Source organism: Balaenoptera acutorostrata, chromosome 4 (genome assembly GCF_949987535.1).
Source record: "Balaenoptera acutorostrata chromosome 4, mBalAcu1.1, whole genome shotgun sequence".
Lineage (NCBI taxonomy): Eukaryota > Metazoa > Chordata > Mammalia > Artiodactyla > Balaenopteridae > Balaenoptera > Balaenoptera acutorostrata.
Window position 1 is genome coordinate 1,649,587 of NC_080067.1, and position 1,153,433 is coordinate 2,803,019.

The window sequence follows — 1,153,433 nt, forward strand, 5'->3', positions numbered from 1 at the left end:
AAAGCCGTTTGTCAGTGTGCTTGGAGACGTGCAACCTTGTGTTCGAATTAGAGAAGCAGGTAACAATAGGATTTCTAGGGAACAAGACACCATCCTGTGTACCAACAGGACCTGTTTCTCTTCTCTCCAGTCCAGAATAGAAATAAATATGGCAGCACTCTGCTTCTGTTTAACTCCAGTAAACTCTAAGTGCTGCCCATATAACCCCAAACATTGTTATAGTGTCAACTAAAGTCCAAAAGGCGAGTTTTGAATGGGTCAACCCACCATAAAAAAAAATCTTCATTGTTTTTATTATTTTTATTTGGGTTTCCCCAGAAACAAATTATTTTTGTGTGGGTCCTCGGAGATAAGGACTCCAGTATAGAAAGTTTATTTAGGACACAAAGAAAACACCTACAGGGGAGTAGGAAGCGATGGGGGAAGGGAAGACAGCCAACAAGAGAGTTACAGAGCAAGTCACCAGAGGGGGCAACCAGAGTTCGCCACTGTGGAGACTCTGGGCAACAGTATAGCATTCATACCAAAGAATGCTCCCACCTTAGGCGTTATGGGCTGAATTATGTCCCCAAAAAGAGATTCTGAAGTCCTAATCCCCAAGACCTCTGACTGTGATCTCACCTGGGAATAGGGTCATTGCACATGGAATTAGTTAAGTAGAGATGTGGTCCTACTAGAACAGGGTGGGCTGTTAATCCAATGTAGCGGGTGTCATTACAAGAAGATGACATGAAGATACAGGGAAGAAAGCCCTGTGAAGGTGGAGACAGAGGTGGGAATGATACAGCTGCAAGCCAAGGATTACTGGCAACCAAGGATTCTGCGTAGAGTCTCAGAGGGAGCATGGCCCAGCCAACACCTTGATCTTGAACTTCTAGCCTCCAAAATTGTGAAAGAATACATTTCTGCTGTTTTAAGGCCCGCAGCATATTGCATTTTGTTGTGGAAGTCCTAGGAAACTGAGACACTACATAAGGATCTGGGGTATTTATACACTACCATCAGTCAGTGGTCGAGGGCTGCTCAACCAGTGGCTAAGGGGACTTATACCCGCAGTTCTTCTTGACTTTCAGGCACAGCCAGAGAAGCCTTTCTAGGCTCCAGAAGAGTCCCCAGGCGTAGAGATACAAATACGGCAGTTGGGAGCACACTGACGTAGTCTACGGGCTGGGTTGCACTTCCCCGTTGCCTACAAGATCAAGTTCAGCTCTCTAGACTAGGAGCAGAAGAAGAGCAATTTGAGGACTGAGAGGGAAAACAAAAACAGATTCTGCCAACAACACAAATGAGCTTGGAAGTGGATTTTTTCCCCCCAAGCCTCCAGATAGATGCCAGCTAGCCAACACCTTGACTTTGGCTTCTTGAGGACCTTTAAAGCCACTAAGTGTTGGTGCGGTGTGTCATGCAGCACAGATCACTGAAACAAGACCTGTGCCCTTTGTTCACAGCTGGAACGCTTCCCCAGATTAGGCATGCTGCATGCAATATCTCTAGCTTCACCACAACCTTGAAAAGTCAGTCCGGTAGAATTATCTCCATTTCACAGATAAGGAAGCTGAGTTTCACAGAGGTTGAGCAACTCATATAGATTTACCACCAGTGTCCTTATTATTTCTACTCTTGCCTTTTAATGATAAAACAACACTTGAACCTCTGATTTTATAAGGTCATTTCCCAACGTGTGCCGTGTAAAGAAACTGGCACAGACATTGACAAGGGCTGGGCTTCTTGCTGCCTCTAGGAAACCAAGTGTCACTGTTGTAAGGCTTCCACAGGCATATGCCCAGAGGCATGCTGACTGCTCCAGGAAAGCAGTGGGGAGCAGAGGCCCCATAGGGCAGTAAGGGTCCACCTACCACTCACCATATGTCAAGTGGGGACAGGTCAGCATTTGTCTAAGAGGTAAGCCTTCTCAAGGTTGTCACCTGGGAGCATATGGCCATTGGGATGGAAGAAAATGCCCCACTAACATGCCAGGTGTTCAATACCATTTGCCAAAAATATATATTATTTATGACAGCTTTTAATTTCTAGAGGAAGGTGGAGAGGCATATTTTTCCCTAAGCAATTTTGTGAAATGACTCAGTTATACTCAGTAAGCTGCAACTACTATACACAGGTAAGATGTATAGCCGGACAGTAGTGGGATTGTTCCTTGCTCTTAACAATATGGCCCCAGGCTATAATCTATAAGCAATTAACTATCATCCCAACAACCAAACTGTGAAATAGGCAGAAGGTCACAACAAACACTTCACAAAAGCAGGAATCCAAGTGGCCAACAGACATATGAAAAGACATTTAATTTCATTAAGCCATCAGAGAAATGCAAACTAAAACTCCAAAGAGACACCATTAACAATCCACCAAAATGGGTAAAATGAGAAAGGCATTTTACATGGACATTGTAAATCAGTTGTTGACAAATCAGTCTCGGTTGTTGACAAGGATGGGGCCTGACTGGAAATTTCAAATATTCCTCCTGATGAAAGGAGTATCAGTTGGTCCTTTAGGATAATCTCGAGCAGCATTTACCAAATTTGAATGTACCTTTTCTATATGACCTAATATAATTTCACCGTCTGGTAGACCCAGCAGAAATGTGTGCATATGTTCACCAAAAGACATGTAAAAGAGTGTTCGTATCTACATGGGTCATAATGTGGTGCTTGAAAATTAACATTTTGTATACCAGACCCCGTCACGAGTCCCAGGTTCCTGTCCCTCTGACACTTTCTCTGGAGTGTAGTCTACCCAGAGCTCCCGATGTGCGTCAGGCTGACAGGGATTAGAACACTGGTTCTACCATTTTATTAGCTATGTGGCTTTGGACCAGTCACTTAAGCATCAGTTTTTCTGTCTTTAAAATGGAGGCCATAACAATGCTTATTTCAAAAGATTATAATAAGAGCTCATTATGTTAACACAGACACAGCAGAACCATGCCCAGCACATAGTAAATGCTCCATCAATGTGATGCCCGTCAAGCCTGTCTCTCCACACTGATACATTTGTATGCACTGGTATAGTTTAAGTATACTCTTGTAAATTCAGCCAGGGGTGAACTTCATATGAGCACTTCAGTCAATGGACAGGTAAGCATCCAATGATATTGCTAAAAGTCAAATCTGTTAATTGATAAACATTGACATTAGTAGGTGTAAGGAATAACTTTATAAGGACATATGCATTTCTGAGTATGTATCTTTCTAAATTTTTAAAATTCAACTTGGAATGTTGATGATGTGCTTATTTAAACACATGCTATTTTGAACTCAATATAGTACATAAAATGTTTATATTCATTGTGTGCATATACGAACGTGTTTAATCAAACTTTTCATTTATTTTCAGCTTTGCTAATTTAATCAATGGTTGAAAAGTTTGAAGGAGTGTAAAAGATGTCTGATAACCTTGAGGTCTTAGTAGAGAGATCATATACATCACAGAAATCATATAAAAGAAAATGGGTACACAGCATTGAAGAAATAAAAGAAAGATTGGAAGGAAGAATAAAGGAGAAATACACGTGGATAAACCCAATAGAAATACTAAATATAGGTGGTCAACAAGCTATAATAATATGGAAAAGTATAACATGATTGTCTGTTTCAACTATGAACGAACATGTCTTACTGCCTCTGAAGAAACGTGTTTTTAGTATTTATTGTCTAGGTCTTGAGCCTTCTCAGTGACCATCAACAATGACAGGGAGAGAGTTTTGAAAGAATCCATTTACCTTCCAAGATATTGTTAACATTTTGCTCTCTCAGGAATCCCAGGATCGGAAGAAAACAGTCCCTGGATGACAGCTGGGCAGCGACCTCAGGAACAAGTCCTGGATGGAGCAAGAGGACACAGGTCTCAGCACAGACTTCCCCAGAGCAAATGGAGGTGACAAGTGGCTGCAGGACTGGGCTGCATGGAGGAGAGTTTTACATCAAGGGCAGAGATGGGGGGAAGCACAGAATTAATGACAGCAAAAGATTAAGCAACAAGAAAAATGAAGAAATTATTAAAAGTCCAGGGGAAAATACCTGGGGGTAGAAGAAAGGAAATGCAATCATATTACACAGTTCAGCTCGGCTGGGAGTACTATTTACACAGGTATAATAGTGGACACACGTTATTGATTTAACAGAATATTATGATCTGAATGTCCTGTATTAGGAGGGTTGAGGAGGGAGACAGTTTGAGAAGAACAAAGAGAGAACATGTCTGTGTCTTAGTCGGGGGTCAGGAAAAGCAGGTAAGAAAATAAAATTCTCTCTTAGTAGAAAATCGAAAGGTAGCATTATAATTATATTAGATATGGAGATAAATATCCAAAGAAAATCTAAGAGTTGATAGTGGCTAGATTCAGAGGTGAGAATGGGAGGATTTGACGGTCTCTCTTTTGGATTATTAGACTTGCAATATTATTTGATTTCAAAACTATTTTAAAAACTAAATTAAAAAGGGGTTAATCTTTGGACTCATTGAGTCTGTAGTCTGAAAAGAACAACACGGCTGGTAGTGTTTATAATACAGTATAGCAATGTGTAAATTAAATGTGCTAATATTGTAAAAATAACCATTCAGCTTCACTGGATGGCTTATGGGATACTTATAAATGCATAGTCACCATGCTGGCTCCCAAATGGTCAAAGCCTACCGGAATTAAGATACAAGAAGAAGGGTGCAACATGTTTTTATTTAAGAACAAGTGATATATTCAAAATGTAAGACTATAATGGCACTTAGTAATGTGATTTGACAGGATTGTTGGATTATGTTTGCTTTCCCAGAGTAGTCCCTGAGTTCTTGGCCATTCTTAACAATTTTGGCTTTCCTTGACTATCCTATGAGATGGGCAAGCCCCCTGGCTCTGTCTCTCCTAAACACCCTGAGAATAGATAGAACCTCCTTCTCTAGCTCACTCACAACCCACTGGCACAATTGCTAAAGCTTTCCTGGCTGGTCCTTGAGGGATGGAAGGCTGCTGACAGGAGCCCATCACACCTCCTTCTGCTTCGCCACTGCATCTGGGTAGCATGAGACAGAGCATGAGGAGAAAGCCATGAAAACTTGCTTTTGCTTTTCTCATTCCTTGTGTTCACATAGCAGAAGAAAAGGAAACTACCTTCCGTTGAAACCAGCTGATTAAGCTGATAATGAGACTGAAAGGGCAGTGTACAAAATCCACAGGTCACAGTCAGCATGGGATGAAAGAATTCTTGCCAGAATGCTCTTTATTGCTGCAAGACCCAAGTGGCAAGACATTTAATGAATGAAAATTGTGGAGAAGTTAAAGACATTAGTTATATGAAAAAAATCAGAAAAAAAAATGGCAGAGTAAGAGAAAAAAATATACAAAGAGGAAAGTAAAATCATCATGACCCTGTACTGTGGGTCAACCCAAAAATGTCTACTCTACTTCCCCAACCCCAGCTCCAGAGCGCAATCTCATGGGGCAAACCAATTGCAGAAATCCCAACTCCTATGTCAAAGTTTATTTTCCAGATAAATCCATTAAATTTTTTTTCTTTTCTCTTTTTAATTTCAGTTTTACTGAGGTATAATTACAGAGGCAAGAGACCATTGTTTTGGGGTGCATGAGGAGAGGGGATTCAGAGTGCTGCCTAAACGAGCTCCAGAGACGGGTGTGAGCTGTGGCTATCAGCGCGGACACCAGAGACAGACATGAAACGCTAAGGCTGCTGCTGCCGCCACCAAAAAGCCTGTGTGCGAGCACAGGTCACTCTCCACACCTCCCCTCCAGGGAGGCTGTGCAGCCCGCCACTGCCAGGGTCCCGTGATCCAGTGACAACTTCCCCAGGAGAACACACGGTGTGCCTCAGGCTGATGCAATGTCATGCTGGCCTCTGTCGCCGCAGGCTCGCCCCGCATCCGTACCCCTCCCTCCCCCTGGCCTGAGTGAGCCAGAGCCCCCGAATCAGCTGCTCCTTTAACCCTGTCCTGTCGGGGCAAAGAACAGACACCCTCAGGCGACCTACACGCAGAGGCGGGGCCAATCCGAAGCTGAAACCCAGGAGCTGTGCGAGCAAAGAATAGAAAGGGAAATCTCTCCCAGCAGCCTTAGGAGCAGTGGATTAAATCTCCACAATCAACTTGATGTACCCTGCATCTGTGCAATACCTGAATACACAACGAATCATCCCAAATTGAGGCAGTGGACTTTGGGAGCAACTGTAGACTTGGGGTTTGCTTTCTGCATCTGATTTGTTTCTGCTTTATCGTACTTTAGTATTTAGAGTTTATTATCATTGGTAGATTTGTTTTTTGATTTGGTTGCTCTCTTCCTTTTTTTTTTAATATATAGATATATATATATTTTTTCCTTTCTCTTCTTTTATGAGTGTGTATGTGTATGCTTCTTTGTGTGAGGTTGTCTATATAGCTTTGCTTTTACCATTTGTCCTAGGGTTCTGTCTGTCCTTTTTTTTTTTTTAGTATACTTTTTGGTGCTTGTTATCATTGGTGGATTACTTTTTTGGTTTGGTGGCTCTCTTCTTTCTTCCCTTCTTTTTTTTATTACTTTTTAATTTTTTTATTTTTAATAATTAAAAAATTTTTTTACTTTTATTATTTTATTTTACTTTTTTTCTTTCTTTCTTTCTTTTTTTCTCCCTTTTCTTCTGAGTCGTGTGGCTGACAGGGTCTTGGTGCTCCGGCTGGGTGTCAGGCCTGTGCCTCTGAGGTGGGAGAGCCGAGTTCAGGACATTGGACCACCAGAGAACTCCCGGCTCCACGTAATATCAAACGGTGAAAGCTCTCCCAGAGACCTCCATCTCAATGCTAAGACCCAGCTCCGCTCAACGACCAGCAAGCTACAGTGCTGGACACCCCATGCCAAACAACTAGCAAGACAGGAACACAACCCCACCCATTAGCACAGAGGCTGCCTAAAATCATAATAAGTTCACAGACACCCCAAAACACACCAACCGACACGGTCCTGCCCACCAGAAAGACAAGATCCAGCCTCATCCACCAGAACACAGGCACCAGTCTCCTCCAGCAGGAAGCCTACACAACCCACTGAACTAAGCTTAGCCACTGGGGGCAGACACCAAAAACAACGGGAACTACGAACCTGCAGCCAGCGAAAAGGAGATCCCAAACACAGTAAGATAAGCAAAATGACAAGACAGAGAAACACACAACAGATGAAGAAGCAAGGTAAAAACCCACCAGACCAAACAAATGAAGAGGAAATAGGCAGTCTACCTGAAAAAGTATTCAGAGTAATGATAGTAAAGATGATCCAAAATCTTGGAAATAGAATGGAGAAAATACAAGAAATGTTTAACAAGGACCTAGAAGAACTAAAGCGTAAACAAACAATGATGAACAACACAATAAATGAAATTAAAAATTCTCTAGAAGTAATCAATAGCAGAATAACTGAGGCAGAAGAACGGATAAGTGACCTGGAAGATAAAATAGTGGAAATAAGTAACGCAGAGTAGAATAAAGAAAAAAGAATGAAAAGAATTGAGGACAGTCTCAGAGACAGCTGGGACAACATTAAATGCACCAACATTCGAAGTATAGGGGTCCCAGAAGAGGAGGAGAAAAAGAAAGGAACTGAGAAAATACTTTAAGAGATTATAGTTGAAAAATTCCCTAATACAGGAAAGGAAACAGTCAATCAAGTCCTGAAAGCTCAGAGAGTCCCATACAGGATAAATCCAAGGAGAAACACACCAAGACACATATTAATCAAACTATCAAAAATTAGACACAAAGAAAAAATATTAAAAGTAGCAAGGGAAAAACAACAAATAACATACATGGGAATCCCCTTAAGGTTAACAGTTGATCTTTCAGCAGAAACTCTGCACGCCTGAAGGGAGTAGCAGGACATATTTAAAGTGATGAAAGGGAAAAACCTACAACCAAGATTACTCTACCCAGCAAGGATCTCATTCAGACTTGACGGAGAAATTAAAACCTTTACAGACAAGGAAAAGCTAAGAGAATTCAGCACCACCAAACCAGCTTTACAACAAATGCTAAAGGAACTTCTCTAGGCAGGAAACACAAGAGAAGGAAAAGACCTACAATAACAAACCCAAAACAATTAAGAAAATGGTAATAGGAACACACATATAGATAACTACCTTAAATGTAAATGGATTAAATGCTCCAACTAAAAGACACAGACTGGCTGAATGGATATAAAAACAAGACCCATACATATGCTGTCTACAAGAGACCCACTTCAGACCTAGGGACACATACAGACTGAAAGTGTGGGGATGAAAAAAGATATTCCATGCAAATGGAAATCAAAAGAAAGCTGGAGTAGCAATACTCATATCAGATAAAACAGACTTTAAAATAAAGACTGTTACAAGAGACAAGGAAGGACGCTACATAATGATAAAGGGATCAATTCAAGAAGAAAATATAACAATTATAAATATATATGCATGCAACATAGGAGCACTTCAATACATAAGGCAAATGCTAACAGCTATAAAAGAAGAAATCAACAGAAACACAATCATAGTAGGGGACTTTAACACCCCACTTTCACCAATGGACAGATCATCCAAAATGAAAATAAATAAGGAAACACAAGCTTTAAATGATACATTAAACAAGATGGACTTGATTGGTATTTATAGGACATTCCATCCAAAAACAACAGAAAACACTCTCTTCTCACATGCTCATGTAACATTCTCCAGGATAGATCATACCTTGGGTCAGTAATCAAGCCTTGGTAAATTTAAGAAAATTGAAATCATATCAAGTATCTTTTTCAACCACAATGCTATCAGACTAGATATCAATTACAGGAAAAAATCCGTAAAAAACACAAACCCATGGAGGCTAAACAATACACTACTAAATAACCAATAGATCACTGAAGAAATCAAAGAGGAAATCAAGAAATACCTAGAAACAAATGACAATGAAAACACGACGACCCAAAACCTACGGGATACAGCAAAAGCAGTTCTAAGAGGGAAGTTTATAGCAATACAATCCTACCTCAAGAAACAAGAAACATCTCAAATAAACAAGCTAACCTTACACCTAAAGCAATTACAGAAAGAAGAACAAAAAGAACCCCAAAGTTAGCAGAAGGAAAGAAATCATAAAGATCAGATCAGAAATAAATGAAAAGGAAATGAAGGAAACAATAGCAAAGATCAATAAAACTAAAAGCTGGTTCTTTGAGAAGATAAACAAAATTGATAAACCATTAGCCAGATTCAAGAAGAAAAAAAGGAAGAAGACTCAAATGAATAGAATTAGAAATGAAAAAGGAGAAGTAACAACTGACCCTGCAGAAATACAAAAGACCATGAGAGATTGCTACAAGCAACAATATGCCAATAAAATGGACAACCTGGAAGAAACAGACAAATTCTTAGAAAAGCACAACATTCCAAGACTGAACCAGGAAGAAATAGAAAATATAAACATATCAATCACAAGCACTGAAATTGAGACTGTGATTAAAAATCTTCCAACGGGGCTTCCCTGGTGGTGCAGTGGTTGAGAATCTGCCTGCCAATGCAGGGGACACAGGTTCGAGCCCTGGTCTGGGTAGATCCCACATACTGCGGAGCAACGAAGCCCGTGCACCACAACTACCAAGCCTGCGTGTCTGGAGCCCGTGCTCCGCAGCAAGAGAGGCCGCGATAGTGAGAGGCCCGCGCATCATGATGAAGAGTGGCCCCCGCTTGCCGCAACTAGAGAAAGCCCTTGCACAGAAATGAAGACCCAACACAACCAAAAATAAATAAATTAATTAATTAATTTTAAAAAAAATCTTCCAACAAACAAAAGCCCAGGATTGAATGGCTTCGCAGGTGAATTCTTTTCAACATTTAGAGAAGAGCTAACACCTATCCTTCCCAAACTCTTCCAAAATATAGCAGAGGTAGGAACACTCCCAAACTCATTCTACGAGGCCACCATCACCCTGATACCAAAACCAGACAAAGATGTCACAAAGAAAGAAAACTACAGGCTAATATCTCTGATGAACACAGACGCAAAAATCCTCAACAAAATAGTAGCAAACAGAATAAAACAGAACATTAAAAGGATCATACACCATGATCAAGTGGGGTTTACTCCAGGAATGCAAAGATTCTTCAGTATATGCAAATCAATCAATGTGATAAAGCTTATTAACAAATTGAAGGAGAAAAACCATATGATCATCTCAATACATGCAGAAAAAGCTTTCAACAAAATTCAACACCCATTTATGATAAAAACCCTCCAGAGAGCAGGCATAGAAGGAACTTACCTCAACATAATAAAGGCCATATATGACAAACCCACAGGCAACATCATTCTCAATGGTGAAAAACTGAAACCATTTCCACTAAGATCAGGAACAAGACAAGGTTGCCCACTCTCACCACTATTATTCAACATAGTTGTGGAAGTTTTAGCCACAGCAATCAGAGAAGAAAAAGAAATAAAAGGCATTCAAATCAGAAAAGAAGAGGTAAAGCTGTCACTGTTTGCAGATGACATGATACTATACATAGAGAATCCTAAAGATGCCACCAGAAAACTACTAGAGCTAATCAATAAATTTGGTAAAGTAGCAGGATACAAAATTAATGCACAGAAATCTCCTGCATTCCTATACAGTAATGATGAAAAATCTGAAAGAGAAATTAAGGAAACACTCCCATTTACCATTGTAACATCAAGAATAAAACACCTAGGAATAAACCTACCTAAGGAGACAAAACACCTGTATACAGAAAACTATAAGACACTGATGAGAGAAATTAAAGATGACACAAGCAGATATACCATGTTCTTGGATTGGAAGAATCAATGTTGTGAAAATGACTATACTACCCAAAGCAATCTACAGATTCAATGCAATCCCTATCAAACTACCACTGGCATTTTTCACAGAACTAGAACAAAAAATTTCACAATTTGTATGGAAACACAAAAGACCCCGAATAGCCAAAGCAATCTTGAGAAAGAAAAACGGAGCTGGAGGAATCAGGCTCCCTGACTTCAGACTATACTACAAAGCTACAGTAATCAAGACAGTATGATACTGGCACAAAAAGAGAAATATAAATCAATGGAACAGGATAGAAAGCCCAGAGATAAACCCATGCACATATGGTCACCTTAGTGTTGATAAAGGAGGCAAGACTATACAATGAAGAAAAGACACCCTCTTCAATAAGTGGTGCTGGGAAAACTGGACAGCTACATGTAAAAGAATGAAATTAGAAAACTCCCTAACAGCATACACCAAAATAAACTCAAAATGGATTAAAGACCTAAATGTAAGGCCAGACACTATAAAACTCTTAGAGGAAAACATAGGCAGAACACTCTATGACATAAATCACAGCAAGATCCTTTTTGACTCACCTCCTAGAGAAATGGAAATAAAAACAAAAATAAACAAATGAGACCTAATGAAACTTAAAAGCTTTTGCACAGCAAAGCAAACCATAAACAAGACAAAAAGACAACCCTCAGAATGGGAGAAAATATTTGCAAACAAAGCAACTGACAGAGGTTTAATCTTCAAAATTTACAAGCAGCTCATGCAGCTCAATATCAAAAAAACAAACAACCCAATCCAAAAACGGGCAGAAGACCTAAATAGACATTTCTCCGAAGAAGACATACAGATCGCCAACAAACACATTAAAGGATGCTCAACATCACTAATCATTTGAGAAATGCAAATCAAAACTACATTGAGGTATCACCTCACACCAGTCAGAATGGCCATCATCAAAAAATCTACAAACAATAAATGCTGGAGAGGGTGTGGAGAAAAGGGAACCCTCTTGCACTGTTGGTGGGAATGTAAATTGATACAGCCACTATGGAGAACAGTATGGACGTTCCTTAAAAAACTAAAAATAGAACTACCATATAACCCAGCAATCCCACTACTGGGCATATACCCTGAGAAAACCATAATTCAAAAAGAGTCATGTACCGCAATGTTCATTGCAGCTCTATTTACAATAGCCAGGACATGGAAGCAACCTAAGTGTCCATAGACAGATGAATGGATAAAGAAGGTGTGGCACATATATACAATGGAATATTACTCAGCCATAAAAAGAAATGAAATGGAGGTATTTGTAGTGAGGTGGATGGTCCTAGAGTCTGTCATACAGAGTGAAGTAAGTCAGAAAGAGAAAAACAAATATCATATGCTAACACATATATATGGAATCTAAAAAAAAAAAAATGTTCTGAAGAACCTAGGGGCAGGACAGGAATAAAGACGCAGATGTAGAGAATGGACTTGAGGACACGCGGAGGGGGAAGGGTAAGCTGGGACAAAGTGAGAGAGTGGCATGGACATATATACACCACCAAATGTGAAATAGATAGCTAGTGGGAAGCAGCCACAAAGCACAGGGATATCAGCTCGGTGCTTTGTGACCACCTAGAGGGGTGGGATAGGGAGGGTGGGAGGGAGACGCAAGAGGGAGGAGGTATGGGAATATATGTATATGTATAGCTGACTCACTTTGTTATAAAGCAGAAACTAACATACCATTGTAGAGCAATTATACTCCAATAAAGATGTTAAAAAAAGTATATATATATATGAATTATTTTGCTGTACCCCAGTAATTAACACAACATTGTATGTCAACTATACTTCAATTTAAAAATAATAAATAAAATGTACATTGTGGTGATTTGATTTAAATATATATTGCAGAAGGATTTGTCCCATCTAGTTAACACATCCATCACCTCACATACTTATCTTTTTTGTGTGTGAGAATATTTAAGTTCTACTCTCTCATTAAATTTCAATATTACAATAGAGTGTTATCAACTATAGTCACCATGTTTTACATTAGATTTTCAGACCTTATTCATCTTACATCTGAAAGTTTGTAGTCTTACAACTTCTCCCTATTTCATTCACCTCCTGCCAGCCCGTGGCAACCATTTTATTTCTCTGTTTACGAGTTTGCCTTTTTTTCTCCAGACTCCACATATAAGTGATACCATGCAGTATTTGTCTTTCTCCATAGGCTTGTTTCACATAGCACAGTGCCCCCTAGGTCCATCCATACTGCTGCAAATGGCAGGATTTCCTTCTTTCTCATGACTGAATAATATTCCATGGTTTGTACACACCACATCTTCCTTATCCATTCATCCACTGATGGACACTTAAGTAGTTTCCATATCTTTGGCTATTGCCAAGTAGATATTTATTTATCTTAGACAAAAGATTTGCTTTAGGGCAGTTCAGTCTGTGCTGTACTCAGCAATTTTGCTCAGTAATCATGGGAAAACTGTACTCTGCTGGCTGCCATCTTGTGACCGTGAGGGATCAGAAAGCTAACCTAGGGAAGCAAAGTGTAGGGAATGGCAAAGAAAGAAAGTAGAAGCCTCAATAAACCACACCTGAGACCAGCCTCACCTCTGGGTGTTTTGGTAATGTGAGCCAATAAATCCCTTCTATTGCTAAAGCCATTTTGCTCCCATGTTTTTTACTTGTAACCAAAAGCTTCTAACTGACACAGTACCTGAAGGGATTAATGCATGAAGAAGCCAAAGGGTGATGGAGTTTTGGGAACTGGGACAGAGGATTGAATGCATCTGAAAATCATCTCATTCAAACAGAGTCCAGAAGACAACTGAGGAAAAAATTCAGTGCTGGAAATGAGAAGTTATTTGCTTAATTAGAGCTTGGGGACAGCATTTGTAAGGGGACCATTTCACCCCAATGAGACTGCAAAGAAGAAAATGATTCCCTGTTCTCCAAATGGCAAAAGCTGAAATCCCTTGTCTAAGGTTTATTGTTCTCTGTGATAGCTCCATAATATTCTGCTAACTTGCTTACACATTTTTGAAAGGTGTGTTTTGTTCTAGGCGCCTTAGAGGCAATGAATAAGGACAACCAGGAGATGAAGGGATGGCAGCTTAATGAAAGAAACAAGACGTTTGTTTTCATACACATTCTGGGTTTGGCAGAATCTGATATTTGCAATAGTCGTTTTAAATGTTAACGTTTGATGAGACTTCTAAAAATTCATCCACAAGCTCATTGTAACTATAGTTTGTGAGAAAACTTCTTAGGTCACAAGCCTACAAATCTACAGCTTTCTGTGGCCAAGTTGCAGTCACATGAAGAAATGAAGGCAAAGAGAAATAAAATTCAGAAACAGAGAGAGAGTAGGTATAAGAGAGTGAGCCGTAAGCATCAAGTACATGTTTTCTGTACTTGGGGTCCCTAATAGCCCTGATTACTTTGTTTCTTGTCATGTCTATTAGTTTCCCCAAAATATACTGAATTTAAAAAAATCCTACTGTTTTATCGTCTTTGAGCTGAGTTTTTGTCACTTGCTGTCAAATGAATTCTGTTAATTCTTCACTCAAATATGATTGAGATATTTATTATAATTCTATCATTTCCTAAGGTCATTCTCTTATCTTTCCCAGGCATGTGGTATGTAGAATGTCACTAAATCAGGACCTGCTGTATAGTACAGGGAACTCTAGTCAATACTTTGTAATAACCTATATGGGAAAAGAATCTGAAAAAGAATGGATAGATGTACATGTAGAACTAAATCACTTTGCTGTACACCTGAAACTAGCATAACATTGTAAATCAACTATACTCCAATATAAAATTAAAAAAATTTTTAAAGAATAAAAAATATATTTAAAAAGGAAAAAAAGAAATAAATAAATGTTAACGTTTGAACTTCAAGATTAAATAATACAACCCAAATCAGCTGCTAGATCCCGCCAAGCAAAACTCCCCACTCCAGCCATCCCTCTGCCATATAGAAGTTGGAACAATCCATGGATTGGGCCTTTGCACTTTTCCCTCTCTCAGCCACAGCTGTCCCTCACTTAGCATCTTTAAGACCACATTTGTTTGCACAGATTAGATTATTCTAGGGTAAGAGGACTGTTGGTGTACTGAAATTATACCTACGCAGGTTGCTTTTAATTTGCCATTCAATACTAAATTATCTAGTTCCTCTTACTTGGATTTCTCAATCGATGACCACATAAAGAATATAGCTCTTAAATTCACACCAACCCATGTGTTCAGAACTCACTGAATAGTGTTTATGAAAAAGAGCGAGCAGATTCTAGAGAATACACCTGACGGAGAATTGTGGCACGTGGAAGGTAAGACACTGAAGGAATGGCGGCATTTCTTCAGACAGAGATGCACCTTTTTTTCTCATTTTAGATCTCAGAAGTTGAGCTTCTCCTTACAGTTGGCCAGGCTACGGTGATGACGAAGTTCTGACTGCCTGCCTGAGCTCATCGTGGGCCCTTCTGCAAGTTATGTGAATTGATGGTCCATCATGCATTCAGTTTAAATGCCATTTAAGACGTCTTCCTAGTTGTGTTAGTTTGCTAGGACTGCCATAACAAAATACCACAGACTGGGTGGCTTAAACAACAAAAATTTATTTCTCACAATTCTGGAGGCTAGAAGCCCAAGATCAAGGTGCCAGCAGGGTTGAGTTTCTCCCGAGACTTGTCTCCCTGAATGCAGATCGCACCGCCTTCTCTACGTCCTCACATGGTCTTTCTCTGCGCACCTGCATCCCTGCTGTCTCTCTTCTGTGTGTCCTGATCTCCTCTTCTTATAAGGACACCAGTCAGATGGGATTAGGGCTCAACCTAACAGCTTCATTTTACCTTAACCACATCTTTAAAGGTCTTATCTCCAAATAGAGTTACATACTGAAGTACTTCAACGTGCGAGTTTTGGGGGCACACAATTCCGCCTGTCACACTGGTTGTTGCCTGAAAACTTTCAGTGGACATCTTCTGGTGAGATTATGAGAGTGCCAACATCAAAGCTTGCGGCATGGGTATCTTAGGGAAAAGAAAAATCCAAGAAGACAACAGCAAAGCACTCTTTAAGAAATGTTGCTTTACAATGCTTTGATGACACAGAGGGTAATAATTTGTGGGAAAATGTTAAGACGTTAAAACTTTGTGCTGTGCTTCGTCAGCTTTTCTTTCTGAAGGACAGATAACGAGATGTCTTTCAATCAGTGGCATCCGTGCAGATGACTGACCTGTTCCTCCCAGCATCAAACCTCCCCTCAGCACTCTGGAATGCCTGAGGTGAGCTGTGGGGACCACAGACCCCACACTTCCCCAGCCCTGGGCATCCTGGTTGGCTCCGCCAGTGGGAGCCTCACAGGGAGATGGGAAGGTGGGAGGAGAGGAGAAAGGGCTGATTTTCTGTTTCCAGCTCCTGACAGCATTATTTGCATAACAGAGGACAGTAGGGGCCTCAGCCTCCAGGGTTTTTGTTTTGTTTTGTTTTTTTAATCGGAGTAGAGCTGATTTACAATGTTGTGTGAGTTTCAGGTGTACAGCAAAGTGAATCCGTTATACATCTACATCTATCCACTCTTTTTTAGATTCTTTTCCCATATAGGTCATTACAGAGTATTGAGTAGAGTTCCCTGTGCTATACAGTAGGTCCTTATTAGTTGTCTATTTTATATATAGTAGCGTGTATATGTCAATCCCAATCTCCTAATTTATCCCTCCCCCTGCCACTTTCCCCCCTGGTAACCATAAGTTTGTTCTCTACATCTGTGAGTCTATTTATTTTTTATAAATAGGTTCATTTGCACCATTTTTTTAGATCCCACATATAAGTGATATATGATATGTCTTTTTCTGTCTTACTTACTTCACTCAGTATGACAACCTCTAGGTCCATCCATGTTGCTGCAGATGGCATTATTTCATTCTTTTTTATGGCTGAGTAATATTCCATTGTGTATATGTACCACAACTTCTTTATCCATTCATCTGTCGATAGACATTTAGGTTGCTTCCATGTCTTAGCTATTGTAAATAGCACTGCAATAAACATTGGGGTGCATGCATCTTTTCGAATTATGGTTTTCTCCAGATATATGCCCAGGAGTGGGAATGCAGAATCATATGGTAGCTCTATGTTTAGTTTTTTGAGAAACCTCCAAACTGTTTTCCACAGTGCCTGAACCAATTTACATTCCCACCAACAGTGCAGGAGGGTTTCCTTTTCTCCACAACCTCTCCAGCATTTGTTTGTAGAATTTTTGATGATGGTCATTCTGACCAGTGCAAGGCGATACCTCATTGTAGTTTTGATTTGCATTTCTCTAGTAATTAGTGATGTTGAGCATCTTTTCATGTGCTTAGCCTCCAGATTCTTTTGGCAGTTCCAGAACCAGCCATAGAGAGGACACCCTGAGAGGTGTCCAGCCACGCCACCTCGGCCACATTTCAACCCCCTCAGAAGCTCAAGCACCACATAGCACCAAGCCACATAGCACCAAGCTCCTAGGTTTGGTGAACCTACCTCTTTTTATGCCCTGCTGTGGTAGCCGCTTACTGCAGTTCCTATATCTAGGTAACTTCAGCATCTGGTTTGGGCACTTTAACCTTCCAAGACCTTCATAATCAGTTCCTGTACTACCTCCTCTGTTGGAAATACCTGGTATAGTTCACTTTCCCCTATATGGACCCTGACTAAAATAATGTCTTAGATTAGATGAAATAAAGCACCATGAAAATATTTAAGCACATCTAAATATTGTTTATCTTTACTTACAGGGTTTCTGTAAACCAATTTATGTGGATACTTTGCCTCAATTATCCACTTCTTCAGTATAGAGCTTTAGTGTTTATTTTGCATACACTCTTTTTAGCCTTTACAGTTTCACAATAACAGGTTAATTGGCTTTATATTATCTTGTAGCTTCTAACACCCTCATGCGCTCAAAGCTTTATCTATAATAGGTAACCATATACAAAGGAATATATACACAGGTTTACCAAGGGTAAACTGTACCTTTATTTTGAAATGTTCTAGTAAAGATGAGTCTTGATAATAGTGGGAGATATAATTTTGTTTATGACAAAATATCTTCACACATATAAATTGTCTTCAATAAATTCATATGTTACTGGGGATAAGAGAACTTCCTAGATTTAATGTTTCTCCCTCAGAAAGTTCTCTTTTGTGAAAAGATTTTTTTATTGAATTATAGTTGACATACAATACTGTGTTAATTTCAGGTGTACTACATAATTATTTGATGTTTGCATACATTGTGAAATGATCAGCACAATCTCTAGTAACCATCTGTTCCCACACAAAGTTATTATAGTAGTATTGACCATATTCCTATGCTGTAGATTACATTCAATAACTTATTATATAACTGGAAGTTTGTACCTCTTAATTCCCTTCATCTATTTCACCCTCTCCCTCAAACCTCTTCCTTCTGGCAACCACTCATTTGCTCTCTGTATCTGTGAGTTTATTTTCATTTTGTCTTGTTTCACTTTGTTTTTTAGACTCCACATGTAGGTGAGATCGTGCAGTATTTGTCTTTCTCTGTCTGACTTATTTCACTTAGCATAATGCCCTTAAATTCCATCCAGGTTGTCGCAAATGGCAAGATTTCATTTTTTATGGCTGAGTAATATTCCATTGGGGTGTGTGTGTGTGTGTGTGTGTGTGTGTGTGTGTGTGTGTGTGTGCGTGCTTAGCTAACTCCCAGTTGATCCCAGAGGCATGAGCTATAAATGACTATTGTTCACCACGCGAGGTCACAGTTGCTATGCAGCAACAGCTAACTCACACCAGATAGGTTCTAGACCATCATTTGGCCGGTTGATTGGACCTGGAAATTCAGTCTATGGTTTGGAGGAACACTCAGGAACTTCAACCTGCTTAAGTACCAAGATCAGCGCTCTCACTGAGTTCAAGGGTTAGATGGTATAATTTGAAGAAAAATGGTCTGGGATCCAGAAACTCTGAATTCAAGTTCTGATTTTACAATATACTGGCTCTCTGCTGTACGTTGGATAGGTCCTTAACTTCTCCAACTTCAGCCTCCACATTTCTAAAACAGGGATAATAACATTTGCTTCAGGCATTTTATAATAATCAAGTAGCATCACACACGTAAGACGTATATCTAAAGCCAAACATATGTGTTGTGGGTCACACTGTACTCCCCAGAAAGATACATTGTAGTTCTAACCCCAGGTACTTTGAATGTGACCTCATTTGGAAATAGGGTTGTTCAGACGCAATCAAGTTACGATTAGGTAGGCTCTAACCCAATGACTGGTGTCCCTATAAGTAGAGGGAGGTTTGGAGACATGCCCAGGGAAGAAGGCCATGTGACTGTGGAGGTGGAAATTGGAGTCAGTGATGCAACTAAAAGCCAGTGATACTGAGGATTGCCACTAAGAATGGCTGGCAGGAACCAGAAGCCAGGAAGAGGCAGGGAAAGGTCCTTCCCTAGAGCCTTCAGGGGGTGCGTGGCCCTGCTGACAACTTGATTTTAGACTCTCAGCTTCCAGAACTGTGAGCAAATAACTTTCCGTTGTTTGAAGCTGCTCTGTTGTACTTTGTTATGGCAGCCCCAGGGAACTAATGCAATATGGATGTTAAGTATTGTGCTAAATTATGAATTTCGCAAGAAGGAGTCAACTTACTTATGAGTATATGTGAGCCACCTTGGGGGACTTCAGAAATATTGAGGAGTAGGATGCTTTTTCCACAGCTGAAGTAACTAAGCTTGTATAATTTGAGTGTTAGTATTAATTTGAACTCAGTTGTACCCACAGAAGAGTAAAGTTCAGGGGCTTTCTCATTATTTAGTGGAGCAATGATATGGAAAATATTTAATAGTCACTAACATTTATCAAATTCCAACTACTGCTCTCAGTGTTTTTATATATTAACTCATTTAAACTTCCCAGTGACACTGTGAGGTACTGGATCACTGAGGGTCTAATCAGGTGTGACCAGGAAAACACGACCTTGAATATTTAAAACAGAACTGATGATAGGCCAACAAGCGATGCTGAAACACCTTAGAGTCACAGCATCAGGAAGCGGCTATCACACTGGGCTGGAAGGACAGAGGGAGAGGGCAGTGCTGCAGGAGGCCAGGGGCAGGGGTCACCGGGTCAAGGTCATGCTGGAATCGGAGCAGGCCTCTCCCAAGAGACCTGGAGCTGTGGAGGACATGCAGGAAGCGTGACTGAGGAGGGGCAGGGGGGAGAGACATGTCCTGGTTGTTTCCTCCCTCCTGCCCTCTCCCTTCACACCCCCCGCTGGCTGAGCTGATGAGGGGAGGCCCCTTTGTGACCCAGAGCAGAGCAGGGAATCAGCAATCCCAGGAGCAAGAAGGCAGGCACCCGTTCTACCTCCCGTTCAAGATAAAAGCGGAGGCCTAGAAGATAAAGTCACAGGGTAGGGTCACTCAGCCAGCGCTGAGATTTGAACCCAGGCAGTCTGGCTCACCCCCGGGCTCTTGACCGCTGCTCGTAATAGTGCTGCACTGGATTTAGGAGGAAGGTGGGGACGGGGAGCCTGGCGTGAACATTATTATGATTGTCCACGGGTCAGGAATTAAGGGCCTGGATTCGATTGGTATCTGTGAAATTGAAGAAAATAGGTTTCTTTGAGAAATACGACCAAGGCAAGAATTATTTGTTTAAGAGAAAGGAAATAGCTTTCGGTCATTAAAAAATATTTGAAAACAGAGAGAGACAATTTATTTAACTGCAACAGTATTCAAGCCAGCAAATAAGTGAGGCAGCATGATGAGATTAAAAAAAATTTCCATTATCATTATAACAAATTGCCCCTCCACGAAATAATTTGAGATGTCTCTGAAAGTCTGCATTTTCCTTTTGTGAAACTTCCGAAGTTGCTTCTCTTTTATGGTTTCCTTTTTTCATCTGCCTCAAGGCACATGCTAGTTATGCTATTCTCAATAAAAAACAGTATTCTAAGATATTGTTTTGCTTTGCAACTTGGAACCATGACCCTAAGATGACGTAATAAAATTAGAAGTGCTGTTTTATGCACAATTTACTTACTAGTCTAGGGGGTATAAAATAAAATAACAAATAATTAATTGAACTAGGAAAAACTGTTGCATTTTTCTTTCTTTTTTAAATGATTTGTTAGCTAAATTTAATTAAGAAAATCAACAAGTCTGCTAGAAACTGGTAATTACTTGAATTATGGGTGATACAAATCTTTTCTAAAAATGTAAGTTGCAAAAAGGAAAAACCAGCTAAAGGAAACATAAATGTTCTTTCTAATGGATGTGGCATATGGGAGAGAGGCTTCATATACAGATTAACTAAAGCAGATATTGCATGCAGTTTAATGAAAACAAATGCCAATCTGTATTGATTTAGATAACCCCGAATTCCTTTTGCTTCAGTAACTGCATTTTCCCATCGCTCCAAATTATCCAGATGATTGTTCTAACTGTCTACTCTGCCTGTGGAGATAAACATAGGGAGTGATGGTTTCCATTTCATTCAGGTGAGCTAAAGCAAACTATCCAGTAAATGCCACTTGAGCTATCCTTCAACATTAGAGATTATTTAATGACTACCTTCTCTGTGTCAGTAATGGAATATGAAAAGGATACTTGTGGGTCTTTGGTTTCAGGCAACAGAAATGTGTTAGGTACAGGTGTCTGAATGGTTTGAATTATTGAACATTAAAAAAATTCCTGTCAAAGACAAATATCATTATGATATTGCTTATGTGCAGAATCTTAAAAATATGATACAAATGAACTTATTTACAAAACAGAAATAGACTCACAGACTTAGAGAATGAACTTATGGTCACTGGGGGGAAGGGTTAGGAAGAGGGATAGTTAAGGAGTCTGGGATTAACATACACACACTACTATATATAAAATAGATAACCAACAAGGACCTACTGTACAGCACAGGGAACTCTGCTCAATATTCTGTAATAACCTAAATGGGAAAAGAATCTGAAAAAGAATAGATACATGTATATGTATAACTGAATCACTAAGCTGGACACCTGAAACTAACAAATTGTTACTCAACTATGCCCCAATATAAAATTAAAATTAAAAAAAAAAATCCACTAGATTCTTACCGACTCAGCTTCAGGAAATATCACTCATATTTCTAGTGTATATATAGTCATATATAGTCACTAACCTTAAATAACTCACTATGACATGGGAGAGAAAGGCTATCCCCAAAAAAAAATCCTGTCAGTGGGAGTGGGAGTGATCAATAAAGTGATCCTGAAGGAAAGAAAGTGTGTGTTCATTTGGTTCCACCTTATTTCAGTTCCTGTTATGTATATTTGGATGAAAATTCTGGTTAAGGAGATATGTCTCTGACATAAAACTGTAGAATTCACCTAAGATTCAGACTACAAAAGCAAATGGACTTTACTGGGACCAGCGGTTCCAAACCTGGAATACCCGCAGAGGCCCATGAACAGAATAATGGGCGCCACCGAATTATGTTCAACATTTTGAAAAAGCTGGAGTAAATCTAAAAACAAAAAGAAATTAAAAATTGAAATATCCAATTGACATTTATATATATATGCCTAATAGATATTGGGAAATCCAGATTTACATGCAGTCTTCTGGTGGAGAAAAAATTTTAAACATGGGATTCATGAGAAAGAAGTGAGAAAACATGTCTTTAATGTTTAAAGGGGTCAGAATTTTGTCCAATCCCTTGTTCATCTCAGGTGAGACAACCAAGGTCAGAGCTGTAGTGCATCTTAACTAATGTCACAGAGCTCTATAGTGTCCTCACTTGTATTAGGTATGAAATCTAGAGATTAAAGTGAACAAAGACCAGAACTCAGACATTAAGAGCTTTCTGAGGGGGTGTGTGGCCAAGATGGCAGAGTAGGAAGACCCTGAGCTCACCTCCTCCATGGGCACACCACAATTATAACTATTTACAGAGCAACTGTCTCTGAGAATGACCTGAAGACTAATAGAAAAGATCTTCTACAACTAAACACATAAAAAAGAAACCAAGATGAGATGGGTAGAAGGGGTAGAGATACAATATAGTCAAGAACAACACCCCTGAGTAGGCAACCCACAAACAAGAAAATAATCACAATTGCAGAAATTCTCCCCAAGCAGTGAAGGGATACCCAACCCGGGGGGTCATGCACCAGGAAGATGAGCCCCCAGAACATTTGGCTTTGAAGGCCAGTGGGGCTTGCATACAGGAAAGATGGAGGGCTGTGGGAAACAGAGACTCTAGTCTTTAGGGTACATGCAAAATCTCATATGCTTTGAGTCCCAGAACAGAGGCAGAAATTTGAAAGGTGCCTGGGTTAGACCCACTTGCTGATCCTGGAGAGTCTCCCAGAGAGGCAGTAGGCAACTGGGACTCCCCTTGGATAGACGTGGGTGGCAGCCACTTTGGGGAGCGCATTCTACCACAAGGACACTGGCGCCAGTGAGCACCATTCTGGAGTCCTCCCTCTAGCCTAGTAGCTCTGGGGCTTACCCTCCCACCAGCAGGCCAACCCCCGTCCTGAGACTCCCCAGGCTATGCAGCCAGCTGCACAAGAACCTGGCCCTACGGACCAGTGGGCCAACAGCTACCACACGAGGCAGGGCCTGGCAGCCAACCAGGCTGGGAGCCAGATCTAACTACCGCTGTGCCCGCCGTGCTCCGCTCACCACAACAGAAGGGCCCATGCAGTCTACATAGGAGGCACCCCTAGAGCATATGGCTCTGGTGACCAGAGGGGTGTGTGCTGCTGGGCCCCATAGGATACCTCCTACACAAGACTACGTCTCCAAGATTGGGAAATGTAACCAAACCGCCTAATACACAGACGTAAACACAGAAAATTAGGCAAAAGGAGAAGACAGAGGAGTATATTCCAAATGAAGAAACAAGCCCAAACCTCAGAAAAAGAACTAAACAAAGCAATGATAAAATACTGACCCAACGGAGTTCAAGGTAATACTCATAAAGGTGCTCAATGAACTCAGGAGAAGAACAGAAGAACACAGTGAGAATTTTAACAGAGTTAGAAAATGTAAAGAAGAACACAACAGAGCTGAAGAATACAAAAATACAAAAACTGAAATAAAAAATACACTAGAAGGAATCAATAGTAGATTCAATGACACAGAGGAATGGATCAGCGAGCTGGAAGACAGAGCAGTGGAAATCCCTCAAGGTGAACAGAAAAAAGAATTTTAAAAAATAAGGACAGTTTAAGAGACCTCCAGGACAATATCAAGCATACTAACAGTTGCACTTTAGGGGTCCTAGAAGGAGAAGAGAGAAAGAAGGGGCAGGGAACATACCTGAAGACATAATAGCTGAAAACTTCCCTAACCTGGGAAAGAAAACAGACATCCAGGTCCAGGAAGCACAGAGAGTCCTAAACAAGATGAACTGGAAGAGGTCCCTGCCAAGACACACTGTAATTAAAATGGCAAACATTAAAGAGAAAGAGAAAATATTAAAAGCAGCAAGGGTAAAGCAACTAGTTACATGTAAGTGAATTCCCACAAGATTGTCAACTGACTTTTTAGCAGAAACTCTGCAGGCCAGAAGGGAGTCACATGATACAGTCCAAGTGATGAAAGGAAAAAAATTCTACAACCAAGAATATTCTACCTGGCAAGACTGTCATTCAGATTTGAAGGAGAGATAAAGAGTTTTACAGACAAGCAAAAGCTAAGAGCTCAGCACCACTCAACTGGCTTCACAAGAGTGCTAAAGGAACTTCTATAAGCAGAAAAAGATCACAACTAGAAATATGAAAATTACTAAAGGAAAAATCTCATAGTTAAGGCAAACATACAGTAAAGGTAGTAGATGAACTACTTATAAAGCTAGTAGGAAGGTTAAAAGACAAAAGTAGTAAAATCATCTACAGTAAGTAGTTAAGGGATACACAAAACAATGTAAAATATAACATCAAACCATTTAATGTGTGTGTGTGGGTTAAAAAAGCAGGGTTGTTAGAAGGCTTTTGAGCTTATGATATCATCAGCTTAAAATAATCATATTTATACTTATATTTATATTTATCACTCACACTCCTGGGTTTGGTTGTCTATTGACTCATCAAGGCTAAACTCAACTGATCCAGCTCTCCACTGTTCCACATGTCTTTTATCCTTTCCCTGAGACCAGCAACCTCTCCTGGATGTGCTTTCATGGTGATGACCGAGATTCAAGAGAGAAGGTAAGTCCCAATGTACAAGCCCAAGTCAAGCCTCTTCTGCTTGCCTTGGCTACTAATATCCCATTGGCCAAAGCAAGTTCCACGGCTGACCTTAGTGTCACGGGGCCACGCAGGTCATGCTGCTCACACTGGGAGGGAACTGCAAAATGATATGACAAAGGGCATGGATAGAGGGAAGGGTGAAGAACTGCAGCCCTATTACTCTGCTGCCTTCGGGTGACTATGGTGAGTGGTTTCTTTCCCTCAGCTAGCAACCAGGACCACAGAGTTTATTGCCTAAAGTTTATTCCCTTTCCTGTTCACCCAGTAAGTGATCTTCCTGCAGTCCCTAAATAAATTTTGAAACTTCTTGTAATTCTGTGGCTGGCTTTCACATAAGGCTTGAGCTTATTCAAAATGAAAGGGTCATTATTTTAGAACTCTGGATGTACTTGCAGAATGGAGAAACATAAATTTTTTTACAGCAGCAGATGGAACGATTTACACTGAATCTTTTTTCTCTATCCTCAGTTCTAATATTCTTCTTCATATTTCAGCAGAAGGTTTAATTTTTCATTTTGACACTGTGATTCAACTTCCTCTTCAATAGCTTATATCTATAGAAAGCATATTTTATAAACCTCAGTAATGGATTCTTTTGTTCTTTAAAAAAAATCAGACATTAACAGTATTTCAACAAGGGCATTCATATGGTGAGATTTTCTCAGCAAACACTTTTTTCTAGATTTCTCTCCTTTTCATGTAGATTCATGATTATATTCATAAGTTCTGAAATATCGTTGGTCCCTCAATAAATGTTTGTTGAATAAATACATGAATGAGTTAACGTATACCTGAGCATCCATCAATTCTCAACCAATAATGCCCAAAGAGGAAAGCTGATGTTTTGTAAACAAAATTATTTCCAACCCAACTGCAGCAACGAGAAGGAATGGATGGTCCAAGATCTTTACCTCTTTTGTACAAAAATTTCACATCATCATGTGAAGATGAATCCCAGGAAACAACAATCTTGGCTAAGAGCAAATGTGGTTCATCAGAGCATTTTGATAACAGTGAAAACTTCCACCAATAAGGGAATTGTTAAGTAAATATGGAATATGTAATACGGTGTAAACTTTAAAGTGACCAGTGTGAAGACATTGTAGGAAATTTTTTTTAAAAAAAGCAAGATACAAAACTGTAAGATCAATATATTTACATTTAGGCAAAGATTTATATAAAAACTATACATGAATGCACAAAAAATGATAGTAGCTGTGTTTTAGGATGCTTGCAAAAATGGAGTCATTTTTCCCTCTGATTTCTAAACTTTCTCTGATTTTCTTTTACTTTTTATAATTTGCAAAAAAAAGAGTGCAAACTCATCCTCTAACTTACCCCCTTAGTTAATAATCTGTAAAACTTCAATTTTATAAAAATGCATTGAATTAATTTAGACATGACGTTATGCTACTAATATTTTGCCCACCTGACAGACTTGGGAAGTAGCATCCAGGGAGAATAATGTTCGTTGAGATGTCAGGTCCACAATCCTTTATCTGCAATTCTGAGATCCAATAAACTATCAAAACTAAAAGCTTTTTGTCCGGCATTTGAAGGCAAAACCTGACCTGAACTGAACAGACACGAGGCTACTTTTACCACTTAGTGTGAATATTCCTCCATTTCACTGCAGAAAGATGAGTGTTTGATTGCAGGGTGCTGTCCCGTCTCTGATGTGTGCTGTGATACGTGGTATATACACTGTATTACCTTCCAAAATCCAAAAGTGCTGATTGCAAGGGTTTTCTAGAAAGGGTTATGGGCTTGCACTATTTCTTCTTCAGTGTCAATGGCACGGTAATAACAATAATTCTCCTCTTCATAATATGATTGTAGTCTCTAGAGCTACTGTTTCACATCTACTACGTGTCAGATAACATTCTAGTTTCATGATGACTCCTATTTCATTTAATCTTCACAACAACACTATGAGGAAGTGTTTACTCTCTCAGCTTTATAGCTGAAGGAAATGATGTACTGAGAGCTGTAACTGACCACCACAGTCACACACTGGTCCGCAGTGGTGCTGGCAGTCAGGAGATCTCTCTGGACGACTGCAGCAATAAAGATGACCTTACTTCTCAATTAATTGTGTTTCTATGATTCACTGTACTTCTGTCCCTTGCTTAGGGAAGCTCCATTCCTGTATCTCTTCTCTGCCCCTTAGCCCTGATTTAGGGCAGGCAAATGATTCACCTCATCAACTGGCCACTCTGTAAAGCTCTTAATGTTGAATATTCTGGTCCTTTCAGTTTTGTTGGGAAAGAGAGGTGTCATTTACAAAGTAGTTTCTGCATGTCAGGTACATTGATTTCCATGCAGCATCTTCTTTCATCTTCCCACCAGGGATAGAGGTAGATATTATTATTTTTGTTTTTAGGTGAAGATACTGAAGCTGACCATGAAAATCTCAAGAGTTGTTCTGAAAGAAACTACTGTCTATTGAATGACAATATAATATAATGTTTATCAAAGTGCGATTCGCTGTTGAAAGGCATCAGAATCATGGAGAACCCTGGCTCCTTGCCAGGCCAACGGAATCAAAATACCTAAAGGTGGAGCCCTGGAATCTGCACCTAAGATGCTCCCCCAGAGAACTCTGACACCGGAAAGTTTGAGCTTGGCCTGGCAGAATGTGCATGGTCTTTGAAACCAACCTGCCCAACATGCAAATCCAGGCTCCATCACATACTAGCTGTGTGATCTTGGCTGAGTTTCTTCCACTCTCCAAGCCTCCGTTTTCTTATGTATAGGGTGGGGCTACTCACCTTCCCTGCCTTGTCAGCTGTGGAGGGTAAATGAGGTACTGCATGTGATGGTTCAGCTTGTAATAAGACAGACATTCAACAAACTGTGTTGGAAAATGAATAGAGTGAATAGATAAAAGAGTGAATCAATAAACTAAAACCTATTTGACTTTTCTGGCTGTACTGGCTATGTTAATTTGCCTGGGTCTTTCTTTTTCTAATCTCCCCCAAAGTCTGCCTGTTGACTTAACTTGGAGGAGACAGGTTTGGAGACTAAATCTCTCTCTTGTACACTTAATGCTGCTTTGTTTGCGCTTGGATCTTAGCTCACGCAAAACCATCATCAAGTGAGATCAAAGAGGATGTTTGCAGGCACTGATGGTCCATGCTGGCATTTCTGAGCCTTGTTCAAAGTGATGGAAACACTCTTACGAAAATCCCGAAGCTAGACCAGCCCCGGTTTCAGCTGTTAATAATGTTATTTGGAGTCTAGAAAGGACCTTTGAGCACAGGCGGCCTTTTTATGATGCAAGCCCCTGGCCCGGAGGCAGTCCCCGTGTTTTATCACATTGTTGATCATAAAATGACAAATTCTGGTCCCAAGAAGTCTGTTTCTATGACTGGCTTTGGCCATTTTTAAAGTTCCCTTTGATTATTTTTAGAAGTAGATAATTGATCCTGAAATACCTTACGTTTGGTCCATGTAGTAGAGTTATACTGCATCCCGTTAATCATCTTGGTCATATAAACTGAGCCGGTTCTTTAATTTCATTTTTCAGATGGGAGAATTTAGTCAGTGTCTCAAGGCCACACCCCGTTTGAGTCTGCAGACCTCATATTCTCATTCCTGAACCAGTTGTGCATACGTGTACAGGTTAACTTTCTAATCTCGAAAGCATTCGTGTTTTCTTTGTTTTGTTTTGTTTTAGGAAAATTGATGACTTTATATAAGATACTTTTGCTCATTTTTTAGGGGGCAGATTTTATCAGTATTCCATGTCATTCCTCTTAGCACTGAACTGGCAAGTGCCTTCACTTGTGTGTTCAGTAGCTGGGGCTAAAGGTCCCCATGGATAGACTTAATTCCATACACAATCTGAGAAGAATGGTTCTCAGCAATTCAGGTTGAAATCGTTAGGAGAAGCTAGTATTTCAGATTCTCTGCCCATGCCTCTGTCTGTAGATCACAATTCTGAGACCCCATTTCTCAGTCTTCTTTTTATCACAGTTGACCCGTGAACAACATGGAGGTTAGGGGTGCGGACCCCCCCCCCCCACAGTCAAAAATCCACGTATAACTTCACAGTCAGCCCTTCTCTATCCAGGGTTCTGCATCCTCGGAGTCAACTAACCGTGGACCATGTGGTACCGCAGTACGTATTTACTGAAAAACATCTGCGTGTAAGTGGACCCACACAGGTCAAACCCGTGCTGTTCAAGGGTCCACTGCATACCGATGTATTATACATAACAAGCATCAGAATTTAATATGGAGAACACTTAAAGAAGCTGAAGGTAGAAACATTTCAATCAGTTTTATTCAGAAGACTGCGTAATATTTTTTTTAAAAAAGCACAAGCCCTTAGCGTTGAGGATGCCTGGGTTTGTGCCTCAGACCCCGCTTCCTATATCGACTGCATAACCTTGAGCAGCTTCTGTTTACCCTTGTTAGAAATGACAGGCCCAAACTGGAGTCACTTATGCTAAGCTCCACGTCACCAAACTGAGACTTAAGTTTTATTACAGTCTCAGCTCTCCAAGAAATGGCATCTTAAACCAGTCAATCAGGAATCGCCCGATCAGCATCAATTGTGCAATTTGCCTGATAGACCCCTGAGAGCCCCTAGAGGAAAGTAACCTTGCAGTAACCAAGTCACTTTTTTGCCTGGTATAATTTCCTTGTTCCAGCTCCCTTCTACCTATCGAGGTCTTCCATTTTGAACAACTCCTTGGAGCTCCTTTCTACCTGCTAGATTAAACGCTGTCTGATTTGAATCAATGTTTGCTCAGATAAACTTTTAGAATTTTTAATATGCCTTAGTTTATCTTTTAACACCCTCTATGGAATAAAGCCTTGCTGGGAGCAACAACAAAACAATGTAGAGTTGGTGTGTATTGTTCCATGGTGCGCACAACATGCGTTTATTTCATTTCTGAGTCCCTTTCCTTCCTTAGACTGGAGCCTGATGTTCTGAACCTACAACAAACTATTGTATTTTATGCTGGCTGAGAGCCTGGGCTATGGTCTTAGATGACCCAAGTTTACATCTATCGCTGCCATTTACTGTGTGATTTTGGATGAGTTACTTCACTTTTCTGTGCTTCGATTCCCTGACCTGTGAAATAGAGATAATAACGGTAAGTACTTCACAGGGTGCTGGGAGAAGTCAATGAATCAGTGTGTGTAATGCACACAGCACAGTGCAGAGCAAGTGTATCAGGAAGTGTTCACTCTCACCATCCTCATCATTACTCTTTAGATTGACCCTTTCACACTTTTGGAAGTTGTGTCTAACTCCACAGACCACTACCGTGGTATTTAATAAAGTATCACTTCAGTCCTTTGCTTCAAGTTTCCCCTCCAAAAGGTTCTATGTTATAGTGGCAGATTACCCACTAAAAGGATCTACTTGATTATTTATAAATTCCAAAACAGCTTAGAACATTTTTTTACAAATCTGTCCCTTCCATCTAAATTTCTAACCCCCAGAGTACAGACAGTATTTAAACCACACAAACCAGAGATATTTCAATCATTGATACAACTGCTTAGCAGTGTCAGGGAGAAAATATGAAAACTTTTTGTTTGGCCAAGGCCTTCAGGATGGAAGGTGGTCTGCAGCTTTCTGAGTGTTCCTACCATAATCTCAGGGCTGATAAAATCCCTTTTCTCTGCAGGGATTCTGCTTTGAGTGAGTATTTAAAAGAAGCCAGGTTTTCTAGGGCTCCTGTCTTTCCAGGCTCAGCCTGAGCCTTGCCCCTTATTAACACCAAGTTCATTTTTGGTAAGCAGGAAAAGGGATGCAAAGTTTATGGTTTTTCAAAATGCTAAAGCAGCATCCAGGCCTGAAGTGGTTTCTCCCACGGGATACAATCTTGGTTCTTCCCATTGCTTGGTATTTAGGGTGATGTGCATTTGAAAGGAGAGGCAGTGACCCCAACAGACTTGTAGGAGGACACATCATGTTGACAGCAGGGCCCCAGCAACTCTTGCTGCCCAGGGTCCAGCCCTGCCCCATGTTCCCTCTTTTTTTTTTTTTTTTTTTTTACTTTTTATTGGAGTAAGACAATATTGTGTTAGTTTCAGGTGTACAGCAATGTGACTCAGCTATACATACACATATATCCATTCTTTTTCAGATTCTTTTCCCATATAGGTCATTACAGACTACTGAGTAGAGTTCCCTGTGCTATACAGTAGGTCCCTATTCGTTATCTATTTTATACATAATAGTGTGTATATGTTAATCCCAAACTCCTGATTTATCACTTCCCCCCCACGTTTCCTCTTTGGTAAATATAAGTTTGCTTTTGAGATCTGTGAGTCTGTTTCTATTTTGTAAATACGTTCATTTGTATCACTTTTTATTAGATTCTGTCTTAAATTCTGTGAATGCCCCCAGCATCTTTCCAATCTATTCTTCCTTTTTTCTCAAGTTAAGCAATATTTATTTCTGTTAATGGCAAAGAATGTAATCTTAACAAATATATTTATGGAGCACTTATTATAAAGTCTCACCCTAGGCCATGTGCTTTTATCTCCTAATCTTCACGACATAGCACTATTATTATCAGCCTGTATTTAACAGAGGGGAAAACTGAGGCAGAGAGAGGTCACATGACTTTCCTCAAGTCACACAGCTGGTTGGTAGAAAAACTGTGGTTTGAACCTAGGCAGGCTAGCTTGAATGTGCCTGTGATGACCCCCGTGGCCCCTGGAGGGCTTTCTCCTGGCAAAAGCAGCACTAGCATTTGTTATGCCTGTAGAGACCGGAGACATTAAAGCAAAAGAGACGTGAGTGGTGTGCTTCTTACTAAGCAAGACTGAAAAGATGCTATTTCCACTGATTCAATAACAAGAACAAACATAATAAAAGGACAAGTGCTTCTTTAAAAAGTGAAAACGTCTATGTCCATGGACAGGATTCAGGCAGAACGCCGCAGGCTTCGTGCTAACAGAATCATCATCGGGAACGTGTCTGAAGCGACAGAAGGCTCAGGTTTCCGAGGACGAGAGTGAGAAGAGGAAGTGGGTACCTATGTAAGCTGCCTCTTCCCTGCCACCCCCGCTCCGCTCCCTCCTAACTCCAGATGCCCCCTCCGGCCTCCTCACACCTCTCCTCTCTGTTGGTTTCTTCATTGCTTTTGAGGTTCTGACTCATCTCCAATTTTTATATGTCTGAGCCTGTCTCTCCCCAATGAACCCAGACAGCCAGGTCACCTCTAAGGAAGACTGTCCCCTCGGAGGGACTTGGACTGGAAGCACCCAAGGCAGGGCTCCTAAGCAGAGAATGTGACAAATGTCTTGGGGGTCTTTTTTTTCATTGAAGTACAGTTGATTTACAATGTTGTGTTAATTTCTGCTGTACAGCAAAGTGATTCAGTTATACATGTATGTACATTCTTTTTTTAAAATATTCTTTACCATTATGGTTTACCATAGGATACCAAATATAGTTCCCTGTGCTATACAGTAGGACCTTGTTGTTTATCCATTCTGTATATAATAGTTTGCATCTGCTAATCCCAAACTTCTGCTCCATCCCTCCCCCACCCCCCCCCCTTGGCAACCACGAGTCTGTTCTCTCTGTCTGTGAGTCTGTTTCTGTTTTGTAGATAAGTTCATTTGTGTCATATTTTAGATTCCACATACAAGTGATATCATATGATATTTGTCCTTCTCTGTCTGACTTACTTCTCTCAGTATGACAATCCCTAGCTCCATCCAAAATGAACAAAAAATGAACAAAATGGCATTATTTCATTCTTTTTTATGGCTGAGTAATATTCCATTGTATATATGTGCCACATTTCTTTATTCATTCATCTGTCAATGGACATTTAGGTTGTTTCTATGTCTTGGCTACTGTGAATAGTGTTGCTATAACATAGGGGTGCATGTTATCTTTTTGAATTAGAGTTTTGTCTGGGTATATGCCCAGGAGTGGAATTGCTGGATCATATGGCAACTCTATTTTTACTTTTCTGAGGAACCTCCACACTGCCTCCCATAGCAGCTGCACCAACTTACGTTCCCACCACCAGTGTGACAAATGTTAATCATGGCCCCAACAGCCATCCGTTGTGAGCATCCTGTGTGCCCAGCCCAGGACACAGCTCTTTTCTATGCCCTCTCATTCCATCCACACCCCACCCTGACAGGTAGGTATTATTCTTCTAATTTTACAAATGCAGAAACTAAGGCTGAGAGATGCAAGCAACTGGTCCAAAGGTGTGTCAGCCAGGACTCGTTAGATTCCAGGCCACAGGAACCAATTCTGGCAAACAAGCAGAAAGGGGCATCTGTTGACAAGAAGTTGGCAGCCCCCTGCATTCATAGAGAACCGGGAAACAAGACCAGAACAGGGCAACTCCAAGCTCAGGAATCAAACAGTTGTCCAGTGTTTATACTAGGATAAATGGTGCTGCCATATTTATCCAGCCTTACTCAAGACTCAAATCCTAGGAGAGTCATGGCTTAGCCAGGAAAGGGCAGCACACTTAGATTTACATTCCCACCAAGGAGACCACAAAGAGGGAAGATGTTTCCCCCAAGGGAATCACGTGCTGTTAGGAAGGAGGGCGGGCAAAAAATGCAATTCATGCCCTGGAGGTACCAAAGCGACAGACACAGAATTCAAACCCAGGTCCTTCTGACGCACAGCTGGAGCACCTTTCTTAGGGTCTGTAAAGAGGGTGGGAGGTAGGTTAGGGTTGCTGCTGGGGCTCACTGTCTTCAACTAAACTGACAAGGAACAGAGCCCAGGGCCAGAGACAGAGTAGGAACTTAATACATTTTTGTTGTGCAAACAAACCAAAGAGATGCAGAAGCAAGCCAGGAAGGGACTGCCCTGGTGGTCCAGGGGTTAGGACTCCACACTTGCACTGCAGGGGGCCCGCGTTCCATCCCTGGTCTGGGAAATAAGACCCTGCAAGCTTTGCAGCCAAATGGAAGGAAGGAAGGAAGGGAGGGAGGGAGGAAGAGAGAGAGAAAGAAAGAGAGACAGAAAGAAAGAAGAAAGAAAGGAGAGAAAGAGAAAAGAGAAAGAAAGAAAGAAAGAAAGAAAGAAAGAAGAAACAAAGAAAAAGAAAGGAAGAAAGAAAGAATGAAAGAAAAAGAAAGAAAGAAAGAAAAAAAAGAAAGAAAGAAGGAAAGAAAAATTAAAAAAAAAAAAAAGGAAGCACTCTGACTCCCCTCCTACCTCCCCCCACCCCTGGGGGAAGAGGCACCTGTCTGCCACTCTCAAAGCTCATCTGTCTGAACCATACATGGCTTGAGGGTCTGAGTGGAATTAACAGCCTGAGCTCTCCTTTTCTTTATGAAACCCAGACACGGTGAGCATGGCCCCATCACCCTGCAGTGAGCAGCCCAGCAGGTCTGTGTGAGCCCAGGCAACACACACAAGGAGTCCTCCCTTGCAGGGGGAAAGAAAGTAAACCACAGCACCCACACACTGCTCCCTGCTTCCAAAGGCAACCTGTGCAATTCTTAGAAGAAAGGGCTATGAGCTTGGCACCTGATGTTCTTCCTAATTCAGAATCTTAGAGACTACTGAAAGAAGCAGATATAAAGGGATGTGCTCTTTTAGTGAAAGAGAGAAAAAAGAAGCATCATGTAATTGGGGGTCAGAAGGAGAATGTCATTCTCAAGATACCAGATTTCTCTGTTGGAGCCTCCTTGGCTCTGAGATCTAGGAGGGGACTTTTTATCTTTAAGGCACTACTCGGACTTAACATAAAAAATAAACTCTGGAGGACCTGTACCTTTACAGTTGACCCCACTGATCCTGTGACCAATGGCACTCACAGGGTCAGACATCATTGGAGTTGGAGCAATTTGATGTTCATTTGGGTTCAAAATGAGATCTCAGCCATGAGATTGAAAGCTAGAGAAACCACTAACTTCATTTCTGTCATTTGCAAGGTCAGGCTCTCACAGTAATAGCTCAAAATACTTCACTGTTGAAAGAATAAGGAGGCTGCTACCATGAGCAAAGATGAGGGTGACCCTAGAAATCATCAGCCCTGGTCAGAGAAGCTGAATGTTCCCCTAGGTGAGCATGGAATTTAAAAAAGGAGTAACCATCATCTTGTTTAAAAAAAAAAAAACAACTCAAAGCTAAATTCATATGAGATATTTTATTTTTATGACCATGATTCAGAGCTTAAAATACTTGTTTTGTATCCTTAGCACAGGGCTTTGGAGAAACAACCTAGACTTTTTTCTTTCTTGTGAATTAAAAATCAATAACCTTGAACTCAAGTTTCCTTCAACCTCAGAGACATCACAAATTCTACAGTTCTTTTTTTAATAATGAGAATTGTAGGTAGGGAGGATCTATAATTTGGATAATTCAAGGATCACTACTACTTTTTTCAGTAACGCTTTAAACTAAGATCACAACACAAAGGATATGTTTGAGGTACCAACTATTATAGACATCATGATTAAGCTCCATTAAGAAGGTTCACATGGGAAAAACTGGAGAATTTCTCAGTGTCCTAATCATTCATGATATGCTCAAATTCTTACCTCTCCTTACTATGTGGTAGAAATAGATAATGTTACAATTCAAAGTAATTCAAAGTACAAACTTTGGCAGAAATGTTCTCTCTCATGAGCTTACTATCAACAGTTTCATTCAAAGTTCGGAAGGACAGGAATGTCCACGAGTAGTTTTCAATGAAAAGGAATCTTGAGCTGAGTTCTTAGTTGACTGCTTTCTATTTTATAACTAACTGTGAGAACTTTGGACATAATAACTTCTTGCTAAATTCTCACTGAAATAGGAAAAATAAAGTGGGTTTTGAAAATAAAAAAAAAAATACAACCCTGAGCCTTACTTAAGGACTATCTTAAATAATCTAACAATGACTCATTTAATCATTGAGCTTGCTAAGATTTATATGTATATATATGTATATATATATATACACACACACACACACAAGATATACCTACACAAGATATATGTAGATATATATATGCCTATAGATACATACACACACAAAAGACTGAGTCATCCAGATACCCTTGATTGGAATGATGGTTACATTAGTGTATTTATTTGTCAAAATGTGTTGAACTAGACACTTCTAAATGAGTGCACTGTATGGTATGTAAATTATATGTTAATAAAATTATTTTTTAAAACAAGATTTATTCAACAGACACTTGGTAAGCACATGCTATAAGCCAGGCTCTCTCCTACCAGGCATGGGGGATACAGTTATAAACAGTAACAAACATGACAGACAGTCTCTGCCTTCATGGATCTACACTCAGGAGGGAAGACAGACAATGGGCATATTACCAACCAATTAATGCTACCTTTCATGTCTTGAACAGAGCACTAAGGAAAACAAAACAGTATAACGTGATAAAGCCTATACTTTTAATGTATGTTTAATTAGCATATAAACTTTTATGAACTAAATCTTGGTTTTATTTGTCATGTTTCTTTCTACTGTCATTTCCCTTTCTTGCCATTTTAGCCATCTGTTTTGCTTTTCTGGGCTGAATAAACATCAACAATGAGTGTATTCCTTCTGAGACGGACTGTTTGAGTCTAAATTAATCTCAAAGTACTTTAGTACTTTTTATGTCAGAATTTACATTTTAGTAAACTAAGACAAGAGTTTTAGCATAAATAATTCAATGGTGCAGAAGCTGGATTGCAAGCTTTGCTTTTACAAATAATACAACACAACAAAATAAATCCATTTTTGTTAGGCTAACCAAGAAGATATAAATGTATATTTTTCATAGTTTTAATATATTTTGGATATAGTGCTTAAAGCACTTCATACAAAGTCACAAAGTCATGAAACTGAAAAAGCAAAACAGCGGCAGAGAAATGAATTATAATCCTAACCAAAGGACTGGATTTAGCTTTGGACACATCAAATGGGAAGGGTGTCTCTGAATCATGACAGACTCTATTTCTTTCCTATTAGTGGCAGTATCAGTTTCCGATTGACAGTTCTTATAAAAATTATTCTTGTACTGACACAAACTCTTTAAATTCCTTAATGCACTTTACTTATTAAAAGTAACTCTTGATATTTCTCACTAATGGCAACAAGGAGATTCTGGGAAAGGAAAATTCAGTTATAATCCACAAACCTAAATTTAGCCTGAGATTCAATCACTACCAACTCTTTGGCCAGAGCTGTTAAAAAAGTGAGAGAATATGTATTCAATTTCCTTTCCTTTGATTTTTCACTGTCAGGAAAATACCTGAGTTCACTGAAATGGCCTGGAGGCAGACAGAAGAAAACAGGAGAAGCAAAATCTCTACATAACCCACTGGCTCAACAACCAATCCCCAGATTAGGGTTGATTATATCGTCACAGCCTCCAGGATTTTACAAAAAACAAAAAACAAACAAACAAACAAAAAACACTAGAACTCTGGGAAAAGTGAACAAGGTTGCTGTGCCAGTAGAAAGAAAATGCAACTCAATATTCCTAAAATCCCTGTCTCTACAGGAAAACAGTTAGTCTCATTCCCATAGCACCAGATCACTGGGGGGGGGAAAGACAGAGAGAGAGAGGGAGAAAGAGAGGGGGGATCAAAGCTAAGGCTGAAAAGGCCTAGAGAAACAACATTCAAAATGTAATAGAAAAGGCTACTTTCTGCAAGAAAATGGCTCCCAATGACATCAGCAGCCTCAGCTTCTTCGACAGAAAGTGATATTCTCCATATTCTCCATTTATATCTCCATGATATAAATAGGGATGAAGACATGGTCTTCCCTCCACTGGAGGAACTGAATTTGGACTGCGTCTTAGGTGACATTACGGAATCACTAATGATGACTCATGAATCATGATGATTTTGAGAGTTTGTCCTTATCTCTGAGAGTGGTGTGCTGAAGCAGTTGGGGCACAGTGTCATGATGTCTGACACATACAATTATATGGTTCAGTGGAAATAAAGTACATATACACAAAGCACATATATATAAAATGTGACAACGTGGCAACAAACGTGGAATAAAAGCGGTAGGTTTGTGGACTGCATTCCTTGCTCGATTCCTTCAACTCCTTTATACCTTTGAAAATTCTCATACTAGGGACTTCCCTTATGGTCCAGCAGTTAAGACTCCACGCGCCCAGTGCAGGGGGACCAGGTTCGATCCCTGGTCAGGGAACTAGAATCCACATGCTGCAACTAAAAGCCAGCATGCCACATCTAAGAGTTCACATGCTGCAACTAAAGATCCCACATGCTGCAACTAAGACCTGGGGCAGCCAAATAAATAAATAAATATTAAAAAAAAAAAGAAAGAAAATTCTCATACTAAAAACTTGGGAAAACTGCAATAGGCAAATGATAGCGTGTGGGGAAGGAATTTGGGATTGACGTGTACTCACTGCTATATTTAAAATAGATAACTAACAAGGACCTACTGTATAGCACGGGGAACTCTGTTCAGTATTATGTAATAATCAAAATGGGAAAAGAATTTGAAAAAGAATAGATACATGTATATGTATAACTGAAACACTTTGCTGTACACCTGAAACTAACACACCACTGTTAATGAACTATATGCCAATATAAAATAAAAAGTTAAAAAAAAAACAAAAAAGAAAAATGATAGTGTGGTCTCCAACAGCGTGAGAAGTACAAATGTACAATTAATGGTAAAACAAAGTAGAGGAAATAAGTGCCAACATATAACGTTGAGTTTTTTCTTGTTTGTTTTAACGTTGTCAGGGCTAAAGAGAGTGAGTACCTCTGAGTTGGGGAAAACAGAAGACTTCACAAAGGAAGTGCTACACAGACCCTTAACAATAAAAAGACTTTCACAGGCAGAGGAGGGTGACACGCGCCCTCCTCCAAAGGGCAGGGAGACGTTCTGGCGTACGAGGGGAAGGGCGAGCGTGAACAGAGTCTGGTGGGGGTGGTGTGCAGACACCGTGAGGATGAGGAGCAGAGGTGGGGGCGGGTGAGGCCAGGCTGCAGAGGCCCTGAATACCCTCGTCACAGCTTTGGGCTTTCACTGCTGGGTAAAAGGAGGATCCCCTGAGGTCGGTTTGTTTGTTTGGCTCATTTCTTTGTTTTTAGCAGAAGAGCGAGACAATTACTTCTATGTTTCCCCCCAACATTTTATTCCATTTATATGCTTTTTTAAATAAAAATCAAATAATAGAGATGCTCCAAAGACAGTTACCTCCTCCTACGAGTGTGCGCTCTGGGGGGCTCTAGGGATGACAGCCACATTCATTCGTTCTATGATCACCACTTGCCCATGAGGTGGTACTGTCATCACCGTTCCCATTTCAGGGAAAAGGAAACTGAAGCACAGAGGCGAAGCAGCCTTTTCAAAATCACAGAGCAAGCAAGCGGCCGAGTGGGGATGCTGGGCTCGGAACACTCTACCCTACAGCCTCTCTTGGTAAGAGAAAAGTGGCATACACAGCAGGAATCCAGTTCCTGAAAAGCCACCTTGAGAAACTCTTATCCAAGAAATGCTATTGAGGCTGAAAACAATTATATACATATAATTTTAATATTTTACTATTAGCAGTATATAAATAATTATATACTTATTTATAATTATATAAAGTATATTATAGAAGTATATAAATATAAATATAATTATAAATATATATATGTATAGAGAGAGAGTGATAAAGACAATGCTATACATTTATTGCCATGGAAGCAAAATAAGACTACAATTTTCATCGCTAAGAGTGGACAAAGAGAGCTGAGTCAAAAAAATAAAAAGCAGAATTTGAATCCAATGAGCTGTGAAAACATAAATAAAATAAGGTAAGACCATCCCCTCGGGCACTCAGCCAGCATTAGCAACTCCAGGTCCATCCAGGCAGTGGAAAACGCTCACCCACCCCCATCCCACCTCCCCTCTGTGACAGAGGCAAGCATGCAAGTCTCTGTAGGTACGAATTTATACCTGCAAACATTCCCTTTGGCCCCAAGAGGACATGGCGATGATGGATCAGAGACAAACTGTCCCCACTCTCATGGAGCACAATTCTGTCACTGTCTCCAGGTGGTGGTAGGCTAGACACCCCCAAAGCAAGTCCCAGATTCTTCTGCAGAATGATTGATTTTTTGCACTATTAATATTTGTGTTTCCAAAGCCAAGAAGGCAGAGGAATGCAGCAGGTTGGAAAGCAGAGACTGTCAACACACTTCATGCCTTGGCTTTTAGTTTCAAAAGTTTAAGTCAGCTGCAGTGGCTTTCCAAGTGCAACAAGAGAGGAGAAGAAAAGTCACAGAGAGTGAGGTGGGCACAGGGCAGGGTCTCCTGACCATTGGGGACTGGTGTTCTGCTTCCTGAAAGGCAAAGCCTCAGTCATACTGAAACCGAGCAGGACCCTTTGGAGCTCCTGGGCAGGGAAGTCTTTCTGTGTCCCCCGTTTCTTGTTTGTAGGGAATAGACTTCAGCCTCCATGACCTTCCCTGAGTTCCAAAGGGCAGGTTCAAATAGTTGCTAATCAGGGAAGGGAGGGGATGCAGAGACAAGGGAGGAGCAGCCAAGAAACAACAGTGCAGCCTTGGGGCAGGGTCCTGGTTCCCCCTCAAGGGGTACACATAACAATATCTTTGGGCTCTTCTGCAGAACTAAAACCCCCACCAAATGGAAGATGTCAGCATCTTCATTCCAGATTAAAGGAACCACAGAAACTCATCAGATTACCTGAGACCAGATTAAAGGAGTGCAGGCCCTGCACACACCCAAATCCTTATCAGCAACCCCATCCTTGAGCCATTGCTATAAAACTCACCAAATCTCCCCCGGTTGGGACACACAGTTTTTGAAGGCAGGAGCCCACTGTGTCCCCTTTTGCCTGGCAAAGCAGTAAAGCTATTCTTTTCTACTTCACCCAAAACTCTGTCTCCGAGATTAGATTTGGCACCGGTGCACAGAGGCCGAGTTTTCAGCATCAGCATGTCTCAGTGGTGTTCCTAGGAAGGCCATATCCGATGCTCTGACGTTCACATTGTCAATCATTCCTGCAACACCGGTGGAGTGGTGGCAGAGCCCCTGGACCTTAGGGGACCATGAACAAAGGGACAAAGCACAGGGGAGGACGAAGCCACCACAGTGGCTCGGCAGCACCTATGACCTTGGAGCCTTAGCATGACCCTGGGTGGGGAGGTCACAAGGAGGACAGAGGCTGAACTCCCTGCCAGCCTGGAAGGTGGGTGCTCACCATCTAAACAGTGTTGACTGAAAGGAAGGAGAGAAATGCCTGCTTGAATTTGTGGCCTAAGAGTCATGTTGTTACACCTGTAATCTTTCTGACAACAAACGTTTCCAAAGCCTCATAAAGGTTGATGACAAAAGGGGTACCAGACACCTTTAATATCTTCTTTTTTCCTACCCAATACATGTGGCAAAAAATGGGGTGGAGAGAGAAAGAGAAGGGGTGGGGAGAGAAAGAGAAAGAGAAAAAAAAAACATGGAAAAGCAAACACTACAGAGCACAGCACTACCACCTCATAGCTGTTGCCTGTAGACTGTGATTTGAAGAAGAAAAAAAGACTACAAACTCTTCTTTGATCGTTGCCTAAAATTGCATTATCAACAAACACACCATGATCGTAAGCATGGTCCCCTCTCTGTGTGCTTCTGTTAATGTGTTAATTCTACTGAGGACAGTCAGGAATAATAACATTCTCTCTTCTCTATGACAAGAGGGTTGAATCTCAATGAAATAAAAGTTTTGGCATTTAGGGTTCCTGAACTAAATGAACATAGAAGAGAACAAGGAATAGAGCAGGACAATTTTAAAAACAAAGAAAAACTGACTCTCTTGTGATCTTGCTTAAAGACTTTACCAAGGTTGAAGTGCCTTTCCCTCCCTTGACCCCTGACAACTTCCAGTTCAGACAGAGCAACTGAAAGGGTGGAGAGAGGCAGTTGGACTGGCTCCAGACATAAGACATATAATAAGATCAAGACGGTTTTGAAGTCTTTTTTTAATCTTAAAAAACACCTTTACTGGGATATAATTTATATACCATACAATTCACCTATTTATAGTGTAGAATTCAATGTGTTTTAAGTTGCGCAACCAACACTACAATCAATTTTAGAACATTTGCATTTACCCTTCCCCATCCAAAAAAAACTTACGCCCATTCATAGTCGCTCTCTTTCCTCTTCCCACCCCCAGCCCTGCACAACTGCTAATTTACTTTCTGTCTCTATAGATTTGCCTACTGTGGACATTTTGTATAAATGGAATCACATAGTATGTGGCCTTTTGTGACTGGCTTCTTTCAAACATTTCACAATGTGTTCGAGGTTCATCCATGTTGTAGCATGTCCCAATACTTCATTTCTTTTCAATGCCAAATGATGTTCCATTATATGGATAGACCACATTTGTTTATCCATTCATCAGTTGATGCATATTCACATTGCTTCCACTTTTTAGTTATTATAAATGATGCTTTTGTGAACATGTGTGGACATGCTTCATTGTTCTTGCGTACATGCCTAGTAGTAGAACTTCTGGGAGACTGTGTGTTCAGCCTTTTGAGGAACTGCCTCAAAGACTGTTTTCCAAAGCGGCTGCACCATTTCACATTCCCACCAGCAATGTAGGAGAGTTCTAGTTTCTCCAGATCCCTGCCAACACATGTTTCAGCTGTGGTTTTGACTATAGCCATCCTAGTGACTATAAAGTGGTACTCAGTGTGGTTTTGACTTATATTTCCCTAATGATGTATATCTTCCTTGGAAAAAACGGCTATTCAAATCCTTTGCTCATTTCTTAGATGCATACAGACATGTAAGCCCTCAAGCTTTCTCGGGGAACACTACAACTTTTACGAGCTCAGTGATGTCTGAGCTCACACTGAGATTCTTCGATTTTAGTCAAGTGGTTCTGGGTAGGTTTGATTATGGATAAGTTAGAGAAGTGGGTAGGATCCAGAAAAAGGGTGACAGCAGAGTCATTTATTTGAAGGGGAACAACAGTATCTTTACTGTTGAGCGTGAGTCGGGGAAATACTTCAGTGCCTTGTAAAGCTAGCTCTGTGTAGTTCCTTCAGCTAGGAAACGCTATTAAAACGCCGGAGCAGTGACACACCTAGCAGGCCCACATGAAAACACAAAGCAGGTAAAATGACCGTTGACAGTAGTCTAAGCAAGCACCAGCTCCTGTTTGCTCAGGACTTGTCCTCATTCCCACAGGGTTGGGCTTTAGGCGTGTGTGGCACAGCCCCTGTCTGGCCTCAGGGACTCTGTCTCCGCCACGCCTGTATCCAATATGCCCAGCGGCTCCTAAGTCCCTGAGGCAAACATGAAAGCACGTGACCTATCTCTCACGATCCCAATACCTGTGGCCCGCCCCCAGCTGTTTATTTGCCCTGTACCGCATTTTCACCCCAGTTCTCTGCTGAGGAAGTCTGGGTCTCGGGCTCACCTGGAACCCGTACTGAATTTTGACAGAAGCCACACTTGGTTTAGACCAGGCTGCTGACTGATCAACGCATGGACCTTCAGTGCCTTGTAAAGCTGTCTCTGTGTAGTTCCTTCACCTAGGAAATTCTATTAAAACGATTTAAATTCTATTAAAACCACCTGGATGTGGGTGTGCAAGTAAGCACTGCCCAACACGGCTGCTCCTGTACCGTGCCCTTCCCAACCCGGGAACTGATTTAGATGACAGGGTCCTGGGCCTCAAGCCGGATGCCATAATCAGATGAAACTAGGGGTCTTGAGAGAAGGATGAGTCTGTGGGAGGGATGTGTATACTTGTAGCCAGATGGCAGACTATAGTAGCAAACAGTATTGTCTAAAAAAGCTGCATCAGGAACAACTTTTGGACAGCAGGAAATAAAAATTTTAAAGGAAAACCTTAAAAACATTAAAAATTTAAAAGCTGCATCAACATTTTGGATTCCAAATGTTCTTTCATTACCTTGCCATCGAGAAGTAAAATTTATTCCCCTCCCCTTGAAACTCAGGAAGCCTTTGTAATTGCCTCAATGAATAGAATGCTGTGGAAATGCCACTGCATTGTCAACCTCGAAGGGTAGATTTACGAAGACGGTACAGCTTCCACCTGGTTATCTTGGGCTGCTCACCCTTGAAGCCAGCCACTGTGTGGAGTGACTGTCCAGACTATGAGAAAAGGGAGTGTATAGATGTCCCAGCCAACAGTTCCAGCGGGTAAGGTCTCGGCCAACGGCCAGTAGCAACCACCAAGCATGTGAGGGATGGAACCTTCAGATGATTCTAGCCCCCAGCTGTCAACCACTCCCAGTTCTTGAGTCTTCTCTCTGAAGTCCCAGACATTATGGAGCAGAGGCAAATCAGTCCTGCTGTTTCCTGTCTGAATTCTTGACCTACAGAATCCATGAGCATAATAAATGGTTGTTCTGAGCCACTAAGTTTGGGGTAATTTGTTACACGTTTATAGATAACCACAACACCCATAAAGAATGTGGGTACCCACGGTGTAACCCTCCTTATAATTTCAACAACTTTTTGCAAATGAGACTCAAAATGAACACCAAGAGCAACCTTGAGGGTGAAAGCTGCGTTGAATGATCATCCAGGTGGCATGAGCGTATTTCCGAGAGATGGTTGCACACTTGATTCTAACCAGAAGAACAAGCTCTTTCTTCCCCTTTCCAAACATGGGAAGGGCAACTCCAGGACCCCTTTCCACTGCCCGGCCGGAGTAGCAATTTTCCACAGATACATGTATGGACTGGAAACTATGCTCTCCGAAACTCACCCCAAACTTCTCCTCATACCCACAATCCTATGTATCAAGAGACGTCTGCCAGCACTGCCAATGTGCCAAATTATAAACGGCACCGCCATCCCATTGAAGACCTTCACTTGCTTGCCTTGCATCCATTCTCCCCCTTGATATCGTTACTCCACATTCTCTTTAGGAAATGACCTCGAGGTAGATTGAATGATTGACCACAACTGTCTGCCCCTCCCTATATCCATGCCCTTTGTTATGTGACTTTGCTGTTCCTCCTGCTACCCTGCTACCGGCAAGAAATGTTTCCCAGCCTCGTGGGTCGACAGCTGGGCTGTGTGGTTTGCTCTGGCCAATGCGTGTGAGTGAAGGTGGCAGAGTGATGGTCTGAGCTTGGGTTCTAAGAAGCAGCAGTTTCCACCTACCTTGCATCCCTACCATCACTACGAGTTTACCACAAGTGGTGAACCTCACAAGAGAAGACTGTGTAGCTCATCTACCCTGTCCATGGTAGGCCAAGAAGAACGTTTGTTTTCACTACCTAGATTCCCAGAAAACCTCTGCTTTCTTTCTGACACCTGGTTATGCTGCCTTTCCTTTAATTCAATCAAGCACTCTATCCTTTCCATAAATTCCTTTCTTGCTCAAGGTAACCTGTACCAGTATCCATTGTTGGCAACTGAAGTAGTTACTTGTACAGTGAAAGACACATGACTGGGGATGTTTGGAATAAATCTGTCTATTGAAAGAAATCTACATCTAATCCTCCCTAAGCAAAATACTCTGATTCAGAAGGAGGCAGCTCCGGGGGAAAAAAGAAAAAAGGTACTGGATTTGAAAAATTCAGCCTTTATAAAGTGTCCTGGGGGATGGGGATGGGGTTGTAGAATGTAAAAGGAACAGACTTTGACCTTAACCAGAAGATCCGTTTGTGCTTATTGCTTATGCATAAGCCTCTATGTTCACAGAATGGGATTTGTACCATGGCTGGTCAATTAAGAGAAAGAAATACTCCATAAATCAGTCACAGGCTTTAGCTCTCTGCTGGCCAACCAAAGTAACTGAATCCTTAATAAGTACACACAGCATACAGCATACACACACACACACACACACACACATACACACACATGCACGCACAGCAAGACTTCCTAGCAAATGCAGCCAGAGACCAAATTAACCAGAAATACTTGAGTTATTTTACACAGTGTGACCCAGGCTCAACACTGTGATTATTTCTGGGGCTGTTATATGTTATGTTATTTTTTTTTAATTTAATTTTATTTTTTTTATACAGCACGTTCTTATTAGTTATCTATTTTATACATATTAGTGTATACATGTCAATCCTAATCTCCCAATTCATCCCACCACTACCACCCGCCCCCTCCTCGCTTTCCCCCTTTGGTGTCCATACATTTGTTCTTTACATCTGTGTTTCTATTTCTGCTTTGCAAACCGGTTCATCTGTACCATTTTTCTAGATTCCACATATATGCTTTAATATATGATATTTGTTTCTTTCTTTCTGACTTGCTTCACTCTGTATGACAGTCTCTAGGGTCCATCCACGTCGCTACAAATGACCCAATGTTGTTGCTTTTTATGGCTGAGTAATATTCCATTGTATATATGTACAACATCTTCTTTATCCATTCGTCTGTCAATGGGCATTTAGGTTGCTTCCATGACCTGGCTATTGTAAATAGTGTAGCAATGAACATTGGGGTACATGTGTCCTTTTGAATTATGGTTTTCTCAGGGTATATGCCCAGTAGTGGGATTGCTGGGTCATATGGTAGTTCTATTTTTAGTTTTTTAAGGAACCTCCATACTGTTCTCCATAGTGGTTGTATCAATTTACATTCCCACCAACAGTGCAAGAGGGTTCCCTTTTCTCCACACCCACTCCAGAATTTGTTGTTTGTACATTTTCTGATGATGCCCATTCTAAGAAGTGTGAGGTGATACCTCACTGTAGTTTTGATTTGCATTTCTCTAATAATTAATGATGTTGAGCATCTTTTCATGTGCCTCTTGGACATTCTGTATGCCGTCTTTGGAGAAATGTCTATTTAGGTCTTCTGCTCATTTTTGGATTGGGTTGTTTGTTTTCTTAATATTGAGCTGCATGAACTGTTTACATATTTTGCAGATTAATCCTTTGTCTGTTAATTTGTTTGCAAATATTTTCGCCCATTCTGAGGGTTGTCTTTTTGTTTTGTTTATGGTTTCCTTTGCCGTGCCAAAGCTTTTAAGTTTCATTAGATCTCATTTCTTTATTTTTGTTTTTATTTCCATTTCTCTAGGAGGTGGGTCAAAAAGGATCTTGCTGTGATTTATGTCATAGAGTGTTCTGCCTATGTTTTCCTTTAAGTGTTTTATAGTGTCCAGTCTTACATTTAGGTCTTTAATCCATTTGGAGTTTATTTTTGTGTATGGTGTCAGGGACTGTTCTAATTTCATTCTTTTACATGTAGCTGTCCAGTTGTCCCAGCACCACTTATTGAAGAGGCTGTCTTTTCTCCACTGTATATTCTTGCCTCCTTTATCAAAGATAAGGTGACCATATGTGCGTGGGTTTATCTCTGGGCTTTCTATCCTATTCCATTGATCTATACTTCTGTTTTTGTGGCAGTACCATAGTGTCTTGATTACTGTAGCTTTGTAGTACAGTCTGAAGTCAGGGAGCTTGATTCCTCCAGCTCCGTTTTTCTTTCTCAAGATTGCTTTGGCTATTCGGGGTCTTTTGTGTTTCCATACAAATTATGAAATTTTTTGTTCTAGTTCTGTGAAAAATGCCTTTAATTTTTGTTAATTTGATTACTATGTGTCTCGGAGTGTTTCTCCTTGGGTTTATCCTTCCTGCGACTCTCTGCGCTTCATGGACTTGGGTGGCTATTTCTTTTCCCATGTTAGGGAAGTTTTTGACTATAATCTCTTCAAATATTTTCTCAGGTCCTTTATCTGTCTCTTCTCCTTCTGGGACCCCTATAATGCGAATGTTGGTGCATTTAATGTTGTCCCAGAGGTCTCTTAGAAATGTCTTCATTTCTTTTCATTCTTTTTTCTTTATTCTGTTCCACAGCAGTGAATTCCACCATTCTGTCTTCCAGGTCACTTATCCGTTCTTCCGCCTCAGTGATTCTGCTATTGATTCCTTCTAGTGTATTTTTCATCTCAGTTATTGTATTGTTCATCTCTGTTTGTTCTTTAATTCTTCTAGGTCTTTGTTAAACATTTCTTGCATTTTCTCAATCTTTGCCTCCATTCTTTTTCCGAGGTCCTGGATCATCTTCACTATCATTATTCTGAATTCTCTTTCAGGAAATTTGCCTATTTCCACTTCATTTAATTGTTTTTCTGGGGTTTTATCTTTTTCCTTCATCTGGTACATAGTCCTCTGCCTTTCATTTTGTCTATCTTTCTATGAATGTGGTTTTCGTTCCACAGGCTACAGGATTGTAGTTCTTCTTGCTTCTGCTGTCTGCCCTCTGGTGGATGAGGCTATCTAAGAGGCTTGTGTAAGCTTCCTGATGGGAGGGACTGGTCGTGGGTAGAGCTGGGTGTTGCTCTGGTGGGCAGAGCTCAGTAAAACTTTAATACGCTTGTCTGCTGATGGGTGAGGCTGAGTTCCCTCCCTGTTGGTTGTTGGTCTGAGGTGACCCAGCACTGGAGGCTACAGGCTCTTTGGTGGGGCTCATTGCAGACTCTGGGAGGGCTCACACCAAGGAGTACTTCCCAGAACTTCTGTTGCCAGTGTCCGTGTCCCCGCAGTGAGCCACAGCCACCCCCTGCCTCTGCAGGAGACCCTCCAACACTAACAGGTAGGTCGGTTCAGTCTCCTATGGGGTCACTGCTGCTTCCCCTGGGTCCTGATGCGCACACTACTTTGTGTGTGCCCTCCAAGAGTGGAGTCTCTGTTTCCCCCAGTCCTGTCAAAGTCCTGCAACCAAATCCCACTAGCCTTTAAAGTCTGATTCTCTGGGAATTCCTCCTCCCATTGCCGGACCCCCAGGTTGGGAAGCCTGACCTAGGGCTCAGAACCTTCACTCCAGTGTGTGGACTTCTGTGGTATGACTGTTCTCCGGTTTGTGAGTCACCCACCCAGTGGTTATGGGATTTGATTTTATTGTGATTGCATCCCTCCTACTGTCTCATTGTGGCTTCCCCTTTGTCTTTGGATGTGGGGTATCTTTTTTGGTGAGTTCCAGTGTCTTCCTGTGGATGATTGTTCAGCAGTTAGTTGTGATTCCGGTGCTCTCGCAAGACGGAGTGAGTGCACGTCCTTCTACTTTGCCATCTTGAACCAATCCCTCTGTTATGTTTTTATACAAGTTTCAACAAGACTTGCTAAGTCTCCCAAGTGTAATCAATCACATGTCATTCTTTTCAGGTTTCTCTCAGCTGTTACCCTTGGCTTTGGGGTAACTGTGTGGAATTTCACGGCCCAAGCCAACATGGTGGCCTGTGTGGCGTTTCCATTTCTCAAGCCTGGCAGGTGATGGAAAATGGGATTCGGTGAGTACACTTGGTTATTCATCTTGCAGGAACAGCATCCGTCATCTGTTGCTTTTTCTTCCGTTGCCACTGAGATCTTTCCTCTTATTTATAAGACATGAGATTTTACTGAATCTTAATGTTAATACAATGCACTGAAGTCTGACCTTATGTTCTCATTTTTCATTTCATGAAAAATAGAGCAAAATAAGCAGAAAATGGATTCTTAGTAGGTTCACCTCAAAATACCTCCAGTTCTGGGTTTCAGGATCCTGAAATGCATTAAATATCCAAAGCTAACAGGGGAAAAAGAATCCCAAACGTAAGCCCATAATAAGAGACATATTTTAAGACTGTTTTATAAGACTTTGTCCTTAAACCCTTCCCTTCCCCACCAGAAAATATACCATGAAAGGAAGGACAAGGCCTCTCTATAATGGTAATGCGAAAAATGGAAATTTCAGACGTACTTTTGTCTATATAGGGATCCAGAATCTAGGTGAACTAGAAAAAACTCAGACTTGGAGGAAAACAAAGAGTGTGAATTATTTCCCTAAGTGGTAGAACTCCGTCATAAGTGAGGGGGCATTCCTGGACGAAAGGAGCATCAAAAGCAAGTACAAAATATGGGGGGGGGGGCAAGGATTGGGAAGTGTATGCACATGTTCATCCACTGATATGTCTAGTTACCCCATGATGGAGTCTCAGTTATTAGGAGTCTATAATGCAAGGTTACCACTGTGTAGTCCATTTTTAAATGTACCTCTTAAACATACCTACCTACCTACCTCTTAAACATGCCAACTTTGAGACTTACAGAGCTGAGCAAGGTCCAACCACAGTTTTCAGAGAGATTGCATGATAAGGTGAAAACCAGGACAGCACTCACCCACGTACAACGCAAGACAGGTAAAGGGCTGTGTGGTGTCAAAGGAAGAAGGGAGGCCAGGTGATGAGGGGGGACAGGGACAGCTTCAGGTGTGGCTGGATTCTGAGCTGTGGATGGAAACCTGGTAGCTAAGTGGGGCCCCTGGGGTTCATTCAGCTCATGTGATATTTTTTAAAATATTTTCTGTGAATTTGTTGTCACCATCGAAACTCTGGAATATTGCTTAGCTGGAATTCTGGCTTCTCTTGAAAATTCTGGGCTCCCGTTCCAGCCTGGCAATAATCACCGAGAGCAGAATAGGGGTTTAAAGCAGACACAGGCTCCCCAGGTTGCTGCAGTCCCCACCACTCCCTGTCGCACCCAACACCAGGTTTGCTTCATTCCTTCCTCTTGTCTCTCCTGTTCCCATATGCCTAGGCGTCTGCCTTAAAGGACAGATAGGAAGCAACACACAGAACTGGAGAGGGAAGATCAGAGCAAAGGTCCAGAGGCAGAAAAGTTCAGGTTAGGCTCAGAGAACTGTGAGCAATCTTCTTGGGAGATAAATTTAAAAACAGACAAATAATGCCTGGGATAAGTGATGGAGGATGCCATGGATGCCCTCTTATGCCAGCTTGAAGCAAATTGGCTTAATCTGGTCAAAATGTGAAGTCAATTAAGAATGCCCAATCGGGGGATTGCCACCATGTTAGGGAACTTCCAGAACGATGAATCACAGGTGAGCAGAACAGAGCTAGGGTTCTATTATAGAATTTCAGGTAATTAAGTGATGGAAGGAATGGACAGAATGGCACAGACTTAGCGAGCACTGAGGAGATGGTATGAATCGGGATTGCTGACATGGTGAGATGGGAAGGATTGAAGTGGACAGGGAGAAAGAAAAGTCCATCGAAACACCTCTGTGACTGGAGTCCCAAGCTCAATGTCTTCAGGGACAAGCATGTAACAGAAATATATAAATGTCAGGTAGAAAACATCATGCGTCGGTGGAGACTTTGATGAACTGGGGAATGCATATTCAAAATCAATTTATAAAATCAAACAAAAAGCAGTGTGCCCATAAAACAAGTCAATGCAACAGAATCAACCAGCTGCCCACCACAAGTCTTGAAACCGGTTAACAGAAATGAAAAGGCAAGCTTAACCACAATGAGACAGCACCTCATGCCTGTCAGAATGGCTGTCATCAAAAAGAACACAAATAACGAATGTTGGCAAGGAAGTGGAGAAAAGGGAACCCTTGTGCACTGTTGGTGGGAATGTAAATTGGTGCAGCCACTGTGGAGAACAGTATGGAGGTTCCTCAAAAAACTAAAAATTGAACTACCATATGATCCAGCAATCCCACTCCTCGGTACATATCTGAAGAAATCTGAGGTGGATGGAGAAATAGGAAGTGAACTGAGATAATACAGTATCATGAAAAATACAGAAGAAAAATGTTCAAGAAAGGGGAAATGATCTTCAATATGAAATGGCCTGTATGTAATACTGTCCCCTTCTCAAAGACTCATTCAATTAAAATACCGTTCTCCCAAAAGTGATCATTTCTGCACAGCTTTCTACAGTGTCAAGTAAAAAGAATTCCATCTGTTCTTAGATCTTTTTTTTTCCCCTTCTGCTCCAGGGCAAGGTCCCACACCTACAACAGAGTTAGTATGCAAAATGATGTTTTCAACCACCAACTTGCCCCTGACTGAGCAGATGCAGGTGAGGCAGCATCTTCTACGTGATCTCAAAATCCTATCCCATCTGCTGCTTTCTTTGGCGGCATTTGGAACTGTCCAGAGGATCCAGGTCTCATGGGCATCACTTACCTCCCCAAAGCAGCTGGGAGGTGAGTAGCGAGAGCGCAAAGATGCCACGACAAGCAGAAAAACTTCCCTGGGTGAAGAGGTGAAGGGAAGTCAGGATATATGACACAGTTTCCCGAACCTCCCTCTCAAAGCTGTAAATCTGAAACTGAATCCACCTCATGGTTCCAACATCATCACTGAAGCCAAGATTGCTCCTAAATTACCCAACTTGTATTGCAGATGACAATGTGCAGAGTTAGTGATTTTGCTTTAAAAATAAATAAGTAATTGTTCTCCTTCCTTGAAAAGATGAAATAGTGAATAGGCAGGGTACACTACTTTTTAATTTGGGGAACATCTGTCAGCCAGAACCTTGCCAGGGAAATTGCAATGTCAGGCTGAGAAATGCTTTAACTCTCCATGGCAGAAGAGGTGTGTGACAGCGAAGCTTGATCTAGCTGGCCCGAGAGCCCTGCAGGAGGCCCTGAATCACAGAACAGCAGGAGCTTTGAGATGCCCTTGATTTCAGAGCTCCCTACAACTTTTGAGGTGCTCCATCACCCCTCCCACACTGGGTGACCTTGCTGGCTGAACGAGTTCCCCACATCACCCCCTAGAGACAGGGATTAAGAATGCTGTTATGAAAGAGAAAGACAAATACCATATGATAACACTTACACGTGGAATTTAAAATATGACACAAATGAACCTATCTATGAAACAGAAACAGAATCACAGACATAGAGAACAGACTGGTGGTTGTCAAGGGGGAGAGGGTTGGGGGAGGGCTGGAGTGGGAGGCTGGGGTCAGCAGATGTAAGCTTTTATATAGAGAATGGATGAACAACCAGGTCCTACTGTAGAGCACAGAGAACTATATTCAATATACGGAAAAGAATATGAAAAAGAATGTATATATATGTGTAACTGAATCACCTTGCTGTACAGCAGTAATTAACACAACATTGTAAATCAACTATACTTCAATTAAAAAAAAAAGACACACACAGAAAAGAACACTGTTATTTTACGTTTTCCACCAGTGGCAGTAAAGTTCCAAAGTAAATATGGAGGATGGCAGCCAATATCACATACCTGAGACAGTCTACTCCTAGAAAAGGGAGGGTCTTGTGATTTAGAGTGAGTGCTTTTGCTCAAGGGCAAAAAATGTCTCAGACTAGAAAAGCTCCAACTTGATGCCCCAAGTTGAAAAGAAAGTCAGATGGGCAAGGTCCACTGTGCAATGTGGTACTTCTAAAGTAGATGGAGAAGCAATTGCTTCCACTCCAATGAGACAGCCATGGAAATAGCAGCCTGGCCTCCTGGCCCCTCAAACACATCAGCAATTGAATCATGCCAGCCATGCTCCCTACCCCTGTGCCAGCAGGGTCTTATCTTACCTTCCTGACATGGTGCAAGTCCTATCTTCCTTACAAGGCTTTCTTATGTTTCTGGCCTACAGGCATGACTTTCCTCTGAATCTCTACAGTATTTTTAAACTGCAGGATTCATCTTAGTTCTGCATCCTACATGCACCGTCTTAGATGCTGCAGGTGAACATCTGTTCTCTGCACCCAGATCATAAACCCCTGAGGACACCAGCTCTCTTGGGATGACTTCACATCACCTACAGCTTTAGCTCCAGGCCACACCACCAAGTCCTCCTAATTGCCACCACCCAAGGCTGGAGGTTATGCAGAGACATTTGGCAAGACACAAGCAATAAAAAACAAAAGGCTCAAAGAATTTTCTTTTACTATTTAAAAGAAATGCGCGTTTACCTCCATTAACACTTTGCCAATTAAATTCATGCTGCTAATATCCGCGAAGAAAGAAACTCCACTTGAGGAAAAGATAGTTTCTGAGTCTTTCACAAAGTCCAAGAAAGAATCTCTTAACGTAGAACCACTTCCTTTTTTCATCATCAAAATGACCATAATTTCCACCAGATGATGTTTATCAGATCAGATCACCTGTCATTCTAAGCAGGCTGGAAATGTGCCTTCTTTCTTTCCTTCTTCCCTTCCTTCCTTCTCTTTCTTTCCTTTTATTTTTAATAGTGAAAATTTTCATATTTAGGATGAGCTGGCTGGACTCAGCTTAGATGACCCCAATTTTGTTGGCAACATCCAAAGCATCATAGTCAGGAACCAGTGGACCATATGCCTTCTTCTCTCCATCAGGCCTGATCAGGGCATTGACCTTGTCTGGGTCAATGTCACAGAGATTTTTCACAGCCTGTTTAATCTGGTGTTTGTTGGTGTTGACATCCACAACGAACACAAGTGTGTTGCTGTCTTCTCTCTTCTTCATGGCTGATTGGGTGGTGAGGGGGAACTTAATGATGGCATAGTGGTCAAGCTTGTTTCTCCTAGGGGCGCTCTTTCGAGGATATTTGGGCTGCCTCCTGCAATGTTTTGGGCCGTCAGAAGGTAGGTGACATCTGGATTTTTTTTGTGTGGCTGTGGATGCCTTTCAACACTGCTTTCTTGGCCTTCAAAGCCTTTGCTTTGGCTGCAGTTTTGCGAGGGGCGGGGTTTCCTTCTTCGCCTTCAGCACCATCTTCGTGAAAAGGGTGTCTTTCTTTCCTTTTCATAACAGTGCCAGGTGCTGTTCTAGATTCTGAGATTATTGTGGTGAACAGGACAAAAACTCTGCCCTCATGGAGCTGACATTCCAATAGGAGAAATAGACAATACCTGTATGAATAAGTAATGATAATCAGGTTGCGATCTGTGCTATGGAGAAAGATTAATTACGGAAAGGAACTAGAAAAAATGGAAGAATAAAGAGACAGAGTGATCAGATGACATTTGAATGGAAACTTGAAAACAGTGAGGGAGCCAGCAGTGTTCAAGTAAAGAGCACCCAGACAGACGGAACAGCAAGTGCAAAGGCCCTGGGGCATATCTCATTTGGTGTATATAAGGAATAATCCGGAGCAGCAGAATGAGCAAGGAGTACGGGAGATCCTTCACCAGGAACCAAATCAGTGGTGCCTTGATCTTGGACTTCAGCCCCCAGAACTGTGAGAATAAATGTCTGTTGTTTAAGCCACACAGTCTATGACATTTGTTATAAAGGCCTAACACAGGTGTTAAGGAAATACCAAAGGTGCACAAAGGATGGTGTGACAATAGAGAAGTGGAGAAAAACCTTCCAAAGAAGATGACCTTTAGCAGGTGCTTTTAGTCACTTCTATCTCTTAAACAAATTTCTATCATTTAATGGAAGTTCTGGCTGAGATTACTTAGTGCAAGTTCATTGTTCTTCAAAACCATGATATTCTTATGTATACATTTTTATTTTATACAGGCTTTGCATGAATGCCCAGAATTCACACCACATCTGGCTTCATTAAGATATTTTTGCATCTATTTTTATTCAATAAATGTAATAGCATTTTTTGAACTTCAATTAATTCAGTGATCATTGAATCTACCTCTTTTATAAAGTAACTGTTATGAGTATGTTCCTTGGGAGGAAAACTCTCCGAGAATAGACATTCTTATGAAATATATTTTGTCCTGTGCTCATTTTGTTCATTCTTCTGCCTAAAGCCCATTAGCCATGTAAGTCCTAAGAAGGAAAAAGGGGTCAAAGTCCTTCTATTAAAATATTTTCTGTGCTAGAAACCCAATAGCCTTTTTAGCAAGTAAGAGAAATCAAACAAAGAGAAATAAATGTCTTCTCCAAAGTAAAGAAGCAGGAGGTGAGTTTCTCAAGTGGGCTAAATTAAGGCTTCTGGAGCTGAAGTTTACATCACAGTTTTACGGATTTTGTTGATGGAAATGTGTTTGTTGTTTAGCTTCATTTTGCTACCTTGTTTCACAGTAAGAAAAGTCACACTGCTTGCAATACTGAGAAACTTATTAGAATCCTGTGGTGTTTGCTGGCTTCCATTTTCACACAGTAGAGCCAATGTGAGGAGAAGGATGGAGCTGCAAACAGGAAATGTGAAACCCCTGCAAGAATTCACAGCTGGAGATGGCAGCGCCAGGCTGCCAGGAAGCACCTTCCCACCTTGGCATCCTCCTCCTCCTCCTCAAAAAAAGGTAATTTCAGGGTTGGTCTTGCCTGGAAAACCGCATCTAGAGTTGAGGTTTTAGCGGAGGATTGGAACTGCACAATAGAGTTAAGAAACTGCTGTGGAAAATGCCAACAGATTTTTAGATTCATTTTAATGATTTCAGCTTACTTCAAAGGGCCTTTGAATCATCAGATGGTTTCAAAATGCCAAGTAGGACCGCTGGACAATGGGGTTGAAGTGAGAAAAAGCCATGCTAAGTCAATAAATGTGTTTGTCTTTATTCAGTTCTTTGTGAGGCATCTTTGTCAATATTCCTAACAGGCACACTAGGAAAACCTAGTACAAAAATCACAGAGGTGCAAAAATCACACCAAAAATCAATTAGAGACATAAGCTTTGGGAAATATAAATTGGAGCAGATGAAAAAATTAGATTAAAATTCCCAGAAGTACTAGAGAAAACTACAGATCCACGCCAAAGAGAGAAGCCAGTGGATAACCAATAAATTAAACAGATAATTAAAGGAAAAAAGTCCTAAAATAACATCTCATTTTCTATTGAAGAAAAAAAAAGCTCTTTAGCATGCGGATCTGTCCACATGGCTTAAAACTACAACACTGGCTGGAGAAAATGTCACAAGTGAACATTCTGAGTTTCCTAATGACACTCATCTGTTCCACTGGGTTACAGAGTCTCCAAGGAGAGAGCCATATGCTTATGAATGACAAATCTATACTATTTGGTAGAGGAAAACTGCCTTTTCTCCCATTTCCTTTGATCGGCTATTTTGACCTAAGAATATAAGATTGGTGTAGTTTTCCAAGTGTCAACCTGATTCAGAAGAAAACTCTGACTCAACCAATATCTGTCTTAAATAATTCTTGCTAATATAGGCCCTAAGGTCTCCCTGGTAAATGTGCTCATTAACAAAACTCTGACAAAACTTCTAAGTTCTTCTATATTATTTTAAATAAGTAGCAGGAACAGTTGAAAAATACTCTCTTTGCCAGAAAATTAGATCATTATATAAATTCCTAAAGTTCTCTTTGACCTTTGACCCAAACCAGGCTCTTGCCAATTCCTGCTAGTTTGCCTGGGTTTTTGATCCCTTGTCTCCAGCACATACACATTAGACACAGATATTTTGTGGTGTTTGTGTTTCACAGGTGGAATCATATTATATATACTTTTCTGAATGTTGTTTTTGTTCACTGATCATGGGATATGGAACTTTCCATGCTCATACAAACAGACCTGCCTCAATCTTTTTGATCAATGCATAGTATTTCTTGTGAATTTTATATGTATTTTGCCATTTTCCATTGGCAGACACAAGTTTTTTATAGTTATCTGCTCTTATAAAAACTCAATGAGCACCTTTTCACATGCCTCCTTGGGCACCCCTCAGTATGTTTCTTCCAGAGTACAAACAGAGAAGAGAAATGTCTTATTCTTTTTTTAAAATTAATTTTTGTTGGAGTATGGTTGCTTTACAATGTTGTGTTAGCCTCCACTGCACAACAAAATGAATCAGCCATACACATACAGATATCCCCTCCCTTTTGGACTTCCCTATAGGTTACCACAGTGCATTAGGTAGAGTTCCCTGTGCTATACACTATGTTCCCATCAGTTGTCTATTTTATACATAGTATCAATAATGTATATGTGTTAATCCCAGTCTCCCAATTCCTCCCACCCCACCCCTTTCCCCTTTGGTATCCATATGTTTTGTTCTCTATGCCTGTGCTTTTTAACCACTATGCTAAAATAGCAAAGAGTGAAGAACAGCATGTAGGCACCTGTTGGAACAAAAGAAATAAAATTACAACTTTCCCAAAGAGAATCAGAAAGCTATAGCAGATTGATTTGGTGCAGATTCTTAAAAGTCAGAGATTCCTGAGTTCAAAGCTCAGTCCGAGTTCCACATTGAAAACAGTCTGCATCCATCTATGGAAATGGCAAAATACATCATAAAATACTTAAAGAATGCTATGTAACTGATTAAAAAAATGAGGCAGATCTAGATATACTAACATGGGAGAGTGTAACTTCGTGTAACTTTTAAAAGTTTACTTAACTTTTCCAAGCCTTAGTTTCAATGTGGAAATAATATTTTTAAATGTATCTACAGCATAGAGCTGCTGTACAGATTAAATGATAGAATAGTTACAAAGTACTTAGTGCACCTGACACAGCGTAAGTGCTCAATAAATATTAGCTTGCATTATAATTCTTAATGTGTCCCAAGATGGTGGAGATATTTCAACAGCTCAAGGCCACTTATTAATGTCAATCATTTATGAAGCTTCTATTATACGAACAAGGTTTCATGCTACCCGATTAGAAGAAAACACAGGTGAATGAAACAATCTTTGTCCTTGAGGGTCTTGGGAATATATTGGAGAATATAAATCATGTCCACACTAACCTTAAGTTAAAAAGGAATGTAGTAAAAAGTAGCATAAGAGAATGTCATAATAAACTGCTACTATTTTATCTGCCCAGCACTACACCCTCCTTTAAGAAATAGCATCCCCCTTCTTTGGAAGAACTGTTCCTCCTCCAATCCCAACACTGATGTGAGGAGAGCCAATTATAGATATCAACTGGCCACAATTGATAGGTCAGGAAATATACATGTGACTTAGTCATGTGACCCAAGCCAAGCCAATGAGAGAATTTTTCACGCTAAGAATGAAGGGAAAGGGGTGGATCTTCTCTAATGGCAAAGGCATGAGATGGGAGGCTTGGATGCTCTTTGCAGGAGCACAGTGACAAGAGCAGAAGCAAAAACAAAGAAAGACATGATGGGATTTGAGTCCTGGTTCTGGAGGTCCAGCCTCAACCCTGCCTTTTGGTGATGGCATGGGATATCATTAGTTCTATGACAGCAGGGATTCTATATGTTTTTAGGTACTAATGTATCCCTAGCATCTAGAACAGTGCCTGGCACAAAGTAGGCATTCACTACATATTACCTGAATGGATGAATAAGATCCTGTAATAGATGCCTCTTTTTTCTAAGCAAGTTAAAATGTTATTCTTTCCTTGCAACCAAATCCAGAATTATTCTTGGTAAAGTGGAATTTTTTACAATCCTACCTCAGAAGGAAAGAGAAAGGGAGGCAAGGAGTAAGGATATATACCTCAGAATGCTATCCTGGGCCACCAGGACTGTGACTCCAGATACAGCTCCAGACCAGATCCTGTCAGCGTCCTGTCCACCACAAACCCAGAGATATTTCGAGTTTGGGTTATTAAAACCTCTCATGTAGAATTTAGTCTGGTTTAATAAACCACAGGTCTGTCTACTTGGTTTCCAAGACCACAGATTTTAGAAACTGGAAATCAAAAGACAGTCTGTCCATAAACAAAATGAAATAATGTCATTTGCATCAACATGGATGGACCTAGAGATTGTCATACTGAGTGAAGTAAGTCAGAGAAAGACAGATATCATATAATATAGCTTATATGTGGAATCTTAAAAAAAAAAAAAAAGGTACAAATGGACTTATTTACAAAACAGAAATAGAGTGAAAGATGTAGAAAATAAATTTATGGTTACCAAGGGGGTATGGTGTGGGGGAGGGATAAATTGGGAGATTGGGATTAATATATATGCACTATTATATGTAAAATAGATAACTAATAAGGACCTACTGTATAGCACAGGGAACTCTACTCAATACTCTGTAATGACCCATATGGGAAAAGAATCTAAAAAAGGGTGGATATATGTAAAAACAAAAACAAAAAAAAAAACCACTCTGTCATTTGCCTACTTCCATCCCTCCTATTTGTATATGTCTTCTTATTTATCCTTCAATGGATCAACATATAAATAACTGGCCAGGCAGTTAGAGACTGGCAGAAATCTAAGAGGCTGGCACTGAGCTCACTGTCAATAGGAAATTCACATGAATGAGCTCGGATCGGCAGTGGTTTGATGTAATGTCCAGGGATTGAATAACTTGCAAACCCCCCAGCAGATATGAAACACACAGCTTACTGAGAATCACATCATTATTGAAAAAATGCACAATATAAGTCAATGTGCATGACAGGTTGAGACATCAGTATACTAAAACAAAATAAAGATTGCCTCTCTGGACAGTTTATCCAACTGGCCTGAGAAGGTTCCTTGAATGGCATTATATATGTTTCATTCTTTTAACACTACTGACTACCTAACATAGGCTGAGAACTATAATAGGAGTTGTTGGGCAGAGAAGAAAAATCAAGTACAGATCTCAGTCTGCAAACTAATCCTCTAGCAGATGGCTAAGACATATTCACCAATTGTCACATACTTTTGACCAAATGTAAAATTCAGAGGCAAGCCAAATGTGAAAATGAGAGACGAATGAAAACATTTGGATATTGAAATCTATTAAGGAATGACACAAATGGGAAATCCTTGAATGTGCGCTGTAAAAGTGGACCTGGCATTGATGACTTTATTTCTCCAAGTGTGTATGCTCTGACCCAGTTTCTATTATTTGCTAAATAGTTCAACATGATGGCCGTCTGACTCAGACGGCTACGGCACAGCATCTGTGGTAGCTATTACTGGGAGGACTCCTGCAAAAGACAACAAGTAGAATCATTTCACCCACGAGAACAGTAAAGCAGAGCGATGCCACACTGGCTGATAAGAGGTCACTGAATACTGAAGTGGATCAGGTCTTAGAGACCATCTTCTAGACCAGGGTTCCACAGAGTGAGGTCCTGGCAGCAGCGGCAGCAGGATCACCTGGGAACCTGTTAGAAGTGTACGTTCTTGGCCCCATCCCAGACCCACTGAATTAGAAACTTTGAGGTGGGGGTCCATCAATCTGTGTTTTAACAAGCCCTCCAGGGGATTTTGGTGCCCGCTCAAGTTTGAGAACCACTGCTTTACATAGTTTCTTACTTTGGAGATGACCACAGTGATCCCCAGAGGTAAAACAAGTGGGCCAAAAAGAACGACAAGCACCAGGTGGAAATCTTACACAGCACAAAGTAAGGTTGCTACTGGAATACCAGAGAACCACCACCTCAAGCCTCAGTATTTTTATTAGTCAGGCTTTTCACAGGAATTACTTGACCCTGTCAAATTGGATAACTTGTGTGTGTGTGTGTGTGTGTGTGTGTGTGTGTGTATTTATACAGATATGGGCTGAAGTGTAAGGAAACCTCAAGAGGTAGTGTAATAACTTAGAGCTGGTAAGATCAGAAAAGCAGGTACCACTCATAGGCCTAAAGGGGAAAAGGGACAAAGGGAAGAAGCCATGTAGACAAGGAAGCCTTGAAAAGTGCAGTGACAACACTGTAAATCAACTACACTTCAATAAAAAAAAAATTAAAGCTGAAAGCAAAAACAAAAAATAACAACAACAAAAACATTGTACTGGAGATTTTAGCCAGTGCAATCAGGCAAGGAAAAGAAATAAAAGGTATCCAGATTGGAAAGGAAAAAATAAAAGAAAGAAAGAAAATAAGTGCAGTGATTTTACTCATGGGACACAGCCAGCCTGAGGCCGTCTCACAGGGAGGAATCCAAGTGTCAAAATTCTCTGACCTCACTCTCCACACTCCCTCTGATTGTATCAGGGCTTCCTTCTGGGTCAACCCAATTGGAAGCCAGAAGGCAAAGGAACTCGTGGGTATAATCCACACAAGCCGCCTCCCCAGGCAGAGAGTGGGGTGAGGGAAAAGATGGAGGTGAACTTGAGAGGGCATATGGGAGCTGTTTGACACAATAGTCAAGAATGGCCAGAGATTTCTGGAAATCACAGCAAAAACTAGAAATTCTTCTTCTTCTGTACCCCAATTGCTTTCTTCTCAAGAAGGTATCAAACACCCAAACCACTCAGCCATCCAGAAAATAGTTATATTTCATTGCTAGTTTTCCCTAATGATTGTTCTTAACTCTTTATCAGTAAAGAAGATAAGAACAGCCTTATCTTCTTATTTAGCTGGGAGTGTGGTCATCACACCTGGCAGATATGTTTCCCGTACAGTTAGGTAGACAATGTGACTAGGTTCTAGCCAATGGTACACAAGTATGAGTGATGTCCATAACTACAGGGATTGTTCTTAAAGCACCTCCTTCCAGCTGACTGTGAATTCAGGCAAAGTGGCCAGCATTCTGAGCTGTCTTGGATCATAGCTGATTTTGACAAGGATTGTATCACACTGCAGGGGCAACAAGCTGGAAGGAGCCTGCATTTTTTAAAACTTTATTTATTTATTTTTGGCTGTGTTGGGTCTTCGTTGCTGCACACGGGTTTTCTCTAGTTGCAGTGAGCGGGGGCTACTCTTCGTTGTGGCGCGCGGGCTCCTCATTGCGGTGGCTTCTCTTGTTGTGGAGCATGGGCTCTAGGTGCACAGGCTTCAGTAGTTGTGGTGCACCGGCTTAGTTGCTCCATGGCATGTGGGATCCTCGCAGACCAGGAATCAAACCCTTGTCCTCTGCATGGGCAGGCAGATTCTTAACCACTGTACCACCATGGAAGTCCCGGAGGCTGCATTTCTGACACCAGGGAACACGAGACCAACCCTGGGTTGACTCTCTCTCCACTTTGTAAGTGGGTGGAGAAATAAATTCTTATATTCTTAAGCCATTTATTTAGTGGTTCCTATTGCTTGAATCTAATTATGACTAACATAATCTTTAAGTTCTAACATGGAAAAATCAGCAAAGGCATGCATTAAGGGTTAAATTATGCCACCACCACCCACCTAAATTCATATACAGAAGCCCTAACCCCTAGTAAACTGAAAATAGAGCTACAATATGATCCAGCAATCCCACTCCTGGGCATATATCCAGAGAAAAGCATAATTCGAAAAGACACATGCACCCCTATGTTCATTGCAGCACTATTTACAATAGCCAGGACATGGAAGCAACCTAAATGCCCATTGACAGATGAATGGATAAAGAAAATGTGGAATACTATTAGCACAGTAGTATTCCACATCTTCTTTATCTACTACTAGTAATGCTACTTTTAGTAGCATTACTAGTAGCAATGGAATACTACTCAGCCATAAAAAAGAATGAAATAATGCCATTTGCAGCAACATGGATGGACCTAGAGATTATCATACTAAGTGTAGTAAGTCAGACAGAGAAAGACAAATATCATATAATATCACTTACATGTGGAATCTAAAAGAATGATACAAATGAACTCAATTACAAAATAGAAACAGACTCACAGACTTTGAAAACAAACTTATGGTTACCAAAGGAGAAAGGTCGGGGGGAGGGATAAATTAGGAGTTTGGTGTTAACATATACACACTACTCTATATAAAGTAGATAATCAACAAGGACCTACTGTATAGCACAGGGAACTCTACTCAATACTCTGTAATAACCTAAATGGGAAAAGAATCTGAAAAAGAATGGATATATGTATATGTATGGCTGAATCCCTTTCCTGTACACCTGTAACTAACACAACACTGTAAATCAACTATACTCCAATATAAAAAAAATTAAATTAAAAATTAAAATAAACAATTTTTTAAAAAAAATAATAAAAAGAAGCCCTAACCCCTAGTACCTCAGAATATCACTATTTGGAATAGAGCCTTTAAAGATGTGATTAAGCGAAAATGAGGCTGTTAGGGTAGGCCCTAACCCACACCACCTAGTGTCTTTACAAGCAGAGGAGACTAGCATACACAGACACCAGGGATAAGTGCACACAGTGTGGGACCCTGTGAGCTCACAGGAGGAAGTCAGCCATCTGCGAGCCAAGGAGAGAGGCCTCAGGAGAAAGCAAACCTTGACCTTGGACTTCAATCCTCCAGAACCGTGAGAAAATAAATCTCTGTTGTTTAAGCCACCCAGTCTGCAGTGTTTTGTTATGGCAGCCCTAGCCAACTAAGACAGCATGTTATTAGGTTAAAGAAAAAAACAGCAAAATCCAGAATGATATTATTATTTACGGGTAATATGCTGAAGTATAAAAATGTATAGACAAAGATCTGGAAATATACACCAAAATTTAAAAAAAGATGACCATTGTTAAAACTGGGAAGTTAGTGGGGTACTGGGGATGGAGGTAATGGGGAATTTCACCTCATCTATAGGGAAAATGTATTCAAGATTCAATGTGAAATTAATATTTTTAAAAATCTATTTACTTCTTCTCTGGTATCGGCAGGACTTTGATTCTGCTGAGTTCTTATATTTGAAATCCAAGGCCTCTGCCCATGGTGGTGGCATGCAGTACAAAGAGACTCTCCCAGAGCTGAGTAACGTGTTTGGTTCTGGTCATGTTTTCTAGAAGTGAACCATGGTAGCCCAGGCTACCATGTACTTGGGGTACATGATCTGCAAAGCTGTGGGAGAGCCATTAGGGACTGATGCCCATAGGGCTGTGGAGTCCTGTTTATATAGATTACATGCTGAGTTGTCTGGGATCAAACCAGGAAATATAGGGAAGTGGTACCATAATGGAAAAGAATATAAAAAAGAACATACATGTGTGTGTGGCTGAATCACTTTGCTGTACAGCAGAAATTAGCACAACATTGTAAATCAACTATACTTCAATTTTTAAAAAAAGAAATATAGAGAAGTGGCAAAGGGTTCAATGATCAGGAACGTGTTGTAATGTGGCTTACATTAGAGAGGGAAAAAGGGGGACTGCCCTGGCGGTCCAGTGGTTAGGACCTGGCACTTTCACTGCCAGGGCCCCGGGTTCAATCCCTGGTTGGGGAACTAAGATCCCACAAGCTGCACAGAGCAGCCAAAAAAGTAAATGGGAGAGAGAGGGAAAGAAGGTCCTTCAGCTGGAAATTAGAGTAATGATTTTGATATTAGGTCTTGGATTGCCCCAGAAGGGACTAATTTTAAAACTGCACATGGAATTATTTCGGTCAAGACAGGGATGTAGAGAACAAGGCTTCTTGGGATGGGTACTTCCCACATCCACGTTTCCACAGAAGAGAAGAGAAGTGGTCCCTGAAGGGAGAGATACCCAGGATGTGGCATACGGAGATGTACCCTGAGACTTGGTGTCTATTACAGGAATAGCACAGATTTATAATTAGAGCAGCCAATGAATCACAAAGGACGTGGTAACATGGCAACCCTTAGAACAATGGGATGAGGAAATAGGTCACAGCTCTACCTGGCAGCGGGAAAATGTTATTTCTGAATCCAGCACCTGGGCCTGGTTAAGAGACGGTTACCCTGGAAAGAAAGGATTAGAGGTTGCAGGTTTACATGGTTTAGTGTGAGGAGTTTTAATGATAGAGGATATAGCTTATTCCTGTGATAGTTGTGTATTAAGGCAGAAAAGTAACACGAAAGAAAAATGAAGCAAGAAAAACAGACGGGGAAAAAAATCACAAATTGGATCCTTTTCATAAGATAAAAATTTCAAAGAACACTTGTAAAAGGTGGGTAGATGTTACAAGGGTGAAATGTTGACCAGAAGGAGAATCTGGAATAGGGCATAAGCCTAGCTAAAACAAATGAGTTAAATGACTAAATTTGAAAGAAATTGTTGTTAAAGTGAGTCAGACCTGGTGGTAGAAGAGAGACAAAACAGGGGAAGAAAAAGAACATCGTTTTAACCATAAAACAATAACCCAATGAAGTTAAAGTGCTCCAGGTAGATTCCATTTCTAGCTGCCATTACGATAGGATCCTCACCTTATGGAAACGGCATTATAGTATATATATAAATATATATATATATTAAACAGAGTTTTTAGGGGCTGGACCACACAGGTAGCTTCCCTTTGGAGGAAGGTCTGGGAGGAGTTTATGCTACAAGGCAAAGAATGATGTTAAAACGGGGAGAGAGCCTGACCTGAGTGCAAAAATGTCCCCTTGCAGCGGGGCTGAGAAGATCTCCCAGTTTCTGCATACATCTTTCTTCTGCTGACTCTGGCTGTGAGATAGGCTGGGACCTGGGACCTGGGACCCTTTGCTGCAGTGCTTGCACCTGGACAAAGTCTCCTCCAGCAACAAAATACAAAGAAACTATAAGGGACTAAAAATAGCTGCGTGCATGCACAGTTGGGGCAAAATTATGGACAAGATACAAAAAGACCAAAAACCCAACTGCCACTTCTGAAGAGCTGGGAGCAAAGCCAGGGAGTCGGGAGCAAAAGCAGGGTACTGTGCATGCCCCCTGCACTCAGCACCACCTAAGGGTGGGCAGACCATCTAAGGCACCCCTCCGGCCTGAGCCCTGGCCACACCGCTACCCTCAGCTCATAGAAGGAACCAGCTCGCCCCTCCTCCAGCAAGCGAGCAAGGGAAACTGTTACTTGTTCTCGCTCCCCTCTGCTGCAGCAGGAGCCCTCACAGGGGCCTTGCTTGAATTTCTTGTCTGGCCTCTTATCAATTTCTATTGACTGGGGAAGGCCAAGAACCCTGACCAGTAGAAGTTGGTGTCACAGTCAAGCCATGCGTCCTATGGTGATATACTCACACCGTATACGAGTTCTGCTCCAGGCTCAGTGCTTAGAGGGAAATCCTCGAAATGAAGAGCAAGGTCTGGAAAAGTCAGGTGCTCTTCAGTCGGTACCTGTAGCCTGGCTGGGATTACTCATTTCTATCACCCAAGAGGTCTAGGGTGCCCAGAGTGGGGAGTGGATGGGAAAGTCAACAACCCTGCCCTCGCTTGTCCAGAGGGTGACTCCACCCATGACTGCTCCTGGGAATGAGGGATCAAGAGTGTCCATCACAGCCCAACAAATATCCTGTTCAAGTCTCTTCCATCTTAGCCAAGCAAAATAGATCACTGCTGGCCTGGCAAGTACATCTGGTTGTACATTCCCAAAAGGACAATGCCCAAATGCTGCAGGCACTCCAAGGGACCCTATTAGGGATATAGCAACCAGGGCTGCAGAGATCACATCCAAGAGGGGCATTCATGCCGTTGCCTGGGCTGGAGCTGTTTCCGGTAGCTTAAGTGGGCAAACGCACAGCTTTCCAACAAACCATCACTCCATTGTCTCCACTTTGATCTTTCACTCTTCCCTGCTGCACCTTGCCTACTCACCAAAAGCCTCCACCCCTCACACCAGCATCTGACCCTGCCCATGTTAGATGACCCCTCTGAGAAAGCTGTGGAAGAAATACTAGAGCCTTACAAACATCACTAGTTCCAGAAAGGGTGTCAGCTGGAAGATCTAGAGAGGAAAGCTGCCTTCTGCTTCCAGAATATGCTAAAGTGGTCTACTCCTTCAAGTCCCGTAACAAAGCAATCTTAAGAAAATTTCAACCCAGCTCCCACCTCACAGAATAGAAGGCCAGAACAGGAGAAGAGGTATTCATTCCACTCCAGATCCTGTAACTGGACCCAGTCCCTTGCACCATGCCACGAAGTACAGGCAGAGCAGAAACCCAGGATCATGTGAGCTTTCCATCCCAAACTCTCGCCTCCACCTGCTGCTTCTTGCTCCTGGCGAATTTCTACGGCTCTCTATACCCATCTCAGGCTTTCCTTGTTGGTTGGTGTGAAATAGGTTTGGACATTCTCTTCCAACTTTGACATTACACCACTCTCACAGACATGCTACACTGCACAGTTGCACAGACTGTGCACTGCCCAATGCCATAATGCCATTCATATTCACATGGTGCTCTTTTAATTGATACAGATTCTCTGGCTTCACGCACTCATGACTACCAATAAGAGGCACTCCTACATTTTGCCTTGGTCCCATGAGAACTGTACGAACTGGGCTAGCCCCTACAAGGAGAAGGGGACCTAGTTCACAGACCTAGTTCACACAGGTAGGGATCTGAGCCAGTGAGAAAAAAACAACCTATGGCTTGCAGGTTACAGCCAGTCTGGCTAGTTTTGAGATGTAGCTTGAGACCTAACTTCAGAACCAAAGATTTGAAAGCTGTGTTTGGATGGTTACTTCTCAAATATGGCCACATATTAACATTTTATTAACTCAGAAGCAGTGCCAGTTTTTAATTTTGATTTTTTTTTTTTTGCTTCAGATCTTTTATCTTTTCAGGATTAAAATTTATGAATTCTGTTGAATTACACCTTGTGACTCTACCTAGATTTTTTTCTCTCTCTCTCCTTTCCTCCAAAACATTGCTCTTCTTAAGTAGGTGAGTAGCCATTAAGTCCATGTGTTTATGCTTTTTTTTTTTTTTTTTAGTTTTATTGATCTTTGCTATTGTTTTCTTTGTCTCTATTTCATTTATTTCTGCTCTGATCTTTATGATTTCTTTCCTTCTGCTAACTTTGGGTTTTGTTTGTTCTTCTTTCTCTAGTTTCTTTAGGTGTAAGGTTAGATTGTTTACTTGAGATTTTTCTTGTTTCTTGAGACAGGCTTGTATAGCGATAAACTTCCCTCTTAGAACTGCTTTTGCTGCATCCCATAGGTTTTGGGTCGTCGTGTTTTCATTGTCATTTGTCTCTAGGTATTTTTTGATTGCCTCTCTGATTTCTTCAGAGATCTCTTGGTTATTTAGTAACGTATTGTTTAGCCTCCATGTGTTTGTGTTTTTTACGTTTTTTTCCCTGTAATTCATTTCTAATCTCATAGCGTTGTGGTCAGAAAAGATGCTTGATATGATTTCAGTTTTCTTAAATTTACTGAGGCTTGATTTGTGACCCAAGATGTGATCTATCCTGGAGAATGTTCCGTGCGCACTTGAGAAGAACGTGTAATCTGCTGTTTTTGGATGGAATGTCCTATATATATCAATTAACTCTAACTGGTCTATTGTGTCATTTAAAGCTTCTGTTTCCTTATTCATTTTCATTTTGGATGATCTGTCCTTTGGTGTAAGTGAGGTGTTAAAGCCCCCCACTATTATTGTGTTACTGTCGATTTCCTCTTTTATAGCTGTTAGCAGTTGCCTTATGTATTGAGGTGCTCCTAGGTTGGGTGCATATATATTTATAATCGTTATATCTTCTTCTTGGATTGATCCCTTGATCATTATGTAGTGTCCTTCCTTGTCTCTTGCAACATTCTTTATTTTCAAGTCTAATTTATCTGATACGAGTATAGCTACTCCAGCTTTCTTTTGATTTCCATTTGCATGGAATATCTTTTTCCATCCCCTCACTTTCAGTCTGTATGTGTCCCTAGGTCTAAAGTGGGTCTCTTGTAGACAGCATATATATGGGTCTTGTTTTTGTATCCATTCAGCCAGTCTATGTCTTTTGGTTGGGGCATTTAATCCATTCACGTTTAAGGTAATTATCGATATGTATGTTCCTGTGACCATTTTCTTAATTGTTTTGGGTTTGTTTTTGTAGGTCCTTTTCTTCTCTTGTGTTTCCCACTTAGAGAAGTTCCTTTAGCATTTGTTGTAGAGCTGGTTTGGTGGTGCTGAATTCTCGTAGCTTTTGCTTGTCTGTAAAGCTTTTGATTTCTCCATCAAATCTAAATGAGATCCTTGCCGGGTAGAGTAATCTCGGTTGTAGGTTCTTCCCTTTCATCACTTGAAGTATATCATGCCACTCCCTTCTGGCTTGTAGAGTTTCTGCTGAGAAATCAGCTGTTAACCTTATGGGAGTTCCCTTGTATGTTATTTGTCGTTTTTCCCTTGCTGCTTTCAATAATTTTTCTTTGTCTTTAATTTTTGCCACTTTGATTACTATGTGTCTCGGTGTGTTTCTCCTTGGGTTGATCCTGTATGGGACTCTCTGCGCTTCCTGGACTTGGGTGGCTATTTCCTTTCCCATGTTAGGGAAGTTTTCGACTATAATCTCTTCAGATATTTTCTCTGGTCCTTTCTCTCTCTCTTCTCCTTCTGGGACCCCTATAATGCGAATGTTGTTGCGTTTAATGTTGTCCCAGAGGTCTCTTAGGCTGTCTTCATTTCTTTTCATTCTTTTTTCTTTATTCTGTTCCGCAGCAGTGAATTCCACCATTCTGTCTTCCAGGTCACTTATCCGTTCTTCTGCCTCAGTTATTCTGCTATTGATTCCTTCTAGTGTAGTTTTCATTTCAGTTATTGTATTGGTCATCTCTGTTTGTTTGTTCTTTAATTCTTCTAGGTCTTTGTTAATCATTTCTTGCATCTTCTCAATCTTTGCCTCCATTCTTATTCCGAGGTCCTGGATCATCTTCACTATCATTATTCTGAATTCTTTTTCTGGAAGGTTGCCTATCTCCACTTCATTTAGTTGTTTTTCTGGGGTTTTTTCTTGTTCCTTCATCTGGTACATAGCCCTCTGCCTTTTCATCTTGTCTATCTTTCTGTAACTGTGGTTTTTGGTCCACAGGCTGCAGGATTGTAGTTTTTCTTGCTTCTGCTGTCTGCCCTCTGGTGGTTGAGGCTATCTAAGAGGCTTGATGGGAGGCTCTGGTGGTGGGTAGAGCTGACTCGTGTTTATGCTTTTAATTCACATGTGAATCATGTGAACAATATATAGGTTTGGGGGATGATTTTAATTTTATATACAGGTATCCCTCACTTTCTGAAACTTCCCGTTAAGCCACTTCTTTTACAAAAGACCTACGTCAGTACAATAATGGCTTTTTTTTCATAAAACCAAAAATTCTCTTCAGATTTCTTTCACGTACTGAAAACAGGTACTATATGCCATTTCAGCCTATGGCTTACAAAAGGTTTCATAGGAATGCTCTACTTTTGGATAGCGGGAGGAACCTGGAATTGACATCAAGAATAAACGAAAAGAGCGAGGTACAGAATGACACCTTACAAATTGACATTATAAGGTATCATTCTATACCTCGCTCTTTTCATTCAAAACCAAGTTTTTGAAATTTATAAGATTCATATCCTTCACCAACTTTTTTTCCCTCTTAATTCTTTACACAGTCTGGATGTATATAGATATACATACTATATATATATTTTCAGGTATATATCCTCTTCTCTTGGTCTAGTGTTTGTTTCTAAATTGCATATGGTATCCTTTGTTATACATGTTTTTAAAGTTTTAATCTAGTCAAATGGATCAATATTTTCCTTCTAATTTTTTCATCTTAAGTCTGGTGAAAATATTATTCCCAACCCTGCACTCATAACCACATTCTCCTTTTTACCCCACAAGTTTTACTTTTCGTATTTAGGAAACTTTGCCTTCATACAATTTATAGTATGTTCTGTTTTTTGCCAGGGGTGTGCAATGGCTTCTCTCTCACTAAAAAGTTCCCATTTATGCATGGATGTGTTTCTGGCTTCTGTGCTGTTTCTTTGATCTATTTCAGTGACACTTGACCAATATCACATTGTTTTAATTGCAAAATCTCTTTAAAAACCTTGATATTTGGTACATCAAAATGCCTCTCATTTTTTTCTTTAAAATTATGTAGGTTATTCTTGGCCTTTTATCCATCCATATGAATGACAAGAATTACTTTTCAAGTTCCATACACAAATATACACACACATACAATCTATTATAATTTTTACTGGAATTACTTTGAACTAACAGATAAACATTGACTCTTCCCCTCTATGAATATGTTGTTTTCCCATATATTTAGGACTTGTTTATGCCCTTGAATAAATTTTATAATTTTCTCCATGAAGATCTTGCCCCGTGTTGCTAAAAATATTCCTAGTTTTCTTGCTATTATGATTAGGGTCATTTTAAAATTTCACTATATTTCTAATTGATTATTCTTGGAATATTGGAAACTGTTGATTTTAAAATATTGATTTGAATCCAGAAAATTTGCTGAACCTTCTTAATAGCTTTAATACATTGTCAATACATCCTGCTAGATTTTCTAACTAAACAATTTTACCATCTGCACATCTGGCAATTTTCTCTCTTCCTTTCTAAACCTTACACTTCCAATTTCTTTTTCTTACTCTATTGCATTGTGTAGGACCACCAGGACACTAATTAATAATAGTAATGATAGAGACATCTTTATTCTATTCCTAATTTAATGGAAATTAACCTAAATTTTCTGCATTAATTATGATGTTTTCATATGTTTGAATTCTTGATAATGTTTTTTCAAGTAAAGGAAGTACTTTCTAGCTGCTAAGAATTTTTAATCATGAATATTTGTGAATTTTAGCAGCATCTTTGAAGATGATCTTTTTTTTTTCCTCCTCCTTCAGTGTATTATTGATGTGTGTAACATTAATGGAATTTCTACAGTTAAGCTATCTTCCATTTTTGGGATAAACTGTATTTGGTCAGGATGTCTTATATACTGCTAGATTTAATTTATTGATATCTTATTTAGAATTTTTTCATCTCTGAGTAAATCAGTGTACCTTCTTTTGTACACAGTCTGTCCAATTTTGGTATCAAGTTTATATGAGCTTAAAATTAGTTGGAAAGTTTTCCCTCTGGAACAATTTATATAAAAGGGGATTATTCTTGAAAGTCTCATGAAATAAAAACATCTATGATTGGTACCATTAGGCAAAAGTGGAAGAAGGAGAGGATTTAGAGTCCAATTCAGTCTCTTTAACGGTTATTTGATTAACCTTTATTTCCTTTTGAGTCGATCTTGGCAATCTGTTTTTCTAAAAATTTACCTATTGCCTCGAAGTTATCAGAAATTTTGGCACAAAATGATTCAATATTACATATTTTCAAAATACAACTATGAGGACTTCCCTGGTGGTCCAGTGGTAAAGAATCCACCTTCCAATGTAGGGGACAAGGGTTCGATCCCCGGTCGGGGAACTAAGATCCCACATGCCGTGGAGCAACTAAGCCTGCGCACCTCAACTACTGAGCTCGCGCACCTCAACTAGAAAGCCTGCGTGCCACAACTCGCGAGAAGCCCAAGTGCTGCAACCATGAGCCCGCGCACCACAACAAAAGATCCTGCATGCCTCAACGAAGATCCTGGGTGCTGCAACTAAGACCCAACACAGCTAAAAATAAAATAAAATAAATAAATATTTTTTAAAAATTAAAAGAAATAAAATACAACTATCTTCTCTGTAGCTATGCTCCCTTTTTATTTCTGAAGTTATTTATTTACACTTTATCTCTTTCTATCAATTGCATGAATATTTCAAATATTCTGCTTTGAGTTTTTGTTAATCATCTCTATCATTTCTTTACCTATTTCCCACAAGTTTTGATATGTAATACTTTATTTGTAATTTATTCTAAACAGTTCAAATTTTCCATTGTAATTTTCTAAACACATAATTATTTACAAGTACAGTTTAGTGCTCAAAAACATGAATTTCTATTGTCTTTTTACTATTCATTTCTAATCTTATTACTTTGTGTTCAGAGAGCATGGTGTATATGATACAGATTCCTAGAGTGTCATAGAGACTTCCATTGTAGCCAATTTTTATAAATGTACCCTGTGTATTTAAAAAGCATATATGTGCTGGGGATAGAAATCATATCTCTACTAGTAGTTTGTTAAATCTGTTACTAAAAACCTTAAATATCCATCATAATTTTTTGCATCCGTGACTCATAAGTTTTAGAAATGGATGTGTTACAAACTTCCCCTGGGTAATAGATTTTAAACTTTCTCCTTGTAATTCTGTCAGTTGTTGCTTTATATATTTGGAGTTTATGTTGTTTAATGAATACAAATTCATAATGGCTTCTTCAGCCAATTTTGATCATTAGGTTATACCTCTATCATTATTAGCAATTTTTGTGTTAAATTCTAAGTTATATAGTATAAAAAATTGTTAAACTGTTTTTAAGTAGTATTTGCCTACTATATAATTTTCCATCCATTTATTTTCAAACTTCATGAATTAAGATATTACCTTAAGTATTTATGATAAAACTGGTCACATACACAAAAGTATAGAGCCTGAGATAACTAACCCCATTATGTCCATCACCCAGATTCTACTATTAATTAGCAAGATTTGCCACACTTGCTTCATCTATTCCTTTTTCTTTTTTGCTAGAGTATTGTATAACAAATCCCACAACTCAGGTCGTTTTACCCTTGCTTACTTCCAAGGCATCTCCAAAAATACAAACATTTTTTTACATATTTACCAGGCAGTTTGCACTTCTAATAAAACTAACACGAATTCCTTGGTATTATCTGATTCCAGTTTATATTCAATTTTCCCAATTAAACTTAAGATGACTTTTTATAATTGATTTGTTCAAATGAGGCTCTTAACAAGGTTCACAGAGTACATTTTGTTGTGCCTCTTTAATCTAGAGTAAACTTCCTTGTTTTTTCCATGCCTATCTTTCCCCAAGGCCTAAGGTCAGTTTTCCCATAGAGCGCCCCTCTATATTGTTTAACTAGTTTCTCTATCCCTATGTTTCCAATAAACTGAAGATGATTTTTAAGGCAACACTGCACTCAGGTTGAACACTTTGGGGCAACATTTCTTCCTACATGAACATGACTTCATTAATTCATATAAGTATACTTCCATGTACCACTTTACCTCTAGAGCATATATCTGCTCATCCCACTATAAATGATTTTGCTTCTGTCCTACCATCTTATTTCCTTTTAATTCTTTTACTAGTTAAGAGTTTATATATTCTATTTCTATCTTTTCAGGGACAACCCTTAATTTTTCAATATGCTTCTCTACGTAAGCTTTAAATTAATCAATGTCTCTATTCTCTTTCCAAACAAGAGAAGTAGAAAGCTGTAACCATCCACATTGCAGCCTAGAAGTTGAGTCTACTTTTTTCCAAATGTTTCTCCCAAATTAATGCTATTATTTGTATAGTAACACTTATTTCGTATTACCAACCTGTTTACCGTCGTGTTCACCCTTGCTTTTTGCATCATAAACCTTCTTCAGGGTTTAATTTCCTTCTTAGGAAAATACTCCCATTATTAGTTTTTGTCATTTTGTTTGCCTTATTGTGTTTTGATTCAGGAATGGTCTGTAAATTGTAACCATCTCAATCTTTATAGTTTTTTTTTATAATGTCTTTATTGGAGTAAAATTGCTCTACAATGGTGTGTTAGTTTCTGCTGTATAACAAAGCGAATCAGCCATACATATACATATATCCCCATATCTCCTTCCTCTTGCATCTCCCTCCCACCCTCCCTATCCCACCCCTCTAGGGGGTCACAAAGCACCGAGCTGATCTCCCTGTGCTATGCGGCTGCTTCCCGCTAGCAATCTATTTTACATTTGGTAGTGTATATATGTCCATGTCACTCTCTCATTTCGTCCCAGCTTACCCATCCCCCTCTCCATGTCCTCAAGTCCATTCTCTATGTCTGCATCTTTATTCCTGTCCTGCCCCTTGGTTCTTCAGAACCTTTTTTTTTTTTTGATTCCATATATATGTGTTAGCATATGGTATTTGTTTTTCTCTTTCTGACTTACTTCACCCTGTATGACAGACTCTAGGTCCATCCACCTCACTAAAAATAACTCAATTTCGTTTCTTTTAATGGCTGAGTAATATTCCATTGTATATATGTGCCACATCTACTTTATCCATTCATCTGTCAATGGACACTTAGGTTGCTTCCCTGTCCTGGCTATTGTAAATAGAGCTGCAATGAACATTGTGGTACATGACTCTTTTTGAATTATGGTTTTTTCAGGGTATATGCCCAGTAGTGGGATTGCTGGGTCATATGGTAGTTCTATTTTTAGTTTTTTAAGGAACTTCCATACTGTTCTCCATAGTGGCTGTATCAATTTACATTCCCACCAACAGTGCAAGAGGGTTCCCTTTTCTCCACACCCTCTCCAGCATTTAATGCTTCTAGATTTTTTGATGATGGCCATTCTGAATGACCGGTGTGAGGTGATACCTCATTGTAGCTTGGATTTGCATTTCTCTAACAATTAGTGATGTTGAGCATCCTTTCATGTGTTTGTTGGCAATCTGTATATCTTCTTTGGAGAAATGTCTACTTAAGTCTTCTGCTCATTTTTGGATTGAGTTCTTTGGGTTTTTGATATTGAGCTGCACGAGCTGCTTGTAAATTTTGGAGATTAATCCTTTGTCACTTGCTTCATTTGCAAATATTTTCTCCCATTCTGAGGGTTGTCTTTTTGTTTTGTTTATGGTTTCCTTTGCTGTGCAAAAGCTTTGAAGTTTCATTAGGTCCCATTTGTTTATTTTTGTTTTTATTTCCATTTCTCTAGGAGGTGGGTCAAAAAGGATCCTGCTGTGATTTATGTCATAGAGTGTTCTGCCTATGTTTTCCTCTAAAAGTTTTATAGTGTCTGGCCTTACATTTAGGTCTTTAATCCATTTTGAGTTTATTTTTGTGCATGGTGTTAGGGAGTGTTCTAATTTCATTCTTTTACATGTAGCTGTCCAGTTTTCCCAGTACCACTTATTGAAGGGGCTGTCTTTTCTCCATTGTATATTCTTGCCTCTTTTGTCAAAAATAAGGTGACCATATGTGTGTGGGTTTATCTCTGGACTTCCTATCCTGTTCCACTGAGCTGTATTTCTGTTTTTGTGCCAGTACCATATTGTCTTGATTACTGTAGCTTTGTAGTATGGTCTGAAGTCCAGGAGCCTGATTCCTCCAGCTCCGTTTTTCTTTCTCAAGATTGCTCTGGCTATTTGGGGTCTTTTGTGCTTCCATACACATTATTCTTTATAGTTTGAATGATAGTTTAGCTTAGTGTAGAGTTCTAGACACACATTATTCTCCTTTATACCTCAGAAGTTATTTTATGGTCTTACAGGTACATTTCTGATGATGAGTGGTTTGTTTTCAGGCTGATTATTGAGATTTCATAGGCAATCTGGCTTAATGAAAGTTTTGTTCAATCTTTCTGTCTTTGACGTTTTCCTTTTTCATTATGATATATCTGGGTGTGAAATTTTTGTTTGTTTTTCCTATTCAAGAATTGTTATGCTACTTTATTTTTTAAATTTTTATTTATATTATAGTTGATTTACAGTGTTGTGTTAGTTTCAGGTGTACAGCAAAGTGATTCAGTTATACATATACATATATCCACTCTTTTTCAGATTCTTTTTCCATATAGGTTATTACAGAATATTAAGCAGAGTTCCCTGTGCTATACAGTAGGTCCTTGTTGATCATCTATTTTACATAGATTAGTGTGTATATGTTAATCCCAAACTCCTAATTTATCCCTCCCCTCACTTTTCCCCTTTGTTAACCATAAGTTTGTTTTCTATATCTGTGAGTCTGTTTCTGTTTTGCAAATAAGTTCACTTGTATCATTTTTATTTTTTAGATTCTTTAATCTCAAGACTAATTGGATCTTTCTCAGGTCTGAAAAGTTCTCTCCATTAAGACTTCAAGTCTGGCCTCTCTAATACCTTTCTGTTCTGTCCCGTGTGATTCTCCTGCTGAAGAGTCTCATTTTACTTCACTATCTCTATGCTCTCCTTCGTGTTTTCATTCCCTTCTCTCTCTGTGTTGTCTTCTGAGTGATTTCCAAGATACATCTTCTAATCCTATTTCAGTTCTATATACTCTTCTACTATACATGAAACTATAAACTATAGTTTATAGTATAGTATAGTAAACTATAGTAAACTATACATGAAAGCTATTTCAAGGTGTATATTTAGCATTTCTAAAATGTTCTCTTTGTTCTTTCCCAAATTTTCTTTTTTGTTTTTTCATAATAATCATTCTATCTTTGGAATGTCTCCTTTATTGTTCTATAATTTACAGTTATTGAGGTGTGAGTTTTGCAATCTGTCTGATTTTCTGATTCTCGTAACTTTTAACTTTCAAACATGGAAGTAGAAGTTGATATCCAAGGGGTTCTCACATAAGCTGGGCTGAGGAGTTTCCTTGTGTGTCAGCTTCATGTTTGTCTCTACCATTGTCTAAGGGTCTCCCCAATGTCTGATTAAGTAAATCATTCAGCTAGGAGTTCTCATGCCACACAGAAAAAGCAAATAGGGAGCCCTCATCCATCAGTGGTGAAGGTTTCATGTCCCGTGTCCCAGGCATTGGTCGGCATCCTAATTACTTCCTCAAGCTGGTAGTTGTAGACCCCACTGGTCCCCATTTCACAGATGGAGCAGTCTTGAGCAACTCCCATCTCAAACGCCCAATTCTAGTCCTTCACTTTGCTATGGGCCTTATCAAACTTCAGTGAGCTCTTGGTATTTTTTAAAGCATCCTTTCATCATTATTTACATCAAAACAAAAAAAAATACCATATTTAGTGACTGAGAATATAGGAAAAGGGAAAATTAAAGAATACAAGTAATATTGATGGGGAAAGCACAAGTTTTGACTTCATACTTTTCAAGGGTGAGCTGTATTCTTAGGAGTGTTTGTAGAAAACAGGGAGCTGCTGCCTCATGAAAGGCAAGGAGGGTAGGTAGACTGAGGAGCCAGGAGACCAATCTTTGGTTTGAGACTCCTTGGACCATGAGTTTTTACAAACTTGTTGGCTTCTCAGCGTTTCAGCTTTCTACCTGCCATGTCAGAAGGGTTCCCCCACAGCAAAAACAAAACAGTAGAACAAAAAAACAGACATCCAGCTTCAGAGTCTACCATGAAGAAAGGTAAATTCCTGCAGGAAAATGTGTAACATTAACACTACAATCTTTTTAAGTAATACGTCTTAGTACAACAAGAGAAGGTTTTCGGAAAATAAGACCATAAATAAAGCCATAAAAAAATGGGATGGCTTTAGGCCCAGTCAGTCTGACCCTCGACTTCTGCTCCTAAAGTGTCACTTACCCAACTGAAACCAGCCTGAGAGGAAAACATCATTTTCTAGGCTTTGGGGGCTGGAGCATTCTGTAAATTAAGACCTTTCCAAGAGATATTACAATAGCTCCATTTTTAAGCTGTGGTCTTTCTTGACCTGGTCATAGAGTAAAATATGGTCTAAGCCAGTTCTTGTTAGTCAGCCTCAAAAGATCACCTTCCCTTATACCTTCCTCTTGATATAAGACCACTCCCTCATGGGACAGGAGTAGATTTGAGATTTCAGAAGATACTTATTATTTGCAAGAAACAGCAGGTAAAATGTAAGCCTGTTTTATCTGAGCAAAAAAACACTAATCAGCTTCTAGACACCAGAGAACTGTCCACAGCCCAGGAATGTGTGAAGGCCAAAATATAATAAATGGTGTGTCTTCTGTTGGGAAGCAACTAAGACTCACCTATACCTATGAGATAATCTATATTAAGAACTGAATTTGGGATCACCTTCCTTCCCATAATTCAGCAAATGTACTAGTTAGCAAGGCAAAGCCTTCTAAGGTGAAACATTTCATGTTTCTCACCACTCTGCCTCACTTCCAGGATATTAACAGGACATTTGAAGATGATTTTAAAGATAATAAGATACAATCTCTTTGGAAGAAAAGCAGGTTAGGGCTTCCAGCAAATACATGCTATAGTTACTCACTGAAACCTGCATCTTAAAAGTATTTTCCTTCCTAAGGTGTGCTGATCTTAAAAAGACTTTTCAGGAAAAGCTTCCTATTTTGGAAAGGATCTAGCACTGAGGCTAGCTCTCATTTCTAATGGAAAAAAGGGATCCACCCTCTATATGCACAAAGGGGAAAGTCATTCGTCTGTCAACTGAAGTATAAATTTGGCAGGGATGAATATAAATGCTGTGAAATTAACAACTTGGGTAGTCTTTAAATATTTTGACAATTACCCCTGTTGCCAGCTGGATTTTCACCTCCAGATGTTGTTACTTGACACTACCATCTACCTTAAGTAATTTTTTATTTTTCTGTGGCCAGGACAATTTTCGAGATGTTTCCTCCTCCTTAAAAGTTAGCAAGGGGGAGAGACCGTCAAGATGGCAGAGGAGTGAGACGTGAAGATCACCTTCCTCCCCACAAATACATCAGAAATACATCTACATGTGGAACAACTCCTACAGAACACCTACTGAACACTGGCAGAAGAACTCAGACCTCGCAAAAGGCAAGAAACTCCCCACGTACCTGGCTAGGGCAAAAGAAAAAAGAAAAAACAGAGACAAAGGAATAGGGATGGGGCCTGCCCCTCTGGGAGGGAGCTGTGAAGGAGGAAAGGTTTCCACACACTAGGAAGCCCCTTCACTGGTGGAGACTGAGGGTGGCGGAGGGGGGAAGCTTCGGAGCCACGTAGGAGAGCGCAGCAACAGGGGTGTGGAGGGCAAAGCGGAGAGATTCCTGCACAGAGGACCAGTGCCGAGCAGCACTCACCAGCCTGAGAGGCTTGTCTGCTCACCGCCAGGGTGTGCGGGGGCTGGGAGCTGAGGCTCGGGCTTCGGAGGTTGGATCCCAGGGAGAGGACTGGGGTTGGCTGCGTGAACACAGCCTGAAGGGGGCTAGTGCACCACGGTTAGCCGGGAGAGAGTCCGGGAAAATGTCTGGACCTGCCTAAGAGGCAAGAGACCATTGTTTCAGGGTGTGCAAGGAGAGGGGATTCCGAGCACCGCCTAAATGAGCTCCAGAGACGGGCGTGAGCCACAGCTATCAGCTCGGACCCCAGAGACGGGCATGAGACGCTAAGGGTGATGCTGCAGCCACCAAGAAGCCTGTGTGCAAGCACAGGTCACTATCCACACCTTCCCTCCCAGGAGCCTGTGCAGCCCGCCACTGCCAGGGTCCAGCGATCCAGGGACAACTTCCCCGGGAGAACACACGGTGTGCCTCAGGCTGATGCAACGTCACGCCGGCCTCTGCGGCCACAGGCTCGCCCCTCATCCGTATCCCTCCCTCCCCCCGGCCTGAGGGAGCCAGAGCCCCCTAATCAGCTGTTACTTTAAACCCGTCCTGTCTGGGTGGGGAACAGACGCCCTCAGGCGACCTACACGCAGAGGCAGGGCCAAATCCAAAGCTGAACACCAGGAGCTGTGCAAACAAAGAAGAGAAAGGGAAATCTCTCCCAGCAGCCTCAGGAGCAGCGGATTAAATCTCCACAATCAACTTGATGTACACTGCATCTCTGGAACACCGGAATAGGCAACAAATCATCCCAAAATTGAGGCGATGGACTTTGAGAGCAACTGTAGACTTGGGGTTTGCTTTCTACATCTAATTTGATTTTGGTTTTATGTTTATCTTAGTTTAGTCTTTAGAATTTATTATCAGTGGTAGATTTGTTTATTGATTTGGTTGTTCTCTTCCTTTTATATATATATTTTTCTATTTTTGTGAGTGTGTATGTGTATGCTTCTTTGTGTGATTTGGTCTGTATAGCTTCGATTTTACCATTTGTGCTTGGGTTTTGTCTGACCGTGATTTTTTGTTTGTTTTTATTTGTTTTGTTTTTTTTGTTTGTTTTTTAGTATAGTTTGTAGCACTGGTTATCATTGGGATTTGTTTTTTGGTTTGGTTGCTCTCTTCTTTCCTTCTTTTTTTCTTTTTTTAATTACTTTTTAATTTTTTAATTTTTAATAATTTTTTTATTTTTTATTTTAATAATTTTATTTTTTTTCTTCCTTCCCTCCTTCCCTCCTTCCTTCCTTCTCTCCCTCTCTCCCTCCTTCCCTCCTTCCCTCCCTCTCCCTCTCTCTCTCTCTCTCTCTCTCTTTCATTCTTTCTCCCTTTTCTTCTGAGCCGTGTGGCTGACAGGGTCTTGGTGCTCCGGCCTGGCGTCAGGCCTGTGACTCTGAGGTGGGAGAGCCGAGTTCAGGACATTGGACCACCAGAGAACTCCCGGCTCCACATAATATCAAATGGTGAAAGCTCTCCCAGAGATCTCCATCTCAATGCTAAGACTGAGCTCCACTCAACGACCAGCAAGCTACAGTGCTGGACACCCTATGCCAAACAACTAGCAAGACAGGAACACAACCCCACCCATTAGCAAAGAGGCTGCCTAAAATCATAATAAGTTCACAGACACCCCAAAACACAACACCGGATGTGGTCCTGCCCACCAGAAAGACAAGATCCAGGCTCATCCAACAGAAAACAGGCACCAGTCCTTTCCATCAGGAAGCCTACACAACCCACTGAACTGAGCTTAGCCACTGGGGGCAGACACCAAAAACAACGGGAACTACGAACCTGCAGCCTGCGAAAAGGGGATCCCAAACACAGTAAGATAAGCAAAATGACAAGACAGAGAAACACACAACAGATGAAGGAGCAAGGTAAAAACCCACCAGACCAAACAAATGAAGAGGAAATAGGCAGTCTACCTGAAAAAGAATTCAGAGTAATGATGGTAAAGATGATCCAAAATCTTGGAAATAGAATGGAGAAAATACAAGAAACGTTTAACCAGTACCTAGAAGAACTAAAGAACAAACAAACAATGATGAACAACACAATAAATGAAATTAAAAATTCTCTAGGGGCTTCCCTGGTGGCACAGTGGTTGAGAATCTGCCTGCCAATGCAGGGGACACAGGTTCAGGCCCTGGTCTGGGAAGATCCCACATGCTGTGGAGCGACTAGGACCGTGAGCCACAATTGCTGAGCCTGCGCGTCTGGAGCCTGTGCTCCGCAACAAGAGAGGCCGCGATAGTGAGAGGCCCATGCACCGCGATGAAGAGTGGCCCCCACTTGCTGCAACTAGAGAAAGCCCTCGCACAGAAACAAAGACCCAACACAGCCATAAGTTAAAAATTAATTAATTAATTAATTAATTAATTTTTAAAAAAAAATTATCCACAAGGAATCAATAGCAGAATAACTGAAGCAGAAGAACGGATAAGTGACCTGGAAGATACAATAGTGGAAATAACTACTGCAGAGCAGAATAAAGAAAAAAGAATGAAAAGAATTGAGGACAGTCTCAGAGACAGCTGGGACAACATTAAACGCACCAACATTCGAATTATAGGGGTCCCAAAAGAAGAAGAGAAAAAGAAAGGGACTAAGAAAATATCTGAAGAGATTACAGTTAAAAATTTCTCTAATTGGAAAAGGAAATAGTCAATCAAGTCCAGGGAGCACATAGAGTGCCACACAGGATAAATCCAAGGAGGAACACACCAAGACACATATTAATCAAGCTATCAAAAATTAAATACAAAGAAAAAAATATTAAAAGCAGCAAGGCAAAAACAACAAATAACATACATGGGAATCCCCTTAAGGTTAACAGCTGATCTTTCAGCAGAAACTCTGCAGCCAGAAGGGAGTGGCAGGACATATTTAAAATGATGAAAGGGAAAAACCTACAACCAAGATTACTCTACCCAGCAAGGATCACATTCAGATTCGATGGAGAAATTAAAACCTTTACAGAGAAGCAAAAGCTAAGAGAATTCAGCACCACCAAACCGCCTTTACAACAAATGCTAAAGGAAGTTCTCTGGGCAGGAAACACAAGACAAGGAAAAGAGCTACAATAACAAACCCAAAACAATTAAGAAAATGGCAATAGGAACATACATACTGATGACTACCTTAAATGTAAATGGATTAAATGCTCCAACCAAAAGAGATAGACTGGCTAAACGGATACAAAAACAAGACCTATATATATGCAGTCTACAAGAGACCCATTTCAGACCTAGGGACACATACAGACTGAAAGTGAGGGGATGGAAAAAGATATTCCATGCAAATGGAAATCAAAAGAAGCTGGAGTAGCAATTCTCATATCAGACAAAATAGACTTTAAAATAAAGACTATTACAAGAGACAAAGAAGGACACTACATAATGATCAAGGGATCAATCCAAGAAGAAGATATAAAAATTGTAAATATTTATGCACCCGACATAGGAGCACCTCAATACATAAGGCAAATGCTAACAGCCATAAAAGGGGAAATCGACAGTAACACAATCATAGTAGGGGACTTTAACACCCCACTTTCACCAATGGACAGATCATCCAAAATGAAAATAAATAAGGAAACACAAGCTTTAAACAATACATTAAACAAGATGGACTTCATTGACATTTATAGGACATTCCATCCAAAAACAACAGAATACACTTTCTTCTCAAGTGCTCATGGAACATTCTCCAGGATAGATCATATACTGAGTCACTAATCAAGCCTTGGTAAATTTAAGAAAATTGAAATCACATCAAGTATCTTTTCCGACCACAACATTATGAGACTAGATATCAATTACAGGAAAATATCTGAAAAAATACAAACACATGGAGGCTAAACAATACACTACTAAATAACCAATAGATCACTGAAGAAATCAAAGAGGAAATCAAATAATACCTAGAAACAAATGACAATGAATACACGATGCCCCAAAACCTATGGGATGCAGCAAAAGCAGTTCTAAGAGGGAAGTTTATAGCAATACAATCCTACCTCAAGAAACGAGAACTATCTCAAATAAACAACTTAACCTTACACCTAAAGCAATTAGAGAAAGAAGAACAAAAAAAACCCCAAAGTTAGCAGAAGGAAAGAAATCATAAAGATCAGATCAAAAATAAATGAAAAAAAAGAAAAAAAGAGAAAAATAAATAAATGAAAAGCAAATGAAGGAAACAATAGCAAAGATCAATAAAACTAAAAGCTGGTTATTTGAGAAGATAAACAAAATTGATAAACCATTAGCCAGACTCTTCAAGAAAAAAAAGGGAGAAGACCCAAGTCAACAGAATTAGAAATGAACAAGAAGTAACACTGACACTGCAGAAATACAGAGGATCATGAGAGATTACTACAAGCAACTATATGCCAATAAAATGGACAACCTGGAAGAAATGGACAAATGCTTAGAAAAGCACAACCTTCTGAGACTGAACCAGGAAGAAATAGAAAATATAAACAGACCAACCACAAGCACTGAAATTGAGACTGTGATTAAAAATCTTCCAACAAAAAAATGTCCAGGACCAGATGGCTTCACAGGTGATTTCTATCAAACATTTAGAGAAGAGCTAACACTTGTCCTTCTCAAACTCTTCCAATATATAGCAGAGGGAGGAACACTCCCAAACTCATTCTACGAGGCCACCATCACCCTGATACCAAAACCAGACAAAGATGTCACAAAGAAAGAAAACTACAGGCCAATATCACTGATGAACATAGATGCAAAAATCCTCAACAAAATACTAGCAAACAGAATCCAACAGCACATTAAAAGGATCATACACCATGATCAAGAAGGGTTTATCCCAGGAATGCAAGGATTCCTCAATATACACAAATCAATGTGATACACCATATTAACAAATTGAAGGAGAAAAACCATATGATCATCTCAAAAGATGCAGAAAAAGCTTTTGACAAAATTCAACACCCATTTATGATAAAAACCCTCCAGAAAGTAGGCATAGAGGGAACTTTCCTCAACATAATAAAGGTCATATATGACAAACCCACAGGCAACATCATTCTCAATGGTGAAAAACTGAAACTGTTTTCTCTAAGATTGGGAACAAGACATGGTTGTCCATTCTCACCACTATTATTCACCACAGTTGTAGAAGTTTTAGCTACAGCAATCAGAGAAGAAAAAGAAATAAAAGGAATCCAAATCAGAAAAGAAGAAGTAAAGCTGTCACTGCTTGCAGATGACATGATACTATACATAGAGAATCCTAAAGCTGCTACCAGAAAACTAGTAGAGCTAATCCATGAATTTCATAAAGTAGCAGGATACAAAATTAATGCACAGAAATCTCTTGCATTCTTATACACTAAAGATGAAAAATCTGAAAGAGAAATTAAGGAATAAAATTCCATTTACCATTGCAACAAAAAGAATAAAATACCTAGGAATAAACCTTCCTAAGGAGACAAAAGACCTATATGCAGAAAACTATAAGACACTGATGAAAGAAATTAAAGATGATACAAACAGATGGAGAGATATACCATGTTCTTGGATTGGAAGAATCAACATTATGAAAATGACTATACTACCTAAAGCAATCTACAGATTCAGTGCAATCCCTATCAAACTACCAATGACATTTTTCACAGAACCAGAACAAAAAATTTCACAATTTGTATGGAAACACAAAAGACCCCGAATAGCCAAGCAGTCTTGAGAATGGAAAACAGAGCTGGAGGAATTAGGCTCCCGGACTTCAGACTATACTACAAAGCTACAGTAATCAAGACAGCATGGTACTGGCACAAAAACAGAAATAAAGATCAATGGAACAGGATAGAAAGCTCAGAGATAAACCCATGCACATATGGTCACCATATTTTCGATAAAGGAGGCAGGAATATACAATGGAGAAAAGACAGCCTCTTCAATAAGTGGTGCTAGGAAAACTGGACAGCTACATGTACAAGAATGAAATTAGAAGACTCCCTAACACCATACACAAAAATAGACTCAAAATGGATTAAAGACCTAAATGTAAGGCCAGACACTATCAAACTCTTAGAGAAAAACATAGGCAAAACACTCTATAACATAAATCACAGCAAGATCCTTTCTAACCTATCTCCTAGAGAAATGGAAATAAAAACAAAAATAAACAAATGGGACCTAATGAAACTACAAAGCTTTTTGCACAGCAAAGGAAACCATAAACAAGATGAAAGACAACCTTCAGAATGGGAGAAAATATTTGCAAATGAAGCAAGTGACAAAGGATTAATCTCCAAAATTTACAAGCAACTCATGCAGCTCAATATCAAAAAACCAAACAACCCAATCCAAAAATGGGCAGAAGACCAAAACAGACATTTCTCCAAAGAAGATATACAGATTGTTAACAAACACATGAAAGGATGCTCAACATCACTAATCATTAGAGAAATGCAAATCAAAACTACAATGAGGTATCACCTCACACCGGTTAGTCAGAATGGCCATCATCAAAAAATCTACAAACAATAAATGCTGGAGAGGGTGTGGAGAAAAGGGAACCCTCTTGCACTGTTGGGGGGAATGTAAATTGATACAGCCACTATGGAGAACAGTATGGAGGTTCCTTAAAAAACTACAAATAGAACTACCATACGACCCAGCAATCCCACTACCGGGCATATACCCTCAGAAAACCATAATTCAAAAAGAGTCATGTACCAAAATGTTCATTGCAGCTCTATTTACAATAGCCAGGACATGGAAGCAACCTAAGTGTCCATCGATAGATGAATGGATAAAGAAGATGTGGCACATTTATACAATGGAATATTACTCAGCCATAAAAAAAACGAAATTGAGTTACTTGTAGTGAGGTGGATGGACATAGAGTCTGTCATACAGATTGAAGTAAGTCAGAAAGAGAAAGACAAATACCATATGTTAACACATATATATGGAATCTAAAAAAAAATGGTTCTGAAAAACCTAGGGGCAGCACAAGAATAAAGATGCAGACGTAGAGAATGGACTCGAGGACATGGGGAGGGGCAAGGGTAACCTGGGATGAAGTGAGAGAGTGGTATGGACATATATACACTACCAAATGTAAAACAGGTAGCTAGTGGGAAGCAGCCGCATAGCACAGGGAGGTTAGCTCAGAGCTTTGTGACCACCTAGAGGGGTGGGATAGGGAGGGTGAGAGGGAGATGCAGAGGGAGGGGATATGGGGATATATGTATACGTAGAGCTGATTCACTTTGCTATAAAGCAGAAACACACCATTGTAAAGCAATTATACTCCAATAAAGATGTTTAAAAAAAATGTTAGCAGGGGGGAAAAAAATGAATACAGCCAGGCCCCAAGAAGACTGCTGGCCCAAGCAGAAGTCTGACCTTCGAGAACACTGTTGCTTTATTTTCTTCCTTGTCTAATAAAAGAAGGCGTAGCCTGTCAATCGAAGATGCCATTCTGAGTTCCAAAGAGACAGAGGGAGGGTGCCTCTCCTAGAACTCACATTTTAGTGGGAGAAAGATGGACAACTAGCAGGCAAACAAATCATATTTGACAGTAAAAAGTGTTATGAAGAAAAGAACACAGAGCAATGAGACGTGGTTATTAAGGGATGGAGGTGGATGGTTACTTTGGATATTTTCGATCAAGAAAATCCTGTTTTATTTTTTTATTGAAATGTAGCTGATTTACAATGTTGTGCTCATTACTGCTGTACAGCAAAGTGACTCAGTTATACATATACATATTCTTTTTTTATATTCTTTTCCAATATGGTTCATCACAGGATATTGACTACAGTTCCCTGTGCTATGCAGTAGGACCTTGCTGTTCATCTGTTCTCTATATAAAAGCCTCCGTCTGCTAACCCCAACCTCCCACTCCATCCCTCCCAGGCCCCTCGACCTTGGCAACCACCAGTCTGTTCTCCATGTCTGTGAGTCTGTTTCTGTTTTGTAGATAGGTTCGTGTCATATTTTAGATTCCACATATAAGTGATATCATATGGTATTTGTCTTTCTCTGACTTACCTCACTTAGTATGATCATCTCTAGTTGCATCCATGTTGCTGCTAGATCAAGAAAATCCTCTTATGGAAGGTGACATTTGAGATGAAAACTGAAAGATAAGTAGTAGCCAAACTACTTTGAACACTTTAGAATGTTTTTTATATATTTCTTAATGGGCTTATATATTTTATAACACTAAGAAGTTAAATATCACCCATATCCCATGACTTACACACAATGACATAATGAAGTTCAAGTTCTCCATTTTTCTGCTTCCATCTTTCCGGTCTCTCTGTTCTTGTGGCTAATTCCCGCTGCTGCACCAGAGAGAACCACTAGTAACAATCTGATTGATGATTTCATTACTGACCCTATATCAATATTCTTATATTCTTAATTCAAGTATGTGGATAATTTGCAAAGCCTCTGGAGTTCTCTCATTGCTCTTTTGCCCAGACATCATTTTACCTTGCCTGTGGAAAAACCAGTATGAGTCCCATTGGCTGTAAAACCCCTCAGTTCCCCTTTAACTGTGTGAGTGAACTGCAGACAGCGCATTGCGACTCTCAGAACTACAGTAGAGGTGACAAATGATTGACCATGAGATACATGCCCAGCAGCCAACTAAAGATTTTACATACGTTGTTTTTTTTTTAACTGAAGTATAGATGATTCACAATGTTGTGTTAATTTCTGCTGTACAGAAAAGTGATTCAGTTATACATACATATACTGTTTTTTATATTCTGTTCCGTGATGGTTTATCACAGGATACTGAATGTAGTTCCCTGTGCTATACAGCAGGACCTTGCTGTTTATCCATCCTGTATATAACAGCTTCCATCTGCTAACCCCACCCTCCCAACCACTATCTTATCTCATCTTCACAATAACCCCACTCTAACTTGTTCATGTAAATGTCCCCATTTTAGAAGTGAGGCCTAGAGATTAAATATTTTCCCCAACACCACACAGGAAGTGGCGAGCAAAGGTTTATGTGCAGATCTGGCTGACTCCATCCCCTCCTCCAGATCAGCGGGTGGCAAATTACAGCCCAAACAAGCTCTCCACTTGTTTTTATATAGCCTACAAATTAAGAATGGATTTTATGTTTTTAAATAGTAGAAGAAGAAGAAAAAGAATAGTCTTTTAGGACACATAAAAATCACATACTTTTCAAATTTCAGCGCCAATAAAGTTTTATTGGACCACAGACACACTCATTCATCATGTATTTTCTGGCTGTTTTCATACTACAACAGCAGATTGAGTAGCTGCAGTGGAGGCCAAATGGCCCACAAAAGCTTAAATATTTACTATTGTCCTTTAAGATAAAGTTTCCCAACCCCTCTCTGGGTAATCAAGCAACACGCAGACATTAAATGAGTAACAGGCTGTATCATTCTATGTCTGATCAGCAAAACGGAGCTACTGCCATACTGTGATAATAGAGGGTTTGATACATGAATCAAGGCTTACGAGAATGAGAAAGGAGCTGGATGAGGGAAGGTCTGGAGGGTACAGCCAGAGGAATTAAGAAAACAGCCACTATGGGCTTCAGCTTGAAGTACTGGAGGTGGTGGAGAGAATGGAGTTCACGGGGGTCTCTGAGGTACCACTACATCTGGATGCATGACCTCAGGCCGGAAGCAGGTGGAAAGGTCTGCAAAGCTGCCACATCCTTCAAGACAGTCAGAATCTCCTGAGAACCAAGGGTGAGAGCTTCTCCCTTATTCTTCTTTCCAAATCTCTGCAAGTTCCTCTCAGTGGTAAACTCTAATCCAGAACTCTAAAGGAAGAAGGATTTTGGGAAACGTAGACTCCAGACATAGACTGGTGTGGTGACTGCGTAGAGTTGAAAACACAACCCAGCTCGTGAACCAAGCAGTGCTTGACAATACCAGAGGTGATATTTCTCCAGTGGTGGCCAGTACCTGCACAGAGCCTGCCATCTTGCTTATGCTGATGGAGATGCAGATGGAGTTGGGGGCCCTGGGATGCCTATGAGAGGTCAGGGTGCAACCCGCAGAACCCATGTCCACTAGGTTTGCCTGCCTGGCCTTTCGCCATACCCCGTAACAATACCTACACTGCTTCTACTTTGGGATTGACATCCAGGCTTGAAACCCAAACCAGTCAGCTGGGGATCCAGTATTTTATCATCTTCATCATCATCATCTTCATTGCTGTTAAGTCACTTTCAACTGAAAAGTGCCTACTTCCCGCTTCGGATTGTGCTGGATACTTTATATACTTCATCTCCTTTAGTCCACACAATAACCCTTTCAGGCAGGGAGATTTAACCTCTTTTTACAGATGAGGAAACTAAAGTTTGAAATAGTGAAGGAACTTGCTCAACTTCACAGTGTAAATGGCTGAGCCAGGACATAGATCTCTGTTCTGTGTGATTCCCAACCCCAGCACAGTGACCACGGTGCTGTCTACCAAAGCCAAGTTCCTCTCAGACCCCTGCTTCTGGTACTCTTCCTTTCCTTCTGGGAGAAACTTTGTTTGCTGGTAACCTAATTACCGTCCTTGCATTCTCTCTCCCTCACATGAGACCCTTGGAAAGTTCCAAATTTAACTAGATTTCACTAAACTTTCTTGATCATAATATTAACTGCTAATTTCATCCTAGACGGGGGTAGGATATATTGTCCTGGTTCTTTTCTGCAACCCTGCAGAGCATAATATCACTCAATCCATCTGCCCCACTAGAAGTTCTCAACGTACAGCTTGGTCCAAGGTGTTCCTAACTATGACAATAAAAAACGTTCTTAACAAGTAGCTTCCTCTCCTAACACAGCATAGGGTAAGTGTTCAAGTGTGGGCTCTGGCATGAGATTACCTGTTTTAATCTAGGCTCTACCTCTTACCACCTATGCAGGACCTGACCTCTGAGTCTCAGTTTTCTCACCTACAAACTAGAGATAGTAACCATATCTACTTCATAGCATGGTTGTGAGGATTAAATAAATTAAGACACACAAATAACTTGCTGCAATGCAGTACTTACTATAAGCACACACAGTTGGCTACGGTTATTATGATTATTTTCATAAATCAAAGACATCAGAAAATCCTTGCTTTACAAAATGATACATGGTGCATTTTCTACCCAAGCAAGTCAACTTGAATGACTGTTTCTGGCATGATGAACCAGTTTCTCAGTATTATGAGGATAAAAATAATTAATAGCGGTTAGCCAGTATGGTGCCTTGTGATTTTGAAACAGCTTTCTCATTAATCATCAGCGTGCAGAACCATTTTTTGTTCATGGACTAACTCTTCAGTTAATGGGTTCTGAACAGGGGCTGTGTGAGAGCAGCCAGAAGGTATGTGAATTTGCGAAGAAGCAGAGAAGGGCTTGGAAAGCTGGTGTTCAACTGCCAGAGACGGCAGGACCCCATGCAGCTGATGTGCATGCTAACTGCCTCGCCAGAAACTAGACTCTCCAGGGCAGACACAGCGTTAGTGACGCTATCCCTTTCCACCTCGTCTCTCTTCATCTTATTTCCGTCACCAGATCTCTCCGTCACCAAAAAACAAAAACACTCCACCCTGTATCCAAAATGAGCAAGAAATCTGGAAAGAGTGGGTCTTTTATGAAGTCTCCACGGCTGGAAAGCCATTGTCAAAATGACCCTTGGGATCCAGGCACATTAAATGGCTTTAAGCAAGACAGTGACATGGTCAGATTTGAACTATAGAAACATCCATCTGCAAGCACGGAAAAAGGGGATTGAAGAAAGACTAGCCTGAAAGCAGAGCATCTGTTACAATAATCCAGGGTGCTGTTATGTTCAGGGGGGCTGAACACAGTGTTCTAAAATGGAGATAAATGGATAGATTTGAGAGACAGGAATTAGAACTAAAGACTGATTGGATAAGGGGCTACGGGAAAAGGAGGATTCAAAGTTCACCCCCCCAAGTCCCTGTCATGGTCTATTGGATCCTCTGGGCCTAGAGATAATTAGTAATTCAAATGATCATTTGATTAAATGGGCTCACACACCCAATTTATTAACACAATAGGTCAATATATTAACATTGAGACTATATTCCACCAGACACTGAAATCAGTGAATCACTGACAGGGGGATTTAGGAAAACAATCACCTAGTATCTATATGTGCTATGCCAGATAACAACAAGGATATAGAGATCAATAAGACATGTAACACAACATTTGCAAAGCAAAATTGATAAGTATTACAATAAGGTTAAAAAAATGATTATCAAAAGATAAGGGAACAGGAGATTAATTCCAACCTACCAGTATAAATAGTGACTTCAGAAAAAGTTGTGACCTTGAATGGTCCTTGAAGAATGAGCAGAATTTCAACAGGCACACATGTAAAAGAGACATTCCAGGTTGATGAAGTGGTTTTGCAAAACCTCACAGGTATGTGGATGTACTTGCCATATACCAGGAAGGCTGAGTATTTATTACATTTCTTCTCGCCTTTAACATTAGATTCATGATCAACAAAACAAGAGCTGGAAGTTAACACATTAAATGTACAGATCAAGTCTGAAATGCAACTCACTTTGAGTGGATGAAGTAAAAAAAGAAAGATGTATCATGATATCAAGGAAAGCCAAGTATGACAGAGGAAGCATATTGTGCAGGGGAGTGAAAGTAAGAGATATGTCTGGGAGCAAGAGTTTATACTCGATTTTGGGGACAATGGTGGGACATTCAAAAGTTTTTGAGAAAAAAATGATGCTATCAGCTCTGCGTTTTAAGATGAGATCCTTCAGTGCAAAAAGTCAAGAAAAAGAAATAAAAGGCATAAGGATCAGAAAGGAAGAGGTAAAATTGTCTGTTTGCAGATGACATGAATTTTTATACAGCAATTGCTAAAGAATCAATAAAATTACTAGTAAAACTAATACCTGAATTGATCAATGCCACGACATACAAGGTTAACATTCAAATTATATATGCTAGCATCGAAAACGGGAAAATGAAATTTAAAAAAAATTTTTTCTGCAATACCATCAAAAAACATAATATACTTAGGAATAAAGTTAACCAAAGACATGTAAGACCTCTATGCTGAAACTATGCAACATTGTAAACAGTGAGCTACATGACATGTTGATGGAATGGAAAAGTCAGTTGCCTCTGCCTTACAAGTAATCTATGCATCCAATACAGCCCAAATCACAAGGCAGCAGCTTTTCTGTTGAAATTGACAAGTTGATTCTAAAATTTAGGTAGAACTGCAAATGACCTAGAATATCTAAAAACAATTTGAAAAGGAAAAACACTTATACTTACACTACCTGCCTTCCAGATTTATTCTGAAATTACAGTTTTCAAACTGTGTGGAACTGGCATCAAGATAGACAAATAGATTAATAAAACAGAATTGAGAGCCTAGACGAACCTCACAAGTATACAGTCATTTAATTTTTGACAAGTGCACCTAATCAATCTAATGAAGGTAGGAAAATTTTTCCACAGCTAGATATCCATATGGAAAAAATAAACCTTAATCTCTACCTCACCCTATACTAAAAATTGACTCAGAATTGATCATAAGCTTAAATGTAAAAGCTAAAACCATGAAAATTCTAGATTACATGGGAGAATATTTGCCTGGGGTAGATTAAGTTTTCTTAAGTAGGACACAGAAAACCAATAATGATCAACACCCCTTGGTATTTACCCAAAGAAATTAAAAACTTATGTCCACACAAAAACCTGCACACAGTTGTTTAGAGCAGCTTTATTCAAAATTGCCAAAACTTGGAAGCAACCAAAATGCCCCTCCATAGGTGAATCGCCTTCTCATTCAGTGAGTGGATAAATAAATAAACAGTAGTACATCCATACAGTACTACCTGGAGCAAAAACAGAAATGAAGTATCAGGCCACAAAAAGACACACAGGAAACTTAAATGCATATTAAGTGCATATTACTAAGTGAAAGAAGTCAGTCTGTAAAAGCTACATACTGTATGATTCCAACTATATGACACTGTGGAAAAAGCAAAACTATGGAGAGGGTAGAAAGATGAGTGGTTGTCATGTCTGGGAGGAGGGAGGGATGAAAAGGCAGAACTCGGGGGCCTTTTAGGGCAGTGGAACTCTTCTGCATGATACTATAATGGTGAATACATGTTACTGTACATTTATCAAAACCAACCAAGGTACACTAAAAGTAAAGCCTAATGTAAACTATGGGCTTTGAGTGATAACGACATGTCCGTGTAGGTTCAGCGATTACAGCAGATGTACCAGCTGCTGATGGTCGCTGAGGCTCTGCCTGTGTGGGGAAAGGGACAGGCACAAACTCTCCCTACTTTCCCCTCAGTTCGGCTATGAACCTAAAACTTCTCTAAAAAAATGTAGCATGTAGCATAGCCCCTGCAAAATAAAAGCTCAGTAAATACATGGTTTATTTCGTAAGATCATTAACAAGACAGTCTTCGGTCAACTCCATGCAGTGTGCCCTTTTGTAAGCTTTTCATTAGAGATACCAAATATATTCTAGACTGCAAGGGGGCGTGGGTGGGTTCCCATATAAAGCATCATTCTACTAATTTAAAGGCTGAGAACTATGCCAGTCAATATAATTTGGGAACTTGGGGATAAATTCACAGTGGGCAGGGTGTGGAGCGGGTCTTGAGGTGATACCCAGCTAGACCCGTCCTAGAGCAAGATCCGCTCTGGCTCCTCAAAGAACCTGGTTACCAATGAATGCCAGTTCCTTCTTTATCTTCAGGGACTCAGCCCTGCGGCCTTCCCAGGATTTACAGACCTGGGACTATCTCAGTAGTTATTTCTTTGCCCAACCCCCTAATAAAATAATGTATATGTAAATATACACATAAGGTTTATTTTCAAGGCCAAGAGAGTAGGTCTGGTATGATTTCAAACTGCCCATTAATAAGTTAATTTCTATTTCTCCATCTTCTTCTGAATGCCTAGAAATCCCTTTACCTGACTGTGGGGGGGACGTGGGACTTTAACCCATTGAGTCAAAAGATGTAAGATGCAAATACCTGTGTGAGGTCACTTTTTAGACAGAATATGTTTACAGGGGGGAAGAATCCAAGAAATTGATCAACCAAAAGATTAGTTCTCAGATAATTTCCTGTTCTTGGGAAGAAACAAAAAGTGAGCAGGAAGATATCATAGTGGGTTCATTGGCACTTGACCTTCAGTGAAATTATATTGCATATCATGTTCAGAAATGATGCTGGTTATGTCTGGTTGTACCAGGAGTTGGGCGTCTGTATGCTTGACAACCTCCCCAAGGGATTCTGATGTTCACCAAAGTTACACAGTTACCACTGTGTAAGGGAGTGCTTTACCCTCCTAATAATTACCTCCAAGGAAACCTGGTTGTTTGGGTGAAATCTGGAAAACCATGTCTTAACAGTTGATACAAAAACTTCTTTCAAGAAGAGAAGTGTCTTTATTTGCAACGTGCCACTTGGAGAAGTAGGTGACACCTAAAGCTATGAATGTTTAAAAACAGAAAGAAACTGGTTTTGCTCCTGCCTGGAGGGGACAGAGGGGAGAGGGAGGGAGGGGGGAGGAGGAGGAGGAAAGCCAGCAGGTAACATTCTACTGGAAGCTGTGTTGCTGAGACACATATCCCAATTCCGAATCCCCACGACCATTCCCGCTCCCCAAGCCTCACTTAAGTCTACTGGGCACAGAAGTTGCTTCGTGGAAAGAAGCTTTTGTGGAAATCAAGACAAGCACAGAGATCCGTGCCTGGGTCCACATGTAGAAAACAGGGAGGTACCTGTGGGATAGCACGCTGTCCACAGAGAGAGGGTCAGAGACGTTCAAAGTCAGGATTTTTACAGAGTGAAAGACCTGGAGATCTGCAGGAACCTTGTAGACTGCCGTAGGATAAGCTATTTAAGAGCTGGACCAATCTCTCCTAGATCTGAAGGAGGAGGAACACTCTAGTTGATATCTAACAGCTACACATGTGAGCATCCTTGTCAATAGAAGCTAAGGAGCACTTTGAGAGATGCCTCAGCTTGAAGGATATGTGTTGAAGCTGGGTTTCGCCTGTGTACATTATTGATTTGGGGCCATAGGAAGGACAAACTACAAAAACATCCGTAATAACCATGCTGATTACTCCTCTGCGCAAAAATCCACTGCTTGTCTTTTTTACAAATGACATGAAGGAGATAAAGGCAGCAGCAAGGCATCAATTTATAGAATGAAATTCTAAAAAAAAAAAAAATGCTACAGTGGCGAAGATTGGCCGAATAACAAAGAAACGGGGAGGGGAAAAAGCGCTTACTATTCCTTTAAGTTGAGCCCTCAGTCCCCCGTTTGGACAGCCTTTAGGGAGAACTATTCTAAACTGATATGATGGGATTTTCCTGGTGGCGCAGTGGATAAGACTCCGAGCTCCCGATGAGGGGGGGCCCCGCGTTCGATCCCTCATTGGAGAACTAGATCCCACATGCATGCCGCAACTAAGGAGACCTCGAGCTGCAACTAAGGAGCCCACCTGCTGCAATGAAGACCCAGTGCAACCAAATAAATAAATAAATATTAAATAGATAGATAAAATAAACTGACATGTTTTGTGACAGGCTGGGTCCACCAATCCTGATACAGGGCAAAGCCCCACTCCAGGTTCCTACCATGGGATATGACGTCAGAGAATTCAGCTACTGCAGCTTTCCACAAAGGAAAACACGCAACAGTTTTTGCAAAAGTTATAGATATTAAAATCAGTTGAATAATGGTTAGAAAATCCACTGATCAATCCACTGTAATCAACCTGTTTCAAGCTCTCCCAATGTTTAATTATGTAAAAAACTTTGCTGTAGATCAATATTCCTTCTGATACTATCCTAGATTTGGGAAAGAGCCAGGGTAAGTCAGTACTGAAAATGGACTAAAAAAAATTAGTTATAAGTATGTGAAAAGATCTCTGCAAAAATTTCACCACCTACTTACAAGCCTATGTGAAAATCACTGTGTCCTTAAAATGTCCTATAATCCTCCGGTAGCACTTGCCATAAATTCTCCTCCCAGAAAATCTCTAGAAACAACAAAAGAACAAAAGACCTTATCACTGGCCTTTAGAAAAGATAAAATTGCAGCCTTGTTTTTTTACCACACAATCATAGGTCTTTGTTCAAGGTCAGGCATTTCTTTCTGCAATTGATATGTCTGCTGTAATTGCAATTGGTACCACAAAAGCAGGTGCCCCCAGAGCTCTGAGGTTTGTCTGCCAGGAAAAGAGGAAAAGGTGCTGAAGCTGCTGGGTTGTGTGACAGTCTCTGATTTCAAAATTGTCTTCAGTTTCTCAAAAGGAAGGACATAGGTAGAAAAAGAAAAGAATACTCTCCCAAACTATTAATGCCATCTGATTCATCATACCTTTGCCAACAGAAGTGGTTTCTATGTATGTTTACACGTGCACTCAAATGGTGTATCTGGCTCTGACATTATGAAAAATAAAGGGAACAGTCTGGTACCAGACTGACAGTCAGTGAACTACATGGGTGTTAGACCAGAAATGACGCCCTCACCAGCTTCTATACCAAAATCCTCTATCTACACTTTAACTAGCTTGAATAAATCATCACGCCAAAGAAACTGATTTACATGAAAATAGGGTATTAGGCCATTTAACACCATGTATCTTGTGCCATTTGGTAATACCATGTATCTTGTGCATCTTTGTTGCAGTTTTCTGAGCAGAGGATTTATTAATATTCTACCACCATCTTTTAATGTTCCAATTCTACTCCCTGCAATCACCTTGACCCTATTCATCAACTTGGAGTACAATTAGGACATCTTGGGTTCCTTCAAATAATCAGTCAAACCCTCACCTGCTTTATCAGGAAGTATACATTCCTTTCTTAGGTCCCCCATCACCATCCAGAATTGTCTTAGTACCCAAAGGGGACTGGTCCTTCTTACAATGCCATGAATAAAATAACAAAAAAGAAAGAAAGGAAAGAAAAGAAATTCTAATCAATCCACTAACCCTGGCACCAATGGTGGCTTCACATCCTCACCAACACTTGCTATTGTTCCATCTTTTTAAATTATAGCCATCTGAGTAGATGTGAAGCAGCATCTTATTTTTGTTTTCATTTCCATTTCTTTAATGATAAATGATGCTGAGCTCCTTTCCATGTGCTTAATGGCCACTTCTAGATCTTCTTTAGATAAATATCAATTTAAATCATTTGCCCAGATCTTAACTGGATTTTTTGTCCTTTTACTGTTGAGTTGCAACAGTTATTTATATATTTTGAATGTTAGTCCCTCATAGATACATAATTTGCAGGTATTTTCTCCCATTCTGTGGATTATCTTTCCACTTTCTTGATATTGTCCTTTGAAGCATAGAAGTTTTTAATTATGGTGAAGTCAAACTTACAGATTTTTTGTTCTTTAGCTGCATGTGTTTTTGATATCCTATCTAAGAAACCATTGCCTAATCCAAGGATGCAAAGAGTTTTACCTATGTTTTCTTCCACAATTTTTATAGTTTTACCTTTTACATTTAGGTCTTTGGTCCATTTTGAGCTAATTTTTGTGTATGATGTTTGCTAAGTGTCCAACTTCACTATTTTGCATGTCGATATTCAGTTATCATCATTTATTGCAAAGACTATTCTTTCCCCCACTGAACTGTCTTGGCACCACTGTCAAAAATCAAACGGTCATAAAATGTAAGGGTTTGCTTATGCACTCATAATTCTAGTCAATTGATCTATATGTCTATCTTTATGCCAATACCACACAATCTTGATATTGTAGCTTTGCAGTCAGTTTTGAAAGTGGGAAGTGTGGGTCCTCCAACTTTATTGTTGTTCAAGAGTGTTTTGTCTAATCTGGGTCCCATGCATTTCCAGACGAATTTTATGGCCAGCTTACCCATTTCTGGAAAAAAAAAAAAAAAAAAAAAGCAGCTATGATTTTAAAAGGGATTGCAATGGATCCATATTGAATCCATAGACCAATTTGGGGATTATTCCATTTTAACCATATTAAATCTTTCAAACCATGAAATCGGGATGTATATTATTTCCAATTATTTAGGTATTTTTATTTATTTATTTGCTTGTTTGTTTATTTATTTATGGCTGTGTTGGGTCTTCGTTGCTGTGTGCAGGCTTTCTCTAGTTGCGGCAAGCGGGGGCTACTCTTTGATGCGGTGCGTGGGCTTCTCATTGCTGTGGTTTCTCTTCTTTTGGAGCACAGGCTCTAGGCACATGGGCTTTGGTAGTTGTGGCTTGCGGGCTGTAGAGCACAGGCTCAGTAGTTGTGGCGCATGGCCTTAGCTGCTCCGCGGCATGTGGGATCTTCCCAGACCAGGGATCGAACCAGTGTCCCCTGCATTGGCAGGTGGATTCTTCTTTTTTTGTTTTACAGAGATTTTATTTATTTATTTTTTATTTTTGGCTGCATTGGGTCTGTGCTGCTGTGCATGGGTTTTCTATAGTTGCGGCGAGCAGGGGCTACTCTTCATTGCACTGCATGGACTTCTCGTTGTAGTGGCTTCTCTTGTTGCGGAGCACGGGCTCTAGGTACACGGGCTTCAGTAGTTGTGGCACGTGAGCTTCAGTAGTTGTGGCTCACGGGCTCTAGAGCGCAGGCTCAGTAGTTGTGGTGCACGGGCTTAGTTGCTCCATGGCATGTGGGATCTTCACAGACTAGGGCTCAAACCCATGTCCTCTGCATTGGCAGGCGGATTCTTAACCACTGCACCACCAGGGAAGTTCCTATTTAGGTAGTTTTAAATTTCTTTCAAAGATGTGTTGTTGTTTTTGGTGTACAAGTCTTACAGTTATTTTATTAAATTTATTCCTAACTGGGTTTTTTTACATAAAGAATTATTTTTGTAATTATTGTTTGGGGTTGTTCGTTGCTATTGTATAGAAATATAACTGATTTTTGTATATTGATCATGTATTCTGCAACTTTGCTGCACTGTTTATTAGCTATAACAGTTTTTTTGTCTGTGAATTCCTAAGGATTTTCTATATGCAAAATCATGTCATCTGTGAATAGAGATAGTTTTAGTTCTTCTTCTCTGATATGGTTTTATTTCTTTTTCTTGCCCAATTGCCCTGGCCAGAACCTCCAGTACAATATTGAATAAAAGTGGTGAGAGTAGACATCCTTGCCTTCTTCCTAATCTTAGCAGAAAAGCTTTCAATCTTTCACGTTTAAGTATGATGTTAGCAGTGCGTTTTTCATAGGTGCGCTTTATCAGTTGAGGATATATCCTTCTACTAGTTGGTTGAATGTTTTTATCATAACATGGTGTTGGATTTTGTTAAATATTAGTACTTTTTCTGTATCAATTGAGAAGCTCATATTATTTTTATCTTTATTAATTGGTGTGTTACATTGATTGATTTTTTATATCTTGAAACAAGCTTGAATTCCCGGAATAACCCACTTTGTCATGATGAATGTTTCTTTTTATATCTTGTTGGATTTGGTTTTCTGGTACTTTGTTGAGGATTTTTGCTTCTAAATTTGAAATTTATATTCTTTCTATATTCATAATATAGTTATTTTTTCCTTGTGATGTCTTGGTCTGGTTTTGGTATAAAAGTAATAGTGACCTTATAGAGATGAGTTGGAAAATGTTCCCTCCCCTTCTATTTTTTGGAAGAGTCTGTGAAAGACAGGTGTTAATTCTTCTTTAAACATTTGGTAGAATTCTCTAGCAAATTCACCATCTAATCCTGACCTTTTCTTTGTGTGTAGTTTTTTGATTACTAATTCAATTTCTTTACTCATTATAGGCCCAAACAGCTTTTCTGCATATAGTTTTTCTGTCTTCTTAAATCAGTTTTGATAGATGTGACTGTCCAGGAATTTGTCCATTTTATCTAGATTATCTAATTTTTTGGCATACAATTGTTCATAGTATTTACTTTTAGGCCTTTTCATTTCTGGGATGTTGCCTCTTTTACTCCTGACTTTACTAATTTGAATCTTCTCTCTTTTTTTTGACTAGCTAAAGTTTTGACAATTGTGTTGATCTTTTCAAAGGATCAACTTTTGGTTTTCTCCATTGTATTTCTATTACCTATTTCATTTATTTTTTCTCTCATCTGTATTATTTCCTTTCTACTGCTTACTTTGGGTTTAGTTTGCTCTTCTTTTTCTAGTTTCCTAAGGTAAAAGATCAGATTACTGATTTGAGATCTTTCTTCTTTATTTAATATAAACATTTATAGCTATAAATTTCTCTCTAAGCACCATTGCTAAGCTTTATCCCAAAACTTTTGGTATTTTGTGTTTTCATTTGCACTCATCTTATTTTCTAATTTCCTTTTGATTTCTTCTTTGATCCATTGGTTGTTTAGGAGTGTTTGACTTCCACATATTTGTGAATTTCCCAAATTTCCTTCTGTCACTGAGTTCTAATTTTATTCCATTGTGTTCAAAGAACATACACTGCATGACTTCAACCTCTTTAGATTTACTGAGTCATTATTTTTTATGATCCAACATATGGTCTATCCTAGAGAATGTCCCATGTGCACTTGAGAAGGATGTGTATACTGCTATTGTTGAGTGCAGTGGTCTATTCATTTCTATTAGGACTAGTTGGTTTATTGTACTGTTCAAGCCTTCTATTTCCTTGTTAATCTTACGTCTAGTTGTTCTATCCATTATTGAAAATGGGATCTTGAATTTTCCAACTATTACTTTTAAATTGTCTATTTCTTCCTACAATTCTGTCAGTTTTTGTTTCATGTATTTTGGGGCTTTGTTATTATGTGAATACATGCTTATAATTGTTATCTTCTCTTGACGGACAGATCTTGTATCTTCTAAAATACGCTTCGTTTTCTCTAGTAACAATTTTTGTCTTAAAGTCTATTTTTTTCTAATAATAGCATGACTACCCTAGCTCTATTTTGCATATTGTTTGCATGATATACCTTTATCTATCCTTCTACTTTCAACCTATTTGTGTCTTTGAATATGAAGCGTGTCTCCTGTAGACAGAATATAACGGATCATTTTTTATCCATTCTGTCACACTCTGCCTTTTGATTGGAGTGTTGAATCCATTTATATTTAATGTAATTATTAATAAGGTAGAATTCATATCTGCTGTTTTGTTATTAGTTTTCTATATGTATTATGTCTGTTTTGTTCCTCTATTCCTCTCTTACTGTCTCATTTAGTGTTAAATAGATATTTTCTAGTGTACCATTTTAATACCCTTGTTGTTTCTTTTACAATATATTTTTAAAATATTTATTTATTTATTTGGTTGCGCTGGTCTTAGTTGCGGCACGTGGGCTCCTTAGTTGTGGCATGCAAACTCTCAGTTGTAGCATACATGTGGGATCTAGTTCCCTGACCAGGAATTGAACCCGGGCCCCCTGCATTGGGAGCGCAGAGCCTTAACCACTGTGTCACCAGGGAAATCCCTACAATATATTTTTAAAGTTATTTTCTTAGTGGTTGCTCTGGGGATTACAATTATTGTTTTAAATAATAACAACCTAGTTCAGATCTCTCCTCACTACTAGTTTATTTTAAAAATATTCTACTTTTTCATCAAATTAAAGCATGCACAAAGTTATATACCCCAAATATTAATGACCAACAAAGCAGTAGTCTACTGCCCCACTCGACAGAGTGAACTACTTTCAACAGTTTATGTTTTGAGTTCTTCTAAAGATTGTCTCCACATTTTAAATAATACATTGATACCACTAAATCTTCATTGATCAAATCTAGATATCATTTCCTTACTGCAATGATAGATGAGGAGTTATTTTACTATTTGACCCCAAACCTCAAAAATGTTGATGCTTATATCATTATTTTTTGTTTTTTTACTGGGTTACCTTTATAAGTTTAGCTCATTAATATAGTTCTTTTTCCACCAACTAGAGATAGAATCTCTTTACTCCCTACATTTGTAAGATATGGATCTTAGCAACCCTATCTTCCTTCCACATTTTCTCCCTCTTTCTTTTTCTCAACTACAATTAGGAATATTTTGACTTTTCCACTGTCAAGGTTGACAATATTTACATTCTGTCCTGAAAATTTATATTTTTGCACTTAGTCTATAGGTTAACTCTCAGTGTTGAAAACCAACAGACAATATTTCCATTACTATTACTCAATTGTTCATAGCATAGCTAGGTAGCAAACTATGGTAAAATTTTCTTTCCTGAGATTGCAACATAATTTATCTCTGTGCCACTTCAAGAGCAAAGCTCCTATTGACAAGGTCAAGCAAGTTTTCTGTCCTTCCTTCTCCCTCCCTCATGCCCTAATTGCTCAAACCCTGATACATTTCACTTTGCTGCTTATGTGACCACAACTTCCTTGTGTTGTTGAAAAGTCGATTTTGCCTTTCATCAAGATTCTGATGGACTTACTTGAACCATAAACCTCATAATAAGTTTTTAGTCAATATTTATTGAAATTAAATTATTTGAATAACCAGCCTATCCCCACAAATAAATGAAATGTTAAAATATTGCTATTTTCCAGGGATTTTATATGTGACTACTGGCAAAAGAAGAGAAAAATTATTCACTTTGTCCCTTTAGGATGAATTCTAACCCAGCTTTAGCCATACCAAGTTTTCTCAAAATTTTTGTGAGCAATATTGGTATCATACCACCCAGCTTGGCTTCCAGAAATCACAATGACTTTGTGTACTCAATATTAACTAGCCAAAAGGGAAATAAATATTTTATTTTTCCATAATTGAACGAAAGTTTTTTTATCTGTCAGGTTCTAAATAAAAAGCATCTGGCTTCATTTAAAGAATTAACCTAAGGTATTTTGTTCCCAAAGAGTGTGTACATAACGAAGAATTACAATAATCAAATTTAAGGAAAGAAAGAAGGACCCATGAGCAAAATGTTGACAGTGATAAAAAGTAATACCACTGAGAGAAATAAGCAGCCTTAAATCATCAAGAGAATGAATGATTTCTAGCCTCCTAAGCCAAGCTTTATAAAGCCACCCACACAGCCTTTCCCATTCAAATAGGTACCTCTGTCAGCCTCATGGAACATGGATTCTAATTTGGATCCTAATTTGGATCCTCAGACCTCTATGAAGACCTTCAGCAAATTGATTAAATCCTTATATTTTTTTAAAGAGTTTTAAGTTTGTAAAATTTCTGGGTAGAGGGCTTACAGATTTAATTAGATTTGTATAGGGTTCCAAGACCCCCCCAAAAGTTGAGATCACAGTCACAGATTAAATAGTCTACTTGGACTTTGTGTGTTGACAGCCCAACCCATAAGCACATATACCCAAGACTGCTTCTTTAGAAAAGCTACTAATTCTGTCAGAGCCACACATAACTTACCTGTCTTCTTCCCGACTTCTTAATTAGTCAGGCTGCACACTGAACACCTCTCTTTCATTTTTCTTATTTCATGCCTATGAGAAATCATACATGGCTTAAAGAAAATTACAAATGAAGCCTACACCTCCTCAACAGTATTTTATAACCATCAGAGCCATTGGATAATAGCAAAACATCTGCCAAAAATTTCACTGAAAATTATTTTAAAAACATGGTAAGCCTCGGGTTCACTCTATGGGGGCCTGGAGAACAGAAAGTAGTAAGTGTCCTAGATTCCTTAGACACACACATTCGAGACTGATGACAGGAAACTTCATGGACGGGCAGGGGCTGGCTCTCCGGGGAAGGTTCTGGGAACTAGTCGCTGGGGCAGAACGAGACATCCCCTCCGAGGGGCAGAAGCTTGCTGCCCCTTGAGCCCCTACCATTAAGAAAAAGTCACAACGTTTCGTGGCCCTCTTGGGATTTCAGAGGCGCACCCACCACATTTTCGTGCACTTACCGAACCCATTTCCTGTTGACTCCAATGGCTGCCAACTTAAGTGAGGCTAAGGGCAAGTGGAGGTTCTCCAGCTGGTCCAGGCCATGTTGCAGGCAGCCCTAAACCTTGACTCTTATGACCTAGCAGATGCAATGGGACTTGATGGGCCTGTGACAGATTATTACTCTGTGGGGAATTCTGTAACATTCGAGTGGCAACCTCTAGGGCTGGGGGACAAACATGCCCTTTTCAAGCTATTGTCCTTTTGAAAAACATCTCTTGGTTTGCTCTTGGGCCCAGTGAAGATTCAGTACCTCACCATGGGACACCCATTGGTCACGTAACTTCTCCCTGTAACATTACACATTAAGTGTTGTCTCATCAGTGGCATCGCCATAAACTCAGGCATATTCAACAAACCGCAATCAAATGATTGATATACACTGATATACTGACAGAAATCAAATATAGACACATTTATCTTTATACATATTGAGAGAGAGAGAGAGAGAGAGAGGACCAACTGAGACAGATCTTACAGGCACTGACCTGACTGCGGGAGCAGTTTGCACTTGCTGAGGACTCACTCGGGCCTCCTCCTGCCACTTCTTCCTCAACCCTCGCTGACAGCCTCTGGGGAGTTTGCTCTGAGGAGGGAAAGATGTAAGCTTGACTTACAGACGGTTCTTCACCACAGTGATGCTGGAAGCTAGAAGCGGACTGTGGAGAAACTCATCACCCTCCTGGTGGGTGGCCATGAAAGGTGGTGGAGGGAGGTTCTCCCCATCGGTAGCAGACTGAACAGGATAGTTTTCTTTCTCTCAGTAAGTTGTGGTAACAAACAACCGCTAAACATGAGTGCTTACAATAAAGATTGTTTCTCACTCTCTGGAATGTTGGCTCTGGGTGAACAGAGCATGTAGCTTTGCTCTGCATGTTTCCTCAGTCTTATATCCAAAATGAAAGCAAAGCCCCAATCTATGGCTTTGCATTCTTGTGTCAGAGGAAAAGAGACCATGTCAAAGCTCACAACGGCATCCTGATGGCTTATCTGAACATCCTAGGTGTTGTGTCTGGTCACATTCCATTGGTCAAAATATGTCATATGGCAAAGCTTAACCTATCTCTACAGGAGTAACTTAGTCACTGACAATGAGTAGGCTATATAATACTTTAATAGGAAGAGGGTGTGAATAGCTAGGGAAAATAGTATAATTTACCACAAGCAGTACATATCATTGTTCACTTTTACTGGAAAGACTGTTTAAGACATGGTTCAAGACCAACTGATGGGGGAATCTAATAAAAAAAATGACACAAATGAACTTTTTTACAAAACAGAAACAGACTCACAGATCTCAAAATCAAACTTAGGTTTACCAAAGCGGAAATGTGGGGGGAAGTGATAAACTGGGAGATTGTGATTGATGTACACACACTACTATATATAAAACAGATAACCAACAAGGACCTACTGTATAGCACAAGCAACTCTAGTCAATATTGTATATCTGCTATATGGAAAAGAATCTGAAAAAGAATGGATATATGTATATGTATAACTGATTCACTTCGCTATACAGCAGAAACTCACACACGCTGTAAATCAACTATACTCCAATAAAAATTATTTTAAAAAAAAGACCAACTGATGGGGAGTTGCTGACAGTTTAGCTGCATCATGGATAGAGACATGGTACAAGAAGGCTTGAAGAGGAAGTATGTGTGGAGACTTCTCAAAGTGGACCCAGGGTAGGAAGATATTTATGTCCCATGTGACTCCTCAGCAGAGAGTCCCACCACGGAGGAAACTCTTAATAATCAGATCTAGATATATGTCATACCTCTAGTGTATGTCAATCAGCCTCTATCTTCAGCCAGTGAACTCATGAACTAAGCGACTCTGACAACAGGGACAGAGAGATAACCCCATGAAGACCAACTGGTCACTTTCTCTGATGAGTGCTCCAACTGCCAGCAGCAGCAGGAACCAACCCTAAGCTCAGGGATATAAAACCATTGCCTTGGATGGGGGCAAAGCAACCAGCTAGCTAGCTTGCAACAGGCTGACTGCATTAGGCCCCTTCTATCAGGGTGAGGACTTCGATTTTTCCTCACTGGAATAATCGCTCTTTCTGGATCTGTATTTGCAGCAGCACACGGTGACAAGGCATCCTTACAAACTGTTCCCCCAGTCATCCTGGAGCCTGATTCTACAGCCTTCCCCCACTGATTCTGTGGGCTGCACAGTTTCCTTCCCATAAATCCTTTTCAGCTCACAGGCAGTTTCTGCTACTTGAAACGAATGATCGAGACTGAAAAAACAAAGTCCTCGGGATTTCTGCTCAGTCACATTCCTTATGAAACAAAGCCCTAAATTCCCAACTTCTCAAAATCCTGCAGTTCCGAAAACATGGATGAGACTGGAGGGCGTTATGCTAAGACAGAGAAAGACAAATACTGTGTGACCTCACTTATATGTGGAATCTAAAAAAATCAGACTCATAGCAACAGAGAACACACTGGTGGTTGTCAGGGGCTGGTGGTGGGGAGCAGGGAAAATAGGTGAAGGTGGTCAAAGGGTACAAACTTCGAGTTATAAGATGAATGAGTTTTGGGGATGTAATGTACAGCCTGGGGGCTACAGTTAGCAATACTACATTGTATATTTGAAATCTGCTAAGAGAGTAGATTCTACAAGTTCTCACCACAAAAAACACTTTGTAACTACGTGAAGTGATAGATATTTTAACTAACCTTTCTGTGATAATCATTTTGCAATATATACAGATGGCAAATCATTACATTGTACACCTTAAATTTACACAATGTTATACGTCAATCATATCTCAATAAAGCTGGAAAAAAATTCCCAACTTCTCCATAAATAAAGCAAGAAGTTTCCTCCTTTTTAGAATTATAGGCTTGGCACCCAAGCTATAATCAAATCAATCCAAGAGGAATTTCTTGGAGATTCAAGTTTAGGCTGTCTAGGCAAAACATGGCTAAGTTGAGTAATTCACCACTGAATTTGTTCAGTACAAGCAGCAAGGCTCTCATTCACTACATCAGCTACTTCTTTTTCATAAAACCATTGTATATTTCTTGGATATTCTGTCATCTTTTCCACATACTTCATTTTTTTCTGCATAAAATAACTCAAATTAGGCAGTTCTATTTAAAATCTAGTAGTAATTGCTAGCATGTCTGTAAGTTTTCATCAGGCATCTTTACTAAAAAGATGCATCCAGCAGCTTCTCAGTGACCAAAATTAGGTACAATTCAGGCAACTCCAAAGCAACCTCTTAGCACTTATCTGGGTCTCTTGAATGTTTTTTTTTTTTTAAGTCTTCATGTTACACACTCCTGCCTGCATCAAACTTCTACTAGCCTTGGTGTAATACCTTAGTCAAGACAGGCTGAACTCTGAAATCTTAGTGACTGACTTAATGCAGCAAAGGCTCCTTTCATGTCTATTTCATTCATCTAATGTTTACATAAGGCAGCTCTATTCCATGCAGTGACATAGGAACCCAGTATGCTCACAGTGGCGGTTCCATGATCTCAACCTATAACCTCCATAGCCCTTTGGCCTGAACAATTCACGTGTCCTCAGCCTAACCGCTAGCAAGCCTGGGGATGCAGAAGGAACACCAACTGCAGGTAGAAAAGAACCAGTTATTATTCATTTGTTCTAGCGTTCAAAAGCATTGTTTTCTTTACTAGCTGGTACATGTCTGACACTCTGTATGCACCAGGCCTCTGAACTTGAGCTAGCCATAGGCCTTTCCTCAAGGAGATTACAATTCAGGAAAATGCAGATGGTAAGAAAAGAATCAAACAATTAAGAGCATCATATAATAAGCACAGGACAGGGGTTACTGTTAAAGCACAGGGAAGGGGAAATCAGGGTAAGATTTTTGGAAGAGGTGATTTTTGAGCTGAGTTTTTAAGGATCTAGTTCAAACCAAGCAGATGATGGGAGGGAAAAGGACGTTCTAGGCAAAGAGATTAGAATGTCAGGACACCTGGAAAAACAGTAACAGCATGGCGATTTCAGAGAAGGTGGATCAGAGGATAGAAGAGGCAAAGTCACAAAAGTTGAATTGAAAGTACTTTCCCAAAGGATATTCATCAGAATCGAGTCCCCTGATTTGCTCCATGGCAAAAGGATTCGATGGTTAAATGTGTAATATGTTGGGGAAAGTTAGCAGATTACATTCACATTTTAGCATACTGAAAGTTCTAAGAAACTCCATGGTATTGAGTTTGACTAGACTCTGAATAGATTTACCAAACTTAATATGAAATCCTATTAACAGCTCATAGGTAAGCTAGGGAATAGAGACGGAAAAAATCTGGAACTAAATGCTAGATAAATAGATAAGTTATAGATAAGTTATAGATAAATGCTAAAGAACTTGAGTTTTATCCTGAATGTTGTAAGGAAAATGAAGGATTCTAAATAGAATAAAAATTTGAAAATGCTACTATGGCATGGTAATTCAGGCATGAAGTATTAGGGCCTGAACAGATTTTTTTAGAATTATGTCACTGAATCTACTAGGACTGTTTGTTCAAAGTCAGGGTTTGTAATTTCTTCATCTCTGAAATACACACGTTCCAAGCCCAAGGTTCTGCACATAGCAGAGGCTCCATAAAATGAAGAATGATTCAATGAATTAAGTGGCTTTTGAAATGGTTCCCAATGATCTCTGCCCTCTTGGTCTTTATGCCTTTTGTATAATCCCCTCCCCTTAAGCACAGGCTGGACCTAATGACTTACTCCTAACAAATGGAATACAGTGTAGACTGCCATTCTGTGGTTAGGCTACAGAAGACCGTGACTTCCACATTACTTTTCTTACTCTCTTGCTGGAATTCACTCTTGCCTTCTTGCTTGCTTGCTACCATTCTGTAAGATGTTCTATGGATAGAGCCACATGGCAAGGAACTGCAAGAGACCAACAGCCAACAACTCATGAGGAACTAAAGCCTCAGTTTAATGGACCACAGGAATTAAGTCCTACCAACAACCATGTGAGTGAGCTTGGAAGTAGATTCTCCCCAGTCCAGCCTTGTGTGACTGTAGCCTTGGAAGATACTCAGAGCCAGGGGACTCAGCAAAATGTGATTCCTGACCTAGAGAAACTAGGAGATTATAAATGTGTACTTTTTGAGCTGCTAAGTTTTGGGGTAAATTGTTATGCAGCAATAGCTAGCATAGTAAATGAACAGATAAATCAATCAATAAATATATTTTTCTCCATTTTATGTCCTTGATATTTATCAAGTCTCCTTCCTTCCTCTTTGGTACTTGAATGACACAACAGCTGTGTGTTTGATGGTGCAATGCACCCCATCATTTTCACCTTTTCCTGTATTCTTGCCTTTTCCCATGTGACGTAGTCATTTTTCACATTAAAGAAGTAAAATACATTTTCCTATCTCTTGACATTGGGTTTAGCTACGTAGTACCTTGGCTAACAGAATCAGGCAGAGTGTCAGTTACAAGCCTAGGTTTAGGAGGCCTTCAGTGTTTTCACTCACATTGTCTTGCAATTACACCACTGCTATGAGAAGAATTCGATCAAACTAGTCTGCTCACCCCCAGAAGAGGATGAGAGACGTCGGGCTTAACACATGGTCAAGCCCAGTCTTGATCAGCCGACCCCCAGACTATCCACCGAATCATGAGCCAAATAGATGCTTAGTCATGTGTGCCTCTGAGACCTTGTGATTTTGTTGTTGTTGTTGTTACATACTATGCCGATAGCTGACTGACACAGCTGTGTTCAGGAAAGAGGGATGGGAAGCTTCCTTCTGAAGAACAGTCTGGTTAAGTAGACCCCAAGTCTAAACATTAGCTCAAGTAAAGAAAAAAGTACACAGGTAAATTTTTTCAGGCAATATGAAATAATTTGATCAATTTTCCTAAACTCTGAAATTTTTAGATGCTGTTATTAGTGGCTTGCTAACACCCTCAACAAGTTACGGCAGAGAAAGTGGATTCCAGTTTATCACTTACCTTAATAAGTTATAGAAATATATGAAGCTATTTAAAATAAAATCCTCTTCTTCTCTCATACAAAATTACTTTTCCTAGGGTTTCTATTGGTCTGGTTAGTATAACATCAACAGGGAAAAAAAAAACTTTGCTTAGTTCTCCCTTTCCCATTACCATGGTTCATAAGTTTGATGTTTTTGAGGAACTCATTGGCTCTTTGGGACCATAATTAGCTGGAGGCCATCAGAGTGCAGAGTGACTCTCATTCTGTTAGCTAAGGGTTTTTTTTTTTTTCCATTAAATTTGTGATCACGGGGAGGAGAAAGGAGTCAGTTGACGGGAAATGTAGTCCATGAATGTTCTACATGTAATTTAAAAAAATTCAGCCTTTGGTGGACTGAATTATGTCAGAGCAAAAGACTCCTATTTGATCTTGATTGCCTTTAAGTCATTTGAAAGAAATTACCATGGTTTGCCTGTTACTATTTTTCTTCCCAATTTTTATCCCATTATGTTTGTTTTTTTTAACAGACCTGATAAAGGAGTATTTTTTATTCCTCAGCTCAAATTACCGAATCCTCTTCCTAAGACAGCTGAATCATTCTATAATATTTATACAGTAAACCAGAATTTTTCCGGGTGTTTGTACCCTGGCCAAATACATTATACATTTTTCAGATTTCTGTAGCACTGATAGAATGTTTTGAAATTCACAATATTGGGAAAAGTGTTTACCACGCAAATCATATGGCAAATTGAACCCGTTTTAACAAGGATGTTGGAATACTACTCCTTTGAAATACCAGTCTAGGCTTTAATTGCTGTAATTATCCCTCAGCAGGAGGACGGTACAGATTTCCCAGCTGCACCAGCTGCATGGCTGCTGGGACGAAGAGCAGGGACAAACAGGGGCTCATGGGGTTTCTGGAATAAACAACAGTGCAGCTCCAAGAAGGAGATGATCCAAAACCAGTCCAAATTTGAACAGAGACATAGCAAAATCAAACTAGATTTATCACTGAGGATAGGTAGGAATGGAATATGCCATTTGGGAGGGCAGAATAGAGCTCTTGTCAATGCCGGTTGCCAGGATGCGACTTCACAAGAGTTCCATTAAAGGAGGACACAGAAAAGCAAGAGTGTGAGCCAGACTCCAAGTGTGACAGAATAATATTGTGAAGAATTAGCTCCTGTATCTTGTATTCTTCATTCCCTTTAGGAGTGATCTTACCACCTCTTTCTTATTCCCCCAGGAATAAAAAGTTCTCAAACTAGACAAGATAACAATACACCCAATGCTTTATCTTTAAATATTTAAAAACCAGTGCAAGTGCCAGACTAAAATGAATGTCATAGATGTGTTATCAGACAAAATGGGTCCGTGCCCCCAACTATTTGAGCTGAGGACTATAACAAGAGAGGAGAAAGTTTAGATGTTGGTCCATCTTTCCCCAAGTCCTAGAGGTGGTAGAAGGGAAAGGCGGTGAAGCCTACTAGATGGATTTGAGGGATACCAGACCGAGAGACCTGTGCCTCACCTGTCCTTTCTGAAACATGGCGACTGAGCTGCCTTGCTGATGTCCTTCATAAAACCATTGCATGGGATCAACACAGCAGGGATGGCTGGGAGGGGTGTCTGTGGGCAACGTGGGTGCTAGGTGACAACCTTGACTTTTTCATGGGTGCCCACACAGGAGAACATCTGGAATTTCCTTATGTCCTTGAAAATAGGAAATTAGAGCTAAGCAGGGGCTAGCAGACAACTCCCTCGTCCACCCCTTCCAAAAAAAAACCACAATATTCTAGGGTTTGGAATAAGAAAGAATCCAGGTGAGCTGTGCTGACCTGATGGCTAGAGGCCATGGAAGACTAGACACTTAAGTCCCTTACAGGATGACTGTTATTTCTTGGTGAGCACTTCATGGAAGAGGGTCAAGCCTGAGGACCAGACTGGCTCAGTTCTTAGTGGAGCAAGACACCAGCAGAAGAATAAGAGAGATGTAGACTGAGGGAGAGAGATCTATTTCTACCAATGGCTCAGTGGCCTTAAACCTCATGGAGATACCGGCAAAGGCCAGCTCATTAAGGTCTAGTTAATGAGTTATAAATTTACTTATAAGCAGTAAAAAGCGTTTGAAGGTATAACAATTTTTCCTTCTACAAATGATAGAAATCCAACTAATACTGACATAAACAGAAGTTTCTTATCCTCAAGATACAGAAGTCTAGAGGAAGACAATTCTGGACTGCAGTAACTCAAAGATGTCACCAAGCACCCAGTGTCCTTCTATCTTCCTGCTACTTTGTCCGTGGTATGTGGCTTTTATTCCCATGAATGCAAAATAGTTGCAATACCTCCAGGCATCAAGCCTGCATCAATTCCAAGAAGGAAGGAGTGGAAGGACAAAAAGACAAAAGAGTTTTCTCCTGGTAAGATGTTTCATTTTGTTTTATTTTTACAAACTGTCATTAATGGTGTATTTCCTTATATTTTTCTATTAAAAAACTGGAGAAATGTTCTAATTACTCTATTTTCCTTCTTCTTATTTTTGACAGCTTTACTGAGGTATAACTTATAGACCATTAAATTCACCCTTTTTGGCATACAATTCAATGAGGTTTGGAAAATTTACAGAATTGTGCAACTGTCATTACAATCCAATTTTAGAGCATTTCCGTCACCCCAAAAAGACTCCTCATGCCCATCTGCAATCACTCTCAAGTCCCACCTCCAGCCCCAGGCAACCACTATCCATCTGTATAGATTTTCATTTTCTGGACATTTCATATAAATAAAACCATATAATATGTGGTATTTTGTGTCTGGATTCTTTCTCTTGACAAAATATTTTGAGGTTCATTTATGTTGTAGCATGTATCACTAACCCATTCCTTTTCGATTGGTGAATAGCACTCCATTCTTTACAAATATCACATTTTATTTATCCATTCACCATGTGGTAGACTTTTGGATTATTCAGTATCAGGTTATTGTGAATAATGGTGCTATAAACATTCATGAACAAGTCTGTATATAGACATATTTTCATTTCTTTTATGTAGATTCCTAGGAGTGGAATAGTTGAGCATATGATAAATTTATGATACACTGATTTTTAAAATTGCCTTAATATAGGTTAAAGAATAAAAGTGTTCTAAAAAACTATTGCTGCAGTAATTTATTAATGAATACAGAATATAAAAAGAGCTAAATTGTGACATCAAAAACATAAAAGAGGGGGTAAGAGTAGAGGTATTGTATGCAATCAAAGTTAAGTTTACCAGCATAAAACATACAGTTATATCTATAAGATGTTTTATATAGGCTTCATGATAACTACAAAGCAAAAACCTAGAGTAAATACACAAAACATAAAGAGAAGGGACTCAAAGCGTACTGCTATGGAAAATCATCAATTCACAGAGGAAGACAGAAAGAGAAAAAAAGGAAATATGGGAACCACAAGAGACCCAGAAAACAATTAATAAGATGCCATTAGTAATTCCTTACCTATCAATAATTACATTAAATATAAATTAAATCCTCTAATCAAAAGGCAAAGAATGGATTTTTTTAAAAAGACCTAGCTATATCCTGCCTACAAGAGACTCATTTCAGCTCCATGGAAGCACATAGGCTCAAAATGAAGAGATGGAAAAAAGATATTCCATGCAAGTGGAAACCAAAAGAGAGCAGAAGTAGCTATACTTATTATCAGACAAAACAGACTTTAACTCAAAAACTGTAACAAGAAATAAAGTGGGCCATTATATGATGATAAATTCGTCAAGAAGATATAACAATCATAAATGTGTATGTACCCAACATACGAGCACCCAAATATTTTAAACAATTATTAAAAGATATGCAGGAGAAAACAGGTAATTCAATAATGAACAATTATATACCAACAAATTGGATAACCTAGAAGAAATGGATAAATGCCTAGAAACATCTAACCTACCAAGACTGAATCATGAATAAATAGAAAATCTGAAAAAAAACAATGATTAAGGAGATTGAATTAGTAATCAAAAGTCTCCCAAAAAAGAAAAGCCCAGGACCAAATAGCTTCACTGGTGAATTCTACCAAACATGGAAAGAAGAATGAATGTCTATCCTTCTTAAACTCTTCCCAAAAATACTGAAGAGGAAGGAACACTTCCAAACTTACGTTACAAGATCAGCATTAATTACCCAGGTGAGAACTTAGCTCCACAACTTGCGCCACAACTACTGAGCCTGCGCTCTAAAGCCTGCGAGCCACAACACAGCCAAAAGTAAATAAATAAATAAATAAATTTATTTAAAAAAAAAAAAAAAAAAGAAGATGAAAGGGTAGACCAGGGTAGCTCTCAGGCCTCTGCGAGTTCTAAAACTTGGTGGTTACTCCAGGTATGAAGCAGCAGGGGCCCGTTGTGGGTGGCGGACAGGGATACAAACCCAGAAAGATGGGCACAGAAAGTATTCTGAAGGAAGAACAACGTGTGCAAAGATGTGGAGGTTGGAGAAAGCATGGGACTGAGGCTAGAGCAGTGCGGCGGAAGACGAGGGCAACGGCGGAGAAGGGCAGAAGCACCGCGGCGCCATGGGGACAAGTTTGGGCCTTATTCCAGGAACAATGGAGAATTAGGGAGGATTTCATAAGCAAGCAGAACTATTAGAATCAAATATACACTTAAGCAAAATGGCAGTTTTGTCTGATGTCGGAAGGATGAGCCCCAGATGAGACCCACCTACTATGGGGATCCAGAAAGGAAAATGAAAGAGGTCTAAATCAGAATGATAACTATAGGGAGAGAGAGAGCTGGACAGGTTTCAGGACACTTAGAAGACAGAATTACCAGGATTTGCTAAGTGATTTAATAGTAAGAGAGAGGAAAGTCATTTTAATAGTCGTTGTGTTAGTTTGGTAGGACTACGATAACAAAATACTACCAGCTGGGTGGCCTGAACAATAGAAACATGTTTTCTCATAGTTCTGGAGGCTAGAAGTTCAAGATCAAGGTGTGAGCAGGTTTGGTTTCTTCTCTCTGTGGCTTGCAGCTGGCTGCATTCTCGCTGTGTCCTCACATGGCCTCTCCTCTGCGCCCACCATTCCTAGTGTTCCTGTGTGCCCTAATCTCCTCTTTTTATAAGGACACCAGGCAGACTGGATTAGGACACACCCTAACTACCACATTTTACCTTAATTACTTCTTTAAAGGTCCTATCTCCAAATACAGTCACAGTCTGAGGTTCTAGATCAGGCCTTCAATATGTTAATTTGGGGGACATGCAATTCAGCCCATCATAGTAGTAATAATAATAGTAATAGCTAATACATAGAGGGGCTGCTAATTCACTGTCTCACTTTCCACTAGGATGGACTATCTCCATTTCTTTTTCCACCTCCCCTCTGCACCCCTAGGCCTCCTGCCCTTTCACTCATACACTGGGGCTCTGAATCCACCACCATCCTACTGGACACAAAATCACATGTCATGGCTCCCCTTCCTAGTTCTCCAGTCATTCATTACACCTGTGGTTCCCATTGCCCTCATGCGACCTCACCTTCCTTGATCAATGGAAACAAAGAAAACCTTCATCCTACCACCCTTCTAGCAGACATGGCATGCCCTGCCCTCAGCTCAGGCCCATAGCCTCCTAGTGAAATCAAAACACCAGGGAAGTAATGCCCATCCCTAGGTGGGTTCTGCAGGTAGCAGACTCTGACTCTGGAGTTTAGTGTGCAGGATGCTTGTTAAGGAGTTCCCTTGGGATGAACACCATGGAGAGAGGGAAAGAATTGGGAATGGGAAGAGGAAGGAGTCATTTACGATGCCAGTGACAGCCTCAGCCAACCTATGGGGAGCCCTGGAGCTAAGTTACAATTGTCCCAAGTTGAGCTTAAATGGTCAGTCCTGTATATGCCCAGGCATTGGCTGTGGGCCACCACGGGAGGGCGTGAACTTGGCAAAGTGGCTCTCTGTAGCTGAGGCAAGTACTGAATGGGCTGGCAGTGGAAGGGTGCCCACGGACACACACCCAGAAGCTGGGCAGCAAGTCTTTCCCTGATGGGGGCTCTGGGTCACACCTCGTGATGACCCCAGCAGGTAGCCTCAGCTGATGACTGAGCAGGGATGGAGAATAAATAATCCAGCTTCCTCACCTCGCGAGATTGGGGCTGGCAAGGAGATAACCCCACAACAGGTTCTGCCCCGTCTCCCGTGACCTCCCAAACTCAGCACCTGCCCAACACCACACCGTTTACTTGATCTCTTCCCTTCCCTGCCCAACTTCCCCCAGGCCCCACCTGTGCTTCTGAAATAAGCCACATGCATTCACATCCTCATCTCAGGCCTGCTCCTGGGAGAACCAACCGAAAATATCCCCCAAAGCCTCTTTACTCATTTTCTCTACGTGATAAAAATAAGACTTTTTTTTAAGGAACGACCTATATCTCCAGGCCTCTCTTTTACCGCAATTTCCACTATTTTTCCCCACCAAGAAGTTATCTGAAGTAGTCGTGCGTGACCTCGACCAGGCTGATGCCTCAAGGTGCAGACTGCTCACAGAACGTGCTGACTCCTGCACCACAATGCTTGCTGTTCATCAGAAGGACTCGCCCGGTTAGCAGGAAAACATCCTTAGCTCTTCTCTCCGACTTCACCAAAAGCAGGCTGGTGAAGCACAGTCCTGTGTCATAAGCGCAGCAGACAATAAAATCAATCTTCCCTGAATGGCTGTGTCTGGCACCTGCTGACAGCAACTCTTGGGCTGCTCGAGCGCCCACAGCTGTCCTCAGCAGCGTCCAGGGAGGTGGTCCCCATACACCTCGGAGACACCTGCTGTTGGCCTATTTGCATGTGCAGATGTGACTGGAGAATAACTCCTCATGGTAAGGGGTGACAGATGGGCTAGAGACCTCCAGAGGGCTTGGTTCTACACCAGGAGTGGTGGTTCCAGGTGGGGGAGGACAACACAAACACATTTAACCAAGAACAGCTAGCATTTCTTTACCTAGGAAAACTGTCCTAGTTGAACAGATGTATGTAGTATGGGGAATGTTTAGTTTGGGTCTTCCGTACTTCCATTTAACCTGTGGTTCTTGACCATTTGGATGCATTTGAGTTGTTAAAAAAGAACAGAGAGACTTATGGTCACCTAAGGGGAAACATGGGGAGAAGTGATAAATTAAGAGTCTGGGATTAACATACACACACTACTATACATAAAACAGATAACCAAGAAGGACCTACTGTAGAGCACAGGGAACTTAGTCAATATTCTATAATAACCTATATGGGAAAAGAATCTGAAAAAGAATGGATAGATGTATATGTATAACTGATTCACTTTGCTGTACACGTGAAACACACACAACATTGTAAATCAACTATACTCCAATATAAAATAAAAATTAAATTAAAAAAAGAGAGAGAGAAAGAACAGAGAAGGAAAAGGGAAAATCCCTAGCTTTTAGACTCAAAAGCCATAGTCTACCTATTATAGGAAGGCTTCAAAGAACGTAAGTTATTGTCCCGAGACAATGACTTGGGTGTAGGCTGTTTACTTAGGAGGTGATTCCAGGAAGCATAGCGGGAAGTGAAACCAAAAATGAAGGAAAGCCAGTAAAGTGTGTCGATGAGCTGGTTACCACTGTGGGCAACCGGGGCTAAGACTTACGGGGGATCCTCTGAGAAACAGTGTGAAGCACCCCTCAGAACCTTCCCGCTGAGAGACAAGGAGGCTGCTGGCCAACGGCTGCCCACTAGGATGTTGATACTGTGTAATTCTGGTCTGCACCTGCACGGCCAAGCAAGCTCCCATGATACCAGACAAAGCCCTCAAGCAGAGAAACAACAAGAGACAAGCATCGGCACTTTAGGTGGGAACCCGCAGAGTGTGGGAAGGATCGATAGCTGCAGCTCAGGTGGGTGAGGGGATGAGAGAATACAGGGCAGGGTGCCAACAGTGCCTGCTGTAATATGCTCAAGGGGTGAAGAGAAGGCAACAAAGACAGAGGCAGAAGGGAAGTCGGGCCATGAGACACTATGTGACTTTCTGAGAACGGGCTCTGCCCTTTCTGCTCATTGCCCGCCACTGGTCACGTCCAGCATGGGGAAGAATGTTGGAAACCCCCATATACGTTTTGAGATCTAAAGGCAGAAAGGACCCGTGTTCAAATTTCTAGCAGGGCACTTGAAAGCAAGTGGAGGACTTCCCTGGCGGCCCAGTGGTTAGGACTCTGCACTTTCACTGAGGGGGGCTGGGTTTGATCTCTGTTTGGGGAACTAAGATCCCACAAGCTGCGCAGCACAGAAAAAAAAAAAAAAAAAAAAAAGCAAGCAGGATCCGTGAGTTCCCCCACAGCTCGCTAGCTTGGACCACTAACACAAATATAAAGATGATGTCAGGGAGGGTGATCTCAGGAAACATAAAAATATAAGAAGGCTAGAGGAATGGATAAGAAGAGGCTCAAGGTCATGATGAGAAAGAAGCAGAGTTCGAGAACTGACAAAGTCAGTGGGAGTGTGAACATTTCAGCAGAACGCAGGGTGGAAGGACAGTGATGGTGGAGAAGAGTGCAGCTGAGACCAGGGCAGCAGATGCAGCAAAACACAAGTTACCAAGAAAGTTCCAGGTTCCCCCTTGAGAGCCACAACACATGTCAATCCCTGACATCCTAGATGCTTCTTCAGGGAGGGAAAACGTCCATAAGTTTGTTCTCTAAGTCTGTTGAGTCTGTCTCTGTTTTGTAAATAAGTTCATTTGTATCACTTTTTTTTTAGATTCCACATATTACTGAATCACTTTGCTGTACGCCTGAAACTAACACAACATAATTAATCAACTATGCTTCAATATAAAATAAAATTTTTTTAAATATATGGAAAAAATGTTCAAATTGACTGAGGTTAAATCTAAAATTTCTACGTGATTTAGATTGGATTTCCTCAAAATGAGAGCCTGGGACAAGGATTTGAGTGTAGGTGTCTGGAAGGTGATTCCAGAGAGCAGGAGGGGGAACTGGAAGAGGGAAACAGGGACGGAGGCAAAGCCAGGATACGGGGTGTTATAGAGGGATCCACCTAGCGGTAGGAACTCAGTTCCGTTGGAACATTGGAGAGTCGTAGAGAATCACCCACCTGAAGGATGGAAGGCTGAGACCTTTACCCACTGGCTCCTGTTTCCCAGTGGTCAAGGGATGCTCTCTGTATTAGTCAGGGTCCCCCAGAAAAGCAGAACCAATAGGATGTGTGTGTGTGTGTGTGTGTGTGTGTGTGTGTGGTGTGTGTGTGTGCGTGTGTGTGTACAGATTAATTATACGGAACTGGCTCCCATGATTACAGAAGCTGACAAGTCCCGAGGTCTGCAGGGAGAGTCTGGAAGCTGGAGAACCAGGAAAGCTGATGGGGCTGGTCCAGCTCAAAGGAGGGCAGGCTCAAGGCCCAGGAAGAGCCATGTTTCAGTTCCAGTCTAATGGCAGGAAAAAGACAATGTACCAGTTCATAGGCCATCAGGCAGGAAGAGTTCTCTCTTCCTCAGGAAGAGTCAGCCTTTTAGTTCTATTCAGACCTTCAACTGATTGGATAGGGCCCACCTACTTTATCCAGGAAAATCTACTTTGCTTAGTCTACCAACTTAAACATAAATCTCACCCAAAAACTCCCTCACAACCAGCCCCCCGAATAATGCAGAATATCTGGGCACCCTGTGGCCCGGTCACGTTGACACATAAAATCAACCATCCCACTGAGGTGTTCATTCTTCTGGTCTTCCAAGTGAGTGTCTGCCAACATTCATGAGTTTAGAGGAACCCCTGGGCAAAAAAGCAAAGACGCAGCCCATAGACCTCAGCCAGAGGCTGACACAGAATGTGCACAGAGCCAAGGCTTAAACTGGAAGTGAGGCAAAGAGGTGCGATTTGGGGCATAAGAGCATCTTATACATTAGGTTTTTCAGAATGTGTTAAGACTGTTATTTTTACGCCATTGACAGAATAGGGATTTGAAAAAGAGATTCAGCTGAGGTATAGAAACATGCAGAAAGCCACATTTCCTGCACACCTGGTTTCTGTGGTGCAGGCTATTCCTACCCACTCATCACATCTAAAAAATCCTAACAAGCTAAATTTAGTTAATTGAATCTTGGCAATCAATGGGTGTTGCCCAATCACCTCATATCTCATGTGCCTTTAATTTATTTTTCCACATTAATTCATCCATTGAGCATCACTGAGTATATAAGTCGTTATGCCAGTTGGGAGCACAAAAGGTGGAAAAGGTGAATTTTCTGCTAGTAGCTTCCCAATTACTTGCCTTCAGGGACAGAGGTTGATGTTGTGAATGCTGGCCTATGTGTGGGCTTACGACTCTAGACGTTATTTGGATTCTGTCTCTAGATGGAGATTGGGAAGAAAAACAGATAGGTACCCCAAAGTTGGAAGTCACAGAAGCTCACAATTGAGTCATTTCCACTCAAAGGCAAACTGTCTGACCTCAAACTGTGACAGGCTGGGACCTGGGCCCCTTTGCTGCAGGGCTTGCACCTGGACAAACATCTCCTCCAGCTACAGAATACAAAGAAACCACGAGGGACTAAAAATAGCTGCGTGCATGCACAGTTGGGGCAAATTATGGACAAGATACAAAAAGACCAAAAACCCAACTGCCACTTCTGAAGAGCCTGGAGCAAAAGCAGGGCATTGCGCATGCCCCCTGCACTCAGCACCACCTAAGGGCTGGGCAGACCACCTAAGCCACACCTCTGGCCCGACCCCCAGACACACCCCTACCCTCACCCCCATGTAAGGAACAAGCTCACCGCCCCCACCCCCATCCCGGGTAAGCGAGCAAGGGAACCTGTTGCTTGTTCTTACTCCCTCTGGCAGCCACAGGGGCCCCAATAAAGCCTTGCCTGGATTTCTTTTCTGGCCTCTGATCAATTTCTATTGATTAAGGAGGCCAAGAACCCTGGTCCGTATCAGATTGCCTAAGCATCCCTACATCTAAATTTATAAAGATCAAAATATTTCTTTTCAATCCATAGCACTGACATTCTGTTTCTTTTTACTGTTTGGCAATAAAGGAGTCAAACTAAAAATCTGATTTCCTTTTATTCTCCCCATTCACAAATAAATCAAAGTGAATGTCTCCAAAATGTTCTTCCTGCATGTCCTTCCTACTTTTTCCTTCTTATTCATTAACTTTCTTTTTTTCTCTAGTTTTTGCTCCTCTTGTTCTTTCCCAAAAGCCTAGAGTATAGGAGTGAAAAGTTGTTTGTGGAATGAGAGAGCAGGAAACATGGTCAATTTAAAAAAAAAAAAAAAAATTTCAGGGATTTCTCTTCCCCTTTCAAACCCTAAACCCCAAACAAGAGTGAACTCCAACAGCACCCCCATTTCACTCACTTGATCTAAGGAAATTCACAGTATGGTCCACATGTCAGCAGTGGGCTACAGGGGTTCTCCTCAGAGGCCACCCAATGATCAAAGCTGAAAGTTCTGCGGTTCTTACAGGTGAGTGATGCCCCAAAGTGTAGTCCACAGACCTCATTATTTTTTCGAGCAACATGTTAATAAAAGAAGTAATAATGGCCAGCATTTGTTGAGTGTTTATTGTTGAATACGTGCCAGATACTCTAGTAACTACTTCACATTAATTAGCTCATTCTTTTTAAAATTTTCATTCGCATTTCTTCCTGTTGATTATTATTTGAGGGGATGGGACATGGAATTTTTACTGAATAGTTATGAACGCATTGTCTATTTTTTAATTAATTTTTTATTGGAGTATAGTTGATTTACAATGTTGTGTAAGTTTCAGGTGTACAGCAAAGTGATTCAGTTATACATATACATTTAATTATATGTATGTTATATATATTTAATATATATAATATGTATATTATATATTTTATATATATATTCTTTTTCAGATTATTTTCCCATAGAAGTTACTACAAAATACTGAGCATAGTTCCCTGTGCTATACAGTAGTTAACTCATTCTTCACACCCAACCTAGGGAATAGGTACTTTGTTCTCCCTACTGACAGGTGGGGAAGCAGGGGCACACAGAGGTACAGTATACTGCCCAAGGTCACCTACTCGGTAACCAATGGAACTAGTCTGAACCCAGGCCTTCTGGCTAGAACTCTGTGCCACCTGCCTCTTTGTGAGCTGTGGAGCAGGGTTGAACTTGGGCATTTACAAACAAAAATTAGCACTTGACTGAAGTTTACTACGGACTCTCATTCACTGTTCTCATAGGCTGCTGTCTACCACGTGACAGCACAAACCTCCTACTGAACAGAGCACAGGCAGTACCTGAGTTTCCTAAATTAGCTAAACCCAGTGCTCACTTCTCAGCGTCATGGTCTTGACCCATCAGTAGTATTTGACCAAGGCTTCCTCTTCAGTACGCATTCTCTTCTTGGCTCCCAGAATACCAGGCTCTCTGAAAAGAGTATTGTCAGCCATTGCTTCGTGGTCTCCTTGGCTGGTTCCCCCTTTTATAGGCCTAATAATTCTAGAAGGTACCAGGGTGCAGCATTTCTCCCTCCTTTCTTACCTATAACCACACACCCTCTTGGTGAGACAAGCCATTCTCACAACTTTAAATACCATCCATTTCCATGCCAATAACTCCCAAATGTAGAACTCTAGCCCAGCCTTCTCTCTCCTGAACTCCAAACTCTTATACCAACTGTCTACTTTAATGTCTTCACTTATATACCTAACAGACACCTGAACCTTCTTTTTATTGAGGTGTAGTTGATTTAAAATATTGTGTTACAGCAAGATCTTTTTTGATCCACCTCCTAGAGTAATGAAAATAAAAACAAAAATAAACAAATGGGACCTAATGAAACTTAAAAGCTTTCGCACAGCAAAGGAAACCATAAACAAGATGAAAAGACAACCCTCAGAATGGGAGAAAATATTTGCAAACGAATCAACGGACAAAGGATTAATCTCCAAAATATATAAACAGCTCATGCAGCTCAATATTAAAGAAACAAACAACCCAATCCAAAACTGGGCAGAAGACCTAAATAGACATTTCTCCAACCAAGACATACAGATGGCCAAGAAGCACATGAAAAGCTGCTCAACATCACTAATTGTTAGAGAAATGCAAATCAAAACTACAATGAGGTATCACCTCACACCAGTTAGAATGGGCATCATCAGAAAATCTACAAACAACAAATGCTGGAGAGGGTGTGGAGAAAAGGGAACCCTCTTGCACTGTTGGTGGGAATGTAAATTGATACAGCCACTATGGAGAACAGTATGGAGGTTCCTTAAAAAACTAAAAATTGAATTACCATGTGATCCAGCAATCCCACTACTGGGCATATACCCAGAGAAAACCATAATTCAAAAAGATACATGCACCCCAATGTTCACTGCAGCACTATTTACAATAGCCAGGTCATGGAAGCAACCTAAATGCCCATCAACAGATGAATGGATAAAGAAGTTGTGGTACATATATACAATGGAATATTACTCAGCCATAAAAAGGAATGAAATTGAGTCATTTGTTGAGACGTGGATGGATCTAGAGACTCATACAGAGTGAAGTAAGTCAGAAAGAGAAAAACAAATATCGTATATTAACGCATGTATGTGGAACCTAGAAAAATGGTACAGATGAACCAGTTTGCAGGGCAGAAGTTGAGACACAGATGTAGAGAACAAACGTATGGACACCAAGCGGGGGAAAGCCGCGGGGAGGTGGAGATGGTGGCGTGCTGAATTGGGCGATTGGGATTGACATGTATACACTGATGTGTATAAAACCGATGACTAATAAGAACCTGCTGTATAAAAAAATAAATAAAATTAAATTTAAAAATTAAAAAAAAGTTGTGTTAGTTTCAGGTGTACAGCAAAGTGATTCAGTTACACTTTTTTTTTTTCAGATTATTTTCCCTTATAGGTTATCACAAAATATTGAATAGAGTTCCCTGTGCTATACAGTAGGTCCTTGCTGGTTATCTATTTTATACAATATAGAGTAGTGTGTTTATATTAATCCCAAACTCCTAATTTATCCCTCCCCTGCTTTCCCCTTTGGTAACCATAAGTTTGTTTTCTATGTCTGTGAGTCTGTTTCTGTTTTGTAAATAAGTTTATTTGTGTCATATTTTAGATTCCACATATAAGTGATATCATATGGTATTTGTCTTTGTCTGACTTACTTCACTTAGTATGATAATCTCTAGGTCCACCCATGTTGCTGCAAATGGCATTATTTCATTCTTTTTTATGGCTGAGTAATATTCCATTGTCTATATATACCACATCTTCTTTATCCATTCATCTGTTGATGGACATTTAGGTTGTTTCCATGTCTTGGCTATTGTGAATAGTGCTGCTGTGAACATTGGGGTGCATGTATCTTTTCAAATTATGGTTTTCTCCAGTTATATGCCCAGGAATGGGATTGCTGGATCATAATGGTAGCTCTATTTTTAGTTTTTTAAGGAACCTCCATACTATTCTCTATGGGAGACACCTGAAACTTAATATGAACCAAACAGAACTCCTGATCTTTCCCCAAAACTCTGATCCTCACGTCTTCAGATGATGAGAACTTCATCCTTCTACTTGTTCAGGCCAAAACCCTTGGCATCACGCTGACTCTTCCCATGCTTTCACCTGCTACATAAAGTCCATTAGGAAATCCTTTAGGCTCTACTTCAAAACACACTCACTGTGTGACCGCTCCTTAACATTTCCACTGCTGACACCCTAGCACGAGCCACCATCAGCCCTTGCCAGCATCACTGCAACAGACTCCTAACTGGATCCTTGCTTGCATTCCTGCCTTCCTACAATCTGTTCTCAAGATAGCAGCCTGATTGTAAGTCACATCACAACACCTGCTCAAAACCCTTCGACAGCTTCCCAGCTCGCTCACCCCATCCTTCTGACACCATGTGTCCCCTCTGCTCACTCTGCTCTGACCACACTGGCTGCCTTGCTTTCCCTCCACCGGGCACTCTCCTGCCTTCGAGCTTTGCACTGGCTGATCCCCCTCCGGAGATGGCTCTTCTGTTAGAAATCTTCTTGGCTAACTCACCTGCTTGAAGTCTATTCCTAAATGTCTCCTTGCCAGTGAGGCTGGCTCTTATCTCCCTATATTCAAAATTGTAACTGATCCCCTACACCTAATACTCCCAATCCTCTTTATTTGGATTTCCAGTTTTCTTCTTACATAGCAACTGTCACCTACTGACTATGTAATAGAATTTACTTATTTATTGTTTATTATCTGAATCTCCCACTAAAATGTAAGCACCAAATGGGCAGGAAATTCTTTTTTATTCATAGGTATATTTCAAGATCTTTTTCTAGAAAAACTGAAGTATTTTTTCCTTCCTTAATTAATCCTCCAATGTTCAGAAAGTCCTCTTTCTCAAAATATGTGGGTTACCTTGGTCATGGTTTTCATTTATTACACTTCTTGCTTTTTATTTATCAATTGCAGTTAGTTTAGCTATATCATTATGATTTAATTCATTTTTATTTGATTAACCTTACATGCCTCACAAAAAAATATATTCAGCAACAGCATATTTTGACCCACAGTCTCCCAATAAAGACACTTTAAGAGCTTTGTATTGAGGCACAAATATGAACTGGCCAAACTTTGTGGCTAAAGCAGGTATGCACAAAATCCTCACAATTTTGCTTTTGTAGTGGGAGATATTTTATTAGTGATACACTGCCTATGAATTTGGGTTACTTAAATAATATATTACCAGGGTAAATGTGGTAAAATTACTGTTATATTTCAGTTACAGGATACTAGTATGTAATAAAAAAATTATATGTATGTAGGTTTAAATTCCTCTCCTAAATTAAACATATTACTGTAATAGCAAGTAAATCACTACTTTTAACTTTTGTTTCTCTCCAGTTCTTTATTAGAAAGTCTTTTTCAAAAGAAGAGTGAGTCTACGGAATGGGCCCCTACGGTTTTTCCCCAGTCTACATTAGACACAGTCAAAAATGGGTAAGATTAACTGATCTCGGGGTGACTGAATGTCTTCGGAGGGTGTGTGACCAGGTGATTAAGAACTCAGTCTCCATAATCAGACACACTCAGGCATGAATTCCCAGACCACCACCTGCTAGTTATGTGAACTGAGGCAAATGATGTAACATCTCAGCGTCTCCATTTCCTCATGTGGAAAACGAGGATAGTATCAGTACTTACCTCACAGAGCTACTGAAACGGTTAGTTGAGATGATAGAAGATAAGCACTTAGCACAGCACCTGGCACACAGTTTGTGCTCAACAAGTATTAGTTATTATTAAATTATTAGTATTATTACTAACAGGATATTCGCAACGGAACCAAAGCATTGACGATGAATCGTACGACCAGAAGAGCTGGGACTCTGTACAGCTACAGAATCCAAGTTATGCCCACAGGGGAAAACAGACACCAAATATTAGTTTCTTGGGTTTTAAATGGGAAGATTAAAAAAAGCACAAGTTCATTTCAACATTTTTTCCCCAAGGTCAAAATTAATTTTGCTTTGAGCTTTGAAAATCCCTCCTTTAATTGTCTAAACATCTGTAATTGAGAGAGGAATGAAACATATATGTAAGTTTATTTCCTCTAAAGACAAAAAAACATTGAGGGCACCAAAATCATTTGCTTGTACATAATATAAAGATCTAAATGGGGAAAATAAATCTTCAAAGACATTACATGCATTCATTTCACCAGCCGTGATGGCCTTAGAACACATATTAATTTCCTAAACTGACAGAAAGAAAAACTAGATCTCATCTATTTTGCCTTTATTTTTTTTTCTTACTTTTGAATAGGCTACAAGAATCAATGAACACTATAAAGATAATATAGACAGGTATTTCAAATTGAATATTTTTTATTTCATCAGTAAATAACTTAAAACCAATCTTGTGCTAACACCTCCCGTTTATTCTATTATAACCAAATGATGCCTGTAAGAACAACTTTCAGGTGAGGAGGCATTAGCACATGTCACAGGTAAAGGAAAGCCACTTTGACATTCTTCCCATCAAGAGGTGGAGCCTATGTCCTCTCCTTTTGAAAATGGATGGGGTCTAGGACAGTCTTCTCACAGGGATTACAGTAGAAACAGTGCTCCCTTGTCTGAGCCCAGGTTGTAAGACGCTGGCAGCCTCCACCTCCTTTCTCTTGGAACACTTTTGCAAAACCTGCTGGCTTGCAAACTCAGATGCTCCCCGGATGAAATCTGAAACCGGACCCATACACGGAGGGCAAGGAGGGACCAAAGAAAGAGGCAGACCCTCCAGACTGGTAGGTGGCAGGTTTAATAAGCAGGGGAACTTACAAGGCTTGTCTTAGGTGGCCACAAGGTGAATAGATCTCCTCACCGACCTGCCAAATCTTAAAAGTTTACACAGAGCCCTTAACTGTTTCAATCACGTATTCAGTCCAGATGGTCCCAACACCACCTTACTCTCTCAAGGCTGTGTCCTTGAAACACCTCCCACTGTGGGAACGGTGTGTGGAGTGTATATTCCAAGGACAGGAGGTGGGTGAGGAGCCTCCAATTGCCCAGGGTCAGCTGGAGGGTAAACCAGTGGTCATGGCCTCTTGATTACCTCCCCCAACAGAAGCCAGGATCCATATAAGAGGTCCAGCACCCCTGAGACCACCATGCAGTGAGGAAGCTCAAGACAGGCTCACGGATAGTCCAGCAGGGCAGAGAGACACACAAAAACCCACCTGCCTACAGCTACTCCAGCCACCCCAGCCCAGGCACCAGATATGTGCAAAGAAGCCTTCAGATGACTCCATCCTCAGCCAGCACTTGACTGCAGCCGAATGAGACACTACACAAGAACCACCATCTGAGCCCTTCAACCTTCAGATCCTGAGAACCTCAACAGCATGGCCTTCCACTTATTGATAGGTGGGCTTAACTGCAAACCGAGAAACAGGCTTTCTTTGTACTCCTGCTTTATGTGTTATTATAGAGATGAACTTAAAATGGAGGTTCCAATTCTACAAGCTTTATTTCAGATTCTCAATCCAATGTGTTCTAGTTAGAAATTGATTCTATTACCTTCTTTAAAAATAATAATTGCCAGGGGACCTTCAAGATGGCAGAGGAGTAACACGTGGAGATCACCTTCTTCCCCACAAATACATAAAAAATACATCTACACGTGGAACAACTCCTACAGAACACCTACTGAACGCTGGCAGAAGACCTCAGACTTCCCCAAAGGCAAGAAAATCCCCACATACCTGTGTAAGATGAAAAAAAAAGAAAAAACAGAGACAAAAGAATAGGGAAGGGACCTGCCCCTCTGGGAGGGAGCTGTAAAGGAGGAAAAGTTTCCACACACTAGGAGCCCCTTCACTGGTGGAGACGGGGGGCGGGGGGGTGGGTAGGCGGGGGGGGAAGCTTCGGAGCCACGGAGGAGAGTGCAGCAGGGGTGCAGAGGGCAAAGCAGAGAGATTCCCGCACAGAGGATCAGTGCCAACCAGCACTCACCAGCCTGAGAGGCTTGTCTGCTCACCCGCCGGGGCAGCTGGGGCCTGGGAGCTGAGGCTTGGGCTTCGGAGGTCAGATCCCAGGGATAGGACTGGGGTTGGCTGCGTGAACACAGCCTGAAGGGGGCTAGTGCGCCACGGCTAGCCGGGAGGGAGTCCAGGTAAAAGTCTGGACCTGACGAAGAGGCAAGAGACCACTGTTTCAGGGTGTGCAAGGAGAGGGGATTCCTTCCCTCTCTGCCCACAGAAGGTAGAGCACCGCCTAAACGAGCTCCAGAGATGGGCACGAGCCGCGGCTATCACCTCGGACCCCAGAGACGGGCATGAAACGGCTGCTGCCGCCACCAAGAAGCCTGTGTGCAAGCTCAGGTCACTATCCACACCTGCCCTCCCAGAAGCCTGTGCAGCCCGCCACTGCCAGGGTCCCGTGATCCAGGGACAACTTCCCCGGGAGAACGCACGGCGCACCTCAGGCTGGTGCAACGTCACGCCAGCCTCGGCCGCCGCAGGCTCGCCCCGCATTCCGAACCCCCCCCTCCCCCTGGCCTGAGTGAGCCAGAGCCCCCTAATCAGCCGCTCTTTTAACCCCATCCTGTCTGGGCAGTAACAGATGCCCGAGGGCAACCTACGCACAGAGGCGGGGACAAAACCAAAGCTGAACCCCAGGAGCTGTGCAAACAAAGAAGAGAAAGGGAAATTTCTCTGTGCAGCCTCAGGAGCAGAGGATTAAATCCCCACAGTAAACTTGACATACCCTGCATCTGTGGAATACCGAAATAGACAATGAATCATCCCAAAACTGAGGCCGTGGACTTTGGGAGCAACTGTCAAATTGGGGTCTGCTGTCTGTGAGTGATTTGTTTCTGATTTTTATGTTTTTCTTAGTATAGTTTTTAGCGCTTGTTATCACTGGTGGATTTGTTTATTGGTTTCGGTGCTCTATTCTTTTTTTTATCATTATTATTTTTATTTTTTCACTTTAATAATTTAAACAAATTTTTTTTTCCTTCATTTTTTTCTCCCTTTTTTTCCCAGCCATGTGGCTGACAGGGTCTTGGGGCTCCAGCCTGGTGGCAGGCATGAGCCTCTGAGGTGGGAGAGCCGGGTTCAGGACACTGGACCACCAGAGACCTCCCAACCCCACATAGTATCAACCAACGAGAGCTCTCCCAGAGATCTCTGTCTCAATGCTGAGACACAGCTCCAACCAAAAGCCAGCAAGCTCCAGTGCTGGACGTCTCATGCCAATCAACTAGCAAGAAAGGAACACAACCCCACCCATTAGCAAAGAGGCTGCCTAAAATCATACTAAGTTCACAGACACCCCAAAACACACCAACCGACACAGTCCTGCCCACCAGAAAGACAAGATCCAGCCCCACCCACCAAAACAAAGGCACCAGTCCCCTCCACCAGGAAGCCTACACAAGCCGCTGAACCAACCTCACCCACTGGGAGCAGACACCAAAAACAACATGAACTACGCAATTTCAGCCAGCGAAAAGGAGACCCCAAACACAATAAGTTAAACAAAATGAGAAGACGGAGAAATATGCAGCACATGAAGGAACGAGGTAAAAACCAACCAGAGCAAATAAATGAAGAGGAAATAGGCTGTCTACCTAAAAAAGAATTCAGAGTAATGATCGTAAAGATGATCCAAAATCTTGGAAACAGAATGGAGAAAATACAAGAAATGTTTAACAAGGACCTACAAGAACTAAAGAGCAAACAAACAATGATGAACAACACAATAAATGACATTAAAAATTCTCTACAAGGAATCAATAGCAGAATAACTGTGCAGAAGAATGGATAAGTGACCTGGAAGATAAAATAGTGGAAATAACTACCACAGAGCAGAATAAAGAAAAAAGAATGAAAAGAATTGAGGACAGTCTCAGAGACCTCTGGGACAGCATTAAATGCACCAACATTCGAATTATAGGGGTCCCAGAAGAAGAGGAGAAAAAGAAACGGTCTGAGAAAATATTTGAAGAGACTATAGTTGAAAACTTCCAAAACATGGGGAAGGAAATAGTCAATCACGTACAGGAAGCACAGAAAGTCCCATACAGGATAAATCCAAGCAGAAACACGCCAAGACACATATTAATCAAACTATGAAAAATTAAATACAAAGAAAAAATATTAAAAGCAGCAAAGGAAAAGCAACAAATAAAATACAAGGGAATCCCCAAAAGGTTAACAGCTCATCTGTCAGCAGAAACTCCGCAAGCCAGAAAGGAGTGGCAGGACATACTTAAAGTGATGAAAGGGAAAAAGCTACAACCAAGATTACTCTACCCAGCAAAGATCTCATTCAGATTCGAGGGAGAAATTAAAACCTTTACAGAAAAGCAAAGTTAAGAAAATTCAGCACCACAAAACCAGCTTTACAACAAATGCTAGTGGAACTTCTCTAGGCAGGAAACACAAGAGAAGAAGACCTGCAAAAACAAACACAAAACAATTAAGAAAATGGTAACAGGAACATACATATGGATAATTACCTTAAATGTAAATGGACTAAATGCTCCAACCAAAAGACACACTGGCTGAATGGATATAAAAACAAGACCCATACATATGCTGTCTACAAGAGACCCACTTCAGACCTAGGGACACATACAGACTGAAAGTGAGGGGATGGAAAAAGATATTTCATGCAAATTGAAATCAAAAGAAAGCTGGAGTAGCAATTCTCATGTCAGGCAAAATAGACTTTAAAATAAAGACTATTACAAGAGACAAAGAAAGACACTACATAATGATAAAGGGATCAATCCAAGAAGAAGATATAAAAATTGTAAATATTTATGCACCCAACATAGGAGCACCTCAATACATAAGACAAAGGCTAACAGCCATAAAAGGGGAAATCAACAGTAACGCAACCATAGTAGGGGTCTTTAACACCCCACTTTCACCAATGGACAGATCATCCAAAATGAAAATAAATAAGGAAACACAAGCTTTAAATGATACATTAAACAAGATGGACTTAATTGATATTAATAGGACATTCCATCCAAAAACAACAGAATACACTTTCTTCTCAAGTGCTTACCCAACATTCTCCAAGGTAGACCATATCTTGGGTCACAAGTCAAGCCCTGGTAAATTGAAGAAAATTGAAATTGTATCAAGTATCTTTTCTGACCACAATGCTATGAGACTAGATATCAATTACAGGGAAAAAACTGTAAAAAATACAAACACATGGAGGCTACACAATACATTACTTAATAACGAAGTGATTACTGAAGAAATCAAAGGGGAAATCAAAAAATACCTAGAAACAAATGACAATGGAGACACGACGACCCAAAACCTATGGGACATAGCAAAAGCAGTGCTAAGAGGGAATTTTATAGCAATACAATCCTATCGCAAGAAACTTAAGAAAAATCTCAAATAAACAACCTAATCTTACACCTAAAGCAATTACAGAAAGAAGAACAACAACAACAAAAAAAAACAGTTAGTCAAAGGAAAGAAATCATAAAGATCAGAGCAGAAATAAATGAAAAAGAAATGAAGAAAACAACTGCAAAGATCAATAAAACTAAAAGCTGGTTCTTTGAGAAGATAAACAAAATTGATAAACCATTAGCCAGACTCATCAAGAGAAAAAGGGAGAAGACTGAAATCAACAGAATCAGAAATGAAAAAGGAGAAGTAACAACTGACACTGCAGAAATACAAAGGATCATGAGAGATTACTACAAGCAACTATATGCCAATAAAATGGACAACCTGGAAGAAATGGACAAATTCTTAGGAAAGCACAACCTTCCAAGACTGAACCAGGAAGAAATAGAAAATATAAACAGACCAATCACAAGCACTGAAATTGAGATGGTGATTAAATATCTTCCAACAAACAAAAGCCCAGGACCAGATGGCTTCACAGGCAAATTCTATCAAACATTTAGAGAAGAGCTAACACCTATCCTCAAACTCTTCCAAAATATAGCAGAGGGAGGAACTTTCCCAAACTCATCCTATGAGACCACCATCACCCTGATACCAAAACCAGACAAAGATGTCACAAAAAAAGAAAACTACAGGCCAGTATCACTGATGAACATAGATGCCAAATTCCTCTAAAAAATACTAGCAAACAGAATCCAACAGCACATTAAAAGAACCATACACCATGATCAAGTGGGGTTTATCCCAGGAATGCAAGGATTCTCCAATATACGCAAATCAATCAATATGATACATGATATTAACAAATTGAAGGAGAAAAACCATATGATCATCTCAGTAGATGCAGAAAAAGCTTTCAACAAAATTCAACACCCATTTATGATGAACACTCTCCAAAAGTGGGAATAGAGGGAACCTACCTCAACATAAAAAAGGCCATAAAGGACAAACCCACAGCCAACATCGGTCTCAATGGTGAAAAACTGAAACCATTTCCTCTAAGATCAGGAACAAGACAAGGTTGCCCACTCTCACCACTATTATTCAACATAGTTTTGGAAGCTTTAGCCACAGCAATCAGAGAAGAAAAAGAAATAAAAGGAACCCAAATTGGAAGAGAAGAAGTAAAACTGTCACTGTTTGCAGATGACATGATACTATACATAGAGAATCCTAAAGATGTTACCAGAAAACTAGTAGAGCTAATCCATGAATTTGGTAAAGTAGCAGGATACAAAATTAATGCACAGAAATCTCTTGCATTCCTATACACTAAAGATGAAAAATCTGAAAGAGAAATTAAGGGAAAAAATCCCATTTACCATTGCAACAAAAAGAATAAAATACCTAGGAATACACCTACCTAAGGAGACAAAAGACCTGTATGCAGAAAACTATAAGACACTGATGAAAGAAATTAAAGATGATACAAACAGATGGAGAGATATACCATGTTCTTAGATTGGAAGAATCAACATTGTGAAAATGACTCTACTACCTAAAGCAATCTACAGATTCAATGCAACCCCTATCAAACTACCACTGGCATTTTTCACAGAACTAGAACAAAAAATTTCACAATTTGTATGGAGACACAAAAGACCCCAAATAGCCAAAGCAATCTTGAGAAGAAAAACGGAGCTGGAGGAATCAGGCTCCTTGACTTCAGACTATACTACAAAGCTACAGTAATCAAGACAGTATGGTACTGGCACAAAAACAGAAACATAGATCAATGGAACAGGATAGGAAGCCCAGAGATAAACCCACGCACATATGGTCGCCTTGTCTTTGATAAAGGAGGCAAGAATACACAATGGAGAAAAGACAGCCTCTTCAATAAGTGGTGCTGGGAAAACTGGACAGCTACATGTAAAAGAATGAAATTAGAACACTCCTTAACACCATACACAAAAATAAACTCAAAATGGATTAAAGACCTAAATGTAAGGCCAGACACTATCAAACTCTTAGAGGAAAACATAGGCAGAACACTCTATGACATACAGCACAGCAAGATCCTTTTTGACCCACCTCCTAAAGCAATGGAAATAAAATCAAAAATAAACAAATGGGACCTAATGAAACTTAAAAGCTTTTGCACAGCAAAGGAAACCATAAACAAGACAAAAAGACAACCCTCAGAACGGAAGAAAATATTTGCAAATGAAGCAACTGACAGAGGATTAATCTCCAAAATATACAAGCAGCTCATGCACCTCAATATCAAAAAAACAAACAACCCAATCCAAAAATGGGCAGAAGACCTAAATAGACATTTCTCCAAAGAAGATATACAGATTGCCAACAAACACATGAAAGAACGCTCAACATCACTAATCATTAGAGAAATGCAAATCAAAACTACAATGAGGTATCACCTCACACTGGTCAGTCAGAATGGCCATCATCAAAAAATCTACAAACAATAAATGCTGGAGAGGGTGTGGAGAAAAGGGAACCCTCTTGCACTGTTGGTGGGAATGTAAATTGATACAGCCACTATGGAGAACAGTATGGAGGTTCCTTAAAAAACTAAAAATAGAACTACCATATGACCCAGCTATCCCACTACTGGGCATATACCCTGAGAAAACCATAATTCAAAAAGAGTCATGTACCACAATGTTCACTGCAGCTCTATTTACAATAGCCAGGACATGGAACCAACCTAAATGTCCATCGTCAGATGAATGGATAAAGTAGAGGTGGTACATATATACAGTGGAATATTACCCAGCCATAAAAAGAAATGAAATTGAGTTATTTGTAGTGAGGTGGATGGACCTAGAGACTGCCATACAGAGTGAAGTAAGTCAGAAAGAGAAAAACAAATACCAAATACCATCTGCTAACACATAAAAATGGAATCTAAAAAAAAAGGTTCTGATGAACAGGGGCAGGACAGGAATAAAGACGCAGATGTAGAGAATGGATTTGAGGACACGGGGAGGCGGGAAAGGTAAGCTGGGACGAAGTGAGAGAGTAGCATGGACATATATACACTACCAAATGTCAAATAGATAGCTAGTAAAATACATAGCTAGTGGGAAGCAGCTGCATAGCACAGAGAGATAAGCTCGGTGCTTTGTGACCACCTTGAGCGGTGGGATAGGGAGGGTGGGAGGGAGACACAAGAGGGAGGGTAATTGGGATATATGTATACGTACAGCTGATTCAGTTTGTTATACAGCAGAAGTTAACACAGCATTGTAAAATATTTATACTCCAATAAAGACGTTAAAAATAATATTTGCAATGATCTATTCTTTTCACTACCCCCTAATTTTCTTTGTGAAGAAATAGCTAAATCTCCCTAGAGCAATTATATCTACCTAATTGTTCTTTAAAATATTTTAAAGTGTGCTTTAATGTTATTATTAATGAGCAATGGATCACATCAAGCATTTTCTGAATGAATGACTTTCATCTCTGTATTTTCATATGCAAAATTCTGGAGGATGAAAATGAATATTGTCTAGAAGGCTGAGCGGATAATATACAGGAATGAGGGTTGTACATCAGTAAAATGCTGATTCTTATTTAAAAAATGAAGTTTTCCAGGTTAAACACAGTTTCCTAGCTCAGTTCAGGTATTACTCATGAAGAAGGTACTCATTTTCATAGCTTTAATTTAACTTGTTCAACACTGAAGTATGGAAGGACAATAGCCCCTACAATCTATTTGTATTTTTTGCGTGGAGTGTTTTGAATTCACTGTCCATTTTCTTCATTCACTACATAAAGTAGGAACTTAACCTTTTCTCAAGCAGTAGCTCATTCAATCATCCATTCAACAAACTGGGTACTACTTTGTCAGGCAGCACGTTAGGTCCTAGTGACACCAACACTTGGTCACTACCTGGAGTTCATATTCTAGCAAAGAAGCAGGGATTACACCAATAGTAGCAGGGATTACACCAATAGTAAGTGTATTAAGAGCTATAAAAGGAGAAATACAAGGTGCTATGCAAGCACATAGGAGAGGCATCTAACCAAGGGTAGAAGGCCTGAGACGGCTACCGGGGCATCCTACAATTTGATCCCAAGAAACAGCACCATCATGCCCCAGTTTTTGTACAATTTAAGGTATAAATCAATGAAGTGGGAGAGGAGACAAAATCTCATATTTTACTGATAGAGCCTTAATTATAGGATATAAGTTAGCATAAAAGCCAGAAGGACCTGAATTAAAGACACAGCCAGGCCAGGTGGTATTGGAACAGGTTAAGCAAGAAGGACAGAGCTGAGCTAGACATGCCCAGTTATTATTTCCAATTTTACCAATCAAGCAAATAAGTCATAACAAAACAAACGATAACAACAACAAAAACAGCAGAGCAAAGGGTCAGAAGTGTCACACCAGACCACTTGGAAGAAACCAACATGAGTGTGTAACAAGTACGAGCCTTATATTCACAAGAGAAAGCCATTACCTCTTTCTCTAACAGGTTTCTTCCTGACCTTCTGTTCTCTTTAACAACAAAAGAAAAATCACTACAACTCCTGATGGTTTCCACTAACAGCATAAATCTATCACACAAACAGTTCTACATTTAATAAATACCTTTGATGTATAAAATGATCTTTTTGCTGATTTATCATATTGGACATTTTCCATTATCACCATATGTTTCCCAAGTGCAAGGCTGAGTGTCTAAGCCATTCCACTTAAAATGCAACAGATTTATGTCATAAATTGATAAGCTGCCAGCAAAAATTACGCTAATTTTTCTCTGTTCTACCTTCTGAAGAATATAAGAATATTTCCTTTTCTAAAAACTCAGGGAAAGAAAGATTAATGAAAATTAAGTATGAATATTCCCAGATATTTCACATTTTTATTTTCTGCCCTTACTCCAAACTCAAAATTTCATTTTATCCATCTTCTAGATAAGTAAACTTTTAGTGCCAAAAATATGCCAGAAACTAAGCTGGTACTTGGTAGAGTGTATAATGAAATCATGTATGTGAAAGTATGTTATAAACTACAAAGATTCAAAAGGGTTACCATCTTGTAAAAGTGATAGAATCCCTTTCATAAATTCATGAGTGCATTCATATTTCAAAGAAATAAAACGGAAAATGCGGATGATTTTAATATTATTGTTCATGTCCAGAAACTTCCTGGATGTCAGCAGTAATTATTTTTTTTAATAAATGGGTAATGGTGGTGGGCTAAGTGAAGTGGAGGTCCAAATTTCCTTATACTCCGAGTAATACTGCCTCTTCCCAGCCTCTACCCTCCATCAGCTTCAGTGAAGATGCACAGCTGAGCTTGTGTCCTTGGCAACACCTCTATCCTACTCTCGGCACCATCACCCCAACACTCACAGCCTTGCCACCACTATCTGCCTTGGAGACCATGAGCACCAATTCCATATGCCTCCAAATCAGGAAGGCCCATAGCCCTTTGTATCCCTTATCCCCATACAGCTCTGCACAATCCTTAATCTAAGCTGTCTACCCCTCCCCCAATCCTTTTGTGGAACTCCTGAGGCAGCATCGGCAAAATCCCCTTCTCCAGATGTGTGCTGCTGGGGGGAGAGCACAGTGCTGTGCACACTCAGGTCGCAGGTGGGCCACCTGAGCTCCAGTCCCAGCTCCGCAACTTACAACCCCTGATCCTCAGCAAGACACCCTACCCGTCTATGCTCTAATTTCTCCATCTGTAAAATAAGGCTAAAGAGAGATTTTGTTTTGAGGATTATAAAGCATCATGGGAAGAGTTCCTGGCACATAGTAAGTGCTTTGTAAGTTCCAACCCCTCCCCCATCTTTCCTGCTCCCAGTGAGCCCTGGCTCTCCCTGAGACCCTGCTTTCCTTAAAGCTCTACCAAAGGTATCTTCCTCTCCATCCCCCTCATGCTAATGTGACCAAAGGTTGAATGAAGGTGCTTCTTGCTCCATGTTACCCCTTCTGAACCATCAACCTTCCCGCCTCTGAACTACCCTCTCCAACTCCGAGGTCCATGCATCAAACCACACTACCATCACCAGACACCAGATCACCTTGCTCACTCCTCTGAGGACTTCAACTCCTGCATCATTACTACTGTAGCTCTGCTGTTATCATACTTTTTGGTGATTTCAATGTCTTTGGGGATTACCCTTTCAACTCCCTTGCTTTTTACTTTCCTGCTCACTTCACCTTCAGTTTCTCCTTAGCTTTAACTCAACAACTTACTGCCTTGGTTATACCATACACAGACCTTGCTACTCCCAATAAATCCATCCCCTTCCCATGGTCTCATCCTCTGACCATTGTCTCCTATCCCTCAGCTCACTCCCTTTGTTAGACAGTTAGTCAGACATGAGTGGGTCCCGCCCCATCCTGGACGGGGTCATCTTTCCCTCCCCGACCTGGACACCGGTGACTGGAACATGTCCAGAGATCCTACCTTTTGTGGTTAAGGACCGCTAAGTTTTCATCCCTATCAGGACCAAGCAAGATAAAACCGCCAGCACAGGTTGGCACAGACATATGGAGACCTAAGAGGTGACCCCAAATAACCTGGGGTTCATTATGCCCTATTTATAATAAATTAGCATCAGGGTTTTGCCTCCCCACCCCCGTGGGTTTCACTTGGGTACTTATGGGTAAGCACCTGCATACTAGGAGAAAAGTGATATAACCTAAAGTTGTCAATCAACTTGTCAGTCAAATGACGCAGGACACGAGGAGAGACCACCACTCTAAAAAACCCAACCCGACCCCATAGAGAGGCTGCTTCTGGTTCCCAGACAGCCCACTCTCCTCCCTTCTCAAGAGTGTACTTTTACACTGCTTAATAAAACTCCTGCTGCTGGAAACTGCTCTATGTCTCTCGATTGAATTCTTTCCCTTGAGGGGACAAGAACCGAGGAATTGCCATTCCACCGGTGACACCTTCACTGCTCCTGATACCAACAGATTTGCCTTCCAAGTTCTCTCAGTGCATTGATCCTACGACCCATCCATTCACTAGCCTCACATCCAGATTTCCCTGTGTAGTATTAGCCTAAAGACCACAGTCTGTTATTCCATACAGAATACAGTTATTCTGTCTTTTCCTTCCATACAACTTCAACTCCTTTGTGCCTTCACCCTTCATTTTACTCGCCTGACAAAACCCAACCCTGGTGAAATCCAACTCTGCCCATTTTGTACTTTCCTCCACACAGCTGAATACAGCTGGAGAAGACTTCAAAATCAGGCTGACATACCTCACTTTACATTCATAACCACTAACCTAAAGAAAGCGCAAGTGGACCCAATAACCATATTCTCTTTCCCAACTCCTTTAACTCTCCTCCTCTATTCAATAACTATTTTATACCTTTCCTTACCTCAAACTTCCAACACCTCCTCTGTAATACTTATTCTCTGCTGGGAATGACCCTTCCTATCCCATAGGAAAACGGAAGTAATCAGAAGACAACATTTCCACCATCGATACCCTGGACTTTCCAGTTTCCCCTTCAGATCCACCCTCCAGCCTTCCCTCCTTTTCTGGGCCCAGGAGTCAGACCTCTCTGGACTGCACCAGCTTTACTGCCCTTGAGCACTGGTTGATTCAGCCAATGAGAGAACCAGAGAATGGAGGTCAAGAAGAGGGGTGCTGGGCTTTATCCCCTGGGCTCCCTCCCTTTTGGTCTATAGATTGACAGTGACTGCATTTCTTTTGTAAGGTCCCAGCCCCCATCACATGGCTCTCCTAAAGTTACACACAGCGGGAGCTCCACTGGGTTCCAACAGCAGCCCTGCCCCTGGACTCTTCAAGCCTAGGGTGGTGACAGCTCCCGGCCATGACTCACATGACGTGCTTCACCCACCAGCTCCTGTTAGTTTCCCCAAAGTGTCCACTCCTCTGTAAGCAATGACTTTATTAACCTCTCCTCAGTTACCCCACCCAAGCATGCTGCCAGGTCCTCCTAATATACCCTCACCCTCCTCCACTTGTGCCCTTACTCTGTGCCAGCACTCCCACCCCCACCCTGTAACCATGATGCACCATCTGGCTCTTTTCTAAGGCAAATCTCGTCACTTGTCCCCAGATTCCCTCACCTATGAAAGAATATCCCTCTAACGATTAATCACTTTCTCCTCTGTGTTATTTTTCTCTCTCTACTGGATCACATCTATTAGCTTGCAAACATGCTAGAAGAGCTCCAATCAAAAATCTTCCATTTCTTCACATCATCCTCCAGCAGCTGCCCCATTTCTCTGTTCCACTTTAAAGCAAAAGCCCTCCAAACTGTGGTCTACTCTGTCTCCCATGCTTTTCTAACATTTCCTAAAATCCTCTGCAGGTAACACTCCAATTAAAGTGGCTTCTCTAACACTTAACCAAAAAAGCCATTACCGAGGTTACCAGTGACCTCCCCATAGGTAGTCCAGTGGTCACTTCTCAGTCATCTCCTACATGACTCATCAGTAGCATCACACACGTGATGACTCCATTCTTCTTGGACCACTTTCTTCCCTTGTCTCCAGGGCAACACTTTCTCCTGGTTATTTGCTACCTCACTGACTACTCTTCTCCAATAGACTTTGCTGGCTGCCACCTGTCTAATGTTGGAATGCCTTAAGACTTAGTTCTCAGGGGACCTCCCTGGTGGTAGGGTGGTTAAGATTCCTCACTTCCACAGCAGGGGGCCCAGGTTGAATTCCTGGTTAGGGAACTAAGATCCCACACGCTGTGTGGTGAAAGAAAGAAAGAAAGAGAGAGAGAGAGAGAGAGAGAGAGAGAAAGAGAGAGAGGGAGGGAGGGAGGGAGGGAAGGAGGGAGGGGGAAAAAAAAGATTTAGTTCTCAGACCTCTACCTTTGTCTACTTCAGTGACTTCCTGCCACCTCACGTCTTTTTTATTTTTCTCTAGCCCAACCTCTCCTGCAAACTACAGGGTGCCTAATATACCTGTCTAGTCAACCAATTTGGAGGTACACTAGGCTCCTCAAATTTAGCTCATCCAAAATGAAATCACTAAGCCCTCCCCACCCACCTTTCAAGCTCTTCCTCCTAGACTCCCCATCTCGGCGAATGCGACCCCACCCCCATCTGCTCAGGCATCGGAGCCGCCTTTGACTCCTCTCCTTTGGCACATCCTACATCTTATTCATCAGCAAATCCCACGAACTCCACCGTCAGAATGTATCCAAACTCTTGCCCTTTCTCCCCATCTCCACATTTCTCCCCTCATCTAAGCCAACAGCATCTCTTGTCTGAAGACTGCTTTATACCCTCCCAACTGTTCCCCCGCTCCATTGACACTTCCCCTGGCATCCAATATAATAGACCAATTTCCCTGTTCCCCTTACTCAGCTGTATTTTCTCACAAGGTAGTTATCAACATCTAACATAGTCTACATTCACACATTTATTTTCTATCACCTCTTAAACTCTAGGAGAGTAAGGAGCTCTGTTTTCATTTATTGTTGTATTCCATTGCCTGAAAAAATATGTAGTACCCAAGAGTCACTCAATATATATTTGTCTAATGAATAGTTGAATAAGTATTGAAATAAGCCACAAATGATTTCATGACCTAAATTCATCATGTGACTAGAATGGGAGACCCATGTGACAAGGATACCATAGCGCATGGGGCCATTGTTAATACTCATGTACTCCATGGGCAGACTTAAACCTTTCTTTGTAAAGTATCAACCAGTAAAGTCTTATCTCATTTCTTCATAGCTTAGTACTTAATACATTATTCCACAGTGAGCTTGGAAAACTAGTTCTTAAAGAAACTATACAATGTTTCTTAAGGAAAGAAAAAGAAAATCTGTTCCAGCTAGGATGAAGAGTGAGAACAGAGGCTAAAGTAGAAGGTGCAGGCCTGTTGGGAAAACAGGGCCATGTTGGAAAAAATGAAAGATAAACTTGGGTACAGGGAGACTGACTGTGAAATGATATTCATCAAGCGTTTATTAAATGTCTATTCCTTGCAAGATACTGGGCTGGATGCCAGGACTGAGGCACATATAAGCATGAATAAGGCAGGTTTCTGTCTCCAGGTGTTTATAATCAAATATAGCAAATAAAACATATGCTTGAACAACTCTGATACAGGTAGAATATGAGGTGTCAGAAAGGAAGAGACGGTGAGAAGAAAGAGGCTCCTGGGTGGTAGAGTGACTGATGGAAATAAAGCAGCAGGTGGAACCAAACACTATTCTAAAACTTTAAGCCTAAAGTTCCAGAAGAATTGTAATTACACAAACAGAAGTGAGGAAAATCCGTTTGTCAAAGTTACAGGATTAGTTTGAAATGGCAGTGGGCCATTGGATAAGCCATCGGATAAGCCATCATCCAGGGGGTCCCAAACCTGGCTGTTCTTGGGACAGGATTGCCTAAGAAACTTCCAAAAAATACCAACTTCTAAGTCCTAGCCCATAACCACTGAAACAGAATCTCTAGAAGTGGAGCATATTAGTATGTGTGTATTTTGTGTCTATGTATGTGGATGTTTATGTGATAGGTGTGTGTGTGTGCACATGTGGATTTCTTAGGTCCTGATACAGATAGTCTGTAGACCGTTATTTAGAACCACTGCTACTGACAGCTAAAAATACAGGAGTGAAAAGAAGATGTGGAGGCACTGGAGAAGTTATATAAGTCTTTCACCAATGATGACCTAATTCATATACTGAGGACTGGCAGCTCTGAGAACGGGAGAAAATCTGGATTCACCGCTTCACAAGAGCAGAATTAGACTGACATTCAGGGGACAAAAGGAAGACACAATTAAGAATTCTGAAAACAGACTAAAAATACTTCTCAGGAGAAATTATGAACTGTACCAATTCAATAAGCAAGAAAGTATTTCTTATGCATAATAAAATATGGAGTCAATTCCCAGGTATATCCATGCCCACATGCATATTTTCCACTTTTTTGTGTTTTGAAACTCAGCGATGTAGTGTAGCAATTATTCATTTCCCTCTCCAAATATTTTTGAAAAAGAGAATTGCTATCTTCAAATAATGAATACTGAACTGAATGGTGCAGAACACATGCAATGCCCAAAAAGACAGGTCTTGCTAATTAACTCAGTACTCATTAAAGATGAACAGCTCATGAAGCTAAAACATAATTGTGCTCTGGTTTAAAATGTATAATTAATATGGAAGAGAATGTATTATTAAAATAAAATAATATGTTCATGCAATGTTTAGTCTGTGGCCTACTTGGGAAAGTATAGTCTTAACTTTTACCATGATCAACCTCATTTTTTTATTCAAGCATTTAACCAATATTTCATGGCAATTATTATATAATAACAATTTATATATTCTTCTGAGCACATTACAAACTTTAATTTATTTAATGCTCTAAGCAAACACTGAGGTATAGACTGTCTACCTGAGAGAGGAGTCTGAGGCATTGTGAGCCTAAGAGGCTTGCCCAAGGAGTACAACTAGAAAAGATTCAAACCCAGACCACCAATCTCCAGAATCCATGTTAAGACAAAGCAGTTGCCATAACAATATGAATTTTATTACTTTTGAAGAAATTTAATTTTTATCTGAAAATAGATACCAGAAGTTAGTTTGTAGTATTTCACCACTCTAGCTAATGAACATATTAAACAGATTTGGAAGATGAGCTGACTGAAATCGACAGATTGATCCACATATCTGATTTTCGAGTGGCTCTTATCTTGGGATGGGTTTCCCCAGAAGCAGATGCTGGGAGCAGGCTGTGAGAGGGAGCAGCCTGTCTGGGGAGTGATCTCAGGAAGCGCTGGAAGGGAAGTGCGCCCATGCGGCAGGAAAGGGGAAGAAGGTAACCCAGTGCGTTTCTGCGCAGGTGACCTCCATGGGTAACGCTGACTCAGTGCCACTGGGATTCTGGGGAGCACTGTGGAACACGCGCCTCCAAGGCACCAGGGAGCTACCAGACATCAGAGCTCTTCTGAAAATATATTTGCATAGTCAAGTACAAAGTATCCCAGACATTATATAACATTAGTAAAATTTTATCAAGGTTGTAGTAAAGATAGATAGTGGTAAAGTGAATCCCCATAAAATTTTTCAGTGCACAGTTTTACATAGAGGAAAAACTGTGAGTAACATTTACAGTAAACTCCCTATGTATGAACCGTCGAGTTGCGAACTTTCAAAGATGCAACGTGCGTTCACCTGTCCAGTCACGTAAGTTAGTTCACATGTCTGGTGTACGTTGTCAAGTGCATGCATCCTCTAAAAGTGGTTGTGCTTTAGTGTACTTTACTGTACAGTACTGTATACAGTAGTACAGTATCTTTATTTCAAGCCCAGGATGTCTGGAAGCAAGCGTAAAAGCAGCTGACATAGCTGGTACTGCTAAGAAGCACCAAGGAATAATGATTAGGTTATTCATAGTACCTAGCCTAACTTTGTTGGACTTATGAACAAATTGGACTTATGAACACACTCTCACGACAGAACTCATTCGCATGTAGGGGACTTATTATAAAACCCAGTTCTCTTGAGCTATGTGATCTAGGATAAGTGGCTTAACCTTTTTCAACCTATGCTATTACGTGGAAAATAGAAATAATAATACTTGCCTCACAAAGGTGTCAACAGATGCGTATTCTTTTTCTTTGAATTACTTATTTCTTTGAAAAATTCACCCTCCTTTATTCCATGTGTCCATGAAGGAGCTGTCTACCATGATGACTGGTCACTCTCTAACAAGGACCAGCAGGTGACCCAAGCAGGGCCAGCCAGAGTTTTTACTGAAGTTAAAATAATAATGACTCTGAAAGAGGAAATTCCTCATCCACTGCTTTGCTGAAATGACAGGATGAAGTTACAGACACGAGTGGCCTTCTTAGCAGATACACGGAGAGACCTTGCCTGCAAAGAAATCAAGCAACACCCCCAAAGAGGAGTATCAGCCTTTCTGAAGCATTCAGTGTTGTGTTTTCTAAGTGGTACAAATGGGGATACAGGTGCTAACGGGACCATGATCCTTCTCTTTCTTCTTTCTCTTCTTAGTCTTGCACCCATACAGCTGAAGCAGTCAACAAAGTCGGGCTCCCTTGGAATTGGCCACACCAGGGTCTGGAAGTGAGTTGGAAGTAGATACACTCTCTCTGGCAATGCCTTTCTTATTCCATTTTCTCTACTATTGACCATCATGGCTTTTGTCCTATAGATTTGGTGTTAGGTCCCACAGCACTACTGGGATCTCCGGAAACAAAGTTAGTAAAGGGCAGATCCTGGATCCAGACTCACAACTTCTTAACCTAAGAGTCCTATTATTCCCATTATGCCCCAAGAATAGCAAAAATAATACAGAGAAAATAGTATGCAAACTTGAGAGTCTTCTTATAATTAAATGAGTTTAGGACAGTCCCAGGGACTGTACTACTTTGTATATCTAACACAGTATTTCTAAGGAATTTAATAATAAATGCAATGTCTCAGTTGGAAACAGCAGCAATAATCTTTCAATAATTCATTGAGAAAAAACTAGGTGGGAAGAAAATAAATTTGGTGTTAATACATTTAATAATGGCTCAAAATGGTAAAATTATGAAAGAAGCATGAAAAATAGATACGCTGTTGTTCAAATGACTAATTTTTTGAGAGTGAAAGTCTTTATATGAGAATAAAGAGATTTTTGTTTGTTTTAGGATGGAATTTTTATTTTTTCCAAATAACTTCTAATGCAATTAGAAGTAAAATATGATAAAAACATATATGTACCCCACATGTAATATTTTATACAGCCCCAGTGAGTACCACAGAAATAGGTGTTGATATGAATAATTCATAAGAAGTAAATTAAATATTACTTCAGTAACACTTATCTACAATTATTTTCAACTTCATTAAGGTGCCAAAACTCCTCAAAATGAACACAGAATGACAGTACAGCAGTGGCTGTATGACCAATCATAAAGGGATCGAAGAGAAAATAAGGAATCTGTGTCTTGGTCTAAGAAACACAGAACGATTTTAGGGAGACGTATGGCTTTGTTAACATGCTTCAAGGCCGCCTCAGCTACATTCGAGCAACTGTCACTTAAATGGGGGGTGATCACTGGGATCACGGTCCAGCCCACCTACTAAGTAGCACACAGTGAGAATTCAGCCACAGGAAACATCTGCCTGTCAAGTCAGAAACAAAGCCCGAGAAAGTTGGAGAATTTAGGTGCCATTAGCATCACCCATGCCGCATGAAGAAGACTGGACAATTACTAACTGAGATGTTGTATCACTGTTCAAATTTTATCCCGTCAAACTCAGGATATGTAGCAACCAAGACCAGAGCTTTAATCTCCCTTTAAAAATAAAAATAAATAAGTAGCCCTGAAGCTATTTAATGCATGGAGTCCCTCTCATAACAAGCAGCCAACAACCCATCCCAGCAAAGATAAAGCAGGAAGAGCTGAGCACAAACAGCAGCATAGATTGTGCATCCTAAAAGGTCATGCCCTAAGTGACACTGCGATGAAGGTATACCTAGGTTTTATACCTATGGGCACATGGCATGAGCTGGATTGAGGGCAAAGAGCAAACCAGAGTTTCCTTATCACCTGCCTTAGGTGGGTCTTTAGGATCATAAATTGGCGATGCACTCCAAATTGAATGCCTGACTTGGTACAGCATCATTCATTCCATGATTAATTAATTTCTGACAGCATGTTTATAAATGCTTGTCACTCCTACCTAATTCTCCCTTAATCTGTAAGTTAGAAGATGTGAGGGAATGATTTCCTATATCATGGCATTACTCAGAGATTGCCAAGATGTCACCATACCATTGGTGCAAGTGTAGTCACAGTAATAATAATAAAATTCATTTTATTGGGACTTTCTACCACCTGCATAACTCAGTATCCCACAGCCCTGCAGAATTTCCTCTCAAGAGTGTCTGTGGTTTCCAGGAGGCATCTCACAGAAGGTTACCACTCATCTTCTTATGGAGCCCTTTATTAATGGAAACTGTCCATAAAGCCATCACACAGTGTTACTGTACCACATTATCCATGTTCTGAGTGGTCCTTCTATTAATACTCCCAGTGGTGAAAAGCCATATAGCCCTGAGCCAACTGGCAGAGAAGGGGTCAGTCTATAGGCTGAGGTGGTTGGTTCCAATTCCTAAGGTGAAATTGGGGTGCCGCTACAAAACAGGAGCAAAGAGGACTATGTTTGGAACCCAGGTGATTCCCTGGGGTGGCCTTAGTATTCCCTTGACTAATGCTACTTCTCCTTAGAAGACTTCAGCAAGCAAATACAAATAGAACCACCAAGGGCTCAACTCCCTTGGATGGCCCGCTAGGAAAGAAGAGAGGCTAGCCAAGGTACCGGCAGAAGATGAGGAGAACAGGAATGGAGTATGGAGGATGGGAGCTATGATTATCAAAGTAGACGTCATGGCCAGATCCAGAAGATGTGGCGGCTATGTGTATATTAAGTACTTTCCCTGCTACCTTATATGAAAGTCATGGTTACTATTTTAGATTTTAGGTGGAAGGGCAGCTGAATTGACATTATCCTGTGAGAATATGTATCTGATAGGACTTTCTTTCCCCCTGCATAGGAAACACATATTTTTTTTTACTCAAAGAATAGTGGTAGATGTTAGGGGAAGAGCTAGAGAGTTTTTCTTTCCCTCTTGAATCTGCTCTTTACTCTTCTCCACCTTCTCCTGTGCTGGATAAAGGGCAACTGTCATTAAAGCATTAATGGTATCTCTTGCCCTCTGGCTTCTCATTAAGTTTGACCAAGAGGAGTCAGTGACAGAAAATCAGAATGGAAGGGGAAGAGTAAGGTCAGGGTGTTTAATCTTCCAGCACTTACTCTGCTGGGTTGCTGTCACTTAGCTGCATGTTTTCCATCAAAATCAAAGCTCCTGGAGGCAGCCCCTTCCCACAGCGTAGCTTCCACTCCAGGTCCAGCAACTGCTTCCACTCCTCACCCCTTCAAGTGTAAGGTTCAGCATCTTAACTACTGCTGGTCCTAGGATGCTGTACCATCTTTCACTGGTTTCTATTTACCTTGTCCACTTCTTTGTAAACATTCCCTTTATCTGCTCTTTACCCATTTGAGGAAGGTACTTTTTTATTGTCAGGACTGAAACTGGTACAAACCCCGGTAACAAAAAAGAGCAAAACCCCTGAACAAGCAGACATGAAATATTCTCCAGGGGATACCATATGCTGAGCCATGAAACAAGTCTCAATAAACTTCAAAGGATTGAAATTATATTAGGGTGTTCCCGCTCCATAACAGAACTAACTTAAAGGTCCATGATGGAAAGAAATCTCGGAAAACCCGTAACAGTTGAAAATTAAACAAAACGCTTCCAAGTAATCCATGAGTCAAAGGAAAGTTTTAAGAATACCTTAAGCTGAATGAAAACAAAACACAACATATCAAAATTTGTGGGAGTTAATGTAGTGCTTTGAGGGGGAATTTATACCTTAAAGTACTTATCAAAGAAAAATATCTCAATTAGTAACCTAATAGTCCACCTTAAACTAGAAATAGAAGAACAAACTAACCTAATGCAAGTAAAGAAAGGCAATAGTAATGATCTTAGTGGAAATCAATGAACTAGAAAACAAAACAACAGAGAAAATCAATGAAACTAAAAATGTGTTCTTTGAAAAGATCAAAAAGATTGGCAAACCCTTCTCAAAGCTAACCATAGAGGATCTTAGTAGACGTATAAGTTAAAAATTGAATTAATAATTAAAACTATTCCCACAAAAAAAGCCCAGGGCCAGAAGTCTTTACTTGTGAATTCTATCAAATATGTAATGAAGAAATAATACCAATATTTCATAAACTCTTTCAGGAACTAAAGGAGGAGGAAACACTTCCAGCTCATCCTATGAAACCAACACCAGAGAAGATCTGGTGAGGGAATGTAAATTGGTACAACTGCTATGGAGAACAGTATGGAGGTTCCTTAAAAAACTAAAGATAGAACTATCATATCATCCAGCAATCCTACTCCTGGGCATATATCTGGAGAAAAACGTACTTCAAAAAGATATGCACCCCAATGTTTATAAGAGCATTATTTACAAAAGCTAAGACATGGAAGCAATCTAAATGTCCACTGATAGATGAATGGATAAAGAAGATGTGGTATATATATACAATGGAATACTACCTGGCCATAAAAAAGAATGAAATAATGTCATTTGTGGCAACATGGATGGACCTAGAGATTATCATACTGAGTGAAGTAAGTCAGACAGAGAAAGACAAATATCATATGATATCACTCATATATGGAATCTAATTAAAAATGATTTAAATGAACTTAGAAAACAGAAACAGACTCACAGATTTTGAAAACAATCTTATGGTTACCATAGGGGAAAGGTGAGGGGGAGGGATAAATTAGGAGGTTGGGATTAACATACACACACTACTGTATATAAAATAGATAACCAACAAGGTCTTACTGTATAGCACAGGGAACTCTGCTCAATATTCTGTAATGACCTATATGGGAAAAGGATCTGAAAAAGAATGAATATATATATATGTATAACTGAATCACCTTGCTGGACACCTGAAACTCACACAACATTGTAAATCAACTGTACTCCAATAAAATTTTTTTAAATATGCTAAGTAAAAGAAACCAGATGTGAAAATTACATATTGTATATGATTCCATTTTTATGAAATGTTCAGAAAATACCAATTTATAGGGACAGGAAGCAGATTAGTGGTTGCCTGGAGCTGGGAGTGGTCCCAAAGATTGACTGCGAATGAACCCAGCAGAGTGTTTTCCAGTGATGGAAATGTCCCAAAGCTGTACTATAAGGATGATGTATTTACCAAAAATCACTGTACTGTACACTTATAATGGGTAATTTTTATTGTATGTCAATATGTCCCATGAAAAATGGGGGTAAATTCATGTGACAAGGTTTCAGTCTCTTTCTTATAGGTGGGTTGTGGAGATTCAGAATTTGCTTACACTCCAACTACAAAATTAATTTAAATGGTCAGGAGCATACCTTCAACATAATGGAGAAACAATTGGCAATTGCAATTAGGCAGCATGCTGATAAGACTTTGTTCAATATGCTGATATTGGCATGTAAACTAGGTTGCCTACACTTACCATAATGTCCTTGGATGAACCAGGTATAACTGACAGTCTATTCTAAGCACTGCCTAGTTTTCTTCTTACCAGTAGAACAAGACAACCTAGAATAGCTTCCTTCCTTCCTGAAGTTGGCCTACTGAAAAGGTCACATTAGTTGGTATCTCCCTAATATGTCTTACACAGTAACTTGCTGAAAATTACCCAGTTTTCTAAGTAATTTTCAGGCTTGTACGGAAGACTAAGATAAATGTGCATTTCCTTTCCTTTGAAACCCCAAGCAATTTGTCATGCACTTCTGCTTCAGAGTTATAAGAACATATTCTTTTTGATGTACTCAGAGGTGCCCTTTCTTCATCAAATATACTACAGGTTACCTTGAAATGCATGCTCCTCTGTCCCTCCTCCCTGCTCCTACGGAACAAGGCGAGACCCGCCAGGACTATTCTTTCTCCTTGAAATCTTCAATCCACTTTTTAAAGCAATCCCCAAAGAATTCTATTTCCTGTTCTAGTTTCCTTTTCAGGATCCGTGTATCAAGAGCTTAATAATGATGTGTGCCCATTCTGTAAGTTTGCCCCACGTCGCACATCCCACACAGTTAGAGGTAGGTCTGTGGGTTCTGCAACATGCATGGTTCTGCAGGTTAACTCTGAGGAGTTATGAGGCCCAGCTCTGGCTCTGACAGTCATCATGATCTGATGGGGAAAACAAAATGCACATATAGAAAACCATAGAGAATCAAGTTTTTCAGCTGAGTGTCAGCAGTGGGAAGATGGTCAGTGTCTTAAATGATTTCTTGAAAAGGATAACCAAAGACAAAGTTTTGAGTGGAAGTAATTTATTTGGGCAGCAACCCAGGAAGCATACCAGGTCAATAGGGAAGTGTGAGAAAAGGAAAGCACCATAAAAGCTTACCATCATGGGCAACTGACTTGTTCCTTCCTGGCTGGTAACTCTGGGAGACATCACAAGCACCACCTCACACTGGTCAGAATGGCCATCATCACAAAGTCTACAGACAATAAATGCTGGAGAGGGTGTGGAGAACAGGAACCCTCCTACACTGTTGGTGAGAATGTAAGTTGGTGCAGTCACTATGGAAAATAGTATGGAGGGTCCTTAAACCAAAAATAGAGCTACCATATCATCCAGCAATCCCACTCCTGGGCATATATCCAGAGAAAACCATAATTTGAAAAGATACCTGCACCCCAATGTTTATTGCAGCACTGTATACAATAGCCAGGACATGGAAATAACCTAAATGTCCATCGATGGATGAATGGATAAAGAATATGTGGTATATATATACACGTACACACAATGGAATATTACTCAGCCATAAAATGAATGAAATAATGCCATTTACAACAACATGGATGGACCTAGAGATTGTAATACTGAGTGAAGTAAGTCAGACACAGAAAGACAAATATCATATGATATCACTCATATATGGAATCTAAAATAAATGATACAAATAAACTTATTTACAAAACAGAAAGATTTACAGACTTAGAAAACAAACTTATGGTTACCAAAGAGGAAAGGTGTCGGGGAGGGATAAATTAGGAATTTGGGATTAGCATACACACACTACTATATATAAGATAGATAACCAAGAAGGACCTATGGTATAGCACAAGGAACTCTACTCAATGCTCTGTAATAACCAGAATCTGAAAAAGAGTGGATATATGTATATGTATAACTGAAATCACTTTTAGCTGTACACCTGAAACTAACACAACCCTGTAAATCAACTATACCCCAATATAAAATAAAAATTAAATTAAAAAAAAAAAGAACCAACAAAACCAAAAACAAAATACACAGGCAAACTTGCCTCACTCACGCCCATCTGTCTTTGGCCGAGGAAGGCAGAAGGTGTTAATTCCACTGTATCTCCAGCCTTCCTTGCATGGGGGCAAGAGGAAGTCCTCGGTAGAGGGTCGAAGGTGCTGGTGGTAGGACATCATCTGCAGGAACTGGGAAGGTGAATGCCAGGGGGTTACAGGCAGAGCAACCCTGCAGCAACCAGCAGAGACTTTGTGGGGAATGGCTTTTCAAACCTTCTTAAAGAAGATACTGTGACTTGGTAGGGAAGAATAGAGTTCCCAAGAACATGCAAAGAAAAGGGCATGAGTGTGAACACGCCGAGAAGAGGGAAATGGGAGATGGTGACAGCATGGGTCCCAGGAAGTGGCCTGTTCCATGGAGCTGTTATTTAAGGGGGAAGGCATCACTTTTATCCTAGGATCTTTGTGTCTGCAGGTATTAATCATCTCATTGTACACAGATCTAATTAAACTCTCACTGGAAAATGAACAGCTCTTGGCTCAGAAAGCAGCAGACAACGTGAGAAGTTAGAGGGAAATCCTAAATGAAACTCATGTGCTAGAAAGTAAAAACTTGAGCAAGGCTAACATTTAAAATTTTTCATTATACAGCAAAGGAATGAGCAACATTGGCCCTTAAGTCAAGTCAGACATCTACAAAGTACAAGGCACATAAAGCTTAATCCAAGGGTATATTTGCAGGGTGTCTCAGACAGTGACCTTCAAAGAATCACCTATGACGTTTCTTTAAAAACACATATGCCTAAGCCAAATACCTGGATGTTTAGATTTAGAATCTCCTAAGTGTAGATCCTAAGTACTTGTATTTTAAGATCCATAGGTCATCCTAATACGCACCTTGGGTCATGAGCTGCTGATGGAGAACAGTCCTGTGTCTATGTAGTTGGACTGTGGAGAAAGGCTGGGGAAAAAGGAAGAAGACGGGAGTGCAAATAGAAATGACCTCTGGCCAGTAAATAAAACACTATAGAGGGAGAAAGAAAAGGGTGTGGCAAAACTAAGAGAAAAGAAGTCCCCCACCCCACTCCCATGGTGCAACAAGGGAGCTTCACACGTGACCTGCCGGCTCTCCATAGCAGGCATGGCTTCCCACAAGCCTAAGTCAACAGTCAAGTTAGAAATGCCCCACAGACATTTCCCCCATAGGAAGTGGGCCCAACTACAGCCTGAGTGTTAACCACTCAGGCCACAGAGTTAAGGAAGACTTAGTGGGAGCACATCCCATTTTTTCCTAAGTAAAGCAAACATGACCAGAAAGCAGCAACTCGGGAGCACACAGGATAGAGGATTAATCAGCTTTGTGTACCAGCCACTGATTGAATGTTGGGTATTGAGACCTTTGTTGATTAACAGCTATCATTTATTTCATCCACTAATGTGCAAGCTGGGCACAGCCCAGCAAGGACAACATGTCTCTGCTCAACATGGAATCATCTGAGACAGAGAATCTACTTCCCAGTTGCTTCACTCACAAGTGGCAAGTTGGTCTTGGCCGTCAGCTGGGAGTTCAGCCAGAGCTACTCGCCTGGGGACTCAGTTCCTCTCCCTGTAGGCGTCTCCTGGGGGCTGCGTGAGCTTCATTAGAGCATGACAGCTGGGTTTCAAGGGTGAGTTTTCTAAGAGATTGGGAGCTGTAGTTGACAATCTTTAAGGCATGGGCCTGGAAGCTGCTCACTTCCACCATGTTCTATTGGTCAAGCAATTGGACTCTGGGCGATCAAATTAACTACTCCCAATTTGGAGGTAGTTCTCTAAAAGGGGGTGGTAGAATGTGACCTACCAAGGAAGAGGACAGGAGTGTCCTTTTTCTATCTTCCAAGGAATAGGAAGAATAATAGGAATGGGGTAGTAGCAAGAGAATCTTGAAGGTGATTCTGGCAGAGGACAATCACATATTAAGTGATTGACAGCTGGGTGTAGGGTGAGAGAGAAGAAAGGACAGGCAGTCCAGCATAATTTTTTATGGGTAAGTTAGTCCCCCACTAGATGTGTGTCCAAGAGATGTGATTCCCAGGTACTGTACCACAGGGAGGGCTGAAAATTGGGGGAAGACAAAGATGATTGCTTGCCCATAAATTACCTCATATCCAAAAAGAGGGCCCAGACAGAGGAACTATAGGAAGAACAGAAGGAAGGGAGGGAGGAAGGGAGGGAGGGAGGGAGGGAAGAAGGGAGGGAGGGAGGGAGGGAAGAAGGGAGGAAGGGAGGGAGGGAAGGAGGGAGAAAGGAAGGAAGGAAGGAAGGGGAAAGAGAGAGAAAGAGAGAAAGAGAGAAAGAAAGAAAGAAAGGAAGGTAGGAAGGAAGGAAGGAAGGAAGGAAAGAAAGAAAGAAAGAGGGAAGGAGGGAGGAAGAAAGAAGGGAGGGAGGGAGAGAGGGAAGAGAGAGACAGAGATAAATTTAAAATAAATTAAAAGTTCTAGGGAGTTCCCTGGCAGTCCAGCAGTTAGGATTCAGCATTTTCACTGCCATGTCCTGGGTTCAATCCCTGATCAGGGAACTAAGATCTCACAAGCCATACAGTGCAACCAAAAAAAAAAAAAAAAAATTCTAAATTAAGGTAAGATTAAGACAAATTCAGTCATAAAGTTTAAGAATAACCAGAAACATTTAACAAATTTAAAACTTCATGACTCCTAAGTCAAATTCAAAAAGAATCTACAGCACACTGTTCTGTAATTCACAGAATAATGTGTCAGTGGCCAATGTATCATTAAATTCTTGACTAATTACTCTGTATTCACAGTTCCCACTGTGATACAAAAGCACCATTTATTTCACTTATTTCACATGAAATATAACTGACCTCAGTGAATTCCCATCACTCACGCCTTTTTTGGGGAGGAACTACATTTTTATTGATTCTGATTTTGTAGCGCTTTGAAGATGATAAATTGTTTGTAGAGCTAAAACATTTCCTACAGGCCTTATTATTTTTGTAATAACCAAATTACTCCCTATTTCACAGGCTTATTTGTATTCCTGCCTTTTCCCCTTTTTTCTGATTTATGAGCACAGACTGTACATATTTTCCCCTCCAAATACCATAACTCTGCACAATCAAGCTGAAAGGACTACGTTATCATCACTACCATCAGTCATACTCTCAGAAACAAAACAAACTAAAATTGTTCCTGTTACAGATGCCATACAAGGAAGGGTAGCAAAGTACAGCAGTGTAAGGCATGGAGATACAGACACTGAAGTCCTGTATGAGTCTGCCACCTACTAGAGGGGCCTTGAGATGTTACCTATCCCCTTGGAGCTTTATTCTCTTTATTGGACATTGGGGATTAATAATTCCTGTCTTACCGAGTCCACCATCTTGTCATTAAAAAATCACATAATTTTTATGAAGCATGTTATTAAAGTTGTAACATTCCACAGGAAATTGTTGACATACATTTTAGAGTCTAACGTGAAAAGAAAGGTGGTGTCTCTGGAGTTGGCTTTGTTGCTGAAACTCATACAGTGGGGTTAATGCTTGAGATTAAGAGTTGGACTCTGGAATCAGATAATCTGGGTTCAGATTTGAGCCCCTCCACTCACTAACATGGTATCTTATGGTAAATTTATTAATAAATGTTTTCAGTGTTTTGATAAATGTTTGATAAAAAGAGTCTCTGAGACTCTGTGTCTTACCTGTGAAATTGAAACAATAATACCATATGATTGTGATGACTGAATCATAAAATATATGCAGTATTTTTCTATTTTCCCAAAGGTAAGAATAATGACAAGGGCAAATGGGTAATGTCAAGAGAATCTTGAAGATGCCTAGCACATAATAATTCTTCAATGATTGGTAGCAAATATTAGTGCTGATAATTCATGTTATAACAAAAAAAATCTGTTCTTCTCCCTTCATTTCAGCCATGATCAAGTAAGACTTATTACTGGGATGCAAGGATACTTCAACATATGTAAATCAATCAATGTGATACATCACATTAAAAAAATGAGGGTAGGAGTCCGGAGAACCAGTCAAGCAGCCACTGGTCCTCTCGATCTAGCGCCACCTCCCTGAGGGGCCCCTGGTGATGAAAATGCCAGGAAAGATTTAAAGACATTACCAGCCTTTCCAACCAAAACTCTGCAGGAGCATCCCTCCCTTGCCTACTGTGAGGACAGGGTAATTGAGCACTATTTGAAAATCAAAGGTCTGACTCGGGGTCAACCTGTGGTTCAGTATATGAAAATAGTAGAAGCTCTACCGACCTATGGAGTCCATTATTATGCAGTAAAGGATAAACAAGGACTTCCTTGGTGGCTTGGAATCAGCTATAAAGGAATTGGCCAGTATGATTTGCAAGATAAGGTGAAACCTCAGAAAGAGGCAAAACAGATCCGCAAAACGTGCACAAGCCTCTTAGATAGCCTCATCCACCAGAGGGCAGACAGCAGAAGCAAGAAGAACTACAATCCTGCAGCCTGTGGAACAAAAACCACATTCACAGAAAGATAGACAAGATGAAAAGGCAGAGGACTATGTACCAGATGAAGGAACAAGAAAAAACCCCAGAAAAACAACTAAATGAAGTGGAGATAGGCAACCTTCCAGAAAAAGAATTCAGAATAATGATAGTGAAGATGATCCAGGACCTCGGAAAAAGAATGGAGGCAAAGATCGAGAAGATGCAAGAAATGTTTAACAAAGACCTAGAAGAATTAAAAAACAAACAAACAAACAGAGATGAACAATACAATAACTGAAATGAAAACTACACTAGAAGGAATCAAGAGCAGAATAACTGAGGCAGAAAAACGGATAAGTGACCTGGAAGACAGAATGGTGGAATTCACTGCTGCAGAAGAGAATAAAGAAAAAAGAATGGGGGGCTTCCCTGGTGGCGCAGTGGTTGAGAGTCTGCCTGCCAGTGCAGGGGACGCGGGTTCGAGCCCTGGTCTGGGAGGATCCCACATGCCACGAAGCAACTGAGCCCGTGAGTCACAACTGCTGAGCCTGCGCGTCTGGAGCCTGTGCTCCGCAACAGGAGAGGCCACGATAGTGAGAGGCCCGCGCACCGCGATGAAGAGTGGCCCCCGCTGGCCACGGCTGGAGAGAGCCCTCGCACAGAAACGAAGACCCAACACAGCCAAAAAATAAATTAATTAATTAATTAATTTTTTTAAAAAAAAGGCTCCACAAGGTTTTTAAAAAAAAAAAGAAAAATAAAAAAGAATGAAAAGAAATGAAGACAGCCTAAGAGACCTCTGGGGCAACATTAAACGCAACAACATTCACATTATAGGGGTCCCAGGAGGAGAAGAGAGACAGAAAGGACCAGAGAAAATATTTGAAGTGATTATAGTCAAAAACTTCCCTAACATGGGAAAGGAAATAGCCACCCAAGTCCAGGAAGCACAGCAAGTCCCATACAGGATAAACCCAAGGAGAAACACGCCGAGACACATAGTAATCAAAGTGGCAAAAATTAAAGACAAAGAAAAATTATTGAAAGTACAAGGGAAAAACGACAAATAACATACAAGAGAACTCCCATAAGGTTAACAGCTGATTTCTCAGCAGAAACTCTACAAGCCAGAAGGGAGTGGCATGATATACTTACAGTGATGAAAGGGAAGAACCTACAACCGAGATTACTCTACCCAGCAAGGATCTCATTCAGATTCAATGGAGAAATCAAAAGCTTTAGAGACAAGCAAAAGCTAAGAGAATTCAGCACCACCAAACCAGCTCTACAACAAATGCTAAAGGAACTTCTCTAAGTGGGAAACACAAGAGAAGAAAAGGACCTACAAAAACAAACCCAAAACAATTAAGAAAATGGTCAAAGGAACATACATATCGATAATTACCTTAAACGTGAATGGATTAAATGCTCCAACCAAAAGACACAGGCTTGCTGAATGGATACAAAAACAAGACCCATATATATGCTGTCTGCAAGAGACCCACTTCAGACCTAGGGACACATACAGATTGAAAGTGAGGGGATGGAAAAAGATATTCCATGCAAATGGAAATCAAAAGAAAGCTGGAGTAGCAATACTCATATCAGATAAAATAGATTTTAAAATGAAGAATGTTATAAGAGACAAGGAAGGACACTACATAATGATCAAGGGATCAATCCAAAAAGAAGATAAAACAATTATAAATACATATGCACCCAACATAGGAGCACCTCAATACATAAGGCAACTGCTAACAGCTATAAAAGAGGAAATTGACAGTAACACAATAATAGTGGGGGACTTTAACACCTCACTTAGACCAATGGACAGATACACAATGGAATATTACTCAGCCATAAAAAGGAACGAAACTGGGTCATTTGTTGAGACGTGGATGGATCTAGAGACTGTCATACAGAGTGAAGTTAAGTCAGAAAGAGAAAAACAAATATCGCATATTAACGCGTGTATATGTAACCTAGAAAAATGGTACAGATGAACCGGTTTGCAGGGCAGAAGTTGAGACACGGATGTAGAGAACAAATGTATGGACACCAAGGGAGGAAAGCTGCGAGGGTGTGGGGATGGTGGTGTGCTGAACTGGGCGATTTGGATTGACATGTATACAGTGATGTGTATAAAATTGATGACTAATAAGAACCTGCTGTATAAAAAAATAAAATTAAATTTAAAAAAAAAACAACATAGCCACTAGCTGGCTTGTGGGTACTAACAGTATATTCATCAAGTGTAACTTTTTTGAAATGAAAAAAGAATAAATCAAAAAAAAATAAAAAATAAAATTAAAAAATGAAGGGTAAAAATCATATGATCATCTCAATGGATGCAGAAAAAAATCTGACAAAATTCAATGTTCTTATATGTTAAAAAACTATCAACAAATTGGGTACAGAAGGAATATACTTCAACATAATAAAGACCATGTATGAGAAGCCCACAACTAACACTGTCCTCAACGGTGAAAAGCTGAAAGCTTTTCCTCTAAGGTCAAGAAAAAGATGCACACTCTCACTACTTTAATTCAACATAGTATTGGAAGTCCTAGGGAGCACAATTAAGCAAGAAAAAGAAATAAAACACATCTAACCTGGAAAGAAAGAAGTTAAATTGTCTCTGTTTGCAGATGACACGATATTAAATATAGAAAACTCTAAAGGCTCCACAAAAAACTGTCAGAACTACACAATGAATTCAGTAAAATGGCAGGACACAAAACCAATATGTAAAAATCAGTTGCATTTATATAAACCAATAACAAACTATCAAAAAGAGAAATTAAGAAAATAATCCAATTTACAATAGCATCAAAAAAAAAAGTACTTAAGAATAAATTTAACCAAGGAGGTAAAAAGATCTATACACTGAAAACTATAAAACACTGATGAAAGAAATTAAAGAAGACAAAAATGAATGGAAAGATATCAATGTTCATGGATAGAAAGAATTAATGTTGTTAAAACATCCATACTACTCAAAGCAATCTACACAGTCAGTGCAATCCCTACCAAAATTCCATGGCATTTTTCAAATAAAGAGAAAAAAAAAATCTTAAAATTCATATGGAACCACAAAACACCCTGAATAGCCAAAGTAATCTTGAAAAAGAAGAACAAACCTGGAAGCATCATACTTCCTGATTACAAAGCTATACAGGCATACCTTGTTTTTTTGTGCTTTGCTTTATTGTGTTTCACAGATTGATTGTGTTTTTCACAAACTGAAAGTTTGGTGGCAACCCTGCCCTGAGCACATCTATTCGAGCGATTTTTCCAACAATATTTGCTCCCTTCATGTCTCTGTCACATTTTGGTAATCCTTGCAATGTATCAAACTTTTTCATTGATAGTATATTTGTTATGGTGATCCGTGATCAGTGACCTTTGACTTGACTACTGTAATTGTTTTGCCGTGTCATGAACTGCACCCACGTAAGATGGCAAACTTAATGGATAAACGTTATATGTGTTCTGACTACTCTACCCACCAGCCATTCCCTCATCTCTCTCTGTCTCCTCAGGCATCCCTAGTCCCTGGGACACAACAATATTGAAATTAGGCCAGTTAATAACCCTACAATGGCTTCTAAGTGTTCAAATGAAAGGAAGAGTCGCCCATCTCTCACTTTAAATCAAAAGCTAGAAATAATTAAGTTTAGTGAGGAGACAGGCTGAAAGATAGGTCTCTTGTGCCAAACAGTTAGCCAAACTGTAAATGCAAAGTAAAAGTGCTCCAAGGAAATTTAAAGTGCTACTCCAGTGAACATGAATAAGAAAGTGAAATAGCCTTATTGCTGAGTTGCAGTACATTTTAGTGGTCTGGATAGAAGATCAAACCAGCCACAACACTCCCTTAAACCAAAGCCTAATCCAGAGCAAGGACCTAACTCTCTTCAATTCTTTGAAGACAACGAAAGGTGTGGAAACTGTAGAAGAAAAGTTTGAACGTAGCAGAGGTTGGTTCATGAGGTTTAGGGAAAGAAGCCATCTCTATAATATAAAAGTGCAAGGTGAAGCAGCAAGTGCTGATGTAGAATCTGCGGCAAGTTATCCAGAAGATCTAGCCAAGATGATTCATGAAGGTGGCTACACTAAAGAACAGATTGTTAATGTAGATACCATAGCCTTCTACTGGAAGCAGATGTCATCTAGGACTTTCATAGCTAGAGAGGAGAAGTCAATGCCTGGCTTCAAAGTATCAAAGGACAGGCTGACTCTCTTGTTAGGGGCTCATGCAGCTGGTGACTTTAAGTTGAAGCCAATGCTCACTTACCATCTGCAAGTCCAAGGGCCCTTAAGAGTGATGCTAAATCCACTCTGTGTTCTATAGATGGAACAACAAAGCCTGGACGACAGCACATCTGTTTACAACATGGTTTACTAAATATTTTAAGCCCACTGCTGAGGCTACTGCTCAGAAAAAAAGATTCCTTTCCAAACTTGACTGCTCACTGACAGTGCTGGTCTTGTAAGAGCTCTGAGGGAGATGTACAGTGAAATTCATGTGGTTTTCATGCCTGCTAACACAGCATCCATTCTGCAGCCCATGGATCAAGGAGTAATTTTGACTTTCAAGTCTTATTTAAGAAATACATTTCATAAGGCTATAGCTGCCATAGACAGTGATTCCTCTGATAGATCTGGACTAAGTCAATTGAAAACCTTCTGGAAAGATTCACTACTCTAGATGCTGTTAAGAACATTCATGATTCACAGGAAGAGGTCAGAATATCAACATTAACAGGAGTTTTGAAGAAGCTGATTCCAACCCTCATGGATGACTTTGAGGGGTTCAAAACTTCAGTGAAGGAAGTAATTGTAGATGTGGTGAAAATAGCAATCAAATCAGAATTAGAAGTGGGGCCCGAAGATGTGCCTGAATTGCGGCAATCTCATGATAAAATGTTAACAGATGAAGATTTACTTCTTACGGACGAGCAAAGGAAGTGGTTTCATGAGATGGAATCTACTCCTGGCGAAGATGCTGTGAAGATTGTTGAAATGACAACAAAGGATTTAGAATACTACATAAACTTAGTTGATAAAGCAGGGGCAAGGTTTGAGAAGATTGACTCCAATTTTGAAATAAATTCTACTGTGGATAAAATGCTATCAAACATCATTGCGGGCTGCAGAGACAATCGTTCTTGAAAGGAAGAGTCAATCAATGCAGCAAACTTCACTGCTGTCTTATTTTAAGAACTTGCCATGCCCACCCCCAACCTTCAGCAACCACGACCCTGGTCAGTCAGCAGCCATAACACGGAGGCGAGACCCTCCACCAGTAAAGAGGTTAGGACTCACGGGTGATGGTTAGCATTTTTTAGCAATAAAGAATTTTTAATTAGGGTATATACATTTTTTAGACATAGTGCTACTGCACACTTAATAGACCACAGCATAGTGTAAACACAGCTTTAATATGCACTAGAAAACCAAAAAACTCCTGTGAATTGCAATATTGTGATACTTGCTTTATTGTGGTGGTCTGGATCAGAACCCATAATACCTCCAAAGTATGACTTTAGTAATCAAAACAGTATGGAATTGGCACAAAAACAGACATAGATCAATGCAACAGAGTCAAGAGCCCAGAAATAAACCCATGTGTATGCGATCAATTAATTTTTTATAGAGGAGCCAAGAATACACAATGGGAAAAGAATAGTCTCTTCAATAAATGATGTTGGAGAAAACCGATTTCCAATGCAAAACAATAAAACTGGACCTCTATCTTACACTATGCACAATAATCAACTCAAAATGCATTAAAGACTTGAACATAAGACCTGAAACCTTAAAACTCCTAGAAGAAAACATAGGGAAAAAAACTCCTTGACATTGGACTTGGCAATATTTTTTTTATTTGACACTAAAAGTGAAAGAATAAAAACAAAACTAAACCAGTAGGACTACATTAAACTTAAAAGCTTCTGCAAAGCAAACAGCAGCAAAATGAAAAGGTAATCTGTGGAAAGGGAGAAAATATTTGCAAACCACATATCCAATAAGGAGTTAGTATCTGAAATATTCAAGGAACTAGTATAATGCAATAGCAAAAAACCAAATAATTCAATTAAAAAATGGGCAAAAAACCTGAACATTTTTCCAAAGAAGACATACAAATGGCCAACAGGTACATAAAAAGATGCTCAACATCCTTACCATCAGGGAAATGCAAATCAAAACCACAGTGAGACTCACCTCACACCTGTCAGAATGGCTCTCATCAAAATGACAAGAAATAACAAGTGCCTGTGAGATGTGGAGAAAAGGGAACCCTTGGGCACTGTTGGTGGGAATGTAAATTGGTGCAGCCACTATGGAAAACTGCATGGAGGATCCTCAAAAAATTAAAACTAGAACTACCGTATGATCCAGTAATCCCACTTCTGAGTTTATATCCAAAGGAAATAAAATCAGTATCTTAAAAAAAATCTGCACTCCCCTCTTCATTGTGGCATTACTCACAATAACCAAGGTAGGGAAACAACCTAAGCGTCTGTTGATGGACGAATGAATAAAGAAAATGTGGTGTGGGTGTGTGTGTGTGGGTGTGTGTGTGTGTGTGTTTGTGGATGGATAGATAGATGATAGATAGATAGGTAAATAGACAGATAGATGATTGTATACTATTTAGATAATATGGTATAATAGCATAATAAAGGATAGTAAATGTGATATATCTGCAGTGATAATCTATAACGGAAAATATATATATATATGCGGAATATTATTCAGCCTTTAAAATGAAGGGAAACCTGCCATTTGTGATACGGATGAACTTGGAACGTATTATGGTACGTGGAATAAACCTGACAGAGAAAAGCAAATACTACATGATGTCACTTATATTGTTACTGAACGCAAGTCCGTGTGCCCCACGCACAGTGAGACCAAACAATACCAAAACGCCCGCGTTTGGAGCAGAGAAAGGTTTATTACAGGGCCATGCAAGGAGACGGCTGGCTCATGCCTTAAAAACCCCTGAACTCCCTGAAAGCTTTCAGCAAAGCCCTTTTACAGGAAAGGTGAGGGAGGGGCATGGTTAGCTGTTGCAAACTTCTGGGCGTCAGATCTTTTGTTCTTGAGGTCAGGTCACGGTCAGGTCACAACGCTCCTGTAAATCTCCACCAAAACAATGATTATCCTCTGCTCTGACAGAAAGGGCACTTTCACCCTCCGAGGCCCAGGCCCTGGCTAAGAGGAGGGGGTCCCAGTCTGGCCAGTTACCCTGCCCGGGAGCGTCTGTCCAGCAGCCAGTCTGGGTCCTCCCGCCAGTGCCCAGGCCGGGCTAAAGAGGCAGATCTCAGCTGGCGGCGCCCTCAGGGCCAGGTCCCCAGGGCCCGCCCGGCCGTCGTCACTGAGGGAGCCAGGCGCCCAGGACCCCGCCGGCCCTCAGGCGTTTCCTTTAAACTGGAGAGAATCATTTGTATCGGATCAACAGGAGTACCTGCTGAGCCAACACCCATCAGGTGAATTCCCAGCTCACGACAACTGCCCTCCTTTGAGGACAGCCCCATCACAGAGGTGGACCTGAGGTAACGACGTGCAGTGTCCTGGCAACTTAACCCTGACCTCCGGCCACCTCCTTGGGGGAGACAACTGACCTAAGCTGGACCCAGTTTTGAAACTTGAACGGAGAGACTGAAGCTGGTGGAAGCTGGTACCTGAATGGCAGTGTCCGTACACGCCAGGTGCTGAGGCCTCCGTGGACCGAGGGAGCCGCGGAGACCGCCGCCATCAGGTCACGGAGCGGGAGAGGTTCGCGCTGCTTCCAGGCCTGGGTCCGGCCAGCATGCAGCCGCGGCGAGGGCTCTGGGGCTCCGGGGAACACAGCCCCCAGCCTGTCCCCGGGCCCTCAGCTCACGAGAGGGCCCGGGAAACCCGAGGCGAAGCCTGGACACGCCTCTCCCCACGTTCTCTGCCGCGAGGCACCCTGGGAGCCTGACTGTGGGCGGAGCGGGGCCCCTAACCGCGCTCAGGGTCTCGCGATAACGGGTTTGCTCCCGCCCAGCCCGTAAAACAATATGTGGAATCTAAAAAAAAAAAAAAAGTTGAACTCATAGGAACAGGAAACAGAATGGTGATTGCCACAGGCTGGGGATTGGGAGAAAGAGGGAGAGATTGGTAGAATGGAACAAACTTTCAGTTACAAGATGAATAAGGCCTGAGGATCTAATATAAAACATGGTGACCGTAGCCGATCATACTGAATTCTCATTTAAATTTGCTCAGAACAGAACTTGTGTTCTCCCCAAAGAAATAAAGGAAATAGGTGAGGCGACGGATGTGTTAATTAATTAACTCAATGACGGGACTCCTTTCACAATGTATGCATGTATCAAATCGCCATTTTGAACACTTTAAATAGCTTACCATTTTTCTGTCAATTATACCTCAATAAACCTGAAAAAAAAGGAAGATGAAAAGAGGCACTTCAAGCAGGGGATATAACGACGGTCAGCTGCACTACTCATCAGGGTGAGTCATCTCACCACAATGGCATCCCAAAACATAACCATTATAATGGCTACAGTGAGAAAGCTAAACAATACCAAACGTTGGCAAGAATATGGGACAATCAGGATTCTCATCCTCCGCTGGTGAGAGATAAATGGGTAGAACCACTTTGGGAAACCTGAAGTACTCACTGTCTCCAAACCTGTGAGTACTGTATCACCGGGGACCATTACTCCCAAAAGATACCTGTATATATAGTCACCAAAAGATAGGTACAAAAATGTTCATAGCAGCACAATTTAAAGTGGGCAAAAACTGCAAAGTACACAAACGCCGGTAAACAGTAAAATGGATACAGAAAACGTGGCATATTCCCCAAACTGGTTACTATAGAGCAAGGAGACTGAACTAACTGCCACTGCATACGACAGCACGAATGAATTTCACAACTTAATGTTGAGGGAAATTGCAGAAACAAAAGGAAGTACACAGTATGGTTCCATTCCTATAAAGTTCAAAACTAGGCTCAAGTAGTCTACGGTGTTATAAATCAGTTAACTTGAAAGTGGATGGTGGCGAGAGCTGCCATGACACGGGCTTGGGGAGTGCTCCAGGGTTCAGTTTCTCGATAGTGAGTGGGTTCATATTCAGAAAAATCATCAAGCTGTACACATGACTTGTGCACTTTTCTAAAAGTACGTTCCATTTCAATTACATTTGAAATGACAAATGAGGACATTTTAAGAGCTGGCTTTTTCAGGAAAGGTGATGAAATGAAGCTCTATCACAGAGGCGCCCATCTCTAATACCAACAAATTTAACAACAGGCAATAGAACCCAGACTCCTCCAAAAAATTCACCAGCAGAAATCCAAAAAAAAAAAGGGGGGGGGGGTGGTGTCACAATTTAATGTCACAAAATTCTAAAGGGGAAATAGCTGTGAGCTGAATTTGGAGAATAATCTGAATATGCATCCTCAAGAGGTGGTGTGGTTTTTTAATAAAATTATCAGGAGACCAGAACTTGTTTTTCCTATATATGGTTCTTCCCATCTCCCAACCTGCAAACCCACAAAAAAGTGGTGGAGACACAATTCCAAGCTCCAAAAATCTATTTCAGGAAAAATAAGTAAGTAGATGTGTGGTTAAAAAAATAAAGTCAAAGACTCACTGACTTCAAAAACAAACTTATGGTTACCAAAGGGGAAAGGTGGGGGGAGGGATAAATTAGGAGTTTGGGATTAACAGATGCACACTACTATATATAAAATAAATAATCAACAGGGACCTACTGGGAAAAGAATCTGGAAAAGAATGGATATATGTATATGTATGACTGAATCCCTTTGCTGTACACCTGAAACCAAAACATTGTAAATCAACTATACTCTAATATAAAATAAAAATTAAATTAAAAAATAAGGTCAAGAAGAATTCATTAGTACTATATCTGAGTAAAGAGAAACTCTGGTCAGGGTTGCACACACTAAATAGGAGGTTGACAAATCATCAGAATCTTATCAACAGACTAGAAACAGAAAAAAAGTAAAAGTAAGAGGAAAGAAGAAATGAAGAAATGGAAAGAATGAAAAAGGGGGAGAGAGAGAGAGTGGAAGGAAGGGAAGGAGGGAGGAGGGAAGAGAAGGAGAAGGGGAGAAAGGGAAGGAGGAAAGGAGGGAGGGAGGAAAGAAAGGTATGGAGTTCCAAGTCCAGAACCTCTAGCTGATGCACAGCGCCTTTACCTGATATCCAGATGTGACACCTCTTGATCCAGAGACCCAGGTACTAAAAGGACAAATTTCTGCCCCTCCACACACCCAACATACAGCAGTTGAACAAGAGCGAGACAATCATAACAAACATTTCATTCAGAAATAAACCCTCTTTTCTTTTAGAAAGGGGAAGAATGGGAGCACATGGCATTCTCCAGTCCATTGCAATCCGGAAATCCAACTGGGAAGGTGTGAGGGGTCAAGACCCTAGGGTGGGGAACATTCCTTCATCTGCTTCTGATTCCATAACCTCTGGGTTGCTCACCTGTCCACCATTCTCCATGGAGCTTGGCTCAACCCTCTAGAAGGGCCATCCTTTTCAATTAAACTTCTTTATTATATCTGAAGAGGGCTTTGAAACAACATTTGAGGCCAAAGGATCAAGAGATTGGGGCAGTGAGCCAAATGGGTTATTAAACCTCTACCAAGTAGACATAAACACAGTTTAGTCAAATATCTTTGAGTGGATCCATTTGGCCAGAGTAAAAGTTTGTGCAGAGTAATGGTAGCAAAAGAAGGGTGTATGGAATCCTTCAGTATGTCTCCCAACATCTACAGAATAAAGTCCTCTGAGCCTAATAGCCAAGACCCTTCATAGTCCAGCACCAACCTGACTCTCCAGTCTTATTTCCCTTAATTTATTTTCACAGATTCTATAGATGAGTCAAAATAAATAACCTGGTAAATTATTCAGAATCAATATGTTATTAAGAATGTCATCTCCAAGTTATGTGTGTATATTTCTTATTGAGACCTTAGTAAAAATGCTAAATAATAAAGTGTGTTTAGAACATTTCTGTATTCTGAGCATTTCTGCATGTAAATGACATGAGGGTCTGAAGAAAGGATGTGGAGGGTTTTCTACTCCAGATTAAGCAGGTAAAGTTCCATGGTCAGAGTATTTGGGAAGGATGCACTGTTTCTTTAGCAATCGTTCTCAAAAGAAGGTGATTTGCACCCTTGGAGATGTTTATTAATTCCTTGAGACATTTTTTGTTATCATAAATCAGGGGTTTGGGCCAAAACATGGAAACAGTCTAAATGTCCATCGACAGAGGAGTGGATACAGAAGATGTGGTACATTGTATACAATGGAATATTACTCAGCCATAAAAAAAGAATGAAATAATGCCATTTGCAGCAACATGGATAGACCTAGAGATTATCATGCTAAGTGAAGTAAGTCAGACAGAGAAAGACAAATACCGTATGTTGTCACTTATATGTGGAATCTAAAATATGACACAAATGAACTTATCTACAAAACAGAAACAGACTCACAGGCATAGAGAACAGACTTGTGGTTGCCAAGGGGGAGGGGGGTGGGAGAGGGGTGGAGTGGGAGTTTGGGGTTGGTAGATGCAAACCATTACACTTAGAATGGATAAACAACAAGGTCCTACTGTATAGCACAGGGAACTATATCCAATCTCCTGGGATAAACCATAATGGAAAAGAATATTTTTTTAAAAAAGAACATCTCTGTGTGTAAAACTGAGCCACTTTGCTATACAGCATAGATTGGCACAACATTGTAAATCAACTAAACTTCAATTAAAAAAACAAATCAGCGGCTTGGTGGGGGAGTAGGGAACAGGGGCTACTCATCTAACAGGTAGAGGCCAGAGATGCTGCTTAAACCCACCGCATTCCAGTAAAGAATTGTCTGGCCCCAAATGTCAATAGTGCCACTGGTGATAAATCTTGCACTACAGTTTGACCTACAAGCCCAAGAACTGGTCCAAAAGAAATATGGAGGGACTTCCCTGGTGGTACAGTGGTTAAGAATCTGCCTGCCAATGCAGGGGACACGGGTTCGAGCCCTGGTCCGGGAAGATCCCACATGCCACGGAGCAACTAATTCCGTGCGCCACAACTACTCAGCTTGCGCTCTACAGCCCGCGAGCCACAACTACTGGGCCCGCGTGCCACAACTACTGAAGCCCGTGCACCTAGAGCCCGTGCTCCGCAACAAGAGAAGCCACCGCAATGAGAAGCCCACGCACCACAAAGAAGAGTAGCCCCTGCTCGCCGCAACTAGAGAAAGCCCGCGCGCAGCAATGAAGACCCAACGCAGCCAAAATAAATAAATAAATAAATTTAAAGAAAGAAAAGAAAGATGGAGAGAGTTAGGAGAAAACCCAGCTCTCATCACCAGAGTGGAGGGGGTGTGCTATTGGCAGAGAGCCCAAAATATACCAAGGCAGGGCTGCACGTGCCTCTGTTCTTCGGCCCGCACACTCTACCCGCACTCCTCCCCATGTGTCCCCATCGGCTCTCCGGATCCTGAAGGGAGTGGGGCATAGCAGCCAGATGGCCTTGCCTCTCACCCTCTGCTTGGCCACTCGCTCTGCACTCACGGACTCAACACAAATCAGCCGAATTACCTTTGCTATTTTCAGCAGCTTGAGGGCAGATAATCCTTGATGGAGCAGGGCATTCTTACTACAAAAAGAAAAAAAAATGAAAAAAAATAAAGAAGGAAAGAAAACACTTGAAAAATCTCCAAACTTGAAGTCCTTGGCGGTGGGTGTTTCCATTTCCTGTCAGGGAGCCTGGACTTGGCCCGCAGGTGAAATGCAACTGAGTATGCCATCAAAATAACTAGGTCAGTTTTCAGCTTCTTCTTGCAAGGCTTTCTCCTCCTTCTCTCCCCTCCCTGCTGGGCCCTCAGCTGGTCTGGGCCAGCCACCTTCATTTCCAGTAATTGGCTTTCTCAGCCTACCTCTCACAGTCCAAAGGCCCCTGGGATTGAACAAATTGCCCACCCACTTTGAAACAAAGAATACAGTCCTGCTCCTTTGATTTGGGCATCTGGAATTGGTGACACCTACAGTGTACAAGCACTGGACCACCTGGCGGAGAATGAAATTTTACCTGATGCCTGCTGGCATTCTGGGCTTCGTCCACTGGCTCCATCAGAATGTGTCATTGGACCCCGGGAAGTGCTAAGTTTCATGCTGTACCCAGGGACATGGTTTTAGGCCTATGTCAGTGGAAAAGACATGATTTATCCCCAGGTTTGGAAAAAAAATCAAACAATAAAACCAAAAGTATACCCAAAGTATCAGGTTTAAGGAATCCAAAAGCCCTGGGGAAAAAACAGATGTCAGGAAAGATTCTTTTCAATAAAATCATCTCAGAACATGGCAGCTTTTAGATAAGAACATGGTATGAATAAAGACATCTACTATAGAAATTCTCATAGTTCTTCAACTGCTTGTTTACACTTATCTTTCTTCCTTTAAACACCAATCTGTCCAAGAGATGGAGCTTATTGCATTCATCTTACATACTCACAATGCAGCAAAATGCCTCACACCTATTAGGTGCTTAATATATTAATTGATTCCTCAACCTTTTCTTGCACACTTTTTCTCAAGATGACCCTCAAACATTCACCGAAAGACACCCGTCTCCCATTCCCTGACCCCATGACCTTAGCTACTACTTACATCCAGTGCATGTTACTAGTTAGCTCTTCCCCACCTGGATACTATCTGTTCTTTACCAGCTGACTACCACTCAGACAATCAGTTGGCTAGTTTTACAAACTATGTGGGATTTGTGTCCTAATGAATGAAAAAAAAAAAAACGCATTACTTTTTGAAGCCAGTATCTATGCTTATTGCCTTACTTATTGGTTGACATTGCAAGTTGCTGAATTCAACTCTTTCTACCATCGTGTTCTACATATTACAGATGCTTATAAATACTTGTTAGACAAATCCTGGCTTCCCCCACCCCCCATCATCACAGAAGGGAGTAGTTAATTAAGTGTATATTCATGTTCTATTTACACATCAAACTAGCACATGATGATTCCCATGCAACTTCTTCCTGAGGAGAAAAATAAGGAAAAATGGGGATAAATCATATTTTAAAAAATCATAACTGCACCATCCACAACAACCTCCAAAAACATGGATGTTTCTGGACTATAGTAAAATAAATATTTGCTCCTAATTGAAGGGCTTAGGTATAAATTTCTTACATTAAGAAAAAAAGAAAAAAATCCTAACTTGACATGCAGTCTGTCAGGGATGTGTTCTTGGGTAAATAAGGTTTCAGAGTTTTTTTTAGAAAAGAAAGATTGGCAAAGACTTAAGGAGGTTATTTCAAACGCCTAGAAGCCGAAAGGATGGCATCGAATCAAGACAGCAAGGTACCCCAGGGGCTGAACCATTAAGGAAAGTGATGGAACCTGCACAGAGCTGAGTAGGGAGAGAGAACAAAGGCAGAGTCAGAGACAAGGAAGCCAGGGCACCATGAGTGACATCTACCCAGTGGGAACATTGGTGAGTGGTCCCCACAGTCATTCCACAAACACGGGGACATTGTCACCAGCTTCTGCTCTCCGCTCTTCTATTAATTAGGACATGCACCACCCTTTGTTTGCTCCAAAAACATCTGGCACAAAGTCAAGCTATAATAGAGTAGACTATGATCATGACTTAGACAACAAACCTTTTGGTGTAAACCTAAAGTTCTCAGAGTGTAAGCAATTAGAAAATTGCTACTAGTAACCCACAGTGAAAGCTTTCAGACCTAAGTTTTAAAAGATATGTGATTGTAGTGAGAAAAATTATAGAAATGATAACAACATCATTTTCTTCACTTTATCTAATGGACATTTTTTAATGACTATATGGTGCTAAGTAATAAAAAAGGGAAATGGAACCAGTGATCAACCAAATTATTGATTTGTATCTTACACAATCAATGTCCAAATGATTACTGTCTTCAATTTTGCCCTTTGTAGCAGGTATCTCTGGAGGAAACTATGTGCCAGCCATGTCTGGATGCTTTATGAGAGTATTTGATCTTCCTGGGAGAAATATTACCTTCTCTACTTTACAGCTGAAGAAAGGAAGATTCCGAGAAATTAAGAAGATTCTCAAAATATGTGGCAGCACCAGGATTTGAACCCTGATTCTTCTAATTCCAATCTCCCATGTCTAATACTAAGTCACTAGGTCCCAGACTTTGAAATTCCACAGACCAATAAATTTTCAAAAACATTTTGAAGGTCAACATAAGATTGACAACTCTTTATTTTTCTAGGTAAGGACATTAAACACACACACACACAAACACACACACACACACACACACACACACACATACACGCACACCTGTCACCATCATTTCATAAAAGAACATTTTAACACCAAAAGGGTGAATAAACTCAGCTTTATAAATAACACGTTATATTTCCTTACTATTATTACATTGCTTCAAGTGGGTAAATTTTAATCAGATGGTGAAAACTTCAGCTCAGCTCTGAACTTCCAAGGACCGGCACTTGGGAACTACTGAAGAAAATCAGGGAACCTCTTCAGGCAACAAAGTCCATCTGCCTGGAATTGGATTGGATGCTAAAACCTATTGGGGCCCACTTTGTTGACTTCCAGCCACCTACATGGATCCAGGTATTCAGGAGAATGTGGGAAAATGTAAATGTATGGAGGAGAACATATAGATAACTTCAACATGTATAGGGTACTTAGAGCCACTTTCAAGAGCAGATAATGCTATTTGTTTGCCACTGTTCTCTACAAACTGTTACTCTTCTGAAAAATATTTCTGTATTGTAAGTAAACATTCCTGAAGCTAGGGATGAATTAAGAAGCTCCTATGCCTTGCTTGGATTTAGGTATATACATTAAACTATGTAAATTTTGCACAAATTTTGCACTAATTGAAAAGGCACATAATTTAGTAGACAACCCATATGGACGGATCTGAGTTCTCTGCCTGGTTCTTTCACTCACTCACCATGACTTCCAGCAAACCACTAAATGTTTCTTGGCCTCACTTTCTCACCAGGAAAAGGAGGGACTAAGAACATTGTTCCCCAAGCTTTCTTTCAGCTCCATGAAACTCCACTTGCCAACATCTGAGATAAGGGCTTGTTTATGAAGGGCTATTTTATTCCTATTGCTTTTACTTTTCACTTTCCAATTATTATCATTTTCCAAGTACCATACAAAAGTTGGAAAAATAGACACAAAGTATGAAGAAGAAAAAACAAATAATAATCCTACCACTCAGAAACAACAATGCTAACAATATGGTTAATATTTTCCAAGTAAATTTTTACAAATTTATAAACTTTTGCATATAAAATTTTGTATCCGTTTTCTCTTGATATTATATAAAGAACTTTCCCAATTTAATCAAACAGTTGATTATAAGCAAACATTTAAAATCACTCAAACATTATTTTCCCAATGTAATCAAACATTTAGTGTTCTATACACTAATAATGAACTATCAGAAAAGAAAGTAAAAATACAATCCTGTTTAAAATTGCATCAAAAAGAATAAAATAGCTAAGAATAAACTTAACCAAGAAGGTGAAAGATTTATCTGTGAAAACTATTGATATAAAACATTGATGAAGGAAATTGAAGATGATACCAAAAAATGGAAAGATATCTCATGTTGGGCTTCCCTGGTGGTGCAGTGGTTGAAAATCTGCCTGCCAGTGCAGGGGACACAGGTTCGAGCCCTGGTCTGGGAGGATCCCACATGCCGCAGAGCAACTAGGCCCGTGAGCCACAACTACTGAGCCTGCGCGTCTGGAGCCTGTGCTCCGCAACAAGAGAGGCCACGATAATGAGAGGCCCGCGCACCGCGATGAAGAGTAGCCCCCACTTGCCGCAAATAGAGAAAGCCCTCGCACAGAAACGAAGACCCAACACAGCCAAAAATTAATTAATTAATTAATTAAATAAAAATAAAGGAATTCCTTTAAAAAAAGAAAAAAGAAAAAAGATATCTCATGCTCTTGGATTGGAAGAATTAATATTTTTTAAATGGTCATAAGTACCCAAAGCAATCTACAGATTTAATGCAATCCCTATCAAAACACACATGATATTTTTCACAGAACTAGAACAAATAATCCTAAAATCCATGTGGAACCACAAAGACCCCAAATTGCCACAGCAATCTTGAGGGAAAAAAAAAGAACAAGCTGGAGGTATCACCAGACTTCAGACTCTACTACAAAGCTACAGTAACGGAAATAGCATGGTATCCACACACACACACACATACACACACAAAGACATAGATCAATGGAACAGAATACAGAGGGCAGAAATAAGCCCATGTACTATGGTCAAGTAATGTATGACAAAGGAGGCAAGAATATACAATGTAGAAAAGACAGTCTCTTCAATAAGTGGTGCTGGGAAAACTGGGCAGCTACATGTAAAAGAATGATATTAGAACATTTCCTCACACCATATATGAAAATAAACTCAAAAGGGATTAAAGTCCTAAATGAAAGACCTGAAACCATAAAACTTCTAGAAGAGAAACACTCTTTGACAGAAGTCACAGCAATTTTTTTTGGCTCTGTCGCCTAAGGCAAGAGAAATAAAAGCAAAAATAAACAAATGTGACCTATTTAACCTTAGAAGCTTTTTTACAGCAAAGGAAACCATCATCAAAACAAAAAGACAACCTATGGAATGGTAGAAAATATTTGCAAATGATGCAATCGACCAAGGGTTAATATCCAAAATATACAAACAGCTTATACAACTCAACATCAAAAAAAAAAAATCAAAAAGAAATGGGCAGAAGACCTGAATAGACATTTTTTCAAAGAAGATATACAGATGGCTAACAGGTACGTGAAAAGATGCTCATCTCCTCTACTTATTAGATAATTGCAAATCAAAACAATGAGTGAGATATCACCTCACACCTGTAGAATGGCTTATCACCTCACACCTGTAGAACGGCTGTCATGAAAAAGTCTACAAAAAGCAAATGTTGGAGAGGGTGTGGAGAAATGGAACCCTTGTACACTGTTGGTGGGAATGTAAATTGGTGCGGCCACTATGGAGAACAGTATGGAAGTTCCTCAAAAAACTAAAAATAGAGTTGCCATATGACCCAGCAATTCCACTCCTGGGTATACATCAGGAAAAAATGAAAACACTAATTCAAAAAGAGACATGCACCCCAATGTTCATAGCAGCACTATATAATAGCCAAGATATGGAAGCAATCTAAATGCCCATCGACAGATGAATGGATAAAGAAGATGTAATATATATACAATGGAATATTACTCAGCAACATGGATGGACCTAGAGAATATTATGCTTAGTGAACTAAGTAAGAGAAAGACAGATACTGTATGATATCACTTATAGAGGAATCTAAAAAATAATACAAATAAATGTATATGCAAAACAGAAACTGACTTACAGATATAGACTACAAACTAGTGGTTACCAAACTAGAGGGGCAAAATAGGGGTCTGGGACCATATGAACTACTATGTATAAAATAGATAAGTAATAAGGATACATTTTATAGCCCAGGAAATTACAGCCATTATCTTGTAATAACTTTTAATGGAGTACAACCTGTGAAAATATTGACTCACTATGCTGTACACCTGAAAGTAACATAATAGTGTAAATCGACTATACTTCAATTTAAAAAAACAATTTTTACCTGTGTAATCAAACATTTGTTGAAACATACCTTTTATAATACATTATCTTTTTATTGATTTTAAAGTAATATGTTTATTATAGAATACTTGGAAACTATCAGAAAAACATAAAGAAGAAAATGTTATATTTCCTAAGGGTTAATTCCTGTTAACACTTGGATGTAAATATTCCAGATGTATATTATAAAGTTTTACCATACTAACTATCTCGCATGATGTAATGGCTGTGCAGTCTTTGATCATAGGAATCTACCAAATGTATTTATGAAATCCTTTACTGTTGTTCCATGTTTAGGTTTCTAATCCAGTCTAATATTTTAAAATGTTACTACTGCTCTTTCACTAATAATGCTAGTTGTATTAATGTACATTTTAACGTTTCAGGTTTAAAGGTACTAGTTTGCTATAATAATTATAACGAATATAACTGAGCTATCTGTGCCAGGAGTTGTCCCAAGTATTTTACACGTATTATTTCTTTTAATCCTCATGACAATGTTATGTGGGAGATACTATTTTATCCCCATTTTACAGATGAGTGAACCAAAGCTTGGTGAGCTCAGTGACTTGCCTCAAGTTTGTTAAGTAAGACTGGTAAGTGACAGAGCCAGGAACGAAATCTATTAGACATCAGAATCCAGGCTCTGAACCTGGAGACTGCCATTTCCTCAGTATGCCAGACAGTGAATAATATCTATTAACTTGTTTATATAAAGTCTCAGTCTTCTGAAACTCTGAGAAGTAGGTCTTACTATCCTCATTTAGCAGGTTAGAAAACCTAAGCTTAATGGAGTTAAGTAACGATGCTAAGAAACTGAAACCAGCAAGTGATAGAAAAGGATGGAGTCCCATGCTAATAATTCATGTTTTTTTTTAACCATTTCACAAAGATTTTAATACACTTTATTTATTAGTTCAACTGATACATTTGGTTTATTTTGTTGATATGTTTTTCGCTTAATTTTTTAAGCTTTGTTGTTTCCTTTTTTCTTTTTATAGTTTCTTTTTATATTTTAAATTTTTTATGTTTTCCTTTTTATATTTTCTTTACTTTCCTATGCTCTAGTGTATCAAAGGCATGTGTCCTATTTTTAATTTTGTTAATTGTTACCTTAAACTTTTTTCCAAAATCATCCTTGGATTTACATTCAAAAAGACTATCTTTTTGGAATTCCCTGGTGGTCCAGTGTTTAGGATTCCACACTCTCACTGCCAACGGACCGGGTTCAATCCCTGGTCAGGGAACTAAGATCCCACAAGCTGCACAGAGCAGCCAAAAAAAAAAAAAAAAGAATGCCTTTTTGAAGTAAGTCAGAAAGAGAAAGACAAAGAGCATAAGCTATCATTTATACGTGGAATCTAAAATATGACACAGACGAACTTATCTACGTAACAGAAACAGACACACAGACATAGAGAACAGACTTGTGGTTGCCAAGGGGGAGGGGAGTGGGAGAGGTATGGATGGGGAGTTTGGGATTAGCAGAGGCAATTATATAGAGAATGGATAAACAGCAAGGTCCTACTGTACAGCACAGGGAACTATATTCAATCTCCTGTGATAAACCATAATGGAAAAGAATATGAAAAAGAATATGTATAACTGAGTCACTTCGCTGTACAGTGGAAATTAACACATTGTATTTCAACGATACTTCAATCAAAATATATAAAACAAAACAAAACAAAACAAACAAACAAAAAAGAAGATGTTTTTAATTTCCTCTTGCACAGGACATGGGGTTCTCTTTACCCCCACCTGCTCCTTCAGCACTGCTTCTCAATCATTACTGTAATCTCTCTTAGAGTTTAGTAATAAACTCTAAGCTATATTGTTATTACACTATCATTTATTAATCTGTGATTAAATGTATTACTTATTCATAATAGATATATAAAATAGTAAGTTTGTTACACTAAGGTCTTGTTTTTGCCCTACACATTTTTCAAAAAGCTAACTTAACACAAGTATTCCGTCACGAGGAAGATTTGCGGTCGTTTGTTGGATGGGTCTTGTTAAGTGAGTTGCAGCTACACTGCAGTCCTCCTTCACACAGAATCCTCATCCCTGAGCTCCAAGCTCTATCTTCCAAGCAGTCACACTGCAGCTCCAGTCATGGGGCCATCTAACGTTTATCCCCTGGTGGATTTCTTTCCTCGCTGGCTAGATGCTTATAAGATTGTTTTCCCTTGTCATTTAGTTCAGTATTTTTATCTGGAAAATTTGAATATGGCTCTCTTTTCAATTATTTCTCCAGGATCATAATGGAATCTTTCAATATTCATAAACTAGCCTTTTAATCTCATTTATTACATTTATGTTTATTTTTTTCTTCCAATATTCCTCTCATGAACACAAATAGCCATTTGCTGAGTCTTTATTCTGTCTTTCTTACATTATGTTCTTTCTCATCATTTTAAGCAAATTTATCTTTTATTTCTACATTCTGGGAGAGTGTGTCTTCATTGATTTGATTTTCTGTAATGCTAAATCATCACTTTTTTGCCTTCAATGTACTTTAATTCTACTATTTAACATTTAATGTACTCGCAATCCTTTTTAACATTATCCATCTCTATTTTCATTCAACCCCTTGTCTTTTCATCAGAGCATTTATAAATTTTGGCTGCTATTCCATAGGAGCTATGCCTCCTTTCATCTTATTGAGAGTATCTGTTCCTTTATAGTTTATTCTACATCTACAGTAGGTCATTTTTAGAGATGTGGTTTTCTTCAAAGTCTTCGAGTCTGTTCTCTTCCCTTAATCTCTGTCATTTTTCCATTAGCTCCATGTCGGTTGTGGGTTTGATTTTTGCTCTCTCTTCATCCTTGGTGAGGAAATATTGCTCCCCCATGACCACTGAAGTAGCCATCAAATTCCAGTCCAAGTGCAAGTACCACTTACAGACTGCACTGCCAAGACCTTTCACCTTCCTGCTGTCTTGAGCACTTTCTTTCTGGAGACCACATCTCCCAGGATGCCCTTGGCCACTACCAAATACCCTGAACCTCTCTGCCATTAGTTTCTAAGAGTGGCTGCCTCTGACCTTTCAAATAAAGTTGATGAGGGAAGGGGGAGGGGCTCTGAAATTTTAGCTGCCTCAGTTATGTGCAGGTGGTTCTGGGCCTTCACCCTGAGTGTTTACTTCAGTAGCTCTGAGATGAGACATGAGAATTTGCATGTCTAACAAGTTTCCAAGTAATGCTGATGCTACAGGCCAGAGGACCCTACGCTGAGATCCACAGCAGTAGAGGGATGTATGTCCTTTTCCCTGATTAGTAAGATGCCTATGAGTCAAAGCAGACAGTAGTGAGGGGAGTGGGCCCTTTTTTTCCACTTGGGTTCTACACCGTGAAGCCAAACTTGAACAGATTTTCTCTGGTTGGAAGAGATTAAAACTTCCAGCATCCATTTTTCTGTTGGTTTTGGTTTCTGGGAGAGGTCATTATAGATATTTTAGTGAGAAAAGATGTTTTAAGGGCCACTAGACAGATACATTTTTAAAGCAGAAGTTGGTAAATGTCATTTTTTAAAACGACATACTATTCCTTCAGAAGGATCGTGCATAACAGCTTCATCATTCTCTGAATGTTTAACTCTCAGGCCATTATCAATTTTTCAGTATTAGTAGGTAAAGCTACATTGAACACCTTTTTAAATGAAGTCATTTATGCATTTTAGATTATTTCCTTTGATAAATTATGAAAAGAATAATTAACCCCTTTCGTGGCTCCAAATACAAATTGCCAAATTCTTTCCTCAAAAGTGCGTTGTAGCAATAAATACTGGGTATTCTCACAGGGGGAAAACCCACTATTTTGTTAATCTAATATACAAAAAGGAGGAGTATCTCATTATTGTTTTAGTTTGCTTTTCTTAGTTTAATTTTATTTTATTTTTGGCAAGGAATGTATCTACCCACACCCTCCATATGCAAAACTTTCCTGGGACCAGGCACACACTAAAACCAGCCTAACAAAAGGGGTCTTTGGTAATGAAATTTTCATAGGGAAAAAAAGGCCAGAACCTCCTTCATCATAATAATGTGCAGAAGAGACATTGGCCGTAAGCTAATTCTGGCATGTGAGAGGCCTTTCTTCTACTCCATCATAAGGGTGGGTCATGTTGAAGACCTGATCTTTCCTATTCTCCTCCAATCCAGCCCCAGTACCCAAAGCCCTGTGACACTCCCAGCAGCAGAAGTGAATCTAGAATAATCACCAAAACTTTCATGAGAGGCTAGACACAAGAAAAAGTAGGTTCTTGAACAGGAGATATAGAAGGAGGAAGGAGGGGAAGGAAGCAAGAGATTTTAAATGACCAAAGGCTGGGAGAAAAGGGAAAGAGCCTAGAGAGGACCAGAAGTGGCAGGTCCTTATTTCACTTTGAAAAGGTGAACAGTAAGATGCCCTAAGAGTAGGACACTCAGACCCCACTTCCACCCTTTGGAGGAGCCAGGGAGTGGCACAAATAGGTTACAGACTCTCTTTCTGAATTCTTTCCCAAAACACACCAGTTCCCACACTGGACACTGTAGAGCAGTGGTTCTCAACCCTGGCTGCAATCAGAATCATCTAGGGAGTTTAAGAAAAAAAAAAAGAAAAAAAAAACCCTGATTCCCAGGACCATAATTGGGTACCAATATTGTTCCTCAGGTTATTTTTATGTGAAGCCATGGTTTAGAACAGGATGGGAAGTTTTGGAAAGACCATTCAAAGACAAAGTCAAGAACTGTTTGATGACTCTTCTGTAGGTCAGGAAGTTCCTGACCAGAGAATGAGAGGCCCATTTGGGAATAGACTGTATATCACTGCCTTCCACAATAAAGACTGCAGTGCTGGCTCAGGAAGTTAGTTTGAACATTTCTCCATAATTCAACCCTTAGTCATTTGGATGGTGGGTTCATATCTATAAATCTGGGTGGTCTCTTCTCACTCTCTGAGTCCACCAGCTCAGACCTGATTGCTGGTCATTTGTGAAATGCCATGGTGCAAGGCTTCTGGATGAGTTCTGAGTACAGTATTATTGTCTCTCTTATTCTACCACATGCTGAAGTATATGCTTAATGGTGTGAAAACAGAGCAGCTGAAATGTAAATGCTAACTTACAGAAACAAATTTTTTTAAATTTTCATCCTCTCAACACTTATACTTGAATGTCTACAATATTAGTAAAGCCTATGATGATGGATTTGAGATTAGATACTGTACTAACAAAGCTCTTTTGCTATTTTACATTTTAAATCATTGAGGTTGCAGAATGCTAAAAAGACTCTCTAAAGGACCCTTAAAATTTCCTAAAACAATCAAAGGATACACATGTAGGACATATTAATAACTTCTTGAAATCAAGAAGAAAAAAGAGACAACCCAAAAGGAAAATAAAATGCAAATGATTTGAACAGGTACATCACAGAAGGTACGTCATATGTTGTCCAAATAACATATGAATAGATACTCAACTTCACTAGTCAGTAAGGGAAATGCAAATTCAAGACACAGTGAGATACCTATGCATGCCAACAAGAAAAATTGAAATTAAATATACAAATAAATGCCAAAATGTTGGCAACTGGCCTCTCATACACTGCTGGTGAGGGTGTAAGTTGATACAACCACTTGGGAAACGGTTGGAAAGCTGAACATACGTACCCTCCAGGACCTGGCAATAGGCACACTTGTGGCCCAGCAACATGTAATCCCTATAACCCAACAATTTCACTCCTAAGAGTTTCTCCAACAGAAAATTTGTCCAGACATGAACAAGAATGTTCATAGCAGCACTTTTCATAATAACAAAAATCTGAAAATGACTCAAATAGCTATCGAGTAGGATGAATAAATATATTATGTATATTCACACAGTGGAAGACTATCAACAACGATAAAGTACTACTTACGAACTATACATAACAACATCGGGAAACCTTAAAAACAGAAAAAAGAGTGAGAGAAGTCAGATACAAAATCATACATACTGTATGATTTCAATTATATGAAGTTCAAAAACAGGCAAAATTAGTCTACAACGTGAGCAGTCAGGATAGTGCTTCTTCTTGAGTAAGAGTTTGGGCAATGTCCAATTTCTTGACATGAGGTGGTTGGATTAATGGACTAATTTTGTAATAAATAAGCTGTTTACTAATGATTAATATACTTTGTTATACACATATTACTCTGTAATAAAAAGTTTTTTAAGTAAACTGAAGTTTAGGACAATTGTATTCCGTAATTGTGAATTATAAAAAGCTAATTTATTTATAGTCAAGAGGGCAGGAAGAGGAGGTGATAACTCTTGGTAAATTAAACACTGTCTCACAGATCCTGAAGTTGAAGTTCTTATTATTTTATTTAACAAAGATTTATTAATATTAAACATCGATGCATTTAAACAACCCTGTAAAGTAGGTGCTAGTGTGGTCCTTACTTTGTTGAGAAACCAAGGACTGGATAAGTAAAATAATTTGCCCAACACAGTGAGTGGTAGAGCTGAGTTTTCAATCCAGGTGGTCTGGTTTGGGATGCTGAGTGGGGGACATTCTTTTTAAAAATTATTTTCCATTATAGGTTATTAAGGGGCACTGAATTTAATTCCCTGTGCTATACAGTAAGTACTTGTTACTTATCCATTTTATGTATAGCAGTTTTACAGTAGTGTGTATCTGTTAATGCCATAATCCTAATTTATTCCTCTCCCCTCCCTTTCCCTTTTGGTAACCATAAGTTTGTTTGCTATGTCTGTGAGTCTGTTTCTGATTTGTATATGGATTCCTTTGTATTATTTTTTAGATTTCACATATAAGTGATATCATATAATATTTGTCTTTGACTTACATCATTTAGTATGATATTCTCTAGGTCCATCCATGTTGCTGCAAATGACACTATTTCATTCTTTTCATGGCTGAGTAATATTCCAGTGTATACATATACAACACATCTTAAACTACTCATCTGTCAATGGACACTTAGGTTGCTTCCATGTCTTAGCTATTGTAAATAATGCCACTATGATCACTGGGGTGCATGTATCTTTTCAAATTATCATTTTCTCTGGATATATGCCCAGGAGTGGAATTGCAGGATCATGTGGTAGCTCTATTTTTAGTTTTTTAAGGAAACTTCATACTGTTTTCTTTTTTTTTTTTTAACATCTTTATTGGAGTATAATTGGTTTACAATGGTGGGTTAGTTTCTGCTTTATAACAAAGTGAATCAGCTATACATATACATAGATCCCCATATCTCTTCCCTCTTGCATCTCCCTCCCTCCCACCCTCCCTATCCCACCCCTCTAGGTGGTCACAAAGCACCGAGCTGATCTCCCTGTGCTATGTGGCTGCTTCCCACTAGCTATCTATTTTACATTTGTTAGTGTATATATGTCCATGCCACTCTCTCACTTCGTCCCAGCTTACCCTTCCCCCTCCCCGTGTCCTCAAGTCCATTCTCTAGTAGGTCTGCATTTTTATTCCTGTCCTGCCCCTAGGTTCTTCATGACCTTTTTTTTTTTTTAGATGCCATATATATATGTTAGCATATGGTATTTGTTTTTCTCTTTCTGACTTACTTCACTCTGTATGACAGACTCTAGGTCCATCCACCTCACTACAAATAACTCAATTTCAGTCTTTTTTCAGGCTGAGTAATATTCCATCATATATATGGACCACATCTTCTTTATCCATTCATCTGTCGATGGACACCTAGGTTGTTTCCATGTCCTGGCTATTGTAACTAGTGCTGCAATGAACATTGTGGTACATGACTCTTTTTGAATTATGGTTTTCTCAGGGTATATGCCCAGTAGTGGGATTGCTGGGAAGTATGGTAGTTCTATTTTTAGTTTTTTAAGGAACCTCCATACTGTTCTCCATAGTGGCTGTATCAATTTACATTCCCACCAACAGGGCAAGAGGGTTCCCTTTTCTCCACACCATCTCCAGCATTTATTGTTTGTAGATTTTGTTTGTTTGTTTGTTTCTAGATTTTTTGATGATGGCCATTCTGACCGGTGTGGGGTGATATCTCATTGTAGTTTTGATTTGCATTTCTCTAATGATTAATGATGTTGAGCATTCTTTCATGTGTTTATTGGCAATCTGTATATCTTCTTTGGAGCAATGTCTATTTAGGTCTTCTGCCCATTTTTGGATTGGGTTGTTTGTTTTTTTGATATTGAGCTGCATGAGCTGCTTGTAAATTTTGGAGATTAAGCCTTTGTCAGCTGCTTCATTTGCAAATATTTTCTCCCATTCTGAGCGTTGTCTTTATGTCTTGTTTATGGTTTCCTTTGCTGTGCAAAAGCTTTGAAGTTTCATTAGGTCCCATTTGTTTATTTTTGTTTTTATTTCCATTGCTCTAGGAGGTGGGTCAAAAAGGATCTTGCTGTGATTTATGTCATAGAGTGTTCTGCCTATGTTTTCCTTTAAGAGTTTTATAGTTCCATACTGTTTTCCATAGTGGCTGCACCAACTTACATTCCAAGTAGGGGATATCTTAATCACTTCATGAATGGTTCTCAAATCCTTTGATTAGAACCTCTTTCTACTCTTAAAAATTATTGAAGGCTTTAAAGAGTTTTGTTTATGTGGGCTATGTCTACCAATATTTACAGTATTAAATTTAAAACAAAAATTTTTCATCTAAGAGCACACAACCACACATTCTACTAGTCCTCAAATCAGTGTCATCACATATCATGTAGCCTCCAGAAAACTCCACTGTGTACATGTGAGAGAATTAGAGTGAAAAAGTCAAATAATGTCCTGGTATTATCAAGAAAATAGTTCTGATCTCACGTTCCCTTGGAGATGGTCCACACTTTGAGAACCACTGTCCTACACTGGGCTTGCCTCTGTGTTAAGAGAAAGATTCCACCTGCTGTTTATCATACCAACAATTCAGATATCATATTGTAAATTTAAGCCCAGATTTCTAGGAATTCAAGACAGAATCACAATACCTGAATTTGTATTCTAATACCATCACTTGATAGCGAGGTAGCCTTGGGAAAATTATTTCATCTCTCTGATCCTCTGTACCTCCAAGGGTATGCATTTAATTCTAACAACAGTTACAGGAGCCAGAATTGAATGGCATACAAATTAAGAGAAAATGCCCACCATGGTTTCCAACAACAATAGGAGTTCCATCAATATATGTGGAATTTCTAAGTGCCATTTTACTCCCATGTGGAATGAACAAAGGAAAGTAAAACTGTAAGAAAGAGCCTTAATCTACTTTCCTTAGCAGCTCCACACTGTTAAATGATTCAAATCTATCTGACCGCAATTCTTTCAACTTTTATGCCTGGTCTTATGTTCCCTAGAAGATAAGAGCTCTGAAGAACTTTTTTTTTGGTTCTTCCACCTTTGCTGAAATTCATCCAGCACTTTTACTAGCAAACTTATGCTGCCATCACAAATTTGAGGACCCCACGTGTCTCCAGTTATCCCAAGGACTATAATGGAATTTTCTAAGCAAGTCTGCTTCACTTTATTTTTTAATACATAATGACATGTTCTTAGCATCATTAGAAAGATGTATGGATAAGGCAAGGAGGTAATGTATGATATCATGAAAGCAGATAAACAATGAAAAATCTTGGGAATCATGTCTTTAAATCAGGGGTTGGCAAAATTTCTCCGTAACGGACCAGATGGTAAGTTTTTAGGCTTTGCAGGCCATATCATCTTTGTTGCAACTACTCAACTCTGCCATAGTATAAAAGTAGCAGTGGACAGTATATAAATAAATGAACACAGCTGTGTTCTAAAAAAACTTCATTTACAAAAACCTGTGGTGGGTAAGTTCTCATTTGCTGACCCCTGATTTAAATGACGACGCCAAAAGTGAAATTTTTCTTAAAGTGCTGATCTATCTTCCAACTCTTTCAGGCTTGTTTTAAAATGGCCTGCTATATGGAAAAAGAATCTAAAAAAAAAAAGAGTGGATATATGTATATGTATAACTGATTCACTTTGCTGTACACCTGAAACTAACACAGCATTGTAAATCAACTATACTCCAGAAAAAAAATAATAAAATAAAATAAAGTAGATAACTGAAAAATAAAATAAAATAAAATTTAAAAATTAAAAAATAAAATAGAGTGGCCTGGATGAACCTAAACAAATCTTGTAGTGTTTCATTCTGAAATCGGTGTTCTTTTAGGAAAATGCCAAGACATTAAAATTATATTCTTATTAAAATCCCTCAGATGTAGGTTTGTTTTCTCTACCTGAAGATACTGTATGGTTATCGTCTTTGAGCATCTGAATTTCTTTTCTGGGTGTTTACAGTTATTCTAATTTCCTTGTTCTAAATCCCATATTAATAATGTTTGCAGAATACAAATGAACTATAATATATATCAAACGCGAAGCTCCTCAGAAAATGAAAAATGCTATATTAATGTGTTTATGTTTTTCCTTGAGATAAGTAGCCTGTAAAGTAGCTTTTGTGTTTTTATTGTTAGCATAAACACAAATAAATATTTTTGAAATTAAAAAAATAAAAAATAAAATTAAATGGCTTGGAAAAATATCCAGGCAATTGAATTCAAACCAACTTAGGACTCAGATGTTGGAGAGCCTCTCTTCCAGCCCCGAACTAATCGAGGACTTGTTTCTCTCTGACCTAAACTCACTACGACTCCACAAGGATGAGGCACAATATTTCCATTTATCTTCTAGTTTTATCACAGCTGTGCCGTTCCTGCCAGCAAAACTCTGAGGCTGTCAGCATTTTCATCATAATGCTAGCATCTCAGGAAGTTATAAACCTGCCTAAGAGAGTCTGAGCTAAAACTTGGCATGAGAGCTTCTGGACCACGAATTTTCTCAAGGATGAGCAAGCTGGCTCAACAAAAAGTAAGTTCATACTGACAGTAGACCAAAAAATTACTTCTGTAAACTTCAGAACAAGTTGTGGTTGTGAAGATTCTCAGACAATTCAATCTAACAAGCATTTATTGGGTTTCTACCATAGGTAGCCTCTGTTATTTTATCTGCCCCACTTTATTTCCCTCAGGGAATGCCTCTCCCCTTATTGATGTGAGCCTCTGATGGAGCTGTCAATCAAGGGGCTTGCCTTGCCTTCCCCCGAAGCAGTTCACATGACCCATGTGAGCCAATTAGATTACTCCGTCTCTCTAGGCATAGAATGGATCCAAGGACCCTTTGGGACTGTTCCCTTTTTCAAGGTTGATACAGTTTCTGGGATCAAGAGACTCTCTCTTCTTCTTTGCTCTTTACAAGTGGCCACATGGACCTGGACCTTCTGTGTGGGATGAATTTGATGGACCATGGGACATCTGGTTGGTGATATCCAGTAGGCAGCTGGATCCAGATGCTGTCATGGGTTTGGGAGCAATCAGTGTGCTTCAAACATTTTGAAGAAAATTCTGGGATCCTACAGTTCTCTGGAACACCATTTAAGAGGAGTAAGAACACAACGAGAAAGGAAAAAAGTAAAAACAACTACTCAACAAATATACTGTGCTCTTACTACATGCTGCATTCTGGGCTAGGTGATAGGGATATAAATATGAGTGAGAATGATGTACAGTACTGGTAAAGAGATACAAATTCAATGCACTTATTAGCTGGGGACTCCTAGTCCCTTAAGATTTAGGTAATATGACATTCAGTCCCTATACCGTGACCCACAGAATCTAAAGTTCTCCTGAAAGTTTCCATGGAGTCCCAGGGGCTAACCTGGGACTGACCTAGTCACCACTCTTTCCAGGTTCCTGCTTCTGCATAATGTTTCCATTGAGCAACAGCCTAGACTAGGAACACATTTATGAACCCCAAAAACACATATTACCCATTCATTTGGCATGTGTTTGTAGTCTATTAATTTACTTTGCACTTTTGAATATCATATTTCTTCAACTACACAATGGACTTATTGTAAACAGAGATTATATCACGAGACCTCAGGAGCTCAGTAGTGATGCCAATGTCTTTGTCAGTTAACACTTATTCTACTCATCCTACCTGTACTTCCCTTGAGAGGCCTCACCTTCTTTTCTTTGTGCAAGTAATAGGGCAGTGCCCCCAATCACTAGCGACCCAAGTCAACTCAGGAAAGCAGCCATAGGATTCTTCTCTTGCGGCAGCACCAATCAAAAAGAGAGCCAAAATTATATCCATTCAGAAACATTAGGGTATTAGTTAGGTTAGGCTAAACAGCTGCGACCAATACATCCAAAAATGTTAAGTGGTACAAATAAAACTGAAGTTTACTTTTCAGTCACAAAACAGTTCAAGGAAGGTGTTCTTGATTGGCTATGACTCTCTTCTCAGAGTGATTTGGGGACCCAGGCTCCTTCTACTTCATGGCTCTAGAATACCTATAGCCTCATCATCATTGACATCAATCTGTCGGAAAGAAAGACGAGTGAGGAGGAGGCTGACACACTTTCTTAAAAGCCCAGGTGCAGAGGTAGCATACGTCACGTGCATTTAGTTCCACAGACACTTCACCACAAGAGCAGCTGGGAACGTAGTCCATCCAATATGTCTGGCCAAAATCCAATTGCTATATAAACAGACAACAGATGTTGGTGGACGGCACGTGGACCCAACCATCCTGGGTTTACCTGCTTTGGTTAAGATCATCCCAGCAGATAAAATAACAGGCAAGAGGTTCTGTGCACTCTCTTTCATCCCTTTTTATTCATTACTGAGCCCTTTCTCTTACAGTCTCGGTTTCCCACTCTATAACCTCCTCCCAAACACCCCCTAATTCCACCCTCTCTCTTTGATTACAGTAAGGTAAGAATTCAATAATCTCTCCATTTAAACAGAATAGAGAGCCCAAAACAAAATCCACACATCTACGGTCAATTAATCTTTGACAAAAGAAGCAAGAACATACAATGGAGAAAAGAGAGTCTCTTAAGAAAATGGTGCTGGGGAAGTTGGACAGCCACATGCAAATCAATGAAGTTAGAACACTCCCTCCTACCATACACAAAAAAAAACTCAAAATGGCTTAAAGACCTAAATATAAGACAAGACACCATAAAACTCCTAGAAGAGAACACAGGCAAAAGAATCTCTGACATAGATCGTACCAATGTTTTCTTAGGTCAGTCTCCCAAGGCAAAAGAAATAAAAGCAAAAATAAACAAGTAGGACCTAACTTATAAACTTATAAACTTATAAACTTTGGCACAGCAAAGGAAACCATAAACAAAACAAAAAGACAACCTACGGACTGAGAGAAAATATTTGCAAATGATGCGACTGACAAGGGCTTAATTTCCAAAATATACAGACACCTCATACAATTCAATAACCAAAAAAAAAACAAATCAAAAAATGGGCAGAAGACCTAAATAGACATTTCCCCAAAGAAGACATATAGATGGCCAATAGGCACATGAAAAGATGCTCGACATCACTAATTATTAGAGAAATGCAAATCAAAACTACAATACGCTACCACCTTACACCAGTCAGAATGGCCTTCATTAAAAAGTCCACAAATAATAAATGCTGGAGAGGGTGTGGAGAAAAGAGAACCCTCTTGCAGTGTTGATGGGAATGTAAATTGGTGCAGCCGCTGTGGAAAACAGTATGGAGGTTCCTCAGAAAACTGAAAATAGAACTACCGTATGATCCAGCAACACCACAGCTGGGCATATATCCAGACAAAACTCTAATTCGAAAAGATACATGCACCCCTATGTTCGTAGCAGGAATATTCACAATAGCTAAGACATGGAAACAACCTAAATGTCCATCAACAGATGAACAGATAAAGAAGCTGTGGTATATATATATATACATATATATATATATATATATATATATATACACACAATGGAATATTACTCAGCCATCAAAATGAATGAAATAATGCCATTTGCAGCAACATGCATGGACCTAGAGATTATCATACTAAGTGAAGTAAGTCAGAAAGAGAAAGACAAATACCATATGATATCACTTATATGTGGAATCTAAAATACAACACAAATGAACCTATCTATGAAACAGAAACAGACTCACAGATACAGAGAACAGACTTGTGGTTGCCAAGGGCAGGGGGGAGTCGGGGAGGGAAGGAGTGGGAGTTTGGGATTAGTAGATGTAAACTATTATATGTAGAATGGATAAACAACAAGGTCCTACTGTATAGCACACGGAACTATATTCAGTATCCTGTAATAAACCACAGTGGAAAAGAATATGAAAAAGAATACATATATGTACAACTGAATCAGTTTGCTATACAGCAGAAATTAATACAACACTGTAAATCAATTATATATATTTTTTTATAAATTTATTTATTTAATTTTGGCTGTGTTGGGTCTTCATTGCTGCACGTGGGCTTTCTCTAGTTGTGGCGCGCAGGGGCTACTCTTCATTGCGCTGTGCGGGCTTCTCATTGCGGTGGCTTCTCTTGTTGTGGAGCACAGGCTCTAGGCACGTGGGCTCAGTAGTTGTGGCTCTCGTGCTCTAGAGCGCAGGCTCAGTAGTTGTGGAGCACAGGCTTAGTTGCCCCATGGCATGTGGGATCTTCCTGGACCAGGGCACGAACGCATGTCCCCTGCATTGGCAGGCGGATTCTTAACCACTGTGCCACCAGGGAAGTCCCAACTATATATTTTTTAAAATAACATTTTCTAAAATTTCATAAAGTGAATTCCAAAAGATAGTCGGTCCAAAGAAAATCTCTTCATTGTGATCATGGCTTTATTTCTAAGCATTTTACAGACCAAGTCATGAATGTCCAATTTATTCATTATTTCTACAAACAAAATACAACATGCATAATATTCCCAACCCTGCAAGACCACACCTAAAAACTCTTACAAGACAACGTTTCCAAATATATTATTTATCCTGACACTTTCTCCCTTTTCAATACAGCAAACTTCTCTTATGATCAGAATTTTCAATGTCGTATACACGTCTACATCCTCAGCCTCTAACATTGCAGATGTCACTTTATTAAGTGAATTGTCTTCCATGATCCTAGTTCACCTAACCTGACAAAAAAGTAGTGCACACGTTTGTCAACAAATATTTCCTAAGAGCCTACTATGTGCTTAGCAATGTAAAAGATGCCAGAGATTTGAGGATGACAAGACTATACTTGTGGATCACCAGGGATTTACTGTCTAGTATGGGAAACAAGTTATACACAGGTATTTATAGCCTGCTGTTCTAGTAGAGCTCTGAACAAGTCTTCATAAAGCAAGAACAAAGGAAGCACTGAACTCAGCTCGAAGACGTCAGGGAAGTATCACTCAGCAGACTTAACGGCTCCCCATTGTGTACGCGGTGCTCTGATGGGCAGCGTGAAGGCTAGGAGAGAAATAAAGTGTTCTATCCTCGTCCTTGGTGAATACATCATCTCCATTCATAGAGCTATAATGTGCTCTGCCTGGCTGCATACGTGAATGTTGCAACTCAGTTGAAAAAGAATATTAATGATGCCCAAGACGAGGTACGCTTCCTGGGGGAGGTTAAGTCTGCAGCTGGACCTTGAAGATTTGTTTTGACTTGGACAGGAGTTGCGTGTGAAACAACTGGCTTTCCAGACAAAGGAAAGAAATAGCGTGAGATAGAACGGGGGGAAAGACAGCCAGGATGTGTCTCAAACAGTCAGTAACTTAATCTTTCTGGAGTGGAAGGAATTAGTAGAGAATATGGAAGAAAGTGTGAGAGGAGCTAGCTGGACGCAAACCTTGCGAGCGGAACAGATGAGATAACATTGAATGAGTATAAATCTTTTAATGAAATATTCCATGCCTCAGGGAGACTTCTGTAATTCCAAACTGGGATAACCTTTGACGCAAAACGTTGATATTAAGGGAACATGTCACTTCCTCAGATGGCAGAGCACAGAAATTCCTGTTTTTCAGTATTTGGGAGACGCAAATAGTTCAACACTGTTCTTCTTTCCCTAGTAAAGGCAGATTACTTGTATATGTTAATGGCATTTTAAACAATTTTGGGAAATATTTTTACCTTTTCTCTAGAAATATTAAAGAAAATCAGAATCCTAGAAAAGGCATCTTGGAAATGGCATTTATTAGTGATTCTCTTGTACACTTAAAATTACCAGTCCAAAGCTTAAAATCTTCAAATGGCCTTCTTTCAGTTAGTTGGCACTCCAAGATTGTTATTTTATATTTCACTGAATGCTGGTTTATTTTTCCTTTTTATATTGTAATGTTGAAATTTATTGTTCAGATATTCCCTGAGGAATTATGTTTAAAGACACATTTTTAAATGAAATGAATTACATAAAACCTGATGTAATAGTATGGGGGAAAAAAGATTTAATGCATATAAATGAATGGACTGTTGGAGCCTTATGAGGAGAGAGACAATTTGATAGAAGCAGAGACTCCCGTGCCTGTAATGGCCTGATCCCTAAACACTTGTGACTTTTTAACCTGTGCTCATTCTTCACTTTGAAGAGTTAGGAAGCATGGGTCCTGCCATGTGGTCTGTATTGAATGGTATCATTTTGATACTCTGGGTTCCTGAAGTCGATACGTAAATGAAAATCAGTTAGACACATGCAAAGAAGGGTGCAAGTAAAATCTCCCCAAGTTTATGATTTTGTTTTCTAAACTCTTTAATAAGGTTTTCATGTGGAAATCCATCACGGTCCTCCTGGAACCACTTATGTCATATTTTCCGCTTCCTGCTCTCATATGAACAAGCTTGCTAACTCTTTTTTAAAAGAAATTTGATGGGGTTTTATTTTGTTTCAAAAGCTGTTTTTATTTTTTAACATCTTTATTGGAGTATAATTGCTTTACAATGTTGTGTTAGTTTCTGCTTTATAACAAAGTGAATTAGCTGTACGTATACATATATCCCCATATCCCCTCCCTCTTGCGTCTCCCTCCCACCCTCCCTATCCCACCCCTCTAGGTGGTCACAAAGCACCGAGCTGATCTCCCTGCTATGCGGCTGCTTCCCACTAGCTATCTATTTGACATTTGGTAGTGTATATATGTCCATGCCACTCTCTCACTTTGTCCCAGCTTACCCTTCCCCTTCCCTGTGTCCTCAAGTCCGTTCTCTACATCTGCATCTTTATTCCTGTCCTGCCCCTAGGTTCTTCAGAACCATTTTTTTTTAGATGCCATATTTATGTGTTAGCATATGGTATTTTTCTCTTTCTGACTTCCTTCACTCTGCATGACAGGCTCTAGGTCCATCCACCTCACTACAAATAACTCAATTTCGTTTCTTTTTATGGCTGAGTAATATTCCATTGTATATATGTGCCACATCTTCTTTATCCATTCATCTGTCGATGGACATTTAGGTTGCTTCCATGTCCTGGCTATTGTAAATAGTGCTGCAATGAACATTGTGGTACATGACCCTTTTTGAATTATGGTTTTCTCAGGGTATATGCCCAGTAGTGGGATTACTGGGAAGTACGGTAGTTCTATTTTTAGTTCTTAGGGAACCTCCATACTGTTCTCCATCGTGGCTGTATCAATTTACACTCCCACCAACAGTGCAAGAGGGTATCTGTTCTCCACACACTCTCCAGCATTTATTGTTTCTAGATTTTTTGATGATGGCCATTCTGACCAGTCTGAGGTGATATCTCATTATAGTTTTGATTTGCATTTCTCTAATGATTAGTGATGTTGATCATCCTTTCATGTGCTTGTTGGCAATCTGTATATCTTCTTTGGAGAAATGTCTATTTAGGTCTTCCGCCCATTTTTGGATTGGGTTGTTTGTTTTTCTGATATTGAGCTGCATGAGCTGCTTGTATATTTTGGAGATTAATCCTTTGTCAGTTGCTTCATTTGCAAATATTTCCTCCCATTCTGAGGGTTGTCTTTTGGTCTTGTTTAAGGTTTCCTTTGCTGTGCAAAAGCTTTGAAGTTTCATTAGGTCCCATTTGTTTATTTTTGTTTTTATTTCCATTTCTCTAGGAGGTGGGTCAAAAAGGATCTTGCTGTGATTTATGTCATAGAGTGTTCTGCTTATGTTTTCCTCTAAGAGTTTGATAGTGTCTGGCCTTACATTCAGGCCTTTAATCCATTTTGAGTTTATTTTTGTGTATGGTGTTAGGGAGTGTTCTAATTTCATTCTTTTACATGTAGCTGTCCAGTTTTCCCAGCACCACTTACTGAAGAGGCTGTCTTTTATGGTAGAGGGAGGGATAGAGTGAGAGTTTGGGATTGACATGTACACCTGCTATATTTAAAATAGATAACCAACAAGGACGTACTGTATAGCACGGGGAACTCTGCTCAATATTGTGATAACCTAAATGTGAAATGAATTTGAAAAAGAATAGATTTATATATATGTATAACTGAATCAACTTTGCTGTACACCTGCAACTAACACAGCATTGTAAATCAAGTATACGCCAATATAAAATAAAAATTAAATTTTCAAAAGAAAAAGAAAAGTAAAGAAAAGAAATGGCACTATGGCCATTTGAGATGAACACCATGCCAGGGGCTGCTCAGGGTCTGGAAGCAACAGATCTTTCCTGAGGAGGGTTATCTGTCTCTGGATACAAATACAGCCTCCAAAAGGCAAACCTTACATTGCTTCACCCTCTCCACCTAGATGATAAGCATAATTTAGCACACCTCAGCAGAAATAAGCCAACAGGAGATGGCATTCAGCAAGAAGGTGTGGGAGAGGGCTCCTGGTTCTACCCAGTCGGGGCACCAGACTTTTGAGGTAATAATCACTGGGCAATGCGTCCATATGCCTCTATCTGGAAAGAGTCTTTAACATGGACTTCTAAGTAAAGTTTTAGTGTTAGCAATTTGTCAGGACTGATTTTCTCTTTGATTCTCTAGGCCTAAAATGTGCACCTCTGTGTTGATTTATGTCATAAATGAATAGCAAGAATTTTATTGCAGCATTGGTACAAGCCAGACTCTGCTCATTGAAGCCAAGGAATCTGATGGGCAAAGTTCCCAAACTTATCTCGGCACAGCTGACCAGCCAAACGGTATGCAACTCTGTGGTAATCTGAACATTTTCATTTTGGAAAGTTTATTATTCACAACAGTGTTTATCTAGCTTTTAATCTCTTGAACCTCAGATATCTTTTTTTAAGTAAGGAATATTTAGCAGTCCTGTTAAAAAATGGGAATGGTAGTCACTTTAGATCAAAAAAATATTAATTTTCATTAGTCATGCTTTTCTGAAGGAAAAATATATAAATGCTGAAATGTCTTCAAATATCTGGAGACCACTTCTGCTTGAGTTTATCAAATTTTATGCTGAGTATTTTGAGTTTGGCTAGTGATGAGAAAGATAAAGCCAATATGACAGTATGGTACTGGCACAAAAACAGAAACATAGATCAATGGAACAGGATCGAAAGCCCAGAGATAAACCCACGCACATATGGTCACCTTAACTTTGATAAAGGAGGCAAGCATATACAGTGGAGAAAAGACAGCTTCTTCAATAAGTGGTGCTGGGAAAACTGGACAGGTATATGTAAAAGTATGAAATTAGAACACTCCCTAACACCATACACAAAAATAAACTCAAAATGGATTAAAGACCTAAATGTAAGGCCAGACACTATCAAACTCTTAGAGGAAAACATAGGCAGAACACTCTATGACATAAATCACAGCAAGATCCTTTTTGACCCACCTCCTAGAGAAATGGAAATAAAAACAAAAATAAACAAATGGGACCTAATGAAACTTCAAAGCTTTTGCACAGCAAAGGAAACCTTAAACAAGACCAAAAGACAACCCTCAGAATGGGAGGAAATATTTGCAAATGAAGCAACTGACAAAGGATTAATCTCCAAAATATACAAGCAGCTCATGCAGCTCAATATCAAAAAAACAAACAACCCAATCCAAAAATGGGCAGAAGACCTAAATAGACATTTCTCCAAAGAAGATATACAGATTGCCAACAAACACATGAAAGAATGCTCAACATCATTAATCATTAGAGAAATGCAAATCAAAACTACAATGAGATATCACCCCACACCGGTCAGAATGGCCATCATCAAAAAATCTAGAAACAATAAATGCTGGAGAGGGTGTGGAGAAAAGGGAACCCTCTTGCACTGTTGGTGGGAATGTAAATTGATACAGCCACTATGGAGAACAGTATGGAGGTTCCTTAAAAAACTAAAAATAGAACTACCATACTTCCCAGCAATCCCACTACTGGGCATATACCCTGAGAAAACCATAGGTCAAAAAGAGTCATGTACCACAATGTTCACTGCAGCTCTATTTACAATAGCCAGGTCATGGAAGCAACCTAAGTGTCCATCGACAGATGAATGGATAAAGAAGATGTGGCACATATATACAATGGAATATTACTCAGCCATAAAAAGAAACGAAATGGAGGTATTTGTAATGAGGTGGATGGAGTTAGAGTCTGTCATACAGAGTGAAGTAAGTCAGAAAGAGAAAAACAAATACAGTATGCTAACACATATATATGGAATCTAAGGGAAAAAAAAAAAGGTCATGAAGAACCTAGTGACAAGACAGGAATAAAGACACAGATCTACTAGAGAATGGACTTGAGGATATGGGGAGGGAGAAGGGTAAGATGTGATAAAGTGAGAGAGTGGCATGGACATATATAAACTACCAAACGTAAAATAGATAACTAGTGGGAGGCAACCGCATAGCACAGGGAGATCAGCTCTGTGCTTTGTGACCACCTAGAGGGGTGGGATAGGGAGGGTAGGAGGGAGGGAGATGCAAGAGGGAAGAGATATGAAAACATATGTATATGTATAACTGATTCAATTTGTTATAAAGCAGAAACTAACACACCATTGTAAAGCAATTATACTCCAATAAAGATGTTTAAAAAAAAAGAAAAAAGATAAAGCCAATAAAATCTGGGTGCTGTCACCCAATAAAGGAAAACACTTCCTCCATACTTTTCAAATAAGAGAGGGCCTTGGTTATAGCTTTCACTTTCTGTGGTGAGAAAATAATCTGCTAAATAAGAGAAGAAATTTCAGGAAAGAAATTACTACATGAAATGTGTTTAGAGAGGTCCCTGGTGGTCAGTGGTTAGAATTCGGTGCTTTCACTGCCATGTCCCGGGTTCAATCCCTGGTTGGTGAACTAAGATCCTGCCAGCCATCCTGCAGGCCAAAAAAAAAAAAAAAACGTTTAAAGAAATGTGTTTAAACTGTCTTTGAGTCAGTGTTAAAGACATTTTGGTGTCACGTATGGGCCAATGAACACAACATTAAACACTGAGTGAACAAGAGCTAAACGATGCATTTCCATGTCTTACGTATGCCTTTCAGTTGTGTGGAAGCAAAGATGACTTTGTGAAAAGTAATTCATTAAAGCCACACCATTTAAAGTGATACATAAGATATAGCCTGTTTCCAATAAACTTTTCATAGACCTTGGCCATCCAACAACAGTGCCCCAAGACTAGCTCGGTCTTCCTCTGATCTGTCCTGTGTGCCCATCTTTCACAATACCCCAGGACACACAGAAGTCCTAGAAAAAGAGAGTGGAAGCCTAGATTTTGACCTCCTCAGCTGGATTAGCAGTTGATGACATTCCAAGAGCTTTGTACTATGAAAGCCACTAAATAAAGTGAGTCCTCAAAGATGTACCTGTCTTTGGGATCAGGTAACAACACTGAAAACATCCTTGCAGGGCTTCCCTAGTGGCGCAGTGGTTAGGAATCCGCCTGCCAATGCAGGGGACACGGGTTCAAGCCCTGGTCTGGGAAGATCCCACATGCCGTGGAGCAACTAAGCACATGCACCACAACTACTGAGCCTGTGCTCTAGAGCCTGTGAGCCACAACTATTGAGCCCACGAGCCACAACTACTGAAGCCCGCACACCTAGAGCCCACGCTCTGCAGCAAGAGAAGCCACCGCAATGAGAAGCCCACGCACCGCAACGAAGAGTAGCCCCCCCGCTCACCGCAACTAGAGAAAAGCCTGCGTGCAGCAATGAAGACCCAACGCAGCCAAACAAAACAAAACATCCTTGCATGCTGGAATCTTGCTTGCTGTTCTCGTCTCTGCTCTGCTAATCATTATTATCCATGCTTGTCATTATTTCCTAGACTCTAAATGATCAATTCGACATCATGTGTATTGATGGGTTTATGAAACCCAAAATCAGTTAGCTTTTGCTGCATAACAAAATATCCCAAAATTTAGTATTTTAAAATAACTCTTGGGAGTTCCTTGGTGGCCTAGTGGTTAGAATTCCAGGCTTTCACTGCCACGGACCAGGTTCAGTCCCTGGTCAGGGAACTGAGATCCCACAAACCGTGTGGTACAGCCAATATATATATTACCCTTTATTATGACTCATGAGTCTACAGTCACCTAGGTGATTCTGCTGGCCTAGGCCAAGCTTGACTGGTCTTGGCTAACACATGTCTGAGACGTTGCTTGGGAAACTGGGATGGCTCTGCTCTGGCCCACACAGCATCTATCCTCCATCTGGCTGTCCAGGCCTGCTCCCACTATGGCTGGCAGTGTCCCAAGAGAAAGAGGGGAGGCACACAAGGTCTCCTGAGGCCAGGCTCTTAACTCACACACAGTTACTTTGCTTCATTCTATTTGCCAAGGAAAGTCACAAGCACAGCCCAGGTTCAAGGTTTGGCAAAATGGATTTTGCCTATTTATGGAAGAAGCTGCCAAGTCTTCCCATTGCAAAGGGAGAGGTCGGGAGTGCTGGCTATATTTGCAGTCTGCCTCAGAAACCAGTAACCCTTCTAAGCAAAAAATGTTTCTCTGTGGGGAGTTTAATTTGGGAGGAGGGGAAGAATTCTTTCCAACACTAAAAGGTTGGTACAAATCTAAACGTATTCACCAGGTAAAGCAGCACGCAGTTGACCCAAATCACCAGTTTTCCCCTCTGAGTTCTGCTGCTAGACCCTCGCACTCCATGAAACCATCTTTCAGTTCACACCCAGGAAGGAGAGTGTGCAGGACAGTGTTTATTGAAAAGTAATTTAGGCAGCCTCTGGCCTGGAAGGCATCCACTGAACTGCAAAGTTCAGGAACTACAAAAATAAAATGCTTGATGGACAAATGAATGCTTGGCTCCTTCGCACAGAGGGAACTGGAGAGCAGAGGAGCTGGCAGAGAAGGTCAGAAGAAGAACAGACTCACCAGAATCCTCGCCAACTTTCCGCCAACTCCCAGGGAGACCAAAGGAGGAGGAAAGGGAAGACCCCTCGCAGAGGGAAGCAGCAGAGCCGTGAAAGCCAAAGCGGAGAAGATGAGAAAACAAAGAGGCAACAGGAATCTGGAGGACCAAAAATAAAATGCCTCGAGTTTTAACAAGGTTCAAAAATACTAGTCTTTCTGGAAAATGAATCACTAGCAGGCGTGCCAGTTTCCCTGACGGCATGTCTGTGATGTTTGGAAAGACAGCAACAAACATAATCAGCTCCTTGATATTTAAAGGGTTTACTCCCAAGCTGTGGGTTATTCAGTTCCCTTGTTTTCCCTCTTTCTCATTTCCTTCAGCCTAGGCTACTTTGTCAGGTAAATGCAGATGTACAAAAACACTAATGGAAGAAGATAACAGGGAATAGTAAAAATTATTGGCTACTATAGAAGAGAAACTTTATAAATGTTAGCATCCTAACAACCCAGGGAGGAAGGTATCATTATAACCCTTAGACAATTATTTTTTAACATCCTTATTGGAGTATAATTGCTTTACAATGGTGTGTTAGTTTCTGCTGTATAACAAAGTGAATCAGTTATACATATACATATGTTCCCATATCTCCTCCCTCTTGCGTCTCCCTCCCTCCCACCCTCCCTATCCCACCCCTCTAGGTGGTCACAAAGCACCGAGCTGATATCCCTGTGCTTTGCGGCTGCTTCCCACTAGCTATCTATTTCACATTTGGTGGTGTATATATGTCCATGCCACTCTCTCACTTCGTCCCAGCTAACCCTTCCCCCTCCCTGTGTCCTCAAGTCCATTCTCTACACCATTAGACAAATTTAAAACTGTGGGATTAGAACAGTAAACATGACTTCAGTGTGCCAGGTTCCCATCCACCTCAGCCTGACTCCAAAGCCCAGGCCCTTAACATGGTCCTTACAACCCTGAGCCCAAGTAAAGGCCTTAGTTTGTGTCAGGCAGCCAGGACCAGCGTGGTCGGCCGAGCTGCCAAGATGAAACCGCGTCCTGGGTTAATGACAGATTTCGGTTTGACTCAGTTCTGCCACCTTCTGGTCCAGGGCTCTCCCTCTCATCACACTCCTAAGGGGAAAAGTTCAATCAGTGAGTTTATTCGTTTATTCCAGAACTTGGTATGAAGCAGCTGCTATGTTCCAGATGTTGCGTGGAGAGTTCCTGGCCCTGGCGGAACTTACCGCCCAGCAGTTGCAGGATAAATGCTCAGTTAGGAGGAAGCCTCAAGCATAGGGCAGAGCAAAGTTTGGGGAGTCGACGACGTGCGGTACTCCTCCTTTCTCCTCCTCTCTCGTTCTGTTCTTCCCTCCCTAGTCACCATTCGCAGGGCTTTAGAGCAGCAGTACTTCACCTGCATTCTTCAATGACTCATAAAGGACAGACTGAGCTCCCATTCCCCATGTGCAGGGCTTTTTTCTATAATTAAAGGATTGGAAAAAAACACTGAAAACAACAGCTCTGAAGCTTTAGAAGTTCTGAGTACATTGACTATCATCATGGCAGCCTCTTAATCCCTCCAGAATGGTAAAACTGCCAGCAATTTTCTCCATAGGGTGCTTGCTGAAATATCCTTTTTTCTTTCTTTTTTTTTTTGTTTTTTAAGAACAAGTATTTAACAAAGGTGAAAACAGAAATGAAGAAGTTAGAAAATGAAAAGTCAAGAGAAGCAGAAAAACACCAAAAGAGGAAACCATTAACAAAACTAAACAAAAATAAAAAGAAGAAGAACCAAATACACAAAATTAGCAATCACATGGGAGATATAATCATCAGAAGAAAGGTAATTTAAGCAAATCCTAAGAGACTGCTTTGTACAACTCAATGCAAAATCTAGATAAATTAACATCCATCAATAGGTGAATGAACAAATAAAATTACATATATTGCTTTATTTTATATACATATTGCTTTCTTCATATATGGAGATGATCATATTATTAATTACATTAATGGACAGAAACATTTCCTTTTGCAGTAGTTTGGTGTCTTTTTTTCTTTAGCGTGACACTAAAATGTCTTAGAGGAAGTGAGGTTATGGTGATATCTCCAAAGAGCAAGGGCTGGGGTGCAGATAGTTCTACGGGAAAAGAAAGCAGAATTGAGGGAATGGGAAATGCAAGACAGGAGAGTGAGAAAAGACAGTAAGATGGTGTGCTGGTTCCCTCTGTGGGCAGCCAGAGCTCATGTCTGCTGAGAAGCCTGTGCGGAAATGTGTGGCCCACATGTCAGCCTTGTCTCACCAGAGGACAAACAGCCCAGGACCTTTGTACACTGACTCCCATCAGCCGTGGGGCACTAATTCCCCCCCCACGCACACACACTCCTGGACCATGTCTGTATGTGGCTGATCAGCCTTCTGTGGCTTCAAAGTAGAGAGACACAGCTTCCTCCCCTTGAGAAGGGATGCTGGTAACTCTGGAAATTCCTCCTGCAGCTGCATTTAAATCAGGTGAGCTAGCAGATGTGGCACAGTGCATCATAAGTATCTGCTGGAAGTAATGGTACTGGTTTTTGTTTGTTTGTTTGTTTTTAAATAAATTTTTTTCTTTAAAGTATTTGTTTATGTATTTATTTATGGCTGTGTTGGGTCTTCGTTTCCGTGCGAGGGCTTTCTCTAGTTGCGGCAAGTGGGGGCCACTCTTCATCGCGGTGCGCAAGCCTCTCACTATTGAGGCCTCTCTTGTTGTGGAGCACAGGCTCCAGACGCGCAGGCTCAGTAGTTGTGGCTCACGGGCCCAGCTGCTCCGCAGCACGTGGGATCTTCCCAGACCAGGGCTCGAACCCATGTCCCCTGCATTGGCAGGCAGATTCTCAACCACTGCGCCACCAGGGAAGCCCACAGTACTGGTTTTGAAACAGAAATACTTATAGATACTATTTGGTACCTTGTAATTTACAAAGGGCTCTTCACATACACAATTTCATTTAGGTCTCACAGTAGCCATCCTATGAAATTGATGCTATTACTACCACATTCTCCTCATGAAGTTCTGAGGATCAGAGACGTTGGCACCGGTAAGAATATCCCCTCTTACTGACAGTTCTAGAGAGTAGCCTGCTTCCAGTTAGTATTGACTTAATCCAAACGTCTTCACTTGAATAATCAATACACCCCACACCTTCTGACTTGGAAAGGCTAAATAAGACTTTTATTTTCAAATCAGTTCAAAACCACAAACACCTGGCCTAATAATACTCCAGAGAACACCTGTCAACAACTTACATTTTTCTAATCCTCCAATACGTAAATCAGAACTACAGAGTCCAAGAAATAACACGTTCCAGTTTATCTTAAAATAGTCCCAATATAACTCACATGGCAATTCCAGCAATACGAACGTTCATCCTTGTTGCCAAAAATCCTCCATAGAAATCTGTTGCTGAAAACATTATGTGGCCACTTTCCCATCTGCAGAGATGTTCGTTTTTCTCTGTTCCATGCCAGACTACTTAATCCAGTCATCATAATAAATTGCTGTTTTCTCTGCCCTCTTTATACAATCATTAGTGTATGTAACTGAAAGAATCTTGAGATCTTAACAATAGGGGAAACTCTACCAGGAACGTTAATAGAATCACTCCCACATTTCACTCCTCTGATCTTTGCTTTTTCAAAAAGTAGGCAGATAATTATATTTTTTATGAGATGTCACTGTGCATTAAAAAAATATTTCAAATGATAGTTATTTTTATCTGTAGTCAAGTCTTACTCAGCAAATTTTATATTTTGGTGATGCAAACAAGCATAATTTCATCTGCTTTGCCTACTGGCAGGTAGACACATGTACTCATAGTGTCACAAAATGACACTATGACACACATAGTCATTGCAATAGGGCAGATGAATTAATATACGGAATGTGAGTTTATTTCAAAAACCAGTAAAATTACAATAAAATTGCTGAAAAAAATAGAAAATAGATACAGTCTATAGGTCTGCCTACTTGTCATAAAACTAAAAAATAAAACTATTCCTGGTTCTTCTTAATAATAAAATTTATTTATTACTCTTCCCAATCATTCTTGTTAAATGGTATGATGGTGTAATATTCCCACCAAAAGAGAAACATATCCATGCCACAATTTTCAGTTTTTAGCTTATAATTATTACTTCTTATTGCTCCTGTTTGATGTATTTTGTAAACCACATCAAGGCCAGAGAGCCTCCTACCAATTTCTTCTCAGTGTTTACAGCAGTGTTTACTATGTCTCTCTCTTCATCCTTTGATATGGGAAAGGTTCTGTCTACAAAACCAGGAGGATTAAAAGGCTGCTTATTAAGAAACTGTTAATAACAAAGTTCTGAGTCAAGCAACACCGCAAGTGTGACAGATTTGTATATGCCTCTAATATATTTGCTCAACTGCAGAGAAATGTTCCACCCAAGCAACCAAGAAAATAACTCATTAAAATTTTCAAAAGATGAAATGGTTTTTATTTTAGACCAGCCTAATGAGAAACAGTTGTTTTCCCACAATATGCATAAAAACTTCAAGTGTCACTTGAACAAGGCAGATTTGGATCTTCTGGTCTACCTCAAATCCTTCTGGGATAAGAAGCTTCCAGTAGTGTTGCTAAGAATCAATTATCCTTTGCAACAGAAGTGTGAAACAAAAGTTACTTCTTAATCATTGCAAAAACAAAGATCTGAAATTGCCCTCCAGAAATTATAGCAGTGGGTTTAGCATATTGTACTCCTCACGTTGTCATAAGACATTCTTCTTGAAACCACCAATTCCAGTGGGAGAATATACTTTGTACAATCATATTTCTAATGTTTTCCAAGAAATAAAACTTCCTGGAAAGAGAAAAGGAAGCTCCATTAATAGAGTCAAAACTATCCCTAGCCAGTATATTTTTGAAACACTATGTTTCTATAATAGATCACCCCTATCTCTATTTGCATTCATTTTTGCAGATGTAACGACTACCTACTCTGTGCCAGGTACTCTGTGATGCACGAGGAATAAGGAAATGAAGAACACATAGTATCTGAACTGGGGGTGGGGGTGAGGTGGGATCGCTCTCCAGCAGTGAAAGATGTAAACAGATGAAGACCTTAGCGGAAAAAACAAAACAAAACAAAACAAGATTTAATGAAGTTATACAGACTAGATGCTATGAGAGACCAAAGAAGACAATAATTCAGTCTCTGCCCAAGGGATTCAGGTTCACATGGGGAGTGATTTTTGTTCTCATTCTTAAATAAAGGTATTCACCGGGACCAGGGTGATGAGGAGAAGGTAAGGTGTCACTTACGACATATATACATATAAAAACTCATATACTAAACCGAACTCAAGTGGTTAAAAAAAAAAAAAACCCAGAGAAATGTATCATTTCACATAGATAATATATCCAGAGGTGTACAGCCTTCAGATACATCTAGATCCAGGCACCCAACAGATATTATTGCAAACTAGCCTCTCCTCACCTCTAAGCTCCACTTTCCTCTCTGCAGACACAATGCTTAGGCAAGCTTCCCCTTCATAGTGCAAGATGACTGGCTGCAGCTCTAGACTTACATCTTAGCTTCTAATAACCTCAGTAGAAAGAAATGTTTCTTCCTTCCTGATAGTTCTGCAAAAGCCTTGAAATTGGGATTCATTGTGTCCAATCGAAACACCCAGTCCTGTGATACTAGAGTCAAGAGGATGTGACACTCTGATTGGTCAGACCTAGATCACAAGTTCACTCCTGGAGCCAAAAGTAGAGGGATCTGCACTCAAACCAAATGGGCAGGGAGTGGAGAAGGTGTGGACCCTTGACACAAGTAAAGATTCACCGTAGAATAACCAGAACAAAACCGAGCAGGTGGGTCTAGGGCATACCCAAAACACATGACCACTCCAAGGGTGTTTGGGATCTACAGTGGTTCCACACGGCTAGGGTGAAGCATGTAGGTCCAGGAAGGCAAGAGATCTGGTTGCAAAGATGGCGGCAGCAAATGGTGAAGAAGGTTTTATGCTGCACTACGTAGGTGAGGAGATAGAAGACCAGAACTTCTCAGACTATTCATTAATGTCCTGATGACACAAAAGAATCAAATATTCTCCCTAGGATTTAAGGCTGGAGATTAAAGCAACTTCCTGCTTGGGCCAAAATTTTTCGAAATTTGTTTTAACTTCAAAATTCTTGCTCTACAGCACTATTCACAATAGCCAAGACATGGAAACAACCTAAATGTCCATAGACAGATGAATGGATAAAGAAGACATGGTACAAATATACAGTGGAATACTACTCAGCCATAAAAAAAGAATGAAATAATGCTATTTGCAGCAACATGGATGCAACTAGAGATTATCGTACTAAGTGAAGTAAGCCAGACACAGAAAGACAAATACCGTATGATATCACTTATACGTGGAATCTAAACTATGACACAAATGAACCTATCGATGAAACAGAAAAAGACTCACTGACATAGGGAACAGACTTGTAGTTGCCAAGGGGGAGGGGGTTGGGGGAGGGATGGAGTGGGAGTTTGGGGTTAGCAGATGTAAGCGCGTATATAGAGAATGGATAAACACCAAGGTCCTACTGTACAGCACAGAGAACTATATTCAGTATCCTGTGATAAACCATAATGGAAAAGAATATTTAAAAAAGAATGTTTATATATGTATATATGTATAACTGAGTCACTTTCCTGTACAGCAGAAATTAACACAACATTGTAATTCAACTCTACTTCATTTTTAAAAAATCATGCTATAGTCTATAAGATACCCTTGTTTGCTTTAACATTTTTTAATGTTCTATTTCCATTGAGAAATTAATGCTCCAGGAATTGTCAGCTTTAGGGGAAGGGGCTGCTTTCCTCCTATTCATCCTGGAGCTTTGCACACCAACAGAACAAGTATTTATTGAGCCTCTATTGAGTGCCCGGCACTCTTTGGATTGGCACACCCTCATGGACACCGGTGAGAAGTTCTGTGGAAGCAGCGGGCAACTGTTTGAAGGATTAAAGATGGTGTTACAGATTGGATTCTCTGGAAGCACGTACTGAGACAGAGTTTGCGGGTGTTTATGAAGATGTTTGTGAAGGACCAATACCTGGAAGGGAGAGGAGAGAGAGGAAGCAAGAATGGACGTTGGGAGAAGTTAAGCTAAGACGCAGGCCCATCAGAGCCTTGGCCAGCCCAGTGCGAAGCTCCAGGGCAAGCCCTTCAGAGCTATCCTGGTTCTAGCCGAAACTGCCAGGCCATTACGTGTCCACTTCACTCAGCAGTGGGTGAAGGCCTCGGGGAAGGGTGTGACCTGGCGAGTGGAGAGAGCTGGGGGAGGTGCACCTCTCTGCAGCCGGGCAGGCCCTGGGGAGATGGGAACTGAGGCTGCCGCCCCCTCCCCGCTGTGGGGAGCGAGCTCTTCCTGAAAGCGGATCTGGGTAGCGCAGCTCCACGTCTGCAACGGGAGGACAGAGAGGTGAGCGGATCTGCTCTAGAAGGACGACTCCGGGAACCACCGGAGGGAGGGGCTGTTGCCGCCGCGGAGGTGGGGCTGATAAGGGCTGCTCTTCTCGCTTTCTTTCTCTTTGGGCTTTCTTTTTAGCCCTGGACATGCGGAGAGAGGAGCAGGCTGGTGGAACGGAGACGAGACGTGCTTCAGTGTTTCGCTCCCGCGCACCCACACGTCTCTCATTAAGTGGCATTTGCGTCATTTTCTGTGGTTCCTCAGGCACCATCACATACAGCACCTCACTTGTTTGCTCCTCACAGCAAACCTGCATAACTAGGTTGTAACAGAAATAAGTCCGACTGCACTGGCCCTAAGGGTGGGCTGGTGTGTCCTCAGAGCAAACCCCCCTCTTCCCGCCTTCACCAAGCACCATCTCTCCCAGTTGACCATCGCTCCTCTCTTGCCTTTCTCTTTTGTTTTCTTTTAATTGAAGTCTAGTTGATTTACAATGTGTGTTAGTTTCAGGTGTACAGCAAAGTGATTCAGTTATACATATATATGTATATTGTTTTTCATATTCTTTTCTATTATGGTTTATCACAGGATATTGAATATAGTTCCCTGTGCTTTACAGTAGGACCTTGTTGTGTATCCATTCTCTACATACTAGTTTGCATCTGCTAATCCCAAACTCCCACTCCAGCCCTCCCCCAACCCCGTCCCCCTTGGCAACCACCAGTCTGTTCTCTATGCCTCTGAGTCTGTTTTTGTTTTGTAGATAAGTTCTTTTGTGTCGTATTTTAGACTCCACACCGAAGTGGTATTGTATGGTATTTGTCTTTCTCTGTCTGACTTAGTGTGATAACCTCTAGTTCCCGTGTTGCTACAAATTCTTGCCTTTCTCTTATGTCTCCTCCTTGAAACTTCCAATTCCTTGAGCATCACACAAGTTTGAAGCAGGGAAGTACCCCAGCCCATTTTTCCTGACTTAAGTCCTCTTCCTTTTGTGTCTTCCCCCTAGTCTATTTCTAATACTAGCCAGGAAGATTCAATGACCCTATAGGAATTGCTTGGACTGCCTAAGTCTCTTCTAATGTGGAACCACTGTGAACCTCTTACCACCAGGCAAGCGCATCCCCAGAGGGCCAACCTTGGCTTGTGAGGTTGCTGTCGCTGATGCAGCGCCCCCTGGTGGGTCTGAAAGGCTTGGTCCAGGAGACACCACTAGGGGTTCCATATAGGTTAATATTCCCTGACCAAGCACTAAAGAGATCTACTCTAGACCCTCTGGGAAGCCGCGTTAGGCAGGAAATGCATCTGCTCTCTGCTGTACTAGGAGCTCCTTCTCCCACAAGAACCTTTGCCTAATCCAACAAGGGGGTGGAGCGACATAACCGCACCAAAGAGTGAGTCTGACAGAGCTATTTAGCACACAGAACAGAGATTTGTGCCTATCATTGGGTAGTATGCTTGAGTATTGTATTAGTCAGGATTCTCCAGAGAAACAGAACCAACAAAATATTAGAGAGAGAAAAAGATTTATTTTCAGAAATTGGCTCATGTGATTGCAGAAGCTGGCAAGTTCTAACTCTACAGGATAAACTGGCAGGCTGGAGACCCAGGGAAGAATGGCAGTTTGAGTTCAAAGACCATCTGCTGACAGAATTTCCTCTTCCTCGGGGAAGGTCAGTCTTTTTCTTAAGGCTTTCAACTGATTGGATGGCCTTCAACTCACTCACAGTGTGGAAGATAATCTGCCTTATTCAAAGTCTGCTGATTTACATATTAATTTTATCTTAAAAAATACCTTACAGAAACATCTACAATAATATTTGACCAAAAATCTGGGTACAGTGGCCTAGCTAAGTTGACACACAAGATTAACTATCACTACTATTAAGATATAAAAGATACTATATCCAGAGAAAAACATGGTTCAAAAGGATACATGCACCCCAATGTTCATAGCAGCATTATTTACAATAGCCAAGACATGGAAGCCACCTAAATGTCCATCAACAGAGGAATGGATAAAGAAGGTGTGGTACATATATATACAATGGAATATTACTCAACCAGAGAAAGGGACGAATAATGCCATTTGCAACATCATGGATGGACCTAGAGATTGTCATACTAAGACGAGTAAGTCAGACAGAGAAAGACAAATATCATATGATATCACTTATATGTGGAATCTAAAAAAAATGATACAAATAAACTTATTTACAAAACAGAAACAGACTCACAGACTTAGAGAATGAACTTACAGTTACCAAAGGGGAAAAGTAGTGGGGAAGGATAAATTAGGAGTTTGGGATTGACATGTACACACTATTATATATAAAAGAGATAACTAATAAGGATCTACTGTATAGCACAGGGAACCCTGCTCAATATTCTGTAATGACCTAAATGGGAAAAGAATTTGAAAAAGAATAGATACATGTATATGTATAACTGAATCACTTTGCTGTACACCTGAAACTAACACAAAATTGTTAACCAACTGTACTCCAATATAAAGTAAAAAAAAATTTTAATTATCACTACTATTAAGATATAAAAGATACTATATCAAAATAGTCACAATCATACTGTGTATATTAATTTTCATATGATAGAAAGTTAATATAAACGTTATCATGTTGTTTCCATACAAGGGTTGGTTTGGTTTTGGTTTTGGTTTTGGTTTTAGCCTTTCAATATCAGTTAGAGTTCTTGAATGCAAGCAACAGAAACTAACTCTGGTTGTCTAGATCAAAAGATAATTTAGTGGAAGGACATGAAGATCTGACAGAATCAACAAAAACTTGGAAGACCAGGCCTGGAAAATGGAAAGGAAGCAAGGTAGCTGCAGAAGTTACGACAACCGGGAGACCACCGCCCCTGTAAGACAGTGCCACTGCCCACCCCTAGATGTCGCTGCTCCTGCATGAATATTGAATTGGTGAATTCAAGTGAATTGAATTATTGGTGCCATTATCTTTGTGCCATTCAACAGAGATTTAAAGTCATGGGGAAACATTAGATTGCCCGAGCCTTGGTCACATGCTCACCCTTCAGCCTCCACCCCAGGTAGAGAGAATGGTGGACCTTTCTGGCTTCCACCATGTGAGATAACCCCCTGCATTCAACAAGATCTACAGCTTGTGGATTCCCACAAAGTGAGAAGACTGTTCAGTGTTGTAGCAAAAGGATATAAAATAACTATGCAGCCAGAAGCACCAGGGCTACTTAAACGGTCTATTCTCAATTTGTGTGCATCCTCTTTTCTGCTCTGAAAAACTTCCAAGGAAATTATGGAGATTCCAAAGGGATTCCAAGTGGATGGCTGTGGGCCAGTCTGCCTGGCTCTCACGTCTGTCCCTTTATCCCTGCCCCAACTATGGACCGTGGTGAGGCCAGAAAATCCTCTCAAGGGTACGGGCAGGCTAGGGCCAAGAATACTTACATACAGAGCAGGTAACTTCCATGGCTTTGTAAGTGGATACCCCTGGCTTTCTCATTGGATAAATGCCACCACCAGAGTAACTTATAAAAATAGAAACCCTCTTTCCCTACTAACTTTGTTACACAGAGTGAAATTTCACCCTCCACCCCAGTGGGAATTACACAACCCTGAAACAGAAGAATGAAACAGAAGTCCTTGCTGTTAGCTTGGGGCAGACTCCTTAATCTTTTTAAGCACTTTTAAAAAACCTAGATGGATTTGTCCAAACTTGAATCCAGACTGGACTTGGACACCTGGAGTTCATACGGTGCACTGGCTTATTTGTTCCAAACATACTTCGTGTGGACCCCCAGCAAAGCAAACATAAAAGTGAGCTTGCTCCAGTGAAAGCAAGAGTGGGAGCCTGGGGCCCTACTTACTGGGTTTTCCACTTATCCATGTGCAGGGGAGGAAAAAGTGTTCCTACAGGTCCCTGGCTGGGTCTGAAAATTAAACTGACAAAGACAGATTAACAGAAGCAAAGCATGCACATTTATTTAATATGACGTTTACTTGACGTGGGAACCTTCATAAGGAAATGAAGGCCTGAAGAAACGACTAAACCAGATCGTTTTTCTGTTGTATCTGATGAAGAGTCAAGCATCGTGGAGAAATATGAGTGAGGAAAGTGCAGTAAACTGGGGAAGCTTTGCAAGTCCTGCCTGTTAGCTTCTTCTCAGCATCCCTTTGTCTTCAGAGATAAGGATGCTTCTTTCCTCCAGGTGTAGGGAGGGCACTTCTCACGTGAGGGTTTTCTGACCTGTTTCAAGGTCATAAAAAAGATGTGGGGGAGGGAGAAGGGCAGCGTGGCCTTTCTACTTCTGCCCTTTTCTCAAAATTATTCAGTAAAATATTCAATATGCCAATATTCAATATATCAATATTCAATATGCCAATATCAATATATCAAATATTCAATATGCCAATATTCAATATATCAATATTTCAATATTGAAATATTCAATATTCAATATTCAAAATATTCAATATTCATGGTGGCATATTCTCAGGTAGCATTTCCTGAGCCTCATCACAGTTTGGTGGCCACTGAGGACACCCACTCAAGGGACCACAGTTTGAAAATAAAGATCAAGTTCAACACAACTATATATAAAATAGATAACTAATAAGAACCTACTGTATAGCACAGGGAGCTCTACTCAATACTCTGTAATGACCTATATGGGAATAGAATCTAAAAAAGAGTGCCTATATGTGTATGTATAACTGATTCACTTTGCTGTACACCTGAAACTAACACAACATTGTAAATCAACTCTACTCCAATAAAAATTAATTTTATTATTATTTTTTAATCTTTATTGAATTCGTTACAATTTTGCTTCTGTTTTATGTTTTGGTTTTTTGGCCACAAGGCATGTGGGATCTTAGCTCCCCGACCAGGGATAGAACCTGCACCCCCTGAATTGGAAGGTGAAGTCTTAACCACTGGACCACCAGGGAAGTACCCAAAATTAATTTTAAAATAAATAAATAAAAGTGAAAAAAAAAAAAGATCAAGTTCAGTCTTCATTCTGAATGATGACCTGCCTGACCCAAGCCCACACATTCAGTTTATGGTACATCTAAGACCTAAACTAAAATGGTTTTTAAAATAAATACGTATTTTATGTACGGATCTATTATGACAGATATACATTTATTTGCTTATTTTTTGCATTTAATGGTGTGTTTAAGAGATAAGAAAATGGAGAAAAGACAGAAAGATGCAAATCCTCACTGTCTTTGACCTGTTCTTTATAGCTGTGACTGTCCTCCTTGCAGAAACCTGCAGAAATCTCAGGAAAAAAACACAGAAGGTATTTTCAAAGAAATTTAAACTGTAATTGTTAGAGATTAATTCTGAAGAAAGTTAGGAGCAATTAAAAGAGACTAGTAAAATCATATGACAACCTCTCTGAAAATTATCCTGTTCCCCACATCTTTTTCATTTTGTTGTATCCACTCTTAGAGGTAACCTAGTTAACTGATCCAAGTTTTACCACTGAAGAAAAGGTCCCAGGTCACTGAGGAGTAGAGGGTCTTAAAGTTTAGAATCCATTAGAATCATGGTGAAATGCAGATTTCTGGGTCATGCTACCCTGGGAGTCTGATCAATGGGTTTAGACACAGCCCCAGAATCTGCATTCTTTTTTTTTTTTTTTTCCTATTTATTTATTTATGGCTGTGTTGGGTCTTCGTTTCTGTGTGAGGGCTTTCTCTAGTTGTGGCAAGTGGGTGCCACTCTTCATCGCGGTGCGTGGGCCTCTCATTATCACAGCCTCTCTTGTTGCGGAGCACAGGCTCCAGACGCGCAGGCTCAGTAATTGTGGCTCACGGGCCTAGTTGCTCCGCGGCATATGGAATCTTCCCAGACCAGGGCTCGAACCCGTGTCCCCTGCATTGGCAGGCAGATTCTCAACCACTGCGCCACCAGGGAAGCCCCAGAATCTGCATTCTTAACAAGCAGGTTTGGTAAACAAGACCGTTCCCCACAGTCTTCGAATGCCCTAATCATGAATGTTATCTGAAGGCACATTATCTCGAGAGGTGGAAATAAGACTCTTTCCTTGTCTTGGTAGCCACCTCTACAAACAAAAGCAGAAGGATCCGTCTTACTGGATTATTTACTTTTAAATTCTTTTTTAACTACCAGTATTGAACGTCTCCCAGTATGCCAGACTTAGTGCTAGAGTACTTCACATTTATGGTCTCATAAAAGTCTGTGTCAGTGAGTCTGACTCCTTGAGGCCTTTGTAGAGCTGAGAGTATTTTCACTGGTTTGAGGCATGATGCCATCATAAAGGGTAACACGTCAGCTTTCTAACAGTTTATACAAATTTCTTCGAATCACTGCCATCTTGGGGAATACAGAATGAAACAAGGGATAGATGTGCTTTATTAAAGGGAAGAATGACAGAGCATATAAAAATATCAGGAGCATAACTCCTCTAAGAAAACCAAAGGAAGTACTGAAGGGAAGCTAAAAACAAACTTGGCCGAGTGTACAAGACTCTGTAGCCTTGGGAGGCCTGACTGGCTGGTTTGCTCATTGATAAGCTAATGGGGTCCCCAGCTTGACCTGACTCCTTACAATCAGTGATCACTCTCTCCCTACACACACGGAACCCTCCATTTCCATTCTCGTATCTCACACAGGATTTCATTTACTTCAGGTCAGGGGAGAAAGAAAATTGAATGTGTTCTTAATGCAGTCATTTTAATCATACAAATACACTTGATCTTACCCAAAAGGCCAAGAAGCGATTACCCACTCCTGGGTATATATCCACAGAAAACTCTACTCCAAAAAGATACATGCACCCCAATGTTCATTGCAGCAGTATTCACAATAGCCAAGACTTAGAAGCAACCTAAATGTCCATCGACAGATGAATGGATAAAGAAGATGTGGTACATATATATATACAATGGAATATTACTCAGCCATAAAAAAGAATGAAATAATGCTATTTGTAGCAACATGGATGCACCTAGAGATGATCATACTAAGTGAAGTAAGTCAGACAGAGGAAGACAAATATCATATAATATCACTTATATGTGGAATCTAAACAAATGATACAAATGAACTTATTTACAAAATAAGTTGCATGATAATGTTGTTCCTTTAGTTTGTGAAAATACAACAGAAAATATTTCCTTTGTATCAGCAATATTTTGGGTGGCAATTCAATTTTTAAACAGGCAAACATGTTTTCGAGATTCAAGAAGAAAAAAATTTTAATGGATTATTGTTAACATTTATACAGCAGAAATTATATCATTTCCAGTTCTCAAACAGTTTTCTTTTTAAATTCAAACCAAGGTACACGCATAGGTGTCCAGTCCTCTTTGCCAATAGATTGCTCTAATTCCACCAGACCTTATACCCGGTCATGATGCAGGTAAGGCCAGCTGTTTTGAATTTTGAATATGATTATATTATATTCAGAAAAGTCAATATGGAATTAAACCATTTCTGAGAAAAGCTCTATCTAGATGTGGTATATTTTAACTTCATCATTTTAACCAGTTGGTTTAGCTAGCAAAATGTAAAATGATTTATCTAGGTTACAAATTAGCTACATTGTTGAGTAATTTGAGGTTTGAAAGAATCTTATGCCTATTAAATTACAGAGGAAGTTGGGCAGAGTGTGATAATTACTAAGTAACAATTCTATTTCCTCTGTCATTTAACTGGTTATAGGAAAAAACACTGTAATTGCTTTTTGTGTAAACTTTTTGCAAAAAAGTTTCATTCCCAAATCACACACTTAGCTCTCAGCTAGAGTTTAATTGGCAGCAAATGCAGGGATATTGTTTGCTGGAAATTAACTCTCATTTAGATGTTTCTCTGAATACTCCATGACTTTGGGGACCAAAGGAAGGAACTTCCACATAGCCCTTCAGACTCATTAAAACTCAAGGGAACCATTTAAGAGGTGCCAACTTCTTGTATAGCCAAGTGAAACAGAATTTTACTGTCTTTGGTGCCATGGAGTCCCATAGAATAGTCATCAAGATGTTGAAATATTTAGGAAGTGTAAACAGTATGAGAGAAGGAAAGAAAGAGAGGAAGGAAGGAAGGAAGGAAGGAAGGAAGGAAGGAAGGGAGGGAGGGAGGGAGGAAGAAAGGAGGGAGGGAGGAAAGAAAGAAGGAAGGTAGAAAAAAGAAAAGAAAATCTGGACTATTCTGAGGAATCTACTAGCTTGTGTTCCAGTGTCCATCATCACAGACTTGCATTTAAGCTACAGATGACGTGAGATGAAATACTGTAATTAGTGTGTCCCTCTTCCTCACTTGGAAGCCACGAATTCTTTCAGTATTCCACTTGATTCAAACTGTCCTAAGCCAATTTTCCATTCAACAATTGTTCAACACTTTGTTGGTAGATACCAATAGCTTCCACTTATTAAAGATAGGTGAGGACCTATCTTGCTTCCTCTCCCCTAGCCTCTTTGCCAGGGGATAAGTTACAAAGAAAGTTAAGTCTCGGGCTAAACTCTGCCACTCACACATTTATTTAGAAGCAGCAGGAGCAAACCAAGCCATCAACCTGTGATAGTCATGTGCTGTTACCCAGATATTTCCAACTATCTGCCCTCTTGGTACCGGTAACACTGTATTCGCCAATACGAGACCCTCCAGAGGGAGGTCCCTCTTCCTTCTTCCAAGACAGTCAACGAGGTTCCAGCCGGCGGCTGCCCTGCCAGTCAGGGTCTGAGTGATGACAGCGCAGGGCACACCCTCAACAGCATAGAGTGAGGAAGAAGTAAACCTTTGTCAAGCTATGGGGGTTCTAGCTGTTGTTTGTTACTGCAGCACAACCTAGCTATCCTGACTGAGGCACAGTGGTCATTGTAAGCTCAGTGAAATCCCCCCCCCCGCTTTTTTTGGTCCTTTTTTCATTTCAACAAGTATTTTGAATGCAAGTTTCAATCTGAAGTAAATACAATAATATTTAGAGTAGGATCAACTAATCTTCTAAACCTATAGAGGATGGAATCCTCCATATTCAATCCTCCATCTCCAAGGAAGTGGGGATGAGCTAAATGTATCTAGGAAACTATTCTGGAGTTAAGGGGTGAGGCTCACCAGATTTCCACCCGTTCATGCAACAACAAGGTGCCTATACCATCATTTTTACCAACCACATATATTTAAAATTGTTTTTCATTAATAAAAACGTATCTCTAACATCACTTAATGGGCTCAATAGTGAGCCTGTTGTGCAGACTCAAATAGCTATTGCTTATTCTGGAGTTTGGATTTCCAACTAGGGTACCTTCAAATATCAATTAGCCTCAAATATCAATTTAACCTTAGGGTATAAAGTAATCTACATGTACATATATATCACAAACTATAGAAATACTATATTTAAAGGTAATTACAGACAATAATAACATCAGTAAAATAACTCAAGTCCTCACTCACCTCACCTATTTACAAAAATAAATAGCCTCTCTCTTCTCCAGGGACGTATCTCCCATCAAGATGCTCAAAACTCTGTAGAATGCTTATTCACAACTAAAGGGTTAATTCAGATGTTCCACCACCTTTTGGGAGGTGCTGGAACTCCAGATGTGTCATCTGGATGCTGGACAAACCCGCCGTAAGCAGCAAGTTGCTTTAGAAACAGCTACAGATCTGTCACACCAGGTTTCCAGTGTCACGCCTTTCATTTACTCAGCCTATTTTTCAAAGTCCCCACAAATATTTTAAAACAAATAGTTATCGTTTAAAAGAGACTGTTTTCAAAAGTACGGGCATGACACAGGGAAATCTCAGGAGTGGCCCAATACTCCAGAGCATGTGGAGGACCAGAGAAGGACTCTGTAGGAGGTGCTTGGTGAGAGCTGTGACCTTTGCTTGAAGGATCCAACCCACAGGAAGGGAACTGGGGAGGTGCGTGCAAGCTTTACTCTTCAGTATCCTGCTGCTTTGTCCCATTGGCAAACCCAGTTGGAAACAAGAGGGCAAGGGAATCATGATGTAAGCCCAGAGGAGAGAAGGGTAACCAGCTCCTCTGGAGAGGCAAGTGGAAAATACGCAGCAGCTCCTTCATAAGGCAGGAGGCTGGGCCAGAACTAACCACTTCATCGATCCAGAACCACCTTTGCCTCTGGTCTATGTTCCTACCTTCATGATTAATTTATTTTAGGCACTTCCCTGACTTTCCCTGTGTCAGGTCCTCAGGTGGGACACACACATTCTCCCCAAAAGGTTCCAAACTCTGATTCTCAAGAAGGAATCGGAAGTATAGAATAAAATGTGTGTTTCATCGGAAAACTGTACCTGGTTACACAGAGCACATCCTTTCGGGTGTCACATTCTAACACATTGTTGCTTTGTCTGTTTTGTAATTTTGCACGTTAGTAGACTAGACATGCAAACTCTGTCTCCCTGTAGAGTTTCTATCAACTTCCTCCCCTCCTGTAGAAAAACAGATTCACCTCCATTCGCAATTCAATTCCTTTACTCCATATCAGTTTTTTTACTTTTTCTTTGAATTAGGTTATAAGATATTCCTGGTTCTCTCCTATATGAATAAAATAAAACTGTAATGTAAGTTCATTTTTATATCTGTAGTAGAGTCAGGATTTTACCTTTGTCTGAAAATTATCTTTTAACAAGAGTCTCATCCTTTCCTTATCAGAAAGTACTTGGGATCCTTAGACAAATTTGCCCTAGCAAACCGTAATTTAGCATATCAATGATTTATCCCAAAAGATTCTTTAAAAATGAATGCATTGTTATATACAAGGTTTATAGAAAACAAGCAAGTCTATGGCATGCTAAGGAAATGAAGACTCTGGCTAACTTGTGAAATGTTGAAATGTTAATCCCTTAATAGTATTTTATAATCCTATCCTTTTGATTCATTTTGTTTATGTGACCATGACTCAGAACCACAATGAGGGGCTAAATTTGATAACATTGGCGTTCGGTTTCACAGTGTGATTACTGCATTATTTTTCACCTCTTCTCAAATATCTGTTGGAGACAGCAGGAAGCTGGCTTTACTGTGTGTGAAAGCCACTGGATGGGCATTAGATGAAAAGCTCTGAACTCTTCTAAAAGAATTCTAAGTCCATGGGTGGGGGGCTGGGGGGAGTACACAAGTGCCCTATTTTCAGTGAGCAACCAGAGAAAACAAACGAGCAAAACAATCCAAGATTCCAGAAATAATTGTTTTTAAATGACCTCCTAGTTGCAGGTTTGAAGAAGTATTTCCAGTTTCATAAGTTACCATTTCAAAATTGTGCCTTTCTTTATTAAAATGCTAGCACGAGCTAAATCTAGCTCCCACCCACTTTTCCTGGCCTAACTCTCACTACATCCTAACAAAACCCTTCCACAGCGTCAGACTTGACTACTCCTTGGGGCTGAACATTCTGGGCCTTCTCCAGAGACTCACTATTGCTCCCATCAGGCCCCTCCTGAACTGCCAACTTACTTCTGAATCCTCCTTACACTTTTTCGCCTGTATAAGTAAATTGTTCCCCCAAGATTAACTCAAATATTACCTCTTCCATGAAGTTTTTCCTGACCGTTCCAGCTGGAAGTGACAACATCTGTACCTCTTTGACACTTGTAGCTTGTCTGTGTCATCCATTTGGTGATGCAAGATGGGCTGACTCAAGTATTACAGGCAGGCTGGATCTGCTGTGGGAATAGATAAAACCAGCAATCACATCTCTTCACTCTGTAGATTCTAAAACAATTAAGAAACAGACAGGGGAGTTGGGAAGGTGTCAAAATGTCAGCTTTATGGCTGGCAAAGTAGAATTAGAAGGCATGGTTGGGACCTGACGATGAAACCAGCCTTCCTATTACCTCGCCCCCTGAGTTGGATCAATTTGGCCATCCATTACTGGGGCAAGAAGCCCCACCAGTGGGAATGTAAATTGGTACAATCACTATGGAGAACAGTATGGACGTTCCTTAAAAATCTAAAAATAGAACTATCATATGATCCAGCAATCCCACTCCTGGGCATATATCCAGAGAATACCATACTTCAAAAAGATATCTGCACCCATATGTTCATCGCAGCACTATTTAAAGCACCTAAGACATGGAAGAAACCTAAATGTCCATCGACAGATGAATGGATGAAGAAGATGTGGCACATATATACAACGGAATATTACACAGCCATAAAAAAGAACAAAATAATACCATTTGCAGCAACATGGATGGACCTAGAAACTATCATACTAAGTGAAATAAGTCAGACAGAGAAAGACAAATCATATGATATCACTTATATGTGGAATGTAAAAAAAATGATACAAATGAACTTATTTACAAAACAGAAACAGACTCACAGACTTTGAAAACAAACTTATGGTTACCAGGGGGGAAATGTTGGGAGGAGGGATAAATTAGGAGTTTGGGATTGACATATACACACTACTATCAATATTTATAAAATTGATAACCAACAAGGACCTACTGTATAGCACAGGGAACTGTACTCAATATTCTGTAACATCCTACATGGGAAAAGAATTTGAAAAAGAATAGATACATGTATACGTATAACTGAATCACTTTGCTGTACACCTGAAACTAACACAACATTGTAAATCAACTATACTCCAATAAAAAATAAAAATTAAATTAAAAGTTAAAAAGAAAGGAAGAAGCCCCAACAGGGCTTTTATCCCCACCAATCAGCAGTGGAAATGGAGAGAACACATGCATCTCTTCAACAGGCTGAGCTAACATGCCCAGAAACTGTTCTGCCCCCAAGGGGAGTAAGAAAGGGGGTTAAGTATGGGACCAAAGCTACTCGGTAAGGGGTGGATATCTTTCATGTATGAGCTTGTAAGAACAGGCCATGAATGAGTGATCGTGCCTGCAGGCAAAAAGCATAATTATGTCATTTATGTCTGGGAGTAACCGGTTTATCATCACCCTGTCCCTCCCCCGAAAAAAACCATCACAGCCTGGTGATAGATAAAGCCGAGTCCATTGTTCTCCATGGCAAGAGACAGAACTCCCCCCGCAGAGCTTTGACAATGTCGGGGTGCAGGCTGGTCACAGAAAGCAATGTCAGAATTCTTGAGAACTAGAAGTTTGATTTAAGGAGGATCTTTCAAAGTGGGGACTTTTTCTTTTTTAAATTTTGTTGACATATAGTTGGTTTACAATGTTGGGTTGAATTTCTGCTGTACAGCAAAATGACTCAGTTATACATATATTCAGTGTGGGGACTTGATTGGGGTCAAGTAAGGATGGTACTACAACAGTCCAGGATTGATGGAAACAGCAAGGGGAGGATTTTGAGGTGAGGGATTCAAAGAATCTCAGGGTGCAAACTATGCTTTGATGCGTTCCACAGAAGAGTTCATGAGACTTTGGGGGATGTTCCTGTATGGACCAATCAAGCCATTTGCCTAGAAAGAGGTTCCTACTAAAATAAAGTTTTGTTAATTAAGACAGGGGAATAGGACAACCCGCAGTCAAGCGAGAGGGGTGCATCGGGATCCCTGCATTACCAGAACCCCTGATGCACAGCCTGGTCCGGCCCTCCTGGTGCTCATTTCTCTGCTCAGGGCCAGGACCAGGGCTGGGGCCTGGGGATCGAGGACTGCAGACTGGGAACCAAGGACTGAAGACCCAGCAACTTTTTTTTTTCCAACGTGAGCACATAGAGAATTTTTTCCTGTCATCTTGGGTCAATATCACACTCTTTGTGCGTGCATGAAGAAAGTTTCCCTTTTCTTTCCCCACTGCTATCGCAATGAAGGGACATCCACGAAAGAGACTAATAAAAAATTCAGTAATATTTAAAATTAAATAAATAAATAAATAAAGACAGTGGAATCACAAAATCATGTTAATACAGACATTAAGTAGTGGTTTTGGGTCTCAGTGTCCGCACTGAGTATGGGGGTAGATGATTTTTTTTTTAAATTCTTACTAGGACATAATTGATTACAATGTTGTGTTAGTTTCATGTGTACAGCAAAGTGATTCAGTTATACATATACATATATCCACTCTTTTTTAGATTCTTTTCCCATATAGGCCATTACAGAGTAGAGTTCCCTGTGCTCTATAGCAGGTCCTTATTAGTTATCTATTCCCTGTATATAGTAGTGTGTATGTGTCAATCTTGGGTAGATGATTTTGGTTCTCACTTTATTCTGAGAAGAAAGCTGAGCGTTTCTGGAGCAGGACTTTAGATACTCAAACCTCAACACTTTCTCCTTGAAGTTTAATGCAGGAAAGCTACCATATGCGAAAGGCACTCAAATCTGACTCCAGGAAATGTGACCTTGACACGCCTCAGCTAAACTTTCTCAAAGTCTCTCAGATCCCACTTCTCCCTAAAGACGTCTTGGTAGCTGTATCAGCCAAGGCTCTACAGAGAAGCAAACAATAGGAGAAAAAGAGAGACAGAGATTAAGAGAGAGACAGATTGAGAGAGAGAGAGAATTATTTTAAGGAATTGGCTCACAGGACCATGGGGGCTGGCAAGTCCAAAGCTCATAGGCAAGCTAGCAGTCTGGAAACTCAGGAAGTTTTGAACTTGATGCTGTAGTCTTCAGGCAGAATTTCTTCTTCAAGAAACCTCTTTTTTTTTGGCTCTTAAGGCCTTCAACTGATTGGATAAAGCCTGCCCAGAGTCTTTGGGACCCTGACTCTGCCCACCAGTGAGCCAGCACTAGCCCCAGGGACCCTAGGGTTCTGCAGCCAGCTGCTTCCTGACCAAGCCCCACTAAACAGCAGCCAGCAGCATCTGTACAAGGCAGGGCCTGGCAACCAACCAGACTACAGGTCAACCAAACCTACCAGACCACCCACATAGTTAGCCTACCACAACAGAAGGACCCTCGCAGCCCACATAGGGGGCACACTAGAGCATGTAGCTCAGGGGATGAGAGGGGAGCGCAGGGCTGGTATACATAGGATGCCTCCTACGGGGGGCCACTTCTCCAAGGTCAGGAAACATAACTAACCTACTACAGACATAAAAATACAAACAACAACTTAGACAAAATGAGGCAGCAGAAGAATATGCTCCAGACGAAGGAACAAAATAAAACCCCAGAAGAAGAACTAAGTGAAGGGGAGATGGGTAATCTACCCAAAAAAGAGTTCAGAGTAATGACCATAAAGATGATCGAGGAAATAGGGAGGAGAATGGAGGCACAGAGTGACAAGTTAGAGGTTTTTCACAAAGAGTTAGAAAATATAAAGAACAACCAAACAGAGATGAAGAATACAATAATTGCAATGAAAAATACACTAGAAGGAATCAATAGTAGACTAAATGATAGAGAAGAACAAATCAGTGAGCTGGAATACAGAGTGGTGGAAATCACTGCCACTAAAGAGAAAAGAGAAAAAAGAATGAAAAGAAATAAAGACAGTTTAAGAGACCCCTGGGACAACATCGAGTGCACTAATATTCACATTATAGGGGTCCCAGAAGGAGAAGAGAGAGAAAAAAGGCCTGAGAAAATATTAGAAGTGATAATAGCTGAAGCCTCCCTAACATGGGAAAGGAAACAGTCACCAAGTCCAAGAAGTGCAGAGAGTCCCATACGGGATTGACTCAAAGAGGATCACACCAAACGGATTAAAGTCCTGAAGGTAAGACTTGGAGACATAAAACTCCTAGAAGATAACATCGGCAGAACACTCTTGCACATAAATCATAGCAAGATTTTTCTGGTTCTGTTTCCTAAGGCAAAAGAAATAAATGGGACCTAATGAAACTTAAAAGCTTTTGCACAGCAAAGGAAACCATCAACAAAACAAAAAGACAACCTACTGACTGGGAGAAAATATTTACAAATGATATAACTGATAAGGGGTTAACATCCAAAATATATAAACACCTCATACAAGTCAATATCAAACAAACAAACAACACAATTAAACCTGGGCAGAAAACCCAAATAGACATTTTCCCAAGAAGATATACAGATGGCCAACAGGCACATGAAGAGATGATCAAGATTGCTAATCATTAGGGAAATGCAAATCAAAACCACAGTGAGATATCACCTCACACTTGTCAGAATGGCTGTCATCAAAAATTCTACAAATAACAAATGTTGGTGAGAATATGGAGAAAAGGGAACCCTTGTGCACTTGGTGGGAATGGGTATTGGTACAGCACTATAGAAAACAGTATGGAGGTTCCTTATAAAACTAAAAATTGAATTGTTATATGATCCAGCAATTCTACTCCTGGGTATATAGCAGAAGAAAACAACAACACTAATTTGAAAATATATACGCACCTCAATGTTCATAACAGCATTATTTACAATAGCCAGATACGGAAGCAACCGAAATGTCCACCAACAGATGAATGGATAAAGAAGATGTGAAGAAGATATATATAAGAAGATACACACACACACACACACACACACACACACTCACACAAATGGAATATTACTCAGCCATAAAAAAGAAAGAAAGAAAATTTGCCATTTGCAAGAACATGGATGAAACTGGAGGGTATTATGCTTAGTGAAATAAGTCAGACAGAGAAAGACAAATACTGTACGTTATCACTTTATATGTGGAATCTAAAAAAATAAAACAAATGAATGAATATAACAAAACAGAAGCAGATTCACAGATGTAGAGAACAAACTAGTGTTTATCAGTGGAGAGAGGGAAGAGGGGCAAGATAGGGATGTGGGATTAAGAGGTACAAACTACTATGTATAAAACAAATAAGCAACAAGGATATATTGTACAACACAGGAAACATAGCCATTATTTTGTAATAACTTTAAATGGAATATAATCTATAAAAATATTGAATCACTATGTTGTACACCTGAAACTAACATAATATAAATCAACTGTACTCTGATCAAAAATAATAAAATAAGTATAAACGTAACATATTCACACATAGTGGTTACTCTATTAGACAACACAGATCTAAAGAGTGCAGAAATAAAGGTATGTCCCGATCTTCTGATTTTTCAAGAGGAACCAAAAAAATTCATGCTCCTTTGTGAAATACCTTGGCTTTTGCATGTTGGATCAAATTTTCTTTTTTTAAAACAACCTTATTGAGGTATAATTGATAAAAAAATTGCACATATAAACATTATACAATTTGATGAATTTGCACATATGCACACACCAGTGAAACCATCAGCACAACCAAGGGAATAGATTCATCACCTCCAAACATTTCCTCATGTCTCTTCGTTTTTTGTTTTGTGGTATTAACACTTCACACGAGATCTACCCTCTTAACACATTTTTAAATGCATAATACGGTATTGGTGACTAGAGGTGGCTCACATTATCTTTTAAGCTGTATATAGGTCAAAGATATTGAGAGTCTGTATCCTGCCGGCAGACCAAACAGTGCTGTCTGCTTTAGATTTAAACAATCCTTCTTAGCCTCAGATCACGCTCGATATTCACCAGCTGTCTCTGTGAGGCACAACCCCTAGATACCAAAGAGACCCTGGGGATCCAGATGTCTTGTAGGCTCAAGACACAAGCTCCCAATCTCCTTGTCACTGTTCTCTCCTGAAGTGCTTTCACAGTGTCTGATTACAAGATGTGAAGCCGAATCCAGCCTCTGTACCCCGACACAGAATTAAATCTCAGAGAGTTTTGGATGAAGCATAAAAGAATAGCTTCATTGCTTTGCCAGGCAAGGGGCGGGCCACATCAGGCTAATGCCCTCAAAACTGGGGGGGGAGGTGTTGTGAGGGGTTTTAAAGTCAAGGGGGTGGGGTTGCTGATAAGGAGCAGGGTGCGTGCAGGGCCTGCATTCCTTCAATCCAGAGATCATCTTGCTCAGGTGATGATGGGTGAACTGTGACCTTCTCTGGAATGAAGAATGCTTCATCAAGTAGTTAACATCTTCCATTTGTTGGGGGTTTAGTTCTGCAGAAGAGCTCAAAGATATTGTTATGTGTATCCCTTGAGGGGGAACCAGGACCTGCCCCAAGGCTGCACTATTGTTTCTTGGCTGTTCCTCCCTTGTACCTGCATCCCCTCCCTTCCCTGATTAGCAACTGTTTGAACCTGCCCTTTGGAACTCAGGGAAGGTCATGGAGGCTGAACTAAGCCTATTTCCTGTAATCAAGAAACAGGGGGTACAGAAAGGCTTTTGTGCCCAGGAGCCCTACAGGGTCCTGCTTGGTTCCAAATGTACCACATATCAAGATTTTAAACTCCATAAGACAGAAACCAAATCTTATAGTCTTTTGAAGCTCTCATTGGTGCCTGCAATAGTGATTCCATTTTCAAAGATTCTTGATATTTGTTGTTATTATTATTGTATCTGAGAAGGAAATCTTATTTTATCATGGGCACATTCCAGTTAGAGTAAAATTAATGTACAGAATTGCAGGTTTACAACAGATAAATTAGTAGGTAATTTTATGTCTACCTAGAGAATTATTTAAATGGCAACTTTCTCTACCATATTTAAGATACGATTCTGGTAAAAAAAAGTAATACTTTATGCTATTATTTGTGGACATATCAATTGTACCAAGCAGTGATGCTAAGTTGATATTCTCAAAATGATTATCAATAAGACAGAAACATATCTGACAATCAAGCCTTCTTTCAGAATGAAAAAATAAATAATAAATTTTTTTTCAAATGTTAGGTAAGAAACTTATTTAATACAACACCACTGTTTTCACATGTATGGTGTCATTTGGTCAACAAGATAATTCTACAGACAAAGGAATCCCAACATACAATCCAAATCAAGTTAATAATTTATTAGAAAGTGTTTGCCCATTTCAAAAATGGGCAAAGAACTTGAATAGATATTTCTCCAAAGAAGAAAGACTAATGGCCAAAAAGCACATGAAAAGGTACTCAACATCATTAGCCATTAGGGAAATAAAATTAAAATCACAATGAGATACTACTTCACATCTATTAGGAAAATAACAAGTGTTAGCAAGGATATAGGGAAATAGAGCCCCTATGTATTGCTGGTGGGGATGTAAAACAGTACAGCCACTATGGAGACAATTTGGCAGTTTCTCAAAAAGTTAAACATGGAATTACCATATAATCCACCAATGCAACTTCTAGTTATATACCCAAAAGAATTAAAAGCAGAAATCCAAACAGATGTGTATGACAGTGTTCATCACAGCATGCTCACAATAGCCAAAAGGTGGAAACAATTCAAGCGTCCGTCAACAGATGAATGAATAAACCAAAGGTGGCATATACACACAAGAGAATATTATTTATCCTTAAAAAGGAATGAAATTCTTATACAGGCTACAACATGGTTGAAGCTTAAAAACATTATGCTAAGTGAAATAAACCAGACACAAAAGAATAAATATTGCGTAATTCCAGTTATATGCATATCTTAGTCAGTTTGGGCAGCTTTAACAAAATACCATAGACTGGGTGATTTAAACAACAGAAACGTATTTCTCATAGTTCTGGAGGTTGGGAAGAAAAAGATCAGGTCAGGTTCTGGTGAGAACCCTCTTCCTGATTTGCAGACTGCTGTCTTCTTGCTGTGTCTTCATGTGCTGGAAAGAGAACGTCTCTCTCACACCTCTTCCCATAGGGGCACTAATTCCTCTACTGAAGCCTCCACCCTCATGACCTAATCACCTCCCAAAGGCCCCATGTCCAAATGACATCACACTGGGGTTTAGGGCTTCAACATATGAATCTGCAGGGACACAAACATTCAGTCCGTAGTAGTGTGGTACCTAGAACAGTCAAATCAGTCAAGAGAGAAAGTAGAAAGAAGTTATCAGGGGCTAGGGCGAGAGGGGAGTGGGGAGTTATTTCTTAATGGACACAGAGTTCTGTTGGGGATAATAAAAACTTTCTAGAAATGGAAAGTGGTATTGGATGTAAAACATTTTAAATGTATTTACTGTCACTGAATTTAAAAAGTAGGAGTGGTTAAAATGGTAAATTTTGTGTTATGTATATTTTACCACAATTAAAATGAAAACTAATTGCTCTTTGAATTCTCTAGATCACTGCTTCCCATCCACTCCCAATTTATGCTAATCAGAACACATAAAATTAAACAGATGTTCTGAGTTCTGAAATAGCATACAAAGTTGTCAATCACAGTCATTACATTATGTTGTCACAGGCATTAGAGTGTGTAAGAACATAGGATTTAAATAACAAGGCAAGTCATGTAAAACTGTGTTATTCCTTTCACTGGTAAAAGGCACCCAAAATTTCATAAGTCTAAGGATAGAAAAGAACATTACTTAATCATTTAAAGAAAGTCTACAAATTTGACCCCAGGGGAACCCATAGAAATTTGAAGGTTGCTTTAAAGCTCAGCACAAACCTCTAATATATGGCTGAGATCATGCAACATTTCAAAAATACAATAGCATCTTAGAGAAACCATGTCCATCTTGAAATCCAATAGAAAAACAGGTAAATCTTAATTAGGCCCCACAATTTTGCTGCAATGAGAGCAGATTAAGTTGGTCTTTCACAGACCCCTTCCAAAAAGTTTTAGCTAAAGAAGTGCTGAAACAAAGCAGGATCCTGCAGGGCCTTCCCAGGTACAAAAGCATTTCCATGTCCACCATTTCTTGTTTGTAGAGCTTCCCTGAGTTCCAAAGGGCAGATTCAAGCAGTTACTAATTATGAGAGGGAGGGAATGCAGAAACAAAGGAAAGGCAGTCAAGAAACAATAGCGCAGCCATGGGGCAAGATCCTGGTTCCTCCTCAAGGAATATACATAACAATAACTTCGAGTTTTTCTGCAGGAACTAATGCCCCCACCCAGGTGAAGGATGGTAACTTCAGGCTGATCACAAGATCCCTGTTACCTCACTGCCAACCCATTGGAAGAACGTCATGAACCCTGCAGCCCTCACCCCAGATTTTGCCTATAAAAAACGTTTCCCTGAAAACCATCAAGGAGTTTGGGTCTTTTGAGCATGAGCCACCCATTCTCCTTGAGTGGCTGTTCAATAAACCTTTCTGTGCTCCAAACTCCGACCTTTGGGTTTGTTTGGCCTCACTGTACGTCGGGCACATTGAACTGGAGTTCAACAACAGTGCCAGAAGAAGCGCATTCTGTGACAGGTTCAATACTCAAGGTGGTGCCCCTGTATGGACTCCAAGAGCAGCCGTGTTCAATACAGTTGTGTCCAGCTCTACCTGAGTCACGTGTGGTCTAACAACCCATAGTACGAAGGCCAAGGTCACAATTTCTTTGGGTTTAATTCAGCAACTTAAATTGTGATGGGAATGACCGCTGTTGGACTGGCCTGATCAAAGCAAAACTGGTCTAGGTGAATAATGCTTACCCTCCAAGCTCCCTCACAGTTCCACCATATTTTAATTCTATTATTGTTGTTGAATCCAATTTCCTTTGACCGACACACAGTGAGGCCAAATAAACCAAAACATCAGAGTTTGGAGCAGAGAAAAGTTTATTGCAAGGGCCAGGGAAGGAGTACAGGCAGGTGGCTCAGGCTCAAAAGACCCGAACTCCCCGACAGGTTTCAGGGAAGGGTTTTTAAAGGCCAGGTGAGGGAGGGGAGTTGCAGGGTGTGTGACCAGCTCATGCACAGTTCTCTGATTGGTTAATGGTGAGGTAATAGGGTGGTATCACAGGGGTCAGCATCATCAACCTCAGCCTCCAGTAGGGCTATGTGCTCATGGTCATCAAGTAGGTAGTATCTTCTGTTTGGTGGGGGTTTTAGTATCTGCAAAACAACTCAGGAAATGTGCATCAGACACTGTTATCCATGTCTTTCAAGGAGGAACTAAAGAGTGTGTGACTGCTATATGGCTGATCTACAGTTTAAATGGCCACCAGTGCTCCTGGCCCGAGTGCTATTTTTTGTTACTACATGTTCACATCCCTTCAATCATTGATTCTTTTTTTTAAAAATATCTATTCATTTATTTACTTATTTAGCTGTACCGGGTCTCAGTTGCGGCATGCAGGATCTTCATTACCACTTACGGGATCTTCATTGTGGCATGCGGGATCTTTAGTTGCAGCATGTAGGATCTCGTTCCCTGAGCAGGGATCGAACACAGGCCCCTGCGCTGGGAGCACGGAGTCTTAACCACTGGACCACCAGGAAAGTCCCTCAATCATTAATTCTTGAGCCAGGTTTTTGTGACTCAGGGGAGGCCTGGGAGACCACAGATTTTCTACGAACAAGAGGCAGGCAGAGGACATGGCAGGGGGGAGGGTCTGTCCCCAAAAGGCCCCATAGGGTCCTGCTCAGTTATATTACTGCAAAAATTGCTGAAATATCCAGCTCTTCCCATCTAAAGAATATTAATTTGGGGACTACAAGTACCCACAGTCTTGAGTTGATGATGACCGCCTACTTCACTGTTTAATAAGGCATTAGCAACAGTCAGTTAAGCTTTAGTGATAGTATTAAAATGCAAACCAGAATAATTCATATACTTTTCCATGACTTGGAAACAGAGCTTTTGTTCTACAGAACAAAATCTATTAAAACAGCCTTTGCACATCAATCGAAACAGAATAATTTGCATGAAACTGATAATAATTAACTCACAGTTGCATAGGGCTTTAAAATTTACAAAGTGTTTTAACATACATTCCCTCATTAATCCTCATTACTGTGTTGTTTTGTGGGCTGTAAGCTGAATATTCAAATTTCCCATTACACAATCTGAAACAAGAACAATGCAAACAGCAGTGGCCCTAAGAGTTAGCCGAGGAGTAACTTAAATTTACAAAAGAAACCTCACAATTTTTTTTTTCTGGATTAAACTAGCAACAATTTCCCTGGGACTAGAATTATAATGTTTAAATGATTCTTGAGCTTAAACTACACGTTTGAACTGTCCGACAACATTACATTATATGAGCCAGTGAAGTTCAAACACAGAGATAGAAAGGAATAAGTAGATATAAGACAAGTCAACCCCTTAATCACCACTAAAAGACAAACAAGTGAGAAAGGTTAAAAATCTGCTCTTCGAAATAAGTGTGAGTTAACCTTAAACAGTTTTAGAAGGATTTTAGTTTTTAAAATTAGTTTGTTCTCCTTATGTTTATGTTTTGAGGACTTTTTGGTTTCAAACATATAACGACCATAAGCAAAATATTTTAAAAGAACATTTAAAAATATGACATATTCAAAACTGAGATAAACCACTCCAAGGAGCAAATAGAAACTTTCCATAATGTGCAGGACACCTGAGTGCCTATGGTTCTCTACATACACACGCAGGCGGAGGATTCTGGGAATCTGGGTCCTGACGGAGAACAGGTTGGTGTGGGATCACTGCACTCTGGAAAGGAGGGGGAATAGATGCTGTCGCCCATCACCTGTGGCTGCTACTTATATGAGCCTCATGCCTAGAGAGGCAGATGAACACTCACGTCACCTGGCAACAAGATGCTGAGCCAAGCCAGCCCCATCATCACTGAGGGACAAGAGCTGGGAACCACCAATAGGAGACATGGTTCTGGATCAGAGCCCCAAGGTGGTCAGGTGGATGCAACTTCAAAACAACTAAACAGGGAGAAGGAAGTCAGAAAAAAAGATAACCACCTTTAACACGAGATAAGCCTGCAAAATACCAAAATATATAAATAAAACTATGGCTAAGAGAGATAACGCATAAATCAGAACGTGAATTGGTGCCAATCAAATTGTTTGGTACGCTCAAAGAGATAAATAAAGGAATACTCATAGAAATAAACAAGAAATCCAAAACAGTTAACAATAAAATAAGAATAGTTGATGCCAAATACAAATTAGTGGAATTAAATCTATGAGCATTGAAATTAAAACTCAATAAATAGACAAGATAAAGGTCTGTTTGGACCCAAAGAGAAAAAGGAATTAGTACCTTGGAAAGCAATCTAAAGAATGCACTCAGAATGCAGCACAGAGAGACAAAAAGATTTTAAAGATATCTACATCTATATGGATAGGGAGAGAGAAAAAGAGAAAGAAACAGAGAGAAGCTCAAGAAACATCTCATGTTAGCGCCGTAAGAATAGAATAAAGGAGATGGATGGCAGGGAAGTAATATTTTCAAAAAGATAACTGCTCAAATTTTCCAGAATTGACAAGAATAGAAACAATAATATGCCAATGAATTTTAAAAAGTTAGATAAAATGGATGATTTTCTAGAGCTGCATAAAAATCTCAAATTTGACTTAAGAAAAAAATGGAATTCTTGAATAAACAGCCATTAATGAAAGTGAATTAATCTTTTAAAATCTTTACCAAAATAGGACCCCAATTCCCCACAATTTTACAGGTACATTTACCTCATGTTCAAGGAATAAATTCCCTTATATGAAATGATAAGTTAATGTAAAAACTATTATTAAGCTTTAGTAATTAAAACGGTGCGGTGTTCATGCAGGAATGGAAAAATGTATGAAACAGACACATCAATATATTGAAAAAGAGATGTCCCTATAAATCAATAGAGAAAGGGCAGGCTAATTAATAAATGTTCTGGGACGATAACCATGGAAACAAATAGCTAACCATATGGCAAAAAATGCAACCCTTACCTTATGTCATACACAAAAATACATTTCAGGTGCATTAAACATCAAAAAAGGGAAATGATTTTAACATTAAAACTTTCAGAAGGATATTTTTATAATTTCAGATAGAGTATAAACCCCTGGGGATAAAATTAATTTTAAAATTCCAAGTTAAAACTTAAAGTGTCTATGTCTCAAGCAGCATCCTTTTAAAAAGTTAAAATTTGAGACATAGACTGGGAGAAGATAACATCGAACCAATAAAAGCTCAATATCCAGAGTATCAAAGGAAGTCCTCCAAATCAATAAGAAAGAGACAAACCACCCAGTGGCAAAGAATATAAACAGATAATTTACAAAGAACCACATATTTGAAAGGATGCTCAGGCTCATGGATAGTGAAGGTAATACAAAGCAAAACATCGAGACCATCTCACACCCATCAAACTAGCAGAAAGTGACAAGTCTAGAAATACCAGGTGTTGGAGATCAAGAGGAAAACCAGGAATTCTCAAACACACAGCTGGTAGAGGGGAAAATAGTGCAGTGACTTGAAAAGTAATTTGGCAACATCTAGTAGTACTGAAGATGTGATCACCCTTATCAAGCATCCCTACATAGAGGCAATGAAAATTTGGTACATATGCACAAGAAGAGATAGAAGGATAGGTGTGTGTGTGTGTGTGTGTGTGTGTGTGTGTGTGTGTGTACACGTGTGTACATAGCCATTCATTGCATTACAACTTGTAATAGAAAAAAAATTTAAGACAGAAACAATCTAAATATCCATAATTGAAAAATGGACAAATAAGGCATTGTTTAGTAATAATATGGAACACTGTAGAACAGTCTAAGTGGATAAACAAGAGCTAAGAGTATTGTAATGTATAAATCTGGAAAATAAAGTTGAGAGAAAGAAATCTAGTTGTAGAATTACACATACAGTTCAACCTCATATATTTAAAAACAAACAAAATAGTAGTATTTGTAAGGAGACATATTTGTTCTGGGGATTTTGCTTGTTTGTTTGTTTGTTTGTTTTTGGCCACAGTGCGCAGTATGTGGGATCTTAGTTCCCTGATCAGGGATGGAACCTGTGCCCCCTGAAGTGGAAGTGCAGAGTCCTAACCACCAGACCACCAGGGAATTCCCAGGAGACATATATTTTTAATGAAAGTTGCACAAAAGCTAATGATGAATGCAAGAGTAGAGTGTATCTCTGGGGAGGGGAAGGGAGTGACAGGATTAAGGAGGGGTGCAACATGTATTAAAGAAAAAGAACTAAAGTAAATGTGGAAGATATTTACTAGAACTGAGTTGTTGATGCAAACCTCTTTGTTACGTAATTGTAAATATATTTGAATATTTTCTAATAAAAATATTTTTTCAATAATTTTTACCAGAAAACGCCAAAGGAAAGCTAATTGACTAAAAGTCAGTTGGTTTGAAGAAAGCAGAACTCTTAAATTCACAAATAGTAGCAATAAAAATGGCTAAGACTTTCGGGCCAAGTGTCATTTTTAAAATAAAAATAAATAAAATTTTGTAATAAATTAATAGAGTCTGTCTTTGGTGAAAAATGTCTATGGATGACTCTCTGAGCATCAACTAGAAAATGCTGTGGCAAGGCACAAAATGAGGTACTATTTTCTTAGAAATGTACTCAGTAAATTCGTGCAGCCAGCTATAAACACTGACAAGTATCATTACATAATTTCAAGGTTTTATTTTATATCTCTCTTATAGAAATCACTCTTTGTCCTTGAAAACGTGTTCCAACATCTGTGGAGCTCCAGAAAGAACACCTAAGTGGCCGCTCAAAGCCTGAGCCTGGGATCTGCTGGGTGCCGGTCCTTGCCTTACCTGGTCCCGTACAGGTACTGGGGCTCTTCAAACCCTGCCCAGCCCTGAGTCAATTGTAACCAAGTTTCCAGTGCATGACTTGTCTAAGAATCATCACCGCACGGACTCTAAGTTTCATCTTACGGCCCTAAACAATCCGGCTTTCCGGTCCAGCCCATGCTGTGTCCCTAAAGTTCAGCTGTTCCCTACACTGACCACATATGGAAACCCCACCAGCGCCATGAGCAAGAACATGACATGCGTGCTGCATCGCTGGCTGTTTTCTAGCTTTACCCTCCTAACCACGGAGGGTCCCAGCCTTGCTCCAGCTGGGACATTTCTGAGTCTTCACCCAACACTGACAGTTCACGGGGAGGCTCCTTTAGGACTGGTTACTCCCCCCTGCATTCTGGTCCTTACTTTTTTGCCTTTGCCTGGTCCTCTGTTTCAGACACTTCCAATTGTCTTCAGTAAACGTTCCCTCCACGCTTTGGACACGTTCTTCCCATGCTCTAGCCTCTCACCAAGCAGCCCAGACTGTGGTGAGTTTGTAGGGTGCAGAGCAGAGGTGAACACCGAGGACCTCCCCGTCCACTAAAAATTAGGCCCGTGACCCAAGCCTCTGACCTGTGACCAGGCTTCCATTCAGGTTTACTAATTTGCTCTCCAATTTCCCTTTCTGGAGTAAAAGCCCTGCCTTGCAAAATGAATAATAATAACAATAGTTACTTATACCTGCCAAGGTTGAGTCAGGAAAACAGAAGCTACTCCATGTATCCAGGAAGAAGTATTTTAATACAAGGATTTAGAGGTTTCCGTACCGGTTGGAAGAGCCCGGGGAGAGAGGGTTGGGAAGTCCCCACCAGCCGTCTTGGCCTGAAGCACTGATGTGCTTGATTCTTGGGGGCTCCCTGGGAAGCTCTGGGAAACTCTCTGTCCATGTGTCCCGCTGCAACTGCCTCTAAAGAATAGGGCCTCCTTCTCTTAGCTTCCAAATCTCACCCAAGTGTTTCTCTTGCAAGCACCCTCACCCAGATCTAGACAGAGAAGGTGAGGGAAGGAAGTGCAGCCCAGCCTCTCCTCTGGCAGGCAGAGACCTCAAGGCGGGGAGTACAGATGTTTCTTTGACAGCACACTAACCATTTACTGAAAGCTTGGAATGTACCAGGCACCTCGCTAAATTATGTCATTTAATCCTCACAATAATTCTATGACATATGCAATTTTTCCATGAGCAGGAGGAGAAACAAAATTCAGAACAGTGAAGGAATACCTTCAAGGTTACATAGCTAAAAAAAGGCTCAATTAAGATTTGAACCTAGGTCACCTGACTGCAAAATCCCATCACTTAACCACCATGCTATGTGGTCCCTGAACTCTATCCTTTTGATTAGAACCCTTCAATGAACTAATCCTTGCTAGAACCCTCCACCCCTGCTTGAAGACAGATCCTGCACCTCCAGCCTCAGACTGGGGTCTTATTTCAAGTTGGATAACCTTCCAGAAACAAGGTAGTTCCTCCCAATTGATCCAGTTTTCCTGCTGCCTGAAGTTTTCTAGAACTAAGGCTCTCGAGGACCAAGACATGCAAACTAAGACATGCATTGGCCACTTCCCTTTGACTGCTGAGATTCTCTCAAGGGCAACTTTATTTCCACACTAGTTCACTTAGACCTAGGCTGTCTCCTTCTCCCACTTCTTACCCTTTCCTACCGACCCAGCATCCTTCAAGCTCAAACCATACATGTGAAAATAGCAAGGCAATTCTGCGCTATTCTTGTCTCTAACTGGACCTCCTGAACTCTCCACTACGTGTACTGAGAACACCCTTCCCAATTCGAGTTAATTGGACAACAGGTCTACCATGACACAAAATTTTCAGTAGCCATTATGGCCTACAGAATAACATAGACCCTCCCAAAGCATGTAAGCCGTTCCCAAAAGGCTCAAACCTACCTCTCTAGTCTCACAGCCCATTATTTCCCTAAATATACCTTTTATCTTGTCAAAACTCCTCTGACTACCATTTCTCTAAAGGACCCTGCGTGAACCTTTATTCCAGGTGTTCTTCCCACTTAGAATGCCCCACTTACTTCCCAGCCATTCCGGGCAAGTTACAGCCTATTTGTCCAGGTACATCACAAATGGTACCTAACAAAAGTTATACTTCTCAATAACAAGCACCACACAGCGTTTGTATCCCAGTATTTGGGTGAGCATGTCATCTCTTCCATCAAATAAAAATCACTGAGGGCAAGGATTATTTATCTTGATGAGGTCCCTCACCCACATGTTCATAGACACCTACAGTGGCCTAAGAACACAATGGATAGTCAATAAAAAACTTTCACATTCAATTTACGAGTTGAAAGAAGGTCAAGGAAAATGTTAACCTATTAAATTAGAATGTTTCCTGCTTTCCCAGATTGGAAAAGACATATTCTATATTCTATGCAATATATTCTATGCAATTATCTCTAGGTCTACAAAATAGAGACTTTAGATTATATAAGTATAAGGAATTTAATAAGAGACCACCAAAGGGAAAATTTCCAGGGAGGGGGGGGAGATCTAGTTTCCAATTACCAATGGATTTTAACTATCATCCCATCCCTAGGTTGGAGATCCATGTGGAGTCAGTACAGATGACAACTTCTGGCTGTTTATCTAATTATGTTCCACTTGCCTCCGTTATTTTCAGTCCATTAAAACACGTATTCAAACCCCTGGGGTTTCCCCTACCTCCCTTCCGAAAAGTATTTCCTTCAATACGTTAAGTGCGTAACAGAAGCTTTTGCTGAATCCTTGCCAAAACACACTCAATGATGGAGACTGGAGCAAATACATCTCCTGAGTCAAGCACAGGGATATCCAATATCCAGAGAGAATAACAGCCTAATAATATAGGGGGTGTCAAAGATTGAAGGCACTGGGAAGTCTGGAGGTACTGATACTAAAGGTTGTGTGGCAAGGATTTTTTGTTTTTCCACTGACGGGAAAAAATCAGGTTGTAAGCATAAATCTTCCTCCACCCTGACGGAGGTAGACACCAATGGGACCAGGCTTATAAAATTCAAAACCTGAAGAGGCATGGGTAAAAACAGGGCTGAGATAGTAAAGCTGAATATTAAGGTTTCCACTACATCAAAGGCAAGTATCTGTAAGCCAGGAGGTAAAGGCAGAAGCTACAGAACCTAAGCTAGCAGTTGTCAGGCGTAATCCACAGGTCTGAAAGCCAAACTTGGAAGACAGAGGTGATGAGTCTTGGTTATCAGCAATCAGGAGCAAGTCAAGCATTGGAAACACAAAAAGCTCAAAGCAGAGGTAAGGAGGACAACAGGATTTAAATGACCAAGGTAGATACAAATATAGGATTCTGAATGTCACATTGCTGAAGACATGGGCACCAAGAATAAGAATGCAAGAGTCCGATCTGTGAAACAAACGTGACTGATTTCTGAAACCGATACTCTCTGACTTCCTTTATGAATTTTACTAATTGTGAATCGTTCTGAGTTCACAGGTAAATGAAGAAAATAATTAAACTAGCTGGAGCCCAGGACCCTTGCAGATACAGGTGAATTCTCCTGACAGCTGGAACAGGAGTAGGTGAGCTGGGTTTGGCAGATTGCATATTCCAAAGATGGTCATGACAGCATCTCCCAACGAACTTGCTCTTCTGTAGTGTGAGCTTGCCATTTCTCCACCAAGAAGTCAAGTCTCAATACCCTACCTGAGTGGCTTCCTTGACCTATAAAATAAATGTGGCAGGAGTGACACTCTGGAACTTTTGAGAGAGGATCATAAGAAACCTTGCAGCTTCCACCAGGACCTCTTGGAAAGTCGCAAGTCGCTCTTGGACTGCTCCCTCTGAGACCCGCTCTCTGCTAGGAGAGCTCTAAGCCACATGGAAAGGCCATGCGTAGCATTCGGGGGCGGGGGGATGGGGGCGGCCGTGGCAGACTCTCAAGCAGTCAGCATCGGCGGCCAGCCAGGGGACGTCCCAACGCAACGGAAGCTTCAGGTCAGTGCAGCCTTAGCCTCTATCTAACTGCAGCTGCATGAGAGACCTCAAGCTGAGTCCAGTCAAGCCACAAATCTGTGAGAGAGAATAACTTGTAGCTTTAAGACATACGTTGCAATGGAGCAATAGATAATCAGTCGTTGGAGTTTCAGGGATGATTTTGAAAATGACTCCATCTCTAGCTGGTGATATTGGGGCCATGTCATTTACAATGATCACCTCTAGCAGACTCTGAAGCTCACTCCGTCTCCCCCATCCCACCTCTTTTGATGTTCTAACGAAAAGTTTGGTGGAGGAAGAATTTGAAAGTTAAAATGAGATTTGGGGTTATCTGGGGAGTTTGATTTGCACTGTCTCCATAATGCCTATTGCTGCACATACTGGAGTATTTGGCTAGAGCCTGGAACAATTGAAAACGTGAAACAGCCTATATTAAAAGGCCAGGACGGAGAGCGAGCGCTGGAGATAACAGTGATTTCTGAACAACTTAGAGAATCCACACTCTGGTGATCATTAGCATTCGCACAGGGGAGTTTTCCAGAGAGATATATCTGGTGTTTCTCAAAAAATTAATACCAGTGACTGTGCTGCTGGTTACTTTGTTGCATTTCCTCCTGAAATATTACAGGCGATAAGCTATTTCACTTACCTCCAGACCTTCAATCGTTCAGTCCCTGTTAATGCAGGGACATAATGCAGAACAGAAAGTGATTCTCAGTTTAGAGTCAAATTTTCAATTATCCGAGGCTTATGGAGTCAAAGGTCAGTCCTTGGGGCTCTGTTTAAATACTGGCTTCACTGACATTTGGGCACATCTGGAAATTCAATCTGTCCAATTATAATTGTCAAACATCACAACTAAGTTCTTTGAAATCTAAATATTCAGTCACCTCCTGTGAAGGTTTGGGCTAGATGGAAGGAGGACACAGGAAACTTTTATAGATTGTCCTTGTGTATGCATTGCTTTACATATGTTATCTAATTTAATCCCTAAAGCAACTCTATGAGGTGTTGTTATCTTCACTTTATAGAAAAAGAAACTGAGGCTCAGAGAGGTCAGCTTAGGTTTGCTTCCTTCCCCTACTTTGCTCCTTAACATTAGAAATAATAGTACAAATTCTAGAATCAAACAGGTTGGAATTAATGCTCTGTTTTCATCAGATATGTTTCCATTAGAACTGGGTTTTTTTAATGTAGAGCTCATCTCTGTTTTTATATATGGCAGTTTCTCTATGATTTAGCTTTCCGGAAAGTTATGTTTTTCTTAAATGACCTAGCATCAACTTTATTTAACTCACGACTTCACCGATCTGGTAAACAGCTAGCCTTACAGGTAAACAGGTGACCATTTAACTCAGATAGTAGCAGCGTCACGCACTAAAACAGAATGGGGAGTGGAAAGAATAGAAAGGGTCATTTTAAAAAGTACAGAGACCATATGATCTGGAATTTTTTTTGACAACTTTTCTCCTTGTTCTTGTAACGGAGCAGGACCCTAGGAGGCCTTCCCAGAATAGACCCCGACCCATGTCCTCCGCTTGCCTTTTGTCTGTAGAAAAACTTTAGTCAAAGAATAAATTTAATCAGAGAAGTGAGCAAATGCAGACAGAAAGGAAAAACAGTCAAGCAAGACAAGATAATAATACTTTAGCCATTAAACAGAGTCGAGGACCTTTAGTTCTTCCTCCAGGACTATAGAGAATATTCTGAGCCGTGTCCTTTGAGCTGTTTTGCAGAGACTGAAAACCCCACCAGGTGGAGGAAGTTAACTGTCTGCTGCCCACAGGCATGTAGACCGCAGACCGGTTGGAACCAGAAGGTTGACGATGCCGACTCCCCATTACCTCACCACCAGCCAATCAGGAGAATGTCCTCTGGCTGACCACGCCCTGCTCCTTGAGCACCGTAAGACTCCTCACTACCCCCTCCAGGGCGGGGCACACCGTCTTGAGGGCATGAGCCCGATGGCAAAGCAATCAAGCTCTTTCTACTTCACCCAAAACTCTGTCTCCGAGATTTAATCTGGCACCGGTGTACAGAGGCCGAATTTCGGCAACACCCTCAAAACTACAATTCTACCAGCCAGTGTATCCTCAGTTTTGTTTGGAAAACATGGTCACTCTCCATACAGAGAGGAAAAGTAGCCCTAGAATAACAGTGCTGACTATTAGGGGTTTTTTGGTGGCCTTTTGCCAAAGATAGGCCTTTAATGTGGACTTATAACTCCCTGCCAATTTTGCTTCATATTTTACATGCAACACAAGATGGAAATAAAAATGGTCTGCAATTCAGCTTGTAATTTCTACCTACTAAAAAAACTTTGTGGTGGTGACTTATCCATTTACAAAGGGACCTTAACTCTAGGCCGATGGTTCTAATTCTCTTTCAGTAATGTGTTTTTTGCCTCGTTCCCAACTGACAGCTGGAATTAAGCGAAGAATTGAGTTTCATTCTACAGTATGACAATCTTATGGGAACACTAAGAGGTAAATAAAAAATTAGTCTACAAGCTCTAATATACTGAAATTATAAAAGCATTTGCAGGCATCACGAAGATGCAACAATAGAATGCAGAGGATGGTAAATCATAGAGCACACAAACTATGCTGAAGATTAAGTAATGACAAAGCACAAATTAACTTCAGCAATAATTCTGGAGGAACACTTTTTACTGGGGGTAATATCAATCTTAGCATAAGCAAGCAGGAAGGGAAGAAGCAAGCAGAAAGATCCAAAGAGAGTCCCTCGCAAATAGATATAATTTCTAAAATGTAAGATAAAAGAACACAGCATTAGATCTAACCTTTTTTTAATCTAAATGAAAGTAGGAAGAAATTAAAACTCTCTGTCACTAATAACTAATCAGCCAGAATTGTTCGTCAACCCAGAGACAAATAAAAATCCAAGTGAAGACAACAGATTGTTTGATATCGATAATCAAATAAATATGAATGAAAGAAAAAGTAAGATGTTTGAAAAATTGGGAAAAGCCATTTAGGAAATAAGATCCATTGAAGAAAACTTATCAGAGACATGTCTAGATACATAGTAGACTGAGCTGATATGGACCACTTTCCCATTGCAGGATAAAACTGAGCAGGACCCTGTGGGGCCCTCGGCAGTACAAAAGCCTTTCCATGTCCCCCATTTCTTGCTTGTAGGAAAAAGTTCAGCCTCCTAGACCTTCCCTGTGTTACAAAGAGCAGATTCAAACTGTTACTAATTAAAGGAGTAAGGAAATGCAGAAAGAAAGGAAAGGCAGTCAAGAAACAGTAATGCACTGATGGGCAGGGTCCTGATTCCTCCTCAGGGGATACACATAACAATCTGATACACATCTCTGAGTCCTTCTCCAGGAACCAACGCCCCCGCCAGGTGGAGGATGGTAACTTCAGGCTGAGCACAAGCACGTGGATCTCAAACTGGTTGGAAGGCTGATAACTGAGGTTCCTGAAACACCACCCTGTTACCTCCCCACCAACCAATCAGAGAAAGGTCACACACTTTGCAGCCCTCCCCCTGAAATTTTGCCTATGAAAACTGTTCCAAAAATACCACTGGGGAATTCAGAGGTTTTGAGCATTAGTTGCCTCAGACTCCTTGTCTGGTACCTTACAATAAATGTTGCACTTTCCTTCACTACAACGTGGTGTCAGTAGATTAGCTTTACTGCACGAGCGTGCGTACCCAAGCTTGGTTTGGTAAAAAAAACTATAAAAGTTCAGGGCATGGGTAAAAAACTGTTAGCTTGATCTGACACTCCAGCAGCCCAGAGTGGTACTGAAACAGGAGGAGCACAAGCCTCTTAGATAGTCTCATCCACCAGAGGGCAGACAGCAGAAGCAAGAAGAACTACAATCCTGCAGCCTGTGGAACAAAAACCACATTCACAGAAAGATAGACAAGATGAAAAGGCAGAGGACTATGTACCAGATGAAGGAACAAGATAAAACCCCAGAAAAACAACTAAATGAAATGGAAATAGGCAATCTTCCAGAAAGAGAATTCAGAATAATGATAGTGAAGATGATCCAGGACCTCGGAAAAAGAATGGAGGCAAAGATCGAGAAGATGCAAGAAATGTTTAACAAAGACCTAGAAGAATTGAAGAACAAACAAACAGAGATGAACAATACAATAACTGAAATGAAAACCACACTAGAAGGAATCAATAGCAGGATAACTGAGGCAGAAAAACGGATAAGTGACCTGGAAGACAGAATGGTGGAATTCACTGCTGTGGAACAGAATAAAGAAAAAAGAACGAAAAGAAATGAAGACAGCCTAAGAGACCTCTGGGACAACATTAAACGCAACAATATTCGCGTTATAGGGGCCCCAGAAGGAGAAGAGAGAGAGAAAGGACCGAGAAAATATTTGAAGAGATTATAGTCGAAAACTTCCCTAACATGGGAAAGGAAATAGCCACCAAAGCCCAGGAAGTACAGAGAGTCCCATACAGGATAAACCCAAGGAGAAACATGCCGAGACACATAGTAATCAAAGTGGCAAAAATTAAAGACAAAGAAAAATTATTGAAAGCAGCAAGGGAAAAACAACAAATAACACACAAGGGAACTCCCATAAGGTTAACAGCTGATTTCTCAGCAGAAACTCTGCAAGCCAGAAGGGAGTGGCATGATATACATAAAGTGATGAAAGGGAAGAACCTACAGTCAAGATTACTCTACCCAGCAAGGATCTCATTCAGATTTGATGGAGAAATCAAAAGCTCTACAGACAAGAAAAAGCTAAGAGAATTCAGCACCACCAAACCAGCTTTACAACGAATGCTAAAGGAACTTCTCTAAGTGGGAAACACAAGAGAAGAAAAGGACCTATAAAAACAAACCCAACGGCTTCCCTGGTGGCGCAGTGGTTGAGAATCTGCCTGCTAATGCAGGGGACACGGGTTCGAGCCCTGGTCTGGGAAGATCCCACATGCCATGGAGCAACTAGGCCCGTGAGCCACAACTACTGAGCCTGCGTGTCTGGAGCCTGTGCTCCGCAACAAGAGAGGCTGCGATAGTGAGAGAGGCACACGCACCACGATGAAGAGTGGCCCCTGCTTGCCGCAACTAGAGAAAGCCCTCACACAGAAATGAAGACCCAACACAGTCAAAAATAAATAAATAAATAAATAAATAAATAAATAAATTTAAAACAAAAAAACCCCCAAAACAATTAAGAAAATGGTCATAGGAACATACATATCAATAATTACCTTAAACGTGAATGGATTAAATGCTCCAACCAAAAGACACAGGCTTGCTGAATGGATACAAAAACAAGACCCATATATATTGCTGTCTACAAGAGACCCACTTCAGACCTAGGGACACATACAGACTGAAAGTGAGGGGATGGAAAAAGATATTCCATGCAAATGGAAATCAAAAGAAAGCTGGAGTAGCAATATTCATATCAGATAAAATAGACTTTAAAATAAAGAATGTTACAAGAGACAAGGAAGGACACTATATAATGATCAAGGGATCAATCCAAGAAGAAGATATAACAATTATAAACATATATGCACCCAACATAGAAGCACCTCAATACATAAGGCAACTGCTAACAGCTCTAAAAGAGGAAATCAACAGGAACACAATAATAGTGGGGGACTTTAACATCTCACTTACACCAATGGACAGATCATCCAAAATGAAAATAAATAAGGAAACAGAAGCTTTAAATGACACAATAGACCAGATAGATTTAATTGATATTTATAGGACATTCCATCCAAAAACAGCAGATTACACTTTCTTCTCAAGTGCGCATGGAACATTCTCCAGGATAGATCACATCTTGGGTCACAAATCAAGCCTCAGTAAATTTAAGAAAATTGAAATCATATCAAGCATCTTTTCTGACCACAATGCTATGAGATTAGAAGTCAATAACAGGGGAAAAAATGTAAAAAACACAAACACATGGAGGCTAAACAATACATTACTAAACAACCAAGAGATCACTGAAGAAATCAAAAAATACCTACAGACAAATGACAATGAAAACACGACAATCCAAAACCTATGGGATGCAGCAAAAGCAGTTCTAAGAGGGAAGTTTATAGCTATACAAGCCTACCTCGAGACACAAGAAAAATCTCAAATAAACAATCTAACATTACAACTAAAGGAACTAGAGAAAGAAGAACAAACAAAACCCAAAGTTAGCATAAGGGAAGAAATCATAAAGATCAGAGCAGAAATAAATGAAATAGAAACAAAGAAAACAATAGCAAAGATCAATAAAACTAAAAGCTGGTTCTTTGAGAAGATTAACAAAATTGATAAACTATTAGCCAGACTCATCAAGAAAAAGAGGGAGAGGACTCAAATCAATAAAATTAGAAATGAAAAAGGAGAAGTTACAACAGACACCGCAGAAATACAAAGCATCCTAAGAGACTACTATAAGTAACTCTATGCCAATAAAATGGACAACCTGGAAGAAATGGACAAATTCTTAGAAATGTATAACCTTCCAAGACTGAACCAGGAAGAAATAGAAAATATGAACAGACCAATCACAAGTAATGAAATTGAAACTGTGATTAAAAATCTTCCAACAAACAAAAGTCCAGGACCAGATGGCTTCACAGGTGAATTCTATCAAACATTTAGAGAAGAGCTAACACCCGTCCTTCTCAAAGTCTTCCAAAAAATTGCAGAGGTAGGAAAACACCCAAACTCATTCTATGAGGCCACCATCATCACCCATATACCAAAACCAAACAAAGATACTACAAAAAAAGAAAATTACAGACCAATATCACTGATGAATATAGATGCAAAAATCCTCAACAAAATACTAGCAAACAGAATCCAACAACACATTAAAAGGATCATACACCATGATCAAGTGGGATTTAACCCAGGGATGCAAGGATTCTTCAATATACGCAAATCAATCAATGTGATACACCATATTAACAAATTGAAGAATAAAAACCATATGATCATCTCAATAGATGCAGACAAAGCTTTTGACAAAAGTCAACACCCATTTATGATAAAAACTCTCCAGAAAGTGGGCATAGAGGGAAACTTCCTCAACATAATAAAGGCCATATATGACAAACCCACAGCAAACATCATTCTCAACAGTGAAAAACTGAAAGGTTTTCCTCTAAGATCAGGAACAAGACAAGGATGTCCACTCTCACCACTATTATTCAACATAGTTTTGGAAGTCCTAGCCACGGCAATCAGAGAAGAAAAAGAAATAAAAGGAATGCAAATTGGAAAAGAAGAAGTAAAACTGTCACTGTTTGCGGATGACATGATACTATACATAGAGAATCCTAAATGTGCCACCAGAATACTACTAGAGCTAATCAATGAATTTGGTAAAGTTGCAGGATACAAAATTAATGCACAGAAATCTCTTGCATTCCTATACCCTAATGGTGAAAAATCTGAAAGAGATATTAAGGAAACACTCCCATTTACCACTGCAACAAAAAGAATAAAATACCTAGAAATAAACCTACCTAGGGAGACAAAAGACCTGTATGCAGAAAACTATAAGACACTGATGAAAGAAATTAAAGATGATACCAACAGATGGAGAGATATACCATGTTCTTGGATTGGAAGAATCAATATTGTGTAAATGACTATACTACCCAAAGCAATCTACAGATTCAATGCAATCCCTATCGAATTACCAATGGCATTTTTTATGGAACTAGAACAAAATATCTTAAAATTTGTATGGAGACACAAAAGACCCAAATAGCCAAAGCAGTCTGGAGGGGGAAAAAAACAGAGCTGGAGGAATCAGAGTCCCTGACTTCAGACTATACTACAAAGCTACAGTAATCAAGACAATATGGTACTGGCACAAAAACAGAAATATAGATCAATGGAACAGGATAGAAAACCCAGAGATAAACCCACACACCTATGGTCAACTAATCTATGACAAAGGAGGCAAGAATATACAATGGAGAAAAGACAGTCTCTTCAATAAGTGTTGCTGGGAAAACTGGACAGCTACATGTAAAAGAATGAAATTAGAACACTCCCTAACACCATACACAAAAATAAACTCAAAATGGATTAGAGACATAAATGTAAGACCGGGCACTATAAAACTCCTAGAGGAAAATATAGGAAGAACACTCTTTGACATAAATCACAGCAAGATATTTTTTGATCCATCTCCTAGAGTAATGGAAATAACAAAAATAAATAAATGGGACCTAATGAAGCTTCAAAGCTTTTACACAGCAAAGGAAACCATAAACAAGACGAAAAGACAACCCTCAGAATGGGAGAAAATATTTGCAAACGAATCAATGGACAAAGGATTAATCTCCAAAATATATAAACAGCTCATTCAGCTCAATATTAAAAAAACAAACAACCCAATCCAAAAATGGGCAGAAGACCTAAATAGACATTTCTCCAAAGAAGACATACAAATGGCCAAGAGGCACATGAAAAGCTGCTCAACATCATTAATTGTTAGAGAAATGCAAATCAAAACTACAATGACATATCACCTCACACCAGTTAGAATGGGTATCATCAGAAAATCTACAAACAACAAATGCTGGAGAGGGTGTGGAGAAAAGGGAACTCTCTTGCACTGTTGGTGGGAACGTAAATTCATACAGCCACTATGGAGAACAGTACAGAGGTTCCTTAAAAAACTAAAAATAGAACTACCATATGACCCAGCAATCCCACTACTGGGCATATACCCAGAGAAAACCATAATTCAAAAAGACACATGCGGGCTTCCCTGGTGGCGCAGTGGTTGAGAGTCTGCCTGCCAATGCAGGGCACGCGGGTTCGAGCCCTGGTCTGGGAAGATCCCACATGCCGCGGAGCGGCTGGGCCCATGAGCCGCAACTGCTGGGCCTGCGCGTCTGGAGCCCGTGCTCCGCAACAAGAGAGGCCGCGATGGTGGGGGGCCCGCGCACCGCGATGAGGAGTGGCCCCTGCTTGCCGCAGCTAGAGAAAGCCCTCGCACAGAGGCGAGGACCCGACACAGCCATAAATAAATAAAAATAAATAAATAAAAATTAAAAAAAAAAAAAAAAAAAAAGACACATGCACCCCAATGTTCATTTCAACACTATTTACAATAGCCAGGTCATGGAAGCAACCTAAATGGCCATCGACAGACGAATGGATAAAGAAGTAGTGGTACATATATACAATGGAATATTACTCAGCCATAAAAAGGAACAACATTGGGTCATTTGTAGAGACGTGGATGCATCTAGAGACTGTCATACAGAGTGAAGTAAGTCAGAAAGAGAAAAACAAATATCATATATTAAGGCATATATGTGGAACCTAGAAAATGGTACAGATGAACCGGTTTGCAGAGCAGAAATAGAGGCACAGATGTAGAGAACAAACGTATGGACATCAAGGGGGGAAAGTGGCAGTGGGTGGTGGTGGTGGTGTGATGAATTGGGAGATGGGGATCGACATGTATACACTGATGTGTATAAAATGGATGACTAATAAGAACCTGCTGTATGAAAAAATAAATTAAATTAAATTAAAAAATAAATAAATAAAATAAACACACTCTCTTCCCTCTTGACTCAAATGCCACCTTAGGTGGTCTTCTGCGACCACCGTATCTAAAACTGCAGCCCTGCATTTCTGATATTTCCTATTTTCTCTTTAGCAATTATTACCTAACACATTATCCTTTTATTCCTTATTTAATTCACCTAGAATGTAAGCTCCAGGAAGGCAAGAATTTTTGTCTTTTTTGTTCACTGCTATAGTCTCAGTGCTTACAACAGTTCCTGGCACAAAGGAGATGGTCAGATACTAAAAAAATACTTATTAAATAAAAGAATAAACCTAACTCCATTTAAATCTAAACCCATTCAGCTGCCTGAGAATGTAACAGGGAACATTATAAATAACTCAAAATAGAAAATAATGCAAATGCAACTCTCACAGAATCATAAATGTTAAGGGCTAGAAAGAATCTCAACATCTTCATTTCACAGACAAAAAAAAAAGAAACAGGAGGGAAGGACGCAGGGCACAACCCTTTAAGAATGACATAGCCGTGTGGATACGACATAAGCTGGTTAGAAGCAGTTAGGTCCAAGATTCTGGAAGATTGGACTTCCAGTGGACCTTGAGCCCAATCACACGTTCATTGTAATACATCAGCATTCAATGACACACCCACAGGAGCCATGACAGTTCCAAGGCCGACCATAAATGGCCAAAAAGTGGGTGGTGGCCCAGTTCCTGGAAATCTCTGCTCCTTCTCCAGAATAGTTGGAATAATCCTCCCACTCATTAGCCTATGGAATTTCCCAGCCCATAAAAACTAACCACCTCACATTTCAGGGCCTCTCGCCTTCTGAGATGGCCCACACTCTGTCTGTGGAGTGTTTCCCTCTAAATAAACCCACTTCTTACCTATCGCTTTGTCTCTCACCAAATTCTTTCTGTGATGAGACATCAAGAACCTGGGCTTCATTAAGTCCTGAGACCAAGTGTGTGATCTCAATTAGAAGACAGTGGGTTCAAGTCCCAATCTGAGTTGTGCAGCTTCAGTATTGGACTCAAATGTAGGCTGTAGGAGATGACTGGCCTGAATGGAGTTCAGGATGGGGGAGAGTGACGCTAGAGGTGGGATGCATCCAGGGAATTCCCTGGCGGTCCAGTGGTTAGGACTTGGCACTTTCATGCTTTCACTGCTGCGGCCCGGGTTTGATCCCTGGTCAGGTAACTAAGACCCTGCAAGCTGCGTGGCACAGCCAAAATAAGTAAATTAAATAAATAAATAAACAAACAAATAAATAAGAAATAGGACACATCCAGAAAACCAGAAACAAGTCCCCGGCATCCAGTCCAGAAAATAGAAACTAGAGAGACTCTGTCCCCATGGGATGCAAAGTGTCAAGGAAACTTGCCTTCTGGATGGGAAGAAAAAGAAAATCTCCTGAAAAAAATGTGACAACTCAGGCTTGCTCTACATGCAGGGGTAGAGTCAGGAGATAGTCATATGTGAGAGATAGTGACAAATGGTTGTCTTAGCTACAGGTCTGGGGATAGCTTGTTATAGAGCAAAAGGTAATCAGTATCTGGAGTTATAAGAATGATTTTATACTTCCTTCATGGGGCAGGAATTTCGAGCAAAGAAATTAACACTGGTCTGAAACTGATAAAACACCTGAAGCATTGACAGAAGCAAAATTACTTTGAAGAGGTGTTTCCAACTCACATCAACTCACACACTGGCAGCTCAATATAAACTAAAGATAAGCTCACAGTAAAAAAAAATTATATATAAAATAGACAACTAATGAGAACATACTGTATAGCAAAGGGAACTCTACTTAATGTACTGCGGTGACTTAAATGGGAAGGAAATCCAAAAAAGAGGGGATATCTGCATACGTATAGCTGATTCATTTTGCTGTATGGTAGAAACTAACAAAACATTATAAAGCAACTACACTCCAATAAAAATTAATTTAAAAAATTACAGTGGTGGGGGTGAAATAGGTGAAGGGGACTGAGGTACAAATCTCCAGCTATATAATAAGTAATGGGGATGTAACGTACAGCATAAGGGATATAGTTAATAAGACGGTAATATCTTTGTATGGTGACAGATGGTTACTAGACTTATCGTGGTGATCATTTCATAATGTATGCAAATGTCAAATCACTGTGTATCATGCCTGAAACGAATATTGTACGACAACTATATTTCAACTAAAAAAACTGCAAATCACATAAGGAAATGAACAACCATAAAAGAGAGCAAATAAGAAAAAAATATATTAGAAAACTTTACACATTGGGAACTCTACTCACTACTCTGTAATGACCTATATGGGAAAAGAATTTTAAAAAGAGTGGATATATGTATAACTGATTCACTTTGCTGTATAGCAGAAACTAACACAACATTGTAAATCAACTATACTCCAATCAAAATTTTAAAAAGAAAAGAAAATTTTACAACCTAAAGATAGGAGCTTATAAACTGTGTGTTTCAAATTATTAAGAAAACTTAAAATAAAAGCAATAATGTTATCTTAGCTATTTCTTAACTTCTGAACTATGTCTTCAGACATTCCTCTTGTAATGTTGCTAGTAAACTCTGTTTTTGTTTATCTGAATATTGGGGTGGGAAGAGGGTATTAACTACAAAGGGCATGAGGGAACTTTTTGGGGTGACGGAAATATTCTATAACTTGACTGTTGTGGGATTACAAAACTGTGTTTTGTCAAAATTTGTTAAAGTGTGCATTTTACTGTAAAAGGATGAATCTTATTCTATGTTGATTATACCTCAGTGCCTGACACTTAAAAAATAATTCAGTCTCCTCTCTTTCAGGGTATCCACAGATGGAAAACAGAACAAAATAGACATTTTCATTCAGAGAAAAAGAATTTTTGCAAAGATTCACCAAGAAATAAACTCACCCAAACAAGCAAAGACATGGAAAAGAAGTGGATTCAAGTCCCATGAAGGGTTTAGTTATTTAAGTTGGTGAAGGTCTGCCTGAGCACCAAGCCCCCAAAGCAGGTGTGGGTCAGGCAGCCTCACAGGGAAGCTTCTTCCCTGTGAGATTCAGGATCTGCTCCCAGCCACAGCCATCTTTGAAAAATGTATAACAGAAACATTTACACTCATTTATAGCCCTGGAAAAATAATAATTAAATCCTTAGTAAACAGATTAATAATAATTAAATCCTTAGTAAACAGGTTTTTCACTGCCAAGTGACTCAGTACATATGAAATCATTCAAATCCAGACTTTGACAGTAATAAGTAATGTAACCTTGAGCCAGACACCTCGCTTCTCCCTCTGTTCCATTCCTGCGTTTATATCCTAAAAGTTTATAACACTTTGGACTTAGGCAAGGAGCCACGAAAACTTCAAAGTTAAAGTACTCAATTGGAGAAAAATTAGAGACCTATAAATTCTAATTGCCATCGTAGATTACACTGTACCATTTCAGAGAGGAGTAAAATCCTGCCTTCCTCAAAATCTCCATTTGGGGGGGGTTTGCTGTAGAAACTAATTTCTCAGAGATACAGACAGAAGGAAAATGTTAATACTGTTATGAACTTTAAGAAGAATTAGAAAGTGACCGTTTAATACATCATGCTCCATTCTTTCAAATTTCTATTTTAACTCCTTGTAAGAGGTTATTGATATACGAGCCTGCCCCAAACAACTTAAATGAAACTTGGAATCTATTAGAAAAATACCAGCAGCTCACATGGAAACCCAGGGCAAGAAGAAGAGCCAGCCCTCAGAAGGTGCTGAAAAAGGGAACATCACGACCAAGGTTACCCTTGACTCTCGGGGCTGTATTAGAGCTTATTCTGACACCCACTGATAACCTGCAATTTAAGTCTGGCACTAATGTAACCGAGCAGGACCCTGCGGGGCTCCTGGGCATGGAAGCCTTTTTGTGTCCCCGGTTTCTTGCTTGTAGGGAATAGGCTTCATCCTGCATGACCTTCACTGAGTTCCAAAGGGCAGGTTCAAACAGTTGCTTATCAAGGAAGAGAGGGGATGCAGAGACAAGGGAGGAACAGCCAAGATACAATAGTGCAGCCTTGGGGCAGGAGGGTGCTGGTTCCCCTCAAGGGACGTACAGTTTTGAGAGCATTAGCCCGTGGTGTCCCCCTTTGCCTGGCTAAACAATAAAGCTATTCTTTTCTGCTTCACCCAAAACTCTGTCTCTGAGATTCAACTTGGCACTGGTGCCCAGAGGCCAAGTTTTCAGCATCACTAACTATCTGGAATAAGCACAGACCCCACAAGTTAAGGCCTTGGTCCTCCACAAGACTACCTTCAGGTGTGCTAATTTGCTAGACTGATTCACAGAACTCAGGAAGCACTATACTTATGATTACAGTCTTACTGTGGAGGATACAAATCAAGATGAGTCAAAGGAAGAGACACAAAGGCCAAGGTCTGGGAGGGTCCTGAACACAGAGCGTCCATGCCCTCTTCCCATGGAATCAGGACACGCTACTCCTCTGGTACATAAGCTGTGCATCTACCAGGAAGCACCACTGAGCCCCTGTGTCCCGAGTGTTTGCTGGGTCTCACTATGTCGCGGTATTGATGAGATAATCAGTCATGTGCCTGAACTCCAGCTCCAGCCCTTGTCCTCTTCCTAGAGGTCAGACAGGCTCCAAGTCTCAACTGTCCAATCACATAGGTGGTCTTTCTGGTGGCCAGCTCCCACCCTGAAGCTATTTAGAGGCTGACCTTAATGCATCTCATTAGCATAAATTCAGCTGTGATCCAAGGGTCTCATGAATAATAAAGATAATTTCTATCACTTGGGAAATTCCAAGAGTTTTAGAAGCTCTGTGCGAGGAACCTAGAACAAAGATCAGACGAATTCTTCATTATACATCAAAGCTCATCTCCGATTCTCTCTGTGCAGTCTTTTCCTATATTCTTTCTCTGCACACAGGCATTCCTGACTTCCAGATGCTGGTGGATCATGGCTACCCCAGCTGCAGAGCTCCAACAAACTAACTAACATCCCTGGGTTACCATTTTAAACCTCTGGGAGAGAAAACCCAAGTGCCCCAACTTGAGTCAAGAGTCCATTGGTCTAACAAGCTGTGATCAGAGGGGCAAAGTCGTAGGATGCTTCAAGATGGGCTGACAATTCCCAGAGACTGATGCTGAAAACTCAGCCTCTGTGCACTGGTACCAAATAGAATTTCAGAGACAGAGTTTTGGGTGAAGTGGAAAAGAATAGCTTTATTGCTTTGCCAGGCAAAGGGGGCCACAGGAGGATCATGCCCTCAAAACTGTGTGTCCCAACCCAGGAGGATTTGGTGAGGAGTTTTATAGCAATGGGTCAAGGGTGGGGTTGCTGATAAGGATCAGGGTGTGTGCAGGGCCTGCAGCTCCTTTCATCTGGCCTCAGGTGGTCTCCTGATGAGCTTCTCTGGTTCTCGAGGTTATCAAACTGTGACCTCTCTGGAATGAAGAATGCTTCATCAAGTAATTAACATCTTCCCTTTGTTGGGGTTTCAGTTCTGCAGAAGAGCTCAAAGATATTGTTACGTGTATCCCTTGAGGGGGAACCAGGGCCCTGCCCCAAGGCTGCACTATTGTGTCTTGGCCTCTCCTCCCTTGTCTCTGCATCCCCTCCCTTCCCTGAGTAGCAACTGTTTGAACCTGCCCTTTGGAACGCAGGGAAGGTCTTAGAGGCTGAAGCCTATTTTCTACAAACGAGAAACGGGAGACACAGAAAGGCTTCCATGCCCAGGAGCCCCACAGCGTCCCGCTCGGTTTCAAGACCAGAACATAGATTATGAAAGGCAGTGTATCTAAATACAAGTTCTACAATTAGGAAGAGCGTAAGGCTCTGCTCAAGGAGAATGAGATGTAACCGAGCTCCAGGACAGTGGTCTTCCCTCCTACACTGTCTGTGTAAAATAGGTACAGAAATAGTTCAGTCCGGCTTTATACAGATAGGATGTCGTCATTGAGATTAATATTCATGGGAGGCAAACCCAGGTTGGACGTGTTCTTTTTTGTGTACAAATGGTTCTATTTGGTTTTAGAAAACCATTGTAAATGGAGAGAGCAGTTTGTAGGAAATGGGAGAAAGAGAAATTCCATTTGGGAATCAAAATGTGGAGAGCTAACAGAAGACTTAGATAAAGGGTAACCAAGTAGTACATATTTGAGCTAAAAGACAAAAAGATAAAGGTCTCTTTACCTGCATGTGAAGGAAGCTAATTAAAGCTAGATTAAGAAAAATGAGAATGTATCATAATGATGTGAAATAAAATTCATATCTTATGGCAAGACAAGAAATATTTAAACATAAAAAATGCTTCTCTGCCCTTTGGCTTCCCCTCTCTCTCCCTGCACCGTGCATTGTGTATCTGCATTATGCGTGAACCAAACCTCCCCCACTGCAGAAATACCTGACCAACCATAAAAGCAACATTCTCCCAGCATCAACAAGACAACTCCTGAAAAGATAGCATTCCTTCTTGATCCTGTAAGGAGTCACATAACCCACCAGGATGACGCTTAGATCTGGATCATATAAGCTGTCAATAATACATCATTTGATGTATAGCCCTCTGTCTCAAAAAACTTATATAATTGTGCCTTGACTTCTAACGGGCAGAAGAGTACTCAGAGATTTCTGAGATGTTCTTCCTGGGTTATAACCCTCAAGTTTGGCTCGAATAAAATTTTCCATTTCTTTCTTAGATTGACTGATTAATTTTTTGTGGACAGGGATGAAGAGATAACTCAGGAAATCCAAGTGCAGAAATGCAATCTGGCCTCCGGAAGCGACTCAGACCAAGGCCTCGTAGCTCCCACGGCTGCTCTCTGCAGGGCCTGGCCTTCTCTCTCTCTCACGAGCATTCCCATTTTCCTGTTTCTCCAGCCACAGGGCTGTGCATAATGGCCACTTCACCTGAGTTTACTCTCCCTCCGTCTGAAAGGCCGGGCTAGAGGAAGCTAGAATCCTTTAGGTCCCAGTCTTTAGCTCCAGGAGACATTGCCTGGTTGACCCACTCTGTTGCAATCAGCAATGGCCCAGCAGGCAGGGATTCTATAGTGCAAACATGGTGCCAACGTTACTAGAAAACTGGGTTCGCCTCTTGGTGGGTGTCGAGCCAATAGACACACCCAAACCAAAGATCAGGAGAAGGAAGGATTTATTACTTGCAGCAAGTAAGGAGAATACTGGGGATCTCTCCCAGAGCAGTGTCTCCCCAGACAGCAAAACTGGGGAAGTTTTAAGCTATGGGAACATGCATCTTCATGAAGGGGCTTGAGCAGAGGAGAATCTAGCATAGAGTTTAGTTGATTGAAGTCAGGAGGGTCAACATCATCACTCCATCCTTCAACTGGGTGGGGGCCTTAGTTCCTGCAGGACTCAAAGATAAAGAGAGAGAGAGAGAGAGATATATATATATATATATATATATATATATATATATATATACTTTTTTTAACAAGAATGTTCACTTTTATATATATATGTATATATACATTTATTTATTTAGGCTGCACCAGGTCTTAGTTGCGGCACGAGGGATCTCTTTTTAGATGCAGCATAAAGACTTCTTAGTTGCGGCATGTGGACTCTTAGTTGCAGCATGCAGCTTTCTTAGTTGCAGCATGCGAACTCTTAGTTGTGGCATGCATGTGGGATCTAGTTCCCTGACCAGGGATCTATCCCAGGCCCCCTGCATTGGGAGCATGGGTTCTTACCCACTGGACCACCAGGGAAGTCCCAAGACTCAAAGATAATATTATTATGGATATCCCTTGAGGAGGAAGTAGGACTCTGCTTTTATGCCCTATTGTCTGACTGCCTTTCCTCTGTTCCTGCATCCTTTTGTTCCCTTAGGATTATTAATTACTGAGACCTGTTCAAGGGCAAGCATCACACAATGGCTTAGGCCAAAATGGCTTCTCTTATGTCAAGAAAGCCACGTCTGGTTCTCTTTCTCTGGGGACCCCCTTCCCTATCTGCTTACACCAGGACCTTGTGAGTTGAGAAGATGCCCCAGGAAGTGACTCTGATACTACTCCATTTATTTAGTTTAGAGAAAACAATAGCTGCCCTGGATAAATACCTAAACACATCTCTCCAGTCTGCATGGTAGTTTCTGAATTTAACATTTTAATAAATTATGTAAAGAGTGAATGCTCAAAAAAAAACACAAAAAACCCAAAACCTCACATTTGCAGATAAACACAGATCTCTGGAGTATAAGTAAGTCTAGGTGATAGGGATAAAATGCCAACAGATGGACTTCAATGAGTGTAAGTGAAACTGAACAGGATCTTGTGGGGCCCTCCTGGGTACAAAATTTTTCCTTGTCCCCCTTTTCCTGTTTCCAAGGAAAAGGCTTCAACCTCCTAGACATTCCCTGAGTTCCAAAAGGCAGATTCAAGCAGTTACTCATCAGGGAAGTGAGGGAATGCAGAAGGAAACAATAGTGCAGCCATGGGGCAGGGTCCTGGTTCCTCATCAAGGAATGTACATAACAATGTCTTTGAGCTCTTCTACAGGAACTAAGGCCCCCACCCAGGTGAAGGATGGTAACTTCAGGCTGAGCACGAGATTCCTGCTACCTCACTGCGAACGCATCAGAAGAACATCATGAACCCTGTAGCCCTCACCCCAAATTTTGTCTATAAAAATTTTCCCCAAAAACCCATCAGGAAGTTTGGGTCTTCTGAGCGTGAGCCACCTGTTCTCCTTGCTTGGCCCTTCAATAAACCTTTCTCTGCTCCAAACTCTGACATTTCAGTTTGCTTGCCCTCAGTGTGCATCAGGCACAGGGACTTGTGTTCAACAACATAAGGGGAAGGTAATAAACTCAGACAAAGTAAATCCAAAGTATCTAAATCCATTGATTCTAAGAAATCAAAGGAACATAATCTTGGATGCACTGAACAGAGTTTCCACTAGATAAAGACCCGAGATGTCCCTATGACCTAAAAAATTATGGGAACTATTATTTATTGAATAATTTCTAAGTCTCAAGTATTATTTACTCATTTAATAATGCAACAGAAATAGAGAGAGAGAGGAGGAGGGGGAAATGTGAGAGGGAAGGAGGGGAGGAAGAGAAGCAATGGAAAGAGAAGGAAGGTAGGAAAGGAAGAAGGAAAAACACACTTGATCCATCACGAGTACCTCAGGAGGCAAACTGTTATCAACATCAGGGAGCATTAAAACAGCTTAATGAAAAAACAGGGGGTAATAAATTTTTTTTAATACTGCATAAAAGGGACTTCCCTAGTGGTCCAGTAGTGAAAACTCCGCGCTCCCAATGCAGGGGGCCTGGGTTCGATCCCTGGTCAGGGAACTAGATCCTGCATGCTGCAACTAAGAGTCCGCATGCCGCAATGAAGATCCTGCACGTGGCAGCAAAGATCCCCTGTGCCACAACTAAGACCAGGCAGAAAGAAAGAAAGAAAGAAAGAGAGAAAGAAAGAAAGAATTTTTAAAAAAATACTACTTGGGGCTTCCTTGGTGGCGCAGTGGTTGAGAATCTGCCTGCTAATGCAGGGGACACGGGTTCGAGCCCTGGTCTGGGAAGATCCCACATGCCGCAGAGCAACTAGACCCGTGAGCCACAACTACTGAGCCTGCGCGTCTGGAGCCTGTGCTCCGCAACAACAGAGGCCGCAATAGTGAGAGGCCTGCGCACCGCGATGAGGAGTGGCCCCCGCTTGCCACAACTAGAGAAAGCCCTTGCACAGAAACGAAGACCCAACACAGCCAAAAAATTAAAAAATAAAAAAAAATTAAAAAAAATACTACTTTAAAGGCTGAAGATGAAACAATAACCCATTTGGAACCAGAGTATGATACCAAAAAAAGGTAAACAAGTTTCTCTACCCACCTACATTTGTACCCAAAAAATGCTGCCCTGTTTACTGGCTAGGGCCGAAAATTTTCAACAAGAAAATTTTGGTCTCAGGTAAAATGAAAATCTTCAAACCCCAAAACAAAGAAGAAATTGTTGAAGAAAAAAATTGATACATAATATTACAGAAAAATTAAAAGTGACTTGTAGGCAAATAATACCAAAAATAAGGTTAAACTGGAAATCGTACTTGTAAAATATATGACAATTACTAATTTTTTTTTTTTTTTTTTGGCCACACTGTGCAGCATGTGGGATCTAAGTTCCCCAACCAGGGATCAAACACCATGCCCCCTGCATTGGAAGCATGGAGTCTTAACCACTGGACCACAAGGGAAGTCCCAACAGCTACTATTCTTAGTACCTCATACAATAAGAAGAGTAAAAGCCTCAACAGGAAAAGGGCACAACCAAAATGCCTCTGGACAGAGAATGGATAAAGAAGATGTGGTACATATATATGAAACATAGCAGGACCCTATGGTTCTTCCCCTCTATGTCCTCAGCCTTTCTTTTGTCTGTGGAAAAACTTTAGCCAAGGAATAACTTTAATCAAAGAAGTGAGAAAATGCAGAAACAAAGGAAAACAGTCAAAGGAGACCAAATAATAATAGTTTAGTCGTTAAGCAAAGTCAAGGACCTTTAGTTCCTCCTCAAGGGCTAGAGATTATATTCTGAGCCCTATCCTGTGAGCTGTCTTGTAGATACTAAAACCCCCATCAGGTAGAAGAAGTTAACTACATGATGACCAGACTGTAGCCATGACACAAACCACAATTCTGAGAGTTGGCCTCAAAGAAATGGGAACAAACTGACCCTGGAACTGAAGACTCACTGTATTTAAAACAATCAGGATGACACTGATCAGACCACCGCATGACTAATTTCAAGTTGACCGTCAGAGCTGCCTGCGCTGTTTCTGCACGTAGCCCGCTCCCTCTGTCTATAAAAGCTCTTGCCCCCCGATTGTCAGTGGGGGGAGTCGGCCTTTGGACAGGAGTCTGCCCTCCTCCCCAGTTGCTGGCCTCCAGAATGAAGCAAACTTTCCTTTCCACCAACCTTGGCTCTTCATTGGCTTTTGAGTGGTGAGCTGCTGGACCTCACTTTTGGTAACATATACAGTGGAATACTACTCAGCCATCAAAAAGAATGAAATAATGCCATTTGCAGCAACATGGATGGACCTAGAGATTGCCATATCAAGTGAAGTAAGTCAGACAGAGAAAGAAAAATACCATATGATAGCACTTATATGTGGAATCTAAAATATGATACAAATGAACTTATTTACAAAACAGAAAGAGACTCACAGGCATAGAAAACAAACTTATGGTTACAAAGGGGAAAAGTTGGGGGAGGGATAAATTAGGAGGTTGAGATTTTATATATAGTAGATACAAACTACTATATATAAAACAGATAAACAACAAAGTCCTACTGTTTAGCATGGGGAACTATATTCAATATCTTATAATAAACCATAATGAAAAAAAGAAAAAGGGCAAACGAGAGGAGAAGTGCATTGTACAAATAAACTTATGAAAAAATGTCAGTCTTTACTAGTAGCCCTGCTATTTGTCTATCCAATTGCAGTTTTTCTCTTTCTCTCTTTTTAATGACAATATCCAGGGTTGTGTATGTTATTGTGAAGTGTGCTTTCTTAAATACTGCAAATGAGTGTTTAGAATGTTACACATTTTCTATAACATAGTCAATTGTATCAAAAATTCAAACATCTGACTACCTTTGACCCAACACTTGCACTTCTAGGATGTATTCTAAGACAAAAACTAGACCTCAAAGATTAAATGGCAATATGTTTATACAAAAGTATCTATAAAAACTGAAAATGACTAAATTTCCAATGATAGCAACTGCTTAAAGAATGTTGATCCATCCACAGGTTAAAATTCTTTGCAACCACTAAAATGTATGCTAGAACAGAAAAGTAATGTTCTGAATAATTAAGTGAAAAAGGCAAATTATGAGGTTGTCTATACTTATCTATACAATATTAGATAAAGAAACATTACATATATAACATATATTATCTATAAATTATAGATATATAGATAATTTTTAAATATTCATCAGATATACACCAAAATATTAACAGTGGCTCTTTCTGGGTAGTAGGGTTACAGGAGATTTTTACTTTGTATATGTATGTTGTTCTCTATTTTTCACAGTTTCCATAATAAAGTTGCATTATTTTTATAGTCAGAAAACAATCATTTTTCACTCAAAGCGAAAATTCTTCAGAGAGGGAGGCACCAGTTCTGTCCATCTCATCTGTGTGAAGGATGGATTCAAACAGTTTTCAATCCTGTCTGAGGAGGTCACAAAAGTGGCAGCACATCTTGGATGGCTGCAGGTAAACTCTGTCTTCTCCACAAATTTGCAGAGCCTTTAAATATTCCTTCACAAAGCAAAACACAACAGTACATTTCTAATAAGAGTAATTTGCTTTTGATGATGACTTCCTACCAAAATAATCAAGACGTTATTCAGAATCTTCAAAAGCAGTAATACAGACAATAACAACAGCATAAAACATACAATAAAAAGCATAAAACACAAAATCAAAACAAGGTCATCTCATTAAGAACAGGGGATTCCTCTTACAAATGTCTAGGCTCTGGTGGTCCAGTGGTTAAGACTCCACGCTTCCACTGCAGGGGGCAGGGGTTGATCCCTGGTCGGGGATCTAAGATCCCATAAGCCACGTGGCATGGCCAAGAAAAAAAAAATGTCTAGGCTCTCATTGGAAGGAACTTTCTTTAATAATAGTTTTGATTTGGGAATGCTGACACCAAAATGACCTTATTTTCCTCCCTTCGTGGTGTCTTCATGGTCATGTTTGGGCCCCTCTGACAGTGCTTAAGGTCTGTCTGCTAAGAAGAGTGTGATTGGTGGGCGAGGAAATGTCCTATCTGCACTGTTCAAAAGCAAAACAAAATAGACTATATGCTTATAACGTTTTAATGTATTTTTTTATTTTCTATAAATATAGCATAAATTGAGTTTAAGCAAGGCTGGCCCCTCACTCTCTACTTCTCTCTCCTTCCCAAATATTTCTCTCACTTCATGCCAAAATGGCCAAAGTACACCACTATCAAGTCATCCCGAGTCCTGAAAGCATTTGCCTTACTAAGGATCTTTCATTATTTACAAGCAAATACTCCCTAAACCAAATTCAGCTCAGTCCTTGATTCGGTGCGGTCACCTGAGGGTAAGAAAGTGACCAGAAAGAATGAACCAAGTAGGGGACTGTGTACAAGGACATACATGCAGGAAGGAATATGGGAAGCAAAAGGCAAAGTGAAAGGATCATAAATGCAAGCACTACTAGTTATCCGTACATAGATGACAGATACAATCATTAAATCCCAGGGGAAAAAAATGATGTACTTTTTAAACCAAGGCAGTGTCCACTTTCTTCCATCCTTTAAGGAATAGAAAGCAAACCTCTCAGTCCCGAAATGAGCTACTTCCTCTTCTCACCACAAGATGGCGCTCTCTTCGGGATCCCTAAGCTCAGTTTCCAAACTCAGAGCTGAAACAGTGGGGACCTTGCATTAGAAATCCCATCTATAAACCATGCTCTTCCAGTTCAATTCAGCTTTAAATAGAACTTGCAGCTAATGAAACATTAGGCTTCTGTCCATTGAGAATCCTTCATTACTGATGCTGCACGTATCTGGGCAAAGTCACCTCTGAATTTCAGCATCCATTTGCAGCAACATGGATGCACCTGGAGATGATCATACCAAGTGATGTAAGTCACAGAAAGACAAATACCATATGATATCACTTACATGTGGAATCTAAAATACGACACAAAGGAACCTATCTATGAAACAGAACCAGAATCATGGACATAGAGAACAGACTGGTGGTTGTCAAGGCGGAGGGAGTTGGGGGAGGGATGGAGTGGGAGTTTGGGGTTAGCAGATGCAAACTAGTATATATAGAATGGATACACAACAAGGTCCTACAGAGAACTATATTCAACATCCTGTGATAAACCATAATGGAAAAGAATATTTTTAAACAAGAATGTATATATAGGTGTAAATGAATCACTTTGCTGTATGCAGAAATTAACACAACATTGTAAATCAACTCTACTTGAATTTTAAGAGCTATTGATAAATTTCAGCATCAACAGCCATCACTTTCTTTCCTCAAGCCAAGCTGTCTGCTGTCGGTATCCCTTTCCCCCTTTCTTCTTGTTTCTTGGATCTTGTTGTTTTCTTTTTATGTTACGACAAGAAAAGTGAGATGTCATGCTGTAGCAGATATGGAACTAGGGCACCAGAGCCATTCTTCAAGAAAGAGCTGGATGCCAGCTGTGGAGAATGCACTCCCCCGGTCAGGTGCAGCTGGCAGCCTCTCCACAGTCTTGGCTACAGAGAGCACCTCACTCAAGTCCATGCCTTCCCACAGCCCTGCATCAGGTGACTGCGGGGGGCGGGAAGGGGTGGGATATGGAGACCGAGCCATTTCAACCCAGTGTAAGACAACAGGCAAGGCTTGTTCTACAGCCTCGCTGGCCTCCACTGCCTGGCAGCTCTTTCCTCTGGTTAACTCTGTTTCCTACCCCTTGCCTTAAACATGTACTGATCCCGATTAAGTGTCTTGTTGCGTAAACGACATCTCTGTGTCTACTTCCAGAGAACGCAACCGGCAGCAATGCAAAAATAAATTGCTCAGATCATCTGACAATGGTTGGCCATTAAATCATTTGGAATACTTAGCTTTTGCTTCTGTACCCATCTGTACTTCAGATGCTTTCACTGAATTGCCATGTACTCACTTATTCAATAAATATCTGAATGGCTTCCACGAGCTGGGCACTGTGCTTAGCAGAGGATACGTGAAAAAATGTCTGGGGGCTTCCCTGGTGGCGCAGTGGTTGAGAATCTGCCTGCCAATGCAGGGGACACGGGTTCGAGCCCTGGTCTGGGAAGATCCCACATGCCGCGGAGCGACTAGGCCCGTGAGCCACAACTACTGAGCCTGCGCGTCTGGAGCCTGTGCTCCGCAAAAAGAGAGGCCACGATAGTGAGAGGCCCGCGCACTGCGATGAAGAGTGGCCCCCACTTGCCGCAACTAGAGAAAGCCCTCGCACAGAAATGAAGACCCAACACAGCCAAAAATTAATTAAATAATTAATGAAAAAAATTTTTAAATGTCTGGAATGTAGACCCAGTACTGGAGGTGAAACAGCCCTCTTGGCAACCATGAAAATGAAAGCGACAGTCAAAGGCGGGCAGAAGAGAGAGCCAGAAATAGCCTCGATGGAGCAGCAACTACTGCCTGGGATTGCCTATCACTGGCCTTCTCGCTGTGTGAGAAAAGTAACCTCTACTTGGGTTTTCTAATATCCCCTCAGTTGGCACTTACCGGTGCCTGATGGAAATACCACGTCTCGGCCATTGTTAATGTATTGATTGACTAAACCAGCAAATGAATGGTCGTTTTTTTTTTCTCTCTATTTTCTTATTGAAGTATAGTTGATTTACAATGTTGTGCTGATTTCTGCTGTACAGCAAAGTGACTCAGTCATACACATATATACAGTCTTTTTTTATATTCTTTTCCTTTATGGTTTATCACAGGATAATGAATACATACAGTTCCCTGTGCTATACAGTAGGACCTTGTTTATCCATTCTATATATAATAGTTTGCATCTGCTAATCCTAAACTCCCAATCCATCCCTTTTTCTCCCCCCTCCCACTCGGCAACCACAAGTCTGTTCTCTATGTCTGTGAGTCTGTTTCTGTTTCATAGATAGGTTCATTTGTGCCGTATTTTAGATTTCACATATAAGTGACATCATGTGGTATTTGTCTTTCTCTTTCTGACTTACTTCACTTAGTATGAGCATCTCTTGTTACATCCATGTGGCTGCAAATGGCATTATTTCATTTTTTTACGGCTGAGTAATATTCCATTGTATATATGTACCACATCTTCTTTATCTGAATGGTAGTTCTTCCTATTATTCTACTCCACATTCCCCGGCCAGACCCAGAGAGCTAGCCAGCAGTAAGGAGTAAAGCCGTAAGAGGAGCCTGCCCCTGCCTGCCCACCCCTTGACTCAAATCTGCTCACCTTATTCTTCCCTTTTTCATTTCAAAAGCATACTCATGTCATTCCTTTCTTGGAATTACAACATGAAAATGAACAACAAGCAAAGCATTTCTCCAGTAAGATCATTTTTGACACTTTTTCATTCTATATCTTATATCCAAAGGAGAGGAAAACTTGACACATAGGATGTGGGGCTGTATAAACATATAGCATATTTTTTAAATGCTTCGGTTTCAGAGGATCTGAGACAATGGCATGTCTATCATTATCCCTCCACCGTCAGTAAGCTTCAAATTACTATCTGTTCTCAAAGGTAGAGAAAAATTTTAAGTATTTTTAATGAAATTTCAGAAGTTGCCTATTCAGTAATTTGCTATTTCATGGAGTCATATACACAGAATGTGTCTTGAGAGTCTGTTTAACTGAAGGGAGGTTTTCAATCAACCTATTTGATTGGGATATAAGAAGACCAACAAGAAAAGCCTGACCACCAAGCAAATGGAATGTCTTAGAGGTCCACAAACACGTTCCACCAAAATCACAAACCACTGATGGTAGGACACTCAATTCAGCTTATTTCCTATCAATTTCGTTCTTCCCCAAAATATATCCTCTTAGTTCATATATGTGTGTGTGTGTGTGTGTGTGTGTGTATTTGACAGATAGTCATTGAACATCAATTATGTACAAGCATCGTGCCAGGCACTAGAAAGAAATACAGTAAGTCCCCTACATGAGAACCTTCAAGTTGCGAACTTTCAAAGATGCGAACATGGGTTCGCATGTCCAACCATGTAAGTTAGTTCACTGTCTGGCGTACATTGTCATGTGCATGCATACCCTACAAGTGGTTGTGCTTTTGTGTACTTTACTGTACAGCACTGTATAGAGTTCAGTAGTACAGTATCTTATTTCAAGCCCAGAATGTCCAGAAGCAAGCGCAAAAGCAGTGGTGATGTAGCTGGTATGGTACTACCCAGACATCACTAGATCGTTTTTTCAAGAGCATAGAGAGAATTGAATCCAGCAAGGACCCAGAACCTGTGCCATCAGCGTCAGGCGTGGGTGAGATCGCAGCTTGCCCTCCGTCTCCTATTGCTGACGATCCTTCAGCTCTCCCATCTCCCACCTCCTCTCCCTCCTCCAGTCAGTAACTCTTCCTGCCTGTTCACTCGATGCCAGCCCCTGGATGCCAGCTGCTGTACTGCACTACTGTACTTTTCAAGGTACTGTACTGTAAGATTAAAAATGTTTTCTTTATTTTTTGTGTTTGTTTTTTATGTATTATTTGTGTGAAAAGTATTATAAACCTATTACTGTACAGTACTATTAATATATAGCTGATTGTGTTATTTGGGTACCTAGGCTAACTTTGTTGGACTTACGAACAAATTGGACTTACAAACGCGCTCTTGGAACAGAACTCGTTCATATGTAGGGGACTTGCTCTAAGGCATGGTCTGGAGCTCGAAAAAAGGATTCACAGACAGACAGACATAGACACATAATAAAGCATATTAATAAACTATCAAGTGTCTAAAAGAGGTAAACATGGCTGCGTGGGGAAATCACAGAAGAAGGAAACCCAACCTAGCATGGAAGAACAGCTCAAGAAATATTTCTCAGAGAAAATGGCCTCTGAATCATCTCACACAATGAGCAGAAGTTGTCTCTAACTACTGTAAAGATATTCAAATCCAACTGAAACCACTAGGTGGCGTCTCAGAGGGCTCTGAGGAGCTCCAGTTCTTTATGTCTTAGCACAGAACTCGGTGAGAGGCAAAGTGATAGATAAGAAGTGATTTATTAGAATAGGACGCTTGTGAGGCTTACAAGCATGTGGGCAAGAGGGTGCTGCCCCGAGAACTTAGTGGGCTACACTTTTATAATCAAAGGAAAAGTGGGGAGGGGGAGGAGACCATCTGCTTCCTCATTCTTTTTTTTTTTTTTTAATTTATCTATTATTTATTTTTGGCTGCGTTGGGTCTTTGTTGCTGTGCGCGGGCTCTCTCTAGTTGCGGCGAGCGGGGGCTACTCTTTGTCGTGGTGTGCGGGCTTCTCATTGCGGTGGCTTCTCTTGTTGCGGAGCACGGGCTCTAGGCGCGCAGGCTTCAGTAGTTGTGGCACGTGGGCTTCAGTAGTTGTGGCTCGCGGGCTCTAGAGCGCAGGCTCAGTAGTTGTGGTGCACAGGTTTAGTTGCTCTGAGGCATGTGGGATCTTCCCGGACCAGGGCTCGAACCCGTGTCCCTTGCATTGGCAGGCGGATTCTTAACCACTGAGCCACCAAGGAAGTCCCTGCTTCCTCATTCTTGAGTAGATGTCACGCTTCCATCATGAGCTCCTCCTCCACATCAGGTGGAAGTTTTTTTGTCCCTACACAATCAACCTGGGACTGTCATGGCACAATGGAAATGAGCAAAATGCAGTAACACATGCTAAAAATGGTAAATCATCTCAGGTTTCAGTATAAAGTCACCTTTTCCTTATATTTGTGTTTTTAGTGTGTGCAGAGGAGCATGTCCTAGGAATCATTAAATTACTGAGCTCACTGTGCAAGATGTGGGTCTCATGACACCATTTTATTGTTTGGGGGCATGTCTTGTGCTTCTGTTGCATGGTTTTGCTGCTAAGCAAGCCTGCTTGGTTTTGTGGTTAAGCAAACCTGCTTTCTTGAGAGATCATTAACTTACAGGGTCCCCCATACTTTTTCCTTTACTTACGATCCCCTAGTAGGATTAACTATTTAATCACCTACTTTGTCCCTTTACTCTGTTCCTATCACAACTTCTTCTCTGCACACCCACTTTTACCAGCCCAGGCCATCATTCATGTACCTGGATCATGGCAATAGCCTCCCAACAGTCTCCCTGCTGCAAACGCCTGCTCTGATAGCAACCAGAGTGAGCCTCTTAAAAGGTAAATCAAAAGATGTCACCCGGGACTTCCCTGGTGGCGCAGTGTTTAAGAATTCGCCTGCCAATGCAGGGGACACGGGTTCAATCTCTGGTCCAGGAAGATCGCACTTGCCACAAAGCAACTAAGCCCGTGCGCCACAACTACTGAGCCTGCGCTCTAGAGCCCGTGAGCCACAACTACTGAGCCCTCGCACCACAACTACTGAAGCCCATGCACCTAGAGCCCGTGCTGTGCAACAAGAGAAGTCACCGCAACAAGAAGCCTGCGCACCGCAACGAAGAGTAGCCCCCGCTCACCGCAACTAGAGAAAGCCCATGTGCAGCAACGAAGACCCAACACAGACAATAATTAATTAATTAATTAATTAATTTTTAAAAATGGATAAATACAAAGAGATGTCACCCCTCTCATGGCTGTCCTACATTTTTAAAATAAGAGTCTTCATTACGTCTGTAAGAACCCATATGATCTGGTATCTGGGTCCTGCTGGATTTCATTTCTTCTTCTACTCTTCCCCTGGCTGACTGCTCTGCGTCTAGACTCGCACCCTTGACATTCCTCAAACACAACAAGAAATCTACCGCAAGGCCTTTGTACTTGCTGTTCTCTCTGCCTAGAAGTGCTCTATCGGCTACTCACTTCATTAGGGTCTCTGCTCAAATGTCACCTCTTCCGAGAGGCTCTCCACAACAATACCATTGAAAATAGTACTGATTTGGCTTCGTTTTCTTCCCCTAGCACTTGTCACTATCTGACATTACATGTATTTATCCATTTTCTAGCTCCCACCCTAGAACCTAAGTCCTATGAGAGTGAAATTTTATTTAAGTCACTGCCGTGTCTCCAGCACCTGCAGCAATTCCTACAAATAACAGGCACTCAATAGACATCTGTTCCATAAATAAATCCATCCCATGTCCCCTTGACCCAGAAGAAAGAAGAAATAAAAGCTTAGTGTGTGCAGAAGTTGTTTACATGGCAGGTCCTGGCTCTTCACTCCCCTTCTTATCAAGCTAAACAGGCTGTTCTAGTAACATCATAAAACCAAACAAAGAAAAGATCAGTTTCAAAGGGAGTACAAAGGGTGGGCAGGATTCCTTGTCTGAAAAGCTTTGGAACTAGTATTGTTGAGAATCAGAGCCATGATACTAAAAGCCTTTTTAAATCCTTCAAGTTCTAAGTGACCGTGAGGCCCAAGTCCACTTGGAGACACACGTTCAGCCACGTCGGCGTGATGCCACACTCTAAAGAAAGGATTTTTCCAGTAGACAGATGTTCCTGGAGAAACTGCTCTACATCCTCGTAGGGAGAAGACCTGGCAACTCTTAAAATTACAACCCAGAGACACATCCTGTATTTAGGGGTTGGGGGCGGGGATGGATTACATTTTATTTTTACATTTTTTAATTAGTTTCCTGCATTCAAACGTTAGAATCCATACTTTCTATGATCTGTTGAAAGTGAGAAAGATCTAGCAATACCTAATAGTCGGTGTGAGGCTAGTGACAGCTGCTCCCTCCAGATCGGGAAGCACTCAGACTGCCGCCCCGCTTCACATGACCCATGTATGAACTCAGGTGGGTTCTCTCATTTAGTTGACCTGTCTGGGCCACGTCGGCATTTAAGTTCTGATTCCTGGCCTTAAACCTGATGGGTTACTTTCCCCAGAGTCAGGAAGACCATAAAAGGAACAGAAACACTGATAATGCCATGAAGAACCACCAGCTTTTTAAATGAAGTGTCACTGTAGAAATGTAGAGCTGGAAGGGGCCTCAGGAATCAAACAGTGGCTTCCTTATTATAGGTGAGGGGCAGGTGGTCACACTTTGAACAGATCAAAGATTGCATCTCCCAATAACCAATATGGGTCTTATATGCCATCTACGGAGTGGCCATCAGAACACGTGTTCACAGATTAACAAACACTGCCATTGGTCAATGTCATGGCCATTCAGTGGCCCCCATCCCTAATTTCTGAAAACATTTTTTTAATCTAAATATTAAGAAAAGGGGACTTCCCTGGTGGTGCAGTGATTAAGAATCCGCCTGTCAATGCAGGGGACACGGGTTCGAGCCCTGGTCCGGGAAGATGCCACATGCCACGGAGCAACTAAGCCCGTGTGCCACAACTACTGACGCCCGCACGCCTAGAGCCTGTGCTCCACAACAAGAGAAGCCACTGCAATGAGAAGCCCATGCACCACAACAAAGAGTAGCCCCCGCTCACTGCAAGCAGAGAAAAGCCCGCACGCAGCAACAGAGACCCAATGCAACCAATAAATAAATAAATAAATAAATTTTTAAAATAAATAAATAAATAAATAAATAAATAAATAAATATTAAGAAAAGGCAGTCTTTCTAACCATTTAAGAGCAATTGAGAAAAATCTATTAAATAATATTCTCATGAGGCCAGGACAAGATTCGGAGAACTGAGTTGGCCTAAATCAAAGGTGAGGAAATTCTTTTGGTAAAAGACCAGAGAGTAAATATTTTAAGCTTTGCGAGTCATCGGGTCTCTACGGCAGCAACTCACCTCTGCTATTGTCTCAGGAAAGCAGTCCTAGGGGATATGTAAATAAATAGGCATTACTCTGTGCCAGTAATACAGGCATTACTATGGACACTGAAAGTCGAATTTCATATCATTTTCATGTGTCATGAAATAATAACTTTCTTTGATTTTTCTTTTTTTTTGGAACCACTTAAAATTGTAAAATGCATTCTTAGCACACAGGCCATAAAAATGACAGGCAGACACAACATCGTAAATCAACTCTGCGCCAATAAAATTTTTTTTAATTTTAATGTTTAATTAATTAATTAATTAATTAAAATGATAGGTACGATCTGGCCCTTGGGCCATGGTTTGCAGATCTCTGGCCTTGATGGTGAGGGGGGATAAAAAAAGCAGCCAACCTGCTTGTCCTGGTATCCCAAGGTTGCTTTCAGTTTGAATACAAGATCTCTGTCCCTAACTAGACCAGCCTGACTTTTTTGTTTTTAATTTCTCTTTTATTTTATATTGCAGTATAGTTGATTTACAATGTTGTGTGAGTTTCAGGTGTACAGCAAAGTGATTCAGTTATACATATACATATATCCATTTTTTTTTAGATTCTTTCCCCATATAGGTTATTACAGAATATTGAGTAGAGTTCCCTGTGTTATACAGTAGGTCCCTGTTGATTATCTATTTTATATATAGTAGTGTGTATATGTTAATCCCAAACTCCTAATTTATCCCTCCCTCCCCCCGCCTTTCCCTTTTGGTAACCATAAGCTTGTTTTCGAAGTCTGTGAGTCTGTTTCTGTTTTGTAAATAAGTTCATTTGCATCATTCTTTTAGATTCCACATATAAATGATATTAGATGGTATTTGTCTTTCTTTGTCTGACTTACTTCACTTAGTATGATAATTTCTAGGTCCATCCATGTTGCTGCAAGTGTTATTACTTCATTCTTTTTGACAGCTGAGTACTATTCCACTGTATATATGTACCACATCTTCTTTATCCCTTCCTCTGTCGATGGACATTTAGGTTGCTTCCATGTCTTGGCTATTGTAAATAGTGCTGCTATGAACATAGGGGTGCATGTATCTTTTTGAATTAGTTTTGCCTGGATATATGCCCAGGAGTGGGATTGTTGGATCATACGGTAGTTCTGTTTTTAGTTTTTTAAGGAACTTCCATACTGTTCTCCATAGTAGCTGCACCAATTTACATTCCCACCAACAGTGTAGTAGGAGGGTTCCCTTTTCTCCACATTTATTATTTGTAGACTTTTTGATGATGGCCATTCTGACCAGTGTGAGGTGCTACCTCATTGTAGTTTTGATTTGCATTTCTCTAATAAGTTGCAATGTTGAACATCTTATCATGTGCTTTTTCCAGCCCAATGTTTTTCTTTAATTTTTTTTTTTTTTTTTTTTGCCACACTGCACGGCTTGTGGGATCTTAGTTCCCTGATCAGGGATTGAGCCCAGGCCCCAGCAGTGAACAGAGTCCTGACCACTGGACCACCAGGGAATTCCCCAGCCTGACTTTTTAATGGTAGTATTTGAATTGTCCTACAGTTTATCTAGTTTATCTAGTTTACTCATATTCTCTTGTTTGATCTTTACCATGTTCTATGAGTTACACAGGGCAGGTATATACATATATATATGGCATTTCAAATTTGTTCATTTTCATACAGATAATATCACAATAACAGATGAAAAATTCACCCAAAAAATCACAAACTCAGGAAAAAATATTTAATGTTTTTCTTTATATTGCTCCACTCTTTTTTCACATGTAAAATTTTACTGAATTGGCACCATAATGTTGATAAAATGGTAAATTCCAGTTTTTCACATGTAAAATTTTACTGAATTGGCACCATAATGTTGATAAAATGGTAAATTCCAGTTTTTCACATAATGAGTCTACGCATTATACTGCATTACTAAATAGGCCTCGTGGTGAAGGTTTACGATTCTTTTGTACTTTATCATTATTTACTTAATCTTTTCTCATTTGTTGGACATTTAGGAAGTTTCCAATGATTTACTGTGGTAAATCATGCTGTAATGAATGTCTTTCTCCACTTTACTTTTATAAGAGTATTTTCTTATGATATCCCCAGAAGTGAGATTACCAGATAAAAGGATAGTAACACTCTTTAATTATTCATAAGCTTTGGAAATTTCTTTCAAAAAACTTTTACCAAAGCAGAATTTTTATTAGCATAGGGTTAAAACAATGGGCCATGGAGAAGCCCAGTTCTGTCACTGACTCCTGTGTGACCTTGGGAAAGTCTCTTATACTTTAAGCTTCAATTTCCCCATCTGTCAAAAGAGGGAAATCATCTATGCTCTCAGTGAGGATTAAAAGAGATAATCTATGTAAAGGTGACTCATAATAAGTAACTTCCCCATACTAGTGAAGATGGTGTAATGATGGTGACAGGTGATGATAATGGTGATAATGAAGGTGATGATGATGGTGATGGTCATGATGATGATGATGAAGATAATTCTGATGATAATGGTGATGATGATGGTGATGGTGATGATGATGATGATGTTGATGGTGATGATAATGGTGATAATGAAGGTGATGATGATGATGGTGATGGTGATGTTGGTGGTGGTGCTGATGATGGTGATGATGATGGTGATGGTGATGATAATGGTGATAATGAAGGTGATGATGATGGTGATGGTGATGATGATGATAATTCTGATGATAACGGTGATGATGATGGTGATGGTGATGATGATGATAATTCTGATGATAATGGTGATGGTGATGATAATGGTGATAATGAATGTGATGATGATGATGGTGATGGTGATGTTGGTGGTGGTGCTGATGATGGTGATGATGATGATGGTGATGATGATGATAATTCTGATGATAATGGTGATGGTGATGATAATGGTGATGATGATGATGGTGATGGTGATGCTGGTGGTGGTGATGATGATGGTGATGGTGATAATGAAGGTGATGATGATGGTGATGGTGATGATGATGATAATTCTGATAATAATGGTGATGATGATGGTGATGGTGATGATGATGATAATTCTGATGATAATGGTGATGGTGATGATAATGGTGATAATGAAGGTGATGATGATGATGGTGATGGTGATGTTGGTGGTGGTGTTGATGATGGTGATGATGATGATGGTGATGGTGATGGTGATGATGATGATAATTCTGATGATAATGGTGATGATGATGGTGATGGTGATGATAATGGTGATAATGATGATGGTGATGGTGATGTTGGTGGTGGTGTTGATGATGGTGATGGTGATAATGAAGGTGATGATGATGGTGATGGTGATGATGATGATAATTCTGATGATAACGGTGATGATGATGGTGATGGTGATGATGATAATTCTGATGATAATGGTGATGGTGATGATAATGGTGATAATGAAGGGGATAATGATGATGGTGATGGTGATAATGAAGGTGCTGATGATGCTGATGAGCTTCAGTTTATTTATGAAGAACTGAAGTTCAGCCTTAAGTGTCTCACCCAATGCCACACAATTGAGGAACAGCACTTCAGACTCTAGCTCCTGCCTTTTGCTGTTTCTTTTGGACGGCACCCAAGGATCTCCCGCGATTTGGAATATATAAGTAGTTTTGAATTCTTGTTCTCTCTCAGGGGCATTTCATTTGCAGACTGACTTCTAAGTCCCAGATATCAGCCAATCTGTTCCTTCCGGAACTGAGGACCCTACTGGTCCATCTCTAATCTGCTACACAAATCCAGAGGTGAGGCTTTTTTTCCTTTTTATTTTTTAAATTAAACAAGTAACAAATGAGCATTATGTGGCATAACATTTGTGCCTTTACATCAGCCTAGTCACCAAACTTGCTGCAACAGTCCCTTCCCTTCTGACAGTATTTATTTGCTATTTAAAGTAGATGTCAACAAGTCCTAACTGTGAGTTCATTTATATTCCTAACGCTTTATCGACACTCTGATATTTCAAGGTTAATGACATTTGTGCTCCTGAAACTGAGAATTAATATCCAAGAAGAGTTCATATAGGAAAAAAATTTATTACTTCCCCCTCTTTATTTCTTCTTTTACAAAAATATCCCTAAGAAACTTCAAAATTGTAGAGTTAATAACAACATGAGAACGGTGATAAAAACTGTAATCTCTGTCTATATAATATTCTGAACGAGATGCAAAGATGGAGTCTAGGAACTTCCTTGGCCGCTTCTGTCAGTGCTTAATCACTCCTCCCAAGATGTGTTCTGTAAGTTTACTCATTGACGCAGTTGTGTTTCTCACTGTTGGTTGCACGTGGTAACAACTTTGATTTAAAGTATTTGAGGGGGACTTCCCTGGTGGCGCAGTGGTTAAGAATCCGCCTGCCAGTGCAGGGGACACGGGTTTGAGCCCTGGTCCAGGAAGATCCCACATGCTGCGCGGCAACTAAGCCCGTGCACCACAACTACTGAGCCACTGCTCTAGAGCCTGCGAGTCACAACTACTGAAGCCCACGTGCCTAGAGCCTTTGCTCTGCAACAAGAGAAGCCACCGCAATGGGAAGCCCACACACTGCAACAAAGAGTAGCCCCCACTCACTGCAACTAGAGAAAGCCCACACGCAGCAACAAAGACCCAACACAACCAAAAATAAATAAATAAATAAATAATAAAATATTTGAGGGATTTCCCTCGTGGCACAGTGGTTAAGGCTCCGTGCTCCCAATCCAGAGGGCCTGGGTTCAATCCCTGGTCAGGGAACTAGATCCCACATGTATGCCGCAACTAAGAGTTCACATGCCACAACTAAGGAGCCCATGTGCTGCAACTAAGGAGCCTTCAAGCCGCAACTAAGGAGCCCTTGAGCCACAACTAAGGAGCGTGCCTGCCGCAACTAAGACCCAGCGCCACCAAATAAAAAAATAAATAAATATTTTTTTAAAAAGTAAAGTATTTGAGGCAAATCTGGTTCTAGGAATTAATGGCACTTGTAGTTATAGGTTGGGGGAAATTGGGAGTTTAGAACAGATGTCAGCAAACGTTTTCTGTAAATAATCAGATGGGAAAGATTTTAGGTTTTATAGGTCTCTGTCATAACTAGTCAACTCTGCTGTGATAGCACACAAGCAGCTATAGACAGTGTGTAAATGAATAGGTGTGGTTATGTTCTAACAAAACTTTATTTACCAAAGCAGGTAGCAGGCCTGCAGGCCATAATGCTCTGAGTTCTGGTCTAGACGTTGAGAGAACTTGCACTTCTAGATATCAGTGACACTAGCAGTATCTTGGCACTTTGTGGCACTTTTTCACACTTGAATCGCACATACTAGTCTAGGTTTTGGTGTTTTCTGGCACTTTGTGGAGCCGGCACTTGCTGAAGGCCTCTTGGGACTTGGTGGAACTTACGATTCTAGATCTTGATAGCACTTGAGGTTTCATGCTTGGTGATTCTTGTGGCTGTGAGTATTGCTGACATTTACATTTCTAGAAGGTGGTTATTTAATGGCATCAATGGTCATTTGCCAATCCTAAACTCATAGCCCTGAGAGTAAACTCTCAGAGAATGTTCAGTGAATACATGACTCCTTCCTGGGTCTCCAAGGTGTGCTAAAAATTATATCTCTATTATCATGCTAAGTGAAGTAAGTCAGACAGAGAAAGACAAATACCATATGATATCATTTACATGTGGAATCTAAAAAAATAATACAAATGAACTTATTTACAAAACAGAATAGACTCACAGACATAGAAAACAAACTTGTGGTTACCAAAGGGGAAGGGAGGGGGGGAGGCATAAATTAGGAGTTTGGGGTTAAGATACACACACTACTATATATAGAATAGATAATCAACAAAGGACAGGGAACTCTACTCAGTATTCTGTAATAACCTATATTGGAAAAGAATCTGAAAAAAAATGGATGCATGTATATGTATAACTGAATCACTTTGCCGTACACCTGAAACTAACACAACATTGTAAATCAACTATACTCCAATATAAAATAAAAATTAAATTAAAAAAAAGTTAAGAACCATAATAGCAAAATAAAATAAAATAAAAATTATGTCCCTAATATTTACAAATTTCTACACTCCATGCTTTTTATTCAATAAAAACTGGCTATTAAATTTGGAAAAAGTGACAGGCTTTGGCCAACAGGTGGTTCTGGTTTTCATTCATTCATATTTGCAGTCATTGTGTCAGCAAATATTAATTTAGAATCTACCAGGTATAGGGCACAGAACCTCCTCTAACTAATCATTTCGAATGTTGCATTGAGGTATCTGGGTTCATCAGCTTTATAAATACCTTTTACTGAAGCTTAGTATATCTCCCAAAGTACTATGGAGAAATTTCTGCATTCCCTAAGAAATGGGAATACTATTAGGATACACATCCTACTGGTCTCATTCTTAAATTTAAAAAATATATAACTGTTTCCCTCTTCAGCACAACTCTGAGAATGTGCTCCTCTGGGTTAGAAAACTCCAGTTTTACAAATAAAACATCATGAGAACTAAGTCAGGTCTACCTGTTGACTTAAGAAACTGATTAGAGGGGTGGGGATGGTGGTGTGCTGAATTGGGCGATTGGGATTGACGTGTATACAGTGATGTGTATAAAATTGATGACTGATTAAAAAAAATTAAATATAAAGAAACCATATTAAAAGCAGCAAGGGAAAAAAAAAAGAAACTGATTAGAAATGAAACATTACTTTGAAGCTACAAAAATATCATTTATGTTCCATGACTTTGTTTGTTTTTTAAAATAAAATAACGGAAGCCAAGGTGGCCACGTTTCTATACACGAAGGAACTTGCAAGCTGGTCTGAAAAGCCATATTAACTACCAATGCTTTGGCACCATCGTGTGGCCGTTTAGATTTATCCACTAAAAACTAAAGTAAGTGCTGCCATAACCAATATGGCAACTCCACGCAGATCATAACCGATATCTGGAAATAGAGGAGAAACTCTTCAAAACAGTGTTTCCGGGTTTCCCTGGTGGCGCAGTGGTTGGGGGTCTGCCTGCCAATGCAGGGGACACGGGTTCGAGCCCTGGTCTGGGAAGATCCCACATGCCGCAGAGCAACTAGGCCCGTGAGCCACAATTGCTGAGCCTGCGCGTCTGGAGCCTGTGCTCCGCAACGGGAGAGGTCGCGATAGTGAGAGGCCCGTGCACCGTGATGAAGAGTGGTCACCACTTGCCGCAACTAGAGAAAGCCCTCGCACAGAAACGAAGACCCAACACAGCCATAACTAAATAAATAAATAAATTTAAAAAATTAAACTTTAAAAAAAACAAAACAAAAAAACAAAAAAAACAGTGTTTCAGTTCAACCTGTTCTCTGGTTCTCTGACGGGACAAAAGATTATTATAATCAAATTATTATCTGACGTATAATGGTAGCTTGCCTATTTTGAATCCAATTGTTGTCAAGCCTTGTGGAATTTACTGGCTAGATATCCCCTGCATCTTCTCTCTCCTGTCTTTTCCCACTGCCACCACCCGAGTCCAGGCCCTTTCATCTGTCCTCAGCAGATCTGTCTCCTAGGCTCCTAAAGCAATTTCCCGCTCGAGTCCCTTCCTCCATTCTCCACTCTGCTGCCACGGTGACTTCTGTGAAAACAAGACCGATCCTGTCACTCCTAAACTCTACCTAAAACTCTTCCATAATGTCCCACTTCTCCCAAGAAAAATGTCCCAATTCTAACTCAGCCTTGCAGGCCACCCAGCTCTGTCCAACAGAGGAGCCCCCAGCCACTTGAAAGGTGGCTTGTGGAGATGCAATGTGCTGTGAGTGTAAAACACACCCCAGAATTTGAAGACTTCAAAGATTAAAAAGTATGTAAATTATCTCATTAATAATTTTAGAGTAAAATGATAATACTTTGGATATAATGGGTTAAATGCAGGCTTTTTAATTTTTTTATTATTTTATACTATTTTTTTAAATTAATTAATTTATTTATTTTTGGCTGTGTTGGGTCTTCGTTGCTGCGTCCAGGCTTTCTCTAGTTGCGGCGAGCGGGGGCTACTCTTCGTTGCGGTGCGTGGACTTCTCATTGCAGTGGCTTCTCTTGTTGCAGAGCACGGGCTCTACGTGCGCGGGCTTCAGTAGTTGTGGCGCACCAGCTCAATACTTGTGGCTCGCGGGCTCTAGAGCACAGGCTCAGTAGTTGTGGCGCACGGGCTTAGTTGCTCTGCGGCATGTGGGATCTTCCTGGACCAGGGATCAAACCCGTGTCCCCTGCATTGGCAGGTGGATTCCTAACCACTGCACCACCAGGGAAGTCCCTATTTTATACAATTTTTAAAGGTTACTTTCCCTTTACAGTTATGACAAAATACTGGCTATGTTCCCCGTGTTGTATAATACATCCTTGAGCTTATCTTACACCCAACAGTTTGTACCTCCCCCGCTTCCACTGGTAACCACTAGTTTATTCTCTATATCTGTAAGTCTTCTTATGTTATACTACAGTATATTATTAAACTTACTTTCACCTGTTTCTTTTTACTTTTATAACGTGGACCTAGAACCTGGGGATATAGTGAAGCAAGCAAGAAAAGTGCCTTTCCCTGTGGCGTTTCTCCCAATCTCATAGGAGAAGTGGGAGGTAGACAACACAGAATATGAGACAGAACAGGTAAGGGGGTGACACGTGCTGAGGAGGAGGGGGGAATAGGAAAAGCCAGGACAGGTGGGTGAATTGGAGATAAGCAATTCTAGGCAAGGCCTCAAGCAATTCTAGGCAAGGCCTCATTGAGTACGTGATTTCCGAGTCCTAAAGAAAGAGAGGGGAGCCACCCAGAAAAGCCATTTGAGGCAGAGGAAATAGCAAGGGCAAAGGCTGTAAGGCGGGAGCAGCTCTCACTTATTTAAGAATTCTCCAGAGGTCAGAGTGGCTTAGACTCAGTGAGCAAGAAGAGACAGGGGAAGTGAAGGTCAGGGAAATAACAAGACATCACTGAGCGTCTTACAGGAGGTAGGAAGGACTTCAGCTGAGGAAGACAGGAAATTACCAGAGACCTTAAATAACAGACCAGCCCCAATGCTTTCCCTGACTCAAACCTATGCATCCAATCACTGCACACCTTCCCTTCGTTGTCTAAAAGCTCTTTCAGAAGTGACTGATTCCTGACATGTCGCCCCCAAGACCAGCTCCTCACCCAGGAGTCCTCATCTTACTTAATTACACCTACGTATTACACTTATGTAGCACCTAAATAAAAGGAATTTACAGTAAAAGTCTTCTGGTGTTAGCCCCAATATGTAAAAAGATTGGAAGGCATCACTCCCTTCTTACAAAAAGAAAAAGCTGAACAAACTGAAAATCAGCAACTTTTCTTGGACCTGTCAGAGAACTGAGGTGGCAGGACAAATAGCACCCTGAGATCTGGAGAGACAGGTGCATCCAGAGGGTCACAGCCAAGGTCGGCAGAAGCCACTGGAGTCATAAATTGGCAGCCACAGGTTCCACATGGCGGCTACAATTAGATTGAGAATTTGACTCCTAGGCACCTGGCAGGTGTCAATGGCTTTTCTGAGCAAGAAATGGAAACCAAAAGTAAAACATTTACCCAAGCCATGAAACCTAAAAACAGGTTTTGATTATGCACATAAAAATGAAGAACTTCTGTACAATGAAAGGGAAGAAAAGTTTAAAAATAACTAGGAAACTGGAGGGAGTTACTTGCACCATAGGTAACAAAAGGTCAATGTCCATAATATATAAACAGCACCTACAAATCATTTTTTAAGTATGAGCAAGTTCTTGAAACATTGTTTCCAATACAGAAAAACTGGACTACATTCACCATAGGCAGGGTATAGCCATTCCATAAGGTTCTATGCAACTGATAAAAAAGGACTGTTGTAACTCTTCTTCTGTCTTAGAAAAAGCTCCATGATTTGTATTTTAATGACAAAAGCATGATAAATATTGAAAGTCTCATCTCAAGACAAAGTATGTAATTTATCTCTTCAAGACTTCTTTATGCCCAGAGAAAAACAAATTCAAAAAGACACATGCACCCCAATGTTCATAGCAGCTCTATTTACAATAGCCAAGACATGGAAGCAACCGAAATGTCCACCAACAGAGGAATGGATAAAGAAGATGTGGTACATATATACAATGGAATAGTACTCAGCCATAAAAAAGAATGAAATCGGGTCACTTGTAGAGATGTGGATGGACCTAGACAGTGTCATACAGAGTGAAGTAAGTCAGAAAGAGAAAAACAAATATCGTATATTAACACATATATGTGGAATCTATAAAAATGGTATAGATGATTTTATTTGCAAAGCAGAAATAGAGACACAGACGTAGAGAACAAATGTATGGATACCAAGGGGGAAAGGGGGGGGTAGTGGGAGGAATTGGGAGATTGGGATTGACATATATACACTATTGATACTATATATAAAATAGATAACTAATGAGAACATACTGTATAGCACAGGGAACTGTACTCAATGCACTGTGGTGACCTAAATGGGAAGGAAATCCAAAAGAGAGGGGATGTATGTATATGTATAGCTGATTCCCTTTGCTGTACAGTAGAAACTAACACAACATTGTAAAGCAACTATACTCCAATAAAAATTAATTAAAAAAAAAAAACTTTAAAAGAGAGAGGAAAAAAAAAGATTTCCTTATGGCTCCACAATGGAGTTTTACAGTTTTCTTCCAAGAGATCCTTTACATTTTTCATTAGGTTTATTTCTGGATATTTTCTGTTTCATGATGCCAATATGAATGGAATATATTCTTCCATTTCCTATATAAATTTCTATACAGCTCATATAAAACTTGTTCATGTTTTTACATAAGAAATCTGCTGATTTTCAGATATTAATTTATAATTGGTCTCAGTGAATTATCTTATTGTTTCTAGTAGTTTAGTAACTGTGCTTACCCATTCTATTCCTTATGTTTCCTCCTCTATACCCCAAGAGGCACTGTTAAACATGACTGCAGTTCAGGGGAATTTTACTGCTAAACAGCTGGGAAAAGAGAATAGGGAACCATAAAATTACTCATATTTGAAAACAAAACAGTTTTGCAAAATCACGTAAGTCAGTATGTGGTCCCTGAACGACGGTTCCTAAGTCTTTCTCAGTCTGGGCAGTGGTGATCACACACTCTTTAGGCAAGCAGCTCTTTCTCCAAATGAAACCTTGAGCAGGAAAAAGCCCAGTACCTAAAACTGAGCTTGTGTGATTGACACTGCGGGGGGAGGGGGAGGGCAGAGGCGGGGAGGGGCTGCAGCATCCTGGGTAAGAGAGGAAGCCTCCTCTGAACTCTGGCGACTTCCCAGAATAATACACTAAGCACTGAGAGCCCCTACTACTCTCACTTCCCCTTCATCCCTGCCGACTGCGCTCAAAATTCTTTCCTTCACTTGTCCCCTTCTCTCAAATTTATATGCCTCTTCTGCCATAAAAAATTACTCTTTTTCAGTGCATGTGGGCCCCAAGATAACTTCTGGACACAAATATAGGGCATTTTCTTACAGTGCCAATGAAATGTTCCATGATCGCCTGGAACATTCTGGGATTTGACTTGACTTCAAGGAACCAGAAAACAAAAAACTGTGTATGATGACTCTTTACTTTAAAACTCATTTAACCGATTCTTTAGAATTCCCGCCTGTTGACCTTAAAAACATAGCAGGTGAGTGATTAAAATTCCAGTGTTTCTGCTGATTTTCTGTCCTTATGACGGTTATCAATTTAACAAAGTTCTGCATGCCCACAGCTGCTTGAGAGAACGTCTCCACAAATCAGGAAAATCAAATCAAAACAAAACTGGAAACGAAGCAAAAAACTTTTAAAACATTCTAGACCCAGGATAGGGCTTTAAACAGCAGGGCTTTCACCCAACACTGTGCCTGATGCAAATCATACTTCACGTTCCATTTACCTGATGGGCAAACTGAAAGGTCTGCTGTCTGGCAAGTACTCACAAGCACCCACTGGGGGATTTGGTTCTTGCAGTCCCCTGTTCCACAGAGCTGGCAGCTGTGCTTTGAAGCTCCTCTCGCCATCCTGGAACGCATCTGTGTGTGCTTGCATAAAATTCCACCTGGTGCTATAAGCGTGATTTTAATTACAAGACTGAATTTGGCGAGTAGCTGAGAGAATGCATCAAAAGTTCTCCACATGATGAAACTGCACCTCCTGGCATTTTACTTTTTGATGAACCAATGAGGCTAAACTACATTGTTTTTGAGCAAAAGCCTTTCCACTGAAATCATGTCTTATGGTAGGAGGAGCTATCGGGAGCTGAGCCATTACACTGACCAGAAGGGTCTCCCCAAAGAAAACGCTGTTGTCTGCTAGAGGCTCTATAGAAAGTACAGTGTGGCACAGGGATTAAATGAATAGCTTTGATAACTACTCCGCATAGGTGATATAAAGAGAATAAATACACAGTTGAGGAAAATCACAGGTGTCCAGATTCATAGTATTTAATTAGCTTAGCCAAGACTGAATTCACTATTTCCACTTCCCTTTCTTACAAGTTTACTGTGCTCCCATCTCCAGGCTTAGGTTGAATGCTTAGTTTTCTGTCTCAGTTAAAGTCTAGACGGATAAGCTTCAGGAGGCGGTACCTCTCCTAATAGCCAAATGGTGCATGTAAGTTCTATTGGTGTCCATTTCTTTCTGTCCACAGAGCTTTCCCATTGATTCTGAACCTACTGCACATTGGTTTTATGCATCAAGTATTGCTGATGAAAAGTCTGATATCATTCTGATTTTCTTTCCTCTGTAGGTAATTTGGTTTTTATCCTTCAGGATTTTCTTTTTATCTTGAGTGTTTCAAAGTTTCACTCCAAGGTGTTAATTTTTGTGACAGGTGTAAAGTTTGTGTCTAGGTTCATTCTTTTTTTTAATTTTAAAAGAAAACGATTTTAATTGAATAAATTTGACATGTAACATTGTATAAATTTAAGGTATACAGTGTATTACTTTGATACATTTAAATATTGTAATATGACTGTTGTAGTGATGTTTATCAGTATTATATAGTAATAGTACAATATTATTGTCTACTTTCATTATATTGTATATTAGACCTTTATGGCTTATTTACTACTCGTTCCAAGTTCATACCCTTAAACACCATCAGTCTTATCCCCCCAGCCCTCATCTCCTGATAACCACCATCTTACACTCTGTTTTTTTACTAGTTTGACTTTTTTAGACTCCACATATAAGTGATATTGTACAATAGGTTCATTTTTTGCTTCTGGCCTTCCAATTGCTCTAGCACCATTTGTTGAAAAGATTATCCTTTCTCTATTGAATTGCCTTTGATCCTTTGTCAAAAACCTGTGAGGGTCTATTTCTGAGCTCCTTAATCTGTGTCACTGATCTAAATCAACCTACGTATCTGTCACCAATACCATGCTATCAGCATGTCCTGCAAGAAAGGTTTCCCAATATGCACTCCCAATAACACTGTTTTACCTTTTCTCCATATCCTCATCAATAATGAATGTTATGTCTTTAAAATTGTTTTCCAATCTACCAGACTCTTCTCCCCATTCCAAATCTTTACTTTTTCAAAATGCCTAATATATTGTGTCATTTGTTTTATTTTTTTAATTTATTTTATTTTTTAATTTTATTTATTTTTGGCTGTGTTGGGTCTTAGCTGCAGCACGTGGGATCTTCACTGAGGCATGCAGGATATTTCATTGCAGCATGCAGGATCTTCGTTGCGGCACGCGCGCTTCTCTCTAGTTGTGGTGTGCAGGTTTTCTCTCTCTAGTTGTGGTGCACAGGCTCCAGGGCATGTGGGCTCTGTAATTTGCAGCACATGAGTTCTCTAGTTGAGGCCCATGAGCTCAGTAGTTGTGGCACATGGGCTTAGTTGTCCCACGGCATGTGGGATCTTAGTTCCCTGACCAGGGATTGAACACACGTCCCCTGCATTGGAAGGCAGATTCTTTACCACTGGACCACCACGGAAGTCCCTGTCATTTGTTTTAATGATTTGTCAATAGTGTTTACATATTACAGATATTGACCTTTTGTTACCAATATTGGAAATAGTTCCCTTCAATTTCCTAGTTATCTTTTAACTTTGTTTCCCTTTTATTACATGAAAGTTCTTCATTTCTATGTAGTCAAACCTGTCTTTTAAGTTTCATGGCTTATGTGAATGTTTTACTTCTGGGTTTCATTTCTTACTTAGAAAAGCATTTGACACCTGCCAGGTCCCTAGGAGTCAAATTCTCAGTCTAATTGTGGCAACCATGTGCAACCTGTGGTTCACATATTTTCATTTGAAATTTTTGCTTTCTCATATCATCATTCTAAACTTCTTAATGTTATCTAATATCCAACTGAGCTAATATATCAAACACCACCTCAAAAAAATTTGCGTCTTACATGAAATATAAATAAAGTGGATAAAAATAAATGTACATTTCACTCAGGTATATACCCAGAAGGATTGAACCCAGGTCTTCAAATAGAAACTTGTATACAAATGTTCATACAGCCCTATTCACAAGAGCCAAAAGGAGGAAACAAGTCAAATGTTCATCAAATGATGAATGTGTACTAGAGATGATCATACTAAGTGAAGTAAGCCAGACAGAGAAAGACAAATATCATATGATATCACATAGATGTGGAATCTAAAAAAATGATACAAATGAACTTATTTACAAAACAGAAAGAGACTAACAAACATAGAAAAAAACTTATGGCTACCAAAGGGGAAAGGTGGGAGGTGGGGAGGGATAAATTAGGAATTGGGGATTAACATACACACACCACTATATATAAAATAGGTAATCAACTGTATAGCACAGGGAACTCTACTCAATATTCTGTAATAACCTAAATGGGAAAAGAAGCTAGAAAAGAATGGATATATGTATATGTATAACTGAACCACTTAGCTGTACACCTGAAACTTACAGAACATTGTAAATCAACTATACTCCAATATAAAATAAAAAACTAAATTTAAAAAAATGACAAACTGTGGCATACCATACATCGGAATAGTACTAGGAGTGAAATAGTGATACATAATGAACCTGGAAAATATTATACTATGTAAAAAGAAGCCAAACACAAAAGTTCTCATATCGTGCGACTCCATTTATATGAAATATCGAGAATAAGTAAATCCATAGAGACAGAAGCAAATTCGTGGTTGCCAGGGACAGTGGGGAGGGGGTGATAGAAATCAACTGTGTAATGAATATGGGGTTTCCTTATGGGATGATGAAAATCTTTTGGAACTAGATAGAAGCAATGGCTGTACAACATTTGTGAATATACTAAATGAGTTGTACACTTTAAATGGTTAAGTTTACATTATGTAAATTTTACCTCAGTGTTTCTTATAAAGTACAAATATATCAATAAACGTTTCTGTCTAAGGTGGGGATTTTCATCTCTACCCACTGCAAATGATTGTTATAATGCTGAGATAACACACTGTAAGTTAAAACATCGTATAACTACATCAAGACCAAGTATATCACAATCACGATTATTTTCCTTTCTGGGACAGATTTTGCCTCCCTTTCAAAGCCTCTCAGCTGTGGCTCATCACTTGTAAATCTGTTAAGATGACAAATTACTTGGTTTTGACACTGCTCTGCTTGAATTTTAATATTAGGAAGGTCAAGGTTGAAATTGTAGCCCATCTCTACCCCTGCTCCAGTGAGAAGCAGGCATCTGATTTTCCTACTGACTGGATTACAAACTGTAGGGGCCACAGATGCACAGGAAGGGAGAGCTGTGAGCCCTTCCCAAAGGGCAGAGTTCACTTCAGAGTTCCCACTGGAGAGTGTTGCTGTTTTATTTTCTTATTCAAAAATTAAACACTTTCTGGACTTTCCTCATGGCACAGTGGTTAAGAATCCACCTGCCAACGCAGGGGAGACGGGTTCGAGCCCTGGTCCGGGAAGATCCCACATGCCACGGAGCAACTAAGCCCGTGCACCACAACTACTGACCCTACGTGCCACAACTCCTGAAGCCCGCATGCCTAGAGCCCGTGCTCTGCAACAAGAGAAGCCACAGCAATGAGAAGCCCACACACCGCAACGAAGAGTAGCCCCCGCTCGCCACAACTAGAGAAAGCCCGCGTGCAGCTACAAAGACCCAACACAGCCAAAATAAATAAATAAAATAAACAAATTTATTTAAAAAGTTAAACATTTTCTGAGCACCTATTACATGCCAGTCACTGTTTTAGGTACTTGGAATACAGTCACCAACAAACCAGTCAAAGGTACCAGCCCTTGTGGAGCTTGTCTTCTGTAGAGGGAGAGAGAAAAATAAATGATAAACTTAACCAGGAAGGAAGTCTTTTACAGTGTGTCAGAAGGTGATGAAGTGCTATGGGGAAAAGGAAAGGAAACGAGCATTAGGAGTGTAAGAGGGTGACATTTCTAACAGGTGATCAGGCTAAGCCTCTCTGGGAGAGTGACTTGTGAACAAAGATGTCAAGGAAGAGTAGACCTGTAGGCATCTAACACTCATCGTGGAAGAGTGCTTCCAGCAGAGCCCAAGTAAATGTCCTCAGACAAGAGCACATTAAAACCTCAGCTAGGACCCTTCCCTGAGTTCCAAAGGGCAGGTTCAAACAGTTGCTGATCAGGGAAGGGAGGGGATGCAGAGACAAGGGTAGAACAGCCAAGAAACAACAGTGCAGCCTTGGGGCAGGGTCCTGATTCCCCCTCAAGGGGTACACATAACAATATCTTTGAGCTGTTTTGCAGATACTGAAATCCCCACCAAATGGAAGATGTTCCAGAGAGAAGGTTCAATAACCTCAAGAACCACAGATCACAAGACCACCTGACACCAGAAAATCTCTGGATTGAAGGAATCAATTGAAGGAATGTGGGCCCTGCACACACCCTGATCCTTTTCAGCAACCCCACCCCTTGACTGTAAAACTCCTCACAAACTGCCCCTTCCCCAGGTAGGGACACACAGTTTTGAGGGCTTTAGCCCACTGTGACCCCCTTTGCCGGGCAAAGCAATAAAGCTCTTCTTTTCTACTTCATCACCCCCCCTCAAAAAAAACCCTCAGCTAGGAGACCAGTGTGGTGGGAAAGGAGTGAGTGATGGGAGAGAAGACGTAAGTGAGATCAGAGAGGTAAAGGGGACACAGATCACATCAGGTCCCTGTGGGCAGTGGTGAAGACCTTGGTTCTTACACATGAGTGTGACAGGGGCCGTGGCGAGGCTCTGAGCAGGGGTCCTGACTGTGCCCAGCCTGATTTCTCACTGTCTCAGGTGGGTTTCCCTCAGTGACCCTGGCTCAGCATGTCACCTGAATCAGATGCTTCTGGTGCACATTGCAGAAACTTCTTAACCCCACGTCTTCCTTTAGCCATTGCTGCAGTTACTAGTTCTATGCAGGCTTTGACCTCCTTTGTCCCTGGGAGACTGGGTTGTACCTTGCCTTTAGCTGCACTGAGAACCTCTTGCTTTGTGCCCAGGGATTCCTTTGAGGCGAACCCAAGATGTCTTCCAAATCACCCGGAATTCATGCATTCTCGATCCAGATTACAGGGAAGCTAACGTCAGTGAGACCACCCTTGACCATGGGGGACAGATGTTGATTAGTAGATGCTCCCCCCTTGCATTCTCCACCCCCTGCCCAAGAAAACAATTCCTGGATGCATTTCCTAAGGCTCCTCATGAAGTCTCACTGGATCCAACATAAGATGTCTCTAGCACTGGTCAAGCTCAACAATGCATCCTTGTACTGCCTTCCCTCCTTTCCTGCTTCATTCCTGCGTCCTGCACCCTTACTCCCTGGGATCATAATTTTTAATAAACTGACTCTGCACCAACTGATATCTCAAGATCCACTTTAGGAGAAATCCAGCCTAAGACACCTCCTTCCACTTTCAAATCCTACTCCTCCAGCGTGGAGCCCCCTAGAACGTGGAGCCTGCCTGGAATCTCACAACTTGTCACACTCACCTGGTCTTGGCTGACAGCCAGTTCTACCCTGGCTGCCCCTCAGGCCCTTTTAGCCCCCGGTCACCTTCCCCTCCCTCTTCATCTCCTCTGCTCCCCAGAGCTAGAGGCAGAAAACGAACCTGGAAATAGGTGGCCAACAGATTGTGAAAGTCCTTGGATGCCATGCCAGAAGTTATAGGCAGAAGAGATCCACTGGGTGTTTTTAATCAGGGGAACAATGTGATCATATTTGAGAAAAACAACAAAGGGCAGAGTATAGACGGTAGATGAGAAGAAAAAAGTCTAGAGCCATGGCGATTAGGAACAAAGAAAGTGGAGGAATACCCACTCTGATTATGGCCATTTTCTCCCCGAAACTGGTCGTATGCCAACAATGCTGGGCATAGCAGTGGAGCCAGGGCCCACGGGGAATGGTGGATGTGCTTCCTTGAGGTGCTCAGGGCTGGGTTGATCTGAGTGGGGTTGGTATGGTAGGTGCAGTGGGAACATAAACAGATGGGGGCCCTGGTGATGTGAGGGTTGTGGTGGAAGGGATGCATCATGGGACTCATACTGGATGGGAAGGTAAAGAAGTCAAGAGGCGGGACCCACAGTCTGAAAGAATCAAGACAGTCAAAAAGGGACTTCCCTGGTGGCGCAGTGGTTAAGAATCCACGTGCCAATGCAGGGGACATGTGTTCGAGCCCTGGTGCAGGAAGATCCCACATGCCACGGAGCAACTAAGTCCGTGCGCCACAACTACTGAGCCTGCATATCTAGAGCCTGTGCTCCGCAACAAGAGAGGCCGCGATAGTGAGAGGCCCGCGCACCGCGATGAAGAGTGAACCCCGCTTGCCGCAACTAGAGAAAGCCCTCGCACAGAAACGAAGACCCAACACAGCCAAAAATATATAAATAAATAAATATTTTTTTTAAAAAAAAGAGCAGGATTAAAAAAAAAAAAAAACAGATTAGGAACACATGCACCCCAATGTTCATAGCAGCACTATTCACAATAGCCAAGACATGGAAACAACCTAAAAGTCCATTGACAGATGAATGGATAAAGAAGACATGGTACATATATACAATGGAATACTACTCAGCCATAAAAAAGAATGAAATAATGCCATTGCAGCAACATGGATGGACTGAGAGATGATCATACTAAGTGAAATAAGTCAGACTGAGAAAGACAAATATCATATGATATCACTCATATGTGGAATCTAATGTTTTAAAAAATGAAACAAATGAAATTATTTCCAAAACAGAAACAGACTTACAGATATTGAAAACAAACTTATGGTTATCAAAAGGGAAAGTGAGAGGGATAAATCAGGACCTTGGGATGAACATACACACACTACTGTATATAAGATAGATAACCAACAATGACCCACTGTATAGCACAGGGAACTCTACTCAGTATTCTGTGATAACCTATATGAGAAAAGAAACTGAAAAAGAATGAATATATGTATATGTATAACTGATTCACTTTGCTGTACACCTGAAACTAACACAACATTGTAAATCAACTATACTCCAATAAAATTAAAATTTAGAAATTAAAAAAAACAGATTAGGAAGAGAAAAGAGATTTTTATTCATGCACATACACAAGAGTTCACAGAAAAACATGACTCAAAAACGTGTCTTACCTTTATAATTTGGGAACTACAAATTATCTTAATAGGGGAAGTGGAGGGGAAGAAAGGACACTTATGGAAAAACAAATGCCTTTTAGGAAAGATAAATGGGCCCTCAGGAGAACAGATGACAGGTACAGTTTTGTGACAATGTTTGGTTAGACATGGTTCCAACTTCTCATGTCTGTGATAAGAGTCAATCTTCCCTGGTTGAGCATTCCTGGGCAGTTTCATCACAACTGAGTTCTTCTAGGAGGATCTGCTCTTAGGCAGATAAAAGAGTTCAGAAAAAAAAGCATATCCTCAAATGACTTCAGTTCAAAATAATTTTTATGCATCAATGGCATATTGTGGACCCCTTCACTGTGTTCCAATAAAACTTTATTCATAAAACAGAGTTTGGGCCATAATTTGCTACCTTTATTTTAGAGATACATACTGGAAGATTTAAAAATGAAGTATAGTATGGATGAGATCTGTTTCAAAATAATCAAGTAAAAGTAGGGGAAGTGAAGGGGCATTTAGGTAAAACAAGATTGTCCATAAATGGATAACTGCTAATGAATACATGGGGGGTTATTATACCTCTCTCTATTTTTTTTTAAATTTTTTTTAAATTAATTAATTACTTTATTTATTTATGGCTGTGTTGGATCTTCGTTTCTGTGCGAGGGCTTTCTCCAGTTGCGGCAAGTGGGGGCCACTCTTCATCGCGGTGCACAGGCCTCTCACTGTCGCGGCCTCTCCTGTTGCGGAGCACAGGCTCCAGACGCGCAGGCTCAGTGATTGTGGCTCACGGGCCCAGGTGCTCTGTGGCATGTGGGATCTTCCCAGACTAGGGCCCGAACCCGTGTCCCCTGCATTGGCAGGCAGATTCTCAACCACTGCACCACCAGGGAAGCCCTCTATTTTTAAAAATTAAAAATTTTTCCATCATAAAAAGTAAAGAAGTGAAAACAAAAAGGAAACAAAATAAAACACAATAATACTTAAGATTTTGAATTAATTGCTATTATTGAACACATTGTATTCCAGGCACCATGCTAACCACTTTACATTTATTAACTCATTTAATCTTCCCAGCAACCCTAAGAAGTAGGTAACTATTATTATCCCCATTTTACAGATGAGAACCATGAGGCACAAGTAGGTTAAATGCATTGCTATGATCACAGAGCCCATAAAAGCTCAGAACCAGTATCCAAACCCCCATAGGCTGGCTCCAGAGCCCATTCTCCCACAGTACTACACAAGTTACTTATTAGACACGTGGTGCTTTACAGATCTGGGAACTCTCTGTTCTCTGCTACAAAGACTCTTTCCTAGTTAATATGCTGCTCCAGTGATAGCTTTCTGGGGGAGTCACCTCCTGGGTCTTTGCATTCTACATTATTATTCATTCCTCTTTCTCACCCACAATATAAAAACTAAGCTTAGTTATTAAAATAATCTAAATCCTTCTGTATTTAAATGCATTTTTTTTATCAACCTTCTCCCTCTTGCTTTAGTCCAAAATACAATAACAAGAAATCTTTTTGAGGAGAAAAAAAAAGACCCAATGGCTTATATAAGACACGAGCATTTGAATCCCGTTAATTTCAAGTATACGATTTTAACCAGGCAGGCATAGATTCAGGTCAGGAGCCAGTATTTTTAACCATCACTGTGTACAAAGGATTTTACATTAGCAGTATTAGCATAATCTTTAAACAGACATCAAAAAACAAAACCACCAGCAACAAGGAACCTTGAGAGGTCATCTGATCCCCCACTGCTGCTGCTAGGAAGGGGTGGGCCTGAGCCAGCCTAGAGCAGCAGCTTTCTCATCTTTCATCTCTTCAGAAGGAATGTCATAAGCTCCTTTGTTAATGTTTCTATGCTTCACACTGCTTATTTTAGGGAAAAATCCTAAAGCCTGGATATGGTGCTTTTTACCTTGACAAAGCTTTTCTCCTATGTAATAATAGGTCACATGGATGATGCTATAATAATAATAAATCTGTATAGATACAGAAATATGAAAATAATAATAAAATCCAAACCAATTGAATTTTCTGAACTTAGCAACGAAGGTCCTAGAGAATCCATACATATGGAAAAGCCCACACTCAGCTCTTAACAAAATAGCTGCTCTCTGTACAGAGGATACACTTAGTATTCTCTGTACAGTATTGATAACCTCATTTGAGGCTCAAAACCATTGCTGCGTGGATAACATTATTGACTCTGAAACCGAGCAGTACCCTGTGGGGTCCACCCGAGGACAAAAGCCCCTCTGTATCCCCATTTCTTGTTTGTAGAAAAAGGCTTCATTCTCCTAGGCCTTCCCTGAGTTCCAAAGAGAAGGCACATGCCCTTACTAATTAGCGAAGAGAGGGAATGCAGATACAAAGGAAAAGCAGTTGAACAAGAAAAGTAATGACAAGAGTACAGTGATAAAACAGTCCTAGTTCCTCCTCAAGGAATACACATAACAACCTGATGTACAGGTTGTTGAGTTGTTCTGCAGAAACTAAGACCCCCCCTGCCAGCCAGGTGGAGGATGGTAACTATAGGCTGAGCACAAGCACTAGACCCCAGGCTGGTTGGAATCAGAGGCTGGTGACTGAGATTCCTGAAACGCCACCCTATTTATTACCTCACCTCCAACCAATGAGAAGAAAGCCATGCACCCTGCAGCCTCCCCCGCAAATGTTGCCTTTGAAAACTCTTCCCTGAAGACCATCGGGGAGCTTGGGTCTTTTGAGCACAGGAGTCACCCGTTCTCCTTGCTGGGTGCCCTGCAATAAATGTTGTACTTTCCTTCACCACAACCTGGTGTCAGTCAGTTGGCTTTGCTGCAAGGTGGGCAAGTGGACCCAGGTTTGGTCCAGTAACAACTCCATTTACAGATGAGAAAGAGGAGGCGCAGTGATAGTGATTTAAACCTAGGTCTACTGAGTCTAAAGCTCCCACTCTTCCTCCAACATCACTCTGGAAAGCAAGGAAATCTCAGGTGGCTTATTCACCACCAGCCCATCTTTAACAGAGCTTGGCTAGGGTGGAATTAAGCAGTGAAAGTGAAACCAAGTCCTCCTAAAACCGAGTGCCCCTGCTGAGTTTATGATTAACCTCTCTTTGCAAAACTTTATTCCCTTTCTTGTCCCACCCTGGTCGCCTCAAGATTGAGGGAGATCAAAGAAAAGAGAGGATTGAAACTGAGGCCCCTGCAGGGCCCTCCCAGACACAGAAGCCTTCCCATACCCCCCATTTCTCATTTGTAGGAAAAAGGCTTCCGTCTCCTGGGCCTTCCCTGAGTTCCAAAGAGCAGACTCAAGCAGTTAATAATCAGGACATGGGGGCTTCCCTGGTGGCACAGTGGTTGAGAATCTGCCTGCCAATGCAGGGGACATGGGTTCGAGCCCTGGTCTGGGAAGATCCCACATACCGCAGAGCAACTAGGCCCGTGAGCCACAACTACTGAGCCTGCGTGTCTGGAGCCTGTGCTCCGCAACAAGAGAGGCCGCAATAGTGAGAGGTCTGCGCACCGCGATGAAGAGTGGCCCCCACTTGCCGCAACTAGAGAAAGCCCTCGCACAGAAACGAAGACCCAACACAGCCAAAAATAAATAAATAAATAAATTTTTAAAAAATCAGGACAGTAGAGTCACAGGACTCCTAGTTCCTCCTGAAGGGACATAGATAACAATCTGGTGCATATCTGTGAGTTGTTCTGCAGAACTATGACCCCCCTCAGCCGCCCAAGGGGAGGATGGTGACTACAGGCTGACCACAAGCACACAGACCCCAGACTGGTTGGAACCAGAAGGTTGAGATTCCAGAAATTTCACCTGTTACCTCACCACCAACCGATCAGAAGAAGGTTCACGAGCTGATCGTGCAACCTAGGACCCTCTCCCCTCACGCTGTCTTTAAAAACCCTTGCCTGAAAGCCATCAGGGAGTTCGGGGTCTTTGGGGCATTAGCTGCCCGGTCTCCCTGCGTGGCGCCTGCAAGTAAACCATTACTTTACTGCAAACACCCGCTGTCAGAGTTTGGCTTTCTGCACCAGGGCATAAGGGCCCTTGCTTGGTAACAAAAGGATAAAGGAAATCCTCATGTGCTGTTTGCTAAAGTCAGGCCAGATCAAAATGGCAATACATGTGTTGGTTACTTTGAGCTTATAAAATGTTATTAGCCAGTGGTGAGGGGGTGTGGCAATGGGCTGACATATATTCTTCTGCTCTGCTTTCATTTTTCTTAAATGAGCATATATCACATACCATCTGATGGTATATGAAAAATACACCATCAGTGTTTTCTTTTTTTTTCTTTTTTTTTTTTTTTTTTATGGCTGTGTTGGGTCTTCGTTTCTGTGCGAGGGCTTTCTCTAGTTGCGGCGAGCGGGGGTCACTCTTCATCGCGGTGCGCAGGCCTCTCACTATCGCGGCCTCTCTTGTTGCAGAGCACAGGCTCCAGACGCGCAGGCTCAGTAGTTGCGGCTCACGGGCCTAGTTGCTCCGCGGCATGTGGGATCCTCCCAGACCAGGGCTCAACCCCATGTCCCCTGCATTGGCAGGCAGATTCTCAACCACTGCGCCACCGGGGAAGCCCACCATCAGTGTTTTTAACCAATAAATTAATAGGTCCTTCCCTCAAGATACTATGATGAATTTTTTTAATTATAAAGATACACTAATATTAAACTTGGAAAGAGTAGAATATATATACTTAGGGAAGGATCATTTTGATTTTCAAGTTGGGGTTTGGTTATCTGTCTTTATATATTCTAATTTAATGTGTCAGTACCTGCAAAAACAAAGCAGGTCCCATCTTTCCAAAGAAACAAAAGGAGATGTTCAGGAAACTGCATTATTCCTCCTCCCAATTCAGAAAAAGGTCCAAAGGAGCTGGCTCTGCCCCTGCCTATAAGATTTCCCTGGGTAGAGCCTCAGTCCTTGCTCTTTGGGCAGGTGGTATATTCATGAGGGTAAAAGTCTGTTCTTTAGAGTCAGAAGACACTCTTGAGTCCCCGCTGTGCCCTTGTTTGACTGTGTGACTTCGGACCAGCTTTTTTTTTTTTTTTAATATGGCTATTAGCCTTATAGCAGATTCTTTTTTCTTTTTTTTTTTATTTATTTATTTATTTTTATGGCTGTGTTGGGTCTTCGTTTCTGTGCGAGGGCTTTCTCTAGTTGTGGCAAGCGGGGGCCACTCTTCATCGCGGTGTGCGGGCCTCTCACTATCGCGGCCTCTCTCGTTGCGGAGCACAGGCTCCAGACGCGCAGGCTCAGTAATTGTGGCTCACGGGCCCAAATGCTCCGCGGCATGTGGGATCTTCCCAGACCAGGGCTCGAACCCGTGTCCCCTGCATTGGCAGGCAGATTCTCAACCACTGCGCCACCAGGGAAGCCCCGGACCAGCTTTTTAACTTCACTAAATTTCAAATTCCTTATCCATAAAATGGGGACAAGGATGTTACCTAAATTACATAGTTGTAACCGAGCAGGATCCAATGGGGCCTTCCCAGGACAGACCCCTCCCCCATATCCTCTGCTTCAGCCCCTCTCTGAAGTACCTGGATAACAGTATGTGATGCACACTTCCTGAGTTGTTTCACAGATGTCAAAATCCCCCACCAAATGGAACATGTTACCTACTTGATGACCTTGAGCCCACAGCCCCCAGGCCTACTGGAGCCTAAGGACTGATAATGTTAACCCCTGTGATCCTGCCGTGTGACCTCACCATCAGCCAATCAGAGAATTGTGCACGAGCTGATCACATACCCTGCAACCTGCACCCCCCTCACCTGGTCTTTAAAAATACTTTGCTGAAACCCATCGGGGAGTTCAGGTGTTTTGAGCACTAGCTGCCCGTTCTCCTTGCTTGGTGCCCTACAATAAACACTGCACTTTCCTTCACCACAACCCGGTGTCAGTAGATTGGCTTTACTGTGCACGGGCTAGTGGACCCAAGTTTGGTTCAGTAACATCGTGAGGATTAAATGCAAAAACGTTAAGAAAAGTAGTTGAAATACTGCCTGACATACTACATAAGGATTAGCTATTGCTATGATAATTATTGTTATTATTCCAGGACGGAAATCCAGCTTTCTAACTTTACGCTGCAAAATTTCTAGACACCTCACAGGCACAGAAAGGCTAGCTGCCTAAACACTTCAGAGAATGAGCTTCCTTGAAGACTTAAAGCAGGAGTCGCGAAACTACAGCCCATTGGCCAAATCTGTCTCCCACCTCCAGAGCCCCCTCCAGGTGGAATCCTGCATGCTTGTCACTTGTCTAAGTATTGCTCATGGCTGCCTTGCACCACTAGCTGCACGACTGAGAAGCAGCAACTGTGGCCCGTAAAGCCAAAAATATTAACTCTCCAGCCCTTTACAGAAAAAGAAACTGGCTGAACCCTGAGCTAAAGGCATTTTTGTTCAAAACAACATAAGTAGGCTTTTATAATTCAAGGTACACTGCTTTTAAGCAATTCTAAAGAAACTACCAAGATAACCATGACCCTTCCTCCTTGGTTTCAAAGACCAAAGCTGAGCCTCTAGTAACTAGACAGAGAAAAGCACTGCAACCCTCACTCATCACAGCCGTGAGGGCCATCCCCTGAACTTCCTCGAGACGGTAATGACAACCCTCTCGGTTTTCTAAGACCATGAACGAACTGGTCTTCCTCACCGTCTTCCTGAAACAGAGATTTTTTCCGTCACTGTTAGGACTAACATTCTTCTTTTTGTGTTGGGGGCTGTGTGCACACGTGTGCATACCACATGCTTTGCTGGATTCTGGGAATACGATTTTTGTTCCAGATCAGTAAGATTTCTTTTCTCATAAAGTGTACATTCTAACAGAGGAATAAAAAGCCCGGAAAAAAGTATTTTTAAAATGACATCATTGGGTCTTCCCTGGTGGTCCAGTGGTTAAGACTCTGCACTCCCAATGCAGGGGGTCTGGGGTTCGATCCCTGGTCGGGGAGCTAAGACCCCACATACCGCAACTAGAGAAGCCCACGCACCACAACGAAGAACCTGAGCGCCACAGTGAAGACCCAGCACAGCCAAAATAAATAAATAAATAAATAATTTTTAAAAGGACATCATTTCTGATAGTGATAGATGTAAAGAAACAAAACAGGGCTCTGGGATGGAGAGAGATTAGGAAGGAGAGAGGGGGCTCCTTTAGATTGGAGGCTCCCCCAAGAAGAGGCAGTTGTGCTGAGACCTGAATAACAGGAGCAAGCCAATTTGCACATAAATGAAAAAGGACAAGAGAAGAGCAAAGACAGAGGCAGAAAGGAGCTTGGTGTATCTGAGGAAGAAAAAGAGCACAGTATGGTTTGAATGCAAGCAGTATGAGGTGGGATTGGAGGGGGGTCAGGGCCAAATCACATGCCGTGGTAAGGAGTTTGCCTTTCATCTGCTGTGAAACGGGCAGCCATTGGAAGCTTTCCAGCAGAGAAGGGGCATGATCTCATTTACATCATAAAAAGATCAACTTGACAGCTATGACTAAAACTGTTGCAGGAAGGGGGACCCCTTCCAGGGCTCAAGAGCGGGCTCTTGTCTAACCCTCAGAAATGAATTATCCGAGGAGACACACGTGCTGACAAAGCAAGAGACTTTATTGGGAAGCAGCACCTGGGCAGAGAGCAGCAGGGAAAAGGAACCAAGGAGAACTGCTCTGCCACGTGGCTCGCAGTCTCGGGTTTTATGGTGATGGGTTAGTTTCCAGGTTGCCTCTGGCCAGTCATCTTGCTTGGCCCATATTTGGTATCACTCAGGGTCCTCCCGTGTGGTGCACGCATCTCTCAGCCAAGATGGATTCCAACGTGAGGGTTTCTGGGAGGTTGGCCGGACACATTATGGGCTGACATCTCCTCCCTCCTGCTTTCAGCCCCTCCTGAATTCTCCCAGTTAGTTTTCAGTGGCAGCGCCACGTTCCTTATCGGGACTTCCTGTTGTGAGACAACTCATGCAAGTGGTCATCATCATGCCCGGCCCAGGCGGGTGGTTTCAGTCAGCGGTTCCCTAACAAAATGAATGGTGCTCGGGAGGCAATGGAAAGTGGGCGCAGGAAGAGCAAAAAGTTGGCTCTTGTGGGAACTCGGGGAGATCGACAGCAGCAGTGGAGGTGAAGGGCAGCACTGTGCAGGGGATATTTTGGGGATACAATCAGGTGGAGTTTTGGAAGAAGGAGATGGGGGAAAGTGGGCAGGGCAGGAATCAAGTTGCCTCCCACCAGCCTTGTGGTCGGTGGAGCAATTTTCTGAGATTCGCTCATTTGTTCATCCAACAAATGTTTATTGGGGACACACTTTGTGCAGGTACTGTTCTAGGTGCCAGGAACTATAGCAGAGAAATAAGCCGCAGAAATCTCTACTCCGGGGACTTTCTGGTGGTCCAGTGGTTAGGACTCAGTGCTTTCAAAGCCGGGGCCTGGGTTCAACACCTGGTTGGGGAACTAAGGTCCCACATGCCATGCCACATGGCCAAAAAAAAAAAAAAAAAAATCCCTACTCTGGTGGAATTTATATTCTAGCAGGGGATAGAAAATACAGAGGATTATGAGAGAAGCAAAGAATTTGGGAAGGAAGACAAGGGGAATCATTTACCAAATCCTCTGATTCTGTCTCCTAAATATCCCTTGCAGTAATTCAAGTTGAAAACAGGTGGCAGCTGCATTAAAGTCATATTCAGGGTGTTAATCAAACAGGAGGCTGTTAGACTGAGATGGCCCCCAGGTCCTGGCAGCCTAAGTCAGCAAACCAACATCTAAGCCCGAAATGCCTCAAGCTTATTAAATTGAAACTAAGGACAACCAATCACAAATGGCCAACTAGGCTTTAAGCTATAGCCAATCAATATGTCCTTGCTTTGTTTTGCTTCCTTTTCTCTACAAGTCGGTCCCTGAGCTCCTGCTGGTGAAGCCACCTAAACGCTCACGGTTTGGCCCATTCGAATCAAAAAGCGCTCAAATAAACTCTTAAAATGTTTACTATGCCTCACTTTATCTTTCAACAAGGAGTTCACTTGAAAGACACTGGTGAGGGGAAATCTTCCCAACGGTCAGAGCTGCAAGCAATGCATCTGGTCGTCCACTTTGTACAGGAGAAACTGCCCAAGAAGTGAGAATACATCAGTATTTCTGGACAGTGGCCAAAGGCCTGGCCTTTAGTCAGGGGTCTGGGAAGAAAACAACTGGAAGACCAGAGATGAGACGGTCTGGAGTAGAGGCACGCAGACGAACACCAGACACTCCATGGAGAGTACAGATTTTCGTATCACACATTCACACCCACCAGAAAACACTCACATGGCAGAGGCACTGAACGACCAAGCAGACAAAACGACTCTGTCAGCTGACACTATCAGCCTTTGTCATTGGCCACCCAGAACTTACACAGAAGGCTTGTGAAGGAAGTCACAGTGGCAGAGATGAAGGCCACATATGGGCCCGACACTGCGGACCCCTACTTACCAAGATGGATCTAGCTACCGCTGCCTCTGCTTACTGAATGCAATCCAGGTACTGCTGCCTCTGCACGTCCAACCACGCTCCAAAAGGAGGACCTGTGGTTCATCCTCCAATTTCAGGTGCGGGTTTGCCCTTGCTGCCATCGAGCCTCAGCCGGTACCACTGTCTGCAGGTCCACAGGCACGGATTCCCTTCAACACAACTTCTGAGTGTTGGCTCAAAAATACAGGCGCTTCCCGGGAGAAATCTGAACCTGGCCCCCACAAACGGAGGACAAGGAGGGACCAAAGAAAGAGGCAGGTAGGTGGCAGGTGTCATAAGCAAGGGAACTTACACAGGGGGCTTGTCTTGGGCGCCAGAAGACGAGGAGACCTCTCCACCCACCAAATCTTAACGTTTATACAGAGAACTTCACTGGGTTCAGTCATGTGTTCAGTCCAGATGGTCTCAACACCACACTGCTCTCTCAACGCTGCGTCCTTGCAAACAGCTCGCACGGCGGGAATGGCGGGCAGAAGGTACATTTCAAGGACAGGCGAGGGGTTGTGGAGCCTCCAATTGCCCGGGGCCAGCTCCAGGGTCAACCAGCGGTCGCGTCCTCTCGATGACCTCCCCGGACACTCCAGCCCTCCCGGTCCCTCGGCTCCTACAGTCTCTCACACCACCCCCAGCCCCTCCGCAGTGGCTCTGAGAGGTCCGCAAGAGGTTTCACTAGCATCGAGATGGCTTGTTTGGCAACTGTCTGGTTACACTGTAGCAACATAGGCACAGGCAGGAGAAAACACAGATCAACATAATGACTCCGAAAACAAGTAACAACTTTTCCCACCAAGAGCCCCATGATCCAAACCACTGATTCTCTAAATGTCCCAGGCTGGGGACACTGGATCACTCAGGGTGCTCGCTTGAGTCCCCATGTGCTTTAGTAAAGAAGACGTGTTAACAGACCACCAGGTGTGAACACACGGCATTCTGTCTGGATAACACGCAGGGCCCTCCTTGCGAGGCAGTGGTAATGTCCGAGGCCGTTTTATTTTGCAGGACGGCGTTTCTCACTAGAGACAGTTCAGGGTCCGGTAGGGGCAGGCTTTGCCAGCTATCATTTAAGGCTTGCTGGGTGAATGTGGTGAGGGCTTGTGCGTGAGCTAGAATAACCTCCAGGCCAATGGAGGAACGAAGATGGCGGCCACATGATGGTACTAGTGGAAAAGAGAACGGGCCCGCCCGGCCTCCAGGAGAGGGAGGTGGGCAGCTTTAGGACCTTGACCCAGTTGTGCCGGCCATACATGTTGGCCGGAAAGGCAGCAGTGTCGGGAGTGAGGGATGGACCGGGGGTGCGCTATGTCAAAGCAGGACCACCCCCACCCCGCTCCCCTCTCTCAATAGCGCACGCTCCAATCCGGGCACAGCTGGCAGCAGGGCAATGGGGTCCCGGTGGAGACCCCCTCCCGCAGGGGCAGGGAGCAACTCTCCTCTCCTGGTGGGACGTCCCACTGCAAATTCCAGCACACGACGCCCGTCCCGGGCTTGAGGGGGCCGGGTGTTCTCAGCAGCACAGCACGGTGATCCGTGGTGTCAGGGCACTGCTACCCCCCGACACTTCCGTACTTTATGGTGTTGAGGGTCTCGGCAGGGGGCCCCGGTCTGGCACATGCGCCCACGGTCCCTACTGGTTGATCACTCAAATGTATAAAGTCTGGGACAGTGGCTTAGTCCAGCCAGCCAAGGTGGTTTGACCTGTTAGTAACTTAATCTGCTGCTCGCAGGTTACAGGGGAGATGAACCCTCTATTCAACGTCACGTTCCTCCGCCTAGTCTTGCACAGCATGGCCCTTGAAATGGGATCTCCGATCACTGTTTGACGAGGGTATCAGTACCAGGCACTCAGCTCCTCTAATCACCTAAGGGTGGCAGCCTGGTTCGTGCAGCCACAGGGGAGAGCTTGGGTTAGGCCAGATGCAGTGTCCACAGGAACCAAGGCATACTTAGAACCCTCACTCGGAGGGAAGGGGCCAATACGATCAATTTGCCAACCCCTCGCTGGCAGGGAACTCCAGGGGGTGGCCCCAGACTCCTCTGGTAGCTGCCCTGGGCACCGTTTAGAACACACAGGACACGCTGTTGCTGCATGAACCAACTCACTGTATTTCAAGGGCAGTCCAGGGTCTGGGCAGTACGCCATCCCACCCTGGTGCTACAGCGGCTGCCCTTCCTATGCACCCCGTCCACTGATGAATCTACTGAAGGGTCAGTTACCAGGGCTGGCACCCGAGCTAGGGCATCAGCCTCCTGATTGCCAGGGGGTGTCAGCGCCTCCTGAGCCAGGACGCGGAAGCCAGTGAGGACGGCCTCAGCCTCTTGCAGGTGAGCCCAAACGTCTCTCCACACGTCCCGCCCCAGCGAGGGTTTATTCATGAACAACCACCTCCCGACTCCCCGCTGTTCAAACCACAGGGTTAATCCCTTTAGATCAGCCCAACTGTCATGGCCAAGGGTTAACGGCCCGGGGCTCATGAGTGGTCACCAGCCAAATGCTGAGTTCAAACCCCTGGCTGCTGCAATTCATTCCTGCTACAAGATGAACAGATTCTTGTTGAACTTATGCAAATAACTATATTGCCATGAAAATAAGAATGCTCATTCTAAGACTTTCTGAATTCTGGAGGGGTCAGGGAGGGAGGAAAAGATGAACGTTTCCTCTTTGTTCACAATGGTATATGTTAGCAAATTGCTGATAGCTTAAGAGAAAAGAAAATGGTTTTTCTTAAACCTGGAAAAACAAAACATAAAAGGATCAACAATGTTTCCAGTTTAAAAAATCATAAAAATTATAGTCATCCTCATCAGTTTTTCCTTTAGAGTTCTGCAAATTCTTATTCAGTTTGGTAGCATGATCTTAGTTATCAGAAAGCTATACTCTTCCACAAATCTTGAAGATGAAGCACTCTTACAGGAACACTTTTGCAAAAGCATCAGAGCATGACAAAAGTCTGTAAATGACAGAAGACTTTAAAATGGCCAAGGTTAAAGATCTGATGAGAGCTCATTATAATGCAGCTGGCGAGGAAATTTGGTTATTGCTGTGATATGCATCCTCCCGATGACCTCCTCCGACACTGAGCGGGGGACCTACTTCACAGCAAAGACGGGCCGTGGGCATAGGCCAGTGACCCGGGGTCCCTGGGCTGTATGACATATCATACCATGCAGAAGCAGCCGGCCTCCTAGCAGGATGAACGGCCTTGCAGAGGCACCCCTGCATGACCAGCTGAGAGGCAACCTCCTGAATGGGTGCGGTGTCATCCTCGGGATGCAGCATATGCTTAAATCAAAGACTTCTGTACGGGGCCAAGTCCCCCGTAAGAACAGCACACGGGTCCAGAAACAAAGCGGGGTGGGGAACAGGAGTGGCCCCACTTACCATCACTCCCAGTGATGCAATCACAGTGAGGAAGTTCACGCTTTCCATCCTTGCCACTCCGAGCTCTGCAGCGTTAAAAGCTCTGGTCTCCAGAGGGTATGCAGACTCTTGCCAGGGGCCACAGCAAGTGTCTCGTTACAGCCAGGACACTTTGGCCTCCCTGTGCCCAGGGACCAGAAAGTCAGCATGCTGGCTGTGGAATTTGTCCCTGACCAGCCAGGGAAGGCAGCATGTGTACGGAATCCCAGTGGTCTGCTTGGGTGCCTCCTAGTATCCGCTGGCTTCCTGATCCCAGTGCCTAGGACACAGCTCCAGCTGCTGTCTGAAAAGTGTGGTATGATTGCCAAGGGCTCAGCCTTTCAGGACTAAAGCTTTTGAGCCACACCACCAGGGAAGCCGCCGAAGCCTGCCAAGATAATCACTGAGGGTGAGGGGAATTTGGAAAGAACAGTGGCTTAGGGAGAGGATGGGCACCAACCAGTATGCACCTGAAACCAATGCAGGATCAGGGGCTACTGCTTGTCCCACTAACTTCCCTCTTCTAAATTCTCCCTCAGAAAGAGAGGCCCACAGAACTCACGGAGGACCTGCCCCCTAAACTTGCTTGCAGAAGTAGATCACTGTGGTACAAGGGGTGTAGCATACTGGCCACGAAAAACGCACAGCTCAGGTCTCCAGCTGTGCCCTGGTAGCACTGCCGCCGACCACAGTGGGGGCACTAATGCAGGTCCACTCCTGAGGGTCCTGGAACTCCTTCAACATGAGATTCTCGGTCGATTTGGCCCGTCGGCCTGGCCAAAACTCTCTTAGAATGGGACTTCCATCTGAAACCTTTCTACCCCACCCCCTTTCATCCCTGCCCCCCCTCCTGATGGGTGTCAGACGCTCATCACGGTCGGAGGGGCTCCCTGCCTTCTCTTGCTCCCTCTCCCCTCATCCTTCACAGGCCTTTCCCCCAGAAGACTTCCTGCACAGGAAATCCTCTCCTGGTGTCTGCTTTTCAGGGGATCTGAATTAAAATTAAAGCTCACTGTTATTACTTTTATTACCCTAAGTTGTCTACTTTTTTCCTTAAACATAAAGACCCAGGGGGAGAGGAGGGTCTTTGGGTCCAAAAATAGTCATATCCCGGGCTTCCCTGGTGGCGCAGTGGTTGAGAATCTGCCTGCCAATGCAGGGGACACGGTTTCGAGCCCTGGTCTGGGAAGATCCCACATGCCGCGGAGCAACAGGGCCCGTGAGCCACAATTACTGAGCCTGCGCGTCTGGAGCCTGTGCTCCGCAACAAGGGAGGCCGCGATAGTGAGAGGCCTGCGCACTGCGATGAAGAGTGGCCCCCGCTTGCCACAACTAGAGAAAGCCCTCGCACAGAAACGAAGACCCAACACAGCCATAAATAAATAAAAATAAATAAATTTCTGATTGCTGACAACACCTTTGTTTAAAAAAAAAAAAATAGTCATATCCTCTTGGCACTAAACCACAGAAATGTCAAATTTCTACCAGTTCAATATTCTCAGTAATGTGTGTATATATAGATGTACACACATCTATCTATATACACCACATACACATATATACACAGTTGAGCCTAGAACAACGTGGGTATGGGGGGTGCTGACCCCCCTTCCCTAGTGTGCAGTCAAAAATTTGTGTATAACTTGACAGTTGGCCCTCCGTATCGCTGGTTCTGCATCTGTGGATTCCACCAACCTGTGGATCGTGTAGTACTGTAGTATTTACTATTGAAAAACATCTTTGCATAAGTGTACCCGTAATCCACGTATCAGTTCAAACCCATGTTGTTCAAGGGTCAACTGTATATCCTTTATACAACTGTATCCTTGTATATTTGTGATTTTCAAAGGAAGGATTCTTCATTTCAGAAGCTATCAGTTTTAGAAAAAATTTTAAATCCTTGTCTTCCGTGCAAAAGGCAATACATATCCATCTAAAAAATAACAGTGAGATTAAGTAAAATGTTATAAAATAAGCTGAGAAGGGATTAGGGAAAGATTAAAAGCCAAAAGTATATCTATTAAAGAATTTTTAAAAATCAGTAATAAAAGAGGAAAGAATTACTGATACACTCAATAATATGGATAAATCTCAAAAAAGTTGAGAGAAAGAAGCCAGGAACCAAGGAGTATTCTGTATGACTCCACTTATATAGAACTCTAGAAAAGGCAAATCTTATCTATAGTGACAGAAAGTTCTTCTGGAGCTCGGGAGATTGACTGCAAAGGGGCACAAGGAAATTTCTGCAGAGATGGAAATGCTCTATATTCTGACTGAGGTAGTAGTTCCTCGAGTGTGTGTAACACATTTATTAAAACTCATTTAACCATACACTTGAAATAGGTGCAATTTACTGCATGTAAATTATGCCTTAGTAAAACTGACTAAAAAAACAAACGCGATTTTCAACTTTAAAATAACCTTGGGTCAAAATATCCTGCTTCATCTTTTCTTACCTGGATTTTGCTCTCCCCTTCTGATTGGATTCCCTTATAGGAATCCAGCTTCCCTCCAATCTGTTCTTTGCTCTGCAGCCGGAGTCATGTTTCTAAAAGGAAATGTGATTATGTTACTCCCAACGACTCCCATTCTTCTTCACATGTATCAGTCAGGGTTCAATCAGAGAAAGAGAACCGCTAAGAGAGATACAGATGTAGATACTTATTACAGGGATCTGACCTACACAGTTCCAAGAACCGGCTAAACAGTCTCTGTAGGGCTGTTAGGTCCACCTATTCTCTTCCGCTGCTGGAGACTCAAGTCCGCCGGGCAGGCGACTGGGAAGGGAAGATGGATGTAAAGTTCCAACAACCAGCTGGAACGCACAGCCACAAGAATGAACCTCACCCTGTCAGTTCTTGCCTCCTCTGACCTTGGCGTCATGGGGTGGAAGCTGGGCCATTCGTGAAGCTAAACGCATCTGGCCCAGGAGTCAGGGAAACTGAGGGAGGATCCAGGGGCGGGTGGAGCAGTTATAGGCTCAGCCACTGCCTCACCTCAAGAAGTCAGCCAGGGGGCTTCCCTGGTGGCGCAGTGGTTGAGAATCTGCCTGCCAATGCAGGGGACATGGGTTCGAGTCCTGGTCTAGGAAGATCCCACATGCCGCGGAGCAACTGGGCCCGTGAGCCACAACTACTGAGCCTGCACGTCTGGAGCCTGTGCTCCGCGACAAGGGAGGCCGCGATAGTGAGAGGCCGTGATAGTGAGAGGCCCGTGCACCGCGATGAAGAGTGGACCCCGCTCGCCGCAACTAGAGAAAGCGCTCACACAGAAATGAAGACCCAACACAGCCAAAAAAATAAATAAATTTATTTAAAAAAAAAAGAAGTCAGCCAGCAAAGCCGCAACACACATGAGCTATAAAATGGCTGCTGCTTCACGTCACCCTGCATACCTCCTACAAGACTCTCTCGTGGCCAGCCCTAACCAAAAAACATACGGTAGACCGAATTCTGGGAAATGCGGTTCAGCCTAGCCAACCTGACACGTTACAAAACCAGCGGTAACACACCAAACCTTAGATGGCTTCCATTACTCTCACTGCCTTAACAGAACTTATAAGGTTCTTTGTGACCTGATTTCCACCAGGTCTTCTGGCTTTATCTCCTACTCCCATCTCAGGCTATAAGGACTGAAATATTTACATTTGGTCCTGAGGTTTTCTCTAAATTTCCTAGCCGTTCCACACTATGCCTCCTGGCTGGAATACTCTTCCTTCCCCTGTAACCTGGCTGAGACCTTTTCACCCTTAGGAAGCCTTTCCTGACATATCACTTTATTGCTGGTGGCCAGTACAAAACCAGGTCCACAGCGGGCACCCAATAAATTTCAAATGAACAAACCATATGCCAATGAGAATTAAGACTGATTACCACTGAATGAACATGACTGGAGACTTAGGCATATAGGGGATAAAGTGCTGCAGCAAAGGTAATACGAGCCGCCCATTAACACATGCAGAAGGCTGTTCCCTTCTCACTTTTGTCCCCCCTCCCCAGGAAACAGGGGGAAATGTCTAGAGACGTTTTTAGCTGTCACCACTGGGGAAGGAGATGCTACCAGAATCTAGGGGGTGGAGACTAGGACGCTGTAAAGCATCCCACGATGCATAGGACAGCTCCCCTCTCCCCAACGAAGAATTGCCTTGCGCAAAACGTCAGCAGTGCCAAAGCTGAGAAACCCTGACAAAGATAAAGCGTATCTGGATATTGATATATAAAAATATGCATTTACATAGATATATTATTTCACAATTAACGCAGTTTATAACAGGTAAAAAAATCAATATTTAATGACAAATGATTTGTCCTACATGCCAGCAATACAAAGTGTTGCATTTGTACCACCAAAACCAAAGGAATTGGTGAGTCCAATACATCTTTTCTCAGGTTTCCATTCCTGCGCCTTGAGTGGAACATAATTGAGATCAAATTCTGGTTCTGTACAGTCCAGGTTTAAAGTAGGTGGCAGTTTTCGATGATAACAAGCCAGGGAGGTGAAAGCTGCCTCAGCGGCCCCGGCGGCCCCCAGCAGGTGTCCCGTGGCCCCCTTGGTGGAGGAGACGGCAAGGGCGTGGGCGTGCTCTTTGAAAAGATGTTTGATGGCTTTGTTTTCAGCAGCGTCTCCCAACGGTGTGGAAGTAGCATGTGCGTTGATATAGGATATCTCTTCAGGCTGTACACCTGCATCTTTTATAGCAGCAGCCATACATCTAATAAAATGAGAAAAGCAACTGAACTTATCGGAACGACATCTAATTTTAGCACGGTATTCATTGTCTGTATGGCTTACGAAAAAGAAATATCCAAGTACACTGGATGAAAAGAACCCTTTATGCTCTAATGACAGAACAGCATCCTGGATTGCCGTGTGAGTTGGAATGCTGTCTGCATGGGAATAACAAGGCACCCCCAGTACCCTGGACTGATTCATCACCATGACACAAACATACAAGCCTATGGATTTTGCAATCTCCAATAAAATGTATTTCCACTTTATTTGAATTGTCCTTTCTTCCTTGCGGAAAAAGCCACGTAGACTCAGGCCTAGAATAATTTCTCTTCTAGGAATTTCTTATCAGTGGGGTGTGTTGTAGAGTTAAACGTGGAGAAAAAAAATTATAACTATGCTTTAATGTTTTCTTTCACATTTAAGTGTAAAACTTGGAATATGTCCCAATAATCTAAAAAATGTCTGTACTATTACTTTAAGGCTCACACACCCTTTCAAAAATTGTCTTATTCAGGCTATGAGAATTCTAAATAAATGAAGAAATACAAAGCCAAACCCCTAGAGAAACAAATCCAAAAATAAAACACTTCTCTGGGAAAACCTCTGAAAATCTCATGGATGTTAACACCCTTTTTTTCAGTTGTTGATCTCTGGGCTGCATACATTTCCTTAAGAGGCAGCTCAGAGTATAATCTGAAGCGTGCTGGAAGGTTTCACCTAAACATAACTATTTCCTCATCTAGCTGACTACCAGGCTTGACATTTCCAGCACCAGCAACTACTCACTAAAACTCAGAAGTATAATTCAGGGGTCGGTGAACTATGACCCTGGCCAGATGCTGTTTTTGTAAACATAGTTGGCCCCTGAACAAACTGGGGGTTAGGGGTGCTGACCCGTCACACAGTGGAAAATGCCCCTATAACTTTACCGTTGGCCATCCATACCCCCAATTCCACATCTGCAGATTCAACCGACCACGGATGTACTTAGCGAAAAAGATCCACGTGTAAGTGGAACCGTGTAGTTCAAACCCGTGTTGTTCAAGGGTCAACTGTAGTTTCATCGGAACACACCCATTCATTTTCGTACTGTCCATGGCTACTCTCAGTTACAAAGCAGAGTCTGAGTAGCTGTGATAGAGACCCTCGTAGCTGGGATAATATTTTTGGCCCACAAAGCCAAAAATATTATTTGTTCCTTGACAGAAAAGGCCTGCCAACCCCTGGCTAATTGAACTGGTTAAGACATAATATGATCTAAGCAGGCTAACCTATGAACAAACATACTGACACATAATGTTAGTGTCAGAGGGGTTTTTGGTTTTGCGGGTTTTTCAACTTAACTCACTACCTCTTCCACGATAAAGGCAACTTGCTTTTCCAAGTGCGGTCCTCAGACCAGCAGCGCCAGCACCACCTAGGAGCTGGTTAGAAACTCAGCATCTCGAGCACCACCCTAGGCCTACGGAGTCAGAATCTGCATTTTCGTAAGATCCCTGGGTGATGAGAAGTCGCAGCAGAACCCTACTGAAACGGAACAGAGACCAGGTACGCGTAGGACAAAGCGCTAACTGTACTGTCCAGGTCTGATGGAGGGCTGCAGAAGGGAGCCTCCTGCCCCTGACGGCTGTGAAGCACAACTGAAGGGAAGAAAATGTGGCAAGGTCACACACGGCCTTCTTCACAACATTACTGGCCTTCGCTAAAAATCCAGATTTTGTAAGTATACTCACATGTTTTCGAGTATTTCAAACGTGGTAAAGCAAAGAATTCAAAAACACTAGTTAGTCTAAAATGGGAACACAACAGAGATACAGTACACCAAGGCCAGATACTACAGTTTCCCCTAAGTTGAGACTCCAATAAAGAGTCTTATCTGAAGAAATGTGAACAAACAACCAGTCTTTACCTTAAGGCACCTTCTCCTCCAGGATCAGGGGCGGTTATGTGACTGGCATCACCTGAGAGTCCGTAGCCCAAAATCTCTGCATAGATCCGAGCCCCTCTTTGAACAGCATGCTCGTGTTCTTCCAGCACCAGCACGGCCGCACCTTCTCCCATCACAAAACCATCTCTCTTGGGATGGAATGGCCGACATGCCAACTTCGGATCAGAGTTTGTGCTCAGAGCCCGGGCTCTGGAAAACGCAGCAAGCGACAAAGGGCTGATGCAAGAGTCGGCACCTCCAGTCACCATCACATCAGCATCTCCGTGGGCTATGAACCTCAGAGAGTCTCCCACAGCATGAGCTCCCGTGGTACAGGCTGTGGACACTGCATGATTAGGGCCCTTGAGTTTATAGCGAATGCTGACCTGGCCTGCAGCCATACTGACCAGAATCTTAGGGACAAAGAATGGGCTGACTTTACTGTAACCTTTCGTCTGAAACATCAAAGCGGTTTCAGAAATCACTTCAAGGGGAACCATTCCCATGCCAATTGCAACACCAGTAGCTGCTTGGTCAGCTTCTGACTGAGGATGCCAGCTGGAATCTTTCAAGGCTAACTCAGCAGCCCCAATGGCCATAACGGTGGGAGAAGACATGGACTTGATATCTGATTTGGGCACAAAGTTTTGTGCGTTGAATTGACCTTCATCACAACCTCTTGGCACATAAGCAGCAACACTGCAAGGGACACTCTTATACTCTTCACCGACCAGTGAAACGATTCCACTCTCTCCCTGGATAAGACGATCCCACACCAGCTGAGTGCCAACACCCAGAGGAGTCACTAAGCCAATGCCTGTAACGACAACCCGCCTACGCAATCTGGGTGTCGGCACAGTTCCGAAAAACCTCCTTTCACTTATCAATCGCTGGCACAACCTTGTGTGTATTCGATGAGGGCTTGTAACTTTTAGGAAACTTTGCCAGCCGTTTGACAGCATGGTTGAGACTCAGAGGATCAGAGACGTGCCCGCAGCAGGCCACGACACGCCCAGCAGGTATTGACTGCTGTTGAAAGACCTTAAAGGCCTAAGAAACAACATCCAAGGTGGTTTTTCTCAGGTGCTTGGTATGAGCTGTTAAGGAGCGCAGGGAAAATAATGTTACATCACTTTTACTTATCAAACCACCTGTCTGGACTCAACCCTTTTTAGACTCTCAGTACCCTCCGACATTCCAAGATAAAGAGCTGAAAAGACGACTCATTCGATTCACAACAGAATTCACAATGAAAAATATACAGGCACTCCTGGCCAGATATAGGCTGCGGAAAGCATCCTTTTTCAGGATTACCGAGGCCTTATTACAAAAGACAGTTCACGTGTCGGCGGCACAAAACACACTTCAGGGCCTATTCTTTGGGGTGGCGGTGAGAGAACTTTTTCGATCAGGATTTCGGGGACCGCGAAGGTCAAGGGCGGGGGTGGGGGTGGGGAGAGGGAAGGGGGTGTGGCCAACTCCCCGCACCGCCCCAGACACCCGAGGAAAGCGTGGCGAGAGGAAAAGACACCTGACCCGGGTCCTCCACAGCCCTCTCCCCACGCAGCGCCGACCCGACTCGGAGCTGCAGGGCGGAAGGAGAAGAGGAGCGAGCAGCCACTACCTGCACCCGGCCTCCGGCGGCCAGCGCAGCCGCAGTCCCAAGCGCGACGCGGGCGTGCGCACGCGCACAGCACGTCCGCACACGTCCGCGCACACGCACGTCCGCATAGCGCGCGCGCGCACGCGCAGACCGCGCACGCACACGCCCAGCGTGCGCGCCCTCTGGGCCGGGCGCCCTTCCACCGCGTCACCTTGGCGGAGGTCAGACGGTGAGGGGAGGGTCTGGGCGCCACCTCACCGACTCCAGCATAACTTGGGAACGAGCACGTAACGAGGGGAGATAGCATTTTTGCGTATCAAAAAGGGATCTCTTTTTTTTTTCTTTTGCTAATAATCCCAAATATTCCCCTGTTGTGGGAAGAGGGACTCCGTCATATTCGCCCAGAATGCTAGGGAAGAATTAAAGAAGTTACCGTATCCTTACAGTGATCTCTGTATCGCCCAGAGCTGTTTATAATCGCAAAGTAGGACCCAGCGAAATGCCCAACATCAGGAAATCAGTTGTCTATTTTGTGGTACATCTAAATAATGTGCAGCCATTTAAAATAATTTTATAAGTGAATATTTATTAATGTGGAAAGATGTTAATTTCTTAGAAGATCCAAGTTGTAACTTGTATTTTTCCTTTTTTTTTTAAAGGGTTTTCTTGGGGGCGGGGTCTGGTCTGCAAGCAAGTATAATGATTGCGGTGTTTTTCCCTTATTTTATTTTTTAATTTTTAAAATTTTTTGGCCACTCCTTGTGGCGTGCAGGATCTTAGTTCCCCGACAAGGGATGGAACCCAGGCCCCATGCAGTGGAAGCCTGGAGTCCTAAACACTGGATCGCCAGGGGATTCCCTTTCCCCCTTATTTTTGCTTAGCTTTATTTATCATCTTCTCTATAGTATACAAACAATGCTTTTGTAATAATAAAGTTACTTTTACTTTTTAAAACTTATTTTCAGCTCTTGGGCGGTGCTCAAAATATCACAGCCAGTGTCTAAGAATGGAGACAAGAATAGAATAGAGAAGAATGTAGACATTTATTTCTAACTGTTCGAAAAATTCAATAACTTCTATTTGCTCAGAGCTCACTGTGAATCTATCAAGGGGAAAATAACATGAAAATATAAAAAAGCGGGGCTTCCCTGGTGGCGCAGTGGTTGAGAATCTGCCTGCTAATGCAGGGCACACGGGTTCGAGCCCTGGTCTGGGAAGATTCCCACATGCCGCGGAGCAACTAGGCCCGTGAGCCACAGCTGCTGAGCCTGCGCGTCTGGAGCCTGTGCTCCGCAACAAGAGAGGCCGCGATAGTGAGAGGCCCGCGCACCGCGATGAAGAGAGGCCCCCGCTTGCCGCAACTAGAGAAAGCCCTTGCACAGAAACGAAGACCCAACACAGCCATAAATAAATAAATTAATTAATTAAAAAAAAAAAAAAAAAAAAGCAAGAAATCAGCAAGGTAGTATTTGTTTAGATGACCATCTGTTACTCACATGCTGACCCAGGTGCGTTTTGTGTCCTTCTTTCTTCTGTAGATAAAGGATTGACCATAGAACCTGCATCTGAACCTCTCAGCATATTTGTTTCTTTCTGGACAGTGTGCCTCTTGATGGCTTCCAAGTAGAGTGCTTTGCCTTCTTTCCCAGCTCTAGAGAAGAATTTGGGAGAAGCTTAGCTTTTCCTGGTTAGTACTGGATTTAAATGTGTCTGGAAACAGACTTTTTCTAAAGTAGTTCCCTAGTATGACCTTGAGTCATCCTTGATCCAAGGCCTATTCCGTCACTTCTTAGGATGACCTTCTTTCAATGACGATAGAGTTACTTTAAGAGGAATTAAAACAAATGTGGTTATAAAATACAACTAAGAGTTAAGGAGTGAGAAGTACCCAAACTTGCTCTCTTCTCTCTTCATGGCTATATAATGTTTTAAAATCATAGTGTGAAAAGTCCTAAAATATTTTTTGAAGCCAAACTCATATGAAACACAGTTTTAACATGCTGTTCTTTTTTCTTTTGTAACATCACAAAATTACCTTGGATAAGAAGTGACAAGTCAATTAAAATATTGTAGAGGGAATTCTCTGGCGGACCAGTGGTTAGGACTCCCTGCTTCCACTGGTTGGGGAACTAAGATCCTGCAAGCTGTGCAGTGCAGCCAAAAAAAAGAAAAAAAAAATTGTAGGAAAGTAAAGCCACCGAAAGTCTTTTCATTTTTATTTCTACCTCTGATCTTTCCTTTGGTCTGGAAAGGGGTGAGAGATTTTATGATATTCTAATAGCTATACTGTATGATTTAGTACCATATTCCTTGTTAAAATACCATGGTGTTTTAGCTAAAGTACCAAAATCTTCAAAAAGGCTCCACTTACCATAGCCTCTTGTTCAGACATACGTTTACTTAAATTTTTTGTAATGTGATTCAAAACTATCTTTCCAGATATAGTTCCCATTCTCTATTAAAATAGATTTCCACCCAAGATGGCTGTTCTCTTGCTCTCTGTACATCCCCTGCCTGACCAGTGCCTGCTTCACCTACACCCTACTCACTTGCCCCCAGCCCCAGCTGGTGACTGTTCTAATCTTTAGATCAGAACCTCTGTAACGTGAGAGTTTATCAAAGGAGCAGTGAGGGGCGTGCCTCACTGCTGGTAACCGATGAGCCAACCTGACATCAATTCCCCTATAACTGGTAACCTCCCCCTCCCCCTGGAGCAAAGACTGCCACCATGTCCTGCCCACCGTCTGCTGCAGACGGTGGGGTGTCACTCCACGACCTTGCTTCAGACATGTAAGATCCCCCATCCATTAAACCACTGATGTCTCTGTCACTGACTCTGGGATCTTTCTTTTGTCTTGAAGCTGGGTAAGCCCAGGGCTTGCAGGCCTGCAGGGTGCAGCCCAGCACCCAGCAAAACTGATCTTATCATCTCTAGATTGACTTCAGCTTTTCTTTTTTCATCTCTGTATCTTTGCTTGTACTTTCTTTTCTTCAACATTCATTTTCTTCCTAAGCTGTGCTAGAAGCTGGCATATGAAAATGAATAGGGTATGGTTCTTGCTTTCAGGAAGTTCATAGTCTAAGGAAACAGACATGGAGACAAATATGTGCAAACCACTGAAACAGGTGCTGTAATAGAGGAATATGACAGAATTATAATAATACAAAGGAGACAACTGGGTCAATACTACCTTCCAAAGTCAGGAAAGCCTTCAAAAAAGTTGACCTTTGAACTGCATCTTGAAAATGAGTACATGTTTGTCTAGTAAATTTGGTGGGAAAGGTCATCCTGACAGGCAGAGTAGAACAAAGGCCTGGAGACCTGATATCTTCCACAAACTGCTAGTAGTAGTTCAATGTGGCTAATGCTGGATGTGAGGTGTGGGACAAAGCAACAGTGAAAGCTTGAGGGTGAAGCAGGGGCTGATCTGAAAAAGTCTTGGATGTTGTGCAGAAGACTTTGGATTTGATCCTGTAGGTCAGCAATGATATGCAGGCAGCCCTGGTCTAACTTGGACTGCAACATTCTTTTATTGAATCTAAATTCCTCTAGGAAGGAAATGGTAAACTCTCTCATTCCCTTCACTGGACTCTCTGCTACTTCTTTTGTCTTGAACAAAGCCACTTAGTACATTCAAGTTTCTTGCCCGACTCCTGACATCATTTGATGGTAGAGTGTGTGTTGCTGAAATCTGGCCTCTACACCGGTGCCAGATTAAATCTCGGAGACAGAGTTTTGGGTGAAGTAGAAAGAAATGGCTTAATTGCTTTGCCAGGCAAAGGAGAACACAGCGGGCTCAGGCCCTCAAGACGGTGTGCCCCGCCCTGGAGGGGGTAGTGAGGAGTCTTACGGTGTTCAAGGAGCAGGGCGTGGTCAGCCAGAGGACATTCTCCTGATTGGCTGGTGGTGAGGTAATGGGGAGTCGGCATCGTCAACCTTCTGGTTCCAACCGGTCTGCGGTCTACATGCCTGTGGGCAGCAGACAGTTAACTTCCTCCACCTGGTGGGGTTTTCAGTACCTGCAAAACAGCTCAAAGGACACGGCTCAGAATATTCTCTATAGTCCTGGAGGAAGAACTAAAGGTCCTCGACTCTGTTTAATGGCTAAAGTGTTATTATTTTGTCTTGCTTGATTGCCTTCCTTTCTTTCTGCATTTTCTCACTTCTCTGATTATTCTTCAACTAAAGTTTTTCTACAGACAAAAGGCAGGTGTAGGACGTGGGTGGAGGTCTATTCTGGGAAGGCCTCCTAGGGTCCTGCTCAGTTACATGTGGGCAAGGGGTAGCCATAGAAAACGTTTCAGCAGAAGAATAACATGATCAGATGGGTGGTTTAGAAAGATCATCGTTGCAGCATGTGCAGGGGGATTGGGGAATGCGGGAGTGGACATGGGGAAGAGAGTTAAGACTGGTGAGGCTCTGCCGGGGGGATGAATTGGGGGCTTGGGATTGACATGTGTACACTACTGTGTATAAAATAGATAATAATAAGAACCTACCGTATAGCACAGGGGACTCAATGCTCTGTGGTGACCTAAACGGGAAGGAAATCCAAAAAAGAGGGGATATATGTATACATATGGCTGATTCACTTTGCTGTACAGCAGACACTAACACAACATTGTAAAGCAACTATGCTCCAATAAATATTAAAAAAAAAAAAAAAAAAAAAGACTGGTGAAGCCCTGAGCTAAGGCAGTGGCACGGAGGAGAGAGTGCTAGGATGCTGTCCTTAATTAAGTGTGTGTTGGGGGCATTTCCTCCCACAGCTGGGAAGTCCTCCCCTTCCTCATCTCATTGACCTCCCAACTTAAGGGTTCTCTTCAAATTCTTCTTCCACGAAACTGCAACCACAGTGGAACTTTCCTTCTTCTAAACTAATAGTTCTCCAAATTTACCGTGCATCAAAATCACCTGCAGGGCTTACCGCACACATTGCTGGGCCTCATCTTCAATGGTGGGGCTTGAGAATATCCTGCAATTCCCTGGGGTGCTGATCCTGCGGGTCTCACCGATGCTCCAACTCGGTGACTCTTACGAAGGCGGGGCCTGTGCTCATCCCCTCCCCTGCTGCACAGTGTGTGGCGCACGGCCCTTGGCTTCATAACTATTTGGTGAATGAATGAATTACGGAATGAATTCATAAATACACACCCTTATGCATATACCACTTTGTGCATTTCTTACCAAATGATTTGTTCACAGTAACTCTGTTTCATCAACTCAAGGGCTATCTGTATGTAAGGTATTATTATTCATTTTGTCCTTCCTACTAGGTTAAAAGTTTCTTATGTCATCCATCTCAGACTGCTTTGCATACAGCATGTGCTCAATAAATAGTAGTTGCTTAATTACTTAATACCGTCACACAGTAGTGCTACCACATCAATTCCTGGGAGGCTTCCACCCCTCTCCTTGCCAATAGCCTTTATTGAGGTCAACATTTTCTTTTTTTTAAAAATATATTTATTTATTTATTTTTGGCTGTGTTGGGTCTTTGTTGCTGAGCGTGGGCTTTCTCTAGTTGCGGCGAGCGGGGGCTACTCTTCGTTGAGGTGCACGGGCTTCTCATTGCGGTGGCTTCTCTTGTTGCGGAGCACGGGCTCTAGGCGTGCGGGCGTCAGTAGTTGTGGCACGTGGGCTCAGTAGTTGTGGCTCGCAGGCTCTAGAGCACAGGCTCAGTTATCGTGGCACACGGGCTTAATTGCTCCGCGGCATGTGGGATCTTCCCGGACCAGGGCTTGAACCCACGTCCCCTGCATTGGCAGGCGGATTCTTAACCACTGCACCACCAGGGAAGTCCCAACATTTTCTTTTTTATGACAAAACCTATCCTGGGGAAATTTCAGTGAGTTATATCTTTATTCTAGTTCATTTAAGAATAGTGCCACTATATGTCAACTCAAGATGATGTTCTTAACAAAGCTGGAATCCTAAATAGAAATTCATTATTTCGAAGCAAAAAAAAAAAAAAAAAAAAATCAAGTGAATGAACAGGAAGTTCAAAGCTGATTTAATACTAGAACATCCTTTTATGTGTTTGAAGCAATGGTGGGTATAAAGAGATTGACTAGCTTAAAACCTTTAACTTTTCTAAAGGATATTGAAGAATCAGAATATTTTCAACTTGAGTGGAAGAAGCAGACAGGGAAAAGAATGAGTCAAGTCCCTTGTTATAATAAATTCCCTTAATAGCTTCATAGATGATGGTATCCAAGAGAGAGAGTAGTTACTCAAAGTAACTCAAAGTAAAGAGTAAGTGGTGGGGCTTCCCTGGTGGTGTAGTGCTTAAGAATCCACCTGCCGATGCAGGGGACACGGGTTTGAGCCCTTGTCAGGGAAGATCCCAGATGCCGCGGAGCAACTAAGCCCGTGCGCCACAGCTACTGAGCCTGCGCTCTAGAGCCCGCGAGCCACAACTACTGAGCCCGTGCGCCACAGCTACTGAGCCTGCGCTCTAGAGCCCGCAAGCCACGACTACTGAGCCCGTGCGCCACAACTACTGAAGCCCGCGCACCTAGAGCCCGTGCTCTGCAACAAGAGAAGCCACCGCAATGAGAAGCCCGTGCACCGCAACAAAGAGTAGCCCCCACTCGCTGCAACTAAAAAGAAAGCCCGCGCGCAGCAATGAAGACCCAACGCAGCCAAAATAAATAAATTTTTTTAAAAAAAGTAATTGGGAAGGATTTAAATTTCAGGTGAATTAAAATAAACAGTAATTTAGTGAATTACCCTTGAAACGAGGATTTCTATGATTTTATGGACTGTACGTTATTGTAACAGCATTAATTTTACGGCCTTGGTTTTCACACTGTGGTTGCATGTCCCTCACAAAAGTACCTTAAAGCCATTATCTCCTCAAGGGTAAAGCTAAGCTGATAACATTCTATTCCTCCCCCACCACACAAGCACTCCTGCTTCAGTTCTAGAGTGCCTCCACTTTGGTGTTTTGTATATACTGGGTTTCCTCCTAAGGGTTTATTTGAAAAAAAAAGAAAAAAAAGTGTTCTGTAGCCTTTAAAAAAGTCATAAATACTAGATAGTATATGATAACCTTATACAATTATTACAAGAATAAATGAGTGTGCTGATGGAAAGAAGAAACTCAAGGGGAATACTGTTTGTGATAGAGACAGCTAGTTACAACCCAGGCCTCCCACCTCCCATCCCACAATTCCTAGAGTTGTGGGTGGTGCCTGTCCAGCTAAGGACTACATTTCCCAGCCTCCCCCACTTTTCATCTAGATGGGGCTTCATTTTCACTAATGATACAGTAGAGAAAACGCTGTCATTTCTGGGCCCATGTGGTTAAGAAGCAGGTATGTCGTCTTTTTGCCCAACCACTAACTAAATGCAGAAGTCTCTGTGGCCATATAGCAGTAGTTAGCAAACCACACACTAAATCCAGAAGGCTGCTTGTTTTTGTAAATAGTTTCAGTGGACATACCCATACACATTCATTTTAAAGTACAGTTGACCCTTGAACAACACGGGTTTGAACTGCATGGGTCCACTTATATGCGGATTCTTTTTCAACAGTAAATGCTACAGTGCTACACGGTCCACTGTGAGTTGCAACCTCAGATTCAGAACCACAGATACAGTGGAACCTCAGATATACAGCGGAAGTTATACACAGAATTTGAATGCCCGGAGGGTTGGTACCCACATTGTTCAAGGGCAAACTGTATTGCCTATGGAACTACAACTGCAAAGGCAGAGTTAAATAGTTGAACCAGAGACCCTATGGCCACAAACCCTTAAACATTTAACATTTGGCCCTTTATAGAAAATGTTTGTTGACCTCCTCTGAAAGGAGCCTGGGGCCCTCAATCATTATCTGGAGGAAAGCTGCTCACTGACAAATGATACCTCTTGTATGAACAAGAAAGAAATTTCTCATGTTAAGTCACTGAAAATTTCAGTTACAGCAGCTAGCAACACACTATCAGTTAAACACACTATTCTTGGAAGCTGGTCCAAAAACCTACATATTTATTAAAAACTTCTCACATATATCTGGCAAGTGAATGGTAACTGAAGTGAGTGGTTATTGCTCAGGGTCTTGCTCAGAGATATTGGAGGAAAATTTCAAATTTAAAAAGCGAACTGAAGATAAAGCATCAAGAACATTCAAAGAAGCTACTTAGGCAAACAACTTTTAAAAATATATAGTGTCAAGAAAAACATTTGTTGAGGTTTGGAAAAGAAAGAAGGCATTGGTAAAGTACACTTTCAAGGTCATGGAGAGGTAGATGATGGATTAAAGAGGTTAGGATTCTTCTTTTAAGAGTAATAAAGGACACTGACCACAGGATCTACCTGCAAAACAAAGTCACAAATTAATACGTACACTTACTATATGGGAGGCATAATTTTGTTGTCTTTCCTTTCCCCTCCATTCCATTCTACTTTGTCGTTATTGGATATGTGTTTTACTTTGGTCAGTAGAGTCCACAACCCACTATGTTGCAATCTGCAGTTTTGAAAAAAACTTCTTTACAGAGGCATCATATTCTCTGAGCTGGGACTTATGCAAGAGAGTTTCAATCATTTATCTAATTCCAAAAAAAATCCATATAGGAGGAACCCAGCAGAGTTTATGTGTTTGGTTTTGAACGTGGTTTTCTGCTTCTCTCTGGGGTCTTTCATCCACATTTACTTAGGAAGGCCTGACCATCTGCGAGGAGGACGCTGTAGAACAGTTTCATCTGGGGGCAAAGGGGTGGTTGGAATATAGGGGGTTTCCCCACCATCTGGATGGATCTACTGAGGCCGGCCCCGGGGCGCCGAGGAACTTGGGTTCCTGCGATGCACCAGCCAGCACCCCCTACCCCTGCGCGAAACCCCCGCCCCTCCACCCCACCCCGCGGCCCCGACCACCAGACACACCTGGGCAAAGCCCCTCGGTCCGGACGACCAAGACCTACACCCCCGCCTGGTCGAAGCCCCCAGGCCCTGACAACCAGGCCCCTGTCGGCCCAAGCCCCCAACGGCCCCAAACAGCTCCCAGCTCCTCCCAGACGAACCCCACCGGTCCCGAATACTAGTCCCCGCCCCCTGGAGACCAGCCCCCGCCCTCCCCCCCCCCACGCCGAGTCCCCAGCCCAGGATACCAGACGCCGCCCCCACCGGGAAAGCCCCCCGTCCCCTGGAGACCACCCCCCCCCCCAACGAGCCCTGCCCCCCCCCCCTCCCCGCCCTGGAGACTAGCCCCCACCCCTGGAGACCAGCCCGCTCCCTCTCGGCCGGGCCCCGCCCCTGGAGACCAGCCCCTTCCCTCTCGGCCGGGCCCCGCCCCTGGAGACCAGCCCCCCGCCCCCCCCCCCCCCCCGGCCGGCCGCAGAGCGCGGCGAGCTGAGGCGCCTGCTCAGAGCGCACGCGGTGCGGGGAGGCACGGCCGCGCGCTCGAGCATGGCGGCGGCGGCGCTGGGCAGTTCCTGTGGGTCCGCGTCCCCGGCGGTGGTCGAGCTCTGTCAGAACACCCCGGAGACCTTCCTGGAGGCCTCCAAGCTGCTGCTCACCTACGCGGACAACATCCTCAGGTGCGGGGCCGCGGGCGGGACGCGTGCCAGCGGGCGGGGCTCGGCGCCCGCTCGGCGGGGTTTGGGGGCGCCCGGCCGGCCCCTGGGGCGCGGAGGCCGGGAGGGCCCCGGGCCTGGTTTCCGCTCGGGGGGGAGGGGGGTGTGAGCTGGGGCCTCCCGCCAGGGGCCTGGAGACCCGTCCGGCCCAGCCCCGCCGGAGCGGAGGGAGTCTCTGCACCTGTGACCTGACACCTGCTGTCGCGGAGCCCGGGGCGAGCCGGGTCCCGGGACGCGCGGGGCGGAGGAGGGGAAGGCGCGCCCCGGGCTCTGGCCTCGGCCCGGCGGTTGAACCGTCTTACGTGTCAGGACAGGAGCGGCGACAGCGTTTCATCCCCACTGCGTGCGTTTCACCCACCCGGTGCCTTCAGTTGCCATAGGGCTTCTCAGAAGTTAGCCACGGGCAAGATGTTTTCTTCCCAGCATGTTGTGAATAGCCTAATACTAGAGCCTAACACTACCGTGGTGTTCGTGAGGATAACCTTGGCTAAGAGTAGTTTGTTTCCTTTTCCTCTGAGCACACTTCTAGACCTCTAAGGAGCCTTACAGATTTGGGGAATTGGGAAGTAAGTTTGGGTATTCATTTTGAAGCATTACGTCCCTCCACTCTTAGATCAAATGAGGTGGTGTCCTGAGGGACGGGATGTGGGGGGGAGGGAAAAGGAGCCCCACGTGCCGCCGCCTTAGTGCTGTTAGCTCGTTCATCAGGGCGCCGTGATTATACAGGCTCTGGCCCCGCCCCCCAGCCCCTGGTGCGCTTGCTTTTCTAAGGGGTGGATGTATTGGCCTGAAGTCTAAAAGGAGATCCTTCTCAGTGTCAAGGTTATAGATTTCACGTGACCCAGTTTTGGAGACATTAGTTACAAGTGCAGTGTCTTAACCCATGGCAGTTTTAATATGGCTCATATAGGCAACATTCATGATTTAAAAAGTGAGTTGAAGGAAGAACATATTGAGCCCTTGTTGTGTGCCAGATGCAGCGAGAGATGCAGCGCACAGCTGCACAGTTGAGGCCTATATGGGGGCCTCCTTCCTCCTCTGTGACACTCTCTCAACTCACCTTCTCAGCCCTGGGAGGTCTGACAGCTCTTTACAGCGCAAGGATGCCAGGGGATTCTGCACAGTGAACTCCGAGGCAGAGTTCTCCAGAGCCCGTCAGCTAGCACTTCCCGTCTGGAAAGCCACCAAACTATTTAAACGCCATTCTTCAGAAAAGGGAGTTGCCCTTGTAATGAGGATTCACTTCTGCTTTCAATCCAGGGAAACGACAAATGCTGAGATCAAGGTGTTTTGAGGAAGAAAATCTTTTGCATCATAATCATCATTATGAATGTTTACCAGACTCATAGAAGAAACTTGGCATGCTGTCAGTGTATGTTGTAGTCTCTACTATGGCTTATGTTTCTTATCCTAAAAAGTTTTTTTTATCCAAAAAGGGACTTAGGAGTCTGGAACTCATGTAAGTGGAGATGGTATGAAAAACTACCCTTTTTAGTTCATCTTAATTAATAGTATTAGTTCCTGCCCTCATTCTTACAGTTCAAACTCGTTTGGTCTTCAGAGGGGGGAAAAAAACCCCACCTTTTCTTCCTCTTCCAAGTCCAGTGATTTGCTTGCCTCTTAACAGAAAAGCCCCAGACCTCTTCTTGATCCCTTAGCTACACTGCATTACAGACAGGCTAATCTAACTTATTTGAGAATAGAGGAAACCATGGTTTCTTTTGCTGTTTTAGGAACTCCTTTAACATGAGAGATAAGGGATGTTGTCTTGATATCCTTTGCTCCTACCTCAGGGTCTGACATAGTATTTTATAGGGTGAGTGCTGAAATGAGAATTTCATTTGCAGTTTTTTTATTGTTGTTGTTAACAGCGATATTTGTCACTGTACAGTGGTGAAAATAATACTTTGGGTTAAGTTTGAAATTTCTGCTTCAGATGATGTTTATCTTATTCCGCAACTAAGGCTCGTAAAACTAATGAAATTATAGAATGAAGTATATACTAATTTGCATGTACAATATACCATGGGTTTGAACCGTTTTTTCAGTTCACTGACTTCTAGATAAAAATCAGCTGTCCTCAGTATCTACCTTTCAAAAATCTGCAGTAGTTTTCCTGGCATTCCATGTGGGTTCCCTAGAAAACTTGCTTCATTCATTCTTTAAAAAACAATATTTGATTTCCCACTAATTTCCTTTGCAAACTGCACACAGTTACTGGTTATGAACTGCACTGGGTGTGATTGGGAAGGGCCAAGAATGGAAAGTGGTTTCTTCCTTCAAAGAAAATAAGAAAGACATAGGTATGGAAAATAGCCACAGCATAAAATCTAGAGAACAATTAATTCCAAGACGATGTTTAAGCACTTACATGTTTATGTGAGGAGATAGCTGTATGACCTAGTGTGGAACAGTTCTGAGAACAAAGGTTTGGTAAGAGCACATATATTTGACATGATAGGCAACAGAAAGTGATTGTAGTTTCTAGACTCAAAAGAGAAGCATAATGAGAGATTCACGTGGAATAATGATGCGAGAAGACACAAGGCGTGGGTTTCATTTCTGAAGCTACTGCAGGGCATAAGCATAACTGTGGATGGAACAGAGAGAAGAACTGTAGTCAGGGACTGGCAGTCCTTGATGACTGAGTGCCAAGGGTAGAGCTGGTAACGGGAGGAGACAAAATACTGCACCTCAAATAACGTGAGATTTCTCATCTGGGTTACTCCTTGCACCTGGAGAAACCGAGCAAGGTTGTCAACTGAGGATGGGTGAGTTTGTTGGCAACTTGTATGGTGGAGAGTATTTGTAATCGAACCAGCGGGTCTAAGTCCCAGTCAGCCATTTCCTAAGAATGTATGTAAACTGTCTGGGTTTCAGTTTCCTCTTTTCTAAAAGGAACGAACAATACCTACATTATAAGATTGTTGCAAAAGATAGAAAGAAATAAAGAACATGGCACATGTGTTGTTTGTTAGTCTCATTCAGTTTTTCATGTTAAGCTAGGTTACGTGCACATGTTTCCCTTGTTGTCAGCTGCAGAGAACGGTGGAATTAGAGCCAGAGATGCTTCCCAGGTGTTCTAAAGGCAGAGAGAGGTTTTTGAAAATTTTACATGTAAGTCACAATAACAAATTTTCAGAAGGGCTAGAAATAGTTTTTCAGATGACCTACAGACCAACTTTTGTGATCAGTAATAAAAATGCAACATTATAGGATGCACTCATGTACTAAATTTCCACTTGTGAGAACCCTTTCTGGGATTATGCATCCTAAAGAGGAAGAGAGCTAGTGAATGCTCAGATATATTTAATTCCCAGCATTTCTGAAATAGAAACATTTAAGCTTTCCTTTTCTGAGAAAAGGAATGCTGTGACTCAGTGGGAGGCTTATTATTAACATGTTGTAAAATCTTAGAAATATGGTAGATTATGACTTTTGAGGTGCAAAGCGGGACTTTTTCCTACTATTCAGTTGTAAATACACAGGCTGATTTTCTATAAATGAAACACTTGGTCTACCTGTGGGTAAGACAGCTAGGAAGACACCAAAATGTGTTCAAAGTGTTGGTTGAGTGAGGTTTAGGAAGTTTTTCTGCCCTTTCAAACCTCATTCATTCAACGTCATCATCCAGCCAACAACCAGAAAAAGAAATCTCAAGCTAAGGTGCAAGATAATTGCTAACACGCAAGATAAATAATAAATAAAGTCGTAGAAATAGTTAATGGTCACCAGGGATAGGGGGGAAAAAAATCAAAGGGTTGTAGCAAACAATATTTGAGAAAAGTCTGCAGAGAAAATTACATTAGTGGAAGAAGAAGATCAAAACTAAAGGTCCGTAGGGGTACTTCAGAGGCCGCAGGATCCTGAGAGTAGCAGTGGGCTCGAGGAGAGTGGCCGCACCAGGCTCATGCTGTGAAGCGAGAGGGCCAGGAGTGTCTGTGTGGCAGGAAATGGGAGCTGACGGCCCTGAGGGCCGCTGGCCCTGGGGCCAAGTTCTGTAAGCCTTTGAGGGCTTCGGGGGCTGACTTTCACATCAGTCTGTGCTCCAGACTATGGCTGGTCTGCTCAACACATTCATTCATTCATTCATTTATTTATGGCTGCGTTGGGTCTTTGTTGCTGCGCGTGGGCTTTCTCTAGCTGCGGCGAGCGGGGGCTTCTCTTGTTGCGGAGCAGGGGCTCTAGGTGTGCGGGCTTCAGTGGTTGTGGCTCGCGGGCTCTGGAGCGCAGGCTCAGTAGTTGTGGCGCACGGGCTTAGTTGCTCTGCGGCATGTGGGATCTTCCCGGACCAGGGCTCGAACCCGTGTCCCTGCATTGGCAGGCGGATTCTTAGCCACTGCGCCACCAGGGAAGTGCTCAGCACATTTAAAAAGAGGAAGCTAGGATTTGGGTACCTGGATGTTATTGCCATTTTTCAAATTTTTATTTGCAATATACGTTGAGTGAGAAAAACACATAAATGATACGTGAGGTCCATAGATGTTGTACAAAGATAGAACATTGTTCGTTAGAAACTAGAGAGGAAAATCTAAGCTATACAAAGCCTGTAGCAGAGAAGCTGCTTCGACACTTTGAAACATGTCTCAAAATAATAAGCTATATCGGAACAGCTCATGTAAGTTTTATCAGAATTTTTCAGTGTGAAAAAGGGAAGAAAAATTAGAAAATTAAGCCCAGTGAAAGACTTTGATTATGTAGAAATCTGGAAACTCTTGGGAAAAATAGACTAAGATAGCTCAAGCAGTTCTGCACCAAGTGGGATATACCATCCTGGTGATACTGATGTGTTTATGACCCTGTGGAATGTGTTGAGTGTCGTGAAAAGATGCCTCCTCTACCTGTAACTAGCTTTGGTAGAGGTAGGATTATTCACTGTTTAATGTTTAAGTGGTAAGAAAGAGCGGCACGCTTATGATGTAGTGTGGCACAGAAGCCAGGGATGTAAACATTTCACTGTGCCCAGGGCAGCCCTCACAACAAAGGCCAAAGGTCAGTATTGCCAAGGTTTAGAAACCCTGATCTGATACACACAATAAAAGAGTAAGGCATCTGTTTCTCTTTGTGTTTCTCAGTTATCTGTGATTTTCAAATGACCTGCACTAAAGAACAGTATTTTTAATTTCCAACCCTTTGTGGACCTATAACTTTTGTAAGATGCAATGAAAATTTCATGGCAGTGTCAAATTGCTGTAATAATTACTGAATACTTTCAATTTCTGTACTCCTCATGGATGAAAAGCAAAGAGTTTACAGATCAGCACCAATCTGGACATTTTAAGTAACACTATTTTGGAGCTTTTGTCTCTGAATATTCTGTAATAAACTTGTCTAATTTTTGAAATTAAAGAAAAGAGGTTTAAAAAAGTTTTGTGTAGTATTTATGACAGTTTGGCAACAGGAACTGCTTGATGGAAAACAAATGTGAAATTTGTTGAAACTTCCACAGTTAACAATCCCTGTTTTGGTTTTTATATCACGATATCTAGAGAACATGTGTAAGTTTAGAAGGCCTTTTGAGTATAATACCTCGATTGTCTTTAACCTTTTATTTTCTTTCTGATTTTTCTTTTTTTACAGCCTTTCTGATTTATCAACGTTATTACAAATCTCAAATCAAAGATTTTTCATGTGCTGGTCTCATCTCATGTGTACTATTCAAAATCTTAATCATGGTAAAAGAAATTCATATCTTCATTGTATTTTATTACCGTAGTTGCTGTGACAAAAATATATCTTGAGCTGAAACAGAAATTATAGTAAAAACAACCATTGGTCTAGGGAAGAAAGAAAAATCAAGTGACCGTAAAGGTATACCTAGGTTCATGTTTGTCAGAAGTAAAGTCTTTGAGGAGCTGTGATTCATTTGTATATAGCTTCTTAGTTTCTTTTATTCATTCGTTTCACAAATATTTATTAACCACCATCTACACGTCCATCAGGCGCTATTGTCGATGACTGAGATCCATCAGAAGAAAACAGGCAAAACCTTCTACCCCTGTCTGGAGTTTGCATGGAATTTTTTCTTAGCAACCTAAAAACTCATAAAGGTCTCTAGTTTTAACAGCACAGAAATAGAATGTCACATGGGTTTCCCTTAGGGCAGCATTGATATTATCAGCTGTGAAGTAAAACAATAATGTTGCAGTAAGTGTGTACGAGGTAAGAATCACAAAATCAGTCTCTTTCCAAACTGTGCATCCTCTTCCTTTAAAGCTGGGATCTCTACTACCTCGTAGGCGTATAGCCAGTATAAAATGTGAAAAAGAATGCAAAAACATGGTGAAAAATGTAAATTGTTATATATAATCAGACTTTTTTTTTTTTTAATCAGAAACCCTAATGATGAAAAATATAGATCTATCCGGATTGGAAACACAACTTTTTCTACTCGACTCTTGCCTGTCAGAGGAGCTGTTGAATGTTTATTTGAAATGGGCTTTGAAGAGGTCAGTGTGTTCACGGTTTCTTCTCCGCAGTTCGTGTACAGAGCATTCAGTATAGTGTTGATAGATAATTTCTAAATAAGAATATTTTTATTGATTGATTCATTTTGGAAAACTATGGAACCAGTTATTTCTTCACTTACTCTACATTGAAAAGTCACAGTCAATATGCTTTAAAATCACAGTAAAATATAACAACTCTCCCACAGGGAGAATTCTTACAATCTCAGTCCTTTAGAATAGGGAGGTCAGACATGCAACCCAAGGACTAAATTGTGGTTCTCTTTAGACCTTTAGCAAAAATCTGCCATGTGAGCAAACATGAATTGCTGATGGGGGTCCAACCACAATTGCTGATGGGGGTCCAACCACCTGTCTCCAGTAAGAAATGACAAGAGTAAAAACAGAAAAGTTGAGTTTAGTTGCCACACATAAGGGTTCCCTTCTGTGACAGAAGAAAAGAATCTCAGTGGGTTTTTTTGTTTTCAGGTCAAAAGAAAAGCTTGGTGTTTCCATGTTGTGGAATCTTGTGGCATAGTTTAATTTTATGACACAATGAAAGTAGCTTTCAAGATGATGAGTTTTCTTTATGTGTATATGCTTAACCATTTCTAGTTTATGGAATACTGAGAGAAGTCCAGCCAGGTTCTAGGGGCCGAGCAGCCAATAGCAGTCAACTGGCAAGACTGTAGCAGCTGTTAAGGAGATATGCTGAGTTGCTCTGGGATGTGCTTTCCTCCCCGCCTCTCTGCTTGCCTCCCCTGGTTCTGTTTCAGGCCTTAGGAATATAGTGGTGAACTAGTTAGATAACAGATCCCATCTCACATGGAGCTTGCATTCCTGTAGGTTAGACAGGCAGTAGGTGTGAAAACAAAGACGAGCACAAAGAAGAAAATGAGGCATGGAAAGAACATCATAAGCAACTGCAGTGATGGGCAGCTATGTGAGGACAAGCGCTCAGGGGAGGCCCCTGAGATCGTGGTTGAGCTGGGACCTGAGTGATGAGAAGCAATTCAAATACCTGACGCTCTCAGGTGAGGGTTTTTCAGGCGCAGAGATCCACACGTGTGGAGGATTTCTAGCAGGAGTAGCCTTGGCACAGAAAGTGGCCACGGAGGCAGGCCTGGGGTTTTGGGAACTGTGGTAAAGATTGCACTTTATGATGAGTGGGATGGGAAGCCATTGAAAGGTTTTAAGCAGGGAAGAGTATTTTTGAAGATGGCTCTAGCGGTTGTAAAGAGAATATTCTGGATGTTCTGGATGGGGGCAAGGGGTAAAGCAGGGAGGCCAGTTATAAAGCTGATCCCGTTAGTCTCAGTGAGAAAGGGTAGTGGTTAGTCTAGATTCCGTGAGGACAGGCTTTGTGTCTGTGTTGCTCCCTGTGTGCCGGCTGCTGGGAAAGGAGCAGAGCAGGTGGGCACCCAGTAAATATTTGTGGAGTTAAAGACCGACAGCAGTGGGGATGGGGCAGTAGTGGGATCCAGGATTTCTTTTTGAAGCAGTCTGTGGGACTTGCCGATGAACTAGATGTGGAATGTAAGGGAAAGGAAGGAATCAGGGTGACGTCTGGGTTTTGGTTTGAGCAGCTGAGTGGATGGGAGTACCATTCATTGAGGTTGAAAAATCTTGGAGAGTAGCAGGTATCAGGGGAGAAAAAACGAACTGTCTTTTGGATAATTGTAACTGATATACTGTTAAATATTCAAGTAGAGGTGTCAAGTAGAGAGTTGGATATATGAGTCTTTGATGATTCAAAAGGAGAGGCCAGGGTGGAGGTATAAATTATGGTGTCACCTGCTTGTAGTTGCTCACAGACATCTGAACATAAAGAATTTAAAACTATAGATGGGGAAAATTGAGAACGTTGATGAATTTGTTCAAGGAAATGCAGATTTTTGAGAGTCAAATGACAGGAAAATTAAGTAAATGACAACTGGAGACTGTTGAAGTGTTTCAGTTTCTCATTGTTTCTCATTGTTGGAGTGTCACAGATTCAGTGGAATCATATTTATCTTTCATTCAGCAAATACTTGAGTGCCAGGAGGGATGACCAACTGCTCTAGTTTGCCGGGGACTGTCCTGGTTTTAGCAGTGAAAGTCCAGCCCCGCAGAAAACCCCTCAGTCCCAGGCAAACTTATAGGTTGGTCACGCCAGTGCCAGATAACAAGCCAGATTGAGACTTGCAGTAGTATTTGATGCAAGTAGAATCACAATTTCAGAAAAGAGGATCATGCTTTAAGACTAATTTATCCTTAGAGTTTCTGGATGGCTTTGCACTTCACACTGTAGGAAGTAAATGTTTTATCAGTGTTAGCCAACGGAGCTGAAACTGAACTCTACACCAGAAAGAAACTTGGTGGGCTTTGAGATGAAGTAGGAGTCCAAGACCTATCCTGAAATTTTCAGTTGCGCATTAAAATCCTGGACACCTTTGTGCCCACTTGTCCCTGAGGCTGCATTCTTGTTTATGAAAATTCTGAGGAGGAGGTTGAGAAAGAGTAGGATTCAAATGGTCGTGTGACCCATCAGGCTGGCTTAGTGGAGTAGTTCTTGCTGGGAGCTGCACCCACCCTCGGGGAGGATGGGGCATCGAGGGCCGTAGTTTTGGTTGTCTTGGTGACTGGAAGATGTCACCAGCATTTAGCGAGCAGGGACGGGGTTGACTCACATCTGGCAGTGAGAATTGCCTCACCAAGAATGCGTTGAGAAACATAGATTTTGTTAAATACTAGAATCCTCGTTGGTTTCTTAAAATGTTATTGGGTCTAGTGCATTAAGCCTGTAGTTTTGTCCTTTTATGAAAATACAGTGTTGTCGATTAAACTTTTTCGTACAGACACTTCAGTCATAATCATACATTCTTTTAGGACTGGTCCTGAAAAGGTGGAAGGGAAGGGAGCAGCCTCTGTCTCACCGGGGCCCTCTCTGAGGTGTGGACCAGCCAGATCCACGTGGCTGTTGGGCTCTCCCATCTCTGGCCGTGGTGTCGTGTACCTTCCTCGGTGCTGCTCCACTCACAGTGTGAGATCAGGGGCCTCCAAGCTTGGTTTTAAACCAGGAGTCTGGTTTCTCTTCCCAGAGCTCATCATAGATAGGAGGTAGTTCCTTTCTCCTGTTGGAAAATTCACTGTGTTCCAATTTGTGCCAACCACTGTGTATGTAATCATCACAACTGTAGAAGTGCTTTTTGCTCAACCCTTCCAGCTATTTGCACAGGCTTGTGGGTTTTGATCTCTGTTCAGGCTCAGGTGGAATCAGTTATAGCATAACGATTAAGGTCATGCGGTTTGAATCCTTGCTCTGACGGTTGGTAGCGTCAGGCAGGTTATTTAACGTCTCGGAGCCTTCGTATTTCCATATGAAAAGTGGGGATAAACCCAGTACCTACCTTTCAAGGTGGTTGTAAGAATTCTTCAGATAATGTGGGTAAAGTGCTTTTTAGCACAGTATCTAGAAACACATAAATGCAGTAAATGGTAGTAGTCTTTTTTACAGCTGTTTTGGGTAATACATGGAGATTGCTGGCTTCTCCCAGCTTTTTCAAATGGATTCACGTGGAATTGATTTTCATGTCGTTGTGGAGTAATGTCTTGGTCAGTTGATTCCTGTAGATCTGCCATCACCAGGGAAATAAGGCCATTCTCAGTTGTGGAGTTGAATTTAAATGCTCACAATCTACAGGTTGGTCCACTGCATATTGTAACGACTGTGTTATCTCATTTGCAGTTGGTGGAATTACTGTTTTAACACTGTTGCTTCTCAACATCTTAAACCTTGATGGAATATATTTTCATTTCACTTTTCTGTTTGTTTTGTAATTTACTATTTTACATTGTGAGCTTCGTTGTAATGTTTATTGTACCTCAGAGAACTCTGATTATATTATGTGAATTCATTAAATGAATCACTTCTTAAAGAATCAGATTTTTATTGTTTGATGGTTTGTTTTTGTTTGGACCACCTTTGTATTACTAAATAGCAATCCATAGTTTTGAATTGACCCTCAGGATGTAATCTTTGTTATCTTGGAAGAATTAGTGAACTCCATACACAGACTTCTAATCATGTAGCTATTCTTAAAGACTTGAGTTTAGAAGATTCAAAGGTTGTTATATAACTTCTTACTGGTTTTATGTGACCAATGATCATTTTGAATGGCTGTATCTATAGTGTCATTATTTCATAGGGAATTTCATGGAGAATAGTTGTATCATATACTATTGCAGAGAAGATAGGAATGTGCATTTTTGCATCTCTTAGGAGGCTTTCTGACTCATTACAGTATTTCTAAAAGATAAAGTATTTTTCTAAAGGTCTTTTGAACCAATAAAACAGGCTAAACATTTTATGCTAACAAGGAGACATATTTTCTTAATTTTCTGGTATACCTTTGCCCGTATTTTTTTTAAAAGTGCCAAAATGGTAAGAAAAGAGAAAGATTGTTAAAATATGATGTGTTCTGTAGTATTGGCTCCATTTTACATATACTGTGTAAGAATGACTGTCAGTATAAAGCAAAGGTTAAAATTTTCCCTAATTTTATAAATTCCAGGGAGAAACCCATCTTATCTTTCCTAAAAAAGCTTCAGTGGAGCAGCTGCAAAAAATTCGTGACCTGATTGCCATAGAGAGAAGTAGCAGATTGGATGGATCAGATAAGAGCCACAAAGCAGAATTATCTCAGCAACTTGCAGCCAGCACCCAGCTTCCTACAGCACAGGCTTCTGGTCCTAATGGGTTAACCCAGCATCCAGGGAACAGTGAAGGGCGGTCATCAAACCCACCGTCCACTCCAATGGTAATGTTAGAATTAAACCTTCCTTGACTGCTCCTTTCAAAGTGTTGATATAGCAAAAGCTTTAAAATAGGACTTACTCCAGAATTTATGTCTCAGTCATTCTTGGTTCTTATAGTTCTAATATGTTCAAATTTCCTGAGCTCTTTTAAAAAATTGTCAGATCTGTAACAAGAGTGGGGAAATGGCTGTCTTTTATTTGGACTTTTAAATCTTAACTTGTGGCTTATTGTTTCTGAGGCAGCCAGGGTTTTATTTAATTTATCATTTGTAAATGTACCTGTTGCCGTGGCACTTAAATCAGTTGCACTGATTAGCATATGTCTTTAACCTAGAAAAAGTAAAGGACTTGCTAGACAGGTGTGTGGCCATCAAATAAGATTTCCTCTATTGCTTTGACACTTCTGATGTAATACCTGCTGCTGTCTACCATGGAATTATTAATTCCAACAACCTACCATTATCAGCACCTCAATTCAATAAAAAAATCGGCTTCTTTAGGCTTAAGGTAAATAATCATTAATTTACTGATAGTGGTGCTAGCATACACATATATACTTCTGAAGAACTGAGGTCAAATTACTGATGTCTTACAGGCATTCTCGGTATACTTAAATGACCTTATTTAATAGGAAATTATCCTGTTTACAAAAGAATCCCTTTTAATAAAGGTCCTTAAGCCTTTTACTCCTAAATTTTCACTGTCAGAAAAATTTTCATGGTTTTTCTATAGTAATTTTATCAGTAGGCAGCTTAAACTCATGTCCTCTTTCAATTTTGGTGAAACACCTGGTTGCTCTCCTCCATACACTGGAACTCTACATCTAGAGTCAGTTGTTAAATCTACCCTTAATTTTCTCCAACTGAATAATTGGAGAGCCTTTAACCTAACCTCCCTGGTAGTCAGATGATGGGCAGTCATTCCTTAGTGTAGGCTGGGAATACCCTAAGCTTGTCTTTAAAAAATAAAGAATTGAAGGTGTTAGTGGCTGGCAAGGGAGGAGAGAGTACTGTCCTTTTGAATAATAATTCTTCTTCTTCTTCTTCTTTTTTTTTTTTAATTAATTAATTTATTTATTTGCTGTGTTGGGTCTTCATTGCTGCACGCGGGCTTTCTCTAGTCGTGGTGAACGGGGGCTACTCTTCCTTGCGGTGTGCAGCCTTCTCATTGTGGTGGCTTCTCTTGTTGCGGAGCACGGGCTCTAGGCGCACGGGCTTCAGTAGTTGTGGCACTCGGGCTTCAGTAGTTGTGGCACTCGGGCTTCAGTAGTTGTGGCTCGTGGGCTCTAGAGCGCAGGCTCAGTACTTGTGGCACACAGGCTTAGTTGCTCCACGGCATGTGGGATCTTCCTGGACTAGGGCTCGAACCCGTGTCCCCTGCATTGGCAGGCGGATTCTTAACCACTGCACCACCAGGGAAGCCCCTCAGTTATAGTTTGAGGTCTTTAATTACTTACCAGAAAGGGCCTGGATACTACACTAAAAACAAATTGTCATTCTATTGTCAAAACGAATTTAGAGTTTAGAAGAAAATAAACTTTCACAAACACATATGCTCCTAGAAGGCTACTGTATATTAACTCTTACTTCTCTAGTCCCTGGGACAAAGTATCTTTTTCTGTATTCCTTAAGGGAGTTGGGAGGAATTAGAAGGAATCTTGTTTTTTATAGCCAACTTCTGGTTCCATGGATCACTGAAGTACACATTTTTAAAAAGTGTTTTGTTATTTAAGCTTTTATCACCATTAATTGCTGTATTACAGAGTTTGACAATTATGTTCTCCTCCCTTTCTCATTTTGAGTGGGGATACTAACTGAGAATTAAAATGGCCCAAGTAAAGCAGCAGGAGAGAGATTAACAAAGCATTTAACTGCATGTAAACTAGACAAATCCTGAGCACTGTTGAGTGTCACAACTAATATATTTCTTTGGTTGAAACTGTATCAAGTAAAATTTGGAAATATAAGACAAGGTGATAGTCATTGATGTTGAAGTTGCCAATAACTTTTTCCCTTAAGATATAAAGTACTGGAATATAGCGGTGCTCAATAAACGGTGATGTAGTTAGAAATTTATTTTGCTGCTTTTTCTGGATATTTTATGTAAATGAAAGCTACACTACGTAGTCTTTTGCTTCTGGCTTCTTTTACTTTGTATGTTTTTGAGGTTTATCCATATTGCAGGATGTATTAGTATTTTTTTTCCTTTTTATTGCTGAATAGCATTCCATGGTGGGCATTTGGGTTTGCCATGTTTGCCTCTTACGGACAATGCTGCTATGAATGTCCACATACCAGGCTTTGTGTGGGCAGATGTTTTCATTTCTCTTGGGTAGATTCCTAGAAGTGGAACCACTGGGTTGTACGACAAGTTTATGTTTATTGCTTTAAGAAATTGCAAGCTGTTTTCCAGAGCTGTTGCGCCTTTTTACGTTCTAACTAGCAGAGTGTGAAGGTTCCGATTTCTCAATATTCTCATTGATAATTGTTAATGTCTTTTTTATTATAGCCATTTTAGTCGATGTTAAGTAGTGTCTCATTGTGGCTTTAATTTGTACTTTCCTAATGACCAAACTGATTTCTTAAATTTGCTGGTTATACATGCTGAGTATTTAGTGTTCTTATATGAAATAACTTCCTGATAACCCTTTATATATTTTTATGCCCTTTGCCTTCCAAAAGCAGGTTCAAAACAGCAAAGACAGTTTTTCAAAGACTGAGCCTCAGAATGTTAGAAGCATTGTTTCCAATTTTGCAACTTTATCTGGGTTGAAAGCATGTGACTCTGAAGTATGATTTGCTTAAAATAAGTCTTTGGCAGTTATTGCACAGATAGTCTAAATGTATGCTTTTATTTGATATGTGACTGCTTTTAGAATGTGTATGAAGTTGTTGAGGACTTTGCATCAACACTTTTATCACTCTAGAAATTATTGCCCATTGTGTATATGAGTATATATGTATCTATTTAAAAGAATTATCATTTCAGATTGTTTCATTGAAATTATAAAAATAATATTAGATAATGATAAATAACAAAATTAGTTGATTGTTTTTAAAACGAAGATTTTTTTTTTAATTTGACTTTTATATTGGAGTATAGTTGATTTAGTGTTGTGTTAGTTTCAGGTGTGTAGCAAAGTGGTTCAGTTATACGTATACATGTATCAATTCTTTTTTAGGTTCTTTTCTCATATAGGTTATTACAGAACCTTGAGTAGAGTTCCCTGTGCTATACAGTAGGTCCTTGTTGGTTACCTGTTTTATATATAGTAGTGTGTATATGTTAATCCCAAACTCGTAATTTATCCCTCTCCTAGACCTTTCCCCTTTGGTAACCATGTTTGTTTTTGAAGTCTGTGAGTCTGTTTCTGTTTTGTAAATAAGTTCATTTGTATCATCTTTTTAGATTCCACATAGAAGTGATACCATATGATATTTGTCTTTCTCTGTCTGACGTACTTGATCATCTCTAGGTCCATCCATGTTGCTGCAAATGGTGTTATTTCATTCTTTATTGTGGCTGAGTGGTATTCCATTGTGTGTGTGTGTGTGTTTGTGTGTATACACATCACATCTTTATTCATTCATCTGTTGATGGATATATTGGTTGTTTCCATGTCCTGGGAATTGTAAACAGTGCTGCAATGAACATTGGGGTGCATGTAGCTTTTCGAGTTGTGGTTCTCTCTGGATATATGCCCAGGATGTGGGATTGCTGGGTCATATGTTAGTTCTATTTTTAGTTTTTTAAGGAACCTCCATACTGTTCTCTGTAGTAATTGTACCAATTTACATTCCCACCAACAGTGTAGGAGGGTTCTCTTTTCTCCATTCTCCACACCCACTCCAGCATTTATTATTTGTAGACTTCTTGATGATGCCATTCTGACCGGTGTGAGGTGATACCTCGTTGTAGTTTTGATTTGCATTCCTCTAATAATTAGCGATGTTGGGCATCTTTCCAAGTGCTTTTTGGCCATCTTTATGTCTTCTTTAGAGAACTGTCTATTTAGGGCTTCTGCACATTTTTTGATTGTGGTGGGGTTTTTTTGTTTTTTCTTTTTGATATTGAGCTGCATGAGCTATTTGTATATTTTGGAGACTAATCCCTTGTCAGCTGCTTCATTTGCAAATATTTTCTCCCATTCTGTGGGTTGTCTTTTAATTTTGTTTATGGTTTCCTTTGCTGTGCAAAAGCTTTTAAGTTTAATTAGGTCCCATTTATTTATTTTCTTTTTATTTTCGTTACTCTAGGAGACAGATCCAAAAAGATATTTCTGCAATTTATATTAGACAACGTTCTGCCTATGTTTTCCTCTATGAGTTTTATAGTATCCGGTCTTACATTTAGGCCTTCAATCCATTTTAACATTACTTTTGTGTATGATGTTAAAGAATGTTGTAATTTCATTCTTTTACATGTAGCTGTCCAGTTTTCCCAGCACAACTTGTTGAAGAGGCTGTCTTTTCTCCATTGTATATTCTTGCCTCCATTGTCATAGATGAATTGACCATAGGTGCATGGGTTTATTTCTGGGCTTTCTATCCTGTTCCATTGATCTATATTTCTGTTTTTGTGCCAGTACTATACTGTTTTGATGACTGGAGCTTTGTAGTATAGTCTGAAGTTAGGGAGCCTGATTCCTCCAGCTCTGTTTTTCTTTCTCATGATTGCTTTGGCTATTCGGGGTCTTTGTGTCTCCATACACATTTTAAGATTTTTTTTGTTCTAGTTCTATGAAAAATGCCATTGATAGTTTGATAGGGATTACATTGAATGTATAGATTGCCTTGGTTAGTATAGTCACTTTGACAATATTGACTTTTCCAATCCAAGAACATAGTATATCTTTCCATCTGTTTGTGTCATCTTCAACTTCTTTCATCAGTATCTTACAGTTTTCTGAGTACAGGTCTTTTGCCTCCTTAGGTAAGTTTATTCCTAAGTATTTTATTCTTTTTGATGTGATGGTAAATGGGATTGTTTGTTTAATTGCTCTTTCTGATCTTTCACTGTTAGTGTATAGAAACAACAGATTTCTGTGTATTAATTTTGTATCATGCAACTTTACTGAATTAATTGATGAGCTCTAGTAGTTTTCTGGTGGCATCTTTAGGATTTTCTATGTATACTATCTGGTCATCTTCAAACAGTGACAGTTTTACTTCTTCTTTTCCAATTTGGATTCCTTTTATTTCTTTTTTTTCTCTGATTGCTGTGGCTAGGACTTCCAAAACTATGTTAAATAACAGTGGCAAGAGTGGACATCCTTGTCTCGTTCCTGATCTTAGAGTAAATGCTTTCAGCCTTTCACCATTGAATATGACGTTAGCTGTAGGTTTGTCATATATGGCCTTTATTATGTTGAGGTAGGTTCCCTCTGTGCCCACTTTCTGGGGAGTTTTTATCATAAATGGGTGTTGAATTTTGTCAAAAGCTTTTTCTGCATCTATTGAGATGATCATATGGATTTTATTCTTCAATTTGTTAATATGGTATATCACACTGATTGGTTTGCAGATATTGAAGAATCCTTGCATTCCTGGGATAAATCACACTTGATCAGTGTATGCTTCTTTTAATGTATTGTTGGATTTGGTTTGCTAGTATTTTGTTGAGAATTTTTGCATCTATGTTCATCAGAGATGCTGGCCTATAATTTAATTTTTCTGGTGGTGTCTTTGTCTGGTTTGGGTATCAGGGTGATAGTGGCCTCATAGAATGAGTTTGGGAGTGTTCCTTCCTCTGCAATTTTTGGAATAGTTTCAGAAGGACAGATGTTAACTCTTCTCTAAATGTTTGATAGAATTCACCTGTGAAGCCATCTGGTACTGGACTTTTGTTTGTTGGAAGTTTTTTAATCACAGTTTCAATTTCAGTGCTTGTGATTGGTCTGTTCATATTTTCTATTCTTGGTTCAGTCTTGGAAGATTGTTCCTTTCTAAGAATTTGTCCATTTCTTCTAGGTTGTCCACTTTATTGGCATAGAGTTGCTTGTAGTAGTCTCATGATCCTTTGTATTTCTGTGGTGTCAGTTGTAACTTCTTTTTCATTTCTAATTTTGTTGATTTGAGCCCTTTCCCCTTTTTTCCTTCATGAGTCTGGCTGAAGGTTTATCGATTTTGTTTATCTTTTCAAAGAACCAGCTGTTACTTCCATTGACATTTTATGTTGTTTTCTTCATCTCTATTTCATTAATTTCTTCTCTGAACTTTATGATTTCTTTTCTTCTACTAACTTCGGGTTTTGTTTGTTCTTCTTTCTCTAGTTGCTTTAGGTGTAAGATTAGGTTGTTTCTTTGAGATTTTTCTTGTTTCCTGAGGTAAGATTGTATTGCTGTAAACTTCCCTCTTAGAACTGCTTTTGCCGGGTCCCATAGGTTTTGGATCATCATGTTTCATTTTCATTTGTCTCTAGTTATTTTTCGATTTCCTCTTTGATTTCTTCATTGATCCATTGGTTGTTTAGTAACATATTGTTTAGCTTCCACGTGTATGTGTTTTTTTAGTTTTTTTCTTGTAGTTGATTTCTAATCTCATGGTGTTGTGGTCGGAAAAGATGCTTGATATGATTTCAGTTTTCTTAAATTTGCCGAGGTGTGCTTTGTGACCCAGCATGTGATCTGTCCTGGAGAATGTTCCATGTGCATTTGAGAAGAATGTGTATTCTGCTGCTTTTGAATGGAATGCTCTATAAGTATCAATTAAGTCCTTTGGTCTAATGTGTCATTTAAGGCCTGTGTTTCCTTATTTTCTATCTGGATGATCTGTCCATTGATATAAGAGGGGTGTTAAAGTCCCCCACTATTATTGTGTTACTGTTGATTTCTCCTTTTGTGGCTGTTAGGATTTGCCTTACATATTGAGGTGCTCCTGTGTTGGGTGCGTATATATTTACGATTGTTATATCTTCTTCTTGGATTGATCCCTTGATCATTATGTAGTGTCCTTCCTTATCTCTCGTAACAGTCTTTATCTTAAAGTCTATTTTGTCTAATATGAGTAATGCTACTCCAGCTTTCTTTTGATTTCCATTTGCATGGAATATCTTTTTCCATCCCCTCACTTTCAGTCTGTATGTGTCCCTAGATCTGAAGTTGGGTCTCTTGTAGACAGCATATATATGGGTCTTGCTTTTGTATCCATTCAGCCAGTCTGTATTTTGGTTGGAGCATTTAATCCATTTACATTTAAGGTAATTATCAATATGTATGTTCTTATTGCCATCTTGTTAATTGTTTTGGATTTGTTTTTGTAGGTTGTTTTTCTTCCCTTCCTCTTTTGTTCGCTTCTCTTGTGATTTGATGACTGTCATTAGTGTTGTTTGGATTGCTTTTTCTTTTTTGTGTGTGTATCTATTGTAGATTTTTAGTTTGCTGTTACCATGAGGTTTTGATATAGCAGTCTATATACAAACAAGATTGTTTTAAGTCGCTGGTCTTTTAATTTCCAATGCATTTCCAATATCCTGCATGTGTACTCTCCTCTTCTCGCAGTTGCTGGTTTTGATATCATATTTGTGTGTGGATGATTTCCTACCTTTACTCTATGTTTGCCTTTAATGGTGAGCTTTCCCATTCGTAATTTTCTTGATTCTAGTTGTGGCCTTTTCTTTTCTGCCTAGAGTAGTTTTTTAAAGATTTTTTGTAAAGCTGTTTTGGAGGTGCTGAATTCTCTTAGCTTTTGCTTGTCTGTAAAGCTTTTGCTTTGTTCATCGAATCTAAATGAGAGGCTTGATGGGTAGAGTATTCTTGGTTGTAGGTTTTTCCCTTTCCTCACTTTAAATATATCATGCCATTTCCTTCTGGCCTTCAGAGTTTCTGCTGAAAAAAATCAGCTGATAACTTTATGGGGATTCCCTTGTATGTTATTTGTTGCTTTTTCCTTGTTACTTGTAATATTTTTTCTTTGTCTTTAATTTTTGTAAGTTTGATTAATATGTGTTTTGGTGTGTTCCTCCTTGAGTTTATCCTGTATGGGACTCTCTGTGCTTCCCGGACTTGAGTGAGTGTTTCCTTTCTCATGTTAGGGAAGTTTTTGGCTATTATCTCTTCAGATATTTTCTCAGGCTCTTTCTCTCTCTCTTCTCCTTCTGGGACCCCTATAATGCGAATGTTGCTGTGTTTAATGTTGTCCCAGAAGTCTCCAAAACTGTCTTCATTTCTTTTCATTCTTTTTTCTTTATTCTGTTCCACAGCAGTGATTTCCACCAATTTGTCTTCCATCTAGCTTATTCATTCTTTTGCCTCATTTATTCTGCTATTGATTCCTTCTAGTGTATTTTTCACTTCAGTTATTGTATTATTCATCTCTGTTCTTTAAATCTTCTAGCTCTTTTTTAAGTATTTCTTGTATCGTCTCAGTCTGTGCCTCCATTCTTTTTCCAAGACCTTGGGTCATCTTTACCATTACTCTGACTTCTTTTTCAGGCAGATTGCATATTTCCACCTCACTTAGTTGTTCTTCTGGTGTTTTATCTTGTTCCTTCATCTGAAACATATTTCTCTGCCGTTTCATTTTGTCTAACTTTCTGTGTTTGTGGTCTCTGTTTCTCAGGCTGCAGGACTATAATTCTTCTTGGTTGTGGTGTCTGCCCCCTGGTGGGTAAGATTGGTCCAGGGGCTTGTGCAGGCTTCCTGGTGGAAGGGACTGGTGCCTGGCCACTGGTGGGTGGAGCTGGGTCTTGTCCCTCTGATGGGCAGAGCCATGTCAAGGGGTGTGTTTAGAGATGTCTGTGTGCTCAGGATGTCTTTAGGCAGCCTGTCTGCTCATGGGTGGGGCTGTGTTCCCACCCTGTTGGTTGCTTGGACTGAGGTGTCCCAGCACTGGAGCCTACATGAGACACAGCTGACCCCCACCTCCCCAGGAGACCCTCCTAGACCCACAGGTAGGTCTGGCCCAGGCTGATATGAAGTCACTGCTTTGCCCTGGGTCCCAGTGCATGTGAAACCTTGTGTGTACCCTCCAAGAGCAGATTCTCTGTTTCCCCCAGTCCTGTGGAGCTCCTGCGCTCAAGCCCTGCCGGCCTTCAAAGCCAAATGCTCTGGGGGCTCCTCCTTCTGATGTGAGCCCCCCAGGCTGGAGAGCCTGACATGGGGCTCAGAAGTCTCACTCCTGTGGGAGAACCTCTGCGAAATAATTATTTTCCAGTTTGTGGGTTGCCCACCCGGTGGGTGTGGGATTCGATTACACAGCAAAAACGCCCCTCCTACCGTCTCACTGTGGCTTCTTCTTTGTCTTTGGATGTAGAATATCTTTTTTGGTAGGTTCCAGTCTTTTTTGTCCATGGTTCAGCAGTTAGTCGTGATTTTGGTGTTTTCCTGAGAGGAGATGAGCTTAGGTCCTTCTCCACCATCTTGTTTCCTCTCTGTTCTGTTTATAATTTTAAATTGACACCAATTCTGCTTATTATATGCAAAGCCCTTCTCTAGTCTCCACATCAAAGTCAGATTTGTTCTGTCTTGAAGATGTTAAAGAGTTAAGTCAGAATTGCAAAATCTTCAAATGCAGACTTAAAACGGTAGGAGCCCACCATGAAGAGCACTCAGGTTCAGCCTCCTGGCCGTCCTGGCATCTTCTTCCCCTGGCTGTGCACCTCTGAGTTAGTCGATTTTTAAACTATTTAAATCTCATAAGACAACTTCTTAGTCTGGATCTATATGCAAACTTTGTAAGAGAAGAAATCTCCTCCTTGTCTCCTTTGGACACAGATTTAAATGTTCAATTTCTTGTTCATGAACCATTCTTAAAAGTAACATATATTTACATACTTTCAACAGGCAATTATGACACATATTTAAATTGGCATTCTTAATATCCGTTAGAAATGATGATGTGGTATATTTTGACATGAAGACAATTATTATGTCATGAAAAAAAGGTAAACTAAGAATTTGAAAATTAAACAACATATGTTGTGTGTATGTGTGTATTTCCATTTTTCTTATTAAAAACACACATACATAAATATGTTCATTTTTAAAAGGTCTGGAAAGCTGAACACAGATATCTTAGCTATAATTTTCTCTGAGTGGTGAAATTATATAGTGATTTCATATTATTTATACCATTCAGTATTTCCTGAAAACCTTCTGCAACATTTATTCCTGTTACAAATAGAATAAAATGGTTTTTGGAAGAAATGTTTATTGAAGTCACAAGTTGATTAAAACTATCATTAAAAATTTATTAAACATAACTTTTATGTTAAGAAAACAGGTTCTAAATTTAAAAGCCACTGAAGCAAAGGGTTGTAAAAAGGTAGAAAGAGGGCTGGTGGGCTTGAGAAGCCTTGTCCTTTACTAAAGTAAATTTGCTGATCCAAATTCCACTGTTTCTATTTTGTGTGATTTGACAAAAATACACATTGTACTTGTTTTCTTATAAAGTGTCTTAAATATCTCACATTAGAAAACAAATAATTGGAATCCAGGTATGATTAGTGAAGAAAAAAATCTCTTTTGCTCTAAAACAAATTTCACATTTTAAACTCCCATTTGTATTCCAAATAACTTTTAACTCTTAAGCAATTAACTGTTGCCTCATCTACATGGTTACCCAGCTGCTATAATGGCCATGCAATCGGCAAACTTCTATTTTTAGGAATTAGGTTTTTTTTGGCATTGTGCCAATCAGTATTTAAAGAAATGAGGCGAAGAAAATAAACTTTATTCTTCAAGATTGTTTGAGTGCCCTTAAAAACCACAGTGAAGGAGGTAATTTCCAGAGTGAAAAGTGAAAATAAAAATTCTTTGCATGAGTTCTTACCCTCTCAGTAAATGAAAATCTGTGTGTAAAAATAAATAAATAAATAAAAAACAACTGTAAGGGTCTCCTCTTTATAGGAAGTCTTTCAAATAAAAATGGAGACATCCTGTTTGCTTGTTTGTTTGTTTGTTTCTGTATCAATTCTGGTAAAAAGCACACTCCTTCCTGCTGTGGGTGCCCTGGGTTTCCCACCTTCAGGTCTGCCCCATCTCTTCCGTCATCTGTTAATAGAGTCAATGTGTCTGCACCTACTAAAGGCCAGCCCTGGCCCCTTTCTTCCCTCAGGATGGCTTCTGAGGCCTGGGAGGGAGCCATCATTGATCCAAATATTAAATATTATAATAACTTAATTGCTTTACTTTTTGGACAAAAAAATAATATAAATAGAAGTTGTAATATTTTCTGTCCCTATCCCAGTGGACCACTTTGTACAGCTCCTTGGGGGCACCTGGCCCACTTCGGGACACCACTTATACCACTGAGTCTCTTAAAACTTGTTTTCCTTATTAACACTGTTACAAAACTTATTACTAAGATCATCAGTGATCTCCATGCTGCTAAATTTAATGGACTTTTTTCAGTTCATTTTTACTTGACCATTCATAGTTTTTAGCTCAGTTGACCATTTCCTGGTTTTTCTTCTATTATAAGTGGTTCAGCCATTGACCCAGTTGCTCATATGTGGATCATTCCCACATATTTTTCTACTTTCCTAACTGCCCCCTGACCCCACGGTTCAGTCACTAGGATTTGTTGATTCTACTTCCTACATGTTTTTCGTATCCATTCATTATTCTACCACCTCTGTCCCCACCCTGGTTTAAGCCTCCGCTCCCTCAGAGTTCGGCAGTGGGCCCCCAGTGAGTCTTCTGAGGCCCGCTTTCTCCCCCCTACAGCTGGTGTCAGACTCAGAGAACACAAATCTGATCATTTTACTCCCTTGCTTAGGTCTCTTTAATAGCTTCCCATTACAGTGGAAAGAGACAGGGAAGATCTAGATGCTTCCCCAGCCCAACTTCTTGCTCAGCTGTCTCGCTCCATCATTTCCCCTGGGTGCTCTGTGCTCCAGACACACTGACTTTCTCTCTGATCCTTCACAGAATGTTGAGTATATCCCCCTGTGCAGACTCCCCAGCTACCTACACGTTGCTCCCTGTGACAGGAATGGTCTTCTCCCTTCCCTGGTTACCAGCTGCTTCTCATCCTTCATATTTTACTGCAGATATCATTTCTCCAGGGAATTCTAGTTGTACAGTTACACTGTCCTCTGTGTTTGCTTTATAACTCTTACCGTACATATGAATAAACTGTCTAACCATTATATCCCCCGTACCTAACAGGTAATAAAGGCTCCTTAAATATTTGAGTAAATTAGCATCGTTGTAGCAATATTTGTTTCTGTGTCCACAGACTCCTTACTCTGTGAGGATAAAGTCCTTGTCTGGTTTGGTCTCCATTATTTTTCCATCATCTAACACGTATGCACACACACATTTACACACAAACATTTGTCGACTTCATGTGAAGATTCTGTCGTTTCTTGTTTAATGCCTTCCCCTTCAGACTGTAAAGTGATTATGTCTGTTTTGTGCACCCATGCCCAGGGCTTAATACAGTGCCTGACATTACAGTAAGTATTTGGTAATGGTTTTTATTTTTTAAATTAATCTATCTCTGCCTTTTAATAAACAGGTTAATCCATTCCTATTTACTGTAATTCTAATATGTTTGAACTTACTTCTGACATCTTGTGTTGTCTGTGTCCTTCTTGTTTTTTTTTTTTCTTTCTTTTTCTGTTTTTGTTTAGATTGATGAAGTTTTCTTCCATTATTTTCCCTCTAAAAATTAGGAAGTTAAGTATCCTCCTTTTAGTCTTCTAATTATTCACTTTAAATTTCTAATGCAGGTATTTATATTTTTCTACCAACATCTTACAACAAGACAGGAACCTCAGAAAGGATTTACTCATCTCCCTTCCCTGCCACCTTTCTTAGGAGATTTTGCTTTTCAATTATTATTATTTATTTATAACAATCGGAACTTAAGTTTTACTAGTTTGTTTGGTTTTTATTTAACTCATTCCTGCTCTTTTATCCCAGGTTCTACTCCTTGGTGTTCTATTTACTTTGGCTGTATTATATTTGGGGGGAACAATAACTTTTCTAATAATTTTTTAAAATAGGATTTGGGAGTGATATATTTTCTGCATTGTTAAATATCAGAAAATGTGTTTATTTTGCCCTTCTATGTAGTTAGTTTGCCTGGGTATGCGTCATATGTTCTAATTTTCCCTCAGTATTTCAGAGATTTTGCTCTGTTGTTTCCAGTGAGATGTCTGATATCATTGAAGGCTTTTAGTATTTTGTTTTTAATCCTTATTGTCATGAAATGTCACTATTACGTACCTGGTATAGTTTTTGTTTTTGTTTTCCCATTCACACTGGCTCTTTCTTCAACTCTCAGAAATTTTCCATTATTTCTTTGAGAAGTTTTTTCTTCCATTTTTTTCTACTCTACTTTCTAGACTTCCTGTTAGCTGGATTTGGGAAGTTTGGGGTTTACCCTCAGTGTCTATTTGTTCTTTTTTTTTTTTTTTTTTAAATATGTATTTATTTATTTTTGGCTGTGTTGGGTCTTCTGTGCGAGTTGGGTTTCTGTGCGAGGGCTTTCTCTGGTTGTGGCGAGTAGGGGCCACTCTTCATCGCGGTGCGCGGGCCTCTCACTGTTGAGGCCTCTCTTGTTGCGGAGCACAGGCTCCAGACGGGCAGGCTCAGTAGCTGTGGCTCACGGGCCTAGTTGCTCCGCGGCATGTGGGATCTTCCCAGACCAGGGCTCGAACCCGTGTCCCCTGCATTGGCAGGCAGATTCTCAACCACTGCGCCACCAGGGAAGCCCCTCTATTTGTTCTTTTGTACTGCATCCTCAGAAAATGTCTCAGTCTTCTAACTGATTGATCACTTAGCTGTGTTTGTTCTGCTGTTTGACACACCATCTGTGCTTCTTTATTTCAGTGTTTACATTTTTAATTTCCAAGATCCATAGTTTTCTTTCTCTGACTGCAGTGTACTCTTGCATTTCTAAAGGTAGACTTATTTTTAGTCTTTTCCTGTATTTGCTGCCATTGCCACAGGGTTCCTTCTTCTGCTGTTGATTCTAGTGCATCTTCTCAACAGTACGGGTTGTTGTGGATTCACAGGGGTCCGAGAGTCCCTGCTCACCTAACTGTGAATACCGCATGTGGTTTCAGCCACTGTGGGGAGGGGCAGGACATGCCGCCAGGTGGGCTCTGCCCGAGCAGCGCCTCTTCTGAGCCGGGGCACTCCTCTTTCCTTTTAGAAGTCTAAGCGTCCGCCCTCACTGCTCAGAGACACACTTTTCTGTTGACACTGGTGACCAAAATGTCCAGCTGTTCCTCCCGTGGAGCCCAGCAGCCTTCCTCACGCTCAGTCCAGGGCCCCTTCCCGCTCTGCGGGTCCTCAGGCTCCTCTCTCCTTGGGATTATTTTGAGAACTTTTTCTTAGTTTTTTGTTTTGTTTTGTTTTGTTTTAATAAATTTATTTATTTATTTATTTAATTTATTTATTTATGGCTGTGTTGGGTCTTTGTTTCTGTGCTAGGGCTTTCTCTAGTTGCAGCGAGTGGGGGCCACTCTTCATTGCGGTGCGCGGGCCTCTCTCTGTCGCGGCCTCTCCCGTTGCGGAGCACGGGCTCCAGACGCGCAGGCTCAGTAATTGTGGCTCACGGGCCTAGTTGCTCCGCGGCATGTGGGATCTTCCCAGACCAGGGCTCGAACCCGTGTCCCCTGCATTGGCAGGCAGACTCTCAACCACTGCGCCACCAGGGAAGCCCTCTTAGTTTTTATAACCACTTTCCCTAGAGGGCATATTGCCATTGTTTCTTCCTTTAGTCCATTTGCATCTGCCTTTCCTCTCAGGAATTTCTCAAAATTCCTGATCCCTTGAGAGTAGTCCTCGTTAGCTAATGCGGTATAAAGTTTTTTAAAAAATTGGCATTTACAGGGATTTGAAGTGGAAACAGCTGTAGGATGCATTGCTTAGAGTGCTATCTTGTTCCAGGTGTGTGGTCAAGAGTTCAACATATCCCTGCCTAAATATTTATATCCTCAATAACATACTTTCAGATGAAAATATAGACATGTCTTAGACTGTGATACAGATATGGCTGTCTCCTAATACTAATTTTGTAAAGGTTTTGAGTATAATTATATTTCAGTGAATCCATACATTCTTTATCTATGAAATCATAGAACCAGTGTTTTTTTATTATGTTTAACATAGAACCAGTGTTATTATTTTTATAGCATATGGAGAAAAGCTAATTTCATTATTTTCTTTCTGTTAGGTTACTGGTGATTCAATCATTCTAAAAGCTCTTCAGTCCAACACTCAGCATGTACTGGTCTATGAGAATCTTGCTGTCCAGGAGAAAGTGCTGGCTTGTATTCCAGTCCAAGAACTAAAAAGGAGATCACAAGAAAAGTTATCTAGAGCTAGAAAATTGGATAAAGGTAGTGGCTTTACATAACCATTCATTGCTAAATATGCATCATTGCTAAATAAATAAATGGGAACGCTGAAATGGTGCCGTTTGCTGTGTACGTTGTAGATACGTAACCCAGTTCTATTTGGATTTTTAAGAAGTACAACAATAGTATAATTTTTTATTGCATGCACCTCATGCACACTGGAATGTGTATTTGCAGTTTAATCATTGGTATGTGATTTTTTTTTTTCAGATATAGTAGAACTTTAGTCCATGGAATCTATGATGGCATTATTAGAAGATTTTAATGTGAATCGGAGAAAAACCTTACTCAAAATTAATTCATGTGATTAGACCACTGACTCCCTTTAATAGACAGTTACTGATAAAGAGTGTGGCTATAGAAGCCAGCTACCTGGGTATAAATTCAGCTCTGACTCTCACTGTGCATCACCGAGCAAGTAATTTAATCTCCATGCCTCAGTTTCTTCATTTGAAAATAGGAATGATAATTTTAAGCGATAACTGAGATAGTACATGTAAGTGGCTCAGAACAGTGCCTGCCACATTCATCAAGCAATAATTATTTGTTGGTTTCATTAATGGTCTTAGGATTTTAGTTGTTAAATTTTTCCAACTTCAGCATTTTTACTTGGAGTTTTTATGTAATTGGTTTTTATCTGTTAAGTCATTTCTTAATACTGCCTTTTCTAGGGGGTTCTGTAGTATTTTTTTGGTGGTTGCCCTAGTTTACAATAAACATTTTTTTTCCAATTTTAAAAAAATTTTTATCTTATATTGGAGTATAGTTGATTGATAATGTTGTGTTAGTTTCAGGTGTATAGCAAATTGATTTAGTTATACAGATACATATATCTATTCTGTTTCAGATTCTTTTCCCATGCAGCTTATTGTAGAGTATTGAGTAGAGTTCCCTGTGCTATACAGTAGGTCCTTGTTGTTTATCTATTTTATATATAGTAGTATGTATATGTTAATCCCAAACTCCTAATTTATCCCTCCCCCCTCCTTCAAAAGCATTATACTGCTTTGTGTGTAGTGCAGATACATTTTAACAGAATGTCTCAATTCTTCCTTCCCATCCCTTGAGACTCTGCTGTCATTCATTTCACTTACCCAGAGGCTGTAATCACTCAGTACATTGCTACTGTTATTATTTAAGCCGTTACTTTTTAGACTAAGTAAGAATGAGAAAAATAACAGATTTTATGTTACCTTCATTCATTCTTCCCCTGAGGCTCTTCCTGTATGCAGGCTGGAGTTTATGACCATCACTTTTCTTCTTCCTGAAGAACTTTTTACTGTTTCTTTCAGGGCAGGTATACTAGAGGTGAAGTCCCTCAGTTTTTCTCTGCCTCAGAAAGTGTTTATTTCTCCTTCACTGTTGAAGGATAATATCACTGGGATGTAGAATTCCAGGTTGGTGGGGGTTTTTTTTCTGTCAATGACACTTTAAATTTCTATTCACTCTGTTGCCTGCTTGTTTATGGTGAGAAGTCTACTGTAATTTCTATCTTTATTCTTCTTTAGGTTTCTCCCACCTATGCCCCTCACCTCCCCCTCCATCCCCAGCTTCACTCAGGATTTTCTCTTTGTTTTTAGTTTTCTTCAGTTTGAATATGACGTGCATATGTGTAGTTTTTTGGTACTTATCCTGGTTGGTGTTTTCTGAGCGTCCCAGATCTGTGGTTTGGCGCCTCATTAATTTTGGAACATGCTCGGCCATTATTACTTCAGATATCTCTTCTGCTCCTTTCTCTCTTTCTTTTCCTTCTGATATTCCAAAATAGGGTATCCTATTCTACCTTTATTTATCAACTGTTTCCCACCATTGTTAGATGTTCTGGCCCATTTTTAAAATTCTCCCACCATAATTGGATGTTCTAGGTGTTTTGTTTCTTTGTTTGTTTCTATTCTCTTTTTTCCTCTTTGATTTTCAGTTTGGGATGTTTCTGTTGACCTGTCTTCAGGCTCAGTGGTTGTTTCCTTGGCTGTGTCCAGTCTTCTGATGAGCCCATGAAAGGCATTCTTTATCTCTGTTAGAGCACTTTTGGTTTCTAGCATTTTTTTAGTTTCCATCCTTCTGCTTACATTGTTCTTACATGTTGTCTACCTTTCTCATTAGCACCCCCCCAAACATATTAATCATAGTAATTTTAACTTCCCTAATTCCAAAACTTGTGCCGTATATGAGTGGTTCTGATGCTTGCTTTATCTCTTCAGACTTTTTTCTTGCCTTCAGGTTTTTCCTTGCCTTTTAGCATGCCTCGTAATTTTTGGTTAAATGTCGGATACGATGTATTGGGTAATAGGAACTGAGGTGAACAGGCCTTTTGTGAAAGGTGTAAATGTCCATTTAACTAGGAATTGGGCACCGTTAATGACATTGTGTTTAATGTTTGCTGTAAGTGTCAGGGGCTTCGGGTTCCCCTGGTGTTCTTGGGGTCCCTCTGTTGTCTGTGGGCTTCCCTAAGGACCCCTCCTTAGCTCCAGTCTGCATCCTGCAGATGGTTTAGTTGTAATGATCCCCTGTCGTTGTACCGGAGTCCTGTTGGTGTGGTGGTGAGGTGTGGGGGAGGAGCATTCTGTAGTCTTAGGGTTAAATCTCAGTGTCTTAGGGGGCGTTATGCTCAGGCCTGTGACCACCCCCCGTAGGTGAGACAGGAAGGCCAGAGGGGCCTAGAGTCAGGGAAGCGCCGTTTCCCCAAACTTACTTAAGCTACAGGTTTGTTGTGAGACCTGGAGACAGCTCTTCCTCTTCTTGAATTAACAGGGTTTTTTGGGTTTTTTCTATTTATGAAACAAGGATGCTTATCAGTAGGCGGTCACCGAGGCTGTGTCCATTTCAGAGTACTGTGGTCCTGTGCGTGATGCCTGACATACACGCCTGCTTAGCAGGCGCTTCCTGGCATGTTCTGTGTGTGCCGAGCCCTGCAGAGGAGACGTAGTTAGCAGTGTCCCTGCTGACGTTTGCCCTGGCATTTTTTCCCTCTAATTATAAAAGTAATACCTGTTTTATGTAGAAAATTCAGAAAATAGGGGGAAGATAAGCCATCCATAATTTCATCACATCAGAATGCAACTTCTGAGATTGTGTATACAGTTGACCCTTGAACAACACAGTTTGAACTGTGCGGGCCCGCTTACACGCAGATTTTTTTCCTCTAAATACATACTACAGTACTACGTGGTCCAGGGTTGGTTGAATCCGTGGATGTGGAACCGCAGAGGGCTGACTGTAAAGTTGTACATGGATTTTCCACTGCGTGGGGGGGGAATCAGCACCCCTAACCCCTGCATTGGTCAAGGGTCAACTGTATATCCTTTCACACTCAAAAATATAAGGGCAGTATAATGGCGTTTTAATGTAAGTAGGAAAGAAGGAACACATCAGGTTGTGTGCACGGTATTGTGAAAATCAGCGAAAGATTGGGCTTTTTTTTTAAAGTTCATGAAAGATATGTTGGATTTATAACCTGAGATGCCAGAGGACACACAAAGGCAGGTGTCGGGGATTTTCTTGCAGGTGTGGCGACCACTGCATGGAAGCAGAAGGGCACAGGCCGTCTCCGGGGAGCAGTGCCCAACACGGTCTGGTTCGTGTAGGGTCGGGAGGGGGACATCATGAGGTCCGAGACCATATCTTCGTTGACATTGAATTTCAGGCAGAGCAAAGCATACTGAGTTTATTTATATATTTTTTAACCTTTTGAAAAAGAATTAGCGGCAAAATGAAGCAAAGGATACTTCTAATGAGGTTTTGAAGTAGAAAATAGGACCAAAGAAATTTGCAGGATGAACGTATCTTAGTCAGGAGGCTGATGCTGTAGTGTTAGTGTGATTGAACATACAGCAAAAGTATTATATAGCCTGTTCATTAGGTAGGAAGAAATGAAATGATTTCTCAGGGAAGTCAAGTGTTCTTGATGACTTAATTCAGCAGGGTTAAGCATTGAAGCTTTAAGCAAGTGAAAGGTAGAGGTGCACTTCAGGAAGATCAATCCAGCAATAACTTGTAAAATGAACAGAATCAAGAGAGTACAAGGAGAGAAGAGGTCAAACACAGTAGTAATAGAATTCACCTAAGTGGAATAAGAAGGCAAACAGGTATTGTGACTGCAACGGAGGAGGTGGATGTGAGAGTTGAGGTGACAGAATATATGGTATTTGTATTGATGGTATACAGTCGGCAGGGCATGGAGTCAGGTGTGCATAAGGAGAATGTCAAAGAGGACCGCCTCGTTTTGCATCGGCGTCAGTAGGCACAGGCTTTGAAGGGAAATGAAGAGTCTGCTTTCAGACACCTGCCAGACATCATCTGGACTGCCAGGTGAAAACGGAGGCCTGGAGCTTTGTTTGGAGGTCAAGCCTTGACATACACTTCAGGGTGGTAGGTAAAGCCATGCAAGTAAGTGAGATTGCCCAGACTGAAGACGGTGGGGTGGCGGAAGGATTGCAAAGGTTCTAGAAAGCAGGGCAGCACTAGCCACATGTGGGTACTTACAGTAAGTAATGAGTCTAAGTTAACATTATGAGGCCTGTTTGTTTGCTCAGTTCTTCTATCATTTATTCTGCTATTTACTGAGCACCTGCTGTGTAGCAAGCACAGCTCTAGGTCTTGGAGATACAGCAGCGAACAAAACAAAGTCCCTGCTATCATGGGTGAGACAGCCAAAAACAAATGCTCAGATCTGGCAGGTAGTGATACATGCTGGGAAGACAAGTCAGGATAACGAGATAGAGAGTGATTAGGGAGGGTGCTGTTTGGTGGAGGGTTGTCAGGAAAGGCTTCTCTTGAAGCAGTGATTTTCTTTTCTGGTAGAGGCATTGGCAACTGCAGAGGCTCCGTGGGTGGGAGTGAGCTTGGCATGTTTAGGGGATGGAAGGAGGGCGCATGGTGTAGTAGAAGGAGCAAGACAGAAAGCTGAGAGAGGAAAAGGGGGTACATTAGTTTCCTGTGCTGCTGTAGCAAATTACCACCAACTTGGCTCCTTGAAACAGCAGGAGTGTGCTGTCTCACAGCTCCGGAAGCCAGAAGTCCATAATCAGTATCCCTGGGCCAAAATCAAGGTGTGGGCAGGGCTGAAGGGGAGAGTCTCTCCCTGCCTCTGTTCGCTTCTGGGGGCCGCGTGCGGTCTGGCTTGTGGCTGCACCACTCCAGTCCTGAGGACCAGCATCTCCACATCCTGCCCCTCCCCAGTCCTGAGGACCAGCATCTCCACATCCTGCCCCTCCCCAGTCCTGAGGACCAGCATCTCCACATCCTGCCCCTCCCCAGTCCTGAGGACCAGCATCTCCACATCCTGCCCCTCCACCGCTGCATCACCTTCTCCTCTGTAAGGTCTCCCACTGCTCCCCTCTTGGAAGGACACATGTGATTGCGTTTAGGGCCCCCATGTAGTACGTAGGATAATCTCCCTGTCTCAGAACCCTTAACTGCATCATGTCTGCAGAGGCTTTTTTTTTTTTTTTTTTTTTTTTTGCCTTCTTTGGTAGGATTCACGGGCTCCAGGGGTTAGAATGTGGATATCTTTCAGGGAGCCATTTTTCGGCCTACCGCAGGGGCCAGCTGAAAGAATGAGAGTGGCGACTTTGGGTTGTATTCTGAATGAGATGGAAACCCATTGGAGGGTCTCAGTCGACTCAAGCTACCTTGCATTCTTAAAAAGATCACTCTGCTGTAGGGACTTGTTGGAGAAAGCAGGATGAGAGTGCTGTTTTTCTTAAAGTTCAGTTTTAGTCCAGCATTCATGAATGTCTCCTTGTTGAGAAACTTTCATGTTGTGCAGGAAAAGCTGAACTCTCCCTGCCAGTCAGTCCTCCACCTCCTCTTCCGCAGGTAGCAGCTATTATCACATGATGTGTTCCTTTTCATATCTTTTCCTGTGTATTTACACCCATAAATAGTTATCTATAAAAATAAATAAAGTTGCATGGGTTGAATAAAGTGTATCATCTCTCATATATTCATCTCCTTGGTGATTTTCATTTACTGACATGTCTTGCAAGTCATTTTCCCTCCCCCCTAGTGCTCTGTAGTGTGCATGCACTGTTATTTGTACAGTTCCCCACTGATGGACACCGAGATTTCCCTGTTCTGAAGGCTGCTGCAGTGAAGATCCTTGTAAAGCATGCCTGCCTACATGAAGGAATGTTTCACTGGGTTAGATATAAAAGTATCAAGGGTGTGTGATACTTTCATACTACATTGGATCCCTGCCAAACAAATTGCCTTCCAATTTATACCAGAAGTGTCTGGGAGTATTTGTTTCAACTTAATGAAATTATTGAACTTCTTTTATGGACTTTACTAATTTTTCTAATGGGTTTTGTTAATATTCTTACTGATTGATAGACGTTCTTAATATATTCTGGATACTTTTCTTTGTTAGACTCATTACATTTTTCTCTCAGGATTCTTTAATTTCATTCAGTGTATCTTGAAATTGAAAAGTTATAAATTTTAATATGAGAAAATTATTTTTTCCATTTTTGTTTTTACAGTTGTGTTTTGTTTTCTACACCAAAGTCATGAACGTAAACTTCTACTGTTACTTTTATAATATTCCCTCTCTCTGTATAGTGTTTATATATATATGTATTAGAATTAATGTAGTAGGGATCTGATATTTGGATAGCTACTCGTCCCAATACCATTTGTTGAACAATCCATCCTCTCAGAACTACTTTAAAGGCTAACTTTATTAAATACTGTGTATCACTTAGAAATCTGTCTTTCAGGACTCTTTGTTTTGTTTCATTCATCTCTTTGTCTGTTCTTTATCAGTATCACAATATTTTAATTATTAGAATTTTGTAATGTGTTTTGGTGTTCTGTAGACAAATTTATCTCATTCTTAGTCAAAGTTGTGTTGACTATTTTGTGCCTTTCCTCTTTCACATGAATTTTGCAGTTAGCTTGTCAAAGTTTATGAAAAATTATTTTGTAATTTCAGTTGAGATTGCATTAAAGTACAGGTTAATTTGCGAAGAGTTAACAACTTTGAGTTTTCCCATTCAAGAACATAATATATTTTGGCCTTTTAATATTCTCTGTAGTTTTTTTTTCTTCTATAGTTTTTTATTTTGAAACGTATCAAACATAAATACAAGAATAGCGTATAACAGATCAAACACTTGTGCCCAGCATCAGACTTTATTAGATCTTAACATTATGCCATATATCTCCTTCATATATGTTTTATTATTTTTAATAATAAAATATTAAAGATAGGAATGAGAATCCCCATATATGTCCCCGAGATTGTTTTCCCCTCTCCTTCTTCCCAGAGATACCACTGTCTGGAATATGGTCGAGAGAGCGATCTTTTTATTTGATAAAGTGGATATAATAATATATGTCATGCTTACTTGCTAGGGTTCTAGATAGATAGATAGATAGATAGTACACATGGTTGTGCTTTTATGTGTTTTGTGAATTATATTGAATGATGGTGAATTATATTGTACAGTTGAAGCACTAATAGAAAAGCTAATAGGATGATTTTTAAAGTGTCCAGAATTCTGTGATTTCTGCCTGTAATACTGTGATTGTTTCATATTTACTTGTGAATATATCTGATAACAAATATAATGCAGTCATTTTAAAATGTTTTTCAAAATCAGACTTACTTTGTTACCTTCCAGGTGCTTCAGGATCAATTCCAAACTGTCAGTAGTTCCCTGAGAGGTGGTTGTATTCAGCATGGTGTTGGTCAGAGGATGCAGTAAAGTCCCACTGCTTTGAATGTGCAGTGGATTACGTCATTGTATTTCAGCCTGCTTCACAATACACTGACAATTCTGTCTGCATCCTATTTGTGAAGACCTTTTAGATCATCTTCTGTTTTCATATATTTCAGCTTCATATTTGAGGATAAAATACACGTGGATGTTCTTAGTTTTTTCTGCTTTAAATCTTACTTGGCTCTGTTCTAACTTCTCAGGTACTAATGTAAGTGAAGAGGACTTTCTTTTGCTGGAGCTTTTACACTGGTTTAAGGAAGAATTTTTCCACTGGGTGGATGACGTTTTGTGCAGCAAATGTGGCGGCCAGACTAAGTCTAGAGGCGAATCATTGTTCCCCAGTGATGATGAGCGGAAGTGGGGTGCAAACAGGGTGGAAGATCATTACTGTGACGCCTGCCACTTCAGCAATCGATTTCCAAGGTAAGTGTCCCCTGGACAGTAAAGGCAGAAGAATCTCTTATTGGGATGGTTAGGAGAGAATTTTATTAAATCAACTTTTCATCTTCATTTTAGTTATTAGAAGTATATTCCTCTAGGACAGGGGTCAGCAAGCTATGGCTGACAGGCTCAATCCAGCCCACATCCTATTTTTGTAAATAAAGTTTTATTGGGACACACCCATGCTGCTTCAGTAGCTTATGGTCTGTAACTGTTTTCACATTACAATGTCAAGAGTTGAATACTGGCAACAGAGACCATATGGTCTGCACAGTCTAAAACATCTACTGTCTACTGTCTTTATATAGGAAAAGTCTGTTGACTCGAATATAAATTGAGTGTAGTCCTAGCAACTTAATGCTGTAAATCTTGTATTTTTATTCTTTTAATACATAAATTTTAACTTTCTGATAACTTTAATAATAATACTGATAACGCATAAAATAATGCTAAAACATTAGAATAATACTGATCATTGTGATAGTAAATACAATGCTGTACTCAAAATCATCAGGTGGAAATGTGGAAGGTGAAAGTATAGTATAGGACCATCTTTTTTTTTTTTTTTTTTTGGCTGTTCTGTGTGGCACACGGGTTCTTAGTTCCCCGACCAGGGATCGAACCCGTGCCCCCTGCGGTGAGCGCCGAGTCCTAACCACTGGACCACCAGGGAAGTCCCCTCATCATATTTTATCTTGAATGACAGAAGTTTAATTAGGGGCCTCTGCTACCAACCTAACCTACCCTCATATCTCTAAATTTAAACTAAGGGAACTGGAACTTTTCTGTTCACTTTTTCCATCCTTTAATTTATAAGTCTCTTATCAGATGTTCTTAATTGACAATACTTGTAAAGTTTGGTTGTATCATCAGGCAAGAAAAGATATCAAGTTTTTGAAATACCTGATTTTGGGGGTTTAGGGACTCAGTTCTGTCCTAATGAGGAATCAGTCCTGTGATATTCAGTCTCTAAGATAAACAGAATCCACTGTCCAATAATTATCTAAAATAAGCACAGGTTATTTTTTCATTCAGCATATGTGTGCACAGGTACTTTGCAAAGATTTGAAGGTAAAAGATGTCTGTGATTAAATCCTGTCCTCATAAAGTCTAAGCCGTTGGGTGTAGACTGATAGTGCGTGCACAGGGAGACAGAGGCTAACAGAGGTGTCTGTACCGAGCGGTGTCCTTTTCCCTCCTAACCGTGTGCTTGTCTTACTGTTAGCTGTTCTCTGGGTAGGGCTGGGAGGATGAACACTGTTAATTAGAGACCAAGCAGCCTTTCAAGTTGGCACAAGTGGTGTTTAGAAGATGGAGGCGTAGGATGCTCTAATCCTGCTGCTGTTACTTCTTCATGTTAACACGCAACTTTTTCCAGTAACTACATTACCTAAACCACAAATTCGTTTAACTTAGCTCAAGCAAGAGCATCTGCTGGATTGAAGACAGACAGCTTGTCATTGCAGATACGGTTCATTCACAGCTGACATCGCTGCTCAGCTGGGCACTTTTCCTGAGTAGCTTTATTAGCTCAAAATCCTTCTCAACACAATATGCAAATTTTGATGTTCTTCAGCTTTATGATAATTTTATAACTGGAGTAACTTTTTAAAAGAATGTTGCCAACACATTTCAAAAAACAACTTGCAAATTAGCAAGCACCTTTAAGTAGTTCAGCAGAATAAAATTTCAATCCAAATGATTGTTAGAAAGAAGAATAGTATTTTAAGTAAAATTGAGTTCAACTAAGCTTTAAAATCTTTCTTGAGTAGTTTGTTAAAGTTGTTTACCTATGAGGTACAATGAGCTAATTATACCACTGGTTAGAGTAACACTAATGCTTAATGCAGATTTCCTAGAGAATCTGCCTGTCCAGATCCTGCGTGTCCTTCAAGGCCCAGTTCAGGATCAAGCCCTCCTCCCCGACCCCTCCCCCATGACACTAATTCTGACCTGTTCTAGGGTTGGTATCACATTCTGCCGTGTATTTAAATGATTTGTGTTCTCTCCTTCCCTCTCTCAGGACTGTAAGCTCCTTGAAGGCTGTACCACTGTTTAATCATTTTCCACCCAGGATTCTAGCACAATGCCTCACATGTTCTAGGCTCTTTAATTATTATTTAAGAATATGAAGTTAAGAAATATTACTGTTTAGCACAGAGGTAATGTAAATTCTTTAGACTGCTTGATTTCTATAATGAATCGAAGCTTTTTGTTGTTATTTTAAACCAGGTATAATAATCCCGAGAAACTTCTGGAAACAAGATGTGGACGGTGCGGGGAGTGGGCCAATTGTTTCACACTGTGCTGCAGAGCCCTGGGCTTCGAAGCCCGCTACGTCTGGGATTACACAGGTGCGGACGCCGTGTGGGCAGAGGCCAGGGGGGTCTTGCTGACTTCAGGATGGGGTGTACAGTCCCACCTTGTCAGTCTGTGTTTCCATTTGCCTTCTGTAAATAGCAGTAATCCCAGCCTCGTGGGGTTTTTTTTTTTTTTTTTTTTTTAATGGGGATCACAGGATTTTTTTTAGTACCCCTAGCATTTTGCCTGGTACTTTACACTATAAACATTTTTTTTTAATTTTTTAATTAATTAATTAATTTATTTATTTATGGCTGTGTTGGGTCTTTGTTTCTGTGCGAGGGCTTTCTCTAGTTGTGGCGAGTGAGGGCCACTCTTCATCGCGGTGCACGGGCCTCTCACCATCGCGGCCTCTCTTGTTGCGGAGCACAGGCTCCAGACGCGCAGGCTCAGTAATTGTGGCTCACGGGCCCATTTGCTCCGTGGCATGTGGGATCTTCCCGGACCAGGGCTCGAACCTGTGTCCCCTGCATTGGCAGGCAGGTTCTCAACCACTGCACCACCAGGGAAGCCCCTAAACATTTTTTATTAACAATTTATCATGACATTTTTAGTAGTGCTGTTTCTCTATGGATAATAACATGTGTAATAATGTTCTGTAGAAATCTTCATTTTTGTAGAGATTAGTGTAAAAGATTTAGTAATCTTAATATACAATAAAATATAATAAAAGCCATGTGAGATTTATATTGTCCTTATTTCGTTATAACTTGTGTCACATGTTAAAAAGTTTTTCTTCTTAGATTTTTTTCACTTGTGTTTCTGTTATTTTCTTGGGATAAAATGAAACCTTCACTTAATAGTTATTGTTCTCTTACAGTCAAATAGAGACCATCAGTAACCAGACATCCTCTGTTAGACCTCTGCTGGAATTAACTCCTTCACATTAGCAAACTGTGTGCATTAGTCCTATGGTTTACGTGCTGTTGTTTGACGTGTTTGCCCTTTTCAGAGTTATAGCTCGCATTATTTTTAATTAAGCCTAAAACTGACTGTATTAAAGGAGATTTTCGAAAACAATTGCAAGGATTTCAGAGAGAGAGAGAGGGACTTCCTTGGCGGTCCAGTGGTTAAGACTCCATTCTTCCACTGCAGGGGGCACGGGTTCGGTCCCTGGTTGGGGAACTAGGATCTCACATGCCTCCCGGCGCGGCCAGAAAATAAAAATAAAAAGTAAAAAAAAAAAAAAAGTCATCAAGAATTGCCCCTATTAAAAAAAAAAGAGGGAGAAAGAGAAATTAAAGCAGGTGTTCTAGAGTCTTGTGTGCCACAAAATGCTCACTTGTTAATTAAAATTTAGAATCTTGCATATTGTCACGTGGTTCTCATCTGAGGCGTTTGTATACAGTTATTGGAAGTCTTGGTTTATAAGCTTAGCTTTTGTTTTCTCCTCCTGGCGCGTCCTCGTCTGTCACTTGTGTAGACCACGTCTGGACAGAAGTGTACTCCCCTTCTCAGCAGCGGTGGCTGCACTGTGACGCGTGTGAAGACGTCTGTGACAAGCCCCTCCTCTATGAGATCGGCTGGGGCAAGAAGCTGTCCTACATCATCGCCTTTTCTAAAGATGAGGTAGGGCGGAAGAGAAAAAATGGGTTCTAAGAATAAAATTTTTTGTTTTCTTTTTTGACAGCCTTTGAAGGTATAATTGACATAAAAGAAGCCGCACATGTTTAAAGTGTACAACTGAATAAGTGTTGTCATTTGTGTATGCCCGAGAGATGACCTTTGCAGTCAAGGTGGTGAACACATCCATTATCCCGGGAGTTTCCTCGTGTTCGTTCTCGCTCCTTCTTGCCCCTCTCCAGGCAACCACAGCTCTACTCTCTGAGACTATACACTAACGTGCATTTCTAGAGTTGTATGTAAACGGAATCATATATACTCTTTTTGATGGGGGGGTTTATTTTACTCATCGTAATTATTTTGAGGTTCCTCCATGTGTTTGCAAGTATCAGTAATTTATTCTTTTTATTGCTGAGCAGTATTCCATCGTATGAATGTACCATGGTTCGTTTATCCATTTGCCTGTTGATGGACATTTGGGTACTTTGCAGTTTTTTACTATTTCAGATACAGCTGCACAAGTCTTTATATGGGCATATGCTTTCTTTTCTCTTTGGTAAATGCCTGCTAGTGGAATGACCGAATCGTATGGTAGGAGATTGTTTAACTTTTTAAAAAACTGGCTCAACTGTTTTCCAAAGCAATGATGCTGTTTTGCATTCTCATCAGCAATATGTGCGTATTCCCAGTTTCTCCATATTCTTGCTAACAGTATGGTCTGACTTTTTCATTTTAGCCCTTTTTAGTAGCCGTGCGGTGGTGTCGCATAGTGGTTTCATTTGCATTTCCCTGAGGACCAACACTGAGCATCTTTTTTATGGGCTTGTTTGCCATCCATTTCTCTTCTTTGCCCTTCCTTTTTTTAATTGGGTTGTTCATTTTCTTATTCTTGAGTTTTGAGAGTTCTTCATATATTCTGAATACAAGTCCTGTTTCAGGTATGTGCTTTGCAAGGATTTTCTCCCTATCTGGCTTGTCTTTTTATTCTCTCAGTGACTTTTGAAGAGAAGAAATTGATGAAGTCCAGTTTATCAATTTGTTCTTTTGTGGATCTTGCTTTTTGATGTTATGTCTAAGAGATGTTTGCCTAGCCCGAGCCACAAGGATTTTCTCCTACATTTTCTTTTAGAAGTTTTATACTTTCAGTTTTACACTTGTGTCTGTGATCCATTTTGGGCTAATTTTTGTAGATAGTCCAAGGTGTGAATTGAAATTCATTATTTTGCATGTGGTTAATGAATTGTTCTAGCACCGTTTGTTGAAAAAGTTATCCTTTTCCACTGAATTGGCCTTGTACCTTTGTCAAAAATCAGTTCTATAATATATTTATATATAATTTATATATTCAGTGCAATAAAAATGGAGTGTTTATTTGTTGAATTTTGTGAAATTGGCTTTGTAGATAAGTTATAAACAGCTAAATGTTCTGAAAATTTTATCTCCTAACCACAGTCTTTCTTGGAAGTGTACCGGTTAGAAAATGAATAAAAAGCATATTCTCTTCGATGTTTTTCCCACAGGTTTTAAAATGTTAAACAAAGGACAGCATTTTAAAAATTCTGTTTAAGAATTACATGCATTCTAGGTATCTAGCAAATTAATGTTGATGGTTGTAATCTTGTTAAATATTCGTGTCCTGTAATTCGAGGTGGTGGATGTCACTTGGCGATATTCTTGTAAACATGAGGAGGTCATCTCCAGAAGGACTGAAATTAAAGAAGAGTTACTTCGAGAAACTATTAATACACTTAATAAGCAGGTATGTGATGGGCACTTGTCATTTTTCAGAGGACATTTGAAATATTACATAATCAAGAATAGCCAGTTTTTAACCCAGTGAAGTTCTTCAAGTAGTAGCATTATTTTACAATTAAAAATATTTAAATATTTAAATTAAAATTTTCGAGGACTTGTTTTAAGTATCGTGAGGTGGGGTTTTTTTGCCTTAAATTGTCACATCTCAAAGTTCAGTGAAACAGAATTTCCATATATATACTAGTTGACATAAAAAATATGTTGCCTTATTTTTCAAAGTAATTGTGTCTTGACTATAATTGCCCACATGCTTGTCCACATAGGGAAATTTCTGCAACAAGGCACGGGAAGTTGTTAACAATGAGTATTTCTGGGAAGAGGACTGGGGGGTCCAAGAGGGAAGTTTCAGCTTTGATTTTATACCCCTTTGGTAGTACTGAAAGTTTTTTTTTACTATATATATATATGCATATTATTTTTCATGATTTAAGAAACAACTAATTTTGCTGCTGGCAGGCAATTAGAATAGGGCAGATCACCTTACAGTGGTTGAGATTCAGTGTTTCAGCATGTTCACCTGTTTTGAGCTCGGCTCCTTGGGCCACTTGATGATTGGCAAATGCCTGGAAGGGAGAAGAGGTGCAGTTCAGTTCACCTCAGTTTGTTTCTTCCTTTGGGATCTTAGCTTCTTCAGGTCGGGCTACCTTGGTAGCTTTGTGTTGCATTCAGACAGCTGTTGGGGGGGGCGGTGTGGTGTGTGTGTGTGTGTGTGTTTCCCTGCTGTCCTCGCCTTTCTCGGCAGGACAGTTGGTCTGACTCAGGCTAGTCTGTCACAGCCAGAAACAGAAGCTGCTGCCTCTGTTTGAAACTTAAGCCAGTAAAGGGCATGGCAAGTTGGATTATGGGTGTTCAGTGATTTCTTAACATAAAATTTGTAAAAATATTTTGTTTCCACAGTGTCCTTTCTATTTTCCAAAATTACATGTATGAAAACAAAGTTGGTTACTTCTTTCCAAGACCCTGTTAAAATACAAATGTCTTAATTATATTCATACTTAGAGATGGACCCCTGCATTCCCCTAATCGTTAATGACGTTTTTTTAAACGTGCATTACAGAGGCAGATATCTTTGTCAGAAAACAGAAGAAAAGAACTTCTCCAGAGGATCATTGTGGAGCTTGTTGAATTTATATCTCCCAAAAGCCCTAAGCCTGGAGAACTTGGAGGAAGGATATCTGGGTCCTTGGCGTGGAGAGTAGCCCGAGGTGAAACGGGTCCAGAGGTATTTACTTCATAACAGCCTGATAACCTTCTCACTTTACCACTTCCTGTCCTGTGCCCTTCACGTACAGAAAAACACATTGGCCATGACCTTTCAATGAACTTTGCAGGGTAATTATTAAAAAATGTAAACATTTGAAGAGAACCAATAACTGATTGACATAGTAAAATTACATACAAGAGTTAGCAAAGCAATTAAAATGGGATTTTTCTGTTGTTACCTTACGTAAATTTCTAGGGCAGTTATAACTAAAGTACATAAAAACGCATTAATTGTAAGTGTAAAGCTTAACAGATTTTCACAAATTGTGGTTCCCCATGTAACCACTAACCAGAATAAGAAGTTAGACAAGCAGATGTCTGAACGACCTGAGTTCCCTTCCAGCCACTGCCTTTCACCCCTAAGAGTGACCTTTCTCCTGGTTTCTAATATCATGGACTAGTTTTGCCTGTTATTGTGCTTCATGTAAATGGAATCATACAGGATGTACTCTTTTGCAGACGATTTCTGTTTCTTAACATTATTTAGTGAGATTCATACTTGTTGCTGCGTGTTTATAGTACATTTATTTTCTCATTGTGGTATAATATTCCACCATGTGAATATAGTATAATTTATCCACATCACTATTGGGTATTTGGGTTGTTTCTCGATTTTGGTTTAAAATTGTGCCGCTGTGCTATTTACAATAGCCAAGACATGGAAACAACCTAAATGTCCATCAACAGATGAATGGATAAAGAAGATGTGGTATATATATACAATGGAATATTACTCAGCCATAAGAAAGAATGAAGTAATGCCATTTGCAGCAACATGGATGGACCTAGAGATTATCATACTAAGTGAAGTAAGTCAAAGACAAATATTATATGATATCACTTGTATGTGGAATCTAAAACATAATACAAATGAATCTATTTACAAAACAGAAGCAGACTCCACAGACATAGAAAACAGACTTATGGTTGCCCAGAGGGGAGAGGGGTGGGGTGTAAATTAGGATTATGGGATTAAGAGATGCACACCACCATGTATAAAAGGGATGAACAGCAAGCATTCACTGTAGAGCACAGAAAACTATATCCAGTATCTTGTAATAACCTATAATGGGAAATAACCTGAAAAAATATATATAGAAATAACTGAACCACTTTGCTGTACAGTTGAAATTAACGCAACATTGTATATCAACTGTACTTTAGGTTTTTAAAACTTAACGCTGCTGTGAACATACACAGACATGTTTTCAGTGAATGTGTATGCGTTTCAGATGGGTGCCTGCCCGGGAGCAGAATAGCTGGATCGCAGCGGTAGCGTGAGGATGTTCGGCTTTAGCGGATACCACCGAGCGGTTTCCCAGAGCGGTTGTGCCGGTTTACACCCCCCCCCCCCACCCCAGCAGTAAATGAGACTTTTCTATGGCTCTGCCTGTAGTTGCCTGTCTTTTTCATGTTAACATTTCTGGTGGTATATAGTAGTGATAGTATTATATTGTGATTTTATTATTTTTTTAAATAAGAAATTACATTTTTTTTTCCTGGAAAACATAGTTTTTTTTAAATTTATTTATTTTTTATTGAAGTATAATTGATTTACAATGTTGTGTTTCAGGTGTACAGCAAAGTGATTCAGTTATATGTACATATATATCTTTTTTTTTTTCCGATTTTAAATTTGCACTTTGGTGCTGAATGAAGTTGAATGTCTGTCCGTTTATTTATTTATTTATTTTTATTTCTGGCTGCGTCAGGTCTTCGGTTGCGGCATGCAGGATCTTTCTGTTGCGACGCATGGCCTCTTCATTGCAGCGCGTGGGCTTCTCTAGTTGTGGTGTGTGGGTTTTCTCTCTCTAGTTGCGGCGCGTGGGCTCCAGAGCACGTGGGCTCTGTAGTTTGCGGCACACAAGCTCTCGTTGAAGTGCGCGAGCTCAGTAGTTGCGGCGCACGGGCTTAGTTGCCCCGCGGCATGTGGGATCTTAGTTCTCCGACCAGGGACCAAACCCACATCCCCTGCATTGGAAGGTGGATTCTTAACCACTGGACCACCAGGGAAGCCCCATTCTTTAAACTTTTGGATATCCTCTTTTGTGAAGTCCCATTCAGTGCTATGAAAACTTTATAAAGTGGGAAAAATAATAGAATCTGGGAAATTCAGCAGATGAAGGTGTTTATTTCTTATTACATACTTGCCTGCATCTGGTTTTGGCTAGAAATTGTTGTTGCTCTGAGTAGTATTATATAGTCAAACTTATTTGAAGATATTATCACTTGATTAATCTCCCAAAATTAAATAATGAACAATGGAAATGTAATTTCTAGAGTTAGGGGCTAGCATTAAAAGCAGTGTGCTCTGTAATGGACATTAAGTACAATAGACTGTCCTTTGCTCTTAGGGAGCTTAAAGTTGACTCACTAGAAAGTATTTAATGTAAACGTCTAAGAAGGTAAGCAATGAAAAATGCTTGAAAGGAAAATAATCCATCACAGTAGCAGTATCAAACAGTTCCACACAGAGTTTTAGATCTACTTTTTCTAAATTTGCCATTGTTACACCTCATTTCTCTAATAAAGGAATATGTCCCGAAGGGGAGAATTATCTCTAGTAAACTTTGTTTACTTTTAAATTTATCCCATCATCTTTAGCTGGCAGTTAGAAGTGTTGGTTCAGCCACAGAATTACAAGATCTAATTTCAACAGATAATTCAGATCACTGCTGATGCAGTGCAAGTTACAAGTCTAAATCTAAATGAAGCCAATTGAAAAGAGCTAATGTAATTCACAGCTGTGTTCAGTTTAAAATGGGGGTATTTAGGTCTTCACTTCTTTTTCTTTTTGTGGATGAGTGCGCTTCCTCTTGCATGGCATATACATTGATGAAACTTTAAAAATATGAATTGGGTCCTATGCCCGGATTGTTTTCCCTGATGAACATTTTTTAAACTTCTCAATTATTGGAGACCACATTAGGGCTGTGGATTTAAAAATCATTTTCCTCTTTACAAATAGATGTTTGTTTTAAAAGTCAGTCCTAAAAAATTAGGGAACTATATCTTGAAATCGGTTGGAAAAAGAAGGAAACATTGGTGATATTTTCATAACGAGAAGTTTTATCTTAATCTTATATTTTAAAGAAATTATGAAATATTAATGATATATTCAGTAACATATTTTTCTTTTCCCTTTGGTAATTAGTTATCCTTGGTAAAATAGTAGACAATGCTACTTTAATATTTTAATTCCATCTGGTTTATGTCAGGACTCTGAAATATCTTTGATAGAGAAGAATCGAGAAATATTGTTACATGCTTGTTTTAAAGTGTAGTATACTAATTCATAGTTAGAAAATCACCTTCTAAAAATAATAAACTGCCTTTTTTTTTTTTTTAACCTTATCCAGGTTCTGCTAGGGAATTATCTTCTTGTTTATACATTTATAAATATTTTTCTCTTTCCATCTCTAAGATGTTTTATATTCTACTTATTGACCCTTGTACATTTGAAGTTTTTACATTGTGTACTACCTAGTTCCCAATGTTTAGCAGGAAAGCATCACCTACTATCTTGATTGATTAGTAAATTGATTAGTTAGAAGCAAGACGTTGATACAGACTAGAGCAGTGGTTCTCAACGGTGGATGACTGCCTTCCAGGAGACACTTGTAATGTCCGGGGACATTTTGGGGGTTCCAGCTGCGAGGGGCAGTACCACTGGCATCTGGTGGGTGAGGCCAGGGGTGCAGCCCTGCCCCGCACACCACCCGCTGCTGTGCTCACGTCTGAGGGCGGGGGGACGTTGTGTCAGTGCCACAGACAGGCGCGGGACAAATACGTCATCTTCCTCAAACCTGAGATTCAACCAGTGATTTCAGGCGACTGTTTTACATTAAAATAAACATTTATTTTGAAATAGATTGCAAAATTTGCCTGGAATTTTAAGGTGAAACAAGAGTTTTTGTACCACTTTCACTTGTGCGGAAGATTGTTTCCAGCTATACCTCCCAGGCACTGTCCTCGCTTCGGGCATCAGGAAAGGACCCTGGTGAAACGGCTTTAGGCTGAGGCCTGAAGGGTGAGAAAGAATCACGTAGCTGGAGAGTAGAAGGAACAGCATTCCAGACGGAGGGAACAGCATGTGTCACGGCCCCGTGGCAGGAAGCAGCTGGGCCTTTGTGAGGAACTAAAGAAGAAGTAACACGGCGGGGGTGAAGAGACCGCAGAGAAGGGTGCCGTGGGATCTGGTTGGAGAAGGAGCAGAGGACAAGCCACGTGGGCCCTGGTAGCCTTGGTAGAGGTGTGGTGTTCCTGTGCAGTGAGAGGTCAGTGGAGCCAGTTAAACAGGAAGGTGAGGGACTTCCCTGGGGGTCCAGTGGTTGAGACTCTGCGCTTCCACTGCAGGGGCCATGGGTTCGATCCCTGGTCGGGGAACTAAGGTCCCCCATGCCACGTGGTGCAGCCAAAAAAAAAAAAGTGATGTGTCCCAATTTACATTTTTAACAATCACGTTGATGACTGTGTGAAGAGGTTAAGAGTTGAAAGCTGGGAAATCAGCTGTAGGAGAGGATTGCAGCATCCAGTTAAGACATGGCGGTGGTGGAAATGAAGTCATGTTGACACAAAATCCCAAAAGTGTAAGTCAGCTACAGTTTATATTTCTTGTTTTCTGTCTAGTAATGTTTGATGCTACGTCAGCATCACACTGTTCATATTTAATCTGTAAAATATTTTCCAGATTTTCCAATGCCACCAGTTTTTCACTTTCAAGTTGAAGGAATCTCTTAACCACTATCCATAGCAGTACCTCTCTATGGATCTGTTTTCTATTATGTTGAAAAACTAATTCTGCTTTCTTTTTAAGAGTAAAGAAACCCTGTTCATCCCCTCTGAAAACGAGAAGATTTCTAAACAGCTCCACCTTTGCTATAATATAGTAAAAAATCATTATGTCCGCATTTCAAGTAATAACCAAACCATTTCTGGATGGGAGAATGGTGTGTGGAGAATGGAATCCATATTCAGAAAAGTTGAAACAGACTGGAACATGGTAACGTAATGCATGAAGCTGTTTAAAACTTCAGTCATTGTTTAAACAAATATAGATGGGCTTAATTTTTCAGCTGTGTATAATGTGAAAACGGATATCAAAATTACTTTTAGTAATCCTTAAACTTGTAAAAGAAGATCCTGCTCTCCGTGTTTAATGAAATGTCCATTCGAAATCTGTGTGTTTATATCAAGAAAAGTATCCATTTTCATCCAAGAGGCCCAATTTAATTCTTTCATGGGGAAAAATAATCAAGTGTATGACCAACTCATGTGACTAGTTTTTGCATGAATATGTAGAGTATATTGTTATCCACTTCCTTCATAGATGTGTATTGATTGCCAGCCACGGGCAAGCTGTTAGGGACTGTAATCCATGTAGTCCAAAGTCCCAAGAGCTAACCGTCTAACACGCTTCTGTTTCATAAGAATGTGGATGATTGAGCAGCGATATTGGTTATTTCTCCTCTGTTTCCTAAAAATAAAGGGAGAAATGGATGGTGGGACTGTAGTAGTTCATTGTACCAACTTGTACATTGTTGTTACCTGTTGTCTGGAATAAGAGGCTTTGCTTTTAGACTGCCCTCCCCCTTAGACACACACCAAAAATAAGCTCAGAGCAACTCACATGACCTCAGTAGGTCTGACCGTATTATGGATAGGTTTCACTGGAGTGAATGAGCTTATAGGCAGCTTTAACTTGCCACCTGAAGAGTGAGAAGCTGTTCACTTGTAAGACCTAGTGAATAGATTTAGCAGGTGAGTCACAGATGAACAGCTGCTCGTGTTTATGAGTATCTGCTACATGCTTATCACTGTACCAGCCATTAATCAGAGTACAGAGGACATACAAAGATAAGGTCCCTGCTTTCTTCCACCCACCCCACTGCCCCATAGGTTTTTGTTCTAAACTTACCTTGGTGCTTATTTTGACCATCTTTTTGTACTAAGCCAAGAATGATTTGTAGGCTCATTGAGATTGTAGATGCAGGAATTCTCTTCTTTAGTTAAGGAAGGGCATAAAATATAATACAAGATAAAATTTAGAACTTGAAGATACATGTATCTGTAATTGACTCTTCTCGCTGACGAGAGAGGAGGAGCTTCTTCTGGAAAACCATCCTTACCTGAAGAATTGCTCTGAACAGCAAGCAGGAGAGGACAGACGTGGCGTTTACCCGAGGCCTGGCGTGTGCTGAACCGGAGACAAGGCCTGCCCCCCGCCCTGACCGCCGGCCTGGTGGAGAAGACAGCACTGTGCCGAGGAGCAGGGCTGGTGTGTGGCATGCTCCCGTCCTGCTCCCGCGTCTGCTCGTCGGCACACGCGCCCCGAGCGCCTGCTGCGCCCGGCACGGCCCTCACCGCGAGGACGCGCGGATGTAGGTGCCTCCGGTGTCGGCCCTCGCAGTCCGGGAAGCGTGAGCAGCCACGACGCAGAGCGCTGTAACGAGGACGCCAGCGCGTTGCCATGGGGACTGCGGGAGGCTGGCGGAGCGCCGCAGCGCGGGGGGCGCTGGGACTGCGCACGGAAAGCGGAGTAGGTGCTCGCGAGGCAGGGCCGGAGCGTGCCGGGCAGGGCTCGCTTCCAGACCTCTGAGGAGACGGTCGTGGCCGGAGCCGGGGTGCTGTGTGAGAAGGCTTCACGTCAGGCAAGTGAGGTGTGAGGGCCATTAAGTACGAAACAAGAGCCCACTGAAGTAAAGTTTGTGCCTTCGTGTGCTTTTACGAGGGGCGCCATCTTTCAAAACGTGAACGAATTCATTTCCGGTTAAAATACTTACTACTAAATGAAGAAGAATGCTGGAATTGTAACTGCGCTTGTAGAGACTAATCACTCCGAAGTCATATGTCGCCCTTAAAACATGAATTTTTCGCCTAAATCAACGTCTGTCGTGCTGTTCGAGGGCGCCCGCAGCTAGGGCTTCTCTAACTCGGCTAAAAGTGGAGGCTCGTTCCGCTCAGTAATCGCCACGCTGGAGTCACGGCAGGTCCCGCGCAGCCCGTCTGGGGGTGCTTGGAACGGAACCTTGCGCGCTCACGGTGGCAGCCTCCCGGCAGCAGAGACTCTCTGAAGTTTACTCCTAGCAAAGACACTGTTCAGTGCTGTCTGGATTTGAAGGGAACGTAAAAAGCTCTATCAAGAGTCTGCTTTTTAGGAGGCAAGTAATAACACCCTGATAAAAGTGATGTTAGTGGCTTCCTGACTAGTCTCCCTGCATTGCCCTGGTCCCTTCAAAGATGTGTTTCTGGCTACAGCATGGAGAACGTTTTCAGAACCCCTTGCGTTACTGAGTGCTCTCAAGGTGAGAAGCAGCTCTGGTCTCTTCTGAGCCTGGCCCTCGCCTTGCACCACCAGGCTGCCCCCTGGCTCTCTGCATGCGCTGCCCTGCCCTGCCCCCCTCCCCGCGGAACCTCGTTTCTTTCCTTTCTGTGACGACTAACTTATTCTTACCCTTAGAACCTGCGTAAGCCTCATTCCGTCCAGTCCCGGCCAGCTGGTGCCTTTTACCCTGTATTGACTCGTGGCCCCTCCCCTTCCTGAAGTTTATTCTACGCACGTGTGTGAGAACAGATTGTCTCTCTCGTACCGGACTGTAAACATTGCCCGGGCAGGGACCTTGTCTTTTCCTAGTCACTTCTGTGCTCTCAGTATTCACATGTCTAGCACAGTGCCTGATGCATAACAAATGTTTAATAATAAAGACGGGTGGACGTGAGAACGAGCGCTTGAGTGTGTACGGCATAAATTCTGCGGCACCCGAGGGCCACGTCGAGCACCGCAGGAGCTCTGTTCATTCAGACTGTGCCCCTTGGATGTTCCTCAGTACTTTGCAGTTTTGAGCAGTTTTGTCATTCTCAATGCCACTAGAGTCCCGTTAGCCCTTTCGGGTGTATGGCGTGATGTCAGGAATTGACCCCCTCAGCCGTTCGGCAGACGTGCGCCCTGTCGCACTCTGTGCTCAGCACTTAGGGCCTAGTGGTGAGTTACGAGGCGCACCCAAGGTGAGCTAAGCCTGTGTAGGAGGAAGACACGTGGACCAGCCGTTTCGGTTAGCAAGGTGGGCGCTGGAAGGACGTGGGCCCGTGTGTGACACACGAGGAAGAGCCGCTGCACCTCACGCCGGAGGGGCCTTGCAGAAGAAGTGATATCCGAGGGGGCGGCAGAGAGGAGTTTCTCAGAGAGGGGCATGAGAAACAGTGTGCACACGCACGGAAGCGAGAAACACCCGCACCTTCAAAGAAGAGGAAGCAGTCGGGAACGCGGGGAGAACAGCAGGGAATAAGGCTGGAGGGGTGAACGGTTGTCAGACCCCAGGGACTTTGATGACCTTGCACTTATGCAATAGGAAACCTTGCAGGGGTTCAGGCAAAGGAGGACCGTCATCACACTGGCCATCCAGAGGCTGCAGATGGAATAAGTAGGAAGCATAGTCTGGAAAGATGTAAATACAGTGGGAACTGACAGTGTTCACGTTGGACCTCAGTTGAAAAATTGGAATAACCAAAAATAAGATCCATGAGCAAGAGCGGCTTACTAGCATTCGATTAGGGTTTCTTGAAATACAGCTGCTCTGCTGGAGATCTGTAGGAATGACTGCACCGTGAACTCAAGAGTTCATCTTAGCGGCCTCAGCAGAATGATAATTTTAAGTGTGTGCTAAAGAGCAGCTGCAAACAGTGCAGTGCAAACTGAACCTCCAGGAAACCGTAACAGCCGGCTAACCAGCCTGGCATGTTTCCCATGTAATGAGAAAATCTTTAAGTGCAGATCTTCCCAAGAATGGGAAATACAGAAAGAAGCTGATGTGCAGATTGTTCTCAGCCTTGAGAGTAGTGGTCGCAGCCGCAACCCGCAGGACCAGTTTCAGCAGGGTGCATGGCGAGCCGTATAACTTAGATCTGAAGCCACAGATGCACTGGTCTCGTTCCTCCCCACAGGTTGTGTGTGATGTGCTTTCATTGTCTACAGATGCCAGAGAGGGGCCAGGGTGGATCACGTACAGATTTAAAAAGCCAACAGGCAAAACATTTGTTGAAGGTAAATCAAGTTAGGAATGATCAACAGTTACAAAAATGCTTTTTTCCCCCTTTAGAGCAAACAGTTGCCTGCTTGAGAGGTTATGAAGTATTTTTTTCTCCTAAATAAATTATAATTACCGGTTCTATTGGTTTTACACCTAGACAGGACCACAGTTGGAGGTTTATGTAAATCCTGTTGTTTTGGTACATTTCAAAGTGCCAAACTGAGCATACCTAGTATACTATGGAACTGGGTACACACAGTGTACCCAGTACCATAGTAGCATCCTACAGTCTCTAAAAATGCTGAGTTAAATAAGTTGGTTAAAGCGCTACAGACAGAATATGTTGCGTCCAAAAGATGACATGAATTTTCAATATAAATAGGGTCTGTTTTATCTCCATATGCTGTTTCTTTAGCCTAAGAGAACTTTTATTTGCTCACAGTATGTTTAAAGGTTTATTTAAGCATTTAAGAATTCAATGATGAATTCCACCTTATCCTTTAACGTTTTAGAGTTGTAAAAACTGATGCCTTTAGGACTGAAAAGTGTAAGTCTTAGAAAAAGCAATTTTCAGACATGTTCAACAGCCATTATAAGCCTTCTGTGACAGTTAAAAACAGTTCTAATTAGCTTGTCTTCACTTTCAACTGTGATCAGGTATTACTTTTCCAAGTGTTCCTGTAAGACTTTTTTGTCATGTCTCAAAATTAGAGGCTTTAAGAAAGAAGAAGAAAAAACAAATTTTGGCCCAGACTCACGTGATATAATTAAGGCAGTTCTTGGGGGTAAACTAGAACTTTGAAGTTAGCTTGACTTCAGCTTGTCGTATTTTATATGCCCACACTTTTAGGGGAGCATTTGAAGCCACTGAGCTCTGAAAACACACAAGACACAGAAGACATGTATTGAGACATAAATATATTTGCCCCCTGTCTTTCAGTTTCTTCCCACCACCTTTCTTCCAGTGACCCCTCTGTTTGGCTCTTCTTTTCCAGGTAGCCCCCTTTACTAACTTCTCCTTTGGAGGAGTAGTTACATTATGGATAATCCCTGGGTGCCCCGGAGTTTAGCGTTGGTGAGACTAACAGCTCCCTGGCAGCTCTGCTGCAGCCCTGAGCCCAGGCTCTCCATGCACACAGCTCTCAGGGGAGCAAGCAGTAGGCGCACACGCACCCGAGGTGCTAGAGTGAGGTACCCGGGACCTGAGTGGGGCAGGCGGCAGTGCAGACAGCTGGGATGGTTGTGCAGAACAGCAGCAGGCGGTTACGTGTTTCTGGTCTAAGGAGTTCTAAGTCATCTTCCTTGGAGAGTGATTGTTTAATGGTTTCATTGTCTCCAGCTCACTGATTCTAAAAACTCAAATTAGCTGGCATATTTCACCTGGAAGAAAACTAGCTAGAGGTTGCCGAGTAGAATAGCATATCAACAGCGTGCTAGCAGTGACTGACGTTTTACTTGATGGCTGAGGACTAGCGTAATGAGGAATTGGACATTTCCACGGCAGGTGTGCTTCATGTGGTACTGCCAGCTCTTTGCCCCTGAGAAGTAGCTTAGCTGTTTCCGAAAGAATGTATGTGTGTGCGTGCGCAAGTTTCTAGTACTTAAATACTGTTTATTAAACCCCATAAATCCAGAGCCTGTGCCCCCAGAGCGTTTATGATTTGGTTAAGTTAGATAATACAAGTACACCTGAAATGAAACAGTTATATTTGAGTCACGGAGTATTGGCAGTTCCAGGCGGGATGCACTTGTGGAGGACCATGAAAACTGCGAGTTTGGATGTCATGCAAGAGGCAGGTACTTGCTGTATGTTCTAGACCAGCACACGATAGGAGGCAGTGGGATGTTAAAAACATTAATTAGGCAGTTGCAGAAAGATGATTGTAACGTCATGACCGAAGTGATAAGTGCAGTATCCGTGAGGAAAGGGTTTTTTTTTTTTTCAAGACTTATTTCAAAGAAATGCATGGATTATTGTGGGAGTTTGGACATTAGGGATAAATGAGTAAAGAGGCAGGTTCTCAGGGGTTTAAGCCTGGGTGAGTGGGCCAGGGCTGTGGGCGTTCAGTTTTCACGTCGGCACATTTGAAGAGTGTGGACGAAACTGTGAAGGGAGCTGGGCCGGAGGCAGCGGTCGGTCTGGACGTCTTAGAGAGGACATTGCTGGTGGTCACAGCGTTGACGGTGAAGGCCTGGGGAGCATGGACTTTTAGCCTTGTAAACCATTCCCGTTGCTTAGCAGTGACTGAGGTATTTGCTTGACTTAGAGGATATGGTCCATCCCATTCTAGGAAAGCTTATCTGAAAACCCAGGCTTAGAAAAGAAGATACATTAAGGAGTAATTGCATTTAAAAGGACTCTTCGTTTTCAGCAGGATTCATCATAAAGTTCATTTTAAATAGCTGGACTGGGGGCTTCCCTGGTGGCGCAGTGGTTAAGAATCCGCCTGCCAATGCAGGGGACATGGGTTCGAGCCCTGGTCTGGGAAGATCCCACATGCTGTGGAGCAGCTAAGCCCGTGCGCCACAACGACTGAGCCTGTGCTTTAGAGCCTGCGAGCCACAACTACTGAGCCCGCGTGCTGCAACTACTGAAGACCGCACGCCTAGAGCCCGTGTTCCGCAACGAGAGGCCACCGCAGTGAGAAGCCCGTGCACCGCAACAAAGAGTAGCCGCCACTGGACGCAGCCACAGAAAACCCACGTGCAGCAACAAAGATCCAACGCAGCCAAAAATAAATAAATAAATAAATTTAAAAAATAATAATAAAAAAAAATAAATAGCTGGAGTTAGTAATTTAAAAGAGAATATGATTTACCAAAATTTGGTTAGCATGCAGCCTTAGGGCTGTACTTATTGAGGCACCTGTATTCAAATAATACCTTTCATCCATAGCAAAAGATGCTATCGCAAAGATTGCTAATCAAATGAAAAATCGTTAGCAGTAAAAATCTTTTCAGTGGGGAAACGTTATGTTTTAAATAACCATTTGTGCATAGTTCCTGTGGCAATAAGACTTTGACTATATGTGTTTTTCTACACTGTTTGATTATCTCTGACAGTTCCTTTTCTCCCTCCTACTTTATAGGTGTATTTAACCCGAAAGGAAGGATCGTCCTATGCTTACATTTCCTGGAAGTTTGAATGTGGGTCAGCTGGCCTCAACGTAGATAGCATTTCCATTAGGACAAGTAGCCAGACCTTTGAGACAGGAACAGTACAGTGGAAATTGAGATCTGATACAGCACAAGTAGAGCTGGCGGGCGGTAAGCATTGGACTGGAGAAGTAATCGAGAAGTGTGCGTTCAGCACTCTGAAGAGTGATTGTGCTTATCTGAGATGTAGTTAAGAGTTTTCCTTAGCCTAGAGTTATTCATACTGTTGCAGTGAAAAAAAAAAAAAAAAAAATTAAAAAAAATATATTTAAGTTAAAACCTGTCGTTTAACCTCATTATTAATAGTAGGGCTGATGTTTTTTATTGTGAAACACAAATGGAAGGAGAAAACATCATTTCTTTTTTCAGAGGACACATTTCCTCCATAAAGAATAATTTGTATTTATTTTTTAAGGGTAGATTTTTACCTATAAGGCAGGTATTTCAAATGCATTCCGAAACTACCTCTTTATGTTCTTACCAAAAGCAAAGTGTTAATTTTTTTTTTTCCTCCAACAGATAAAATTCTTCGCTCCTATCATGATTTTTCTGGTGCCACTGAAGTTATTTTGGAAGCAAAATTAAGCAGAGGAGATGGTGTTGTTGCTTGGCAACACACCCAGCTGTTTAGACAAAGCTTAAATGACCCTGAAGAAAATTGTTTGGAGATAATTATAAAATTCAGTGATCTTTGAGAACCTGAACATTATAGAAAAGCTGGCAATAATCAAGGACATAGCATGTTCTAAAGTAGTCTCTTGGTTCCCTGCATGCTTAGATGGCAGTGTTCTACCCCCTGCTAGCATATTTCCTTGTTGGCTATCCATCGTGTTAACCCTCATGAAAATGTATCTTTTTACTGTGGACCCTAATGAAACCTTGAATTAAAAGCTTCCTTCCATATGTGACTCTGATTTGGAGTGAAGTCTTACTGCCCCACTATGAGATTTTAACCTAAAAATTGTAAGTATGGTTTTAAAAGTAAAATGAAGGTATTCATGATTAAGTGCTATTCATGATTATGATGAAATCTTAAGCTAATAATAGTAATTTGACAGTTTCTGATCAGGCATTAATTTCTCCGTAAGTAATTGAAACAGATTTCCTAAGATTTTTTAATTTTTAATAAACGTGAAAGTGTAGTATTTCATAAGTTATAGAGCATGAAAATTTTTATGATTGTAAATACGTAGGCATTTAAGAAATAAAATGAATTATTTTGCGTTATATCTTTTTAGTGATTACTTTGGCTAAATAAAAATCATAAGTATGCTAAACATTGAAAACCACTTGAATAGACAAGAATTATGAAAACGGTTAACACTGCATAAATTCAAAGATAGATTATAAATCCATAATATGTGGACACTTCTGAAAATGCTTTACTTTTGAGTTTACTTTTGAGTATTTTTATCTACCTCATTGAATAAAATGTTTATTCTTGACTTTGAAACTATGTAACTGGGATGATTCAGTGTGTATATACTGTATCAAGAGTTTTCGTGTTTGTGTGTGTGTGTGTGTGTGCGCACGCGCGTGTTCCATGTAACCTCTCCAGTTAAACTTAGTGAACATTTATGAAGTGTTTGTGTGCACCACGAGGGATGCGGTGACGAAGACGACCACGGCCCCGCTCCCTAAATGCCTTTGTCATGTTCTGCAGAGCGAGTTCTCAGCTCTCCCGGCCAGAAAAGTACGTTCTCAGACATTCTCACCCTGTGCAACTCACTAGCATGTTTACATGCGTTGTGAAATATGTACTGGAATTCTGAAACAAAGGTCTTAATGTTTTCTTTTTAATCGTAGTCCAACTCTGCTGAGGATCACCTTCTTGCTAAAAAGTTACACTTAAAGGTAGCTTGTGCGTCTAAATTTATTAATACGTCTAGGATATTAGAAAATTTTCTGGAATTCTAAAACTCTTAAGTTAATCATAGCATCGTAGAGTGGCCAAATACGTGAAATTGGACAGCCTTGTCTCCTTCCTGTCTTGAAGTGCCTGGTTTTGGCACGGTGAGTATTTGGGTGATAAGTGGAACAACACTCTTCATGAGAAAAACTGGAGCTTGACAAGCAGTCTTGTTAAAGATGGCAACAGAGATAAACTGAATGTACTTTATCTGTGAAAAGGAAACATTCTAATTTTTACTGTGGCTTTAAGCAGAAAGTTCAAATGTCCTGTATTTTTACAGAGTTGAACTACTGAAGAGAAAAGCAGTTGCACACTTTTCTTAAACGTGTTCCTTGAGAGTTTCAACCTCAGGGTGCCTGACACACGTTAATAGATATTTTATGATACAGACAAGTTTGGCAGTAGTACAGAAGGTATGAGACAAAGCAATTCTCAGTAATGTGTATGGCGTAGTGAGTAAACCAGTCAGGCAAAAGTAACTGAGGCAGAGACGGGCTGATAGTACAAACCCCCTGAATAAACTGGCCCTCATATTAGCTGCCCTTTATAAAGCAGTCATCGGAGATCTTCTTTTTTCTCTCTTTCCAGCTGAAAAATTGTAATTAATTTGCAGGTTTTTAAAATTTATCTCGATCAAAACAAATTTCAGAATCCAAATATATGATACCAAAACTAGACCATTTATATTTTGTAAAAATTAATAATAAGCCTCTCTCTCTTAAAACCTTTACAAGATACACATCTAAAGTACAAATGCTTAGGGCAGTGGTTTCAAAAGTGTTCGTTATCTCTGAACCAGCGGCATCAGTATCACCTAGAGACTGAGAAATTTAAATTCTCAGTCCCCACCTCAGACCTACTGGATCAGAAACAAACCTCCAAGTGATCCTGGGATCTTATCGTAAAAGCCCTCAGTCTGCGGGGACCCCAGGGTGAACGCAAAGCGCTCAGGGGGTACCTGCACCAGGCTGCCGAACCACGGGCTGGTTGGTGAGCCTCTGCCTCCCTTGCTCACTGTCTGAAAGGCTTTATACCTTGGCGTCCTGACGAACTTTACAGACCGTCTGCTTTCTGTTGCAGTGTTGTTTTTTTTAAAGTAGGTCCTTTGCTGGAAATCACATTCTCAAGATGAACAAGAAGTTACATCTGATGTTTTGATCACTTTAGAAGGAAAAGAAGTGCCTCGGATTAAGGGAGGGCTAGAGAACACGGTGTCATGAATTTGGGGTTAGGGGGGTTGTTAGAGATCCTTTAATCCAGACCCCTCACTTTTCCCTGAGGAAGCTCAAGCCCGGAGAAGGGCCTGTCTGAACAATGCAGTGGATTAGTAACACAGGCAAGATTGACTTGTACACTCAGTGTTCCCTTCTACCGAGTTGCAGGGTTGTAACACAGGGTTGTAATTCTATAGAATTCTAGTCCTGTGTGTGGGCTGCTGTTGTATTACATGTTTCCTGAATACAGATACTTTGGTAGGAATGTTCAAGTTGAGGAGATACTAAAACTGATGTTAGAGCCAGTTATTTTTCTAACTATAGTTAAGACTTCCTGGAGAGTAAATGTATTATAATTTGATAATAGATTACTATAGATATATATGCTTTGGTATTTTTTTCTCTACAACACAATAAATTGTGTTTTGATTTTATAGTTCAAGCAAATATACTTAAAAAAAATTTTTTTATTGAAGTATAGTTGAGTTGCAATGTTGTGTTAATTACTGCTGTACAACAAAGTGACTCAGTTTTATATATTTATTTATATATATATGTGTGTGTGTGTGTATATATATATATATATATATACACACACACACACCTTCTTTTTCATATTCTTTTCCATTATTGTTTGTCACAGGATATTGAATATAGTTCCCTGTGCTGTACAGTAGGACCTTGTTGTTTATCCATACTATATAGAATAGTTTGCATCTGCTAAACCCAAACTCCCAATCCATCCCTCTCCCACCCCCCCTCCCCCTTGGCAACCCCCAGTCTGTTCTCTATGTCTGTGAGTCTGTATTTGTTTCATAGGTTCATTTGTGTCATATTTTAGATTCCACATATAAGTGATATCATATGGTAAAGCAAATACCCTTTTTTTTAAACATCTTTATTGGAGTATAATTGTGTTACAATGGTGTGTTAATTTCTGCTGTATAACAAAGGGAATCAGCTATACGTGTACATATATCCCCATATCTCCTCCCTCTTGCGTCTCCCTCCCTCCCACCCTCCCTATCCCACCCCTCTAGGTGGTCACAAAGCACCAAGCTGATCTCCCTGTGCTATGAGGCTGCTTCCCACTAGCTATCTGTTTTACATTTGGGAGTGTATATATGGTCTGTCATACAGAGTGAAGTAAGCAAATACACTTTTATAAGCTGCGATCAAGGTGGTATTCCTTCCTAAAGTACTCATGGGAAGGATAAGGGTAAACCACACAAGTCATGATTGGTTTTATTCCCCTTAGGATGTATTCAGTTACATCCTTTATATTGACCAAACCAGTGCTTTATTTCTGATCAGAGATTTAGAATGGACCTACACTGATAGTGGCCACCTTTTGAGTGTCTACTAGGTACCAGTGACTTTGGTGTCTCATTGGATCGTAGTGGCACTGTATAGTAGGTAGTATATCTTGTCCCCATTTTATAGCTGATGAAACTGAGAGACTGAGAGTCAGGTACTTTAATACCGGACTGTCTAACAGCCATTTCCCATTCATTACACCCCGACAAGTGAAAGCAGACTCAGAAGTTGAGACCTTGCTCTATTTCCTTAATTTTCTAAAGACTTGATCTGAGATCAACAAAATTGTAGCAGCAACTAGAAATCCATAAGTGAGCCATAAAGTGTCTCCGAAGAGCTAAAATAAAGCCTAGCCACGAAAGCCCAAATTCTTTACCGTAAGAGGGCACTTTGGGTTGTCACTCAAAGTCTGTTATTTTCCAGTTTTAAATGTTTAGATTATTTAAGTCATTTTTGTTAAAAATTCAAACAAGACAGTATTATGAATTAAAAGTGCTGCCTTCACGCCCCACTCCTCTTGTACCGTTTTCAGAAGTAACCACCAAAACTTTTACATGTGTCTTTCCAGAGCTTTTCTGTAGATTTTGACATTCAAAGATATATATGCACACACACAAAATCAGTATTCATGTATTGATATTTGGTTTTCTTCTTTTTACGTAAATGGGAGAGTATTTTCTTCTTGTATTCTTAACAGTGTGCCTTAGAAATCTTTCCATGGTCAGTCATAGATCTGCCACATTCTTTTTAACTGCTCCATAGTATTCCTTAATTTATGCATTCCCTAATTTACAGATATGTAGGTTTTCCCCCTTTTTCCTGTTATTGCAAATATTGCACTGAACTTCTTTGCACGTATGTCCTTCACATAGAATACATGCAAAGATATGTTGCATTTTAATATTCATTTATTTATTTATTTATGGCTGTGTTGGGTCTTCGTTTCTGTGCGAGGGCTTTCTCTAGTTGCGGCGAGCGGGGGCCACTCCTCATCGCGGTGCGCGGGCCTCTCACCATCACGGCCTCTCTTGTTGCGGAGCACAGGCTCCAGACGCGCAGGCTCAGTAGTTGTGGCTCACGGGCCCAGTTGCTCCGCGGCATGTGGGATCCTCCCAGACCAGGGCTCGAACCCGCGTCCCCTGCATTGGCAGGCAGTTTCTCAACCACTGCGCCACCAGGGAAGCCCCGATATGTTGCATTTTAAATCTTACCGCCCACCCACTGTCAAACTGCCCTCTAAATGAGGTACACCAATTACACACCCCACAGTGGTCTATCGGGGTGCCCGTTTCCAGTTAACACACCCAGCAGTGGTCTATCGGGGCACCCGTTTCCAGTTACACACCCCGCAGTGGTCTATCGGGGCGCCCGTTCCAGTTACACACCCCGCAGTGGTCTATCGGGGCGCCCGTTTCCAGTTACACACCCCGCAGTGGTCTATCGGGGCACCCGTTTCCAGTTACACACCCCGCGGTGGTCTATCGGGGCGCCCGTTCCAGTTACACACCCCACAGTGGTCTATCGGGGCGCCCCTTCACTCCCATTCTCCCCCAAACTGAATATGGCAGTTGTGGTAGCCAGCCTCCAATGATCCTCATCTCCTGGCTTCCACGTCTCCGTGTTGTCCCTCCCACACTAAATTAGAGCTGGTTTGTGCCCGGTAGAATATAAGTGACCATGTGTGTGGTATGTCATGAAAAGCCTTGCTTTCCTGGACCGCTTGTTCCGGAGGAGGCCCATGGCCGCGCCAGGAGGCCTCGAGCAGGTCTGGAGAGGAACCGACCGCAATCGAAGCCGCTCCTCCAGCCCCATCAAGCCTTCAATGACTGCAGCCTCGTGAGAAGGAGTCACGCACGTTGGACCTGCCCAGCCAAACCACTACTGAATTCCTAGTGCACAGGAACCAGGAAGAGCTAGTGAGTGGTCTGTTGATAACAGCATGAGATTACTGTCTGGGACTGAATGTTGGTGTACCCTCCCCACACCCCAATTCATATGCTGAAATCCTAACCCTCTCCCCACACCCCCTGCAGTGTGATCTGTGTGAGGGTGTTAGGAGGTGGGGCCTTTGGGAGATAATTAGGTTATTGAGGGTGGAGCCTTCATGAATGGGATTTGTGCCTTTGGGAGGAGAGAAGAGAGCTTGCTTCCTCTCTGCTCTCCAGCTGTGAGAACCCAGGAAGAGGCCATCCTTAAACCAGGAAGAGGGGAGGGCCTTCGCGGGGAGCCCAGCCTGATCTCGGGCTTAGAACTTCCACAGCTGTGAGAAATAAATGTTTGTGGTTTAAGCCCCCTAGTCTATGTAATTTGTTACTGCAGCCCAAACTAGTACAGTTAATTAAAACAGCGTTGCTCTTTTTGCCGATCCGATGGATGAAAAATACCTAGTTTTAACTTCCATTTCCTTGATTACTATGAGATTAAAATTTATCATGTTCATTAGCCAGTTTTGTTTCTTATCTAAATGTTCTATATATACAGTCATCCCTCAGTATCCACAGGGATTTGGTTCCAGGACCCTCCACAGGTACCAAAATCCAAGGATGCTCAAGTCCCTTTTATAAAATGCCATGGTATTTGCACATAACCTGTGCACATCCTGTGTACTTTAAATCATCTCTAGACTGTTTATAATGCCTAATACAATGTAAAAATGCTATGTAAACAGTTGCCAGTGTGAGGCAAATTCCAGCTTTGTTTTTTGGGACTTCCTGGAATTTTTTTTTCTGAATATTTTTTTTTGAAGAAATGATTTTTATTTTTTTAATTTACTGCTTTTATTGAATGAAGGAGTCTTTAAATTCTATAGTACTTTACAATTCTCAAAAGTCTCACACATGATTTCATATAATCCCATAACAACCCTTTTTTTTACCTCCTACCCCTTTATTGCCCCTCCCCCTTCCCTCTCCCCACTGGTAACCAGTAGTTTGTTCTCTGTATCTGTGAGCCTGCTTCTTATTTTTGTTTTATACACTAGTTTGCTGTATTATTTTAGTTTCCACATATAAGTGATATCACACAGTATTTGTCTTTCTCTGTCTATTTCACTTAACATAATACCCTCCAAGTCCATCCATGTTGCTGCAAATGGCATTATTTCATTCTTTTTTATGGCTGAGTACTATTCCATTGTATATATGTGCCACATCTTCTTTATCCATTCATCTGTTGATGGACACTTCGGTTGCTTCCATGTCTTGGCTATTGTAAATAGAGCTGCAGTGAACACTGGGGTGCATGTCTCTTCAAGTTAGTGCTGTTGTTTTCTTCGGATACATACCCCGGAGTGGGATTGCTGGCTCATAGGGCACCTCTGTTTTTAGTTTTCTGAGGACCCTCCCTCCACACTTCTCCACAGTGGCTGCACCCATTTACATTCCCACCGACAGTGAGGAGGGTTTTTCTGAATATTTTTGGCTCACAGTTGATTCAGTCCACAGCTGCGGAACCAGAGGGTACGAAGGGTGACTGTGTTTGCCTGTTGGGTGGGCTCTTTGTTTGATCATCACCTTTAATCCCTGACTCTTCCTGATCTCTTTCCTCCATATCGGTTTGTGCTTGTTTAATGCCTGGGACATTCTCTCTATCAAGATTCCTAATTATAACTTGCCCAGAGGTCTGTTCTGTTAAAGAATTATCTCCACTTTCTTCTGGATCATATCACATTGTTCATCTTGTTTTCTGTTCCATGTGGTTGGTTTTTCGTAAATGTTTGATGGACTGTATTTATGACTAAGGACTAAGCAGATAACTACCAGGTGACAGGCCTAGGTTTCCTCACTCAGGGAGGCTGTTGATTGGCAGGTCTCTCCCTTGGTTGGGAGACTGACTGCACAGCAGACCGTGTAAGTGGTGGGCATGGCCAGTCCCCAGCGAGCCTCACCCCATCCCTCCCTGCTCAGTATTCATTTGTTTCAGGGATTTTCTTTTCCCTTTATGATCTCATGGTTTATTCTATTTTTTTCTTTTTGAAAATATAAGCAGGAAAAACATTTCCCCCCCTTTCCATCACTTCAGACACTGTACTATGCTACAGATTCTGTTTTGCACCTCACCTTTTTCACTTGCCATATTGTGGCACTCACTGTGTATTTTTTTTATATTGGAGTATAGTTGATTTACAACGTTGTGTTAGTTGCAGGTGTACAGCAAAGTGATTTAGTTAGACATAGACATACATCATTTTTCAGATTCTTTTCCCATATAGGTTATCACAGAATATTGAGTTCCCTGTGCTACATGGTAGGTCCTTGTTGATTACCTGTTTTATATATTGTAGCGTGTGTATGTTAATCCCATCTAGGTGAGTATTTTAAAAGCTTCCTTATCCTTTCTACAAGTGCATAGTATTTCTTTCAGTGCACGATAGCTCACGTTTTGGGCTGTCCCCAGTCTTATTCAACCAACAATTTGAAATTATGTTATATTTACCATAAAATCTGGATTTCAGCTTACATCGGAAAGTTAGGTGCTGTGACAACACTGCATGCACAATGGCAGCAGCTGCGCTATCTTTAAGGCAGGACCTGTATCCCCATGATAAGGGCCGTAGGGACCGTAAGCCCGCACCCCTGCCCAGCTCTGATGCTGGAGCCTAGGGTCAGTCAGTCACCTTTTGCTGTAATACTTGCACTACTTTTTTTCTTAGAGAAATAATCCCCTGTTCCCGTCTACCAAGATTGTAAAATCAAAGATAGACTACATGGATTGCATATGGTTTTATTTATTCATTAATTCACTTTTACCTACAGTCAGTTTACTCATAGAAGTTATCTGCCAGTGTGCGTGTTGAAGTTCGTGCGGGCTCTAAAGGAATGTACTATTTTATTTGTGCATATTTTACTCAAGTTTAAGGTAATTGCTTAATAGTATAAGTTGCTTAAAGCAAAGTAATTTGATACGTTGAATAGCTTTAGGAGAGGTTGTTGTCTTTGAGTTTTCAGGAACTTAGGATCCATCAGGAAGTCAGCTAAGATGGTAGGAGTCATTTCTGATGTCAGATACAAAATGTAGGCGAACTTAATTTTTATATCTTTTTTAAAAAATAAATTTATTTGTTTATTTATTTTTGGTTGTGTTGGGTCTTCGTTGCTGTGCGCGGGCTTTCTCTAGTTGCAGTGAGCAAGGCTACTGTTCGTTGCGGTGCGTGGACTTCTTATTGGGGTGGCTTCTCTTGTTGCGGAGCACGGGCTCCAGGCGTACAGGCATCAGTAGTTGTGGTGCGCGGGCTCAGTAGCCGTGGCTCGCGGGCTCTAAAGCGCAGGCTCAGTAGTTGTGGCGCACGGGCTTTGTTGCTCTGCGGCATGTGGGATCTTCCCGGACCAGGGCTCAAACCCGTGTCCCCTGCATTGGCAGGTGGATTCTTAACCACTGCGCTACCAGGGAAGCCCAATTTTTATATCTTTATTTCTATAATCCCCGACATCAGTCAGTGTTCTGTGAGACAAAGCTCAGTTCTCACGACTGTCTTTGACAAGGACCCTCATACGAATAATTTTCAGAATGCTTTATAAGTATCATCACTGCATTTGGAGGAACTAGCGCCTCAGAGTGGCTGGCCCCACTGTAGCACCCTCACCGTTTAAAAGGATCATCGTGAGCATCCAGAGATTTTTTTCCAGGTTTCCCACACTGTTACTTGTTAATACGTCAGTTTAAAAATATTTTTAAATACAGGGAAGTAGAAAGAATGATATAACAAAACCCAGTGTCCTCTCCACTCAAAAGTGAAATACATTAGCGTTTGGTTTTTCTTGTTGTTTTTTTTTTAACATCTTTATTGCAGTATAATTGCTTCACAATGGTGTGCTAGTTTCTGCTGTATAACAAAGTGAATCAGCTATACGTATACATATATCTCCATATCCCCTCCCTCTTGTGTCTCCCTCCCACCCTCCCTATCCCACCCCTCTAGGTGGTCACAAAGCACCGAGCTGATTTCCCTGTGCTATTAGCATTTGGTTTTATTTGCTTCATCTTCTAATGAACATCTGAACAGCCCTTAATCAGTTGAAGGCCTTGTGGGTCCCCTCTACTCGCTCTCTCCCTTCCCCACAGGCAACTGGAATCAGGAATTTAGAGTTTATTTATTGCATGATTTTTAAACTTTTACTATATGCATATATTTAATAATATATAATATTAATTGTAGAGTTTTAAATCCACATAAATAGTATTATAAATAGTACATAATGTTCACTAATTCGCTTTTTCAGTCATTTTCCATATCCATGTTGAAACATATAGATCTTAACTATCTTAACTGCTGAATCCATTCCATTGTATCACAATTTATTTCTCCCTGACCAACCTGATGGGTGTTTGTCTTGTTCTCGGTGTTTATTACAAGCAGTACTTATAACCAGTGCTACCTGTTTCTCCTTGTGGGTAAGTGCAGTTTCTCTAGGATATATTCCTAGATATAGAGTTGCTGACTCACAGTCTATGTATATTTTCACATTTATTGCCAGTTTTTCTCCAAGATGTTTATGCCAACTTACAGTACTATTGGCAGTTTATCCCAGTTCCTGCTTGTCTACACCCTGGCCTACACACAATATTGTTAAACTTTATAACAATATTCTTTTTTCTGAAGTATAGTTGATATACAGTGTTGTGATAGTTTCGGGTGTACAGCAAAGTGATTCAGATATGTGTGTGTGTATACATTTATATATTCTTTTTCAGATTCTTTTCCATTATAGGTTATTACAAGATATTGAATATAATTCCTTGTGCTATACAGTAGGTTGTTGTTGTTTATTTTATATTATATATAGTAGTGTGTATCTGTTAATCCCAAACTCCTAATTTATCCCTCCCCCCTTTTCCCCTTTAGTAACCATGAGTTTGTTTTCTCTGTCTGTGAGTCTGTTTCTATTTTATAAATAAGTTCATTTGTATCATTTTTTTAGATTCCACATGTAAGTAATATCATATCGTGTTTGTCTTTCTCTATCTGACTTAACTTCACTAGTATGATAATCTCTATGTCCATCCATGTTGCTGCAAATGGCATTCTTTCATTCTTTTTTATGGCTGAGTAATATTCCATTGTGTATATGTACCACATTTTCTTTATCCATTTCATCTGTTGATGGAAATTTAGGTTGCTTCCATGTCTTGGCTATTGTAAATAGTGCTGCTATGAACACTGGGGTGCATGTATCTTTTCGAATTAGAGTTTTTGTCTTTTTCAGATATATGCCCAGGAGTGGGATTTCTGGATAATATGGTAGCTCCATTTTTAGTTTTTTAAACCTCCATATTGTTCTTCATAGTGACTTACATTCCCATCAGCTAAACTTTATAACTTTTGCCATTATGATCTGTGTGAAATAGTATTTTGTTGCTTTACTTTGTATTTTTCTGATTACTGGTGAGTTGGAGTATCCTTTTACATTTATTGATCATTTGAGTTCCCTGCTCTGCGATTGCCTGTTTGGATATTTTGCTTCCTTTTCTATTGGATTCTTTTGTCCTTTTCATACTGATTTTTAGTTCTTTATATACTGGGACAGTAATCTTTTGCCTGTTTTATATTTTACTCCATATGTGTTCCATCTTTTAAGTATGTCAATGATCCTTTGCCAGACGGAAACAACACAACAAAGAGCCATCTTCTCTAAGATCTGTTTAGGAAGATAACAACCTTTGACTTACACCATTTTATAAGCCCTAAAGCCAGTCTTACTAGAAAAGAGCTTTGTGGGAAGAACAGGGACAAAGCTGTATCTGGTGGCAATTAAGAATGGTGTGTTAGATCCCTGGTGTTCTTGAAACATAACACTGAATGAAATTCCATGTGTGATGGCAGCATGCTTATAATTTGGAGAATGTTTAGGCTTAGAGAAAAATAAATGCTTGAAAATGAAGGCATTCTCATGCTAAATTCTTTGGTGGAAAGAAAACCTGTCATCTGAAATGTTATGTTATCCCTTGCAGATGTAAAAGACGAAAAAAAGCAAAGAAGGCCTTTGATCTTCACTTAATAAATATGGAGCCATCAAAGCTCTTGTACTTCTTGTAAACTTAAATTTGAAACAGATTAAATGCTAAGGCAGAATGATGGCAGGAAAACTTTGTAAAGTGAATCATGAAGTAGTTGACTTTCAAAAAAAATTCACGGCTGAAGAAATGAGTGCTGTAATTTCAGTTGGATTCAAATCATCTCACAGGATAAGGAGTGTCGGTACCGAATGGTCATGCAATCAAGTCATGTACCTTTGCCACTAGGGAAAATTAAGGTATTTTTATTAATCAAATACTATACCCTGAAAATGCCAGGTGGCAGAGGAGCTGTCCAAAAGGCACAGTGCAAACCTAAGTACCACTTTTTCCTGTCCACATGAATGGGAACGGGCATCTACACTGAGGCGTTGCCAGGTTGCAGAGCTGCCCGACTTGCCGGCGAGGGGCAGATGCTGTCCCTCCTGCCCTCCTCCCACGGCTGTGTAGGGTACTAATATCCAGTCCCACATCACCAGGAGCTGCAAGGAAGCCTTGCTAACAAGTAGGCCTGCATATTAAACAATCACTACTTTTAAAATATGTTTTCAGTAGGAGAATGGAGACAGTCTGCATTTGATTTCTCAGACTCTCCACAGCATAATTCATAAATCACGGTATTTTGGGGAAACTTTTCATTTTGATTTGTGAATACAAGTTGATTATTTTTCTCAGTTTGAATGCAGTGTTGTGTTTAAGCCTCATTTTCTGAAAAAAAAGTATAATTTTGATTTCACTGAAGAAGGAATGGCATGCAGATTAAATTATACTGTTTATGAAATAATTCCTACTTTAAACTATTTGTGATGTATTACAATGGGAATATATAAATGGAAACAGGAAGAAAAGAAATGGCAATTTGCGTGTTTAATGTTTCTGCTATTTCCCTTTTGTAAGGGGGATGCCTTGCACAGAACATAGAATCTTTCAGGCAGTGTCCCCAGAGTGAGGGTTGTATCACACATCTGGGGGCGGTGTGTGTGGGGGGGGGGGGTGTCACTTAAATACAGATTCCTGGGCCTCATGCAGGCGATATTAAGTCAAAATCCTGGGACTGAGGCTAGAGAATTTGGTTTATTCACAAGTCCCTGACTCTTAAATGGACAAACATTTGAGATCTGCTGTTCTAACATAATGCTCTCATTTTTATGATGAGGAAATTGAAGGTCAGGGAGCTTAAGACATTGGTCCAAGGCCACACAGCAAGTTAGGAATTCTTTGCCCACTGCCTAGTATTCGGAAGCCTCTAACTGTTGCTAACCTATCTCATTCTCATTTTTACCAAGATTTTACTAACGTGGAGTTATTTCATTTTGTTCTTTCCCTTGCGTCATTATGTGCTAGCTGCTTTTTTTTTTTTTTTTTAATTTAATAGAAAAGGAATTTTTTTCTTCTGGTTCTCTTCTCTCAATTCTTAGAGCAGACCAAGGTTACCTCCAAAGGGAGAGGGGTGGGAGAAAAGAGAGAGAAAGAAAAAAAAAAAAAATGGTGCTCTAGATTAACTGAGCCTACTTCCTTGCGTCCCCTTTCACTTTGAACCCACTGCAGTTTGTCTTCTACCCCTCACCTTTGCTGCAAACACAAGATGGCAAAGCCCCTTAATTCCGGGAACCATGTGCCGTTTTATTTTGTTACCCTTACTATACGTAGCACAGCACCCAGAAGGGGTATATTGTAAGAGGCAGCAAAGGATAAGCAGATAAACTCCAGAGTAAAAGAACCCCTAGTGGACTCCCTGCCTCTTCAGGGAGCTGCTACTCTGCGGATATAGTTATATATATAAATATATAAGTTTATAAATATATAAATGTGTCCTGGTGGTTTTGCCCCAGGACACACTGTCAACATTTTGCACCCCTTGGGCTGTGGATTCATGGAAGATCTGCTTCTCGGCTTTTCTTTATCTTTCCCTGTGGGTAGTGGTCTCCATACATTCTCCCTTAGTCACCAGGACTGGCTCTCTCTCAAGCCACATTCTCATTCCTTTTCTGATTGAATCTATCAGCATAATCCTAATTGGCTTCCTGTTACCCTAATCAGTCCAACAAGTGCTCTTCTATCCCAATGGGTATTATTATTATTATTTAAATTAAAATCTGTGGTTGAAATAATCACTGGGACAGTCTGACAGCTAGTGGCACATACCACATCCTACAATTTTTTTTTTTTTTTTTGTCGTGGTCAATTCTTACCCATCTTTCAGTTCTCTGTTACCAAAGAGATCCTTTATCCAAGCTCCATTCTGAGTCTTCTTTCTAATTTTGCTATTTCTCTTATAGAATTGAGCAGATCTCATAGTTTCCCTGACCAACCGAGACATAGCTGACTCCCAGAGCTGGACCTCATGCTCACACCTCAGAGATGCCCGAGTTCCTTTCCGTGCAGCCATCCCACGGCTATCCTCAAACACAGCCGTCTCTACAGTGGGAACCTTCTTAGCCGCTGGGTATGAGCCATGTTGATGTTCGTGACATAGTTGATTCAGGCCTTCCATAAATATTACTGACAGCCTACTCTGTATTAGGAATTATTTTAGGTGTGGGGCTACAGCAACAAATAACACAGACAAAACTCTGACTTCATGGCGTTTGTATTATAGAGAGGGAGATGATTTTTTTTTTTTTTTTTTTTTTTGGCTGCATTGGGTCTTCGTTGCTGTGTGTGGTCTTTCTCTAGTTGCGGTGAGCAGGGGCTACTCTTCGTTGCGGTGCGCGGGCTTCTCATTGCGGTGGCTTCCCTTGTTGCCGAGCACGGGCTCAAGGCGCGTGGGCTTCATTAGTTGTGGCACGCGGGCTCAGTAGTTGTGGCTCATGGGCTCTAGAGCGCAGGCTCAGTAGTTGTGGCGCACGGACTTAGTTACTCCGCGGCATGTGGGATCTTCCCGGACCAGGGCTCGAACCTGTGTCCCCTGCATTGGCAGGCGGATTCTTAACCACTGCGCCACCAGGGAAGCCTGGGAGATGATTTTTAAGCAAGATACACACACATATTTAGATAGCGATATGCAGAGAAATAGATATTTAAATAGTGATAAATTCCAAAGAGAAAGAATATTATTTTACCAGTACACAATATTAGGCTGGTGAACCAAGAGTGACTTGCTTATAATGAACCTAACTGACTGCCCAGCCTCCAAGCAGAATGACTGGCAATTTGGCATGGCTTTACTGACTATCCGCATCTCTATCTGACCCATGGCGGTGACGAGGAGGACACACTACCATCTCTCGCTGTAAGGGTTGAATAACTTAGATTTTGCACAATTCCTTGAGCTGGCTGCAAACATCCCCCCACATCTGTGTGTCCTCGGGATAAGCCTGATGCACCTCTTCTCTGTACAGAAGACCTCACTCTCCCATCTGCTGTGTGGGTGATGTTAACTGCAGCCCCACACGTTGAAGGACCAGCCGTTGGCTGAGTGGTACAGGACCGAACATTGATTAGGAGAAACAGGGCAGCAACACAGTGCTTATCAGCGCCTCTCCATCTCTCCTTGGACCAAATTTGCTCCTGTGCTTTGGCCTCACCAAGATCTTGTCAGCTCTAGTGCACCCACTTTATCACGTAGTCGTATAGCTTTAACTAAGTTCCTCCTGAGTCTGTGTTATTGTGTGATACATAGAGAGAATGCCACCATTTCAAGAACGTGAGAATTGGAGATGTTTCCTATAAAGCGTTGGCATTGACAGTTGGATATAATAGGACTTGATGCATGCTAGCGGTCATTGTAATTGATCTCCCCTCTCCCTACAGGGCCAGGCCTGGCCAAACTGTGTCTTCTTCCAGAGTTTTGGCCTTGGCCACTCCTGTTTAGATAGCTTTCTCCTCATTCATGATTTTGCTTCATGTTTATCACCTTTTGTAAACTTGCAGTTATTTTCAAAAATGTAGCAAGAAAATCAGAGATGTTGAAGAAATTTAATAGAATGCAGTAATATTTAATTAACTAGAAAGCAATTACAATTTGGGATTTTTTTCCCTATAACTTTTTCTTATTATACGTTCAAATGGAAAAAATTAAAATACAGATAAGCATAAATCGAAATTCTCCTGTAACCCCATTGCTCAGAGATAACCACTTTTTAGATTTTGGTATTTGTCTTTATATAAATAAGGATACATATTTTAAAGTTAATGTATCTGTTTTTCTTCAAAAACAGAATTTCACTATACATCATGTTTTATATATTAAATGTTTGTGAATCATAATGTGCTTTTCTTTATTTTTTATAATTGCATAGTAATCAACTGTACAAATGCTTGTCATTTGAAGCACATCAATCTCTTGTTGGATTTTTAATGGTGTGATTAGTTTGTTGTTTGGTTTTGATTCTTGTCAGCTTTTTTAAGAGAAAGAGGTACATGAAAAGAAAAGGCAGCTCGTAGCAAAGATTTCCCCCCAAAATCAAAATACCTATATAACGTGTCCTGAGATGATACAGATCAATCTAGTTTCCCAGACTTTTAGTAACATCTTAGTGATGTAACCAATTCATGGTGACCATTACAAGGCACTGAATCCCTCCCTTCCACCCTACATACCGAGTGCTAGAGTGGGACCTGAGGGGCCAGCACAGCCTTCAGGAAGCTGCTTAGCTCCTCAGCACAGGACTAATATTTAAGCATGGGTTTGTTTTTTTTTTTTTTTTTTTTTTAATAAATTTATTTATTTTTGGCTGTGTTGGGTCTTCATTTCTGTGCGAGGGCTTTCTCTAGTTGCGGCCAGCGGGGGCCACTCTTCATCGCGGTGCGTGGGCCTCTCACTATCGCGGCCTCTCTTGTTGCGGAGCACAGGCTCCAGACGCGCAGGCTCAGTAGTTGTGGCTCATGGGCCCAGTTGCTCCGCTGCATGTGGGATCTTCCCAGACCAGGGCTCGAACCCATGTCCCCTGCATTAGCAGGCAGATTCTCAACCACTGCGCCACCAGGGAAGCCCTAAGCATGGGTTTTAAAAAGACATTTTTTATTTAGTCTTGTATAAATTAAATCAGCCAGATTTTGTGACACATACGTCACTGGTACAGAGATGTTCTTTAAATTCGAATCTCAAATTTATTAACTATCTAAACATAGAACATCAAACATACCATTTCCTAGTCTTCTTGTTTCCCACTTACTTATCATGTACTTAAAAAACAAGATGCAATTTTATTGCTGATTCTCATGTAACATAAAGATGAACTGAACATCGTAAGAATTATAAAGGACTTCCGTGATCTGTGGCAGATATATTTGGCATTGCTGGATGACAGTCATTTTGAAGAGGAAGTGAGAGTAAAATAGAGACTGGGGAATTCCCTGGTGGTCCAGTGGTTAGGACTTGGCACATTTTCACTGCCAGCCCGGGTTCAATCCCTGGCCGGGGAACTAAGATCCTTCAAGCCATGGATTAATTAATTTAAAACATTTTTTTAAAAGACCATAAAAAATAAAATAAAATAGAGGCTGATGGCAGAATACAGGCCTGGTGGTCCTGGAGCTGTGGCCTGTCTACAACAAAGCATAGATGTGGATACCCCCGTTCTTAGCATTCTGAGGTCCACATTGAGCTGAATACACTGGCCTCTGTGAGCTGTTTTAAAGAGAACGGCAGGCTACGATTAACTCAGGTGTGGCCCCCAATCTCCTGACAAGCTGCCCACATGGGCCAAGTTTGAACCTATTGACTGTAGATTGATAAGATGTAGACAAGTTCTTTGTAGAAGAAAGTAAGATTTCAAAGATACAGCTCTTGTTCTCTCTGACCAGTATTCATTAACAGAAGGTAAATGTGGAAAAATGTAACTCACAGATGACTTCTTTCAAAACTAATCACTGCATAAATTATGGTAGGCACCGTTGGGAAGAAAGTACACATACTTCGGATTCTTATAGTTAATCAAATCCATGCAGCAGTCATTTAGATGAGCCACCATCATCTTAAACTGAAGGTATTCTGTCTCGACCCAAAATCCAACTCCTCATCTCCAGGTGATTCCCTTTCCCATCTTTCCTATTTCTGTCAATAATGCCACTTTATCACAAAACTTTATCAAGTCCTTCTTGTTGATAATTTTTAAGATGTTTAAAATATTTAAAATATTTCTCTCTTCCACTCATTTGTTTCTAATCCCACACCAGGACTCAGGCCCTCATCCCTTCCTAGTTGGTTTCTGTGCCTCTGGTCTGTGCCTTTTCTCTCCCTTTATCTTTCTAAAACATATCATCAGATCAATCCCCAGTTCAAAGTTGCCCTTGATTCCCCACAGATTTAATTCCTGACACATAGTAAGTTTTTAAGAAGTGTTGAAAGGGGACTTCCCTGGTGGTCCAGTGGTTAAGAATCCACCTTCCAATACAGGGGACGCAGGTTCAATCCCTGGTCGGGCAACTAAGATCCCACATGCCATGGGGCAACTAAGCCCACGCGCCACAGCTACTGAGCCTGCATGCCACATGCCGCAACTGAGACCCCATGCAACCAAGTAAATAAATAAATAAATAAAATTATATTTAAAAAGCTAATTAAATAAATAAAATTATATATATATAAAAAAAAGAACTGTTGAAGGAATTCAATGATTGGTTTCCAAAATGAGAGGTTTCAGTTTTGTTTTAGCTTAAACATGTGATTCACTAAGCTTGAGCTCGTAATTACGGAACTATACTTCTTTTAGGTTACTTTCACTCACAAATATTAAATGAGGCATTGTAAAACAATTGTTGACAGTGAAATAAACTAAGGTGATTAAAGCTTTAAGGACACTTCTATCTTGTGAAATAATTTGGAGTCACAATCTAACTTGCACGTCACTAAAACTTGGATCCTTCACAATGTGTGTCTTAAGGTGAAGATACTGATTTTCATAATCCTCACTTGCAAATCATCCTCATTATTTTCTCCATCGCTGCGTATGCTCAACCCTTCTTCCCATTCTTTCATTTTTAGACCCGGCCAAACTGCGAATCATCTGTGAGCCGCTCATAAGCAAGACCATCACTAAACAGGACTGCAGGGTTAGGGGTTTTGGCTTCTGCATAAATGTCTGTAAATCAGCTGAATTCACTGAGCATGTGGAGTTGAATGATTTCACGTGGAAGAGAAGTTTTGCATGAAATGCTCAGTGTTTGCATTTGGAGTGGAAGTGCTTCCTCGTCTTCCCCATCCCCCCATCTAGGATTTGCAGAAGTTGTGACGATTTAACTTTAAGCAAGGTTTGATAAGAACTTCAGATGAATCAGAGAGCCCATCTCAAAATGATACATATAATCCAAGTTCACAGATTGAACAAAACCAATGAGTTGGTTGAAACTCATTCCTAGGGTGATTCTGGTGTATCATCTCCCCTCAGTTACCCCAGTTCTTTAGCAGAGCTGGGTTTTAGAGCCCAAAATATCAGCTGATAGGAGAGTGTGCTTTTTTCTCTCAGCTTAATTTTTATAAGTCCTCCTGAAAGATGCACAACTTGCTGATTAAGTGCAGGTTATCATTTTCAGTCACTGAAATGAAATGAAATGAAATGAAAATGAGTGACACAAGGTAGATTAGCTAGGTCTACTCTGGCTGATACTGGATGAATCTGAATAATTAACTCCGGAATGATTGACTGTAATATGCATATTTCTTTCGGTCATCGTGGGAAGGTCTTTTTGCTCCTCCGATTGCACACTGTACACCTTCTAATTGTAGGCTGAGTGTCAAGTTGCCCGTGTTCCAAGCAGACTGGGAAGAATGTGGGCAGTTCTCTCATGTTTCAGAGTTATTTAAAACCTGTATGACTCTTTTAAGCTGCGGTAGGCTATTCTTGCCAATAAGCTAAATTTAACTTTTCTCTCAATGTACTGGAATGATGTTGCTACTATAAATTGCTATTGTGTAGATTGGAACTTCAGAGAGTAATTATATGTGCAAAGGGCTTCAAGCCAACTTCTACTGCATGTTTCTTGACATCTTGCCTGCAGCCAGTGTGGTAATACTAGAAGTTACTTATTCTTCAGTACAAGACAACACCTGTAGCAGAACCTGCAAAGACCCAACAGCTACCACAAAACAAGTTAGTCCCTGCTGAAGTGGAAATCAGCAAGAATACATGACATAAAACGTGAAAAATGCAGGGACTTCCTTTGTATGCCTGCTGGTGGCCAGTATTTTTTAAATCTTTTAAGGGTTATTTTAACATGGGAAGAATTGTTTCCTTCAGGGGGCTTTTTTTTTTTTTAATTTATTTTATTTTATTTTATTTTTGGCTGTGTTGGGTCTTCGTTTCTGTGCGAAGGCTTTGTCTAGTTGTGGCGAGCGGGGGCCACTCTTCATCGCGGTGCGTGGGCCTCTCACTGTCGCGGCCTCTCTTGTTGCAGGGCACAGGCTCCAGACGCGCAGGCTCAGCAGTTGTGGCTCACGGGCCCAGTTGCTCCGCGGCATGTGGGATCTTCCCAGACCAGGGCTCGAACCCGTGTCCCCTGCATTGGCAGGCAGATTCTCAACCACTGCGCCACCAGGGAAGCCCCAGAGGGCTTTTTTAACGTTCATTTTAGTATTATCAAGGCTGTTTTCTTATTTGAATTAGAAAATGTCAAAGAGTATATATTGTTGATTTGATTCAGTTTGTACCAAACAATGAAGAGCCTTAAGTGTGGTAATTTGAGGCATATTTTGAAGACATTTTTGGAAAAAATATATATTACAAGGGTTTTTTTTTCTTTTTTAAAAAAATGAATCAATGTTTCTGATATTCATAAATACAGATATTAGTTTACTGTTGACTTGTGTTCCATAAGTCTGTTTTGAACAGTTACTTGTCATAGTGGAAAGACCAAGGACTTTTAAATAAGCCAGACCTGGTTAAAACTTGGTTCTATTATTTCTTAGCTGGATAAAGTCCCTTAACCTTTCAGAGCCTCTTTTTATATGTGTGGTAAAGGAATAATATCTTCCCTACTGAGTTGTTATAAAGCTTAAAGGGAATATATATAAAATGCAAAGCGTAGTACTTGAGACATAGTAAGTATTCAACTAATTACAGTAATAAACTAGCAGTAGTAGATGTATCTGCAGCTGTTGTCAGAACTTAGAATTAATAGCAGGAATGTTGGTTACTACTCACTTTAGGCATTAAAATGAGATTTTGTGGGACAGCCTAGAAATCCCATCTTATTTAAAAAGAAAGTGAATAAGATTTTCTTCTTAAAATAAGGTTCAATTCCCAAACACAAAGACATTTCAGACCAACGTTTAAAAATCTTATAATGAAATCAGCCTTTGGGGGAAGAACACATAGTTTTAACAAGCTAAAAAGCTTGTTGATTAGAAGAAAGCCACTGAAAATACTGGCAGTGTTTTCTGACCTGAAAATTTGATATCTGCCAGTATTTGAGAAGAAGCAAAACAGAGACAACTCTTTTTTTTTTTTTTTTTTTTTTTTTTTGGCCACACTGCAAGGCATGTGGGATCTTAGTTCCCGACCAGGGATAGAACCCACGCCCCCTGCAGTGGAAGTGCGGAGTCTTAACCACTGGACCACCAGGGAAGTCCCAAAACAGAGACAACTCTTACTCTTCATCTTTTCACGTGCCTGGAGCTTCAGAGTTCATAGATGCGTTCATGGGGGTCACCTCAGAGGTCGGCCCCACTTGACAGATGAAGAAACTGAGGGTCAAGCACAATCACTTGCCTGAAGTCACACAACAAGTTAACAGCAAAACGGGAACTAGAATTAGTTCATTCCGTTTATGGAAACATTTGTGGAGCGTGTGCCAATAGCGGGCAGGTGGCAATACATGCACCTTCCCCTGCCCCCTCCTCCCAACATCGCCACACGATGTAAGCCTTCCTCTCCAGGCTTTCAACTGTTCTCTCTGTCTGGACCAAGTAAGTCTCCCTCCCTATCTTCGTCCATTTGCTGCTATAACAAAACACCATAAACCGGGTGGTTTATAAACAACAGACGATTATTCCTCACCGTCCTGGAGGCTGGAAGTCAGTGCAGCTGGGCCAGGTGAGGCGCCCTCTAGGCTGCAGGCAGGTGGTCCTCACGTGGGAGAGGGGCGAGCGAGCTCTCTGGAGCCTCTTGTATAAGTGCACTAAGCCCATCCATGAGGGCTCCATCCTCGTGATTGAAGCACTCCCCAAAGGCCCCACCTACTAAAACCATCACATCAGACATTAAGATTTCAACAAATTAATTGGGGAGGGGAGGGGGGCACAAACAGATCATAGCACTCCCTCTACCAGTGCTCACGTATCCTGGAAGGTCTTAGAACCAGAGAGATTTCTTGTTACAACAAGACACACAGGTGGTGTAAATTCCAGAGAGTCTGCCTCACTCAGATTTGGGTATTGGCGTTATTAACTACATAATAGTTGACAACTGACCAACTGTCGGTTGGGTACCTCTTGAAGCACCAGAAGTTAATGTGTCTTATCTTCTACAATTCGGTAACATTCTATGATTATTGTTCTCTTTAAAAAGGCTTTTTTGGGGGGACTTCCCTGGCAGTCCAGTGGTTAGGACTTTACCTTCCAATGCAGGGGTTGCGGGTTCAATCCCTGGTCAGGGAGCTAGGATCCCCCATGCCTCATGGCCAAAAAACCCAAAACATAAAAAACAGAAGCAATATTGTAACAAATTCAATCAAGACTTTAAAAATGGTCCACATCAAAAAAAAAAAAAAAAACTTTAAAAAAAATAAATAAAAAGGCTTCTTAAGTGTTGTTTTTTTTTTTTACTTTTTTACATTTTTTTTGAAGTGTAGTTGATTTACAAGTGTTTCAAACTTAAAACAAAACAAAAAACACACACAGGAAAAACGCTCATCCCAGTTTTGGAGACCTACAGCACAAGGATGAAACAAACACAGACAAATATTAGGATGGATGTTTAGGTTTCAAGAGCAGAAGTATGGCTTTACTTTTTTCCCCCTTTTGCAGTGTTCCCAACATTTTAAGAACAGAATCCCTGATTAAATAAATTGAGGTATTGAGGTTTTCAAGATTCAGATCACGAGTGGGTTTTATTACTTTTCTCCAAAGCATAATATATTACTGGGTTTCTCTTCCAATATCTAAACAGCTGATAGCTTTGTTGACCAGTGTTCTCTTGCCCAAAAAGGAAATTCTCATTAAATCAAGCACTTTGATTCAACCTCTACACCATTTAAAGACTGGGGGTTATGCTACAGTTAGTTTTATCCTAATGTCCTTTGTTAGCTTCATCCAACTTCTGTGGATATGAATCTTAATAGATTTCAGTCCTGTTCTATTTTCCCATTCCTGCCTGTCCTGAGGGAGTCGTATAGTTGCTTAGTGTTGGTCTGGCATGCAGCTGGAAGAAGAATGTCAAGCTTATGGGAGTGTGGGAAGGGGCTCTCTGTTTGCTTCTGCTGCCAGAAACGTGTATCTTGCAACTCCTAGGTTTTGTGCAGGACATGATAGAAAAGGAACCACGCACCTTGGTGGATATACGGATCTGAAATAGCAGCGGCTAGAGCCTTGGCACCGCTGCACAGGAAATGGGCAAGTTTTTTGGAAGGATGTCAAGTGACAGGATCGAGGCTCCACAGCTAGTAAGTCCTTTGGCTTCCTGTTCTCCAAGCCACTCACCCTGCTCATGGCTTTGCTTCCCTTCCCACCCAGCCTAGCCTCTGGGCCGACGCATTTCAGCTTCTGTCTCACACACGCCACCAGCCCTCATCCCTCGATGGTTCATTCCCCCAGCATCACCCGCGTGCGATTTGTCAGGTGGACCGTCCCGCTCTACGGCCTCTTCCCCCTTTGCACGCTTTTCCTGGGCCCACGCTCCGCGGCTCCACCTAGCCGCGTTTCGCAAACCTGTGCTGGCATTTTGCGAACTTCTGTCTGCAGCCCAGATCTCCATCCCGAGTTCCAGACCCATCTCCTCCCACTTAGTGGAGACACTCACTTAGATGTCCCAGGTGGAATTCACCTACTTCCCTCTCAAATCGGCATCTCCTTCGATGATTGTCAAGACCCTAGGATCCTTGGAGGGGGAAAAAGAAAGCGAAGGAACCAAAAGTCAGGAACCTGGAGTCCTTTGCTTCCACCTCTCATGCAAAGCTAACTAGAGCCTAGTGCATCGAAAGTCAGGCTGGCGTTGTCTCCTGCTCCTCAGTAGACTGATGATCTAAGGCGTGTTGCAGAAGGTCAAGGCTTCAGTATGGGACATGTTGATTTGCTTATGGCATCAGCAATGACGCCAGATATGGGCCTGGAATAAGAAGAGTTCTTTGGATAAATTATGACTGGGTGTGCTGTTGTCTTTATATGCACCGCGATATTGTAAGCATTTCTTGAATAACCAGTTTCCCTGGGATATGCGCGCTCCTTCTAAACGTCTATGCACTGCCCACCCATCCTTCCGTGGGAGGAACTTGCATTTAGAGCATTATCTCAATGTATGCCTTTTGAAAGGGGCCACAATGAAGGCCGTGGATTTCCTCTGGGATTGATATAAAACCAACGTCACATTGAATAGGAAAAAATCATATGCCTCGGCCAGGAAAGGACTATAGGATTAGGGGTGATTAAACCTTGCCTGCAGGGCTGAGATGTTTGGGAAGGTTTGAGTCGAGGGGCAGGTGCCAGGGGCTGTCTGGCCTCTCTCAAAAGAACATGATGCGTTGGTTTTCACTTCTTCAACCAAACAAAGGTGGTCAAAAACTAAAGGTGTAGCTGTTGAGGTTTGGCTTTTCTGCAGGGATATGTTCAAGAAGAAAGAGCGAAGAGCCAGGAGAGAACTCGTTCTCCTCTGAGCTGTGTCATCTGAACCAGGTCACTCTTTTCCAGGCTTCGGTTTCCTCTCCTGTCAAGCAATGCTTTTTGTGCTTCATGTAAAGTCATCTTGGATCTCTAACAGAGCACTCAGGAAAGTCACGCTCTGTGATAAGTACGTTTCTACAACACAGGAAGACCGAATATCTCACTTTAAGCCCTCTGTTATTTTGATTCTAAGACAATTCCTGTATTTTCTTTTTTAAAAGCGATCCTTGGATTTGAAGGACTTTTATTACTTGTTGGATTTGAAAAGTTAATTTTATTTTTTTAATTTTAAAATTTTCATTTATTATTTTTTTTAGAAAATGAGCAAAGACATATTATTGAAGATGATATACAGATGGCAAGCAAGCACCTGGATATTTGTTTGCCATTATTGAAAAGTTAATTTTAAAACTATGGTTACAGCGTTACAGACTGTGAGCTCTTAGTCACCAGGACCCTTGGTACAGAATAATGGTGTATTTGAAACTGGAGTGTTGTATTGGCGTGTGGGGGGGTCTTTGAACCTCAAGAAGAGAAGGGGTTTGTAAGAGTCAGGATAGGGGAAGGATAGGGGATTTATACCCGCTTCACTGGGTATAAATGTGGAGCCCTTCCCAGTGCCTACGGGGCCCTGCACCCTCTGACCCTGCTGCTTCTCTAGACTCACCTCCTCCCTCCCTCCCTCCCTCTCACCCTGGCCTCCACCTGCCCAGCTCTGGAACCCACCAGTGCACTTCAGCCTCCGGGCCTGTGCACTTGCTTCCCCTCGGCCTGGAATTGTCGCCCCCACCCCGGCTCATGGCCTCACTTTCTTCAGGTTTCTACTCAACTGCCAGTTTATAAGAGGGACCTTTCCTGACCAAGACAAATTCAAGAACACACCGTGTCCCCCTCCCTTCTCTCCAGCCCACTTTCTTTCCCTTACCTGCCTTTCTTTTTCTCATGCCCTTACCAATACCCGATGTCCGTTTGTTCGCTTATTGTCTGTCTGCCCTCCTCATGTGAACTTCGGATGCAGGGGAGAGGGTATGCTTAATTATTACGGTATCACCAGCACCTAGAATTGGCCCGTGGTAGATGCTCAATGAACTGTTCTTTGGGGTTTTTTTTGCATTTTGTTTTATTTTTATTTATTTTTTAAATTAATTTTTATTGGAGTATAGTTGATTTACAATGTGTTAGTTTCAGGTGTACAGCAAAGTGAATCAGTTATACACATACATATATCCATTCTTTTTTAGATTCTATTCCCATATAGGTCCTTACAGAGTATTGAGTAGAGGTCCCTGTGCTATACAGTAGGTCCTTATTAGTTATCTATTCTATATATAGTAGTGTGGATACATCAATCCCAATCTCCCAATTTATCCCTCCCCCCCCTTCCCCCAATAAACCGTTACTGAAGGAACAAAAGAAATGCGTCTGAGACTTGCAGGATTAGAGGTGTCTCAAGTCCATCTAAGCGGAGCTACACACAAGCAGTTGAATACTGCAGGTTCAGCAGAGAGGCTGGGTGACGGACTGGGAGTCACTGGCATCTGGCACGGCAGGTGGGGTTGCAGTAAGGCAGTGAGGGGTGAGAAGACCGGAGAGCCGGGCCTGCATCCTGGGGACACCAACCGTGAGGTGTGGCTGGCGGGGAACAGATCTAGGAAGGAGACTTAGAAGGAGTAGTGAGAGGGTAGAAAACAACCAGGGGGGAGTATCCCGGGGGCAAAGTACAGGGGGGGGGGCCCCTGAGAGAAGGACATACTGTCAAATGCTGCGGAGTGAACCCAGGTCCTTTAGGGCAGGGTCCCCGGCAGGGTGAAGGGAGAAGCCAGATGGCAAAGACCTGAGGACTGAATCAAGAATGAGATGGTGAGGGTAGAAGCTGGTGGTGGGAAGAACAGAGTTCGTTGAGGAGTAACAGAAGCCTTTGTAAAGGAAGACGGTGAGGGAGAGGATGGAGCTGAGGCCACGGATGAGGACCCGTGGGGAAGCCACCCCGCCCGTGGTTGAGGAGAGGAGGACAGCGTAGGTGCAGAGGGGAGCCGAAGCCTGATGGGATTTAGGGAGGGGGCGGGGGGCAGCCGTGGAGGACTTCGTGCCTGAGGCCTGCTATCCCTCCCCCCCAAATAATGAGGGGGAAGAGGTAACGCTATTGGCTGACAAGCGGGGAGAAGTAACGGATGGATTTCCAAAGACAATATCCAGTTTGGGAATGGGGTGACGTGGGTGCCCAGAGGTGGCCGAGGCCAATTGTGGCTGGAGACCACAGCTCCTGGAGCAACCCTGGTGTTTTGTGTTTAGCTCGCCAATTTTCAGGTGCATGGGGACCACCTGGGGATCTTGCTAAGCCATGAATTCGGGCTCAGTGGGCCTGAGGCAGGCAGAGGTCTGCAGCCCCACAAAGTCCCCGTGACACCGATGTTGTGGGTCTCTGTGTGGAAGGTGTGTGGGGATTTTCCCGGGCAGCACCCAGTGGTCCTGCGGGCAGAGCGGAGCCAGGCGAGCGCGGGAGGCAGGGCTGGGGTGTTGCCAGGTGGGCTCAATAGAAGGGAAAGGGGGAAGGGAAGATGAGGAGGTTGAAAAGCTTGGCTGACGCAGGGGGTTTCGGTCAGATGGTGCTGGAGGAGGACGCGAACGAGGTGGAAGGAGGCGTCTGAAGGGCAGGAGCGGAGGACTCAGAACGGAAGGTAAGTGCGCGCTGTCAGATGCGCGCGGCGGGACCGAGGCAGACACGCGTGCGGGCTCTGGGGGTTGGGATGTAAATGCAGCTCCCCAGTACTGGCATAACGTGAAATGTGGAAGGAAAAATACTACCCATGGCCCGTGTGTAGTACTTTCTAAACACACCCAAGTTAAGCCAAGTGCCTTAAAATTCTTATCCTCTTTCTTTTTAATTAAACGTCTCCTTTTTTTCCTGTTATCTCTGTCCTGGATTTTAAATTTCCCCTGGGCAGAGATTTTACTTTGGGGTTAACATGTATACAGCCCTACGTTACACAGGGAGCTTGGCTGGTCAACATATTGAGGGAATTCCCTGGCGGTCCAGTAGTTAGGACTCCACACTTTCACTGTGGTGGCCGGGTTCAGTCCCTGGTGGGGGGACCAAGATCCCGCAAGCCGCTGGGCATGGCCAAAAATAAATAAAGCTAAAAAAAAAAAAAAGTATTGAAACTTTTCTTCTGGGCAAGTTTATGCACTTAAGTGATCCATGACTCTAGTCATTGTTTATCAGGAAAACCTGTTACCATCATCCGTCCATTATTTGTTATTTTTCTTTGGAGTGAGGCATCACCCACATTCTTAGAAACACAACTGTTAAGTAAAAGACTGAATTATGTGGCAAGCCCATATTCTAATAATTACTGTCCAATTACACTGTTTTTTAAAAAAAAATTTTTTTTTGAAGTATAGGTGATTTACAATGTTGAGTTAATTTCTGCTGTACAGCAAAGTGATTTAGTTATACACATATACACATTCTTTTTTTTCATATTCTTTCCCATTATGGTTTATCCCAGGAGATTGAATACAGTTCCCTGTGCTGTACAGTAGGACCTTGTTGTTTATCCATTCTCTATGTAATAGTTTGCATCTGCTAATCCCAAACTCCTAATCATCCCTCACTGTCCTCAACCCCTGGGCAACCGCCAGTCTGTTCTCTGTGTCTGAGTCTGCTTCTGTTTCGTAGATAAATTCACTTGTGTCGTATTTTAGCCTCCACATATAAGTGATATCATATGGTATTTGTCTTTCTCTTTCTGACTTCACTTAATGTGATTATCTCTGTGTCCATCCATGTTGCTGCAAATGGCGTTATTTCATTCTTTTTTATGGCTGAGTAATATTCCATTGTATATATGTACCACGTCTTCTTTATCCATTCATCTGTTGAGGGACACTTAGGTTGTTTCCATGTCTTGGCTATTGTGAATAGTGCTGCTGTGAACATAAGAGTGCATGTATCTTTTTGAATTATAGTTTTGTCTGGATATATGCCCAGGAGTGGGATTGCTGGGTCATATGGTATTTCTATTTTTAGTTTTCTGAGGAACCTCCATACTGTTTTCCATAGTGGCTGCACCAACTTACATTCCCAATTATAATGTTTATATAACAAGCATCTTTTATATTTGAAGGAATCATTATTAACAATCTTTAGGACATGGTGCTGCATGATGGGAATACAAAGAGGCCTGAGGTAGGTCCCCTCCCCTTGGTTCTATTCAGAGACTAAGATACACGTGTGTAAAAGTCTTACAAACAACACCAGGCAGTATGTTTATTAAGTACCAAAATGAAAAACATGAATTCGTACTAAAGGCACCTTGAAAGGAAAGGTAAGTCTAAGTAATTCCAAACAAAAAGCAGTTACCAGATGTTTCTGGCTTTAAGATCAATTTGAAGGTATAATTTCCAATTAGCATTAAGCCTCATTCTGCCTTGATTGCTAGATCTCTTTTTCAAAACCTGAAATCAATATTATTAGCAGTTGTTAGTTACCAACCAACACTAAAACTGAACAATTTAATTACTGCTTTAAAATCATGTATCATCAACTATTTCAGGCATACAGAAAGGCACAGAGAATAATATACAAAATAAATTCTCACGAGTATGAAAGAATAGTTATCCCAGTAGGTACTCAGTAAAGGTTTGCTGAACGAATAAATGACTCTCATTTATTACAAAATGCCTTGTCTTCACATTTATAGTATCCTTGGAGCCAAGGACAATGTTTTAAATTTGTCGTCTTTTCCATGGTGCCCATATAATGATGGTTACGTAGTTGGTGTTCAATCAGTGCTTGTAGATTGGTTGACTTTTTCGGCCTAGGCTCCCTATGTTTGTAGCTGTCTTTAACCTTGAGCCCTAACTGGTAGCTTTTTTAACTCTAACCCAATATTTAGCTTAATTGAAATTAAGCTAAATTGTAACACACTATTGATGAAGTACACCTTGAAAACTTTAAATTGAGAGAAGCTGAAAATCATTTAAGCTATAGTTTTTACTTAGTTTTATTATTACATCCTAACATCTTTTATTACTACCTGCTATTTTTAATGTTCGAATTAAAAATAGGAACTTGTTTAAAGCCCTGATTTTTAATTAGAGTAAGAATCACTCAAAAGCTGATATTGCAGAATGTTTAAGCACAGATTTCTCTTGTAAGGAAAAAAAAAAAGGACTCGGCTTCAATTTTCAGAGTACTCTTGTAACTACTACAGATTCCATAAAATCCCGGAAATTGTTCCTCTACTGCCATGTGCATTTATTTTCTGCTTCTTCCTCTGGTTCGCTGTTTCAGCGTGGTTGGAAATGTCTGGGGTGCTTGTTGTATAGATTCCTGACTTTCAGTCCTTCTGAATCCCAACCAGGGCAGAGGGCAGCACGTTGACACCAGCATCTTTAAGGTTTCCATATGCTTCGTAAAGAAGCTAAACTTGGATAAATTGTTATTGCTGTTGTCTTAACTCTGGTTTTCTTGTTCAACTTGCCCTCTCACAATATCCTTAAATTTCTGTTCCTATTCTTCCCTTTTTGCTGATCCCTTCCGTACCCGACCCTTGCTCCCACTCTGGCACCTGCCTCAAGGGTCTCTTCTGTCCTTCATGGCCTCCGTGATCCATCTGCCAGTACGGAAACTTTGGAGTAGCCCCTCTTACAGAATCACTAGCCCTCCTCATTTCAGTCTCAGGGGATGTAGTCACCAAAGACACTGGAAACCATTCTGTTTCAAGTGTGAGGTGCTGTAGATCAGTGCTACTCAAAAGAGCTTATTTATGAGATAAGAAACTTATGCTTGTATAATCAATGCACAATTTCCTTTTGGGGAAAGTCTTGCTACAGTTTCATATTTTGGTGCAAGCTCCTCAACTTTTCATAGACTAACAACAAACAGTTCACGGAAGGCACAATCCCACTAACCACATTTTGAGTATCTGTGCTATAGATTATGTTGTGGGAAAAGCTTTATTGAGATATAATCATACACCATAAAATTCATTTAAGTACACAGAAAGTATACTTGGAGTTTGCAGCCTTTACCGTAATCGATTTTTAGGACATTTTCATCACCTCAAAAAGAAACTCCGTACTCCTTTAGCTATCACCCACCAGCCCTTCCATCTCTCCTCCTCCCAGCTGATCACTAATCGAGTTTCTGTCACTATATATCAATACTTTCCTGTTCTGGATATTTCGTATAAATGGAATCATGTGATATGTGATCTTTTGTGCCTGGCTTCTTTCACTTAGGACAGTATTTTTAAAGTTTATCCATGCTGTAGCATGTATTAGTACTTCATTCCTTTCATGATCGAATAACATTCCATTGTATAGATATTTTTTTGCTTTTTCATTTATCAATTGATGGACCTATGGATAGTTTCTACCTTTTGGATGTTATAAATAATGCTGCTGTGAACATTCATATGCAAGCTTTTGTGTGAATATGTTTTCAGTTCTCTTGGGTATATAATTAGGGGTGGAATTGCTGAGTCAAATGGTAATGTTTAAATGTTGAGAAACTGTCAGATTGTTTTCCAAAAAGTGGCTCCCCTATTTTATGTTCCTATAGCTGAATATGAGGATTCTGATTTCTCCACATTCTGCCAGCACTTATTATTATTTGACTTTTCTATTATAGCCATCCTACTGGGTGTGAAGTGGTATTGTGATTTTCATTTGCATTTCCCTAATGACTAATGATGTTGAGTATCTTTACATGGTGCTCATTGGCCATTTGTTTATGTTCTTTGGGAAAATGTCAATTCAGATTTTTTTTTTGCCCTTTCTAAAATTGGGTTATCTTTTTTATTATTGGGAATTATAAAAGTTCTTCATATATTCTGACAACAAGTTCCATGTTAGATAGGATTTGCAAATATTTTTTCCCATTCTTTGGCTTGTCTTTTCACTGTCTTATAGCACAAAAGTTGTTAAGTTTGATGAAGCCTAATTTGTCTACTTTTTGTTGATGCTCATGCTTTTGGTGTTATATTTAATAATTCATTCCAAATCCAAGGTCATGAAGATTTACCCCTATGTTTTTCTCTAATAATTTTATAGTTTTGACCCTTCCATGTAGGTCTTTGATCCATTTTTTAAAGTTAATTTTTCTACATGGTGTAAAGTAAGGGTCCAACTTCAGTCTTGTACATGTGCCTGTCCAGTGTTCCAGTACCATTTGTTGACAAGGCTATTCTTTCCCTACTAAATGATCTCGGTACCCTTGTTGAACATCAATCGATTATAGATACAAGGATTTATTTCTGGACTGTCAACTTTATTCCATTGACCAATATGTTTAACCTTATGCCAGTTCCTCATTGTCTTGATTAGTGTCGCTTTGTAGTAAGTTTTGAAATTGGGATTCGGGGGTCTTCCAATTTTGTTCTTCTGTTTCAAGACCATTTTAGCTGTTCTAAGTCCCTTGAGTTTCCTATGAATTTTAGGATCAGCTTGTCAGTTTCTACAAAGAAGCCAGCTGGGATTCTGCTAAGGATTGCATTGACTCTATAGATCAATTTGTGGATTATTGTTGTTTTTAACAACATTGTCTTCTAATCCATGAACATGAGATGCCTTTCCATTTATTTAGATCTTATTTGATTTCTTTCAACAATGATTTGTAGTTTTCAGAGTCTAAGTTGGTATTTCTTTTGTTAAATTTATTCCAAAGTATTTTGTGGAATTGTTGATTTCATTTTGGATCATTCATTTATAGTTCTTACTCATTAGGGACACATAGAGGAAAATTCAACTGTTGCAGTTGCAGGGAAAACTTGGCTGGCCTCCTGTGAGCCAGAATTTCCTAAAATGGATTCCTTGAGATTCTATGTGGGGAAAAAAGTATTCTGTGTCAAATAATTTTGGAAGATGTTTCCTGTCTTAAAGCTTCCTGATCTTTGTAAACATACAGAAGAATCTGAGAAGTCAGGCAGCACCTTAAATCCTACAGAAAGCAAAGCTTTCATCTATTTTGAAGTACTTAATCCTGAATGATTTTCATATCCTTCTTAAGATGTGATAAGGCACAGAATTTATGTGGCCAATGTCTTGAAAGACAAAGTTAAGCTATTTTATAATTTTGCCTAGAGTAGACATTATAATGGTTGGTCATAATATTATAAAATGCATTCTAAGTGCCAGTGAAAATATTTCTTTTTGAAAGTGACACTTAAATTCAGCCTGTAAAATACTGCCTTTTGTTGAATTTTTTCCTTGGATTAAGTATCCTAAATGTGTATATCAATACTGTATAATGGTAAGTGCAGTGTATTCAAGACTGGAGAAAGGGGCCTTGCGGAACTATTAGATGAATAAGCATACACAGTTTTAAGGTTAGGAAGGTAAGGTATAAAAAGACAATGTGGCCTTGGAAGTTGGACATGCTCATATTTGAATCTTAGCTCTGTGTGTGTTTCACTTGAGTGATAGTGAGCATGTGTAATGGCCTCCCTGAATCTCAGTTTTATCACTTAAAAATGGTCTTGATAGCTATATCACTTTATAAATTGCATAGCATGGTACATACATAACTCAAATGTAAAATGGCTTTGTTCCCTAAAGTAGGGATATATAATATATATAAAATTCCATTTTACATATGTTTTACCTGTATCCTTCAGATTTGTGTCTGATTTGAAGGAACACTGGGGATTGAATTCTTGGACAAGTTTAGGGCCTTGCTTCAAGAGTGGACTCAAGCATTCCACCTAAAACTGCACTCCAAGCTGCAGGCCAGCTTCGAATCAGGAAATTTATTTCCAGCGTTCCCCCCAGCTCTTTTTTTCCATCTTCTTTCCCTACAACTCATTCCCTCCTTCTCTCTGGAATACCAGTCTGTCCTGACAAAACCAACTTTCTGGAAAAGTAATGTGTTAGGCTGTCTGAGCTCCTGTAACAAAATGCCAGAGACTGGGTGACTTATAAACAAGAAACATTTGTTTCTTATAGTTCTGGAAGCTGGTAAATCCAGGATAACGGCACTGCCAGATTTGGTGTCTAGTCAAGGCCCTCTTCTGGGTTGCTGTGTCCTCACGTGGTCTAAGGGGCCAGGGAGCTCTGTGTCAGGCCTCCCCCCACCCCTTGTTAATTTCCTTTAGCATCTAGTTTATTTTTGAGCAGCATCAATGCACCTTGGCAATAACCACCCAATCTCATTGTGTTTGTACTTAGTCTTCCATGGTTTCAAATGCCTGATATACTGTACCAATGGAAGGTACAAGGAAATTTGTATATTTTCTTTTTACTAATTAACATATATTAATACTATGATTTGCTTCGTAGATTGTTCTCCCTGGTTTGTGATTTCCTCAAGGGCAAGGCCATATCATATTCAGTTTGTCAGGACTTTTTTTTATAAGGGCATTAATCTCATTCCTGAGGGTGAGCCCTCAGGACTTAAAATCTCCCAAAGACTCCGCCTCCTAATACCATCACATTGGGCATTAGGATCTCAGTATCATATTTGGGGGGGATATAAACATTCGAACAGCAGTATAATGTAAAGTAAAACTGAGTCAACAAGTTACCTGTAGCAGTGATATTTTGCAATTTTCCTGTCTTCTCTAAATATGGACTGAAAGGCATTGTTTCTAGGTAAATTTTGAAACTTTGCCATGAAGGGCAGTGAGAAGGTATGGAATTCTATTTTTAATAGATGATCCTTTCCTAATTCTTCTGGTTTTATTATGCCTGCTTGATGATCAGTTCCATTACACCTCTTCTACTGGGTTCTATAATAAATCACCAACTTTCTGGGAAGGAAAGCATCAACTTTGGTGTTTTGATGCCTTTTTGGCTTTAGATCTGGTCCTAAGAAGTTGGTGTGGAGGAGGAAAGAGAATAGCTAGTTACAAGGAGACTGAATAGACAGATGGAAAATATCAACAGAATTCAGGCCCAACGATAAAGCATAACAATGTGGATGCTAGTCTTGGTTATTACAATCTCCAAAAGGATTTTTTGTACTGGAGATAACAACTCTCCAAACATAACTGTTGGCATGAAAATAGAATGACAGCAAGTTACTGGGGACTATGGCATTGTTTTCTGTTTTTGTTTTTTTAATTCTTGACTTTGCTATGATTTAAGTTTGTTAGCAAACGATTGTGTGACTTGTTTTAAGCTGATCACAATTTAATGCAAAAAGTCACTCAAGGGGCAGAACAGGGGAACTTCAGAAATGAAAACAAATCAATTCAATAAAAATTCACCAGTCCATGTAGAGGCCTTTAAGGGATAAGGGAAAGTCTAGATGGCTCTTCCTCGGTGGAAGTGGAATGAATGGTGAGTTCATTGAGGACCTCAACAGCCGTGAGCTCAGGTATCTCTCTGGTTGGGACTCACGGTTCAGCTCTGTCCAGTGGAAGAGGCTGGATCATGAGATTAGGTGAATCTATAGTTTTCCCAGAAGCATGACTTTTTCCCCCTATGACCTTTGAAGAAGACATTCTAATAAAAGGAAAAGATAGCAAAATAATATTTTAACAGCAAAACTGATTTTTAAAAAATTTTATTGGAGGTAGTTGATTTACAATGTTTTGTTTTAGGTGTACAGCAAAGTGATTCAGTTTTACATATACATATATTCATTCTTTATATATACATACATATATATATATATATATATATATATATACATACATACATACATACATACATATATTCATTCTTTTCTCATATGGGTTATCACAGAGTATTGAGTAGAGTTCCCTGTGCTATACAGTAGGTCCTTGTTGGTTATCTATCTTACATATAGTAGTGTGTGTATGTTAATCCCAAGCTCCTGATTTATCCCTCCCCGCCATGCCACGTTTCCCCTTTGGTAACCATAAGTTTGTTTTTGATATCTGTAAGTCTGTTTCTGTTTTGTAACTAAGTTCATTTGTATAATTTTTAAAAATTAGATTCCACATATAAGTGATATCATGATATTTGTCTCTGTCTTATTTCACTTAGTATGATAATCTCTAGGTCCATCCATGTTGCTGCAAATGGCATTATTTCATTCTTTTTTATGGCTGAGTAATATTCCATTGTATATACATACCACATCTTTATCCATTCATCCATTGATGGACATTTAGGTTGCTTCCATGTCTTGGCTATTGTAAATAGTGCTGCAATGAACATCGGGGTGCATGTCTCTTTTCAAATTATGGTTTTCTCTGTATATATATCCAGGAGTGGGATTGCTGGATCATATGGTAGCTCTATTTTTAGTTTTTTTAGGGAACCTCTGTACTGTTCTCCATAGTGGCTGCACCAACTTACATTCCCACCAACAGTGCAGGAGGGTTCCCTTTCCTCCTCACCCTCTCCAGCAGTTATTGGCAAAATGCATTTTTGACATTACCAAAACCAAGTACAAAATGGATTTAGTCACATGTCCCTCTCCTGTTAAACTAGAATATTTGATTTTTGAGCCCCACTGGTAAGCATTGGATGTTCTCCTTCAGTGCTGCTGAAAGAAGCCTGACTGTATTCATTCTTTCAAAAGCCAACAGTGTGGGCAAAGTATGTAATGTTTGGTATCAAGTTACAGAAAAAAAAAAAAAAGTGTTCTCTAAAGCTGTGAAGGGGTAAATGCAACTCATTGGTCATATTTCTCAAATTACTCTTACATTTGAATAATGGGAAGACTAAAAGAAATCATAGAAATATTTGGTTAGAAGGGAGTATCAAATCCAAATTCTTTACATTTTACAGATGAAGAAACTAGAAACCCAGAGAAATTATACTTTGAAACAAATGATTTAACCAACAAAACCTGTAAAGTTGAGGCCAGGGAATTAAAAACAGCTGTGAAAAACATCATTCGCAGTTAGTTCCTGGAGACCATTGAAGAAACAAGAAATGTAACATGAACGAGTGAAGATGCGTGATAGCCTAATTAAAAAGCAAGAATTGTGCAGTATGATCAGTTCCTGAGAGAAATTTATGGCCAAGGTAATGGCAAAACATTTCAGACTTTTACTGTTCTGTATCTTCAGGTGCCCACAATCAGGTGAAGCAATCATTCGGTTGTTGTCAGACCCTCTGGAAAGGGTCAGCTCAGGTGCTGTGGAGACTACTTCATCAGCAGTGAAATAAGAAAGCAGTGAATTTACGGATGATGTTTAGGGAGGCAGATTTAAAAATAACAGCCCAAAAACAAAACAAAACAAAACAGCCCATAAGTGATGGTTGCCTGGACTTAACTTAGGATCCCTGAGAATTTTTTGTTCTTAAAACTCTATTAACAATCCGTCTTTATTCATCATAGTATGCTCCATCCGATGACTCCTCAGGAGGAATATTCTCACGTTACAGGTATGAAAACTAAAGAGCAAAATAGAAGCAGAGAATCAGTAGTAACATATCCTCCGTTAAGCTTTCGAAGCCTTCGTTCATCGTTTAACCAGAGGTCCCGAAATCCCCAGCGAGGGGAAAATTTTAAGGCCAATACTGGGAAGGAGCCATTACTTGTTAATAAAGTGGCTCAGGGTTATTGTTCCCCTCTTATTTTTCTAGCGGGGAAAGAATATGTTGTAGTAGGCAAGTTAGTCTAATCTCTAAGACTTGGTGTCTGATTCTCTTTTCTGTTAAGATAACAGTAATAATACTAGAGCAAAAAGACTAGGAAACTCCAAATGGAATCAGGAGACTCCACTGCTTACAAAACCTCCATTGGTTTTTCCTTGGACTTTTTCGGATCAAAGATAAAAATCCGTACCATGACCCCACATGCTCTGCTTGATCTAACCTGGCCCTGGTTGTCTTCTCTCATGTCCTCAGTTACACCGTGACCCATTCTGCCTGAGGGTTCAACCCGTGCTGTTGAATGTTAATTCATACTCCGTCCTCAGAGCTCAATGTACTTTTTAAGAAAGCCTCTTCCATCCCCTACCTTGTTATTATACATTCCCTCCCCACACCCCCGCCACGGATCACAGTTATTTAAGCAACTAGTTACTGAATGTCTTTCACTTGCTTTTCTAGAGGTGTGCTTTGTGCCTCTGGTTTACTCTTATATCTGTAGCACCTGGCGGCCCATCTGGCGCATAAGAGGTGCTTAAATATTTGTGGAAGGGAGTGAGATAACAGCTGATTGAAATACGTGGTACAGAGTTAGCACTCAATCAGTATTAACAGCTAGATTAATTCTGAATTTGTTTCACTCTCCCTCTGTTGCTCGATCTGCCTTGTTTTCGATTGCTCAGGGTTACAAGGCCCTGCCCAGCTCTGGGGCCGAGCAGTGTGCTGCTGTATGCAGTAGGAGCTTCATACATGTCTACGCTCACTGCTGCTAATGAGAGGTCTAGGACCCTGCCCTTGGACCTGCTGCCAGTATAAACCAGGTTAGCTTTCAGGGCGCTCCATCATAGTTGGGTATGTCAACTGTGGTGATACTACATTAGGTCTATGTTCTAAAAATTCATCAAGTCTTCTGTTTAAATGTTTATTACAGGTGACTTGTTCTGCTATGGGCACCTTTAGAAAGCTGAAAAATTCTACCTCCTGGTTCTGTCAGAAGAAGCTGAAGGATGTTTGTCAGAGCTGAGATAGCTTTAATATTTATTTACTGTCAACAGGTAGTGATAGTCACTGCTCAGACAGTCTCTTTTTAGAGTGTCTTCTCAAACAATCTCTGGATAGTCAAATTACAGTGGAACTGAAGGCTAAAATCATGAACTCTGGAGACAAGAATAGAACTGGGTTCCTATCTCCCCTTTACTATTTATAGCAGTGGGACCTCGGGCAGATCAACCTTCCTAGCCTCGGTCTTCTCAACTGTGAAAAAGTGGTTTGTAATAAATAATACCAAGATGTTCAGCGAATCCCTTTCACATTGTTGAAAATAACAACATAAATATCCTTCTCTACCAGTGATTCTCATTGGTGGTGGGAGGGAAAGAGTTTTGTCTCTCAGGAGACAATATATCTGGAGGTGTTTTTTGGTGGTCACGCTGGGGGTGGGTTGGTGGAGGAGAGGTGGTTTGCTACCGGCCTCCAGTGGGTGGAGGGCAGGAATGCTGGTAACATCCCACAATGCATAGGATAGGTCTTTATTATTTTATTATTATTATTTTGTGTGTGTGTGTGTGTGTGTGTGGTGAAGGAAAGTGCAGCATTTATTGTAAGGCCGTACAAGTAGTCCAGGACAGCTAGTGGTCAAAAAGCCCAAACTCTCTGATGAGTTTCAGCAAAGCATTTTGAAAGGCCAGGGGAGGGAGTGGGCATCGCAGGATATGTTATCAGCCTGTGCACAGTTCTCTGATTGGCTGATGCTGAGGTCTCAGGGCAGTGCCCCAGGGGTTAACATTATCAATCCTCAGCCTCCCGTAGGCCTGGGGGCTACGTGCTCCTGGTCATCAAGTATCAGTAGTCACCTTCTTCCATTTGGTGGGGGATTTTCACATCTGTGAAACAATTCAGGAGAAGTGCATCAGATGCTGTTATCCAGGTACTTCAGAGAGGAGCTAAAGCAGAGGATGCGGGGGAGGGGTCTGTCCCCCGGGAAGGCCCCAGGGGGTCCTGCTGGGTTACAGAAGGACTGTTGAAATCCGTGCTCCCCTGCCCCCTGCCCTCCTGGCCCCCCTGCCCACTCCAAAGTGAGGGCAGCGCTGGAAGGGAGCTCATTATTAAAACCAGCATCAGGCGTCCGTTTCTAGGGTGGAGTTGAAGCCGCACAACTCAGATGGGACTTGAACCCAGCCAAAACCCAGACTGGGAGTTGAACCCCTTGTCTTTTAAAATCACACCTGGTCTCAGGACTTAATGAAGCTCAGGTTCTTTGTGTCTCGTCACAGAAAGAATTCAGTGAGGGACTAAGTAATAGGTAAGAAGTGGATTGATTGATTGATTGATGGCTGCGTTGGGTCTTCGTTGCTGCACGTGGGCTTTCTCTAGTCGCGGCAAGCAGGGGCTACTTTTCGTTGTGGCGCGCAGGCTTCCCATCGCGGTGGCTTCTCTTGTTCCAGAGCACGGGCTCTAGGCACGCGGGCTTCAGTAGTTGTGGCACGCGGGCTTCAGTAGCCATGGCTCATGGGCTCTAGAGCGCAGGCTCAGTAGTTGTGGCGCACAGGCTTAGTTGCTCCGCAGCATGTGGGATCTTCCTGGCCCAGGGCTCGAACCCATGTCCCCTGCATTAGCAGGCGGATTCTTAACCACTGCGCCACCAGCGAAGTCCCCAGAAGTGGAGTTATTTAGAGCGATACACACTCCATAGACAGAATGCGGTCCAGCTGAGAGAGTGAGAGCAGCCCCAGGGCGTGGGGGGCATCCGGGAAAGTGAGAGGGGCCCAGGGAGATATACACTCCACAGACAGAGTGTGGGCCATCTTGGAAGGCGAGAGGCAGGACAGGTCTTTAAAGAATCATCCAGTCCAAAAAGTCCATAGTGCCTGCTTATGGTGAAATGGTTGAATAATCACTGCTGTCGTTCAAAGAATGAGAGAGGTCTATGCACAGACGTAGAAGGATTTCCAGGAGACACTAAGTAAAGCAGCTCACAGGGATATATTTATAATATCTCATTTATTACTACCTCTCTGCTGTGTGCATGTGTGTGTTTCCACGTACATATGAAAGATCTGGAAGGACACATACCAACGTGTTAATCACTGATATCTATGGGGAAAAGGCATGCTAAGGAGTGTCTGCATTTCTTACTGGACATACTTTTTACTGGGTTTTTACAACCCAGAAGCTATTACCTTTATAATTGTGAAAATTCCTAACTCATACTGTTCCTGTAAGAATTAAAGTAAAATGTTAGTACAGTGCCAATATATAGTAAGTGCCAATAAATAATAGTTATAATTATTGTTATTAGGACAATGTTATATTTCTTTCTTGAAAATCGAGGGAGTTTAGGAAGTGAAGGTATGCAAGTGAATATGGTAATTAAAAGATTTCATTAATGATTTGTGGAGTTTCAGATGTGGCAGCATTCTTTATTTAATCACATTAAGTTTCCTTTTGTGCTTATTGAAAGAACTGTTCAATCTTACATCATTTTTTTGGGGGGCGGCACACATAAAAAGGGAAACACATATGAAATAAATTGGTAAGGGTATTCCTACCACTTCACATTCAGGATACAAATCTTCTAAATCAGTGATCAACTCAGAGGCACCAGTGAGCCTGTCTTTCCACACACCCTCACCCTTATTTCTATCAAGTATTGGTGATACAACATTTTTAAAGTAAATTGTTTTTTTTTCCCCTCACGGTGCAGCTTGTGGGATCTTAGTTCCCTGACCAGGGCACCCTCACCCTTGGCAGTGAAAATGCGGAGTCCTAACCACTGGACTGTCAGGGAATTCCCCAAAGTAAACTGTTTCTATTAATGTAATTTAAAATTTTTAAAATTAATTTATTTTTGGCTGCGTTGGGTCTTCATTGCTGCACGCGGGCTTTCTCTAGTTGGGGCGAGCGGAGGCTACTCTTCATTGTGGTGCGCAGGCTTCTCATTGCGGTGGCGTCTCAGAAATAATAATAACAGAAATAATATAAAAAGTAGCTGCATTTCCCAAAGTCTTTTCATTGAAACAAAAATTCAACAATGTTAATAGATATTCCTGCAAATAGTTTCAAGGCTAAGTAAGTTTAACTTGTTCACGGCAGCGTTGCTCTGAGACAAAAAATGTTATCTGATGAATCTCTTATGCTTGGGTACTACACAATAATGTGCATGGTTTCAGGGATTTATAATTTCCAAAATCTCTGTTTATGCCTCAAGGAGCTAGTATACTGAGAAACATTATTTGCAAAATGCTGGAATGGGAGATGAAAAAAATGTAATACATAAAAATAGGTTACAAAAGAGCAAATAATTCTTATCATAGGTGGAGTGTCCAGAAACAAGTCTTCCCTGTATGACTGCACACTCAGAATTTTTAATGCTGCTTTAAGTATCTTTTACTATGAACTTGAAGCTCTCCAAAATGTGAATCCAAGAGTCCAACCCCTTGGTACTTCTGCATTCTCCCTGCTACTTTTGAAAGTTAGCTATTTGAGTGTCTTCTATGATCATAACACTGGATTTATATTATACGGTTTAAAATCATGCACATGGAGAGATGTCCCTGGACCCACAGAGTCTTGGACCTCAGGTAGTCTTTGATCCTTTGGACTGACTCCAAAAAGCAACTTATTTTGTAACAAGGCAGGATAAAGCAGATTCAGGCTAGTGTCCAAGAGAAGTGCTAGTCAGTCCTACAAATTGTGGATGCTTGTCACCATAGTTCAATGATAAAATGGAACAACCAAAGGGTTTTACCAAGGGCCAGATTTATTCACTAGTATTGCCAGCTTCCTAGCACATTGCCGGAGATGCTCCACTGCCAAGTATGGCAGCCAACCTGGCACTCTGACAGAAGGGTGTGGTTTGGACAAAGAGAGGCTTGGGCTTGAATTTCACTTCCACCACTTGTTCAGCTCTGTGGCTTTCTATGACAATTAATTTCCTTGGCTGTGAAATAGGAGTGAATAATACCTCCCTCTTAGGGTTGTTGAAAGTTAATTAAGCTAATATGTGTGAAAGTGCCTGCCCAGTACTGTACTAAACAGATAGCAGGGTTCTCGATAAATGGGGTTATTCCTTCTTCATAAAATGAAGCATAAGCATTGGCTGGGCTACAGCTCATCGACTTCCATAGACAGAACGTGTTCACTTTCTCTGCTCAGTTTCACTCAGTTGGATGCTTTTGTTATCCCTCTTCTGGTCCCACCCCCAGTTCTTTTCCCTGGTACCGTAATCTCTCCTCTTTCCCTCCTCATATCATCCTGCTTTTCATTCCTAAAGAAGAACAATGCTTTAACTAATTCTTGATAATCTGTTAACGGATAAAGTTTAAGGTACTTTACCCTCTTTGGTATTCAACCAAAAACACTTGAAAAAATAAGACTTAAGGATCCTGGTCAAGTTTCAGCACCATCATGGTGATGGGTGAGATGTTTTGCTTTGAGGAACTTTTTGATATGCCTCAAACTCATTCTTTGAGAACTTATTTACTGAATACCTACTATGTGTCAGGCTTTCTAGGACTGGATAGCACTAGGTAGTGTACCATTTACTGAACAGACTGGTTTTGTTCTTTTACTTTTCCCAAACAACGTTTAAATCAGAAATACATTCCTTAAAGAGTCAGCATCTTAGGCCTGCTTCTGGATATTTCCACATTCAAACAGCACTCTCGAAGTAAAGAAGAAAGCTATTAGACAAAGATATCAGTTACATAAGATATCTGGGCTAATCTGTGCTTAGCTGTTTTTAAGTAGGGAACGGTTGCTTTTTGTTAATTGGCACACTAAAAGATGGAATATTTTCAAAGTTCTGATTTTTAATTATCACCTTGGGTAACCTACAGGTATCTTTTTTGAAACCCCTGTCACTTGAAGACTTTCCATCTTAGATTTTTCTGGTGTAGGTATTTCTCGTACTTCCAGCCCCATACCATCCGAGTCCCTAGCTCTTCTGAAATGCAAACAGTGGAGTTAGGAAAGCCACTGCTATCTTATTTCTTTAGGTCTGAATCTTATAAACTCACTGAGTCACCCGATCCACTGACTCTAAAGAGACGTCTAATACAACGTAGCCACACGCGCGCTAGGATCACATCACATTCTGTGGGTGAAGGTCAGGAGAATGATGGCATCTAATGCTCCCCCGAGATGGGGTTTGCTTAGAACAAAATGCTTCTTTGAAACCCCAAACCTAGTGGTACACCCTTTCAAAGCCCAAGTACAGCATTTTTAACTATATGCCAATCATATGCTAATTATGCTTTCCATATTACATAATTTAGTAGAGTAGTTGAGAGGCCTGGTCTATATCACCTAAAATAAGGGAAAATGTCCCTTCTATCCGTACAAGTAATTAGAGACATCACCAGAGGATCAGCATAGCTTGCTTCGCCAAAACCAATCGAAATAAACTCCTCCAAATCAAAAAGGCAAACAAGATGAACCTGCTATAATTATTATAGGTAGAAATTGAAGACCTTTAGCCTTTGTCTGTCTTCTCAGTGGTGATAATACTCAGCAATGTGGTGGTCATTAATGTCTTCTGCCATCAATAAACACCTGTTACTTTTGGTGCTTAGGTATATTTTTAAAAGTAAAAATATACTTAGAAAATATTTGGAGCAATTAGTCTCAAAAGGCAGAGTTAATAATCTTATTATGATATTTACTATAGAAATGCTGAAACCCAAAAGGCTACATTGATGGTAGCTTTCTTCCTTAACTTGAGCATATACTTCTAAAGAAATATTGATATAACAAAGTAAATTACATTGAAAACATTTAATAGTCATTATCTGGAAAACCATTTATTGAGTTTACTGAATTTTTCTTCTTATTCTTTGCCTAGCAACTTTGTATATATTTATGATCCATAAAAGCTAACACAATAAGAGGAAGGGAGAGGTAAAATTGCAGACACTGAATCTTGAATTCAAATATTAACTTCTTTAAATGCTCACTGGGTTAAAGATTAGCACCTCTCCCCTCACCTCCCAACTGAACCTCAGTGTTGGAACAAGACATGATTTAAGTGGAAACTCTATTGAAACTTTGCCAGGTATCTAGAAGTATAGTTTTGAGTTTCTATCTTCTTAGTGAAATCAATCATTTATTGATTAAAATACCTGCTGTGTTTAAGCGCAATGAAAGGTGTGACACATCAGGTAAACTGTTTATTAAATAGCAAAGGGATGCATATAAATTGCTTTTTTACTGGAAAGCTTAGCTCAAAACTAGACTACACAAGGTGTAAACTCCAAGGCAGAGACTACATTCTCATAACCTTCTTGAATTCTTAGATCCTGAGTACCTAACACATGGCAGGCATTTAATATTTTTTTGATTGCTGTAATAGGGAGACATAAGATCTAAGAACAAAAATTCTAAAGTAGTTAGGATAAATTCCCATGGAAGCTATTCAGAAAGCTTGATTAAATAAAGGCCTTTATTTTGACAGTTAATGGAATTGACTTTGATTTCTACAATTTTTCGTTTTGGCTGGTGCCTGCCATGGGGTGGAAATTAAGTCTTTAAATGTAATAAACGCATGAATAAAGTAATATTACAAACGGGACAAACCTTGACATAGAAGCTTTTTTTAAATTGAAGTATAGTTGATTTACAATGTTGTGTTAATTACTGCTGTACAGTGAAGTGATTGTTATACATACATATACATGCTTTTTTCATATTCTTTCCCATTATGGTTTATCACAGGATACTGAATACAGTTCTCTGTGCTATACAGTAGGACCTTGTTGTCTATCCATTCTATATATACAGGCTTACATTCTGCTAACCCCAACCTCCTAATCCATCCCTCCCCCAACCTCCTCCCCCTTGGCAACCACCAGTCTGTTCTCTATGTCCATGAGTCCACTTCCGTTTTGTAGATAGGTTCATTTGTATCATGTTTTAGCTTCCACATGTAAGTGATATTATATGGTATTTGTCTTTCTTTTTCTGACTTACCTCACTTAGTATGATAATCTCCAACTGCATCCATGTTGCTGCAAATGTCATTATTCCATTCTTTTTTATGGCTGAGTAATATTCCATTGTATATACGTAGCACATCGTTTTTGTTTTTTTTAAAAATTTATTCATTTTTGGCTGCGTTGGGACTTTTGTTGCTGCACGTGGGCTTTCTCTAGTTGCTGCGAGCGTAGGCTACTCTTTGTTGTGGTGTGCGGGCTTCTCATTGCAGTGAATTCTCTTGTTGCGGAGCACGGGCTCTAGGCACACGGGCTTCAGCAGTTGTGGCACGTGGGCTCAGTAGTTGTGGCGCACGGGCTTAGTTGCTCCACTGCATGTGGGATCTTCCTGGACCAGAACTCGAACCCGTGTCTCCTGTATTGGCAGGTGGATTCTCAACCACTGCGCCACCAGGGAAGTCCCTGTACCACATCTTCTTTATCTATTCATCTGTTGATGGACATCTACGTTGTTTCCATGTCTTGGTTCTTGTAAATGGTGTTGCTGTGAACACGGGTACATGTATCTTTTTGAATTATAGTTTTGTCTGGCTACATGCTCGGGAGTGGGACTGCTGGATCATATGGTAATTCTATTTTTAGTTTTCTGAGGAAGCTCCATACTGTTTTCCATAGTGGCTGTACCAACTTACATTCCCAACAACAGTGTAGAAGGGCTCCCCTTTTTCCACAATCTCTCCAGCATTTATCTGTACAGTTCTTAATGATGGCCATTCTAACCGGTGTGAGGTGGTACCTCATTGTAGTTTTGATTTGCATTTCTCCAATAATTAGCAATGTTGAGCATCTTTTCATGTGCTTATTGGCCATCTGTATTTCTTCTTTGGAGAAGTGTCTATTTAGGTCCTCTGCCCATTTTTCGATTGGGTTGTTTATTTATTTATTTTTGTCGTTGTTGAGTTGTATGAGCTGTTTGTATATTTTGGAAATTAAGCCCTTGTTGGTCACATCTTTTGCAAATATTTTCTTCCATTCTGTAGGTTGTCTTTTCATTTTTGTTTGTTTGTTTTTGCTGTGCAAAAGTTTGTAAGTTTGATTAGGCCTCATTTGTTTATTTTCATTGGTATTTCTATTGCCTTGGGAGACTGACCTAAGAAAACATTGGTACGATTTATGTCAGAGAATGTTTTGCCTATGATCTCTCATAGAAGCTTTTTAATATGGCAATTATTGCAATAATTACTCTGTAAATGGAAGTTATTTGACAAAACCCCAGAAGGGAAAGCTGCACTGAAGTTCAACACAATCACTTTTATCATAAATATATGCTGCAGGAGGTTAAACAGGTCAACGTGTCTTCAGGAGCTCAGATGCTTGTGATCTATGTACGTTTTCCCATTCATGGCGAACCTCTGCTTTAAACTGTTGATTTGCATTTATATTCAACTGCTCCTTTATTTGTGATTCTTTTAGGTAAGTCAGTATTTTCATAAGAATAAATCAAGTTACGTTTACTAGAGGGTCTTCATGCTTAGAAGGCTAAAGACCTCAGTGCCTCATGGACAAGGCAAGTGAAAAGATGAACGTGAATTTCCATTAGTTAACCCATCTGACTTTTGAATATATGGTTTTATTCATTTGAAAATTTGAGACAGGAGAGCTTTGAAAACTGAAGTTTAAAAAAAAGAGATGGCTATATATTTTATAGCTTGGCTTCTATTTATCACGTATATCTTTATTAAAAAAAAAACCCTCAGAGCCCTTAAAATTATTTACCCCTTTTCAAACTTGTAGAATATCTGTGTACTTTGAAGATGTAAAGACAGAGTTAAGTACAAGAGCAAAAATCCTCAACTTAAGGAGGCGCAAACAGAGGTCCGTGAAGTTAAATAACAAGGCAGGAATACTTAGCTGATCAGGTTCAGAGCCCAGATTAGACCCTGGTCTGTCTGATTCACAAGCTGGCACCTCAAGTTCAAGGTAAAGAAAGGCTTCACTGTTCTGAACTAAGGTCCCAAATATGCCAAAATTATATGGCCGCTAGAGAGCTAATTAAGAAAAACTATGTCTAAATTATTTCCAGGTTTCAGAGTTCTCCTACTCTTTGGATTCAGAAGTCAGTTGAAAGCTGTGACCCGAGACATTTTTGTTTTCCCTTGAGAGGAAATGCACAGTTGGAAGTTCGCAAAAACACCTTTCCAAGAGGCAGCAATAAGGTTTTCATCTTTTTAAAAAGCTCGCTTGTCCCAACGATTTGGTGGCACTTTATGCCCTCAAGTACGCATGTTGGTGACAGTTAACTCCCTTTTAGCCTGTCTCACAAGCCAGGCTATCAGTGACTTGAAATCAGGGGCCCCGGTTTTATTTTGAGCCCACGGCAGAGCCTGGTACAGGGTGGCGGAGTGTGGCATGGATTTCCATCCAAACGCAGGACAAAGTCAAGCCATCTTCCTCTGCCAGCCCGTGCTGCGGCTGGGTGGGTGATTTTCTTCCTTAGAAAGCTTTGATGTGAATGACATGATTCCTTGGTGCGTGCACTGGGACATTAAAGAATTAAACGTACTCTTAGAGACAGAAGGCACAGTTCCGGACAGAAGAGAATGAAACGTGACAGTGACGTGTCCTCATTGTTCAGAAAAGAGAGAAGGTCAACAAAGAGTAGACTCGGAACCCTCGGCCCACCGGGCATTCTTTCCCGGGAACGTTCTCTGTGCGTCCCGTATCATTTAAGTTCTTTAAAAGCAGTTTTCTTGAAACACACCGGGTCTCTTTCGCGGTGAGGGGAGGAGAGGGCGGGAGGAGATGGAGGAGGGGAAGTCTGAGGAGAGGATTCTTCCACAGCAGCGTCCACTCGGGGCCTCGGGAGGCCGGGGTCACGGGGCCCTCCTTGCACCAGTGATCTGCAACGTCCCGCCTGCGGTTTACAACCGCTCTTTAAAAATACTTTCCCTTTGGGACGGCGGCTCCCGGCTGCTTCCTGCCCCCTCCCCGCCCCCTCCCACGGCCCCGGGCAAGGAAGGGCCTGGGCTTCGCCCTCAGGGCTGGAGTAAACGGCACGCTCGGAGGATTAAAATCGACCCAAGGCCAAGTCGACCCTTTCCCTTTGCCGCCCTCAAACGACCCTTGACTGCAGCCCCCGCTCTGCCTTCAAACGGAAAACCCTCAGACACACACGCAAACAAAAAACCCCAAGTCTTCCCTTCGGTTGCTACCCGCAATGACGTTTCCCGCTCGGGTCCCGCCCCTCCGGGGGCTTGGGAATTTGGGATTGGCCGAGAGGTTGGCCGACGGGGCGCCGATTGGGTGCCGCGGCGTGAGTGACAGCGGGGAGGCCACCGCTCCCGCCCGCCCTCCCCCCGGCCTCCCCAGCCCTCCCCGGGGTGCGAGTGTGTGCGGTGTTATGCCGGACAGGAGGGAGGCGACCGCGGCCGCGGCGGCTCCGCTTATTGTCCCTCTCGGCGAGTGGATGTGAGGAAGTCGGGCTGCGGCGCGGCCGACACAAGCGGCTTAGGCGCCGGCGGCGGCGACCCCGCTCCCGCTCCCCGAGGGCGGCCTCCGCGGAGCCTGAGGAAGGACAGGGAGCCGCTGCGTCCCCGGCGCGTCCGGACGCCCGCGCTCGGGGCCTCGGCCGGCCCGGCGGGGAGGAAGCAGCGCCGCCGCCCACCGCCGGCCTCCACGCTTCCTGCTCCGGCGCCGCCTCCTCAGCGGCCGCGCAGGCCCGGGCGCCGCGGCCGCGCGCCTCGAGTTTGAGGGCGGCGGGCGGCGAGGCCTCCTCGGCGGGCTCGGCCGGGCGTCCGCCCCGGGGTCGGCGATGGGGCACGGGGGGCGGCGCCGCTAGGAGCGCGGCGGGCGCGCGATCGGTGCGGAGCGGCGGGGCCGGGCGGCCCGCGGGAGGCGGAGCGGCGGCCTCGGGCCTGGAGCGGAGGAGCGCGCCATGGCCAAGGCGGGCGGCGGCGGCGGCATCGGCATCGGCGCGGGAGCCGGCGGCCTCGGGGCGCTGACCTGGGTGGTGAGTGGGGGCGGCGGGGCGGGGGTCCGGGCCGGGGCATTGTTCCCGGGCGGCGGTGGGGGGCTCCGCCCGGCGGATCCTGCTGGGGGTGGGGGAGGACAGGGGGAAATCCGGGCCCCCAGACGCGCGCCCCGTCGGGGCGCCTACCGGCTGAACCCCGCGCCCGCCCCTTTTCTTTCTTCTCCGCCTCGGTGGGGGCTCGGGCTGCGGGCGCACAGCGTGCACTTGAAACTTTGGGGGACAGACCGTGAGCAGGATGGGGGCCCCCCCGCTTCATCTTCTTTGCTGTTGCGCAGGCTTTGCAGGGCGGTGGGGCAGGAGATGGTGGGGATGGCAGTGGTGCGTGTGTGTCCGTGTGGGTCAGCGGTTGCTCCAAACGTGTCTTAAGAGAAGCCGGGAGAGAGGTGCGCGCCCGTGTGCGTGTGCCGTAAGTGCCACCATGTGTGACGCTCTCGCGTCTCAGGGAAGAATGGATTTGGTGAGGGATGCGGCTGCAGCCGTGTGCACTTCCGTGCCGAGGGTCTCGTTCGGTTGGAAGCGCGCTCGGGATGGCTCTTTCACAGCAGTGAATACCCTGTAGCTCGTCCGTCTGTCACGGGGATTATTAAAAGCGCTTACCTGCGTCAGCTTCGCGGGCGAAACAGGAGGGGGGCTGTGTGGACAGTGTCGCCGAGGTGACCCAAGTGATTTGTCCCGGAGTCAGAGCATTTCGGCGCTCGGTTCCTGCTGCTGGCAAGTAGTAGAGGAGGGAAGACCTAGAGAGATCCGATTCCCACGGCGGATCGATAATTCACCCGCATTTCACTGGCTCAGCAGAGAGTTCAGACCAGGGTCACTTCCTACACACACACACACCGGCTCAGCCAACTGACTAGGCATCCAGGAGAAAAAAAGCCTTACATTTTCCCAGGGGACTTTGGATGCACCCTCCCTTTTCCAGAACACCCAAGGAGACTTTCATATGGGCATTTTTATTAAGTTCTTAATTTTTTTTTTGTTTGGGTGAGGTTTAGGTGAGTTGGGTAGCAGTTCTGCTGTATTGACAAGTATTCCCCGTTAAAAAAAAAAAAAAAAAAAACTGTGTTACCGCTAACAGGAAAATATTTTAACCATTTATGTTTGCATGCCAAGATGCTTTGCAGACTAACTTGCCCGACTGTCATTGTTGGATCTGTCCGAATTCTGTGTATTACTCCAATAATGTAGTAAGTATGAATAGACCAGAGCCAGGAGAGAGAAAACGTCAGATAATAAGTTAGCCGTCCATGTGAACATGGGGGGGGGGGGCGGGGGGGGGGAGGAGGGGGAGGTTTGCATAAATGCAAAAGAAGGCCTTTACCCTCGTTACTAAAATCAAACAACTTCTGAAAATGGAGTTGGCCAGATGGTTCTCTTTCACTGTTTGGAAGTGTTGAGGCCTCATCAGTGTTTCCTCTGAGGACCTCTGATTCTCCGTAATAGTAAACATCTTGCTCCAAGATTGAATTGGTTAGCTTTAACATTTAAAAGCAATATTTTTTTAAAATTAATTTTACCTGTTACTTTTTACTTCTTTTTTTAAAAATTTTATTTATTTATTTATTTATTTATTTATTTCTGGCTGTGTTGGGTCTTCGTTTCTGTGCGAGGGCTTTCTCTAGTTGCGGCGAGCGGGGGCCACTCTTCATCGTGGTGCGCGGGCCTCTCACTGTCGCGGCCTCTCTTGTTGCGGAGCACAGGCTCCAGACGCGCAGGCTCAGTAGTTGTGGCTCACGGGCCTAGTTGCTCCGCGGCATGTGGGATCTTCCCAGACCAGAGCTCGAACCCGTGTCCCCTGCATTGGCAGGCAGACGCTCAACCACTGCACCACCAGGGAAGCCCTGAAAGCAATATTTTTGTTTACTGTTCCTTAACTTTGTAGATAATGAAATGACCACTTTTTCTTTCAACCTCAATAGGAAATTTTTCTTTCATTTACAGAAGAAATTTCGTGAAACTTAGAGGGTGTCATTCAATATCAGAAAAATTCATTTGAAACTAAAATTGACTTACTGATTCAATATTTTCTCACTGTAAACCTATTATGGGCAATATAGTAAAATAAGAAGTAAAAATCACTTAATCTTTTATTTATAAATTATATCCTCTTGTTGAATTAGAAATTTATTAAAAAGATAATAACTCCCTAAGTCCACTTTAAGATTTGATGCTTGCTTTAAATTCATCAGGTTATATGAGCATCTTTATGTCCATAATATACACCATTGACCATAGACCATAGTTTAATTTTGTGGGGGGGGGGGCAATATAGGGAGGTGGTTATGAGCATGGACTTTGGTATCATATTGATGTAGATTCTGATCCTACCTAACATGTAATCACTGGGACTTTGCACAAAGGGACCTAATCTTTCTAAGCCTGTTTCTTCATCTGTAAGATAAGGTTGCATTGATAATTAAATGAGTAATATACATAGCACATTGCTGGGCTTAATAAATGTTTGTCTTTATCGGTGAAATTCAAGAAATACACACTGAGAAGAATAAAGTTGCTTTTACATAAAATATCTTTGAGCCAGAGTGAAAGCAGATTATTCCTTTGCAAGAGTTCAGGAGTTTGTTGCGGAGGTCATCTATTTCTGAAGAGGGTTAATTTTGCCTGCTTTATTGAAACATGTCATATTGCTACCTGTTTGTGGGTAACAGGAAGAAATAAAAATTGAATCAGTCCCTGCTGTTGTTCTTCTTTTTAGGGGGTGGGGGTGGGTAACGCCATGTGTTGCTGGTAGTAACTTGTGTTGGGATGTGTGCTACAGAGTAGTGTTAACATTGTCACTGCACAGAAGTTTACATTTTTGAAACCACAAAGCAAAGTCGTTTAAGATTATTAACTTCTCCTTATAATAGTGCATTGGGTTTGTGTTTGATTCGCAATATCTTAAGATATTTTAAAAAATTAAAAAGTGAAAAATATAAGTACTATAGTAAAACTATTTTGAGTGAAAATTGACAACAGCTATGAAAGCTTCTCTGAAGCAAGCAATTTCTTGAATTAACTTTTAGTTTGTAAAGCTTTTCATAAAAAATATTTATTTATATGTATTTATTATTTATTTATTTTGGCCGTGCCGGGTCTTAGTTACCGTGCGTGGGATCTAGTTCCCTGACCAGTGATCTTTCCCAGCACCCCCCGCTGCACTGGGAACGCGGAGTCTTACCCACTGGACCACCGGGGAAGTCCCTGGTTTGTACAGCTTTGATTTGTAGACCCTAATAATCCATTTCATTCAGTCAGTCAGTCTTTTATCAGGTTTAAGTGGTTGCAAAAAACATTTTATTTTATTAGAGTACAGTTAATCACTATGTGAATATTGATCTTTTCCCAGTACTACTCTAATTTAGTAGATTAAGAAAAAAAAAAAAAGACACTGTAATGGAAAATATTAAGCCTATAAAATTATGGTGGCCAGAATGGTATAAGGACACTCCATCATCAAGCTTCAGCAGTTACAGCTCAGGGTCACCCACCTTTCCCCTCTCATTATCTTGAAGCAAAGCAAATCCACTTTATCTGTAGATATTTCAGTATTCACCTCTAAAATGTAAGTTTCTTAAATATAAAACTACTATTAACATTGGAGTTTTTTAAAAGTAAAATTCAATGAAACATAAAACATACTTTGTTTTGATTGTGAATATTTCTAATTTAGGAAACATGACTGTATATTTAAATAGTATTTAAAGATTTGTATTAAAAACTTTGTTATAGTGGCTTATTATTGCAAGTCTAAACTCCTCAACCAGACTTTCAAACCACTTCTTTTATAAACTATGTGCCAATTGAAATTTATTCCATATCGTCCTCATAGTTAGATTTACCTCTTCACTTGTCCCCTGGGCATCATGTTTGTTTTTGTCACTTTGCATGCTTATCTTTCAACAGAAATGCCTCTTTCTCTTTACCAGTCTAAATCTTAATTACTCTTCAAGGCTAGCTCAGGGTCTCACCAAACGTTTATCCTCCAGTTTATACTCATCTTTTTCTGTCACCCTTATGGATCATAAAACATAAATATATCTTTCCTTTTAATGTAACTTTCATGTGTGATACTTTTGTTTTAACAATTAGATTATCAACTCCTGGAGTCAGAGACCATGTATCCTTTATAGTTTTTAGCAAAGAGCTGGATACGTAATCCAACCTCAGTTATTGTTAACCAGTTAGATAATTGACTAACTTCCTCAAAAGTCTTCTGTCATTCTTAGGACAAGTGGTTACATAACAATGTTCTTTAGATACATTCTCAAGTAACTAATTGCAGTTACAATGAGAACAATTTTTAGAAACTGTGCTAACTTTTCTGAATAGAAGTGGGTGTGTTCATCAGTAGTTTCAGATATGTTTAATACTTGGGTGTAGCAACAGTTGCATTTTACCAAGTATGTTAAAAAAAAAAAAAAAGCCTCCTTTGTATTTTTAAAAATCTTAATACAAATAGGACTCAGTTTTAAAGAAGAGGTGAGATCGGTATAATTATTCCCATTTGCAGAGAAGGAAACAGGGGCTTACAGATTAGGTAACAAACTGTTAATCACGTGACTAAGGCAAAGGTGGGATTTAAACCAGGCCTATATTCCTAACCATCATTTACACATTCTCCTGGCTTAAAGACAGTAACAACCAAAACAATTTGTCTTTTATACCGTGATATCTTTCCACTAACCTTTCTTTTACTTTCACACAAAAAGCTACGAAGTACACTTCCCTTTCAGGGTGTATGTATTTTGAATAATATTGTAAGTGTGATGCCTTTTAAGAGTATGGGCTACGAAATCACATCACCTGGTTTCATAACTCAGCTTCTTCAATACTAGCTTTGTTAGCTTACATTCTTCAGACCTCAGTTTCCTTGCTGTAAAAAGGGAGTCATTAGTAATGGTGTCTACTTCATGGAGCTTTTATGAGGAATGAGAGTACTCATATAATTCCCACAATGCTTTGCCCATGGTAAGCTCTTAGATGAGTGTACACACACACACTTGTCTTCCCCCTCTTTGTTTTTAAAAAATCAAGGGATCAGTATTTTCACTTTTGTCTGAGAAAATTTTCTTATATTGCAAAATGATCGCCACAATAAGTCTAGTTAACATTCATCACCATACATAGTTACATATTTTTTTCTTTGTGACAAAAACTTTAAAAATCTACTCTTAACAACTTTCAGATAGACAACACGGTAGTATTAACTATAGTTACCTTACTGTACATTACACCCCCAGGACTTACTTATTTTATAACTGGAAGTTTGTACCTTTGACCACCTTCACCTGTCTCCCCACCTGCCCACCCCCCAACTTTGGCAACCACTGATTTGTTCTCTGTATCTATGAGTTCGGTTTTTTTGTTTTGTTTTGTTTTAGATTCCACATATAAGTATGATCATACAGTATTTTTGTCTTTCTCTCTCTGACTTATTTCACTAAAATTATGCCCTTTAGATCTACCCATGTTGTCCCAAATGTCAAGATTTCATTCTTTTTTTAATGGGTGAATAATATTCCATTGTATATAAACACCACATTTTCTTTATCCGTTCATCCATTGATGGACATTTATGTTGCTTCCTTGTCTCAGCTGTTGTAAACAATGCTGCAGTGAACATGGGGATACATATATCTTTTCAAATTAGTGTTTTCATTTTCTTTGTATAAATACCCAGGAGTGGAGTTGCTGGATCATATGGTAATTCTATTTTAAATTTTTTGTGGGACTTTCATACTGTTTTAAATAGTGACTGCACCAATTTATTTATTTATTTTAAAGAAAAATTTTTTAACCAGCTTTGAGATACAATTTACATACCATAAAATTCTCCCGTTTATAACATACATACAAGTCAGTAGTTTCTTTTTTTTTAATTTTTTAATTTAATTTAATTTATTTTTTTATACAGCAGGTCCTTATTAGTCATCAGTTTTATGCACATCAGTGTATACATGTCAATCCCAATCGCCCAATTCATCACACCACCCCCACCACCCCCCTGCGGCTTCCCCCCCCCCCCCCGTCGTGTCCATACGTTTGTTCTCTACATCTGGACTGCACCAATTTACAGTCCCACCAACGTACACAAGCGTTCCTTTTCTCCACATTCTGCCAATACTTGTTATTTCGATAATAACCATTCTAACAGGTGTGAGGTGATATCTCATTTTGGTTTTGGTTTGCATTTTCCTGAGATTAGTGATGGTGAGCACCTTTTCATATACCTGTTGGCCATCTGTATGTCTTCTTTGGAAAAATGTCAATTTAGATCCTCTGCCCATTTTTTAATGAATTGGTGTTTTTTGGGTTTTTTTTGTGTGTGTGTGTGTTTTGTTGTTTTTGTTGTTGTTGTTTTTTTTTTGCTATTGACTTGTATGAGTTCTTTATATATTTTGGATATTACCCCTTATTAGCTATATGATTTACAAATATTTTCTCCCATTTGCTAGGTTGCCTTTTAATTTTGTTGATGGTTTCCTTTGCTGTGCAGAGCTTTTTAGTTTGTTGTAGTCCCACTTGTTTATTTTTGCTTTGGGGATCAAGTTAAAAAAAAAATCATCGCTAAGACTGATGTCAAGGCATGTACTGCTTATGTTTTCTTCTAGGAGTTTTACGGTTTCAGGTCTTACATTCAAGTCTTTAATCATTTTGAGTTAATTTTTGTGTATGGTGTAAGATAGGGGTCCAGTTTCATTCTTTTGCATGTGGCTGTCTAGTTTTCTCACCACCACTTATTGAAGAGATTGTCCTTTTCCCCTTGTATATTCTTGCATCCTTTGTGATAAAGTAATTGACCATATACGCATGGGTTTATTTCTGTGCTCTCTGTTCTGTTCCATTGATCCATGTGTCTTTTTTAAAAGACGTTCACCGTTTTGATTACTATGTTACTTTGTAATATAGTTTTTGTGTTTGTTTGTTTGTTTTGGTCATGCCATGCAGCATGTGGGATCTTAGTTCCCCTGCATTGGGAGAATGGAGTCTTAACCACTGGACCGCCAGGGAAGTCCCTGTAATATAGTTTTAAATTATGCCTCCAGCTTTGTTCTTCTTTCTCAAGACTGCTTTGGCAATTCAGGGTCTTTTGTGGTTCTATATCAATTTTAAGATTGTTCTATTTCTGTGAAAAATGTTGTTGGAATTTTGATAGGGATTGCATTGAATCTGCAGATTGCTCTGGGGAGTACGGACATTTTAGCAATATTAATTCTTTTAATTCATGCACATAGAATTTTTTTCCATTTATTTTTGTCTTCAATTTCTTTAATCAATGTCTTATAGTTTTCAGTATACAGTTCTTTTACCTCCTTGGTTAAATTTATTCCTAGGTAGGGACTTCCCTGGTGGTCCAGTGGTTAAGACTCCATGCTCCTACTGCAGGGGGCACGGGTTCCATCCCTGGTCGGGGAACTACCATGCTGCACCATGTGGCCAAAAAAAAAAAAAATGTATTCCTAGGTATTTTAGTTTCTATTGTTTTTGTTGCAATTGTAAGTGGGATTTTCTTAGTTTCTCTTTCTGATAGTTCATTGTTAGTTTACAGAAACACAACGGATTTTCGTATATTGATTTTGTATCCTGCAACTTTACTAAATTTGTTTATTCTAATAGTTTTATGGTGGAGTCTTTAGGGTTTTCTCTACATAATATCATTTCCTCTGCAATTAGTGACAATTTTACTTCTTTCTTTCTGATTTGGATGCTTTTTAGAGAAAGTATATTTTTTATTTTCACTATGGACATTTAAGCATTTCTTATGATATTAAGTATCCCTCATCTTCTACCTCTCTCCTTGTCCCTTGGTTTGGGAGGGCATTTCTGGAGGTACATTAATGGTGGGTAGATAACATGGCCCTCTCCGTGGTTATATGGGTGAAATGTGGCTGAAATGAATATCAAAGCATGGCAGCCTTGAGGGAGAAAAGAAGAGGAGGAGATATTATAAAAGGGTAATGTGGAGTCTGAGACAGTCTTTATAGAAGATAGGAAAAGAGGCTTGTTGCTAAGCTTTTGCTGGTCCCACTTTTGTTGGCTTGGTGATGGTGAGATTTCTGTGCCTGTTGTGTGGATGAGTGGCTCAGTTCCTTTTTTGCACCAACTGGCAAACCATCTCCTTTCCCCTCTTTGGCAGCAATTCATTCTTTCACAGAAAAACAAACTATGGGCGATTGTCTCAAATTGCTGTATATCAGGTGACCACTCTGTGAATGGAAGAATCTTTCTTTCTACAGAATGATCTTGGTACATACTCTTTGTGAAATTAGGAGTTTGTTTTATTGGAATGTTTTTCTTTCCTTTTCTGGTAGTTGAAGTATTCTTGATAAAGGTTGAGTCTTTGATAAATATTAAATCTATATTCTTTTATTAGTAGTTAGCAATATTGCAAAAAAAGTGCTATAAAATAGATTAATATTTTAAAATAGATTTTATGTATTGTTTTGACATTTTTGTTATAATTTAAGAATTCTCAATAATGCATTGTTTAACATGGCAGCCAGCTTTTGAACTTTAGAAAAAGTCAATTATGGCATCATCATATGTATAAATCACAAATGATAGAATTAAAATTTTTTTTAGTTACGTGGAGGATATTTATCTTAATATGGGCTTATTTTGCATTTTCATTGTCTTTAGTTTTATGTGGGGATGAAAATGTGCCCTGAGTGCTTAGATTCCAGTATAATTGGGTGCTGGTGTTATTTATTACTATAAATAGTTTGGTGCTTTGTCCACACAAAGACAATAAAATAAATTACAGGGCTTCCCTGGTGGCGCAGTGGTTGAGAGTCTGCCTGCCAATGCAGGGGACACGGGTTCGAGCCCTGGTCTGGGAGGATCCCACATGCCACGGAGCAACTGGGCCCGTGAGCCACAACTGCTGAGCCTGCGCATCTGGAGCCTGTGCCCCGCAACGGGAGGGGCCGCAATAGTGAGAGGCCCGCGCACCGCGATGAAGAGTGGTCCCCGCTTGCCACAGCTGGAGAAAGCCCTCGCACAGAAACGAAGACCCAACACAGCCAAAAATAAATAAATTTAAAAAATAAAAATAAAATAAATAAATTACAAATAAACTTAACTCATAAGATTTCAGTTCTATCAGACCTTAATGAAAATTTATTCAGAATGCTCTTTGTAGTTGATTATTTTCAATGGCATACTGTTAATTTTTATTCAATGTGGAATACTTAGTGCAATTACTATAGTACAAGATACCGTATTACTATGAAGATACAAAATAAGAAAAGGTTAAATCATTTTTTTTTTATCAGAAGACCCCTTGTTTTCATCGTTGAAAATGAGCATAATTCTGTTAGTCTATAGGTATCAAATGTATATCACTCTCCTTTTCATCTGTGGGCTTGAGAGTGCTTTTATAAATGTGTAGATATGAATTTGCTGGACTGTTTTTATAGAAGCTAATTTCTTGATCTCTTTTCTGAATATTATGAGCAACACTGATTGAACTGAATTTCTACTCAGAGTGACTTTCTTTTCAAGAGCTAGAGATAGTGGTAATAGTAGCTGTGGTGAAGGTGCTCAGTGAACTTTTCTCATTTAGTGTCTCTGTTCTCAGGCCAAGGTTGTTTGTATTCACACCTGTTTGTTCTAGGGATGGGGCCATCCCATTGAAGCGGGGGGAGTTGCCCTCTCTCCCCTTACCTTCAGATTTTGAGTTTTAGTGGCCTGGACAATATTCAGGGGGACACTTTCTGCTAATAAACAGGAGCTGCAAGAGACCATTAATCCAGACTTCTGTCAGAAAAGCTGACAGACCTCTCCGGGGAGAGACCCTTCTGTGTTTGCTGCCCTGAGTCAGTCAGTGCGCGGTGCAGTCTGCCCCTAGTTGAGAGTAGGAACGTGCACCCCCTGCCTTCTACGCTGCCAGGACTGCCGGCTTGTTTTGGTTTCACCGAACCTTTTTGCCTAGATTCTAGTGAGAAAGTTGGGACTGCAGAAGTAATAAGTAGGTACAAACAGTGTCTCTAAAAAAAGAAACCTTCAGTTTTATTCTAGCTTATGTTCTCATATACATGGATTAATAAGCTTTTAAAATATTTTAATATATGTTCATTGTAGAAAGTTAGAAAATGTCTATCAGAAAAGAACATGGAAAAATATTTCTACTTCTCACAATTTTTATTTATATTCTGTTGGGTAAACAGCATTTCATATTTTTTCCTAGGCATGTATGTATTGTGTGTAATTTTTTTCTGATGAAAATGGGCTCATACTTTTTTATATCCTTTTGTAACTTTGTTCACTAAATAGTATAGTTTTAATAACCTACTAATTTAAAAATACTTGATTATATATAATTTTATATAAAAGTTATAGTAAGAGAAGTTTCTAATTAACACACCTATTTTTGGTATAGGTAATTAAAAATATTTACTCAATTAAATATCCAGGTTTAAAGGTTTATATGAAGTTTTAGAAATTATTTAATATCATCATGGAGAGTTGATTTGAAATATCTACAGATCATCTGTTTTATTATTGTATTCTATAAACAGTGCATAGTCCTTAAGCTTTTCATTACTTTAAATAGAATGGTACCTTTTTTGCTTTCCTCAACACCTGTCATATGACATGTAGGAAGAAATATTTTGGCATAAAATGTTTTAAGTATATTGTCACACTTATTTTTTAAGTATTTATGTATTATTATATTCCTGGAAAAGATTACAAATAGTAATCTGACAAAGCCGACTACATATTACATAGTCTTTGATTTATGAGACATTATTCTAGCAAGAATGACAACTTTTTGAACTGGATAAGGATCTGGCAGGTGCAAACCAAACATTCCTTATTCTCATGTACCAATTTGGGAGGAAGAGATGGCGACTGGTTGTAAGGGGATGTGGAAAAAGTTATAAATCCTCGAAAAAGGAGTGAGGTGGGGCTCTACCCTGTTTTCCATACCAGTGTGCCACTTTAGCTCAGTGTTAACTCCTCAGGGCTAAATGCAGAAGTCTCTGTTGGAGTCTGATCTTAAAAATGTTTTCTCTGTGGTGGGATTTGTTTTGGAGGAGTAGCCTGGGATAGGAAAGCCTTTACTCGCATGGTTATTATAAGTTCCTGAGCTTTATGCGACAATTGCCAGAGTTCTAAGTTAATGGTGAGAGGTTGCTGTTACCCACCTTGGAACGCATAGCATTTATCGTCCTTAAGCACCTTCCTGAAGGATGAGATCTTAGTCATTATGAGCGTTGTTCTAGCTATTCTGAGGACCCATTTAAAAAAATCAGTTATGTTTTTATTATTAGATTTGTTTCTATAAATTATCTCATCTCGAAAAGCAAGGGACATGACTAGAAATTTGGAGACGATCTGGCATTTTAAAAATACAGTTCATTTTTCTGGCCAGCAGGTTCGTCATGTAAATAGCTTGACAGAAATAGAATATGAAGACTTTATGAAACAGAATTTTCTTATGTCCAAAGCTATTTTTAATTGACTGGGCAGTGTTAATGGGTAACCTTATAAATGAAAGAATGTATAAGAAAATCTCTTTAATTTTATGTAAAATTTATGGCATTGGAAGATTGTAATTGATGTTTGAATTTCCATAGGTTTTATCTGTTAAAATTCTTGTCTTGCTTTAGACTACTCAGAAGTTATGTATTTTGATTTTTTAAACATACATTTGACATGTTTTTAAAAATAATAACTTTAAAGATGATGGTATGGCTATGCCTAGGTCTTGAAGTGGTATGTTGCTTGTTCAAATGCACAAAATATCTCTGCCCCCCATTGTTTGTCTTCTGATTGTTTCATTTCTCCTAAAATTCAAATACCTATGAAAATATCTTGCTGTGTCTTATATTTGAGTTATTTTTGGGCTCTGAAAAAACGGCCATCATAATAACTTTCTCTTAGTGAGATGTCTTAGTTGTCAGCATTAGGGAATCCCAGAAGGAGAGAGATGTGTTCTCTGTTGCTATTAAGAAGACAGGGAAGTCTCCAGACCCTGGGAATTTTTGTTTGGGATCCTTATCTCTGTAGGAGTTAGAATTAGGATCACAACTTCTGCCTCCTTGGAATTAGCAGAGAAACTGGAATTATAGGGTGCCTCAGAAATGGGCCATTAGTGCTGGTATGTAGGGAATTATTGGCATGGCCTACAGAAGTGTGACGTTTGAGATGTCATAAAACCATGCTTGGTATTCTCAGCCCTGTCAGTATATGCTAACTACATAGGTTACTATCTTGTGCAGGTTATTTTTGCCCACTCTTTACTATAGTCTCCAGTAGCTTAATGGCAAAGACTTGCATCTGGAAGTTTTGGGGAGCCCTGCAGCCAGCCAGGTTCAGTCGTTGTCAACCTATAGCCTGATAAGAATTCACATTCCTTGGAAAGTTTTGAAGACTACAAAAATTAACCTGATATCTTACAGAATTGCGAAATATTTCTTTCTTTTTTTTTTTCATTGCAAATATTTATTTCCATTATGAGATCTACAGAGGCGTAATACTGTTAAAATGAGAATAGTTTCTGAACTGTATACTTTTTTTTTTAAACATCTTTATTGGAGTATAACTGCTTTACAATTGTGTGTTAGTTTCTGCTTTATAACAAAGTGAATCAGCTATACATAAACGTATATCGCCATATCCCCTCCCTTTTGCGTCTCCCTCCCCCCCACGCTCCCTGTCCCACCCCTCTGGGTGGTCACAAAGCACCGAGCTGATCTCCCTGTGCTATGCGGCTGCTTCCCACTAGCTATCTATTTTACATTTGGTAGTGTATATATGTCCATGCCACTCTCTCACTTTGTCCCAGCTTACCCTTCCCCCTCCCTGTGTCCTCAAGTCCATTCTCTAGTAGGTCTGCATCTTTATTCCGGTCCTGCCCCTAGGTTCTTCATGACCTTTTTTTTTTTTTTTTTTAGATTCCATATATATGTGTTAGCATACAGTATTTGTTTTTCTCTTTCTGACTTACTTCACTCTGTACGACAGACTCTAGGTCCATCCACCTCACTACAAATATCTCCATTTCGTTTCTTTTTATGGCTGAGTAATATTCCACTGTATATATGTGCCACATCTTCTTTATCCATTCATCTGTCGATGGACACTTAGGTTGCTCCCATGTCCTGGCTATTGTAAATAGAGCTGCAGTGAACATTGTGGTACATGACTCTTTTTGAATTATGGTTTTCTCAGGGTGTATGCCCAGTAGTCGGATTGCTGGGTCGTATGGTAGCTCTATTTTTAGTTTTTTAAGGAACCTCCATACTGTTCTCCATAGTGACTATATCAATTTACATTCCCACCAACAGTGCAAGAGGGTTCCCTTTTCTCCACACCCTCTCCAGCATTTATTGTTTCTAGATTTTTTGATGATGGCCATTCTGACCAGTGTGAGGTGATATCTCATTGTAGTTTTGATTTGCATTTCTCTAATGATTAATGATGTTGAGCATTCTTTCATGTGTTTCTTGGCAATCTGTATGTCTTCTTTGGCGAAATGTCTATTTAGGTCTTCTGCCCATTTTTGGATTGGGTTGTTCGTTTTTTTGATATTGAGCTGCATGAGCTGCTTGTATATTTTGGAGATTAATCCTTTGTCAGTTGCTTCATTTACCAATATTTTCTCCCATTCTGAGGGTTATCTTTTCGTCTTGTTTATGGTTTCCTTTGCCGTGCAAAAGCTTTTAAGTGTCATTAGGTCCCGTTTGTTTATTTTTGTTTTTATTTCCATTTCCCTAGGAGCTGGGTCAAAAAGTAGCTTGCTGTGATTTATGTCATAGAGTGTTCTGCCTATGTTTTCCTCTAAGAGATTTATAGTGTCTGGCCTTACATTTAGGTCTTTAATCCATTTTGAGTTTATTTTTGTGTATGGTGTTAGGGAGTGTTCTAATTTCATTCTTTTACATGTAGCTGTCCAGTTTTCCCAGCACCACTTATTGAAGAGGCTGTCTTTTCTCCATTGTATATTCTTGCCTCCTTTATCAAAGATAAGGTGACCATGGGTGTGTGGGTTTATCTCTGGGCTTTCTATCCTGTTCCATTGAGCTATATTTCTGTTTTTGTGCCAGTACCATACTGTCTTGATTACTGTAGCTTTGTAGTATAGTCTGAAGTCCAGGAGCCTGATTCCTCCAGCTCCGTTTCTCTTTCTCAAGATTGCTTTGGCTATTCGGGGTCTTTTGTGTTTCCATACAAATTGTGCAATTTTTTGTTCTAGTTCTGTGAAAAATGCCATTGGTAGTTTGATAGGGATTGCACTGAATCCATCTGTTGGTATCATCTTTAATTTCTTTCATCAGTGTCTTATAATTTTCTGCATACAGGTCTTTTGTCTCCTTAGGTAGGTTTATTCCTAGGTGTTTTATTCTTGTTTTTGTAATGGTAAATGGGAGTGTTTCCTTAATTTCACTTTCAGATTTTTCATCATTAGTATATAGGAATGCAAGAGATTTCTGTGCATTAATTTTGTATCCTGCTACTTTACCAAATTCTTTGATTAGCTCTAGTAGTTTTCTGGTAGCATCTTTAGGATTCTCTATGTATAGTATCATGTCATCTGCAAGCAGTGACAGCTTTACTTCTTGTTTTCTGATTTGGATTCCTTTTATTTATTTTTCTTCTCTGATTGCTGTGGCTAAAACTTCCAAAACAATGTTCAATAACAGTGGTGAGAGCGGGCAACCTTGTCCTGTTCCTGATCTTAGTGGAAATGGTTTTAGTTTTTCACCTTTGAGAATGATGTTGGCTGTCGGTTTGTCATATATGGCCTTTGTTATGTTGAAGTAAGTTCCCTCTATGCCTACTTTCTTGAGGGTGTTTATCATAAATGGGTGTTGAATTTTGTTGAAAGCTTTTTCTGCATCTATTGAGATGTTCATATGGTTTTTATTCTTCAATTTGTTAATATGGTATATGATATTGATTGATTTGCATATATTGAAGAATCCTTGCATTCCTGGGATAAATCCCACTTGATCATGGTGTATGATCCTTTTAATGTGCTGTTGGATTCTGTTTGCTGGTATTTTGTGGAGGATTTTTGCATCTATGTTCTTCAGTGATATTGGCCTGTAGTTTTCTTTCTTTGTGACATCTTTGTCTGGTTTTGGTATCAGGGTGATCGTGGCCTCGTAAAATGAGTTTGGGAGTGTTCTTCCCTCTGCTATATTTTGGAAGAGTTTGAGAAGGGTAGGTGTTAACTCTTCTCTAAATGTTTGATAGAATTCGCCTGTGAAGCCATCTGGTCCTGGGCTTTAGTTTGTCAGAAGATTTTTAATCACAGTTTCAATTTCAGTGCTTGTGATTGGTCTGTTTATGTTTTCTATTTCTTCCTGTTTCAATCTTGGAAGGCTGTGCTTTTCTAAGCATTTGTCCATGTCTTCCAGGTTGTCCATTTTATTGGCATATAGTTGCTTGTAGTAATCTCTCACAATCCTTTGTATTTCTGCAGTGTCAGTTGTTACTTCTCCTTTTTCATTTCTGATTGTTGATTTGAGTCTTCTCCCTTTTTTTCTTGATGAGTCTGGCTAATGGTTTGTCAATTTTGTTTATCTTCTCAAAGAACCAGCTTTTAGTTTTATTGATCTTTGCTATTGTTTTCTTTGTTTCTATTTCATTTATTTCTGATCTGATCTTTATGATTTCTTTCCTTCTGCTAACTTTGGGGTTCTTTTGTTCTTCTTTCTCTGATTGCTTTAGGTGTAAGGTTAGGTTGTTTATTTGAGATGTTTCTTGTTTCTTAAGGTAGGATTGTATTGCTATAAACTTCCCCCTTAGAACTGCTTTTGCTGCATCCCATAGGTTTTGGGTCATCATGTTTTCATTGTCATTTGTTTCTAGGTATTTTTTGATTTCCTCTTTGATTTCTTCAGTGATCTCTTGGTTATTAAATAGTGTATTGTTTAGCCTCCATGTGTTTCTATTTTTTACAGATTTTTTCCTGTAATTGATATCTAGTCTCATAGCGTTGTGGTCGGAAAAGATACTTGATACGATTTCAATTTTCTTAAATTTACCAAGGCTTGATTTGTGACCCAAGATACGATGTATCCTGGAGAATGTTCCATGAGCACTTGAGAAGAAAGTGTATTCTGTTGTTTTTGGATGGAAAGTCCTATAAATACCAGTTAAATCCATCTTGTTTAATGTATCATTGAAAGCTTCTGTTTCCTTATTTATTTTCATTTTGGATCATCTGATCTGTCCACTGGTGAAAGTGGGGTGTTAAAGTCCCCTACTATGATTGTGTTACTGTCGATTTCCCCTTTTATGGCTGTTAGCATTTGCCTTATGTATTGAGGTGCTCCTATGTTGGGTGCATAAATGTCTACAATTGTTATATCTTCTTGGATTGATCCCTTGATCATTATGTAGTGTCCTTCTTTGTCTCTTGTAATAGTGTTTGTTTTAAAGTCTATTTTGTCTGATACGAGAATTGCTACTCCAGCTTTCTTTTGATTTCCATTTGCATGGAATATCTTTTTCCATCCCCTCACTTTCAGTCTGTATGTGTCCCTAAGTGTGAAGTGGGTCTCTTGTAGACAGCATATATATGGGTCTTGTTTTTGTATCCATTCAGCCAGTCTGTGTCTTTTGGTTGGAGCATTTAATCCATTTACTTTAAAGGTATTTTTCAGTATGTATGTTCCTATTACGATTTTCTTAATTGTTTTGGGTTTGTTATTGTAGGTCTTTTCCTTCTCTTGTGTTTCCTGCCTAGAGAAGTTCCTTTAGCATTTGTTGTAGAGTTGGTTTGGTGGTGCTGAATTCTCTTAGCTTTTGCTTGTCTGTAAAACTTTTAATTTCTCCGTAGAACCTGAATGAGATCCTTGCTGGGTAGAGTGATCTTGGTTGAAGGTTTTTCCCTTTCCTCACTTTAAATATGTCCTGCCACTCCCTTCAGGCTTGCAGAGTTTCTGCTGAAAGATCAGCTGTTAACCTTATGGGGATTCCCTTGTATGTTATTTGTTGTTTTTCCCTTGCTGCTTTTAATGTTTTTTTCTGTGTATTTAATTTCTGGTAGTTTGATTAATATGTGTCTTGGCATGTTTCTCCTTGGATTTATCCTGTATGGGACTCTCTGTGCTTCCTGGAATTGAGTAACTATTTCTCTTCCCATATTAGGGTAGTTTTCAACTATAATCTCTTCAAATATTTTCTCAGTCCCTTTCTTTTTCTCGTCTTCTTCTGGGATCCCTATAATTCGAATGTTGGTGCATTGAATGTTGTCCCAGAGGTCTCCGAGACTGTCCTTAATTCTTTTCATTCTTTTTTCTTTATTCTGCTCTGCAGTAGTTATTTCCACTATTTTATCTTCCAGGTCACTTATTCGTTCTTCTGCCTCAGTTATTCTGCTATTGATTCCTTCTAGAGAATTTTAAATTTCATTTATTGTATTGTTCATCATTGTTTGTTTGCTCTTTAGTTCTTCTAGGTCCTTGTTAAATGTTTCTTGTATTTCCTTCCTTCTATTTCCAAGATTTTGGATCATCTTTACTATTATTATTCTGAATTCTTTTTTAGGTAGACTGCTATTTCCTCTTCATTTGTTTGGTCTGGTGGGTTTTTACCTTGCTCCTTCATCTGCTGTGTGTTTCTCTGTCTTCTCATTTTGCTTAACTTACTGTGTTTGGGATCTCCTTTTCACAGGCTGCAGGTTAGTAGTTCCCGTTGTTTTTTGTGTCTGCCCCTAGTGTTTAAGGTTGGTTCAGTGGGTTGTGTAGGCTTCCTGGTGCCCGTGTTCTGGTGGATGAGGCTGGATCTTGTCTTTCTGGTGGGCAGGTCTGCATCTGGTGGTGTGTTTGCGATGTCTGTGACCTTATTATGATTTTAGACAGCCTCTCTGCTAATGGGTGGTGTTGTTTTCCTGTCTTGCTAGTTGTTTGGCATAGGGTGTCCAGCACTGTAGCTTGCTGGTCATTGAGTGGAGCTAGGTCTTGGCGTTGAGATGGAGATCTCTGGAGATTTTCGCCGTTTGATATTATGTGGAGCTGGGAGGTCTCTGGCGGACCAATGTCCTGAACTTGGCTCTCCCACCTCAGAGACAGAGACCTGACACCCGGCCAGAGCACCAAGACCCTGTCATCCACACAGCTCAGAATAAAAGGGAGAAAAAAAGAAAAAAAGAAAGAAAAAAAATAAAGTTATTAAAATAAAAAGTAAAAAATAATTATTAAAAATAAAAAAATTTAAAAAGTAATAAAAAGTAATAAAAAAGAAAGAAGAGAGCAACCAAACCAAAAAAGCAAATTCACCAATGATAACAAGCACTAAAAACTATACTAAAAAAAACAAAAACAAAAAAACCGACAGACAGAACCCCAGGACAAATGGTAAAAGCAAAGCTTATACAGACAAAATTACACACAGAAGCAGGCACATACACACTCACAAAAAGAGAAAAAGAAAAAAAATATATGTATTGTTGCTCCCAAAGTCCACCACCTCAATTTGGGATGATTCGTTGTCTGTTCAGGTATTCCAGAGATGCAGGGTACCTCAAGTTGATTGTGGACATTTAATCCGCTGCTCCTCAGGGTGCTGGGAGAGATTTCCCCTTCTCTTCCCTGTTCGCACAGCTCCTGGGGTTCAGCTTTGGATTTGGACCCGCCTCTGCGTGTAGGTCGCCTGAGGGCGTCTGTTCTTCACTCACACAGGACGGGGTTAAAGGAGCAGCTGATTAGGGGGCTTTGGCTCACTCAGGCTGGGGGGAGGGAGGGGTACAGATGCGGGGTGAGCCTGCGGTGGCAGAGGCCGGCGTGACGTTGCAGCAGCCTGAGGCGCACCGTGCATTCTCCCGGGGAAGTTGTCCCTGGATCACGGGACTGTCGCAGTGGCGGGCTGCACAGGCTCCCGGGAGGGGAGGTGTGGATAGTGACCTGAGCTTGCACACAGGCTTCTTGGTGGCGGCAGCAGCAGCCTTAGCATCTCATGCCCGTCTCTGGGGTCCGCGCTGATAGCTGCAGCTCGCGCCTGTCTCTGTAGCTCGTTTAGGCGGCGCTCTGAATCCCCTCTCCTCGCGCACCCCAGAACAATGGTCTCTTGCATCTTAGGCAGTTCCAGACTTTCTCCCGGACTCCCTCCCGGCTAGCTGTGGTGCACTAGCCCCCTTCAGGCTGTGTTCATGCAGCCAACCCCAGTCCTCTCCCTGGGATCCAACCTCCGAAGCCCGAGCCTCAGCTCCCAGCCCCGCCCGCCCCGGCGGGGAAGCAGACCAGCCTCTCGGGCTGGTGAGTGCTGCTCGGCGCCGAGCCTCTGTGCGGGAATCTCTCCACTTTGCCCTCCGCACCTCTGTGGCTGCGCTCTCCTCCGTGGCTCTGAAGCGCCCCCTCCGCCACCCGCCGTCTCCACCCGCGAAGGGGCTCCTAGTGCGTGGACACCTTTCCTCCTTCACGGCTCCCTCCCACTGGTGCAGGTCCCGTCCCTATTCTTTTGTCTCTGTTTTTTCTTTTTCCTTTTGCCTTACCCAGGTACGTGGGGAGTTTCTTGCCTTTTGGGAGATCTGAGGTCTTCTGCCAGCGTTCAGTAGGTGTTCTATAGGAGTTATTCCACATGTAGATGTATTTCTGATGTATTTGTGGGGAGGAAGGTGATCTCCACGTCTTACTCTTCCGCCATCTTGAAGCTCTTCCAATATTTATTTCTTGATTGAATAGTTGTAGGCTGTTCTAGCTATTCTGGTGACTATATATAGCTACTTTTTGGGCTCAGTCAAAACTGCAGTTTCACACTATATTATAAAAGGCACTAGATTTTCAGTAAATAGACCTGTGTTCTCTTTAGAACATAAAAATTAGAGCCTGAAAGATAATTTTGTTGTTAAAGAGAAAACCTATGTTATGTGTCCATATACATTTTAGTTTACCCCTTGGTAGGTTATTTAAATTTGATTTTTTGGTTAATTTTAGACTCTTTTTGATCAGAACAATGCTGCAAAAAAAGAAGAGTCAGAAACTGCAAACAAAAATGATCCTTCAAAGAAGTTGTCTGTCGAGAGAGTGTATCAGAAAAAGACACAACTTGAACATATTCTCCTTCGTCCTGATACGTACATTGGGTCGGTGGAGCCATTGACACAGGTAATTATTAAATTTTACTGAAATTAGATGTATTTCTACTTTTTAATACAATTTTGTAAGTATATGCTCTGTGAGTACACAATTTCATGTCTCTGGTAATGACAGAAAGTAGGGAGAGAGATCTAAGAGGTAGAAATGTCTTAATTTTTCACTAGAAATTTAAAAAACTGGGAGCTAAAAACGATCTGAGAAGTATAGAGTATAGAGAAGTATACAGTAAAATGGTGCTATGTGAACTTTTTAAAAGTTCTGAAGTTCATGCTGTGGTTTATTTTAAATTCTAGAAGTTATATATACACATTGATGACTATTGTTTAATGCTTACTATGGACTTGGTTTACGCATAGCAGTTTTTTTCTAGCAGTTTTGTGAAGCAGGTACTATTATCTCCATTTTATAAATGAGGACACTGAAGTTTAAATAATTTAAGTAACTTGCTCAGACCTCTCAACTAGTGAGAGCTGGGATTCAAAGCTAGGTGTCTCTGACTCCAAAATCATGCTGCATTCATACTGTTTTACTCTGTGCTACTTATACTACAGGAAAATACAATGTGTGAAGTAAAAGTGTAAAGTAAACATAATTTTTTTCCTATTTTATTTAAATACTGTTTCCAGCAATTTTTGGTGCCTTATATTAAAGCTGACTTTATGTATGAGTAAGAATACAGACTTGATACAAAATGAACAATTTCTCAATTTTGAGGCTATTTAAATTGAAGATGAATACAGTGAGGTTGACTGCAGCTGAAGTAGTATGTTTTTCTACTTTGAAGATCTAAGTATTTACAGACTAAATGACAAATATGGGTTTATGCTTTGTAAAATTGATGTTAAATATTTTTTACTCCATAAGTTCTTTTGAACTTTTCTCTCAATGCAGCTCATGTGGGTGTATGATGAAGACGTAGGAATGAATTGCAGAGAGGTTACCTTTGTGCCGGGTTTGTACAAGATCTTTGATGAAATTTTGGGTGAGTACTTGCTTAAGATTTAATGCATCTGTTTCTATTGATATTATTATAATGTCCCTATATACGTAAAGCCAGACTTATAAATTCTAAAGGCATGTCTCTGGTTTTTATGCTGAGTATAAATGTTCTTCAGAAAATCTGTATTACCTGCTGTAATATGTTCATATCTCTAGACATCATGTCTTTGTGTTTCGGTTTGTTCATCTGTAAAACGCATGTGTTGTATTTGATCAGTAATCCCAGGGTCATTTTATAGTCCTGTATGTGCAGTCGTCTCGGGGCTGCTCACATCCCAGTCAACAGGGGAGGGCACGTTAAAAATACAGATTTCAGGGCCTGATCTTGCAGATTCAGTCGGTTTGAGTTGAGACACATAAAAATGGGTTTTTCACCAACACATTAGGCATTTCTATTGGGCAACTGGGTTTAACAACCATTGTTCCAAATACCTCTGTCCTTTCCAAATCACATGATTAGTTAAATCGCAACAAAGTGTGGATACCTAATTGACTCCTAGGGCAGGCTTGCACTTTGGAAACGTTTTCAGCCAAGGATTCTCTATAGAGACTCATCAGTGCCACGTGAGGTTTCCTACCAGGGTTGTTTAGGTCTCTTGAAGCTGCTTTTGGTCTTTGGTAAAAGGATAGGAGGGTAACACTGGTTACTTACGTTTTGTACTTTTCACTCTTGTCTCCCAACTATCCGCCAGTTTTACTTTTAGGTTACACAGTGTTTATCAGGAGCATATACCTTCTGTGACTGAAGTTCAGTTTGGCAGCTGGCTAACCACTGAAGCTGTGGTTAATGTATGCAAGTATTATCAGTTATAGTTCATAGGATTTAAAATTTTGATTTCTAAGGATGCTAAAGAGTGCCTTTCTAATTCAGAAATAACTGGTTTCAGCTCAATCTGTCTATAAAATCACTAGTTTATTGAAGGAGAGCAAGAGAAAGTAGTTATGTGTTGCCAAGATAAAACATAGTTAAACTCGATATTTTACTTTTAGACCTGGATAGGGGATTGTAAACTACAGATGTTTGTTTTTAATTAATTTGTTTTTATATATCATAGAATCATCCCCGCCTCCCCGTTTTGTGGTAGAAGACATAACCGTAATTTGGTGTGATATAAAATTTAAGAATATTATTTGGAAAATAAGATTTTGTATTAGAAGTTAGCGGTATTATTTTCATTAACTATTACCATATATAAATGTTTATATTAAGCAGTGATGCACATGTAGCTGATGTTTATTTATATATGCCCTTGTATGTTTATTTATTATAACTTTTTATATATTTTACTACTTATCAAAATATTTAATTTTGTAGTTAATGCAGCTGACAATAAACAGAGGGATAAGAACATGACCTGTATTAAAGTTTCTATTGATCCGTAAGTATATTTCAAGTTTAATTTTTTATGCTAAGTTGTTTTATTCAGATGTTCAACTTTGAACATTCCTCAAAGGAATAATGCATACAGTTAGTACTCTTGAGTTTCTTGTTGCTTGAGACCTTGTTATTTTTGCCTCTTTTGGCCAGAATGCTACCCTCTTATAGTTTCCTCTGTCATTCATGATCTTTTTCTCCAAAGTATTCAGTACTTCCTTATGGGAGCGCTTGGAGACCATTTTTCTCCCTCTGATGCTGTGGATACTGTTTCAGCTGCTTGTATAATCAATCTTTTCTTATTTTTGCTTTGGTACTCAAGGCTACGGGCTATTGTTAGTACTATTCCAGTTATATTATGGGTTAAATTTACTTTTTCATAACCAACATTTGGACTTTTTCATTTATAACATTTGTAAATTGGGAACTGCTGGTATTATAGAGTATATATACCAGGTGTTCAGCTGATCACTACAGTGATTTTTTTTTTTTTTGGAGGACTGAGGGGGAGTGAAAATAATAAAGTATTTCTAACTTAAAACTTTATCCTGTTTTCACCAGTATGCTTTTGTGAGATATTCTGTTATATTTATCCTTTATAATTAGTAATTTAGCATGATTTTAAGGTTTTTCTTTAACATGAAAATTTAATAATTCAGTTATAGCCTTACTGTCAGTAATCTAATTTTAAGGACATGGTTAAGATAAATGATATAGTAAAAATATAATTTATATTTGGTTATACCATGAAGTTGACTGTATCTTATATGAAAATATTAGCACATAACTATACTGTTGAAGTTCTTGGTTTTTCTTTTTCTTCCTTTCTTTTTTTATTTGTTTTTCATTTACATCATTTCTATAACAGATAAATTCTTGAGAATCTGTATGGTAAGATGTACAGGACACTTGCAAGTTGCAACTTAGGCAGACATTTAAAAGGAAATTTTGGCTGCCAGGATTTCTTTTCTTCCATATTTAGGAAATTATCAGTTAAAAATGGTATATCATTTATTATGTTTTAGGAGAGCTAGTAAGGAATAATAGATGTTGAATTTTTGATATCTTTAAGCTTTTTTAAAAATCAGAACTGAAAGACTCTGAAAACTAAGGAAGAAGGCCTTTTCTTAAATACATTCATGGTGAACATGGTTACGATATTTGGTTCTTTTATCTTAATTGTTTTGACCACATTGATCCAACAATGTGGACTTAAAAAAAAAAGGTTAGATAGAACCCCATCATAACAAAGTGATCAAGAAGTGAGCTATAAAACAGCTCTGTAGACCAAATAATGACTCTTGGTGGCAGGCTTTACTTGAAGTTTATTACAGATTTGGGACAAAGTAATTCTATGTAACTAGTGCCTTTATTGCCCTCTTTCTAACTCCCTTTTCATTCAGCAGACATTTTTGTGTGAGTGTAAGAGTGTCATAGAATTATAACTAAATTTATTTGGTTCTTAATAGCAATCAGATAACAGTTTCTTTTTTCTTATTTATCTCTAAGTCATTTTAACTCTTCTGCTGGAAAGTTCTTTTATTTCATATAAAATATGTATATAAAACAAAAATTCATAGTCGACTATTCCAAGGAAAAAAGGGTGAAGGTAGTATATTTTTCACCTCTCCTTTCCTATTTTACTTTTGTTTATAAATTATTGATGAGACTCTTGAATCTTTCTCCTGCTTTTAATTAAAATATATATTTTATACACACACATACTTAAAATTGGCAACAGACAACCATTTTGGGACATGTTGCTGATCCTTATATTTTGTTAATTTTAACAATAACATTTTGACTTTTGTGAATATTCTCCCATAAAATCATTCCTTATGTTTTTCCTTTACTACATATATTACAGAATTCATGATACTTTTATTAAAATCAATTTTATTTCAGTGATGCAATTTTTGCTTAAGTTAGATTTCTAAATTAAGAAGTCATTTTAAAGCAGAATTCAGATGGGGAAAAGTGCTGTTAGGCTGTTTATTTTATTGACCCATTTTTCTCTGCTGTCCGTTTTTTATATTCTTTGGGTTTCATTCTTTTTAACATTTTTGTATAGCAGATTTTATTTTTCTTTGTGCATGTGTGTACATGAACTCTTTGTGTAAAAGAGAGGTTAAATTTTGCTAGTTAATGGGTTAAGTGTAGAGGATACATAGCACAGTTTAGCTCTTATTCCTCTTTTGATAATACTCTGTGACGTGGGAATAAAATTTAAGTAAACAGCCATGGTTGTAAAACAAAAAAACCCAAAAAAACAAACAACAAAAAAGTAGGAATAGATTAGCAAGGGATGCCATGCAGAATTTGGACAGCAATTCTAGAAAGAGAATTTGAAGCAACTTCTTACAGGGGAGCTTAAAACCCATTAAATAGTATAACATAATGGTTAGTTGTTATTGAAACAACTTATTTGTTGGCATCTATTTGATTAAAATCAAATAACCGTGGAAAGGACATTAATCAGAGTTCTGTTTCTCTAGCTTAAGTATTCTTATTTATTCAGGGTTGAAACTCTTAAAGCTGTAGCTTTCAAAAAATAATACACACTCATACTGAAATATATGTACATATATTTATACATTTTTAAAAAATCGCCTTCTGTATACTATTTTGTATCTTTCAATTTTTATTTGACATACTGTGGGCAGCCTTCTTTATTAACTTATGTAGATCTACTTAATTCTTTTTAATGTTCCTAAGTATTTTATTATGTCAGTATGTCATCATTGTTTAACCTCTTTCCAGCTAATGAATATTGGATGTTTAGATTGTTTTCCAGGTTTCTCGTTAGCTTTAATTATTTCAAAACTTTATTTATAGCTTATTTAAGGACATCATTCTTTTTCTCAATACTTCTGTGAAGATTATTGATGGAGCAAAGAATATAGTTATAGAATTCTGAATCATTGTTTAGAGATTATAGAAATAAGTACCAGATCTAGGAAGTGAAATAGATTGAAATTTTGTAATAGGTGACTTTGATAGAAAATTTCAGTTTCATACTCATACAGGCTTATAGAATGTACTTGATATCAAGCCTCATTTTTTGAAACTGTGATGAAGATAACGCATTTACAAAGTGCCTTATTTTAATTATAGTACCACATATACTAAGTAGGATGAAGAAATTTTAAGGGTTTTCTCATGAGTTTGTTGACTTTTTGTGTCATTCTGAGATGTTTAGTATCTGTAATTTTCCATGCATTGTCTTTCTTCATTTCCTTCAGAATTCTTCTCTATAGTTTTAAACTCCATGAAGTGTCTTGTAAAAAAAAAAAAAAAAAAAAAAAAGGGTGCTTAATAAGTTACAGGTTTTAAGCCCAAGCTAGGAACTATTTGGAAGTCTAAAAAAGTAATGCAATACACGGCCCTTGTTTCTAAGGCCCACTATTTTGACATCTGCATTTAGGACACACAAGGTAAAGTACAGTAGCTAATTTGAAACCATTACATACTTAAATATTCAGCTGTGTATTCTGTAGAGAGTGTTTACCCACAAGTGAGCTAACCTAATTATGTCCTGAGGTCCCCCTTAAATACTTTAGATTTTTTTGCAAGTTTCAATATAAGGAGGGTTGGGAAACATTGTTTTAGGCTGGGTAAAAGGCTTGTGGGAGAACTGAAGTCGTAAATTGATCCTTGAAGTTCAGGTAAAATTTGGCTAGACAAAGAGGGAAAAGGTAGTATAGGCAAGGGAAAGACCAATAAACAAAGAAATGGAAGAATTGGGAATGAACGTGGACAAGTAATAAAACTGACCTGCAGGAAAATAGCATGCATGTTGCAGAATAGTGGTAGTTCAGTTTGACTCTAAGTAAGGATATGGATAATGGGCCTGGAACATGCAATAGAAGACACTTAAACTACTGATGTGTTCTGGAGCAAACAGTAGTGTGAGGAGATCTGTGGTATCAGAATATAGTTAAGGGGAGCGGCTAGCTCTGTTTTTTAGCAGTGTTGCAGTAACAGTATTTAAGGTGATGCTAATTTAGACTCCTATACTGGCATTTGGAATGAAGGAAGGTCGGATAGTGCTGAAACGAATCTAATAGAACAAATTAATGTCTTGATGACTAAACGACTTAGAGAATGATCAGGAGATATGAATAAAAATGATATCAAAATTTGAGTCTCCGCGATTCGGAGAGTTGAACCTATATTGTAGAGCGAGAGAAAGAAGGTGATGTGTTAAGTTATTTTTTAGTTTCTTTTTCTTAAACTTTTAAAAATTTAATTAATTTCCTCTTGGATCTTTGATTTTCATTTTGGCTTTTATAACATTTTTTTTTTTTAGTTGTAATAACTACTTCTAGTAACTCTAGAGAGATTAAGCTATGTGTGTGAGTGAAACAGTGTGTCTAAGAATAATTGTGAATCAGATTGGCAAATGGTAGCTTTTTAAGGTAATTCTCAGTGAAGCTGTGTTTCCTTGCACATTTGGCTAAGTGGGTAAAGGCATCGTATACTACCCTGAAACAATAGGGTAGGCAAAATTTTCCATCAGGACCATGGCCTATGTCAAGTTGCTGTTAACTGTAGGAACCTCTACTCCATACCATTTAGGACTAAAATGGATGGTTTTGTGATTGAAAAACCTAAAAGACCTAAAATAGGTAATACTTAACATATTTTAAAACCATTAAAGTTAGTTTATAACAATGACTGCCACAATACAAACAACCCTGTAACATTTAGGCGGAGAATGGAGTACATTTCAGGCTGTTTTTCCTTTTCTGTCTGCCCTGCTCAGCAGTCAGGTAGGAAATAAAAATGGCCCTGGACACTGGCCCTGCAGAGCCCGGGTTCACAGGTGGTTGACTGGCAGGGTGAAGCAGGAAGATCATGGCTAATATGTGTGAAAAGAAAATGAAATTGATAGCTGGCTTCTTATAAAAGCTTCACTGCTTTTACTACTGAGAAGAGTTTCTTTTCCTGAGAAATGTTGCAGTATTACCTGCAGATCTTAGTGATCCTAATTTGAGTTATGACTCAGGGATAGAAATGTGTGTCCTCAGCAAGTATTTTCTTGGAAGACGAGTGAGTGTCTCCCAATTGGTAATGGCTGGCAAACTCAGGTTTATTCTGGGTTACATTACTTTTGATGTAAATTAATTGATATAGCTTATAACTATTTTAAGTTCTAAACTCTGCTTATTTATTTACAGTGAATCTAACATTATAAGCATCTGGAATAATGGGAAAGGCATTCCGGTAGTAGAACACAAAGTAGAGAAAGTTTATGTTCCTGCATTAATTTTTGGACAGCTTTTAACATCCAGTAACTATGACGATGATGAGAAAAAAGTAACAGGTAAAGTCTGATTTAGGCTGATCAGAATTTTTATTGAAAAATATTGCCCTCTCTTACTCTTTCTATATAAAATATTACAGAAAAGAAAATCTGTATAGTTTTATTATGAGAAAATCCTTTTCAGAATTAATATATAAAAATCTATCATGTTTAATTGTTTTCTTGGTTATAGTCTGATACAGACTTAACTCTCGTAGTACGTTGACTTCTGCTAGAACTCCTGGAGCTCTAACCTGGCTAACGGTTTGGGTTTTGAATTAGAGTCCTGATGAAAATAAGATGTATATGATTCCTGTTTATGTGAATTTGTTTTTACATAAGCACCATGTCTTTTGGTATCAATTAAATTGCTTTTAAACTGATTTCCTTAAGAGGGTCAAGATTGAAAGTCTAGACTCTATGAATAGAGTTGAAAGTGCTTTGACCAAAACCAGATGTTTTTCCACTTATTTACATTTCCTAAGTAGATTGATAATTTTTTTTTCCCAAAACCAAGGCTCTAGGAAGTTATATAGATTAAAATTTTGTAATAGAGAAGTAACTTTGATAGAAAGCTCAGATTTCATACATAGACTTACTGAATTATAGGAGATACAAAGCTTAATGTTTTTGAAGTTGTGATGAAGATAATGAATCTACAAAATGCATATTTTAATTTTACTATATGTGCTAAATCTTAATTGTATTTTTCTTTAAATGAAAAATCTAAATATACTTTGCATTATCATCAATTGATTATTTCAATAAGTGGAAACTGTTTTGCAACAGACCTGCTGTATGGTAGGTGAGTTAACAGTTTCTTTAAAACCATTTTCATTAAACCTTTCACATTTAATTGTTTTTACAGGTGGTCGCAATGGTTATGGTGCAAAACTTTGTAATATTTTCAGTACAAAGTTTACAGTAGAAACTGCTTGCAAAGAATACAAACATAGTTTTAAGCAGGTATGATAGAAATGTGCCTAATTTTTTTTTTTTTTTAAATAATCGTGTTTGTTGCTTTGCCAAGATAATAGACCTTAGGTAAATTGCAATGATACCTATATAACTTTTTTTAAAGCATTAAGCAAGTAATCAGAGTAAAAAGACTTAAGAATGCCTGGGATATTTTACATAAACCTATCTTTCTCCTATTCCTTTAAAACAAACGCTTTACTTAACAGACTTTTCCTTTAACCTATTTAAGCAATAGGGAAAATGTCCTGACCCTCATAGGCAGATTGAAATACATCCGCTTAGCATGTTTGAAAAATTCCTTGTTGATTCATCAAATTTACATTTCAAAATTTTATATTTCACTTTTGTAGACCTTTGAAAATAGTTTGAAAGTTTACGTAAGCTAAAATAATTTTGTCAGGAAAAGCATCATACCTTTTTATTTTTGTAAAATTCTATATGGTCATGTTGAAGAATTTGAAAGATGTTTAACTAACAATGTATAAAGTTGTGCCGTTTATTTTGCTTACTTTCAGCATGAGGTTATAATAGTAGTAGTTAAAATTTTTTCATTTATAATATCAGTTTTAAGAATCTGGTTTGTTGTGAAGCTGGAAAACGGATATAGTTGTGGTAAATGAGTGTTATCTCATTAGCTGAGTCTTTATGTATTATCAAATATAGAGGCATTATAGAAACATTTGAATATTTTTTCTTTTAAAGACATGGATGAATAATATGATGAAGACTTCTGAAGCCAAAATTAAACATTTTGATGGTGAAGATTACACATGCATAACATTCCAACCAGATCTGTCCAAGTTTAAGATGGAGAAACTTGACAAGGACATTGTGGCTCTCATGACCAGAAGAGCTTACGATTTGGCTGGTTCATGCAAAGGAGTCAAGGTTATGTTTAATGGAAAGAAATTGCCTGTAAGTGTCTTCTAAAATAGTTAATGCTTTGTTAATTCGTAGACAGCTTACAGTTAGATCTTGCTTTTCAAATCTAATCTGTTAATCTCTTTTAACCAGTGTGTTTAGATGATTCACATTTAAAGTGATTATTGATAAATTTGGCTTAAAATTTACCATCTTGCTATTTATTCATTGTATTTGTTGTTTTTCTTCTTTCCCTGTATCCTGCCTTCTCTGGTTTTAATTGAGCTTTTTTTTTTTATGATTCCATTTTATCTCCTCTATTTACTTGTTATTATACCTGTTTTTAAAACGTTTTTAGTGGTTGCCCTAGGGTTTATAATACAGATTTGTAAATGATTTGAGTCCACCTTCAAATAATTTATCACTTCATGTGTAGTGAAAGGACTTTATTTTTTCATGGAAAGGCATTCTATTTTAAATATAGAAGTGTGTACACGTCAATCCCAAACTCCCTAACTATCCCTCCCTCCACCTTTCCCCCGCCGGTAACCACAAGTTCGTTCTCTAAGTCTGTGAGTCTGTTTCTGTTTTGTAAATATGTTCATTTGTATCATCTTTTTAGATTCCACATATAAGTGATATCTTATGATATTTGTCTTTCTCTGTCTGACTTCACTTTTATGATAATCTCTAGGGCCATCCACGTTGCTGCAAATGGCATTATTTCATTATTTCTTATGGCTGAGTAGTATTCTATTGTATACATGTACCACATCTTCTTTATCCACTCACCTGTCGATGGCCTTGTTTCCATGTCTTGCTGTTATGAATAGTGCTGCTGTGAACATAAGGGTGCGTGTATCCCATGTGTAGTGGAAGGACTTTATAACAGTACGTCATACATTTCAGTTTTACATGTGCTATAAACAACAGAAGAAGAAAGAGAATGAGGTGGAAGAAGTATTTGAAAAAATGATGGCAGAAATGTTTCCACAACGAGTGATGTTGTTGTTAATGCTTTAAGCAGTCAGTTATCTTTTAGAGCAATTAAAAATACAATAAAGAATTATATTTTAGCTTCATTTATTCCATTTCCAATACTGTTAATTTCTTGGTGTGGATCTAAGTTTTTGATCTTAATCATATTCCTTCTGCCTGGAGATTTTCCTTTAATATTTATTTTCTGTAGAATAGGTCTGCTGGCAATAGATTCCCTCAGTTTATGTTTGTCTGAGAGAGTCCTTCTTTTCCTTCACTCCAAAGGATACAGAGTTTCACTGAATGTAGAATTATGGGTTGATAGTTTAATTTTTTCAATACTTTAAAAATGTCACTCTGTTGTCTTCTTGCTTGCATGGTTTCTACTGTAGTTCATATCCTTCTTCCTCTGTTGGTAAAGTGTTTGTTTTTCCTCTGGCTGCCTTGAAGATTTTCTATTTGTCTTTGGTTTTTGAGTATGCTATGCTTAGGTATATATATGGGTTTTTTTTGTTGTTGGTTGGTTGGTTTTTTTGGTGGTGGTTTTTGGTTTTTTTGGTACTTACTCTGTTTGGTGTTTTCTGAGTTTCTTGGATCTTTTGTTTGGTGTCTGTCACTAATTTTGGAAAATTTTTGGCTCTTATATCTTCAAATATTTCTTACATGCTTTTCTTTCTTTTCCTTTTGGTGTTCCAATTATGCATTTATTGTAGGGTCCCAAGCTCTTGGACATTTTGCTGTGCTTTATTCACTCTGTTTTCTCTTTGTGTTTTACTTTTAATTTCTATTGCTCTATTTTCAAGTTCATTGATCTCTTTCCTCTACTGTTTCAAGTCTTTTGCTGAGCCTGCCAAAGGCATTCTTCTTGTCTTCTACTGTGTTTGATTTCTAGGATTTCCAATTGATTCATTCTTAAAGCTTCTGTCTCTCTGCTGAAGTTGCATATTGTCTGCCTTTTTCACTAGAGACTTTAACAGATTAGCCATAGTTATTTTAAAGGTCTTATCTGATAGTTAAAACATCCGTGACACATCTAAGTCTGGTTCTGATGATTGCTTTGTCTTTTCAGACTGTGTTTTTTCTTGCCTTTTGGCATGCCTTGTAAGATTCTGCTGAAAATCAGCTATGTTGTATAGGGTAGTAGATACGGAGTACCTAGGCTCTAGTGTGAGGGTTTATGTTGATCTGGACAGGGACCGGGCCATGTTTGCAGTCTGTTGTTGCTATGCGCACCAGATACTTCAGATTGTTTTTTGTCCCTTCTCTTCGCTTTGAGCCTTCCCTTGGAGCTGCCCCTCAAGGAGGGTCTGTCTCGTGTAGCTCTCCCAGCTGAGAACCACTGTTGTTATCGGAGGCCTGCTAGCCCGGTTGTAGGTTGTGGAGACCCCCACGTGTGACTAAAGCTCCGGCTTCAGAGCGCACAGTGAGCCCGTGTCTCAGGGGTCTGGCATTCACAAGAGTGTCTGCCCTGCCGCTGGAGGTGGGGATTGTCCCTTTGTCCTCTGTTCTCTTGCCCTAGTTGCAGCAGGTCACCGCCAGTGTTCTCATTCAGTATCCTTTAGGCTCCCTGCCCTGCAGAATAAACCTTTTAAAAATGTAAACTTAAATGAGATGGGGGTGAGGTGGGGTGGCCCGGGGCAGAATTACTTCATCCCAGCTGCAGTGATACTTCACCAGGGCTTTCTGGCAGTGCCCTTCCCCCTGTGGATTAAGGGGGTTTTTGCTGTTGTTGTCGTTTGTTTTTCTTTTTGATAAGGGAGATGGGTCTGGGGGTCTGGGTGGGATTCCCAGTGGCTGCTCTTCTCCCCCAGCTGGCCCCATGGGGAGAACTTGTTCTAGATTCTCTCTGATCTGCCCTGTGAAAACCTGCTCTACGATTCCTGGGAGAGTAGGAACCCTTTGACCACAGCCCTCAAGTTCTTGACACACTCACGCCAGTCCACACGTGTCCTATAGCAGTTCGTCAGAAGCTCTGGCTTAAGGCTCCCGTGGGCTTATATAACCAGGTAGCTTCGGTTCCAGGTAAGCAAAAGGCTTAGGTTCTGTGTCTCCCTGCAGACACCTGCCTCTCTTCAGGCTTAGGATGGCCAGCTGTCCTGTGATCGCAAGCTCTTGAAGAGACATAAAACATTTGTCACCTGACCAGGTGTCTTCTTGTAAGGGAGAAGAAAACTTCTCCTTCTTTGTCCTCTACATGTCAACTCAAACTGGAGGTCTAGTTGGTCATTTTAAAAATTTAAAGTTTTGAAAGATTTTATAATAATTTACCTGTCCAGCTGTCCGTTCATAACCTCTCTTTGTCAAGTACACACAGAAATGAATTCCTTTTTAAAGGGCAGAAATCAAGGAGTAGAATAAGGTTGGGATCTGCAGATTGAGAGGTGTTGTGAATGAGCGGAAATGAGAGTGTGAGTACCTGTTGGCATTCACCTAGTTCAGCTGCCAGTAGGAGAGAAATTGTTTCTTGTTTTTGTTTTCCAAATTATTAGGTAAATGGATTTCGCAGTTATGTAGATCTTTATGTGAAAGACAAGTTGGATGAAACTGGAGTGGCCCTAAAAGTTATTCATGAACTTGCAAATGAAAGATGGGATGTTTGTCTCACACTGAGTGAAAAAGGATTCCAGCAAATCAGCTTTGTAAATAGCATTGCAACAACAAAAGTAAGTACACTAATTCTTTGTTTCCAAGTCAGTGGTAGAACAGTGCTTCATTAAAGACAATAAGATAAACAACAACAAAAAACCCAAATCTGCTTTTGTGAAATCAAAATTGACTTATGAAAAACTTATTTTCTATGAAACAGCTGTCTTACAGTTTAAACATCCATTGAGAAATAAGTTTATATGATTAGTGTTTATAATTGAATACATTTATATTTTATGACATTTAGAATGATAACAAATTCCTTATTCTGTGTTCTCTGAGTTTTGAGTGTAAAAGAACAAATAATAGGGCATGAGTCTGTTTTGGTGTCAGATTGTGAAATGCGCTATCTGCCATTCTGAGGAGTTTGAACCCTTTTCTGTAGGCTTTTAAATTTCCAAATCAAATGAAATTCTTCTCATCTATAAGCATTTATCCATTGACCATAGTAAAATATTAGGCGCTACAAGTGTGTATTTTAGAATAAGCTAAAGCAGTGATCTGTCACTTTGTCACTCTTGTTCAAGTTTGAACTTATTTTTTTTTATTGTTTTCTGTTTTTTTATAATCTAGCATCACTTTCTCTAGGCAACAGAAATCTGTATCAGATATGATTGCATTTTGTTATGTGTAACAGAAACCTAGTATACAGTGGTTTGTAAACATGTAAAGGTTTTATTCTTCCTCGTATGACTGGGGACTGGTGGTAGGCAGTGTTAGTCTGGTTCTGTGTCTCCAGAGTGTCATCAGGGACCTATGCTCTTCCTGGCTTTCTCTTCTGCCACCCTTAGCATTTGGCTTTTGTTCTCATGCTGCACCCTTCCAAGTTCTAGGGAGAGAGAATGAGTTTGGGCAAATGCACATGCCAACTAGAGCCTCTCCCCTTTGATCAAGAATGCAATAGTTTTTCTGGAAGCCCCATCCAGTAGACCTCTGCTAGCATCTCTGGCTAGAACTGGGTCAAGTGGCTACCTCTAGCTGCAAGGGAGTCTAGATTGGTGAATATTTTTAATTGGGCATGTTGCCAGTTAAAAACAAACAAATTTGGGTTTGTCAGTAAGGTTGAAGGAGAGAATGGATATTGAATGGACAACTGTCACTGGCTGCCACAGTCCCTAAGTGTCAGTCTTGTGAGTGTCACTGCCACCACCAGGCCAGTGTTCATTCTCACTTCCATGTTTCTTTTTATTCGATTGCTTTCACTTTGTATGGAGTTTTATGGAGTTGCTAATTGGCTCTATGGCCAAAAAGACTGTTTTTTAAATCCCAACTCTGGCATTCTGAGACTCATCTTAACTCTTTGGAAAATAGGGTTAATAATATAGTCATACTGAATTCACAAAGTTGTGGTGAAGATTAAACGCTCATTCTAGAAAAAAATGAATATGTAACTATTTTGCTACCTTAACTATAGAAGATTTTGGATTCTATTTTTTTTCCATCTTTAGGGTGGACGGCATGTGGATTATGTAGTAGACCAAGTTGTTGGTAAACTGATTGAAGTAGTTAAGAAAAAGAACAAAGCTGGTGTGTCAGTGAAACCATTTCAAGTAAGTGATGTTTTATATATTCTGTTGAATTATTAAATAATATCAGTTCTGATATTGACCTTTTTTGATATGTTTTCAACAGGTAAAAAACCATATATGGGTTTTTATTAACTGCCTTATCGAAAATCCAACTTTTGATTCTCAGACTAAGGAAAACATGACTTTGCAGCCCAAAAGTTTTGGATCCAAATGCCAACTGTCAGAAAAGTTTTTTAAAGCAGTGAGTAAAATCTGTATTATTTTTCAGTGTTTTTTGTTTTGTTTTTTGTTTTTTTATTGAGAGTTAAGTAGTTTTCTTGATTTATTTATTCTAATTATTCTAAATCATTCTAATCAGATTAATTTCTTATATTGATTGTGGGTACAGGCATACTTATACTAAAAACTAATATGCTTGATTCTGAAAACTTCAGAGGGTAGATAGACACTGTTTCATAAAGCAGTCAATTATTTTGCCAAGCATTAAAGTGGGGACTCATGTAACTAATTGTGTTTTTAGCTTTGCATTGTCCTTTATAAAGACAGATTTGCCTCTAAAAAGTGTACAGGTCCTTATAGGACTCCTGATTTCGTCTTTTCTACTTATTTCAAATTCATATACTGATTTTTACCTTTATGTAGTTTTTTTTTTTTAATTGTGGTAACATATGCATCACATAAAATTTACCATATTCTACATATTTTAAAATTTCATTTTACTTTGTGCATGTTTATTTAGGCTGCCTTAACTTTTCTGAAACAAGGTGAGAGTATAAATAAATAATAAATCTTCTATTTATAACTGAGCCTTGTGGCTGCTAATAATTTCTCATAGCCTCTTATGTATCAGCAAGATTTGCCTCAGTTCTCTTGTTCACCAGGACCATCAAACATATTAAATGATCATATCTAAAGTGCCTTTAAATATGTTTGCCCTGGGAATGTAAAGATGAATAAATTACAGCCCCTCCTCTTTGGAAGTTTATAGTTTTTTGGAGGAGTATCATGTAATTGCAGTAGAAATAATATTTTTATCAAATTCTGGTATTGGAATTTCAAAGGTAGGGTCTCACAAGCAAAAACAAAAGTTGTTTTTTAGGTTTTAGTTAAAGGCCTATAGAAGAGTACTGTTGGGTCTAATCATAATGAATTCTGAATACAGATGACCCAATGTTAATGATAGCCCAAATTTCTGCCCTCATTAAAAGTTGTAATTTGATTTTAGATTTTACACATTTTCATTTTTGGCAGAGAAAGTTTAGATTTGACAACATAGTTCACTTCTTTTTTTTTTTTTTAAATTTTATTTATTTATTTATTTTTGGCTGTGTTGGGTCTTCGTTTCTGTGCGAGGGCTTTCTCTAGTTGCGGCAAGTGGGGGCCACTCTTCATCGCGGTGCGCGGGCCTCTCACTATCGCGGCCTCTCTTGTTGCAGAGCACAGGCTCCAAACGCGCAGGCTCAGTAGTTGTGGCTCACGGACCTAGTTGCTCCGCGGCATGTGGGATCTTCCCAGACCAGGGCTCGAACCCGTGTCCCCTGCATTGGCAGGCAGATTCTCAACCACTGCGTCACCAGGGAAGCCCTAGTTCACTTCTTTTTAATATCTGAAACATTCCAGAAAACTATTTCATACACCTAAAATCAAACTACCCAGGTTGATGAAAAATAAATAACTCCAACTTTTGGAGACGCTTTACTTTTTCTTGTGGGGAGGTTGGGGGGAGGTTTGACATCTTGTCACATGTTAATTCACTGCAGAATGACACATACATGTAATGTTGAAATCCTCAGTACCAAACTTTTAAAAAATAAGGACTATTCATAAGGTTTTGTTTTGTTTTGTTTTGTTTTTGTTTTTTTGGCCACTTCATGAGGCACGCGGGATCTTAGTTCCCCGACCAGGGATTGAACCCGTGCCCCCTGCATTGGAAACGCAGAGTCCTAACCACTGGACCACCAGGGAATTTCCCATAAGATCTTGAGTTTATCCTAATGTTCCCTTATTGTTAATATTTCTTTGTCATAGGGAATTCAAGATTCACATTTTTGTGTTGAGGGACATCAAAAATGTCAGTGTCTAAAATTTCCCAGGAAGTAAATTCATAGGTGGATCAGCTTTTACTGTGTTAATTTTCACAAAACTAACTTGTAACAAAAGCTATGTATATTCCTTATGCAGTTTATTGTAATAGAACTTTTATCATATGTAGTAAAGTTGGCCTTTTTTCATGTGTTTACATTTCAGTACAATAGGTCATTGTGAATAGCTGCCTGAGTTAGTTTTACTGTAGTTAGAATAATATTTACCAGCATATGTCACAATTATTATCATCACTACTATTGTTTTGCCTTATAACTGCACAGATTCCAAGTATTACGCCAACTTTAGCTAAGTGTATAAACTTCTGGCTTGCTTGTATATTATTACTCTTTGATTTTTAGGCCTCTAACTGTGGCATTGTGGAAAGTATCCTGAACTGGGTGAAATTTAAGGCTCAGACGCAGCTGAACAAGAAGTGTTCATCAGTAAAGTACAGTAAAATCAAAGGTATTCCCAAACTGGATGATGCTAATGATGCTGGTAAGTTCAGATTTTTTTTTAGATTTTAAGTTTGTGTTTATTCAGTTAGAGACTGTTGTAACTTTCCACATATAGAGCATAGGGTTCTATGTTCAGAGTATGGTTTTACTTCACGAAAATTGCCATATGTACCACTGATTACTAATTTTGGGGGGGCAGGAGTTCCATAAAATGCACTTAATTTTTAAGTTACCCTGAGCATGGTGTAAGATGCTCTTACAGCGCTCCGTGGTCACTGCGATCATCAGTCTCTTGGCTCTGGGCTCTCGTGGGCGGACTCGAGAACTTTGGAATGTGTGTCCTCTGCCCCCAGGTGGCAGGCACTCCCTGGAGTGCACGCTGATACTGACGGAAGGGGACTCTGCTAAGTCGCTGGCCGTGTCCGGACTGGGCGTGATTGGGAGGGACAGGTACGGGGTCTTCCCCCTCAGGGGCAAGATCCTCAACGTGCGGGAGGCCTCTCACAAGCAGGTACGTATCTGCGCCCGTGCCCGCGGCACTTGAGTGCCTTGCTGGCACTGGGAGCTCTGTGCGTCCCTGCAGCTCGCCTTCTGTCTCTGGAGACCCTCTGAAACACTTTCCGTCCGTTTCATGTTTGCACAGATCATGGAGAACGCAGAAATAAACAATATCATTAAGATAGTTGGTCTACAATACAAGAAAAGTTATGATGATGCAGAATCGCTGAAAACCTTACGCTATGGGAAGATTATGATTATGACTGATCAGGTTGGTTTAAAAGTTGCCACATATTCAAACATATCTTTTTCAGAATGTCCTTTTGATACTTGTTTCATGAGGTTTGTCCCAAGATAGTAGACGTGGAAGTGATTGTATTTACATCCGGGGGGAAGATATTGTTCAATGGCACAGTTTGTGTGAAGCACATTCTACATTATCTAATTTATGGTAACCACCTCTTTGGTTAGGTATTTTAAAAATATTTTTAAATGCAACAAGTATGGGAAGAGTAGAACACACTGTGTAGTATTACGGGGTTGAAGCCCACCTATCTATAAGCAGGAAGGAAATGGTGAAATTTACAAGAAAGATTAATCAGTAGGATAATGGCTAATATTCGTAGATGATGGCATAATTTGGGATGCACAAAAAAATTGGAGGACCTGAATAGTGAAATGGCAGTAATTAGGAAAGAAGTAGAAAATTGAAAAGGAAGAATTCCACTTGCATCCAACTGCTTGTCTCTTACATCCTCTAATTGAAAGCATTTCTAGAGAAAATCTTCAATGAGAAGCTGCTGTATAGTTTTAAGCAGAAATTTATCAGTTTTTATGTTAAGAGAAGACTTGTGAATACCTGTACTCCATGGATTTCTCCTTCCAGTGAAGTAGCATTATAACCCTGTTTCATTAATTTCCATCTTTAAATCATTCTTTTAGTGAAATCTGGGCAAACTATAAAAAAGATAATGGTAGCATATTTAATGACAGAAAGGTTTAGTCTGTCACTTAGCTATATTCTTTATTTGAATTTTAAGAAAAAAATTCTTGACGGTGATCATCCAAAGAATGTTTTGTAAAGCACAGTTGTAAAATTTGAATGGAATTTTGCCTCATTGCTGCATTCATACATCTAAAAATTCGGTTTTGTAAGTAATTATATTTCATAAATTATTATAGCACTCTTTACTAACATTTATTTAGGATCAAGATGGTTCTCACATAAAAGGCCTGCTTATTAATTTCATCCATCACAATTGGCCATCACTTTTGAAGCATGGTTTTCTTGAAGAGTTCATTACGCCTATTGTAAAGGTACTATTTACATTAATATATTTTTATACTGTTGTCTTAAACAGTAGCGGAAAAACTAATTTTTTTTTTTTATTATTCATTTAAGGCTAGCAAAAATAAGCAGGAACTTTCCTTCTATAGTATTCCTGAATTTGATGAGTGGAAAAAACATATAGAAAACCAGAAAGCCTGGAAAATAAAATACTACAAAGGTTTGTTTTCTAAAACACTTATATTTTGTGAAGTTACTACTGACGTAAATTTATTTTTATGAGAGCATTGTAAAATAGTTTGAAAGTTGGTCTCTTTTGGCTTTCAGAAACAGCTATGGCTGATTTTTAAAGAATTGTTAGGGAAAATTTTATGTAAGTAGAGAGAGTAGTGTAATGGGCTTCCCGTGTTCTTAAACAGTCACCGTTTTGCAGCCAATCTTGTTTCATCTGAACTCTTGTCATTGCCACCCCAGTAGTTTGAAATAACTTCCAGGCATTAATTATTTCTATACTACTTTAGTATGTATCTCTAAGAGAATTTTTTTTATTGTCCATAATACCATTATCATACCTTTCTTTAATAACCTTAAATATTCAATCCAGGTTAAAATTCTCCTGATTGTATTAAAAATGTTCATTTTTATAGTTTTTATTTATTTATTTATTTTTTTTGGAATCAGGATCCAAACAAGGCCCACACATTGCATTTGGTTGATAAGTCTGTTTAATCTTAATATATTATTTCTCTTTTCATATTTTTTTCTTGTAATTTATTTGTTCAAAAAGTTGGATTGTTTGTCTTGTGTAATTTCCCATATTCTGGATGTTGCTCATTATCCCTATATATATTTTTTTTTCTTGTGGAGAGAACATTTTAAGATCTTCTCTCTTAGCAATTTTCTTTAATTAATTAATTAATTTATTTGGTTGCACCGGGTCTTAGTTGTGGCAGGTGGGCTACTTAGTTGTGACCTGCGGACTCCTTGGTTGTGACTCGCGGGCTCCTTAGTTGTGGTTTGCCAGCTCCTTAGTTGTGGCTTGCTGGCTCCTTAGTTGTGGCATGTGGGCTCCTTAGTTGCAGCAGGTGGACTCCTTAGTTGTGGCTCACGGGCTTCTTAGTTGTGGCATGTGAACTCTTAGTTGCGGCATGCATGAGGGATCTAGCTCCCTGACGAGGGATGGAACCTGGGCCCCCTGCAATGGGATCGCGGAGTCTTATCCACTGTGCCACCAGGGAAGTCCCTCTCTTAGCAATTTTCAAGTATACAATATAGTATTATTGACTATAGGCATTATGCTGTACATTAGGTTCCCCAGAACTTACTCATCTTAAACTGAAAGTCTGTACCCTTTGACTGACATCTCCCCATTTCCCTCTCCCCCCAGCCCCTGGCAACCACCATTTTATGCTCTGTTACTATGAGTTTGACATAGATTTTTTTTTTTTTTTTAGATTCCACATATAAGTGAGATCATACAGTATTTGTCTGTCTCTGTCTGGCTTGTTTCCACTTTTATTTTTAAAATTGTGCAGGGTTGGGTACCAGTACAGCTAAGGAAGCCAAGGAATATTTTGCTGATATGGAAAGGCACCGCATCTTATTTAGATATGCTGGTCCTGAAGATGATGCTGCCATTACCTTGGTAACAAAGTTCATTTAAAAAAAATCTCTCCTAATATCCATTCCCTCTTTCTGCCATACTTTTCTTCCCAGTCTTGGTTTTCTGTGATAAGTCTCTTTAGAATTCTAAGCCCAACCTAGTTAATCTTGGTGTCATTTCCCATCACCGCAGATTATGCCCTGCTTTCATAGTTCTTTAATTCAGACACCACTGTTCAAGTGTATTTTTGATGAAAGCGTATTGGAAAAAAGTTAATTTCCCAGAAATTAATAATTAGTTATTTGCCTTTATAAATTTTAATTTTATAATGAAATTCTTTTTATTTTTAATGTATGAAATTGTTACCTGGAATCTTTCAGGCATTCAGTAAGAAGAAGATCGATGACAGAAAAGAATGGTTAACAAATTTTATGGAAGATCGGAGACAGCGTAGGTTACATGGCTTACCAGAGGTTAGTCATAAAGAGTGGTGATCTGGGGGAAGAAAGAGAAAAAGGCTAAAATTCATGCAGTAATCATGACATAATTGCTGTATAACTTTTCTCTTAGCAATTTTTATATGGTACAGCAACAAAGCATTTGACTTACAATGATTTCATCAACAAGGAATTGATTCTCTTCTCAAACTCAGACAATGAAAGATCTATACCATCTCTTGTTGATGGTAAGTAGCTTTTGTTTAACAATCTTTTTCATTTTTGTATGTCATTGAGTATATTTTAATTTCATGTACTTTAACCCATCCTTATAATAAATTTAAAAATTCTGAAGTTGCTCTCAAGCTGTTTTAGTAGTTCTGAAATTTTATCTTCTTTATTTGAATCTTTTAAACCCTTTTTGAACTTTTAAAGAAAATTAACTTGCAGAATTTTAAAGCTTTTGCCCCAAGTTGTTGGAGACTTTTTAAAATAAAAAGTAAAATGTGATTTTGATAAGTTCTAAAGTATTTATTGGAGACTGAATTTTAAAAACACCTTTACTCCTCAATACCCAAAACCTAATGCTTTTAACTTATTTAACTTGACAGAAAAGTTAAACTGCTACCCAGTACTTAGAGCAGATTTTAGTCTTCTGTCTCGAGCATTTTGATTTTTATAACTTGTAGCAGATTAGTTGATCTTCGTGTTCCTTGGTATTTCAGCTAATAACAGATGGTTCTGCTAATCCATGTAGTTCTAGGTTTGAGTTACATCCGTTCTCTGATGTCTTCCCTAATAATTGCCGTCTAAATTGGTCTCAGATGCCTATAGACTTCTATGCCGATAATTGTATGCCTCTTATTTTACTTGTGTTAATTTTCCTCCTCAATTAGATTGTAAAATTCTCAAGGAAAGTGGCCATATTTTATCGTCCTTTTGCTTCTGCCATGCTCTGGGCCCACGATGATGATGGTGATAGCTAGCATATACTGAAAAGTTTATTACTGTGCTCACTGGCCTAGAGCGAGAAGAGTGATTAGGAGGCAGAGTGCTTTGCTTGCATTATCTCATGTAATCCTCGTGGTCACCCTATTAGGAAGGTAATTATTCCTGTTACACGGACGAGGACACTGAGACTTAATGGTTTAATAAGTTGTGGAAAGTCACATGGCCAAGTTGAGAAGAGTATCCAGATGAGTGAGTTTCTAAAGCCTGCATTCTTAACTCCCAGAACACATCTCTTCTTTGTAAGCGCTTTCCTGACTTAGGATATTCTAATAAGTTTTCAGGCTCATTGATGGCTTGCTGGTGCTTTAATCACAACTGGCATTTTGGGCACCTGAGTGTTTGGGAACTCCTATGAAAGGAATTTGGTGCCACCGAGCAGTTCTTCTAAGACCAGAGGGTGTCTTTCTATTGGTTCTTCACTTTGGAATAGATTGAGATGGTATAAAGTGTGGTAGTATGTACTCATTTTGTTACAGAATCTCAAGTAAACAATTTTACTTATTTTTCGGAAGCAAACTATATCTTTGCTTTTTTCTCTTGAATATATAAAACATTGTTGTCACTAAAAGAAACATTACAACTATATCCCGAGCAATATTTTTAAAAGAGGGTTGTTGTTTTTAAAAATAGGCTTTAAACCAGGCCAACGAAAGGTTTTATTTACCTGTTTCAAGAGGAATGATAAACGCGAAGTAAAAGTCGCACAGTTGGCTGGATCTGTTGCCGAGATGTCTGCTTATCATCATGGAGAAGTAAGCATGGAGACTGGAATTAATTGAGAACTATACTTATGGGCACGAAGGAGGATAGTAGAAGGATAATTCAGCATGATAAAGTGTTTTTTCTTTTATAAGTTCTTTGGAAATGTAAAAGAGTTGAGAGTTTGGGTTTTAATAAAGATTAGGAAATCCATTTAGAAAATTTGGAATGTGAATGTCGTATTCTGTCTGTTTCTGTCCTGCAGCAAGCACTGATGATGACTATCGTGAACTTGGCTCAGAACTTTGTGGGGAGTAACAACATTAACTTGCTTCAGCCCATCGGTCAGTTTGGAACTCGGCTTCACGGGGGCAAAGACGCTGCAAGTCCTCGTTACATTTTCACAATGTTAAGGTGATCATTTGCTGATATAATGGTATAAAGCTCTATTTGAAGTTTATTGGAACTAACTAAATGTGTAATAGAATTATAACTACGGAGAGAGGTGATTGGGTATTATGTTGAGGGTGAATGTTCCAAATTATTTGATCACATATAGAATGAAATTTGTTGATCTCAGTTTTTATGAATTATTGGTGGAACCAGTCCTAATGAATGTAAGGATTTTTTCTGATCCAACTTTACTTTTTAGGCTGAAGATGGGTTTTGTGGTTTAGTCAGAATAAGAGGAAATCCTTAAAAGGTTATTTATCAATACTAAGAATTTAGGCAGGTAAGTCAGTAAATAACTTAAGTAAAACAAGACTGTCTTATTCTGGCTTTGTGCCTGAGAGAAATATATTTGGTAATAAGGTTAGGTAAATTTTATTGTTAAATTTAAATTAAGCACGTGTAACCAAAATTCTTAACAAATGCATTCTTTTTAAAAGATTTTTTGAAATGTAAAGTCTTTAATTATGTATGAAGTTTTATTTTCTAAAACCATGATATTGCTCCATGTCTGTCTTTTTCCTTTATTAGCTCTTTAGCAAGACTGCTTTTCCCTGCTATGGACGACAACCTGCTTAAATTCCTTTATGATGATAATCAACGCGTAGAGCCTGAGTGGTATATTCCCATTATCCCCATGGTTTTAATAAATGGTGCTGAGGGCATCGGCACAGGATGGGCTTGTAAACTACCCAACTATGATGCTAGGGAGATTGTGAACAACGTCAGACGGATGCTGGAAGGCTTGGATCCTCACCCCATGGTGATTACCTAGAACTTACTGCTTATGTTGTTTTAACAAATGATAATGTGTAAACGGCAAAGGCCAGTCATTTTAGAAAAGTAATGGAACCATTTTCATTTTAGAACGTATTGTAGACAGTAAGGACCCTATTAGTGTGTAACTTGATGTGTGCTTACTGTAAAAGATATAGAGTTCGGGGGACTTCCCTGGTGGCACAGTGGTTAAGACTCCGCCTGCCAATGCAGGGGACACGGGTTCGAGCCCTGGTCCGGGAAGATCCCACATGCCGCGGAGCAAGTAAGCCTATGCACCACAACTACTGAGCCTGAGCTCTAGCACCCACGAGCCACAGCTACTGAAGCCCGTGCGCGTACAGCCCGTGCTCTGCAACAAGAGAAGCCACCGCAATGAGAATACCACGCACTGCAACGAAGAGTAGCCCCCGCTCGCTGCAACTAGAGAAAGTCCGCACGCAGCAACGAAGACCCAATGCAGCAAGCAATAAATAAATAAATAAATAAGAAAGGAAGGAAGAAAGAAAGAGAAAAAAAAAGATACAGAGTTTGGAAAAAGCCTGGATATAAGGTTTATGGGAGAAACTGTTTATTAAAATTTTAAAGTACCCTGTAGTTCAGGCTTTCAAATATCTAACTTATATAGAGAATAACATTTTTATGACAAAGTTATATGCAACTTTATGTTATTGTTCTTAAACTGCTAAGTCATATTAGAGTCATTAAGGATGCTTAAAGACACCTTGTATATATTTTAATAATCCCCATATTTTTCATTTTTGCCCTTACCTTACATCATTCATCATGTTCAGTTCTTCCCCCAAACTCCCTCCAAGAAAACCCTCAAAAAAGTGTCTTACGCTCTTCTACATGATTTAAAATCATCTAGAAATTTCCCTTTATCATGATACACTTAAATAGAAGAATATTTTTATTACAAAAATGATAGTGCTCATTGTAGAAAATATAAATAAGCGAAAAGGAAAAATACTCCATGTACATAGAAACAAACTGTTAATATTTTTAAGTATTTCTCTCCAAGTTTGATTTCATATTTGTATTTTAAAAGAAAATTAGAATATGGGGATGATTTAACGTCTTTTTTCTCCTAAATACTTTAAAGTACTTTAAAATATTTCTAACAGAAGTATCAAATTACTTTTTTTTTTTTTTTTAAATTTTATTTATTTATTTATTTGTTTGTTTATTTATGGCTGTGTTTGGTCTTCATTTCTGTGCAAGGGCTTTCTCTAGTTGCGGCAAGCGGGGGCCACTCTTCATCGCGGTGCGCAGGCCTCTCACTATCGCGGCCTCTCTTGTTGCGGGGCACAGGCTGCAGACGCGCAGGCTCAGTAATTGTGGCTCACGGGCCTAGCCACTCTGCAGCATGTGGGATCTTCCCAGACCAGGGCTCGAACCCGTGTCCCCTGCATTGGCAGGCAGATTCTCAACCCCTGCGCCACCAGGGAAGCCCTCAAATTACTTTTAATGATTATAGCATTTTACTTTATTTCAGATACATTTAGAGTATTTATTGTCTCAGTGTATTTGATCAATACTTGTTTCATATATATATATATATATATATATATATATATATATATCTTCTATATATGATACTGTGCTAGATGGTAAGATAAAGAACCATGCTCTCTGTCTTCAAAAAGTTTATCTGTTGTCAAGGCAAGACCTCTGGGCATGAAGTTTACAGTGACAAAAGATGTTAATAGTTGCTCAGTGAGCAGAAGTGTCCTGTGCTATATGCCTGACTTCTTAGTGATGATGACAAATAGGAATTTTAGAAGAGGGAGAGCTCACTTGTAATTAGGCCGAGAAGGCTAAGTAAGACTTATATGGATGAATGGGGTGTGGAGAGCTGAATAACCGTCAGGCCTGGTGGATAGAGTGAGTGAAAGGGAGAATATTCAAAATACTCAAGAGAAACGTGGAAGAAGAGTGTAGTGATCTGGAAGGCAAATCACTGGAGAAAAGTTAGAAGGTTAGCTTGGCTTGTAACGTAATGTCTGAGGAGTCTGGATTTTTAATCTAGGGGAGAAGGAAGGATGGAGGGGTAATAAGCTGGGAAAAAAAAAGGCGATATTCTTGGAAGACCAGGAAAGGTGGTGCTGAGGTTTTGAGATTTGGGGGGCTGTTGAGAGTATATTAACAGAAGCTGTGAATTCAAGATTGAATGATTATTTGGAGAGGGCCTATTGCCGACGAGAGGAATTTAGTTTCAGTTGTGTGAACCTGTTGGTAGCAATAGGTCATCGACTAAGGGGCATTCAGAGGTGGCACTGGCACTCAAGTGAGAAGTCGGGGCCTTTAGGTATTTTTATTTTTCTCTACAGCTTCCAAACTACAAAAACTTTAAAGGAACAATCCAAGAACTTGGTCAAAACCAATATGCAGTCAGTGGTGAAATATTTGTGGTGGATAGAAACACAGTGGAGATTACAGAGCTTCCCGTTAGAACTTGGACACAGGTTGGTATAAGACGTGAGCTGCCTGTGAGCTGCGTGTGGCAGTTGTGTTAGGCAGTCCTTTCTGGTGAGAATATGATTGTTTGCCCTGTGTCTGTAGAGTGTTTAAACATTCATGTATACACTTTTGACACATTCATTGGAATATTCCAATGGTAATTTAAAAGTTAACTTATCTAAATGTAGAATGACTTAGCTAGGTTTTAAAAAGACTATTATCTTTGTTTACATTGCAATGACTAGAATAGTATGTTAACAAATAGTGTTTTGAACCTTTATAAATATGGTCAATAAACTCATGTCATTCAGTATTGGATCTAAAAGTACGCGTGTCACCTCGTCAGTGCTAGTTGATGCCGTCTGCTTTGTGCTCTCAGCCTCTTCTTGCCTTTTGAGTATGAGCAGATCAGAACCAGTATCTTGTATGCCGTCTTTCTCCATGGAGATCCCCGTGTATCGTCAACTGTAGTGACTGGGCAGGAGATGATAGAGATGAGAGTTCCCCTTCTTCCCCACTGGAGTGGAGAAGGTTTAGATTGCGTGACTTGTAGAATAAGAACATGAATGTGTGTCATGAAAGAATTACTTATTTTTAAATCTTTTATAGGTATACAAAGAACAGGTTTTAGAACCTATGCTAAATGGAACAGATAAAACACCAGCATTAATTTCTGATTATAAAGAATATCATACTGATACAACTGTGAAATTTGTGGTGAAAATGACTGAAGAGAAACTGGCACAAGCAGAAGCTGCTGGATTGCACAAAGTTTTTAAACTGCAAACTACTCTTACCTGTAATTCCATGGTAATTGACTAGATTACTATGAATGTAACCTTGCGCTCTGTAAGTTGGATTTTTGTAATTGGCTTCATGATGGGAGTAGCTATAGTAAGTCTGAATGCGTTTCCCCCTGTATGTTTGCTAAAGAATCTAGAGGTACATTCCCTTTCCTCTAATGTTATCCTCTGCTCTTAACCCCAGCCCTGCATTTGTGCATCTGGGCTTGAACACACAGGATACACACACCCTCACACACACTGACTGGAATTTCTGAGAGTGATTGTTGCAGGGTCTCCTTGTGCCTCATGCCTGTCTCTATTAACATTTTCGTGGTGGAGTTCTTATCTCCTCATGACTCTAATCTGCTTTATTAAACTTTATATAATTGGGGAGGAAGATAAAAAGTGAACATGTACGATTACACTGTTCCATTCCAAATTAGCTTTTAGACTTGAGAAAGAGTAAAAGAAAAAAAATCCAGCAATAATAGCACAGTGACTGAGAAAAAGTGCCATAATCTGCCAAGCAAGGCTGATAGAAAAGGAGAAAAAGATAGAGAAGAAGTAAAATTTCCCTCTGAATTGAAGTTTGAGTAAATTGTAGCCCATTCATAAAAAACAACAAAGAGAGAGGCAAATGCATGTCCATTGAGTATATGGGAGAGAGAGAACTTTAATATTTAAAAACTTACAGATAGAATATGCTTGTTTTTAGTTTGAAAAAAAATCTATTAGGTGGCTTTATAGCCATAGTTTATATAGTTTTAAGTAAGAACCTTTTTTTAAGGACCTATTTTTGTCTTTCAAAATTATTCCAATTTTAAATATTTTCATAGTTTTGAGAATAGAATTTTATCAGTTTCTTGGAGCCACCAAAGGAATATTTACTTAATAATTTTGTTCTGGCTTTTAGGGGTGGTGTGTATTCATATACATGTATTATGGTTATTTTAAATACTGTAGCATACAAGTTAAAAATACCAACACAGATTTATATAATCTTCAAAAACTTTGTGTTTTGCTTAGGTACTCTTTGATCATATGGGATGTCTGAAGAAGTATGAAACTGTGCAAGACATTTTGAAAGAATTCTTTGATTTACGATTAAGCTATTATGGTTTACGTAAGGAGTGGCTTGTAGGAATGCTGGGAGCAGAATCTACAAAGCTTAACAATCAAGCCCGTTTCATTTTAGAGAAGATACAAGGGAAGATTACTATAGGTAAGATGCAACCTTTAAAAATTTGAACATTAGTTAAAATGGAAAAAAAAACTTTATTAATAGAAGACGTTTTTATCAGTAGAATATAAACAAATACAAATTGAATCTCTTTTCTTGATCCTAACTTTATTTTTCCCTCACATAGAGAATAGGTCAAAGAAAGATTTGATTCAAATGTTAGTCCAGAGAGGTTATGAATCTGACCCAGTGAAAGCCTGGAAAGAAGCACAAGAAAAGGTAATCATTTGCAGAACGAGACATTCAGAGAAGCTTTTAAAAGCAACTTCCAAAGCAAAAACCCCAACCCCTAAATTTTGAATTTAGTACTGCTAGAGGTGCTGAGTAGTCTGTGTGGAGACTGAAGTCTTCTGTGTATCCGCAAAACAGCTAGGGTGCAGGAACTTGCAGTGCACACCCACCGCCAGGCACTTTGCCAGTGTGGCTCAGCCAGGGCCTGGGGAAATGATTCCGGTTGGAGAAGGTCGCTCAGTCTCCTCAGCCTTCTTTCTGAGCCTGCCGTTAAAGGACGGTGGTGGTGGTGGTTTTGTGAGGTGCATGTCACTGTCTGGGAACTACACTGGTAGCATAGAAATCATTTCCCCCTGGGCAGTTTGTGGCCACAGTGTGGAATCCACTCACCACTCACTTGATCTGGCTTTGGTGTACGCTGGGGAGACTAGAGACAGAATGGTCAATATTTATCAGTATTTATCGAGCACCAAGTATGTGCTCTGACCTATGCTTAGGTCTTTAGCTGGAGATCTTAAACCCTGGAACTTCAGATTAAAAGTCTGATGTTTTATTAAATTGTCCATTTTAGATCATAGAGTACTAATATTAATTCAGTAAATGGGATATTGAAACGTTGAGATTCTTCTCAAGAATTAGCTTCTTGCTGTTGTGGACAATTTAAAAAAAATTTGAAAAGGCAGTACAGCATTGTGATTGAGAACACAAATGTACAAAAGGAAGAAAGTTGGAAATGATTAATTTTCAGATACTTAATTAGAATATTGTATATATATGTAATACTGATAAAGTTCACATCTTTAAAAAATAGTTAATGATTATGTGATGTAATTTGAACTGAAACTTTAAACTTCCCAACATTCATGAGTTCTCAACCATAATGTTTTTCATATTTTTCATCAAACTCCATTGAAATAGTGTTTTCATTTACATTAAGTTTTTTTTTAAATTTTGAACTGTCAGTAGATTGCCATATGTTAGAGTGAGTAAAATTAGAATAAATTACATATTTAGCAATTACATGTTAAGAGAACAGGTTTATTCATTGTTTGAGGAAAATGGGGTAGGACAAGTTGGGGGAGTATTCAAAATTAAGATGACTCAAGCATGTTGCATTCCTTTCAGTGTGTTTTGTTGCATTCTTAAACCCCAAATTATGGTTTATACACTACTTGCCCTTCTGTATCATTGTTAGTTTAAATTATATCTTTAAAAAAAATTAGCTAGTAAGCTAATGAATTTAATGTTTAGTTTTAAAAAATAAAGGTGTTTAGGGTTTGAGAATGCCCTTCTGGCAGAAGTAGACTTCATGGGTAAAAGCTAGTGCTTGGTTTCAATAATTTCATTGTTACCCTCAAAACGTTCTCAGCATCTTGGCCGTGTGTTCACTTTGGGGGTTCAAGAAACAAAAGGAACTGCTCTTACAAGAGTGTCCTATTGTGTAGAGTTGGAGAAGAGAGAATTATAAAGCCGATAATTAGAAGATCAAAAACATGGTAGAATTGTCATTGGAACTTGAAAAGTTTCTTGGTTTTTGCTTTTTTCCCCTGCAAGTATCCTTAGTCATCCTCATGATAACAGTGATAGATACACGTATTCAGGGAGCACTCATGCACGATACTTGGGGTGTCGTCAAAGCCTAGCGCAAGTAGACTTCTAAAGCGTGGGTCTAAATAGGGTTTTATGACACCCTAATAATATCTTAATAGTAGTGTAGCAACCTAAAATTCCATAGCAACACACTATTTCATGAAGAAATTTTAAAAACTGTAGACTATTAATTTGTCATAAATTATCTAGGTACTTAATAATCTATATCAACTCAACAACAGCATTCTTTATTTGGCTAATGTTACTTAATTGAGTTTATACTTTTGTTTATGTAATGAAGCATCTTGCTTTGCAATTTTTATTTTTATTCCTTTGCTTCTAAAATACACCTAACGTTTACTTCGTATATATACATTATTTTACCGAAAATTTTAAATTAAATTGTGAAGCTTTTTTTTTTTTCTCTTGATTGCTAGAAGTGAACTTTTGTTTTATGGAGTATCATGGCTCACTCAGTCATTTTTAATTATCTGAGCGCCTTTAAAAATTGAGATGCAATTTTATTTAACAGCTGTTGTTATTTTAAAAATTTTAAAGATGATGTCACCTATAATAACTTGTATTAAATTCATTGGACTTTGAAATTTAATATTAGCATAAGATTTTTTATTGCAACTGCTCCTATGAAAAGAAGGCCTTATAGATAAACTTTTAGAATAGCCCTTGTAACTCTGACTCACCAGCTGTTAAATGCTGGAGTGAGCTTCAGCTTAGTCCTCGCATGAATGTTCTTGCTTGAGGGAATCTTTATCAGGAATTCATCCGTAGTGACTGACTACCTTAGCATATTTATTATAACTGTAAAACATTCTTCATAAGTGATATTTATTTTAGGTTTCAGATTGTTCACTCACCAATATAAAGATCTGACAAGATGCATGATAAAAACATTAGTTCTGCTCTATTAATTTTAAGATGTGGTGTCTTCTCAAGCAGTTAATTTTTCGCCAGATTCCTGGATAGAGGCTGAATATACCATTCCTTTTGATGATTTTATTGTGCATTTTTAGAAAATTTAAACCTTTTATAGGAAATATATTTTCATAGATAATCTTGCAGATAATCTAAAATAAACCCACCACCCTGAAGATGTAGCTTTAAGAGTATAGCATGTATGGAATTTTAAACTCAGTCAATAAAATTCAACATTGATTTGATATTATATAGGACTTTAATATAAAGTTTATTATTTTTTACAGGCAGCAGAAGAGGAAGAAACACAAAACCAGCATGATGATAGTTCCTCTGATTCAGGAACTCCTTCAGGCCCTGATTTTAATTATATTTTAAATATGTCTCTATGGTCTCTTACTAAAGAAAAAGTTGAAGAACTGATTAAACAGAGAGATGCAAAAGTATGAACTTCTGTGGGTTAAATAATTTGAAACTTTAAGTGCTATCCATATCTTTATTTTTCTTTTCCAAAAATAAATAGTTTTATTTAGCCTTTATGTATACATTTGAAAATTATACATTTAAAATTGAATGTTTAAATCATACTACTTTTTTATTATAGGGGCGAGAGGTCAATGATCTTAAAAGAAAATCTCCTTCAGATCTTTGGAAAGAAGATTTAGCAGCATTTGTTGAAGAACTGGATGTAGGTTAAGTCTCCATTAAAATATATTTGGAGAAGTAATGTTTATGAAACAAGAATGAAAATTTTTAAAATTGAATTATCTCAGGGTTTCCTTTAACTCTACAAAAGTTAATATGTTTATAAGCTGCAGAGGATTAAGCTTCTAGCTCTGTGAAACCATAAAGAAAAGTTATGTCTGATGCAGATGAATAAAAGCTATGGAGTTGAAATTTAGAATAAATTCTAATACTCTCTGCTAGTTAAAATTTCTTAACTGACTTCAAATTAGCTTATTGATTCAATTTTAATGTTTTCCCCCAAAGAGGTAAGAGCAATATATATGATTGAATATAGGTACTTTGATTTTTAGAAAGTAGAATGATAGTCTCCTTAGACTTTCAATCGAGAAATTTTAATATTTTTTGTTATAGCTTAGTTTTCTCCAGGTAGAATTCCAATTTTAAAAATAAAAGAAAAATGTAGAGAAAGATGTAAAATATAAACTTTTTCTAAAATTGCCTAATTTGTTTTTAAGCAATTAACTCACTTAAAATCTTAGAATTAAATTCACAGTGGCAGTATGATCATCTGATTTTGAGTAGCACAAGGTAAATTACTATTTATTATTACTCATATGATATTACTTATATTTATTACTTTTTGGTTGTTTCATTGATTTACTGTCCACATGTTCTAATTTTATTTTTATGGCCCAAGTCAAATTCGAACTATTAAGAATGAGTGTGGTGTATTAGTTGCCTAATAAAATTTCTGGAATTGTTTAGTCCTATTGTTCTGGGTTCCCTTAATGATCTTTCAAGTGCCACAATATAATTATGCCTTGATTTATACTTATATTGTTATGAGTTAGATTTTTAAAAAACTACAGACCGTTTTTTTACTGCTGATTTACACATTTAAAAATTAATATCCATTAAAAATGAAGCAAACTAAAACAATAGTAAAAGAATAGCTTCATATTTGTTAACAGAACTGCCTTTTTGTGTGATTTGCTGGGATTCTGATGATACCATGTCATCAGAAGTCTGGATCCCATAATACGTTGTAGGATCCTAGAATTGGAAGGGACCATATAAGGTCATTTAGTTACTACCCCCTTGTATTGCAAATGAGAAGCTAGTTAGATAGAACTGGGACTACAGCCCAGATATTCTTTTTTTTTTTTTTTTTAATATTTATTTATTTAATTTATTTATTTGGCTGTGTCGGGCCTTAGGTGTGGCACGCGGGCTTCTCTCTAGTTGTGGTGCACGGGCTCCAGAGCACGCGGGCTCAGTAGTTGCAGCGCGTGGGCTTAGTTGCCCCACGGCATGTGGGATCTTAGTTTCCTGACCAGGGATCAAACCCGTGTCTCCTGCATTGGAAGACGGATTCTTAACCACTGGACCACCAGGGAAGTCCCCAGCCCAGGTCTTCTGACTTAGAATTATTTGGTTTTTTCTTAGATTAGATCACCTGGAAGGAAAGCTTTGTTCCTTACTGAATGAATAAAGTTAGATTTGACTTCTTATGCAGTAGTAAGTCTCTTTTCTAATGAGTTGTTTATGCCCCCGCCCTGTTCCCCATCCTTAATCATTACACTCCAGAAAGTGGAAGCGCAGGAACGAGAAGACGTTATGGCTGGGATGGCTGGAAAAGCAATAAAAGGGAAAGTTGGCAAACCTAAGGTGAAGAAGCTTCAACTGGAAGAGACAATGCCCTCACCTTTCGGGAGAAGAGTAGTTCCTGAAATTACTGCCATGAAGGCAGATGCCAGTAAGAAGTTGCTGAAGAAGAAAAAGGTACATGTCTCTTGTTTTGGCTCGTTGGTGGACTCGACCTCCATAATGATGTATGTAGGTATTTTAATTTTACTGTGTACTTCAGTCATGCTTTATTTTTTGTTTCTAATATGTTTCACTGTGATTGGAAATCACTTGTTCTGAGAGCAGTTGATCCATACATAGAATGAAGACATGTTAGTCAAGGACCCACATATGTGTAAAGAGCTACTCACTTGATTCCATTTCTAAAACGAGAGAGAGAAATACTCTACTCAGCATTCTAAATTAAAATCATGGAATAACGACAACAAAAAGTATATCAACTTTAAAATATAAACTTTAGTTCTATATCGTGACCAATTAAGGAAGTCTTATGAAAAGAGTCCGTTTGGCTTTCAAAGTAAGCTGTCAACTTTTACTATTTATTTGTTTTTACCTTTAGTTAAAAAGTCATCAAACACAGCATATATCATTGGCATTGATGAGAGTTAGAGGGGATTTAAAAGCGTGAGATCTACCTACCCTCCAGCAGGACGGGAACAGTTAGCCAGAGGAAGGAAGTATCGAGAAGGCTGCTCAGAGCTGAGAAGCAGGAGCCTGATGGTCTCAAGGGGAGAGTCTGATTTTTCTAGGCAGGTTGATTCAGAACCCAGGGGATATATAGGTAAATGCATCCCACAGTGTAAGTAGAGCTTGGGAGGTGAGCCTGAGAGCCGTGGTGAGATGGGAGAGTTCTCCGCACAGAACTAAGAGTTGAAGCCTGGGGCACCGTGCTGCCAGGGAGATCCCTCTCTTCCACGGTTCTGATACACGGAGGCCTCACAGGTCCACCTGCACATAGAACTTGCTCTCTCCTTAGGAAAACGTTTCTCTCCTTTTCCGAAGGTCTTAGCCAGGATCCGTTCTCAGCACACTTCTCTTCACCTTTCATGGTCTCCCCAGGTGACCTCGTTTGTGCCCAGGGCTTTTATCACTTACACTGGTGACTCTTTAATCGACGTCCTGAAGCTGTCATGTTTCCAGGAGGGCCAGGCTAACACAGCCACCAGAATGCCCAACGCCCCGCAGACTCAGCTTGCCTGCGGGGACCCCTTATCTGGGCTTCAAAACTGCCCTCCCACCTCTGCGCCTGGTCTCAGTTCCTGGCACTACCAGCTGTCACTAACACAGGCCGAAAACCTGGGAGTTTTCTCGTTTAGCCTGTGACTCAGTCCTCCTGACTGTCTGTGAAAGTTCCAAACGCCACCCTCTTATCTGGTCCACACCGACACTGTCTTAGAATTCGGTATTCCCCTGAGACGATTTAAGGTGAGCCGTGTGGCTCTCGTGATCCTGTCTCTAGTCGTCCAGGCACGACGTCTGCCTTCTTCACTTCAGTCCTCTCCGTCTCGTCTCTCACCACCAGAGTGAGGTTTCCAGACAACGAGCCTGTGTTCACCCGGCGATTGCTGGTGCACAGTGACTCAGCGCCCGCACGCCTGCCTGCCTCCACCCGGCTGCGCTTCCCTCACCTTTCATTGAGTCCTAGCAGACAGGAGTCTTCATCTCGTGCCTGGGGCGCGCTTCCCTCCTTCCTTCTCCTCACCTGGCAAACCTACCTGATTCTTCAGAGCCCAGTCACCATGGAGAAAGGCTCCTTCTCCGTGGTGTCTGCTCTGACCCTGCCCTGGGCCTCCTCCCTCTGTCCCAGGGTCAGGGGACTTCATTATGTACTGCGAGGCATTATAAGGCATGGGTTGCTTATTTTCATTCAGTAATCTGAAGATTTTTTCCTAGTATATAGAGGCGTGAGCTATGGGAACGTATTTTTTCAGGTACCTGTTGGTATACTTAGCTATGAGTCTGAAAAAGTCCCTTTGATGATCAAAAGCTGCCTTCTTATTTTTCATAGTTGGTTTTAAGTAGCTGTCATCTCATAGAAGGTACTACAAGATTAGAGTGATAAGCAGTGTCATCTTCTACAGCTGCATGAGATAAAGTAAAACAGGATCTGATCAAAGTCATTTCTTAGGACCTCAATAGAATCACACTTTATATTGGTTTTTTACTCATCTGATATGAAAAAGCGATCTCTTGGCTGGAAGTGTATCTCTAAAGTATATGGTGTTAATTTAACTTTTATTTTTACTTATGGTTTGGTTTTCTTTTCAATGTGTAGGGTGATCTCGATACCACAGCGGTGAAAGTGGAATTTGATGACGAATTCAGCGGAGCACAGGTAGAAGGTGTGGGAGAAGAGGCACTGATCCCGTCGGCGCCTGTAAACAAAGGTCCCAAACCCAAAAGGGAGAGGAAGGAGGCTGGTGAGGACTTGCTAGAGTTTTCGTGTCAGAAAGTCTGTGTGTTCAGGACATGACTAGATTCTTGTGACTGTACTTTCTTTTCTAGTAGTTGAAGTAATGTCTTCAGTTTCCACAAACATTTGTTATTTTATCATGAAGTTTGCATTACAATAGTTTTATTTTTACTAATGACATTTGGATAAGTATTGATACATATCTTATTGTTGCTCATTTGTTTTTAGGTACCAGGGTGAGAAAAGCACCTACATCATCTGGTAAACCCAGCGCAAAGAAAGTGAAGAAACGGAATCCTTGGTCAGACGATGAATCCAAGTCAGAAAGTGACTTGGAAGAAACAGAACCTGTGGTTATTCCGCGAGACTCTTTACTTAGGAGAGCGGCTGGTATTCTGATATATTTTATATTCTATTATATACTATGGTTTGACGAAGTTAGTATTACTCGTAAGTTGGTGTTATTTGTGTCATCAGTGTTTCTGAAGTACTAAACCGTTGGTATTTCAGAAGTTAAAGTTCAGGAAGACAAAAAAACCTGCTTTACAGAAGGCTATTTTCTAGCAGAGTTGGACTGAATTTCTCTAAAGTGAATCATGTTTTCTTACTGATTTTTGTTACAAAGTTTGGGTTGTACTCCCTCCATAGTTGGAAGATGTTTGGTAAAAAAAATGTAGCTTGGTGTAGTGTACCAGCAGTGGTGGATCCATAGGAGTGCTATGTAGTGTTCTTTTTGTTTCCTACCCCTTGTATCATGAAGAATTCCCCTACATTAGGAGTCTGGTTCCATATGCACACAGCATAATTTAGATAATTACACTGTTAGACTTAGGCTACAGAATCCCATTTTGCTAATATATATTGCTGTTAGCATGTGATTTGATGCTTTCTGCATCATTAATTTGAAGTCTTCAAATAATTAAAAACTGATGTGTCCTATTTTATAGATTCTTCTCAAATTGTGTTAAGTCCTAATTTACATAAAATGAATAATAAAATATGATTGTTTTATCTCTGGGAGATACTTTTAAAATTATATCTCAGGCCTTCAGTCACTAAGTGATTGAATTTCTTTTCCTAGTGTGCATAGGTCGTATAATAGAGGTGAATTAAAAAAAATTTTTTTTTTTTACAATGTTGCAATAGTTTAGAGGTGAATTTTTAACACAGTAACAAGTTACATGAAAATTAATTTATTAAATGCTTTAAAATTGTATTTAGGCTTTTTCCATACATCTAAAATGAAGTGTAAAATTGCATAGCATCCAAATGACTTTAAAACTTTATTCCATAGTATATGCTAGAAATTACAGTAAAACTTACTTGCATTATACTAGTGTGCCTTTCTCCATAGTTGGTACCTTTTTATGCATTATATTGTTTTGCTAATATATTGAGGTCTTATCTCTATTTTTACTATTCATCTGAAAAATGACTGTTTCTGTTATTTCATAGTAAACCTACTGTGAAGAGAAGATAGGAGTTTTTATGGAAGAGGTTAAGAGAGAGTGCAGCACTTTCTAAAGACCTGTAAGAGCTGTCTTTCGTAATTGCAGAAATGGGAGATCTCGTATTAGCAGTCACTTTCACAGTGGCCATAATGACTGCTTTCCTCACTGCTTTGAGTAAGATTTAAGCATGACGAGCTGCATCCTAGTGGCCTCACCAGCTTACCCTCTCCCGAGACACGCAGCGTTGCCCCAGAGCCTCCAGGGAGTACAGGACAGATGTCAGCACCATCAGAGTAACTGAGGCAGAGTGGTCGACTTTTGTTCTCTAATGCTTGTTTTTTTCTTTTTTTTCTTGTATATTTTAAGAGACAGCTGGAATATTTTTCAAGTGCACTGTTTGGAATAGTATTTCATGTTGATAAAGCTGGGTTTGAGTGTAACGCTCACTTTTATTTCTGTCCTAGCTGAAAGGCCTAAGTACACATTTGATTTCTCAGAAGAGGAGGATGATGCCGATGAGGACGACGACGATAATGACTTAGAGGAGCTGAAGGTGAAAGCGTCTCCCATGACAAACGATGCAGAAGATGAATTTGTCCCTTCCGACGGCCTGGACAAAGATGAGTATACGTTTTCACCAGGCAAATCCACAGCTAGCCCAGAGTAAGTAACACAGCAGCTGCTGTTCAGTTACACGGTGCAGCTAGGTGTCTGGGCCTCTGCAGCGATCTTACAGTAAGCTCCATCCTAGGTCAGGTCCTTCTCATGACGTAATAAATCTGCTTAGTATTGCAGCTGTTTACATAGCTGTTGCTATAGTTTAGAGCACGGGTTGGCAGATTTTCTCCGTAAAGGGCTGCATAGTGAATATTTTAGGCTTTGCAGGCCATATGGTCTCTGTTGCAACTACTCAGTGCTGCCCTTGTAGCAGGAAAGCAGCCATAAATGATATGTAAGTGAACAAGCATAGCTGTGTTCCAGTAAAATGTTGTTTACAAAATTAGGCGGCGGGCATACGGGACATAGCTTGACAACCCCTGGTTCAGAGAAAAGTTATTAAATCTTTAGAATTGAGAGGTTTAATTTTCCTCCCTAGCTTTGGCCTCGATTTTTTTTTCTTGCCTCTGGTGAGTGTGAACATGTAACATGTAGCATGTGAAGTCTGTGAACTATTTCAGATTTTTAAGGAAGTATTTTAACCACAAGCAGTCAAGTATTAGAAGTCAGATTATTGCCTCTTCTGATGGAGATTCTTTCTTCTTGGATTTTTGCCAATAATTTACTGATGTTAAATTCTGAAGAGGTTCTGTCAACCATAAAATTCAGTGATATTTCGAATAACTTTAAAGTTTTGCTTTTCTGTTAAATCAGTGGTTTGTCTGGTGTCTCTGTGTAGGCACGCACACTTACACTTATGAGAGAGAAGAAAGGAGTTTGGTTGCCCTGTCTTCAGCAAAGGGAAACAAATGAGAGAACTAAAATTGTGTTCTGTAATTGTAATCCTGCAGTACGTATATAAATTGTCAAAGTGGAAACCAGATATTTACATTATATTGTTGTGTTTAATTTTTCTATTAGAAAGTCTTCCCATGACAAGAAAGGTCAGGATTACGGGGCTCTCTTCTCATTCCCTTCATACTCTCAGAAGTCAGAAGACGGTATGCTCGTTTCGTCTTTTTGTTGCTTACTTACGTATGATTGCTATGGATTTTTTTTATGAGTAAAAAACTTACCTTCTTTTTACATTTTCCTCAAAGTAATAAAGTTTATTTAGTTTTCCTGAGGTGATTCCCAACTGATTGGTCAAAATCAGCATTATGGAAGCATTTAGGTGGAGAAGCAGATGCAAACCTGTGTGTGTGTGTGTGTGTGTGTGTGTGGAGTGGGGGGGGGGTGAGTGTTTTAAGGAGAGAAAAAAGTATAGACAGAGAAATTCTGGAAGATCAAAATTTAATTTTCATGGCAATGTGAATGGATATATGACGGCTTTTTTTTAAAGCTACAAGGGTACCAATATGCAGATTTGTTTTACTGAACCCTAGTAGCTGAAAGACTAGAACCTTCATAGAAGCAAATTTAATCAGTGTGCATACTGTTTTCTCGCCTACATTGCTATGTGTGTAATTTCTAAGGTCAGAACAACCTAGTTACATTTGAGTTACTGTTTTCCGTTTTTTAAATACACACATACATGTAGGTAGACACACAGATCGGGTACAGGTTCTATATGTACTGATAGATATGCATTTTTGAAAGCATGTCAAAACAGCTATATAAAACTTTCACATCCAAGTTGCCAGTCCCTGTTTTGGTTTGAGTGGGGGAAGGATGGAGGGAGGAATTGATTAATTAATTAAATTGAGTGTAAAAGTAAACTGAAGGTAAGCCTACATGCCTTTTCAATTAACCTTTAATGACGTAAAGTTGATGAACGTTATTACTGATATTCCTGAAATGGTTAGTTAGATGTGTAGATGCTAAAATAATCACAGTGAGAACTTTTTAATGTCTCATTTTAAAATAAGTCGTCAGTATTTATTTTTGAATTGGTCAGTTATGTTTTAAATGATTAGCGTTTGGGACTATTAGGAATTTTTATTACTCTATGCATTTCTATGTTGTTCTACAACAGAGTTAACTTTTTTGAAATATAACATTGTTATATTTTTTATTTTCTGCTGTTTGTATACTGTGGATTATATGATCACAAAATAGAAACTTACAAGATCTGTTATCTAGCTAAAGAGATGTCATCAGTAAAAAGAATCAGTTTAACTACTAAGTGGTCCTTATAGAATCTCTTTACTGAAAAAAAAAACTGTAATTTTTAGATTCAGCTAAATTTGACAGTAATGAAGAAGATTCTGCTTCTGTCTTTTCACCATCATTTGGTCTGAAACAAACAGAAAAAGTTCCAAGTAAAACAGTAGCTGCTAAAAAGGGTATGTACTTCTATTTGATTTTGTTAAGCATCGCATAAAACGTATAGAGATGGTTAAAGGAAATTTAATGTAATTTGAAACTATTTGCACTAGGACTTCAATAGAAAATAGGTATAAAGTATAAATGTGTATGAGGAAAATCCCTCTTGTTTTCTAACCATGTGAGGTAATTATTCAGAAGTCTGTAAGACCTCATTTTAAAGCTGCTGTAATTATAAAATAATGCCATGCATTGATATGGAAAGACAGCTTTCTGGTAAAGCTGTGCTGTAGTTGGTTGTTGGGTTGTGAAGTAGGCTGAGAGTTTGTGCTGGTAGCAGTTGCCTGCCTCAGCTGTGTAGGCCATGCCTTAACTCCTCCTGGGAGCCATCGCTCAGCTCAGTCTGGGCCTCTTGTTGTTTGTGAGTCATGCAGCTTTCTTTTCCGTAACCTTAGATTGTTTATGAATAAGTTGATTGGAGTTGATTCACGAATCTGTTACTGGTACTGAGGCACATACCTTGAAGGAGGTCAGTGTTAGTGCTTTGTGTTTAAAAGATAATCATCACTTACCCAGCAAGTAAGTAAACAGTATGGAATGTCCCTTCAGGATCTTAGACGCGCACAACAGACACCACATTGTAGACACACATGCACTAGATGCAGCAGAACAACAGTAAAAGCCCCTGCTCTTCTGAACACACTGGGGCGGCGGTGAGAAATTGGTTGGCCCTCCAGCCTCCAGCCCCGCCCTCACCCCGCCCTGGCCATGGTCTGTCTTTCTCCACTGAGGACTGTGCCCGCCACCCTTTACCCGTGACTGAGGAAAGCTGGTCTGCACGTCTCTCAGGGGCCGTGCCCCTCAGGTTAGCTCAGTCGGGTTTCGTGCCAGCTCTCCGCTTCCTCACGCGCTGAAGCGTCCAGAGTGACGACAGCTCGCTCGCCACCCTCCCGTTACCCGGCCCTCGCTTCACTGTCTCGTTCTGCACCGCCTGCCTGTACCTCCCAAGTGGGCACTCCTAACTCGAGTCTGCCTTAGGATCAGGTGGGGCCTGCTTCTGGAGAGCGCAAACTGCGGCGGGCCCTGTAATCTCCCTTTAAGCACCTTTTTATCGTCTTGATATGAGCATCTTGCCGCCACCCTGAAAACTGGGGAGCTCTGTGAACATGCCAGCCCGTTTCCTTCATCAGGCTGTTCCCCCCATTCGACCTAACGGGTTAGCGTGGCGTTAACTGAAAGGCCGGCATGCGCAGCTCACGCCCGCCCCGCGGCCCCAGCCCTTCGCAGCAGACGGGCTCAGAGCCCCCCCCACCCGACCCACCCCCGCCCGCCGGCGTCGCCAGTGCCACCGAACACTGCGGGCCTGCGAGCGCCCCGGGGAAGGGTGGTCACCGCAGCGCCCCGCCGTGTGGCGCCCGCACCCCTGCTGCGGGCCGCCCCGCGCCCGAGCGGTAGGAGAGCCCCGGAGCCTGCGGGCCTCGCCTGCTGCTCAACGGGGCCCGCACCTCGAGCCCGCGGAGTGAATCGCGATCCCGTGCTCCACAGGAGGAGCGCGGCTGCTTTTCTTTACTAGAAACGTGTGTGGTTAATTCAATCCGCTCTTTGTTTTCAAATGAGGTTTTACTAATCACACAAGTAAAGGCTGACTTATCAGTTTTCATAGACTGTAAATGAAGCAAGGTCTTTAAAAACAAAATAAAGGCCTTTGGATCTATTATCCACTTACCTAGAATTTTCATATTTCTTTTCACATAAAAGTACCAAGTCTGGATTTCAACCTCTGAGTGGAAGTGAAGTTTCTATTCATGGTATTTGAGGGTCCCATAATTTTTTTTTCTCTAAAACATTTTAAAAGTTAGAACTTAACGTGGTTATACTTGCATTATCATTAATGTCTTTTTACTACTACTTTTTAAAAGTTATTGCTTAATTCATTTTAATGGCCCTTGTTAATTTAAAATATCTCAATTGAATTATCAAAAGGCAAATTATGCAAAATCAAATAAAAAGCATTTTGTCACCTATGAGCAGTTGTTTGCCTTTACACTGGCACCAAATGGAGAGAAATCATTTTATTATTTAAGGCTACTCAATTTCATATCAGCAGTAAGAAATTCCATCGTTATAGGACTCACTCCAGCTTGAATTGTTGGTAAGAATATTCCATTGATCTATGAAATGGAATTTTGCTTAATAGGAAAACCATCTTTAGATACAACCCCTAAGCCCAAGAGAACCCCCAAACAGAAGAAAGTAGAGACTGTAAACTCTGACTCGGACTCTGAATTTGGCGTTCCAAAGAAGACAACAGCACCGAAAGGTGAGGATTATCTTTGTATAACCCTCTAGCATATTCCACATGGCAAGTGTTTAGTCTCTTCTACTCACTGAATTTAGAGAGACTGGGTCCCTATTTTATTTTAAATTGCTTCACTCCTCGGTAAGCAAATGTTCTAAGAATCAGTGCTGAATTAGAGTCCAAAGGAAATACAGCAATTTAGTCCACTTTGTTTACAAATCAAGAAACTGAGACTCAAAGAGGTTAAGTAAGTCAGCAACTTGCATACCAAAGAATGGTTCAGAGACCCCCTGCAGCGGACTCCCTGGAAGTGGTTGGTTGTAAAAGGCAGTGGGGGTCCTCATTGAAGTGTGAGACTCCTTGGCGGAGGCTGCAGCGGGACTCTGAGGCCAGAGCCTCGTCCTCCTCCGGGAGCTGAGACAGCTGTCCTCAGGGCCCCCGCAAGGGCACAGCACCCGTTCCTCTCCCTGCTGTCTCCTCTTCGCCTCCGGAATCTACAGAGTCCTTCAAGATGCTTAAAAAAGTATGTGAGACATGATTTCTCTAAGGGTAGCTGTTCAGTCTTTCGTCCAACTGATAGATACTATCATTAACGTGTTTATTTCTTAAAGCGGTGGTTGGGGTAAGGAGATACAGACCTACAGGGGACCGAAGGGGCAGAAAAGAAACATAGTGACTAGGGAGGTTGGTACTTAGGCTGTGCATGGTTTGAAACCTTTGTAAATTCAGTAGTGCCATCTCATTGATTCATTTGATCCAGTATGACATCCCAAGACCATTTAGGCTATCTTTTCTTACTAGTACAATGTTAGTCATAGCTCTTAAAGTTTAAAAAATTTAGAATTGCAGTTTACTTCCTTTTTCTCTTTCTCTGGCATCACTGTAGGATGGAGGACGTTTGGTGACCCCTTACGTGTTACCTTCTCCCCTTCCTCCAATGATGAGCATGCGAGATTAGGTAGATGAAAAAAAAAAAAAAACAGGCTGCATGGGGTGATTCTAGTCTGAGAAGGAGTATGGATTTGACAGATGATCTCGTGATTAATACTGGGGAATTTAGTTTAGGGCTGTGCTACTTAAAATGGGATATGCAACTGGCTGTTACTGCTGTGTGGCAGGAGAAGTTACAGTAAGCATCCAAACCTTTACAGTCTGTGCTAATAAGAAAGTGTGTCTTACTTTTCTAGTAATTCATGCTATATTTTTAGAAGTATTGGTCTATGACAAATTAGAAACTAATTTTTTTCATCACATACAATTTAACAAATTCTCTTCTAAGAGATTTTCTTTTCAGGCCAAGTACCACCTGTGCAAAATGCAAAGGTTTCTTTTATGCATTAGGGGTTTGGTCATTAAAGTTTGTCACCAGCACTTTCCAACTAATTTAAATGTATTGGTGAAATACTCCTTAGTCATGTCAACCCCAGAACTGAAATGGTGCTGACACACTTTCTATGTTAATCATAGTAAGAGATCAGGATTGCAGTACCAACTGGGCATGCCAAAGAAGTAAAAGTATAATGCTTTGACACTTTTTATATTGCACTTATTAACCTTGGGAGAAAAACCCCTTTGTATCATTTTAAGGTAAAGGCCGAGGGGCAAAGAAGAGGAAAGCATCTGGCTCTGAAAACGAAGGTGATTATAACCCTGGCAGGAAAACCTCTAAAACAACAAGCAAGGTAATTAGAAGCATCTTTTTAATAATGCACAGTTTTAAGAAATGTCATGTAACTGGCTTAGTTCGCTTGTTACTGTAATGTCTTGTAACAGATTTAATCCTAGCATCTCTTATCCATAGGCGGCTTGTATATGGTTAAAAAATTATCCACGTGTAAAATTTATATAATCGGGACCACCTCTTGGATAAAGGGCGGCATAAATTAGCCTGCTTGAGTCTGCCACATCCTGCAGTGGCAGAAGTTACATGCTACCCTAAAATATTACTTTCCAGACCAAATAAAGGCTATTTCTTTTGAACTTGGATTTATTTGACCAGGACTGATTTGATTCTTTTTAACTTGAATTCATTTGACTGTGGCTAATTTTCCCAATTTGTCTGACCCTTCTCCAGCAGTACACTATCTCTTTAAGGTAAATTAATAACATCAAATGCCACCCTTCTCTCTCTCTCCCCCTTCTTTTTAAAACTTAAAAACACGAACAGATGACTTTAGCTCCGTGGTGCTCTCCACACTGACCTTTTCCATCCAGTCACCTGCTGTGACTGGGGCCCATCCTGGTGACTCTCCTCTGCCTTTTATAAATGCTTACTGCCTGCACTACATCCTGTCCATCAGTCTTGTTTTCCTCTTATGAATTGACAGGTACTTACCAGTAAGACAGCTTGAATTGTAACTCATCTGTGCATTGTGCAGATTTGCTGGGTAACATAAGATGTTTAGAAAGAAAGAAGTAATGGTGGCATTATGAGATCACCAAGGTGGCAAATTATACTTAATCCTCCTCTTCCCGTCATGAAAATGATTAGGTAACTGGCTTCACACTTAAGTTAGCATTACAGTTCTGCTTTTAAAAGAACCACTGTTTGTAGTATTTCCCAAATATAAGTGAAGTGTAAGGAATAATAATTTTTAGCACTAGTCTTTTTTTCCCCTAACTTTGGGGTTTTAAATCTCTTTTTAAAAAAAATGTCTAGAAACCGAAGAAAACATCTTTCGATCAGGATTCAGATGTGGACATCTTCCCCCCAGACTTCACTTCTGAACCACCTTCTCTGCCACGGACCGGTCGGGCTAGGAAAGAAGTAAAATATTTTGCAGAGTCTGATGAAGAAGAAGATGTCGATTTTGTGATGTTTAATTAGGTGCCCACAGAGCACGGAAAACAATTTTCAGCAGATAACTAACTAACTTGTGTTGTCCCTTTTGTCTTTTCTGTCTCAGACTTTTGTACATCTGGCTTATTTTAATGTGACGATGTAATTGATGGTTTTTTATTATTGTGGTAGGCCTTTTAACAAACAAACATTTTGTTCTTACACATACAGTTTTATGCTCTTTTTTACTCATTGAAATGTCATGTACTGTCTGATTGGCTTGTAGAATTGTTATAGACTGTTGTGCATTAGCACAGATTTTAATTGTCATGATTGATTGCAGACTACAGACCTGCTTTTTGAAATGAAATTTAAACATTAAAAATGGAACTGTGTTCTCTGTCTCTTTACTGAAGATGAACGTGCAGTAAAAGCTCTCATACGCCTTTAAAATAAATATATTTTATTCTTTGCCAGGAGACTCCATGGAAAAAGGTAAACAGTATATGAACATAGAAAGCATTGTTAAACAATTTCAATGTACAAACAGAGCCAGTGAAAGTACATCACAGACTTGCTAATATATCAAAAAAAAAAAAAAAAAAACTTTTTCTACTAGTGCTTAAATGAGAACTAAGAAACTGACACTTGGATCTGTTAACCACTCCACCCCAGCCTCCACTCTGTTCATAGTGATTGATTGAACCAGGCCAGAGGACGCAGATTCTCTGCCGGTGACTTTGGGAGGCAACGCAGAACCGCCCAGTATCAAGCAGGAATCAGGAAGGATACAGAGTTACACGGTGCAGGTGATAGACCAGCCTGTCATTATCCCATGAAACCTCCCTAATGGCTTGTGAATAGGTAAACAAAAACTTTTATTAACACTGAAAAGTGTTTCTGCCTTGGAGGCTATCATTACTGTAAAAATGTATCTTTTTAAAAAAATTGTGTAGTTATGTCATTAAACAAGTAATAAACCACTTTTAAAGTGACATCCACAATTGAACAAATGACATTTGATACCTGAAGTGGCCGTTACACTGATACAGAATTCTCTTCTGCTAGTGCAGTGACTTTGTTGTACACTTCACTGGGCAACATGAAAGAAAAGATGCGGTCTGAGAGCATCCAGAGAGCAAGGACAAGCTTCTACGCTAACTAAAGTAGAACACCTTTTGCCTTATCTTGCCACACTGTACGACAGTCCCATTTCCTTACCTCGATGTCTTGATCTGCGAAGGCAAGACAGTTATCTTTTTGACCCTTTCTTAACGGGACATGTACAGTAATCTGTTCCGTAACCTTGGTGTCTTGGTTATTTGGAGTATGCAAGACAAAAGGAAAGCACCAAACGTATAGGAGAGAAAGAACAGAGCCATACTTCTGTATGTACAGAGTCTTCAGAAACTTAACCAGGGGTAAATCATTTTGACTGGGTCTTTGCCATGCAATCTTGAGTGTTCAAAGAGGAGAACAGAAGCCTTTAACTGGTTTCGGTTGCATGAAATGGCTGATTGATTTTTAGAATTTAAAAAGTTTGTACTTCTAGGTAAGTCAGACAGTGAGGGGTACATATTGATACATATGAAAACTTCTTGGTCCTTCTTGAGTTTGAATATATTTTCAGTCCAAAAACTAAGCAGCAGTGAAAATGTTTTTTCCTTGCATTTTCAATCCCAGGAGTGAAGGTACTGGGGAATGTTTGAAGTAGCTAGAAAGTGTCTTATTGCAGCAGTGGTGACTGACCGACACCGCTGTTCTCCACGGAGCCGGGCGAGGCGCTGGGACTGTGCTCTGCTGTGTTCCCACTTGAGCTTGGGGTCAAGGGCTCATGTCCTTCAGAATTCTCCAGCATTTCCTGAATGAGAGGGGGCATCGAGCCGGGAATTTCCATTTTCAAGGTAATTACACGTTCTGCACCTTTTCGAAAGAGATCATAGAAATCTGGTAGAGATACGGAGTCAAGGTGATAACCAGGGATCAGCTTTCATCTACTTTACTTTAACAAGGGTGGGTGAAAACCGTGCTACCAGGGCCTCCCAGAGGCTCTCCTAATTTGACACCATTAAAACATTTCCACTTCATCTGCAGAAGAGCAGCAGAGATAGGATGACATACTTAAATGTGACCACTCCACACCTCTGTCAGTTTTGGGAAACAGTATCATTATATATTTACTCGACAAATTTACAAAGAGAAGCTCCTGGTAAGAGACCAGAAAGAGTATATCTTGAAGAGAGACAGTGAAAGGAGAGCAGTTCCCCACAAGTGCAGGCAGGGACCTGAGAAACAGACGTGTGGCGAACGAGATCACCCGCTCGATGTAGCACCGCGCTGCCCAGGAGGGCGGCCACTAGGTACACGCGAGTGTTTACACCCGCTAGATTAAGTCCCGAAGGAAAAGCGGGCCTCGGCTGCCTCAGCCCCACCTCAAGGGCCTGAGAGCCACGTGTGGCTGGCGGCCGGCCGCTGGACGATGCGGGTTGCAGATCGCGTCCGCTCCGTTAGCGCTGTCCAGCTAGGTACAGGGAGGGGCGGTGTGAAGTTCCACAGCCTCGTGGGTTTAAAATCAGAGACGGAGGGGACATGGGGATATGTGTATACACAGAGCTGATTCACTGTGTTATACAGCAGCAACTAACACACCACTGTAAAGCAATTATACTCCAATAAAAATGTTAAAAAATAAAGTAAAATAAGATCAGAGACGTCACCGTGAGTGACAGTGGTCAAGACTGGTGACCTGTACACTTAATCCCAGGCTAGGGATGAACTCGGGGTCTCACGGACTCCTAGAAGGAGCTCAGGGCTCAGGAACTGAAACTCCTCATCAAACACGTTCGCTGTGCTTCTAGGCACTTTTGAAATGTCGAGTTTGTTCCCTGGCTCACCAGGCCTTCAGGGAAGGGGAGTGACAACAGCACGTCTGCTCCAGGGACGCTGCTGAGCCTTCTCGGTAGGAAAGCCCTGCTCGCACGCTCAGCTGCCCTGTGGCCCCAGGCACTTCTGGAATTGCTCCAGTTGCCATATTAACTGGAACTCACTAGCAAAAAATAGTTACACCTCTCAGGAAGGCAAGAATCCCTTTGCTTAGAGGTGCAGAAGTTAAATCTGCCTACACGCTGAGAGAACAACGGCTAGACTGATGGAGAGAGATGCATAGCCAGTCACGGTCACCCTAAGCACTACTCATTTTTTCTTGAGGTTTGGGTGTTCAGGAAAAACTGGAATCAAGTTTACACAAACCAGAGCACGTATGGAAAGCTGGAATGAAATGTACAAAACGAGAAAATTAAAATGCCGGTTATATAGTATGCTCTCTTGGAAACAGTTTTTCTAATCACTCACTTAGTCATCTGAATTTTAAAGCTTTCCTAATCTACTGAGATCACTGAGTAGGGTAAGAGACTTGAGGTTTTACTGTTTTTAAGGGCAGGTACTATTTAATTCCTTTTGATTCCAATGACAAATGAATTCCAGAATAATAGCAAAAAGGCAGCTACTATCAAACATCCTCCATTAAAACACGGGGTTTTAAAAAGCAATACACCGTGGTCAGGACCGCAAGTCCACCTGGTGGGTGAGGGCAGCGTGGCGGACGTACCTTTAGCACTGATGCTGCGGAGATCTGTGATTTTCATGAGGATCTTTGGAAACATGTGAGGCTTGCTGGGTCGTCTCTTTCTGATATAAATTTTTAGTGCTTCCAGCAATGGTTCTTGTAGCTTATCTACTTTTGTTGGTTCCTCAAGGTCCTGACGGTCTAGATTCCAGGAGTAAGGTATTAAACAGTTAGTATCAGGACAGAGAGAGGTACACATTTGCAGGCTAGACTTTCTGCCCAGTTCCCCTCCCTCCTTGGTTCCACTATACCGTAACCTTATTAATTTGATGACTCAATCACATAAACAGATCCGAAGATGTGTGCAACTGTCTTAAGCAGTGATACTTGAAAATGATTGTCCACAGTTTGAAGGCTGGTTGCTTTTGTCCCCGGTGGAGAATTACTTCTCATGACCAGGAGGTGTCACTACTGAACTGAGTTAAAGGAAACCTTGAGCAGGATGGTTAAAAAGGCAAGGTCAATCAGCCCCCTAATTGATGCCAGTAACTCGTTAACCACGCATGGTTTGGCCTCCCGTGAGCCAGGAGGGGTCACTGCAAAGAAGAACCATATTTCACCCCAGCCCTCCCAAGGATGGTAGGGGGCCAACACAGTGACTTGTCATCTCAGCCCCTGAAGAGCAAACAGCACATGCAAGTTTCTGGCTCATCCTAAAAATGTCCTGGGGCAACTTATGTTACAACAGTCTGATCCTACCTTTAAAAAGGCACCTGTGGTAACGAGAAATAGCATTTTGGGATTTCAGAGCAGGAAAACCCCAAATGCCTTTATTTAACTTATAGAAATATGGAAAAATGCAACAAACTCTAAGCATGCATGCCTGGCTTTATCCACACGTCCTTGTCCATGCAAAACAACTCCAAACAGGAGATGAGGAATTTCCCATAAATCACAGGCGTGAGCTGCTCGCGAGAGTCTCGAGGACTCTCACGAGGGTTTTCTGGGTGGCGGTACCTCCACAGATCAAGCAGATGGCGCTGAGAAGGCCTGTCTCCGTGTCGTCCATCTCCAGAGGCAGAAGCTGGCCGGCGAAGGTGAACACGAGGTCGGTCAGGGGGCCGAACCCGGCGTTGTGCATCTGGGTTCGATTCAGGGTCAGGCCGTCCGAAAACGTCATGGTGTCTTGCTCTGGGGTATACCTGGTGCAGATTCTCAGAATCTGGAAGAAAACAACCACGTCTGCATCATCAAAGCGAGCCTGGCCCGGCGGCCTCCATCGGATCAGGGCAGGAAATCACGGGAAGATTTCCGAGGAGCTCTGGCAGCACACGAGTCTCTGCCCACCCCCCCCCCCCCCTCAGGGGTGAACGTCTGTTCCAGCTCTTCCCTCAAAAGACCACAGAAGTCAAAACATGGCTAAAGTTCTTTAGGGAATAATAAATAGGACACAGAATTTGAGAAATATCTGTTTATGCTAAAAGTAATTCATCTGACTCAAATAAACATTTACTGAGTACCTACTTATGTCCCAGGCACTGTGCCAGGTGCTTATAAAAAGAGGAAGAAGATTCTATTCTTTTTTTTTTTTTTTTAAAAGAGCTTACAGTCTACCAAAAAAGAAGGCCACTATTTACCACTTACTAAATGCCTGGTGTATATCAAGTGTTACACGTGCTCTCCATTCAACCTTCTGAAGAACTCGGTGAGGTGAATACGTTTCTTATTTTACAGACAAGGGGCCGGAGGCTCAGAAAGGCTAGGCCGGGTGCCCAGCGCCACACAGCTGAGACGTGGCTGACTCTGATGTATTCCAAGTGGGACTCCCGCTGGGACGCCCCTGATCATGCAGCCCCAGACGACGGTGACCCATGGAGCAGGAGCGGAACAAGCAAGGTACCAGGGCGCTGGCAGGGGGGGAGCTCGGGCACAGCCGGCAGGAAGCCACGGGCAGGTCCACGGACAGGAGGTGGCCTGTCAGCTCAGCCCGGAAGTCTGGTGGGTTTCTCTGGAAAAGCGGCCTGGGCCTCCTGCCACATCTGCCAGCCCCGCCCGACACGCCCTCGGTCTGTAACCCTGCGGCCCGCGGTCACTGCACCGCCCGCCCAGCCCCCAGTGCCCGTCAGGGCTCTGCGCACCCGCAGCGCTGATCCGCCCAGAGCCGCAGCGCTGCACCAACCGGGCCTCCACACTGGACTCTCCCTCACAGGAGGCCTCAGAGCTGCCGGACAAGTTAACCCCGCCTGGACCCAGCAGGCTGGGGGAGCTGAGAATTTCTCCCAGATGCTCATGTGACTGGGTGTGGTCCCCACGGAGGTCAGCCTAGAGGACACTGCCACCAGGGGCTGCGGGCCCTTCCTGTCCCATGGCGTGGCAGAGGGCCGGCCCCTGAGAACGCCCGTGCCCGCTCCCCGTGATCCCACCAGGGCTCCCGAAAGGAGAACTTCTGCCGAACCTTGCATCGTCTCAGGGAAGTGCCGGGGGTTTGCGGCAAGTACGCTTCCGGTGGGGAAGCCCTTGCAATCTGATGGGCAGTGTGGGTGCAGGAGCCTCACGGCCACTGGACCACAGCAACCAGGGAGGGGCCGGGCCGCTGCAGGGAAGGGCCAGATGCTCCCGCGCCATGGCTCTGTGTCCCCCCAATGCCCAGGAAGACGCAGACAGGCAGGACTCCAGCGTGGACACCCCGTGGAGGGAGGCCGTGGCGGCCCTGCTGATGAGAAGGTCTGCTGCCGCGCCTTCCCGGTCAGAAGACGTCTGAGAGCAGCAGATGGCCATGAGCACGCCCCACCCAGGGCAGCAACAGCTGATACGGGGCAGATCGCCGACCACACGGGGCCGTGCCTAGTGCTTCTAACCGCGACGTAACTTGTGTGTCAACCCACAAGGCAGACGCTACTGCCACCCCATCCTACAGGCAGGCACAAACCCCAGCAGCTTGTCCTGGGTCACATGAGTCCCAGGAAGCATCGCGTGCTTCGGGCCTGTGCTCTCCACCTCTGCTCCCGGCAGCCAGCCTCGGGGCTCCTCAGGCCACCACCCAAGCCCAGGTGTCCCGTTCGGGGAGGTGACCGCTGGCCCCGCCGAGGGCCTCCTGCAGCTCCCAGCCCGGGGGGGCTCTTCACAGGACCTACCAGGCTCGCAGCGGCGCGTGCCCAGCGGCCTGGAAAGAGAACGTCGCACAGCCTTCGCGTTCCGTGGGAGGGGCTTGGGCGGAACCAGGAGCTGCGCTCAGGCTTCGCGTGCCCGGCGCGTGGCCCGTGGCAGCCCAGGCGTGAATGCGTGTGGTTATCAAAGCACCACAGAGACTCCTTCCCTGGAGGGGACCACCTGCACCTCTCGGACACTTGTCCAGGGACGCCCCCCCACCCCGGGGCTCAGCCATTCCCTCTGGGTCCCTCTGGCCGGCCTGTGGCCCTTCACCTTGGTGGCCGACGGGGCCTGAAGCCACGCCAGCGTCAGAGCAGCAGAGGGACCCGGACGTCGTCGGGCACGAGCCTTCGCTCCCTCAGAGGCCCGAGAGCACACGCGTGACCACACGCGTGACGGTGCTGGCAGAGACTCCCAACCCCCGGCCCAAGGTCCCTCAGCGCCTGGAGAGGCGCCAGGAGCATGGCCTTGGCGGGAGTCACCGCGTGCTCGGCGTTTAGGGGCTCGGAACCTCTGCACACGCTTCCAGGTTGGATCAAACAGGCAGCTAATCTCTGCAGTTTTGGGCATGAGCGCCGCGCCCGCCGGGGTGGAAGAGCCGGGTCTGGGGGCGAGGCGACTGCGAGCCGCCCGCCGCTACCCCGAAACCCGAGCCCAGACGGCAGCGCACGCGGCGCCCACTCCACCTGGCAGGGCTTTCCTCCTCACAAGCTGATAAATACGTGGACTCTGACGAAGCAGTGAAACCCTGTCCTGTTGCCCCTCGCCATACAAAGTTCAAAGCCAACACCAGGCATAAACGGGCATCCAGCGGGGAGGGCCTGGGGCTGGGCCAGGCCGCCCGGGGTACAAACCCCGGAGCTCCGGCTTGTCACACTAAAGGCAAACGCCAGCAGCCGCTGCCAAGCACTGCTCCAGGAAAAATCGCCCTTCGTTTGAAAGGAGGGGGTTTGGTCTGGGAGGTGGAGCACGCGGGCCCCACGAGGTGCGTGAAAACAGGCCCAGCCAGGTCGACCCTCCAAAGGAGGGGCGTGGCGGACACACAGAGCCCGCTGATGGGCAAGGCTGACCCTCCTCAGGGCACGACGCCCCTCCCCTGCCCCCAGGGACGCCGAGGGTCGCCCACTGCCTGCCGGGGCCGCGGGTCTGAGCACGGGGCGCGGGGCGCAGGGGCCCCGTCCGCTTCTGTCCTTCCGCCTCGGCAGCCGGACCCGCCGCTCAGCACGGTCACCAGGGCGCCTGGGCCTCGCAGCCATCCCTGGGCGTGCGGTCCTCTCCAGGCCCCGGGACCGCCCCTTCTCCCCGCGGCCCCGCCCCCGCCCGCAGCAAAGCCTGTGCGCGGGCCGCTCCCTCGCCTTTCACGCCTCTCCGCTGGCCCGCACGCAGGAGACTCTATTCAGGGCTCAGCTCAGTGTCACCTCGTCAGGGAGCAGGGAACACGTGTCCTAAAAACCATTACTTTGTATCACTCCACCCCATTTTTTTCGAAATAGGAAATACAGTGGTTTAAAAATTGAGGCACAGGGCTTCCCTGGTGGCGCCGTGGTTGAGAATCCGCCTGCCGATGCAGGGGACATGGGTTCGAGCCCTGGTCTGGGAAGATCCCACATGCCGCGGAGCAACTGGGCCCGTGAGCCACAGTTACTGAGCCTGCGCGTCTGGAGCCTGTGCTCCGCAACAAGAGAGGCCGCGATAGCGAGAGGCCCGCGCACCGCGATGAAGAGTGGCCCCCGCTTGCCGCAACTAGAGAAAGCCCTCACACAGAAACGAAGACCCAACACAGCCAAAAATAAATAAATAAATAAATTAATTAATTAAAAAACACATTTAAAAACAAAACTTGAGGCACAACACGCGTGGTGGTTTTGAAACATTCTCTGCTCGCACTCCCTCTGGGGAGCAGAGCTTCAGTCCCCTCCCCTGGAGACGGGGCTGGACCAGCACGTGACCCGCAGGCAGGATGCAGGGCAGTGAGGGCAGGTCACAAGGCCACGGGAGGCATGGCCCCGCTTGCCTGCTCTCCCCAATCTCCTGTCCTGGGGAGGCTGGCTGACGTGTCACTGGGACGTGCACGCAGCCCCCGGGGGGGTCCATGCGGCCGGGAGCCTGGCCCTCCGGTCAACAGTGACACCAGCCTGCCGGGCAGGTGTGCTGAGCCGGCCCGGAAGCAGCCCGTCTAGCCCCAGTCAGGCCTTCAGATGAGGCGGCCCGCAATGTCGCCACGGCAACCGTGGAAAGCCCCTGGCAGACCCACCCGGCTCGTGGCCAGCGAGGAACTGTGTAACACTGTTTTAAGTGGCTCAGTTTGGGGCAGCCTGCTAGACGGCAATAGGTCACTAACACAACGTACTTGCTGCAGGTCGTGTGCACAGCCTGACACACACAAAACTGGATGTATTCCCCAAGTGGGTGCCGGCGTGAGCACCACCAGATCACAGCACCCACAGTTCTGGCGTCCACAGGCACCCTTGGCCTTTCCCGATGAACCCTCCTCCCCAAGAGGCACCATTATCTTAACTTGTGTTCCTATCAATTAGTTCCGCCTGAACTTGAACTTTGGGTGAATGGAATCGCAGTGTAGTCTGGCTTCTGTTCCCTCCACGTGGCGGCTGGGAGATTCCCCGTGCTGGCTCGTGGGGCAGGCACCTTTTTCATTGCTGTGTGATATTCCACAACCGATCCCTCGCCCTGCTTTACGTTCCTCATAGCAGCTTTGTTCTCTGAGCTTACGGATCCCCCCTCCCCCCACCAGGAGATGAGCTTCTAGCAGGAGACCGCTCTTTATCTGTCCTGCCCCTTGCTGTTTCCTTGGCACCTAAGGCAGGGTGGTCCACACAGCAGGTGATGAATGAATACTTACCCACTTATTAAGGAAATCCCCTGAAAGGGGCTTACACAATCCAGAGATTTCTAAATTTTTCAGCAAAGGAGAAAACTCCAGTTGCTCACCGATCTTGTTCTCTTTACTAAATAACTGTGTTTGGCAATCTGGGGGCAGGTCCTGATCGGATTTGACTGTTTACCCTCCAGTGCTTGTGGGAATGTTGATGTCCCATAATAATACGAACTGCATCCACAGAGCTGTGCCTGGTCGTCTTCCCCGGCAGTACGTGTACCTGCAGCGATGACCACATGGGAACAAGGTGTCTCCCCAGGGGACCTGCCACCAGCCTGCCATTCCTGAGAAGGAAACGCATGTGCTGGGAGCACAAGTCTCCTCGCTGTGCAGCTTCTGAGACCACTGCTCAGGGAGCCACTGCTTAAACGTTACGGGAAGTATGCTGACTTAAATTTAACAATAAATACACTGCTAGAGCCCGGGTTCCTGGCCGCTGGCTTGGCCCTGCAGCTCCCCGCCTGCCCCCTGTGCCTGAGCAGTTATTTAAGAGTTGGCTGGAGACAAGATGGTGGAGTAGAAGGGCCTGAGCTCACCTCCTCTCATGAAAACTCCAAAATCACAACTAACTGCTGAACAACCAGTTACAAACCCACTGACCAAACAGACTGGAAACTACCAAAGAAAGATATTCTACACCCAGAGACAGAAGAAGCCACAACGAGACAGTAGGAGGGGCACTTCCACGATATAATCAACTCCTGTAACTGTTGGGGGGGGCGACACACAAACTGGAAAATAATTATTTCGCAGAGGTTCTCCCAAAGGAGTGAGAGTTCTGAGCCCCATGTCAGGCTCCCCAGCCTGGGGGTCTCGCATCAGGAGGAGGAGCCCCAGAGCATCTGGCTTTCAAGGCCAGTGGGGCTTGAGTGCAGGAGCTCCACAGGACTGGGGGAAACAGTGACTCCACTCTTGGAGGGCACACACAAGGCTTCACGTGCACTAGGACCCAGGGCAAAGCAGTGCCTCCGTAAGAGCCTGGATCAGACCGACCTGCAGGTCTTGGAGGGTCTCTTGAGGAGGAGGGGGTCGGGTGTGGCTCACTGTGGGGAAAAGGACACTGGTGACAGAGGTACTGGGAATATTCGTCAGCGTGAGCTCTCCTGGAGGCCACCATTTTGGCAGAGACCTGGCCCCACCCAACAGCCTGCAGGCTCTAGTGCTGGGACGCCTCAGGCCAAACAACCAGCAAAACAGGAACACAGCCCCACCCATCAGCAGATAGGCTGCCTAAAGTCACCCTGAGCCCACTGACACCTCTAGACATGCCCCTTGACATGGCCCTGCCCACCAGAAGGACAAGACACAGCCCCACCCACCAGAGTGCAGGCACCAGTCCCTCCCACCAGGAAGCCTGCACAAGCCCCTGGACCAACCTTACCCACCGTGGGGCCGACACTAGAAGCAGGAGGAGCTTCTATCCTGCAGCCTGAGAAACGGAGAACAAACACAGAAAGTTAGACAAAATGAGATGGCAGAGGAATATGTCCCAGACGAGAGAACAAGATAAAACCCCAGAAGAACAACTAAGTGAGGTAGAGACAGCCAATCTTCCTGAAAAAGAATTCAGAGTAATGATGGAAAAGATGATCCAAGATCTCAGAAAAAAAATGGAGACACAGACTGGTGAGATACAAGAAATGTTTACAAAGAACCAGAAAATTTAAAAAACAAACAGAGATGAAAACTACAATACCGAAATGAAAAATACACTAAGTTGAACCAATAGCAGAATAACTGAGGCAGAAGAATGAATAAGTGACCTGGAAGACAGAATAGTGGAAATCACTACCGTGGAACAGAATAAAGAATGAAAAGAAATGAGGACAGTCTAAGTGACCTCTGGGACAACTTTAAATGTGCCAACATTCACATTATAGGGGTCTCAGAAGGAGAAGAGAGAGAGAAGGGCCTGAAAAAATATTTGAAGCGGTAATACCTGAAAGCTTCCCTAACATGAGAAAGGAAGCACCCACTGAAGTCCAGGAAGCACAGAGAATCCCAGGCAGGATAAACCCAAGGAGCAACACACCGAGACACATACTAATCAAACTGACAAAAATTAAAGACAAAGAGAAAATATTAAAAGCAACAAGGGAAAAGCAACAAATAACATACAAGGGAATCCCCATAAGGTTATCACCTGACTTTCCAGCAGAAACTGTGCAGGCCACAAGGGGGGCGGGGGGGCATGATATATTTAAAGTGATGAAAGGGAAAAAACTACAATCAAGAATACTTTACCGAGCAAGGCTCTCGTTCAGATTTGATGGAGAAATCAAAAGCTTTACAGACAGGCAAAAGCTAAGAGAACTCAGCACCACCAGATCAGCACTGCAACAAATGCTGAAGGAACTCCTCTAGGTGGAAAAGACCACAACTAGAAACAAGAAAATTAGGAATGGAAAAGCTCACCTTTGTAAAGGCAAACATACAGTAAAGGTAGGAAATCATCCACACACAAATATGATATCAAAACTAGCAATCGTGAGAAGAAAAGAGCACAAATGCAGGATATTGGAAATGCATTGAAATGAAAAGACCAGCAACTGAAAACAATCTTGTTTATATACAGACTGCTATATTAAAACCTCATGGTAACTGCAAACTGAAAATCTACAACAGATACACACACAAAAAAGAAAAAGGAATCCAAACACAACACTAAAGTTAGTCATCAAATCACAAGAAAAGAGAACAGAGAGGAAGGGAAGAAAAAAAGACATACAAAAACAAATCCAAAACAAGTGACAAAGTAGCAAAAAGAACATACATATTGTTATTAACCTTAAACATAAACGGATTAAATGCTCCAACCAAAAGACACAGATTGGCTGAATGGTTACAAAAACAAGACCCATATATACACTGTCTACAAAGGCCCACTTCAGATCTAGGGACACATACAGACTGAAAGGGAGGGAATGGAAATCAAAAGAAAGCTGGAGTAGCAATAGTCGTATCAGATAAAACAGACTTCAAAATAAAGACTGTTATGAGAGGGACTTCCCTGGTGGTGCAGTGGTTAAGAGTCCGCCTGGCGATGCAGGCGACATGGTTCGAGCCCTGGTCTGGGAAGATCCCACATGCCACGGAGCAACTAAGCCCGTGCGCCACAACTACTGAGCCTGCACTATAGAGCCCGTGAGCCACAACTACTAACCCACCTGCTGCAACTACTGAAGCCCGTGCGCCTAGAGCCTGTGCTCTGCAACAAGACGAAGCCACCGCAATGAGAAGCCTGCACACCAAAACGAAGAGTAGCCCCCGCTCGCCACAACTAGAGAAAGCCTGCGCGCAACAACGAAGACCCAATGCAGCCAAAAATAAATCAATAAAATAAATTTATATAAAAAAAAGGATGTTACAAGAGACAAAAAAAGACACTACGTAATGATCAAGGGATCAATCCAAGAAGACGATATAACAATTGTAAATATATATGCACCAAACATAACAGCACCTCAATATATAAGGCTAACAGCCATAAAGGGAGAAATTGACAGTAACACAATAATAGTGGGAGACCATAACACCCCAGTTTCAGCAATGGACAGATCATCTAGACAGAAAAGCAATAAGGAAACACAGGCCTTAAATGACACATTAGATCAGATGGACTTAATTGATATTCAGAGAGCATTTCATCCAAAAGCAGCAGAATACACATTTTTCTCATGTGCACATGGAACATTCTCCAGGACTGACCACATGCTGGGCCACAAAGCAAGCCTCGGTGAATTTAAGATAACTGAAATTGTATAAAGCATCTTTTCCGAGCACAGTGCTATGAGATTAGAAATCAACTCCAAGAAAAAAAAAAACTGTAAAAAACACAAACACATGGAGACTAAACGATATGCTATTAAACAACCAATGGATCACTGAAGAAATGAAAGAGAAAATCAAAAATATCTAGAGACAAATGAAAACAAAAGCACAACAATCCAAAACCTATGGGATGCAACAAAAGCAGTTCTAAGAGGGAATTTTATAGCTATACAATCTTACCTCAGGAAATAAGAAAAATTTCAAATAAAAACTTAACCCTACACCTAAAGCAATTAGAGCAAATAAAGAACAAACAAAACCCAAAGTTAGTAGACGGAAAGAGATCATAAAGATCAGAGCAGAAATAAATGAAATAGAGATGAAGAAAACAACAGAAAAGATCAATGAAGCTAAGAGCTGGTTATCTGAAAAGATAAACAAAATTGATAAACCTTTAGCCAGTCTCATCAAAAAGGGAGAGGGTTCAAATCAATAAAATTAGAAATGAAAAAGGAGAAGTTACAATGGACACCACAGAAATACAAACGATCATAAGAGACTACTGCAAGCCAACTGTATGCCAATAAAGTGGACAACCTGGAAGAAATGGACAAATTCTTAGAAAGGTTCAATCTCCCAAGACTGAACCAGGAAGAAATAGGAAATATGAACAGACCAATCACAAGGAATGAAATTGAAACTGTGATTAAAAAACTCCCAACAAACAAAAGTCCAGGACCAGACGGCTGCACAAGTGAATTCTACTAAACATTCACAGCAGAGTTAACACCTACCCTTCTGAAACTGTTCCAAAAAATTGCAGAGGGAGGAACACTCCCCAACTCATTCTATGAGGCCACCATCAACCTGATACCAAAACCAGACAAAGATACCACCAAAAGAAAAAAATAACAGGCCAGCATCACTGATAAACATAGATGCAAAAATCCTCAACAAAATACTAGCAAACCATACACCATGATCAAGTGGGATTTATCCCAAGGATGCAAGGATTCTTCAATATCTGCAAATCAATCAGTGTGATACACCATACTAACAAACAAGAATAAAATCCATATAATCATCTTAACAGCTGCAGAAAAAGCTTTTGACAAAATTCAACACCCATTTATGATAAAAACTCTGCAGAAAGTGGGCAGAGAGGGAACCTACCTCAACATAATAAAGGCCATATATGACAAAACCACAGCAAACATCACTCTCAATGGTGAAAAGTTGAAAGCACTTCCTCTAAGATCAGGAACAAGACAAGGCTGTCCACTCTCGCCACTTTTATTCAACACAGTTTTGGAAGTCCTAGCCACGACTATCAGAGAAGAAAAAGAAATAAAAGGAATCCACATTGCAAAACAAAGTTAAACTGTCACTGTTTGCAGACGACATGATACTATACATAAAAAATCCTAAAGAGGTTACCAGAAAACTCCCAGAGTTCATCAATGAATCTGGTAAGGTTGCAGGATACAAAATTAATACACAGAAATCTCTTGCATTTCTTAAGAACGGAAGATCAGAAAGAGAAATTAAGGAAACAATCCCACTTATTGTTGCAATAAAAAAGAATAAAATACCTAGGAATAAACCTACCTAAGAAGGCAAAAGACCTGTACCCTGAAAACTATAAGACACAGATGAGCAAAATTGAAGATGACACAAAGAGATGGAAAGATACACCATGTCCTTGGATTGGAAGAATCAATATTGTCAAAATGAATATACTACCAAGGCAATCTATAGATTCAACGCAATCCCTATTAAATTACCAATGGCATGTTTCACAGAACTAGAACAAAAAAAAAAATCTTAAAATTTGTATGGAAACACATAAGACCCCGAATGGCCAAAGCAATCCTAAGAGAGAAAAATGGAGCTGGAAGAATCAGGCTCCCTGTCCTCAGACTATACTACAAAGCTACAGTAATCAAGACAGTATGGTACTGGCACAAAAACAGAAATACAGATCAATGGAACAGGATAGAAAGCACAGAAATCAACCCATGCTCCTATGGTCAATTAATCTATGACAAAGGAGGCAAGACTATATGATGGAGAAAAGACAGTCTCTTCAATAAGTGGTGCTGGGAAAACTGAACAGCTACATGTCAAAGAATGAAATTAGAACACTCCCCCAACACCATACACAAAAATAAACTCAAAATGGATTAAAGACCTAAATGTAAGACCAGATACTATAAAACTCTTAGAGGAAAACATAGGAAGAACACGCTTGGACATGAATCACAGCAATATCTTTTTGGATCCACTTCCTAGTGTAATGAAAATAAAAACAAAAATAAACAAATGGGACCTAACTAAATTTAAAAGCTTTTGCACAGCAAAGGAAACCATAAACAAAACAAAAAAACCATTTTCTCCCACAGAATGGGAGAAAATATTTGCAATCAAACTGACCGACAAGGGGTTAATCTGCAAAATATACAAACAGCGCAGGCAGCTCAATATCAAAAAAACAACAGAATAAAAAAATGAGAAAACCTAAATAGACATTTCTTCAAAAAGACATACAGATGGCCAAAAAGCACATGAAAAGATGCTCAACATCACTAATTATTAGAGAAATGCAAATCAAATTACAATGAGATATTACCTCACACCGGTCAGAATGGCCATCATCAAAAAGTCTACAAACAATAAATGCTGCAGAGGGTGTGGAAAAAAGGGAACCCTCTTGCACTGTTGGTGGGAATGTAAACTGATACAGGCACTATGGAGAACAGTATGGAGGTTCCTTAAAAAACTAAAAATAGAGCTACCATATGATCCAGCAACCCCACTCCTAGGTATGTATCCTCAGAAAACTACCGTTTAAAAAGATGCATGTGCCCCTATGTTCATAGCAGCTCTATTCACAATAGCCAGGACATGGAAGCAACCTAAATGTCCATCGACAGAGGAATGGATAAAGAAGATGTGGTACATACATACGATGGAATATTACTCAGCAGAAAAAGGAATGAAATAATGCCATTCGCGGCAACATGATGCACCTAGAGATTATAGACTATACTTACTAAATGAAGCAAGTCGCACAGAGAAATACAAATATCATATGATATCACTTATATGCGGAATCTAAAAAAAATGATACAAATGAACCTATTTACAAAACAGAAACAAGATTCACAGACTTTGAAAACAAACTTATGGTTACCAAAGGGGAAAGGTGGGGGAAAGGATAAATTAGTAGGAGTTTGGTAGTAACATATACACACTACTATATATAAAATAGATAATCAACAAGGACCTACTGTATAGCACAGGGAATTCTACTCAATATTCTGTAATGACCTATATGGGAAAAGAATCTGAGAAAGAGTGGATAGATGTATATGTATAACTGACTCACTTTGCTGTACACCTGAAACTAACACATGGTAAATCAACTGTACTCCAATATAAAATAAAACATCAAAAAAAATTTTAGTAATATATTTTCGTTAACCTAACAGATCCAACCTACTGTTTTAACAGCATCAAGAATCATCAAGGAGATATTTCGTATTATTAAACACGAAGTCTGAAACCACGCACTTCCTTTACCACCACAGCATGCAGACCGGCTGCACTCCAGCACAGCTCCAGACAGCGCCGTGTGGGCGTCTGTGTACACACCTACACGTGCACACACGCATGTCCATGAACGTGCACAGAGACGCTCTGGGCTTAGCGGCGACGATGGTGGCGAGGAGGAGGATGGCGGCTACGGTAAAGGAGCTCTTCCTAAGTGCCAGGTACTGAGGCAAGTGCTTCCCGTGCACTAACCCCATCCGCTGTCCCTTACTGGGGAGGAGCTACCGTCACACCCACTTCAGCTGGGCTGCTCGGAGGGGCAGAGCCGGGGTGTGAGCCCGGGAGTCCGGTCCCAGCACGCCCACCTCGCAGGGACCGCTCAGTACCCTGAGGCCGGCAGGCTGTGGCTTTTCTCACAGGGACCCTGGATCCTGCAACGGCACAGGCGGCTGGGCCTCTGAGAGCAGAGCTGGCCCCTCTCAGGCCGGGGTCCTGTCTCCACCGAGTCCTGGGGGGACAGGTTCACGCAGGAACAGCCCTCCCTGGCGGGGCCCCAGAGCCACAGATGGTGCTGGAAGCCAGGCAGGGCAGTCACTGCTGCGTGGCCAGGAGCGAGGCGCGGGTGGACGGCGGAGGGGAGGGCGGGCGGACCCCTCGGGACTGTCAACCAGACCCGCCCCCGCCCAGGCCTCCTCCGCCTGTCCTGCAGGAGGCCCAGCACAGGCGCTGGTGGCCACGGGAGCAGCACGCGGCCAGGCCCGGTGACCCGGGACTTTCCCTCCTAGGAGCTGAGCACAGCTGCAGCCCGTGTGCGCCCATCCTCGCGCCTCGCGGGCCCACTCCCGCCACACGCCCGTGGCTTCGCTGAGAAGCCGCCTCTACCGTCAGCCAGTTGATATCCTCACTCAAGAGATGCTCTTTGACGCTGTGCATTTTTCAGGATCTTGTGCCTTTGCTACAAATTTTTGGACATGAACTTGTCTGGGGCCAAATAAGTGTTCCTTCTGCCTGTCTCATCTGACTGGAGATCCTGCCCTGCCCCCGCTAGGGCTTCTCCCCTCTGCACGCCAACCCCACACTGCACCCTGAGAGGCCAGTGGGAGCAGTGGAAAGGTCTCCCGACTCCCGGCCCAGAGCCCAGACTCCGCCCTGCGTGCCCTGCCGACCCCGTCCCTGCTTTCACTGCCGAGCCCTGCACCTGATCCACGCTCCACCAGGGCCGCGTGAGCCCGCAGAAGGGCCTCCCCTGGTTGACTCGCATTCCTATCGTACACACGGGTACACTGAGGCCAGGAGGGGTCACGGAAAGTGGCTCCTGTCCTTCCCAAGTCCCCCGAGGGCGAAGGGAGGAGAGCTGCCGGGTTCCAAGTCAGCGAGAGACGCGGGGAGACGGCTGCTGGGGCCCGGGCGGGGCCCGGGTGGGGCCCTGATCCCTGCGCCCTGCGCCGCTGCCGCTGCGGCAACACGGCCCTCCCCACCCGAGGCCCTCGCAGCGTCCTCTCACCCGTCCTCTCCCGAGGGGCCGCAGGGGAGGGAGTCACGAACGGCCGCCACCTGGTAACCAGACAAAAGGAGGGCCAAGAAGCAGGCACAGGCCACAGCCAGAGCGTCGGGAGGTCCCAGGCCCCGCGGTGGCCGTGCGGCACAGGGTCAGGACCCCACGGTCGCGGTGCCGCCACGTGGCAGCGCCCAGCGGCTCAGGTGAAACTCGCGCTCGGCACTCGTGAGGACACACCGGCGCCCCGTCGTTCACTGCTCCCAGAACTCATCCCTACGTCGTGACCCACAGGCAAGCTGCCCCTCACGCTGGGGGCCGGGCGGGCTCTGTCCCCAGGCCCAGCCCCGGCTTGTGCTTCTAGGGCCTCAGAGCTGCAATGCCTCTCACGCCACTGGCGTGCGGCCCAGCACTCAGGTGACTCACCTGGTCTGCAGCTCCTCCTGTAAAACGGGCTGGGTCTCCACCCCCGGCCCGCTCTGTCACGTGCGGCTCAGATGAGCTGAGGTTTGCAAACTCGACAGCGTGTGGGTATGTGACAGATTTTGTTTTTTTGGGTTTTTTTGGCCGTGTGGCTTGCAGGATCTTAGCTCCCCAAGCAGGGATGGAACCCGTGCCCCCCGCAGTGGAAGCGCAGAGTCCTAACCACTGGACCGCCAGGGAAGTCCCGGTATGTGACAGATTAATGCTGCTCTGATGTTTCATGTTTTCTGAATGTTCCTAGGTCCATCCAAGACCCTCTGATTTCATGAGAAGAAAAGTATCACAGATACTCTCGGGGCCCCCGGCCCCTGTAGGTTACAGAGTCGCTGTTACCACTCCTCCTAAGACCCGGCTCCCAGGGAAAAGACACACAAACATTCGCGCTTCCTGCGCAACTGCCCCATCCTGAGCCCCCTCTCCTCCCGAGAGGGACGGTGGCAGGCGTCCGTGCGTGTCTCTAATTACAGTTCCTGTATTTGCTTTGCAGAACTGTTTATACCCAAAGCTATGAAAGATGTAATAAAAAGAAAAACCTACGCTTTCAAAACACCTCAAAAGCTCATCTTACCTTCCCTACTACGTTCTGACCCATCCCTGGGGGCTGCCCCCCACCTCCTCCAGAGGCCCAGCGCACACTTTCCCAGGCGGGACTCGCCCCTGCCACCTCTAATGCTTCCCTGCCCGGGGAAACCAGCCCAGCCGCCCGATGACACCGGCACTGGGGCCGAGGCCTGCAGAGGCCGGGCTGGGACAGGCCTCACCCCTCCAGGGCCCTGAAGCCACAGTGTGGCACTGAAGGGCTTTGGGGCCCTTTCCCAGGCCACGCAGAGGGGCGCCCACACCGGGGAGAGAGTACGAAGCTTCTGTCCAGCTCCGGGGAAGCCTCTGGCCATCGGGCAGCAGCAGGAGAGGCTAGGGACCCGGAGTGCCTCAACCCGTCCTCCCTGCCCACCCCGATGGCGGGCTCAGGCCACGTACCAGGATGTCCAAACAGGCCGCCTTCAGCAGGGTGATTTGGTCTGCGATGGTCAAGCCGGTGAAGCCGGGCAGACGTTTAGCAAACTCCACGATCTTAATAATGCACTTGGTAGCCAGTTCACTGAATTTGTCCCAGAGGCCCAGGTCCAGTCGGACTCGATGGTCGGCACTGGAATTCTACGAGGGAGAGAAAACACTGTCAGGGGTAGTTGCGGGAAGCCGAGCGGAAGGCAGAGAACCAAACACGTTTCCCATCAAACGTGAGGACAATTCACTCTTCACAGGGAGCCTCCAGAAGGTGGGGGAGAGCTGACCTTTTAGCTTAGCGTCATTTTTTAAAAATGCTCAAAATCTTATCCCTGTACCGCTGGATAATCGGGTAACAGATGTGGGACTCTCTCTTCGGCAATCATTCCCGCTAGTGAATGAAGTAAACGGTAGGCGGAGCCACCGCTGTGTAACCCTGCTGGACTAGTGGCTCTACCCGACTCAGGAAAGCCGAGATGAACCGTGGGAGGAGAGGCCCTTCCGGAGATGCTGGATCCAGCCACGCCTGAGCCACACCAGGATTTTATGTTTTAGTCTGAGTCGGTTTGAGTTTGGTTTCTATCACCTGCAACAGGAAGAATTCTAACTAACGTTCAGTTACAGCTTGAGATGGTTTAGGTGTGAGAGCTTCACGTTCTCCACCAAAGAGCGGTTACGACGTAGAGAAGGGGGCCACCTCCACGGCCACCATCGCCTCCCGCCTGGACTGGCTCCTCACGGGTCTCCCTCACTCTATCCTGACCTCCTCACGGTCTGTTCCTTTACCAGAGGAATAAAGGGATCCTTTAAAAACACAAGTCAGAGCAAGTCACTGTGCTGCTCAAAATCTGCAGCGATCTCTCACCTCACTCAGACGGAAAGGCAAAGTCCTCCCCACGGCCTGCGAGGCCGGCCCACTCTCTTGCGTCTCCCCCGGCTCCACAGGCCCTGCTGTCCCCCGGCCTGCTCTGCCCGCAGACACACCCCTCATTCCTTCCCGGCTGGGCAAACTTGAGCCCCCGCCCGACTGCTCTGTGGACTCCATACCTGCCCATACGGTCCCAGCCCTCAGCCCCCAACGCACACTCTCGTTTACTTCCTGCCTCACTGTCACTGCCGCGTCCTCAGTGTCCAGAACAGCGCCCGGTACGCAGCAGGGGCTCAAAACGTTTGTTGAGTGAATGAGTGAGTGAATGAGGCTTCCATGAGTCTATGCTCGTGTAGGATGTCTCAGGGCCACCACCACACGAGGACGAGGCTGTCCTGGGCTGCGGCCCCTGGCGGCCCCGGGGGGCCGGACCTGCAGCAACTGGCAAGGTGGAGGCTGGCGCTTGGGCCCCTGACACCCGGGGACACACCCACGGAGTCTGTAAAATGAGCTGTGTTGTTAAGGTCGGCGGGGAAGCTGGGAAGGGAAGTTTGCATACGGGGTGGCACAGGCCCTAACACAGGTGGAGGCTGGCCGCCCCCGTGGCGCTCCTGCGGGAAGGGCCAGCGTCCCGCCCGTCACTTCCCCCCATCCGTCCCCAAGGAGCTGGGGACACGGCGCACCCGGAGGAGCTTGAGGCCAAGCGTGCGGCCACTGGGTCTGTAATTCCACGTAATCGTCGGCTCGCCTGGTTTGTGGGAAGACGACGCGGGAGGGGAGGGGCCCAGAGGTGAGCGGACAGCAGGAAGTCACCTCACCACAGCGCCCATCCGCGGCCCGGCCCAGCACGTGGGAACGCAGCCTCCGCCAGCCTCGTACGAGGAGACTTCATGCACCGGGCCCGCCATCCTCCTGTTAAAAGTGACGCACAGCCGTCTCAACGGCATGTGAATCTAACCCACCACCATGCAAACTGAAGGGAAGAGGCAGCTGAGAAGACACAGAATAACCTGGTGTCTTATCGTTCCGGTCGCTGGACTTGCGCGGCATGAGCTTTAAAATGGCTTATACGCCATCCTCCAGCGCAGACAGCGCACAGCTCGGCCCGTCTGGGGGGAGCGGAGGCGGTTAGGGGGGCGCTGGGTGGGGGCCGATCCCAAAAGCAGGGGAGGGGGAGAAAGGGAAAGGCCCGGGCTGGGAGGGGCCTCGCCGCTGCTCACGGGAGCGGAACCAGAGCAGAGGGGCAGAGGCGGCCGCTGCCTGTCCCCCCAGGGTCCCCCGGCCCCCTGAGCAGCGGCGAAGCCCAACCCCACCACGAGATCCAGCTAAAGGACCATCTTGGTCAAGCAAACGGACCCCTTCCCGCTGCCGTGCGCATCTCTGCGGCTTCTCTGACCGGCGGTACTTCCAGAGCGAGGCCCATAAATGGAGGTGGAATCGCGGTGTCTTTCCGCCCGTCTGCGGCAGCTGCAGGCACTGCAGTGCTTCAGCCAGGGCTGCTTGTCCTCCTTCTCAGCCGAGGAGGAAACACAGAAAGTCTTAAAAGGAACGAGGAGCTAAGGTTCCCAGGGGTGGCTGGAACACCCGGGGGCCCGGGTCCGGAGTCTCTGCCCCCCGGCCGTCCTGAGAAGCTGACGTCCTTTCAAGCTCCACCTGTAGAATGCTCCCGGCGTCCACGGCCCACTTCTCCACTGGGCACGCTTCTCACGGAACAAGCCCTCCTCTGGGGCTCACCGGGAGCCAGGCCCTGTTCTAAGCTGTATGGTGAACTCCCTCTAGTTCTCAGGACGCCCTCACCCGGCAGCTGCGTCACTGCCCACCGGCCAGCGCAGAGGCAGCTCGTGCTGCGGCCCTGGGCCCACCCTCTCGGGGCTCTGCACGGCCTGATCTGTGTCTGCGGAAGCCTGTCCCCTGGCGAGAAACCCCCGAGGCTGAAAGATGCTCGGCATCGCCAGGAAGAGGACGTGACGCACGGGCCGGCATCCGCGGTCCACAGACACACGCCAACTACCAGCTGGGCAGGTCCATCCGCAGGAGGACGATACACAGAGGCCCCAACGCACACGCCACGTGGGACTGAGACCCGGACGCTTCTAACCATGTGGCAACCGCCCTGCCACTGAGGGGGAGAGACAGGGACGGGGCAGGGGGCGGGGCTCTGAGGGCCCCCAAGTGTTTCCCGGACGTCTGGCTGGAAGCGAGGGAGACGGTGCAGGACTTCCCTGCAGCTAATGTTGCAGGGGTGCTCCTGGACCCCTCCCCACCCCGCCTAAGATGCCTGGGCCGGGACAGGAGCCGGAGGGGCCCCTCCGGACAGCCGGTGGTCTCAGAATGCAGGGGCCTTGGTGGAGGGCGGGGTGTGGCCTGGGGGCCCCAGCTGCAAGATGAAGGGTGTCCAGCGTTCCACATGCTAGATTCGGGGTGGCTTCGTGATCCTGTGGGCGGTCCTTCTCCTGGTGGAGTAAGGGCTCCTCACATCTCCACAGCCCCACCTCCCGAGCCCTCGGAGGGCAGCCCGGGTCCCGCAGGGCCTGCGAGGGGGTGAACAGCCGCACACGGCGGGAAGCGGGAGCAGACAGCCCCGGCTGGGCCGTGCCCCCGGGAGACTGCCTTGCTGTCCCAGCCACACTTACGCTGCCAGGACCGGGCGTGTGGCTCCGAAAAATGACACAGCGTTGATACAGAGTCAGGAGGAGGGGACCTGTGCGTTCCGTATGTCTCTGGGCCAGAAACAGTACAAGGCACGCTGGATGTTTCCCTCATCTACCCTCCCCGGCAGCCCCACGAGGGAGTCACAGCTCCGACTCCCGTCACACAGATGAGGAGCGGGGGCTCCAACGATAACTCCAAGGTCACGGAGCTCCCAAGCAGCACAGGCAAGATCGGAACCTGGGCCTGGGAAGCCCTAAAGCCTGGATGCCAGGGTCACGGTCGCCGAGGAAGCAGAGCAAACACCCCCAGGGCTGGGCTGTGTACTCTTTGAGAGCGCATCATCCGCAGCCCACCCTGGTCCCCAGAGTTCCCCCTTGGCCCCTTGCTTTTCAGGAAGCTCACTGGTCAGAAGCGCCAAGGAGCCCGGCGCTGAGCCTGCAGGTGAGCAAGCACCCTGTCCCCCCCCAGGCCCAGGCGCGGAGGGTGGGTGCTAGCTTCCTGGGTCCTGACCAGGGTCCCAAATCGACCCTCATCAGGAAGAAAAAGCAGCTACTCCTTCAAGGATCTGTAGGCGGGCAGCTAGCTGCCTTTCTAACTGCTCCCTGCCCACTTATTCCAAAGCCACCTGACAGGGATGCCAGCCGGGCACAGGCACCGAAGTCCCCTCGCAGTGGAAGCAGCTGCCCGTCGGCAAGCCCCTTATGGAAAGTGCTCGCCCCATGGCCAAGGGCCTGCAAAGGATGCGTCACGGCTGCTGCTCTTTATTTACACCTGCGCCTACTTCCCGAAAGGACTGCAAGCTGCTTACGATAAAAACAGAGCTAGATCTGTGCACGCAGAGAAGGGCTGGAGGGAGGACCAGGGCCTGCAGGGCGCCAGGCCGCCCCGTGGTCAGGGGTCGCCCCCCGGGATGGCACGTGTGCGGCCACTTTCCCTGCTGGGTCCAAAGAGGCGCACAAAGTCCCTGCCAAGTGCTTAGGACTCAGGGCCCTCACCGGGGACCGAGGGGGCAGGGAAGGGGCGCTGGTGGCTCTCGGGGAAGCCCCGCCTGGGGCTGGGAGCAGACCCTGAGACTAGGATTCCAACGCGAGCAGCTTACGTGGGCAGAGATCCTGGGAAGCACTGGGAGAGGAGCTGGGGAAGGGCCGGGGGCACCGGGGCTCCACCTTGTTGGGGAGCTTTGGGAGCCGTTGGGCCGGGGCTGCTCCCAGGAGTGTCGACCCTGCCCCCCTCCACCCCTCGTGTGAACCACGCTGCCCCACAGGCGCAAAAAGCCTCGAGGCAGCGTCGTGGGGTTGCAGAATGAGCCACAGGGATGCGGGATGCCGGTAGGGCCCTGACAGAGGCAGGGCAGCGGCCCCACTGGCCTGGAAGCAGGTGAAATCAGACCTCGGGCACCAAGACAATCCAAAAGGAGAGGCTCTCGGATTCCGCCAGGTGGCCTGGGGGAGGGAAGGTGGGGAAGGGCCCAGAGAGGCCAACCAAAGTCCCTGGCTGTGCTGACCCGCAGAGGGACGACGGTCCCAAGGGGGCACTTTGGTCCCAGGTCGCACCAGGGCGTGTGCACTTGTGTTTGCCCTGCCCTCCTCCGGACCAGAGTGGCGGCCACTTCACCTGGTGACCAGGTGAGGCAGAGTCTGGGGCACGGACGAGGCCACCCTGACACCCCAACCCGGGGAAGAGGGTCAGGGCCCCAGGGGGGGCAGCAAATGACCCCACGGGTTGTCTCTCACCGCGGGACCTGGCTTACAAGTTTCCATCTCCAGGAAGCCCTCCCTGCTGGGACTGTTCTCTTTTACTCTGTCTTCTGGAGGGAAAGTTGATTTATCCCTGGGTAACAGCCCCGTCCTCCTAGCTAGACGCCTGGTGTCCCCCGTCTCCACCCTGCCTTGTCACCCACCCTCCTGAGACACGGTGTGCCGTGTGGGGTTAGAAGAGCTGCCCCGGCGTCAGACTGCCCACGTCCAAGGACACCCGCTGGCTACGGGGCGTGGGCAAAGTGACTTATTCCTCTGTCATACGGGGCACTGCACCCGCCTCGCGTTGGCTCCGTAAGGAGTTAAAAGAATTCACACAGCGAGAGAGTACTTAGCACGGCCCCTGGTACGGAGGAAACGCTCAGTGCGTACTGGCTGTAATAATGATGACCGTAACAACAATAAACACACCTGATCACAAACTGTCGACTTCTCTCCACCACTTCAGACTGAAATTAAAAAACGAGGCCGAGGGAAGTGAAGTAACGTGCACACAGTCGCACGGCTGGTTGGCGGCAGAGCGGGATTTAAACCACATTCATTCCTAGCACCCCTGCTCCTGACTCACGGCATCACCCGCCACCCAGGTCTCCGGGCCTGCCTCCCCTCGCAGGCCGACCTCAAGGCTCCCGAGGCCGCCCCGTCCTGTGTCTGCTCTGGGCTGGATGGTGCCCCTGTGCGCAAGGGGGACTCGTCCGCTGAGTCAACAGCAGGCCAGGTCGGCAGCTTCGCAGACTGGCCAGCGTCTCTCCCTGTCCCTGACGCCAGGGCCTGGGGGCCCAGAAAATCGTCCTGGGCCTCGCTACTCGAAGTACGCTCGTGGCCTTTGCTACTCAGAGTGTGGTCTGCAGACCAGCAGCACCTGGGAGCCTGTGAGCAACGCCCGCCCACACCTGCTGAATCAGAACCTGCAGTTTAATAGCTGCCAGGTGCTTTGTAAGCTGGCGGAGGACTGGGGAGCAAGCTCTAGGTTCTTCTTCTCCGGGCAGCTCATCCAGGGGACTTGCGGCTAAGCCCAGTGCCAGCTCTTTAGAAGCCGGTGCCGCCCACCGTGCCCCACTTGCTGTTCTTCGCCCCCGCCCGCATCATCATTTCACCTTTTTATCCCCATGACCTTCCCTACTATTCTTTTTCTAGGACGTCTCAATCAAACCAGCAAACGCTGCAATACTTGGATTTTTAAAAAGCGCGTCTACCAGCATCTTAGGCGGGCAATGCGAGCCACTGAAGAGGCCAGAACAACATTCTAGTGGCACTCACGCATTCAGTGGACAAATATTATTGAGCGCCTATTACGTGCCACGTGCTGGGAATGCACGTCGGCGCACAAAACACATGCAAAAGCCACTAAAAAATTCAAGTACCTAAAGACATCTCCACCAGCACATCCAGACCAGCCGACAAGGCCTCCCGCCTTCTGACCCCACCTGCCCCCCACCCCTTCTCTTCACTTCTCCCTCAGCGAGGCCACTCCCAGGGGAGCACAGCGAGCAGAGGGGGCCCTCCCAGGTCGGTCCCCCTTCGCTTTCCCAGCCCCCCCCCCCAGACCTTCTGTGGAGCCAGACCCTGGGCGGGGGAGGCCCCAGTCCCCCGGGCGGTCTCTTCCAGCTGGAGCGGGGCCCGTGAAAGGCTCAGCCCGGCCCTCCGTCCTCGCTGGGCTCTGCACCGGCGTCCGCCGCTGGGACTCCCGGCCGCCTCCCCGGCCCTCCTCGGCCCCTTCCCGCGGCTGTGGGTCCCCGCGAGGAGCAACCACGTCTCACTCACCCTGGCCCGGAGCCTCGCACGTGCCCAACCTGTGCGTCCTGACCGAGCGGGAGGAAACGCCCTCTCTACTCAGCGGCGGCTGCGACCCCGGTTCAGAGGACCGGCCACGCCGTCTCCTTCCTTGGCCCGGGCACGCCAGGCTCCAGGAAGGGAGCGTGCGCACGTGCGTCTGCGTGCGAGTGCGCGTGCGCTGCGGGGCGGGGTGGGCGGGGCCTCTCACCGTGGTGTACTTGCCCAGCTGGCAGAGCGAGGGGAAGGTTTCCTGGTGGGCTTTCCGGATCTTCTCCGTGAGATCGTCCAGCTCGGCCGTCATTTCGTAGCTCTCCGTGCATTCCTGCTTCGAAGGCTCCTTCTTTTTCTTGTTTCTGTCATTCCTGACCGCTGCAGACGAGAGAGTAGACAGACCAGGGTCACTCGTGGCCAGGGCTGCGCTACCCGATGCTGCCTGGGAAGGGATGGGGGTCGGGGGTGGGGGGAGGAGGTCCGACCAGCACATCTCCCGAGGCGAGGGGGTGGCTGCCGGGGGACTTGTTTGCGCTGCAGCCGCCAGCCGGCTCCTAAGGAGAGCTCAGCTCACCCAGAGGGCCTAGAGCCTGTTTGTTTGGAGGGAACTTTCTATCTGGACTCGTTCCTGGAAGAATTTTTCCGGGCAGGTTCCCCGCAGTTCCAGAGGGGGTGACCTGAAAGGCGCTCCAGGGAAACCCCTTTTTCCTGGGAGACACGTCCCAGAATGAAGCCAGGGATTCCCAGCTGGGCCCTGCGGTTCATTTTTTTGCTTTTCAGTTTTCTGAATTAACTGGCACCTTTTTTTTTTTGGCCACAGCTTGTGGGATCTTAGTTCCCCCACCAGGGATCGAACCTGGGCCCTCAGCAGCGAGAGCACAGAGTCCTAATCACTGGACCGCCAGGGAATTCCCTTAACTGGCACTTTCGAAGAAATTCATCTCCAAGGGGATGGGATTTGGGGTGTTGTCCCTTCATGTTTTTCTGCTTCCTAAACTTTCTGTATTAGTCATACAGTCTTTTATTACTTATAGTTTTAAAAAGTAGTAATCTGTGCATCATGAGCCCTCAGCCTGGAAAGCTGTCCATTCATTCATCCTTTACCTGCCCGCAGCCCTCATCCCCACACTTTGTCTGGCCCTGGACCTCATGGGCATGGTCTTGGCCTCTGTGCTGGGTGGTCGTCCCACAGCACAGCCTCTCAGATGACCCAGATTCGAGGGGCACTCAGAGCTCTGGCTCTGGCAAGGGTCTCCTGGGGAAGGAACCTGGGACCCAGAGAGGCTGACAGATAAAACTAGGTCTTGCAACCCACACTGCCCGGGGAACCAGGGTTGCCAGGCTGGACACTGCCTGCTGTGTCTGCCACCACCCTGACCTGGGAGTCTGTGCTGCAAACGACCCAGGGCATGATCTGATCTGCTCTAAGAGGATTCAGCCTGGTCCTTCCTGAGAGCCCTGGGCGATCTGAGAGCTGGCAGGTTCCTGGGTCTGGGTCCACACCATGAGGACCACAAGGCCGCCTGGGGCAGGAGCTGAGGGCAGAGTAAAAGCAAGGCACAGGCGCAGGGAGAGGAGAAAAGGTGAAAGGAAAGAGATGGGGAGGGAGGGAAAAGGGAGGGGGGTGAGTGGTACTGAAAAACCCCGTGGTCCGTATAAGCGCCTCACACCTGCAGTGGGGAGGGTATTTCTGAGTATCTTTAGCATCGTACTGGGAGCCGTGTCTACAGTGCAATTCATCCCCTTCCCAGGTAGGCAATTTTAGACCCATTTCACAGACAAAGGAACGAAGCCTCAGAGAGGCTAAGGGATGTGCCCATGACTACACAGCTGGCGTGACCCTTCCTCACGTCCACTCGCTTGTTTGTAACCAAGTGGACGCATGTGACAAGAAAACCTGTGCAGGTGGTTTTCTTCTCCAGGACTCTGAAATGACACTGTTCTTTGGCTCAGAACATTTCCAGGACTAGGACGAGTGCATAAAGACAGCTTGAGGTATCTCAGCCTCACAGGAAGGCTAGCTGTGTGCCCAAACTACTCCCGCAGGTGCAGGACACAGGTGAGGGCAGCATGGTTTAAAGCAAGGAGAATGCAAAAGTAAAAAAAAAAAAAAAAAATCCCTTTTGAAATCACATCCAAAAAATTTAAAAAAAATACATAGGAATAAACCTGACCAAGGTGGTGAAAGCCTTATATGCTGAGAACTATAAAGCATTAATAAAGGAAATTGAAGGTGATTCAAAGAAATGGAAATATATCCCATGCTCTTGGATTGGAAGAATTAATATTGTTAAAATGGCCATACCACCCAAAGCAATCTACAGATTTAATGTGATCCCTATCAAATTCCCCATGACCTTTTCCACAGAACTAGAATAATCCTAAAATTTACGTGGAACCACAGAAGACCCAGAATCGCCAACACAGTCCTGAGGAAAAAGAACAAAGCAGGAGGCATAACCCTCCCAGACTTCAGACAATACTACAAAGTTACATTAATCAAAACAGTGTGGTATTGGCACAAAAACAGATATCTGGATCAATGGAACAGAACAGACAGCCCAGAAATAAACCCACACACCTATGGACAATTAATCTTCAACAAAGGAGGCACTGATGTACAGTGGAGAAAAGACAGTCTCTTCAGCACGTGGTGCTGGGAAAGTTGGACAGCCACATGTAAATCAATGACGTTAGAAGACACCCTCACACCATACACGAAAATAAACTCAAAATGGCTTAAAGGGGACTTCCTTGGTGGCACAGTGGTTAAGAATCTGTGTGCCAATGCAGGGGACATGGATTCAAGCCCCGGTCCAGGAAGATCCCACATGCCACAGAGCAACTAAGCCCATGCACCACAACTACTGAAGCCTGTGCGCCTAGAGCCCGTGCTCCATAACAAGAGAAGCCACCGCAATGAGAAGCCCGTGCACCGCAATGAAGAGTAGACCCCGCTCACTGCGACTAGAGAAAGCCCGCACAAAGCAACGAAGATCCAATGCAGCCAAAAATAAATAAATAAAACATATATTGCAAAAAATAAAAAATGGCTTAAAGACTTAAACATAAGACAGGACATCATAAAACTCCTAGAAGAAAACATCGGCAAAATATTCTCTGACATAAACCATACCAATGTTTTCTTAGTTCAGTCTTCCAAGGCAATAGAAATAAAAGCAAAAATAAACAAATGGGACCTAATCAGACTTATACATCATCAAAAAGTCTACAAATAACAAATGCTGGAGAGGGTGTGGAGAAAAGGGAACCCTCTAACGCTGTTGGTGGGAATGTAAAGTCGTACAGCCACCATGGAAAACAGGATGGAGGTTCCTCAAAAAACTAAAGATAGTGTTGCCATATGATCCAGCAATCCTATCCTGGGAATATATTCAGAGAAAAGTAGTTCGATAAGATACATGCACCCCTATGTTCACAGAAGCACTATTTACAATAGCCAGGACACGGAACCAACCTAAATGTCCATCGACAGATGAATGGATGAAGAAGATGTGGTACATATACACAATGGAATATTACTCAGCAGAAAAAGAATGAAATAATGCCATTTGCAGCAACATGGATGGACTTAGAGATTATCATACTGAGTGAAGTAAGTCAGAGAAAGACAAATACCATAGGATATCACTTATATGTGGAATCTAAAATATGACACAAATGAACCTATCTACAAAACAGAAGTGAACTCATGGACATAGAGAACAGACTGGTGGTTGCCAAGGAAGAGGGGGTTAGGGGAGGGAAGGACTGGGAGCTTGGGATTAGCAGAGGCAATTATATAGAGAATGGATAAACAGCAAGGTCCTACTGTATAGCACAGGGAACTATATTCAATATCCTGTGATAAACCATAATGGAAAAGAATATGAAAAAGAATATATATATATATATATATATATATATATATATATATATATATGAAGCACTTTGCTTTACAGCAGAAAGTAACAACAGTGTAAATCAACTATACTTCAATAAGATAAATTTAAAAAAATAAAGTGGGGAGAACGCAGAGAAGACGGTCAGCACAGGGGAGACAAGCCCAAGGCAGTGGGCATTAGAAGCCCGAGGCCCAAGATCACCCTGTTTGAAAGCCGTCAAGATTTCAGTGGAAGACACACAAAAGCAAAGACAGGGGCACACACAGCACCTGCAGTCCGTCCCCAGCGCGCCTAAGCATCACCCACTGCCGCCCGGCCACCCACGGCCCCCGGGAAAATGGAACTCAGAGGAGCAACCGCAGCTCCAGAGGGTTATGTTCCGTGAGCTGCCACCACTGAGCATCTGCACCCAGGCAGAAGGCAGAGGTGAGGTGGGAAGGGGGCCTCGGTGAGCGCCGCAGGGCACCGGGTCGGGGGCACTCCTCATTTGCAAAGCCAGGGCTCCATCTGTTGTGCTCCGGGGCCCAAGCTTGGGGCACTCTCAGGGGCTGACTGGTTGCCAGAGGACTAGCACGTAACCTCATGCTCCCTTCCAGACGGCTCCCGCCCCCCCAAAGCAAAGTCCCCAGCCCCCAACTGTCTCCATCACCAGAGGATTCCCGGGACTATCGCAGACTCCTCGGCAACTGCGAATTGCAGCCACCCCGTGGGCGATAACACCCCAATTATGTAGAGGCTCCTAAGTTGATGGATGGATTCTCTAAACATTGGCTTCAGCATTTTGCTTTGCTCATTGGTTTTGAAGTGCTGTGGAGCACAGATGTGGTATCTGGGCCAGGCAGGCGGACAGCTGCCAGAACGTCCAGAATAAGGGATGCCTTCTATATCCAGTCACTATTCTAAGTGCTTTTTTATAAATAAACTCATTTGACCCTCATGAAGAACCTACGGGGTAGGTACCATTATCCCCATTGTACAGATGAGAACACTGAGTCGCAAAATGGTTAAGAACCTGCCCAAGGTCACACAAACAGAAAGGATGGAGCCGGGATGGGACCCTGGCACATGGAGGCTTGATCACTGTACTCCTCAGCATGACAAAGGAAGGGCAGGGGTGAGCCTGGAGCTGAGACGGTGAGGCCAGGCCAAGCACCTGAGCAGTGGCTCTGCTGCCTGCCTGCTGGGCTGCGGCATCCAGGTCAGAGAGGAGACCATCACAGGGCCCTCCCTGTGCCAGGGAGGAAGCGGTGCAGGGCTGGGGAGGCGTCTCCGTCCTGTCTCGGGGGACTCATGTCCGCAGCTGCCAGGGCGGGGCAGGAGCTCGCCCCCGGGCAGGGTTCCAGTGCGGGGCAGGGGGCCACCCACAGTTGCTGCAGGGCCCGGGGATCTGACCGCTCCCCACCCCGGAGCTGCCGGCCCCTCTCACAGCCTCTCCTCGATGGATGGTGGGCTGGGTGGGAAGGGTGAGTCTCCTGTGAAGCTTCTGTGCGCTAGTCACACAGGAAGGAGGATGGAAGCCCTTGCACGTGGACATGGCTGGACCTGTGGGCAGCGCTGTGGGTCCGTGGCTGTAAGTGGCATTGATGCTTTCAGAGAAGGCGGCTGGTAGCGGCACCACGTGAGCAGGTGCACCATTGCTTTGTCCGTTCATTCATTCACCAAATGTTCTGGGAGCCTCTACTCTGCGCCATGTGCCGTGGGGACGGAGTGGAGACCACACAGCCGGCTCCTGCTGCCTCGGGGCTCACTCACGGTGGGAGACAGACATGAATCATGTGATAGCAGTGACAGTGATAGGACTGTTGGCCTCACTATTACTACAGGTCCTGAGACTCTAGTACTAGAGCGGTTTTTTGTTTTTTGTGGGTTCTTTGTTTTGTTTTGTTTTGGCCACGCCGCACGGCCTGCTGGATCTAACTTTCCCAACCAGGGATTGAACCCATGCCATGGCAGTGAAAGCTCTGTGTCCTAACCACTGGACCTCCAGGGAAGTCCCTAAAGTGTTAATTATGATAAGACTGAAAAGGCTAATACAGCTTCCCCAGCTGCTCTGGGCGCTCGGTGAAGCCATTTATTCATATTAGGTCATTCAATGCTCACAGCCGCCTGACAGGGAAGTATCATTATTATGCCCATTTTGCACATGAGAAAACTGAGGCACAGAAAAGTAAGTAACCTGCCCCCTCCTGTAACTGATGTGGTGTAAACGCTGAACTCAGAAAACCTGGCTCCGGGGCCCTCAGCCGTGTCTGTCGCACTCATATGTGACGCCACGATGTGGTGAGTGTTGTGAAGGAGGCTGCAGGAGCACTGCGTGTGTGCACGTGTGTGTGTGTGTGTGTAGGGGGCGGCGGGTGGTCCAGGATCGGGAACTGATGCTGGAGAAAGGGGAGGGGGGGATGGGGGAGGGATGGAAGGATGGGCTGGTAGGCGGGGAGCCCGCGATGCTCTTCTCTGCAAGTCTGGGGTGGGCGGTGCTCAGCCCTGAAGGCCGCCTGCGATGTGTGAGGGGTGGTCTCTTCTTTCACCCCGATTGCAACTGGCTGGCACGTGCCCAGTCCTGCGACGTGCCTGGGGGTTTGACAACTGCTTTCAGGCACAGTGCATCCCTGGGAGGGCCGGGGTGGGGGCAGGAGGAGGGCACCTACTGTCACCTCTGCATCAGCACCCCATCACGGGGTAGGGGGGCAATTACTCTTCCAAAAACCCCTCCCTCCTAGTCTGTGAGCGTCAGGAAGGTAAGGGCCATATTTTACTTGTGTCTGCGTCCCCAGGGCTTGAGACATCGTCTGGCCCATGGTGAAGGGTGAGCATGTGGCGGATGTGGAGCTCTGTCGACCATCAGGGCCTGGGTGCAGCAACGCAGAGCTCACCTGAGCCTCTTTCTTCCAGAAATTAAAGGTCTCATCATCAGCTCCGGGCCTGCAAGGGACTCATGGCCACTCTCGGCCCCAGCAGTGCGGCCGATAAAGCGGGGGGCGTGCAAAGGCTCACGAGTGTGATGGACGCACCTGGTAGAGCCCGGCCCCGTGTCTGCAAAGCGCTTCTTGGACGGAAGGTGCTTCAGAAGATATCAAGTATTCTCCTTGTGAGGGCTAAGTGCCACAAATCAGATTTGGTGGCATAAAAGTAACATATTTATGATCCACTATCATATTGCAAATGAAATGAACGTAATAAAAGTGTCACTTATACAAATACCTCTGATGTACGGATCTCGACCTATGAATATGAAAGCAGACACCCAAGCACTTTTTTTTGAATGTCTAATCATGAAAATAAATGAAGTCATGTTCATTTCAATGTGTGCGCTTGTGCACGTATCTGGAATATTGATTCCTATGCACACAATAAAAATGTAATGCAGGAAACATGCGGAAGTCAGAAATTTCACTTGGATTCAGGAAGAGATGAAACAACGTTTCACTAGAAATTCTTTCTCATCAAAAAAAAAAAAAAAAAAAAAGGAAAGGAAAATACAATCAACAGTGATTTTGTCCATTAAAATTCTCTATAGTCAGTCCAGCAAAGGAAGCATAATGGTCTATTTATTCTTGTTTGAATATTAAAGTCTGGAATTCCTTCAACTTGACTCTTCACCTCCTTACTAACTGTAAGAATAATGGACCACAGTCGGTGATGAGAGCTATCTGCTTGCCGTGAGTAGGGGAGGGTCTCTAACTAACATACAGATGTAGTTTCATCTTAGTTTAAACATCATTTTCTGAACTAATTATATACGTGAACTTGAAGGCAGGTGGATCTGTAACTAGTAGAGAAATACTTTCCCGTAATTTCAGGATTTGCGGTTGGGACTCAAGCAATTAACAGAGCAGGTCCCACTGTGACCTTGCGTGGGTTGGGGTGAGTGAAACAGCCCTAATGTCAGAATCCCCTGCGCGGTGGAGACTGCGTCTTTCTCCCGATTCAGCAATAGCCATGGAGGCACTCATAGAAATGTGAACAAATACACAGAGAAAGGAGGTTAGTGAGTGAGGCTGCAGCTAAGTTTTCTCCACTGCTACCAAGACACACGCCTTCTGGACCAGGCTGAGGGCAGGGCACCCATGAGAGTCTGTTAAATGAATTCAGCCCCTGTGCTTGGACCTTGATTTTGGGGTTTTGAAATGGAGGTCAAAATAGCATCCTCCAGGGACCGCTCTAGTCTGCCACGTGGCAGCCCATGTGCAGGGATTTCAGCGGGTGATGTGGGCCCAGCACAAACGCAAAGTGTAAGGAACGGCATGGCACTTGTGGTGACCGAGCAAGGGAGCATACTTAGAATTTTTAGAGAATATTAAATATGCAAGTCTTGGGGGTAATAGTCTGGACACAGCATGCTGAGAGTTTAACTAGGATCGACCAGCCTAGCTCAGCTTCTTCAAGCTATTCCAAGCACTTACAGAAAATCCCCAAATATCAGAATGTACAAAGGCCAAATACTTCTTTTAGTTAAAGTGGTATATCCTACTAACAAAACTTTCCAAATGATTTTAAACACACTTTCCTCTCACTGCCTGCTTTTACTTATGGAGATGTGATCTCCTCTCGAGGGAACTGCGTTCCTTCTGTCTCATAATCCCAAACACTTTCCTCCTCTGTCGGGGCTGGCGGGGGCAGCCTGGTGCGGCTGCGTTTATCTTCAGCAGGCCCAGGGTGGTGGGCATTCTTGCAGGGAGACTTGGAGTTTAGAGGCTCTGCTATAAGGGGCAAATCCTTTCCTTTGGAGAAGAGTCTTGGATGAACTATAGGAAATATCCTAAGTTTAACAATGGAGACAAACACTCCTGCCTAATGCATAAAAGTAAGCGCTTGGTTATGAGCAGCCGAGAAAGTGCAGGCGGCCTCTGGGATGCCTTCCTCCACCACCCGTGGTCCTTCTCTGCTCATTGCCTCTGGCAGCAAGGGGCCCTGGCAAAGGATGGCTCTCATGAAATCTGTCCACTGGAGGTGCTGTTTCCCCGGCTCTGTCTGTGGCAGAGTCATCCAGCATGATCAGGGCTGAGATGAAGGACTTTCCTGATGCTATAAAACTAGATGCTAAAAAATGGGAACTGAAGACACCGAGGCTGTGGTCCTTTGCCTTTTTGTTTTAGTATTTATTTTATTTATTTGGTTGTGCAGGGTCTTGGTTGCAGCAGGTTTGCTTCTTAGTTGCAGCTGGCAGGCTCCTTAGTTGTGGCTCACCAGCTCCTTAGTTGTGGCATGCATGTAGCATCTAGTTCCCTGACCAGGGATCGAACCCGGGCTCCCTACATCGGGAGTGCGGAGCCTTAACCACTGTGCAACCAGGGAAGTCCCCCATTTGTCTTTTAATCAGGAGTAAACTCACACCCACTGCATGATCAACTCACCTTGTCTGTAAAAACCGCCAGCTTAGAAAAGGACAGTTCAGTCCCCGCTGCTATAAACCATTTTCATGGGCAGGACATGCTTTATTATATAAGCTGAAGTTCGCTTTGCAGAGCTCAACCTGCCCTCGTGTGTCGGAGAGGCTGTTTAGCGGGTCTTTGTGACTCAGTAAAACTGCAGGCAGTCTGAGAGTCAGGAATCTAGAGTCTTAAAATAAGGGCCATGTATCCAGAGTGACATGACTGAACAGAGGTGTTGGTATAATCCTTTAGATTTTTTTCATGAAGACAAAGACTTCATTCAAAGCAGTATCTGATGGTGAGGTGGGGCGGGGGGCTCCAAATAACAAAAAGAAATTTCCCAGCAGACTGTTTCAGATGAGCCTGTATCCTGCTCTGTGTCACATACATTCTTCACAGCAAGTTACAGGCTGTCATATCTTAAACAACAATCTCCATCAAGATTTGTATGGAAACACAAAAGACCCCGAAGAGCCAAAGCAATCTTGAGAAAGAGAAACAGAGCTGGAAGAATCAGACTCTGGGACTTCAGACTATACTACAAAGCTACAGTAATCAAGACAGTATGGTACTGGCACAAAAACAGAAATGTAGATCAATAGAACAGGATAGAAAGCCCAGAGATAAACCCAAGCACCTATGGTCACCTTATCTTTGATAAAGGAGGCAGGAGTATACAATGGAGAAAAGACAGCCCCTTCAATAAGTGGTGCTGGGAAAACTGGACAGCTACATGGAAAAGAATGAAATTAGAACACTCCCTAACACCATACACAAAAACAAACTCAAAATGGATTAAAGACCTAAATGAAAGGCCGGATACTATAAAACTCTAAGAGAAAAACATAGGCAGAACACTCGTTGACATAAATTGCAGCAAGATCTTTTTTGACCCATCTCCTAGAGTAATGAAAATAAAAACAAAAATAAACAAATGGGATCTAATTAAACTTAAAAGAGTTGCACAGCAAAGGAAACCATAAACAAAATAAAGAGACAACCCTCAGAATGGGAGAAAATATTTGCAAATGAAGCAACCGACAAGGGATTAATCTCCAAAATATAAAAATATACTAACAGCTCATGCAGCTCAATATCAAAACCAAAACAAAACAAATAACCCAATCAAAAAATGGGTGGAAGATCTGAATAGACATTTCTCCAAAGAAGACATACAGATGGCCAAAAAGCACATGAAAAGATGCTCAACATCACTAATTATTACAGAAATGCAAATCAAAACTACAATGAGGTATCACCTCACATGGGTCAGAATGGCCATCATCAAAAAAATCTACAAACAATAAATGCTGTAGAGGATGTGGAGAAAAGGGAACCCTCCTACACTGTTGGTGGGAATGTAAATTGGTGCAGCCACTATGGAGAACAGTATGGAGGTTCCTTTAAAAACTAAAAATAGAACTACCATATGATCCAGCAATCCCACTCAGAGGCATATACCTAAAGAAAACTATAACTGAAAAAAATACACACACCCCAGTGTTCACTGCAGCACTATTTACAATAGCCAGGACATGGAAGCAACCTAAATGTCCATCCACAGAGGAATGGATAAAGAAGATGTGGTACATATATACAATGGAATAGTACTCAGTCATAAAAAAGAATGAAATAATGCCATTTGCAGCAACATGGATGGACCTAGAGATTGTCATACTAAGTAAGTCAGACACAGAAAGAAAAATATCATATGATATCGCTTATATGTGCAATCTAAGAAAAGGGTACAAGTCACAGATGTAGAAAACAAACTTATGGTTACCAGGGGATAAGGGAGGGGGAGGGATAAATTGGGAGACTGGGATTGACATATACACACTACTATATATAAAATAGATAACTAATAAGGACCTACTGTATAGCGCAGGGAACTCTACTCAATACTATGTAATGATCTATATGGGAATAGAATCTTAAAAAGAGTGGATATATGTATATGTATAACGGATTCACTTTGCTGTAGAGCAGAAACTAACACAACATTGTAAATCAACTATACTCCAATGAAAAAAAAAAGAACAATTGTAGCAGCCAAAGTTTTCACTCTTATGGTCCTCTAAACCCAATTAATTTTCAGAAAATGAATTGCAGTTCTCGTTGACATTCTCCTATTTTCCCTTTTAAAACATTTCTTAAAATAGAAATGAGGGGACTTCCCTGGTGGCACAGTGGTTAAGAATCCACCTGCCAATGCAGGGGACACAGGTTCGAGCCCTGGTCCGGGAAGATCCCACATGCCGCTGAGCAACTAAGCCCATGTGCCACAACTACTGAGCCTGCGCTCTAGACCCTGCGAGCCACAACTACTGAAGCCCACACGCCTAGAGCCCGTGCTCTGCAACAAGAGAAGCCACCGCAATGAGAAGACCGTGCACTGCAACGAAGAGTAGCCCCCGCTTGCCACAACTAGAGAAAGTCTGCATGCAACAAAGAAGACCCAACATGGCCAAAAATAAATAAATAAATAAATAAACTAATTAATTAATTAATTAAAAAAATAGAAATGAGGCACTTAGCTTGGAGAAAGTTCTGAGACACGGCCTCAGTGATTCCCCTGGGGACACAAGACCCCTCGACAAGCCCTCAGAACTGGGCAGCAGGAGTGCAGTGCCAGGAAGGGCTGCTCACCTAAAGATGCCCCAGTGTGGAGAGGGTGTGGAGAAAAGGGAACCCTCTTGCACTGTTGGTGGGAATGTAAATTGATGCAGCCACTAAGGAGAACAGTATGGAGGTTCCTTAAAAAACTAAAAATAGAACTACCATATGACCCAGTAATCCCACTACTGGGCATATACCCTGAGAAAACCATAATTCAACAAGAGTCATGTACCACGATGTTCATTGCAGCTCTATTTACAATAGCCAGGACATGGAAGCAACCTAAGTGTCCATCGACAGACGAATGGGTAAAGAAGATGTGGCACATATATACAATGGAATATTACTCAGCCATAAAAGGAAATGAAATGGAGGTATTTGTAGTGAGGTGGATGCACCTAGAGTCTGTCATACAGAGTGAAGTAAGTTAGAAAGAGAAAAACAAATACCATATGTTAACACATATATATGGAATCTAAAAAAAAAAGGTTCTGAAGAACCTAGGGGCAGGACAGGAATAAAGACACAGATGTAGAGAATGGACTTGAGGACACAGGGAGGGGGACGGGTAAGCTGGGATGAAGTGATAGAGTGTCATGGACATATATACACTACCAAATGTAAAGTAGATAGCTAGTGGGAAGCAGCCACATAGCACAGGGAGATCAGCTCGGTGCTTTGTGACCACCTAGAGGGGTGGGATAGGGAGGGTGGGAGGGAGACACAAGAGGGAGGAGATATGGGGATATATGTATATGTATAGCTGATTCACTTTGTTATAAAGCAGAAACTAACACAGCATTGTCAAGCAATTACACTCCAATAAAGATGTTAAAAATAAATGATGCCCCAGTGCTCCACCTGTGGACGCCCTCTGCACTGTGATGCCCCAGCTCCTCCGTCCGAAGGTGGAGACTGCTCCCCAACCCCTGTATCTGGGCTGGCCTGTGATGCACTCTCACCAACAGAAACCAGTGGTAGTCACGTTGTGCCAGCCTAGGCCCAGAGGGATCCTGTGCTGGTCCCTCTTAGAGCATCACCCCTGTGTGGGAACAAGCCCGGGCTAGCCACTGGAGGAGGAGAGACCAGCAGCCCAGCCAAGACGTTCCTAGATCAACCTAGAGCCAGCCTAGCCCTGAACCTGGGAGAGCACTCAGGCAAGATGGGCAGTACGGCCACCCATGCTGCAGCTGACCACAGACTTATGAGAGGGCCCAGTGAGCCCAGAAGTTTCACCCTGCTGATCCATGGTTTTGTGAGCGACAATAAATGCTTACTGTTTCAAGCCACTGAGCTTTGGGGTGGTTTGTTACACAGCAATAGCTAACAGATATAGTCTGTGTAAAGGATGGGTTACACAGCAGTAGCACACGCCCACGTGCTCTTTCACACATGATATATCCGAATCAGTGGTTGCGTTTATTTGGCAATTAAGGCAAAAAAGAAAACAATTTGTCATTCCTTCAATTCAAGGTTCAAAATCCTGCCCACATCTGTTACAACACACATAATTTTTTTTTCTCCCTAATTTCTAGTTTACTAGAAGTCAGCTAGGTTTTCATATCTGCCTCTGCATTTAGTCTCTTGTAATATGTTCTTTTCATGGAATATATGAAAAAAAAGGGAGGTGTATTTTAATAGACTTAGCAAATAATTGTGGATATTCTTGATACTGCACTAAAACTTTACAAGATTGTAATTTCTTTTTTTAAACAAATCATTTATGTATTTTTTAATTGAAGTATAGTTGACTTTCAATGTTGTGTTAGTTACTGCTATACAGCAAAGTGATTCAGTTATATATATATATATTTTTTTCTTTTTTTAAATATTCTTTTCCACTATGGTTTATCCCAGGATACTGAATATAGTTCCCTGTGCTGTACAGTAGGACCTTGTTGTTTATCCATCCTATATGTAATAGTTTGCATCTGCTAATCCCAAGCTCCCAATCTATCCCTCCTCCACTGCGCCCCCTCCGCCTTGACAACCACAGGTCTGTTCTGTGTCCATGATTCTGTTTCCATTTCATAGATAGGTTCAGTTGTATCACATTTTAGATTCCACATATGTCATATGGTATTTGTCTTTCTCTTTCTGACTTGCTTCACTTAGTATGATAATCTCTAGGTCCATCCATGTTGCTGCAAATGGCATTATTTCATTCTTTTTTATGGCTGAGTAATATTCCATTGTATATATGTACCACATCTTCTTTATCCATTCCTCTGTTGATTGATACTTAGGTTGTTTCCATGGCTTGGCTATTGACAACACACATAAAGTATGGAATTAATGAAGACCCTTGTTCCCCACGGGTCTTAAATAACATGAAAGGTACCCTGGAAAAGTGGGATGACATTGGGGTAAAATTCCAAAGGCCCAAATTTCAGCCCATCATTTACTAACTGTGCAAACTCAGGGCGGTCTCTTAATGTTCCTCAGCCTCAGTTTCCCATCTGAAAAATGGAGAAATGAATTTTTCCATCATACACAGGATTCGTAATATATATTTAGACATGTAAATAAGTGCAACACAGTGTAATGGTACGAAACCAGTGGGAGTCCTACACCGATTTGCTTATTCACCATTTATTGAGTCCTGTAGCTACTGAAGATTCTGAGTCAAATAAAGCATGGTTTCTCCCTCAATAAATAAAATGCACATGATAGGTAATGTAGATTCTAAGGGTTTGCTGTACATGGACTGCTTTGAAATGTGAAATGCTAAGACAGCAGGATAAGTAGACAGGAATAAAGTAAAGAAGGAAAGAAGTAGAGGAAGGAGGGAGAAAATGAGGGAGAAGAAAGAATTTTTACCAACGGCAAGATCAGTGCTCCACCTGGGGCTACGTCACTAGCGATTAGGGGAAAATGGAGAGACGTAAACCGGACAGTTGTTAAACCTTCAGTGGGTTCATTCTCATGGCAGGACTTTCCACGTGAAGTTGGCTTAGCAAACAGACGTGACCATGTTCGCTTCCTTGGGATCCAACTTTTTAGATAATGCTTGCCACACTCGATGAATCTTGTCTGAGAGACAGACAAATGGTCTGCGAGTCTGCCCGATGTTGGCCAAATACCGTATTTAGGATATTAATGTACAGAAGCTCCTGCATATTGTCAAATACATTTTAGAAATCCAAATCATTACAGAAATGGTCTACATGTGAGTGTGTGGGTGTTGATTTTACATATTAGTTTAAATGAAGAACTCAGACTTTAAGGCCTTTAAACGGTTTATGCCAGCCTGTACACCCCTCAGTGATTCTCACTGGGGTCCTGCAAACACTAAGGTTTCTAAGGGTTTTCAGAATCACAAAGGAAGTGCATTGTTCAGTATTGCTTTTGTTCTAAATGCATTCTATTAATTTTAACTTTTAGAGAATCAGCGGTCCATGTATAAGATGTATGCTAGCCCACTATTGGATATGATTAGTCAATTAACCATAACCTCCTTTCCCAATAATTATGGATAAATTTAAACTTACTTTAGTGTTTTAAAGGCTGGCTTAGCTCTCAAGGTTATTTTTAAAGGAATTGTTATGATGGGTGTGAGGATAACCGCTTCAGTCTTAACGGCAGGTTTTTTCCTACATCTATCCATCTGTCCACCCTTCCATCCATCCATCCATCCATCCATCCATATGTCCCATCTTTCCTCCATTGATCTGTCCATTGGCCTATCCATCCATTTGTCCATTATTTCATCAATTTATCTGTCCATTCATCCATCTGTCCATCTATTTATCTGTCCACCCATCCATTCATTTATTTCTCTATCTGTTCAAATAGTTATTGAGTACTTACACTGTACCTGACACTGTGATAGATGTTCAAGAAACAAGAGTGAAAGGGTATCATTTCAAAAGACTCACATTCTAGTAAAAGATAGAGTCACCTAAACAAAAACCATCATTCAGTGAGCTAGATGCCAGAAGAGAGGTGTTTAAACAACAGGAATACAAAATCTAAGGAGTAGGTTTTAAGACGGTACTTAGTCCCACAGATGCAGGAGCTGACGACTCAGCGTGTGGGCGTCATGACAACCCCTCCAGGGAAGGTTCTGGAGCTGCGCGCCCCCCAGGAGTGTGTGTGAGGCTCAGTCACCCGGGTGTCCAGTGCACAGAGCCCCCCGAAGGGATGCTCAACAAACAGTCCATACGGACAGGCCTTGGAGGGTTAGGGAGACAATCCAGATGAAGAGAACGGTGTGGACCGAGGCCTCAGGGCTGGACACGACACAGCCGCGCGAGGAAGTTAGCTCTGCAAAGGCCTTTAAAGGGTAGGAAGAACCTTCTTAACGTGGGGGACATGAGGACATCCTTCCAGGAATGACCACCTCGTGTCTGTAGGAGAGCAGGGCGGCTGGTGTGACTAGAGGGAAAAGTGGAGACTGGGGACAGGTGGGGAGGAAAGACTGGATTGATACATGGAAAGAGAAAGAAGGCGGGATGTGCAAGGGGGCACCGGGAGGGAAATCGCAGGACCTGGTAATGGCTGGAGGATGGGGAGAAGGAGACTCATAGAGGTCACGGGGAGATTTTCACCGTGGCACCCGGATGACGACGGAACGGCAAAGAGGAGAGAATTAAGGTAGCTGGGATGGAACAGGGAATCGAGCACTGGGCAGGAAAATGATGAGCTTGGCTTAAGGGGAGGTGAGTGAGGAATCAGGCAGCCATCCCAGAGGCCGCAGAGGCTCAGGAATCAGAACCTCCCCGATGACCGTCGGGGTCAGGAGCCGGGATGAGCAGGGGAGGGTGACAGAGGAGAGGAAAAGCGGAGGCGGAACTGCTCTCTGGGTGTGGCCTGTAGCTGGTGGGAAGGGGAGGAGGGGGCTGTGATAGAGCAGAGGGCCAGAGGGCAGGAAAGCTGGGGTGATTCAGAATCACAGCGACCGTCGGAGACAAGGATTCGGAGACGCAGCAGAAGCCTGGCCGCGTGTCCAGTGGAGCCGAGAGTCAGAAAGAACGGAGAGGGAGCAAAGTTCACGGTCCGGCGACTGAGAAAGTGGTGACTTTCAAGAGAACATTTATAGCAGAGCAATATAGGATGGAAGCCAGGCCAGAGGGCGGGGAGGGTTAAGAGGCGGCCAGGGAAAGCCCTTCAAACACCAACCCAGGAAATAAACTTGGGTCCAGGCCCTTGAAAACTTGTCTTTCTAGAATCAGACCTGTTAGAGACATCTGGGAAACCACCCATGTTTACAAACAGAAAAAGGCTGCATGGATTTCCCAGAGAGTCTGCAACTGTCACTTGTCAAGGGCTCCCCGGAAGGTTAACACACTCACGTAGGAACTGTCTACGTGGAGACCCAGAGCAGGAGCAGGACGAGGGTTTAGGTGACCACAGGTGGGGAGGTGGGAGGGCTTTCCCGGCAGAAGACAGGGCAGGTTTGAAACCCTGGGTGGAAGCAACAGGGCAGCTTTGAAGTTCTGCAGAGAATAGGGCCGGGGCTGAGTTCCAGGCTCAGGCTGGACCGCAGCTCCTGTGGCCGGCGAACCTTGCCAAGGAGACTTGGGGTTTAGGTTCACAGGGGGCGCAGTGGCAGCAACAGGACCAGAGCTGCCTTTTAGAAGGGCAGCTCTGTCCATGGTGAAGAAATGATTGGGTGGAGACATCACTCATGTGGTTGCTAGGAGCTCCCAGCGAGAGAAGAGGGGCCATGGGGTGGGCCCATGTGAAGGGTCCTGGGCACCAGGCAGCGGGGCAGGGCCGAGTTGCATGATGGGGGAGGGCCTGTGCCCCCCAGGGCACGGTCCAGTGTGTGCAGTGGGCAGCTGGCTCTCTGGATCCCGGCTCAGGAGACGTGACTGTCTGGAGACAGGGTCTCAGGGAAAGTCTGCTGATGGGAACGGTGGCCATGGGAGGTGATGGCGAGCCCCTGACCCCTCTGGGCTTGTTTCTTCCCGTTCCTGACTTTAGGAATCAGCTGAATCTGAAGCAGACGCAGCAACCTGGAACTCGACACATCCGGACTCCCGCTACTGGCAGTTCCTGAGCCGTGACCACCAGCTCTGGGTGTCAGGCCCTGATCCAGGTACCGGGGATGCCACAGGGAACCCGAGTCCCCGAGTCCACGGGACAGTCGGGTGAGGGCGCAAGACCACGGTGAGGGGGCCAAAGCACACAGCGGGGAACTGACTCCACACGTGTACCGCAGACCCCGATGGCGCCCCGCACTGACAGACCCCACCCTGCACGCCTTCCCGGGACGCGCCCGAATCATGACCGGACGACCCCGGGTATCAGAAATGCTCAGTGAGAAAATATCCACTGCTCCTTGCCCTTGGCTTCGAAATGCAAAGGTGGGAGAAATTCCAAGCCAGCGTGAAAATTCAAACTCAAAATCTTCCGGTCACAGACCAGCTTCCCAAATCGGGGCCGCGGCCTGTGAGCTGGTCTCTTCTCTTTAACAGGAACTATTACGGTCACGGCCAGCCCCATCCCTTCGGGGAGGGAGGGTGTCTTCCCCGGGCTGTGTCAAGTGCTAGACATGCATTGTCTCTCACCCTAACTGGATGGAGATACTATGAGTCCCCAGTCTGCAAAGGAGGAAACAGAGGCTAAATGCCACGTAGCTGCCAGAGCTCAAACCCAATTCTAGCTCCAAACCACAAGCCGCTCATCAAAGAATTCTCGAAAAGGTTTCCTTTAAAGAAAAGATTAGTGTTAATAACAAGAATGCAACGAGGACTATAATTAAGGAATTTTTCTCCTTGGCCTTGGCTTCCCTGAATGCCATCGAGGGGTGACTCGCAGGCCACACGTGTGATTAAAAGAAAATGTGAAAAATGAAACAGCAGAACTAACCTCCCCTGCCCGCCTCATCCACCTCAGCGCGTGAAGTGGTGGCCGGAATCATGGCCAACTTCACCCTCCCCGAGTGAACAGTGTCTCAATACAAACAGATCAGCCCAAATTGTCTTCGTCTGGGAAGGATTGCTGACATCCTACTGAGTTCACAAAAATCCTCCTCCTGGCCTACAACACTTTAATTCCCAGGTACTTATTTCTGCAGAGCCTCATCTGGAAAAGAAAGCAAGGCGTCGTCACCATTCCCGGCACGGCTTAGAGCCACATGCTCGATGTTTGACGCAAACAGAGAACTGAGTTTCTATCCCCGGGAAGCTTCAGCTAAGGAATCAGAAAAAAGAAAACAAAAAAACCGCAACAAGTAACACACGCTGTTCCTGCCGCCCCACTCTGCTCCTCTGCCCTCCCTTCTCTCTCCACTAAACCCACACCCAACAGCGTGCTTTCCTCTCCTTTTCATAAAAAAGCCATCCGAGAATGCTTTCCGGGGAGAGGAAAGCAGGGCTTGGAAGAGAAAGCGGTGCAGGGTCCCAACTCAGACGTCCAAGAAACATCAGAGGACGTGCAGGGAAGTTGCGGCTGCCTGCGAGCAACTAAAGGTGATCTTGAACTTTAGAGCACGTCCTGAGCGCCCATTCTGTCGCGGGCACTGCTCTAGGTGCTGGGGAGGTAACAGTGTGTGAAGCGATGCCCCCGGCTTCTGGGAGCTTCTTCTCGGGAAAGGTGGACAATGACCGAATCCACGTACAGTGTCCCATCGGATAATGACGGCGTTACGAGCAAGGGCACGCGGGGGAGAGGAGCAGGCCGGGCACCAGGGATGCGGCAAGGTCTCCGCGATGGGGGGATTCTGGGGAGTGAGCTGGAAGCGGTGATGGAGCAGGTCCTCTAAAGAAGTGGGGGCAGGGCTTCCCTGGTGGCGCTGTGGTTAGGAGTCTGCCTGCCAATGCAGGGGACACGGGTTCGAGCCCTGATCTGGGAAGATCCCACATGCCGCGGAGCAACTGGGACCGTGAGCCACAATTACTGAGCCTGTGCGTCTGGAGCCTGTGCTCCGCAACAAGAGAGGCCGCGACAGTGAGAGGCCCGCGCACCGCGATGAGGAGTGGCCCCCGCTTGCCGCAACTAGGGGAAGCCCTTGCACAGAAACGAAGTCTCAACACAGCCAAAAATAAATAAATAAATAAATAAATAAATTTAAAAAAGAACTGGGGCCAGAAAGGATCGCATATATTGGGGCAAAAGAGCTTCTCCTAACTTAAAGACACCAGCTAGATGAGCTATGTGCTGACTCACTCGCCAAACGCCAGACAGTAATTATCGTAGATTTTGCAGGACTCACAGTCTCTGTGGCCACCACTGTGCTATCGCGGGGCAAAAGAGGCTCTGTGCACGGAAGGGCATGGCTGTGTTCCAACAGAACTTCACCAAAACAGGCTGTGTCGGGACTTGGCCCACGGGCTGTAGTCTGCAGACTCGCACTCTAAAAAATGTCCTTGATCTGTAAGAAGTTGTTTGTAGAGTAAATCCAAATTAGGGAAGAAGGTATTTTTTGGTTGGTTTTTTGGGTTTTTTTGGCCACGCTGCACGGCTTGCGGGATCCTAGTTCCCCAACCAGGGATTGAACCCGGGCCCTCGGCAGTGAAAGCGCCAGGTCCTAACCACTGGACCGCCAGGGAAGTCCCAGGAAGAAAGTATTTTTAACAGAAAAGAAATGACTTAACACCCACTCTCCTGTGTTTGTTCTTCCCTTTTATTTCAGTGATCAGGCAACAGAGTGGACGTCAATTGTTTTTTCTGCCCAGCACCAAAGCCCTGCCCCCTCCAACAGATTTTCTTCTGGGGACTCCTCCACCCCTGACCCTGACTGTGGCCTGCAGTCCGTCCAGACCCTGGTGGAGAGCTAGAGGGTCTCCTAGAGCGCACACAGAATAAAGGGTCGTCACCCCGAGAGCAGCGGGGGAGAGTGGAAGAGAGGGAGGAGTGGGAGGGTGGCCAGGGAAAACCCTCGCAGGGGAAGGAACATCTGAGCGGATAGCAGTGAACTAGGAGAATATTCCAGGCTTTGGGGAAGCGTGAGCAAAGATCCTGGGGGCAGAAAGACTCAGGGACTCGAGGTCGTGGTGTTCTGAGGTGCTGTAGGGATGTGATGGGAGTTCCGCATCTCACAAGACATCTTAACGAAGCTTGGCCTGGAAACCCACCGGGGTGTAGTGACAGCCAACGACCATGCCTAGAAGTGCATTCAACAGGCACTGCTGCAAAGGCCTCTGGACGCAGACGTTTGTCGCGAGAGGGAGCACGGACACACGAGACGTGATCAACGTGGTGTATTCGCTGCTCTGGAATCTGATGAAGCAACACCGCAGATGGCTTTGGGGGGCGCGGGGAAAGAGGGGTTCTCCTTCCAAAGTCCTTATTCTTCCTTAATACATACGTATTCCAAGTTTCTCCAAAGTCATTGCATTCCCTGCTGCTTCTTTGGAAGGTGTCAAAAAGGGAGTCGCATTCTTCCATCTGTAAATATTTCCAGCTCCTTTTTTTTCCATAACTTTTTCTCACACCCTTGCTTCAGTTTAGAGGGGCGAGGTTCTGTCTCCTTCTTGCAGATTTTAGTAGGGAGAGAAGTCAAGGGTGAGAAGGGACCTGAAAACCTGTTAGCTGGACCACACTGAGCGAGACGGTGACCCTCCTGTACTCAAAGCAGAGCCAGCCGCCCTGGAAACGTCCAGAACACGAGCAGGGAGGTCACCCTGGCCTATCCAGCCCTAACCAGCCACCGAGACGAGGATGTCCCCTCCTCCTTTCCACTGACGACCAGGTCCCTTCCAGCAGGGGCCAGCAGCCCTCCCACCTAAGCCACGCCCCGACCCCAGACATTTCCACTGTCTTGAGACACATGTGGCATAACTTTGCACACAGATGAGGTGGGCCGGACCCTAAGCTGGAAAGGAATCCTGGACTCTAAAGTCATATTCTTCTTATTAATTCCACCGGATCCCCTGCCCGGCCTGTTCCCCCACTTACCCCGTCATCTTTTGACTGAATTCAGGAAATTGCACAATGATTGTGCTGCTCCGGGAGCTGCCATTTTTAATCACGTGGACTTTTGCTACCAGGCACCTTAACTGCACAGGGGCCCTTGGTCACCTATGACTGTCAGCTTGACCCTCTTATCCCAGGGCTCTCGCTGGTAGCCACTTTATGTAAAAACAGGGAAAGGTCAGTAAGTTATGGCACTTTCTTAGGATGTGTCCGGACTTAAAAAAAAATAGCAACAATCATGAAACGCGGTATTAAAAAGTGCCTTGAGCTAACTAACTTCAAAAAGAGAAATGCTGGTGAATGGGGACGGGGCTTCTCTTCCCCGAGAACTACCGCCGACTCCCAGATTTACAACGAGGAGATGGAGGGCCTGTTGGAACTTGAGGCGGCTGCATCCTGGGATCCCCACGAGGTCTCTCTGGCAGCCCATTTAAAGGACTCCCTACTCCTGGGAGCAACCCTAGTCTTCTTCTCACTCTTCTTGTCGCCTGAGATCCGGGCCCAAGCCCTCCACCACCAAGTACGTACATCCAAGAGGCTCAAGTTCCCACCTCTGGCCCTGACTTCCTGCATCAGACGTGCACACCTCACTGTCCCCTAGACACCTCTCGACCCCTCACACTGATCCTCTCCTAAGAGGGGCCCCTCCAGCTGCCCTTACACGGCTCCTTCCCTTTGGTGCTGCCAGCTCAGCGACTGGACCCACCACCCATCCAGGGGCCCTCTCCCAGTGACAGAGGTAGACCTGTGCTTCTCTCTCCCTCATCCTGTGTACCTGCCAAGGTAGCTCCGTCTGCCTGCATCCTTTCTGTGAACGATGTTTTGCAGACAATGGCTCATCTGCGAAAGGTAGGCAAATACACTATAATACAATAAAAAGTAAAGTAGAAATAGCACTGTTAGAGCTAAAACAGGCTGTCTGTTTCCACGGAGGTCTCCTGACTCATTCTCTCTCGCTGGGTAAAACATTCAGTGACGCGCTCAGGGGACCTTAGGTCCTCACGACGGCACTTCACGGAAGGTCTCTCCTTTCATCCTCAGCACCCTGCTAAGACCCTGTCCCTAAAGCCTTCGATGATGACTTTTCTCATTAGTTTTTCAGGCCATGACCTCCTCAAGCCCCTAAGACAGACACACAGACAGACAGACAGACAGACACACACACACAACATATGCACATACTCTCACTCCCTTTCCGGAGGCTCCAGGAAAGTGCAGGATGGTAAGCCAGCCATTTTCAACCGTGTAGACAGCTTTTACTGCCAACGACCTTAACTGCAAAGGGGCCCTTGGTCTCTCAAACCACCTGATTTAAGCAGCAAGTGTTCCCAGACTAACCCCACCTTATTCTGGGTACTGTGAGAGAGGACCCCCTCCCTATGCCTGGAATATTTCCAAATATCAGGAAATGACTTTGAACATGTGTCCTGAATGGAGACCTAGGAGGTTTACAGCTGCAAAGGGACCTTACTGATCACCCAGAATCAGTCTCTGGAGCTGTTGCTTATGGCATAGGTCACAAGCGCTGGGGGAGAGCTGGGTTACATCTCGACTCTGGCTCAGGAGCTGCGTAAGTTCGGGCAATTTCCCTGGCCTCTCAGTGTCAGTTACCATGACCAGTAAGGAATGGTACTCATCTAACAGAGGCTATGAAAAGGTTCAGCGCTCCATTAATGCTACCACACTTTGTGACTTTCTTTTTTGCTCATGGCCCCTCACACAGTTCAGAGCAATTATCTTCTCCCTACGGCTGAATTTCTCCACCCTCTGAATTTCCGGCGTGTTCCGTCATATCTCATAGTGGGACAGCTGGATTCCACATCATCCCTCTCAACCGGCTTTGGATAATGTTCTGTTCTATATGACTTCCCTCTGAAAATGAGGTGCGCAGAACAAAAAACAATCATGTTCCAAGATGTGCTCTGACCGGCCACAAACACAGAGAGCTCTGGTGGTCTTCCGGGATCTGATTCACCCAAGATCTCAGGAGGAAGGCGCACCTGTGGCCTTCGCCCCTCCGCGCTGTCTGCCCAGCCATCCTCCCGCTGCGACCTCACGGCACTGCGTCCTCATGGCTCTGCCTCAGGACGCCTCACCTCTGTGGAGGACATCTCATCTGGACCCGCCCGTCATTCGCTCTACTGAGGATCTGCAGGAAGCCTCAGCCCTTCTGAAGTTCTCATTCTGCCAGGTTCACCTCCAGGACCAATTTTAGGCGGGGAGCCTTCTGTCTAAGGCCTCTCCCTTTAGTTTAAACTTCTTGAAGCCTGACAGCCCCTGTGGCCTCCCCTGCCCTACCTGGGACCCCTCACAGAGAGGCCAGCATGAAAGGGGAGACCCCAGAGGTGCCACTGCTTGCTGGGTGGCCAGGTGTGACAGCGCGTCACACACGCCAGAACATCCGACCAAACCTCAAGCCATAGCAGAGGGACCCGCCATCCCTACCCAGATGCCAACATGACTGTAGTTGGTTAGAAGGCACAAATATAAAGAGCACAGCTTATTCCTAAAGAAGTGAGTAGGCCTTAAAAAAAAAAACAAAAAAAGAAAGAAAGAAACCAAAGGAAACACAGTCAGGTAAGTATTAGGCTCTAAATACAGAGTCAAACCTCCTCCAAATTAGATACCCTGTGGCTCACCCTGAAACATCCATAATGTCAGATGCTGCTTCAGTGGATATTGGAAAAATATTTAGAACTAAAATATGGTATTTCTCCAGGGGGTGTATATCAAAAATGGAGAGAAAGCAGCAATTACTAGGGAAACTCAATAAATAACTTGTCTACCTGTCACTTTTCTCCAGGTACACTAATAACATATATTAGAAGGATTCAAATCTTGCTGTTTCCTCCCAAGAATTTTCTTTTTTTTTTTTTTTTTTTCCAGCCAAGTCTGGTGAAGTTCCATTCAGATCATGGGCAGGAAAAAAATCACCTATATAATGCAGTCAGTGATTCAGAGTGTACCTCACATTTAAAGGAATGGGCTTCACAGATGTAGAAAACAAACTTATGGTTACCAAGGGGGAAAGCGGGGGAGGGATAAACTGGGAGATTGGGATGGACATATACACACTACTATATATAAAATAGATAACCAACAAGGACCTACTGTATAGCACAAGGAACTCTACTCAATATTCTGTAATACTCTATATGGGAAAAGAATCTAAAAAAGAGTGGACATATGTATATGTATAACTGAATCACTTTGCTGTACACCTGAAACTAACACAACATTGTAAAATCAACTATACTCCAATAAAAATGAATTTTTTAAAAAGATCCCATTTACAATAAAAAATGTTTTCCTATTAAATCAAAAAATAAAAAATAAAGGAATGGGTGTGCCTAAGACTTTCTCTCGGTGCTGCTTATAATTCAGGGAATCTGAATGCCAGTCTTCCTGTATTATTCATTCCATAATTGCTGGGTTTTATTAGAAATATGATCTATTATAACCTTGAATAGAGTACATTAAATGACATTGAAAATTAGATTATTCTGATTATCAGAGAAGTGAGAGCTGTGCTAAACATTTGTAAGACTGATAATCAATCAGGGTATCCATCTGAGTGTAATAAAAATCAATCTGGAGTCAGTGTGTTTAAATCTAATTTTTTAAGCGTGACATTTTCCTCAGAGTTTCTTTCTAAAATGTCACCATCTTCTACGATGCTGATTGATTCTGTCTCTTGGGAGAAGCACTCACTCCAATTACTTCATCCACTGCACACAAACCAGAGTCCACTTAAAAAAAAGCGAAATGAATCGCAGCAAGGACAACGTATTTCCAGGGGCGGGGCACAGATATATGTCATTCAAGCTAGAAAATCACCCATCTTCAGCTCAGACAGATAAAATATGCTACTTAGATCACATGTGGCTCTTTACTTTCTTCCAATGGAAATTAGGAATCTCCATATTGGGTTTTTATTTCACCTGAGAAAAAAGAGGAAAAGATTCTGGCTTATGTAAAAAACATGATTCTGCTCACATCTTTTCAGAGAAAGAAAAAAAAAAAAAAGGTACAACTGTTAATTTACCCTTGCTTCCAACCTCCCCCAAGTCCTTCTTTCTTTCCTTTCTTCCATCCACCCATCTCTTAACACATTGGTCCATCAATCGACAATTACTGAATTCCAACTGAGGTCGCCAGGAGACTGGCCGGCTGGGGGCTCTTTCTCTCTTGAGGACATTCACATGGTACAAGGTGAGGAGGAGGGCTACTGAGGTGACATCCAAGGAGAACTTCCTGAGCTGACCCGACATTCCGTACTCTGGAATGACTGTCCACTAACTCAGCTCGGCCCCCGAGAATGGCACACGTGAATACTGACTTTACGGAATATTGGTATTTTCCTGGCAATGGTAGGGGAAGGGCGAAGATGACATTTATTGAGCGTTTGCCATGACGCAGAACTTGACATCCATCACTCCCTAAATCCTCAGGGGTGGGGGCCCCTCTGCTCCCGGGCCCTGGGTTTCCCGAGCAGGTGGCTGGGCAGTGACCCTCGGTTTTCTCCCCACGTCTCCTTCTTGTTTGCCCAGGAGGAGGGACCTGTCTTAGTGCATCTTCAGGGTAGAAGCCCTTCTGGGCCTTCTCTGCCTCTGCCCGCCTCCCCACCTCGCTGCAGAAAAGGGCACCTGCCCTGCTCTCCACACCGTGGAAGCTCCCAGGGGCGGGCTCTGCCTGGGAGGAGGCCTTCGGGTATCAACGCTGCCCGGGACGCGGCAGGGAAGCTCAAGTGATTCGGGGGTGAAGTTCAGGAAGCCATGAACCACCGAGGCTGCACACAGCAAGTTGCATCTTCCAATAAGCAAATGGCTCTAAAAATTAATTCATACCCGTAGGGAAGGACATCACACTGCTATCAAAAAGCATCTCTTCAAAGACTATTTAATGACATGGTAAAATATTCACGATGGTAAACTTAACTAAAAAAAGAAAGTCAGAAAAACTGGAATACACACGTATTGAAAAAAGAGCAGAATAAAATAAATCAAAATATTCATAGGACTTATATCTGGGACATGAGATTCATTGTGATTTAGATCTTCTTTATAAATTTCAGTCCTTTCCAAATCATCTGCAATGAGCTACTGTTGCTTCCATCATTTTTAAAAATGTAGTTGTTCTGTTTTCTCCTTTCAAAGGAAAGTAGCTTTTCTCTAACACTAAGAAGGTTCTCGGACTGTAAGGCGACTCTCAGAGCATGTTACTGACATGGTGATCTTCTTCTAATTCCTGCAGCTACTTCTCAACTGATTACTGCAAACTCCCATCACCACCAGCACCGCCTCACCTCTCCCACCGGTCAGAGCGCTACCGTCTCTCACCTGGTTCCCTTCTGTGGCCTCCTGAGCTCTCTCTGCTTCTCCCCTGACCCCCGATAGTATAGTCTGAACATAACAACCATCTTGGACCTATTAAAACCCAAGTATGTCCCCTTTCTGCCCGAACACTTGACAGCCTCCTATCAAACTTGGAGTGAGAGCAGAAGTCTGGACGAAGCCCCTGGGCCTCTCTGATTCCATCTCCTGCCTTATGCCTGCTTGTTTATGCCCTTCTTTTTCTTTTTCACTTTTTCTTTTTTTTTTACATTTCTTTATTTCTTGGCCGTGCTGTGTGGCATGTGGGATCTTAGTTCCCTGACCAGTGATTGAACCCGCACCCCCTGCATTGGAAACACGGAGTCTTAACCACTGGACTGCCAGGAAAGTCCCTATTTATGCCCCTCTTGACAACTGGCTTCCTTCTTGGCCCTCAAACACACTGGGGAATGCCCCCACCTCAGGGCCTTTGCACGAGCTGTTCCCGCCGCCTGGACCCCCTCCTCCAGATACCCTGGCTGCTCTCTCCCTCACCTCCTTCCAGGCTTTATTGAAACGTCATGCTCTCACGAGGCCTGCCCTGACTACTGCATCAAGAACTGCAGCCCTGATCTCCAGCAGTCCTAGTCCCCGTCCCAGTTTGGTCTCCTTATTTGTCTTTTTAATTATCTTTCTCTCCCTAAAGAATGTAAACTCCTGGAGGGCAGGGATTTTAGAAATTCGCCACATGCAATCACCAGCACCCAGAACAGTGCCGGGGCATCCAGGGCCTGGGACAAGTCTTTGTTGCTGATGAAGGTTCTGGAAGGGGGGGCTGAGTGCTGGGCAGGGGTGACAGGCGCTGCCCCTGGTAGGTGGGCTCACAGATACCTGTGTTGGAGCTGTGCTGGCGGTGAGGGGGTGGAGGGGCACCTGTCCAATAAGAAAGCCCTGACCCCAGGGCCGCACTGCATCCCCATCTTCACCAGCTACTCGGAACGATGCCAAATGTGCACAGGCCCAGGAGGCTGAGGGTGAGGCCGTGTGAGCATCTGATCACTGGCTGGGCCTGCGGAGAATCGTGCATTCCAATCACAGGGTGTTAAACCCCCGTTAACCCAGTTCTCCTGCAGCATCTGCTTCGGGAGAGGACACAAGAGCAAACCATGGCAGGGAAGAGGCCTGGCCCTAGCAGAGGCCAAGCCTCTTGGGGCATCTTTAGAGGTGACAGGGACTAAGCAGACAAAAGAAGGCTCCCTTGGTGTTTAGGCGAGCCATCCCTGCGTTCCTCCTTAAGAGGAAAGTGTGGAGGCATGTCCTTTGGGAGATGTACAGAGAATTAGAAGAATTCCCTAAACTCTCAGACCCTAGTTCTTGAAACCAGCAGTTCAGGTGAATTGAATACAGCTATGACAACCACAGATTCTGCCACAGGCTGCTGTTCAGTTTAGGACAAAAATCTAAATATTGCAGAGAGAGGCCATAAAGAACGGCATTTGGCAATGCTCCGGCAAGGTAGCAGCCCCTTGGAGACATGGCCCGAAATGTATAATCACTGAAGCAGCAGTTTGGGGATGATCACATGAAACAAGTCAGGCAACTAACTTCCTCCGCTTCCCAAATTCTAGGTACGCACTTATGCAATTTACCAGGAGGGGGAAGAGGGGGGAGGGGGAGGGGAGGGGGGGCCGGGAGAGCTCTTTGGTTTTCAACTAAGCACCTCTGAGTGTGAACAGGAGCCTAAGGCACTAGAGGAACTAACTTCCTTAATCTTCCAGGTAACGACTGGTTTTCGGTGAAGACAGCTGCTAAATTAGGTATTGGTCAAATGGTTTCCCAGAGTGTCCACAAAATATGAGAATCTTAATAAAGAGAAAAAGCTACATTCTTTTTTTTTTAAAAGCTACTTTCTTTTGAAAGAGAAAAAAAAAAGAGTATCTTTAAAAAAAAAAGCCACATAGGCTCACTGCACAGAATTTGGAAAATAATGAACTCTGCAAAGAAGAAAATACAAATTATAATTAACCCATGTCCCAGAAACAAGCCCTGTTAATATTTTATTTTTCTCTGCTGCTTTTCATGCATTTATATATATATATATATATTTTTTTTTTTTTTATTATAGATCATAGACTATCCAAATTTTCTAATCTTGTTTTTCATTTATATTTAACAGTGCGGATATTTCCGTGCATTGTGAAAAAACTGCTTTCAATGGCGGCATAATGTTCCTGCCTATGGGTGTGAATTAATTTTTTATACCTATTTTTAAAGTTATTTTAAATTAATTAATTAATTAATTAATTTGGTTGTGTCGGGTCTTGGTTGTGGCAGGTGGGTTCCTCAGTTGGGGCATGCATGTGGGATCTAGTTCCCTGGCCAGGGTTTGGTCTTTCTAATGGTGGCTTTCTGGGCAAATGGTCCACAAGGAGGCCTCCTTCCAGCCTCCCAGGGCCCCTCGGTTCCGGATCTTTTCCAAACCTGGTTCTCCAGCCTCCAGTCTATTCTGGGGGCCCCCAGTAGGTTTCTAATTAATTCCTCTTTGCTTAAGTTGGCCAAGTCGGTTTCTTGTAACCAAACAACCCTGACTGATGGATACCTGCAGAAAATTCTGGGGAGGAAAAAAGAAAACTGGGGAAATAGTCAAGGTGAAAGAGTTAGGGAAAAACAGGAGAGCCATTCTTAGCTGGTCTAAATGCAAACAGAACATGGGAGAGAAAAAGAATTATAAAGAAAACTCCTGTTATTGCTAACGTGTCATCTCAAACCCCACGCTCACGGAATGCAGGCACCTGCTCATCCCGAACAGCCATCGCTATTCTCTGCATCGATGGTGACATTTGTTGTCTCTCTAAAGATTAAGTTTCCAGTCAACGGACGGATGGTCAAAATTTCCAAGATTACATAAATTTTTTCTCGGCTCAGGAACAGAAATGTAATGATTTCAGCAGCATCTCTGTCCTCTCTGTCCTCCTGTTACGTCTCTGACCCGTCTCCTCCCTGTTCCTGTGACTCACCCTGTACCAGATGCACTGGCCTCTTTGCTGGTCCCTGACCACAACGGGGCCTTTGCACTTGCAGGTTCTCACACCTGGGATGCCCTTTCTGCAGATATCCACGGGCTGTTACTCTCCCCCCTATGCCACCTAAAACGGCAAACACTCCAACCCCCACTGCCTGCTCGAGGTTCCCTCTTTCCTGTGCCTCTCTGATTTTCCTCACTAGCGTTTCTCACTAATTTACTTAGCATAGACTTTATTTATCTATGCATTGTCTGCCTCCTGCCACTAGAATGCCGTCTCTCTGAGGGCAGGGGTTTCTGTCTGGATGCCCAGCGCCTAGGAAGTTGTGTGGCACACAGCAGGCAGCCAACAAATGCCCGTGGAATGGATAAACGAATGAATCTGGCTGAATGTGGATGAAAGGTTCCTTACGTGCTACCTTGCAGAGAGGCCTCGGGTACCATCAGAAAAGCCCTGCTTTGGGACTTCCCTGGTGGTCCAGTGGTTAGGACACCCCCACTCTCACTGCCGACGGCCCACGTTTGATGCCTGGTCAGGGACCTAAAATCCCAGAAGCTGCGCGGTGCAGCCTAACCATCACCATCATCATAAAAGAAAAGCCCTGCTTTGACTTCACAGGTGCATATCTGGGTCCAGCCCATGTCAAAAGCGAGTGTCTAGCTTGGAAGCGTGGAAGTTTCACCCTGTACCAGCTAAGACTCTCTTAGAGAAATGTCTTCTATTTCTTTGGCCCCAACACAAAACCCCTTGTTCTGGCATTTTTTTTTTTAAATTTTTTAAGTTTTTTAAATTTATGTCTGTGTTGGGTCTTCGTTTCTGTGCGAGGGCTTTCTCTAGTTGCAGCAAGCGGGGGCCACTCTTCATCGCGGTGCGCGGGCCTCTCACTATCGCGGCCTCTCTTGTTGCGGAGCACAGGCTCCAGACGCGCAGGCTCAGTAATTGTGGCTCACGGGCCCAGGTGCTCCGCGGCATGTGGGATCTTCCCAGACCAGGGCTCGAACCCGTGTCCCCTGCATTAGCAGGCGGATTCTCAACCACTGCGCCACCAGGGAAGCCCCTGTTCTGGCATTTTATGCCTGTGTATTCGATGAATGTAGCTTAATGATTAAAGATTACCAGTAAGTAGTCGAAGACCACGTATATCTTTGGCCATTATAAATACCCTCAGTTCCTGTGGCAAAACGCTTTGTTCCACGGATTAAAGACCAAATCCTGGTAGCTTAAAGGAGAAGGCAGCAGGCTTCAGCGACGCTACACAAAGGAAGATGGTGGCAGCGAGCAGGCAGCCCAATGTCCCGTCCACGTAAAGAGTTTGAAAAAGGTTTTGTAGCCATGGTTTTAATAGTCTAAAAGTGAGATGGAAAACACGGCCTGTGAGCCACAACCCTCTTCTTTCACGCCCACGGCCGATGTCGCTAATGGATTATGGCTCTCTTTCTCACTGAACTGAACCTGAATACGGCCTCAGAATCCTTCTCAACCCAGTGATGCAAGCAGATCCCAGCAGCCACTGCCTACTGATCAGCCTTAGCATAGAAAATAAAACCTCCTTGCCAGCCCTGACCTCGATGATAAAAGGCTTAAGTTATACTTCTTTCTTTTTCCCTCCCTCCCTTCCTCTCTTCCTTTGTTTCTTCCTTCCTTCTTCAGATGATAATTTATTTGACAAACATGAGCTAAGTCAGAAACGAAAAGACTGGAGGAGAAACTGCCACCTTCCCCGAAGCGCACGGCAGAGCCCCGGTCTGGTACCCGGCGCTGGACAAAGAGGGGCCCAGGCGTCTGTGGAGGAAGGGGCCAGACAACCATTCTGTGGCCTCCTTGTTTGTTCCACACTCTTCCTGTGACCCTTACCAGGGTCTCAGCTACTGTCCTTTGTGTGGTCCAGGAGACTGGGCCAAATTAGATGAGTAGAGGAGATTTACAGAAGCATCACGGCCATAGTAAGAATAAGGGCTCAGATTTGGGGCCAATGAAATGGAAAGCAACTCCCTGAAGTTCCAGGGTCTCGGCTGTGTAAGGGGACATGTTGGTGATTCCAAGCTAAGCCTTCCTCTGGGATCCACCTGTTCACCTGCGAGGTCCAGACAGGACTTTTCCGCAGGGTGAGCTCTGGTCGAATGTGCCCCTAGACAGAGCTAGACGCGCTCATGCATCCACCACACATGTGCCAGGCACTGTTCCAGGCACTGGGGGAAAGCCGTGACCCAAAAGATGGAAACCTACGCCCCTGTGCATGTCTCCAGCTGCAGCGGGGTCAGCATGGAAGCTGGAAGCGTGGCCAGAGAGAGCAGGAGAGGACGGTGAGGGTTCGCTGCACGGGGTGAGGGAAGACATCGCCACGAAGGGTGGTCGTGAGAGCTGGAAGCGGCCGGGAGGCGAGGAGCACGGGCAGGGATTCAGGACCAGCGGGGGCCAGATCCATGGATTTATTAACACAGGGCAGGGTCAGCAAACTGATTCGTGTAAAGAACCAGAGGGTAAATATTTCAGGGTTTGGGGCCACCTAGTCTCTGTCACAATGACTCAAGTCTGTGGTTGATTTGGGAAAACAGCCACAGACCATCAGCAGAAACAAATGGGTGCAGCTGTTCCAATAAAACTTAATGTATAAATCCAGGTGACCCGCTGGATTTGGCCCACTGGCTGCAGTTTGCTGACCTCTGAATCAGGTCATTCATCAACTTGGAAGAAGCGGTTTCTCTTCTGTCTGTAGGGTGGCTGGGGGAGAGGCCAGTGTGCGAGGCGTCCGGAAGTGAGTGGGTCGTGAGTAAGTCAGGCATCCCCAGAGGAGGTGGGTTCCACGAGGAACTCAACTCCAGCCAACATGAGGAGGGGTGATTTCTTTCTTCTCTCTTTAATCGTTTCTATTACTACTGCTCTTAACTGCAGACGTGCAGACGTGTTTATCATCACGTGTGAACCGATCACGTGAATGACTGTCCCCCACTCCGCCTCCATCCCGGCCCTCTGAGGCTACCCTCATACGATGTCTGCTGTGGTCCTAGGACGCGGTGGCCACGCCGTCAGAGGCGGGGGTGTGGGGATAATCAGGTGCGCCATCTGCACGGCATGGAGACCGATGTCACAAAGGTCACAGCAAAGAGACCTCCTTCATCAACGCTTCTTACAGGGAAGGAGGATTAGGGACGCAGCTAAAACCAACGAAGCGTCCAGCTGGGGAGCTCGCTGATACCCTCCGATTCTCCAGTCCCCAGCTAGCTGGGACCTGGTTAACTGGCTAACCTCACCCTGAGGTGTGGACCGGAGAGCTGGTGCCCAGACACTGAGCCTCCAGAGCAAATTAACGGGGATGATGAAAAGGCCTAAACCGCTTTCCTTCCACTGAGTATGATTTCTTCTGAAATAAACGACAGGATTAAAATCCTGAAGCAGCTAGGACAGGATTCCCCTGGTTGGCTGGATGGACGCTTGGTTGGATGGTGGGTGAAAGAAGGAATCAATCGATGAATAAATTAGTGGGTCAATATATAGAACAACTTCCCAAATGAAGGTGTTCACATTAAAGAGACGTAGCATTTTTATCCAGTACGAGAAAGCGATGAGATACGGCCACAAAATCAGTAATACGGTCTTAGTTGTCATGATAAGAAATACAGTGTGTGGACTGAGGGAGATGGTCATTTTCCTATATCCTGGAGAGACCACTTTTGGAGTGCCAGGATCATTTTGGGGGGCCACTGACTAAAGAATGCAGAGAGTGGAGGTGAGCAGGACAGGAAGATGGAGGGTGGGGTATGGAAGCCAGACCACACCAGGAAGAAGATTCAGAAGTGGCACAGTGCCTATGACCAAATCCTGGGACTTAGTATGATGAAGAGGTAGACCTGAGGCCAACAGGTAAGACTTAGCGAGGGAGAGGTGGGCCCGACATGAAGAAGGACTTTCTAACGGTCGCTGCTGACCCCCAAACAGAATGCTGTCTGCCACGATGCATCCCTCCCACGGTAGACGGGCTGCCCACTGGGCAGGTCAATGCCAAGGGCTACACGGCCCCCTGGGGTCTCTTCCAAACCTTAAGCTTCTGTGCAGCTATGATCCTTCAATTGCTTTGGAAAACACAGGGAACTGGCCTGTCTGTTGGGGTCTCTATGGTTTTCTGAATTAGGAGAACTCAGATGTTGTCAAAGGGCATCTGTTCATAGATCATTCAAGGTTGATTGTCCACAGAGATCCTTCCTTAAGAGAAAAACCTTAGGCAAGAGTATCGGCAGCTGAGCTTGCTCTGTGATTAGCAGAGTGGTATCTTAGGAAACGGCTGGCTTCGGGTAAGAAGCACTAGATGGAGACACAGGTGACAGGCCAGACGTCTTCACCTCGCCGAGCCTGGGTGTATTTACCTGTAAAATGGGGCTTAGTACGTAATCCCTGTGCCCCTCACAAAACTGGGGACAGCATGACATGGGATGATGGATGCTGTAACAACAGTCTTTCCCAACCTCTCTGTGGGAAGGGACCAGGATTTTTGTTTGTTTTGTCCACTTCTAATCCATAATAGACAAATACTTGTATAAAATACAATACAGATGAATCACTAGAAAAATGAAACGCTGCTTGGATGTTACAGCAGTATCAAATTGCTCAGAGTTTCTCAATGTTTGTTCCTCACTTTTTAATTTTATTGAAGTATAGTTGATTTACAAGGTTGTGTTAATCTCTGCTGTACAGGAAAGTGATTCAGTTATACATATATATACATATATATATATATATACATACATACATTCCTTTTTATCTTCTTTTCCATTATGGTTTATCCCAGGATATTGAATATACTTCCCTGTGCTTTACAGTCTGTTCCTCACTTCTGTCCATACCTACCTTTCCCATCTGGTAACAGTTCATCGGCCAGCTCTGGTCCACAGACCAGACTTTGAGTAACTCTAAAATGTTAAAAAGTATTATTCTAAAGCAGCATTACTGTAATGTGAAAACATTAAAACATCACAATGATAACACGTCTAAAACCTTGATGAGAAGGTAATGGTGTTTAGCAACCAAATGGATCCCTTTCTCTTTTGATAATCAGTTTGGGTTTGATGATCTTTACTGGGTCAGATGATGGGAATAATAAGGAAATTCTGCAATCAGGAAGGGGGTCTGGGGCCCCCTTTTCTGTCAGGCACACTCCAGCTTTCCTGGACATTGATGCAGCAGCACTGCAATCTCACTTCAAGTCCTTTCACAATCAAAGAGGCTGGATTCATTTAGTGTCTGACAAAACAGTTAAAAAGACAGACACTTTCTACCAGGAACCACCATTTCTAAAAAAAAAAAAAAAAAAAAAAGAAGGGTTTTCATTGTTGATTTTCAATCTAAGCGATTACCTGGAGGTCCCTGAAAACTGCCTGAGAACATGCCCCAGACACAAGGGACTTTGTTTCTATAAAGCATTGAGGCAGCAGTTTGCACAGAGTTAACTCAATAAAACAACACTTTCTACTTGGATAAACTGACCTAGATTCTCTGACTTTCATGCAGAAACAGAACTGGCGGGTTGCAATCTCGGGAGCCATCCGTGAGAGCGAAGGGGTGGGAGACCAGGGTTAGGGGCAAGTCCCGCTCGAAGAACTGCAAGAGGGTCCCTTCTGATCGTGGTTATGACTTTCATCCCCACTTCGTGAGCTGAAAGGGTCTGTTCTAGGCTTTCAAGAAGGGGTTCGTAAGTCAAATGACATCACCGTTCAAGCCTGGGCCAACAGAAGAGGCCCTCTTGATAAAAGAGCTCAGAAACAGGGACTTCCCTGGCAGCCCAGGAGTTAAGACTCTCAGCTTCAACAGAAAAGGGCACGGGTTTGATCCCTGGTCGGGGAACTAAGATCCCATATGCCCTGTGGCTAAATAAATAAATAAATGCAGAGGATGGGGAGTTATAGCTCAAAAAAAAAAAGAGCTCAGAAACACACACTGGCCCACAGTCCTCTCATTCATGAGCATCTGCATGACATGGTAGCATGAGGTTAGGAACGAACATCACTACAGCCAAACAGCCCCAAAGAGCCTCGTGTCTACATCTGCAATACGGGGTTATAACATCTGCCACGTAAAGGAATAAGCTGTGAACATCGGATCAGTCCATGCATAGTACTGGGAATGCAGACTGTGATCAATAACCCACGTGTGTGCTCACACCCACCCACACCCACACACACACATGCACATGTGCGCGCGCACACACACACACACACACGGAGTTCCAGCCCACTCAGAGCCTCTGCAAGCACACGACCAAACTTGACCTGCAGGGGAAGCCGATCTCAGGGGAAGAACTACACACAGTTGAAATAATTTACAAGAACATACAGTCCCATTACTCAATTAGCTTGGCATGAGTTTAAAGCACTCAATGGCCTTTCCAGATGCTTCTTGCTTTCAGCCGCTCTTCTGTTAACAGGCCTCTCTCCTTTCCACTAGGGCCAAGCCGCACACTCCACTCCCTCTGCCCCTGAGGGTTTGGGGTCTCTTCCTGACTTCGTTCCAGGCCACCCCTCCAACCTCCAATGGCAGCAGCCCCTCCCCAGCGGGCTGCAGAGGGTCCTGAGTCAGCGCTTCCCTCCGGGGGCTCCCTGGGGAAGCCCTTGGGGAGTTTTTCTCTTGATTCTGGGAATGCAGTCTCTTACTCAATTTTCTGAACTGGATCTGCCATCTTGTTCAGTACAACATGGGTTTATTTTCTTTCTCAATCCAAAATTTCACTGGAAAACTCCCCAACTTTCTTTTTCTAGGGCTTCTAAAGTTCTTGTTTCACGGTCATGCTCTTCCCCTCCCTCCCAGCGGCTCATAAAACTCGGATGGTAACTCCCCACCATCACCTCACAAACCTCACCCCTTACACCTCATCCACCAATCAGTTTCTTCCCGAAATACCCAGCCACATTTGTTCAGAACAGCAACACTTCTGCATTTTATTTTTCTTTGCAGTTTAGCTATACCAAACTAAATTCCCCATACGCTGGGCCAGAGCCCAGAGATAAAAAACCTTTGATTATTTTTGTTTTGATATCACAAATGTTATTAACTAGTTTTGCACTCGCCTTTGTGAGGAAGGGTTTGACTTGGAATATTTTTCCATCCTCCAAATGTCTCAATTCCATTTTGTCTTTTACCCCGTCGTGGGCTTCGCTACAAACCGGCCGTGTGGTTGGAATGAATTGGCATCATCTAACTTCCACCGAAGCTCCCAGGTGGAAGAGACTGGACCCACCAAGCCGTCCTGGGCATTTATACTTTAGAATTCCATATTCCCCGGGGATGTCGCAGGGCAGGTGTCAGGAGCTCTAGACCTGGATTCTGCAGCCTCCGCTGCTGGCCTGCTTTTGTCCTGACCAGCTGTGTGACTGCAGCAAAGACACAACCACTCTAAAATGAGATGAGATGCCTTTTCGTGCTCCCAGCAACCCTAACACTTGGGTGAAACAGCAGGTAGGAGAAAAAGATAGTTTTGTGTCGTGAGTGGGGAGGGTGCATGCCCCGGGGCCCTGGGGTCCCTGTCAGCATTTTCAGGAGCCTTCTCCCTTAGCTGACACTGCTGGCCAGCTGCTCCGGCGCCCCGCACTCTTTAAGGACTTCTATACATAACTCATTTCTTTTGCACAGCAACCTACTGAGGTCGGAATTCCTATTCTCCCACTTTACAGACAAGGACGCAGAGGCATGGAGAGCTTATTTGCCCAAGGTCACAGCCAGAGGCCATCCTCACAGCAGACAATGGCGACCTCTCTGCCATCAGCCCAAGCTTCCAGAGCCTCTTGGATGCTGGGCCGTTTCTTCCATGTTTTTGGCAAGCGTTCAGAAGATGGCTTAGGTTTCGGAGGAACGGTGCTGCATCCTGAAGGAGGGGTCTTTGCAGGACTAACTGGGCACCCCAGGCCCCGCCCAGAGACAGAAGCAGGGACCTCTTCACGCAAGGACTCTTTGCAGAAAACAAAACACAAACCTGAAACACGGTTAACGTGTTTGTTTATAACATTTTCTTTGAAAAGAAATATGGTCTCTGACAAGAAAAGTCTGCATCCAAGCAGGTGTGCTTGGCAAACACCATGCCAATGGGGCCCAGGAAAGCCACTGCTAAGGGCCCTGGTTGTGTGCTGACACCCAGACACTGAGTGGAAGGGGAAAGTGTGGTGTTCCCATAGGATCTGTGAAGCAGGGACCTTTCTCTGCTTTCACTTATAGTATAAAAACAAGTATAAGATCCTTAAAGAACTAAAAATAGAGTTACCATATGATCCTGCAATCCTACTCCTGGACATATATCCAGAGAAAACTGTAATTCAAAAAGATACATGCACCCCTATGTTCACTGCAGCACTATTTACAATAGCAAAGACATGGAAGCAACCTAAATGTCTATCCACAGAGGAATGGATAAAGAAGATGTGGTACATATATACAATGGAATATTACTCAGCCATAAACAAGAATGAAATAATGCTATTTGCAGCAACATGAATGGACCTAGAGATTATCATGCTAAGTGAAGTGACTCAGAGAAAGACAAATACCATATATCACTTGTATGTGGAATCTCAAAAAATAATACAAATGAACTTATTTTCAAAACAGAAATAGACTTACAGACATTGAAAACAAACTTATGGTTACCAAAAGGGAAAGGGGGAGGATAAACTAGGAGTTTGGGATTAACAGATACACACTACTATATATAAAATAGATAAGCAACAAGGACCTAGTGTATAGCACAGGGAACTATATTCCATATCTTATAATAACCTATAATGAAATGAATATATATATAAATGAATCACTTTGTTGTACACCTGAAACACTGTAAATCAACTATACTTCAGTTAAAAAAAGAGAAAAAAACCCAAGTTTAAGAACCTGAGTACTCCTCAGATTCAGAAAGGGTAACTGAAGACCCATTAATAATAACAGTGCTATTGATAATAACTAACATTTATTGAGTTGACTACTTACAATGAACCAGGTACACAGAACCTAAGTGCTGCACATAGATTCCCATCCATCCTTCTTGACCTTCAAGGTAGGTATTATTGTACTCTAATTTTACAAATGCTCAAGGTTTCACGGCCAGCAAATGGTGAGGCTGGGTTTCCACCTCACATGGACTGAATCTTTCTTTTTGATGATGGGTTATGAAAGGATAAACTGAACCCTTAATACTGTAAGAAGTTAGAGCTGAGTTAATGAAACATAATCTGGGGGTTTCTTCAGGTGGCATGCAGTGAAAGCATGTATTAAATTTGGATACACGGGAGACACGAGGAAGGACTTAAGTTTGATTCCACGGAGGAATTCTGAGAAGCCCCAGAAGAGCACGGAGGACTCGGCAGAGTCAGTGTCACCACCACGAGAGAGGAACCCAGGGTTTAATTTGAGATCAATTCAGAAGAGGTAAAGTGTTAGAAAGTAAGGCATTTAATTTTGCCCAGGAGTTCATATTTCTTTAAATCGTGCTCCCAATTATATAACTTAAAAACTTTCAAATTAGACAGTTCCTGCTTTTAACCCAAACTTTGTAACTGGTGTTCTTATTCATTCAGCACTGTCTACTAGAGTCCTACAGGTTACTTTTTCCTCCTTCTATCAGATCATTTTATGATTTCTGCTAATGAGTGAGCAGAATCAAACCAACAAAGGAGAAACCTAGATACATCATTTGCAAAGGAAGTACTTGCTTTATTTGCTGGCATATAAAATGCAATCTCCCCTCCCCCTGCTCACCAATAAAACATATCCAAACATTACCCTGCATTCCATGTCCTTTTTTTTTTAAATAAATTTATTTATATTTATTTATTTATTTTCAGCTGCGTTGGGTCTTCGTTGCTGCGTGCCGGCTTTCTCTAGTTGTGGTAAGCGGGGGCTACTCTTCATTGTAGTGTGCGGGCTTCTCATTGTGGTGGCTTCTCTTGTTGCAGAGCACGGGCTCTAGGCGTGCAGGCTTCAGTAGTTGTGGCACATGGGCTTAGCTGCTCCGCGGCATGTGGGATCTTCCCGGACTAGGGCTTGAACCCGTGTCCCCTGCATTGGCAGGTGGATTCTTAACCACTGCCCCACCAGGGAAGCCCTCCATGTCCTTCTACTTCTCATGGAAAACCAAAAGCACAAGATGTGAAATAAGAAACTATTCTATCCTCTTGTGAAATAACAAGCCACAAGCCAGGCAGCACATTAGGCATTAAGTTTGGCCCATTATCTTAATCTTTTAGATTTACTTTACTACTATTATAATCTTTCCATTATTTCCTGATACCAATATATTATTTACTTTAACTGTGGGGATTTCTTATTCAAGGTTAGTAAAACAACTATGTATCCAGAACTTGATACATCTTATTGAGTTGTGGTCTAGAGCATATTATGTTTATGTAAACACAATAATGTTCCCCCCTATAAAACCACATTATAAGTATGTTCAATACGTCAATATTTATAAAAATAGAGCTTTTTGTTAGTGTACACTGACATGGCCTTTGCAATGAATGCATTAGATTTAAAAGTGGAGGTAGCCTCTGTAGCATTTTTAGCAAGTATCATTCTTTCATAAAGAATCTCTTTTGATTCCTCAATACCTGTCAACTCATTAGCTGCACTGAAGGGAACCCTGGCTGTGTATGAAAGGAAATCTGGCAGGACCTCAGTACTGCCTGCCACCTGGTGTCAGCATGCTGAAATTGCAAGCACAGGACTCAGGCAGGTTCAGAGCTAGACATGGAGAGGCTGGCCTTGAGAGTGAACTTTAAGTGTCCTGGAGAGCAAAGCTTCTCTTTGCAAAACACTTCATCACATTCCCTGGGAGGAATTCCCTCATCTTGTGGCTCAGTGCCTGGGCCACTTGCCACCAAGAATGAAGGTAAATTCTCACTTTGGAGACAGTTATAGGAAGCCTCTTAGGGCTCTAGCCATTTGGAGCGTGTTCTTAATTATCTGAGAGCTGGATCTTTAGCCCTTCTTCCTGGATCTTAGCCCAAGAGCATCTACTAACCAAATCAGTTGGTCAAGTGTATTCACATAGTATATGGCAGATTTCAAACACACATTGCTCTTGGGAGGCAATGTGCTACACACATAAAATAAATTGTCACCAGAGAAACTACCACAAGCCTCTAAGTGCTCTCTCCTCTTTCACTTTAGGGCAACAGTATCATAAATAGAAGACATTTCTTTTAAAATAAAAAATACTACTTGTTTTTGAACAGTTCCTCTCTCCTTGTTACCCACCCCACCCCTGCCTCTGCTGTTAATAACCATCTGATCTGACATTTAAGCAGGAAGAAAATGAAGCCACATGATTTAAAAAGCATGTGTTTACAACTTGCCATGTTTAAGCACTGCTGAATAAATGTATATTGAAAACATATTTCAAGTGAGAAGCCATAATAAGGGGTTTGGAGATATTCAATATTACTCCATTAATTCATAGCACCCCAAAATTATGGAATATGTAGACTTTCTAGATGTAAATTACAATCCATGGCTCGGTGAGAGCCCTTTGCTGCTCTCCCCCCAAACAGCATTACACTCTTCAGGCAAATTGACACAAAATAGAATAAATTATGTCAAAAGCTATATAGAACCATTATTTCAGCCTTAAACACTTCATTAAAACAAAACAGCTCAAAATCTCCCCTCCCCACTCCTACCTTCCAGCCTGTGTGGAAACGAACTTAAGTCCAAAGATCCCGAACAATGTAGCTTTCTACATTTTTCTGGGTGGGAAGATTATTTTTACCAACAACACTAAATCCAGATTTTGCTCCAGTCCCTCCAGCAAGACCCTGAGGGAAAGGACACTGAGCTCTCCTCTGCTCTCTCTCGAATTCCTACCTGGCAGAAGATTCCTGACATACAATTTTTATAATTTGTAGGTCAAGAAAGTGGTTTTCTATTTTTCCTTATGTCTGTACCTTTTTCTTCTTCTTATAAAAATCTATCAAAATCGAAAACAGAAAGTTGAGTGAGTCTGGTTGAAGTAGGGATGGATGGGGACTTTCCTGCAAGGAGCCTTGGGGTTTCTCTGTAGAATCCTTCAGAAAACACGTTGGAAAGTTCCTGAACTATCATTAAAGGACCCCATTTAGTTACTCAGTACCATGACTTCACTACATTCAGATTTCCAGAAACCAACGCAAGTTATAACCGACAACTGTTGGTGCCCCGTGTATGTATATGTACCCCCTTGGCCTTGACTTTTTCAGTGTATTCTGACCCAACCTCCAACTGCCAACACTTGCATCTCTCTGAATGACGGCTTTCCTTGGCCCCGGAGTGCGCGCGTACATAGGTCCTGGGAATTGAGTTCCCCCAAGGGCAACCCTCACCTGAAGACTAACACTTGTTGGGGGAAGACTCCAAGGCTCATGTTTTCTAGTCCCCAGCATGGAATCCACCGGCACACAGGGCAGCTATCTTGATGACACGCTCTTATTGCTGTTTTTCTCTTCCCTATCTCCCTCCACTTCCCGCCGGTATTTCCAGAGATTATCCCAAAAAAAAACCAAAAAACTGTATGCACTCAAATCAGGGTCTGCTTCTCATGCGACTCATGTCAGGGTCTGTGCACAAACGAAGACAACAGTCCCCCTGATGAGGTCCTGAACACAGGAGGAAGCATTTGCTGTCATTCTGTTAAGCTGCAGTGGAGAATTTTATTCGTTCTTTGCCACGTGTGGTAGGAAGAATCATGCCCCTGACCCACCTCCCCAAAATGTCTACATGCTAGTCCCCAGAATGTGTGAATACGTTAAATTACACGGGGGAATTCAGGCTGCTAATCAACTGACCTTCAAACACGGAGACTAGCCTGGATTATCCAGGTGGACCAATGTGATCACCAGGGTCCTTTAAATGAGGAAGAGGGGGCAGAAGAGCTAGAATCACAGGGACGATATGAGAAAGACACGACCAACCACTGCTGGCTTTGAAGACAGAAAAGGGCCAGGAGTCAAGGAATGCAGGCAGCCTCTAGGAGCCGGAAACGACTGGGAAATGTATTCTCTCGCAGAGACTGCAGAAGGAGAAAGCCCTGCCAAGCACCCTGACTGGAGCCCAGCGAGACCCATTTCAGACATCGAGCCTCCAGGGCATTTTTTGAGGGAACTTCATCCCCAGTGCATTCCTCCCCATTACTCTTCCTCCCACAGAATCAAAGAGGATGCTTGTACCTCAACAAAACTGCACAAATCTTTGCTGAACTTCTATTAGTACCAGACCACATGTTGGAACGTAGGCCGCTTCCAGCCCAGGGTGATACAGAGCAGCCCACAGATGGCCACAGTTCAGCAAGGCCAGCATGTGGAGGAGGAGGACAGGCAGTGGGGGCCATGAGCCCAGGACAGGGGTGGCAGGCAGGGGTCAGGGCACGAAGCACCGTTGTCCCACGAACGGTCTGACGCTCACCCGAGGAGAATGGCAAACCACTGAGGGGTTTTAAAAACTGTTTTTTTCAGTAGACTGAGTAGCTAGGAAAAGAAACGAATTACATATAAAGTATGAAGAAATCACAATATAATAAACACACCTGTGTGCCTACTGTACACTTTTTTTAACAAGTGGTTTTTCAATTGAGCTATAATTTATATACTCCAAAATTCACCGTTTTTTTACACGAATGACTACACATTTTTACACAAACGCATAGTCATGTAAACACCATCTAAGATCAAGATATAGAATAGTTCCACCGTCCTCCCCCCAAATTTCCATCATGTACTTCTAAGCCCAAGGACACCCTGGGAGCCTCTCAGGTGTCCCTCCCCATTCCGTTCCCATCTCCTCATCCTTCAGAAATAACCCTACTCTACATGGTGTGTTTATCATTTCCTTGGTTTCTTTTTAAATTTTACCACATTTCCATCCATAAAGAAAAGGTTGTTTTGTCTTGCATGTTTTGAAATGTATATAAATGCAAACGTTCATATTTTTGGTGACTTAATCCTATGTGAGGATGAAACCTGAGATGCATCCGTATTCTCAACTAGACAATTTCATTGTTGTTATTTATGTGTTCTACTGTTGTTGAAATCTGAATTGTTTCCAGCATTTTGCTATTATTTTCTATTGACGTACAGTTGATTGACAATATCATGTTAGTTTCAGGTGTACAGCAAAGTGATTCAGTTTTATATCTATATCTATATAGATATACACACACACACGTACATACATATCTTCTTCAGATTCTCTTCCCTTATAGGTTATTACAAGATATTGAGTGTAATTCCCTGTGCTACACAGTAGGACCTTGTTGTTTATGTATTTTATATATAGTAGTGTGTGTATGTTAACCCCAAACTCTAAATTTATCCCTCCCCGCCCATTTTGCTATTTTGAATAGCGTTGCTAAGAACATTCTTGCACACATTTTTGTAGTAGGAAATATATATATACACACACTAGGGATTTACAAACATACAGAGAGAGAGAGAGAGAATTGTTACTGGGTCTCAGATATCCCAATATCCTTCACCTGTGATTAAGCAGATGCCACTTAACCAAATAATGCTAAATTCATTTTTAAATGTGTTGCAGCCAGTCTCCCTCCTGTGAATAATATTCCAATTACTTCTCATCTCATCATCCTGTGGAACCATTTTCAGCAGGAGAGTCATGATTGACCTGTTTTTTGGCTTCAGAAAGACCACGGTGACCAAGAGAAAATACGAGAGAACGACGCGGCTGACAAACGTGAAGGACAGAAAACTCTACGGTGAAGAGATTAGATCATTGCTAATGAGGTGGGTCTTCATGTGTCCATTTTAAGAAGAAAGCCTGCCTTCTAAGAGTTGCTGGCTCCCTTTGGGAGGGGTTGGGCTAGGTTATTCTACGTGGCAGGACCCCCGCCTCCCCAGCAGGGGGAGATGAAGGCCCAGAGGTAAGGGGCGCTCACAGGAGGAGGACAGGGAGAGACGGGTCTGTCTGATGGACTGGGGTGGCCAGGGCGGAACCGTGGGGCAGGGAGCCAGCCCGCCCCTCCCCCAGCCCTTCTCCAGACAAAACTAAGCTGGAAGGAGCCTGCCTTGGAGTCCAGTGCCCACCCCACCCCAAGCTGCCTCCGGGACCCGGGCACGGCCCCCTCGACCTCGGGGTGTCAGTGCACCAGTTCAAAGCAATCTGACCAACACCCTGAGCCCCACGCCGGCCAGGCCCTTCCTCCAGGACCTCCATGCCTCGCTCAGGCCCATCCCCTCCTTTCTCCACATCCACCAGCCTCTTTACTTTCTTCTCTCCTGGTGCCAACGCCCCGGACGTGACCGATTAGTCAAACGTCAGTGTTTTTTTTTTAATTTTTAGAATTTGCAATAAGCCCAGCAGTTCATTCTTTTTTTAAAAAAATTAATTTATTTATTTATTTTTGGCTGCATTGGGTCTTCGTTGCTGCGCGCACTTCTCATTGCGGTGGCTTCTCTTGTTGCGGAGCACGGGCTCTGGGTGCGTGGGCTTCAGTAGTTGTGGCTCATGGTCTCCAGAGCTCAGGCTCAGTAGTTGTGGCACATGGGCCTAGTTGCTCCACGGCATGTGGGATCTTCCCGGACCAGGGCTCGAACCCGTGTCGCCTGCATTGGCAGGCGGATTCTTAACCACTGCGCCACCAGGGAAGGCCCCAAATGTCAGTGTTTGGCAAGCATTTTCCTGAGGCTTCTGGCTCAGCCCGTGGGCATCTCCTCTGCAGGCCTCCTGCCTGGCTTGGTGAGGGGACTTGGAGCTGCAGCTGTGGCAGCGCGCACGAGGCTTTGAATGGGGAAGATGGAGGGAAGGAAACAAAAGCGAGAAATCTGGGGGGAAAGGCTTTTCTCCTGAGGTTTATGGAGTGAACCGGTTGTTTTTCCTCTGAAGTTCTGTGGAGGCCAAGCTAATGACCTGCAGTATAATTTTTACTCCCTCAAGGAGCAATCATCACATTTTGGTTTGTTCAAGGAATGCCAAGAACATCTAGCTACCTTCAGAAAAGCTCCCCTTGCCTTGAGACACAAGGGTAATGAGACAGGCTGGGACCTGGGACCTGGGCCCCTCTGCTGCAGGGCTTGCACCTGGACAAACATCTCCTCCAGCAACAGAATACAAAGAAACTATAAGGGACTAAAAATAGCTGCGTGCATGCACAGTTGGGGCAAATTATGGACAAGATACAAAAAGTCCAAAGAGCCCAACTGCCACTTCTGAAGAGCCGGGAGCAAAAGCAGGGCACTGCGCATGCCCCCTGCACTCAACACCACCTAAGGGGTGGGCAGACCACCTAAGCCACCCCTGCAGCCCGACCCCTGGACCCTCCCCTCCCCTCACCTCGTATAAGGAACCAGCTCGCCTTCCCCGCCAACTTGGGGAGTGAGCAAGGGAACCTGTTGCTTGTTCTCGCTCCTCCCTGCTGCAGCAGGGGCCCCAATAAAGCCTTGCCTGAATTTCTTGTCTGGCCTCTAATCAATTTCTATTGATTAAGGAGGCCAAGAGCCCTGGTTGGCAACAGGGTTGTCCTTTGTTCCACCTACCCTGCGCTTGCAAGGTTCTGGACCAAATGCTTCCTGTACAAGCTAACCCTCTCACTACACACCCCTGAGGTCGCCTTAGCTCCATGTTGTACTTAAGGAAACTCCAGTCCACAGACAGCCTGGAGTCGGAATGGAGCCCACGGCTGACCTCCATCCTAAAGGGAACTGGTTTATTTGAAACACACTGATTTTTCACTACCGTTTTCAGTGCTTCTCAATCAAAGTCTCCCCAGCTAGTCTTCCTGGGAGGAAATCAAGTCACAGCCAAGGGTCCACCACTGGGTTTACACAGGCAGGTGCCTCCCAGGGAATCTCCAGAGCCTTTGCCTCACTGAGGAATGATGCTCGAATAGTGAATGTTTAGAGCTAAGGTGCAAAACTGTGGCCACTACCTTACCACAGAGACCCAGCATTTGGAGGGCTGGCTGGTTGGAACAGACCTGGACGTTCTCAACTGCACATCTGCATCTGGGAGGAAATCATTCCTGCCACTGACCCGCTGTGACCTCAAGCAAGTGACCTGCCTCCTCTAAGCTTTAGGTTCCAAATCCGTCTGTACAGGGGGCTGGGTGGTGTCACCCTCACAGGGCAGTCCTGAGGACAAACCGAAGTATCATATGAGAACATCAGCACGCTGCCTGGCCCCGTGCAAGCCTCCACACCTTGCTCCCAGGTTAGTACACACACAGGACCACCACCAGTTGCCTGCTTAACCACAAACAGGGTTTTCTGATAAGATCATTGATAAATGATGCAATTCCTTCACCAGCAGAACTCCATCACTAAAAGCATGAGTGAGGAATCATAGGAAACTAGGGACCCACCTGAGGAAGGAGAACATTTCTAGGAACCAGCTTAGATATCACCCTGTTAAAGGTTGAGACTGGTCTGCCAGAACTGTACTGAAGGCCAGAGAATTAGCATTCCATCCATCTATCCCCCCCTCCATGCTTCCGTCCACCCCCTCACCTATCCATCCATCCATCCATCCACCCCCAACGATCCTTCCACCCACCCAGTCACCTAACCATCCATCCATCCACCCACCCCCCAATCCTTCCACCCACTCACCTATCCATCCATCCATCCGTCCGTCCATCCATCCATCCATCCATCCATCCGTCCGTCCATCCACTCCCCCCATCCTTCCACCCACCTACTCATCCAGCCAGCCAGCCATCCATCCACCCATTCTTCCACCCATCTAGTTCATCTAACATTCCCCATGTGCCTTTTATGGGCTGTCATGTTGGTTCTATACCCAATTTATTTATCAAAATCCACACACTTCTCTTTATTTTCAAATTTTATTTTTCACTTTTATCTCCACTGCCACCATCTCATTCCAAATCATCCTCTCTCACCTATGCTTAGCCAGTCTCCTCACTTTCCTTCCCAGCCCCTCCCCACCCAGTTCCCACACAGGAGACCAAGCAGTCGATATTTTAAAACCAGAAATGTGACCATGTCGTTCCACGTTGATCACTTACCAGTGGGGCCTCAGGACACTGAGAACGAAATCAAACTCCTTCAGGTGGGCTACAAGAGCCTGCCAATCTGGCCCCTGGCTTCCTCTGGGATGGCATGTTGGACCACTCCTCCCCTTAATCGCTATGCCCAGCCCCAGCGGTCGTCTGGGTTCCCAGAAGACAGACTTATTCCAGCCTCGAGACCTTCCCCCACGCTGTTCCCACAGTCTGTACCACCCTCCATCCCGCCCGCCATATGCACGGTCAGCTCCTTCTCAGACTTCACGCCTCCCCACTGAGGTCTTCTCTCATCAACCAATTCTAAGGCCCTTCTCCTACTTATTTTCTATCATAGCTTGATTTTCAACTATAGATACGCATTTTTGGCTACCTAGTTTCATGTCTACCTGACCCGGAGACTGAAAGCTCTAAGAGCTTGAATCATGACTGTGTTTCGTTTACCACTCAACTCTCAGCGGGTAGCACAGAGCCTGGCACCTGCTGCTTCCTCTGCCTGCAACAGTCCTGCCCTGACATCCACCTGCCTCACTTTCTTACTTCCTTTACATCCCTGCCCAAACGTTCTCTTGCCACACAGACGTTCCCTGACCGTCCTTTATCAAATACCCCCGCCAGCCCCGTAACCCTCTGCTTTACGTCTTTCTTTACATTTCAAGTGCTCGGCAGCCATAAGTATCGCGCAACACAGTTCTAAGCAGTGGGGACCACCCGGCACATTCCGCCAACCTGCTAATCACTTGCTTCAGTCTACCCTCTCCCCGCCTCCACCAAAGGGCGCTCCATGGCGTCAGGGGCTGCCCTCAGTGTGGACACTCGGTGCCCGAAGCCGGCATCTGGCAGATGGTAGGCACGCAATAAATATTTGTTGTTGAAAGACCAAATGGTAAATATTCAGGAAATACGTGAATAATTGAGTGGACTCGTGAAGGCACGGGCCAGAAACGGTACTTACTGAGGGGCCTATGAAGGCAGTGAAGGTAGAATTCCCGACCTCAAGGAGCTTGCTACTGAGGACACGGGACAGGGCGGCCTGGTGGCAATTAGCATCCAATCTGCGTCCTCTCTCCACCTCCACGCCCGCTCTCTGCCCTTTCTGTCCTCTGCCTCTCACCTCAAAATGAAACGAGGCTTTAACTGTGTTGATCTTGTTTCTGCCTTCAAGTGAATATTGGGCGTTTTGCCCCAAGGCGAACAGGATAATCCAGCATCCTGGGAATTTTCTTCTCACGACAGAAAGATCTTTGAGTGGTTTTTTTCCCCTCCTTTGTTCCCCCATCCATTTAACACTGCAAGTATGTGTGTAAAATTTTGTAGCGCTTTGTCAGAGCACTTTATCAAGTTGTGATATAAACTGAAAATTTAAAAACCTTCCACATCAAGTATAATCTCCGATTGTATTCCCAGAGCCATGAAGCAAACCTTTTCAAAATGGAGAGAGAGACAGAGAGAGAAAAGCCTTCTTTTGAAGGTATCTGTTAGTCTGTGGGTTTAATCTTTACTTTTATGAGATGAAAAAGGCTTGTACTACATTCCTTAGGAGACATCTTTATTCCAACCAAGATGGAAAAGATGGTGGAAACAGCGTGGCTGCTGGTACGTTTCAAATCTAACCCTAATTCCTACAGGAAAAAGGTTCTGATTAAATTATCCTTCGATCTTCTGTTTCGGGCCAACACCTTGACTAAAGAGACCTTAAAACTACGAATGCACTTTACCTTTTGTGCAACCTGCTTTTTCAAGGAGCTCGTTTAAAATGAGCGTTTATGCTGGGTACCGTGGTAACAGAAGTAGGTCACCCTGCTTTGGCTGTGCATCTGACTCCAGCAGAAAAGTCAGGCAAGCATCCCACCTCACACTCGCCCGAAAGCAGTGTTCGCGTCAGCCGCGCAGTGTGAGAAGGGAAAGGCGGCAATTTGTTTAGCTCTGACTGCAAGATCTTTCTCAGATGCCTCAAAAGACTTCCCTTGACTTTTTAAACACATTCCCTCCTAGCTGCAATGAACGACGTCTTCTGTATTGAGGGCACAGCAGCAAAACCCCACAGAAAATTAAATGCGCACCAGCCTTAGGCACTGCCGGTAGGATGGAATGCTAGAACTCTTTAAGAGGCAGTTTTCAAATTGTACATTTTATGGGAATGGGAATAAGACATTTTCTTCCCCCCTAACTCCTACTGCTAAAAACGGCTCATTTTAAAAAGTATGCAATGTTACTAATAGGTCCTGTACAAAAGAAAAAGAGTTTGTAAAAATCACTGCAGAAGTTTTAGCGTTATTCTTTCCCCCTTTTAATTCTGACAGTGAGTGAGGGCTGATGCTCTATTCAAATAGGGAAGTGATAGGTAAGCTGTTTTCTCATCATTTTCAAAAAGCACTTGTTAAGCATTTTTTGAGGGCACTACATACTATGCATGGGGTAGACATGGCCCCTGACTTCTAGAAGCTCCTAATCTGTAGTTTGTTCAGCTCAGCTGGGGAAAATGCTCTCCCAAGAGAAGGATGCTATGGTAATAAGGGCCCTCCCCTCAGAATCAGGATGCCCGGGTTCTACTTCTGGCACAACCATGATTAGCCATTGACACTGGACAAGTCATTTCAGTTCTACAAATCTTATATTCCTGAGTCATTATACAGGAGCTTTCGGTCTCTCCCTTACTGTTTCACATGAAACTTGCCAAGATCCAACCACCTGAAGTTGATTGCTTGTGTTATAAAAGGATCATTCACTTTACAAAAAAACCTACCCCACACTTCATTTAAACAGTGATTACCCCACTCTATATCTGGGGAAAAAAAGTCTTCCTATGTATAAGGACTTATCCTGCAAGAGGCCAGAAATCAAGAAATCAAGTAGAAACAAGGACAGAGAACAATGCCTTTATGCAGACATTCCCTCAACTTTGCATATGTAAAGAGATAATGCTTCTGATATGTCTGCAGAACCTACTGGAAACTATTCTCAATACATTCAGGTACATGTTTATTGTGATACCCCTGTGTTATGTACTGGATTTTTAAGCAAAGCTGTCAGCAACTGAAACATTTCCTTGTCTTAAATATGAGCTCTGGTGAACATGAGAACTTTCTAGACACCACCATAAAAATGTAGAACATGTGAACCGGATTCTGATCACCTGTTCATGGGCTCCTAACCCAGGGCTTACTGGGGCCGTGCCCTGGATGGGAACTTGGAGACCAACCAGCTTGGGTCCCCTGCTCTACGGACAGAGGTGGAGCCCAGAATCTAGGGCCATAACCCATAATACCCGATGCATCTCAGACCCCCCTATAGGCATGGGTGACAGGGGCAGGACAGGGGCGCCTCAGGAACGAAAATGCTGGGGTGGGGTCTCTGGGAGGACTGCAGACCTCTCACATCCCCAGGGCTGCCTTTCCAGATGGGAATTCTGTGCCACGGCTGATGCGGGCCAGACCCTCCCAGCGTTCTCCACCTTCGCTCCTGCCCCAAGGCACCCACACACCTTCTTCTCCTCTCCTCCCTCTGCCAAGTGACGGGAGCCAACACTTACTTCCTCAAAAGTATCAAAAAGTGATTTAAAATCCCACCTTTCCCCGGGAACTCCTACATTCGCGGGACTATAAAGAAAACCTTACAGTGAAGTGAAGAACGCTTTACGTGTAAGGATGGGAAGTCAGTGAGGAGTGGGCTTTGCTTGGACGTGGGGCGTAGGGACGGGTGTGCAGTGTCACCTACTCACAGGTGTGCCGGGCGCCCTGTCCCCACCGGGGGCTTGTGTGCCCCCGTTCTCTCTGTTTCTCCCCTCCCACCTACAGTCTAGGGACGGGGAGGGATGGAGCAAGTACACATCTTCTCATGGATTTTTAAATCTACACGTTCATGCTAGATCCCTAGAGATGGAGGAGGGCACAATTACAGCTTCACTTCTCTCATTTCCCGCGCCAAGCGGATAGCTCCTTCTCTGGACCACTTCTGCTTGAAGTATTTTGTATGGTGTATTTTCTTAGACAAGGTAATTAACCTCTTTGTGTCTAGGGAGTCCATCTCGCCAATGATGAGACGCTTTCAGAACACGCCATGATAGGAACGTTCAGAGATCCCCCCCAGAAAGGTGACATACGAAGAAAACGCAGAGAGAAAAGTCAATCCCAGCACGTTGTTAGATCACTTTAACAACTGTCTGTCTACTTTATTAGGAGCAGAGCACAGTCCGAATGAGACTTCACTGTAATTGTGTCCTGGAAGCAAATATGATTTTCCACGGCAAGGTCTTGCCGATTCTAATGAAAGGCATGTTACAAGCCTATTGTCTCAGCTCGTGGGATGCCTGGAAGGGATGCTACTAATCGCTGCTTCCACGCCCGTGTTTGGCGGATGTGTGACACCCAGAGAGGGCAAGTGAGTTGCGCAGGTCTCCCACCTAGTGAGGAGCACAGCTGGCCCCTAGGTCTTACCTATGGGATTCTAGGTGTGTTAACAGATGGCTATTACGCTCAACCAGGGAGCCCAGAGGCAGGCCTGCTGCGTGGCTCTCTTCTCCATTCATTCATGAATTACAGTCCAGCAGAACCAAAGCCCCCGTGGCTCTCATTTCTTGTTTATTGTTTCCCTCAGACATCCCCGAAACTGTCAGAGGCACCAGGAATAATGGAGAAACAGCCATCAACCCCCTGCAGCAGCAAAGTACACGTGCAGATCCACCCCTGACGCACGGAGCTCGGTGACGAGTCTGCAGGTGAGGGGAGGTTTGGTGCACCCCTGGGTTTGTATAATTCGATTCCAGGAGGAAACTCTGAGGAAGATGGTAGTATCTTTCAGAGGAGCAAAGTCTGCAAGCGAAGTAGGTCGGGGAAGTTCTTCTGGGACAGGAATACACACAGAGGTCATTTCTCCGCAGGAGGCGGGCTGTGCGTCGTGCAGATGGGGTGTCGTGGGAGATGTGGATTCCAGGAGAAAAGTAATGCCCTGTCCCCTGATGCGGAGAGTCCCAGACAAAGGTTCTTCTGCAGCCTTGGGCCAGTAAAATTAACCACACTTATATCTTCTGCTTCTCAAGCATTTTGATTTGTCAAGGCACTTTCACAGCTTTTTCGTACTCCCGATATTTTGGTCTCACAAACTCTCTTAGACGTGGAAAGGACAGGAATGAATATCTTCATATTACGAGATACAAAAATAGACGCAGTGGTGTTCTTCTGCCTTGGGTGCATCTTTAAAATGGTCCAGGACACCACGCTAGTTTATTGACCTGTATTTGTTTTAAGTTCCTCTTTGGTGGTTTATAAATGGTGAAGGGTAATAAGTTTGTCTTGAGTTGATGTAAATGTTAAAGCATTTCACTCTTTATAATGTATGAGGTTTAATACAACATGTGACCATTCAGACAAAGAGCCGTAATCCCAGGATGCTACCCGTTCCGGCTTTGGAGCCACTACTCACAACCATTTTCTCTCTCTTCTTCTAGAACTGCTTTCAGAGCCAATTCCTAGACAAGAAAATCAAGCTCATTCATTATTCACAGTCACTACTTCTTTTGGAGAATTCTCTTTGAGATAAAGAAGAGTTATCAGTTGGATGCTAACATTCTCATCTGTGTGTGCTTAAAAAAGTTACACAACTTTCTAGTCAGCTGCATTTCTATCCAGGACAAAACCCTTGTATTTTTCCTTTCCTGCACCTAACATGAAAGGACTTTCGGGGTGCTGCTGGGAGAGGATTTGTTTATGAATTTTCAGTCTGAAGTTGAAATTAGATGTGGTCCTTATTGAATTATCAAGACATGATTGTAAGGCACATAACCGCTGAGTAGCTTACACGAATTGGATAGAAATGAAGGTGCAGTTACAAATTGCACATATGTTTGGCATGGAACTAAACTCTCTTGACTAGTGTTTGAATTAAAATAGAAAACGTAGGAAGAGTGAATGGATTATGGCAGGGGCTGGCAAACTCCTTCCGTAAAGGGCCAGACAGTATATACTTTAGGCTTCATGGGCTACATGGTCTCCGTCGCAACTACTCAACTCTGCTGTTACAGCAAGGAAGAAGCCGTAGATGATACGTAAATGAATATATGTGGCTGTGTTCCAATAAAACTTTATTGATAAAAACAGGCAGCAGGCCAGATTTGACTCACAGGCTTAAGTTTGCTGACCCCTAGGTTTGTGGTCTATTAAACTGAGGGAAATATGGATGTAATCCTTAGATATCAAGATGTCTAAATGTCCAGGAATGGATTTATTTCTCCTTGGGGAAACAGACAAATGCAAAACTGTATTAGCATCTATCTTCTCAACCATTTCCACCTAAAGCATTGTCAATACCCAATGTTACTTTGCCTGAAGTATTAGACAATTAGGAAAACGGAAGTTCTACCTTGGTCAAAGAATTAACCCTCTTCTTTTTTTTTCAAAGAAAAGCCTTTCTTCTAAAATAGATAACTAACAAGGACCTACGGTATAGCACAGGGAACTCTGCTCAGTATTTTGTTAATAACTGAAATGGGAAAAGAATTTGAAAAAGAATAGATACATGTATATGTATAACTGAATCACTTCGCTGTACACCTGAAACTAACACAACATTGTTAATCAATTATGTTCTGATATAAAATAAGAATTTAAAAAACAAGCTTTTCTTCTTTTCTTATCACATGACTAACAAATGTACACTGACGTTACACAATCAAATAAAAATACAGATAAGTTCAAACAAGAATATAACAATAGCTTTTAACATTTTGAGCAATATCTTCCAAACTTTGTTTTTACAAATATGAGATCAAAATGTGCATAATTTTGTTTTATATTTTATAACTTAACAACAGATTGGGACTTCCCTGGTGGCGCAGTGGTTTAGAATCCGCCTGCCAATGCAGGGGACATGGGTTCAAGCCCTGGTCTGGGAAGATCCCACATGCCAAGGAGCAGCTAAGCCCGTGCACCACAAGTACTGAGCCTGTGCTCTAGAGCCTGCGAGCCACAACTACTGAGCCCGTGTGCCACAACTACTGAGCCCGTGTGCCACAACTACTGAAGCCCACGCGCCCAGAGCCCACGCTCCACAAGAGAAGCCACCACAATGAGAAGCCCGCGCACCACAACGAAGACCCAATGCAGCCAAGAATAATAAATAAATAAATTTTAAAAATTAAAAAAACAACAACAGATTGAGCTTTTGTTAAATTAAAAGGCAATGTAATATCATTAGTGATCATGAAAATGCAAACTAAAACCACAATGAGATATCACTTCATACCCAGTAGATGTCTAAAATTAAAAAGACTGAAATATCAAGGTTTGGTAAGAATACATCTCTGATGGAGTGTGAAATTGTAGGTAAAACCACCTTGGAAAACTGGCCACTTTTTACAGAATTAATAAACACATGTATCCTTATGACCCACTAATTCTACTCTTGAGTATTCACCTAACAGAAGTAAGTGTCTATGTCCCCCACAAAGCATGTACAAGGATGCTCATGGCAGTTTTATTCATAGTAGCCCCAAACTGGAAGCAACCCAAATACCCATTAAGGTGAGAACTGCAAATCTAGCAAATGGAATCCCACTCTGCAAAATAAGGAGCAAATAACCAACACATGCACCGACATGGAAAAATCCTGCAAACATAATGATGAATGAAGGACACCAGACACGAAGAGTACAGACTGTATGATTCCACACATAGGAAGTTCGACAGGCAAAACTCACCTCTGGTGACAGACATCAGAACAATTACATTAAGTGTGACCAGCACCCAAATCAAGATACGGAATGTTCCAACCCCAGAAGGTTCACACAGTCCCTTTCTAATATCTTGACTTGGAAGGTGGCTAGAAGGATGTTTACCTTTATCAAAACTTATTACATAGTACATAAGATCTGTGCCATTAAGATACGTATACTAAACCTTAATAAAGAGGAAAACATTCTAAAATATAGTTGATTTTCGTCTGAGAAAGGGAAGTCAAACAAAACTGAGGAGACAACCAGAAAGGCAGGATTTGAAGGAGAGAGTTTTAAAGGATAAAATCTGACAGGGAACGAGGGGAGGAGCTGACCCTTGCTTCGTGTTTTGTGTGACAGTCTTTATCAGGCTCCCTTCAATTTCGTGTCCAGTTATTTCTTTTGGGGTCTAGGGTCATAAAGACTGCCCTGCTCCTCTGTGCCCTTTTGATTCCAATTTGGAAAACAGATGAGCTTTAACTACATGGAGGGATGTCCCAAGGAAGAACAACGAAAAATGTCAAGGACATCCTAAATGACACCTCCCAGGACCCTGATGGAGTCTTTTTGTAAAAAAGTGGCCGTAAAAAAATCTCTGGAAAACCTGAGATTCTGCTGAACGATGAGGCTGTTTTCATCTCGTGGATGCCAAGGACCCTGCCACTGACTGCATCCCTTTATTGCTCCACTAGTGTCACCAGAACTAGGGTCACCAGAACCCTTGTCTAGGCTGCACGCACCTCACTGCACTAATCTGACTCCAAGGTTTCTCCTATTTTCCCTTAAGTCAGTCTGCCTAACGTTTAAAAAATCCTTTCATTTAAAAAAATTCATATATAATTCACATACTATAAAACTGACCTTTTAAAGTGTGTGATTCAGTGGTTTTTGATATATCCACAAAGTTGTAATACCACCAACCCTAAAAAGAAACCCATTAGCACCCACTTCCCATTCCCCCGTCGCTCCAGCCTCTGGCCACTCCTCATATACCTTCTGTCTCTATGTTTCAATTTTTAATTAGAAAAATTTTTTTAAATTCAAGTATAGTTGATTTACAATGTTACGTTATAATAGTTTCAGATGTACAGCAAGTGATTCAGTTATACAAACATCTATTCTTTCCTCCTGTCTCTATGGATTTCCTATTCTGGACATTTTACCTAGGTGAATTCATACATTATATAGCCTTTGTGTCTGGCTTCTTTCACTTAGCGTAATATTTCCAAGGGCCATCCATGTTGTACCATGTGTCAGTACTTCATTGCATTTTATGGCTGATTAACATTCCATTGTATAGAGAGACCACATTTTTTTGGTCTCTTCATCAATTGGCAGACATTTGGGTTGTTTTCACTTTTGGGTTCTTATGAATGATGCTGCAATGAACATTTCTGTCCAGTCTTTGTGGGGCACATGTTTTCATTTTACCCAAGTACACATCTGGAATAGAAATGATGGGTGACACAGTAACTCTACGTTTAACTTTTTGAGAACTGCCAAACTATTTTCCAAAGTGGCTGCGTCATTTTACAGTCTCACCAGCCGTGTGTAAAGGTTCAAATTTCTGCATATCTTTGCCAGCACTTGTTACTGTTTATCGTTTTGATGTGGGTGTGAAGTGGTAACTCACTGATTTTGATTTGCATTTCTCGGATGACTAATAAACATACTGAGTGTCATTTTGTGTGCTTATTGGTCATTTGTGTATCTTCTTTGGTGAAACGTCTATTCAAATCCATTGTCCTCTTTTTCAATTACGTTGTCTTTTTACTGTTGAGTTGTAATCTTTTTTTTTAACAATACTTTTGTAAACTCCCTTGCATTCTTTGAAGATGGCATTGAAAGAGAGGTATATCTCTATAAAAAGGGTTGGGGCGACATAAAACTTCCATTAGTTTTGATATGTGATATTCCATATCCTAAATCAAATTTTTAATACGCCAACATGCTAGACCACAAAGTCTATCTCTTTATGTTTAAATTTCAGAAGCTGAATTAATTCTTCATATTCTGCCAACTGGTATTAGGACAGGATTTGCCATTTTTACTATTTTCTCTTCTGTCATTAATATATATTAAAAAATTTTTAAAAAATAATAAAAAGGACAAGGAAATTAAGATGGGCTTTCTGTAAATCCAGAACTTTTTCTTTAAATGTGAACAGCCTCACAGAGAAATTACTCTGGTGGCCGTAAAAAAAACCTGTTGGTTGTCTATTCTACCAGCCACACCTTCTTGTTAACTCCTGTAAACCAACGTCAATCTGATCACCTACGCATTTAAAGTCCCATTTGCCTTTAGTGGATGAATCAAAATGAAAAGACATCTTTTGATTTTTTTTTTATTACGGAAAAAAGGGAGAGCAACTAATTATTAAACTACAATCAACACTGGTTCATAAATCACATTTGGATTACATTACATTCCTGAGAGGAATTTACTGGACACTACTGATAATTTAACATTAAAAAAATAACAATTCTTCTTAAGCTGTTTATTATCTGACGGCTGAAGTCAGTTTTCCAAACAAGCTGTAAGTGGATCCACGGGCTACTAATTTGCAGCACATGGCACCAAAGGGAAAAGCTGGTAAGCTGGGCTGATGAGATTAGAGGTGTTACATAACCATCCTCAGAGGGCTGAGAGTAAATCAGGGATAACATCCCACCTCTGGTGCTCCACAAGTGTTCAGAGCTGCAAGTGAAAAAGGTCCCAAATCGGAGGAAAAGGCAAAGGCAGAGAGGTCTAAACAACTCCTGAAGAAACGTTGGTGTCGTATAGGGCGGAGGATTCTTCTTCTCCTTCTTGTTTTTTATTTCATCTTGGAGTTGATTTACAACGTTGTGTTAGTTTCAGGTGTACAGATAAGTGATTCAGTTATACATATACATGTATCCATTCTTTTTCAGATTCTTTCCCCATATAGGTTAATACAGAATATCGAGCAGAGTTCCCTGTGCTATACAGTAGGTCCTTGTTGGTTATCTATTTTATATTTATTACTGTGCATATGTTAATCCCAAATTCCTAATTTATCCCTTCCCCTACCACGTTTCCCCTTTGGTAACCATAAGTTTGTTTTTGAAATCTGTGAGTCTGTTTCTGTTTTGTAAGTAAGTTCATTTATGTCATTTTTACAAAACTAGATTCCACATGAGTGATATCGTATCATATTTGTCTTTCTCTGACTTACTTCACTCAGTATGATAGTCTCTAGGTTCATCCATGTTGCTGTAAATGGCATGATTTCATTCTTTTTATGGCTGAGTAATATTCCATTGTGTATATATGTATTGATACCACATCTTCTTTACCCACTCCTCTGTCGATGGACACGTAGGTTGCTTCTAAGAAGAGGACGTTACACTTCTTGTCTGCGATAATGTCTCTATGCACAGGAAGGATGGCCGTCCAGGGCCCTCTCCAACCCTGCTTCCACATTTTAGTCTTTTTTTCTTTGTGATGGAGGTAAAACATACCCGTACAGTTATGTACACACCCCATCAATGTTTAGGACATCGAGCATCCACAAGAGTCCTGGGGTAACCACCACAGTCATCTCTAGCACCTGGATTAATTCTGTTCATTTAAAATCTTTATCCAAATGGAATTATCCAGAATATTCTCTTTTATTCTGAGTTCTTTTATTCAACATTGTGTCCGTGAGATTCACCCATGCTGTCTCATTTACTAGTCATTAGTTCCTTTTTTTATTGCTACGCATCTTCCATTATTTGAATAGGTCACAATTTATTTACACATTCTGGAATGTGGGCTGTTTCCAGCTTGGGGCTGGAAACAGGGGCTGTTTCCAGCTTGGGGCTCTCATGCACGAAGCCGCTGTGAACATTCGTATGTGTATTTTGGGAGGCTGTGCACTCACTTCTCCTGGGGCTCTTCCCAGGAGTGGGATCCCTGGGTCACACTGGTATGTTTACCATTAGTAGATACTGACAAACAGTTTTCCAAACTTTGGCTTGACTTTTACTTCCACCAGCCCCGTATGAGAGTTCAGCTGCTTCACATCTCGCCAACTCTTGGTATTGCTAATCCTTTTTATTTTTTTTTATTATTACTATTGGAATATAGTTGATTTACAATGTTGTGTTCGTTTCAGGTGTACAGCAAAGTGACTCAGTTACATGTATATATATATCCACTCTTTTTTTTAGATTCTTTTCCCATATAGGTCATTACAGAGTATTGAGTAGAGTTCCCTGTGTTATACAGTAAGTCCTTATTAGTTATCTATTTTATATATAGTAGTGTGTATATGTCAATCCCAATCTCCCAATTTATCCCTCCCTCACTCTTACCCCCTGGTAACCATTAAGTTTATTTTCTACATCTGTCACTCTATTTCTGTTATGTAAATAAGTTCATTTGTACCATTTTTTACATTCCACATATATGTGATATATGATATTTGTCTTTCTCTGTCCAGCTTACTTCACTCGGTATGACAATCTCTAGCTCCATCCATGTTGCTGCAAATGGTATTATTTCATTCTTTTGAATGGCTGAATAGTATTCCATTGTATATATGTACCACATCTTCTTTATCCATTCATCTGTCGATGGATATTTAAGTTGCTTCCATGTCTTGGTTATTGTAAACAGTGCTGCAATGAACACTGGAGTGCAAGCCTTCCTGGTGGAGTAAAAGCACCACTGTTCAATTTGATGGACATAAAATTCTATTATTCAGGAACACAGAGCCACAAAAAAGGCACTACTTGCAAAAACACACTGGGGTTTGTGCTCTGTAGCCCCGGATCCCGTCATCAACCTGGGGACATGGGTGAGGCCATCTCCAAGTGCTGGCTCAGGCCCAGGAGACAGGAGGAGGGCCTGATGCCCCTTTCCTGGGGGGCAGGAGTACACTCGGAGCTGCGTATTTTCACATCTCTGAAGCTCAAAGTCCAAGGGTGCCACAGCCAAGTTTCCATTCAAAGTTGCTCCAGCACTTTGTCCCCCCACTTCCAGGACACAAAGTGGGAATCCTTCAAGCATTACAGTTTGCACTTGATTCTCTGCCCCTCCTCATTAAATCCCAGAGTTGACAGCGTTTAGTAGAAGCAACTTTTTAAAAAAAATTTATTTATTTAATTTATTTATTTTTGGCTGCGTTGGGTCTTCGTTGCCACGTGCGGGCTTTCTCTAGTTGCGGCGAGCGGGGGCTACTCTTCGTTGCAGCGTGCGGGCTTCTCTTGCTGTGGAGCACGGGCTTTAGGTGCACGGGCTTCAGTAGTTGTGGCTTGCGGGCTCAGCAGCTGTGGCTCGCAGGCTCAGTAGTTATGGCTCATGGGCTCCAGAGCGCAGGCTCAGTAGTTGTGGCTCACGGGCTTAGTTGCTCTGCGGCATGTGGGATCTTCCCGGGCCAGGGCTTGAACCCGTGTCCCCTGCATTGGCAGGCAGATTCTTAACCACCGCGCCACCAGGGAAGCCCTAGAAGCAAATTTTATCTTTTCCTTTGGAAGCACTGTATCATGACTGCCTCCTGAGTGTGTCTATTTTGAAACACCAGTGAAATTCCTCTGTTCTATTTTAAGGTTTAAACTATGTTGCTGAATCAAAATACTGTTTGTTAAGTCTGACCCCGCGATGTTATTGAACACCTCCAAAAGAAACAAGCCAAGAAAAGGGGGGGACTTGCATCCTCCAAAATCAAAGCAGGACATTTCTGTCCTAAAATCATTTTGAAAATAAAATAATCAGAATTTTTCTTTAAATCATGGAGGTACATTATATTGGTGAAGTGAAGTGTTAGAACAGTCAAGTGTGAATCTGGGGCAAAGACATCCCTTCTCTGAGGAAACAGAGCGCTCTCTCCTTGGTGCCGGCGCTAAAAAGACACCTGTCTCTATCAATCCAGTCAATCAGATCAAAGCAACTCTTGGTTTTCCAGTATTAAAGGGAGAAATAACCTAACTGTGATGGTTAATACTCTGCGATGGCAGACTGGTTGAAGTGCTCAATCCCACTCCAGGAACAGCACATTCCAGACTGAACTGTGTGCGTGGATTTATGGAGCAATTTAAATGGCCACCCTCCAGAGAATTGCTGTCACGGGGAGAGGACACTTAAAGGGCCACGCTCATCACCCAGAACACAGGGGCTGCGGGCGAATCTCGGGTTGCTATTTTCACAGAGACATTTGTTTCCAAACAAAGGGCTCTCTGCTGGCTATTTTAGAAGTACTTGCATATTTACTCAGCCAGCTCTCTGTGCTGGGGATTGTCTTTGGGCACTGAGGTTTTACCATCAATGTCTATTTAAAGCAGAATGAAAAATAGCTCCAGATGAAAACATAGGATATTTCCAGCCTAGAATGTGAGATGCTTCCTTTTCTTACAGGGCTGAGATCTGGTTTCTCCCTCTCTTTCTCTCTCTCTCTCTCTCTCTGAAATTGCCACCTGTCTTACAATCTTTGCTGTGTCTTAGTTTAATTAGCGCTATTTTCCTTTTAGCGGTGCATAAAATTATAGTGCACCTTAACAAATTATAGAGTGGGTTAAATATGGTGTCTAGGTGTGTACAGTTTTGAGAGAAAGCAAATCTTCTCTGTTAGGACCTATTTACAAGCTCTATCTGGTTACATCCACCGCGGAACATACGATATCAAGACTTCGTGTCATGAAAGGGCCAGTAGGCTAGTATTTACGGTGTGCGAATTAGGGGAGGGGGCAAAACAAAAAGGGAGACCAGGCTCAATATATCTGTATATTGATTCAAATCTCTAGCTCTTGGGAAGATCAAAGTTCTTGATTCAGAATCTCTACTTCTCAAGTACCCTTTGCTTCTAATCCATTCCAGAACTAGCTATTAAATACAAGGCATTAAGTTGAGGACCCAAATAAGAATAAGACTCTGTGCCTGTCCTCAGGATGCTCCCAGCCCGTGTAGGGACACCTGTTGTTCTCTCGTTCCTTCCCTCTCTCTCTCTCTCTCTCACACACACACACACACACACACACACACACACACACCTACCTCCTGAACTCAAAACAAGTTTGACATTGAAAGTCACCCAGCAGAGGTACCGCCAGCATGTCACGCTGTGGGGAGGTGAGAATGCCCCTCGCCTGCCCCTGCTGTTGGAGGAGCGTACGGGCACACTTAGGAGGGAGGTGGGTTAGCACAGAGGGGGAGGAAGGCGGGGACAGTACCGCCCGAGGCAGCTCGCGTGGGGGTCTTTGGGGAGCAGGACAAGAGGCCAGCATGGGGCGGGCGGGCAGGCTGAGTGGCTGTGTGTACGGTGTCGCCCACGCCGATTCACGCGGAGCTGATTCTGCAGGTGGCACAGGATCACCGGGCTCAGGGCCAGCGCTCTGCTTTGTGGGGCTGGCTCTGAGCGGCAAGGACAGATGTCGCACTGAAGGGTGCCCCTTGCTTTGAATAAATGGACCGCTGGGCTGGGCGGAGCATCAGCTGTGCTGTACAGACACTGAGGACCACACTGATGATGACACAGGCTGCTCTCCGTAGGCCGGGCTGGGTCATCATCGTAGCAGGGTGGGAGCACCAAGGGCCAACACTTCGCTGAGGAAGGTCTTTAGTGCCGGCCACAGATTAATCCGTTTGTCCTCACGGTAGCCATCTGAGGGAGGCACTGTGATTGTCTCTGTGTTACAGACCGGGAAGCGCAGGCACAGAGACGTGAGATAACCTGCCCGAGATGGCACAGAGCTAAGCAAGGGCTGGGCTGAGGCTTGAACCCCAGCTGCCCCTCGGGTCAGCTCTCCAGCCACGACGCTGCTCTTCAGAGGCAGGGACGCAAGTAGACCGCCCCGGAGGCCTCCCTGGCTTCTCCCGCTCCCGCTCCAGGTGGTCTGGATGCTTGAGATCCCACCGGCACGGCTCCACCCGTTACCGACCCCTCCTTGCACCAGGACAGGACGAACCCAGGGATGCAAGCAAAGCAGGGCCCATACCCTCCACTAGGGGGGCAGCTCGGGGTGGGGAGAGGGCTGGACAGAGGCAGGTCAGGGGGATCCAGACCAACTGGCAAGGCCCAGGGCTCTGCAGGGGCCAAGGCTGCCCAGATGCTGTTCTGTTCCTGTCGAGGTGCAAGAACACCTGACCAGCTGACACAGAAAACCACCGTGGGTCCAACTTCAGTCCACGCCTACCTTCACGGTTTTTCACATACTCACAGGCCAGTACCCTCTGATGATTTCTGCCTAAATTAATTTTTTGGTTAGATAAATTTTAGAGAACTTGATTTTACTACTACAAAGGGGAAACCAGTAGCGTTGGCCATAAATAGGAGGTAAGAGTAAAACACAGACAGCATTTTCGGGTCAACTGCCTCTGTTTGTAAATAAAGTTTCACTAAATAAAGTTCTACTGCAACAAAGCCATGCTCCTTCATAAAACTTCCACGCTGCAATCAGGGCAACTAATACCCAATGGCCTGCAGAGCCTAAAATATGTCCTTTCTGGACACTTAAGAAAGTTTGCACGCCTCTGAAATAAATACAACTTCTCACTAGGGACAGTTGCCTGTCCTCTTTGTTAAAAACAGTGAGGAGCAAAGGTTCATGAGGTATTAATTAAGGGTGTACCAGCAACAAACTCGGATTTTCTCCCTGGCAATAAAAAGACTGAATGAATATTGACTGAAAAGGGAATAACTTTACCACCGTATGATTTGATATTATTCAGCACTCCCTAAATTATGTTTCACATCACTGTGGGCAGAGTTTACACTAGGGGAAATACTGTATTAAACTAGTACATAACATCAAATCATATATGTAAACGATAGAATATGTGCTTTGGGAACAGAGATGGGTGAAGATACAGAAAGCTTTGTAACATTAAACGTACGTAAGAACTGTACCATTAGAGAAGCGAAGTGAAGCTTGAAGAGACCCAGGGGCTGGAACTGGACCCGCGGGCTGAAGCCGGCACCGTGACTTAGGCAGGGACCAGCCTCTCTGGATCTCAGCACACTGAGGATCCGAACACCGCTCCTACCCGCCCCCCCCCCCCCCCAGCACATGGGATGACCTAAGTCTTGGGAGACCCTGCTGCTGGTAAAGCCCTTTGTGCCCGTATCACCCACACGGCTGACGGCAAAGGCAGTGCTGGGGTAGACGCCGAAAGGTGATGAGACTTGGTTGGGAGAAAGGAGATGAAGGACCCAGGGGAAAGGCAGGCCACAGAGTCCCAAACAGAGGATTTGGAGAGGGACTTCCCTGGCGGTCCAGTGGTTAAGACTTCGCCTTCCACTGCAGGGGGCGCGGGTTTGATCCCTGATTGGGGAGCTAAGATCCCACATGCCTCTCGGCGGCCAAAAACCCAAAACATAAAACAGAAGCAATATTGTAACAAATTCAATGAAGACTTTAAAAATGGTCCACATCAAAAAAATCTTAAAGAAAAGAATGCAGAGAGATGGAAGGCACCATGTGGGCAAAAAAAGGAAGATGCTGGGAGGGAGGGGGCCTTCCCGGGGGGGCAATTTGGCTTGGGTTCGGCACCTCCCGAGAGACCGCAAGGCCTCACCTTGAGCTGACGATGCACGAAGGCATCCTTTCCAACACCCCAGTTCAGCTTTCCCCATGGAGTAGGGTTCCATGACGCCAGGATCCTGTCCCGTTCTCTGATTACACGTCCCAGCATCTCCGGACAGGTGAGCCACCTGCCTCGAAGTTTACAGTAGCCAAGGAAGGCGGATATTTATTTTAGAAACTATGTCTGCAAGCTTTCTTCTTAATGCTGTGACATAATATTCGGGGCCGTACATCTAAACCGCATCATCATAAACAATTCAATACCAACAGAGCCTCCGCCCTTCACCTGCCTCCTGAAGGAGGACCAAGGCGGCAGTTATTAAAATAACAACCAGCTGTGGCAGCGACAGCAGAGAACAGAGCCTGTGTCAGCAGCAGAGGAAGAACCCGAGAGAACAGGTGTCCTTTATGTAGAACCGACCATGTGCCAGGCAGGGTCCGAGGCACGAGACCCGCCAGCAAGGCTGCTCACGCTGGGGCTCAGCTCGGGCCCTGCAGCGAAAGCACGCGTCCTGCCCAAGACGAGACAGCTCGAGAGCAGGGCCGGATTCGAACCCAGCTCAGGCTCCCTTCAAAGCCCTTTGCTCCTTCCTCTGCTCTGTCCTGCTGCGTAATGGAAATGTCTCCTTCTTCTAAGGTGAGAACGTGCCCGGCGTCCCCCTTCCAGGCTGTGGGGAGATGATGTGTTCGTAAAGCTGCAGGAATCTGAATACTTCCTTTGCAGCCTGAGTGCTAAGGGGCTGCAAGCCCCGCGGCGGACATCACCGCCTGCAGGTGCCCAAAGGCAATCTGCTGTTGGTGGGGGTTTTTTGTTTTTGTTTTTGTTTTAATCTCTTGGACAGATGTGGGAAAACATGAACATGTGGTCAGTGGAATGGGGCAGCAGATTTTTATTTTCCAGCTTCCATGATGTTTTTAGGTATAAAAATATAAAGTTTCTAGTCTTTCATTTAATTCGGGGCTGAGGGGGAGGGGCTTTTTGGGGATTTGTGTGCGGCGGGGAGAAGGCAGGGTTAATGCTGCATCTCTGCTGGACAGAGCAAAATGATCACAGTGAACCTCAGAAACACAGTAACGGGCTAGGACATGGGAACAAATGAAGAAATAAACTGAAATTAGAAAGACATTACGTGACCTGATGATGATTTTTATGTAATTTTCCAAGTACACAAGGCAACCGACAATATGAATCTCCTCGTTATTAAGCCAGTAAAATCCAGCCATAGAACCAACGAGCACATCAATATAATTTGTGCACCAAGAAAAGTGATTTTAACTGAGGTTAAGTGCCTTTAATCCAAAAGGTTTGTTTTAATGTAAGTTTAACACTAAAGGGGAAATGAGAGAAACAGAGAACAACAAAAGCCTCTCCTGGAAGTATCTAAGTGTCCGTACAAAGCACATTTATGGCATCCAACCCACCCATGGGGACATTCACATCTAAAGTATAAATCGGAATTTAGAGACTTTATAAAAAGCTGTTTTTAAGCTCAATGTGCCCCAAATGAGAAGTTGTCAATGAGTGCTTAGGGACTCTTAAATTCAGAGATTATTCAATTGCTCTATTCTACAAAAACACTTATGAAACTGTCATAGGAAAAAAAAATGCTGTGAAATAAACACCGAACAGCATTCTCACACAAAATCAAAGACGTGTTTTGCCTACCCCTCAAAGGCATGGACTACATAAATATAAGCTCAAAGAGAATGTAAAGAGGGTCCTTTGTAAATTAAAAGCCAGTGATTTTGAGAAAGGAAAGAAGAAATAGAAGGGGGTGACAGCCTCAGTACCTTCCCTAACATCTTTTGTTACAGACACGGGTGGAGGGCGCCCGACCTGAAGGCCAGAGGCTCACGGAACCTGGCACATGTCAGAGGCGCCAGGGGCCACAATTCCCCCTTCCTCACAGCTCACGAGTCTTGGTTCAGGCTAGTTCTCATCTCCCACTCTCCTCCCCCAAGCCCAGCCTGTCCTGGCACCTCTGCCTTTTGTCTGTGAGCAACTTCACTGAAAATGAGACAGGCTGGGACCTGGGCCCTGGGCCCCTTTGCTGCAGTGCTTGCACCTGGACAAACTCTGCGCCAGCAACAAAATACAAAGAAACTATGAGGGACTAAAAATAGCTGCGTGCATGTCCAGTTGGGGCAAAATCACGCACAACAAGATACAAAAAGACCAAAAACCCAACTGCCACTTCTGAGGAGCCGGGAGCAAAAGCAGGGCACTGCGCATGCCCCCTGCACTCAGCACCACCAAAGGGGTGGGCAGATCATCTAGGGCACCCCTCTGGCCCGACCCCTGGCCAAACCCCTCCCCTCACCCCATATAAGGAACACCCCCCCCCCACCCCACTCAGGGGGCAAGTGGGCGAGGAAACCTGTTGCTTGTTCTCGCTCCCCTCTGCTGCAGCAGGGTCCCCATAAAGCCTTGCCTGGATTTCTTGTCTGGCCTCTAGTAAATTTCTACTGATTGAGGAGGCCACGAGCCCTGGTCCGTATCACCAAGGTTTGGCAAAAGGGAGCCGCAATCCCACCCCTTGGCTGTCTCAGCCTCTCCACCTTCACTGGGCCTTTCGTGCACAGTCACGCAGGACGCCTGCTCAGCTCCACGGTCTCCCCAGCAAACACACTAGAAGATCTGACGTCTTCCAGGAGAGGCAACTGGCAAGAGGCAGCTGACTGACGAAACACTGTTGTCTAAACAGGATGAAAAGCATCAATTCTCACATCACGCCCAGGCTGTCAGTCACCAGTAATGCTCCTCGCATCCAGGTAGAAAACACAGCCCCAGAGAAGGTGCATAACTTGTTCTGGGCCCGGAGCAGAGAAGTGAGTGAGTGACAGCTGAATAGCTATACCCAGAAAGGCTCTGTGACTGACAACTTTTCAGGATGTAAAGCTAGGGAGATGCTGGGTTTGGTCATCTCTTAATACAGCCACATCACTAAGTATTAGAGAAATACAAATCAAAACTACAATGAGGTATCACCTCCCACCGGTCAGAACGGCCACCATCAAAAAGTCTACAGACAGTAAATGCTGGAGAGGGTGTGGAGAAAAGGGAACCCTCTTGCACTGTTGGCGGCAATGTAAATTGGTGCAGCTACTATGGAGGTTCCTTAAAAAACTGAAAATAGAGTTACCATATGATCCAGCAGTCCCACTACTGGGCATATACCCAGACAAAACTATAATTCGAAAATATACATGCACCCCAATGTTCACTGCAGCACTGTTTACAATAGCCAAGACATGGAAGCAACCTAAATGTCCATCCACAGAGGAATGGATAAAGAAGATGTGGTACATACGTACAATGGAATATTACTCAGCCATAAAAAGGAATGAAATAATGCCATTTGCAGTGACATGGAAGGACCTAGAGACTGTCATACTGAGTGAAGTCAGTCAGACAGAGAAAGACAAATACCACCCATCCCTTATATGTGGAATCAAAAAAACGGTACAAATGAACTTATTTACGTAACAGAAATAGAGTGACAGATGTAGAAAATAAACTTATGGTTACGGCGGGGGGGGCGGGGTAAGCGTCGGGGGAGGGATAAATTGGGAGACTGGGACTGACACAAACACACTACTATATATAAAATAGATAACTAATAAGGATCTGCTGTAGAGCACAGGGAACCAATACTCCACTCTGTAATGGCCCATATGGGAAAAGAGTCTTAAAAAGAGTGGACATGTGTATATGTATAACTGAGTCACTTTGCTGTACACCTGAAACTCACACAACATTGTAAATCAATCATTCTCCAATAAAAAATAAATAAGTAAACAAACCACTTGGCCACTCTAACTTCGCTGAGGAAAGCATTGTGCTAGCTTCTCGGCCTACAAGGTGAGGAAGACAGGATGCTTGCCGTTCAGGAGTTTATAATCAAGCCAGGGAGCCTGGCGCTATAAGCTTGTGGTTCCTGGACGTATGTCCAGAGCCCCGCGGGAGCGCAGGGGGAAGAGTGCACAACTCTGCCGCGAGTGTGGGGTGGGGTCTGGGGCCGGCTTCGAAGAGCAAGTGCCACCTCAGCAGGCTCCTGCAGTTCCTCGGACAAACGAGTGGAAACCCAAGCCCAGGGCACAGCCTTTGCCGGAGCGTGCAGGTGCGAGGCTCGCGGGTCCTCAGGCTCCAGGGCAGCTGGAAGCTGGGTGACGGTCCATCGGAGGAAAGCAGGGGACGGTGGGCGGGGGCAAGCTGGGGGTGAGGTCATCACTGGAGGAGCCCCTGCAAGCCTCGGGCCAAACCCAGCCCTACACCTGCTTTTGTAAATAAAGATGTACTGGGACACAGCCAGATCCTCTTCGTCCATGTATTTTCTATAGCTGTGTTTGTGCTACAGTGGCAGAGTTAAGCAACTGAGACGGAGACCATACGGCCCACAAAGCCGAAACATTTTCTATTTGACCCTTTTTTAAAAGTCTGAGGATCGCTGGCTGAAAGACCTGAACTATCGCTGGGATTTCCGTAACTGACTCAGATGCCTGTGCTCAGCTCCTGCGGTCTCCAAGCAGCGTGGTCTCAACCGGCTCCCTCCCCGTCACGGACGTAAGCTTGTCTGCATAGCTCATTGACAATCCCAAATTTTGTGTCTTCATTTACTGTTGATCCTTTTTTTCCTTGTTCATACTTTAGGGCTTTGCTACACACTTTCCTTGCCTGACACGGTTACAAGCCTCCCACCCGCCAGCAGAAGCTCATCACTCAACTTGGGAGTCGTGTTACTTCCTTTGCTTCCTCCCCAAGTTCTTCATAGATTTTTGTACTGCTTTTAGAATGCAGCTGAAAATCGATTTTTTTCCCCTTACTGTTACCGCTTTCAAATCCCATGGTCTGACAAAGAGCTACTCCTCCACAAAAAAGGTTCCCCTACTGTACAAAGACCTTGGAAAATATAAGGCATACCCACCAGCATTTATAGAACAGAAAAATGAAGAAATAATCATGCTTTGCTGACGGGACACACAATAAAGGATTTCTTTTACCAGTACATCCCCTTATACTTTTAAAACCGAATTTGACCTATGAAAATTAAATTTGCACATGATTTTCCAGGGCGTACATCTCTAATATGTAGCAAGGAGTGTAATTATTGTTTTATTAACCACTGGCAATAAAACCCAGAGTTTTCAAGGCTGCTTTTTACGGCATGCAGTATATATTGCTCCCTGGGCCCAGATCCCAGGGCTGCGCCTTACCAACCGTGTTACCTTGAGTAAGTTAACCTCTCTGTGTCTCAGCTTCCACATCTTGCTGGAAAGGAGGGAGAGAGGAATTACAACTAACCTACCTTACAGGGTTGTTATGAGGATCAAATGGTATGAAGTATTACAAGAGGTTAATGCAGTGCCTGGCCCATAGAAAACACCGCGTCTATGTTAGCTGCTACCATGGGATGAGTCTCAGGTTTCTTTCTTGCTTTTCCCCCGCAGCATAAAGAATAAGAACGTACTGGGAACAGCGCTGTGAGACGATAGTTCGTGGGGAACATGAAGTCGTTTCTGCCTCCTGACTTTCTGGTTTCCCACCGAGAAACACTTCTTCCACACCCTTGGCTCTGTGGTTTGGGTGGGGTCCGGGGCTGGGCACACGATCCAAAACTAGCCAATCACCGTATTCAGCCCCCAACACCCCAAAGTCCTGCATTCACAGAGGTTCTGAGGCTCTCTCTTTCTGCCGGGCAGGCTATTGGTTGGCCAACTTTATTAGCCATTTGGAAAATCTTCCCAGAAACAAAACCAACACAGCAAAAAAAAAAAAAAAAACCCCCAAAAAACAGCTATGAGAGATGAAGAGGAACAATGAGAATGCCCCCAAAACAAATGTGAGCCTTTGGATCCAGTCGTGTAATCCAGTTACATGGGGTGATTTTTTAGCTTATGTCAGGTTGGAGCTGGGTTTTCTGTCCCTTGCGTCCAAAGGGTTCTGATACATACTCGTGAAGTGACGTGACCTCTGGCCCCAGTGGAATGCAAACCTTGCTAATCTTGGTGCTGCAAAGGAAGCATGGCAAGCAGAGGTGGCAGACCTGAATTGTAAGCTTGGTTCTGTCTTTAGCCAGTTGCGGATTTGCTGGGAAAAGCGTTTCATCTTTCTGCATCCTGGTATACTCGTATGTCAAACAAAGGAGAGAGGTGAGTGAAAATCAATCTCTAAGATCCGTTTTCAGCTCCACCATCCTATGAGTCTCTGTTATTCCTGGGTTTGTTTCAGTGGTGGGTACTGTGGTATAACTGATTAGTGATTCTCATATTTTCCTGCTTCCTTCTGTTTCAACTTTTAAAATTTTCTATTAGACTCTCAGTCACTACACTCCAAGTATATATTTCTTCCCCTTCAGTTTCCTTCTGAAGAAAATATATTTATTTTTGTTCACTTGGGCATAATGATCCCATTTTCTTCCCATTTCTATATTTTTAAATCTAATTAAGGTGATAAGTTCCTTGAGGGTTGAAACTAGAGTTCTCCTGTGGGTGTAAACATTATTTTTCTAAATTGGCAACCAAGCTTCCAGTTTTTACGGAGAAGCAGGATATGGGTTTTAAGTAATGTAAGCAGGAAATGGGTCTCCAGCCCACGCAAAATAAATGCAAAAGTACTGATTTACCCTGAGCCCACATCTGGCTTACTCATTTATAATTTTAGCCTGCACTGAAATTCTCCCACAGAACTGCAGTGTAATATCCACATCTACAGAATGTCAGACCAAAAATGGGGAGTTAGGGGGTCATCCTGTGAGTCTCGCTTACACATATAAATAATTTGCCTATTTCAGGGCAATATCATGCTTTTCTCATTAGTGCTAGGGTTTGGGGCCTGAGCTAAGTAAAGATTAGCTTCAAAGCTTCACATTCATGGATTTTTTTAAAAAGGTTTTTAAAATAACATTTATTTCTTAAAAGTTAACCTGTGCATAATAGGAAACCAAAAAACACAAGAAGCAAAAAACAAAGCCATCCGTAATCCCGAGCAGTTTACCATTTGATGTGTCCTTCTAGGTCTCGTTTCTGTATTTACACAACTAAGCATCCATTTTTATGTAATTAAGATCATACAGTTAGGTATCATGCTTTTTCACACACCATGAATATTTACCATTTCAAAGTCCCAAAGCTATGAGTATTTTGATAACCAAGAATGTACTACACCAACTCAACCTGGAAGGAAAAAGTCATTCAGTAGCTCTAAAGTTTGGAGGGGATCAAAGGAACTGGCTGAGATGCGGGCAACAGGACCACCTGGAGGAGGTGACCCTCCCAGAAGGGACGGCATACCCAGCATGCATCCCTGTCTGGTGACCCCGTGCTTGCTCATCGGGACCTTAATTATGAATAAGACCCCAGCCTCAACTGCCTTCATGAGTCCTTGGCAGAGAGAAGCAAACCATCCGGAGGCAGAGGTTCCAGGGGTGGTTGGTTCGGCAGCTCAGGGATGCCAGTCAGGGCCCGAGTTCTGTCTGTCTTTCCACTCTTCCATCCACAGAGCCTGCTCTGTCCTATAGCTGAGCTCCCTTGGGGCTGGAGAACACTTGCGTCTCCTTGTTCACACGCGTCAGAAGGCAGGACACTTCTGCCCGGATATTCTAAGCATGAGTCTTTTGTTTTAGTAATTTTATTTTGATACAATTTCAAATTTGCTCAAAAGTTGCAAGAATAGTACAAGAAACTCCTTCACTGTGTATCCCTTCACTCAGATTCATAAGTCTTAATATCCTGCCACATTTTCTTCCTCTCTTTCATTCTCTCTCTCTCCACACACACACACACACACACACACACAGCCCTTTTAGACCAGGGAGAATTAGTGGCATATATCAAGAATAAGAACGTTCTCTTATGCAACAGTAGCACGATGGTCAAAGTCAGGACATGCAAAGTTGATTCAATGGGATATTCTAATTGACAACCTATACTCGAATTTCAATAACTGTCCCAATAATGCCCTTCATAGGTAGCTTTCCTCCACTGCAGGATCATCAGGACCATGCCTTGCACTTAGCTGTCATGTCTCAGCCTGTCTGTCTTTCATAATCTTGGCAATTCTGAATTTTAGTTTAGTTTTGTTTTTTTAATTGGGTTATTTCCTTTCTCATCATTGAATTTTCAGAGGTTTTCCATATTCTACATGTAAGTCCTTAGCAGATATGTGATTTGTGAATATTTTCTCCTCGTCTGTGGCTTGGCTTGTCATTAATTTCACAGTGTCATTTGAACAGCAGACATTTTCTGATTTTGATGAAGTCTGATTTACCATTTTTTTCCTGTCATGGGTCATGAGCGTGAGTCTTGAACTCATTCTCACTGGACCAGCCTAGGTTACATGCTCGCCATGAACCAATGACTGTGGCTGGGACAGGTTATACTGATTGGCTTGAGGCAAATGAATGGATCCAACCCTGATGTCTTCCCTGAGGAGTAGAAACCCAAGACGTAGAAAAGCCTATGTAAACCCCGGGCAGAGCTCGGAAAGGTGAGGGGCAGGAAAGACACTGGGCAGGCCACCAAGAAACATCCCAAGTCAGAGCTCCCAGCAGAACTCCCGTCGGCCAGCTGCGCACTCTCAGGGCAGCCCTGCCCGGCTCCAGGGGCCTCACTCCCATGGCCACACGTCCCAGCTCCAAAATCCAAGAGCTTCTGACCCACATAAAGCCTTCAAACCCCACTGTCGGATTGTGGCTTTTCGTCCCACTCTCATAGGGGTCAGTGGGCGTGGCTTAGCATCTCCGGGGCCCCTCAGAGCGCCCCGCCCAGTGCCCCACTCAGATCCTCAAGTGTCGGGACGCAGGGGGGGCAGGTGGGCAGCGATTCCACTGAGCGCCCAACCAGGCACACATCCCTGCGTCTTCCTTACACCTGCCTGAGCCCGGCCACGCGCCTGGCACGTTCTTGTTCCCTTCGTGATCTTTTGGTGCTGTATGTACTCTGCCTGTATATGTACTCTGCATGTATAATTCAAAGCCCCACAAGCAGATGATTACGGACCACTCATTTTTAATCTATTCAAATGTTCTCTTCTAAATTAAGTGTATAATTGTTTGGAGGGGTGGGGCTGAATCGAGTTTGGAAAAATGCCAACGTGCCAAGTTTCTAAATGTTTCTTCGACAGCAAAAGTTTTACACTCCCTCCCCTCTGAAAAAGGATACATTATTACCACGGTTGATGGACCCTCTGAAAAAGGGTACATTATTACCACATGCCTCTCGCCACGTTTTATTCTCATCAACACAGGCAAAGCTCTTTATTCCTACTGTCGAGATGGGGAAACAGAGTCTCCATGTGGCTCTAGGACCAGTTACCAGTGGCTCAGAGACACAGAGCTGGTTAGTAACCGCTCTGGAATACAAGCCTGCTGTCCACGACACCCAGCTCCTGCCTTTTCACCGACTGCCACTCAGATTGTATCTGAAAATCCCCACAGTTATTGTATTTCCATGTCATCTCTGTTGACACCTACCCTTGGCAAACTATCATTCGTGTCATGTCTGAATTCCACACGCTGACGTCCTCCACGACTTGATTTTGGAGGCTGAGCAATCATATTTATAGATAAGGCAAAGAGGAAAAAATTTTTTTGAGACTCCACTTACATTCTTTGGACATTCCCACTTCAAAGCACTTCTGGAGTCGACAGTACTGGCATCGATTCCTGGTGACTTTATTAATAACACAGTTCTTATCTCGGTGACAAGTGTAAATCATGTTCTTCTGAATACTTCTGCGGAAAAACCCCTGCAAGCAACCAAGAAGATGAGAAAATTAAGCAAAACTACTGAGCTTCGTGAGAAATCAAAGCCAACCTTATCAATGCATTGACTGCTCGTTCTGAGTAATGAAGTGAGGGCAGCAGACAAGTTAACTTATTTAAGCCTTAAAATCCTCGTGAAATATGAATAGTGAGTTCTCTCCCTTTGCTGCAAACCAGAAAGCCCCTTTTAATCAAAACTGGACTTGACCGTTATTATCTTGCTAAAAGAAAATGAATACCAAGCGAATTCACTTGGAAAACATAATGCAGAGCTGGGTTCACTCCAAACACGCTTAACTTCCTAAGTGGCCCCCTTGCGGGCCAGAATGATATCAGGTGAATCCACTGTCACGAAAGCCAACAGAAGAAGCATTCCATTTGCAGAAGAAATTATATGCTTCGTGAAAGAATTAGGTCTTTCCAAGGGAGTCTTCTCCAAATGCTTTTACATATGTAGCTCTCGTGATAATATTCAAAACACGATTTAATTTGCGAAGTGTTTAGAAAAATATTATCCAAGATTGGAAACAAGGCAGAAAAATGATTGTCTGCTCATTTAATGGCATGTGAGAGCTGTGATGTCCAGTACGGTAGCTACTAATCACGCGTGGCTATTTAAATCAGAATTAATGAAAATTAAATAAAATTAGTATGATAATCTCCAGGTCCATCCATGTTGCTGCAAATGGCATTATTTCGTTCTTTCTAAAGGCTAATATTGCACTTTATGTATGTACCGTATCGTCTTTATCCATTCACCCGTGGATGGACATTTAGGTTGCTTCCATGTCTTGGCTACTGTAAACAGCACTGCAATGAACATTGGGGTGCACGTATCCTTTCAAACCATGTTTTTCTCCAGATATACGCCCAGGAGTGGGACTGCTGGATCATATGGCAGCTCTATTTTTATTTTTATTTTTTTTTAAGGCACCTCCATACTGTTCTCCATAGTGGCTGCGCCAATTTACATTCCCACCAACAGTGTAGGAGGGTTCCCTTTTCTCCACACCCTCTGCAGCATTTACTATTGGTAGATTTTTTGATGATGGCCATTCTGACCCATGTGAGGTGATACCTCATTGTAGTTTGATTTGCATTTCTCTAATAACTAGTGATGTTGAGCATCTTTTCATGCGCCTCTTTGGCCATCTGTATGTCTTCTTTGGAGAAATGTCTATGTAGGTCTTCTGCCCACTTTTTGATTGGGTTGTTTGTTTGTGGTTTTTTTTTTTGGATATCGACCTTCATGAGCTGCTTGTAAATTCTGGAGATTAATCCCTTCAAGTGCTCAACAGCCACACATGTGCAGGGGCTACCACACTGGGCAGCACATGTACAGAATATTTCCATCATTGCAGGAAGTTCCCTCGGGCAATGCATACGCCGCAATGACTGACAAACTTAACCGAGTCATCTAACGGTCTTGGGAAATGTAACTTCCTTTGACTTACTGTTTATTATTGACTGGACCTTGACACTGTAAAGACTGTAGAAGACTGGTAACTTATAAATCATATGTGCCTAATATAGGTGCAAAGATTCCTGCCTGGTTGAAATATAACCAAAGATTATTGTTTTATTGCCTTGTAGGACATTAAGCAGTTGGGTCTAACTTTGCCACCTTATTCCAGCATTCTTTTTTCCAATCACCCTATCTGTCTGTCTGCCTCCCTCCCTCCCTACCTATTTTTTTCATATCCTTCTTTGAACCAGCTTTGTCATCTGACTGTTTCCCTCATTAATGAGTGAAATAAGTCTTCAACATGTGCTTACTGCATATTTGAATAAGTATTGGTTTTTAACTTTTGGAAAGTTATATTTTGACCGAAGAAGCAATTTATCCTGATTTTTTTGGAAACACTGATGAAACAAATCAGACTTCAGGCTCCACGAGCACAGGGTCTCCCCCCAGCTTCTCCTCTGCTTACCCATCTCCCCACACAGCTTTGCAGAGAACGGAAAATTAAGTGGTGCTTGTTAACACACAGATGAATGAAGAGTGAGTGACGGGTAAACCTGCTGTCTTTTCTAATCGCCCAACAAAAACCTCTACGCTGCTAGGAGTATTACAAGCAAGGAGTTTTACCTTATCAATTGTGATGTGACTTTTCCCTCCATTAGTAACAATTCTCTTGAGTGTGGAAGGCACACCATCCACTGCCTTGAACAGCAAACAAGATTTGCCATCTGAGTTCAACTTTCCCTGTAGTACATTAACACCCCAGGAGCCAGAACTAAAGACCTTCAAAGCTAAAGCACATTAGCAAAGAAAGCTCACATAACACACATTGTTTAGGATATTTACGTGGGCACCCTAGGATTCTGACATCTAAAAAAACATATTTTTATTGGCATGCTTCGACTGTAAACGCCTGGAAATCTTGTTTAAGGTTGCAACTCCTCTCACATCCCAGACACACACATTTTCCAAGAAAACGTAGTTTATTTTTGTACCTCTGGAGCTACAAATATGCTCAGAATCTAAAATAACAGGTTATAAACACTCTGAAGCTCTAAGAGAATCTGTGTACTGTGGTCACCTCAAACATATTTTTTCCTGCAAAGAATACCTACAGGACACTCTTGGCTGCCAGATGTACAAACTCAATTGACAGAAACTTCACTGCTCTCCCGTCAAGTAACACTGACACATGGAAGATCCGGTCTTTTTGCAGGTGTGAAACAAGTGAGGTATGGACCAAGGTGACCTCCTCCACTTATTACAAACTGAATAAGCAGTTCAGCAAATTCTTAAGTGAGTGAGCACAAAGGAGCGGAAACCAATCTCCTGACACTCAGATGAAAGAAGAAGAGAGAATTAAGAACTTTATATGTCACTAATTATGCAGTCAGCGTGGTTCATGAACAATGATAGCAGAAACTAAATAGGACTTCTTGGTTTTCCAAATCAGAGTTTGGGCTGGATTTCAGGAGAAGGTCTAAGTTTCAGTAAATTATTTCCACCAGGGTAGAATACTTGCTGACTAAAACGTATGCTGTGAGGTATTTTTATTCATGGGCTGGGTAAACAGAAATGCCCTCTGAGGCCAAAGAGAGATTTGCATTGTCCAAACCCCCCTCCTCCGCACTAGATACTGTGAACCGTTCTGTAAACCTCGTTTCCACTGCTTGGAGGACCTCGTGCGTGCGTGCGTGCGGCACCATAGCCCGTGTCACCCAAATTTAATCTACTTAATGTTTTATTTAGGTTGATTCTTCTTTATTTTTTATTTAAAGATTTGTTTTGATGTGGACCATTTTTTAAAAGTCTTTATTGAATTTGTTACGATATTGCTTCAGTTTTATGTTTTGGTTTTTTGGCCCCGAGGCATGCGGGATCCTAGCTCCCCGACCAGGGATCGAACCCGCACCCCCTACAATGGAAGGTGAAGTCCCAACCACTGGACCACCAGGGAAGTCCCTCTTCTTTTATTTAATTTTATTTTATTATTATTTTTTTAATGCTATTTCTTTTTTTTATTAATTTATTTATTTTTGGCTGTGTTGGGTCTTCGTTTCTGTGCGAGGGCTTCCTCTAGTTGCGGCAAGCGGGGACCACTCTTCATCGTGGTGCATGGGCCTCTCACTATCGCGGCCTCTCTTGTTGCGGAGCACAGGCTCCAGACGCGCAGGCTCAGTAGTTGTGGCTCATGCATGGGTCTAGTTGCTCCGCGGCATGTGGGATCCTCCCAGACCAGGGCTCGAACCCGTGTCCCCTGCATTAGCAGGCAGATTCTCAACCACTGCGCCACCAGGGAAGCCCTCTTCTTTTATTTTTAACATTATTTAAAATGGAAACCTTTAACCTCTGGCTCAATTTGAATACCAGCACCAACTGTCAACATGAGAAGGTATTCATAAAATAAATAAAATGAAGTCGAACAAAACAATAACCAGATGCGATTTCACTCTCGCTGGATCCTGGTTCTGCTAAACCTCACTCCTGGCTGAAAGGGAAAGGAGCAAGACTTAGGTACAGATCAGCACTGACTTGAGGCTTCTCCTGAGGAATTCAGAGAAAATAAACATGTTTCTCACTATGTGATTCAATGAGGTTTAAAGCCATGAATCTGTCCCACCTAAAATTGGGAGCCTCGTAATTTGGGAATCAAAACTGTATCCCAAAGTTGTTATATGTAATGAGCTTTAGAAGTACTGAGTTCAAACAGAAAACAGACTCACAGACTTTGAAAATAAACTTCTGGTTACCAAAGGGGAAAGAGGGGAGGGAGGGATAAATTGGGAGTTTGGGATTAACATACACACACTACTGTATATAAAATAGATAGGGCTTCCCTGGTGGCGCAGTGGTTGAGAGTCTGCCTGCCAATGCAGGGGACATGGGTTCGAGCCCTGGTCTGGGAGGATCCCACATGCCACGGAGCAACTAGGCCCGTGAGCCACAACTACTGAGCCTGCGTGTCTGAAGCCTGTGCTCCGCAGCAAGAGAGGCCACGATAGTGAGAGGCCCACGCACCGCGATGAAGAGTGGCCCCCGCTTGCCGCAACTAGAGAAAGCCCTCGCGCAGAAACGAAGACCCAACACAGCCATAAATAATAAAAAAAAAAAAAAAAAAAAAAAGATAAACAACAAGGACCTACTGTATAGCACAAGGAACTCTACTCAATATTCCATAATAACCTACATGGGAACAGAATCTGAAAAAGAATGGATACATGTATATGTATAACTGAATCACTGTGCTGTACACCTGAAACTAACTCCAATATAAAATAAAAATTAAGTTTAAAAAATTTTTAAGTGGAAAAAATAAAAAAGGTTTCCATCAAAGCAAAGTACCGAGTGCAAGTGTGATAGTTCTTGCAGCTAGGAGATGGGTAGAGTCACATCTGCAGGAGGAAAGACTGAAAAGCTGAGCAAGTACACATGAAGGATTTGGTCCTCTTTGGAGGAGCAGCCCCACGGCAAAGAGGGTGCAGGAGGGTGCGGTGGAAGAGTCCCGGCAGGGAAGGAGAGGGGCGGGCTTGGAGAGTCACAGCCTCGGCGCTAGGCGCACTCACGCACTACCTCCTGAGGGTGGGGCTGGAGGCTTACTTCCAAGACCCTTCCCAGCTGTACCTTTCTGGGACTCCAAGTGTGTCCTCGCACCAGGGAGTGATAAGTTGGGATGGCTTGAGAGTGAGGATGAGGGGGCTTCTGTGGGCAAAGAAAATGGCCAAGGAGGAGGTCTGAAGATGAAGGAAGGAGAGACCGTCCACCTGTAGGGGTGACAACTGCGATTTCTTCAGACTCACAGACACAGAGATCAGGCTGGTGGTTGCCAAGGGGGAGGGGGTTGGGGGAGGGATGGAGTGGGAGGCTGGAGATTAGCAGATGGAAGCTATTATGTACGGATTGGATAAACAACAAGGTCCTACTGTAGAGCACCGGGAGCTGTATTCCATATCCTGGGACAAACCATCATGGAAAGGAATATGAAAAAGAATGTATATATGTGTATAACTGAGTCACTTTGCTGTACAGCAGAAATTAACACACAACATTGTAAATCAACTCTACTTCAATAAAAAAATTAAAAGAAACAAAAACAACTGCGATTTGTTGGGACTAGCCTGGGGCTTAAAAGACACCAACAAGAGGGCTTTCAGACGGTGTCAGCTTTATCTTGGAGCGGAGACCTCACCGCACCTCTGTGGGGACCTGGGGCAGGTGTCTGTGACCAGATGGAGGCTGGAGTGTCAATCCTGGCTCATGGTTGCTGGTCATCAGGAAGTCTGAGGGCCCGGTTTTCTGACACCAAGTCTAGGGTTGCTGGTGCCACGAGTTTCCTCTTTCACTTTCCAGAAACATCCTTTTTTCCCAGTAAACACAGAAAACTTCTATCAGGTCTTGAAGGTGTTATGTCACCTCACCCAGGAAGCCTTCTCTGACTGATCCAAGCACACATGAATGCTTCCTCTTCTAGATAACCTTGGGCTTTTGCTTTTCCTTCTACATCACACCTATCTGAGTATGATATTTAAAATATTAATCAATAGTACCATCTACTTCAGAGGTTACATGGCCATCGTGGGGGAAGTCCAGTCTGTGGCCAGCAGTCACAGCCTCAGGAGTCCCGTGGGCTTCAGAGATTTCCACCACTGGGTGTCACAGAAGCACCACCAAGTGTGACATCTTTCTTGCTGGGATTCCAGCCTCCCTGACAGGGGACAAGGAGGAGCATGGGGGCCAGCTCCATAGAACTAGGGTGGACAAGATGGGGACTCCACGGTGACTTCATGCGTCTTCCCTGGACTCGCCACAGTGGACTTGGGTGAAAGGAGACAAAGACTGAAGGCGATGGTTAGTCAACAACTGGTAGGAACATAGTTCAATATTTCAGCACCTACTACAAATGGATTGGTACAAATCAACTGCATATCCCCAGGACCGGGACAGAACCTGACACATGGCAGATATCCAACAAACAGCTGTCGATTGAACGAATGAACAATGGGCATCCTCAGCTATGAACAGAGCCAGAGTGATAGTCCTGGATGAACTATACCTTAATTCCACAAAACATTCCTCAATGATAATGTATTCCCTGAGGATGATATTATCTGTACTTAGGGAAGGAAGCATCCAGATTTCCCTGAGGTTAGTAGAAGACCCACTGATTTGAGTTGTAATCAGGTCAGTCAATCAGGACTTCTGTTGGTTAGCCATGATTTGTGTTGGTTAATCTGTTAATTAACTTTTGTTGGTTAACTGCTAACTTGGTGAAACCTGCCTTCTGCTGTCTAATCATGGCTCCTGCAACTTATGCGTGACTTTTACTGTTTGAGATCGCCAAAGCAAGTGACACAATTAATGCTCTAATTACCTAGATTAAGAAGCTAGACCTGGGGCTTCCCTGGTGGCGCAGTGGTTGGGAATCTGCCTGCTAATGCAGGGGACACGGGTTCAAGTCCTGGTCTGGGAAGATCCCACGTGCCGCAGAGCAACTGGGTCCGTGAGCCACAACTACTGAGCCTGTGCGTCTGGAGCCTGTGCTCCGCAACAAGAGAGGCCGCGATAGTGAGAGGCCCGCGCACCGCGATGAAGAGTGGCCCCCGCTTGCCGCAACTAGAGAAAGCCCTCGCACAGAAACGAAGACCCAACACAGCCAAAAATAAATATTAAAAAAAAAAAAAAAAGAAGCTAGACCTGCATCACAAACTGGGTCAAGTGTTTTCTAACGACGGGTTTTTCAACCTTTCTTACCTCATAGGCTCTTCTACTCTTGCTATCGAAGAACTGGCGTCCAACCAAAAAGAAAAAAAAATACTCACTTGGTGGAGAAGTCTACATAGGCTTTAGAGCCATTTGCGAGCCATTTGCTTCGCATCACGGCAATAACCATGGAATGCCCACATCCTGCTCAGAACTCTTCTGTCTCCCCTTGGGGATATGAGGTGCCAGTGTTCTAACTAACGTCCTATCTACGGGACAGAAACAATCCTCAATCAGAAGGAACGGTATCTGTCTCTGTAAACCTAAATATCCTCCTATACGTAACTACTTACAGTTCGTAATTCCCTTGATGGACTAGTCAGATGTCCCAAATCTAAACAGGACACGGAGAAAAGTGACTCATCTCACTCCTTCTTCATATTTTGATATGACATTAAGTTGGGCCTCCTTCTCTCCTCTCATACTCTCAAATCATTGCGCCGATTCTCATCATTTTTTCTCCCATGCATGGGCCCTGTTTCACCTTCTAGTTTTCAGATATCATCACATATAATATCTTTCACCCTCTCCCAAAGGGGGAGATTTTTTGGTTGGTTCAGATAGTGGGCTAGTGGTTAAGAATTAGGCTTTAAAATATGTTTATGAAAAATAATTGCCTGGGGACTTCCCTGGCGGCCCAGTGGTTAAGACTCTGTGCTTCCACTGCAGCGGGCACAGGTCTGATCCCTGGTCAGGGAACCCAGATCCTTCAAGCCGCACGGCAAAAAAAAAAAAAATTGCCTGTAGTTTGTGTATTATATATAATTATAAATAATATCTTGCCTTACAGAAATGGAGTGGGGCTGAGATTTTTTTAAATTAATTTTTATTGGAGTATAGTTGAGTTACAATGTTGTGTTAGTTTCAGGTGTACAGCAAAGTGAATCAGTTATACATATACATATATCCACTCTTTTTTAGATTCTTTTCCCATATAGGTTATTACAGAGTATTGAGTAGAGTTCCCTGTGCTATACAGTAGGTCCTTATTAGTTACCTATTCTATATATAGTAGTGTGTATATGTCAATCCCAGTCTCCCAATTTATCTCTCCCACCCCTTTCCCCACTGGTAACCATAAGTTTGTTTTCTATATCTGTGACTCTATTTCTGTTTTGTAAATAAGTTCATTTGTATCCTTTTTTTAGATTCCACATATAAATGATATCATATGATATTTGTCTTTCTCTGTCTGACTTACTTCACTTACTTCATATGATATTTGTCTTTCTCTGTCTGACCTGATAATCTCTAGGTCCATCCAAGTGGCTACAAATGGCATTATTTCGTTCTTTTTTATGGCTGAGTACTATTCCACTGTATATATGTACCACATTTTCTTTGTCCATTCATCTGTCAATGGACATTTTGGTTGCTTCCATGTCTTGGCTATTGTAAATGGTGCTGCTATGAACATAGGGGTGCATGTATCTTTTTGAATAATGGTTTTCTCAGGGTATATGCCCAGTAGTGGGATTGCTGGATCATATGGTAGCTCTATTTTTAGTTTTTTAAGGAACCTTCATACTGTTCTCCTTAGTGGCTGTACCAGCTTACACCCCACCCACAGTGTAGGAGGGTTCCCTAATTGGTAAGGTAGGAATACACTGTTTCGGGCTCTGATCTTGCCCCCTAGGTGATATTTACATCATACTGTATGCTGCTGGCGCCTACTGAACAGAGGCTGGAGATGGTGTTAGATATCCTACAATGCAGAGCAATTCCCCTGCTGTAGACTGAAAGTATCCCCCGAAATTCCTACATTGAAGCCTATTGCCCAATGTGATGGTATGAGGAGGTGGGGCCTTTGGGAAGCACTTGGGCTATGAGGGTGGAGCCCTTATAAAAGAGACCCCAGAGAGCTAGCTTGGCCCTTCCTCCCCCATGTGAAGGTAAAGGGAAAAGACAGATGTCCAGGAAGCAGGCCCTCACAAAACTCTGAATCTGCCAAGCGCCTTGATCTTGGACTTCACAGCCTCCTGAACTGTGAGAAATAAATGTCTGTTGCTTATTAAAAAAAAAAAAAAAAGAATTAGGCTGTAGCTCGGGTACACGTGGATTTAAACACTGACTTGGCCGCTTAACTATGTGATATTGAGCAAGTTACACTAAGGCCTCAGTTGCCTCATCCGTAAAATGGGGATAATAAAGTACCTACTTCATAGGATCGCTCAGTGCACCCAATCAGGGAACACATATAAAGTGTCAGCACAATGACCAGCACATAGCAAGGGCCCCATGAATGGCAGCTTTAGTTACTGGCAAAACCTCTTTCCAAAGCTTTCTTCTGGACAATTTCCAATACACATTTTGTGTTTAAAATAAAGATTCCCAACTAGGACAGAATACTGTTCTGAATCTCTGAACAACATGGGCTATTGTGCGCAGACAGCCTCATGATTCCAAAGACTCATTCATATATTGATCCATTCACTCAATGCCAATTAACTGGGGTGGGCTCTCCCGGGGCGTAGAAAGATGGATAAGGCCTGGTCCTGCCCCTCCTCAATCTACCAGGAGCATTAAGTCAAGTGAACCCAGCAGTGTGGAAGCAGCAAGTGAAAAAGGGCCCAGTACAGTGCCTGGCAAATAGTAGGCACACGGCAGTTATTTACTGAGTAAAGGCCGTAGGTATTCAAAGGAGTCAGAAAGGAGTCAACACTTGATCCCAGCTCTAATGAAGGGGTAGGATTTGAACAGCAAGACAACCAGCAAGGACCTACCGTGTAGCACAGGGAACTCTACTGAATACTCTGTAATAACCTATATGAGAAAAGAATCTGAAAAAGAATGGATAGATGTAGATGTATAACTGAATCACTTTGCTGTACATCTGAAACACAACATTGTAAATCAATTATGCTCCAATAAAATTAAAAAAATATATTTCCCCCAAGGAGCATTATGGGTGAGCAGAGACTGGGGTTAGGAAGGACAGGGAAGGGCCAGTGGTCCAGGCTGGTAGAGTCGTGAGTGATGGACGTGTGTGTGAGACACAGCTGGGACAGTGGCTGACATGCAGACGGGGGAAGATCAAGAAGGCCACGCCAGGCGCTTGCTGGGAAAGTACTCGCTCTTCTGTGCAGGAGAGGACTAGGGTCGGAGGTATACTCCACCCAGATGGTTCAGGAAGCTGTGCATCACTGATTTCATCGTGCATTTATTGCATGCATACTGAAGCAGACAGTGAACTCTGGGTATCAACACAGATCCCTAAAACCCAGAGCCTGCCCTCAGGCCTGAGCAGGAATGGAGCCCAAGAATGCTTGATTTCTGAAATGACAGTGCAATTGGCTGACTTGTGTATAATTCTAAAGTTGCTTCTGAGAATTCACACCATGGTGTTTTGGATGGAAGTTGCTTTGCTGCCTTAAGAGCCATTTACATCGGGCTGAACAAGTTCAGAAACCATCAAGATCCTTTGAAGAAAGGCACTAAGTAAGAACGTTTTTCCTTTTTAAAAAAAAGGCAACTTGGCCCTTTATTTGTCATAAAAAGCATCGGGTCAGGAGAAATTCACCCCAAAACTAGTGTGGGAAGCACATCTGTTTGCACTGGGCTTTTGCAGAGCTAACTTCTATCCCACGCAAAGTTCAAAAGGGTAATTTCTCCTTCCTGAGTGAGAGAAGAGAGAGAAAAGTGAGGAGTGTTACTTAGTCGTTTTTCCTCGATCATTAAGAAGACTATATCTCAACCCCATCTCAATCAAAGAGTAATACGCAGGTGGCCGCCCCAGGGAGGCATGCCCCGGGCCAGCCAGGCGGGCACGGCGAGGTCCTGGCCAGGCCAGCGCAGGGCTGCAATTCCCATTTCCAGCCAGAAGCAGAGACGGTGGCAGTAGGAGGAGGTGAGTGTGGAATAAGCCCATCACAGCAACTTTGGGAAACACGGCTTTCAGACCAGGAAACACGTTGCCTTAAACAAACAAAAAACACCCTCCAGAGTGAGTGGAAGTCTATGCGTGACAACGTCTGAAAAGTTATTAATAGCCAGATTTGGGGGGAGAAAGAGAAAAGTGAAGACCTTTTCACCCCACTGAAAGACAATGGTGAGAGGGAGGGAGAAAGTAAAAAAACAGCCCACTATTTTGATGACAAACAGAGAGTTTCCTCCCCAGCAAGGAGGGTGGGCACGCATGTGACATGGAGAACACTGGACAGTAGAGCTGGGGGGGCCGCTCTGAGCCACGAAAGGAAAACAACGTTAAGATTCCTACTCCAAACGAGAAAGTCAAGTTGTCCCAAGGGGTAGAGGCTTAGAGTTGTTTATTTTTTGTTAAAAAAAAAAAAAAAATCCCCGCCAGGGGAAGGTCCCACTTTTGGAAATTTAGTAAAGATGAATGGGTGACAGTGGTGAAGGTGGTGGGCGCCGAGGTCTGATAGCCTCGGCTTCTATAAGGTCCCTTATTCCCCGGCGCCTCTCGCCTGCTCCCTGGGAAAGGGTCCCTTCTGTCCTTCCACCTGACCGGGCATTTCAGCCCTAACTCTCTCCTTTCAACTCCCTGGGACTGGAAATTTCCTGAGCACATTCACTCTCGCCCAGGTTAGAAAGGCGAGCCTTTATTTTGGGAGATGCCTAGAAAGATGGTTCGTCTCTAAAGAAGGCGAAGACTACAGATTTAGCAAAAATATCATCTCTGTGGGAACGAGTCTTTCCAGAAGAGGGTGATTAAGGTCTTTTCCTGGACTTTGTCAGGTAAACCCCTGAGGGCTCAACCCCTGTTAGACCCAGAGGCCAATGCTCTCAATCCTTCTAATCCCCAGTTAATTAAAACTCCCCGGGAATACCAAGGCAGAGGCAGCCCGTGTTCTTAACTGTGAACCTGAACTCACAACACCAGAGATCAAGGTTTAAATCTCCAAAGTCCTCCATGTCCCAGGAAGGGCACGGGGCCACTGCGTTCAGTGCACAGTGTTCTTTACTTTAGAGGAACATGATCTGGGGAAGAAATGCCACCAGGTAATATAAACTGGGAACCAACAAGTAAGAAGAGATTAATTGGTACAAATGTCTTTTAATTTAGGTAAAAAACTGGCTTTTTATATTTCCGAAACATGACCTTGGATAAAATAAAGAGTTTTTGAAAGTGCCCAGCTATCATATAGCTCTGACTGATTATTATAACCCCATTCTGATTGCTAGGCAGCCGATCAATCAGGTTTGGGGGCCAATAATCACAAACAAAATTTGGGAGGAGAGAGCTTCACAAGGCAAGTAAACACTACCGGTTAAACTGGCTGTTTTTCAAAAAGTGAAGGGATCTGCTCTGGGCTGGCTTCCAAAGCGTGTGGCCTGGGTGGTCACACAGAGCCTGGTTCTAAAAGGGTACTAGGTTTACTGCCCTGCTGTCGTTGTCTTGAAATTCTGAATCATTGTTGAACAAGAGGTGAGCGTTTTCGTTTTGTACTGGGTCCTGCAAATGAAGCAGCCAGCTCTGGCTCCAGAATACCACCTCCAGCAAAGGCTTCCAACCTTCTTCCTCCGTGAGGACCTGGAAGTCTTAGGTAGCCTCTCTTTTCCTCTGGCTGACCTGAAGGCTAGTTGTAAGATTGCTGGTCAGACAGAATTAAGCAAGTCCACCACCATTACACTTAGTCGCCCCAGGATCTCCTCGGGATGTTTTGAGCAATTCGATGGTTCCAGAAAGAGCCAGAAGGGAAAACCATTCGGGACGTATTTGATGTTCTACAATGGGCTTTATTTCCCACTTGGATAAGGGACTTTGGAGGGCGCTGGGAGGAGTAGGAAGAATACCGAGAACTTTTCCATAATTGGATACAATTTCCTTCCAAATAGCACATATATTTAGGTGCAATCTCAAGAGGGAATCCAGAAGCTCAGCCATATGCGTCCTAGATGTCTCTCACTCCCCCATTGGGAGCCACCAAAATAAAGAGTAAAGTAGAAAGAAGGTGAGGAATATGAGGTCAAACAGTTAATCTGTTACCCAAAGAATTTCTGTATAGCAGGATAAATATCACAAATATAGTATCTTGGGGACCACCTCCCCGCTTCTCAAGAATCTGAGTTGAGACAGGATAGAAAAAGTCTGAAAGAGAGAAATAAAACCTCTAAAATGGACGATTTCACTGGGCTCCACATAGCTTTCTTTAAATCTGGTCTTGAGAATTTACATTAAACCAACCAAAGACATCTGTTTTCTAGATTACTTGGGTCAGTTATTTTGTGCCCTTCGACCATGAAACCCATAGTTACCGATTTATCATCAAGATTACTCTAAATATAACAGGGCAAGAAGCCAATGCATTTTACGTGTTTTAATTCTCAATTCTTTCACTGAGAAAAATGCACCAAAATAGCTCCTCAGCTACAGCCTGGGAGTTAGCAGACCCCAGCTGCTTTGCACATTAATTTCTAAATCTCATCTGGACTCAAATTCAAGATCTTCATCTGTACTGAAGAGGGGGGAAAAGGTAAGCAGAAGGAGACAGAGCCAAAACATGCTCAAATATATTTAAACTCTTTGCAGAGGAGTATGGATTTTTAAAATCTCTTTTAGAAGTCTGGTATGCAACATGTCACCATCGACAAAGCCAGGACTCGCTCCTTCATGACATGCTGGCTGATGAGAATGTACATCTCACAGCAACTCTGTGTATCACCTAATTCACAGGCCCTTCACAGACGCCAATAATTAGAATGTACTGGTATTGTTCTATGATGCGAAGAGGGACCTAAATTAGAAAAGAAAACAGATGCTGGACGAAAATTTCTTGTACTTTTTCCAAGTTAATTTAATTTTCAAGGCCATTCAGGGATCTTCTACTGGAATTTTTCTCACTTATTTTGTATGTGGTTATGTCCTGAATCTGACATGAAAAGGAAGAAATCATAGAGGACGCGGAAGCAGGAGAAGGGAAGTCGGTCAGGCCTTCACATGTAAGTCATCAAGAGTCTGATAACTGTTAAAATAACGGGCATTTATTGGCTGTAGGCTTCTGTTTCTCTTCACCACAGACACTGCTCTGATAGAGCAATGATCTCACTAACAGGGTGGGGAGAAAATACTGCTTAAGCTCCAGCTCTCAAAATGGATTCTGTCCTTATATAGAAAAGCCACGGTGACTCTAGGCTGAGGCCTGATACACACCTTATCCCAAATCCACCCTCTCAACTCCGAGGTCATCAATGAAACAGTCTGGAGTCCGCCTGCCCCCCAAAGTTGCCTGTGTCCCTTGTCCAGGCCTCCACACCTAGACCATCCTCTCTCTCCTCCAAGCCTTCACTCACACTGTTCCCTATGACTCAAAAGTCCTTTCCCTGCCTTGCCCTTTAGTTCATGATACAGCCCCCGAGAGGGTCAGGCACCTATGAATCCCCTACTACACAGCAGCACACCCTACGGCAACACTCACTCCACAGTACTGCAGTGATGGATCTTCATGTCTTTCTTCCTCAAAACAGGAATCCTTTGCAGGCAGTATCTTAATTATCTTTGTGATGGAGCATAAGCAACTTTTCTAATTAAAAAATAATGTGGTGCACCCAATGTTCATAGCAGATCTATTCACAATAGCCAGGACACGGAAACAACCTAAATGCCCATCGACAGAGGAATGCGTAAAGAAGACGTGGCACATATATACAATGGAATAGTACTCAGCCATAAAAAAGAATGAAATAATGCCATTTGCAGCAACACGGATGCAACCAGAGATTATCATACTAGGTAAAGTAAGTCAGACAGAGAAAGGCAAAGACCATATGATATCACTTATCTGTGGAATCTAAAATATGACACACAAATGAACTTGTCTGTGAAAAAGAAACAGACCCACAGACATAGAGAACAGACTTGTGGCTGCCAAGGAGAAGGGGAGGTGGAGGAGGGATGGAGTGGGAGTTTGGCGTTCGTAGATGCAAACTGTTACGTAAAGGATGGATAAACAACAAGGTCCTACTGTAGAGCACAGGGAACTATACCCAATATCCTGGGATAAACCACAATGGAAAAGAATATAAAAAAGAATGTATATATATATAACTGAGTCACTATGGTGTACAGCAGAAATTAGCACAACATTGTAAATCAACTCTACTTCAATAAAAAAAATAACACGGTGCAAGTTATTTTGCTTTTTATGTATCATATGGCGATTCCATGTAGAAGGAAAGGGAGGAAAAGAAAGATCAGAATGGAAACTTAAATTCAATAAATATAACAACCATCAAATTTTTTTAAGCATAAGGAAAAGGAAAAAGGATGTTATATTTTCAACAGTGAAACTCCAGGATCATAAATTCAGACAGCAATCCCAACTTCATGATTTATCCCAACCTCCTTTCCTTCTTATTCCAAATTAGTAAGAAAGCAGCTCAAATTTCACCCCCAGCTCCTCTTTCTTGATCTTTAAAATTAAAGTTGCAATATTTTGTCAGCACGGTGCCAAGATCTGAAATTGGGCAGGTCCCCAGTGCAAGAGGTAAAGGTCTCTTAAACGGCATGAACTTGCCTGCAGTCAGCACATTTCGGCTCCCACCCAAGCACCCCGCGTTATAACAGCATGCTTCTGAAGCGGCTGCTCTCGAAGCCCTAACTTGTGTGCGTTCTGTGCCTATTTGATGAGGGGAATTCGGCAACACACACACAATTCACTTTTGAAGTGTTACTTCTCTGCTTTTCCGTCTCATCCCTGACCTGAGTTGACAAACAGGGGCAGCCTTCTGACTACACGGGGGAGAAGGGGAAAATCAGTCCCGGTCAGAAAAGAGGTAGCTGCCAATCAGTTCATCTGTTCTCCAGTTTTCAGTTAAAGGCAGCTAACGGATGTAGGGGGACACATTTTATTTTTTCCTGACAGAGCCCTTATGTTTAAACTCTTAGCTTCATTTTCCAAAATTGCTGGCTTTAGACTGAAGAAACACACAGCTTGAGTGGAAAGCTGTATGTTCTCCTATATCCTGTATCAAAATGACATTTTTCTGCTCAGTGGCTACTTCCCGCTTGGCCTCCCAACGCTCTGCTGCCTGGGACGGGCTTGTGGCATGGTCTCTGCCCCAGGGGATGGGTGTCGGGTCCCACGCTCCCCGCCAGCGAGGAATCCCTGGGAGCTCTGGGGTGCTTCACCCAACTTTGCTCTCTTTGGATGATCATTCGGTGGAATTTCATTTACCCTTCCAATTTTTTCCAGGAGGACAAAGAAGATAACTTGGAAGGGTGTGTTTATTTGGAACTCATCTGAAAGAACTCCAGTCTCTCTTAAGCAGCTGCCTCTATACGGCATTTGGGAATTATTTTCCTTAGATCAAACAGGACTGAGCATTCCCTTGGCCACGGCTGGCCTTCTTCCCTGGAACACACACGTTTTCAGGATTGCTATTTTTATCCAGAGTTTTCTCAAATGAATAATTAGGAGATGTACACAGGCAGGAGTAGGAAAAAGTGCTAGGCCCCCATAAATCATGACCAACTGACCTGTAACCACCGAAGGACTGAATGACTTTTTGTTAACAGTTTAGCAGTTCTGTTTCTGCGGGACTGCACTGTCGCTAGACTTCAGGGATTTGTGGGGCAGTGGGAGTTAGAGCTATGGGAGAAGTCCTTCAGGATTGGACCAGCCACCCCTCAGGGCTGGAAAAGCTGCTGTGAATCACGTGATCCTGGTAATTTGACGTTTAACATGCCTATGGGGGCAAGACGATAAGACATTATATAGTAATTCCTATTTCTTTTTGTTTTATTTTTTCATTTTTTACTTTATTTTATTTTTATTTATTTGGCTGCATCGGGTCTTAGTTGTGGCACGTGGGATCTTTTTGCTGAGGCATGCAGGCTTCTCTAGTTGTGGCACGCAGGCTCCCACGCGGGCTCAGTAGTTGTGGCGCACGGCTTAGTGCCCCGCGGCAGGTGGGATCTTAGTTCCCCGACCAGGGATCAAACACACATCCCTTGCACTGGAAGGCAGATTCTTAACCACTGGACCACCAGGGAAGTCCACCTGTTTGTTTTAATATCACCTGAAGTTTGCTTGGTTCACCCAAATCTTCGAGAGGCACATTAGGACTGAGCATTACACCTCGGTGGGCATTAGAACGGACCTTGTGAAAACACCAGGCAGCGGCACAAAAGTGGCGCTTTCATCCTGCCAGAAAAACGGAGAGGACTTTTAGAAGGCCCTCAGAAGGAGATTCTGAATTAATCTGTAATTTCAGGTTTCCAAGTGGCTTTTACAAGTTTGCTTACCCGAAGCATTTCAGAGCGTCATCTCTTTTACTTTTTCTCCGCACGATGTTCCACAAGCATCCCGACCTGAATCATGGCCCCTCATCTTGTTATCTTAATGGGGGGAGGATAGAGTGTCCTGCCGCCCTTCCTCATTAGGAGTCCTCATTTACACATTGAGGAAAAAAGTGCCGAACGTGAATTATTTAAAATCTACTGTATCAGTGTGTGTTCTGTAAGCATTCACTACCGGCAAAGCAGACCGATTATTTTTCACTTTTAATTGTGCTGATACCTCATCTGCTCGGTTGAAAGTGGAGAGTGGTAGGTGACACCGTCTCTCACGCCGAGGACCAGAGAGGCAATGAGGTCTATCATTTAAAGCCAAGATAACCCACTTAGTGGACATACCTTTAACATGCTGCTAAGGATGGGCAACCTGGAGTAGCTTTTCTCGTCTGTAATGTGTGTCTATTACTGTGTCAGACATGAATGAGAGCAGGACAGAGCCCGCTTCCTTAAAGAAGCTCTCAGCTGAGGGAACCGGTGACATGCCACCAACCACACACAGACAGCCATCGCATGTGAGTGAGAAGGGGCCCGCCCATTCCCCCACCTCCTCCACCAAATCTCAGGTGTGACCTAAGATGAGAAGCATCACATGAGATCGTCGCTAGGTATGCTTGGAGACCTTGTCCTAACCTGAAGAAAACAGTTAGAGCAACAAAAATATATTTAGATAATAAACTTACAAATCTGTGATTGGAAACTGATCGAAATAAGATTGCACACAGGACACAAGGATTTATTACTAGACATTCAAAATGAGCCCTAATCCCTCTCCTCCCTTTCGACCCCCAAGACCATCATCAGGAAATGCCCACGGGTACTGGATACGTCGGTATGTGGTCAAAAAGTGTCTCACCGTTATCTGAATTTAACATATCCCTTCCAAACACAGCAACTCAGGAATTCGTTTGGGCGAATCCACAGATAATGACTATAGAATCATTCTGATGTTGTTTATTAAGTCAAAGACTTGTTATAACTCTTGTGTATCCTCAGCACCCCATCCAGTGCCTGACCTGGCTTCTGAGAAACATTTGCTCATCTGGATGGATGCAGGGTTGCATGGGGGAAATGACTCAGTTTGCCAAACTGAGACCAGCCGGGACCTGGGACCCTCTGCTGCAGTGCTTGCACCTGGACAAACGTCTCCTTGAGAAACAAAATACAAAGAAACCATAAGGGACTAAAAATAGCTGCGTGCATGCACAGTTGGGGCAAATTATGGACAAGAAGATACAAAAAGACCAAAAATCCAACTGCCACTTCTGAAGAGCTGGGAGCAAAAGCAGGGCACTGCGCATGCCCCCTGCACTCAGCACCACCAAAGGGGCGGGCAGACCACCTAAGCCACCCCTCCGGCCCGACCCCTGGGCCTGCCCCTATCCTCACCCCATATAAGGAACCAGCTCGACCCCCTCGGGGAGTGAGTAAGGGAACCTGTTGCTTGTTCTCGCTCCCCTCTGCTGCAGCAGGGGCCCCAATAAAGCCTTGGTTGAATTTCTTTTCTGGCCTCTAGTCAACTTCTATTGATTAAGGAGGCCAAGAACCCTGGTAGGTAACAAAACGACCTCTGCTGAAGCAGAGGGATGGCCGAGAGAAAAAGCACCAGGAGGAAGGCTATGGGGAGTTTCTACTCTGCCTCTCACTGACTTTGGGACCCGAGCAAACTGTTGAACGACTCTTGCGGTTCCAGTTCACACATTTGAAATCATCTCTACGCGTCTTCCAGAGCCGACGTTTGAGACTTCCAGGAGTCTGAACGAGGAAACACACGTCCGAGAGTCCCCCCGTATGAGCTCAGGTCCATGGCTTTTGTGGGACGGGTCTGGTTTGGTAAGATGCAAAGACATGAAGAGATCCAGCATCTCCCAGACCTGGGTCCTTTTCGCACTAAGTCGATATCCAGCAAAAAGACAACTCCCAGAAAGCTAACCAAGTCCACGGCAGGATGCAAAAATGAGCTGCAGCATGTGTGACGCTGGTGAGCTTCGTGTCCGCACTGTCAAACAGAACCACTTCGGTGAAAGCCCGAAGTCGGGCCCACACGGTTCATACCCTCCAAACCCACCGCTCCAATCCGGTGGGAGCTTCAGAACGCGCTCTTGCCTTCCCCATTCCCAGCAGTTATCCCTGGAATCTCGACAGCCCGTCATCACCTCGAGTCAGCGTGCCAGGGGAGCAGAGGCCAGGAATGTTCTACCTCTGCCCCCAAAGGGACCGGGCGAAGGAGAGGCTCCTGCCTTCCTTTCCATCTGGTTTCTCCAAGAAAAGGGAAAAAATAAATGGAAATGAAAAGTAGACAACTAAAAAAAAATCACATTTAACTTCCTTTTGCTAATGTCTGTAAGTTGATTTTTTGGCCTGGTAGGAGATTCCAGATGGGCCGTATAATGACTATAATTTAATACGAAAAACCCGAGTTCAAAGGAACACATTTTTCCAAGTCAGAAAGTGGGTTGTCTCCCGTGTAATGCAAAACACCGGGACAAGTCATTGCATTTCTTCTCTTATTGCACGTTCGCCTTTCAACCTAGTATCAGTGGAGCCGGACCCGAAGCCATCAAACTAGAAGCTGCCGCTCTCCGAGATGGGCCGGCACTGGTGCACGCTCGCCGAGGGGCCAGAGACTGCTCACAACGCAATGTGTTTTCCTCCGGGCTCTCAGGATTTATACCACCAATTAAGGGCATAATGAGTGCCCCAAGTTGACCTCCTAGGAGCAAGAATTAATTAAGCACAGTATTTCTTAGTAAAGGATGACATTTCCCCAAACGAGTAATGCAAGGGAACCGTATTTCCTGATATTACTGTGCTTCCATGTACCATCCTGAATTGTTAACAAAGATAGAATGATCCGGGAACATGGCTTAGTTTATGTTTTTAATTTGGTAATGAAAGAAAACAATCTTTACTTTTATCCTTATTTGGGGGGCAAAGAGAATGTTTTGAGCATATTGCGTATATGTAAAGCACAAAATTATTTACATTAGTAATATAATGTCACTTCTTTTAATTACCAACATCAAGACAAAAGAAGGAAACTGGGGCTCGTATTTAGAATCTCTAGCTTTCGAAAATGAAGAGCTGTGTTTTGAAACTATTTGCTCCCTAAAGGTCTTATGGTTCCATAAATTCTGTAACCGAGTTTTTTTTTTAAAAAAAAGGTTAAGGCTTTATTTTGGAAACTACCCCTTCGATAGTCTAATCTAGGGGCTGGCAGAGTCCTTCCGTAAAGGGCCAGATGTAAACTTTTTAGCCTGTGAACCATATAGTGTCTGCTGCAAAAACTCACGCCAGCCATGGCTGACTGAAAGCAGCACAAACAATTCACAAATGAGCCAGCACGGCTGCGTTCCGAGAAAACTTTATGCATGAACACTGAATCTGAATTTCATATCATTTTCATGTGTCATAAAATATTCTTTTACAAGTTTTTTCAAGCTTTTCAAATGCAAAAGCTATTCTTAGCTCTCAGCTGTACCAAAACAGGCAGTGGACCAGACTTAGCCTGTGGCCTGTAGTTTGACAACCTCTGGTCTAAAAGTAACGTCTATTTTTAAGTAATCAGTGAGGTCTGAGAAAATGCAATCTCTGTCTCTCTCTCACACAGACGCACACGAATAGAGAGTCACACACAAATCCACCTAATTATCAACACCAGGGTCTCTGAAACCACTGATGTGGTACAGGGAAAATATGGCTTCAAGCATGTGTCTTTAGTGCTATGAACTAGACGTGAAAAATATCTCAGCCTTGAAGAAACATTACGAGGGTGGTAGGCAAAAGAGACCTCCTTCCTCCCGTCCTTTCTCATAAAGAAAATTCCCACCCTAAATTACAAATTATGCCCTCTACTCCTGGAAGGAGTTAATGGAGCTAGCATGAATCTGGAAATCCCTACAGCCTACTTGACAATTAATGTATTTAACTCTAAAGAGCAGAGGCTTTTTAATTTAGCCCATCAATCACTAACAGAACATTTTGGTTGAAAATATTAGGATTTCCAAATAACTTTATGGCTCTGTAAATTGCCAACATACCATCTGCAACTGAATTAACATTTATAACCAAACTGAAATAATAAATAAAGCAAATTATGCTGCAAATATTCGTGAGTGCCCAATATGCACTTGAGAATGATAATTAGCATTTTATAATCACGCTTCATTTTCTTTATCCAACTCCCTGTCACATTAATGGTAAAATATTTTAAACTGTGCTCTATCAGCAAATGGCAGTACAATCTCTAGATTAGCCATTAACTAACATGGAGAATGAAAACAGTCTGTGTTGCTGACATGATGCATCCAGAGAAGTTTTACTTGTAATCACATCCTCCAGTCTCCCTGGCCCTTATCTCTGGGTTTGGGTTTTTTTTTCCCATGCTGCCGAAACAAGCCTCAGAAAGGCAATGCTTCCTTTGCACCATCCGAACCTCTATGAGAGCTGAAGCCACACTCTTTTGCTAGGAGAAAAGAAAGAAATAGGATTTAAAAATTTATTATGCTCCTCTGATCTAGAAAACCGAGAGGGGTCTAGAGGTCAAGAAGCTTTAAGTCACTCAAATGGAATAACTCTGGTCCTCAAATAATTCTTTCCGAAGTTCTTTCTCATTATGATCTGACATCCTCAGCTGTGGTATGTGCAATTTTTTTCCTAGCTTCAAATAAAAATGAACTTCATTAAATAAATCAGTAAAAAGTGGATATATATGCATATTTCTTTCCCAACTAGATTTTCCACCAATTAGTAAAATTTCCCCAAAGTTTCCCATTACCTTCCTTCAAAATCACTTCTTTAAAATAACTGTATCCAGATGCTTTCTTGACTCTTTTCTGCCTTGTGCCCCTCCCCCATCTGCACTTGGCGTTTCAGGGTTTTCTCACACGGTTTCTGGCTTTGTGTGTAGCTCCCACACCTCTTTGGTCCAGTGCTGTCCTATCTACCACCGAAGCCACTGGCTGCATGTGGCTACCAAGCACTTGAAATGCGGCTGGTCCAAACTGAGACTGTTCTAAGTGTTAAAGTAACTTCAAGTTTGGGAGACTTAAGTATGAAAAACAATGTAAAGTCTCTCAATGGTTCTTTTGAAATGATAATATTTTGGATATGGAGTTAGATAGCATATATTCTTGAAATTAACTTGCTTCTTTTTACTTTTTGAAAACGTGGCTACCAGGACACTTTACATGACACATGTAGCTCGAATTGTGGCTAGGACCATATTCTTATCGGAAGGCGCTTGTCTAGTATTGGGTTGGCCAAAATGTTCGTTCAGTTTTTTCCATAAGATGGCTCTAGTACCACTTAGTTGTCTTTAACTTCATTCAAAACAATTTTGTTAGACTGTATGTGACAGCTGTCATATCGGCGTGCATTTAAAAAAAAACTTATCAAAATTGGTGAATTTTTGTGTAGCCATTTTAATATTGAAGATAGAAGAAAAAAACAAGTTTTTTGGTATATTATGCTTTATTATTTCAAGAAAGGAAAAACGCAACTGAAATGCACAGAAGGATTTATGCAGTGTATGGAAAAGGTGCTGTGACTGATTCAATGTGTCAAAAGTGGTTTGTGAAGTTTCGTGCTGGAGATTCCTTGCTGGACGATGCTCCACGGTCAGGCAGACCAGTTGAAATCAATAGCGATAAAATCGAGACATTAATTGAGAAGAATCAATGTCATACCACGCAGGAGATAGCCGACATACTCAAAATATCCAAATCAAGAGGTGAAAATCATTTGCACCCGCTTGGTTATGTTAATCGCTTTGATGTTTGGGTTCCACGTAAGTTAAGCGAAAAAAATGTTCTTGACCATATTTCCACATGCGATTCTCTACTGACACATAATGAAAACATTCCGTATTTAAAACAAATTGTGGGGACTTCCCTGGTGGCACAGTGGTTAAGAATCCACCTGCCAATGCAAGGGACATGGGTTTGATCCCTGGTCCGGGAAGATCCCACATGCTGCGGAACAACTAAGCCCATGCACCACAACTACTGAGCCCACGTGTCACAACTACTGAAGCCCATGCGCCTAAAGCCCGTGCTCCACAGCAAGAGAAGCCACCACAGTGAGAAGGCTGTGCATCACAACAAAGAGTAGCCCCGCTTGCTGCAACCAGAGAAAGCCTGTGCACAGCAATGAAGACCCAACGCAGCCAAAAATAAAATTAATTAATTAATTAAAAATAATAATAATAAAGCAAATTGTGACGGGCGATGAAAAGCGGATACTGTACAACAATGTGGAAAGGAAGGGATCGTGGGGCAAGTGAAATGAACCACCACCAACCACACCAAAAGCCGGTCTTCATCCAGAGAAAGTGACGTTGTGCGTATGGTGGGAATGGAAGGGAGTCCTCTACCATGATCTCCTTCCGGAAAACCAAACGATTAACTCCAACAAGTACTGCTCCCAATTAGACCAACTGAAAGCAGCACTCGATGAAAAGCGTCCCAAATTAGTCAACAGAAAACGCAAAATCTTCCATCAGGATAACACAAGATCGCATGTTTCTTTGATGACCAGGCAAAAACTGATACAGCTTGGCTGGGAAGTTCTGATTCATCCGCCATATTCACCAGACATTGCACCTTCGGATTTCCATTGATTTCAGTCTTTACAAAATTCTCTTAATGGAAAAAATTTCAATTCCCCGGAAGACTGTAAAAGGCACCTGGAACGGTTCTTTGCTCAAAAAGATAAAAAGTTTTGGGAAGATGGAATTATGAAGTTGCCTGAAAAATGGCAGAAGGTAATGGAACAAAAGGGTGAATACATTGTTCAATAAAGTTCTTGGTGAAAATGAAAAATGTGTCTTTTATCCTTACTTAAAAAACCGAAGGCACTTTTTGGCCCACCCAATAAGTCCTGAATACAATGATGCCTGGGATTTTTGGTTGAGTACATGCTCTGTGATTGACCAAAATGATTATTATTAAAAGACCATATCAAGTAAAGCTTTTGATCTAATCAATCCTGCAGGAGGCCCATCAGGCAACTCCAGACATTTCAAAGAGCAGTAAACCTGGCCTCGTGCCGTGCATAATCATATTTGTATTGAGATAAAGGTTTGATGAGCCACACGTTCATGTGGAGATAGAGGGCAAGTGGAAATGATTCTGTGAGTTGTAGGGCTCAGCCTCCGCATTGGACCAAGCCCTACAGGGAGCGCGAGGGCTTGGGAGCCTCAGCGTAGAGTCAGTCTAGTGGTTGTGGGCTTGGGTCTTGTTGCTGAGCGGCCTGGGTTCAAGTCCCATCTCTGCCTGATAGTAACTGTGTGGTTCATCTTGGACAAGTCACAACCTCTCTGTGCCACGTTTTCTTATCTTACAATGGGGACAGTAATGTTTTCTGTCTCATGGGGTTGCTAGGAAAATGAATGAGCTAATATATGTCAAGAGCCTAAAACAGCATGAATGCTTAAAAACATTAGCTGCTATTATTATTATATATATATTTTAAAATAAATAAATTTATTTATTTATTTAGGCTGTGTTGGGTCTTCGTTGCTGCGTACGGGCTTTCTCTAGTTGCGGCGAGCGGGGGCTACTCTTCGTTGCGGTGCGTGGGCTTCTCACTGCGGTGGCTTCTCTTGTTGTGGACCATGGGCTCCAGGCGTGTAGGCTTCAGTAGTTGTGGCTTGCGGGCTCTAGAGCGCAGGCTCAGTAGTTGTGGCACACGGGCTTAGTTGCTCCGCGGCATGTGGGATCCTCCCGGGCCAGGGATTGAACCCGTGTCCCCTGCATTGGCAGGCGGATTCTTAACCACTGCGCCACCAGGGGAGCCCATAGCTGCTATTATTATTATTTCACAATGCAACTGGAAGTGGCAAAAGGTGCAAGTGAAGCTGAAACAAAAAGTGAGGCGAGGCCAGGAAAGAAAGTAAGTTGGATGTGGGTGGAGAGATGCAGAAAAAAGCCTGAGAGGTACCACAGGTACGATGAGGTGAGGATGAGAGCAACATTGCCCCGCTAGGATCCTTCACAGGAACCAGGCCCGTCCCTGGCCGATAGGCTTCACCAGGGACCATGGCTCACAGGCTGCATCCACCTAACCAAGGGAACTATCTGATAATTTTAACAACTTATGGATTTCCCCTTCCAGTTAGAAAAGGAAAGGACAGTTATAAAAGTAGGTTTCTGGACTAGCTTTTCTTTTCTTCTGCTAAAGTTTTTCCTGATATTTTTAATTACAGAGAAGACATTCAAAAAACTGAATTCTTTCTTTCTCATCCATTATATCTTCTTAGCATCTAAAGCAGAAGTTGCAAACTACTCATCTGTACGCTGAATTGAGCCAACAAATATGTTTATTTTGGCTTAGTGGTGGCCAGCACAGCCGTTTAAAAACTTTTAAATTCGTCGCCAACATTTAAAAAGTGGGAGATTTCAATTACAAAAGAGATTGATTTGATGTTTCTGCCTAATATTTTCTTGCCTAATCCTCGTCTGGTCTGAGCGTTTTTTTCAGTAGCGAAATGTCAGCAGAACCACAAAGACCTTGAGAAAGCCACAATCCTCAAGGAATTGAGAGATTCACTAGAAATACTAGAAAACCAGGCAATGCTAGTCCCACGTTCCCATAGGGCAGTGACTCTCAAAATGTGGTCCTTGGACCAGCACCCTGCATGACCCAGGAGCGTGTTAGAAATGCAGACTCTCAGGGCCACTCAGACCTCCTGAATCTGAGACTCTGGGGGCAGGACCCAGCAATCTATGGATTAACAAGCCATCCGGTCCATGCTACAGCTCGAACACCATTGATACAGGGGAGCAATCAATGAGAAGACAGCTGCTGTCTCCCCACCACTCTCTATTGTCCCAAATTAGCCTGCATCATTCACCTCCTTGCCTGGCTCTCCCCATAAGGCATCCAAATTCTCAACTCCAATAGTAAAACGAACTCCAGTAAGAAAAAGTACACACAATTTCTTAATGGGGTTAATTTTTGCAGAAAATGATCTGGCATCCTTTTACCCTAAACTCAATGAAACAGAGTGGAATATGTAGTGACTTTTACCTCTACAATTATATGAAACATGACCAAAATGCATCCTTGCCTCTCAAGGAATAATGAATCAGAAAATATTCAAGATGAAAGTCAGTAACCTCAACTCCCATTTGAATCTAACCTGGCTCGTGTCGCTGGTGGAGAATCAGAGGAAAAGAGAAAGTGAAGCAAACTGGGGTCTCACCTGCAAAGGTGAGCAGTTATAGCTTCTTCAGAGAGCCGTGGTGAGGGTTAACTGAGTTAAAATATGTGTCCAGCACAGGGTAAGTGCTAGATAAGTGCTTTTCTCACTAAAGGAACACTGGGTACACACGACAGTGTATGTTTCTCAAATAATCCTAACACTCAGATGTTATTTTCCTTTTTCTACAAAAGATGAACCCGCAAATTGGGTGATATGACTCCCGGGCCAGAGGAAATCACTAGCTCACGCTGAGGGGATGCAGGAAACACAGGACTGCAATATTCCATCTCACCAAGACTGAGCTTGCTGTGAAGTATACAAATCTCTCTTTTCCAAAGAATACACTCAACCATTTGCGATTCAGGAATATGGTCAGTATGTGGGCCGTTAAAGTTCTTTACCAGCTCCCTGGTCGCTGCACTGCTGGTACTGCATGAAGGGGGTAGGGAGAGGAAGTCAGATCAGTCTATGTCACTTCCATGTGGCTTCTTTAAAAGGTCCAGCAGTGGAGGGGTGGAAACATACAGTGCAATTAACACGGCCTATGAATTCTGCGGTCAGGGATAGTCCAGCCTCCTTTACAGAGATAGCTCAGGCTTGGTAGGTGGTAACCCCATGAAGCCAAGCAAGGGACCTGCAGATCTCCAAGATCTCACAATTCTGCTTCACAGTTAAAAGCCATCAGAAACAGTTCAGCATTCTACAGATCTCCTTAAAACCCATGACATCTGATACTTTAAAAAGTCACTGTGAGTACTCAGTTACTTACAAGGATTCAAACAAAATACAGCATATTTCGCAGTTTTGTGTTTAAATTTGAAATAGGAACAAATTTAATCTATCGGGAAATGTAAAAAAGTTAAATAAAAACTCTGGTCAGAGAGGGGCATGGACTGCATAAGACTATGCACAGCAAAGTTGAGATTTCTAGAAGCAGCCATTTAAAATAAAGTAAAACACCTCTTATCTCATTATACGGTATACCACCCTAAAACCGGTGAACACACCATGATGGATACGCTGAGTAATTTTTAAGTAAATACCCCTGCATATTTTCTCACTGCCCTTCCCTTGACATGCTGTACTTTACAAAAATTCATGTCCAAGTTCAAAGAGAAAAAAAAAAAAAAAAAGAAGAAGAAAGACAGACAGCATTTTTTAAACAGCCCAGCCTTGGAAATATGTACAGAATTTATGCATGTTTCAAGTGCTCCTTCTCCTTTGCCAGAGGGTGTAATTAAAGGCCCAGAGACAACTTCCAAACTGAGGCCAAGAGAATTTCAGCCGAAGTCAATGGGAGGTCAGCACCCTGACCACGCACAGGCATAGCACGCCCAGCGAGGAATAAATAACTCTCTTGGCAGAGAGCTCGGGAAGCACAGGGACGAGAACATCTCACATTAGAGCCCACATTTATAAAAGCAAAATTCATTCAGTCGCCTAGAATCAATAAGATAATAATCGTACAACTTGACACAGCCTGGGAGGGCAGGGCGGTGAGCAGGCAGCCTGTTTCTAGGAAACTGGCGGAGCTGGGTCTCACTTGCACCTTCTGGATTACTTTTTTCCCCTCTCTGTTGACACAGACATTATGTACACCCTACGTGTACATCATCATTTTTCTTAGTTACCTGTGAAGTAAGAACCCACTCACAGCAGCTTCAAGGTGGGTGGTAGCCAAACACCAACCCGCCGTTGAGCTCTGGGGGTGCATGCCCTGAAGTGCAAGATTGGTGATGGAACCCACGGGGCCCTAGTCTCTCTGGGGTCCCCCTCTTCAAAGTCAGCCATGAGTCTTCCCAGTGCATAAAGATGCATGCTTTTCCTACAACAGGCTCCTAAGAACAAGCCACCTACTTCCCCTGGCTTCTTCAGCTGGAGAGAGAGCCATCTAACTGTGGTTCAGACCAGACCCCAGGCTGCAGCAGGCTGGATTTCCCCAGGACGGTCACAGGGGTTACCTCCATCCCAGATGCTCTTCTCAACTGACCTGGGCTCTACCGCCACGAGAGGAGGGTATTACGTCCCCCCCCCCCCCCACCCCGCTGAATCTGGGTGGGCCTGTGACTCCTATGACCAGCAGAATCTGACAGAAGGGACACTTGGGACTTCCAAGAGTAGGAATAAAAGGCCGCTGGGCTTCCCCCTTGTCTTCGGGACCTCTGACCACCATGCAATACGTCTGATTACTCCGAGATCACCTTCTTGTGAGGAAGCGCAAGCCGCACTGAGAAGTTCCGCGTCAGGGCTCTGGGCCAGAGCCCCGGCCGAGGTCCTAGGCAACAAGCAGCACCAAGCACCAGATGCAAAACTGAAGCTGCCTTCAGAGGGTTCCAGCTCCCAGACCTCAGGCACTGAAGACGCTGCCTTCTCAGTGGAGGCCCAGACAAGCCATCCCCACCGTGTCCTGGCTACATTCCTGACCCACAAAGTCTGTGAGCAAAACAAGAAATGCCGTTTTATGCCTCTAACATTTGCGACGGTTTGCTGTGCAGCACTGGTAACTGGCACACACTGTTTGGATGATTAAGGGTCACTTTAACCCTTTGCAATTTTTACTGCATGCACTTATTTTAGAAATTAAGCCCTAAGGAAGAAGGGATTCTCCCCTCTCTGTCTTACCTACACAATAAATGTGTTACATAAAGGAAGGAGATACTGTATTCATAAATCCTCACTGTGGTATGCCCCGTACTTGTTAGTAATTACAGGATTTTTCATAATGAAAGGAAGGCATCTGTTATCTCACTGGTGTATATGACGAATGGGAAACGACCAATATTTGAAATTCAAAACCAGTTCAACGCGAGGCTAAGAAGTGACCTTAATAATTGATAAGAAAACAGTCACCCTTGGCAGACACGAACACACCATCTATCTCCTGAGGTGGGGAATCTGAGCCCAAGCGTTGCTCTTACATCATCTGTTCCAGGCCAGGAGCAGTGTGGTAGAGGGCAGCAAGGCAGACAGCAGGACAGTGGGTTGGACACCCCTGCATGGTCCTGAGTGCTCAGGGGAGAACGCTCCTCCCGAAAATGACAACGCAACGGGTGACGATGCCTCCTGAAACCGTCACTCTTCCTCTCCTGTCTGCTAGGACACAGTCAGCGTTACCCGAAACCTGTCTTCCTCCCTGTGCCCCTTCGGTCCAAGTTATTACAGGGCAGGGGCTAACACAACCACGGGGCACAACTGTGCTCTAATCCTGGCTGGTTTTTCTCCCTCGCTTCCAATTTTGTTTATTACAGAATCATTCAACGAACATCTACAGAGTGCCTGCATCATGCCAAGCTCTGTCGTAGGCACTGGAAATACAGAAGAGGACAAGACTTACAAAGTCCCTGTCTCAGGGTATTTATACAGTAATGGAAGAGAAGACCAGTGAATAAGTGGACAATTAATGAAATCATCTCAAATAGTAGTAAGTGCTACAGAGGGAGTTCTGCTCCATTACAGGAACCCTGGCATGTCAGGATGGCTGCCATTGCTTCAATTCAACCAAGACTCAACAGGCCACACTGAAGACATGATGATTCCACAGAAAGGGACAGCGGTAGGTGCAGGACGGGGTCTCTCAAATAAAGACAGGGAGAGCATCTGCCCTTCAATGTGGGGAGTTTCCCAGAGAGGCAGGGGAGATTACTGAAAAATAAAATGACAGATATGGTATAACCAAATTCAGTCCAGAGACAGGCAACTTTGGGTGCGACGTAAATTTGTTCCTAAATCTATCCTGGGAAGTATGCTTAAGGGACTTGGAAACATTTTTGGCAGAGAAGAATGGCATTAAAAAAACCGAAGGCACAGACAAGATGGAGTGTTCTTACCCAAGGGGTTTTACATAAACCCCTTCTCAAGGGCCCCGTAGTGTGTGATACGGATGGGCAGGGAACGCATCCTCCGCCGCATGGGAACACAGCCAGACATACCAACCGTATGTACGAGGCAACCACACTGAGAACCACACGACTATGGAAAAGAAGCGGTGGTGGCGGTTCTCGAAGCCGAGGGGTGAGCACTAGCGATGCCACGAACACTGCCCACCCTCCTTCTCCTGGACACATAGTAGGGCTGCATTTCCTTCCACTGGATTCGGTAGGGCCGTAAGACAGAGGACCTTCATGATGGGAGAAGACAGGTGGCCTGCATCCCAGCAGGGCCTCAGAGCAACATATACCCACAACACTTCCTGCTCCCAGGCGGCTTGACCAAAAAGAAACAAGCGTTACAAAGACAGGAAGTTTCACAAATGTACCTAAATCATTTTTTTCTATTTTATTTACATTATTTTTATATGTCCTTGTAGGAATTTCAGCTTTAATATTTTAAAATAAGTTGCTAGGGGCTTCCCTGGTGGCGCAGTGGTTAAGAATCCGCCTGCCAATGCAGGGGACACGGGTTCGAGCCCTGGTCCGGGGAGATCCCACATGCCACGGAGCAACTAAGCCCGTGCGCCACAACTACTGAGCCTGCGCTCTAGAGCGCGCGAGCCACAACTACTGAGCCCGCGTGCTGCAGCTACTGAATCCTGTGCGCCTAGAGCCCGTGCTCTGCAACAAGAGAAGCCACCGCAATGAGAAGCCCGTGCACCTCAACAAAGAGTAGCCCCCGCTCGCCGCAACTAGAGAAAGCCCGCGCGCAGCAATGAAGACGCAACGCAGCCAAAAAAAAAATAATTAAAAATATTAGAAAATAAATAAGTTGCTAAAATATGTAAACATCACGCTCCTTTAGTTTCCACCTGTGTTACGGGGGCGTGGCTAAACTGACAGTGGCCCACCCACCTGGACGTAACAGAGGCACAGGTGAGCTCCTCGGAGGTCACCATCCTCATCTCTCCTCCAATGCTCTTATTTCTAATAGTGCGCATTGTAGACAACAGGAATACTCTTTCTTTCTTTCTTCTTTTTTTCCGGCTGTGCCACGTGGCTTACAGGATCTTAGTTCCCCAACCAGGGGTCAAACCTGGGCCCCCTGCAGTGGAAGCGCAGAGTCCTAACCACTGGACCGCCAGGGAAGTCCCAGGAATACTATTTCTGCGGCCCAGGGCTCATAAAGGATAAGATGGATGGGACAGAATCAAAGAGTAAAGGAATGCTGATCTAGATTTACTAATTAAAAAATACTCTTTTAGGTTTCTTAAACCACCGGGTCCATGATATTAACCCTGTGCAAACATCCCACACGTGGGTGTAGTGAAAGAAATAACTTCATTATTTGGGTTTAAAACCAAATATATCTAGTGGTGACAATTAGACCCTTTTAGGCTTTGATATAATTCACAATTTTGTGCAGAATCCTACCTGCCACAAATATTTACAGAAATAAGTTCTATATCTATATGTATAATATATACATGAGGCTCAAATTTTTGGTCAACAGGCAAGAATTAGCACCAAATACTCATTTAAATAGAACATATTTCCCACCTAACTCTTAAAGCAGGAAATAATTTAAGACCAAAATACAAATGGATGAGGAATTTTACATTTGATTCCATTTTGGGGCAAATAACCAGAATTAGTGGAATCGATTTCTAATATCCTCTCCCATAATTTCTGGCATTGGACTAATAACTGTCACAGTTTTTCTATCACAGTTCAATTCAACAAATGTACTAAGGGCTATTCAAGCATTTTAGCATAGTGTTTTTGATGAGATCATAAACATGATATATTGTGCGTTCAAGTGGAATAGAAGCCATGAAAAGACATCTCATGGAGTACTGGGTCTATGCATTTTCTAACTTAGGGGACCAACCAGTTGAAGGAGCATCTAACACAGCAGGACATGCCTGTGGAAACCAATAAATATCAAAAAAAAAAATGCCCTCCTCAAAATTCTATTATTCTGAGACTAATTCTTTACGTTAATGAGGAGTAATGTAAACAAGGGCAGCAGCCTTCAAAAGTATTTCTTGGCTGAAAGTGTGCCCACACTCCAAAGTCCCCAGATGCAGCAGAGCTTGTCTACAATTTGAGTACAAAATGCAGAAGTGAGATCCACGCTGAAATTCTCATTTCCCTAAGGAGCAGTCAGATGATCCCTGCTGGGTTTGACTAATCAGGATAATTTTCATGATTTGGGGACTTTCCAGCCCGTATGAATGGTGGTGTTGTGTACTGAGAATGCTGCTATTTTCGGATTCAAAAGCACAGAGGAGAACTCACGTTGTTTGATCATTCTAGTTTCTCCAAATTTGTTTAACCATGAAAATCCTTTATAAAACCGAAGTTTTCTCCCCCTCACTGACCTACCTCACATTTTTCCATCGCTCATTATTTTAAGGCTTACAGACCCTGAGAAGTACATTTTACATGCTCCAGTTCAGAGCTGCAGCCAGTATAAAGGATTTTTCTTTTTTTTTTTTTTTTCCAGGCCACAGAAACAGCCTCCATGGAAGCAGAACTGAGAGGGTCACTGAAGATTTTGCTTTTCCTTATTGGAATATTTACTCTGCAAATCCACTGATCTCTGTTATAAATGGAGCATTACGTGAAATCCTGCGAGGGAGGAGGGGGCCCACATTAAAACCCAAGGGCTGTCTCAGCAACACCTGAGAACAAGCTAATAAGTTAAATTTACTGTATGTGCCTTCTCACATTTTGACACTAGTGAATAGGAAGCAGACACCCTGGCAGACTGGCCACCTTGACTGTACTGAGAAGTCTGACGACAAGCTCTATAAAAACAGTTCCACCTTGTACGCTTAAGCAGCCTGCACTTTGCTGCTTTTGAAATAAAACAAAACCAACCCAAACAAAAATGCCCCAGGCGACAGTGCCGGCCACAGAACTGGTGCCAGAAATCCGGGCAGGACGTTGCTAGCAAAGGAATGTCATCTTTTCAATATGGAACAAGCAACAAGGCTCTAATGGGGCAGGGCTGCCAGAACCCAGCCTTTCCCCTGCACCCCAGACAATGCGAGCATTGTGCGGGCGGGAGATAGATGCACGCAGATTTTTATCCCCCTTTCTAGATATTTTTCAGGGATGAGTTCTAGGGTCCAGAGAACACAACTTTCCCCCATTCTGGCATTGCTTATCCATTGGACATATCTAGCCACCTTTCTGAAGCGGAAAAATACTGAACCAAAAAAAAGAAAAAAAAAGACAGCTCATAAAAGGCACAAGAGAAATTCCAATCCCAAGGAAACTATTATGATGAAAGAAACTCAGAAACAAGGAAATGGCTAGAGAGATGTGTGATTTCTGTGCCGCGAGCGTTGTGTTGTGCTCGTGTAACTCTTGTGCTTAAGGACGCATATTTTTGGTACAACGCAAAAACAGAAAACAACTATCTCACACGGTGCTCCACAGAAGGGCTAGCAGTCTTCCAAAGCTGGAGGAAGAAGTGGCTTTGCTGCCTTCATGGGAGCCGTGTGTCCATCTCCAGCCGTCTGCTTGCCGAAGGGGTTTTCTGGGGTCATTCTGGCTACATGTGATTTCTGCCTTGTGGGCTGACACTGCAATCGAACCCCTGATAAAGGCCTCCCTCTACTAGGGAAGGCCTTCCCGGTCTCTCAAAACGTCAAAACCGAACATACTAGGGAATGAAGATGTTTAGGATCATAGACTTTGAAAAGATAGTTCGATGAGATTCAGGGAAAATTACGGGAACACTTGTATAATGTACCCTCGCTGGTTTCCACAGTAACCGTGTCAGGATCAGCAACAGATTCCAAATCAAGGACGTGAATGGTAGATGGGTGCGTTTTTCTCACCTGTGAAATGGAAGTTAAAAAAAACCTCTTCCACCTACTTCTCTAAGTTTTATGAGGATCAAATGAAACACCTAAGGCAGGAACGCTCCGCTCTCCACTCAATTCACTATGGCTGTCCTATCGCTAACCATTGGTCTGTCCCCAGGCTCATGGCTAGACTCCATCTCCTGCAGCTGGCTTGGTGCTGAGCCCGGGTCCTGACGGTTCTCTGTGCCCCCCCCCCCCAGGACTGGCTTTCCCCTCCCCTGCGCTCTCCTTCCCAGTCTGCCAGCGGGAATCAGATGCAGCTAAGGGCCTAGTGGGTGCTGAACTGTAGCACGGGGAGCAACCTGCCTTCCTACTCACTGTGAGCAAGAGAGGAGGGGCCAGCCGGGGACACAGGCCTTGGACGGTTACCTGACGAGGAAATTCTGTACCAAACATGGCACAGTTTGGAGGGCTTTTTCCTAACTGCAGCAAAGCTCAGCTGAATTCAACTCCATAAAGTGAAAGTGCTTTAGAAACACTTAGAGGCGGTGTAAGTGTGAGGCATTTTTCCCGTTTCTGTAATTTTATACAGGTCTGCAGGTGAGGAGAGAGCCATCCACACAGAGAGGGCACACAAGGCATGCACAGCCCTGCCCTCGGGAAGAGCAATACAGGGGCTGGCAGAACAGGAGCGCCTGCCCTTGTCACCAAAGGGGAAAGGTGGAGGCGGGATAAAATAGGAGTTGGGGATTAACATACACACACTGCGATATATAGATAACCAGCAAGGACCTGCTGTAGAGCACAGGGAACTCTGCTCAGTACTCTGTAATAATTTGTATGGGAAAAGAATCTGAAAAAGAATAGATACTTGTATATGTGTAACTGAATGACTTTGCTGTACCCCTGAAACTAACACAACATTGTAAATCAACTATACCCCAATATAAAATAAAAATTAAATTAAAAAACAAAACAAAACAGGAGTGCCCTTGCCAGGTGATTCCACTCCTCATGACTTCTTTCCAAGACTTCAACCAGGAGAAGGAGATATAGAACTGAAAGCTCCCTATTTAACCTCTCCAGTAAAAGGTTTATTAGGGAGACGGCGGAGACACTCATCTCCCCAAAGTAACTAAATCATAACCTAGGATGGTGTAAAATCTATTTAAACAGAAATGATTTTCTGTCATAATTTCTATCACTCTCAGGAAACCCCAAACCATATACTTTTATTTCTCTGACAAAAATACATTCTTGTTTTTGTTTGGTGAAATTGTAATACATTGTCACAATTCATTTTTAGATGATAGTCTCCAGGAATTTTGTAAAAGGAACTTATTTCCGCACCCCCCAAAACCTGGTGGATCCACAATTGCTTTAAGTCAGAAACATTGTTGATTTTTTGCTAATTATTTTCATTGACCAAAACTCCTTGAAACATACACTTGGGACATCATTGGGAGTAAGCCATTTTCAAGTCAACAGGTTAATTATGAATATCGGAGCTTGTTTCTCTACTGTATGACAAAGGGAGAAAGCTTTACCAAAAATTACAGACTTGAAGCTTGTTTAAAAAAAACAGCAAATGAGAGTGATCTAGATATTTTTAAACAACAAGCAGGCGAAGTAATTTAAACAAGCATTTATGAATTTGTAACTGTTAAAAAATTTATAAACCATGTAAAGCCACCAAATTAAATAAACCATTCTCACTCAGCCAACATGGGAAAAAAAATATAGGACTGCAGGAGAATTCAGAATTCACCCTCCACTTCCTGTTTATTCCTATATCAGAAGCAAAAAAAAGACAGATTTTTCCTGCTTTTTCAATCCAAAATGATTTCTCAAGTTAGAACAACATTTGTCCAGCAGCAGAAGTGTTTTCTCCTTCTGTAGGAACTAAATCTAGAAATAGCCAGACTGTCATTTCAGCTGTCTTGATGTTTCTGGATATGAAGGTAGATTCTAGATGTTGAGATTCTTATTTTTTTTAAAGCACTAAGAGCCCACAGTATTTTTGAGTATATCGATCCAGTTGCTAATCCTTAAGAGTTCGCTTAAAGATGGTATCAAAAAGAACATATCTTTTGCAGTGAAGGGCTAACCTTGAGGTGAAAAGCAGAAATTACTAAGGAAATGAGCTGTATTTTGGCCACCCAAGGCCTTGTCCTGTTTATAAGTTTCATAAAAATGTTCATGAATATATAATCACAAACCCTATATATTTCGATGCAATTCATTACATAATTAGATAGAATATATAAGATTATACCACTATGTGCATTACCATAGAATTAAATCTGATTTATTACATGTCATTTATTACTATATTAATTACTATAGAATTAGATCTAATTTATGATTAAAAACACTTATTCAGGCCCTACTATGCACAGAGCACTACGCTAGGCATTGGTAATAAAGCTCGGACAAGAGACCAGTCCCAGTCTTCCTGCAGTTTACAGTGTGACAGAGGAGGCTGGGAGCAAACAAACAGCTCCATAATAATAAGTTAATCACATGACTCAGCCATAAAAAAGAACGAAATAATGCCATTTGCAGTGATATGGATGGACCCAGAGATTGTCATACTGAGTGAAGTAAGTCAGACAGAAAAAGACAAATATCATATGATATCGATTATATGTGGAACCTAAAAAAAATGATACAAGTGAACTTATTTACAAAACAGAAACAGAGTCAGAGATGTAGAAAACAAACTTACGGTCACCAAGGAGCAAGGGAGGGGAGGGGTAAATTGGGAGACTGGGACTGATATATACACACTACTATGTATAAAATAGATAACTAACAAGGACCTACTGTACAGCACAGGGAACTCTACTCAGTATTCTGTAATGGCCTCTATGGGGAAAGAATCTAAAAAAGAGCAGATACGTGTATATGTATAACTGATTCACTTTGCTGAACAGCAGAAACTAACACAACATTGTAAATCAACTATACTCCAATACAAATTAATTAAAAAGTAAGTTAATTACAGCTGGGTTAAGTGCAACAAAGGAGAACAACAGAACACGTGAAAGAGAAGGACCTAATGAGGGTGCCAAAGACGGCTGCTCTGAGGAAACACAGCAGTGAGCCCTCCTGAGCACCTTTCATGCCCACTGATCCCCAGATGCCTACACAGGGCTGCGCAAAACCAACCTTAAGAGAAGGGATAAGTTTCCACATTTCCATGCAATTCTTCACGGACTATCCCAAGTTCCCTTGTTTTCAGATTAGTCTTTAATTTCTTCCTGGAACGCTCCTCTCCCGTGCCTCATCTGGAAAATGCTCACACATCCATAAAACCACCTCTTCTGTAAAGCCTTCCCTGGAAGTGTCAGAGGGATGCGAGTCTCCTTCTCTGCACCCGTCACGCCCTGCAACTTCCAGTGTCACAGCACACAGCACATGCACTGTTTTCTCCTTGCCCGTACGTACACTCATCCTCTCATTCAGTAAATTTTCTACTATGTACCTATTATTTAACAGGCACTGTTCTATGTACTTTCTAAACATTGGGACACAACACTGGGAACAAAATACATAAAAACCTTTAATTTCTGTACCTAGAGCCTGTCTCATTGAAGGTGTTTAGTAAATGTCTGATCAATGAGAGAGTAAGTAAGTTCTCCATTGTTGGCCAGTTTTATAAAGGAGGACAGTTCTTTGGGCCTATGAGGGGACCTACTCTTTTTGGATCAAGGACTGAAATCATGAACTTGATGGCAGGCTTCATAATTCAGCTTTAATTTAATTTAGCTACTACAGCATGCAGACATTGTCCCGTTTTTGTTATTGTCTTTAGTGTGTTATATTGTTCTTGGGACTGGATCTTGCAGCAAACCCCTAAGCAGAAGCAACTGTGAAGGGCGGGCAGAGCCCAGAATGGTCTCCAAACAGAGCATAATGTTCATGTTTATGGATGCTGATTAAAAACAAAAAAACAATGTCATCTTAAATGGCCTCGGTCAAATAAAATCACCAAGCACGTTTATAGTATTTAATAGGAGTTCTAAAATTAAGTGCAGACATCCATCTTCCTGATTGCAAAACTCTTTGTACTGAGCATACTACTTGCTGTCTGCCAGGAAAAAAACCCCAAACCAGCCCAGCGGCGGAATGCTGCCCTGGAGATGAGCGCCTCCTTCTTCAGAGGCAAGGAAAACAAAGGCAGATAAGAAAATGGATGAAGTGAGCCCTGAGGGATTGAGCGGGCTGGTGGAGTTTACACTCTTCAAGGCTGCTTTAAATAGCAGGCTACCAGCGTGACCGCGATCAAGCATCCCTCTGTGTCTCATGGGCTCCCCACGTGGGCTGGGCGCTGGCTCAGAGATGGGAAGTTTCCACCCACCAAGGGCAAAGCGGAGAGAACAAGGACTCAGCACCATTTGGGAGTGTGCCCATGGGTGGAGCCCGTGTGTTAACCGTCCCTCCTTGGGAAAGACTGCCTTGCAAGCTCTTCCTTCTTTTACTTATTGATGTAAAATGTCATTTCTTTTATGAAATGATCAAGACGATAGGGTTGTTTCTCTTTTGAAGTACGCTCCCACCTGTTTTTGTTTTTCATTTGTTGCCCCATGAAACCCCCAAACTGGAACACAACACACCACTGCTTCCTACCCACTGCTTCAGTGTGGCTGAAGCAGTGAGGAATTTTCCAAACAGACTAGGATTGAAATCCAGCTGTGTGACCTTGGCCAAGTTCCTTAACCTCTCTGAACCTCAGTTTTCTCATGTTTAAAATGGTGGTCATAAAGCCTAACCCCCTGGAGGGCTGTTGTGAGAATTAAATGAAATATGATTATAAAATGTCCCCATGCCTGGTACAGAGAAGGTATCCAACAAGAGCAGTTTTTTCCTCCCCCCCTACTCACCCCAGACTTGTAAACACCAGGGACTCCCACGCCACACAAGCTATTCCTAACAAGAAGTCAGTGCACTTACTGGGTTCACTGTTGTAGTGTTTGCATTTGGCGTAGGACGGGGTTCAAACTTGTGGATTTTAGTTTCACAGCTTTGTTGAAGCCCAGAGAAGTTAATGGACACAACAAAGAAGGGAAGAAACGGCCCTAGAATCCAAGTTCACTTTCTGACCTAAAATACCCCATTACACAGCCGGCTCCTTCGCAGCCATGAGCTCTCACCTGACTCCCTATCAAATCACGTCCCCCTCCGTTATTCTTTACCAGACCATCCTATTCATTTTCTTCCAACTCTAAATTGTTTGCCTGTCTTCTGCCCTTGTTCCAGAAGGAACCTGTCTGTCACGTCCACTGCTGTATCTCTGGCGCCCAGCACTGCGGCCCTGGAATATAGTTTTTGGAAGAGAATTCTGCACAAAACCAGGGCATAATACAAGAAGGTATGTCATCAAATGTCGGCTCTGGCATCCTCACCCTTTTGCAGGGTGACTCTGCCACTTTTCCCCATAAGAGGTGGTGTTCGCTTCTCTACCCACTGAATCCAGGCTTAACCACGCAGGGCCAATGGGACATTAGCAAATGCGATGCAACCAGAGGTTTGCACACTGGTGCTTGTCCTGTCTTACTGATGGGAACCTGCCCACCACCACGTGAACAAACGCAGGCTAGGTTGACGGGTGAGGAGCAGCAACATGGAGAGAGGGTCCAGTCATCCTGTCAAGGCCCCGGTCATGTGTGTGAGGCCATCCTAGGCCCGCCTGGCCCAAGCCAAGCCAGCCCAGACAAGAAGCTCTGCGCAGAATTGTAACAAATAATAAGTGTCGTTTGTTTTAAGCCAACAAGCATTAGAGCTTTTTGTTAGGCGGGAAAAGCTAACTGATATGGAAGATCGTAAAATACATCCCACAAACCTCTCCAAAGTAAGGTGCCAGGTGTTTGTGGAAGTAGCTCACTTATAAGGAAATTGCTAATTTCTGGCTTTGGATGATAAGGAGGTGGGAGCTGAGCAGGAATGAGGGGTGGAGGAACAACTGATAGGGAGAGTGGTCCTGAAGCTGTTGCCATGGAGGCCGGGCAGGCAGGGATGGGGAGCAGCCGTCCTAGGCCCACAGTCCACCAGAAACAGCTGCCGCCACCTCTGACATGAGTGCTTTGGGCCATCAGCTTTTGAGTTTTAGAAACTAAAAACAGGACATATCACCATGTACTTCTGCAGAGGTCAGGAAACTAGGCCCAAGGGCCAAACATGGTCCACTGCTTGTTTTTATAAATAAAGTTTTATTGGAACATAGCCATGCCTATTCATTTACATATTGTCTATGGCTTCTTTCATGCAGCGATGGCAGAGTTGAGTAGCTGTAACAGAAACCATATGGCCTTTGAAGCCTGAACTATTTACTGTCTGGCTCTTTACAGAATCAATTTGTGACAACTCCTGTACTAGGTAATCAGGGGAGGTTCCACGCAATGGCTGGGTCTTAACCTGAGTCTTGAAGGAAAGAGGCAGTGTTGATCTGGGTACAAAGGGATAGGGAGTTGCTGAAAGAGCATTACAAGAAGGAATACTGAGATTATAACCGATGTTACATGGCTGTGTGCAAAAATAATTATACTAAGTTCATGACAGTACAAACAATAACTAAGCAGATATACCACTTACTATGTGCCAAGTATATGCTCTATAGTAACTCATTTTATCCTCACAACAATATTAGATGGTAGGCGGTATCATTATCTCCATTTTTCCAATTGAGAAAAGAGAGAGACACAGAGAATGAAAGATGCTTGCCCAAGGTCACCAAACTAGTAAGTAGCCCAGCTAGGATTCAAATCCTGGTATTCTCACTCTAGACTCAATACTCTTTGAAAGCTACAAAAATGGAAATGTAAATAGGATAAAGGCCAAAACTGTGCATAAATTCTAGCTATGAGCAATGAGATTGTTTCTTAAAGACACCTGAAAATCAGCTTTATTACTTTATATCATTAAACCTTCTTGGCTAACTACACCACGTGTTCATTTTATGTACCCTTTGTCCCCTATAAAAATTTGCCATTTGTCCTGTTCAGCTGGAAGTCCCCTAACAGGACATCACTATGGTACAGCTAGCTGGTGGTTATGATGCCCTGTTGATGCTGTGTCAGCACAGCAGCCACTGGCCGTTCCCAGAGGTAGCCCACAACCCACTCATTAAATTCTGAGGCCGATACTGCCGCCTGGTCCCTAGGGAGACAGAACGTTCTCTTCCCCAAACAATAGTCAATACGGCCATTCTGGTCACGACAGGCGGAAGCTACTGTGGATACTCCTTTTTAAAGATGTAAATTGGGTTCTGTTTGGGAATCCTACTTTACAGCAGCGGCTCCCAGCCCAGAGAAGGGATCTTTGATCCCCAGCCAAAGGATGGACCAGCCCTTACAGGTCAGCTGGGCCACGGTGTACCTGCTGGTAGCCCAAAATGGTATCGCGCCTGGGGCCCCTTATAAACAACAAAACTAAAGATAGGCAGAATTCCCGAAGAGGAGTTGTTTCTTGACCCGTTACCTCATAACCACGGGGACAGAGTTCTAACAGATAGTCTTCAATAATACTAACTCTTTACAGACCAACAGAGCTTACACTGACATACCTCTTTTAGAGGGCATCTTGGAAATTTGTTTAAGCCTTAAAAGTGTACAGAGCCATTGACTTAGAAAGTCCACTTCTACTAATTTATCCTAAGTAAATTATCAGAGATAAACATAAAGGCTATTTATTAAAGCATTATTTATAGTAGAGAAACACTGAGAACACCTCAATTGTACAACAGGGGGTTCATGAAATATATTATGATATAACCATAGACCACAACATTAATGGCATAGCCATAAAAACTATGCAGTTGTTTAAACTTTGGTCATGAAAGATTATTAAATTTGAAAAGGAAGTTAAAACCAGTATACAACGTAAGATTCTATCCTTGTAAAAAAACACCAAAAATAACAATATGCACATACTAATAGAAAAACAGGTTTAACAGGGGTTTTTCTCCCAGGGTAGAACTATGGTTATTTTAATGTTCTATTTTTTATACAATAAATTCTGCATTGTGTTGGTAATTTTTAAAATGATAACAAAAGTTATATTTAATTTTTTTTAAAGTTATATATTTTTTCCTTTGGCTGTCACATTATACTTTTGCTTTCTCATGTTTTTCAGTTCTATGAATTTCGTCATGTTTTCCCAGCAAGTCAAAATGCAGAGCAGTCCTTCTCAACAACCAGGGGGAAAGGCGGTCCACATTTTCAGAGACCCACCCATAGTTCAAAAACCCTTTAGTCGGACAACTGGTTGGCAAGCTCATCTGACTTTATTGGGCTTATAGTTCTTTATTAAAAAGGTACACTCCAATAGGACTCTGAACAGCTTTACCAAGTTCATCAAAGTTGCTTGTGCTGCTCTGGGTTTTGTTTTTGTTGGGTTTTTTCCTAAAAAGAGACAGAATCCCAAATTAAAACAAGAGGTCAGGGAATTAGCAGACTAAGAGGTGATTAAAACAGTTTGTACTTTACAGAGTGTGAAACTGCTTAATATGTAGGTAGGGCTTGGGATCTGGCACGAGAAGACACGCTGGATAATTTCTTTTCCCAGGACATAAAAGGAGCAGGTAAACTGAGTTATAACGTCCCTCATTAAGGTTTCTGGTCATGAGATGACAAAGTTTTTTGAAATAAAGGAGTGTCGTTTCATTTAACTTCCAAATGAGCACTGGAAAATGATTTATTTATAGATTGCACAACAAATGGACGGAGTGAACCGGGATTCTGCTGAAACCTTCCCAGATCTCGGGATAAATTTAAGTAGGTTCGGCGAGGGGTTACCAATAATAAAGCAGTAATTAGATGCACAGACGCTTTGCTTTTTGTCCAGCTGCCAACTGGTTGCCGTGTTCTCTTCCTTGACCACCGTATCTGAGGCTACTGGAAGAAGGGGCATTCCTGTCAAACCAACACACCCCCGGAGGAAGAGATATTCCTAAGGCTGTAATGAACTTCTCCAACCGGCCTCACCCTGTAAACAAATTCATGTTTATTCAAATGATTCGAAGAGGAAGGAAAGCTCGCATAATTTCTTGGAGGGGCTGACACTCAGGCGTTTCTTCAAGCTGCATCTTTCAGCACCCAGGACGTGCCAGGCTGCGTGTGAGGGGCAGCTGGGGTCCCGGGTCCCAGGTCCTGGTCCGCTCTGTGTTCCCAGGCCATCAGACGTGCTGTGAGCGAGACCGAACGCAAAAACGGCCCCAGCTGTCCTCCCCCTGTACTCCCGCCTCTTATCTTGTGACTTCGCAGCTCCTCCTGCTAAGAAGTTGAGTTTATGTTCTTACCTGTTGAGTACGGACTGGCCTTCTGACCTGCTTTGGAATGTGTCAGAAGCACGAGTGTGTCCCTTCCGAGCCTCCGGAGGACTTGCGTAGCCCGACTCTCTCTTTTGGAACCCTGCCTGCAAATAACTGGGGCCAGCCCGACGGGATGAGAGGTCCCCCACCAACCGGCAGCACCCTCAGAAGCAGAGCCCACCAGCTAACCTGCGGCGGACCCGGTCCGTGTGGAGCACGGCTAGGACCACACGAAACCCCCAGAGGAACCTGGCCGAGCGCACCGGCCCATGAGTTGTAAGCCAAATTAACAGTTGTGGTTTCAACAACAAAGACCTCCTGTACAGCACAGGGAACTCTGCTCAATATGATGCAACCACCTAAATGGGAAAAGAATCTGAGAAAGAATAGATGCGTGTATACGTATAACTGAACCACTTTGCTGTACACCTGAAACGAACACGACGTTGTGAATCAACTGTACTCCGATATAAACTAAAAAGTTAAAAATAAATAAATAAAAAGGCTGTGGTTTCAAGCCATTCCTTTTGAGGATGGTTTGTCACAGACTAGCTCCTGACCCATGCACGCAGTAAGTACTAACTCTGCTCAGCTAAATACAAAATGCCTTGGAGCAGCTGGGGGCGGGGAAGGAGGCTGTAATGCTCCAACGTGTCTGCAGTGATCAATGCATCATGCAGTTTTGATGCATAAACAGCACACCTGAACTGCCATCGGCGGGAACAGAAAGAAGCCGTGTATCTAGGGAAGGGCTGGCTCAAGACAGCCACGGATCCTTTGAAAGACTGTCTGTGGATGAGTTGGATTTGCCTGTGAAGTCATTCTTTGTTTCTTTTCTCTCTTTAAAAAAAATAAGAAGCTCTTTCACTTAATTAAGCCTGTTGGACTCGATTACGATTGTCTAGCTTGATTCAAAGCAGCCACATAGGCTCTCTGACACATGTTCAGCCTCCGTGACTCTGTAGGCTGGAATTTTAAATCCAGCTCCCCTGAATTTATGACGCACGCACACACAGTAGCAAGTCCCCACAGGCTGAAAATCAAACTGTAATTCAAAGGCCACAGGGCTGAGGAAACAGCCAGAAGATAAATCCCCATTTCAACCTCGGATTCTCTGCAAGTTGATTCAGGGGATTGTCAGTCATATTTAAAAATGAAATAAAACTACAAAGACACCAGACGGCATGTTCTAAAGAGAAATAGGGGATGCTTTTCAGGACGCCTTCAAAGGCTCTCGCGACCTGAAAAGAACTGTTACGGGTTATTGTAAGGGCCCTAGAACATTTGGCTCCCATCAGACATTTGCAGAAGTTTCTGAATTAACTAGTGAGCTCTGAGGAAGAAATGAAACCATCACACACAACCCAGAGCACCACACCGACTGGAGGTGACGTGACAAGACATCAAAGCAGCCCAATCCTGGAGCTGGGCACTCACCTTACACCCCTCGCAGGCGCTGACCCCATAGTGATACCCCGATGACTTGTCCTGGCAGACGAAGCAGGGCTTGTACACTCGAGGGGGAGGAAGTGGAGACGGAGGGCTCGGGACCAGTTCCTCGGAGCTGGTGCTCTGCGTTTCAATCGCTACGGTGGAGACGGGAAGGGGGAGGAAAAAAGAGAAAGCGTGTTTCAGTTCATTGCTTTTTCACCAGTGAGTTCATAGGCCTCTGCCCCCAATTCAGCAATAACATAGCAAGGATAGGCCCACAAAAAGAGCTGCCAGTGTAGGCACTGCAGGGCGATCCTGACTCTAACGTGGTATTGACAGTTTACAAAGCAATCCCGTACGTCTCTCTCGTTTGCAGAGCACCGTGGCACCGTGACGGAGATGATTTTATCACCATCTTACCCTCAAGAGAAACAGAAACTCAAGGAGTGCAGTGACTTGCCCAAGACCAACTGGGCAGTGGTAAAGCCAAGACACAAAGTCAGATGTTCACTGCACACCCAGGGCTCTTTCGACTCCTGTTCCCCCTGGCTTCCAGCTCAATTAGAGTCTCTGAGATGACCTGCTTGACCCTGTCTCTCACTTAACCAAAAGGAACTTTCCTTAGGACAAAGGAAGAAAATGCCCAAAGCAGCCATTCAACAAGGACACGGAAAGGGCCGTCGGCACGCGGCCAGAGCTGAGCTTCACTAGCAGCAGTGGCGGCGAGACCTTTGCTACTGAGTCCTCCTTGGACCAGGAGTGTCAGCGCCACGTCAGAGCTTGTCAGAAAACGCGGTATCAGGCCCCAGCTCAGGTCCAAGGCGCCAGATCTACATCTTAACCAAACCCCCAGGTGACGGAACGTACAGTTAATGTTGGAAAAGCACTGCATTACATTAGTGATGGCGCAGCCTGACGATGGTCTTCGTTCTAGACTTACAAACACGCGATCCCCCATCTCATTATTTAACCACCCAAAATCCACGAGGAATAGGAATTTACAGAACTTAAGACCCAGGTATTCTCCCATCCCTACTCTCCAGATTTATGCTCCATGTCAAAGCAAGACCTGGCCCTGTTCCTATTACAGGCAAAACTGCTCATAAAGGATGAGAAAGTGGGGCAGGGAGGGGCGAAAAGTGGTCAAATAATGTTCCAGAACCTTCCAATCACTTTACAATACACAGTATATTTCCCAGAGTATAAAATTTCCAGTTGTTCCACTGTCCACCATCTCCCAGATTAGCTACTCTACCCACTGGATTGTCTGACAGCCTAACTTTCAGCAAGTCAGCTCTGCCCCCTGCACATACTGTTAATCCATCCTTGTCTGAGGTCTTGCTGCCAGGCCAGCCCAGCAACCTGGCAGCATCTCTCACCTCAGTTACTGCAGAAGCTTCTGCACTGGTCTCCCGGTGCCCACCCTTCCGGCCTAGGGTCCCCTCTGCACACGCACAGTCAGATAACTGCTCCAAAGTTAAAATCACTCTGTCTCCCTTGCCTGCCGAGAGCCCTCACACGCTCCAACAGTCACCGATGAGAGCCAACTCAGACTTGCTGTGCCCAGCAAGGCTCTTCATGATATGGGTCTTCAGTAACATCACTGAATTCAATGACTCTCCTCATTTACTGACTTCTAAACGCTTGGTTTCTGTTCCATCTCTTGAACAGGCCAAGCTCTCGTACCAACTTACGGCTATCGTGCTGACCATTCTCCCTACATGGAAGTTCTCAGACCTTCACACGTCTAGTCCCTTTTCTCTCTTAGATCTTAGAGCTAATGTCACCTCCTCACGGGCGACTTTTCTAAATAAAAGGCCCCTTCCCACTCCTGGTCACTATATCTCATTTTATTTTATTTTCTATAATACCCTAAATAGTGTCTAAATTTAGAAAGTCTGTTTGTGTACAATTTTATATTCTACCTGTGCTACCCCCCCAAGTATGGGTCTTGTAAAACCAAGGAACTTAGATGAATTGTTTACAACTCTGTTCCAGGCCTAGAAGAGGCGCTGGCACATAGTAGGTGGGTAATCAATAAATATTTGTTGAATTAATACATGAGCTTTTCCCCTTTTCCTTACTTGTCTTCATTCCAAGCCCTAAGTGCCCTTCTAAGTTGTTAAATGGTAAAATTAGAAACCAAGTGGCTTTCACATACTCATTGGCTTCCTTTAAAATTAATTAATTATCCCTTTGGAATAGAATCAACTATAATTATAGTACTGTCATAATTCAGAAGAATCTTGGAATGAATTCATTAGAGTTAGGCAGGTCTAGTAGATAAATCTAGTGCTGTCTTTACTGGGTAGCTCAGCACAATTGTGGCAAGGGTTGTGCAGGAAGGTGGGCATCGAAGATGTCACGAGAGCTCATCAGATCAGCTATCAAGCTACAAAAGCAAAAGCATGCCTCCCCCTAAACCAATCAGCTTCACTGAAAGCAAATGAGTCATAATGGCATCGACAAGAAAGCAGTACAAAATAATATATCACTCTTTGTTAAAAATCTAAGAAAACAATATAAAATAAGCTACAACGATACAACACGGGGAATAGAGCCAATATTTTATAAAACTATAAATGGAGTATAACCTTTAAAAATTGTAAAGCACTATAATGTCACCTGTAACTTATATGATATTGTACATCAACTATATTGCAATAAAAAATCTAAGATGCTGCTACTGCTGTTACTATTGTCATTACTGGGTGTCACTGATCCTGAGTCACCATAGATTATAAAATGCATGTTATTCTATGTATCATTAAGAAAGACAAAAAAGTACTGCCAATTAAATTATGACCCGTCAGTGCTTGTGAGACACAGCCTGATTTCAGAGATGTTAAAAAATTAAATGCTTCTGGAGCCCTGAAAAAAAAAAAACAAGCCTAAGAAAACACACGCAGAATTACTCACAATCCTTTCATTCAGAGAAAATTACTGTTATCTTGGCATCTACCCTTCAAAACATTTTACTATGCGTATAAATGTTTTTGGTCAGTTTGTTTACCTTAAAAAGTGGAATTATACTGTAGATTCTGTTTGGGACTTTGTTTAACTTACTGTGTCATGAGTTTGTTTCCTTGTCAATAAATATTTTTCCCGCAAAACATTCCATTATGATGAATATCTTTGTAGCTAATCTCAGCACATCTCTGACTATTTCCTTAGGCTAAGTTCTCAGAAGTGGAATTATTAGTTCAAAAGTTATGGCTATTTAAGAGTACGTTGTGAGTTCTAGAAAGGCTGTGTCAATGTACGCTCCTAATATCAACATAAGTGTGTCCTCCCCTAAACGCCTCCCAGAACTTTCTGGTTGGTTTTATTTGTGTGCCTCTACTTCCCCCCTAGGGACCGAACTGTGTTGTCACCACGAGGAGCAATCCCGCATTATGTGCAATGTAGGGAGAGTGTATTTTCATGTTCTACTGGCTCGTGTAGAACAGCTAATCTGCCTTGTCTAGGAAGGTTGTAAATAGAATTCTGTTAGGTCTGGATTCAGCTGTCAGAGCTATGCCCTGAATTTCAAACGTGGGTGGTAATTTCCATAAATATGCAGCTTCAAATCCATGTACTGAGGGGGTCCAGCATCTCCCCCTCCCAAAGAGAGGAAACTGAACTGCAGGCAATCTAATTCCCAAGAAACTCAGGCAAAGCACATGAAAGCGGGGAGACCTCAGAATTGAAAGCTTTTTTCTATAGATGAGAGTCACTTATAACCAAGGAGTGAATCAGAAAACTTTTCCTCAACAGGTGTACGGATGAAAATGTTCTATTTGGAAGTAATCAACAGCGAGGGCTCTGGACTTTTATTAAGGCTGTGGTTATTTCACTAGTAGTGCTTTCCCATATTTGTACAATGGATGTTGGTGTGTTCAATCTTTTTTTTTTCCCATAAACTATTTATTTTGGCTGCGTTGGGTCTTCATTGCTGCACGTGGGCTTTCTCTAGTTGTGGCGAGTGGGGGCTACTCTTCGTTGCGGTGCACAGGCTTCTCATTGTGGTGGCTTCTCTTGTTGTGGAACACGGGCTCTAGGTGCGCGGGCTTCAGTAGTCGTGGCACGCAGGCTCAGTAGTTGTGGCTCGCGGGCTCTAGAGCGCAGGCTCAGTAGTTGTGGCGCACGGGCTTAGCTGCTCTGCGGCATGTGGGATCTTCCCGGGCCAGGGCTCGAACCCGTGTCCCCTGCATTGGCAGGCGGATTCTTAACCACTGTGCCACCAGGGAAGCCCGGTGTGTTCAAACATTTAATTCCCTGACTATAACATACCAAGTGTGTGTTACACGCTATGGACGGTACATGGTATAATCCCTTATCCTTGACAAGTTTGGCCTAATAGAGAGTAAACCAACAATTAGAATATAATACACTGGTTCTCAAACTTGGCTGTATGTTAGAACTACCTGGGGAGCTTTTAAATGTCCTAATGCTTAGATTGTATCTTAGACCTATTATGGCAGAATGCCTGGGAGTGGGAGCCAGGCATCAGTGTTTTTAAAAAGTATTCCCAGGTGAATCCAAATTGCAGCAGTTTGGGAAACACGGATATGATATGATATGACAGAGAGGGCTATAAGCCTTATTCAGCTCAGAGAAATCAAGGGAGGCTTCCCAGAGGAGGTGACCAGGCTGTGTTTTGAAGGATGAATTGATTCCGTCCATTGTGGTTTGTAACGTGAATCCTACAAATGCCACGTGTGCATCCCAGACAAACATAAATAGAAAAGACTTATATATGACAAGAAATAATCATCTTTGGAAAAATTTTTCCATTGGTGGTAAAGCATTAACTAGTTGACTATATATATTCAAATATCCCCTCAAAATAGATCATCAGTGGTCCTTCATTTTCCTCTGTGTGGCCCGCTGAGAACAATGCAAAGCAAGTAAGAAAAATCTCCGTGGTACCGTCAGATTGCCAAAGCTAGCTTTAAGCAAACATGCCAACGCAAGTTCTAGGATTACAACCAGGATATGGCATCAGTATAAAAGCAGATCTGAACTTCAATTCAACCTCTGGCCTTTTCGGTAATGTAGCAAAAACATACTTTGGCCAAGTTTATTAGTGCGCCTCTTGCCCTTTGGTGCCCCCCGTTACTGCCGCCCCGAAGACAGTGGGAAACAAGGCGGAGGGATAGCCCAGGGCCCCCTTCACGAGTCAGTTCTGGCATTTAAGACAGCTACAGAGCGCCTGCCTTTGATCTGTTCGCTGTTGTCCTGCTTAAATCAATAATCTATTAGTCCCTTTAAATGAGAGTTAGATTCATCAAATGCCCTTGAGAGACGTCAAACATTTTGTGCCTTCTTCCAGGCAAGCACAATCAGTCTATGGAATGATGAATATTTTGCTCAAAAACCCTGCAGGCCCAGCAGACAACGTGTCCTGTATTAGCTCATTCAGCGATCTCAGGCAGGCCAAAAAAGCAGTTTTTAGACTTCCCAGGGGGGAAAAGAGGTTTGTGTCATTTAAGAGAACAACGCACTCCAGCCATCCTGTCGTGATTTCAGTTCAGGGAAAAGCAGTCTTTGAGGACTAATTCAGATCTGCTTTTTGCCTCCTGCTTTTATTTATTGCCTTGCTTACTTATTGTCTTATTGAGCTTTGTTTAGTGACTGCATCCCCAACAAGCAGCAGCCTCCAAGGTGGCATCCAAACTGCTAACCAGATGCGCTGCCTCGTTTGTCAGGGAATGGCCAAGACAGGAGCTTCTGTTGCTCGGGCGAGATGGATGTTTGGCTCCATGGGTCCCTGCCCAGAGGAGAGTCAGCACCAGAAGTGCTGAGGGGGCTTCTCTGGGCTGCCCACTGGCCAAAGGAGACAGCGATCCAAAACCTGCACTGACAGAAGCTTCCAGCCCATATTTTAAACCTCTCCAACCCCGCAACTCAAAGGTGGCTGTCATTAGGGCACCCAAAGCTAGAATCACCTTCCTTGCCGAAAATTTCATTACAGGTCTTGTTTGCCTTTAAACTAATGCTCCTCAAAGTGTGGTCCAGACCAGCAACCTGCAGCAGAATTCCGGGGGTAGGGAGGAAGCCATTTCCTTTAAATTAGTGGTTTTCAGACTATCTATGGTAAAGGACCTTTTTTTTTTTCCCTCATAGATCGATAAAATCAATAAAAACAAATCCCTAGGGGAAAAAAAGACACACAAAATGAATCTCCAGAAAAAAGGAATTAAGAAAAAGATGCTCAAAACACAAGGTACAACTTAAGGAGGGAAAAAAAGGATCATTTAGACGTAAAATTCCTCTGCCAAATTTCTGTACAAGTTTCTAAGCATTTGCTCTCACGGCTGCCCTATCTCCTGGAGTACTGGCGGTGGGCCGCAGAGCAACTGGCCCGGGCCGCAGCTGGCACTTTGAGAAGCACTGCTCTGAAGGGCTCTGTAAACTCGGAGGCTGTTTGCAGACAAAACAAAAACAAACCAAACGAACTCTCCACCGACCGAGACGCCGCACAAAAGCAGAATACGGGCACTCCCAAGTGACACAGTCTTCTTAAACACTGCCACAACTCTGGGGGTTTAATTCACTCCCAAAATAAAAGCAAAATAAAAATAATAACAATAATAATAATGCTGTTGCCTGTTAAGACGACTTGGCACTTGCAAATTAACTCACCTGAGAAAACACAGTATAAATGTCCTTGTTGTTACAACACACCTGAGTGTCATTTAAACACACGGAAAGCCTCTAACAATAGCGCCCTTCACAATTCCTAACATGCTTGGCATTTTTCTAAAGGTTAGATTAAGTAGCAGATAACATTTTTAAGAGAAGGCCCAGTATACTATGTTTTTCTTTGTGAGAACTAATTTATGGCAGGCTAAGCCATGCTGACAGACTTCAGGATTTTCGAGGCCGGGCAGGCAGGCATCCGGCATAATGAAAGCCCTGCCTTTTCGCCAGAACTTTCGATGATTAAGACAGTATTTTAATGCACTCTCTGGGTAGCTGAGCCTTAAAAGAAAAAGGAGTTGTAAAGCAAAAGGCATTTCCTGCACGGCCCCGGGGGAATTTTGAGCCCTGAGCTCCGGGACCCGGTGGGAGGGAGTAATTTCAGCTAATTAACGGAGACTAGCAAAGTGTTGCATTTGGTCACAACATTTAGTTGGGTTTCATTTTTGTTGGCACGGAGGAGAGCCGGTCTGGATTTTTTCCCCCCTTTTTCTGTGGATTCACTGCAGGATCGCAAGGCCCACAGCTCTCATACATTAGGGAGAAAGTCAAAGGAAACGCCAAAGTTCAACCAAAGTACAAGTAATTAGAACCAGATTCTCCGCTGCGGGCGTGTGCGCATGCGCGCGCGCGCACGTGGACCTTTATTGAAATATCATTTACATGCCTCCAACCGTGAGCGTGGGACGGGGGACCTCCGTACTGCCGTTCATTTAATTTTCCAGTCGCCTCCAGTGAATGTGTGTGTGTTTGGGGCGGGGGGGGGGGGGAAATCTTGCTTTTAATCATCTTTCAGGAGAAGCGGTTTGTTTCCACACACAGGGGATTTTGCAAATCTGTGAATCGTATTTTGAAATTAGGTAATTGCCAAACAAGAAAAACTCTGCTTTGAAATGGTCTTGACTCACTCTGCTGCTGGCTTTGTTATTACTGAGAAGCTCCAAGATTAGTCCCGGGTCTGGGGGAGGGGAGGGGAGGAAAACGGCGTGGCGGGCTCTGGCAGTCTTGACTCAGTAACCTGCCCGTGACCCTGAAGGAGTGTGTGTTTGCCCGGGTCACCCGGGATCCTGGCCGAGGGCTGGGGCCGGGTTATGAGAATCCCTGCTATTCTGACCACACATGCAACAGGTGCTGAGGACAGGCAGGGGACAAAAGAAGGGCCGGGAAGACTTTGCTTTTTAAGTCCTTCAAGAAAGCCTTGCTTTCCAAAGTGCGGTCCCGGGCTCGCACCATCAGCACCACCTGGGAACCGGGTCAAACGCAGGCCCCCACTCCCCTCCACCACCCTCCACAACCCCAGAAATGCCTGCCGAATCCCAAAAGGCATCTTAACAAAATCCCCAGATAATTCCCAGGCACACTAGCAACATTCGAAACACCTTGACATAAAAATGTCTTGTTGCTCTCCTAACCTCCCCGGAACCCCAATCTGCTGAGTCAATCTGGCACCGTTGACTCTGTCGGCTCCCCCTTTGCTCAGGTCCTCACTAAATGCGCTCCTTGTTGAGCACGTAATACCTTAAGCGCTCCAGGCTGCGTGGTGTTTACGCTCCCCAGAAGCCTGCGTCCGCGCCCACGGAATTTCGGCAGTGGATTTTAGTTGGCAGAAGGGGTCAGAGTTGCACCGGAAGAGCTGAACTAACAGCACCTACCATTCACTGAGCACTTCCTAAGTGCCCAGGACTGCGCCAAAGGCTTAGTACCGACACCGTGAGCTCCCGGACTCTTCCCCAGAACCGAAGGGGACAGCAGGGCCGGGGAACCCCGCACCTTAGAACCGGGAAATTTAAATCACACACTACTCGCAGCCTTTACGAAAGAGATTTATTTATTTATCAACTGGGGTGGCGTTGTTTTACAATGTTGTGTCAGTTTCCACTGTACCAGCGAAGTGGAGTTCCCTGTGCTATACAGCGGGCTCTTATTAGTGGTCTATTTTATTACAAAAGAGATTTAAATGGCTGAATAGATATTACTCTTACTTCACTCAAACCCACAGCTTTTTAACTTCGCATCTTCCACCTCCTTAGGAAGTAAATCACTGGTGTGGTCCGGTCAGGCCTATTTACTCATATTTGAGAACTGCAGGATTGTGTACCTCCCTTTCTTATAATTCACGGTTATAATTTTCCAAACACTGATTTGATTCAAGACATGGTTAAATTTGACAAGATAGTTTGGGCCTTAAAAAGAGAGACAGGGAGGCTGAGGACCCACTAATCACTCTGTATTGCAGCTACACCTGTCTGGGCTCTCGGCCAGCAGCAGAAATCCTTCCTGAGACCGACTTTTACCATAGGAAGTGCTGTCATATTTTCCTAAGGGACTATAACACGTCCAACACCTACATTTCATTTTTATAATATGCTTTCTTGCTCCAAGGAACATGGTCGAAAATTATGTCATAGATTGTTTTAGGTGACGTTTGTAACAGACGATGCTTTAGATCACGATTTTCTGGGACATACTAAGATAGCTTATGACAGGTTCAAATAAATTCTCCCTTAAAATCACTTAACGGGCCGACACATCTAACTACCTATTAATGATGTGAACTGAGAGGCATCCGAAATGGAAGGCGTTAACTGAACAAATGCTGTAACCCGCCTCAGGAGTCGCGTGTAGATGAAGCTAATTACATCGCAATACCGAGGTCCCTGAAGAGCTTATCTCCACACCAAATGATTCAGTCCCATATTCCACTTCCAATCAGGATTTCCATAATTCTTAAAAAGCAATTATTGCTCTAACAAATGGCATTCTATTATCTGTTCAAATTTCCTGCACCCATAGTGGATTAAAACAGGAGCACTAAAAAGTTTATCATCTGAGATACACAATTCTTTGCTTATGTGCTGTAAATATATTTGAAAATCACATTGGTACCAGCCCTTACAGAAAACAGGGGGGATACTGGGGTGGGATATTTTTAAAAGATGATGATGAAATTACTCTTTGTCACATGGGAATTTTTGCCATTCTTCTGAGATCTGAGAAAGTTCACGGGTAAAGACACCAGAATGTAACCTCTTTCGCAACAAAGTAATGTTCTACTTACTCGGTTATACTTTGCTGCAAAGAAGTGTTTTTTGTTTTATTTGGTTGATATTTTACAGGTAGACACTCACACTAGTGGCCTCAAAAAGCTCTGAAACCAATTTAATCCTCATCGTGTGAGTTTCCTTTGTTCCTAAAAAGAACTAAAATGCCCTGAAACCTGCAGAAAACTGTGTGAGGAAGTGATGGGACGGCATGGGCTTTGCTCCAGATGGACCTGGATTTGAATCCCTCTTCTGACACTTACTAAGTTAGTGACCATAGAGTTTTTGTTCCTTCTCTGAGCCCTAGTGTCTCCTAGGACAATGCAGACGCTCCTAGAATTCCTGTTGGTGAACGAGAGACATTGTTTGCAACTTGCCTGGCACACGATGTTTCATAAGTGATGGTCAACCCAGGCCCCCCAACCCTCCCACATTTCCCTTCCACCTTCCTTAATCTTGGACAGTGGCTCTTAACCAACACTGATTTTGCCCCCCAAGAGACATCTGGCAATGTCTGGAGAGATTCTGGCTGTTATAACTGGGGGCGACTACTGGCATTTAGTGGGTAGAGGCCAACGATGCTACTAAACATCACACAGTGTACCCCAATGTTCATTGCAGCACTATTCGCAGTAGCCAGGACGTGGAAGCAACCTAAATGTCCATCAACAGATGAATGGATAAAGAAGATGTGGTACATATATACAATGCAATACTACTCAGCCATAAAAAAGAATGAAATTCTGCCATTTGCAGCAATATGGATGGACCTAGAGATTGTCATACTGAGTGAAGTAAGTTAGACAGAGAAAGAGAAATTTTGTATAATATGCATGTGAAATCTAAAAAAATGGTACAAATGAACCTATTTACAAAACAGAGAGACAGAGTCACAGATGTAGAAAACAAACTTATGGTTACCGAGGGGGAAAGGCCTGGAGGGATAAACTGGGAGACTGGGATTGACATATACACACTACTATATATAAAACAGATAATTAATAAGGATCTACTGAATAGCACAGGGAACTCTACTCAATACTCTATAATGACCTATATGGGAAAAGAATCTAAAAAAGAATGGATATATGGGGACTTCCCTGGCGGTCCAGTGGTTAAGACTTCGCCTTCCCATGCAGGGGGTGTGGGTTCGATCCCTGGTCGGGGAGCTAAGATCCCACATGCCTCGCCTCGGGCCGAAAAACCAAAACATAAAACAGAAGCAATATTGTAACAAATTCAATAAAGACTTTAAAAATGGAAAAAAAAAGAATGGTTATATGTATAACTGATCATTTTGCTGTACACCTGAAACTACCACACATTGTAAATCAACTATACGCCAATAAAAATTTAAAAATAAAACAAAATAATATAAAATAAACAAGGTTGTCCTGTATAGCACAGGGAACTATATTCAATATCCTGTAATAAACCATAATGGAAAAGAATATGGTAAAGAACAGATATATATGTATGTAAAACTGATTCATTTTGCTGTACACCTGAAACTAACAACACTGTAAATCAACTATACACCAATAAAAATTAATCAAAAACAAACAGAAAACATCCCACAGTGCACAGGACAGCTCCCTCCCCCTCCCCAGACAACAACGATGAACAAGTGTCTGGCCCAAATTAGAAATAGTGCTGAGGTTGAAAAACCCTGCTCTAGGGTAAGGAGACTACTTGTGGGAAGACTTTAGGACAAAAAAAACAACTTCTTGGAGCACGGGAGACAGAGGCGGGAGCTCAGTGCCTGATGCTGCCTCTTACTACGGTCACTTCACCTTCCTGAGCCTCAGTTTCCTAACCTGAGAAATGGAGGTGACAAGTGTGTGTACCACACTGCAGGGTTTACACATTGTAAACGACACAACTCTATATTCGAGGATTGTTTGAGTATTTGGGAACAGGTGGGCGAGCCATATCTTGATGTGACTAATGCCTTAGAAGATGATGGGAAATTCTTTAACGTCAAAGAAAAACAATACAACAGGGACTTCCCTGGTGGCACAGTGGTTGAGAATCTGCCTGCCAGTGCAGGGGACACGGGTTCGAGCCCTGGTCCGGGAAGATCCCACATGCTGCAGAGCAACTAAGCCCGTGCACCACAACTACTGAGCCTGAGCTCTAGAGCCCACGAGCCACAACTACTGAGCCCGCGTGCCCAGAGCCCGTGTGCCCAGAGCCCGTGCTCCGCAACAAGAGAAGCCACCGCAATGAGAAGCCCACGCACTGCAATGAAGAGTAAGCCCCGCTCGCCGCAACTAGAGAAAGCCTGCATGCAGCAACGAAGACCCAACGCAGCCAAAAATAAATAAATAAATTAATTAATTGAAAAAAAAAGAAGAATACGACAACAGTATTAACAGTGACAATCACGGGGCATCTACCGTGGGCTAGCTGCCACCCCCATTCTGTTCTAAGCATTTGACATATATTAATTCATTTGACCCCCGTAACAGCCCTATGAGAGAGAGCTCGTCTTAGTACCTCTAAAAAATACTTCCAGGCAAGAAACTGGAGGCAGAGGCTGGTGAGGGAACTGGCTCGAGGCCATCCAGAGGGGAGCAGATAAGCAGGAATTGGCACGCAAGTGGTCTTGGGCTCAAGAGAATGGGTGTGACCCCGGGGATGACATCCTGTCTTGTGATCCTGCACAACTTCTTTGGCAATAGGCTGGTAGAGTCCCTGGCAGCAAGTCTGAGAAAATACAGACCACGTCAAGCAGACCCATGCAGTCATCCTGGCATAAGGAGCAAAAGTAAAACTGGAAAACTAAAAAGGAAAGAAGCTAAAGGGACAGAAAGAATGCCCTTTCTTCTTTCCAGTCAAAGCAATAAAGTAGGAAAGTCCCCAGAGGCAAACACAGGAATGAGGAGGCACACATCCCGCGCCAACGAACCCCTCCTGCACCTTCCCTGCCGAGAAACCAGCCCCCAGCGGGCCGGGTGGCAGCAGCTCAGACCAGGTTCCAAGGGCCTCTGGCGGCGGTCCAAGGGCGTGTAACTCCACGCTGTCAGGCGCGGGTAACTCAGGCCACATGTGGCCCGCCCCACCGCCAGCTTCGGGGCTCTGCTGGGCGGCGAGAGGAGGGCTCAGGCCCCCCTCCCCGGGCCGCTTCTCCAGCTTTCACCAGTGGGCCACTTACACTCCCTCAACCAGAATGTCTCTGGCACAAGAACGCAACCCGAAGCTGTGCGCTGGCTCTTCTGTCCCCGTCTGCAGGGTTGGGACGCCTCAGGAAGACCTGGATCACTCCCTCCCAAGAGGACCAGGGTATGGGGGGCAACCAGAAGCATCCCCACAGAACCTTCTAGTGGACTAACATGACGACTGTGTTAGTCTGGAGATGAGCTTCACACACCAGCTCCAAAGGACCCACTGGGGATATTTTAGTTTAAAGGATTCTTAATTTTCTACATGGAATTGTTCAGGTTATAGACAGAAACGCTCTAACACGGCTGATTTTTTTTCTTCCTACGTAACAGTGATTTCTCACTATTTCTTGATGTGAGAAGAATGACGGTGTCAAAGTGCTTTCATTTTAGTTCTTAAAAAAGAAATTGCTAAACAAACTGATGGTTACCAAAGGGTGAAACGCTGGTGGGAGGGATAAATCAGGAGATTGGGATGAACACACCCACATGACTATATATAAAATAGATAACCAACAAGGGCCTACTGTATAGCACAGGGAACTATATTCAATACTCTGTAATAACCTAAATGGGAAAAGAATCTAAAAAAGAGTGGATAGATGTACATGAATAACTGATTCACTTTGCTGTACACCTGAAACGAACACAACATTGTAAATCAACTATACTCCAATAAAATAACAAACAAACAAACAGACAAAACAAAATAACACACCCTCACAGAAACACTCAGGATAATGTTTGACCAAATATCGGGGACCCCGCGGCCCAGGCAAGTTGATACATAAAATTCACCATTACAAGTTTCTATTTTGGGGGATGAAAGTGTTCTGAAATTAGATAGTGGTAGTGGTCGCACAACTCTGTGAATATACTAAAATCCACTGAATTGTACACTTTATAAGGGTGAACTGAATGATATATAAATTAAATCTCAATAAAGCTGTTTAAAGATAAAAAATTTAAGAAAAGAAATTGCTAAGGAAAACTTGAAAAAATAATTCAAAGACATTTCTACCACCTGTGAGCAGGCCCCAAGGCTCAGGTCTTTTTGGATATTCCTTCCTTCAGGGAACGTCCCATCTTTAAAGACAAGCTGAAGCATGTGGTTGGAAGTGTGAACTCTGGGGCCTGCCTGCCTGGGTTCAAATCCTAACTCTCCTACCTACTAGCTGTGTGGCTCTGGGCAAGTTACTTAGTGTCTCTGAGTCTCCATTTCGCCTTGTACAAAAAGACAGCCTATCCGGCACTGGATCATCGTGAGCATTAAATGATGAATCACTGTAAAGCACTGGGCCCAATGCCTGTCGCACAGGCGGCACAAGCAGAGTTGCCACCATCACAGGATCAGGGGTCGTGCCTGTGCTGACAAATCTCGACACGATTCACCTCCCATCTTCCTCCTAAGCAGCAGTCTCAAGTCTTGATTTGCTGACCTTTGCTTCCATTTTCCCTCTTAAAACACTAGTCCCTCCTGATACGATTCCCCCACCAGCGAATGTGAGCAGAGCCCTTTGTGTCAGCTCTGCTCCCGCACACTCCCCCTCAGCTGTCGTGTCCCTCCCCGCCTCTGCGCATCGCCCAAAGGACCACCACAGCTCTCTCCTCGTGGCCCATCCCCAATCCATGTGCACAGACCCCTCAGAAACAGCTTCTTGAAACTCCTCCTTCCCACGGCGATCTCCCCTTTGGGAGCCTTCCACAGCTGCTGGAACCCAAAGTCGCAAACCTCTGCATGGACCAATGGGGAGCCGGGTGGACGGGGCCAGGATTATCAGCCAGCAACATCCAACTGCTGACATGTATTTATTGAGCACCTGGCAAGGCCAGACACCGTGCTAAATGCTGGGTTAAAAAGAAGTTAGAAGACACCATTCTTCGCCCACACAAACTGACAGCTAAAAATACCAGACAGTAAAGATGGTCCCAGCTGGAGGCTGGGATCCAATGGTGCCCGAGGCTGCCATGATTGGGCATGTCACGAGCACACAAAGGCTTCGGCTGACTTGCCTTTAAATACTCAGTGCATAAAAGTACACAGCAGGTGCTTAATAAATGTTGGTTGAAAAATGAGTGAAAGAATGAAATCTGCATAGAAAGGCTTGCATAGTTATCCTACGCATTATCAAACACATGATGACTGTTTCAGCCAATTCAGCAGATCTGCCAACAGCACACATTACCTGGTGGTGGAGGATTCCAGGTGTGTTTTCGTCCCATTCCCTCACTTGCTCCCTCAGGGCAAAAGTGTGAAGAAGAGCAGGGATTATTATCATTATCCAATTTTTACTCTCCATTATTTATAGGAGGAAACTGAAGCTTAGAGAAGTTAAAGGACTTGGCCAAGGTCACAGAGTTTGGAAACAGCTTGATCCAGAACTGGCCTCCTGAATCCACCTACATTATTATAACCGAGGAACAAAGCACTCATTTCTATTTGAAGCTGTTCTACTGATTTTTTAACGTTTTAAGACAAGATCAGTAAACTCTTTCTGTAAAGGACTAGACAGTAAATATTTTAGGCTTTGTGAGCCATATGGCCTCTGTCACAGCCACTCAACTCTGCTGCGGTAGGGGGAACAGCTACAGACGAGACATAAACGAGTGGGCGTGGCATGTTCCAATAAAACTTTATTTACAAAAACAGGCTGCAGACCAGATACGGCTCAGTTTCCTGACCCCTGCTTTAAGATAAAGGAAATTAAAACTATTCCTTCTTAGAGTAACTGCACATGTACTATAAAATCCATGCTCTTCTTTGCTTCTAGGGTAAAGACAGAATATGATAGCCATATGTTACAGAGATGAGGGAAATAGTTTAAGAATGCTAAGCACTACAGTGTATACAGTATTTATATACACTATAAATGTGTAAGGTCTGCACATTTCCCTCAAAACTAACCTCATGTACACATTTTTATTAGTTAGGGAGGTCAATATGTCTATCGTAAATACATTTTAAAATTCCTTCCTACATATTCCATCTATTGGGATTATTTATCATGCCCTGTTCCCTGGCCTAGAGCCAGGGAGAATATGGGAGTTTTAATACCTTTAATCCATTACATGGATTTTTTTAGAGCTCCATAAGACAAAATAAAAAGCACTCTCACGGTCATATATGCAATACACCTGATATGCCACTTAATAGTTCATGTCCCATTTTATTTTTCACTTGTGATGGTTTCCAGCTCTCAACGTGCAAAGTGACATCATTTCAGCCATCTTTTTTTTTTTTTTTAAAAGGATTTTCTTATTTATTTATTTATTTATTTATTTATTTATTTATTTATTTATTTTTGGCTGTGTTGGGTCTTCGGTTCGTGCGAGGGCTTTCTCCAGTTGCGGCAAGCGGGGGCCACTCTTCATCGCGGTGCGGGGACCGCTCTTCATCGCGGTGCGCGGGCCTTTCTCTATCGCGGCCCCTCCCGTCGCGGGGCACAGGCTCCAGACGCGCAGGCTCAGCAATTGTGGCTCACGGGCCCAGCTGCCCCGCGGCATGTGGGATCCTCCCAGACCAGGGCTCGAACCCGTGTCCCCTGCACTAGCAGGCAGATTCTCAACCACTGCGCCACCAGGGAAGCCCCCTCAGCCATCTTTTTGCTCCAGTTTTTTGTATTTGTTGTTTAGAGAACTCCTGACAATTCATAGACAAGAAATCTCCCTGTGGACTTTGAGGGGTGATGACTATTGCTCCCTGACATTCTGAGTAAGTACTGAAATGCGTTCGCTGACACATGCCACCCAGTTTACGGCACTGTTAATTGATTAGGCCTTGTTACCTTGTATCGAAAAAGAGGTGCGCATGTATTTCTAGTTCGCATGTAGCTGGTTTCCAAAGATGGCTTGCCCAGTGACCCACACCTCCAGGAAGCCACACCATTGTGTAGGCCCTTCCCCTTCAACCTGCGCTGCTACTGGGATTGCTTTTTGATCAAAAGGACGTGGCAAAAATAACACCGTTACACACGGGACTAGATCCTAAGAGGCCTTGCAGCTTCCATCTGGGTCTCTTGGAATGCTCATTCTGGGGGAAGCCATGTGAAGAGCTCAGGGACCACCATCCCGTAAGGAAGCCCATGTCACAAGAGGCGGCCGTGGAGAGAGAGAGGTCCACGCAGCCTCCAGCTGCTCCAGAAACCTCAGCCGAGGAACTGGACATGGAACGCAAGAGCTACGGTGAACATCCGCCTCGTCTGGCCCTACGAGGAGTTCAGCCCCGGAACCATCTGACTGCACCCACGTGAAAGATCCCAGGTGAGACAGAAACTTGAAAGTGAATAATAAATTGTGTTTTAAGCCACTAAGTTTTGGGTTGCTCTGTTCCATAGCAATACATAACTGAAATTAATTCTACAGTTATCATTAATTGAAGATGATTTATCTGGAGCCATGAAGAACCTGTGGAAAGAGCCCACCCTGACTCTTTTAGAACCTGGGAGACAGTAATTTGACATCACATTCACGGTCCAAGGTCTGCATGCTTTCCTGCCAGTTACAAGAACAATGGAGTAATTCCATCTAAAAATAAGTAACTAGGGAATTCCCTGGCAGTCCAGTGGTTAGGACTTGGCCCTCTACTGCTGGGGCCCTGGGTTCCCTGGTCGGGGAACTAAGATCCCGCAGGCCGTGCGGCGTGGCCGAAAAAAAAAAAAAAAAAAAAAAAAATTAACTAAGAAATTCTGGATAAAAAGGAGCATGATAGTTGCTCAGCTATGAATTCAAAGACTGTGATGATTAAGATATTATAACAGAATAAGGCTCTTAAAAAATTAAAAAGTGTCCTATCACGCAATGGGTCTTTTTTTCTTCAAATTGCTTATAAAACTCATTCATATCCACCTGAGCCCACCTGCCTGTCACCTGCACACGCCCTCTTTTATTTTGAGACGCAGATGTCTGCTTATTGGGTCGTTGTGTTTTTGTTTGTTCCTCCAGAGGACTGACTGAATTCTCCTCCCCATACCGGACACTGCAATTCAAAATAATAGCAACAACCCTGCAAGTAATGGGCCAGAATACTCACTTGATACCCACTAAAGGAGGGTTTAGATCACTAGCTCTCGGTTACCTTTCGAGAAACATCTGTTTCACATGAGCCCGTTTAAAGTGCATACATCTGTAAATAATAAGCCTGTGTGTGCACATAATTTAATGAATTAGGACATAAAAAGGAATTGAACAGTAGGGGCACAGCAATTAGAGTAAATGCCCATTTTGTTAAAAATGTATTGTTTCCAGCTTTCACTTGGAAACCCTTTTATTATACTGCGGGTTCTGGGGCTTCCAACCTTCCTCATTCCCCCTCCCTGCAAAGAACATGGGAGTTTACTTTGCAGAGTTAGCAGAAGGAAGGAAACCCACGTCACACAAAGCTGAGAGGGGGACTTCAACCCGCTTTCTCCTACTCCACGGATCTGGGCGCCTGAACTGCTCTGTGTCTGGGGATTCTCATCTGTAAAATGGAGCAATAACAGTGCCTTTCTCTTCAGGCTGCTGTGACAATGAGGTGACCGAATTCATTTTATGCACTTAATAAATATTAATTATGATGATGGCGGTTGTTTCATTTTAATAAAAATCAGTCACAACTTGAAACTATTCAGGAGGGAAAAAAACCTTGGTTCAAAACTTTCTTTTGGGGCTTCCCTGGTGGCACAGTGGTTGAGAATCTGTCTGCCGATACAGGGGACACGGGTTCAAGCCCTGGTCTGGGAGGATCCCACATGCCGCGGAGCAACTAGGCTCGTGAGCCACAACTACTGAGCCTGCATGTCTGGAGCCTGTGCTCCGCAACAAGAGAGGCCGCGATAGTGAGAGGACCGCGCACCGCGATGAAGAGTGGCCCCCGCTTGCCGCAACTAGAGGAAGCCCTCGCACAGAAACGAAGACCCAACACAGCCAAAAAAACAAAAAACAAAAAAAAACAAAAAAAAACCCCAACAACTTTCTTTTGACTGAATAGACTTGTGGTTGCCAAGGAGGGGTGGGGGAGGGAAGGATTGGGAGTTTGGGATTAGCAGATGCAAACTATTACATAGAGAATGGATAAACAACAAGGTCCTACTGTACAGCACAGGGAACTATATATTCAGTATCCAGTGATACACCATAATGGAAAAGAATATGAAAAAGAATATATATATGTATAACTGAGTCACTCTGCTGTACACCAGAAACTAACACCACATTGTAAATCAACTATACTTCAATAAAATAAATGTTTTTAAAAAGTTTCTCTTGATTGTTAATTTGGTCCTATTTCTCTTTAATTTCTTCACCCCATTTCTAGGGATGGACAAAAAAAAGAAGGAAGGGAGGAGTGGCAATGTGAACGGGAAGTACCATCAGAGATTCTATTCCAAGGATATCAAAGCGAGTGCCAGAGCCCAAGGAAATACCACGTTCTCCTATTTTCAGGCCAATTTTTCAGCTGACACGTTTCTAAGGGCTTGCCATCACGGCCAACGTGGGCCTCCCAAGTTCTAACCACTCCCTCCAGTTTACTTCAGGTGTTTTGAGTGACCCCCCAAATATACAAATAAGCAAAAGCAGAGACCACTTGAGATGTTCTGAATTTCAAGTTCGTGTTCACTGAACTATACTCAGATATCTCCTGAGCACCTACTGTGCGCCCGGCACGGGGTGACTAAGCAGAGCACACATATACGAGCAAAAGGTGCTCGGGGGAGAGAAAGCGTGGCATTTTCTAGAACACACACTGAGGCTTCCACAGAGTGTGGTCCATTCCTCTCTGCCTCCCTGCAGTTTAAAATGTGTAAGTAGAGTTGAAAGTAGCTGGGAAAGGTTGGAAGATACTCTATATCCATTTGAAAACCACACAGGTGTGGAGCACAGGACTAGAATTTGTATTCTCCCACAATAGGACTGCGGCAAGAAACAGACCTCACGTCCAGCCCACTGGGATTCTGGGAAAATCCTGGTTGAGCTCTGCAAAATAAGTGTTAGCAAAATAAGTGCTAAGTATTTGGCAAGCCCCAGGAAAAAGGGTTCCACCCAGAAGGAAAACAAGTTAAACAATGACTGAAATCACTACCCTCCAGTATTCTGTTTACATTCTCCTGCAGTCTATTTACCGTCTACATAAAGAGATAATTAGAGCTCCTGAACAGCAGTAGGAGAGAATAATAGAGGCTAAAGGAAAAGGGAAATAAAAGAGAATGCACAAATATTGAAAAAATATTAATAGCTGAGTATATAGAGCTGTGTTGTTCAATGCAGTAGTCACGAGCCACATGTGACTATTGAAAGTTAAATGAACTAGAATTAAATAGAAAAAAAAATTCAGTTCCTCAGACATACTGGCCACATTTCAGGTGCTCAATAGCTCCACATGACCAGCCATCACCGTACTGGACAACACAGAATTACAGATGGTTCCCGTCCTTGCAGAAAGTTCTACTGCAGAGTGCCGGTATCTGGGACCTTAAGGGGTGGTGTGCTTGAACACCTATATCCATTGACTCAACCATGATTAACTGAGTGCTGACCAATTATTTTCTAGCTGTACTAATACCATACGACCATATTGGGAAGACAGAGGTAAAGGACACCGTATCTGACCTCAAAAGACTTCCCAGGTTAGTAAGGGAACCCAATCAATAAAACAAAATGAAACAACACACGCTAAAAAGGAGAAATGAGAAGAAACACAGAAAACAAACCTGGTAACTTTAATGGTCAATATGGTAGTAAGTATCCAAGGGTTCCCTGTAAAGTTCTTTCAACTTTCCTGCATTTAAAAATTTTTTCATAGCAAAGTATTGGGGGAAAATTATTTACTGAGTATTAGGTCTCAGGTACTTTAAAGAAACTCTCTTATTTATTTAAGTCTATGGTAAGCTTGCAAGGTAAGTGTTATGGACCAATGGTACAGATGAAAACCACTGAGGCAACAGCAAAGGCAGCGCGTGAGGAGTGCCAGCTCCACTGTACCACGCTATACACACAGGAACGCATGGTGCTTCCACCTAGCACCCACTACATGACCCGTAGACAGTCACTTCAGCTAGCCCATCTGTCTCCTCAAAATCCGTAATTCAACAGCTAGATTTCAAACAAAAGAAACAGGTAGAACACGGTATGTAAAAATCCCAAGTACAGAACAATATATTGCACTTAAAATAGCAGTCACCCCTTCGTATCTTTGGGGCATTGGTTTCAGGATCCCCATGGACAACAAAATCTCTGGATGCTCAAGTCCCTTATATAAAATGGCGTACTATTTGCATATAACCTACACATCCACCATATACGTTAAATCATCTCTAGATGACATACAATGCCTAATACAATGTAGGCGCTATGTAAGTAGTTGCAAATACAATAATACTGTGTAAATAGTTGCCAGCTGTGCAGCAAATTCAAGTTTTGCTTTTTGGAACTTTCTGGAATTTTTTTTTTTCTGAATATTTTCCATCTGAGATTGGTCAGATCCGCAGATGTGGAACCTGCGGATATGAAGAGCAAACTGTGTCTGAAACCACTGAACTGAGAGCATCATGTGAGAGGCTAGTCACCATCATCTTGATCCACGTAAACTTCATTAAACAGTCAGTTTTCATAGGTTTGGGACCCTCTAAACAAACTACGTGGCAAATACCAAAATATCAATTTTTCAGTGTCTCCTGGAAACTTTCTTTTTTTTTTTTTTCTTCCTGTTTTTCCAGTAATGGAAGACGCAATAGTGCTGGCTGACTAGGAGGTACCACCACTGGTGCCCATCTCCAGACGAGAGTTCTGAGTGAACCAGGAGAACAAGAAAACCTTCTTTCTCGTCTCTCACCTCCCTGCAATTCCTCAGCAAACACAAGGCTGATCCCGACCCCGCCTCCTGTGAGCCTTAGAGGGACCAGGCCAGCGCAGACACGAACAACAAACAGGATGGAAAACAAAAAAGTAAACAGCCTCCTGGTTTCTTCCACAATTTAAAAGGCTGTGGCTTCTATGAGGGAAATAATGTCATCAGAGGAAATTCTGTGGGACAGTTCTTCACCTCTCTCTCTCTTTTCCACCTTTTCCCAAAACCAAAGCACTCCATGGTCCCTTCTTGGTATTACTGGGGCATAAATATCTTCCAGGAAGTCTTCACTGGGCTGTCAGGTGACAGGGTCAAACTCGCCTTCTCTGAGCCTCAAGGTCCTCTGCCGTAAAAAGAGGCAAATCGTACCTGCCTCACAGGATTGCTTGTGATGATGATGTAGGTACAGTCATTAGAGTAGAATCTTGTTAAAAATTTAACCAGCCCAGAAAGCAAACTAAACACCCCACCACAGCTCTTTAAGTTGGTCTCTATTATCAGAAGACAATCATTTCTTTCGTGTCCTAGGGCATGGCTGTGATGACTGCCGTGTGGACCGAAGACGGCTGCGTGTTTTTGGTCCCTCCCCACGGACAGGTCGCCGTACTGAAGGCGAGCTGGCCCATGCCGCTCCCCCGACAGCAGGCGGTGACAGTGACCGCACGCCAGCTCTGCCCCAGCCTTTCCGAGGCCTGGGAGCTTCCGCGCCCACCCCCCCTCGGAATAGTGCCACCACGCAGAGAGAAGCACAAGGCACACGCAGCTACCTCGGGTGACAGCCCGGCTGAGCTCTCTGCCACCAACCAACATGCACTGCCAGCCCTGGGTGCCAGCAGTGACAGACTTCCCGCCCAGTTTAGCCCTGGGGGCTGCAGCCTCATCTGACATCACGTGGAGCAGATCTGCCCAGCTGAACCCAGTCCAACCACAGAACAATGAGATAATAAGTTGTTAGGCCACGAAGTTTGGGGGCAGTTTGTTACACAGCAAGATGTCACAAAAACAATCATAAAGAAAGAAGTGATACAACAGCCAAGACGTGGAAGCAACCTAAATGTCCATCAACAAACAAATGGATAAAGAAGATGTGGTACCTATGTATACAATGGAATATTACTCAGCCATAAAAAAGAAATAATGCAGCAACATGGATGGACCTAGAGATTATCATACTAAGTGAAGTTAAGTCAGAAAGAGAAAGACAAATACCATATGATATCACTCGTATGTGGAATCTAAGTTTTAAAAAATGACATAAATGAACTTATTTACAAATCAGAAATACACTCACAGATTTCAAAAACAAACTTATGGTTACCAAAGGGAAAACGTGGTGGGGAGGGATAAATTAGGAGCTTGGGATTAACATATGCACACTACTATATAAAATAGGTAACCAGCAAGGACCTACTATATATAGCACACGGAACTCTATTCAATATTCTGTAATAACCTATATGGGAAAAGAATCTGAAAAAGAATGGATATGTGTATATGTATAACTGAATCACTTAGCTGTACACCTGAAACTAACACAACACTGTAAATCAACTATACTCCAATAAAATTTTTAAAGTGATTTAAAAAAAAATATAATCTAATAGACCCAACCCCCAAAGAACATTATTTAACAGACACTCGAAGCATCCATGTGAGTCTTCAAGAAGCAAGTTCAGAAGGTATGCACTTATTCCACTGCGTAGTTTAAAACTCCGCATCGTAAACTGCACTTAGAATGTACTCTGCAGCCTACCCCCAGAAAAACTCCTTTCCTGCTCCTTATGACAAAAATGCGTAACCTACGTGATCCTCCTCTTGTGCACCAGCTCTGGTTCTCAGTGGGTTTTAGTTCTTTCTGTAATCAAACTCAGGTTCAAAGTCCTGAGGAGATTGTGTTTGTGTTACAGGGGGCTACGTCACAGTGACATGTGTATACAAGTGTCTCCCGTACATCGAGTCCAGAGAGCAGGGACCACATGGGCTTCATCTTGGTGTGTCCGTCCCATCCCCCCCACCTCCCGCCAACCCCTGAACACATCAGGGAGCCTGGCACACAGCAGACATCCAAGAGCCATTTGTTGAACAGGACTCTGCAAGATGGAATCCATCAGTGAGCAATCGAAATGTACTGGCCTCTGACAGTATCTCTGGGCAAAGTGTACCGTGACCACCTGGAAGGTGACAACGGTCAGGTGTAAAAGCCAATTATTTGTTCCACATGGACGCCACTGCATCAGGACCACAGTGCTGTCCCACTGTGACAAACAGGAAGGATGGTCCCCCCGGGTGATGAGCCACAGTCAGAGGAACCATTTCACAGAGGAAAGAGATGCCAACTCGACAAACACGGTCGCCGTTAGTGAAGGCATGCAAGCCGCAGTGTCACGCTGAAACCAGAGAAGCTCTACTCGGGGAACTGTGTGTGTTTTCAGGGCAGAGCAGAATCCTTGTTTACATTAGCTATTATATTAAAAATCCTGCAACGTCCCACGTCATGGCCGTAGACATCGATCCCGCGTCAAGGCAGGCTATTTCTCAGCCCATGGGCAGCGCGAGGACCACAGATGGAGAGATGCTCGCAGGGTAACGCATGTGCGTGAGCGGGCAGAGAGGCCGCCGTAAAACTCTCGGAGTGACAGCTCCACCGCCTCTGGGCTGAGGGCAAGGAACTCACTACCCCTACCTCTCTAGAGCGCTCTCCTTGTACAGGTGGCGGGATAACCTCTGGAAGCCCATTTAGGACTTGTGCCGCTAGAAACCCAGCACGGGTTTCTGGAAACTCTGGCCCGGGAAGCAGAAAGACAGCCTTCATCTGCATCCTCCGACTTTCTCAGCGAATCCAAACCCGTTCATCCTGTCTCTAGTTCCTATTGTTTCCTCTGATAAGCAGGGCCCCAGTGAACAATTAAAGCTTTCAATAAATAATCTCTAAGCACATTCATTTGATTGACTGTTATTTGATACAGCAGTTAGTTTCAATGGGGCAGTTAATATTGATCACATAAAGTACTCCAGACAAACATGAAACAGTTCCAGAACTCCATGGATTATTACCCTTTATCTGCCAGTCATCCGGGTTACTTGTAATGGTCACGGAATTTAAAATCAATAATAACAATTAGTGTTCTGTACACCAAAACAGATGAATCATGTGAAATGGGTTTTCATATAAGATCAAAGGTAAAGTGCGCCTACCACGTGGGAGAAGGCTCTCTGAGTTTCCAGGACACACTTGGCAAGGTACTTTCAGGCAAGTCTTCAACACAGCCAGCAAGACAGAAAGAACGGTATTTAGGAAATGTGATCATAAAAACGCATGTGAAACCCGACTGTCTTAATCCAAAAAGATGAAGGGTAAAGGATAAAAAGTGATCAAAATGCATGCTAACAAACGTAGTAAAATTAATGGGACTGGCAATTTACTTCCTCTGAGATAGGCTTCCAGCTACCTTTTCCCGCTTCCGATTCACAGGCATTAATCGTGATTTTTTTTGTAATAAAATGGCAGCAACGGTATTTTAGCTCTACAGCACTGCTACTGTAATGTCTGGATAATTAAAACACAGAGCAACAGAGAAATGTCTCATCATTAAACTGCAACCATCGCACTATGTGAAATCATCCATCCCAAAGACTTGTTTTTCATCAATTATTTGTTATTTATCTGATGTAAATATAAAAAGGACTAATTAAAATGTATGCCTTTTTACACAGCTTCTTGTCATTAAAGCCAATGAAAGCATTCTGAGGACCATAATGAAATAATTATGTTTGCCTTTAAGAATTCTCTTCAACAACACATGGCAGTACTGAGCTAAATTAAAACATCAGGAACTAAATTTCGCTTGCCTCCATTTCCATTTTAGTTAATTATACCCCCAAGGTTTCCATAGGCCAGACCCTAAAAAATCTTTTGAAGCTGAAACAGCCTTCAGATCGTCAGCCTTTTTATAATCATGAACTCTGATGATAAGACAAAGGTACCGTAGCCCCCAAAGCTTTAATATTTTTGAGAAGAGGTACTTATTACTGAGGTCTTCGTTTGTTCTGAAAATTAGGGAAGTATTAGGATAAATGTGATCCAAAGCTTCGTTTTCAGGTTAGCTGATACACTCATCTTATCTGGTCTTATCTGCATCATTTCTACCACAGTATGTTGAATTTAGCTATTTTTTTCCCCTGATTTGATAACATTTAGTCAGTGGCGAACAGTAGTTGATCAATATCAACAGCAAAAACAAACATTTCACTATATCTGAGTCGAATCAGGAGAATAACTCCTTATTCAATACTCAAACTTAAAAACAAAACAAAGAGCAATCTTTAAGAGTAGACTGTGAAGCCATGAACTTGAAAAATAAAATAGGACCCTTTCATTAGAATTTCTCCTTCTCCAGACCTCAAATTGGTGACACTTGTAAAAGGAAGAAATAGTAAAAAAAAAAAAATTTTTTTAAATCTGAGTTTAAGAAAAAAGGAAGAAGGAAAGAGGAAAGGAAAAACTGCCAGGCGGTTTCAGGGCTGGTGGCAAATGCAGTGGCTTTCACCTGCTGTCAGATGATGCCAATGGGGTGGGAACGCCGTGTTTAGAAAAGTAAACAGGAGTCCCAGGGATTAACTCTGACAATGTGAATTCCGCCCATCTGGTTCTGTGTGGAGAGTCAACAGGGTTCACGGGGGATGATATTTGACTGCCGGATAGACTGTCTGTCTTCTGAGACATCAGAGGGAAACTGTTGACGGCTGCGAAACAAAGATCTAGTACATGACAACCTAAAATTGCAATTATAATCCCAGAATCTGCTTTTATTAAAACCACACCGAAGTCAGTCTTTGTTCCGCTTAGAGAAATTTCCTTTCGGGAATGAGGGACATTGTCACCCACGATCAGCCTTGTTAAAATCAGCTCCCCCCGCCCCGTCCCAGTTCGCTTCATCAGCTGCCGAGGAGCCTGTGCTCTGAGACAGGAAACGCTCAGCAAGGCTGGGTCACCTCCTGACGTCAGTTCCTGTTATCCTGCCTTATCGTGCTGGGGACCAGGAGTCTTATCTTACTGAATGGCCCCCCTTTCAGCTCCCCATCCTGCAAGGCCAGAGAAAAAGCAAGTCAGCGGTTCCACTGCCTGTCTGAATTCCCATCTAAGAAGCTCTGAAAGCTCCAGATAAATAATAGAATACTTGCAGGCTCACCCTCTACGGCTGCCTAGGTGGAGAGAACTTTTGCAACTTTATTTTTTATTCATCGGAAGGGGTTTAGGGGCTGGGATGGGACGGGAATCATGCCTCTTAGTGATGAAGCAAGGAGGCGGGAAGGAAAAGAGGAGCATTCAGGGCGACATATTGAGTGATTAGATCGTGTTATTAGATCTTACAGATGGGCAGGTTATCTCATCTCCTATTTAACAAGAGGTGCTTGGGCCAAGCCACTTACAGACAGGATACTGATAAATCTGAAACTGGAGTTAACTCTCCTCTCTCCATCACCTCCAACTCCAACTTTTTACGAAGAAGCTGGCCAAGAACTGATACAGATTTGTTCGTAGTGATTCAACGTATAATTCCACCCCTCCCCCACTCCCAATACACACACACACACACACACACGCTGGCATCAGAGCCACGGTCATAATACTTAAATCCATATTGCAAGGGACGCCTTCTATTTACAGATCTACATTTTGCCACAAAAGGAATTCGTGTTCAGAAGAATGACCCAGAAGCACAAGGCGATCTTCAGTCATAACAGAAAAATTAAGCTGTGAGTGCTCCAGTTATACTGACCATCAAGTCCAAACAAAGGCTTTCTGTGCCACTCCTGGGTGCAAGGGGCAACCCTAGGAGATGTCATAATATTGAAATATCTGGCATATTTAAATGGCTTATGTGGGAGTTGTGGCAGTATATTTGAAAGTGGGTTATTCTAGAAAATCTGAGATGTATGATTGTCATAACTACCCTGTAATTTGAAAGGCAAGATTCTACATTAATATCTTTTAGAAAGGTTTTTAGCCCAGATTTTTCTGATAAACCTTCATCAAAAAACTCCCATTTCCGAAATAATCTAGTTAATTGATAGTTAACTGAATTTATATTAGAACATTTAAAGTATAAAAATGTCATTTAGGGAGAAATTTATTGGCACTTACATGTAACTCAAACTCTATAGAAGATTCTTTTTAAGATGTTCTAAAATGAACAGTGCATTCACTGTTTCGTAAGTCCTGTTCGACTCGAAGAGTTTTCTATTTTGCAACTTGGTTTTACGTCTTCATCTTCCTCGCAGAGAGAACTTTCTAGTTAAAAAATTCCCAGCCTTTAAAAAAATTTTTTTCGATTTTAAAGATTCTAAATTCCTTGACAACAGAATTTATAATCTTCATCATTTATCACGTATTTCCCTTCTGAGATAATCTATGCATTACATTTCACAAGAATGTAGAAAGGAGAAAACGGTAAGGTTTTCTTTCTTTTTTTTAGCCATCTCTGGGGCTTAACATGTTGAAGGGAAATTATAATCACCTGATATCCAGAAGAACTTTCTTTTGTGCTTTAAAGCAAAGTTCGTGACAATACCGACTGGTTATATATGGTCAGAGCCAGGCTTCCAAAAATGAGAAGAAAACTTCTGGTTCAGGTCAGCGAACCTATCAGAAATTGCGCTGCTGGTCATTTATCTACTAAGAGAAGAAAGGCTTAGTTCAGATGCGAGGGCTTTGCATTTGGGCTGGGAAATCAAATGCTACCAAGAGTTTCCACATCCATTCCACAGCCTAAGCTTAAGGGACACATGACTACTCTCCTAGCATTCTGATCTATTTTTTTTGAGTCTATCCTTTTCTGGTGATAAAATTTAAACTTCTGCATTTTTTCTTGTAAGTTGCACATCAGTGCTTCCCTACCCAAAGTGCCGAGTTACCTGGATACTGAAAAAATTTTAGTAATTCTTTTTTCCTACGGGGAAGGAAAACTTTGTGAATCTTCCACTTGTTTTCAAACGGCCCTATCCTGCACTCCCTGAGATTTAAGTAGAATTCCCTTTTCTTTTCTTCTTTCTGATGGTGTTAGTTACCACTGTCATGTGGCCAAGAAGCAGAAAATTATGTCCTACTTTAGAAAAACAATTGAGCCTTTTCACTGAAATATTTATTCAAAACCCCATTCAGTTCATACGGTGGCTGTCAGCCTTTATTTAGTCTCTCTTTCAGAGGGTATCTTTGATTTTGCCACTTTGACCCCAATTTATATCTCACTAGGAGAGGATTTAGATACTGTTTAATACTTAAAATTCAGGTCCCAGCGCTTAGGAAAGGAGACGTCTTTCCTTCCTAAATCATAACATCGATACTGTTTGTTTTTAAAAACAGATTATTTCTCCTCATTAGAAAAGAAAATCTGTTTTTCCTTTTTTCTTTTGATGTGTTATGAGCAGGGAGAAGACAGGGAAAAGGGCCAAGAAGTTGTCACACTCATGATTTCACCGAAAGCAACTACTATATTTAGACCACAAATATTAGGCTTTATCTTATGCCCACTGAGCAATTAATGCTGAAAACATCTGGAGCAGCCTAAACCCAAGGTAATCCACGAGGCACCTGAACAGAAACTTAGTGACTCTGACACCTCCAGGGGCCGTCTTAAATCATATTATTTACACCATGTTCCCTTAGTAACTCGCTACTCCTGACTTCGAATTTTTAGAGGCAATTCACAGGCCCTACTCCAACCGACAGCTGGTTGGCATATCATTTTTCTGCCTTAAAATTAAAAGGGAAAATAAAGAGAATATTCTAACACCTTTCAAAGAATGCTTCTGGTGTGTTGTACATTCAAAGGGTTTACTCCAATTCCTACACACACACACAGACACACACACACACCATAAAAAAATAAGTAGGATCTCAAAGCAGAAAATAGCTTTGGTTAGAATTTAGTACTATTTTTTTCCTTCTGGCCCACTGCTTCCTCTGTGTTAAGAGCACAAACAGATCTGCTTCTTGTCAAAACAGTCATTGAGTAAAATGGAAAAGGTTGCGGTTTTTATGTTTGTACTTATACAAACAGGGCCCTAATATGCTTTAACTTCAAAAGCCCTAACTGGCTGTGCCACCCTGAGCCAAACACCGCGTGGCAGAGCTGTGTCAGAACTTTTATTATTTATGCTTAAAAACTTAAACCACTTGAACAGCTAAACTGACCTGTCCTAAAGCGGTTTGAGCGACTCTGCAGGGGCCTAAGCGATATTTACACTCTATTCATTTAACCTGGAGTCCGGGGGTGGGATCCAAACCCTTGTGAAACTGACCACAGTGAGCACTAATTGCCCTGCTTACAAAAATAAGACACTGAAATTTCTGAAATCCCTTTGTCATTTGCCTTTATTTACTTTGTCTAATGCAAGCTTCTTTGATTAGCTGAACTTTGCTGTTATCAACACTTCTTGCTTATCGGCTGGCCCTAGGTGAATGACACATTCACCACTAGCCTCTCCCCAGATAAGGCAAATCCCTTGTTTAACTTGTTCAAGAACAAACAAAGTTCCCCCCCAAACTCCTGCAACTTAATAGGCACTTTTGGAGAGTTAATTACAAAAGGAAGAATGTCTACTTGTAAAACCTCTACTAGGTCTAATAGCTTGACGCCAGGGTCCTGAGCATTCTTTTTTCCTTTGTTAAAAAACGTTTCATTAAAACTTTCTCTCACAAGAAGAAGTTTGAGGGAGCCCTAGTTCCCTGAGATTCCAAATGAAATTGTTCATACTGTTTTAATTGCTACAGAGAGGAGGGGGGTAGGGTCTAAAAGATCTGTTAGTGGGTTGGAAAATTATTTTGTAACAGTTTCTTTGAGCTCTCCAGAAAGAAAGAGAGGCAGCAGGAAAGAAAAAGCATTTGAGGAGCAGCTGAAAATGAGGACGCCTTCTGAAGATGATATTCTTTTTACCCTGGTTATGGCTCTACGAAATACTAAGTCAGACAGCTAGACTGTTGGCATCAGATGGTTATTGACTTTTCAGCTACAAACCTGTTGATTTCCTGGACCCCTGAAGCAAGTCTTTATTCTTAAGAAAAAGTTTCAGAAGAGGGTGATTTAAATCTTGTCATTGTCCCCTTTCTCTCCTTTTTCTTCCCTCTCTTTAGATAAGCCATCATGTTATTAGGAAAACTCAATTTCTTCCAGTTAAACTTTGACCTCTTTGAAAACAAAGATTTAAAATGTCATTTTCAGGCTAATGCTCCAATGAATTGTCAAATAAAGTACTAAAAACATTTTGATAGATAGCTGAGCCATTTATCTAAATCACTGTCAGGGCAGCGATGCGTCCAGCAGGCTCCCACTGCAGCCACCCGAAGGTGGGATTTTTCTGGGACTGCTGGTCATTTCTCAAGCCTGCAGCCAGGCTACTGTTGACCAGTGCGTGCCTCGGCACCCTCTCAGAATCAGATAACCAAATAGTCAATATTTTTTTAAAAAACTGGGCTACCCCACTTATGTTTCCTTTCCTTTAACCGACGTCCAGGTTCCCGGCTGAATTGCAAGATATGGAAATAATGGATGGCTCAGCCCAAGGGGTGTTCATTGCCAGTAGTTTTCTAGCAAAACAGCAACTTCTTAGAGCAACAAAGTGACTCGGAAAGGTGGCAGCAGGGTCAATGCTAAGAAATATTGCCTTTCCTCCACAAGGAAAACATTGGCGGCGGTGGCAGCTTTAACTGGTGGTTTATGAACTTCAGGAGCAGCAGCAACCTTAATTAGGCTAAATTCCTTGCAAGGAAGATGTCATATTTTAATTACTTTGGACTGTTGAAACACACAAGGGGGGATATACATATAACTAGTAGCTAATCCAAAGAACAGCAAAGTTAAATTCCCCTCTGCACATATCTTAGTAAAAACTGTACAAACGTTGTCAAATTGCCTCACTTGAAGAATGTTTCAAAGTCCTGTGGTCACTCTACTTTTTCCCCCCTCCACGCACATTTTCTAAAACTGTTTTCAAGGGACTGTAGGGTCGGTAAAGAGAGAAGCAGGGGTCGGCAGGGGTTGTTTGGGAAGAAAACATCTAACAGGAAATTTTCAGCAGAGGGAATCAATATGCACACCAGCATAGCACACCCTTTCAGCATTAAATCATTAAATCCTTTGTCTGGCTACCAGTGCAATTTGTTTCCAATGTCTTCATTGCATGCAAGCGAGACAATTCATATTTTTTTCTTGGTAGAAGAAGGGAAAAAATAAACCTACATTGCGCAGTGTGCCGATGCTGCCATTCGGTTTGGGTCAATCCACTGAAGCATGCTTTGAGAGCTTTCTCCTGGAGCATGCAGGAAGACGGGCTCGCAGTGTAGAAATCCAGGATTTGCCCAGGACTCACTGACAGGACATCCATACAGTCAAACATGATCTCCCCTGCACCGAATGTCTGCAAAAGTGCTTATCCTCTAGGTGTGGAGGCAAATGGCATAGAAAAGTCCACCCAACTCCATCAAACTCTGCCCCCTTTTTGGCACGTAGGCTGTTGGTCTTTTTCCCAGCCTCGAATCATGAATTATGACAGACAAGCCAGCTAAAAGCCTGTAATTGATCCAAATGATCATTTACCATTTTCCAGGCTTGCTCGGCCAATCCAGCCGGGGCGGGGGGTTCCCAGAAAGAGCCCAAGTTCTCCTTCTAGGCAGACGCCTGCAAAAAGCCTTCGGAATGCGGTGCGGATCCTACCCGGACGGTGCCCAGACCAGCCCTGCCCGGCTCGCGCGCGTCCTCGGCATCCCCGTCCTCAGGCGGCTCACGCGGGGACTCTGATCCCCCCTTTGGCAAAGAATAGACCCTCCTGCCTCTGAACAGCTCACTTCCTACTACTTCTGTCACACAGAATGAAAGATTGAATTGCCTAATATATGCGAGTGAACTTTCGGTGAACCCTTCCCGGGCTGCTAACCTTCAAATGACCCAGCGAGTCTGACATCACCAGCTCCCAGGATTCTCACAGAGCCGAGCACTCCCAGCAGCCCCGCCGCGCGGGCGGCCCGCGGCCCGGGCGCGCGCACCTCCCGCCCCGCGTCTCCGCTCCGAGCGCGCGGGGCCCGGGGCGCCCGGAGCCACAGGGAGGAGGAGCGCGCGCGGTCCGGACTCGCCGGGAGGAGCGCGCGGGGCCGGGACGCCGCTCGCCAGCTCCCGCCCTTTGCGCCCCAGTTCGCGGGGCTTCGCTCGGCCGCGCGCCCCCCTCGCCCGCCCCCGGCCCAGCCTTTACATTCCTCCGTGCGCCCGTCTGTCTGTTAAATGCCTTGTAACGTGTGTGTTTTTCCACTCCTGCAAAAGCACAGCAAGCCGTAAACCGGAGCACGGAGAAGAGCCGCCCCTGGGGAAGCCTGGGGTCCAGAAACTTTCCATTTGATAGTCTTTTTCTGTCTGTCCCTCTTGCAGGCCGAAGGGACTGCGTTGGCTCGGGAGTAAAAAAAAAAAAAAAAAAAAAAAAAAAATCCAGCTTTTTGGATTCATTTACTTCTTAAAATTCTCCCAAGTCTACACGCAGCCTACGAAGGAGTCGAGAATTATCGGTAGTTCCTCCTGCCCCAGACACACACAGACAATCACACAGATATGCAGGACCTCATAATATAACACAGTGGTCAACAGTGTGGATGTGGAAGTCAAACTGAACTAGATTCCAACCCACTGAGCAGCTATGGGATCTGGGACAAGTACCGAACCTCCCTGAGCCTCAGCTTCCTCATCTGAAAAATGGGAGCATGCTACTGGCCACCTCAACGGATTGCTGTGAGGACAAAAAGAAACAGTGCTTGCATGGCACTCAGCACACACCCTAGACCAGTTAGCTGTGACTCATCCTCTTATTTTTAACAGGGGAAACAGAAGCCCAGGGAGGCTGAGAGCTGCTTGAGGTCCCACAGCCAGAATCATGGCTAGAACCCAGCTCCCTGGAATCCCAGCCCAACGTGGAAATTACTTTTCTGTTGCGGACGAGCGCGGATGAGCCCTCTCATCACATCCCCACCCCACCCCACCCCCACATAACACACACAGATTTTGAGAACTGGTTAAGTGTGAAAGTTCTGTATTTCCAAGGGCCACTTTTCACCCATACTAGCCCCTGCTCAAACTTGGCTATTTATTAGAAGACAGTAATTTTAAGGGAAAGGGACTAATTTTTTGTACCTCTCACACTGAAGCTTTTCAGCCATCCCTGAGAAGGACAGATGCAGAGTTTGGAAATCAACCCAGGCAGAAAGCTGTGGACGGGAGAGCCAGTCCACCCTGCAGCCATTTTGAACCACTTGCTTAGAGGATGCAACGTACATCAAAGAAAGGAAGCTCCGGGGGAGGGATTAAAACACGTGAAGTCCGCCACTGCCCCTCCACCGTTGACTAATAATTCTCCCACAAAGCAGGGAGGGCGAGTGGGCGGGCAGGGGGGGACAGCTTCCTTGCCTCTCGCAGGGAAGCGCGCACTGCAGTCTCCTTTCTGTGAATGGGCTGGAATGTGCCCCGGCATCCAAGCCTTCTAGAAGCCTGTCGGGCACTCGCCCCGCGCTGCTCGGCTAGCAGAGTTGCTGAGTGGCGCTCATGGTGTAACATGAAAAGTATGCGTGGTACACACTTACCAAGCCAAAGACTCTTTCAGGAAGGTGTAGGCAAACAATTTTCAGCCCAGCAAGCTCAGTTCTTGCGATTGCAAAGTCCGGGGCGATAAAGGGGTAAGCTTTTGCTGAAACTATGTGTTTGTTATTCTCTCTCTCTCTCTCTCTTTTATATGGTCATCATTTTGTAACAGAGCTTTATTATAAGAAATCCTTTAACTACAAAGAAAACACACATTTTAAACAAGGAGCGCAGAGGAATTTACAAAACATTTAACACTCTGTCATTAAGATAGTTGTAAAGAGACACAAAGCACCACATTGTGTGCCAATTGCTGCGTGGTCCATGGGACTTATAGCTCCAAATGCTTATTTAAGGTCCTTAGAGTGCCCTGGAAACTGGGCTCGTTTTGTACAGGATCATGGAGGTGGGTGAAAAGTTCTCTGAGGAGGGAGAGGAGGGAGCTGTACTTAAAGTACAGCAGGAGGAACTAAGAGATGAGAAACATGGCACCGTGGCCAGGTGTGTGTGTGCAGGTTACCCATGGCACTTACCTGCTCATTCAGCATCTTTCCAAAGGGTAGGGTGCACTGGTCACAAGGAAGTGAACATGCGGATGGCGTCCCCAAATTCAGTTTTCTCTCAGTTCTTAAGCTAGAGTTATCAGCCTCATCTAGGAAGGGAGACAACGGCTCCCAAATTTCTTTCCTCAATACTCTGTCACGGCACAAAAACAATAACAGAGAGGTGTGTGTGTGTGTGTGTGTGTGTGTCTGTGTCTCTTTGTGTGGTAGGGGTTCAGAGATTGGTGTTTTCTTTCTTTGCACAAGAAAATTTTACATTTCTATTCACCTAGGAACACAGTTCTCTTAACTGTAGAGAAATAAACTTGAGCCTTGAAATGAAGGATCAGGGCTTAAATCCTTGTGAGTGGAACATTATGGGTGTTTTACGGTGCGACAGTATTCACTAGTCAGTTCATCATTTCTCATCATGAATCGATTACGTGGATAGCAACTATTAGGGTTATTATTTAATCCAAGTGTTAACTTACAAAGCAGCCCCCAAATTTAGCCACACGTTTCTTATTTCTTCGTCAGTAAATCTAATTCTTATACTTCTTGAAAACCTGATTCTTCATCTTAAAAAAAGATAAGGGAAAGATACACAAATAAGCCCCAGTTCCTTAATACATATCCATGCACCATAAAGATTAATGAACAGGTAGAAGGTGAAAAATGGCCTAGTTAATTTGTGGATAATGAAGTTTAAATTATCGACACCTATTTTAAACATTAATTAAACGATTTGGAAGAACCGTTGCCCAAATATCCTCTTAGTAAGGCATAAAATAACATTCTGATATGTGTCATTGCCCCTGTTTTCTTTATGCTTGATCAATGATAAAAGGAACTCTAATAAAAGTATTTCCAACCACAAAGAAACAAAACAGCAAAAGTTTGAGCCCCAAATTCATTTTGTTTCAGAGTAACTGTGTATTTGTCAGTGTGACACAGCACATTTGAAACCCATAATCATAAAACAAAAATTTATAGCCAGGGTTCAGGGTCTACATCTGTTTCTCTGGTTTCTGTACAGCAATTACCCACTGGACAATCCAGAAAGAAACACCATGAATCATGCTCTGCAGACATGTTTCAACTGGAGAGTTTGGTGAAGAAAGAGCAGGCGTCTCTGTGCACCAGCACTGCAGCCGGCCGTGTTCAAAACTGGTCACATGCCTCGTGATGTCTAAATAAAAAGATTCTCACAGGCGCTGACATCCACCCCAGGCACAAGTCACGCAAAGTGCTGGCCATACGGAGGTGGGGCGGAGAGCGGCGGACACGGGTCGTATTTTAAGAAGACACACCTGTTTCTTTCATGGTTTTGTTTTCGTTTATTTTTATTTATTTACTTTTTTTTTTTTTTTTTTTTTTTTTACCGTTAGCCTCCTGTAAACCCCTCTTGCCACACTTCTGCGGAAAAAGCAACCGGCAGCACTGAGGGAGTGTGGGTTTTGGCAGGGCAGCCCGGACGGGGGTGTGCGGCGGCACAGGGCAAGTGCTGAGCTGGTCCGGGGGCTTCTGCACCCCTGGCTCAGCCGCTTCCCGCGCTGGGAGCTGGGGAGGTCCTCACACTGATCCACAGCAGAAAGCGCCCTGGCCTGTCCGTCTGAACACCGGCTCCTGGGCCGGGACTGGTGGTGTCCGTGATTCTCAGGCCCACAGGCAGCAAGCTGCATCCCAGACGTGAGCCCGCATCCCCGCAGACGCCGGGTCTTCTCAGAGCCCAGGAAACATGTGTTCTTCCTCAGAAACGTCTCTCCACCTCCAGGGCTGGCCGCTGCATCCTTCCTTCCCTTGGCTCCTTCTTCTGTAGCTTCCTGCTTTTCCCAGTTTCCTGGACGAAGTTTTCCCACCCGTTACTTGCGGACAATGTCCCCAGGACGCGGCCACCGCCCCCCTCCCGTTCCAGACCCGAGTGGCCTCCTGGGCGCTTCCCCGCGTTTGCTGTGCGTGGCTCCTGCCCCCGGGTTCCTGCCGGTCCCACCTGGAGACCAAACTCCTGCCTCCCCCGACGCCCCCCACCTCGAGCCCCGCATGCCAGCAGCGGGCTCCAGCGGGTCCTCAGCCCCCTGGCCACCCCTGTTGGCACCGGCTCGTGTGTGGGAGCCGGGGAGGCCTACCTGTGGCTATTTCCTCTTGTTTATTTTTTCCCTGTTTTAATTTAGAGTTTTTAAAAAGTAGTGCATGTTCATAAACAATCAGAGTCCAGGAGATTAAAAAGTGAAAAAGTAATGTGTAAACTCTCCATGTGTTCACTCCTCAAATGCTGAGCCCTGTGCCAGGTGCTGGGCATATATCCCTGTATCTTCTGGGGGGATTGTTTGTTGCTTTTATACAAATGTAATCAAATAATGCATACTGTTCTGCGACATTTTTCTATTTAGTAATAAATAGTACATACAGAACTATCTCATTAAAAAACAACAATAAATAGCTCAATTAAAAAAAAAACAGGATAGTGGAGAAAGATGGCGGAAGAGTAAGACACGGAGATCACCTTCCTCCTCACAGATAAATCAGAAATACATCTACATGTGGAACTGCTGCTATAGAACACCTACTGAACGCTGGCAGAAGACCTCAGACCTCCCAGAAGGCAAGAAACTCCCCACGTACCTGGGTAGGGCAAAAGAAAAAAGAAAAAACAGAGACAAAGAATAGGGACGGGACCTGCACCAGTGGGAGGGAGCTGTGAAGGAGGAAAGGTGTCCACACACTAGGAGCCCCTTCGCGGGTGGAGACTGTGGGTGGCAGAGGGGGAAGCTTTGGAGCCATGGAGGAGAGCACAGCCACAGGGGTGCGGAGGGCAGAGCGGAGAGATTCCCGCACAGAGGCTCGGTGCCGAGTAGCACTCACCAGCCCGAGAGGCTTGTCTGATCACCTGCTGGGGCGGGCGGGGCTGGGAGCTGAGGCTCGGGCTTCTGTTGGATCACAGGGAGAGGACTGGGGCTGGCAGCGTGAACACAGCCTGAAGGGGTTAGCGCACCACAGCTAGCCGGGAGGGTGTCCGGGAAAAGGTCTGGAACTGCCGAAGAGGCAAGAGACTTTTTCTTGCCTCTTTGTTTCGCAGCGCGAGGAGAGGGGATTCAGAGCGCTGCCTAAACGAGCTCCAGAGACGGGCGCGTGCCGCGGTTATCAGCGCGGACCCCAGAGACAGGCATGAGACGCTAAGGTGCTGCTGCCGCCACCAAGAAGCCTGTGTGCGAGCACAGGTCACTCTCCACACCGCCCCTCCCGGGAGCCGGTGCAGCCCGCCACTGCCAGGGTCCCATGATCCAGGGACAACTTCCCTGGGAGAACGCATGGAGCGCCTCGGGCTGCTGCAACGTCACGCTGGCCTCTGCCGCCGCAGGCTTGCCCCGCATCCGTACCCTTCCCTCCCCCCGGCTTGAGTGAGCCAGAGCCCCCGAAGCAGCTGCTCCTTTAACCCCGTCCTGTGTGAGTGAAGAACAGACGCCCTCAGGCGACCTACACGCAGAGGCGGGTCCAAATCCAAAGCTGAACCCCGGGAGCTGTGCGAACAAAGAAGAGAAAGGGAAATCTCTCCCAGCAGCCTCAGGGGCAGTGGATTAAAGCTCCACAAACAACTTGATGTACCTGCATCTGTGGAATACCTGAATAGACAACGAATACTCCCAAATTGAGGAGGTGGACTTTGGGAGCAAAGATATATTATTTTTTCCCCTTTTTCTCTTATTGCGAGTGTGTATGTGTATGCTTCTGTATGTGATACTGTCTGTATAGCTTTGCTTTCACCATTTGTCCTAGGGTTCTGTCTGTCCGTTTTTTTTTTTTACTTTAAAAAAACTTTTTTCTTAATAAATATTTTCTATTTTAATAACTTTATTTTATTTTATCCTCTTTCTTTCTTTCTTTGTATTTTTTTCTCCCTTTTATTCTGAGCTGTGTGGATGACAGGCTCTTGGTACTCCAGCCAGGCATCAGGGCTGTGCCTCTGAGGTGGGAGAGCCAACTTCAGGACACTGGTCCACAAGAGACCTCCCAGCTCCATGTAATACCAAACGGCGAAAATCTCCCAGAGATCTCCATCTCAACGCCAAGACCCAGCTTCACTCAACGACCATCAAGCTACAATGCTGCACACCCTATGCCAAGCAACTAGCAAGACAGGAACACAGCCCCATCCATTAGCAGAGAGGCTGCCTAAAATCATAATAAGGCCACAGACACCCCAAAACACACCACCAAACGTGGACCTGCCCACCAGAAAGAAAAGATCCAGCCTCATCCACCAGAACACAGGCACTAGTCCCCTCCACCAGGAAGCCTACACAACCCACTGAACCAACCCTAGCAACTGGGGACAGACACCAAAAACAACGGGAACTATGAACCTGCAGCCTGTGAAAAGGAGACCCCAAACACAGTAAGTTAAGCAAAATGAGAAGACAGAAAAACACACAGCAGATGAAGGAGCAAGGCAAAAACCCACCAGACCTAACAAATGAAGAGGAAATAGGCAGTCTACCTGAAAAAGAATTCAGAGTAATGATAGTAAAGATGATCCAAAATCTTGGAAGTAGAATAGAGAAAATACAAGAAACATTTAACAAGGACCTAGAAGAACTAAAGAGCAAACAAACAATGATGAACAACACAATAAATGAAATTAAAAATTCTCTAGAAGGGATCAATAGCAGAATAACTGAGGCAGAAGAACGGATAAGTGACCTGGAAGATAAAATAGTGGAAATAACTACTGCAGAACAGAATAAAGAAAAAAAGAATGAAAAGAATTAAGGACAGTCTCAGAGACCTCTGGGACAACATTAAACGCACCAACATTCGAATTAATAGGGGTCCCAGAAGAGAAGAGAAAAAGAAAGGGACTGAGAAAATATTTGAAGAGATTATAGTTGAAAACTTCCCTAATATGGGAAAGGAAATAGTTAATCAAGTCCTGGAAGCACAGAGAGTCCCATACAGGATAAATCCAAGGAGAAACACGCCAAGACACATATTAATCAAACTGTCAAAAATTAAATACAAAGAAAACATATTAAAAGCAGCAAGGGAAAAACAACAAATAACACACAAGGGAATCCCCATAAGGTTAACAGCTGATCTTTCAGCAGAAACTCTGCAAGCCAGAAGGGAGTGGCAGGACATATTTAAAGTGATGAAGGAGAAAAACCTACGACCAAGATTACTCTACCCAGCAAGGATCTCATTCAGATTTGATGGAGAAATTAAAACCTTTACAGACAAGCAAAAGCTGAGAGAGTTCAGCACCACCAAACCAGCTTTACAACAAATGCTAAAGGAACTTCTCTAGGCAAGAAACACAAGAGAAGGAAAAGACCTACAATAACAAACCCAAAACAATTAAGAAAATGGGAATCGGAACATACATGTGGATAATTACCTTAAATGTAAATGGATTAAATGCTCCCACCAAAAGACGCAGACTCGCTGAATAGATACAAAAACAAGACCCGTATATATGCTGTCTACGAGACCCACTTCAGACCTAGTGATACATACAGACTGAAAGTGAGGGGATGGAAAAAGATATTCCATGCAAATGGAAATCAAAAGAAAGCTGGAGTAGCAATTCTCATGTCAGACAAAATAGACTTTAAAATAAAGACTATTACAAGAGACAAAGAAGGACACTACATAATGATCAAGGGATCAATCCAAGAAGAAGATATAACAATTGTAAATATTTATGCACACAACATAGGAGCACCTCAATACATAAGGCAAATACTAACAGCCATAAAAGGGAAAATCGACAGTAATACAATCATAGTAGGGGACTTTAACACCCCACTTTCACCAATGGACAGATCATCCAAAATGAAAATAAATAAGGAAACACAAGCTTTAAATGATACATTAAACAATATGGACTTAAGTGATATTAATAGGACATTCCATCCAAAAACAAGAGAATACACTTTCTTCTTAAGTGCTCATGGAACATTCTCCAGGATAGATCATATCTTGCATCACAAATCAAGCCTTCGTAAATTTAAGAAAATTGAAATCATATCAAGTATCTTTTCCGACAACAACGCTATGAGACTAGCTATCAATTACAGGAAAAGATGTGTAAAAAATACAAACACATGGAGGCTAAACAATACACTACTTAATAACCAAGTGATCACTGAAGAAATCAAAGAGGAAATAAAAAAATACCTAGAAACAAATGACAATGGAGACACGATGACCCAAAACCTATGGGATAAAGCAAAAGCAGTTCTAAGAGGGAAGTTTATAGCAATACAATCCTACCTTAAGAAACAGGAAACATCTCAAACAAACAACCTAACCTTGCACCTAAAGCAATTAGAGAAAGAAGAACAAAAAAACCCCAAAGTTAGCAGAAGGAAAGAAATCATAAAGATCAGATCAGAAATAAATGAAAAAGAAATGAAGGAAATTATAGCAAAGATCAATAAAACTAAAAGCTGGTTCTTTGAGAAGATAAACAAAATTGATAAACCATTAGCCAGACTCATCAAGAAAAAAAGGGAGAAGACTCAAATCAATAGAATTAGAAATGAAAAAGGAGAAGTAACAACTGACACTGCAGAAATACAAAGGATCATGAGAGATTACTACAAGCAACTCTATGCCAATAAAATGGACAATCTGGAAGATATGGACAAATTCTTAGAAATGCACAACCTGCCGAGACTGAACCAGGAAGAAATAGAAAATATGAACAGACCAATCACAAGCACTGAAATTGAAACTGTGATTAAAAATCTTCCAACAAACAAAAGCCCAGGACCACATGCTTCACAGGCGAATTCTATCAAACATTTAGAGAAGAGGTAACACCTATCCTTCTCAAACTCTTCCAAAATATAGCAGAGAGAATAACACTCCCCAACTCATTCTACGAGGCCACCATCACCCTGATACCAAAACCAGACAAAGATGTCACAAAGAAAGAAAACTACAGGCCAATATCACTGATGAACATAGATGCAAAAATCCTCCACAAAATACAAGCAAACAGAATCCAACAGCACATTAAAAGGGTCATACACCATGATCAACTGGGGTTTATTTCAGGAATGCAAGGATTCTTCAATATATGCAAATCAATCAATGTGATACACCATATTAACAAATTGAAGGAGAAAAACCATATGATTATCCCAATCGATGCAGAGAAAGCTTTTGACAAAATTCAACACCCATTTATGATAAAAACCCTGTAGAAAGTAGGCATAGAGGGAACTTTCCTCAACATAATAAAGGCCATATATGACAAACCCACAGCCAACATTGTCCTCAATGGTGAAAAACTGAAACCATTTCCACTAAGATCAGGAACAAGACAAGGTTGCCCACTCTCACCACTATTATTCAACATAGTTTTGGAAGTTTTAGCCAGAGCAATCAGAGAAGAAAAAGAAATAAAAGGAATCCAAATTGGAAAAGAAGAAGTAAAGCTGTCACTGTTTGCAGATAACATGATACCATACATAGGGAATCCTAAAGATGCTAACAGAAAACTACTAGAGCTAATCAATGAATCTGGTAAAGTAGCAGGATACAAAATTAATGTACAGAAATCTCTTGCATTCCTATACACTAATGATGAAAAATCTGAAAGTGAAATTAAGAAAACACTCCCATTTACCATTGCAACAAAAAGAATAAAATATCTAGGAATAAACCTACCTAAGGAGACTAAAGACCTGTATGCAGAAAATTATAAGGCACTGGTGAAAGAAATTAAAGATGATACAAATAGATGGAGAGATATACCATGTTCTTGGAATGGAAGAATCAACATTGTGAAAATGACTCTATTACCCAAAGCAATCTACAGATTCAATGCAATCCCTATCAAACTACCACTGGCATTTTTCACAGAACTAGAACAAAAAATCTCACAATTTGTATGGAGACACAAAAGACCCCGAATAGCCAAAGCAATCTTGAGAACGAAAAATGGAGCTGGAGGGATCAGGCTCCCTGACTTCAGACTATATTACAAAGCTACAGTAATCAAGACAGTTTGGTACTGGCACAAAAACAGAAACATAGATCAATGGAACAGGATAGAAAGCCCAGAGATAAACCCACACACCCATGGTCACCTTATCTTTGATAAAGGAGGCAAGCATATACAGTGGAGAAAAGACAGCCTCTTCAATAAGTGGTGCTGGGAAAACTGGACAGCTACATGTAAAAGAATGAAATTAGAACACTCCCTAACACCATACACAAAAATAAACTCAAAATGGATTAAAGACCTAAATGTAAGGCCAGACACTAGCAAACTCTTAGAGGAAAACACAGGCAGAACACTCTATGACATAAATCACAGCAAGATCCTTTTTGACCCAACTCCTAGAGAAATGGAAATAAAAACACAAATAAACAAATGGGACCTAATGAAACTTCAAAGCTTTTGCACAGCAAAGGAAACCATAAACAAGACCAAAAGACAACCCTCAGAATGGGAGAAAATATTTGCAAATGAAGCAACTGCCAAAGGATTAATCTCCAAAATTTACAAGCAGCTCATGCAGCTGAATATCAAAAAAACAAACAACCCAATCCAAAAATGGGCAGAAGACCTAAATAGACATTTCTCCAAAGAAGATATACAGATTGCCAAGAACCACATGAAAGAATGCTCAACATCATTAATCATTAGAGAAATGCAAATCAAAACTACAATGAGATATCATCTCACACCAGTCAGAATGGCCATCATCAAAAAATCTAGAAACAATAAATGCTGGAGAGGGTGTGGAGAAAAGGGAACACTCTTGCACTGCTGGTGGGAATGTAAATTGATACAGCCACTATGGGGAACAGTATGGAGGTTCCTTAAAAAACTAAAAATAGAACTACCATACGACCCAGCAATCCCACTACTGGGTATATACCCTGAGAAAACCATAATTCAAAAAGAGACATGCACCACAATGTTCACTGCAGCTCTATTTACAAGAGCCAGGACATGGAAGCAACCTAAGTCTCCATCGACAGATGAATGGATAAAGAAGATGTGGCACATATATACAATGGAATATTACTCAGCCATAAAAAGAAACGAAATGGAGTTACTTGTAGTGAGATGGATGGACCTAGGGTCTGTCATACAGAGTGAAGTACGTCAGAAAGAGAAAAACAAATACCGTATGCTAACACATATATATGGAATCTAAGGGAAAAAAAAAAAAGGTCATGAAGAACCTAGGGGCAAGACAGGAATAAAGACACAGACCTACTAGAGAATGGACTTGAGGATATGGGGAGGGGGAAGGGTAAGCTGTGACAAAGTGAGAGAGTGGCATGGACATATATATACTACCAAATGTAAAATAGATAGCTAGTGGGAAGCAGCTGTATAGCACAGGGAGATCAGCTCGGTGCTTTGTGACCACCTAGAGGGGTGGGATAGGGAGGGTGGGAGGGAGGGAGATGCAAGAGGGAAGAGAGATGGGAACATATGTATATGTATAACTGATTCACTTTGTTATAAACCAGAAACTAACACACCTCTGTAAAGCAATTATACTCCAATAAAGATGGTAAAAAAAAAAACAAAAAAAACACCCACAACCCATTAAACAATGGGCGGAAGACCTGAATAGACATTTTTTTCCAAAGAAGACATACAGATGGCAAACGGGCACATGTAAAGGTCCTCAATTATTACAGACATGCAAATCAAAATCACAATGTCACCTCACACCTCTCAGAATGGCTATCATCAAAAAGACAACAAATAAGAAATGTTGGCAAGGATGTGGAGAGAAGGGGACCTTCATACACTGTGGGTGGGAATGTAAATTGGTACAGCCACTATGGAAAACAGTATGGCATTTCCTCAAAAAACGCAAAGGAGAAATCTGAATGATCCAGCAATTTCACTCCAGAGTGTATACCCAGAAAAAACGAAAACGCTGATTTGAAAAGATACATGCACCCCAATGTTCATAGCAGGATTATTTGCAATAGCCAAGACATGGAAGCAACCCAAGTGTCCATCACCTGATGAATGGATAAAGAAGAAGTGGTACATATATACAATGGAATATTACTCAGCCATAAAAAATAATTTAATTCTGCCATTTGCAACAACTTGGGTGGACCTAGAGAGTATTATGCTTAGTGAAATAAGTCAGACAGAGAAAGACAAATTATGTTATCACTTATATGTGCAATCTAAAAAAATAAAACAAATGAATCAATATGACAAAACAGAAATCGATTCACACATATAGAGAACAAACTAGTGTTTACCAGAGGGGAGAGGCAAGGGGTGAGGGGCAAGCAAGGGGTAGGAGATTAAGTGATACAAACTACTATGTATAAAATAGATGAGCAACAAGGATATATCATACAGGAAAGGGATATATAGCCATTATTTTGTAATAACTTTTAATGGAGTATAATCTATAAAAATGCTGAATCACTATGTTGTAAACCTGAAACTAATATAATATTGTAAATCAACTACACTTCAATTAAGCAACATCAACAACTGAACAGTATTCCTTTGCACAAATGCACTGTAATTCATTTAACAATGCTCAGCTAGTGGACATTTAGGTTGTTTTCCGTTTTCCAGTGTTTTAAGAAACCCCTGTGTGTATGTGTACCAGTGTAGCAGTGTTGCCAGGTCAAAGATGATGTGCATTTAAAATTTGATGGCCACACAAAATAGTACTCCAAAATAGTTATGCTAATGTATTTTCTCCTTTTGTTCTAAAATGGAGGTCAGTAAGCTTTTTTCTGTGTAGGGCCATAGGAAATGTTCTAGGCTTTGCAGGCTACACAATTTCTGTTGCAACTGCTCAGCTCTGCTGCTGTAATATAAAGGAGCTGTAGACCACACGTAAATGAATGGACCTGTGTGTACTTAATAAAATTTTATTTATAAAAACCAGCAGTGGATTGGGTTAACCCATGGGCTGCAGTTTTTCCACCACTGTTCTAAGCCAATATATAATGATTTCACCAAATTCTACATTGCCTTGTCTCTATGCTATAAAACCTAGCCATATACACTTGGGTTTTCTTAACACTTTAATTTTCCTTCCCGTTTAAAAGCTTCACCCAATTTCAACTTGTATACCACACAAAAAATAATATGGCTCTTTTCTTACATTACTTCATCCAGAGCCATCTTTATTTCTCTCTTGGCTTGTCATTTCCCACTTTCCTACTCATTTTCTTCATTTCCTTGTGTAAGGAGTGTGGGATGGCATCTCTCCTTGAAATGAGCACAGATGCCCCCGTACTTCCGTTTTTTTCCTTTTTCCCACCACTGAACGCCGGGCGGCACGCGGGATCCTAGTTCCCCGACCAGGGATGGAGCCCGCGCCCCCTGCAGTGGAAACGCAGAGTTGTAACCACTGGGCCGCCAGGGAAGCCCCCGAACCCTGCTTTAAAGTCGGTTATTTCCGTCGACTCCCACGTCCCCTAACATAGGACGGCACGTGTTTGGGAGACGGAAAATGTCACCATGACTCCTGGGAGTAAACGCCGATGGTACCACCACGCTGCAACCCGTCTGTACTGGTCGGCCTGAATGACCTGCTCTGTCTCATCTCAATCCATCTTCCAATGAGCCAAGGGTAGATGTACCACCCGGCTGGCAGAGCGCTTACAAGAATCGTGAGGCTCTTTTCGGGGTGGAAAGAAGCACAAAGGATTCTAAGAGTGCTTTGTAACTATTTCACGTTAATAGTATTAATAAAGGATAATGGCTATAGCTGAGATGTCTTCCTGAAGCCTAGTTCAGCACTTAATTTTTTTAGGTCATCTGTATGACCAGAGGCTATTAGGTGGTTCTTAAACGGTGCTGTTTAAATTAGTTAAAATTCCATACAATTAAAAACTTAGTTGCTCAGTCATATTGGCCACATTTCAAGTGCTTGAAAGCCACATGCGGCTAGTGGCTATCATGTCAACAGGACAGCACAGATATAGAACATTTTCATCATTGCAGAAAGTTCTATTGGACCAGGGTTCTTAAAAGGTGAGCTGAGTGATCAGAGAGGCAATGTAGCCTGGTGGGTGGGGTCGTGGAGTCTGGACATGGACTGAGCTTCAACTCCAGCTTCACCTCTTACCAGCTGTGTGACCCTGGTCCTGTGTTACTTAACCCCTACCCGCTTCAATTCCCTCACCTGTAAAATGCAGATATTAATGGTTCCTACCTTAAAGGATTGTGGTAAAGATCGAACGAGGTAATACAAGTAAAAAGCACTTAGAGCACTGCCTGAGATATAATACGTACTTTAAAAAGTGTTAGTGGAATGTCTGTAAGGAGAAAGTGACATCAGGAACACAGAGCTCCAACACTACACAACTACCTCTGGTACAAGGTACAGAGACACTTCTGTCAGGGCAGTAATTTTCAACCAGGATGTACAGTTCAGGCTGTGAGGTCCAGGCATATGCAATTAGGGCAAGTTCCCCAGGAGATTTTGCTATAGGTGCCTGGTTTAAGTTCCACAGTGCTGAAGCACTAGTACATATATTATATTTTAAAAAAGGATGGTGTCTTTTATTTTACAAAGCAGACACTGAGTCAGAATGGCAATGAAATATTTGACAAGTCCCACCCTGACGCTCCTTGTGGAAGGCAGAAAGTAGCTCACATGGCATGCTGATTTCTGCGAAGTGGTATTTAGCCTCAGGAACGTAAGGCCAATTATGGATAATTAAATGGCAAGGATATTGCACAAAATGGAAGACTGGCATGATTTATCTATCTTCTCTTCCCATCCATTCATCCATGCATCCGTCTATCCATCCTCTCCACCTACTCACTCTTCTACCTCACCCATCCACCCACCTGTCCGTTACCCATCTACCAATCCATCTACCCTTCTAGTTATACACCCACCACGTGGTCCATCTACCCATCTACTTACCCATCTACCCATCATCCACCCAGGATCCAACTACCGGAGGTGATGAAGGGAGTGTGGCTTTTTGGCAGCAATATCTAGAGTAGGGAGAGGGATACAAGTAAAGCTTCTCAGATTGTACATGCGTCTTTTCTCTAGAATCCTTGAAAAGGATTTCTCGGTGAAGTGTGCTGGGAGAAATAAGGTCAAAGGCACTGGCCACTGCTGATTTCCATTAAACAGGTCTGGCAAATCAGGTCATGGGTGGGGAGCCCTCAGACCTGACACTGATCGCTGAGAACATCGCAGGATTTGAGATGCTGATGAAGCCAAGTTTGATTAGCAACACAATAGTTTCTGACTCAAAGGCCCCAAAGGAATTTCCATCTGATTCTACACAGAAAGGGAATGTAAAACAGAGCAAACACATCGGAGAGGCCATTGGCCAGGGACTGGAGTTTAAATTCATCCTGGTGTCTGATGGAGAAAAAGGCAAATAAAAAGCTCAATGCAATTGGGTGGGAATCGAGGGTAAGATACAGCCACCTAGAAATCTCCGAGAAATTTCTGCTGGAGAAACAATAAGTATATATGTACATTATACACACACACAATATGAAAAAACAAATATTTTTTATGAAAACACCATTTTTTCTCTCCTTTCAAACTATAGGGTATAAAGCCACCCCCTCAACCAAGGGCTTTGAAAACTTCTGTGTGAGAGGCTATATGGTGGCGTCCAAAATTAGTTTTTTTTTAATTCAAATCACATTTATTTTAAATTTATTTATTTATTTATTTATGGCTGTGTTGGGTCTTCGTTTTTTTTTTGTGCAAGGGCTTTCTCCAGTTGTGGCAAGCGGGGGCCACTCCTCATCGCGATGCGCGGGCCTCTCACTATCGCGGCCTCTCTTGCTGCGGAGCACAGGCTCCAGACGCGCAGGCTCAGCAGTTGTGGCTCACGGGCCTAGTCGCTCCACGGCATGTGGGATCCTCCCAGACCAGGGCTCGAACCCGCGTCCCCTGCATTGGCAGGCAGACTCTCAACCACTGCACCACCAGGGAAGCCCCAAAATTAGTTTTTGACATTTTTATCATTGTGTGATTTTGGTTTTGAGTTAGAGGTGCTTCAAAAGAAATTAGCTGGGATTTTTCAGAAGGCAAGAGTTCCAAAATTTAACAGATAAGCATGGGAATGCAAAAAGGGAAAGAATAGACAGAAATAATATGAACTATCTCCCCTCTCTGTTTAAGCAAAATACAATAATAAAATGTAAGATCACTGCGGTGATTCCCAAAGCATGGCAATTCTAGGGCTTCACGCCGGAGGCTACGTAGTGAAAATTTCTAGGATTGGGGTAATCAGGGACTTTGCACACTAAAGTGTCAGACCCTCTGATCGGATGGGACATTCTATTTGGTAAACACCAAGTCACAGGCCTTTAGAGGATTAGGTGTTAAGTTTCTAGGAGTGCAAATGGTAAAGCTCTGAGCCTGGAGTGAGGTTTGGGCTCTGTATGTAGCTGCTGTATGGCTTTGGTAATCTCACACTCCTTTTTTAAAAAGTTTTTAATTAGAAAAATTTTTAATTCAAGTATAGTTGCTTTACAATGTTGTATTTGTGTGTGTGTGTGTGTGTGTGTTTATTTATTTATTTCGCTGCACTAAATAATAGCTGCAGTCTTAGTTGCGGCATGTGGGATCTTCGTTGCCGTGTGCGAGATCTTCGCTGCAGCATGTGGAGTCTTTTAGTTGTGGCATGCAGGCTCTTAGTTGTGACATGCGGGATCTAGTTCCCTGACCAGGGATCGAACCTGGGCCCCTTGCATTGGGAGCTCGGAGTCTTAACCACTGGACCACCAGCGAAGTACCTACAATGTTGTGTTAATTTCTGCTGTACAGCAAAATTATTCAGTTATACATATAGATACATTCTTTCTTTAAATATTCTTTTCCATATGGTTTATTATAGGATATTGAATATAGTTCCCTGTGCTATACAGTAGGACCTTGTTCTTTATCCATTCTCTATATAATAGTTTGCATTTGCTAATCCCAAACTCCCACTCCACCCCCTCCCCCAGCCCCCTCCCCCTTGGGAACCACAAGTCTATTCTCTATGTCTGTCACACTCCTTCTGAGCCTTACTTCACATAAATGAAGTAAGTCTTCACATAAATGAAGATAATATCTACTTCCAATCATAGTGTTTACTTCAAGGGAAGATAATGTTGAAAAATTAAATGAAATAATGTATGAGAAAGATTTTTCTAAATCTCTAAAGTATTATGTAATGTTAGGCATTACTATTTATATATTAGGTAAAAATAGACAGAATTTTTTCACCTCCTTGTATAAATTCTGTGGCGAACTGCTAACTCCAGCCTCCCTCTTAGTTCACAGTTCCCTTTAAAAATCCACATTAATAGATTTTTAGCTGAGCACATGGCTCCCCAGATAGAGAGGGTGTTTCCCAGCCTCCTGTGCAGCCAGGTGTGGCTACGTGATCATGCTCTCATCAGCAAAACGTGCTGTGTGCAAGTTCCATGTCACGTCCCGAAAAAGTACTCTCCCACCTGCCACTGTCTATCTTCTCCCTTTCCTGCCAGCTAAAATGCCGTGGGACCCAGCCCAGGCCGTAGGGAAGAGGGCAGCCGCCCAGGGATGGCAAAGCCTTGAGATGGAGGGACCCTGAATCCCTGGATGTCCACATGGAGCACAGCTACCCAGCCAGCCTGGACCACTTATCTCTAGACAATCACACGAGGGAAATTAACTTCTATCTTATTTATGCCATCATAGTTCGGGTCTCCTTTGAAATAAAGTTTAGTCTATATTCTAATTACTCAAATCTCCTTTGACATGTTTAAAACTATAAATAAGAGAAATGATTATCTTGGTATCCCTCCTGTGAGGTCTCCCTTACGTTAAAGATCTGCTTTTCTTTTCTACTTGGACCAGGGTCTGCTCTCCTTTCTTGCCGAGGACAGGCCAGTGGCAGGGGACACAGAGGACGTCCACGTCCACCCATGTTGCAGCTTCAGTCTTTCACTTGTTTTTCTGTGTGGCAAAGACACAATACGACAAAGCTCTGCAGAAACCCTTACTTCTAACTTTGAAAATCACCGGCCACTTCCTGGGAAAGTCTTCCATTCAGGCTTAGGCGGGCTCTAGCCACGGGGGCTGCACCCACATCCCTCAAAGCCCTATAACTGTCATGTAGGTAACGTAATTGATGGCATATCTGGAGGGGTGAGGGCAGGCTAGTGTGACAAAACTGAATTAGGAGACCAGAGAGCTAACTTCCCACTAACAGCTTGTGAGAACTTGTCTGGTCTAATGGGTAACACAAGGAGGCAGTCTGACTCACAGTGGCAAATACACGGCTGAGGTGCCCCACGTGAGCCCACGACAGAATGACTAATGAGTCCCTCTGAGAGGTGCAGGTAAGACTGCCCAACACCACACTAGCCCAGATGCTGGCAGACTTCAGGGGCCAAATCCAGCCCACCAGTAACATAAAGTGTATTGGAGCACAGCACACTCACGTTTGTTTACATATTACTGTGGCTGCTTTCAGCCAATGACAGAGCTGAGTGACTGCAACAGAAACGGTATGTCCCACAAAGCTGAAAGTATTTATGATCTGGACCTTGATAGAAAAGACTTACTGACTTCTGCTGTAGGCATTCACCACCAATTCATTTGAATTGACTTTGAAGATGAAATCTACCAGCAATCCTGGAACCGGCTAATAGCGAGGGTTTCTTCAAGATCTAAAATTCTCAATTCAAATACCCCCAGGACCCTCTGCAGCTATTTTTTAAGCATGCCAAATACACTACTTCAGCATCTTTGAGTTTATTTTTGCTCTGCCTGGATACACTTTGCTTGGATATCAACAAGACTTATTCTATCCCTTTCTTCAGATCTTCATGAATATATTGCCTTAACTGAGGCACTAATGATCCTATTTAAAATAGGGCTCTAGGTCATCCCCATCACTGTCTGTTCCTTGACACTAAATTTTAAAATTTATGGACGTTATTACTACCTGGCATACATTTATTCTTTATTGTATGTCTACTATAATAGAAAGTAATCTCCTTGAGGGCAGCCACTCTATCCAGTTCACTGTAATGACCCCAGTAATAAGAACAGTACATGACACATAGTAATCCTTCAATAAATATTTGCTGAATGAATGAAAAAAAGGACTTCTTGGAAGATACTGCCGTGTACAACTTGGTAGAAATTTAAAAGAGGCAGAAACTATGATCTACTGTCACAAGGCAATTTGAATGGCCTCACTGTAAGTAAAATAAAATTAGGACTAATTATTAAAAGAATCAAAACTACAACGAGATATCACTTCACACCAGTCAGAATGGCCATCATCAAAAAATCTACAAACAATAAATTCTGGAGAGGGTATGGAGAAAAGGAAACCCTCCTACACTGTTGGTGGGAATGTAAATTGATACAGCCACTATAGAGTACAGTATGGAGGTTCCTTAAAAAACTAAAAATAGAACTACCATATGAGCCAGCAATCCCACTCCTGGGCATATATCCAGAGAAAAACACGGTTTGAAAGGATACATGCACCCCAGTGTTCATTGCAGCACTGTTTACAATAGCCAAGACATGGCAGAATACACTTTCTTCGCAAGTGCTCACATGATGCAGCTCCACAGCTGGGCCGCTGAGTTTGTACACACGGCCACCTCTATGGGCACCGCCATCTTGCCTTCTCCACCGACCCAGACTCTTGCCTTCTCCACCAACCCAGGATAGATCATATCTTGGGTTACAAATCAAACCTTGGTAAATTTAAGAAAATTGAAATTGTATCAAGTATCTTTTCAGACCACTACGCTAAACAATACACTACTAAATAACCAAGAGATCACTGAAGAAATCAAAGAGGAAAAAAAAAAATACGTAGAAACAAATGACAATGAAAACACGATGACCCAAAGCCTATGGGATGCGGCAAAAGCAGTTCTAAGAGGGAAGTTTATGGCAATACAATCCTACCTCAAGAAAAATCTAAAATAAACAACCTAACCTTACACTTAAAGGGAAAGAGCAACAAAAAAACCCCCAAAGTTAGCAGAAGGAATGAAATCATAAAGATGAGATCATAAATAAATGAAAAAGAAATGAAGGAAACATTTGCAAAGATTAATAAAACTAAAAGCTGGTTCTTTGAGAAGGTAAACAAAATTGATAAACCATTAGCCAGACTCATCAAGAAAAAAAGGGAGAAGACTCAGATCAACAGAATCATAAATGAAAAAGGAGAAGTAACAACTGACACTGCAGAAATACAAAGGATCATGAGTGATTACTACAAGCAACTATATGCTAATAAAATGGACAACCTGAAAGAAATGGACAAATTCTTAGAAAAGCACAACCTTCAAAGACTGAGCCAGGAAGAAACAGAAAATATAAACAGACCAATCACAAGCACTGAAGTTGAAACTGTGATTAAAAATCTTCCAACAAACAAAAGCCCAGGACCACAAGCTTCACAGGCGAATTCTATCAAACATTTAGAAAAGAACTAACACCTATCCTTCTCAAACTCTTCCAAAATATAGCAGAGGGAGGAACACTCCCAAACTCATTCAACAAGGCCACCATCACCCTGATACCAAAACCAGACAAAGATGTCACAAAAACAGAAAACTACAGACCAATATCACTGATGAACATAGATGCAAAAATCCTCAACAAAATACTAGCAAACAGAATCCAACAGCACATTAAAAGGATCATACACCATGATCAAGTGGGGTCTATCCGAGGAATGCAAGGATTCTTCAATAAATGATAAATGAAAACCAATCAATGTGAAACACCATATTAACAAACTGAAGGATAAAAACCACATGATATTCTCAATAGATGCAGAAAAATTTTCAAGAAAATTCAACACCCATTTATGATAAAAACTCTCCAGGAAGTAGGCATAGAGGGAACGTACCTCAACATAATAAAGGCCATATATGACAAACCCACAGCCAACATCGTTCTCAATGGTGAAAACTGAAACCATTTCCTCTAAGATCAGGAACAAGCAAGGGTGCCCACTCTCACCACTATTATTCAACATAGTTTTGGAAGTTTTAGTGACAGCAATTAGAGAAAAAAAGAAATAAAAGAATCCAAATCAGAAAAGAATAAGTAAAACTGTCACTGTTTGCAGATGACATGATATCATACCTAGAGAATCCTAAAGATGCAACCAGAAAACTACTAGAGCTAATCAATGAATTTGGTAGAGTAGCAGGATACAAAATTAACGCACAGAAATCTCTTGCATTCCTATACACTAATGATGAACAATCTGAAAGAGAAATTAAGGAAACACTCCCATTTACCACTGCAACAAAAAGAATAAAATACCTAGAAATAAACCTACCTAAGGAGACTAAAGACCTGTATGCAGACATATAAGACACTGATGAAAGAAATTAAAGATGATACAAACAGAGGAAGAGATATACCATGTTCTTGGATTGGAAGAATCAACATTGGGAAAATGACTATACTACCCATTTGTATGGAAACACAAAAGACCCCGAATAGCCAAAGCAATGTCGAGAAAGAAAAACGGAGCTGGAGGAATCAGGCTCCTGGACTTCAGAGTATACTACAAAGCTACAGTAATCAACACAGTATGGTATTGGCACAAAAACAGAAATATAGATCAATGGAACAGGATAGAAAGCCCAGAGATAAACCCACGCACATATGGTCAAATTATCTTTGATAAAGGAGGCAAGAATATACAATGGAGAAAAGACAGCCTCTTCAATAAGTGGTGCTGGGAAAACTGGACAGCTACATGTAAAAGAATGAAATTAGAACACTCCCTAACACCATACACAAAAATAAACTCAAAATGGATTAAAGACCTAAATGTAAGGCCAGACACTATCAAACACTTAGAGGAAAACGTAGGCAGAACACTCTATGACATACATCACAGCAAGATCCTTTTTGACCCAGCTCCTAGAGAAATGGAAATAAAAACAAAAATAAACAAATGGGACCTAATGAAACTTCAAAGCTTTTGCACAGCAAAGGAAACCATAAACAAGACCAAAAGACAACCCTCAGAATGGGAGAAAATATTTGCAAACGAAGCAACTGACAAAGGATTAATCTCCAAAATATACAAGCAGCTCATGCAGCTCAATACCAAAAAAACAAATGCAATCCAAAAATGGGCAAAAGACCTAAACAGACATTTCTCCAAAGAAGATATACAGATTGCCAACAAACACATGAAAGAATGCTCAACATCACTAATCATTAGATAAATGCAAATCAAAACTACATTGAGGTATCACCTCACACCGGTCAGAATGGCCATCATCAAAAAAATCTACAAACAATAATGCTGGAGAGGGTGTGGAGAAAAGGGAACCCTCTTGCACTGTTGGTGGGAATGTAAATTGATATAGTCACTATGGAGAACAGTATGGAGGTTCCTTTAAAAGCTAAAAATAGAACTACCATATGACCCAGCAATCCCACTACTGGGCATATACCCTGAGAAAACTATAATTCAAAAAGAGTCATGTACCACAGTGTTCATTGCAGCTCTATTTACAATAGCCAGGACATGGAAGCAACCTAAGTGTCCAACGACAGATGAATGGATAAAGAAGATGTGGCACATATATACAATGGAATATTACTCAGCCATAAAAAGAAACGAAGTTGAGTCATTTGTAGTGAGGTGGATGGACCTAGAGACTGTCATACAGAGTGAAGTAAGTCAGAAAGAGAAAAACAAATACCATATGCTAACACATATATATGGAATCTAAAAAAAAAAGGTTCTGAAGAACCTAGGGGCAGGACAGGAATAAAGACGCAGACGTAGAGAATGGACTTGAGGACATGGGGTGGGGGAGGGGTAAGCTGGTATGAAGTTAGAGAGTGGCATGGACATATATACACTACCAAATGTAAAATAGATAGCTAGTGGGAAGCAGCTGCATAGCACAGGGAGATCAGCTTGGTGCTCTGTGACCACCTAGATGGGTGGGATAGGGCGGGTGGGAGGGAGACGCAAGAGGGAGGAGATATGGGGATATATGTATATGTATAGCTGATTCACTTTGTTATACAGCAGAAACTAACACACCATTGTAAAGCAATTACACTCCAATAAAGATGTTAAAAATAAAATAAAATAGATAACCAACAAGGAACTACTGTACAGTACAGGGAACTCTGCTCAGTATTCTGTAATAACCTAAATGGGAAAAGAATTTGAAAAAGAATAGATACATGTATATGTATAACTTAATCACTTTGCTGTACACCTGAAACTAACACAACATTGTTATTCAACTGCGGTCCAATGTAAAATGAAAATTAAAAAATAAAATAAAAACATCATTTTAAAAGTGAAATCTATGGCATTAGCCTTGTGCTTTTAATTTACTGATAAAACGTTGAACCTATACGCAGACCAGGAGAAAGGACAGTCTCTCCAAAATACAGCACTGGAACAATTAGATATCCACTGCAAAAAGCAAACAAAAAACAATGATCCACAGCTCACAGCATATACAAAACAACTCAACATGGGCCTAAATGTAAAACATAATGCTATAAACTTTTAGGTGAATAACATAGGGGATCTTGTGACCTTGGGTTGTGCATGGGTTTCTTTTAGATGTGACACCAAAGTATGACACATAAAAATATGAACTGATAATTTAGATTTCATCACAATTAATAACTTCTTTCCTTTGAAAAACTCTGCTAAAAGAAAATGAATACGTATCCAGAATACCTAAAGAAATTTCAAAATTCAATAATAACAAAGCAAGCACCTCATCCTCACCCCTAGTGGGTAAGTTATTTGAACAGAAATGTCACCAAAGACAAAATATCTTGGCAAACAAACACATGAAAAGATGCACAACATCACTAGTTATTAGGGAAGTGCAAATTAAAACCACAATGAGCTACCATGACACACCTACAAAAACCTCTAAAATTAAAAAAAAAAACCCCAAACCTGCCAAACCAAATGTTGCTGTGGCCGTGGAGAAACTGGAACTCTCATACGCTACTGCTAGAAGTGCAACACCGTACAACCACTTTGAAAAGAGTTTGGAAATTTCTTGAAAAGTTAAACATGTACCTTTCAAATCATCTAGCCACTCTACTCCTAGGTATTTACTCATTTAATTTAAGAGACGTTAAAGCGTATTTTTACTCAGTAACATGAATGTTCATAGCAGCTTTATTTGTAACAGCCAAAGATTGAAAATAATCCAACTCTTCACCAACGGGTGAATTGATGAACTCTGGTGTATCCATACAGTGGAAAGCTCTTGGCAATGAAAAGGAATGAACTACCGATACATGACATGACATAAATGAACGTCATAATAAGTATGCTGAGTGAAAGAAGACAGACGCAAACTGGTATTTAATGTATGGTTCCATTTATGTAAGGATATTCTAGGAAACGCAAACTGATATACAGTAGAGGAAGCAGATCCCTGGTTGCCCAAAGACAAGGTCTGGAGGAATAGGGAGGGGCAAGAGGACAAGAGTAGAAAAGCACATGGAGAAATACTTCTGGGGGTGCTGGTAGGTATGTTCACTATTATTATTATTGAAATATAATTGACATACAACTTTATATCAGTTTCAGGGATACAACATAATGCTTCAATATTTGTATATATTGCAAAATGATCACTATAGTAAGTCTAGTTAATATTCATCATCATACATAGTTACAGATTCGTTTTTTCTTGTGGTGAGAACTTCTAAATTTTGCTCTCTTAGAAACTCAAATGTGCAATGCAGTATTATCAGCTATTGTCACCAAGCTGTACATTACATCCCCAGGACTTATTTATTTTATAACTGGAAGGTTGTACCTTTTGAGGACCTTCACTCATTTTGCCTGCACCTCACCCCCTCAGTGCCACCCCCCGCCCCCACCTCTGGAAACCACCAATCTGTTCTCTGTATCTACGAGTTCAGTTTTTTCGTTTTTGTTTTTTAGATTCCACATATAAGTGAGATCGTATGGTATTTTTTTTCTGTCTGACTTGTGTCACTTAGCATGATGCCCTCAAGGTCCATTCATGTTGTCACAAATGGCAGGATTTCCTTCTTGTTTAATGGCTAAATAATAAATATATATCACATTTAAAAAACCAATTCATCCATTGATGGACACTTAGATTGTTTTCATTTCTTAGCTATTGTAAATAATTCTGCATTGAACATGGGGATGCAGATATCTTTTCAAGTCAGTGTTTTCATTTTCTTTGAATAATTACTAAGAAGTGGGAGTTCTGAATCACGTGGTAGTTCTATTTTTAATTTTCTGAGGAACCTCTATACTGTTTTCCATAGTGGCTGCACCAATTTACATTCCCACCAACAGTGCATAAGGATTCCCTTTTCTCCTCCTCCTCACCAACACTTGTTATTTCTTATCTTTTTGATGACAGCTATTCTAACAGGTGTGAGGTGATACCTCATCGTGGTTTTGATTTGTATTTCTCTGATGATTAGTGATGTTGAGCACCTTTTCATGTACCTGTTGGCCGTCTATCTGTATGTCGTCTTTGGAAAAATGTTTATTCAGATCTTCCACCCATTTATCAATCAGATTTTTTTTTTTTTTTTTTTTGCTATTGGGTTATATGTATTCTGTACATATTTTGGGTATTAACCCCTTATCAGATTTGTGACTTGCAAATATTTTCTCCCATTCCATAGGTTGCCTTTTCATTGCCTTTTCATTAATGGTTTCCTTTGCTATGTATATTATTTTGACTGTGGTGATGATTTCACAGGTGTATACATATGTCAAAACTTATCCAATTTTACACTTTAAATATGTGCCGTTTAATGTATGTCAATCACACCTCAATAGAGCTGTCCTAGAAAACAGTATTTAATAAAATATTTAGCACTCAGTATAGTACAGGCACTGACCCTTGAGGAGAAATGCTGGCCATGTCAGTATGTGACAGCTGAATACCAACCAGCCTTGGTTGCAAAGGTGCTCAACTGGTTTTCCGGGAATGAAATTTAAGACCACAATGTAATAACAGCACTACATACCTACCAACACGGCTAAAATTAACACAATCAAACAAGGAATGATACAAAGGGTGTGCAAAGATGTGGCGAAATCTGACTTTTCATACATTTGCCAATAGAAATCAAAATTTGTACAACTATCTTGGAAAACCATTTGCCAATATCTACTGAAATCTGATATACTTCAACCTCTAGTACATGGGGACTTCAATCCTACGTACGTACCCAATAGAGATGGGGATATATCCAATAGAGATGGGGATGTACCCAATAGAGATGCATACATATGTTCATATAAAAGACATGTAAAAAATAGCCATAGCATCATTAATCATAATAGCCCCAAACGGAAAACTAACCAAACATCCATCAGTAGTAGAAGGAATAAATAAAATATGACATATTCGACCATTACATACTATTAGGCAATGTGAGAGAATGAACTTTAACTACAGGCAACGGCATGGACGAATGCCACAATCATAATATTGAGTGAAAGAAGCCAGAAACACGCAAAGAAGTACAACTCCATGATTCTATTTTTATAAAGTTCAAAAACAGACCTAATTAATCTATGCTGTTACGAGTTAGGATACCTGTTACCCTTGAGTCAGGATCAGAGACCAGGAGGAGGTAGAAAGGGGTTTTGGTGCTCTGTTTCTTGATCTGCGTGCTGGCGACATGTGTATGGTCAGTTGTAAAAGAATTCCAAACTGTATCCTTACGATTTTCCCACTTTACTTCTATGTGTATTTCAATAAAGTGTTTACTTAAAAATAGAGTGTGGATGGGACAGATGACTGACAGATTTTTTTTTTTTTTTTTTTTTTAACTCTTCTCAATTGGTCCTTGGATTGAAAAAGTTTGAGAACAACTACTCCGGTCAACAGTCTTGAGAAGGTGAGGTGCTCTCACCACAAGCATGTCAAGCACTGGGAGGGAAAGGGAGGCCGGGGTCCGGGGAGTCACTACAGAACCAGCCTTGAATATTTAACTCTAAGTACAAAGAGCATCTTGATGAAACCTCATGTCAGCATCTACATAATCAGGTCTCTTATTTAACACCAAAATCTAATGAAGAAACACCAAAGCCTCAATATATCAGGATATTTTTTTTTTATATGTATATACTGCTATTTTATTTCAATCACACAAAGTTAGTGTGTAGGAAATTTAAATGAAACAGTACGGTAAGAATAGTGGAGAACCAAAAAAGTCTAAAAAGGAAGTATACCTAAAGCATGAGAATTCAGTATTCATTACTGTTTCATCTTCAGTTCTGACTGACACTTGATGCTTTTAAATTCTAAAACAAACTTTGAGATCACGATGATGATTCTGAAGAGATTTCAGCACCACCACTAACGTTTGTACATTCAGTTGGTTTGCAATTGACTTTTAGCCATTTACATAGTGCATAGTACAGATTTGTCACAGGTTGGATCACAGCGTTGAAGGAAAGAAATACCTTCCTATCTGCATGTAATTTTTATCTTTTTAAATAAATATCTAAGAAATTAAACACAGGAGAAAGAAGGGAATGAGGGACAGAGGACAAAAGAAAAATAAAATATCCATTTTCCTCTAGATAATAGTTTGCTATCAATTTCCCATCAAGAAGCACCTTGACCACAATGTAATAGTAGAAGCCAAGAGTGATTAGATAACTTACAGACTCATTTCCAGGAGGGCCCAGCTCTGTGATGCCCCGTGAGGACCGTCCCTCATGCCTCCCACAATCCCTGGATGACAGACAATTGTTTAAGCGGGATGGTGATTCCATTTGCAGTTGGCCATTTCCCCAAAGTCAGCTGCTTCCACACTGCCCTCACCCAGTTCCTAACCTCCCGCTGCACTGCCCCTGCTGGCAAGGAGTCCTTCCTGTACTATCCCTCTCCCTCAGAGTCCCCTGCTGTCTCTCCAGCTGTCCCTGCATCCTTTGGATTTGCTTAGAGTTCAGGTCGCTTGGCATCTCCTCTCCGGATGCCCAGGGATCACCGTCCTTTCAGCCAATCAATTCTCCTTTTTGATAGTAGCTCATCAAGACAAAGGGGTACAGGCCAGGCTCTGAAGGACATTCCTTGGCCTTGATGTGGAGTACTGGTTCTTATCTAGGGCAGTACTATTCCTAGGTTGCTTTGTGAGTCTTTAGGAGATACCGTGGTTGCCTCTTTGACTGAGGGCACTCCTGGCATTTAGTGGGTGGTGCTAGAGATGTCAGTGGTTCTGTACAAGGAAGCACTACCCATGTCCCATGTGACTTTAGAAGGCAGGTAATCCACGCAGGTACATAACCTGAACCTAGAAACAAATTCCTTCTCCTACAAACACACAAACTATTTTTTGCACGGTTTTAAATATGCACTGGACCTTTCAAGATGCGATTACCTTGTGGGTTGAGGGAAGAGTGTACTTTACATTGTGCAGAACTTTACTAAGAGCTGTTCATCATCTCAGAACATTACACTGATTCACTGAAACCTCACCTCTATCCATCTGCGTTGTAGCTGCTGCTTTCTCTGTGGTTCTAAATAAAGGTATGAACATTAGGCTACCTTATCGTGTCTTCTAGTGGAGACATGACCAAACATTTATATATTAAAATATATATTCATCTATTACAAATAACTTTCATTTTTCCTTTATATTATCATTGGGATATTATGCTGACTTTTTTTAAAGGTTTTGTGCAGGTAGATTATATTATCTATGAAATTCATTTCAGAATGGAATAGGATGTTTTCTAAAATATTTAGTATATAATGGAGATATGGAGTTTCAAAGGGCTGGGATCCACTGATTTACAGAAACAGCTCCAATTCCTCTGAAAAATTTTCAAATGCTTTTGTAAGATCTTGTCTTCTTATGCCAAATATAAGCTGACCTTTGCCCAGTGGTGTGCTGGTAAGTATTTAACAACTGGCTCTCTGTGGGGGAGAAGCCCTGATTCACAGTATTTGCTGATTTCCACCGTGTAAATACTCTGATCGTGGCCAAGTTCAAGAATCATCTAACATGACATCACTGGACTGAGGGTTGAGTAGAGATACCAAATGTGAGCTCCGGTAACTTATACAAGTAAGGGGACCTGAAGACCCCTAGGTCATCAATTTTCTGCTTAGACACCACCCCATTTTTTTCTAGGTTTTGTCTACCAGGGCTCAGGGATCATAAAGTAAATTAAGCGAAGACTAAATAAATGAAAAAAGTCACAACTTTGTACAAGTAACATAGATACTACAAGGCTCAGATTCAAAGGGAATGCAGACAGGCATGAATGAAAGAGTTCTCTATGTAGTCAGCTGATGTCAGTTAAAATTCCAGGATAAAAAGAACTGCCTTGTTCAGATGAGAACTAGAGGACACTGCAATATGTTTCTTGTGTTTATTCTGCCCCTGGTTTTAGAGAAAACTCTAGAGACAGATTTGTGAAACTGTTTCAGGGCAGCACCTGGGAAAGGACCATTTGGCCAACCAGCCAGTGGAAATCCACGCACAGGAGGCTGGCCCTACCTGGTGGTATCTTAGCTTCTTGTGAGTGCTTGAGTGATAGGGTAACTCACGCTCAGCTCTTCTGTTACCATTTTCAGGACTGGGGGATCCACACGGTGTGTCTGGCCAGAGTACAAGAGGAATGAATGGTGGATGAATTATCAGCTAAGAGAAAGGATGAAATTAAGAACTGGATTGGTGTAAGTGATGCTCAAACATGAAAAAAGGATCAAGATCCAATGAGAGGGACTTCCCCGGTGGCACAGTAGTTAAGAATCCGCCTGCCAGTGCAGGGGACACGGGTTTGAGCCCTGGTCCGGGAAGATCCCACATGCCGCGGAGCAACTGAGCTCATGCGCCACAACTACTGAAGCCCGCACACCTAGAGCCCGTGCTCCGCGACAAGAGAAGCCACCTCAACGAGAAGCCCGCGCACCACAACAAAGAGTAGCCCCCGTTCGTCACACCTAGAGAAAGCCCACACACAGCAATGAAGACCCAACACAGCCATAAATAAATAAATAAATAAATAAATAAATAAATAAATAAATATCCAGTGGGAAACTGTCTGATGTCAATACACGTGTGTCTGATTTTGAATTTGTCCAGGACCAAAATTAGCCATATTTTCCTTCTTTTTTTTTCTTCTTTTTTCTGACCACGCTGCGTGGCTTGTGGGATCTTGGTTTCCTGACCAGGGCTTGAACCTGGGCCTCCGCAGTGAAAGCACCAAGACCTAACCACTGGACCGCCAGGGAAGTCCCAAAATTAGTCATATGTTCATTGTTTCTGCAACTCCCCAATGAAGAACACTGAAGAATTCCTGGGATTTGAAAATAACGCCCTGTTGTAAAAAAAAGGCATTAAAGTACCTGCTATACCCATGGGGATATTAACAGTGAAATTTCTGGAGAGCAGACGTCAGGGAATTGCCCAGCTGGCTTGGATGGACCCCAGGTTCTACTGGCTACTTTAAATTTTGCATATTATTGATATTAGAGGGGATACCACCAGAGTCCTTTGTAATGATGAAAGCTAAATTTTGTACAGTTTGCCCTCTGCATCCTTCTTTAGTGCTTTCAGATCTTCCGAAATTTCAAGCATAGTCCCACATCTGGAGATTCCAATGACCAGTGTTACTCTGGGACTTCGCATTCCCTGTGAATCCTGAATATTCACGCTGTTCAGAGAAGATCCTTGTACTCCACGGCACTGCAGAGTTAACACAATTTTGAATAAAGTCTCTAGTTTATGATGAATGTGTTCCAGACACGCGAAAGTTTACGGTGACTGTCAACCAAGAAAATGTGCAATCCCAGCAGATAATGGCATATGGTGCGTGATCTGATGGGGGGAAAGCAGGTTCCGAGCAGGTGCTTAACGACAAAAGCAAAGTCAGTTGTACGGTCTCTTGGGAAAACAACCAGAAAATAAAGGTGAAAGAATTTTTCTGGTGTGTCAGTAGAAGAAATTTGTGAGCTATACATTTTCTTCCGGTGTTGAGGAACGAGGGACAGAGAGCTAATGGCGGTGGGCTTAGGCCACGGTGGTCAGAGGGTCAGACAGAATCACAAAGGACCTGCTGCATTGGGGCTCGCATTCTCGAGCATTTAATAGCATAGACGTTGCCGTTGTTGTTGTTATGTTTTATACGCCGTGGTGGCATTTGCTTTGCTTGCTGCCTGGGGCCAGGCAAATCATCCCTTAACCATTCTTTCATGGAAAAGAACTTCTGGTAGCACTGGAGACACTGCAGGAGTCATAACTTCCTGACAGGTGTCTGGAGTGAGAACCGATTGCTTCCTCGGGTGTTACTGGGAATCAATAAGTGAGTGAGGGAGCGTGTCCTGCGCAGTTGATGAAAGATGACACGCATCATGTTTGCATCTCAGGTTGGGTTCCCATGGAAACAGATACTGAGAGAAGGTTTTGAGTGCATGTAGTGTATATGGGGCATCTCAGGAAGCAGCGGCTGCAGGTGGGGAAGTAAGATGGTGAAGGGACAGGCAGTTACAGGCTGTATCACTGAGAAGCCGCTGTGGGCAGTTGAAGTTCTGTCCTGCTGGGGGGCTTGGGGGGGAGTGTAGAACACACTTGAGAGTTAGCTATCCTCCCAAAAGAGCAAGAAGGCTGGAGGATTTATCCACCAACTTCCCACTGGCCCTTGTTGAGGGCTGTTTAGTTTTCTGACACTTCCAGCTTGCATGGCCTCAGAGCTGAGAATGCTCTGCTGGCCAGGAAACGCCTGCAGGCAGAGAACTGCAGGTCCTTACGCAAGCAGCCTCTGGTTTGTGCAGAGAGGAGGGTGAAGGATATGAACGGGGCTTGGCAGTCTCCTGCCAGTGTGTGTGCGTGTGTGTGTGCGTGCACAGATACACAAAAAGATGGACCTTGGAGAATGGAACTAAGATAGGCATGAAAAAGGGCGAGGTCTCAGCCAGCTGGTGGAATAGCGCTCAGAGGTACAGAAAGAGGAAATGCAAAGTAGAGTCAGGGATGGCAACAATTGTTGTGCCTTTAACTGAGAACATACTATGGTCAAATAGGCACCTTGGATACATTATAAACTGTCTCTCCAGCAACGTTCAAGTTAAGTATCACTGTTCTCATATTACAGACGAGTTTCCGTTAACAAGTCTCAAATGCCAGTGAGTAATTTTCATTTGAATCCAAGTCTGTTTTACTCAGAAGACTGTATTCTTCGGACTCCTACACTGCCTGGTATGTCCACCTGCTGATCTGTAGTGAGAAAGTTAGGTTCTGTTGAGGAACACTGCGAATATTGCACTACAGGCAGCAGGGAACCACTGAAGGCGCCTGATTTAAGGAGCACAGGCCAGCACACGCTGCAGCTGTCAAAACCAGCCCGGAAAGATCGCGGTGGAGGCCGTGGTTAGGGAACTGTCCAAAAAGGCGGCTGGCAGAAAGAGGAAAACAGATAGCTGTGAAAGACAGCGCTTACTTGAGAAAAAGGGGAGAAGTCGCTCCCCAGTAAAGACAGAAAGAGGGAAGCAAAGGTTACTCGGAGGTGTGAAAACAAGGGCGGAGGTGGGTGATGAACTGCCATGAGGATGCCCTGGCGTGAGCGCCAGCGAGCCCAGCCCTTGTCACCCTGAAGCGGGCAATGCAAAGTCCTGGAGAGTACGGGTCTGACGTCACGGTCGTGGCTAGGGCCTCTGTCACCCTGCCCTCATTGCTGTGGCTGATCTGGCTGCAAGGCAGATGATCGTGTCTTGAGCCATCCCTGTTACGGGCTGAATTGTGTTCTCCCAAAATTCATGTGTTGGAGTCTCAACCCACAGGGCCCCAGAATGTGACCAGATTGGGAGATAGGGTCTTTCGAGAGGTGACTGAGGTTGTTGAAATCAGGTTGTTAGGGTGAAGCCCTGACCCAACATGCCCGATATCCCAGTAAGAGGCAGACACCCCGGGGGGCACACGTGCACAGAGGGGTGACCTTGCGAGAGGGTGGCCGACTGCAAGTCAAGGAGAGATGCCTCGGCGGAACCCAGCCCGGAGGGCACCTTGATCCAGCACTTCCGGCCTCTGCACTGAGGGACAATAACTGACTGTTGTTTAAGCCAGCCAGTCTGTGGTATTTTGTCATGGCAGCCCTCGCAGACCAGCACAGTCCCTGATGAAGGCTTTGTGCTTCCCCAGAACATGTGCCTTCCCGCAGAGAGGAGGACAGGTCTTCCAATGCACAGCTAATCTCTTTAGTGGAACTTCCAAAGAAGGGTTTAAGCATGTCCAGTAGGTGGTCATGTGCCTCTGTGACCTGAGTGCGGCCAGGCCTGGATAGGGAAGGATGCCTGAGCGTGCTGGTGAAGGTTAGAGTCGTGGGAATAGACGGCAGTCCTGTGAAAAAGGAGGGAGGACCAAGGACACTACCCCTCACGGTCAGATGGCGGGAGCCGACCAAAGAAGGAAGAGCGGGAATACCCTCAGAAGAGTGACCATGGCATCACTGCTACTAATGCTGCCACCAAACAGGCTCCAAAGGTTCCCTTGGCTTATGCCATTCCTCTGGACAGTCTACCCCTTTCTCATCAACGCCAAGGGCTGGCTCTTATCTCACATCTGCTGTGAAACCTCCCGCGACCAACAGAACAGATCACGCTTTCTCATCTCTCCGTGACGGAAATGTATCTGTGCTCTACAGTACTGAAGGCATTAGGCACACGTGGATATGGAGTGCTGGACATGCAGCCGGTGTGACTGAAGAACAGAAAATTTAATCCCATTTTAATGTAAACAGCCACATGCTGCTAGTGGCTAACACTATCTGGTGCTTACCGTGCCCGTCCTGGCATTTCACACGTGCCTCTCCGTTCTCCATCCACGTGGTGAGCCAGGTGAGAGCAGGGGTTCTCTCTTAAGTGGCTTTGTATCCCCACACCACCAAGCCCAGTGCCTGATACACAGAGATCCTTACAACACGTCTGAGAGCACACCACTATGGTTGCCATTTTGTCTCCGATCATCGATCTAGTAGATTACTTGTCAATCCTGTGGCTCAAAAGGAAACACTTTTAATGACTTTCATGAGTTCCACCAGGTGCCAGGTCTCTGCTCCACTTTCCGGGGAACGAAAGATGGTTAAAACATAGCCTTGGCCTCTAAGGGCTCAGGTCTCATGCAGAGGGCAGAGAAGCAAATCTAGGCTCGCCTCTCAGATGGGCAAATGCCATTTAGGCAGGCCTGCAGTCTACCTTGTGGGATTTAAGATTGTCCTCCTTGTACTTTTTTCTCGGGTCCTACAGAATCAATTTTCTTTCCCACAGACTGAAAAAATATGGAACAAATGTTGACAGGGCAGGACACCTTTTAGGATCCCTGACAAAATGCAGTGAGTGAATTATGTTTTTTGAGAAGCCATCACCAGCTGGAAGGTGGGAGTATAAGAGGAGTGCGGGATGGTCTTCCAGGTCAGAGACTTTGAAAAACTTCACTTGTTTCATGTAACTGAAAGTGTCACAATGACGACCTACCATCAAAGAGGGTCTTTCTCTGTGGGCAATGCTTGAAATACAGAGGCCACGCCTAACTGATCACGTTCCTTTCCCTGTCCCATCTCGACCCCCGACTCTGGGGACCTTGCGCATAGTAGGTGCTCAGAAAGTATCTGCTGGAGAGTGAACAGGAGAACCTGTTGAGGAGTATCTATGCTTCCTCTCTCTACACGGGGCCGATTCTCCAGTCCCTAGAACCCTATCCTTCCAGAAAATGGGGGATAGTAAGGAAGCAGGTCTTCCTTTGGTCTAATAGGCAGTAACTGTTGGAAAAAAACAGTCCTCCAGGGATTTAAAGGGGGTAAGCGTTAGCAAGCCAGCTCTGTACCAGGGAGCGCGTTTCTGCTGGCTACACAGCGCACCAGGCCAGCTAAGCTAACCCTGCAGGGATGTTAGACGGAGTATAGCCACAACCTTGTGAATGTGGAGGGAAGCCCACCGGGCTGTGCCAGCTCTGCTCGTCAGTGAGGGGAGCCCTCTGCAGAGGACGAAGTAGTAAGGACTGGCCAGGAGAGTGTCAAACACCCTGAGACTCCAAGGACATGTTGACAAGTCTCACTCCTCCCTGCTTTCCTCAAATCAGAATCAAGCAGTACAAGCACGAGACGTTTCCAGATCGGGTTTACACAGTTCAAGACGGGGCTCTTCCCTGCCTTCTCAGCAGCCTCTGACAGGCTCCAGGTGGGTGCTGTCCAAGAAGAAAAAACACCAGAAACCCTGAAATATTCAGTACAGTGTTATTAGGGAGGCTTTGCCCTTCAACTATAAGCTTCTGGGGAAAAAATATCTAGTGTTTTGTTTTGTTTTGTTCTGTTTTTTTAAGAAAAAGGATTCACAGCTTGTAAAACTTGGCATCTTAAAAAAAAAATAAAGATGACTGATTTCATAAAAGAAAAAGAAATGGAAATAAAAGTGCTAAATAGCAGCACTCAAATGTCAAAGAAGACAAGATTTTCCAGGAAAATATCAGTGATCAAAAAGCTGAAAAAGTTATTAGGATGGCAGTATTGTTTGAGACACAGTCTCTCCTTACTTCAGAGCAGATTAAAAAAAAATAATAAAATCACAGAGCTGATGTTTTTATTTTTGTTCTGGTTCTAAAGTTAAGCCAGGGTAACTTTATCCTAGCCTGATCTGCCTAGGTTTACTCTGGTTTAAAGGCAAAGTTGAGGTCAAGTTGAACAATAGTGTCTCATTCTCCAGCCTCAATCACATGTACTCAATGAAGCTTCTCATGGTTTTACTTCTAAACCATGAACAAATCAAGTGTTGAAAGAAATTGGCTTTGAGTAATTGGGTTTTATCCAACTTGGGATTCAAATTATGTTCTTTAAACTACTGTGATGTGTTCCACCAATTTTGGACAATTCATGGCCTTTTTTTGTCTATAAAATTCCTTTGTCCCATTCTCTCTCTTCTCGCCTTCTGGGAATCCAAATATATATGTTAAAACTTTTTAATATGTCTCCTATGTGTCTCTTTTCTGTATTTTCCACCCAACGAAGTCTTCTCCCTGCTTCAGTCTGAATGCTTTTCCCTGACCTATCTGACAGGTCACTTATCCTCTCTTCAGCTGTGTCCAAGCTACTATTAAACTCATCTAATGAGATCTTCATTTTTAAAAAAAATTTTATTGGAGTATAGCCGATTTACAATGTTGTAGACCTTCATTTCAGTCAGTATATTTTTCATTACAGAATTTCCACTTGATTCTTTTAAAAAGATTTTAAAAATTTAAAAATTTGTTTTAAAATTTTTATTGGGGTATAGTTGCTTTACAATGTTGTGTTAGTATCTGCTGTACAGCAAAGTGAATCAGCCATAAGTATACATATACCTCCTCTTTTTTGGATTTCCTTACCATTTAGGTCACCACAGAGCATTGACTAGAGTTCCCTGTGCTATACTGATTCTTTTTTAATAGGGGCTAGTTTTCTGGTGAAATTCTCCCTCCTACCATTTATTTCTTGAATGTGCTAATGACATTTATTTAAAAAATAAGGATTGTAATTATCTTTAGAGATAAGTGTAGTATCTGGATCACCTACGTGTCTGTTTCTATTATATGTTTCTTCTTGGTCCTATTTCTTAGTTTCTTACTTTTTTATTAAGTTTTGATGGAATGAAGAACATTGTGTATGAAAATTTTAGAGGCTCTGGATGATGTTATCTTCCTTTAGCAAGTCAACCCTCTCTGGAGGTAAAAGGTAAATCTCAACATCTAGAGCAGGGGGATCTTACCTCAGTCTAAGCAAGGGCTCAGTTGACCTGAGAGAAAGTTTTACCTTTCTCAGGCTGGGTCAACCTTGAGTTCACCCATCCCGAGGGTGTTGCTTCCTAGAGGTCCCAAGAAGAGCTTTGTTTATGAGAGCCTCTCCCCAGAATTCTCTTTTTTGCCTTTCCAGCACCATGAGATTCTGAAAACCTCACTCTTTTTTAAAATAATTAATTAATTAATTAATTAATTAATTTTTGGCTGCATTGGGTCTTCGTTGCTGCACGTGGGCTTTCTCTAGTTGCGGCGAGCGGGGGCTACTCTTTGTTGCGGTGCGCGGGCTTCTCATTGCGGTGGCTTCTCTTGTTGCGGAGCACGGGCTCTAGGCGCGCGGGCTTCAGTAGTTGTGGCTCACGGGCTCTAGAGCACAGGCTCAGTAGTTGTGGCATATGGGCTTAGGTGCTTGGCGGCAATGTGGGATCTTCCCAGACCAGGGCTCGAACCTGTGTCCCCTCATTGACAGGTGGATTCTTAACCGCTGCGCCACGAGGGAAGCCCCTCACTCTGCTTTTTAGCAGCTTTTCCTTTGCTTGACTTCTTAACCTTTGCCTTATGCAATTAAGCATGAAAAACTTGGGGCTTCCCTGGTGGCGCAGTGGTTGAGAATCTGCCTGCCAATGCGGGGGACACGGGTTCGAGCCCTGGTCTGGGAACATCCCACATACCGCGGAGCAGCTGGGCCCGTGAGCCACAACTACTGAGCCTGCACGTCTGGAGCCTGTGCTCCGCAACAAGAGAGGCCGCGATAGTGAGAGGCCCGCGCACCGCGATGAAGAGTGGCCTCCGCTTGCCGCAACTAGAGAAAGCCCTCGCACAGAAACGGAGACCCAACACAGCCATAAATAAATAAATAAATAAAATTTTTTTTAAAAAAAGGAGTTACACTTAAAAAAGAATGAAAAATTTACTGAGGGGGAAGGAGCATGGGGCCTTCCTTTCTCAGAGGGGCTGGCCCCTCAAGCCTTGGCAGATCTCTGATGCCTTCAAACAGATTTTTATTTTCGTTTTCTCTGGCTTTTCTATGGGTTCTTCCTGGGATCATTGGTCTGCTAAAAGCTGCTTTGCCAGAGCCAGGAGTAGAAGTGTTGAATAACTGTGGTTTTTACAAAAGCAAAATCCCAGAGACAGCAAACTATCAAGAACTCAGCTGGGAAAATTCCTTCCATGTGCCAGAAAGTGTACTTGTACTGGGGTTTTTACATGAATAAGATAATATCCTGACCCCGGGGGCATTCACATCCTATCAGGCTTCTTCTAAGGTGAACTTGATTCCATTCCGTGTCCCCTCCTCTTTTTTTGCTCACTGTTAGTATTTTAGCTCAAGACCCCCAATAAACATTGGCTAAAAGACTCAGGCAAATATTAAGATCTTCTTTCTCTGAGACCTCATGCTACTTATCAGCACCTCACGGAGGCCTGAGGTGGTTAATACACTGGGCCCTACCCGCTCCCCGCACCAGACTGGGAGCTCCCTTGAAGAGAAGAACTAGGTCTGATACTTACACTAGAACCTCCAAATCACCCAACATGTATTTTTGGCATACTTTTTTCACTAGAATCACTCAATGGGCAAACTCCCATACTTCCAGCGTGTTTTGCTCTTTCTGTTTTGTTTTTGGCTGTGCCCCTCGGCTTGTGGGATCTTAGTTCCCTGACCAGGGATCAAACCCGGGCCCCGGCAGCGAAAGCACCGAGTCCTAAGCACTGGACCACCAGGGAATTCCCACCTCCAGTGTGTTTTGTATGGGAAAGAGTGGGCTAAGGCAGTGGCCCTGTTTACGGCAAGGGGAGGAGTGCTGAGACTGTGTCTCTGGGAGCTGGTTCTTCTTGTCTGTGCAGCATCGGTAATGATTCCAGCCCATAGCGATAATGAGCAGCAGTTATAAACTGTTTCCCAGTATGCCCGGAATTATTCTAAGCATATTACGTGTATTATCTCATTAAATCTTTAGAACAATCCTAAGAGGTAGGTTTTATTATTGCCCCCATTTCGCAAATCAAGAAACAGAGGCAGAGAGTGGCAAAGTTATAAAACCCAATCCTAATACTCTCTTCTCTGGAAACAGCAGCTGAGACCGTAACCCGAGACCCCATTCATGGTGGTGGACCCTCGTCCTAATCTGAGTAATTCCTGGTGATGAACCCTAGCCGGTGGTGGAGAGTTGGTGGGAGACTTGCTGATTATATAAAACAGTCTCTGCCTGAGAGACAAACCTCGCCATTTTCTTCCGGTTCCATCTACCATTTTTTTGGTCTCATTTCTAGTTTGTTTTACTCTATCAGTCAGGACTGAGTGCAGTCAGAGCAGCTACACTGGCTTAACCAGCCAGGGGCCTCTGTTTTTCCTGGGACAAGTGGTCTGGAGGTGGGTTCCTTACAGTCCCGTTCCCTATGGTGGTTCCCTAATGCCCTGAGGGTTCACGCTCTTTCTATGTGTTGATTCTATTAATTAAATTTGTAACTTTCATCGTCATGCTTGCAAGCTGGTTACTCCCTCTTCAGCACTGTGTGTTTTTCAGGCAGGAAGAAGAAGGATAAAGGGGATCAGATAAAGAGTAAAGCTAACAATTCTGTTCCCATTTAAATAGCTTTCCCAACCCTCCTACACTGTTGGTGGGAAGGTAAGTTGGTGCAGCCACTGTGGAGAACAGTATGGAGGTTCCTCAGAAAACTAAAAATAGAGCTACCATGTGATCCAGCAATTCCACTCCTGGGCATATACCCAGACAAAGCTATAATTTGAAAGATACATGCACCCCAATGTTCATAGCAGCACTATGTACAATAGCCAGGACATGGAAGCAACCTAAATGTCCATCCACAGAGGAATGGATAAAGAAGATGTGGTACATACATACACTGGAATATTACTCAGCCATAAAAAAGAATGAAATAATGCCACTTGCAGCAACATGGATGGAACTAGAGATTATCATCTGAGTGAAGTAAGTCAGAAAGAGAAAGACAAATATCATATGATATCGCTTATATATGGAATCTAAAATATGACACAAATGAACTTATCTATGAAACAGAAACAGACTCACAGAGAACATACTTGTGGTTGCCAAGGGGGATGGGGTGTTGGGGGAGGGATGGAGTGGGAGTTTGGGATTAGCAGATGCAAGCTATTATATGTAGAATGGATAAATAACAAGGTCCCACTATATAGCACAGGGAACTTTATCCAATCTCCTGGGATAAACCATAATTGAAAAGAATACAAAAAAAGAATGTATGTATGTGTATAACTGAGTCACCTTGCTATGCAGCAGAGATTGGCCCAACACTGTCAATCAACTATATTTCAATTAAACAAACAAACAAACAAGTAAATAAATAGCTTTCTCAGAAGCCCCATCCAGGGATTCTCTATACATCCAGCTGGCCAGGACTCTGTCACACCGTCACCCCTAGTGTAAGGAGTCTGGAAGATGGGTATATTGCTACACTGAAGAACATCAAGATTCTTTCAGCAAGGAAGAAAGAACAATGGCAACCTACAGTGCCTGCCATAGTTATTAAAGTTTTAACTGAGGTCAGAGGAGGGCACTTCATCGAGGACCAGCAAGCCCGGGAGGCTAGATTTCTCAGTGAGCATCACAGCGATGTGTGGAAGCTTGAGTAAGAGATCAGCATCCTTCTGGATCAGAGCCCTGGTCCCACCTTCCTGTAAGTGATCACCTGTTGTACAACCGTGACGGTGTCGTGAGAAGATCACTGAACTTAGAGGCAGAAGAACACCCTGCTTTTGCCACATATAATCTGGGAGACCTTGGGCAACATATTTTCACAGTCCTTATCAGGAAAATAGTCCTACCCACTCCACAGAATTGGCAAGATCAAAATAACGAATGTGGAAAAGTTTTGTAATCTACTGACCTGCGCATTTTACTTGTCTCTATGACTTTTAAAAATTAGAAATGGAGACGTATAAATAGAAACTAGCTAATTATTTCCATAAACTTTTAAAAGTCCATCTAAAATTACATAGGTATATACATTTATAACACTTTAACATTTTGTATATATAAAGTGTATGTTGATGTAGATAATTTTATCACATTATAGCCTGCACATACACATATGTATGCAGCTGTTTGTTAATGAAATTTTGCGATATCCTTGTAATGGAATGTGGCAGAATTTACAAAGTTCAGTATTAGTACTTAAGCTTCTAGACCGCACCGGGTTGCTTAATCTACTTCTTGGGTTTATTCCATACTGGGGGGGAAAGAGGGCTTGGAATTATCAGTGTATCTCAACATTAAAACTGTCATCTCTCCCACTGGAAATATGAGAACAGTGCTGTGTTTTCTAAGATATATGCCAGCAATATTTCAAAATATGATTAACAGTGCCAATACCTTGTGAAGTTGGGTACATCTTTTCTCGTTTGGTCTTAGTGATGCCGTCTATCTTTGTGAAAGCTGATGTATTAAATAGCTTTTTAAAAGCCTTTTTGTGCCCTTTCTCTCCCCTCGGTATAGGGCTGTAACTTTCATGGATCATAATGGGAGTTATGCTGGAGCATCTGGGGGTTATGTGGCTTCTGTAGTTAATGGTGATGGACCAGGCTGGAAGCCACGGCCTGGAGTTCAGGATCCCGTCTCAATTATGTAAGCTCTCATGGTGGGGTGGACGGAAGGTGCCTTTCAGCTGGCCCCCAAATTTGGAGCTTTTCTACCTTTTATTTTGGCAGAAACCAGTGCACGGACACCTGAATTAAGTGAGATGGAATGACCACAAATTTCATATAAAATTGTATGATATCCAAAATCCAACATTAGGAGAACTTTCACCCCAAAGATTTATTCTGATATAATCCTGAATTTCAGTTAAAGAGTATATGAAAGTTATAACCTTCAATAAACAACGAGGTCCTACTGTATCGCACAGGGAACTATATTCAGTATCCTGTGATAAACCATAATGAAAAAGAATATTAAAAAAGAATGTCTGTATATGTATATAATGGAGTCACTCTGCTGTACAGCAGAGATTGGCCCAACACTATAAATCAACTATCCTTCAATTAAAAAAAAAAGAAAGCTATAACTTTCAGTTAAATGTTATGTACACCAGCCCTTGAGAACTAGACAGGAAATACATTTTTCCTAATAGAAAAAAAAAGCCTGCTTATTTTAAAAAATCACACAACTTTTGAGCTGGAAAAGATCTATGTAATGGACTCATTTTATAGATGAGGAAAATGAGGCCCACTGAGGTTAAATTGTTTACCCAAAGTCAGTTAATTCTAATCCCTGACCATGGATACAGAAAACATTATGATAATGTGACACTTGATTGCTGAACAAATATATATGCTTCTTTGGGACAGAAGGGACGCTCAATAAATACTTTTAAAATAAATTCAATATTCGAGGGCTTAAGTATTAAGAATGGAGCTAACCTAATATAAAAGTTATCAAATTTATTCATGTTTTACTGTACTAGGAAAAGTCAAACTCATATAGTCAATGAGGCTTGGTGGGATGTCCACCAGCACATAATAAGAATTGAATAAACATTTGTTGACTGAAGGACGCTTGTTAAAAGTTTATCATACATGGAATGAAATGAGAGTAATTTTTAAGCTACCTTATTTTTTCCTTTGATGATGACTTTTACTATTCTGAACCCCAACCTTGATACAAATGATAGGATATGCCCTTGGTTATTCTGTCTGGAGTAGATTTCCACTACGTATTTAAAAACCTGCGCTAGTTTCTGAAGAGGAAAAATGAATGTGTCTGCTAATAGTCACACAGGTGCGCTGGCATGTTTACACGCCCAGGTTGTCTCTTCCCCGATACACAGCCCTGGGCCTGGCCTTCGCCTTCGAACACTTCTCTCACCAGCCTCACTTGACCTCGTCAGCCTCAACCAGCTCAAGTCTCTACGTATTTCCGTAACGCCTGTCTTGGCACCTTTGGTCTTGCTTTCCTACCCGCTTCAGTCCTCTCCCGCACCTGATTTGCCTTCGTGCAAGACTCAGGTCCTACTGTACAGCATAGAGAACTATGTTCACTATCCTACGATAAACCATAATGGAAGAGAATATAAAAAAAGCATGTATATATGTATAATTGAATCACTTTGCTATACAGCAGACATTAACACAACGTTGTAAATCAACTCTACTTCAATACAAATATATATGCTGATAAAAATTCAACTGTACACTTTAAATGGGTGAATTGTTTGGTATGTGAATTATATCGCCATAAAGATTTTATTTTAAGAGGAAAAAAGAAGACTCAAATATTTATCATCTTCTCTTTTAGACATTACAACCTACCTAAGACTCTTCTCTCTGGGCCCCCGTGCGACCCAAACATGACTACTATTGGTGAAGTTAATGCAAATGTCGGGACCCACAGAATGGAGGCCACCCTGGCGGCCTGGCCCGCGTCACGCATCTAAACCGAAGTCAGCCTGTACTTACAGGAAACACCTGCCAAGCAACGCTAACATACACCAATGACAACCCTCCAACTCAGCTTTAGCTGGCCCACCTTATCCTAGAAGAAGGACCTGCCAGCCTGACAGGGGAGTCCCTGACCTCCTGTTCCCACCTTGCCTCTTCCAGCTCCTGACGAAACTCATTCATGCCCCAGAACCCTGGGGAAGGGTGGTCCGCTGTTCGTGAGGCTCTGTCCCGCCCCTTCCGTGGACTGTTTTCCTTTGAACAAATGACATCAAACTTGTTACTAAATTGTATTATTGTTGTCACTTTACACTATTATTTCAATTATTTCTATAGGCACCATTTTCTTTCCCATTAGATTGTGAATCCTGAGAGGGCAGACACCCTGCATTCTATTTATTTGTGTGTCCACAGCAAGGAAGCCCCACTGAATACAGAGTGGGTGGACAGTAAATATCTGTAACATGAGTGAATGAAAACTGTCCCCCGCCACAGACCCGACTCCCGGTCCTCTGCACTGGTCCTCTCCTCTCTGTGCATGCAGAGCACGGGCTAGCAGCCATCGCCACAACACGCCGTAGCTGATTCTATTACTGGCCTCCTTTTACTGAAGGGGAAACTGAGCCTTCTGAGATGTTTAGTGACTTTCTCCAAGTCACACAGCGAGGCCCAATGGCCGTGCTGTGGAAAGACTAGGGGAAGAAGCGTGAAACAAGTGGTAGAAGCCACAGCGGTAACAAAACCAATCCAAGCCAAGGATATCACGGAAGAAGCCACAGAACAAAAGATCCAAGTGTGTTACCATGTAAAACAAGGAAAGCAGGACAGCCAGACTTGATCCGTCGCCCAGTCAACTCTGAACGCTGGGGTTTCGTCAGGAAGATGTCTGGATGGAGAATTTCTGCCACCAACCCAGGAACCTTTCCTGGGGCCCTCCACGGGGACGGGCATCCTCCTGCTAACCTGAGTCCCGCACGCTGCTGCGCTCTGAGCGCCGCCGGCCACGCTCCCTCCCCGCATTCCATGAGGCTACTTTCCTGCTCTTCCCTTTCCTTTCTTCTTGCAACCGGCAAGATGTTTCTGTCCCCCAGTTTATTCAGAAGCATCATGTGTTTCTATTCAGTGAAACAGATCAGGGGCATTTTCTACCACTAAATCAAAAAAAGCTTTCTCCTCCTCCAACTTCAAAGACAAACCTGCTAATACCCAAAACACTTTCTAGATTTTTTTTTTTTAATGCCTAGAAATTCACATGACAAAGGAAATAGGAAAAAACCCTCCCCACCTATCTCCTGCGTTTGTGAATATTTACAGCGCCATCATTGTTTATGTTGAGTTCTATTCCTTTTTGTCAGCTGGCTTCCTTTGTACAGTTTAACTACTTTCTCATCATGCCAAGCTCTCCGTGAATTGTCACAATCGTTAATGGGATATTCTGTGTCAAATACTATTTAATTTTAAGGCATTTCTGTCTGCTAACACATTACCAACTGCAAATTTCATTTTGCCAAGGCAAAAAACAATTTGTTTGTTTTATGTTGAAAATGGTTTTTCAAGTAAAACCTGATGGTACCCTTATCAAGCACTCTTATCTTTCATTAAACTAATGCTTTCAGACATAATTAAGAAGGGGCTAGAAAACTAAGTATACTGTAATATGCTGATATTAAAGAAGGCATATCAAAATAAATTTGCAATTGTATCATTACATCAATCTCTACCCTGACTGCAGTAGCATTATAACCATAATTAATTAGCTATAGTACAAATTACTAATAAATCTTTAGAAATTAAATGCCTAATTTTTCAAAACCATATGTCTTTGTAAGTTGATTATTTAGAATTTAGAGGCTTTTTAATTAGGAAGAAATTTATGCAATGCTGTATGTAATCATTAGGAATCAGCTTTTCTGCAATACTTTTGAACATCATCAAAAAATTAAATCTTGGGAAAACAGTCTGGGTTAATTACAGTATTTCACTGTCAAAAATCAACATAGAGGTAAAATTTAGAGGTTAATGTGGCCTTTCCATTCCTTTAACTTCCACCTAGCCTTATGTTCTCAGTGCTGGAATCATTAACCGAATCCAAAAATCAATGAGAGGGGGGAAACCTCCCCCATGATTTATGCCTCTAAGAAAGTTTTCATTTTATCCAATAGTTTCAGCAAACCTCATCAATCCAGGTTAAACATTTAACACTCTCTCTCTCTCTTTTTCTTTTTCCTATTCCCTAAGGATAAAGCAAGGCTATTTCTGAGCCTGGCCATCATTTTGGGTAAGTGATTATTTTGACATAAGACACAAAAGCTGCTTTGTCAGGAGGGTGGGGACATCACTGGGGTCTAACAAAGGCATTGCTGAAGTGCGACCTCATTATGTGTGTGGGCAAGAGACCCACGGGCCGGGAAGAAGCCCCAGGGGTGAGCCCCTGCTCCCCCAGGGACTGCTGCAGGCAGACGTCAAAGCCAAAGCCCTCCTGTGGCCAGGAGGCTGGCTGGGAGGTGCCCGGGGCCACGTCTGCTTCCCGCCTACACTGGGGCCTGGAGGGAGATGCCTAGAGACACAACAGCGAGAGGGGAATCCTATAAAAACCAGATGATCGCCTATACAATCCAGAGGCCAACTCTCTCTTCCTCCTTGCTTCACCTCCTCCCACTGTAGCTCTCTGAGGACAGCCCAGCCCAGATGTGTTTTGCATCCGTAGGTGCCACAGGAATGAGGCCAACCAGAGGGAAATGCAATTTTGCTCATCGAAGCACTTTTCCTTACGTCGTCCTTTTGAATTCACCTTCCTCCATAAAGAGTTGGGTCCTGAGTTCTCCCAAAGCCAGTGTCCCCTTGCGGCCCAGGAAACAGAATTATTCTTCCCCACCAGCTCCCAAAGGAGGGAAGTCACCGTTTTCTCCCGTTGGGGTTCCGTGGTGTATCCCCAAGCTGCTTCTTCATCTGAAGGTCTTCCGGAAAATCTATTGCAGCTCCTGAGCACGTGACTCAAGGGTGTCAATCACTCACAGACGCATTTGTGCTCAGGCAGAACTGGTCCCTAATTGTCACTGGTACGGGAAAGGAAAGCAACGACAGCATCTCTGTTCACTGTTGCCGGCAGATAACAAACTCGAGATGAAGCCACATTTACCGGGGAAAAACTGCTTACGCCTACAGAATGAAATCTCAGGCTTTGACAGCTGCTAGGTAAGTAAATGACAATCATTTTATTCTGGGGAAATGCAACACAGCACATCTTGCACAATGAGACGGAGTTGGTGGCCCGAGGGCGGAGACATCCCGAGTGGTGCATGTTCAGAAGAGTCCCCTAGGAGGAGAAGTAGGGGCGCCAAGCGGCCTGACAACGGTCCCCTCATCAAAGCAGGGCTCCGTGTGAGCTCACGTGGAAGGTACAGCCCCTGAGAGGGAACTGGAGAAAGTGGCCCTGAATTTTCAATTCAGCAGGCGAATACCACACAGGGACCCCGAGGAAGCCCCGTGTGAAAGGCCTCCGCCCGAATCCAGGACACAGACCTTCATCTCATGTCTGGAGGCTTCTCACAACCTCCTAACTGGTTTCTTGACTTCCCTCTCCACCTGCGGCCAGAAGAGAAGCCTTCTCAAAGGCTGCTACACTCTGCGGTCCATCAGGGGCCCCCACCTGCCATCAGAAGCCCTACCTCTCCAGGCTGATGTACAAGGCCTTCCACGCTGGCCCTTGTTCACGTCCCAAACGCATTTCTCCAGGCCCTTCAGAGGCTCTTCCATCTTTGGTCCCTCTTCTGGCCAACGCCCGCTGATCCTTTAGGTGTCAGCTGAGTTGTTTCCTGCCCCCAGATCCTTCTCTAACTCTGAACTGGGCTGGTGACCCTCCTCTCTGTACTCCCTTTGTGTCTCTGGGATAGCTTTATCAGACTCCCTTCCCTCTTCACGTTTTGTCTCTGGAGTTTTCAAGGTTGCAGAAACTTGAATCAACTTAAGCTGAAAAGGAAATTCGCTGGACCCTGGATTAGCTCACAAAACTGAAGGAAATGCTGAACCACCAAGCTCAAGGAGAGCAGAATTAGGGTCCATCCCAGACCCCCAGATTCTACATCAGGGCCTTGAACACTGGTCTTGGTTTGCCCCTATGTTTCTTCTTTTTTCTTTAAAATATTTATTTATCTATTTATTTGGCTGCGCCGGGTCTCAGCTGCGGCACGTGGGATCTTCGTTGCCGAGTGCGGGATCTTTTAGTTGCGGCACGAGGGACCTAGCTCCCCGACCAGGGATCGTAGCCAGGCCCCCTGCATTGGGAGCGCGGAGTCTTGACCGCTGGTCCACCAGGGAAGACCCTGTCCCTATGTTTCTGCTCCCCGCCTCTGTCTCAGTCTCTCTCCTCTTTTTTGTCGATGATCTGCTGTCCTTTGCCAGAAGGGGCTTAAGCTTGCATTTTCCCCGGTTCTAATGTGAAAGTCCAGCAAGAATCCTGGTTGCTCCTTCTTGGGTCACCCGCTTGCCCCAAGACCACTAATGATGTCTCTGGCTTAGGGAGGATGTATTATAGGAAGATGGCAATCCCATCCAGATTCCCTGTCAAGCTCTTGGGAGGAGGGAAGAGCCTGGCAGAGGACAGAAGGAGAGGAACGGCGGGCTCCAACACATGGATCATCTCTTGTTGCAAAACCCACAAGCACAACATCTCAGTGGGAAAGGTCAATAAGTATTTTTTTGTGCCACTGCAGGTTGGCTGGAGGTTGACCAACGTAGCGCTGACGGCTCTGCTTTGCACTGCAGGTCAGGCTAGTGGGTTAAATTCAGGCCTGTTCTGTCAACGTGCCTCATTCTGGTGCCCAGGCTGACGGGGCAGTTCTTGTTAGGGCAGTGACAGGGGTGCAGAGGGGAATGGAAGTCCTTGGTGGATCTCAGGGCCCAGGCTTGGAAGTGGCACACTGAATTCTAGACTGTTCTGTCTGGCTGAGCACCAAGTCCAGGGCTGGGGATGGGCACCGAGCCTCTGGTGGGAAGCATGGCAAAGTCACAAGGCAAAGGGCACGGATACGGGGTGGGGGGTGAGGACGGGGAGTCCAGGGATCCCAATGATTCCCCCTCCTTGTGTCCTGTGCCACGCTCTTCCTTCCACCCAATGAGCCCAATGATTTTTCAAAGGAAGGGTGAGGTCATTTCCTAAAGAAGGAAGAGGTGCTAAGCGGATAAAACCAGTCACGCCCACACATTCTCCTGGTCATGCTGTGCCTTTCATGGGGGCAGGAGACGTGGCTTATTGACCTGTTTCTAACTCAGTGCTTGGCAGGCAGAAGGCAGTTGAAGATGACCGGTTGAATTGAATAGAAGTGATTTGGGGGTTACAGAGAGGACAGACACCCGAACCATCTTCTGTGAAACTCAAAATCTTGCTAGGGAGGCCCAAGTTCATGTGAGTAACTGGCACAAAACACAGAGAAGTATGTGCTCCTTCGGTTCAGACAACGTGCTCTGGGCGTGATGGGGAGGAAGAGGTGAATTCCAGCTACATATGCTCAGGATGTGTCCCCGGAACAGGTGGGATTCAGGGACAGCTTTAAAGGGGACGGAAGCAGCTCTGTGACCCGCCAGGTGCTGGCCTGGCAGTGAGGCCGAGGGCTGTCGCCTGGTTCCCACTGCGCACACCTGCAGGGGACGCGGCACCCCCGTGGTTTCCCGCGCGAGGCTGATTAACCCTCAGAGTTACCCGGCTAGAAGCCGGCAGAGCCCGATTTGGACACAGGAACCTCGCCTGTCACCTCTTCATTGTCTGTGTCTTGTTTAGTGGCTGACACTTCGTACAGCGGCTCCGTAAGTGTGAACCAATGAGTAGGTACTGGAGCCTGGCTCTCTTTCTTCAAACCCTTGGCAAAGGGAGAAGTGAGGACAAGGCACTTGAGACAAAGGGACCAGTCTGTGTCCGCTGTAGGAGGAGACAGGGCACGCCCCAGAAATGCCCAGGATTTATGTGTGGCCAGGGCAGCATGTGTATGGGGTTCCTGGCAAACCCCAAGGCTGAGAAGGTACGTAGGAGACAAGCACAGGGGTGAGGGTGTGTGCCTTATTCTGCCTACAAGTAGCCCTTAGGGCCATGGGCACCATAGATGACCACCTAGGTCAAAGTTTATGATGTATAAGGCAACACAGATTGTAGATGCTACGCACTATGTAATAATCTGGATCGAGCTCACTGCACACGTTTTTTTACTATCAGCAGATGCAGGAAAGAGGTGCACTTAATTGGGAAAACAATTTATTTCTTATTCCCTTTTCAGCTTTCTGAATGAAAAGAATTTGGCTAGCTGGTCTTGTCTCCTTAAGAGCATACAGAAGGCTACACTGTCAGGAACTGCTCTTTTCTGGAGAGGACGCCGACAGGTGACATCACGCGCAAGGCACCGGTGTGAGCACGTCACGCGCCAGCCCCCTCCTGCCACTGCGAGCTCCCGGCTGACGAGAGAACAGCCTCAGGTGAGGAGCCTCAGGTCAGCCTCACTCTGGAGAAAGGGGGGCCCGTCCTGGGGGTGGCTGTGATTACAGAGCCCGGGGTCTGAGGCTTCAAAGAAGAGAGAAAGCTGAGGTGCAGGTCCCTGCCCCAATTTCTAACACCCTGTCATCAAACAACTGCGTAGGACCCTCATCACCTCTGCTTTTTCACTTCTACAGGCAGGAGTTGAGAGGCAATTTACAATTCTTCACACAAGGCTCTGCCCACACAGAGGACAAATCTGTCATTTTCGGGCCATCCGCTGACTCTCACCCCACCCAGTTGGTTCATAGGAAATAACAACAATAAATAAAGCTTGAGTTCAGAGAGGGAGCCCCTGTGCTGACTTTTCAGAAAACAATCAGACAATTTAACAAGTGCCGGGAGGTGATGGGGGCTCTGCTGGGGGGCACACAGACCTCAGACAGACATGCTGCGTATTTGGGGTAAACGTGGATTTTGTTGTCTGTCTTCAGAGGTTGAAGGGACAGAAGTTAAATGATATTTTGGTTGTTGTTGTTCTGTTTTTTTTTCAATGATTTATAAGGTATTTTATTTTATTTTTTAGGTTCTCATTAGTTATCTGTTTTAGACATAGTTTTGTGTATACGTCAGTCCAAATCTCCCAATTCATCCCTCCCCCTCCCTTCCCCCTTGATAACCATAAGTTTGTTTTCTACATCTGTGACTCTATTTTTGCTTTGCAAATAAGTTCATCTGTACCATTAAATAATATTTTTGGAGAATCTATCCTAACAGCCAACTAAAAAATGATCTTATAAACCTGTGTGGTCTAATACGGTAGCCACTGCTACAGGTGACTTTTAAAATTTATACTGATAAAAATGAAATGAAATTAAACCTTTAGTTCCTCCTCTACCATACTGGGTGGTATAGACACAAAGCATTTCCCTAAGCACAAAGGTGGTTGGGGCTATGGGCCTGGGCTGCTATAAGCTAATGGTCGTCATCCTCTCTTGCATGGGCGAGCCCTGGGTTCTACCAAGTTGATGTCCGGGAAAATTACTGGAGAATAGCAGCGGCTATCAGCACAGGGGCTACCGAATCCAGTAAGCAAATTGCCTTTTCATTTATTAGGTTCAGAAAGGGCCTTCCTGCTGAGAACCCACGTCCTCTCCAAGCAGAACACCCGCTGTCCATCCCAGGTCGTGGGCTGCAGAGAGAAACCACGTGGTGAAGGAGAAAATGCCTGGGTTGCGGGTCAGAGGACCTGGGCTCTCACCTCAGCTCTAGGACTAGTTCTGTGCCTTTCGTTCTTACAACCTCTCTGAACCACAGCTTCTGCGTCAATGAACTGGAGGTAACCACTGTGGCTGGTTAAGTGAATATAAAGGTGTAACCTCCTTCCTAAACACAGAAATTTGTATTGGGTTGGTCAAAAACTTTGTTCTGGAACATCTTACAGAAAATCCCGAGCAAACTCTTTGGCCAACCCAGTAGTTGCATGGAGACTGCATCACGTCTAGCACGTCTTCGGGAATGACAGCTCTAAGGTTGTAGTGTGGACGGTGAGGCTGCTACCGAAGTGCTCCCTGTCTGCTCCTCCTCTGAGGACTTCTGGGAAGCCTGCCTTGGGGGAGGTTGTGGCCCCTGAGCTACTGTCTCTTTGGGATGTCACCAGCAGCAGCGGTCAGCTGTGATTTCTTTTTGCAGTCAACAAGAGAGGTGTGCCCAACCCTCGGCCACATTCGCTAGAGTTTCACAGGTGCAGGCCGGTCAGCCGGGGCTTGACAGGACAGAGCAATGCACACGGGTCGTACTACGGACAGGGCTGCATAGTCCACAACCCTAAAACACACCTTCTCCAACCACCAAGGAGCTCCAGAAGGAAACCATCGTGATCTGCCCTGAAGTATCAACTTCATAAGGTCCCAAACATACCCCAAAGAGGACAACTTAGAAACATTAAGTAGAGGTCACGGTATGTGTACTGCCAAGTGACTTGATTGTTTTGAGAGGTGAAAGGCACTGGTATTTAAGACTGAGAGAAGAGGCTGGAGCTGCAGTAGAAAATCTGCTGGACTCAGCGGTCGCTAACTAAAACACCCAATGAATGGAAGATGTTGGCATTCTTCATTCCACAGGAGGCCACCTGAGGCCAGCTTAGAGGAGCGCAGGCCCTGCACACACCTTGATCCTTATCAGCAAGCCCGCCCTTGAACCATGGCTATAAAACTCCTCACCAAATCCTCCCGGGTCGGGACACACAGTTTTTCAGGGCAGGAGCCCACTGTGTCCTCCTTTGCCTGGCAAAGCAGTAAAGCTATTCTTCTACTTCACATACACACACAAAAAGGTCTGGACTAACTAGTCTTGCTTACCTGTAACAATGAAAGACATCTCTTTGTTTTGATCCATCCTCACCTACTATACTCTCTTGGATTCCTACTCTTCAGACCAAAAGAAATAAGCAATTCACCACTGTGGGCCAATGGAAGAGGTGATGCTAATATTCCTTAGGTAGAATATTGCTACCCTGCTCCCATAGCTTGCTCCCTAGCCAAGCTGTTCCAGAGAGCACGACCATGTAGCATACAGAGGTTCACCATGTTGCTGGTGGTGGTGGTGGTGGGGTGAGGTGGGTACAGCTCTATTTTGTATTCTGGACACACCTTTGGAGTAGAGAGAATATCCACCACAGGGCCATGGTTCTCATGCAAACTTTAGCATCACCAGAATCACTTGAAGGGCTTGTTAAAACTTGAATTGCCTGGCCTCACTCTCAGAGGTTCTGATTCAGTTGGCCAGGGGTGGGTCAGAGGTCAGGCTTGAGAATCTGCCTTTCTGACAGGTTCCTAGATGCTGCTGCTGGTCCAAAGGATTAAACTTTGACAATCACTACTTTCAAGCCTTCTCAAACTTGAACACAGATGGACACGTGCAAGAGGGGGTGTATTTCCCAAAATGCATGTTTTCTTGTGTCTGATACCAACTCAAGTGACTTAGGCAAATCATAATAGTTAATACATAGCTTTACTGTGTTACAGGCACAATTTTAAGTGCTAAATGTATTAACTCATTTAATTCTCATGAAAATCTTATAAGAGGGGTAGTTAGTATATGATCGTCTGTATTTGGCAAATGTACCCCAGATAAGTAACTTTCCTAAGGTTACACAGCTAAAGCTGGAAGTAGAGTTGGGGTCTGAACACAGGAATTTTGGCACCAGAGGCTGTGACCCCTATTCACACTGCCTCTCCCTCCCACCCCCTTTCTTTCTCAATTTTGTCCTTGTCCTGGGCAAATGACAACATGCCTTTAAGAGGGCACTTGGGAACATCCCTGAATGCAATCCTAACAGCCTCAAGACTGTCAGATGGTAGCTTTTCTCAAGTTTAGTTTTATACCTCGTAACTGCAACAGAGCACAGCTTCTCATCTGCAGATACCCTGACATTTTGGGAGTATCCTGGACTCAATAATTATTTTACAAGTGATGTAGAATGACTTCACGAATAGAAAAATGGAAACCTGAGTGAAGGAAGATAAATAATAAACAGGAAAGAGAAAATAATAAAGAGGAAGAAGGGTGAAAATAACCAGATGGAAAGGTCGAGGTAGATCAAACATGGGAAATCAGGATTCTACAGGAGAAACAGTCCTGAGAATTAAACATACATGATATAAAAGTTTAAGTGTGCTGCTGTCACACTGAGAAAATAGAAATTTAAAAGCTCAGAGTAAATCCAGTCAAGAGGAGAGAACACAGGAAACAAGGAGGACGGGAGATTAGGAGGGAGAGGAGACAAGTGATGCCATAAACTGGGTTTCGAACTCCTGTTATAATTGGGCATTTATGCTATGTCAACATTCTTCTTTATCCTTAGCGTATTTTGCAATCTTTTAAATACAGGAAGCGCCGTTTGATTTTGTCCCAACTCTGGCCACTCAAGTCCTGGTTGCTTGTTTATTTTTTCTTTTGCAAAAGAAGTTTCACTAAAGGTTGGCATATGGGATAAATCTTTTAGAGGAAAGAGAGGGGAAAATAATTCAACGGGAAGGAAGGATTCATTATGACAGGGTCCAGGTCAGGGAAATGGCCACATAGCTGCATTCCTAAGAGCAAAGGCCTACGAGAAACTAAACCTGCATGAAGGCTGTTTGCTCTGCCCTGGGATTGAGCTGGGGTCACTCCAGAGGCCAGTCTCAGAGCCTGAGACTCTGAACGTTCTGTTTTAGATTAGAGCCGGGTTCACCCAAGGGGTACAGTGCGGGGAAGAATACGGCTGAGGTCAGCTCTCGTCCGAGGGCCTGAGTCCAGCATGGGAGCATCCCCACTCTGGAGCCTCTCTGGAAGGTGGTTGGCAAAGGATGGGGGGGCGGGAGGGAAGGGGAGGAGTGTTGCCTTTCATTCACCTTTTCCCCACTAGTAGTCAGATTCTTCTCTTTACATTTCTCTTTTGGTGTAATAGGAAACTCTTGAATTTTAAAATGGAATGCTTGCAAAATTTATCTTTCCTCCAAAACTAGTTCCTATCCAGTTCAGCATAATTTTCCAGCCACGCAGCTTACAAAGTCACTTTTCCTGCAAAGTCGTTCAGCATCTGTCCTCAGGGGATCTGTCTCCCTCCTCCCTCAGCCCCTTCCATCCTGGACGAGAGTTATCCGTGAGGCCATAGTACTATACTTCCTTGAATCCAAGTCACCTCTGAGTGTAAGAACCAGGCATCGTTATTTCATATGCCACTAAGAAAAAAGCATCTGCCAATTCATGCTGAATCACTGGTTGTGAGATGTATCTCCAATCCAGAGATGTTACCACGTCATATAAAAACTTAGAGTCCATGTAATGTGGCATCGCCTCTGCAGGATGGTAAGCTCTTTGCTAGTAGGACTGCGCCTCAGACTCTTTTCTCTTAGGTCACCCCCAAGGCAGAGGATAGCTTTTTGTATTTCCCAAGCTAGCTTGCTAACAATTTTGATTGAACTGAGAGAGAGGGAAGAGAGAGAGAGGAGAGAGAGAGAGAGTTTGATCATGAATATTTGCATAGCTAGCATTTGTATGCTATACTACAAAATTTGCATACCCATTTCGTCCTTAAGTTTTCCCAAGAAATTCAGGAACCGCAGATACTGAATTTTCCTGTCTTACATGCGACCAGCCTGAGGCTCAGGGATGTGATCTGATACACCCATGGTCAAGTCACCAGTAAGAGTGGAAACTAGGACTTGGAGCCAGGTCTGAGTCTAGCTTTTGCTTTCCATGCTCAGGAAATAGTAGAAAGTATAGAGATTGCTCACTGCCCATCCCAGCTCCTGAGGAAAGCCCTGCCTCTGATTAGAGAACGAGGGCCGCTTCTGTGCCCCCGTGTGCTCTGGCAAGAGGCGCCTTGCTTTACCTCCGTGGCAGGTCCCTGTCGATGCGCGGTGCTGGGAGCTGCTGGTAGGGAGCCTGTGCGCGCCGAGACTGTCTAAACTGACCATTAAGTGGCAGTGAAGTAACACAGGGGAGCGACAGGTCAGTAAATCCCCAACGACTTGTGCTGCCTGCGAGGGGCAAGCAGTGCTGAGGGTTGTGTTTTCACAAAGTCAATTTTACAAGCGATCTTAAATAATTAGAGAAGACGCCACCATAGAGCGGATATTCTACATTCATGTAATAGCCTCAGCATTCATCTCATTGGTTGCTTTTGTTCGATAGTACCCGTGGATTTTATTCTCCCAAGCAGCTATCTTCTCTGATAGCGTCTTTATGAGATGCTGAAATGCTACCTTATGAGGAACCAAGACACACATTCTTATCAGTGTTTTACAGACTAAAGACCCTGAAGTTACCTATTAGCAGAGTCTTCATGAAGCTCAGCTTTTCCTTTAATTCTCTAATGGGAAGAACTTAAAATATTTGGGGGATCGATAAATCAGGGGAGGGGGTAGGTACCATACATACTAATCACAGAAGTTGGAGGAAAAATAAAAACTGTCTACAATGGGTTTATGACAACAGCAAAGAACATTTAGATAAATGTAGGTTTTCCCTTTAAGTTTCTAGCCTTCTGGGTGATGCTTATTTTTCCTTTATAAAGTTTAAATACAATGGATCTTCTGTTGACATCAAACACCATTTACAATGCATCGCAGGGGTCCACTGGGGACAGGTTTTCTTTAGGGACTCAGGGTCCAGAGGCATCGGGTGGCTTCCGTCAGGTAGAGGGAGCCTCTCTGGCTTGTGAGGAAGATGCTGTAAACCCACGTTTGCCCTGGGATGCCGCGGGTCCCATCTGTTCCCTCAAGTGCCTACATAAACGAAGTTTCTGCAAGCCATCCGCAAAGGGCCCTCGTGCGTGCATACCGGCGTCTTGTGCTAATGCAATGTGGTGATTTTGCAACTTCCAATAAGGTTCCTTTTAATTGTCATCGTTAAGATCAAATGCTTTGCAGCTGTCTCTCTTTTGCAAAGTTGAAAACATGACTTTGATGGTGGACGTGATGAAGTCTCATGTTCTGTTTTCTCACCTGAACTAGTCCCTACATCTAGTATGTGCTTAACAAAAATTTTATTTATTTTTTTTAAACTGTGACTAGGAAGAAGTGGTGGGAAAAAATATAAGAATCTCAGATTAAAAAGTGGGTTCTGGCTATTGCTCGGCTATTGAAGAGCCGTGTGACTGAATCCCCAGACTTCTTCTTCCCCTTTTGTAAAATGGGCATGTTGATTAAGTGACTCCAAGGTCCCTACCGGTTCTAAAATGTGGGTTCTATATTTTAACCATATTCCTCTCATAGCTAATTCTAACCTTGTTTGAATTTTCTTATCTAGGGAACATGACACAATTTGGAAATTATGTCCCCTTCCTTTTCCTTTACAATCCCAACTAAAGTTTTATATAAACCAGCCCAGGGAGCTGCAGTTATCATTAATCACCGATTTTAATGAAACCACATACTATAAAAGATGACTTAATTAACTCTGGCTGGTAATTTTTATCTGCTTAAGAAACCTTATGTCCTATTACCATACTTTAAGTAAAAATTAAAAAGCAATTTATCTTAAGAGATATCTGACCTACACAGTGGCATCCACATGCCTTGTGTGTAAGAACGCTTCTATTCTGTTAGGATTGTTGATACCACCTCCACATAGGCCTATCTGCACGTTTCTCCCTCTGTCTGCCTTGCAGAGGACAAAAGCAGTGCGCAGCTCTGAACACTGTTTTGTCCAGTCCCCTTTTTGATATGGTTGGTGTTTAGTCTGACGTTTGAAAAGCAAAGAAAGGACAATTAGACAAAGTCCAGGAATACCTGTTCTTTGAGTGCTGATAAGCTCAATTGCGTGGGGCATGTCTGAGCAGAATCTGTCATTAACACAATGTACTATTTGTCCAAACATCTGCAGGTCACATAATTTCTCTTCAAGACAGTGAGAGCAAAAGCAAAACCAAGACGGGTTATTAATCACTTACTCAGTATTTCTCAAGCAACACTGAAAAAAAAAAAAAAAAGAGCTAACATAATGGATTGAAAGAAGATTACACAGAAGAAAAACAAGGCATTTTTCATTATTGTGAAATGAGCCCACCCAGGTACCACGTGGTGTACTTGGTGAGCTCTGGGGGCCATGAGAAGTTGGAAACAGGACCAGTGCCTCACGAAGGACACCCTGGTAGCTCTCATTTCCTCCAGAAGGAAATGGAAGTTCAGATGTGCATGTCATCAATATTTGTGTTGGAACTGCTTCCACCAGGGGTGTGGGAACCCACATGGATGCAATGAGCCAAACAGTCCTTGGGACACCTGACAGCATCAGACACAGGTAGACCTGGGGAGAAAAATCCGAGCGTCCATTAATGCCAAGTGAAAAGAGAGCATGTGGGTTCTTGGCCATCCACAGCTGTCGAGGTGATGGGGAATTGCATAGGTAGGTGCACTTTTACACATCTATTGGCAAAAGCCTGTTTCCAAATTTAAAAATCCAGTACTCAGGAACAGCAGGTATATTGTTGACCCTCCCAGGAGGACTTCAGTTTCAGGGCAAGGCATGGATTAGAAGGTGACATAAAGACATGGTTGTAGATTCCGCAGCGAAAAAAAGTCATACAAATGAGCTTATTTACAAAACAGAAACAGACTCACAGACTTAGAGAATGAACTCATGATTACCAACAGGGAAACGTGAGGGGAGGGATAAACTGGGAGTTTGGGATTGACATATACACACTACTATATATAAAATAGATAACCAACAAGGACCTACTATATAGCACAGGGAACTCTACTAAATAGTCTGTAATAACCTAAATGGGAAAAGGATTTGAAAAAGAATAGATTATGTATAACTGAATCACTTTGCTGTACACCTGAAACTAGCACATTTTAAATCAACTGTATCCCAATATAAAATAAAAATTTTAAAAAAGACATGGTTGTATCTGGGGCCATAAAGGCTGGTAATTACTCACAGAGGCAAAAATTTCTTTTTCTTCAGTATTCTCCACACTCACAAAAGATAACATTTTGAGACAAACTGGAATTGTGTCGTATCACATGTAGCCCGCAAACATTCGAGGAGCCCCTGCCCTGGGTTACGCACCAGACACTTTTCTGGGTGGTTGACACAAGCCCGAAGGGAGGGAGGGAGGTTGTTTTGTGGTGGGTAGAGGAATGGTGAGATCTCCAAAGTGAGATGAGAAAAATGCCATTTGATGTGGCTGATTCTACACAAGTAAAGCATAATAGCTCGTCTAGGTGGTTTTCTTCAACAGTGCAATACATTAGATCTGCAATAAAGGCGGGGTTTTAAGGGCTTTACATGGATTAACTCATTTGCTCCTCCTTAATTCTGGAGAGGTAGATGTAACATATCCCCGTTTCATAGATGAGAACTTGACCCACGGGGAGTTTCCGTAATGTCTTTCAAGCCCACATAGCTAATAAGTGGCTGGTGGAAACTTGAATCCTGGGAATCTAACTTTGGAGTCCGTGCTTTTAATCATTCTCACTCAAAGAAATGGTATGGCTAAATGACTGAGGCTGATCACAAATAGAACCTCAATTTTGACCGTGGTACATGTGTCCCAGCATACATGTGTATGTTCACACATAGAGAGTTTAGAGGTAGGTATAAGGGATTGTAGAAGTTCTCAGATTCTCTCACCCAATAGGTGGTGATCATCTGTTAACTGATGGATAACAAAATGTAGGCCCCCAAAGGATCCAAGTTTGCGCCCAACAAATGTGTTCATTATTTAACTCAAAAGTGTAAAATGGTACTTCTTGAACCTCAACAATTAGTCGTAAGAGCCAAAGGGCCCAAGAAACTACCACTTTGCTTGACTCGACAATCACCACGTAACTGCAGAGCTTCCGAGTAAGGTGGTAATCACTGGTATGAAAACAGGGCATTGGTACAGGAAATCTCACAGTTAAGGATGGATGGCTGTGATGTTGCCTACAACACCCATGGTTCTCTAGACAGAAAACAGATTATCATCAGTAGGAGGTAATTCAACTCCAGTGACAGGGTGGTGGAAATACATCGTTATCACTGAGAAGGCGCTGGTTCACCTACTGTGCGTAGGGTCCTATATTGACTTCCTTGTTTGAAGCTAATGATTTTTCAGAGGTGGAATATGCTGGTGGAGGCTCACTTTCCAGGCTTTATTTTCCCCTTGGCAGAAACCCTGTAATGGTTTTGGTGCCTAGCACTTTGGAGTAATGATTTTTCATTGCTTTTTGACAACCTGGTTTATTTCTCTCTGCTTTAAGTTTTCAGGAAAGTCTATTCTCAGCCTGGAAGATCATCAGCGCTTCCTGCACTAAATAAAAAGTATGGGTTTCAGAAAAGATACTGGGGAAAAAGAAGAAACATAAAATAATCTTTGGGTCTTCCCTGTGGACTTTTTCTGGGTGTGGTTCTGTAGTTCTTCTCTAGGCAAAGTCAAGGTTAGAAGTGCTGGGTGTGGCTAAATTTCTGCTAAAGTCATTCATACCTGAAGAGAGACACCTTGTGCCGTTTGAGGAGAGAACATACCTGTTAGGCTGGACCCATTCATTCCAGAGAGGGGGTCTGTGGGGATGGCCTCCAGTTGCCCCTATGGGCCCTCTCCCCACTCTTCGTGCCCCAGGAGGCTACATCTGCTCTGGCTTCTGGTTGGAGAACAATTAGCAGGTGGAAGGGCGCCCCCAGTCCCCTCGCCGTTGGGGCAGCAGGTTGGGGGCTTCGTGAGGGAGGCCCCAGCTCCTGTGGAGCCGCCTCTGCTGTCAGCTCCACGTCAGCAGCTGCCTCCTTCCCCTCCCGTTTCCTCCCCTCCCGCTTCAGTCTGGGCACGAGAAGGAAGCCCTGATCGTCCTTAGCGCCAGGATGCTTCTGCAACTCTTCACCCTACTCGCACCTTTAGATTCTCCTCAACTAGCCAAACTCTTTCCTGTTGGGAACTTAACCTGATGCAAAGTCCCGTCCTGGGACCACTGGTCCTGAGACCTGCCCCCTGTGCCCAGGCGTCAGACCTCACTTCCCGTCTGCCCTGTACCTTGGTGCACAGGGTGTGCACGGCACCGTGGACGGGTCTTCGTGTGTGACTGTGCTCGCCAGGTGCTGACCAGGTCCCCAGCCCTCCTCCTCGAACCATGCACCCCGCCCAGACCCCTGCTGGGGCCTCGGAAGGCTAAGGAGGATTCCCATTTGAACTGAACTTCGTTTGCCAGTGGCTCGAAATTTCAAAATACACCTGAGGACTTAATGTGATCACAAGTCTCCTTCACGTTTTTTGTAATTTAATACATCATGGTTTCCCAACCACGTACTCTGTCCAGTCAGGTATTGCCCTGGCTTCTCCTCTGTGAGCTCATTCTTTTCCTGTCTGTCCACTGCCTGGGGCAGGATGTCAAACCACGACAAAGGAAAACGGCTCCTCAGTCTGGACATGGTTCCAGTCACGGACGGGTATCAGCACAAAGTTAGAAAGGATGGTGAGAGTTTTCGTGGTCCACTCCCTGCCCTGGGAGAAGAAGGGGGTCCACAGCCCCCTTGTTCAATTACCAGAAGAGAACAAGACCCAGAATGCAGATCTTGGATTTTTTTTTTTTTTTTACTTAAGTATAGTTGCTGTACAACATTATATAAGTTACCAGTGTACAATATAGTGATTCACAATTTTTAAAGGTTATACTCCATTTATAGTTATTATAAAATATTGGCTAAATTCCCTGTGTTGTACAATATATCCTTGTAGCTTATTTTAGATCTAATAGTTTGTACCCTGTTCCTATATTGCCCCTCCCCGCTTCCCTCTCCCTACTGGTAACCACTAGTTTGTTCTCTATATCTGTGAGTCTGCTTCTTTTTTGTTAAATTCACTAGTTTGTTGTATTTTTTAGATTCCACATATACGTGATATCATACAACATTTGTCTTTTTCTGTCTGACTTATTTCACTTAGCATAATCCTCTCTAAGTCCAACCATGCTGCTGCAAATGGCAAAATTTTGTTCTTTTTAATAGCTGAGTAGTATTCCATTTTATATCTATCTATCTATCTAAAATGTCTTCTTTATCCATTCATCTGCTGATGGACACTTAGGTTGCTTCCGTATCTTGGCAATTGTAAATAACGCTGCTATGAGCATTGGGGTGCATGTATCTTTTTTAATTAGTGTTTTTGTTTTCTTTGGACATATGCCCAGGAGTGGGATTGCTGGGTCATACGGTAGTTCTACTTTTAGTTTTGTAAGGAGCCTCCATACCGTTCTCCATAGTGGCTGCACCCATTTACATTCCCACAACAGTGTAGGAGGGCTCCCTTTTCTCCACACCCTCTCCAGCGCTTGCTATTTGTGTTCTTTTTGATGACAACCATTCTGACAGGTGCGAGGTGATATCTCCTGTGGTTTTGATTTGTACCAAAATGCAGATCTTAAGATCATGAAGCAATTAGTTAAGTGCTTTAGAACATTGGGCATCTGGCCTGCAGACTGGACTTTCTAGCTAGAAGTGATTAGAGGAGAGGAAACATTTAGTATCTCTCAACACTAATAAGATTGTTTATTCTGACCTCTGGGAGCTGCTTTTCATTCCTTGTCTTTCCAGCACAACAAAAGCAAGGTCTTTCCTGTGTCTTCTAATGTCCTTCACTGTTTTTCTGGGCCCTCCTCATTCACCGGGCCCTCTTTCTTGGTTTCTTCTGTTGACGTCTCCTCTGACAGAACTCCCAGCGTGTGGGCCCCAAGCTCAGTCCTGGGGCCCCTTTGCTCTCTGCTCTCCTATTCTCTCTCCTCTGTCCCGCCCTCCGTCCTTCCCTCCCTCAGAAATCTCATCTTGACCAAGTTTTCAAAACCAGCTGCATGCCAACGATTCAAAAACTGTACCTCTAGCCTGACCACTCTCCTGGGCTCCAGACTGTATAGCTAACAGCTTGCTTGACCTCTTTCCTCCATGGATGTCTCTAGACATTTCAACAAACACACCACATCAGAACATGTGCCCTTCCTCCTTGCTCTGCCCTCCACCCAACCTTGCTCCTGCATCTTTCTCCATGTCAGTAAGAGATGCCACGAATTACCAGTTGCTCAGGCCACTAACCTTCTTTGATTCTTCTCTTTCTCTTACATCCACACTTCTAACCCATCAGTAAATCCTGTGATTCCACCCCCAACACATATTCCAAATTCACTCACGTCTGTCTCTCTGCACCTAGAGACCACCATGTCCTCTTGCCTGGAGCACAGCACAGCCCCCTAACTGGCCTCTTGCCTTCCACTATTACCTCTCCTACCAAAAACTCTCCTCATAGTAGGCAGAGAGTGCTTTATTAAACCCAGTTGTTCTCATCTGGGGGTGCTTTTGTACCCCAGAGGATGTTTGGCAATGTCTGGAGATACTGTTGGTTGTCACAGCTGGGGAGAGTGGGTTCTAGCCAGGAACGCTGCTAAACCTCTTCCTACGCACAGGGCACCCCGTCCACCCCAAACAAAGAACTGTCTGGCCCCAAATGCCAACAGTGCTGAGGCTGAGAAACCCTGATCTAAATGGACATCAGACCATGCCATGCATCCTCAAGAACGATATTTGTTCCAGGACCAACATTTGTTCCAAAAACACTTAATGAACACCTCCCATAGGACAGGCACTGTGCTCACCTCTGACTATTTGCCATCTTTTCCGTACTGGTTCGCTTGCAGAGTCATTCATTTGTGCATTACTTCAATAGGCAGCATGTCAGAAACCATGGAAGGGGCTTTGGTCTTAACAGTGACAGAGAAATGTCTCTAGTCCTTGAGACACCCTTGGACTTGACTTGCCAACATCGGTGTCCAAGGAATCAAATATGATGGTTTCCTTCTCTATGCTTTGCCCCATCAGCATTATGGTGGGCTGGATGATGTCCCCCCAGACCCACTCCACCCTCTGAAAAGGATTTGTCCATATCTTAATCCTGAGAACCTGTGAATGTGACCTTATTTGGAAAAAGGGGCTTTACAGATACCATCAAGTGAAAGATCTCCAGATGAAATCATCCTGGATTAGCCAGCTGGGCCCTAAATCCAATGACTTAGTGTCCTTGTAAGAGACACGTAGAGGAGAGGCACAGACAGAAAAGAAGCAGCCTGGGAAGATGGGGGCAGAGGTGGGAATCAGGCAGCTACAAGCCACGAAATGCCTGGAGCCATCAAAAGCTGGAAGACGCAAGGAAGGGTTCTCCTCTGGGCCCCCAGAGGGACCACAACCCTGCTGGCCTTCAGAACTGCAAGAGAATAAATTTCTGCTGCTTTAAGCCAGCAAGTTTTGGGTAATACATTATGGTAGCCAGGAAACTAACACGAGTGCCTACACCATACACAGCTGGTTTCTCCACGTGTCACTTGGGGACCTCCTGGCGTTGGCCTCTGCCTGCTTTCCTGTCTCTTCTCCGGGTTCTGTAAGTGCTTTCTACACGCCACGCTTTTCCCACCACATGAGCCGTGCTTGAGTCAAATGGGATTATTTACATTCTGTAAAAACTCACCTTTAATGCTTCAGCTGCTCCTTTAGTCTGCCCCGTTCCTCCAGCTACTTCCCACGCTAGTGAAGCCAGGTGACTCCCACTCAGAGTTCAAGGCCTGCTTTCTACTTCCCTGGTTTCTCACTCCCTCTTAAGGCGTGTCTGCAGCACCTCACTGCGCTGTGGTGTCAATTAGTCCCTTATGGGACTGCCATAGCTTGGAGTACGTATCTTTACTGTAACGCTCATTTTTATGCTACTGTATTTTGATGATGGACTTGTATTCACGAATTTTAATTATAAAGCACTTCATGAATACAGTTGCATTCAAAAAGAGCACTGTCGAGGGACTTCCCTGGTGGTGCAGTGGTTAAGAATCCGCCTGCCAATGCAGGGAACACAGGTCCGATCGCTGGTCCGGGAAGATCCCACATGCTGCAGAGCAACTAAGCCACAGCTACTGAGCCTGCGCTCCAGAGCCCGCGAGCCACAACTACTGAGCCTGCATGCTGCAACTACTGAAGCCCGCATGCGTAGAGCCCATGCTCCGCAACAAGAGAAGCCACCGCAATGAGAAGCCTGTACACTGCAACCAAGAGTAGCCCCCGCTCACTGCAACTAGAGAAAGCCCGCGCAGCAACGAAGACCCAACACAGCCAAAATTAAAAAAAAGAGCACTGTCGATGAAGCTAAAGTGTCCCTTTGGCCACTCCTGACAGTGGCTATAAAGCAGGTTGCTGGAGTGGTCAGCCATTTTTAATTTTAGCGAATACGGCCAAGTGTTCCTTCCCCACAGGACTGGAATGGGAGCGCCTGCTCTATGGTTCTGAGCGGAGCTCTCCAAGGAATGCAAGCATCGTGAGGACCAGCACCTTGTCTGTCCTTGTTCTACGCCCAGCTCCCTAGAATAGCTCCCGGAACACGGCGGGCATTCAACAAACATCTGTAGAATGGATGACAATTTCTCCGTTTCAGTAGAATGCAAGCTTCTCTGGGCAGAATTAGTGGCTAGTTCCTTCTTGTAACAAGCCCAGTGCCTACACGGGTCTCATACAAAACAAGCGCTCGAAAATTCTTTATTGTTGAGCTAATGAGAATATCTTCTCAGCACGATACCTCTGTATCCTGCTTTTCAGTTCTCTGAGATTACCTTCTAGGCGCTAAGTAGCTAAAAAGTGGAAGCTATGTTCCCCACCTACTCCCCTGCCCAACTGGAAATGATTATAATCAGCGATTTCACACATGCAGTACTTAAATATATAACTACGTGCTCTCTTAAGAGCACAAAATCAAAAGCATGATGTGGCTCAGCGATGCCGGTGGACAGACCGACTGGTCGTACAGTGGAGAATTACTCCAAGAGGTCCAGGTGATCTGTTGCAACTTGCAGGTGAGACCCAGAGGCCAGAAAAGGGAAAGGAGCAACGGGCCCTCCCGACAGACCCCTGGGCTGGTACCACGTAACATCAGGCAGATTTCATTTCACACGTGATGAACACACCTGCTGCTTGCACTTAGAAAGAGATAACGGACACGTCTATCAAGGCCAGGTCTGTCTGTCAGCAGCTCAGGCAACAGGAGTGGCTTGTGATGACGTGGGTTTTCAGTGAAAACACATACAGTTCCTTATAAGTGCATCGCCACCTCCTGCATTTGTGTGGAGATATTTTTTTGGTCTTGAGCTGTGTGAAAGAGAGTGTGTATATATTTAAACAGTGTATTACAATGAACGTCTTGGATGGTGTCTGCTTGCATATAAGTGCTGTATACATCCTAATTATGTCACATATGAATGATAAATACCAAACTTTTTCTCACATAAGGTGGTAGAGCTATTTATTACCAACTTTGTTGCCAAATCACTGTTTAAAGAATTCTTTAGTTTCTCTAAAACGCAAGAGAAAAATTCTCAACTACTAGTCTAGAAGTTCCCAGATCTTCACATTTCAGAGGATGATTAAAAGAGCAAACCAGTAAACAAATTTAGGGTCTGCTATAGCTTGCCAACTTTTCGTTTTTGCCAAGGAAGGACATTCAGAAAGAAAAACAACTATTATTTACTGCAATCACTTCATAAGAGGAAAGATTTTTATGGCCCCCATGCCCCCCAAAAGTCAGAAGATTATTCTCAGAATAAAGGGAAGTCTTTCAGCTTGAAGAAAGCAGATTTATAAAAAAATTTAGGTTTACAAAAAGATTTCCTTACATTTTCTCATTTCACAGAGGAGCACTGAAAACTTGATTGCCTACAAGCCCCAGTGCAAGAAGCAGTGCTCGGAAACCACCTTTCCAGCCTGGCTGCTTCAACACTCCCTTGATCCTTCTGCAACTTTCCTATGAAATCCACGATAGTCACAGTTCGGCTGGGCAAGCAGGTTGACGCAATTCCACCAGCATTTACTAAGGGCCTACTATGTGCTCAGCCCTGAGGGAGGTGCTTTGCCAAAGGATACAAAAGTGGAAATCCTGCCCTGTAAGTAAATGTGCACTCATGGGGAGGGGTTTCTGGCAAAAACCAGAACATAGGAAAAAAATTCTTACGACAAAATGTGACTGAAGCCATTATGCTGGGTGTCAAAGGAGATTGCTCAAATGCTACCACAGTTGGAACTTCCTTCTAAAATAATTCTCTCTGCCAATGTTGAAAACCCAATTTTCAAGTCAACATTAATAAGCATGTCTGTCTTTTGCTTTTCCTGTTGGTTATTCCAACTTGAGGAAATGCTGGAGAGTCTTTTTAGAGCTCTAGTTTCACATGTTTAGATTGACAGGAAGATCATGATGGAGATATACACAATGGAATATTACTCAGCCATAAAAAAGAATGAAATAATGCCATGTGCAGCAACATGGATGGGCCTAGAGATTATCATACTAAGTGAAGTTAAGTCAGACAGAGGAAGACAGATACCATATGATATCACTTATATGTGGAATCTAAAGTGTGACACAAATGAACTTATCTACAAAACAGAAACAGACTCACAGATGTAAGAGAACAGACTTGTGGTTGCCAAGGGGAAGGGGGGTGGGGGAGGGAAGGACTGGGGGTTTGTGATTAGCCGATGTAAGCTATTACATGTGGAATGGATAAACAATAAGGTCCTACTGTATAGCACAGGGAACTATATTCAATATCCTGTGACAAACCATATTGGAAAAGAATATGAAAAAAGAATGCATATATAGGTATAACTGAGTCACTTTGCTGTACAGAAGAAATTAACACAACATTGTAAATCAACTATACTTCAATAAAATTTAAAAAAAGATAATGATGGAGCATGAACTCTTGACATAAAGAAGGTTCGAGACAGACTTGCTTATATAAGGGTCCGCCTCTCCTTCCTCTCTCTCAATCTTAAAATGACATTCCGTCTGTTGCTATAATCCTGAGGCTTCCGCTGCAGAAAAACAAAAATGGCTAAGTTTGGGCCTCACTATATGTTCACCACTCTGGGAATGATCTGCTTATCTCATGCGGTAAAGTATGGCCCATGAACTATTCCAAATGCATGGATAAAATTGAGCAAATGCTCTCACCCAAGACACTTGAAATAACCTATTTTCTCTGCCCCACAGAGAGTTCATTTGCAGTCACAGACGGCCAACATGTGTAGACAACATAATAACGCTTCTTTTTTAAAACTGAAGTACAGTTGATTTACAGTGTGTTAGTTTCAGGTGTAGAGTAAAGTGATTCATTTATATATACACATATATATGTACATATATATGTGTATGTATATATATTCTTTTCCACAATATATATATTCTTTTCCATAATAACTCAATGTAGATGAATAAAAACAAGTCCCCCTCACAAAGGTAAACTTTTGCAGAGTGGCTGACAGGTGTTTAGAAACCATGAGTCATAAATAATTTGTGCTCTGTAAATTATTTCATTTCTACTTAGTTGTCCAGCTCATGCCTAACCTCACTCCATTTTCAAAGATCTAATTCCATCAGTTTTCTAGGAATCTGAGTGCTTTCTACATAAATTCTACGGCGCCTCAAAACACAGGTTGTTTCTGTTAATCTGATCATTTGTTTCACATAATTAGAATTCAGTTGCCTTTTTGCGCAGGCGCTGAATAAATGGTGAATCTAGCTGTGTCTCACACCTACAGAGAAAAAGGTAGTGGTATGCAATCTGTCCTACAGTCTCCATGAGGATGCTTACATTTCTAGGAGTGTGATGTTTAAAAGAAATGGCTACAATATTCTTTGACGCCTTCCCATAGAGCAGTGGTTCTCTGTCCCCTCTCCTTGAAGAGGGGCTCAGTGTGATTAAAGCATATGGCAGGGGACTTCCCTGGCGGTCCAGCGGTTGAGACTCCATGCTTCCACTGCAGGGGGTGCAGGTTCGATCCCTGGTTGGGGAACTAGGATGCCACCTGCCCCAGGGTGTGGCCAAAAAGAAAAATAAATAAAGCATAGGGCAGAAGTGTTGCCATGTGGTTTCCAAGGTAGGTCATACAAAGCTATGCTGCTTCCACCTTGTTCAGTTTTGTTGGAGTCGCCACATAACAAATTTGATTACCCTGAGGTCTCCATGCTGCGAGGAAGCCCAAATCTCACAACCCCAGCCCAGGTGTCACACGTGTAAGTGAGTAATCCTCCGTGTGATTTCAACCCCCAGCCTTCAGTTTACTCCTCATCTTCAGGTGTTTCCAGCAAGATGCTAGGCATCGTGGAGCCGGGTCAGCCATTGCTGTTGTGCCCTGCCCATACTCTTAACTCAGAGTCTATGAGCAGAATAAATGGTGGCTTTATGCCACTAAGTTTTGGGGTGGTTTGTTACACAGCAGTTGTAACTAAAACATAGAACGTGTTTTCAATTTGGGGAGATTGCTAACTTGGATGGCTAATTACCCTCTTTAAGGTACCGAGGGCATTCCTGTCAAGGAACTAGGAGCCCAGATGGCCTCATTTTATGTGTTCGCACATTCAGAGCATTTTTTTTGGGCCTTTGAGTAATGAGAAACTTCTTCTAGATATCTATCCCCCAAATAACAATCAAAACAAAGCATGAATCAAGGGCCACGGCAGAGTACTAAGCTCCAGCAAAGAAGAAGTTGGGATGCTTTGTTGCAGGGAAGGAGAAAGGATCAAGAAAACAACAGCAACGAAAAGCAACCCCCCCAAACAAAGCGTGAGATGGACAATATCAAATTGAAAACTTAGTTCTCACTGAATCACATGACAGCATTAATAATCAGATAGTAGGAGAATGATGCAACTGAGACAGTCTCAGAAGTGTAATATAAATTAGATAAACTACAGTAGTTTTAATAGGGGCATGGATGCATTTTAATTAGCATAATGATGAAGTACTCATCTATCTTTTACAATAGGAGGGAGGCTTATAAAAGTCTTTTGAAAATTCTATTAGTTTCTCTTGTTTAAAGGCAAATGAAGACAGAAGTACATTGTGGAACGGGAGGTGAACATAGGGCAGAATTACCAGGCACAGCTCCTCATGGCTCCCCATCCTCTCCTCATCAAACAGAAATAACCTTTCTCTGGAGTTCTGGGCCCTACACACTACAGCCCCGTACTTATCTCCCGTTACTCTCCGCTTCATCATACACTCAAGACGAATGATTCCTGGTGAGCCTCTGACACGAACACGCATTCCTGCCTCTGAGCCTTTGTCTATGCGATTCTTTCTGCCTAAGACACAGCTCCTTGATCTTGGTTTCTTGGATGGGTCTCAGGATGTGCCTGAGCCTCCCGGAAGTGAATGCAGGATTTTGTGTAAATTTGCATATGTGCCTCATTCTGGGAAGAGGTCCATAGGATTCACCAGACTTACAGAGAGGGTTGTGAGTCAAGGTTGTTTAAAAACTACTCACTCTCTCCCTTTTTTCAGAAAAACCCTCATTTCCCTATGAATCTGCTTATCTGCTTATTGGCAAATGTTTACTGAGTGCCCACTACATGCCAGGCACTGTTTCAGGCACTTGGGATGCAGCAGTGAACAAAACAAACAGGGATGCTACCTTCTTGGAACTTCTGGGAACTGTAATATTCTAGCAGAAGGATAGAGACAATAAATCACATAATAAAGAAAAACTGGATATGTAAATCATATAGTATGCTAGAAGATGGGTTCTAAGGACAAATTAGAACCTGTAAGGAGAATCAGAAGTGCTAGCGGGGAGAAACTCAATTTTAAATAAAATGGTCAGATAGGCCCTGTTAGGAAGATGACACTTGAGCAAATTGTTGAAGATGGTGAAGGAGTGATCTATGTGGGTATCTGAGAGAAAAGCATTCCAGATTGGGGGGAAAGCCAGTGCAAAGGCCCTGAGGTGGGAGTCTGACTTGTAGGTAAGAGGAGATGCGAGGGGGCCCGTATGGCGGAAGCAAAGTCACAGAAGGAGAGAGTAGTGGGAGATGAAGCTGAGAGGCTTTGCCAATCGTGTGGGACTTTGAGAGACGTGGGAGCAGAGGAGGATTCTGAGGAATGAATGATGGAGTCTGATCTGTGTTGTGTTGAGAAAAAGCTGTACGGTATGGAAGGACGGAGTCAAGGACAAAAGCCAGCGGGCTGCGGTGACCATCTAAGTGAAAAGCAGTGATGGAGCAGGTGACAGGAGTGGGGAGGTGGTCCGATTCTGGGTGTATCTAAGGCAGAGTTGACAGGACTTCCTCACAAGGATGAGGCCGAGATCTGTGGCCTGGACGACTGGAAGGGTGGTCCCACCCACCAAGATGGGGAAGGCTGGAAGGATGGAGGTGCTGGGGGCAAGCTGGGAATTCAGCTTTGGATTCGGTGATTTGGATTCTAAGTGGAGCCATCTAGTCGGCAGCTGCATGAGTCAGGGGTTCCCGGCAAAGGTTCAGCTGGGGGTAAACGTTTGGGAGCCATCAATTTCAGATATTCAGGAGAGCTATCCCCAACAGCCTTCATCCCTTCTCTGACCCCCCGAAAACATTTTGCTGTACTTCCCTAGTGAAAATTTTTACATCTTTCATAGTACTATAGTTTTCTGCCTACTTTCCTCATTCTCTCTACTGGACAATAAAGTTCCCCAATTGTATCCTATCCAACTCTGTATCTCTTGTTTTGCCTCCCAAAAATATTGGTTTAAGCTCCTCATCGTTAGGCCTTCATATTTCAATTGCTATGACCTGTAGATGAATTGAATGTAATCATTTTGATTTCTTTTCTCGTTACTCATCAACATTTGCCATCAAATCCAGGCTCTGTTTTCATCTTCTCTTTAATGTAAATCATATCCAACCAATTTTTTTCTTTAAAATAGGTTATTTTTAAAACAGACACTTGAAAAGATGCTAATCATCAGGGAAATGCAAATCAAAACCACAATGAGATACCACCTCACACCTGTCAGAATGGCCATCATTGAAAAGACAAGAAATAAGTATTGGTGAGGATGCGGAGAAAAGGGAATCCTCGTGCACTGCTGGTGGGGTGTAGACTGGTGCAGCCATTGTGGAGAACAGTACGGAAATTCCTCAAAAAATTAAAATGAGAACTACCATCTGACCCAGATTTCCACTCCTGGGCATTTACCCAAAGAAGACGAAGCCACCAAATTGAAAAGATGTACCCCTGTGTTTAGTGCTGCATTGTTTATAATAACTAAGATATGGAAACAACCTAAGTGCCCATCAATGGATGAATGCATAAAGATGTGGTACATATACTCAATGGAATACTACTCACCCATAAAACAAGAATGAAATCTTTTGCCATTTGTAACAATATGGATAGAACTTGAGGGAATTATGATAAGTGAAATAAGTCAGAAAAAGACAAATAGTGTACGATTTCACTTACATATGGAACCTAAAAAACAAATCTAAAAAATGAACAAACCAAAACAAAACAAAAATCATAGATGCAAAGAACAGAATGGTGGTTGCCAGAGGGGAAGAGGGAGGAAAGTGGGCGAAATGGGTAAAGGGGGTCAAGAGGTTCAAACTTACATTTATAAAACAGAAAAGCCATGGGGATGTAACGTACAGCATGGTGACTATAGTCAATAATATTGTAGCGCATACTTGAAAGTTGCCAAGAGGGTAAATCCTGAAAGCTAACTTTATATGGTGACAGACAGTAACTAGACTTACTGTGGTGATCATTTTACCATGTACATCAATATAGAATCATGATGTTGTACACCTGAAACCAATATAATGTTATATGTCAATTAAACCTCAATAAAAAACCCCACTATGCATACTTATTGTAAACAAAGCAGAAAAAAAAGTCAAAAGGCAAAATGTAAACTTTAAGAAATACTCCTCGTGTAGTTTCCCTGAAAATTAGCTTTTGTACTCTGCTTTCACTTAGCTGGGTGCAATTACTAAGCTCTGTGGGTCTCAAGTTTCTCATCCGAAAGATAAAGAAACTGGGTTAGACAATTCGAAAATTCTTCAAATACTTGTTTTTGAAAAACTCAGAATGGCTCTGTTCAATCACTAACATTTCTGAAGACACACCATTTATTCTGCTTAAAACTAGATGTGATCAGAATAAATATCAGGGAGAAATAAATCTTGCAGTCAGTAATCTTTACTACAACTCCTTTCTATTAACTTGCACATAGAGAATATTTTTTTTTTAAACAAAAGGACATTTCCAAGAATGATACTGACCATTTTCTATGTAAGGATTGATTAAAAAGAGTCTTTTTCTGAGTTCCTGCTTACCATCTTTTCCCAATTAATAATAGCTAAGTCTACTATAGATGCATCCCATAAAAAGAGACCTAATCACAATGCAAACAAAATCACTCCCTGTGTTCTGGCACAAGTGTATTTCATGAGCTTCTAGGATACAATTTGCATGACTAAACTGAAATCCTGTGATTCTTACATTAGAACTATTTTATCTAATTATGAGGGTGAAAAGTATTGTGTCCACAATATCTTGCTTTCTTTTTTGTTCAAGTTATTTTTAATCAGGAACATTGTAGGGACATACAAATGGCTCTTCTCAAAAACGACTTGCGGATGCTGCCTGGGGAATCATGATAATTAAAAGAACAAGGTCAGATCGGGCTGAGTGTTTGGGAGTGGAAGTCAACCACAGGTGGCGGCAGGGCAAACAAACAAACAAAACCCCCTCCAGCCAAAGAAACGCCTGTCAAGAGGAGGCTAAGTGGCTTTGATTGAATTGACTCATTGTGTGACAAAGGGGTTAAAACAGAGATTCTTTCAGATTATCTCAGATCTGAAAGCCCTTGGAGCACGGGGAGGCCAGCCAAGGAAAACCCTGCCCTCAGAAGAGATGGATGGAAAAGATTAAAAAAACCCAAAAACCAAAAAGCAAAGCAACAAAAACTTGCCACCGCCAACTGGTCCAATGGTGATAATCGGCTTCTCAGGCTTGACCCTGGTTGGATGTATCCATGCAAATGCCAATATTACCCTCCATAATCAGATTTACTTTAAGAATACGTATGTTACAATCTGTCCATGTCAGGCAGTCTTCTAAGAACTTTGCAAATATTTCATTTTCCTGTAAACCCTGGGCGGTTCGCAGTGTTAGTACCTCTACTTCTCTAGGTGAGGATGGTAGACATCCTAAAATTTGCCCAAAGTTGTGTAACTCCTAAGTGGCAGAGCTGGGGTTCAAACCCAGACATTCGGAATCCAGAATGTGTGCTCATGGTCACGGTGCTATGTTGCAAGGAAATGGAAAAAAGACACTGCAGACGAAGTTATGTGATTCAACAACTCCTACTTTTCCCATTTCACGGAACTTTAGGGAGCATCCTTTGTCCTGCCACAGCTGAGTAGCAGCAAAGCACAGGCTGTTCTTTAAGTATTAAAAAGTATTTTAAGCACCTCCACCGTTGCCTAAGTGTGTGCAACTCTGTTACCAATAAATCAAACCCAACCACGGCAAAACAAAGTACCTTGGCCATCTAACTTGGAATAGGCAGCTGGGAAGCATAGTTGAGTTTACACTGAGCATCTGAAAGGCAGGCACTGAGGGGAAACCAGCAAGTTTAGTTTCCAGGTTTACAGCACAAGGCGAGAACTAAAAACCTGGTCCTGCTTGTACCCCGGGAAGATTTTCCATGGCTTATGATGGTTCCTTTTCTCCTTTGAACAAAATGACATAAAATAAAAATTAGTGGCTTACACTCCCAGGTCCAAGAGGATGTTGATATAAGTTTTGGAAGCGAGAAGCACAGACCACCCCCAGGAGGAAATTCCAGAGAGGAAAAACATACTACCAGGGTACACATGATCGTAACCTGATTTAGCATCCTTTAAAACCACAGTCTCCTCCAGGATTTTCCCGATTACTGTCTTCAGAAGCGTGAAACAGTTACACGGGATTTTCCTGATTAATGAATGCAAAAGCATGAGAAAGTTCCATGAGTCACACCATAGACTTGTCTAATTTGAAGTCTGCTGCCAGGCAGTTTGGAGGGTTACATATTTATTACTGCTACATAGCAGTTCTGGGAAAAGTAAAATATGTTAGTCATAAGAAAGCACATTCTTCAAGTGGGCTAGAATCTTTCAATCAAGCGTTCTTAACCTTTTTTTTTTTTTTTGGTGGTGGAAGTGGGAAGGATCATGCATCCCTTTGAGAGTATTTGAGAATCTGAGGAAAGCTGGGGAGTATGAGTGGACCCCAAGAAAATGCCTGGGCATATTGTCATACTATACTGTGCTTTATTTCACGGGGTTCATAAACCTCTGAACTCTCTGTAGTTAGAAACCATGTTATACATTGGAGTCCCAATGGAATTCCCTAGACAGCTTAAGATGCTAGAATAGAACTGCTCGAGGGCTGGGCTTACTGCTGCAACTGGGTCAAGATCAATGTGCTTAACTCTGGCAGACCTCTGTTCTCCCTAAAGCCACCTGGGACAGGAAGCAGGGAAACAAACACCCAGCGACGGTTAAGAGTTATCAGACAGGCGAGGAATAATCTGAATTTTGGTTTCAGTTACCTTTTTTTTTTTTCCACAAATACCACTGAATCTACTTGGGGTAAGACAAAAAAATCTCAGCAGTTGTTTTCCTCCAGAGAATATCAATCTTACAGTTAAGTTTAATGAGTTAAGAGGAAATCAGTTTCCAGTGAAAACTAACTGGAATCAGATAAAACAGGACAAATAGAAAATAAGACCTTCACAGGAATCCCCATTGATAGGGCTGAGCACGGGAAACAAATCATCATCATACATTCACTCATGCATGATTTATTCGTGAATTAAGTTAAGCAAGTTTCCATTGAGACTCTGCGATGTGGCAGATTCCATGGTATGGGGATACTCCACTGATTCAACGGATCCTGTCCAGCAGTGACAATAAAGTGCTGTGGGAGCTCAGAGCTGTGGGTACCAACACCATCTTCACGGATCAGTGAAAGAGATGGGCGAGCCCAGGAGCTAACTGTGAGCTCCATGCGATCCCAGGTCTGAACACTACAGGTGAGGCTGTGTGATGACGGTGATCATGATGATGAACCACCTCCAAAGGGCAGCAGCAGCCTTCCTTTAAAAGCCGTGTTCCATTGCTAATTCCTAGAGAAATGAAAATCAAAACTACAAAGAGGTATCTCCTCACTCTGGTCAGAATGGCCATCCTCAAAAAGTCTATAAATAACAAATGCTGCAGAGGGTGTGGAGAATAGGGAACCCTCCTACCCTCCTTGTTGGTAGGAATGTAAGTTGGTACAATTACTATGGAGAACAGTATGGAGGTTCCTCAGAAAACTAAAAACTACTGGGACTTTCCTGGTGGTCCAGGGGCTAAAACTCTGTGATAAACTAAGAGTTTGCATGCAGCAACTAAGATCCCGCATGCTGCAACTAAGATCTGGCACAGCCAAAAAAATAAATAAATATTTAAAAAAAGAAAACTAAAAATATAACTACCATATGACCCAGCAATCCCACTCGTGGGTATATATCTGGACAAAACTCTAATTCAAAAAGATACATGCACCCCTATGTTCATTGCAGCACTATTCACAATAGCCAAGACATGGAAACAACCTAAATGTCCATCGACAGATGAATGGATAAAGAAGATGTGGTACATATGTACAATAGACTACTACTCAGCCATAAAAAAGAACAAAATAATGCCATGGGCAGCAACATGGATGGACCTAGAGATTATCATACTAAGTGAAGACAGACAGAAAGAGAAGACAAATACTATATGATGTCACTTATGTGGGGAATCCAAAATATGACACAAATGAACCTATCTATGAAACAGACACAGAATCACGGACATCGAAAACAGACTGGTGGTGGCCAAGGGGGAGGGGGTTGGGGGAGGGATGGAGTGGGAGTTTGGGATTAGCAGATGCAAACTGGTATGTAGAGAATGGATAAAAAACAAGGTAGTACTGTATAGCACAGGGAACTATATTCAATATCCTATGATAAACCATAACGGAAAAGAATATATTAAAAAAAGAATGTATATATAGGTATAACTGAATCAGTTTCCTGTAAAGCAGTAATTAACACAACACTGTAAATCAACTGTGCTTCAATTAAAAATAAATCTGTGCTCTAACTGCCGTGTGTTACATGGTAAGTGCTCAGTTAGCTCTGTGCTGAGCAGATGAAAGCTTTCGCTTCTCACTTGGTTGCTCAGTGACTCCGTAACAGGCAGGGCGGTCATGATCAGTCCTATTACGAAGATGGAAAAAACTCCGTCTTAAAGAAGGTAAGCAAATGTCCAAAGGTAGCACAGTTCATACCTGCAGCTCCGTGTCTAGAATCCAGGACCTGGCAGCTCTCAGTCCAGGATTCTTCCCACTATAGCCCAACAGGGAGGTCCTGAGGTGGATGCAGTACATCGTGGAAGACGAGAGTCTGTAAAGCCAGTCTTAGTCCTGTTCAGAGCTGCCTGAGAATTTTGTGCTGCTGACATTAAATGGGCCGGATTTGAGAGGAATGAGCAGTAAGCTAAATAGTGACTGAACTGGAATCAGGTGGGAGAGAAAGGAAAAGACAGTAAAGGAAAACATTAAGTTCCTGAGAAACTGGGACAGGTTAAACCTGCGCAAATCAGACGCGAGCAAAGCTACAGACATACTTGCTTGCCACAGGTGAGGCGAAAAGATAAGTAACAGGTGGTTTTAATCCAGTAGAGTTCCGTTATCAAGGCTTCAAGGCCGTTGTCAAATTCAAGACAGTCTGGGGTTGTTTTCTTCTCCTAGTTTTGGAGAGTCAGGGACACATTCACATCAGGAAAGATGGATATTCAGATGGAGAGGGAGAGAAAGGAAGCTGGGATGATTCCCAAGGGGATAGGGGCTCAAATTCTCTTATGTTGAGGTTCCGCCATGCCCATGGCCTTGCCTTGGTTTGCTTTTAGGAGCTCAACTGGACCACTTCATTGCCAAATTCCAGATTTACAAACTCAAGGCTGTTTTTCAGTAAGTGGTGTGGGGTGGTGTTTTCATACTCCACAGGACACGAATTGTCTCTTATTTGATTTAAAACACACATTGTGTTCTAGGAACTCTAGGCCTAGGGTCTGAAATGCCTCGGAAAACTCTAATCGAGCTCTGGCAGCTCTGAAGAACTTGGTTAAGGTCATCAGAGAAACAACTCTCCCATCAGTGCTTTCGAAGAACATCTCAGCCAGACGCCCTCTTTTTGCAGCCAGACTGGGCTGAGGCCCCCGTGGAGAGAGTCATCACACTCTGGTGATATAAGCAGAGACAGGAATGGGGCTGAGGGTGGCGGCTGGAACGAGGGTAAACAAAAGCACGTGAAGGAAAACATCCAGGACTCAGTCCGAGAGAAACATTCACGATGCTTTCTCAAAGCAATTTCTTAACCTTATTTGAAAGGACACAGATGCCTCTGGGCTGGGAGAAAGGCTGCAGAGCACAGCACTGAGGACCACTCCATGCAGGCAGGTGCACAAGGCCAGGAGGAAAGGATTCAGACGAAGATCCTTAATGGGTAAGGACTAGCCTGGGCATCCAGATGAGAGGCCCCCCAAACGACAGATCTAGGTGACCTGTCACCAAATCCGATGCAAGCACATAAAAGTCATTAAGGAAATCAGATTTGTTTTTCTGCGATCGATAAACAATCAAAAGAGCAAATGGACAGAAGGGTGAGCACAAATGAGGATTCTAAGCTATAACGCCGAGTTTTCAAGGCGATGCTACAGGAGAAAAGCAAAGAGAGAAAAAAATATAGATTGGCAGAAAGCAAAAAAAAAGGGAGAGAAAGAAAAGAAGAAGAAAGGAAAACAGCAAGCCCCTCTCTACATCCCAATGAAAAGCAGAACAGAATGAAAAGCTACCTGGTTAAGCCTCTTTTTAGGAATGAATAGCTCATACTCACTAACCAGTTTTAGCAAGGGTGAGGATATCCGAGGTTTAATTGGAAAAAATCTAGCATTGCACCAGAAGCCGTTCCTTAAAGCTAAGGCATTCAATAAAGCCAGGTTCATGTTTCTCCCACTTCTGTATTTGGAAACAGGAGCACAAAGCCTAATTGGCCAAATAAAGGAGCTGGAGGCCCCACAGAAAACCCTCTAAGCCCATGATTGATGTCCACTGACACCTTGGGACAATGACACCATGGGAACCGGCAGAGGAGACACAGCATCCGTGACAAGGGGGTGCCCTGCCCAGGGCCTGCAGAGGAGACCCCAACGCAGTCACAGCCCTACATCAGGACAACGTGCTCTGGAGCTGCCACGTCTGCCCCGGAGGCATATTCCCAAACATGACATTTCTATTTTCATTCCTTCAATAACTATCTTTGCAGAGCCTCTGTGCGCCAGGCACTGCTGTTGGTGCTGAGCACGCAGCAGAGAGCACAGGAACTGAGTGCCTTCCCCCGGGCGTTTTACATTCGATGAACATTTACATTGTGGGGAGACGGGCAATAACCACGGAGACAACACTTAACACAGTGTTAGGCAGTGGTGAGTGCTCGGAAGGAGAAAAAGAGCAGGGTAAGGGGAGAGCAAAACCAGAGGAATTTTTCAGCAGGAAGTTAAACAGAGACCCCAGTGTGGAGGTTCCTTAAAACACTAAAAATACAGGTGCCATATGACCCCGCAATCCCAGTCCTGGGCGTATATCCAGAGAAAACCATAATTTGAGAGGATACATACACCCCAATGTTCATGGCAGCACTATTTACAATAGCCAGGACATGGAAGCAACCTACATGTCCATCAACAGATGAACGGATAAAGAAGATGTGGTCCATAGATACAATGGAATATTACTCAGCCATAATAAAGAATGAAATAATGCCATTTGCAGCAACACGGATGGACCTAGTGATTATCATACTAAGTGAAGTCAGACAGAGAAAGACAAATATCATATGGTATCACTTATATGTGGAATCTAAAAAAAAATGGTACAAATGAACTTATTTACAAAACAGGAAAACACTCACAGACATAGGAAACAAACTAATAGTTACCAAAGGGGAAAGGGACGGGGAGGGATAAACTGGGAATTTGGGATTAACATATATACCCACTATTATATATAAAATGGATAACCAACAAGGAACTACTGTATAGCACAGGGAACTCTGCTCAATATCCTGTAATAACCTAAATGGGAAAAGAATTTGAAAAAGAATAGATACATGTATATGTATAACTTAACCACTTTGCTGTACACCTGAAACTAACACAACATTTTAAATCAACTATATCCAATATAAAATAAAACAAAAAAAACAGAGATGCCCTGCAACAGATACACATCCTCGTCCTCTGAAAACTCTCTGTCAGATACAGCCAAAGCCATTTTTGCATGTTTGGGAGGCTGTGATGGACTCAGAGCCCAGCTGACCGGCCTGACTGGTGTGGAGGCAAGGTGCTCTCAAGCAGTATGGACGGACTCTGGCTGTGGTGGCCCCAATGCCCCACACGTCCTGGGGTTTACGCCCTGTACAGACTGTCCTCTTGAGTGTGGCCTGGCCTGGCAGCTCCTTTTCACCTGAATCCGTAAGAAGGCCTGGTAGTTTCTGCTTCTGCACCCTGGGCCCTATCCTGAGCCCAACCTGCTGTGAGAAGCCCAAGCTAGTCTTACGGGGAGACCCAGAGAGGAAAATCCAGGCCCCAGGAGAGGTGGGTAGATCCTCCAGCTCCAGCAGAGCCAGCCTAGGCAACCCTGCATGCGGGAGGGCAAGCTGCTCTGAGGCAGGAGACAGACGGGCCCCAGGCTGAGCAGCATAACGCTGTCCCCTGTGGGCAGATGCTCCAAGATGAGATAATGACAGGAGCAAGGAGGAGCTGAGCCCCGCTTGGACAGAAGATAAAAAGACCACACACCTCTAGTTCTCGAGGTCAAGGAGACCTTCCCGACTACGCGTGTGCAGAAAGGCTCCTGGGAGGTCAAAAGGGAGGGGGTGCCACCCCATAGTAGGTGATGCCAACCTTCCCATAGTCCTCTGTGCTAGAATCCATCTTGGCTAAAAGATGCGCATGCACATCGGGGAGGGTCCTAGGGCAGGTCAGGTGCGGAAAAAGAAGTGGGATAATTGGCCAAAGTCAACAAAGACCCGAAAGAGCTGCCCTGCATATGTGATTAAATCACCTCTTTACCAGGCTCCTCCTCATTAGGGAGGTTACCCACACCTTTTCTCTCCGGGGTGTGCATCTCTGCCTCACTTCTGTCTTAACTAAACAGTTTCTCTCTGTGCTCTCCCACTTGTTGTGCTGTGTCTCTAATAATAAACTTTGTACCTGTTTTCCAGTTTTTGCCTCCTTGAAACATTCTTGCTTTCAAACGGGGCAAAAGCCAGGGCAACTTTTCTGCGAGCCTCTAGCCCTTGCTGGTCTAGTGGTTAGGATTCCTGGTTTTCACCCAGGCTACCCAGGTTCAATTCCTGGACAGGGAACTAAGATCCTGCTTCAGAACAACTCACTGCCATCTCCCTCAGATCAGCTCCACCCAGAGCTGCACACACTGCAGACTCAGGAGCAAAGAAATAGAATGGTTGATGTTGTAAACCACTACATTTGGTGGGTAGTTTTATTATTCAGCAGTAGTTAACCAAAACACTGACTTTCAATTTCAGGAACTAACATAATAACTTTTTATGCACAATTTTGGCTTGGAAAATCTGGGGTGGGGTTTAGACATTTTTCTTTTTTTTTTTTGGTTTTGCTGTCTTTGCCTTTGATTTTAAAATACCTCCTCATTTGAGGACATAAATTACTGGATCTCAAATAGGGGAAAAATATGTTCTGATTTAAAGCTTAAAAATAGAGATGTCTGCTATTAGGAAGACAAGAATACGTTTCTGCTGACCTATTCATCTCACGAGGGCCAAACTTCCATCCTGCCATAATTCTGTAGGTAGGAAGCTGAACTAGAGTTGACCTCAGTTAGCATTTCCCAACTCAAGTGACAATACCCCGCCCTGGAATTCCTGACAACACTATCAACCTCAGACAGCAGCCAGTTTCTGGCTATCCTCGGAAAGTGCTGGCAACAAAGTCTTGTCCAAACAGGGGACAAATCTGCCTAGCTTTATGCAAAGGAAAAGGAAAAGCAAAGCAATTAATTCACCCTGGGGAAACATGCTGAGGCCATGCTTTTACCGGGTGCTGCAAAATGTCAGCTGCGGTCTCAGAGAGGATGCACCATCCTTCCCCTGTTCTCTGGCCCTTTCCACCTCCATCACGGGGGAAGGGCAGCAGATGATGAGGAGTGGGTGGGAGGACATTTAGGACATGAACGGGTGCTATAAACCAGGATATAGTGGGAACGTCACTTCTTGAGGGCATTGATCTTAACTACATTTGTGTCACATACATCAAAGGTCACGAGAGGATACAACCCAAGGGGTCATCACGATGATCGATTGCAGAGGTTCTCAAAGTGTGGTCCTAAGACCCGTAGCATCAGCAACACTGGGGAACTTGTTAGAAATGCAAAGTCTTGGGCCCCACCCAAGACTGACTGAATCAAAGATTCTGGGAGGGGGGCCCAGTATTTAACAAGCCTGCCAGGTGCTTTTTGATGCACACTCAGGTATTGAAATTCTGGAAATAAACCCCTAAAACTTCTATTTATATGTGTTTGTAATTTAAAAAGGAGAAACATGAAGCGTTATTAACATTTACATGCAACCGACTCTCCTGTTCTCATTTGATTCTTATCTTGTGTCGTACGGGATAAGACATTTTCCACAACCCAAAGGATTTGAGATTATTATCACTACTCCTTCATTCACTTTCAGTCTATTTAAAAATATTACTCTTATGCCCAATGGCAGATTTACAAATTATATTATCTAGTTTTAATTTCACTAACCTGTTTCAAATGGCCAAGTGGCTTAAAGGTTTCCTGCAAAGAAACTGCCAAGCCGAAGCAAATAAGAAAACGGGCAGAGGTGACACTCTCACGATCTGCTCACACTTTTACGAGCCATGACATTGTCCCCACTATAAATATTGTTGAAAATAATATCTTACTGAGTACCCAAATGAAATTTTATTTAATATAATGAAATTTAAAATATTTAAGATGTTGTTTGGTTTACCTAATGTCATTCCTTAAAATATCTATTTTATATGGTCTGAGAATATAAAAATATATTAGCACAGAAGTACATTTGTATACATCCTGTGCGTATCTCGGGGACTCAGTCTAAAATACCTTTTATTGATAGGATATACTGATATATTCTATTGAGCTCTTTTAAACAGAATTCTTCACAGCAGGTGTACAGGTATGCACAATAAATTCTGAAGATAGTATAGGCAAGTTATGTTTCTTATCCAGGGTAAGTGGAAGATATCAAATAGAATAGAAACAGTTTGGGAGAACGTGCTATCATTTATCTTGGATTAAACTCTCTGGAGTTTGACTGCCTTGAGAAATGTCCAAATCAAGAACAATTATAGATTTTTCTCACACCACATACACCATGAAACATTGAACAAATACTTCTTTTAGACTATTCAGAAGCTTAGAAAGGAAGAAAATTGTCTATTTAGTGGTCGCCAAAGCCAGTAAGATGGGAATACAGTATGATGTGTAGAAGAAAAATAAAGAGAACCAAGACTAGCAGTGAAAAAAAAAAAAAAAGAAACAGTTTGGGAATGGTGACACATGGGTACCTGTGTCTGGTATATAAATATGGAATACCCCAAATGGTTAAACTTGACAGGATTAATGCCATAAAATTAGCAGAAATTGCTCCACAGACACAGTCACACTTGGGATTTCATATATTTTTATATATAAGATGTGATTTTTATCTATTTCAAATCAGTACTAAATCAACCAACCCCATTTCACAGATGAGGAAACGGAGGCTTACCTAATTACATAAATATATCAAAACTCTAAGGGAAAGATTTAAACTCTGGAGCATCTGTTGGATCCCATAACCTATTGCTATCAGGTGACTGATGGCCTGCGTGTGGCTTTTTAGCTTACGAAGCCTGTGAAGGTGGCGATGGGAGATACAGGTGGGCTGAACAAGATTGGATCCAGCTTGGAGATTTGTGTTCACCACAGAGCTTGCAGGAATTCTCAGAAGACAGGGCCAGAGTGTCCTCAAAGTATCTGGACTAGTTGACAGTACGTCCAGAGAAGGTAGAACGTTCCTGAGAAGGGTTTGCTATGCTATCACCAGTGATATCACCTGGTTAATGGGATTTGCCATGTATTTTGCAGGCAGTGAGTGAACCCGTGTGAATGATTGGAGTAGTCATTGTATTAATTTTTTCACAGCATCGCATAGATTCCCTTCTTCATGAATTACAAATCTTGGGATGGTGTGGATTAAATGGGCTTTCAGGCCTTTTGCTGATTTTACAAAATGTCTAACCCTGAAGTTTCCATTATTACCACATCTTTTCACTGCTTTTGGGTGGCTAACTTAGACTCCCTTGTCACTGTGCCTGGAAAAATACGTTTCACCAAAGTGAATTTCATGAAAAAGTAATAATAAATGATATAGAGAAAATAAAACTTCACTTAAAAATCTAAGTGTACCTAAAGACAGTATTCTTTGTGACCTATCATTGATGATTTTCTTAAAACATTCTTTTATTTGTTTATTTATTTATTTATTTGGCTGCATCGGGTCTTGGTTGCGATACGTGGGATCTTCATTGCGTCATGCGGGATCTTTGGTTGGGGGGTGTGGGCTTCTCTCTAGTTGTGGCACGCGGGCTCTAGAGCACGCAGGCTTAGTTGTCCCATGGTGTGTGGGATCTTAGTTCCCCGACCAGGGATCGAACCTGCGTCCCCTGCATTGGAAGGCGGATTCTTAACCACTGGACCGCCAGGGAAGTGCCTTCTTAGAACATTCTTATCAAGTACCATTTTCAGGTGGGTGGCAGGGGCTGCTTTCAGGTGGGGTACCCTGTAGATGGGGAGAGGTGGCCAGCTCACAGGCTCCAGAGTGCCACCCAGTCTGGAGGCACATGCATTTTCCACCTATACTACTAAGGGTGCACCCCACAGCTCACCCGTTCAGAACTTGCCTGCCCATGCTTTCAACTCCCGGTACCTGGTACCTGGTAATATCAACAGCTGCAAATTGCATGAACCTGGCCCTGGCTGTATGCAATGACCCATTGTTAGGCTCTGTATCTCGGTGGCTGAGCCCTGCAGGAGGAGAATCCACAGTAGATTCATGGTGTCCGTTTTAGAGCCTGGTAATCCGGTATGTTTTCCTGGTCCACCGGCTTCTCCATTCTCAATCACCATAATTATAAACCTTCTTTCCTGTCCTCAAACCTATATTCTCAGTGCTTCCTCTTCAGAACACTCATGATAGCTTGTATTGACCAATGTGGAAGATTAATAACTAACAGTTCTCTTACCAACTTGACTAGAGCCTCATGTGGGCTGAGCCGGCATCAATGTTGCTCACATAGACTCCCCCAGAGGGTTTCACCTGGGGTAGCTGCTCTAATATGCATTTGAATATTTACTGCTCAGGAGAGATGAGTGGCTGCTTTCAAACTTTGACCCTTGGGCCCTGTCCCCCTCCAAATACCAGTGAGCCTTGGAGGGGGTCTCAAACAGCCTTGTCCAAACAGCTGTGTCAAAACATCCTGTGTTGATGGAGTTGTAATCAGTCCCTTCGAGCTTCCTGATTAACTGGTGAGGAACAACTGGGGCACAGTCTGCAGTGCCTACGGAGGTGGTAAGTGGTGTCCATGTTGACCTCGGGATGAAGTCTCTAAGGGCAAAACTGCCAGAGACTGGTGAGCTTCTCTGAGACGTACAGGAAACGGGAAGTGGAAATTAAAGGCAATAAATTCAAATAAAAATGCTAATTCATTTAGCCATCAATTTTTAATCATTTGACCATCTAATTAATGAATCAATTAGTTCTGTTTGGCCTGTGGCTCCTTCCTGAAAGCATTTGGGGCTGATGACAATAAAAGACACAAATAAAATAACCCTAAAAGTTACGAAAAATCAGAAGAAATGTTGGCTTTCTCTCCACTCCGTCTCAAGAAAATCCACGCAACCAGGAGAGGATGTTGCCCTCAGGAATATTCTAATATGACACAGATTAAAGAAATTACAAAAGGAATTTAGAGACATGGCCAGATGAAAAAATAAATGGAGAAGGTATTGAAGTTTGATTCGAATAAGGGACCAGGCTGAAAGGCCCCATGGAGAGAGGCCTCAGGTGTCTTTGCTTTGGCCGCCTCTGACCAGACAGTCCCCAACTAAACCAGCAGCTGAGCACGGATGCAAAAAATGAACTCCACTGAGGTGGGTCAACTCCGGATCAGAATAAACACTCCTCAGAGCCCACCCCAAAGGGCAGGCTTGTAGAGTCACGAGCTAGTTAAATGATGGTTAGTTCTGGAGAAGCTCTTTACACATCAAAAGCTAATGGATATACCCTGACTTTGAACAACACAGTTTGAGCTACATGGGTCCACTTTACACGGATTTTTTTCACTTAACACATACTCCAGATCTGCAGTTGGTTGAGTCCCTGGATGCGGATGGGTAGATTTGGAGCAGGGCTGGCTGTAAAGTTATACGTGGATCTGTGCAGGGGTTGGCGCCCCTAACCCCAAGCATTGTTCGAAGGTCAACTAGATTTCATTTCACACATAATCACCTCTTGAGAAACAAATACTTGTTTGCTCCAATCTGCAGCTTTGCCACATGGAAAAATCTTTTTAAGCTTTTCCTGAGTCCATTTCAATTTCGTCCTTGATGAATTTTGTGCAGCTTAACCCTATCGGCTATTGGATGTAATATCCATAGAGGTAAAATAAAGTACCACGAATTTCTGCTCAGCAACTTCTGTTGCTTCTTTTTCACTACAAAACCAAAACAAAGAAATACTCCAGAGGTTAAATTGGACTCCTACAGCTCTAGACAGACAGCTTTGGTGAGTTGCGTTTGTTTAGGTTTTTTATGCTTCTGGGGGTATTAATACTATTGAGTTTGGGTTGAGAAAATTTTTTTCTCTTTAGAAGCTTGAGTCAGGGGCAAACCTAGCAAATCAACACCCACAGATATTTTTTACAAGGTGGTAAGCCAAACAATCCAACTTCAGTATGTCTGCTCTCCCATAGTTAAGATGGTCTCTGTAAACCAAACAAACAAGCATAAAGGAAAAAAGAAAGAAAATGCTTAAGAACACAAATGTATATTTTAACTTACAAACACAAGTATGCCAAATACTTTTCAGAGAGCATGCATGAGAATGACAAACAATTCACGCTTGAGCCCTAAAAGCTTTCCACTCTCTCTGGCTCCAACATGTATATAAGAGGTTTAAATGAACAAGAAAAACATGTTGGGATTAGGATTTGATTCCAAAGAGCTCTTATATCATATAGAATGACCAGGAGTTACACTAGCTTCAAAAGACACACCAAACAAAAACTGATTTTTATCAAATAGCATTAATACTTTATGGACCAAAGTTGTTTTCACAAAGTATTTACATAATGAGGAGCTTGCCAAGCTGTGTAAATGTTTATGGCGTTAGGATTCCCATCTTGACGCTTTCAAATTCAGTCAAAGGAAAAACCATGTGTTTGTTTATTTGAACTTTAAAATTTGTAACTAGATATCAAACCGCACACTTCTGAAACACAAATGGTGGGCCCAGTTCTGACTCAGTTAACTACTTTGACAGTGATGGTCAGACACCCCAAGCTGGGGTGCTGGCAGATGCATTTTGATAAGTTACTTCATTTCTTTGTTAATTGACCCAATCACGTGTAAGTCTCAATGATATAAACATTACTCAGAAATTAATTGTTCTGGACTTGTTAATGTGAAAACGTGCCCAAGATGCTCAGAACCTCAGACGGAAATGAATAAACATAACTGTTTTTTCACAAAGTACCAAGTCTTTTCATATGTTATTTCACTCTTCTTGAAATAACTCCAAAGTTCTCTACCAACTTGAGCTTCTAGCTTATTTCCAACATGATTTTATGAAAGAAGAAATGAAGGGTTTAATTATCCCATTACCTCTGAGGCAATCAGTTCAGAAAAGTGATCCAAGTCACAGAGGAAGTTTCTGGAATATAATACCAGGCTCCTGATTCTTAGCTTTAAGCTGAGAAGTTTTAAACTTTGCTAGCGTGCTGTCTTTGGTCTCCAGGCTAAACCACACATTGAGGGACTGTCATGGAAGGCATGAAACCCAAGCTTTCCTCTCATAACTGCTGTTTTTCTGTCTGCTTGAGCTTCCCATTTTACAAAACGCCTTCTTCTGTCCTTTGAATCCTTTCTTCCTGTATGCTCCCTTTATTTTGCTCTTTATAAGCCTTATGATGTAAAACAGCAGTTCACAAACTTTGCTATGAGTGAGAAAATGATTGGGTAATCATTATCCATGATTTTTTCCCCTGGAACTCTTTCTGGGTTGCATCATTCAATAGTTTTTTTTTTTTTTAATTTTTTAATTTAATTTTATTTATTTTTTCATACAGCAGGTTCTTCTTAGTCATCCATTTTATACACATCAGTGTATACATGTCAATCCCAATCTCCCAGTTCATCACACCACCACCTTCACCCCCTGCTGCTTTCCCCCCTTGGTGTGCATACGTTTGTTCTCTACATCTGTGTCTCAATTTCTGCCCTGCAAACCGGCTCATCTGTACCATTTTTCTAGGTTCCACATATATGCGTTAATATATGGTATTTGTTTTTCTCTTTCTGACTTACTTCACTCTGTATGACAGTCTCTAGATCCATCCACGTCACTACAAATGACCCAATTTCGTTCCTTTCACTGGCTGAGTAATATTCCATTCTATATATGTACCACATCTTCTTTATCCATTCGTCTGTCGATGGGCATTTAGGTTGCTTCCATGACCTGGCTATTGTAAATAGTGCTGCAATGAACATTGGGGTGCATGTGTCTTTCTGAATTATGGTTTTCTCTGGGTATATGCCCAGTAGTGGGATTGCTGGGTCATATGGTAGTTCTATTTTTAGTTTTTTAAGGAACCTCCATACTGTTCTCCATAGTGGCTGTATCCATTTACATTCCCACCAACACTGCAGGAGGGTTCCCTTTGCTCCACACCCTCTCCAGCATTTGTTGTTTGTAGATTTTCTGATGATGCCCATTCTAACTGGTGTGAGGTGATACCTCATTGTAGTTTTGATTTGCATTTCTCTAACAATTAGTGATGTTGAGCAGCTTTTCATGTGCTTCTTGGCCATCTGTATGTCTTTTTTGGAGAAGTGTCTATTTAGGTTCTGCCCATGTTTGGATTGGGTTGTTTTGTTAATATTGAGCTGCATGAGCTATTTATATATTTTGGAGATTAATCCTTTATCCATTGATTCGTTTGCAAATATTTTCTCCCATTGTGAGGGTTGTCTTTTCGTCTTGTTTATGGTTTCTTTTGCTGTGCAAAAGCTTTTAAGTTTCATTAGGTCCCATTTGTTTATTTTGGTTTTTATTTCCATTACTCTAGGAGGTGGATCAAAAAAGATCTTGCTGTGATTTATGTCAAAGAGTGTTCATCCTATGTTTTCCTCTAAGAGTTTTACAGTGTCCAGTCTTACATTTAGGTCTCTAATCCATTTTGAGTTTATTTTTGTGTATGGTGTTAGGGTGTGTTCTAATTTCATTCTTTTACATGTAGCTGTCCAGTTTTCCCAGCACCACTTATAGAAGAGACTGTCTTTTCTCCATTGTATATCCTTGCCTCCTTTGTTATAGATTAGTTGACCATAGGTGCATGGGTTTATCTCTGGGCTTTCTACTTTGTTCCATTGATCTATATTTCTGTTTTTGTGCCAGTACCATATTGTCTTGATTACTGTAGCTTTGTAGTATAGTCTGAAGTCAGGAAGTCTGATTCCTCCAGCTCTGTTTTTTTCCCTCATGACTGCTTTGGCTATTCGGGGTCTTTTGTGTCTCCATACAAATTTTAAGATTTTTTGTTCTAGTTCCATAAAAACTGCCATTGGTAATTTGATAGGGATTGCATTGAATCTGTAGATTGCTTTGGGTACTATAGTCATTTTCACAGTATTGATTCTTCCAATCCAAGAACATGGTATATCTCTCCATCTGTTGGTATCATCTTCAATTTCTTCCATCAGTGTCTTACAGTTTTCTGCATACAGATCTTTTGTCTCCCTAGGTAGGTTTATTCCTAGGTATTTTATTCTTTTTGTTGCAATGGTAAATGGGAGTGATTCCTTAATTTCTCTTTCAGATTTTTCATCATTAGGGTATAGGAACGCAAGAGATTTCTGTGCATTAATTTTGTATCCTGCTACTTAACCAAAATCATTGATTAGCTCTAGTAGTTTTCTGGTGGCATCTTTAGGATTCTCTATGTATAGTATCATGTCATCTGCAAAAAGTGACAGTTTTACTTCTTCTTTTCCAATTTGTATTCCTTTTATTTCTTTTGCTTCTCTGATTGCCGTGGCTAACACTTCCAAAACTATGTTGAATAATAGTGGTGAGAGTGGACATCCTTGTCTTGTTGCTGATCTTAGAGGAAATGCTTTCAGTTCTTCACCATTGAGAATGATGTTTGCTGTGGGTTTGTCATATATGGCCTTTATTAAGTTGAGGTAGTTTCCCTCTATGCCCACTTTCTGGAGAGTTTTTATCATAAACTGGTGTTGAATTTTGTCAACAGCTTTTTCTGCATCTATTGAGATGATCATATGGTTTTTATTCTTCAATTTGTTAATATGGTGTATCACATTGATTCATTTGCATATATTGAAGAATCCTTGCATCCCTGGGATAAATCCCACTTGATCATGGTGTATGATCCTTTTCATGTGTTGTTGGATTCTGTTTGCTAGTATCTTGTTGAGGATTTTTGCATCTATATTCGTCAGTGATATTGGTCTGTAATTTTCTTTTTTTGTAGTATCTTTGTCTGGTTTTGGTATCAGGGTGATGGTGGCCTCATAGAATGAGTTTGGGAGTGTTCCTTCTTCTGCAATTTTTTGGAAGAGTTTGAGAAGCAGGGGTGTTAGCTCTTCTCTAAATGTTTGATAGAATTTACCTGTGAAGCCATCTGGTCCTGGACTTTTGTTTGTTGGAAGATTTTTAATCACAGTTTCAATTTCATTACTTGTGATTGGTCTGTTCATATTTTCTATTTCTTCCTGGTTCAGTTTTGGAAGGTTATACCTTTCTAAGAATCTGTCCATTTCTTCCAGGTTGTCTATTTTATTGGCATAGAGTTGCTTGTAGTAGTCTCTTAGGATGTTTTGTATTTCTGCGGTGTCTGTTGTAACTTCTCCTTTTTCATTTCTAATTTTATTGATATGAGTCCTATCCCTCTTTTTTTTGATGAGTCTGGCTAATGGTTTATCAATTTTGTTTATCTTCTCAAATAACCAGCTTTTAGTTTTATTGATCTTTGCTATTGTTTTCTTTGTTTCTATTTCATTTAGTTCTGCTCTGATCTTTATGATTTCATTGCTTCTGCTAACTTTGGGTTTTGTTTGTTCTTCTTTCTCTAGTTCCTTTAGGTGTAAGGTTAGATTGTTTATTTGAGATTTTTCCTGTTTCTTGATGTAGGCTTGTAGAGCTATAAACTTCCCTCTTAGAACTGCTTTTGCCACATCCCATAGGTTTTTAATCGTCGTGTTTTCATTGTCATTTCTCTCTAGGTATTTTTTGATTGCCTCTTTGATTTGTTCAGTGATCTCTTGGTTATTTAGTAATGTATTGTTTAGCCTCCATGTGTTTGTGTTTTTTACGGTTTTTTCCCTGTAATTGATTTCTAATCTCATAGCGTTGTGGTCAGAAAAGATGCTTGATATGATTTCAATTTTCTTAAATTTACTGAGGCTTGATTTGTGACCCAAGATGTGATCTATCCTGGAGAATGTTCCATGTGCACTTGAGAAGAAAGTGTGATCTGTGGTTTTTGGATGCAATGTCCTATAAATATCAATTAAATATATCTGGTCTATTGTGTCATTTAAAGTTTGTGTTTCCTTATTAATTTTCTCTTTGAATGATCTGTCGATTGGTGTAAGTGAGGTGTTAAAGCCCCCCACTATTATTGTGTTACTGTCGATTTCCTCTTTTATAGCTGTTAGCAGTTGCCTTATGTATTGAGTTGCTCCTATGCTGGGTGCATATATATTTATAATTGTTATATCTTCTTCTTGGATTGATCCCTTGATCATTATGTAGTGTCCTTCCTTGTCTCTTGTAATATTCTTTATCTTAAAGTCTACTTTGTCTGATATGAGTATTTACTACTCCAGCTTTCTTTTGATTTCCATTTTCATGGAATACCTTTTTCCATCCCCTCACTTTCAGTCTGTATGTGTCCCTAGGTCTGAAGTGGGTCTCTTGTAGACAGCATATGTATGGGATTTGTTTTTGTATCCATTCAGTGAGCCTGTGTCTTTTGGTTGGAGCATTTAATCCATTCATGTTTAAGGTAATTATCGATAGGTATGTTCCTATTATGATTTTCTTAATTGTTTTGGGTTTGTTTTTGTAGGTCCTTTTCTTCTCTTGTGTTTCCCACTTAGAGAAGTTCCTTTAGCATTTGTTGTAGAGCTGGTTTGGTGGTGCTGAATTCTCTTAGCTTTTGCTAGTCTGTAAAGCTTTTGATTTCTCCATCGAATCTGAATGAGATCCTTGCCGGGTAGAGTAATCTTGGTTGTAGTTTCTTCCCTTTCATCACTTTAAGTATGTCATGCCACTCCCTTCTGGCTTGTAGAGTTTCTGCTGAGAAATCAGCTGTTAACCTTATGGGAGTTCCCTTGTATGTTATTTGTTGTTTTTCCCTTGTTGCTTTCAATAATTTTTCTTTGTCTTTAATTTTTGCCACTTTGATTACTATGTGTCTCGGCGTGTTTCTCCTTGGGTTTATCCTGTATGGGACTCTCTGCACTTCCTGTACTTGGGTGGCTATTTCCTCTCCCATGTTAGGGAAGTTTTCAACTATAATCTCTTCAAATATTTTCTCAGGTCCTTTCTCTCTCTCTCCTCCTTCTGGGACCCCTATAATGCGAATGCTGTTGTGTTTAATGTTGTCTCAGAGGTCTCTTAGGCTCTCTTCATTTCTTTTCATTCTTTTTTCTTTATTCTGTTCTGCAGCAGTGAATTCCACTATTCTGTCTTCCAGGTCACTTATCTGTTCTTATGCCTCAGTTATTCTGCTATTGATTCCTTTTAGTGTATTTTTTATTTCAGTTATTGTATTGTTCATCTCTGTTTGTTTGTTCTTTAATTCTTCTAGATCTCTGTTAAACATTTCTTGCATCTTCTCGATCATTGCCTCCATTCTTTTTCTGAGGTCCTAGATCATCTTCACTATCATTATTCTGAACTCTTTTTCTGGAAGGTTGTATATCTCCACTTCATTTAGTTATTTTTCTGGGGTTTTATCTTGTTCCTTCATCTGGTACATAGCTCTCTGCCTTTTCATCTTGTCTATCTTTCTGTGAATGTGGTTTTTGTTCCACAGGCTGCAGAATTGTAGTTCTTCTTGCTTCTGCTCTAAATAGGGTTTTGAAGAGTAGCAAACTGTCTTGGGAAGACACAGCACACACTGGCATATCAAAGGCAGTGACTGTTTAACCCAGTATTTCCTAAGCTACTTATTTAAAGAACTGGGTTTGGACTCCCCTGGTGGCGCAGTGGTGAAGAATCCACCTGCCAATGCCAGGGACATGGCCTCGAGCCCTGGTCCGGGAAGATCCCACATGCCACAGAGCAACGAAGCCCGTGTGCCACAACTACTGAACCTGTGCTCGAGAGCCCGTGAGCCACAACTACTGAGCTTGTGTGCCACAACAACTGAAGCCCGCGCACCTAGAGCCGGTGTTCTGCAACAAGAGAAGCCACCGTAATGAGAAGCCTGCACACTGCAATGAAGAGTAGCCACCACTCGCCACAACTAAAGAAAGCCCACACAGCAGCGAAGACCCAATGCAGCCATAAATAAATAAATAAATAAATAAATAAAGTTATAAAAAAATAAAGAACTGGGTTCTTGTTATATATCTGAAACTAAAAGAGTACTGTAATTAATTATACTTTAATAAAAAAATATAGAACTGGGTGTGGGAAAATTTCTTTTTCAAAATTCAAAATATTCTTTTCTTGAATAAAGCTTTCTTCTTTTCCTCAGAATTTTCCCTAATTCAGAGTTTCGTCTTCTATTCAAACTATAGGAACTATTGCTTGAGATGAAAAAGCAGAGATGGGGGGAAAAAGTGAGATTAATCTCCTCCTCCAGACTTTCATTACTTCTCTCTCTTTCTTTCACAATTATGTAATTTAGAGACCAAAAAAGAGAAAAACTGTAAGTGTGCAATTGGTAAAACATTGACTGAGAATGTCCTATAGGCATGGCACTCTGCTGGGACCAGAGAAACTGACAGCAAGAGGACATGGGTCTCGAGGAGACCTTCAAGATGGCAGAGGGGTAAGACATGGAGATCACCTTCCTCCCCACAAATACATCAGAAATACATCTACATGTGGAACTACCCCTACAGAACACCTACTGAACGCTGGCAGAAGACCTCAGACTTCCCAAAAGGTAAGAAACTCCCCAAGTACCTGGGTAGGGCAAAAGAAAAAAGAAAAAAACAGAGACAAAAGAATAGGGACGGTACCTGAACCTCGGGGAGGGAGCTGTGAAGGAGGAAAAGTTTCCACACACTAGGAAGCCCCTTCACTGGTGGAGACGGCGGGTTAGTGCGGGGGGAAGCTTCGGAGCCACGGAGGAGAGCACAGCAACAGGGGTGCAGAGGGCAAAGCGGAGAGATTCCCGCACAGAGGATCGGTGCCAACCAGCACTCACCAGCCCGAGAGGCTTGTCTGCTCACCCGCCGGGGCGGGCGGGGGCTGGGAGCTGAGGCTCGGGCCTCGGAGGGCAGATCGCAGGGAGAGGACTGGGGTTGGCTGCGTGAACACAGCCTGAAGGGGCTAGTGCACCACAGCTAGCCGGGAGGGAGTCCGGGAAAAGGTCTGGACCTGCCCAAGAGGCAACAGACCATTCTTTCGGGCTGCGCAAGGAGAGGGGATTCAGAGCACCGCCTAAATGAGCTCCAGAGACAGGCATGAGCCACGGCTATTAGCGTGGACCCCAGAGATGGGCATGAGATGCTAAGGCTGCTGCTGTAGCCACCAAGAAGCCTGTGTGCAAGCACAGGTCACTATCTACACCTCCCCTCCAGGGAGCCTGTGCAGCCTGCCAATGCCAGGGTCCCGTGATCCAGGGACAACTTCCCCGGGAGAACGCACGGCGCGCCTCAGGCTGGTGCAATGTCACGCCGGCCTCTGCCACTGCACGCTCGCCCTGCATTCCGTACCCCTCACTCTCCCCGGCCTGAGTGAGCCAGAGCCCCCTAATCAGCTGCTCCTTTAACCCTGTCCTGTCTGAGCAGGAACAGGCGCCCTCAGGCGACCTACATGCAGAGGTGGGGCCAAATCCGAAGCTGAACCCCGGGAGCTGTGCAAACAAAGAGAAAGGGAAATCTCTCCCAGCAGCCTCGGGAGCAGCGGATTAAATGTCCACAATCAACTTGATGTACCTGCATCTGTGGAACACCTGAATAGACAACGAATCATCGCAAATTGAGGTGGTGGACTTTGGGAGCAACTGTAGACTTGGGGTTTGCTTTCTGCATCTAATTTGTTTCTGGTTTTATATTTATCTTAGTTTAGTATTTATAGAGTTTATTATCATTGGTAGATTTGTTTATTGATTTGGTTGTTCGCTTACTTTTTATTATTATATATATTTTTTCTTTTTTCTCTTCTTCTGAGTGTGTATGCGTATACTTCTTTGTGTGATTTTGTCTGTATAGCTTTGTTTTTACCATTTGTCCTAGGGTTTGGTCTGTCCGTTTTTAAAAATTTTTTATGTATAGTTTTTAGCACTTGTTATCATTGGTGGATTTGTTTTTTGGTTTGGTTTCTCTCTTCTTTCTATTTTTTTTCTTTTCTTTTTATTACTTTAAAAATTTTTAATAATTAAAAAAAAATTTTATTTTAATAACTTTATCTTCTTCCTTCCTTCCTTCCTTCTTTTTTTCTCCCTTTTCTTCTGAGCCGTGTGGCTGACAGGGTCTTGGTGCTCCGGCCAGGTGTCAAGCCTATTCCTCTGATGTGGAAGAACCGAGGTCAGGATATTGGTCCACCAGAAACCTCCTGGTTCCACATAATATCAAACTGTGAAAACTCTCCCAGAGATCTCCATGTCTATGCTAAGACCCAGCTCCACTCAATGACCAGCAAGCTACAGTGCTGGACACCCCACGCCAAACAACTAGCAAGACAGGAACACAAGGCAACCCATCAGCAGAGAGGCTGCCTAAAATCATAATAAGGTCACAGACACCCCCAAAACACACCACCGGATGCAGTCCTGCCCACCAGAAAGACAGGATCCAGCCTCATCCACCAGAACACGGGCACCAGGAAGCCTTCACAACCCACTGAACCAACCTTACCCACTGGGGGTAGACACCAAAAACAATGGGAACTACGAACCTGCAGCCTGAGAAAAGGAGACCCCAAACACAGTAAGTTAAGCAAAATGAGAAGACAGAGTAACACACAGCAGATGAAGGAGCAAGGTAAAAACCCACCAGACCAAACAAATGAAGAGGAAACAGGCAGTCTACCAGAAAAAGAATTCAGAGTAATGGTAGCAAAGATGATCCAAACTCTTGGAAATAGAATGGAGAAAAGTACAAGAAACGTTTAACAAGGACCTAGAAGAACTAAAGAGCAAACAAACAATGATGAACAACACAATAAATGAAATTAAAAATTCTCTAGAAGGGATCAATAGCAGAATAACTGAGGCAGAAGAACGGATAAGTGACCTGGAAGATAAAATAGTGGAAATAACTACTGTAGAACAGAATAAAGAAAAAAGAATGAAAAGAACTGAGGACAGTCTCAGAGACCTCTGGGACAACATTAAACACACCAACATTCGAATTATAGGGGTCCCAGAAGAGAAGAGAAAAGAAAGGGACTAAGAAAATATTTGAAGAGATTATAGTTGAAAACTTCACTAATATGGGAAAGGAAATAGTTAATCAAGTCCTGGAAGCATAGAGAGTCCCATACAGGATAAATCCAAGAAGAAACATGCCAAGACACATATTAATCAAACTATCAAAAATTAAATATAAAGAGAACATATTAAAAGCAACAAGGGAAAAACAACAAATAACACACAAGGGAATCCCCATAAGGTTAACAGCTGATCTTTCAGCAGAAACTCTGCAAGCCAGAAGGGACTGGCAGGACATATTTAAAGTGATGAAAGGGAAAAACCTACAACCAAAATTACTCTATCCAGCAAGGATCTCATTCATATTTGACGGAGAAATTAATACCTTTACAGACAAGCAAAAGATAAGAGAATTCAGCACCACCAAACCAGCTTTACAGCAAATGCTAAAGGAACTTCTCTAGGCAGGAAACAGAAGAGAAGGAAAAGACCTATAATAACAAACCCAAAACAATTAAGAAAATCATAATAGGAACATACATATCGATAATTACTTTAAATGTAAATGGATTAAATGCTCCAACCAAAAGACACAGACTGGCTGAATGGATACAAAAATAAGACCCGTTTATAGGCTGTGTACAAGAGACCCACTTCAGACCTAGGGACACATACAGACTAAAAGTGAGGGGATGGAAAAAGATATTCCATGCAAACTGAAATCAAAAGAAAGTTGGTGTAGCAATTCTCATATCAGACAAAAAAGACTTTAAAATAAAGACTATTACAAGAGACAAAGAAGGGCACTACATAATGGTCAAGGGATCAATCCAAGAAGAAGATATAGCAATGGTAAATATTTATGCACCCAACATAGGAGCACCTCAATACATAAGACAAATGCTAACAGCCATAAAAGGGGAAACTGACAGTAACACAATAATAGGGGACTTTAACACCCCACTTTCACCAATGGACAGATCATCCAAAATGAAAATAAATAAGGAAACACAAGCTTTAAATGATACATTAAACAAGATGGACTTAGTTGATATTTATAGGACATCCCATCCAAGAACAACAGAACACACTTTCTTCTCAAGTGCTCATGGAACATTCTCCAGGATAGATTATATCTTGGGTCACAAAGCAAGCCTTGGTAAATTTAGAAAAATTGAAATCATATCAAGTATCTTTTCCGGCCACAACGCTATGAGACTAGATATCAATTACAGGAAAAAACCTGTAAAAAATACAAACACATAGAGGCTAAACAATACACTACTAAATAACCAAGAGATCACTGAAGAAATCAAAGAGGAAATCAAAAATACCTAGGAGCAAATGACAATGAAAACATGACGACCCAAATCCTATGGGATGCAGCAAAAGCAGTTCTAAGAGGGAAGTTTACAGCAATACAATCCTACCTCAAGAAACAAGGAACATCTCAAATAAACAACCTAACCTTACACTTAAAGCATTAAAGAAAGAAGAACAAAAAAAACCCCAAAGTTAGCAGAAGCAATGAAATCATAAAGATCAGATCAGAAATAAATGAAAAGGAAATGAAGGAAACAATAGCAAAGATCAATAAAACTAAAAGCTGGTTCTTTGAGAAGATAAACAAAATTGATAAACCATTAGCCAGGCTCATCAAGAAAAAAAGGGAGAAGACTAAAATCAACAGAATAAGAAATGAAAAAGGAGAAGTAACAACTGACACTGCAGAAATACAAAGGATCATGAGAGATTACTACAAGCAACTATATGCCAATAAGATAGACAACCTGGAAGAAGTTGACAAATTCTTAGGAAAGCACAACCTTCTGAGACTGAATCAGGAAGAAATAGAAAATATAAACAGACCAATCACAAGCACTGCAGTTGAAACTGTGATTAAAAATCTTCTGAAAAACAAAAGCCCTGGTCCAAATCGCTTCACAGGTGAATTCTATCAAACATTTAGAGAAGAGTTAACACCTATCCTTCTCCAACTGTTCCAAAAGATATAGCAGAGGGAGGATCACTCCCAAACTCATTCTATGAGGCCACCATCACCCTGATACCAAAAGCAGAAAAAGATGTCACAAAGAAAGAAAACTACAGACCAATATCACTGATGAACATAGATGCAAAAATCCTCAACAAAATACTAGCAAACAGAATCCAACAGCACATGAAAAGGATCATACACCATGATCAAGTGGGGTTTATCCCAGGAATGCAAGGGTTCTTCAGTATACTCAAATCAATCAATGTGATAAACCATATTAACAAAGTGAAGGAGAAAAACTATATTATCCTCTCAATAGATGCAGAAAAAGCTTTTGACAAAAGTCAACACCCATTTATGATAAAAATACTCCAGAAAGTAGGCATAGAGGGAACCTACCTCAACATAATAAAGGCCATATATGACAAACCCAGAGGCAACATTGTTCTCAATGGTGAAAAACTGAAATCATTTCCTCTAAGATCAGGAAAAACACAAGGTTGTACATTCTCACCCCTATTATTGAACATAGTTTTGGAAGTTTTAGCCACAGCAATCAGAGAATAAAAAGAAATAAAAGAAATTCAAATCAGAAAAGAAGAAGTAAAGCTGTCACTGCTTGCAGATGACATGATACCATACATAGAAAATCCTAAAGATGCTACCAGAAATCTACTAGAGATAATCACTGAATCTGGTTAAGTAGCAGGATACAAAATTAATGCACAGAAATCTCTTGCATTCCTATACCCTAATGATGAAAAATCTGAAGGAGAAAGTAAGGAAACACTCCCATTTACCATTGCAACAAAAAGAATAAAATACCTAGGAATAAACCTACCTAAGGAGACAAAAGACCTGTATGCAGAAAACTATAAGACACTGATGAAAGAAATTAAAGATGATACAAACAGATGAAGAGATATACCATGTTCTTGGATTGGAAGAATCAATGTTGTGAAAATGACTCTACTACCCAAAGCAATCTACAGATTCACTGCAATCCCTATCAAACTACCAATGGCAGTTTTCACAGAACTAGAAGAAAAAAATTTCACAATTTGTATGGAAACACAAAAGACCCCTAATAGCCAAAGCAATCTTGAGAAAGAAAAATGAAGCTGGAGGAATCAGGCTCCCGGACTGTAGACTATACTCCAAAGCTACAGTAATCAAGACAGGATGGTACTGGCACAAAAACAGAACTATACATCAATGGAACAGAATAGAAAGCCCAGAGATAAACCCACGCACATATGGTCACCTTATCTTTGATAAAGGAGGCAAGCATATACAATAGAGAAAAGACAGCTTCTTCAATAAGTGGTGCTGGGAAAACTGGACAGCTACATGTAAAAGAATGAAATTAGAACATTCCCTTACACTATACACAAAAATAAACTCAAAATGGATTAAAGACCTAAATGTAAGGCCATTCACTATAAAACTCTTTGAGGAAAAGATAGGTAGAATACTCTATGACATAAATCACAGCAAGTTCCTTTTTGACCCATCTCCTAGAGAAATGGATAAAAACAAAAATAAACAAATGGAACCTAATGAAACTTAAAAGCTTTTGCACAGCAAAGGAAACCATAAAGAAGACAAAAAGACAACCTTCAGAATGGGAGAAAATATTTGCAAACGAAGCAACTGACAAAGGATTAATCTCCAAAATTTACAAGCAGCTCATGCAGCTCAACACCAAAAAAACAAACAACCCAATCCAAAAATGGGCAGAAGATCTAAATAGACATTTCTCCAAAGAAGATATACAGATTGACAACAAACACATGAAAGAATGCTCAACATCATTAATCATTAGAGAAATGTAAATCAAAACTACAACGAGGTATCACCTCACACTGGTCAGAATGGCCATCAACAAAAAATCTACAAACAATAAATGCTGGAGAGGGTGTGGAGAAAAGGGAACCCTCTTGCACTGTTGGTGGGAATGTAAATTGATACAGCCACTATGGAGAACAGTATAGAAGTTCCTTAAAAAACTAAAAATAGAACTACCATACGGCCCAGCAATCCCACTACTGGCATATACTCTGAGAAAACCATAATTCAAAGTGTCAGGTACCACAATGTTCATTGCAGCTCTATTTACCATAGCCAGGACATGGAAGCAACCTACGTGTCCACTGACAGATGAATGGATAAAGAAGATGTGGCACATATATGCAATGGAATATTACTCAGCCATAAAAAGTAATGAAATTGAGTTATTTGTAGTGAGGTGGATGGATCTAGAGTCTGTCATACAGAGTGAAATAAGTCAGAAAGAGAAAAACAAATACCATATGCTAACATATATATGGAATCTAAAAAAAGGGGGAAAAAAACGGTTCTGAAGAACCTAGGGGCAGGACAGGAATAAAGATGCAGATGTAGAGAATGGACTTGAGAACACGGGGAGGGGGAAGGGTAAGCTGGGATGAAGTGAGAGAGTGGCATGGACATATATACACTACCAAATGTAAAATAGATAGCTAGTGGGAAGCAACCGCATAGCACAGGGAGATCAGCTCGGTACTTTGTGACCACCTAGAGGGGTGGGATAGGGAGGGTGGGGGGGAGACACAAGAGGGAGGGGATATGCGGACATATGTGTATGTATAGCTGATTCGCTTTGTTATACAGCAGCAACAACACTCCACTGTAGAGCAATCATACTCCAATAAAGATGTTAAAAAAAAAAGGGGGGACATGGGCCTCATCTTCAAGATTCTCACCGTGTAGTGGGGAAAACTAGACAAGCAGAAGGAGGTAGATGTACACATTTTGTAGGATAGCCACTCTATGCTATAGTCTTTCCCTCCATGCAGAACCTTGCAATCTGCACCTGAAATTCTCATCTTCTAATCAGTCACTCCCTCTGCCAGCCCCTGCCGCCACAGAGGGCAAAATGTAAATGGCAAGTCAGTCAGGTACACTTTGTATCACGAGTATTTGTTTTTTTCTCTCTTTAACCATGAGCCCTCTTTTGTTGTACTCTCTGCAGCGTGGACTGGCCTCCCCATTAATCTTTCAGTGCCACAGCCTCACCACGTCAGATTCTTTTATTTACTTGTTGCTTTAGATGAGACATAAGCCCAGGTCCCTGCAGTGGAAGTGTGGAGTCCTAAGACCACAAGGGAAGTCCACCCCCCACCGCCCACCCTTTTTTTTTTAACTCATCACTTTCTTGAACTGAAATAGAGAGCAATCCAAGACCCCCTGACAAATTTCAGTTGCTTGTGGAAACTACAACTCTACTTGATCATCTTATTTGGCTTATTTCCTAATGTTAGTCATGTGTTGATTCATCCATTCAGCAGACATTTATTTAGGTTCTACAACGTGCCAGGCATTGTGTTAGGTGCTAGGATATAGTGGTGAATGAGATACACACAATTTCTTTTTCTAGGAGGTGTGATTTTTAATGGAAGAGATAAATATTAAGTACTTACTTATAATTGTGACAAATACTATGGAGGGAAAGTACAAAGTGAGATGAGGATATTATAGGGAGTTAGTGTAGCATGAGGACTGTCAGGGGAAGCTTCCCCAAGGTACACTGAAACCACCGTTTCTAAGCTTTGGCACTACTGACATTTTGGAGTAGAGAATTCTTGGTTGTGACGGCTGCCCTGTGCATTTCAGGGTGTTTAGCAGAATACCTAGCCTCTTCCCACTAAATGCCAATAGCTCTCCCCTCCCAGTCGTGACAACCAAAAATAGCTCTAGACATTGACAAACATGCCCTGGGGGGCAAAACTGTCCCCAGTTCAGAACCACTGACTTAAACAAAGACTTGAAAGATGAATAGGGGATTCAATCACACCAAAAGGGAGAGGTTCATCTTTCACCCAACCCTCTTTCCTTGGTAAATTTTTAAAGCCCTCTTGCTTTATTCGAAGACCTTTAAAAATCACTTCTTCTAGAAATGTGTTGAATAATTGCAAAATAGGTGCAAAATTCCCTCTGGTTCACACCCTGAATAAACAGTGCGTCTTATGACCTTTTTCTTTTAATTTCTTTTTTTAAAAATTATTTTATATTGGAATATAGTTGATAAAAAATGGTGTGTTAGTTTCAGGTGTACAGCAAAGTGATTCAGTTATACATATACTTATATCCATTCTTTTTCAGATTCTTTTCCCATATAGGTTGTTACAGAATACTGAGCAGAGTTCCCTGTGCTATACAGTAGGTCCTTGTGGTTATCCATTTTAAATATAGTGGTGTATACATGTCAATCACAAACTCCCAATCTATCCCTCCCCCTCCCCTTCTCCCCTGGTAACCCTAAGTTTGTTCTCTAAGTCATGACCTTTTTCTACTCACTGTTTCACCAACTGCAGGGTGCCCTGAGGTCTGGAAGCATAGATGGTACTATTCCACTTTTCCACCAATTGAAGATGACCTAGAGGACCTCATGAACATTCACCTCTGCATCCAGACTCTACGGCACCCTGTGTACGGCTTCCTCTCTTCTGGCCTCTCCACAGCCCGGCCTCGAGGGCCTGCTTTGTGTGGGGCCCGTCTTAGATGCTACAGTAGGACTATGATAAGCAAAGAGCTGTGCTCTCTGAGAACTCCCTCTCCTGCTCCCCCAGGAGCAGTACCGGCAACCCTTCAGTGTGCAACCAGGTCCTTCCTGCTGCTCGAGTGTCCCTTCAAATGAAAACAGATGGAGAAGCAAAGGCAATGCCCATCTGGTTCATAATTCAGCACCTATGATGGTGAAGGGAGAATATCTGCAGAAGATTGACTGATCGTAACTCTGGTAGCAAATGATGAATGACAATGATTCTGCACTCACTCAGGCAACCTGTAGCTGAAGTGGCTGTTCCACTAAGGCTCCATTCTTCCTAATTATTTGCTGAATCAATTAAAACTTGGTTTTCATTTGCTTCAAGCTCTGTTGATGGCTTCCCCAAAGGGAGATCTCTCCTCAAATCCTCTGCTTGGCTCTTGACCTACTTCCTTCTTTGGCCCGTCTCCCCAAGACAGAGCTTGCCCCTAAAATCTCTCGTCTATCACCTGTCTGGCCAAGTCAACTGCCAAGGACAGCAAAACCGAATGGAGGCAAAGTATTTCTTTCCTGCTTTGTGGAGCCAGATACTTTGAGTCAAAAAAAAGGTACCCTTGTGCTTTCTAAGTCATGTTTTGTTTGGTCAGAACCACACAATGATTCATATGTCCAGGCTGCTTATAAAATAAAACCAGAGGCATAAAAACTGATAACAACATGCATTTCTATTTTTTTTTTTCCCTGCGAAAGGGAGCATGATGGTGGTGGCTCATTCCTCGTGTACTGAAAGTGGACTTGAGATTTTAAAGTAAATGGGGCTCAGAATGGAGGGATGGTTAAATCACGAACTCAGGTAATTGGGAGATTAAACTATTATCCTGTGGAGGTGAAAGTAACTCACCAGGAGAGCCCCCTAAAGGGAAAAAGTTCACTAGAACAGTGCAATGGGGTAAATACAGTAGGACCCAAGTCTTCCCTTCCTTCCACGGGCCCTTCAGGTGCCTCTGGGGCCAGCCTGGCATCGGGACCGAGGAGGATGGCTCCACCCTCCCTCTTCTTCAGAGGAAGGAAAATGGCAGCAGGTCTCTGCATTTAGTATCAGTGACCTTTGCCCCGAGTGCTCCCTGTCACTTTAGGCATCCGTTACCCATGGTTAGTGCGCTGAAGGTCTTCTTTTTCATGTGCCCATGAGGGGCTTTAAACCCACTCAGGCCCTCCGCATGCCTTAAGCTTGCGGTCACCTCCACGGTGGGGCGCTTAATAGTTTATTTCTGAGAAATTGTCTAAATCATAGCGCAGAAACCGTGGCCAGAGTTATGTGAGACTCAGGCAGTGTTATGTGGAGACGGCCGAGGACGAAGTTCTCTTTCAGATGAACAGGTGGCCAAGCACTGCAGTGTATGTTATTAGTTGCATGCAGTCCTCGGACCTCCTCTGGGAATGGAATACGGCTGACTCCTATATCCCAGCCGATGCAGCCGTGCAGGAGCGGGGGGTTGGGGGAGATCCCTGTTCCCTTGTGGGCGTACGTGTTAAAACCAGAACATCCCTTCTTCGGAAATTCTCGCAAATTAGGCAAAGGGTGTGAGGCTTGTTTCGGTAAGGGCAAGGCAGTGGAAGTAGATCCTGGGGGACTTCTTCTTTAGGATGTTTCTAAACAGCTTAATATTTTCACCTGATGTGAGTTCCATCTCTGTTATGAAGTAAAGGACACAGAACTTGCAAATGCAAGTTTCATTGCTCTTACGGTCTCAGGCAGCCTGATATTTAAACATTTATCATGTGGAAGGTAAGGGCGCTGCTACTCAGAATGGACCTGTTCCAGGAGGCCCCCTGCTGTGTCAGGCAATGACTGTCGGGTGGTGATTTTGGGAAGGGCTGGTGAGGGGCTTCTGGTGGAACAACCCAGGCGACCCTGGTGGTGCAGGAGGCTCAGGATAGTGGACCCTTGAACAACACTGCTCGGGTCCACTTATACATGGAGTTTTTTCAAACAGTAAATACTACAGAACTATGTGATCTGCAGTTGGCTGAATCCACAGATGTGGAATTGCAGATGCAGAGGGCCAACTGTAAGTTAGATGTGGATTTTCGACTGCACAGGGCCAGGGCCCCTAAGCCCCTGCATTGTTCAATGGTCAACTGTATTTCACAATTTTAATACCCAGTATAGCTGTATTGGTGCAAACTGCTGAATATCAGCCCTACTTTCATGAATAAAGTTAAATGAATGAATAGATGAATGACTTATCCTTAAGGAAGAATCAGGTCCTCCTGAGTTCTCCAGAAATCTACAGAAGCTTCGAAGGGTGAATTCAGTCTTTTCCTGGGAACTTTCTTATGGATGGATAACAGGTTGCTGAAGAACTGAACAGGCTGGCCACTGCCTTTTGGCCATATGTCAAAGTAACTGGAGAAGGTAAATGATTCCCGCCAAAGCTATCAATAATTGACAGCAGGTAATTTGGGACATTGATTCCCCAGCCGCCTTTCTACAAAGGTGGCAAAGAGAATGTCTCTCTGTTTCTCTTCACCCATTCAATTTAGACACTAGCCCACCTCCAAATAACGCCACACATTCCAATCACGAAAAACAAACAGTGTGGCAATAGCCAGGGGCCCTCAGGCCAGAGCATTCCTTTGGTAAACACAGCCTCCAGCTGCCGTCTCCAGCTCAGCTCTTCCAGGGGACGCCTGCTGCAAAGAAGGAAGGCTGAACCTCAAAGTTGGGTGCGTTTAGAAATTATGGGTTATATCACCTCTGGGACCCAAATGTAGCACCTGGGCCCCAGAAAACTTTTATTCTGTGTGTGTGTGTGTGTATGCGCGCTCAGTAATGGTGATTTCATTCTAAAGCCAATGATTCAATGAAAGACAGAGCATTAATTATCTGTAGAGGTAACTTACAATTGTTAGATGTAATTTTCTGGAGCTTTCAATTTATTATCTCTAGGTAAACTCGATTAAATTAAATTTATTCATTTATTTATTCAACCAGTATTCATTGTCTCCATTCTGCATCATCTACTTTTTTTAGGCTCCAAGGATGTAGAAGGGAAGAGAGTAAACAAGAAATCTATTCTCGTGGAAGTCACCTTCTAGGGGAAAAAGCCAGATAAATAAATAAACAAGTAAATATTTGTCTTATAATTTCAGGGACTAGTAAGTACTCAAAAGAAAAATTAAGCAGGATAAGTGGTGGGTGGGTGGTCAGGGAAGGCCTTTGTAAGGAGATGACCTCTGAACAAGTGAGGGGAGAGACCTCTAAATATTTGAAAGAAGACCATTCCAGGCAGAGAGGACCATCAAAGCAAAAGCCTTGAGGTGGAATGATCCTGGTGTGTTCAAGTCACATCAAGATGCCCAGGGAGAAGATATTTGCAAACAATGCTACTGACAAGGGATTAATCTCCAAAATTTATAAACAGCTCATGCAGCTCAATATCAAGAAAACAAACAACCCAATCAAAAATGGACAGAAGACCTAAATAGACATTTCCCCAGAGAAGATACACAGATGGCCAAGAGGCACATGAAAAGATGCTCAGCATCACTAATTATTAGAGAAATGCAAATCAAAGCTACAATGAGGTATCACCTCACACCAGTCAGAATGGCCATCATCAAAAAAATCTACAAACAATAAATGCTGGAGAGGGTGCGGAGAAAAGGGAACCCTCCTACACTGCTGGTGGGAATGTAAATTAGTACAGCTACTATGGAGAGCAGTATGCAGGTTCCTTAGATAACTAAAAATAGAGCTACCATGTGACCCAGCAATCCCACTCCTGGGCATATATCCAGAGAAAACCATAATTAGAAAAGATGGGCTTCCCTGGTGGCGCAGTGGTTGAGAATCTGCCTGCCAATGCAGGGGACACGGGTTCGAGCCCTGGTCTGGGAAGATCCCACATGCTGTGGAGCAACTAGGCCCGTGAGCCACAACTACTGAGCCTGCGCGTCTGGAGCCTGTGCTCCACAACAAGAGAGGCCGCGATAGTGAGAGGCCCGTGCACCGTGATGAAGAGTGACCCCCGCTTGCCGCAACTAGAGAAAGCCCTCGCACAGAAACGAAGACCCAACACGGCCATAAATAAATAAATTAATTAATAAAAAAAAAAAAAAGAAAGAAAAGATGCATGCACCCCAATGTTCATTGCAGCACTGTTTACAACAGCCAAGACATGGAAGCAACCTAAATGTCCATCAACAGATGAATGGATAAAGAAGATGTGGTACATACATACAGTGGAATAGTACTCAGACATAAAAAAGAACGAAATAATGCCATTTGTAGCCACTTGGATGGATCCAGAGATTATCATACTAAGTCAGACAGAGAAACACAAATACCATATGATAGCACTTATATTCTGAATCTAAAAAAATGATACAAATGAACTTATTTACAAAACAGAAACAGACTCAGACTTAGAAAACAAACTTATGGTTACCAAAAGGGAAAGGTGGTGGTAGGGGGGATAAATTGGGATTTTGGGATTGACACACACACACTACTATATTTAAAATAGATAACCAACAAGGACCTACTGTATAGCACAAGGAAGTCTACAGAATATTCTGTAATAACCTAAATGGGAAAAGAACTTGAAAAAGAATGGATATATATACCTGAATCACTTTGCTGTACATCTGAAACACAACATTGTAAATCAACTACACTCCAATATAAAATAAAAAAATTTTAAAAAAAAGGATGCCGAATGTCTGGAGTGGCCTGAACGAGGGTGCAAGTGTAGGAGAGAAGGCTAATGTCACTCTTGATAAGTCTCAGCCTTCTGGCAGGCAGATGGAAGGGACTTTTCAAATCAATGCTGTAAGTTCCCTCCGAAGAACTGAATCCTTCCTAAAATAGCTCCAGTGGTGGTGATGAGGAGACTGAATTGTATGGTCATGCTCCTAAAACAAAAACTTTATTATTGTTGGTACCTGGTATGGTTTCCCACGCGATTCTATAGCAAACGTGTTCTAATTTTTCCGTTTTTTGTCGGGGAGAGGAGGGACAGGATGATGGTTTAGTGGCTGACATATCTAGACTAAGGCTAAATACAAAACAGGACAAAATGTGCATTTCTAATTCCTGCCTTTTCTGATTTAACACATGGTCCCAGAGCTCTCTCTTTTCACACACTCTCACCATTCAGTGACACCCAGTTCCAACTCACTGGGACCTGATGGAGTTTCTCTAGTAGAATTTAGTTTCCACGAGGGCAGGGGTTTGCTCACGGCTTCCATGGTGGTTTGCAGGTAGTCGCTGAACACCTGGACACACTCCGCCCAGGTTCATCTCCGCCTTGTCATTGCTGTCTCCTCTGTTAAGCCTCACAGGGCAGGACTCCAGTCTGAGAGGAGCACCACAGGGCACTCTGGTCTCCCAATCATGCCCCCTCATGCGGAACATAATGTGCAATGGGCCATTCCATGGGAGCCCCCATCCACCTGGTTCAGGTAATAGCACTAAACTTAGGAACAGTTCAGAGGAGTTCTGGGGGATGAGAGAGGGGGCCGTGTTTGTCCAAATGGTTCCTGTCGTTGTGGAGGATTTGTTCTAAGGATCCTAAATTGGTGGTAGCATCACACCCCCTCTGTCTTCAAAGCTGGGATATTTATAAGCACTTAACATCAGAAGAGAGCTGGGCACTAGTGGTGAGACAGGCTGGGACCTGTCTGTCTGTGCTGCAGTGCTTGCACCTGGACAAACGTCTCCTCCAGCAACAAAATACAAAGAAACTATAAGGGACTAAAAGTAACTGTGTGCATGTGCAGTTGGGGCAAATTATGGACAAGATACAAAAAGACCAAAAACCTAACTGCCACTTCTGAAGAGCTGGGAGCAAAAGCGGGGCACTGCGCATGCCCCCTGCACTCAACACCGCCTAAGGGGTGGGCAGACCACTTAAGCCACACCTCTGGCCCAACCCCTGGACACACCCCTACCCTCACCCCATATAAGAAACCAGCTCGCCCCCCCCTCAGGGAGCAAGCAAGGGAACCTGTTGCTTGTTCTCGCTCCTCCCTGCTGCAGCAGGGGCCCCAATAAAGCCTTGCCTGAATTTCTTGTCTGGCCTCCAGTCAATTTCTATTGATTAAGGATGTCAAGAACTCTGGTTGGTAACAGTGTTACAGAGAGGTCTAACAGCTGGTTCCTTCCTACAAGAGGTTCAAAATCTACTGAGGAAAATGGTAATAATAAGATACCATTAAACTAAATTCTAAATGAATAAAATAAATTTCATTACCAAAGTGCACTGAATTCTGAAAGCATCTAACATGGTATTGGAAAACAAGTACTCAAATGTTCCTGAGTACTTATAAATAAAGTTGTGTTACTTATCTTGAGGTTATTACTACTTATTTTTAAATCATATATATATTTTTTCTCATGATAAAATAATAGACTTCCTAAATAAAAACAAAAAGAAGAGAGGAGTAAGGAAGGAAATGAAAACTATTCATAATCTTTGAATCCAGAAAGACCTCTCTTAATATTTTGGTTTATTTCCTTCCAGTTTTCTTTTTTTTCCTTCTTCTTACATAGATAAGATCATATGGAATACATAATTTTATTTCCTATTTTCCTCTTAAAATCAAAGCATGTTCTGCATGTCTTAAAACTCTCTGGTTCACCGCAATGAGAGGCCCACGCACCACAATGAAGAGTGGCCCCTGCTCGCTGCAACTAGAGAAAGCCCACACACAGCAACGAAGACCCAACAGCCAAAAATAAATTAAAAAAAAAAAAAACTCTCTGGTTATTGGCAAAATAATCATCAAATAAATGGTTTATTAACTAGGCTGAAATTTTATGTATGCCGTATTACTACATACTCCAACAAAATTTCTGTATTTGGATGCTTCACACTGTCTACTGTGCTTTGCTTTGGTCTGTTCCCTGGTCATATAGGTGACAAATTATCAGTTCAAGAAAAGAATATAGCAGAGAACATACAGATAAGGCCTTCAGAAGCAGAAGCTCAGTATTTACTTGTCTGTCCTTGCAAAAAGTGACCGTGTGGGATTCTGGCTGTCTGACTGGGTTCTCTGTTCTCCAGCAGGGTTCCCTCAGGAAGTAAACTCTCAGTGGCCTTTGGGTTGACAGCCAGAAGACAGGCGATGCTGTCAGCAGTTACGCCGGAGCAGAAACCTTAAGAGGTGACTGTACTGATGGAATCGGTGGAGCCGAGAGAAGGGAATGAAGTGCCAAACCTGGCCTGACATGCAGAATGCAGGAGACAGAAGCCAAGCAAACACACACCCACTCGCTGGGCTTGGGAAGTCTGTCAAATGGTGGATGGCTTTTGCAAAGCTTTTCCATTCATAATCGGAGCCCTGTAACTAAATGTAACTAACAATTATTTTTATAAGGAAATTATTTTTTAAAAATCCATGGCTTTGCTTCCTAAGCATTTTGGACGCCTTCTTAGCACTTCCACTTACTGTTTCATGATGTGTATGTTATCAGCTAAAATACAGTGGTAACTGCTGCTTATTGAGCGTTGAGTATGTGCTAGCACTGAAGTGCTCTATATGCATCCACTCACTTAATCCTCCCAACAAACCTACACAATATGCTTGTTGTATCACCATTTCCATGTTACAGATGAGGAAACAGAGGCACAAGAGGTTGCCCAGAGTCAGCCATCCAGGGTGGGTGGAGAGTGGACCTGGAGTCCCTTCCCTTCACTACTCCAGTGCCCTTTCTCCATCCCTAAGTAACCCCACAAGGGACATGGTTGTGCCTTATCTTCACATCTGCCACGACTCACACTCATTTGGAAAAAGAAGGTGACCAACAAATAACGTTGGCTTGAATTGAATCAAACCATGTTGGGTATCCTTATTTTTGTTTCCTTTTAATTTCTTTGTCAAAGTAACATACATCATTAAGAAAAATAGTGACAAAAGAAATGTAACAATTAAACACCCCTCCCCACTGCATGCCCCCAACTCCCACCTCTTTTTCTCTTCCGCCCTCCCTCCTTCCCTCCCTCCCTTCCTTCCTCCTTCCCTCCCTCCCTTCCTTCCCTCCCTCCCTTCCTTCCCTCCCTCCCTTCCTTCCTTCCCTCCCCTCCCCTCCCTTCCTTCCTTCCCTCCCCTCCCCTCCCTTCCCCCCCCTTCCCCTCCCTTCTTTCCTTCCTTCTTTTATTTTTGGCTGCGTTGGGTCTTAGCTGCAGTAGACAGGAACTTCCTTGCTGCATGTGGGATCCTCTGCTGTGGCGCTCCGTCTCCTCCTTGTGGGGCACGGGCTTCTCTCTAGTTGTGGCGCACGGGCTCCAGAGTGCATGGGCTCTGTAGTTGTGGCACACGGGCTCCTTAGTTGCGGCCCGTGTGCTCAGTAGTTGCAGCACACGGGTTTAGTTGCCCTGGGGCATGTGGGATCTTAATTCCCAGACCAGGGATCGAACCTGCGTCCCCTACATTGGGAGGCGGATTCTTACCCACTGGACCACCAGGGAAGTCCCCCACCTCTTTCTTTTACATCTCCTTTAGCAATTTATTCTGATCTCCAGATTGCCAAATTTCTTATATAGATATTTCTCAGTATATTAATTTTATACTATGTATATAGATATCCTTTATGAGACATGAGGATCTAGCTTTTACATCACTCTCCTTCTCACCCCATTTAAGAATATATATTTCTAATGATATACTAGGAATATCTATAATTCCTAATAAAGTTCTTGTTAAATCATCAGTGTATTAAGTACTGTCTATTATTTACTGCAGAGCCAAGTAGTGTACTATAATTATTTTTCATTTCTTGTACAAATGACTTCATAATTGCATCTCTTATTAAATTTGCTTAGTTTTCCATATATCTATCTTTAATTTTCTTTCAACCATTATACGTTCCAATAGTCAAGTTGGCCAGATAATATACCAATTCCTTCACCCTCCCACCACCCTGGAGAATGCCTTCCCAGAACGCTTCATTCTCTTGCTTTAATCTGAACTCCTTTCCCTCTAGGCTAATGGCACAGTTTGTCATCTGGGACTTTACTTTTCCCATAATCTGCATATTGCTTTACATTTCTGATTTTCTGTCTTGGATCCTCCCTTTCTACTTCAGAGTTAATTGCCTAATTTGGCTAAAGCCAAACATCGAGGATCAGGTTAGGAAATCGTGCAGGGAAGAGAAATATTCTGAGACCCTACATATCTGAAGATGCTTTATTCTGTGCTCACACTGGATTAAAAGTTTAGGCAGGTGTAAAATTCTAGGTTGAAAACCTTTTCCTCTCAGAACTGTAAAAATACTGCTTTTATGTTTCTCTCTCTTCTAATTGTGGCTACTAAAAAGTCTGATGTCTTTTTGGTTCCTGTTACTTTGAGTATGACTTGCTCCCCTTTTTGGAATGCTTTCTGAGTCTTTATCTGTTATTGAAATATCCCAGTAGTGTTCCTTGGTGTGGATCTTTTTATTTACTGATTTTTCTTTTTCATAAATTTTATTTATTTATTTATTTATTTTTGGCTATATTGGGTCTTTGTTGCTGCATGCGGGCTTTCTCTAGTTGTGGCAAGCAGGGGCTATTCTTCATTGGGCTTCTCATTGTGGTGGCTTCTCTTGTTGCGGAGCACAGGCTCTAGGCGCGCAGGCTTCCACAGTTGTGGCTCACGGGCTCAGTAGTTGTGGTTCGCAGGCTCAGTAGTTGTGGTGCACGGGCTTAGTTGCTCCGCAGCATGTGGGATCTTCCCGGACCAGGGCTCGAACCCATGTCCCCTGCATTGGCAGGTAGATTCTTAACCACTGCGCCACCAGGGAAGCCCTTTACTGATTTTTCAATTACTGTACCTAAGCATTTGTTGTGCCCTTTCTTTCTGGAACTGTATGTCCTTCATATCTTGGAAACTGTCCTTTATATTTTATTCTGTATTTTTCAAAATTTCCTTCCATCCATTTTGCCTTTTCTCTCTTTCCAGAATTACTGGTAGTCAAATGTTAAACCTTCTGTGTTGATCTAAATCTTTTTTTTTTAAATAAATTTATTTATTTATTTATTTTTGGCTGTGCTGGGTCTTGGTAGCTGCGTGTGGGCTTTTCTCCAGTTGCAGCATTGTGGTGAGTGGGCTTCTCATTGCGGTGGCTTCTCTTGTTGTGGAGCACGGGCTCTAGGCACGCGGGCTTGTCGTTGTGGCACGTGGGCTCTAGAGCGCAGGCTCAGTAGTTGTGGTGCACGGGCTTAGCTGCTCCACAGCATGTGGGATCTTCCCGGACCAGGGCTCCAACCCGTGTCCCCTGTGTTGGCAGGCAGGTTCTTAACCACTGCGCCACCAGGGAAGCCCGATCTAAATCTTTTTTTTCTCCCTCTTATTTTTCATTCCCTTTGTCTTTTTATTCTACATTTTGGGAAAGTTTTTTGATATTCTCATTTAGTTACCTATTAAATATTTTCATTTCTATAAAAAGATGTTAATTGTGACTTTTCAGATTGTCTCAGAGTATCAGGAGAGGCTCCCGAGGCTGACAACAAAACTTACAGACCTACTAAGGAGATGCTAAAAGAAGATGAAACCACAAATGGAGCTAGGCTGTTAGAAAAAAGTTGGACTTGTTAGGCTGAAGTCAGGAAATCATTTTTTTAAAAACCATAGTCTGTCAACCATATTATTTTGAATATTTTCTTCCTGCCCTTGAAAGAAACTTGGGTCACTTCCAGGTATTAAAAACAGTCTCAATTAGACAATTGTCTCAAGAGACAATTGGGGACATCTTGCTTGTCTAGGGGTCCCTTCTAGGGTGATGCAATTTCTGCTCCTTTCCAAAGTTTCCACACGTGACCCATGGGAAGCATAAAGATTTGTTCCACCCCCAGTGGGATGAAGCGGGCTTTCACCACAGTCCTTTCTCCTTGTTCTCCTGCTGGGGCCGTTAGTTACCAACCATTCTGTCCCCCTGAATTTTACGGAGACAAATGACAACATCTTTCAGTGTTTTTTCAAAAGTGAATTTCCTTTCCCTAGGGGGAAATGAGCAATGAAGAATGCATTGGTACCTCTCTCTAAAGAAGCTCTCACTACTGCTCTCCTTCCATAAATCTCATTCTCTCATATATGCTTAAGATGCGTGATGACAAGGGATGCAAATCCATCTCACGTTCTCTTATGTGGACCAAATAGGATATCTGCAATCTGCTCATCTTGGATCTAGTTAAAACTGAGACAGCAAGAAAATCTGCATTTAACCTCTTGCTTCACTCTAGCAATTTTATTTTTATTTCCAAGAATTCTTTTTGTTTCTTCTTTTCAGTTTCCTGCTCTTTATTAACATGCAGTATCTTCAAATTTATCTGAGACCACAAATTAGTAATTTTCTTCCATTTCCTTTATTATCTCTGTTTTCTTTAGGTTCCTCTTTTGTTTGTTTACTTTTGCTTTGTTTATTATTTTACATCAGAAGCATCCTTCCTATGCTTGGGAATTCTTGATAATCTGCTGTCATTTAAGAGTTAGGGACTAGAGTCTGAGTGGTGTTTTAGAAGGGAGATAAACTTATGGTTAAGTTTATCACATTTAACTGAAAGGTCTCCTGGGCTTTGGGATCATCAATTAACTGTAATTTAAAAATCTTATCACCACATTAATCCATTTTAGCGTCATGTCTTGTGTCTTTTTCTGCAGTTCTTCTTCTTGGTGTGGGCCTGGAGGTCCAGCATCAAAATGTGTGACCCTTCATTATCCAGGATAGTGGGTGTTCTGAAGAGTTTCCAAACTAGATCCTTCCAGTAATGGGCAAAAGGTTTTATTTCAAAATGCATGAAATACAGTATATCAGCCAAAGTTATGGCATCTACTTTCCCCATGTATTCCATGCATACACACATAGCCACAGTTCTTATTTGGGGGGATACTGAAAAAATCTTGGGTATTTACATTGAGTAGATGACTACTATACCTTACGGCCACTCCTAGATTACTTACGTTGAACACGCATGTTGGGACACAAATGGACTAATTCATCTGTTGGCTAAAAGTGGCACATTTCTGAGTCACACCGTGGTGGATGCAATCCACCCCCCCGAACCCACGGGTCCTATGCCATCCTGCCCACTGTGAGTCTGTCTCCCCTCACCTTGGATCTGGGCTGGCCCCGTGACTTGCGCTGAGGAACAGAAGGTGGTGACAGTGACACTGCGGCTGCCAGGTTGCGTGGCCGCTGCCCTGCTCTAAGCCGAGGCCGTGTGCCCTGCCGAGAGAGGCCGCACAAGGGGTGCCGAGATGCCCAGCCCGCAGACGTGGAGTGAGGTCCTCCTGCGTCTTGCAACCCTAGTCACGTGCAGGCGACCACACTCGAAGCGGAGAAGGGCTGTGCCTGCCGAGTCCCGCCTGAATGTCTGACCCACAGGATCACGAACAATCCAATGGTTTGTGTTTTAAGTCACCGCGTTTGGGGGCGGTAATGCAGCACTGGATAAGTGTGCCTTTAGAAGGGACTCAACTCAAGTAGCATTTGGGTGTCTGCACTTCTAGACACTTGTCAAGCGATGGAGTCCACAGCTTTCACCTGATTCTTAAAAAAGTCTTTGTCTCCGAAATGACCAAGAACCACTGATTTATGGGTCATTCAAAGTTAAACACAGTATCAACACAGCTTTTAGTTTTTGTTTATAAAAATAATATATGCTTGTACTTTTATAAAAATAAGATGAGAAAGTTAAGTAAAAGATTGTCCTAAAGGCATGGCAAAAATGTTGGTGTGTACCTCCCAGGGCACATAAATATTAAGAATCTAGCTGGAGAAATTAAAATGGTATACGTATGTTTATATACGTGTATCTTTAGGTGTACATTTATATTCATATATGAATGAATCACTTTGCTCAGTAAGAAAATCAGACCTTTGAAATATGTATTGCAAATATCTTATACTGGTTTGTTGTTTGTCCTTTGACTTTTGAGGAGAGCCTAGTTTTGTTTTACGTCAGATATATCAATATCTTACACTGTAAGATATTCTGCCTTTCATGTCACTCCTAGAAAGGTCCTCCCTTCTTTAGCATAAAATACACCCAGGATTTCTTTTACAACTTTGTGGTATCAATTTTTTTTCCCCCCATTGTAATCATTTATCCCTCTATGGGTTCTCAGAATTGTTTAAAATTTTTGGTGGAAGAGGTGAAGTAGAAAGCCTGCTTTATTTTCTTCCCATCATTTATTAAACTGCACACCTTTCCACCACTGATGTGAAGGCCACCTCATCTGCTGACTTTCCCTGTGCACTTGGGACGACGTCTCCACGAAATGCTGCCCCACCCATCTTACTACTCCTACATCAGTAGCTCTGTTTTCATCACTGTTGCTTATGATGCATTATACGGAAAGGAAGTCCTCTCTTCTTTGTCTCTTTTTACAAACATATTTTTCCCTTATTACTATCTTTTAATTTTTTGAGATGAACTTAAGAATCATATCAAGTTAGCATCCATCCTCCGACTGCCTGCCTTCACAAACTCCCCAGACATCTTTTTTAGTTTGGAAGTCATACCATTGAACTCATAGTTCATTCTGCGGAGAAGTTACGACTTTATAACACTGAGCTCTCCTACCCAAGAACAAGTTATCTTTGCAGTTAATTCAGGAAGCACAGTGGCTGATGGCAGATTTAAAATTTTTTTCTTTACTTGTCTCTGTTGAGTTTCTCTCTAGATATTTTAACTTTTTTTGGTCAAAAAGATAGTATACGATACAAATATTCAGTTACCTCTGGCTTGGAGGAAGCAGATACATTACTGCAGTGTGCAAGTAAACCCATGACTTCCCCCCATATGTTTCAAAGTCATTTTAGTCAAGTTCTCAAAGTTTCAATGTGACACACAGAACTTCAGATGCGGCATCGGTCCTGTTCAGCTCAGGGATAATTGCCCTTGATCAACTCGGTGGTTTCCCAATTCATCCTGGTTCACCGCATCCAACACGGGAAGGTCTGCCTGTTAAATTGAGACTGATTTCCACAAAGACGCCAACACTTAGAAAAACAGGGCTCCCAGAGAGAAACCCCAAGCTCCTCTGACGGGCTTATACAGCTTATAATTTGAAGGAGGATACAGAGGAAAAATACTTTAAAATATCAGTGTTGGTGGGTGCCTCAAAATTTCCCAGGTACAAGTCTCTGTTCTGTAAATCAAAGTGTTTTGAAGGAATTAAGTGATAAACATTGAGGCTTTACCTGGGATTTCACTAGATGCTTCAAGATTGAAAGAAGAAACAGTTAGATGAATTCACTGGGAAAGAAGCCAAATAATATCTCTGGTATAAATATGTATGTAAATCCTTGGTTTCAGAAAAAGCCCCTTTTTTAGCACTTTTTTGAGAGACATGCTAACATCAGTAATTCTACCTGTGGATCCACATAAATGGAAGCCTGGATTCTGAATATTATTTTGGTTTTAGACGTAAGACGTAAGAATTCAGAGGTCAGGTAGCTATTTGACATGATGAAGAATTTAAAACACAAGTATACGGGGGTAGCACAGTATGGGGAAGTGGCAGAAGGAGAAAGATAATGGGTGGGGTTAGTGAATTGGTAATGGAGTCAAAGCAAAAGGCCTCTCAGTGGCCGAGGTTTACATTGTGTGTTTTGGCCCTGGTAAGCTTCTCTTCTGTCATCAAAATACAGTGCGGATCAGTTCCCAAAGATGATCAGATAGGGATTCAAACTGAAGTTGGTGTGAGAGCATAATGCAGAGAAAAGAAGCACATGTGGGGCAGTGGTAATGTCTTATGAACCATTTATATTTACAACAATATTTTGAGGGAAAATAGTGAAGTTGTGAAGAAAAAACAAGATGGTGTGCGGGCTTCTCATTGCGGTGGCTTCTCTTGTTGCGAGGCACGGGTTCTAGAGCGCGGGCTCAGGAGTTGTGGCGCACGGGCTTAGTTGCTCCGTTGCATGTGGGATCTTCCCGGACCAGGGCTCGAACCCATGTCCCCTGCATTGGCAGGCGGGTTCTTAACCACTGCACCACCAGGGAAGCCCACCCTAATATTCTTTATGAAAACATCCTGACCATCTTTGATGACTGCATAGAATTTATTGTGGAAAGGAATCCTAAAATTTAGGAGCTGATGGTGGGCAGTTTGTAGAGGTCAGGGAACCTTGGAGGGGGTCAGCGCCCCTTGCCTTGGTCTCTCCCAGATTGATGTATCAAGAGATCCAAAAGCAACATACCCATTAGCAAAAAGATGGTCCTTATCACTTTCATTTTTAGTTGCTGATTACGGGGAACATATCCCCACTGTTCCAGAAATAGCCTGATATACAACAAGCCTTTGACCTCCCAAATTAAGTTCGGATATCAAGATATCTCTAGTGATTTTCTGCAGTGAATACTTCCAAGCTGTGTCACCTTTTCAAAACAATAATAATTTAAAAAAATGACCCGAGCGTGTATCCTGAATAAATAAATGTCTGAAATGCGCACAGTGCAGATTCTACCGTAAACATGATTTTTCTGTTCTGGAATGTAAACCTCCTCCCCTCCATGAACACAGTGTTCACTTGGTCGTCAGATCACTTTCTCATCAGGACCCACCCCTCTTCAGGCGGCGGTGAAACCTGCTGCTGAGGAGAAGGAAATCAAAACTGCCACGTATGCATGGCGTGATGCTGAACTGGGTTCTCGGGACTGTAAGGAAAAGGCCCCCAGTCACCGGCTTGGGTGGAATGCGACCACTCCTCAGTTTGGTTGGTCGATGAGCTTGTCTGGGCTGAAGGCTGGAAAACGGGTGTAGACTCAGAACATGGAGAGGGGAAATAGGGTGATGGGTTTATGAGAGTCCCACACATAATGCAGCAGCTGGGTTCAAAAGACTCAGGTTCACTCACCCCTGAGGACAGCATGACCCTCCACAAGAGAAAAACTAGTTATCGTCCCCATGAATGAGATGGATGCTATCAAGAGAATTCCACGAGGATTTAGTTATTAGGTGGGAATGGCCTATGTCATCAAACCGTATCCCAGGAGGACCATGGGGCGGTGATGGCCGCGATCACAGGCTTGCAGGGGTGAGAGGGTCAGAAAGTACTCATGTCAAGCACCTTATCCCTCCTGTCCTCCCCACCCCCCCCCCACCCTTTTTGGAAGACAGAACTGCAGCATTAATTTAAACCTGTCATCTGTCATAGAAGAATTTCCTTTCATCTCCCAGGCCCGAGAACACAAATGTATCGACCCAAGAGATCACTGGAAACCATCTTTCATATTGTAGTTAATAAAAATTTAACAGCTAAATCAGATCTTTTTTTTAGAAATGTTTTTGGTATTTATTCTCCATCTTCTCTTTCTATACTTAAAAAAAATTTTTTTTAATTGAAGTATAGTTGATTTACAATGTTGGGCCAATCTCTGCTACACAGCAAAGTGACTCAGTTATACCCATATATACATTCTTTTTTTTTAGATCTTCTTAATTCTACTTTGTTATTCAGTAATCAAACACAGACACGGAGTTCGGGGGAAAGACACATCACGAGTTACCATGAGCGCTGGGCCCTGCGAGCGTTAAAATGAAATGTTGGTGAATGGACACAGAGAGGAAAGGACGTCAAGGATATTGCCCGAGGACAATGCTGAAAAATCAAAACCTTCCTGAAATTCCCGTGTCTAGCAGGTCATGAGAGTCTCAAGGTGATAATGTTTAAACCTGGGGGCCACTTACAATCCTGCTAGGCGCTGTTAAAAGTGGCCGCGTGCTTGGGTGGAAATCACCCTTTCAGGAACACCAGAGAACTCTGCATTTTCTCCTAAAGAGCCTCTTCTTTAATAAGGACTTGAGCAGACCCCTGTCATTGTTCTAGATAATGGATTACCTATACATACATTTTCAAGTGTAATGACACTCTTGCTTATTAAAGACCTCTCAGCTGAAGGGGCAGAATATTATGAACTGGCCGAGCCATTCATTTTCCTGAATATGTTATTCAGTATTTTATGCTAAACCAGCAATACACCATCCATTTCAGTACAATGATCCTTATGTTCAATAAAACTGAAGTGTCACGTCATAAATCATTAGAGTCATTTATTTTACATTAGACACATTAGCCCCTATATTCCATAATCTATTACAATAAGGTGGATTTAAATGTACCCCAAGGAACTGCAATAATAACTCGAGAACCGAATATAGCAATTTATGGATAAAATATGCTTAACCTAAAACTGCACCAGCTATTGTGATGGCTGTGAACTCCGAATGGAATCGAGTGCTGATGGGGGCTGAACTCAGCTGCACAGAAAGAGGGAAAAGAGAGGCAAAGAAATGGCAGACTTCCCTCACATTTTCTGTTCGTTAGTTTAAAAAATGCGTAAGATCGATAATGACACAATCAGCGAGAGAGACAAACTTTGCTGTGGGAAGGTACTCAGACAAAACCTTTTCTCAGTGACACGTGTTCAAGATCTCCAGTGGCCATTTAACGGGGTGTCTGCTGCTTCCCACATTGTGCTGCCTGAAAAACCTCATCAATTCAGACTTCCCTTAATTACTCGTTTGTGAAAAGGCAGACAGAGGTTGGGTGGTGTGGAGAAAAAGGTTCGCACATGTAATTAATAATGTGAAAGAAGTGCCAGGACAATGTTTTCATACCCGAGAACCATCTAAAACCATCCTGAAATTTTGTAGGAGGCATCCTGTTCCTCATAACTGAGAGGATGAATACACATTCTTATCAATGAATGAAAAGAGGTTTCCCCACTGATCTTTTTTAGATAATATTTTATTAGCCTACTCCATTTTTCCTGTCGGTACCTAAAAGCAATGCAGTTGTGTTCTGCAGTTCAGATTCTTCACTCATTTGATGTCCCTCCACTTAGTCATAAACAGTGAGGTCCTGTTGGTAATTTCAGGCAACTGACTCCTAGCTCTGCTATCGATGCTCCTGGACACCTCTTGGCAAACTCAACTCTACTGATCATGAAAATGAGACTGGATTTTTATATTACCTGAAATTAAGTCTTTGCTGTGTTAAATATAAGATAGCATGGCCCAGAATTGCCAAGGTCAGTTCTTCCTCAGGAAGTTGGAGATCAGATCAAATTTCCCCTTGGAGGTCAGTCACCTGTCTTTCCACCCAACCTCCTTCTCTTCCTCACTGTCTCCCTCCCTCTTTTCCATCATCCAAGCATCCAAGTATCCACTCACCAATCAATGATCCAGCATCTCTGTGTCGGACACGAGGTGAGCACTAAGGATGCAACAAAGGACCAGACAGAGCAGCTATCCTTGTAACAAGATAGGTTCAATGATTATGTTATTCTTTTACCTATGCAAACGTGCTGTGTGTTTTTGTTTTTGTTTTTTTTACACCATTTCTAATCATCAAATACTTATGGCTAGTTTTGCATTTTCTCTTAGTCAACATACACGGAATTGTAAGTTGACACACAAGGAAGATTCTGAGGGGAAAGGGAGGACCTTGTTTAGCTCAATTCCTTGATGTGAGTTATTTATTCTTGCATTTCTTCATCTGTACAATGAGGGGGTAACCAGGTAGTTTCTAGGATCCCTTCTCAAATTCTAGGATTAGAATAATTTTTGCTGTCCCTTATCGTAGCCTGTCCCATTTATGAAAATGTCTCCAATATAAAAAAAATGACAAAATATAGAAGTACAGAATGTCACCATTGTCATATCTGTTAGTCCTCTGCAATGCCATTTGTACTTTTTGGTCTTTTCTTTTTACCATCCACACTAACAAATTTGCTATTCTCTCCTCAACTTGCAGTCCAGTTTATGCTCTTAAAGTTATTACCATCTGACTATGGTGCTGATCCCAAGTTTGTTGTCACTACTATTCTGATCCTCTTTCGGTCTCGGCACCATCCCGGTTTTACTACTCTATTGATAGATCTGAATTATATATTATTTCCCCCAGGCATGTTTTTCCAAATGAAATAAAATTTCATTTTCTGTTCCTAGTTCTAATCCCACTAGATTCTCTGGCATTTTTATAACTTGGTCCTATTACACGTATTATATAAGGTACTTCAAGGGAGTTCTGGATGATGCTCGCCCATATTTAAGGCTTTCTCTTAACAGAATATGCCACCTTTCATATGTTTGCAATTGTGGAGAAAAATGACACTCTCTGTCTCTCGATAAGTGGACAGACTAGAAATTATATAAATACATAAAAAAGATATATGGATATAACGGCCCTCAGACCAACCTGTGGGCTCAGCCTGGTACCACGTATAAACAGTTTACTGAAGACAATAGGGATCTATTCATACAGAATCTTTAGGCTAAGTTCAGAAACATATAAAAATCTCTAAGCTTATTTTTTTTAAGCAGAAAAAGAGTATGGATCAGAGTCCAGTTAGAAAAACAACCCCATTCTAGGTGATCCAGTACAATGAACTTAATACAGTAACTAGTCACACATGTTCTGTAAGAGCTGGAAATTGAAAGGGGTGCTGACAGAAATTAACACAGGCAGGAAGCTGGAGGGAGAAAGGGAAGAAGTGGGGTGAACAAAAGCCAGGAGGCCCCCAACCCCCAACCCTTGCCAAGTGCCTCTTTTTGACCAGGCCAGGCTGGAAGAAGTGGATTGAGAGGGAAGTTAGTGAGGCCTAGGCTGAAGGGCCTCTCACCATGAAGACCCCTTACAAGGCCCTAGCAACTTGCGTACAAGGGTCCTATGTATGCAATTTGAAAAATATGCTATTTGAACTCATGGCTATCAGTGCTGTCTCTTTGAATTCTCTACACACACCCCGTCTCACATTTCCTCTCGAATTTGTCATTCAAATGGCCTGGGGCATCTTTAGGGGCTGGCTAGGGGAAGGTGATTTAGTTGGTGTCTAGTGGGGTGTATGTCTGCGGTTCACATTTATTTCTGAGATAACTGAACAGGGGGTCTGGTTGCTGTCACAGGATTGAGGGCTGCTAGCACCACTTAGTACATAGACATCCTGCAGACATCAGAATGTCCCACGCCCCTGAGAATTTTCCGCATCTTACATGCATTTTAAATGTCCCATCAGACATTCAGATAGGGGGAAAAAGGTTTTTCCTGGTGTCAGAATAGCCTGCAGTAAAACACGACTGTCCGCTGTGCCGTTTCACCTGGCTTTCACCTCAGATGCCTTAACATGAGGACATGGTAACAAACCATTTGGTTGCAACATAAGAAACTTAAACCACCTTAAAAATCTCACAGCTCTACCATGAAAGCAAGCTGATAGAGGCTTGCCCACAATTGACAATGATCCTAAAATTTTACATAACTGCATTAATAATGAGTTGATAATGGAAACTCTTCTGAATTGTCAATAATAAAAAAGTGAATTCCAGTCAGCATACCGAGGAAAGACTGAATGATATTTCTGCTTTTCTCTATAGAAAATTATTGTCATAGGAAGAGAAAATCCAAGAGTATAAAGTCGAAAATTCTAGGAAAAAAGTAGGAGAGAGACATCTGCCACAGTTCAAGAAAAATATGATCTTATGTTTCCAGCTTTTTTTTATTTGTTCTTTTATTTTCTCATTGTAGGTAAAATTTTTAAGATTTGTAATTTGTTGTGATTTTTTTTCTCATTAAATATTCCCTTTTTTACATAATTTTGTTTTTATAATTTTGAATTATTTTTTATAAAAGAGGGCCCCCAAACTGCATGAACTTTACAAACCTGCTGACACAGGAGCTTGGGAAGTGTATTTTATGGTGGTTGCCGTGTACAACATAGAGTAGACGAGGGGAAGGGTGGGGAAGGGAGCCGAGACCCAACAGGCGAAAGACAAGCACTGCAGAAACTTAAGGAGCTCACGGTTCCTCTGGGAAGGCCGGAGAACAGGGCGTGGTAGTCAGGCAACCAGCGATGATGGCTCACTCCATGCAGGGGATGGAGGGAGCCCAGACGTGTCCTATACTGGCTCACATCGCCAACCCACTGATGCTGGGTGTTGAATGGTACCACTGACGCACCTGCCATGGCTGTTTCCAGAGATGCAATGTAGCTCTTGCAAGACGCACCATGCACGTGTGTGTTCCTGTGGGTCACTAGCTGTCAGATCTAAGTCTGGTTCATCTGCATTTGACTGGAGGAGCCAGGGTCACCCAGTGCTGCCCTAGGTGCCAGGGAGTCTTGGGAAACATGTGAATCTCCTTATCCCCATAAGATGGGAACTTCCAAAGAAAGAAAAAACGTTGAAAGAAAAAACAACAAAAAAAATCCCAAATATCCAATGTTCATAGCAGCACTATTTACAATGGCCAGGACGTGGAAGCAACCTATATATTCACTGATGGAGGGATGGATAAAGAAGATGTGGTACGTACATACACTGGAATATTACTCAGCCATAAAAAGAGCGAAATAACGCCATTTTCAGCAACATGGATGGATCTAGAGATGATCATACTAAGTGAAGTAAGTCGCAAAGAGAAAGACAAATATATGGTATCGTTTATATCTAAAAAAAGGTACAAATGAACTTATTTGCAAAACAAAAATAGACTCACAGACATTGAAAACAAACTTATGGTTACCAAAGCAGAAAGGGGGGAGGATAAATTAGGAGTTTGGCATTAACAGATACACACTACTATATCTAAAATAGATAACCAACAAGGACCTACTGTATGGCACAGGGAACTATATTAAATATCTTGTAATAAACCATAATGGAAAAGAATGTGAAAAAGAATATATATATATATATATAACTGAATCACTTTGCTATACACCTAAAACATTGTAAATCAACTATACTTCAGTGTAAAAAAAAAAAAAAAAAGAAAAAAAATCTAAAGAAAAAGAAAGAAAATGTAACAAAAAAATCCCGAATACTCACTATAGTGCCACCATTATCATCCCTATTTTATAGAATGGAAATAGAAGTGGAAACCTTGAGAGTGAAAGTAGACTGCCATGTTCACATAGCCAGAAATTGATAGAGCCAGGAGGCACAAGTTCAAATGCCTGCAGAATCCAATGAATGGTGCAGATGAGTAGGAGAAAAATAACAGCAGGGGTGTGATGGAAATATCAACTGACCCCTGGTCTTCAGGGCTGGGGACGATAGAGAATGGTGAGGACTGTGGCAAACTAGAGCACTCATGTCTATCAAAGAGGGACACTGCTCCTAAGCTCCTGCTGGTTGTGACCATGTGGGACCAGACAGTGGAACCAGACATGCTGATTTTAAGAGAGATGAGAAATCTAGATTTCACTGTGAATTGTCCTGAATTTTAAATCTTGTTAAAAATTGAAAAAACTTTGTCAACATTGTTTGGGCCATAACTGTGCAAGGTCATCTTCTAGTAGATTATGATCTCTATTTGCAATTTCTGCTCCAGAGTGAGCCCTTGCCTACCAAACTATTTACATTGCCACACCTCCTCTCTTAAGTGGATTGCATTTTATGAACCCACTGTTAACTCCCAGGTTTTGCTTTTCCTCCATACTTGACCAGACCAGAGTTAGGACTGAGTTTCTAAAGGCCTGACTTTACTGTTCATTACTATGTAATCCTGAGGCAGAATCCTCTAACTTCTCATCTGTCAAATGAACATCAAAAAAAAAAAAAAAAAAATCCACTCTGCCTACCTCCCAGGGTTGCTGGGGGAATCAAATAAAATACTGGATCTGGACGTCAAGACTGGACTATCAAGATCCACAGAAAAGTCAGTGCATTATTTTTAATGATAACCTTAACTTTCCGAAAGGTAATTAGCCCAAATTCCACCTTTCCATTTATAGAAATAACACACTAATTTTTCTTCCATCTCTGACTCTCCCCCGCCCTCCTTGGCATTTCAAAATGACTGTCTTGGATTCACTAAGTTCATTAACCACTTCCCCTCATACCACGGGAAACAACTCATCTGCTCCCCAAATAACTTCCATTTGGGACACAGGATTTCTTTTTTCACCCATCTTCTTACTTTTTTCTTTTTAACTGAGTACAACATTAAGGAGCTTGGTTTTCACTTGAATTTTTCTGTGGAGACCTGAAACTCACTTGAACAAGGAGACAGAAACACCCAGGAGGTCAGCTGAGAGGCAAAGAGGGGCGGCTGCAGTGTGTGTCTCCACAGCCCCCACTGTCATCCCCTGCGTTTTGTGAGAGTTTGTGTCATGAGCCTGAACTGTCTATGTACCATATGTGCCCCGGGGAAAGCCATTCTCACTGAAAGCCTAAATAAACCCATCACTTAGATGAAGGATGGCGCCCATTTGGCAACCATTTGGTTGTTTGTTTTTGTGTTCCTTTCCATACTTCCCTTCTCCAAATGTTTTTTTTTTTTTCATGGAAAGGCATTTTGTTTTAAATATAGCAGTGTGTATGTACATGTCAATCCCAAACTCTCAGTCTATCCCTCCCACCCTCACCCTTACCCCCTGATAACGATAAGTTTGTTCTCTAAATCTGTGTGTCCATTTCAGTTTTGTAAATAAGTTCATGTGTATCTTTTTTTTTAGATTCCACATATAAGTCGTATCATATGATATTTGTCTTTCTCTGTCTGACTTACTCGTCTTAGTATGACAATCTCTAGGTCCATCCATGTTGTTGCAAATGGCATTATTTCATTCCTTTTTCTGGCTGAGTAATATTCCATTGTATATATGTACCACATGTTCTTTATCCATTCCTCTGTCGATGGATATTTAGGTTTCCATGTCTTGGCTATTGTAAATAGAGCTGCTATGAACATTGGGGTGCATGTGTCTTTTTGAATTATGGTTTTCTCTGGATATATGTCCAGGAGTGGGATTGCTGGGTCATATGGTAGCTCTATTTTTAGTTTTGTAAGGAACCTGCATACTATTCTCCCTAGTGGCTGCACCAATTTCCATTCCCACCAACATGTCTTGTTACAACGTGAGGACAGGCTTAAGCTCCCCCTGCCTCCCCATGGAAGCCTTCAATCGACCCATTTACACTGATGTGGAGTACCTGCCATCAACACAAGGGATGTCCAGGGAGGAACGTCTGTAATTTGAAAGTTTGATAGCTATTGTTAGTTAGATGAAAACTAAACGAACAGAGAATCTGTGATAAAAGGAAAAGTCCCAGACAGGCAAAGCTCTTTTTGTTAGCTATGGGAGAACTGTTTGATTGCAAAGAAAATGAAGAAATCCTTTACTACACATCTAGACAGTATGGATGGTTGGTATTCTGTCTTTCAAAATTCTATCAGTGTCAGCTAACTGTCCACACAGCGCTGGTCAGAATGTGCTCCTCACTCCCGCTCTCCGTTCTTACCAGGGGGGACCCCATCCTGCTTTCACAGTACTCCACACTCGCTGTCCTCACCTTCCCTAGGGGGCTCTCCCTGTCTGATAGGTCGCTCCCTGATGCCCTCCACCTACCTGGAATCTACAGTCCTTCCAGGCTGGACACAAGTCCAGGGCTCTCCATGAAGCCCTCCTTGGTCACCCTCATCCCCACCACCTCTCCCTTTCCTCTGACTCTGAAACACAATTTAGTACAATATGTCATGCCCTGGTGCCTACCTGCCACTTTTTTTTTTTTTTTTGCAGTCACTGTCATAATTCCCTTCAGAGGGCTATTTTTTTTTTTTTTTTAAACACAAAAGCCAGGTACATAACCAACATAATTTTTCCACTCTGGAGTAGTCTTTCAGAGGGCAGGGATGAAACCATGGGACTGATTCCACCCTGAAATGAGGCATTCAAACACTTCTGGGACCTACCTGACTCTCAAAGAATAACTGGTTAAATACCAGTGTGAAACAAATTAAAGGGGTTTAAAAAGAAATAGAAGTTAAAAGAAAATGATATAATATGTATTAGCTATAATAGAAATATTACTTATCTTTATTAAAAGTTTACTAACTCTACTCTGGGCATTTGGAACATTTTACCTGTATTTTCTCATTTAATTCCCACAACTCTCCAATGAATTCGTCAGTATTATTATAACCATTTAAAGAATGCCCACCTGCCACTCTTATCCACCTACTTGAATGTGAAGTTCAGGGCCATTGTGCAAGCTTCTCCTCTAAGCTCCAGAGCTTCCGGTCCAAGGCAGTGCTTGGCACAAAATAGGAACTCAGTAAAAAATCGATTTACCTGCAAATTCTGGCCTTGGGGATTTCACCACAAAATGTAATTTGCTGCATCTCCAGGCTTCTGGAGTCTAAAAGCTTCAGAGGAAAGACATTCAAGCAGACACAGGTGCTCAGAAACGTAATACTGCCTTGGGAAGTGGTGAGGATGCTGTTTCCGGAAGTATTCAAGTAGAGGCTGGACAACCATTGGTATGAATGGCATGGAATGGAATTAAGCAGGAATGGAAAGGGGTAAAGGAAAGAGAGGCCCAGACAAGTAGAGTGGTCAGCCTAAAGTCATACAGCAGGTAAGTGGCAACACTAGCACGTGAACCCTGGCACTCCGACACCCAGCCTGGATGATCTCTAATGTATTCACGGACAGTCACACATCTGAAGACACTCAGCCTGAATGTGTTACCTTCTGTCTGCCACGCTGTATTTGCAAGAGTCCAGGTGTGAGGTGGCCATTACATTAAAAGTTAAACCCTTTATTTCCACAAGGGTAGAGATTTTTGTTTTGTTCACTGTGACAGCCCAAGTGCTTTCACACAGTAGCTACTAAACAAAGAGTTACCTGATGTTGAATGAATGAGTGTCCAGAAAATGTGAATATAAGTCAGATAGGCCAGGCTATGTTGCAAAAACAACCCCCAAATCTCAGCCACTTACAGAAGCAAAGGAATATTTTTCACGCAGTCTCCATGTCCAACCTGACTTAGCAGGGGATCTGCTCTCTGCTACCATATTCTGAGACCCAGACTCATACGATGGCCACAGTCTTGAATGCTGCTGAGCACCATGCCAGAGAGAGAGAGAGAGAGAGAGAAACAGAGAGAGAGAAACAAAGAGAGAGGAGAGAGATCCAGCGTTCTGAACATGAACAGTTACATGCTTGGTCTGGAAGTGATGCACATCATTTTCACGTTTGTGATTCATTGGCCAGGTTTCATCATATGGCCTGCTCAGCCACAGAAAGCCAGCATGGGCAATCCTATCATGGTACCAAAAGGTGGGGAGTCTTTGCTTTTAGCCACTTTCTTTCCATTAGAAGTGGATAAAGTAGGTGGGAGAAGAGTCAATAGTTTGGAAGAAGCCATGTTTCACATGGATGGATGAAGGGAGAAAGAATTAGAGACCTTTGTTTTATTCCTTCCCAGCTAAGAAGCAACTATCAGATGTTAAGGGATCAGGTTCCCTTGTAAAATCAGAGACACAGTTCAGGCAGGTATGATGGTGGGGGTAGGTCGGTGGAAAAAGGACAAAGGTAGGAAAAAGAGCAAGATTACTTTCTATATATCCGAAAAGGGGTTTTAGTCGATGCTATGGACTGAATGTTGGCATCCCCCCCAAAATTCACAGGGTGGAGCCCTAACTCCCAATGTGATGGTATTTAGAAACGGGGCCTTTGGGAGGTGATTAGGTTTAGATGAAGCCATGAGGGTTGGATTAGTGTTCTTATAGGAACAGACAGAGAGACCTCTCTCTTCACGTGCACACAAACCAGGAAAGGAACTGCAAGCATACGGTGAGAAGGTGGCCGTCTACAAACCAGGAAGCGGGCTCTCACAGGAGCCAAATATGCCGGCACCTTGGTCTTACAATTCCCAGCCTCCAGAACCGTGAGAAACACATGTCTACTGTTTGAACCACCCAGTCTATGGTATTTTGTCGTAGCAGCCAGAGCTGACTGAGACAGTGGATTTCACGCGTGGTCAGAATCAACAGTGAGATGTGGTCTCCCCAAAGGCTAATTCAATTTTAGCTTACAGTAACAGAAATATTAATTCTAGAATGATGGAGGTGATGGCTCTGTGTAATCCACATCGGTGGAACCACAACCTGGAATACTGCCTTAGTACCTGGTGGTGGATTAAGGCATCCAGGGGAGTGTGACTGGATTGGTAAAGGCCTCAGTACTCGAACATAAAAGGAACCAAGAAAGTAAACTGGAATATCTAACTTGAAGAAGAAAACACTCAGGGACAAAATAGCAGTTTTTAATACCTGAATGATCATTGCATTGAGGGGGGTTCATACTTGTTTATATGCCTGCAAAGCATACAGACATACAAATGGAAAGAACCAACAAGGAGATAGATTTTTACTTGATTCAAGGAAGAGTTCCTAAAAGAACTATCAAAATACAGAATGGCATGTTTGGGGATTTAATAGTTTTCCCAATACTGGAATATGTTATTGACGGTAATCAAACATCAGTCAGATGGGGAGTAGGACAAGGTGATTTGTAAGATTCCACCTCACTCAAAAGGCCATGATTTTTAATTCATGATTTAACCTACTCTTATGTTTGCATTCATAGTGAAGCTTTGAGAAGCAGCTGTATCTACTCTTGGACATCATAATGTAGGAGAAGATTTTAGAGGAACACAGCTCTATAGGCCAGGGATTAGCACATTTTTTCCGGGAAGGACCAGATAGCAAATACTTCAGGCTTTGCTGGCCGTGCATTCTGAATGGCAATTACTCAACTCTGCTATTGTAGAGCCATAGACAATATGTAAACACACAGACGTGGCTGTGTTCCAATAAAACTTTATTTACAAAAGCAGGTGTCAGGTTAAGATTTGGTTGGTGGATCTTGTCAACCCCTGCTGTGGACGCTAAGCAGGATTCTGGTTAGAGGAGCTGCTTATCCAAGAAATCTACACTCTCTGAGTGTGTCACCCTCCTTCTAGGAATAAAGACTGAAAAGTTAGAGAGTGAGCTCATCTCTGTCCAAAGACAAGGAAACCCCAATAGTCCCTGGCTTAGCAAGAGGTAGAGAGAGCTCTGAAAAAGGCACACAAGTTTGTGATAATGGCTTGAAAACATGGAAGAATAGAGAAAAAGGACATGGGTTTTTAGGAAAGATGCTTTTGCTTGACTTTCAAATCTAACTCATGGCACGTTGTAAGAAAACAGAAGTGCAACCAGAGGTGCTGTGGAGGCTTTGGTGTGTTGGCCCAGGAACTTCTGAGATCAGCAGTAACTATGCAACAAAATCAGGACTATGCCAGGAACTTCTGTGGCTCTGTTACTGTTCTAAACAATGAATAGGTACCATCGATGTTTTCTGGACCACGGTGAGACCAGACGTAGGTCTCCGACCCTCACAGAATGTGAAGGAATGTGTCTTACCACGGGGCAGCTTGACATGCCTCCCTGAATGACTTGGATGATGAAAGTGGTCCATCCATGGTCCTTACCCAGGGTGAGGCCAAGCCAGGCAGACGATTAACATAGACACACGGTTTTTGATCTGAACTAACAAAAATGTTCAACCCACCCCACTCAGCATGCATAAGCAAGCATTATTATAATGGTATGCAAATTGTAGAAACGGCAGACATTCTTTCCAACTCTGTTTTCATTAAAGATTCAGCTTCTTTTTTTTTCCCCACAGAATAATAGTAAATGACATGCGAACTTCACATGAACTATGGGTCATGAAAGGATTTAGTATTGGCATTTTTAATCTAAAAAGTCTGGTGCCAGAAAATCAATACGTTTCAGTTGCAGCATTCGAATGCAATCTTCCTCACGTAACAGGGTTTCTTTCTTCCCTTCTTTCTTCTTCTTAGTCTTTTTTTTTTTTTAAAGAATGAATAATTCCTGTTTTTTCTATGAAACAAGCTGCTGTATTATAAGGTAATGACATCAATAACACATTACATGTAAACAGAAAATGAACAAAAAATCATTCAAGGCCCTTTTGAAACTGGAGCGCTTTTCATCAGCACTATTACAGGTTCCATTCACATTATCGGATTGAACCATCCTGCATAACCGAGGTGCTGACAAGTCCTGATTACCCAATAACTCCTGGATCCCTTTCAGGCAGGTTCACGCAGAGGACAGGGGTACCAGGCCTTGCTGGGGGGCCGCCGGCCTGCCATGGAGACCTGATCAAGAAACCCAACGCCAGCTCGCTCACGCCCCCTTGCCAAAAACGGGCACGGCCCCTCCTGGGGTGTAACGGCCTTTCCTTCCCTGTGTTCTCCATGGTTTCAGATGACAACTTTATGATACATCGGGGAGGGCCAGGCTAAACCTCCTAAACCCTTCCCCCCAAATGCGACCAGGCTCCAGGTAGGGTACCCACGTGTCACTCACGAAGCAGAATCAACAGAAGAGCTTGGGCCCCCGGGACAAGACGGGGACCCGGCGGGTTAATCGCCTGAACTGCGTGACTGTTTCAAACAACCGGCCACCTGCCTTCCTCCCCTGACTCTGCAGCGACCCTGCTCCCAGGATGCCTCAGACCCTTCCCCATCCCTGTTGTTCACAGCACTGGGGGACATTTTCCTCTTTCTGAGGGAATGCTGGTCGAAGCCCAAGCTCTTTGTGCTACTCAACAAACAGGACTGTTTCCTCCTTATGGGGTAGGGAGTGTGGTGGACACTTCTGGCCGGCGGTGCCTATGGTGAAAGCCAGTGGCCCACCGGCCTGCCTGACGTCAGCAGCCCAGGGCACTCCTTCCAAAGACGCAGAGCCTCTGGGAGGGCAGGACCACGGTGCCTCTTCTCCAGACGACTTTTCAACCCTTGCCTAGAAACTGCAGCCCATGGCTTGTGGTGCAGCTGAGCAGCTAAGCTAACCTAAAGCAGCCTTTAAACAAGCAAGCTGCGGTTTTGCCTTTTGGGTGGTATATCACCATATATTTGACGTAATCTGCGGCTTGGGAGAGATCATATTTTTAAAACAAATTTCTTGGCTCCCAGCTTGGCTCTGGGGCATTGCTGTCTGAGGGATTGGGCTTGACTAATTAATTCAGGCTCCAGTTTTTTCTCTTTCCCCTTCCTTAAAATATTTCCACTTACAAAGTCACACATTGATGCATTTGCAAATGTAAGAAAACAAATAGTGTCGGGCTCCTTACGGAAATATATGAAATTACAATGAGGGCCTGACAGCGTGGATTGCAGCACATCTTAGTATACAGCCTATGTCTAGTGGCAGGGGCGGTGGTCCAGAGGCTGGTATGGGTTCAAATCCTAGCTCACAGCTTACTGCCGGGGTACTTGGGGAAAGTCTCCTGACCTCTTTGTGCCTCTGTTTCTTACCAGGTAAAACATGTAAAAGGCTTAGAGCAGTGCCTCGTGTAAACACTTGTTCAATGCCAGCTGTTATTATTAATATGGACAGTCAAACTCTGTGAAGAAAGTTTTAATCGCTTGTGTGTCTTAGAAGATCTTGGTGAATTTTCAATTTCATCCTAAGGGTGGTGGGAGCCATTGAAGGACCTTGAATAGGGGAGGGACATGCCTGGAATTACAGTCTAAAAGGATCACTCTGGAAGCCAGTCTGTAAGGGCAGAAGTGGAAGCAGGAAGACTTATTGGGTGATTATTACAATAACCAAGGTGGCGTCAAATGGTGCCTTGTACTTGTGCGGGTGGTAAGCAGTGGGGAGATTCTGGAGGACTTTCGAGATGGAGCCCATAGGTGCAAATTAAAACCACAACAAGGCATCACCTCACACTGGTCAGAATGGCCATCATCAAAAAGTCTACAAATAATAAATGCTGGTGAAAATGTGGAGAAAAGGGGCCCATTGTACACTGTTGGGGGAATGTAAAATGGTGCAGCCACTGTGGAAAACAGTATGGAGTTTCCCCAAAAAACTAAAAATAGAACTACCATATGATTCTGCAATCCCACTTCTGGGTATATATTTTAAGAAAACAAAAACACTAATTTCAAAAGATATATGCACCCCAATGTTCATAGCAGCACTATCTACAACAGCCAAGATATGGAAACAACCTAAGTGTCCATCAATAGATGAATGGATAAAAAAGATGTGGTACATGTATACAATGGAATATTACTCGGACATACAAAAGAATGAAATTCTGCCATTTGCAGAAACATGGATGGACCTAGAGGTTGTTATGCTTAGTGTAATAAATTAGAGAAAGACAAATACTGTATGTTATCACTTACATGTGGAAACTAAAAAATAAAACGAATGAATGAATATAACAAAACAGAAACAGGCTAACAGATATAGAGAACAAACTGGTGGTTACCAGTGGGGTGAGGGAAGAGGGGAGGGGAAGATAGGGGTAGGGCATTAAGAGGTACAAACTACTGTGTATAAAATCAATAAGCTACAAGGATACATTATTGTACAGTACAGGGAATATAGCCAATATTTTATAATAACTATAAATGGAGTACAATCTATAAAAATATTGAATCACTATGTTGTACACCTGAAACTAATATAATATAAATCAACTATACTTCAATAAAAAATATATATCTTAAAACAATCAAAATAAACTTAAAGCAGTAGTTCTCAAACTCTGCGGCACATTAGAATCACCCCAGGAGATTTTAATGATTCTGACACCCAGGCCTCACCCCAGATTAATTAAGTCAGAATCTCTGGGGAAAGGACCCAGGTATCACTAGTTTTTAAAGCTCCCTGGTAATTCCAGTGTGCAGCCAATACTGTGAACCAGTGCTTGGAGCAAACTTGCATCTCATTCAAGGCTTACGTTCTAATACCCAAGGCAAAATCTGAGAGTAGAAAAAGTTACTCTTGATAAATCCTTTAACTGCCCATGAAGTAGAGCATAAGTGGCTTTGTGCCTCTAGCCCTGAACGGTTGATATTAAGTGTAGATGCTTAGGGCACCCAGAAATGTAGAGCGTATGGTAAATGGTACATGTGCACAAGAGGGTTTTGCTATATAAATTATATAACAAAAGCACACATTGAGTTTCATTCAGGTTATTAAAATGCACAGAAAGATGAGTTCCACCATCCACATGTGGAGTTAAAGTAGTGTTCATATAAATGATTAATCTTTAAATTTTGGATGGCCCGCTGCTAACGTTAAGATCTGAGAGTTTTCACACCATATCTCTGGTAGTATTTTTACAACTCTCCTGACGCTCACAAAAGGAAGTGCCTCTTACGTGATGCACAGATCACGGCTGAACCTAGAAGCCAGGTGTCTAGACTCGCAGTGCATTACTGGGCAGGTAGTCAAGCCTCCCAAATCCCCACTGCACCTGACTTCTCTGCCTCACTTCCACTGCTTCCTAGCAAAGCTGCCTTACCCAGTTCTGCGGGTCTCCTCTACCCCTGACATTCAATGTTCGTTCCACTCCCACAGCTTTGTGCAAGCGTTTTCTCCTGCCTTGAATGTCCTTTAAATCCTCTCCACTTGCCCATGACCCCAAAGCCACCCGCCTCTGTGCTCCATCCGTCGTAACTACGGTGCTCTAGTATTGCTCCCTCAGACCCCCAGGATGATTTCTTTCTTCCTTACTCAGCTTGGTGCTCACATTCACTCTTCTGGACGTTTTCTTTGACCTTGATCCATTCGAGCTGGTCAGTCCATCTTTGGAATAATCTTTGAATCTTTTCTTCCTTTATTCCCAATATCTAATTCTTCCACAAGGCCTATGGGCTCCATCTTTTGTTTCTTTTAAATTGAAGTATAGTTTATTTACAATATTATATTAGTTTCAGGTGTACAACATAGTGATTCAATATTTTTATAGATTATACTCCATTTATAGTTATTCTAAAATATTGGCTATATTCCCTGTGCTGTACAATAAATAGCTTATTTATTTTATACATAATAGTTCGTACTGCTTAATCCCATACCCCTATCTTGCCCCTCCCCCATTCCCTCTCTCCACTGGTAACCACTAGTTTGTTCTCTGTATCTGTGAGTCTATTTCTGTTTTGTTATATTCATTCATCTTATTTTTAAGATTTCACATGTAAGTGATAACATACAGTATTTGTCTTCTCTGTCTGACTTACTTTACTAAGCATAGTACTACCCTTGAGGTCTATCCATGTTGCTACAAGTGGCAGAATTTCATTCTTTTTTATGGCTGAGTAGTATTCCACTTTCTATATGTACCACATCGTCTTTATCCATTCATCTGTTGATGGGCACTTAGGTCGCTTCCATATCCTGGCAACTGTAAATAATGAGGCTGTGAACTTTGGGGTACATGTGTCGTCTTAAACTAGTGTTTTTTTTTTCTTTAGGTACCTATGAGTGAAACTGCTGGATCATGTAGTATTTCTAGTCTTAGTTTTTTGAGGAACCTCCATACTGTTTTCCACAGTGGCTGCACCAATTTACATTCCCACCAACAGTGTATGAGGGTTCCCTTCTCTCTACATCCTCACCAACATTTGTTCTTTGTTGTCTTTTTGAAGATAGCTGTTCTGACAGGTATGAGGTGATATCTCACTATGGTTTTGATTTGCATTTCCCTGATGATTAGTGACATTGAGGATCTTTTCATGTGCCCATTGGCCATCGGTATGTCTTCTTTGGAAAAATGTCTATTCAGAAATTCTGCCCAATCAGGTTTTTTTTTAATTGAGTTGTATGAGGTGTTTATGTATTTTGGATGTTAACTCCTTATCAGTCATATCATTTGCAACCATTTTCTCCTATTCAGTAGGTTGTCTTTTTGTTTTGTTGGTGGTTTCCTTTTCTGTGCAAAAGATTTTAAGTTTAGCTAGGTCCCATTTGTTTATTTTTGCTTTTATTTCCTTTGTTTTAGATGACAGATCCAAAAAAATACTGCTAAGAAGGCTATTTTATTTTTAAGGTTAGCAAAGGAAAGGTATGCATGTACCCGTATTACTGTGGTCAAGGGGGTTAAATGTGTCTTCTGTCAGGTCTCCAGGTGCCTGTGGGGGACGTGAGATGGACCTAGGAGGAACTACCATGTTTCCAGTTTTTCTGGAACTTTGGAGCTGCTCTGTGTTCTTTTCCATACCAGGTACCCCCAAGCCTCAGGCCTGTCTTGGCTATGGCCTGGCAGTATTCACAAGCCTTGGTAAACCAGTGGGCCACCCACGGTTATAATTCATCCGTGAATCCTGGACACTGCAGTCTGTAATTAAGAAACAAACCAAGACCAAACAAAACAAAATAAAAACATTCTGCCAGACTGGCAGTGGCTCTATGGGGCTCAAAAGTAGCTCTACTGAAATTCTGCCAGTGATTGTGGTAAGTTGTTATTGTATCTGAGTTTCACCAAGAGGGAAACCTGAGCATCTAAACAACCGTTTATCACGGGGAGAGAGATGAGGAACATCATCTTCTGTACTTGATGAGGTTTCAGCCGTGCGGCGGGCGCCTGTGGTGTCTGCCCAGCTGAGGTCATGGGGGATGAGAGAGAAAACCAGAAGTCAGACAGGACTCGGGCTTCGCTGGGGGCTCTTACTCATCAGAGCCATTGGTTTACTTGCTCTTTGGGCTAGCACAAAGAATTAATTAGCACAAAAAATTAACTGAAGCTCAGCTTTGCTATCATCGTCAATGATCATGTTTTAGCTCAGTTGTAGTCGTTACTGAACCCAGAGGCCCGTGACAAAGTCAGTCAGCAAGGTTCACTGTTTTTTTTTAAATTGATTGAGCTATAGTCGATTTGCAATGTCGTGCTTAATTTCTGCTGTACAGCAAAGTGACTCAGTTATACATATATACATTCTTTTTCATATTTTTTTCCATTATGGTTTATCACAGGATACTGAATATAGCTCCCTGTGCTATACAGTAGAACCTTGCTGTTTATCCATCATAAATATAATAGTTTGCATCTGCTAACCCCAAACTCCCAATCCATCCCTCCCCGCAAACCCCCTCCTCCTTGGCAACCACAAGCCTGTTCTCTGTGTCTGTGAGCCTGTTTCTGCTTTGTAGGTAAGTTCATTTGTGTCGTATTTTAGATTCCCCACATAAGCGATATCATATGGTATTTGTCTTTCTCTGTCTCACTTACTTCACATAGTATGATAATCTCCAGGTCCATCCATGTTGCTGCAAACGGCATTATTTCATTCTTTTTAATGGCTGAGTAATAAGAGCACTTCGAAGAATCAGATTAAAGGGGGTTGGCAAACTCATGAGGATAAAATCAGTGTCCGTTTTCTTTGCTTCTTGAGCTACCATCTCTCTGAGCTCGGTTTTTCTCACATGCAAATGCGGATACTGATACCTCCCCAAATTGTTTTGAGTGAACAAGGCTCCGGGGCTGGACCGCTGTGTGTGCCAGGGGGCTGTATGTGGAAGGGACCACGGAGCCCCCGGGAAAGAACGCAGGCTCTGATGGGCATGGAGGTTGGAGCCGTCCTGAGGAGGGCATCCAGCCTGCTCTTCGGATTACCTTCCAGGCCAGCCTCTTAGAACCTGAGGCTGGAGGATGCAAACACATGCTTAACAAGCTTTTCTCTCCTCACATACACACACGTTCTGTGACTGGAGAACAGTACACCTTAGACCCAAACCACTCAAGTGAGGGATGAGAGGAATTGTTCTCACGGGACCTAGTGTAACCTCTGCCCAGCTTTGGGGAGGACTCATCTTTTTGTTCTAACAGTTTAATGGAGATACAATTCACATAACGTAAAGTTCACCCTTTTAAGGTATACAATTCAGTGGTTGTGAGTATATTCAAAAGGGTGTGCAACCATCACCATTATCTAATTTGGGAACTTTTTCATCGTCCCCCAAAGAAAACTCAGTAACTGCCCATTTTACCCTGTCACAGCCCCTGGCAACCACGCATCTACTTTTTGTCATATCTGTTTATTTTGGACACTTCATCTAAATGGGATCATATAATATGTGGCTTCTTTCACTTAATGTTTTTGAGGTTCATCTGTGTTGTAACATGTGGCAGCACTTTATTTTTTATGGCGGAATAATATTCCATTTTATGTTTATCCATTCATCCACATTCATTTTTCCATTCGCAAGTGATAAACATTTGGGTTGTTTCTAATTTTTGGCTATGATGAATAACACTGCATAAACTTTCATGTTCAAGCTTTTGTGTGAACACATTTTCAGTTCTCTTGGCTATGTCGTCGTAACCTTGTGAGAACCGCCAGACTATTTTCCAAAGCTGTTGCACCATCTAAAATTCCCCCTGCAGGGGCTTCCCTGGTGGCACGGTGGTTAAGAAGGCGCCTGCCAATGCAGGGGGACACAGATTTGATCCCTGGTCCGGGAAGATCCCACATGCTGCGGAGCAACTAAGCCCGTGCGCCACAACTACTGAGCCTGCGCTCTAGAGTCCGCGAGCCACAACTACTGAAGCCCGGGCGCCTAGAGCCCGTGCTCCGCAACAAGAGAAGCCACCGCAATGAGAAGCCCGCGCACCACAACGAAGAGTAGCCGCCGCTCGCTGCAACTAGAGAAAGCCAGCACACAGCAACGAAGACCTAACACAGCCAAAAATAAATAAATAAATATATTCCAAAAAAAATAACGTAAAATAAAATTCCCACCGCAATGTGCAAGGGTCTCAGTGTCTCCACATCTTTGCTTACACTTGTTATTGTTGACTTTTTGGTTTTAGCCATCTTAGTGACTGTGAAGGACGATCTCATTGTGATTATGACTCACTTTTATTTATTCAGCTTGGCTTTTGAGTGAACTTCATCTGAGGACTCATGTCCTAAAAAATTCATGGCCACTATTTCTTTTCTTTTTCATGCTTTCTATTTTCTCTTTTTGTGCCATTTATTAGACGGATGTTGGAAGTTCTGGATCTGTCCTCAGGTTTCTTAACCTTTTTTTTTTTTTAATACTTCCCATCTCATTATTTATCTTCTAGCTCAGGGATTTATTCTGCACTTGAGTCCAGTATGCTGTTCAGCTTGGCTGTTGAGTTTTCAACATTGTCCCCACTGTCAATAACTTCAGCCACAGTGGAGGCGGTACCACTGCCAGGCTAGAGAAGGTATCTTCGGCACAAGTGCTAGCACCATGGGCATCAGCCCTGCGATCATGGAGGTGGAGAAACACCTTCCAGAAGCCCCAGAAACAGCAGAGCGCTCAGCCATGATCTAAGAGGACCAAGCAGAAGAGAAGGAAAGTGACCCACATGGGCAAAGTTGGTGAGTACATGTGAGACACCCACAGGAAATGCCAGGAAACTTATGTGTGTGAAGCTGGGGACTCCTGAAAAATGTTGGCATTAAAGAGGAGGACTAGAAAGAATCCTATAAAGGAGATTGACATCAGAGAAATCTTGGCAGGTGGAGCTTGAGGAAAACTGAGGATGAAATGAGATGATGTACACAAAAATTTCCTAACATATACTGAAGGGGAAATGGTGGGTTGGGATAAATGAGGAGTTTGGGATTAACAGATACACACACTACTATATATAAAATAGGTAACCAACAAGGACCTACTGTACAGCACAGGGAGTTCTACTCAGTATTTCGTAATAACCTATAAGGGAATAGAATCTGAAAAAAGTAGATATATATGCATAACTGAATCACTGTGCTGTGCACCTGAAACTAGCACAACACTGTAAGTCAGCTATACATACTCCAATTAACAAAAACTGCCTAACACAGAGTCAGTCACGTAAAAGGCCCTCCTATGTTCCCTGAATATGTATCTGAAAATACAAAGAATGGCTAGCTTGGTCTTCATGCCCCGGTCTCTGTACCAGCCACCAAGGGGGATGTCCTGTCAAACCTCACAGGTGGGGGGCTTCCCCGAGAATCATTATGTTCCCTCCGTTTTCAGCCTTTATGAGCCCATTACACAAAGCTTTGCCTCCCTTGATTCTTCTCAGAGAACCGCCCTCCACGTATGGGGTCCCTGCAGGATGGCTGCACCGTAAGACCAGGTCCCCTTGGCTTCCTGAATGAGCCCGGAGGACATCAGACTGGACAGTCATATTCCTTCCTCTAGAATCTGGAGGGAATGACCCTGAGACTCAGTCATTCTGCTAACAGTGAGACCAGGAGGCCACACGGGATGAGGAGGCTGCGTGTGCACAGGACAGCGTCCTGCCCCCCGTGGAAAGCAGTGTCACCCGGCCCACGTCAGCCTCCTGCCCCCGCAAAAGCGCCGTCTACAAGTCTACAGCATCTTAATCCTTTTCCACATGGAGGAGCACATGTTTGTGCTGAACAAATGATCACGCAAGAACATGACCATGTAGAAGACAGTGTCATCTGTTGTCCCACAAGAGTGTTTATCAGATACACCGCGGAAGCGCTAATGGAAGCACAGGTTAAATGTAGAGCCGCGCTTGACTTCACGCACCATCTTCTCCCCCTCAACCACGTTCTCACTGGGGCAGAAACTATGACACTATGAAGCCTGCTGAAATGAACAGAGTTTGGCGTTGAAATCGAAGCAAATAACTAAATATCGATTTGATGTACACTTAATGCCATGCATAGTTGTAATTATGTTGCACGGCAATTAGACACAGAGGCAAACTCTTCAGGGGGATTCATACAATTATTACGACTTTTCCACAGTCAGTTGGAGTGGGGGAAGGGGGAGAATGATTCTCAAAAAGGAGAGAGAGGGGCTTCCCTGGTGGCGCAGTGGTTGAGAATCTGCCTGCTAATGCAGGGGACACGGGTTCGAGCCCTGGTCTGGGAAGATCCCACATGCCGCGGAGCAGCTGAGCCCGTGCACCACAGCTACTGAGCCTGCGCGTCTGGAGCCTGTGCTCCGCAACAAGAGAGGCCGCGACAGTGAGAGGCCCGCGCACCGCGATGAAGAGTGGCCCCCGCTCGCCGCAACTAGAGAAAGCCCTCGCACAGAAACGAAGACCCAACACAGCCATAAATAAATTAATTAATTAAAAAAAAAAAGTGGGACTCCTGATATTCATCCCACTTTAAAAAAAAAAAAAAAAAAGGAGAGAGAAAGGAATGAACATTTCCTAGTCGTGAACTTGCTAAGCAAAATCTCTTAACCTGATTTTTGTGCCACCGACCCTTCAGCTGGCGTTGAGGCTTGTGAACCCCTTCTCAGGATAGGGTTTCATAAGATAAACTATATAGTATTACAAAAGAAACCAGTTTTGTTAAAAGACAGTTAAAGTATACATTCTAAAATTTATGATAAAATAACAGACGTTCCTCTTTATTAACTCATTAAATAACATATTAGTGGTAGGTCTTAACAACTAGTGTAACTTTGAAATAGTGATGAGCATGAGTAATATTTTGAGATATTGCAACAATTTAAATGTGATATAAGAAAAGACACAGGTGCCGCCAGTACTATTATGGTTGGTTCCCTCCATTCAAAATCCTAAATTTCAGTTAGGAGTGAGTGATAATGAAGATAGAACTTTTTTTTTTCCCTATCAACGCTGACGGATCCTCTGAATCTATGTTAAGAAGCCTGTCCTGAGGGGAGAGATCAAAAGCAATTAACCATCAGGACTTCCCTGGTAGTCCAATGGTTAAGACTCTGCACTTCCACTGCAGGGGGTGCAGGTTCGATCCCTGCCCAGGGAACTAGGATCTCACATGCCCAAAAAAAAAAAAAAAAAAAAAATCGCACGTTCAAGAAAACAACCATCACTCTCCAGGAAATGTTCCCTAAATGTTAATTATTTGTTGTACAAACAAAAGCTGCATGAATAATAACAAGTGTTTTCATGTCACCTAAAACTGAGCTAATACACTGATTGTGTTAGAGTAAGTCACTTAATGCCATCCTCCAGGAAACAGTTTTAATAACCGCACAAGTCAATGATATCCCCAACGTGAACGGTGCTTCCCTTGTGCAGTGCACGTCAGCACAACCAGACAGGGCAGCCTTGACCATGAGGGCCTGCATGGCTGCAACGTTAGTTCTTGCTCAGATGCTCCAGTTCCCTCCTGGCATTTGGAATCAGGACTGACCTCTTCCGTCTGAGTAAATCCCTGTTTATTTGGATGATCTGGGGAGGGCTGAAGAGGTCTCCGACCTCCTGAATCACGTTGTCCATAGCGGTTATTGGAAAGCCCAATGGAATTCTCCAGTTTTCATCCTCGAGCCCTCCCAGGGAAGCTGGGAAGTTCTGCTCCTTCTTGGAATCTGCAGACCCCATGCATCCAGCCTCCTGGGCCACCCAAGTCCAAGACAGGTGAGGACTGCGGATATTCCCAATGTGGTGTCACACCTGGGACAGGAAATTAGAGACCAGCCTAAACTCACCACTGCCCAAATCACTGGCCTGAGATTTGATTCTCAAACACAGACACACGAGTAGTTGAGTTAAGAGAACGTGGGAACAGCCCTTGCTGGTTCTTTATCACTGTATCTAAGCCTAGTTTTTAAGCATACACTAGAGGAAAAGACGTGGTAGCAACTCTTAATAAAATTATATGAATGTTTACATAATCAAAATAGCTCTTTTGTAAGCTGGACAAATAAATACTACTGCCGCCTCAGTCTGACCCTCTGCTTTGAAGAAAGAACGCGTGCTTAGCTGTCCTCTGTCCTATGTTACAGAAGAAAAGCCCCTTTCTCTGGAATATCTGAATCATCCACTGGCAGTTTCTCAAGGAAAACAGAGTAAATTAAAAATTAATGTTTCTCATATGTATGTATACACAACACAGAAGTGAACGCTTGCCTCACCAGGCATTAAAAACAGTCGAACCCATCCATCATTACAAAAAGCCACTAAAAAAGTAGATATGCTAGGACAACATCAAAAAATTCTGAAAACAATCTCCTGGATAAAGATAGATGTCCTCGTCTAATTAATCCCATGCGTGAGATTAGACTGAAGGACGAGGAAAAAAGAAATTGGATCAACTCTTGCTTTTAACAGGGGACAAGACAAAAGGAAAGAAATAATACTTTATAGTCCTGATATCTTAGGAAAGGGAAAAAAAAAAACAAAACCTCACGAAGATCTGCTTTTTCCTGCCCATGATTATCTTCTCCTCATGAATTAGGTTTCTGATAAAAGCTGCTTCAGATTACAAGAAAACAAACAAACCACGATGCTTATGAGTTCATATTACATTACATCTCTGTAGAGAAGGCAGGAAAGCCTCTGACCAGTCTAAATCCAAAATAAAATTAAAAATAAACTGTAAGTTGGGAAAAAGAAAAGCGGCTTTTGGATTCTCTGTTTTTTTCCAACTCTGCGATGTTGGGGATGGGGACGGGGACGGGGAGGTTGCTGGGTTACGTGCACTGATTACAATCTCCTTTCTTTCTCTAGGGTACCACATTTCAGGTATTGGTCTGATTATCCTGCTGGTGGGGAACCTAGACCTTAATTCCCCTACTGTATCCTAAACCAGTTATTATTTTTAACCATTTGAGAATATGAAGAAAGCAATGAATTCTCTCCTAAGAAAGATGTATCCAGGCCCATACAATCATGCCTCCCAACACACAGGGGCATGGGTGTCCTATAGTCTCTATCCTCAGAAGTCTCAGAAGTCCAGAGAAGTCAGATGAAGGGCCTGGGTCTTTAGCTGATTTTACTGTCCACTTAACTCTTTCTGTAGATGACAGACACTTGGGAGAGGAGAGCCCTATACCAAACGCAAAGTCTCCGGGAACCATCTGGGTCCACGGGCCTTAGGGACCTCCTTCCATGATATTCCAAGAACTATCTCCTTGTCTGTGTGAAACATCCTCTCCAGATCAGGTGGGAAGTAAAGCACTGCTGCGGATGGCATACTGAAGAGATGGCTGGTTCACTTAACCAATCGTACGGATTCAGGCCAGAAAACAAGAGTCATAGGACTTCCAAATTACAACCGGTAACAGTGACATGGACCAGTTCATGGGTCAGGCTGGAGATCCACCCTGAGAATCACTGAATTAAATAGTAAAACAATTTGGACAGGGAATCAGTTGATACTCCCGGGTAGAGTAAGGTTTTTTTTCCCCCAGTGACCCAGATCATTCCTATCCTTCTCTTCCTTGAATAATTTACTAAACCTTTACCACCAAATAATTAAAATAAATGAACTAAGAATTTGGGATATTTACTACCTGCCAGGTACCATGTGAAGCACTTTCACATACAAACTCATTTTAACGTCATATCCATGTCACGAAGGAAGTACAGTTAAAATCAGCATTTTATAGATGGTGGCACAGAGGCACAGGGACATAATTTACCTGAGGTCCCCAAGCTAGAAAATGGTGAAGTAATTTGCCATCCACCTTTTCTCATGGATATGGTGATCTCAGTTTTCCTTTAAGCGGTAGCTTCCAGCAACCCTCATTCCCAGCTTCCTTGGTACAGAAAGAGTCTTTCTGGATGCTCCAGGGCTGCTTGCCCTTCAGATTTTCTGCTGCGGGTAAGAAGATTTTTCTTTCGTTCTTTTTTTTTGGACATTTCATGATGTTTTAATCTTTTAATCCTTTTCTAAGTTTCTTCTTTCAAGGCTCACCTCGAGTTTTGCCTCTTTGGGTATCTGACTGTCCCAGCGTTTATTATATTATGTTGGATTATGCATCCTTGAATGCACTTTTTTGGGACAGTCAATAGCCACGGACACATTTCTCCAAATAAGACATACAGATGGTCAAAAGGCACATGAAAAGACGCTCGACGTCGCTAATTACTAGAGAAATGCAAATCAAAACTACAATGAGGTATCACCTCACACTGGTCAGAATGGCCATCATCAAAAAGCCTACAAATAATAAATGCTGGAGAGGGTGTGGAGAAAAAGGAACCCTCCTATATGGTTGGCCAGAATGTAAATTGGTGCAGCTACTATGGAGAACAGTATGGAGGTTTCTTAATAAAACTAAAAATAGAGCTACCATACGATCCTGCAATCCCACTCCTGGGCATATATCTGGAGAAAACTATAAATACAGACAGAAAAGATACATGCATCCCAACGTTCATTGCAGCACTATTTACAATAGCCAACATAGGAGCAACCTGAATGTCCATCAACAGAGGAATGGATAAAGAAGATATGGTACATATATACAACAGAATACTACTCAGTCATAAAAAAGAATGAAATAATGCCATTTGCAGCAACATGGATGGACCTAGAGATTATCATACTATGTGAAGTAAGTCGGACAAAGACAAATAACATATGATATCACTTATATGTGGAATCTAAAATATGATACAGAAGAACTTATTTACAAAACAGAAAGAGACTCACAGACATAGAAAACAAACTTATGGTTACCAAAGGGGAAAGGTGGGGAGGGATAAATTAGGAGTTTGGGATTAACAGATATACACTACTATATATATAAAATACATAAGCAACAAGGACCTACTGTATAGCACAGGGAACTCTACTCAATATTTTATAATAACCTATAAGGGAAAAGAATCTGAAAAGGAATATACATATACATAAATACATACACACACACACACACACACACACACATATATAACTGAATCACTTTGCTGTATACTTGAAACTAACATGATATTGTAAATCAACTATACTCTAATAAGAAAAAGTGCTAGGTCAAAAAACAATAGCCATGGACATTTACTGAATCGGTCAACAAGACAATCTTTTGAGAACCCCCTAGTGTATGAGGCAAAGCTCCCCTTCCTCTGGATCCTCCACACACGCCTCTCCACCTCCTGATACTTCTGAACCCTCCGGTGGTTGCTGGGGGTGATGGGGAGGAGGGTCATAGAAGCTGTTCTCAGCATAGCCCTTTCTGCTTCTGATGATCTGCCTCACATGTAGGTTGGATCCAACATCAGCACTGGTACCTGAGTCAACATGGAGGCAGAAAAAGCCCCATTTTACCATCTTACCATAGCAATAAATGTGGGCCACTGAGACGTCAGAACTTTAGGCAGGGCCTGAGAAAATTATCAGTTACAATTTAGGAGAACACAGCCCTGTATCATTAGCCAGATCAAACTGAAAAATGCTGTGAGATTGGGACTCTTTTTAATCTTACTTTACAATGAAAAAAGTGAGGAAGAGAGAAGTTAAATCACCCAACATCACACAGCAGGTACAGCCAGAATTTGAATCCAAGGGCTTCACAGCTCTGGTTCTTAACTACTACACTACCCACGTTGCCTCTAGAGTAAGAGAGTTTCACGGTAAATGGTAACATACAGATCTACTGCTTAGGGTTATATATGGTTCTTTTGGGAAAATGAACAGATTAAGAATGTCTTCAGAGGAAAACGCATAGAAATACTTTCTGGTGTCCCATGAGGCTATATAGCACATGACTGATCACGAAGCACCGGGCTAACAGGGCCTTGGTTACCGACCTCTATGCCATGGAACCCTGTAATAAAGAGCAGAGCAGGGGGAGGGTGGGGAATGAATCTGGGAGATAGTCTGCAAAGCTTATGAATTTTTCTTCTCTTTTTACAGGAGCAGGAGGGGAAAAGACTGGGAAACGTGGAATACATTGCCAACTGGCTTCCAGGAAGTTTCCGCCAGCAGGGGCAGGCGTGGGGAGAACCCTCTGCCTTTAGGTGCTTCTTCTGGGTGACAGAACCTCCTCTGGGGTTTGGCTCTCACCATCCGCCCCAGTCCCAAGGCTTTGAAGCACCCCCCACTGTCCCTTTAGCCCCCTGTGGAAGCTGACATCTGGGTTGCCCAGCTCCGAGGTTCCTCTTTCAGCTCTTCTATCAGCTGTACAACCAATTCCCTCCATTAAATTCCTTCTGTGAGAAATAACTGGAATGGTGTTTGTTTGTCCTTACTGGATGCCGACCGATGGACAGCTGGAGTGAATTCAAGACTAACACTTGCTTAAGGTCACACAGTAAGTACTGAAGTTAAGTTCTTGTGGTCCAAATGTCTCTCTCCAAAACCTAAATCTTTCCCATTAGAAATGTTCCTCCTCAGTGAAGACCCAAAGTTTCAAGTTTCATTCTTAGCCAATGACAAAATAACCAAAATATATTAAAAAAAATCTTAGGACTTCCCTGGTGGCGCAGTGGTTAAGAATCCACCTGCCAATGCAGGGGATGCAGGTTCGAGCCCTGGTCCGGGAAGATCCCACATGCCATGGAGCAACAAAGCCCACATGCCACAACTACTAAAGCCCGTGTGCCTAGAGCCCAGGCTCTGCAACAAGAGAAGCCACTGCAATAAGAAGTCCGCGCACCACAAGAGCAGCCCTCGCTTGCCACAGCTGGAGAAAGCCTGGGCCCAGCAATGAAGACCCAACGCAGCCAAAAATAAATAAATAAATAAATAAATTTATTAAAAAATAAGAATTGGAATCAAAAAAAATCTTAATCTTCTTCAGTTTTTTATTTTATTTTCTTTACGTTGAAATTATTTTTATTAGTTTGTTTTGCCTTTTAAATATATCCATTATTGTACAGAAATTAAAAATTTTTATGTACTCAAACTTATCAGTATTTGCCTTTACAGTTTCTGTATTTCACGGAGTGCTTACAGTTTTTTAATTCTACTGACTCTTTTGGCAAGTTCCAATTTGCTCATGAAATTCTTACAGATGCAGGGCTCTTTCCTGGCAAACAGGCTGCATTTTCCTTGATGAATTCTTTGGTGAGTATCTCTTCTTACCTCCTCTGAATTTACTGTTGCTTGACACTCATATTGTCGCCAAAGGTGAGGAGACTTATTGCAGGGAACGAAGTCCTTCAAATAAATGATTAGGGTCAGGATGGAGTCCTGATTAGCCACTTCTGGTGTGACACATGTGAAACTAGGCCCCAGGGTTCTCTGCTTGAATTGCAAAAATGCAACTAGGTTGTGACCCTGTGAGACTGGCAAGGGTAGTGGGGAGAACCAGTTCTTCATTTTGGTGGCAGAGAACAGATGGGAGAAGGACACACACATCACACACACACACACACACACACACACACAGCTTCTTAAGAACTCCTGAGCCTGAGATGTTTCTATCATATACAAATAGGACTGTGAACAGGGATGGACATACCAGGTGATGATGGTTTTAAACAAATGGGATGAGTTATTGCCATAGACACACACAAGCTGTTGTCTATCTCTGGATTTTCTTAATGGAGTTACTCCAACCTTGGGAAATAATTTTCTTTTTGTCCAGAGTTCTGCAAAGTGTTATCTAAACTTGGAAAATGTCTTGTTGTGTGTTGGTTAATGTGCATTCCTCCTGTAGACACCAGTATCCATACCATGACATCAACTACAACAGAAACATTAAAAATGTTAATAGCAACTAACCTTTGAGGGCTTACGATAGGCCAGGCTCTATTTCCAGTGGTTTATTATAATACACTGATCCTCTTAACAGCTTGATGAAGGAGGTACTGCTGTAACTTTATCTTACAATGAGGAAACAGCATGAGGAGGTAAAGTCACTTGCCCAAAGGGACAGAGCCAGTGAGGGCAGAGCTGGGGTTTGAACCCTGACAGGTCGGTGCCTTTGCCCACAAGTCTGACTGCATACTCACTCTCCAAGATGTGTCTCAACTTGGACATAGGCGTATGTTGGAAAATCACACGTGCACCATCTGACCTGGCCGTGACCGCACAGCGAGGGTCATTAATACCTTTTGGTCCCATGTGATAAGCAGGCCAACTCCCTTTACTGACCGTCTGGGATCTTTTTCTGTTCTTGAGGGAGCCTCTCACACACTGTGCTTATTTTGTATTACATTTTGGGGGGCCCTTCAGTTTCAGGGACCCTGAAGGCATTTTCAGGCTAATGCTAAGGCAAAAGTTATTTCTAAGTGACCAGCCCTGAATAGTGAGGACCACTTTTTCTCATAACCCAGTGCTACCACTAAAATAAAGGGCATGTTTAAACAAGCACATTTTGAAACCAACCCTTCATCCCCCTCTTGCCAGTGGGGACAGCTGACCATATCAAAGGGAAGGGAGTGCCTGAAGACTCTGGTTTCTGAAGACTTTGGTTTCTGAGGATTTGAGAAAGCTGAGGAGGGAGGGATTAATGTAAATCTTCTCCTGCCCAACTCCATCTGTGATGTGAAGCTCAACAGAGCAATGCCAGCTCCCTCTTGTTTTAGAAGGACTTTTTCGTCTCATAATCTACTGTATAAAACTACAAAGGTCTGTGTCTACAGGCTTTTCCCCATCTCCTTTCCCTCCCTCAAAGGAAGACAGGGCCTGGTGTTTGGCCCCCCCCCCCCCTTAAGAGAAAATGTTCATGGACGTGGTGACATGACCCAGCCCACATAGGGGAGGGCTTGGTGTGTCGCCACTTTGCCTTTACACTCTGGACATTGGGAAGGACTGGCCCAAGGCGGGCATTCCTTGGATCCATTTCCAAATTCCATTTTGGTGGGATGCGGGTGTGAGAGGGTCAACTCACCAACTGGTGGCCCTTCCCTAGCGTCACAAAGAGGGGTGAGGAGCATCCCTTGTAGCCTTATTAATTAGCCAAATACCCTATTAGGGACGAGAGAGCCAACTTTCCTCCTCAGCAATCCCTGAAGCAGAGTATTCTGCAAGCAAAGAGTGGGGAATCTGAGGAACAATTAGTCTCTATCAAGGTTTGGCCAAACAATGGGAGGAAGGCTTACCCTCCTCTTCCCACGTATTAGAAACAAAGTCGTATTAAATTGGTAAAATTTTAATGAGAGGAACTCCGTAAGAGGGGGAAAGTTAAAGTCCCAGGTTAAAGATTAATATTCCAAGTTCAGAACAAAAGGATGCTCTTTTGTGGTTCTGTGCTTATACCTCTGAATGTAAACATTGTTCTGAGAGCCATTTTTTCTTTGCCAGATCTTTAAAGGGTAATAAATTAGCCTGTGGACAGCCATACAAGCTGCTACTAGATGTGAATGTGAATGCGTCTGAAGAAAAGGCTGACTTTCAATCAAAGTCTATTGAAAGAATGGTTGGATTTTCTAAAGAAGCATGTTGTGCCTATTAAGCAACTTACAAAAGGGGCCATTTCCTTGATTTATGTTTGGTTGCTATAGAGATCCTGCAGCCCAGACTGGCAGGTGAAGCTCCCCTCTGACAATCTCAGAGGTTTTTCTTAGTTACCCTCGGAGGCCAAACACAGCACTGGGTAAAAGGCAGGGTGCAAACAAGCTGTGTGTGTCAAAAAAAATAATCAAACATCTGGCTCAAGCATTTTCACACATCTCTCTGAAATGATGACTTATATGCAAGACTCAGGGGCAAGCATTCTTATAGCCCTTATAAACATGAGTACAAGGAAAAGTTCATTGTCCTATTTGGGACCATTAATGGCTGGTTTCTATAAGGGCAGCTCCTTGCTTAAATTTCTTGCAGAATGCACCGCGTTCAGTGTTGGCACTCTATCTTGGAGGATGGCTGTGCCTTCACGGCCCCATGGGAGAGACACAGGTGTGTCTCAGTGTGTGTCTTTGTGCGTATCTGTGTTGGGCAGGTGGATTAGCATCACTGCATGTTAATTCTGGAGGGATCTTAAAGATAATCTTGCCTCGCCTCTCTGTTTCTCAGAGGGGGGAAAGGAGGGGATTTGCCCAGCGTGACACGGGTGGTCTGTGCCAGAGCAGAGCTGTCTCTGCCAATACTCTTGCCATCATTCCCCTACCTTGTGAGTGGGCCATAGAAAATTCCAGGGTCAGGGGTGGGGAGAGGGCTTGTATATTGATGATGGGGTAATTTCACATGTAATTCTCAAGGAAAACATTATCGCTGGGTCAAAGACAGTCCCCAATTTATGTTCTGGGGGAGAGGGAGAGAAGAGGGCTGGCGAGACGAGAAACAGCTAAGGACACGCTTCACTGTCAACGGCCCTTATACAGGGAACGACGTCCGAGAAAGAGGTCAACGCAGCCCGAGAGGCTGGTACCAACTGATGATACACCATCTCTTCGAGGAGGCGGAAGGCATGGGTGGGGGCCCTTCTGACCCTGAACCTAAACCATGTGCCCACGTGGGGCCTCCTGGGTCAGGGGAGCTCCTTGTAAAGCCTTCTGAGTGTCTGGGGAAGACCACGAAGGAACCTTCCTCCCTGGTCTTGAGGTGTGCGGTCTGTGCCCTTTAACACACGTATTAGTCAGCTCAGGCTGCTAACAAAATGCCAGACTGGGCGGCTTGAACAGCAGTCTGCAGGCTGGGAGCCCAAGATCGAGGTGTTGGGGCATCATTTCTTCTACGCTCCATCTCCTTGGCCCATTGATGGCCGTCTTCTCTGGGTTCCTCGACACGGTCTTCTCCCCGTGCGTGTGTGTCCTCATCTCATAAAGGACACCGGTCAGATTGGAGTAGGGCCCACCCTGATGACTTTATTCAGCCTTGATGATCCCTTTAAAGGCTCTCTCTCCAAAGACAGTCCCATGGCTAGGTACTAGGGTATTTGACTTCAACACCTGAGTCTTGGGCAGACACAATCCAGCCCATAACTCACAGTTACAAGAGATTTCTATTGGAAGAATCCAACCCTTCACCAGCCTGAAGAAGAAGGATGCATTCTGCAGAAGGCTGTCCTCAATCCCCCAAACCCAGGCCCCAGAGGGAATTTCCACAGGCCCTGCCAGTACCTGCCAGAGCCTTCTCCTGATTTCCAGTAAAGCCAGGATTTCTTCACAGCTCAGAGCTGTGGTGACATCCTTTCAGCCACTAGGAATTCCTGGTAGTCTCGTTCCCCACAAGGTCTTGGAGTCTTTTGGCTAAGAACTGTTTGCTAGTGGTTGAAAAATGAATCCTTTGGTTCCATTCCAAAAATAATTTATGGCTTATTCCCTTGCTCTCCCATACTTCCAAGAAACTGAAGGGAATGGCCCAGAGGAAAAAAAAAAAAAAAGAAATCCTGTTCCTCCCTCCTACTCCTTTATTATGCTATAAACATTTGTTAATAGAGCAATTATCTTTTGAGCTGTAAAGGCTAAGTAAGTCTGAGGAAGAGGGGGTGAAGGAGAGGTGCAATTCTTCAAGCTTAATGAAGTCAAGTGAGATTATTTCAAGTGGATGTGAGTTATGGCGGACAGAATCCTTTTTTGCTGAAGTTTAGTAAATAACGACATACCATTCTGTTGATCTAAACCCTCCTTGCAGCTCAGTTTTGTCAGACTACGTACACAAATACACAGTAAGGACATCTGTGGACAACTGTGGCCTTTTAGAAAGGTAACTCTTTGTGGTTGAGAGGTGGCTGGTGGTCATGGGAACATGAATACGTCGTCTCTTTGATAATCCATAGTTTATGAAGCTGTCTTCATCAAGCGTTTGCCAAGAGTCCACCACTGTGCCCAGTACTTCTGTTTTTTTGGCCGAACCACATGGCATGCGGGATCTTAGTTCCCCGACCAGGGATCACACCCGGGCCCCCTGCAGTGGAAGCACAGCATCCTAACCACTGGGCTGCCAGGGAAGTCCCATGCCCAGTACTTTATACACTTATCTTACTTCAACCTCACAGTATCTGTGTGAGAAAAGTCTCCTTTACCATGTTCGGCGAATGAGGAAGTAGGGTCAGACACACTAAGGCACATGACTAGGATTCCACAGCGTGTGGGAGATAGAGCTAGTACTGGAACTCAGCTTCGGCTCTAAACCTACTACCGGGCACATCTGGACAGGCTTCTCTGCTGGTCCAGGCATCTACATGTACTTTGACACCATGAAACACGGCCTCAGTGGTGGAACGTTATAACTGAGTTAACATTGTCTTTGGCTCACAGGATTATTATTCTAGAAGTTCAGGCCTCCAAATATAGGTGAAGTACAAGGACTGAGGAGTAACAGAGGGTTCTGGTCCTCTGCCTGGTGGAAAATGGCCATCGAATGGGAACTTGCATAAAAGAGAGAGTTAAGGAGAAGAGGACAGGTGGGGTAAAGATCAATGTCTCAAATTTCTACAGGGACCACTGAAAGCAGAAATTTCATCTTTAAGGGAAAAAGCACAGCTCCAAAGCAGGACAAATTCTCTGTAAAGATGGCAGCTCTCGGATGACTGTCTTTCACTGTCTCTGTTGTAGGGAGCTCTGCCGATGGTCAGGAATGGAAGTATCTCCAGGGGACAAAGGGAGTCTGTGACCAGGTAATCATTCACCAAATGGACACCACCTGGGGTGGGGTCCCTCACACATGCAAACTGGCCCTCATCACCTCCTGAGCTTGTGGGTCATCTGAATGAACAGAAATGGGATTTGATGTCAAGTGGCCGCAAAAAAATGGAGAATACTTTGCACCAAAGACTTGAACTCAAGAAAATAGCACACTGACCGTGTCCTCTCTGCTTCCATCAGCTTAGCAAGTCTTCCAGTCACTCCCACTGCCAGCCCGACGTGATTAGGTGGAGAAGTACTGATCAGCTGCTCTACAGTCTGCACTGGAACTCAGTTCCAAAGTCTCTCTAGATCATGTATCTTGCTGCTAGTTATTTATTTTTACATTCCAGACATCTAAGCTGTTTCCCTCCTTTCTCTCTAAGCTGAAGCTACAGTAAAAACATAATTGACTGCTAGATGCAGTATTGCCTGTAAACCATGTGGATGATTCCCTGTAATTGCTTTATATATTTGCAGCTTGAATTTCTTTGACAATGTTTTCCTATATTTTGCCACTTATTTTTAACGTTAAATTTGATACTCTTAGCTGGATAAACACACTATTTAATTTTTATTGATATAGATTTTTATTTTTAAAAGTCACAAGCTGGGCTTCCTTGGTGGCGCAGTGGTTAGGAATCTGCCTGCCAATGCAGGGGACACGGGTTCGTTCCCCGGTCCGGGAAGATCCCACATGCCGCGGAGCAACTAGGCCCGTGAGCCACAACTACTGAGCCTGCGCGTCTGGAGCCTGTGCTCCACAACGGGAGAGGCCGCGACAGTGAGAGGCCCGTGCACCGCGATTAAGAGTGGCCCCCGCTCGCCGCACCTGGAGAAAGCCCTCGCACAGAAACGAAGACCCAACACAGCCACAAATAAATAAATAAATAAATAAATATGTTAAAAAAAAAAAAAAGTCACAAGCTTTGTGGATAATTTAATAGTGAAAAATTTCTTCCCCTCCCCCCTTTTCGTACACATTGAATGAATAAATCTGTGATCCTACATGCCCTGCCTGAATGTTTGGGATCACAGCTGATCTGCTTTTATTGAGCTCTAGGTGATGATGGCTGAGAACAAATGGAAGAGAAATGGCTCCTCGAGAACTACAATCATGTCTCACAATGTCTATTTGCATCCTTCCTGAATTTAGTTTTCAAAATAAACTGAAGAGTGAAAAATATGAAATACAGCAGACAGTCTATTTATGTAGAAAACTCTGTGATTTACAAACTGTTTTCTGTGCATTTCATTAGCTGACAAAGGGGAAGACCCTTTAAAAATTTTGAACTCCTACCAAAGGAGCTGGAATTTGCAGTGACTCCTGATACCGGGGAAGGCTGCTCGCCTGATACTAAGGGAGGCTGAGGGGTCTATCTGTGTGTGGACCAGGATGGATGAAGGCATTTCCCATCCATGTTTCCCCCTTCTGCCCTGTTAATGACCTCAGCCCTGGCCTGAGGGACCAACATCCCTTAGAATGAGAGGTTATTTAGCTTTGATATGAGTGCAGCCTTGGGAATCTCTGTAGAGAAATTGCTTATTCCAAAAATTTGGCTTCTTTCTTTTTTTCTTATAAGTGGAAACATAGGAAGAAATGTGGTTTGGAACATAGAGCACATGGAAAAAACAAAGCCATGCCAGGAATGAGCTTTGGGTGGAGCAAGGAGGATGGATTTCACGTTGGTTGGAAGAGAAGAATGCCAGGATCTATAGGAGAGCAACTTGGGTGCTTAACTCTGCTCAAGGTGATGCGCAGTTCTGCCCAAGATGTGAGACCTGCGTCACTGTTAGGATGTGACTGAATTTATGAGGCACACAAACAGAAATGGGAAAACAGTCACCCAGTGAGAAACGAATGGCCTCTTCCAGGGCTCTGAGTCCAGCCAGGAGAAAGTCTTCAGAGTTGCAATGTGTCTTTACCTCTCTGATCTCTCCTCAACAAAGAGAGAAAGTATCACAAGTGATAGGGTTTTTTTCCTGTGTGGCCATGATATATAAAGTTTCTTATAAAACAAATGCATTTAAGTAAAAACGTAGGTTTATTTAAAGAGACATATTGACAGAGTAATACTATAGGTGTCACTTAGCATGAGCGACTAATCTCTTTGAGTCTTGATTTACTCCCCTGTGAAATGTGAAAATGCTAACCTTGTAGGGTCGTTCTGAACATGAGAAAGAGCTCTGTCCATCCTTAGGTGCCATTAAAATGTTCAAATGGCCGGTTAGGTGACGGTGAAGATTCAACAAATGTGGCGGAACCAAGAATCACAGAGAAAAATCATTGGGGAGTTGCACCTGGAGGGTGAAAGGGAGAGAGTGAGAAGGTGGGGCTTTAAGCTTAGGTACTGGGGACGCCTGAAGCTTCTGAACAGGGCGTGTTATGACGAAAGAGGTGGTTGAAGAAAATCAATCCGGCAATGCAGCAGAGGACACACTGGGGAAGAAAGAGGCTGGGGAGGAGGAGAAACATGAAACTGTTACTGAAAAAATGCTAGAAGGCTGGCAGTAGAGAGGGAATAGAGAATCCAGTGCTGTATTCCAAAGAGTTTGCCAGAGAAGGGTCAGGAGTTAGCAATGAATCGAACGGGGTTGGGCAGCTGGAGAAGGGTGCTTGGTTGAGACAGAGGGGTTAAAGGAACCAAAATAGGGAGGGCAGAAAAAGTGGGTTTTAAAAATATTTTTGAGCTTGTGTGTGCATGTGTGTGTGTGCACAGGAGCACACGCATGTGCGTCTGTGTGGACATCAATGTTACAGAGCCTGCCTGAGCGTGTGCAGATTATCTGTATGTGTGCACCAGTGATACACAGGGATGGACACAGAAGAAAGAGGAAGACTAGTCTCAAGCTCAGTTGTCTAAGATGGAATTTGGCATCCATAATCTTTCTCCTTTCTTTGGCTCTGCCGTTGACTTTGGGCAAGTTGTCACGCTCTCTAAGCTTCGACGCATCATCTGCAAGAGGGAGGCATGAAACTCCCACTGCGTCACCTCCAAAATTGATCACTCACCCTACCTACCTCCCCTGAGACATCTCTCTCAAAATGCTCCCCGGAGCCCAGCCACCACCCTGGTGTCAGGCACCGTCCTCTCTCCCCTGGGTGACTGCAAGTGCATCTCACCTAGTCTCCCAGGGTCAGCTCAGGTTCCCCTCCAGCTGGTTGTCCACACTGTAGCCAGAGTGACATTTCCAAAGTGCCCATCTGACCACGTCACCACCAAGCGCCCTCTTGAAATGGCTTCTATCGTGTTTCCTACAACCCCCTCCAGAGCCTGGTCCCCACTGACATGTCCTATCTTTCCTCCTCGCTCTGGAGGGCATCAAACGATGGGCCTTCCCAGCACATGGCCTCCGCCTGTCCTCTTCCCTCTGGCGGGAACACTTCTCCTTGCCCCATTCACCTAGTTAACCCATCCTTCAGTCTTTACCATGTCACTTCCCCAGGGAAGCCTGCCCTGACCACACGCTTTGTTTGGAGAAAGCTTTGTCGCTTTGGGAGACATCTCAGGTTTTAATGATATATTCATGGTTGGGATGCTTGAGGCACTGCTGCTCTCACCTGTTAAACCGGCAGCTCCGTGTCCCTGACCCAGTACCTGGAGATGCACCAGTGGATGCCCGAGGGAAAAAAGGAGTGAATACACAAATGAAGACAGGAGTAAGTGGGTCCTGGGGCACCGATCTCACAGAGATGCTCTAAGGACATCTCTTAGAAAAAGTAATTTGTATTCCAACACATGCCAAAGTTTGATTTATAATTCTGAATATTCCTGAATTGCCCACCCGAATGGTTTTACTAAGCATTTGAGACCCTCCTTTCACCTTCTAGGGATCTCCAGAGTGCTGAGTACCCATATTTTAGAATTCTGCTGCCCTTATTATATTATCTAGTGCTGTGTAAAAAATTACTCATAGCTTAATGGTGCAAGCAACAACGTTTATAACCTTACGGCTTCTTTTGGTCAGGAATCTGGGCACAGCTTAGCTGGGTGCTTTACTTCAGGGTCTCTTACTGGCTGCAACCAAGACATTGACTGGGGAAAGATCCACCTTCAAGGCCATGCCTATTTTTTTCAGAATTCAGTTCCTAGAGAGATGTTAGATGGAGGGCTTCAGTTCCTAGAAGGAAACTGGATGAAGGCCATCCTCAGTTTGTTGCCACGTAGGCCCTCCCAACATGGCGGCTTGCTTTGTCAAAACAAGCATGATGCTGAGGAAGAAGGGAGAGAGAGAGATGGCCAGCAAGAGAGAGGGAAGTCACGCCTTTTATAACCTCATCGTGGAAATGACATCCGATCCATTTTGCCATATGTCGTTTAGAAGCAAGTCACCGGGACCACTGTGCACACACAAAAGGAAGGGCTTAAAGAAGGGAGTGAATACCAGGAGGTGAGGATCATTAAGAGTCATTTTAGGGCTACCTGCCCCACTTGTGCAAATGCCCAAAGGATATGGTTACTCAGCAACCAGACCGTGAGCCCGTCCGACTGGACCCTAACCCAGTGCACACACTAGGTGCTTAGGAATGCTTGTGTTTGCTCCCGATGATGGAAGAATCCTGCTCAGAACAGCAGCCCCGCAGCAGATGACCTTATTGATCTACAGCTGGAAACTTCTCTGTTTCTTCACAAGGTGTGTCAGGGAGAGAAACAGTCAGTTTGACCCAGCAAGGTCACGCTTACTCCATTTCCATTAAATAAATATTCACAGACTTCGGTGAGCCATCTCTAAGGTGTCAGGTATTACGCTTTAATTTCAGCAATTATGTGGCCTCCTGTCAGATTGATGTGACACCAGTGTTGAGATACAGAGGGACCAAAGAATTTGTACTTGGGGTCAAGCCCAAAATAGAAGGAAGTCACTTAATGTTCTTCAACCTAAGTGGACTGGGTACTAATAACAAAGAACCTGCCACAGAAAAGGCGGTACTTTGAGTCGCTATTCTCAGGTTCTGATTGGTTTCTATAAGCCTAACTCTGCTTTCTGCTCTGGTCCAACACTGGCAAAAGTTAGGGTTGCTGCCATAATTCTAGGAGAGGGCAAAGCCTCCCTGGGGACTGAAACTCCTGATTTGGGTCTTATTAGTACCATGCTGTGAGTAGCCAACAGAGATGATATGGAGTGAAGCAAGGGCTTTTTTAAAAAAAATCTTTATTGCAGTATAATTGCTTGACAATGGTGTGTTAGTTTCTGCTTTATAACAAAGTGAATCAGCTATACATATACATATATCCCCATATCCCCTCCCTCTTGCGTCTCCATCCCACCCTCCCTATCCCACCCCTCTAGGTGGTCACAAAGCACCGAGCTGATCTCCCTGTGCTATGCGGCTGCTTCCCACTAGCTATCTATTTTACATTTGGTAGTGTATATATGTCCATGCCACTCTCTCACTTCGTCCCAGCTTACCCCTCCCCCTCCCCATGCACTCAAGTCCATTCTCGACATCTGCATCTTTATTCCTGTCCTGCCCCTAGGTTCTGAAGAACCTTTTTTTTTTTTTTTAGATTCCATATATATGTGTTAGCATATGGTATTTGTTTTTCTCTTTCTGACGTACTTCATTCTGTATGACAGACTCTAGGTCCATCCACCTCACTACAGATAACTCAGTTTCGTTTCCTTTTATGGCTGAGTAATATTCCATTGTATATATGTGCCACATCTTCTTTATCCATTCATCTGTCGATGGACACTTAGGCTGCTTCCATGTCCTGGCTATTGTAAATAGAGCTGCAGTGAACATTGTGGTACGTGACTCTTTTTGAATTATGGTTTTCTCAGGGTATATACCCAGGAGTGGGATTGCTGGGTCGTATGGTAGTTCTATTTTTAGTTTTTTAAGGAACCTCCATACTGTTCTCCATAGTGGCTGTATCAATTTACATTCCCACCAACAGTGCAAGAGGGTTCCCCTTTCTCCACACACTCTCCATCATTTATTGTTTGTAGATTTTTTGATGATGGCCATTCTGACTGGTGTGAGGTGATACCTCATTGTAGTTTTGATTTGCATTTCTCTAATGATTAGTGATGCTGAGCATCCTTTCATGTGTTTGTTGGCAATCTGTATATTTTCATTGGAGAAATGTCTATTTAGGTCTTCTGCCCATTTTTGGATTGGGTTGTTTGTTTTTTTGATATTATGCTGCATGAGCTGCTTGTAAATTTTGGAGATTAATCCTCTGTCAGTAGCTTCATTTGCAAATATTTTCTCCCATTCGGATGGTTGTCTTTTTCTCTTGTTTATGGTTTCCTTTGCTGTGCAAAAGCTTTGAAGTTTCATTAGGTCCCATTTGTTTATTTTTGTTTTTATTTCCATTTCTCTAGGAGCTGGGTCAAAAAGGATCTTGCTGTGATTTATGTCATGGAGTGTTCTGCCTATATTTTCCTCTAAGAGCTTGATAGTGTCTTGCCTTACATTTAGGTCTTTAATCCATTCTGAGTTTATTTTTGTGTATGGTGTTAGGGAGTGTTCTAATTTCATTCTTTTACACGTAGCTGTCCAGTTTTCCCAGCACCACTTAATTGAAGAGGCTGTCTTTTCTCCACTGTATATGCTTGCCTGCTTTATCAAAAATAAGGTGACCATATGTACGTGAGTTTATCTCTGGGCTTTCTATCCTGTTCCATTGATCTATGTTTCTGTTTTTGTGCCAATACCATCCTGTCTTGATTACTGTAGCTTTGGAGTATAGTGTGAAGTCCAGGAGCCTGATGCCTCCAGCTCCGTTTTTCTTTCTCAAGATTGCTTTGGCTATTTGTGGTCTTTTGTGTTTCCATACAAATTGTGAAATTTTTTCTTCTAGTTCTGTGAAAACTGCCATTGGTAGTTTGATAGGGATTGCATTGAATCTGTAGATTGCTTTGGGTAGTATAGTCATTTTCACAATGTTGATTCTTCCAATCCAAGAACATGGTATATCTCTCCATCAGTTTGCGTCATCCTTAATTTCTTTCATCAGTGTCTTATAGTTTTCTGCATACAGGTCTTTTGTCTCCTTAGGTAGGTTTATTCCTAGGTATTTTATTCTTTTTGTTGGAATGGTAAATGGCAGTGTTTCCTTAATTCCTCTTTCAGATTTTTCATCATTAGTGTATAGGAATGCAAGAGATTTCTGTGCATTAATTTTGTATCCTGCTACTTTACCAGAATGATTGATTAGCTCTAGTAGTTTCCTGGTAGCATCTTCAGGATTTTCTGTGTATAGTATCATGTCATCTGCAAACAGTGACAGCTTTATTTTTTCCTTTCTGATTTGGATTCCTTTTATTTCTTTTTCTTCTCTGATTGCTGTGGCCATTCAAAACTATGTTGAATAATAGTGGTGAGAGTGGAAAACCTTGTCTTGTTCCTGATCTTAGTGGAAATGGTTTCAGTTTTTCACCATTGAGAATGATGTTGGCTGTGGGTTTGTCATATATGGCCTTTATTATGTTGAGGTAAGTTCCCTCTATGCCTACTTTCTGGAGGGTTTTTATCATAAATGGGTGTTGAATTTTGTCAAAAGCTTTTTCTGCATCTATTGAGATGATCATATGGTTTTTCTCCTTCAATTTATTAATATGGTTTATCATGTTGATTGATTTGCATATATTGAAGAATCCTTACATTCCTGGGATAAACCCCACTTGAACATGGTGTATGATCCTTTTAATGTGCTGTTGGATTCTGTTTGCTAGTATTTTGTGGAGGATTTTTGCATCTATGTTCATCAGTGATATTGGCCTGTAGTTTTCTTTCTTTGTGACATCTTTGCCTGGTTTTGGTATCAGGGTGATGGTGGCCTTGTAGAATGAGTTGGGGAGTGTTATTCTCTCTGCTATATTTTGGAAGAGTTTGAGAAGGATAGGTGTTAGCTCTTCTCTAAATGTTTGATAGAATTCGCCTGTGAAGCCATCTGGTCGTGAGCTTTTGTTTGTTGGAAGATTTGTAATCACAGTCTCAATTTCAGTGCTTGTGATTGGTGTGTTTGTATTTTCTGTTTCTTCCTGGTTCAGTCTCGGAAGGTTGTGCTTTTCTACAAATTTGTCCATTTCTTCCAGGTTGTCCATTTTATTGGCATATAGGAAGCAAGGGCTTCTGAATGAAGAGATGTTCGGCGTAAGCCTGGCTCCAAGATGTACTTGTTGTGAGACCTACAGCACATCACGCGGCCCTGAGCCTCAGGCTGCCCATCCAAGAGGGGGCACAGTGGTCTCCTCCATGTGCCCTTAAGGTCCTATGGAAGATAGTTGGGTTAGCTTCCGAAGGCTCCATTACACCTCCTTCTACGTGAAGATGTTGAAAATGTAAATACTACATTTGCCAGATTGTCTTCCTAGGGGTTTGAAGGAGGAGGGGAAGCAGAGGCCATCCTCCCATGGGAGGGAAGGCTGTCAAGGAAGCTCCCAAAGATGTGCATGGTGCGGTGCGGTGGCGAGCCCTCCCAGCCCTACATCAGCCACAGCTGGCTGGGCTGTGGATCGCAGCTACTGTGGTGTGACCGTCCCCCCGCCCCCCATCAGGCAGCACCCTGGCTCCCTCTCCACCAGCTCTTCCAGCCAGGCTACAGGCGCCCCGGCTACAGGCACCTAACTCACTCACCAAATATTCCATCTATATTCCAGGGACTGATGAAGGCCCTTGGGGCTCATCAGTGTTCAAGAGACATAGAATCCTGTCTGTGGATATTACAGTGTAAAGGGAATTAGAAATGCTGGAAGTGAGAGTGAGTAAGAATTTAAAATCTGGCAGCTGGGGTAAACCTCATTGAAAAGGTGGCAATTGAGGAAATGAAGGAAGAGGGAGCTGGCCATGTGGTAGCTGATGGAAGAACATTCTAGACAGAAGGTATTGTCAGCACAAAGGCCTCTCGGTGAGTGTGTGACTGGGGAATTCAAGGAGGAGGGAGGAGTCCAGTGTGGTTGAAGCTGGCCAAGGTGGAAGAGGGTAGAAGGAGATGAAGCCAGATCTGGAACGTAATTCCCTACATTAAATCCCCTTCTGCTTGAAACAACTAGAATGACCTCTCTTTCCTCTATGACACTGATCAAAGCAGACCCTTTGCACAATTTTGTTCTAACCTTTATGCAGTCGCAGTGAAATTGTATTTGCACCCACCCTGAAGCCGTGGCCTCATGATCTTTGTACTCCAAGCACTAGCCCAGGGCCTTACAGGGCAGGCATTTCACATAGACTATTGAACACAATGCAAGCACAGTTATTTCCAAACCACTGCCGCTTCCAAACAGGAGGCTTCTCTGTGGGAACATGTAGCCTCCAATATGGCTGGGTGTGGGGGGGAATAAAGGTCTTTCTCATTGAAGGGATACATTTAGTATTCTAATGAAGTAATTATAAAAGTAAGTAATTATTGAAATAGCCACATCAACTGCTAGTCATTAAAATCCTCCGAAACAGAGCTGGCCTGATGGCTTAGGCTATTAGAAACCTTGGCAACCACCCAACGCCCACAATAGCTTGTAATTAATTGATCTCACCTCTAATCTGCTATTGTTAGCCCAGTGCCATCATTTGTTTGGCCTACAGATCCTATTGCCCCTTCCTTTTGATTGTATTTGTTACTGTACCCCCTCTATCTCTTTCAATTAAGCACAGGTTAAGTGGTTCACCCGCAAGAGAAGAGGAGATAATGGTATCAATCAAAGTAATCTCTTTAATTTGCTAAATGGATTACAGGGAAACCCCAGCCAAAGTGAAGTCATAGCTAGTGGCCTTCCCTTGAACTACACACGAAGAGTATCTACTTATTAACCCACCATAAGCCAAACTTGATTGAGGAATAAATGTCTACAAAGGTAGCAGGTATCAGCAGTTTTCAACAGAAGAGATGGCTCTCTGTGACTATATTGTTTCCAGAGTGAGACGTCCCCACTGGCTCCTTTCCTGTTTCTCACTCGCCGTACCTTACCATTGCAACGCACAGCCTCACATACCGAGCAAAGTACTGCCCAGCACTCCAGTCAAGAGAGTGGATTTATAATCTCTTTGAGGACATGCTCTGGCTAGAATTCATTTTTTCTTATTTGTATATAAATGCAAATGCAGTTTCATAGGCATGATGGCTCTGGCTTTTGCTGACTCTGAAAACAATATATATTTAAGAGTAAACAAGTTTATCCCTAAGCTGGTAAGTAATCTTCCTTCTTTTTTGTGACCCTGCTTGTTCTCTCTGTTACACAACACACACACAGGCACACATGCACACACACACACAACTCTGAGACCCCGGGTGGGACAGAGTATAGAAAGATCCCACACCACTAGGATTCTTGGCTTTGCACATGTCCTTGGTTTGTTAAGCAAGCAGGCAATTAGGCAAAGAATGTTAAATCTGGTCATCTCCCAGTACAAGAAGAACAATGGGTAACAGCAAGAATAAAATGGAAGGTGACAAAATACAAAATAAAACTCTCAAAGACTGGAGCACCCAAATTGTGGTTTGAAAAGTTCAATAAATATTGATGTAACCTCTCTGTCTTCAAGCCATCCAGCTTTCCATGGAGTCCTAACACTGGGCCACCAAGGAATTCCCAAATTGCCTGCTTTAAATGAGGTAATTTTATGCTGTGCAAATTATATCTCAATAAAGATGGTTTTCGTTTAGCTGACATGTGAAATTTATTTGTGAGTTTTCATTACCAAAACATTTTCAGTGTTACGTTATTTTCTTTTAATTCAATGACCAAAACATTTATAAAATAAATTAATTAAAATACTTAAGGAAAAAAAGACTTCCAACTTTCCGGGGTCACGGTTGTTTTCCGTATCAACTAAAATGGCCTGACCCCCAGAAGCCCATGCTCTGCACTGTCCTGTGACCTCCCCAGTGCTCCCACATGCTCCTGAGGAGCCTTACGTCCAGGTCACTGCCACTCGGCTCCTGCTCTTGACCCAGCTCTCAACCTTCTCCTCCTGTCTTGCCTCCTGGGGCGCTTGACCTCCCTCTTGTCTTCCCTCTTCAGACCAAAGACCGACCTAACTCCTCTTCCTCCATTTCCTAAAGAACCACTGACACAGGATGTACAATCTGATTTTACTGGAGTTCTGGGCAAAATCGTCCAGAGGGGTACTATAACACAGAGCGGAATAGGGGATGCCTGGTGGTAAACGTTAGCTATCACAAGCACTCCACCATCCTCACCACAGAGAATGGATCACTAGCTGTATTGCCTTCTGGGCTCTGGCCACCCACCGTCTTTTTCAGAGCCACACTAATCTCTCCCATCTCCTCCCTTCTGGTCCCAACCTTCCTCTCAAGTTGCCAGGAAAAAATGCTTGTTCCATAGCTCAATAATAATCTGTCTCTTCTCTATATTTGCTCTGGGATCTATCTTGGCACAGACAAAAGCTTCCTTAGGGTCTTGTCTCCATCAAGAATGCCTTTCAGGAACCTCCCTGCTGGCGCAGTGGATAAGAATCTGCCTGCCAATGCAGGGGACACGGGTTCAAGCTCTGGTTGGGGAAGATCCCACGTGCCGCAGAGCAACTAAGCCTGTGCGCCACAACTACTGAGCCTGTGCTCTAGAGCCCACGAACCACAACTACTGAAGCCTGCGTGCCTAGAGCCCGTGCTCCACAGCAAGAGAAGCCACCGCAATGAGGGGCCCATGCACTGCAACAAGGAGTAGCCCCAGCTCGCTGCAACTAGAGAAAGCCCGCACGCAGCAACGAAGACCCAACGCAGCCATAAATAAATAAAATTAAATCTTTAAAAAATCAAAAAGAATGCCTTTCATTCTCTACAAGCAATTCTGAGCTCCTAGAGCAAACTGTTTAAACTGCAACTGGCCTGGAAAGAAAGCACCTTCAGCACTCACTCTGTTTAAGATGCAGGAGTGGGTGCAGAAGAGAAACGGCACGGGATGAGGGGCGCCCTCTGCTTCTAGGGCGTGTATAGTATAGCAGGGGAGGTGAGTACACACCCAAGAGGCATGTGGTGAGTGGGAGGAAGTTGGAAGGCAGGAGATCCAGGTTTGGTTCCCCTACTTGATTATGTTGCACACATGGACAGGATAGGCAACCTGTCTGAGTTTTAGGTAAAACAGGGATACAAACATTCCCTTCCCTGCCTCATTCCCAGGGTGGCTGTGAGGATAAAAGGGAATGCTGTGTGCAGAAGGGTAATGGAAATCCTGAAGCCTGGTACGAGTGCACAGCACTGCTGTGATCACCGTGTGAGAAGGAACACACAATAACTGGCTACAAGTGCACCTCCTCACTGGTGAGCCATCTTTTGGGTTCAAATGTTAAAATGTTGGTGTCATGCTCGGCGGGACTAAAAGAAACTAAACACTAAACAAATCAAGGATCACCCCAATGAAACCACAGCCACGTACCTCAGAATCCTCCTAAATCTACAAAAACATTCTTAGCTCTCACACGTGGTCCCCTTTAGTGCTTCTGATTGAGCAGAATGTCACAGCCCCAACTCTGTTCTCACATATGCTCGTAAGGCCAAGTTCACATAGAATCTGGTAAATACATAAATTTCCTTTGTGGCTGGCCTGATATTTTGTTCTCTCTCTTTCCCCTTACTTTGAGTAAGCTATATGTTGGTTTCCACCTGTTTATACGACCTGCTCAGTATTTCTTTGATAGAGGGTATTACGACCTAGTGGAGTTTCAGCTGTGGTGGAAATAAAATCTACATATCAACAGATATTCGGCAGTGCCCCCAAGTAGAGACACTGGTGTACCCATGTATGTTGGCCTAGAGTCGAGAACTGCTCCTGCAAACCCTATGTAATATATGGGTTTGGAAGGCCTGAGAGTGGTTAGAGAATGCTTCAAGAAAGATGTTGGACTTTTCGATGGGTACAACAAAAACGGTAGACTAGGGTCTCCCTCAAAGTGGCAACTCTTATATTTGCACCACATTTAAAGTTTGCAAAAGGTTCACATACATTATCTCATTTAATTGTTACCATAAACCTGTGAGGCTGATATCACTGATTTCATTTCCTAGCTCTAGTGAAAAAGATGCTTGGAAAGGTAACCCCACAGAAATGTGTTCACGTGTGCCCCCAAAGGCATGTACAAGATGGGTAATAGCTACAATGTTCACAATGGCCCCAGAGTGGATACAACCTGAATGTCCATCCTCAGGATGAAGAAACACACACGAGTGTAACACTGTATCCTCGCAGCAGTGAGAACAAACCAACTGGGACCCGCTGCACAAAAGGATGAGTCTCTCAAACATCCTGTGTGTGAAAGATGGCAGACACAAGACAGAAAATACTGTATGATTCCGTTTGTGCAAATTTCAAAAGCCGGCTGTCAGAAGTCAGAGAGTGGATATGCTTGGGGGGACGGTGGTGACGGAGCAGGAGAATGGCAGGATCTTTGGAGGCACAAGACATGTTCTGCTTCTTGACTTAGGTTCCGGTTACCTGTGTGTTCACTTCCGAGGTCAACCCCGGTTCACAGACTTTTGTTATTTGAGAGCCACCACTCTTTGGAATCTGGAGAAAAACCAGCTGGCCAGGAGCTCTCCTTGTGGTTTCTGATCCGTAGATTTCATGCACACCTTTTCCCTTTATTTCTCCTGCGAGTGAGAAGCTTAACTTAATCATGACCCACTGGGGCTCTCTGAGTAGGGTGGCTTTTGGGTGGCTGAGAAAGTCCTGGACCCCACGCCCCAGGCTGCTCTCCTAGGTGGACCAGCCGGTTCCAGTCTGCCCACCCTCCCCCTACACTGGCCTCCACAGCACAGTCACAGCCAATTCTCTGTTATCTGCCTGAATTCTTCCTCACCAGCTCCACCTTAAACCAGGCCTTGCAGCTCTGAGCCTCTGCTCTGCTCTTTGAACAAACAGGTATTCAGCTAACTTCCGGAAACTACCTGGTAACACATGGATATAGGCTTGCTGTTGTTATTATTATTGGCCTTGAATAGTAATACCCTTTATCTACTCTTTCAACTATGCAAATATTCATTCATTTATCCATTCATTCATATTTTTCCCTCTCTTCTCTTTTCCTGTCTAAACCAACCAGAAAAGATGACCAGTGCTGGATCTAGGACATAAGTTTCCAGTTTATGAGATGTCTATTATACAAACTGCAGTCAAGATACACTGTACTGGTCAAGTTCTCTTGATCCCCAGACCTGTCAACCAGTCACATGGGGATGGAGACTGGTGTGAGAAAACTGGGTATTCATGTAGCCATTGGGCTTACTACCAAGGACCCCGCTCTCTTCCAGGTATCTGCAAATGGATTTTTCAGCCAGCTTTGTTTTCCCTAGGCCTTTCCCATGCTAGGTGTTCAGCCTATCATTTCTATGATCACTCTTTGAAATTAGAGGCCAATATCTTCTTTTGCCCCAAACTTTATGTCATGGTCTGGGGATTACTTTGACTGGTTCCACAGTTAATAATAGAGGGAAAATGAGGTGTGGAATGAGTCTAATGAAATCCTCTCTATTATATTTCACTTCATTTGGTTTCTTATATTCCCATTCCACAGATTACCAATTTATGTATCGAGTTTTTATGAGGTACATGCATTTTAGGGCTTTTACATGAATTATTTGATCTTTACATCAACCCCAGGATGTAAACTTCCTATTACAACCTCACTTTACAGAAGAGGAAACTGAATGACCTAGGGATGCCCTCGTTTCAGGCGAGACCCTCTATGTGGCTCTGACTTTGCTGCCCGTTTTAGGATAATTTCATTCAATCAAACAAACACGATGATGCTAGTCCCTGAGCTTGGCACTGGAGATTCAGCCATGAACAAAGTGGGCTTAATCACCGTCCTCCTGGGGCTCCGAAGCAATAGGGCATTAAAAACATGGAACACACATGATCCTGAGGGTGGTACATATTATCAAATGCAGCAGAGCATAGCGTCCTCCTGTGGCTGACGGTATAAGGGGGGAGCGTCTGGATGTTACAGGCAGTGAGCCAGGGGCTAAAAAATCCAGAACTGAATGAGTTAGGACGCTGAGCTCTTAAGGGTGTGGCATGGAGGGCCTGTGAGCACAATGGTTGAGAAGGTGCAGGACCCCTGAGGGCAGTGAAGGAGCACAGGAGAGCACAGGGCCAGGGGAGGCTTTAGGTCTTATTTTGAAAAAAACACTCCTAAGCTTCTAAGCTAAAGCTGCCCCGCTAATTATCCTAAGATGGCACATGGGGTTGAATATTGGCTCACACCTTCTCCGCCCTGCCTGCCCTGCCATGGTCAGTGTGGGTGCAGGACACTTCCTCACCCCCTTGCTGTCGGGCTTGCTCACTGACTTGCTTTGGCCAATGGAATGTGGGGAGAGCGGACAGTATGCCCGTCCCAAGCCTCGGCCTTAAGACGCCTTAAACGTTTCCTCTTTTCCCCTCTGTACTTCTGCTACCATCGTGGGAAGAATGTATAAGGACGCAGCTGCTGGTCAATGAGGAGCAAAGAGGAACCCAACCTGCACCCTGGGCCTAGCCCCAGTCCCACCATGCTCTCCAAGACCCTGCAGAGCCTGGCCCACTACAAAAATATCCTATTGTTATAAACCTCTGAGACTTGGGGGTTGCTGGTTTCACAGCATTACTATAGCAAATACACACCAGGATTGGCTTAGGTCCCATTTTCAGACAGCCAGGCTCCAGAAATTTGTCCTTGTTTCCCCATTGTCACAGCGTCCCTGTCTCACCCTGTATAAAGGGGCAGTCCCCAACTGGCAAGTCACTCTTTACTTTTCCTTACAGTACAGAGAACCATTTTACACATGATGCATTTATTTACTTCCTGTCTCTTCCCCTGCTGATATTACTTTGTAGGGTGAGTAACTGAGCGACTAGGTCTAGAGTGGTCCCCAGCCATGGCGGCACGCTGGAATCACCTGGAGTTGAACAAGCCCCCGCTCACCCCCCAAACTAAAGCCTGAATCCCAGTAAGATCCTGGTCAAATTGATCTGTGGAGAGGTCTTTAGGCTTTTAACAAACTGCCCAGAAGATTCTCACGTGCAGCAAAGGTTGAGAACCACTGAGCAATGGGGTGCAGGGGCAGAGGTCAGAGATGACTTTCTAAAGGCAGTGCCTGATCTGAGTCCTCCGAGGTGAGCTGGATAAGCCTGGTGAAGGGGGTGGGAAGGGGTAGAACTGCCCCGTCCAGTAGGGCAGCCTATAGCCATCAGCCACATGCGAGCACTTGAAACGGGTCTAGTCCAAACTAAGATGTCTTAATCGAGTGCAAAATACACACTGGATTTTGAAGACTTAGTCTGAAAAAGGGAATGTAAACAATTTCATTCATGATTTGTATATTGGCTACATGTTGAAATAGTACTTTGAACATGCTGGTTTAAATAAAATATATTGTTGACATGAATTTCTCCTGCTTCTTGCTTTTTTTAACGTGGTGATGAGAAAGTTTAACGATGCCTCGATGGCTCAGGGTGTGTGTCTAGCGGGCAGCTCTGGGCTGTGGGGTTTTTCAGGCCAACAAAATGTGACCAAAGGCAAGAGTGAGAGACATCCGGGGGGGAGGGTTAGCCTGAGCACACGGCTTGCTAGGGCTCACAGGGTCGGGGAGGTAGCGTGGAGGATTCACTGAGGGTGGCACAGAGGCAGGAAAGCCATGCTTAGGGCTGCAGCCATCTCCCGGAGGTGCTTGAAAAGGATCTTTCTTAAAGCAGGACATTCACTGGAAGATTATTAAGAGGAGACGGGCAGATACTAAGGAAGTGAAATATTTGTAATAGGCGAGTCAAGAGCCGGCTGGCAACCGCTTTCCTATTCTGAGGCACTTACAGGTTGATTCATGGGCAATTTGAAGCCATGAGCAGTTACGGTGATGAAACATATAGCCTGAATGATCGTCCATCCCTTATATTTGCCAGTGAGCATGTACTCCCCTCTGCCTGCCGTCACACACACTGTCACCTTGAAAGGTGCTCTCCCATCACTGTCTCTGATGGGATGAGCTGGGAGATGTCACTTCTAACAGCCCATGAGAGATGGGGCCGTTCAAAGATGTATTAGGCAGCCTCTAAGAAGCCAGCCTGCTTTGGCGAAAAGCAAGAGGGAAGAAACTCAAGTCATAACCAGATGAGAATGTCATGCAAATATACCTTTCACCTCAGTGCCCATTAGGTGATGATTTTAAAGGCTAGTTGTGGAAACTTCTGGAGAAGGAAATGAAATGATTGCACAAATGGGGACCAGGAAAGACCTGGGACATAAAAAGAAACATTAGCTTGTCATGCACAATAGCTGAGGCCAGCTAGAGCCCCTTGCTAGATGTCCAAACATCAGTGATGATTCTGTACTTGATACAACACGTGGGTCCACATAGAAGCCACTGAACCCTCAGCTGGACTTTACACATTGGATAGTAATGCTCTGTGTTGGTGGCCCGTCCCCCTAGTACACTGACACAGCGGGGGCTATCTGGGTAAGCTTGGGGCTATCTGAGGCTTGTACAGCATCAGCTTACAGTGGATATAAAATGCATAGGAATTAACCGCGATGTCAAAAGAGAAAAGATTTTTCCCCATAATTTAGTATGAAGAGTTCTATTTGATCACATTAGTAGGAACTGGTATTTCCTAGACTGATAGAAGCTGAATGTGAAGTAGATCATCCCTCTCACTGAACAGGGGAAGATCCCGAGGCCCAGGCAGACAGCGACTCATCCAAGGTCCACAGCCAGCCAGAAGGAGGGCTGGAAACTGCACCTGGGCTCCTGTGTCCCTGTTTAGTGCTGCCTGTGGCTGACCCAGGGGCTGCGGTGCCTTGGACTGAAACTACTTGAGGTGCTAGGAGCAGGTCTTAGGGCCGTGGTTCTCAGCCCCGGGTGCATAGTTGATTATCTGGAGGCATTTTTAAAGAATCCTGGCTGCAAATCAGAGTAATTAAGGCTCTCTGAGGATGGGACCGAGGCATGTGCAGTTTTAGAAGCTCTCCAGGTGATTCCAATCTGTAGTTGAGAATTGCTGCCTAGAGGAGTATTTGAGTGATCTTGGAGAAAACCCAGTTTTCAAAGGCAGGGCATCACCTGCTGGAGATGACTGCCATGCCCATCTAGAGGCCTCTGTTTTAGAGGAGGAGGAGATCAAATTAGCAATATTATCTTGACCTCAAGACTTTTTTGTTAACAGACACTGGTGAGCTGCAAAATCACCTTACTGGTGCCCAGGGAAGGAGATGGTGGCACACCTACGAGCCGTGACTGGCTGATGCCGGCTCTGTTTCCGTTGGTGCAATGGCGAGTTCTCCCAGCAGCCCCTCCGTGGGACCAGATGGCACACAGCCCAAGGTGAACCAGTCTTTAAAGCAAAGCACAGAACAGTCCACAGAACTTTCTGCAAAGATGCAGTGTCCTCTGCACTGTCTAAGATGCTGCTACCAGCCACACATGGCTACAGCGTAGTCGAAATGTTTCAAGTAGAACTAAGAAACTGAATTTTAACTCTTATTTCACTTTATTTTATATTTCAATTTAAATAGACACACATGGCTAGTGACCACTACTGCACAATGAAAAGAAGGTCTCAGAACTGTCCCAACCAGGCAGATGACAGAAAATTTGTAGAGGACAAAGATAAATATTTTAACTTTAAACTGTGCTGTTGCTGATTCATGCTATCTATACATGTCATTAGCTTGCTTAGCAAGACTAGACATTAAAAAAAATACCTTAGCAGACAGTGGTTTGTGACAATAAAGGCACAGGTAACACTGATTTTTTAAAAAGGGATTTGTGTATTTGGTTTTCCTTTATAAGCAAGATTTACTGAATTGTATGAGAAAACTCCTGCCTCGGCATGTTAAAATATATGATGAGAATGAGTTTGAGGCATAGCAAGGGTCTCAGAGCAACTGCCTTGCTCTCCAAATGCTTGAAAGAATCATGTCATAGGAATGATGGAACTATTGTTTCATCTAATGACAACCTTTCTGTGGCAACTCTTCCAAAAAAGCAAGTTATTTGAACGCCAATATCAACTTATTCTCCCAGAAACACAAAAAGCACCAAATTCTCCTAATGCAGAGGCAGGCCTCTGGCCAAGGAACATGACTAAACTTTTCTGATCACGTCTTTCAGTTCAGGAAACAGACACTCTTTTAGGCCACGCATTTGAGATGAGATTCTTGGGATGTTGGTAGCTTAGCCTATATGACATTCCAACAGTGAGTTGTTTTGGTTAGCGTTTTAATTTTCATGGAAAAACCATATAATGCCCATAGAAATGCAAACCCCTGCCACCTCTATCTTGATATTTTATCTCATTCTTAAATGCCTGACAGTGTCTCTTGATTTACCCTAATGAAAATGGAGGGATCATAAACTTAATTCATAGTTCTTCATCCTCGGGGATTGCAGTATCTCTACCAATTTCACTTTACAAATTGTAAAACAGAGGTTATGAGAGACCTCTGGTTCTTTGCCTGCCCAGGTATGAGCATTACTTCTATTTCACTGACAAGCAGAGGAAAAGAAGATCTGGTCAAAGGCTGGGCTGATTTAGAGGAGAGAGCATGGGAGAATGTGCCTGAAGGCTGAGGACCTGATGCCAAACTTGCCAGTAATGTAACCTTGGGTACTATGCCACTTAATTTTCCTGAGATCCACTTTTCTTATCTGCATAATAGGGATAAGAACAATATTACCTCAAGGGGGTCTGTGAGGACATCACAAGGTGATGCATGTTTATATGTTTCGTAAACTGAGAGTGTTATGCAGGTGTGACTTATCAGGGAGTGATAGCATGGCCTGTTCTTTCCCAGCAAGACCTGCATGTAACCTGGTTTTGTGATGGACATTTTGGCTTGTTTCCACCTTTTGGCTATTGTAAATAATGCTCTGTGAACATGTGTGAAGTAATGTCTATTGGAGTCCCTGCTTTCAATTCCTTGGGTTTATACTCAGAAGTGGAATGGCCAGATTATATGGTAATTGTATTTTTAATTTTTTGAGGAGCTGACACATTGCTTTCCACAGTGGCTGCACCATTTAATATTCCCACCAGCAATGCACAAAGATTCCAATTTCTCTACCTCCTCACAAATGCTTATTCTCCTTCTTTGTTTGTTTTTGAATAATAGCCATTCTAATGGGTATGAAGGGGTATCTCACTTGGTTTTGATTTGCATTTCCCTAATGATTAGTGATGTTGAACATATTTTCATATACTTATTGCCATTTGCATATTTTCTTTGCAGAAATTTTTATTCAAGTCCTTTGCCCATTTAAACATGACATTCTTAATGTTAATGAGAGTATATCTATTTTGTTAAAAAATGTTTTAGGATCTAACAACAAAGTCATAATGTCCTTAAAAGTCACTGTTAAATGACTCCACATTGTTATTATAATCACTATTATTTTAATAACTTATCATTCTTGCTGCTATTTAATTTAAAATGATTGAATACTAGCCCTGTTCTAGGCACGGTGCGCATGTACTGACTTACTGGATCTTCACACCTACTCTACAAAGCAAGTCTTGTTAGTATTACCATTTTACAGTTGGGGAAACTGAGGCTTAAAGGAGCTAACTAGCTTGCCCCCAGGCCATGCAGCTATTAAGTGAAAGAAGTGGGATTTGAAGCCAGGCAGTAGGGTACAAATTCTTTGTTCTCACCACAATGTGTTACTGCCTCTCAGTGATGGCTGCTGGTCAATGATCCACTGACCTTACAGGACATCCGTGTTAGAGGAACAATAAATAACAGGTTATTGCTCGTGGTCTTTCATTTCAGAATACTTAAGGAGATTCATGGACTCATTTCTATGACTAGTCTCTGTTCTTCTGAAGTGATCCAGCAATATGACTATAGTTTGCTATTATTTAATAGCTCAAAGATGAGATGTATTTTGGAACATACCTGAAAAAATATATTCCATAACACCATACTGTCTTGGCTTGATAATTTACTCGAGGGACCAAGGTAAGTCATAATCACTTTTGGTATTCAGCATCCTTACATACCGGAGAAGAAAATTTGCATTTTACCCATTTATTCTACAAATCTTTATTGAGGGCCCCTCATGTGCATGGTACTATTCCAGATTCCAGGTATACAAACAGACAAAGCTTTGCTCTAACTGGTGGTGAGGCAGGTATGACGGGCAGGGAACATGCAATTGCATAAAAACTTCAATATCAAGTAATGGTGGGGACCAGGAAGAAGAATAAAGCAGGTAAGAGGAGGAGGGGCTCTAAGGTGTGAAGAGGGTCTGACATTTTAGACAGGGCTGTCAGGGAAGGCTTCTATGATAAGATGACATTTGAGAGAGAGCAGAATGACACAAGAAAATGAACAATTGGTAAAGAGCATCCCAGACAAAGGGAACAACCAGTGCAAAGGCCCTGAGGCAAGAACATCCCTGGAATTTGTGTACCACAATGAGGAAGGAAAGGTGGGTGGAACAGAATGAAAGGGGGGGCTAAAATTCATTAACTCTGCTGTTTCTTGAATTCTTCATGGTAACACTGGAGTTTATCAAATGGCAGTGACCCAGCTGCGGACCAGAGCTGAAATATACCACATCTAAGATCTGAGCTGGGAAAATGAAATGGAAACGATAGATTTGCTTTTGAAGAGCAAATAGCACTGGATTATTTTTCCATTTCCTGGAGGACCGTGAATCAGAAATGTCTGACAAAAAAGAATTCCCCAGGGGGTAAGGCACTTCCTAGGGCATTGACGTGCTCATGTAAATACCAATCGGGACATTAAGATTCATTTCTTCTACATCAAATGATGAACGCTTCAATGTTGGATACATTTGCTCTTTCTAAAAACCAATGATGGTCACCAAATCCTCTCTAATGGAGAAGGGGAAAAGAAGTCCATAAACGTTAAAAGATTAAAAGAGGATGATTGGACTTCCCTGGTGGCACCGTGGTTAAGAATCCACCTGCCAATGCAGGGGACACGAGCTCTACCTCTGGTCCGGGAAGATCCCACATTCTGCGGAGCAACTAAGCCCGTGCGCCACAACTACTGAGCCTGCACTCTAGAGCCCGTGAGCCACAACTACTGAGCCTGTGTGCCACAACTACTGAAGCCCGTGCGCCTAGAGCCGGTGCTCTGCAACAAGAGAAGCCACCACAATGAGAAGCCTGTGCACCGCGATGAAGAGTAGTCCCCGCTCACCACAACTAGAGAAAACCTGCGCACAGCAATGAAGACCCAATGCAGCCAAAAAATAAATAAAATTTAAAAATAAATAAATAAAATAAAATAAAGGAGGATGATTCATGTGTGAGAGCTCATCTGTGTACAAATTTTTTTATTGTAAAATTTTGTTAAAAATTTTACCATTCAATAATATGCTCCAAGAAATTTGACATTAGAATCACAGATAATTTTGGAAAAATATAACCTTTCTAGAATTTGACAAAAACCTCGAGACATTATCAAAATTAAGAAAATATATTAGTTTCAGCATTATGTGTATACATCTGTCAATTTTCCATATCGGATTTCTATAGTTAATTCTGAATATCTCAATCCATAAACACTGGAAAATGAGAGTACTTAATTCCATGCCATTATTATATATAATGGTCTGATTTTTAATATATATTTAACCAGATACTGGAATAACCACAAATTATATATCCCTTCAGTTCTTACAGAATGAACTCCCACCCAGATAACTCCCAAATGTGAATAACTGTATTTCAGAATAATACCCAAACATTAAAAATTTCTTTTCAAAAGGAGTCTGTCACATTTTCTACAGAATAAAAATAACCTCAGTCAAATGTGGAAAAGGTAAGGGTTCTGTAGGATTCCAGCCTCCAAACTCCACTGTCAAGGATGGCATTTTATTCCTAACAAGAAGAAACTGAACAAGAGGTAATAAAATGAAGACAGATCAAAGAAGTAGGTAGGAGAGTTAGGAAATAGTTATATACACACTACTATATATAAAATAGATAACTAATAAGGACCTACTGTGTAGCACAGGGAACTCTACTCAATACTCTGTATGGGAAAAGAATCTAAAAAGAGTGGATAGATGCACATGTATAACTGATACACTTTGCTGTATATCTGAAACTAATGCAACATTGTAAATCAACTATACTCCAATAAAAATCAAAAAAAGAAAATGCTCGCATTCTCAAGAAAGAAAAAAATAAAAATAAAAAAAATGAAATCATCTGTGTAGAGAATTGGGAGCGGCAGTGGGAGGTGGAGGAGGGGACTCGCTAGAGGCCAGGGTGGGCCTCATGGCCGCTGTTTGCTCTCTAAAAAGAGGCCTTCAGTGCTTGAACAGTTAGAAGGCTGGGCTGCCACAGTTTCCCTACAATGCCTAATATACCATAGCTGCTCAAAATTAATATGATGTACTCTATAAATAAAATAAGAGTAAAATGCAGGTGCTTAATCAATACTGAATCAAGGTCAAATCAGTTCTCTATCTTGAGGTGGGAGAATGGGAGAATACCAGTTTCTAACATAATTATATGGTTTTTGTAATGCTTAAATTTATAAAAATTAATAAACATGTTAGTTTTCCATTAAAAAAAAACACCTACATTGGATTGCACTAGAATAAAGCAATACATAATTTTGCTAAGTTCGTCGTGAATAAGTTATTCAATCAGCTCTCGCAGACTTTTTGAGGATGCCAGCCACAGAAGACCAAGAGGAAGACGGAGTCCACAAGGCATCATTCGAGCTTTGGCCAGAAGTCACGCCTTAGCCGTTCTCCCTCATGAGGAACAGGATAGTGGCTCTTGCCCACCATGGTTACAGAGTGGAGGGAAGACAGCTTCCCTTTACCCCTGAGGGTTCTCGGAGGCACCCTGGGATGATGCTGTCCCCTTGAAGTCCTTCATGCTTTCTCCCCCACTTCCTCAGATTCTAAATCAATCAGGTTACTGTTTAGCAAGACCTTTGAATTCAGCGAAAAATATCACCAGCTTTGTAAACAAGTTGTTCGCCACAAAACAGAATCACCCTCCAAAAAAACTGTACCCTAGCTAACAAATACATATTACTAGTTTGCTCTGCCACTAACTGAACTGCTGAAATAAGTGAGGGGGTTGCCTGAAAACTTACAAATTCTGTTACCCTTGCACAAAACAAGCTCCTGACACCCCTTGCCTTTGATGGCGTCTATTTCTTTCCAGGGGTCCAAGAGAAATAAGGGTGTCAGAGCAAATACCTTCAAGAGCTCCCCCCCAAGAACCGCCGAGAAGACACAGAATTTCTGACTGAGAGGAGGCGACAGCGTGTCCCCCAGAGGCAGCATGAAAGGCAGATGCTGTGAGCAACCGCAGATTTAATGTACTCCTTCCTTCCGTCCCTCCTCCCGGGCACACTGGCCTTCCCCTGGGACTGACTCTCATCAAACTGACAAAATGATCATGTGTGGACTCACAGTTAGGCCCAAGGATTTTCCCAAAGACCAAGGTGGCTTTGAAAGATAATCCATGGCTCGTTTTTACACTTGAGGCCCATAGCGTATATGTCTTAGAAGTTGCCTGGCTGAAAAATCTCAGATGGAGCTAATTCACTCAGTGTTTTCCTTAAACCCATGAGGCTAAAAGCTATTGGGTTTCATGAGAAATAAACAAAATTTCGAATTAACTACAGCGACCTCCCATTTATGTAGACTGACCACAGAAGGGATTGTTTGGGTTGGCAGAATAAAGGGGATCACTCAGTGTTACTGTATGTTAAGCTGGCTGACATCACGCAAGCTATTTAATGTCTCATGCCTCAGTTTCCAGATTCATGAAATGGGCAGTAGAAATTGTACCTACATCAGAAGATTGTTGTAAAAACTAAATGAATTAACACATGAAAAGCACTAAGAGCAATGTCTAATATATAATAACAATAAAGTAAATGACAGTATAGCAATAAGAGTAATGCAATTTATATTCTTAACATCACATACTGGTTGACCAGTTTTCACAGAAATGGAATTATTGATATGAATAACTGTAATTACTGGGCACAGGTTGATCCCTCTTCTGTGCTGATCCTTAAAGGGAATTTAGGTTATCCCTAGGTATTCGAATGATCACAAATGTTTACTGAGGGTCTATTATTTGTTCTTAATATAGGGATTCAAAAATGAATAGATGCTAAAGAAGGTCAAAGTTAAGTCAGGGAAACTGACAAATATACAACTGCTACAGCAATATATAAATATCAAATTAACATGTTGTACCTTAAATTTACACAATGTTATATGTCAGTTATATCTCAATCAAAAAAAAACCCCACAAAATGATATGATGGTATTCATCGCGTGGAATGACAGAGTTCTGTGGGAACACAGAAATGGGCATTGTGGTAGGCAGAGTAATAGCCTGTCCAAAGATGTCCATGTTCTCACCCACAGAACCTATAAATATGTTACATATATGTCAAAGAGGAATTAAGGTTGTTAAACAGCTGACATTAAAATAGGGAGATTATTTTGAATTTTCTGAGTGGGTCCAAAGTAAACAGAAGGTCCTTAAAAGTGGGAGAGGGAAGCAGCAGAGTTAAGTCAGAGGTGACGGGAGGAGAAGTCAACAAGCCATCGCTAGATTTGAAGCTGAAGGGAGGGACCACGAGCCAAGGAATGCAGCTGCCGTGTAGCACCTGAAAAAGGCAAGGAAACAGATGCTCCCCGAAGCCTACAGAGAGGGATGAGCCCTGCTGAAGCTTTGACTTTAGTCCATGAGACCCGTATCAGACTTCAGACCTACTGAGCTGTGAGAGAATAAACCTGTATTGTTTACAACACTACATTTGTGGTACTTTGTTGGAAAACTGATACAGAGGTAGGATCCAACTTGTATGTGGAAAGAGAGAGGGGTGATAGAGATGGGAAGTTTCTGGGAGGGGTCACGGCTGAGCTGAGCGTCAGAGGATGACCAGCGGACACCTGTAGCGAGGGGACTTCGGGCACTCTGGATGAAGACTAGTTTCACTGATCCAGTGAACAAAGCTTGAGGAGTGGAATGTCTGAAAATGAGTCTGGATAGACATCATGGCTTCCGTGATAGGGAGTCATCATCTTTAGCCTATGAGAGAAAGGGCCTCGGAGGCGCTTTAATCCAGGGGATAATAGGGTCATTTTTGTGTTTTGGAAAATTACTGGGGTAGCAAGCTTGAAGAGGGTAGGCCAAGAGAGAGGAGACCACATATGAAGTCCAAGTGAGAGGTGGTGGAGTCAGAATTAAGGCAGTGGGGAGTCAGAAGAGAAGGAAAGTACCAATTTGGGAAATACTGGCCGGCAAAATGGTTTGGAAGTGAGGCACGAGGATGAAGATGGAATCCAGAACCACCTCTGCATTTCTAGCTTGGGTGACAGGAGGTAAAGATGCCCTCCCATGACGGACATGACGGAGGAGGAGGAGAAGGTGATTTAGAGGGAAGACGATGAGTTTCTTTCTGAATGACCGGGTGGAGACACGTCGTGAACAGCCACGTGGGCACCTCTGGAACCTATGCGGGCCTGGACTGCTGAGATGGGTTTGACATCTGCAAACAGGAGTTGCCATCAGCATATGGGGGATAATTTGAATAGTAAGACTGGGTGACATCACTCACGAATGAGAAGAACAGTGGGCTGTGGATGGGGAGCAGAGCATGTAAGAGTTCCATGAAAAGGATGGAGGAGCAATGAGCAGGAAACAGCCTGGAGAACTAGCATGAGTGGTGCCCCAGGAGCCAAGGGAACAGAGAGTTTCACGAAGGGAAGGCGACACAGAGTCAAATGGAGCAGGGCTTAGGAAGGTAATAACTGGGTGGTGATGATGGTGGTGGTGGTCATCATCAACATCAAAATATAAGGACAAGAGAAACCAGCACTTCCTGAACATTCATCTTGAGCCAAGTACAATGATTTATTTAACTAATACATATAGACCACATACTTCCTACCAGAAACTACTCTAAGGGCTTTATAAGTTTTAACTCATTTCATTCCTATTAACAATCCTATGAGATAGACACTATTACTAGTCCCATTTTACAGATAAAGAAATAGTAACAGAGGTTAACTTGCCCCAAATTACTCAGTAAGTGATGACTCTCTAGAGGCTATGGCCACCCCATGCGGCTTGTGGGATCTTAGCTCCCCAGCTAGGGACTGAACCTGGGCCACAGCAGTGAAAGTGCTAACCCCTGGACCACTGGGGAATTCCCTAGAGGCCAGGTTCTTATCACTAAGCTCTGCTGTCTCCATCTCACTTGATTTTCAATGACACATAAGCCAGTGAGTATATACAATGGAATAGTACTCAGCTGTCAAAAAGAATGAAATAATGCCATTTGCAGCAACATAGATGCAACTAGAGATTATCATACTAAGTGAAGTTAAGTCAGACAGAGGAAGATAAATATCATATGATGTCACTCATGTGGAATCTAAAATATGACACAAATGAACTTATCTATAAAACAGAAGCAGACTCACAGACATAGAGAACACACTTGTGGCTGCCAAGGAGAAGGGGAGGTGGAGGAGGGATGGAGTGGGAGTTTGGGGTTAGCAGATGTAAGCTTTTATATATAGCATGGATAAACAACAAGGTCCTAATGTATAGCACAGAGAATGATATTCAATATCCTATGATAAGCCATAATGGAAAAGAATATTAAAAAAAGAATGTGCATATATATGTGAATAACTGAATCACTTTGCTGTATAGCAGTAATTAACACAACATTGTAAATCAACTCTACTTCAATTAAAAAATAAAAATATAAAAATAAAAGCCCCCGAAACACATATTTATGTATTTCTTATTCTACACAAAATACTGCAGCTTTCTTCTCTGTGAACCAAGACTTGCAAAGCTCTGGTGTTCTTGCATTTGCTGTCTTCTGCCCAGGCCTGAAAGAATGCAACTGGGGTCCCCTATCCCAGGGAACTCTGACCACTGGGTATCAGAGGCTGATCTCAGTCAGTACAAACAACAAACAAAGCTGAGACTCAGCTGGGCCTGTGCCCAAGAAAACCAGTCACACACGAACTCACACCATGGGGGAAGGAGAAAGGGGAAAGAGTTCCAGAAACAAACCCGAGAGAGAAAAAGGCAGGCTGAGAAGCTGGCTCCACACTGACTGGCTCCCACATGGATGTGTGAGAGGCAAAGCCTGAGAAAGAAAAGCTTCCCTCCACTTGCCCAGGAGACGAGCCCCCATCTCCTGACTTGGCTGGAAAACAATGACAAAGGCTAAGAGGTCTGACTCTACTGAGAAAGGAGACAGACAGCTTTGATTCATGCATAAAATAAAAATAGGTTTTGCTTAGGAAGAAAAAAATCAGAACTGTTTTGCCATCTTCTGTATTCTTTGTATGGAGAAGTCATCCTGACTGAAGCATTTACTGGAAGACTCACGGGCCAGTTGAGATAACAACAGATGCCGTAACAGGTAAACCTGAAACCTCAGTGCCTCCACACAGAGTGGGGGAGCGTGTATACAAACGAGGAACAGACTGAACGAGCTTCAGGAGCAGACAGCTGATGTGCGCTTTGGTGGAAAGGTTGAGTTTTCCAGACTGAGGAACTAGGGTGGTAGTAGGGGTAGCATCAGACATGGCCTGGGGGGGAGTGGGCTATAATTATCGTAAGGGACTGGGGGATGGAGGGGGCTACGAGGTTTAGGAAGGAGTGAGGGCTTGGGAAAGAGGGAAGGAAGAGGGACGGATGAATAGAAGCGGGCAGGAAGGGTCTGGGACAAGGTGGAGGAAGCGAGCCCATGCTTGGGGCCAGAGCCTTCAGTTTAAGCATCTCTAATGAGCAGACCTTCTGAGGAAGCCAGTTTCCTATCTGGACGACTTGAGATGCCATCAAGGTCTTCTCAGCCCAAACCTGCCTCACTTTGGTTCCTACCCTTCTGCCCTGGTCCTACTCTCCTAGACACGTAGGTCAAGCATAATCACCTTTCCACAGGTCAGCCCTTCCAGAACCTCAAGTCAGTTTTCATGGGTCTCCCCTTCTCCAGGATAAAAGCCCTCTTCACATGTGTTTTCCTGTGACGATGGTTTTAGCCACCTTTTCATCGTCATCACAGTCCCCTGTGCAGGACATATTCCAGCTGGTCAACTTTTCCCTTGAAATGTGGTCCCCAGACAGAACAGGCTCTTCCAAGTGTGGTTCACCAGCCCAACCTTTGATCTGCACTGGAGCATCAAATGATGTTACCAACCAGACATACCACAAGGCTGAGTCACGCTCAACTTCCTGTCAGCCACTACCAGTGCCGCTGCTAAGCTCATTCTCTAGCCCACTTAGGGCAGATGTTTTTTGAATGCGAGTGTATAATCTTCCTTTGATCAATTTACATTTCCCTTGGAAAGATTTGGTCCATTTTTCCAGGCTGTCAAGAGCTTTTGGAATTCTTTTATAATGTCTTGGACAATTATTATAAGCATGAAGCCAAAGCCCTCCTCTAAGTTCTTGATCATGGTGTATAATGAGACAAAGCTAAGATAGAACTCCATAAATTGCCACCCAGGACCTCTCAAAAATAGGCTACGTCACTCTTTATTTTCATCCTTGGATATTCTTATCTTTCCCCACATTTTAACATCTTCCGTTTTAATATCTGGGTTCATCAGAAAACTCCATAGGCAGCCAAATTAGTTTCTTCAGTTTCCTTTCTCTTTTCTGCTCCACTGATGACATGGTCAGAATTTTATTTCTGACCCCCTCCTGTCCTTTTTGAGAATACTGTCCTTTGAGTTGTTGTTCATAAATTTTAATTAACGTTTGCTCAAATATTTAAAGATTCTGAAGTCATGGTTATATGTCTGATCATGAGCTACTTGCCAGTACAATGTTTTGGGTTTTTTTCTGTATAAATTTTAAGAAAACATGGACCACACCCCCTTGATGGGATATACCTCTTTAATCAATTTCTTCTTAATTCCTTTCATTCCTCCTTAATAATTAGACAAGTTTTCCTCATTGTTTTTGCTCTTGCATTCGAGGAGATTATGTCAGTAAGAGTAGAACAACAAAGCGAGATGGATTTTCTAGACTGAGGGAACAATACGAGAAAAGACAGGTAAGTAAAGATAACAGCATATTCTGCAGATTGTTCATGTATGTATGTTTCGTTCACATCTCCCAAGTAGACTGGCATTTCTTTGATGGCAGGAAGGGACCACATCTTTTCTGTAGAATATTGGTTCTTCTGCTTCTATCACAGTGGAGTGGCAAGTACCCAAGTATCCACGAATGTTTTTGAATAAATAACAATGACAACTACACAGTTTGATGTTTAAATGCATACATACTTTCACCCGCTGGTTGAAGCAATTAAAGTCTTGGAAATTAGTCCAATGTGTAACACCATTCCTCACAGAAATATTTATAGACATACATTTACATGATAGATCAAAAGATAGTCACAAATCAGAGTTTAGAAGGAAAAATTCACCTTTAGGAAATCTCACTGCAAAGTCGGTAAATCTTGTGAAACGAATGTTATAAATGAATTTACAAACACACACACACAGTGGCCTTTACTTGTCCAGCAGACCAAAGGTATAAAATAATCATTTAAAATTTATTTTTGTCAATAGTTATATATTTAAAAGACCAGGTTCCAGTTGTCTTTGGACTTCAGCAGCTCAACTGATAAATAAATAAAATTGTGTTGCATAAACTACTCTAATATATATAAAATCTATCTGCAACCAGAATTTATAATTACAGTTTTTTCACCCATATTATCAGCTCTGTGAGAGCCCTAAATGGTGAGTACTGACTCTTATTCATCAAGATAAAATACCAGCTTTTATTTTTTCACTTACAAGGTGCATAATGATTAAGGATTCTGGTTGCCAAGGGTGAAATGCTGCTTCAAACTCACAGTTCAATTGTTTTGTGAATTTGTAATTGCACCCTTTCTGAGGTATGAGGAAGGCAGAGGAGGAAACTCACAAAAGTGACACAAAGTAGATAATAACAGGGTCCCATGAAGAATCCATAATGATATTTAAGGTATGAGGGAAAGAAATTGTTTTAGTCACAAAGAATGATCTCTGATCGCCCACTGCTAGCTACCACAGAGAGGGCTGTAGATCTTAGGATGCACACGGTGTTCTGATAACAAGTTAAACATCCAGGTCCTGATCCCCAGAGAAAATTCATATCTTTCTTGATGCACTGTGCCTGCGAAGGTGGGGGTGAAGTTCTTTGAGAAAACTCACCAGGCTTTCACTGGGTGCCCATGTCTGGTGACAGGAATGCGAGGCTGTTATCCAAAGCGAAGTCTGAATGTAAAATGGCCAGCAAACGACCTCTTGACCAATATTGAGGGCAGCCCCTGGTCAGACCAACAGAGAACTAGAAGGGTGCTAGTATTTGCTGAGAATGTACTAGGTATCAGGCGTGGTGTTGGATGTCCCTAAAAAGTTCCACGTCAACCACTTCAAGTGGTGACTAACATGTCCAGTTTACAAACGAGAGCGCCAAGCGTGACAGAAACATGCAAACTGCCCAAGGCCACAAAGTCCGTTAGTGGCAGAGCCTAGAATCTCACCAAACACCATCACACTGTCTTCTGCTTCCTTCCATCTCACTTTTTTTTTTTTTAAGATTTATTTTTTTTGATTTAGTTATTTTGGCTGCACCAGGTCTTAGCTGCGGAACGCGGGATCTTCGTTGTGGCATGTGGACTCTTAGTTGCGGCACACATATGGGATCTAGTTCCCCGACCAGGGATCGAACCCGGGCCCCCTGCCTTGGGAGCGCGGAATCTTACCCACTGGACCAGCAGGGAAGTCCTCCTTTTTTTGTATTCTCCCTCTCTTCACACAGTCACCCAGTGGCTAAGCCACTTGGCCATCCAGCACCCGCCCCCACAAGACCTTGCCTTGAAGAAAAGCATTTTTAGCACATTTTCAATGCCCCTCTTTCAGGTGATGCATTTCAGGAAAGCTGTCAGAGAAGGAGCATCCAGCTGGCTGCTAAGGTTGATGCTCAAGGATGGCGTTATTCCAGTGTGATTATCCTCAATCAGTTTCTCAGCATTTTTGTAAAAGCAGAAGTAGGATGTCATTAGTTCACTCAGAGATGATCAGGCTGTAGGTGACTAACTAATATTCACCAAACTTGCAAAAAAAAAAAAAACGATTACTAACACAGAGGCCCATTTACTAACATAAGCTACCTATGTCCTGAGTTGTTAATCTTGTTCTCCGTGGAACTGCTTCTCAGTATAGGGTACCAGAGAAATCAAAGAGGAGAGGAAGTACTCCTGAAGTCTATCATCCAGGCTGTAGAAATGTGTGATGAACTATCTTCATTCCACAATAAGTGTGTATCTTTTTATTTATTAAAGTATAGTTGATTTACAATATTCTGTTAGTTTCAGGTGTACAGCAAAGTGATTCAGTTATATATATATGTATACACACACACACACATATTCTTTTTCATGTTCTCTTCCATTATAGGTTATTACAAGATATCGTTCCTTGTGCTATACAGTAGGTCCTTGTTGGTTATTTACTCCATATATAGTAGTGTGTATCTGCTAATCCCAAACTCCTAGTTTATCCCTCCCCCCACTTCCTCCTTTGGTAACCATAAGTTTGTTTTCTATGTCTGTGAGCCTATTTCTTTTTTGAAAATAAATTCACTTGTATCATTTTTTTAGATTCCACATATAAGTGATATCATGTGATACTTGTCTTTCTCTGTCTGACTTACTTCACTTAGTATGATAATCTCTAGGTCCATCCATGTTGCTGCAAATGGCATTATTTCATTCTTTTTTATGGCTGAGTAGTGTTCCATTGTGTGTGTGTGTGTGTGTGTGTGTGTGTGTGTGTGTGTATCTCACATCTTCTTTATCCATTCCTCTGTCGATGGACATTTAGGTTGCTTCTATGTCTTGAGTGTTATAAATAGTGTTGCTATGAACATAGGGGTGCATGTATCTTTTCGAATTATGGTTTTCTCTGGATATATGTCCAGGAGTGGGATTGCTGGATCATACGGTAACTCTATTTTCAGGTTTTTAAGGAATCTCTGTACTGTTCTCCACAGTGGCTGCAACAATTTACATTCCCACTAACAGTGTAGGAGGGTTCCCTTTTCTCCACACCTCTCCAGCTTACTAAGGGCATACCTTTGATGACCTGTACCAGGTACACACATCTCTCTCCTTTGGATAATGATCAGGAAACCCTGACAAATTTTTAATATCATACTCCATTTTGCTGTGAGTTATTATATGTCTCGTGATGATATGGCAACCAACTGAACGAGTTGATAACTGATTTCAGAGCACTTTACCTTAGAATATGTTATCCTAGCATATATCGCTAGTGGGAATGTAAAATTGTGCAGCTGCTTTAGGAAAGTTTGTCCCTCAAAAAGTGAAACATAGAGCTATGATATGACCCAACAATTCTAATCTTAGGTTAGAATCCCAAAAGAGCTGAAAATAAGTGTCCACACAAAAACCTGTACATGAATATTTATAGCAGCTTTATTCATAATAGCCAGCAAATGGAAACAATCCAAATATCCATCAACTGAAGAATGGATACACAAAACTTTGTATCTGTACAATGGAATATTATTTGGTCATTATATGGAATGAAGTACTGATACACGCTGCCACATGAATGAACCTTGAATACATTACTGTAAGTAAAAAAAAAAAAAAACGAGTCACAAAAGATTACATGTTGTATGAGCCCATCAATATGAACAGGCAAATCCATAGAGATAGAAAGTAGAATAGTGATTGCCAAGGACTGAGGGGAGGTGGAATGCAGAGCGACTGCTAATGGTTATGGGGTTTCTTTTTGGGGTGATAAAAATGTTCTGGAATTAGGTATAGGTGATGGTTGTACAACTCTGTGGATATACTAAAACCCACTGTATAGTAGACTTTAAAATGTATGATATGTGAATTATATCTCAATAAAGCTATTTTATTTCATTTATTTTAAAAATCTTTATTTATTTATTTTTTGGCCATGCCGCATGGCTTGCAGGATCTTGTGATCTTAGTTCCCGACCAGGGATCGAACCTGTGCCCTTAGCAGTGAAAGTGTGGAGTCCTAACCACTGGACCAGCAGGAAATTCCCAAAGCTGTGAATTTAAAAAGAGTTTATCTGACTTACTGACCAAAAGCTTATACATCACTATATTTTTGGAGTATAATTTTTAAACAAAGATTACCAGCCTATGTAAAACAAAGAAATGTTTAGAGTATAAGCTTTCATCCACTGTACTACAGGAAAATGCCATTTGGTATTTGAAATGCTGAAGTGAAAAGAGGAAAATAAGTGGCAAAAGGGAAAAGAAACAGAATATTTATTAAAATAATATTCTGGTTACTTTAAAATCATTTTATAATGCTGTTTGGGGAAGCTACCCTGAGAGATTATCTAATAAATGACATCAAATTATTATGAAATTTTAGTTCTTTAGTAACCAAATTCTCTAAATGGATTGCTCAAAGTATACTGAATATTGTTTGATATAGAGTCGTTCTGTTGCGAGGTATTAATTCAGGAAAGCTTTTAACTGTTAAAGGAAATCTTTTCAGATAAAAAGAGAACTTTATTAAATGGAAAGATGGCAATTATGATAATAGCATGAGATATTCTCTTTCGAGCGATACCAAGAGTACAGAAAAATATCACGTGTGGAAAGTGCACAGTCTGATTAGCTCAATACTGGAAGGCTTACAGCTTGTGTTCAGAGGAGTGCTTAGGTAGAGAAATAGAAGGATAAGAGAGCAGACAATTATCAGATAAATGTTATCTCTGAGGTTTAAAATGAAAATTATAATACTAAAAAAAGTATATTAACCATAAGGATTGAGAGAAGGTCTTCTAGATAAATAATAACAATACCTAAATTAAAAAGTGGTCCTAGCACTTTTTATAAAATACATTGCATGAGGACGAACTCTGCTCTTTCTTATACCCTCTACCAAATACTAAATTCCACATGAAATGCTACTTCATGGAAACAGCAGCAAAAGGATGCTGATGGAATAGTCAGCATTTATTTTCTCTATTACACACATATATTAATATTAACAGTTTGTGGTACCAGCTCTTCCATGTTGATTAAAGTGCACAGTGAGGGGAAAACAATCCTCTTCTCCCTCCTTCTCTCCTCTTCCTTCTCTTTCTTTCCTCCTTCCTTCCCTCCTTCACTGGCTCTTATGCGCCATCTTTTCTTTCCATTATCTTTTGTTAGTAACATAATGGCCATTTAGATACTGTTCATGGCTTTTGCTTCAAGGGTTCAGGAGTTTTTAGAAGAAGAAAGACAGTGAAATAAATATTTGGCCAGAGACATATAAAGCAAGCAATTATCCATCTGTTATTTTGAGGTAACAATAAACAGTATATCATTGTCTTTGAAATTATGTGGAGCTTAAACACTGTTGAGTAAAATAAAGTGGGGTATCCACCTGGTCACCACATCTATCGTTTTTATTTACTGCTTAATTCTATTGTTCCTTGGTACAATTAATGCTTGTTGAATGAATGTAGCAAGGCATATAGCTACATACATAAGGCAATCCTTTATACAATGAGATTACCACATCATGAATAAAAATCAGAAATGAGTATTTCTGAGGACTACACAAAGAGGATATCTAGAAAGTCCAAAGAAGATAGAGTAAAAAACTAAGATCCCCTGAAAAGTTCACATGGACTCTTTTCCCAGGCTACTTATACCTGAGGTTCAGGATCTTATAAGGCATCTAGAGATGTTTGATTCATGACCCCAGAGTTGATGTTAACGTGAAAAACAGAGGTGATGAATGCCTCTTTTTTTTTTTTAAGTCTTTATTGAATTTGTTACAATATTGTTTCCGTTTTATGTTTTGGTTTTTTGGCCATGAGGTATGTGGGATCTTAGCTCCCCGACCAGGGATTGAACCTGCACCCCCTTCATTGGAAGGCGAAGTCTTAACCACTGGACTGCCAGGGAAGTCCCGATGAATGTCTCTTGAGTCTGAATAAGTATCGGATCACTTTTTGGCATTGTTTATTCACAGATACAAGTACTGTGGGGAAAATAATGAGATTTCTATTTACATTTTAATGCACAAACAAAAAAGTGAATAATAGTCAAAGAAGGGCTTTTGTAACCAAACATTTCCACCTTATGTGTATACCTGTGTGTGTGCTTCTTCACTCTGCCCTACTGTCTTGTAACCTTACCCAAGAGCTGTAATAAGTAATAGAAAAGTGGCTGACCACATGAAACAGCAGACTTGCTTATTACATCTATGGAAAGTTTTGTCTGTGATTTAAGTGAGTAAAAAGCATGATGACTATTACAGACACAGAGGAAAAAGGCAGCTGAACTCCAATCACAATGAAGAGTGAATACCCTTCAGCTTTGCTGGGACTCTGAAAACATATCCAACCTCTTTTGGTGAGGAGAAAGATGCTGCTTTTGTAGTTCAGAATCCTAACTCACCTCAAATGTCTCTAAACTTTTGAATCGACTGTCATTGTAAGCCCAATTTCCAGAACCTTCTCTGGTCTTCTGAGTAAAATCTTGCTTGTAATATTTGATGGTGAGATTGTGCACTACTCACCAAGACGCAGCTAGTCTGCCTGAGACTCTGTCTCTACATATTGTAACAAGAGAGTGCAGACAGAACATAGCAACTGAGGGCCTGAAAAGTAAACACTCTGCAAGCAGAGCATGAGGAAAGCTGAGACTTGAAGAATGACCACTGAATCTACTGGTGTGGGACCAACAGCCTGAGCTGCAAAACTATGCAATAAGCACGAGGAGTGAATATGGAGAGAACCCCTCTTGCTGACCAGAAAAAGGGGCTCCTGTGAGCTAGAAATTACAGGGAGAATACCTGGAGCTTTTTTCTCCTCACCCAGGACTGCTCTGTGGACAGTGCCAGCCGTGAAGCCGTGCTGATGCGATGAAGATGTAACAGTGGCCACAGTGGCATGGGTACACAAGACTCCAAGAAGAAAAACTGCGTCTCTGGCCAAAGGCACCAGAAAAAGAGGCCCCTGAGGTCCAAAGTGTGCAGGAGGAATTCCTGTAATTTTTTTCCTCCCTCTTTTCTCTTGTTGATTTACCCCAAGGGCAGATGCAGTCACTCAGAAATGTGCAAGATTTTATGGGGAGAAACCCATCTTTCTGGCCAGAGGAACCAAGAAAACAGCTCCCTCTAGAACCAGAGAGTGTGGGAAAATCCCAGGGAAGAGAAGACTGAGAAGGAGGTCTTCTAATTCTACACTATAAATGGATACAAGTGCCAGGCTCACCCCCAAGCCATGCAGACATGGAACAGGTGGAAAGAACAGGTTAAGAACATGCTACTTCCAAATATGGCCCCTTGGTGTGTTGACTATTTTAGGCTGAAGGAATTTGAGAATTGGCAAATGGGGGAAGGACTCTCTGATCTCCCCTTTCTTCCCTGAAGAAGGTCATAGAAATAGAAAGTGCTGGAAGGACTCTCTGACCTCTCCCTTCTGCCCTGAAGCAGGTCATAACACCCTCTTGTGAGAGGTGCCTTCTCTGTATCTGAAGGAAAGGAGCATCTTTATCTCTGGAGATGGAGGGGTGCAGAGAACAGTCCAAGTGAACAGGCCTTGGTAAGTTTCTCCAGTTTACTGTGCTTAAACCAATGCTAATGTCCTGTCATGCTTTCCCCTGACTTTCCACTTTTCATCAAACCTAGTATAAAAAGACTCAGATTTAACCATTTCCTCAGGTATTACTTTTCTTATGAAGGCTCCTGTGTCATGTAAAACTTATATTAAATAAATTTTTATGCTTATCTCTCGTTAATCTGTCTTTGGTCAGTTCAATTATCAGGGCCCCAGCCAAAGAACCTAGGATGTTCGTAGGAAAAAGAATTTTTTCTTCCCCTATGCACAGAAAGAAATGGTAAAGATAGGAGCAGAATAGGATGAAATTGAAAACAGAAAATCTATAGAGGAAATTAATAAAGACAAAAGCTAATTCTTAGTAAAGATTAATAAAAGTGATAAGTATCTAGTCAGACTAAGCAACAAAAAGAGAGAAGAAACACTAATTACCAATATTAAGAATGAAAGAGGGGATATCACTATGGATCCTAAAGACCCAAAACTGAGGTGAAATGCACCGGTTCTTTTAAAGACAGATTATGGAAACTTGGGACTTCCCTGGGGGCACAGTGGTTAAGAATCTGCCTGCCAATGCAGGGGACACGGGTTCGAGCCCTGGTCCAGGAAGATCCCACATGCTGCGAAGCAACTAAGCCCATGTGCCACAACTACTGAGCCTGCGCTCTAGAGCCCGCGAGCCACAACTACTGAGCCCGTGTGCTGCGACTACTGAAACCTGCAAACCTAGAGACCGTGCTCCACAACAAGAGAAGCCATCGCAATGAGAAGACTGCGCATCGCAACAAAGAGTAGCCCCCACTCGCCTCAACTAGAGAAAGCCCACACGCAGCAATGAAGACCCAATGCAGCCAAAATAAATAAATACATAAATAATTAATTAAACAACAACAGAAAAGAAGAAATATATAAGCTGGATAGCCTATAGATATTAAAGAAATTGAATTTGTAATATAAAAACCTTCCAACAAAGAAAATTCCAAACCCAGATGGTTTCCCTGGTGAATTCTAACAAATATTTAAGAAAGAAATAGTAGAAGTTTTACACAGTCTCCTCCAGAAAATAGAAGAGGAAGTAATATTTTACAGCTCATATTATAAAACCAGAATCACCCAGATAGCAAAACCAGACAAAGACATTACAAGAAAACTATAGACCGATAACCCTATGAACAGACCTCAAAATCCTCAACAAAATATTAACAAATTGGATATAGAACAATATAAAAAGAATAATACATCACAACAAAGTGGGGTTTATCCTGAGGAAACAAGGCTAGCTCAACTTTTAAAATCAATCTAGGACTTTCCTGGTGGTCCAGTGGCTAGGACTCTGCGCTTCCACTGTGGGGGGGCACAGGTTTGATCCTTGATTGGGGAAGTTCCACATGCCTCGAGGAGTGGCCAAAAAGAAAAAAAACAAGCAAACAATCTAATCATGGCATTAACAGGTTAAAGCAGAAACATGTGATCCTCTTAACAGATACAGAAAAATCATTTGACAAAATTCAACAACCATTCATAAAGAAACCTCTCAGCAAATCAGAAATAAAAATAATGCCCTTACCCTGATAAAGGGTAGCTAAGAAACTTACAGCTTACATTATATTTTAGGATGAAAGACTTAATGCTTTCATCCTAATATTGGGACCGGGACAAGTATGTCTGTCTTCACTATTCTCATTCAACATTGCTCTGGAAGTCCTAGTCAGTGTGGTAAAGCAAGTAAAAGAAATAAAAGGCATACAGATTAGAAGGGAAGAAATAAAACTGTCTCTATTCACGTAAGAGATGATTGCCTACGTGAAAAATCCCACGGAATTTATAAACATGCACATAAACACACACACACACACAAACACACATACCTTCTAGAACTAATAAGTGATATTAGCAAGATCACAGATACAAGGTCAATACACACAAAAATCAATTGTATTCCTATATTTGGGAATCAAAATTTTATGAAGTACCATTTATGATAGCATCAATAAATACTTAGACATAAATCTTAAAAATACTGTCAGGATGTGTATGCTGAAAATTATGAGACACTGGTCAAAAAATTCAAAGAAAACCTAAATAAATGAAGAGATATACTATGTTCATGGATGAGAAGACTTGATATTGTCAAGATGCCAGTTCTTCCCAAATAGACCTACAGGTTCAATGGAATCACATTGAGCATCCTCTTGTAGACACCAAGAAGCTGATTCTAACACTTATTTGGAAACATCAAAGGAACTAAAATTGCCAAAACAATTTTTGAAAAAGAACAATATTGGAGCAACCATACTATCCAATTTTGAGACTTACGATAAAGCTACAGAAATAAACACAGTGTGGTATTGGTAAAAGGATAAGCACATAGATTGGTGGAAGAGAATAGAGTCCAGAAGTAGAGCCACACAATATGGTCAATTAATTTTTAACAAAGGTGGTTAAATGAAGAATTGACAGTCTTTACAACAAATGGTTCATGGGAAATTTGATATCTATATGCAAAAGAAAAATAAATCTCAAACAACAACTCATAGATCTAAATGGTAAACATATAGCTATATGACTTTTAGAAGAAAATATAGAAGAAAATCTTTGCAACTTTTGTTGGGAAATGAGATCTTGCATATGATACCAAAAGAAAAAAAATGGATAAATTGCACTACATCAAAATTAAGCAGTTTTTCTCTGTGAAAGACAGTGTTAAGAGAAAGAAAAGACCAGTCACAGACTGGAAGAAAATATTTGCAAATCATATCTCCAACAAAGGCCTTATAAGCAGAATATATAAAGAACTCTTGGGGCTTCCCTGGTGGCGCAGTGGCTGAGAATCTGCCTGCCAATGCAGGGGACACGGGTTCGAGCCCTGGTCTGGGAAGATCCCACATGCCACGGAGCAACTGGGCCCGTGAGCCACAACTACTGAGCCTGCGCGTCTGGAGCCTGTGCCCCGCAACGGGAAAGGCCCGCGCACCGCGATGAAGAGCGGCCCCCGCACCGCGATGAAGAGTGGCCCCCACTTGCCGCAACTAGAGAAAGCCCTCACACGAAAACTAAGAGACCCAACACAGTCATAAATAAATAAATAAAATAAATAAATAAAGTATTAAAAACTATTAAAAAAAAAAACTTATAAAAAAAAAATAAAGAACTCTTAAAATTCAACAATAAGAGAGTAAGCAACCCAATTTAAAAATGCACAGAAAAGTTGAAATGATCCTTCAGTAAGATATATGGATGATAAGTAAATGCGTGAAAAGATGCTCAACTTCACTTGTCATTCGGGAAATGCAAATTTAGACCACACATGATACTGTTACACACTAGAATGGCTAATATTAAAAAAAAAAAAGACATTATCAGGGGCTGATAAAATGCAGGACAACTAGAACTCTCACACATTGATAGCTATTGTTATAGCTTTGACTTCTCAGAGGAATAACGTAAAAGGTCTCAGGGCACTGATTGCTTTCTAAGTGTTGCTTGCCTGACAGGAAAATTAAAGCTCTACAAGGATTTTTGGGTTTGACTTCAGATGAGCTGGAAGAGACTTGGTATTGGAAAAGACCTTGCCTATGGTGATTCTAAACTAGAAGGACCTATGTGGTTATAAGTTAAATAAGCTAACTTTAAAGAAGGTGGGAATTCTTCTATTTCCTGAGAAAAGCAGGCATTGTTTTGCTCTCCTGTATATTTATGAACACTCTTTTAGTTAAACATGCTATAAGTACTGAGTTCTTACTTTCAAATGTCTCTCTGGAATAACCCTTAAAATGTTAACAGCAAATTGTTAATTTTTTCTTGGATACTGGGTGTTAAATATTTGTTTGTTTAAGGAGGGGGTATTGCTAGAAGCTGAGAGCCAAACAAACTTATAAGGTGCCTTCCATATTTGTATAAGATTTTCTTATTTTCATAAGAGTTTAGATACAAGAGTTTTAGAGACAGCATAGTTCTTGTTCAGTTCATTGATTACCTACAGCTGCATAACAGAAAAAAAAATGAATCTTAGAGAAGACAGCTAGATCTGTGTGGTCTAATATGGTAGCTCTATGTGGCTATTTAAATTTAAAATTAAATAAAATTTAAAATTCAATTTTTTATCACATTAATGATAAGATAATCTATAATGATAATTATTGTTAGAAACTAACCACAAGGCAAATATAATTTAACTGAGGAATTTAACCTTCCTTTGAAATTGTCTACTCCAGGTTTGAATAACTATTTATGTCAGTGAATAGGGCATTATTTTGATTTCTTCCTATCAATCTGTCTCCCTGAGATTTGGGAATTAGTGGGAGAAGGGGAAAGTGTCCCATTTGTAGTTATAATTCCATGGAATGGGAAGGAGAGGTGGACCAATATCTCACTTCCTTTCTATGTATTTGTGTGTTCCCACTGTGTGAAAAGGCATAAGGTGTGCTGGGTTTGGGGAAAAAATAAATTGCTATAAGCTTACTGTTCTTGATAATTACAAAATCACTCTTCTCCAAATACTTATTAAGAAATTAAAGCATTTTAAACAGAGTGTTTGTATGTAAGAGAAAATGGCATTAGAGATGTAGAAGAGAGAAGGGGATAGTACCGGGGGTTCCTAGGCTAACACTTCAGGATAAGCATACTTTATTCATGATCTGTATTCCTTTGGTGTCACTAGGCACCATCATTCATAATATACTCAAGATCCTTCCCCACTCCAGAAATACGGTTTATAATACAAGCCTTTGATGATCTGAAAAACTATAGTCCACTTCATTACAGACTATACTTAAAGAGAGGATGAACTTCCGTTGGGGTGACCTGTCACACCCAACTCATCCATTACATCTCTTGTCACAACTGTTTACTTTTTCACACTGTGCTGGAGCCATTAAGAAGGAACACTAGGTAGGATTGGCTACATGCTGTTCTCCTCTTGACCTGCTAGAGAATTAATCTTGAATGCTCAATTTAATGCTTTCTAACAATGAGTGCTGGGGGGAAAAAAACGTCTGTTGCATTTTTTTTTTAATGCACCCATTTAAAACACAGAACTTAATTTCACTGACATATACATCTATCACTTTATCTTTGATAGGAAAATAGTAACTAAAGGTCCACACATCTCTTTACCATTATACAGTATAGCCAGTGATTACTGGGGTAGGATGCTTGCTTACATATTAAGGTGGACATCTATCTGTAAAAGACACCAATTTGTAGACAGTCATTGCAAATGATGGTAATTTATGGAGAATTATAATTTTCTACCGATGTGAGATTTGAGAGATGAATTTACAACTTTATTGCATTTATCAAAATCAATTTAGGAGTCTGCATTTTGTACACTTTTAAGAAGTCACATGAGGACTTCCCTGGTGGTGCAGTGGTTAAGAATCTGCCTGCCAATGCAGGGGACACGGGTTCGAGCCCTGGTCTGGGAAGATCCCACATGCCGCAGAGCAACTAAGCCCGTGTGCCACGACAACTGAGCCTGCGCTCTAGAGCCCGCAAGCCACACTACTGAGCCCGTGTGCCATAACTACTGAAGCCCGTGCACCTAGAGCCCGAGCTCCACAAGAAGAGAAGCCACGACAATGAGAAGTGAGACGCCGGTGCACCACAACGAAGAGGAGCCCCTGCTCTCCGCAACTAGAGAAAGCTCGTGCGCAGCAACGAAGACCCAATGCAGACAAAAATAAATACATAAATAAATAAATTTTTAAAAAAAAGCCACATGAAACTCATACAGAAAAAATGAGGTAAAGTTCTGCGTGCCCTTTTTCCTGAAATTCATGGAAACAAAAAAAAGGAATAAAAAAATTGGGTACAAAAATAGAGCTCATAATTAAATTAGAAAACAATTACAGCCACAAATCAAAGACTATGAAGATAGTTTGCCTAAGACAGTGACATTTGTTCCAAATTAAGTAAAAAAATTAAGCCAACAGATCCTCGCAAAATTCTCTAGCAGGGCACACATATTTTGAAGATGAGTTAGTGGGTAATAGCACCTCCCCTAGAGGAGTGAGGACTGACTTAGTGGACAGGGTATCAAGGACAAAGAAACCTCCTTGCAAACTTCTGGCTCTTTGCAATGCTGAGATATCAATACTTACTGGAGATGAGGTGAACATAGAAGAAATGAGGAAAAATGGAGAGAGACAAATTGCAATTTGGTGAGGAAACTTCACTATGAATTGCCCTAATGTCTGCCTCAGTGATTTGCTCTCACAGAAGAGAAATATTCTTCCAGCGCAGAAGGTGCATTAGTGAGAGAGTGTTCTTGCTAGTCTCAACCCACTCCCTTACATGCGCGCTTTTACTTACACCAGTGGTGAGTGCACAGTCACACCCAGATGATTGGTACCCAACAAGGATCCAACATGGGGCATCTGTATGTGGATACCATGACACTCCCCTGTCTCCCCCACAAAAAGGCCAAGAAGGTACATAAGAAGCAATCAATACATTTCAGGGCTTTGGAAACAAGGAATACTATGAATAGTCCTCTATACTCTTAAGAAAAATGGAAGGATCCTTGGAATCTTTGGCAGAAGGGGAGAATATCAAAGGAGCAATACGAGAGATGAAAGAAGAGATAAGATAATTAAAGAGATGAAAGGTAATCTGGCCAAGCTTAGGAAAGAAATTAAAGGAAGCAATAAACCATTATTAAATAAAAGGAAACCACATCAGAAAGAGCCAGAAGTAGAATGGATACTGCTAAAAATAGAGGCAATCACATGGAGGATATGCATAAGAAAATAACATACAGGTGACCCTTGAACAGTGTAGTGGTGAGGGGCACCAACCCCCCGTGCAGTCAAAAATTTGCATGTGACTTTTGACTCCCTCAAAACTTAATTACTAATAGCCTACTGTTGACTGGAAGCCTTACCAAGAACATAAACAATTGAGGGCTTCCCTGGTGGCGCAGTGGTTAAGAATCTGCCTGCCAATGCAAGGGACACGGTCCAGGAAGATCCCACATGCCATGACGCAACTAAGGCCATGAGCCACAACTACTGAACCTGAATGCCACAACTACTGAAGCCCACATGCCTAGAGCCCGTGCACTGCAACAAGAGAAGCCACCGCAATGAGAAGCCTGCGCACCGCAACGAAGAGTAGGCCCCACTTGCCGCAACTAGAGGAAGCCCGCGCACAGTAACGAAGACCCAACGCAGCCAAAAATAAATAAATAAAATAAATAAATTTTTAAAAGATTAAAAAAAAAAAACAGTTGATTAACACATATTTTGTATGTTATATGTATTATATACTGTATTCCTATAATAAATTAAGCTAGAGAAAAGTAAATGTCATTAAGAAAATCATAAGGAAGAGAAAATACATTCACAATACTGTACTGTATTTACTGATACCTTAAGTATAAGTCATCTGTTTGCAAGATGAATCATCTGTCTGTCATTATCTACATCAATATTATCTTATATGATACAAAACACTGTAGATGTTATACATATTACTAACACTAAACATCAAAAATGAAAAGATAATGTGAAGAAGAAATTCATATTATTTATAGGTGTACTGATTCATACATTAACAAAGAAGCAGCAATATGATTGCTTTATGGTAGTTTAGTGTAATCCATACATTTGCTTCATGATAGCCTAGTCTGTACACTAATGAATGAATCATTATAAAATTTTTATGGCATATAGTATTACAGTCATATTCATAATACAGTATTGGAAACATTGTTACATTAAAAAAAATCCACTTCCTCGTGATGATAGGTTGGTACACAGTTTCTCCAATTACAAGAGAGAGGCACACTGCACAGTACTATAATTCTTTCAAAGCAAAGTTATAAAACAGCAAGAAAACAAACACATTATTAATATTATATTAAATATCACTCACCTTGTACCTGTGTAAGGATAGGCTATTCAATACAAGCCTTGCACACGATGTTCTACAGGAACACTCCTTGCACTACAGTGAATAGATTTCACACGAAGACACTTACACACCTACCCAACAGATAAGTTGATTTCCTGTAGGGCAGGATGGTTATTCATTAAGTGGAAGTGGATCACCGTAAAGGCCTTCCTTCTTGTGTTCACGTTGAGTAGGCTGAGGAGGAGATGGGAGAGGAGGGTTGGTCTTGCAGTCTCAGGGGTGGCAGAGACAGAAAAGGTGAAGGAGGTGAAGGGGAAGCAGGAGAGCAAGCACACTTGGTGACCTTTACAGAAAGACACTGTCATTTCTGTCTGACGTTTTTGCTTTTTCATTTCTCTAAAAATGTTTCTACATGGTACCAATCCTAATGCCACCGTTTGCTTTAGTTTCAGTGCTCATATCACAGAAGGGTCCATGTCAGAAGCAGTCTTGAATAATCGAAACCCTTCTGCCGGATTGTCTGATGTCATTTTGTCTTCTGGCACTGCTTCTCCCACATCTTCTTCCTCATCATCTGGCACTGGCTAGGAAGCTCTCATCTCTGTTAGGTCATCTTCTGTTAATTCCTCTGCTGTGGTGTCTGTCAGCTCTTGAGTTTCTCCAAGTTCCATACCTTGAAGCTCTAGCCCTCCCCATACTCCCCACTCAGCCCCACCCTCTTTCGCCATATCCACAGTCTCTTTCATGATGTCCTTGATTGGCTCTGTCGTAAATCCTGTGAAGTCATGCACAACATCTGGACATAGTTTTCTCCAGCAGGAATTTATTGTTTTGGGCTTTATGGCATTTTTTTCTTACTATTGATACAACAACAATGGCATCTTCAGTGGTGTAATCCTCCCATACTTTCACAATATTCTCTCTATGGGGTTCTCTTCCATAGTGTTGACAATTCTTTCCGTACAGTACGGTGTGTAATGAGCCTTAAAGGTCCTTATGACCCCCTGATCTGGAGGCAGAATTAGAGGCGCTGTGTTTGGGGGCAAGCAGACCATTTTGACGCCTTCAGTGGCAAACTCATGGGGTTCTGGGTGGCCAGGGGCATTGTCCAATATCAAAAGAACTTTAAAATGCAGTCCGTTACTGGCAAGGTACTTCTGACTTCAGGGACAAAGCACCGATGGAACTAATCCAGAAAAAGGCTTCTTGTTGTCTAGGCCTTCTTGCTGTACAACCAAAAGACTGGCAGCTGCTGTTTATCTTTTCCCTTCAAGGCTCGGGGTCAGCAGCTTTATAGATAAGGGCAGTCCTGATCATAAATCCACCTGCATTTGCGCAGAACAACAGAGTTAGCCCATCCCTCCAGGCTTAAATCCTGGTGCTTGCTTCTCTTCCTTACTACTGAATATCCTTCGTGGCTTTTTTTTTTTTTTTTTTTTAATCTGCACTAAAAAACCTGTTCAGACAGATATCCTTTGTCCTCAGTGATTTTCTTAATGGCATCTGGAAACTTGTCTGCTACCTCTTGGTGAGCAGAAGCTGCTTCTCCTGTTATCTTGACATTTTTAAAGCCAAACCTCTTTCTAAAATTATCAAACCATCCTATGCTGGCTTTCAACGCTCCAGCTTTAGATCCTTCACCTTCCTTTTGCTTTTGGTTGTCATATAATGACTCTGCTTGTTCTCGAAATCATATTAGAGTCTACAGTTGTGACTTTCTTATGGCAATCTGAACCCACATAAAAGTTGCATTTTCAGTATGAGATCAAAAAGTATTTCACAAGAAGTGCAAGGTTTTTGCATCTGCTGGTGTATCTGTGGTGATGGCTTCACAAATTTCCTCTTCTTTTTTTAGTGGTTCTTACACTGGATTCATTTATCTTGAAATGGTGGCAACCACAGCTACAGACCTCCATCTACAGCACACATCAAGCAATTCAACATTTTCTTGTCATGTTATGACTTTTCTCTGCTTCTTGGGAGCACTTCCAGCATCACTAGTGGCACTTGGTGGGTCCCATGGTGTTATTTAAGGTTTACAGTATTGCACTAAACACGATAAAAAAAATATGGGAGAACCACAAGAGATCACTTTCTACTTTGATAAATATACAGCTTCCTGGTGAGATGAACTGCTCACATGCAGAGGTGAGCATCACATGGATACTGGCAGCACTGAGCTCACCACAACAGCAATAGGAGGTGGCTCTGAAGTTACTACAGCAGCACAAGATGTACTACAGTTAATTTTATGCAGTCATGATTCGATTTAATACTGCATTTTTACATTTGTTTATATTTCTCTTGACTGTGAATGGGGCCATGAAAGTGTGTGCATATGTTTGATAAATTTTAACTTTTTTATGATAGATTTGTGTATATTTTATGGTACAAGATAATAAAAAAGATTAGTATCTACATATATGTTATGAATTAATGACATACCTAACTTTTTCTTAATTTTTTGCTACTTCTAGGCCACGTGGTTGGTCTGTGAGTTTTTTTCAAATTCTGGCAAATCTCCAAAAAATGTTTCACCTTATTTATTGAAAAAATTCACATATAAGTGGACCCATGCAGTTCAAATCTGTGTTGTCCAAGGGTCAACTCTAAATGCAAAGGAAAACTAAAAATCCATGAAAGTTATTTTAGGTATGGAACGGTAGAATATCCTTAAAATAGAGAACTGAACGAATGAGCAACCAATAAAACAAACGAAACTCTCAAAGACATAATAGAAGAAAAATTTCCCATGAGAAAGGAAGTTCTAGATCCAATGCACAGCAATTTTTTATAAAAATAATTATAGAATAATCAGTAACATGATATGTTCTGGTGAAGTTTTTGAACTGCAAGGATAGAGAAGGAAACCTGAGAGTGTTGAGATGAAGTATCAAATCACCTGTAAGACATAAAAATCAGGCTAGCCTCAGACTTCTCCACAGCAACACATGCTCTCAGAAGGCACAGAAGCAATGTCTACTGAGTTTTAAAAGAAAAACACAACTAATACACTTATCCCAGATTTCAGTCACTTCTAAAGACAGAGAAAGTCATTCTAAACAAAAGTGAACTATTGGAAGAACCTAGTTGATAACAGAATGTCGTCCATCAAGAAATGAGTGAAGAGGACGTGCAACTCAGGGAGAGGAAACTACAAAATGAGGGGATGGTCCATGAGAACGGATGCCATGTGAATTAAGAAGAAACTTAATGATAAACCACTATGGAAATTATGATTACTGAGAGAATGTAAATGCTACAAATGTTTACAATGCGAATCTAATAATACAGTAAACAAAATGTGGCAGTGATGGGCATAGGAAGAAATATAAGTGAGCCACTTTCTTTATCTTCCATGCAGAATTCAAAGATGACATCATGAGGTTATCTCAATATAACAGTTTGGAGGATACAGTTGGACCTTGAACATAATTTACAGTCAGTCCTCCATATCTGCAGTTCCCCCGCATGCAGAGATTCAAACAACTGCAGTCCGTGCTGTGCTGTAGTATTTGCTATTGAAAACTATCCACCTGTAAGTGGATCTGAACAGTTCAAACCCAAGTTGTTGAAAGGTCAACTGTATTTGCACTATGTGAAGTGAGAAAAACAGTCACAGAAGTATATACGTAGTATGATCCTAACTGTGAACTTTGGGGGTGGGGAGTAGGACTGGCAAGAAAAGGAACCTTTGATTTACCCTTATGAACAGCAGGAAATTTCTGTACTGCTTTTATAATTAATATCAAATAAATCCCCGTTTTGAATGGATAAATGTTATAGCTTCCATGCTTAGTCAAATTGTCATGCTGACAATTTGAGTTATTTTATTGCGTAACTTACTCTTTTGAAAACATTTCTTCTGTTTTAATTCAAAGTAAAATATTCAGACTTGTATTTATTTCTCTCAAGTCTTTAATTTTTAAATATAGTTTCAGCACACACATAGAGCTGACCAGTGAGCTCATGAACCTATTCAATGACCATCTTTTTAAAACTGCACACATGCTCTCTCATGTGTCTCTCTTTAAGCAATATCTTTACAGTGTCCAAACATCAGCTTCTGGAATAAAAACTAAAGCTTGAAAAAGTAAGTAGACTAATTGGGCTCGTCAAGGAAAGCAAAACACCTAATCAAATCAGTCAATAATAATCACGCTTAGGTTGAATGTGGGCTATCATATATAGGTCTCCCACAGTGTGACATGGTCTGACTCATGAGAAAAATCATGGCGTTAAGTCTTCCTGAGGTGCAATTATGGGTAACTGTGGGTCCCTCCAAAGCCCCTGCACTCGGCCTTCCTGAACCTGTCACATCCTGACCAGTTTCGAATGTGTCTCATTGTGTTTGATTTACAGAGCAGTCTGATAGGCAGGGGCATGGAGCTTGGGGTAACCTGCCAGAGAAGTGAAGGGAGACACTTTTTTTGATTGAGTACCACTAGCAATTCAGACAGCAGCCAACCTGCTTGGAGACAAGCTGAATGCCAAATCCAATTCACGTCCCTCAGCAGATGTTGTCCTTGTTCACCTGTCATAGATATAGTCTAGATGATATTAAAACATAAGTATTGGCAGGTTTTCAGGTTTTCTTCTGAGAAGATAAGAAAACTATGTAAAGATCTCCATAAAATGCTTGGGAAATTCATCATAAAGCTGATTTTAAGTTCCCTTTCAAAAGAGAGTGACCCTAGTACTTTTATTCCTAGGAGAAATATTGTAACGGACTATTTGAGGGGGAAAAACTAAATTATCCTGAAGTCAGAGCAACTTCACTGCTATTTAAAAGTCATTATGATCTAGTGCCATTGTTTGTTTAATAAAGGCTCTTGTACTACCAACTAAAATAAACTTTGATAATGTAATAGAAGTGCCTAACTTTTATAGAGTAAACATGAACTTTAATTGAAGATATCTGTAACTCTACTGATTACCTAAGTGAACAAGTAAAACATGCAACATTAAAAAAAATCTGGACTTCCCTGGTGGCGCAGTGGTTGAGAATCTGCCTGTCAATGCAGGGGACATGGGTTTGAGCCCTGGTTTGGGAAGACCCCACATGCCGCGGAACAACTAAGCCCGTGCACCACAGCTACTGAGCCTGTGCTCTGGAGCTCTCAAGCCACAACTACTGATCCCCTGCACCACAACTACGGAGCCTGTGCCCTAGAGCCTGCGAGTCACAACTATTGAGCCCGTGCGCCACAACTACTGAAGCCCGCGCACCTAGAGCCCGTGCTGCACAACAAGAGAAGCCACCGCAATGAGAAGCCTGCGCACCACAACGAAGAGTAGCCCCCACTCGCCACAACTAGAGAAAACCCACGCACAGCAACGAAGACCCAACGCAGCCAAAATAAATAAATAAACAAATTTAAAAAAAAACTAAAAATAAAACGTAAAAAAAGTCTGATGGCAAAACTTTTAGAAAAGTGAACCTCCTCCCCTTACGTATAAAATTGAGTGTTCCTATGGGCAGTTTGCCTAAAAAGGCTACCGTTGTCTTTATTGATTAAGTTATCTTACAAACATTTAAACCACCAGGGACTTAAAAATTACTTTTATTATATATTTCCTGGTTTTATGGGTAATAAACGCATCTTTATTTGGAAGATGACCAAAGAACTTTGCGACACAAAAATCTGTGACGGGTGCTAGGTTGTTCAAATCTTGCTTTTCCTTTTTTTAAATTTCAATCAAAAATACCATCACACTATTGAAGCAAATTAAAATAACCTATTGATTAGAAATGACTATTTGAAAATTTTGGTGTGGTTGTCTCCATCACGTGTGTGTGTGTGTGTGTGTGTGTGTGTGTGTCTATGTTTATATCATCTGTGTCGAGTTGTCCTGTTGCAAATTCTTTCTTATTTTTAATTGAACATTTTAAAGTTCCAGGTAATGCTTTTTTTAAAGTCAAATCATGACTTTCTGTAGTATCAATATCACATTTTGAGAGATTTCAATGTTTTTTTTATGGCATATTATTGGAAATTTAAGGATTCCAGAAAGCATGGGGTCTTAAATGATGCTGAGTTCCATCTATTTGGTGTTGAAATATAACCAAGTTATTTGGCCTCCTGATGTGTATCTCCCTTTGGAAGCATTATGTCCTTCCAAAGTGAACCCAGGGAGAAGACACCCTGCTATTTCCTTTTTCACAGATTTCCTTTGCAGCTCCAGGAATTACCTTCATCTTGTTACCTTACTAAAATGCTTTTCATATAAGATCCATCTCAAAAGCCACCTTCTCTTGAAGTCTTCCTTAATTCCCTCCCCACATTGAGATCCTCTGTTCTTCCCTTTGCCCTATCAGAGTATTCACTCATTCCTGTGTTATAGCACTTAATCACTTCACAAGCATTTGATAAATAATTTTTGCATTAGTGGATGGATGGATAGATGGAGCAAGCCAGAGTTTTATCTAGTGGCAGTCTAAAGTGCTGGTTCAGGTATCACTTTGCTGGATTTATAAAACAACACAATTCTGTTTTATCTTAATGGTTCATTAGATCTATAAAATTCAGGATATTGCAGAGGCCTGCATCTGAACGTTTTTTATCTGCTGAATCCAAATCCATGTGAATGTCAAAGTTTATAGATAGGGTATGTGACAAGAGCCAAAATTAACCTATTATGACTTCAGATGAACATTCTACCTGAAAACCTAATTTCTGGAATATTTAGTGATTTGACATAGAGAGTACACCTTAAAGACCAAATAAAGGTTTGGTTTAAGGCATATAATTAATAGATTTTGCCATCTGCTGAGATGTCCGGTTGAGGCGAGGTTCCATTTGCTCCAGTATAGAACTTCGCCTTCTTTTATTTGTTTTTCTTGCTTTGACATGGATTCTAATTCAAGCTATGTAGCTTCTCCTTGTGAAAGTTATTTTTTCCTTGACATGCTCCAAAATACCACTCAATATAATAGAGACTGCACACTCCCAATTCTCCTGAGTAAATTTTTTTTTTAGGATAGGTTTTATTTTTATTTTATTTTTTTCTTTTTTTCTGGCTGCACTGCACAGCATGCAGGATCTTAGTTCCCCGACCAGGGATGGAACCCGTGCCCTCTGCAGCGGAAGTGCAGAGCCTTAACCACTGGACCACGGAAGTCCCTCTCCTGAGTAAAGTTTGAATATGAACAGGTAAGCAAACTAAAAGATCTCCCTTTTGCTTTCAGTTCAGTTCTGCCAACTAACTGCTTGCTGACTGGGATTAACAGGCTATTAACACATTTATCTTCAATTGCACAACACTTGCCACCAAATGTGTGAACTGGGGCAACTCATTTTAGAGAGTCAGTTTCCTCCTCTTTTCAAATGAGGACATTAGACTCAACCATCTTTAAGTGTTAACATTCTATGGTGCTCTGTTTCTAAGTGTATCGTTCCTTGGTTATACTTTCATATGTTTAGAAAAACTCTTCGAAGTGAAGGTAGTACGTGATTCAGAAAATTACTAAATATTTAGAAATATTTTTAGGGCAAATAAAAGGACAGGGCATAGTACATGTCCAGGGTTGATTATCCCAAAGTTGAGAGTTCAGGATAAATAAAATACATAGGATACCAAAGGTTTTTAAAATGCACGGGTGATAGAGCTAAAAATGAGTCCATAAGGAACCTGAAATATGTCCAGAGCATCCAGTCACTCTACAAGCACTTCTATGGTAAGTGCTCAGTGCGTAGTAATGAACGTAACTTGCCCCGTTAAGTCTGACTGCTCCTGATCTTGAGGGACTGCTCTCTTCACGTGACTGTTGTAGTTGGATGATGAGCATCTATTAATGTCTTCACTTACTTACTTAACAATGATTTATTAAGCACCTAGGAAAAGCAGGCACTGGGCTAGATCCTGCAGATATGATATAATGGTGAGCTGGAGAACACGATTCTATCACTTAGCTTGCAAGCTCGCCCTGGTAAAGTACTAAAGGATTTACTGAAATAGAAGGCATTGGCTCTCTATTCAATCGAGAATACACATTGCCACCTCTATGCTTCTTATTAAATTCAAATGGATATTCTTTCTAGCAACTGTTCTTAATATCCTTTAAGCTTTTTTCTTATGAAAATAAATCCAAATGAAATACTACTCAGCAATAAAAATGAACAAAACACGAATACATACAACAACATAGAGGTGGAATAAAAGAAGTCAAACACAAAAGACAACATGTATATTTGATTTATACGGATTTCTAGAAAAGGCAACTTAAGAGTGACAGAAAGGAGACCAGTGGTTGCCTAAGGCGGGTGTCGGGAGAGGAGACCCACTGCACAGGAGCATGGGGGACTTTTCAGCATGACAAAACTCTTCACTGTCTTGATTGTGATGGTAGTCACATGATTATTTACAGTTACCAAAATTCATCTCAATGTATGCTTACAAAGGGTAAATTTTATTGGTTGCAAATTATATCTCCATAAAGCTAAAAAAATCATAAATTGTTACCCGCCTCTTTAAAAACTGTTCAGAGGAGAGAAGTGATTTTAGAGGGAAGTAGTAGAAAGAAATGGTCCCATTCATTCCCACAGATTTTCTAACCCTATTCCCAAAGAAAATTATATAGCTGCACCACATTAGCTTTGCTTTTCGCAGAAAATGCCTTAAATGGATATGTTTTAATTACAATATATCCTTGACTTCATCAGAGGATGAGAATAAGAAATCACTATGAAGAATTTTCAGTGATATTACCATTAAAGGCAAAGTCGATTAAATTCTTTAAGGTTCCTTAGATATACATCCAAAGTAAAAATTCTTAAAATTTAATATGAGAAAGAAAATTTCCAAACAAAATAGTTTTCATTCTTTCAATCCATCATCCCATTTTGGTTGTCCTTCCAGTAAGCTCAGAGATAAATATAATACTCAAATGCACCAGCTATGTTAGCCTTGATTTCTTTTTTTTTTTTTTTTTTTGGTAGAGAATCTTGTACTTTCTTTTTGGAGGTATGATTGGCATTGTGTAAATTTCAGATGAACAACATATTGGTTTGATGGATTTATACTGCAATGTGTTTGCCCGTATAGCAATAGTCAACACCTCTACTGCATCACATAATCATCATTTCTTCTAGTGGTGAGAACAATTAAGATCTAGTCTCTTAGCAGGTTGAATGTTCATAATACAGTTTGTTCTCTGTAATGCCTGTACTGAGTATTAGATCTTCAGGACTTATTTATCTACTAGTTGCAAAACGTTGATTTTTAGGATCATTATCTCCTATCTTCTTTTTATTGGAGTGGCATTACTGAATGAGTCTTTAAAAAAACCCTATCCACTTTACAATCATGTAGGGTATGAATCATACAGAAATCCAGAAGTGCTCTGACAATGTCGGCTATGAAAGTAAATTTTCTGTAAGTGTGACTCAGGAAAAAACCAAGTGGATCAATCACACACCCAAAGGAATGAAAGTTAGATATTTCTGGACCAGCTGAAGGACTCCGTGTTAGTCAGAAAGGAAAAATGAGAACAGTCTGGGGACAGATGGGCATTCATTTGGATAACTTAAAAGTAGCTAAACTTCAAAGAGTTAAGAAGGGTAGGGGGAATCCGTTACACAGAGCTTCTTGGACCCTGGGCTGCAGTCAGCCCACATCTGCCCCTGGATGCTTTCTGCATCGGATAGGCCTGCTTCTGGAGTAACACCTTACTAGTGGGATTCACCCTGTTGATGAATTACACTAATGCATCACTAGAATGACAGGTCACACTGGTGATGTATTGCCAAGTAACTTAATGAGAGCAATAGCTCATTCTGATTATGCGCCCATGAAAGGAGGGCCCTGTCTTCAGAAGAACTCATCTACAAGTCGATTCTACTTAATTACAGGATACAACATAAACTAATAGCAATGGCAAGATGTTCTCTGGCACCAAGTTTTTGGCACTGATCAAAATATAATTTATGGCTCTACTCTGTACACTTGGAAACATTCACACAGTCTCAAAATGAGAAGCGAGACACCCTGGAATTTACTTGGTTTTGAGGCTGGAAAAACGAATTTCTACTGTAGATCTCTCAAGAGATGCCTGAAAGATACAGATTTGAGTGCTTTTGTCAATCAAGTTGTCCCGGAGGAGGCTGCGTTTGGTTCAAAAGAGTCGGGGGAGGCAGAAGAAGTACTATGATTTCCCTTTAATGGCTGGCAGAAACTTTTTATTACACAAATTGCACCTTCACAATGACAGATTACTTTCATATGGACTAGACCTAACAATAAACCCACCGATGTCTTAGGCTTGTGTGGAATTTTGATAGCACCAGTATCAGCCTAAGAAAGCAATGGAAACATGCTGATAAAGTAAAGAGGAGGATTATTTATTAAACTTCTAATAATAATCATTACCACTTCTTACCTGCCTACTTTGTGTCAGGTAAGCTACTAGACCTTACAGCAACGAAGCTCACATTATCATCCCTGTTTTACACATACGGAGACTGAGGGCCTGAGAGTTTATTCAACTCACCTAAGGTCTAGTAAATGGATGGCTCAGAATCTGACTGGCTCTGAACCACCCACTGTACAAAACTTCAGTCCCTGTGAAGATACTATCTGGGGCCAGAGAAGATGAGCTTTTCATCAAGAGCTGGAAATAGTTTTTAAGACAAAGACCATAATACTTCTGATTCTAGATCACACATATTAAGTGGAAAACTGACACAGTAAAGACCAATTAGAAGAGGCCTGGAAATGGGTGAGCTGAAGACTGGCTACTGGCTTTTACTGTTTGACTGAATAGAAGTAGACTTAAGAAAGAGTATATCTTTTTTCGAATATTTGAGAAAGCCACCTGGAAGAGGGAGCTGGCTTATCCTCTGTTCTCGCAGCTCTAAGGAACAGGGACAAGTAGGAGAGTTTACAGGGAGGCAGATTTCAGTTCAGTGTAAAGAAGGACTTTGTAACGATCAGATCTATCAGAGGGGAACCAGGCTGCTACCAAAGTATCAACCTCCCCCAAACCCAAAGAGCTCAGAACAAATGGGCAGGGCCTGGGAGGTTATTGTGAATTAGGGATGCAGTAGAAGAGATTTCCCTTTTCAGTACATGTTCTGACAAGCTAAATATTAAGGAAATTTGTAACCCCAGTGATAAAATAGGTCATCAATTCCTTACATAAAACCACCGGGGCCGGATGTGTTTGAATTAAGAATTTTTCAGAGTTTAGAAAGACAATCTAGTGTATACACCGTCTGTATACAGTGCAGGATCCCCAGCATTGTCTGGGGCTGCGCTCCATAGCCAAGTGCATAAATATTTCTGCTTTCGCTTTAAAATTCCACTTAACAGTCAAAAGACTCTTAAGTAGCCTCACATCAGTTCAGGTCAGATTATGCTCGAGTTTTAGGTAAGATTTTGCTGTCAAATGAGTTATGAAAAATGTTTTTAGACGCTGGAAATTTGGGGGTTTGAAATTACAGATATGGGGTCGAACTGTAATAACTGCTGTGTACTGATTGCCATCTGTATGGCAGGTAATGTACCTCTAACAGTAGAGCAACTCTGCAAGTTGGATTTGGTGGACTCATATTTTGCAAACGGAGAAACTAAGGATCAGATATACCAAGTAACCTTACTAAGGCCACCCAATAAATGCAAAGCTTGGAAATAAACTCCTGTCTATATGACTAGAAAACAAGTCTGAAGGATGCAGCCTCTAAGACTTCATAGGTTTATAGAGCAAACTTTCCTCCTCATCTTGAACCCAAGTATATATTTGAATTTGGTAATAATCTAATTCATTTTTCCATTTCCTCTATCACCTCTGAGGTCCAGATATTGCTAAAGGATCCAGGCAAAAAGTTAAAAAGCTATTAACACAACTCACAGGTAGGGTGATTTCTGGATATACAAATACAGACATGGCAGGCATATGTGTGCACCTCACATGATATAACAATGCTAGGAAAACACAGGAGTGAAACCCTAAGGATATTTTTCCATGCACTCAAAGTGTGGACAGAGCACTACAAAGGTGGCTTTTATTTCACAATATTCTAAAATAGCTTTGAGCAAGACGGATTCACAAAGAATTAATCAGTTTTATGTGCAGCAACAACACTTTAAATGAGGCACTTTGATAACAAAGATTATAGTTTCCTAAAAAAGCATTTGGTAATGATCTATGAAGCCTATTTTAAGTAAGGTATACTGCAAGGACAAAAAGGGTTCTCTCAATCAGACTGGGAAAACCATGTAAATAGTGTGTTTGTCCTGACTGCTAGGAAGCTTAGGAAATTTTAATGTTAGTAGTTCCTTCTAATTTCTCTTGCCTTGTTATCCGGTTGCTATTCATGCGTCCTGGTTTGTTTGATTCTATTACATCTGTGTCTTGTATCCTATAGATACTTCAAAAATGTTGGGGGGAAGTGGAGCATAAATTACAACAAAAAAAGAGTAGATTTGCAAAGCCATTGTTTGTGTATTTGTGTGTGTGTGAAGCGGAAAAACAAAACCTAAAGAATGATACCCTTTTGCATTAGTCATTGCTTTACACTCTTGCAAGCGCTATTTTTTCATCTCACTTGACTTGCATCAGTGATCCCATTAGATAGCGAAGGCATGAATGACCATCTCCATTCAAGAGATGAGTGCCCGTGGGGCTTCCCTGGTGGCGCAGTGGTTAAGAATCCACCTGCCAATGCAGGGGACACGGGTTCGAGCCCGGGTCCGGGAAGATCTCACATGCCACGGAGCAACTAAGCCCGTGCGTGAGCCACAACTACTGAAGCCCGCGTGCCTAGAGCCTGTGCTCCGCAACAAGAGAAGACACCGCAATGAGAAGCCCGCGCACCACAACAAAGAGTAGCCCCTGCTCACTGCAACTAGAGAAAGCCCGCATGCAGCAACGAAGGCCCAACTCAGCCAAAAATAAATAAATAAATAAACTTAAAAAAAGAGAGAGAGATGAGTGTCCACTATCACATAAGGAATAAATAGTGGAGTTAGCTTTGGAACCTGGGCTTCGTAACCTCAAGATGAGTTAGTTCTCTTCCTCGTGTATAGTGCTTTCTTCAAAAGAACCACAACACTGATCAAAGGACTTTTGATAACTGTTGGACAGTGGTTAGAAATACAGCAGCTCAGCTACTGCAAAATGAACTCTTACTCACAGAAGACAACTGTCTGTTGGTTGGTGTCTGTTGAACCACGCAGTTAGGGAGATACAGCTGTCAAACTGACTGGTCGAGACAGTCACAGTGAAGGAGTCCAAAGGCGGTTCAATTACAGTATTTAATCAATGGCTGCACACGAGGGTTTTACAAAACATGTTAAATGGTGGGTTTCTTGTTATGTAAGATGATACAGATACCTTCTTTAAGATAATCCTATATCCCTACTCAAAACTGTCTGCAGAAAAAAAGATGAATTCAAATCAACACACTTTTCTCAAATGTCCTCCTCTGAGCATACTAACAATCGTTTTAAGAGGAGGTATGTGTGCCGCATTATACAGACTTACTTCTATTTTTGATCCTAGATTAGTTTTTTCCATTTCATGGATCACACTTGACTCTCTTCGTAGGAGTCTAAAGACTGTGGATGAGCCGGCAGGGTGAGCGTGTACGAGCCTGCACTCCAAAACCCTTCAGGAGTACAGCCTTTGACAAACTGAATGGGGCTTCCTGAAGCCTTGGAGTTGTGGATCATGATCGGACTTAACTGTCCAGAAAATACCATTTTCGAAAACAAAAACATGCTTTATTTGAAGATTCTGATAAAATGGGTTTTGGGTGTGGGAGGTGGGGAGGGCAGAGTGCAGCCGGCTGGCAAGTGTGAGCAGAAAACAACAACAAAGGAAAAAACCCCTGCAGATCCTTGCCTGGGGACCAAGGGATGCATTAGGTTCTGTATAGTAAATTGTTGATTTTATACCGCAAACAACACATTAGTGTTACTTCAAAGTGTAAAGACATAATGGCTCAGGCCCAACAACTCAGAGCTGTGAAATTCTTGTTCTCCAACTTTGTGCCTGGACTCTCTCTTCTTTTTTTTATGGTAGTAGCTGAATATGACAAGTAGGTAGCTTGAGACTTCCTCACTCTTTACATGATGCATGGATACACATTGATTTTTTAACCTGGAGACAACAGTTTTATCAATTTCCTTTCAGGAGAGAAGATGATTCAAAGTTGATTTTAATAGGAAATGTCAGACATAAACATATATTATATTATATTATATTATATTATATTAGTATGTATACATCATTCTTCCACTTAACTATAAGCAACTTGAGACTGTTTTGTTCCCTACAACCAGGGGCCCAGTGCTTGACACACTGTAGATGCTGAAAAAGTACTTAGAGTTGAATGAATAGGGTTGGCTTAGGGCTGGCTGAAAGGGAAAGGGATAGGATCCAAGTGCTTGCATCAGCTGGAATTTCAAGTGCAGAGGCCAGGAGCTTCCCACAAGGGGAGCAAGGAGTGCGTGAAGATAGGAACTCATGCTTCCCTGAAATAACTGAAGGCCCGGGGTGTGGTGGCAGAAAGACCAGTGGGTGAGGAGGGCAGTGGAGTGGTAGTTCTGCTCTAGCAGCTCAGCGACCCTGAGTCACCTCTCTGAGCTCAGTTTTCTATTTTATAAAATGGGAGTAAAAGTATGTCCCCAGCCTTCCTCGGGGTCAGAGGCAAGCGTGCACTTGACCATTTCTGCATAGACATAGTCAAATCCTACAGCGATGTCAGGCCTTCACAACAACTTCCTACTTCTTTTATGAACAAACATCCAAGTGTTGACAAAGTTTTATTTATTTTTTAAAAAAACTTTATTTTATATTGGAGCATAGTTGATTAACAATGTGGTGTTGGATAAAGTTTTACGTCACTGTGGCAGAGTGCCCCAGAATCCTCCTTTCCTACAGGTGGATAGAGAGCATCCAGCCTGGGTAAACCACTGGTCGGGATTTACCTAGCAGCATCTGGTTTCAGCTACAGCTTTCCTGGAGAGAATTTCTTTTTCTTTGAAAATAAATGGCAATTTTTAAGCTGTCTGAGCTACGCAAGTGAAAAGGAACAATCTGGGGGAAATGCAGAACAGCACACTGGGTAATTACAGGAGCCTTGAGGGGTAACCGAAAAGCAGCGTGAGAGAAGGGATGTGTGTGTGTGTGTGTGTGTGTGTGTGTGTGTGTGTGTGTGTTGGGTGAGGGTGCAGAGCTCACAACTGTCACAGCGTTTCTGAAATGAAGCCAGGGAAAACTTCCCTCCCTGGAAGTTGGAGTCCTTCCAACTAGATAAAAGTGTGGGTGCCTGTCTTCTTCCTGGGAGGCCCACGGTGCTGTAGCTAAGACCATCCTTTTCAAAAGCTGGAGAAACTGGTTGGTGTGTTAATAAGAAAAAACTTCTAGGAATGACCAGTTAACTTTCCTCATAAAACAAACATAGGGACTTCCCTGGTGGTCTAGTGGGTGAGACTCTGCGCTCCCAGTGCAGGGGGCCCAAGTTCGAGCCCTGGTCGGGGAAAAGGATCCCGCATGCATCCCACAACTAAGAGTCCATATGCCGCAACTAAGACCTGGCGCAGACAAATAAATAAATAAATACTTAGGAAAAAGAGAAAACAAACAGAATGAAAATACATTTTATTGAATGGCAATAATGAAAAGCTCCTTTAGAAGAAGACAAAAAAGAGTAGTGGGGAAAAAAAACAACTACATGCACTAATGGGCCTGAACCTTTGAACAATCTGTAGCCAGGAAAACATTCTCCTAACAGAGATTATAAATCAGAACTATGATAGATTGAAACAAACCAAATATGTTTATATTCATGAATTCTTAATGATTTAAGACATTAACTGGCCAGTTTTTGGAAGAATGCTAGGCATCTTCTTCTTTATTTTGAACATTGGTAAATAAAATGAAATACCCAAGCATTTATCCTGCTTTTCTTCTATAAACTGTACCACCAGACAACCAAATAACAGAAAAGGGGAAGGTTCTTTGTATAGAAATATTTCAACAAATAAATGAAAGAATGAAAGAATTAGAATATCACCATTCACTCCTAATGGATTAAGGATGTAGGTACTGAGAATCAGTGGCTATTTCCAAGACAGAAAGAGAGAAAATGAGATAGAATGTATTACTATCTCCTGATGAAGAACACATTACCACCTAAGAAGACATCTTCTCCCGAACAATCACATCTGAATGTGATTAAGCCTCTGGAGTCAACAGCCAGTTTGCTGGAAACACAGAGGCCAAACTCAGACGTGAAAGCACATGGTGGGGTGCAAAAAAGGTGAACACAGGCTGAGGCAAACTGCACAAAAGATGACCTGGTTCCTCCAACAAATAAGTAGCAATGGAGTAAGACGAAATGAAGGAACAGAATTAGAGAGGAAAAGAGATCTAAATGATACTTAAAAATATAACAACAGGTAATGATAACTCTGGTGTTTGGGTGAGAAAACTATAAAGAAAAGTAAAAAGTTGACTACCATGAAAGTCGGGATAGTGGTTCCTCTTGTGGGTAGGGGAGAGGGTTGTGTTTGGGAAGAGACGGGGGAGGGCTCCCGGGGCGCTTCGCAAAGTCTAGCTCCTTCCATGGCTGGTGGCTACAAGGTGTCCTCCTTTATTAACTAAGCTATGCATTTGTGTTACTTTCACAATAACAGGCTTTTATATAACTGTGTTATGCGAATATGTGTGTATCTGTGTGTATGGGTGTATGTGTGTGTATTTGTGTGCACGCGTATGTATGTGTGCATATGTGTATATGTAGGTGTGTGTTGTAGTGTGTGTGTGTTGTAATATGTATGTGTTTATGTGTATGTGTGTATGTATGCATGTGTGTATGTGTGTGTATGCGCTATGTGTGCATGTGGGCATGTGTCTATGTGTACATATGTGTGTGTGTATGGCTGCTCCTCTCCGACTTGCTTCAAGCATGGATTCCCACATGGTGGTTTAGGGCTCTGAGCTCTGAAAGAGTCCTTGTCTCTGAGTGTGAAACGCACTTCTGGGGAGAATTCCTTTAAAAACCTGGCTTATTGAAAACAAAAATTCTAAGTTCTGTCCTCTTTATAAATTTTGAATTCCAGTTCGGTTTGACAAATACTAGAGTCTCAGACCAAAGTATGTCGGGAATTACTTTCTTAAATCATAGAGCCATTCCATTTGCAGAACAGTCCAGGGAATAGTTCTGGTTCTGTCAACTCGGAAACCCAGGCAGCCTGTCCCGTCTCCACCTTCATATCCTGCTGACCTCTCTTCACTCTGAGTTTCCTTTCCAGAGCCTGGAGGCCAGAGGTCATGTGATGGACCAGTGACCAGGAAAGGCTGGCTTCAAATCACAGCACCAAGAAAGCCCTCTCCTTTGTAGTAGCCTCCAACATGCCCTGTCTCTCCCCCCTCCTCTCCTCCCCTGCTCCAGTGGACCAGGTGTCCAATTACGCTACTAAATTTTCTTCTCCATTTATCTCTTCGTGAAAGAGATACAGTTTGCAGGTTGTCAATCTCTTTCACATACATGCATTTATTTTCATGCTTTCTTTAAAAATTACATTTTTGATTTAGATTAAATGCTTAGTCTACAAAGGCATTTAATCTCAATCTGTGGTTTTCAACCTTGGCTGCAGAAACGTTTCAAATACACTGCGGCTGGGCCTTCATCCTAAACGAAACCAAACAGACACTCACGTACTAAAGCCTGGGCCCCAGGTGATTCTGTGTGCGGCTGGGATGGAGACCCACTGGCTGGGTCTTTACAAGTTTATGTGAAATCAATCAGCTGCACTTGACAGGTGTTTTTCTTTGCAGATTTCCCATTCAGTATTCACTGTACGTATGCTCCGACCACCATCCTCTCCTTCCCCAGACACGCCTATTGCAGCGTGTGTGGTTTACATGCCTCCCCGGGAGGAATCCCTGCTAACCCTCCCTGAGGTAAGAGCGGGTATGAAAGGGAACTGAGGAAAGTCAGAGCTCCACTAGCTGCTGGCTACCTGGCACTGGGAAGTGACCTCTCGGCCTCTCTTGGCCTCGTTTTCCGTATAGAAAACAGGAAGAACAACGTGGTCCTTTCCAAGTTACTGTGCAGATGAGAAACACGCAGAGACTGAGGAAGAACCTGGCCTCTAGTCACAGCACAAAACTTAGGGCTCTGACTCTCATCCTTGCCTCGGGAGCCATGTGACTCGTGCCGGACCCACGGAGGCTCTGAAGCCCTTTCAGCTGCATTTTGTGACACCCGTCCACATGCTCAGGAATCTTACAGTTGGGATAAGTCTTCTGCAGTCCCATCATTCAGTGTGAAAGATACATGACTTACTTACACGAATATTTGTATCACATATTTATATTTAAATTCATGTCTACTTATATATTACTTTAAATGGGGAAAAAATAAAAACCACTCAACTCCATCTCCCTGTGTATGGCTGACGTACATATTATCTCACCTGTCCTCTTCCGACTTAGCAAGGCCCCTCCTGGTGGGACGCTTCAGCGCAGCCCATTTGCACCTTGCCGTAATCCCTGGGGGAGCCCTCCTTTCACCTGGCCAGGGCTCTGCCCTGAAGTCAACAAGAGCTCTGCCAGTACAAAGGGACAGAGGGAGAGAGAGCCAAGAAGCCAAGGGTAGGGCCCCATCAGGCAGCTTCCCCCACGAGTCACGGCCCGCGCCTTCAGGCCCGAGTTCCGAACTTCTGAACGTCTGTTATGCTGGGACAACCCACACTTGACATTTGACCTCAAGGTCTTCTATTCTGACTATGAAATTATAATGGAAATATTGCAACTTCAGAGAAATACATGAAATACTCTGTATGCATAGTTTTGGTGAGTTGGCTCCGCTGGATTAGTCAACAGCCATGATGTTTACTAGTATTTCTATGGTCTGATAAGCCAACAGTCTAGAAATATATCACAGAAGTTATTAATTTATCCACCAAAAGAATGAATGAATCATGCAGGGCAATGGGGGGATGCAAAAAGGACTTTTTCAAAAAGAGAAGTTTATCAATATCAGGGTGGAGACTTGAAAAATGATGCAGACATTATCGAAGGTGTCCTCCCTCTCCATTTTAAACAGAAGTCTGACATTCTTGGCGAGTCAAGGTCTACACAGTTGAGATAATCGCAGCCGCTCTGTCGTGGTCCAGCACTGCTCCTGTGCTAACGAGACTCTGGTCTGGTGTCACATTCTTGAGGGTCATGCCAGCGCTCATCACAGTCACCACCCGCATGCCTGCCTTTAGCAGGGCCCGCTTTTAACTTGTTGTTCAAAAACTGCTGTGAGGGACTGCCCTGGTGGTCCAGTGGTTAGGGCTCCACACTTCCACTGCAGGGGGCGCAGGTTTGATCCCCGGTCGGGGAACAAATATCCCACATGCCACGTTGCACAGCCAAAAGAAAAAAACAAAACAAAACAAAACAAAAACCCAAAACAAAAAACTGCTGGAGCTTCGGGAAACTTTGGTAGAAAATATTGAAGCCAAGCGTCCTCAGACCCTGCAACCCACGTCCAGGGGGAATGTGCAAGTATGGTCCCCAAAACACACGCATCAGGCAGCTCACAGCTGCCATGTTTGCAATAGTCCCAAATTGGAGACTACCCAAAGGCCCCTCGACCCCAGAATGGATCAATAAAATGTGGTGTATGTTTACACAATGGAATACTGCATGGAAATGAAAAAGAACCAACAGAAGCTCCACGGGACAATACGGATGATCCCACAAACATATATATTTTTAAAATTTATTTTTATTTATTTATTTATTTTGCCTGTGCCAGGTCTTTGTTGCGGCATGCAGAATCTTCACTGTGGCATGCAAGGTCTTTTGTTTTGTGTGTGTGTGTGTGTGGCATGCAGACTTCTTAGTTGTGGCATGCATGTGGAGTCTAGTTCCCCGACCAGGGATCGAACCCAGGCCCCCTGCATTGGGAGCAGGGAGTCTTACCCACTGGACTGCCAGGGAAGTCCCCCCACAAACATACTGAGTAGAGGCAGCCAGACACGAAGAACCCAGACTGTGGGATGTAGCAGGCAGAGTGCAAGAACAGCCCCACAAACATACACCAGGGGAAATCAGGACAGTGTGACCCTTGCAGGGCAGTGATGGCAGCAGGAAGGAGAAAGGATCGGGTATGGGTCTCTGGTTCTCACCTGGGTTCTGTAAATTCACTGAACTCTCTACTTAGAGTACAGATAATTTTCTGTATGCGTATCATGCTTCCATAAGAAGTTAAAAATAAAAAGCTGTGGTGAGCAAGGAAAAATAAAGCAAAGCATTCAATTTAAATTAAGACTATGTGAACTCTGGGGAAAGCTGGAGAGGTTCGCTTAGCAGCCAAGAACAAGAGGATAAGCTGTCATGATGCTCGGGGATGTCCCTTCCTTCCTTCCTGTGCCCTAGTTTGGGTTCCCCAGTAAATAATCTCTTGTAATTAAGACTTTACATAGCTCTGCCTGGAGTTTCCTTAGTTAAATGGCTTTGGTGTTGCAGATCATGTGGATATGGGCTTCAGAGGTCTTCAATATGCTTTTTCTTCCGTATTCATAAAAAAGTGGGAAATAAAATAATTGGCATGTTCATGGAAATAGCATCAGACTAACATGTGATTCGATAGATGATATGAAGATTTAGTAACATAACGTTCTGGAGAGCACACTGTTTCACATGTAACAAGATACTCATTTCTTTAGAAATGAAATCAGCATCTCGAAGAGACTTCTGAACGCCCATGCTCACTGCAGCACTATTCACAACAGGTGAGTTATGGAAACAACCTAAATGTCCATAGACAGATGAATGAATTTAAAAAGGTGGTATATATGAACAGTGGAATATTATTCAGCCATAAAGAAGAAGAAAATCCTGCCATTTGTAACAACATGGATGAGGCGGAAGGATGTTACGGTTAAGTGGAACAGGCCAGACACAAAAAGACGAATACCACGTGATTCACTTATATGTACAATCTAAGAAAGCAGAACTCAAAGAAGCAGAGAGTAGAATGGTGGTTGCCAGGGGCTGGGGGTGGGGGCAATGGGGAGATGTTGGTCAAAGGGTACAAAGGATCAGTTATGCAGAATGAATACACTTTGTGAATCTAATGTACAGCATGGTGACAACCGTTAACAATATTAGACTGTATACTTGAGATTTTCTAAAAAGATAGATTTTAAGTCAAATCTCACCACACACACACTGGTAACTATGTAGGTGGCGAATAAGTCATTTAGCTCGACTGTAATCTTTTCACAAAGAATATGAGAACACATCAAGTTGTACACCATAAATACATACAATTTATGTCAAAGATAACACAAGAAAATTGTTTGAAAATACACATCCATTTATATTCCATAGGAAGTGTTAAACAGCAAGTTGTCAGAATTATTGATGCTCAATTAAGCATAAATGGTTTATATTATTGAATTAATTTTTGCATTGTGCTTGCTTACTTAGGTAACGTATCCATTTTCCTTTCAGTTTTATTCTCAAAATATGAGAATAAGAAATGGAGTTCAGATAAACTCTTCAACTTCAGTCCATTATTGGTCCTTTGTCCATTAGCGTTCCACAATCTCATTTCAACTTATTAGAAGAACATGGCAATACTCATCCCCCCATCCCCCAATTAAATAGAAATACTTGACAAAACACCTTGAAATTTAGGTAGCACAATATACCTCTTTTTCTTCAGATAGACTTTATGCTCCTGGCAAAAGGGAGCAGAACCAGTGTTTGCTTTAGTGATTCTGCTTCACCAATGAGAATATTTTATGGGGGAAATAGGTAGTATACACAAGAATGAGAGAGAGAGAGAGAAAAAAAGAGAAAGAAAATATACCTTGTATATACCTTGTAATTGTTTAAATCCTGGGTCTGCAAATTATAAATAAAGTTTTTTTGGAACACAGCCATGCTCACTCATTTATGGACTGTTTATGACTACTTCTGTGCTACAACAGCAGAGCTGAATAGTCGCAGCAGAGACTATATGATACCCAAAGCCAAAAATATTTTCTATCTCGCCCTTCACAGAAAAAGTTTGCCAACCGCTGGTTTAAATGACAAAATTTACATTTACATTTCAGATTTCAGATTTGAACCATGGGGAAATGAACCAGGCAGATATTCTATCCTTTGATGCTTGAGTTCTCATGCTATCTTTCCCTATGTTATTGATCATTATTAAAAATTTCCACTAGACCACAATGGCTTCTATGATATATTGCAAAGTATACTACATTCAGGGCAGTGTGCCTTCCACTGCTTTTGACATGAATCACCAAGGCACTGTGATGATATATGTTCAGAAAACGTTCTTTGTCACGTTTTTGTAGAAATGGCTCAAATTTATGCTAACCAAGAAGAAGGCTTATAATAATTCCTCCCCTCTGCTCAGTACTCACTCTGCTGTCAAGGCAGCCCCAGGATCCTGTCCTGTTTCATGTTCCATGCTAAAATAAAATAATATAGTCTAGTGCCTTGAACATGTCTTGGTCCTTGGTAATAGGGCCATATCCTCAGGACCAATAAAATCAATTGATTTGATGAATAAGACTAACATTTGCTGAGTGTTAGCTATGTCCCAGGCCTAGCTCTGAGTGCTTTTCATTTATTAACTAAATTAATCCTTACAACTATGTCAGAGAGGTAGTGTTACCTCCACTTTGACAAGATGAGGAAACTAGTGCAAAAAGGTAATTTACCCAAAATTACACAACTGGGGTCTGGACCAGAAACTGAATTCATATCGATATTTTAATATAGTATGTTTAAAAAAATAGTATGTATTGAGTGGTCTTTTATGGGATTAGATCTAGTGCAAGAGTCTGCAAACTTTTTTTATAAAGGGCCAGATAGTAAATATTTTTGGCTTTGTGAGTCAGACAAGGTCTCTTTGCAACTTCTGACCTTGTAGTAAGAAAGCATGACTGCTTTCGTGGACAATATATAAGCAAGTGGGCATGGCTGAGTTCCAACGAAATCTTGTTTACAAAAGCAGGCTGCAGACTAGATTTTGCCCAGAGCTGTAATTTGCCAACTCTTGGTCTAGACAAACCTACTAACCTACAAATGGTATTATTCTGTGTACCTATTGCTGTGTGGGTGTGTTGGATGGGAATGAGGAAAGGTGTGAACATAACTCTCTCTAGAATCAACTGACACACAAAACTTATCTGCTAGCTAGGATCTATTTCTATTAAGATCCAGCCCAAACTGATAACCTGAGAAGTTATGGAGCCTATTCTGAAACCTCATCTCTAGAAAGTAGAACCTGGGACTTCCCTGGTGGCGCAGTGGTTAAGAATCTGCCTGCCAATGCAGGGGACACGGGTTCGAGCTCTGGTCCGGGAAGATCCCACATGCCACGGAGCAACTAAGCCCGTGCGCCACAACTACTGAGCCTGCGAGCCACAACTACTGAGCCCATGTGCCACAACTACTGAAGCCCACGTGCCTAGAGCTCATGCTCTGCAATGAGAAGCCACCGCAATGAGAAGCCCGCACACTGCAATGAAGAGTAGCCCCCGCTCGCCACAACCAGAGAAAGCCCGTGCACAGCAACGAAGACCCAATGCAACCAAAAATAAAAAAATAATAAATAAAGAAACTTATAGAAAGTAGAATCAGCCCTGGAGGAAAATGTTGGGAAAAGATACCCGAGAGAGTCCGGTGGGTTCATTTCAAGAACATGTGGCCTATGATGATATGTCACAAACGGGATCATCAAATTTACTTTATTCATTACAGTTTCTGGGTTTTAACTTTGAAATCAAACTGGACTGTGGGAAGATGGCAGACGAAAACTTCCTGGCAGTATTTTTGGTCACACCATAGGGCCCAAAATACATTCTGAAGACAAACTCACCGGCTTCCAACACAGGGGAGGGAGAGGCTGTTTTCAGTTTGTTTTGAACAGGGCTGCACTGTAAATCTGAGAACTCAGTTGTTTTTAGATTTCCAGTGGGATGTGATGGGGAACAGGAGAGCCAGGGCTGGAGGTGGGAAGTAAGATCCCAGGTCCACTCTGCACCACTGTGCATGCTGCTCCCAGCAGAAGGGGGCCGAGCTAAGGGGGCGTAGAGGGGCTGAAATGCACTCTCCAAACCGTGCAGCCCCGGATCCGCCTGCCTCCAGGGTCTTTTCTTTCCCAGTTCTCGCCCAGGCACCCCATGGTTTATCCACAGTCCTGTAAAGAACTGAATTTGGCAACTCTCTGGGTTAATTACGACTGCACAGACATGAAGCATGGTCTCATCCTAGCCCACGTGACGACGGGTCCTCATCACATCTATATACATGCCCGTTAGGGATCGACTTCCAAGTGTCTTCCACACCCACCCACGGCATGACTGTGTGGCCAAGAAGGCACTCGTGCTTCCGAATAGAGAGGTTAAATGAAGTGATGGTAAGGCCGGAAACACCAGACGGAGGAGTCAACAACTTCCTCTGGGGCCAGCGATCATGGTGTCACCAGCCTGTGTCTGCTGCCTGCAGGTGGAGCTCCAGCTGAAGCTGAGTATACACTGAACTGGTCTGTGGACACACATATTTGTGGCCACTTGTCACAATGACAGTGAGAATAGGTGAAATGTCCTCAGCCTCCTGTTTCCCTTTTAACTGAAAGCCTCTTCTCACCACAGGGAGCTATGATTCATGTTTGTTTTCAAACATTAGACTGAACCCAGGGCACTACACTGCTTACGCATTGTGCGTGCAGGCACTTTAGCAAGTGAAGAGCTCCTCCTTAAGAGGAAAGACCTTTTCATGAACTCCAAGGACAATAAAGTAGTTGGGGGCTTCCCGGGAGAATGACTGGCCCTGTGTCCCGGTCACCTTCTCTTGCTGGTTAAGAGAAGGTACAAGCCAAGCGGCTTGGGGCATTTGCAGCCAAATCTGAAGGGCTCTGTGTGATCCCACGGCTTTGTTTGAGAAAGGAAATACACTGCTTCTGTAAAACAAATGAGGAAAACAAGATAAAAATGTCTGGTCAGAGAGCTAGATCAAATGCATGGTGCAGTGGGGCATTTTGTCTCTTTTCTAAGAAAAAAGAACAAAACAATTAAAAAGAATGAGAGGGAATAACGTATTTCCAAGACAGAATGGTACTGTATAGACAGCAAAGGAAACCAACAAAATGAAAAGGCAATCTAGGGATGGGAGAAAATATTTGCAAATCATATATCTGATAAGGGACTAACATCCAAAATATATAAAGAACTCATGCAACTAAAAAAAATTCAATTAAAAAGTGAGTAGAGTATCTGAATAGTTCACAGAAGACCTACAGATGGCCAACAGGCACATGAAAAGACGCTCAACATCACTAATCATCAGAGAAATGCAAATCAAAACCACAATGAGATAGCACTTCACACCCATCAGAATGGCCATCATCAAAAGGACAACTAACAAATGCTGGAGAGGGTGTGGAGAAAACGGAACCCTCCTGCACTGTTGGTGGGAATGTAGATTGGTGCAGCCACTGCGGAAAACAGTGTGGAGGTTCCTCAAAAAAAAAAAAAAAGAACATCATATTATCTAGCAATTCCACTCCTGGATATTTATCCAAAGGAAACAAAATCACTTACTTGAAAAGATATCTACACCCCCATGTTCACTGCAGCATTATTTACAACAGCCAAGACATGGAAACAATCTGTATCCATCAATGGATGAATGGATAAAGATGTGGTACATATACAAAATGGAATATGACTCAGCCATAAAAAAGAAGGAAATCCTGCCATTTGCAAAAACATGGATGGAACTTGAGGGTATTATGCTAAGTGAAATAAATCAAATACTGTGTGATTTCACTTGTATGTGGAATCTAAAATAACCAAAAAACCAAAAACCCCAATTCATAGAAACAGAGAACAGAATGATAGTTGCCAGAGGCAGGGGGTGGGTGAAATGGTGAAGAGGTGTAGTCAAAAGATACAAACTTCTAGTTATAAACAAGTCCTGGGGATATAATGTATAGCATGGTGACTATTAAAAAAAAAGACAAAGTGGTGCTGATATTTAGGACGAGACTACATCATAGATTGGGGGGTGGTAGTGCTCATAAGGCAGGCATTATGTGTTTAATTTTTAAATGTAGAAAAGAAATGCAAAGTGAGAGCAAATGACTTGCCGGAAAAATCAACAGTAGAAATCTAACAATCACTGGAATAAAGTTGAGCAATCAGTATTTAACTGCCAATATGTGAATGAGCCTTTTGATGAATCCTGATCTCCAAAGGAAATTTATTCTGATATTCTGATAATTCAGAATTTCAGATTAGTTGGAGCTTTCTCCTATTCTAAAATTAGCTTCCTCTAATAGAAACACAAATCTTTAGATCCTTAGGGTCTAATTCAAAAATATAAAACACGCATGCTCTCCTTATGAAGAATTTGGATTGCATTCATTCATTTATTCAAGAAATACTGACTGAGCACCCCGAAGCTGTTCTAAGGGCTTGGAGTGCCTCAGGGAATAAAACAGATGAAAATCCTTACTCTTTTAGACTTTCCATTCTAGTAAAGAAGGAGAGACAAAATAAATAAGTAAATGATTTAGTATATTAAAAGGCTTACGTAGCATAGAAAAAATGAAGCAGGAGGAAAAAGGAATATTACCATTTTTATTTATTTTTGTTTTGTAATTTGACTAGTTATTACTTGTCAAAAATGAAAAGTTGCTTTTTTATGTGTTTGATACGTGCTTTGCCTAGTATAATACAGAATATGTAAGGAGAACATGGAACCAGGAAAGAGGAGAGAGGACATGTGAACACATGTCCCAGATCTGCTGTGTCTCCTTGGGCAAAGCACTTGACCCCTCACAGTCTCAAGTGCCTCATCTGTAGGATACGGGCATTGAACTCAATAATTTATTTCTAAGGCTCCTTCTCTTCTGAACCTCATGACTCTGTGATTCTAAGAATGAAACCTTACTGTATTCAGAGAGCAGTCAACAACCATGAAAAGAAAGGTGTTGCGGGCAAATCCTTTTCCTGAAATTCACTAATCCAATTTGACTTGGTCAAGTAGCTTTTACTGCAGGAACTGTCCATGACACACGCCTGGGACTGACTACTGCCAAGTCACTAAACATTGATTCCAGCACTCAGGGTCAGTCTAGGTAAGTGGTAAATGCGGGTGAGGAAAAGTAAAGCCAGGGTCTGGGGACTCTGCTGGAAGCCGTCAGGCATGACTGCGCACCCACAGCACAGGGGCACTGTGGCAGTGTTCACCCTAACACAGCTTTTTCAGGAAGAATAATTGAGCTAGTTCTAGGGTGCCTCCAATCTACAATGAATCCCAGCATAATTTTTGCATGTCTCACTGAGCTATCGTGTGGCATCCAAACACTATTCATTTCCTTTCCTTTAAATGGTTTCTTTTTTAACATTTTATTTATTTTTATTTATTTGGCCGTGTCAGGTCTTAGCTGTGGCACTCGGGATCTTCGTTGCGGCATGCAGGCTCTTCGTTGTGGTGTGCGGGCTTCTCTGTAGTTGTGGTGCTTGGGCTCCAGAGTGCTCGGGCTCAGTAGTGGAGGCCCACGGGCTTAGTTGCCCCCCAGCATGTGGGATCTTAGTTCCCTGACCAGGGATCGAACTGACATCCCCTGCTTTGGAAGGTGGATTCATAACCACTGGACCACCAGGGAAGTCCCCTAAATGGTTTCTTAAGCACACAGGAAGCTTAGAAAGAAAAGTTATCTGCAGTGGGTAGATGAAAACGAACTTAGGAGCCCTGAGCTGGAACTATATCCCCAGGCAAATGACCCCATTATTCCCTGACCAACCGGCAAAATCTTCAATGTAAAGCATCAGCGATTTATACACTTTTTACCTGAATGTTAAAATGTGACCTGAATAATTTAGGTGTAAAAATTTAAGTAAGCGATAGAGACTTCCTCTTCAGAATTAGAAATTTCACGTGAGGAAGGCTTAAAATATCAACTTAATAAGGAAAGGACACCAGCTATCTAAATTCTAGGGGGAGGTCTTATACTGACTGCATGGGCAAACAGACCCAGGGATGGAGGGTGTCCAAGATGGAACATTTCCAGGGCTGGTAAATTGATGTTGGGCAAACATTTAGCTATAATATTGGGATTTATAGTAGAGTATAGATATTTAGGCAATGAGATATGCTAGAAAAGGCACTTGAGGGTAGGTAGTATCTATCCTGCTTTAAAAATATTTGTGGTGAGTTGATTGTTCATTCCATCTTACAGGGAAATGGCATTGTGATTACTTCTCTGATGATCAAAAGGCTAGGTGGCCACGGATTAGTATCCACTGTAGCAGATGCTGTCACTGGGGGAGACCAGCCCGTATCTCCTGGGCATTGATCTTTTCAGAGCATCCTAACTGCCAGTACTTGCATCTCTTTTCCAGGGGGCTTTCTTTGGCCAACTGAGCCCACTCTCACTGTGGTGTGACAGCAGAAAGTGCTAGAAATTAGCATCCTTCCTGAAGAACCTCAGTCAGTGGGTTGGTAGATAAATAACCAAGCTGTCTGCCCCTTGGGTGGGGTAACTATAGTTCAGTGCAGGGTCTACACTGTCTCCCTTTGGGACCAAGTGTCAGTTGCCCACATGGTAATTTGTGTGATGCTATATACTGTATCGCTTCCTTCCCTTATGTGTCTTACTCCCCACTCCCCCAATTTCCAGCACCTCCTAATAAAACAATTTGCACTCAATTCTTTGTCACAGTCTGTTTCTAAGGGAACCTAAACTGAGAAAATGATAGATGCATCTGGAATGCTTATCTTTTTTCTGATCTGTAATAGCTCCCCTTGAGTGATATAGTAACAGTAAGGCATAAGCCTGTCCCACTTGAAAGTCAGGCACTGAGTAGAAAATTTCATCATTTTATATATAGATACAAGAGATTTTGAAAATTTGAAATTCTGTCAGTGGTACACCTGATAACCTACTCTACAGCTAGAGGCTGACCATGATGAAGAATTTTTAAATGAGTTGAAGTGAACAAGAAAACAATGCAAATACAACCACAGAATTCCCCAAGAGCCTTGCTTGCATTAGTTCACTAACCAAACAATTAATTTAAAAGAGCCACGAATACTGATTCTAGGAAATTAACAGATCATATATAATTGAGAGATATATAGCTTTGGGCACTTTATGGAAGTTGTGTACATTTTGATACTATATCACTACCAATGTTTTATCAAAACATTATAGTTTTTCCTTTAAATATGTTTATATTCGCAAAATTTCCACATGTAATTTTATTTTACTTTTACTTTATTTTTAAAGTTTTTCCCACTATACAAAGATATCAACAATATTATTGTGCTGCACATTTCACCCCCATGACTCATTCACTTTGTAACTGGAAGTTTGTACCCCTTAATCTCCCTCACATATCTCACTTGTACCCCAAACCCCTTCCCCTCTGGCAACCACCTGTTTGTTCTCTGTATCTATCTGTCTGTTTCTGTTTTGTCATGTTTGTTCATTTGTTTTGTTTTTTAGATTACACATATAAGTGAAATCATATGGTATTTGTATTCTCTGACTTATTTCGCTTAGTGTAATACTCTCTAGGTTCATCCATGTTGTCACAAACGGCAAGATTTCATTCTTTTTTTATGGCTGAGTAATACTCCATTGTGGGTGTATATATCTATATCTATATATCTATATATATATCTTCTTTATCCATTCATCTATTGATGAACACACCAGTTGCTTTATTTTGGCAGCATTATTGTAAATAATGTAAATAATGCTGCAATGAAAACAGGGGTGCATGTATCTTTTCAAATCTAGTGTTTTCATTTTCTTCACAAAAATACCCAGAAGTGGAATTGCTGGATAATATATGGTAGTTCTATTTTTAGTTTTTTGAGGGACATCCATAATATTTTCTGGTGTACCTATTTACATTGCCACCAACAGTGCATGAGGGCTCATTTTTCTCCACATCCTTGCCAACACTTTTATTTGGTGTTTCTTTGATGACAGCTATTCTGATGGGTGTGATGTGATAACTCACATGGTTTTGATTTGCATTTCCCTGATGATTAGCGATGTTGAGCATTTTTTTCATATGTCTGTTGGCCATCTGTATGACTTCATTGGAAAAATGTCTATTCAGGTTCTCTGCCCATTTTTTTTTTTTAAACACATAGCATGGAATGTATCATATTAGTGATTTTTTTAAAAACTTATTTATTTATTTATTTATGGCTGTGTTGGGTCTTCGTTTCTGTGCGAGGGCTTTCTCCAGTTGCGGCAAGCGGGGGCCACTCTTCATTGCGGTGCGCGGGCCTTTCACTATCGTGGCCTCTCTTGTTGTGGAGCACAGGCTCCAGACGCGCAGGCTCAGTAATTGTGGCTCACGGGCCTAGTTGCTCCGTGGCATGTGGGATCTTCCCAGACCAGGGCTCGAACCCGTGTCCCCTGCAGTGGCAGGCAGATTCTCAACCACTGCGCCACCAGGGAAGCCCTCTGCCCATTTTTTTAACCAGGTTGTTTTTTTGATATTGAGTTGTATGAGTTCTTTGCAAATTTTTGATATTAATCTCTTACCAGATACATCATTTGCAAATATCTTCTCCCATTCAGTAGGCAGCCTTTTCATTTTGTGATGATTTCCTGTGCCGTGCAAAAGCTTTTTAGTTAATCTAGCCCCATTTGTTTATTTTTGCTTCTGTTCCCTTTGCCTGAGGAGACATATCCAAAAATACATTGCTAAGACCACTGTCAAAAAGCATACTGCCTGTTTTCTTCTAGAAGTTTTATGGTTTCAGGTCTTACATTTAAGTTTTTAACCCATTTTTAGATTACTTTTGTAAATGGTGTGAGAAAGTAGTCCAGATTGATTTTTTGCATGTATCTGTCAAGTTTTCCTAACACCATTTATTGAAGAAGCTGTCTTTTCCCCACTGTATATTCTTGCCTCTTTTGTCGTAGAATAATTGACCATATGAATGTGGGTGTATCTGTGAGCTCTCTATTCTGTTCCATTGATCTGTATATCTGTTTTCAGTACAGGACCATACTGTTTTGATTATTGCAGCTTTGTTTGTTTGAAATCAGGGAGCATGATACTTCCAGCTTTGTCCTTCTTTCTCAAGATTGATTTGGCTATCCGGGGTCTTCTGTGTTTTCATACATATTTTAGAATTATTTGTTCTAGTTCTGTGAGAAATGCCATTGGTATTTTGATAGGAATTGCATTGAATCTATAGATTGCATTAGGTAGTATGGTCATTTAAACAATATTAATTCTTTCAGTCCATGAACACAGTATATCTTTCCATCTGTTTGTGTCATCTACAATTTCTTTCATCAGTGTCTTATAGTTTTCTGAGTACAGGTCTTTTACTTCCTTAGTTAGATTTATTCCTAGCTATTTTGTTCTTTTTTTAAATGTATTTATTTTATTGATTTTTATTTTTGGCTGCGTTGGGTCTTCACTGCTTCGGGCAGGCTTTCTCTAGCTGCGGCGAGCGGAGGCTACTCTTCATTGCGGTGCACGGACTTCTCATTGAGGTAGCTTCTCTTGTTGCGGAGCATGGGCTCTAAGTGTGGGGGCTTCAGTAGTTGTGGTGCGCGGGCTCAGTAGTTGTGGCTCGTGGGGCCCAGAGCACAGGCTCAGTAGTTGTGGCGCACGGGCCCAGTTGCTCCGCGGCATGTGGGATCTTCCCGGACCAGGGATAGAACCCATGTCTCCTGCACTGGCAGGCGGACTCCCAACCACTGTGCCACCAGGGAAGCCCTATTTTGTTCCTTTTAATGAGATGGTAAATGGGATTGTTTTCTTAATTTCTCTTTCTGATAGTTCATTGTTAGTGTATAGAAATGCAACAGACTTCTGTATGTTAATTTTGTATCCTGCAACTTTACCAAATTCACTGATGAGCTGTAGTAGTTTTTCTGGTGGTGTTTCTAGGATTTTCTATTTATAGTACCATTCACCTGCAAACAGTGACGGTTTTACTTATTTCTCTCCAATTCAGATTCCTATTTTTTCTTGTCTGATTACGATGGCTAGGGCTTCCAATACTCTGTTGAATAAAAGTGGTGAGAGTGCACATCATCCTCTTGTTTCTGATCTTAGAAGAAATGCTTTCAGTTTTTCACCATTGAACATGATGTTAGCTGTGGGCTTCTCCTATATGGTCTTTATTACGTTGAGACATGTTCCCTCTATACTCGCTTTGTTGGGAGTTTTTAATCATAAAGGGATGTTGAGTTTTGTCAAACATTTTTTCTGCATCTACTGAGATGAGCATATGATTTTTATTCTCCAGGTTGTTAAAGTGGTGTATCACACTGATTAATTTGTGGGTATTGAAGCATCCGTTCATCAGTAGGGTAAATCCCACTTGATTATGGTGCATGAACCTTTTAATGTATTGCTGAATTCAGTCAGCTAATATGTTGCTGAGAATTTTTGCATGTATGTTCATCAGGGATGTTGGCCTGTAATTTTCCATTTTTGTGGTGACTTTGTCTTGTTTTGGTATCAGGGTTACGCTAACCTTGTAGAATGAGTTTGGAAGCATTTCTTTCTCTTTAATTTTTTGGAAAAGTTTGAAAAGACTAGGGGTTAACTCTTCCTTAAATATTTGTATAATTTTATCTGTGAAGCTGTTTGGTGCTGGACTTTTGTTTGTTGGGAGTTATTTTTTTTATTACTGATTTAATTTCATTACTGGAAATTATCTCTCTTATTATCTGTTTCTTCCTGATTCAACCTTGAGAGACTGTACATTTCTAGGAATTCATCCATTTCTTCTAGCTTGTCCATTTTATTGGTGTATAATTGTTCATAGTTATCTCTTACGATCCTTTGTATTTCTGTGTTGCTGGTTGTAACTTTTCTTTTTTCATGTCTGATTTTGTTTATTTGGGCCTTCTCTCCCCCTTTTTTTGGTAATGACCCTGGCTAAAGGTTTATCAATTTTGTTTATCTTTTCAAAGAGCCAGCTCTTAGTTTCATTGATCTTTTCTATTGTTTATTTAGTCTCTATATCATTTATTTCTGCTCTGATCTTTATGATTTATTTTCCTTCTACTAACTTTGGGTTTTGTTTTGTTTTGGTTTTCTTTGCTCCTTTGGATGTAAGTTTACGTTATTCATTTGAGGTTTTTCTTGCTTCCTGAGGTAAGCTTGAATCACAGTAAACTTCCCCTTTAGAACAGTTTTTTCTGGGTCCCATAGATTTTGGATCATTGTGTTTCCATTTTCATTTGTCTCCAGGTATTTTTCTTTATTTCCTCTTTAATTTCTTCAGTGATCCATTGGTTGCTTAGTAGCATGTTGTTTAGCCTCCATGTGGTTGTGTTTTTTGCAGTTTTAAAAAAATTTTTGTAGTTGATTTCTTGTCTCATAGCATTATAGTCAGAAAAGATGCTTGATATGATTTCCATCTCTTAAATTTACTGTCACTTGTTTTGTGGCCTGGTATGTGATCTATCTTGGAGAATGTTCCATGTGCCACTTGAAAAGAATCTGTATCCTGTTGCATTAGGGTGGAATGTTCTATATATATCTCTTAAGTTCATACGGTCTAGTATGTTGTTTAATACCTGTGTTTCCTTATTGACTTTCTGTCTGGACGCCCACTGATGTTAAGCGGGGTTTTTAAGTCCCCTACTATTATGGTGTTGCTGTCAATTTCTCCCTCTATGTCTGTTAACATTTCCTTTATGTATTTAGGTGCTCCTATGTTGGGTGCATATATATTTACAATTGTTCTATCTTCATCTTGGATTGATCTCTTTATCATTATGTATTGTCTTTGTCTCTTGTTACAGTCTTTATTTTAAAATCTATTTTGCCTTACATAAGTATTGTTACCCCAGCTTTCTTTTGATTTCCATTTGCATGGAATACCTTTTTCCATCCCCTCACTTTTACTGTCTTCGTCTTTAGATGTGAAGTGAGTCTCCTGCAGCATATATATGGGTTTTGTTTTTTAATCCATTCAGCCACTCTATGCATTCTGAGTGGAGCATTTAGTTCACTTACATTTAAAGTAACTATTGATAGGTGTGTATTTATTGTCATTTTGTCAACTGTTTTCTTGTTTTTGTAGTTCTTTTTATTCCTTTCTTCTTCTTTTGCTCTCTTCCCTTGTGATTTGATGACTATCTTAGTGTTCTTTTTAAATTATTTTCTTTTTGTCTGTGTGTATATTATAGGTTTTTGGTTACCATGAGGTTTATATATAGCAATCTATATATACACATGATTATTTTAAGTTGATGTTATCTTAAGCTCAAAAGCATCCTAACAATTCTGCATTTTTACACCATCCCCCAACTGCTGTTTTTAAAATCATATTTTACATCATTTTGTTTTTGTATTCCTTAACTACTTATGGTGGATATAGATGATTTTACTACTTTTGTCTTTTCACCTTCCTACTAGCTTTATAAGTGTTTGATCTACTACCTTTACTGTATATTTTCCTTTCTCAATGAGATTTTTTTCTTTCATAATTTTCATATTTCTAGTTGTGGCCTTTTCTTTTCTGCTTGGAGAAGTTCCTTTAACATTTCTTGTAAAGCCAGTTTAGTGGTGCTGAACTCTTAACTTTTGCTTGTAAACTCTTTATCTCTCCTTCAATGCTGAATCGCAGCCTTGCTGGGTAAAGTATTCTTGGTGTAGAATACTTTTAGCATGTTGAACATAAAATATCGTCCCCTTCTGGCCTCCAAAGTTTCTGCTGAAAAGTCAGCTGATAATCTTAATAAGGGAGTTACCTTGTATGTAACTAATTGCTTTCCATTTGCTGCTTTTAATACTCTCTCTTTATCTTTAAGTTTTCCCCTTTTAATTACAGTGTGTCTTGGTCCTCTTTGGGTTGATCCTTACTGGGACTCTTTGTGTTTCATGGACCTGGATGTCTGTTTCCTTTCCCAGGTTAGGGGTGTTTTCAATTATTATTTCTTTAAATAAATTACCTGCTCCTTTTCTCTCTCTCTCTTCTCCTGGGACCCCACCCCTATAATGTGAATGTTAGTATTCTTGATGGTGTCTCCAACTGTCCTCATTTTTAAAAATTCTTTTTTCTTTTTTTCTGTTCAGTGTGGGTGATTTCTTCTGTATCTCTAATCTACTGTTGCTTCCCTCTAGTATACTTTTCATTTGTTATTATATTCTTCAACTCTGTTTTGTTCTTCTTTATATTTTCTAACTCTTTTGTAAACTTCTCACTGTTTTCATCCATTCTTCTCCCTAGTTTCTTGAGTTATCTCTATGATCATTAACTTTAAATATTTATTGGGTAGATTGCTTATCTCTACCTTGCTTAGTTCTTCTTCTGGGGTTTTATTTTCTTCCTTAATTTGGAACATATACCTCTGTTGCCTCATTTTACCTAATTCTCTGTCTTTTCCCTGTTTTTATTTCTATGTATTAGGTAGGTTGGTTACATTTCTCAATACTGGAGAAGTGGCCTTTTGTAGAGGATTGGGCCCAGCAGTGCACTCCCTTCTTGTCACCTGAGCTATATTCTCTGGGGGTGTCCCCAACATGGGCTGTGTGGGTCCTTTTGTTGTGGTGGGGCTGACTACTGTGGGCATGCTAGTATGTAGGGCCGTCCCTTAGCCTGTTTGGTTGCCAGGCCCTGCCTTGTGCGGAGGCTGCTGGCTGCTGGTGTGCAAGGCCTTGTCCTGGGTCTGGTGGCAACCTACTGGTGGTTGGGGCCAGGTCACAGGGTAGCTGGCTGGGGAGCTGGGGGGTTATAGTGTACGGGTTTTCCCACTGGTGGGTGGGGCTTGGTCCCAGGATGGCTGGCTGCTTGGCTTTGAGTGTCCTGGAGCTGATGTTGACTGGCTGGTGGGGGGGTAAGTCTCCACCATTTACAGGTTAGAGGGAGGATTCCAAAATGAAGCTCACCAGCACCAGTGTCCTTGTGCAGTAGAAGGCGCTCCCAAAAATGCCAGCCTTCAGGATCTGTGTCCCCAGCAGGAGTCCCTGTTGCCTCCTGCCTCTCTGGGAGACTCTCCAACATCAGCAAGTGGGTCTGACCCAGACTCCTTTCAAATTTATGCCTCTGCGCTGGGACTCAGCATGTGGGGTTTTGCATGTGCCCTTTTAGACTGGAGTCTGCATCCCACAGCCCTCTGGCTCTCTTGTATGCAAGCCCCACTGACCTTCAAAGCCAGACATTCTAGTGACTCATCTTCTCAATGCAGGACCCCAGCACTGGGGAGCCGATTTGGGGCTCAGACACCTTGCTCCTTGGAGAGAATCTCTGAAATTGTTATTATCCTCTTTTTTTGCTAGTCTTCAGGTGTTCTCATCAAGAGTTGCTCTGTGAATAGTTGTAATTTTGATTGTGCCCATGGAGGAAGGTGAGCTCAGGGTCTTCCTACTCCACCATCTTGGCTGCTCCTCCTCCTTGTAATTTTAATTTAGATTTAACACCCATTTTTTTCGTCCTGGGAATGAAGCTATAATTTTACAGCAAGTCAATTGTGTAATACATCCCACTAAACTGAAATTCACTATGAAGTTAAATTTTTAATGCACCCTTGTTCCATAAAAAGCATTTTAAATTCACTGATTCTGATAACGTGCTAAGAAAATGCCTGGGAATTGGGTAAAGATGGAGAGAGCAGTAATAGAAATGAGATTTGATGGATTTATCTGGGATAAATTCAGAAACTAAATATGATATTAAGGATAACCAAGCTAATGCCACAACTACTTTTTTTAAATGTTTAAATCATATTAAGAAATACTACTTTAGCGTGTTACTATTGAAACCCACCTAACCAAATCCGGTGACATTGATACCTAGTCCCTTAGCCCATGAATAACTATAACAAAGCTTTTTACCAGTTACTGTGTCAGAAACTGAGCATATAAGACCCTGTATACTTTTAAGTGATCTGATTTCAAGAATAAGGCCTGTGTCGGTGAGGTATTAGCAGACTCCAAAGAAATAAATATCTGCAGGTGAATCTATGGAAAAGAAATTCCCATATCAAGAGCCATAGGGAGAACAGTCAACAGTTTATATGACTTGATTTCATGGGAACCACAGAGACTTTTGTATCAAGAAATATCCCTCATCTTCCAAATACTGACTGATGTTAAACACATTCTTTTAGAGTCACATTTTAATCTTTTTGTTTAAAACTTTTGTTCTGTTAAAATAAAATATCCATGGGAGGTGTAAGATAGTAAGCTCTATTAATCATCTGCCTTTTACTATAGTTTCCTTTTCCACCACACCTTTGCTGAGAATGAAATGCCGACAAGCAATTATAATTGAGTTAATTGAAACATACAAAACAATAAAAAGCACAATCAGTTCATGGTTTGATGGAATGGAGAAGTGATTTCTAAACTTTCTAGAGTCTTAATGTTTTAATGTTTCTATCTTTTTACTCCAGAGCAAACAGATTTATTTTTGCTTTAAAGTTAAAATTTAAAAGACTTCTTACTATACTGGAACAATCTTTGAAGAACACTCAAGGGAAATTGGTTTCCATTCTATGAGAAATTTTCTTTGGATTAGGAAGAATATAAAATCAAGGGTTTGGGAGAAGTTGGGATCAGTGGAAAATAGAGACATACAACTAAGCCAAAAGGGTCATGGTCAAAAGGGGGTTAATGGAACAAGTGCTGTAATGTTTTCCCATTACTTAGAATGTGAGGTACCACATGAGGCCCCCATTCCTGTAATTCAAAGTTTTCTTTTGCATATTTATTTAGGTAAATGGCAAATGAAGCTTTCCACTTTATCACTTTCTTCGCTAACATGGCCTGAAGCAATATTTATTAAAAGGCTTTTTCTGGAAGGTAAGTTTCACGAGAAACTGACTCTTTGTTTCATTCACAGATGTATATTCTAAGTACCTAGAAGAGTGCCTGGCACACAGTAGGTGCTCAATAAGTGTTTGTGCACAATGCACCAGGCACCCAGTCAATTACTTACTCTCCACGTTCACTAAGACCAGGTCTAGAGACATGTGTGTTTCTCAGTGGGGGCCACCGGCATTTTGAGCAGAATGATTGTGCGTGTGTGCGTGTGTGTGTGTGTGTGTGGGGGTACTGGATTGTCTGGTGCAATACAGATGTTGAACATCCTTGGCTGGTACCCATTAGTTGCCAGGGGCAGCCCTCAGTTATAAATGACAAACCAAAAAATTCCTACATATTTCCAAATGCCTTCTAGGGAAGAGTTCTACCCCTTAGTTGAGAACCACTGATAAGAAAATAGATGGGTAGGGACTTCTCTGGTGGTCCAGTGGATAAGACTCCATGTTCCCAATGCAGGGGGCCCTGGGTTTGATCCCTTGTCAGGGAACTAAATCCCACATGCGTGCTGCAACTAAGAGTTAGAGTGCTGCAACTGAAAAAAAAAAAAAAAAAAGATTCCCCCGTGCCACAACTAAAGATCTCACATGCCGCAACAAAGATCCCGCGTGATGCAACTAAGACCTGGTGCAATCAAATAAATAAATAAATATTTTAAAAAATAGACTGGTAAAGAGAGTTACTAAATATTAAATTACTAAAAAGCATAATAGGTTATTTATAAAAAAATTATTAATTCTTACTACAGGCATATGAAAAGTTCACTTTTAGTGTCTATGTGGTATTTTTTTTTTAATTAATTAATTAATTAATTTATGGCTGTGTTGTGTCTTCGTTTCTGTGCGAGGGCTTTCTCCAGTTGTGGCAAGCGGGGGCCACTCTTCATCGCGGTGCGCGGGCCTCTCACTATCGTGGCCTCTCTTGTTGCGGAGCACAGGCTCCAGACGCGCAGGTTCAGTAATTGTGGCTCACGGGACCAGTTGCTCCGCGGCATGTGGGATCTTCCCAGACCAGGGCTCGAACCCGTGTCCCCCGCATTGGCAGGCGGATTCCCAACCACTGCGCCACCAGGGAAGCCCTATGTGGTATTTTATTGAGCAGATATATCTTATTTTCAATAATTTCTCTTTCATTAATCAGGGAAAATATTTACATTATTTTCAGACTTTTGAAGCTCACATTCCTTTTGGCCTAACTTTGCCTAGAAGTGTTATATTCATTGAGTAGAACAGAACACAGTTTCAATGATTTCTTGTGAGAAGTAAATTTTCACTAGTAATTATATCCTTTAGTCTACCTGTAAATATAATATAGATTAACCATGGAGTAGCCCTCTTCCTTACCTTCAAAAAAGGGCAAAATTGTGGGGCTTCCCTGGTGGTGCAGTGGTTGAGAGTCTGCCTGCCAATGCAGGGGACATGGGTTCGAGCCCTGGTCTGGGAAGATCCCACATGCCGCGGAGCAACTGGGCCTGTGAGCCACAGTTACTGAGCCTGCGCGTCTGGAGCCTGTGCTCCGCAACAAGAGAGGCCACGATAGTGAGAGGCCCGCGCACTGCGATGAAGAGTGGCCTCCGCTTGCCGCAACTAGAGAAAGCCCTCGCACAGAAACGATGACCCAACACAGCCATAAATAATTAAAAAAAAAAAAAAAAGCAAACCTTTAAAAAAAAAAAATGATGGACATTAAAAAAAAAAAAAGGGCAAAATTGGATTGAGATTGGTTGTCAGTGCAGAACTTCTGCACGTCATTTCGTTCTTGAAAATTTATCCAAAGAAAGTAAATTTTTTTAAATGGGGAAAAAAATTCCTTGGATGTAAAAGTTGTTTATTATTTTCTGCACTGATAGAAAAAATAAAAACCACCTACATGCATATGATGGTTTACCTCTGCTTTTAAAATATTACACAGAAATTAAAATGATAATTATGAAGGACACATTATAATAGTAAAAGAAAAAAATTATTGTAGAAAGAATTTTAAGTGCTTTATATAACATAAAGTGAACTGAAAGAAAACAGAAAACTGTTTGAAGAAAGTAGAATTGGATGAGGGAAAGAAAACACGATGCAGGAAGAGAGGTATGTCTGGAAAATGTTCATTGTAAATCCTGTATTCCAAGCAGACTACAAAGGTACTCTAAGCCTTCCAGGATCCAATGTAGAACGGGAGATGTGATCATCAAATGAGTCTCCACGGCCATAAGATAAAAAACTTTTTTTTTTTCTCACTAGGAACATTATTTGGGCTGTAGAAATCAGAAAACATATTTCCCTGGGATGGCTCACAAAGGAACACTGTGCAATAGGGCAAGTGCTGTCCTCAGTGACACCCAACAGAGCAACAAGCAACAGCATCCTTTTGTAAAGAAAATCAGAGACCATAATTAAAAATCGTTTTTGCAACACAGCAACAAAAAAACAAACAACCCAAATGAAAAAATGGGCAGAAGACCTAAACAGACATTTCTCCAAAGAAGACATACAGACGGCCAATAGACATATGCAAAGATGCTCAACATCTCTAATTACTAGAGACACTAGAGAAACGCAAATCAAAACTACAGTGAGGTATCACCTCACACCGGTTAGAATGGGCATCATTAAAATATCTACAAATAACAAATGATGGAGAGGGTGTGGAGAAAAGGGAACCCTCCTGCACTGTTGGTGGGAATGTAAATTGATGCAGCCACTTTGAGGAACAGTATGGAGGTTTCTCAGAAAACTAAAAATAGAACTACCATATGGTCCAGCAATCCCATTCCTGGGCATATATCCAGACAAAACCATAATTCAAAAAGATACATGCACCCCAATGTTCACAGCAGCACTATTCACAATAGCCAAGACATGGGAACAACCTAAATGTCCTTTGACAGATGAATGAATAAAGAAGATGTGGTATATACATACAATGAAATATTACTCACCCATAAAAGAAGGAAATAACGTCATTTGCAGCAACATGGATGCAACTAGAGATTATCATACTAAGTGAAGTCAGACAGAGAAAGACAAATACCATACGACATCACTGTATGTGGAATTGAAAATTGACACAAATGAAACTATCTACAAAACAGAAACATATTCACAGACACAGAGAACAGACTGGTGGTTGCCAAGGGGGAGGGGGTTGGGGGAGGGCTGGAGTGGGAGGTGGGGGTGAGCAGATGCAAACTATTACATAGAGGATGGATACACAACAGGGTCCTACTGCAGAGCACAGGGAACTATATTCAATATCCGGAAAAGAATATGAAAAAGAATGTATATATATGTGTAACTGAATCACTTTGCTGTACAGCAGTAATTAACACAACATTGTAAATCAACTATACTTCAATAAAAGAATTGATTTTGCTTTATGACTACAATTATATAAAATTATGTATGCATATGGGCTAAGACCAAAATGAAAGTGAGGAAAATAACTATAGTTTAATTTTCTAGAGTTACATTTAGATAAATTACATTCTGATACATTGTGATATCCCAATATTGGGACATTTATGAACTATTTCTATTCTATAAATGCATTCATTAAAATAAATTGCAGGCTATTGTATCTAATAATAAACATGATAAAATAATCTGTCATAATGGCTAATATCTAACTATATTTATTGTAAAACTAGTCCCTGAAAACATAGCTTACTCCATAAAATCACTGACCAATAGTTTTTAAACAATCACATTGATTTCTACCAATCAAAATCTTTTAAAAAGGTGGCAGGAGGGGCTTCCCTGGTGGCGCAGTGGTTTAGAATCTGCCTGCCAATGCAGGGGACACAGGTTCGAGCCCTGGTCTGGGAAGATCCCACGTGCCGCGGAGCAACTAGGCCCGTGAGCCACAATTACTGAGCCTGCGCGTCTGGAGCCTGTGCTCCGCAACAAGAGAGGCCGCGACAGTGAGAGGCCCGCGCACCGCGATGAAGAGTGGTCCCCGCTCGCCGCAACTGGAGAAAGCCCTCGCACAGAAACGAAGACCCAACACAGCCAAAAATAAAATAAAGAAAAAAAAGGTGGCAGGAAATCTGGAGAATAATTAGCTTATGAGGAGCCCCAAGAGGCTACAGTGCTTCACTTGTTTGGTCTAGAAGTTATTTTACTATGAGAGGTTATTCAGTTGTACTTAAAGCATCATATGAAAACCTTTTCTAATTCGTGTTCTGATATTTACCAAGTCATTGGGCAAAGATACTACCTTTATGTTCCATAAGCTCCAAAGATGAAGAATTATGTAAATATTAGATTTGGAGCATTCAAAGTTCACCGTCATTCCTGCTCTTCCAGAATAACTGCTGTGACTCTGTAGTGTGTCAACACTCAATCTCTTTCCCTAAAAGACTCCACATTCTCCCCCCACCTTCTTTTTCTCCACATCCCCTCCCTTCCTTGCCTGCTTTACATTAAAGGAAAACCTATACATCAGCAAATTCACAGGATTCCTTGACCATGCAATCAGAGACAACATGGGAAACTTTTTCCCCAAAGATTTAATTTGTCGTCAAAGTGCACTACTGTGCCTTGTTACCCTGGATTATAAATATTCTAATCTCCACTGAGAGGCTGTAATTTAGGAACACAGAATTCCTGGTTCAGGAGGTATGGTTTCAAGTCCTTGCATAGACGGTATAAACTTAAAAGTGTCTTCCCAATGCAAGTTACTTAGTTACTGCTCAGCTTTAGTTACTGTAACACGATCCAGCAAAGTGGTTTAAAAGCTCAATATGGATCTTTTCCTTTATTCCCCTATGTGCTTTGGAATAAAAATTCATAGTCATCCATTTTTGGATTCTTTCCTTCATTCAACAAAATCAGGGAGAATCTCCCTGGTAAAAGGCATCGTCCAAGTGAAGTTGGCAGTAATGTAGGTCTTACCCTCAACAAGCTGACAATTTCATGGGAGGGAATAAATGTTTAAACCACTGACCACATTATAAGGGTAAACAATCAAAATTCTTCATTGGAGACATAAAACTCATGTGGTGAGAGTCCAGAGGAAGTAAAGATGAATTCTGAGGGGAATTTTCATTGAAAAGAGGAGAGTATTATCCCACAAGCAATGTCTGGGTATTTATTACCATGTTCGCACCAGCACTGTGAGTGACAGGGTCTATATGAGAAATACGACTGTCTGGGGCTTTTCAAATTCTCCCCTTTGACTCATTCACTGGACTAAAATGCCCCTTTAACTCACGAGAGAGACGTAAAAGTTATGCTACGGTATCAAATACATGCCCACAACCTCCCAGTAACCTAACACTTACAGAATTCGTCTTGTCTACTGTAAGCTCGGATGTGGGGAGAGAAAGAAGAGGGGGGGAAGATGGACAAGGACCCCAACACAAGTCCACGCAAACCAACCAGTTGTCTCCAGGGAATTAATTGATTCTGACTCAATTTATCACATGTTTCTGAACCGGATTTTTTTTGTTTGTTTGATGGCACATTTGGCAACATCGTAAAAACTCCAAGTCCCAAGTGATTAGACAGGAATCACTTCTGTAAATTATTTATAACTATTGCTGATGTGAGCTCATTCTGAACAGCGAGTGACAGAAGTAGCCAAGGACAAAGGAAAAAAAAAAAAAAGCCTGGGGGTGGGGATAAGGTCCTTTTCACTTTGAGATGCTTCTCAGGAAGGGCCATCATTTATCATCTGAAGCTAGAAGATGGCCGTCATTAACAGACTGGAATTAATTCAGCATACTTCAAGGAATCACCCGGCAGTCTCTTTTTCATTTGCCTGTTAAAGAAACGCATTCCTTAGTCGAGCAGTTGAAGCTTTCCGTGAAAAAATGTGGCACACTCTGACCTCAGAGAGAACTTGCCAGTTAAACATCTCCTGCTGTGCTATGTAATGCAAGACCCATAATAAGATTAGGAAACACTTCATATTTCCCACCCCCCAAAAAACCACCACCACTGACATTTTGTAGCAAATATCAGTACCTTGATGACCACACAAAAGAAGGCAATATCATTTGGAAACACATAAAGCATCTCCTCCCATTGTGTCTTTGTTGAATGTGTGGGTCTGGGGGATGGTATTGGAAGGGGAGGGCAAGGGGGTGTGGGAGTATATGTATTGATTATCCCTTCCTTGATCCAAAGAAGATTAATCCAACTGAGGGAAACACAGCCATAAATCCATCTGCTTCTGCTGAGGTAGTTTTTCTTCCATGAAGAAGAGTCTTAGTTCTAGATACTATTATTTTCCATTTCCACTTTTTCTTCAAGTTCTTCATACTCCTCCTCTTCCCCCAACCCCTTGCCTCCCTATCAATCAACTGACGTACAATGAGGGAGAAACTGAGCCTGATTGAGGCCCCATGCAATGGACCTTCCATGCAAGCTTCCCTTCAGTCCTCACGCTGGCCCTACTTCCTGGCAGGTAAGATGGGCAGAGCCATGCCAAGAGAACAGTGAGAGGAGAGGGGATTTAGCCAAGAGTTACACAGCTGGGTCCCAGTGGGGGTTTTTCTGGTTCCAAAGTCTACACTTTTAACTATGCTGCTCTACATTTTTCTATAACCTGGTGTCTGTTGGCACTGACTCAAAATTAGTCCGTGAGGGAAAATCCTGTTCCTTTGGCTCCTTGGGTATTTGTCAGGAGAGTATAACCTCAAATTCATGGCTTCTTAAGGCTTACAAAAATCCTTGGATGAAGAAAATACTTTTCATGGAGAATTGCCTGAAGGCTATGAAGACCATTTTTTAAAAAAATCTTGACACGTTAATATTTATTTTTGGGTTAAGTTCAGATTGAGAGAGAGCTATATGTACCTGGAGACTTTTCTTGGGACTCCCGCAGGGACCCGCTTTCGCAGACTGAACTTTGGAATGATTAATTTGGCCTGTACTGAGGGATGTTATTAAAAACACAAACACACATAAACAGAGTCAGATTTACTGTGTCGTTGGCCTGAGCTGGCGGTACAGTTGTGCGTGTTCTCTGGATGGCTGGGTAACTTCATGTTACGAACCTATCAGCCATGTGACTGTGTGGACAGTCTTCTTGGGACAGGCTTTTAGGTCATCTGGGCAACATTTATTATCTGCCTTGTAGGACGCACTTTAATGCACTGGCCTCAAATTGGTTTCAACCCATTTCCCTCATACTTATTTTCTCTTTCCCCAAATGTACTCCTTTACCATTCTAAAAAGTGGTGTGTATGCTTTTTTGTAAGTTATAAAATTTATTTTCCTCAATGAAATAGGGCATACGTAAATAAATTAATTAAAAAATACCTCGCATTTGCTGTTGAAAAAATAAGATAACATTTATAGTTTCTCACATAAGTGATAATTATGATTTTATAAGATTCTATAAGACAGCAACACTGATAACAATTACAATATATCTGGAGTCTACGAAAACAGAAGTGGCCTTCTGCATCGATGGAGTACACGGCTACCGTATGATAAAACTTTGAAGAAGCTGATAGAATAACTTTCCTATTCCAAAATATCTCTTTGGAAATTCTACCGCTGCTGAGTTAGGATCTTAAATGAAAAGTTACTATTTCAAAATGCAAATGTCCCTGTGAAGGGTTAATTCCTTGGAAATGGAATCAGGCATGAATATCTTTAATGTGATACTCAGCTCTGGGAGGAAAAGGATGGTAATTTAGGTGGGAGATTTGTTTCAGTTGAGTACAATTGAAGTAGCTCAATAGAAGGTCTCCTTTCTTTTATTTTAATTAATTCCCCAAGTTGTCATTTAATGCATTCATTCACAGAACCAACATTTAGTGGGTACTTACTATGTGTCAAGGACTTGGCAGTGAGGATATGATAGTAAGCGAGACAGTCCTGACCCTGAATAAAGTTAAAGAAAACATCACAGATAATCCCATGACCAGCAATAAATACTATAAATATGCTCCCCAGACTTTGTCCTGAACTCACATAGATACCTCCATACATATACAATATATACCTGTTAAAAAGTAGAAGAATATTAAGTATTAATATTTAAAACAATTCTATTAAGTCTGTAACTTGTCTTCCCCATTGAACATTTTCCTGTCAATATATTAATTTCTCCATCAACATTTAAAAGGGCTGCTTATTATTTTTATTCTCTCTATATTTTAATGTCACTTTTTATTAGGCATGAAGATTGTGCCAGTTTTTTTTTTAATTATAAACAAGTCTGTGCTAATATCTGTGTTCTCCCAAGCACACTGAAACATTTATTTCTTATGAATAAATTCACAGCAGCAAAAACGCAAAGCCATTGGTATGAATATTTTAAGGCCCTTGTCATTTACTGCAAAATTATTCCATAGAAAAGATATATCAATTTTCATTCTCACCATCAAGGCTGCATATAAGTATTCATTTCTCTATAGCCTGAGTAACAAAGGGAATCTTTCTTTTAAATCTTTGCCTTCTCATAACAAGAAATAAAATCTTAATTTGCATTTCTTTAAAAATTTGCATTCATACAATTACTTGGAAGACTGAAAATTTAAAAATATTATTATTGGCCATTTGCCTTTTTTGGTAACATGTGAATTTTCTGCTCAAGGCTATTGCCATTTTTCTTCACTTTTCCTTTCTCCTGTCTGTTTCTAACACATGAAGGATATAGTCATAGCTTTTATCTTTTTAATGTGCACTTAATAACTACAAAAATAAATGTAACATATATGTATATTGTATAAAGCATATTAGTAAGATGAATATTTAGGAATTAGAACTCTATCACTTCAGTTGCATCCACCACGTGGGTCCTTGCCTACCCCGTCCACTTGCCTATCCCATTTAACACCAGGAGAAATCTGTTATCTTGAATTTGGTCTTTATTATTCTCTTGATTTCTTAATGTACAGTTTTATTACAAACATATAGTTTTTCTAAACAATGTTTCTTATAGATTTATAAAAATGTTAGCATCCTGTATGTAGCCTTGAAGAATTTGCTTTTTTACTTAATATTATGTTTCTATGATCTATCCGTGTTGTTGCCTATAACTTCATTTTCATTGATGAAAACTATTGAATTTAGTGAAATATGCATTTGTCTGCTCATAGATATTTGGATGGTATCCAATTCTTACAATTTATGAACAGCGCTACGATGACCATTCTTAAACATGAATCCTGGTATTTCTGTTAAAGAGCTTCTCTAGGATAGTACCTAGAGACAAATTGCTTGGTCACAGGAAATCTGAATATTACATTTTATAGGATAGCACTAAGCCATTTTCAAGATAATTACACTAATTTAGACTCTCACCAGCAATATATCTCAGAGTATCTGTTGATCGACATTCTACCTAACACTTGGTATTGTCATCACACTTCTTAATTTTTGCAACTTAAAGGATATAAAATCACCTTGCAAGGTGGTCTTGATTTGCATTTTCTTAATTACCAATGTGAGATTGATATGGGTCATCTGAATTATTTTTTTAGTAAAAATGAAGTTTACTGACTATGTCTGGTTTGGATTATTTGTCTTTTTCTTTCGATGTACAAGGTCTTTCCATATTCTTTGTATATTCTGTCTCTGCTGGTTGTGTGTGCAACTGGAGTGCTGGATCCCCAGCAACAAGCCTTGTCTTTTCCATTCCTCCACAGCACTTCTCTGCTTGCCCACTTCTGGACACACTTCTCTGTTTTCCATTCTCAAAAAAATTGTGACAGGTGCTAAAGAGATGTTAACCTTTGCAGCCATATTTATTTAATGTATATTTACTTAAACCTACCAGGGGAATTCAGAATCGAACAAGACAACATTAATAGTGGCACATGCATACTTTGATTTGTTACTTGGCTTTGGTTCTGGAATAAGACTTCTTGTGAAGAAGAAATGAAAGACAAATACTGGAATTGCCTCTAGGAGGTCAGGGCAGGGGTCAGGGATGGTGTGAAGTCCCTTCATGTCTCAAAGACTGCCATCAGAACCCAAGGAAATCCCTGTTTTGTCAAATATTCCATCAAGCCATTCTGATAAAAGAGGTTTACTAAGTATAGGAAGGGTAACTTTCTTTTTAAGCATGTGGTCATCATGACGTGCTATTTACTTGTGTAAAATGTCAAGATTAATTTTTTTCTTTAGGTATTTATGTTGGATTGGTCAACTTCATAACCATTAAGCAAGTAACATTAGAGTAACTTGGTATTAATAGAAGCAAAACCAACATGGTTGAGAAATGTACGTTATTATCAACATCACAGAAATTAAATCAAGCATTATTAGAGATTATTTATAGAGACAGAGTGACCTGCAGAGCCTGCAGCCCCTGGAGGAGAGGAGGGCTCAGCGTTCAACCTCAGATGCACATGCGTTTCTCAGATGTGAACTCTTTGTGATAAATACACATTACTCCGCAGGCCATGGTTACTCATGAAAAAGAGTCCTTTCCCATACCCAAACTCAAGACTACCTCCTGGAGAATTCTGAAATTTAAAGGAAAATCTTGGCAAGGTATAAACTCTGTGAAGTGAAAACTTCCGTAGGCCTAATATAGATTGTAAAGAATATGGAAAAGTACATGTGTATGTAAAAACAACCTTTGCATTTAGGAAGCAATTCTTAGAATGAACAGTTGATGAAATGACAGTCCTGTGACAACAAAGGATTTTGCTTATAAGTGGACAGATTCTGACTGCAGAGCACAGGTAAGGATAATAACTGTTATTATATACTGAGTTTTTACTGTTCTAGCACTGTTATAAGTAGTTTACATGTATCAGTTGATGGCAATCTCATCATATCCCTTTGAAGGAACTGTTATTATCCTGATTTTACAGACCAGGAAGCTGAAACACAGGTTAAAAAACCTGTTCAAGGACACAGATGGGGTCTGGAAATAACAAACTCTCTAGCTCCATTTCTACTACTCTCCTGTACCATCCCCCCAATTATCTGCATTAATACCATTTTTAGTTCAACGAGATGAACCTTTCCTAATCCGTAGTTTTGTCTTCGACTGTTGCCCCTAGAGGTAAGGGGAAGTCTCTGAAGAGAACACAGTGTGACATGCGATTCACCACAAAGTAATGGCTACATAGCTTACTGCTGTCATCAGTACCCACAGGGCACTGTCCTTGTCCCCAAAATACCCAGCTTACGGGCACTGGGCAAAATTATCTTAACATTAAATTAACAGGATGCATTCTCATTGGAAACTGGTCATTCCCATCAAACAGTACAATGGCTTTATTTAGATTTTGGCAACAAACTGAAACAAAAAAACCTCTATATGTACAGATTTTCATATTATTAAATTTGACTCATCTTATGACACAAAAAGACAGAGACCCAGGTACCCACTTCACTGAAGGCAAAGTTTACCAGGGAAGAGTTTTGTGAGGTTTGGAAGCCTTAAGTAAAGCTTAGACGTGATGTAGCTTTAGGTGGTCTCAAAACAATTTAGAAAGGTTTTTGGCTACAAGAAACTAAAAAAATCTCAGATGTGGAGAACGAATAGAGGTAGATGTACAGAGTACAGAACTAACTGTATGACAAAACTAGCTCCAAGGATAAAAAAGGAGTGTATTATTGAAGGAAGGGTGCCAGGGGCTGGACGGGAAGTCACTCAAATTTTCCTGTTCAAAGAGGGAGAAGCCACTAAGAATTCCAGAAGGTTAGACAAAGTCAATTAGATTTATAGCTCACAAATACTGAAGGGGGACTGCCAGGTAGCCAACAAAGTGATGTTCAAGATAATAAAGAACCAATCATGATAATGATAAGATCACTGCTACCAGTAGCCTCCCAATGACTGGAACTTGAAGTATGGTCTTGAAATAAGAATGACTTTTCTGGAGACTCTCACAGACTCCAATATGACCGTGATGGGCAGAGTTTTGAGGGAAAGGCTTTAAAAGTAAGAGCAAAATGAATATTAAGGAAGACTCATGGGGGTTATAAAAGAGGGTGCGGGGTTTGGCATCCGAGGAAAAGACCAAAAGAGAGCAAAAAGGCATAGAGAGAAATTCATTGAAAACATTGTGCCTCAAGACCATGGACTTGTAGCTGCCAGAATCAAGAGAGATTGGCTATGAAGGGAAAAAAAAATACTTGCCTAAAATAGTATTCATTAGTTCAAGTCAACGGAGCCATATAATGCAGGAAAAGAAAGTCATTGTAAGGATAAAATTATGAGAAAATAGCTGAATTACTAGACATTTTTAGAGGGGGGGAAAAATCAAAAGCATAGTTTTTCCTTCTTCGGTGGTAGGAAGGCACAGTTAGGGTTCCCAGTAGTTTCCTACGGCTGCTATAACAAAGCGTCATAAACAGTTCTGGAGGCTAGAAGTCCAAAATCAAGGTGCCAGCAGGGTTGCTTCCTTCTGAAGGCTGTAAGGGAGAATCTCTTCCATGCCTTCCCCTGAGCTTCTGGTGGTTTATTGGTAATATATATATTTTTTTAATTGAAAAAAAAGATAAGTCAATTTTGTTGCTTAGTAGGTTTGAGTTCTGGTTTCTTTATATTCTGGGCTTTGTAATAAGAGGAAAATATAAAGTGTCCTTGGGGTCTAGAGAGACTTACACAGGTGTTTATTTTTATTTATTTATTTTTTAAATAAATTTATTTATTTTATTAATTTATTTTCGGCTGCATTGGGTTTTCATTACTGCGCGTGGGCTTTCTCTAGCTGCGGCGAGCGGGGGCTGCTCTTCATCGCGGTGCCCAAGCTTCTCATTGCGGTGGCTTCTCTTGTTGCGGAGCACGGGCTCTAGGTGCACGGGCTTCAGTAGGAGGGGCACAGTAGTTGTGGCTCGTGGGCTCTAGAGCACGGGCTCAGTAGTTGTGGCGCACGGGCTTAGTTGCTGTGTGGCATGTGGGATCTTCCTGGACCAGGGCTTAAACCCGTGTCCCCTGCATTGGCAGGCATACTCTTAACCACTGTTGTCACCAGGGAAGTCCCTACACAGGTGTTTAGATCACTTCTAATAAACCTAATTTTGCAAAATTCTGAGGGGTAATAAGTTTCAGGTTGATAGAATCCAACTGTTACAAGAAAAAAAAGACCATAATGAACTTAAAAGTGGGCTTTCCTTGTTTATTTAGCAGTTCTATCTTCCTTTTTATTGAAAAATATATAATTAGTCAATGAAAACTATATGGGATAAAAATCTATGTAAAGAAATAGGAATAAATGTTATTTTCTGAGAATAGAAACAGAGATTACCTTGCACAAGTTTGTGAGTTGGCCACATTTGACACGCTCAAATCCGCTATTATGCTGTCCCTCCAGATGACCCACTCATATATTTGAAAAATATCTGGGTGGCTATACTTTAGTCATGCAGCATGGTAGAAAGAACAAAACATTCTCTTGTACATGTGGAATTTCTAATCCAAAGAGAAAGCTAAACTTTCAAGAAATAGCCACATTTGAACTGTGAAGTTAGAACTGTGACTGTTTTAAAAAGGTAAGCTCCATAGTGTGCTAGGTTATGGTAGGGAAATTTGATTTCTTCATGGAGATAGAAGAAGGAAAATGGAAGAGATGTGCTATTTCGGCTGAAATGTAAGGGCATTTTACATTTTGGTGTTCCTTATCTTGTACCAGCATAACTCCAAAATTCCCAAACTTCTCCCTGTATCTTTGTCTCTGTGTCCACATTTCCCCTCATTGTAGGACACTGTCATATTGGATTAGGATCCACCCTAATGACCTCATTTTAACTCCATCATCTGAGAAGATCTTATTTCTAAGTAAAGTTACATTCAATTCATAGGTCCTGGGGGTTAGGAGTTCAACATCTTTTGGGGAGACACAATTCAACCCCTAACAGTCCCATAAGTTTTTCCTGGTAAATCCTAAAATGATGTCTCATTGGAGGTACAATCTGACAGGACACACAAGTGAGAACCAATTGCTCGGATGGGTTTACCCAGAAAACCATCAGAGAGACTCAGAAGTGCCAACTGCAATACCTAACACACGTGTGTTAAGTAAATACCGGAAGAGTGAATTCATGAATAACAGTACATTTGAATCCCTTTTGTACACCTTGGGGACTCTGGTTACACATCAGGAAACGGAGACAAAGGCTGGATGTTCCCTTGTCAACCCCACACACCATCCAAGACGGGACACTTAAAACACCTTCCTTCTTTCCCTAGGTCTTCCGCATATGGCTTTTCCCAGTGCCATGCCACTGTCCCATGCCTGGTACAATCACTGGATTTGGTTTTGCAAACCTTTCCCTGTCCATTGCACTACTAAAGTTCCTCCCTCTCCTCTCAACAGCCAGAACATTTACTTTCTAAGCAGTTTATTTGACATTGTCAATTATTTTTCACTGATTCATTCATGGATTCATCCATCCATCCATTCATTCCGGTAATCTTCAACATTTTGGATGTAACACTTCTTTTAGCAACATATTTTATAACACCTGCTTTACAATATCAAAATGAAAATCATAGATAATACAGCCCACCTACACATGTAGTTTGAAAGAAGATAATATAATGCCCTGATTGCAATATCAAGGGTGAATTCAAAGAAAATCATTTATAATAAAATAATAGTTATTTCAAGGTGTAAATGCTCGGGCATAAAGAAGTGGTAAGATGCTTGTCCCTCTGTGCAGAATTGCAATGAATGTTTTAACTGCAAATGCAGGTTGTTAAAAATGGGTGGTATTGGTGACCCAAATACCAAGAATAACACTGTCATCAGTGACACGATTTCCTGAAAAGTTGAAAGACTCTTAGAAACATTCCCAAAATACCAAAGATGAATCTATTCTTGATTTACACAGTAATTATAGCCCTAAGTAAGATACAATAAAAGCATACAATAGTTTGCATTTATATTTAAAATGGAATTACGGTTTAGCTTCAGTTAATCATGATTTATTTTGGGGGGGGTTGATATGACTGGTGGGACAGTCGGAAGTCGTGAGGCTATCAGGGAATTCTGTATGATTTGCAACGACTGCACACGGCCCACAGCCCAAGCCCTTGCCCACCAAACGCGTACCGTGCTGCCAATCACTGTGATACCCAGAAGCACATCCACAGATTTCTAAAATCCTCTACCAGCAAGAACCATTGATTCGGTCATTCCACAAAGCTTAAATGAGTTTCCACTATGTGCCAGGCACTCAGGTTAACGGCTGCACAGAGGAGGTAAAGCTATGAAAACGACTAAAGACAGCAGAATAGGACATGTATCATAAAAAAAAAAAAGTATGCACAGTACACGCATGGGTGGGAAGGGATGTTACAAGCTTTAAATATTCAAGGTCTTCGAGGGCAAAGAACAATCAGAGTTTTAGATCTAAATGATTTTCGGTGATTATGACTACCCAGTAGGAGTGCAAGATACAGTGTTCTAAAAATCTCTGCATCACCTTGATATCCACGGCTAACATGGGGTATGAAAATGAGACTGGCTTTGGTCAGAGCAAGAGGAGTTCAAACCCAGTCCTACAGTTTTGGCCGGAGCAAACTTAGGGAAGTTGGTTACCTCAGTCTTTGTCTCTTTTCTTTTCCATTTGGCAGATAGAGGTAATACATGCAGCACAGTAAGTAAATGGCAGCTACTTTTAACACTTATTCTTATGGCAAAGTGAAAAAACAAGCGAGCTGATGGTACCACCTGGCTGGTACCACTGTTTGTTCTGGTGGTCCCAAACTCTTGGAGGTGGGCTGCCGCTCAGTGACACAGTTAATTATAGTCTCTCTCTGTCTTTTTCCTACCTCTCTCTCTTTCCCTACTTCCTTGCCTCCATCCCTCCCCCCACTCCTTTCCTCCCCCTCTCTTTCCCACTTAAGATACCAAGAATCATTCAAATGTCAGAGGGAACCAAAGCAGAAAAACAGAGACGCAAAGACAAAATAGGGAGTTGTATCAATTTAATGACATGGCATGAATCATCAGGGCTTCTGTGGGGCCACCCGAACTCCATCCTGAAGATGGCCCAGAGGGCAGCCGCCTGGCGGCAATTCTACCTGTCCTCGTGTCCATCTACGTGGATGTGTATGGAGGTTAGTCTCCCATCACTCAAGGTCATCTGAACGGGTTTTTCATCATTAGAAGCAAAATAACCCATCTGAAATGTGTAGGAGTTGTAGATTGATGAATTCATCAAGACAGAAATTTGGAACCCATGAAAGGTCTCATATCTCACGGCCAACTCAGCCAACTCAGAGCTGCTGTCATTCCAGTTTTCAGAGGTTCAATTTTCATGAGGTCAAAAATGCTCTCTTTAAATGTCTCCGTTTAATTTATTTGACAAATCTAAACTCTAAAGCATCCCTTTCTTTTCTCCATTCTTGGTCTTTTTTGGTATATATTCTTCCGAACATGCTCTCCCTAGGAATAATCATAGGAAGAAACTTAGAGGAAGATTCAGTCTTGTTTTTACGATCACCTCCATGGACTGAAAGCCTATTTCTATTCAAAAACACACTTCTTTTTCTTAGATTCCATATATATGTGTTACTATACGGTATTTGTTTATCTCTTTTTGACTTATTTCACTCTGTATGACAGACTCTAGGTCCATCCACCTCACTACAAATAACTCAATTTCATTCCTTTTTATGGCTGAGTAATATTCCATTGTATATATGTGTCACATCTTGGTTCTGATGAACCTAGTGGCAGGACAGGAATAAAGACACAGATGTAAAGAATGGACTTGAGGACACAGGGAGGGGGAAGGGTAAGCTGGGATGAAGTGAGAGAGTAGCACTGACATATATACACTGCCAAATGTAAAACAGATAGCTAGTGGGAAGCAGCTGCATAGCACAGGGAGATCAGCTCGGTGCTTTGTGACCACCTAAAGGGGTGGGATAGGGAGGGTGGGAGGGAGGGAGATGCAAGAGGGAGGGGATATGGGGATATACGTATGCATATAGCTGATTCACTTTGTTATACAGCGGAAACTAACACAGTATTGTAAAGCAATTATACTCCAATAAAGATATTAAAAAAACAAAAACAAAAAACAAAAACTACTTTCGAAAAAAAAAAAAAACCCCACACTCCTAGAGTTATGATTCTCCTTTGGGCATCGTAGTTAATTTGATGAACTTGAACAATAATCTTTTTGTTTCTAATTCATGTTCCCATATTCCTGATCCCCTTGGGGTAAAGTTCAACAAACAGAATGAACCCAACTCCTCATTAGAACTATTCAGAGGATTACATGTTGTACTCAATCAAAGTCTGGGGAAATTGTACAGACGTCGAGATGACACAGAGATTTCTTTATTATTGGGGAAAAGAGGTACTTCACTGAAGTAATCAGTACCTCTGCCCCTTTAAGAAACGGTCTCTTAATATAATACACACATGGCCCTGGGCCTATGCAAGACACTAAAACTGTTCAATCATGCTAAAAGCTTAAACTCTATTTCTAAAACATTCAGGTAAAGGCTTTTGACATCTCTAAGGCTCAGAACTTTAGAGAAACCAAATGACCAAAGGCAGATGAAAGGGGCTAAACTGTTTTAATTGAGTTTACTCAAATCCCTAACAAGTTTCTTTTAGTCCATTTTACCTTGTTTTTATTTGGCTTAAAAATCGTGAAGGATACATACATATGGACCATACTATTATGTTTGACATTCACTAAATACCAGCAACATATTAAGTCCCAGACATATTAAAATTAGATGTGATCCCTGTCCAATGGGGTCCCTGTGTCTGTTTAAGGACAAATATAACTCACAGTAGAAAGAAGATAAGACTACAGAGCATAGGATGATGGATAATACAAATTAATGGGTTGTTTTAGTTATCATTAATCTGCATGCATTTAAAACAGGATCAACACCTCCGGGCCCATGTTCCTTCCCACGCAATAAGAAATTCCAACCTGGCCACACACCCTGCTTTAGACAAGCTGGGTAAACAAGGCTCCTCTTACTTTAAGACAAGATATAGAAATAAGACCCATTTTATGCCCTGTCACTGGTAATTCTGAGATTCACACTCTGCCTCTCTAGAAGGTTGGGATTTTCTTAAGCAAATACCCGATTTTGTGATTTTGACAGCACTTTCTGATCGGTAAAGAAGCAGGGGAAAGAACTCTCATTTTAAGATGCTGGTGTTAAATGGCGATCATTTTGAGAGAGGCTCCGAAGCCAAAACTCTTAATATTTTCCAGCTTACAACAGCCTATAAAAAAGCACATGTGCAGCCATAAGACAGAACAAGCGGCCATGAAAGGAGCATAAAGAGAGACAGGGGGACAGTGGTCCAACTTTCACAGCGAGCTCTGGAACATTACACTTTGGGTGTTCCCTGGCACAGAGCATCAGGCGTCCTTCCTGTAGTGTTTGCCGGAGGTGACGAGCTTTCCGTCCACAGGAGACAGACGAGTGGAAACGTCGCAGTGACTGCCTGTCTGTGGGGTCCACCGTCAACCCCCCCCCGATGAAAAATGATAGCTGCTCCCACAGTAGCTGGTGAAACCAGAGAGATCGTGAGGTCCTATAAATGTCTTACATCTCCAAGGTCTCCATGAACCACCGTGGGAAAGACACCCGCAGTGCAGCTGGGGGATTATCTGAGGGGTTGAGTTGGCCCCCTTGCCCAACACATCGGGAAGGACACGCACTCTGGGACCCCAAGACCTGAGCTTGGGATTTGGCTCCAAATTAACTAGCTGCTTAAGCTCTTTACTTTCTCTAAGCCTCATGGGTAACTTTTCTTATTACTTATTTTAACTCTCTCTTTTATGTATTTCCTCATTTCTAAGCTTACAGAGACTCCATGATGTAAGAATTAAGTCATAATGCAAAGACAAGGGCATCCCACACGTAAGATGCTTCAAGTTCACCTCTCTCCTGCAAATATTTTTCTCCTTTCAGTTAGAAGGTTCTGGAGAACAGAATTTCTGAAACGTGGCCACAGTGGAATTCCCTCTGAGTTGTGCGTGGTCGCAAATGGTCATACCAATAGCCAAGTACTCCTTGCTGCAGGAGAGGAGGATCCACCACTGGCACAAACCAAGGAAAGATGGGCTGTTTGCCTGCAAATGGCATGGAGACCAGGAGAAAATCTGAGCTATAACATAGAGAATCATTGCCTGCTAGAGTTGAAAGGGCCCTCGAGATGCTCTGATTTCATCCCTTTGTAATACAGCCCTTCTTTCTAATTTATACCCCACCTTTATCCTGAAAAGATTTGAATATGATTGTTATCAAAGACTATTCTTTAAATAAAAATATTTTCTAGTTTATGGAAGAGAAATTCAGGGAGGTTGAATGACTGTAAACAAGATGTCAGGTCAAGGACTGTCTCACATGGGGATGTGTGTGCTGCAGGAAGACAGGGTTCCCGTTCTGGTCTAGGAACTGGCCAGGGTCTGGCTGCCCAGGGGGTCTGAAGTGGAGGGAAGAAGAGTAAGGAGCAGGTGTAACATCAGTAGCCGCTATGGAAATTGTCCTCACTTGCTTTTGAGGTAGAAGGTTCCGGAGCCTATAAATAATATGGTGCTGAAAGAACCTTGTTATGAGGCAGGAGAATTTCTCTTCTGGTTGAGCTGCAGAGTCAAGGTGTGTACAGATTATGAAAGAAACGTCAGCAGATCCCATCACACAGGGACAAGACCCCATTGATGGAGTCACCACCACCATGTTTGTTCCCTTCGCATTCCCACGGTACCCAGCTTTCCATCCAAGCATGTGTTTTGCTAGTTGTCAAGATGATGAAATTTGGCTACCTCTCTAACTTAACCTCAGTACAGGAATAAAACTTCAAGTTGAATTTTAGCAAGAGAAAATCTGTATGTAACTTTTAGGACCTGACCCTTGTTTCCCAGTCTTTCTAAACCACAGGCTTTAACAAAGACAACTCCCTCTTGGAGGGCCAACTAAAAGACCACATAGTAACAGTGGCTTCTTTTAATGATCTTCTTTCATGTGCTTTGTCTTTGTAGTAAGAAATAATTAAACAAGGTATTAGCCAGAGTATGAAGTCAGCCAACTTTGGAGTTTCCAGCCTGAACTTTCTGTACTTTATCCTTTTTCTGCCCCTTCTCCAGACACCCTCCAGTGATATCTTCCAAGGTGTAGTTACTCAGCACCCTCTCACCAAAGCCCTCAGAAAAAAAAACCCAGTAATTAATTATTTACTCTCTTTTTTTTGAACTGCATACACTCTCCTTCTACAGGTTGAATTATATGAAATTGCCAATACTGACCAATTTTGATCTTGAAAAATAGCAGTTGCATGATGGGTCAACTTAGTAGTGACGGTATCTTGTACTTTACCAGTGATTGTGAAATGAAAAGAACAGCCTTGTGTTTATAGGTGACCTTCGGTACAATCTAGCCCAGCTCCTTCAGGGTCAAAGGAATTAGAAGGGCTAACATCGCCTGTTAGAGACAGAGCCTGATTAGATTTGGGATGATTTGATTCCTGTCCCAATGCTCTTATCTCCATAATAGGGGTCAGCAAACTTCTACTGCAAAGAACAAGATAGCAGATATTTTAGGATTTGTGGGCTATATGGCCTCTATCATTGTAGCATGAAAGGAACCATAGACAGTATGTAAACAAATGAGTGTGGCTGAGTTCCAATAAAACTTTATTTACAGAAACAGGTGGTGGGCTGGCTTTGCCCTGCAGGCTGTAGTTTGCCAAGCACTGCTCTATAGAATTCTTAGAATTCTAAAAATATCCGCAAACAGATGGGTGAGGGATTTGTATACCGAGAGCCTGCTCAAGTGTTCAGGGATGCTCATCCAGCACAAAGATCTCACCCGCCCTTCCATGTACTATGCTCTGCATTCTCCTTTAAATCAGTAGCCAAAAAAGCCCAAAGTTGCTGGGATTTGCTGGCGGGCATCTAGGGGTTGCAGCCACCTAAGAATTTTCAACCTGCAAGATTAGATCACCCAGGTTGGGACTAACACTCATGTCTTAACTCCCCGGCTACATCTACAAAACATACTTCCAATCTGAGGACAGAAATGTGTTAGAATGTGCTGTCCTTTAGGTTGGCTGAGCTATAGAATTAGCTCTTGGGGGAAATTTTAATAGCTTTAACAATCATTTAGTCAGGCCCATTCATGTGTTAGTTGAAAGTAACCTCATTATATGATTTGCATGTTGGGTGAACAGGGTTTGAATTGGCACCTGGGTCAACAAGATAGTTTGAATACAGGTTTTTTTTCCATCTCTCCTGATAGCCAAGAAGCTACTTTGGCTACATCTACTTTCGATTTCAACTTGAGAAGCATGGGAAAATGTTATTAAGCAATTTAAAAGACTTTATTGGTCACATGCTCAGGCCAGAAATGCAAAACACAGAAGGGAAGAATCATAATCAGGTCATTCCAAGAAGAAAACAAATCACTAAATATCAGGCATGATAATACTGTGATTGCAATCAACATCCCTGCAGAGAGAGTCTGTCCATCTGTTTGTTCATCCCATCCATTCATCCGTCCATCTATCCAAATACCCAGGTGTCCAGAAATCCATCTCCTACTAATTTTGAAGGCACTATACCAAGAGCTGAGGGATCCCAGTTAGGTAGAGCAAGCTCTCTGCTCCCAGTGAGCTAAGGAGGCAGGAGGAAGGAGAAGTTAAGGAGCAAAGACCACAATACAGAAAAGTGAAGGGAGTAATTTAAAGGACAAGGCTTCTAAGACCAAGCCAACATTTGGAGGAACACCTAAAAAAGCAGCAAAATGCGAAATAATCAGCAGGAAGAACTCTGAAGAGCTCGTGCCAAGTTGTGAACCTGAAAAAACTTAGAGAAGATGGTGGGACTTCCCTGGTGGCGCAGTGGTTAAGAATCCACCTGCCAATGCAGGGGACACGGGTTCGAGCCCTGGTCCGGGAAGATCCCACATGCCGCGGAGCAACTAAGCCCGTGCGCCACAACTACTGAGCCTGCGAGCCACAGCTACTGAGCCCATGTGCCGCAAGTACTGAAGCCTGTGTGCCGCAACTACTGGGGCTGCATGCTGCAACTACGGAAGTCCGTGCACCTAGAGCTTGTGCTCTGCAACAAGAAAAGCCACTGCAGTAAGACCACGTACTGCAACAAAGAGAAGAGTAGCCCCCGCTCGCCGCAACTAGAGAAAGCCCCCACACAGCAATGAAGACCCAACGCAGCCAAAAATAAAAATAAATTAATTAATTAATTAAAAATAAAAAAAGATGCTGCAGATGCCTTGATGTAGCATCCACGTGCCTTTTACCTTCAGATGCCAAACCAGGAAACCTGTTTCTAAAAGGTGGAAGAGTGCGCTGGCTACCACAGCCTGTCCTTAAATAGGCAGAACTATTTTTTTAAAAAATCCTGTAATCCCACCATGCTTTCTATGAATGAGTCATATCGGTCTTGAAGAATTCTAACTTGAAATACTTTTATCTTATAGTACCCAATATTTTAGAGAAGACTGGAGGTAGAAATGGCTGAAAGAGCCAAAAGTGTTCAAGGACATTTAAAAAGCTTATGTGGTATGAACTGGCAGCAAAGACCCCTGGGAAGTTGAAAACAATTACAGATTCTATCTGTATCCAGGAGATGCGTAAGAGATTCAAAAGACCTCACAACCAAAATCGATGTTAAATTCAGGATTACCATTAGTGATTTTTATGGTAACATCTAATTCATTGCTCATGTTATTTATCAAGTGGACAATTTCTTCAGGTGTACTGGTCACATCTGCTGATTAATATTTGTGTTTACATTTTATCTAACAGAACAAATTACCAACGTGGTTTTGAATGGACCAAATTCTCAAATTCACCATTTATCTGGTTTCAAATTACCTTTCTGCTGATAGAACTAAAGGTACAGTTCTAGACCAAGAGAAACCGGCACCCAACGAAATGAGAACTCACCCAGGATATCAACCATTGTGTTTTCTCAGGTCCATTAAGCCAATCAAGCAAGAGAAAAGAGAGAAAATTCAAATGGTACTTACTTGCAGGTGATGGGGTGCTACATCCACTCGGAGGAGGATGGCTGTGGAGGCCATGGTGGGGAGGCAGGGAAAGTCCGCCAATGACCGGTGGGAAGAGTAATGGGTAGGGTGCGGCGGGATAGTGAGTCATGTGCCCGTTCACCGCCGGGACGTGACATGCGTGGCTACTGGTGCTCATGTTTTGGGCTTCACAGAATGAAAGGTGCTCTGGGGCAGGAACACATCACTCCAGGCCTTGCATCAAAGTGGGGTAGGTCAGTTCAGAGAGAGTGGAGTCTGAGCTGTGTTCTGGGCCAAAGGCAAGAAGGCTCATCAGATGCCCTTGCTTCTTCCCAGCCTGGTTTTTCCACCTCTCATTTTGCTGCGCTGATGACAGGAGGGGTGGCTTTTTTGTTCAGCTTCTCAGTTGAAGGCTGGGAAATGCTATCACTTTAGAAGTCCAGAGCTGCTAATCCTGTAAGAAAAAAATATACACACATATATCTCACAGGTCAAAAAATATTTTCTTCTTTATCAAGTTATTATCTGAAAAATCTCTAATATTAATCTGGGACTCCTAATTCCCAGTTGTTCCCCTACACTCACTACCTTAATTTTCTTAAATTCTCACATTCTAATATAGAATAAAACTTCTACACAATTTCAAAATAACCCTGTCTGATTAAATAACACCCCTCCCCCAACCCCATCATTCCCCGTATTCCTCCCCCACTTCACTTTTCTCCAGGCACTTAACTCCATCCATTACACATGGGAGTGTTTGTTTATTTCCATCTCCCCCATTAGAATGTGCTCACCAGGAGGGCACAGCTTTTCTCTGTTTTGTAAACAGCTATGTTTTAACCTCCTATAAGAGTACCTAACAGGCAATAGAATCTCAATAAATATTTGTTGAATGAATGAATGAGTGAAATTTGTTTCTTGCTTCTTTTAGAGAAATTTATTGTTTCATGTTGTCCTAACCTATGTGCTTACAAGACTTCGGACTTTCCAACTTCGGATTTTATGCAGCTGTTTGGAATGACCCACTCAACAAGATAAAAATAATTGTGAGGGAAAATTATAACCTAATGAAAGGTAGGGAAGAGACACAGCCATTAAAGATCAGTGAAATACTTTACATCAGTTCCTTACTGTCAAACAGTATACCCCCTTCTTGTAAGAGCACCATCCATCCTTCGGTCTCCATTCAATCATCCATACATCCATCAAATCCTAACGTGCCATTATGTCCAGGTGCTGATACAGGGCACTGGAGGTACAGAGTGCAGGACAGTGCTACTGTGGTTCCCGACCTCATGAAGTTTCTAGCTTTAGCAGCTCCTAACTGAGGTCATATTGTTAAGGAGGGTTCAATTGCCCTGTTGCCCAGGAAGGACCTTCCAGGGATACTCAGCACTTAGAATTCCTTGACACTGAAATAGATTCTAGGGTAGGCTGACAGTGGACCAATATTCGCTAAAATTCCCAAACTCTGGTGCTCACTGAATGGCAAGCCCTGAATGTCAACCCATCTGGCATGAAACAAGAGCAAGACCTCAAGGCCAGCATAGAGTGGTGGTTAAGAGCATGATACCAGAGCCAGACCACCTAGGTGCAAATCATGTTTCCGCCCCCTTGGGCAATTATCTTACCCCTCCGTAGTTTTTATCGTAAAATGGGGACAATCGTAGAATTTATTTCAGAGGGGTGTTGTGAGGATTAAATGAGATAATGAGGTAATACCAAGAGAAGAACAGTGCCTGGTACACAGTAAATACCAGGTGAATAGTAAACACTAGGCAAGTTTGCCATTACTGTATGTGTCGCCCCATCAGATGATATGTTTCTGAAAACCCAGCTTGCTGGAATGAACTAGTGGCTTTGGGGACAGGACAGGGAGGAGACCACATCACAGTAGTCCTGGGAAGAGAACATTAGGACTAAAACGTTTGTCATGGAAATAAAGGAGTAAAGGCAGGATGTGGGCGAAGCTGAGGACGAAGACTCGCTAAGGCTTACTGACTTCTCAGTTTGGTTTCTGCAAACCCGAAAATGTTCTGATCGATAGTAACTTCCATTTATTTGTTTACCATGTGTCAGTCACTTCACTTGTGAGCTCTAAGTTCTAGCCCATAGAACAGCCCTAGGAGGCAGTTGTTATGATCCGTATTTTCCAGGTAAGAAAACTAAGTCTCAGTGAGTTTAGCTTACTTACTCCTAATGTCACAGGATCAGCCTGTGGCTAAGAATCTGCACCGAGACCTGGCTGGTTCTACCATCTCTGCTCTTTCTCCTCCGCCATGCTGTGCTTCCATATACTGAGCGCCTGCACTGTTCTACCTGTCCCTACAGAACAAAAAGTCCACGTGCAGTTGTGATGGGAGCGGTTGTCCTCACTCAGATGACCTTCTCCCCTTGATGCCTGGACTGTTCATATTAAACCTGAACATCGCCAACAGGGAGACCGTGTGGTCCCAGGCTCCCCTGGACTCCCCTGAGTCTTGCAAAGGAGACTGCATTCCCGGCTGACTTATATCACACACTAAACTCCTGAAGTGGTGTCCCTCAAAATATCAATGTCCTTTTCAAACTCAAAAGGCAACTTGTTTCTCTGATGAAAAGAAAGTAAATGGACTATGAGAGGTGAATGTTTTCAGTGCTTTCTCTTCTAAAAATCACAGACCATCTAATACGTTGCCCACTTTCTTTTGTAGTTTGTAGTAAATTAATTAGAAAATAAACAACTCCATTGAGTATTTGCTGTGTTTCCACTCAATTTGATTTTTAAATCACACAGACAAAGCCCAGCATTGTTATAAATGGTCTTTTCTATTTCCATTAGACAAACTACCTCATTAACTGGTGAAGCTGACAGTTCAGCAAACCTGCCCCCCCAGGGCACAATTCTTAGATTTTTAAAGCTGTTTGTTTGTTTTACCAACCAGGGACTATTTCTATCCTTAATAATCCTTCATTTCTCTTTGCTTTCAAACACCACAGATATTCGGTATCCTGTCTCTCTGGTTGAAAAAGGTCAGGTATTATGCCTAGCATCTTAAAAAAATAAAATAAAAAAATAAAAACCTACTTATACTGATACTAGGCAAGAAGAAAAAAGATCAATGTGCCAGGAAAATCCTGTTATGTTGGTGGAAAATTGTCTGAACAGTCACTGGGTCTGTGTTCACATATGTGACTGATTAAGGCTATTCCTGGAAGCAGAGAATTTCCTTTGTTTCAAGCTTTTAGGAAAAAAGATGGTCACTGGTATTAGCAGTGCTTTTTTTCTTCACGCCTGATTTGAGTTTAGGCTCATTTGGGGTTTTTTTCCGCACCACCTGAGGCAAAGCAAACAGGAGCTGGGGTGGCAGAGGGGAAGGAAGTGGGGACTGCATCAGGGGGTCTTGGATCTAAAACCCATGAGATTCCCTGGGTGTCAGTTTCATCATCTGTGAAAGGGGTCAAGAGAAGAGAAGGAGGTTCTAAATCACGTTTCTTAAATTGTGTTGTCCAGAAAACAAGTGTTTTACACGAAGATATTAAATGAAACATAAAAGGTGAAAATGATATTTTAGAGGAGAAAATTAAAAAGACAGGACTTTACATAACTGTCTGCATCACTGACGTTGTTATGCAATAATCCGTCTCTGATAAATAGTGGAATGGCAGGAGGTATCATGAAAGGTCTACTCACCAGCCACTGGGATGACACGTGCCAGGGAGGGGCAGGGGTCCTGGGGACAGTTAATCTTTATGTCTGTATCTGTGAGATCTTACTATTAATACAACACACTATATTTGCTTTGGTGTAATTTGTTACTGTTTGTGTTCAGCTAAAAAGTTTTTTAAAAATTACATTTTAATCATTGCTTGTCACACAATTTACAGGAGGTTGCTTTTGTATGTATTTAAGCTTAAATTTGCATGCACACTTCCAAGCTTATATTTCTAAACATTTAAAAGTTATTTTATATAAACATGATACTTATAGATGACTTTTAGAAGTCAGATGGTTCTTCTAGACCAGTGGTTCTCAAAGCACAGTCCCTAAACCAGCACATCAGCATCACCCAGAAACTTACTGGAAATGCAGATTTTCCACGTCCCACCCAAGATCTACAGAGTCAGAAAGTCTGAGGTGCTATCTGTATCCTAACAAGTCCTCCAGATGATTCTGATGCAGCTAAAATCTGAAAACCACTGCTCTAGACATGAGGTTGGCCAATTTCTTGTGTAAAGAAAGTAAGTATTTTAGATTGCAGGCCATACAGTCTCTGTCACAACCACTCAGCTCTGCTTTTGTACTGACTTCTTGTGGCACAAAAGAAGCCACAGACAATCCATAAACAAATGGGCGTGGCTGTGTTCCAATAAATCATTATTTACCAAAACAGGCAGCTGGCTGAATTTGGCCCATGGGCCACAGCTTGCTGACCCCTGCTTTAGATTAATAAAGAGAAAGAGCAGCCCATTTTCTCCATCCTTAAACTCCCGTCTGTAGCAGCAACTGCTCGAAACTATTTTAGCTGGGCTTTTTTCTGATACTTACGTTTCTAGATAATGTACTTAGACTATTTTTTTGTAATATCGTAAAATTTTCTTTATTATCTATTGGTTTCTACAATACATATGATTTTGCTCTCTTAGGCTATTGCCCACACATACAAAACTCTCCCTCCTCTCTTACTCTTAAAATAATTTCATCACAGTTCTAAAAATGAAAATTATTTACATTACTATAACTAGGTTATATTGTTACAGCTGAGCCACATAATGTACTATACTTAGAGGACTTTCCTCATAAAATTTTTTGTTTTTCCTGGAGTTAATAATTGCTTTGTTTATATAATTTGATTACTTTTCTTTGTATCTATGAATTCTTTCCCAATTCTCAGACAATTCTGTCAGACATGTCATATGACATATGGGTTCCACTGCTGGAGACATTTCTCCTGTTCCAGGGCTGACTGGCTGCTTTCCTAGCCTCAGACATTGATATAACTAGGACTTTCTATTATCACTTTCTTATTTTTTTTTTTGGAACACCTCTATTTCTTAGAGCGCATGTCTTCCTCTTTCTTGGTTTACTTCTTCACCTGGGTGGCTTTTGCCCCAAGATATTTCTGAGAAATGGTGCATGAGAGGTAAATGTTTTCAGTCTTTGCATGCATTAAAATATTTTGATGCTACACTTCACATTTGATAGTTTGGCTAGGTATAAAATTGTGCATTGGAAATAACTTTTTAAATTAGAGCTTTAAGTATGTTGCGCTAGTTTTCAAGCTTTTTACATTGCTTTGGAAATTTCTAATACTCTCCTGATTTCAGATCTTTTATATGTGATATATTTCCTTTTTAGAAGCCTTTATAATCTTCTTTTTATCCCCTAAGGATCTTTTTTCCTACATTGTGCTAGGCACTTGGTAGAGGTCTTCAATCTCATGATCCATGTTCTTCTGTTAGGGAAAAATTTATTTTATGCTTCCTTTAATAATATCTTCCTTGACATATTTTTTTTCCTCTCCATTTGGAAGTCTTATTATTTAGATAGTGGGCCTTTTGAATTAATTCTCTAATTTTCTTTTCTTTCATATTCTACTTCTTCATCCACTTGTTCTACTTTCTGCAAGATATCCTCACTGTAGACTTCCAACTGTTCTACTGAATTTTATATTTATACTACCATATTTTTAACATCCAAGAATTTTTCGTGTTTTTTCTTCTTTATACATTCTGGGATTTTTTGTCATGAATGTCTTCTTTTCTGAATACCTTTTACAGTATTAAGAATAGTTCTTTTTATTGTCTTATTCTGCTCTCTACATTGACTATGTTTCTTTTCACTTTTTCCATGTTGTGTTATTTTTTTTAATATGACATGCATTTCTCAGTTGTATTGTCTGCCCAATTCTAGCACTGTCCATTTATATCTAAAAGGGAAAACTTATTGCAAGGTCCATTTTCATGAGCAAACATTGTCAAATGGGTGAGTTTCATGAAAAAGTGATCAAACTGGGACATTTCTTTGTGGGACTTCCCAAATGTTACGTTTATAGGCTTTTTATTTGGGGCTTGAAAGGTTGCAAAATAACGCCACTTCAAAATATGACTGTAGTTCAGGGCATGCCACCCCAAAATAAGCTGCTTTGGTATATTGATTATTTTGAGTTGCAGACACTAGAAAAACAGTAAAATCAGGAGAGGCTTTCGCTGAACCCTCCTCATCTGCCTAAAGACAGATTCTTCAAAAGAAAAATGAATGTCATAAATCCCCTCCCTGGGAGTTTCATCAGCCAGCAAGGATTGACTCTTGTCACAGGAGAGGAGAGAGGAGTCAATACCACACCCAGACACACTTTGTCACAGACTATCATACCTGCCATTATTCTGCTAAGGGCTCGTTCATCGTTCTTAAAAGTCATTTATTGTTCCATAAGAGGCACCCCTCCCCTTTTCCCTATTAAGATGGTGTTTAGTCCTGAATTCTAAGCCACCTCAGAGCGTTACTCATTTTTTTCCTCTGGCTATCTCCCGTGAGGTATACATGTTAATAAACTTTTGTTGGTTTTCTCTTGTTAATCTGTCATTTATTACAGGGGTCTCAGCCAAGAACTCAGAAGGGTAGAGGAAAAAGTATTTTTCCTCCCCTAGAGGCTCTTTGGTAACTTCATCGAGAAATCCTCTAAATTGTGCCCAGGATGGAGAGGAAAGGAAAAGCCTTACTGAAAAGCCACCTGGTAGTTACATGGAGAAAGGAAGCCAGGGCTGCTGGTGGGCTTACTATTAAATATAGTAAATATATTTAAATAGTTAAATATATGGTCTTTCACTTCTTCCTCCTGTTTTCAGCCTAACAGCACCTCTCTCCACTCCACATTTATGCCTGGTATCCAGAACACAGTAACCTCTCTAGTTCTATTTTCTTCAAAGAATAGACTTACCTTTCCTACCAAGATTAGGTTAAAGTAATCACCAGGATGTAAAAGGTAGAGGAGCAGATTTAACTGCCCCTTGCTCAGAAGTTCAACCTATCTTTGTATTCAGTCATCACTTTTATGTTTCCAGGTTATCTGGTGCCTCTACGCTCTGGGACTGTCCAAAACCCTACAGCTTGTATCTCCTTGCTTCTTCTTTGCATCTCCTTCTTTAGGCACTTAGCAGTCTGCTCTCTATCCTTTGCTAATTTATTCACTACTGCCTATCTACTTTCCAACTTCAAAAAACTTGCTGCCATTTCTTGTCTGCAATTAGCGTCACTCGTGTTCTTGCTCACTTTAATGGCTTATACTTTTTACATCCCCTATCAGTTTAGTAAAGATTTGGGAAAGAGTAGGGACAAAGGCATGTTGTTAGCATATTATAGTTCACTAGAAATTCACTCAATTAGAAAAAAAGTAGCCGTGTTCAAATAAGTTTGGGAAAGTTTGAATGGATGATTCCTTACCCTTTTCAGCTTGAAATTCCTTCTATGAAAAGGGAGTTAAAGAACAATCTAAGATAAAAGGGTTCACTCAAGACCCCAGCTGAGATAAGGTTAATTCAATGTCTAAACTGTTATTCCTATATGGCAAGAGAAAGTCAGTAATGGTTTCAATCTGAAATTGAACAAAAGAGGTGAAATTTGACCTGCCATCATGGACATGCCCTGGGACTATGTCAAATGCCTTCTACTAATAAATAAATAAAATGAAGATGGGATTTGACCTGCCTTAGCCATGCACCTACAGGCACATTGGATAATTAAAACTTCTAGTTAATGTGCTGATGACTTGATACGTGCTTTCTTGATGACTCCACGTTGGAGACGGAACTCTTGGTAGAGTCCACCTTAAAACATAGAAGCCAAACACTTCAATGTGGCGAGAAGTGTTAATTTTCTATGGTACTGCCTTCAAGTGTGATCGATGCAACAAAACAGACAAGATTTTTGGAGAAAACACTGTATCCATTTCCTCCTACTGAAATTTAATGACACCACAGCTGATGTGGCTAGCATAAAAAAAATATAGGCAGAAGTGAACAAAAGATGGATTTTAAATTTCTTGTAATGGAGAACAGAAAACTCTCCTGTATTTCTTTAGCTGATTTAGAATTTCTTGTGGGGGAAATCTTTGCTTTGACAGACACCACATGCATATGGCTTCTTTTCCTAGTGTATTTTAGCTCAAACCTCCCTGTTTATTTAAAACATTGGTTCCGGGTAATGCCACTTAAAATTTCTCAAATGCATTCAGCCATGTACCTGTTTTCAGCAAAAATGCTAAACTCAGCACAAATCCTGTGAATTGCTTTTGCTGCTGTTTTGATAGAAAAGAAACATGGCTGTAAAGAAGTCAGTTTTACATGCGTGGTAGTTTCGTAGCTTTTCTGATATCTGCCATCTTCAGCATAAATATTACTGATGAAATTATGTTCAGCTTAAACCAAAGGGAAGCCACAATGAGTAACTTGAATTTGGCCAAAAGAGATTATTTCTTACCTCCTCTTGATTTAATTTGGGAAGGAAAGAGATACAACAGAGTCATTTAGAGGGAATAGTGCAGTCAGAGGAGCCCCTTAGAACACCAGTGAAATCTGAATCCCTCTCTGCATCAGGAGGTGGTCGTTTGGCATGCTGAAGATCCATTTTTAAAAGCATATACAAAATGTCCCTGTATTCCCTTTTAGGACACGTTTATAAGATCCCATCTGCTAAAGAAATATGACTTTCAGAAAATAAGCAGAAATGTACATATGTTAGAATGTATAAAACTCTAAGATTTTAATCTCATAAATTATGGGAACAGTAGTGTAAATATGGATTTTGGGGTGTCAACACTCAACCCAAAGTTGTTGCCTACGCTAGCCTTGCACACACTTCCTGAACAGAGAGCTTTCACCTAAGGTCTTTTCACATAGATTCCAAAACATAAGGTAAAAGTATGTACAGGCCCAAATGCGGTGTCATTGCTCATTTCTGAGAAAAGTGGCAGCGGGCTACTCCTCGTACAACGGTTTCCATGCTTTGTTATCATGGAATTCCGCCAAAGCAAGCAGAATGACTGCACTAGGATTTGGTTCTCAAGGGAGAGTCAGCCATAGATTCTCAAGGGACAGTGAGCTGTCTACAGGCTATGAGGTGACCTAGAAGTAGTCTGTCTCTACACTGGAAGGTGACTCACCTGTCCCATTAGAGTATTAGTACTGATTTGTTTTCAATGTTCAACACACCAAGAATGACACCAAGAGAAGACTGGCACAGAAATGGAAAGACACACAGGAAAATAAGTTGGCAGAAATGATGAGGCTAGAGAAACCACAAGTCAGAAAGAAACATGAGGCAGAGAAGAACACAAAACCAAAATATTGGTAAAAAAAAAAAAAAAAACAGATAAAAAAATGAGTTATAATAGCTGTAACTGTGGTTCTAAAGTTATCTTTTAAAAATCTGAACTAGAGTTGACTTACAACATTACATTACTTTCAGATGTATAGCACCGTAATTTGTTATTTTTATAGACTAGACTCCATACAAAGTTATGATAAAATATTGACCACATTCCCTCTGTTCTACGTTACATCCTTGTAACTTATTTATTTTTATACCTAGTAGTTTGTACCTTTTAATCCCCTTCATCTATTTTGCCCCTCTCTGCAACCCTCTCCCCTCTGGTAGCCGCTAGTTTGTTCTCTGTATCTTTCAGTCTGTTTCTGTTTTGTTATATTTGTTCATTTGTTTTATTTTTTAGAGTCCATATATAAGTGAAAACATACAGTATTTGTCCCTCTTTGTCTGCCTTATTTCACTAAACATAATATCCTCCAGGTCAATCCATGTTGTTGCAAATGACAGAATTTCATTATTTTTTTATGGCTGAGTAATATTCCATTGTATATATATCACATCTTCTTTATCCATTCATCTATTGATGGATACTTTGGTAGCTTCAGTATCTTGGCTATTGTAAATAATGCTGCTATGAACATTGGGGTACATGAATCTTTTCAAATTAGTGTTTTCATTTTCTTTGAATAAATACCAGGAGTGGAACTGATGGGTCATATGAGAGTTCTATTTTTAATTTTTTGAGGAACCTCCACACTCTTTGCCATAGTGGCTGCACCAATCTACATCCCCACCAACAATGTACGAGGGTTCCTTTTCTCCTCATCAACACTTATTATTTCTTATCTTTTTGATGATAGCCATTCTTATAGGTGCGAGGTGATATATCATTGTGGTTTTGATTTGCATTTCCCTGATGATTAGTGATGTTGAGCATCTTTTCATGGGCCTGTTGATTATCTGCATGTTTCCTTTGGGAAAATGCCTATTCAGGCCTCTGCCCATTTTTTAATAATATTGTTTGTTTCTTGCTGTTGAGTTCTTTATATATTTGGTTATTAACCCCTGATTTGCAAAAATCTTCTTCATTCAGTAGATTGACTTTTCATTTTTGTTGATGGTTTCCTTTGCTGTGAAAAATCTTTTAAGTTTGATTAGGTCCCATTTGTTTATTTTTACTTTTGTTTCCTTTGCCTGAGGAGACATATCCAAAAAAAAAAAATATTGCTAAGACCAATATCAAAGAGAGTACTGCCTATGTTTTCTTCTAGGCATTTTATGGTTTCAGTATTACATACAGGTCTAATCTATTTAGAGTTTACTTTTGTATATGGTGTGAGAAAATGTTCTAGTTTTATTCTTTTACATGTAGCTGTCCAGTTTTTCCAACACCACTTATCGAACAGACTGTCTTTTCTCCATTGTATATTCTTGCCTCCTTAACCTTGTAGATTAGTTGACCATAGGCATGGGGGTTTATTCCCGGACTCTCTATTCTGTTCCATTGATCCATGTGTCTGTTTTTGTGCCAGTACATTCTGTTTTCATTACTGTAGTTGTAGTATAGTCTGAAGTGAGGGAGTATGATACGTCCAACTTTGTTCTTTTTTCTCAAGATTGCTTTGGGTATTCGGGGTTTTTGTGGTTCTGAACAAATTTTAGAATTATTTCTTCAGCATACCTCAACATAATAAATGCCACATATGACAAACCCACAGCAAATATCATACTCAATGGTGAAAAGCTGAAACCTTTTCTTCTAAAATCAGGAACAGGACAAGGATGCCCACTCTTGCTACTTCTATTCAACATAGTATTGAAAATCCTAGCCACAGCAATTAGGCAAGAAGAAAATAAAAGGCATCCAAATTAGAAGGGAAGAAGTAAAGCGATTTGCAGATGACATGACACTACATGTAGAAAACTCTAAAGACTCCATCAGAAAAATTAATAGAACTAATAAATGAATTCAGCAAAGTTTCAGGATATAAGATGAATATACAGAAATCTGTTGCATTCCTATATACTAATAATGAACTGTTAGAAACAGAAATTAAGAAAACAATCTCATTTACAATTGAGTCAAAAAGAATAAAATACTTGGAATAAATTTAACCAAGGAGGAGAAAGACCTATACTCTGAAAACTACAGGACATTGATAAAGGAAATCGAAGATGATACAAATAAATGGAAAGATATCCCATGCTGATGGACTGGAAGAATTAATATTGTTAAAATGTCCATACTACCCAAAGCAGTATACAGATTGAATGCAATTCCTATTAAAATAGTCATGACATTTTTCACAGAAATAAGGTTATCTTTAGTGTTAAGAACAGCATTCCAATTTTTGTGAGTCCTGAGTCTTTAACTGTTCCACTGTTTTGTATTTTTGTTCACTCCTTCATACAACAAAAACTCGAATTGTATATCTTGATCTTAGACCCCAGAAGAATCTTACTAGCCTAGTACTTAACTCTTCCCTTTCTGAAAGATGTGGCCAGTCTTCAGCTGACTGTGATAATTGACTATTGATGTAATGTCAACTTGCATGTTGAGATTAAGATGGATATAATGTTACCAAGTAGGATTTCATGAATGGCACAGTGCTGGAAAAGTGCTAAAGTAAGAGACACCTTTGAGGTCCCTGGACCCTTGCTGTTTATAATAATATGGAGATTTTAAATAAAGGCATAGTTACCTTGCCGTAATCATACTCAGTCTGTATGCATATACACTGTCGTACGAAACTAAATTCATTGCATATTTATTCTTTCAAAGAAACCCTGAAAATTCATATAACAGAGATCATAATAGAGTCCCCAAAGTAGTGAATGTAAATAATATGTATTTAATATTTATTAATATTTAAATATTATAACATGCTTGTAACTTTTAGGGGGTATAGCTACTGTAGAAAGTGAGGCCTAGCTGTAAATGTATTCTTAACAAATTTACAAAATCAAGACAACAAAAGAGCAAGAATTTTTAAGGCACATTGAGTTACTTGGGTTGCCTAAAAAATGAAATGGTCACAGGGTTTCCACCTTAATAAGGAATGGAGACTCTCAGAGCTGCTACAGGACACCTGGGCACTGTACACAGGAGTTACCAGTGTCCACTCTACATCTGCTCAGGTTCTGGCACTAAGGTTGGCCTCCAGTCTTAGATGAAGCAGGTTAAGGCACCTTTGGTGCTTCTTGTGATGGCAAGCAGGGTCTTGAATGAATCTTGCCGTTCAATTGCCACTGGGCTACAGGAGGTAAGCCCTCATTCTCGTCAGTTTCTCAGTTGAGACAGGATCCCTGTCACTGATCAACTCCCCCTCCACTCCCCAGCACCCTCTGGCTGAGGTCCAGATTCTCTACCTAGCTCATGCCAACTGCCCCCTCCTCAATGGCTGGATCTTGTCCCCTTGCGTCTGGGTGCTAGCATTGTGCTCATGTCAATAAGGACAGACAATCTGAAACTATCACTGCATAACCATGATATACCTCTGTTTGCAGTCACTGTAGCTTGGTCCATACTCCATTCACACTGGATCCTCTTGGAGAAGGATCAGTGCCCATTTTTGGACACAGCTGTCATGCTGTTAGCTTCCTCGAGAAAAAGCTCCATGGCTAGATAAGTTACCATAGCTCAGGTCTTATCCTGTCCAATATTGTTTTCATTTCAGGCTACCTTTACCTCTTGAGGTCAAAAGAAACATCACAGCTATATTCAGTAGAATAAAGCTTTCCAGTTAGTTTTCTAAAAATGGCTTAGAAATATGCCTGTGTCTTTGATTCTCCTCAGGCTCTGGTGGCTTGGCAGGGCCTGGTGGTGGGGGAGGTGGAACAGAGCCCCTGACTCACTGCATTCATCCATTAGCAGACTCCTTTGCTTGCTACCATGGGCCATGTAAATGTTATTTTTTTTCTTGATTTTTTTATTGAAGTAGAGTTGATTTACAGTGTTGTGCCAATCTCTGCTGTACAGCAAAGTGACTCAGTTATCCACACAGAGACATTCTTCCTTCTTATATGCTTTTCCATTATGGTTAAATCCAAGGATATCGAATATAGTTCCCTGTGCTATACAGTAGGACCTTGTTGTTTATCCATTCTGTATATAATAGTTTGCATCTGCTAACCCCAAACTCCCACTCCACCCCTCTCCCTCCCCGCTTCCTCCCTGGCAACCACAATTCTGATCTCTATGTCTGTGAGTCTGTTTCTATTTTGTAGATAGCTTCATTTGTGCCGTATTTTAAATTCCACACATAAGTGATATCATATGGTATTTGTCTTTCTCCTTCTGATTTACTTCACTTAGTATGATAATCTCTAGTTGCATCCATGTTGCTTCAAATGGCATTATTTCATTCTTCTTTATGGCTGAGTAGTTTTCCATTGTATATATATATTGTATGTATACATTGTATATATGTACCACATCTTCTTTATCCATTCCTCTGTCAACGGACATTTAGATTGTTTCCATGTCTTGGCTATTGTAAATAGTGCTGCAATGAACATTGGGGTGCATGTATCTTTTTTGAATTATGGTTTTCTCAGGGTATATGCCCAGGAGTGGGATTGCTGGGTCATGTGGTAGTTCTATTTTTAGTTTCCTGAGGAAACTCATACTGTTCTCCATAGTAATTGTACCAACTTACATTCCCACCAACAGTGTAGGAGGGTTCCCTTTTCTCCACATCCTCTCCAGCATTTGTTATTTATAGACTTTTAAATGATGGTCATTCTGACCAGTGTGAGGTGGTACCTCATTGCAGTTCTGATTTGCATTTCTCCAATAATTAGTGATGTTTAGCATCTTTTCACGTGCCTTTTGTCCATTTGTAAGTCTTCTTGGAGAAATGTCTATTTAGGTCTTCTGCCCATGTTTCGATTGGGTTATTTTTGTTGTTTTTGTTATTGAGCTGTATGAGTTGTTTGTATATTTTGGAGATTAAGCCCTTGCCTGTTGCATCATTTGCAAATATTTTTTCCCATTCCACAGGTTGTCTTTTCATTTTTTTATGGTTTCCTTTGCTGTACAAAAGCTTGTAAGTTTGATTAGGTTCCATTTGTTTACTTTTGTTTTTATTTCTATCATGCAAATGTTATCAACCCGTTTATAGCATAATGTGGGAAAAAGTTGGGAAGCACCATATTAGACTCATGATACTTCAGAGAAAAGAACAGACCAAATAAACAAATATTTACATTTTTATAGTTGTGGAAGAATGCTTAATTTCTTTAGATTTGATTCGACTCTAAATCCCTATACTTCCTGATATTAGGGAATTCAGTCTATTGTTGTTAGGGTTTTCTCCCTTTTCCCGGGTTATACAAAGTACCTGGGATATCATGCAATCAAAATATTGGGGGTGGGTTATGAGAGTAACAATAACAAGTGTTGTAGAGGATGTGTAGAAATTGGAACCCTTCAACATTTCTGGCAAGAACATCAACTGGTGCAGCCACTTTGGGAAACAGTTTGACAGTTCCTCAAAATGCCAAACAGAGCTAATATATGACCTGGGAATTCCACTCCTGGGTATATGCACAAGAGAACTGAAAATATATGTCTAAGTAAAAATTTGTGCCCAAATATTCACAGCAGCATTGTTCACAACAGCCAAAAAGTGGAAACAATCCAAGACTCTATCAATTGATGAATGGATAAACAATAAGTGGCCTCTCCATACAATGGAATATTTTTTGGTCATTAAAAAAAGGAATGAAGTACTGATACATGCTACAACACAGAGGAATCTAGAAAATATTGTGCTAAGGGGAAGAAGTCAGACATAAAAGGCTACATATTATAAAATTCCATTTCTATGAAATGTCCAGAATATGCAAATCCTTAGAGAGTGGATTAGTGGTTGCCGGGGGCTGGGAGAAGGAGGACTAGGGAATGACTCTTAAAGGGCATGATGTTTCTTTTTAGAAAGATGAAAATGTTCTGGAATTAGATAGTGATGATGGTGAAGCAACTTTGTGAATATATCAAGAACCACTGAATTGTACAACTTAATAGGGTACATATATGTTTTGTGAATTACATTTTGATAATTAAAAAAGAGAAATAGGGCTTCCTTGGTGGCGCAGTGGTGGGGAGTCTGCCTGCCAATGCAGGGGACACGGGTTCGAGCCCTGGTCTGGGAAGATCCCACATGCCACGGAGGAACTAGGCCCATGAGCCACAATTACTGAGCCTGCGCGTCTGGAGCCTGTGCTCCGCAACAAGAGAGGCCGCGATATTGAGAGGCCCGCGCACCGCGATGAAGAGTGGCCCCCACTTGCCGCAACTAGAGAAAGCCCTCGCAAAGAAACGAAGACCCAACACAGCCAGAAATAAATAAATAAATAATAATTTTAAACTTCCTTATTAAAAAAAAAAAAAAAAAGAGAAATAGGTACATGAACCAACCAACCAACCAACCAACCAACCAATGGTGGTAGACTCAGTCCACACAGGTTCTGCTGATCTATGCCCAAGGTCCGAGCCTAGGCTGACCTGTATGTCTGGCTTTCTTGGCCTCTGTCCCTGAACACAGGGTCTAGCCTCCCCATGGCACCCTGTAGCCATTTCTCTTGGAAGGACTCTCACCTCCGGGGGTCTCTGTCAGGATCAAGTCTGAGTCCTGAGCACTCACAGGCCTTGGACTCTTGTCTTCTACTCATATTTAGAGAACTTCCTTCTCTTCTTTGCTTCTCATGCATTTCCTTAAATTCTTAAATTCAGTACTTTTAATATTCTTATCTATTTTTATTCCCCCCCCCCTTGGAAGGGACTTTGTCAATAAACTTACATTTGCTACTTAAAATATTCAACCTTTTGAAAAAAAGAAGTAACCAAGATACTTACACACACGAAACTAGCTCCGCAAAGAGGCATGCACAAGAACATGTACTGAGAAAAGTGGAACGGGGAAAAGGATGGAAGAGAATGAGGAGAGTCTGACATTTCTGATCTGAGTTTGACATTTTGAGGAAGTCTGGAGAAGTAGGAAAAGTAGGAATGCCACTGACTTACATTCCTGCGTTACCGTAAAGAGGACATTACCTTAGTCGGTTTGGGCTGCTGAAACAATATACCATATTCTGGTAGTTAATGGACAACAGAAATTTATTTCTCACAGTTCTGGAGGTCTGGAAAGTCTAAGAGCAAGGTGCCAGCCTTGATCAATAGTCCTGTCCTGGGGAGGGACCTCATCTTCCTGGTTCATAGCCTGTGCCTTCTTGCAGTATCCTCACAGGGTGGAAGCAGCAAGCTACATCTCTGGGGTCTCTGTTATAAGGGTGCGAATCCCAACCATGAGGGCTCTGCCCTCTCATCCTGATCACCTCCCAAAGGCTCCACCTCCTAATGCCATTACTTCAGGGGTTAGAATTTCAACATGTGGATTTGAGGGGAACACAACCATTCAGACCATAGAAGGCATGGACTTAGGCCTCTGTAGAATGGCTGCACTGAGCCAGCTATGGTGGACTGAACAATGGCCCCCAAAGGTATCTGTGTCCTAATCCCTGGAACCTGGGAATAGTATCTTATATGGCAAAAGGGATTTTGAGGATGTAATTAAAAGAAAGGATCTTGATACATGCACCCCTATGTTCACAGCAGCACTATTCACAATAGCCAAGACATGGAAGCAACCTAAATGTCCATCGACAGATGAATGGATTAAGAAGATGTGGTACATGTATACAATGGAATATTACTCAGCCATAAAAAGAACAAAATAATGCCATTTAAAGCAACATGGATGGACCTAGCGAAGTAAGTCAGAGAGAAAAAGACAAACACAGTATGATAGCACTTACATGTGGAATCTAAAATATGACACAAATAAACATATCTACGAAACAGAAACAGTATCACAGACCTAGAGAACAGACTTGTGGTTGCCAAGGGGGAGGGATGGATTGGGAGTTTGGGATTAGCAGATGCAAACTATTATATGTAGGATGGATAAACAACAAGTTTATCTACTTGTTATGCTATGCTACTTGTTAAGTTATGCTACTGTATAGCACAGGGAACTATATTCAATATCCTGTGATAAAACATAATGGAAAAGATTATGAAAAAGAATATATATATATAGCTGAGTCACTTCACTGTACAGAAGAAATTTAACACATTGTAAATCAACTGTAATTCAATAAAATTAAAAAATAATAATAAATTTTAAAAAAGTAAGGACCTTGAAATGAGAAGATTATCCTGGATTATCTGGTAGCCTAATGTAATCATAGGATTCCTTACGGGAGGAAGGCAATGGGAGATTTAACTACAGAAGAGGAGAAGGGATGATATGATGATGGAAGAAGAATCTGGAGCGACTTGCTGAGAAGCTGGAAGAAGGAGTCAAAAGCCAAGGAATGCAGGAGGCCACTAAAAGCTGAAAAAGGCAAGGAAACGGATTCTCTCCTCAGAGCCTCCAGAGGGAACTAACCCTGTCAACACCTTGATTTTAGCCCAGTGGGACTGATTTCGGACTTGTAAGCCCCAGAGGTGTAAGAAAATAAATTTGTGTGTGTCATTTTTTTTAAATTAATTTATTTATTTTTGGCTGCATTAGGTCTCTGTTGCTGCACGTGGGCTTCCTCTAGTTGCAGCGAGCGGGGGCTACTCTTCGTTGTGGTGCGTGGGCTTCTCATTGCGGTGGCTTCTCTTGCTGCGGAGCACAGGCTCTAGGCACGCGGGCTTCAGTAGTTGTGGCACGCGGGCTCAGTAGTTGTGGCTCGCGGGCTCTAGAGAGCAGGCTCAATTAGGGCTTAGTTGCTCCGTGGCATGTGGGATCTTCCAGGACCAGGGCTCGAACCCGTGTCCCCTGCATTGGCAGGCGGGTTCTTAACCACTGTGCCACCACAGAAGCCCCTGTGTGGTTTCAAAACCACATTTGTGGTCAATTGTTATAGTGACAATAGGAAACTAATACACCAGTCCACTCTGAGCCTGAAAGTATCTGGTCAAGAACACAAACCACAAACACTGATATATTCCTCATCCTGGAGTCAGTAACTAGTTTATCAGTTTTGTCAAAATAGAATTTTCCCCATGGAGGAAAAACCCAATGTGTGGTGTTGGCCCAGGAGAGAAACTTGAAGGTGCTCACCACTGGCTGCTAAAATGCCCTACACCAGGGAAGCAGAGACGATGCCCAGCCATGCCAGTTCTAGAGAAGATGGGGGCTCTAGAAGAGGCCAAGGGTCAGAGTAATGCCAAGAGAAGAGGCAAAGGGACTTCCCTGGCGGTCCAGTGGTTAGGACTCCACGCTTCCACTGCAGGGGGCATAGGTTTGATCCCTGGTCGGGGAACTAAGATCCCATAAGCCACACAGTGTGGTAACCTGCCCCCCCACCCCCAACAACAAAAAACCGCACAAAAGAAGAGGCAAGAGTGTGGTGTATTTGTTAAGAATGTACAACCACTCCCGAACACCTGTTTAAAACATTTATTTGACTCTTTTGCCTTCCTGCCGTGTCATGGAAAAATCGCGCGTGGTCACTTATTTATCTGCAGCCTCAGAGCATCCCGGAAAACGGCCAGAGTCTGGATGTATGTGATAGAGCTACATAACCTGAAATGGACAGAATGGAGGCAGGTAAAGGAAGGAGTCAGAGGGTTCATGCGTGCATGTGTGTGTCTCCGGAGAGCGTCTGGAACAAAAATAGTAACTTTCAGTGTTTTATTTTGAAATTTTTTTTTGGTTTCCTTTTTTTAGTAAGAATTTCCATGACTAACTTAATTACCTTATCTATAGTTCTCAAGAGACTTGGGAGTAGAAGAAAGAAAAGGTGGTAACCTAGTTCTTGCAAATAAAGACATATCTGAAATATCTCCTTTTATTCTTTTTGAGAGAGAAAAAAAGATAGTACCTAAAAGAAAAATGAAACATTTAAACGCCCTTGAAGATTAAAGTTTGGTCTTCCACATTTGGAAATGGCTTATTTCCTTTTTAAGTCGTCCCAAGGCTTTCTTCTCCCAAAGGTTGGCAGTCTTGTTGCACGGCCTCCAATCCCATCACAGGACCCCGCCTCCGCCTCTCCATCTATTTGTCAGAAAAACCCGTAAGAGACGCTTGGCGGACAAAAACCCAACAAGTCTTGAAACTGCTTTGCTACTGTCATCTGAATGGAATCATGTATGCAACGTGGATAAAACGTAAAACCAGTAGAAGAAATCTATAAGAATGTGCCTTCAAGAGCACATTCTCTCTAAAGAGACTCACAGACATAGAAAACAAACTTATGGTTACCAAAGAGGAAAGAGGGGTGGGGGGAGGGATAAATTACAAGGTTGGGATTAACATATACACACTACTGTATGTAAAATATATAACCAACAAGGTCCTACTGTATAGCACAGGGAACTATACTCAGTATTTTGTAATAACCTGTAAGGGAAGAGAATCTGAAGAAGAATGGATATATACATCTCTCTCTCTCTCTCTATATATATATATACACACACACATATACATATATATATATCCCTGTACACCTGAAACTAACACGATATTGTAAATCAACTATACTTCAATTAAAAAAAAAAGATTATGCTGCTATTATTCAAGATACTTTTGGAATGCCTTTTTGGGAGAGAACAGCCCTAGAGTTAACACGGCAGAGACATTGCTATGTTCTTGCCGAACCCCATTTCCTTTCCCTTCTAGTCCCACAACCAGACAATATTTCCTAACATCCCCTGCAATTCAGTGCAGGCGTGAGACTGAGCTCTGGCCACGCAGTGGGGGTGGACATGACGTGTGCCACCTCTGGGCCTGGTCCCCAAACCTCCTTCTTTTTCTCTTCTCTCACCTGCTGGCTGGATGCAGAGGGTCCAGTGAGAACTCTGACAGCCTAGGAGAGAAAAGAGCCACCACATGGCACAGGAGCCTGGGTCCCGGACCTATTGACCTGCATCTGACTGTGACATCAGTAAGAAATAAAATGGTACTGTATTAAGGCACTGACCTTGGGAATTTCTTCTGAAATTATATTTTTAAAGCAAATCTATCCCAAGGGTGAAGAGTGGTCACCTTCCTAAGTAAACTAATGCTTGCTACAGCGGCAATTAAAATGAAGAATTCCAAAGACACTGTGACCATCTGTAGCACCGCTGGAGGAGGTCTACAGCTTCTCCAAGGATCATCTCTGAAACCAGCAGCGCTCATCTGAATACAGAACAGAGTTTATAAGGCATTGCAACATAGGAAGAATTGGAGCCACGGGATTATTATAAAAGGCTATTTTAAAACCATTACCACTTTAATAATCACAGCATTCTAATAATCGAAGCATGACTTCGTTTTATGTATGGTACAAAGCGATGGTGTGATCTCCAGGGGAAATCATCATAGCCTAGTCCCCAGGACAGAGTTAGGAGAAGGGAAGTTTGTAAGAAAATATAGCAGTATTATCTTGCTAGTTGGCTGGTAATGCATGAGCTGTAATGTTTCTTAGCTGCTTATGTATTTGGGGAGGAAATTATGTTTAAAGTATTTAATTTCAGTTGTACAAAAATCACGCGATGGGGGTAAAATGCCATTTATCAATTGTTACATTCTTTCAAAATCAAGATATCCACATTTTGGAAAAATTTTAAATTCAGAATGTGTCAAATTACAGACATTGTAGATCTACAAGAGTCTGCTGCATTAGTTCTGGCATGTGTGATTAAAACTGGTAGGTGCACTGCTTTGTGAATTCATACCTTGCAAATAAACAGGTGAATCTTAATCTAGGAAACAAGTGATGAAAAAGCTATTGTACGAGGCAAAGGGTGAGGTCCCAATGTCACTGGGTCTCTGAGTTGTCAGATTTACAAAATGGCAACAATAACAGTACTCAGCTCACAAATTGGTGACACTGAATAAATGAGTCAATGCACATAAAGTTCTTAAAACTGTGCCTGGCACCTAGGAAACACTAGTTATTCTTAATAGTGTTGAGACCATGAAAATGCCTGATAGCTTTAAGCATATTTGAACGATTGATTAAGCCAGAACAGAGCAAAATACACTTTTTCCTCATTATTTATTTTTAACCAATAATCTTTTCTTCTATGTTATTTCTCCATCTATCTATTTATATCAGATGTGTGTTTAAATACATAAATGTACATATATACATTCTTTTTTAAAAGTTAAGTTTCTTAAAAGTCAATTTAGGAAATTTCTTAAGGAAATGACAAATGTATGAAAATGGTCATTATTTCCTACTGACTGACTTTACAAGTGCCTGCCACATTCTTAACTATTGTGTCCGTCCAGCTGCCTGTGAGAGACAGCACCCCTTTTACCCCTGTTCTCCTTAAGACTCATTCTGTTTTTCCATTGCTTAAACTCTGTTTTCAAGAGGAAAAAAAAATTCAGCCTAAAAATTCCTCTGGGCCAAAACACAGCCTTGGGCATTATGCTAAGAGGGACTTGAAAAATCTGGCTGCGGCATCTTTTGAATCTGTTTGTAGGGATGAGAGCATCTCCATTTAGACTCTGTGTGTATTTCTATAACTGTTTAATTCTCTCTTCGTGAACGAGCACTTTAAAATCAAAATGAAAAATTAAGTGAAAACTCCAAATGCCTTTTTTTTTCCAGTTGGTGCAAGAATCCGTGCAATTGAGGGAGTCTCTTAAAAGGAAGGAAAATTAACAGCGAGAAAGCTCTCGCTGGTGATGTGAATGAATGGCCGCATTTCCATGACATTTTACTGCATCCACTCAAACAGATGGGATTCCAGGGCTAACTGGCCTCTGTTGAGATGAATGAGATTCCACAACTATTAGCACATTGGCATAGCAATGGGCCGGATTCGGTTGCAGAGGCATTCTTACAGAAACAAAGAAGAGCACAAAGCTATCCTGTCTCCAGTGCCCATCAATACAGACCCATTTGTTATGCCAAAGGCTCCATTTGTTATGGAATCCCATTCATTCAACCTCAAGCTACATTCAGTATCATATGACCCTCTTCAGGCACCACATGGAAATCCTGAGGATTGGATCAGCTATTAACCACTATTGATGCTGATGTGGCTGGTTTGGCTACAGAAGACCAAACAGCACTCCCGCAAGTGGTGATGCAAGTCAAAAAAAGCACCAGGCAAAAATCAAACACGTAGAGAAAAAGCAGACTCACAGATAAGCAAACGCACTAAGGCCTCCTGTGTTGGCAAAGGTCACCCAAGACACTGAAATTCAATGAAGGGGGTTCTAAGTTAAGGAAAACAGGCAAGCACCAGGGAAGCTGTCATGTAAAAAGGCTGGGGACCCAAGCCCCCTTTCCTATAGAAAGGAGCCAGCACGGGGCATGCCTTGCAGATGCAGTGGGCTGGCACACAGCCTGCAGAGCACATCTGGCACACAGGTGTATGGCCCTGGATTCGAAAGCCAGCCATCAACAGTCATGTGCAAAGAGTCCTCTTGCTATTTGGGGTGGAAAGTGAGAGAAATTATAGCTGAAAAATCATTATGCTTTTCCAAAAAAAAAAAAAAGCGTATGGGTCTCAGCCAAAACAGTCTTCCTCTAGCAGATTATATTTTTAATCCACCTACTTAATTAACTAGCTCCTCAGTGGACCAAATGATATTAGTGAATGAGTTAGAGTAATATTGCCACTGGAGCAGCCATTTAATTCTGGCAACTCTAAAGCAAATTATTTCATAAATGGATAGTTTATTCAATTCCGTTCAGTTCCAATTCAATTCTGAGCCCCTTCTATGACCAAAGCACTGAGCTAGACCTGTGGGGGAACAGAGTGAGGGAGGAACAATCCCTGCCCACAATCTAAATGGGGAATGGTGACCGATAAGTGAATTATAGCAATAGAATGCAAATCAAGCACATGCATGCGGCGTGGGTGTGGGGATGGGAGGGAAGAGACTGGTCAGAGAAGGGGGGGGTTACTTTCATGGGTAGGAAAGCAGAAAAGACTTGACGGAGCAGAGACCATGGATGATGAATATGAAAGATACAAGAAGGAAATGGGCGGATAGAGATGAGGGGATGACAGATATATTTGGGGAGTATAGAGAGACCACAGTGATGTAAATCTAAACTAGAAGACGGCAATGAGAATGGGTAGAAGGGGAGTGACTGCGAGAAAGAGATAATTTAACAAGTGATTGGATGAACTGGGCAAGTTTCATGAATGATTGCTTATGTGATAGGTCCTACAGTGGATGCTAGGACATGAAAAGAAAAGACACACTCAGGCCACACATACCCCCAAAGTAGCTCCCAGCCTAGTGGGGGAAAAGACCACCCATAAGGGTTTGTTCCATCCTCTGACAGAGTCATGTGCCTCATATTATGAGAGCACAGAGACAGGCACCTAAAGCAACCCAGGGCTGGTGGGGGAAGGGTGAGAACCGAGCTGGAGGAAGGGTCTTCTGCACAGAAGAGGGAAGATGCAGGGTATCAGCCAGGGCATCGTGTCCCATGAGGCAGGAAAGGAAGGAACTAGATGGAGAAGCCCCTGAACACACTGTTATGGAGACTGGACTGTTCCCCTAAGGGTAATGGCCAGTGAGTCTTTAGTAGCTTTGAAGAAGGGGAGTGACATTAACAGACTTGCATTGTACAAAGGGCACCTTGACAGCTGTGTGGAGAATGAGAATGGATTGATGGCAAAGACTGAAGGCTGGACAATTGGACAAGAGACAATGGCCATGGTCGCCCTGAGACATGGTCCACGGCCTTGGTAAACCCCAAGGATGTTAATGGGGTATAGCATAGATAGAATAAGACCTGGACTGGACACCGGGCATTAAAGGAGAGTAAAGAATCAAGGTCCACTCCAGAATTCTGGTTTTAGAAACTAAGCAAATGATGGTGCCCTTCATCAAGATGGGGACAGAGAAGGAGCAACAGGCTTCAAGGAGGAGGAATGCTGCTTTGGATGAGTTCATCTGAAGCGTCTACGGCGCATACCAGCTGAGATGTTCATGAGCACAAACTGATGTTAAAACAAGTCACAACCCTATAGAAAACGGAATAAAACAAGCTACCTCTAACTGTGCACCCCAACATGGCTGACTCCTTACAAATCAGTATGATCACAGAACAGAGTGATTTAGAATGAATGTAATAAAAGGGAAAGGTATACAAAGATAAACCCTCCAACGTAGAAGTCTTTCCTGTAGTGTGGATTCTCGACGTTCTTTTACGTATCTCTTTAGAGACACGGTCTTCAGAAGGCTCAGTAAATGTCAACAGGTTCTGGGTTCTAATTTGCCGAGCTCTCTGATTTGTAAGCACTTAGTGAGTAACTGCTATGTACAATGTGCAACACGGGGTGAAATGAAGAATCTCAAAACAGACACAGCCTTGTCCCTAATGTCCCAGACATTATCCATGTGGTTGATGTGACACAGATATGCATGACCAGAACACACAATAAAACCTGCCTGGTGATGAACAATGAACAAAGTGAACAGTAGATGACAATACTGAGCTGATCTCATTCAATTTTTGGTATTTTTTCATTGTGGATTTTTTGCATTAATTTTGATTCTTTGATTTTTTGGCCATGCCGTGTGGCTTGTGAGATCTTAATTCCCCAATCAGGGATCGAACCTGGGCCCTTGGCAGTGAAAGCGAGGAGTCCTAACGACTGAACAGCCAGGGAATTCGCAATTCTGGTTTCTTAAAGAAAAATTTTGCATTAAAATATTAGCTTGATTGCTGAGTTTTCTGGTGCCCCTAACTTAGACCGTGTGTCCCAGTTGAGCACCCTACTCGCCCCATCCCAGTCCCGGCTCAGGAAACGTCATCCATAATTCAGACGAAGCAGACAAACAGCCAGGAGTCATCAAGGCCAAATCGTGACCTCCCCCTTCCTAAATTACTCTAGTCTCTGAGTTCTTCTTCATCCCTCTCATGAACAGAGCTGCCTCCTCAGAACAATTTAACCGACAGCTATGCTTAGAGCTTTCCTTTTGGGCAAATCCTCTATAATGAATCACCAGGAGAAAGATGGTATCATTAATTAGCTCAGATTTTACATTTTGCTTCTTTATGGGTAGTTTCCAATTTAACGTAAGTATGTATTTTGATTTCTATCAAAACTATTTCTTCCCTCCGACCCCCAACAGGTCTATGCACTTTAGAACCCACCAAAAATATTTTGAGCAGACGAAGAAAATCGGAGTTTGCTGACCCCTCCACTGGACCCAAGCTCCCCTGGAGAGAAGAATCCTTTCCAGCAGGTGCCCTGCTGTCTTCTCAGTGCCGAGGTCTGTGTGGTCAGACCGTAGTTGGTACTTAATACACGCTTACCCAAGTGTTGAGAAATAGAAGATTCTTAACAACTACATTTACCAAAACAAGTTAGAAGATATTCACATTGCTTAATTACAGCCATGTATGTGTTCTCATTACTGTTTTATATCAGCCCAATGCCCACAGAAATTCAAAGCATGACTTTCCAACCCTAACCTCATTGAATTGTCACCTTCTGACCATTCCTTTGGTAAAGGCAGAAGCTGTACAAATGGATTTGAGTCACGGTACTTTATACTCAGTGAAGAAATCGTCTCTGTGTGTTCTTACTAGGGAATGAAATTTTGAGCCACCTTTTGGAGGACAGACTGCTCATTAGTGATATTTCCTTTTTGAACTGTTATCTTTTTTTTATTGGAGTGTAGTTGATTTACAGTGTCGTGTTAGTTTCCAACGCACAGCAAAGTGATTCAGTTATATATATATTGGATCCTTTTCTTTTATAGCTTATTACAAAATATGGAGTAGAGTTCCCTGTGCTATACAGTAGGACCTTGTTGGTGATCTGTTTTAGATACAGTAGTGTGTTTACGCTAATCCCAATATTAGTGATATTTTGATGGCTAACCTGACTTGGAAATGTCTCGTTAAGGGTCTGGGAATGATGTGCACAAAACCAGACGTGTCTCTGCTTGTGCCGCTGTGTATGCAGAATTGCTGAGCACTTTTCCTGGAGAAAGATAACTCAGGATGCCTCTCCCCTACTGAACACTCACACACACACCCACCCGTGGCTATTATTTGGGTGGTCTGGATCATGAGGCAGAACAAGTGACGAACTCCATGAAAGCAGGAATGAACGGTACCCAACCATAGCTTACAAACTCTTCTGTACTTTTTCCCCTGAAGAGTTTTACTCCTCCTCTTGCTCAAATGGCTTGCCCACATAATTTTAGAGGCTTTAGATATTCTTGGGAAGTGTCATCCAGCTAGTGAACCCATCAGACATTATTCAGTTTATGAATTCTTACGAGCACATAGGTCAAAACGTTACTGCCCTAAGTAACATTTTAAATGATTTTAATGTACTCCCATAAAAAGTTAGCTGCCAAGACTCAAATCTGTGGACTCCAGAATACAGGGACTATACAGAATCTTTTAATATTACAACTAGTTTTAACGCACCAGTCTGGTTGGTATTACTGCGTGTGCACATGCCTGTGTGTGTATACGTATTACTTATTATATACATAATTATAAAATGAAAAATACATATATAGTTTCATGGAATATTGTATTTGTTTCCTTCTCTAGGTATAGCAGTTAATTCTAATAAATTGTAATTTACTTCTTCTCACTTTTAGTTCCATAGAGATAAAAGAAAAAGCCAATAATTATTTTCCCCTCTGTTGTTTTATCTTCACAACAAAGTATCTTTGTACATAAGAGGAACAGAATGTACCAATTTCTAATGTACTTCATAGCATAATATTTTGGACCAACTTAAAAATATGTTAACCAGGCTTACTGCATGAAAAGGGTAAGATCTTTAGCTAAATTATCCTAGAATAAAAAGGCAAGTGAGTTGAAAGCACAGCAGTGCAAAACACCAACTCTATAGATATCCACATGTCTAGAGAGTATTTAAACTATTTCACTTTATAAAACTCAATGGGGAATGTGATTTCTGGTGTTCTGGCTTATAGAATCACTTGGGAATGAATAATTCATAGGCTTTTTACCCAGTCTCAAGTGTAAATCAGTCAAATATAGCAACATGATGTTCATGCTGAATTTCTAAGTACTGAAAAACATTTAGATGGAAACTTCTTTTCAAGAGAGCAGGAGGAAGAATGTCACTTTCCCTCCGCTCACTGTGCTCAGGCATATTTGCACTACGTCGGCCTTTAAAAAAATCTATACAAAGAGATTTAATGACACACTAAACCAGTCAGGTTGCAGAAGTGAAGAAAAGAAAAGCAACAGAAAACTTTCTCACTGTTATGTTTTCTGTATTAACATACTGACGTGGAACTCAACAGAAAAAGCAATCTAATAACAAACATTCCTTTGAGACATGCTCAGGGAGCAAAAGGACATCCACTTACTGTCCCGCCCATCCGATTGGTCCATATATGGCAGTAAAGGTACAACAGACGGAAACAGGAAACAGACTGGCACATCTGTCGTATCTTATTAGCAGTTAATGGATATCGGACAAGAACACGCACATAAAGCTGAATCGTCTGGCCCAATCTCCGAAGCAATTACTCTTAATTAGGGGGTTCTGTTTATAGATTCAACTTAGTGTACCCTTATGTATCAAAGAGACGAAAGCAGCTGCACAAAGAGAAATGAGGCTCTTAAAGGAAAAGCATTCCAAGATGTTGGAGGATTTCGTTTTGGTGAAGTGAAACCATTTCTTTCCCTTCTCTGCCTGGCAGCGGGCGGCTTTCTCCTTTGTGAATGATTAAAGAAAAGGTAGGAAAAAATTTCCAAAGCTGGCTAGCTGTTAAAGGTATTCGTGTCATTTGCCTTAGGGAAATGTAAAGAAAACTGGTCAAAACAAAATAGTTGTGCAGAACAAAAATACTCCCTCAGACCGTAACTATAAACACTTCCGGGAGGTGCCGTCCTCCACCTTCAACCAAATCAATGCTTTAGAGATGCAGCACCTGCGTTTGGTGTTCGCCAAACTGGAAGCAGTGGGGCAAAACGGATGATGTGACCAGCTGTATCTCCAGAAGAGGGAAAACACAAAATGGTTTTGCCAGGCCAGTCTAGTCACAAGAGATCCGAGTGTATTCACGGAGCCTCTGAGCCAATCGCCCACTGCCTGTAAATGGAAAAATATCATGTGGCTCAGTTCCCCACCCAGTACATACCACATACTGGCCTTTTCAACAAAAAGGAAATTCCTTTTGGGTAGTGGATGTTGCATTTGTACAGTCCTATTCCCATGTAAACAGTTCTATGGCTATCTTTCTTAGAGAGAGCCGTCACTGGGGTCCTGCCTCTGGTGTGACTCTTGAACTACTAGAAGGCTTGATTCTTTAAGCATTTCTGATTGGTTTTGCAACACACTGGTCTACTCGCTTGAAAGTCAGCGAAGTTCTTGCCTGTCTTGTGAAATTCTGTTTTAAAAGATCATTTTGAATGCATAGTTAGTGCACTAATGTTTAACCTGTGACCATTCTCTCAAATGACCGTACTCTGTGCATACCTAAGACAGCTGGGCTGGATTTCTTCAGAGGGTAAAGGAGGGAACTTCTTACTTGTCTGGGGTTTACCACAATTCAGGATAGGCACGATTTCTTTGCATTTGCCTTCCTGAGTGTCCAGGAGTTTGTACATGAGCCCCTCCCCGACTAAGGCAAGAGAAACTAAAGGACTGGCCTTTTCCATTGTCTTCACACGCAGAGCACAGGCCGAATGGAGCCTCCCAGGCTCTGGCTCCCACGAAGGGCTCCAGGAGTCCGTGCTGGAAGACAGTGCTGCAAACATGGGCTGTTCTCCCCGGGGAGGCCTCTCTTCTTCCAGAAACCTGCTCCAGACGCTCTTCTGTCGGATGAACCCACCTCTGTTTTACTGTGTTATGCATTCAATTTTTCAGGTCTGAAATTTAAGATTCTTGGCGAATGGTTCTGATGTTCATGAATATGGGCAATGTTGTTAAAATTTCATTAAGTTTATAAACAGCATTCTTTTTTTAATGTATGTATGTATGTACCTAATCTATCTATATTGTTTTAAATTGAAGTATAGTTGATTTACAATGTTGTGTTAGTTTCAGGTGTACAACAAAGAATATACATACATATCTACATATGTGCATATATTCTTTTTCAGATTCTTTTCCCATATAGGTTATGACACGATATTGAATATGATTTCCTATGCTATACAGTAAGTCCTTGTTGTTTATCTATTTTATGTATGGTAGTGTGTATCTGTTAATCCCAAATTCCTAATTTATCCCAAACCCCCTTTCCCTTTGGTAACCATAAATTTGTTTTCTATGTCTGTGAGTCTATTTCTGTTTTGTAAATAATTTCACTGCATCATTTTTTTAGATTTCACATATAAGTGATACCATATTGTATTTGTCTTTCTTTGTCTGACTTACTTTGCTTAGTATGATAATCTCTAGGCCCATCCATGTTGCTGCAAATGGCATTATTTCATTCGTTTTTATGGCTGAGTAGTATTCCATTGGATGTATGTACCACATCTTCTTTATCCATCCATCTGTCAATGGGCATTTAGGTTGCTTCCATGTCCTGGCTATTGTGAATAGTGCTGCTATGAACACTGGGGTGCATGTCTCTTTTTGAACTAGAGTTTTCATCTTTTCCAGATATATGCCCAGTAGTGGGATTGCTGGGTCATACAGTAGCTCCATTTTCAGTTCTTTAAGGAACCTCCATACTGTTCTCCATAGTGTAGCCTTGTGTTTTTTACGTACTCTTTCGAGGTGAGTGACAGAGTCGCAGGCAAAGAACAGCGTACACAAATGGAGAGAGGCATGTTGCACTGTGCGTGCATTCATTCATGGGCAGTCAGACTGTATGGGCCGCAGGCACGGGAGGCGAGTAGGAGACAGCAGCGGTCAGTGTAAGCACTACGCGGTGACTGTCGCCCTCTTTCTGAGTCCGTGCTCCAGCAGCGACATGAAACGGGGTCTCGAACGTGAGGGTCTTCAGCTGGCCCCTCTCCCAGAGAGTTCTCACGGTGTGTGCATGAGCGCCACCTGCTTAAGCAGGTAACCGAAATGGCCCAGAGAAGCGACCTGTGCACAGTCAAGTTTCCTGATAAAACTGTGATCCGCATACGCGCCCTCTAGTATATACTGCATACCATTCTCTAGGCTATACATTCACATGCATGCGTTACTGCTCAGGGTTGTAGAGGCCACATCACATGTGAATGGTCCTCCACGTGGGTGACTTAATGTTCTAGGCTACTTCTGACAATACCCAAATGCCAACAGAGGCATTGTTCACAGATTTGAGAACCCATTCCTAATGGAAGAGTCACCATAATGCCACTATATATAATTCCTACAGACCAAATCATCCTCCCCACACCCCCATCTCCTTTCTCGCTCCCAAATGTCTACAGGTGGTAATTAATTTTTCTTTCCCACTCAGGGTGTTATTTCTGGATGAAGTTCAGAGAAAGGTAATGGGATGGCCATGTAGCTAGGTGGTTTTCGGTCCATTTCCATAACATATCAGAATAAAACTAATTCTTTATTCCTAGCTTGTGTCTTTCTACTGCTCAGCAGCTGTGAAGATAGACCAGACACAGGGAGAAATGTTTAAAGTGAGCTAAGATGATGGACATATAATGCAAAAGGAAGCAGCTCCCAGGCCCTTACTTTCAGAGGCTGAGCTGTGCAAGTGTAGACATCCAAGCTGTGGCTTTAAAAAGGGAAAGGGGAAATTTAGCAACTACTTACTAGGTTTAAGGATCTGTGGTTGGCATTCTTCATACAATAATTTAGTTCAGTCCTTTCAGTAATGCTGAGAGCCAATGAATTATTGTCCATACTTTACACATGAGGAAACTGAGACACAGAGATATTACATAATACGCTCAAGTCCGCAAAGGTAGAAGGTTTTAAAGCAGGGTCTGAACTTGCATTTTCCACTGTACCAGCTGCTTCCATTAAAGAACAGCCACAGTTATTAGTTAGTAATTATGATCATCCAGTAACTATAGGAATGGTCCTTGCAAGTCGAACTAAAAGAAGATCCAGTACAATTAGGAGATCAGAAAATAAGAGTAGATGAATATGGGTATGTTGAATTACAAGAAGGTAAGAACTAAGTGGATGTTTGAGGAGTTTATATGGAGGAGATAATAAATATTATCCACTATTACACTGTGATAAAACTAATGAATAGCAGTTAAAGCATTACCAGGATGTTTCAAAAATTATGAGGAATAAGAAAGTTATGTTATATTGAGTTAAATAAATATGAATGATACAAAGAAAAAAAAGAAAAAAGAAAAAAAGAAGATCCAGTACAGAGAGCCATGAAAATCTTGGAAGAGCCACCTCTTCTGACCCAGCCTCACTGGGATCTACTGATCCAATGATTTTGTAACATATCAATATTATCATGTGCAAGAGCATTTAAAAACTGTTTTCGTCAAGTAGCTACCATGTTAGTTGACAATTACGTTTTCTTTTAAAATTTCTGCCCATGATTAATAGAAGCAACCCTGCCTCTGACCAGTAGATAGAACAGTGTGTACTTTTTTAAAAAACTTGTCAGAAAAGGGCCTTCCTGGCTTGCTGGCTCATTCATGATGTAAGATGAATGTAAGATGATGTAAGAAGGCTCACATCACTTTATTAGGGCGTTCATGTCTCTTAACCATCGCATACTCTGTTACAGAGAAAAATGTAATTTACATACCGCAGTTAGGAATTCTTTTGGCTGCATGTAACAGAATTTCTGAGTGGCTTAAGCAGTGAAGGTATTTGAGTGTGTCACATAAACAGCGAACCAGGAAAGGAGCAAAGGTCAAAGAAATCACCAAAGAGCTCTGCCCCCTATCTTCTTTCCACCTCCACTGATGTGCTGGCTTGGTCAGTGCAGGAGGAAGGGTGGGAGGGTGGGAAGGGGCATGTATACATTTTGCCAGGATAACCAGAGCTCTCTCAGAAGGACTCTTTAGACTTCTGCTCAAGTCTCAGTGGCCAGAGCTGTCATCTGTCCAGCCCATGCTGCAGGGTCAGCTGGGAAAGTGAGAAGATTTTCTAGCCTCTTTGGTGGAAGCCAATAGGGGAGAAGAGGGTTGACATGGCTGTTGGCATTTCAGCAGCACCTGCGTCACTAATGTAGTGACTGTGAAAAAGGATTTTGTTTCAGACTATTAATGTTACAACATTATTTTGGTACCAGATATCGACATACGTATTACCTGCTTTATTTCTATTGTAGAAGAATTTTCAAAGCCTGTTTTGAGTCTCATACCTATACTCCTCCCTTTACTATTTGTTTATAGATTTGGGATGAGAGGCAAGAAGTAACCAAACAGCGCTAATTTCAAACGAACACTACTTTCCAAAGACTTCCTTTGCCCTCATAGGATGCCTGGGTATTTCTCCCACCAGTTTACAGTTATGTCGCTTAAAAACAAATGTCAGGTCTTGTATAATTTCTATGTATCCTCTATACACAAGAAAAAAATGGGAAGACTTTTTGGCCCTAAACTATCTCCTCACTTGGTGCAGAACTATTTTTCTTTTTCTTTTAAATTTATTTACTTATTTAAAAATTTTTTTGGCCGTGCCACGTGGCATTCCAGATCTTAGTTCCCTGACCAGGGATCAAACCCTTGCCCCCTGCAGTAGAAGCGTGGAGTCTTGACCACTGGACTGCCAGGGAAGTCCCCAGAACTATTTTTCTTTAGTATAAAACTGGGATTTTTACTCTGGAAATGAGACATTCCACTTCAACTCAATCATCCAGGAAAATCCATGTCACATGGTGGCCATACCCTCTAGACTGGAACAAACCTCAAAATTCGACTCTGGAAGTAACTCCTTTGGCCGGTATGTGGCTTCCCCAGCAATATGGCCACGGCCCATTAGAACAATGGGTTGCCCTGACTTGGATCTCCTAGTCTGGGTGTTGGGAAGAAGCTGCAGATCAAGTAATACTTAATAGAAGGAATAGAAAAGGGAGGGTGAGTTTCCCAAACTTGTCTAAAGATAAGAATCATTTGGTGAGCTGGTTAAAAATATAGATTCTTGGGCCTGAAGCCAGAATCGAATCAGAATTTGCAGGCAGAGGTCTGGAAATCTGCTTTCTTCTTTCTAACAAGTGCCCCCCAGTAAATTTTATCATTGGTGATACTCATCCTGGCTGCTCAGTAGAACCATCTGGAGAGCTTGTATAAAACACCAATGGTCGGAGCCTCACCCTCAACCAGAATAACAGAGCATACAGCCCAGCATTTGTTTTTTTAAATATCTCTGGCAACTCTGCTGTGCAGATCTGACAAAGGCACGGGCTTTGGCATGGAAACCCGTATGTAAGTGTGGCAGCTTAGAGAAAGACTTGATTCAGCTAAAGGCATTACTTCAGGGATCAAACTATGGCCTACAGGCCACATCCTGTGTTCTGTCTGCTTTGTAAATAAAGTTTTATTGGAACACAGCCATGCCAGTTCTTTACCTACTTTCTGTGGCTGCCCTCTGCCCTACCTACCACAGCAGAGCTGAACAGCTGCAGCAGAGATCACTATGGCCCACGAGCCCCATGTATTCACTCTCTGTCTCTTTACCAACTTTACCAATCTCTACTCACCGAACATTTGGATCAAGGGCAGTTAAAAAATTATAATCATAACACTAAGCTCGGATTATATATAAGATATGGTTCTGAGTGCCCTGCATCTACTACCTCTATTCTCACTTTACCAATAAGGAAACCGAAGATCTGAGAGGTTGAGAAACGTATCCAAGGTCACAGCACTAACAAAGGATGAGGCCAGGATTTGAATGCAGGCTGTCGGACTCCAGGACCTCAGGATGTCCCTTTTTAATTTAATTAGTATGTCTCTTAGACATGACTTTTGTGACAAGATATAGGAAGAGCAATGGCGAGTCATGAAGACAGATGTCTGAACAACCTAAGCCAGCCCTGTCTGTTCCCTTGAACCTCATGTCCACTGGAGCAGTCAGCCTGGAAAGGATTCATTCTTTTACCAAACTTGAAAAATGATGAGCGCTGAACTGTACACTTTCTTTTTCTTTTTGCAGCGCACCATGTTCCATATGACTAACTCTTCAAGCTGGAGTCCTGAGCGTCACTAAAGGCTCCCAGACATATGGCCCGATGATCACTTCCTTGGCTGCATTAAGCCTCACACCCTTAATCTGTCCCGTGATATATTCAGTATGTTCCTAGTTTTCCGCAGGGTCATCAGGATAATAGTTTGCTGTTAAAGACTGGACATTCCTCTGGAATCCCCACTTGTGGCTGCTTGTCAGAGGATCGGTGACGCAGTTGGAGGAGAAGAACATGCAGCCATTAAACGCTGAGGAACAAAGACCAGGCAGTGGCTGGTGAGACAAAAATACCCATTTTATTGTCAATATTTTGCTTTACAGGGAGCCAATAAGGCAATGGAAACAGGTACATTACGTGATGAGATAACCCAGCCCCACAAAGACCTTCGGAGAGGGTGGAGCTTCTGGATCACCTGCACTGACAACAAAGCCGTCACCATCTCAGGTGCAAGGACAAAGCCACAGAAGGGCTCTGTGTTTCTCTAATTACTTTGTCCCAAATTTTATAGCCCTGAAGTTAGGCACACTGTACGCCAAAGTGCTCATCAGACAAGTTACGTGAAGGGTGAGCAGCGTGCTGAGTCATACTACCCACCCAGGTCCCTCCATTGGTTTCATTTAGTGTTCGCTGACCTGCATAGCCTTGAGATGCCTGGCCACGCACTCATACTGGCCATATCCTATTCTAGCTTTATTGCTACCAGTTCTTACCAGACATTGAGAATACAAGGCCAGCAATGATGTTATTCCCCAATGGGAGAGCCAAGCGAGGTCCACCTGATGTTCCCATCACTTAAGACAGACTGTTTAGCCTCTGGAACTATGCCAGATTATTTGACGAGTGTTCAGTGCAGTCAGTGAGACTTTTTTTTGTTCTTGCATCACCGCTTTTTATTTTTGAACGTTTAATGCCGATTTGATCTGAATTCTTTAGCCAGGGAAATTTGGTCTCTGGCTCAGGCTGACCCTCTCCTCCTCACTCCCCACGCCACACTTTGGGAGCAGCCTTCCTTGTAATGCCCACCCCCAACCCCACTCTAGAACCTCTTCCACAGGGCTCCTCTCTCTCAAGATTCCAGGAAAGGACTGTTGGCCTGTCTTCACCTACACATTCCCAGGGAGAGGCCATCGCTCATCTGAATGGTTTCCAGGTGAGGTCACAAATGTGATATAAGCAAGAACCTAAGGCTGTAGAGCTGCTGTTACAATCTAGAAAGTACAGATTTGGAGGATGGAGGCTGGGGAGAAAGGGAGGTGTATATCCTAGCACCACAGAGCCTCGGAAAAGCAAAGACGCAAACAGAGGACGCTCCCTCGTCTAAGGATACACTCAGATCTTGCTCCGTGTCTGGCAGACTCCCCTTCCCAGTCAAATGGAAAAACCAAACTGGGCCACTGGATGCCTAAACTCATATAATTCCCAGGGCCAGGGCAGCTTTCATCCCAGGCAGTCTAGTCCCAAAGCATGCAAGGGCAGCACCGAGTTAGCCTGCTTCTAGGTCTGAAAGTGCAACAGCTCTGGGTCGCTCAGTTTCAGGGTTATCATGGAGGGACGATAAAGACCTACTGAGGCTGACAAGGCATTCTGTGGGCAGCCCTGTGTTAAGGAGGAGGGCCAGGGAGCACAGTGCCCTGGTGAGGATGGCGGAGTGCCCAGGTGACCTGACTCTGACCTGAGCTTCTGTGACACATGTGTGCGAGCCGGTCCCTGGAGGCTGCGTTATGACGGATACGGATCAGATTAGGTGTCCCTGATCTAAGTCTGAAGACTAGGACAAACGAAATTACACAGCTTGGCTAAGTTGCATACAAGAGGGGTTTTTATCAATGTTAGAGAAAAAAAAAGGCACACAAATGGTCGGTCTAGTTCGGATTTACACAGGAAATCCCCAGCACCTCCTCTGCCCTCCTCACCCCTCACTGTCACCTCCTTCACTTTGCCTCAATGCATCTGCAGCTGCTCTCTAAATTACAGCACCAAGACACTGCTAGGCGAGTGGGGAGTGTCTTGCCATTCTGAAGTGCAGACTTCAGAATGGCAAGATGAGCACGGAATTCACAGGCAAGAGACGATTTACCTCATATCAGTGGATACTCCAGGCTAACTTCTGCCCAGGACAAATGGTCCTCAGCTAAAAGCTCAACTTATCTGCCTGCACCAGGATTCAACTCCTCTTTCAGAAACTGTCCAGAAGATTTGTATCACTGGCATGATATTTTTAAAAAAAATCATTATATTTCATGTCAGTATCATTATCTCTGAGGTGTATCCACCCTTACAGCAAAGACCTAGACACAAAGATAGTTCTTGTTTTGTCTACTAATCATTTACAATTGTCTATACAATTCTGCAGCGGCCCCATTTTCTCCCTTGTCTTGACCACCGGTTCCGAGTTAAAGCACAAACCAGCCAGCTATGGATTGCAGCCCGTTCGCTGGCTCTCATGCTTTGCTTGTGGTTCTGTAGGCTTTCTGTGAGGTAGCATTCCCTCCTCAGAAAGTAGATATATCATCTGTCTGTTAACCACAAATTATCTTTCCCCAAAGCTGATGATGATGGCAAATAACCATGTCCTCAAACATGCCATTGACGGGCTTTAAAAAAAAATACTGGCAATGATTTCCTGCACTGGAAGAGAATTCTGGTGAGAGAGGGAAGGGCAGAGAGATGACAGTTTTTCCTCAAGTACTACTGTAAAGGATAATAAAGCTGCATGGCAGGGCTTCTCAAACTCGGGGATCTTGTTAAAATTCAGGTTCTGGTCCAGGTGTTTTGGAGCCAGTGATTCTGCTTTCCTACCAAGCCCCCAGGTGAGGCTGATGTTCCTGGTCTTCAGGCCATATTGGAGTAACAACACTAAGACAAGTCTACATTGGACGTCATCAGAAGCACTAGTATTTCCAACGACAAATCTTACAACCCACAAATCTGTCACACATGCACACCCTACTCACCTGATTTCCACGAAGGTGAAGAGGACACTTCATTATTTATAAAAGTAACTTCATTTTTTTTTTTTTTTTTTAAATATTTATTTATTTACTTGGCTGTGCTGGGTCTTAGTTGCGGCATGTGGGATCTAGTTCCCTGACCAAGGATTGAACCCCAGGCCCCCTGCAGCAGAAACTTGGAGTCTTAACCACTGGACCACCAGGGAAGTCCCAAAGTAACTTCATTTTATAAAAATCTGGATTTACCAAACTGATTTTATACCACTTAAAAAAGAACTCAGTTCATGGACGGACTTAGAGATGATCATACTAAGTGAAGTAAGTCAGACAGAGAAAGACAAATATCATATGATAGCACTCATATGTGGAATCTAATTTTTTAAAATGATACAAATGAACTTATTTACAAAACAGAAACAGACTCACATATTTCAAAAACAAAATTACAGTTGTAAAAGGGGAAACGTGTGTTGGGGGGATAAATCAGGAGCTTGGGATTAACATATACACACTACTATGTATAAGACAGATAACCAACAAGGACCTACTGTACAGCACAGGGAACTCTGCTCAATATTCTGTAATAACCTAAATGGGAAAAGAATCTGAAAAAAATGAATATATGTATGTGCATAACTGAATCACTTTGCTGTACACCTGAAACACAACGTTGTAAATCAACTATACTCCAATAAAATTTAAAAAAAGAACTCACTTGAGCATTCCTAGATGTAGAATGCTCCCCTACTAGCAAAATAATGATTTACTTCGAAAAGCTGTACTTTGAATATAGAAGCATAGGAAACCATTCATGATTAACCTGGTAAACATCTAAATTGGGATATGGTGGAAAGAAGTTAACACCACAGGATTGCAATGAAAGCCCTTGGACTTTCCATTTGAATGGCTAAATCTGTCACAGTCCTCAGGGTTTAGCTGCTCCCAGAAAATGGGCAGCAGGGTTTCAACAGATGCTAGCCCTCTGAAGAGTCTCTGGAATTGTCAGATCATTCCACCTATGAGTGGCCACCTGGGCAGTGAATGAATTGGGTCAGTACAAATAGGTCAGGTACTTCTCAGAAAACCACTAGAGATATAATGTTAAGCTAAGAAGCCAAAGAAACCTAGAGTGGATTTTATTTGCACCATCCTTACACATCTAGTATATTAAATTCAGACACTGGCAGAATGTATATTTGTCAGTGTCAAAAGTTATCCAGGGAAAGACAAATATCTTTTGAGAACATGCATCAGTCTCCTGGTACTAAGGATTTTAAACTACAGTGTTTCTGAACCCTCTCTCTCTCTTTTTTTAAAAATTTATTTATTTTATTTTATTTATTCTTTTTTTTGGCTGCTTTGGGTCTTTGTTGCTGCGTGCTGGCTTTCTCTAGTTGAGGCAAGCGGGGGCTACTCTTCACTGTGGTGTGTGGGCTTCTCACTGTGGTGGCTTCTCCTGCTGCGGAGCACGGGCTCTAGGCACACGGGCTTCAGTAGTTGTGGCCTGTGGGCTCTAGAGCGCAGGCTCAGTAGTTGCGGCGCACGGGCTTAGCTGCTCCGTGGCATATGGGATCTTCCCAGACCAGGGCTTGAACCCGCATCCCCTGCATTGGCAGGCGGATTCTTAACCACTGCGCCACCAGGGAAGACCCTGAACCCTGTCTTAAAGAACCATATCTTATAGAGGATCAAATGATAAAAGACATGTTTTTTGAGTATAGAATTCTTATCAGTTAGTAATTCTAATACTAATTTAGTCAAGTTAAGGTTGAAACTAATGGTTCCTTTTTTTGCTTATATGTGGCCTCAGTTAAAAATAGTAATCTATGTAGAAACATTACCTATGTTGACAATTTTTCAACAGATAATTGACAACTATAATAATACAAAACGATCTTGAACATGTACCTCAATTTTCTTTCCTCAGAAACTAATATTGCTTTCCAATGTCCCTTCACGCTTAAGTCTATCAAGAGTGAGGACTCACATTGCTAATCAGAACACTGGGCTTGAAGTTTAAGTAGAAACAGTAAGAAGTAACGCACATCGAATATTTATCCGTTTTGCTTCATCCTGTGCACCTTGGTACAACAGGTGATGGACGGGACTGAGTGAGTAACCCTGTTTGAACCAATGATCAACCTAGAAACCAGAAGAATTTTCCTTTTTAAAAAAAATCTTAGTTATGGTGCTGCTTTTAAACGGATGTATCATAGCCTGGGGGCCAGAAAGAAGCAGCTAACTTTTAGTAATTTCTTCACGGACGTGTCTGCTTTCATCTCTGCACAAGTGTAATTCGAGTATCCCCAACAGTCTCTAGTCACCTCCTGACTCTTGGCCACGCCAGATGTTGGGGAATTGCTTGAAAGGGAGGCTTGTGGCTCCCTGAAGACTGGAATTCCCTCTAACCCTAAGGTCTCTCATCTGAAGTCAAAACAAATCCTTCTTGACTCGTTCTGCCGATCTTTTATCTCGTGGTTGCCTGACCATGCCTCTCCTGAATGAGATCTCAAATTTGATCTTAAGTGAAAAGGATGTTTTGAGTACCTTTACTCCTATGTAGACAATGGCTATTTCAGAGAGTTCTAGTCTTTCAAAAGCAGATGCTTCTTTTAAACTCAACGAACCCTTGCCTTTGGATCTTACAAAATGGTTCTGCCTCTCAGTCACGGCTGAGGGCTGAAAAGACAGGGGTAATTGGGAATTAGGAGGGAGGCCTCTTTGGTCAACATTCTTTAAAAAATGCCAGTGGGACCTAAACTTGAGTACATGGCTTCTTATCACACAGTCATTTAAATGGCAATAAACAAAGCTGCAGCTAAGAGGCACTCGCAGGTCTGGTAAATCTTGCTCTAAGGTATTAATTTCTGCTGGAAATATGGAATCTCAGTAAAACGCAACAAGAATGTGTTTACAATTTATAAAGCTCTTCAAACTTCAACATCCACATGGAAAAGAAGAAAATTTTCTACTGAAACTGAACTTTGTTTTCTTCATCTCTGACCAAACTGATTTCACTGCTTTTTTTTCTGTAAGTCACTGCAAAATACTGATAAACAAACAAAACCAAATCTCAAACCCTACAGTATATATGACCCATTATTCCTGAATTTCAACATTACCAAGCTTTTTAAAGGTACAGAGAAGGGGAAAGAAATCATGTTCTTTATTGAAATCCCATTTCATGTTGAAACAGAAAACATATCTTAAAATATCAAACTTTATCCTATGTGAGAAATGAGAAATTATAGGCATTCCAGCTGCATTCAAAATTCCTTAAATTTTAAGTTCTTAAAGTTTGTTTTCTTTGTCTGTATAATCTCATTCTTTTAAATACTATTCAGTCATAGTGAAATATTCTTTTAAATGACAGAAACATTTAGTGCTAGCCTAGGCTAAATAATAGGGCTTTTGGTCTATAGTAAAAGGCCTGAGATTAATGTACCTTCATCTGAAAGCAATGTTTGAGCACCTCAGTGATTACAGAGTTTGACATCCATCTGCTGTTCCTTGCTTAACGCTTTTTTTTTCTTTATCAACACTTTAGGTGCAATGAAACTGCTGACTCTTTTGTGATCTTGACAAATCTGCTTGGTATTCAATACCATTAACAATGTCGGCCCAACCTAACTTACCCAAAGTATATCTCTCTACCTCCCCATTGAACTATCTACTAAAGATACCACCCACCACTCCCCCAGTATTCCCTGAACCCAAATTCATAGCCCATGAAGCCCTCTCTCTTCATCCCAAACACTCCCCACCCTTCAGTACTGAAATCCTGTACTGAAATCACATCTATTAAACAATCATCTCTTCCCCGGTCAGGTCACTGGCCATCATATGTACTATTAATTGGAGGTAGGAGACACATACTATATCCAGCTTTATGCTGGTTCTTCTATTGCGGTCTTCTATGCCTATTTCAATCACTGTCAATTAATTAGTCATGTGTTATATTTTCAAGCAGTAATCTAATAATCTAGAAAGCTAGCTATTTATGAAACAAACCAATCCAACATGCTCTACAGGTTATGTTTCCCAATATGTAATCGATGCCCTAATTAAGGTTAAACACCAAGCAAAGTTTTCACAATAAGTCATAAACCCATTCAAAGAGGGACCACATATGAATTTTTATATGACCATCTCTTAATTGAAAACTAAGGAAATTTAATTTTTTATAAAAGTGTGAAAAAAGACAACAGCTTATACACATGTGTCCCGGCCCTAGCTTTCGGTAAGTATTAATTCTGCAGTTCAACCAGCCCCTATAGTCAATAGAGCCTCCAATAAGCCTTTTGGATAAAGCTTCCTGCCACAACACATACCGTGACATTCTCTGGAGTCTGCCCTAAATTGAGCTTTTCTGTTCGGTAAATAGCCTGAGACTAATATGTCCTTATAGTTCTTCTGTCTAACTTTTTAAAATTTTATTTCATTTTTATTTGTGCTTCATACACTCTCTGTCTCAAAAAAATGACATGATACAGTACTTCCTTTAAAAAGAAGTCTTTGCTCTCCTTTTTCTATCATTTAGCTATATCATCTCACTGACATCAATGTAATCTGGCTTTCCTGGCTGTCTTATTTCATGCACAGTTGTTTAGGTGAAAGTGGCAACGTGGCTCAGCCTATCCTCCAAGTGTTAACCTCACCAAGAATCATTTGTAGCACAGGCTGACAGTTCTCATTCTAGCCTTTTCCTACTTACCTCTGGTTTTTCAGCTAGTGGATGGATGTTTACTTTCCTTAAAACTCAGCCGTCTGGATAGGTGGGATTATTTCTATGACCCCGAAGAGAAGAGAAATGACATGAAGAAGGATGCTTCAGAACTGAGCTGTTCGATATGGCAGCCACTAACCACAGGTATCTATTTAAATTAAAATTAATTAAAATTAAAAATTCAGTTATCCAGTTGCACTAGCGATATTTTGATTGCTCAGTAGCTATACGTAGCTAGTGGCTACTATATCAGATGGTACAAAAATCATTTACATCATGACAGTTTTGCTAGACAATGCTGCTTTAGAGGATGAGGAGAATCATGTTTCCAGGCCTATAAAACTTAAGACTATTAATAGGAAAAAAAAAATGATGGGCTCTGAAGGACATTTATCATGCCTGTCCCAAATTTTCACTACCTTATTTTTAAGCCATGGCATCCTAAAGTAGAGTTTAATCTTCATATAGTAACTTTAAAGTTCATAGGGTGAAAATCCACTTGTGGGGAAAAAAATCTGTGTAACAGCAAGAAAGCTTCAGATGTGATGGTGGTTTTATAATTCAGACTCAGGGAGAGGCGGTGATGGTTCAGGCTAAATCCATCCCCAGCTACACTCTGATTCTTCTATGATGGATATGATGACTGTAAGAAAGCATAAATCCAGTAAGAAGAAATCACTCAATACTAATCCAATGTGGATCCATAGCCTTTTTTCCCCCCAAAGTAGAAAATTCTGTTATCAGAAAGAACAGAGAATCAAGTTTTCAAGGAAATAAAATATTCTAGTTGACAGAGAATAACCACATATATGGTCACATTATCATACAAGCTAATACCTTTGAGTGATTACCAGGTGCCTGCACTTTACATGTATCAGCTCATTTGTATTAGGAAGGTACTTGGATTATCCTTGAAGAGCAGAGGGACAGAAAAGCTAACCCAGGAAGTAACCCAGGTGACAGCTCATAAGTAGCCAAACCTGTACTTAAACCAGGCAGGCTGACTCTAGAATCTGTGTCTTCACCATTTACCTACTATGGCCCATAAATCACAGATGAACTTTTGCATTTCTGACCAGTTAAAAAATTTCATAATATACAGTTCTAAACTCTACTAAGTGTCATTTAATAATTCTTCACTGGCTCAGAAAAGAATTCAGATACTACCAGATCTCCTGATTTTCATTCTGAGCAAGAGTTTTCACTTAGCAGTGCTGGTGACGAAAGAAAGAGGTTTGGTAAACCAAAAGTTAGGCAATTGGTTTCCTCCTCCACCTCTGGAAGTAGACAGAAAATATGAAAACAAAGACTAAAAAGCAGGATTGACAGGAATTGCTGCAAGAAAGGAATGTTCTCTTAAATGATGGCAAAACATCTTTTTTTTTTTTTCCTAGCAAAAACAGTACTCCCCAGGAAATCTCAGTTTTTGTTTTTGTTCAACCAGGACTGTAATATTTAATTAACTTCACAGCTGGATCAACATATTGATGACATTTTATATTCATTTTTCTTAAATGTTTCAGTGGAAATGATCTCCCCACCAGCCCTTCCCTCCCCTCGTTCCTCCCAACTCTCTCTCTCTCTCTCTCACACACACACACACACACTTTTTTTCATCAGTGCTAATCAGCTTTTTATTTGGAAATGTGTGTGTGCGTGTGTACCTTTGTCAAAAAATCTCTTTATCATATCTTCAAGATGGCTTTCTTTGAATCCTTAAAAGGCTGCTCTGCAGAAAAAAACAAAAATGAAAAACTATAAATTATAGTTAGTTTTCTGTAACTACACTAAACTGTTATAAATTATAGTTAGCATAGTCACAGAAAACAAGATCTTAAAAATGGGTCTAAGTGAAAAAAGAAAGGCAGACTTTTATACTTAGAGTGAACCTTTTTGGGTAACTTAAAAGACATGATGGAGACCTAGAATTTATTCTCAGGTCTGCCTTCAAAGCAAGGAGGCAGTAAACTAGATGTCATTGGTCCTAAACCACATACTTTTCCCCTTTTCATTATTTCTGCTTATAATTCCCATCCTCAAGGTGCTGCTGTGATGTTGCTATCATTGTCTGTGTTACCTCAGAACTGGCAGAGTGAGTACCAGAAGCCTGGAAAGAAATCCAGACAGAAACAGTGTAGCACCGTTTGAGATATGCTCTGTTGCCGTTGTTTTTTTGTTTTTGTTTTTTTTAATCTCATGGTGGGCAAAGCCAGGAGCCCTGGTGCTTCTTAGCAGAGGGCTTCTTCTAGGTATACACTGTTTTACTTTTTAAAAATTACAGGCCAATATCACTGATGAACACAGATGTAAAAATCCTCAACAAAATACTACCAAACAGAATCCAACAATACATGAAAAAGATTATACACCATGATCAAGTGGAATTTATTCCAGGGGTGCAAGGAGTTTTCAATGCCTGCAAATGAATCAATGTGATACACCACATTAACAAATTGAAGAATAGATACCATATGATCATCTCAGTAGATGCAGAAAAAGCTTTTGTTAAAATTTAACATCCATTTATGATAACAACTCTCCAGAAAGTGGGCCTAGAGAGAACATACCTCAACATAATACAGACCATATATGACAAACCCACAGCCAACATCATACTCATCGGTGAAAACTGGAAAGCATTTCCTCTAAGATCAGGAACAAGACAAGGATGTCCACTCTCACCAATTTTATTCAACATAGTTTTGGCAGTCCTAGCCACAGCAGTCAGAGAAGAAAAAGAAATAAAAGGAATCCAAATTGGAAGAGAAGTAAATCTGTCACTGTTTGCAGTTGACATGATACTATACATAGAAAATGCTAAAGAGGCTACCAGAAAACTACTAGAGCTCATAAATGAATCTGGTAAAGTTGCAGTATCCGAAATTAATATACAAAAATCTGTTGCATTTATATACAATAACAAGTATCAGAAAGAGAAATTAAGGAAACAATCCCATTTACCATAGCATCAAAAAGGATAAAATACCTAAGAATAAGCCTGCCTAAAGAGGCAAAAGACCTGTACACCAAAAACTATAAGACACTGATGAAAGAAATTGAAGATGACACAAACAGATGGAAAGATATATCATATTCTTGGATTGTAAGAAGCAGTATTGTTAAAATGACCATACTACCCAAGGCAATTTACAAGTTGAAGGCAATCTACAGGTTCAATGCCATCCCTATCAAAATACCAATGACATTTTTCACAGAACTAGAACAAATAATTTTAAAATTTGTATGGAAACCCCAAAGACCCCGAATAGCCAAAACAATCTTGAGAAAGAAGAATGGAGCTGGAGGAATCAGGCTCCCTGACTTCAGACTATACTACAAAGCTACAGTAATCAAAACAGTATGGTACTGGCACAAAAACAAACACACAGATCAACTGAACAGGATAGAGAGCCCCGAAAAAAACCCCACACACGTGTGTTCAATTAATCTATGACAAAGGAAGCAAGAATATACAATGGAGAAAAGACAGTCTCTTCAGTAAGTGGTGCTGGGAAAACTGGACAGCTACAGGTAAAAGAATGAAATTAGAACATTCTCTAACACCATACACAAAAATAAACTCAAAATGAATTAAAGACCTAAATGTAAGATTGGACACTATAAAACTCCTAGAGGAAAACATAGGCAAGACGCTCTTTGACATAAATCACAGCAGTATTTTTTTGGATCTGCCTCCTAGAGTAACGGAAATAAAAGCAAAAATAAACAAATGGGGCCTAATGAAACTTAAAAGCTTTTGCACAACAAAGGAAACCATCAACAAAATGAAAAGACAACCTACTGAATGGGAGAAAATATTCGCAAATGATGTGACCTATAGGATTAATAACACCATTGTTATTGATGCTCTTGGGGAGACAAATGGTGATTCTGAGCTGAGAAGTGATTGAGAAAAGTCTGACTCTAAGAGTGGAGACGTTCAGAAACATTTTAACCAATTTATTTCACTTATCCTTTCCGTTTTACGTGTGGTTAAGAGTGATATATGATAAGAATCTATGTCTAAATTAAGTCTAAAATAACTCTTTCAGTAAGTTAAAAACAAAAATTCTAAGTGATAAGCAAGCATAGTGCCACAGTTTAATCGACAGTATTTTTTCTTTCTTAGCGGTACATAAAATAATGGTGTGTCTTTCTGTGATACCATCTTAGATTTGATGAAATACCATAACATGGTGGTTTAGAACACCAGTCAGACAAAAGCTGGAATAACTAAGTACTTAGTGTTCTACTTCTTATTACCTATGAGTCCTTGGATGAATTTCTTTACATCTCTGATTTTTAATTTCATCATCTTTTATCTGAGGATATAAAAGTTCTTATCAAGTATTTTTGCAAGGATTAAATCGAATAATGCAGAGAAAGCACCTTAGCACAATGCCTCGCACATAATAAAGACTCCATAAATGGCAGCCCCTGCTATTATTATGTGTTAGTATGGGCAAGTCACGTGATTCTTGGATGAGTTTTCTTAATTGTCAAGTTGAGTCTAAAATTTCCTGTCTGATCACTTAGGGCTGCTGTGATGTTCAAATGCAATTATATTATGAAAACACAAAATGGTAAACTGCTATACAGATATGCTATTATTGTTTGTAATTATAGTAGCAATTGGTGCTATTAAACAACAAGAATACTGTCTCCCATGGTTAAGAGTACCTTGGTACAGAAGGATTTACCACTTGGGTTCAAGCAGAGGTTGACAGAAGAAAAAGAGTGAAACCTTTTCTGGAGAGTGGAAAAGGAGAACCTGTGTTGGGCCATCTTTAAGATGCCTTCCACAGGCAGGATTTCTTGAAATTGAAAATCAATAAGGTTTAATGTGTTGAGATAGTGTAATAAGTTGGGATGGAGGATTGTGTCAAACTGAGGAATGTGTAGCACAGACATCCCTCGGTGTCTGCAGGGGATCAGTTCCAGCACCGCCGGGGACACCGAATCCCTGAAGCGCAAGTCTCTAACATAAAATGACGTACTATTTGCATACAACCTACACATCCTCCGTACACTTTAAATCATCTCTAGATTACTTATAGTACCTAATACAATGTAAGTGCTATGTCAATAGTTGCTGGTACAATGCAAATTCAAGTTTTGCTTTTTGGAACTTTCTGGAATTTTTTTCCCTGAATACTTTTGATCTGCGGTTGGTGGAACCCCTAGATGCAGAACTCAAGATGCTGACTGTACTTGACTCTTGGTGGGGCCCCAGCCTTTAGACCCCCCTGCTTTTCATTTTCTTGGCTTCAATTCCTCCTCTTCTCCAACCTCATCATCTTTTCACCCTAATCCTGCTTCCTATCCTTTGTCCCAGGAGCCCACAGTTCCCTCTGACTTTCTTTGTCCCCAATATATCTAGTGCTGGCAATGGTGAGAAACTTCTCAGCTCGATATTTTGTTTCCTTTAATTTTGGGGAGGGTGTGGGATTAGGAGGGGGAAGAAGTGCTGATTTTGGCACCAATTCTCAAATTAGAATTGTAAATGTTCTGGGACCTCATATTCTCTCCCACTGGCTATCCTGGCAAATGGCTCTACCCTCTGTCCCCCTTGAAATGTTTCTTATGGTGAATAGGATCCATCATAGACTTGTGATTCCTGAAATCTAAAGCCTTTACAAATATATTTTTTTCCTTAGCAGATGAGGAACTTTGAAAAATTATAGCATGCCAGACGGGTTTAAACAATTCATCTGGTATGTTGAAGCTAATTAGACAGGCAACATAAACACTGCCATGATAAAAATGTACAGAAAAGGCATTTCACAAACAATATGACTATAAAATCCTACATCTGATCAAAAATGTTTAAAAAGGAACAGGTCTGTGCCAAGATTTTTTTCCCAAGGTCTATTATTTTGAGTGTGATATCTGTAGAAGGAGCCAAGTCACTGAAGAGCTTGATGTTAAAGAGTGAAGGACTCAAGCTAAACACAAGATGATTAGGAGCCCAGGGGGAAGGCACGGCTCTTGTTATCCTTGGCGCTAAGCTTGTGAACCTTTCTTGAAATTTGGCTGTTTCTGTAGGCACCTCACCTTGCACCACTTTACAGTCTAATTTTTGTGCTTGTCCTAAGACCTCAACTGATTTTCCCTTCAGGCTTGATTTGCAGAAGACAAACTCCATTGAGTTCACATAAATCAATGTGAATGGAGAGGTTTGAAAGAATTAATGATAAATATCTCCAAGTCTGCTGGGACACATTGTTACGGTATATGAAGTAGAAGCAGGGATGGACAATTTGTTCATTCAAAATTTCTAGGTTGAGCAGACTCTGCATGCAAAGATGGGATTGTGAGGGACCACAAGATGAGTGAGACAGGCCTCTGGCCTCTTAGAATTACTGCAAGAGAGTCAAGACATTTATAACAGTAACTAAAATAGGTGACAACGTTCAGTGTTGATTTTGAGCAGAAAAAGCAAATGCCCTGCTTACTTTTTTTTTTAACTACACTAGGGCTTAATAGGAGATTTAATACCAGGGCAGCAAGAGTGAGACAGAAAAAAAATGTAGTGAGGCAGGCAGGAAGGAAAATATTAATAAATGTGAGGTGGTACATCACAACATTCTCAGTCTTGCTAGAAAAGTCGTATAGGAACACAGCACCTTAGAACAATTCCTTAGCCTCTGATTGTCAAGGTTATTCACAGAGGTTGTTATTTTACCCAACAGAGCACATTTTCTAATAGGAGTTCAGCTAAAATTGTTCCAGCAAAGCTGCGTGTTGCAGGCGTGTTTTAGCCGGGCTTCGGCAGGTTCTGCTGGAGGGAGAGCATTCCGAGACAGTGCAAGTGTTCCCAAAGACTGGAGCTGCTGTGGAAGTGCTGCTTTACCCATCCCCGCCCCTCCACATGAGGACAGAATGGACCAGATGCTCAGCCGGCCTGCCGTGGGCCTGTTAGTCCTATGCTGCAGTTATATCCTGGACACAAAGAATGTTTTTGCCTACAGATTCCCATAGGAGGCTGGTCAAGTCTCAACAAGGTCTTTACCTGGGTCTTCCCTCAGATGTTCTAAGCTGGGTTTTCAGATCCAAAGATTTGCTTATGTGGACTGGAGAGGGTTCAGTGGAGGAAAGGCCACATAAAGGAGAGACTCTGAGATAAAACCATGTAAAGATAGATTTTTAATGGGCAGGAAATATTGCTAAACAATTTCTAATCACTTTCTTCCTCTATCACTCTGCACCAAAAGACTGTGTAATTAACACCAAAAATGATGATAAATGATGACTACAACATTTAATAGCAAATCCAAACAAATGTAAAAAGGTACTTTGACTTAAAATTTTTTTCTTTTAATCAATCTCCTAAAATTTGAAAATAATTTATAATAGTCATTAATTCAGTCATCTAAGAAGTACTTACTAAATACCAGCTATATGCTAAGGGTTAGTCTTAGCTCTGGTCTTTTATTCGCAATTAAATATTTTCTGGCCTATAATCTGGACAAACTGAAGGGTTAAAGTAAGAGTAAGTTTAAATGCAAAGACCAGGACTACTGAATCTACTTCACTGGGGCTTGAGATCAGTTCTTTTAATATAAATAGAACCTACATAATCTCATTCTAAATGTGCCTGTTACATATTTATATTCCAGACTTTGTTTTAAACAAATGAAAGATCAGGAATCCTTAAACCGTTTCTCTATGAAAAGACACACTCTACTGATGTATTAAAATATATACGGAGGATGATTTTTTTAAAAAAATCTACCTTTGTGCAAAAACTCAAAAATTGAAATCAGAGGTTCTAATATTTACACACAGGAAAAAAAAATTGATTTAAAATGTAGAAGAATCGGTATAATCCTTTTCCACTAAACTTGTCTGCTGCTTTAATAGTTTATTACGTACAACTAATAAAACAGCAAGAAATATGTCTAGTACAATACTAAAAGGAGGAAAAAAAAGATTTACAAAAAGGCCAAACAAATTCACTGGATTTATACGATGAGTTAAACACTATCTTTTGCAAATATTGCCTCTTCCTCATTAGAACCTGTGTTGGACCTTCTTACCCTCTTCGCCATGTCTTTTAATTTCTCTTTTGTATTCTATCATTTTGTCTTCTCAGCTAATTATATAATTTCTTTATATCTGGTTTCTCATTAACTAATTCTTTCAGGAGGTTCTAATTTGCAGGTTCTTCTCTTTAACTTTTTTTCAGCAGGTTACCTCATCTGTTGAATTTTTATTTTTAATTATTAAAATCTTTAATTTGACAGTTTTTCCTAAATCTCTCTTAAAATTTCCTCAAGCCTCTTATTCTGTTTTCAGTGACTGACCTAGAATTCTCCGAGCACGTTTAGTTGCTTTCAATGACAGGACCGTTCTGGGTGTCTAGCTCACCAGGGCCTGCTTCCTGAAATAAATCCAGGACTGCCATCTATAGCCCATTCCATGTAAAATTATACCCTGAATTGGTGCTCCTGGAAACCATTTACATAGATAAAATGTAAACGGTCATGCCACCTACATGGGTTGCATAACAAAGGCTGCCTCCTGGAATCGTGTAGTCCCCAGAAATACAAGCCTAGGTACTTTACATAAATGATTTGAAAATCTCATCACAACAGATTTCTATTTTCATGTAACAGGTGAGAATAAGGAGGCTCGGAAAGGTTTGGGCACTTTCTCAGAGTCACATGACTAAGAAGCATGGAGCCCAGATTTGAAAGCGGACTCCGTGGACTCCAAAGCGCACTTTCTTTGCACCACCCACGCGTGGACTCAAGGGGAGGGATGAAACACCAAAGTGAGCCAGGGCAATTCATCCGGCCCCAGGACCCCAGCCACCCCAGCCTTAGTTGACCATTTAGCAAATGTTTGCTCTGGGTCCCCAGACAGCAGGCCTAGAGCTCTGTCAGCACAAATACATTATCTAGAGTGGAGAACCTTCATTAGGAGTGCTGTTCTTATGTAAATTTCCCCAAATGGTGCCTTTTTTCAACTCATTTGAGTTTCGGGAAATAAAAGTTAATGATGTTACTAAAACTCAGCATAGAAATGAACTACTCTTTATAAAAAATATATATTTTTAAGCCTTTAAAATATATGTGGTAATTTCTGTCTCTCCTAGAACATGAGAGAAAGGTAATTTCTAATAGTACTCAGTACCAAACTGAAAAATGTGGAACATTTTAATCAAAGGTTTTGGGATTGTTTTCCTTCCTTCCTTCCTTCCTTTCTTTCTTTCCTTCCTTCCTTCTTTCTCGTTTCTTCCTTTTCTTTCTTTCTTTCTCTTTTTCTTTCTCTCTCTCTCTCCGCACCCCCCCATCTCCCTCCCTCTCTTTCTTTCTTCTTGGTTCCTTTCTTTCTTTGCCCTCCCCTCCCACCCACCCTCCCTCCCTCCCTCCATTCCTTCCTTCCTCCCTCCCCTTCCCTTCTTTCCTTCCTTCCCCCCCTCCTTCCCTTCCTTCCTCTCGCCCTTCCTCCCTTCCCCTCTCCCCTCCTTCCTTCCTCTCTCCCTTCCTCCCTCCCTTCCTTGTCTTCCTCCCTTCCTCCCTCCCTTCCTTGTCTTCCTCCTTCACTTTCCTCCACCCCCCTCACCACTGCCCCAACCACCTGTGAAATGCCAGACCCTCAAGGAGCTTATATTCTAGTGTGTTGGTGTGAAGCCAGAAGATAAACAAGTGAACAGATAACAAAATAACTTACTTTCAGAGGGTGAAAAAAATAAAGCAGGCAGATAAAATATAGAAGAATGGGGCACGGCTGATTTAAAGAGGGTCTTGAGGTTCTGCCACTCCCAGGAGGCGACCCGAAGGATGAGCAGCCACCAGCACCAGCCCAGCACCCTGGGAATAGCCTTTCAGACGGAGAGACACGCCAGTGCAAAGCTCGGAGGTAGGAAGTCGGCTGGTCTGTGGTGTGCAAAGAGCAAACAGAAGGGCTGGAGCGAGGCTCCCTGGGGAGAGGGGCCTGGAAGGGGAGAGTGAGGTCCGTGGGGTCAGAGCAGGTAGCTCTTGTCTGCCGTGGTCATGGGCTGGGCTTTACTCTGAGCACAGGGGAAGCTACTGGAGGATCTGAAGCAAGGAGGCACGTCGTCTGATGTCTACTCTTGGACAATCACTTAGCAGCTGTCGGGCAAGAGGAGAAGCAGGGCGGTGAGTTAGGGGACTCTTAAGAGCCGGGGCGACAGGCACTGAAGGATCTGATGGGGCTGGTGTGGTGGAGATGGAGAGCACAGGCTGGACACGGGGTGTCTGTGAAGGTACCGGTGACAGGATTGTGGACGTGCTGACAGTGTGAGTGAAGGACACGCCACTGACAAGGACTCAGGGTTCGCCTCACCTTTTAAGCGGCCTTTAGGACGAATTCTCAGATGAAAGAAGCAATTGCTGAGTAGCTGAGCTGACAGATCTCGACAGTTATCCAAAAACCAGTCAGACCATAAACACAAAGCTATGTTCCAATGACTGATGAGGGAGTCTACTGTTCAGGAGATGCAACTTACCGCTTAGAGCCTTGCTACTTCAAGTGTGGTCTGGGGCAGCAGCACTGAGTTAGTTACCTGGTTAGAAACGCAGAGTCTCCATCCCCACTCCAGACCTGCTGAGTCAGAGTCTGCTCTGTAACCGGATCCCCAGGGGGCTGGTGTCCACACAAAGGCTGGAGATGCAGTGGCTCAGAGAGGTTCTGGCTGATTGGAGGCTGCAACCGAGCAGGACCCTCTGGGGCCTTCCCGGGACAGACCCCTCCCCCATATCCTCTGCTTTAGCTCATCTCTGAAGTACCTGGATAACAGTATTAAAACTGAGCTGTACCCTGTGGGCTCCTAGGCACGAAAGCCTTTCTGTGTCCCCCATTTCTTTGATTACAGGAAATAGGCTTCGTTCAGCCTTCCATGACCTTCCCTGAGTTCCAATGGGCAGGTTCAAATAGTTGCTGATCAGGGAAGGGAGGGAATGCAGAGACAAGGGAGGAGAAGCCAAGATAAAATAGTGCAGCCTTGGGGCAGGGCCCTGGTTCCCCCTCAAGGGGTACGCGTAACAATATCTTTGAGCTGTTTTGCTGATACTGAAACCCCCACCAGGTGGGAGAAGTTAACTGTATGCTGCCCACAAGCATGTAGACCCGAGACCAGTTGGAACCGGATGGTTGATGATGCTGACTCCTGCTTATTACCTCCCCGCCAACCAATCAGAAGAATGTCCACCAGCTGATCACACCCTCCTTGAACCATTACTATGAAACTCCTCACTATCCCCTCCAGGTCGGGACACACAGTGTTGAAGGTGCTGTGGCCCTCTTTGCCTGGCAAAGCAACAGAGCTATTCTTTTCCACTTCACCCAAACCTCTGTCTCTGAGATTTAATTTGGTGTCCGTGTACAGAGGCCAGATTCAGCATCAGTATCTGATACACAATTCCTGAGTTGTTTTACAGATGCTAAAACCCCAACCAAACAGTCACTAATGACTTGATGACCTTGAGCATATAGCCCCCTGGAACCTGAGAATTGATTTTTTTTTTTTTTTGATGTGGACTTTTTTTTCAAGTCTTTATTGATTTGTTACAATATTGCTTCTGTTTTTATGTTTTTTTTGGTTTTTTGGCCGTGAGCCATGTGGGATCCTAGCTCCCTGACCAGGGATGGAACCCGCACCCCCTGCATTGGAAGGTGTAGTCTTAACCACTGGACCACCAGGGCTGTCCCAAGAACCTGAGCATTGATAATGTTGGCCCCTGTGACATCGCCTTTTACCTCACCATTAACCAATCAGAGAATTTGTGCATGAGCTGCTTACATACCCTGTGACACCCCTCCCTCACCTGGCCTTTAGAAATGCTTTGCTGAAACAGGTTTGGGCCTTTTAAGCACTAGCTGCCTGGACTCCTTGCTTGGCATCTGCAATAAATGCTGCTCTTTCCTTCACCACAACCCGGTGTCAGTAGAGCGGCTTTATTGTGCTCGGATGATCAGACCCAGGTTTGGTTCAGTAACAAGGCCACTCCTTTATTTTAAGAAATAAACAAAGGCCCCGTGCTTATTTGGTATTAGCAACCTTAAAAAGTAGAAATTGCTTGACCTGGTACAACATCCCAAAATACCAAAATAAAACATAAAACCAGCTCCAATAAGCTTACTTCAAATCCCCCTACTTACCAGATTTCTTCCCCTTTGCCATGCTCTTATTTTTTCATCATTTTAGTGATTACGCACATGAGAATGGAAATCTGCACAAATCTGGTTAGCAGACTTCAGGGCCTTGTGGTCAGGAATACTGCTCTCCAGTGATATTTTAAAGGAAACATTACTTTCTTCAATTATAAATAGGGGTCACAGCAATTTCTGTGCAGACCCCTAAATGTTTTATGATGTTTCTAATGAAAAAAAGGCAAAGAAGCCAATGCTGCAATATATCATACACACAAGAGCAGCAAAACATTATAATAAAAATCTATGTACTCAACTACATTTTCAACCGGTAGTGAATCTACCGAGAATGCAACCATTTATATATAGCTCATTTCTTCCTTGAGTTCAGGGGAACCTCGCTGAAATGCACTTCCCTCAAAATCTGGGTTTCCTTCCTGGAGATGTCACCTAAAAACTGAATGCGAAAGCCATCTGTTTAAAAACGAAATCAAGATGTTTTCCAGAAGTGGTGCTGGTATTTCTGTATTGGCTTGCACAGAAGTTATTAATCAAAGTTTGGAGAGAATCAAAGTTCAATTCAAGTCAACAAGTATTTACTGAACACTCATAACACTTAAGCGCTTTTGAATTATGTGCATATAGAGCTACTGAAAGTTGCTGATTGAGAAGTTTCCACATTAACAATTTCAAAGACAAAAGGAGAGACATTCCTTAAAACTTAAAAGGCTCACAACTATGGAGATTTAATCTCTCTTTGGAGTATTAAATTTATTGTATCTTCTTTCCCCCCTTTTAAAAAATACCAAAGTCTAGTGATACTGCCTAAACGAGCCCCCTCAGAAGATCTTTCCTGCCCACCCAATTGAATGTGGACTTTCCCTCTCATATAAGCTAGTTCTTTCCTTTCATAGCACTAGCACACGCTCTAATTTTTTGTGTGTAGCGTTGTCTTCGCTCTGTCTTCCCGTTAGATCACTTCTCATGAGGACAGGAGCTGGTCTGATTTGCTCTCCAATGAATATAAACGGCTAGCGGAACACCCTTTCAGGACAATAATAAATATTTGTTGAACGAATGCACAAGTGTTAACAAACTCAAAATCTCTTCTCTGCTCCACTGATTACCTCCTGCTCATTTTATATGCGCTATTAAAACACATCTTTCTTTAAGTTTCCAATTCATCTGCCTATTCACTTAAAACACTATGTGTGCTGGGTAGAGTATATCGGTCTAGAAGAGAATAAATATTGGGTGGGCCACAAAGTGCCTGCGGCTTTTTAAGTAAAAATAAAACACACATTTTTCATTTTCACTGGCAACTTTATCGAACAGTGTATTCCCCCTTTTGTTCCACTACCTTCTGCCATTTTCCAGGCAACTTCATAATTCCATCTTCCCAAAACTTTTTATCTTTTTGAGCAAAGAACTGTTCCAGGTGCCTGTTATAGTCTTCCAGGGAATTGAAATTTTTTCCATTAAGAGAATTTTGTAAAGACTGAAGTAAATGGAAATCCGAAGGTGCAATGTCTGGTGAATACGGTGGATGAATCAGAAATTCCCAGCCAAGCTGTAACTGTGTTTGCCTGGTCATCAAAAAAACATGCGGTCTTGCATTATCCTGATGGAAGATTATGCATTTTCTGTTGACTAATTCGGGACGATTTTTGTCAAGTGCTGCTTTCACTTGGTCTAATTGGGAGCAGTACTTGTTGGAATTAATCGTTTGGTTTTCCAGAAGGAGCTCATAATAGAGGACTCCCTTCCAATCCCATCATATACACAACATCACTTTCTCTGGATGAAGACTGGCCTTTGGTGTGGTTCTTGGTGGTTCATTTCGCTTGCCCCATGATCTCTTCCATTCCACCTTACTGTATGGTATCCACTTTTCATCGCTCGTCACAATTTGTTTTAAAAACGGAACGTTTTCATTACGTTTCAGGAGAGAATCGCATGTGGAAATATGGTCAAGAAGGTTTTTTTCACTTAACTAATGTGGAACCCAAACATCAAAGTGATTCACATAACCAAGCTGGCGCAAACGATTTTCAAAGCTTGATTTTGATATTTTGAGTATGTTGGCTATCTCCCATATGGTATAACACTGATTATTCTCAATTATTGTTTCAATTTGATGGCTATCAACTTCAACTGGTCTACCTGACTGTGGAGCATCGTTCAGCAAGAAATCTCCAGCATGATACTTTGCAAACCACTTTTGACACATTCGATCAGCTACAGCACCTTCTCCATATACTGCACAAATCTTTTGGTGCATTTCAGTTGCGTTTTTACCTTTCTTGAAATAATAAAGCATAATATGCCAAAAATGTTGCTTCTTTTCTTCCATCTTCAATATTTAAAATGACTACACAAAAATTCACCAATTTTGATAAGTCTTTTTTAAATGCATGCTGATATGATAGCTGTGACATACAATCAAACAAAATTGTTTCGAATGAAGTTAAAGACAACTAAGTGCTACTACAGCTGTCTTAGGGAAAAAACTGAATGAATCTTTTGGCCAACCCAGTATGTTCTTTTGAGGGCTCTGATTCTAAATCTCAGCTGTCCTAATCATCCAACAGTCACGGATACTAGAACCTTTTTATTGCTTTATTTAATTTCTGATTTTTCTCACTTAAATCTACATGTGGAAGCCAGTTGTAAGCGACATGACCTTACTCAAGGATTTTCATCATTAAATAAAAGCTAAATAATCAAGTCCAATGTGTAAGTTATTAGTGCCAAAATTCCCATTAAAACTATTTGTCGTTTACTATATTATCCAAATGAATGACAGATTCCAAAGAAGACATCCAAAAAGATCAATCTACTTAGAAAAAAACGTAAGGAACACAGACACAGGTAACCCAGTGGAATGTCCCCAGTTTGTACCTGGATAACAGGACCGCTGCAGCTGGGCTGACCACAGACAGGAGGCAGATGAAGCTGAGGGGCCACACATAAGGAACATCCATCAAGTGGAAAGAGAAAGTAAACACCTCAACCTAAACTTGTCTCCAGGCCAAAACCTCAAAGCTGCATTTTGGTGCACATGCTTATCAGGCTCACAGGGAATAAGGCAGAGAACTAGGGAGAAATATTTAGAAAAATTTCTGAAATAGTCAATTAGGCTTCCAAGGTGGGCAGAAATCTACTACAGTCGATTTGGAACCCCAGATCTAGTATGGCTGCAAAGGTTTTGAAGAGGGACACAAATGTGCATTCCATTCCCAGTAAAGGATCAAATATCTATTAATTTGCTAAATGTACTTTTTCTTTATAAAAGTAATAAAGGTCATTAGAGAAAATTTGGGAAGTAGAGAAACAAAGGGCACCACACACAATCGCTAATGCCACCAGAGGCCACAGATTAACTGATAATGGTAAAATTGGGGCAGAAAACAGTTTTTCTTTTATTCATCATTTTCATATACTTTCCTGCCAAGATTACTGGAAGAAGTTTAGTGTACTGATTTCAAAAGGGGGTGCGGGCACTGAATGCATTCAGGATAAAAAGGGAAGCTTAATTATAGTTGCTTATATTCCCTAGCTTTTCACAAATTTTACTGCTAAACAGTCAGAGGTCTGGGACTGGGGCTCATTCGCTTGCTCAAGTCTTGTCTGTCGTGGAGACTGTAATGGACTTGGTTCTGAACATTCATCCCACTCCTCCCTGACTGAGTTCTGGTTACCCATTTTGAGGAGTTTACCCCCACTCAAGGGGATGTACACTTGGATTATTCAAGTTATCCTTGGTACTGACTGGTTCAGGACTGAGATGTCTGGCCAAGAAGACATGAGAAGATGTTTGCTATCAGCTTTTTGGAAGGTTCTGGAGAAAGCCCCAGGAAGCACACCTCACACACAGCCCTGTAAAGAAGCAAACTTAAAACTAAGTCAATATCATGGATGGTAGAGGAGAGAGATGAGAAAACAAATCCTGGACGATATGGTTGAACAGATGAATTTACAAACACTGAGCCTGTCGTAAGAGGAGTGGGTTAAAAGACCAGAACAGCGGTGGGTGTTGGCTTGCTCTTTGCTACTTTTTATGAGATATTACAAGAAAGAGACGAGCAGAGAGGAGTTGCTGGTTTACAAGCAGAGACAGGAAGGAATGAAGGTAGTCCAGCAGCTGGATGCTGGCTGGGCTCGCATGACTAAGAAGGGGTCCCTCCCCAGCCTGACGTTTCAAGTGGTCTCAACAGAGCCACCATTCATGTGAAAGAGACATGGTACTGCAAGGAAATAAAGACCTAAGGAAGTAGAGGAGTGTGCCTGTGTGTCGTCAGTATCATGAGACGTGACGGGACTCAAACGGGTGAGAAGCCTGCTATGATTCCGAGGAAATTACGTTGCCAAAGAAACCACAGGACTAGCCTGCAAAAAAGCCTGTGATGATTCAAGCCCTGAATGGACTCTCAGCTCCCCCAAAGTGATGCCAGCAGAAACTGGATTGTGAAACAGATGTCCCAGCGTCTACCCCAGATAACACAACAGAGGATAACAGCCAGCCAGGAAATGACCCGTCAGTGGATGGAGCCAGAAGCCACAGAAGATAGTGGGCAAGAGAGTTTTTTACCTAGAAAGCAGAAACAGCCTCCCACTGCCAGGTCAAAGAGCATTCCAAAGTGCTCGTGCAGGAGGGTTCTATTTTTGCTACTGACCAATTCTTTCTCTAAAAGGCAGTTTTTAAATGCAGTTATACTGTCCTTCAGGTACCATCACGGTTGTATGAATGTGTTGTGTGTGTGTTTTGGGGGGCCAGTATAAATAGCTTGTCTTTTAGTACACAGATGCCCAGACCAGGAGGAACCAATTCCAGACCTACTGGAAATAACTGAGCATCAGCAGAGACCCTGGATTTCACCCTGAAGCAGTAACAGGTTGCGTACTTCTGGTTTCTTCCCTTGGGAAAGGGGGGAGCATTCTCTAAGCGCCTACGAGGTAGACAGTACAGAGACTTTGCTGTTCACCAAATTCTTTCTCTCCTCCTCTGGAGCTGCCTGGGCCGTGATCTGCTAGCTATGTTACACTTCCTAGCCACAGTTGCCAGTACTTTTGACCATTTAACTAAGATCTTGCTGATAGAACATGAGTAAAGTGATAAGAGTACCAGGGAGGGTCCTTGGAGAGAGAGGCTTACCTCTCTAATGCTCTCCTTTTTTCTGCCATAAGCATGAGCATGGACACACCTGTGCTTGCAGGTTAAAGCTAGCAATTAAACCTTGCTTTACCTTGAACCGTGCATCTGCACACAAGAAAGCAAAGGCTCCCAAATTTCCTCATCTTTTCACAGTGTCCTTTGGCCAAAAGAAATATCTGATGATTCCATTTCAAAGCAGTTAGGTTCAAAAAAGCTACATATGTATGTCCTAATGGTAGTCTAGTAGTTGTTTGAAAAAATAATACATATAAAGTTGAGAGAGAAATGTTCTTACATAACCATCATTGCTTACTAATGAGATTTGTGCATCTGTTGAGCTTTGTACAACTTCTCAAACGCCAACTTTATTTCCTATGCAATGTTGATTTGGGCATAATATTTGTTTTTAAAAATCACAAGTTCTGAAAAACCAGCTTCACAAAGATATGATGTCATTGAAAGGAACATAGTGTAAGATCTGATGTTGAAAGTGATCTATCTTATTTGCTTGTTGGGTTAGTTTGTTGCAACAATTAGCATTACCCTAACTACTGTATTAACTGAACTCTTGGATGTCCTTCAAAGAAACGTAAGAAACTGTCACGCTGAGTTAGAACGAGGCATGGGTTTCCCTGGCTCACTAGTGCCTTGCTTAAGGCTGAACTGAAACGCAGGAGGAAGAACATGGAAGAACCCAACCAGTACTCTCGGGACATAACCTTCCAACGAGCATGAGGAACCCCCCAGCCAAATAGCCTCCAAGTAACTCTAGTGCTGTCATCCCTGGTCCTCTTCTCAAACAATAATTCTGGAATGTTCAATAGATAAATCTTGAAGAAAGAGTAGGAAATGAGTATGCATAAATTATTTTGACTAGCTTATTCATTAATTCAGGAAGTACTTACTAAGCACTTACTATGTATACATTACTGCCAGATATTAAAATAAATAAAACATATACAGTATCACTCCACATGAAATATATTCTTTGCAAACTATTCTTAGGATAAGCAAATCCACATTACTTATTCCTTTGACAGATTGGATTCTGACGCCTTGCTAAGCCAAAAATCAGATGTCCACTGTTTGCAACATCACTCCCTGAGAAAAAAAATGTTAGTGTGCTCAGACATTTTTCTTATGGACCATATTCATTGTCTATCTCGACTGGGTAGTTTATACATCAACTAGCTGTGTTCTGTTTTAAAGTTGAGTCAAAGGAGCTATTCTTTAAATAACTTAAATACAGACCTTGCTCTTCTGAGAGCTGAACCAAGATCTTCCTTGCTTCCCTGATTTACTCCTGGGAATTTTCAGCCCTCATTTGCCTCCTGTCTTTAGCAAGCTGAAATCATTAGCTGTTATCCCAACACGCCATGCCTGCAAGTTCTCCCTTCTGCACTTGCTCCTTTAAAAACAGCTAACCTCCAGTTTTCCCTAGTCACCACTACTTTCTATTGCTCTCAGAGTCTGAGGGTCATTACCATTTATCATCTGCCCAGCCTCTTTCTTTTATTACCTGTCTGGTCCTGTCGTCATCTGAGTTTGCAACTCTTAATATAGGTATTAAGAATTCCTGGGTGATTTGAGACCACAAGTTTTCACTTTTCTTGCACCCATCAAGTTATACTCCTTTCCTGCACACCCAAGGTAGGCATACCAATTTCTATGATGAATCAATTTTATAACTGCATACCTTGAAGTTGGGAGGGAGGGACATGAAATTCTCTGCTTACTCTGTACTAATCAAACCATCACTTCTCCTTTCCTCCAGTCCTGGTTCGACATTTTGATTGTCCACAGTCTCACAGGTTATCTCATTTATCTAATTAGATCCTTCTTTTTTAAAATGCAAATGCTCATTTACTTTTCAGTGATAAAATACAAGCAGCAGCTAATAAGCATCTTGAGCTCTAGTTGAGAGTCTCTCTGAATGTTCGTAGTAGCCATTTGCTAACCTGAGTGAATAAGCAGGTCTTCAAATATGAAGGTAAGTCCCTTGCTATTAGCAGCAGAGCATGTGCCCTTGTGATGGCTGCATCACTCGTGGAGCTGGGCTGAGTTATACCTATTTGTCTTGTCTGCCTTGTGTCCTGCAGCCTGCATTTGTGATATGGATGCATTGGGTCAGTGCACCTAGCTCAACTAAGACTAGTAATAGCAGCCAACGCTTACTGAGCACTGTGTGTACCCAAGAGTATCCTAAGATCTCTTATATATATTATTCTGTTTAATCCTCCCAAGACACCTATGGAGTATATTATATTCATTTTATAGCTGAGGAAACTGTGATACAAACAGGTAGTTTGCCAAGGTCAAATGGAGGATCACGAATTTGAACCCAGGAAATGAAATTTCAAAGCATGTTCTCCTGACCACTGAGGCCCCCAGGGACCCCTCCCTCACTCTTGGTAGATGACCATACAGCAGAACCAAGCCTCTTGTCCAAACAAGTTCAAACCCAAGGTATTGCCAGAGGTCTACTAATTCAGCTATCATACTTCAATCTAATTGTAATAATGCGGCATTCCAGAATTACCCATATTCTTCTTTAGTAATGAAAAAAATAATGCAGATTTACTATTCCTAGGCTTAAAGAACCTGGGACATTGGTAACAATTTTAATGGAAACTTAAAAAAAAATTGCATTACATTTTTTCAGCCTACACTGGGAATGACACTGCTCAAGCGTGATATTCTCTAGATACTCTATTTGCTGAAATTTTTATTTTTTATGACCAAAGTGGGCATTTGGTTACAGCTGCTTTAAAATTTTTCTGAGATAAAGATTAAAGTTGTACCTTAAAACAGGGAACTCTGGGACCTCCATTTCCCGTCTGTCTGTGTTATAATGGACTCAAAATGACTTTCTGGGGAGGATCTTGGGTTGCCTGGGACTATTCCTATGACTTATTGCTAAGCAAAACCAGGTACACTTCTGCTGAGGCACAACTCATTCTTAAACACCCTGACTTCACAGGAGGGTATTAATTCTACCCCAAGCTTGGCTGAAAAAGTACATGGCTTTGCACTTCCTGATACAACAGAGCAGCTGTCCTCCATGTACTTTTCCAGGAATATAACTTTAACCTCATTATTAATCCTGCAATATCTTTTAAAAACTTGGCTGAGAGAAGATGTATGTATGGAGGATTTTCCCAAAGCTATGCCTATACCTCAGAAACAGTGAAGAAATTAGGTTCTTTCCTATTTTGACATCCAAAAAAAATATGCAGCACGTATGTATATCCACTCTTTTTAAAAAAAATACAAGTTCAGGGACTTCACAAACACAAGGTAAGAAAAAGACAGTCCACGTTCCATCCCGGGTGGATGGCAGACCATCAGAAACTGACAATCGAACACAAAAGGTCGAATCTGTTGGGAACACTCTCTTCTTTCACAGAGTTGACTTTCAATTACTCTTGTGACAACAGATGCTGTGGTCTGTACTGAGGGACTGTATAGGGAAGAGCTGACGAAGGTTATCCGATAAGGATACTGTTCATGACACTATATATGGTGTCACTCTAGAGAGACTTATTGGAGAAATTTCTCTTTGGTCTCAATAGCAGGCAGGGTGGGACTTCTCCAGGCAACTGGCTGTGTTTCACTGATGAGCTCCACAGATCATGTTTGCTTCCTCTATTGGCTGCGGAAAGGCTTGGTGTCAAACGTGTGGTCCTTCTCTCCAAAGGAGGTCACCTGACTCTGTCTCAATCTTCCGTGATCATTTGTGCTTTCCTTCATCTACTTATTTTATTTTCTCTTGTTATACTGAACAGATTTTAGTAACATATAGTAGTAAGATTTTTGACAAAGAATGGTAGGAATAAGCAGTTATTTTCTTTGGTGATTTTTTCCCCCTGGTGACTGGTTCCGCTGATGATCCTGTCAGTACAACTAAAAAAACCCTGAAATTCATCCTTGACTCCTCCTTCTCCCTCATGCCCACACTTGACTCTGCTTCAGATTCATCCACTTATAACTCCACTGTCACTACCTCAGTCAAGGCCAACAGCGTCTCTCTTCTGGGCCACCACAGGAACTGAACTGGTCTTCCTCTCTCATGTCTAATTCATTCCCTTATCCAACCTATCCTCTAAGCGTCAGCCACGCTGGAAACCCTAGTTGGGCTTCCCTTTGGCCTTAGGATATGGTCCAGACTCTCTGGAAGACTTTTCAAGTCCCTGGAAAACCTGGAATGAGCACTTTTGATCTAACCCATGGACCATCTCCTACTTCCTCAAAAGTACAGTTCCCCCTCTCTGTCTTTTGGACATTTGCACGCACCGTTTCCTCTGCCTGGGATGCTCCTATTCTATACCCCTGGCTCTCTTTTATTCACCTCTCAGTTTAAATGTTCCTTTTTGGGGGCAGGCTTTCCTGGCATCTTAGATTGGGTTACACATTCCTGTTATATGCCTATAGAAGCAGTTATTATTTGGGAAGTACAGATTATTGTATTTGATCAGAGTTAATGATTGGATTGTCTGTTTTCCCTGCTACACAACAGGACAGGGATGCATTTTTGCTCACTGCTCCAGCCCTAGTGCCTGGAACAATATAGAAATGTAATAAACATCAATTGAATGATTGAATGAGATAAATCACCATCATATCATCACTCATAAAGCACTAGAAATTAGGAACAGCTGACAGAAGATTCCTGGCTAGTATATCTTTAGTGGACCCACAAATTTAATGAAACAACCTGCAAGGTGGCTCTTATTTTTATGTAAAAATGTCATTACATTTGCTTGTTCCTTTTCTATCTTCTAATATTTTCAACCTTAAAATAGAGGAGAATTCACACAAGCCGTATCATTCCTGGGTTGATTCCTTATTTGGTTGCCATAAATCACCCAGGTAATACAGCAATAAAAGACAAAGTTAATCTTCAGAGATCTTTCCACTTGTCAAGGAAAACTCTGTTAGTTAGACTTAAAGGGAGGCTTTGGTTGTCTGCTTGAAAGAAAACAGAGAAGAGGGATGATTACCATGTAATTTAGAGATTTCATGTACTTGCCAAAATCACTGTCACCTCATTCCCCTTGCAAAGCCAATGCAATGCAAATGACTCATGACAACGATGGTTTCTACCGTTTTGGTGAAAATAAGTTGTGTTGTTACCTTTTCCACACATACTACAAGGCAAGACAATATAATATCACAGACTCCTATCCTTGGGCTGAAAGTATGCAAGTAGGTCTAGGATGGACCAACAGATACTTGGCTTCACTTCCTTTATTTCCTGCATTCTTGACTCCTGCTCATTCATAAATTCGAATGAGATATTCCTATCTAATGCATATAAGGATCATGCAGGTTGGTTATAGCTTTCATGAAATTCAGACAAAATGATTATTCTTACTTCTGCTAAAACAAATATTTTAACTCAACAATGCCTATAGAGCATTTCCAACCAGTTAAAACTCTCAGTTCCAGTTAACTCTTGAACAAGACAGGGTTGGGGCACTGACCCTCCATGCAATTGAAAACACTCATGTAATTTATAGTCAGCCCTCCATACCCAAGGTTCCTCCGTATATGTGGTTCGACATTTGCAGATTCAACCAACGGTGAACCACATAGGACTAGTATTTACTGCTTAAAAAGTTCCACGTGTAAGTAGACCAACATATTTCAAACCCATGTTGTTCAAGTGTCCACTGTACTTGCGAATGGAGAGGGGACTTCTGGGTTGCTATGGTACTCAATTTCTCAGACTCAGCTATATCTCAGGCCCTGGGTTCTGTGAGATGCTCTGTGCTCTTATATAGTGACTTCTGTTATCTGCAACCAAGGGAATCTGAACAAGTAGAGCAAGCCCACTCGGTCAAGTTCAAACACATGGGTGGTCTGAGGTACAGACTGTTACAGAGAAAGGAAAGAGAAACCTTCTTGAAATGACCTCTGTGGGAGAGAAGCAACTCACCCTTTAAAGACAAATGCAAACTATCTTCCAAAATGAAAAACTGAAGAATATAAGCATAATTAGAAATGCTGACTTCTTCTGCACATAGATTCAGCTCAGTTAAGCAATCATCTTTACACATACACATGCATCCACACTCACCAAGGTATTCTCTGCCCCTTTCTCACTACTTTTATAGACTTAAAATGCCATGAACAGTAAAGCGCAATTTATGTACTACTAAAAAAAAAAAAAAGTACTGCCAATTAAATGGTAGTACAAGGCTCTCTTACCCTTTATTTTTAATTTTCTACTGCCTGAAATGGCTTCTTTCATATTTAGGTAGACAGATTTTAAGCACTACTCATTTTTATGCGTAAAAAGGGAAATCTGAGATAAATATATTAAGGTATTCCTAAAACATCTTTACATTCAGAGTCCAACCCTTTCAAATCACTTTTCCATTCAGTCTTTGATAACTATGCTTTTTTTTAAAAAAGAGAAGCATTTCTTTAAAAAGTGCTTCACCATTGTCTCTAAGCTGCCAGCCATCATTTGGAAAGTTCTCACGCTAGAGCTTTCTTGATCTTACCAGAAGGTGTCAACAGAACATGGTCAGACAATAACCTACTCCTCCTTCCTCAAATGGCCCTTAAATGTCTGTCTTAAATGTCAAGAAGTTATGGTTGTCTAGCCATGCAACTAGAAATAACAACCATGCCCACGCATGCAAAGAACAGCAATTAGGTCACGGGTGCTGCCAGCAGTGATTGCAAGATGCCATAAACCGTAAGCGGCATCCTGATTTTAGAGATAAGAAAATGTGTGTGTGTTGGGGGGAAGTGTACCTTAGAATCAATGAAATACAATGGATACTCACCCCAAAATATAAAGTAAAATCCCTGTAAGACAGGCTCGATCATTTTTACTTCTGTGAAAACAAGTATTTTAACTCAAGGATACTTTAGAGCATTTTGAAACTAGTTAAAACTCTCCGTTACTTGCAATTAGAGTAGTTCAGTGGTAGAATAATCAACCCAAAGCAACACTATTGCAGCTGGTTGGTTTGGGCACATGGTTCTTCTTTAGTAAAAGGGATTTTACTGCAAGCTGTCCTGATCCAGAGGAGGCAGAAGTTTCTTGAAGGGTTATATTTCCCATTTCTCCTACTCCATAGAGATGGAATGGGTAGACTATAGTAGATGTGAAACATACCTGGCTTAAACACATCATTGGTTTACCTCCCCTCCCCCACCCTTCCTTACAAAGAATGATGATACAAGCTGCATTCAGTGAAATAACCAAGAAACAAACTAAATAGGTGTGTAGGCTGACAAAATATTTTTAATACACCATCTGTAAATCTCTCAAACATTTTGGGTTAAGCTACAAGCTCTTTCATGCATAAAGTCTGGGGATGATACGGAAAATTTCCAGGGCAACAGGATAGACTTTACTATCCTGAGAGGCCCCCTGCCTTCCAAGGAAGATAGGGTGTTGCCAGTGCAACCAAACTTCCCTGTCCTCCATTCAGGGCTCTTTCTTCCTGCCTTGGTGGCCACCTCTTGTTGCTGGGGATTTTTGTGGCCAGTGTTCTACTTATCACCTTTCAATTCAAGATTCTTTCCTAAATCTATTGTCTGCATCCCAGCTGGGTGGCAAGACTGTCTGTGAAACCCTGGACCAGCCTCTAGCCGAAAAGTTTCCAAAGACCTGAAACTAGCACTTGGTGGGGATTATCAGAATTTGATGAAGCTAATACACCGGAGAATTAAGTAGCAGCTTGATTATTAGCAGGAAGTTATACAGAAAAGAATAATAATGCAAGTTATTCTCTTTCTACTAAATAAAGCAATTATCTTTTTTTCTTAGGCCTTGTCTTTGGAAGAGGACTTTATTCTTCAAGTAAGAAAACAAACGAGCCAAAAATATTTCCACTGCACATTTATTGTTAAATTAAGAAAGGCTTGGTCTTAGGGTTGTCAAAATAAACAGGATATGAAAATTTAGACTTGTAGGAAATTTACAGTGATGCTGAAATGTACTGTACCCAGTGGTAATTTAATTTCCTTATCAGTCTTTCCCAAGAGAAACTGGGAACAAAATGTGCCCAAGCCCAAGAAGAAATCCTGAAGAGACTGCAGGAAAGAAGCTAATTGCAACCATGAGTACCAGACCGAGCCAGTTCAGATAATACAAATACAAAGGGGCAAAAACAGGGAATTCTCAGTGAGAAAGAGGAAGAAGAAAAAGAACAGAACAAAAATAAACCAGAATGGCAGATCACTTTATGATGTGATGTGTTTTAAAATCAATGGCAGGTCAGGACAAAACCACATGAAAAAAATCTGGCTCTCAGTGGTGCTGAAGATCTATCAAGAACAGCACAAAAAATAGATATTTACTAGATAAAAAGAAAAATATTTCAATATTCAGAAAAAATCTGAGGATGTGTCTAAGAGGGAACCCAGAAGACTTTACAGTCCCTATAAATTTTATACTGTTAGGCTGACCTGACTCTGCATAAAAAATAATATATTGAATATTAATTTCCCATACATCAGAGTTAGAAAAACCAATATTTTTTATAGGAAAATGTTATTTTTAATACCCTATAATACAGTTAGGAAAACTAGTGTATAATGCAAGGAGATGTCTCTCTTTAATTTTTTTTTTTTAATTTTTTTTTTTTAATGGTAATTATTTATTTATTTATGGCTGTGTTGGGTCTTCGTTTCTGTGCAAGGGCTTTCTCTAGTTGCGGCAAGTGGGGGCCACTCTTCATCGCGGTACGCGGGCCTCTCACTATCGCGGCCTCTCTTGCTGCGGAGCACAGGCTCCAGACGCACAGGCTCAGTAATTGTGGCTCACGGGCCTAGTTGCTCCGCAGCATGTGGGATCTTCCCAGACCAGGGCTCGAACCCGTGTCCCCTACATTGGCAGGCAGATTCTCAACCACTGCGCCACCAGGGAAGCCCTCTCTTTAATTTTTATATCAAATTTTAAATGAAGGGTCAAGTTATAAGGTTTTGAGAATTCTTTTTTAGTGTTGTAGCGTAAGTGTTCCAGTGGATCGCGTTTTAAAACAGGATGGTTACTTGATGCTGATGGTGGGGACCTATAAATATCATTAAAATGCTTTTAGGCCAGTATGTCTTCTACATTAGTGACCCTCAAGTTTTCCCATGCATACAAATCACCTGAGGATCGTGTAATGCAGAGTCTGACTCAGGAGGTCTAAACCGAGGGCCGAGAATCTGCATCTTCACGAGCTTCTAAGTGCTCCTGTGGACCACGATTTGAGCAGCAAGACTCCGCACGTGACCTCTGCTTCTGGTGGGGTCTGTCACTCATGACACGCGGACTGGAAGGATGGCCAACTTCTAGCTCAGAACCATCTCTGGTCTTAATTATGGATTTTGGCTTAAGAGCACCTGTGTCCAAGCAACTGTTCATGTCTATAAGAGCCTGCTCTCTCTTTTATTTAAAGGCATCATTATAATGAAAACACTGAACAGCTGCCTAACATCTGTGTAGTTGTAGGTTAGGTTATAAATGAAAACACAGACTCCTGTCCTGAGGAGTTTACAGCACAACAACATTGTGTGGGTGTGAATGTGACATTCCAAAGCAAAACAGCAACACCAAAGCAGATGCATATCTTCAAATCACTCTAAATCAAAGGTTTAATCTGTTTTCAAAGTGAAAGAAAAATCAATATAAAAATTTGATGGAAACCGAGATAATTTAGCTTAGGAAATTTAAATTGTAAATTTATAGAGCTGTCTGTTTTCTTTTGGACAATTCCTATGAAAGGGCACAGGATGTCAGAAATTAAGAAAAAAGCAGTTTTCCAGGCTGCAGGGGAGAGAGCACTTCTATGAGCACAATAACAAACAGGGCTGCCAGCGTCAAGAGCATTCTTGGCCGTTAAAACAGATACTGATGCATAGTGGTCAGGGAAATGCAATGAAAACTACAAGGAGGTATCATCTCACACCTGTTAGAATGGAAATTATCAAAAAAATAAAAGTGTTGGCAAGAATGTAGAGCAAAGAGAACCCTTGGACACTGTTGGTGGGAATGTAAGCTGGTATAGGCATTATGGAAAACAGTACAGAGGTGCCCCCCCCAAAAGAAAAACCCCACCAGAAATGGAACTACCATATGATCCAGCAGTCCTTCTGAGTATATATTCAAAGAGATGAAATCAATACTTTGAACAGGTATCTGCACTCTTATCTTCATTGGCATTATTCACAATAGTTAAGATATGGAGGGCTTCCCTGGTGGCGCAGTGGCTAAGAATCCACCTGCCAACGCGGGGGACATGGGCGGGGGACATGGGTTTGAGCCCTGGTCTGGGAAGATCCCACGTGCCGTGGAGCAACTAAGCCCGTGCGCCACAACTACTGAGCCTGCACTCTAGAGCCTGTGAGCCACAACTACTGAGCCCACGTGCCACAACTACTGAAGCCTGTGTGCCTAGAGCCCATGCTCCGCAACAACAGAAGCCACAGCAATAAGGCCACACACCACAACGAAGAGTAGTCCCTGCTCGCCATAACTCTTAGAGAAAAGCCCATGTGCAGCAACAAAGACCCAGTGCAGCCAAAAATAAATAAAATAAATTAATTTAAGAAAAAAGATATGGAAACAACTTCAGTGTCTATTGAATGATGAACAGATAAAGAAATCGTGGTATATATATATATATATATATATATATATATATATATATATATATATATATATATATAAAATATAAAATGGAATATTATTCAGCCTTAAAAAAGGAGATCCTGCCTTTTGCAACATCATGAATGAACCTAGAGGACATTATGCTAAGTGAAATTAGCCACACACGGAAGGACAGACACTGCATGGTATTACTTACATGTGGAATCTGAAAGTGTTGTCTACATAGAGGCAGAGGGTGGAGTGGTAGTTACCAGGGGCAGGGAAGGGGTGGAGATGGAGAGATGTTGATAAAAGGGCACAAAGTGATAGCTCTGTAGGACAAATGAGCCCAGAGATCTAACCTGCAGCACGATGATTACAGGTAATAACACTGTATTGAATATTGGAAATTTGGTAAGAATAGATTTCAGGTGCTCTCATCATACACAAACACAGCTATGTGAGGAGATGAGATTGTTAATTAGCTTGACTGTAATAATCATTTCACTATGTATGTGCGTATCATACAATCACGTAGTACACCTTAAATATCACAATCTTTATTTTTTTAAAAAAAGGTGGTGGGGAACTCAAGAATAGCTGTCAGTCATTAACAACTAAAATTAAATATACTTGTGACTCTCAAATATAATTGAAGCACTTCCTAGATTTATGCAACTAACTTTTCCTCCAAAAGCTTTACAAAAAATATATCTCAGTAAATGAAATCAAAACAGTATTAGGATTGATTACTTGCATCTGAGAAAACAAGATGCATTTGTTAGGAATTCTAGAGTTCCTTGCTGCCATGGCCCTACAAGCATTTAACTGGTATGAAAATAATCCTGCCAAGCTTTAGAAAGACCCCAGGGTCTGGAAAGAGCCAAGATGTTAGAAATATCTCCCCATTCCCACTGTTCTGTCAAACTCATAAAAATGTACATAATCCCTGCACATTTGTAAAAGTGCACTGTATTTACGTCAAAGCAAACTGGAATGTGGAGCTTTCTGTGTCTTTCACACAATGCAGCCCATTGTTCTCTGAGAAAAAAAGGATGAGATATTTTGATACCTGGGGCAAGGCTGAGATTATTCAATTTGAGTTGGGGAATTAAGAACAGATTCTTACTACTAACGCTTGATCAGTTTAAACTGTTACAATACACCAAATAGTCCTTCTTCCTGAGATTTTGAAATTTAATATCTTTTAAAATGGGAAAAGCCAAAAATTATTTCTCTTTAGAATAAGATATAATTATAGCCTTCTAAAGCTGCAGTTACATGACTAAGCCAATTTATTGGATTACCTTTCCCTTTCACCATGTCAAGTGGCACTTTATTCTCTTGTTAGAAGAAGTCTTAATATTTAAAACAAAATTTGCTCTAAATGAAGCAATTGGTGCTTTTATAAAACATTTCGAAAAGGTAGTTGTAGTATAGAGAATTAAAATATCTGAATTTGAGTCCTTGGCTCTTTCACTTACTAACGCTATGATTTCAAGCATCTCAGAGGTTGAGTCTCTTCTTTTGTAAAGCTTCTCAGAGACATGAAAGAAGGATATCTAATCCTTCCTAAGGATTATCCTAAGATAACACATATGCATGCCCTTTGGAAACTCTAGAATGCTATGGTAGTTTTATGTTATTTTAGGTAGTGGCAGCAGCAACCATAAAGTAAGACAAGTTGACATATATTTAGCCTCGACATGGTTAAGCTGTCAATTTATGAGCATAGCCACCCCCGTATCCTATTTTTAGGGGTTTGTTTCTGGGACCACTCCTGGCATGAATTTCTGAATCAGTCAGGAGACAGAAACAGTATCAGACAGGATTTAGTGTCAAGAATTGTTAACCAGATATTGGAGACGTGAAAAGGCAAAAAAGGGAATACAAGTATTATACAGCAATAAATTGCAGGAAGCAACTCCTAGTCACAGGCTGGGGAAGCAAAGAGAAGAGGCTGCAACTGTCACAGCTTGAGGCTCAAAGGAGGGATCAGACCTCTGAGAAGACTCCACCTAGCGCATGCTGGGGACTCTGAAACTGGTTCTGGGAGTGCTGCACAAACAGCAACCTGGAATCAAGGGAAGCCATCGAAGGAAACTGTCACTGCCTGCGTGAAGGGGCGTGGATGCGGAAGGGCTCACAAGGAAGGGAAGCAAACCTGCTCCTTTTTCCTTGTCCTACCTCACAGCGACCCTCTAGCATCTCTGTTGGAGGTGCACAGGGATCCAGCTGGATGTGATGAAATGTGGTTGCACCTACCAGGGCAGCATCACAAGCAGAGAGTAGAAGGGTACACTTGACCCTGAGAAACCACATCTTAGTAACCAGCATATCCAGATTTAAGACATTTTGCTTTTTGGGAGAGTGTTTCGAAGGACATTTTAATTTTAGTATTTTCGGTCTGGGCATGCATTCACCAGTTAACCACAGTTCCTAGCATTCCCCCTTATCACATTTGAGTCTGATCCCCCAGATCACAATTCCAAGTGCCACTGATTCTTCTAAAGATTCTGTGGAACATGCTCCAAATATTATATTCCCCTCAGGAAATAAAGCCAAGAAACACAAAAACTCATCCTTTATCAGGTGTTACAACTCAAAGGATGCAAAGTTTGGGTGGAGTAACATCTTCAATCATATCCATACTCAAAGGAAATATCATCAGCATTAGGATATTACTAATATACTTATATTTGTTTACATAGTATAAATTACTATACTATTTTAATAATATCATATTTTTATTAGGTTACTGTACCTACCAGTTGAATGCTTATCATAATGGCGAACACTGAGTGAGATGATTCACATATCTTACATCACTGATAATTTGCTATCTTCCAGAGCCATTATTATGAAATGCCAACTTCAAAAGATTAAGCATCATAGCCAAGATTCTACCATTGGTGTGTCAATGGAGGGCTAGAATTTGGTCTGGATGACTCCAAAGCCCAAAATCTTTGCTCTGTATCTCCCTGTTTCCATATAAAGATTAATTTTGTATGGAGGGGCCCACTTGGAAACTGGCAGAGAATATTTGCGTAAGTAAAAAGATACAAAAATACTGCTGCCATGGTGAGGCTAATTTTTAAGTGATATCAGTTTTAGCAAAGTAAGTTTAAAATGTAGCTTTATTGGGAATTCCCTGGATGTCCAGTGGTTAGGACTCTGTGCTTTCACTGCCGAGGGTGCAGGTTCGATCCCTGGTTGGGGAACTAAGATCCCACAAGCTGCAGTGCAGTGCAGCCATAATAACTAACTAACCAACTAAATAAAGATAAAATGTAGCTTTATTGGAAAAAAATTTAAGGTCAACTCACACATAGTTTTAATTTTAAAACCCTGTACCATTTGAACATTGTAAAAACTACAGAGAAGAAAAAAATGGCTACAGAATTGGCAAAATGAATGTCACAAAATCTCTATACAAAAAAATATTGAGCAGAGACTGGCATCCATCCATCAAAATCCATTCTCTCTCTCTCTCTTCCTAGGCACTGAATTAGACTACATTACCCAGGCACCCTTGCAGGTAGGTATGGCCCCATGACTGAGTCCTAGCCAATAGGATTGAGAGTGGGGGCTGTGTGGTCCTTTCTGATCTGGCCCATAAAACCTCCCACCATCATGCCTTCATCTCTTCTCTTTCTCTCTGGGTGGATGCAGATGACATCGGGACTCTAGGAATGGAAAAAACTCAAGTCGGAAGACACCTGGATAGGTAAATCACCTCATGGTGACCTCCACCCCTCTTCTGGGCTTTTCTGTATGTGAAAAATAAACTTCTGCTATGACTGAACCACTTTATGTTTGCGTGTATTTGTTTCCACTGCTTAATTTATTCTTAATGAATATAAACATGGTTTTTAAGAATTAGACTAACAACAATACTAAAAATAATGCTGATAGCTCATATTTATTAAGCTCTTACCGAAGTGTTAGGTTTATGAAAGACCTTGTCAGGCCTTCACTGAGAACCCCTCCATACTTTGCACATGGCATAGAGGATCCCAGTTAGGTGTTCTTACAGTTCAGATTAAACTGAAGAAGAAAACTAGAATAAAAAGATTTATCTGTAAATAAGATCCCTGATACAAGCAAGAACTGACAGCAAAGGAAGAGGCAGAAGGAACATACAAACCATGTAAGAAAAAAATGCAACCTGGGACCATTTGGTATAGGGCCATAACTCCACCAATCCGGAAAGCCTTTGAGGAAATCACAGTATGATTGCTCCTTTCAATAGCTGATGTTTACAATGATGACTAAGTTATCAAGAAGTTAAGCCACATTCCCTAAGTCCTGCTTAAGAAAGCAGAAGTGTGTTACAATATGCCTGTGAATATTTTCCAACTGACACGGTCCACATTGAAAAAAAGAAAAAAGAAAAAATCTTGGGACCTCCCTGGTGGCGCAGTTGTTAAGAATCCACCTGCCAATGCAGGGGACACGGCTTCGAGCCCTGGTCTGGGAAGATCCCACATGCTGTGGAGCAACTAAGCCCATGCGCCACAACTACTGAGGCTGTGCCCTAGAGCCCGCGAGCCACAACTACTGAGCCCACGTGCCACAACTACTGAGCCCGCGTACTACAGATACTGAAGCCCGCGTGCCTAGAGCCCGTGCTCCACAACAAGAGAATCCACTGCAATGAGAAGCCCATGCAATGCAACAAAGAGTAGGCCCCGCTTGCCTTAACTAGAGAAAGCCTGGGTGCAGCAAGAAAAACACAACAGAGCCAAAAATAAATAAATAATTAAACAAACAAACAAACAAAAAAAAACCCTGGTATCTAGGGGATGTGCTTTAGTTAGCTGGAAAATGTGCTTATGGAACAGCAAATTTCTAAATGGTGGTACATTACTATGCATTTATTTATCTGAGAAACCATCCTTTGAAACATCACAACTCTAAATCCTGATGGGAACTCAGATGCGGTTAGATTTGATACAATGCAGACTATCAGAAACAGTCTCTTTTACTGCAGTCCCAGGTCATGGGCAACAACCTATTCTGATGTGAGTCACTCTCACACCTGGTTGGTTATCTTTCCACTGCTGTCTTTCTGGGGCATCTAGTGTGAACCATGTAACTCAGCTGTGCGGCTTTCCTGCTGGGATTAGTAATAGCTGTACCACCAAATATTACTGTGCAATTGACCTAGGGGGTTACATTTAGATTACTTTGGATTTCTATACTTGGGAAATGCATGCTTTAATTTTCCTCTTAGGTTAAATAAAATTCATAAAGGAAAAGAAGATGTCTGTTCATGATACTGACTTATACAGTGGGTATGAGTTGCTTTATAATAGCAGTGCTTGTACCACCAAATGTACATTTATGAATTAGGGCATCCAGCCTAAGGAAAAAAATAGGTTGACAAGTATTAATAAAAACACTGGGAATGGGAAACAATCCCAACTGTAAGGAGTAACAGAAGCTGCTTTCTCTACCTATGAGGGGAATTTCAGGAGAGTGGAGATTTGGTGATCGTGCTCTTTCAGTCTTCCCCTCCAAATGCATGGAGGCCTATAAATAGCCGAATCCATTATTCACAAGATAAAGGCCAAGCAAGGAACCTAGACCATTATATCAGAAGCAGTGCAGTCTTACTTGGCAAAACATATGACTGATATCCTTTACGGCACCACAAATCTTTTGTTTTGCTTTGTTTTTTTTTGCACATGGATATACTGAACAACTGTCATTTCTTTTTATACCTGTTATGAATTTTTAAAAAGTGCTATCGAAGCACTTGTTTTCCTACCTTTTTTTTTTTTTCTCTTTTACAGTAGGTCTCAGAGAAGCCTGAGGGCACATCCTAAAGCTCCTTAGGTAGGAGAGGAATAACGTCCAGCCACACATTGATTCTCTGTGGGGACTCAAGATATTTGTATGTGGTGCAAACTGCAGGGAGCCAAAATAAAAATTCCCTAACACTAAAAAGAATAAAATTGTGAAAATATTTTACCTCTAGAGTTAAAATGCTCGAATTAGAGGGACTTTTCCTTCAACAAGAGTTTTCAAAATATTTTAACTTTTTACTAAACCACAGAAAAGTGCACAAATTTTAAGTGTGAGGCTCACTGAATTTTTACCAAACACACGTTTGACCAGCATTCAGATTAAGAACTAGAACTTGACCCACAAATAGAAGCTCGCTCTCAGTCTTCCCCTCCACCACCCCCTGCCAGGGAAATTACTGGGGTATTGAAGATGAACTCTGCATCTGTGTATCTACACACTGGAAGCCGACAGTATGGTACTACAAGATATAAGATGCATCCATATTGTTGCACACAGCTGTAACTCTGTTTATTCTCATTGATGTGTGACATCCCGTTGTTGTGTCTCCGTTCTGATATTGGGAACTATAAGATATAAGATGCATCCATATTGTTGCACACAACTGTAACTCTGTTTATTCTCATTGATGTGTGACATCCCGTTGTTGTGTCTCCGTTCTGATATTGGGAACTGTAAGATATAAGATGCATCCATACTGTTGCACACAGCTGTAACTCTGTTTATTCTCACTGATGTGTGACATCCCGTTGTTGTGTCTCCGTTCTGATATTGGGAACTGTAAGATATAAGATGCATCCATACTGTTGCACACAGCTGTAACTCTGTTTATTCTCACTGATGTGTGATATCCCGTTGTTGTGTCTCCGTTCTGACATTGGGAACTGTGAGATATAAGATGCATCCATACTGTTGCACACAGCTGTAACTCTGTTTATTCTCACTGATGTGTGACATCCCGTTGTTGTGTCTCCGTTCTGATATTGGGAACTATAAGATATAAGATGCATCCATACTGTTGCACACAGCTGTAACTCTGTTTATTCTCACTGATGTGTGGCGTCCCGTTGTTGTGTCTCCGTTCTGACATTGGGAACTGTGAGATATAAGATGCATCCATACTGTTGCACACAGCTGTAACTCTGTTTATTCTCACTGATGTGTGGCGTCCCGTTGTTGTGTCTCCGTTCTGATACGGACAGACCTTTGGGTATTTTCCAGTTGTCAGCTATTGGGAATAAGAGTAGCACCAGCTTGTTGCACACGGGTTTTGGTGAACGTATGCTACTGCTTTTTGTCAGGCTTTCACTGAGGCATACAACTAATGGGTCATAAGATATGAGCATGTTCAGATTTATCAGATACTAACGGTTTTCCAAAGTGGCTGCACCAATTTATACTTCTACCAGCAATGTATGGGAGTTCTGGTTGCTCCGAACAGTCACAAAAACTTGGTAATATCTGTGTTTTCCATTTTAGCCATCCAGGTAGTTGTGTGGTATATTCATGCTATGACGTTAATTCGCATTTTCCTGCTGACTAACTAATGATGTCAAACAGAATGAGACTTTTGGACACATTTTTAAATAAATGTGTATTGTACAGAATCCTGAGACAGTAAGGGATCTCAAAGACGACCCATTCAAGGATAGCAAATGTGTACCACATCTGCCCCCACTGACCCCCTGCCTGTATCTCTGGAGGAGAACACTGCAAACTGATCACTGGACCTGGATTCAGCCTCAGAATCTTTCCCAATACAATTCCTTACATAGTCATTTCCAAGCAAACAGAGTAAACTCACCAGAGGAATCTTACTGACCAGATGAGAACTTATCAAAAGCAGAGAGGTAGGAATAGTGGAAAAGGCCCTGGGTTTAAGTTTCAGAACTGCCATTCACTGTAGCAGAAAAGAAGGTCCCCGTTCATGATACTGACTTTATAAAGTGGTTTGTTTGGCTTTATAGTAGCAATGTTTGTATAGCAGCAATATTCAATTCATTGAATTGAGTGACACTAGCAAGTTAATTCATCTCTAGAAAGTGTTATTGTGAGGATTAACTAAAAAATATTTGCATTATTTGCAGTTCTAGTCTCCTTCCCTTTTTTAAAGGACAGCTTTCTTTCTCCTGGGGACAAATCTTTTACTACTTCTGCTAATCTATCTGCTCTTGAACTAATAATGCTTCTTACAAGCCTGCTGAAGATGGCAGAATTTTAGGCCGACTATGAGTCATTAAGAGGGCAAGGTCTGGATAAAGAAGATGTGGTACATATATACAATGGAATATTACTCAGCCATAAAGAGAATGAAATAATGCCATTTGCGGCAACATGGATGCAACTAGAGATTATCATACTAAGTGAAGTCAGTCAGGAAGAGAAAGACAAATACCATATGATGTCCCTTACATGAGGAATCTAAAATATGACACAAATGAACATACCTAGGAATGTATCAAAGACTCAAAGACATAGAGAACAGACTGGTGGTTGCCAAGGGGGAGGAGGGGTGGGTAGGGATGGAGTGGGCGTTTGGAGTTAGTAGATGCAAACTATTATATATAGAATGGATAAATAACAAAGTCCTACTGTAGAGCACAGGGAACTATATCCAGTCTCTTGGGATAAACCATAATGGACAAGAATATAAAAAAAGAATGTATATATATGTATAACTGAGTCACTTTGCTGTACAGCAGAAATAAGCACAACACTGTAAATCAACCCTACTTCAATAAAAAAAAAGAGAGAGATAGAGCAAGGTCCTTCTCAACTTTTGTCTAAAGAAAGATACTTACATTTGGGCCATTTAAGTCATCATCTAAAACCATGAAAAACGAGGTGGCGGGTGTTCAGTGATGGAATTATGAGAAGGATCTGGGTCATGTCCCCGACACTTGAGATGGTGCCTATCACCTCTGGCATTTGGGGAAGTATTCATTCACTCACACCACCCTTAGCAGATCTCCTGAAACTGTTTCATGATCAACAATGATGTCAACCATTGGCCAAGATGGGGCAAAGTGCTCCTGCCCAAAGAAAACTACAGAAACAGACTCTCTCGGCAGCTCCTTTTAGCTACCTTTGCATGGTTCCAAAGCCCTCGGCCTGCCCTCACAGGCAGGTGGAGGATTCTCCCTCTCTGCTGGGCCAGACTGGGCTGGGAGTGGTACTAATTCATGGCATCTATGTATGCTATCTTTCAAAATCCAAAACATTTTGAATTCTGAAATAACTCTGTCCCCGGGAGTGTTGGATAAAGGAACTGGACCAGGGTTGCAACAGGTCTTGTTCTCAAACTCCTGTCCTCTGAGTGTCCGCCCTTTAACCTGAATTATTTTAAAGAGAGGCAAATCAAAACAGAGAGACACAGGCTTTCACCTAACAGAGAAGCCAAAATATAAACATTTGAAAGTACCCAGGGTGGAAGAAGACATGGGGAAGCAGGGACCCCCATACACGACTGGTGGGAATGTATACTGGTACAAACCTTTTGAGAAGCTATTTGCAATTTTCCTAGAGAATTTAAAATGCATGTACACTTTGATCCAGCAATCCTACTGCAAAGTATCCTGTGGAAAGAGTCAAAACAGTATGCCAAGGACATGCCATATTGAATATAACAGAAAAATATAAAATAAAGGTTTATCAATAAAAGACTGGTTACATAAATTTTGGTATAACCACACAAAATAATAAAATGCAGCCTTTAAGAAAGTGGAAATGAGGTAGACCTATATGTTACAATATGGAAAGATAAATATTTAAGTGAAACAAGTAATTTGCAGAAGAACATATATAACATATGAGAAGTACATGAAATTATATATAATATGGTTTTTATAATTTCTAAGGATATGCTTATACTCTAGATAAGAAACATTTTCCTTACACTTATTTTTATGGAAAATGACAGATGGTGATGACTGGGGATGAGAACAAAGGAAGAAGGCTTTCACCTTTCATTGTATATGTTTTTAACTTTTTTCTTTCCCATGTGCGTGTTCTGCTCTTATTATTGGTCCTCAGGAAGCTTGTGGAGTCTTCACAGGCTCAGTTACAGTACAAGTCACTGAGCATCTTTCCTGAGACTAGAAGTGCCATGAAGGGAAGCCTCCAGGCACCAAAGACCCCCATGACTTTCTGGTTAAACTTGACCTCCACTGACCCTTACATATAGACACAAGACCTACAGTAATATAAACTCCCTAAATGACATCATGGGATTCTAGAGTTGCCTTTCTGCCAAATAAAGCCAATCATCACCTCTAACTCCTCTTCAGTGTGTCCTGTGTGAGCCATGTTAACTGCATTTTTGCCTTTGTGATCCGACTGCATGGTCCGTGCTTCAGCTCTGGTGGTGCTCAGTGCCGACGGGAGTCTGTGATGGGTGAGTGACACTGAACCTCAACCCAGGGGTAATGATCCCAGGTCTTCCACTTCCCGTTTCCCCACTGTACCCAGCATGTGAGAGCTGGCTTACATCTTGGTATAGGATGACCTGTGTGCTGCCCTGCCCAACACTTCCTGAGTGGTGACCAGGATCTCCTTGTTTGATGAACAGTAACCACAGGATGAGAATTTCTATGGACCCCTTCAAAGCCACTTGAAAGATCTAACTCTGCTCTACACTTATCTGGTATTGCAACTGGATTAGAAGGACGACAGGAAAGAGCAGAGTCACCTTTCATTGTCAGGCCACACACACCAAGTTTAACACTACTCATTCTGTCCAGCAGAAACATATAAAAGAATATGAAACAATATGGTTGGTCAAACTACCAGTGGATAGATGTGTCCTTAAGAATCAGATGTCTGGTTACCCTACAGGTTTTATTATTTTGAGTTAAATCTTCTCTTTTTCTAAACCATTTATTTTCCAACATGAAAAAAAAATCTAAGTACACCCCATCCTTTGGCTAAATCTTATACGTACAACACTCTTCTCCCTGATCTTTGCAAGGCTGGCTGCTTCTTGCTGTCTCGATCACAGCGTAAAGGCACCTAGATTGGTTCCTCTAATGAGGCACCGTCACATGTAAATTTCCTGTATATTCCTTATCATCATTTATTTCCTTTACTTGCTATTTATTCAAGTATTGTTGGTTTATTCCCCATCCCCAGTATGTAAAAACAGAAATGTTGTCTGTTTTGATTATCAGTATATTCTCTGGCACATGGTAAGTATTTGGTAACCATTGGATTAAAAAATGAGTGAATGAATGAATGAGTGCTTTCTGTCACCTCTCATCCCCTAGAAGGGTAGCCAGATGCTTTGTTGGTGAAAAAGGCAAAGCAGATATCCCTTTTGTGTAGTAGGCAAAAGGCCAGTGAAACCAGGAAATAATTTTTTAAACTGAATAAAGCATGGAGGTTAAAGGAGCCGAGGTGGTCCATAAGGAAAAGTGTTTCCTAATAGCCTCCAATGTCTTCCCAAAGCTTTCCTGCGCATCGAAGTCAGGGGACTACACTTGCAAACAGAGTAGAGGTACTCCAAGCTCTCCGGAAGTACTTCTGAGATGCACCATGTTCAAATCTGTTCACAAATACTGAGCACTGGAGAACTGAAATAAAGACAGCAAATGCCCAAATGTAGGACTCTGATGTCCTTCCACAGACAGACTCACACAAATAAAATCTTTACACAAACGTTTAGACATCATCTACTGCATAATGAAAGCTTTTTTTTCTTTTTAATTCTGAAAGCACTCTTAAGAAAGTTAGAGGAAAATTGACAGTAATGGAAACATGTTAATAGTATAATAATATCTAAGAAGAGATAATCTGATTCAATGATATATATGCATCTTAATCTTGGTATTTTTCAGATGAACTTTTCCCCTGCTAAGTTTTTCTTTTCTGTCTAAGACATTATAAATAAATGCTTCACTCAGCCCATTCATATTCTGTTAGATTAATATTTTTCCTTTGAAAGCGTGTCCTGGCAATCTAGCCCTCCTCTTTACCCAATGCCACACGAGAAACCTATTGTCTGCAGTAGGTCTATGTCTCCCCTGAAACAAGGCCGGACAGGCAACACTGACTTTGACCAAGGGTGCAGAAAATGTGAGCAGGGTAGGGGCAATTTTCCTTGGGGTCCCTGACAACCGAATTGCTTTTTTTTTTTTTTTTTTAAAGCCAAGGGGTTTGAGGAGTGGCCACCTGTTGTGCTACCATCTTTCTTTTTACGCCCACTGGCTCATGTCACGATGACTACTTAATCAGTTCACCTGCACAGAGTCATTCTTGCATGCCTCCTCTGGGCGAGACGCACAGCCAAGCGCTGAGGTTGCAACAGTGAATGGACCTCAGCTCCTGCTTACACGGAGCTGACATTCTAGTTACTCAAAGTAGGGGTGTCACAGGTTTGTAGCTTCTGAAATATCTTAGAGGAAAACATTTTTAAAAATGCCTCAAACAATAAGTCTAATAAAATGAGGAAGGTTTATAATTTAAGTTGGATGCAGGGGTAGGTCGTTGGTGTTGAGGAGGAGGATAAAAATTAAAAATTAAAAAAAGAGGCATTAAAGGATTCATTAAAAATAAACTTATCCAGGTTAACAACAACAACAAAAATAATAAATGCATGCTAAATGTACAGCTCAGTGGTCAGCAAACTTTTTTCCATCAAGAACAAGAGAGTAAATATTTTCAACTTTGTAGATCAGATAGTCTCTGTTGCAATTTTCCATGTGGCACCAAATCAGCCGTGGATGATACATGGCCATGGCTGTGTCCCAATAAAACTTTATTCATGAGACCAGTTGGCAGGCTGGATTTGGCACACAGGCATAGTTTGCCAACCCTGACCAGTGCTCATCTTTTCCCAGCAATCCTTTATGATGAAGAAACTGAACGTCTCCTGGGTGAAATCCTTTGCCCAACATAGACAGGTAGGATTGCTCCAACTCACTCTGCATTCCTCATTTCATCTAGTTGGTGGCTAGGACAAACATGGAGAAAAACCAGCCTGGGGGAGACTGAGTGTTGGAGATGTCTGACTTCGAAGATAAGTCCTATGATTTGGGTGACTTGCTGTGATGAAAAGAAGTTGATCGGGGAGAGCGGGAGTAGTTATGGAAATCCTCCTGGAGAAGGTGGGCTGGGAGGATTTCTGCCTTGGAATTCCCACCCTCTCTTCCCCTACCTGCCTCACCTGCCTGTAAATACCTATCACTGCTCAGGTCTCACCTCCCGCTTCCCTTGCTTCGGGAAGCCTCCCCAGAGCCCTCAGGTACACTCAGGTGCTCCCTCTGCAGGGCTCTCGCTGCCCGTGGTGAAAGCCCACAGCACCACGCGTGCACTTTTCTGCATGTGTATTATACTTCATTAAAAGGAAAACCAACGGACAAAAATCGGCAGTACTTCCATGGTACCATGGACTGGTTATTTCCACATCTGCATCTCCAAAGGGCTGTGAGCAACCCAAACGCAGGGAGTGGTGCCGTTTCACCTCTTTGCCTGGAGTCAGCCCAGGGCTGGCACTCGGTGTGCGCTCAGCACTCGTGAGTTCATGAGGAGGGGTAAGATGTGGAGGAGCAAGGGGTGGGGAAAATACACTCCCTAGAGGGGGGATCCCCTATGACCCGAGCTTGAGCGTGAAGCTGAGGCTGAAACGGGGGCACCATGAGGAGGTGAGCACAGCGGGAGTGGGGCTTGGCTTGGGTCGGGGGGGTCCCCAGGAGTGTGCTGTCACTTTATTGGTGGCACTGCCCTCCACTCAATAACTTGTCATGCAGAGTTGGAAATTATTTTTGACTGCAGGTATTTTCATATGCAATTTTAGTGAAATTGATTCCCCTGCTGAAGCTGTACTACTATCTTACAAAAACATTCATGTAACACCCTGCATGTTTTCGTGTTATTCTCTTTTTTAGTACCTGGGGATACGCTTGGGCTAGATATCTATTTTAACCTATCTTCTTCTTGTCCTTTCATCTGTAGCTTCTCCTTCAGTTTCTCTGCCTTAAATTGTGGAGGGTGGCCTTTGGTGGATCTCCATAAAGTCTCAGTATGTTGTCTATCAAGCCATGTATTGTCTTGTTCTAGGTGGTCTTTGACTAATGGTACAAATATGGAAACATGATGGACAGAATCTTCACTGCATTGTCACTAATTGTTTGCTCTTCCTCTGCCTTTCAAATCACTTGCACCCTTTTCACTAAATCACTCCAAAGAACTGGAAGAAACAACTCCCAGAGCAAGGTTGCTGAAACGTGCTGTGATGCTGCTGTCATTCTGGGCTACTAGTAATAAAGGCTTGTCTGTGTCTCCTTATCCAGCCCCAGAGGCTGGGCAAGACTTTATCTCAGAGGTTTCACGTGACTTGAAATAAAGCATCATTTCGTATCCCACATCACTTCTTAGCTGATGAAACTGTAACCAAGCCATTTTCCTACTGAGGGGTCTATTTTCTTCTGACAACATCTTGTCTATGAATAGATTAGTCTTCCCAGGATCCTCAGCTGCCAGTTGATTAAGAGGCAGGGTCCACCCCCGGATTAATCATCTTGAGATACTAGGAGGTGAAACACCCACCCAGCCAGGTAAAAGCAGCTAAGCTGCCCTTTTCCCCACCCCCTCTCCCTCTTTTCCTCAGCATTTTCACTACATTGTTAGGTTCCTCATGATATGATGGAAACAGAAAAAGTCAAATGATGTCCAAGTCAAAACTCAAAGTCAGTTTTTGGTTGAAAATGGTACAACTAAAAATAAATAATTCACTAAAACGTAGGGGCATATTTTGCATATATTATAAAGCATCTTAGTATTGGTGACTACTGACTAATGTCAAACAGCTGGATTGTTTAAATCTGTACAGTAAATTTAGATACGATTTCCCCTAATTCTTCCAATGGCATCCAGCCTTGCATGAATATTTGCACTCCCTCCTCCCCTCCTGGGGCTTCAAAGGAGTCCTCAGTTTAAACAATCATATCCCATTAACACCTCTCTCACCCCAACATGCTGGACTCTTAATTCTTTCACAAACCATTGTCCTAAGAACCAGTAAAACCTAACCCAAGCAGCTACTAAAGTCCAGAGGGAAATACTTGAAAAATATGTCAAAAACCAGCCACACTGAATGAACATGCAACAAAGGGCACTAGGGAAATTGGCTAATATACTGAATTACTCAAAATTATAATGTTGAAGAAAATAACTGCAGTAGCAGGGAAATGATGCCAATTAAGTATCCCAGTAATGGGACAGAGGCAGGGGAGAAGTCACTGTGCTGCCGTGACCCAGCCCTTCCCTTCTCAGGCAGTGAGTGCCTGTTTTCTGCCATCATCATGGAACTTCTGGGAAGATGTAGATTTCAACTGCTCTGAGATTTCTGCCCGTTACAAAGACATCACCACTGACTTCAAAGCACAGGAAGGAAGGACCACAAACAACTGAGGCGAAGTCAGATGACAGTACTCACTGCTTTCATTTTTCTCCAGAGGACAATTTCTTCCTTTTCCTTTTTTGCTTTTTGATGGCGCAGTACTCTGGCCACCCCCAGAAAGATTCCAAAATCCTCCCTTAGCTTTTATTCCTGCAGTTGGCAACCTACACTACCTGGAAATCCACCTTTAATACAAATCTGAATGCTTTGTACTGTCATTTGGGGTTAAATATATTTCCCCCTGAGCTCTGGCCTCAGTAAAAATAGCAGACAGCTGGTCACCATGCTCTACACTATAAACCTGTTGGAAGGAAGTATGGCCAAGGGGGTTGGCTTGCATCAAAACCACTTGGAAAGCTTGTTAAAACACAGATTTTTGGATTCCACCCTCAGAGTTTCTGATATACATATCTGGTATGGAATACATACCTGATAGTAGATACCTACTATCTCAAAAGCTAGGACAGTGGTTCCCAAACTCTACTACATCCCAGAATCACCTAAAGAGCTTTGAAAATTCCAATGCATTTTATACCAGGTAAAGTACAATGTCTACGCAGGCACCCATATTTTTCCAAGCCAGGCATCGGTACCTTTCAGAGCTCTCCAGGAGACTGCAATATACAGTCAAGTTTGGGATAAGGCCTGGAGACAAAGAGAAGGACCAGAGGCCGGAAGAGGGAGGAAGAGCAGCCCTTGATCGTGGGATGATCCCTCTGTTTCCCTAGTCTGTCTTTTCTCATCTGTCCAACGATATGACTAGCTCTTTACTTTCCTCTCAAGCATCAGTAGCAGGAAAAATACATCAAACAAGTAAAATAGCTTTGAAACTTAGGAAGCGAAGGAGGTGGTGCTGCCAGGGTAAGATGCAGAGGCTTTGCCATCAGGGAGACCTGGGTCAGCATACTGAGTCTCACCAGCTCTGTGACCAAGTTAATTTAACTGCTCTGTGTTGCATTTCCCTCCTTTGTAAAAAGAGAACGACATTACCTTGTTCATGGGGTTCCTCCAGAGCAACCTTGCTCTTTGCCCAGGTTGAAATGGGTGCTCCAGAAATGACTGTTATTTGATTGGTATACATACTACACATGCCATTATCCCTAAATACGCAAAAGGCAGACTCTTGGGAAGAACTTCAAACAGAGGTTGGTGAGATAAACAGTGGAAAGACTATAAAACAGCATCCAGTAGACAGCCCATAAGCAGACAATAGACAATTGTGGCTGTGTGGTTTAAGTAAGTCAACGGCTGGGTCTTAAGGCATCAGGTCCTTAGAATTACAGACTTCCACCATCCTTTCCTCCTGCTTCTGGACAAGACCCATTTACCAGCAGGTTTGCTCTCTGACACTCCATGTACCGGTGGTTAGTCTGAACTTGGGGGTACTTTCAGATTTTGTATCTGGCATTTTATTTCATGTATGTAAGTTTTTCTCCTGGGCTAGACTGCAAGTCCTTTAATTTCATGAGTTCATGTTTTCCTAGAGCACCCATGAGCTCACAATTCTGGGTGCTTAATAGTCATCAATGTCTCATTTATTTCCACAAGGCCCCCTTCTAATTTACCCTTCATATAGCTTCCAGAATAATCTTTCAAAAATCCAAATGTCATCTACTTAAAAGTCTTCCAAGTTTTCCCACTGTTCAAAGGGTCCAGCTTACCCTTCTTAGCCAGTTCATAAGGTTCTTGGTGATCTGGCCTCTGCTGACTTCCCCCCACACCTTGGAAGAGGAAATAGCCAGGGCTTTGGTGTCATGGAGATTTGGGCTTGAAATCCAGCCCAGCCTCCAAAAGGCTATGCACCTGCCAAAGAGTTCCATAATCTCCCTGAACCTCAGTTTCTTTATCTGCAAAATGGGAAAATACTAACTCCTTTCAGGTTTGTTGTAAGACTAGAATTAATAAATGTGAAATGCCTGGCATATGACAGACATTTTTAAGAAGTATGAACTGCATTTCCTGATCCTCGTACACGTGCAGCCCCTGCCCCAGGAACCGGGAGTGCCCTCAAACACTTGATGCTACATCATGCCTCTTCACCTTTGAACAGATAGCTTCCTACCTCATCAGCTCGGAAACCTCTCCCCCTTCAAGACTCAGATGAACAAGGTCACTTCTGTGCTGGCTCCGTGACCCTCAGCTGCAAAGCCGCTCCCTCCCCTGGGTGCCATCTTGGTACGAAGCTCTGTTTAACTCACTTTGCCGCAATTAACGGTTTCTACGCCTATCTTTCAAACCAGGTAGAGGGTACCGTAAAGATCAGGGACAGTCCACAGTTATTCAGCATAGCACGTGACTTGCGTGGAATGCGTGACTGTGTCAGCTACATGTCCCCCTCCTGTCTGTCCCATTATCTGCGTGGGTTGACACATAATCTGCTCCACTGTAGTTCACAGAGGCTGTCCTGCACCTTTGCCACCCCCAGCCCAGGAGCACTGACATCCCAGGGGTGCCTTCCAGGATTAGAGAATCGCAGGCCCCCTGATGACCGGCTGCATCACAGACCGCACTGTAACCAGCCGCTCAGGTGACGTGCACGCACACTGGAGTCTGAGAAGTGCTGCCCTAAACATACGTGCACCCCACGAGAGGCACACGGGAGTCACCGGGCGAGAACGAGAGTGCGGGGAACGACGCAGCACACGTTAGCAAGCAGGAGGGCAGCGCTCTGAAGACGCCGCAGTCCCAGTGTAACGCCGGTCACAGGAAGAGTCCCGGATTTCAGTGTGGAATGATATATATATGTAATATATATAACACTGTGGTGATGAATTCCAAGCGCCGTGTTCACAGGAGTTCCTGAGGAGTATCACTCCTTACTTTGACCAATAAAAATTAAAGTCAGCAACAACAACAGAACAATCCCAACCCAGATACTTGTATAAAAGGAGAAAAACCAGAGCTTTAAGTAGTGCTGGATCACATAACGAAAAATGAAACAACTCAAAGCTAATCTTCTAGTGGAGAAGCAAGCCAAATCGTGTAGAAGAGAACGTCCACTATGAGCAAGAGAATTCTCTTTCACCACCTACATCAGAGCAAGGGAAACCGCGACAGGGCACTGATCCCGAGTCAGTGCCACCGCGGGTGACACTTGTGCTCTCAGCGAGGATGGATGCCAGCTAGACGAACACAGTGAGTGGAATACTGTCACTTTAAGTCCCCTTTCTGCCTCATCTCTGTTATGCTCTGAGGAATGTCTCAGTCAGTTCTGAGCTGTAGGCTCAGTCCCCGTGCCTTACCTCCTAAATTAACATTAGAGTCTGAGCACGGGCACGAGGAAAAATGACCTTTGCATCAAACAACCTCCCTCAAACCTAGAACTCATGTTCAGGTGACATTACTGTCTGGGAATCCATCCAGTGAAAAACATGTCCTGATAACCAAGAGCAATTACATAGCAGGACCACAAACTTCTCAGAGGCATGTTTTTGACATTCACAAAACTTCTGCACAATTGTAAATGTTGTCTTGCATTCATTTCTGGAAAAATAAAAGGAGGAAGCCTGTAATCTGAGTCAAAGATTCCCATTTCCAGGTAACAGCCTGCTCTTAGTGGCGCACGGTGGGCTACAGAGCACAGAGGTTGCATCTCTTCCCAGGACGTGGGGGAAGGTGGGATGAGAAACATCGAAATAAAAGTGAGACAAATAGTTTTTACTTCAATTTTCTCTAAATTCTGGAGGAATTTCTGCTTACAAATTAGCAGCATAGAGACGCTTCATTTGTGAACAGAGTTTTTTTTTTTTTAAAGATCTTGGGCAAACAAACAAAAAATCCTACATGAAACAAGGAGAAAAAGGCATTTGGAGTATTTGCTTTGTGATCCTGTTCTCAAAAGAGCTCAGACGTCACCATAGCTTGCAACCTTTTCGGCTGGATACTTTTTTCCCCACCACTTAACAGAGGGGAAAGATTTTGTGAACATTTTAAAGCACCCGACAGAACCGCCTCCTCCTTCCTAAGTGCCTAGTCAGCAGATTCCTGGAGCCTGGCTGTAAAGGCACTTGTTTCTACTTTTCCCCAATCTCGGAAAGATGCCTCTTAAGCTATAGTGAGAAAGAGCATAGCCATTCAATTATCCAAATACCAGAAGTCTATAAAAGAACATCACGCTGCAATTGGTTTCTTAATTTGAGTGAAACAGCATGCCCAAACATATCCCCAGATCCTGAAAATAAATCTCCACACAACATCTTCTGATTCAACTGCATTGCAGGACACATTTTTATCAATTTTGACATAACTTGCAGAATATGCAGACCATACCAATATGATCACAGTATCACAAAGGGAAAAATAAACCCCAAATTAAACCTTTTTACATGGCTTTTTACATGCTATTGAGAGTAGCAACAACAGATTCTATTTTTTTTGCCTTTTTTTGTACAGATGTTCAGATTTCAATTTCCAGGATGCCTTTAAATGTATTCAACTGTTTTAATGTGACACGTGCCTTTTAGTGCCCACTTTCCAAATATTCCAGTCATCCTCAGCTACGGGCATCTGTCTACGACCGCTTGGAGAATACCCAGGGGAAAAAACCTAACCAAACTAAAACCAACTAACAGATAATTGTGAAGTCTATAAAATTTATATCTACCCCATATGAAGCAGATGGTGGGTTCTGTAGTAGGCATAAAGCCACGAGCTGTCCAGTGTAAGGTTTGGTTTGGTAGCAGCTATTTCCTAGAAAAGAATGGCTCATCACAGTTTCCGTGCACTTTTCCTGCTCTCCAAGGACTTACCTGTGCTTGGAAAGAGGGCCGGAGCTTGAGAATTCATTTTCCTAAGGAAACCATAAAATCCATGGACACACCGAGTTCAGCTTCCAACCTTTGCCATCAGAAGACTGTGCACCCTCAAAGCTCAGAAAGCATCCGGGAAGCACCATGCACGTTCAATGCTCTGTACATCTTGCAAAAAACTACCCCTCGCTCACTTGTGTGGATCTCTTTATTGCAGTTGACATGGGCTTGCCCAGGGGACCGACTTGTTGTTCCACAAAGATCCTTAAATAGGCACTACTGATGAAACATTTAATCCAAGCCTCAGGATCAAATGGCTGCTACTGCCAGGGACAGTAGTAGAAAAATCTATTCCCCAATTAAATAATTGCACGCAAAGCTATGACTGTTCATTATGTCCTTTAACCCAGTTCAGCTTTTCTGGAACACAGCCAACAGGCTTCATATTTTATTTTAATAATATGTATGTAGTACTTTCGAGATCATAGATTATTTTAGACATTTCTTGAAGGAACTCATCTCTTTCCCCCACATGAAAAATGGAGTGTGAGTTTGAACAAGAGATGCTTGTTACACCATAGAGCAATTATTCTTTTAAGTGCATATTGGTTGTTTCTGAAATCCTTCTCTGCTTATGGTTAAAATGTTATACTTTATTTGGGGGGCATTTCTGTTTCCTTAGTACCATGAATATTTTATTTTGGCCTAATTTAAGCTGTTTATACAGGAAGTGAGAGGAGATTCATCAACTCTATATTAAGGAGCTGTGCCTCCAAAGTCCAACAAACAATCTTGTTCCCCGAGGCAAAAGCATCCACATTATATGAGAACATCAGACAATAGGAAGGTGGTTGAATGCAAAATGTCCAGAATGATATGTTGTTCTGAAGCTTTAACTTCCTAAGTACACAGGGGATTGTAAGTAAAGTGACAGGGGATTTTTTTTTTTTTAAGGGAGGGAAGTTACATATTGAACATAGGTAGTGAAATAGTTCTTAAAATTAGAACACTTGTACATACAAATGAACTTCTTTGCAAAAAAGAAATAGAGTCACAGATGTAGAAAACAAACTTATTGGTTACCAGGGGGAAGGGCAGGGGAGGGATAAATTGGGAGATTGGGATTGACATATACACACTACTATGTATAAAAATAGATAACCAGTAAGAACCTACTGTACAGCTCAGGGAACTCTACTCAATATTCTGTAATGACCTGTATGGGAACAGAATCTAAAAAAAGAGTGGATATATGTATAACTAATTCACTTTGCTGTACAGCAGAGAGTAACACAACATTGTAAATCAACTATACTCCAATAAAATTTTTTTTAAAATTAAAGAAAAAAAAGAACACTTGTACAAAACAAGTAAATGTTGGTTTTGAAATGCAGAGGTATTAGAACAAAGAATATCAGCAGTTTGGGGAGGCTTAAAATATCCTCTATTAGAATCTTTCCTCAAATACTTATTTTTTCCCAAGAAAGAACTAAAAAACACTGCCATGCATGCTTCTCATCTCCATAGGGGGTTTATTTTGAATTAAGTTCTTTCTGATAAGCTAGCACAGAATTTGTTTCTCATCCCTTTCAAGGAAATGGATTTTTAATCCTTCAAAGTTGCCCTATGTCTTTGTTTATTTTGTGCTTTCATTCAGATTAACTATGGATTTTAATTACTGCTTCCTGTCATTTGGTTAATGAATATGTTTCTGATAAGTCACATCGGTAGACCTGGACTGAAGTTACATCCCACATCTGGTCAATGATACGGGGATTCTTCTCCAAGACCCATCGATTCTCGTGTCATTGAGTCGGGACTCTGAGTCCCAAGGTACCAACATCTGGGAACTGTCTTTCTCCTCATGTCAAAGGATTCTGATTTAACAAGGAATACAATCTATGAAAAGCATTATTTCCATTTTGACTTTATCATCATTCACATGGGAACTTATTTATCAGTTCAAACCCCTTTAAAGAGGAGGAAATGAACTGAAAATGTTCTTGGTTTCTCTTCCAAGGAGAGGGTTGCTATTGCTGAATTTCACTGAGATAAAACAATGCAAAATAAAACAAATAACTTCAAATAATGCCTACATCAATAGGTACATGAAAAAATGAACCACGATGTGCTTGCCTCAGACCATTTTAACTTCCACTTCAATGGTAAGAGCTGTTTACTTAGTAAACAGAGTGAATTGATATTAAGCAGTATTTCAGCATAGCTCTTGTCATAATTTGGGATATTTTTGTAGGATATGATCCAGTTCCCATCAGTGCTTACAATTCTCTGATTTTCTCTGTTACTTCCTTTATTTTTCCCTGATGGATCAACATTCTCAATCACTAAAATACTTTGTGTAAATAAACCACCTAAAATTTACTGTATCTAGTGATGAATTACTCTAATATTGGCATTATAATTCACTTGCAAAAATGTGTATGTAATTTTTTTTCTGAGTAGGCTATTGAAATATCATGAAATATCCTTAGCTGGCAAGGTAATTTTTATGGAGAAAAACCAAAATAAACTAAAAATAAATTATAAAGTCTGATAACTTCACAATGAATATGAAAGAAAAGAAAACTGGCTCATGCTATTCTTTCCAACCCTTGAGAAGAATCTCGAATTACTTTCAGAAACTTAGTATCAATTTTTTTGCACCCTAAAGAAATGTGCAACTTAGAAAGTTTCACTGATTCTTTTCGAATGAGTAAAAGCTAAAGGGTGAGGAGGGAACACGGCCTTAAATTCAGCATGTACTAGAATGACAGGTACCCCAAGCTATATTGTGATGAGGCTGCCAAAAACAAACAGAAAATCTGTACCTTTCCCCCTTTTTCACTATTAGTAAAAAGACTGTGCCATTTAAAAAGAGCTTTCAACTGCTCCCCAGTCAACAACTGAGCAACTTGTCAGGGACGCTGAAGAGGCTTTTCAATATTAATAATCTGAAATACTCATATCAAATCTCACTTTCGGAGTAGCGAGTATATCTGGTTCACCAGACAGCTTGGATTTTCTTTATAATAAACGCCCCACAATGAATGCATGAGCTTTAACGACTACGCTTCTGACGAGCCACCTTGAGGTGGTCTGACTTTTGCTTTCTTTACTTTCACAAACACGCTCCTCACCATGATGAATGGCCTCCCATTGGGTATATGGAAAATTTCCCAGCCCTGTTCCCTTGAGAATGCTCCACTACATGGATTTCTGGGCAAAGCTAGATTAAAAGAGGAGGAGCATGAGCTATGATCCCTCTACCCCACAGCCATCAATTATCTGCAGCTATAAATCAAAGTTTTCAGCCCAAACAAAGACCCGTGTGGCAAGCAAACAAGGGCGTTCACGGCAAACTGTTTTGAAGCCGAATAAAACTCTTGACAGAAAACAATGCGGTCGGCAAAGCCACTGTCAATATCACTCTAAAGTTTAGCTGATTTATGAAGAATTAGACACGGTGCATCAAGTCACTGGAGGATTGATTGAGAAACAGCAAGGAGAAGTGTGAATACACTTCTACACACTATACACTGATATAGAAGCTCCTCCTTGATCACAGAAAGTTTAGCCAAATAATGCATTTATCCATACGAATTTGACCCCCTGCCTGAGATCCCTACTGTGAAACCTCTAATTATCAAACATGCTCTCCCTCCCTCCCTACTTATTTTTGGTTTCTGTGGAAGCAAAATTATCGGCCTTTACAACCTTCCTGTGAAGCACGGTTGCAGGCTCACACCTTCCTTTCTGTTTTGATCCTACACTTGGAAGAATGTAATTTCAGTAGTTTCATATACTGTTTACATGCCCCACATAAAAATATATCTTAAATGGAGAAACAGAAAAATATTGACTTTTGTGAAAACAAATAGAAATACCATCAGGAGGCAAAGCTAGCTCAGAAGGCATGAAATTAAATAAATAATGATCTCATTTTGTAGGATTTTTTTTTCTTTTTCTTTTTCTTTTTTTTTTTTTAATCCTTGAGGTCTAACATTTGTCAAGAGCTTTCTCTTTTAGAGCCAGAAATTGCCCACACCTGGAAGGCATGTATGTACTTGGGTGAGAGAATGAATAATAAATCTAATAACAACCGCCATTACTAGTGTAACATTTATTGAGCATTTACTATGTGCCAGGTATTCTTCAAAGCAATGTATGTGCGTTACCTCATTTATTCTCGAGAGCAAAGCTATGAAATATTTACTATGATCCTCTCCATTTTATGGAAGAAGACTCTGGTGCATCAAGAGGCCAGCTGGCCTGAGGTTGCATGGTTAGGAAGTTACACAGGTAAGACGTGGAGGGTCCTGGCTTTGAACCCAGGAAGTATGACTTCTTGAGTGTATGACCTTAGCCACTGCACCTAAACTCACATTTGGGAGAAAAAAATTAAAAAACATGTCTTCCTTACAATCACTCAAAATTGTTTCAAAATCTTCATATGGTAACAATTTTCCTGAAGACAGATGTCTTACTTGCCCCACTCATCTGCTTACCTTACCAAGTCGTGAGCATCAACTCAAATGTTATGGTACACAATATGGAAAGGAACTCTTCTAAAATGGACGGAACATCTAAAGTTATCTTGCCCACTATCGCTTTGTTTAATAACAAAACTGCTCTTTCCTGTGGATCACCCATTCCACGTTCTTCTGCTAGGAGCTGGACGAGTGGTGGGTATCATTCAGGTCTAAGTAGAATCCATCACTCCCACAGCTAGAGTGTAATGCGAGTGGGTACGACGTGGGCCATTTCTGTGTCCAGACCATTAAGAGGTGAGTGACCCTCTGTTACATTCTCTTCTCTTCCACCAAGAGCCCTGGCTGCGGTAAACCTGTCATGACCATGCTGCTTAATCAAGGGTGCAGGGGATGGCAAAGCCACAGGACAGCAGGAGCCCAAGTTCCTGAATCATTTATACGGAGGAGAGCTGCCTAAACACCCACAGTAGGTTGTCTTATAAGTAAGAAATAAACTTTTGCTATGTTTAAGTGTTACAGATTTTGGTCTATTTGTTACAGCAGTTTAGCTTACCCTGATTCATGCAATAAAAATGCAAATTCAGCTACACTTTCAGTTTAGATGATTTCATTAGACTAGTCAAAGCGAAGAGCCTGAGAAGGAGCTTGGAACAAATCAGGACAATTGTGAGGGGTCTGGGGCAGGAACAAGTAAGACAGAAAGAAGATGATGAAGCCAAGAGTTCCTAATTTCATCATTTGGGAGGAAGTGGGCCCTGACCAAGACTAAGAAATTAGATTCTTTAAATTGAGAGTGTTTATCTTCAGTTTTGTGTTCAGGAAAGAATAAAGGAAATGAACTATGGGTCGGACAAAAAGTTCCTTTGGGAATGAACTTCCGGGTTTCTTAATGAACTTTCTTATGGAAAAACTCAAACTAACTTCTTGGCCGACCCAATAAATCGGTAAAAGTTGTAAAGAAAATTTAGCAGGGAGCAGAAAAAAGACTCAAACAAGGAAAATCTATGGGAATGAAGAAGGGAAGGAGAGAAGACAGAAATGTGAAAGCAGTAAAATGAACAACAAAAACCCCAATAACCCCCCCAAACACACTTCTTACCAAAATCTGGAACATCCTTGAAGAATGATTTATTCAGATTTTTCCCATTCTGAGACACGATGGATAAAAGTAGATTCATCATTAAAAAATAATAAAATTTGAAACCAAGTTAACCTGAGAATAATTCCCTCATGCTCCTCGGTAGGATGCCCGATCATTCTGTTTTCTGTGGCTTTTGCTACATTTTTAAAAGGAATTCTGCTTCACTTTCACATGAACAGATGACGCTGTTGCTTGCCAAGAATAAATTCCAAGTGATAAAATAATCCAGTGTGTCTGAACTTCAGGGGGCACATCTAGAGTGATCGCCTCTTGGTGTTCTGCTTTTGGAATGATGCATGACAGGATATCTTCAAAATAATGGATTCTATTAGTCTGTAGTTTATTCAACTAAAAGCACTGGGAGCTCTGCCTTGTAATTTTACATGGAAAGAATATTACACAAACGATTTCTTGTTTGTCATGATTCTTGCATAAAAATGTACTTTAGAATTCAGTGAAGTGGTGGAAAAAATGGAAATATTTAGGAGATTACATTGATTTATGGTGGGGTCTATGCAAGTTGGCAAATGCTCTCTTTAAAAAAGTACTCAAAATTGACTTTAAAATCTAATTAAAATTTTAGATTAAAATAAATATACATATTAAAAATAGAGATAAAATTCAAAGAGCTGGAAAGAAATGTTTAAAAAACCCAAACAGATGGAATATAAAAAGGAGGGAAATACAAGAGCAATATAATTAAAACCAGAGGAAATAATAGCAAAAATGTCCCTTTGCATTTTCTGATGAATCCTAAAAGAACAGCATACACATCTCTTTTAAATAGCATTTCATAAACCCCTCCCCAAATGCCAATAATTTTCTAGCCATAAAAAAATCTGAAATAGTTTGTTCTCTATAGGAAGATTAATTATTGAATCATTAGCCAAATGCTATTTTCATCCAGAGGGTGTAACTCACTGAGGTCTGGCAGAGAATAGCTACTGACAGTGGGGAGATGAATGAAGCTTCCGAAGGTAACACAGCACTGGAAGACATTCCAATTCTACTCAAAGTGGATAGACTTTGTGGAATATCCAGAAAATTCAGGTGACACTTTATAAATGTTATACCTTAGAAGCATGGCAACTCAAGGCCTACAATCAGAGCTACTTTAGATTTTTCCCCAAAAAACCTAAGACCAACCTGAGACTCTAGCTACTTAAAAGCCAACTAAAACAAAACTCAGACATCTTTAAAGAATGATAATTTAACCCAGACAGCCAACAACACAGAATTTACCACGTCTAGCATACATTCAGTAATTAATAGACAATAAAGGAAGCAGGAAAAAAATAACCATGAGAGATAAAATATAGAAACCCAGACATGACACAGATGTTAGAATTAGCAAATAAGAATTTTAGAAGTTATTATAGTTAAAATTTAAATGATTTAAATAAAAGATGGACATAATGAGGGAACAACGAGGCAAAACACAGCAGAGAAATGCAAACTATAAAAGATCCAAGTAAAAATTCCAAAGTTGAAGAGCACAGTCTGAAAGGAAAAAATTTCATTGATGAGATCAATAGCAGATTGGAAATGGCAAGAGAAAAGACCAGTGAACTTCAAGAAGGGTCAATAGTTATCGAAAAGTGAAGCACAGAGAAGATTAAAAGATAAAAATGACTAGACCCTTAGTGATCTATGGGACAACATGAAATGGTTTATCATACATGGGGACTTCCCTGGTGGTCCAGTGGCTAAGACTCTGAGCTCCCAATGCAGGGGGCCCAGGTTCAATCTCTGGTCAGGGAATTAGATCCCACATGCCTGCTGCAACTAAAGAGTTTGCATGCGAATAGTTATAAAGATAAAATGGGAGAAAGATAAGATGTTATACATAAACCCAACCATATCACAATTACATTAAATGTGTACGGACTAAATAACTGAAAAGAATGAACTGTCTGACTGGATTCAGAAAAAAGCTGTTCCCACTTCTATGCTCTTTACCTTTATATTTTATACAGTCTTTATATTTACATTTTAAATATAAAGACATAGATTTAAAAAAAAGATTGAAAAAATATACCAAGGAAACAGGTATGTAAAGAAAGCTGGAGTGGGTACATAAATATCAGCAAAGTAAAGCTTCAAGACAAAGAGTATTATCAGGGATAGAGAGGGATAATTCATAATGATAAAGAGTAAATTCATGAGATTCCAGATCAAGATGGAGATGTAGGAGGCTCCTGAACTCACCTCCTCCCAAAGATACACCAAATCTACTGCTACATACAAAACAATTCCCTCTGAAAGAAATTCAGAAATGCAGTAACTTCTATGCATTGTGAAAACAAGAAAAAACCCATACTGAAATAGGGAGGAGAGCCTGAGACATAATCTTGCCATAAACCTCACCCTCAGTGCAGTGACACGCAACTCTCAGCTTCTCCCTGAGGAATGAAAAGGTTTGTACCCCACATCTGGTGCCCAACTTTTAAGACTTCCACCTGAGAGACAGGCTCCTAAAACACCTAGCTTTGAAAGCCAATGGGACTTGTATCCACAACACCCACAAGGCTACAGTTGAACTAAGAAACAGTTCCTAAATGGCTTTCATGGACTCACTGTGGCAAAATGATGCTGAAAACTCTGCCTCTGTGCACAGGTGTTAAATCGAATCTTGGAGACAGAGTTTTGGGTGAAGTAGAAAAGATCAGCTTTATTGCTTTGCCAGGCAAAGGGGGACACAGGAGGCTCATACCCTTTAAAACCTGTGTGTCCATCCAAGGAGGATTTGGTGAGGAGTTTCATAGCAATTGTTCAAGGGTGGGGCTGCTGATAAGGATCAGGGTGTGTGCAGGGCCTGCACTCCTTTAATCTGGCCTCAGGTGGTCTCCTGATGAGCTTCTTTCTGGAATAAAGAATGCTTCATCAAGTAGTTAACATCTTCCCTTTGTTGGGGGTTTAGTTCTGCAGAAGAACTCAAAGATATTGTTACTGTGTCCCTTGAGGGGGAACCAGGACCTGCCCCAAGCCTGCACTGTTGTTTCTTGACTGCTCTGCCCTTGTCTCTGCATCCCCTCCCTTCCCTGATCAACAGCTGTTTGAACTTTCCCTTTGGAACTCAGGGAAGGTCATGGAGGCTGAGGCCTAGTCCCTACAAACAAGAAACAGGGGACACAGAAAGGCTTCCAGGCCCAGGAGACCCACAGGGTCCTGCTCAGTTTCAAAAGCCCCCAGGACCCAGTGCAGAGGCGGCAGACTAAAACACACCTAATCTTACAGTAAAAGAGGCCCATTTGTTTATCTTAAAAGCTTCGGTCTGAGGAGCAGGCTCCTAATTTAACACACGTCTAAAGGCTGAATGCAATTCTCTCCAGAGTCTGCAGAGGCAGGCAGATGCCACCTTCTTGTTCTCCCTCAGCCTCCCGCCAGGTTGCTGATATCTCCCAAAAAGAAGCTTGTGCACATGTCCAGTGCTCTAGTTTTTGCAGCTGCCACCCATGGGACCCCCTCCCACCTTGATCATCTGGCTCTGGTGCTCTGTGGGGCTTGATGTTTGTGGGTGCTACAGAACTGTAAACAAATAGAGAAAGAGTTCCTAACCACCATTCCTCTAGGGCACAGTGTAGAGACAGCAGACAGACAGGCCTGGTTGTCTTTCCCTGAAAGAGGCCTATTTGCTTATCTTAAAAGCTGTGTCCTGGGGGGCAGATTTCTAATTTAACACACATCCGGGGGCCAGTTGCAATCATTTTCAGAGATGGGGGATGCCAGCTGGCACAATCTTCACATTTACCCTCTGCCATGTCCCAGGCTGCCATTGTACCTGAGAAAGGAGCTTGTGCAGGTATCTTGTGCCAAAGCTTTTGTGGCTAATGCCCAGAGGATGCATCCCTTGATAGCCTGGCTTTGGTGACCCGTGGGCCTTGTGTTCACAGGTTCAATGGGATAGTAGCAAAGAAAGAACCAGTTTTTAAGTGACTATGCCTGCAGGGAGTGGAGGGAGCAGACAGAAACACCCACCTCCCAGTCTTCCCCTGAAAGAGGGGCACACTTTGAAAGCTGCTGCTTAAGGGTGCAGCTTCCCATCAGCCTGCACCTGGATACTGACTGTGATCTTCTGCTTTGGGATACTGACAGGTGTTGGCACATCCTCAACTTCTGGGAGCCGCTAAGAACAAAGGCGGCTGCTTGGACAATCACAAAGGTTTAAAAGAAAATCAAGTTAGGGCAGGGTTGAATGATAAGTCTTATCTCCTACATGAGAACATTCCTTCAAGACTGGAAGAGGTGGCTGTTTTATCTAATACATGGAAACCAACACAGAGAGTCAAGAAAAATAAAGAAACAGATGAATATGTTCCAAACAAAAGAACAAGATAAAACCTCAGAAAAAGACCTATTTTAATAAAATGGAAGTAAGTGACCTACCTGATAAAGAGTTCAAAATGACAGTCACAAAGATTCTCACCAAAGTCAGGAGAACAATGCATGAACAAAGTGAAAATTTTATCAACAAAGATAGAAAATATAAGAAAGTACCACAAATAGAAATCACAGAGCTGAAGAATACAATAACTGAATTAAAATGTTCAATAAAGGGGTTCAACTGCAGACTAGATGATGTGGAAGAAAGAATCAGCCAACTCAAAGACAGAGCAGTGGAATTCATCCAATCAGAGAAGCCAAAAAAAATTAAAAAGAAGAAGAAGAAAAAGCAAAGATTGTTTAAGGAACTTATGGGACAACATCAAGTAGATTCACATTAGAGGAGTCTCAGAAGGAAAAGAGAGAGAAAAAGGGGCAGAAAACTTACATGAAGAAATAATGGTTGGAAACTTCCCTAACCCGAGGAAGGAAACAGACATCCAGGTACAGGAAGCCATAAAGATCCAAATTAGATAATCCAAAGAGACCCACAACAGTACAGATTATAACTAAACAGTCATAAGTTAAAGACAAAGAGAGAACCTTAAAGGCAGCAAGAGAAAAGCAACTTGCTACTTACAAGGGAACCCCAATAAGACTATAAGCAGATTTTTCAGCAGAAACTGTGCAGGCCAGAAGGAAGTGGCAAAGTACTTTCAAAGTGATGAAAGAAAAAAATTGCCTATCAAGAATATTCTACTCAGCGAAGTTGTCCTTCAGAATTGAAGGAGAGATAAGGGAGTTTTCCAGGTAAGCAAAACCTGAAGGAGTTCAGCACCACTAGACTGGCCTCACAAGAAATGTTAAAGGGACTTGGTAAGCTGAAACAAAAGGGCACTAACTAGTAAAAGAAAAACATCTGAAAGTATAAATCTCATGGGTAAAAGTATATATACAGTATATATATTCAACATATACAGTTGAATTCAGAATAATTTAATGTTCTAATGGTGATAGGTAATCACTTATAAATCTAGTATTTAAAGTTAAAAGACAAAAGTAGTAAAAATAACTATAAGTATCATATTTTAATGGATACACAAGACAAAAAAAACTGTGACATCAAAAACGTAAAACACGGAAGGGCAGGATAAGAATGTAGAGCTTTAGTATGTTTGAACTTAAGTCGTTATCAATTAAAACAGACTGTTATAAGATGTTTCATGTCAGCCTTATGGTAACCACAAAGCAAACCTATAGTAGATACACAAACGAGAAAGAGAAAGAAATTTAAGCATACCACCAAGAAAGTCACTAAATCACAAAAAAAATCAAGGAAAAGAAAAGAAAGGATCAAAGGAGTTACAAAGCAGACAGAAAAAACAATTAACAAAATGGCAGTAAGTCCACAGCAATCAATAATTACTGTACATGTTAAATGGACTAAGTTCTCCAATCAAAAGACAGAGTGGTTGAGTATATTAAAAAAACAAACAAACAAAAAACCCCAAGACCTAACTATATACTGCCTACAAGAGACTCACTTCAGCTTTAAGGAAACACACAGACTGAAAGTAACAGGATAGAAATACTCCACATAAATGGAAAACAAAAGAAAGCTGGGGCAGCAATACTTATATCAGACAAAATAGACTTTAAGACAAAGACTGTAATACAAGACAAAGAAGGTAATTAGGTAATGACAATGGGGTCAATCCAACAAGAGAATATAACATTTGTAAATAATTATGAGCCCAATATAGGAACACCTAAATAAATAGAGCAAATATTAACAGATCTAAAGAGAAAAATAGACAGCAATATAATAATCATAGAGGATCTCAATATTCTACTTTTAACAATGGATAGGTCATATAGACAAAAAATAAGGAAACACTAGACTTAAATGACACATTAAGCCAGATGGACTTAACAGACATATATAGAGCATTCCATTCAAAAGCAACAGAATACGCATTCTTCTCAAGCATACATGGAATATTGTCCAGGACAGATCACATGTTAGGCCACGAGACAAGTCTAAATAAATTTAAGAAGATTAAAATCATATCAAGCATCTTTTCCAACCACAATAACATGAAACTAGAAATCCACCATAAGAAGACAACTGGAAAATTCACAAATATGTGGAGATGAAACAACATGATACTGAGTCATCAATGCATCAAAGAAGAAATAAAAATTTTCAAAATATTTTGAGACAAATAAAAGTGGAAATACAACATACCAAAACTTACGAGATGCAGCAAAATCAGTTCTATGAGGGAAATGCATAGCGATAAATACCTATATTAAGAAACAAGGATCTGAAACAACTTAACTTTATACCTCAAGGAACTCGAAAAGAAGCACAAACTAAGTCCAAAGTTAGTCTAAAGAAGGAAATAACAAATATCAGAACAGAAATAAATGAAACAGAGACTAGGACGACAATGAAAAATGTCAATAAAACTAAGAGCTAGTTTTCTGAAAAGATAAATAAAACGGACAAACCTTCAGCTAGACTCACCATGCAAAACAGAGAGAGGACTCAAAATCAGAAATGAAAGAAATGTTACAACTGGTACCACAGAAATACAAAGGATCATAAAAGACTTCTAGGAACAATTATATGCCAACAAAGATCTAAAAGACTAGGAAAAGCAGAGATCTGGTGCCCTTGGTTACCAAGAGTCCACGTATAGTTCCCATCACGCTGGACCAAATTTTTCTTGGGAATTCCACCCTCTGGACCTCTGTCTCATGGGAAGCACTGTGGTTCATAAGGTAACTAAGGTAACTCCATGTTTGTCAAAGCAGATTGAGAATCTCTTGTTCTTCTACACGTAATTGATTTGAATAAAGACTTCAGTGGCTAAGTAGGTTTGGAGAATACTTTGCTTTATTTTAAAAAAACACCTTAAAAGTTTTAATTTATTGCAAGACCTCCTCAAAATCCTTAATATGCAAATATTCAGCGGGACTCTTCAGAATGGGACTACACTGAGAACACTTTTTAAACCTATTTGAGCATGGAGTCATTTATTCACTGAAAATTTCAGCAATAAGGAGTTCCATGGAACACACACTTTGGGAATCTCAGGACAGAGTAAAGTCTGGTGGTCACTTGAGTGCTCAAGAGAAGAAAACTACATGTGGGCAAATCCATGTCTAAAATAGTTACAGACCTCTAGTAATTGCCATTTTATATATATCTATATATATCTATATATATATCTATATATATATGGCCATTATATATACACATATAAATTGACTATATATATAAATTGACATTATATATATATAAAATGTATAAGGCATGTGTAATGTATATATAATGTATAAGGCATATATATCGTGTATACTACTGAATGTTCAATTTATGAGCTTGCTAATTTAACTGAGGACTTAAATCCTTGAATAGACTGCTTCATCCTAACAAAGTTTGTTGAGAATACAAAGCAATAAACTATATCTGAATTAATTTTTAAAAATTGAGTTCGATGATCAGATGCTGACTGTGAGTTTTCCAGTACCCTCTTTCTCACATCTAAAGGCACGGTCAAATAAACAATTTGTTGGTCTACAAACCAAAGTGTCAGGAGAGGTAATTTATCAATTTGTTGATTGCTCATGGTTATCAGTCAGCAGACGGGCCTGAAATTATTATTTTGCATACCAGCTCTTCAACAGGAAGCTCCCACATTCATACTTTCTCTCCCCTGCCAAATCATTCCAAAACAGCGTGCTGATATAATATCATATCAGGGGACCTGCAGCAAATGTCACAGTCATTTGCTTTTCCAGTTTTTATCTGAGGACAATTCTCTCACTAAATGATCTTCACCCTCCATCCCGATCCTCTCTATGGATAATAAGAGGGTTCTTAGCAATTAGCAGAGTTTCAGTAAAAATATTTTTCCCTAGCTATAATGCAGTAATGGCCAAGAGAAATCGGGGCACACATTTTTTCTATCTACTTTAATAAGTGCACATCCAAGTAAGGACATGCAGGATACCTGCTCAGGCATGCCCCGGGCTCAGCATCGATCTTCCTGCTGCTTTACCACTTCCAGACTGACAGCTAAATTACTGCACAGAAAAGGTTTCTGTGGGCTGTAACCATAATGCTGCCACTGAAACTCATTTGTTGGCTAAAGGATAAACAGAGATTGAAGGACAATTTTCATTAACAGAGAAAGACGGGATATATACAGGAGAGGAGACCTGGATCTGCATGGGAGAGCAAGCTTAGCGACTTCGGAGAAAACGCGAGGAGACACACTCTAACTGAGTTGTAATTTTCTTGTCACGTGGCAGGCACCAGCTGAATTCTTGGAAGAACCCCACATCTGCAGCTGAGACTGTCTTACATGCTTTCTGTGCCCAATGGTTAAGAATGAAGGAAATTTTTTACCTGTAAATAGAACTGAAATTAGGGCAATGAAGAGAGGAAGTCAACAGTGTTTCTGAATGGAATGGACATATTCTTTTCAGGAAAATGAACCTTCTTTGCTGAAGCATCATCAAGCGATAGGATTGAAAACTAAGACTGAGAAATATGGGGAAAAACAACCCATGTTTAGTGAACTATTTGGCGAATATGTACAAGCCACTGCACTCCATATATATAAGATAGGATCCTGAACTCAATGATCCTATAGCTTAAATTAAGCAGAGGAAAGACATTCAAATATATACTAGGTTACAAGCATCTACTTCATCTCCAACTGTCAGTATACATAATAACTCCTTAACATATATTTATTGAATAAATTACTGAAATAGTATTTCTTATTTAAGGGGGAAGTAGTAACAACCATAAGAAAGTTACAGGTGTGAGTAGTGGGCTTCCAAGGGTGAAGTTTACTTCTGGCTGGAAGGGTCAAAGATGACATTATGGAGAGGTGGCATGCGATTCGGGCATCAATATTTATAAATGTTTGGAGGTTCAGAAGAAGAACAAAGAACAGTATGACGAGAGAAATGGAGAATTCTTAGGATGAACAGGAAACAGCAGTGGTATACTTAATAGTCAGCAGCTACTGTGCAGGCTGAAATGAACACACTTTTAGTATTCTGATTTTCAGTATCTTATGGGAAAGCAAATGCTGTGTGTAGCTACCTCTGCAACTACAAACCAAGTCAGGTCACATTATGACTCAGTAAATGGTTGCAGACCAAGATATTCCTTTTCAAAATGTCAGAAAAACCCTCATAGAGAGGGTTGTATTAGCAATTTTCCATTATGACAAATTATGAACTGAAAATACACATTTTTATTTGATCCCTGGGTTTAGGCTATAACTGGCATTAGCTACACTAGTAATTTAATCCTAGACTCTACTCAGTGCCTGACGTAGTGCCTGGCACATAGTAGGTATGTGAGAAATATTTGTTGAATGAATAGTCAAGATATTGTCATGTACTGAGGAATAGATTATTCTGTAGAATAGGCTTCCTGTATCATTTCTAGTTTCACTCTCAACTTAAAACTTGAAAATCCAAACACTCCATGAATGATAAGAATGTCTAATTCACAGTGTAGTTGATGATAAAAAAAAAATCACAATTGTTTCCCACTTTTACTCCATATATTGAAATCATGGTTTCTAACTTGCCAAGGTCACTTACAGGCATCCTTACTTTAGGTTGTTTTCAGCATCTACTGTTCCCCCTGGATTTTCACTTACAGGAATCACACTCATACTATTTACTGCAAAGTAAATTGCTTCATGGTCTTCCAAAGTACTTTGATGAAGTATCCACAGAAAGGGGGTCCAAGGGTCAGATGAGTTTGCGAAATGCTTCATACCCTGAGCCTACTCTTGGAGGTTCACTTTGTTAAGTAACACACTTAAGTTTCTGAGAAGCCCTGTAGTAAAGAAGCCCAATGAACTCTGGTTTAACCTAGTGTTTTTCTAACTGTTATGACCATGGAGGCTATTCTGAATGGCTTTCACTCTCTTTCAGAACTAGTTAGTGTTCTAAGGTGCAACCTTGGGACAAGATCCTAAGGTAGAGATTACAAGCTACTGAGCCCATGGTATTTTATCCTTGAGTGACGGCACACACTGAGAGACAGGAGAGATGTCAGCAAATCTGGCAACACTGGGACCCTAGTGCCTCCTAGCATCAGTCCCCCCCACCCCTTTTCAGTGGGCATAGTTTCTCTGATTCATTATGGCGCTGGCATTCCCATATTACTCCCAGACCATTTCAGGCATGTACATCACTTGCCTGGTCTCTGTAGGTATTTGACTTTGGAATTCTTGCCCTGGGGTATCTTAATCGTTCAGTTGTTCCTACTACGCTTAGAAGAAAAAGGAATACCAGTATTCAAAGGCCAAAAAAAAGAAAAGAGAGAAAAGTCAGTATAAGATGAATCCCCTTTTAAGCTACTAGTAGTAATTGCTATGTCTGTTGAACTTCAAGGAAGCAGTAAGAAGGAGCATATGTCAGCATCTTGGCCTCCAAATGGTGTTTGTCCCATTTTCTGCATCTGCAAATCTATAATCCTCAAAGTAATACAGGAATCTTGGGATGTTACAAAACACCACTACGAAGTGTTTCACTTGTCACTTGTGCTCCCTAGAAATGGAGCCTTACTTCTGAATGGGATCATTTCTGATTTCACTTCAGATCTTTTTAGTCTCACACTCCAACGACTGGCTGCTCTACTGGGGTCCATGGAGTTCTGGACTGAACTCTCACACTTACCAACAAAGAGCACTCGGTCTATACAGCAAGCAGATTGCCTTCCAAAGGAAGCTCTTGGCTCTCCAGAATGGGTCCTTATTTCCCCTTTTCAAAAACATCCTGCTTACTCTTTTGTGGTGATATGCTAAACTGACCAATGTGTGACTAAAAGTGTCTTAGTTACTGAAAATAATTTATTTTTTCTAAATTTTAAAAAGGAACATATTTTAGTTTGCAAACTTTTGAGGCCATGGTGGGGGACATATTGGGGAAGATGCAAAAACCACAAGGGGCATTTGGTACATAACCATGACACAGTCTTCTAGCAGGGAAGACCAACACAGAAACAAGACTTCTGCAAGAGGAGAGCATCAACAGGGCAAAGTGAGAGACAGCTTGTTCTGTCTGTGCTCTACTTGTGCTCTCCAAGTAGTGTATGCCACCCATAGCACGATTTCTTTAAGAAGAGTAGATTCCAAAAGCATTTGAGACATCAAGCTGGGAAGGGGTTTTTTTGGTTTCCTTTTGTTTTTACTAAAATGTCCCACATATACTTTCTTTTTCATTACCTCAGGCTAAAAAGTATATTTTGGCAGTGCCTCTCCCTAGACTGTAAAATCAGGGTTTGTCTTCTCTAAATATTTTCCAATTTGCAACTTTTGCCTTTTTAATCACGTCAAATGTCAGCATCTCATAACTCGTTACTATCATCCTTCTAAGTGAACTGATTGTATTATCACCAAAAAGGATGTAACCTGAGGGTCTGGACAGGAAGTGAAAGAATTAGGTTGTAGAGAAGGAGCTTCCTGTTTGTGTTTTCCTCCTCTGGCTGCAGGAGTTTGAAGCAGAAACGCCGCAAACACAAACCACCCACTCGGGGCAGACATGCATTTGGCTTAGTAAGTGTTGGTTTGGGTGTGGAGGGAAAGGCATAATGCTGGACCTTCTAGCATGTCTCTTTCAGCAAAATCCCAAATCAGTGTATCTGAAGTAGCAAGATACATATTTCTAACTTTATAGCCAAAATATACTGTTTATGACTACCAAAAGCTAGTAACAACCTCTGTTTTCCCTGACTTGATTCAGGCTTTGGGTTTGAACTGCCTGTTAACTACTGTCAACCATTCATTCTACGAATATTTAATGAGCCTCTCCTAATGGGCTGGCTACTCTTTTGCGTACTAGAGAAATAGAAGTGACCAGGTAAAAATTCTAGCTTGCATGGAGCTTATTTTCGAATGGTCATAACTCCTACATTTTATTTTTATTTATTTTAAAACTTTTTTAAAATTAACTAATTAACTAATTTTTGGCTGCCTTGGGTCTTGGTTGCTGTGTGGGGGCTTTCTCCAGTTGCAGCAAGCGGGGGCTACTCTTTGTTGCGTTGCGTGGGCTTCTCATTGTAGTGGCTTCTCTTGTTGCGGAGCACGGGCTCTAGGCGCGCGGGCTGCAGTAGCTGTGGCACGCGAGCTCAGTAGTTGTGGCTCGCAGGCTCTAGAGTGCAGGCTCAGTAGTTGTGGCGCACGGGCTTCTTTGCTCCGTGGCATGTGGGATCTTCCTGGACCAGGGCTCAAACCCATGTCCCCTGCATTGGCAGGCGGACTCTTAACCACTGTGCCACCAGGGAAGCCCAATTCCTACATTTTAGTGACACCATTTTGTACTTGTCAGTGGCATTTAAGACTTGGAGGAAACATGGTGGACTGAGACTGGTGAATGTCAGCAGCCCACGGCAAGGGAAGATCTTAAGAGAAATTTACTCTAGCTACGCTCTGAATGCCAACAGCCTCTGGTGCTTGCATCTTCCCCAGACTATAGCAATGAGGCAATGGAGACAAGAGTTCTAGTGCGTTGGACACTCAAAAGTACGAGACAACCATGGAGTTCCCTGCATCTCGTGCTACAGAAGAAACATGTCAGGCCCCCAGGGACTCAAAGAACAAACCTTTCCTTCCATAGGAAGGGGCTTGATCTATGCCCTTGTGCTTATCACACAGGACTGCTGTGAGGGTTAGATGAATGTACAGTACTCAGAATTGTGCCCGGCAAATATTTTTGTGCTACTAGTATTATTAATCACTGTGTCCTCACTGTGTCCTCTTGTCCTGTATGTTGTAAGTCCTAAACATTTTATACAATTATGTCTCTATCTAAAATATCTTTAATAATGGGATACTGTTGTATCCAGGTACCTCGAGGTACCTGGAGGTTGGGTCTTATTCTGATAATCCCATGTAACTCAAACAGCATCTACTGTCTTTAATACCAAGGGTTTCTAGCTAAGTGTGTATTGAATTGAATTAGAAATGTCTTTAGGGCCTCCCTGGTGGCGCAGTGGTTAAGAATCCACCTGCCAATGCAGAGGACACAGGTTCAATCCCTGGTCCAGGAAGACCCCATATGCCGCAGAGCAACTAAGCCCGTGCGCCACAACTACTGAGCCTGTGCTCTAGAGCCCGTGAGCCGCAACTACTGAGCTCGCGTGCCATAACTACTGAAGCCTGCACGCCTAGAACCAGTGCTCCGCAACAAGAGAAGCCACCGCAATCAGAAGCCTGCGCGCCACAACAAAGAGTAGCCCCCGCTCCCCGCACTAGAGAAAGCCCACGTGCAGCAATGAAGACCCAACGCAGCCAAAAATAAATAAATATATTTTAAAAAGAAAAGAAATGTCTTTAGGTCTATTCAGTTAAGACTTCAAACAAATATCTCCCGGAGTCACTGTTATGGGTTAAACTGTGTCCCCCCGCCCCCTCAAAAAAAAAAAAAAAAGAAGAAGAAGATATATTGAAGTCTTAATTCCTGAATATGACCTTATTTGGAAATAGGGTTACCACAGATGTAATTAGTTAAGATCACAGTGGAATAGGATGGGCCCCTAATCCATATGCCTGGTGTCTTGTAAGAAGACAGCCATGTGGAGAAAGAGAGACACAGGGATGACCAGGTGATGGTCAAGGTAGAGACTGGACTTAGGGAGCTGCAAGCTGAGGAATGCCAAAGATTGCTGGCAAACGACCAGAAGGCAGGAAGACACAAGGGAGGATTCTACCCTCCAGGGTTCAGCCTGGCCCTGCTGACACCCTAATTTCAGATGTCTGGCCTCCAGAACTGTGAACTGATAAATTTACATTGTTAGAAGCCACCCAGCTTGTGAAACTTTGTTACAGCAGCCCCAGGAGACTAGGGTCTCCTCCCTGAGTCATTCATATCAGCAGTTGTGTGGCATGGGCTTCCTCACCACAAGACGCACAGTTTATTTTGTGGCTCAACATTTATACATAGAATATGTGCCACTAACAGGTCAAAACAGACTCAGTTGTCCTAGGAGAATGATGCCTTATTCATCTAAGTTTCCCTCCTTACACCTTTTCCCCAGTAGTTCAGATGTTCTTGAAGTCGGCCAGATGAAACATTCTGACAGCATACACTTCGCAAGCCACAGGGGACAGATCCAGGGTGTCAGAGAACAATCCCACGGAGATTTAGAATGCCCTCAGCATTTATATCCAGGTAGGAGACTTGGGGAGATTTTCGAGGCAGATTTTAGAAGTGAGATTACCCTAAGAAGTTTCCAGGGTTTTCTTGGTGCTCTAAGAACTCTATTCAATATAAAATCATTCCTTGCTTGGGTGGAAAGATGCAGCATAAAAATTTGGTGCAATATATGCCAGTTAATTCAACAACATGTCAAACTGTCTAAGAAAGTCTTTAGAAAAGGTTTACCTTTTGTGTCACCAGGGAACTGAGTGATAGGAAGGAAAGCTCATGAAGAGGAGATTTTCTCTAACTTCTGCCTACAGTGAATAAATCAATGGTATTGTCAAGTCCCCTCAATATCAATGAGTGTATCTGATAAGCAGGCAAGTATTTACAGATGCTAAAAAAAAAATCTCCAGTGTTTCTTGTTTCTCCCCTTCCCATTCCAGCCTTATTTCTTGTTTGCTTTCTGTCTTTCTACCATTTCTTTCCTTCTTCCTTCCCCTTCTTGTTCTTCTGCTAGTCTTTGCATGGTAATAGGAGGAAAGGTCTGTCTGACAGCTGCTATCTCCTACCTCTTAGCTTCTAAAAGCTATGATGAGTGTGGGGTCTTCACTTCATTTATTTATTTTTTTAAGATTTAGTCTCCCTGCCCTGAACTGGGTTTAGGGTAATTTTGTGTCTGCTTGAGGGCTGAACGCAATCTCTAGCCTTTTTCATAAAGTTTATGGCCCTGGTGCCCCTTTAAAAGTCTCCTGTGGTTGATCGATGGGCTCATTTCTGATACTAACTATAAGGGATTGGCCATCCCGAAGATAAGCCGCTCCTCCCCCAAGCATCTCAAGAGGGAAGGGCGGCCGCCTTACAGAGGAGGCCTCCGTTATGGATGGCGCTTCTCGCCTCAATCAGATTCATTCTTCAGCGGCCCAGGCACTGCCCTGCTCTGAGGGACTGCCCCACAGACACACAAGCTCAGCCAGGTCCTTTCGTTAATGGGCGTCGGAGGATTCAAACATCATCACCGGCGGGAGGGAGAACGCAGTAGCTAGCACCCCATCTCCTAACTTGTGTTCATTCTCTTTTGGCGTCATTTGCCCAGAGGTCAGACTCACAGCGTATTGATCTTTCAGTAATTCAAGCCTTTTTATTCAATGAAGTTTTCCTCAGAGTTCACCCTTTAATATTTGTTCTTAGGTTTCATGTCAATCTGTTTTTTTCTCCTTAAGCTATCTTTCAAATATCTCTTCAAGGGACAAATGTGGTGATGAGCAATTCTTCCCAACTTCTACAACTTGTACTTTCTGGGTCAAAATGGCACTTGAATTCTCAGTGAAAGGCAAAAACGGGAGAGAGGATGGCGGCGGGGAGGTAAGGGGAGGGGAAGAGAGGCTGAAAAGGAGGGGGGGGTAAGGAGAGACAGAGGGAGGGAGGGGGAGGGCTGGGGACGGAGGGGGAGGGAGGAGAGGAGGAGGGATTTTAGGAAGGCTAACACTTAAATCTTAACTGGAGACTTCATTTCCTGGAGGAAGGGGAGTTGATTTGTCACTCGCCAAAAACCAAGACATGAGAGAAATCACAAAAGAGCTGATGGAGATCACCTGGCAGCCTATCAGGTGTGGTGAGCAAGGGGAAGGAAGGAGTCAAAGACCAGTGCAAGCAGAGGAGGAGAAGCAGGTTTGCGAAAAAAGCGTTATCCAACATTCAAATATTCACTGAACACTTTACAGGGTAGGTATGACACTATGACTCGGGTTATCAGAGCTAAGACAGTCAATGCACATAAGGAACCCACACTTTAAGTAGTGAACTGGGCTTCCCTGGTGGCACAGTGGTGAAGAATCCACCTGCCAATGCAAAGGACATGGGTTCGAGCCCTGGTCCGGGAAGATTCCACATGCCGCGGAGCAACTAAGCCCGTGCACCACAACTACTGAGCCTGCGCTCTAGAGCCTGCGAGCCACAATGACTGAGCCCGCGTGCCACAACTACTGAAGCCCAGGCGCCTAGAGCCCGTGCTCCGCAAAAAGAGAAGCCACCGCAATGCGAAGCCCGCACACCACAACGAAGAGTAGCCCCCGCTCGCCGCCAACTAAAGAAAGCCCGCACACAGCAACGAAGACCCAACGCAGTCAAAAATAAATAAATAAATTTATAAAAAAGAAAAAGAAAACATCAGACCTGTAACCAAATAATTACATTCAATGTTATAATGTGATAAAAGGCATTTAGAGATGTTGCCAACACCTCTGTATCCATCCCTGTCTGGTTTCTTTCTTACATCACATCACAAAACAGCAAGAACAAAACAACGACAACAAGAAAAAACAAAGAACAGAAAAGTCAATGTTACCAATAACATCTGTGTTGCTAAACCCAGTGAGTATCTTTCAGACCTTATTGTAACAAATACTCTTTGACCCAATGGACCACTTCCTTCATCTTGAAACACTCTCTTCTTGGGTCTACTGCATACCACATTCTTTGGTTTTCCAACTACATCTCTGTTTCTTTTTAATCTCTTTTGCAACATCATCTCCTCTTGCCAACCATAAAATGCGGTGATCTCGCCAAGGTTTGGTCCTGTGCTTACTTCCCTTCTTTGTACTCTTCTAGGCAATACCATTCACCCTCTGCCTTCAGTTACCTTCAGGGTGCCAAGAACACTCAAATGATCGCTGCGGGCAGAATTCTCCCTCTACAACCCAAGTGGAAGGCTTGCCTCTCCCAGGTGCCCACGCAGAGTTAGCTGCACCCCTGCTGGGCACCTGCTCAGTCAGTCTGTGTCTGTCTGTGTCTGCCAGTGAGGACCTGTGCGTTGTTCAGCTGTGTGCGCTCAGTGTTGGACAAGGTGTCTGGCACACGGTTTGGGTGCAGTTTGTCCAGCTGGAATTGACTGGAATTAGGGCAGGGCCTGGGGGCAGAAGGCACGGCACCATTCCACATACTGGGGCGCTGCTGGGTCATTCTGCCTCGGCAGACGAGCTAAGCTACCTCACCACGGGAACAACTTTTCAGATGATAATCTCTTAATTAAAAAGAGGACAAAATGTATACATGGGATTTAACATGGCTGATTTTTATTTTATTTTTTCTGTTATTTTTGTATTATCAGAGTTTTCTGCAATGTATATATACTACTTTTATAATTGGTTTTTATAATTTTTTTTTTTTTTTTTTGGCTGCACCACACGGCATGTGGGATCTTACTTTCCTGACCAGGGATTGAACCTGTGCCCCCTGTAGTGGAAGCACAGAGTCTTAATCACTAGACTCCCCCCCCCCAGAGAAGTCCCAATTGGGGATTTTTAAAAATTTCTTTTGAGGTCTGCTCTATGTATTGATAGGGCAAAAGAGAGAAAAGTATGTGCGTGTGATACACACACACAGAGTCAGGGTAGTGAAATGAAAAAGAGGAATGTGAATTACTAGCAGAAATTCTAGGAGTTGGAATCCAAGGAGTTAGAACACGTTTTTCTTCAATAAAAGTATTATTGCCCGAATTCTTCAATAAGTGGTTGCCCAAACTGCCTTTGTTTCTAAGTGACTTTTAGGGAGAAATAGGACAAAGAGAAATTATTTACTCAAATGGCCTGTCACTCCTGATTTTCAAGAATTAAACACAAAAAAGTATTTTTAGATAATAAATTTGATAGTAACATATGCTCTCCTGCATTCTAACTCAGACTACAATCTCTGATGAGTAGACACTGACATCCTAGTCAAGCCATTCAAGCCATCAAAATAAGCAACCCCTTATGAAAATGAAAATTGAATATTACATTGGAGAAATTGAAAGCATGTTTTATCAAAGGCAATTTGTCTGTTATGTGACAGCCTTGAAAAACAACAGGAAAATTACATCTCACATTAACATGAAAAGGCAGCAGCTTCTTTAAACATTACAGTAATAAGGGAACCTTGGGCCATTAAAAAAAACCCTGTTTATTCTATATGCTGGCACTGTCTGACTTCTTCTCTCCTATGTTCCCCTGGGGTGGGGGTGGGAAGGGCATATTTCTGCACTAGTTAATGGATCATAGAAGACAGGAGTACCACTTTCTTCCTTTTAAAAAATTCTTCCTTTATTGGTAAAAAAAAAAAAGAGTGATTCTACGAAGCAGTCTCAAGAGCCATCAAAGTGGTAAAGCCATCAGGTGTGTCAGGAAAAAAAAAGAGTGATTCTACGAAGCAATCTCAAGGGCCATCAAAGTGGTGAAGCCATCAGGCATGTCAGGCAACAGGCAGCTCCCTCCTTCAGGGAAGAGCCAGTGGTTCCCATGCCTCCCAGGCCTGAGTCAGCCCTCTGATGTTGTTCCTCATGTGTCTGGCCCGTGTGAGCTGGATTCGGGTAGGGAATTCACACCCTAGATTCTCGGATACGGTACCAAGTATTATCTAACTACACATTTATGTGAGGAACTTTCCGGCCTCCGCCCACCGTGATAAGGAGAGCAGCCCGGAACTGTGGGCGTGCTTTGGGTGGAAGGACCATGCTCGTGTCTGCACCGCGGTCATGTCTGTTAGATCGCCAGGAGTGTGACGGAAAACGCAGTCCAATGCGTGGCACATCTAGTGGAGGGGCTTCTGCAATGCCCGAGTCAGGTTAGCGCTATCAGTACGCGCGTAGCCAGTGCTGCTTGTGTACCGCAAAGATTTGCTTATTTTATTGCAGCAGTTTAACATCATTTTCTGAATACTAAAATATATTCAGTTTTCTTTTTAAATGGACCATCTAGAGGAAAAGCATAGTTATTAACCCGATAACTAGTTCTTTAATGCCAATATTTCAGAGAGCTCAAGTTTCACTAAAGCACTCTACGATGTACAAATACATTTTATGCAAACCGAATGAATCTTAGATTCTCTGCAAGGGTGTTAATAACTAAAATAATAGAAAAAAAGACTTCACAATAACATAGGAGTGACTCCAGAAACTGAAAAAAAAGGGTAGTTCTAGAATAATGCCTAAAATCAAGTGTACTTAACCAATTTATGCTTTTCTTATGTTCTTCAACTAAATGAACCTCACTGATTATGACATTTGATCACTACCTTTAACTCAGAGCTTCAGTGGGTGAAACATTTCACTTCTGAGTTCTGGGAAGACTGATCCACATGTAAGTGGTCTGCAGTTCAATTCGTGGACCTGCAAGTGCAGTGGAGTAGAGAGATGCAGCGCTCTGACACTTTCCAGCTATGTGGTCTCAGAAACTCAGTTTCCTAAAATATAATTTGGGAAAACGACGCTTTCTTCTAGTACAAGAAATCCTAATATATAAAGGTGTTAGTTCCCTTCCTAAGTGCTTCACATACATTTTAGGTTAGCACTGGGTAAAGTTATCTCCTTTTATAGATGCTGTATGTTTCCTCTATTGGAACAATTAGCTACATGAATCACAAACATCCCTTGATGATACTATAAGAACATTTCAGTGAGTACTAAAAGCAGGACCCCTTTTTTGGATAGCCTACAACTTTATGTGGGAAAAAAAAACCCTAAAAATAATGCCATTTTTGATTGCTGATGTCATGGGCATTGGCAAGAATATTGAAGCTGTACATCAAAAAGATATTTTGGGGATAAGTCAGCAAAAGAATAAAGCAGAGCTCTGGAGCTCTCGTGAAATTGAGAGATCTCTTTTGTATCAAAGTATATTTATGAGATAATATTTCAACAGAAATGGAGAAAAAATGGAAATCCATTGCCATTATATTACTATTGTGTTGAAATGGCAATCTTATAATGAAATCTAAAATTCCAGCTCTCATATCCTAAAGTGGATGCCTGCTTGCTTTAATCTTGGTTATCGTTATATTGCTAAAGCAATCATTGAAATTAGCTTTGGCATTTACAAAAAGGCAAGATGGGTCTACTCTTCCCTCCTGCCTTTTCATAATTCCCTCCCTCTAGCTAGATGATGCCCTTGACAACAAAAGTTCAAGAACACCCAACTGCAACCGGACATTTGGTAATCACAGTTTTCGATAATTGAGTCTTACTAAGTCACAAAGGAGTTGTTAATTCTGGTTCAGCTCACCCAGACCACACCCTCTGAGACCTCTCAGTCCCGTGAAGTAAAAAGATTTATTTACCAGTGCTTCTCTTATCTTGAAACTGAGCCTGAATGTGACCCTGTGCAAGGCCCCAACCTCGCAGGGTCTATGCTTCTTTATTTGCACAGCAAGTGTCTTCAACTAGTACATAGTCTATAGATCCCTTTGAGCGCCAATATTTTATGACTGCTATAGTCTTATAGTTGTTATAGTCTTACAGTTGTTTCTTAAACTTCTGTTATTCAGATTCCACTGGCATGAATTTTGCCTTGTTGGCAAGCAACTTTCATTCTTCATGTATTAGTTTTATTTAGGTCAGCACACTTTTTTGTTTGTTTTTTACCTGAATAAATATGTTTAAGATGGACAAGTTATAACACTCCTATAAGTGATAAATCAGCTTCACTTACCACAAATATAAGGTAAACTGTAAAAATAAAAAGGACTGGGAAAAAAACCCACTGTAATTGAGCCCTGGTTAGATGCTGTGGCCTAAGGATAGCTGTAAGTCTCAGGACTGATCTCTTTGTTAAAGACAGCTACAGAAGACGGAATATCACCACATAGCCGTTCTTGCCAAGAGAATCAAAAGTTTTGGAGGAGACGTGAAAGGAGAATAAAATACTTTCCTCACTATAGGATTTAATATGACTTAAATCATCACTGGTACCACCACTGATGTAGATCCCATTGCTGGGATAACTTCTGTGACTATTAAAAGGCTGTGTTACATTTCAGACTCAACTGCCAGATCATGTTGGGCAAATTCTTCAGTTGTCAAAATATCTTGTCTATATTCACATACTTATTCTCAAAAATGAACACTATATCAACTTGAATCACTTAACTTTTTTTTCCCTAAGTTGTATGCTATAGTCATTATTAGTAATACTTAATTAGTATAAAATACTTTGTTCTCCAGAATATAAACTGCAACAATAAATTAATACAATTATTCCAGTTTACATTTAAATTTGGACAAAAAGAGCTAGCTCTGAGTTAAGAAAAAGCAACAACAAAACACAAAACAGAAGAATGCTGTGTTCAATTTTAAAATATTCAGTTGAATGAAACCACCCCAGCAGAGAAAAAAAACAAATTTATCATGTCATAAAAAATATGTTAAATTCGAAATGAATTAGAAAAAGAAATACAGTTATTTGGAACAGCTACAGGAGTTCTGTTTTAAAGTAACCAATTGAACTTACCCAATAGGTTCACTTGAAGATAAATTAAAATGTGATTATAATATGAGAAATTTACAGTTAATTAGCATTACATTAATTCCTTATTCTTTTCCTAGTACACTTTAATATGTTTTTCTTTCCTATTCTTTGTACATACTTATCTTCCCAATAAAAAATAATGAACAATGAAGGAAGTGATGGGTAAATGAAATTTTATTTTCACTATAATTAGATTTCCCCTCTCAGAAATCTTCCATCTTCTTAAATCACTGTGAATTAAACTATAGTGTTTCCTTTATTGCAAAATTCCATGCAAAGCATGCTAATCCTTTCTCAGGAAATCTCAGGATCATTCTGGTATAGTTGTGTTTACCCAAACTTTGCTAACAGTTTGAGAACATGATTTTTAAGAGGATCCACACAAGTCTTGGACTTGCAGAGGTATCAGTAAATTTGGGCAATTCTTCCTTGCCCGAGTGCTTCACCTACATGAGTACCAAAATTCTGCATTAATCCCCATCCCGGGGGGAAGAGAATTCTCTCATGAACTAACCACCGAATTACATAGATTATTTCATTTAGTTTTCAGAATAACCCTGCAGTCTGGGTATTAGTACCCACACTTTACTCAAGAGACCAGTGAGCCTACATGCCTCACCCAAGGCCACATCTAATAATGGAAACTCAAGCTCAGTCCCCTTTCTCTCTATACCCAGGGCATTCCGTCATGCTTCCTCCTCAGACATCATGGTTTTCCAAAATCACTTTCCTTCTTTCTGTACTTCAGGAGTTAGAAAACTACAACCTGTAGCACAAATGTTCCCTGCTGCTTGTCTTTACAAAGTTTTATTGGAATACACACCTACGTGTCTACGTATCGTCTGTGGCTGCTTTTTTGACACAACAGCAAAGCTGAGTAGCTGGGACAGAGACTGTGGGTCCACAGAGGCTAAAATGTTTATTATTTGGCCCTTTCCATAAAAGGTTTGCCAGCCTCTGCCCTATTCCATCTACATGTTAGCTGAGAGAAAATAAGACTATCTGTACAAGATGTATGTAAAAGAACAATTTGCAGAAAGATTTATATATATATAGTATGACTCTGTTTTTGGAAAAAAAGTTAACATTTGCTTCTATGTATACATATAAATACTTGCGAAGTTCATATGCCAAACTGTGGTTATATCTGAGGCATCAGATTATATAGGGAAACTTTCATGATATTTTAAATATTTAAATTACTTCAATATCTGCTTATTTGAATTTCTTTATTTCTTCTTTCTTTACTCACCAGGTGTGGGTCCTCAGGCAGTTCCCTTCATCTCTGCAGGGCTCTATTTTATCTGTAAAATGAGGAGCTGGGTTAGGCAATCTTTCAAATTCCTTATAATTCTAACCCCCCCGCCGCTGTATTTAATGCAGCCGCCCAATTTCCTAGGATCATTTAATTTTGATAACTACCAATCATAGGGAAAGATGTTTGCAGGGGAAGCCTATAATTTAAAATTTTCCATTTGTCATTTTTATTAAAAGTAACCTTCACAGACAACTCACTCTTCTCAGACCGTTTCACTAGAATCTCTTCCACGAGAATAGTCACAGGAATTCTAAGATACCACCATATTTATAACTCAGTCTAAGATTAATTTCTCATCAGAGAGCATAGCCAACTGTGATTCGTGGGGACAAAGGTTCTCTACCCCGATTTCAAGTTTGTTTTCTCTAAACATGATCTTTTTTGGCTCTCATTCTATGACTTATGTTTGCATTTGTAATTTGTTGACTTGCTTTTGTAAAGAACATGACACTGAACTTTGTCTTCAGAATGCTCATATCCTAGAAGTTCCCATTTCCTCTAAATTTGATTTTGTTTTTAGTTTTATTTTAAAAGCAACATTACAAATCTCGAAACATCATTAAATATATATTCCAATTTTACATCAAATATAAAGTACAGAACACATTTTTGTAGTCATTTTGCGACGAAATTACTAAAGTTAAAATCAAAACAAGTACCCAGTAAAAGTGACCTATGGAGAGGATGGACACAGTCCCAGCTAGTGGAGGTGTACATCAGTATGGTTTTCTGGGCGGATATTTTCAGCCATATATCCAAAGCCTCAGGAGTTTAGCCAAGAAATTTCACTTTTATGATTGTGCCCTAAGCAAATGATTAAAAATAAGGAAAAGGTAGGCATCCCACTATTTATAAAAATGAAGAACTAGAAAACAAATGTATGTAAACAGTGGCTTGCTTAAGGCAACTGAGATGCAAGAATGTTATTAAGTACTATGCAGACATTAAAATTATAATGTAAAAACAATGTATAAAAGATCATGGGGAAATGTTGGTTCTAAAAAGTAGAAAATGGCTGTAAAATAATGCATATAATAGGATTCCATTTCTTGTGAAAATGTATATGTGCAAAGATTTTTATGTATGTCTGAAAGCAACTGGGAGGATTCCAGCCAAAATGTCAATACTGGCTGCCACTTGGTGAAAGAATTATAGTAAATTTTTGGATCTTTCGGTAAATTTGCAATCTTTCTGCATTGACCACATATTATATTATCATAAGAATTATTTAAGGGCAGCAAATTATAGTTATAAACATAACTTTAAAGTCTCTAGATTATGCCTACCCATATGATCAGAACTTTATGGATTCAATCATTTCAATGATTCAGGAAGCATATCATTTTAACTGAATCTAAGTAAACAGTTTTTATCTAATGCACAATCACTGATTTTTAAAATTTGTATTGAAGAAAATTAAAATTAGGATAATGAGCAAGAAAGAGGAGAATAAGATCATCAGATCATCTACCCCTTCACTTCCCTCTCATTCTCTTTCTTAGGGCTGTAGGTCATTCATTTCTGAGCTCTTTTTAAAATAACTTGTAATATTGTACTTATTTGATTTTTACTTGGTTTTGATGCACCTGCCGATTCAACTCTAAGCTCCATGACGGCAGGAGTCATATCTTTTTGCTTCATTTAGCACATATCTCATTAAATACTTCAGCGAGACTAGGTAAAAGAACAAAACAACTAAAGCTTTGTAACATCTTAAAATCAAAAGTCATTAGATTGGTTGGTCGGTTCCTGTAATCTCTAATGGCCCAAGTTTGGCAAAATGTTCCCCGCAATTAACCTCTTGGAACTTACAGAACCCAACCACATGAAAGCAGAGTGTACTATATCAACCTCCAGTGTATTTATGGACACCAAGACCATCAATCTTGATGATCTAGGGAAAGTTAATCTTCTTTACCTACACTGCCCATTATTTAATCTTATGCCTTTAAAAGATTACATCTGATAAATCAGCCATAATCAAAACTTTGAACTCCAAATATAATTAACCAGAGGCACCCCAGTACCATTTAGGTGAAAGTCAAAGTGCTGGAAGTTCACACTGAGAATGCTGCAATCTGAGTGGAATGGAAGTGCATGATTAGACATTGGTCAGCCATGTCTAGAGAGGAGAGTCTAATTCAGGAAATATTACGTGTGTGTGTGTGTGTGTGTGTGTGTGTGTGTGTGTATAAAATGCTGATTGTGCAGAACTCTGTCTTTACATCACCTATAAAGACAGGCTTCCAAAGCAAATTAATAGTGTAAGCAACACATTTTTCAAACAACTCTGTGTGAATCATTTTTTTTCTAAACAATAATTCAATTTCATGGAGAGCTTTTCTAAAGGACTTTATTTGTCAAGCTCTGAATACACTGTCTTTGGTAAAAATATTCTATTTCTTTAAAACTAATTGATAGCTGAGCTTTCTCCATTGTTTGGGCTAGTCTTCCTCCAGTAGGTCGGAATGAATAAAGGTTCATCATCTCCTTAAAATATAAAAGCAAGCACAAATATAATTTAAAGGCCAAGAAACTGAAACAAGAGAAGTTCTTCTCATTTTTCCTTTGAAGCTGCTCTCAATACCATAGGATCCACAAATGAGGAAGCCTTTCCTACACCAAGTGTTCAAAACAAAAATAGAAGGGGAAAGTTATCAATTATCTGGTAAATTCAGTCAGTGAGGAAAGCCAACCTAGACCGAGGCTCGATTTTAAGTACCGATTTTTGCTTATGATGTTTCTAAGAGATTAGGGATGCAAAATTCAGTCTCTAGAGTAAGCATTTTTGTTTTAAATCATAAGTTATAAAATAACTAGGAGATCAAAACCCAACTCCCATTCTCAAATGTAATTTGAAAAATTATGGAGACAACCACAAGTCACTTAACAATGGAATATCTTACTTTAAGTCATAACCAGTACACAAGAGTGCTTATTGCAAAAGATCCCTAAAATGTCTCTTCCCTACTGGTTTATAACTGCCAGTGGGACTGGTTTGCATGTTGAAGGCAACAAGCATGGAAGTTTCCGGCAGAAAGTCTTATAAAGCTTAAATGTAGCAGTGGGACCATTCTGACTCAGCCCATAAGCTTCAAGGTTAGAAGCTAACGTTTCAATGATCTACCTGATCACCGGTGGTGAATCACTGCGGAAACTTCAACAACGTCCTGGTATTTGGGCTAAATGGTGGGGAGTGCCACCATGACATACTGCTGCATGGAGAGCTAACAATGAAGGCGCATATACTAATGATATGGTTACTTCAAGGTTTAGTAATTTGTTCTACATTCAATCAATTTACATGGACTTTAGCTGGTTATTGGTCATTAAGGAGATTTTTCCCTCAGGATTCTGAGGAGGGTCAAAGGAAGAACTGCACTGAGACAGTATTTTATTTTGTATGTAAAGACAAATAACACTATATTTTGTTGAATAATTGAAAGAATTCTATCCTCCGAAAATGCTGATGGCAAAACCCTCAGCCAAAAGAGGGGTTTAGTTATCTTCCCTGAGATGCACACAAGTATTAAACAAATCAACAGGTATTAGACATATACTGAAAATTCCATCACAATATAACCCGATACTACAAATGGCATTATTTCGTTCTTTTTTATGGCTGAGTAAGCAACATGGATGGACCTACAGATTGTCATACTGAGTGAAGTTACAGTCAGACAGAGAAGGACAAATATCGTATATCACTTATATGTGGAATCTAAAAAAACGGTACAAATGAACTTATCTACAAAACAGAAATAGAGTCATAGATGTATTGATAGTAAACAATCTTATTGGTGCCAGGGGAGAAGTGGGGGATAAATTGGGAGATTGGGATTGACATATACACACTACTATATATAAAATAGATAACTAATAAGGACCTACTGTATAGCACAGGGAACTCTTCTCAGTACTCTGTAATGACCCATATGGGAAAAGAATCTAAAAAAGAGTGGATACAGGTGTATGTATAACTGATTCACTTTGCTGTACACCTGAAACTAATACAACATTGTAAATCAACTATACTCCAATAAAATTTTTTTAAAAACACCCTGCTACTAAGAGCATCTATTGCTCTGAGACAGAGTCCCAACTTTTAAACAGGTGGCAAGAATCTAGTAGGTTCAACCTTCTTCTCCCTTTATACCTGCTTTCTATATTCTGGAAAGTTTTCTATCAATGTCCAAACCATATTTTTGCACATATTAAGGTCCTTTATTTTAGACATTTGGTGTTGCAAACTGGTGAGCTACAGGTCAAACTGTGCACACAGATATGTTTTTGAGCCAGTACTCTTTAAGGTTTGAATTTCAGTGCTTTTAGATGGGTCTATCTCTTTGGCTTCTCAGAGGCTCCCCTCTCCCCCACTGCCTATACCAGCTATTTGGAAGCTTTCTCACACTGACAGTGCCTACCCCGCCTCTCATGGTTTGTTTTCCTGTCTTAGGAGAGTGCCTAGCATGTGTCAGTCCTCTGCCACCAGCCTGTTGCCAGCAGGAAATTAATCTCTTGGCCCCTTTGAAACCTCTTCCTGCACATTGGGCTCTGAATCAAGAAAACTGCCAAGAGGTGGGCATGATTCCCAGGATGATGATAGTGATTATTTACTGTCACCATGGACTGGTAAAATTAAACTTTCTTCCCATAGCATTTAATGATAATCATGGAATACTGGACATAGCACTGCCCACACCCTCCTAGATCCCTTTCGGAGCTTTGCACACACCAGCTCCCCAGGTGTGTTCATTCCAAACAGCCAGCACCTGTGACTCTTTGTGGGCTGATCATCAGATACAGGAGTAATAAATATGGTGCTGTGACTCTGGGGTATGTCCTACACTAGTTCCAGAACTCTCCAGCAGGACAGGACCTAAGTTACTCTCCAGCGCACTTTTCTTGATACGACCCCTTTGTTAGTCTCCTTCTCTTTCCTGTCCTACCCCTCCCCAGCTCTTCCTCTTACTTCCCCCCAATCCTCACCATAAGCTCTGCTTCTGGGAAACCTACTTAAGATAGCTCATTTCCTAAATGGGAAAGGACTCTTCTAGAGACTCCGTAGTGTTCCCATAAAACAAAGTGACTCAAGTTAGAACTTCTGTGAGTTACTATCTCTGTACTATCTCTGCACATGCAATGCACTTTGAATTCTCAAGGGCCCTCAGTACCTAAATCAGTTACCACAAGGATGCTTGAGGCTGACAGCAGAATCATCCATCAAATGCATGCCTGGTACTTGGCAACAGGTACTTCCATGACATGCTAAGTTTGCAATAATGTGCAAAAATTCCTGATGCTGTCAAGGAACTATGGGACACCTTACCAGTTCGTCTCTCTTTTTTTTTAATTTACCAAATGACAGGATTAATTTACAAACTGAAATCTCAAACCTCAATATGGTTGTGAATTTTAACTTTGGAATCATATTTCTGAAACGCTGACTTTTAATTTGTTACTCTTGAGAATTGCTTTTTGGCAAAAGCAGAACGAATAAGTGTTAACGATGTAGACTTGGGTTCAGAAATGGGTGTTATGATTTTCTAATACATGAAGTATTTAAAGGCTGATGAGACAGTACATTATATCTGCATGGTAATTTAGTTCAGAAGTTCACAATTATTTTATTTTCAATATTAATTGCTTTTGTCTCTCAATAAATGACTCTGTAGGAAGTGGAATTCAATTTCATTCATTTTCAATAATTGAGATTGCTTTGAACCAGCTCAATAACTCTCACTCCTCTTGGCCTCCGATATATTGCTGGTGGTAGCACATAAATAATCTCTGTTTTCTTCTTAGATTCCTAAGCAGAGCTGGCTTTTGGCAAAAGAGCGAAGGAGACACGGTTTGCTGTCCACGCCCCAGCCCTTTGCTTTATGGCCTGTTCAGCATCCACAGTCCCCCTTGCTTCTCAGCTTCTCATACTGTGGTCACCCCTGCCCCCTCTCTCCCGCCAAGGGCAAGTGGTAGGAGAAAGTGATTCACACACCTGGGATCTCGAGCCCCTTGCCTTTGCTCATCCTGCGCCTCTGCCTGAGGTGGCCTCTGCCTATACATCCAAATGCACCAAGAAGTAAGCTGGTGGGTCAAATCAAAGACCGCCATCTCCGCAGGGCCCCTGCAGCTCTGCCTGGGGTAGGAGGGAACATGTGGCCCCTCGGGCTCCTCTGCACCCCTCCCACCCTCCTTCAGCTCCTCCACTGGCTTACAGGTTTTCACACGCCTCTCTCCTCCACTAGACAACTGGCTTCTCAAGGTCACAAAGCACAAACCATTTATCTACATATTTCATGTAATGCTTAGCTATGCTCCTTGTTCCAAAAAAGTCTGAAATCAGAGAAAGACAAATATCACATGATATCGCTTATATGTGGGATTTAAAAAATGATACAAATGAACTTATTTACAAAACAGAAACAGACTCACAGACCTCGAGAATGAATTTATGGTTACCAGAGGGGAAGGGTTGGGGGGGGGGGGGGAGGGATACACTGGGAATTTGGGATTAACATACACACACCACTATATATAATATAGATAACCAACAAGGACCTACTGTATAACACAGGGAACTCTGCTCAATATTCTGTAATAACCTAAATGGGAACAGAATATGAAAAAGAATAGATACATGTGTATGTAGAACTGAATCACTTTGCTGTACACAAACTAACACAACATTGTTAATCAACTATATGTCGATATAAAATAAAAATTAAAAAAAAAGAATGTATATGTATGTATAACTGAATCACTTTGCTGTACAGCAGAAATTAATACAACATTGTAAATCAACTCTACTTCAATTTAAAAAATTAAAATTGGGGAAAAAATAAAGTTTTAACTTGTATAAAAAAAAAGTCTAAATGAATAAATAAACCAATGGATGAATTAATGAGCAGTGGGTTAAGAGAGGCTTTCTGTGTTCTAGCCCCATGAAACTAGTTTCTCCAGCACAAGTTTCACTAACTCACCTCAGAGCCTTTGTTTATCCACAGACCCTAGCCTTGATCGGGTTGTACTGGCTCTGTGTCCCCGTGGACCCGCATCTAGCCCCTGTTATACTGAGGACCCCTCAAGGGCAAGGACGGTGGCGTCCACGCCCGAAGCAGGAGCTCAACCGTGTGTGTGGGATGAACGGGGCCATGGTGCCCTGTGCCTTCATTAGGTTTCCTCTCCAAAATTTACATTTCAGAAGATCCCAGGCAGGGTGTTTCATGAACCAGAGCAAAATCAAAACACAGTAAGAGCCACACCACTTTTATTGGACTTGCTACCTGCCAGACACTATTCTAAGCACTTCACGAATATTAACTCATCGAGTCCCCACAACCCTCTGCGATGGGGGCTATTACCACCCCACTTTATCCATGAGGAGAAAAACACCAGGAAATGAAGCGACTTACCTGAATTAATTGACAGTCTCCCTTATAAAAGCCTGGTATGGTGTCAGGATGTTAAAAGGGACAGCTGATGTTGACACAGGGGGCATCCTCACAGCGTAAACCAACACATGGCTTCCCTTGTTGATAAAGTTTTCAACTGGGGGGGAGGGGTCAGTTGAGTTAAACAGGGGACTTAGTGATTTCCTAATTTCCATTGCAGATCCTCTCTTTTGGCCCTGATGCTCTTTTCTTATCCACATTTCCAGTATTCTCTTGGACACTTTCCTATGGTTTGATAACTCAAACTCATTATGTCCACAAACAACTCATTCCTCTCCAGTTTCTGCTTCTAATCACTTCTCCAGTTCTGTGAATGGAATTATCATTAATCTAGTTATCCAGATTTGAATCACTGACCTTTTGCCCCTTTTGCTCTCCTCTTCCAGCTGTCCTAGAGTGTGTTTTTCATTCCTTTCCTCACAGTGGTTCCATCCTTCCACACCCACTGTCTGTAAGCAGCTTTAGCTTTTTCCTTCCTCTTACCCCTGAAATCACAGCATCTCACCTTCTTGCTCTACCTTTATATCCATCCTGTTCTAAGATATTTTGCCTACAGCTGCCTGATTTTTCTTTCTGAAGAGCAGCTCTACCCTAGCACTTTACTCCAAGGTTTGTAGTAGCTCTCCTGCTCTACTGAAGCCCACACGACTTCTTCTACCTGGCAGTCAAGGTTGTTGGTGGTTGGTGGAGACACCTAACACTCATTCTCCACAATACATTTTCATAGAAGGAATTTCACTTCTGGTCCCTCCTTCAAGAGAGAGCAGCGCTAGAGAGAACATTCATTTCTGCCCAATCTGGTAAGACTGAGGTAAAGATCGTTGTGTACCCATGATGTAGTCGAGCTTTGGCTGATTTCTGTTATGAGACGTACCCAGTCCCCTCTCTTCCACTGACTCCACCCTTGGGTCTAGAGGCTTGTGGTTGTCGACATGCTCTGTAGACAAATACATGCAAAATTTAGAAAGCCTGACTAAGCTCCTGTTCCAAACTACATCCCCCGTGCTAACTTTACTGTCAATTCCGCTGGTAATTTAATTTGTGTCTGACTCCTGTTTCTTTCTGTCAAAATGTTCAGAACCCATAGGTGAAGGAATATGGCTAATGCCTCAAAAACCTCAATAAAAGTCCTCTATAACTTGGCATCAATTTATCTCCAGTCTCTTAACCAACACTCAAAATGTTGACCTGAAGGTTCTTGCCCAAGTTCACTATGGGTTGTCCTCCAAGTGCACCTAGCCCTCCCATGCCCTTATGTCATTGTGCATTCTGCCTCTTCAGAGAACACATTTCTCACCATTTTTTTTTGCCTGAAAAATCCTGTTTCAGGGCCCTTTTAAGATGTTACCTCCTCCAAGATAAAAGTAGTTTCTCATCTGCATGAACTCTCAGCTCACTCATGTTCTCTTCCATGAGTTAGTTCACCTTGGCTTATTTTAGTTGTACTTTTGTCTCATTGACTTTTCTTAACTGTAACTTCTTTGAAGTATCTGTTGTCTGATAACACAGAGTTCCTAATGAATTAATAGTTGTATCCTCAAAAATCAATTGAATTGAATATGGGGTCTTACTTTTAAATAGGTAAGTGACAGAACAAAGCTCTATTAGCAATAAATTTTCTTCCTGTACAAATTCAAAGATTTATGACCTGATATTTGCAAATACCCTTAACCTCCTCTCATGTTTCTCATATTTTTAAGCACTTAAGATTCAAAGAGGGTAGACTCTACTTTGATTTTTAGGTACAAAGCATCTTTAGACAGTTCTTCAAAAGTATTTGCAAGCTTCCTTTTTTCGTTTCTTTATAAACCTCAGGCCAAGACCTGTCTTCTTGCTGCAAAATCTCCCTCTCTCCTACATTTACACATAGAATGCTCACAATGACAATTGTGAGCATTCTCCTCCTCTGTACACGTACTTTATCTGTGTTTCTTAATATCCCTGACAAGTAGTTGAAACTCTGCTCTATCTCAACACCTGCTTTTCCTCTGTGATGATTAAACATTTTCACTTAAAATTCCACTTCTGCCTTTTCTATGGTCCCACCTAGAGAGGCCTATTCTACCTATGTTAAACACAGCATATCAAAGATACACATTTATCTCTACTTCCTCCCTAAAGGCATAAATCCACAAAGTTAAAGAGAATGGGAGAGGAGATGACAGCAGATGAAAGATATCAACAAAATTTTAGCATCTGGAAAGCATACGGAAAACTTCGCAGACCAGAGAGAATTAAAACTGTAAATTGTAGCTTGAGTCAAAGAGGAGTGGATGGTCACCAAGAACCAAGCCAGTTTATATGACAAAAGGAAAGGTCATCATAGAATATGGCATTTTTGTCTAACAGCAATGTTTATACAATCGTATGTATAATATTGAATATTGATTGAATTAAAATTGTGCTAGAGCTATGTTGGAAAATGGGGATGGGAACTGAGTACATGAGTATAATATGAAAGAGTTAAATTTTGATCTTCTATAATTGGATGTCAGTAAATCATTTCTATGATTGAATAATCACAAACAGTGTGAAAAAGTAGATTAGAAATATTAGAGGAGAATAAAAGAAAATTGCTGAAAAGTTGAAAACAGTTGCCCCAAGGGAGCAGGAATCATTGCTGGAAAATGGTGGAGCAGGGCATTGCTGCTGTGTCATAAGCCACGTAGAACTATTTGACTTCTCGAACCGAATACAGGTAATACTTTTCCTCTACAAAGAGACCTCTTCACTCAAGTTTAACAGGATATAATTTTAATAATTCTGAAATCATGAGCCTTTTGAGAAGTAAAGCTTCATTTAAAAAGTATCAGCTCAAAGGACAAATAACAAGTGCTGGAGAGGGTGTGGAGAAAGGGAGAACACTGTTGCTGGGAATGTAAATTGGTGCAGCCACTATGGAAAACGATATGGAGGTTCCTCAGAAAACTAAAAATAGAATTACCATATGATCCAGCAATCCCAGTCTTGGGCATATACCCTGACAAAACTGTAATACAAAAAGTTACACGCACCCCCGTGTTCACTGCAGCACTGTTCACAATAGCCAAGACCTGGAAGCAACCTAAATGTCCATTGACAGATGAATGGATAAAGAAGATGTGGTACATATATACAATGGAATACTACTCAGCCATGAAAAAGAATGAAATAATACCATTTGCAGCAACATGGATAGACCTATAGATTATCATACTAAGCAAAGTAAGTCACAAAGGGAAAGACAAATACCCTATGATATCACTTACATGTGAAATCTAAAATACAACACAAATGAACTTATCTATGAAACAGAAACAGGCTCACAGATGTAGGGAACAGACTTGTGGTTGCCAAGGGGGAGGGGGGTGGCAGAGGGAAGGATTGGGAGTTTGGGATTAGCAGATGCAAACTAGTATATATAGGAGGGATAAACAACAAGGCCCTACTGTACAGCACAGGGAACTATATTCAATATCCCGTGATAAACCATAATGGAAAAGAATATGAAAAAGAATACATTATATATATAACTGAATCACTTTGCTGTACACCAGAAACTAATACAACATTTAAATCAGCTATACACTTCAATAAAATTTTTTAAAAATATTAGCTCAAGGGTCTCATCTTTAGGATTGATCCTTTTGTAAAATATTGACCATTTCAGATAACTTTGGTCGTATGGTAATGAAATGTGTCTCGTGTGCTCAAATAAGGCTAATAACCCTGTGGTGGTGAACATGCCTCCTGCTGGACCCTTCCCCCAGCCAGTCTGGAGTGGGTTGGGGCAGAGCTTTCCAGGTTTGATTCTTGCACAGCCACCTCATCATACCATCTGCGTGCTGTCACATGAAACTCCATGAGTCGAGAAACTTGACACACTTATATAAGCCTGGCATATGCTTTTCCATCTTTCTGAAATTCCCTTCCTCATCTGCTTAGAAAACTCTTAATTATCCTTAAAAATCCAGAGTAAATATTCTTTCTTCCATGAAGCTTTCCTTCCCCAAATAGTTAAGGATCCTCTTCCTGTTTGCTTGATTCTATTACTTAACGTGTCACTCACAACCAGTTACCTCTCTACATGTCTTCCCTTTACTAGACTTTGAGGTCTTTGGGAGAGGGAGCTGTATCTTATTTATTCACAGTGCCAAAAATATTTATCAAATTAACAGATTCAGGAACTTAGGCAGCTCCTATCAAATACCTGAAATGTTCATTAATTCTACAGGAAATCACTGAGAGCCCCACCATCCGCTTATATCTAAAAGTCCAACCAATGTGAAGAAGCTGAGCTAAAATCCCATGCTTTAATTCTCAACACTACATAAGAGGCATTTTGCACAGACAGATGTCACAGAACTACATGTTCAAAGTATGCCCTCTTGCCTTTATGAACCTCAAAGCCTGTCCCAGAAAGTCTGCCAACTTTTTCATGACAAGCATCTCAATCGGAAAAAGAATGGACAGAATGATGGAAATTAGCAAGGAAAAATTGCTAGTCTAGATCATACATATTCCAAAGTCAATGCTGAAATTCTTGAAATTCTAAATCAATATTTGGTGGACCTCTGACAATTCTCAGTCAAATCACATGAATGCTAAAGTCAGTAGTGGAAGAGGACAAAATCTGTCTAGAACTGGTAGAGAAAACTGTTTCTGATGAGCCTCAGCCTGCCCTTCCGAACCTGGCTCCTTTCTCTCAGTTCCTGGGACGTCAGTCCTTCCACAGGCACCTCTGAAGAGTCCCACTGCTTATTCTGAGCTACTTCAACCTGGCCTGATCCACAAGACTTCTCCAAATCAGCTGAAAACTATGCCTGGTTTCATTTCTGTACCAGGGACAGTTATATCACCGCTGAACTAAAGAGAGACGCGACCTTAATTTCTTTCTCTGTAGATAAATCTTTTTCATCCCCTAAAACTATAAAAGCATTGCTATATAAAGCAAAACAATCAGATAAAGAGTAAAGAAATCTGAGAGCAAGTGTCTTTCGCCAGAGAATCCACTATTTTCTGCTACCATAAAGATTAATTAACACTTGCAGAATGTCTCAGAAATTGAGATACAGTTATAAACATTTTTTTAACCTTAGTGAATATATAGAAGCAAAACTTGGACAATGAAATAAGCCCTTGAACATCATAATACATTCCTTCAAAATATCAACATTCTGCTTTTACTGACATGCATTAACATGGGGAAGTTGGATGCATTTATTTGGGATATCATATGTTGAGGGGTAGAGCTGCTTTGTACAAAGTATTCTGCAAGGCGGAGCCATTCAGTTGAACCATGTAGGAAATACAGATTGGTAATTTAAATGGCCCAAATCACCGAGTAAACAATTTTTCAATCCAGTGTTTTTCACTGTGTAGATTAAGATTTATACAAAGTGAAGAGATGAAATGAGCAATAATCCTACTCATCTATGCTAGCAGGACAACCTGCGTAATTCAGTACAGAAATGCTGGTAGGCAGCAGCATGGTGCAGTGGGAAGAGCAGGTGTTGGAGTCCAAAGGACCTAGGTTCAAATTCTTTGAGCCTCTCAGTCTATTTCTCTGCAGAAAGAGGGAAAACACAAGGGCCACTGTACTGAGTGACTGGAAGGAAGGCCCCAGCATAGGCTTAATAAATGGTCATGATTATTCAAAATATGCATGGCCCTTCATCCTATTCTACCCAAGGACACACGGTCTCAAGTTACCATGAAACACCATTTTCCTTAATGTTTATGGCGTCCTATCTAGTAGGTGTGGAGTCTGGGTGAGTATTTTAAACACTCCCTTTTCTTCCTCCACCAGGATCTTTTACATAAACATTTTTTTTTAATGAACTCCCCGCCCCTAGCCTTTCCTTATGGATTGTGCCCCCGACCTAATTACATAAGTACCTGATGGGCTGGAATGCTTCCAAAAGGGCCTCTTAGGAAAAACAATCTGAAGGGTTTTCTTCCCCTTCTTCTGTAATTACATAATTACTCAGCTGACTAATATGAGTCACCGTGTGCCACTCTAATCTCCCAGGCACAAAATAGTTTTATTATTTTCCTTGGAACTACCTAATTACCCAATGGATAGCAGTAACTCCAGGGCTCTTTTCAGTAAGTAATCTGTAAAACTCAAGGCTGAAATTCCTCCAGAAGTCTTTGAAAGTGGAGGAGAACTTAGAATAAGACTATCAGTCACCGCATGAGACACTGGAGTTCTCGGGAACCAGGGTGGTCCGATGGTGCACCACAAATAATTCTGGAAGAAACAATTGTTCAGACTCTGGGCATGGGATAAATTAATGAGGCAGATTCTCCCTGCTGGGTTTTAGGAAATAAGTGTTTCTGAGACAGCACAGCAGTGACTGAGAGCAGTTAAAAAAGAATTTAGCAAGCATTCCCGATACGCATGTACTTACTAACAAACTATATGCAACTGCTATGGTTGATCCATGTATTAACTATTAGCGAAACTTAATATTTTGATACAGCCTAAATAATAATAGAAATTATGATATTTTTCCATATCCCAACGGAATGTTAGTGTACTCTGTTTTGGAAAATGCTGCCTTCTAGAATACCAAAGTCTCCAATATGTTCTAGAATTGGTTTATGATTGGCCTCTAGTCAGTCTCTATTCACTTAGGGAATAGATTAGTAGACTGCCTATATTAATTTCTTTTCTCCTGTTTAAAAAGGAACGTGAAAAAAACTCATGCAAGCCTGTGAGCACATCAGCCTATCCCAGGATATTTCCTAGGAGATGCTCAGAAAGCAACAGGCACAAGAATCTTCTCTCTCTATGTGGTTCCTGACCTTCTTCTTCCCCTAATTTCCCACCCAACCCCAGGAGTGGTGGATTTATGACAGCCTCTTTCTGGTCTAGAGTTTAAACGGTTGCACAGACTACATGATTTAGAAAGCTAACATGCTGGCCTATGCCTTGGGTAAGATAGATTTTCAATAAAAAGAAACACATATTTATCCAAGCTATTGAACAGCTAGGTCTAATCAGTATTAACCCTGATCAAGCCATTTTCCAATGTATCATAAAATACTAAGTCATGTTCATAATTCAACTGTATCTAAAACTGTCCTCTATAGTTCATATTCATTAAAACATTTTAAGAAAAAGGCTACAAAAATGTTATTTTAGGACTCATAGAAATATTGAACCTAAAGAACTTCTGAAGCTTCACAAATACAGCTGAACCTAGTCATAAGCTTGTAATTTACTGAAGTAATTATTGATTCAAGTCCATGACAATGAATTTTATATTCCAGAGATTCACAGTTCCCATTTCTTAAAAGTTTCATAGGCGTTAGAAAAAATAAATTTAAAAAACTATTCAGTCAAGTCTGATTCTTCTGGTAGATAAACCAAATCACACAGTGTAGTAGAAGTAGCTACAATGAAGTCGTTTTGACAGTTGAACACAAATAGAGGCCCCAAACAATGCACACACAGAAACAGTACACTTCCCTGGGGGAGGCAGCTCTGGCTTTGAATGTCTAGAAGGGGCCAGCAGGCTGTGCATTAACTTAAACCTCTCAGATAACACACCTCACCTTCTCTTTGGGAAAGGCCTCCTCATCAACATCCCCTGCCCCATCCTGGACCCCAATCTTCCTCAACTCTGTTAACTACGGGAGAGAAGAAAAGGAAGCTTCCTGACATATCTATAAATGTACATCTCACTCTCTCTTCCCAGATTGGAGGTTTAAGACTGTCCTTTTTTCAGCCATCATCTGGGAAAGTTGCTTTTGCAAGGAGGCGCTATACCTGTGCTCATCCCAGTTTTTAGACCAGTGATTTCCTAGAAACAGACCTGACATCTTTCTTCCTCTCTTCTCAGACCTCTTGGTACCACCAAACTAGACTTAAAGAGTTTTGAACCTTGTCACTTGGTATAGTCCATTCTACAACTAGAATAAACATGCTTGAGAGACTTTGATTATCAAGTTGATGACTCCCCTTCAAGCTGTGAACTGTCAGTTACAAACAGGGCATTGACTGAGAATAATGGAGATGAATAAAGAAAGGTAGGGCAACCTAAATGTCCATCGACAGAGGAATGGATAAAGAAGATGTGGTACAAATATACAATGGAATATTACTCATCCGTAAAAGGGAACAAAATAATGCCATTTGCAGCAACATCGATGGACCTAGAGATTGTCATACTGAGTGAAGTCAGTCAGAGAAAGACAAATATCGTATGATACTGCTTATATGTGGAATCTAAAAAAGTGGTTCAAATGAACTTATTTACAAAACAGAAGTAGACTCACAGATGTAGAAAACAAACTTATGGTTACTGGGGGGAAGTGGGGGAGGGATAAATTAGGAGTTTGGGGATTGACATATACACACTACTATATATAGAATAGATAACTAATAAGGATCTACTGTATAGCACAGGGAACTCTACTCAATACTCTGTAATGACCTATATGGGAAAAGAATCTAAGAAAGAGTGGATATATGTATATGTATAATATAATTGATTCACTTTGCTGTACACCTGAAACTAACACAACTTTGTGAATCAACTATACTCCAATAAAAATTTAAAAATAAAAATAAAAATAAAAAAGAAATACATTAAAAAAAAAAGAAAGATAGGGCTGCTGTCTGGGGAAAGGAATGGTTCAAAGATTCCAGGACTGGCCTCATATAGTCGGTTGACTATTGCTTCTTGCAGATCGCATTATTACAAGGAAGTTTTACAAAGTTGTAGAATATTTCAGTAACATTAGAAGGACATTTCCTTCCATTTACTATCCATGCAGTCTACAAAAAGTTGAGTACCTACTATTTTCCAGACACTATTTACAGGGAACTAGAGAGACACAGTTCATTCACTTCCCCAAATATATTTAGAATATTCATTAGAAGCCAGGAATGTGCTGGCCACACACACTATACAATGATGACTACAATCAAGGTACTCCATCATGTTACACAGCTATCCTTTTGTGTGTGTATGGAGAGAGCATTTAAGATCTACCCTCTTAGCAAACTTCAAGTGTACGGTACAGAATTAACTCCAGTCACCATGCTGTACGTTAGATCCCAGAAATTACTCATAATGGAAGGTTTGGACCCTTTGACCAGCATCTCCCCATTTCCCCCACCCCCACTCCCAGGCAACCACTGTTCTATGCTCTGGTTCTGTAAGTTCAACTTTTCTGGATTCCACATGTAAGTGAGATCATAACTGTCGAGAGTACTTGAAGGGACATTAAACAGAAGAAGCTTGGTCAAAGGAGAGGGAAGAGTCCAGTAAGAATTAACTAAAATAACTTTGTTGCTTAAAATTCTTCCCTCAACTCATTTGCCTTTTGTTGATTCATTCTCATTTACTTTAGAGGACTTCATTGGATGGAAACTCTTAATTTTTTTAAAAGACATGGGAAAGCCTGAGAGGTCTGCAGAGCCTCAGCCCCCAGATGGGATGGCTTGCGCTCCAAGTCCTGACACACACACACATGGTTTCTATTAAAACCACCGAGAAGTACTTCTGTACAGCATCAAGCACACGTTTCCTCAGCGAGCCACAAAATAAAGTGCTATTAATTCTCACCAATATTCACAAAATGATTGCCTTTTATTGCATATGTCTAACCTCCTGCCACGGTCTCGAGGTTTCCTATACTTTTCTGACCCATGGGCAAACCTCTCTGCATCTTAGGGAGCATGCTTGGGGGGGGGGGGTCATAAAAACGTTCAAGGCTGCCTCAGTTATAAAGTCTAATATGCTATGCAGAGAGAAATCGTACTGATGTAATTATAAGTAGTCTTTTTTTTTTTTTAAGAAAAGGAAAGATCTGCAAGCCTGCTTTTCCTTCCCTCTTGCTGAACTTCATGGTAGCAATAAGCTTTCTTTCTGTAGAAAGGCATTCCTTTTGAATCTGTTAATACATCACTAGAAATTTTCCTTTTTTTCTCTTCTTTGTACCTCCTTCCCTCTTTCTTTCTCTTTCCCTTCCTTCCTTCCTTCTTTTCTCCCTTCCTTTCTCCCTCTCTTTCTCTCTCTCTTCCCCTCTCTCTCTCTCTTTCCCTCCCTCCCTTCCTTCCTTCCTTCCTCTATTTCTTTCTTTTCACTTCCAAGTTCTGTTGAAAGTGGTTTTCTTTTCTTATTTGAAAAAAAACACATTACATTTTACATCTACTCTGACCATTCTCAAGTTACAAGCCTCTGAAGTGTGCTTGGCCTGTTGCTGGGTGTATTTATTACCATTAATAAATGAGTCGCTGGCATAAGAATGCAAATTTTATGTGGCCCACGTATAAATGAGCCTGTTAAGAATGACCAGATACACATTTTATGTGACTGCTAAATAATTATGCCATAGAAATACAGCTTGTGAGTTCAACATTAAAGAAAGAAATGGATTTGAATAATGTTAGAATGAGTATTAATCAAAACATGGTTTTAGTGAGTTAAGGTCATAAAAAGAGGACAAAGAAAATGTCTGGGTTTTAGGACGAGACTGTGGAAGCTTAAGCTTACCATGACGACCTTCGATGGCCACTCCCGTACCTTCACATCATTATAGTATGAAGACACATCCAACTCACAAAACTGCTCTTACGTTTTCAACAGTTCTGTCCGTGAGGATGGGTATTGGATGAGGGCTCCTGAAGCTGTGTCTACAGAGAGCAGCAAAACTTGACATCGGAGTTGAGAAAATGGCATCAGGTAACAGGGACATGACAGAGAAGGAGACAGACACAGTCTTGGGGCTCACATTCACAGGGGGATAGGACAGTCAATACAGTGCATTGTAGTGTTATAATCATGGTGGGTAGTGTTTGAAACCAGAGTTTTTTAAAGTGACATTTCCATGTCAAGTTGTCTCATCCAGTCAGAAATCTGGACGTTAATTTAATGTCATTTCTCTAGCCTGACTATTGAGCGGCAGCTTCGGATAACAAGGATGGGCTCAGATCAACTGGCAGAGGGGAGAGTCCAGAGCAGACACTAAGGCATCCTGCAAAGCAAAGCATGATGCAGCCAAAAATTCTCGGGTGTTGGAATGCTGATACCAATCTAGAATATTTGAGTGAAACAGTAGTTATTTAGTCTTGGTCTGAAAACAGTTTCAGAACTTAATCTAAATCCCTAACGCTTTCACTAAATATTATAGTATCAGATCTCTTTAATTAGTAGATCTTTTGGCAAACATGTAGGGCTTGGGAGGGTTTCTTTGGCCATGCAATGTTTTAAAAATATTAGAAATCACTGCCAAAGCTTTAAAAAAACCAGATTTTCCATAAACAACTACATATACAGCTTTTTTTTTTTTTGAACGGGAAGGTCTGGCAATATTCCCATCTTAGCCTCACTCAGCAGGAACACAGCAGCTTTCAGCTTCTCGCTAGAATGGGAATGTGCCATCCACTTTACCACAGTCTCTTCCATTCCTGATGTCTTCACACCTTGGGGGATGGGGCAGGCGGACCTCACTGACTTTAGACACCTTGCCTTTGGAGGCAGCTGCTTTATAAATTTCAAGCTTTAACTGCATCACTAATTTAGACAATTCGCGCTTTTCAGCATTTTGCCCTCCTCTGTTCCATGGATGCTATATTATTACCTCTACTTTACTCGGCTCCTTTATTCACTAATTTCTGCATTTCTGTGGCAGTTCCAACTCCACCCTCAACTATTTATACATTTATTATTTCTATAAATACTTACCTATTATTTTATACTGATCGGGGGATTGTGGGTGAGCAAATAGATGTATACGGCACAATCGCTGTTCTAAAAGGCACAATCCATAATCTAAAAGAGGAGTTCAGAGTGGAGAGTAGCAGGGATTTAAAAAACTATTAGCTGTACACTGTTGGTGAGAATGTAAACTGGTGCAGCCACTACGGAGAACAGTATGGAGGGTCCTCAAAAAACTGAAAATAGAGCTACCATATGATCCAGCAATCCCACTCTTGGGCATATACCCAGAAAAAACTATAATTCGAAAAGATACATTCATCCCTATGTTCACATCAGCATTAGTCACAAAAGCCAAGACACAGAAACAACCTAAATCTCCATCGACATAAAGAAGATGTGTGTATGTATGTGTGTGTGTGTGTGTGTGTGTGTATATATATATATACATATATATATACACACACACACACACACACATATATATATACACACACATACACACACACAATGGAATACTTCTCAGCCATAAAAAAGAATGAAATAATGCCATTTGAAGCAACGTGACTGGACCTAGAGATTAGCATACTACGTGAAGTAAATCGCAAAGAGAAAGACAAATACCATATGATATCACTTATATGTGGAATCTAAAATATGATACAAATCAACATATCTATGAAACAAAAACAGTCTCACAGACACAGAGAATAGACTTGTGGTTACCAAGGGGGGGGGGGGTAGGGAAAGGATTGGAAGTTTGGGATTAGCAGATGTAAACGATTATATATAGGATGGATAAACAACAAGGTCCTACTGTACAGCCCAGGGAACTATATTCAATAACCTGTGACAAGCCATATGGAAAAGAATATGAAAAAGAATGTGTGTGTATATATATATATATATATATATATATATATATATATATATATATATATATGTATGTATACCTGAGTCACTTGGCTGTACAGAAGAAATTAACATAACAATGTAAATCATCTATACTTCAATAATATTAAAAAAAAATTCTTAGCTGGAGAGTCATGTGGAAAACCATAAATTTTGGTCTTCTATATTTTGTAGGAGGACTAGGGCAAGACCTTTTATTTGTCCTATGTTTTCCCTCTCAACTATGTTCTCTGTATTTTCCCTCTCTTAAAGGATATGGGGCAAGGTATTTGAGCTAGGGGGGCAAAGAAAAGAATATGTATTTGAGAGCCAGACCCATGGGCCTTTCTCTGCACACTTTTCAAATGCAAGCTCTTAAGGATGGTGTCAAATAATTTAAATATGTAAACGCTAAATGGTGATCTTGAAAAAAACTTGTGGAGAAGATGTATCAGTAAAGAAATTAATCCAGCATAGGATGTTAGAGCTGGAAGAGATACTGTATTTTATAGGTGGGGAACTTAGAACTGGGTTAAGTGACATACCTCAGGCCTTGGAGACAATTAGTAACAGGCAGATCTCAATCTCAGATTTAAATATCCCCAGATATTTTTTGCTTTTAATTATCTAATAGTAATACAGACCATCCAATTATCTCACTGCTCACCACCCTCATCCTTTGACTTCTTTTATTAGATAACTTCAACAGACAGGTATTGAGTCCATTCTCTATGCCAAGCACTGTTCTGGGTGCTGGTGATACAGCCTGAACCAAACAGCCAAGGGTTCCAGCCCTCCTGGAGCTCACATTCCAATCTTGAGTTGTCTTTGAACCCAATCCAGGCGTATAGCACACTAGGCAGACCTTAGACCCACAGCCCATTTAGGTCCTAGGACTACTGGAATTATCCAGTGATACAACGACCACAAAAATGCTGTGTAACATCAAAGGGTTCTATAAACTTTTGTTGCAAATTCTAACACTTCAGTGACGGATTCAGCTCATTTGGCCAGTCATGATGTAAGAGAAACCACAGTAATTGATTCCATCCTCCTATAAACCACACAATATCGCCTACTGCCTTCACCTTAACCCAAACCTGGTGCAAATCTGTTGAAAAAATGGTGAGTCCACTGACTCTATAAAAAAGGCCATGCAGAGAACTGAATATCATGTCTCAACTGCATCCTACAGAACACCCAAACTGAATTATTTGCTTTCCCGAAGAGCTTCACTTTTTTCCACTTCATTTTGTTTCTGTTGACAGAGTTTTTTTCACTGCTTCCACAGCATTTCAGACCAGAAAATAAAACTGTACATGCAGCCCACATTCCCATAAGTGCCCCTGGCCTGGCCAGCAGGGCTCACCTTCAGGACATCAGGGGAAGTACCATTAAGTGGACTTTCTCTAGTTAACATCCTTCTCTTTTCTGAGCCAAGTAAAGCCCTTCCGTGAGGAGCTGTCTCTCCTCGGCTTTCTACCCCAGAGTCTACAGACTGTTTGTCTACCATCCAACTGAAAATGCTATATAATTAAGTAGTCCAGCGGCCACATCTAATTTTCTGCAAAAACTCTGCAATGATTCTCCACTTCCACTTTTCTCCAAAGACAGCCCTGTGTCCATTCTTGACAATTCTTCAGACTGGGGAACTTCTAACAGGGACAAGACTCAAGAAGCTAAAATCACCTACAGCCCAAAGTTCTGCCTCCAAATTAACCATAAGGACAGAAGCCAAGAATTCAGCTTATCCTTTAGATCTCAGCTTTCACCCCCAAACGGTCTCCTAGCTTTCCACAGCATCCAGTAGTACACAAAACAATTATAACAGCATAATCCACTGTGGGCTTAGTTAATTAATGTCCATTTCCACCTAGAACATGTCCAGATTCATATTTGTCTCCTCATGGCCATGTTCCCCCACATCTGATATAATTCTTTCCACACTGGAGGCACTTAATAAATATTTGTTGAATTAAAAGAATTAACAAATTAGAGACAATTAGTAACAGCCAGATCGCAATCTCAGATTTAAATATCCCTGGATTTTTAAATTTTAAAACATCTAATAGCAATACAGACCAATAATCTGTATCGCCCACCACCTTCATCCTTTAACTTCTTTTATTACACAAATTCAACAGATACATATTGAGATCATTCTCTATGCCAAGCACTGAACTGCACTGAACATCATGTGAACTGCAAAATCTCTCTGACCAGGCTTACACAGAACAACATATTTTTCATCAACAGAATAAAAAGGCCTTGCTGGTCTCCCCATCGTCTTACTGAATTCACAGCCCGTTTTCCATGGAGGTTTGGTCTCAACTCCAACCATTCCTGCGACTACAGCAGGACTCAGCACTCTCAGCGTCTCACTTCTGCCCTGCGTCCCCAGATTGGTCTTACATGCATCCCTTTAATCAAGTGCAGAGTGCATGAAATCTGATAGGCCAGCACATGAGCTTTATTTTGATGTATTTTTGTCAAGCTTGTACAGACAAGTGGAGAGAGAACTGAAACAGAAGTTGGGAAACACTGCTCGAAATGATGTCAGCAGATAACTTCCGAGTTTACCTTCCTATTAGTTCTAAACCTTGCAGGCAAAGTAGCCACTCTTTGTCTGCAGGTCAAATCCCAAGCCTGAAATCAGAGAAAAAAGGCAAAGCAAATCCCTAATAGAACATTTTTCCTCCTATGGTCTCAGAGATGAGATTTTTTTCTATTTTTACGTAAAACAACAGAGCTCTATGCCTCCCTGCCTTTCCAAATCATACCCGGAGGTTAGCAATATGGCTCCAGTCGGTAGCTAATAAATCTCAAATAATGTATCGATAACTCTTCATGCTTTTTTCTATTGTTCTTAAAACATAAGAACTGTCTCATTATGTTAAGAATAAAAGGACAAGTTTCCACACTTAAATGCCAAGCAAGGAAAGAAATCCCTGGGAAGCTAATAATGAAACAAAGGTGGTTTTCTTCAGCAGAACTGTGTGCACTAAATTGCACTTTTATGTGATTTTTAGGGCAATTTGCCACTTTCTTGGCACCATTTCATCACTTTCCTTCAGCAACAAAAAGAAAAAGGAGGGCCACAATGACCTATATATTATAGCTCTAACAATGCACGGGCCCGGTCTCTCCCAGCGCATGAGTCTCATTTAATAATGGAGATTTCATTTTCTTATCTAAGCTGGAGAAACTGGAGGGTACATTCTCGTTACCCCAAGGATTTTACTGTTCCTCCCAGTCTGTCCATCAGAGAATCTTCATCTTTCAGTGTTGTGAACAGCAATGTTTCCACTGCTTCACTGTATATGATGACCTATGTGTTATACACAGTGTACCCATTGCATTCATTGTATTATATATGATGATGTATATACGTTATACACAGCTCCATTTGATGCAGAGCATGTGTCAAATTCCCTCATCATAAAAATGGGGAAACTGGGGCCCAGAGATAGGATGTGACTTGCCTTCACCCATGCAGACCATCAGGGCTACAGGATTCAACAGTTCTTAAGGTGGATTATACAGATGAGAGCTTAGTGAAATTGGAGAGGTTTATAACCAATCTGAGCCTCATTTTTCCCATGTCTAAATGGGAAAATACCTACCTGGCTGGGCTGTTCCTTCCCATCTCCAGGGGTTTGCAATGAAAATCCCCCCCACCCCCTTCCTGGAATGTTATTCCTCTTCTCTCCTTGGACTTGCTTTCCCCTTACTGCCTTGTGTCAAATTTCACATCTCCCCAGGAAGCCCTTGCTGATCCTTCCGACTACCTCAGGTCCACAGGCACTCAGGACTCCCTGTACTCACTTCTCCATTATAGTTTAGTCACAGTGGTAATTAAATGACGTGTGGGGAATTTGCTGCTCCACTAGATTATCAGCTCCATGAAGGCAGCGAGTCAGCCTCCATCTCTGGGCGCTCTCACATACTCTGTCGCCTACCTCATAGTAGCTGTTCTTATTATGTACTAGTAAAGTATTTGCTAAACGAAAATCAAAACACATATTCCATAAATGAAAGTCAATGTTCATGTTTCTTCTCAGTCCTTCTGGTGGCTGAGCCAAGAGACACATACATAGCTCTTTGCACCTCTCCCAGGTCAGTCCATTCCTCTCTTTAAAAACGGCTTAGTCCATGGTTTCTGTGTATTGATAGCAGCTTCCTGATGTCTGACGTTTTATCTCTCGTTTCGTGTGAACAAAACAATTGAGGAAAAGTCAGTTCTGTGTTTAGCTCTTTTGGCAAAACAAACGTCCCTCTTCCCTTCTCCCCCCACCCAGCATTTGCCCTGAATTTGACTTCACCACAGTCTACATTAAGAACAACAGCTAAACCTTCTTTGAAACTTTATTCACCATGGCCAACAGGAAAAAAAAAAAAAAAAAAAAAAAGAGCTGGTGAAATTCCTTTAAAACGCGCTTTAATCTAGCTGGAATGCCATAAATTGCTTCCAGATGTGCACGATACAAAAGTCAATCAAAGCTATTTATACTGACACTCTACAGTCCAAACAATCTGAAGCCAAATGCCATGTCTCCGCTTCAACAAAGCTATAAATGTCAGTTTTGTTGAATTTGGAGAGGTGTTGAAGAGTTCATGCAAGTTTGAGTTCTTGACTCTTAGAGCCAGCAGTAATTTTGAAAGGGGAGGGGGGGGGAAATAAAACCATGACACACACAGACTTTTGTAAATCCCCAACTCTCGGAGCATACACGACACCTCTCATATATGACCTTGAAAGTCCCACAGGTTTGAAGACAATACTCAGTTTTATAAGACAGAGAAACGTAGCTCTTGGACAAGACACCAAAGACCCCAAAGAATCTGGCCAGATACCCTCAACCCACCCTGAACACAAACAAGCACACTTGTAAGTCGGCTGGCTGTGTGGCCTGTAGTGATGCCTTTTTGACATCCTCGTGATCCTGACGTTCTCCAAAGCAGCCTCCACACAAAGACAGTTCATGTTGTTGGTACCACATGCAGGTACAGGTGTGAGCACAGCACCTGAGGTCCAGGTGGCCGGCTGGGGGATTTGTGACATAGAAATGTTTGCTGTCTCTCTCCATATGAAAGGTGATTCCAGGCTTTCTGCCTTATTCAGCCTCAAAACCTGTGTCTGGCGCACAGTAGGCCCCCAATAAATAATGCTAAAGGAATGCATACTTAAAGGAAAAGAAAATCTATGAGTCTTGTAATTTCTTTTCAGGGATATACTTAATATTGGTGAATTCAGAATAGAAACTCCTGATATTTACACAGTAGATGGAGACAGCTTGGGCTTTGGGGCCATAGACTTGGGGCTTCAAATTCTACCCTGTGGACTGAGGAGTGGTGTGACTCTGTACATGTTTCCTAAGGTCTCTGGACCTCAGTTCCCTCCACGGAGTGGGGTGGTCAGGAAGTCGATCTCCTGCAGTCCTGCAAGGATGCTGTTCTCCTTCTACGCCAGGCCTCCTCTGGAGCTCATTCCTTTTTTCCCCATGGCTGGCATTTACAGTGTTTGAAAAACAAAAGGAGACAGAAACAACTCAAATTTGGAACCAGAAATAATGGAGAATCCAAAAGTGAACCCTAGTCAATTCTCATCCAGATTGGCATAGCACCTGGGTAGAACTACATGAGCTTTCCCACGGTTCCACCTCCTATGAAGGGCCGTGGGAAGCACCACGTTACAGCATTCGCTGCCCTCTGGGCAGTTCCTGAAGGATAACCACCCTTGGCGGATGCAGGCGCTGCGGCTCTGGGTGAGATCCAGCCACTGCCTGTCTCTGTAAATGTGTCCTATTAGAGCATGCCACACCCATTCCTTTACCTACCGTCCGGCTACTTTCACACTACAGAGCAGAGCTGAGTTGCCGCAACAGAGACTGTAGGACCTACAAGGCTGAAATTGAACTGTTGACTACCTGGCTCTTTCCTGCTGACTCTGTGCACGTGGGCTCTGAAGCTGGACTCCGTTTCCCAGCACCCAGATGACAGCACATCACTTCCTTTGATTCAACTCAGGGAAGGCCCTTAACAACCTTAATCTCAGTTCTTCATCCGTAAGATGGAAATAGTAGCTACCTTGTATGGCTGAAAGAATTAGATAACGATTAGGTATTGAAGCATTTAGCACAGTGCCTGGCACCTAAGAGTTAAATTAGCTGTAGCAGCTTCATCATTATCACCTACCAATATTTCTTGACTTACAAGGCATATCATATCACATGTGGGATAGTATATGGTAAAGGAAAAGGAAAGCAGCCTTGGTGTGGGAACAATTCAGAGGGGTGGGGGCCAAGGCCATAGGAAAGCCCCTTGTCTAAAAGAGGCAGTGGCCCCTGAGATCCAGCAACAGATGTCACCTAGGAGTGTCAGACCAGGTTTTCCAGGTTTTCAGAATTTTTTTTTTTTTAAAGGAATGGAACTTTAAAAATAATTTTTTTTTTTTTTTTTTAAATTTTTGACTGTGTTGCATCTTCATTGCTGCACACGGGCTTTCTCTAGTTGTGGTGAGCGGGGGCTACTCTTCGTTTTCGTGCGTGGGCTTCTCATTGCGGTGGCTTCTCGTTGCAGAGCATGGGCTCTAGGCACACGGGCTTCAGTAGTTGTGGCACGCAGGCTCTAGAGCGCAGGCTCAGTAGCTGTGGTGCACGGGCTTAGTTGCTCCACGGCATGTGGGATCTTCCCGGACCAGGGATGGAACCCGTGTCCCCTGCATTGGCAGGCGGATTCTTAACCACTGCACTACCAGGGAAGTCCTGGTTTTCAGAATTTCTAAGAGACACTGGACTGAGATACTTATGCAAAATCTCCCATTTTTAAATGCTGTTAACTAATTAAAAATGTTTGAAATCATTTTGTAAGCCTAAAACAACGCCAGTAGTCTTGTTTTTGTTTTTGATGTTTGTCTCCGTAAACGAGAGAGGAGGAGGAGCAAAGGGGAAGGACCTTCGTGCCTGGTGTAGAAGACGGCCTATGTTCGTGTGGGGGTTGACCTGGAATACCTTTGTTCTGCCATTAAAAACTATTCTGGTTGAAGGTTTGCTCTTAGCACATCTACTTTTATTTGCATACGTCTTCCTCTACCTAGAGAAACCACAGTCCATACACTTCCTACCCACACCCATTCAAGCATTTATTTTACACCTACTATGTGAAAGACACTGTGTTTTTAAGCTAAGTTGCAGAACATCCTACAAACCACCATGTTCTGGTCCTCCTGACACACACCTAAGAGATCTGAGATACATCCCAGCATCCACTTTTGGCCCCCATGGTGAACAAGTGAGCAGAGGCTGAGAAACACCCTCAGTTCAATACTCATTCTGCTGGGGTGACTGCATCTCACAGCCTCAGAACAACTTGAAGACTTTAACAATCCTTAATCTGGAGACATAGATTTTACCAATATTTAAATTGTCTACTCTTCACTATCTTAACGAGATGAGGGCTGGGAGAGACCCCCATGTACTTTTCCGGAACATACGTTTTTTCAGTGATGGCAGATAGAAGGCTTAGCTAACAAACAGTGCTTGTGGTGCTTTGCATTGAGCCAACCTGGCTAAGCTGCAATTTGTTTCCCAGAAGCCCCTTCTCTGAATGGGTCAAGAGTGATCTGCCTGCGGTCCGGAAGCAGTGTCACTACTGTCTCGTGTCCTTGCGTCCAGGGGCAGTTCTGACTTGTTCTCACTCCGGTCCATGACCAGCTCTCCTTGATGGCTGACCTGGCCGTCCAGTGACGCTCCGGCTCGTGGCTGGCGCTGGGCAGCGCCCCCACAGGTGGCGGCTGTGTAGGTGCAGCCTCCCTCACAACACTCCCCAGCCCCCAGCCCCTCTGCAGCCCCATTTTGGGCGCTGGAGGTGCCTGTGTCTCAGATCTACTGACTGGTGACTTCTCTGATTCTCCCTTTCAGACTTTGACTTCCCAGCTCCTCCCACAGCTGAGTAAGGTCTGACTCCTACGATAAATTCCTTATCCCAGGACTCATGGTGCACTCTGCTTCCCTGATGGAACCCTGACTGATACAGATATCGTTTACTACAGATGTGTGATTGCTATTTCGTCTCTACCCCACTGCCTATAGGTCCGTGGGGGACCAGGACACCGAAACTCCTTTCTTAAAGCTCCAGAGCCTTTAAGAAAGGAACATTCATAGGATCGACACCATCAAACTATCTCTCTATTTGAAAACCAGAAGCACAAGTTTTATTAGCAAAAAAGCCTAGGTGAATGCCTGGCAACCAGAAGACGTTTAATAATTATTTGAGTATGAAGAGAAAGATGACTTAAGCTGAGTGACTTTTCAATTCAACTTAACAGGTTTCACTGAGTGCCTATGGGTTGTAAAGTGCTGTATTCATTGCACGAGGTAATACAGTCGCCTATGATTGATCATTGAGTTGTTTTCTTTTGTATGATTGTAAACAATGTGACCACAACACAACCTTGCCCTTTTATCTGTGGGAAGGTTTGTAGGATAAATGCGCAGAAGCTGTGAGAAGTTGTTAGAACAAAGGGTGGGTTCGGTTGTAGTTCCTGCCCCTGGCACCCCGCCTGCCTGGCCTTGCTGAAGCGCCCTCCACCTACCATCTCTGTTCTACCAATTGATACTTCCACCAACAGTGTATAAACGTGCCTGTTTCCCACACATCCCAACCACTGCGATATACCATCAAGCTGTCCTACCTCTGCCGATCTGATCGGGGAACAATGGCATCTCAGTGCTGTTTAAAGTGAATATTGCTCTTGAATTTGAGTAGTGCCTGGAGTTCTCACCTCTGCTTCCTTTCAGCTCCACATAATCCATCAATAAACCAGTCTCTCCCTGGGAGGGATTAACTTCATAAGGCAATAAGGGATCCTCAGCATTTATATAGCACTTCAGCTAATGACTGGAACTGGCTTCAAGGGGGAAAGAAAAAGTGTTGCAGCTAATTATCCTAGCCCACAGGGACACTAGCTTTTACTGTCTTTGTTTTACCATTCTTGCATCAGGTAAGTGGAAGGTGTGGACAGGCAGGCTCTATCATGTAGACTTCCGGTTACTGAAGATAAATAAGGCAGCTCACTGACTGTGGATGTCTTTACAATGCAGTTTCAATGGTGGCTACTGTTGCCAACATTGGCTAGTGCTGGTAGCAGAGAAAAACAATTAGTGAATTTGTGAATTATGGCCCTATTAATAGTTTTCTTGGGAAAGAAATTAATTTTGGCTTAATTGATACTCTGCCTTGATTACAGGGTTAGTAAATGGGTGTGGATGTTTAGGGGGGAAAAAATCCTTCTAATGGCTTTAATCAGGAGAAAATCTCCCAGGAATAATAAAATGTTAACTATAACAATAGAATGTTAAGAAAAGTAAAATTTATTAATCCTCTTACTGTATTTTTCCTGATAGGGATACTACTCATTCCAGCCTTAGGTTTCCTGGTTTATTTTTAGTGTCTGAGCACTGATATTAATTCCCTAAAACTGCAATGAGACCTTGGAACAAGTATATAAAGACATGATGGAATTATTTACAACTGCCCTTTTCAGTTGCTCTTACCTCATACAGAGAGAAGATAAAAAGTTGGACATTCTCAGGTATGGCTGATGGAAACAAATCTGTCCAGGGGCGGTTTCCTTCCAGGGCTCGATCCCAGGTGTTTGCTACATAGCGAAGCCAGGTGGGAGAGAGCCCCTTAGCTAAGAGAAAGCTGGGGGTCAACAGAGCAGGGGTGCCCATGAGCCTGTTCAGCTTCCACTGTGTCCTCTTTGCCCTCATACCTTCTCCCTACCTTCTGCTCCCCACCCCAAGGTTCCTCCTCCAGATATCAGCAAAATGTCTCTACTATGCGGGGGGGAAGGACAGGGAGGATCGTAACATCCCTTTTCATTAAAACAACCATCTCTCTTCCCTTGGGAATCTGTAGGAAAAGCCTACGGGCTGGGAAGCGGACAACAGAACTAGCTTAGGACCTGCCCCATGTGTCTCGGTTTCGTGAGAGTTTCAGTTCAAGGACAGACCTGTAGTGTACCCAGCAGCTCCCCACGTGGTGGTGGTGGGGGGAAGCAATTCTAGCCCCCAGGGCACATCTGCCAACACCTGGACACATTTTGGTTGTCCCAGCTTGGTGGGAGGGGGTGTGACTGGCACCTGGTGAGTAGAGGTCAGGAACGCTGGTAAACATCCTATAGTACACAGGACTGCCACCCACAACAGAAATTATCATGTCCAGTTCAATAGTGCTGAATCAAGAAACCCTAAGTAGCGCACCAGAACAAAGGTTTCATACTCCTATAATGGAAGCAGACTGGGAAAAACCTCCAGAATATAAAATCTCGGGATGAGAATACTCAGAGACTGATTTTTTGCTGTATGTCCCTGTTGAAGCAGGAAGAGGGTATTTGTGTTTGTTTGCTGTTTTAAGTTAACCAACATATATTTGAGTACCTAAAATGCACTGAGGACAAACTAGAAAAAAATACCCCAGGGCCTTTGCTCTTGAAGAACTTACCTTTAGGGTTACAGGGACCAGACAGACACATTTGATAAATTCAAGGGAGCTCTAGAATATGACACAGTGAAAAGCAGCTCTTCGGATGGGAATGACTCCTCCACAGCTTTTCCAGGAAGCTGTGGGGCTTCCTCAAAGTCATGGGACGAAATACCAAATGTTCTCTTAGACATTCCAAGTGCAGAAAGCTGAACTTTTCTAGGCCCCACTTTATTTTAATAGTGCTCAGGAGGAGGCATAAGATAATACAAATTATAAACGTTTACTAAATTAAACCTCAATACTGTTTTCCTCCCTCAAAAAGTTATTAAACGTATTTGACTTTATTGTGATTAAAAGGCCACAGCTATCAAGTTTTTAACCAAAGCCAAATCTGTGGAAGAATATGGAATTAAGTATTGTCCAACACTTTTTTATTGATTATGAATTTCAGAATCACGTTCCCAACCTAGCTTAATGGTCATAGAAAAAGGCAGAAGAAATTACTCTAGGGTGATGATTTAGAAAATAATACAAAGTAATCTTCAGCTAGCATTGCTGGCTTTAATGTGTGTAGGGGCTGAATATAAAGTACAAGTTGAACAATGCAATATTTTTCCTCTCCCTGATCTTTCTCAATCTCACACAGGCTCGAGCAGAAGATAATAATTATTTTCCAGTAACATAATAATAGAAAAGGTATTGACCAGCAATACAATCTACTTGATCACCCCATATGACTCCATTCTTAGTGCTGAAAGCTCAATCTGATGGCATGAGATAGCTGTCTCTCAGAGGAATAAACGGCTTTCTAGCTGCACCATAACTGAAGGATGTGATCTGTCTTGCCTGACACCATATTCTATGCATCCCCAAATTCAGAAGCCCTGTCTCATACATCATCAAGCAGATATTTTCGCTCTGGTATGGTTTCTGGGACCTGGCGTTCTACAGCAGCAACATGCAACTAAAGGACTTCTGCCTTCTACTCTGTCCCCTGTGAATTTCCTGTTCCCATTTGGCTGAAATAGTAGCAGGACCCTTACTGCCCACTCCTGAGAGGAAGAGCAGCACTGCTGAGCCACGAGGGACTGAACACTGGTTTATGGACCCAGAGCTCTCTAAGGGTTATCTTTAACACACAAGGTGTCCTGGAGTGCTAAATGGTGCTTTGGGGTGTCGAGGAAGTGGTTGAGAAATGGGTCAGAATCACATAGAGAAAAGGAAACTCCCCAATGGCCACACATTTTTAAAAGCTAAGAAGGCTCACCAGTGAAGACCAAGGAAAAGGCTCTCCTGGGCCATTTATCCATAAACGGAAGCTGGAAATACTCTCCACTTGGAATTTATCCCCAGGTCACTAGTTTTGAAGCAGTTATGCAAATCAGAGTTGGGCCAAACTCAGGACCAATTCATTTAATTTATTTCTTATCCTTGGAGTTTACTTTTTTTTTTTTTTTTTTTGCCAGAGGCTCTTGCTTTCTAAGAAAAGGAAACACACAGTCCTTTGACTTTTGGGTTCCTCAGCACCGACCTAAGGCTTTATGAGGGTGGGAGGGATATTAGGGGGAAAAGTCATGGAGGACAGACTCAGCTTTCAGACTGCGATCAGGTCTTCGCCAAGATGCCTTGCTCTTCTGTAAAATGCCCTCTTTACAAGAATAGAATCGGTCAGCGCCCAAACCAGCTCCGTCTGATTAAAAAGGTCCTAAAGTGAAGTGAAGCCCTAAAGTAGATGACCCTACACGGCGGCTAGGATTTTGCCAGGAAACCTGTCCAAGGATGTGCCTTTCTACCCTTTAGGGAATGAGAAATGCCCGCATCCCCGGGCTGGTGGTGAGAACAGGTCTGGGCCCCTCTGTGCCAGCGACAGGCAGGGGCTAGAGCTGGGAGAGGCACAGAGTCGGGTAGGCAGAGCGGGGGAGGGGTCAGCTCTCCCGGGTGAACAGCTCTGCTCTTAAACCAGCTTCCCTCCCTCCCAGCGACCCGCTGTTCTGACACACCCAACCACAGAAGCATCTTTCTCACTGCTCCTCCTTCCTCTTCTGAACCCACTGTGTCCCCCAAACTCATGTTCCGCCAGGCTGATGCCTTCCTCTCCCCAGTCTCGGGGGAGCCACCCTAGTCCATTATTCTAAATTACGCTTTGGCAATAACGCTCCCTCTTGCTGAGCCCCATATCCCACGTTCTTAATGGAACAGGTCTGAGTGAGGCTCAGGAATCTGCATTTCTAGCAAGCTCCCAAGTGAGGCTGATGCTGCTAGTTCAGGGACCTCACCTGAAGAATCACTGGCCTAAAGAGATGAAGCTGGTGATGAACAAAGGGGAGAAAGCCTGACTTCCCGGAGCGTGCTATAGCATAGCATCCCATCAGTGAGCCTGCGTCAGAGGCACTTGGAAAGGCCAGACGCCGTCCTCAGAGACCCCCGTTCATCAGGTCTGAGGGAAGGCCTGGGAATTTGCATTTCTAACCAGTTTCCAGGTGATGCTGACGCTGCTGGCCCAGGGACCACACTTGGAGAACCACTGGGGTGAGGATCCCATCTCAAGATGAAGTAAGTGAGGTTGATCGACATACTGTAAGGTGATGATTTTCATTTCAAGTCAACATATAGTTATTTATAAGACAGCTCTGAAATGGTTATGAAGGCACATTTGCAGGAGAGTTTGAAAAATTCATGAGCCAATGAAGATGTCTATTTTTTTCCCGAGAGCGTCTTAAATGCACAACCCCCCCGCCCCCGTTTTTCTTTAAAACGACTTTTTCAAGAGTACAGCAACGAGGTGCCCTGCTGTGATATAGTCAAAACATAAAGTGTATACTGAGGCTTAACTACTGAACTGAAAGTAAACCCCTTCTGAGGTTGCTTGCGTTTCTGATACAGTTCACATACCTGCTCTTCTAAGCCAGATGCACTTTTAATGGGTTACTTGTAATTGCCTCTGAGGGTTGTAAGGAGGTAAGTCTTTGAAAAACATCTTTTTGATAACAATCTTGCTAATTATTAGAGACAACAGAATTATGTTCTTTCTTTCCATTAAATGTATCTTCTGGGGTGATCGTATCATACGTTAAGGGACAGACACACACATGATCTTTGGATTTTTTTTTTTTTTTTTTTGGCTTGTAGAGACATAGACATAGAAAGGATTTGGCGATTTATATAGTAAGTGATAGGATTCCACAATTTTAGAGTTGAGAGGCTCCTGAGAAGTCGTCCAGACGGGGGTGTATTTTAGAGAGGGGAAACTGAGGCTCAGAGAGGGACCCCCCCATCAACAGGCTTGTTCGGGTGGGAGGGATTAGGGTAGGAATTCAGGTCACTGGACCCCCAGCTGGCTCTTCCATCATCCTCACTAATTCATTGCCCACCTAACCTAGCTCTCCCTTCAAACTCTTTCCAAACTCATTCATTCATTTTGGATTTTTCCTGCTTATTTTCACCCATATCCTGTCAGTCATCATGTCCAGTAGAGTCTCCCTTTATAATTTCAGACGAAGCTGTCCTACTTTCCCATTCCTGATTATAGAATTCTACTTAAGAGCTACATAACTCAGTGGTGTGCTGGAGCTGGTTGGTATTGGCTCTTGAGACCCAATGTTAAATTTTCAGCAATTTGGCTGGCGAATTGTTAAACATGCACAGCCATTAGTAAGAATGAAATTACATAAACTTACAAAAAGCAAATGATATCAACAACAAAGATAAAAAAAGACTAAACTCTCATCTCGTACTATTTTATTACATTGACTATTATTTATGGTCTGGAGGTTATTCACACCTACTGGATGCAGATGGTGGCACTGCTACGGAATGATGCGCTTTTATCCATATTGGCCCAAGTCTGTGTTCAGTGACATCATGTTGGTAACCTGAAATCAGCCATGATGGGAATATTTACACCACAGAAACTGGAAAATGCTGCAAGTATTTTCCTCCCTAGAGAGATGTTTGTTAAACATTTTTGAGTGCACCACTTGTTGTGTGCTGAATTGTGCTCCCTTCATGCCCCAAACTGAAGCCCTAATTCCCAGAACCTCAGAAGGTGACTGTATTTGGAAATAGGCCTTTAAAGAGGTGATTCAGATTTTTAAAAAAGTCGTATTTGTGGGTCCTAATCAATTTGACTGGTGCTCTTATAAGAGGAAATTTGGATGTATAAAAGGACACCAGGGGCATGCACACACACAAGGAAAAAACTATGTGAGGACACAGCAAGAAGGCGGCCGTCTGCAAGCCAAGGTAAGGAGCCTCAGAAGAAACCAAATTTACCAATACCTTGATCTTGCACTTCTAGCCTCTCAGACTGTGAGAAATTTTCTATTTAAGCCACATAGTCTGGCATTTGTTATAGTCACCTAAGCAAACTATTACAGCACTGTATTTAGACCTGCTCACACACAGGGCCTTAACCTGAAGCCTTGATTTCTAGGTTTTGTAATTCCCTTTCCCTCATATCTCACAACTTGATGCAAAAGTTCAGGTATCTCAGAAGGTCCAAAGATTTAAAGAAATTTATCATGGAGGGGGGAGTGGGGGTGGTTACCCAGAAAACTCACTTTGTGCTGTTCTTCTATTTCATGTAACTTGCACATCGGTTCTGACAACACACACTATCATTCTCAATAGTCTGAAATTGCAAACTCTTAGGCTGAACTACAGGAAACTGCTGATGTTTGACCATTTCTTAAGCTATAAACATAGCAATGTCCTACGGTTCAGTTTCATAGAATTTGACTATGTAGCTTGGGAACCGCCTTCAGATTTTTTATTTGTAAACCAGGAGTTGTACGACTCACAGACAGATATTGTTTGTTCCACCGAGTGTTTATTTGCAATTTGAATTAACTCCCAACATTTAAAAACTGAGGAAATGCCCTAAGAACTTTGAGATTCTGGGCTCCTGGTTGTATGGATGGTCAGGCAGAACTTACACCTGTGTCCCTCCTGGCAACTAGCCCCTCAAAGTGGAGCATATTCTCTAGACTGTTCCAGAACCTTGCACAAGCATGTTGCTATTTGTGACATCTGCCTGGTCTCAGGCACATCTGTGTGGGTAACCATGAAACATACAGTCCCTGCTCTAACTTTCTACTTCCTTGGCCGGCTCACATCTCATCAACCAGTCAAATACATACAAAGTGAGATAATGGATCATCTAGGGTCAAGAGTGAAGCCCAGAAAGGCAGGCTGCCTGGTCTCAGCACAGCCCTCTAGGGCTAAGTTTGACATGATACAAACATGCCTTCATATTTGTGCACAAGTCAAAAGGAGAAGGGCTCTGACACCCTAAACCAATTGGTACCAAAGTTATTAATGAAGTAATGTGCTGACAACCCACATGAGTATTTGCTATCATCTGAATACAATTAAATGGCACTTAAAGTTCATCTTGGAAATGCCATATAAATGAAAATGTCGAAATTACTTTATTTCAGAAGGACAACCTCAAAGGAGGGATAGCAAGTCCTTATTCATACGATGTTTAAAACTTTTATTGGCAGATATGGTTTTCTCTAACCAATTTTTAGTTTCTTTAATTTCAAGATTCCATTTAATTTCTTATCTTGCTGCAGCTGAAATCACTGTCTAATGGCTTTTTAGCCTGTTAGGTTACTTCTGATATTTAAGGCCTTTTAGGTTGCTTTATTGATAAGAAAAGAGGCCTAAGAGAATTTTCTTATCTGCAAAGAAGATAAATAAAAATTGATCACAAAGCACACTTTGTTGCTTAATTAATGTTTATGATAGTCTCTATAATTACTCTCAAATGGTATTACTTTTAATCATGTCTGTTTATATGGATCAAAAAGTACAACACAATGTATCCCCAGAGTCTCAAAGTTAGGATAATTCACACTCAGAACTATTTCCAAAGTATTCTCTACTAGTTTTTTTGACTAATAGTCAGTAAATATTATCAACTAAATTGTTGCATTTTGGCTGTATCCACTAAATCACACAAACATTTCAATAACTAATAAAAAAAAGAACTATCTAGTTTGCTCAGGGTTACAATGAAAAATCTACAAAAATCTTACAAATTTCTATTTGTTTTAATCATCTCAATTTTCTAATTTGAGAGTAAGGGTTTTGACTGTTCGGAGGGCTCACTGGAGAGCATGTTATTATGGCTGATTAATTATGAAAGATTCAGACATTAGAGCTTAATAGTCCTTAAGGATTATCTAAGGCCAACTCCTTCCCTTCACAGACATAGAAGCCAATGTCTAGAGAGAGGTAGTTAATTGTTCACATGAGTTCATGGTAAACTTCAGTCCATGATAACGCCACACTCACGTACGAGCACACACACACACACACACACAGTCACACTCATGTCTCCTCCATCCCCCATCCACATCCATAGAGATTTCTGCACATTACTTTTTAATTTACACTAAATTAATTTTTCTAGATGATTATGTTGCCATGTTAATGACAGTTTAGATAGCTAGTCTAACCTACAGAGGCTTCACTAGAGAAACTCACATGAACTTCTGCTCTATTCTTTCACAGCTGTATTGCATATAAACATCAATGTACCACATTTTTATATTTCATACTCTCAGGACTAATCATGGTGGCAAAAATTCATCCCAAGTCCCTAGTAATGGTGACCCAGAGCCTGCAAACCCAGATTCTAGTTTGATTGGAACCAAGAAGGATAAGCTCCCTTTGTCACAAAGCCATGCCACCTACATTTCCTTTATGCGGGAGGAAACCTTGGCTGCAATGGGTATATTCTGTGATCGCCCATAAACACACACGGGGCTCCTACACCTAGACAAAGCACAAAGCCACAGAAAGAAGCCTCTTTCCTGGAGACCTGGAGCTCCCCTCTTGGGCTACAAAGTAGCCCCCTCTGCATGTCCAACTCCTCCTTCCACCCATCCAGCCCCTCTAATTTGTTTTCCATGAAGCAGCTAGACTGATCTGAGCAAACATGATCATCTCCTCTGTTTAGAGTCTTATGAGGACTTCCTGTTGCCTCGAGTACAAAGATAAACCTCCAAGGTTCTGCTCCACCAGGTACCCCTGACACAGCCATCCTCACCTCACCTGACTGCCTGTTCCTTCTGCTCCAGCCACACCGGCTCCCTTCCCCAGCTCTTCCTGACCACGCCACCTCCTGCCACTGGGTCTCTGCACAGTGCCGTGCCCTTTCCATGGAAATTCCACGGCAGTTCCATGGAATGCTATCTGTTCCCCTCCTCCCCTGGTTAACCACAGTGCATCACTTCAAGCCTCAGCTCAATTGTCAGTTCTTCAGGGGAGCTGTTCCTGCCCTCCCTTTTTAGAAATGCCATCAAAACGACAATGTGATACCACTGACAGTACTAAGAGCTAGTAAGGATACGGAAGAACTGGAACTCTTGTACATTGTGGTCAGAAATGCAACATGGATGGACCTCGAGATGGTCATACTGAGGGAAGGAAGTCGGACAAAGACAGATATATGATATCACTTATATGTGGAATCTAAAAAATGGTACAAATGAACTTATTTACAAAACAGAAATAGAGTCACAGATGTAGAAAACAAGCTTAGGATTACCAAGGGGGAAAGGGAGGGTAGGGATAAATTGGGAGATTGGGATTGATATATACACACTACTATATATAAAACAGATAACTAATAAGGACCTACTACAGCACAGGGAACTCTACTCAATACTCTGTAATGACCTCTATGGAATAGAATCTAAAAGAGAGGGGATACATGTACACGTATAACTGATTCACTTTGCTGTACAGCGGAAACTAACACAACGTTGTAAAGCAACTATACTCCAATACAAATGAATTTTTTAAAAACATTCTAAAATTTAAAAAAAAGAAATGCAAAATTGTACAGCCACTTTGGAAAATCGTTTGGCACCTCCACTAGTGATGAACATATACACCCTTTGATCCCATAATTCCATTCCTCCCAATCTCATGTGCCCACCAAAAATGTGTACATATTTTCATTAGAAGACATAGACTAGAAAGTCCATAGTAGCACTATTCTTGACAGACAAAACTTAGAAATGGCTCCCTTTGCTCACTAATAGCAGAAGGGATAAACTGAAGGGTACACATAGAATGGGATACTATACGACTTATACACAACTACATAGATGAATCTCACAAGTGTAATGTTAAGTAAAGTAAGTTGATACAAGAAACCCACAAAAAGAACAAGCAATGTGATTCCTCTTATATAAAGTTCAGAAATAGAAGAAATATGTCATGCTTCACAGGTCAGGATATCGGTCACCCTTGGGGTGAGTGGTGACAAACGGGGGCAAGGGAGGCTTTTGAGATGCTGGTTATATTCTGTTTCTTTGTGAAAATTCATTGAGCTGAACATGTATGATTTGTTCATTTTTCTGCACGTATAATACACATTGATAAAAAATATCAAAATGTCTCCATTTAGGTTCTGGAAATAAATCCTTATTCTTTGTAGCACCTGTCTCTCAAAATTTTACCCTTGATTTGTGTCATTACTTGATCAATGCCTCTGTTGTCCTCTCAAGTCTTGACTGAAGTTCCAGAGTTTTTAATAATCATTACTCTCCAGCGCCTCACTCATTATTTATCAAATATTTGATAAATTAAAAAGGACAAATGCAGAAATTCCCATTTCACAAACCAGTGTCAATCTCTGATTATTTGATTGCACAGTCCTGCTTCAGTAATCTGAAGCATGGACCTGGGCAGCCCAGGACCTGGGCGCCAGCACTCAGTTTTTAAGACCGGCATCTATTGGGTTGAGGCAGGGAGTGACTGGTTGACCACTGTTCCTCTGGAACTTAGCACAGTATTTGGAACATGACAGTTTCTCAGTCTTTTGTGCTTGTTTTTGTTGCGCGAATGGAAGATTGAATGCACGTTAAATTGGATTTAGTATCTTTCCAGTGTACAATACCCTCAAGTGGACAAAAAAACAAGATGAATCAATCTGTTTTACTTCTCTCATCCTGGTTGCAATAACCTAAGTGTATATGCTCATTTCTAAACTGTTAAGATCACAGCCCTGCCAGACTCCACTTCCCACTTCTCCTTGCCTCTTGGGCCCAGATACCATAGCATCTGGTTGTTCTGGTGAGTTTACAGCTTATAAGGTTAAGTTCTTAGCTCACTTACAGGAAGCCATCTTAGGGACTTCCCTGGTGACTCAGTGGTTAAGACTCTGCGCTCCCAATGCAGGGGGCCCAGGTTCGATCCCTGGTCAGGTAACTAGATCCTGCATGCATGCTGCAACTAAGAGTTCGCATGTCACAACTAAGGAGGCTGCCTGCCTCAACTAAGACCCAGTGCAACCAAATAAATAAATATTTTTTTAAAAAAAAAGAGAAAAAGAAGACATCTTAGGGCACTTTTGGAGGAATTGGTAATAAACTACGGCTTCCAAATGACAAGATTATAAATAAGTTGATTTGCTACTTTTCCAGTCTAGAAAAATTCTTGACTGACTTGAACATAGAAACTTTTAGGGAAGGGGATTAAGTGATTAAATATAGATTGAGGATATTTAATTTCTTACTTTAGGACGTAAAATTATATTACACTAGTAATATATTACTTTCAGAAATACTACTCCTCACTGTTTCAAACAATGTTACTAAAACTCCACATGCATCTTTTAAATCTGTCTTCACCGTCAAGAGAACCATAGTTTCATCTTCTAAGAATTTTCCAGAGTATCATTTTATTTCCATTTGAGATGCTGACTTTTTGAGTCCATGTAAAATGATGCCACTGGAAAATTTAGGTCAAGCCTTAAGCACTCATTTGTACAACCTTGGGATTCATTACTTATTTATTCATCCTATAAGTATTTGTGATCGCCACAACATAGGAACTTGCTCTGTTGCTTTTGAAAGGGATCTTCAAAAGCCTTTCAGCTAATGAAATCCAACCCCATGTTAAATCTGTCTCCTTTTAAAAGAACGATTCTTTTCATGTGACCCCTATAGGTATTCAAAACCAGCAATGACGGAGGATATATTTTCTCCAAGGAGGATTCTTGGTTGTTCAAAGTAAAGGGACTGTGACACTGTCCCCTACATGAGATGCTTTACAGAGACTCGAGTATAATTCCTACCTTTTATTCTGAGGGCTTGCTTTGAGTAAAATTTCCATCTTCTATTCAGTCATGTATGAAAGTTTCCATGCCCTGTGGAGGTTGGAAAAGGTGGTCCGTTCCCCAGGGTTTAGGGGGTGAGAGTTAGGCTGAGAGATGGGTAGACAGTTCCTTTGGGGCAGCTTGCTCAGAGTCTACAGTGACCTGGAGTCTCTTTAATCTCCAAGTCCTAATTCTGAGTTCTGCCCTGCTGCCTGTGAAGCACGGAAGACTTCACAAGTCAGAGCCAAACTGCAGCCCAAACCATTCGGCATGGGCCGGCCTGGGCTGGATAGGGCTGCCCTCCAAACTCTCCTGTCATTCTCCTTGAGTACCTTGCTGGGTATCTTCCTAAGAAGCAAGGGAATAATCATGCTGTGTCTCAGCCTCCTCCACCCCGCCCCCTCCCCTGCAGCAAAAGGGAATGGCAATGAACACCTTACCTGTCTATCTTTTGAGCTAGTTACAAGGCTTGGTTATTGTCTCTGCTTCCCTCTCAGAGGCACAGATAAAAAGCTTTGATATTCACATTCACCGCACATTAAGTATTAATGCAAATTAAGCTTTCTGAACCTTGAGCTGCAAAGAATTATTTTTAGAAGCTTATAAACCTATGAAGAAAAAAGTGATGGGGATCTGGCATCGCTGGCAGCCTCCTGTATCCAAACTGGATTTTGTGTGCCAGTCACTAGCCAGCACATCCACAGCTGCATGGCTTCCTTCCCTCTGCACTAGCCTTCATGTGCTACAGCACATTCTGTTTTCCTTCTTTCTTTTCAGCTTCTCTAACAATCATGCTGACTTTTTTGCCTTATTTTTATTTCTTGAATTTCTATTACACCTCAAATACAGTTCTAAATCTGATTCAACATTTTCAGGGCATTTTAAAAATAACAATTACTCAACAATACTAGGCACAAAATTCTCTCTGCTGGGTACAGCCCAGTGGATGCTACAGTGAAATGTTCAAATGAGGTGTGACACGGGAACTCCACGGCTGTAATGAAAAGGTGATTTCCCAAGAGTCATCTCTTAGTTGAAGGCATTTAATTTTCAGAGTAGCTCGGTATTTGAACAAGTTCTGTTTTTCCTTCTTTTCATGGTTTCAACAGGCTGTACTTTTATGCCAGTCATCAATGCGAACATGTTTAATTTGAAGTCTTTAGGTTTTTTACTGGGTTTGTGCATCAGCCCCTGAGCTAGGATGGTAAGGGAAAAATGGCTGAAATGCAAGAGTTTAAAAATATGTGCTCCCACTTCTAGCACTGGTGAAAGTCTCTTACAACATCAATCACCAAGAAAACTTGCTATATTTGGACAATTTACTGGGGGTAGAACTCAAGAGCTGGAAGGAATCGAAGGGTTTTACTTACTAGCAAACTTCTGCCTGGGCAGGACAGGTGCTTACCCAAGGTGAATGAGTCATGACTCAAAGCCAGACTTTCCAAAATTTCTGACTTCACTTACACAATGGCTTTTCTAACTACATGGAATAACATCATCTTAACTTTTTAAATGAATGTGATTTGCTCCTATGTCCTAGCTTTTAAGGTAAAAGAGTGAATGTCTTCACAATTGCCTATCATTAGTGATGGGCTTCAAAGACAGAACCAGTGTGATAAAGGGGGGTACTCATCAATTATTAAGACTTTGAGGCATATTGTCAGGATATTAAAATTCTTGACAATTTTCTAAAATAATCTTTCTAAACTGACTTGTCTTTCTTCCCAGCAACTCCATATTTGATTCCAGCCTACGATAACCAGTTCAACAACTGGAATTCCAGGATGGCAGAAACCAGAATGGGAAGAATTACTATACTTAATTTTGTATAACAATGCACTTACCTACCTCTGATGGCTTGCAGGTTCAGGAAATATGATTTGACTGTGCTTGCTTTGCTCTGTGCACAATGTATTTGTTCTACTAAAATACATCTGTGCTTGCAGTAATTAAGTCATCCATCCGGTTAGGCACTGGAGAAGAGACCTTCTAAAACTTCAAATCTACCTACATACTAAGGGTTGAGACTATTCTGTGTGATCTTTCATTTAAAAAGTAAATGACTGGCCCTGATTCGGAGGCAGTAAGTTTAGTAGTATTTATCAAAAGTGCCTCTTATTCTACCTTAACAGAAAAAGAATTACAGTTCACACAGTATTAACAAGCTGTCTTCCTGTTTCTATCTAACCTCCTGTCACATAGATAGTCATCTTTCAACAGAAAGGTATTTGATCAATCAAAGAGCTGAACTCAAGCTACTTATTAGGTACACTGCTTTCTTAGAATATTATATGAAAAGTGCTCCAGATAAGCCAATGCTCTAGGGGAACCCTGACCTTCAGATTCCTTTTAAATTTTATATTTGAATTAATATTGATGGTAGATTTATCAAAATGGCAGAATTTTTCTTTCCTTATTTTTTTCCCTAGTGAATGACTTGTTTAAACTTTGGGAAGACATAGCCTGGGTTATGTGGGGTCTGTATGGAAAGAAGATCATTTTATTAACAGTCAGAAGAGAAATTAATCATAACTGAAGTTAACTCTCATCTTAGAGATTTGGGAGCTTAGACCCTGAAAGGGGAAAAAAGAAAACCCAGTCACCTGGTAAACAACAGGGCCAGCATCTAAACACGGACATAGTAAACTGTATCTTCCAGTGAAGGTGGCAACAATAACCATCATCCTCTGTACTCTTCTGCAATGTGACCCTGCCACTCCCCAGCAAGCCACGGAGTCTAACTCTCCTCTCCCTGAACCTGGCTAGCACTAGTGACGCACCTGTAACCAAAATAATGCAGTGAAAGTGACGCCATGCGGCTCCTAAGGCTAGGTCAGAAAAGCCTTGCAACCTCTGCCTTGGTCTTTTGAAATGGAAACCCTTTCTCAGAACCCAGAGATGTTAGAGGATATAATGAGATAATATAGTAAAACACCAGTGTCTGGCTAGCCATTATCAGTATTTATTACACGTAAATGCCACCAAGGAGAGTGGAGGTGGCAAGAATAGTTCTAACGAGGAAATTTAGGATATAGACAAGATGTCAAAAGGGAGAGAGAGTTCAAGAAAGGGAGGCGGCGGAGGAGGAGGAGGAGGAGGGAGAGGGAAGAGACGGGAGAGGAAAGGAAAAGGGGGAGGAAAAGACTGGGGCACAAATATTAATACTATAGATGAGACTTAAGGATTACTAAACTAGGCTCCACTCAAGAGAGAGTAGAGAGAGTAACTTACTAAAGACACTTGCTATGGAAACTGATCACAAAGTGAAAACAACACACAACCCAGTGTGGAAAAAGAAAATCATTCAGAGTATGATGTTAATCTATTTGAACCAAAGGATTGTACTAGGACAAAAATGGCCCCTGATCATGGCCCCTGATCATGATCTAAGATAACATTCACCTTTATTCCAACCTTCCCAATTGTTTAGACAGCCTGTGGAATTTCCCATCTCTCAAGATGGTGTAGGAGCAGCAGAAAGACTTCCTTGTATCCAAGAATTAGCACAGAGGTAGCAGAGAGAGCTACCGGATCTTGAGCACACTTGAGGATGGGGAGAGGAATGATTTAGCACCGAGCATGTGCATCAATGGCTGAGGTCCAGATGGAATGAATGATGAACATCTCAGAGGATGCAAGTGTAGGCAAACGATGCTGGAACCCATCCTTGATTCCTGGGCACTATGTCCCTGAGGCTTGGCATGCTCTGAAGAAAAGAAATGCTATACAGACCATAATTAAATTTCTGCCACTCCAGTAGAATGGGATTGGAGGGAGCATCACAATAGAAATTAAGTAAAAGTCCCCCCAAATAAACTTGTATTTTCAGCACACCTAAGTCTATGGTCAAATGACTGTGCTCAGTACACTAACTTTTTCTGAGCCCAACCTTGTAGAATAAATGATGGCTTTTATTGATGTTCTAATTAGAGTATTTCATGACAGGTGATTGAAAACTTCAAGCCTGCTATCTGTGAATGTTCTAAACCAATGGTTCTTGACCTGTGATGATTCCTCTCTCCCTCCTTGCCCCAGCAGAAATTGGTTAATGTCCAAAGATATTATTGGCTGTTATAATGGGAGGGGGGAGGGTGCTACTGGCACCTAGTGGGTCAAGGGTCAGAGACGCTGCTAAACCTGCTACAATCCTCAGGGCAGCCTCCTACAACAAAGAATTATCCAGCCTAAAATGTCAATACAACTGAGGTTGAGAAACCCTGCACTGACCCTAATGCCCCAATAGCATCCCTTGGACATCAAAATGCAAGACAGGCTTACGTGCACAAGTGAAAACAGCCAAACAATAGCTTCATCCCAGACTCCTGCTTCATTTCTTTCATATTCAAATTTGTAAGCACAGTGTGCTCTACATACTACTCAACAATACTAGCATTGCCAAAAATTGTTACACACTACAAGTAGGTGACTCCCATCTCATCTAGACTGAATTTGCCCTTGTTCAGCTCCAAACACTTCTCCACTTACTCGTTCAACCAACACATAGCAAACTTCTATTTTTCTAGCAAAGATCTGAGGATTTTATGAGGAGATCATTGAAGAACTGAATACATTCTGAATTTTGGTAGAATGCCTTTCTATAAACAGAGTTAAGGCAAAATCTGAAAGAATAATCCATTGGGGCCACTTGGGCTGTGGTGGGAGAGCCAACATGGTATGGCTGGGTTTACTTATGGGGAGTCAGAGAGCCTTAGGCTTGTCAACATTTACAATATTTACAATCTGCTATTTGTTATCACTCTCTCTACGTGCTGGTCCACTGACTTCCTGAAATGTCTTGCAGTTCATATTCATGTGCATTTAGTCTACAAGCATGAAGTCTATTTCATATATGACCAGAAAGAGAAAACATCTCCCTCCTTGGAATAACCAACAGTGTACAGAGGAATAAATGGCTTTTAAAATTTTTAGACTGCATCAAGAGGAAGGCTATGGGAACCAGGCTCATCTTCTTGGCAATGTCTAAAGATTAGAGTAAATGAATTCTTCATATCAGTGGAATTATCGACAGATCTTATTAAGAAATTCTCCATATGCCTGGTTCAGGGAGAAAAAAAAAACCCTCTTAGACAAATGAGGGACGGTGTCAACCAGCCCTTCCGCTCTGAAGACAAAAAGATTCAGTTTATTTCACAGTTGCTCTAACAAGTTGTAAAGAAAATATTCTCTCCCCATGAAAGATTCAGTTTTTGGAAAGTACAAAGTATTTCTCACACCTCTCCTTGAAACACACTGTAATGATAAGAAATTCAGAATGAACTTAAAAATATATGAATATTAAATTCCTTGTGTTTAACAGATTCCAACCTATATGCATTTTTCATTCCCTCCTGTGCTTTTTGATTTAATGGAAGTTATTTTGATCAGTATTAATGGGTATTTTTGAGGCAAAGTCCCATCTTCATATGTATGGTTTTTTCCCCTTTTCTTTTTCTTTTTTGCAGAACTGCAATTCTTCAGCATGCTATGTATAGGAAGCCATCTGCTTATATACACACACGCAAAGCCAGATTTTTCGAGACAACAGAACACAAAATGTGGAAAGGTCCTGATTAAAAGCACTTCAAATCTGTTTGTATATAAACAAAACTCTTTCCCTGAATGTGTCACACTCACAGGGAAATGTAAAAAGGAAGTAGAAATGGTCTTATTCTTTAGGTACTACATAAACACATGTCAAAACAGTTGTATAGACAAAGTTAGGCAAATATAACCAAAGTAGATGGGGGGGGGGTGAACATATAAGGGTTTTGTCTGCATAATTATTCCTATACTAATATCCTGATTTCCCACAAAGACTCTACTCCCATTCAGTATGTTTCTAGTAGGGTTAATCTCATCCCCCTACTCTATGAATGTGTAGAAGAATATTCTAGCCTAGTCAAAAACATAAAATGTGGTGGTGGTCGTGGGGGGTGTTAAATACAGAGTTTTAGAATGTGTTCAAACTTAAAATGTTATCAACATAAAATACACTGTGTTATAAATATACATTGTTATATGTAAGTTTCATGGCAACCACAAAGCAAAAACCTATAGTAGATACACAAAAGAAAAAGAGAAATGTAATCTAAACATAATAAAGTCATCAAACCACAAAGGAAGACACAAAGAGAAAAAAGGAACAGAGAGGAAGTACAAAACAACCTGAAAACAATTAAAATAGCACTAAGTATAGCTATCAGTAATTACTTTACATGCAAACAAGCTAATTTCTCCCATGGAAAGACTCAATGACTGAATGGATTAAAAAGCAAGACCCATCTATATGCTGACTACACGAGACTCTCTTCAGACATAAGGATACACACAGACTGAAAGTGAAGGGATGAAAAAAGATGTTCTATGCAAATGAAAACTGAAAGAAAGCTGAGTTAGCAATACTCATATCAGACAAAATAGACTTTAAAACAAAGACTGTATTAAAAGAAAAAGAAGGGTATTACATAACGATAAAGGGATCAATCCAACCCAACATAGGAGCACCTAAATATATAAAGCAAATACTAACAGACCTAAAGGGAGAGATAGACAGCAATACAATAATAGTAGGGAATTTAATACCTCACTTACCTCAATGGATAAATCATTCAGAAGAAAATTAACAGGAACAGGAAGCCCCTGCCATAAAGGACATATACCAGATGAACTGGTTTTATATATATATAAACTGGTTTTAAATAAATATATACACACACACACACACACACACACACACACACACACACACACACACACATATATATATATATATATATATATATATATATATATATATATAAAACATTCTATCCAAAAGGATCAGAAGACACATTCTTCTTAAGTACACATGCAGCATTCTCCAGGATAGATCATATGTTAGGCCATAATTCAAGTCTTCATAAACTTAAGAAGATTGAAATCATATCAATCTTTTCCTACAGAAATGGCCTGAAACTAGAAATAATTACAAGAAGAAAACTGGGAAAAACACAAACATGTGGAGATTAAACAACATGCTAAAAACAACCAATGGGTCAATGAAGAAATCAAAAAATATCTTGAGACAAACAAAAATAGAAACACAACATACTAAAATGTATGGGATGCAGCAAAAGCAGTTCTAAGAGGGAAGTTAAGAGCAACACAGACCTATCTCAAGAAACAAGAAAAATCTCAAGTAAACAATCTAACTTTACACCTAAAGGAACTAGAAAGAGAAGACCAAATGAAACCCAAAGTTAGTAGAAGAAAGGAAATAAGAGAGATCAAAACAGAAATAAATGAAATAGAGACTAAAAAGACTAGAGGAGATAAAGGGAACTAAGATCTGATTCTTTGACAAGATAAATGAAATTGACAAAACTTTAACTAGAGTCATCAAGAAAACAAGAGGGCTCAAATAAATAAAACCACAAATGAAAAAGGAGCAGTCACAACTGCTACCACAGAAATACAAAGGATCGTAGGAGACTACTATGAACAATTATACACTGACAAATTAGACAACCTAGAAGAAACCGATAAATTCCTAGAAACATACAAACTTCAAAGACTGAATCATGAAGAAAAGAAAACCTGAACAGACCAATTACTAGTAAGAAGATTCAATCAGTAATCAAAAACCTCCTAACAAAAGGAAAATCCAGGAACAAATGATTTCACCGATAAATTCTACCAAATCAAAGAAGAATTACCGACAATCCTTTTCAAACTCCTCCCAAAAAATGAAGTGAAGAGAATGCTTCCAAACTCATTTTATAAGGCCAGCATTACCACATGCCAAAAGCAGACAAGGTAGCTACAAGAAAATTACAAGCCAATGATTACATCATATCCCTGATGAACCTGCAAAACTGCTCAACAAAATGTTAGCAAATGGAATTCAGCGATGCATTAAAATGATCATATACCATGACCAAGTGGAATTTATTCCAGGGATGCAAGGATGATTTAACATCTGCAAATCAATCAACACAATACACCACGTTAACAAAATTCAGAATAAAAATTGTAGGATCTCAACAGATGCAAAAAAAGTATTTGATAAAATTCAGCATCCATTTATGACAAAAGCTCTCAGCAAAGTAAATATAGAGGGAACATACCTCAATATAATAAAGGTCATATATGACAAGCCCACAGCTAACATCATACTCAGAGGAAAAGCTTTCAGCTTTTCACCATTAAGATTGGAAGAAGACAAGGATGTCCCTCTTGCCACTTTTGTTCAATATAGCATTGGAAGTCCTAGTCACAGCAGCAAGGTAAGAAAAAGAAATAGACGCAATCCAAATCAGAAAGGAAAAAGTAAAACTATCCTTGTTTGAGGATGACATGATTTTATATATAGAAAACCCTAAAGACTCCACCCAAAAACAATAGAGCTAATAAACAAATTCAGTAAGGTTGCAGGATACAAAAACCAATACACAAAAATCTGTTGCATTCAATAAACAACTATAAGAAAGAGAAATTAAGAAAACACTCTCATTTATAATTGCATCAAAAAGAATAAAATGCCTAGGAATAAGTTTTTCCAAAGAGGTGAAAGACCACTACACTGAAAACTATAAAATACTGATGAAAGAAATTGAAAACACAAATAAATGGAAAGATATTCTGTGTTTACAGATTAGAAGAATTGTTAAAATGTCTATGCTGCCCAAAGCAATCTGCAGATTCAGTGCAATCCCTATCAAAATTACAATGGCAGTTTTCACATAAATAGAACTAACAATATTAAATCTGCATGGAATCACAGAACACCCTGAAGAGCCAAAGCAATCTTGAGAAAGAACAGAGCTGGAGGCATCACACTCCTTGATTTCAAACTATATTACAAAGCTATAGTAATCAAAACATTACGGTATTGGCATAAAACAGACACACAGATCAATGGAACAGAACAGACCTACACATTTATAGTCAATTAGTCTACAACAAAGGCGGCAAGAATAGATGATGGGGAAAGGACAGTCTCTTCAATAAACGCTGCTGGGAAAACTGGACAGCCACATGCAAAAGACTGAAACTAGAATGAATCTTACACCATATACAAAAATTAACTCAAAATGGATTAAAGGTCTGAATGTAAGATTTGAAACCATAGAAGTCCTATAAGAAAATATAGGCAGGGCTTCCCTGGTGGTGCAGGGATTAAGAATCCACCTGCCAATGCAGGGGACATGGGTTCAAGCCCTGATCCGGGAAGATCCCACATGCCGTGGAGCAACAACTACTGTGGCCCATGTGCCACAACTACTGAGCCTGCGCTCTAGAGTCCATGAGCCATGACCACTGAAGCCCACACGCCTAGAGCCCATGCTCCACAAGAGGAGACACTGCAATGAGAAGCCCACGTACCGCAATGAAGAGTAGCCCCTGCTCACCGCAACTAGAGAAAGCCCATGTGCAGCAACGAAGACCCAATGCAGCCATAAATTAATTAATTAATTAATTTTAAAAAAAAGAAAATATAGGCAGTCATTTTCTTGATATTGGTCTTGGCAATGAATTTTTGGATCTCACTCCAAAAGCAAAGGCAGCAAAAGCAAAAATAAACAAACGAGACTACATTAAACTAAAAAGTTTCTGCGTACCAACAGAATTCATCAACAAAGTGAAAAGGCAACCTACTGAATGGGAGAAAATATTTGCAAATCAAACATCCGATAAGGGGTTGATATAAAACTATATAAAGAACTCATACAACACAACAGCAAGGAAACGATCAAATTAAAAAATGGGCAGAGGACTTGAACAGGCAGTTTTTCCAAAGAAGACATAGAGATGGCCAACAGACACATGAAAAGATGCTCAGTATCACTAATCATCAGGGAAATGCAAATCAAAACCACAGTGAGATATTACCTCATACCTGTTACAATGGCTATTATCAAAAGATAAGAAATAAGTGTTGGCAAGGATGTGGAGAAAAGGGATCCTTGTGCAGTGTTGGAGGGAATGTAAATTGCTGCAGCCATTATGGAGAACAGTATGGAGGGTCCTCAAAAAATTAAAAATAGAACTACCATATGACCCAGCAATCCATTTCTGGGTATTTATCTGAAGAAAATGAAAACATTACTTTGAAAAGATGCATGCACCCCTATGTTCATTGCAACATTATTTACAATAGTCAAGATATGAAAGCAACATAAGTGACGTATTTCACCTATACATGGAATCTTAAAAAACAAAAAACAAAAACAAACAAAAATGCCAAGCTCATAGATACAGAGAACAGGTTGGTGGTTGCCAGAGGTGGGGGGTGTGGGAGCCTACAGGTACAAACTTCCAGTTATAACATAAATCAGTCATGCAGATGAGACATACAGCATGGCGACCATAGTTAATAACACTGCACTGAGTATTTGAAAGTTGCTAAGAGTGTCAATCTTGAAAGTTCTCCCTACACAAAAACAAAAATAAAGTTTGAAACTGTGTTTGGTGATGATGGTAACTAGACTTACTGTGGAGATCGTTTCACAGTGTACACAAATATGGAATCATTATACTGTACACCTGAAACTAACATGTTATGTCAATTATACCTCAATAAAATTTTTTTAATAAAAAGTAAAAAGACTCTTCCAATTTCTATTACTGAATAACAAGCTACCCCGCAACTCAGTGGCTTAAAATGATAACTATTTTATTACTTGCAAGTCTGTGGATGAGGAATGTGGGCGGGTCTCACTGGGGTTGGACCATCTCCACTCCACGTGGCATTGGCTAGACTTACTCATTCAGCTGCATGCTAGCATCTGGGCTTAACTGGACACTCTCATAACTGGGCCCCTGGTACCAGGTGTCAGCTGGAGGAACTCAGTTCTCTTCCCTGAAACTGTTCGGTTAGCATTCCCTCTTCCTCCAGGGCCTCTCCTTCTAGGTGGCCTCTCTTTCCACAAGGATAGCCTTAATTTCCTGACATGAAGATCCAAAGAAGAAAATGACATAGCACAGGGAGATCAGCTCTGTGCTTTGTGACCACCTAGAGGGGTGGGATAGGGAGGGTGGGAGGGAGGGAGGTTCAAGAGGGAAGAGATATGGGGTCATATGTATATGTATAACTGATTCACTTTGTTACAAAGCAGAAACTAACACACCATTGTAAAGCAATTATACTCTAATAAAGATGTTAAAAAAAAAAAAAAAGAAAGAAAAGAAAATGAATAAAAGCAGAAGCTTCCACGACCCTTGAGAACTGGGCCCAAAACTGGCACATTCTGTTGGCCCAAAAAATAAAACAACCTGCCCTGTCTCCAGGAGTGGGGAAAGAGACCCCATCTCTTGATGAGGGAAGAGACATTTTGTCATATTGTTATAGAATGTTACGTTGCCAAAGAGCATTAGAATCGGAAGACATCTTTGGGGATATGCGGAATATGGCCTATGAAGACATAAGCTACACAGCAACCAGGAAAAAAGTGTTCTGTTTCTGCTCGAAGTGATAATGGCATAAAATATATGTCTATGCCATCTATCACATGAGTAGGGACCTGCCTGAGAACAGAGAGAACCCATAGCTGAGAGAGGCAGAAAAGTTTGACAAAGTCCTGACAATATTATTTATGTACATGAACAAGACCATTCCTGAATGTAACACTGTCCTGGATCTTCTAATTTTTAGAGTCAAAAAATTCTTTTCTGTCAGTTTTAGTTGTGTTGTCGCACTACAAGTGGAAACAACCCTGAATGACACAGATGGCTGTCTGTGCAGAGAGGAGGAACCAGCTCAGCTCCCCCACCTGAACCTTGGGGCTCTGGGTAAGAGAGAAAGCTGTATGACCAGCACTTGGCCCCTCTTTTTTGCAGCCCTTACTTCTCCACCAGCACCGTTCAGCAAGGCCATCTTCAGGCTCTAGGTGGTACAGTGCTTGATTCTCCTACTAGAACTGGATGAGTGTTTGTTGACCCAGTGGCTGACTCTGATCTTGTCATGAGCTGAGGGTGAATGTGATTAAGGGCCCAAGTCAGAGATCAGGGCTCACGAAGCAGCCCCAAGCACGATGGTCTTCATGGCAGGGCAAGGACAGACACAGGAAAACTAATCACAAAAGTCAAAAGATGAGATGGTCAGGGATAGTGAGGAAAAGAGAACACATGAGGACAACGGCTCAGAATGAATTCAGTGAAACCAAAGCAGCTTCTAGAGACCTATGTGGCGGCAGCAGACATAGCCCAGGGGTGTGCCAGCCAGGTGAAAGGAGCTGCACAGGACCGGGTGACTATTTCATCTGGGCCGTTTCAGGGAGACAAAAGTGGTTCTCACATTGACCTAAGGATCTGAGATAGTTCTGAGATTCTTAGGCAGAATTAAACTCTGCTCTTCAAGTCAAAGTTTTTCTTAAACCCTGACTTGATTCCTGATCTAATGTAACCACTTGGTCATCTCCTCAAGGGAACTCTGTTTGCAGCATGCTGCCTGAGTCTATGCTGACTCAAGTGGACTAAGACCTGAGCAGAACTAATCTGGTCTGCAATAACAGAAGGGTCTGAGCAGATGATACAGTTTACTGAGACCCCTTACACACCCACTTGTGCTTCCTCCATACACACCAATTATTTTATGTATTTAGTCCACTTAGGGTTTGACCTAAGGAAGACATAAAGGAGATTCATAAAACAAATAATAATAGTAGCTATTATTATTACTTTGGAATACTAACTACGTACCAGAAGCTATACCAGTTTATCTATGGAACTGACCTTCTCATTATCACCATTTTTCAGGAGTGCCCATCATATTGTTGACGTACATTTTTGTTCATTCCAAAATTGGAATAAATTATTTTGACAAGAAAGCAAGGGTCACAATACTCGTATCAGACAAAATAGACTTCAAAACAAAAGCTATAAAGAAAGACAAAGAAGGACACTATATAATGATAGAAGGATCAATACAAGAAGACGATTTTACACTTGTCAACATATATGCACCCAAATACATAAAACAAATACTAACAGACATAAACGGAGAAATTGACAGGAATACAATAATGAAGATTTTAACACCCCACTGACATCAAGGTACACATCTTCAAGACAGAAAACCAATAAGGCAACAGAGATCCTAAATGATACAATAGAACAGTTAGACTTAATTGATATCTTTAGGATATTACATCCAAAAAAAAGCAGAAAACACATTCTTTTCAAGTGCCCATGGAACATTCTCTAGGATTGACCATATACTAGGGCACAAAACAAGCATCAACAAATTTAAGACGACAGAAATTATTTCAAGCATCTTTTCTGACCACAATGGCATGAAACTAGAAATCAACCACAGAAAAAGAAACAAGAAAAAAACAATTACATGGAGACTAAACAATATGCTACTAAAAAACCAATGGGTCAACAATGAAATCAAAGAAGAAATTAATCAATTATTCCATTTCAAAAGCATGGTCTTCATACATCTCTTTATTTGTATAGATTACTTCTCCCCTAGAAATAAGATAAAGCATCTCATTTTTCCTAAACCTAAGGGAAAAGAAACCTAAACCACCTCAAACAACATTTAGAAGTTCATCCATTAGAAAGTCAAAATATGCCAACCTGTGGAAGCAATGATACAGGACGTTTTCCTCTTCAGGCCTTTTATGTGTGATAAGACAGTTAAAATTGAAATCCGTTTATCATGCAAGTTTCTAACATGTGGATGAGAGCAGCTAACAGTCCTATGCAATGCTGAGCCCTCCATACAGGGCATGTCTGAAGCTGGCTGACTATCTAAATTCATGTGGAGCTTGTTAAAAATATTCATTCTGCTGCCCTTCTCCAGACCTTCTGAATCAAAACATCTGGGTGTGGGACCAAGGAATAGCTTTTTAAACACTTCCCAGGTGACTCAGCTTGTCAGCTAGATTTGTGAACTGCTTTCTTATCCATAAGAAACTGCTTTAAAAATCAAAGTAGATTTCCTACATATTAATAATCTTTTAGGATGCTAATATCAGCTTGGAATATTTAACATATGTGTCAGGACATTTTTGAAGTGCCTTCGATTTCCTGTCAGTGTTTAGCTGGGCTGATATAATCCAGAGCCATGAGACATGCAGACGTTTACTCTGCCCGAGCTAGAAACTAAATGAAGCTTAATTACTACTTTCTCCACTGATATTAATTTCATATGGTATATTGGAATTGTTTGTCACTATTTCTCAGTGCGAGAATTCCAAGGCAGCTTGGGTGAGGTCTGTGCTCCCTGCTCTATTAGCGTTGTAGCTTCCTGTGTCCTTTGCTCGGAACGAATGACTTTCTCTCGCCCCAAAATGAAGAGGAGGTTCACCATTCTCTAGGTACTGGATCAAGACTCAACTCTCTGACCAACTCCATGCCTTAGTGATTATGTTATTAATTTGAATTCATACACTTACTTATATTTTGCCTTAGACAGAATTTGATTCCTAGCTGTGGGGCTGGTCTTCAAGGTGGATTATAAAGTCCACAAAGCACACACCCATTTCTTCTCTTTTTAAAAAAATATTTATTTATTTTTTATTTGGCTGCACCAGGTCTTAGTTACGGCATGTGGGATCTTTGTTGCTGCGTGTGGGATCTTTAGTTGTGGCATGCAGGATCTAGTTCCCCGACCAGGGATCGAACCAGGGTCCCCTGCATTGGGAGTGCAGAGTCCTAACCACTGGACCACCAGCAAAGTCCCCACACCTGTTTCTTTGACATTGTTTTCAGGCTTGAAGCACTACCACAGAATAGGTAGTGGATGGATGGATGAAAGAATGACCTGGATCGTAAAACACAACTAGATTTTCAGTGAGCTGCTACAATTTCATTGGTCAGTCTAAGGCCAAGTCAAGAAAGTTGTACACTTGACCTCTTTGAGACTCAGTTTCCTCACCACAAAATGGAAAAAAAAGATGAAGGACAAGATAATTTCTAAGGCCCCTTCTAGTCTAATATTGACAAAATGGATCTAAAACCAGAAGGAGAAATACCCCAATGTTTCGCTTCACAGTTAAAAATATGTTTTAAGTTCATGTCAGTTTTTTAAAATGTCAGTGGTACATATACACAGACCACTCCCTAACCTCCTTCAGCTTTTGTTCAAGCATCACCTTCTCAGTGGGATCTTCTCTGACTACCACATTTAGAACTGTAGCCTCTCACCAAATTCCCCCTTTCCTTCCTCATTTTCTCCATAGCACTATCCCATCTGATTCTTTATAACTTGTTTCTTGTCCTTACTGCTTCTTTCCCTTCACTAGGATGTATGTACATACAGGCAGGGATTTCTGTCTGACTTACTTCTGTACCCCTAGCACCTAGGCAGGCGCATTACAGGCGTTCAATAGATACTTGCTGAATGAAAGACTCAACAAAAAGTAAGAGAATAGACATAAATTAACTTGATTCAATGCAAGAAAGAAAAAGAGTCACAATTCTAAACAGGTGTCATGTACACTGGGCATCGAGGGGGATGTGGAAACAGTACAAAGCCTTGCTCTTGATGTCACACGCTAAGAAAAAGAGAAGTCTGCAGAGTGAGATGGTTAGGAAGACCATAAATAACATGAGGCAGGATTGCAAGTATATCAAGCAGAACCACATGCAGTAATTTGTGTGAGTCTAAAGGAAGGAGTGATTTAATCCTGACCAGAGACGGATCAGGGAACGTTCGTGAAGAACTGTGACTCTGGGCAAATCACGAAACCTCCTGAGCATCCTTTTGCTCTTCCAGAAGAACAAAACATGGCAAACTTTCTCACAGGGATACTGTGAGGGTTCAATGAACATGCCCACCTCAGGGCAACCAGATGGAAGATGCTCCAGGGTGAGCTGAACCTGAATCCCTATAATAATCTGTTGCTCTGAAAACAAAGGTGCCAAACAAAGTGGTGGACGAAGATTTAAAACGGTGGAAATATTATGTTACACAATAAAAAGTATGCATACAAAGTAAAAGATCACACTTCCCAAAGCTGAGATACTTATGTATCAGGTTCACTGGATATTATAATTATACAGATAGAGGTTTTTTAAAAAAAAATCTTGTGCAAACACATCTATAAAACTGACTATCACGGTAATTCTTTAACATCAGATTTAAATAATTTTTAAAATTCTTATTATTTGTGTTAGTTTTAACAGGGCAGAAGAAGGAAAGTTTAAGTTTGTGGAAGGCTTGGAATCACTGTGGGAGAGGCTGTGATTTAAGATCCGGAATCTGATGGAGTGAGATTGTAAAACTCATCAGATGTGAGTCTTAAGGTTTTCTTTAGTTCCTCTGTCCTTTGGCCCTCAGCATTGGAACCCTATCTTATAAGAGGAAGAAAGGGGTGAGTAACCTAGGAAAACCTCTACCTGAGCTGAGGTTATAAAGCACAATCTGCCAAAGGGTCATGGCCTGGCCCTTTGGACTGGCAGAAGGTAAGAGGGGCTACTTGAATCAGACAGCCTGGCTTTTTTAAAATAAGAAACAGCTTTGACGTCAGCACTGTCCCTGAACTGAACTGCTTAAAGGTTCAGATTGGGTTCAGTTAAATTATCCCTTCCTTCCTGCTTGTCCCCCTTCCACTGCTTCCCCTAACCCTGACAGCATGGTCACGCCACTCTGACCTTCCCAGACAGAACATGGCCAATGAGCATATTTATCACAACCCTTCTAAGACTTCTGGAACGAGGCTTATCCCAACTCACAGTGCCAGAGCTGGCAAGATAGAGTGAGGAAAGGTGGGCTGCAGTGGGGCCGGAGCTGGGACCCCTTGGGGACTCGAGCAGTGGAGTGCCTAACAGTTCTAATGAACCCATGAGAAGTGTGAGTGGAGACATTTCTCCTGCCAATCAGGAGACTCCTATTCCTAAGGGGATGGCTTGAAGCTAGGGATCTGAAAATAACTCTCTGAAGTTACAGCTGCTTACTAGAGCCACAGTGTTTGAATTTTTACACTGATAATTACTTACTTTTGTTTATGAGGAGGATTGCAGTTTAAGAGGAGAGAGACTTAAGGTCACAATGGTTTTGAGTAGGATTGTGGATGTTGGATGAATGGAATATTTTCAATGTGAAAATATGAAATATATGATTATTTTAAAACAGAAAAGTGCTCCATGAACTCAGTCACAAAAGCATAGACCCAGGTATCTATACTTATAGATAAGTATCTTCTGTCAGTCTTTCCACTCCGTACCCCCATAGCCATAGTCTTTTTCTTAGAGTCACAGAATTTTAGAGCTATAATTCTGTAGTTAGACAAATACACCCAGACTTAAGTGATCTGCTCAAGGTCACTACCCGATTGTGGCAAAGCCTACATTTCATCTCCTGATCCTTGCATCAGGGACTTCTTAACAGTCACATTGCTTCTTTGGGCAAGTAGACTTCATTTCATTGCTTTTAACTCTGAAACAAATTCAAGATGACTAGAAATATTAGATCTTCAGAAATTAAAAAACACAATTAAGAGGATACTACTTGTTACAATTAGGATTCAACAGTAATATTATCTTTTACTAGTAAAAGTTCAATATAATGAAAACCTGAACTTGATAAATAAAATTTGAAAAGCATGTAAAGCAGGAATGTCATTGTTCACATGACCAAACTATTTACCACTGGCTACACTCAACTGGGAGTGTCTGTATTAAATGCCTTGAGGGTCAGGCTGCTGGTGCCTGTGTGAATCAGACAGGGTTAAAGAGATAGAGAGGATTGCTTTTGGAAGTGGTAGACTTACAAGGCATTAGAGAAGTACCACAGCAGCCAGGACCTGAGGAATGAAGAAGGACCCGCACCGAGGCAAGCCCAATATTCTGCACCAAATTCCCCCTCAAGGTATCTGAAGACTCTTAAGCAGTACCCTTGAGGAGCTGAAAAGATGAGAAGAAGGCAGCTACCCACAGATACAACCTGAGGAGTGCTTTCCCTGTCTCACAAGACTGAACCAGGGTTCAGAGCTGCCAAGACAGCTAGGATCTGAGAGACCAAGCTCCTGCAGCAAGGCAGGCAAAAGGAACCTGCGGTGATACATCTCAGGGTGGTGGTGATCTGTGGAGGAGGAACCGGGGAGGGTCAGGGAGGCTTAAGGTGGCCTTCTACCACAAAGTAACAAAGTTATAGGTCATGATACAGTTCATTGCAAGCCCTGAGATTTGTGCAGTCCGCCCAAAGGCATTCAAATTTACACTTCCTAAAAATTCTGTACTAACCGAACAAAATTTTATGAGCCATATTTCGGCCTGTAGGCCAAGGTATCTGTGTTTAGATGACCTCTTACAAGAGCTACAAATAAAAGTTTCTATGTATGATGTTTCAAGATTCAACTAAAATGAGATGACAGGGCATTTTTATATGTCAAAAGGCCCAGCAGTGAATTACTCACATCTGGGGTGGCTCTGGGTGGTGTGCAAATTTGGGGGATGGAAGGCAGAGTATAAAGGATTCTCCAAGGAAGTGAAAAACCAGACAGATGAGGGTTTGCTGTGCAATTCTCTTGACTTTTTCTGTGTTTGAAATTTTTCATAATAAAAATGTTGGGAGGGGGATTCCCTGGTGGCGCAGTGGTTAAGAGTCCGCCTGCCAATGCAGGGGACACGGGTTCGGGCCCTGGTCTGGGAGGATCCCACATGCCGCGGAGCAACTGGGCCCGTGAGCCACAATTGCTGAGCCTGCGCGTCTGGAGCCTGTGCTTCGCAACAAGAGAGGCCGCGATAGTGAGAGGCCCGTGCACCGCGATGAAGAGCGGCCCCCGCTTGCTGCAACTAGAGAAAGCCCTCACACAGAAACGAAGACCCAACACAGCCAAAAATAAATAAATAAATAAATAAATAAATAAAAAGAAAGCCTGGTGGAAATCCTTAAAAAAAAAATGTTGGGAAAAGAATAATTCACTGCTGACAAGGGATGAAACATCAAACTAACAATGCTATCATTTAAGAGAAAGGTTTAACTCAACAGGGATGTGTGCAGTGATGTTACTAAAAAAGCATGGTTTAAATTTTTCTAGTAATTGTTTTCTTTTGAAGCTACTTATTAAATTTACCTTGCACTTGCCTAGAACACTTTTCATAACAGAAATGGGCTCTAATTCTACCTCTGACTCGTACTTGCTAAGTGGCCATGGGCAAGAAACTGAAGAAGGGATTTCCCTGGTGATGCAGTGGTTAAGAATGCGCCTGCTAATGCAGGTGACACAGGTTCGAGCCCTGGTTCGGGAAAATCCCACATGCCGCGGAGCAAATAAGCCCGTGTGCCACAACTACTGAGCCTGTGCTCTAGAGTCCATGACCCACAACTACTGAGGCTGCGTGCTGCAGCTACTGAAGCCCGCACACCTGGAGCCCGTGCTGTACAACAAGAGAAGCCACCGCAATGAGAAGCCCGCGCACCGCAATGAAGAGTAGCCCCCGCTCTCTGCAACTAGAGAAAGCCCAGGCGCAGCAACAAAGACCCAACACCGTCAAAAATAAATAAATAAAATAAAAAAAAAAGACAGTGGGTTTGAGTCCCCTCCTAGTCAGGATCGTGGGTTCAAGTCCCAAATCTCAGGTGTGGGTGGGTTGGAAGGAGTGTGGTTTCAGAGGGACTGCCACTTTCCTGTTCTAGGAACAAGGAAGCCAGTGTGGCTACAGTATATGAGAAAGGGGAAAAGAGTGGGAGGTGAAGTCAGGGTGGTGGTAATGGGCCTTCCAAACCTTGACTTTTATGCTGAAAGAAATGGGAAACCATTGAAAAGTTTTCAACAGAGAAATGACACAATCAGATTTACATATTTCAGAAGGCTGCTCTGACTGCTAGGTAGAGAATAGACCACAGGGAGCATAGTGGCCAGCCCCCAAAGTGGCCCCAGTGTTTCTCTCCTCAAGTACACACAGCCAGTTCCACATCTGTGGATTCAACCAGCCATGGATCAAATTGGTCCAGGGAGATGGAACGCCAAGGGTACTATGCCATTTTTTATGCGACACTTAAACATCTGTGGAGTTTGGTATGGGGAGGGGGTGCTGGAACCCATTCCGCCGGTGGATACTCAGGGACGACTGAATAGTCCCCTCCCACGACGAAGTGGGCTGACCCACGTAAACAATAGGATATTGCAGAGGTGATGGCGTGTGACTTCCAAGGCTAGGTCATAAAAGACACAGTGGTTTTCCATCTTCTTCTCTCTTGGATCACTTGCTCTGGGAAAACCAGCTACCATCTTGCGAGGATACTCAGCCCTTCAGAGAGGCTCCTGTAGCCAGGAACTTTCTCAGCCAGCACTAACTTGAGTGAGTCGCCTTGGAAGCCAATCCTCCAGATCCAGATAAGCCTTACGGTCCTGGTCCACAACTTGGCTGTGACCTCATGACAGCCCCTGGGGCAGAGCCACCAGCTTAGCTGCTCCCCGAATTCCTGACCCGCAGAGAGAGTGAGAGGACAAATGTTTGTTTCAAAGCACTAAGTCTGGGGGTTATTTGTTATACAGTAACAGATAACCGATACAGGCAATGGTGGAAACAGGGAGGGCAAGGATGCAAGCAGGGAGATCGTAGACTATTTCAGTGATGCAGGTGACCCAGTGTTCTGAACGAACTGGTAGCAGTAGAGGTGGGGAGAAGTGGTTTGATGCTGAATATGTTAGGAAAGTAGGGCCAACAGAATTTGCTTAGAGATTTGATATGGGGTATGAGAAAAAAAGAAAGGAATCATGGATGACTCCAAGATTTTTACCTGAATGATTAGCAGAGTGGAATTTCCATTGGCTGAATAGGGAAAACTGCCAAAAAGAACAGGAGTGGAGAATGAAAATTCAAAATAATCAAGCATACAGAATTGCTCCATCACTGTTCGAAGAGTCATAGTGACAGAGTTATATTTTATAAAACTCTAAAAAATATGACTTGAATAGCTGATTTTCACATCTAATAAATATCATAAACTGAAACTTAAACTACTTCAACTTTTCAGCTGTCTCAGTCCTTACACATCAAGTTTGAGAAAGGCTCACTACTGGGAGTGAGTGGAGGCTGGACCATGGCATGGGGATCTAATGACAATGCTATGTTTTCACTAAATTCCATTACACGTTTCTGTTTTGGGACATACAGAAAGAATGTATTTCCAGGGTCTCAAGGTATTAGGTTGGGGTATGTGACTGCATTCTGGTCAGTAAGATATGGCTGTGAAGGATGTAGTCATACATGGCCCTGAACTTAGAACCATCATGTGCCAGCTTCATGCTCTCTCTTCCCTTACTGCTGTGATGTGTTGAAATGGTAGCATCTTAAGACAGAGGAAGCTGGGATCCCTGAAGCTCCATGTGGAGGAATGTGCATCAGACCTTGTGTGAGAGAGAGGACTTTTTATAGGCTCAGCTACTGAGAGTTGGGGTTCACCTGTCATCACAGCAGAACATGTCCTGTGCTACCAGGCGTGACTGTCAGGCTCTGATGAGGCCCATCTGATTTCTCAGATTAATTTTGTGGCCAAAAGGTAGCCTGAAGCTGCTGCCATATGCTCTATAAACTGTACGGTTACAGGAGTACAGATCCCATGAGTGAAAATGGAAGGTAGCTTTCATGAGCCTTTTCTTTGGCTTTTATCCATCTATCCTTCCTTATCTCTCCCCAGACAAGGAGTGGATCCTTACTCCTTCAACCCATAAACTTTGTTTAAAAAATACCCTTATTCTAGCAAAGATCATATTTTCGTATAACTAATTATGAGTCCCTTAAAGGTAGGATTTTGTCTTCATTTTCTGCTTCTGTGAGTGCCTAATACACAGAGAGTACCAAATAAATTGGTGGACATTTTAATGAGTATTTGTATTTCTATCCATTAAACCATTTAGCTATACTATTTCTGTCATAATATATGAAATATCTATGGAACTGACAAAAGCGTATACCAGTGCTAATGTATACCCAACAAAAGTAGAGACAAGAGGGAAGACCATCTCATCATTACCAGTGTTATTTTTGATTTCACAATAGACTTCATTTTTTAACTTTAGTGGCACAACAATAACCTGCCTTTGGTCTCAGGTATGCCCTGATAAGCTGAGTCTTCCCTGCCAAGCTGGTCTGACTATATCTCATGTCTGTTCTGCTTTTCCTTCCTGTAATTATTCCTAATGAACTTCATTTCAATAGCATGTTTTTATTGTTCATGTATTAGAAGAACAATTCAAGCAGAGCTAGAAAACAATAAGGAACAATGTTAAGCAAAGGCTGTGAGGGGTGAGATGGAGGATGGCCGTCAGACCATTACAGAGAGGTCAGAATGGCTGAAAAGCCAACAGCTGAAAAGTCAACTTTACACCAATTCAGAGAATACTGCAAAGCCAGTAAGTCTACGGACAAGGATCTCTTACTCCTTTAAAGTGATCACAGTATAATCATAAGGAATACTTCTATAACATTAACAGTTACCAGATACTTTCCTAAGCATTTTATATATATATATGCAATATATATGTGTTTGTGTGTGTGTGTATGTATGTATATATATATATATATACATACATACACACACACACATATATCTGTATATATGTTCAACTGATTTTCCCAACAGCTGTGGGATAGATATTCTCATTACCCCATGTTATAGATGAAACCGAGGCATTAAGAGGTTAGTTACTTGTCCAACAGTGAGGTGATACACTGTAGAACCAGTGTGCAAAACAAAAACGCAGAATACACACTCTCAATCTATCTATGTATTATACACACAGTCTAATTTTGTCTCTAATGTGTATATGTGATACATGCATACATATGTATATGTACAGATATTTTATGTATGCACATATGTACATATTTACATTTACATATATTTGCAAATATATATGTAGCACAGAAAAAGCTGATGGGAAACATGCCAAAATATTAAACTTTCAGCTTTTTTATATTTTAAAAAATATTTGGGACTTCCCTGGTGGTGCAGTGGTTAAGAATCCACGTGCCAATGCAGGGGACACGGGTTCGAGCCCTGGTCCAGGAAGATCCCACATGCCGTGGAGCAAATAAGCCAGTGCGCCACAACTAGTGAGCCTGCGCTCTAGAGCCCATGTGCCACAACTACTGAGCCCGTGTGCCACAGCTACTGAAGCCCACACACCTAGAGCCTGTGCTCCGCAACAAGAGAAGCCACCACAATGAGAAGCCCACGTACCGCAATGAAGAGAAGCCCCCGCTCGACACAGCTAGAGAAAGCCCACGTGCAGCAACTAAGACCCAACGCAGCCAAAATTAAATTAATTAATTATTTTAAAAGAGTTTTTGTACATTAAAAAAACAGAGTGACACTGGTTTAAAATAAAGAGAATAATATTTCTCCTGTTCCATGTTTTTTAAAAAAACAAAAATATTCTACTTTCTGTAGTAAGCTTTATAATCTTAAAAATAAATAAATAAATAATAAATAAATAATGTTAATTTTTAACCTAACAATAAAAAGATGGATGCACACTAGACCTAGCGAATTACACTCTACACAGCAGCCCGGTCTGAACAACGTCCAGTGTGTGGTTGCATGCTGCTCATTAGTTGATTCCTTCCGTCCTTCCTCCACAAGCACCTCCTTTGTATCAGGTACCCTTCTAAGCACACAGGGACATTTGTAAACATTTCATGATGGGAAGGTTCAGTTTCACAGTGAGATGCAAATTATCCCGCCTGGCCACAATTACTGTCGGGAGAAGGCATCTGATAAATTTTGGGTTGAAGGCTGAGATGCATGAAGCAGATTCTACATTTCAACTTGAGAAGCCAGTAAGTCTATGGCTTACTGCCAGAAGCCATAGACTTGTAAGCACTTCTACGTTTACAAGCCAGAAGTTAAACCAAAATTCCCTCCCTAAATTCACTGCCCACGAATCTCATGTATGGATGGTAGTCACAGGATCCAGGGAACACACTTTCGTGATCAAAAGAGCTACGAGTAAGAAGGGGATTTGAGATAGGAAAGAGATTGTTCAGATTAGTTGCGTCTACCACAAATGAGATGGAGCAATACCTATCAATGTTTCTCAGGCCACACATTCTGAATTGATTTCTCTTCTTACCAGTTGCACAAGCGAGTTGGGATCTACGTAAATGGAGACATGACCCTAAGAGCTGATCTTTCTACTTAATTCTGGGGATTCGGGCCTGCTGTCCATCACAGAGGTGTATGCCATCATCAGTGTGTGAAGGAGCCCTCTCCCACCACTCTTATTTCTTTTCCACCTGAAGGAGAGGGGACAGTTGAGAATAAAGGCCAAAATATCCACATCACTCTTCTGCTGAGTGGTATGAGAGTGTATCAAAATTTCTTATGAAAGACATTGGTTCCTTTGAACAAATGAGAAGCTAGGTGGAATGTCTTCACATCCATGAAACATGGCCACTGCTAAAAACTTCTAGTGGTTGGCAACTGCTTTTCTTTAGAAATAAAAACCACAGTTGGTTTTGTATTATGTGCTTCGATTAGAAACATTTTACAACTTGCCTTTGTTTATATTCAGCAGTGTTAGTAGAAAAACTGTCATCTACTTACAATGATGAATGTGACCCTTATTCACCTCCTTCTCTCCCCCTTCTCACAAAGTTTTAAAGCATTGTTACTGAAATTTAGAAACTGTTTGCAAACACACTTTGTTTGGGGGAGCTCATTTCAAAATCAAGTCTCTCAGCTTCTATGTGAAAACTAATATAATTGAAACTGCTCTTCTCTTTAAAACAAATTTAATTTTTCTAAACACTTTCAATAAACAAATACATATACAGTTGACCTTTGAACAATGCAGGGGATAGGGCTGCTGACCCTCCCCTCAGTGGAAAATCTGTGTATACTTTATAGTCAGAGCTCTGTATCCACGTTTCCCCCATATCTGAGGTATCCGTGGTTAGGAATCCATGAGTTTAAACAAGCAGGAACGATGCAGCACTGTAGCATTTACTATTAAAAAAATCTGCATTAAGTGGACCTGTGCAGTTCAAACCCATATTGTTCAGGGGTCAAATGTATATAAAATCTATAGCCTTGGTGTACTTTTATATAGTGGTGCAAACTCTAGCATTTATGAGAATAGAATTTTGCATTCCCACCAGCAATGAAAGAGTTCCTGTTATCCCTCATCCTCACCAGCAACTAGTATTATTAGTGTTTTGAATTTTCAACATTCTAATAGGTGTGCAGTAGTATCGCATCATTGTTATAATTTGCATTTCCTGATGACATGGAATGTGCAGCATTTTTTCATATGCTTATTTGCCATCTGTGTATATTCTTTGGCGAATTGTCTGTTAAGGTCTTTAGCCAATTTTTAACTGAGTTGTTTTCTTATTGTTGAGTTTTAAGTGTTCTTTTTATATTTTGAGTAACAATCCTTTATCAGATGTCTCTTTTGAAAATATTTTTACCCAGTCTGTGGCTTTTCGTTTGTTTATTTCACCCAGAGTGTATGTTTTTAATAAAATCCAGGGGTACAAAATAAATTACATACGCCAGTTGAAAAACAAAAAGATTTTTTAAAAAGCCAGGGGAAATTTGATTTTAAAATCAGTCTTGCAGGTTAAGAGAGAACTTAAGGTTTCTATAAGAGAAAAAACCCTAAGTCAGGTAAAAGAAACTGCAAAAAAGGAGGATTTCTCTCTTTAAGTAAGTAAGAAATGAGCCAAAATCATCATGGCCCATAATTAAGTGAATACATAAACATATCTGGGTAGTTCCCATGGTATTGTTGGACCTGACTCTTTCTTATTTTCCCCTGAATTTGCAAAGTCTATAAAATAATTGTGTTACTTTTATTTAGGTTACATGGGGCTGGTCTAAAATTTACATCCCAGAAATAAGTAAAGTACCAGTACCTTAAATTCATGAAACTATCAGACTCCCTAAGTCATTGCACCCATGTGAAAGCAGAAATTTTGTAGTTGACATCTGTTGTTTTGACTTCTCAGCATCCTGTCTCTCTTCTGGAAATATAAGACCCTTTTCCTTGTATAAATTGCCCATCTGTCACTCCAGTGTTTGAAGCCTGATCTCCATTGCCACTGAACTGGGTGCATGACCCTGACTAGCCATGTGGCCGTTTCCCCTAGCCACAGACCTCAGGAGTGAGTTCAAGATTCAAGCCGAGCAGAGCTAGTCAAAATATCTTCTTGGATTAATGTGCCTGTTGGGGAAAAAGGGTCCGTCTCCCTCTCTTTTTCTTGCTTCCAAGGCTCTAAAGAAGAAGTAATGCTGGTGCTCTCTGGGGCCACCTTTGCTACTTGTGAGGAGAATCTCCCTGAAATTAAAATTCACACAACAGACCCAAGAGATGGAGTGACAGAGAGGCATACTGCCATGACTGAAGCCCAATGTACCTCTTCTAGAGCTTAACTAGGAGCTAAGAAAGTCCTCTGTGCTTCAGTAAGTCTAAACTGTATCATGAGTTCATACAACCAAAAGAGTCTTGAGTACTAGCAACTATGTCTTGCTATTCTCTTGTTGGTCCTTAATTTGCATACTGCAATCCAAGAAACACCCGTGTTTCTTTCTCCTCTGCCTGTATGTGACCATTTGATGTCATCAACTACTGACTTGAAACAAGTTTAAGCAGACATGTACAAAAGTACACACCTGCAGGTTTTGATGCCTTAGCTGGACCTGCCTCACAGCACCATGCTCACGGGATGGGGGTTACAGGCAATTAGAAGCTTCCTTCACTGCAGTCCTAAAAGTGACTTGAAGAATTCTCCAACTTGACAACGCACACCAGCAGAATATGATGGCTCCTGGGAACAGATGACTTATACAAAAGTATAGGGCAGAACAGGCTTTGGAAGACATTTATGCATGCTACATATGGTAAATCTGTAGAGCATGGCTGGCTGTATACCAGAGGTTATACAATCATGCAGGATATCTTTAATTGCACATCATGTGGTGGACATTCACCAAATACATAAGAGGGCTTATATCTCTAATATAGTATACCGTTCTAAATCAAGTTAGAGGCTGTTTATCAATACAACAGAAAAAGAGGATATAAAGGAACTTGTCAGGTAGGAAAGCGCACGGCACACTTGTGTCTGTCTGACAGATTCCATTCCTCCCGGAATAGTTAGGGCTCTGGGGTTATATACAAGTTTTGGTCTAGAATTCAACGTGGTTCCAAACCAAAATCCTATCAGCGATTTCTTGGATGCTTGTCAAATTAATTTGAAACTCATACAGAAGAGTTAAGTATCAAGAAAACGTAAGATAACTTTGAATTAGAGTTAACAGTGATATGGCTAACACAATATTGTAAATCAACTATATTTCATTTAAAAAAAAAGAGTTAATAGTGAAGTGGCACTAAACTGAACAAAGACTAAGATGCAATGTTAAGATCAATAATACTTAAGACAAAGTGGTACTAGTATAAAGCTAGACAAATAGATGAAATGGAGCAAAATATAGGGGGCAGAAAAGTCCTATTGTATGTATTTAAACTTGGCTTATGTTTGCATAAAGAGAGCAAATCAGATTCCTCTCTGATATCATACTTGAAATTTCCAATAGACTAAAAATAACTATAAAAGCAAAAGTTCAAAATTTTAGAAGTATAACTAAGCACATTTACTATGTTGGATTAAGTAAGGTTTTTAAAAACAAGATATTTAAAATTCAACTATATTGAAATACAAAGCTTGTATGTGACAATAAGCAACATAATAAAAGTTGGAAATGAACTGTGGACTGGGCAGCTATATTTGCTTTGCATATAATTCATAAAGAGTTAATATTGAACACAACAGTAAAATAATGCTTAAATAGAAAAAGAACAAATAATAAAAATAAGTCACAGATTGGATAACCCGAATGGTTAATAAATATATGAAATGATGCTCAACCACACTGATAATCAGAAAAATATCTATTAAACATCAAGGAGAGATGATATTTCAAACCCATCATCAGGTAACCGTTGAAGTATCTTGCAGTATCAAGAACTGGTGAGGATGCAGGGAAGTGGAAACTCTCACAGTGCTGGGAGAACACTGATACTGCAGTGTTGGAGAGCAAATTCTAAGTGAGCAGCTGAGTGTTTCCCTATGACACAACCATTCATGCCCGTAAGCACCGACCTGGGAGGGACTCTAGACCCGGGGCTATTGTTTAGCTGGCACATCCGACACAGCATCTACTCTTGTTGTGCAGCAGCCCACTCTGACGGGCTGGCACTTACGCTGCACAGACTGTTAAATACTTGGACTATCACTGTGATATAGCAGTTAAACTGATGGACAAGACCTACATCTAACAATAATTTGATATTATTAAATATATAACAAAACTTTAAAAAATCAAGTTGTAAAAGGCAAGTACATTGTGATAGTATTAAGGTAAAACGTCCAAAGAGAAAGACCAAAACTACATACTGTTTAAGGAAACAAGCCACATATGACCACAGTACAAATGCATTAACAGATGAGCTAGAAGTACACTCGCCCACTTCAGGAATGTGACTACCTGCTTGTGGAGCAAAGGAAGGAGATGGGATCGAACAAATCTTCAAGTGCACATGGAATGTTTAACGTTTTCAATGAACATTTATTAAGACTTATAGAAAGGAACATGGTATTACATTTTTCTTCATATTTTCTAGTATATTTGAAAGATTTTATAATTAAAAAAATATGGTAACTATAAAAAAAAAAGATGAGGACTGAGCAACCTTGCATTTTTTTACCTTGACTGAAAGAGAGAGGTTACTTCAGGGCCTCAATGTCTATAACTAGTCACACCTCCTGAGCTCAAAGGATGGCTGATTTTATTTTATTTTTTAAATTTATCTTACTCAAGTCGAGTTGTTTTACAATGTTGTGTTAATTTCTGCTGTACAGCAAAGTGATTCAGTTATATATATATTCAATATACATATATATATATATATATATATATATATATATATATATATATACACACACACATTTTTTTTTAGATTCTTTCCCATGATGGTTTATCACAGGATATTGAATATAGTTCCCTGTGCTACACGGTGGGACCTTGTTGTTTATCCATTCTGTATATAATAGTTTGCATCTGCTAAAAAGGATGACTGATTTTAAATTCAATCATCCCAAATGGTAAACCAGTAGAATCATATTAATCACAGTCTTAAAATACAGGAACAGATAATATTTACATGGTAACCATGGACAATACCACGACACTAGTGATCCAGAAATCAGTATCACATTTGAAATGTCTTGGTTAAAGGTTTTCTACGGAACAATTACAACCAGCATCTCAACCAAGTTCATCCCAAAACAGAGACAAGTTCTCTAATATTTCCTGTAAAATGTTCCAATTACAATTAAGAGTGATAATTAGGGGGGAATTGAGCAAAAGTTCTTAAAAGGAGAGAAGTCAGGGCTCTATTTTTTGTTGGTGTTATTTGTATTTTGTTTTGGTTTTGTGTGTATGTTTATGTGTGCCCACGTGTGTGTGTGTGTGTGACCTTTGGGTCTGGATGTGTTTGCGGGGCAGGAGAGCCCAGATTGGGGGCCGGAAGAGAGCCGTGTGGCTAAAATTCAAATCTATTACCTTACTTTCAACGTACCCATTTAAAAGTATGTGAAGTCAAATTTGAAAATTCTTTCTCATCTTCCACCGGACCTAAATAATCTCTCTATATTTTTCTCTCAAAACCTGGTCTTTAGCTCTGCAGAACATTTCCTCAGGAGGGCTATAAGTCTCTTGTCTTAAAAATGGAATATATTTCTTATGTGGCCCCAAGGCAAGTGACTACTATGATGGTTTTGCATCAGAGAAACCCTTTCCTCCTCTCTCTGACCCCCCTGCAAGTGTGTATTTAAGATAAGGATTCCATGTGCCCCTCCAGGATCATCATTTTTCACACTGCATTATTTCTCCTTCTGAAACCCTGTCTTCCTTGCTGGTCTCCTTTTCACAGCCACTAAATCACTTTTCTGTTACACTTCCATCCTGTTCACCTTCCGAAATGCTTTAGTTGGGGTGAGTCTTTACCTTGAAATGTTTTAATAAAAAACGAGGAAGGGAGACTAAAGGAACAGAGATTGATTTTGAGATACAGGTGGCAGCACAACAGAAAGAGCAGATTGCTAAGGGTTATTTTTTGAGTAAGTACTTCTGAATTTTGTGCTATGAATATATATTCCACTCATTGCCCAAGATTTAGTCAAGTAACTCCCTGAAGGCTAATAAGAATTATAGTACTAGAAGTTGGGGGGTTATATTAGAATTTTCTTAGGAGAGAGACATTTTGTTTTCAAACCTGCATTTTTCTGAATGAGTATCAGATTTCTGAAAATGGAAAGATGACCCCCGCTGAATTCTGAACGTTCTAGAGTCATGAGATTTTGATAGGCTACTTTTGGTTTCTTCAGCCAGACTAAAGCATAAAGCCCCACAGAGAGGTGAAACTGTTGAGGTGTGCATTTCCACTCTTTCGGCAGAGGGGCAGAAGTTCACAGCACAGCTATCAGGAGGTACCAGGAGAGGGCTGCTATGTGACTCGCCATGCTGATTTCCAGTGAAGTTTCAGTACTGCTTAGCTCCTCTGAAATAACATCTGTTATTTGAACCATAAAACACACACACTGCAATCTTCCAGAAGCTAACTACACATTGTTTTTATTCTCTCATTTAATGATCTTTATGAATCAATTAGAACAAAAAATAGCATTATGCAAGCAGAATCCAGGGAAGACAAATTAAATTTCAGCGACACAACATGAACTACTATTAATATTTCTTTAACTAAAACCACAAAAACCATTTGCACATTAATCCCAAAGTAATCAACGAACAGCCAAGACTCATTTCGGAAAAAAGTAAAACTCTGACAAGAATGAATTGCAGAACTGGAATTTTTTCAATATTTCAAAAATAATTTTTATATTCTAGATCTTTGATTTTATCTGCATGGTAAATATTTTCTCTTGAAGTTGAGGAGGTAGAAGTTGCACATATGGTTAGTTATATTGAATAATTTCACATACACACAATATATTTGGCATTTTTACTACACTGGAAATATTTATTAGAATTGAACATGCTCTGTATAATTTTAAAGTTCTACCCAACACGGGGCAGGAACACCCAGACATTCAATAAATATTTCCTGCATCAAAGAACTCTGCACAGTGTTCAGAATCAAACAATTTGTAGGCTAGCACTTAAAATCAGCTTGTCACCACTACAGGTGATCTTACCCAGGGTTCTTAGAATTATATTCAGATATTCCAAGGCTGGGGAGAAAAGTGTGCTCGTATTTAATCCCATAAATATTGTATGGTATATTTAACACGGACACAGATGAGCGCTAGGTCTCTGTTGTTAGCCTCTTATTTTCCTCTGTGCATCTGCCCTGTCCCTTCCGCTAGTGTGTGGCTGCATCTGCAGCAACTGCCACGCGTGGAGGCTCCCGGCTGCCAGTGTGGCGGCAGCCACCGGCCTCAGCGCTGTGACGTAGCTGTTTAACGAACACAGCTGCTGTAGCTACTGTGTGAAGTACAAAAGGGTAGACCTGCCCTGGAAAAGGCATGGCTTGTAAAATGGAAGAAAAATGAACAAAATTTCTGGAAACAAAAGTCCCACACCTCCCCCTTCTCCCAAAGGCAAACATTAACTCTTTATATTTTGCCAATCTAGAGGTTCAAACCAAAGGGTCCTTGCCATGTATTGTGTATTTGTTGAATCATGATCCTTGTTTAGTTTTTTTCCCATGCGGAAAACGTGTAAGGTAAAATTGCTCTGTGTAAAATTACCCAAACTAAGCAAAGGTTTGTCTGCTGTTTGTTTATCCCTTTAGATTTAATAGAGAAGTCACATCAACTGTCTCCTTAGCATAACACAAACACAATATTGTTCAGTTGGGAAATATTCTCCTCAAAAATAACCATGAGCAAAATGCGATGGCAGTGATGGAAACAGTGTAGCCCAGTTGTGGTTTTCTGCAATCTCAATGCCCCATTAAATTCCATGGTGAGGAAGGCCAATTCTTAGGATCTGTTACAACATGCAATAATCTGTAATAATCAATATCAACTACTAAGTTAGAATGTGAGCAAGTGGAAGACATATTAACTGCTAATATTTTGGGGGAAAAAAACAAAAACAGGAAACAAACAAGAAAAATCGTCACCATTTCCACACTAGCAGTGTTGGTGATTAACTGGATAGGACCATCTACAATGTAATGGAGAAGAAAGAATCGAGTATGTATTTAAGGCATTTACAGAATCAGTGAACAAGATGACCCCGTGAATTCGGAAAGTCAAACTCTCCACTTCGCATATGAGAACACTTGCCAGGTGGTTGGCAGAAAAGTTCAGATTAGAACAGGTTATAGGTTATTCTTTGTGAACTCACATTTGACTGAGCTGAAGATGTTAGGTGAATTTTTTAAAACCCACTCCCCCAGACACATATATTATTTTCTTTCCCTTCTCCTATATTTTCCGTGTAATATTCCCAGGACCTAATACAATGCGTCTCACTAGTATGTACTAAATAAATATTGGCTGAATGAATAAATGAACAAATGAGTGAATGATCATAAATATACTTCTATACTATATATAATTGTTTTATGCTTGTTTCCAGGTGGTTATTGCTTCATATTTACTAACATTTCCACCTGTTCTTTGCTACTTCGGTTACTTTTACACTGCAACGAACACCTTCATTTGTCTGGTTTATTTCTTCCCTTTTGCTTGGCTTAGCTTAAATTTTCAGGAAGGAATTACCAGATCAATAGGAATGCACATTGTAATGACTCTGGATTATACAGCCAAATTACTTTCCCAAATAATTTTATTAATCTATAACGATACTAACAGAGTAGTGGCGGAATGGTTCCATCACAACCTAAATTGGAGCTAGTGAGAATCATGAAAAATGAAAACCAAGTAAAAATTAATTGGAAATTACTTATGCTTTTCATTTGGTTTATTTTATTGCATTGGCTATTTCTACATGTCTTTTTTTTTTTCTGTAATTGCATTTATCCTGTTTTGAGTTATATTTCATGTTCCTTAGTATCTTATGTGAAGACTTAGGTGAAGACCACCCCCCTCCCCATATTTTATAAGATAATCACATTCTTCCACACATTAGGCTTTAGCCATGAGGCTGAGGTCATGGAGGAGAAGCAGGACAGACTGAAGGTACACTTTCTTTTAAACATTTATAAAATATCCTGAAGTGAGATTTGTAGAAAATATAACCTATCTACAAACATCAGTTTAAAAATCAATAATAGTTCTCTGACAGTAAGACAAAGGATAAACAAAAGGAAAGCAAATGATAAAGATGTAATATGCATTTTCATACGGAAGTATCAGATACAATTCCACTAGAAAGCACAACAAGGTTGGCAGATGTATATGTCGACATGCAATATCATCTGGAAGGTGACAGCTACAAATTCTGATGAGCACCTGTGTGTTTATTGGCAACTGAAATGCCAGCAGGGGCATTACTATTGGCGATGTGTGCAAATTTACGAACAAAGAAAAATTCTTTCAATTTGTTTGCTTGTTACATTCTTGGACAATTCAGTAGCGATACTTAACATACGTGTGTGTGTAAGTGTAAGAAAGAGTTATAATGTAGGCTCAGATAATTTTAAACAGGCTTCTTATGACAATCTCTGGAAGAACATTTGAAGGCCATGCAGACACAGGATGGATACGTGGCTAGATGAGGCTCTCATGCTTTGAAGGATGTTCAGCATCCCTGGACTAAATGCTCTAGAGTCCCCCAAACATTATGATGCCCAAACCACAAAATACCCCAACACATTTCTAACCACTCCCACCCCTGGGATGGTATAACTACTATTAAGAGCCACTGACAGAGGAGAAGCTGGGGCTGGATAGAGGAAGGGAGTTTTAAAAGGAGCAACTACTACTACAACTCCAGGGAATTACGGGAAGAGGAGAAAAGGGTTAAGACATTTTGTGTTCTGAGCTCTCTTCTATTCTTTTTTGCCCAGAGGAGAAAGTATTACATAAATAGAAAGGAAAGCAAAGACAGAGGGACCCAGTGGACCCAGGACCATGAAAGGAGGTGTGCTCCCACACCACCCCATCCCAATCCCACCTGGACAAAGACAGCCCCGAAGCTAATGAGCAGCTCAGGTGGGTGGGCAGAAAGACAACCTGAGTTGAGCTTTCCTAAGCAGCCTGGGCTCCTCTGTAGCTTGGAAGAGAGCCTGAGAGGGGATGTACAGATTGGCCAAGAGAAGAATTAGGCTGGAAGAAGGGATCATCAGGAGGACAAAGTGGCCCTGTGTACCTGAGTGGGAGTCCCGGCTCATCTCAGGGAGGTTATAAAACTGGGGAAAGCAGAGGTTGAACCAAGTCAGCAGAAAGAGCAGCTGGGCTCTGACCAAGCTGAGAGAGCACCCGGGCCACCAGGCCCACCAGCTATAGATGTCATCTGGCCACACATGCCAGCAGGGCATGCAGTGAGTAGGCAGACATGAGACACCCCTGCAAGAGAGGCCGGCTCGGGCCAGAGAACAGCATGGGGATCATGAAGGTACAGCCAAGATTCCCCACTGCTCCCCAGTGTCTTAAGGTCACATTAGCCAAACTGCTCTCCAGACAATTGGATACCATCTCAGAGAATTCAGGAGCAAAAGGAAAAAAAATACAAGATCTCTGAACATTCGTACCTAAAGAGCTTCAGTTTGTCACCCCCTCCTTCACAAAACCCCTCAAAATTTAAATTATTGCACTGGACTAAGACAAAATTGCTGAACAGAACCAAACTAAGTATTTAAATCCCCCAGGATTTAACTAAGTATTAAATCCTGTAGGACGGGGGGACATAAGATCAAATGATAGAAAAATTAAACATACACATTCTCTTTGTACATCTCAGTGTAACATGAGCAAACTTCCATCTCATTAAATCATCTAGTTAGAATTTAATTCAGGGCTTCCCCTGTGGGCAGCGGTTAAGAATCTGCCTGCCAATGCTGGGGACATGGGTTCGAGCCCTGGTCCGGGAAGATCCCACATGCCGCGGAGCAACTAAGCCCGTGCGCCACAACTACTGAGTCTGTGCTCTAGCGCCCGCGCGCCACAACTACTGAGCCCACGTGCTACAACTACTGAACCTGTGCGCTTAGAGCCCGTGCTCCAGGAGAGAACCACCGCGATGAGAAGCCCCCGCACTGCAACGAAGAGTAGCCCCTGCTCGCCGCAACTAGAGGAAGCCCGCGTGCAGCAACAAAGACCTAATGCAGCCAAAAATTTTAATAAATAAATAAAGTTGTTAAAAAAAAGAATTTAATTCAATAATTAATCACTAGAAGGTAAGCTCCATGAAGGCACGGATTTTACCTGATATTTTCTCTGTTGGGTCCCCAACACCAAGAACAAAGCCTGGCATGTAGAAGGTGCTCCAAAAATTATTGAATAAATATTAATTTTAATAATAACAATACTAATTATTACAATAATAGCAATGCATATTTATTAAGCAATTAACATGAAGGGTATAGAATTGGAATAATCAACTCATGCCACCTCTCACCATGAAAGCCACATTTTAACCTCAGTAGTTCAACTGATATTCATCAGATTCTAACCCCAAATCCTTAAGCTATTCACTGTGAATGAAGTACAAATGCATCCTTAATTCATTTCAGAAGTTTATTTCAATTCAAATGATTAATTAAAATTAAATAAAATTTAAGATTTACTTCCTCAGTCACACTAGCCCCCTGTGAAGTGGCCATCCAATGCCGTATGTGACTGGTGGCTCCCATGGTGGGCAGTGAGCTCCAGAAGATAGACAAACATTATAGACAATTTCCACCACCACAAAAAGCTCTATGAGACAGTGCTGACTAGAGTGTAGTCACTTCTAGCCGCCTCTAAGGACCCCTCCAAAGCTTCCTCCTCTTCAAAATATGGATGGTTGAGAAAAAATGTTCCTCTTATATCTTTCAGTGCCTGAGAAAAGCTTTAAGTGTTACATTGGTTGATAGATACTTATTTGCAATTTCTTATGTGTTTCTCTCTATAGGAAGACTCAGGGATATTGTATAGTTGTTTATGCGTATATGAACTTGCAGGAATCAGAAGCCTAATGACGCCACAGACAGTCATATTGGGAGGGAACATCATTATTTAATGGGATGATGAAAGTGACGGTAACTAAAATAAGGAGATTTCTTCATCTTTCCTTCAGAGCCTGTGCTGAGTCAGGTCAGGTCACAGAACTGGGCACAGGATGGGATGTGAAAAACAAATGCATGGAACAGCCACTGTGCTAAACTCCTACTCCACATGTGGGTTTCTCTTCAAAGGCAGGACTTCTCAAAGTTCCTATTTTTTCACGGTATTGAAAAATACGTCAATGCTTGACATGAAATCACGAAATTTTTTGATCTTCTGCATATAGAATTTATGGGATAAAGTAATGTATTCTGTACCCCAAAAATCAAACTGTACCAAGCCCAATTTATGCTGTTTTTAAAAGTTCATTAAAAGTCAGAAGATTAATATCCTTACTTCCCCACTTGTGGAAGCCACTGCCCAGATCTGATGTACAATGCAACCTCCCTAGATAGGTATGTGTTACCAATTTTACAAAGATAGCTTTCTAAAACAGCACTTAAAAATTTTTTTTTTAATTTAGGTTTTGGCACTTAAAGAGTAAGCTTTAATTATGTATGAATATCACTTACAAGAAAAACTCCACTGTATCAGATGCATAAGAATTATTAAATCAGTATATTTCTGATTTAAAACACAAATGTTATTCTAAATCTATTATTAGAGTTATATATGTGTTAAAGCTAAGGATCACTATCATCCCAAACAAGATTTAGCTTCTCACCTTTTTGTTTTCAAATAAAGGCAGGCTAGAGTCCAAACAATAAGCCCGTCCCCTGCAAAAAAATAAAGGTTAAATGACTAAACTCCTAACTTCAGTTTCCTCATCTGCTGAATTAGAGTAATAATTGTATCCCCCTCACAGATTTGTTGTGAAAAATAAATGACATCATGCATGAAGATGACTGGCGTGGTACCTAGCATATCACAAGTTCTCAGCAGATGTCAGAAGTGGTGTCATTTATACGATCTCATCTGTCATCTTGGAAATGACACCCTCTGCACTGGGTACCACCAGATACTAGAGTCCAGCGGGCACTAGAGCCAAGGGTACAGAGAGCGCCCAGGTGGAGAACTGGTGAACAACAGGAGGTATCCTGCTGAACTGAATCTCACATTGATGGGGACATCACAGCTGTGGGCTGCCAGAACAAGAGCATCAGGAGCCAAAGAAACACACTTGGTGTCAGAGGCGTGGGTTCAAATCCCAGCTTAGACTGATGAGTTACATAGAGCAAAAATTCAAGCAAATTCCTCAGATGCTCTGAGCCTCAGTTTCCTCCTGTATCACTTAGTTTAATGAGTGCTCAGCTCACAGGATTTTTAATAAGACTCGATCACCATCTTTAAGAAAGCAGCCAGCAGTTAGGTGAAAGAAGGGCAGTTCTCGTACATGTCTATGAAAAGGGAGGTGCTCATTAGAGAAAATGGTTTGGGCATCCAGTGGAAAGTAATTCAGCTTACATTAAACTCACAAAGCTCCTGAAAAGTGTTCCTATACTGACTTGGAAATAGAGTAGGTGAAATGGCAGTCTTGATGGAACCATCTGAAATACAGGCTTGTGAACCAGAACTGCTCCATGACAAAGTATTTATAAGCAATGAGGAAAATATAGACTACGTTGCACACAGCAGTCTGTTTTTCTACCTCAAAGGACTATCCTTTAAGTCCTCTCTACTCTAGTACTAAAATGAAATGCCTTTCTTACAGGTGTTAAAGGAGATGGTGACAAAGAAGCTGTGCATGTGTGTTTAAAAGACTTTACTAGAATTTATTTTAATCGGAAACTGTGTTGCCTCAATGCTTTTATTTGAATTTACTGGTCTGTGAAATTCAAAAGTCCAGTTTTGTACGATGAAAATCTGACTTCTCAGGGAGATACTGTGATCGATGGTATCACTACTGTGTAACCAAAATGAGAGCAGCAGAAGCACCTTGGCTGTTCCATATCACCCCTCACAGACAACATTCAGAGAAACAGCTCTATGGGGTAGGTACTTTTCAGCATGCTCTTTATATAGACGAGAAATTGATGATGCAAGGGAAATACACATGCAAAAATGTGACACCCATTTTTATATCTGTATAATATTTGTATGTATAAAAATACAGGACTTCCCTGGTGGCGCAGTGGTTAAGAATCCGCCTGCCAATGCAGGGGACACGGGTTCCATCCCTGGTCCGGAAGATCCCACATGCCGTGGAGCAACTAAGACCATGCACCACCACTACTGAGCCTTCACTCTAGAGCCCGCGAGCCACAACTACTGAGCCCGCATGCTGCAACTACTGAAGCCTGCACACCTAGAGCCTGTGCTCCGCAACAAGAGAAGCCACCACAATGAGAAGCCCGCACGCCACAACAAAGAGTAGCCCCCGCTCGCCGCAACTAGAGAACGCCCGCGTGCAGCAACGAAGACCCAACGCAGCCAAAAATCAATAAATTAATTAATTAAAAAGAAAATACACAGATTGACACTTCAAAAGACTTATCATTCATTATTTTCTATATTATTCAAAATGAATATTGTATTGAAATTACAAACCACTTTTTCTCTCCTTGTGCCTAAACAGGTAATTTATTGATTATAGGAAGTCTTATTTTTTTTTAAGAAAGTGGCCAAATATATTTAAAGTAACCGCAAACCTGCTTTGGCCAGTTGTTCAATAGTAATTGTGAGGCAGAACTTAAAATGTGCTTGCACGCTGGCGCCTGCCCTCTCTTGCTGTTCTTAGAAGCCCATGTGAATAAGCCCAGGCTTAGCCTGTGGAACGATGGAAAATACGTCACCCATGCCCAAGCCAACAGCCAGCCAATCTCCGGATACATGAGTGAGGCCCTAGCCAGCCCTGTCCACCACACCCCACCTGTCAGTTAACCATAGGAGGAGGCAGCCCATCTAAAATCAGCCAAATTCAACCCAGTCCAGAAGAACTTGTCCAGCAGAATCATGAGCTAAATGAACAGTTGTCAGTTGAAGTTACTACGTTCTAAGGTGGTTTATTATACGGCGAAATTAACGGATTCTTTACCCCCAAAAGGAACGCATGTTATTTTTGTCACGAGAAACATGAGAACTAAAGTCTTAGAGAAAGAATTAAGATCTTTTACCCAGTCATTACCAGGAACATTGCTTCAGGGAACCCTTTTAATCTGATTTATGTGGTTAGTATATAAAGACAACTAGTCAAATTGGATAATGTGGCAGATGGTATTGGATTTATGCATATTTATGGAGCACATGTTTAACTGCCTACTTTGCTGTCCATCTTTTTGCCTCTCAAATAGATGATTACTTATAATAATTGTGATACTTAAACTGGTTGACACTCTAAACCCAGCTTCTTCCTTTGGATGCACTAGGAAAAAAAAACCAAACCAAACAAAAAAAGCAACCAAAGCTCCAAAGAGCTATTCTAATTGTTTTACAGTTTCATTACAAAACATCCTGTCTGTTATGCTTGCTTCCAGAAATTCTAATGATAATAGTGTTTGTTGCTACTGCTTAATTCCCCCTCAGGGTGTCTGCCTTTTACAGTTACAATTACAACTGGAAAGTCGTTCAACCACATGTTCACATCAATTTACCCATTAATTTATTTGACCTGTTAATCCATTAGTTACTCTCCCGGTAATCCATTAAACTGCTTAAAATAATATTTGCAGTCTCTAGTGTGGGATGCCTTTGGGTCGAAGATGATGAACTCAAATTATTAATGATGATGCTATTTTATTCATTTTGGAAACTTTGATAGCGCTATAAAGCATACTGTGAATGCCTTCTTAATTACATGACTGCAGAGGAGAACATAAAGGCCAGTGACAGGGCAATAACTCATTCCGAGGCTCCTACTATCACTCAGCCGGTTCATTCTGTACCCAGGAAAATATGCTGAAAGACACGTGTAAGTGGAGGAAACCGTATACTTGGTGTGATCAGAGATAAATGGGAAGGGACCAGATTTTGCCCTTAAAAGATGATGGTGTGAATTGAGGAGACAAATTTACAAAGCAACTCCTTACAATTCAAAGCAAGAAGGAAATCAAATACTGTTCTAACAACTCACTATAGGAAACACAGGGGCTTGAGCCGACCCAGGAAGCACTGAGGGATGATCCAACCTCTAATCCAAGGTCTTACGATCAGACCTTACAGGATAGAGATACTTTAAGGGAATGAATACAGCCAAGGGAAATAAAAGCAGATGAGCATGGTGGCCACCGTGACCAAGTACAGGGTTTATACCCTGTCAATGGTGGCAGCCACCACGTAGTTCTGTCCACTGCTACGGAGGATCATGAGCTGAATCACCAGATCTTCTGACTTTTCAAGATAATGTGGAAATCCATAACTATATGCAAAATCATTTGCTTCTGAAGTATTTGCAACTAACTCAATTTTTTTAAACTACACAAAGCAAAATAAACCACATCAGTGGATTTACCCTTGAAGATAGGCAGTTGGTTTGTCACTTTCATGACAGAAAGCATTCATGAGCAAAGTATGGAAGAATGAAAAAGTACAGTGAGTTCAGGGAAGAGTGTGGGTCCAAACAGTTGAAGGGTGCAGGGTGTGATTAATTAATGGAACAAGCATCTGAGCTATATTAACACATTAAGGTCATCTGAGAAATATTTTCAACATTGATAACCAAAACAGTAAAAGCTGAGTTTGAATGTTGTTGTTATTGTTCTTTAAAGTGTAGCTCTGACTTTAAGCATCCCTGGTCTGTTAAGCATCTGCCCAATATCTTTCCTGCTCTGCTTTTTGTTAGACTTCAGAGAGAGGAGAGGCGACGAACGTAAACCAAGGTCAGACACAGAGGATGGTAAAGTGACCCCTGACATTCCTGTTCTTAATCAGACCAAGGAGTGTGCTAAGAAAAACACACACTGAGGTGTGGAAACCATAACATATCACCAGGGAAACGAGAGAGCAGGGTTTAGAAATGCAAGCCACCTGCTGATACTGTACCCGCGATAGTAAGAGACACACATGAACAGAAATCCCTGAGTCTTAAACTAACGCCCACCTCCTTTTTTGTCATTTTCCAAAACTGTTTCTCCTAAGCGTTAGGTGCCCCCCCCCCTCTGTCTCGCCACCTCAGTCACCTTCAATCTCACTCCTGGGTGACCTAACACAGTCTCTCCTCCTCCTTCTGATGTCCCCCAATTTGATCAAAGACGTATGTCTGTTCTCTGCAATGAAGTATTAAAAATGTCATAGGTCAATGCCAAAGAACAATACTTGAATGACATTACAAAATAACAAAGAAAGCATTGAAAGGTAGAGGTATCACTTTAGCTGTATTTTTCACCTCTCTGAATAAGTTTCCCAACTCACCCACCGTAATAAAGCCAAGCAGCCCTAAGTGTCTCTCAATGCTAAGCCGTGCATTTTTTTGTAACACAAAACTAAAACATGCACTAAGAAGGCAACAGTAATACCACGTTACTTTTCCTCAGGGCTCTGCAACTACAGATTCGTTCAGTTATCTTCCTTAATCTTCACAAGAGGATTATAAGGTGATATTATTATTGGTGGGGGGAGAGTGAGGAAGCCTCGAGTCAGCTGGCGTGACAACTCCAATAAAAGTGACAGAACCAGATAACTGTCACAGTAACAAAAGGATTTACTGAGGTTTTACTATGTAGCAGGCACCTTCTCAGCATTTGACGTGTATTATTTCAGTTAATCCTTATGACCCAGTGAGGCAGGGACTAAATGGTCCTCTTTTTCACAGTTGACACAACTGAGGTACAGAGAAGTAAAGTAACTAATCAAGGTCATCCAGTGACCTTTGGGGTGGTGGTGGAATTCAAGTGAACCATTTGGCCCAAAGCCCACCCAACCCATAGCCATAAAATACTGCCTCTCCACAAGGCAAACTCTAGTTTCCTGATTGCAGATCTACTACCCTTTTAATTCTGCCCCAATTGTTTCACTCACAAACCTAAAAGACAAAAACCTACTACTTTATCCATAGATTAAGAGAGCATAGGTCATTAGCCTTCCTCAAAATGACTCCAGTGAAAATATTTCTGGCCCCAAACATTATGAAATTGTGTTATGCTTTGGCATGACCACTCTACTCCAGGATTTGGGATTTCTATATTTATTTTTATATTCTCCTGGGCACCCCAAATAATGCAAATACCTGATAAAAATACATTCAATAAAAGAAAGTGGAAAAATGAGGGGAGCACACTTACTGGTGTTATGAGACCTGAACCCTCACTGGAGGTGAGTCTAGTCATTATGGCCATGAGAGGTCGAGCAGCCAACGTGGAAAGGAGAATAATTCATTACATGAGACACAGTTTCTATAAATCAGAACTTAATTCCAGTTCTGTCCTTAGAATCAAAGGGCTGCCCCTTCACAAATACCCTTCCTTGGTAATATTTCCTATCACTACAAACAGCTCAGAAGTGAGACCAGTACAAATGAGCACCTACCTATGTGCTGTTAGCAAGGAAACTGCTCACCACTTCCCCACTGCACCAAGGGTGCCCGAAGTACTGCTGTTACAGAACTCTCCTGAATACCAAGGGAGGGCATTACCTTTGAGGACTTCAGTGACAATGTGCAGGCTACCTGGCAGAGAGAAGATCGCTAGGGTGCCCCTCCACACATCCCCACATTTGCACTGAGGAATTCACCAGATTAGCCAGTGATCACTCCCAACTTCAACAGCCTGTGGGCACCATCTCGTGGGGAAGGCATACACAAGCACCAACATACCCACATGCACCGACGTATCCACACACCATCTACAGCTCCTCTCTTCCACGTGTTCAGAATACCCTGAGCCAGCCCTTACCAGTCTTGGGTGTGCTTTCAGAATCTAAAGTTTTCTAAACATTAAAAAGGCCTAGAATGTAAAATGGGGATCGAGAGCAGTGGTCTGATAAAAGAGTTTCTCTGGCAGCCACGTACCGAAAGGAAGATTCAAGAACAGTTGCAAGAGATAAATAATAACGTTATCCCAAAGCTAATGTTTCATGTGACGTATGCAGAAAAAAGAGGCTATTTCTCTTAATGACGTTTAGCAATGAACAGTCTCTTGATTCTATTTGATTTGTAAATTTCTTTAAACTATCAATCACTCTAGGCACAGCCTTTATCTAACCAAATAAGCAGAAAACATTCCCACAATTCTAACCTTACTTTTTTTTACAAACGAAGGAAGCCTGATTGTACCCTATCAATATATGCAGGGGGGGAAAAAAAATCAACGTTTTGTAGTTGAGTAGAAACTCAATTTGAAAGGACTTTGGTGATAGAAGTGGGAGAAAAGGCAAAAAGGAAAAAGGAAGATGTTATTAAAGAAATTTTCCTGGTCCCTTTTGTTCTGTTCAGGCATCATCTGTCAGGTATGGAAGCCCTCTACTGGTCAAGATTGTATACAAGGCCTTTTACCAGAACTCTGGAAAAGACTTTTTAGAGAGAAAGTAAAGATTTTTTTTTTTTCTCCAAAACTGCAGTTGGACTTGTCTCTGAAATCTCTTCTAAAGATTAATTCAATACTGACTGAGCCTCAGTAAGCTGCTTTGCGAAAAGAAGAGTGTCGTTTACTGTTGCCGGGGGCACTTCTGTGCCTGAGGCTGTGAACCACACTCTGGCGGGGAGCACACCCGCACACGGACTGGCTCCTCTCCTCTGGTGTTAGGGAGTGTTTCTCATCCTTGGGACTCGTAGCTTTGGCCAGGTTTCTTGATTCTCCAAGGCAACTACGTTTTCCAGGATCTGGAGGGTTTCGTTCTAAAAGTTATTCTGCTTCCTGAATTTGGTTCATTAAGCAAATAGTCACAGTGTAATGGAAAATAATCTCATTCTGAGAGGAGGCTAAAGTCAGGCTAAAGCAGGCATGAGAAGGCAAATGAGATCAAGAAGCCATGAGCGTGACAACACGGAGGGGGAGCCGTTAGGCCCTAATGCTTTGGACACAGCACAGCTGACCAAGGACAAAAATAGATGAGTTCCCAGTGCTTTGCCCCTGTGAGAGCCTCCTTAATTAATTCACTGGCGTTTATATTAACGTGCTTCTTTGCTTGATGTTGCAAAGGAACTTGCCTAAAGCTTACTCCATTTCAAACAGCCAAGGGGTCACGGAGAGAGCCACTAGGCCCTGTGGAACAATACACAACTTTCCTCTATTAAAGAAAAAAAAACAAGAACAATGGAAAAAACAAAATTTAAGGTACCTAGAAGAGAAATTCACAGGGTGTTAAAATGCATGGTTCATTAGTAGGCACAAATTACTTATGCAGAACAGAAAAGAATAGATGGTGACAGTTGTAGAGCTCGGCAGCCAGGCTGAGGGGGTGAAATTATAAATGCACGTTATTTAACCTTCTGTGAATCAGTTTCTCATCTGGAAATGGGGATGACAACAGAATGCACTTTACAAAGCAGCTGTGAGAATTAATGAGTTAACACAAGTAAAGGGCTCAGAAGAGTACCTGATACACAATAGTAATCATTTATATCAGGTAGCACCATCAAAGGTGGTGGTTTTGAACCAGGGGTGATTTTGTCCCCAGCAGATACTGGGCAACATCTAGAGGCATTTTTGATTGTCATGACTGGGGGTGCTACTGGAGTCTAGAGGGCAGAGGTCAGGAATGTTGTTAAATATCCTACAATGCACACGACAGCCCCCCGACAATAAACAGTTATCTGGCCCCAAATGTCAATGGTGCCAAGGTCAGGAAACCCTGACCTAAGGATATATTTTAAAAGACTACAGATGAAATAATGCCATTTGCAGCAACATGGATGGACCTAGAGAATATCATACTAAGTGAAGTAAGTCAGGCAGAGAAAGACAGATAACCGTATGATGTCACTTATATGTGGACTCTAAAAAATAATGTAAATGAACTTATTAACAAAACAGAAATACACTCACAGATGTAGAAAACAAACTATGGTTACCAAAGGGGAAGGGAGCGGGAGGGATAAAGTTGGAATTGGGGATTAACAGGTACACACTACTATATATAAAACAGATGAACAAGGACCTACTGTACAGCCTAGGGAACTATATTCAATATCTTGTAATAACCTATAATGGAAAAGAATCTGAAAAAGAATAGATATATACATATATGTATAACTGAATCACTTTGCTGTATACCTGAAATGCTGTAAATCAATTATACATCAATAAAAAACTAAAAATTTTAAAAAAAGACTCTACATGGAACACAAACCCATTATAGGTCTCTCTCTCACAAACACATACACTTAACTTTTAGAAAACCAAACACTTTGCTTTTGTAGACACTGTTAAGTGCATGGTGTTCTGAAGCCTAGATCAGGTAACTCTAACTTGATAGAGCCGGTTGTGTGTTTTGCTGGTGGTCAAACGGCCTCTGGGAGCGCCCGTTTCCTGACCACCCCCATCATCCGTGCTCTGCGGCGGTCCCTCCTTTCCCACTCTCTGAGACACCTGGAGCATCATCGGGACTCTGTGCCCCCACCCCCCTTCTCATAGTGTGGCAAGCTGCACGGAATCCTTCTCTCCAAATGACCTGAAAATCTCAGATGATCTGTCCCACAGAAATGATGAGTTATTACCTTTATTAGTAGAGGGGTGCTTGACCTAAAAAAATTAATTCCACTTTTACAAACTCTCTCAGATACAGAAAATGTCCAATTGTAATGTGATTTATCAGTTTCATCATCAGTTAATACCCACAAAGCTGAGCTATGAAGCCCTGAGTCCTGTTAGGATGATTTCAGCGAGAACGTGAATATGTTACTTCCAAGTTATTCATGGCACAATATTTGCACAATGCTTGTTTTTGGTCCGGAAAAAGAGGGGAAAATTGAGAGCTGTTGAAAAAGAGCTGTTGTATAACTATCTTAGCAGGGTGGCTTGAACAGTAGATGCTCAATAAATATTTATTTATTTAACAGCAACCCTCGGCTCCTACTTATCATTAAAATTTATAACAGCAAAGCAGCTTTTAAACATGGAATACTGCTTCACAGTCTTCAAAAATGCTTTCTCAGTTCCCTCCCCATTTAATAGTTTTAACAGGACATATTGCATTGAAAACATGAGAGAAGCTAAGTCCTACCCCCTTTCCTGTCCCCTCCAGGGTCCACCGCTTGCTACTGTCAAGATTCCAGAACCCACTTTCTTTCCCATTTTGCCTTTTCTGCTCAGCGTTCCAATCCCACCAACATATTTTATGTTGATGTCAAGAAGACTCCTCCTATAATCATATTTTATTCCACGTTTTAATAAAAAATAAGAGTCAGATTGATAAGAATTTTATACCATTAGCCTCCAAATATGTAGAAACAAGAAGTGTTATGTGACACACCAAAGTGAAAAAAAAATTCAAAGCTCTAATGCTCAACAGGAAGTTGCAATTTTCTATTCTTTTCTACAGTCTATAGTTATAGCTACAGTGTCAAAAATCATTTCATCCACAGCATTTTATTTTGGGTCTGTTTCAATAAGGAACAAGAGGTTGCATATCCAAATTTAGCGTCCCCAAAAGGCAGCCACAATTTTCTGTCTCACCCTCTCTAATTTGCTCTGCACCTGAGCCCAGTATGCGTATAAAAAGTGTGTGGGGTCACATCACGTGCACACACACACACACACACACACACACACACACTCTCTCTCTCTCTCTGACGGGTCGCCTAGTCAATTGAAAAGAAAGAATGGAGTTCTTCATAGATTGGGAGAAAACCTTTTCAGTGGAACATTTTGTGTGTGGAAGTCAAACTGTTTTTCCCAGGAACACCTCTCAACATTTACGAAAGCCATTGTGATGCATAACTTACCCGAGCAGATTGTGCTAACACTGATAGATTCCTAGAACAGATCAATTTCATAAGAGGCATCTCAATAACATTTCGAAGGCTACCTTCAGGTGCTCAAAGATTGGTGTGCTAAAAATTCCAGTTTAAGTATTAGATGAGTTTTTCCCCTCGAAATAGGAAGCCCTAATGCCATTATAACTACCAGGAGGAATTCAGGTGCAGAACAACCTTAAAGGGAAAAACGGTGGATAATGAATTAGAGAAAACAGTCTCTATGTGCTCAGTACCGCCTTTCTCTTGCTGTGACCCATGGATCACTCAGTGTGGGAACCACTGCTTTTGAGGTTCTGCCACTATCTTGGGACCTACGGGCAGACTATGACCCAAACCCCAAATCCAATTATCAACTGCCTGATCTTGGATAAGTGTCCTAACTTCTCTGAACATCCATTTTTTAACTGTAAAAGTAAAGATAATAATGTTGATTTTATAGGGTTTTGTGGGGAAGAAATAGACAAATACAAATAAAGGGCTTGGAACATAATGGTGCATTATCCTCTCTGCCTTGGTCCCCTTGTTCCTTGCTTCACACCTCCCTTTTTCTGATTAGCATAAACCAAAGAGCTCACCGTCAAATTATTCTCTGTTTTTCTTTTTAATCCCAGCCACCTTTTTGACTTAAAATACTCCTAGAAAAGACATGAAAAATCTTTATTGCAAACTGCAGTGTAAGTCCAAGGAAGTGACTATATGGGGTTCATGGCCCAAAGACCTTATCCTACCGGGCATTAAGAAACATGTTACTAACAAATCTCAATTTTATGAACTCAGGACTCTGTAAATTCTCTTAAGTTAAACACATGCTTGGTGTCTTTGCAGACTGGCAGTCTCCATGAGGTTTACCCCTCATTGTGTCATGCAAATAACCCTGAGTATGGACATTCTAGAAGAAACACCAGGAAAACTTCCAACCAACGGAAAAAATAAAAAAAGAAAACCTAAAGGGAGCAGAATGCATTTTTAAAAATCAGGGTGTGAGAGAATTTTAATGACTCTTTGTTTTTTGTTTAATTAAATTGCCTTTATGGTCACTTTGGTAGACATCTGGGAACCAAATAACTAATTAAGAACAGAAAGAGCAGTTTTCTCTTTGCCTTTACTAGAGGGTATATAAGGAGAATGAGTTGTGAGTAAATTATTAATTCTCAAGTTGACTGAGTGCTTCCTGATGGCTGAGGAAACCTTCTAACTGTCTGGGGGAGGCACAAGTCCTCCTCCCATTCTGTGTGTTTTTAATGAGTCCAACACCTGATACACTTTACTGTGAACACCAGAGGTCAAAAATCTGACTATCAAAAGCTTTAGAGTCAGAGCTACTGTAGTCCTGTTGGTGGCGTGCTGAAGCTGGATGGCCCTGGCTGACGAGAGCAGAATGCTACATTTTCAGGAATTTTGGTGACGCAACTATTAAACACAAGCACCAACAAAAATTACATAAACTTACAATAGAATTATATTAAGACAAAGGTAGTAAGTTCTCAAAATTCATCATTTGCTAATCTTTTGGTTATACTTTACTATATCTTGGGTTTATTTACATATATTTTATCCATATGGTGTGAATGTATATGAAGGCATAAAGACTCCTATCATTATGCTGGAGACATGAGTCACTTCTTGCCCACCTGCCCACTCTTTTCTAAGGGTGTCTGCTCTGCCCACATCAGGGGTGGCCTAAGCAGCACAGTTTTGTCTACTTGTAACTGGACCCTCCCCCAGATGGCTGACTGAACTTCAGATGGGCACCTGACGCAAGAGTGCCAACCCATTGAGGGCCACGGCCCTGAGCTATGCTAGTGGAAGAGCATGACAGCTTCCTGGTGCTGCCTTGGGTCAAGAACTGTCCTCTGCTTCATACTTCCTGAGTCTGCAATGCACAGTGGCTCTTATTCTGGAGTCCCTGTCTCCCTAACTCCCCCACACATACTCCTGTGATTAACTACCCTTTATCTGAGATACCTTGAGTGGCTTTCCTTTTCATACAACCAGATACAAATTGAAGCAGTGACTGTAAAGATTTCGGAGGATGAATAGCCAAAGCAATCCTGAGAAAGATAAGCGGAGCTGGAGGAATTGGGCCCCCTGTCTCCAGACTATACTACAAAGCTTCAGTAATCAAAGCAGTATGGTACTGGCACAAAAACAGAAATATAGATCAATGGAACAGGATAGAAAGCCCAGAAATAAACCCATGAACCTATGGTCAATTAATCTATGAGAAAGAAGGCAAGAATATACAATGAAGAAAAGATAGTCTCTTCAATAAATGGTGTTAGGAAAACTGGACAGCTACATGTAAAAGAACGGAATTAGAACATTCTCTAACATCATACACAAAAATAAACTCAAAATGGATCAAAGACCTAAATGTACGGCCAGACACTATAAAACTCTTAAAAGAAAACATAGGCAGAACACTCTATGACATAAATCAAACCAATATCTTTTTTGGATCCACCTCCTAAAGTAATGAAAATAAAAACAAAAATAAACAAATGGGATCTAATTAACTTAGAAGTTTTTGCACAGCAAAGGAAACCATAAACAAAACAAAAAGACAACCCACAGAATGTGAGAAAATATTTGCAAATGAAACAACTGACAAGGGATTAGTCTCCAAAATATACAAACAGCTCATGCAGCTCTATGTCAAAAAAACAAACGACCCATCAAAAAATGGGCAGAAGATCTAAATAGACATTTCTCCAAAGAAGATATACAGATAGCCAAAAAGCACATGAAAAGATGCTCAAAATCATTAATTATCAGAGAAATGCAAATCAAAACTACAATGAGGTATCACCTCACACCAGTCAGAATGGCCATCATCAAAAGGTCTACAGGGCTTCCCTGGTGGCGCAGTGGTTGAGAGTCTGCCTGCCAATGCAGGGAACACGGGTTCGAGCCCTGGTCTGGGAAGATCCCACATGCCGCGGAGCAACTAGGCCCGTGAGCCACAGCTACTGAGCCTGCGCGTCTGGAGCCTGTGCTCCGCAACAAAGAGAGGCCGCGATAATGAGAGGCCCGCGCACCGCGATGAAGAGTGGCCCCCACTTGCTGCAACTAGAGAAAGCCCTCGCACAGAAACGAAGACCCAACACAGCCATAAATAAATAAAAATAAATAAATAAAAATTAAAAAAAAAAAAAAAAAAGGTCTACAAACAATAAATGCTGGAGAGGGTGTGGAGAAAAGGGAACCCTCCTTCACTGTTGGTGGGAATGTAAATCGGTACGGCCACTATGGAGAACAGTATGGAGGTTCCTTACAAAATTAAAAATAGAGCTACCATATGAGCCAGCATCCCAGTCCTGGGCATATATCTGGAGAAAACCATGGTTTCATAGGATACATGCACCCTGATGTTCACTGCAGCATTGTTTACAATAGCCAAGACAGGGAGGCAACTTAAATGTCCATCGACAGATGACTGGACAAAGAAGATGTGGTACATATATACAATGGAATATTAGCCATTAAAAAGAATGAAATAACGCCATTTGCAGTAACAAGGATGGACCTAGAGATTACCATACTAATTGAAGTCAGAGAAAGAAAAATATCATATGATATCACTCATATGTGGAATCTAATTTTTTAAAAAAATGATATAAATGAACTTATTTACATCAAATTTATGGTTACCAAAGGGGAAATGTGGTGGGGGGGGGGGGGGAAGAGGGATAAATTAGGAGTTGGGATTAACATACACATATTACTGTATATAAAATAGATAACCAAGAAGGACCTACTGTAGAGCACAGGGAACTCTACTCAATATTCTGTAATGGGAAAAGAATCTCAAAAAGAATGAATACATGTATATGTATAACAGAATCACTTTGTTGTACACCTGAAACTAACACGACATTGTAAATCAACTATAACAAAATTTAAAAAAATAAAATTTAATTTAAAAAAAGATTTTGGGGGAAAACAGACCTAACAGAATCATCCAGGGAGTAAAATTTTAAATTATATTAAATTCTAGAATGAACCAAATATGGCATTATTTTGATGGATTATTCTTTCTGCAGGGCATAGAAGGAAAAACTAACTATAACTCTGAGAACTCCAAGCACTTAATTAACCTGATCAAAAAATAATTTTTATCTTATGTTTCATTTGACTCAAGAATTACTTTATAATTAAAAGCCAAGTTTCTCTGTTGTTAAGAGCTAGAAGCATTATGTATAACATTCTCATCCTCTGAAAGGCTAAACGTACAACACTTTCTGGACCCGTATTAAGTGCCAAACTCTGTCCTAGACACTGTAAGCAGACAGGAAAGGATAATTCTGCCCTTCCAGTTATTTCCCTTTTAATGTGAGATAAAGACATGTATACAGACGATCATATTTCTGAAAAAATTTGAATGTCTTGACAGATGTATGGAAGCACAGAGGGGGCAAGCCATCTGGCACAAAAGGGGCGTGGGCTGGGGGTCCTTAGAGGAACACTTCGTGGAGGAGGTGATAAATATTGTTGGCCTGGGAATGAAGGGCATGTCCAGCCATGGAAAGTGTCACAGGAAAATAGGGGAAATAGTTTGGGGTAGCTGGAGCAGGATTCCACGAGAGTGGGAAAAATCTAATGAAGATGAAGAGTCTTCTCTGACATTTACAGGGATCTCAAATTTATCCTGGGGTGTGAAAACGGAAAGAATGAAGGATTTGTTTGAGATCATTCTTATGCCGGTGGTATGGAAGGTGGTTGGAAGGAGCCAAGCCAGGTTTAGGGATTTCCCTATAATTGTAACCAGGTAAGAGATAACTGAACCCAGAGTGAGGGAGTGGAAGCAGAAATTATGAAGAAGACACAGATGAGGCATTTAGAAGATAGAACAGGCACTATTTGGTGACATTAAATATACAAGGTGCAAGAGAAGATTACATTTAATATGATTCCCACATTTCTGGCTTTGGCAACTGAGTGAAAGATGGTACTATTTTCTTTCTGCCAGACACAAGCACCCACAGGAGCAGATGAGCAGACAGGGAGGAGAGGAAGGGAGAGCTTAGCTCTGGTTTAGCCCTGTTCAGTTTCGCTTCCTAAGAGAGTGGTTTTGGGCAAACCAGTCACATTGCAAAGAAATGCTGATTATTAATAATATTTCTGGTAAAAAACACACTGAGTCTCAAGAGCAGGGTTAAGGTTGAATTATCCAAATTGTCTTTGGAGATCAGCACATTAGTTTATACATGCTTTAACTTGTCCATACCAAAGGCTTTACCTTGATTTCACTTTGCTCATGTGATAGGTGAATGAGCTGGGCTAAGTCCAATAAAACTGATGGGCAAATTGCTAACACAAAGCAATGGAGACTAAACACAAAGAACTCCTAAGGGGATATAAACTTTTGGTGAGCATGTGAGAAGAATATAGCTTAGTTTAGAGCCAGAAAACTAGAACAATGGTCTTACATCTCTATGTAAGAAATGAGGCCAAATTTGAATAAATTATCTGGAAAATTCTAACACTTAGCAAACAGTTTTACTTGAAAGCTCCAAATAATCAAGGTGTGAGGTGTGCCTCTAGCCTCATAATATCTGGATAACAATTCTGTTTTCTCTTATCCTGTGAGTAATCATAGCTTTCCTCAGAACCAACCTTTTCTCTTCTTCTTCACAGTTATCATGTGTACACTGGACCTTCCTCCTGGCCATTTGTTGACTCCCCAGTAGGATGCTGGTGCAAACTGGGAGAACATTTGAGGTGTTCTCTCTGGTTCCACAGGCTGACAATTTTGATGGGCCTGTTTTCAGCCAAAGATTCCTCAGTAATGTTAATAAAACAATCAGTTTTGTTAAAACAGGAAGAAACTCTGGTTTTAGACCTCTTAAGGAGGAGCAAATAACATGTTTCTTTGGGTTTCCAGGGTGTTGAGTCCCTTTCCTATTGTCATAGGGAAGACTAAATCTGACTCCATATTGGATCTGTTTCTTTTACCTCAACATTTGTATTCCACTGCTTTTGCTTCCCGTTAAGAATGTTGCCTGGAACCTGAAATATACAGGAGAGCCCCTTCGCAAGGCTCTGACCTTTAAGGGGATAACACTTTTCCATTCATATAGAGATTAAAAGTTGCAGAACAGAGAATAACTTCTGTCTTGTTGGAGGTTTACAGGAACATTGTGACCTGACCTACATGGACAGCTGAAGAACAAAGGATTCCTGCACCAAGAAGTTGGTAACAACCAACCACACCCCTCCCTCACCTGGCCTTTAAAATGCTTTACTGAAACCCTTCGGGGAGTTCTGGATTTTGGAGGGCATGAGCCACCTGTTTCCTTGCTTTGTCCTGCAATTAACCTTTTTCTGCTCCAAACTCCAACATTTCAGTTTGTTTGGTCTCACTGTGTGTCGGACACACAAACTTGTGTTCAGTAACACTATGATTCAGGGTCCGCTAGAACACAAGCCAACACTTCCCAAAGGTGCTGTGCTCTACGTAGGAGATAGCGTGGGCTTCCATGCTGGTTTCTGTAGTGCTCTGTCTAGACCCCACTTTAGGAGGGGCACTCACCACCCCTGCTGCCTGCAGTGTTGTCTGCTGTCGGCTTGGCTGAGGCCTCTCTGGCGATCTCTCTCAGCAGAAGAGAGACACCTGTTCACGTGTCAGTCCTCCTCCACGGGGGCAGCCAGCATCTAACAGCCTATTGGTGTGGAGGATGAAGACCCAGCCCCTTGGCCTCAATTCTGGGTAAGCCAAGAGAACCACCCCAATGGCAGAGCTCATCGAGGGTTTGGCTGAGAACCACATCCGCCGTTGCAACTGTATTGAATTCCTTCTCCTATCCGATCCAGCTTTCCTCATTCTGTCACAGGTATAGATCCCAAGGGCACTTTGCAATAAGCTTCCGGTGTGTAAATATCCACCTGATAATCTGTTTCCTGGGGAAGAAGACTAAGTCCACTTCCTAAATTGTTGTATGACCTGTAACCATGATCAGTCATTGTAATGTTAAAAAGAGCCAGCAGATCAGCCTTCATCAGAATTGAGACCAAGTTACAGATATTTTCACGCATGTGGCATCAGTTAATAATTTTTGACAAACAATTGTCCTGTCTGTGTGTTCTTCCCTGGGTACAGTTGCAATCCAAGAATTGTAGCTGGGATTACAAAATGGGAAGCAAATAGCTTGGGGCCAGGTTTTCAGATTCTGGTTTCAGAGTTAGGTGGAATTAGTTTGCGCTTCAATTAGTTTGCACTTCAACTTAGTTTGCTAGGTGGAATTAGTTTCAGAGCTAGGTGGATTAGTTTGCAGCTGTTTTTCACCTTGTTGAAAACCAGCCTCAGGAACTCCAGACCATTAAGACATGAGTGCTAACTCTTCTTCATAGGAAGGTGGTTAAAAAGAAGGTTCAGTCACAAATCCAAAACACCAGCAGTTACTATTTGAGTGCCTTCTGTATATCAAGCCCTTTACACTTTTTTTCCATGTAATCAGGAAAACAGACTTACAATAAAATTATTGTTATCTCCATTTGACAAATGAGAAAGTTGAGATCCAAAGATGTTTCAAATTATTATCTTCATCGTCCTCCCTCTTGCCTCATCCTCTTCAGAAGAAACATGTCTCTCTCTTTTATCCTAAAAATACTTCCTTTTGCCACTTCCCCCAGACTTGGAGAAGGGCCCCAAATTCTGCTCCATTAGCAGTACAGCTCTCTCTCCTTTCTTTCTCACATGGCCATTCTGTAATGGGGTGGACTAGAAAAGTCACTTGACAACATGTCAGCATCCCCAGGTTCTAGATTCTTGGAGTTGTCTCAGTTGTAAAACTTTGAGCGAATCACAACCTCTCTGCACACTGAAATGAAGGAATTGAATTTGTTCCATGATTTTCTAAAGCTGCCCCAAGGAGCACATCTTGACTTCTGATTTCTTCGTGATTTCCTGTGGCTTCTAGCACAATTTAGGACTCCGTTGCTGTTTAACGGCCCATAAAATGGGGTCTGATTTTTCAGGCTGTCAGAGGTTACACTGCAGAGGAAATAATAGCTCTGAGCCCACGTTCGAACCTATTTATTCTTCAGAGTCCTTTCTGGAATCCAGACCAGTGGGCACGTGCCATATTTTAAGATGAGTTTTCAAGGTCCCATCTCATTATCATTTTATAAAGTGTGTAGATATATCTGCTGAAATTGCCCATTGTCATTTTAAGAATCAAGTGGACTCAATGTGTTAGAATATCTGGAATTAGAAAAATACACAGAGGTGCCCATAAAAAAAGTAGGGACAGAAAGCAGTGAGGCAGGAAAGTCAGGGGTACATGGAGATGGGAACAAGAGATGGAGGAGGGGTTGATAAGAAGAAAGAAGGAAAGGGAGAAATAAAGAAGTAGAAAGTAAGGAAGATGACGGATGTCCCTGTGCTTCGGTGGTTAAGACTTCGCTCCCAATGCAGGTAACGTGGGTTTGATCCCTAGTCCGGGAACTAAGATGCTGCATGCCACACGGCACCAAAAAAAAAAAAAAAAAAGGAAGAAGAAGAAGGGGAAAAAACTGGTCTGAGTACAAAAAAGGACAAAACAACTGATGAAGCCCTAATTTAGTGTAAAATAAAGAAACCTGAGTGGTCAGCTGTCTACATCCTTCCCCCAGCACTGGTAGTGCCTTTAACCTCTGAAGAAAGTTAATCTCCTCGAAAAGAAGTCAAGCAAGAATCGAATGGGCGGAACACATCACAGATGTGATAATAATAAGAAAGCTTTGGAAGAGGAGTGGAATGCAGAGTGGGAGTAAAGCAAAGTGAGTTCTATGTTTGATTTTGACAGAAGAATTGTTTTTGAAAAAAAAATCTGTAATTTCCTAGGCACAAAGGCCTCTTCTGACATATGAGATCATTTATCTACTATCTCTTCAGTGCTTATCTATCATCTAGCTATCCATCATCTAGTTATCTCTATGGCAACGATCACCACTGCACGGAGGTGTTTTGACACCCCAGAACCTAGCTTCCAGAGCAGGGATCTGTCACCTGAGGTGAACACATTGCAAAGGAAGTGTTCTGGGGTCCTTTCTTAAATGCACTGGCATTTCCAAGGTAGCGTTTCCGAAGAATGTATTGCTTAGCATTGTAAAGTGAGGCCCTGGCTCTTCAAAGCAATTGTTACTAAGATGTTTCCATTTATTTTAGAAAATAAATCAGGTATAGACTGCTTCTGCAGGTTTGGCTTCCTCATTTTCTCTCTCTCTCTCTTTTCTCTTTTGAATACGCATTCCTTCCTCCACTGTGCCTGCTGGCAAACTTCCAAGGATTTTTATCAAATATTCTGGGGAGTGAATTACTCATTTTAAGTTATTTAAATGAAAGAGATGCATAATACCACTTCACATTCAAATTTCATGAAACCTTGCCCATGACCTATTTTATCTACTTGCATCTATATGCTCTCAAACCCCAGCTCACCCTTTCTATGAGCCTCTCCCTGGAAGGGACTACACCTAAAACGGAGTCCACTGGACACTAAACAATCAAAAAGATTTTTTTTCTGGCCACAATTCATGGTTTCAATATTATATATTCTTTCATAATTAATGTGCATTGTGAGCTATGTTATGTCTCTAAAACTACACAGCTTCTGATGCAAAAAAAATAGTTTTACTATGCGCCTTTGTTACCTTTTAACGTAATGAGTTGCATACACAATTTAGAGAAATTGAGGACTGGGTCTAATGTCTTTGTAATGAATGCATCAGGAAGAGGGGGAAGAAAGAGGGCAAAAGGAGACAATGGGAGAGAGACCGGCTTCAAAAGCAGGTACACAGAGCAGTCTTCCGTAGCCATTCATTGGTTTAATTAATGTTTATTGAGCACCTACTGTGCCAGGCACTGGGCTAGAGGCCAAGGGAGAGCCAAGCCCGCACCATCTTGCCCTTACGGGACTTAGAGAGGAAGCCATGTGAACTCAAAGAGTGAAGTTAGGACTGGGTGGTAGTGGAGGAGAGATGCATTTTGGAAAAAGAAAGCCTAGAAAAGCATTCGAAAGAGGTTCAAAGACAAGTTTAAAAATCTCAGGAAATGTGTGTGCATTTAATTCTGTAAACTTGGGGGAAAACTCATCCAATTAATATATAATGAAAATATTATTTACAGTACATTTCCCTAATCACTGTTTAAACCACTGAAAGAAGCAAATGCTACTTTTTAAAAAGGAAGGTTATGGACAAGGCTGAATTAGCTGTTTCCGTCTAGGTAAACAGATGATAAAATATTTTGATAATCACCCCTAAATACAAGGTCAACTGCAATGCATTGCCTACAGCAAAAGTGTATCACCATGTTTCCCATATTTCAAATTTATTCTCTATAGGAAACCGAACATGAGTCAAATCCCACTTGGCTTTATCTCTAAGGTTAAATGAGAAATTGTTTGCCCTGAATATTTTCATGAATGTGAATGAGAGGAGAGAATGCCCTAAGGAAGAGCATCTCTCCTCTTGCATCTTCTGCTTCTTTGGGGGGTCACTGGCATTTGTTTCCTATTGACTAGATGATTTTCGTTCTCTCAAATATCCACAGACAAGTGCTTTGGGCCAGGTTGAAGTCAGATGTCCCAGAGTGAGTGTACCAGAGATGGGCCTCTAGTAGGGGATTGTGAGAAAGTATTGATCCCAGGCTTCCCTGGTGGCACAGTGGTTAAGAATCCGCCTGCCAATGCAGGGGACACGGGTTCGAGCCCTGGTCCGGGAAGATCCCACATGCCGCGGAGCAGCTAAGCCCATGCGCCACAACTACTGAGCCTGCATGCCTAGAGCCTGCGAGCCACAACTACTGAGCCCATGTGCCACAACTACTGAGCCCACGCACCTAGAGTCCATGCTTCACAACAAGAGAAGCCACCACAAGGAGAAGCCCACGTACCACAACAAAGAGTAGCCTCCACTCGCCGCAACTAGAGAAAGCCCGCACACAGCAATGAAGACCCAATGCAGCCAAAATTAAAAAATAAATTTATAAAGAAAAAAAAAAAGAAAGTATTGATCCCATTTAGTGTGGGATTCATTTTCTATCTTGGGTGTCCAATGACTCCTAAGCCTTGCACCGATGGCCACGTCTCTGGCCATCGCCCCCTCAGCCTTTTGTGCTCTGGATGCCCTAACTCCTGCCCAGTCCCCCAGGGCACAATGTTTTCCCCCCTCTGCCTGGATCCTGCTTTCTGCTGCCCCTCCTAAAGATTTGGCCAACACCATACACTTGAGCCTGGGCAGCGACACATCAGGAGACCGGACCGGCCACCACTGAGTGGTAGAGCAAACACATAACCCCACCTTTGGACAAGATTCTCTCCATGCCTTTCACATGGTTCCTCCAACTGTCTTAACTCTGTCATGACATTGTCACCTTAGAAGTCACTGCAAAGGTGCTGCTTTCAAAACATTTGCTCTGGAGAGAATAACTACCTGGTATATCTCTACTAGCTAGGCTCTGCTCTCCATCCCCATGTCCTTGGGGTCCCTGACTCTCCCTCTCCTGCAGCTGGGCTTGGCGTCACTCCACACAGGTGCACAGCCTCTCAAACACTCAGCACACTGTGCTGAGGCTGTTGGAACCTTCCAGGAGACTGGGAGTTCTCAAACTTGAGTGCACATCAAAATCACCTGGAAGATCTGTTCGGCTTCCTGGGTCTCTTCCCCATGGATTGATTCAGGATGGGGACAGGGTAGGGCACGAGCATTTGCATGTCTAACAGGTTTCCAGGTGATGCTGATGCTGCCGTTCCCGGGACCACACGTGAAAACCACTGTGCTTTCTTTGTATCAACTGAGCTTGGTGTGCTCGAGCTCTCCTTTATATAACACGATACCTTTTCTTTTTTTTCCTTTTGCCTAATTGCCTACTTTTTTCAATTTATATTTTCCTTTTTCCGTTTCCTCCTCTCCTGCCTACACCTTGGGTCTTCCAGTAACCCTGCTGGGCTTGGTTTAGCTCTGCTCACAGCAAACAGGACAACAATGGTTCCCATCTCTGGCTCCATTATGTTCACCTCTAAAGTATCAGATGTAGTTGCACATTCTCCCAGGCAAACTAATCTGTGATATTTCAAGTGTATTTCATGGACCAGAATAAACTGGCATATTTGAGCAAAGCCGTGTTCTGGCTCTATTAAAATATAAAAACTGGCATGAAAATCAGGTCTCATGTAAACAGGAGATTATTATTACTTAGAATCCTATAATGTGCCCATCATATGGATCTCTAGAGCATTTGCAAACCCATTTTTACATAATTATGTGAAGAACATGTATTTTATATGAGATGGTGAAACTAAATACAAAATAGAGCATTTTGAAATGGCTGTAATGTTTTAAATGAAGAAATGAAACTGTTTCGAGACATATGCAGGAGAGAAAATTTACAGACAGCAGTTTTTAAGAGGCTCTATTAATTCCAAAGAAAACACAGGATGAAAATGAAATATGTAAAGAATAAAATAAGAGGTCTCCCACAAAGATCAGTCTATGTGATTCAAGCGGCTAGGCTGCCTCCTAACCCTGTGAATTTTACAATGTGATGCTCACTCATATCAGCATTTCAAGGGCACAATACTTTCCTTATACACTGTTGTGACTGCAGTAATCTGTCCCTTCCCTCTGCTCTCTAATCTCTGGAGGCTCCCAAAGGGAGGAGGATATGGCTGGCTGGTGAATCTTGTCCCTACACCTGTGCCAACCAAGCCTGGTATTTTCTAACCAGTTGCTGGATATTGGTGGAAAAATTAAAGGTACAAATCAAATTCATCTTGTATCCATTCCATTCAGAAAGCATGCAATTTATAATCCAGCTTTTGGAATTGCAGAGTACTTTATTCCATCCCAGAGACTCTAGTGTAATGTCCTACACAAAGATTATTTCCAACAATGCTTACAAAGATCTAAATAAATTTTAGATCAAATGGAAAGACTCAAAAAGCATATATTCTCATTTTAAAATTTAATAGTAATATTTTGTTTTTAATTTTTTCATGTAACATGTCTCCTTACATAAGCATAAACGTATGTGAAATTGTTTTACAAACTTTAAATTGCTATTATATTAGTTATTTTGACAATTTGCCTTTCATCCAATTTGATCCTCAGTTGTACTGTGCACCTTCTTCCGAGTAGGTGAGCTGGAAATCCACCTATTTGCACAATCTGTTCTGGGGGGGAAAGAGAATTATATTTTCCCCATATCCTACAGGGAGTTCTTTGGGTGTGTTCTGTGACACCTCCCTTCAGCGGTGCCTTCTGCAGCCTGACTTTGGGAGAATGAGGTCAATAGCAGCTCCAGTGGGAGTTGCTCTGTTGCTTTGACATTGAGAGCTGTGGATCTGAGACCAGGTGGAGAAAATGCAGTGAAGCTTCCCAAAGTTTGTAGGTGGCTGATGACATGGGCCAAGTGGTACCCAAGGCTGGGAAGGTCCCAATCCTTTTGCAGGACCAGGGTGTATCTCTTGACCTTGTTCTACAAACTGAGGACAACTAAGAGTGTTTTCCAACTGGGAACAGGTAAAGGAGGTGATCATAGGGGTTATATGGATGGAACGTGAAACAGCACTGAGTCACAGCACGAGAGTACTTTTTCCTCTTAAATTTCTTTCAGCCTTCATTAAGCAAATAGAAAAGAAGCCCTAGAGGTTTCCTAGCCTAAGATAAAGGGACCCAATGGAAAGGATGGGAATAAACAAACATCTTTTCAGCTGCTTCTCATCTACACTCCCTGTGGTTGACTTTCCACATCCTGCTGATGAAGAATGCAATGGTCCCACCTAAAGACAGAGGAGCTAGGATTTGAACCCAGAATTCTGGTGTTATCTGCATTTATTTCTCCATCTCCCTCTGATTCCCCTTCTGCCCGGACTTTCCATCACTGTAGACAGAGGTGTCTGCTTCTATAACTGGTGCTACTCCAATGGGTACATGGAGATTTAAGTCCTGGGGATGCCAATGCTTCCTTCTCAAAGACCTTTTCAATCATCTCTAATAATCTGAGCACAATTCCTCAGGCCAGCTGGCCCTAGAGATGAGCATTGAGTCATGATCTAAAAGAGGCACAGGGTCTGATTTGGACTATGGGAAATGCATCTACAAGGGGGTACTCGTCATTCTACATGGAGTAGGTTTGCAGTCCGGTGGCTGGAGACCAGCATGTAAAGATATTGCAGTGGCCAAATGTGCCAAGGGAATGTCTTTTCACTTCTTGGCAAAAGAGGGTCACCAAGAATAAGCTTCTGGAAATATACAGGTTCAAAGAAGCCACATTTCTTCGGTGCAATAGGAATTGAGTACATAAGACACCCATAGAAAATCACATGGGGTAGGAAATCTTCTTCAGGAACTGTTGCTTATGTCAAGACTAAACAGTTGGGCCCCAGGAGATGCTAGTCAACCATCCCCCCAAACTTCCACTACCACCACTTATGTTTCACGGATATAAGCATGCGTGCACGCGCGCACACACACACAGTACCCTGATCTAGTTTCAGTTTTATCCCTGGGGATCATTCTACTCTGCTTATTCAGAAAATGGATCCATCTGTAGGTGCAAAATGCAGCTTTCAGGGAAATGGCACTTCAATATATTCTGACACAATGGTCCATCAGCAGTCCTTATCATCAGACAAATAAAGACCGTGAAGAGCCATGCAGACCTGTTGACATCTGCTCAAACCCTGTACCCGCATTTCCTTGTCTCTCCTAGCATTAACTCAAGCTAGAATTCATTTAGGTAATTCCTTAAGCTCAGAATGCTTAGCATGTCACATTTCCACCAAGCCTCATTTATATAATTAGTGCTAACATATGGCCCACAATCAACATCGGAGGTTTGGAATCATTTTTAGCATGCCGTTAGACCTGAAGGGGTATGGATTCAATATGGAGGGAAGGGAATTAGGCATGCAAATTCCATTTGCGATAACAAGAGCGTAGCAATGGAAATGTACCCCCAAAAGGTTCGGCTGCTAATCACATAGCAAGCAGAAAGAATTACATTCTTAATAACCTTCACCAAGTGCAATAAAAGGAAATAGAAGTTTGTTTTATGGGATGCTTTTGGTTACTACTGCTCTCCCTAAACTCAGAAGTATTTTACAAACCAGTGCTACCAACTCAGATCACCTCAACAGAATTCTCCCGCGCAGAGTCAGCTTACAGTATCTGAATCAAGACATCCTCTTGGCATCATTCACTAAGAGTTCATAGCCAACACTGTATGACCTACAGCAATCACTCTTTCCCTGGATTGCACTCAATGGTCTTGCTATTCACGTTTCATTGAATTCTCGTTCCAAAACTTGGTAGCCCAAGTCTACTCTTATTCCTTTAATTTTTTTAGTAGTTAAAAAGCTCTGAGATGATGGCGGATACAAGAAAAAGTATGGCTAATTGATGTAGCCAGGCTCTAGAGGCTTCATAAATCAAAAATTGAATCCATAAGTTAACGGAGAAAGAATTTCCCTAAACCAACACACCTCATTTTTTCTCATAAATCAATACCACTATGCTCTTGATAATAATACTCACCTACCCATGCCAGGCAATATAGTGCAACAAATGTAATACCACTTGATCCTCACAAAACCCCTCAAGTTGAAATGATCTTGATTTCACAGATGGGTAAGCTGAGGTCGCCTGATCTCAGGTCCCTCAAATCGTAATGGCAGAGAAATACACAGCTTGTGTTTTTAATGACTATGCTATTCTGCTACCAAGTTCTTAATTCCTTGTATACCTTTGAATTCTCTATCTTTCAGCCTCCATGGTTAACTAGCCATCAAGTCTTGTTGACTCTTAACACCAGAATTACTCAGATCTGTCTGTTCATCCCAAGTTACCTCATTAGATTAGGGCCTCATTATCTTAAATACAAATTAGAGTAAATAAACACTAAGATCCATTTCAAATTTAAGGTTTGATGCATCTATTTGTTGCTTTCTAGATGGTATCTTCCCAACACTTGATAAAGAGAGCTACAGAACTGTGTGGTTTATTATTATTTCTCAGCACCTCATGCAATAGTGGCCCCCAGGAGGTGTTAAAATGGATGAATATCTAGATGAACCAGGAATTATGAAACCTGGGTTCAATCTCATTTTTACCACAAAACAGCTGTGTGAGCTTGAATAAATCACTTAACGCTTCCAAACTTAAATGAAAACATCTGTAAAATGAGGCTATAGGACCAAAACAATCTAAGAAAGCTTCCACATCAATACGACCGAGTCATTCCTGTAGTACAGAATCTCTGTCTTCCCTTTGGGAAAAAAATTTATAACCTTCAGCCTGGGATCCTGATTAGCCACACTTTCTTCCCATGGGAATGTTTGATGATACACAAAGAACCACAAATGCAAAACCTGGAATTACCCCAAAGGTTTGGGTCTCCCAACCCTGTAAACTGGGCAGTTACTTTAGGTAAATGTCAGTCTTAGCTTTGAAAGGAGTTGGAAGCTAGATTCAAGATTTTCACATGCTGGTCTAGGAATGAAGTATTTGATGGTCCACGGGAAAATGAGGCAAAGATAAAAACAATATAGTAAAATTTCCATCAGGCCATATTTATTCAGTGTAAAGGAACTTCTTTTGTTCTATGATTCTTCATTTTTGCATTAAAATCATTGAGGAAATAATGAGGTTTTTTGAAAATATCCTTTGACATAATAAACAATTTGGCAATCCAAAGTTAGCCCAATATCTCCAGGAATGCCCAGGAAGGCTCCACTTCCCCTAATAATCACTTATTCTTGTTTTGTTTATGATGACTTCCCCATATAGGGTATCATATGGGATACTGTATGCTTCACCTATGACTATTCTTTTCTCTCTTCCAGGGTCTATTAGCTCAGAAGTGAAACCCCTTTAAATTCATCTCCATTCTAAAGTATCAGCAATAATTATATATATATATATATATATATATATATATATATATATATATATATATGTATATATATATATATATTTTTTTTAAACAAGGTGTTAGTAAAAGAAGGGAATTCCATTACAGCATGGGATGATAAGCAACTTAAAATTTAATGTTGCCTGGCTTTGTTCTTAAAAGTCCTTTGGGCAACTCCATCTCAGATAATTCTTCACTGTCCTTCTTCTCTACCTGGTTCTCAGTCCTCATTTTCTCTCTAAATTCCTACATTTCTCACAAAGAACATATCAGATGAGGAAACTTAAATGCTCCAAGAGGTTGACTAACTTGCTAGAGTTGACAAAAGTCAGTAAGGGACAGAATCAGACCCAAAGCCAGAGCCTCGTAACTGCATAGCCCATGCTGTCCCTGGGCCCTATCACTGTTGAGTGGCAGAATGAAATCCTGGGTCCGTGCCTTTCCCCCAGTATGTGGTAAGTTAGACTGGCTGCTTATACTGGGAACGCACATAGGCAGGAACTCAGTTGGGTCCAGCTAGAGGAGGGTGCCCTGCAGGGTACTGCCATAGAGAAGCAAGACAAGGAAAAAAAAGACAGGAAAGGAATTAGATGGAAAAGAAATCTGAGTTGTTACTTAGCCAGGCAGTTCACTTGAATGATTATTTTGAAAACTAAAATGATATAAAACCCTTCTGATCCTCTTATCCCATTGTAAAATATAACAGAAAATGGGATTAATTGAGATCTTTAAACAAAAGACATAGCTCCTCCTTTTCCACACTGCATCTCCTCTCCACACTGTCAACATCACAGACCTGGATCTTAGTCCTGAGAGTTTTTTGAGCCAGTGTAGCCATTCCCACCCACAGATCTGCTCCCATTATTTCCACGGCTGAACATAAGGGACTATTTGGTATGAAACTGTCAAATGAAACTCCTTTGTACTCTGAAAACATGAACCCACACGCTACAGCTTTGACTGCAGACACAGACCACTGCCACCATTTAAGAGGAGACGTGTCTGTCTACATTATTGCCAATGATGACTTTTCTTTTCTCCCGAAGTCAGCCAGAGAGTGTTTCAGAGCTCACTTTAACTCTTACACTGCCATCCCCAAAGTTCATTTACATAATAAAGTTAAAGTGTGCTTAAATGAGTGAGAAAAAATGTTTTGATGAGAATCATAAAATTTATCTAAAACGAGTGCCATTTGCTTATAAGGAAAAGCATGGCACAAACTGTTACTGGTGGGTATAGATTGCACTGTGTTTAACATTCCTCCGCACATGTGTGCATGTATGTTAGTATCATACTCAAACCACATGTGCTCATGTATGATTACATAAAGGCATTTGTGTGATAATGTGTTAACAAATTAACTTCCAGGATTAGAAGAATGGGAACCCAGAGTTAACTTTGTTGGTTGTGCAAATAGGCTCATCAGCTATGATGGTTTCCATGGAAGAATTTAAATTCTATAAATCATTATCAGAACAGTTAATCTGAAACCAAAAATTTGGTGCTGCATATAGGCTTGAAAACCAGAAACAGTGTTCATCAAAATTGGACCCTAATGAAACTCTTTTTGATTAGAATATTTAGGAAGAATTTACCTTTTCTCTAACCTGATAAATATTTCCTATGGCAGAAGAAAAAAAAGCCTGGCTTTATTGTAATTTAAAAGGACGATTTAAGGCAGTTTGCATTTTTCACTCCTGTAAAACTATAGAACGGTTTGGCAGTTTTTCAAAAAGTTAAACATAAAATTAACATATGATCCAGCAATTCCATTTCGAGGTATATACTCAAAAGGATTGAAAGCAGGGACTCAGACACTTGTACACTGGTGGTCACTGCAGCATTATTTACAGTAGCCAAATGTCCATCAACAGATAAATGGATAAACAAAATGTGACAGATACACACAATGGAACATTATGCAGCCTTAAAAAGGAATGTAATTCTGATACATAGTACAACATGAGTGAGCCTTGAAAACATTATGCTTAGTGTAACAAGCAGACACAGAAGGAAAAATATTGTGTGATTCCACTTGTATGCAGTACCCAGAACAGGCAAACTCAAAGAGAAAGAAAAGTAGAATGTAGGTTACCTGGGGCTGGGGAAAGATGAATGGGGAATTATTATATAATTGGCACAGAATTTGTTTGGGATGATAGAAAAGTTCTGGAAATGGACAGGGGTGATGGTTGCACAATATTGTGAATACACTTTGTATTATCAGTTGTACATCTAAAAATGGTAAAAATGGTAAATTTTATGTTATGTGTATTTTATCACAATAAATATATATATTAGTCTTTCTGGGTTCAGAGCTATATTAAAGCTTAGGATCACAAGACAGTGAGTGATTCTGTCTGTAAATTATTACTTTTTTTTAATTGGAGAGAAACAGAGTATCTACTGGGCTGAAAATAAAACATAAATCTATGGAGGAATGAAAAGGCGAGTTGTTCCCTAAAATCCAATCATGGAACACTGAAGTCCTAGGGATCTAAAAGGACAATATACCATTCTTTAACAAATTCCATAGAGCAATGAAGACTCTAGGGCTACAGCAGAAATTTTGAAAAGGAGAGGGAAGGTGGATTGTAGATATAAAAGTGCCAATGTGATGCTTCTGAACTATAAAAAGGTAAATTTCATATGGTCCCAATTAAACCTGGGAAGCTGCCTTGCCTCTCTTCCTACCCTCACCTTAATATTGGCCCAGCCAAGGTTGATCTGATCACCTCTCAAGTCATCTACCTCTCCCTCCAAAAAAGCACCTCTACCTGCACATCATGAAAGGTGTGCATGTGTGGGTGTGAGGGGAAAGGTGGGAGGGAGGAGGTTAGCTCCGTCTACACAGGGGCCAGGCAGTAATGTAACAGACCCCGTTGATCACCAGTAAGTATGCTCACCCTTGTCACCTCCGGTCACCTCAAGGTTTAGTTTGGAGATTACAGATGCAGTGTTGCCACTCTTCTGATTTTCCCAAAAGAAGCCAGAAATCTGGACTGGGATTGAAATCTGTTAATTTTTTAAATGTTGGCTCAATTTTTTAAAACACTGTGCATGCCAAATAAAACATCTGTAGACCCAACTCCCTCCACCCAGCTGCCAGTATATATCCCTCTGCTGTATACAGATGACCCAACTACAGTGAGCAATTGCCTGAATAAATGTTTTGATGCAGCCCCCGAGCAGATTCAGAGTTTCCTTTCTACGTGAAACCACAGAGGAATGAGAGTCTTTCCCATCCTCCACATTACCCCTGCCCTCCCTCCCCCCACCTTCCCTTCTTCATTCCCTTTAGTTGATATGGGTCCTAGGATTTGCCTTGGGATCTTGGAATGGAAAACAAGTTCCATATCATTCAGGGCATATGTGCATTTGGGTGGCGAGGTGTTGCTGGCAAAGTGAGGTAAGGATGGAAATAAAAATAAAGAGGGATAAAGAGGGACAGGGTCTCCACTCACCCTTGGAGTGAGGGCATGTTCTGGCACCTGGGTAGGCTCTTTGGGTAAGAGTTACTTGTGTTAATAGGCCCTCTTCAGCTTACTGCACTGCACACAGAAGCAAATTCACATCCATATATTGAATCAAATTGAGTGGCCACTAGTTGTTTCTGGCAGAGAATGGAGAATTGTTATGGAGAAAGATAAAAGGACAAAAATAAAGAGAGGAAGGAAGAGTTTATTTTTCATTTCCATATGATA

At 41.8% G+C, this 1,153,433-nt stretch overlaps 4 protein-coding genes, 1 non-coding gene and 1 pseudogene across 17 annotated transcripts; 3 read left to right on the top strand and 3 right to left on the bottom strand.

Moving 5' to 3' along the window:
- Positions 1–54,064: 54,064 nt before the first annotated feature.
- Positions 54,065–54,526, bottom strand: LOC103003458 (60S ribosomal protein L23a-like; annotated as a pseudogene).
- A 249,132-nt stretch (positions 54,527–303,658) lies between these two features.
- OXSM (3-oxoacyl-ACP synthase, mitochondrial) lies at positions 303,659–308,756 on the bottom strand. 2 transcript variants are annotated; one of them, XM_007173532.3, is made up of 3 exons: positions 308,652–308,756; positions 307,010–308,124; positions 303,659–305,080 (listed from the first exon to the last, which is right to left on the bottom strand). In XM_007173532.3, the coding sequence occupies exons 2-3, from the start codon at positions 307,987–307,989 to the stop codon at positions 304,678–304,680; spliced, it is 1,383 nt and encodes a 460-aa protein (XP_007173594.2). In that variant the 5' UTR covers positions 307,990–308,124; positions 308,652–308,756; the 3' UTR covers positions 303,659–304,677. The 2 variants fall into 2 exon arrangements, with proteins under 2 accessions (XP_007173594.2, XP_007173596.2); XM_007173534.3 differs by having other exon boundaries at positions 308,564–308,690.
- Positions 308,757–317,993: 9,237 nt separating this feature from the next.
- Positions 317,994–373,346, top strand: NGLY1 (N-glycanase 1). 4 transcript variants are annotated; one of them, XM_057545556.1, is made up of 12 exons: positions 317,994–318,176; positions 324,547–324,661; positions 329,212–329,457; positions 344,587–344,752; positions 352,695–352,917; positions 355,168–355,289; positions 356,720–356,865; positions 358,508–358,618; positions 359,732–359,896; positions 364,754–364,939; positions 372,053–372,230; positions 372,639–373,346. In XM_057545556.1, the coding sequence occupies exons 1-12, from the start codon at positions 318,046–318,048 to the stop codon at positions 372,812–372,814; spliced, it is 1,965 nt and encodes a 654-aa protein (XP_057401539.1). In that variant the 5' UTR covers positions 317,994–318,045; the 3' UTR covers positions 372,815–373,346. The 4 variants fall into 4 exon arrangements, with proteins under 4 accessions (XP_057401539.1, XP_057401542.1, XP_057401540.1 ...); XM_057545559.1 differs by lacking the exon at positions 372,053–372,230; XM_057545557.1 differs by lacking the exon at positions 364,754–364,939.
- A 47,785-nt stretch (positions 373,347–421,131) lies between these two features.
- Positions 421,132–487,663, top strand: TOP2B (DNA topoisomerase II beta). 3 transcript variants are annotated; one of them, XM_057546166.1, is made up of 36 exons: positions 421,132–421,779; positions 441,690–441,860; positions 442,743–442,833; positions 444,166–444,229; positions 449,406–449,551; positions 450,399–450,496; positions 451,211–451,423; positions 454,837–455,010; positions 456,442–456,543; positions 456,626–456,763; positions 458,967–459,105; positions 459,419–459,576; positions 459,709–459,834; positions 460,770–460,880; positions 460,966–461,071; positions 462,387–462,496; positions 462,835–462,927; positions 463,025–463,139; positions 464,533–464,654; positions 464,867–465,015; positions 465,583–465,814; positions 468,162–468,296; positions 468,901–469,101; positions 470,103–470,298; positions 470,444–470,535; positions 473,358–473,513; positions 473,675–473,758; positions 475,345–475,539; positions 477,680–477,824; positions 478,046–478,207; positions 479,733–479,931; positions 480,847–480,926; positions 482,100–482,210; positions 484,388–484,510; positions 486,077–486,171; positions 487,149–487,663. In XM_057546166.1, the coding sequence occupies exons 1-36, from the start codon at positions 421,705–421,707 to the stop codon at positions 487,314–487,316; spliced, it is 4,875 nt and encodes a 1,624-aa protein (XP_057402149.1). In that variant the 5' UTR covers positions 421,132–421,704; the 3' UTR covers positions 487,317–487,663. The 3 variants fall into 3 exon arrangements, with proteins under 3 accessions (XP_057402149.1, XP_057402150.1, XP_057402151.1); XM_057546167.1 differs by having other exon boundaries at positions 441,705–441,860; XM_057546168.1 differs by lacking the exon at positions 484,388–484,510.
- Positions 487,664–487,714: 51 nt separating this feature from the next.
- RARB (retinoic acid receptor beta) lies at positions 487,715–926,914 on the bottom strand. 7 transcript variants are annotated; one of them, XM_057546169.1, is made up of 8 exons: positions 926,722–926,914; positions 634,411–634,559; positions 589,140–589,281; positions 514,447–514,607; positions 507,159–507,335; positions 491,851–492,055; positions 490,876–491,034; positions 487,715–489,191 (listed from the first exon to the last, which is right to left on the bottom strand). In XM_057546169.1, exons 1-8 carry the CDS (start codon positions 926,897–926,899, stop codon positions 488,995–488,997), a joined length of 1,368 nt encoding a protein of 455 aa, XP_057402152.1. In that variant the 5' UTR covers positions 926,900–926,914; the 3' UTR covers positions 487,715–488,994. The 7 variants fall into 7 exon arrangements, with proteins under 7 accessions (XP_057402152.1, XP_057402159.1, XP_057402158.1 ...); XM_057546176.1 differs by lacking the exon at positions 926,722–926,914 and adding an exon at positions 668,288–668,387; XM_057546175.1 differs by lacking the exon at positions 926,722–926,914 and adding an exon at positions 667,050–667,157.
- TRNAG-UCC (transfer RNA glycine (anticodon UCC)) lies at positions 809,095–809,167 on the top strand. The gene has a single exon. It is a non-coding gene; the product is annotated as a tRNA-Gly (tRNA).
- Positions 926,915–1,153,433: the final 226,519 nt, after the last annotated feature.

What these genes read in the sequence shown, in the direction of transcription:
- RARB (XM_057546169.1), bottom strand. Translation starts at nt 926,899, where the DNA reads ATGAGCACCAGTAGCCACGCATGTCACGTCCCGGCGGTGAACGGGCAC. An exon ending in AGCTGGGCAAGTACACCACG is followed by an intron (nt 507,336 to 514,446) that starts GTGAGAGGCCCC and finishes TCTCCCTCGTAG; the next exon opens with AATTCCAGTGCCGACCATCG. An exon ending in CGGCCTGTTTGGACATCCTG is followed by an intron (nt 492,056 to 507,158) that starts GTACGTGGCCTG and finishes GTTTTCTTCCAG; the next exon opens with ATTCTGAGAATCTGCACCAG.
- TOP2B (XM_057546166.1), top strand. Translation starts at nt 421,705, where the DNA reads ATGGCCAAGGCGGGCGGCGGCGGCGGCATCGGCATCGGCGCGGGAGCC. An exon ending in GGAAAGAAGCACAAGAAAAG is followed by an intron (nt 470,536 to 473,357) that starts GTAATCATTTGC and finishes TATTTTTTACAG; the next exon opens with GCAGCAGAAGAGGAAGAAAC. An exon ending in AACAGTAGCTGCTAAAAAGG is followed by an intron (nt 482,211 to 484,387) that starts GTATGTACTTCT and finishes TTTGCTTAATAG; the next exon opens with GAAAACCATCTTTAGATACA.
- NGLY1 (XM_057545556.1), top strand. Translation starts at nt 318,046, where the DNA reads ATGGCGGCGGCGGCGCTGGGCAGTTCCTGTGGGTCCGCGTCCCCGGCG. An exon ending in TACGCGGACAACATCCTCAG is followed by an intron (nt 318,177 to 324,546) that starts GTGCGGGGCCGC and finishes TTTTTTAATCAG; the next exon opens with AAACCCTAATGATGAAAAAT. An exon ending in GAGGTGAAACGGGTCCAGAG is followed by an intron (nt 359,897 to 364,753) that starts GTATTTACTTCA and finishes TTTCTTTTTAAG; the next exon opens with AGTAAAGAAACCCTGTTCAT.
- OXSM (XM_007173532.3), bottom strand. Translation starts at nt 307,989, where the DNA reads ATGCTGTCAAACGGCTGGCAAAGTTTCCTAAAAGTTACAAGCCCTCAT. An exon ending in GGAGGAGAAGGTGCCTTAAG is followed by an intron (nt 305,081 to 307,009) that starts GTAAAGACTGGT and finishes TCATTTTATTAG; the next exon opens with ATGTATGGCTGCTGCTATAA.